The sequence below is a fragment of the Pomacea canaliculata genome, linkage group LG2 (genome assembly GCF_003073045.1).
Source record: "Pomacea canaliculata isolate SZHN2017 linkage group LG2, ASM307304v1, whole genome shotgun sequence".
In the NCBI taxonomy this organism is placed as follows: Eukaryota; Metazoa; Mollusca; class Gastropoda; order Architaenioglossa; family Ampullariidae; genus Pomacea; species Pomacea canaliculata.
In genome coordinates, this window is record NC_037591.1 from 28,069,558 (window position 1) to 29,222,990 (window position 1,153,433).

Below are 1,153,433 nucleotides of genomic sequence, written 5' to 3' on the forward strand. Positions count from 1 at the left end.
CTGTCGTAACGCCCCCTGGAGGATGCCCGGAACTGTGCTCACGGATTCATACGCGACCTATTTTTGTCACTCCAGCTGTGGCCCGCGTCACGCGGATCAACATGTTGTTTACATCCTCATCCGTAGCCGTCAGCGCTTCCAGGAAGAGCCGATCTGCGGACGAAAACAGGTCTCGTAATCCAAATTCAGTCGTCGCGAGAGTCGGGCGCACTAAAATAAGACACTTCTGGAATCCTTACTTTGGATGCGAGCACCAAAATAACCTTGCACGCGATAGCGCGCCAATCCGCTATTTAACATAGAATTATACACACACGCACGCGCGCACACACACACACGGTGCAAAAAAGAGAGTACGAACTTACGCACTCACATTCATTCGTTCATTTATTCATCCAGTGACTGTTGACGAACGGCCAATCTGGTCCCCTGGTACTGGTTGTCGGAAACAAGATGGAAAGATGAAAAGACGCACAACGGTCGACAAAACTCGCCGGTTAGGCCTGCCTTGACCGGTGGACCGGTGGTGAGCAGCCAGCTAGCTGGAGGGTGAGTCTCTGTCCACCTTGGCGTTGGTCCATCTTCTAGGTACACTGAAGGACGGTTATAGTGTAGTCCCGGGTCACATACCCAAGCCATGTTGTTGCACCAGATGATGTTCAGCCTGGCCATTGCCCCTGTCGCTGTCGCGATGTTGATGCGGCATCCTGTCCTCCTGGGAAGGTGCGGCTTCCAAGTCCTTTCGGCTGTTAACCTCCTCGACCTGTATACTTCGTCCATCTACATCTCCGCCTGATGTTTTTACAAGTTGATGAATTTTGTGTAATGTCACATCTGTAAAAGGTATTTTTTAAAGCATGAAGTTGTTTAAAAGAGTCTGCTGGAAATGTATATTTTTTTCTTTACTCGCTCAACTTCTATTTTCTCCTAGATTACTCACAAAGCAGTGGAACCATTCGCTAGGGGGGGGGGGAGATAAAGTGCGGATGAGCGGCGTTTAAGTAGCGCTGGCGTCCAGATTCTCCCCCGACAGACCAAGGACCAACAATGCCAATGCCACTGACCATTTCTCTCCAGCCTGGCTTGCTAGTGCAGGTCGTAACGGGTAAACCCTCGTCTCACTGGAGCCAGTTGGACACGCTGTGTGTTATGGTTACTCTCCTCAACGCTTGCATCATTCGAGCGTAATGGAGCGAGGGCACTTCTAGACAGGAATATTCGTTCCACCACGTAGACTCACGTTTGCAGGAGACACACTGGATCCTGTTGATCATTGCCTCTCACTCTGAGCAAACATTTTTATTCTTGTCCTGGAAGGAAAACGACCATTCGCAAGCTTTCGTTAGGCTGGACGTTCAGATTTCATTTTTTTACAAACAGAGAAAAATACTGGGGCTCGCGCACTCAAAACATCATGCACAAATGAGTAAGCTTAAGATAGACTAAGATTTCTCTACAAATACCTGGCGTGACAAGAAGATATATAAGGAGTTTAAAAAGCTCTGAGTATGTGGGTTCTAAACAGTCATCTGCTACAGTGAGATGACGGCAGCGACAAGGTATGGCAAGGAGACAGTCGCAGACGAAGAAACATTCATTGTCAACAGACAGAAGCCTGATGAAGCCGAAGCATGGTGAAAGCATGCAGATGAATAGCTCCAAAGAAGCACCGTGATACATAAGCACACTGAAACAGCCACAAAATGAAATAAAAACAAGAAGCATGGACACAGAAGTACAGTGAAACAGATTAATGGCGAAATCGAAGCTTTGCACGCAACGTGCGCGCCCTGGCCTCTGTCGCCCTTCACCATCAACACCCACAAACCACTTATCTTGAAACGACCGTGTAAAAGTGGCGCCAGATGAAATAAAATCATTTAACACCCGACCGCCTGCGAAGTGAGATTCATGTCTTCGTGTAGACGGAGGAACAGAAGATGGTCGTGCAGACTTCTGGAGGGAGAGTGGCTAACTGACTCTGGTTACACGATCCACCCAGCCGCTGAGTCCAAGGAGTATAAATAAAATGTGTTTATTACTTGTCAGAGGTAGGCTACTTGTAAATGACACCCTATATTTTATACAATATCTCACATAAAAAGGAGTAATTTGAAACGATCTTGGCAGAATTTGAGATGAATGTTTGTTGGTGAAGGTTGTGTGTATGTGTGTGTGTGTGTGTGCAGAAACAACTGAATTTTAAATTGATTTTTAAAAATAATTTAAGTAGTGCAATTACTGGCAAGTAGTTTTTTTTAGAAGTACGGCAGCTGAACTCGAATGTACGCACATTAAGCTCTTAGATACCCGTGTACCTGACTTATTAGTGGTTTGGCAAAAGCAAGGTAGTGAGGGAAAGGAGAGGGGTACGAGCCTCAAACAAGCTACCCCCGAGATAAGTGAAGGTTCTTACTCCTCACACTCCTACAATCATTAGGTCAGGATATCTTCTTATATTTTAAGTAAAGCAAAAACTGGGTTCATTGTAGGGCTCACATTTTGTGTCTCAGACATTCGTTTCCAAGCTATAAAATGGATGCCACCAACAGAAAACAGAGACGCAGCTGCAATGAGAGAAAAACAAAATACTGCAAGCTGCAAAAAACAACCGATGAATGTATCGTAAGAAAACATGTCAGTTTAAAGGATAAACACAAGATTCCTGTGTGTCTTTAAAACCATCAAAACAGAAAATTAAATTGACTGCATTAGAGATAACTTTTCAAATAAAAATACAAACCGACTTTAACCTAAAAACCAGTGAGGTTTGTTTTCTTTTTCGTTCGGAAACAAATAATTTTATGACTGTCCAGAAACTACATTTACACAGTGGATAAATACTTTTTCAGATTTTTTATTTAAGATTTCTTGAGACCTACTCATTAAAAACTTTTGTCATTACATTTTTCTGCGCTTAACGCAAATTAATTCAAGTGTTCAAACTTAACCCGAGTGAGGGTTGGGCTTAATTTTTTTTTTTTTTAACCTCCTCGATCACAAGACGGAATGCGGACCTGCACATTTCTTGTTATTTAATGCACTCAAGCTGGGCTAGCAGCATCCTCCTTGCCTGTTTTCACAGTAGCACCAGTGGCTGCTCCCCCATCGTAACCTTAATCTCTTAAGTCTGTCTAGTTTTAGCCTGACATCACTGAACTGCGGCAAGTCACGGAAGGACGAGGCTGCTTACGTGGGAGCTGACACAATGTAATCTCCTACAGAGAAGAGCGAGCTTATTTCGTGTCTGCAAAGCACGGTAGCCAAGGAAACAAGAATTAAAACTTCATGTTGGTGGCTGACTGATTAAATGGTAGGTTATTCAATACCACACGGCAATGAAAGGGTTAGCCTTTGTACTACATTCTCTATGCACAGTCGGATGCTGGGGATAAAATCGAGTGGAAATGTTGAAATCACACCAGGCTTTCCACGCAGAGAGGAAGTGCAGCTTAACAAGATGAAGGATGCTCTCATGCAGAAGACAGGAAATAGAAAAGGGAGAGCACTGGCCAGGTTTGTTTCCTTCCTTTGCCTGGAAGTCCAATGAACGAGTTTGGGGGTTGGTACTTTGTAGAACTGCTCTACTGAATCGTGAACTTGAAAGTTGTTTATTCCGGTAGGAAGAACCTTGATGCATGATAAAGATTTTTGTGGCCAGGATTTCCACGAATTTGTAAGGACAGAAAGGCAAAGGACTTCAGAAGCTGGTAATGTGTAGAGTTGGGGTGAATAGTGATGCAAAACACTGTAGAAATTCACAGGAATTTGTTGCTAGGAACAAACAACGTTGGGGTCATGAGCGCTCCAGAGTTTGGCAACTAGCATCGTACAAGATTCTGATGGCGAGAAAAATGTGTGATATTGATAGTCAAGGATGCTGCACTTCGGTGGTTGGGAGCAGATAAGATACAGGATGACAGCATTGTTGAAGGGTCGAGGCATCGGTAAGGCAACTCCCATCTCGAAACGAAAGAGAAAATAAATCAGATAAAGTATGCATGTCCTCGCCAAACTTTGTAAACAGGTCAAAGGGCCAAGTGGCTGTACCCATAATATCTATGTCAGATGCCAAGTCGGTGCTACAGAACGAAAAGTCTGTTAATCTGTTTGATGCAAGTATAGATGTTTATGATTCCATTTTCTGACAGACAGAATGAAAGAGAAAGAGAAAAGAGAGTTCATGTCAGTTTGATGGAAGGGTGAGGGTGAACTGCTAAAGAGACATAAATGGAGGAATGTCAGGATAAAGGGTTAGAAAAAGAAAGCTGAAAGCGGATTAGCTGGTCCTAAACCTTCCATTTTTCAAACTCTAGCGACTGGCAGCTTAATTTAATTTTGAGTCTCTAATCTAATCTTATTTTAAATATTTTTTCACTTGAGTCAATTTTGTTGTTATTTTAGTATTTCAGTTTTTCTCGCTTCTTTGTGTTCTTTCGTAGTCAATTTTACAGAAAACCCTTAAGACCTTCTTAAGACATTAACATGTAAAATATGATGCTGACTTTTTTCTTCGTTAGTGTCTAATCTTTCTCTAATGCAAGAGGCTTAAAACCTGAAAGGAGAAGTAAAATTGAACTCTACTCACGTATACCAATATTTTAACGGTTCTTCAACAGAAACAAAGTAATAAAATTGCATTATTTCATATAAGTCTGTAAAAAGAGATGGCATTATGTTACATTGCTCTTCGCCACCAGATTCTTTGGCAAGAGAAAGGACGCAGACAACAGCTTCCCACCAAAGTCTCCGACAACATTTTTAGTGGTGGTGAACTTGAAGAGAAAAACTCGGAGACAGAAACGTTCTTTCAGAAGTTTGTATCGCTTGTCTTACACAAAAAATACTATTCCCATTAGCGCTGAAAGCATTTCATTACTGTCTGAAAGGCCACAAAAGACAAAAGTTTAGAACAAATCATGTTACTTGCGCTTTGTGGACTTGGAGATTAAAAAAAACAGGAAATAAAGAAAAAGTATATGATAGTCTTAAATTAATAAAGAAGTAATAAAAATTTGATATACGTACAACATTTATAATTTACCATTAAATCGTACTTTCTATTTTTCCCTTTATTTCTGACTCTGACTTTCATTCCTGCTAATATATGTTGAACGTGGTCCTGACGAGCAAATTATTCTCAGACATATCTCCATTGAAAAATTCTGGTTTACCTTCAGAGCTGAGCTTCTGGGCAGGCACCTTAAATTGTTGTAGTAAAAGAAACAAATATACTTCTTTTCTTGGTGGAAGCTCCAGAACCTTTCTAATCATTGCACCATCTTATCCTCCCTTGGAAAAACGTCTACGATAATCTGATCAGGGATAGCTCAGTGGGAGACTAGAAAGACACACCCGCATTCTTTGTGCATCTCCTCTGCAACCTTAGACAAACAAAACACAACAAAGCTTACAAGAGAATGAAATATCAACAACTTAGAAATTCTTCGTACTATTTGTTAACTCTAACCTACATAATTTATGATTGTAGTTTTATCAGCTAATAAAGATGTCAGCTAGAGTATGTTAACAAAAACATCATTCAAAAACATTAACTTTTTTTTTATTTTCAGTAATTTTGTTTTTATACTTTCAACTGTTATCTTTAAAAAGAACTTTGCCTTCGTCTGTACAAACTCCTACTTCTCACCGACTGCTTTCTCGCATAATCCAGTAATACCCCAGAGCCAGCGCGAAACACCATCCACGTCCGTTTATTATTATTTGGGTTGTGATAGGTCTGTGTACAGTCGATGATGTTATATCGGTAAATACACACATTTTCTTAATGCTATCGTTTAACACTATTTTAAACACTAGATGCTTGTTTAATTCGATTATTTACAAAGATTATTTCCTGCGCATGCGCACACAACAAACTGAAGCGTCTGTGAAGGGGCTTGCAGAAGAAGAGGCTGACGAGAATGCAAAGGTGCAGACATCTACTCAGCCATAAACATCCGGGTCGTCGTTGAAGCTATGTCGGACCCTCAGTCATTCATCCTGCAATGATTTGCAAGAGAAGCACAAAAGTGATGGCGACACAGAGCGAAGCTTATTTCTGTGACATGAGCGATGGCTTTGCTCCTGATGTACACAAGGTCGCATCCCGGCCACTTCCGGGAGGCTGTTACAGGAAGGGGGGCTGTAGGGGGATTCCTTGCATTAAGAAAGAGAAAGCCAAATCAAGAACGATATGTCAAACAGCTTTTCTGTATTTTGTGCCTCTAACGGTCATACTGTTGTAACCGGACACATGGACGAGAGATTGTTTAAGTTTGACAAACGTTTTCTAAGCCCTCTGCGTCATGTAGAAATTTGACCGAACTTTGTCTACAGATTTTTCTGTTAAAAAAGGCCTCAAGACAGAATTTATGATCGCCTTAATTTAGAAAGCGTGTTGTCCAAGAATCAGGAGCTTCTTCACAAGAAGCTACAGGTGTTTGCAACACAACTAATCCTGAATTTTTTCACTGCATTCGAACATTGGACGATGTGTGTGTGTGTGCCTGCATCTGATTTACAGAAATATTCGAGCAAAACTAAGCGCGATACTAAGCTCTGATTTTTGGTTATATTTCTGTTGCAGATAATTAAACTAGCGAAAAACACACATGATCGTAGATGGCCTTAATCCAGTGTTCAATATAACAGGAAACAAAAATCATGTTGTTGAAGGTCGAAGGTAGGGTTAATATGTGGCGAGGCTTCATTTCTTATTTTGCTGAAGACTGCTTCATGATGCATTGCGATCTCGCCTGGCTGAGCAGGATGCCCGGATTGTGAAGTGAATCATTATTTGAAAAAACAAAAACAAATCTGGTAGATTACTGCACAAAAAAAGATGATGATGATGATGATGATGATGATGGCTTAGAGAAAAATAGAAAATGTTAAAAAAACGAAAATATTCAATGAATTCTCCTCGTCCAACAACCGGAAACAGAAGGTATTTCTTGTATCCACTGCACATTCGTGTGTCCACAGGTCTTCTATATTTGAAGACAGTTTATGAAGAGACACCAGCAGTGATTTCCTGTCTCGTTTTGAAGATGCTTGATAAGAGAAGGAAGAAGGCTGCACTCTTGGGACGGAGTATTGAATTTCTGTCACAGATGTTTGTTTCAAAAAGTATCTGGGAAGTGAACTGGAAAGAAAAAGGACACTTAGATCTTCGACTGGAAATTAGCGACTACTGTAAGGCCAGCGGCGTCCGCCCAGCCATAGAGGTCTCACCAAACATTTTTTTTCATCCATATTCTTGTGATTTACATCTGTACATTTACTAAATTTATTTTGTTGACATTGGCAATGATTTCTACTGGCAAGTGAACAAGGAAGACTGTACTCAGACAACTTACACTATTGGGAAAGCATTCCTTAAAACAAAAAATCCGGGCAGCTGTTTGTGTTCGCAAAGTTAGGGTTTCTTCCAACCTGTCTTTGTGTATTTTCTTCATTTTTGAAAGTTTGGCGAGGTAGCTGTGACCCAGACGTGAGTCATTGCTGAACCTACAGAATAGTTTGTTCAAAAGAGTTACAGGTAAGCATAATATTGATGAACAAAAGGTTATTTGTTGGCACCTATTCGATTGTAATGATGAACTAAAATTTTGTTTGTTTTCTGTTGGTTTGGATGTTTGCGGGGGGACAATGTTGCCTTAATATGATATTGCACCAACTTACATTCTCTGACTGTGTACTTTAAGGTGTCGTGTATTGTCAGTGTACAGCAGTGCAAAGAGGTGAACTACACCCTGTTGCACTGCACACAATGCATTGTATGGTGGTGAGACCAGTCCAGCTGCAGTGGTGAAAACTTGGACAGATTTTGTTTCCTCTTCTCAGATTTACCTCTCACATTTACGTCTCAGTTTGAGTCACCGGCAAATGAAAAAGCCGCTGTAATGTTCAACTACTATCAAAAAAATTTTCAGACCAAACTTAGTAGGGTAAGTCTTGAATTACGAGTGCTGGAGGTCTTCCTAGTTTTGTACACGTGTCTCACTGCGTAAAGCCAGAGGTTGAGTTAGACCAGCGGTTCTCAACCTGTGGGGCGCGACCCCCTGGGGGGTCGCGACGTGCCTACAAGGGGGTCGCGAAGGTGGTCATTTTTTTTAAAGTTTCTTATACCGGTATTAGTGAAATTAGCTTAGATTGTGTAACCGAGAGGTGAGGGCGATCAAACTCCAAATCTCTTCTCCCTATTCAAGTACACTGTCTCGGCAATGCAGTGACTTCTCACTTCCAAAACTCAAAACACAATCCCCCTCTCAACAATTAAGCCTCCAATCTCCCTCCTCTCGCCTTTTCACCGACCTAGCTGGGGGGTCGCGGACGTACCGGTGTTCGTCAGGGGGGGCGTCACAAGTAAAAGGTTGAGAACCGCTGAGTTAGACGGTGTGCCATGTGCAATCTAACTGAAAGTTAGACATCTCCAGGCCAATTAAAGTGATAATTATGGTCCAGCTAAAGGACATCGCCCAATGCACTTTGAATATAGAAATATTTCAATAGAAGGAGCTAATAACCACCGTCTGCCGTTGCCTGTGATTCATTATGCTTTTTTTTTTTTTCTTGCTTTATACGTTTACGGGTGCATTCAGAAATGGTGGAAGCACTCATACGGCTGCCATCAAAAGCGCCCCGAAGGGCAGGAAGGAAGAATAGCCTGTTCTACTTCCCTTACAGACTTTCACAAATCAGTCGCCATTCTCGCCGTAGTTCCGCGACAGCCACGTTGTTTACGTCGTACGTGCGCCGAACGTGAAAGGCTTCGCTGACAGCCCACCACTTCGTTGCCGTCACGTCCCTCGACATCATTCTAGCCAGCACCTTTCTACCTGAGGTCTGTGGGGCCTGCCTCTTTGACCGAACTTTCTACGAGAGTGGTCACGCAGCACAAGGACCGCACCTGACGGTGACCTGTTTCCGGGGTCAGAGGTCTCCACGCCGCCCATACCCCTCTCTTATCTATCATCTTTTTTTCTCCTTTTTCTTTTCTTACGCTCCCTTGCAGATTCGCTGGCACTGGCATCAGTCTAATGCACGGTAACAACAATTTGTTTACCTCAGAGTTGCCCTTCGTCGATTATCATTCACTGATCTCCCCTCTAATGGCCGATAACTATACCAAGCAAGTAAACACGTTAAATTGGAAACGCCTCCAGCAACATGCCCGACTACTCCGTCTACAAGGGAAATGCCAATATTATGTTTCCTGGTTTAACTAAGAATGAAGTTCTACAATTTTAAATAACCTGTTGCATGCAAAAGAGTCTTCAATTTTATTTGTTTTTAACCCTTTAGCGTTGTAAGCCCTAACAGTGAAAAAAATTCCCCTGATCATGTGAAGAAGATAAGCAGGGAAGTTCGCATATCTTTTGCAAACTTTCTGATTTTTGTCCGTTGCTGCTTTGCCTGTTGAACGTCTGTTCAAGTCTGAAAATTTGAATGGCATGGTGGTGTAATTTCTTTAGTTTAGTAAACTGATTTTTATAGCCTTCTTCGTTTTCCTTCCTTCGTTTTCCTTCCTTCGTTTTCCTTACGGAACATTTTTGTGAACCAATCAACGTCTAGGATCATTATCTGTACTTGCTGCGAAGACGAATTCATTACATTCTAGAAGGATGTATAGCACGAAGTTTTCAGTCTAAATTGTAGTTCTCCCTGTTTTTCTCTGTTTTTTCCTCTCTCTATTTGAAACCTCGCTTTGCCTTCTCTCTCTCTCTCTTACACTCTAATATTCTTCCCATGTTTTGACCAGAGCATTGGCTATTAATGTTGATATAAAAGCCAAAAGGTTTAAAGCGAGTGAATTTAAAGACATTGATTCTGTCATCTCTGTTTCTATGCTCGAGTCTGCTTCCAGCTTTCTCAACACCATCTAATGTCTCAGCAGACCACACTACATGACACAACTAAGAAGAAGGACGAGTATAACAATTCACACCACGTATCAGCATAAAACTACGACAGACTGCTTGAAACATCAACCGTAACATGGAATGCATAGACACACGAATAACAATAAGTACATCACTATGACTAAAACAAAACTTTACAAACAAAAAAAAAGCTGTAGATAATGAAAGTTCCATGTAGAATCCCGCTCCATGTTTTCCATAACCCGTTAGGTGGCGCTGGAAGGAACTCTTAAGCAGGAAGACGTGCGTCAGTCTGCGGGTGGAGCGAGCAGCACGTGCCGACAGGGTGCGCGCGCCTTCCGAGACTTCCTAGATCCTCCCATGTGAGGAAAAAGCCATCATCACAGCAATTTCACTGTGTTTTACGTGCTGTGCGCCAAACACATACACCAGCATTGGTTGATTAGGACCCAATGTGTTTTAGCCCCCACAACTCGCGTTTCGTTTCAAAAGAAACCTAGACTGATTTTTTTTAATTATTAAAAAAAGCTTTTAACCGACTTCTCAAGGAACTGAGTGTTTGTGAACAGTTTTATCATTTTCTCCTCACGACACAAAAGACACAAAAGACAGCATTAAGAAGCATCATCTTCCATTTACTACCAAAATAAAAAGTCACACAGACATCGCTGCTTGCTTTGAACAAAAGCTCTGGCGCTAGAAAGAAAAAAAAAAAAACCTGCGCGATAACGTTGTTTGAAAGACGAACTGACTTCCTCGTCGGACGAATGGTGCTTGGGCATGCGCAGAAGAGCTAAACCTGGCGCCGGAAAGCTGCCTCATAAAGGCACAGCTGTGAGTGGAGCTGAGAGGAGTGAGGTGCTGTCATTAAAGCTGCTCAGTTGCGAAAGCGATCATAAATAAAGATGCGATGATGCTACGAGGTGAGTAAACTTCAATGTTAATTCTGTGTTAGCCTTATAAGCTAGACATCGAGACGACAGGGGAGGCTTCCTTTCCATAGAATTATCATCCCTGCCAGTCTGCAAACACTTTTTGAGCGAAGAGAAGGTAAGAGGCTGATGGAGAGATGGGATCATAACGCCTATAAAGCGACAACTGAAGTCAATCTTCTTTCCCGCTGATATTAATTCTGTAAACACACTTTCCATATGGCATCCCAGGTGAGGCCTGAGCAACACTTCTACTGAAAGATTAATTATCAATATTCCGGGGTAGGGAAAGAGACGAGGGGTCTGTCTGAAGCAACACCGCCTCGTCCAAGATCACGTGGTCTCTGACGTCTCGGTTGCCATCTTGCCCTCTCGAGAAAATTGTGTTTAGGGACGCAACATGGTCAAGTTACCAAAGTATGTGGGATTTTTCTCCCGTATTTTCACCAATTTCGGAGATTATTTGTGTGAACTGTTGCTTGTCAACACAAGGCGATGAGCGCAAAAGATTTTCATGGAAGGATATTGAATAATTTGACAAACGCGTTTTATCGACACTAACAGCCAGAAGCGACTTTCAAAACAATCAACAATTCAAAAATTCTATCTGGATTTAATCAGGCTTCCGGCTAAACAGTGGGGGTGGAGGCATGTTCTATAAAAGCATTAAGTGGAAGATGATAAGAGAATTAACTGAGATGGTGAAAGATGTGAGATAGGTTTTTTCCCGAAATCAGCGGACTTGATCGAAGAATTTTACATGATCAGATGATTTTACTTTGGGTGACCCTTGGACGTTAGATGACATTACATTTGGAGGCCGAAGGTTTCGGGACGGTAAACCATGGTGGTTAGATAATTTCTAGCGAAGTATATGGGCAAAGACCTCTTAGATTATTTTGAGCAAGGTGTGTGGCAATAGTGTTTATTGGAGCGTGGTCACACACCTGTACATAGACCCTTTGCTCATCGACATTAGTTTTTGTATTATTCACATATCAGATATTCCCGAAAACTCGCTCTCATTAACTTCCCACTAAACTTTCAACATTATTTACTTACGGTAATGATAGGACCTATCAAAAGACCAATCCTCTTAATTACTGTGTTCGCTCGCTCGTCACAAGTTTGCGTTCCTACACTTCTATCATTTCCCGTCCAAGGCTTGATGTGTCGGCTTGTGTCACGTGACATCACAGTAATCAGATTTCATAAGGAGCTGATTACTGGTCATTCTTGCTGTTACAGTGCACGTGACGAGGCCTGTCGTCAGTTATGAAAAAGCAGCGACAAAAATGGCCAAGAACACGACCTTGCTTATTAGAGTGTATAGGGATTGAACCAGACGCGATGCACGCAAAAAGAGAAAAAGAGACCTCTTGCAGCAGTTGCTGGAAAATTTAATAAAAGAAATGTTTTCAAAGGAAAAAAACGCAAACAGAAAGAGGAGGGGTGAAAAGAGAGAGAAAACTTGGATTAGGGTCAGGAGCAGGTCAGCATAAAAAGCCGAACTACTTGAAGATTTAATTTGCTAAGCTTTTTCTAAGAAGCTCCACAAAAGTGAGAGAGCAGGTTTTGCAAAAGGAAAAAAAATAAAATATCTGCCGGTCTGTCACTCCTTCAAGCAATACAAGGTCGGAGTACTCTTAAAAACTGGCTAAACATCGTCTCTGCGTGAAATATGTTGAAGTAGGTAATATTTAAATATCTAATAACTTATGTCACCACCAGTCTTTCTATTGAGAGAGGGGAAATGACAACCTACCCTAAAAATACAAGATAGGACATCCTACAAGTCGTTTTCTTATTTCAGACAGTTCTATCACATTAGGACCTTTGCCAGAAAATAATATGTTTTCTATTCTGGAAGAGCGAAGGAGGAGAGCACAGGTAGTCTTGGTCCTGAGACTAGAAACTACAAAACGAGGGTTTGTCAGGCTGAATAGAGAACATTCCGAGTGCTGACGTTTGAATAATTTCAAAGCTCCATCTCACCCCAGGTTAAAAGCACAAACTACTGCTGTGAGCAGACGCCTCTTGCAACCGTTAACTTCTGACCCCCTCCGTACAGGGACAAAGATAACTCTGCCAGCGCTCTCCGTGCTTATCGTTCCTTGCTCGCTTACGTAAAGGGTGTACAGAGGTCCTGGCAAGACGTCCTTAAGACTTTGCTAGCGCTGTGAACTCTCGTGTCACGTGCTGAGACTTCGTAAAGTCTCGCGAGAACGTGGCTGTGACCTGTCCTAGCTCTACACACAGCCAACAAGAGTCGCTGACAAAAGTTCGTTGACTGGCGAAAAGCTCGAGAGGAACATGGCTTGACAATTAGCAAGCTGAGCAAAGATGCCTGCGACTGTCAAATAAAGAAAATCAAAACAAATAAATAATCAAGGCCACGTTTAACTAGCTTTCCTGCGGGAAGGCAGTGTCGTTGCGGTTCTCTAAATGATTTGGCGCGGCCAAGAGATGCTGCTCGACCCCCCGCCTCCTGAGGCTGGCTTGCGTGCGACTCGGCAATGCCAGCAGGACAAACAGCATGTTGATGAGGTCTTTCTTGCGAGGTTCCCATCTTCAGGCTTGTTTTCTGCCAGTAATAGCCGATCATTATGCTTTCATGAGAACATTTTCATGGTCGGCTGTAGTCGAAACTACTTCCCCGTGCAAAATGTTTCCCTTTCCACCGCATTAACTTGCTGTATTAGACCCATAACTCACAATGTAAACACACATACTCACGCACACAAGCACACACAGGCAAACACATTCAGAAACACTCCCAGCCGCATGCAAGCAAAGGTAGGTGTGTGTGAGAGAGAGAGAGAATAAACTACACCATGAATATCTCTGGTGGTATCCGAAATATTTTTGTCTTATTCCATTCTGTTCCAATTCGCTCTGCAAAGTTCCAGATTTGATACACTTCACACTGTTAAATCACAGATTTAAACTTTCTTCACACGAAAGCTATATTTACACTTACAAGTTTGTATAGGGAAGAGGCGGGTTCTGTGTCCACTTGTTAAATGGTGAAACACTTCTTAATCGTTGACAACCAAAGTATCTCACATTACAAAAATGAAAATCAACAGAAAAATAAAACCAGCTGCACGCATGAGACACTCAGAGAATTTTTTACCTGCAAGAAAATAGAGGTGAAAGATCGCCTACATCCGGGGACCGATCGCGAGAGTGTTAAAGCCATGAGGACAGAAAGTTCAGGACAGCACTGAACACTGCTTCCTCTCGTTGTGTTACAACAGGATCGTGCAGTGCATTATGGGTTCAAAATAAGTGTTAGCAAGATTCAATTTCCTAGTTTAAAGGTCGAGAGATGCGTTGACACATTTTTAAACATACTTGCCTTAATCTACTCTGGTCTTGCGCAATTTTATGTCTGCTGTCAAGATCGTTGAATACATTTCACCTTCCAGGGCTTCTGAGTTTTTAGGTCCAGCGACACACTTACAGTCTGTGCCTGGTCAAACGATGATTTCATTCCAGGAGGTCGAATTAATCGTGTTAAGAAATCTGTTCGATTGAAATGGTACAAAAACTCATGGTGGAAACTGAACTTCTCTGCCAGAGAACGGAACAGAAAGAGTTTGGCGATGAGAATTCGCTGGCATCAGGGTTGTAAAAGCCAGTAGTCTCCACTCTCAATAAATCAGTCATAGTTTGCATGAGAGCCACATCGGTTGCAATTCTCATGAGCCTTCATTACATGCAGAGTAATTGTAACCTATAATCAAACATTATGGCTGAAAATATGAGCCAATCAGAGCGGGTTTTACAAACTTAGACAACAGCGGAAATTGGTCTACTTTCGTTATTTGAGACTTTTGATTATACTGTGTGATGTTCCCAGGGTGGTCTGTTAATTATCGGCTGTCCTGAAAACACTGTTTACAATAGGACTGTAGGAGGCAGGTTATGATCAAAACACGCGAAGGAGACAAACTCTCTCCAAGTATTATCTTGACAAAGTCATATAAAAGCAAATTTGAGTACATGTCCTTTAGTCGTAAGATCGTTAGGGTACCCTGATGGCCAATGCGGGATGCGAACCTAACGAAGAGACTCGTGCTGCTCTGTTGATGCCACACCGGATGACGTGTACAGCTGGATGTCCGGCACTTTGCATGTGTCACAGAACTACATGGAAGCACTGGGACTCTGTGATGCCTTGGTCACAGTTTTTGTCAACACGTGGCGACACTGTATGCTCACGCAGCATCGCACGTGTCACCATGGTGATTCCTTCTAAATCTCTCTTGACGTCAATGAGTGGGACATAAAAATGTCCTCAAGGACTTGAATGTTAGTTTTGCACGCATTAAGTTTGGTTTTTCAAACTTTTGGCGAGGCTTTTACATATCGTCCACAGCTGCTGTTCTTGGAGAAACGACATTGAAAATGGTCATCCTCACAGTTCGCAAACTGTAGCATCAAAAAACAAAGCGATTCCTGCTTACTCTGTTGTCTTCTTTACTCTTATCCTTTTCCAAAAGTACACGAAATGGCTACATGCAGACACAAGCTGTCTAGAATCTCCTTTTTGTGAACTATAAGTGCTTGAAGAAGTAAAGAATGACTGTAATGTGGGCAAATAAAAAAATAATAATCTTCATATAAGCAAAAATATTCTTCTTATTACTATTATTCTTATTAGTGTTGTTGTTGCTGCTGCTGCTGTTGTTTGTGCTCAACGAAGGTAGTGTACAATATGTGCGGGTAGCAGTAAGTCTTTGAGGATGACTGTCAGTTTTATCTTCAACAGCCTGTACATCTACAAGTGTCTAGTACTCAAGTTGTTGAGAGCGAGTGGCAGGCAGGTCTGTGAGAATGGTTAGGCTGTACACCTCTGAGAACGGATGGTCCTTGTGTCTGTTAGAATGACCGAGTGGCAGCTCCATAAACATGATGCGCTGTGGATGTCGAGACTTTGAAAGGCCAGCAACGGTGGTTAGGGCTCGAGTGGCGCCTTTGAAATGGTTCTGGAATTGTTCTCTTGGGAAATCAAGCGAAAATTCTCTTCAGTACTACAAGCACCATGGTAGATCTTGACTGAACCTCTACAGCTTAATTGTGTCTCTGCTGGTGACTAACTCTTATACAAAAATACACTTGCAATATCACACCAATCACTTTGAATCAATTACTGTTGAGTTCGATATTCCTTTCATTTGTTCTTTATCTCTTTATTTATTCTTTTCTTCCGTTATTTATGTCATTTATTTTGTTTTTTTCCTGTTGTTCAATGTTTTTTCTTTCCCTCTAACATACCAGGAATGTTATAAAACACCAAAAGAACTCCGTTCATCTGTTCTCTCCTCTCACAACATCTACGTGTTTTTCAGATAACTGTAAAACTGGAAGCAACAAGAAATGAAAGGCACATTAAACCTCAGGACGCCATAGGGCTGGCATGCTAGTAGTCTTGCACCCCAGGCGTTCCCCAGAGACTTTAAGAGTACAGTCATCTGCTCTCGGCCTCTCGGCCCCCATTTTCGCGCCAAACGTGATTTCGAGAGACACGGCGAGAAAAACGGCGCATCCTTATGCCTGCAATTTATGCTCGTGGGAGTTGGGAGGGAGGCACACAGGGAAAGGGAGGGGAAATGAAGAGGAATGAGGCAATCTTCTGTTGATACGGGTCTAAACGCGCCGAGCAATTGACTTCTTTTTCTTCAAACGAGTCTGATGCGAATGCAATTGCTGTTGACGTCCTCCCGCAAGTACATCTGTCTGCGATCGACGTCCACACAGGTAAGTAGGACGGGAGGCTGTGTGGTCTTCTCAGACTTGTGAGGGCTTTGAAGGCTCGTGTTTACTGCAATAGGACTGTAAAACACATGGTCACTCATGATTGAAGGTATCCGACCGAAAAGTTTCCCCTTGACCTCCCAGCAGCTCTTCAACAGAAATAAGTACCTGATATATCGGGGGAGGTAAGGATAGCGTTGCTTTCTGTAATGTCTAGACAGTCTGAATCCCTTACTTTGTAATATGTCATTAGTTTATGGACGTTTCACTTCTACCTTCCATCGACTTTATGGCATGTGCTGTAGAATATCTTTTGATAAATAAGTCCTTGCTGCAGAAATGTTCACCTCTGGATTGCAAAACAAAATTACCAAAAGCCTGTTTGTCACGATGGATAAGCATTGACATTATTCTCTTGTTGTTTATCGCGTGTGCTCTGCTCACAAACAGTGCGATCATACAAGGCCCCGTTTCTTTGAATTATTAAATACTTGGTGTCGTTGACCTGTTCAAGAGCCAGGAATGTGTCTTTGACAACAAGTGTACAAGGCACGTGCACGGCATACTACGTACGTGCAGTAGCGACTTTATCACAAGGTGACTGCAGAAATAAACTGACACTTTGGCAATAGTTACATTTTTAAATTCATCTTTGTGATATCACGCACACAAACACACATGCGCGCACAAACACCAATTTCCTTTATTCCTTTACCTGTCCGTTCCTCTCGGTCTATGCTCGCAATCACTGGAAATTTTCAATTTTTGTGTAATTAGCTATTGTCTTGGAGGCACGATGCTTCATACGGTGGGGCTTTTTTTAGTGTTTTTCCGACAAAAACACTGGTAATAGAAGTCTGTCGACGTCACTTCCAGTCCTCTCCAGTCCCCTTTTGTCGTGTTGCCTCAGGCTGCGGTGTGCAGCGCGACCGTTGCGTGGCTGCGCGATCGCGTCATGTCGCGGCAGACCAGACAGCGCTGCGTATGACGCGAGTCTTCTGCAGGTCAGACCATTGGAAAGCAGTGTCCGGCGCGAACCCCCTCGACTATAGCCAGATCTTCCCTTCACACGTCACCTTCTGTAGCTGGCCAGATCTTCCCTTCACACGTCACCTTCTGTAGCTGGCCAGATCTTCCCTTCATACGTCACAATGTAGCCAGACCTTCCCTTCACACTTCACATGCTGTAGCCAGACCTTTCTTTCACATGTTGTGACAAGACTCTCCCTTCACAAGACGACACTTGCGTCCTGTCTGTGAACCCACCACTGCCCCTCATGACCTTTATTTTTTCATCGGCAGTGCACGTTTGCATGCTCTGCTAATTTCAGTCTGTTAGCCGTTGTCCTTTTCTTTCTCCTTTCTTCCTCACATTACCATCAAGACTCCTTTCGCTGTACACCTTAACATGCCGTTACCCCTGTACCACTACTCTGCCCTGTGGAGGATCGCATAACATTGCTCTTGCAAAAGTTCTTCATTTCAAAGGGCCTTGGGATCGATTCTCCCCGGGATCGTTATTGTGATTCTTTCGTTGCATTCGTAATCATCAAGTGGTAGCTTTGAGCTACAATTCCTCTTTCTTTCTCTTTTTCCTTTTCCGTTGCTGTTTCTCTGCCTGCTTGTCTACGTGTCTGACTATGCGTCTGGCTCGTTATCCTTTTTTCCTCACTTTCCGTTTCTTACCTGCGCTAAGACCGTTATTATCCTCTGCAAGGCGAGTCGTACACATCGAAGTCGACAGCCTGTCGATACATGTTGGCATCCACGTCTCGCCGTCTAACTACTGTCTGACACTGTATTGTAACGATGTGTAGTAACAGTCTCACTCCTCCAACCTACAGCAGTAGCCTTACAACCTGAAGCTCTCCAACTGCAGGAATCGTTCATCAAAGAACTCCTTCAACGACCGTGGTCTTTCTCAGACACCAAATCACGGCCTTAAAAACAGAACCCATCATCAACTTCAGTTATAACTGTCAGCAAGTCTATTTCTTCGCTCTTTCTCTCATCGTCTTTCTCAATTTTCTCTCTCAGTATCCTTGTGTGTGTTTTTCTCTCTATCTCTGTATCCACTATGTGTGGGGTTTTTTTTCTCTCTATCTCTGTATCCACTCTGTATGTGTGTGTGTTGTTGTTGTCTCCCACCCAGCCCCTCTCCCCGCATCCTATCGGCGAACGCAGCACGCGCTCTGACAAACGCTCAGCGGCAGTGCGCGTGCTTTTTCAAGCAAGCCAGTTCGGCTACGTCCTCGGTTTCGTCGCGGAGGGATTCTCACTTGGTGGTGGTGTGGTCGCGCAAAAATAGTGCCGGGCACGCGACACGAGACGTGATGGCGGAAGATGGACAAAAGTGACGCCAGTCCACGAGCAGCGGCTCCCGAGCGGAGCCCCAGGCAGTTTCTGACCCTATATCATCCTCACTGCTACCCTCACCATAGCACTCGACGCCTCCGTTATATCATTTAGTGAGCATCTGATTCGTGTGTTAAAAGGAAAAAAAATGTGCGACATCGAAGAAATTTGTGGACATACCGACTAAAGCGACAATTTTGAAAAATCGTATTTTAATCTCGTACCTGTGGCACTGATTTCTTGGGACGCTGAGCCGCCAATGTTTTGCACAGAAAACAATTCAGTTTAGAAAGTGTTAATAAAACCTTGTTGAACAGTTTTGAGACGGTACACTCGACAACAAAAACCTCTGCAACTCTCGGCTAATGTTTTTCTACAGAGACGTCAGTGAACGCCATCTCGTGGACCTTGTTTGATGTTTCATTTTCTTGTTGACCCTTGACGTCAGCCAGGATCGATTCCAGGAAGTTTCGGCAGTGAGGTCGTCAGTGAGGTCGTCGGCGTGTTAAAGCCAGACAGATGCGTTGCCAGGACTGGCCAATCAAACGCCGATCCCATGCGGGCTCTTGCAGGTGAGTATAGATAAGAGGGTATCGTGAGGGATGCGGCTCGTCTGTCTGTTGGCACACCTGTCGTCAGGGCACGAGTTGTGGAGGAGGCGAAAAATTTCCCTGCATTGCGACCTGCATGTAAGCTTGAGTGTGAACTGACTGTCTGTCTAGGTGTTCTTGGTGCAGCCATGACCGTTGGTTGACTTCCATGTCTCGTTGATGCCGTCACAACAACAACGTTTACAGCTGATGCTGTGTTATGTTTGGCGGCGGCGGCGGTGGCGGTGGTAAAGGTCGTCGTCATGGTCTCAGTCTTTCATTTTACCGATGTGTCAAGTGTCATAGAACCCTTTAACTCTCACTTTATTATTTCCCATAATTCTGCTTTTTTTTAAATTCATGTCTTTATGTAAGCAATTTTCTGTCTTATTTTAGCTTTGCAAAATTCTGTGCTTCTAGAAAAAATAATGACAACGCTATCATTTTGATTTACCCATTCTAAAGACAAAAAGGTGTGATGATGAATAGGACATTTTAAGGATATTCAAGGGTCGAGATTGAGAAAGTGTGGTCGTATATCACGTATATACAAATTTCTACAAGCCAGGGTATTCACAGGCATCGAACCAACCGGTGTACCATATTTTCAAGTAACGGAAGTAGACATGGATTGGTTTTATTACCAGGTTATGCAAGTGCGTTCTCGTCAGTGTGATATAAAGTACAATTCAGACAACCGTCAACATACAGTTGGGGAAATGAATAGTCGAGAGGTTACAGTGCTGGCGTCTGAACTGAGAGCGCACTGGTTCAATACCCGATTAGCGCAGCAAACTTCCCCCAGTCGACCCAGCTGGTGGGAATGGGATCCTGATCCATAGAGGGTTGGGGAAGGTAAGGCAGCACTTTCTATTTAGACAACAGTTTTACATAAAATCCCAGCAATACAAGTTTTGTGTAAAGTGGATCATACACAAGAGCTATATATACAAACGTGAGACAGAAAGTGTGTGTGTCTACAAATGTAGATAAGTCTTTAATGCTGATAGTCTCTCAGTCTATCTGGGATTTTATGAGGCGACTGTGGCGATAGTAGACGACAAATCAAGGTCTTATAGAAAGAGGGGAATTATTGCTAAAACCTCTGTGTGGGTGTGTCTTCTCTCCCTCCCGCTGTTCCTCCTCCCTTGTGTGTGCTTGTCTGTCTTTGAGTGTATCCCCTCGATATAGTTCGGCATTATTATTCTTCAACACTGCTGCATCTGTGTCGAACCTGCTTTACCGATTTAAAGGCACGTGTTGGTTTTCAGTTGATTACCCTCATCCTGAGTCTGTCAGAAACAGTGAAAGAGAAACTTGTTTAGACATGAAACATGGCAGTTGTGCAACACATTCCATCACACTTGGGGCGAGGAGGGAGAGGCGGGGTGATGCGAAAAGTGCAGGACGACAGAAACAAAGAACAAGTCTTCTCCGTGTCCCTGGGAGGAAATGGCGGGGAATATTTTGACATCAGGGCGACCAGGTCGTCTGATAGAAAACTTTGTTCACGTGTAGAGACTAGGTAACTGTTTCACGATGCCACTGGGCTAAGTGATGACCGTGTTAGCCAAGAAAAGGCCTTTTAAACTCTGAACTGTAGCTGTCAGTTAGTAAAATTACAGACAGGAGCTTTCTTTCGTAACTGTCGTGACCCCTACTCCGTGATTTGACCTGCCAGACACCTGCTACAACCAATGCACGTCTGGACTGGACATTACAGAATATAAAACTGACTTGGAACTCTCTCATTCGTTATATTTAGAGCCAGAAAACCTACAAAATTATAGCAACCAGAAACAGTTCTGGGGGAAAAACCAGCGGATGACTGCCAGCAGAGCCACGTGACACAAAATGTTCATTGTAATGCATTACAGTATTACAAAGCCGGAAAAACCCTTTCACAAAATGTCAGGAGAATATTCTAAATAATGTACAAAAATACAGGAAGGTTTCTTTTGTTAAGCAAACACAGATATCGAATGCTGCTAAGCAAACAGAGAGACTGACTGTTGTTTTATACACACAAACGATTGCATGTTGTAAATAGTCTTCATGTTCTCCTCGTTTTGTTACCGGTCTGGGGATATTTTTTCACCTGCTTAGGTATACTTGATAAATTATAAACGACTTCGTTTCGTTTTGTTGTCAGTCGAGGTTCGCTGTGTTCTTACTTCCAAAGTTCTTTGTTGACATCTGGGATTCGTTTTGTTACCAGCCTGGCTAAGTGTGACCAGTGTGTCCTCACAGGATGATGGCTTAGGTCCACTGGAAGTCAGAGGTTTTTTTTCCTTCTGAGGGTTCTGTCCTTTTGACTAGTTTATTTAGTGTTCTTTTGCTGACTTGTCAAATAGTCCGCTTCTTTCTTTCTGCGAACTTTTTTTTCTGTTGTCACTTGGAGACAATAATAGCTTTGTTAGTAATGTGTGGTTTCATTGAAAATTAATCAGCTATCTGAACTGCCACATTCGTGATAGGTGACGAATCAAATCAGCGACAATGCCGAAAACAAATCTTCCTTTTCCAGTTAAAAAATTCAAAAAAAAGAAAGAAAGAAAAAAGAAGAACGTAGTACACTTGACTTTCACATTACAGGTCATTTCCTGCCATTAAAAGACTACAAAATGTTGGGTGACGAAGCATCACAATCTATGTACCTATCTGACCAGCTTTTTTCCCCTTAGCTAAAAGTGAATGGTGTAGTCTGCAAGGAATCCAAGGGGCTGCAAATAATTTAAGGCTGAGCTTGGTGCTGGAATGACGGGCCCATTTGTCGATTCTGACAAACACAAATGTGACTTGAAATATGAGGATTACAGATAGCAAGAAAAATATATCAATTTCTCTCGCCTTGCTCTCGAGACGAATGCAATAGCGAAGCGAGTCTGACATTTTATGAAGTGCATCTTTGTTGTAAAACGCCAGGGAGGGCATTCAGTCAGCTGATCGTTTCTTCCACCAACGATGGTTGTCATTGAACTTGCTGACCTTTCCCTAAGGTTTAATTAATAACACTTTTGTAAGATGTGCTCTAGAAAATATTTAATGTTTATAATATCTCAGGTACCTTATAGATCACATCTGTACGCATCATGAATACATTATTTAGTCACATGTGTGTGTGTGTTTGTTTACTGGTCTATAAACGTACTTGTTGCCTATGAAGTGCACGATTTTTTGGAAATTTTTTTTTCTTTATGATCGGGTTAAGTTCGTTTTAAAATAATAATTCCTAAAATACGAGCACATAATTATGCTTTATTTTCAAAATATGAGCCTTCAAACATCGGCATTCTAACCTGCCACTAGGAAAGAAGAAGAAAATTACTCTCCTATGCTGGAGAGTTCTGTTGCGTGCAAGTAGTATTTGTAACAGTGAGTGTGGCTCACTTCAGTAAATCTAGAAATGTCTTCTAGTCCAATGAAGAATTATCGCTCAGATTTTCTTGTTCAAGAAGCGATTTGTTTTGCCAAGAAAATGAAACGGCTGGTTTTGGAATGCAGTCCTACAGATTTCAGCTATACTTGGAAGCTTCGACTGAAGTTACAAAAATAAAAATGTCTAAACCAAATTGACTCCACAGACTGGTAAATAAATCTTCTCGAGGTCAAAATGTAATGGGCAACACTCATGGTCATTGCAGTCTCCGTTGTAGAATTGTTTCTCTGTTACTTACTTCGTCCACTAGAGACCTCCATTTTTTTCTGTCAGCAGAAAAGTTTGGCCAAGCTGTTCCAGTTTCCAGTTTCTGGTCATTTAGTTCTATCTCCACAGACTTTTCGCCTTGTTTCTGTTGACTGACCTCCCTTTCTCTTGTCATTAACTGTCCAATGAAGGGCTATTATGGGTGGTACATCTGGTTTCCTTTTTTGGATTGTGGTTGTCTTATTTGTGCAGTTTTTTAATTAATAATTGTGTTAGACCAGAATATCTTGAATATTTTTCTGAGACATTTGGTTTGAATGGTCTGTAGTTTCTGCTTTATTTTTGTTGATATCTTCCAGCACTCACTTTTATAGAGTAACACCAAAAGGAAATTGCTTCTCAAGAGTCTAATTTTGTACTCCTTCTTAGAGCCTTGGACTTCCAAATTTCTTCTGCACGGCAAAGGCTTGATTTGCTTTAATAGGTCTGTTCTTCACATCCTTTCTGTATCTCCATTTGCTGTTACTAGACACACTGCCAAGGTATATAAATTCTTGGACTTTCTCTACTTGTTTGGTATCAGTTGTAATGAGTTCTGTTGACTTGGTATTCTGTCTCATTTCTTTTGTTTTGCCCGTGTTTACTTTCTTCTATTTGTTATGCAGTTTTGGTTAGTTTGCTGATCTTTTCCTGCGTATCTTTGTGTTGGCTGGATAATGTAACAATGTCATCAGCATAATCTTCCATAATCCATCAGTCTTCCAGTAGAGATATAAGTGTCCAATGGACTTCTCTTTTCTTGTCTTCTATTGTTTGTTTCATTAGCTAGTCCATGGCCAGTATAAATAGGAATGGTGAGAGAAAATATCCCTGTTTGACACCAATGTTAATGCTGAAGTTGTCCGTTAGCTTGCTGCTGCTACAAACCACCTGGCAGTGAAAGTCTGTATAGAATGCTTTCATTGCGTTTATTATTGTTCTTCAGTATTCCACAGTGACACATAATGACTTACGGTATATCCTGTCGAATGCTTTCTTAAAGTCTCCTAACAGCATAGCGAGCCCTGTTCCATTATGTGTTTTGTTCTCTAACAGGTCTTAAAGTGAACATTTGATCACTGTATAACCTTCCTTTTCTAAAGCCTGCCTCTTCTTGCCTGATGATGTCATCAAAAACACTGGTGAGGCTCTTTGAAATTATTCTACTGAAGATTGTGCTTTTTTTGTGATAACAGGGTTATGCCTCGCCAGTTGTTGCCGTCTTCTAAGTCGCCTTTCTTTAGCAGTTTGAAGTTTGTGCTTTTTTAATGTTTCTTCAGTATCACATATTTTCTGGAAGATCTTGAAAAGCAGCGTTGGTATTTCTTATACTTCCAACTTCAACATTTCGGAGCAAATCCCATCGTGCCCTGGCGCTTTGTCTTTTTTTTTTAAAGATGGCTTCATTTACTTTAGTCATGGTGGTGGGGCCTAGTTTTATGTCCAGGTCTTCTTCACTTTCTGGGATATAGACAAGGACGGGAGAGCTTGGTCGGTTGAGCAGCTGATCAAAGTGCTCCTTCCATCTCTCCTCTTTCTTACTTTCTTCAGTGAGGATGTTCCTATCTTGCATTTTTAAAAGTAGGTCTTGACTGCCACTTCTATATCCTGTTAGCCTTTTTGCGATCTGGTAAACCAAGTTCGAAGAGAACATTCAGTAACAACACATTGGTCTGTTTTCTTTCACCGGGGATGACAACTTTCCTCTTCGAATTCAACTCATGCAGACGATGCTATTTTTAGAAATACTACCTTTTCGTCACATCCTGTTTTCTCGACAAATCCAGGTGTTATTAAGAGACAAACAGTAATATAATATTTCTCGTCCCTCTTCGTGATAAAATAGCACCGGATATGTTATTGTAATACTTTATGGTCGATTTCCAACGATTTTTGCCGAGTGCTCTGTCCTTTAAGGGTAAATTTTGTTTATTTTAGACTTCCCTGTAAATATTCCCTTATATTAAATTTTCGGTTCAGATTACCAGCAGCAGACATTGTTTCGTGGCTTTCGCATTATGCAGTTTATTATATCCACGTGTAGTTTGTTTGTTTGCTTTATTCTTGGGCCTCCATCTCCTCATCACAGTGTTTACTGCTCCGAGCCCTTCTATACAGACTTGCATAAAATATAAATTTGTATATGAATCGCTACAAATGACTTTATGCTTTTTTGAAATTTTAGCACTTCTCTGTCATATTAGCATCTCTTCTTATCAACTCTTTGCTCAAGGTTTGTTCAGCGTGCCAGTGATGGTGTCGGTGGAGGGGGTGGGAAGTGAGGGTGGTGAGTGTGTTAAGGAATTTTGTTTCTATCGCCGTTAAATAAGCTTATCAGGCAATTTCCTGTCTGGAGTTGTAATATTTTTACTAATCAGGAACCAGGTCTGCAAAATCCAGATTTAGCTTTGCTTGGACTGTGCAGTAAAGGTCTGAGCATGAACGTTTAAATACAGGGAGAAGTTAATTAGAAGGGAGCGTTGCTCTGGCTTCCGTCTTGACTTTTTCAAGAGGTCGGCAAGGTAGACGAAGGTAGAACTTGATTAGCTAAACTTAATCAGCAACCCTTCTCGCTGCCATGAACGAGTTCGTGGGGTCTTAGTTGAGAGTTCTCATTCGTCTACAGTTTCTTTTAGTTCTCGTTATCTGTATTTAATCAGCATCCATGCCAGCAGCAATCTCAAACCCACAATATAGACGTGCAAACCTAACATTGTTACTGGGTCGTGGAATGTCTCACTGAATTTCCCAATATTTCTCTGCATTACTTTCCGTTACACTGCACATCGCAGCACTTTTCTAGATGGCGAGTAATGTTCTCTGTCATGACATCGGCAGCTGCAGGTCCTCGAAGCTTCGAGCCGCTAGCATCTCAATCGATGGTATCGCCAGCTCTTCGTTGTTGAAATTAATTTACACACATGAATTCGCAGTAGCTCGAAAATAGATTGTCCTTGTGGCTGCCCCAAGACCCAAATAGAATCATAAACTTATGAAGACAAGATCGTAGAAGATACCGGAAATGCTAGGAGTCCAGCTTCCATAATGTTAACTCGTCCCAGCCATGCGCCGTGATCGCAGATGATCCCAGCTTCCCTCTAGTTTATGACTTGTTTGGGTTCACCGAGATTATAATTATGGTGAGATCAGGTTTCGGTGAGCCGTAAAGCTATATTTAAAGGCACCAAGGCTCAGGAGTGCGCATGACTCGGAAACCAGACGTCGGTTGGACGCCATTCTTCGCGCCTAAAGCAGACAACAGTATTCGTGCCGTTGGTTCATTATCGCATTTTTTTTTCTTTTGTTGGTTTTCTTTTTCCCCTGGAAATTAGGTTCATTTTCTCGTGAAAACTACATTCATTTCCTGTCTAGCCATGTTTTATACGGGTGCATTCTTGAAATACTTTCTGGCTGTAGTCAAACCTCAAGAAAATCAAGGCGACACCCAGACAACCTGACCTCAGGGTCACGCCAGACGTGTGGACGGATTACGCGCTTTCTTGATGGACAGCGACAGGGGAAGAGAATACCCGTAAATCTCAGGAGACTCGGAGGATGGTGGAGGGGACGCATCTGCGCCTTGAATCCCTCAGACAGCCTTCTCACACCTTGAGCGCCGTTTCCCTGCACTGGGTGACCTCTGGTGCCGGCACCGGCGCATCTCCGAGGACCGCCACAAGTCGCGGTGCAGGTGGGAGCCTCTACCCAGGGTGGCGACTCTCTGGGTGGCTGTGACCTCTCGCTGGAGACCACACTGGCACCTCGCACCCGTTAGGCGTGCCCCGATGATAGTGTCGAAGATCTGAAAGGAGGTGTGGCGGGTAGGGTGGGTGGGGTGTCGGTAGGTCTTGCCGCAACCTGTCCTGAGGATGTAATGCAATGGCTTTCGCCTCCCAATCCGTAAATTAACTCCGTGTGTGTGTGTGTACGCGCGTGTGCATGCAGAAAAAGTGTTGAGTACACTTCTATTCTCTTACATGCCGTATCAGAGGAAGTCAAGCTAGTGTTATTATTTTAGTTTGGTTATTTGGCGGCTGGCCAAAACATGAAAAGCAGAACGATATACAACGCAAAGTGTTGTAGGGATAGCAAGATAGAAAATAGCAGACAGAAATAAGTATTTCTATGTCCTGTCCTATTTGAGTTACTTACAAATAACTCGGTTTATTTTCCACCTGAGGTCACATTTTACCTACCTGCCGGCATACGCTTGATGTGAGCATTGTGGAGCGATTGCAGCACGTGAGTTTTACTAATGAATTACCAACCGTCATGGTCTAAGCCAATTTAGAACTCGCGCATGATGTAGTACAGTGTTTTTCTTCTTCTGTGGTCAAATGTTGTTTAGTCATGGGTATCACAGCTAGGGATTTCATGTTGTAATGAACTGTGCGGGTCTTTCTACTTAATGACTGCTCTGTCCATCCCCTCGTCCTTCAGATCAGTTCATTTGGCTGACCCCTTGACCTGTGGCCTGCACCGCACAGACATTCATTTGTTTGTAACAGCCTCAGGCGCCTCATAATTAACACAAGCCTGCAGTGACTGGTCGTCAGACGGAAGCTGGTGGTCAGCTGCTATCATTATCCATCCTGGAGGGCAGTGCTGTCCCTTGTGTATAGGTCATGTTGTTGATGGAGGTTTGTTGAACCGCGTGTACTAACATCTGTAGACAGCGTGTGGGACCTGTCTCAGTCGGAGGTTGATGTCAAGATGGGTCTTACACTCGCTGTAAACAAAGTGTAAAAAGCGTTAAGTCTCTGTTATTGATTAGGAATATATCTGGGGGCCAGTAATTTCGCGACTATTCCACTTTTTTCACATCGTAGTAAACTACTATTTTAAAGGATGAGAGAGGAATGTTTCTGGGGGTTGGTTACTGGTAGAAAAGATTGGGTATGAAATCTTGGAAAAGGATTTTTTCCTTCCTTATTTTACGATGATGATGATGATGATTATGATGATGATGCACACAAGGGAAACCACTCTCGTCCATTTTCGTTCTCCCTGTTGCAGCAGCAGACATCCGCGCTTCCCATTCTGCCACACTCTCTGTTTATCAAAGCTTTATCATGCGTGGCTATTAATAGACTTGGCATTAAAGTATTAGCTCTGATTTTTTCTCTCCCTTACTGACGCACGCGAGCTTACCATCATCATCATCATCATCATCATCATCATCATCGCTGTCACCGTCGTCATCATCGTATCCGGATCGTCATTCTTATCTTTATCTTCATCACCACTGTCGTCGCCGGCTTTGTTGCTGTTGCTATTCTGAGAGCCTTACACGTACGCTTGCCCTCTGGTGTGATTCTGCTGTTGGTGAGGTGCTGTTAGTGTGTTAACGTGGTGCTGTTAGTGTGTTAGTGTGGTGCTGTTAGTGTGTTAGTGTGGTGATGTTAGTGTGGTGCTGTTAGTGTGATGCTGTTAGTGTGTTAGTGTGGTGCTGTTAGTGTGGTGCGGAGCGCTTTCCCGTCTGTCAGGCATATGCGGGTTCTCCAGGGTGCGTCTCGGTGTCCGAACTGGAGAAGGTCTAATTAGTTGAAACGTCAGACTCCATCACACGTCTGGAGTGGCCGAGCTCCTGAAGCACGTAGTCTGTTAGCCTGACAATACTGAGGCCCTCGGTACTTCACTCGGCAAAATCGACCAGAACCTGTCTCGTGGGATTGCCTTGCCAACACATACAACACACAGACACGTGACTCTGCTACACCAACCTTCCAATAACAGTATGTTCTTCTACACTAAACAACGTACATACACCAACATCTACTTTGCACTAATATTAGATAAATAGAAGCAAGGTTTCATTTGCAGGCAGGTTGTGGCGAGAACTGCGTGTCGCCGAAATCACAAGATTCTCAGCCTATCAAGTAACAGTGGTGCTCCGACTTCACAAGATTATTCCGCAGAGAGTTCGTAACTGCTCGGGAGATTTTACCGTGCAATTTGTAATGGATGATACTGTCTGCCACTATTCTTTGTCACGTGACGGTATATCAAATGCTGAGTAAGTCACTTTTCACGTTTTCCCTCCGCTTATTCTAAGAAATCGTTCAGCGAAAATCTTTAAAACAAGTCTTCCACTACGCAAATTCTTTTTATATTTATTTATATGGTGTATATATATATAATGAAAAATAATGTACATCACACAATCAAACCACCAAACGTTAAGGTTGTCATAAAAAGGAAACCGATAAGAGATTTATTGGGAACTGCTCATGCGTCTGTTCGAAACTCGTGCGTGTGGCTGGCTCCATTTGGGGAAAAAATCCCTCCATCGTCAAGAGGAGGGAAGTCAGGCAGAGTGGTGTCATTTTCAATGCTGTAGTCTAATATTTCCAGCGCCCTTTGCGGCACCAAGCCGCCGAGAGAGATGTGAAATCATCTTCTTGATGGAGCCTTTGCGGGGACGACGAGCTCTCCAGGAGCTGCGGTGCCTGGCCATTTCGTCTCAAAGCTTGTTGTGCAACGGATAAATCCTTTTCCATTGAACCCTCTCCAACACAAGAATCTCCCATCTCTGATCATTTGTGCTTTCTTCCTTATTTGTCCAGCCCAAGAAAATGCCTCTTTGCTATTTCCCGTTCTCGACCCACAAAATACTCTTTTTTTTTTTGAGTCCTTAGGGTGGACGGAGCGGGTAGATTTTTATAATTTATTGAGCTTTCGTAGAAGCCTTTGAAAGCCCTTATTTCCTATGAAGACGTGGCTGATATCAGTTTGTTTAGTGTAGAGATGGAAGGTCCTAGCAGTTCACACGTGGGTTTTACAAAAAAATGAAGACCTCTTTTATCGACAATGTCAGAAACACGAGCACCCCTGACATGGCAGCTTGTATTTCAAGATCTCGTATTGGCTAAAGCTTCAATGACGTCATCAGTCGAAATTCATCTTTAGCTTTTTGCGTTGCACTGTTACAAAATTTATTTTACAAACCGCAAGGCATTTTTCTAATTAACGAGTGGCAGTACTAGGTAGTGTTAGCGTGGTAGCCGCACGGACTTTAATTTCATATTTGACGCGGGTTGGTCTTTAAGGAAAGTAGTTCCAACCTCAGCAGCTAGTGGTTGAAGTACAGGTACAGGTGAACTGCGTCCATCCGAATGGGAAGCAGGTGGAAGGAGGGGGCAGGGTGGATGGGAGACGCAAGGAACTCAGTCTCACCTCCCTGCCGCCTGCAATGGTGTGTCTGGTGTCTGCCACTGGCAGGGGCTCCTCGCTGCAACAGGGAGGCAGCGCATGAGACCCAGGATTCCCATTCTTTGCCATTCAGTATTAGTCTCAGAGGTGCCGATGTTTGTACAAAGCTACACGGGGTACCCGCCGTCGTTTGCCTAAGTTGTCGAGGTTTACAGCTCACAGACACTGGGAGAAGGGAGAAAAATAAGAGGGTTAGCGTGGATAATGTTCTGTGGACTGACAGTGAACAACAAATCACAGAGCATTTGTTGGAGTGTGGGGAATGGGAGGGGAAAAAACAGTCCGCTTTAGTGGAGGAGGAGACAAAAGTTGCCGTCACTTAACTCCCTTACTTAACTCCTTAACTCCCACCCCAACTCCATCACTATCTCATCGATACCAACGACTTATGAAAGATTCCTGATAAATTTGGCGACACTCTGATAAGTGATGTCGATTTTAGTGATGGGCGGAGGAATAACATAAGCAATAATCACCCCCACCCTGTAAACACACATCCCTGCCCGCCATGTTTATCACATTATTTTATGTATAAGATTACATAGACATATTGTGTCATTAGTAGAACTTAAAACGATGGAAAGAACTTGTCACAGTTGTTCCATTCTTTCTCCTTCTCTTCCTTCTTGCTCACATCATCATTAACGTCATTACTTTCAGGGATAATTTTCCTAGAATCATAAGTTAGCTGCAGATACGGTTTCAAGACCATAGGATAGTTTTCCTGTGAATTTACCTGGACTGAAATGTGTTCCCTCGGAGGACCTTCTGCCCTTCCGGCTCCATTGATGTCGTCAGCAGGACTGACACCATCGAACTACATCCGGTGAAAACAATTTGTGGGCGTTGAATGTTTTAGTCCAAGAACAATCAACACAATGTCGGACAAGGGAATAACAATGAATGTCAGAGAAGGCAAGAAAGCATCTTGTTGGACATGAGATTTCTTTACCTGGCCTACGTGCAGAGAGAAGGGGGAGAGAGTCGGGGGGACTGGTATGTGGGTGTTATGAAATCAATGCTGAGGATGGTTGGTGGCGGTCAGGTTCAAGTAAACAGCTCGAGAATCAAATAACCGTACGTGAAATGCATCCAACAGCTGACTTTACTGGATTGGCACACACAAGGTGCAATCAAGAACAGATTCGACGTTAAGAGTTTCCATAAAAATACCGTTACAATACTTACACCTGCCAGCCCTCGTGCAGCCGAGGTAGACACGGGAGTGGTCTGACGTGCAATTACCTGTCCCCATTAGGCTTTACAGTCATGTCTGCAGTTTCAGACTGCCTTGCTACTCATCCTGCTAACTACATTAAACCACAACAGGGGGAGGTTTGAAACTTCCCAGCATCCATCATAGTACAGCTTAGCCGACACTATCAGTAGAAGTGTAGGGTAGTTGTGTGGGTGGATACACCCTCCCCCATGTGTGAGACGCTGTGAGTACAGGTAAGTTACACCTGTAGGACATTCGTTAAAATAGACAAAATTCTGGCACGTTTATGTGTTTGGCTCTCCTGTCACCTGGTGTTTATCTTTCTTTGCTTCCTTCATCGATAGATGCAATCATCAGAATTTTTTCAGGCTCAGAATTGTCTTCCATACAATATTCAAACTTTTTGCAACATGTCTTCGAAGAAAATTAGAAAATTTCTTTGAAGTTGCTTTTCTTAGCAGCAGAATTTTACCTTCGATATTTAACGAATTGTGGATAGAGAGAAGAGATTTTATTCTGATTACTAGGATTATTAGGTAGCACACTGGACTAAACAATTGACCAAAGACCTCGTACAACAAAACTATGGAGCCCCTCCCTGTTTCTGATTCTGTATGAGAGGAGAACGCGCTCACACGTGCAATCACACAGACAAATAAATAAAATAAATACACACTGATGCACAGCGAGCAGACAAAATAATTACATGATATATTGCAATATAAAGGAATCCCTGTCTCCCTTTTGTCTGAAATGCATAGGGACTTGTATAATGCAACAATATTACTTGTATGATGAATACCACCTCTAAAAGCTAACTACCCCCTTGAGAGATATTTCGAATTCCTGCGGTCTCATCAAATCGTCTGATAAACATCTGAGCCATGAAAACGAGTGAAATGCACTTGAAGAAACGCAGCCGCTGTCGAGGGTCAGGCTAGGAGAAAAGGTCAAATCTCTGCCCTCTTTGGGCTTTTACACTGTTGGGAAAAGCTCTCCAGCAGGGTTACAGTAATGTCTGAATGAGACTCAGGACCGGGAGACCTGTCTGAAAGGTCTATCCAAACCTTCATGGCTTCTTTTGGACTAACTGTCCAATTCCCTTCATTTTGCACTTTGTTTCGCAGTATGGTGTGCGACTTGGCAAGGTCTTTGACATATTCCATGAAGTATTATTTTCTGTGCCAAGGCATTAACTGAAAATTCTGTCCTATTTTGTTATTTCATACACAATACATCATATTCTACACACAAGTTCACTGGAACCTTTATTTTTTCTGAAGCTAAAGTAGGCATAAAAATGGCCTGGCACTTGCACGTAGGGAGTTCGTCTGATGCCAGTCCCAGTGCTAATCAGTAAATAGCATTTGATTTCAGTTTCGCCCTTGCATCTCGGGTGCCGATTGCCGTAAAACAGTCGAGTCTTGGCTCTAGAATGTAAACATTTGTTTTCAGAAAACATGATGTAATATGGAAATATGAACTCCACACGGGAGACTTCCAAAGATACAAAACGGCCGCCATCGTAGTAATACAGGCAGCAGTCCTTGGATGATATTTTGTACAGGAGGGGAGTGGATCATTATTTCTAGTTCTTTATGAGCAAATACAACATGTTATTTTTGCAGATTTTACACCCTCGTGGAATGACAAAACTCATTTATTTTGACAAACTGTTGTTCAGGAACCCTGCCGTCGGTTCTAGAATAAAATGCAACTGAACATGAAAGACCAATGATTTTAACTATCATTTGAACCCTCACTGTCTCTGTTCGTGAAGTCTTCGGGAGACTTTGCTTGTCACCAACACAATGAAGGTCTGGTGTCCAGGATTCAGCTCTCGATGTCAATGATCGCAATATTCTTTTTCTGCAGGTGGCACCAGTTCCCCTTCCCTTATCCTCCACTTCTGCTGCCTGTATCTAACATGAACTCTTGAACTCTAGCCGGAAGTGTCACGATTATTACACGCCCTACATGCACGTGAAGATAATTGCTGGCTTCGTCGTAAACATTGTGCTTTTGGCGGATCATTTCCGTCATCAAAACCTCTCTCTATTACCAGGTGCTACATAAAGGCTAAAGGCCATGCTTTTTAGTTAAGGGTGGTGGATGAGGCTGCTCAGGCAATAAATTTGCTTGTCTTTTCCAAAACAAACCTTATAGTTATTTTTGGTTTTATCTCATTCCTTCCTGCTCCAAAACGTTAATTTCAGTTTGGCGTAAACAGCATCAACAAGTGTAATCTTCTCGTATATTCAAGAGCCACTTTCGACAGCTGCATTCACATAGAAATCGGTTTTCCTGGCAAAAGACTTTATCATCTCGATCACAGTATTGCTGTAATTTGTTTTTGTATATTTTTCTGTCCTACCAGACGCAGAACATTCGAGGCGCGTATCTATACGGTTCAAAACAAAAAGAAGCAATGACTTTTTGATTGCAAATATTGCGATGAACCAGATTTCTCTGGCAAGAGTTTACTTCCAGGGTATCAAAGTGCTGATGGTAATGACAGTCAACGGTTGCTTCTGCCTTACATCAACCTTCGGGGGATAAGGGGAGGGGGCGAACAGTTCAAAGTGTCTCGTATTCACGAAATCTTCGAATAAATCCAGCATACATTTCCCACGCAGTGACAGCTTAATTTAAAAACAATAATGATAAATCTACGAGCTGTGAGGTGGGGATCACGTGGTATGCAAGCCTGATACCACGTCACCCAGCAAACAATGCGCCAAGTAACAACCTGCGTGGAAAGAGGAGACAACTCGGCCAAGGGAGTTCATGCGTCCGCAGTGACACGCAAAGCTGCGATGATCTGCTTAGAATGAACGCCCCTGCCAGCTTTTGTAGCCTCCCCTAATATTGCTTAAAAAAACCTACATCAATCTTGCAAGTCAAAAACATCCACCAATCAGATGGCCACCATGTCGGAAGTCACGAAGCTCGTTGCTCAAAGGGGAATAACCCTGCTTGGGGTTTATGTCAGATCGTTGTCTTGAATTTGTGATATGTTGTTTCCGTCTGGAATATTGGGTTTAGAACTGATGTGCTGGCGAGTCGTGTCGTTCACCCTGTAATTTTTGTACAGGAAAAGAGCTAGAAAATGAAAGTTGTTGATGTTTAATGTTTAAATCTGATGTTGCTAGGATAGAGTCTGAAACACAATGCAAATGCGAAGGTCAAAGGTTTATTTTGCAACGTGATGCCTAATGAGATCATCAGAGAACACACATTGATATGTAACCGCTTTTGAAGAAATATTGTAAATAGTTTCATCCGTAATCCATATTGCTGCAGTTCGAATCTTGCTACATTTAGTCTCCAAAATGTGAAGGTCTAAGATTACAGTTATATTGTTCTTTCTCTTTGTTTCAGCTGAAAACCATATCCTACCCAACAGGCCCACTACATCTTCACGTAATCAATCTTCGACGAACTGTCGTCTGCGCTTAAAGTAAAGGCATTTCTGTTGTCATTGCCCCTGACATTATAACAGCCAGGAAGCCCCCTTGTCGTCACGGTTGGCGTTCAAAGCGAACGATGACGAACGACAGTCTGGAGGAGCTGACGCCGCCCTTCCCCATCGAGGACCTGCACGAGTTCCACAAATGGTACTCCGGGGTGCACGGGTACCTGAGCCAGCTCGTCTGCCTCTTCGGCATCCCCATGAACCTCATCAACATCACCGTGCTGACCCGCAAGCACATGCACACGCCCATCAACTGCATCCTCACCTGGCTCGCCCTGTCGGACATGCTGACCATGGCCAGTTATGTCCCTTTTGCCTTCCACTTTTACTGCTTCCATTCTCCTTGGAGCGTGTCGGCGGAAAAGAACACGTAAGTCCTGCTTTGATCGATGTTTGGGTTACAGCTTGTCATCATCGTCAACATTATCTTTGTCTTTGTCTTATTCATATTGTAGATGGTATTTGGGGCAAATGGTTAATGATGAATGGTCAAAGATTAACGTGATTCAGAAACACTGATAGCTATCCTAAATAGAAAAAATTTAACAAGAAAACTAACTATAAGCAAGCTGTTGTGTGAACTAGAGTGGAGGAGTCCAGTCAATACCAGCCAATCCCAAATGCAAATGCGTCAGTGAGTTAGTTTGCCGGGGACGGGTGTTCAGATCCTCTGGCTGCACTTTACATACACTAACTGTATGCTCACGTGGCTGGTCTCTCTTGTGTCCACAGCAAGGGCTGGATGCAGTTTATGATCTTCCACATCAACTTCTCGGCCACCACGCACACGGTGTCCATATGGCTGGGCGTGACTCTCGCCATCTTCCGCTACAAACACATCTACTCGCCGGCCAAAGGCAACCTCACGCGCATCCGGCGCCTGGTGCGAGCTCGACTGGCCGTGGTGGTGGTGACAGTTCTTTCTGTCATTGGTCTCATCCCCAACTACCTTACCAACCAACTTATCCCTGTTGTAAGTATTTCTCGACCCTTTCAGTTGCCTTATACTAAATAAGAATCCTTCCCCTTTAATCAGCATCATCATCATAGAGCAAACAAATAGAAAAAAGTCAATAATATTTAAATGTCCGTCAAAACACATAAATGTTTCAAGGGAAACTTTTCTTCCGCTGCAAAGCTGAACATAAAAATAATCATGCATGTAAAATATACACAGGGGAAAAAAAACAAACACCAGGTGCTAAGAAGGTAGTCTGCCACCAATCCAACGAAAAAAGAAAGCAACTACAACAAATTGTAAACATAGTTTATATTACAAAAATATCATATAATTATTCTGTCATCATTGACTCTCGTTAAACGCCGGCTGACGATTACAACAGCGATGAAGTGATTGTCCCTGATTAGATGCGGCAGCAACAGTCTAGTCGAAAAGAATACAAATGTTCCTATAAAGCAGAAAATCAGATTGTTTGCTTTGCTATTTTCGTCTATTCGTAACACTATGCAAAATTTCTTTCGAGGGAGCCAGGCTGGTTTATCCTGTTTTTCCAAGAGGACGTAATTATAACCCATTGTAAATCATCTGTGGGCAAGTATCCACCCCTCTCCAACAACATCATTTCGCGTGGTACCGTCTGGGTACGTTCGACAGTGCAACAGTTCCAAACGGCAATGAATATTGTATCTGACTTGTGGGATGGGGGTGAATATTAGCAGTCATGTAAGGGCCACAAGTGTTTAATGGCAACTCCACACGCAATGATTTGTTTGGAGTGTTGACCCTACCCCATTCCCTCCTACCCACCCGACCCCCCAGAAGGCTTTTAACCTTCACCTCGACCTACCTACGGCGTGGGTGTAACGAATCAGCGAATGGGAAACCAAGACAATCAGTTGTTTTGCTACCACAAAAGAAACACAACAAAAGTGCCGCAATTTTCGCTAACTAAATCCACCCCAACGATTTTCTGTCGACGGTTTTTCGCGACTGCCAGGCTCATGTTTACGGTAACGAAAGGCGACGTTCAAAAAACTACCGCCGCGACTGAGACAAGCCCCGGGTGTAGGCCATAAATCACACCCTGGCAGGAGCGGAAGATCGTCCCAACTGCGAACGAAGCGAGACGAGAAATAGAAACCCTTGTCCGGAAATGGGACACTAAATCATGCAGAGTGTGTTCCCTGTGCATAGGTTGGTCTCTGCTGATGAATATTCCACCAGAGTTGGTGTTGACCACCACCCGAGAAAGGGGTACAAGGAGGTGAAAGTGGTCGTCTGCTGGTATCCATCTTCTTGAGTTGCGGCCTGAGAGAAAGAAATGTGACTTTGTGTCCATTCGTACTTGACCTCATCCTGCCTGGGGAGGCGAAAGGCAAGGCAGTGATGCAAGAGCAGCATCCATGCTCTGACACAGGCATGCATACGAGACCACTCTTACTGCGGGGGAAAGATGATGATGGTACTATGTCCTGTCTCTCGTTGCCTTTCTTTCACCAAACCTGTAAAGAGCTAAGAACAACCATACCACAACTGGGACAACATGAGAAAATACACTGCGTAAAACCGGGTATCGAACCGAGAAATTGTGCGCTTCCGGTCTCGAACGCCGTTGTTGTAACCCCTAGACTGTTTCCTTAGGGATGAGACGACTCGTAAAGTAACGCCAGTCTCCGGGTGTAAATTTAATTTGTCGCAGATATATTTGTGTGTTTGTATGTTCGTGCGTGCGTATGTGCTAGCATGGATGATTGGGTGAATTCTTTGCTGACTAAACGTAAGTGTGTAATTACATACTTTCCGTAACTTTCGGGTCCCCACTGTCCTGCCTTCACCGGTTCGATGTTGGTGTCTGACGTGTCTATAATCGTGTTAGTCGCGTAGTCAGCCGCCTGGACTTGACTCCTCGGCTTTCAAACATTCATGGAATTGTTCAATACATTTGGTCTCCCCCAGCTGGGACCTGCAAGATGTGTGCGCGTGAAACACAATTAACTTACTTCAAAGTGGGGCACAGCGGATAATGAGTCTGACTTTCTCTCTCGCTCCCTCTCTCAGACATAAATACATCTCAAAGATAGAGAGAGGAAAAAAGACATTGACATACAATGACATACATCCTATTCCTCGCTTTTTTTAACGTTTGACACTGTGTACTTCTATGAATTCATACAGCTTTTGATTTCCTTTTATCTCATTTTTTCTGCACAATTTTCAACCCCCCTTCCAAAAAAAATCGCGTTAATCATTTCATCTCCATGCTAATGATGCTGAGAGTGACCACGTGACCACGGGACGTTGTAACATCTACCTTCTCTTCTTCTCAGATGGCGAACAACCAGACATTTTGGGTGATAGAGGATCTGCACCTGGCCACGCCCGACACCAAGCCCATCGTTCTGCTCAACCTGTGGTTGTACTCGTTGCTGGCCAAGTTCTTGCCCTGTGTCCTGATGGTGGTGTATGGGGGGCTGCTGCTGACCACCCTTCGCGCCAGTCTGCGCCAGAAGCTGCGCCGGATGTCCACCGTCTCCGTGTGCACCCCGGGTAGCAGCCGACCTGGCACCGACAACTCCCGCACCACCCGCATGCTGCTGGTGGTCATCGTCCTGTTCGTGGTGACGGAACTGCCGCAGGCGGTGCTCATCTTCCTGAGCGTGACATGGCGAGGATTCTTCATCCACGTCTACATCCCACTCGGCGACCTGATGGACATGCTCGCCCTCATCAACAACGGCGTCAACTTTGTCCTCTACTGCTCCATGAGCCGCGACTTTCGAAAAACCCTCGTGAACATCATCAGGCCAGGGCGGCCTGGGGCTGACTTCTACGGCAGACGTCTCAGCGCCCCCTCGGCCACCACCCGGTCCTCTGGTCAAGGAGGGGTGTCTGCTAACGGCCTGTGCACGCCGCATTGTGGCGAGTCCGAGCGTTCTCATTCGATTCTCATTGTCAAACTGTCCGGGGAGAGCTTTGTGGACGCCACCAAGACGTAAGCCTCGCCGGTGAGGTCAGAGAAAGGAGGGACAACGAAATCCCGTGAAACCGCAACGACGGATGTCCAAAGGACCACGCACGTGTGCCATACAGCCCCATCGGGTGAATGCTACTCACCCTGGCAAGGGATGACTGTTCAGTAAAAGTGGAGATGGCAACGAGATGCTTGTGGAAATTTTAGCCTTTTTGTGCATTTCACAGCATGTGAACTGGACTTAACAGGTGTCTCCGATCTTTAAAGTGCGTCTTTGATACGTTTGAAACTTTTGCTCATGTAAGAGACTTTTTTGTAAAATAAATTTTAAGTTTTTGCCAAACGTACTGTTTGTGCTTCCTGTATATGCCCCACGTGTTTTAAAAAAAGGGGCTGGAAGCTTGAGGTGAGGGTGAAGTTTTTAAATATGAATTTGTGGGATTTTCCGTAAATAATAAAACTTGATGATTTTGAGCTCCGCCCTCAAAACCTCTCCTCTGCCTTAAAACGTGGCAGAAGGTTTAATAACTGACTTGGCGAACAACAGGTCATTGAACTCGTGGCAGTCAGATAACTGTGAACACTGTCGCTTGGTGGTGATTGTTAACGAACACAACAGCTAGGCAAGTGTGAATGTGGTCTTTTCACTCTCAGTACAGTGGTCATTGGTACGACTATCAAACTGGACGCAGCGGAAGCCACAGCTGCCAAATTTATTGTGACCAACAGCGAATCTCTAAGCCAACCGGAAACGGTACACGTGCGCCATCGTGGATCTAGACAATCTTCTGCTGTTTACATTAACCGAGATGATCATCAAAAAGTTTGACGACCTCTCATGTTTTTGAATCGACAGATTGTTTGTCTTTCCCATCGGCAAACTTTCTGCTCTTCATGGATATTTGTTCACCCGTTTCATCGGCATTTTATTAGAATTTTTCATTTAGCATTTTGTCAAATCGAGGTTTGCATAAAATAATTGTTTGGCAGAAAAGACAGGAGAAAATACAAACTTCAACGTGATTGCTGAAAACATGAGATTCTCTGTAACCGGCCTGGTCAGGTGTTCTGTAGTATCTCTTCTTTTTTTTTTCTTCTTTTTTTTTCAACACTAAGGTTGTCCACTGTTTACCTCTTGATACAGACGAGGCAGACGCTGAAAGACCATTATTTGTTTCACTTCAGTTGTTTTCTGCCATTTCCCATCTTCTTATTCATCTGGGGTTTGTAATGTCGTCGTCACAATGAAAACGCGGCTTGTCAGCCAATCAAAATTTATCCATTAGTTTTGGATCAGGGATCGGCATTTGTGAGTTTTATCTCTTTTGATCTGTGATAGTAGGAGCTCATTCGTCGTCTCCAGGCACCACGCAGTCGCTCCGGAAGGACTGCCACTGATGTTGTTGTTGCTGCTGTTGTTGTTTTTGGCTGCGATTTCCTCTAGTCATCGTCTCGTGCGATGACTGTACGATGACGTTGCTTTCTCGTCTGCTGCCGACGTCGACCGCCTTCCAGAAGTGTGGTCGCTGGTGTGGTTGCCGGTGTGGTACTCCAGCAACTGTCATGTGTACGCTAGTTGTGGCCAGCCTAACGCCAGCCTAATGCCAGCCTCACTCATCCCGGTACACATGGATGCTACAGTTTGGAAGACACTTGATACTAGCATCTGTTACACAAAATTTACAACAGTTTTACAATGTTGAACTATATTTTCCCCTAGATACCCGTTTGTGATCTTTACACAACTTGTCGAATTATCTTTGTATAGTTCACAGAAAATAATAAGAACTCACTGTTATATCTGTTCCTTTTATTTTTCCGTCGAGACTGCATTGTCTCTGCAATACTTTCCACCTCCGATGATGTCGTAGGTGGACGTTTACTGGTAAATGTCTAATCTTATTTCTAAGGAGCTCTCTCTTTTTCTCTTACATTCGCAGTAATATTGAATTTTGTTGATGTTTCACTTAAGTTTATAAATTATTTTTGTCCTAGTGTATTGTCAAGTGTCAAAGGACTTTTGTACGGAGATTGAGATAAGTTGTAAAAACTTTCGTTGCCTCCATCTTGATTCGTTCTCATCACGAACATTATTTTTGTTGTGACCTACCTTTTCTCCCCATCTATGTATCTGCTGCAACGTTTTCTACCTGAACCATCAGGTGTTGAATGTCAAAGATATCGATGAAATAGAAAGTCTTTTTTCATCTAGACAAAGATGTGATTTAAGTCCAGAAATGTCAGGAATTTTCTCGAAGAGGATGCCAGGATATTTGGTGATGTATTCTTGTGTGAACACGCGCGTGCGTGTGTGTGTGAGGTGGGCATGAAAGTGAGGTATCATTGTCTGCAAGAATGTGTTACATGTTCGTGTGTGTGTGTGTGGTGAGCATGAAGTGAGGTACCATTGTCTGTAAGCACGTGCTACATGTGTGTGTGTGTGGAGGCGGGCTGGAGGGAAATGTGCGTGCATTTATCGCACGTTAAAGGAGCTTTATCAAATGGTCCCTATTCTTGTCCAAAATGGTTTTTTTTTATTTTCACTCACAGCAAAAACGCATCTTGTGATGAGTCTGCTGTTGTGGAGACACTTGAAGGAGTGAAATGCAATCGCGTTTACCTATTTCACCATCAGAGTGAAATAAATGCACACCTCACCTGTGCCTGTGTCTTCACTTTGTGTGAATGTTGTGACCTATGAATGCTGTGTGACTACTGGATCATCTGTAACTGAAGTAACGTTCCTTCAACACTGATCCACATGCATACCTGTGTGTTCCTTTAACACTGGTCACCTTAGTCTACTTTCCTGTTCCAATGAACTTTAGCGTAACCTTTAACTCTGATCAGGTCAAGTACTGCTGAAGTATTTCTCTCAAAAATAAAATCCCCCAAAACCAGTGCCACTCTTTTTGTCTGTCTGTCCAGCATTTCTTTTCTCATTAAATTTAGCCTGTTGAAAGGTTTGCACTCAGGGAGCCTCCCTTGAAGATCTGTCTGGAATAGTTTGTTTCTGGAGCAACGTGTGCCGCCATTGCCTTGTCTGCATTCGAATCAGAAGAGACGACAAGACTTGACAGCAAGAGAGGACAGCAGTCGCTTTCTTTGAAATTTACTATTCCAATAAGAAAGGTGTATTTTACCTGACGTTTGCAGTTCACTCCATCTTCAGGCTTCCTCCACTTAAAGGTACACAAGAGTGCAAAACCAGGTTGCTGTACAATAAATCTGTCTTTAAAATAAAAGTCAGGATTACCATCGCACTCTCAGTTTCTGAGATTCATGTCTTGAAACAACTTCACGAACACACGGAGAACAAAACCCTGACATTACGAGTATCTATGGTCTTGTCTACATGTCCTCCCAGCTTTCCCTTTACTTACAGCCTAACCAAGTGTTATTCACTTTTTAGCATCAGTAGTCCCAGAATATATTACCTTCTCTTGCTGTATGTTTTAATTGTTTAATAGCAACAACCTGCAGCATTTATAACCGCACATTTTCACTTGCATGGACAGTATGGGCAAGTATGCAACCACTCTACAAGAAAGAATCCGCTACAAATGACAAGAGAACTCAAGAAATGTATGGTTCTAAATGTCTAATGAATCTACACCCACGTACAATGGCTAATCAAAGGACAGAGCGAACAGGTGGAGAGGAACAAGTAGGTTTCAGAATCACAGTAGTGTAGATCATATATTTATTTTAGTACACATATTACACAAAAATTAATTCCATATAAAAGTTGTATATAACTTTCAGTCTTTCAATAAGGATTATGATTCTGCTCTATGAGATAATCTCTGGGGTTTTGAAAGCAAGAATAACTCATCATGTAAACATGCATGCCATGAACAATCGTAGGGCGAAAGGTTTGTTTAACAGTTATTTTAAAACCCTCGTGGCAAATGTTTCTGCGCTCCTCTCATTTGCTTTCAGAGGTCATTAGCTCATCAGAATCTAATGTTGTAGTATTTAGAAATAAAGGACATTTGGCTCAGATATCATGATGGCAAAATAAAAATATAAATCCATTTAAATACTTGGGATTAACATTATTAACATTGTTTACTTACTCAAGCAACAGTGACAGGCCACAGTGCAGTCATAGGGATATTCAAGGCATTGTAGCAAGGTATATAAAACAATCGCTCTCTTCTCTCTTTTTTAAGCTATTGGACCTTAAATGGAACCTTCCATATGGTTAAAACAAATTAGGGAATTCAATTTTCGTTTTTTGTTTTTTTTTTTTTGAAGGTAGTTAAAAGGGCTTACATTTGCTTTTAAAAAATCTAGGTGTGTCTCTCAAAACACTAAATGCCATAAAGTCAATGGAAGATATGTGTGAGATATACATTAGAAAACAACAGTTATGCCAGACATATATATATAATAGCGGTTCACCTACCAGAAAGCACGTTGCCTGGAAGACATACGTCACCCTTTAGAATCTATGTAAACAGTAAGACAACCTGGGTTTGGCACTGTTTGTGGACAACAGCTTTTTATGAGAATTTAAAAAGAAGAGTGATTTGTTGTTATCATTAGGAATAGATTGAGAAATTGAGAAGAAGAGATCGAGTTGATCCTTGTAATTTTATAAGCAACCTTTATCTCTTTTCTTTCTTTTCTATCAAGCCTCTCCGGTAAAGGAACGAGAAATGATCAAGCTAAATTAAGATTTGATAGTACCGGCTTACTCCACATACCTGAGATCTAACACTGACCAAAGTGGAAATCACAACTATCCTTTCTGAAAAAATATATTGAAGAAAGTGAGCTGCACTGTTTGTTATCTGTCCGAACCATTACATTCTTCTTGTCTGCATGGTGTTCGTCTAGTTCAGGGGTGGACAGGATCCGGCCTGTGGACGTCTTTGGACCTTCCCGTCAGCCAGTGAACTTGTTTTAATAACTGTTTTATTTAACTTATGTTAATTTTGAAGAAAATTAATTTATTAAATATGACTTCTTGTGAGGTACAAAAATAACAACTAACGCGTCTGACGTGTCTGGTGCAATTGTGAGAGAGTTCAAAGGATAAACGGTTGAAAATTTTACTGTGAGAAAATTTAAACAGCAATACTTTTCACATTAATTTCTGAGTCATTTAATAAATGAACATCATTATGTTCACATTTCCATCCCATTTTAACTAGATTTATTGTGTAGTCGCAGCTTTTTGATGTTACCGGCCCGCCGCATAGCTTAGAATTTTGAGACCGGTCCACGAAGAAAAAAAAAAAACATTGCCCACCCCTGGTCTAATGACTGCGAGATGATATACTTACCCAAAGCTGCCCAAGGCTGAGAACAACCATTTTCTGGGCTCAGATGAAGTGTTTTGCAGTCTTGCCCACACGCTTGTCGCGAGTTATCACCCTTGAGAGTGCTCTCGCTTTGAAGAGTTATCCTTCATTGATTTGTTTGCTTCAAATTTTTGGCAGAAGCGCTGAAGCCATGTCGGGTTTATTTGTCAAGATGTTCTTGTTGTGTGGGCGAAATGGAACTGTAATATGATTTATCATGAGTGGGGAGTTTCTCAGTCTAAGAATAGACTGTGACCTTCAACCTGACCCCTTCCTGCACCTGTCAGTGCGCAGTCCATGCACACGTGAACAGCAAACAGCCCGGTGGTCTGCAGTTCAAATCCCAATTCCTGGTCGGGATAAAGTCTTAGTATGTGTTTGTTTCAAAACGGACAACGAGGATAAGTTTAGCTTACATTTTAGTAAAAAAGAAAATCTTTTAAATATGAGATGTCGCGACTTTCGTCGAAGTGGAGTTCTCTATAAAACGCATATTCAAAGAAGCAGACATGGTTATCTGGGTGTTATCTGGGTGTTATGGTCATCGTCCTTAGCACCATCATCCTAACTTTCCATTGTATCACAGTTAGAGTATGCAGCTAAACGTATGCGACTTTTACAGCACTCATTCTTGATAACAGAGATCATCATTACAGTTCAAATACTCGTTTATCTTATTATGTGGCGAATCCTGTCAGATCCAGTGAACATTTGTTAACTATCATTATTGTCTGCGTTTATGTTCGTAAGCTGCACACCCAAATATAATAATCGGACTTCTGTTAAGTTATTCCTCTTGTACGGCAAGAATTCTTTTTCTTCTACTTTTTGTAGAAATTTACACTAAGTGAACCCTATTGTTCTGTGAGGGCCCTTCAAGTAACTGACTGAGCGAAGGAAGTAGATAAAAAAAAAAACGGTGTGAAATGACTCCTCGTCCCCATGAAGGACATAAAGTTGAGACATAGAAGACAGCGACAATCATGTCATACATTTAATCCCTCTGACCCTATCCCGTCAGTCTAGCCATTATTTGAACGTGTGAACTTTAACTTTTTGACCCCAGATGTTTTTTCTTTCCTTTTTTGTCAGGGCGCGAAGACTCATTGACTTCCAGAATGAAATGTTTCGCTGTCTGAAGTATAATATCACCTTGCTCGATCGAGACTGGATAGATGGTTGTCTATATTTGAAACGACCTCTACGTAATTTCGATTATGCGCACTCCCCCTGCACCCGTCCATAGGTCAGCGTGGGAGGTCGCTACAAAGACGCCCCCTGTCGCTAATGGCGGCGAATTTACTTTGACTCCGGCGGAGCAGTTCGTCTGGTCTCAACTTCTCGACATTCGACTTCCTCATCGTGGCAAAATCTTGAGGAGAGAACGAAGATAGGGTAGGGGGAGGTCATCCTGTGGCGGTTCGTCTGCAGGGCAGGAGGAAGCGAACGTCACACTCAAGTCGCAAAGGTCAAACATCGCATCCCAAAGGTCACAGCAAAATGTCCGCCCGCAGTTCTTCTCGGGTCGTCCATTCGCGAAGTCACGATTGCGTTTGACAGTTGGGGTTATCGAACGTGGTGCTTACAATGCAGCGGCGCCCTCACAAGAGGAGGCAAGTCAAGTAAAATCGTCTTCCCTTGGATGCTTCAGTCCCGCAAATGGCAGCGGCTTTCGATATCTGCCAACCCAATCAAGTTCGCAGGCGCCGATGGCGATGATGATGTGGTTCCTGTGTCTGTCTTGTTGACATGTCTGACGTGGCTGAAAGTGCCTGACCATCAGCCTCTCTCTGTGTCTCTCTGACCCCGGAAGCGACAAATGTTCTCGAATACCGCCCTAGACCGTTGCTGTTGATGCATCAAGATGCCCTGAAGACAGACGATTAGCTCTCCGTCACCCGTTTGGGTACATATTCAAAAATCGCGATTTGACACAATGCATGATTCTTCATTTTGATTAAACGTTTAACTAAACAACTGGTGCAGGCATACACTTATATTCTACAAAAGATAGACATGCAGTAGGTTTGCATTCAGTTAGTTCGCAGTGTTTTACGACAGTTTTAAGAATGAGCTCTCGCATAAAGCTCAAACAACCTGACGGCAACACGCAAAAGGAGGAACTGTTGCTTCGCAACAAAGGTAAAAAATAAGAGTAAAGCGGAATGCTTTTGAAACTTTCTACAAGAGAAACAGTAGGGCTACGATAGACGTAGACAAACAGCACCAGTCAGCATACACATGTACACACATGTACACACATGCACACACAATCAAGTACAAACACACACAAAAGCATACAACAAACAGCGTGAAACTATTTCTACAGTATTTATATACAATAATATTGTATATTATAGTACAGTATAGTCTTGTGTATGATCTATAACGCTGTCCGTTAAACGTTTCATAAATCATTTTAGTCTACCTCTGTTTGGCATTGGTATGTGCATGCTTACAGACCGACCAGCACAACCCATTAATAATGAGCGATAATATAATCAGTGACAGTAAGTGATCGAGTAAATAGGGATTGTGACTCATGCATTTAATTTTTGTGTCGAAAACCCTTCCGATCGAGCTGTTTTGACAAAACAATATGAAACAGAGTCTGACTCATCCAGTCGAGATGACTCAGAAATAAACAGCTAATTAAGACGATGATTCAGAAGGTTGCGACAAGGCTGGTGACGATGCAAGGACATGATTTAGTTCCCGAGGTTGACAAAGTCCAGTGTGCAAAGTTCACTTTTTAACTGCAGGTCCTCGAGCGTTTAACCCGGAATGCTATCTGGGAATCGGAGATGAAAATGAGATTGTTGAGAGAAGTTCCTTTGGCCTGGGAGTTACAGACCTTGTCGAGAAGGTCATCTCTACCTCCTATCTGGTCGGAGCTCGACGTCCCCTGGCAAGTAGTGTCAGGCTAATGTCAGGACGGGTCGACTTGTCGTGTACATTAATGTCACAGTAATGTCATGTCTTAATATATTCACCCAGAAAGGGGGAGGTTTAGATCCTTGTGACCCGAACAGCCTCTTTCCCTTTCTCTTATATTCTTTCTTCTTCTCTTTTTTTTTATTATTATTATCATTGCTTCATTTGTATTTTTACCATTCTCAATTTCTTTCTTTGTTTCTTTAATTCCTAGTTGACTTTTTTCCATAATCAATAGTAATATTAAATCCAAAATTTGATGAGAATTGGTCAAACGGTGTGAATTTAATAGGTTTTAACCGCCGCCTGCCACACACTCTCTCTCTCACTAATATACATTGCCACAGTCTGCTTCATTATGACTGTTTTTTTTTATAATAATACTGAAGGGTGGACATAACACATTGCAGAAATCTGTGGGCACACACATATTTTTTCATGATATTAATCATACTTTTGATCGAGAAAAATAGTTATTTTTCTAACACCTTGAACGTGAATGAAACAGTTTGATCAAAATTCGAGAATTTGACAAATGCCGGAATATCGGTGTCGGAGGTAGAGCTAAGACCTGGACATAGGTCGCCTATACATCAAATAGAGCAACCTCAGAAATGAACCCTAGTTTCCAGCAAAATGGCTCAGGTGGTGCTAAACACAGCTCCTGCCACGTTGCAAAAACAAAAATGTCGAGAGGAGGGAATCTTCTGTAGACAGTCCACATCGGTCAGCATCCATGGATTGTAGATGGAGCTTCTACATATATCATCTCTGTAATAAGAAGTTCTCTGCAAATGTCACGTAGGCCGTAGCTCGGGTCATCAGAGCTCGTACACAACTAACAGCAGGGTATTCGGGTGGCTCGAGCCCTACTTCTCCCTAACCATCACCTAGATAAAGCCCTCGTGATACCGCTGTCTTACTTCGGGTTTGTTGGCAGGAGGGCAGGCATCAGCATTTCTCATTCCTCGACCTTTTCTTTCTTTTTTTTTTTTTCTTTTTTTTTTCTGGGCGAAATCCCTCTCCCCCACCCCACGCACAATCACAGAGAAAGACAAACAAAAAAAAGGTGATTCCAGAGCAGCAAAGCCTACTTCCCTCTATTCTGGCCACGGTTTCGACGACATCTGACCTTTCTCCTGCTCCTTCCTGTTACGGTCTTCCATTTTCCCCTGCTCGCCTACTCCCACCTCTGCTGTTCCCAAAAGACACTGCGAGGGAGGAGGGACTGGACGAGCCAGACAAGAAGTTCACGCGACCGCGTGGGTTGCCTCCACAAGGATCAAGTTCTCACATTTGACGGCGACCACCTGGATGATTGCGATGCCTGCAGGGAGTGGCGCGAGGAAGACAGTGGCATCATATTTCTCAAGGCCCACTCGGTATCACGATCTATTTTCGATTATCGCCGACTTTTAAAACTCCGCAAATTTGAACCATTATTTGTCTTCTATTTTCTTCAGCCGCGGCTCTTCGTCATTTTTATCTCCCGCTCTTGACCTTCACACGACAAAAGGAGGAGGAGGGTTCCTGTCAACTGGAGCACGCGCACCGGAAACACAGAACGCAGCATCAGCAGCCACCTCGTGAGAGTTAAACACGGACGACAAGTAGAGAGAGCAAGGGCTAAAAAAAACAAAAAAGAAAACAAACGAATAGAATGCAATATGCGAAGGGACGCTCATGTCTCCCGTTGACCAAGAAAACTGTGCAACGAAGTTCAAGAACATACACGCCTCGTCGGGTGACAGTGTTTTTCTGTTCAAATTCGCATGTTTCTGTAAAAAAAAATATTCTTGCAGTTCATTCGTATGTATACTCTTCGCCAGTGTGTGACTGATCGTGACCACACTGAACCTCGTGATTGATGTACCTGCTAATCTAGCTCACAGGCTGTTGCAGGTGTCCACTCTCTGAATACTGTGTCTTCACATTGTCTACATCAGGGGTGGGCAAAGTATAGCCCGCGGACGTCTTTGGACCGGTCCATCTGCTAAAATCAAAATCCACCTCATTTTATTTATCCTCGGTTAATTTGATTGAAATTTGTCAAGTACAACAGTCAATGACCTGCTGTTGGCCCTTAATCAAGAAAACTGTCAGTATTAACCCTTGAGGATTTATCAGCGACCTTTTAATACCATAGATCGCAGTGTTTTACTTAACTGACTGTAGCATATTTTAGGGCATTCGGGGCACTTGGTTTTCATTATACCTCAGAGAAAGAGGTCGTTTTATCATCATCAGCAGCAGCAGTAGAAGTATCCTCATCATCATTTAATCTTTTGCTTCGGGCTTGGAAACTCGCCACCCTTGTAAATAACACCCGTGCTAGCACCTGCTGAGATAAATTTGGCTGAAAAATTACGACTAATAATATTCAGCATCATGCCCTGCTCTCTTCCCCCTAATTTTCTTCCGACCCATGCATTGATTACAGTATCTATGAACTTAGATACTCAGTACTTTTTCCTTGCTTTTCTCTGTACGACTTCCGCTTCGACTTCTGTACACCAAGATAGGGATTTGTTCCTCCACTCGCTCTCTGTGCTCTCTTCTCCATCTTACTCCCCTCAGTGGTGTGGGCAGCGGGAGTCATCTGGCTCTGGCGTCGGTGGCGCCCACAAATGCCCTTTGGCCTCTCGGAGAAGGTTCATTATCGGCGCTGCAAAGGTTAAAAAGCCTCGGGCGGCGACAAATCCACGGTTTGGGTTTTTCTTTTTAAAAAAATCACAATTCATCGTGCTCCTAGGTATGTTTCAATTTGCTGTTCTCGCACAAGTTTGTGAAAAAAACAGGAGGGGAGGTATTTTGCGAAGTTCCTTTTGCGCAATGTTCAGCTCTTGTCCTTGACTTTTGAAATAACAAACTGTGGGTCAGTCAAATAACTGCAAGACAGAAATCATGGAATACTGTTTTTTTAACGTTGGGTTGCGCAAGTCAGAGGAAAGATTATATACCCGATAAGGGCACAAGAGCTTTAACGAGATATTCAGATTTAAAATTAAAAAAACAGACAGTCCTAGAATTGCTAGAATGATTCTTTGAGTTGCGAAAGATTTATAAATCAGGCTTAAATAACTGAAAAAAACTTTATTTTTCAGGAAAGTTTTGAGAAGAGGTATGATAAAGTTCTCCAAAAGTCTTGAAACAATGAAAAATCTTTAATCTGAAAAGGCAGTTTTCACAAATGGTGAATAGCCTGCGTACAAAGAAAAGCTATACCTAGTGTAAGCTAACATAGCCTGTCTCAGGGTAATGAATTAATTGTTGAATATTTTTACAGGATTTTTCTTGCATCAGTTAAACATATTATACATGTTATATGTTAAATAAGTTTTACATGGTTATTTTTGTGTGCATTGATCGTCATCTACCTCCTTGTCTTGGCCAATCAGTAAACCTTTATTATCTTCAACACGAAGCTCATCCTCATTCTGGGAGGTAATACAGGGAAAAGATTAAGTATACAACAATTATCTGGTTTTAAAACGAATTATGATAACGGTAGTGTGCATGATTTACAATGTGTTTTAACATAACGGGCTGTGGTCACAACAATTGTCCGCAGTGGACTGTCGTAAAATCCATTTTCTGTGACTGTCCGCGAGAATCATGACTAGGTGTTCCTTCCGCCATTTAGTCCTACGCCAGTGTAGTCGTCAGTTTTCCTTTGATGTGGAGCATCTCTTTTATACGTTGTTTTCTGTGTTCGTCCATCTAAACTTAAAACTAATGCTCTTCCTTGACAATTACTTATTCTTAGGTTGATGTGCTGCGTCGTGCAGTGTCGTCTCTACCGGGCTGCATGCTGAACTTGCGTTCCTGTCGCCATGTTGAGGCGTTTGCTGGATCTTCCTCCACTGGTTTGATATCGTGGTCTGATGAATCGGATCTGCCGCCGATGGTTTGATGGATCTTGACCCACCCAAGTCAGTGTATAGATGGATTGCTGTCTGTCTGCCTCTTGCGAAGTGATCCGCTGTTAGTCTCGGCGAGCCGTAACAAAGAATGTGACTAAACCGGAAGCTTTGTAGTCTCATGCCTCGTTTTAGTAGTGAACTGGAAAAAGTCGTCTGCCAGCAGTCCAGGATATTAGTTCGTGGATCCAGCAGCTTGGTGGATCTCTCTCTCGGGTCTTGACGACGCTTAGCGATAGAACATGGTGGCACTTTGTTGGCTTGAGGTTTTCCGTTTTATCTGGAGCTAGCTGGAGCTCTCAAGCTGGACTTTTTAAGTTTCACTTTACAAAAAAAAAAAAAGTAGATGTGACTTAAAATGTGGTGGTTTGTAATCAAAATAATCTTCTCAACGTTTTTAAGCAAAGTGTAAATATTTAATAAAAAGCAGAGGCACACGAAGGCTGAAGGCGGTTTTCTTGCACGTTGATAAGACAAATTAATGCCGACTCTACGCATAAACAAAGTTTCAAACATTTTTTGCTTTGCTGTTTTATAAAACCCACGAGGGATTTCACAAAGCTGAATTTCTTGCATAGAAATAAGACAAAGTTTGAAAAACACCGAAAGAAGGAAAAACCCTAAAATCAAGGTCAAGGTCAGCGATAGGCTTTGGTTTCTAAATCCGATCAGTCTGGTTAGATAAAAAAAATTATACAACGCCGGTAGCTACGTTACATTTTAATTATGTACAGAAAGAAGCTGTATTAATCAAACAGTTACAACGTGAGACTGTTTTCCCACATTACTGTAGCTTCGTCCATTGCCATGAACTGTGGACAGCAATACCTGTCTATGGGACTGTGGATCTTGCTGTCACCTGCTGCATCACTGTGTCCATCTCTTGGTCACATACATCTTGTGTACAGAGCTATTGGTCACATATATCCTGTGTACAGAGCTATTGGTCACATATATCTTGTGTACAGAGCTATTGGTCACATACATCTTGTGTACAGAGCTATTGGTCACATATATCCTGTGTACAGAGCTATTGGTCACATATATCTTGTGTACAGAGCTATTGGTCACATATATCTTGTGTACAGAGCTATTGACCATATATATCTTATGTACAGAGCTATTGGTCACATATATCTTGTGTACAGAGCTATTGACCATATATATCTTGTGTACAGAGCTATTGGTCACATATATCTTGTGTACAGAACTATTGGTCACATATATCGTGTGTACAGAGCTATTGGTCACACATATCTTCTGTACAGAGCTATTGACCATATATATCTTGCTGGAGGTGCTGCATGATCTGGAATACTTGCATAGTAGAGGTGTAATGTTTTAATGTCAACGAGTATGCTTCACTCGCCATTGAGAGTGTTGACCATTCCTCAAACACGGTCATCTTTAGCAGTCAGGGCACCAACACTGACATTTGTCTCGGCAAATCCCCAGACTTCACTGAAAGTACCTCTAAAACCTTCGGAGCTCACAGTACGAGAGTCACTGAAGCCCCCGGATTTAGTGCAATTGTTACTAAAACCCCAGAAGTTCACAGTACGAATATCAGTAACTAAAACCCCATAATTTCGTGCAAGTAATGTTAAAAACCACGCAGCTGACAGTACAAGCAAAGACAATAATGTCAGACAGTCAAGCTCCATCGGGTGTTTCAGCACAAGACTACGACCAGGGGAGGATATCTACAGCAGAATTTCATAAATTTTTGATGATAAGCGTATACAACCTGTCTGTTAATGTATAAGAAAAGGAAATCCTGTTTGTAGCATTGGCTCAGTGCCCACTGTTGGGGGAAAACCCGTAACTGTCTGACCTTGGTTATGCTCCCCTTTACGCTTCATCTCCGCTCTCGTCAGAGTCTTCGTCAAATCGATGCGAAAGCAGTTCGCCCAGCATTTTTTCCCCCTTAGAGAACTTCCCAATTTCCTAAAATCGCTGACCTTATCTAATTTCCCTCTAGCCATGCCGCTTTTGACCACCTCATTTTCTCTAGAGCTGGTAGAGGGTTCAGTAGAACCACACAGTGTCTTCTTCACGCTGCCTACAGACACTTAATGTACACATTATTATATATACACTTAAGGTACACAGTACAAATATTCTGTGGTGCACACACACACAAGAACACGCAGTATAAATACACTTAGCCCCTCGACGACGACGATGACGATGATGATGCCCGAAATTTCAGCACGTGACCAGGATCTCCTCACTTCATTATCCAGCCTGTCTGCCCTGTATATATCCTATACATACACGATAGGCCCACTATAAACACTTTAGTCTATAAACACAGTACACACGCTACTGTACACCCTATATCACCCACTATAGGAAGGGTGAAACCTTGACCGACTTGCACTGATCGCCTATTAACCGATTTAATCTAATACAGCTATTTGCTTTAAAAAAAAAAAATCGCGGTTTTCAGTGCGGAAAGCTTTTTTTTAAAGACCCCATCTGAGATTTTGATGACTTCCATTCGGATCGTGTTTTTCGCAGAAAATCGATGGAAGCAAACAGTCCACGAAATTCTGCATTTTGTCTCTGTGGCCAGTCGGTGCCGCCAATCCTGTGTGCCAGTCCCACTGTCAACCTTCAGCTTGTTAAACCGGTTTGTTTTTAATGTTGACTGTCTTAAATTCCTTCTAATATTTAACAACGATGTGCCCTTATGTGTATGTCAGACATTATATACATATTAAGCATATAGCTGCAAAGTGTGTTTGTTACTGGCAGTTTTTGAACCTCTGTAAATCCACATCATGTGTCCCGTCCTCAGCATATTTGGCAGAAATGTAATTCATTTCGATTACGACTCAGTCGTGGTTCATGGCTGATGACTGTACGTTGTCCCAGAGTATGCTTATTCTCTAGTGTTTATTTCTTCCATTCTAAGAGGATTTTGGAGGCTGCAAGTGAAACAATACCAAGAAGATCTTTACTATGAAGCGCCAATTGTGACAGTGTCCTACTTCAGACGGCATTGGTATGCGAGAGTGAAAGGAAGGGAGACAGGGAGGGAGAGAAACCAGCGAACACATGAACACAGGAACGCTGTACATCGGTTTTCTGTATTTGCTTTATTGTAGACTGCGACTTTTTTTCGTTAACAGTTCTTCCTGCGTCCAAAACATGACAACTCAGCTAGAGAGACTTTGCTATACGACTATACGCTATAACCAGCATCCTTTGTGAAGCCTTTATCAAGTATCTGAAGGAAGGAGAGTCTTTCCTTGCCTGTATTTATTGGTGAGTGTGTGAGAGAGAAAAGTTTCAAATTCAGTGATGGTGAATTAATTTGTTGGATGCATTTGATGCCTATTGATAAGTGTGTGTTCGTGCGACTCTATGTATATAAGCTCTCCGAGTCCGCCTTTGCTGGTGAGATAAGGATTTTTTTAAGTTTTCTCCACGTGCTGACAATGCGAGCATGGAAATGTATAGGTGGATATTAATTGCTGTCTGTCTGCCGAGACCAACGCTTAGCCTCTTGCGAAGTTCTCCGCTGTTAGTCTTGGCGAGACTTAATGAACGTGACTAAACCGGAAGCTTTGTACACATCTGCCTCGTTGTAGTAGTTAACTGGGGGAAAAAAATCTTCTGCCAGCAGTCCAGTAATACAAGTTCGTGATGCGCGAAGCGATCCAAGGGAAATAACTCCAATCCTTTGACAAGGTTTGGTCAAAGGACGAGTTACATTTTTGCTTTACCTTTCTTGAGCTTTTTATTCTCGCATTCTAGATTTATCATCAGAAAATTTAAATTCATTAAGGAAGCATTTTCTAACTAACTTGCATTAGACATGCAGCTATGAAGCACAATGTAAGCAATAATGTATGCATCAGTGTCAGACCCACAACTGCACCGGTCTTTCATCATCCTTGTTCTCAGAATGGTTATGTTCACACTTAGTGTGCTCAGAATAGTTATGTTCACACAGATCACTCATCCTGTAGTGCATGTGGGAATCAGCTTCTTTGCAAGAATTCGGGTCACAGGAAGAGATGCGATCTGTAACACGAACACACCGTGTAAACATGCAATTATTATAACTGTGTAAGCATCTATATCATTATAGTTTTGTAGATGTTATGATATGTCTGTGTGCAGATGTAACAGACACTTGAAATCACGTATGCCCTCTGTAACTCAGCTGCTCAACCAGAGATGAGTTGCTCATTTTATTTGTAACATTATGACAGGGTCAACCGCTTGGGCGGGTTGAGTTCATGGCAAGATTTCTCGTGTTCCTGTTTATAATAATGTACCGAATATGTCTCGGGGTTATGAATGAATAATAAGTTCTGTGTTTATTCTATTTTAAATCCCCATGCCTGTCAGTGTCGTCCAGCCACCTCTATTCCCCTCTCCAGCCACCACCACCACTACCACCACCAGCAGAGCTGCTGCAGGTCAGATGCTGCCACCCTTGGTCATGACCGTCGACATACAGATGGAGACAGTCGTGGAGATCAAGTAGTTCTCCCACCCTCCTACTCTCGCGGGGGATCTTTCACAGCCTCCCGCACGTGCTCGAGGTCTTAGACAAATAACCAAAGGTTAAACAAGTGCACAGAGCCTCTAGCTCAGGTCAGGCATCAGCGTTAATCAGACATGCTAGACACAAATGTGTATTGGAAACATAGACGAACAATTTGATATATTTACATCTTTGGCCACAAGCAGAATATGCATTATATTTGTGAGGCAAATGCAGTAATAATACGCTAGCCCCATCTTCGATCAAATGTTGTTTATTGTAAATACATTTCCCGCTTATTACACCAGTAGCATTCACAGATCACGTCTTATAAACAAAATACAGAATGCTTTGTGTGCGCGTGTGTGAGCGTGTGTGTGTGTGAGAGAGAGAGAAGGACAGACAGCAAGAATATGGCAGACTGCGTCGGTTGAAACCTCGGCAAATCCACCGTTTATCCGATTCCAGCTTTGGCAGAAATATTCGTTTTGATTATGGCTCGGTCATAGGCTATGTTTGGTAGGTGTATGTTGTTTCGGAGTATGTTTATTCTTGGTATTAAATTTTTCCGTTCTAAGATGTTACCGGTGGCTCCAAATGAAAAGTAATACGCAAAAGAAATTGCGACATACCCGAAAAGAGAGCGAGTGAGTGAGCGAGGAGCGAGAATTCGTCCTGCATCTTACTCGGGTGATGGAACTTAACATTGACATGTGGTGGTCACAAGGAGATAATATATGGACACGACTCTTGGATATCACAAAACTTTTGGCGCGTTCTTCCAGTCAGAGAAGATATCCTACTACATATGGAAAGCAGAGATGTAGCTCGCAGTCACCCAACCTCTTCAAACCCATAAACAAAATGACAAATTAGTAACTAGCTCATCAGAAGCCAGCAGAGTAATGGATTATAGACAGCCCTCCATGAACACCGTCAGCATTCAAAATAATTCACTATTGCTCCCGCACCCAACAGTGTAATCTGCCAACAGAACTGATATGAAAACCAGTATAATTCTGTTGCATAAATAAAACAAACAAACAAAGATTTCAGGCAAACCTACTACAGTGTCCCCACCATGTCTTTAAAATGTATTAAAAGTCTGTGGACACGCAGGTCCAATGTCACCACGTCTTGAACAGGCAGGTAAAATCTGCTTTTTTTCCAACTGTCGAGGTAGAAGCTAGGTAGGTAAGTAATATTGATTAGTTAGCCGTCAAACTCTTTGATTTGTCTGAAAAATTAATCAGCGGCCTGGTAAGCAAGTGCCGCATGCAGAGAAAGAACAGCGTGCCCGAGACGAGATGTGAACCCAAACATCACTGGCGACGAGATACTCGACCGCCTCGTGCTTCTTGTGCTCGCTCGGCATCTAACCTAGAAAACAAAATGTAAGTCGTGGGAATTGGTATTAGGAAGTCGACAGCACTGTAACAGGTGACAAAAATGAACACTGAACACTAATCCTGAATTAAATCTGCTTCTCTCTCATTCGCTCATTCTTTTTAATGGAGTAGACCTGAGCCAAATCTCAAGTCGACGCGCCCATACACACACTACTTTCACTGAAACACCAAATAACAAGGCAAGGAGATCAGCATCGCAGTTTAATGGATTTTCTTCAGCAGTTTTATCTCTGAGACAGCCCCACCTTCGCTCTCCAAAATGGAGATATGCAATTTCTAAAAAAATATTCTTCATATAGCCTCTCTGCCAGTGCACTCTTTCATACAAATATCGCGTAGCTCTGGCAGCTTCCGCTAGGATCAAAAACTCATTTCTGGCCCTGAATGGAAAAGTATTCAAAAATTTTATCACCATTAATAACAAAGATGTCACACAAATCATCTTTCCACGCCATTTAATAATTGTAACAGTTGTAACAGAAATATTCAAGTACCCTCATCTACTGTGTAGTTCTCCAAATGTCAAGAACTTTGACATACATATCAGAGTAACTTTGCAGGGAACAGTACTTTTCAGCACAATCGGTCACCTTGTCGATGATAACTCAGGGAAGACATTTATTAGATATGAATGTTTGAGTTGGACATGTAAATCTAGAACATCCCCATCATCTTATTTTGATTTTTTTCAGTGATCTAGATTCATTCAAGGCAGCCCCACTTCAAAATCCCCTATACAATTTGTACATCTGTTTCTTTTAAAGAATTCGTCAACACACTGAACCCAGGTTATTTACTAATTTAACTGCTATTGCATTAATGTGGTGTGACTAAATGTCACAATAAATTTATAGATACAAGCCAGGTCCAGCTTACTGAAGTACTGACCAAGTGGTAATCTTCAGTATGCCGTCTGTGAAATACAACTACACCATTACCACCCAAGACAATATCATCTCAATTGCAGTTCATTAAGATACGCTGTGAATTTTACATATGAATTAAATGTTTTTATTAAACTCTTGACAGGTGATCCAAAAAAATGAGAATTTACACTGGTGTGTTTCAGGAACAAAAAATATCAAAACAACAAAAGTTTATCCGGAGGATGCACTGGCTGCCATGGCAGAAAAATATATATATTGGTCCTTTTTCAGACACTTACAGCAAAATATAGTTGTCTGTAATCATCAGTATCCACAATTACAACTTTTTTCATTCTTGTTCACTTCCAACTCACTCACACCACTTAGACAAAACCAGGAACTGCTTCCATGTGCTGAAATTCTGCAACTTTGATACGCATATTTTCAGATCTGTTGCTCAGTTCTAAAATACCATAATACAAAAGCAAATGCAAGCAACACGTCTGCTGAGGACTAGATAAAGATAATGGGAAGTCCTGTGCCGCTGAGAAAATTGCAATAGCACAAATGTTAAATAATGGCCACCCAAAAACAGATTGTCAAAAATATAAAAGTGTTATACATATTCATCACATATGTTCCTTATATTGTATAATCAGCATGTTTTTATGGAGCAAAACAGAAACAAGTATAAGTGCTGGTTTAAAGTGAGGACAAACTGAGTCCTTATCATCTGGTTCTCCTTTACTGATCACAATGGACTAGAAAGCAAAAAACATGATGTGCAATATTTTTCATTAAAAATTTCATAAACCAAATTTACCATAAAGTGAATGTAAATATCATAATCAGAAGAAAATGCTATAAAACTGAATATCATATACACAAAAATGTACATCATTTTTAAAAACTTAATAAAGTAATAATGTTAGAAAAGTGAAGAATGACATTAAGGTCTCCACTTCATGTTTTTTCAATGATATTTTCAATCTCTTCTTTGACTGCTATTGCCTGACAAGAGGAAAGTTGTTTTTTTTCTTAGACTTCATTGTCTTGGGATAAAGCAATCAGACTCAAAATATGAGAAACACCCAATTGGTTTCTGTCTTTCCCAATCTTGTCGACCCTCCCATACCTTATTCATGAAGTCCACAAGCAATGTTTGTGCTTCTTTGAAATAATACCAATCACCAGGAAAATGTTTCATATCAATAGGTGCATATGCTTATTCTAGCAACTTTTTAGATGGCATGACATCACTTTGCAGGTTGCACAAGTTAACTCCCATGAATCACACACTTATCTCTTTCAATGCCTACTAGTGTCCTTCAAAAGGCACATTCAATTTTTTTCTTTTCACAAAGCAAACACAAACACAAAAAGTGAATAACTGATATAACTGATACCAGCAAATTACAACAGATGAACAGAGAGCTTGTTTTATATTGGATCTCCAAGCGGAAGCCAATAAAAATATTCAAAAATATCAATATGTTCTGTTATCATACATATCTGCAGCAAAGGACATACCAGAAAAATGCAAAAATACATCAGTATCTATTGGTACATCATACAAAACAGCATATAATCATATAACATCATTTCATCAACACTACATATTTGTCAATGCATTCAGATCAAAATACACATTGTAGCAGAAAGTTCAAGCAAGCGCCAATAGTAGCCACATGATATCTCCTTAACACCAAAGGCACTGGGGTTCTTTCACTGAAATTACAGGTATCACTACTGTGCCACCAAACACGAAGTACACTGCACTGACAGCTACCATATACCAAATTTCCCCACTTTCATTTGATGATAGGGTTCCAAACCTTGATTTTATAGGAAAAGTAAATATTAAATAGCTCACTATGTCTAGGGTATGGCAACTCTTTCCTTTCACTGCTTTCATTTACTGATCAAAAAACCTTTGGTCACTGTGGACATAACAGTAAGCAAAATTAAGAAGTAAATATCCAGATGAAGTTTGGTAATCAGACAACCATTGGGTGGACAAGGGAAGTTTTCCAGTCACAGGATAAAGTTTGGCTTAAAACATGGAAAGACCTGTTCCACAGTCCAATGCACTGATCATCAAGCTATAGAATAGTAATACCTACTCAGCCTTCCTATCCCCTTCGATTGGTTCTCTTCGTTTTTATTTGAGAAAGGCTGTGTATTGTTGTTATAGCACTGCATAATTGCCTACCTGCTGCCAAGCATGTTCCTATGCATATACAAACAAGTGCCCTATTTCTTCATGAACAATGAAATACTAATCATGGATAATGCACGACAGGATGAAACAAGACAGGATCAGCAAGTTCCAACTATTTTATCAGTTTTACAAAATCATAGTAACAAAAAAAATAAATAAATCCACTAAACAGGCTTATCTGCCTATTTGCATATACCTGGTGTATACTATCATTCTCATACACATAAATAACTTTTGAACCATATGGAAAACAATTAGAAATAGTCATTGCACATGTACCCCCCACCTTGCAGCAAACCACCCTGTGCAATATGTACAAACTGAAGTACATGGTCCTTCTGTACACACACCCTAAATACAGTACAGTACAAGTTACCTGCTAAAGTTACTATCAAGAATAAAAGTGCAGATGGAAAATCTAATGATGGACGCAGTAAGTTAACTTTTGTAAGCATTTTTTTTGTACCACCAGCCAGAAGCACTATGAAGACTTTACGTGTGATCCAGATCAGCTTTATCAGCAGGATTTTCCTTTTTAGGAACTTTGTGTGAAGGCACAGGCTATTTTTTTTGTTTCTGCAAGTGCACTTATCACAAATTTGAAACACAGCACAATCTCTTGTGTTATTTTCACTAGCCAACATGAAAGTGTAAAAAAACATGAAAATGGGAAGCCACCCTGCACTCTCAAGCAAAATAACCCACCATGCATGGAACTTAACCAAGTAGAGCACCTTGAAACAAGCAATAAGCAAACCACTATCAAAACCAAAAAAATAAAGTAACAAATGCGTATGAAGCAGACCACCTGATTGCAAACAATGCAATATATATATACACTATTAACTGACAGGGGGACTAACCCTTTTAAATATTTCAGCTTTAATGGCTTGTGACAGAAACATCAAGAATTTGTCAGCATTTTATAACATCTAGGCACTAAAAAGATGTTGGCACTCTTTATTATCACTTGCACTAGGTTAATTAATAAAAAAAAAATAATGATTAACAAAGATTTTAGAAAAAAATTCTCAAAAATAATTAAGCATTATCTTCTTGTTATTTTCAAACTGGATTCCACACAATTGTACTTGAATAAGTATTGCAAAATAATCAGTGCAAACCTGCAAAATCATCAATGAGATGTCACCATTTGGTTACATGTACAAGATTATAAGCACAATGGGAATGTATCATATGTTAGCAACAATTTTGTTTTCTCAGTGGTCTCCATATTTCAGTAACTCAGTACTCACAGGTGGGAAAATTCATACTGCATGACTCGGATACATTATTCCCATCCCCAAAAACTTATTTTAAAATAATAATCAATAATCAAACTGCATAAATCCTTTAGCAAATTTGAATTGTTTATGCATGAAATATCAGCATAACAATAACAGCCTGCTGCTACTGATAGTCTTCAACTTCATGCCAATGTGACCTGACATGTAAGGAACATATTAATGAGGAAATCTTATTCTGACTGTTTTTTTAAATGAAAGTCATAATGCTTATCCCCCATCTGACAACGATCCTTTTGGTGGCCATTTAATACCATCTATTGATGCTGCCATTTAGTGTGAGGGAGTCATTTCTGTTACCATTTGTGTTTTTTTGTTGTGTTCCAACATATACTAGCACAGTCTGGTGACACAACAGTTAAGCATTATCAATACAGTGATGATTGGCTGTCCTGGGTTCAGATTTTGTCTTGGGTATGTTGTTGTTGTTTTTTTTCTCTACATGCGAAACCTGCTTACAGGACCAGCTGCATGGTTGTGATATAGCTGTTGTCACTGACTTGACATAAAATACCTCCCCCACAATCCCTTATCCAATATCTGCTGGCATATCCTGCATCTTGTTTCAGAGTTTTCAAGATATGATTAAGTTGTCGAATAGAGCTTCTCTTAAATCATCTGATTTAAGCTCCCTGTTTCTCAAACAAGTATTCGGAGACAGCCATTCGTCTAATGCAAAAGTAGCTGCCAGTGTCCTCTTCATTGGAACTTAAATCTCATTTTTCTTTTTTCCTTTGTATGCAGCCTGAGTATCCATCATATGTCATTATTATATCAAAATGAAAAAAATTCTCTAATTTGTTATCATGGAAATCTGGCTTGTTTACTTTTCATATTAGTATCTGAATTACAATAATAAGGCTTTTTAGAACATTTTTGCGAAAGAGTGTTTCAGATACGAGATGTAGATGAGTAATGGTCATTTATATCAAGGTTTACAGCATGAAGGCGATATTCCTCTTTAGGTGTTAACCTATGTTCAACTTCCAACTCCTCAAGAACTATGGGCACTTCATTATCTTCATCATCATCCTCATCATTTTTAGAGCGTTGTTTTCCTTTGTTTGCAGCCTGAGTCTCCAGCTGACCTTGAATTGCAGTCCTCAGCTGCAATAGACATCACATCAAATACAGCAGGCATCCTTTTTCTAGGCTTAACACAGTGGATTTAGCTATTAACTGAGTCAGCATGCAACTTTTAATCATGCCTATTAAATCAATGAGTTAATGTTATGCAGTAAATTCTCTTCTGTCATTTACAAAAATGGTATGTATTCCATTTGTAAGGATTAATCTGACTTTTGGTAGTGGTCGACACATTTGTCAAATTGGAAATGAAGCTTCACATTAAAGAGAATGCTCAGCAACCTGAGAAGAAGTAAGCATGACAAAAGACTGCATACAAGGGCATAAATTGAAGTGGGAATGAAGCATACAAGAGTCCTAGTGAAATAAGCTTTCATAAAAAAAAAAACTACACAAAAGGGGATAATTAAAATCACTACCGGGGTTTAACCAGGAGAATAATGTAGAAGTATGCATATTTTAAAAACCTGCACTTGGAAATATACTTAAGTGTGAAAACTACATCTAAAGAAAAACAGAAAAAAATACTAGAAAGAACTACATATAAGGCATAGTTAACACAATATTATATGCCCAAGAAAATGGAAAAAAATTGAATGCCATTAAATGGCTTTTAACTGTCAAGACTGACATACACTCACCTCTTTCAAACTAACCACACCTACAAGACGCCCAGTGTTTGTCACATAGGCATGGCCCAGACCCAGCAGGGAAAATAAAGAATGCACCTGTCAAAACACATTGACTATGTGCAGAAATTATGACATATTTGTAATGTTCTTTCATGTTGCAGAATAAATGCCCAAAAATGTATAGCTGTCATATTCTAGGATAAATTGAAACAAATGCTTAAGAGTTTTAGGTTTTGATAAGGTGATACCAATTAATTATGCTGTACTTTATCACCTTATAATATCCAGTTAATTGCATACCATTCAGTCTATAAAGTGTAGCCATGTTTTGTCCATGGTTAGATATGTGTATTCTATATATATATATGCACATTCATACTTTTTTTTTTTGAATTTCATATATATGGCCTGGTAATGTGAAGCATTGACAGCTTGGCCACATGTTAGAATTGCACACGATACAAGCATATTTAGTAGTGGTAATAATAGATGAAAAACCTAATATATTGCCACCATCATATGTGCTAGCAATATTCAGTATGTTGCTCAGGTATAAATATGCAAGGAACAGAAATTGCACTTTGGGGCATAAAAGAAAGAAAAGAACAACTGATTTACAAATCACACAATCATCTGCACCTAATGGTTAGCACAGGATTTGTTTGCGAAGTTGACATCTATAGTTTGTCACTTTACAGTATAGTCAGACATGCAAGAAAGGATCACAGAAATAGACAGATGATGCCACGGAAAGCAGAAGACTGACCTTATGAAGAGATGTGCGTTCAACAAGCTGGAAGGGCGCTGGGTCAATCTGCACGCCCTCCCAGTCCACAGGCATGGATAGTTGTGAATTCTCCCATTCTTCTTGCTGTCAACAAATAAAATGCATAATCAGTTATTGCCTTTAAAACACAAGGCATCCTCGATGGTGAGGTCAGTGTGCTCTCTACTCTCTGCTTCATTATCATGTAGATCTAGCAATCTACAGTTGGTTTCATCTAGAGACAAGAGCTATTTTTAATTTATAATTTATCTGCTTTAATAATGACTGAAGATCTGAACGAGCTGTACAACAGTCCCTCTTAAACATCTCAGTCTGTGCAAAGAAGCTACACCATTGCATTTGCCATTTTTAATAATTGTGATCAGTTGAATTGATTTGGTACTTAAGAAAGAAATAGAACTCTGTCTTTCGTGATATCACTTTCAGCAGAAGATTATAGCCGTGCTTTAACAGTTCATAAAGCACCAGACCTAAACAATAGAATCAAATAGATCTGTAATGCATGAAAGATAGCGCCACGTTGAACATCTTAAAAGTATTACATTGGTGGACTTGCATTCTTTGTAAAGCATCTTGAGGCTGTCTATTGGGGCTGGGATGTGATGCAATATAACTCTATTATTATTGTATTATTAATTATCATAAAGCAAATACTTATTTGCTAAAACTTTGCAAAGACTAAGAGTATACCAAGAACAATAGTCCACTCACCTCTTTCTGCGTCACCTCTTTTACTCTTCGGGCTTCTGGGGGCTAAAAGTCATATAAATATTGATTTAGATACAGATTTTTAACTGTAGGCAAAAAAGAAAATGAGGCTTAATCTATAATCGGCCGTTTCAGAATAAGTGAGGGAGCAAATTGCCTAGTGACCAGAGACTTAAGACACACACACACACACCAGTTTAGATACTTGTGTTAAGAAGTAGATTCCTCAATGTGACCCAGCTGTGGAATGGGTGTACCTTACCCAGAGGTTTGGGAAAGGCAAGATATAAATAAAATATTTTTTTGAAAAAATAGGAAATGAATGGGGCATTGTTAAAAGTAGTGCATAGCAATTAAAAAAAATAAATAAATAAAATCACTTTCAGTCAAACTTTCACTGAGTCACGAACTACACAAGCTAGAGAGAGACAGAGATGGGCACCACTATCACAAGAGCTGGCCCTGAGATGTGAGGCACTCATAGAGATTTTTTTAGGATTACAAAAAGAGGGATTCACTAGCCCTCTCAATGGGGAAAAGGGGGCCCATCAAAACAAACACATTTCACTGCTTTTTCTGAAAAAAATTTGACACACAGTTTAAAAGATGTTATTAATCACAAGAAACTGAAGATTTATTACAGGCAGATGTGTACATATATCTCTTTTTTCTTTTACTGATAAATCATCTTTTATCAACATTAGTCTGCAAAAACTTTTATTTGCAAAACGAATCAGTCTCATCGGTGCTATTAACTAATGTTTACATACTTTTCATCTGTACCATCAACGCAGAGGCTGAATTTTGTCATTTGCAATGTTCTTTGCTAACCTATTTGTGTGAGTTACATAGTATTCTGTTTTTCTTCTTTTTGCAAAATATCACAGCATCCCTGAAGCTGCAGTCAGCAAGTGATCCATTTTCACATTTTATTTTCATTTCCCATATGGTCATAAGGTTAGAGGACTAGTTTTACATTTTTATATTACAAGAAGAGTTTCAATGGCATGATGCTTTACGCCTACTCACCAGTTTGACTTTCTTCCCCATGTTGTTGCTGCTGTTTCTCTGAAACAAGATAAACAACTATGGTAACATATGAGATGGTAAATCAAAACACAAAAGTTTGAGAGTAAATTCTTTCTTTGAGACTTATCAGATGACATGACCATAGGAGATAAAGGATTACACTACCTCTTTAATGATCAAAAAGTTGTTTCTCGTGACAGTGAGATAGCATGTGCCTGGCATTCAGAGCACTCCACTAGTAAGGTGAGCAACTGCCCTCTAACAGTATAAAAGACAAAACGCAAGGCCAACACACCAGGTTTTTTTAACCAACACTCTACCTAAGCAGCGGGGAGGTCAGAAGGACCTTGACATCATGTTATCTGGTAAGTCTCAGAAAAAGAGAATTTACTCTCAAAATTTATTTCTTATTTGACCATACCACACATCACAGATCAGGTGGAGGTAAGACACAACTATCTGAGAAGTAGGAAGCGACCTGTTTTGCCACTGTGATTGGCAGCAACAGTGCTAGAGAAGCAGCATGTGCAAAAAAAGTCTCTCACAAAAGGAATCCAAAAGAACACTGCAGACAAAAGTCTGACAAGGCAATGTTACAATACAACAGAAGGCAAGGCAGCGCAAGCGCTGACATGTCCTGGGTGCACACATGAAACAACTGAGAAACCTGCAGAGAAGAAGACACAGGCAGACGCAACTAAAGACAGAACGACCGGTCTTGAGGAGACCTCTTAACACGGTCATCCTTTAAAGCTGAAAGCATCATGCACGATCTTCCTGCATCAACCAGGAACTTCAGGAACTGCAGACCATCTGGACTGGATCACACAGGCGAGCTGGCTCACACTTTCTAGAGACTGAAAGCAGCCAACCAAGGCATCAAAACTTATCCAGGAATGTTTTCACGTGTCATCCCCCACACAGAACCAACTCTGGAACTGCACAAAACTGGGTCAGTCGGGACAATAAGAATCTCAAAGACTCTTGTAACAGTGGCCAGGGTCAACAAGAAAAGTAAGGTATCCTTGACCCTGCAAAACGGAAATTCAGGAAATTAAGAAAAAAAGGTCCAGTGTCAAAAGAATTCCATCGAAAAACACAGAATTTTCTGTAATGTTATAATCTAAAACATCAATTACACTGCTGAAAAAAACACACATCTTTTCTCAAGGAAAAGTAGTCTGTGTCACAAGAAAAAAAAAAAGACAATGAAAGATCTGTAGAGATCTGAAAATGCCTGTTACAGGCAGTACTACTTGACAATGCACAAGTTTTCATCACAAAGCCTCACATGTTAAGACCACAGGACAGTAGCCATGGTAAAAAACTGGTGTACTGGCCTTGCGTTTGGCCTTTTATGCTGTTAGAGAGTAGCTGCTCACCTGACTAGTGGAGTGCTCTGCACACCAGACATGTGCTAGCTCACTCTCAGCAGAGACAACTTTTTGATAGCTAGTGTAACCCTAACTCCTATGGTCATGTCATCTGGTCCAGTCAAAGAAGAAATTTCATCATGATTAACATTAAAATTGTTCTGAAACTACAGATCTAGAAAATGTCACATAATCCAGGCATCTCTTTGGAGAGGTATCCAACGATGACCAGGTTTTTTTCAAGCCATCCATGAGTGGTCTAAAGTTACCACAAATTGATTTGTTTCATTACTCAATCTATTCTCTCTTGTTAACATGTTAATCCTGCAAGATTTTGATGATTTTACCGAGATCACTTGCATTCTTAGCAAAAACTGCAGGAGATAATGACACCCAGTGGCAATGTTTGACAGTGAAGCATTTAAGAAGAACACATCTAACCAGGATTCAAGTGATTTTATTGTTGTTTTGGAATCAACATAAAGAATGGTTGCATAAAGGTGCACTGAAAGTAGAGTTCTGAATGCTTAAACAACTATATACAATTATAGATATAATACCCATGCAGGTGCCTCTAACCCTCTTTACATTTTTTTGCCACCTCATACTTACAGCACTTGTGATTTTAAATGGTCGGTCTTCCATTCGGCCTTCTTTATGTCTTTTAGCAAGCTTCCTGTAAAACTGGTTCAGATCCTCTGTTGGAATATAAGATCAATTTTTTTTTTAAATCAAATAAAACATAGTTTAAACTCTCTTATGCCATCTGAGAAACTTGGTGTAAATCAGTTTGGTTCTGGCTGGAGGCTTGAAGTAGCAGAAACTTGAGTTACAAAGCAGTAGTTGACAGGAATGTAAACAGGTATGTGCTGTACATGAGCACATCCACTGAAGAAGTTCTAAGGCTTTGCATCATGTAATAATGCAGTAAAGGTGAACCTTATGGGTGTATGTTTCAGTTAAACAATGTGTACATCTGCCCATGCATAATTGCGTGACCCTTACACACCCTCTTTTTACATCTGCCACATTTTTCCTTTCATTAAAAGGTCTGATCTTTTATATCAATTCTGCTAACACAAAAGTTCAGTACACTGGTCAGAGGTTGGTACAACATAAAACTCAACAACATTTACCTTACCTTTCAAGTCACCGGTGCTTGCACGTCGAGTTAGTTTAGGAGAAGCAGATGGCTTTTTGAGAATGGAGTGAAGTGGTACATGGACTGTGTTGTAGTTTTTTTGGACACTGCTCTCAAGACTGTCTGCACTCTCTGCACTCTCTACACTTCTCAATGATAGTCGTGAAGGCTACACCAATAAGGACAAAATGTTAAGCCATTCACATCTAATCCTCATGTAAATAAAACAGGAATGACTAAAGAAGCTTTACCAATACATGAATGTAACAGTAATAGGCAAAACAAATACCAGCATTAAGGTAATCTTCAGATGCAGATTTCTGGAAAGACATTTTATGCATGGCATGTACAGCATGACAAGTAAACTGGCATGGGCAGTAGAATAGGAGTAATTTAAATAGGTTGCTATATAGGTGTATTGTGTCTGCAGAAGGTAGTCAAAAGAACGGTAGGATATATAGGATAGATAATAAAGATGAACCTAGCAGGTGCTTTGCTGCACAGCAGAGAAGGCTGTTTCCACCTATGTGTGTACATGGAATAAGGGCATCAATCCAAGCACATAGGATATAATAGCCTGGAGCATGACAAGGTTCCTCTTTACATTAGCCACTGTTTATTTCTAGTCAGACATCAGGTAAGACTCACCACTCGAAGTAGGTTAGGTGAGAGTTCTTCTATCTTTGGCTTCTCAACATCATTAACAATGTTTACTTCACGCTCATCTTCATCCACTCGTGTCACAGTGAAACGTGGGAGTGGTCTCTCCTGGGGAGTTAAATCTATGGATTCTATAGTGGGTGGAGTGGGAGGCCTGCCATTACTCTTGTCCATCAAGTCCACATTGTCATGGTGAATGATGACAGGCACATCTGGAGTGAGTTGAACAAGCAGCATGCGCTCCAGCTCATATCGCTGTATGGACCCCAGCAGGATCATAGAGCCTGAAAACATGTCAAGAGATGCTTTTACTGCTATCTCCATTCACATAAAGCCTGGATACTTTCACTGGACACCCTTAAAAAACACAATCTAATGGATATATTAGTAAATTATGGCGGGTAAGAAACAACATTTAGTTTCATTTGTTTTGCGTTTTGGGGGTTCTAAATGCCCCACAGTGTGCTAGTCAATTCTTTGCTGCAATATAGTAAATTGTTCTTTATTTCTTTTTGGTAGGTGATGGTTGGTTCCATCTGTGCTTGTGGTACTGCAGATGAAGTGGTGAGGAGGGAAATATAGTTTACTGTTATGCCTGGTAAGAAATACAGCAGGAACAAAAATATGCACACATAAGCAAGCATGCATATCCACACATGCACTAACTGCCAACACATAAGCAGCAAAATCTAATCAGTGTTTAACATGGAAAAGAACTCTGCATGTTATTAATTAGTTCAAATGCTTATTCACTTTCCTTTCATGCCATAAACACTTAGTCAAGACCCCATGTCACCACCATTAACACAAAATGTTCAGCATGTTACTACCTGGGCTGTCCACAAGGGGATATGCACGATGATATGTGTTTAGCAATAAGTTCTGAATATCGATGTATCTGGCTGTAAATGGCACATATTTGACATCGCGAATCATGAAGTCCTCCACAAACAGTCTCCAAGTACTGCAGGGTGAATCAACAGGAAAAACATGCTTACAACAGAATAATAAGGGCATATAATAGAAATTAAATGATGTATGCACATTTGTGTACATATATTTTATACTATTATTAAACATCAAACTGTTAACTACCACCTACTAATAGTTGGAGAAAAGTTGGGGGTTTTTTTATTTTGTGCTTCGTACCTACACTCATCTATAGTCTTAACAAATTTTTCAAATTTTTTTTTTTCTTGCCTTTTTCCACAAGAGAACAACTATAAAGCCTTCTTCACACTTACAGAACTGATGTTAACTGGTGTTCATAGAACTTACTTTGCCTTAGATGTTTGGATATCAGGTAGGTATGGCAGGCACCTTAACCGTATAATGCTGTCATAAAATGATGGCTGCAGAACATTTGCCACTGCATTTGCAATCAAAACTGCTAGCTGCAAGAAAAGCAAAAGCACATCAATACAGACTAAGGGGTGAAGAATAACAGTGTAATTTTGTATCTGGCTGTTTACCTAGAACTGCTACTGAAGCTAGAACTGCTGCTGAAAAATCTTTAGAGGAATCTTGCTGATGAAAATGTCTCACTTGCAGCACCTGGCTCCAGTAATATTGACAAATATAATTAGCAAAGTTATTTTGCTATAGCTACTGGATAAAGGTTTTCTAAATAACTAATTTTGTCCATGATACTGTAGATCATAAAAAAGACAAAGTGGTTGCTATCATGAGACTGGATTTTAAAATACTCACAACTGCTGGCAAAACATGACTGATCTGTCCTGTCACCTCAAACACAATAACTGATGTTGATATTGTTCTGGTCACACTACCAGCAAATGAAGCAGCACCTACATGTGAAACAAAAGATTCAGTCTATGTATTCAAAAGTTTACCAGATTATCCATGCAAATATATTTTATACACGTTTATTCTGCTCTGGACTCAAAACTAGAATGCCTATAAAAATGTCTAGATGCAACATGTTCAGTGCCATTCAAAGCAGCATTGCTTTAACCAGGGCTTCTGCTAAGGCTAAATTCTTTGGGGTCCCAGGGACCCCTTCTTCATATTTTTAAGGGGTCCCTGTTCTTCGTCCAAATTTGAAGGGGACCCCATTGACGAAAATTGAAGGGGTCCTCCGAACTTTTAATGCATACTGTACGCAATTTTTTGCGTAAGCAGAAGCCCTGCTTTAACCTTCTTTACATGTTTTAACAGAGAAACATAGAGACTACACAGCTCACTATGAACCTCATTTGTTGTCATGAACCAGCCTGGTTCAAAACCAGAACAACAGGGCCAAAGTCCAGAATGATAAATTATAGAGGGACAGCAATCGCCCTTTGGTGGTACTAGGCTGTCGGGTGGACAAAAGGGCCAAGCATGGTTCATTGCTGTTTATCTCTTCTAGAATTAGTTGAGCCTGGTAATCATGGCCGCTTACGTCAGGATGGACCTAGTGCAGGGGTAAGGCCGAAAGAGGGACTGCCATTATCGGTACAGGGGATCTCCCAGGAAAAGAAAGACCAGCATGACAGAAGATCAGGATCCATCCGGTAATTGTAAGACTGGTATATCTAACACTGGACAATGGTGTTTGTTGTCCCTGCAATCAAATGGACGCTGATAGTGAATGGAGAGCTAGGCCGGTTGGTATCACAGTACAATTTTTACTCGAGGAGATGAGAACAATTAAGCTCACCAACAACAGCATACCCTCCAGGTACAATTTTGCGAACAGTATCTCCTGATGGTATGCCCTCAGGAAACCATGCTGCCATGCTCTCACCGACCAGACGGCCAAATCCAGCTCCTGCAGAAGAACACATTTTCAAGGGCACAGCAAGAAGACATAGCCTCTCAAACACATTCTTGCTAACTAGAATGAAATTCTCTTCAGACCACACATTATTTGCCTGTGTCCAGAACCTTCTATTTTCTGTCATACCATACTTCCCTTTATCCACTTGCTTCACTAGCATAATAACACTTTTTCCAGGCCATTCCTTTATAAAAGCATTTTGTTCTAATTAACTCTTTTTTTTTTTAAACATGACTGTTCTAAATATGCACAACTCCAACAGGCTGATTCCAGTTTCTCCCCTCTTGGGTGAACCATTGCTGAACAATTAATTAAGGTGCAGAGAAAAATGCACCTCCACAATCTGCTGCACACTGAATACAGAAACAGGGTATAGGCAGCCTACCAACAGCAGCTAAAAAGCAAATCTTGGAAGATAGAAAGCTCACCAATAGTAAACACAGGAACAAAAACACCAGCTGGTAGAGGCATGGTATTGGAGAAAACAGCCATCACAAACTGCAAGCAGAAACATTTTCACACTTTTATCTCCAAAAAAACCCTAACAAACTGCTTCAGTGTGCTTACAAGATTAAATTACTTTGCACCCCACATGCTGAGATTTACAAGATGCCCAGTGAAATGCTAAGGACTTTTTATGCCAGACCTTACTTAATTGTTCGACATAATCTACTGCATTTTAGTGACCTCTTCCAATGAAAGGTATACCACCTGGATTAATGTCATATAACAGTTTCTACTGAATCAGCCTTTATTACCTTATTTTAAAAAAGCTCTATATTAGAACTTTCTGTAACAACAATACCTGACAACCCATAAAAAGAAACCGTGACTTTTTTGCCTAAGGACAACTGCTTCTAATCCCACCTCACAAGCAGTTAATTTCTCTGAGCGATGTCAGCATGTGAACTTCAGCTTTATTATTTCAGCTGCTAAATCCCACTTTAAACAATATCACACATCTCAGCTAAAGAACATTTTAAATCTGAAGAATACTGCAACTATATGATGAACCGAAACAAGCAGCCTATTCATATTTTACTCTAATAGAAAAGCTCTACCTAAATCTGCATAAATTAAGAACAAGATTTCTTACTTGAGGAACCCTAAGAGCTGTCAGTGAAAATTATAAGACTAACATTCATGATGACAAATAAGAGAAAGGCAAGTTATGATATTAGTCAGGAGATGCCGTCAGTGAAATGTACTGACACGGACATAGGAATGTATATATGATGTAAAGTCCTGGATGCTTCAAAACAGACTGCAACTGAATGTCGATAAGACTCAGCTGCTACTTAATTGCCCAAAGAAATTTCTGTCATCCTTTTTTAACTTGGTCCCTGTCTATAAACAGCTCAGCTATTCCTTTCTCCACCTCTGTCCGCAGCTTGGGTGTCATTCTCGATCAGCGTTAAGACTTTTCATCAGCATACTTCTCATGTCTGCAGAAATGCTTACCTTGAACTTCATAGGATCGGTACAATTCGTCATTATCTCACCACTGATGCAACTTAAACTCTAATCTGCACCTTTGGACTATTGTAATTCTCTCTTAGCTGGAATTCCCAAGTATCTTCTTGACAGACTTTAAAGGACCAAGAATAATGCTGCTCACTTCATCTGCAGATTATCTAGATATCAACATTTATCACCTATCATTTACTCTCTTCACTGGCTGCCAATCCAGGACCGTATAGCCTACAAACATTCCACTTTGACTTACTCTGCTGTTTCTGGCACTGGTCCTCTGTACCTCTCCAAACGTACTCCTATCTACACACCTACTCGACCTCTTCACTCATCTTCTGACACCAAGCTTCTGTGAGTCCCACTAAGACAAAGACGTATGGACAGAGGTCTTCCATCTACCATGTCCTATCAACTTCTTGAAACAGATTACCTGTCAGCCTTCATCACTCTGATTCTCTTACCACTTTAAGTCCAAACTTAAGATACATCTTTTCAGAACAACTTCACTGTGACCTAACCTGACCCTGTGCGTGCATGAGGCGTGTCTGTATTTACTTTGTATATGAGTAACATCTGTAGTAGGAGTGAGTTTGTCTGTTCTATGCGAATATGGGTGCATGGTTATTTATGATCTAATCTATATATCATTTACAGAAAGCACTCTGAGCAAAAAGTTTTTGAAAGGCACTATATAAATTATCATTATTATTATTGTTAAATGTATAACACTAACATTCATGATGACAAATAAGACAAGGGTGACGTAGATATTAGTCAGGGGGTGCTGCCAGTGAGACAGAATAGTTTCCTCATTTAGAGTTTCAGTTTGTCCTGTCGCCCATGTCATGTTGCTAAACAGTTCATTGATGGCTCGTTTGTTGGTGAGCTGCAAATAAACACACACAAACACTTTTGTAGAAGCTCTACCTAATAAAATAATTTATCCAAAGTTTTAACAGATCTTTTAACTATTTAAGTTTGTTAATTGTTCTTCCCAGTTTTATTACAGATACAACTGATCGTAAATGAATACTTCTCTCAATGCGACCATAGTCTAATGATCTGGATACGATCAATTTGAGGAGACCTTAATCCAATTTAATCCAGAAGACTTCTGTGTATTAGGCCAAATTCAGTTTAAGCACTTAACCTTACCCACATTCTAGTGTAAATAAGTTTGAGTTGAATTCCATGTTTTTATTTGCATTTTGAAGGGCTTTCTTCTTTCAATGTTACAAAATCTGTCCTTTTCATCCCCTCTGCCCTCCTCTCTCTCTCTTTTTCTCTGACTCACTTGTCCAGCAAAAAACTGGCCCAGCCCAGGAGGGAATGTAAGAGATGTTATGACTAAAGTCACAACTCCTGGATATATAAACCGGCTGAAATAGAATTGAAATTTCACACAGAAAATTACTATTCAACATAAAAGAGTAAATCAAAACTTCTACTTAACTTTCCAAATTTGCATAAGTTTCTTTTCAGAAACCTCCAAAACTAAAACATTAGAACCCTGTCTCTATACAGCCACATCTCTGCATAAATCAGTTTCTTTATAATCTTGGAATAGAATATTTCCAGAACCAATTACTATATTCCAAATAATTTAAATATACCAGTTGATGGCTAGTTTACATGTCTACAACATTTTACATACAAAAAAACAATCATATTATGATGCAGTCAAAATACTATTAAGGTAGTAGAGAATTTTCACATAGAGGATAAACACAAATAAAACATTAGAGGATCACTAACCCTAAGACACACAGTAAAATCTGGTTTAGGATCACACCACAGATCAGTATACTCACTTTTTCTGTAGAAAGGCAGACAACTTCTTATGCTTACGCGTGAAAAGAACAACTCTACGATGCATGAGAATGAAAAGAGCACCAGCAAATCCACAAGCAATACTGGAAAATGTAATCAAACAGCAATAATTATGTCAGACACCTACTGATGTTGTTGGTAACCTCAAATATACAATGAATAACCACAATCAGACTTGTCTCTTTTCCATAAATTCTTTCGAATCATTAAAGATGCATGACTGCCAAAGCAAAATCTACACTTTTTGTCACTTTTACACTGAGTATTCTCTCTACGACTGTCACCAATACTTTATGCATCACTCCCTCATATGCCATCAAAGCATCATTTAGACGTGCTGCATATAATTAAATGCTGTACTGTAAGTCTAGTTTGGAATGTAATTCACATACTAACCTTTGGATATGCATATTCTAAGCACATTCTCTGCCATTAAAACTTTTTAGTACAGTTTTTACAAAACTGGTTGATGTCAAGTTTGTGTTAGTTACCTCTGCTAAATCTACACAAATTAAGTTAATTTTTCTAGTGACTAGATTATGAGATTTGTCCTAATTATCAACTGTACAACACAGACATAAAATGCCACTTACCCTATGGCACTAAAAGCAAACAGTTCCAGAACATCAAAAGGAATTTCTGTTCTAAGGTTTGTCTTGAACATAGCAGTTATTGTATCTGCAACATTTAAAGTAAGTGTAACATCACAATACACCATATGCAGGCACGCTCTGATGCATGTGTGTACAGGTATACCTCTCTCAAACCTTCCACTCATTCTTCTACATCAGGGGTTGGGGAAATTCCAGCCTGATGGCACCATAAGGCCCTTGGGCCGTATAAGCCCCGCAAAATTATTTGGTCAGGATTGGCCAAGGCAGCTGCAGGCAGGACTTGAAGTTCAATAAATCAAGGAGCTTTTTTCAAGAAGCAAATTTATATTGACTCCTGATAATAACCTAATTTTTAAGCAAGCAACTTCCAGTATGGGATAGACAGGACCTATAAGAGTTCATGGCATGACAAACATGTATGCTTCTTGTCAGCTGCCTACAGCACGTATTATGGTGATTTAGAGGATATTCAGTACCAGACTGGGGTGTACATTTTACAAAAGAGTTAACACACTGCTGCAAAACTACTGCCTGACAAAATATAGATTGCTAACTTTTAAGTTCATAATTTCATATGGCCACTGAATGATGTTATAAATATCCTTACCTTGATCTTTGTACCAGTAGTCTAGAAGGCGAAATACTAAGGCCCCACAGACAGCTGAATAAAATCCTCGCCAGTAGTTTCGTACAGCAAAATAGCTTGAAGTAACCTCTATGCTAAACAGGACACCTGCCATGTACAATGCACTTGTGAAAGTCACACAATGATGCCCCTAGTCTGTGTAAGTAATGACAATAGTACTCTCAATAAATCAGACATTAATGCAACTTTTCTAAGCACAGTGTAATCTACACATTGCTCCTAGCCATATAAAAAAGGTATTCGCAAGCTAAAACAGACACCTCAGATAGATGATATGCAAACATTTGAAACAAACCAAAGCAGGTGAAGGCAAAGATGTTTGATTGATAAAACTGATGAAGACGGATCACCAAAATAATCTGTTACCTCCATTTTAGAACAGAATGTACACCCTTACCACCTATAGGTGCTGCATAAGTACAAGCCACACCTACAGCACATGCAGCAGCCAACATCTCTGACCTGCGTGATTCATTCTGGAAAGAGAACAAATTCTACATTCTACAAACAGGTGTTAATGGATAAGCATAAACACTGCTGATAACAGGTTATTAACAAGAGTAAAGGATTTCTACTCAAAGTACATCTATACAATCAAGCCTGGTCGAATTCTTTGCCTAACATTTTTAACATACTCATAATCCACTGGAAATACCAGGAATTTTCTGACTACTGGCAAAACTTGTCTCAGAAGCACAGCACCATGCAACACTGGACATGCAACATGGGCAATAAAAAGCATTCTTAGAAAAGTACTGGAACTAAAAAGAACTGGTTAGTTTGTCACAGATATAAAAAATACTGCAAAAAGAAAGAACTGTCTAGTTCAGTGGTTCTCAAAGTTTTTCGGACCACAGACCACTTTACTTAAGTAAAAACTATGCCAGACCACCAAGGCCTAAGTAAAAAATATGGCGGACCACCAAGGCCTAAAAATCAGTCTGTACTATGAATTTCAAATTTAAATTGCCGCATTTGTTTCGTTACAATTCAAAACTAAGTCTCCTTTTGTAAAAGTAGTATAGTAATAAGTTGACATAAAACTACTTATACCTCGTTCTTTGTAATTAAAATGTTAATGCGAGGAATGTGTCACTTTTAACATCACTTTGCTGACATATGACGACTGTCAGCCGCGGACCACCTGACTTATGCCCATGGACCACACTTTGAGAACCACTGGTCTAGTTCATTAAGGATATCAAAATTCCAGTGTGATACCCATGACCACCCAAACATTTGAATGCAGAAAAAGGAATGTACTAGTTCTGTCACATCAATGTTTTCCATTGCGTACTAACCTCATAAATCCCAAAAGAGAGCTCCAAATCAAATAAAGAAAATCTGCCAAGAAGGTATATAAATGTAAATGATTTGGATCTGGAAACCCTCAACAATTTTAATTGATGGTGGTGGTATTTGTCTTAAAATCATTGCTTTTTTTAAACACTTCTTTCACATGTAATATTACCTCATATAATCCTTTGAAAGAACTGAAAAACTTGCTTAAAACTGTGGCTACCATACTGGCAACATGGACGAATGGACCCTGTGGGCACAAGTAAGGTAAGGCAACTGTTAGCACACTCTCACGTCAGACACATTACATTACAGCATGATGCACACACAAAATGCCATCAACCAGGAATAAAAATAACCACATCTAAAATGAAGAAAGGAACAGAACAAAGATCATAAAGCATATGCACAGAGCATAATGCTTGTCAGATTGCATTTTAATAAACAACAGAAAGCCTGGGAAAGGGGGGAATTGGTGTTTTATGCCAAGCCAGCACCTAAGACTATATCACGGTAAGGCAGCCAGGCCTGTAAACAGATGCTACATGTAGAGAAAGAACAGCATGCCTGAGACGAGAGCTGAACCCAGGACAGCCAATCTTCACTGTATTAGTGACAGGCGCTAACCGTTGTGTCACTGAACTGCCCAATAGATAGCCAGTGTAGTAAAGTGTGAAATTAGTACAATGTGTTTAATGGATGAAGGTTGTTATATGTGCAACTGAGGAAGAAAATTCAGAATACTGCACTTTCCTCTAATATGTTATGCCCAGATTTAAAATATAATGCCAAAAGAAAATATGTATGCATGTGTGCTTGTTCATTTATTTTGGCCTTGAAAACAAATGCTCTAGTCAGCAGAAGGTGTCAGTTATGCAAAACATGTTTTCGAACACATATCAGACAGACAGGGTGTAATCATGTAAAGTATGTTATCTATGTTTTATTTCATGTAAAGTACGTTAACTACATCTATGTGCAATATCTAATGTAAAGTATGTTCAGAATATCTATATCTTATTTCATGTAAAATATGTTAACAATATCTGTGTGTAATCTCACATAAAGTACGTTTATGACCGCTTCACGAGTTATCTCAGGTAAAGTGCATTAGCAATATCTATATGTGTAATATCTCATGTAAAGTATGTTCATGATATTTATTTGTGTTATGTAAATATGTTAATAACTATGTGAGTTATTTCATGTCAAATATGTTAACGATATCTATATGTTATCTCATGCATAAAATGACAAAATAATGCTGCATCACCTCTTTTCCAATGGGAAGAGTACTACCTAGCGAGGCACATAGGCCCACAACTTTTGCAACTAGTGTCCGAAATGTCAGGTATTCCTTTAGAACAACTCCTCTTAGGATAGTTTTCATTTCTGGAATGCCAGAACCTGTGGAGAAGTAAATATGTCAAGACAATCTGAAAGCCCTGAAGAATACCTCTTTAACTATTAGAATCACAAACTCACGTCATAAAGTACTCAGGGATGTGCATAAATGGAATGATCTGTTTGTTTCAGTGTATGTATACAAACCTGTCTTTCTTATGATCAAAGTAGTTTGATTAAACTAAATTAGTTTAAAATCAAATATCATGGCTTGTAGACTTTCTATGATGAAAGACTTCAGCAATGAAAGATATAAAGTAATGAGCATATTGCAAGACAATCATTTAATGATGAACATAAAAGATCTGAGATCTCTATCATCCAGAATAACAGTGCTGCTTTGAAGACTAAAATACTATAGTCAAAATAATTATAATCTTTCATTCTAAATGCAGAATACAACTGAAATGCTAGCATGCTAACATATAACTACTCATTTGCACATGTGAGACTTTGACACTGAAGCAGACAAAAATAAAATCTCAGGAAAATAAACAATGCGACAAAATGTACATCTACCTAGTCAGTTTAGCAGCTTAAGAGATTGATTAGGCAATCATAAATGATAGAAAAATATCACATGAAAATATTCCAATACAATCACTATCATCTTACCTATTGCTTGAGGGGAAACAATGTGTGAGAAGCCAACTGCAAATAAAATGAGAAGCAAGGAGTAAGAGACCCAGGCAAAGTACTGCAGGGGAACAGAGAACTTGAGCTCATCATATAACCAGAACTTGGCTGAAACAGACACACATTATGTTGAAACATGCAATGAACCAATGAATATATTTTTAGACAAGTAACCATTGATTACTGAACAAGCTTTGGTGGTGGGGGGGGGGGGGAGAATTGGTGTTTTACGCCGTGTCAGCAGCTAAGGCTATATTACGGCAAGCAGCCAGCCCTGTAAACAGATGCCACGTGCAGAGAAAGATCAGCGTGCCCGAGACGAGAAATGAACTCAGGGCAGCCAACCTTCACTGTATTGGTGACAGGCGCTAACAGAGCTAACCGTTGCGCCACCGGACCGCTCCAAGCTTTGTCAGAGATGTGCACTATGGAGCTTGCAAGATAGAGCAACATTGTACCTGATACACTGGATCATAAATAGCAGACTAAATTTTAATTAAAAAAAAAAAAACAGGATTGGTGGGAAAAGAAATTATATTACTTAATCTGGCCTTCTGAAAATCTTTTTTTCACATTTGTATACATTTATTTTACAATACAACATACATCTATACATACATTTACATACACACAATAGGAATAAAAATTACAGTCTAAAGAAAAAGGTACATAGTTAACAAACACTTTAGTTTACATTAAAAAACTAGCCAGTACTTCCAAGTCATAAGAAACAATTAAGGTAGCCATTGTTTTAAAGTTATCTCTTTCATTTTCCAAACGTGCATACAATATTTAATACATGTACTTTATATAAGCTGAAATAATCAAAAGAAATGTTGTTGGAAAATGTGTTTCAAACATTTTGCAAGAAGTAAAATTAAATTTAATATAGCATCTGTCTTAAAGTTATTACAGCATCTAAATATGTTCACTAAAAATCATTCTTGAAGCAATTGTACATTTCTTTGAAATACAATTATGTAGTTCTGCCAGAATATCTTCTATATTAATATCTTCCCATATTAATTAAAATTACTTTTGGCCCCAGTTTTCTATGTAGCACTGATTTGAAGTCATTTCCATTTAATATTATTAACATAAGGTACCTTTTTCAAAACAAGGTGCCAGTCAACATTTCTGTTCAATCTTTTATCCTATTTTAAACAACAGTTAGGTACATATATGTTAAATACCATTCTATCATAATATAGTTCTGCACCTTTATATACTTCATGAGTTTGTATGATAAGTGAGAGAAGATTGTTCAGTTATTATTCATTGTGTTTATTTATTTGCTATGGTCTTTATGCAACCATAAAAAGAGACAAAAGCAGTGTTTACAACATATTTGTTTTCAACAGCTTGACATGATGAAAATTTTCCTCTTTCAACAAAAAAAGCATTTAATTAAATATACATTTTTGTCCACCAAACTTCTATACAAAACTGGTTTATTCCTAATTTTAATTTTGTCATTGATAGGTTCTGAGATAATTTCTTTTCTTTCAAAGTATTTTGATAGTTTTTTTCACACACCACGCTTTCTCCAAATAACTTGCATGTTTTAAATACATCTGTCCAGTTATTGTTGACATTTATAAAAGGGCAAACTGCAGAGCCAAATTTGTCTAAATGATATTTTATATGTAAATTTAGGAATCTTTTTCCAATTCGGTTGGTTTTCTTTGTTTCACAGCCATGATAGTTTTAAGGCATTGGTATACGTTCTAATACTAGGTATGCCAATGACCTTATCATAGACAATTTTAATAGATACTTTTCTGTTAATTTTATCATTTTTCCATTCCAAACCAACCTGAAGATTTTTTAATGTTGTTAATATGATCTGGAAGGTTTGGCACCAATAGTCAAAAGTGTACTAATTTTTATAAGTTAATAACTTGAGAATTGCTAATCTTCCTATTGGGGTTAACAGTTGTTTAATCATACTTTGTACAGCATCCTAATTTTATCACTATTGCTATCTTAATTTAATTTTAAACACTCTTTTTTACATTATTAGTAAAACAAATCCCAAGAGGTTTTCTGAAAATCCTTGTAAATATCAAAAGAAACTATATTTACCAAGTCCAAGCTGATAACAGTATCATTTTTACTCATAGGGCACACTATATTTACCTTCTTGGCATTTTTCAATGATAAAATCCATGGCAAAACTTAGCAATGCCATCAAAATGCCCAGAATGGTAAGAAACACCCAGTCTTCTCCAATTTTGTTGAAAATAGCATCCCGAATGACTCTACAAAAATCTGTGAACAAAAGCAAGGGCACTTGTCTTTTAAACAGGAAGTTTAATACAAATTTTCACAGAGGATTTTATAAAATCCTTTGCAAAATATACAGAGTAACAAACACTATCATTCTACTTCAGCAAGTATTAAAAACAGAACTCGTTTCATTTTAGACTGATTAATTTATACTTTATTTGGTATATATCAAAAATGCATTTAGTTTTCAAGACTTATTTATATATCACTAACATTTTCAGGACATAATAGTAAAATTTTCTCCAAAAACATTTTACCTTTACTACTATAAAATATACACATAAGCAACAGTAAAGACATTTACGTTAATTTGACCATTCTTACAAATGTAATAAAAAAATAGAAATATTGATCTTAACATTACCAATTTTCTGAAGAAGTGTTAATAAATAACGTCTAATGCTATGAAAATTCCTGCCATAATTAATCTTTCTGTAAACAGTTTATTCTCTACTTTTATTTATTCTGTACACTTTCAATGCTTTTTTTAAAAAGCTCTTTAAATATTTGGTTCCCTCATATACAGAATTTATCTGGCTGATTATTTTGATTGTCTTTGTGTCATTAAACCACTCGCTCACTTAAAAAAGACACACAACCACAAACACAATTCACTGCCACAGTGCTGGATGTGACCAGAACTTTGAGCAAAAATAGAATTTATAGCTGTTTTCATTATAAATATTTATCGTCAATAGTTTTTTCCAATGTATAAATTATGATTTACGTATTAACAATCCTGAATTATCAGATTTATCAGCAGTTCAGAAAATAAATCATAAATTAACTCTCCCCACCATACACACATTTGAAGTAGTGTTGACATTCACATTACCATCCTAATCTCGATTATAGCTATTACCAACACCTACTACATCTTTTGCACTTTGACATCATCAATGTTTTTTCCCAGGGAAAATGCAACTGTTTTGCCTCAGATTTAAAACTTCTATTTTTTAGGTTAACTGGACATTATCTGCTAAAATTTCAATGCTCTAAAGATAACTTGGTCTTCATCCCACTGTGATATTCTGCTAAGCCTTTACAGACATCAACACCTGAGCTGAGTTCACATGCTAGGTTGACTGACGTTTTGCAAGCATTTACTGATACTATACTTGTTTCTAAGTTCTCAAGCCCACATTCTTTTTGCCTAAAAATCTGTTACAAAAACTTGTACAAGCTGTAAATCATATATCTTATCTTCAAATCAATGTACAATTTTGTGTGATCAATCTGTAAAATAACCTATGAAATAACAGAAAATTTACTCATACTCATAATCCACAACAGCTCTAATTACTAAGTTGCATGCAAATTTGTCTTTAAATAAACTTTTACTGCAGCATGTTCAGTCATTAACATAGGTTTGAAGATTAAACATTCATTACTTAGCACATCATCCCTGTACTATAAGAAACATTTAATAAAGATTTGAAAACACTGAGAAATCACAAAGAAAAAGGAATCACTAAAAAAGGAATCAGAGATCTTATTTGGAACCAGATTATACTTTCTACAAATGGTTTAACTGAAAAGACAAGAATTAACTTATCTCCGGGACTGGAAACTATACTTATGAAATGTTTTTCACTTTCAAAATACTTTGAAAGAAATAAAATTGATTTATCACTTTATGGTATGAGAGTGCAGTTTTGAGCTTCACTCTTTAAGTCATTTCCAGCCATTGTTATGTTTCAAAGAGGAAAAATTATTTTCACAGCAAAGTGACAGAAAATTATAAACATAGTAAAATATGAAAGCTTTTAAAACCAATACATGTTAAATGTACGACACATACCTAAGTAAGCCAATAATCCATAGGGCCTTTTAATATCAAGTTGTTCTGGTGCTTCATATTTTTTCAGGCGTTTGGCTTGAAATTTGGCAAATGTTCCCAACTCTCGAGTGTACTGTCCATAAAGCTGTTCAGAAAAGACAAAACATAGACTATTGTCCAGTAAGTTTCACTTAAATGAATTTACCCCGTGTCTTGCCTAATCAGCAGTAACCAAAAAAGAGAATAAAATATGCTGACATAGACAAAGAGGCCGATCAATTGAATCTTGAACTTAATCCAACAGCAGACTGAAAAGACTAAAACTACGAACTGCCCAGGGCAGTATGGAAGGCTGACTGCTTGTGACTGTATGCATCCCCATGCACTTGTATACAAAGGAAAGTTGAAGTTCATGTCGAAGCTAATGATGCAATGCTTACTCACAACATAAGGGTTAAATGGTGCTAGTTAATAATAATAAATGTGTGTTTTATATCACACATAATCACATTCGTGAAGGAGCATGCTCTCAGCACTTAAGACAAGTAGAAGACATAGACAGAATATGAAAGACAGAAGGAAAAAAAATTATGCTGACAAGTAGTAAAAGACAAACATAGAAGACACAAAAAGGGATCAGGGTACAAACAACAAAGATGGATAGTGTCATAAATCTGCAGAGGAAGAAAAGCAGGTGGACTAGTCAACTGACTATAATCACAACTATGCTGATTGGTGTAAGGAGTAATGCTTATTGAATAGATGTGTTTTTAGACTAACTAAATTGTTTTAAAACTTACTAAAATAATTGTAAATTTGCTTTGCAATTATTTTAGTAAATAATTCAGTTATTACTCAAATGATTACCAATGCAGTTCCTGGTAGCACAATGGTAACACTAACCTGGACTGTGAGAATCATAGATCATTGGTAAAGATCTCACATTTAGTACATGTAATTTCTCGTTGCATCATGCACCTACTTACAGAGCTGGAGTAGTTCACTAAGACAAAGCCTTAGTTGCCGACAACCAACCACAACCACTCCTAGTGTGTCCAGCCAAACACGGGCAATTAAGAACTGTCATGATTTTGCAACATTTCAGTATTCAGCCAAGTTTTCATTTCTGATGTAAGACCTCTGTTCTTCTCTATCGGAAGATGTCTGCACCACTGTTGAACTAATTTCCTGATTACAACTTTTCTCTTAACTGTTGTCTTATGTTATCCAGAGATACTATTCAGTCTGTTAAAATATTACTAAAATAATTTGTACACTTGCTCTCTTGATCTACAGAAAAAGTTAAAGCTAGCACAGACCTGAAATAATCTCCAGGGCATACCAGTGAAGAAATAACAGTGCTGCCGACCTCTGTTGAGAAATCTGTTTTGTGCTTATGTCTATAAAACATCTGTGATTTTGTTTTCCCTCCAAATTAGCACCAGGGTCTCATCCAGCACTTTGGACTCTGCTCCTTGTCACATGTACTGGCATATTTGGTTTTTTCGGCTCTTGCTTTTCACAAATATTTATCCTGTATGCACAGCATGTGTCATCCATATGGTACTTTCTTCTTTGACTACCCACTATATCCCCAGTTCTGTCTGGCAGATGAACATTCAGACAATCCCAATGAAAATAAATACAACTATGGTCCAATAGTACAGATGTAGATTTTCAGCTACACTGAAATTTTGTGTTTAAATTTAATACAAAACTAGAAGGGCACTCCTACTTATTAAAAAAAAAAAAACTCACATCAATAGATGTAGAATTGGATTTTTCTCTACAGTATTCTCTTCACAGTTATAGTAATAGTATATTGTATACAATTAATGTATTGAATACTTTAACTGGTATGCACATTTGGACTGGAAGTTTAATATGAGGTGTTCTGATGGTATGGTGAAACCCCTCCCTTCAAATTCCACCAAAAATCCACTTTATCTAAGGCGCCTAGCACTTCACTCTAATCCTTAACCAAGTGACTGGCTTGTTACTGCCCATTTCATGTGTTTACATTGTTGGCCTGTGCGTGTGATTGCTCCAAGAAGTCTTCAAGCATATTGTTCATTATGATCTAGTTGTTGCAACAATGTTGTCTTAAATAGCAGACTTGAACTACTCAACCGTAAAAACAAAAGATCACAGTTTGAAAAAATGGTAAATGGTAGACCAAAGACTGGATAAAGTCCAAGCCTTGCGCAGACTACTGAATAGTCCGATCAAAGTGCTTTGATTTCTCTTTATTTTGGAATGAAGGGCGTACGTGTCAGAATCCAACAATAATTAAAAGAATCGGTGTGATCCAACCAGCTGATGAGGTTGATGGAAAGTGATTAAATCTATCAAAAGAGTCCTTATGGGCCAGAATAATTACTGAATTTAGCCCATCCTTTCGTTTAAATAATACTCGTTTTTCAGTATTTGTCACTTAATTGTGTTTCCTAAACAACAGTTTCAGGCTTTGAATCGTTGGACTGTCGGCTGAATAAGAAAGCCAGCTCTCTAGACTTATCAGATTTAACAAGCCTAAATCCTTATAACATTATTCCAAGTACCTTTGCATGTCTAAGCTACTGATAGTTTCTTTTTTTTTCTCTCTCTCTCTCCCCGAACATCTGCTTAATGTACTTTAAATCATCATCCCATTTCAAGCAATAGCCGACTTGTATGCTAATTTAAGATATATTAAGCTCTATAAAACTTAGAATCACATAGATTTTGTTTCATCCTTTGTGAGAATTAAGGTTTTTAAACTTGCTAACTTAAGAAAACTTACCAGAGTTTGCTCATATCCAAACTTCTGTCGTTCCGCCATATTTCCCCCTAACCTGTTGATTGGACAGCAGACGACACTCGATCCTTCACGATTTTTAAAAAAATTTTAGTGCTGACAGGGAGTGCAGATCCCAATAAACTCTGCCAACAACAAAAGTTTTATTGGTCTTAAGTGGATTGGTGCATTCCGTGCCACTTGCTGTCGGCGGTGTACAGCAGTGATGACCGGACGTGCTGCAGGGTGGGGAAGCTCGCGTACACGCACCCACTCACTGAGGTTTGGGTGAGGTAGCGATGCGGAGGTGGACTCTGTGTACTTGAAGTCATCGCCCACTAAACACTCTTGAAGACAAACTTGTTATCAGAATGAGCAGTTATATTGGTTATGAATTACCTAACAATCCAATAACATTTTATATTGATAGCTGTAAAACATTTCCGGATTTTATACGGATGAATGATTTTTGTCAACATGGAGCTCGTGCTATTTGCATACAATGGCCAGCTCACAATTGCTTCCATACGACAGGAGACTTATTACCTAAGAAATTTTCGCCATTGAGACATTTAACATCTAACTGTACTAATTCATAATGTTGTTTAAAAAGTGAAAACTTGAAGGACTATAAGTCTGTGTGTACTCCAGCAGTTGTTCCTACAAAAATCATATAACTTGAAAGGTATGTTATCGTTAATTTTCCTTGTGCTTTTTAATGTTCAAAAAAAAATGTGAGAACAACTTTAGGAGGGCTCATTGCATTGACATATGTTGTAATCTAACCCGTTTTTCGTGGGTTGTAAACATATCAGTCCGTATAGTATACTGTGTAGTATATTGTAGTATATGTCCATGATCTTGTTTATAAGTAAAATAACTGAAGGTAAAGATCTAATTATAATGACTTACAGTGCGTTTTAATCAATATCACTGCGTTTAGGTTTATATTTATTATATTTTTCTGTCATCATCTGTTGTGTTTGCAAGTTTAAGTCGTGCAGTTTGTAACAATGAACATAGTACCCCATGCAGGGGGAAAAGTTTAATTGCTACAGCCCCCATACAACTGCATATGTTTTAGGTTGAAAGAATTCCGTCTACAAGAATATGCAAAAGCAGAAGGCTGATTAAGGAAGTGAATTTGATTGTAGTTATTTGTGATCTTCATTAACAAAGAACGTTAATTCCCATCGTTTAGTGAAAGTGTGCACGATATGCACAAGATTCATTCTAGTTTAGAGACAAATCATCTTATACATATGTGTATGTATATTTACATGCATTATAGACATAAATGCTTGAACATTCAGTTTTACATTAATATAAATTTTATTTCATTCCAGATTTTTTTTCAGTAATCACAATGAACCCTTCATTCTCTTTTCTCAAGTCTTTTTTTCACAAAAATTAAAAAAAAAGTAGCTTATTCATTAACACACACATCTGTACATGAACTAAATAGTGCTTTCTCTTTCAGTTATCCATTTGTACATGTCCACAAATGGGCACATAAAACATTAAACAGATACTTGTGAATTTGTGTGCACATACACACAGACCATTTATCCATTAATATTATTGTAATGAAACATCCCATACAAGTTCTAGTTCCCCTCTCCTCTTTAAGCATTCTTGTGAGTTCTTTTCATGACACTGATACAGATGCAAGTAAAATAAAAATGTAAAACTTTTCTTCATTAGAACTTAAAATTTAAGATCCTTCTCAAGAAGAAAAAAAAAATTTTATTTTGAAGCTAAAGTGAAATGGATGACATTAAACATTCAAATTACACAGCATCTGTAAAGCTGCCTCTAAATTAAGTTGCCTAGGTACCTAGTAAAAGAGCATGACTTATTTATCATCTGCTAATCATATATGCTGCCTTTCCTAGACACCTGAGTTATAGCAATCTGATAAGTATTTGATTTAGTTTGCAACTGTTCTTTGGCTTCCTGCCAAACCAGACACTAGTGCATTGTACCTGCATTAGCTGATGTTTCAATTGGTAAGGCTGCCTGAGTTGTAAATTATTTTATGTCTCTGAAAACTGCTTGTCAGCATTGATACCCTCATCATGAAACTACCAGTATAGTTGATATCTTGTATCTGTCAACATATACATATATATTGAAAAATAATGCAGTGAATTGAACAACATTTGACTGCTTTTGTGAGTGATCTTGACTTAGAATACCTTGCAGTAAACTGTATTTAATAATAGTATGCTAGTGCACCTGCAAGTTTTTTTTTAATTAATTCATTGTTGCAACAGACACAAAGTTACAGTAAATAAAAGGCTGTCAGATGTAACTTCACATTTGTTGACATTTACACATTCTGGAATATAATGCTTGAGGTGTGTTTTTTACGTTCAAAAGATCAACTCTGCCAAGATGCAACTTTGTGAAAGCTGGTAATCAAAAGTGTCTACTTGCATGTCTTATAATCCTTAAAAAAGGCTAGGTAATTGTAAATAATCTATGGCAAGATTTTTTCAAATGCATTCTGAGATAACATTTCAAATACTTTCAATTTCAAAAAACTAAATTGTTTTAAACAAACAGCTGTGGCATTTTCCAGCTGTCACAGTTCAAGTGTATATATGACTGAGCACAGTTACAGTATCAAACACATTCAAAACAGTACAAAACTGAAAAAAGAACTTGCATACCATGTGCAGCATTGACATTAGCCTCCCTTTAAGTTAAAGTTTTGGATGATAAATAATTAAAACCTCTATTAGCAGCGCTTTAAAAATACATGTACTGGCACACATAATGGGCTGTTACTACAAATAGTTAACAATTCTTTTTTTTAAAAATCGGTGTCTTTGACAGGAACTCTCAGTCAAAGTATGTTAAATGCTATTTGTGACTTTTTCGTGATAGCTGACCAGTTGTTCGTGGTTCTTTTTTTCTTTTTTCTTTTTTTTTTTTTTTTTTGTCACATCAGTGTAGGTCAATGGCCTCACATTTTTGACTTCTAATCTATTTTAAATAAAGGATACAATACAGAGATCAAATTACTTAATTAGTTTTTCCAGGTCTATTAGATAATTACGTTTTTCTGTTTCCACTTTATGCATGCACTCATATTTAACTTGGTGAGAAAAAAAATTTTAATGTTTATTCACAGGTATATATGTACATTTATACACATACAGTACAATATAAGTATAGAAAAAAGAGAAAGGGAACAACTTGAACTTGAATCTGCCGAAAGCAAAAGCTGTTGTGCTGCAAATTCAGAATTCAATGACATAAATTTTAGGACAAGAGAAGCCTTTGGTAATCGTTTGCTATGAATACAAAATCATCCTCCCATGTTTTGCTTAGGTATCAGGGACATCTTGACTGCATTTTAGTTGACATTTCCCAGGAATAAAATGCACATCAGATTTTGCAGTTTTACATAATCTTCCTATCCTTGTTAGGTTTAGTCCCTTACTTTTACATTTTTTGCCAGGTTTTAATTTCTTTTATTTAAATTGCATTTTTTTACAACATTCACTTGGGCCACAACCCTGCATTTAAAAGCTTATCAAGGGACAATAAACTGATTTACAGGTATGATGCACAAAATACTGAATAAGTTTTGGCAACTCATCACTTCCTGCACAATAATTTAATGGAGGCAAATAATTTTTATATGTAATCAATGTGGGACTATAGCATTGTCTTTTAAAGTTTTCTGCTGGGTAGAATTGGAGAGATGACAAACTTAAATTAATTATTTTTATTTCAGGCAATTAAGAAAAAAATCAATTTATATATCTTTTTGTTCTTATTTTAAAAAATAATTTTAAGTTCCTTACAGTGACTTGTACTGTTGAATGAGATACTGGAAAAAATTCAAGTTTTAGGCTAGACCTTCCGGTACTATCTATAGAACAGCTTGCAGTATTCAGTATGGGATAGCATCCATGTAATGTATACATTTCATTTTTCGCAAGAAATACTTATATTTTGGTCTTCTAAAACTTTTGAATTGCGATATAGTAATTTAAGGTTAACACTACATCTGCCAATTAAGAAAAAAAATGACTGGCCCATTTGCTATAAATTTCTTAACATAGGAAAGTGTACAAAATGTACTGGACACAAGATACCTGATAAGACAGCAGAGATTACCAAAATGACAATATGTGATAATCTACCTACCATGTCTCCAGACAGGCAAGAATAATAGTGTCACTGTCAACTGCTATTCCGCTTTCCTGTGTCGATCACAAGCAGCTGTGAACATCTGGTACTTTGTTTTTCATATATCCATGACAATGTACATAAGGCAATTTGTCCTTTGCTTTTTAGTTTTCATGCGAATTTTGTTGTCTCTAGCAATGGCAATGATGAAATATTTGGTTCCTTGATGGAACTGACACAAGTGTTGACATGGTGGGCATGTCACTCTCCACTCATGCCCATTAAAGGAGGCAGGCAGTGTCTCTGTTAGCAATAATGCACCACCCTGTCTTTGTTGTCTACACCAACATCATGCAGTCAATCTTGCACTTGAGTCTGACTCATCAGTTTTAGCAGAAATGTGCTGATTCTTATTCAAAGTATTAGCAGCATTGGATACATGATCTGGCTGCCAAACACAAGTAGTCATAAAAATCTGGCCCTTGAAATCAGTTGATCCACTTTTCAAACAGCAGTAGTGGTGGGCCCCTGTTTGTGATTTTGGTTGTCACTGTTTGAAGTTACTTCATGCAGGCGATATTCATCTGTAGGCGGTATGTTGTGGACGATCTCCAGCTCCTCCATGTCTATGGCCACTTCCTCCTCTTCGTCATCATCCATATTTGATTTTTTTCCTTTGTTTGCCGCCTGTGAATCCAACTGTCCTTGAATGGCATTCCGCAACTGAAATGTGAAAGGTTTAGATGAGGCAGAGCAAAAATGCCTACCAGTTACTGAATACTCTAACCAAGACAGGTCAACAAAAACAAAACAAAAAATTTAAAAAAATGTTATTGGCATTTTCTCCCTGGAAGCTCAATGAATTGAATACACAACAAGCAACCCCAACCGATCTGAGTCTCTCACACACTCACATGCATGCAAACATGATTTTTTAACTAACGTTTCTGCTAAATTACTATACAGGCTACATGCACACACAAATATGTAGTAAATTTCTAGAGGGTTGAAAATTTAAATCTCATCCTCAATTCCTCAATGTATAACTTCCCTAAGACAACAAAGTTATGAGGGCAACATTCTTCATATTTACCTCTTGCAATCCAACAACACCAACAAGATGACCAATGTTTGTCACATATGCATGGTTGAGTCCAAGAAGGGAGAACAAAGAATGAACCTGTTCAAAGAGCATCTCCTATTAGCATGTTGATCTAACAGCACCACATGCAGTAATGCTACATGGTGTCACAGATTTCATATCATTTTGATGGCATACAGTTTTATGCCTCATGATTCTGACATAGTATTTTTCGTATAGCAGTGGTTCAAAATTTTACCATGTTTGTCACATGAAAGTTTGACGGCATAGTAATCAGTTTCACAATGGCTAGTAAAGTATACAACAGCGCAACAAATTGCTAGCTGCTGGAAGTTGAAATAGATCTTTTCTGTAAGTAAAATGCTGATTCAGATGGGATGGTGTGAGAGAAAAACTTTCTGACCTTATGAAGAGATGTGCGCTCTACAAGCTGGAAAGGAGCTGGATCAATCTGCACGCCTTCCCAGTCCACAGGCATGGATAGTTGTGCTTCCTCCCATGCCTGGTGCTGTTGACAATCACAGAGCACTTACATGCAATCACAGCATAGGATGACAAGGAGGCTAGTTCACTGAAAACATGCTGCTCAAACAGAAGTTCTAAATAGTACTACAGTAATACCTCCTTATTAAGGCCTTCCCTGCAATCCCTCTAAAATACAATCCAAAAATTTTCAGACATATTTTACGACTGACAGTTTGTGCTCTGTTTTGACTTTCTTGCAGAAGTCACACATTGAACAATAATTAAAAACATTTTAAAATGTTTAATTCCTGGCTGATTTTTTGTCCCATATTATACATTTCTGCAGAAGTAGCTTAAAGTAACAATTTGAAATTAGATTTCTTGCCTCTTCCTTTACAAGTGTACATAGGTTGATTGTGTTTCATTAAAATCTTTTGCATAAATAGCTTTTAGATTCTTGTGAATTATGCTTATTTTAAGAAGATATCTTTGTCTACCACAGTACTGATCTGCTGCTTTTATCTAGAGAGTTGACTTAATAGGAGTCTGAAGTTATTGTTCATGGAATAAAAGTAGACTGATTTCCCTCAGTTGTGACCTAATTTTAGTGGATTATAGTAAGTCTTAATTGGGAGGTTTTCCTGTATATATTAGCTAAGGGCAACAAGGTATGAAAAATCAAGTGAGATAACAAATGATGCAGGATATAGCAGGTAGAAATAGTTCCACAAACATGTCATAAAAAAACAGGCTCTAACAGAAATACACTATCCAACATAATTCTAAACTCACCTCCATTTGTGTGAGCTGCCTCATTCTTCTGGCAACTGGAGGCTGAAATAAAAATGAAGGATGACTACTACAAAATTAGAATTTCCCTCACTCAGGGTTCATAACAACAGTCACAGTCCAGATATAACAATGTTCATAATGCTAAAATAAAAATGAAACTGACAGAACACCTAAGAGACACAGCAGGAATGAAAGAAATTTGAAGAAGTCATGCTCTCAGCTTGTTTCCTTCAATTAACCTGAGGTAAAATAAAATGCTGAATTTATGAATAATGCAAGCTACAGCTTGTCATGATTTCCTCTCCCTGGACAATGATCACTTAATACCAATTGTGTTATGAGTTCACCACAACAGCATTGACTAGCTTTTTAAAATTCTGTGTGTTCATTTGTCTTTTGTGACAACAAAATGAATGGACTAAATAATTGTCCACAACGCTACACAGAGACAGCAATCATCTGAGTACAATGTAAAGGTTGGTGATAAATTTTAGTGCTATTTGCTAAGGTGATTTAACAGAAAGATGATTTAACAGAAAATGTCTACAATGAATCCAAAATGTTTAAACATCTTTATATCATCTTAAATGTTGCAATGTATTTACTGCTTGCACACCACATCATATGATGTCAGAGAACAACACATTTACAGCACATTTACTCACCAGTTTGACCTTTTTGCCCAAGCTAGCACTGCTGCTTCTCTGAAATAAAATCAACTGTGTTAAAACCAACCTGTAAGTCAGAAAAATATTCAACTTAATTGTGCACTTTGGTCAATTCATCATATTCTACCTCTGTAAAGTAATAAAACAATATTTCTATGGTGGAAGGTCACACTCTTATTAAAAAAAATATGAATGCAGAATAAATGAAATTACAAATTTTTTTAAATTAAATCACTTTGGAAAAATATCTGTAAATTACAGTATGAAAACCTAACAACTAGAAAACTTTAAGATACACCAGAGCTGTTTGAAAAATTACTGAGAGAAAGATAGAGGAAATGAGAGATCAGGAGGGGAGAGGGTGAGAACTTGAGCTCAAACTCTTTTCATCTGACTATTACTGCCAATATCACAAGGTGAACTTCATTTCCCTACATTCACACATACCTGTATGCTCTCATTCACTTACAGTCTTACATGTATAAACATTCATATGCATTTAAGTCTGTACACTTAAGAGATAGACGTGTTACATTGGGGTTCTGATCTTATTACATCCTCGTTGGCTCATTCACAAAATTGACTGTCATTTATATTAAAAACGTTCTGGATATAAATCAAGCAGTTCTTAATTGTGAAAATTGATGTCTGACTCCCAACTGAAAACAAACCAATTAGGCATCCCGAAAACATTTTACATTTACATGTTCAAAATACAGTTCTGGTGGGAGGACATTTTTATAGACACGATACAAATAGAAACAGTCACTATATGCCTTATACGAGCAAGATAATCCATTCTTGCTGACCAACATCAGTTATTCTTTGTTTCATGGCTAGAAAAAATATTTTATGATCGCCCACAGACTGGTTAAAAACCATACATGGTTGAAACCCATAGATCCCAGCATTACTCGTACTTCTGTAACCCATGCAGTTCATTTTTCCTTGAGCATCCAAAAACATGTATATGCTTGTTTGGGTATATGCATGGTCTATGTTCATCAGCATGAGGTGGAACCATAACTTATTAGATTTTATGCAGCAGTTAACCAAGAGTGGGTATAGTGCCCGATCGAGTTCTCCATGCACCATAATTTTTATCTGATGGTGTGCGGACTGGGACATTTAAAAACTTTTTACCAGCAAAAAGGTGCACTTTTTCAACAGGACTGTCGTCTTGTAAAAGCCGCCATATTTCAGCGGTATATAAAAGCACAGGTTGAACAATGGAGTCAAATAATTTTAAAAAGGTTTGTCTTGTCATATTATTATAGTAGTATGGAATTTGTATATAGTAGTATGGAACATGGCATGCATACACACGCACACAGGACAGGTACAGGCTTGGCGGTGGGGGGTGGGTGGGTAACTACTGGCCGGGTGACAACCCCGTGACCGAAGGACAGCTGGAGGGGGTCGACTAGTGACGTGATGGAGGTGCTGGGATGGGGATGTTGTTTTGGAGGGAAGTCGAGCGTGAAGAGGGCAGATCGAGGGAGAACGTGTGGGGACAGCGCAGAGGTGAGAGCGCGAGTGTGAGGTGTGGAGGTTACGCTTTAGCCAGAACCATCGACTAGACTTGGAACCCATGAAAGTGTTAATTGTGTTTGGTTATTGTGGTGAGATCGGACAAGCAGCCCCATCTACGCTGTTACATTATCAATCCTTTTAAATGCTTTTACTATTTCAACTGTAGTTTTCTTCCCCTTGCCGTCTGGCGCCCTGAGGAAGGAACTCATTGTTGTAGTGATGGTGAATCCCAAATAAACATATAGCTGTTAACCACCTCCAGCAGTTTCTTCTCATATAATAGACCATTTTTCCTTTCACCTTAAGAAACTGCCCTTTCTAAAGACTTTAGTTTTATCACGGTTAATTTCTATAGTCCAAGCTGTAGGTATAATGTCACATTATCGGATTTTGAATGTCCGTCAGCGTACTTAATTGATAGTAGAACACTAGAACTAGTTCATCAGCAAACATAAAGATAAACAATTATACCATATGGTCACAATTGAACACCGTGTTTGCCATTGGCAGATATTTTCTCAGCTGTTTCGTTCATAATAAGTGAGAATAATGTTGGAGGGGATGAGAGAGAGAAAGAGTGTGTGAGAGGGTGTGTGTGTGTGCAAACATGCATGTGCATATGGATGTGCAGATGTGTGTCGTGTCCTCCAAAAACTCACAGCACTAGTGATTTTGAATGGTCTGTCTTCTATACGACTCTCTCTACGCTGACGAGAAAGTTTCCTGTAAAACTGGTTCAGTTCATCTGATGAAGAAAAAAATCAGAACTTTTCATCATTGACACAAAAGAAGGTGATTAATAAGTTTAGAATTCTTGCTTCCTTTCAGATCATTTTATTATTATTTTTTTAATTCTCTTAACCATTTTTATTTACTTTAGTGTATACTTCTCATACATGTTTAGACCTTTTCTAAAGATCTAAAATATATCTGCTTGACATAAAGTATACAATAAATGCCAGTATAAACTACCTATGGTAATGTAGATATACCTAGACCATTTCAGATTTACTTCATCCAATCACAGAATTTTCATACCTTTCATGTCCCCTGTACTAGCACATCGAGACAGCCCAGGGGAAGAAGCTGACTTCTTGAGAATAGAGCGTAAGGGCACATTGACAGTATTGTAGCCTGTTGATGAACTGTTGTCTGCAGTACTCACAGAAGTCTGTGAAATCTGCAAGCAGTATAAGTAATAATAATCATCACCGTCTTCTTCTTCAGATTCAGGCTGAGTTGTGACACAAATGTCTAAATGCCTACAAGACGTGACAATTCTTGGTTGCTACATCAAAGATGACTCACTCTGGAAACAAAAATTCTGTGCTTAATTATTCATTTTGTTTTCTCATTTATTCCCTCTTTATTAAAATTTTCTTTTTTTTTTCTTCTTTTTTTTGTGTGTTCATTTTCATTTTAGGTTTGCAGGGATAGATAATGGTCAACTTAAATTTTAAAATTTAGAAAATGGTTCACATGATTGAAAATGTACTTCAACCATTTGCAGATTTTATAAACTATGTTAACTCGATTCCATTGTGATTAAGTGGCTGTTGGCTATTTTATCATGTCACACAAGGTAACCCTCCCTGCTTATTAGTCTTTCACTTTTTTTAAAACTTGTTTTCATTTTAATATGACACAAGGAAATTACTCACCACATTAAGATTAGGTGACTGGTCAGTGTCCTTTTTCTCTTCAATTTCACTGACAGTCTCCACTGCCTGTGCATCTTCATCTACTCGTGTCACCTGGAAGCGGGGAATTGGTCCTCCTTGGGGAGTTAAGCCAGTTGGTGCTGAAGGAAGGGGACACTGAGGACTTCCATTATCATCTGGACTATCATCAGGAACATAAACAGGTGTGTCTGGACTGAGGTGAACTAGCAGCATGCGCTCTAGCTCATAGCGCTGAATGGATCCCAGTAGTGTCCGTGACTCTAAGCATCAGGCAAATAGATTAGATCAGTTGTTTGTACATCTTCTATTGTCTTTAAAATAGTTTTAAAATTTTCTGTCTATACACATCACAAAGTTATGAAACAGCCAGAAACCTATGAAGAACGCATGCATATGCACTCACTTGCACACAACACACCTAAATGCAAATGAAAAAAGGATGTCACCTAAATTGTTCACAAGAGGATAAGTCCGATGCTTTGTGCTCAGCAGTAAATCCTGAAGGTCTCTGTATGTGGCTGTGAATGGCACAAACTTGACATCACGGATCATGATGTCCTCCACAAACATTCGCCATGTACTGCACATCAAACACACATACACAAATAGGCTTCAGCAACACTGTCTCAACAACACCTAACTTTCACATAAAATGCATACAAACTCACCCTGACACATGGAATTCAGTGACTATCCAAACAATGTCCTGAACCATGATCAGTATCTAGAGACAGAGCAGTGGCAATAAAGAGAGATGTGAATAATATAGATATGAATAATTTAAGCAAGGTCTAGTGAGTTTAACTGGTGTGTATATATATATTCTACATGTGAATGAATGGGACTTTACTCATTGCTATATCAACCACCCATTGGTCAGATAGAAAGGGTGACAAAATTTCACAGGTGGCACAAACACATAATTAAGAATGACCACCCAGCACCACTACCTCTTCACCCCCCACAAAAAGCACTATAATTTGTGGTGTGTCTTTGCTAAGAAGCACCTATACTTTTGTTCCTCTGCTTAAGCAGTGAATAGATTCTTGGCCCACAAAGTATCAACAAAAACTGCATTTAGTCATGATGCTGTATATACCACAGTATATCATGTTTCAAAGTGTAATATGCTACAATATTATAAATTATCACCAAGTAAGATGCAATATTTTTTATAAATAGTAAAATTAAGTTATGTCAAATAGAAACAGGTGCAAACTTTTAGTGACATTTTTAAATTTTCATAGAAATTTCTTTCCTGCATTTTCAAACCATAAACCATTTTTACAAACTCACATGGGAAATGCATGTATGAGGTATACCTATAATTTTCCTTACACCCAATTAAGCCACTTACTGCATAAAACTAACTCCTGCTGCCTGAATGATCAGTCCCTGACAGTCACATTTAATAAACAGCTGGAGCCAGCATGTTTGAACCTGTATTCTGCCTGTTGCTGCTGGAATTCTCAATGAGAAATAAATGCCAATATATATCTGCTTATCTTTGGTTGCATATGCTGCATCATGAAGGACAGCCTGCAGCATCTTAGTATAAAAATGATAACCCTTAATGACACTCACTCAGTTCTAGAAGACTGGATGTCTGGCAAGTATGGCAGTCGCCGTAAACGGATAATGCTGTCATAAAAGGAGGGTTGTAACATATTTGCTACAAAATTGGCGATCAGTACTGATATCTGCAAAATGAAAAAAAATAAATAGATAAAACTAAATAAAAACAGGAAATGCCAGTGAAAAAATACTGTACTTTAATCAACTCAAATTTATTGTCACTATGCTGATTATAAAATAATGAGAAAAACCTTTCCTTAATACTGTTCATCACACAATAATCACTTTCTGCAATCAATTAATGTGTGAAAAATAAAAATCATGTGCAAAGCAACAATTCCATAATATTTTACAATTTCTTCATCTCTTCTGAACAATATACATGCATGTTTCTTTGTGTTTAATTAACATTGCAGTAATTACTACTTTAACAGACACACATGTACTTACAACTGCTGGCAAAACATGACTAATCTGGCCTGTCATCTCAAACACCATGACAGATGTTGATATTGACCTTGTCACCGCTCCAGCAAAAGATGCAGCACCTTCAAGTCACAAATTGGCATTCTCTCAAGGTTTATCAATCATATTTAACAGTGAATGTGTTGTCCAACAACCATCTAAACTGAATGTATATAAATAATATAAAATAGGAACAGGAAAGAAAATATAACTTGGAAGAAATTTTAAAAACATTAACAATATTAATTTCTAACAATAAGCCAGCGACAGCCCTATGCCCCACTGGGGGTGAATAGGAACAAGAAGTATAAGCCAATGAGGCAGAAAACTCATGAAAAAAAATAGACAACATGCATAAATTTTTAAAAAGGAAAGCATAGAGGCTGGGAAAAGGAAGGGAAGTGGAGCACCTGTTACACTGCAGCAAGCACATGTATATTAATGCGCCAGTTGATATGCTGGTGTACCATGTGGGAATGGAGTCTTGCATTAGTCTTCCTTTATGCAATCTTTTTCGTATGTGATCCTTTGCCTACAACACCCATTTCCTCATCTCCCACCCTATGCCCCGTACTGCCTTGTGTAAAGTTGTGTGCAGATAGAAGCACTCACTCTCCCAGAAACATCTACTACATCAATCTGCCTATTATACAGAATCTCTCTTAAGGATGTGACTTCCTATTGAAACATTTTGTAAACAGTACAACTTAGAATACTGAAGTCGTGCTCCTGTCTTCTCCTTTTTTCCTGACATGCAATATGTTTTGATGCTCACTAAGCATAGTCCAACACATGGAATAAGAAGTCTAGTTTACAGATCATATACAGCAAGCTCAGAATGAGAATTCTTGAGTCTCAGGTTATAAAAACAGTAATTTATGCCTTGATAAAGCTATCAGACAAAAAAAAAAAAAGACAACAGAATTTAATTAAAGGAAATAACTGATCAAAAGTTATTAAATCATGATGAAATGTGTCAGCATGTTTTCTATTACTCCAGAATATTTTTCTCAAAAATAAATTGAGCTCACCAACAACAGCATAACCACCAGGCACAATCAAGCGATAACTGTCTCCCACTGGGATACCTTCTGGGAACCATGCAGCCATGCTCTCACCCACCAGACGACCAAATCCAGCTCCTGTGGAAAAAGGACTCTTCATAACCACAGATCAAGCCTGTCAGTAAACATTGTATATCTTTTGCTAGTCAGAAACTTAGTTTCTATTTTTATTCAGTTACCAAACCTTAATGTCCAGTCATTAATAAATAACACTTGAAATAAATAACATCAGACAGTTTTCATCCCGTAACCTACATTTGTTTTCTTTGTGATCTTTCTTTAGAAAGGTTTTATGTACCTTTTAAGTTCTCAGATACATTAGTATGGACTTTGTATGATTTTCCTGAATTTTTTGCTGATCTGTTATCCAGTTTTAATCATCCTCTTTATTCATGTTTCTTGTTTAAATAAGGGAGAGAATAGCATAGTGGTTAGAGCAAGGCCATCCAAGCCCAAAGAAGCACACACTATCCTGTTTTATACCAATATGATACCACATAATTCTTATATAATTCTTGCCCCAGTTGGCTTAGCTGTGGACAGCAAAGGAGAGGGGATGGGCACCACTCTTACAAAAGCTGACCCCCAAAATAAGTGAGGACTTCATCACCTCATTTCTCTACAACAATGAGGTCACAAGACTCTCCTTACCCCTTTTTACTCTTGTATTTACAACAAAATATTGTCTACGTTTTATAAAAGACTACATGGAGTTGGAAAAACCCACCAACAGTAAACACAGGAACAAAAACACCAACTGGCAGAGGGAGGGTGTTGCACAAACAAGCCATCAGAAACTGAAAAAAGAAACAGGCCCATTCTTCTCATGGCTACTACTTCTATCACTACTCCACCTGAATATCATCATTGTCATTATTGCTATCATCACCATCTGATTTCTCATGTACCTTCTAACTTTAAACTATAGCTGGTGACTTTTAGTTCAATGAAACAAACAAAATTACTTTCTATGACTTCTAAATGTTGCTGAAAGAGTTCATTATCAAACACTTTTGAGCAACATACTCTAAATGCACTGTCCTATATTCAATGAATTCTGCATGAACAAACAATGTATAATTATTTTGAACTACTTTATACATGTTTTTTCTGGCTCCAGTTGGTTAGAATGATGATCTGAGATCCATAAAATGATGTGTCAGCCAAAAACACAAAAAAAAGGAAATCCTGGAATAGGCAGGCTGTCATGACCATTTTAGCTAAAATATTATTTTACAGCTAAGATAATCTAATATAGATATATGTATCATTTTTTCCATTCAACAACCATTTTAACATGTTTCTGGGGCTAAAAAAGTGTAAGAAAAATGCAAAAAAACAAAGAACACTCATACAAAGGAAATAAATCCAAAATGGACTAACATGCATGAGGGTGAAGAGGACAAGGGTGACATGGACGTTGGTCCAGGGGTGAATCCAATGTGAGAGAATTATTTCTTCGTCAAGATTCTCAGCTTGTCCACCTGTCCAAGTGAAGTTACTGAACAGCTCTTTTATGGCTGCCTTGGGAGGGAGCTGTTAAAATACATCTTTTGTGCATGTCTTTGTATATATATATATGTGAGAGATATATAGATAGATTTGTATATCTATATGAGTGTGTGTGAAAGAGACAGTTAACGTAAAAATGCACACATGCAGCAACTAAAGCAAGCAACGGATTCATGACATAATGAGAAAAAAAATTATACACTAAGAAATCAATATTAACCATCAAAATGTACAGATATAAACACATGCACATGCATGGACACATACGCAATAACAGCATAAACAGAAGATAAAGAAAGTGATAAACTTATTATTATTGTACACACCAGTCCAGCAAAAAACTGTCCAAATCCGGGTGGGAAGGTGAGAGATGCTATAACTAGAGTCACAGCTCCAGGGTAGATAAACCGACTGAAACAAGAACACAGTGTCAGTAGTCACAGTGATTTAGAGAAGGCTTTTAACAGTTGAGAAAGAATGGCTATTTTCTTTCAACATTTATGTAGCAAATCATTGACAAAAAGGCTTTACCCAGGTCAACCAATAATGGTATTTTGTTAAGTTTCTTTACATACAGCTGCATCAGTTATAAAAAAATCAAACTTTAAATAACTTCAAGTTGCTAGAAAAAAAATTGTACAACTTGGAAGTCAACAATAAGAAAAGACTAACAGGTACAGTACTTCTAAAGCCACAATAATTAAAGCAGGCTGATAAAATAAAAATCAACATATAGCGTGTACTGAAGGTAATAAGCTAAGGTCATAACATGGCAGCAACTTAAGTACTCACTTCTTCTGGAGAAATACAGACACTTTTTTGTGTTGGCGTATGAGTCTAACAATTCTGCGATGCATTAGAATGAAAAGAGCACCTGCAAAGCCACAAACTACACTGCAAAATAAAGACAAGCTATATTGAAGGTGAAAATATATATGGATACAAAAGGGAATTTTTATTCTACTCTAGTCCATAACTGTCTAATCAAAGTATAAGCATATTGCCATCCTAAAAAAAACTAAGAATATTTTGAAAGGATTCTAGTCTTAAAGCATGTGATGGTTTTCATGTATTCAAAAACCCAGCTGCTTATTTATTATTTATTTTTATTACTATTGTCAATATTTATAGCTGAGCTTGTGATTCTCATAATGCGTTCTCTGTAAACTTCACTAAAATAAGATTGAAACTGCTGACATTCAAAATGAATTTGCTATGAAACTGTATGTGCATTGTTTTTTTTTATTAATTAAATTATTTCATTTTTTATTATTTAAACAAGGTCCATGTACATGCTTATGTGTTGTCACACAAATGCAAGCAAGAACTTGGATGTACAAACACACACACACACTCATTTACACCAATATACATGCGCTCACCCTATTGAACTAAAAGCAAACAGCTCCAAAGCATCAAATGGGTTGTCAGGTCTGAAGTTTGTTAAGAACATTGCAGACAGCTTTGCTGCAACAAAAGTCACATTGTAGTATGATTTCATTTACTAAACAAGGAGCAACAATGATGTGTAACAGGTTGTACTTCCCATCACCATGCCACTGACAACAAGGTCACAGTGTAACAGACTGTTGTTGATTTAGTAAACAAGATGTATTAGAAGGGACACAACATCAGATCATGAGTTTTAGTAAATAGCAGCTGGCATGGAGATCTCAAGAAAATTACAGTCAATAAAGAATACACAGTCATAATTTAACATAATTGTACACAGAAGTCTGAAACAAGAAGATACACTTCAGTATAAAAAAATAGCTTGATGGTGCCATTTCATGGGAGAAAATAAGTCTGGTTTTCTGTGCTTAAGCGACACACAAAGTGTGGTGTTGGGGGGGGGGGGGGGGGGTTGTTGCAGCTGCCCTGCATATGCCAAAAGAAAGGATGCCCTTTTTCTTTTTCTTTTTATTTGCTTCAAATACATTTCTATATTGCAATATACTGTATCTGATTATCTTATTTAATTCATATTTAATCTCAACATATAATAGAAGTTACCAGTTAAATTTTCTTCAGTCCCCTTAATTTATCTTCTACAAAAGAAGGATGCATTTTAATTGATTAACTGGGAGGGAGCAGTTTTCTCCACTCATCCTGGGTATGCAGTGGTATGATTTGACCTTCACAATAAAGGTGATAATCTGGAGTGTTTACTAATTTGTCAGACAAAAAATGACTACTGAGTGTTGACAGAATGTTCACAATACAACAAACTACAGCATTCAATCAAATACAAGCTTCAAGATGCCAGTACACAATGCTTTCCCTTGACAACATAAAATGTTACAGTATTGTGTCACGCATGTATACCTACCACCTTCTCTGGACCAGTATTCTAGAACACGAAACACCACTGCTGCACAGACAGATGAATAAAATCCTCGTGTGTAGTTTCGCACAGCAAAATATGCCGTTGTCACCTCAATGCTAAACAGCAATCCTGCAAATGTGGAATGTAAACCATCAGAATAAAAATCCTGCATGAAACAGTACATGAAGACACACATGAGCAGAAATGAACAAACAAGAGTTTTATGTTTAGCCTGCATCCACCATAGTGATGAACCTCAAAAGCTACAGATGTACTAATATCTTGAAACTAGAAGCTTACCGCCTATTGGTGCTGCATATGTACTGGCCACACCTACAGCACATGCAGCAGCCAGCAGTTCCAACCTGCGAGCTTCATTCTGTAAATGGGAGAAACATTTAGTAAAACATGAAGCAGGATGCTTCTTTGAAATGTCAGCTTCTTTATGTTAATCCCAATTTCAATTAGATCAGAACCACAAAAAAATACAAAGTCTTTTTCTAATTTGGTCACAATTGTTATCTACTGATTCAAATAGAAAAGTCATTGATGTCATCACAACAGAAAATTTCTGCAGGTAGAGAAAAGTACAGGAGTACAAATTTTCAGATTACCTCATAAAGCCCTCTAAATGAACTGGTACATTTGCCAAGAAGTGCTGCCACCATACTAGCTATGTGGACAAAGGGACCCTGTTAAAAAGTAAGACTCTCATCAGTGTGATATTTAATGACATAATTCACAGATGCAATTTTGTCCTGAAACATTCTCTGCAGACAGGCATGCACATATCCACACACCCATATGCACATGCAGGCAAATACACAAAATATCAATACAGACCTACATATAGACCAAGTTTTATTTGAAATGCAAGTTTTCAGGAGGGTAATACAGGGCTTAAAGTGCTAAAAATCCTCACCTCTTTGCCAATGGATAAGGTACTGCTTAGGGTTGCACAAAGACCCACAACTTTTGCAACCAGTGTCCTGAATGTTAAATATTCTTTTAAAACAACTCCTCGTAAAATTGTTTTCATCTCTGGAATACCAGAACCTGCCAACCCACACAAAAAGTAAAAAGTCATGTTATTCTCAAAGAGCTTATAGAAATACACATAAATACAACTGTAATACTTTATTTCTATTATGCTGTTTGGTTTTAGAAAATAAACTTGTGTGGTTCAGTGTGTGTTTGTGGGAGAGGGGGGTTTTGGTGGGAAGAACTGTTTAGGAAAAGGACATAACCAATTAAGACCCCTGCCTGCTGCCCAGTCTATCTCCGATTATGTTCTTAATGTTTAAACAGGGTAGCTGCAAACTCTTATTTAATACTCATGGGACAACCCTCTAAAAATTTTCAAAACCAAGAACATACAGTTACAATTTAGCAGATCCATGATCCATGGTTGAGTAATCTAACATAATCTGTAAATCACTCACCAACAGACTGTGGTGAGACAACATGGGAGAAGCCAGCAGCAAACAGCATAAGAAGCACACTGTATGAGACCCAGATAAAGAACTGCAGGGCAACTGAAAACTTCAGCTCCTGATACACCCAGAACTTGGCTAAAAATAAGGAGGAAAATCACAGCTGAAAATATTACATTCTCCTGATAGTTTATTACTATTAGACTAAACTGATGCAGATGTTATGGTTATCATAATAAAAAAACTTTCCCCTAAAATAAAGGCTATTTCATGGGCTTTTTGATTCCTTATAAAATATAGTAGCAAACTGAGCTGTCATCTTTCATGCCATGCACATCATACCCTGAAGACTCTCATAAACAATATCAAATGTGCACAAGGCAAAGACCATATATCAATTAAAAAAAGGGACTGAATCGGTCTATTTAAGACAATTATGTAATTTGAAGTATATACTTTTGTTCTTTAATAATGTTTTCTGCTCTAACTTAATGACATAAAATAGTTCAGTTTCACACCTTCCATACACTTCTCTATGAGGATATCTGTGGCAAAGCTCAGAGCACCCATGATAGAGCCCAGGACAGTAAGAAACACCCAATCCTCTCCAATTTTACTGAAGATTAGGCCTTGAAGCCATGTAATTCGATCTGAAAATAGAAAACAAACATAGTCTTTTTGTCTGAGGGAAAAAAATTGTGGTAGAGGTCTCATAACTGAAAAAAAAGTATTTTGTAAGGAATCTGAAACTTTGAACTATGATTTTAAAAAAAGTTAGTTATATATTCCTGACTTATCATCTTTCCCCAATGATGTAAGAGATGGTTACCATGCTGTACTGACACTTATTTTAATACAAACCCCAAAGAAACAGTAATCCATAGGGTTTCTTGATCTTTAGTTCAATAGGTGCATCCTGCTTCTTCAGGCGTTTGGCTTGGAATTTGGCAAAGGTTCCCAAATCTCTTTTGTAATGTCCATAAAGCTGAAATGAAGAAACCACAAATAAAACTCTATCACTAAGAAATCTCAATCACATTGTAGGGGGTGGGGGAGACACTCTGTTAGGAGGGGTGGTGCATGTGTGTGTATGCATGTGTATCAGAACACATGATGTGCGTGAAAGAGACAAAGGGATTGGACTGGATCCATGCATGTTTGCATCTACTTTTGGATGTCGGACAAGTGTTAGTTTTATTGCAATACATATGAAGAAGCTTATTGTTAAATAATGTGTATAATTCTTGGAGTAATGCTTTGAGTTGTTTATTTGAAAGACTTTATTTAATTTTGCAAGGTGAAGATATTTTAATTTAACATATTTTTTTCACCTGAATTATTACTTTACCGTTCCGACAACTTGAGCATCAGCAGTTTTATACCGATGTAATACCACTGATAGTGACAAAACTGAATCACCAGTCATAAACCTAGCTGACAGATAGACCACAGGAAACCTTACTTTTGCCCCATGCTCTGCTGAGCTATTAGTATATTATATATACTTGATATTTTTTAAAGCAGTAAATCTGGGATGGAGTGCAACCAAGACATATAGCCTTTTGCTAGATCCAGAGTATCGTCTGAAGTAATGGTCACGTTTCGCCCGCCATCAGCTCGATCTGGTCACAGCCGTAATTTTCTCACAGTACTCTTGACAATAGCCTGACCCACACTCCTCTTGCCCCATCCCCATCCGAAGTCGATCTTGACCCCTGATGCCTCTTTCTTTGGAAGATACAGCATGAACTTGGCTTCAAGTGTGCATAACACTTATATGGCGTGCAGTAGATTTGTGACTGATCTTTCATCAAGCTGAAATTCACGCTATAAAAGACATCTTGAGAGTGAACAGCATCAACAATCGTGAGAAACGTATAATAACTTAAACTATGTTGAAATGTCAATTTAAATATGGCCGCCTTGTTACACAGACTATAGTATATTTCTACCCACTCAGCTGTCAGCTGTAAATAATACAGAGATTGAGGATACTTCGGTACGGCAGCATGACTGGTACGAGGATTAGCACCTACATATCTACTCAGTATTGTCTGAGTATGCTTCCGCCTTGTTTATGTTGATAAGAGGTACAGCTTATTTTTTTCACGCTTTTTTTAAAAAAAGAGTTCTGACTATACGATTTTTACTTATAACTGCATCACAATAGCAATACTTTTGCACTCCTTAGAAAAATCTAGTATTTTCATGCCAAAGACTGGAATAAGAAAACATGAACAGTTTTGAGCGCTGCCAGCAATGTTCAGAAGTAAAAGTTAATAAATGTATGTTTAACTCTTTTGTGTGGAGCACACATATATATATTCCTTATAAAGATGGATGATTTATTGCCAGTCTCTGTCAGGCGTTTCGGTGTCTTTGATCGAGAGGATGATTCAGCAAATTCTTTTAATTTTTGCATAGCAGGCTGTTTAAAAAAACAACACGTGAGTATGCTTTTATCAAGATTTGTAGGTATGCTGTCTATTTATAAGTAGTCAAGAGTCGTTAATAAATTTTCTGGACTGTTCTGTTGGAGCAGTGTTCGTGCGCACAAATGTCGCTCATTAGCTAGAGTGATCAAGCTGAAGTGTTTTCTGGATCATGCAGTTTACAGCAAACAATAGTTGGGTTTGAACTGCGTAGGTCCACTTATACACCGATTTTTCCGGGAAATGTATTGGAAATTGCTTTGGAAATTCACGATAAGTAAAAAAAAAAAAACCCTCACAGACGGCCGAGAAATATATCAAAACAAAAAACCAAATTAAGGCTATCGTGTATCGATATTATATATATATAATAGTCTATTTAAAATTTACTGCCATAAAATATATAAATCTGTTACCAAAAAAAGTGAAAATATATGAAAACGAGTTGTTTTGGAAGTCAAAAGTTATAAGATCCATCCGAGTACTATAATTGGTGGGACGATGTGCGGTCCAGCTACAGCAGAGGATGGAACCGTTACCACTTGCTGATTTATGGCATCGCAAAGACATGTCCTCGGCTTTGCAAATCATCGGCCACATAAAAGACAGTACAGTACTTCTCATGGTCTGCGACTGAAGTTGCGTTGTATATTCCTGTTTGTTTGTACTTCCTTCTCTTAAAAAAAAATCGTCGCTGAAACAGAGCTGTCTTCCATATACTCGAGTGACAGCCAATAAATTTTTCAAAACCCCCCAAAAAAACTAAATAAACTCGCTTCCATTGAAATAAAGTCAAAACATGTATACGTTTGACCTTATTTTACAACCTTAAATTATGTACAGCCTTAAATTATGGCCACTCATGTAGAGATGAAAAGTATTCTCCAAAGTTTCTTTGGACACCAAGTGCTGTTGATTTATGCAGCCTTAAATGAAAATAAGAACTGAAAATAGGAAAGTAGGTGTAGCACCTGTCTGTCGCGTCGTGTACTGAAAACTTCATTCGTGTCTAAATAAGAAAACGTGCATCACTTACAGCGGCCTTCGTAAATTTCTGACGCCTACCCTAAAATACAATTACCTTGAGATAAGCAGGGTAAGTCATTTAGTGCAGCAAACATTGCTCTGCCCTCCTCATTGAGATAAACAATCTGATCTAAAATACTTTTTCTGAAGACAAATTTGGACAAATGTAAAGGTAAAGGCTTTCTTTTTTTAAAGGTCGTTGGGTGATGAGATGTTAAAGAAATGTCCGCGGCTCGTGTTTTGGGGGGATTTTGGTGTTTGTTTGTTTGGGGTTTTTTTTGTTTTTTTTTACAGCGGTGCCTATTTTCTCTTCCTCACGCTGCTATCCTTTTCCCAACCCTTTATGGAGTCAAGTACCCGTTCCTGACACCGGGGTCGACCGGGGGAAATTCGTTTGCGCCACACGGATGTCGAACCTGTGCATCTCCGGCTTCATACACCGGTGCTCTAACCACTCGGCTACTCGCTTGAACATCTTGTGAATGGACCATTCTGAATCGTCGGACCTTAGAGAGGAGGAAATTTTCTCCAAGGTGGTCAATGAAACGGAACAGTCTTTCTCCTGTTATTTCACTCACGCATGCACTAACATCGATGAAAATCGCACTCATTGATATTTAGTAGCGCGCACACACACAATCGTCTGTCAGGCTGTGAGAGACCCCGTGATGTCCTAAGTCCAGACTATCAAAGCAAATAGGCAGTGGGGGGACCATCCCCAATCCAGTGGGTCGCAGATAGTGAATAGCGATATGTTTATACCCCCCCCCCCTACATACACAAATATGGAGGTTAGCTGCGAAATAAGCCACATTACGTGTGGACGAGTAAGCAGTCTCTGACCAAATGGCGGTGAACATCAGCAGGACGGAACAAGGCAGCAGGTGGAATTGTTGCCTTCAGCAATACCCCAGAGGGTTCATCGTGCGAACAAGAACCGCAGTCTAAGCTCTAGCCCCGAGGAAGGACCCTTGGGGGGAAGGGGGAAGTTCCCTTTGTGCTTACAAGGTATAGGCTAATGGTGAACACCACAGAAACTTCGAATGTTGAACCCCAGCGCCCGACACAGACCATCACTGAAAAAGACATTCGCTGACTTGAAGCAAACAAAAGTCAATGCACTCACCAGAGTTTGCTCGAAACCAAAATTTTGGCGCTCTGACATGTTTTCTGATTGAGGTGCCATGTTTTCTGGTTGGGCTGCCATCCTTGTGCTGCCGTTCTTAATTGGTTATAAAACGCTGGCCTGCAAAACAGACATAAAATGGAATAATTAGAGTTCGGTTTTTTTTCTAGATATGCCGAAGCACAATGATACATCACGTACAAAGTATAGAATCCATTCTCGGGATACTGGCATATGTCTGTAGGTGTGTCTATAGGCTCACGAGTTAAATGGGACGACGATGACTAAGGACATTGTCAGTTAAAGGGGATGGATAGGATCCCAGATTCAACTTGTGTAACCACTGTGTAGGTTATGCCGCTTATTAGAGGTATCACAGTTTTTATTTGACCCCTCTGTAGATGCAGTCAGCGTCTGTCACGCTGCTTTGGTCTACCGTGTTAGACCTATCTCCTGTTAGTTCTTAACCTTTGTAGTTTTTGTATGTGTGTGCGTGCGAAGATAGTTTCTATATTTTTAAGAGCAATCGTTTTAGGACTTTTCTGAGATTAATTAATTTTAGGTAGAGAGATAATGAGCTAGTGTATAGAGAGCGCATGAGGAGTGTGTGCATGTGACTGATTGTGGGTTTGGAGTTCATCACTGAAATATTGTAATAGCGGTCACATGTGTTTTGAGGTCACATCACAGACATCGCAATCCTCTTACTTAGATAACACTATAAATAAAATCGCAAATAAAACTGCTACGCGAGAAAAAAGAGAATGTTCGTATCGCATAGGACCGTAATTTGGGTGTCTTAATTAGCAGAATGAAAAAAAGAGTTGGCAGCTTAAAGTAACTCCTCCTCGTTCTACATGACACATGCAATTAAGTCCAGAGTACAAAAGCACCCGGTAACATCATTACTGTCTAAGACTGAGGAAAGAATAATGGAACGTGAGGTTTCAGGCCAAGCTTTCGATTAAACCCCTTGCAAATTAAAACGTAAATAAAACCATGTAAGGTGTAAAGCAATTATTTCCCAGTGATCTGTCTCATCAAACCCATAACCTCTACATAGCAGGTTGTCCTTGTTCGACTTTACCTCGACTAAAGAGCTGTCGCCTTTTTTAGGGGTAAATGGTTTAGATGTTCGCGGAAGTGTTATAAGTGTAAGTGGTCGTAACTTTTTTTACAAGTCGCACTTTAATGTAAACCAATGCTGACAATTTAAATGGAGCTCTCGGCTTCTGGCAGTCAAGGGAGAAAACCATGCTTTCCAGCCTGTCGCGATAAGTTACGTCGCTTTAATGGAAGTAGTGTGACTGCGCTTGCGATTCCCTAAACACTTGAGTTTTGAAAGGTTTACGCTCAAGCTCAGAAAGTCCTACCAAAGCGTGTTTTTGTTTTCAACAGATGGAGCTCGATAAACAACAGTATTTCTAAAAATTTGAATGATATCCTTCTTCACTCTCGATATAACAGCAGTCCACACAATCAATATACAGTATATAAATGTACTTGGGACTGTTTTTGTAAACAATACAACAAGATTTTGTTTTTATCCTGACTCAGAAAGGTTAATGGATATGCTTACGTTGTCAAAACTACAGCCAATGAGAAAATATCGGCAGTAAGTTAATTAGGCGCATCTATATATAGACATATGACCTCACGGGCTTTTGACCTTTTCCTATGCAGGTGTGTATAGCTGATGAACTTTGGGGAGGGGGGTCATCAGATTGCTTTTATTGAGTTTTGCCCAATAATTTGAAAAATGTCTGAATTTTTTTACGCCTTTTAAATGTATTTCCTCATCATACTCTAATAATATAGACAATGCTTCTCATTTGCTCAAGCCTACGATTTTGCTTTACGTCCCTTGACTGTTCACGCCCAGTTATACACCTAGTCACCGAGTTAGCAATAAAAACAAACCACAAAAGGTTTTCTAACCGTGTAAAAGCCTTCCACACCCTAAACAAATTCTTACTTGAGAAAAATACACGACACATCAATTGATGCAATCTAATTTATTCATCGCACAGCCTTTAATGCACAAACTTCAAAAGCGATCTTTGTTTCAGCGTCAGCGCGCCTTACCTCCCCTGACAGCTTGTTACGAAATAAAATCGCCCGAACCTCCGAATGACCTCGTGTCGCGGAGAGACAGCAGTGTGGCCACTGCGATCACAATACCATGCTTGTCACCTGCATGGCCAGTGTGTTTGCCTGCACATGGAAACACATATCCATGCCAGCTTGCAGAGTGGGAGGAATAAACAGAAGAGAGGAACGGAGGGAAAAGTAGGATGAGGTCGGCGAAGTTGGAATGTATTTTTTTTAAGGGTTGCTGGTATTGTTGGGAAAAGAGTGATAATTTTACAGTGGCGCGCGGAGTTAAAATGCTGCTTGTGAAAAGCACTCACCGCGGTTGAGACAGAAGGGTGATCAGAAGTACCTAAGTGGAGCAGGTGTGCCAAGACAAGAATCCGTTATGGGTTAAACAAGGTCACGATTTTTTTTTTAAAATCCTAGATGGTGGCCAACAACGACGGCTAACAGAGCGAATGGTCAGAAGGGGAACCGTACTAAACCCAGATGCAAAGTTTGGGAACACTGTACCTTTAGCCCGTATAAAGCCCGTAAAGACTGTAAACTGAGAAAGTCGACGGCAAAGTAAAGGCACTTCAATAAATTTGGCACAGAATATTAACACACCCGAAAAACGTTACTTAGACCAGTGGTTATGGCTGATTATTGAAAGCGAATGGTCCCCCGGAGGCTCGCGACCGCGCCTTAGGGCCCGACAGACCGCATTTAATCGTTTCACGAGTGACTAAATAGTGCTCCCTTCTGGTCTGATCTCCGGGATTTTCTGCTCAGCCTCTCCTCGTGTCTGCAATAACCACGTCGTAAAGCGTCGGGTGGGTCAACGGGATAAATAAAAGGATCTGTGTAAAGCATCTGTGTGTTCGTGTGTGCGTGAGCGTTGTGCTGTACAGAGATGCAAACGAGGTTTGCGACGATGCGGCAGGGAAAGACAGAAGACGTAATCCGCAGGAATGCCTGGTGCGTACTAAATTACCTCTACACGGTGCGTAGTAACACGTCACCGCCATTAGTTCACACCTTCTTAAAGTCCTGTTTCTTTGACCGCATATATACACTTCTTTGACCTTTCCGAATGGTGTCTTTGGATGTGTTCTTTGACCTCTCAGGTCAATAGGTTAACTAAAACTCTGACCAGCATTCGTGTGTGCATCTGTCTGAACCTTGTTATCTTCACACTGTCTCTGTTCATTAATGTCGATTAGTTGAACTCCAGTAAATTAAAAGAGCAGAACGCCGTCGTCTTTTTAACACTACTGAGTGTGTTAATTCTACTACACATCTCAAACGTTATCAGATGAGCATTGGATTCCCTCCTCCTTAGAACTACACCTGTTTGACTGTTAAGACTTACCGTAACTATGGTATTTAAAAAAGGCCGTAAGTCTTCGACAGTTTGGAAACATAGAGAAACCAATGCTGATACAGATTAACAAAACTACGAAAACAACGAACACGAAAAATCGAAGGATCATTAAGGCAAGTTTCTTGAAAACTATTCACATCTAACCACGTTTTAAAGTTCGCCACTAGACAGATCTTTAGAAATTCCTGATTACTGCATCAAATGCTTCATGGAGGTCTGTTAAATCTCATGCAGTTTTTGAGTTCTAAGAACTTTTGAAGCAAGGTGTGATACATAATATATATATAGCACTAAGGACTATTTGATGTTTGACATTCTTACTGCGTTAGTCCACTCCTGCAGTCGGTAATGTAAGTGTACAGTTTATGCTCAATAATCCCAGATAGATAATCAAGAAAACAGTTCTTGCAACTCGTATTATGAGATTTACAGTGGATTGTTTTTGTCACTGAAGCCGCTAACGACACACTGGGTGACTAGTGCAAAGCAGTGTCTGGGAACATGACATCGGAGTGGCTTCACCCACCTCGTTAATCATAGCTCTGCCAGAACATGCCGTGAACACAAACGCTGCATTGTGCAACATCCTAGCTGCGTGTCCACCGTGTATCCCCCCAAACGTCCTCCCCTAGCCTCCCCACCACAATCCCTCCAGCTTCCCCTATCCTCACACACACACACACTTCACTTCTCTAATGTGTAGCATCAGTGACAGGTAGCGGACATTAATGGATGCATAGAAAGGGCAAGTCGTGTCGCTGCTCTGTTCTCGAGAGTAAAGGAAACATCGAGGGTCCGGCGACAACGAGCGGAGCGGCCGGAAGTTCGTTATGAACGCTCAGCATTCCCTAACACTTATATTCCACAGGCTGAAAAATACAGATCTGCAGATGGACAGACAGACAGAGCTGCGGTATGTGAAGGCAAGACTTCACAGAATCTGGCTAATCAAGAAGTTTTTTTTTTTAAAGTTATGAACCAAAGTCTCTCAAGCGCCGAATACATGGGATTGTGTTAAGCACGCATGCTCAAAAAGTAAACAAAGCCCCATTTCCTCTCCCTTCCTACTCACCACCCAAAATACGCTACGATTTAAGTGTCCTGAATTAGATTACAACAGAAATTGTGCCATTAAGATCGGTTAGAACTTTTGTTAGGCACTCATGTTGTACTGTGGAACCTGATGCCACTTCCGTCCTTAAAGGCAATGCAGGAAACGGGCAAACGGTATCTCGTGTATAGTGTCGGCATATTGTGAATACACTAATCTGCTCTCTCATCATACATTATCGGTGTCTTGTGCAAGTGTTGGCACATCCTGAATACGCTAGTAATCTCTCTTGTTATATAATGTTGGCGTCTTGTTTCATACTGTACAACGTGCAACGACATCAGTCTTGCTGCTCTCGTATAAACGAGACTGGCACAGTACTCCATCAGTCAGTTCCCTCACCCTTCCCCAAACGGTAATTGGCGATACAGAATGAAAACGTCTAAAACGTTCTTCTTTTCCTATATTTGTCTTCTATTCCTCGTCAGTACTGTTGTTTATTCTTCCGTCCCTTTTATGCTGTCCATAATGTCCATGTCATTCTTGTTTTAAGCGTTGAGCATTCTCCTTACGAGTGTGAGTATACGATGAACAAATCTTTCATTATTATTATTAAGACGAGACCTCTGACCCTTGACCTGGGATTCACGGTGCTACCTTCCCTTCCCCATACCAGCACCATATTCTGAATCTCTGTCCCGTTCGAGGCAAAGTAGTGGGGGTAAGTATGCTCTTATTTTTTTCTTTTATTCATGCAGCACTCATTTAAAACCATTCCTCCTCCTTCTCTCTCTCTCAGAAAGAAAATTTATTTTTTGTTTAATGAAATTATGTTTTGCTATAGAGAGAGGCGGAGAAGGGGAAAGAAAGGGAAAATGACAAGTTATTTGGAATGAGGCTAAAACACTAGAGCTTAGAAAGAATAGAAGGAAAAGTAAGACAGATTCATCCTCATGTGGGTGAGGGTTGAGAAGGGTTGGGGGGACGAGGAGATAGATCCTAGTGCTGTTTGTAGAACAACTTCAGCTTTTGCAGACAACCATCAGAGACTGACGACATCTGTCTTCCCACCCCACCCTCCCCATCCCATTTAACCACCACTTCCCCGATGTCCGCTGTAATGTGCTCGTCTTTATATATTGTACACGTTTGTCATTCATGGAGAAGGCGGGCTTCTAATTTCAGCCAGCGTCTTCAGCCTGATTTATCAGGTGCGGCCACCTCCGTGGCACTCATCGTAACTCACATGTCACGACATGTGACGACTGTTTACAAAGCGGAGTCAGCTAGGTGAGTGCTAGAGTGCATTCTGAACGGAGGGAATTATTATTCCTCCCTTCACAACCTTCTCTCGTGTCGCCGTCAGTTGGATCTTGGCCTGCGCTGGTCTGCTGGGCCTTCGTGACACGTGATGGCAGTACGTGACAGGACGAGAGTGGGCAAGGGTGGAAGAGAGAGAATAAGCTTGTTTACCATGACAGTAGATGTTGATAAACGACTTTTGTAAGTTGCGCATAAACACATGTGAACACGTGGGGAAAAAAACGAAGGATTTCAGCATAAGGAAAAAGCTGAACAAAATAAGACAGCAAATAAAGTTATTGGTGGGAAAAAAAGGTCAGATGATGGGGGAGGTGGGACCTGATGGAATACATCAGAATTATTTCCTGATGTTTCTCATAAAGCAAGTGCAGGCAGACCGTGGGTTACGAGGCTACTTTATGCCTTGCAGCCCCACCTAGCCTTAAAACTGGATTATAGCTTGGCGCGTCTGGAGGAGAGAGAAGGATCGGCAAGGAAGTAGATGGGGGAAGGATGTGGTGGGAACGGAGGGTCTACTCGTGCGCTCTGAGGCCTCGGAGAATCACTCCCACCAGCTCTCCCAACGTCCCTCCCGCCCCCATACCATCACTCCATGAGATACATTCGTGACGTGTGACTATCAAATCGTAGGCTGATTCAGCAGTCCAGCTATTGTGAGTCACTGATTCTACGATAAAGCTGGTCGCAACCGTCGGGGAAGCAAAAGCCTTCAATCAAAAATAGTTGAGATCTTGGGTCCAGTTATTCAGACACTGGATGTTGAGCTCTGAGACAAAGACTTATGAACAAACAAACAAACAAACAACAAAAATTGACGTATTTCCAAAAATTGCAGTCAGGAAGTCCGAACAGTTTCAGACTTCTGCATTCATTCATTGATATACACGAACATTCAGTCGCACGTCCGAAACAACGAAAGACAGCCTCAGTCTGTTGGTCCTGCAAGCAGGTACACAGAATCGGCGGCCAGATGGGAGTTGGGAAAAATTCGCTCGACAGGACACACCTGTCATCCAGAAGGATACGCTTGCGGAAGTGTCTGTCTTTTATATTAGAGAAAAGTGTGAGTGTGTATGTGTGTGGGTGTGGTGGTGGTGGTGGTGGTAAAGATGGTTCGTTTAGATTTGTAGAAATAGTGTCGTGGAAGGAATTAGTCTTTTTTTATAATAATTTCTCCGTCTGAAGCCTGGTTTCAGAGTTGTTGATATGGTTTATTGCTATATGCCTCACTAGCGATCTTGTTAATTATCTGCTAATAACCAGCGTACTGCGTCCCGTCTTAAACAGTGAGCATGCACGAATGGTCGAGTGTGTGGTAAAGAGAATGGGGACTGAGGATGATATAATTTCTACCTACGCAGTCACTAGTGGAGCTACAGATGAATGACAGTAAGAGTGACTAGAGATCGCAAAGTTTTCCCCTTCATCCCGTTCTTCTCAACTTCTCTTTGGTCGGCTTAACAGCAAGCCATCCCTCTTGATGTGTGTGACGCCGGTAGTCTCCCGTGTGGCCGTGCCGGGTGTACAACTACGTCATCAGGCCAGGTAACCCAAGGGTGTTTCTCATTCGTCCGTGCAAAGTGCGACGTCTGAACACCGATAGAACGTGAAATGGATTCAGGGCGGAGGGTGGAGAGGCGAGGGAGAATGAGAGTGCTGACTGTCGTCATCACCACCCCATCCACCCACCTCATCATGTCCCACAACTCACCTGTTCGTAATGAGGGCACCATCAAATGAAGCTGCGTGCCTTTCTTTATAGTTTCAATGTCCCTCAAGTCCTTGGAGTGGGACACACGTGGGGTTGGGGGGGAGAAAGACACGTCCGTCATTGACATCTTTCAGTCTTCCGAGTTTTTCCTGTGTTGTCTCAGATTATCTCAGCAAGCCAGTCCTCGAACTCAGCTTTGTCAAATGTCGAATTAGATGTAATCCTCGGGTAGCTTACGGGACGTCGGGTCAAACGAAAGTACGTAGGTACGTAAATAAGGCGATAAAGATCAGGCATTCTTTTGCGCAGCTGAGTGCCATCTTGCAACGAAACAGTAAAGAGGCCAACACAGAATGTTTTTCAAGAAAATCAGTAGAACGAAATAAAAGCCAATCAAGGCCAAACCAACCCCGAATTTTACCAGCCATCGGATTACCTGGGACTTGAACATTTTAAACTTTTTGCGACATTCTGATTTCGAGACACAAGCTTTTCCTCTTCCACCTCCTCCTTCTTCCCCCCCCCCTCTTCCCTTTCTCCGTCCTTTTTCTCTTCTCATTCTTTTCATACGAGGTATCGATGTAGTCATAAGAAAATTAAACTGAAATGCGTAAGACTTTAACTGAAATGCAAGAATGTATAACTAAATAATAATGTTTGCTAGTCATACTGACATGGCACAATGATCCCCGGCTGAAATGATTGCAGGCTTTGCTGAAATGGTTCTAGGTTTAACTGAAATGTCATTCATTCGTAACTGAAACGCTCGATTCTCATTGTGTTTGTGGAACGCATTGTAAGGTTAGTAAGTTATACAAATATTTTCAGGTCTTGCTGAAAGTCTTCAGATCACACTGAGTGAATCTCCGTGTTCCATTCCGATTTTTAAAAAATCCCAACAAGGCAGACTTGATATATATATATGTAACAGCAGTTAACGATCAAACTCTGTTTGTAACGCTCAGCTAGCGTTGCCACCAGTTTAAAAGCAAGGTTTTAAAAGTAATATCCGGGTATATCAGAAGTTCAAGCGCAAACTGTCATACACACAAAATGTATCGGTGGTTGCATCGTTAAATCTTTTGTGGCCATTGAGGTCATTCGCTCGTCGTACGAAAAACGTCCGGCTCCTCCAGTCCCTTTTCTCCCAATCAACACCACCATCTATCTCCATACCTCAGTTCCTCCAAAAAATGGTATTGAAGTCTAAAATATACTAGTGCTCAAGTCGTCTATGAGCGAAAATCCTGCTGTATGGGAGTCAGCGAGAGAATGGGTGGGTAAGTGAGTGTATACAACAACAGCGAGGGAAAACTGGAGTTTATCAACATTGTTCCAGGCTACCAGCTTACAGCCTTGAATACCTTTGCTGATGCAATGATGCAAAACTACATGTAACTATATTTTACTTTGGTAAACAATAAAGAGGTTTAAACATAACGTATTTTGACAGGGTCATGATTTCAGATACCTTTTATTTTTTGTTTTTAATTAACTGTCCAAACTGTGTAATTAAAAGGCCGATCGACATGTCAACCCCCTTTTTGCCTAAAGTCGGTAGAAACTCACGGTAAGGATTACCATCAGGGCGATTTCATCATACAGTGGTTAGCTACCAAGATGCCGTATTGTGGTGTCTCGGCTACCCTAGACTCGATCGTTAGTCTCGGTAAGCTTACACTATACAAACTAAACCCGTCTTTAAGCGAGGATATTTTAGAGATGCTCCTCGTAACGCAATATACCCTCAGTGTTACTACCCTAGGAAGATGCTGGGCTTTGGGGTGGGGATGGAGACAAACTCCATGCTGATAGTAAAAGACGTTCACATTCTTGCCTCCTCAGTTTGTTTGGTGGTTGTTGTTGTTGTTGTTGTTGTTGTTGTTGTTGTTGTTGTTGTTTTTCGTGTTTTTTGTTTGTTTTTTTAGGGGTCGGCTGCCCCCCTTGCTCCCTTGGTTCCTACACCACTGAACCTTACAATCAAATCTTCTGACATCAAATGATCACTACAATACATACTATGAAAAGTCTATGACCTGATTCCTAATTAATTTACGCAAAAAAGAAACTATTTTAATGACATCAATAAGAGTAAAATATATCAATTCCACCAAAATCTAACCCTCCCCTCTCCCCCATGCCAGTTACTACTTTCCGGGTGACGCAATTCGGTACTATTTACTTGTCGATAAAAAAAGTAAACAACATTTTGCTTTTTGGTTAAAATGTAAAAGCAGCCAACACTACTTTTGAATTAAAAAAAAAAACTTACCCAACAATAAATCTGTAAAACCAAAATTGTACAAAAGAATACAAGTGAAACAAGAAGCATTGAATACTACAGGGACAACAATAACAACGACCTAAAAACGAGTGGTTAACACCTCGACTTGAAAAGAATGCGAAACAATAATTGTTCTGACTGTGACGACGATGATGACATTAAGAAAATCAAAAGGCTTCAAAAAAATTTAAAATAATTTTTAAAAACTCACCTCAAGTCCCAGCAGCTTACGCTGACCGGCGTGTCTCGTGAAGTGAGACTGGGTGCCTCCTCTTGCCTCAAGGTTAGTCACTGCCGTCTCTCTCTCTCTCACGTGTGTGTGTGCGCGTGCCTGCAGCCAATCAGTGCCGCCTCTGTCTACATATATGTACTTGAACTAACGCCGGCCTCATTGACCTCCAGGTGTCGCAGGTATCCTCTCCTCGTAGGGAGGCAGGGGCGAACAGGTGGGATGGAGCTAGGGTGGGCTCGGGTGTGAAAGACGATCTCGCTCCTGTCAACGACAAGAAAGGCACCGCGTCTGCTCGTGTAACTTCCAAATTGAGTTGATTAAGTTATACACCCAAGCTTCTGCGCACCCTCCTTAATTCAACTTCTACCCCACCTGATTTGCCAGAGCTTACAATACTCGGTATACAGAGATTAGAGCTGGGAAGTGGTTTGTGGAACCAATGGAACTTATTTACATGTCACGCTGTGTGCGTGCGTGTTCAATCATGGAGATTAAAACGTACAGAGAGGACTATACACAGGGTCAGTCGATATTATTATTTTGTAGTAATTGCAATCATTTTCTATCATTGTGCATCACGATATATATGTACATCACTAAACTAACAATTGTTTGTTTGGGGTAGCTCATTACATATTATTTCACGCCATTAACAATTATTGTTTGAGATAGTTGTGTATGTTTTTTCTCTTCATCAACAAGTATTGTTTACAGTAGTTCTTTCACTCAACTAACAATTGTAATTGAGCGTGACTCGAAGGACAGTGGGTGAGTGGGTGGTTGGCGTCTCATGTTCTAGAAGGATGGTGCGAACACAATCGTTTTCACGTCGTCTAGAGTAATGAACAACAATCGCAATGAGAAAACTCTCGTGTCGCAACCTGAAGACGCCAGAAGGACCAAGGAAGGTAATTAGCGTCTGCGAAAGGACGCATCGCCTTATTAAAGGGGGCTTAAAGCAACTTACCTCGCCGTTAAAAGGAGAGATAATGCCAGCGTTTCACCCAGCCAGGTAGCAATAACTACCTGTCCGACTTTAACATTTCACGTAAAGGTCTGGCGAGAAAAAGCTCGCTTTGGCAGGCAATGGAGTACAGGCGGGCTATTCTCACTTCACTGCTCCTGTCAGGAGTTATGCTGTCACAGGCGAGATGGATGAACGAGAGAAATTGTCTTCAAGATGCTTGTAATTTCACTTGATGACTCTGTTTATGACAGGCGGACCTAAGGGAGTGCAGGTCGCGAGCACAGGTAGAGAGAGTCTATTAGTCTAATCAAACGGCCTTGTACACCGCGTCACAAGGGATCGGCCGTCGCTGGCCCTAAATGATTCCCGCCCTTCCCCTTCCCCTCCCCCACCTCCACTCATTTGTCTTTCTTTCCACTCGACCTGCTCGTGTATCCAAAAGCCCCTTTTTACAGTTGTGTTTGCCAGTTGGGACAATTTCTGTTTGGAATGATGAATAGATTCAGGTTCATGCATGATAATTACGATTATTATTTTGAGTTTTGTTCTTTAAAATGTTTGCTTTCTTTTGATAATCTTTCGTTCCTGTTCAGTATTGTACACAGCGTAATTATTTATTAGTCATTTCGTATTATCTATTACAGTCTGTTAAAATTTAGTTTTTCTCCCTTCTTCATGTCCTTTTAAGGCGAAGAAGACTGAAGAACTGGGATAGCCAAATGTGGTTTATTCTGAGAGACCGTCTAAGGTCTTTTTGCACAGAGAAGCGGGTCTTACAGTAACAGAGAAGTGCATTCTACAGAATACTTTTGTGCTCGTGTTTCGCTTTTGCAATTGCAATAATGTACAGGAAACTTGGGTTGTAAAAGAATCTTTCATTAAACTGAACTGAATAGTTTCCTTTTAAAACTTTGATCCAACAAAAACTGTTATTGATGGTTAATATTTTTTATAAAAATTTTCGACCGGTGCAAATAATACTAGACATACGGACAGCGCCATTCTCGAGATGTGTGTGGGTGTGGCTTTGTGTCAGGGTGGGTTCTGCTGTGCCCTTGCGGGACCCACACTGTACTAGAAGGAACTGCATGTGCTATCCCTGAAGGAGCTCCATATCCTTGAGAAAGCGAGTTCGTGGGTACTAATCTGTCGTGATTTTTTTTTTTTTTTTTTTTTGAGTAATGACTTGAACTACCTACCATGGATAATATACTGTCTCATTGTAAGACCAATACACTGCAGTGACCCCCTTAAGCCAGTAAGATAGTTAATACCTACAGACGGTGTGAGATGACAGCACTCTTGTCAGTGCCCCTCTCTTTACATAAATTTCGGCTGCGAAAGAGCTGAATCACAGCATTACAAATAAGACTTTAATACGCCCCGACAGAAGTGGTAGGTGTTTCACCACTTCTCTTCCTCTTCTTTTTCTTTCTTTTTCATATCATCTTGCCCTCTCTCACACTCGTTCACGAAAAATCACACACACACACAGTTCTCTTTTCCTATTCCTCTTGCACGCGTTGGTATCAGCTTTGAATTAATTTGTTCAAGTTATTATTTACAATTATTCTAAGGATTTGTCCCTCTTCCCCACCCCGACACACCACCCTCTTCACAACTGAAAGTAGAGTTTTTGCTGCGTGGATTGGGGTATATCGACAGGTAACGGTCATTGCAAAGATGACCTGCATCACCTTGAACGGGCGTTTTCATTCCTCCGGCTTTACTCTGAATTTCAGACTCCTTAACGGAAGCTTCTGAATAAATCCGACTTTTAAATCCCGCCGCTAGCTGTTCTATTTATAGCCTTGCCCTTTACACGTCTTTGTGGAGCCAAGCCACGTGTCACGTCACGCGCAAGCTTCTGGTTACATCACACAATTCGTGACAGTCCGAGACAATGCGCGCACTGTCCTTCAGAACAGGGCGTTGACTCCGTCACCACTTGGTACAATTGTGTCAGACATGGGAGGAAAAGAAATTACAGTGGAACGGTACTTTAGCTTTTTTTTTTTTCTCTCTGTCCGTCCTTTTCACCACTTGTTCCTTCCACCAACCTTCTTTCCCTTCCCACTACCCCACCTACCTCCACACACACTCGCACCACACATCAGCCTCACGTTTGTTGCAAGGTGTTCAATGCCTGTCAAAAGTGAAGGATGACGATGCTAGTGAATTGAGCTGCCGCGTGATGCAGCACTGATTCTTCTGCACCGATATGCACCTGGGTTCGCCAGGGACGAGGCCCCTTCCCTGCCCTTTCCGATTCCCTTTCCCCACAAACCAAAACGATTTCAAGCATGAAGATCTTTAAAGACTACAACGCCCTCCGCCCTCCACACTTGTCATTGCCTTTAACGGACAAGATGACGAGCCATCAAGATCCCTCAAACGATCAGTGCAGGTCAGGGGAATGAACTGCATTAAACTAGTGAAGACTGTGTAGGTTAGTAGATTAGAAGGTACACCGATTCACTTCTCATCTCTCGCACGCATATTTTTTTTTCCTATGTAATGCTGGTTGCTTCGAACTCATATATTTATTAAGTATTTACTTTAAGTATTAATCGTGATGTTATTGCAAAGCTGACCTGTCTGAGCTGTTTTGTATTCTAAACGTGTTACTTTGCAAGGTAAACAAAGCTGGCTGCTACACAGCACACTGCACGTACTTCTTCCCCACGACCCGTAACCGAGGTCACATTTCAAGGCGCCCTGCCGCTGCAAAATAAACCTCGGGGTATTTTTGAGACAACATCCCGGCTCGAGAGACATGTCGCGAGAAATGGCTGCCATCCCAGGCGGTTTTCGTATGTCTTAAAGAACCTTTTCAAAGACCCATTATCCGGGAAAAAATGTGGACGATCCTTCTGATAAATTTGTCAAAGTTATTATTTAACAATTGCATAACAGCTTTGCCAGACTTAGTCAAATGTTCATCCAGATCCACTCGCATACCGTCGAATATGTGACTGTGTCTGGCAAATGTTTCCGTAAAAGTCGTTTAATAAAGGGCCAAGCTTGGTCACATATCTCACAATATGTGTCCGATGAACAAAGTGTCTTCAGTATTTCATCACTACGTCCACTTCCTTCGTGTGATGGTGATCGTTTGAATTACAAAGGGAAGTTCCGTGTTGATTGCTGCCCTTCTCCCATTCCACCCCGGGGACACAACACTGCTTCACTAATAAATTTTAGGCGAAGGAATGCTGCTCAGACGGTTGAAACATATTCGTAGTGTGTGTATGTTTGTGCAAAATGTAAACGACAAGAGACATGGGTTGGGTGGGTGATCTGTCCCTGGAAACATAAATTATGATTGGTTACAGCTCTGCCTACCACTTCGCTGTCGGCATTTTATCCCAAGTAACAAAAATAGTTTTAATTGCCTGCATTTATCTTTATTTCAAATCCAAGTATCATCACGCAAGCATCGTTGTCGAGTCGTTTATTTCACAATTCGATATTCGATAGTCTTTTTTCCCATTCTGTGTTAGCAGTTATTGTTTTCCTATTGACTGAAATATATTTTTATAGACTGGATTTCTTTCATTCTTTCTTTTTAAGGTTAGGCAAAGACAGCTTATTTAACATATACTGGTCTCTGTTTCTTTAGACGTTTAAGAAAAATCGAGTAATCAGAATCTGTAAAGACAGTAGTCCTTGCATTTTTTCTAGATTATACAAGGACTATATGGTGATGCATTTACATTTTCCAGTTTTTTATAAGGAGGGGTAGGCAATATTTATGTTTCTTGTTTGTGAACTAGTAACAAAAAACAAATTTACGTGTTTCTAACTATCACAAACATCAAACTTATCCTCGTAAAATAAAACAAATACCAACACTTTGCAAATGAAAATAAACATAGCAGGACCAGCCATAGATCCAAGCCTCCAAGAAAAAGATAAGCGTAAAACCAAGGAGAAACAAAGTCGGGGTCACGTGGTCTAATCAAGGCATCGCTAGACCATGCAATCCCTATTTAACGTTAATTTCAGAACATCGTTTCCTCTTACAAGCTACAGCATCAATTTCCCCGGAGTCGTGACCCGACATCCAACTAAAAATGACAACGGGAAGTCACGCTCTGAGATGAAAAATGTCCGAGAGTCACAGGGAGTGTCGGCACTGCATACTGCAAGCTACCTACGCCACGGCAACGAGACCGGCGATGTACAGGAACAGAGGGGCTGAAGGCACTTCATCCTTGCACACTTGCACACTTAACGTGTGTACCCTTAACCATAACCAACCCCCAACTCCCCAACACACAAAAACACGTTAATTCATAAAAACGTTTGATGCAAAATGACTTCTTTATGCTGATACTTGTTTACGTGAAGGCGTGGAAACATTTTTTTTTTCCTAAATAAACAAGATAATTTTTTTGTGGAGGGAAAGTTAGGAACAATTTAAGTTGCAAAAGAAAACAGGGAAAGCATGAAATAGAGTATTGTGGATAAATGCTAGCATCAAGAAACAGTGACAGTTGCTGTATCTGAATAATCTGTTCTTTTATTCTTTGTGGACCGTTACTGCCTGCAGTATAACATCGAAGAAAAAGAAGAAAGTGAATGACGACAACGACGATAAATGCGACTTCCACTCACCTTTATGTCCTAAACCTTGACAGTCAACAAGCACAGTGGCTGCCTTTATCCCTGGTCAGCGCCGACTGAGGTGTGGGTCAGACGACGGGCGTCGGCGTGCTGCAGCATATAGCCAGGTGACACGAAGCTCAAGCGATGGGTGGGAGATACACCTTAACAGTTATGAGGATGATGTCAAGACAGGGGAGGAGGGGAGGGTGCAGGCGTGAAGGGACCGCAACGCCAGCCTGTCTTCTTCAGTCCGGGACGGTCGTTCCTCATACCTAATGAATCTTGCTTCCGCCGGTGACGACATGTGGCAGTTACGGCGACAGCAAGGTGCGGGCGTCTTTCTCGTGGATTTTTTTTTTTTTTCCCCCATGCTGCACTTGATCTTTTATTCTTTTCTGTTTATTGAGTTTTGTTTTGTTTTTTAATTTATTATTTACGAACACGTCAGGAAAGACTGCATTGAGGTCAACAAGTTGAAACAAAGTAACATGTTTCAAAACTCGTAACAACATCGAAAACATGTGATTTTTCAATGGTACACATAAACGGTCGTGTAAACAGAAGAAATTGAAATGATGTGAATACTGAAATAAATATAATGGTATACAGACACATAGAAACTAGGTTAATGTCAAACTTGGACAGTTTTCATAGGGAAATCTGTCCTTAGACTTGTGGAGCACGCTGATTCCACTTTTTATTTTAAAATATTGTCCTCCACATCAAATCTTTAGTCTCTCCAGTAGACCAGCGTTGACCAACTGTGATATCAACTGACCTGATGGCAATGGATAAACATACAGAATTCATTTTTAACTGTAGCTATCTAAATTTCAACATATAACAGCACAATCAGTGCAGGCTCGCAACTCGATAGTTCTTGGAAAAAGAGTGCCACTAGTGCTAACTCTTGTCTGTCCGTGCCTCTGAAGTCCTCCCAGAAACTTCAGTTACGTCTGATACATCACGTAATCTGCACACTCAGCGGTTACCACAAAAAATAGGAAAAAAGTGGGCCACAAAGGTCGTAAAGATCGAAATGCAAACGATTTATTGCAGCATGAGAGCAGCCAGAGCACAGACAAAGGATCAAGCACCCAATTCATATCTGTTGCAAATGTTCGGCGCTGCTATTTAAATCCGATTCTGTCTTATGTGGTTTCATGCGACCGATTTTAATTGCACAAGAAGAGATGACGAGTGAGAGGGAAGCAGACGGTTGCAGATGGTAGTAAACGATGTTTTGACCATCACCTACATTGTAGTCGAAACTCTTTTGATTTGCAAGTCAGGTCTTTAATCTGGAAAGATAAAGCAAGCATAGTACATATTCCGGGTAAGGTAGGATGAAAGATAAGAGTGTTTACATTTCCCATCAGGTCCTCACCCTGGTGATTTCTGACAGGTGGAGATATGTAGGACAGGGTGGAGTGATAGAGGGGCGTGGAGATGGGATTATTCGATGTGTGATGTGTGTAGGGCAAGTACAACGGATGTAAAAGATGATAAGTAGACTCCAAGAACGTCCTATAACACTTCACAGCCGAAGCAGCTACGACTGACCTTTTTCTCTGCCATGCCTCTATGTTCTAGGCTCTCGTTTTCACCATTAAACTACCAAAAACTCCCAAGTGTTACACAAGATGTGTCTTATATGTCTAAATTCCCTATTGTAGGTCAAGGTGTGTTTATCGACTCACTGTAGTGCTACATAATTGTTTTTACTCAATGTGTGTCTACATTCCCTAGTGCTGTATAATATATCTATATTCCTCGGTGCTTATGGCCCTGTGTCATAAACTGCTTCTGATTATCCAAAGCCATGCGGTGTTTTTTCTTAAAAGCCTAATAACACAGGTTCCTCTAAGGTGTATCGTGACGAACAATCGGTCTGTGGAACCATTGAGATTGCCTTTTCCGTGGAGAAGCTTATAGTCACGGTACTGTCCTTGAGAGAGGCTCGAGCCATCTTCGTTGGACAGGGACCCGCAAGTAACCATCTCAGGGAACTCGGTGACACGGGGATGTGTTGAGAACGGGGAAACCAGGCGTGAGATGACAGGCAGACAGGCACACCTTTAGACAGGTGATCCTCTGCAACCGGACAGGCAGACAGACTTGGGTGCAGACCAGACTATCCTCCGAAGGCAGACCTTTTATTCAGACACTAATTTGCCAAAACCCATAAAAATTCAGTCTCCACAAAACCATGAGAGAAAAGTTGTGAGCCATACACACAGTTCGCTTGTAGCGTTCGCATTTTCAACGCTCCCTCACACCCTATTGTCTCGCCTCGTTTCAGTCAAAATACACAAAATAATCTTTTCTCTTTCCGACTTTAAATATTTTCGTCGTGGTACATGTATTTGCATCTCTCCTCTCCATCATCATCATCATTCAGTTTGCCTTTTCTTAAGTAAATTCGAGTTTAAGAAATGCTCACCGCAAAAGTCCAACAAGAACTACCTACTTAGATGATCACATACAAAAGTGGACAGACTTTGATCTAAAAGACCAAAATGATATTCGGACACAACCCTGGAATTTCCACCATAGTGCTGCACAGTGTGGCCACTAACTTGTATTACTGGACTGCTGGCAGACGTTTTTGTTTTCCAGTTAACTGCTAACACGAGGCATTAGACGACAAAGCTTCCGGTTTATTCACATTCTTTGTTTAGGTTCGCCGAGACTAACAGCGGATTCCTTCGCTAGAGGCTAAGCGTTGGTCTTGGCAGACAGACAGCAATCCACTTATGAATGTCCATGGTGTGTCTACCTTCCCTATTGTTGCAGAGCGGTCCGGTGGCGCAACGGTTAGCGCTGTTAGCGCCTGTCACCAATACAGTGAAGGTTGGCTGCCCTGAGTTCATTTCTCGTCTCGGGCACGCTGATCTTTCTCTGCACGTGGCATCTGTTTACAGGGCTGGCTGCTTGCCGTGATATAGCCTTAGTTGCTGACACGGCGTAAAACGCCAATTCCCCCCACCCCCCTATTGTTGCACAAGGTGTCTAAATGACATGTTGGACCTAACCCTCCAGAATCTTCCTCCCGACGCCAGCATGAGTGAAAGAAAGAAGGAAAGAGAGTCTCGACATTATCAAAGGCCTTTTTTGAACAGTCAAGATTTCTGTCCTGCAGTGAATTCAGGTTCACAATTCACAACTGATAGAGAAGGGTACGCAGGTACGCATGCAGACACCCGAAGCAGACGACATTTCGCCATGTTGTGACGTCACAGACGGTGCCGATAAGCTTCACGTGATCATTAATCCCTCATCGACTGTAGTCAAGCTTCAAAATGGCGGACGTGCAACAAGAAGAAGCAGCTGGAACCGACAGGACGGTACCTACGCTAGATGATGACAAACAACCACAAGAAGGCGAATTTGAGGGAGCAACCCTTCATATTGAAAGCGAAACACATAATGTTCAAGGAGTACCTGAGGTCGAGATTGTCGAACCTAGGCTGTCAAGAAATCGACCAGGAAGCGTCATCGGTCGTCAAAGCATTCGGAGCACCACTAGCCGCACGTCAATGAAACCAGGAGTTGTGAAGAATGATGCATCAGCTAACTCGTTTTTCAGCTACAAGGTTTTTATATTGAGTCATATCGTGCTTTCTTGTTTTTTCCCAAAATATCTGGCGTAAAAATACAGGTACACATGTGGCTGTGTTTGGAAAATATGAAAGACAGGAATGCATCGCCCCGTTCGATATTGTTTAATAATAGCAACATAGTTTTCGTTTGTTTGGGCCTAAATATAAGGCGCATTTTACAAGCATATAGATGGAGACTGATATTAGAGTGGGTCAATGTTACATGTACGCCAGCAGGAACATGGCAGATAAAGTGCCAGAGCTACAAAGTAACTACATTATGGTAGCAGCAATCGTCAGCTCAGTTTCTTCCTTCCGTGTGTGCATGGACATGTATTTAATATAAGTTCGTGGTGTGTGTGTGTGTTACATAAATGAGATGCATACATGTGTGTGCGTATATATATATAGCTAAACATGTATGTTTCGTGTTCAGGAAAACTCTTTCCAGACTGCTGTCGACAAGATCAGTACCATTATCAAGCCAGAGTTGGATGGAGAACTTCTAGGTGCATGGCTTCTGACAGAGTAAGTGAATATATGTTATTGTCTATGTTCAAAGTCTATATTAGGCCCAGAAAAAAAGCCGAAAAAGCCATCTTTAGACAGGAATGAAACCCCTACCTGCAAAGGATGTGCGTTCACATTATCATTGTGCATAGATGGAGCAACAGATTTATATCCAAAATATTAAAATCATCATGGGTCTGTAATTTTTCTCAGTGATAATGCATAACAAAATGAGTGGTTGCTCTGCATGTCTACAGTAAACATTGCCTAATGCTCTTTCAAAATATGTATCAGTCATCTTTTTCTTCCTTCTTTAGAGTTCAAAGTTTCTTTTTTATATATAGTTTCTCAACTGTACATGCTCAACTTGAACTTCAAGAAAAATGCAAAGGGTTGGAGCAGAATACCTGTGCATACGCTGCTGATCATCAACCAATTTAAAAGCTTGAAAAGCTCATTGATGTTATCCTGACACACTTTGACAGTTTCTTGCAGTGATTCTCTCTAAAATTCTGACATATTTTTTTAAAGTGCTTTCGGCAATGTTTACTGCAGATATGCAGAGCAACCACTCATTCTGTTACATATCACAGGCATACATGGCTGTCTGAAGGTTTTGGTTTTTTTTAGCTGTTTACTTCAAATGTATTTTTTGCACAATTATTTCTTTGATAGCCCAATCAGTTCAAAGTGGACACAATGTTTTCAATAACAATACTAAAGAGATCATAGATGTTTGCAACTGCATGTTTAGTTGATGTGTGTCACAGGATTGACCACTGGGACTTTGAGAGGGAAAAGATTATTCTTCTGACAGCCAACTCCATGTTTGTGGTAAAGTTCAACTTCATCACACAAACACTGCACGAGTACCGCCGCATCATGCTTCACATTATTGAATCTATCCATGCGGGGGACTTTAAATATCCCAACTATTCCATCATGCCGTGAGTTCAAATAAAAATTATTTTTATCGTGCCATGTTCTAGCTAGTAACACCTCACTGCACACAAAACACACACACATACATGTATATGACCCGCCACCACAAAATTAATCCTGACTCACACTTGGCAGTTTAATAGCAGAGGCTCAGAAAGGTGATTAGGGTCAACTTTGTGCAGTTTCACTTTTTTGTGAAAATGAATTTATTTGTCATTAAACTAACAGAAAAATACATTGTTGTGTTAAAAGAGACATGAGAAATGGTCTTAAAATACATTTTAGTCAAGGTACCCCATAGCAATCAGCCCTGATTTTGCAGGCAAATGACGAAATTCAAATGCTTTTTTCAAAATGGCTGCTAGTGTACTTGAACACTTCAAATCTGTATAACTCTCTCAATTTTAGGACAAGAAAGACAATTTTGGTATCAAAAGAAAGCTCAAAACCAATAGATTTTAACTATAAATTTTTCAAATCTCAAATTGTTTAGATAGGATTCATTTTGTGGTGGTGGGTCATGAATGTAAATACATCCAAGAGAGTCAGTCTTCTATTTTGCCTTATGTTTGTATATGCTGTAAGTTTCTGGGAGAGAAATCCAAACTGTGGGTCAAAATACTGCAAAAGATCACTTGTCAAGGGTGTAAGCTCTTAATATTTAAGTTTTCTGTCAGTTATAAGCTTCAGTAGTATTTGAATTTGTTTTAGATTACTATTGTATCACTGGGTGTCATGCTGGATTGTTTTTTTCATGAATATTTTTGTTGCCTATCCCCAAATAAAGTAACATGTAAAGGATAATACTAAGATAATATTTGTCTTATGAAAGGAAATACAAATGGTCATGACATCTTCCTCTGGATATTAGATGCATGATACTTCTATCTGTTTCCACCTATTTTGTTATGATGTGGCAATTATAAGATAAATTTGTTGTCCAGAGACCGACAGCATGGTGGTGTTCAGATTAGGTGGAACCAGAGTGATGGATTGTCCTTTGGTCAAAAGTGGAACCCCTGGTGCTCTGACATACCCTGGATAACACTGGCTCACCACCCCATTATATACAACCCCAAAGAAAATGAGACCGCCACATTCAACGTTGACGAGTTCTTCGAGTCCTTGCTGCAGGCAACTAGTAAAGTCTATGAAGTACGGAGACCAAATGAAAAGGCGAGTCCCACTTGCACTTACTTCCCCATTTTAATCTTGTGTTTGTTTGTGTACCCGCACACCATGCACTTTCATGCCAAGAACTAGAGGGGTTATTAGTACTTCTTTGACTTGCCATACCTTCTCTTCTTTTGACCATGTATGCTCCAAGAGCACATAAGGTGAAGTTCAAAAATAAGTAAGATCCTTCTTACCTGTCTTTCCCAGGTGACTGTTCTTGAAGGCCCCATTGAGATTGAGTGCTACGCCAGTCTGCCTTCCATGGTCTTCAATCAGAGTGGACTGGGCTTCTTTCGAGATCGCAATGGCATGTGCTTCTAAAAGATTACTGCAAGGAAGTGTTTAATGTGACAAGGTGGATGGACTTGTCCTTTCCCATGATTGGGACTTTTGTTCTGTGACATGGAAATTTTTGTCATGTTCAGCTGCCAGTTTGATTCAAAGAGCAGTCTATGTTTGAAATAGTGAGTAGTGCAATGACTACCAGATTGATTTTTGTGGTTGTTGATTTATTGATGCATTCTATGAAAAAGATATTTTGGAAGTGATAATTGTTACGATGAACTTTTTACAGAAAGTATTTTTATGTTTTTAACAAATTTATTTAAATGAGTATTTAATTTTTAAGTGGAGTTTATTGTACCCGTGTTTGCTGAATTCATAAAATGATTTTGCATAATATTTTGGATGGTATATTGCCAGAATTTGCAGAAACAAAGAGTACAGTTCATGTAATTAGATATTCCATTCACATACTTTCCTTAATAGGTTACATGAGGGAAAGGTGACATCAACAAAAATGCACACCCTGCAATATATCTCAAAGTCAAACTCAGTTGTGACAAAAAAAATTTGGATGGTTCTCCTATGAAAGTTTATTTTCGTCACATTATAACTTGTGGATGTCTTTGATCTTCATGTGGTTTTTTTTTTCATACATATTTACATCACATGGATCTCAAGTCACTATATATCATGTCCTTGTAAGAGTATCAAAACATGTTGCCATACTTACCCGTTTGTGCTTCTGTGCATTTGCCTACTTGTAAAGTAGAGACGTCACTGCTTGTTGGGCAAAGGGGAGTAAGTTCCATTGCTATACAAAACCACAGTAGTATCCCCTGTTCTACCTAGTTTCAAAACTTTGAGCGCTTAAAGATAGGCTAGAGCAGTGATGCCCAACCTTTTCGGCCTGCGGGCCATATCCATTTCGGACAGCCGTGTCGCGGGCCATATCCATTTGGGACAGCCGTGTCGCGGGCCATATCCATTTCGGACAACCGTGTCGCGGGCCACTTCACCGCAAAAATACACAAAGGAAAAAAAAAATAGAGCAGATACCATTTTTTATTAGAAACAAGTTGTACTTACCATTAATTATGTAGTAATTAGTGGGATATTTGAAGTTGTTTTCCCGAAATCAACTTCTGAATGTCCGGCTGCAACGTAGAGACACCAAGTCGGAGAAGTGAATCGAAATGTTCTTCCATCGAAAAAAAGATTGGGAAACGCCCCTACGTGGGGATAAATACTTCTTCTTCCCTTTTTTTTTCGTTTTTTTTTAAGGTCTTCTTTTATTACTAACATGCCGATTTCTTGCACTGTGGGCAGAAGTTTCACGGGCCGGATGGCACCGCGTCGCGGGCCGGATATGGCCCGCGGGCCGTAGGTTGTGCATCCCTGGGCTAGAGCATTTAAAACCTCAAACATCTTTCTGTTTACAGTACATTTAGCTCAACCGTTTTCCAAAGATTCTGTGAATGTCTTGAATTATCAAAATAGGTGGGGGGGGGAGGTAGAATAGAATCACTGTCTACGTTATTGGGTATACAGATAGCAGCTCAAGTGCACATTTTCATTATATGAAAGGAAACTTGTCCATTATAACTATTACTGAAACTACATTCCAGTATATTATTGCTATAGTAACATTTTCATTTAAGTTTCCTTAAAACAGTTATAATTACATTTATACTTTAAGTTACAAGTAATTAAGTAATCACCTCCCTTAATCAAAAGGTAAATTATCATTGATCTCTATTGGGGAAAAAATTTTGGAACAGGGTATTACTGCAGTTTTTATTTGTTCATGTTCATGCAACTTTGATATTATGAAGTTAACTGTGCTAAGCATGTTTTGTCGTCATTATCTTCAACAGAGAGTTTAAAAGCATAACACTGCTTAAAAGACAAATAAAAGATCCTTTAATGTCAGGACTTTAGGAAAGACTTCAGCAGTCAAAATCACTTTGTTTAGCAGATCTCATTAAAATGATTTTCTTCGCTGGGGTTTTCCCTTTTTTTTTTTTTTTTTTTTTTGGTACCTGCATCACAAAGTCTCCTGTTAGCTTTTTCCAGCTATACAATGAACCACTTAAGTATGCTAAATGTTGCAGCTATACCCATCGTAGATATAACCTTTGATAACATGCCAGTTAGTGACTTGTAAATCTGTAGATGCATGATAAATGTCATGAGAGAAGTGCACCCATGTAGATTCAGAGATATTTATATAGTTATCCTGTAAGATAAGGAAATTGCAATTAGCTGTGCACAAACCAGCTCTAGTGATTTTTTCAGCATTTAGTTCAAGGGGTATCAGTAGATAATTTTCTTTTGCCATTTTTCATTCTTATTAAGCCATGACAACCAGTTAAAAATACAGTTAAAGTTGCAACATATGTTGTTGGAAAAGCATTTTCTTTTCTAGCTGAAGGTGCACCGAGGAAAGCTTTATAGGTCTATAGGTGACTGTTGTAATCTGTGAAATTTACTAATCTTGTTTGTTCTACACCACACTTTGCCTTGAATGTGAACATCTTTAATTTAGGAAATATTCTTTGTGCTGCCTCAATCTGGGAGATTGTTTGATACTGTTTTTTTCCCCAGAAAATCAGTATAAGATCAGGAAGACATGGAATTGCTGAATGCTAAGAAACAATTGGATATCAAAAATTGTTTCAGATTTTTATTTTATGTACATAGGTCTATCAATTTTAAGCATTATCAATGTTGCAGTGGAATTTTCACTGATTTACACAAAATTGGACAAATTTTTTTTGTGTCAGAGTAGGCTTTTATTAAATAATTAAAAACATTTTTGCCTTTTATTTTTTTATAGAGAAGCATTGCCATTATCATTATGTAACAAAAGTGTCCTGTAATCATTTGTTAGTTCAAGTTCACAAAACTCTATAATGAGAGCATATGTCACGCAATCTACATTTACTGGATATTTTGCAGGTAGGTCACACATGCATAACAGCTGGCCAGCTTGGCATGTATGCTGGTTCCTCTTCTTGAACACTCTCCCCTTGCTTCTCTGCCAAAATCCATCTTTAAGTAATTTCAAACAACTAAAACTCACCTCTTTAAAATGACTTCCAGTCACCAGCACCTTAAATTATTTTTGTGTGATTAGTCCACTTTAAAGGTTTCATAAGCTTAGCTGCCATTTCATGTAAAATGCCAGCCATAGTCTATTTATTACCATTTATATCAAGCACATCTCTTGTGAACTCATGACAATGATTTATGTTGTATGATTTACAATCTTTAGTTACTTTTACAATCATAAGAAATTTATTTTTAAAATTTCCTTTTAAATAAGGAATGTTATATCCAGTGCAGATATCAACTATATTAAATTACAAGCGAAAGTACTGTACATGCTGACAGCTACTTTTTTCTTTGCATTCATGACAAATTTTATTTATTCTCTGCTTGTACTTGTCCTCAATTTTTATAAAATCTTGTTGCAATGTTATATCTTTTAACTTCTCAAAGAAAACAGTCTACAGCTGGGCATTAAGAGTGCCCAGAGACTGTAAATGCGCAGGGTGAGATTTCTCCTCCTCCAAAAACACTTGCCAATTACTTCAAGAAGCCTTATACTTTCAGAGTGTAGTGGCTAGCAGCCTTCTTCTTCAGGTCAGCAACTCTGAGGTAAAACTTAACCATATTGAAAGATGTAAAGCTTGGCTTCTAACAAAAACAATCAAATGAAAACCTTGCTGTCAACTAAGCAATACTATCAACTCGCAAAGGACACTATGACTATTATACACTGTTCTCTAAAAATAAAACAAACACGAAAAAATAGATTTCAAAAAAAATATTTAATATCAGGCATATCTAGAGACTGCTATTCTCCCACCTATCTGACACAGCACTTTTTTTTTTTTTAAAAAACATACAAAAATATGCGATATACTCCCAAGGCACATAACCCAACATGAGAGAAATATTATACTGGCCACACTGCAAGTGACACATAATAAGAGGTTAAGCTTAATGCTTACTTAATAAATAAACTTAAAAAATATATAACAGAAATGATTTAACATAAGGTACACACTTGTGCCCAGTTTCATATAACTCCCCATTCAATCCTTTAAAAAGAAACATTTCTATGACTGCAGGACAAATGCACAGTTTTGATGCAGCTTAGATCTTTGGAAGAAAATGTTTCTATGCTTGCATATGCTTTTACATGACAAGATACTTTAAAAGAATCCTAGTGGAACAAGCATAATGAATGCAACAGTATTTTTCCAAAACCATTTAAATAAAAATCTGAACTTTCTCACTATCCTCTGTTGCTCTAAAGAATGAGAGGGAAATGCACATAATTTCACAGCCTATCAAGTGATAAAGAAAACTCAACAGGATCACCACCAACAGGTGGTAATGACATCTGAAATCCACCTGGAGAAAAAGACCTTAAAGCAAATTGTTTATCACCCTCCTATTTAAAACTTAAAGCTGTTTCACACTGCTTCCATATTCCTAACTTCAGACTGGTGTATCCTGCCACAGTGACAGGTTATGCTTGGAATATTTCAACAAATTTTATCACAAAAGACCAAGTATTATGATGCAACAGCTGCAGAACTTTTACTGGTGGTGGTATTGGCAGTTGTGGCAGTAGTGTCAGTGACCTCACATGATGCTGTCAGGAAGCATACGCACATCTGGTCTCTACCAACAAGCAAGAGAGATCCACCATCAGGCTGCCACTGAACTGAGGTCACCTGAAATGATGCTAGACACAACAACAGAAGCATGTTCATGTATTCAGGTATATGCAAAAATGACAGCACAAATAAGCATCAGTATGTGTGCATGCATGTGCACACACATGTAATACATAAATGCAAACAGATCCTTCTGTGAAGGAATAATTCACAACAGTTTATCACATTCTGCTTAAGGCATAAAGACTCCCAGCAGCACAGTTATGGGCAGGTAGAAAATGTATTTCAGGTAACTAATTCCAACAGTAACACAGGCGCACTCTAGTTTAACTAATTTAGACAAACTTACCTACATGATACATTATGTGTTACATATGTTGTTGATAAATATGCATGTTATATATGTGTTACATGATGCTCATAAAAAAATAACAGAAGCAGTGCACTCCTCAAATATACTGTAAGTTTGGTGTGCTCTACAAAATAAAACAGCTAAATTATATAAAGACAAATACCAGTTTATACAGACCCAGAAAAAGAGTTAATCCAGAGACACAAATTTAAGCATGTCTAAAAGTGCACCCCAACACAAGGCAATAATAATAATGTGAAGTTATAACTCGAGGCATCACGACCAAGATAGACTGCACTCTCTGTGCCGACCAATAATGATAAATGAAAGATAACAACAGCCAGTGGGCAGTGAGATATGTATAGGGACACTGAACAACATAAAGAGGAGGTACAACAGTAGAACGAAAAGCAATGAAGGTATGAACAGCTATAAATAGTGTAAACAGATATAAATAGTCATTACATGACAGTATTACCAGGGAGTTAAGAATAGTAATTCAGGGATAGTACTTTGTGAAAAGATATGTTTTCAGAAAGTGTATAAATATAAAACAGATTTAAGAGAAAGGGTTATCCTGGTGAACATGATGGAGCTTCACAAAGGAAAGAGCAACTGGTGCCACCATTACAGCTAGACTACCACTTCAGACACACTTGTTTTCACAGGAGTTCTATCAATCCAATGAGTGTAAAACAATGAAGACCCACAATGCTCACCTTCAGCTGGGATGTCAACACACAGAGAGCCCTCTGGTGACCACATGTACAGTTTGTTATTCCCAGTGCATAAAGCAAGGCGTGGCTTCAAGGGGTCCCACTTGACACCTATGACAAGAAAATAGATTGTGCAGAAAATATTTGTGTATGTCTTTGTCAGTTAAACAACTTGCACTCAAACACTTTCATGGCTTATGAAAGTTTATTACAGTATAAGCTCTTGGAGTAGTTAAACACTTCCAGGAAATATGCTGGAATAAAATTATTTTTCTATTATTATTTTCAAACAGCCATGCTGAGTAAAAGGATTTGATGAAACGTGAACCAGGATGCATGCAGGGGAAAAAATTGGAATGTGAAAAGGTCTAATAATAACAAAAAGCACGGAATAAAAAGACAACCTCATATTCGAATATTTCATGATTACAATGTACCTGCTAGTGCTTACCGCAATCATCAACTTACACTTGATAGGGGAAGCCTGGATGAGCACAGCACACAACTTCAGCTGCGGGACATCCCATACCCATAGTACTGTAGGCATGTTGTCTGCAATATGTATGCAGATCCAAACAAATCAAGAGAAAGAGGGAGGGAGTGAGGTAGCTAGACAGTGCAGTTTGTGCAGTTTATCTTGCTTTTTGTCCATATTGCAAGTACATGCATAAGCATGAACGCCTGTGTGCGTGTGAGAGAGAGAGAGAAAGTCTGTATATTTTTGCCTGTGTCATTTGAGGGTCCAGATATTTCAGTATTGACAGAAAATGGGAAAAACTACACTAAACAAGAACTGACCAATTAATGGACAGAAGAAAGAAATCAACAGAAAAAATTAGATGAGGACATTAACCAATTATTGTTATGATATAAATGCATATTCTCTAGTGCATTTACTAGATGTATGCAGACAATGTGGTATATAAACAAAACAAAAAAGGCATCGCTACAAGTACAGCACATGATCACAAATCACATTTGTATGCATGCATGGAAACATAATGATATATATATATATGTAAAAGCATACACACATGCATGTATTTACTCACCATTTTTGGTGTATAAATATTTGCAGTCAGGAGAGAAAGACACACAGCTCACTCCAACCTTTGGATTGGCTTTGTTATGAGCAGGTTTAACAACAGGAATTGTGAAACTGCCAGTCTCAATCTCATCTGTGGAAGAAGCAAATATAATCATGTCCAGTCATGCTGAAAGCTACTACCAAAACACGTGCACTGTCTTCCACAAGAAATAATGGCATAGAGTAAAAACTAGTTTTATGCATTGGATGTTGTAGTGGGAAAGTACAAACTGTGGCTAAGACTATAATATCATGCAGACAACAGTACAAACATACCGATATATCAATTATTATTAAACTCACACTTGCTCTGTCCTGCAAACAATGTAGCTGTAGGGGCAGACAACTCCCCTCCGCTGTGTGCTGTGGCACGAGTCTCTGTTTCACGATAAATAACCTGTGAAAAAGAACTCATTTTTGTTTTTTCTTTTTGAATAAAAAGTCAACTTACACCTGAAGTTGTCTAGTTCATGATAAATGGCATGTGAAAACGAAAATGTAACTTTTTTATTTGAATAAAAACCTACTGTATATACATCAACATAACTGAAAATTTTATGATGTTGTGACACATAATGTGCATGTACATGCTGGTAATGTTTCACTGTCTTGTGCTGTAGTAAAGCAAACTGTCATGGCAATGGTCATCATCAAGTAGACTTTATTAGTGCATTTAAACTGGTTTTTTTTTAAAAACTAATTGGCTACTCTTTCTTGCAAGAAAGATTTGTCTTCCGTGATGTTATTTTCTGCAGAAGATTATAGCAGTGTCTTGACCATTCATAAAACACCAATATATGTAAGTTGAACTTGCATCGTAAATATTACATCAGTGAATTTGTCCTTCCTGTTGTTTGGGAACACTTTTTGTTTTCACAAGGCATTCAGCAGACTACTCTGAGAAGCAAGCAATATTTCACCCCTGTGTGATTCTATGACTGGAACAGTAGTGTCAATAGCAGCATTTGCAGCACTGATTTCAGTTTTGGTTGGTTGGTTGGTTGGTTGGTTTGGGTTGGTTTGGTTTGTTTGTTTGTTTGGGGTTTTTCGAAAACCATCATGAGCTTCTCCATGGGCCTGGGATATGATGCTATACAAGTAAACATTATTATTACATTCAGTTTCAGAGAATATTCCTGCAAATGTTCATTTTCAAGATAGGTCTGACAAAAACTACTCCTAGCAAGTATTTTCCACTAAGTGTGGAAGTGTTAATTGTTACACACTCACCACACTACTGCCATCGACTGTGGTGGCATGAGACAGGGTGCAGATTGTCTTCCATGTGACATGATTCAGGATTCGAACCTTGGTGAAAAGAAAAAAGAGGAGAAAACATCTGTCAGCAACATGTTCCAGATGAAGACAATGATAATACTTGATTTATTCTTTATTAATTAATAATTTAATAAATATTAGTAAATTAAATACCACCAGAATTCCCCATTACAATACAATGTTACATCTCCACTCCACACAATTCACACACACACAAATTGTATGCAACACAAATCCATAGAATAACCTCTTAAGATGAGGAGTCTGCTACTGGAAGAAAGAAGCACCTAAAATGGACCTTATTCATACATCGCAAGTGATAAGAAAACTTTGAAAGCTTTGAACTTGAAACAATTTGGAGACAAAAGACACATACTGTTGAATGTATGGCAGGTGTGTTTTGCATTTGAAAACTTTTAAAATAACTAAAATGATAATACATGCAAGTACAACAACTCTACAAGAATTATAGTTCAGATAAAGTTAAAAATTATTTAATAAATGTATGCTGTTCATGTGACACATGGTAGGGTACGTCTTTGTGTCAGCCTTTTCAACATTTATTTACACATGATGGTAGGCTTACAGTCAACATCAAATCTAAATATTGTAATTGTCAGGTTTCATATTTCTTTCTGACAATTACCTTGAGAAACATTTACTTCATTATTTATGAATACATTTTTAGTGCATAATTCAAAATCATAAACATGAATGTATACACTATCCATAATATCCACACAAGAAACAGTAAATTATACAGTTTGTGACACAAATACAAGAGATATTTACACACTGTGCAATATAAACACATGGGACAAAACAAATTATACAGGTTAGAGACACAAATGTAAGAGACATGTATACCACTGCAATATCTACACAAGCAAATTATAATCTGGTAACAAACAAATGTAAGAGATGTGTACCCAATGTGCAAAATATTCACGAGATACAGCAAACATGACCAGTTGGTGGCACAGAAATACTAAAAATATAAATGTACTGATGCTGAATAATATATACACAAGTATACAGGGTAAGGTAACATTGTTGAAGTCAGTGACAGAGTCTAAGTCTCACATGTTAAAAGCAAATGGTGAAAATGAAAAATAACACTAATATCTGCGATAACTTATTGTTTCACTTTTCAAATTGTTAAGAAAAGCATTAGTATGAGTACATTAAGAAAAAAAAGAAAAGCTCCATTGGCATTATTGTACCAATTAGAAAGTGACATCATGCAAACATTATCTTGCAAGCAAAGCAAAAATCAAATATCAGTCTAGTGATTTTTTTTTTTTCGAGTCTTCTTTCTTCATTATAATCATAAAGAATGTGGAGCGGATTCCTAATTCAGTACCTTTTGATACAAATCAGTAGCTACATGATGCCTCGTTCTGGTTTCGAGATGGCACTTGCACGAATAAGGTCCATGCTTAATTCTGCAGCTTAAGATGGTCCTCAAAGACAAGAGGGTGGAGTACAGAGGATGTTTGACGATTATTATGATGCCATTATGATCCTCCATGCAAGACACAAATTTACTTTATCATACCTACAAGCTGTTTGCTGTGTTCCTTTCACCCAAGTTAAAAAGAAACCTGCCTACAGAGTAACTGTTGCATGAGGATAAGTATAGAGTGACTAAGCATGTGATAAATGCATGGTAATGATTGGTGATCAACGGTAAAGATGCAGTCTGTAACTGCCATGTGCGATATAAATATGGCACATAAAAGTTGGGTGAAATGTTACCATGTTGTATGGCATGCAAATATACCACGAACGTGTATTACTGGACTGCTGACAGACGATTTTTTCCAATTAACTACTAAAACGATGCATGATACTACAAAGCTTCCGGTTTATTCACATTTCAGATTAACTACTAAAACAAGGCATGAGACTACAAAGCTTCCAGTTTAGTCACATTCTTTGTTACGGCTCGCCAAGACTAACAGAGGAGAACTTTGCAAGAGACTAGAGTTGGTCTTGGCAGACAGACAGCAATCCACCTATACATGTCCATGAATGTACTCTTATGGTGAATGGTGAGAATATTCAACAACTCAAACTTGCAGCGAGGTGTGAAACATCAAACTGCAGACACAAAGGGCAGTTTGTCTACTCCATTTTCTTCTACATCTGAGAATGGGGAGTAGGGGTGGACACAAGGACATGTGGATTTGTGTGTGTGCATACATACAAGTAAATACATAACTTTTTAGTGTCTTTAAGGACGGAAGAGCTGTCAAAGACTAGAGCTGGTGCAGTATAAGACTGCCTTGCATTTACTCTGCTTACATTACATCAATGCCAGATCTACTACTCTGGCATACTCAATATACAGCTTATGACTTATGAGGTCTTCACCTGTCAGGTGCTCACAGTGTCTGACAAGTTTCATTACACCCGACTGTGCTAATGTATAGAGTCTGGGGAGCCCTGCCATGCAAAGGGAGTGAGGGCACCAACTAGTGACTAACTGCGCAACTCCAACACACGAGTTTGTGCATGTCTGGCAATGCCTCGTGCTTCACTCAAGATCCTGCTTACAATTTGTGAGAGTAGAAGGACACTTGCACCTCTGTTGTTTCGCCCTTCATTTTTAAATGTAAGCATTTTCAACAGGACATATAAATAAATCCATCCCTTCCCCTCTGATGATGATTATTCATACAATTGCTTTTGCTCACCCACAGAATAGCTTGTAAAGATCCCTCCTAACAAACTGGTTCACCTTCGACCATTTGGTGAAGGGTGGAGTAACAAATTAGCAATAGGAAGGGGGAAGTGATCATACCCCAGATTGGAGGGGAGGAGGTCTCTTTTTTCAGAAATACACAAAGCTACAGAGTGACGTACTGGCAACTTTTAGCCACTGTGTCTGGGAACATGACTACTGGGTTACCAAATGGTGCCAGAGGCCGCAATCAAACCTCTTTTCCTCAACATGACAGTAGACTGTATTCAAGCAATTCTTGCCAGTGTTCATCCAACACACACTCACCTCCTCCAACACACACACAAAGAGGCATAAAGAGCCCTGGAAGTGAGACAAAGGAGTAAGTCCAAGATTATGCAAACATTGATCTGCACGGAATGTCTGACGCCTTTCCTGACGCTGCTGGCTCTGCGACTTCCTCAAAACATAACTACATCCTACCATAGCCATCAAGCATCATATCTTCTTTTCCTAAATCATGATATCCTCTTTCTGACAGTCTCTCTTGACAAGCAGGAAGGTCTAGCAGTACGAGGGCGTGTCAGAGGCCTATATTACCTGGCGCCAGCAGGGAGTGAGGAGGATATACTTGGGTCCGCCTTACCCGAGAATTGTGGGGAGAAGGGTGGTGAAGATATGGCGTGCTCCACACCCGTTATAAATTCCGCTGGCTCCGGCACAGGAGGGCGGTCTGGTGGTGGTAGTGGTGCTGGCGGTGGGCCCGTCAGGCAGCAGGCTGGTTCTACTTGTCTGTCACGCCTCGCGCCGCTCGAGGAATGCGTGTCAGCAGGTGCGTGTCTGGACAGGGCCCACCGTCACGCTCACCTGCTGCATCGCACGAGCGCCACAGCGTGCGTCCTGCAGTTTTACGACAGATTGCACCGGTGGGAATTGGGAAGAAGAATATCCGGGTGATTCTGTCACCTGTTTCAGGATAAAAGTCAAAGACTGCCATAACTTAGATGGCTTTGCTCTTGTTTGAGGTAAAACGCACGTTCCGCCACGAAGTCTTCTGCAGGTCACTGAGCTCCAAGACGTCAACACACGGAACTGCTCGTTCACGACCTTAATGGAGTACGCGCGACATCTACCCCAGGGTTAAGAACCACAACGCAACGGCAGGATATGTTCACAGTACCTAGGCCGTCAGGGGGCTTTTGCAGTAACGCGGGTGTTAATGGTGAGCTCTGAACCGGACTTACTCGGTCGGGTGGTTTACAGGATGCTCGCTCGCTTGCAGAGGCTTCAACACAGTGCCTCAAAACTTACAGCACGGAAATAGAAGCCTGAGCATGTAACTCGCTTGCTCAGAGAACTGCCCTTACAGTTTAAGATCGCTGGAATTGCCCACCGTAATGTTAAGGAATCTCTTCACCTACATGCCAGCTTCTTTAGTTACCTACCATCCCGCCCGCTGTCCCCGTTCTGCAGCAGAAAAACTCCTCCTGATCCCAAACTCGATCTAATCTTTTGGACACCGATCTTTCGATTTTATTGCCCCTGAGAATTTAGAATCCGCTACTCACTGTGCGGATTAATCTATGCTGCGCAGTTTCAAATAACAACTAAAAAACGTCTTTCTTTCGTCTGGCTTCTATAGAAATTTTCCTCCGTTAGTTTGCTATGCAACGTATTAATTTCTACGGTTGTGTGTGTGTAATCGTATGTATACATGTCATTATCTGTGTGGATGTGATGTGTGTGTTTGTGCTTGCTTGTAAGGCGTGTGTGCAGCACGCTTGTAACGTGCGCTGAGCTTTAGCGGGAATAGCGTTTTATAAAAGTGCTTTATTAGTATTCTTATTAGCCACACTCCTCTCGTGAGTCTCGTCCTCCGTTCCCCTCGTCTCCTCCCGGACATTCTTGTCGCCGCAGGGAGACCACGTGACCCTACATCTACGGTGCTGATGATAAACTTAGAAGTCGTAAACAACACACAGCAGAAAAGAAACTTGAGGGACCGTGCTACACCGTTTGCTGACGCCGTAAGACGCACCCCGGGTATCCGCATTTTCCTATGTCAGTCAAGCAGAGAGAGAGAGAAAAGGGGAGGGGGAGAGGCGGGGGGGGCAGTAGGCTGTAATTACGTCCACTCCCCGACAGAACGGGAGGGTGGACCTGACAGCTGCATAGCGTCAGTCTTAATGAGCAGGGGAGGGCGAGGGTACAGGTAAGCAACAGGTAAAAAAACCGTTATAACGCTTTTTAACAGGTCAAGAGGGACACGCGACAGTGGAACCTGTTGGCAAAAACATGCACGTCTGGTACGTAAAAATTGAACATGCCCAGGGGGACGGTGAATTGTAGGATCTTTTTAACCCTACCTGACATAGCGTCAAACACGTGGCTATGCTAAGCCCACTTTTATTTGACCACCATGTTAACAAAATGAAGTCACATTTAAACGACCATGTCCATTTAAAAGAATGGTATCAAAAATCGTCGAGAAAACGAATTTCATGAATGTTCGCAGTCAAGAGTAACAAGTGCCTTTTTTGACGGTATCCATATCGCTAGTATATTCTATGGCCATCAAATAACAATGTGCTAAACAGAGTCACACATTTGGTCATGCGCGTCAAGATTCGAGAGAATTCATGGCCTAATCATCAGCATGGCACTGCATGAAAACCTATGCCTTCATCCAAACGTCACTTATATTTTATTTCTATGTCTACTTTCTATTGATATTTCCTTAATTCATCATAATCAGTTGTGACGATATGTGCGAACATAATCTTTCTAGAACAAATGCTTTCCTGAGAAAGATGCTCCACGTCACATCCAGTCCTTCAAAAAGGGCTAATAACGGCAATAAGGGTGTGGAGGGGGTAGACTTTAAGTATATTCACTGTATGTATGTGGTATTTAAGCTCGTATATGTTAAATTGAAAGGACTACATGGTGTCTCCTCCGCGCATTTCACCCCAAATGTACAATGAGAATCAATTCGTCCACCTGCAAGCACCGGTTTCTTCGCGTCGCAAGTTTAGCTAGAAGCTACCCGAATGTTTATTCTAACAATATTCACTCTCAGAACTGCTCTGTGCATTGGCATTAAAACAAACTTTCTGTTCTCTTTTTCATTCTTTCGTGCGTTCGGGTTTTTTCTTTCTTTAGGAGTCAGGTAGGGGTGGGTGGCAGAAGTACAACTCGCAACAGAAAGGACGTGGAGGAACGAGCTAGATGAGTGGCCAAACCGCCCCCCCCCCCTCGCCACAACCCCCAACCTGACAGCTCATAGTGACAGTTCAAATTAGTGTGTCACGCTCAGGTAACAACAGTTCAGTGCAGCGTGTCACGCTCAGGTAACAGCTTCATGCAGATGAGAGCTCAGAGCAGTGTGTCACCGTCAGGTGTCAGGTCAAAGCAGATTGTCACGGTCAGGTGACAGTTCAGTCCAATGCAGCATGTCACGGTCAACGGATAGTTCAATGCAATGGACACATCCACTGTGCAGTTGATAGGTGGCAACATGCAAATAGATCGCCGAGTGGCCCCGAGCGTCACTGTTGCTACCCGTTACCCGGATTCTGAATTTGAAGACGAAAATAAGAGTTCGGAACGTCGTGAAAAACAAAACAAACGATGACAAGACTACTAATTCCGGGCACAGCAACCAAATAACAGTCATTACACGTCCCTTGGAGATCGGTAATGAAATGGTCGGCAGTGGAAGTTAAAGTTTCAACGGGTGAAAAAAAGGCTTATTTCCATGATGACGTCTTACCTTCTACAGCCTCACAGCTGACGGCAGTGACAAAGCTACGTGCAGGTGAAAAACACAGGTAGCATTTGTTTGTCGGGAGCTATCAAAACCCAAAATGTGTGGAAGGCGTTCAGCCTTTTTTTTAACGACGTGACAACACCCCCTCCTTACCATCTTCCCCCACCCGCCTGCCTCTCTTGCCACTTCCAAAACAGTACCAACAACAATGCCGCGTCTTGTAGCTTGAGTGCAAAGTGCCTGGGTTTCGAACCGGTCACACCCCAACAGACTCGAAAGCTGAGACTCTAAACCCCGCGCCAGATTCTGAATATGACAAGATGGAAATGTTAATAGCATACTCAAATACAAATAAGAGCCGTGTCATCCCATCGTCACCAAAGGCACCTGCCACCCGCCTATAAACTTCTGTATCGCGCGTCGATCACAACATCAAATACTTATCTTCTCCCCACCGCCACCACCACCACAGCCACTAAACCCTGCCTTTTCTCAAATCTTTAATTAAGCTCAGAGCTTGAGTATACGAAAGGGGAGTGCACGACAAAAGATAAAAGGGGTGGGACGGCGGGTAGGTGGAAGGGGGTAGGCCGGAGCTGGAACGGAGAAAGCAACACGGATGATCACCCCAAGAGGGCAGGCACCTGGAGGGGTATGGGTAGTTCGAATCTCCAGGAGCTGTCGCAACCTTTCTTTATTCCTGTTGACAGCCCAAGCGTCGAGTTGCACCGACTGGGAGGCAGAAGGCTGGGAAGTATTGTAAGGCGGATGGGGGAGAGGGAAGGGAGGAGAGACAGGATAAAAGCCACTGGTGCACAAAAGTAAGACAAGGACCAAACAATGATGGGACATTCAGTGTCAGGTCGGGCAACAAGAACGCTTTACTCCCACCTACTCACTCCCCACCACCTCCTCCCTCATACAAGACTGGCGAAACCGCTACTGTCACGGCAGGAGTGGAACCCTACACCCCGCCACAGTCTTTTGGGTGCTGACGTACAGGCTGAATGCTTCTTCTGTCGCGGTCGCAGCAGGCTGCCTCTCAGCCCTGGCTCACTATCTGCTCACGCGCGTGTTTCGAGTTTTACACTTTGCAATTCCCTTCCTCTCTTTCTGTCATTGCCGATATCTTTCCTGTCTAACGACCCAGTGCAATTTTTAAATATTGCTGACTTACCCTTTGATATGAACCCAATAAAAATGGAATCAATAAAATGGTCAAAGTGCATACGCAAATGTGGAGAAGTGGTATGCGTGGTGAAACGTCCTTTCTGCGACTCGTCGTTGCACGCCGATTCCATCTTACCAGTTAGCTCCGAGCCGGATCTTCCTCCAACAACCATCCTTGTCGCTGAAAATCCTCCCCTCCCCCACCACTGCGGTTTTACGCCAGTTCTTACGGTGATAGGGTTTCGGGTCTAACGGGACCAGCGTGGCATCAGCGGCTCACCAAGATAGGTTATCTTACAGCGAGCAGGTAACTAACCCACAGCACACGTTGCGACTCGTTGAATTGCCCCTAGTGCGCTAGAGGAGAGAATTATCGCCATCGTCGTTTTAAAGGTACAAAAGAATGTCCTTTACTTTTTTTTAATCAAGAATGCGATCAGCAAGTATGATAGGAACCGCACGGTTATCGCTACTTTTCTGCAAAGAAAGTCTTACCTGTTTTCAATTTTACTCTCCTCATATCGTCTACCTATTTGTATATTCTGTTTCTACTAATCTAGTGTCCGTTCGGTGCCATTCGTGCCATCAAAAAAAAAAAAAAAAAAAATACAAAAACAAACAAACAAAAAAACACCCACGACGAAGTTTCGACATGAAGTTAACCCCCCTATCTAACCTCCGCCGACTGCTTCGGCGAAGCAATCAGAAATGGGTCAAATAGTGCAAATGAAGGGGCGTGGTGCTCACTTTTTCTATTAGACTTTTGCAAGGAAAAAAATCTCGCAGCCAGAAAACGTAAAGGTTGTCAAATCCATGTCACCTGGAGATTATACCTACTATGACGGCAGCTAATGTGCTTGATAGAAAAGTATCCTGAAACACTGAGGCCACGACAAGTTTCACGCTAGTGAGCAAGCTGCAGGTCGCATCCCGTAAGTCTAGAAGATGCAAAAAATATGTGATGGGGACGGAAGGAGGTTGCATTCCTTGAGCGAAGAAGACAAAACAAAAGCTCATTGCTTTCCGAAAACCAAAACAGGGACTGGCATTGGTGGATGACATGCACTCAACCACAAATAAAAACATCTTAGTGTTCACCACGTTTATACTGAAGAAGCCTGAGAAAGAAAAAAGCCGATTTCGCTAGATCCTCTTGCTCAGTAGGAGATTAAGATTTGCGACGAAAAAATTCGCCAGAAAAATGAACAGCGTGAGCTTAACAAACCAACTCCCTTCTTCCTGTCACCTTGATGAAAAGAATGCCCTTTCAGCAAAAGGAAAAAAAATCACAAACAGGTTGTGTATTTCAAGTGCCCCGCCCATTCTTCCCCGCAGTAAAGCTGTGTTTATCACAACAACATTAAACGTAAATACCTTTTCTTCTGTGGCTTTAATATTCTATCAGCACGATTTTGAACGGATAAAATTGCTCCGTATGCAATATATGTGTGTACAAGTATTTTATATACGCATCATATAGATAATATCTTTGAAAAATATATTAATTTTCTTTTATATTCATATTTACGGCTATTATATAAATTTGAGCTCTCCACTGTATCTAAACATAGAGCCATAAATTATAAATTTATCGGCGAGGAATAGTCAAGCACAAAAAATACCCAGAATCTGCTTCTACTTTTTTTCCTCACACGATCAAGCGACCATCCACCATGTTTCAGCGCCATACCGTCCATAATAAAAAAAAAAAAAAGCCGAGCACGGAGGACCAAAGGTAAGAACTGATGGCTGGCTTGCCGAAGGAGCGTCTACTTTTCAAACGACAGCGCCACCTAAGATCCCACTTCACACGAAGACGTGTCACTGAAGAAGAAATAAAATGCTGTTTTGCTCAGCAGCCAACCCTACTGACTACCCAATCACACAACCAACCTCTACGGGACGCTAAGGGAGGAATTTTTATAATTTTCTCCCTTTCTCGTCATTCTATAAAACTCGTTCGATGACGAAACTGGGAAAAAAATCGATAAAACCAAAGCATTTCATTTATATTATGCCTAAAAGTTGCCATCCAATTCATTTTGCATATACAATTCTATGGATATAAAATGCATTCTATAATTATAAAATGCATTCTATAATTATAAAATGAATTGTATAGCTCGAGAGAGAAAATGACAAAAATTCTCCTCGGGGCGTCACAGACCTCTACATGAGGCTCCAAGCAGGCCCGTTCTTAGCCCCCGCGGGGCCCGAGGCAAAGGGCATGTGCGGGGCCCTCACGCCACGATCACACGGTTTTAGTTGGGATCTAAAGTCACTTTTTTCCTCAGGGATATCTCGTCTTTTATCATTGACAGCACGCTGCATACACATTACAACATAAGCCTACGATTAATTTATATCCATATGCCTAGTTACCATATCAATCAAAAGCGCGGGGCCCCTTGAAGCGCGGGGCCCTAGGCAGATGCCTCGTCCGCCTGCCCCTAAGCACGGCCCTGGCTCCAAGCACCTAATATGTGGGCAACAAAATACAAGATCTCGTTTAAAGTTCTCTAAATGAAATGTGTACGACACTATAGTATATTTGTTGTTTTGTGTATGTGGTTTTTCAATTTTATTCTTATTAAATGAAATTATTTCGAGATATGTGTAGGCAGGGAAACATATCATGTTGTCAACAAATACCTCCATGTACATGTTAAGAAAACAACATATCTTTCCTTCGTAAGCCTACCCCCACCTCACCGAGTATCTCGTTCTATATGGATCCCTCAACCACACAGGTGTTCCGTGTCACTCGGATAGGTGACCGAAAAGATTTCATCATGGCTGCCCCACCCCCTCCCTCTCTATCAACCCCCCGTCATTCCTCCCCTCCCCCTTTTTTCTTGTTTTGCCGAAACGTGAAGTCTCCAACACACACCGTCGTTAGGGGGACTTCTCGCTTCGAGTGGCCTGCCTCAAGCGCTGACAAGCACGGGTCATGGCGCAGCTCCATTCAAATTTTTTTTAAAAAATCCTTTACACACAGATTAGTAACGGCAACATATAACAATGGTCGTAAAAATGCAAACACTTCTTCCGTTACAAACTCAAGACTCGCCGGGTCATCTCGCGCCGCGTTCTGCGATAGGGTGGGAGGGAGATCGTGTGTTGGTGGGTGAGGGTTGGGGTGTCAGGAATGGCGGCATCTGAAATCGGGTACGAAGGACATGGGGATGCCTCTACACCAGACCTGGGCAAACGCCGGCCCGCAGGCCGGATCCGGCCCGCCTCCTGTCTCTGACCGGCCCGCTGGCCCGCCCACCAGTATATATACTATTTATACAGTATTGGGTAAAACTGAGTTAACTATATTAGTCTGGCCCTCTAAAATCATCCCAGTTTCTCATGTGGCCCCTTGGGAAAATTAATTGCCCACCCCTGCTCTACACGCTCGACCTGCATTTTTGATGGCAGGCGGGGTCACAGAAGAACTGCCAGGTAGGGTCACAGAAGAACAATCGAAAAGGACCTAGCCAAAGGTGAAGAGGTGAAGCGCTTGTCAATTTTCGGGTGGCTACGATGACGACTGTACGTGTCCGTCTTATCACTACCCTACTCCCTCGCCCAGCTCGTCGGACAGTCTCCTCGGTGCTGTCAACAGCGACAATGACCCCAAGGGAGGGACGTCAGACCTGACTGCTGCCCTTTCATGTCCACAGGTCTCGCCCCGTTACCCACGGTTGCCCCCTACCTTCTTTATTTTTCTTTTTTGTTTCCTCCCTGCCTCTATGCCTCTTTCATGTTTCAGTTTGAGAGGCCTTTTCGGTATCTCGGGTTGTCGCCAAAGGCTGCTGATTTAGGTAAGGAACCGGCGGCGACCTTGGCTCGAGGTCTTGGTTCGTGTCCTCGTTTAGTGGCCGTGGCAACGGGTCGATAGCTCCTCCACACCTCCTCACTCTTTCCTCCCTCCCCTATCCATACGACTACGGGATGGGCATGCCGCTCAGTGGCCGTTATCTCAGGCGATTACTAAAGGAGATTTTTAACTGGGATCTTGACCCACGCCAGCATTTTCCCAACGTCGGTGCACAAAACGGCAGATATCTCTGCACTCTCTAACAATCTTTAAGAGCAAAGATAGAGACCCTTTCATGCCATGAATGTACCGCTATTTAACCATCCCACCACGCTCTATGGTCAACGATGATAAACACCTCGCTCCCTGATCTAAACTTTCACCTTTAACAGCCATGTTTTAAAAAAAATATCCCTAGAGCAAAATTCGACTTTGAACGACCCGTGAATGGCCGCAGCAGATGACACACACAAAAAAGGAGGGGGATCCACGCCGTAGAAGCTGAAAGTACTAACCACTAATGTCCAGAAACTACAATTACTCTGAAAGAATTAATGACTAACCACGACTAGAGCAAAGAAGAAGGAACTCCATGCGATTTACGAATGTTAACTGTTTAACATAGAAGTGATCCACGACATGGTAATTTACAGTGTACAGAACAGGATATTATGGGTGGCACCAGTTTATTCCCGAGGGTTTAAGGGGTAAACATATTTTCACCAAGTACGTGATATTAGCAAAACAAACATTAGCAAAACAACAACCAAAGATAAATATCTATTGTCAAATGGCCGGTTAAGTTCGTCGGAGCTTCTGTTTCTTAAACTCAGAGTGGACAACTTCTTTCGGTTCTCGACGTACAAGCCTCTAAAGTCTAAAGCATGCACAGAAATGGGTCAAATGTTAAATATGCCTACTTAACATGTGCTCCCAGCCCTTCTATTGTTTGTGGCATTCGTATGGTAAACCTATCCATGTAGCTTTGAGACATAAAATGCCACAAAGGGAAAGCAAATTAGTAATGCTTTCTCTCAAGAACACTTACCACGAAGATCTGCTTAGTCGCAACTGAAGTTTTTATCAAAAAAAGTCAGAAGACAATATGTCCTATGGCAGATCCCTAGCAGCAAGCACACTATAGGCACCAGTGCTGTGCCGACATCCCTCATCTGATGCGCTGAACCCCCAACCCCAGTGATCAGCCTGCAACAGTCACATCGCTCGCTACTTGATACATCGCGTATCTTCTTGATGTTTCACCCTACCCGACAGTGTGGTGTGGTGCAGCAGAAGGCGTGCGGAGGAGATTTCAGGGGGAGGGGGGACCTCCGCGATAACAACAGCGCGAACGGCAAACTAGTGTCCCCACGTGTGACACATTAGCCTAACGCAGCACAAGGTAACACTAACAGAACCCTTAGGTTTGATTGTGTTATGCTGCAACTCGTGGTTATCAGGATTCAGAGAGGTCTACAGCCCTGGGAGTGATACTCACCAAAGATGTATATGTAATGGAAGAAGAGCAACAACAAACCTGGAAGTGATTTCACGAAGTGTTTGGTTTGTTTTTAGTTGGATTTTTTTTTTCAAAATTTCCGAATCATCTGTAAACCACAAACTGATCTGACAGAAATCGTGGAACATACTGCCTGACACGAGTGCCGTCGTGATAATGGATCTCCTTGTTCAGAATTGGATATGAGAGTAAGTAATTATTGAGATAATACTAATGCAGAGACAGCAGGTTGTGGTGTAATAATAAGTAGTGCTTTGGTAGTAAATTGTGCTGTAAATGCGAGCAGTGTTGTGCATAAAGGTTGCTGTCAGCCCACCCTGCAACATGCCGCGCTGCCATGTGGTCGAGAGTGTGTTATGCGATGCACAGAGGTGCGACCACTGAGGGCCTTACGCTTCGCGGTGCGGAGCCGCTGTCTACAGAAACCAAGAGGAAGACGTGCTTTCCTGAGAGATCCGTGGTTCTCAGTGTTATGCTACCCGGAAGCCAGCAGATCTAGCCTTTTCAAACCGTGTCACAGACCTCTTCGCGGGAGACTTGTTCTCTGCAGCGTGATATTCCACCCACACCTAACACCGCGATATACTACCCCGGGTACTCGCCGTGAGATAAACGATCTGAGAATCAATCTCGGATGCGGTAAATTATCTCGAACAGCTGCGATAACCAGAAGGCAACTGTGTGTTCTTTCCAATCTGTTATCTTGATGCGAAGGTGTTAACGGCTTCTTTCTCTTAACAGTAAATTGTCGGTGAAAAGTTTTGCGTTCAGCTGCTGCAGGCTATAGCTACCAGCAGTAAGAACCCAGCGCGGCCACCCGGCAAACCGTTAGAAATGCTAACGGGACCACTCAAGCTCAGCGACTAAGGTTACCCACGTAGGCGCATGGTGACGGCGCCCGCGGCGGTTTTGATTCTAGCGAAGATGATACACGGCGGTCACGCCTGGCTGAGACATGTGACGCCGAGAAAGTAGAAACGAGCCAGCTAACGCCCACCTCCTCTCCCCTCCCCCAATCCTCCGCCTTCCACTCTTTTATTTTTCACCCCCAGCAAATCTGGAGCTGGGCTGCGTCAACTCTGCCAAAACAGTAACTGTGGCTGCGACAGGTGGCTGTTTCAAGGAGGGGGTAGCTACAGCTCCTGGCGGTCGGTGTGTTTCCTCTCTCTCTCGCCCCTCCGTGTGGATCCCGATGGTGACTGGCAGTGGAGGTGTTCCTGACAGACTGACTGCTTCTGCCCCTTTTTCCGATGCTTCTGCAAACATCTCTGACGGTTTATTGTCCGGTTACGACGTTCAAGGGAGCTGTTTTTATCATCAGTACCTCGGTACGCTGCTCACCTGTGGTAGCTAGTGTCTAAGTGTCTGCCTCTTTCGTCGCGCTGTGACACGCGCGCGCGCGTGAGACCGTATAACTGGGCGGTCAGGTCGCACACGAGGTAAGAAACAACCTTTTCTTCCTCCCTCCCCCACCCCCAAGCCGTACTTTTCGATGCCTTCTAGCGGCTACACTTTGTGGTGTATTTTCGTAGCCTGTACACCTAACAATGACAGATTCTGCCAACAGCGTGCTACCACCGTCACTGGGTAACATCTATTTACGAGCCACCACGCACGCGCATTTGCATGCCACCCAAGACAAGCTCTTGGGAGACTGGGGGGAACAAAAAACAAAACGGAAAGTAATTCCCAGACAGATGTTCCCTTGGTCTTCAAGCGGATGGTTTACAAAAGTAGTTTTGGAAACCCAGTGCATTTTTACAGTTCTGTTTACAAGTTTGGCAATGCTTGTGTGCCGCGTTATGTAACTCGCCCTAGCAGAGGATGATCATATCCCATTTGAGACCGCCAAATGGCAGATTAAAAAAAAATTGATTTGTAGGCAAGTGCGCATAATAAATACCCATAAAATTGCACAGTACCTATTGGCGACCTTTGTCCTTCAGACACACTGAGGAGAGAAAGCTGGTGTCAAGGATCAGTGATCTTCAATACTATTATTTAAGCATCATACCTGTTCAAAGGTAAATGCTGATCTTGGCACTGCTGAAATCTGTGTCACCTGTATTGTGTTTGTAACCACAGCCACCGCAAGACCAAGAATGCAGGAATCTAGTTAAATATTTGATGACATAAGCAGACAATGCAACAACAAAAACTCCACCAACAAGAATATGATCTGGATAACTAAAACAAAGAAGTAAAAAGGGTATGTGAGGCAATATAGTACACATTAGAATTAGGAGAACATGTGGTACACCTTGACACAAAATGCACTGGTACATCCTCAAACACCAAGTCTACAAATGTTCAAAGACTGGTGAACACTTACCTTTTCATCAAAACTGCCCACAACCAAGAACTGTGCAGAGGGGGACCATGCAATGCACTTGATCCCAAGAGCATAATCATAAGCCGAATATCGGCCCACACATCTTCCATCAAGAGAATACAGGAGCAATCGATACTGCAAACACCAAATGAAGTAAAATACAACATTCAATACATTATATCCTGTATACAGTCACCTTTAGTCACTGCCTCATCTAATAACAGACAAATGTAGTAAATCGTCAGTGCCCAATGAGATAAAGACTTTTATTTAAGAATACTGTGAAAATATATATAAAATACCATTGCAATCACTCAATTTAGAGAAATCATGTACAATATCAGATCTCAAGTATAAGTGTCATGTCTCTCATGCTTACCTGCTGATTACTACTTGTGTCAGTTATGTGAGGGAGTCCAATTATCCATGAACTCACAATAGCATGAATGGGTAGTACATACACATATTCACAAGATATGTATTGAGATCTGTCAACACTACTTAACTGTCAGAAAGTTGTTTTTTTTTCCAGCACGGTTCAATCTCCTGAATCTGTTTCTACCTGCTGAAACTCTCATCCACCTTGAAAAAGTACAATGTCTGCCTCCATACCAGCATGCTCAACAACCTACTCTCATGGTATAGCAAGTGGTAATGATCACACAAGTACAAACTACTGTTCAGACAACTTTCAGACCTTCAGCTGCAAAAACATCTTTGAAGAGGATGCTCACCCACAAAAACCTCAGAGAATCTCCAACATGAATAGCTTCTCTTACCCAAATGACCCTCAGCCCTGCCAGGGTGACAGCCAATCAATCTTTGACAGCCAAAATATTGTCCACCCTAACATTCACCACATCCAGGAAGCAACTGTTCCCAGTGCAACCACTGCAAGGTCCCAAGCAGCGTTGCCCACCCATACTGCACAAGCACCTCACAGAGGAATCTCAGGATACATGGGGCACATCCAGTCCAACACAGTCGAAGCTCACTTCACCCACAGGTCCTATGTGCCTGCTCCCTCGCTACCACCAATATTGGAACAGCACCATCAGATGCTTCCACAGCAGAACCAGCTCCAAGTCATGCATGACGGTGACAGTAGTAACAGGAGGTAAGAGATTTCCACCACTTTCATTTTGCTTTTTACTGTGCCACTAGTTCTTAGATTTAAACAACTTCTCTCTAATTTTCCTTATCCAATAGTTAGTATGTTAAATATTGTTAGAAGCAACAGCAAACAAACATGCACACAGGAAGCAAAGTGATTTAAACCTTACAGTCAGGCATGAATCCCAGACACACAGGACTCGCCCATCTGGTGACCATTCTAATCCATCTAGGTCATCTGTCTCAGTCTGAAAGTGCTGTGGACACACGGTGCACAAAAGATTTAGGAAAAGCAAGTCAGAGGCACGAAGAAAACTACACAATTTTTCAGGATACAACATAAAGGCATGATGACTTTTACATGGCACTGATGACACATCCCTTTTTCTCATTGTGGTATATGCTAGTGAGAAAACAATTTTATGTATATGCAGTTGGTGCTGTCTGGAAAAATTAACAGAAACTACAGACTCAAACTAGAGGCTAAATGAACCACTCTCTAGGTTACTGGGAACTAGAGGCTTAAGCTCACTCACTCGGACTAAAGACCAGGTGTCACAAGCAAAGATGCTGACAAAGTCTTTACAATCCCTTCTCTCTGCCAGTGCCAAGTACTTGCCTTTGTCACTGAAGTCCAAACCTTGAATAGAATCATATTACAATAGCATTTGACATTGTCTCCTATCATATTTGTTTTTATCTTTAAATAAATTCTGACTTTTGTTTCAATATCTTCTCATCTTTTCATTAAATTCTCCTCTCCAGAAGCCAGCCTTGCCGTTCGTCAGTGACATTTTTCCTTTAAAAATGTTCTTTACATTTTTCTTAAGTTAGGTTTTCTCTGTTCTCTGTTTAGTTATAACTTTGTGCCATTTAGAGTGAGCAAGAAAGCAAAACTTCTTTTTAAATGTCTTACCTTTCTGACACTGCTTGGGATATCGAATGTAGGAAACAGACTTTGTGACCAGTGACCAAATAGTGATGCGCAGCTGCCATATTTATAAAAGCTCAGTTTTATATGTTAAAAATTATACCACTGTTACATACAAATAATTACTAACAACATAGTTTTTTTATCCTTCAAGTAACTATTTGTAGTCTTTTTTTGCCCTATCCTAAATTTTACTTTTTATATTTAGTGTGTACATAAATTACAATGGCTTTTTGTATCACCCTAATCAATGTGTACATGCAACCTTTTTTTCCATTTACCCTGTGTTGAAAACATGGATGGATATCTGATTTCATCCTTAAACTAAATCTTTAAGGGAGTGCACATAGCCTAGTGGTTACAGTAACTGCACTCTAACCTGAAGGCACACACTAACCAATTAATACTCATGTAACACAGCATACCTCCCCCAGTTGTGTAATACTCCTTACAGAGTTAAGGTAAGGCAGTAATGGAAAGAAGATAGGCACCGCCCTCAAAACAGCTGGCCCCAAAGATAAGTGGAATCTCTAACACCTTAATCCCAATGAGTGAAATGTCATAAGACTGCTTTTATGTGGCATCTTTGTAATTGTGACAGTAAATTTTGATCTTTAAGTTGGTGGTGCATTGTTGAAACATTTGCCAGTATTGCAGTATCAAACCAGTTGCTTAATGTACCTAATTTTTCTTATATAAAAATAAAGTAAGAAGATCAATACTAGTTAGAAATCAAACTGAAGTGAATGCATTCTCAGACCTAAACATTTTAAAAACATCAATTTTTTTCTGCAACTCTTTATTCAAAACTGTTACAGAAAAACAAAAACTTGTTTCTCCCACAGCTTTTATGCGATATTCAGTCATTTCTACAAAAAATAATATGGCAGCACTAATGACATATTAAAAACAAACTATGCATGATGTGTTACATCATTTTTCAAATCTGTAAATAAAAAAGGTAGGAAAGAAAGAAAATATTGTCCATAATCAGTTTGTGTTCGGCCCTGATTGCTTCCCTTTGGGAAACATCACTAGGTCTTTTTACCATCTTGTGCAACAGTAGTTTTACAAATATTTGACCAACGCTTTACAGCAAAACTTTTAAGTCGAAAATTCCTGTGAGACGAATTGGAGGAGGTACTTAAATTCAATGAAAACCTGCTGCACACGCTACTCATTTCTGTATTCACATAGTATTCAGGTCTTCACAGTATGTCTCAATCTGGTGCTACCAAAAGTGTTGAAATTTTCCTTGCAAGCTACTCACATAAAAATCTGCTGTAGTCAAGATATGTCGGCCATCTGGCGCCCATCGTGTAGCACACAAACCTGCTGATCCTTCATCCACTTTGCACTGCCATTCTGGGTTCTCTAATGACCATACCTAAGAACAGATCCAATAATCTGCATAAATCTTACTACAATGATTATGCTCTTGTCCAAATACAACCCATTCAAAACTTCTTTAAACATTGTAATGCAGCTTTGTAAATAATATCCATTAAGATGAGTACTATCTAGTATTTTACTCATAACTGTTGACTAATCCTTTGACTTCATTTGAAGTCCTTAACTACTTCTGAAATACCTCATGAAAACCTGCAAACTCTTTTGCTCACACCATGCCTCATTTTCCCATCTTTATTCTTTCTTACTTTTTTTCTCTGCTGTGTAACCTGTATGCTGTTGTTTCAGTTTTTAGTTGTATGCTTTGTTGTATTTTTAACAATTGGTTTGTAGTCTTATGGCAGAGCCCACTGAGCTGCCTCCACAAAGGGAAATATGCTTTATAAATTCAATTATAACTATAAAATCTTTATGTCACAAAAGTTAAAAAAAAACCACTTTATTTTTCACATTTGATTCTTAGGCCGAGTGTCATCTTACCTGTACTATTCCTCGCTTGAACATTCCACAAAGGACAAAAAGTGAGTCGGATGACCACTGTAACACATTAAAGACCACTAATCAGAAAAATAATAATAAGAGAAAACCTCAGACTACCTCTTTATCAAATAAATTAACATGCAAGTCTGCTTCATTCTATGGACTCTTCAATTGTTATGTAACAGCACAAAAGAGGGTATGACAGAAAAAGTTCATATAACTTCTTTTTAAAAAAAACTGAACACATTTAACAAATCTAAGATCAATCAGAATGAGATCAGCTCAATACATAAGTTGCTTAAAAGTAAGTAAACATGAATCATACTAAAAGTGTTACTTGTCTTCTTCGGAGGACCTATACTTTCTTCACAAAAACTGCTATTATAGCCTTCCAAACCATGACACTGTAAAAATAAAAAAAACAACAGAAAACTGTTTTCTGGAATTGAATGTATATTATAGAGCAACTTGCAGTTCACACCTCTATATACTGGACTGCATCAAGGCATGAAAACAACTGATGAATCTGTAAGGTTTCCACATCACGCACGACAAGACGATAGTCAATGGCTGAGGCCTGAAAAATAAACTCGTTGTAAATAACAATAACAGTCCGTTATATTGGTAGCTTTGAATATTAAAAAACCACATAACCAATACCTCGCTTTGGCGACGTTAGGTCTATGCACGAACTTGTATTACACGTTCGTGGTCTATGTGAAGTTAAGGTGGGGGGGGGGGATATCCAGTGAGAATAGGAATAATTTCATACAATCATGTTGCATGTACTTACCATTCATATATACCGCTGCAAAATTCATTCATATTTGCATTCACTGCGTTAGGGAATCGATAATCGTCCCATTACCCCCTCTCTGTCTCTCTCTCACACACCAAGAAATCCCAACTCCTCCGAGTACTTACAAGATATTTTCCATCAGGAGAAAATCTGCAGAGTTGATGTGACTGTCTAAACAGCTCGGAAAAATTCATTGTTTTTATAGGATAGTGACTTTCCGATGAAAATTCAAAATAAGGCGCGATTCGCCTACGAACGTAACTATTGTCATATCGTGGAGCAAGTGTTGACATGCGACGACGCCATTTTGAAAAATGCGCCTAACGTAGGATCGGAACAAATGATAAAAAATCTTCAGTTTTGACTCATATCTTTATAAAATTAATTTCCTTAATAAATTTGACTAGTATCAAGATATAGTACTTTTATTTTTTATGACATAAAAGCATAACTCGTTCATGCATTTACTTCGGAAAGCTTCGCGGGTAAATGCCTAGTTGCAAATTTCTTGTACTTAAAAAGTAGTTCTAATTACCTGTCACATTACTTAAAAAAATTTACTGACGAAATAGTACTGAATGTCTTCTAAAGATATAAATTACTGTATAACTTTAGTTAATATATTTATATGCGTTTTCAATAATTAAAAACTCACGTCACTAAATCTGCTGAGCGGAGGGATATTCACGGACGCTCTCGCACCTCGTGTTATCCAGCGATTCAGCAATATATAGAAAACTATGGGGATGCTTGTGTTATGAAAACTTTGCAACTGTAGTGGAATAAAGCCCAGCGCAAAGCGGGCACTGGATCATCATCATTTCAGTGAGTTGATTCACTCATATGTCGCATCAGCCTCAGAACACGATAACAGTATCTGTAGTGACATAATAGCCCATTCACAACGGACTGGGCTGTTCCATAAGCTAGGCTCAAAATGGCTTCCCGCAGTAAATAGAAATGCACCGGGTACATTGCACTTCTACATGTTTCGCTTTCCATCACAGGAAATTGATTTTTTTTTTTCTGTGATTCCAAATTTTCATTCAGAGAAATAAAGTTCGTCCTTTCAAGTTACTACTGTACATTTGTTTTTATATAGTAACGAAATGGTCAAAATTCTTAACTAAGGCAAAGGAATATTTTCGGTCAGCATGAGTGGATATTAAACTGAATGAAGCGTCGCTATTAAAAGAAATAGAGCTACACAACCATAACTTTATAAGAGCATTTCAACTGGTGTAAAATGTTAACATTATGGGGTGGATATGGGTATTTTTGATAGGGTTGGTCTCTGATCGTATATCTGTATTGAAATTATATTTGTGCAGCTTTACATAGTTTGATATTCAAGGAAGGAACATTTACCAGTTTCTGACTCCCTTCAGAAGCCAATAGCAAATCAATGTACACTTAAGTAGTGATATATGTATAAAAGATAAGAATCTAGGTGGAGTGTTTACATTCTTCACATAACATTAACAGGAATGGTTGCTCATAAAATAAATGAGACTGAACTAAAATGGAATAGACTGTATGTGAATTGTCCAGACTTTCCCAATTTACTGATGCAGTGCAGGAGGTTGTACTTTCTTCAGTTCAGGGGTGGATGTGTGCATACATTTGTGCCATGACCGTAATGTCAGACAACTTTTCTTGTGCAGGTACATTAAACACCAGACAACGAACAAAATGTCCCAAGCTTCAGCAGCAAGCTGTACACCACCTAACCTTATGTCTCAAGACACATTTCAAACACTATGGGATTCACTTGGGGAAATCAACGAAAATGGGTAAGCATACATGATATCTACCATTTCTATTACTTTGGATTTTCTGCTGCACCTTTGAGTCAGCTTGGATGGCAGTGACTTTGTGGTTTTCCAGATGTTTTTCTTACATTGTTTAACTAGATTTGGTGTGAACCAGCTTCATTTGCGGATTCAACTTTGCAGACGGATGCTGTAATGATACTGTTTTTGCATTTTCTGACATGCCACTTAACCATTTATTTTCACATTCCAGAAGGAGAATAATATCTCCTTAACTAAAAGATAATTATGCCTTTGATATGATTTTTTTTTTTATTTTACTTTTCCTTGGTCAGTCAAGTTTATGTAAGCTTATTAACATTTATAGGAAGAAATCTCAGCATGCTTACTTTTGACATACCCTGTTTTATAGTGCTTTGTATAATGGTGTAATTGGTTTTTTAATAATCATCGTGCAGGGGCTTCGATTTTCATAATTATAACAATTATCCATTCAACAGATGTTCCAAGGGAAACTTTTCTTTCACTTTAAGCTGCAAAAAAAAAAAGATAATTATACATAGAAAAATAAGATTATATACAAAAGGCTTTTCATATTACATCTCTATCATTACAGGGGATATACACAGGTTGTGTCACGTGACATGAATTTCCATTTTGTCAACGACGATGAGGAGGAGAACATAGCCTCAATTCAAATTGATCGTTATCATCTTTATCCAGGAAAGCCAGGCATGGGTTCCCCATCCAACAGCATTACAGACATTGTAAGTAAATGTTTTTATTTATATTTACAAACATCAGTTTTCTCACTGTCCCATGTCTCCAGAGTGGAGAGGTTCAACTGTTGCTCATTCTCTGTCGCTGGCCGCAGTATTTAGTATGCCCTCCTTCTGTCTCTCCATACAGTAGGGAGACTACATGCTTTCCAGTAATGATTTAAAACCTATCTCTTTCATAAATTCCTACCATAATTGATTAACCCTGTACTTCTCCACTTTCTGCTCTAGTAACATTTTCAACAGGTTAAACAGAAAGTATGATCATTGAAATGGCTAGTTTTTTTAGCAGTGGATTTTAATAGCCATGACCGAAACACAAATGAATAAGCATAACTCGGGATGAAAAACAAATGCATGATATAAGCTGTAAATACCACAAGCATCTTCATATGCCTTTTCATCAGTTTTTGGAAAGTGAGACACATATATGGTTGATGGGGGAGTGGGGAAGATCAAATCCTCAAATTGCTGTCTTTCTGTTTCCCTGTTTTGAAATTCCATTCAGACGATTAAATAATTAAATTTTGATCCCTTTTCTTTCTGTAGTTAAAGGGTAAAGATGGTTGATTGTCGTATTTGTGTATATGTGGCCCGCATTGCTAAAGGAGCTGCACATATTTATGCACGGTCATATGAACGAGGTTTTATTTTTAAAAATAAATGAATTGGGTCTACATGGTGTGGTTTATCTGTAAAGTCTGTTATAGAATTGACTGCAGATAAAATCTTATAAAACAGCAGTTCCCATAATAGAAGTTAGTGCGTCTGTTTTAAAAGATTTGATTCCTGTAGTTTTGCATGCCTTTTAGTCATGAAGCACCTCATCACCAGGTGTGGTATGTAAAACTGTGCTTACAAAGCAATGAATAGACTGTAATTTTTGTACTACTTGTCCAAGGGAACAAACTCATTCATAATCAAATTTTACTTTGCATCCATGCCTATGTAGCAGTGAGAGAGAATTTATTGTATATTGTATTTTCATGTCACCAAAAGAACATGTGGCCACAGGATTTTTAGTTACTGTGCAGCAAACAATGGAACTCTCTCCCTTTCCATGTCCACCACCTTCCCACTATTGAATCCTTTAAACATGCACTGAAAATACACCTCTTCCATAAATATTACTCCTAACACCTTTTCTAATAACACTAGTCCTTTTTCACACCCTTTCACAATATCATTATACTCTCAGCTCTTGTTATTTGATTCCTCTTTGTGTTTTTCTGTATTTGATTTTATCCTTCGTTTAGTTTAGATATTCTTTTATAGCTGGTATGGTTTTGTTTTCCTGTCTCTTGTATGCTGTCCATGTTCAGTTCTTGTTCCCAAGCACTAAGAGCATACTCCTTAGAGCAGACCTGGGCAAAGGCCGGCCCGCGGGCCGGATCCGGCCCGCCTCCTGTCTCTGACCGGCCCGCCAGTATGTACACTGTATACTATATATACAGTATTGGGTAAAACTGAGTTAACTATATCAGTCCAGCCCTCTAAAACCATCCCAATTTTTCATGCGGCCCCTTGGGAAAATTAATTGCCCACCCCTGCCTTGGAGTGTGAGTATGCGCTTTACAAATTTTGCATTTATTATTATTATATAGAGATCTGTTAAATTTTATGTAATGGGATAACTAAAGAAGTGTGCAGTTATTATGAATCAACAGAGGCGGTGTTAGGAATATGCGGGGCCTCGGGCCGGGTAATGGAGTACGTGTATCAATATCCCTGTTGATATGGTGCCGGAAGCACTGATTTATATACAGTTAGATAGGCTAATTTGACCTTGAAGAAGTCTGATTTTAAAGAGCTCTCAGCGGCCGCCCCATTTGCCGCTCCCAAACGCCGCGGCTGTGAATCAGTTATATATATCAGAAATGCCTGTAATATGCAGATTACAATTTTATATAACAATATTTGGGGTTTCTATCTCTGAAATTGGATCAGGCATTATCAATTAACAAAACCCTGAGCATGAAGAAATCACTTGGTCCCACCTATATTTTTGCAGTGACATATTTTATGGGCCAAAAGCATATTTACTGGAGTAAATCATGGGTGTAGAACTCAGGTAACAGTTAAGGTAGTAGTTTACCCATGTTTGTTACAGATTGTTGCTTTGTTCTTTGTAGACTCTCATTCTTCAAGTAAATGACTTGGTCATACACTAAAACATCAGTTATCACTATAGATCAAAAAGATTAACGTGTGCTAATGACACACAGACCACCCTTTGGCGATGAAGCTGATTACATTTACCAAAAGGCATGCCTTGTACATTGTATACTTGAATATTTATTGGAAGTGGATAACATACTTGAGTGGCTTGTCTTAACTCCAATATTTCTTTCAACATTACTGACATTTTGCTGGAAGGCTATTTGCACTTTGTTCTTTAAAATTTCCCACACTGTGACTGTCAGTATATGTGAAGTTACTGCTGTAGTTATGTACACATTCTAATAATAAAACACTTTCATTGAGTGAATCACATTATTGGATGTGTAAATAGCATTGTGATGTCAGTCTTATGCTTAAATAAACAGTTCTTAAATAGTGTTTTATTTATTATCAGGAACAAGCACATCAGAAGGCATATACTCTATAGCTTGTTTTCACTTCAAGGGGTGCTATTTAGATATTCTTAATGCCAAAAATATTTTTATGAGCTTTCAACTATTTAAAATTAGTATATTAAAAAAGGAGGATATCTTTAAAATAATCACAATATGCTCTATCTTGTAACTGCACACATCTTTACATTTTGTGATTTAGTGAGAGATTGAACAACACCAGTCTCTTTGGAACCTTAGTGATCATCTTGGTCACTTGAAATATGCGTTTCATGTGTCAACTGTGGCTGCTTTTGAGAAGTCTCTCTCCAGCCTTCAGAAAAAAGCACTGGCTTGGACCTTGCTAGTTTATAGCTTTACAGGAGATGTAGGATAGTATGTAAACTAGGATTGCGATAAGAGAAATCTGGTTATCAGTTGTATCCCTGTAAGGTCATGGTCACGGGTAGCATACTTGAAGTATATACAGTGTGTGTGATAACGTGATGATGGTGGTTTTAACTGTCATCTCCATTCCCCATCCACGCAATAGATAAAAATATATCCTATAATTCAAGCCACAGTATGTGTGTGTGTTTGCTTTTAGCAGAGCTTGTAAACTAGTATTAAAGGTAGTATATGTAACATGCATTTGCAGGTTTTGTTTGGAAGGAGGTTCATTGTGCTGCAAAGAAGTCAGATGTGATTTTGCTTATCTAAGAGTGAAAGATGAAAGGCACTCCATCTCCAAGTATTTGTATTCTTCCTATTCCCCCACCCCCACCCCTTTACCGTCATAAAGGTTGACCTTCATTGATGTGGCAGCACTGAGGTCCATATGAATGCAGATTTTTCCAGCTTGATTTGTACAATACTGGCACAAGGCAAAATACTGGCTTATGCAAAAAATTGCGTACAGTACGCATTAAAAGTTCGGAGGACCCCTTCAATTTTCTTCAATGGGGTCCCAGGGGACCCATTCAAATTTGGGCGAAGAACAGATACAAAGTTGGATAAGTGTAGTGTCTGACATCGTAGCCCAATCTATTGTTGTCATCTGCTACAAGGTGAGAGTTACTTCCCTTGCACTGAGTTTTTTCCCTTACTGGAAAGCATTCCATTAACCTATTTGCAAGATGTTGTTGACAGCATGGTTAGAATCATCGTCTCAGAAACGGAAAGAAAGTGAGCACCCCAAGTACAGTGAGCATAAGCTCATCACAGAGGCTTGCACAGACTTCATGGCACAGAAATCTCACCGTTTCTGACTAGACACTGACACTCATCCTGCTCGCAGCGCCAAAGATGGATCCGAGTGGTGGTGGTGGTGTTGGTTTGGGGGGGGGGGCGTATGTGACGACAATAAACGTCCAGCACTCAAACAAAGGCAGAAACAGTCAGCAAGTGTGCGCCAAAACTAATCCCGCCAAAACTAGCAACAATGCCGGACTACCGGCCCTCTACAAATCCATAGAGCGCTGAAACAGATGTTGACAAATGCCTCCAAGTTGGTGCGCGCAGGAACGTAATGTTCTGCCACAAACACCATCCGGACCGGAGGCCTTGCGAATATTCATTCGCTGAAACAGCTCCACAACGTTCATGACAAATCTCAGCCTTCTGTACAGGGTGAAGAGAACTACGCACATCTTTAATTTGCACTGAGAAGTCATAAAAATCGAAATGAGCAAGATCATTAGCCAGGCCATACTCTCAACGCCTGAGATCGAGATTTTGGCTTTCGACCCCTTACTTCGATCATCAATATTGGCCATGTTCTTGAGTCCCTGCCAAGCTACTCGGATGTTACCTGTAGCAAACTGAGACTCTATTTTTGACTTGTGTTTCACCTTGACCCAACGGATAGCATCACGGACCTCTCTATGTACCAATTTTCTGTCATGGGCAGAACCCGTGAAGAACACACATTTCTTTTTGTTAAGCACTGCTTTTAGGCCCTTGGTCACCCAAGGTTTGTTGTTAGGATAAAACATAAACTGCTTTGATGGAATGGTGCAATCTACACAGACGGAGATATATGAAGTGATGGTGTTTACTAAGTCATCCAGATTAGGACATGCTTCTAAAAGTCATCCCAGTCAATACATTCAACACAGCCTTGACATAGAAACTAGGACTAGGAGGATGAAGAAAATGGAGTTCGGACATTTTGTTGCAATCTACAATGCCAACTCATTTATTTAATATATACACAGAAATTTAAAGTATTGGAATTTCATTACCATTTGACGGAGATCCAAACTACTTGTATCTTTACTGCTAACTGTGTGTTAAATGTCTGTATGAGTATGTATGCCTGCCTTTGTGAGCGAAGAAAAATTTCTGTCCTGGGTTTCCTCGACAGACAATAAAGTCTGATTTGATTTGATTTGATTTAGACATTACAGTGCTTTGTGTGCCTGAAAGGCAGTTGAACAAAGTAGTTGATTTGTTTGGGGGGGGGGGGTTTCAGCTTTGTAATGGGACCCCTTAGAGCTAGCCTGGGACCCTTTAGAAATGTGAAAAAGGGGTCCCTGGGACCCCAAAGAATTTAGCCTTAGCAGAAGCACTGGGACATCAAAAATAATTCTCTACTTTCTCGGTAACTGGTAATACCCTTTGTACAAAATATGGCAAAGACTAAAGATTGGCACTATTCTTCGTGGACAAATGACACTAAATGTGTGTGTGGCCCGCATGACAACACAAATGTGACCCATGCGGCACTGGAGGAGCTCAGTTTGACACGTCTGCTATACAGGAAAAAAATAAACTTTAAAAGTCAGTATATTTTAAAAAATGTTTTCCAGTCCCTGTTAGTATTTGAATAATGCAAAAACATTTTAAGAAACTCAGAAATTAGCTTTGAAACAAGTTATTTTGCTAATTTTTGCAGAGCTGAAGTATGCATTTGTCTTAGAGAATGCACATTTGCAGAATAACAAGTTAAATAATAAGCGCTAGATTATTATAGCGCATACAGTAAGAACATGCTTTTTAGCTCTTAAGAACGAGACATGGACATGTGAGGGACAGAAAGATAAAGAACAGTACTGATGACAAATTGTCAAAACAGCTTTTAGATTATTAACTGTTCTTCACCAACCAGCTCAAAGTTTTAGGGCAGGAAGACAGTGAAGCATAAGTGCTTGCTGTGTAACTTGACACTATCCTTAAAGGTTGAGGGGAAAAAATATGGTGATGTGAAGCTGGGCTAAAAAGGCTTTAAAGTGTGTGGACAGCAGGAGTAGGAGGGGCGGATGGGCAAGATCAAAGACTGATGCATGAAGAGCCTAGAGAGTTGACAGATGAGAGAGGAGGTAGGGTGATGGCAAAGCATGCCTGCATTAAAGATAGCCACCACTCTGAGAGGGACGCAGATATTGTCAGTTAAAGAAAGGACAGTCCTACACCCAATACAATATGTGACAGAAATCAGTATGAAGAAATGTATCAAAGAGAATACAGTTTGATATTTTGATGTGACAAATAACCAGTTCGGTGGAACAGCAGTCTGTACAAGCCTACAGTGTTGAAAAAATAAACAGAACAGTGTATCACTTCCACACCAGAGCTGCTGAAAGTAAAAGTGAAAAAGCATACAGTGAATGGGTTTTGAAACAGCTATTAAAGAGGAGTATTGAACTTTTTTTTAAGGGCTGTAAAATCTGCATTTGGCTGCCCAGTTCAGACATTGATAGCGACTTGTATTGCATGATGATGGCATATCAGTAAATAAGAAGAAAAAGCTTTGTGCATCTAATTTCATTTTACATCTTCATTTATTTGGAAATAGAAACAAAGAGAAATTGATGAAACATTTTAACATCTTATAATAATTGCTGAAAAGCGCCTAAGACTCATTGCTTCATTGAGATCATGGTCAACAGTGAGGACTGAAGAATGAAGTTTATCCAGGAAAATGTCAGGTTTTTGTGATAGCAGTTTTGACCACTGCTATAATTTACAATTACCCTTATGATTGTATAGAACGTCCTTTCAAGCTTCTTTGCATGGCATAAGCCGTGGTTCCTAAAATCCCTGTTATTTGCATGCATTCATGGCTTTGTCAAGAAAGTAATCGTCAAGAACCGGTACAAATGGCCGTTTACTGGACAGTACGCCAGCCTTGCTCAGAAGTTTTTTTGCTTGTTTGGATTATGTCTGGTTCCTTAAAAACCGTAGTGTTGGCTTGTGTTACTCCCACCCGCTAATTGTACCCGATTGTGTGTGTGTGGTTGGCGGAACAGACCTTCAGGCATCTCTTTTCCTCACTGCCAATTTCGATCCATGCTACATGAACAATACATTGATTTATTACCGTTGGTTGAACATGGCCTTATGATTGTGAACTGGTGAGTGTAACTTGACAAAGCAGCTTTCGCGTCCTCGGGTCAAACAGCCAACAGTGATTGGGGTGGAGGGAGGCTGGAGGTTAGAAAGTGAAGAGACAATACCCTTGACCTTGCATTTCCCACTGCCGCGTGGGACATGTCAGCGTCGAAAGGACAACTTTCCAGCGAGTAGTGAGTGTTGCGCGTGGTACGTCCATGGTTGCTGGTGTCTGAGAGGACCACATCTAGTGGGTCCAGCGCGTCGTCACCGATAGAACCTGGAAATGCAGCCTGGTCCTGACCAGCGAGCAGACACTCGTGACGTGATGGGCGCAAGACAATCGGCCGGGTGCTCGTCTTTCAGAACAGGCGTCGTGGCGCTCGATGCTGCAGGAAGTGTCATAAAATCACTGCGACTAGGAAAAGATCCCATGACATTATGCTGTGTGGAAGTTGTATGTTTTGTGGGAAATACCTTGTTACATCTCGCACTGCGCGTGTGTAAAATAGTGTGCGCAAGTGCATTTTATGGGGGGAAAAATCTTTTTAAGGCCTGAAATACAGCCATCTCGACTGGGCTGGGAGAGGGATGCGGAAATTAAATTTATTATTATAGTTGACAGTTTACCCGATGTTTTTGGGTCGACGAGAAAACGTGACGAACCGTTAGTTCAGTGATAATCTTAAAATCTGAGAAAGTCTAAGGAGAGAACTAGGTGTTAAGTAGATATGGATAAGATTAATGTCTTATGAAAAATGATGCTTTGTCGGCTCTTAGCCGAAAGTTAAGAAAATTCTGCAAACATTTGGAAACACAAGACTCCTAAACATGGCTACGACTACGATGGAAATGAACTGGATGGGGGGGGGGGGTGTCAGGAAATGTGACTTGCTTGTCGGCTGAAGACTGCCGAGGGGATTTGGGGGCGTATGCGGTGAAGTACTAAGAAGATTTAGTTTGCGTAATTCCAGTTTTTATTTTGATCAAGTCGCAGTTTTTCTGGCCCTCGTACATCCGCTTTTTACCGTCACCTCCAGCCACCTTTTCCTCACAACATAATCGTTAGTTATTCCACCTTACCCCCACTCACTCCTCTTTCTCCTTTGGATTACCCTGTATTCTGGCCGGACACATTCAGAAGTTCAAGATTCCGCCGGTCGACTCCGATCAATATCTGCAGGTGTAGCTAAGAATATAGATGACGTAGATTGTCACACCTGTGAAAAGGCTTGTATACTAAACAGAAAACATCCTTATCTTTACTTTGCTATGTGTGCTCTGTGTGTATGTGTTACATTCTCTCTAGTTCGGACTTTTTGAGGTCTAAAATAAGTAGTGGAACCGAGCGGACGAAAGACTGCGTCGCTTGGGCGTCACCATGACGACGACGGACTGCCTTCGCACAGAGCGGCTGGCGGACACATATTGAACAGGGGGAAGGGGTGGCTCGGCCCACTTCTCTCTTTCCCGTCAAGGGCTCCCGTGCGGTGTGTTTGTGTCGCTGTGTGCGTGTGCCCGATTGATTTCTAACGGTGGCTGCGTGCGTGTGTAGCTTTGACCCCGTGTGTCGTGTAACGGGACTGGTACTTGAATGCGTGTGCAACTGTTTATCATAATCAGATCTCCCGTTACCTATAGGCGAACTAATCTACTCATTCACCTTCGCCGTGGGCAAGTCGTGGCTTGTTTTTCCCGGCGCTGGTACCAGACGTGATCGGACCTGCAGGAACCACCCCACAAGAACCTGATTGTCGCATTCCCTTCCCCCGTCAACATTGTCCAATTTGTGGCCAGAATATTTTCTGGCTTCCCGCGGCATGGTAGGTTAGTTTCCCCGAGAGTTCTCATCAGGCTTTGTTTTTCTTGTTGCGTCCCTCATCATTCCGTCCATGATGATCAAAGTGGAGAGGACTGGCTTCACGACCTATCGTGTGAGTATACCTTGGAGACGCTGTATCACTGCAGGTTGTTTGGGCATGTTGCTTTTGCTCTTTTGCCGTTGGCTGAGGCCCTCGCCCTGCCTGCAGTACAGGTGGGGCCAGCCTGTGGGCTAGCAGTGGACTAAGGAGGGTTTAGAATATTTTAAAGATGATCATGCAGCTAACCACAGTCCAGACAAATGTTTATTTTCATGGAGAATAATAAGGGTGGAATGAGATTTGTACCAGGGTAAAGCAGGAACCCTGCCAAATGTAGTTACCTGCAACATAACACAAGTAAAACCTGTAGGCATATTCAAGGAGTTTGTACTCAAAATGTCATGTGTACGTGAGAAATATGTGTTGGGGGAGAGAGGGACTAGGTGTAAAGGGCTATGAGAAGGAGACCGTTATCTTTTGTGACACTGAAGATGGGTATACAGCTCTATATCTTGATTTCTTTAAAGGTATGACAAAGGATTGATAGAAAAGTATTGTTTGAGTTCTTCCTAGTTGTAGTCGTTTACACAGTTGTAGCTATGGTGCTTGAGAACTGAAAAATGTTTAACAGAGAACCAGATTCTCAAAGACTCACCTGGTTGGTAAAACATATCACACTCAAAAGACTTCTTTCATATCGCTTATTAATGCCTCAAACATGAAATCACAAGGAGAAACACAAATCTCAAGAAATTAAGTAAAATTCCTTGTCTGTTCAAATCTCCATTTGAGCCTGAATGTTGGAATCATGGCCGATACAAGTTTCCCAGTAAATAACGAATCTCAAAAGCCCATGTGCAGATATGGAAACTATTTGTCACTGACCTCACAAGAAAATATAGTGATGCAATAAGTATGCATTTGTTCCCAGATGATTCATTGTTGAGAAGATAGTGAATCAATTTTGTTCGTGTGGAGTTGATTTCATTGCACCTACTACAGTACTGTCATATGCAAATGCTATTTTGCTACTGAATTTTTAGCTTGTAGCACATACAGTGATCCCTCACCTATAGCGGGGGTTACATTCCAGAGACCCCTGTAATAGGTGAAAATCTGCAAAGAAGTAGCATTATGTTTATTTTATGATTTATATATTTTAAGGCTTAACCCTTCCCACACTCCCATTGTGTACAGTACGGTATTTATCCGCTGCCCATACTGTATTTTATTTCAGTTTTATATTTTAACGATTTTTACAATATTTTTTATTGTTTCAACACTTTTTAGACAAAAACAATTAAAATCATAAACATTATATAAATACCTAGATACCACAAAATCCTGATAAATACGACTATGCTTACCATGTTGTATTGTGAAGTTGTTATTAGTCATCTGCTTTCTCGGTGTTGTTGTGTTTAGGGCTTTGAACCTTCATAAACTTCAAGTTCAAATACCTAAAATTGAATACCTTCAAGACTGGAGAACAGTGTTTCACATACATTTTCTCAACTATAGCATGATAAATGAAGATCGTCTGAGTAGCCCAATGTATTCCCCCACCTTCTGTCATGTGCTTACAAAGATAGCGTAGAGCCGGCTGTGATGTTGCATGTTAGTCATGCATGGGAGAGAGATTTTTCAGGATTTGCTGACTTTAAGGGCAAATCGTCAACTTTGAAATTAGACAATAAATAAACCTCTGTGTTTCAGATGCTGAAATTTCAGACTATATTTATATTATCTCTGCCTACCAAAAATCTGTTTATAACTCAAACCAGTCAGGTAGATCTATAAATTTTTCTAACTTCTCTGCATGCATTTCAAATTTTATCAACTCTTATACAAATACCTTGAGATGGACTGGGAATGTGTACAATAGTGCCATGGTGGCCATGTGTGAACAAGGAAAGAGAAAATACTTGCACCAGCAGGAGTGAGGTAACTAGCCGCCATCTGGGAGCTAGGCGAATAGTATTGATCACAGGATTCTGGTCTTGCCAGGATGGCCACAGATCAATGCCTTCCCCCCCCCCTCCCAACAGTGGCACTCTTGGCCTCATCTGCTTACCTGCACTTCCCACCGTTTGTGACTGTTGGATAAGATTGTTACTGATTAATTGTTGCTACTGAAAGTTCTTAGAAGTTCTGTTTCTGCTGTCATGTGTCATCGTTGACATGTGTAATCGAGGGGACTATGTAAACAATGATTGATAGTAAAACAGGCTCATAATTGCTACAGGTAAGGCTGGCCTGTTTCTGGAGATGCAGAGCCAGCCTTATTGGCTTGACAAACAGGTAACTTATTAAGCGTGTGTGATAAGGGAAACCAGATTTGGTGTGAGTGATGTTACAACTGCTACAGTTTAGCAGCAGGGGTTTTGTTTCACAGGAACACTGTCACTCCCATGCAGCTGATGCTGGCCACATTCTTTTTGGTTTGGAGATTGGGGGGGGGGGATCATTTGATGGTCACAGTTTAGGAAGTACAGTTTTACAATTAGCAGGGGAGTGTGTGAAGTAAGAGTAGTAGGAGACCTAAATTTGCTTCATTTTATGAGACAGATCATAGAGGTCCATCAACTAAAGTGCTACTTCTTTGTTAGACTCTGCAATTGTAATAAAATACAGAAAAATTAGTTTCAAGACCATAGTTTATCTAAGGTGTTACACGATTTATTTTTTTCTTTTTATCCCTTTAATGTTAAAAATTATTGTGCTCATGCTTCAAGCTGTGCCTTCAAATGTATTATCCATTAAGATGTAGTTTCAGAACAAGATGTTTATATAAACGCTGCCTCATTATGTGTTTGGTTTTTATATGCAGCTGAATCCAATCATACCTCACACGTCTGCTTCTGGCATGAGCCCAGATTCACAGACAAACATCATTGGCAGCTCTTCTTCCAGTCCCTATAATGATGGTGCTATTACTTCCCCTCCACCATACTCACCTCACACAAGTGTCACCTCACCGATTCCTTCCGTCCCATCCAGGTTAGTAATCATTCTGTGGATTGCTTATTTTGGCAAGCCAGATTCCTATGCGTGCAACTCTTAATAAGTGTATACATTTTTTAAAAAAATATTATTTCAAGTTTTAGGTTTGGGGGGGTCAACTGCATTTTATGCTTAAGCATAAGTTATAGCTTTTTTGCAAATTAAGCAGATTCTGGGGTTCTTTGTTTTTTTTCAGCAATGATTATGCAGGAGATTATGGTTTTGAAATCTCTTTTGCACCACCATCAAAAGAGACAAAGTCGACAACATGGACAGTAAGTGCTTTAAACATGATTTGCCTTTAGTATTAAAGAAACATGTGTTAATCTTTATACTTTTTTATAATTGTGGAATTAAAAATCAGCCGTAAGGATCAATAAGCATTTGGTTGGCAGGATATAAATTTTTAGAACTTTTCTCATTGCTTTTGACAGTATTCAGAGATGCTCAAGAAGTTGTACGTACGAATGGCAACAACATGCCCTGTAAGGTTTCGAACTTTGCGCCCAGCATCATCACAGTGCATCATACGTGCCATGGCGATTTTCATGAAACCAGAACATGTTCAAGAGGTGAGACCTGTCAGTTTGTTGAGAAAATATGAGATAGTGCTTAAGATGTGGCTTACAAACAGTGCAGTGTGCTTTGTACAAAATGGAATGTTTGTCAGGTGGGAAATAATGTTTTTATGAAGTTTCCTTCTGTGTGGATGCGAGTGGGGTTTGTAATTTTAAAGATAAGTACAATAGTCCCTTAACTTACTCCATCAATTCGTGCCCCAAACCCCATCCTTCTCCTCCACCATACCACTACCAACCCCAAAATTTATATTTAAAATGCATTTCACTGCTTTTTTCCTAAACAATATGGTTATTTGAGGGGGGGGGGACCCTTAAATATGATATGACTAAGGGTTGACAGGCGTGCAGTACTAGTGTTATGGTGAAGATTTTTTTTCAATGCATTGGTTTTAAAACCACATCAGTGAAAACCATGTTGTGTAGTGAGCTTTTTGCCCTTCCCTGTCTAGTATGCTGTTGCAGGTTTCAACATGTTTCATTCACAAAGGCCAATAGCTCTTCAAACAAGATATATGTAAAATTTTTTGTTTTAAAAAATTTTTTTTTTTGCTGGGAGTTTTCCTAATATGGTAAATAGGTATGATGTTTATGGTTGTGTGGCATAGGCTGTGGCAATGGTGAATATGAGCAGGTTGAATTGCATGGCATGGTGGGGGCTGTAAGAAATGCTGATGGTGGTGGTTTGTTGTTTACAGGTTGTCAAAAGGTGTCCCAACCATGCCACAACACGAGAACACAATGAAAACCACCCGGCCCCAACACACCTTGTCAGATGTGAACACAAGATTGCAAAATATGTGGAAGATCCATATACCCAGCGGCAATCTGTCATCATTCCATATGAGACTCCACAAGGCTGGCTCTGAATGGGTCACAAATCTCTTCCAGGTGAGCAGAGTTCATACTGGTGTCTTGCTTCTTTCTGGGAACAAAATCATTTGTATGAATGATGAAAACTTCCCAATAAGGTGATGGTGTTTCTGGAGCCTGCTATATAGAACCAGTGAAGAGGAATAGGCATGAGATCCACATTGCATAAAACTCAGAAATGTTAGCATGTTAAGTGATTTTTATCTAGTCTGCCACTCATGGGCATCTTATACATTTATATGTATATATTTCATTCAGTTTGCTTTAAAAACCCACCTTGGTGTAAAACTAAACAAGATGACATTTGAGAAAAGAAAGTGTGTAGCTGTTTTATCTAATATCTAACCTACATCATACTCTTCTATTCTGAGTTATCCATACATAAGGGAAGAGAGAACAGATGTGTTTCTTTGCTAGTTATTTTCTTACACCCTTTTCATAGACAACTTTTTCCATGTCTGACATTTCAGTTCATGTGCCTGGGTTCTTGTGTGGGTGGCCCTAACCGTCGGCCCATTCAGATTGTGTTTACTCTGGAGTGTGACAATCAAGTGTTGGGTCGACGGGCTGTGGAGGTTCGAATCTGTGCCTGTCCAGGGCGGGATCGGAAGGCTGATGAAAGAGCTGCACAGCCAGTATCAAAACAATTGGTGAAAAAAGGTTGGTTTGTTGTGTCTAGATAAGTACCATGATGTTTCTTAGCTCTAAGGAGGGTTAGTGACATAATTTGGGGGTTAAAAGTGGAATTTAAAATATGGTAAAATAGAGGGTAGTATATTAAGAGAAAAAAAATATGATAGTGTCATTTGAAAGTTCATTGAGCATTTTAGTTGGCTTTTTTTTTTTTTTTTTCTCCCCTGGATATTGCATCAGAATGTGTTATTTATTTCTGTAGAATGTATATGACATGTAGACATTCAAAAAAAGTGCAGAACCATTTAGTAGTACATCTGTTGCTTGGAATTTTGTAGTGGCTTTATCTTGTTCAGGCATGTCCAAAATTTCCATCGAAACATCCATTGGCGCCGTTGGGACAGGCAAGAAGCGTAAGCATGAGGAGATTTATACTCTGACAGTGAGTATCACTTCTTATGCTCAGCTAATTGTATCAGTAAACCTTTTGCACTAGTCAGTAATCTTTTTAGAATGTCAGGACCGCAGCTTGTTTGAAGAAATGGTAACGGAATCAACCTTTACTATGACAGGTCTGCGGCCGTGAAAACTATGAAGTTTTAAGAAAAATTCGGGATTCACTGGAACTTTCTGCTCGGGTCCCACAAGAGACATTGGAGTCCTACAAGCAGCAGCAGCTGGAGATGCAGCAACGGTGGGTACTGCCTTGTGTTTCCTATATTAGAGGTTGTTTTAAATATATTTAAATTTGGGTATATTTAAATACAAGTATATAGAACAGAATTAATTTGCAGATGACCATGAGGATAAATGAAAGTGACTTTAGTACCCTCTTACTACACTCACACTATTGTAGGTAAATATATTGAAAAACTGGGGTTTGGAACCATGTCTGTGTGAGAAAAAATTCATTTAGAGGGACATCTGCCTTTTCACATAGTCCAGTAAAATATTTTGTGTCTTTGGGTGGTGGGGATTTCTACTGTGACACCATTTATTTGTGGTCAGGAAATGGTATTAGATCTATGGTTAAAACCAATTGTGTCTTCACATATGAGTCCAATCACCACATAAATTTTGGAACATGCAGTATAAATTAAACTTAACATTTTTTGTGCACATTAGAAATGTGTCAGTTTTTGCCCTATCACAAGCTGTCTTTTGATTCCATTAAAGTTTTGTATGTGTGTGCAAGAGAGAAAGGGTTCACAAACATATCAAAAGGATCATGCTTTTAACATATGAGCATTCTCTGCATTCTGTACTATCCTGTATTTTTTATCACTGGAACATGCAGCGTGTATTCAGTTATTTGTAATACCCAAGCACTGCAAAAGACAGATTATTGGGAGCAAAAGAAGTACAACATTCAAATTACTAAGACATCCAGATTTCTTTAACTTATTACATGCAGGTGGTTTTATATTTGCATAACCATACAGCACCACAAATATTACAGAATATGAAATAAAATATGGGTTGGTTACCTTTGTGTCATGCAACACTTTAAATAAAACAGGCAGCAGAAAGGTGGTTGCTTCAGTGTGCAGGAGAGCAAAAATTTCATGTCTGTGGTGGTGCAAGACAGCCATTTTAGCTCATGTGTTACCAGTGCCACTTAAATTGAGGAAGACCTATGTTAGAGGTCTTAGGTGGTGGAGGCATGGTTTGCTGCTCGTCCTTATTATATAGATCAAAGTTGCAGGACTGTTCACAGCTTCTCTTCAGTCCATTACAATATATCCAGTCAAAAGTATGCTTTTATTCCTGTTTTTTGGGGGAATTTTAACTGTCAGGTGTGCAAATATTGGTCTATGGAAGAATCTCATCTTACTCATTTGTTATATTTGCCTTTTATCTGGCTGGTAGCTCAAGAGGAGCGCCTAGAATGGAGAGTCTTGTTTATTCACTGAGCTCTGCAAGCAGCCACCTGCCAGCAGCCATTCTGGTGCTCAACAGATATTTGTTGTGATTGCCATATGTATGACAACCTTTACCCCCTCACCTAAGAGATATTGCTGTAGATGGGCTACTGGTGGCTAAAGTGTAGTTATTGTGGCTGCTTGCAGGTGGCTTACCTACATGCTGGCACAGGATAACAAGGGCAAGGTCCTGCCTCCCAAGAAGAAAAAGCTGCCCCCAAAACCATCACACAAGGTCATCAGGCGATCCTGAGTTTTGGGATGGAGACTCTTCTAAGTCCTGTTGTTAAACTCATCCTCGTGGACAAATTAGAGTTTGCAATGGCACACATTTGGGCTTCTGTTTGCTAGTGAGCAACATCTGTGGAGACTTGGTGTTGGACAGCTGCCTTGCACATGTTGGCATTTTCCCTAGCTTGCCTATCAGAAGTTTTGTGCTCAGGTTCATATAAAGCATTGCAACTGATGAAGTGACCTAGGTTAGCTTGAGAGACTAGGTTTGGCCGCCTTTAACAATCTTTATCTTTGTAAAAGAGATGTATGGAGGAATGATTTGCAAAACTTGAATTTGGAGCATCTTGAAGTTATCAAACCATGGAAGCCCTTGGACAGCATAAAAAAAAATACTGTACAGTTGTAGGGCCTGCATACACAGAGACAGTTTTGCATATCTACACCATATTACTGTCTTAAGGATTTCATTAGCTTCTTACAGAAGCAAATGAAGCCACAAAGTGCAGAAAATGCATATCATGGCTATTATGATTTGTGTTCTTTAGCAGGTGGCCTCAACCCATTTGCCCACCAATCCGCTGCACCTCTAGTAATCACTACACATACCCTTCAAGTGATAAAACAGTACAGCAGTGAGCTATGTTCATCAGTGCGTTGACATGGGTGTTCATTGTTGTCTCCCTTTGGTCTTCCTCTTGGTGTCATAAGATGAATGCATTATAAGTAATCACATAACACTTATCAAACATGCACCACTTGTCACAGTAACTGTTTCTTTTTGATGTAGAGTATTAAGGAATAGGCTGCTGAAATGAGCAGTAGAGGAGAAATCAGTTTTGATATATGGAGTAGTATTAAAAATATTTTGCATCTATTTGACAGAACGAGATGAAAAATTATGATATTAGTCTTCTTTCTCCTGTGTGTGCTTGCAAGATATAAAGAGAGAAGTTGCCCTGGGAAGTAATTTTTATTGCAATGATCACATGCATTATCTGTCTGGCTTGTATAGAGCACCTTGATTGATTGGAGTTCAACTCCATTTGTATGAGTTAAAGGGATACTAATACTAAGTCTTGCTTTCAGGGTGAAGCTTGCTCTAGGGGAGTGGATGCTAGTTTTACAGGCACATGTAAATATTAGGATCAAGGACATAACATGAGTATAATGTGATCTGTAAGTCCCACTGTTGGCATCCTTGTGGGCATACTGCATATATTGCTACTTTTGTAAATATATGAATTTTTATTTTCTGTAAAATATTGTGCTATATCACGTCATATAATCTTATTTTATGTTCTGTTTATATATTTGTCAATTTCATCATTTTGATACATAACTAGTCGATAAAACAGTAAGGAGAACTAAATTGACTACCAGCAAAGCATTAAAACAGGCTTTGCCTAATATTTTATTTTCACTTGTGTAGAAACCTTTTCTTTAAGTTTTCTGTTAGTACATCTGTGCCAAATGAAACTAATGTCTGCATTTTTAAGTTTTATTTATTCTAGAACATATTTTGAGAGTAAAAAGTTGAGGTCAATATGTGGGGCTACGCATGCCGTCCAATTGCCTGTCTCTGATAACAGTGTTTCCCACTTTTTCTCATATAATCCTCCTCGCTGTTCTTGACCTTTATACTGTAGATTATACAGTTTATATATTTTTTTTTAATTTTTCATTTGTAGCATACACATTGTTATTTATTTTTGATGTTCATCATTAACAAAAACTGAAAATGATTCCAGCCCATTCCTGATTTTTGATGGTTTCTTTTAAATATATTTTTATTCTGCGCAGGTGGCCATATGTTAGTTTTGTGTTAGTAAATAGATCTGATTGTTTGCTTGCCGATACAAGATGAATCATGTCCCTGTGACTAATTTTTAAAAAAATAAAAAGAACTGCCTTGTTTACAAAAACTGTTTTTTAGTGACTCCAGTCCATGTTGGTGTGGTTAGATTATAATCTTTATTTTCCTCTACCTGTTTATTCTTTGTCTGGTCTAGAAGTTATCTTCACGAGAAACACACATTTGGTGCACTCTTCACCTTTATTCTTTGAGTATTAAGAGTTGATAAGTTAGATAAAGATTTTGTGTTCTAATATATCCATACCTCATTGGTGCTAGAAGGGTTCTTATGGTGTAGTATTTCATAGAATCTACAATCATAAGCTAGTAGTATTTAAGAAATTATTTGTTGATTTCTTAGATTATCAGTGCCTTTTTTCCACTAAAACATTTTCATGAGCGAGCACATGTCAGCAAATTATTTTTAATAAGCCTGTTAAAAAGTGAGTGAATACACAGATTTAGGCACCAACCACAGCATAAGCTTATCTAAAGTGAAAAAAATATTTCCTTGAACCATACGGCAACATGCAAAATTCCATCTTTCATCCAGCAGTTCATATTTCCTTATTGTTTTAAAGATTGCAGTCATAGTTGATGCAAACATTTGAGAGATTTTTGGACTACCTATTAAATATTATTAAGTTATGTAGCAGCTTGAGATAAATTCAGCTATTCTATGGTGGGATTTCATTGCATCAACAAGGGTTGCGGTAGATTTTTTTTTTGAATGTTATTAGCTATGTCTTCAGCTGGAGAAGCAATGGCATTTGGTACCTGTGCATACAAAAGAGAATGTCTTTACATCATAAGCTATTTATGGATACGATGCCTATAAGTTGAACTTGTTTTGTAATTAGATACTTTGGTGGTTTCAGAAATTGAGAGGGGTTCTATGTAACAGCATATTACATAATGTATGATGTCAAGAGACCAAAGTACTTTACAGCTGAAAATACATGACAATAATTTTTCATATTCTGAAACTGCAGAAAAGCGTGGCATAGAAGTGGCTCGGCTTGCTAAATTTGAACTCAATCTTTTAACTATGAAGGGAGTCCATACATTATATTGAAATCAGAACATGCAAACAGAAAACGCTGTAAGAGTGATGAACTGTAACAGTGCTGGGGCTGAAAAAGACAGCTATGCTAATTTAGTTATCATTTGCAGGGTTGGTTCCACACCACAGCTGATATCCATTCCTTCTTGTGATGGCCCCTCTTCAGCCAGTGGCAGTTGTACTATAGACATGGTAGACCCCACACGTCAATCCACTCTGCCATTTGATGCTGACGTCAGCAGCTCCCAGCTGACACTAGATGTGGTAGCAAACAGTAATACTGGTGATGTGGCTGTCATCAAAAATGAAAATGCTGGACTGCAAGACCATGTGCAGGACCACACCATTGCCAGGTGAGTGTTGATTTTCATCATGCTTTTCATCCCACACCCAGTTGTTTGTTTTTTTGTTTGTTTGTTTTTTTTTTTTTTTTTTTTTGTTGTTGTTTTTTTTTCTTTAATTCTCCAATGGTGATGTCCAAAGTTCAGGTAGGGACTGTGTGGATGGCTTTGTTGACATCTAAGGTTTTTTAAATATTTTAATTTTTTCTCATTTTAGTTGGCTGGCCAGGATGGGACTATCAGCATACATTGATAACTTTCATCAAAAGGGTTTGAGCAACCTCTTCCAGCTTGATGATTTCAACATGGATGTGAGTTGTTGTTTAAATGAAGAATGAAATATAGCTTTTCTTGTTGCTTCCTTGTTTCGTTATGTCTGTTTTCTTCGCATGTATGGAGTTCTGGATTGCAAGTGGCCTTAGAGTTCTGTGATCAAAAGAGTTTGTAGCATCTAAACCCAAACCACCACCCCCACCCCCCAAAAAAAAAAAAATTAAGTTGATTACAAAAAATATTCTGTCATCAATGTTGTGGGTTTTTGTTTTTGTCATTTTTTTAATCAGGATCTGTCCCAGATGAAAATTGGCATAGCACACCGTAACAAGATCTGGAGGGCTCTTGTTGAGTGGCGTGAAAGCATAAGCAATGCTGTGACAGATGCTTCACAGCTGCTGCAACACTCCATCAGCTCTGCCTCCACCGATACCCTTCTTGCATCTCAAGGCACCATCTCTCAGCAAAGCTCCTTCTGCCCTGGCTACTTTGAGGTGACACGTTACACCTTCAAGCAGACCATCTCTCTATCAAGTTCAAACATAGATGGTCACCCTCTTCTCAAAAAGAACTCTAGTAACTGCAGCAAGTGAAATGGCATGAGTCACCATCCACTGGACTTGCTTGGTGCTAATCCCTACAGCTGCTATCTGCTGAAGTGTGCGAGATGGGAACTCTATTTTGGCCATCTCTTGATTTGCTTTATTAAGCCCAAAGACAGAGTATTGTTGTGTCCCAGAGTTTACTGCCCTCACTGCCTGCCTGATAACCACTGCAATGAAAAGCCATCTAACATCGGTGGTGCTCTGTACAGAAAGAAGAAATCTAACTGAAGGGTAGCACTTTCAAAGCTTGATTAGGCCCATTTCTTTAGAGAATATCTTCAACTGCCTTTCTTAGTGACATTGGCTAAAGACCTGCTGATTTTTCTGATGTTAAGATTTTTGTTAAACTTGCCTCTTTGGACTTGAAGGATGATTAGCCAGAGGCAGCTTGTTTAAATCTTGATTTAACGAAGCCTCCTGCTAATGTTTAATGTACTTGCACATTTATTGTTGTCACCCATCATAAATTGCATGTATATATGTATAATGTATGTTTATATCTTTACAAATCAGAAATTTCCATCCAGATATACTGGTAAGCTAAACTGTGAATGTAAAGGGCTGTTAAGGATTGCTACATCCTACATGAAAATTTTTTCTCCAAGGAAAGAATTTATTTTTTCTTAAGTCGACTGTGGCATCAAAAGCTTAAGACCTTATACCTATAGAATTTCCTCAGGGTTTGTGGTAATCTTTCTCTTTTGTGCATCACAAATGGAGTATTAAAAACCTTGTTCCTGGGGTACTGTGAATCGGATTTGAGGAAACATTGGCGCTGCTAGGGAAGCTTCAGTCAACTTTCACAAATGCATTGTTCTTCCCCCCAGAAATGACATACATTTAGCTCTTGGCTAGCTGAAAAATAGGTATTTTGTTATTTTTTATTTTAAAATGAAAAAGAACATCTTTGTTCACAACACTTGCATTTACTTTCTATGACTTTATGGAGGGTTTTTTTTTGTACATAGCTTTTGGTCACCAAATTATGTATCTCCATAGATACAAATCAGATGCATATTTTTTTATAGTGATGTAATATTTTTTATCTTGAAACTTGCGATCATTTGAAAAATATCAATGTATCGTTATTACTAATGCGTCAACCCTGCCGTCCTGAACTAGAAAATATATTGGGCACCAACAACTTGCAGGATTGATGCGTTCTTGTAAACATTTTCCTGCAGTAATGTGGTTATTGGAGTTTCTATTTAATTAGTAGGAAGAAAATAGCCATTTGCCTGTGGTGGAGCAAATTAAAAAATTTTACAAATTGTATAATATAAAGAGTATTACAAAAACAAAGGGTCATCTAACATAGCGGTCATAAGAGCATTGATTTTTGAATGGTTTGGTTCACTGTGCTTAGAGCATGTCACAAAAGGCAGAATCCAACCCTTTTCCTCTGTTGCCTTTTGTCTTTTCAGATGAATTGGGTATCCATAAACTGGGAAGAAAAAAATGTTCCATTTACAGGCCTGCTTAAGATTTGACCCAGAAATTTGCTTTAAAGTCAAGCCCACTAACCAGTAGGCTAATATGAAAGCTTAGAAAAAACAGAAGGATCATAATAGAAAAATACTTTGTGTGACACTGGATGTGAAACAGAAGGATTCCAATCATCTTGTGAGAAAGAAATGTTACCTGGCTTTAGACATAATCTTTAAACTACTTTCTAAGGGGTCAGGCAAAGGATGGTGATAAATGTGTTGCCAAGATGTCCAAATTGAGCTTTTATTATTATTATGATTATTATTTTTGTTTTAATGGCTATAATTGACTGGTCAGCCTAGAGAAGGAAGTGCCTTCAGTCAAAGCAACTGCATAAAATTTTTTTTCCAAGAGTTTCAAGAAGTCATTTGTGCCACCACTTCGATCGAAATTTAATTCTTCTAAATCATTTGTGAGGTTATACTCAAAACATGTCTGTGGTTAATAGTCAGGAAAGTGCGTTCTTGTCTTTAATCCTGTCATTCCGTCCACCCATAGACATTAATATTCAAAGAGACTAAATGATTTCATGATTTTGATCACATTTAGCATGATCAACATTGCTTTTAGCAACACTGCACGCCTTCAGTGATCAAGAGACCTGCATGTTCCCACAGCAAATTGTGTTCAAAGGTTTCTGAAAGTGCTCTCTGTTTTGAAAAGTGTATTCAAGAATTTCAGATATATTTGTTGTTGTTGAGTGCATTTCTAGATATATATATATTGGCTATGTAAGTTTGGTTGCATTGTGACTGTTGTTCATGAAAGGAATATTTATGAAAAAAATTATAAGACAAAAAGGTTTATTTGTGTTAATAATTGTTGAGTGTTTGATTTCTTTTATCTGCAACTATACTTTCATGCAACCTGTTTTAATTGTCAAAATGAATTTATCAAAATAATGAAGAGAGGTTAAAGCCATTTAATTCTCAGACAAAATGCTTCAGGCAGATGTAAACAGTTTCAGCATTTCCTTTGCTGTGTTCTATCATCTCAGTCTGCTAAAGTTCTAGCACTTTTTCTTGGCTGGTTTCATGTGGGCAGTTCTTTGCCTGCTTTGCATTTAATGCTAGAGTTTACTTTTGAGAACCTATGATGTAGTGAACACTGCTTGTTGATTTGCCCGGTTTTTTTCCTGCTGCTGCTGTCCTTTGTTTTAAACCACCATCCACTTTAGAATAAGATGAATCATGGGAAACATTTCCTTCCACCAGCATTCCCAAATGCAAGTGCAACATTTTTTTGGTTTTGGTATCATCCAGAAGGCCACCATTTTGGTGAATCACATGACTGGTCGCGTATTGATGCTCACTTGATATTTTGTTATTTGCATGCTAGGATTGTGAGCATTTTCCTTGTCACTTGCCTACCCTCGTTGCATTTATATCCCTTACTGTTCTGAGTTCTGTGTGCCATTGGTTAAATGTATAATTTTTATAAGATGCGACTGTCACATTCTCTCTTATACACAAGAGGTCAACATGTTATGCCTTTTTTGTGAGGGATGGGGTGCATGTCATGGAGTATGTGTAGTTTTTTCCCAACCACCACTTTGAGCTTCATTTGATTAACACCTAATTAGATAACCCAACAGGTTCGGAAACTCTAACGTCTTCTCTACCCTCACCACCTATGATTTTGTTTTAATTGCAGTACTTTTGAATGTTTCTGAATGATGCTTCTGTTGATATCTCTCCTGAAACAACTTTTGACAAATCTCACTTTGTTAAAAAGCCACTTTGTCATGACAACTCACTTTTCTTCATGATGTTGAGATTTTGTGATTTTTAGGTGTATATCTGTGTGTGTTGATCATACTATATTTGGTTAAAGAGTGTTCTAAGTGTTGTGCATGAAGTGATGTTTGGGTAGAAACTTGAAATTCTCATTTTCTTGACCCTCTTTGAAATCCCTTTTCACAGATTATTGGAGAGACAGAGAGCATGAGCAAAGCACAGGAAAATGCTTTTCGGCATCCAAAACTGTGTGATTTTTGCATATTTGCAAATAAATAGGTCTAAGGCAATTTTTATACCAGGTTTCTGGTCACCTCTCTCCTGACACTGCACATAGATTTCCAAGGACGAAGACATCCTGTGGTAACTTTTTATGTTATGACATTTGTGTGCACTTTTCCATGTAAGAAAGAAAGATGATAATGTTGAACTCAGCGGTGCAGCATTTTGATGTGTTAGCACTCTCTGCAGTAACTTTGGGCAACATAAATCTTTGTGAGCCCTACAAATTTTGTGTTCTTAGTTTTGCCTATAATATATAAGGCAGATGTACATAATAATAGCACTCAATTTCAGATTAAATGCATAACCAGGAATGCTATATGTGTGAATTTAATGTGTTCGTTTTTTGCTTCCTGTGCACCACCATCTTCAGTCCTTGTCCCATGCAGATTAATTAATTTGTAGGACCAATGATTTTAAGATTGACAACTTTTGGAAGGCAGTACAAATACCCTTTTTCACATAGATTTTGCACAGTATTAGATGTTTTTTGTTTTTTTGTTGTTGTTTTTTTTTTTAAACTTAAGCACCTCCTGTGCGTTAATGATGCATATGTCTCCCAAATGATTTTAGCCTTTAGATAATTTGAAATTTGTGGGAACTGTAACCTCCTTTTCCTTACAGGCACTGGAATAAATTGATTGGTATGTTATAATTTAAATCACATGCTTCAGATTTGTGTACTTTTTATGTACTAGTGATTTAATTTTTATGTTGGGAAGGGCCTTTATTTTAAGGGTGCACTTTGCTTTCTGTAAACCTGGGGTGCCCAACCTACGGCACGCTATTTTAGCCAGACACAGCATAATTTCATTTTAAATATCATAATTCTGGCAAAACCACCATGTTCTGGCCCACGAAACTTTATATCAAGTCCAGTCTGGCCCTCGAGCAAGAAAAAGTTGGGCACCCCTGTTGTAAACCATTCGTTTCAACAGGTTTTTACACACTCTTCCTATGCAAAATAGCTACTTTTGAAGAATTTGTTGACTAGTATGCCGACAGTTTAACTGCATCAATTTAGCAGTTAAAATAAATCTAGACTAGGTGTTCCCTGTTACTTGCAGCAGAAAAGATTGACTTGGGTTCTATGGGATGTATGGAATGATCTGTTTAAAGTTTTCCATATTCATGTGGTTTACTGATTGCTTGTGGAGCTTCGATTCAGTTTCTTTCATCTTTCAGCCATATAGAAACAATTTTGAATCTCTTGAATACAAGCAAAAACCCAATTTAATGACATGCATATAAGTTTTGAGGATGCATGTCAGCATTATGTCTTGACAGATTGCCAAATGCTTGAGACACGTGCAGAACATCCCTGTCTTGATATGGCATATCTTATGTGTGCAGTGCCATGTTAATTTGTTTCTTTTGGGAACGGGGAAGTAGTTATTTAATAGTACTTTTTTATCTACCCACAAATGCAACTGAGACTGTATGTTTGGGTAAGAGCACTGATGGCTAAGAAGAAAGCATTTTGTGAATAAATGTAGCAGAAGACAGTTATCATGCATAACACTCTTATGCATTGTCATTAGGTATAGAGGGTTAGATAATAATTATCAGAAACATCTCACTGAGATTTTTTAGCAGGAGATGTCTTGTCTTCCTTGGCGTCTTGACATTTTGTATCAGAAGCACAGTTATTAGAAGAAAAAAAATCTGCTGCTGTTCTTGGTGCTCTGAAAGAGCATCTGCTCAAAGACATTTTTCTTTGTTTGCTGACAAGATTTTTCTGTGTTCCAATGTGCACTGCCAACTATAAAGCAACTATGTGGCACATCTGCCACACTCGCAAAGGTCACAGGTTGCTTCTTTCCATTGCATAAGTATCAAAACAGTTGTCTGTGCCACAAATGGTCCACATTCTGTGCATTTATGTTGTACACAACAGTGGAGGCAGCTGTGTTTTACAGTCTTAGAGCCCCACTTTTGATTTTTTTCCGATCTTTAGTTATAGAAAAAAAAATGCCTCAGGTGTTTGCTTTTAGTTGTTTTGTTGGTTTTTTTTCTATTTCAGTTTTGTGCGATATGCTTATTTTCATTGTATTTCTTTTCTTCACCATATGCTTTTGCTTTTGGACGTAGTAGTTCCCTTAAGTCGTGTTGCTTTATTGCATGGAACGTATTTTCCTTATCTTATAATTTTAGTTTGTTAGCCAAGCTGTTAGAACTGCAGTATAACAAAGGAATGAAGCCGGGTTTATACATGTGTGTATATATATTTGCATGTATAATCTACTCGCCCCTTTTTTTTTTTTTTTACCGTTGTGAAGGGGTGCCAGTTTTTGCAGCTTCAGAAAGTCTTTTTCTTTGCATACTAAAAGGCTTTAAAATAACAGTACAACATGCCAAGTAGGTGGGGCCATCATTGTTATTGCTAGAATACTCTTCTGCAAACTGAAGGGGAGGTAGGGGGGAAATGATGCAAGTATTATGGTAACATTATCTTTTTTGTTTGTTTGTTTGTTTGTTTGTTTGTTTGTTTGTTTGTTTTCTCTTCATTGTCATCATTCCAGAAATCTTTGTGTTCACTGACCAGTGCACACACTGTGTCGTTTCATTGCTTATAGCAATGAAAGAGCTGTGTTCATTCCTGTGGGCAGAAGCCACCAGTCTGCCCGTTCTTTTGTTTTGTACAGAAACTTGTACAGATTTATGCACACACTGAAGGACCATGTGCTGGTAGCAAACCTACAGGTGAACTGCACAAGGAAATTTTTTTTTAAGGAGAGGTCCACCTGTGTGTATTTTGCTTGCATTTTTTTAACTTTGTATGCCTTGTGTAGAATAAAACTTGAAAAAGTGTCTAAAATGTATGAAAATTATCTTATGTTTTTTGTGGACTAAGTGTATATGACTGGAGTGGGGGTGGGTGGATTCAAGGGGCACACAACTGCCCTCACCATTCGATGACAGCGGATGACGTCAAGTCTGCATTACGTCATAATCTATACAACTATGCGTCATCATAGCGAGACGCTTCATCGAGACGTTTTAATCAGTCTTTCTGTGATGAAAAACGAAGCCTGAAGTCAGTTCCAACAGCGGGAACGCAGAGGTGAGCAGAAAACGCCTAAGAGTTTTTATTATTACTTATTTAAACGCGGTTAGCATATCTTGTCTAAATAAACAAGCTAGGAATTTGTGAGTGCGTTTGGCTGTAAAGCAAATACGAGTAAATGTTGTAACCGTTGGCTTTGCGTCTTGAGCACATAAAAGCTGCTTCATGTTCAGTCAAAATGAAGCGACGCGTCAGACGATATAACAGGTGGAATTTTCTTTTGTTTTCTTTCTTTCCTTCTTTCTTTTTTCTTCTTTTTTTTTCTTTTTTGTTTTGTTTCTTTTGGTGGCTTTTTTTTTTTTTTTTTTTTTTTGACGCTCTGATTTATGCTGACGACTGCATTGGCTTAATAAGCAATAGGAAGCTGCTAGAAGTACTCGCTCATCTAAAGACTTCTGCTGCATGCGAGTTCTCCATACATCGCCTATTTTTTCTTCACGCCAGCTTCTACTGCTCACCATGGTACATAATCCCGTTGTTTAAAAATTCCTTAACCTCCATATTAAATTCAATGTCATAGCGCAGCTGCAAAATCTTGGGACTGGATCGGCCATGCTTCAGTAGCTCTTTTCATATGGATGAAAATGCTGCTGAACTTACAAATTGCCTATTCGCGCTAACGTACGGGTACTGATACGTCGGTTGCTAAAGGTGAAGTGAACACCTTATGCTTCCCCCCATAGACGTGTACAGACCCCTGCAGCAAAGGTGTTAAGTCAAGGCCTCATTTTTACTGGTCCCAGCTATACCTGTGTAATCCAACTACATCATTGGTGTGTTAATTTTATTTTTTAGCTACCAGAACTTTCATGCTATATGTCTTTTTGGCTTCTAGTGTTAGAGCCTGAGATTGTATGGTTCGGATTTGTCAGTTCCCTCAAGAGACTCGCATCAACAACTGACATGCTTGTCTCCCTTTGACCATTGTCACCTCTTCCATGAAAATTTTGAAACAAACATACTAACAATATTGCAAAATTTGTTTATATCAACATTAACTATTTTTTTTTTATAGATAAATTATATATAAGCCAGTTCCTGGGACATGCTGAAATGTGTAGATTTCATGGTCAAATGACTGTTCTTTCTGTATAACGCACACCAAGGTCTTAAAGAGGTAGCCTCACCACCCACTACCCACCCCCCAACGAACAGGTTTGAGCTCCGATACAAAATACTGTTTACCAAAATCTGAGTAGAGAACTAATCTTACCGAGAGACACAACTACAAGCATCTCCAAGCACAAAAGATGTAAAAAATACAAAGACATCAAAGTACATAGATCGTTTACGTTGTTTGAGACTTAGACTTGTATGTTCAGTAGGCGTATCCGTGGACATTTGTGGTCACACAATTTTCCTTTTCTGCGCGCGTTGTTTGTAGGCCTGTATCTTGAAAATGCAGATGTGGTATTAACTCAGATTTTGAGAAGTTTTTTATATACCATGCTCAGTGCCTTCGTTCCGAGAAGAATAACACCCTACTACGCCTTTAAAAGCTTATGTGTGTGTGGTTGGTAGCTGCATGTCCACAAACTACGTGCATGCGTCTACACATTGCGCCGCGTGTTCACTGGGCGTGTCTGTTCACTAACAAGCAATGGAGTTGTGAGCCTATGGTGGGCGTGTCTGCATCTGCATTTTTTCTCTCTCCCACTTACCAATGTTTTCCTTTGTTGCTTGCTTCTGGGACGGCTGGTTTTTCAAAGTGTTTCTTGGCAATTATGTCTACTTTAATTATCCTCAAGTAATCGGAGTACCTGGGCGTCAGCATTGTAGCTTGTAGACTGCTAATCCAGTGTCCGAGTACACTCACGGAGTGTGTTGGAGCAACATATACAGGGGAGGATGTTACTTCACTTTTTTATATTTTCTGTCTCACAGAGAGAATGCAGAGACAGTTTTGAAAAACCGGTACAGCTGCTTGGTTTATTTGATATAGTGCCTCCATCTAGCGGTGATTCCTCACTATGGGGTTAAAGGTCGATAAAAGGGGAGGAAGCCGAAGCACCAGCGGTCAGTTGTTTGTGCAGGTGTCAGGTCCAGAGAGAAGTACGCGTGCCCAAAGAAGAGGTCTGAATGTAATGATCTTTATAATAGTGGTGACACGAGCATTATACCATCTCACCTTGAAGATTACCTTCAGATCGACGGTTGCAATAGCCCAAATATTTTCAGAAGCATGTAAGTAACGGGCAAATCTGAGGAGCGTTTTAGCAAGTTTGGCAACGTCTATATACATATAACCGTCAAGTAAACATCATGTCAAGACTTGCTCCTTCGTGAGCTCCTTCCGCTGGAAAAAAAAAGAGCCTCAGCCAAGTGTTATCGTTGAGCTGCTAAATCTTCCATCGCTGCCTGGTTCATCACCAGAACTCCGTGTCTCAGGGTGTCGCGTCGTAACAGCTGATCACAGCCTTCATGCCTGGTCGCTTGCATTACTCTTAGGCCCTAATTACCACGTGTCGTCTTAGCTTCCACGATTGCAAACGAAGCATCAATTATTTTCCGTGACAGAAAGGCTTCCCCTTCTACCACTCTCGTTCCTAACGAGGAATGCTCTTGACAAAAAGGAGGGAAGTTGATTTGAGGGATGGGGGAGAATGTCATTGGGTGGGTAGACTATCATTTTGCTGATTGTACTAGGAATATAGTAGGGTTAAAAGGCGGGCGACCTCTGTTCCCTCTATGCAGAGAAAACAAACGATGTGCAAGTTTGTAGGTGGAGAGAGGAATCTGATGTAACCAACTTGACAGAACCGCTGGTAGTGTAAGGGCTTCGGTTTGATGATTACGATGATGGTGGTAGGGCAGGAGGGGGAAGGGGAGAGTTGCGTACTGATTTGTTTTTGTTTATAGTATTCACCATGTAATTGCATTCTGGCTAGTGTTGACTTTTCTTACTCGAACTGACTAGACTAATGAATAACTGCTCTTGTGCCTTTTTCGAAGTCTGATTATTGGCTACTCTTCTTTCCTATGGTGTCCTGGCTTTTGGTTAACCCGATTGGTTAATTTGGTTGTTTTTCGATTGCATTTGTGGAGGTTGTGAGGGGATGTTTGACCATGTGGGAGGGTAAAATATCATGACACCCGATACATTCCAGTCTCTTCTGATGGTGATGACTGCTTGACGGGATATGCACTCTTTTCGATCACTTTTCGCCCGTCGTCTGTAATGGTTTTTGTGCTGAAATCTTATAATGAATATATTGACTTTAAGATTCAGCTGAGTGGTGTTTGCGTTACTCAAGACAGGTATGTATATAAGTCTCTCGAAGAAATCGTGTTTTCCCCTTATTAGACGAAGAATGTCATGGTACCCATCACCAAAAAGGTTCATAATTCTCGAATAAATTGTTTTAAAAAAACTTTTTTTTTTCATGCTTGCTGTACGCACATGTAAATATATTTGTTAGAATAAGTCTTGTTTGAATGCAAACGTGTATTTTTCGACGACGCATTCACAAACAGTAAACAGCAGTCTTGTTTCTGAGCTTCCAAGTCAAAGCAAAGCTGGGCTGGACCAATACTCCTCTCTCGGTCACGGCGATCGAACATCATTTTTGTGTTATTTTCATGCAGTTTTTACCCGCACTGTTATTAGAAGTATAGGATGTCTCTCAGAATACACTTTAAGGCAGATAAATGGAAGACATTGCTTAGTCCAGAGGCTGAGAAATCGACCGAAAACCGACTGGAAAGGCGAGATGTAAAACGTGCTTACAACAGGTAATCTTCGTGCTTTAATTGTCCCTTCGTGCATGCATGCATACATTTGAGGCACCATCTTAGTAAAGAAAATGTTTAGCACTACTGATCTAATAAAGTAAAGGCTTTCGCGTACTGTTGTCAGGTTTTATAATATACTGCAAACATATCATTAATCACCCTTTTCGTTTTTTGCCTCATATACCTTCTCACAGCCATCATCACTAAGTTCTAGTGAAGATTTTTTTTTTTTTATCTTCCATGTGTTTAAATTGACTTTTTTTTTTAAATCCCATGACTAAATAAGAAAAGTAATCATAACATTATTCGTTGTGCTAACTATACCGTGTTAACTTTACAACAAATGAATGTTGCGTTCTGCTTTTTAGATTTTAAAATTAAATGTAAGATCAGTTTAAATAATGTAAAACAATTTGCATCATACAAAATACTGAGATTTAGTATCGAAATTATAATTTGCATTAGGTCTAAAGCTCTTTTTCCTCGTGGGTAGCAACTGTAGAGTTTATTTGCTCAGCCGTACGAAGAGAAGGTACAGCAGAAGAGAAAAAGTTAAAACATGTCTGAAACAAGACGTACATTTCCGATAGAGAGGAGCTGATTTTATAACAGTTTGTGATTTGCTTTTAATGTAACGATTTCGAATGCTGGTTCTGGTTTTGCACGAGTAGGTTTTCTGTGGGTTTTTTAAAAGTATAATAATAATTTTCCTCGGAACAAAGAAAACTTCTCGTTGATCTTCTCATTGCATATTCATGCTCATTGTGAGCGGCGGCTTCTCCGTAGTTGATTCGTTCCGGATGAATCATCCGAAGCAAATTTTTAGCAACCTCGAGGAAGGGACCAATCAGCGTCGAGCACAGTCTGCGGCTGTCCTATCAGACATCGTGTTCTCTCTTTAACTATCGACAGCATGCAGAGGCCATCTTAGAAGGAACGAACAAAGGGGACGAGAGAGAAGTCCAGTGACACAACATCTTCACGACCGTACCGGCATCGTACCATCTTGCCATGTCGGACTCCGAGAAACAACCGGAGGAAAAGCCGGCGGAAGAAGTACAAGTTGAAAAGAAAATAATAGGTAAGAATGAATCCATTTTTTCGGTAGCTATTTTCACTCGCCGGTCTGAGGGAAACGTGGACCGCGTGGTTTCATTTCTAAGTGAACACGCCTCGCTTCTGTGACAGGATTAATTTTACAGTTCGAAACATTTGACTCTTAACTCTATCATATTAATTTTAATTGGCTTTTTTTTTTTTTACTGTTTCTTACAGCCAAGAAAGTAACTGGCACTGTTAAATGGTTTAACGTGAAGAGCGGATACGGTTTCATCAACCGGTGAGTTACCTTGATCCTATGTCTAGCCATAGCATTAGTCATTGTGAAAGTTGTTCCAGTTCGGTCGTGTTCCTAGTAACCCCCACGTGCCAGACACACCTGTGGCATTAACACCTGAATATATAAGATCAAGTTTTCTTATGACAATACCTCAGCTAAATGATTGTAGCAATACCCAGCAACTATCTTGTTCTGGAATGCCGCTAAAACAGCATTTTTTCCCCCGTCTCTTTTTCACCTCCACCCAGCTCCCAATTTTTGCGGTAGATCTAAGTTTTTACAATTTAGAGGGGGAGGGGATCGTCAATTGTATACAGTGAATGTGTAAATACAGGTTTTAATAAGTTTGCCCGCTTGTAGGCTACTGTAGTTATGTCGTTCGTCGTGATCGTCTCGCCGGTGAAGTAGGTCAAACTGCAAATCACCAGTCTGTCTGGCCGTCTCGTGCTTAACTCGCACCATGCGCATGGTGGAACATGCTGTCACGTGCTACTGTAGATTGGTTTTATCCTTTTTGGCGGTGTGGGAGCTAAGGGGCGGAACGTGTTAGGTCACGTTTGGTAACCATCCTATGCTTCTAGTGGTATTTCTGTGTTTATTATCATAGCTGGACGTAATGTGGAAGAGCACAGACAATTTTACATTTAGTGAGTGTATTATCAGTTGTAAATAGGATAATCAGTAAGCATCAAATAACAGTTCAGGGTTTTTACATATCTACATAAAGTGATTTACAAAGGAACAGCATGCAACTTCAGTCTGTACTCCCCTCTGTTCAAAAGGATTTAACTTCCCATCTCCCTGTTCAGAAGTTTCAACAAAGACCAAAGTCATGAATTTTACTACAGTCTAGGCACTATCATGGTGACAAACGGTTCATGCAATAAGTGATTTCTTTTCCATTGGAATGTGGACCACATGCATTAATCAGGTGGAAAGCCGTGTCAGTTTACTTGGACAGAGCTATTTCATTTCTGTTGAAAAGAAGTGCCTATTAATAAGATATATCTTGAATTTTTCTGCATATATAATGAACACTGCTTTTAACTTTGCTGTCATATTTAGTAAGATGTTCAGTGGTATGTTTCAATAAGCACTTAAATTCCTCTTTTCAGAGATGACACCAAAGAAGATGTTTTTGTACATCAGGTAATGAAAGCGTATTGTATTCTCTTTTTTTTTTTCCCATGCTTTCTTTAAGTTATTATATGAAATTGGAGTAAAGATTGTGTGAATCTTAACGTTCTGTTGTCTTTAGTTTGTAGGGTAATGGAATGGCAATCATATAGAAAAAATATATTTTATGTACTGCACAATGCTACGCTGCATTGCTTATGTGGGTCTCTGAGTTTGATGTGTCATTGAAACAAGCCATTTCCTTTTTCTTTCAGACTGCTATAGTCAAAAATAATCCCCGCAAGTACCTGAGGAGCGTCGGTGATGGGGAAAAGGTTGAATTTGACGTAGTGGAGGGGGAAAAGGTAACACCCAGTAAATATACAAGATTGAAACATAAAACCAGAATAGTTTCACCTGCTTGCTTAGATATTGCTACTTACAGTAACTTGTTTTTTCCTTTACGCTGATGATGCAGTTGGAGAAAATAAGTTTTAGGGATAATCTTTGTGGCAAAAGAAATTGTCAGATCCTAATGCAGTCGTGCAGAAAATTAAAAACAGATTATTTTACAAATCTGGCTGAGGGGTGTAAAGTTTGCAAGTACACAAATTAGGCAGATGGTGGAGAATTAAAGTTGACATTCTTCAAACTGGTGCTGACTTGATTTCATTTTCAGTACATGTTTTCTCTATGTATTTGGTAATTTTCAGTACAGTGATAATTGCATGGAAAAATAGTGGAAGCATACCTTCTAAAATTCAATTATGCATATTATTATGGTGACAGTGCATAAATTAGCACTACAAAATAATTCAAAACCATAAGGTGTTGCAAAAAATATTTTGATGAAAGGGAAATGAGGCCAGCAACGTCACTGGACCAGACGGATCCAATGTACAGGGCAGCAAATATGCTGCTGACAGGCGCCGCTTCCGCCGGGGTGGCTGGTATCCCCGGGGCTACAGGCGAGGCTGGAACCGCAGGGTAAAGTTATGTTTTAATACTTTGTCGTAAATAGAATATTTCTCTTCATGCTTAACTCAGCCTTTGTTTGCCTTTTAAAAAATGTCACCGAAAAATTCTAATTTGTGAAGCTAAAGTGAATTCTAAGAATATTTTTCCTGGTGCAAGAAGGGATATTTTTCTGTGTTTGTAAGAATAAGGCTGTTGCTTTGATTTCATGCCTGCTAAATTAGTTTAGTTTTAAAACATCTTTTTTTTATTATTATGATTATTATTATTATAACAAGGAAACAAATGACAATTGCATCGCAGAAGTTAAAGTATGTAAAGGTCTTGACATGGAAGACAAGCAAAGGCCAATAATTCTATTTGGAAAAGGATGCTTCAATATTTTTTCTAAAAAAAAATGGTTTCGGAACTTATTGCTATGTGGTGTGCTTAATGTCTTTGATCTTTGCTACTTTTAATAGCAGCAGCAAGGCAGCCGGGGTGAAGAGGAGGGTGAGGAGGAAGGAGAGGGGGAAGAAGTAGGGGACAAAAAGGAACCTCAGGGTCAGGAGAGAGGCCGTCGCCGCCCATTCTGGCCCCGTCGCCGCTACTACAGTGGACCACCCCGTCGCTATGTACCTGACAATGGCATGCAAGCAGACTATTACATGCAGGGCCAAGTAGGTCAGGTAAGTAATGGCTGATGTTGGTCATTGTGCTGTTATGTAAACTTTTATATTACTGTAAGTTTTTTTAATTGTACTTGGCTTTAGGAAGGTGTGCTAACCATTCTGTTAAAACCACATTCATTAATATTAGTCCCCCGAATGTTATTATCTGATACAAGAAAAAATATAGTGCTAGGGACAAAAGTGTAGCAAGAACTGCTTTTGTTTCGGTCACTTTAGAATAACTATAACTGGATTTTTTTTTTTTTTATTTTTTGTAGGGTCCACCTCCCTTCCGACGTCGCCGCCCCTTCTACCGCAGCTATTATCAACCCCCTCGTCGCTACTATGAAGACTATTCTTACCCACCATATCAGCGTGGTGGCGGACCACCGAGAGGTCCACCTAGACGTAGGCGAGGAGGTGCAAGTGGGCGTGGAGGTGCCCGAAATAAGAAAAATGCGGTGAGTGTTAATCATTAAATTTATATGAGAAGACTTTTTGGGACGAGGTTTAAATGTTTATGTAGCTGTTGGCCAGAATCAGAGAGGGTTGAGTTAATAAGCACTCCACCCTCAGAGCAAGAATTATTTCTTTTGATTGATCAAAAAAGAACTTGTTGCACAGTTTAGTAGGAAGAATCTTATATACGTGGCTTTGTGTGTTAATACATGTCGGAAGGGGGTTGTAAAATACATTGAGTCTTGGTGGTGATAATTCATATTAATAGTATAGCCTTGATTGTACAGGGAGATGCAGACAAGGAAAACAAGGATAACCAAGAAGAGACCCGGCAGGAGGAGGGTAAGGGCAGTGGAGATGCCCCAAAAGCTGAGCCAGCCAGCGCCAACGCTGCCGAGTGAGACCCAAGCTGCCGCCACCAACGCCGCCAATAATCCTCCGACGCTGGTGTACATCTGATGCTGAATTAGCATTACAACACCTTTCTGCCTACCATCATAGTGCACCTACACACTGACCACAACAACACTACTACAGACTCCACCATCTTAACTGCATACATGAACAAACTATTTTCTCAATTGTTTTACCAGTTTTTGGTAGGAATTGTTGGGTGCATCAAGAAATAGTGTTTCCTTCGACACTGAGGGAACGGTCAATAGGACAGAAGCTATGCAATTTCGGTACTGTAAAAAAAAATTTAATAAGTCAAGTACAGGAAAACTAACCAAAAAAAACAATTTCTCGGTTTTGCATCAGGTGCAGTCACTACTTTTTTCCAAAAGTTTTTGTTTTTTAAGCGACAGTTAAAACAGACGACTTCCTAGTTTGTTTGAGAGATTGCGTGGTGTTTTTCCCAGTTCCTTACTGCAACATCTGTAATAAAAACAGCATCAGCAGAGACTGGGTTCTGTAGAGACTAATGTTGCCATCTTTTGTTGTAGCTTTCAATGGAAACGATCTTGACGCAACTGACTTTGCATGAGGAAATAAAGCAGCAGCAATGCGAGATCGTGGGCTTGAATTTTCTTTGCTTAGAGGTGGTGCCACTGGTCATTGTTGCAATTGTGTGGTTAACATTTTTTTCAATTCCTGAAAATCACTACGTAACCCAAAGTATTAGGACATTTATTTGTGGTCATTATCAATATTTACCTCTGAGGAAAAACTGCTTTAACCTGGCTAAGGAATTAAAGCCATCAAACATAATCTTAAGAGTTCTGGAAAAGGGGTAACTGTGTCAGTTGTGGTTAAGCAGGCAGTTAACAAAATATTTTTCCTCCAGTAAGAAAACCAATTCAATTATTTTGGGAGAAAAGGAGACGGATTAAAAAACAATTGCTCTGTTCAGCTTTTTTTTATTATGTGTTCACCTTGGTCATATTTGCTAAACGTTGAGGCTTCACACTTATCTAATGAGCAGAGTAAACCATGAATGTCTGAATCTCAAAAAAAAAAAAAAAAGGTGAAAAGATTTTAAGTTCTAGGTTGAATCAGTAGCCTTTTAAATGACTAGCTTGCAGGGTAAAAGTGATTCAGGAATAGGAGTCAAGCTTCACATGTAAAGAAGACAATCTGAACGCATATACAAAGGCAGAAAAAACATTAATGGTCATTACATTATACAGTAAGGCTTGAATGCATTTGTTATTCCATCCGAGTGTGATTTTGCTGAATATCGCAAAGGTCTCAGGCTGCCAAAGAGACATGGATGATCATTTTACCCAAATTTTATGGAATACATCTAGATGAGTATAGTTACCTCTGCAAGGAAAACCAGTCACTTGGCTTCACCCTAGGAATTTTCTTAGTGTGATGCATTTTCATGATTAGTCACAATACACATTCACTCTGTATGCACACGCATGGGTGGTAAAAAAAACTACAGGTGAGCATCCTGTTTGCATACTATGCTTGTTTATATTTTGAAAGAATAACTATACCTACAATTTAATACAATGCAAAATGCCAAAAATCCTGACTGCCATCTACTTTTTCCATCCATGCGCAAGCCTTCCAGATCTTTCCTGTTATTTTGAACTATCCATGATTTTTTTATGGATTTCATATCACTGCAAGACTACTGCGCTGCTGGAACATCTTGTGTGGTAAATAATTGAATTATATGTGCCACAAGCAGGAACAGCACCTGACTGGTTCATAGCACAAGCCTTTCCTTTCTGCTGTGTTTAGCACACAGTTTAGCTTGACATGGTTGGCGATCCAAAATGGTAGCAGAACAACGATGTACACTGCAATACAAAGCAGGATGCAGGAAATCAAAGAACAGCAGTCAAATTGTGCAAGACATGGGTATGAACTGAAATGATAAAAAAAATTTTTGACATTTTGGAGAGACATAATTTAGTTTCTTTTTTTATCATTTACAGCCACTAACCATGCAAAAATTTATGGAAGCATTTTGATAAAAACTGCGTGTCTGTTTTGTAAATGTGACGATGGCTGGCTTACCCAAAGTCACCATACCCAGAACTGTTAACACCACAGAAAGTTTGTACAATGCTTCTGTGCTGCTGTTCTGTAAACATACACATATAATAATACCTAACATAAATGCCACATTTTGCTGAACTTTAATGACATGCAAATAGCTTCTACGAGCTAAAGAGCTTTAGCAGTAATATTTAAAACTCAGCAGAAGTAACATAATGTGTCAACTCTAGGTTTTGTGGAATGCACATTTTGACTTCAAATGACAAGGGTGAGCTTTGTATAAAGTACATTACAATGCTGAATAACAATTCTATTCTCAAGACACAATCCAACAAATATCACATGGCACAGAAAGGGAAGTATAGTTAAGTTTGAGCACTGCTGTCTGAACCCAGAGGCATGCTGGTTCAATATCGAGGTGACTCAGTGGATGTCCCTCCATTCAACTAAGCTTTTGCGAATTGGCACTCAACTCTGTAGAAGGCACCAAGGAAAAAAGATAGGCATCACCTTCATAAAGTTTACCCTTTTGAAAAGTGCGATCCTCAGGGCTGGCAATATGGGGTTTTTCTGAATATTTCTGCTTCATCCCAACTTCCTCTCCCCTCGTAGTGCAAAAAATCACCTCTTTCCAACAAAATCGACCAACCTAGTACAGTCTCTACACCAGAGGTACATGGATATGTTTACATTGTCAATCATATAACCAATGGGAGAATTGAGATCATATGTTAAGTAGATGTATCCATGGATGTTTGTGACATTACAGGTGTGATCTCTATAAACTTATTTTTAGAAAAATAATATTTTACACTCTGTCAAATCCAGTTACTTGAAAAAAAAAATCTGCACTTTCGTTTTCAATAATGCTCGCAGATTTAAATGACGAAAGTTATACATATGAAATTGAAGCATAATCTGAAAGTCTTAAAGATATCCATTCATATTACTTATGATCTAAGGCAGGGGTGGGCAATTAATTTTCCCAAGGGGCCGGATGACAAACTGGGATGGTTCTAGAGGGCCGAACTATATAGTTAACTCAGTTTTACCCAATACTGTATACATGTATATAGTATATTTACTGGTGGGCGGCCAGCGGGCGGGCCGGTCAGAGACAGGAGGCAATAGATCTAAGGCAATAGAATAAGGATAATATCTCAATAGCTTTTAACAATGACATATGAGAGATCCACATTTAAAGGCATTTTCTTATATAAAAGACCCTCACCACTTTGTTAAAGAGATTTTATTATTAGCTTTTATTCTCAATCATGTACAGTTTAAAATGATGTGCTTCTGTTAAACATTTGTTTTAGCTACATATTCCAGCTAGACAGTATGTTTCACAAGATTACCTGCATCCCTTTCATATACTTACACACTCTTCAGCTTTAGATGTATATCCAACTTGAATAAGAGCTGTTAAAAAGGTGACAAAGCCAAAGATGTGAAATGCCACTTTGACCTCTCGTGGAACAGGCATCATCGTCAGGAAAAGAAAGACAAATCCTGGTAATGATAAAGTTCACTCAAGCTAGGAAAAAAATCTATACAGAACATTCACAATCTATCATAAATGAAATTTTCAACTTACTGCTCATAGATCCATTTAGCACCTTTAAACTCACTAAGCCGTGAGTGTGGTTTTTCACAGTGTATATTGTATGCTGTGAAAGCTACAAAGTTTGGACATCACCATTGCAGATGCTTAGCCTTTTCATGATTATGTGTCTATGTGTATGAATGAGCATACACAAATCTTGGATGAATCTAAAGACCTCAGATATCTTACAGAGATTTATTGAAAATAGTGACATGATAAGAATCCTGAAGACTGACCTATAAGAAAGAAGGTGAAAATGATAGAAGTGATAAGAAGAGGGAACAGCGGCTGGCTGCACCATCTGATGCTGTGCCCTTCTAAAAGAACCCAGAACTGTGGCACCAGAAGACATACCGTAAGCACCATTACCACCACCAGCGTGCTGCACACATAATCAAGGGAAATATTTTAGTAATAAAACCAACTATCACTATCACTGTTTGTTCCCCAGTTCTACTCCTGAGAGTGAATCACCAGTTTGCAAAAGTATCAAGAACATAAAATATATTTTGCCAATTGCATCAAATTTTGTAGGGCTCGTGTTCATGACCATTTTTTTTTTTTTAGTTAAATACATTCTTTTATGCTTAATTTCTTACTTTCACTTTTATTACCTATGGCCCAGGGTCTGAATGTGTTTTGTATCATACCATATTATTGTAAGCCAGTCTTTTTAAATGTCATTTCTTTATCATTGTGGCGATGGCAATTGATGCACTCTCCAAAACTGTGTGGGACATTGAAGTCCAGTTTCCAGACTGCCTCGTGGTGGTAATGTGGGACTTCAGTCTCTCTATCTTATCTGTTCTCAGAGCTTCCGCGCTATAACAGCAAGCGGATGTTGAGACCAGAGGAAAAGCTACACTTGATCACTGCTTCTGTGTGATCAAAGGTGCCTACCATGTCCTACACTGCCCTCTTCTTGGTCGCTCCGGCCATGCCATGGTTTATCTGCTGCCCTCCTACCGGCAAAGCCGCGGATGAGGGCCGTCAGGTGCCTACGGATAAGCTGCAAGACTGTGTTGCCTGTACTGACTGGGAAGAACTGAGAGCCCCCTGTGCCGACCTTCATGAGCAGACAGATGTCGTCACGTGCTAATCACTTTCTGCGACAGACTGTGCATTCCTATACGCTGCACCAAGTCCTGGGCCAACGACAAACCGTGGTTCGCCGTCACTCTCTAGACTAAGCTGATGGCGAAAAACGTTGCTTATAGGTCCAACGATGATACCATCTTTCGGCGAGCCAAATGTATGTACTTGTAAAAAACCATTCGCAGAGCAAAATGAGACTTCAAGTGTAAACTCGTGTCTCGATTTCAGTCCGGCAACTCGATCCCTGTGGCATGGCCTGCGCACCATCGCCGACTGCACAAAGACAATACCTATACGCTCCCTGATAGTCCGAATGAGTTTTACAATTTGACAATACCTCATCAGTGATAGCATCCCCACTACTAGCTCTTTTTCTTATACGTGAACACGAGAAGCGTAATCTATTTCAGCGACAAAACTGCAGGAAAGCAGCAGGCCCTGACGGCGTATCTATTTCCCCACTGAGGCACTGAACCGACCAGCTCTCCTCTGTCTTTAACACATCCCTCTGGCTCTCAGTCGTTCCCCGCTGTTTTAAGGCATCCGTCATCGTCCCTGTCACACAGAAGACCAGGGTGACGTCACTGAATGATTATAGACCGCTGGCCTTGACTTCGGGTTGTGATGAAAGCTCTGGAAAGACTGGTTCTCAGACATCTTTTACGCACCACTGTAGGCAAACTGGACCATCTACAATTTGCCTATCGGCCCAATCGGTCGGTAGATGCTGTCTCTCTGGCTCTTGACTTTATCCACAAATCTTCTTCCTCTGGTTCCTCGGCTCGCCTCCTCTTTGTAGACTACAGCTCCGCCTACAACATCATCATTCCGTGGAATCTCTTTGATAAGCTCCCAGAGTTCGGTCTCTCCCAGTCAGTATGCTTCTGGACCCTTGACTTCCTCTTGCACCGTCCCCAAAAAGTGAGAGTCAACGATCACCTTTCCAATACTTTGGTGCTCAGCACTGGCACACCACAACTTTGCGTCCTCTCTTCTCTTCCTTTTCACCAACGACTGTGTCTAAGCTCACGGATCACTACAGATGGTGAGGTTTGCCGATGACACCACTGTGACAAATCTCATCATGAATAATGATGTCTGTGTACCGCCAAGAAGTGGATCACCTGGTGGCTTGGTGCAGCGATAGTGGTCTGCAGCCCAAAGTATCTAAAATCTAATATCTTGTTTTCAGCAGGTGCTGTTGAGCCTCTCACTCAATGGCGACGCCATTGAGCAGGTCAGCCACTTTCGGTTTCTGGGTTCCATCATCTCCAATGATCTGAGCTGGTTTTCGCTAGCAATGTCTTTATTTTCTCCACCAGCTGAAGAAATTTGACATAAGATGGGACATTCTGGTCTAGTTTTCAGCGGTGATCAAGAGTGTACTATCACCGTCTGGTATGGCACCCAAAAACAGAAAGTCCTATTCGACCAGGTGTTGCTTGTAGCTAGTGACCTTCCCCAATTGGGCACAGTCTATGCCCAGCACAGTCTGTGCAGGTCGTGCAGGTCATGCCTGATTGTGTCGGATGCTTCTCACACGGCCAATGGCCTGTTCTGTCTCATGCCCTCATGTGGTCAAGTATAGTCTTATCCGGGCCAGAACTTCCCAGTTGGGATGTATTTTCTTTGCTGAGTATATTGCCTTCCTGAACTCTGCCACAGCTCGTGTCAGGACCAATACTAGTTGAATGTGTCCTTTTTCAGTCTGTGAGGCAGTGTCTGAGCCTGTTTTAGAAAGGGAATGTGGAAGAGAGAGAGAGAACATGTGAGGAAGAGGGATAGTCTGTATGTATGTGCACATGTATAGGATAGACCTGATCACATTCATTCTTTCATTTTGTCTCTTCCATTATCAAGTCATATTCTGAGTGCAGTGTCACTTGGCCAATAAACAAATTCTTATTCTTCTTATTGGTAATCCTTTAATATCTAGTTGCAAACTGACCATGAAAGTCAGTACAGAGCATGTAAATATAAATTCTACTAATAAACACATACATTTTAAACCTGTTGGTCCGTGGAAACAAACGCACAAGATGATAGACAAGATGAGCCCACACATATTGCCACATTCTTCTTTGATGCTGAAGTTCTGCCAAAAAATCAGTAAAAGAAAAGAAAAACATAAGTACCAAATTCACTCATATTCCCTCTCTCTATTCCAAATAAACCTCGACAAGACTTAAAGGTGATAATTTTTAGTGCTGCTTTAATTTTAATATTATTTGCTGGATTGATTCTTCTTCTGAGTGGGAATGTCATGTCGAGCTATACCTTATTAATAAGCTGATAAAACTTATAACCTCTGTCCTGCATACTACAATGCATGTACAAATCATAGATACCATAAGCTTCATGGTCCCCATCAATATGTGCCAATAATAATAATAAGCATATCTATATAACACCTTTCTCCAGCATCAGCCAAACTCAAAGGGCTTTACATAAAGGCGCACAAGCACACCATTTAGAACAGGTATCAAATGCACCTTCATGAACATGGATCTACAGAAAGATGGATGCACAATGAACAATAAAAAATATACATAAAGTTGATTGAGAGAGCACTATAGAAGTTTATAGAACACCATATGGGATTAAAGAGATGTAGCCAGAAGCTGCTTCCAGCAGGTACAATTCATTTGAAAAACTGTAATCCACGCAACAAATGCTCCAGTCTCCACCACACCCTTGGAGGTCAAGCAGTGCAAATCAACTGATATAATACTTTCAAGACATTTAACTGTCATCCTTCACAAGTCGCAAATCCAATGCTTAGTGGACACACACATAGCTATAAGTGCAGGACAGAGGTTATGGATTGTAACCTAATAGGTTGTAACCTAATGGCCGAACTATGAAATCCAGGCCTGCTGTGTTTCCATTACTTTTTAGAAAACATCTTTTTTTTTAAATCCAACAAATTTTTCTTTGTCTGATGACCGTATCCTATTTCTGTCACCAGACCAGAATACAGTCACAGGATTTTTAGTTAATGTGCAGCAAAACAATGGAACAATTAAAACTTTTATATGTGCACTTCTTCCCTACGTGTCTTCCTCTGCAGCATCATAATACCCTCAGTTTTTTTAAGCAATTCCTCTTCACGTTTTTTTTTATTAATCATCAGTTGTTCATCCTTCCCTCCATTGTATGTTGTTCTTGTCTCAAGCGCTATATAAATCATGTGTTTATTATTATTATTTCATTTTTGGTCCCACTCTATAAATCCTTTTGTATCATTGTTCAGTAGCTGACTGTATGGTGCTTGCTGACCATGAAACAGTTAAAGAATAGTTCAATGTATCTCTAATCAATGAGTAATAGTCAGTTTGGCTTCTGTTTCAGTGACATAGCAACAGATAAAAACTTCATTTTTGAATCTGCAGATTTTAAGTCTGCAATTTTAGTTTTTGTTTTTTTTTTAACCAACAAAACAGACATACCAGCTTTATAAGGTGTAATAATCCACTAGGGTTGATAACTCTAGAATTTATTTCCTTTTTGTTAAGGTGACCAGACGTTTCGGGGGCGAAAGCGGGACACGTGCCGATGATGGTGTCGTCACCGTCAAAAAACGCCGAAAAAAGTGATTTTTAAAGACAACCGGGACATTTTATAGACTTGCCAGAAAGCCAGAAAGCGGGACATTGGGCGTCCCGCCCGATATTCAGGCGGGACACGAGGTCAAAAGCGGGACTGTCCCGCCAAATGCGGGACGTCTGGTCACCTTATTTTTGTGGATGTGCATTTTGCTTTGGTTCCTCTACTCTGTGTCTGCATTTGTGTGAGAGAGAAAGTAAGAAAATAGAAAATCTGCTTTAAAATGGGAAGGTATTAAAATAAATATAGTATTTATTATTAACAATTCTATTTTTTCAGAACCATTGCAGTTACTCTGAGTTTTATAAAATATGTCTTCTACCTGTGTGTGCGTCTTCAAGACAACTATTATTTCTCCCATCATAATGTGTATCATCTATCTTTGTGTGTAGACATGCATGAACATATATTCTCTTATGTATGCGCCATTCATTACTGTAGTGATAGTGGGTCTCCTTTGTTATTGATTATCGTATCATAATGTTAATTATGACCACATGTAAAAACATTGCTCCCAAACACCGAATTCCCCAATGTCCTGATAACTTTGCCCTTTGTATCATGGACAACACTTTTTTTCTTATCTTGGTTCCGTCGTCGAACTTTCTCTATTCGACATCGATATACTGCGGACCAAATACATACACAAAAAGTGCCAGCTCTTTCGTCAGTGGGGTAAATATGTACGTCATTATAAATATCAACGAAACCATCTCACACGAATTCTTTCAAAGATTGATTTTGTGCATACTTCTGCATCTCTGGCACTAAAATATATACTAGAAGGAAACTTTGCTTTTGTTGTCTCATCGCTATGGGAAGTCCTACTCAAATAAGATTTTTTTGTTCTTTACGCTTGACAAGATCATCTACAGTTATACGTTTTGAAATAACAGCTTTACATTCGTTATGTCTGGAAAAATAAAAAAAAAATAGTTACTTTATTGTGAAGCGCTTTCTGGTTGATTAGAACTGCCTGAGACCTCAACTCAAGGTATCGCTCACCTGTTTGTTGACATAGATTCAAGATGGCAGAGGCAGGGACGACAAATGATACAGCCGAGCTGCATCATTGTCTCCCTTAGATCATACGCGCGATATCGCGCTACGGACTATGGGGGAAAGTGGGAAGGGTACGGGAAAAACAGTAACCTAAAACAGACTGGATCACAGGGAATAGATGACAGTATGGCTATGACAGTTTAAACTTTGAAAAAGGCCTGAGCAGGATAAGGGAATGGTGGGGATGCTTAAAGATACAGCGTAAGGACAGATTATAAATCAGTATGAAAATTTTAACTTGTCTGCACAATCAAGAGCAGACAGCATTTCAGTCTAATTAAGCACAACTATATGTGAAGGGATTGTAATAAATTATGGTGTTCAGCTTGTTGTTACCTCATCATTTGGATTAAAAATTCCCCGACAAGTCTACATCTGTATTTGCACATCTGCTGGCGAGGTGGTGTTGATGGCCCTATGCTCCTCAGGGGAGCAACAAGGAATAAACTAATCTCACAGGTGATTCGTATAGCAAAAGTATATAATCACCTAAAGAAGCCTGCATTGTTGGTAGTTCATTCCTATCATGGTAAGCAGGGCTGCAACCCAAGTCATCCATGACAGTTTTCTGCTTCTACTGTTAAGACCTCAGGTCCTCTTACCTCTGTGTTAAGGTGACCAGATGTGTGTTGTTTTCACTATGGAGCTGTTTCTCATCTCAACACATGACCAGTCTTATCTCCCACCCTTTAACCATTATAATTGTGGCCATGTCTCTTTAATTAGAGTATGCAAGAAGCTCTTTGCTGATTATTTTCTGAGGCCAGTATATTCACAAGATTCTTTTCAGCATAGTAGTATGGAAAGATAATAATTCTGTCACATCACTTTATCATTCTTCAACATTCCTAACCATATAACAAAGTTGTCAGAATGCAGCTGCAATATAATTTGGGTTATGTGTGTTTGCTGTCCTGTGATGATAGCTAATTATAAATTGTATCATATTGCTTATACACCCTAAATTATGACAGCATACATTTAAAGGGCTTTTAGAAGTTTATTTCATTTTTAACTTTTTAATGTCCTCACAATGTTGTTAACTCCTGGTTTGAATACTAATTACTATGCTTGTTTACATTTCCACAGTTTACACAAGTGTATTCATTCTGAATGTCAAATGTTTGAAAACGGCATGCAACATACTATCTCTCTAGTATGCCTCCAATAGCTGATAACACTCACTTTCCACTCTTCATAATGATTTACCAGTTTTCCAAGATACCACTGACAGCCTTTATTAAAAGAAATCAAGCACATCAAAATGTTTCAAAATAAAGTATTGTTTAGCACATATTCACTTCATCCACACACTCTTCAAAATATGCTGTTCTCATTCACCTTTCCACACCCCAATCATAAACTCTTACAAAGCAGACAAATATAAACCTCGAAGAAGGCTGGAATATCCAAACTGTGGCAGTGACCTATGTTTGCAAAAGAGGCTCTAAAAGAGCCTTTTCTTTGGTCACACATTTGTTACATTTTCTCATCTTTAAATCACGCTTATTTTCCAAAATCTTTAGCTAAATGTGTTGATATATCTTAACTCCAAACTGTGGCAGTGGCCTTATGTTTGCAAAAGAGGCTCTAAAAGAGCCTTTTCTCAGTTAACACATTTGTTACATTTTCTCATCTTTAAAGCATGCTTATTTTACAAAATCTTTAGCTAAGTGTGTTGATATATCCTAACTATCACAATTCAATCCAGGCCTAAAAAAAAAAATTCTATCTTTTATTTCTTGCATTTCTCGCCTTCTGCCACCTGAAAAAAATATTGATACAGTTTTCATTATTGCTTTGTTCATGTCAAATTATTTTGAAACAGGAAGGAATGAGATCATATGCTCCTTATACTATTACAAATATTATAAATTGCAAAAGACTAAGGTGTCTGCACTCTGCCCACTACCATTTTTCTGGTAAATAATCAAAACCATCAGCGCAGGGCTAGACCAACAGCCAAACCCTAGTTTGTGGAGTTTTTTCCAAAACACTGTTCATAAAGTGTGTGCTTGTCATCGAGTTCTAGATCAGGAAGAGCATCACAAATTAACAGAAATCCTGTTCTCATCTCCTGCACACATGCCTTGACTTAATGATTCCAGTTCTCACTTGCATTATCAATCACTCCTTGTTGACTGGTGCTGTAGTCACTTTAAGTATGCTGTCATTACCCCACTTCTAAAGAAACCAAGCTTTGATCCTAATAACTTCAAAAACTATTGCCCTCTTTTTTTCTGAAAATGCACTTGAAAAAGTTTATGCTGCTTTAGCTTCCGCACCATTTCTTCCGCGACAATCTTCTTTAACCATTTAAGTCTGCAGTATCACACGTATGTTGGTGATACACAGCTGCTAACCTCTTGCTTGCTTTTCAACAAAATACTCATGTCTGCTGTTGTGTTGTCCTGGCTGAATTACTGCCACTCTTTATTTATAGATCTCCCTAAGCTCCAACTGTAGGAGGATCAGAATGCCAATTATATTTTCTGTAGGCAAAAAGCAGACCGTGCTCCATGAGCTTCAGTTGCTGCCAGTTAAAGCTCCCACTAATTACAAACTTGCTATGCTAAGCTACTGATATTTTCACAAACTTGCCCAGTATAGCTACTCAAGATCAGCGCCATCCGTCACATTCTCTCTATATGCTTTAACAACACTCTTTTTTATGCGTTTGTTCTATCCAGGTTGATTACTGCAACTTCTTGCTTGCTGGCTGTCCTGCATACCTTCTAAATAAACTCCAGAAAGTACAGAGCTCTGCTGCACGTCTGGTGCTTAGAGCTAGGAAATGGCACCACTACACTCCTCTCCTTCGTTTTGTGCACTGGCTAAGCATCTATTCTCACATCCAGTTCAAACTGTCCATGAAGTGTTTTAATTTGTTTGCTGGCTCCTGCCCTGATTATTTCTCTTCCCTTATGTCTCAGCTAGACAACTCTGCTCCTTGTCTGATGATCGTCTCCTTACTCTTCCTGTCACTAGAACAACATATGGCCACAGGATTTTTAGTTACTGTGCAGCGAAACAATGAACTCTCTCCCTTTCCATATCCACCACCTACCCACTATTAAATCCTTTAAATGTGCACTGAAAATATTCCTCTTCTGAAACATTACTCCTAACACCCATCCCCACAGTGTCAGTTGTGCTCATCTTCCTTTTGCAATATCACGATAGTCTCAGTTCTTGTTATTTGGTTCCTCTTCATATTTTCTGTATTTGTTTTTATTCATCATTTGTACTTTTATTTATTCTTTCATAGTTCATATGTTATTCTTTTTATTTTCTGTCCCTCATATGCTGTCCATGTTTTGTTCTTGTTCTTAGATGCTATGAGCATGCTCCTTAGGAGTGCGAGCCTGTGCTTTACAAATGTTGAATTTATTACTATCTGTCCAAGCTACTGGTACCTTACTACCTGACCTATTTGGTCTGTATCAGTGTATGTTTGCCTTTATCTCTGTACCACACATGATCAGACAAATACTCTTTTCTTCATTCTCAGGTCTTTCTTTTTGGAATTCTGCTCAAGCAGTCTACATTCTAGGCATTCAAATCCAACTTTAAAACTCATCTCTTTAGTATCTTGCATAATCAGATATACCATTCTACTTGCTCCTTAGTTCTTCGTCTTCATCTATACACTTAGTTTGCCATGGTGTTATTTGTTTGCTGATGCTTGTGCTTTGTGTATGATTAACTGTGGGTTTGTTTGTACTCTTTTAAGTACAGTACACTGAGCTCCTACTAGCACATGGAAACAAAATTCAGAAATTTAAATTATATTACTATGACACCAAATTTTGGGGGTGAAAGGGGAGTGAATTGCAATGGTTTTTAAAAAATGCAAGGCCTAATTCCCACTTTGTATAGTGTTCAAAAACAAGCTAAGTAGTGCATGTTAGTGTCAAATAACAATTTACATTTCTGCAACACTGACCTTTATCTTTTGTCCATGTTGCACATATGGGCTCTGGAAATCATGCTGGCAGTTGGCATAGCCCATCCCTATTCCAACTCCAGCCCCAAAAGCTACAGGCCATGGCCGTCCTAGAAGAATCATTAATTGATGTTTCTTAATTAGGCAACCAATTCAACATAAATTGTATCATGTAGTATGCCTAAGTATAGGAATAGTTTGAATAGTATATTTTATATGCAGTTTTGTCTGCTGCGATGTTATAGCCTAAATGACTTGCAAGAAAATGTTTTTCTTCTGTCATCATTTTCCCCCACTTCTTTTAACTGCTGCATGATTGTTGTTGCTCTCAAAAAGTAATGGTCACTAGGTTAAATAAGTATATCTTCACAGTACTATTATTACATAATATTATTAAATTATTAATATTATCAAATTATACTTCATTGTAACAATGATCAAAAAATAATAAGACCCTTATACAGCTACATATACCTTCATATTCACATGATGCACTTCATCTCTTTGTTTTACGAATAATTATGTCTAGATTAAGATTCCAATAAGGCTGATTTGTTAAAGAATTACACACTACAAAACAGTTTTGAACCAGCTGCTATTCTTATAAAAAATATCTACGTCCTGAATTAAATAATATTAAAAGATAAAACTTTGCATTCATACATTTTATCGTAGTGTATATCTCATTAATAAATGATTTACAATGAATAACAGTAAAGAAATATTGAAAAATAAATCAAAATGGTTGTTTCTAATTCCATATATTTGTTTTGATATTCTCAGAAAAATCAACAGTTGAAAATTTGCAGGACTATACTATGGGGCGCTGAGAGGAATTTCTTCTCCTTTTTTTTTTATAGCTATACATTTAATTCTGTACTTATAAAAAATGTATTCTATAGCCAGAGAACTGATTGGTTTATCTTTGACCTTCTTGCTCCATATGCAAGTGAGCCAGCCAAGTTCTGTATAAAATTGTGACTCTGTAGTTGCAGAATTCATTCTATAAGTATACAGTTGAATAGTATAGCTAGAATGCATTCTGTAGCTACAGAATAGAATTGTATATATAAAATGAATTGGATAGCAACTTCTGAGTATAATATAAATGAAATACTTTAGTTTTTACTGAGTTTCTCTCTCTCTAGCTATAGAATGCATTCTATAAGTATAGAATGAAACGTATAGCTATACAATTCATTCTTTAACATCTGGCTAAGACTGAAGAATTCCACAAATGTACCTAAGTCAAAAACTTACGTCTAAAAAAGACAACCGAAAACACAATACCAAGCCCGAGGCCGCTTGCTGAAATTAAAAGAAAAACTTTGTGAGCATCTTAACACGATTTGCAGCAATATATAATAGTAAGACGTTGGTTAACAGACAACTACAAAAACACACATTGTATTGTGATCGAAAATACGCAACAAAACAAAAAAGTTTATAAAATTATCTTTACTGCTGACAGCCACGATCAGATCAAAACAAATATGTCAACACTATCATTCGAACACAAAACTGATTGCGTTAGATGTTAAGGCAGTCAACGTCTTCTGCAAAATAGCTGATAAATATGATTTCACTGTACAATGTATGAAAACAGAAAATACTGATGGTATAACAGCATATGCATGGATCACTCACCAAATTTGATCACCGTATCAGAAACACAACGGTCCCATTTCTGACCAAGAACGTCCTCTGACCTCACGTTCTCTGCCATCTTGCCCTTGGTTCGGATCTTCTCTCGTATCTAACCCATGTGCACGAAATATTTTTTAAAAAATCAAAATCTTATTGAAAATGTGTTTCTCAGACAGTAATGTTTTTCTTACATTTTTGTTTTTGCTTAATCTAAAATAAAAAGTATTACCCAAATAATATTTGCTTCAGTGTTGCTCCGACAGACTCGTGAGCGAGAGTGATTTACCCTTACTTCGAGTAAACAAACGCGATCAGCGACTGTGTGCTGCGAGTGAGACAACATTGTATCTTGAGCGATTTTCGTAAGATTTTTTCAAATACATGTTCTATATTCTGTGAAACAATCTACATAAACTGAATGGTTTTTTTTCTGGCTAGTAAATCGACATAACTTACTAAAAGTCACCTTCTACTGTCACACTTTTATTCCACTTGCTTAGTTACTGATAGGTATAGTGACGCTAACTCAAAGAATACAATCTCAATGCCTTTAAGACTTTTCATTTATATGTAGGCTGATCAAAATATTAGTCACATAATCAGCTGTGTGTGGACTTTATATAATAGCAACAGCAGTTGAAAAAAGACATCTAAGAAATTTAATGTTCATCCCCCAATTTGACTTGAAACTATATACAGAAATCGATGGGTCAGTCTTAATTACAGTAGGTTAAAAGTTAGGATTCAATTTTAGTGACTATATCTACACCTTTATTTATAATAATAATAATCATCATCATCATCATCATCATCATCATCATCATCATCATCATCATCATCATGAGGATCTATTAAGCGCTTTTCTCAAGATTTGGTTTGAGCGCTTTGCATAAATATTGACCATGAACCTATACTTGCATATAACGGGCACACTTACGTCTACAACACACGCCCACTCATAAACAAAGTAAATTACAGAAGCACGTTATGCAATCTCATGGTCAGGACAGGATAATAGTGAAGTCGTCGTTCCGAAAAGACAAAGGGGGTAAGAGAATCAGAGTGATGAAGGCTGACGGGTACTATGTTCCAAGTGATGGGGCTTGGTAGGAAAAAGACCTCTGTCCATTCGTCGTTGTCTTAATAGGATTCGAAGCCTGGTGTTAGAAGATGAGCAAACAAGTCGTTTAGGCATATAGAGAGGTACCGAGGACCAGTTCCAGAAACGGCAAGTCAAGAGTGGAAGGTTCATAGTCTACACGATCCGTGACTGGCAACCAGGGAAGAAAGCGAATGATGGGTGATATACGTTCACATCTAGATGGTCCGCAGATGAGGCGAGCAGCACTATTCTGGATCCTTTGAAGTATGTCAAGAAGATGCTTGGGAATGCCAGCCGAACGAAAACTACAATAGTCAATCCTCAAGAGCAATAAGGCCCAGATTATCGTTTTAGTTGCATCGGTGGTGAGATAAAGACGAATGGTACTGATACTAAGAAGTTTAAGGTAAGCAATTCTCCAGACATTAGAAATATAATGATGAGTAGTCAAACTTTGATCGAAAATGACACCCAAACTAAAGAGGGGAAGAAAGGAATAGCTGAATTGTGTTGTAGAGAGACCGAGGAAGAGAAGGATGACTCAGAAATTTCTTGGGAAAAGTAGCAGCTCTGTCTTTTCATCGTTCAGTTGCAGCTTATTTTGGAGCATCTGGGACTTTACGTCAGCTCTGCATCCCTGTGTCCGTGACAATAGTCCAGCGTTCAGTAAGTGGATCTGACTGATAAAACTGCGTATCATAAGCTTACATGTGACATGACATGGCGTGAAATAGATAGAGGGGACGTAAACAACACAAAAAGTAGTGATTTCAAGATAGACCCTTGCGGGACTCTGTATCTCAGGACAGACGCATCAGAGTTTTCATCGTTCACACACACAGTCCATGAGACAGGATCGAAACCAGGACAAAGCAACATCATGAAAGGGAAAGGAATCAATCAAAACAGACGTCTTATAATGGAAAAGTATGTTCAACTTATACTTTATTCATCTTTTGTAATTTTCGAAGATCGTAGTATGTTTTCCAGCCACTTGAGATAAGCTTGCATTAGACCATAACCCTAACATTCTGATACATTGATTGGGTAGCTTAAAAGGCTATGTGGTCACTGCTACTGCCATTTTTTTTTTATTTTTTTTTTTTTTTTTTTTTTTTTTTGTATCGGCATGGAAGGGAAGCGGTCGAAACAGACGTCTTGAAAAGGAGAAGTAGGTTTACTTAGTATTTATTATTTTTTGGCACTACAATACTAGCCAAGGAATAATGGCTCCACTGCTTTGGGGGACTTCTTGGGAAAGATAAAGGCTAAGGAAGTAATCCTTTACAGAAAATCGTGATGCTAACACCACGGACGTGTATAGTTCGACAGATGTCTGTCATCTGAGACCAACGCTTATCGTTTTGTGAAGTTCTCCACTGTTAGTCTCGGCGAGCCTAAGCGATGAATGTGACTAAACCGGAAGCTTTGTATACATCAACCTCGTTCTAGAAATGGAAAAAAAATCGTGTGCAAGCAGTCCAGTAATACAAGTTCTAACACGGCATCAACGGGCGAAGACTTTCCACAATTAAAGTACCGAGAAGAGCCCATAGCCTACATGTTCATGACCAGGCCGCCCAACCCGCTGTGGTTTACTTGGAGAGGAGATGAGGGCTTCCAAGTGTGTAATGCTCAATGTTAGGACCACGGATGTACGCCGCAGAACAGACAAAATGCCGAGGCCCAGATCAATAACGACAGCGCTCCATATCGCCAGGCTCCAGCGTGAGGACAGCAAAAAGCGTGCTACTGGATCCAAAGCAGAAACCAAGTTGAAAGAGGGAACATCCATCAGCATGTGGAAGGTACGCACGTTAAACCACAGAGGCAAAGCGCAACCACTCACCCATGAGCTAAAAAGGTACCGTTGGGCACTGTTGGACCGCAGTGGTCAGATGGGCAGTATTTGGGGAAACAACAACAGACGACGGTCACAAACTGTGGTACAGTGGGGAGGACGCCAGACATGAGTACGGCGTGGGCTTCCTCGTGTACAGTGAGGTGGCCGGAATCATGTACATCCGCATCCAGCAGACTGATCTCCATACGTGTCTCAACTAAACCATTGTCCAAGTATCCGCTCCATCGACCACGCATGAAGACAACGAAGCGGAGGAGTCTTACCAGCAGCTATACAAGGTTGTGAAGGTAGTTCTGTAAAAGGACATCCTCGTTGTACTCAGTGACTGTTACGCCAAGGTCGGCCCAAATGTCTACCAGCAAAGGGCAGGGACGGTGGGCAAATTTGCCTGGGCGAAACCAGCGACAGGGGAATTATACTTCTAGAATACTTTACAGAAAGCCAGAGGATTACCTTAGACAATACCTTACACACACACAAGAAATCAAGGACGCTCACCGGACGGCTTGGTCCTTAATCAAATCGGTTTGACTTGGAGGAGCTGCAAGACCTAAACGTTTTGACGTCTTCAATGCCACAGTTGGGGGAAAATTTGCTGCACTGAACATAGTGGAACGTGGTATAGACACCCTCGCTGGAAACATCAAAAAGGTGCTACTGTCAGAAGCCTACGAAGTTCTAGGGCGAAAAAGGAATTTAAAAAACCCAACTATGAGCTATGGTCACGAATGATACCCTAGATCTCTGTGATCAAAGGAGGGCATTAAAGAGAGAAAAGAAAAGCAAACCCGAAACAGCTTCCAAAATGCAAAGAATTAAACTGTGCCATCAAGAAAGGGATAAAGGCAACTATAGGGAGAACTGAAATGAGAGCCATTGCCGGGACATAGAGAATGAAAAATGAAACGAGGTGACAGCAAAAAGGCCTATCAAGTGTAAAAGGACCATCAATAAGAAAGATCAACACAAGACCCCAGTCATCTGGGACAGCAATGACCATCTTTTCACAGAAAGCACTGCTGTACTCAATGATGAAATGAATACTGCAAATACCTGTACAACTTCTAACTGAAGACCAAAGCCCAAATCCTCCAAAACAACTCGACTAGCAACAGCGGCGATGGCTAATCTAGATAGGGTCTGGCTTAGTCATAACATCGGGTTCACTACTAAGTACAATCTATACAAATCCCTGGTAGTACCGATCCCACTCTACGGATGCGATACGTGGACTCTGCTCGCCATAAAGAGAATCATGCAGGCATTCGAGAACAAGTACGTGCGTCTGAAGAAGCTACTCTAGAAGATCTCATACTGTGAACACAGAACCAACGACTTTGTGCAAAACAAAATTGCCGCACTCATAGGACACCAACCTCAACTTCCACAGTCAAGCGAGGTAAGATGGTCTTCTTTGATCATGTGACCTGGCAAAGACTTATTTTTCAAGGCACCTTGGAGGGCAGTCGACACGTACCGCGGTGGCCAGAGGAAAAGCTGGCTTATGTACGTCAAAGACTGGACTGGTCGTCCTGTACAGGATCTGCATGCTCACTATCGTCCAATGGTCAACAGTACCAAATGCAGCTGACAAGACAGTATCAAGAAGCAATCCTTGTCAGCTACTGCTTCTTTTTGAGAATTGCTTCCCTTGACTATTAGTAACAGCGGACCATAAGAGCTTACCTAGCAGTTAAAGTAAGAATAAATGAATTTAGACCACGCATGTAAGACCATTATAATAATAATACATCAATAATATTAAAATAGCAACTAGTAAATTACACTAGACAAAATACAGCCATGAACAAATCTGAACGTCCAACCCTTTTTTTTTCAATAGTTGGCATGGGCATTTTCTTCATGTTTCATATCATCATGATTACCTTCATCTCGATAAATTGATGCCACGATAACTCCCAATCATTATTATCCTGAGGAACAGCATTTTTTCGTTAGATAAGTACGTATTTCATGTGGACGCCCTCTATTTCACCATTAGCAAGCAATCTTTTGGATTAAATGTGATGGTGAGGAAGCGTCTATTTATAGCAAGGGAGATAACATTATTAAGAGTTACCTATCTTCTGACTGGTTAGTGCGGCGCATGCGCACAGTCTTTCTCATTGCGAGCCAGTCTACACGTGAGTAAGCTATGTGTGGTCTCCGTGAAAAAAATGCTATATGATTATTTTAATTAGTTCCTTCGATAGATTCTTACAATTTTAATTTTTAGAGATAGATTCTTGTTGGTAAATCGTTTTATGTTAGCAATATTTTGTGTTATTTACGGTAAATCATGTTAATAGAGGTTTTGCTAAGCTGAGCGCATGGTTGGAAGTACGCCATCTTTGAAAATGGTGGTCGTGAATTAGTGTAAAATATTCTACATTTTACTTTTATGATGTTACCCTTTCGATCGGGTTATTGTATCTTCTGAAATTAAGTTTTCGCATGCCTTTTAGCTGGTTTAGTTATAATTTTCAAGAACCACGTGTTCAGTCTAATCAATTCTAAACGTTATCAAAACACCCAAAGCAACTAACGTTGAACACGTTCACATCTGGATAGTGGTATCAATCTTCTAAATGTATTAACTCCTGTCTTTAAATTTAATTTAACATCATGAAGTAGTCTTAGCGTGTTAAAAACAGACTTGAAGTTTTTCAAAAGAGTAATAGAGATCTTTTAGGTACATGTCTACCATCAAAACCCATCTTTGCAGCAGTGTCTGCTAGTCCTGTAGACGTAGTGGCGGCGATGATTGTTTCTCTCAGCAACTAGCAACGAGTCTTATTTGTGTTTTAAACTGAAGAGTGGTATTTAAAAAAATTTTGCGTGTTATAGTTGCGCTTAATAAGAAGTGGTGCCTTAATATGGGGCCATGTGTATTTCATGTCGGAGATGCAAGCAGGATAGCCTAAAGGTCTCAGCTAAATCAAGCATTTTAGCTGGCTGCTTTGAATTAGCCTCCAGTTACCAACATCTGCACATTTGCAAAGCTAGATACTGTAAACCACTTCACTGTCCCAAGACATGAGCTTGTTTATCCGCCCCCTTCACTTAAAAGTGTTGTAGTGTACAAGCTTTTCTTTTTAGATATAAATTTAAAACTATGCTTGTAAAGCTTGGATGGGTCCCTTCAAAAAAAAAAATACAAAAGAAAACCTGGAAGCATCACAAACTTGCCATATATAGCCTTTTGCAATCCTGATGTACTGCGATCCCTTGCCATTTTGTGGGTTTTTATAAGAAATTAAGAGGAAAAATGATTGGCAGATCTATGCTTCTTCACGAATTTCCTGTGAAATTCGATCAGTGGTATCTTTTATGAATTTTTAGATGAAATAAAGCCCAAAGTGTATAAAATGTATTGCCAATAATTCTAACAAAGAAATATTATCAATAATATTAATATAAATTACAGTCAATAGTGATCTTGTTTACTCTGAAATGAGAACCAGCATTGCTTGCCTGAGATGCTACGTGCCTACACTCACAATTGTAAACATTGTGGTAATGGTTATGAAGGAAATGGGAAAGGGTTAATGTAGCGTAAAAGTATGGGGGAGGGTTTATAAAACCTTAATATAGTGTAGAAATACATCGTTTCTATTTCACGAAATTTCGGTTAACGCAGGTGGTTATGGAACGAATCTTCCTTGGTAAACAAAGGATCACTATCATCAAAAAAGCTTCGCTTAAACCTTTCACAATCTGCTGTGTGGGGTTTACACAGAATACAGCTGCTCTTACTACACTTTTTAAAACTTTTTTTTAAACATTTTTAACCTCAGATCAGTGCACAAGATGCAGCAGGTGCTTGATTAGTTATTACAGAATGTCAGCTCTGTATGTGACTATTTTCACTTCCTGCAGATTTTTTTCCTCCCCTACTCTGTTGACATGTATGACAAGAACCAACGTCTCTGTGTGATCTGTTTATAGGCAGACACCGAGTTTTGTGTCAGTGAAAGGGTATCTTCTATGGAACATGTTATTGTAAAACTGATTTGTTCCTTACTTCTATATTTTATTTTATATTTCTGTTCATTTTGTTGACATTTATTTATTAGGATACACACAGTGCTATCAAACAAAAAAGTGAACCATTTAAAACAGTCGTGTACTGTGACCTTGCACATGTGCAGACAAGGAGACATTGGTTCTACCTGAGACATTAGGTTACAAAGGCACTCATTCAGTCCTGAAAGTTAGGGTTTTTCCTGTAACTTTCTTAAACATCTTTCTAACTGTAATGTAAAATCCCTGTTGATATTCACAATAAGCTATATATCTTGCTATTTAGGTCATAATGCATGATGCATAAATTTGCAGTCTTTGTTCAGGTTGCCCATCACCATGGCAGATGAAGAGCAGTTTGAGTCAGCAGAATCTGGGGCCTCCAAGACCATTCCTAAGCAGTGCTCAGCTCTGCGCAAGGGAGACTTCGTCTGCATCAAGAACCGCCCATGCAAGATAGTTGAGATGTCTACATCAAAGACTGGCAAACATGGGCATGCTAAGGTAAATCTTGACATTCCATTGGTTTAAGATTTGTATACAGCTATTGACTGAAAGCTACAAACAAGCCCTTATGCTGGTCTGGTGAAACTGGCTAGGAAAATACCATGATTTATGCAGTGGCTGACATTTCTGCACTAAGACCTATTTTGAGCAGTTGCTAAAAGGTTCTTCACATTTTTTCCTCACACCATCCAGTTAAATAGTTTAGAAATAAGTATAAATACCAGTGTAATTATTTTTATCCTTTTTTGTGCATTTTGACACTTTATGGCTGATGAAGGACTTAGCATTGTGGAAAATCTGTACCATGGAAGAGTAAATCCTACTGATGTTGACCAATTGAAAAATCTGGGGAAAAAACCTGCCATGATAATCTACTCTTTGTGCAACATACTTAGCAACAACCTGCTGAAGTGTTACTTTTTCAATTTCTGCCAAAGCTTTCAAAATAGGAGAAGCAGGAAAAGCCGACGACTGAAAAAAAATTGCAAGAACTTAGTGAATCAGTGTAGACTCTGTAATAACAACATTAGTATATAACTAGCTACATTTACAAAAACTGCCTGTTTGTGACGATTGGATGAGTTTAGTTTAACAGTCTTGGGCCATCTTCTGCAGTTTACTGGTCCGTGGTCATTATGAGTGGAAAACTTATCAATGAAGACTAAACCGCCTTTGGTTGGTCTGTTGGATGGGTAGGGGGATGGACAAAGGGTCTGCACATTAAAGATGACAGTATATAAAGAGATCACCTTCGAAATGCCACCCCCAGTTGGTGTAATTTGTAGTGGTTTGGTGGCTTGCACAGCTTGCCTATCCACAGAGCTATGTTAGCAGTAGACTTGTGCTCATGGCAGGTCTAATCGAGCTGAACAGGTCTGTCAAGGGAAAGGCCAGACTAAAATGTTACAGCTGGCCCTCCAGGTTGGGGTTTTGCTTTGGGGTAAAGCAAAAATCAACAAGGGCCTGGTCGTGCAGCCCTATGCTCCTCGAGAAGTAAAAAATACTAACTAACTTTCGGAATGAAACACTTGATGTTGCATAAAGCTTTGTGGTTTCTTTCATAGGTGCATCTTGTGGGCATCGATGTATTTACTGGCAAGAAATATGAAGATATTTGCCCTTCCACTCACAACATGTTATCCCCTGTGGTGAAGCGCACTGAATATACAGTAAGTCTGTAATTTTTGCTTGCTACGCGTAGGTGGGGCACACTGTTTTTTTTTTTTTCTTTGCATATGTTAAAACTATAAACAATCTAGACGTTGACATAAGTTGTTAGGTTTAGGAGATAAACACGTTCTCCTGTGAACTTAACACATCAACCTATAGTTCTTCATATATCACTTTCAGCTAAATTAATATTTATCATACAAGAATGTTTTAGTTTATCAAATTGATGCGTTTCGGAATAAAACTTCAAAACCTTATTATTCACACCTGATCCTGCTGTCCTTAATTTCAAGAAATCGTACAAGAAATAATTATAAATATCATTTTGAGCAATACTGATTATTTAGTCATTTTAAACTTTTTGTAATAAATTTGTAAATTCTAAGAGGATAGGTGTTAAAAACTAACTTAAAACATTCATTGTACAATAACATTATCTGAAATATATGTGTTATGTGTCAAAGTATAATATATGAGAACGTCTTTTAAGATAACATTTTCAAGATGGTGAGAGTGGATTTTTATGACGGTATCAATCCTCATTTGTATTGTGATAATTTAGGTACACAGTAAAACTCAACACACTTCTTTTATCTTACTGTGTCATTTTTGTTTTGTTTTTATTTATTTTTAAACCTATTAAAAATATTTCCTCCCACCACTGAACATTTATAACTCAAATACAATAGGACTCATTAAACTGTCTCCATCACAGATAATAGTAAATCAACAAATTACAGCCATTGGTATCAAAACTGCTTTGCTGTTACATTCTATTACAAAAACATTAAAAAGATGATGAATGTATTTAAAACAAAAATATATATCAGTATAAGGATAGATATCACTTAGGCAAATGTACCATGAAGCAAGGGTTTGGGTTTATTTTTAATTACTTTTGGACACAGCTGCCCTTCTTTCAAAAGGGAGTTCTATATTACCATCCTTTTCCTAATTTGACTGTTAAGGCAGTCTGGAAAAAGAAGCTTTAAGTGGCAAAAAGAGTTCAAAAACCCTCGATGTAAACATTCTTTTTTCTCACAAAATGTTACAAATTCTGGTTAGCTGTGAATTTCATTTCTAGAAAGTAAAAGTGTGTATTAAATTTGTCTTTCCATACACCTTTTGAATTTTCTTTCCAGTTAGCTTATGTATGGTAACTTGTATGTAGCCTGGCTTCTGTATTGATATCTGTGGTCAGTACTATGGAGTGTCTGTACATAATAAATCTGTTGGTGATAATATTTTACTGTTTGGATTTCAGTTTGTGGACAAGACTGATGATAAGTTCCTGCGTCTTATGAATGACAATGGCGAAATACGAGAAGACCTTAGGTGTCCCGATGAAGAGCTTGGAAAAGAAATTGACGCCAAAATAGAAGCTGGGGAGTCCTTCCTTGTAAGTTTTTTAACATTGCTTCAGGTCTTGTGCTGAGTTATGGATACTCCATTGGATATACATTTGTCAAAATCAAAAGCTGCACTTTACTTCCAAAGGGTCCTAGAGCTCATGGAGCTATCTTAGGTCCATTTATGGAAAGAACCCAAAACAGCACTGAATAGTACATTGCTATTGTTGCTTTTCTACACTTTTTTTTCATTTATAAAAAAGATGGGTTTTTTTTAATTTTTCATTGTTTCTTTGCTTGGGGTTTAAGTAATTGGCATTTGAAATTTAAAAATGTGTTGCTAAATGTTGTTGCATTTTTGTAACATTAAAAAAAGTCTTGATACTTTTTTGGTTACACATTCAAAATATACAGTATAGCTTTGGTATTTTTGTAGTCCAGTGGCATCAGACAAGATGAGAGGAGCTATTTAGAATGCACGATTAAAGGAGTGTAGTAGTCAAACATTGTCAAATGAAACCAAGTGTAGTTTAGACATCCTTACTTAGGCTGTGTAGGAAAAAACTGTGTAATGAACTTACAATCTTAAGAATTGGAATCCTAGAGTATGTTACATTATTTGTTTAGTTACAGACCAGTTGAAACTGAAAAATTTGAAAGCATAACATTTTTTAGCACAAAGATACATTTAATGTATTGTTTGGGTACAGGTCACTGTGCTGGAGGCCATGGGTGAAGAGTGTGTGGTCAGCTGTAAAAATCTGTCTTCAGACAAGTAAAACTTCTTGGCAGCCACCACTCAGCTGTAGGCACCTACAATTCTACGATGTGTACAGCACGTGCAGTGGGCGGCAGCAGGAACAGCCCCTTTCCATCTTGAACCTCCTTGTCGCTGGCTCTTGTTCCTTGAGCTGTGCTCTGGCGGCCAGGAGCCTTGATGGTCATCTTTTCAGTCATCATCAGTCTTTGCAGATGGCCGTCGCTGGCATACAAGTTTTCATGTTTTTTCCCATTGCATTTTCTGAGTCAGTATACATAGTCTTTGATCAGTGGATTTTTATTTTGTCTTGACACTAATACAAGTGTCACCTGACACCTTAGTTTAAACTTATTTGAGAAACAACCCCAAGGTCTAAACTTAGAATTTCAAGATGTAAAGAATGTGTGCGGAGTAGTTTGTTAAAGAAGGATGTTAAGAATAGCCAGGTAACTTCAAGAATCATAGGACATTGACGTTTTGCAAGATTAAGACTTTTTTTAAAAAATGGTTATCTTTCCCCCCCTAAACATCTTGCTGAAAACTTTGTGCAGCAGTGGCCTCATGCTGGCTGAAGATGCTTTGCTTTCCTTGTGCCCATTCCCCCTACTCCCAGATTTCAGCGTCACACTGCGGTTGTCAAGTCGGCTACAATGCTTTTCAGCACTTTGAATGAAAAAAACTAGTTGGAATAAACATTGTTCTCACAGATGATTTGTGTCCCAATTTTTTTTTATGACAATTATTTGTTCTTTTTTCAGCCCATGTCTAAAATCCAGCTGTTAAAGATTAAAACTACTATTAGTGAAGGTACAAATGTGCAGTCCTAAAAGTGAATGGAAGTAATGTTACCATAGTGAATATTGGATAGACAAATAGAAGTAAATATCACCTCTGCCTGCCTTCTACTTGAGTTCCTATATGCAGTGCATTTGAAGTTGTAATTTATTCTTTGTACATACATCTTGTGCGTCATGTAAAATGTATTGAGGCTGGAGTGAAAGGGGTGTGTGGCAATGATGCAAAAGATTTTGTGCATTTTTTTTTATTTGGCAACAGTAGTTGCTCTTAGGAATGGGATTGGGTGGTGGTGTGGTAGCTTTTAGACAAAAACCAAGTTCAATTTTACATGTGAAGGGACCCATCGAACTGTTATTCAAACTTTTGTGGCCTCTATTTTTGAAGTTTAATAGGTGCAGTATGACAACCATTTAATTGTTTTCAAACTGCACAATCTTTCGGAAAATAACATTATTGCGCACATTTAAGAATTAAATGAGGTTTTATTGCAATTGAGTAAAATTGTGATTGTATAAGTATGAAAAGGTTTTTAAGCTGTAAGGGGATAGTTATTGCCATATAGCGTATGATCTATTAAAAGGTCTTACGCATAGTGACAGCAGCAAGCTTGCACTCCTGACTTGTCATTGATTACCCAGAGGCTAGTCATATGCTATAGCCCATCGACTAGCATGTTCACGTTCAGTGTCAATTTTGTTTTGTATCAAATCATCAAGGCTGGCAAAATGAAAAGAGAAAGCACAGAAATGTTTAATCTTGCTACAGCCAAGGCTATGAAACATGCAAAATGGGCAGTGCAAATGTAGGAAAGTATGAAATGCATCACTTTATATAATTAAGCAAATAATTTGAATGGGGAGGATAGAAGTTAATGTTGCACAAGTGTGCTTAATTTTTTTTTTAGTTGCTCACTGTTTTCATCATTTAGGGTTTCATAATAAGCATAACTTTGTAACCATTTAATGCTTTTTCTGTGCTGTGGATGTGGCTTTTTATTTGAGTAGTGGTTGGGGGAGCTGGGATCGGAGAACAAGTTACTTTTCTATGTTGAATTCTTATGCTCAGGAAGGCAGGGGTCTGTGTGCTCTTGTTGAGAAGCATGGATATACATCATCTACTCCATCAGATTCAGAAGTGGGAAATGACATTTATGAATGATCCATCACAAGAAGCTGCCAATCAGAATTCACGTTTCTGTATGTGTAGACACATTTGACTTCTATTAAATTGAATAAATTTCGATTCACTTGAGTACTCTCAGATGTGTGCTTTCATGAAGTTGAGGAAGGCTGTCAAAACTTGTGGGATGAGGGATATGTGAGCAACATGGATACATAACTGGACCAGTTTGGCTGTAGAATGATGTATTAGGGACAAAGGATGCTTAGTACAACTGATGCAGTTTGAGAAGAAACAAGAAAACATAGGTAAGGGTTACTTTGTGATTGCTAATGGATGTTTTTGGGGAAAAAAATTTTAGAGTGCTGCTCTTCTGTCTAGTGAAGAAATTTTGCATCTTTGATAAAAAGCAAACAATTTAAGGAGTAGTAACAGCAGGGCAAGCTCAAGAAATAGGCACCCCAGAGAGGCGAAGTCAACATTGGGGCATAACTGTGGCCACTCCTACTTCCCTGCTCCACAAAGACTTCCAATTCTACTGCTGTCGCGGGTGCTCTAAGGTAGATGGGATTAAAGCATGTAATGGTTTCCACGTTTTTTTTTTTGTTTTTTTTTTATGGGTGTCACTTCGTATTTATTCCTAGGCTGATTTAAAAACAAACCGAGCTATACTGTAAATTAACGTATAATCTGACCTTGACACGAATTAATGTGTTGTCTGGTCGCGGTCGTCTGCCTGTCTTACACTGAAGTTTACGGTACAGTGCGTGTTAGAAAAGTCGTTTAGCTGTCATGTACACCTACTTTTTGTGTACACCTGTCATTCGTTTGTACTGTCGGCCAGTTCGCGCTCATGATTAAGATGTGCGTGGATTGACACAGCTACATCAAGGGTGGCGACCTGCGGCGGAGGGTAGCTCGACCTACAGCGACAGCGGGGTTAACGCGACTAACAGCATGAGCTAAAGTTTCTGCTAACCGATAAGTTTCGCCCTCCCTCGACGACTCGAGATTTTTATTTCGCTTGCCGACTCAACTTTCATCTCCTTAGCACATGCTACTTTTCCTAGTTTTGCATCAGTGCTTTCATGTTATTTTTTTATATTTATTTTTGTTGTTTTTTGTTTTGTTTTGAAGAAGCACATGCATACTGATAGACACTAGAAGCGCATGAAAGTATTTCTGTAAGAAATACGCGTTTGTGTTAGGGATTACTTTCGTAATCAAGAACTTCTAGTACTGTGCATAGCTCTATTTCTCTCTCTCTCCCCTTTGTATATGAGAGAGAGACATGAACTGACTTTTGTATTACACCAAAGAATGGCTTTCATGTCTTGCAATTATTATTTCTGTACTTAGATTTCGAGAAAACTTGGAACATTTACATTAACGGTGTATGTTATCTCTTTGCTTATTTATTACTAGAATAGTAATACATGTATTTTAGAACATAGAGAAGTCCAAAGATTCATAAATAATACCTCTACCCGACCGTACACGAGAACAATTAACTTAAGCATTGATGACTCACTTAGGTCCCTACAAAGGCATGAAAGGTCCTTATAAGGTCCTTAATTGGCACCATACCTGATCCCTGGGAACCCTGTGCTTGTATTTCCTTTCGGTTTTTTCCCTATCGATGGAGATGCCTACTAAAATAGTATACGAGCACCAAAGTCTGGCAACAGTTTCGCAAGAGGTCATGACCTAGAAACTACAATCTCGATATATAATGAGAAGAAGAGCTGTCTCATGGTACGACCACGGATGTATAAAGGATCGCTTTGTGGACGTGTTGTATTATAAGAAGTTTGGACTTGCAAGAATCGCTTTAAACAGACGACAACTGTAGATCCGACTGGTTGCCCTTCAGGTCAGAAGTTTGTTTCGAGTGCTGACAACCGCGGGTTCGAGACCTGAGTGACATTTTAAATTGAGGTGAGACAAAGAGAATATTCATATTTTACCTTGTGTTGCTCAGAGAGATTGGGCGCGGAACCCTTTTCTGAAAAAGACTACAAAGTGGAATAAACATTGTCCTTGCTGTGAACAACTTCGGTTTACTTACAGTAGACTAAAGTCTATGCACTGTGGTGGCACCGTGAATTGTATACACTTTACTGTCTATACATCTCACAGATAACATCATTATATGTAGGTACAAATGTCCCCCACCGAGTTCAAAAAAATTATATTTTGGTTATATACTATATTGGATTAAAACACATGTCCAAATCATAAAATCGTTAAAACTAAAGGCAGAAGCTAGAAAATTAAAACAAAATTTGGAGCAATTTTATAAGATACTTATAGAGAATTATCACATAGCGGTTAACATAAAACTGCTAAGAAATAGTTCGAAGGTGTGGAAACCATGAGTTTAAACAGAATTTTTGTGAGTCAATTTTTGTTTTCATTTGTTCCAATTAATGTTCGCTTGTAGGTGCACAATAAGTTCGTTTCTGCTGTTGTTTTAATGTTGAAGTCATACTGAGAATAACCTTTCGACAACTTTGGCTAGCCAAGCAGAGTACCAGAATGACAGCGACGTACGTAACAATAAGTACCAGCTATGTCAGTGGAAGGCAGCAGACTGCTGAGTTCTTATCTGACCTGTATTGAAGTGAACTTTCGCTAAAGGCAACCGGTATCAACAGCCTATTTTTGAAAGTGTAGACGCATCTGGGTTTTTTTCAGTTTTTGGTTTCTTTTTTATCTTTGAACTTAGTGTGCCACGTATCTATATTTCTTGCCAGTGAAATGTCCCTTTATCTGAGAGTTCATGGGACGAAACCATGCGGTCTGGCACGAGTGTTCTCAAATGACATTGAACTCGGGCAACATTGTTTGTTTATTCCAAGAAACATTTGTAAGGATTAGCTTGATTCACTTAATATACATTTCCATAACAATATACATCACAATATAGATTCTGTGTGTATCAATGTAAATGCAATTTTATTTGTCCAGCCCTGCTGTCTTGGCCACACACTCCAGTATGTCTATCCTGTACCTCGCATTAATTGGCTTTACATCGCTGCTGGTGCATGTTACATCCACCCCTATCATCAAGGCCCCTTGGGGGAGCATCCAGGGAGTAGAAGTACAAGGTCGTGGACGGCAAAAAGATGAACGGGTATCTGGGTATTCCGTTTGCCGTGCCCCCTACAGGCAAACTCCGTTGGCAGAAACCGCAGCCCACCCCGGGCCAGGAGACGGGAAGGTGTTTGTGGCCACATCCCTGCTACCGGCCTGTTCTCAGGAACTGCCAGGCATCGGGGTGTATAATGGTACAAGCGAGGACTGCCTGACCCTCAACGTCTTTGTACCTATCGGTGGTGACGTCACGTCCGGTGCTCTCAAACCCGTCATGGTGTGGATTCACGGAGGCGGATTTATTATGGGGGATGCTGCTTCCTTCAGGTAGTGTGCCACTAGGCTATAGTTGTAGATAAAAGATTATTGGTTGAAGAAACGAAAGGTAATGCAGGGTACACGTTCATGTACACACGTGTCCACAAATCTGTATTTCACGTTCTTTCTCTCACCCCAGACCGACGAAGCTGGTGGCGGACTATGACGTCATCGTGGTGACCATCCAGTACCGCCTGGGCGTGTTTGGCTTTCTCTCCACGGGTGACGCCACATCCCCGGGTAACTACGGGCTGTGGGATCAGCGCCTGGCCTTAATGTGGGTGAAGGAAAACATCCGGGCCTTTGGCGGCGACCCTGACCTGGTGACCATCTTTGGGGAGTCGGCGGGTGGCATGAGCGTAGGTTACCATGTCATCAGTCCAGTCTCCACGGGCCTGTTTAAGAGGGCTATCGCGCAGAGTGGCAGTCCATATGTACTAAGTTGCTATGCAGACAAAGCCGCCATTCAGTTCCGGAACCTAGCCGTCGCCGTAGGCTGCGCCTCGGAGGCCGAAGTCGCACGGACGAGCTCCGTTGAGCTGCTGGATTGTCTGAAGGCGTGGCCAGGGACAAACTGATCAACAAGACACTGTCCATGTCCAGGGAGTCGGTGTTCGCTGTACCCTTCTCCGTGCGTGCCGACGGTGAGGTACTCTACCTCAGAGAAAAAGATTTCCCGAAAACCATACAAATTAAAATAAGGAACACTGGTTTCATAAAGGAAAAAAAAAATTATTTTCTTTCATGAATGTAGTCTCTAATTTGTAATCTCATTTCAAGTGAGATATAGAATGCTGCATCTTCGAAAAGTCATAGAGAAAATCACGTTAGGCAGCTAGAATCTTTTAATGGGATACAGAAAGGACACATAGAAAAAAACCCATTTACGAAACGGATCTGTTTGGGAAAGGAAGTAATTGTAACTTTTCCACTATAGACGTTGGTTCCCTTTATTGATAAAACTGACGGTTGTTAGCCGTTGATCTACACGACTTTTCGATGCAACAAAACTGGTCGACTCAAGCTATGAAACGCATCTCTATTGGTCCCCTTTTCGACAGGCATTAACCTACTCAGGTGTCGCTGGACAAAAGCTTAACCCGCAGTGTATTTCTTGCACAGGTGAGTTTCTGCCGGATACACCTGGCAGACTGATAAAGGACGAGGGTCGCATGGCATCAGCAGGGGCTGGGGAGGTGGACATCCTGATGGGTTTCAATAACAACGAGGGAGCGCTGCTGATGTTACTGCCCTACCTTTTCCCCGGCATCACGATGGAGGGCTTGCAGAACACCGCATTCTTTAGAGAGTTCCTTCAGATGTCCTCCAGCTGTCTCAACCACGGTCAGCCCAGCGTACTAGCTGCCAAGGTGCGTGTCTGGATGTGTCAGAGATCTCTAAACTCTTTTATCTGTTGCTGTACGGATGGGGAGGAGCAGAACACACAACACCTCCGCTCCCCATAGTATGCAGTTTGCAGATTAGGTGTCTTGCTTTTGGATATCATGCTTTTTCGAATTCTTTACACTTTGAGATCATATTATAGTGCATAGATGAAAACTGTGAATGAAAGAAGTTCCAACACACAACACACAGCCAGCCAGAGTGTCTCATCTTTATACGACTCACTAGAAAATTTAATGAAGGCTGAAAATCTGAGTGCTATACGATACGCTTTCATTTTCCAGGCCTTGGAGTTTTTTTATCGGGAGTTTGACGCCTTCACGGAAAAGCCTGTGTCGCTGGACCGTTTCATGGAGCTGTACGCCGACACCATGTTCACGGTACCTGCCTGTGCGCTGGATTCGACAGCTGGTCGCACAGCCACACACCGCCCGGCGCTACTTGTACTTCTTTGACCACGACCTCAGCTTCAACCAGGGCGGTCCGGCTCCCGGCATGCACCACGGAGACGACGTGCTGTTTGAGTTCGAGGCCATCACCCAGTCTCCCGTGCTAGTGGGCAAGACGGGGCCTTTCACACCAGAAGAAGAAAAGCTGTCGTCCGATTTCCTGGCCATTTTGACTGATTTCGCCAGAACAGGGTAGATATGCCAGCGCACGTGAACGTGAGTTTGTCGTGTTTGTGTCATTGTAAAGCGTACAGCAAGTAAATGATCTAAGCTTTTGATAGCCAAACGGCCAAAGTCTGCTTTTAGTTCTGACACGTTTGTTCTTGACCCTCACGTTGACACAGAGTCTTAGTGAGTGGGTGGAACGGTGGGCGATTTTGTGTGTGTGAGAAAAAGAGAGAAGGAAGTAGAAATGAAAAGTTACCATGTCTTTGTTGCTGCAGAAGGAAACTCTTGTTTTATTGTGTTCAGTAATCCAAGTGCCTCTCTCGGCGGAAGACTGGGCGGCAACCTGACGGAGTATACGCTAGAAGACGAGGCGTACCTCTCGGTCTCCACCAACCTCAGCGTCCAGCATCATTTGATGCGCAAGCGCGTGGCTGTATGGCTGCAGCTTTTGCCGGAACTTCTGGACTCCAGCTCGCCATCTGCCCAGCAATGGACGACTGCGACAGATCAAGTGAAGGACAAATTTTAACACTAAAACACACACACACACACACACACACACTTAGTTATATATATTTACTATGTGCGTAAACATAAACAAGTGCACACCCTTAATTACCTACTAAACGTGCAAGTGGGAAAGAAGGGGCATCTTTGTCTTGCAACATCACAGTTGATATAAAGAACGACATGGGCATCTGTCAGTACCACAGATTTCATATATGAAGCCTAGCTCATGGTCCTGGCTTAGACACAGATTGAAGCGTCCAGCGTGAGTTTTCGCTTGTTTCATGTCGATGACAACGAAAATAAGCGACTGCCAGGAGGGCTTTTCCTCTTCTCCTTCCTTTCGGTACACCGCACCAGGATATGAAGAAGAGGGTAGCGAAAAGAGGATGAGCCTGACCCACAATTGGCAAGAATGGGAAATAACACTAGCGTTTGTCGGGAACCTGAAGTATACGTCGACATCTTAACCATCAGTTTTTTGTTTGTTTTTTGTTTTTTTTTAATTAACAGATCCTGGCTGTCTTGTTTGAGCATTAATCGCCTTGTGTCTCGTTCGTTCACTGTTTATTTTGAATTTGTACCGATCATATACAGGCTTTTTCTTGTCATCAATCCATAAACAATTTAGTGTAACAATACTGAGGAGGGACTGATTTTAAAACAACGGGAAGCTTTTAGACACATTTGTTCCCGTGCTTAGTTGGAACCTTTTGTTGTTTGTTTGTTCACTAGTGCGAACTTAATTCGATGCTTACGTTCGTTTGCAGTTGACGTCCAAAGCGCCATTGTCGTCGTCCTCGTCCTCGTCATCATCGCCATTGGTAGGATGACCTCGTCACGTGAGGAGTAGGTAGCATAGTTCTTTTGGGCTTTTTTTTTTTAAAAAGCGTGCTCGCTTGTTACGCGACTGTGTACTTGTAGGTAATGTGATCTATGAAGGGTTATGTTCTGTTCCGAAACTTCGCGTGGTTTTAGAAAGCGGCAGTTTATTGTTGTTTTTGTAATTAAGTAAAACTGATTTAGCCTCCAATTTTTATTTGAAATGCTGTGAATCTGATGATTGTCAGAGATTTAAAGTGTGTTGGTGGTGTTGCATGACAACCTGCATTAGAGGATAAGGTGTGGGAAGATTAGCTGATTTGTTTGCAGTTCGTGAAGAGGCCTCTTCATAAAAAGTCATCCCATGTGAGAATATCTCCTTCCCATACCTACCTAAGCAAAAAGTTGAACCAATTACACACTTTCAACAAATAATGCGTATGCGCTGGTCATCACACTGTGGACTTAGAACCTCATTTTTCTTGCTGTTTGCTGTGCAAAGAGATTTAGTTGTTCTCTCCAATCTAGTGAAGCTGCCAGATCATATTCAATATGGATAAAGTGGCCAGCCCAGACACCATTTTTTTTTAAAAAAAACCGTTATTAACCGTACATAATTTTTAATTAATTTCAACTTTTGAAAAACTTCATTTTTCACTGGTCTACAGAAGCCGGCAGGATCAGTAAAAGTGTGAGTGGCATTGCAAAAGGTGATATAGATATAAACACACGCTAATCACTATTCTATCTGACCCACAAATTAATAATAATAATAATATAAAAAATGCACAATTTGTAAAGCGCATACTCACACTCTTAAGGAGCATGCTCTTAGCACTTAAGAACAAGAAATAAACATGGACAGCATACCAGGGACAGGAAAACAAACAACATGAACTATAAAAGAATAAACAACAGTATTAACTAAGAATAAAATCAAATACAGAAAACACAAAGAGGAACCAAATGACAAGAACAAGAGCTGAGAGTAGCATGATATTGCAAAAGAAAGGACTAGCATTATGGGAAAGGTTGTTAGGAGTAATAACAAGGGAAATGCAGATATCCACACATCTACCATATATGTGACCTTGCCTTGTGAATAAGAACATTCCCAACGCTCATTTAAACGGCGTTACAGACTGGCCATTGCGACACCGATGTGGACAAAGAAACCTACATACTTTTCCTTTGAATTGATTTTTTTCCTTCATCTGTTTACAAACTCCGAACATCACGAGTTCTTGCGTTGAGGCCCCATTTAGTCGCAACGTGCCGAGCTCTCCTGATGCACATGATCCTTTGCTGTGACTAACACTAACTTGGACAGCGCTACGTGTTATCGGTGTCCAGGCTCTGCTATAAAACGTTTTGATACGAGGTGTATCCAGACAGTGTTGACCACACTGACACATCGTGCCTCTACCCACGTCTTAGGTCCGTTCCCGCCCCCACCTTCCCTATCTGGGAGTATCCCCTTGTTAGTGACTTGAGACCAACGGACAGCTCTATAATGAACTCAAATATAAATCTGAACAAAGCTGGTAGGTATACGTCTACCCAAAGTCTTCTTCTGGAATTTTTATTAATATGAATAACTCCATTAACTAACCAATTTCCAACATTCTGTCAGTCCAGTATATGTTCAAACTGAATACACACATAAAGACTTACTAAAAATTTATAACTTGACAATAAAGTTAATGAATAACAGTATACACATAATGAATCAAGAATTTTAGTAATGAAATAAAACAAAATTTTTACGATCTTGCATGACGCAATAATAAATTAAAAATTAAAAATCATCAAATACACATCCTCAGTCGAATCACAGCTGTGCACATCCCTCAGGAAAGACAAAGGTTCGCGACAGTAAAATAAACAAATGATTTGATATTTGTCAAGAAAGCTATACTGCTGGAAACAATGGAAAGGCCAGTTGTATAGTTAATTACTGTAACTAAAATGTTACAGCCTGGGCCTCCAGGTTGGGGGTTTTGCTTTGGGCTAACAACCCTTCGGAATGAAACACTTGATGTTGCATAAAAGTTTTGTGGTTTCTTTCATAGGTGCATCTTCTGGGCATCGATGTATTTACTGGCAAGAAATATGCCCATCCACTCACATGTTATCCCCTGTGGTGAAGCGCACTGAATATACAGTAAGTCTGTAATTTTTGCTTGCTACACTCAGGTCAGGCACACTTTTTTTTTTTTTTGTATATGGCATCTGTTTACAGAGCTGGCTGCCTTTCAAGATGTAGCTTTAGTTGCTAGTTCGGTGTAAAATTACGAATTTTTCAATAGCCACACTCAGGAATATGAGTGATGATCTATCTCCTCCAACTGTAGGAATTTTTTAAAGTGCATTCTTTTAGATTGACAAAGAATTCTTTTAAAACTAGAAACAGTCAAGATGTTGACACAAGGACCTTTTAAATGTATCTCCAGAGGTTTAGGAGATAAACATGTTCCCCTGTGAACTTAACACATTTAGATAATAGTTCTTCATATATAAATTTCAGCTAAAATAATATTCATCATATAAGAATATTTTAGTTCATTAAGTTGATGCGTTTCTGAATAAAACTTCAAAATATGTAATAAACCTTATTATTCACACCTGATCGTGCTGTCTTTTATTTTCAAGAAATTGTACAAAAATTGCTTATAGAAGCCATTTTGAGCAATATTGATCATTTAGTAACTTTAAATTTATTTTGTTAAATTTGTATATTTGTAAATTACCCATATAAAAATTTGAATGGTGAAGCGAACATTAAACCTTCAAAATTAACACTCTTTTGCACTACAGACTGTTTTGAAATCAGTATAGTACAATAAAAAAATATAATTGCCCTTTCGGATGAATAATTAAAGTTGTATTGTATTGTAACATTATCTTAACTATACGTGCTATGTGTCAAAGTATAATACATAACAACGTCGCATCAAAACCGCTATTTCATGGAGCTGCCTCTTACTTTAAAGATGACATTTTCAACATGGTGAAAGATTGGACTTTTCAAAAATGGTATCAGTCATCATTTGTATTGTGATCTTTTTGGTACACAGTAATACTCAACACATATATTGAGGCTGGGTAGGAAAAAACTGTGTAATTAATTTATAATCATAAGAATTGCTGTTGGAATCCTAGAGTATGCTACATTATTTGTTTAGTTTCAGACCAGTTAAAGCAGGGAAAATTTTCAAAGAATAACATTTGTTTTAGCACAAAGATACATTTAATATATTGTTTGTGGTGCAGGACACTGTGCTGGAGGCCATGGGTGAAGAATGTGTGGTCAGCTGTAAAAATCTGTCTTCAGACAAGTAAAACTTCTTGGCAGCCACCACTCGTCTATATGCACCTACAATTCTAAAAAAGAAAGAAACCCGAGCTAGACAGTAAACTACTGCATAATCTGACCTTGACACGAATGTGTCGTCTGGTCGCTGTCGTCTGCCTGTCTGTCTTACACTGAAGTTCACGGTACAGCGTGTCTTAGGTAAGTCGTCTAGCTGTCATGCACACCTAGGTTTTGTGTACACCTGTCATTCCTTCGTTTGTGGCACTGTGGTCAGTTCGCGCCTTATGATTAAGATGTGCGTAGTTTGTAACAGCAACACGGGTATCAAAGGTGGCGACCTGCGGCGGAGGGTAGCTCGACCTACAGCGACAGCGGGGTTAACGCGACTAACAGCATGAGCTAACCGATGAGTTTCGCTTTCCCTCGACGACTCGAGGTTTTTATTTCGCTTGCCGACTCAACTTTCATCTCCTTAGCACATGCTACCTTTTCTTAGTTTTGCATCAGTGCGTTCATCTTATTTTCTTTTTTTTTTTTTTTTTGTTTTTGCTTTCCCTATCGATTTCCTACAAACTAGTGCACGAGCACCAAATCCGGTAAGTTTCGCAAGCGCACATGACCTACAAACTTCAATCTGGATATATAATATCGACAAGAAGAGTGTGTTTAGTCGAGCTGTAACAGGGTACGACCACGGACGTATGTAGGATCGCTTTGTGGACGTGTTGTGTTATAAGAAAGTTTGAAGTTGCAAGGATTAGCTTAAACAGGAGCAGTCAACTGTACATCCGACTGGTTGCCCTTCAGGTCCGAAGTTTGTTTCGGTGCTGACAAGTGTGGGCTCGAGACCTGAGTGACAGTTTACACTGAGGTGAGACAAAGAGAATATTCATATTTTATCTTGTGTTGTTCAGAGGGATCGGGCGCGGAACCCTTTTCTGACGAAGGCTGTACCCGTGGAATAAACATTTTCCTTGCTGTGAACAACCTCAGTTTACTTACAGTAGACGCTATACTGTCTATACTTACTGTGCTGGCACCGTGAACTATATGCACTGTACTATCTGTACACCTCACAGCTGACATCGTTATATGTAGGTCAAAGTGTCACCCACCGAGTTCAACAGATTTATAGTTTGGTCATAGACTATATTGGATTAAAACAAATGTGCAAATAATAAAACCGTTAAAACTAAAGACAAGCCAGAAAATTAAAACAAAATTTGGAGCAATTTTATAAGATACTTATAGAGAATTATCACATAGCGGTTAAAATGAAACTGATAAGAAATAGTTTGAAGGTGTGGAAACTTCGTTGTTTATTCCAAGAAACATTTGTAAGGATTACCTTGATTCACTTAATATACATTTCCATAACAATATACATCACAATATAGATTCTGCGTGTATCAATGTAAATGCAATTTTATTTGTCCAGCCCTGCTGTCTTGGCCTCACACTCCAGTATGTCTATCCTGTACGTCACATTAATTGGCTTTACATCGCTGCTGGTGCACGTTACATCCACCCCTATCATCAAGGCCCCTTGGGGGAGCATCCAGGGAGTAGAGGTACAAGGTCGTGGCGGCAAAAAGATGAGCGGGTACCTGGGTATTCCGTTTGCCGTGCCCCCTACAGGCAAACTCCGTTGGCAGAAACCACAGCTTCACCCCGGGCCAGGAGACGGGAAGGTGTTTATGGCCACAACCCTGCTACCGGCCTGTCCCCAGGAACTGCCAGGCGTCGGGGTGTACAACGGTATAAGCGAGGACTGCCTGACCCTCAACGTCTTTGTACCTATCGGTGGTGACGTCACGTCCGGTGCTCTCAAGCCCGTCATGGTGTGGATTCACGGAGGCGGATTTAGTATGGGAGATGCTCCTACCTTCAGGTAGTGAGTCACTCAGCAGCATTTGTAGATAAAAGATCATTGGTCACACAAACGAATAGTGATGCAAGATACACATTCATGTACACACGTGTCCACAAATATGTATTTCACGTTCTTTCTCTCACCTCAGACCAACCAAGCTGGTGGCGGACAATGACGTCATCGTGGTGACCATCCAGTACCGCCTGGGCGTGTTTGGCTTTCTCTCCACGGGTGACGCCACAGCGCCGGGCAACTACGGGCTGTGGGATCAGCGCCTGGCCTTAGTGTGGGTGAAGGAAAACATCCGGGCCTTTGGCGGCGACCCTGACCTGGTGACCATCTTTGGGGAGTCGGCGGGTGGCATGAGCGTAGGTTTCCACGTCATCAGTCCAGTCTCCACCGGCCTGTTTAAGAGGGCTATCGCGCAGAGTGGCAGTCCATATTTACTGAGTTGCTTTGCAGACAAAGCCGCCATGGACTTCCGGAACCTAGCCGTCGCCGTAGGCTGCGTCTCCGAGGCCGAAGTCGCGAGGACGAGCTCCTCTGAGCTGCTGGATTGTCTGAAGGGCGTGGCCAGCGACGAACTGATCAACAAGACACTAGCCATGTCAAGGGAGACGATGTTCGCTTTACCCTTCTCCGTGCGTGCTGACGGTGAGGTCCTGAGGATGCGCATGCACCTTGAAATGTTTTTGTTTTTTGGTAAAGCCCTAGTCGTAGACCTCAATATCAAATGCAATTTGTCGTGATCCCAGTTACAGCATGCAATGAGTCACCAATTTTTTGGAACGCCTTAGTTTATTAGGGTCATTCTGTCGTAAAATCTTTGTTAAAATTTCAAATGAGTGCTCATTTCTATCGTTCCTTTACTGCTGAGAAAAAGATTTCACGAGAACCATACAAATCCAAAAATATTAAGGAACACTGATTGAATAAAGGAAAAAAATGTTGTTTTTAAAAGCTTAACCTGCAGTGTATTTCTTGCACAGGTGAGTTTCTGGCGGATACACCTGGCAGGCTGATAGAGGACGAGGGTCGCATGGCGTTAGCAGGGGCTGGGGAGGTGGACATTCTGATGGGTTTCAATAACAAAGAGGGGTCGCTGCTGCTGTTACTGACCCACCTGTTCTCCGGCTTAACGGTGGAGGGCTTGCAGAGCACCGCATTCTTTAGAGGATTCCTTCAGCTGTCCACCAGCTGTATCAACAACGGTCAGCCCAGCGTACTAGCTGCCAAGGTGCGTGTCGGAGATCTCTAATCTCTTTTATCTGTTGCTGTATAGATGAGGCTGAGCACAACACACAACACATCCACTCCCAAAAGTATGCAGTTTCGCAGATTAGGTGTCTTGCTTTTGAATATCATGCTTTTTCGAATTCTTTCCCCTTTGTGGTCATATAGTGCATAGATGAAAACTGTGGACTTGAATGAAAGAAGTTTCAACACACACACACACACAGCCAGCCAGAGTCACACATCTTTATCTATACGAATTCACTAGAAAATTAAATAAAGAATGAAAATCTGAGTGCCAGATGATATGCTTTCATTTTCCAGGCCTTGGAGTTTTTTTATCGGGAGTTTGACGCCTTCACGGAAAAGCCTGTGTCGCTGGAGCGTTTCATGGAGCTGTACGCCGACACCATGTTCACGGTCCACGCCGTGCGCTGGATTCGACAGCTGGTCACACAGCCACACACCGCCCGGCGCTACTTGTACTTCTTTGACCACGACCTCAGCTTCAACCAGGGCGGTCCGGCTCCCGGCATGCACCACGGAGACGACGTGCTGTTTGAGTTCGAGCCCATTTCCGAGTCCTTCGCGCTAGTGGGCAAGACGGGGCCTTTCACACCAGAGGAAGAAAAGCTGTCGTCCGATTTCCTGGCCCTTTTGACTGATTTCGCCAGAACAGGGTAGATATGCCAGCGCACCGTGGGTTTGTCGTGTTTGTGTCATTGTAAAGCGTACAGCGAGTAAATGATCTAAACTGTTAGCTAAACGGTCAAGTCTGCTTTTTTTTTTTTTTTTTTTGTTCTTGACCGGCATGTTGACACATCAGTCTTAGGGAGTGGGTGGATCGGTGGGCGATTTTGTGTGTGTGTGAGAAAAAGAAAGAGGGAGGTAGAAATGAAAAGTTACCATGTCTTTGCGCTGCAGAAGGAAACTCCTGTTTTATTGTGTTCAGTAATCCAAGTGCCTCTCTCGGCGTAAGACTGGGCGGCGACTTCTCGGAGTATACGCTAGAAGACGAGGCGTACATCTCGGTCTCCACCAACATCAGCGTCCAGCATCATGTGATGCGCAAGCGCGTGGCTGTATGGCTGCAGCTTTTGCCAGAACTTCTGGCCGCCAGTTCGCCACCTGCCCAGCAACGGTCGACTGCGACAGATCAAGTGAAAGACGAATTTTAACACTAAAACAAACGCACGCGCGCGCGCACACACACACATATAGTCACTATATGTGCGTAGACATATACAAGTCCACAGCCTCTCAAAACTCATGGGAAGAAAGTTGGGCCCTCGTGGGTTTTGGAAGATGGGCCCTCTCAGGTACCCCTGCTGGGAATTCCCACGAGTTCCCATTTTTTTTCCCCACGAAATCCCCACCAACCTTACCACGAGAGCCCCACAGCAAACCCACCAATCGCCCATGATCATTTGTCGTTTGCCACAAAACCCCCATCAACCTCCCCCGCCCCCGCTCGCTGTATCCCTCACCCTATCTCACACTTTTACTCACACTGGCACACCATGAAGAAAACATTCAACAGCTTTTCAAAATCTCTTTGTTTTCTCACAACGTACAAATAGTAGGCAAGAGATATGATAAAACAATTTTATTATTTACAACAAAATCTATTTTAACAGTTTACATTATCTAAAGCATTAAAGTTCATTGTTTTTGAACATGCAACAAGCATTCATCCAATTATTTACATAAAATTACAGTCAATAATCTTTTACCACATGATGAAACTTATTTTTGAGATAATTATTTATAGCAAAGTCAAACAATTTATTCCCATTAACAGGGCTTCTGCTAAGGCTAAATTCTTTGGGGTCCCAGGGACCCCTTCTTCAGATTTTAATGAAGGGACCCCAACAGAAATTGAAGGGCCTCCAAACTTTAATGCGTACTGTATGCAATTTTTTGCGTAAGCAGAAGCCCTGATTAAAGATAATTAGAAAATGTGACCACAAAAATCAATCCATGAGCGGTGGAATCCCTGTAGAAAAAAAGCGAAAAAAAATCAAGTGTATTTACGCATTTTGATTTTTGCTATGTATGTAGAACAAACCTCTCACATAGATGAAATCTTAAAGTTTTCATAAATCTACTAATTACTAACGAGATTACAAGAAGTCAAATAAAAAGATATTAAATGTTATTGTCTTGATGGCCATTTGTGTGTATAAGAAGTTTTAGATGCTATGTGAAAGTAGACAATTTATCTTTAGATGAAAAGGTAAGGTAAATAGGCCTACTGAATAAATCCACAAAGAATAAATAATGCTCACGTTAATGATTTAAACTTGACAAACTGATTGTTGTAATTCCACTCATCATTAGATGGCATCGCCCTTCGACTCGGTCCTCAATCCATGTCTCTTGCATCCCCAAACAATTTACGGCCAATGCCATCCACTTCTGCTTCCGATGTAACGGGAAAAAAAGAAAAGAAGAAGACTGCAGCTGTGCACAAAAGGAAATTGTAAGGCAGACTTAAATACTATTGTACACAATAATTAATTTGTAAATGTAGAGAAAATAATACTTAGATTCACTATTTTTTTAAAAATTAATCGGAAACTTTATGCTTTTAAGTACAGATTGACGTACAACTCAAAGAAATCAAAACCAAACAAACACTACGCACCAATTAATATACTTCTCAGCTGAAGTGACTGGAAACTTTTTTCCCTTGGTTCCACTGAAATTGTAATTTTGAGCCAGCTCTGAAGAAAACAGCCGTTTTAAAATTCAGCCTCTACTGTGGAGCCGACATTTAAGAAAAGTAGATCACTGTCGATTGAGTTATTTCGATTATAATATACCAGCTAAAACTCTTCAATTTCAAAAGGACAATAGATGCTAATATTTCGTCTTGAGCTGCGCCACTGTCTAGCTGCAGCACAGCAGAAAAAATACTGTCATGGGCGGTATGTTGTTTTGCTGCTGCTGGCGACAATGACGTCAGCGTCTTGCGACCTCGCACACGGGACTAACCTTGATGAGAGAGGTTCGTGACAATGCATTTAATTCAAATGATTACCAGTGTCTAAAAGCTTTGATAGAATTGATGACAATGCAATCGCGAGAAGAGCTAAGTGGTCCTTGCTACTGCACAATTTAAAGCGTCAAGCAGTTGCATGACCAAACAGATATTTGTATCTCATGGTGTCACTGTTTCTGAACCCTGCTCCAGTTTTCCAGTGCGTAAGGTGTGGAACTTCTCCCAGCTTTAGGGAAAAGGTGACAAAGGGGAGGGAGGCATGTGATGCTGTCTACCTAGGTGTCAGACTTTAAAGTCCCTCTTATAGTACAGCTTAGCTTCAGAAGGCAATCTCCCTACCTTTTAGAGGCGATACTCCTTTAGAAAAGTAAATACTGAGCTTCAAAGGTAGTAAAAAAAAATGTTGTTTTATTATTATTACAGATTGTGTGAAGTTTGAAAGGTAGGAAGCATTACTTGCTTCGAAAGTTCACTTTTACAATAAGGAGTAGCTCATTATTTGGTGAAGTATACCGATGCAATGATCAAAGGAATCATTTAATTTTGATGTTAATGTAGAAAAATGGTTTATCAGCGTTTAGACACCACCCTTTGAGGTGAGATTTCAAAAACATTTGTTTCTGCATTAAAAAACCCAAACCCAAACTGAGCAGTGTTAAATCATTGTTGTCAAACGTTCAAGTGATACTGGCGCCGTTTATATTTTAGATATATATATATCAACGGGTCCTTGTGTTCTAGGGGACTGCCTAGTTTATCTGTTGGTAGAAACGAGTGGGCAAACCAACGGGTCAAGCGGGTTATCTCTCAACCTCACTCTGATTGGTCCTTTATACCCAACCACACGTCAAGCAGTTGCCATGACCAAACAGATATTTGTATCTCATGGTGTCACTGTTTCTGAACCCTGCTCCAGTTTTCCTGCGCATAAGACGCGGAACTCCTTCCAGCTTTAGGGAAAAGGTGAGAAAGGGAGCAGGTATGTGGTGCTGTCAGCCCTAGGTGTCAGACTTTAAAGTCCCTCTTATCGTACAGCTTAGCTTCAGACCCAAGCACACGTGCTCAGGTTGGGTTCTCTGTTCAGCTATCTCTGTAGCTGCATTCAGTTTGCTGCATTTCCTTACATCTGTCGTCCTCTGCGTTTTCGCTTGTTATCGTCGATTTCGAGACTTGTCAGGTAAGTGATGTAGCTTTTATCGTCGTCCGGCTAGCTATATACCACAGGTAGCGAACCAATTTCAGTTCTTTAAACAGACAGAGAAAAAGCCGCACTTGTTTTAATGTAGAAAGGTGCAACAAAAATCAGATGCAGGTGTTCGTGAACAAGCAAGCATCGTATGCATTACGGGTGCAATTACTCTAATGGTCTCCTCTGTCATACGTTGTGACGAGCAGCAAATATATTTTAATTCAAGGTATTTGTCGACATATTTTTGTTTTTCTACGTCAGCCGATTCGTCTATTCATTAACCAGTTGCAAAGCTGCAGGAGATTAGTTTAAAAACACTACACTAGAGCAGTGCATTTGTGAACAAAGGAGATGTAGAATTAATTAAAAGAGTCCGCAGATTATCGTTTCGCTAGGCAAGATTTTCTAATGTCTGTAATTATCAGATATTTCTGCTTACACCGTTGGAAAGGTGCCCCTTGAATAACCTAAAACCTCCTGATGTTACATCGCTTGATCGTCTAAGAGATTTTATTTAAAACCCGGATGTCTAAAAGCAAACAAAAAAATGTTACTGTGGAATCACTAAGATTGCTGCACAAAGATTCCCGGAAAAAGGTTTTGTGGTGACCTATATCTCACGAGGATCGCTTCAAAAGTTAGCTTTGGGATTTCATAAGTATGGCACCAAGTACAATGTACTTCGAAGACAGGTACAAACGTTCGAAGATTTTCTACTTGGAATTTCTATGCATGCGTGTGTGCGTGTGGACTTTGCGCCTACGTCATAATGTATGTGTATGCTCTGGACCCTTACATGCCTGGGTTGCTCTCGACTATTACTTGTCATTTTTCTCTCCGTGCTGAACGCACACGCCACGAATATAGGACGTAAGAGAGGAAAAAAAAAAGATAAGTTATTTAACAAATAAGATGTAACAAATACTACACATTCTAATTTGAACTGCCTGTTTAAACAGTTACAGTATAATGTGCACTATGCTGAAGAAAGGTGGGCTCATAGTTTTTGTTGTAATATCGGCTTATTGGCAACAGACTCTCCCTGTCAGGTGCTTAGGGCAGGCGGACGAGGCATCTGCCTAGGGCCCCGCGCAACCTATTGACGAACGTTACAAATAAATTAATCAGGCTTATGTTTATGTGTATGCACAGACGAGATAACTGAGGAAAAAAGTGACTTTAGCGTGTTAGCTTGAGCACATGACCTTTGCCTCGGCCCTGCGGTGGCTAAGAACGGCCTGCTTTGTGCTGTGTGGTTGTTTGGCGGTCTAGTCATATACTAGACATGAAGCACAATACCATATAGTCATACATGGCATAACGACGATAAGGTCAAGCGAGAGACTGCATATACTCATGTGTCCCGAGATTACAGTCCATTATAACTACAGTCATACAATATGAGGTCGGTCGTTTATTTAACGTACATTGAAACATTCCTAGCGCTTAGTGACTAACCCTGACCCTAACCCTAACCCTGATGGTCCTATATTATAATGTAGGGGGCACCTCTCGCCTAGTAACATCGTAGGTGTCGCAACGTCTCATTACTCATGTGTATGAGGTGATGCTGGTGTAAACAAACCTACTGCTCTGACAGTTGCACAATAGCTCACAAAATAATATACAATGCATAATAATTCTTAATAAGAATACTAAACAACTATGTCTTGGCTTGACGAAATCCCTAAACAACAAATTTCTCACAACGTATCTCTGTATGATCGTATATTGCTGAATCCTAATTTTCTAAGTGCCGTTCTTTCAAATATCACAAAAGCAATAATTTAAGAGTAAAAGAACAAAGTGACCAACATTTTATGCACGCCTACCAAGTTAGCATGTCTGTTGCGCCATATTGGCGACAGCGACTGAAGGCTGAACGAAAGATTGTACTACGACTGCTGATGTAAAGGAACCAGCTTCGGGGTCTGAAGAACAGCCTCGTGGAAATGAACCCCGAGTAAAGACGATAACAAGCCAAGCGACTAACAGGCAAAAAGAAAAAAAAATATCGTGTGGCTTGCCTCTCAGTTAAATGTTTTTAAACTCGACCACTGTACCATCTCAAGAACTTTGTTGTGTTGCATCGTGACCTAATAGCCGCATGTTGCAGAGAAGGAAACAGCGGGACAAGTGATAGCAAGTTGCACAGATGTCATCTTAGATGCTATCTAAAGCTGAGTGACGAATCTAGTCACCTGTCCTCTCTATAACTCCTCTCCCAATTCCCATCGAGCTTCTGGCCCTGGCTGTAGCGGCGACGATGACGCGCACACGCACGCTCTACGATCCCTGCAGTCAGCAACAACTCTCGTCTGCACACTAACATACTAAACTAGAAAACCAAGCACAAAAAAAATTTCTCCAACCTTGATTTTTTTTAACAATAAAAACTCTTTCATCTTCCATTATAACCGTTCTTAACTGGACAAATATTGTCAACTTTTAATTAAACAATCAAGGAAAAAACTGGAGGAGCGGTTCGCCAAGTTTAGCAAAATGTTTACATGACGGTTAATTAAAACGTTTGCTAAACGTATTCAAAATATTTTTCTGGTTAATTCAGCACAAACATTAGCAAGTGCTTCGGAAAAGGCAGGAGATCCTACGAGTAACAGTCTAGTCAACTGGTCAGCCTTTTTTTTTTTTCAAATTTCAGGCTCACAGCATCATCGGCGTCGCAACATGGCTGCTTCATCTACCTGGACTGTTCTTATCGTCGCTTTGATGCAGCTTTTTGGTGACGTCATTTCCGCTCCTGTCATCAGAGCCCCGTGGGGGACTATCCGGGGGGTAGAAGTGCAGGGCCGTGACGACAGGAAGATGAGCGGGTACCTGGGTATTCCTTTCGCTCTGCCTCCCACAGGCAAACTCCGTTGGCAGAAACCGCAGCCACATCCCGGACCAGGAGAAGGGAAGGTGTTTGAGGCCACCACCCTGCTACCGGCCTGTCCTCAGGAAGTCCCATGGATGGGGGTGTACAACTGGTACAAGCGAGGACTGCCTGACCCTCAACGTCTTTGTGCCTATCGGTGATGACGTCACGTCCGGAACCCTCAAGCCGGTGATGGTGTGGATTCATGGAGGAGGATTCAGAGTTGGCGACGCAGCGTCATACAGGTAGATAAGCTGTAAGGTAGATCTCCCATTAGTGAAAACTATTTTCGCCTAAGTTGTGGGCGGGTGTTGCACACTTTACTATCACCACAACACTCGGAGAAATTTCATTTTGACATTCTGTTTGACTCCCCAGTTGTACTTTCACGTTCTGTTTGACTTTCAGCTATACTCTCACGAGAAAAGTGGAATAACGGGAGAAAAGCCATGACTTACAACTGCAGTTTATATATTTCTGACCACTTGTTGTACACCATAGATACAGGAAAGAACTAAAACCATGGCACACACGCAGTGTAGGTCTCTGGCTCTCTGTCTATTATTTGTCCATTGCCATCTACAGATTTCTCTGTTTCTCACTCCAGACCAACCAAGCTGGTGGCAGACAATGACGTCATCGTGGTGACCATCCAGTACCGCCTGGGTGTCTTTGGCTTTCTCTCCACAGGTGACGCCACAGCGCCGGGTAACTACGGGCTGTGGGATCAGCGCCTGGCCTTAGTGTGGGTCAAGGACAACATTAGAGCCTTTGGAGGTGACCCTGACCTGGTGACCATCTTTGGGGAGTCGGCGGGTGCCATTAGCATAGGTATCCACGTCATCAGTCCGGCCTCCAACGGGTTGTTCCAGCGGGTGATAACTCAGAGCGGAAGTCCCTACATGCAACGCTGCTTTCCCGAGAACTACAGCAACAAGATCAAGGAGCTGGCCTCAGCCTTGGGTTGTTCCTCAGACCCCGGAACCTCATTCACCACGATGCTCGACTGTCTGCGAGGCAAGAGTGTAGAGGAGTTAACTCACGCGGAGACGATCCTGTCACAGACACACAATACCGACTTTGTGTTCATGCCCCGTGTTGACGGTAAGAAATAGCGGATCGCCAAGGAGGCTGCTGCAAAGTGAGCGGAAAGATTTGGTCTGTAAAGAAGGGAAAGTTAAAATTTCCTTAGAGACATTTTACTGCACAGTCGAGTACACCACCCTGTGAGCACCGCTGTCCATTTTCTGTATCGCCAGGAAATGTAGGATCACCCAAGTCACCCTCTAATTAGCTCAGATTCCGCGGATCCAGAAAGATAACCTAAAGTGTTATCCTATTAAAGGCCCAATATAACCTTGGTGATGTTGTAGTGTTAACCTTCAATTACAAACCGAATAAATAAAAATAGTCGTTTTCTTAGATTAATGCAAGACTTAAGTCTCATACCGAAAGAAATAAAATAATTTAAGATTGTGTGTACTGAATAAACCGAACATTAGAAAAATACTTTTAGAAAAAGTGCATAAACCAGGTGAAGAGAACTAGAGCCTATAATGTAGCAAGAAAGTCGAAAGTTGTGGTCTGTTTAAAAAAATGTGCCCTCGACAATAAACCGCATTATGAAGCTGGCGTCATCATGTTTTTTTCAATTCTTGGACTTCTGTAAGACGATTATTGCAGATTTACATCTCTCATATTTGTCTGTAACTCGGCACTTTTGGTCTAGTCCTCGAGTTCTACGAGAGCTTATAAAATACGTTCTGTGTGTGTGTGTGTATATTAAAGATTACAGAAGATATATCTGTTTGTCTCAGGTGAACTTTTGTTGGACAACCCTGGGAGGCTGATGGCAGACGAAGTTCATATGGCATTAGCAAATGTAGGGAAGGTCGACATCCTGAATGGCTTAATGATCAGGAGGGGGCAGTGATGCTGTTTTTTCTCAGCCTTAAACCCGTCCAGGACATGCACAGCGTGACATTCTTCCGTCATGTCCTCGACACCTGGATGAGTTGCGCCGACCTGGGGCCGGCCAGTGGCGTGGCCTCCAAGGTTTGTCTCTTACTCTGCTTCACAGGCAGCATGTGTGTGTGTGTGGATTTTTTTCTCCTGTGCAGTTTGAAAGTAGAATCATATTCCCTATCCATACTGTTTATTTTGTTCGATTACACGCAGTGTCATTTGTGGCACAGCTGCTACTGGTATTTAATTTTAATGCAAAATAATGTTAATTGGAGAGAAAGTGATCGTTGCCAGTTGCTTTCTTGGACAAAGTATCGTATAGAGTACAATGTGTGTGTGTGTGCGTGCGTGCTTGCGTGTGTGTGTGTGTGAAGGTTAAATAAAAACAAAAGAATGAAGAAAATAAGAGATGTCCGGAGGGGAAGCATAAGGGGTCGAAGCGAAAAAAAAGAAAGACACTAGACACGATTCAGGACATAGACAATGATAAGAAACTGTTGCTTATTATGGCTTGCTTATATTGTGTCCGTTCTCAGGTGTTAGAGTTTTTCTACCGCGGGCCAGACGCCTTCACTAACAAGTCTGTCCCTCTCGATACTTTGGTTCAAGTGTACGGTGACGCTCTGATAAGTGCACCTTGCTTGGCGTGGATTCGAACTCTTGCCGACCAGCCACACACCGGTGGGAGGTATCTCTATTGGTTGAACCATGATCTCAGTTTTAACCGGGCTTACCCCGTCCAGGGTACTCACCATGGAGATGAGTTGCTGTTGGAGTTTGATTTAATCTCAGATGCGATGTGTTTTACCAGCAAGAGAGGTCCACTTACACCAGAGGAAGAGAAGCTGTCCTCGGACTTCGTATCCATGTTGGCTGACTTTGCCAGAACTGGGTGAGTCTCCCGGAAAGTAGAGAAGAGGATTGTGAAACCGGGCCCCTTTGTTTGGATACACCGGAATATATAAAAATGTTACTGCAATTTACTTTTACTAATAACAAAACATAACTTGCATGATTTGACGAAACTTTCTGATTTTCAACGTCTTCAACGAGTTTCTCGCCTTCTCTCTTGTATCTTTCTTTTAAGTCTGCATCTGTCTTTGTTCTCGCTTCTCTTTTCCATTCTGCCTTTGCTGCTCGAAAATTCACCCGTATGACATACATGTCTTCCCAGAAATCCAAGCGTCCACCTGAGATCGTCTCTGGGCGAAGACATACCGCAGTTCACGAGTCAAGGCGAGGCGTACCTCTCCCTCTCCACCAATCCCAGCATTCAACATCACGTGATGCGCGAGCGCCTGGCTGTGTGGCTGCAGCTTTTACCGGAAGTGAAGAAGTCTATCAATCAGCTGACTCAGCAAACTGCACAAGAACGCGTGAAGGACGAACTGTAAAACACATCCGCATGTTCTTATGAATATTCGTTTTATCATTTGTATTCAAAATCCTTATGCTTTCGGCTACTATGCAGATCGTCGTCAATCATCCATATCCTTTCTTTTGTATGTTAGCTACGTGTATGAAGACAATTGTCGAAAAGTCAGTTTTTTAAAAAAATCTGTTTTATCGCTTACATCCAATAATATTTCACTTTTACTTTACATATTTTAATTCCTTGTATTTTTGTTCATTCGTTGATTCATATATTCATTCGTCCCTGGACTAGTATCGACTGTTGAGGTTAGTATATGGATCTTAGCATGATCTTGTTTATGCTGTGCTAAATTTTGCATGATGATAAAATACAGCACAGTAAACAATTTCAAATAACAAAAGTACTTAGAAATGAATATTTGCGAGCTTTTAGTTCCTTTACTGTTAGCAAAATAAACGGAAATAGAAAAATGTTACTGCAATCTAATCAGCATGCACGCTCACAGAAACATCAGAATACTAAAAAAATCTACTATTGTGTCAAAAAGGAGTAAAGAAATAAAAATAAACGAAGAAAATTGCATGATTGACATACCGTAAGTAAGACTGGAGAAATGGTGTACGTGTCACACAAAAATTTAAATTTCTAAAACACAGCTTTCATGCCAAGTGTTTGTTCACACTGTGTTTCTATTAATTCACTCAGCTCTGAATAAACACTGTCCCTGTATGCAATAAAGCACAAAATGTTACAGCGGCTTCCTGGATTAAATCCTAATAAAACTTCGCCACTGAGATATGTTTTCACGATGCTCTCGCTCTACATGAAGAGAACCTGGCGGGAAAAACGAGTTTCGTCCCCTTAAGCCAATCGCTGAGCGCCTTTCTTTTCGTTACCATGGAAAGTTCAGTATCGGATTCTCCCTTTGGCTACTGACTTTCCTACACATAAATATGATCACACAGTGATAGCCTGAGCCTCTCGGGCTCCGGGATCATATCCTAATGAGGAGTATCTGCGTAAAAACTTGACCATGATGTTGACCCCTTCCTACGCGAGTTGATGTTTGTAGGTGTTTATCTCGAGAACGGAAAGTCACAGAGATTTAGAAAATAGCACTGAATTTTACCCAATCACGAGTAAACATAATTGCACTCCACTTGTCCGTCGAAAAAGGAGAACAAAAGTTCTTGACAGAGAGATAAACTGATGAGATTGCAGAGTGTACATACTGATGACCTACCAAAAGTTTGTACTTGTTGCTGACATGTTGAGATTATGCCGAGGCACCTGAAGGTCGCGTGTTGTGATTGTCGTGTCCCATACGGGAAGACATGTGCGTTCATATTACCTGAGTCTTACATAACAACCGGTATCGACTTTGGTTTTAATTACTTTTTCATTTATAAACTTTTTTATGTACTCTTAGGCTTGAATTACTTTTGATTTAAAAAACAACAACAGAATAGTAACCAAAAGTTGTTATGACTATCTAGGGTCGGTCATTGATACGAGGTCTAATAATAAAGCCTGTGGGAGCTCATAAATTTGACAGCAGTTGTAATCTCGAGCCCTTGGCACAATCTGCTGAAAGGCATCTTGAAACTAGAGGATTGGAGGTATGAAGGTCGTGTCATCTGGCTGAGCCTGTCGTCCTGCATCGACTTTGTTAGTGTCCTATCTATCTAGAACTACCCTTGAACTCCTATCCGCTCCTATCCAGCCTTAAGCCCTTGGTCAAATATTGGAGACAATCATTAAAATCAGAGAAAACACAGCAATAAATCGAGTGATGACTCACATCCAAGGCTAAGCGAGTCATCGTAAGTCAGTGCCCTGGCGATAACAAGGTGTATAAATAAGGGCTGTCTGCTTGATTGGTGCCGCAAAACCTTTGCACATGTTTGCACTTTGCATCGCGAGATTTGGTGTTCTGCTACCTTCCCTCCTTTCTGTTGTCGTCTGCTGTCTAGTTTGTCGTCAGTGAGGTCATCGAGTTTGTCGGTGAGTGAAAATCGTTTTATGTCTTCCAAGGATCATTTATTAACATTACATAGAATTAAAGGCAATTACTATCTTTTTTAAATTTCATAATGTACATACACCATTAACATTAATATACAGATAACACGCTAGTAAATTGTAATATGCAAATGATACTCATGAACAATACTATATTCTATTACTATGCTATATCATACAATACTAACTCTCAGGTACAAAAAAACAAAAAAAAGAAAAAACAAAGAGACAAACAAATTTATAAAAAAAAACCCACATACATACCAGGCACCCACTCACATTCACCAGCAAAAACAAGTCATTCTCAACAGTATATATGCACACTTCCCGGTCGAATTATAATAATATTAATGAACATTTATAGAGCGATTTTCCAACGATTTGCTGAAATCACATATAAGAGACACGCTTACTTGTACAACAAAGACCCGCTCCTACACAGAGGAACACAGACATGTCATGTCTGCTCGTGGTCAGGACAGGGTCGCAGTGAAGTAGCAATCACACTTTCTCCCTCTTAAGAGAAGTAATGCAGGGTGTTCTGCTCATACCATCTGACGACCCACAGAGATCACTGTTGTTGACAAGCAGGGAGAGCAGAGATAAACAGCGGGAGAGTGCAACAGTACCTCAGATTTTTTTACAACCCTATCTTCGGTTATTATCCTTTTGCATATTGAAAAGGTACTTGATGGGCACTTTTATTGAATTTGGAAAGCTGAGCTTAGTGAGTTGGTGACATTTTTTCGCTGTTATTGCCCCAGTGCAGATTATGTTTAGGGAGGCATGCTCTGATTGTGCAATGGGCATGCCAATCTTGGGAGGAGCTGTTAAATAACATGCTTGCGCCACGCTCTGGTGAAAACACTTTAAAGGCGCTCACCTTGTAAAGTTAGTTGTTTAGTTTTGATGGAGGACGTTGGCAGAATGGAGCGACAACTACTGGTTTCCCTGTATCAAAGCTGTTCCCACAAAGACTCTTGTTTTGATATAAATGTTGATGTATCATCCGTGGATCAGAATGTAAGCACCTAACTGCACCAGATGGCGAAGCAGACAGCCGAGTGGCTACAGCGCGAGCGTCCGAACTGCGAGGCGCGCTGGTTCGGTACCCAGGTAGTGCAGAAAACTTTCAGTCGACCAGCTGGCGGGAACGAGTACCTGACTACATAGAGGGTTGATGAAGGTAAGGCATCGAGGGATAGAAGATGGGCACCGCCCTCACGTGAATCTGGTCCCCCAAAAGTAAGGTCTCACCAAACGATCTGAAAAGGTTAGGGACGACCTTTACCCCCCCCCCCCTTAACCAAATTGCACTAAGCTAATATTATCAATATTTTACTTTATGTAAGACAGACTCAGATCTGTCGTAATTGGCTGCCGTGGGCAGAGATATCTAAGCTGATATCTATCTAAGCTCTCTGCCGTGGGTTCAGATCTCGTCTCTGGCATACTAATTTTGCTCTGCATGTGGCATCTGTTTAAAGGGCTAGCTGTAATATAGCCTTAGTTTCTGGCTCGGCGTGTAACACGAATTCTTAGATGTAGAGTTTTCATGATATGTTGCTTGCGTCCGTGTATGTGTTTTTATTATTCTGTCTGTATCAGAATAATTATTATTAATAATTATTATTCATTTAGACAGACTCATATGAGTGCTGACTATGTGCCTTCTTCGGCTGTTTGAGGGTGGTGGGAGGACAGATGGTGCTTGATAAAAGTAATTAAGAATTAAAACTTTACTTTATTCTTGCTTTTTCAATTTGTTTTGACCACCACGTAATGTTTAGTCGCCACACTAGTGGGACCACCGGAAGCCCGACTCACAGCAGTCTATCGGCGTAAGCTGGTCTGGTTTGGTCATGTGACCAGCAGGGCACTTTGTCGAAGACTGTCCTTCAAAGTGCCTCAGATTTCATCACATTTGTAGGATTCGTTCACGCAAATTTCTTTGGCCTCTTTCTCTAAGCCCTGCAACTTGTACAATATGCATTTTTCTCGTCGACCTGAGCCTAACTTTCACTGATTTTGCATACTGTTGGTTTTGCTGTCAGCATGAAGTTCTATCTTTGAATAAACTGCAACCAGATTTTCTTCTTCCTCGAGCTTTTAAAGAACAAATTAAATGACTTTTCTTGCATGTCTATTTTTTTCATCCACAGTTGTGGCAGTTAATGACGCAGCAGCGCTGGTCTTAAAATTCTCTGAGATAACCCACCCAATGCAGCTGCAAGTTTACAGATGTGTCAGATTTTTAAGCTAGAACTTGCGACTATGCACAATTTTCCCACACATAAGGACATAAGCCTTTCGTGCCATCAGCCTGCAGAAAATACTCAAATCTCAATTATCACAGACAACAGCTCCGACAGCGCATGGAGAGACATTCTCTGCATGTAAATCAGTAACAGTACCAAGGTATGTTGTCGACTCATACTTACTAACAGGGATGTCTGCATAGCTGCTGTTTTTACTTTAGATGTCTATGTTTCTTGTAATTCTTGGAAGCTCTTCTAAATCTGGGAGTGGACTGAGCTGTTTTACCATACAACTTTTTCAGGTGATGCTATAAGACATTATTTCATCTGAGATTTTAAAAAGTGTATGTGTAGATAAAAATCTTATGAACTAAGTTGAAGACACTTCTACCACGCTAGAAGCCATTACTTGACCTGTTAATCACCGAGGTCACGGGAGTTGTGAGCCGTTACTAGCCGCCATCTTGCAAAAAATATAGATATATATATACACAGTTGCATTCATTTTGGAGCAGAAATGGAATGTTTCTTACTGATACCCTTTGACGCTCTGCAAGGCACGTGCGACACATGTCATGGCCGATGCAAACCAGCTTGCAAAGCTCACTGGCTGGGCAAACCACCCACCAACACATCTGTCCGCCAATCACATGGCTTGGAAGGTCATTAGCCACGCTAGCTGGGGCTGGGTAGAAAATAATTTTGTGGTTTCTGTTTCCACTAAAGCTGAAGTGACTTGATGCACAAACAATTTGCTGAGCTTAAATATTCAAGTATACTGTCACACTATCGTTTCAGACTAGCCTAACTGTTGAGGTCACGACATGGCCGTCGGCAGAATCTGCGCCCTTCTTCTAGTCACAACGATTTTTGATGAGATCATTTCCACCCCCATCATCAAGGCCCCTTGGGGGAACATCCAGGGAGTAGACGTACAAGGTCGTGGCGGCAAAAAGATGAGCGGGTACCTTGGTATTCCCTTCGCCCTGCCCCCTACAGGCAAACTCCGTTGGCAGAAACCGCAGCCTCACCCCGGACCAGGAGACGGGAAGGTGTTTGAGGCCACCACCCTGCTACCGGCCTGTCCTCAGGAAGTCCCATGGATGGGGGTGTACAACGGTACAAGCGAGGACTGCCTGACCCTCAACGTCTTTGTACCTGTGGGCGATGACGTCACGTCCGGTGCTCTCAAGCCGGTGATGGTGTGGATTCACGGAGGAGCATTTCAAGTTGGCGACGCAGCGTCATACAGGTAGAAAGTACCTTGCCCCCCTCTAAGTCACTAGACTAGTGGGAAGTGTTACAAGAGCGGAAGAGATTCACTTGACAGAGATTATCACATGTAGCATGTCGAGGTCTTTCTGCATAAAAAGATAAAAGAATCTGTTACAATAGACACACTTATACTGAACTGCTAGTAGATGAATATTCCCTGTTAATTACCCCTTTCCGAATGAGGTTCCGGTTTTGGAATCAACGAGAAGAGGAAAATCAGACGAAATAAGATCTTATATTGACTGTGATCCTAGGAAAAAATTGCTATGGTCTTTTGTGTTAAGGGTTCTAATCATGTCGGTGGGTTAAGGGAGGGCGTGGAGGTAAAAAAAAAGTAACCTTTGCGAAAAAAGAAAAACTGTGAAAAAAGAAAAGCTGTGATTTCAGATATTACTTTTCATAGGATTAGCTGAGGCTTATTAGTCTTAGCAGAGTACAATCTGTCAGGCACATATACGTCTGTGGTTACTTCTCTGTTGTAAGTAGAAGACAACGATAGACAGTATTCTGCGCCGAGCTAGCCTTCTAGTCCCTTATATCACTCGGTTACAGTCGTGACAGCTATTTATCACCATATAATGTGGGATACCATTATACTTCTCATCACTTGTAGACTCATGAGGTGGAGGTTAGGATTAGAGTTATAGAGGCTTTGAACAAGAAAAAGCCGCATAAAATAGCTACATTATTTATTACTACTTGTTGTAGTTTGTCAGCACAGCACTACCTTATATTCAGGGCTTCTGCTTACGCAAAAAATTGCGTACAGTACGCATTAAAAGTTCGGAGGATCTCTTCAATTTTCGTTAATGGGGTCCCAGGGGACCCCTTCAAATTTCGGCGAAGAACAGATACAAAATTGGGGAAGTGTAGTGTCTGACATCGTAGCCATATCTATTGTTCTCGTCTGCTACAAGGTGAGAGTTACTTCCCTTGCACTGAGTTTTTTTTTTTCCCCTTACCGGGAAGAGTTCCTCTAACCCAGTGGTTATATTTCGGACCGTGGACCACTTTACTTAAGTAAAAAATTTGGCGGACCACCAAGGCCTAAAATCCCTCTGTACTATGAATTTCAAATTAAATTGCCGCATTTGTTTCATTACAATTCAAAACTAAATGTCCTCTTGTGACAGCAGTATAGTAATAAGTTGACATAAAACTACATACCTCGTTCTTTGTAATTAAAATGTTAATGCGAGGAATGCATCACTTTAAACATCACTTTGCTGACATATGACGACTGTCAGCCGCGGACCACCTGACTTATGTCCGGGTACCACACTTTGAGAACTACTGCTTTAACCTATTTCCAAGATGTCGTTGACAGCGTGGTTAAAATCATCGTGTCAGAAACGGAAAGAAAGTGAGCACCCCAAGTACAGTGAGCATAAGCTCATCACAGATGCTTGCACTGACTTCATGGCACAGAAATCTCGACGTTTCTGACTAGACATTGCAGTAATTTGTGTGCCTGAAAGGCAGTTGATCAAAGTAGTTGATTTGTTTGTTTTTTTTCAACTTTGTAAAGGGACCCCTTAGACCTAGCCTGGGACCCCTTAGAAATCTGAAGAAGGAGTCCCTGGGACCCCAAAGAATTTAGCCTTAGCAGAGCCCTGACTTATAGTCTGTTAGCACTCACGCGACACCTGCTAGCATTCTTCACTCAGCTAGAGTGTGTTAGCACTAATACAACACTTGGTCTGCTAGCACTCGTTACACACCTACAGTTTGCTCCCACTTACACATTTTCAGTCTGTTAGACGCTATTGCAGTCTTTTAGCACATATAAGCTCAAACGTTTTTTCTGGACTCTTAGACCAATAAGTACCGATGAGAATGACATAACGACTTTCATAATGAACTGTGCGTCACGATCTTGCTTAGATTGATCTTTATAATAACCCTTGTCTTTGCATTTGTTTTTGTCTAATTTTTTCTTGTTTCTTTGATGTTTCTCCCCCCCAGACCAACCAAGCTGGTGGCAGACAATGACGTCATCGTGGTGACCATCCAGTACCGCCTGGGTGTCTTTGGCTTTCTCTCCACGGGGGACGCCACATCGCCGGGTAACTACGGGCTGTGGGATCAGCGCCTGGCCTTAGTGTGGGTCAAGGACAACATTAGAGCCTTTGGAGGTGACCCTGACCTGGTGACCATCTTTGGGGAGTCTGCAGGCGCCATGAGCGTAGGTTACCACGTCATCAGTCCGGCCTCCACCGGGTTGTTCCGGCGGGCGATAACTCAGAGCGGAAGTCCCTACATGCAACTCTGCTTTCCCGACAGCAACAAGATCAAGGAGCTGGCGTCTCCTTTGGGTTGTTCCTCAGACCCCGGAACCCCATTCACCATGATGCTGGACTGTCTGCGAGGCAAGAGTGTAGAGGAGTTAGCTCACATGGACAAGATCCTGGGATCCAAACAGGACACTGGCTTCATGTTCATGCCCCGTGTTGACGGTAAGAACCAACAGGAGTGCCTGATATTTCCCGATCTTCGCTTTTTAGCGAGGCTGTCTGCATAACCGTCTACTAAGTTTTAATGCGGCAAACTTACATCCTTTACAAACTTTTTATCTTAAAGATTGCCCAACAGGATCAACGTAGATAACGATGTTGGCCGAGATGAATCCTCCAATTGCACTAACATCTCCTGAGGTTTCTTAAATACGACGTTCGGTCGCGTGTTGATCGAAAGGTGATCAGTTACAAATGTCTTTGATCACTTGTATTTGTAGGGACTAGAATGGTTTGCTGCACCGTAGTTCAAGACTGGCTGTTTATAAGACAGGACATGTGACAATAAGTAATGAAATGAGACATGTTCACAAAAAGAAGGATTTTAAAACATTTCCTACAAAAGACTCTAGCCTTATAAACAAACTAGAGCTGCTGATAATCCAGAGTAAAAGTTTTAAACGCAATTATTTTTTAAGACTAATGATAAAACACCTATTTCGCACAGGTGAATTTTTGATAGACAGTCCTGCAAGACTGATGACGGACAAAGGTCACATGGCGTCAGTTCGTGTGGAAGAGGTGGACATCTTGAATGGCTTCAACAACAGGGAGGGGGCGCTACTGCTGATTTTACTAAAGCTTAATCCCGTTAAGGACGTGTACACCGCGAGACATTTTCGTCATCTTCTCAGCACCTGGATGACGTGTGCAGACCTGGGTCCGGCCAATGGCGTGGCCTTCAAGGTGTTGTATCTTAGTCTGGGACAGTTTTTCGACAGCCAATGTGTGTGCGAATTATAGTATGACCGTAAGACAAACTAAATGTCATTTTATTTCTGAGGTGAAATAAATACATACAAAGCATATATTTAACACAAATATGTATAATGCGTATTACATTCTGTTTTTACTCCTCAGATGTTAGAGTTTTTCTACCGAGGGACAGACGCCTTCACTAACAGGTCTGTTTCTTTAGACACTTTGGTACAAGCGTTGGGTGACGCCTTATTCAGTGCACCTTCAATGATGTGGATTCGAACCCTTGCTGTTCAGCCCCACACTAGCAAAAGGTATCTGTACTGGCTAAACCAGAATCTCAGTTTTAACTGGGGTGGCCCCGTCCCAGGTACACACCACGCAGATGACTTGCTGCTGGAGTTCGAGTTCCTCACGGAGTCGATGCTGTTTAGCGGCAAGACAGGTCCACTTACACCAGAGGAGGAGAAGCTGTCCTCGGACTTCGTAGCCATGTTGGCTGACTTTGCCAGAACTGGGTGAGTCCCCGGAAAGGTGAGGGTAGAAGGGTAGGCTTAGATTCAATTACTCTGTTACAAAATTCAAAGATTGGTGTCTTTCAGTTTCCCTAGTCAGTAAAGCTACTTTATAGACAGACAAACAGAAGAACTTCGAAGAAGAAGACCTTTTATCACTGCGATACAGCCTTTGTTTCTTGCGCTGTGCTTCACAATAACAATTTTGTTTTGAAAGATATCATTAAGTCATTTGTCTCGTGTTTTTAATCTCTTAATCTTCTCAGCAAACTAGCCTTTGTGTGCTCTTTCATCTCCCCACAAGGGTGAACTTAAATTGTGTGTGTGTGAGTGAGAGAGTGAGAGAGAGAGAATCTGTAATTATGCTCTATTCATTCTTTTATCCTATGACCAGTTCCAGCTTACAAACGACTATGTATATACACCGGTCCTAGTTGGTGGTGGGGGGAAGGGGTAGAGACAATGAATTAGTATGACTTTGTCTCCCTTTGTTCAAGCTGCTGGTAAGGGAGGGTAATTATTATGTAGAGAAGTTGCCGGAAATGGGTGTTTATTCCAGTTTTTATACGTGGGTTTTTTGTTTTTGTTTTGTCTTTTTAGATTTGGTTTTACCCATGCTTGATTATTTGCTTTTTTGTAGTGGGTTCTTTTTTGTGCTTGTTTTTGAGATAATTCTTTTATAGCTCTCTAGCTGTTGCATGTCATTATCATATGTGGCTTGCGTTTACAGTAAAAGGGTGTATATAAAAGTCTTCATGGATAATAAAGCACAAGAGTTAATTTATTTTTGCTTAATTTCTAGTTGTCTAAGCCGTGCATGATCGTGTTTTGATGAGCTGAAGATTTTTTGCCCAATTAATTGGAGAGGAAAAATAATTGTGCCTTCCGCTGCTGTCCGGTTTGGTGAACCATGCATGTCACCACATTCCGTGCATTCTAATTGCTTAAAAGTTTTTTGTCCCAGTTCAAGGTAAGAAAAATAATTCCGCGCCCGGGAAAACAACTAGATTCACAGGCAGCAGCTTACAAGACTCGATCCTCAAACATTTTTCAGAAGTACGGCCAAAGCGCTCATGTTCATTGTCTCTAATATGTTTCCTGCTTATTCCTACTTTTCCGCTCTGATTCTGTTCGTATTGGCTCTTTACTCTCTACTCTTTACTCTTTACACAAAATGAATAAAAATAAACAAACGTGATGTTCATATCTATCTAGAAATCCAAGCGTCCACCTGAGGTCGTCTCTGGGCGAAGACATACCGCAGTTCACGAGTCAAGGCGAGGCGTACCTCTCCCTCTCCACCAATCCCAGCATTCAGCATCACGTGATGCGCGAGCGCCTGGCTGTGTGGCTGCAGCTTCTAACGGAAGTGAAGAACGTCACCAACCAGCTGACACTGCAAGTGGCACAAGACCGCACGAAGGACGAACTGTGAAATGCACGTGCGTTCGCGAATATTTTGAGTTTGTTGTATAGCTTTTTATCCCCAAAGCTAGAGCTAAAGCATTTACATACACACAGCACCAACCTTTTCAGATTATTACACACTTGGTGCCGACAGCAAGCTGGAAGTGGTCCACCATCGACTTGTGGTGAAGGTCACATGCATAATTCAACGAAATCCTCCATACAGGTGTGGGCAGCCAACGATCGAGAAGCATACATCTGTCCCGTGATGTACTTACATGTCCTGTCTGTCCCGTCATGGAGTTCTTTGCTTGTCCCTCAAAATTTGCATTATTCTTTTTTGCTTAATATAGTTTATGTTGCTTGTAGATTTACTGGAATCAAATGATTTCTGGGCGTTTCCCACACCTGCCCAGCACCAATATCTTAATCAGAAAAAAAATTGGGTTGTGGGGCCAACAAACAGTCGAAATCTGAAAATAAAGCATTTTAAGACTGAATGAATCCATTTTTGCCTTCGTCAGCAAGGAATGCTTCTTTACTTTAACAGTTTGTAATGTGTAAAATATTTTCTTAAATTCATTACTTTTCACGTATTTTCTTTCCAACTTAGCATATATATATATGTAGCCTATGAATAAACATTTATAGGTAATTGACTGCTGAGTGTATGACAGCTAAATTGTTTCAATGTATATACGTATTATCTACTACGAGCACTATCTTCAACTGTGGATAAATAAAGTTGTATTTTACTGTCATCTGGTGGGAAGTGTGGTGGTCTTACCAAGTTTATTAATAAACATCCTGTCTTAAAGCATGCTTACGCCGTGAGTCTACCGTGTTTGTGTGGAAGACATAAAGTGGATGTGTAGCTGCATAAATAAAACTGTTTTCTCGTCATGCGCACTCATGCTCATTCTTACTCCCAGCCACAGAAAGGCCCTAGCCTTAATACGTTTGTCCGCAGCGCCACAATCCATTGCTAAATCGCGATTTTTCGATAACTGCTTAATAACTTTGAAACTTCAAATTTTCCACGCGAAAGACAGGGACAAATTACAATCACGTGTCCAAAAATCGAAACGACTTCCAGCAACTGTCCGAGAGGAGTCGAAAGTCGCGTGCCTCTGGTGCGAACCACAGAGCAGCGCTTTTCAAAGATGGGAACCCAATTTAATTTTTGGCAGACCCAGATTTTATGATTTTGACGGAAAATCGCTGATTAGGGAACAATTCTCATGCCTGGAAAAGGAAACAGGAGGTGCAAACATGACTTAGGTGTGTTAAGCACATCTATAAACAGTTTGAGTTATTAAATAACAAACATGAGAGATGAAATACAACACTTTTATTTTTATTTTCTTTGCACATACAAGGCACACACAAAATCTACTCAAAGCACATAAAAGAACCACATAAAAATGTATCCTTCATGGCGCGATTTAACCATAAAAATAGCTGCTGCAATCTTTGATCTCCAGTGTTTAGCAACAAGAAAAGTAACAGCTTTTGCTCTTGTATTTAGGTATACTGGTATTTAGGTATATAAGCTTACTTAACAAAATGTGACTGAAAAAAAGACATGCTTTTGAAAAATAAGTATAACCTCCTAAATCTAATATCTGGAAATCCGTGTAGTCATGTATCCAATGAGATCGTTGAACTTGTGGCATAACTGCAAACAATTCCTATTTGTAGAAAGAAGTAGGATAAAGACTGTGGTACCGTTCAGCAGAATGAAACACCAGATGGTATGTGACCCTCAACTCAAGAGGTGTGCCAACAGAATACTGTACAACTAGAGAGGATAAAGACCAATGTAGCATAAGATTCCAGAGTACAGCGACTTGCACAGCATGTGAATACCGTTTAACCACTATTAGACCAGTAAATTCTACAGGACTCCTAGAACAGTTTTGCTCATGGCAGTGTGCGGTGCCAGGTTATGGTGACCTTTGACTTGACGACAACATGACCCCAGAAACAATTCCAATGCGTGACAATCTCAATGATCTACGGCCATTTTTTTGCGGGCATTGTCTCCAATGCCATATATTGCACAACTAAATGGTTTCCCCTTTGCTGATTTCTGTTGTCTGTCAATCCACGCACGTGTGTGCGATTTGGAGATGGTGGTGGTGGTATGTTCCGATTCATCCCATTCCAGTGAAAAGATTCACCATAAAAAATTGCTATTGTAGCTATCTTTAAACTGCTGACACATGTTCTTTAGAAGAACTCAGTGTGGACAGCTGTGAATTGCAAATGGCAAAAAGTACCGTCTAACATAGAAACAATTCAAAACCCTACAAATGACTCAAATTCAGTTTCCCAAGACTACATTTTACAAACAAGTACATCAACAGCTTCCGTCAACAGTCTAAACAAGATTTTAACCAGTAGGGGGGACTTTCTTCTGGCGTCATAAACTACCACTAGAAACGAACATTTATCTGAATAAAATACACAATACCAAATGGACTGACATCCCACTGTTTGGTTAACCAACAAAGAACTGGGTCTATACATGAAAGTTTCAGAAGTCAAAAGTGTATTCTGTGGCAAGTACATGATAATGACAACAATGCTGGGGAAATGGATGAACGAATGTACATGCTCTTGTGACTAGCGTACAGATCCTCGAACAAGAAGACACTCAAGCGAGACTAAATCTCTACACAGAAATCTCCCTAGCTACATAAACGACACGAGTTTGTCTACAGAATGCATGCACGGTTGGCACACAGGCAAGCACAAGGCTGGGTCAACTTCACAAAGATAGATTGAGAGGTCATGATGGGTATCTGGCTGTTTGCTTAAACACTCCCTAGCCAGCTGAATCTCGCTGCTCAAAGGAACTTGTAAATCAGAAACTGTGTCCTATGCAATGCTAACAGGTAACAGCCTCTGTACTGCACAACCAGCAATAAAGAGCGTTTGACTGGACAAAGTCTTCTGTCCCACTGAAACTCTTGTCTCTTGCCATGCCTGCTGTGCATACATAGCTACACAAGAGAACAGCCACTGGACTGTTGCACACAATTCACCATGCTACTTGATCCCCAAGAATCTTCTTTGTCCATTCAAAAAATCTCTTCTTTGAGTTTCTGCTGTTCACATTTCTGTGAGCTTCTTTACAAGCCTTTAGAGCATGCAGATGTTACATTGGGGGCCAAAAATAGACGACCAAGTACAATTCACAACCAGAAGTGGACAAGTCTATTGTCAGGTGCCAGTCTGTAATGACTAAATTCTGTGCACCTTTGGTGTAGCAGTCATATTACCAGATGATGTGACACTTATAAAATAAGGAAATGACATCCATTAACTACATGACAGCATTACTCATTAAGCCAAGTTTACAAAATATACAAGGATATGTGCATCCACACATGCACATATGCCCAGACACAAAAATCATGCACATGAACATGCATCTCCCCATCACACACAATATGAACATACAGATATTTCAAACGAGTTTTTCCCACCATAAATAACATTTGACAAGCAGGAAAATAATCCTCTTATATACCCAAAGCACCCACAACACCCTGATACCAACACCCAGCAATAGGAAATAACAAGTCAGCTCTCCACATGACCTTGTTCATAAAAGAAGAATGAAATACCAATAAACATAAAGCTGTCAGCTATCCTGTACCTCTCCCCTCTCAAGGAACCAAGCAAGACAACAAAGTATAGTAACTTTAGCAGCTACACAAACATGAGATGCCCCTTTAATTCTATCTTGCATTCAAAATAGACCAAACCAATGAGCTAAGCCTTCACTCATCAATGCCACTTCCATTGAACCTCTTTCATAAATTGTTTGAAAACTTTCTTCTGCTATTCTGCAGAATAAATAATATATTATTTCGAAGAGACCTGTTGCAACCACAGTAAGATAGCTGCTGAAAAATGTAATCACAATTTTTAATCCCCAGCAATTGTTAACAATTACAAGAAATCCAGCAAATCATTGTCACTGCAGTACTTAAGCATGTATACTAAAACCACATTAACACACACACACACATAAACATTTCCACTCCACAAACATAGAGGCACACAATGTCAAGCAAGCACTTCAATACAAATCATACTTTGGTGTAACTTTATAATATTACAAAACCTTATACATGTGCATGCATACAAGTTTATATATATATTATTATGTTATGTACACAGACAAAGACCACATGATGTCTAGAAGTAAATAAAAGATAACTGAAGAACATGGGCAAAAATGGAGATCTGTTGGATGAAAATGTTCAAAAAAAGAAAAAAAAAACAAAACACCAAAACTGCAATCTGCTAACATCAAAAAGCTAAACATTTTCACTAAAGTATAATGTACAAGGAAGGTAAGGTCAGCACTATAAAGATTGTACCTAGCATCCTGGAAACTATGCTTGTGACCATGGCATGAACACTGCTGGAAAAAAGAAGGAATCATCAGTGTGGAAGTGCCAGCTCATGCCATACAGTATCTTCTGATAAAGTGGACAATTATATGAAGCAGGAGCATCCACAAATGTTTTTTTATCATAGAACATGACCCTCACCTGGGGAGCACATAGTGCAAACTTTTTTTCTGAAGCAAATGTAAGGTCACACATATTCTTAATTGAACATTGATAAAGTTACTGTCTCAATACATAACATTTTGCCTCATCTCAGTATACAATACTACAACTTCCCTTCTCAAATCACCATCCCTGAGTGCTCCACATTAAAGTTAAAGTTTGAAAAGAAACACAATACTCAAGCATTATTCAAAAAGGCATACTCTTAAATCACAGTATTCCCATGACTAATGACATTATTTCAGGATATTTACAAGATCATCTGTGATAAGAAAATATAAAACAATCATTTTTTTTTAAAAATCAACGATTAAATGATCATACTATTTAATGAATATAAAATGGTGGTTTTGTCTGAATAAAACTGCACAACAGAAATAAAATTCTCCTCTCATTAAAACTGAAAATGTTTTCCCCAAAAGAAATTGGCCTATCAACACCAGTGTCAGGGAGATTAGCTTGGTTTAAAGCAACATTTTAAAATTCTTCTCTGTACGACTGATGTGAATGCCGGGTGGATGGGTATGAGGCATGTAACTTGACCACTTATTATACCTTTGTTGGGCGCAATATTTACATCTTAAGTATAACCTCCGACAGGTCTAATGGCAGAAAAGGCAAGAACTTTGTACAAAATCTGTCTAAAACTTAAGACATTAATTTTACTCATGCAGACTTATCTAATAATGTAAAGACTAGGAAACTGTGTGCCAACAAAAGCCCACTAGTTCTTACAGTTCAGGTTAACAAGCTGTGGCATTGGGCTTTTTTTTATATTGATACATTCTGTTGTGATTCATTGTTCATAACAATCTTAGCTGCACTAACGTAACACCAGTTCAACAGAAGCCATTCCACACAACAGATTTGTTCTTCAGCATGCAGTTTCACCTCTAAGAAGAAAAACATGCACAGATTCTATCAATAGGACCTCTGTTGTCAAGGTAACATGCTTGAATAATGATGTGATCTGTTATTAGACAAAAAGAACCTTATGCAGGGCTTCTGCTAAGGCTAAATTCTTTGGGGTCCCAGGGACCCCTTCTTCAGATTTTTAAGGGGTCCCTGTTCTTCGCCCAAATTTGAAGGGGACTCCATTGACGAAAATTGAAGGGGTCCTCCGAACTTTTAATGCGTACTGTACGCAATTTTTTGCGTAAGAAGAAGCCCTGCTAAGTATACCCAATATGGCTAAGTTCTAAACATTTTGTCAGTCAACAAACCCATGTACATTAAAGAAAGGATATTCTTACTCTTGTACTTTTGTGAGGAGAAAAATTTCATGAGGAATTAAAGGAGGTGAGAGGTTACAAGATATCCTAGTACACATTTTGAAAGCAGACACCAGACTATTCTTTTACCTCAAGAAAAAAAGAGACATACTTTATAGTCCACAACTGTGAAAAAACAAGCATGTCCAGGAAACCTGGCAAGGCTCTGCAAAAATGCTTAAAGAAGGTACCTGACTCCAGATTTGCACTTTAAGACTTGATTTAACCCTACAGTCTCTCATGCTGCTGAGAAGGACAGCAAAAGTGGCAGGACGAGAAAATTGAAACAAGGAACACCTGAGACGACCGCTTAACAGGTTACTCAAAAGTTTGATATCTACTGTGAAACACTGCTGTGCTGTAGACCAGGCATGTCACATGGGTCACATCTGTGTGGGCCGCAGGTGTGCTTGCAAAGGGCTGTATGTTTGACATGTCTGTTGTAGACCTTCTGTCAAACATTACACACAATGCCTGCATCTTCATGCCACTAAAATCTGTGGCATCTCTCCTCACCCAGGGACTTGGACAAGATGTGTAGATGCATCACGGTCACGGTTTCTTATCCATTGAATGCAAATAGTTACAAGATCTACAGGCAAAATTCTCCATTTATCATTCCCCTGAATAAAAATACTGAGGTCTTATCGGTAAGTAGTAGGGTTAGGGGGAGAATTGGTGTTTTACACTCAGTCAGAAACTAAGACTATATCATGGCAAAGCATCCGGTCCTGTAAGCCCCATGCAGAGAAAAACAGCATGCCTGAGATGAGGCCTGAACCCAGGACAGCCAACCTTCACTGTATTGGTGACAGGCGCTAACCACTGCGCCACCTGACAACCCTTGATAAGAAGAAGAAAAAAATAAACAGAAATATCATTTGTTAACATTGCAGTAACCTTTACTTTCTGATGTCATGTTTATATAGATATATAAAACTGAAGTTTGATAGCTAGAAATGATAGAATATAGCTTTCATGTTCAGATTGTTACAAAATGTACACTATAAGACCTTTGACCCAAGCTTTCACATATACAAACCTCTGATGCCAAATTGTTTACATTTTCAGAACCTCTATCTATATTTTCTGTATGTGATTAGGATCTCTCTTATGTGATTTTAACATTTCTACTCAATGGGGACACTGATTATTGTCCTCCTCAGACAGCAAAGGCAATCATAGTGTTGTGGTCTTCTAATATAGGTTAACAAATTAATGCAAAAATTGCCACTGAAGTTATCTATATATAATTTAAATAAATGTCTCTTTACAAGCAGAGCATGCCAATGCCACTTTATACTTCTCTCACACAACTAACATTACAGATAACAACCAGCAGCAGTCTCAAATAATAAAAAAACAAAAAACAAATTTAAAACATTTCTTTCCCAACAAACTACTAAAAACAATATAAATACGATAAGCACACTTCCCCACAAAACATCTCCTTACTTACACAAACTTGCTGCCTCTCAGCCCATATTACCACTTTAAAAAAAAACCACATAAAAACATATCAGCATATGTCATGCTATTTACAAATCCCGAAGATATTTTAAAAAAACCAACACTTTTTGACAGGTGACCAGATGTGAAGATACACACATTACAAACAATGGGGAGAAGAAAAATATGTGTGTGTTAATGTGCAGGCACAATGGCCCCTGCATGGAATGAAAATGGATTGTCATTATAAAATTTTTTCTCTCCTTTTAGATATAACACCTTACGGCTATAAATATACGAGCCTCTCATTCTGTTGTTAATCCATACGAAAGCTTACTGCAGATCTGCTTGCCTGAAAAATTGTTAAACTGCAACCTCATCCTCAGTGTGTGTCTACTGCATATTTAAAACTATTATCAGCAGTGACACCTCAAATATGTGACAACATGATGTAATGAATTACTATCGATATTTATAAGTTTTTGTAAAATAATTTCATGGCTGTCAAAGTCCTACAAACTATGCAAAACTGCAATGGTATGAAGATCTGCAGGCACAAAAGGATTTCTGTTAGGCTTTTCCATCTCCCACACGGTAAGACTGAAACTGACTTTTGTTTGGTGTAAATGAAGGTTAAAAATGTAATATAAAAATAAATATCCCCATAAAAATTAATCCCTAAAATCTGGGCACAATATAGTCTAGAAGAATTTGCTATCCATCAAAAAATGAAAATATACAATTGGTAACTAAACACAGCCACTCATATAACAAGGGCTAACAAAAAAAAAAAAAGTTGCCTAACTCATGGGAAAACACATTAAAGGCAAGGAATAAAAAAGCATGTGTTCATATGTGAGTGCATGCATGCACCTGCACATACTCACATTCACAGCTGATGACTGCATTCTGGAATGCAATATGCAAGTGTGAAACTAAGAATGAAATATGAATAAACAGCAAAAGTAGAACGCAAAAAAAAAACCTAAAAAAACCTTTAAAAAAAATAGTCAGCAAGTTAATTCTATAAACAATTTAGTTTAGATTTTAAATGAAGCAAGTTTATAAAAACAAAATTGAGGAACACACACCATCTTAAGGATTGATAAACAAACCATAAGATGAGATCTCCAACCCTGCACAATGTCACCATTCTCTACAATCTAAGTTCCCTTTTTAAATGTCTCATTTTCTGTCTGAACAATTTCCTCTGCATACAGATGTAGGACTAGCAAATGCAAAGATGTCCTAAAATTTACCCGGAACTTAAAAGCAATATCAGGGCATGTACATATTTCCTGGACTTATTAAATGCCATAGATTTGACTCTTTTCTATCACAGAGGCAATTACAGTATCAACAGATGTGGGATTGACACAAGGTTTGAAGTGGAGACAAAAAGGACAGATGGTTGGGAGAGAAAGAAAATTTGATCATATATGGTAGCATTTTGACCATAACATAAATGTGCAATCATGTTTGAGGTGATACAAGAGAAAGCTGGATATTTCTCCTACCTGTGGTAGGGGACAGAAACCACAAGAACCCATTTTGGATCCCTAATTATGTCTCCACCCACCTGTTTCCCCTAAAACACTTTGCAATGTCTCCAATTGTTTTGATCCAATGAAGTAAGTGTCAAATCCCATAGTGCCAAGCTACCTAAATGTGCTTTGACAGGCTTTAAGACTTCTCTGTCATGGGTATACTCTCTTGATCAACGGCGTATTTCTTCTCAGCCCCTCTGGCACGGCCAAAGGCAATGGAGTTGGCAATCTCATCGAATGTCTTGTTCTTTGTCTCCGGAACAAAAAAGAAAATGAAGACGATAGCTGCTGCCAGTATGATGGAAAAGACTATGTAGGTGTATTCCTGCAGCCCATCCTGAAAAAAAAAAAATCCAACCCAATTACAATTAGTATTTACAGATAAGAAAAATTTCTGACAACTGTCTTCCAGCTAACTGTAAACTGACAAAGTATGATCATTTCTTAATCTTCGATTGTCAGTTTTAATAAATGTAAGCTCCTAGCCAATGGGCCAATGGCGAATCTAACTGGAAGAGAACATGAACAAATGACCAACCAAGAAAATAAAGCACATGGCAAATACTGTATGATCAGTCAGCATGACAATCTGAAAATTATGACATGGTAGTCCATGATGTGCGAAGTGTGTGGTGAGGAATAAAACCTAACCTTCATGAAGGGGAAAATAAGCATAAGGATGAAATTGCAGATCCAGTTAAAGGCCAAGGACAAACTCATGGCTGCAGCACGGGGCTCTTGGCGGAAGATCTCACTCACCACGATGAAAGGGATGGGACCTGAGAAGAAGAACAATAATCACAGTCATGAGGTCATGTAAGCTTTAAATTTGTTAGTGTACATCCACGTATACACATATTTTTAGTGGTAATCAAGGTACTGACCAAGTCCAAGGGCAAAGCCAATGATGTAAGTATGAGCCACGATGATGCAAACGTAGGCAAAGCTCTGCTGGCTACTCTGCAACACAGTGCACGAACTAAAGTGTACTTTTTCCTTGCACAAAAAATAAAATCTGTTCTTTCATACTCAGACTTCTACACACAAAGAGTAAGATGTACAAAAATAACAAAATCTAGTGGAAAGATATTGTTTTTTAGGTATTTTTTAAAACTCTTAAAAAAAACTTTTTTATGGCATCTATATAATCAAAATTCACAAAGTCATGACTTACCTGTTAACCAGTGGTTCTCAAAGTATTTTGGACCGTGGACCACTTTACTTAAGTAAAAAATATGGCGGACCACCAAGGCCTAAAAATCTCTCTGTACTATGAATTTCAAATTTAAATTGCCGCATTTATTTCATTTAAATTTAAAACTTAATGTCCTTTTGTAAAAGTAGTATAGTAATAAGATGACATAAAACTACCTACCTCGTTATTTGTACTTAAAATGTTAATGCAAGGAATGCATCACTTTTAACATCACTTTGTGACATATGACAATTGTCCGCTGCGGACCACCTGACTTATGCCCGCGGACCACACTTTGAGAACCACAGCTGTAAACAACAGCCTAAAACATGATGATTTCTGAAAGATCTTTAAAACTATGCAGGCAAACATATTTTTAGCAACAGATTTATAAAAGTTTATATTGGTCATTTAAACATAAATTTTGGATATTTTGTTTGAAATGTATTAGGGTCCAACATCAGTAACTATTTTAGGAAGCATTGATTCTGGCTGGTATTTGGATTCTGTCAATGTTCTGTTAGGTTAGGGCTTAAAGAAAAGTATTTTTTGAACTTAACAAAGATCTTATTTTTAGCAACAGCATGCATCAAAAACAGCCAAATAAGTGCATACTTTTTGCATGACAAACACACTTACCACAAGATCAGGATGCTTCTCAGGATCCATGAGGTTTAAGAAAATTGTCAGCAAAATGAACGAGCCTGTCATGACACCCATGGGCCAAATCAGAAGAGGACGACGGCCTGCCTTCTCCATGAGTGGTACCTGCAAGCACCATCAACCATCAGTGACAAATGCCTATTTCTATCAACTATTAATGCAAGCAAAACCAGTACTGGTTCTCTTCCACAAAATTACTTCTGGTGCATGAGTAATGAGTTGCTGAGCAGAAGAGAATATGCTAAGCAAGCAGCAACCTACTTCCTCTCTTCTGACTCAGCTTTGTTTAAAAAAAAAAAGGAGGGGGGAGAAACCTTTGTAATTGTATACCTCCTAACTGCTGTGTATGCCCTTGAAATATAAGAAATAATGGGGCCATGTTTAGGCTAGTAGGGTCAGTATGAAAGAGCTTGTCCATGTCCATGTCAATGCCAACATTATGAAACAATATCTTGTGAGATAACTGTATTTGTACATGCATGTACATAAACATCTTCAAGCACTCACTCCTGCATGAACACCCATGCGCACACACGGGATACTTTCCCGACCTGCAAAGTCAGCACCAAAATACAGCAGCATATACTCACAGCAATGACTGTTGCAACAACGTTGATAACACCTGTGCCAACAACAACATAGGGGATGGCATGCTTAGCTACTTGGGCTTGTTGGAAGATGAAGGTTGAATACGACATCACCTGTAAAATTCACTCTCTGTTCCATTAAAACTGATGGAACTGCTCATGACTGCTTCCAGTTTACCTCCAAATCTCTTGCATTTATCAGTTTATAGCTAAAGGTAATTGTACCTGAATTCTCATTATGCATTTACCAGATGAAAGCTAATGGTAATTGTACCAAAAGTCTCATGCATTTTTCAGTTTGTAGCTGATGGTTGGTAAGTGTACTCTAAAGTCTCATTATGCATGTTAATAATTATGAAAGTTTCCCCTGAATCTTATTTAAAAGCATTTGTTCTTAAGGATTAACTTTAGGCTGTTAAGTTTTACTTTCTATAGTAAACACCACAGGAATGCGTTTGTTTTGGAACTATTGTTTCACTGTATGGGTGTCCAAGATTACATACGGACACGTATCAACATCCCGGTGTTGGAGAACTAGTATAGAAACTGCAACTTACAGCATTTATTCCAGACCACTGTTGTGTCACTTGAATAAGGCAAGCAATGATAAGTGGAAGACGCAGGTTAGGTGAAGTAACCAGCTGCTTGATGGTGTAATTAGTCACACCAGCAGACTTTTTACTCTCAGCACGCATCTCTTCCATTTCCTCATCCACATCATGGGTTCCACGGATTCGTATCAGTTCTGTTTAATAATAAAATGCAAAAAATACCAAAAGCTAGTTTCTCACATAGCTATGTCTGTCATTTAATCTACCATGATAAAGACGAACCAAAAGTTTTCATTTGATTACTTCTAAGTTTTGAGACTGAAAAATGCAACAATTTCATAACTAAAATTGTATTACTATTGTGTTTTAACCTCTGCAATTTATCAGTCCTATATGTTTTTTTAATATTATCAGTCTGGAAAACTTAAAAATTTGAAACATTTTAAGTAATTATGTGGGATTCTGAAAATGTTGAAAATGCGTTTTAGAATTAGGTAACCTTGATCTTGGAGGCCATACTTCTGGGCTGGCTGGTCTGTGCATATTCTGTATAAAATTATCTGCCCTTGCATGGACTATATAAGAAACCACCTACCTTTGCGGGCCTCCTCTTCCAGGTTTTTCTTGATGAGCAGGTAACGAGGGCTCTCAGGACAAAAGGGCATGGCCACCAGACAAAGCAGGGATGGTAGAGCATTGAAGGCAAACAGAAGCGGCCACAGACTTTCAGTGCCTGTTGTTGGAATACAAAGTGAATGTTCAGGCCATGGGTTTAATCTGATCGCATTAAGGAAGCCAGCACTCTGACCACAGGGTTCACACATAACCATCATGGATGTGCGCTTTATGTTTTGCAGGATTGTATTGACTAGTGACTGTTTGTGAAGGTATGCCAATGAGTAACACGTTGATGACAGGGTATAATCTTTTCATTGCCCATTCAATTTTTCATTTACAACTTTCTGCTTCTCACTGAATGTGCTTTCTCCTTCCTCTAAACAATTACTTACCAAGTAGCTCTTTCAGACCAAGGATCTGTGAAAAGAGAATGCCAATAGTGATGGCAAGCTGATGGCATGTCCCGATCGCACCACGAATCTTTCGTGGCGATATCTCAGCCAGGTACATTGGACACAGAGAAATGTTAAGACCTGCCAAGATTGAAGAATTTAGATCTTACTTTTCAAAGACACAGTCATAAATATAAACAACACAAACACAGTTCTAGTTAGACAGAAATATAAAAATAGAAGGAAACCTTAAAGTCATTGGTATAACTATGTTAAGACATTATGATATCAGTCATACACATATGCACTTATATGCTCATGTACATACACAATGCTCTTACAACTATATCTGTTGCCACCACATAGAACTAGCAGTTACCTGAATGAATGCCCACAAAGACACGAGACAGCATAAGTAGCTCTGGTGACTTGGCGGCCAAAGGAATACCCCCGAGTACAGCCGCCACAAACATAATGAAGGTAATGACGATCATACCCTTCTTCCTGCAACATGATGCTTTATATGTCATGATATACGAGGGGTCTAACTGATTCAATTTCAGGTCACAATGCGTAATAACCAATGACAAGTTTTTAAGAGACTGAAAATTTTACATCCCCTTCATGCAGTTCTAAAGAATATATGAAATAGTCAATTTATAACAAGTTTCATAATATTTATATCCCTGTTTATTATAAAAGATGTTATTAAAAAACCCACAATAGAGCCTAGTAATACATACCTAAACAAAGCACTGCCTGATCACATATACTCCCTAGTTCACTCACTAATTGTGACTATTTGTCAAGATGTGAATTATCGATTTAAAATGATTAGCAGAAATAATTACTTCTTATTACTTACAATTACTCTGTATAAAAATATTACATTTCAAATCCTTTATAACCACAACTGCAGTTAATGCATGGTTTCTTATTACACCAATAAAGAGCACTCACCTGCCAAAGAAGTCTGCTACCTTGGCAGAAGAGAAGGCACCAATCATGCCAAAGAACACAAAGAGGGCCACTGTCACTGACCAAAGAATCTCCAGCTGCCATTTATTCAAAAGCAACTCTGTCTGAACTCCAAACTTCTCATAGCAGTTGCTCACATTTGACAGATTTGGGGCTGTAGTGGTTGTGTTTGAAGAATTAGAATTATTCTCGTTACAAGCTTCCGCTTGCTGCACATCAGTCCAATTTCCTCCTGCTCTTTCATAGTATGTCTTGTTGTAGAAGGTCTGGATAATCTGCAAAGCAGGAACACAAAGGTTCACTTTTGTCTTAATCACCTGATAAACAGTTTTCACACAATTTAGTACATACATACAGTCAAGTAATCATTAAGGAGGTTGGAACATTTTACAACAATTCACTTATCCCTGTCTCATCCATCTTTATTTGATCTCTAGTTTTTAAAAGTAACATTTCATGTTTGTTAAAATTTGCTTTGACCTTTCATTTCAAATTTTTTTCTTTTTAAGCACTCTCATCCAACCTTTAACATAAACAAATAAACAAAAAACACGTACAAGTGCAGGGGTGTTCACAACACCAATGTTGTAGCCATAAAGGAATGAATTGCCAATCACAGCCACAAATACGCTGAATAGCAGAATACCAGTTGTACGTTGTTCTTCCTGAAAGCAAAAACCATAATTCGCTGCTTGAAAAAATAGACAAATGCTTTCACAAATTGTAGCATTGTGGGTTATTAATGACCCATGTTTTGTTTTTTAATTTGGGTATCAAGCCCATTCCAATATCACAACCACTTAAGTATAGGCTGAAATAGTCATAATTTTTTTTTTATTCCATGCAAATCTGTAGTATTTAATGTACTGAAACATTTTCCCTGTTGCAAAATGAGCATGACTGTTGTTCTAGAGTTCTGAGGATTTTAGATGCATTACTGATCCAGTTTGTTAACTATATTATTATCTGTTTTTCTGCATCATAATATATTTTTGTGTGTTAACAGAACCTCCAAATAACTACAATTTGTGACAAAAAGACATGGCCTTGGTTATTCAAAACATACTCTCCCTCTGGACCTGATCCAAAAGAAAGAATGCCAACATGCTATTTCAGGTAAACAGCTTTTAAATCGCTGTTACAAACATATACGATGGTTTGATGCTTGTTGGCTTCTAGGTGAATACTCGGCAGGTGTCTATTGTTTCGCTTAGCTCAAGAGTGCAAAGAGAGGGGGAAAAACGAAACACACAGTTATTATGGAGCGCAAACATTTGCTGATGGTAACATGTCTGAAAAGAGAAAGTACATTAAAGAAGTTCTGCCCCATTTATCACAACTGTGACTTTACTTTCTGCCCATGTAACCGTTATACTAATAATTTTTCCTTGCTCTCTGTCCATACCACATTTAAAGTTTGTGCGAGCGTATGCGTGTCTAGTTTTGAAAAGATCTCTGCAGTGCCTTTCGTTTTGAATCCCTCTGTTACTATGAGACCTCCTCATCCCCTCTCCTACTTTGTCCTCTGTCCTACTTTGGACGCGCCTGAGAGGCCTGTGTGTCGACCCTATAGAGTATATACACTATAGGTCGCCTCGCGCCACCATTGAACAAACAAGAGGTTCGCTTGGTTTCTCGCAGCTGACGCCTCTCGCAACACATCTCGCACCCACAACCATGAAACACACTTCACTTGTGGAACGCACTACACGTGGGTAGGTGAGGAACTAGGCCGGTACTTCTAGCAAGCCTGACACGATCATTGTCTCTTTCTCTTCCCTGAGATCGGTGTCAACATTGTATTCACCACTGTCTACAATGTAGACTCTACATCATGTATCAAGACTGGGTCGATCCCAGCGAAGTGGCAGATAAGGACTGTATGAGGAGGGGTACCGGGTAGTCTTTTAGAAATACCACTATCCTCAGATGCCAGAGTCAAATCTGCAACTGTTGGATGCTGCTTTCTTACAAATTCTAGTAAAAACAACTGTCGCTATGAAATCATAGACAACTAAAACATTTTCTAGAGATACTCAAGACAACTCTTGGTGTTGTGGCACAATGTATATACCCGAATACTATCACCACACAAATGAATGGTCTTACCATGGTACTTGAAAGCTCTTCGCTAGTCGTCGGTAAGGACGAAGTAGTAACTCGACTGTGGTCTGCGTGTACTAGACTCGCGACTCACGTGGGGTGCCCCTGAGAAACGCTCCACTCCTATTCTACAGAAAAATCGACTAGAGGTGTGACCAGTTGGTCCAATCAGAAGCGCTCGTGGAAATGTCGCAAACACACCCACTTTAACTACGTCATGCGCGCCTCCCCCGCCCCTCTCGACCAGCAGGCCCTATGTCCGGGCATCCTGCCAAAGGCTTGCATCATCCTGTCTAACCTCTAGCTTCCAAGGTGAGGTCGAACATAAAAATTCCGAGTAGTGGCAACACGGGCACCCAGTACACTACACTCAGCTATGCCGCTTTGTTCCTCCCAACAGCAACTGCGTTCGATCGTCAGTAAAAAAAAAAAAAAAACCAAAACAAAACAAAAGCACACACACAATTTCGAAAGCTGATGGACAGTGTTTGTAAACCTAATCCTCGGAGGTATGTGGTCAGGCCACACTGACACAAGAATGGAAGGGGTTTCATGTTACTTCAATGAAATTCGTTGAATATGACGTGAACTCCACCGGTTTGCGACTAGCCACGCTTGCGACACAATCAGCGACTCTTGCATGTAACTACGCCACACCTTACAGACACGTCACGAGTAAACAGGAACTGACCGACAGCACTCCGGCCATCTGCAGCACCTGATAACTGATGAGGCTTGAGAATGAGATGCATCGCTCACATCCAGAGCCCCGGGATCCTTGTTTGCTTGGTTGGTTAATTTGAGAGGAAAACTTCTCCCATTTGTGGGTAATTTATGACAATGAAAGTAGCGTAGGTTTGTTGCTTTACTAATAAGGAAGTCTGTCTTTAATCACGTATCACACGAAACTCAGTACAACTGAGGAAAAGTCTTTATACAGCCAGCAAACAGTCACAACAAGCCCCTGATGATGCAACAGGACCCTGTTCTTGCCCTCAAAAGGAAATAAAAGCTAAGCGAGGAACATGAGCCGTGCGAGCGACACGTTCGCGAACTTGAGGGCGGCGTTTGCTCCAAGGCGAGCGTCAACCCCGATCAACGCCTAACCCTAACTCATGAGGGTAGTTCTTATCGTTTTCACTGCAACGATCTCCTGTCCCTCCCCCCACCCACAACACCTAGTCCTGACCGTGCAGCTGACACCGGTGGCACATGATGTGTACGAGGCCATCGAGGTCAATGCCCTCCGAGCCACAGTTCGTTGAAGCTGCCTTGATGCCGTCGACCGGGCTGCATCCTAATCGGCTGTTACCGTGGCAAAACAACGCTGGTAGAATTTTTGCGGTGACGTTGGCTGAAAAAGTTCGGAACGAGTGACGAAGGAAGCGTACGAGTCTAATAATAGATCGACACGTTCTCCCGCGCGTGCGCTGGACGACGTGCACAGTATGCGGGTCTTCTCACTGGAAGGATGTTTGGAGAGTACATTTCCTGACACAAATAAGGGTCGCCATCATTTAAAGGATGGGCAACAGCAAAACTGCAAATTATGAGCATGGCTTTAACACACACACCTTTGTGCACTGGACTTCGAACCAATTCCGGAATAGGGAACTGGCGTGTGTCGCTTCACGCAAACAAGGGCCCTGTCCAGTCGTCGGTTAATTCATGCTGCCATTAATCGGTTGAGAGAGGGGCAGATATTTCGCTCATCAAAAGTGCACTTTTCAGCAAAAAATCTCTTTAAAGTCGTTTAGAGCAAGACACGTGAGTGATAAAATGCACAGCGATGATGTGCTCAGGAACGCAGGAGGGTCATTATCTTAGCCCTCGACAAAAGTAGGTTAGTAGCACGACGTCCTGTCTCAAGTGTCTGCTGCTGAATGGAAGGGTGGTGTGGTTAGCGGGAGAGATAGGACACGCCTTTGATCTTCGCGTTGATCAAGGTGTTTCTACATTATACCCCTGACTATGTATAACCTATATAAGGTCCTCGGTTTTACATGATGACACGCACCTTGTAGTGCCAGTGCCGAGATGCATGACCATGCACTTTTTGTCCCCCTCTTTCCTCTCCCTCTAGAGATCTGTATAGCGTACACATGTTAAAAGGACAGTCAAACGAATAAAAAACATTATGAGCGCTAATGAAATTGCGTAAGCGTTTGTGTGGCTCTTTATATCGACATAATAACTGCTCTTATAAAACCGTTGTCCGTAGACACCTGACACGTAGAAAAGGAGATTCACATATTCAGAGTAGTACCATATACATGTTGCATCATCTTCCCTCAGATGCAAGAAAATTTCTACTTGATGAACGGGCCACAGGTGCGGTTTAATGTACGGTAATGAGGTAAGAACGAAGGGTAGGTTAGGGTCAGGGAACTGCATCGCACCGCCTTCCAATATGCCCTCGTGTGCTGGCACTGCTGTCCAACGATCGTCCTGCAAATATTTGCTCGAGCTTCACACACGCAGGCCATCCGCTCTTTGCTACGACACGACTGTTGGGAACGAAGGCGCTGCCACCTTGCCCTTTTCCCTTAGTGTGTTTTTTTTTTCTCTCTCTTTCTCTCTCTCTCTTCTTTTCTTGAACTGTAGCGTGATTAGTGAGTCTAATAAAGCTTGGAGGCTGAATATGCAAATTAACCGAAAAGGGGGTAGGAGGAAGGGTGTGAGTGAAGGTCAAAGTCGTTGGCCAACAGCGGGAGTGAAGACACAACCATACAGTCACAATGTGTCTTTCTTTGCTCAGAGTTCTCACTGTGCGACCGTGAACACGTGGCTGTATCCGGCCTCCACTGACAATTTGCTGAACACGCAGCTGCAGCGCCGATAGCGCGATGTTAGTCGAGGACTTCGATCTGATCCCTCAGCGATCAAACGGTACAGACGTGTTCTGTCGACACGCATGTTCTTAGACACAAGTGGAGATGGGGGCAGGCGATGGGGAGGAAAGTTAGGGAGAGGAGTGCAAGGCCTTGAATACAATGCTGCAGGCAACCGGCAAGTCTGGGTCAAGTTAGCATGTTCCTGCGACTTGCTGCGTGTCGTCGCGACATGCTGAAGACGGCAAGCCGGGATTCTGTTACGTGTGTGGGGGGCGACCGTGCTCCCGACTGCCGTTACGTTTTCACGTTCTCCTGTTGAACTTAAAATTATTTCCCTGACATCTCAAACTGAGAGAATAACCCTGACAATGAGCGTTTTTCTCTCCCGCAAATATCTGTTCACGTGACCTGGAACACGAGGACAGCGCCGCCACGGCGACGTCGGCATACCTCTGCATATCGTCTCGCTTTGGACAACTGAAAATGCCCTACCACCACCCCTCCCAAAAAGAAGAAGAAGAAGAAAAAAAAAAAAAAAACAGCGCACAAATTCCCCTCATAAAACTGCAAACCCGACCCACGCTTGCAAGTCGCTGTATATATGTTGGGTGAGGCTCGCCCCCACACATCTCTACCTCACCCTACCCGCCTACCGTATATAGACTTGTGTGAGGCTCAACCTCGGTGTTGTGAAAGTTCTCGAAATCCCGGGTTTAAAATTTTAGAAGCTTCCTGTCTTAGATTATGCGATGGTTCGATTTTGGTAGACAAAAAAGACGGTATCATTTAATGACTATCAACAGTTATTTTCGAAGAACACACACATTGTAAATAGAACAGGAAACTATGTTTTAAGCAGGAAGAAGGTTGGAGGTCACTACACTAAGCGTCACGACTTTTTGTAGGCACACGTAGGCGCATTGTCGTGTCCTTTGGCGGCGCTGGGAAATTCCAAATTGATCAATATTTTGATGGTTGCGCTGTTCTCGACTAGACGGGCTGTTTCAAAATACCGATGCCGTGCTGAAAAGGACAAGACAACCTTGGGTCGATGGTTCTAGTACCGGTCGACCTCATCATGGAGGAAGTCCAATATCCGGACAATACGTGCAGCACTGCACATGCTGCGGAAATACGAAAACCACAAACGTACATTTCACCATTTGAGTCATCAATTATGATGTCAAGTTAAAAGGAAGTGTGACAAAAATGGGTGTTTTCCTCTCTTCTCCTTTCAACTGCACTTTCTACTTTTCTTATCAACTGGTAACAAGTATTCCTCCACTTGAGTGGAACATGAATATGATTTTATCTGACATAAATCCTAGTGGTCCTGGTTAACCATACAAGGGCATGTATAAAGGTCTCGCAAATGTGCTTCAGATAGTGTAGTATAAGACATACACACAGTGAGAACGAGAGAAATAAGACCGGTTAAAATGGAAACTGTTATATATGTTGAGTAAATTGAATTATTTAGCTGGATACAGTTGCTTGTCAAAACAGGTTACACTTTGTGCTGTGCATGAACTTATCAATGATGCTAGTGTCTCAGCAGAGAAAAAGCAGTGCTATTGGTACTAATATTTGCAGTGGTTGGCAGAACAGCTTGTTAATATTAGGTCTTGGAAAGATCATAGAAACATTACATCAGAACTAAACCTCCTCAAAGATCTATTTATTAAATATTTGAGTTTTGTAAATGAGTGTAAGATGCAACCAAAGCACAATTAGTACTTTTTAGATGCACAGAATTCAACTTCCCTAGTTCATCAACATCCAGAAGATATTTTAAAATCCTGATGCATTATCATTTGATTAATATACACATATTTAACTAACGTAAGCAATATTCTATATCCTAAATGGTACACCTTTTCATAGGATTAAACAATTCTTTATTCTGTACACACAACTCAACTCTAAGGACAATTAGGTTAGGTCAGGTCAGGTCAGGCCTCAAAGTCACTGCCATGTAAGTAGGTCATCGAGAAACACTACCCAGGTTTCATTTGCTATGTTGTGTAAACATATATTTGCAAGCATACACATGCTATGTTTAGAAGGAAATAAAGGCTATTAGGATGCATATCAGCTGCAACAACACATGTTCTCTGTTCATAAGCCTTGTGATACACTTAAATCACATAATACCTTCTTTGGCACTAATGCTGGAATCTGTGAAACAATATCAATATCTCCTGCCTTAAATATGTCCTAAGTTGAATACTCTATGTATGCAAGAAATCCTCTTATTTTCACAAATTTACTCACAGTTACCGCATAAGTAATATTTCCATCAGTTTCTTGTTAATTACAAAAAGGCAGATACTTACTGGTTTATACTAAAATGTCAGTTATTAAACTGCAGAGGATAGAGCTTGAATAATACTCACACGGTGTCTATGCATAATCTATGCCTTAAACTGAAGTACAACAAGATCAACACATGCACCTTTGAAAATATAAATTTTATGTGCAGTCCTCTGACACAAGGTTTCAAAATAGTATTATTTTAAGCTTGAAAATTCTAAATGATGTAACAAGAGTATCTAAATCACTCCTTTTTTACGTTCACACACAGTTTCTCATATATATATGGAAATGTTTAAATCGTGTAAAATACATCCCAATCACTATCAGTGAGAATTATACATGTATAAAACAGCACTAAAAATTAACAGAAACTTCTTGATGTCATGATTATATTAACACTTATACATAACATGTATTTTTCTAGCAGATAACACATCTAATGTAAAACTATACACGTTGCTGACTAGTCAACTCGCTATCATCCAAAACAATGGTTGGAAAAGTGGTGAAATATAGAGAATATAGGATCTGTATCTAGTAACTATCATGGCAAGAGTTGGTGATAACAGTTGAGAGTGTATCTATCTGCTACACGTTCTAACTATAACAGGACCAATTTAACTGTAGAGCATTTTATGTGTGTAGCTGAGGAGTGGTTGTCACCTTGAAACGTCATCTACATGCTATGTAAACTGTGCTGTGACCCATTTATACCTATTTTACCATGCAAAGCGTCAGCTAAGCTATTCGGGTATTGTCTGGGGTCGAGGTGTAAAAAAAAAAACATCGAGGTGGTAAAAAAACAAACACTAAAACTGCTGGCAACGATGAATTTGACTTAACTCTCGCTTCGACAAAATACTCATAATAAGCGTAATGCAAATGTATCTTGTGATGTTCCCAAATCTGCTTACGAGATCTCAAAACCCTAAGCTGCTTAAGTTTAAAACTTCAGATGAAACAGCTTTACGTTTTTTACTGCTTCTCCTGGTTATGATTACAGTCAGCAATAACTAAATCCAATGAACACTGACGCACTCAACCCATTAGCCGACATGGCAAAGTAAACACTAAACTGTAGAGATCGGCATGTCAAAATGTAGGACAAGTACACACATGGAGGCTTGCATCATCACCCATGCCCGGGGGGAAAAAATCAATGTCAAGATGTTATAGAATAATTATATCGGAATGTTAAGAAATCCTGCTACAAGTTACTACAATTATTCAATAAAAATAAACAGTATATATCATGTTAAATATTTTTAAAAATCTGTCGATGTGACAGCCGGCGCGGTCGGCGAGGTGTGTCTCTAGCTCTCTCGTTGATTGGACGACGCCAAACCTGATCAACTTGTTTAGTTTGAATGAGACCGGTTGCCAGCCATGCAAAATATATTTTAAATGACAAACAATTACATGTAAACAAAAACACTTACCTGCCCAGACATTTTGAAAAGGTCCTTTGAAGGAGAAAGACACCCACTCGAGGCTGCAACACGGTCAAAAAAAGTAACCAATCAGAGCACGACTGGTCTACTATCTGTAGGGGTGCTAGTGTTTGGGATTCCGTGAGGTTTGTTTTGTTTGTTTGTTTTTGTTTTTTTTTGTTTTGTTTGTCTAGGTTAATATTTGGTCCCTCAGCAAAACATCATCTTTTGATTTATGAAATAGCAGAGTTACCCAAAGGGCATAGAAAACTTGTCTCTTAGTTTGCTTACTATTGTATTTAACGCTCAAGTGTAACTCAAATATATGATCAAGAAAGATGCTCTATATAGGCTTTTAATGATGCTTGAACGTGCCAATCGTCGCGTAAAAGGCGGAAGCAAACTAGCGGAAGGAAAATAATGATGCAGCTCTTAAGTTTGTGGGTGTGCGTAATTTTCTCGAAACGACGAATGGTGCAGAAAGCGGATCGAGCTTTCCTAGTGAGACAGACCGCCCAGTCCACGCAGCCACGTATTCTCTCAGGTTACACAGTTTGACGTGCATGCTGACGCAAAAAACTTTTAATTTTTAATAGCTCGCCAATCAATAGGCCCGATATATATATAGTAGCGGGACACTCCACTGTCATGTGTGGGAGTGGTAATGAAAATAGTAAAAACCAGATATACAATTAAGGGACATGGATTAAGTGATTAAGAGTAAGTAGGGATCGAAGAGAGTCGATGACTAACTGCAACCTTTCGTAAAGAGGTTATCAAACAATATATCATACATACAAAAATTTAAAGCAAAATATACGTGTGCCTATATATGTTTAACAGCACAAGAGATGGTTGCATTCAGATATTATATATTCCTGGTTAGGGCAGTGTGGGAGGAGGGCATGCACATTTCAAACTAAACAAACTGGACAAGAGGTGGTAAGAAAATGTGACATATATATACACACACGCACAAACAGCAAGTTATAGCACATTTTTTCTTTATGTACTTCAACTCAGCAAGTTATACGTGTAGGGATGGAAAGAACCATTTCATCGGTATTTACGTCATCTCGAGGCCGGGATAGAAGTTTTATACAGCCTTTTACACATTCATTTTAATTACAATCGAAGAGGTTGTGATGTAAGAAATGTAACTTCACAAGCACTCATAATATCAGTAACGGTTTTACCTCATGGACTTGTGTCCCAAAGACCGACTTATTCCGGTCAAAAAAGACCTCATATCTTACAATAGCCATAGAAAGATGAACAACAGCCATCGTCCTGAATACAATTGCTATAAGCTTACCCTGAATAATAAGCTTACTAAGAACTTAGTACGTTTACTCAAAAGCTATATCATTTACTGAAATATTAACTCACTCCGGAATAAGCGGGAGATATTACTTTTATATTATCTGTATGTTCAAAACCAACAATATAGTCTGACTAGATAACATTCTAGAACTAGCAAGCTGTATAGTGAGGGAGAAAGAAAGAGGGATGGTTCTTTTCTCTTGACGATGTGGACTCCATGCTTACGTTTCCACACAAGGATATCCCATCTTCACAGACGTGTCCTACAATATCATATGTGCATAGTTGAGTTTTTTTAATGGGGAACGCACAGGATGGGACTAATGGGAGGAGCAAGGAAGGTTCGCCGTTCGTGAGACCTCGATGCACAGAACCGTGGTGGCACCTGCGTCCCGCTCGAGCAGTTCTTGTCAATGAGTTAAATTTAATATGCAAGTATGTATATCACACACACACACACACAGAGGTCGACATCAATGAGCTATGATCTCTTGAACCTCAGTCTAACCTGGGATGCAGTCACTAGAGGTAAGCTTCGGCTGGAAACTTTTTATCATATCGCAGTTATAAATGGGTAGGCATTCTATAAGTATCGAATGAATTGTATAGCTATAGAATCCATTATGTACACATAGAATGAATTGTATAAGTATAAAATGCATTTTATAGCTAGAGAGAGAGAAAATTATAGAAAATTTTCCGCTTGCACCCCATAGGAAGGCAGGGAAAGAGAAGAATGCAAAGCAAGACTCTTTGTTACCCAAAGTACTTTAGCATAATATCCCTCACTTATTTATTTTGACCCTTAAAACACTCAACGACTAAAAACACACACACACACAATCTTTGGCCAATTTCTATCTCTCCCCCCCCCTCTCTCTCTCTCGTGGTGTTTATATGGTCCTTGAATTTGCTGCTCTTTTTGGTCTTGTCCGCTTCCTCTCTCCTCTAGGGTCTCAAGTCTCATTAGCCCTCAAAGCAGCAAAGTTATAGTAGCTGCAGACACTCTTCCAACAAGATCGATTCGCTTTGTGGGTGGTATTCTTTCAACTTGCTCCCATAGGAAAATACTTGAACAAAGTGTCGCCATACTTACATTCCCTCGAACTGTTTATACGGAGATCCACCACAAGCTGTTTGTTCCAAGACTGATTTCTCCCGCCAACTTCCAACACTGATTTTCTTGTCAACTTAACATTCACCTCTACAGTCGTCGATCGATTTTCAATTCCAGTCGTGTGTGTCACTGTTGCGAAATGGAAAGACTGCTACAAGAATGTGATAGACGAGTGATCATATCACCTGTGGTTCAACGTGCTTTGGATGACGCAAGAGCTTCTGTTTAGATCTACACCGTCTATTTTCTAACTGACTGACGTCAACGGTTGTTTTTCTTCTTATTTTTGCTTTATAGTAGCCCTAAACTCGCATGTCAAAGACCAAAAACCTACTTTATGACCTTCCTCAAGACTCACGCACTCACAGGACACCCAATCAAACGAACTCGATGTCGTTAACGGTACGTCATCCATGTTACGTCACAATCATGGAAGAGATTTTGCTTTGTGCTGAGTTTCATTTGAACCACGTGATCCAACGTGACTTCAAAATCGAGTAATACGAAAATTCAGATAAAGATAAACATGCATGAACCAAAGATAGTATATAAGACAGGCATTGGCACACTCGTGCTTTACAAGAAGTTCAGTGCCAACAAATCGCATTTGGTGTAACGTCTGATTATTTACTTTTTAATGTGAAGCGTTAAGACTCAGCAACACTACAGCAAAGACAGTGGAGTTTCTTTATTGTTATCATTGTCGACTTCCTATCATCTGTGTTGTTAACGTAGCTGTATGACTGCACCTTGTAGGAATGGTGTTACCCGTAAGTAACGGTGCCAAAACCATAATCGCCAAGGAATGTTGCCCTTTCGTACTGAACGAGCAGTAACTAGATTAGCAAGCTTCAAAAAAAAAAATGCAACCCCATTTTCTGTGTATGTCAAAGTGCAGCGCTCGTGTAACACTGTGTAAACAACTGCTCGCACAACCCCCTGCTCAACGTTCTTGGAACGGTTTCCGGTGAACACCGCTTCAGAACTCCCATGTTCGGATGCCGCCATGATGTCACGACGACGGATTTCCACGACGTACGCTCGTCTGCGCAACAATGCTCGCTATTCTCGCCACCTCCGAATAAATTAGTCGCATTGGCCTCAGGCCCAACCAGTGCATGAGACCTTTCCAGAGCGGAACCTTTCTTATGCGATTCCCAAATAATATCCGGCGTCCGTATTGAAAGCAAAGAGTTTATTAATTAGGAACTGGGTCCGCGTGCGTCAGGGTGTGTGCGTCTTACCTACATGCGTCACAGCTTTCAATACTCTGGAGAAACATGAAGGCGTTAAAGACTTCGATAGCTCTCGTGCGAAACAGAAAATGGGTGTTAAAGGGAGTAAGGATATACAGGGAGGATTTGGCTGTGTTCGAGGCTTACTAGCTATGACTTGCCCGTCATGGGAGTAGTCGCGACTTGCTTTTTTCTTTATTTTCCGACATTTATTTCACAATACAATCCACAACATCATTACTGTTCATCTGCGGATGTCAACTGTAGTTAATCCAATTACTAAACACTTTAAATATACACACTCGCCACATGATGGTTTCTCTTTCTATATACATAATTATGTAAAACGCATACCTCACTGTTGTTAAATGCACATTTTAGTATTATAAATATCGTCGCGACTTGTTGTGAATGAACCGGATTTTCCTATAATTCCTGCGCACTCATGGCACTGGGGTTAATACGGGTATCCTGTTCAACACTCCTTTTATTGGATGAGTTTATATGTAGGACAAATGGGGGGAACGAGGAAGGCTAGTGAAGGATGGGCGGGGACTGACAGGTTAACTCCGTGAGGTGGATTTCAACCAAATAATAAAATGTGTCAAAAACGCGTTGTCATTGGTCAGTTATAACAAACTGAGCTTGTCACAGCGAATTTGGCAAGCTCGATGTTTAAAAAGAGAAAAACATCAATTAGCACCCATATAGTAATACTGGGTCTATCTGAGCATAGACCAAGGTTAGCAATTATTTCAAATTACGAAATCATTTGCAAATATCACTAAGAATGAATGTTGAGTTAGATCGACATTTTTGATACCGCCTTTATATTATAGCGAAGTAGCCCGGACTGTGGGGTTGTCCACAAAATACGGCTGACTCGGTGACTTTAAACCTGTACAACTTTTATGCCTCACGATTGGACTTTGTCCACGATCTGGAGTGGTTTGCTGGGAAGGGAAATAATGACATCTTGCAAGCGGCTGACATAATAAATCATGTAAGCAAAACCTAAAGGGTTTAATAGTCATTGACAGAATGTTGGGTGAGGCCAAGCTTGTTCACTAGGAACAAGTACACAAGGGAGGCAACTGCCCTACGACTCAGAAAAGTATTCAATTTATAGTTATCTCCCATGCAATGCGTTAGCGATAAGTTGAAAAGGGAGGACAGCTGTTACTATAGAGAAATAAAAGTGATGCTGTAATATCTCATGTTGTTATATCTGTTAGTATTATTAAGGGTCACTTCACTTATTATAAAAGGGTCATTTTTTATTATAACAAAAGTCATTTTAATACGCCTTTTAGTGATATGAAAGGGTCATTTTGATATTTTAGTATTTGTTAGTAATAAAAAAAAACAAAAAAAAAACCACGATTTTCTGTCATCCTCTGATTAACATGAGCAGATGGTTGTCCACTGCTGCATCACCTCATGCTTAACATCTAGGTTTTCGTGCATTTTTTTTTTTTGAGGGGGGGGGGGGTCTGCTCTAATCTCTTTTCTTTTTCTTTGTTTTGCAGTTTCAGAAAAAAATAGCTACTTAGGACAATACTTATAAAAACGTTGGAACCTTGAACGTTTGGAGGAAGTGAAGACGAGCAGACTGAACAGAGAAAACTGGGGAATGTGCAGTTAATGAACTGCATTTAAAGAACCGTGTAATAGGGATATTTTAGTTTCTTTGCATCAGTAAAATTACGGAAAGGAAGGCTGATTGCGTCGCATGGCACCCTGATTCTTCTCAGATTTCATGAGTAACTGTTTCTGAGTGTGCTTTTGAACAAGACTGTTTTACCAGTGTGCTACGCCCACATGAATGAACTTAATTCCAGTATAAGCAGCTATAAAGTATGGCTACAAATATGATCTCTGTAAACGCCGGCCTTATTATAGATGACCAGTGAAAAAGCTATTTTTATCGCACCACCACACAGGTCTGCTTGACAAGACTGACCTCAAGATGCGATGTGTAATACTGAATTGGAATCCAGACCTGTACTAAGGGGGAAAACCCCAAACTACTTTCTGAGTCAAGATTTTTTTTCTTAAATGCTAATGGTCCAAAAAACGATTAATCTATCAACTGTTAAACGAGTGCTCTATCTTGCTGTCGAAAACGGATCAGAGCACGAACTTGAATTATCGAACTGCTGGAAGTCGATTTTTTTTCCAGTTAACTAATAAAACGAGGCAGGTGTGTACAAAGCTTCCGGTTTAGTTACATTCATTGTTAAGGCTCGCCGAGACTAACAGCGGAGAACTTTCGAAAGAGGCAAAGCGTTGGTCTTGACAGACAGACAGCAATCACCTACACACGTCCGTGGTCAGAGCGACTTTGACCAGCTGGTCAGGTGGTAATCGACAACAATATCGAGCAATCTTATCCAGGGGTTCATGAAGCGGAGATAAGTTGTTATCTGTGGCAGGATGGGGAAATCAAATAAAAGCGCCTTGTCTCCGTAGTAACAACGCTCTATCCACACATTGCGGGTATTGCTGTACGTTACCGTTCTCCGGGAGACCTTCACCAGTGTCGGAAAATAAGTCCCGCGGGCAAAGCACATTCGAGAACTTCTGGACACCACTTTATAACTAAGGAAACAAAACTGCTTGCCCTTGATTTACCCGAGGGCAACGACTTACCTTCGCTTTATGAAAACGGCCCCAGCACGTTATGCCACATCAGATGCACTTTGCCCTCGTGCACGAGACGCGTCAAAGAGCCTTTCAAAAATGTGAAAGCATTATTCTGAATCCAAGGTTCAAGTAAGTAACCTTGTCAAATAAATTTTAAGGGAGAGAGGCGTGCCCGCTTCAGGACATGCCAGTCAGGTGGACTGAAAGATATCTAATGTTCAGATATTTCAGCCACTTATCTTAACTTCATACAGACACCTTTATCTAAAGATTTCTACAACGGCGATACCCTCGTGTATACTTTCACTGGACATAGAAAATTTTTTTAAAAATCTCACAGGTTGAAATCTTACAAGAAGAGCAAATGATAGTGACAAACAGGTGTTACAATGAAGAATTCCCGATGTGCACGTGTAGGTGTTAAGGATTATTATGACAATTGACCTTTCACCTTGCTCTCTAATTGGGGTAATATCATTTCGCCACATTCTGGTTATCAGCCACTGGGTCCACTACGAAAGACAAAATCTATAATTGTTAAACAGGCACAGGCTATTGTTTCATTTCTAAATGTGCGAATGAGGTCTCAAATGGAGTGACATCGACGGAGGTGACTAGAGTAACGGTGACAGGAAGTGACGTGATAGTGACAGTCTAGGAGTAATGCGAGACTGTCGGTGGTCACTGAACGGCCAAAAATCAGTCGGAAAGGTCGACCAACCAGGGTCAGCCTTAATACCCAAGGCAGTATTGCTACCGTCTGGCAAACATTTCTTCTGTGTGTTATAACATATTGTAGACCACCAGTGGTACAAAGCGGTTTGACCACTCTGTGGTTCACTTACCGGTCAAATGCCGCAGTTTTCTTCTCTCTCTCTACTATGCCGTTCTGTCAGACCTCACACCCAACGACGTGTGTCTGACCTGGGACCTTGATACACCTGCGATTCACCTTGATCAGCTGGTTGCACCAAGGCGCTCGTGACACCACTGTGCCCTCGTTTCGAAAAGGTATGGTGCGTGTCAACAGGTTATCAGACATATATCAGTACTAAGATCACTTAAACTTTCGTCTTCTACCTTCGTGTTCACGCGAGTCTGTAGCTGCTGCATCTGCTGAACAGGTCACAAAGTATGATGGCCACAACGCCTTGTACTGACTTGAACCGCATTTATGGGATGTTTGTAGCGGTTTTGCCAACGACGATATTAAAATATTTTACAAGGAATGTGGCGATCTGAGATGTAAACGCAATCAAGTCTCATTTAGTTTGCGTTCTCAAGCCGAATCGGGTCACCTTCATGCTCCAAGCATGCGATTTATTATGCTTAAAAAAAACCTCAAGGTGATTAGGTATGGTTTTCACGGAACGCGGCATGTTAATACTGTGTTTGCACCTGAGACACCTGATTATAAAAAGTACATCACAGGTTTATCAGATGTTCCTGCACGGGGTTTCAGCGTGCTGGTATCGTGCGCTCTAACTGTAGTCCTCCTTCTGCTCCCTCACCGGAGACGTCCGACCTGGCACCGAGTGACCTGTTAAGTGGCGTGTGCAGAACTTGGGCTTTACCTTTCTTTTGGTGACAGGTTGCCTGCACCTGGTAGTGCAAGGCTGCGGAGAGCTTGTGCCCTGCACTTTGACACGCTTGAAACCCCTCCCACCCTCCTACTTTCATCTCCGTCGACTACGTCATGTCCCACCCTCTTACCTCCGCCCCCCGTTATATTCTTGTCTGATTCATGCTCACGTACGGCGGAGAATGGAGTCTTCGGTAGCAGTCTGCGAATGGCAAGCAGGGCCGTCAAGAGCCAGCACGGGCCCCGGGCAGACCTCTCCAGCCTCATGATTGTAATCCTAAATTACTTTCCCAGTATATAATAATATGCTTACATATTGTCATACGATTGTCAATATCTACATTTCCTTTGGGTAACGTAATACAGACTGCAAACATTCAGACAAGTTGATTACACGTGAGTGGTTAGCAAATAAGGAAAAAATGAAGTTAAAGGACTTGTAGCAACCCGCTCCACACACACACAAAATCCCCCGACTGAGGAATGCTATGTCAACCTTTCTTTCTTTAAAAAAAAAAAAACAGGAACAGAAAAGAAAAAGGACAAAAAAATCCACTGACCAAAACCAGGCCCCTGTCCCCGACCACCTGTCGTCAGGCTTAATGGTAAGTTTAAAAAAAAAGTCACAGTGAAGGCAAGTCTGCTAAAGTTGTGAAAATGAACGAAATTTTTACAATATTATCTCATTCCTTTTAATTAAAAACTACCCCCTTCCCCACAAAAAACCCAACAAGCAAGAGACTACTGAATGATAAATACTAAGGCAAGAGAAATAATAAAAATAATGGCTGGTATGCAGACTGCCTGTTTGGCTGGCTGGTTAGTTTGCTGGCTAGTTTATTTTTGCAGTTTAAATCTCGTCTTCGCCTATAAATCCTCCTTAACGACAAAGGAATCTCACCCAGCAAAGTTTTCGGGTGAAGAATGTAGCAGCAGCAAAAAGTGTAAGTTTTTTTAAAATAATGTTTGGTGCACAACCGTATCTGTAAAGGCTGATTCAACAATCGCTGTCGGGGGTCAGACTCCACTTTCCTTCACGATCTCCTAGCGTGCTGTCCTCATGATGCTGCCTGCCACAGTTTAACATACTAAGACTCGCGACCTCGTTGTGCACTTTTTAAACAAACAAATAAATTAAGAACACCAAGTACAAGGCCATATTTCAGCACTAAAGGTCTAGCACTTCTGCTTGTAAAGGAGGAAAAGGAATGGTGGTGGTGGGTTGATTTTGCAGTCTTTTACACAGGTCTGGATTACACATTGAAACTAGTACCAATGGCGAGGCCAAAGTGTTTCTAGGATAGTTATGCCACTCTCTGCCCTTTAGAATTATGTCCCTCTGTTCTACACAGCCAAACTTAGGTTAGCAGTGCCGCCCTGCATTTCAACCATTAACTCTGTGGTTTTTTGTGTGTGGTTTTTTGTTGTTGTTGTTTTTTTAACTTTCCCCTAGTTGCATGACCTGCTTTGCTCCGTCGTCGGTATGAAGTACATATGTAACTGGGAGTCTTCCTGTCGGCAGACAAATGCTGTGCCGGGCCGCTCCACGCCGCACTTTGAGCGAGCAAGCGACTGAGGCAACCACCACCACGACAAACTTCCCACAGAGCAGCACCGGCGGCTGACACCATCACCAACATATCCTTCATGCTATATCATGAAGCAAGCTTTTCCCTCTATCCGATCGGACTGACCATGCACTAACCTGCCCTGCCCCGCTGTTTATGCACGAACCGTTACCAAATGACTGTTTTTTATTTATTAATTTTTACAAGGAGTGCAATACATTCTGTGGTGTAAAGCCAACAGCACGCTGGCAAGGTTAGTGCAGGTGGATAGCAGGAGGTTAATCATTACAGTTTCCAGACTGCACAGTCTGCAGCTCGCCATACGCGTCGCATTGTTAACATCAGGGCACTCTCCAGCCTTGACCTCCTCCCTCCAACCCAACCCACCTCCTCCTCACTGACAATAATACTGGAGTTCGCTAGAAGCTGAGGCATTGCTGGTGTGTGTGTCAGGTAGGGTGGCAAGTTTCATAGTCTGTAGGGGAGTAAAGGCGCATTTTTTTTTAAAGAGGAATGGGGAGGGGGGAGGTGTAGTCTTCCATCGGTGCACTTGAGTCGACGTCTGCTTCTGAAACTCGATTTACAGCTCTCCCACGGTTGGAAACGTGTATCATGTTTACAGAAGGGATGTAGTATAGCTCTCTACACATACTGACATGACCTGAATGTCCACTTCTACACCCTCTAAGAAAGTGTTAATTACACTCTATACTTCTAGCCGCGTGTTTATATTATACCGATGAATCTCCTTGTTCTTTTCGTTGGTGAAGGGGAAAACTTAACAGGTTTTATGATAATTTTAAAGTGTTTGCCTATACGCCCTCCGTCCCTTGGGGATGAATAAACCTCAACGACAACACATAATTCCACCTTACTACATAACTCGAAAGTAACGAGAAACAATAATGATCAAAGGTAATTTATGTCATTATGTGTCTGCATATCTAAAGTTGCCTAGCAACGCTGCGACACAATCCGCATTACGCATGGTGATAAAGCTGAATGCCTGGAAGCCTCGGACAAATGCATCGTGGCTCGCGCTACAGCAAGTGTCGTCTGCAGACGAAGACTGACCAACACGTGAATGGCGTTTTCGATCCCGAATCAACGAGGCAGCAACTTCCAATTTTCTTGGCCGTTCTCGGTGACTAGACGTTAGCACACCGCTGGACTCTGCGTTGACTGATGAGCAGAACAAGGCAGAAACGAGATTTGCCATTTCCAGCGGAAGTGACCTTTGATCTATTCCGATTTATCGTCGTAACCATGTCGTTATCTTGTCTCATTTCGTCCAGACATGTTCCTAAGCGGGGCGTTCAGTGCCAATCACTCTCTCGTTCATTCGAAAGCCGTTCTCACAATTAAAGGTCAATTCTGTTTCTCTGTCGCGCGTGCTTACAGGTCAAGGTTTTCCATCATGGGGTTAGAGGTCAATTTCTTTTCTCACGCGAGGCATTTCAGAGGACGGCAAATCAGTGAGACTGAGTGAGGGACAAATGTTAAAAAGAAAAAGAGTGTGTGCTTACAGGGATAGAGGCAGACTGGATGGAACACACACGCAGTGACAGAGTGAAAGAGAGAGTGGAAAGAAGAAAGAGATACATTGGGAAAAAAAGTCTACCTCCATGCCTCTATCCATCATGTACTGCCCCTTGTATTACTTTAAAGGCTCCGACAGGAGAAAACACACTTCACCTTTGGAACAAGTAGCGGAATGCATAGTGGTTGGAGCCACGTACGGTATTTGAACCTAAAGCGTGCTCACTGTAGTTTGAACAGTGTACTCCCAGTAGTTAACCCAAAGTGGACCAAGTGGTTCTTGATTCCTTTAAGACTTAAGAAAGATAATGTTGCGAAGGAGAGTTGTGCACCGCCCTCACAAACTATTCGCTCTCACATTAATACTGGACACTCTACACAACCCTGAGATCAGATTTCCCGGAGGCTTGGAATTTGCGGCGAGACAACATTGACGTGATTTCCTTTCCAACAGTTTGCTTCCGCTCTAACGCTGCTGCAACGCAAGCTCGTCTGTGTGTGTAACGCGTCAGATAGTAACGCAAGCTCGTCTGTGTGTGTAATGCGTCAGATAGTAACGCAAGCTCGTCTGTGTGTGTAACGCGTCAGATAGTAACGCAAGCTCGTCTGTGTGTGTAATGCGTCAGATAGTAACGCAAGCTCGTCTGTGTGTGTAATGCGTCAGATAGTAACGCAAGCTCTCTCTGTGCGTGTGCGTGTGCGTGCGTCAGAGAGCGATGCAGCTGCATGGCTGTGCTGTAGCAAGTAGTTTTCCTTTCTGCGGCTCGCTAAGATAAGCAAATGGGATACAAAGGTTAACCACGCAGGATATATGAAAGTACTTTCTTACCTGTGGTAGAAAAGAGGTATGACGAACCTTCCTCTCTGACGAGACCGGCCAGCAGGACTGAAAGCGAGATCGGCGAGTCGAGATTCCCTCACAAGCAGACGACAGGCGGCGCAACCAGACGACCTTCACCTCTTGAAAGTCATGTGTCTTCATCAAGGTCGTAGCAAAGGTCATATAGAACGGGCTACCGGTGTGAGCAAACGGGTAGCAGTGGACAATGCGACAGTGGCTTTTGCTGATATTTTGACTTCTGGCACTGGCAAGGGTGTGGTAATGGTGTTTTGCCCTCTGCTACTTGCGTCAGCTTGTCGAGAGTTACGCCCCCCACCCACGTGTGTGTGAGTGTAGTGCGCGTGTGTGGGTGGTGGTGGTGGTGGTGGGACTGGAGTGAGGTGTTCATTGTTACTGTGTCACTAATCAGATATTACGTAATGGACTGATTAAAGATTAAAAATAATGCTCTGTGTGTCTGCTAGGGTGCCAGGCAGGAAACATGATCGATACATGATAATCTGTTGGATACCAGCGTTTAGTGCTTCAGATGCTCTGATTTTTTCGAAGATTTGGCTTTGCGTGTGAGTGTGGACTGGTTTATTTTGTTCATGATGTAAATGTAATGAACGCACACGACACAACCACTAACACACCATCGTGTATACACACACACACGTAGCAGTAAAGCTCCTGTGACATGCCACTAATACAGTAGAATAGAAAGATGCTTGTTTGTTTAGGATGGATGGGGGGGACTCCATGCCTCCCTGGTTCTTACGCCACTATACCTATACAGTAAACGACCCGGTGCCCTACACAGACCTCACGCGGACAAACATGGTCCACACACGACCCACACACGGCCCACATTTTCTCGACACCTCCCCCCTTTCCTAAGACCCAGGGTCTTTTTATTGTTTTTTTTTTCTGGGGGGAAGGGAGGGTGTCATACCTCATGTGGGCTCCGTGTGAGTGCAGGTCAAATGTGTTCTGGCACTAACTACAGTATTGTGCTATTTAGAGAAATTGTATGCCAGCTTTTCGGAATTGCACCACTGTACACCACATGGCCACCTTCAGTGTGACCCCTTATTCAGTCGGTTATGCAAAAAGTGTATATCTACTTTTGCTAGAATTTCTCTTAAACATAACACACACACATGAGAGGAAATACAATTTGCCTAGCATTAAAAGAAGTCTGTATATCCTTTGAGTACACTGAAGTACTAAAATATATTGTGATAAAACATAGTTTCCAGGTAACTTTTAACTTTTGTTGCTTTAAACTAGTCATTTATTAAAACTATTACAGCTACTAAACTATAATTATGGTTGTGCGGATCAAGGCCTGACGAGAGGGGGGACAGGGGGTCTGGTGTACCCGGGCCGCGGCTGTCAAGGGGCCCGCCTTGGTCAGTGGATTTTTTTTCTTCTTCTTCTCCTTATTCTTTTTCTTTTAAAGAAAGGTCTAAGGACAGAACACCCAAGCATTACACATGCAGAAGTTGAGTGTTGAGTGTAGATATTGAGATTCGAATTGTAAACATACATTATATACTGGGAAAATAATTTACGATTACAAGTACAAGGGGCCCGGAGAGGTCTGTCCCGGGGCCCGGGCTGGCTCTCGGCGGCCCTGGTGCTGATTAATAATACGTTGCTTGTGCGTTAACTCCTGCACATCTTCTGTTCAAATAAGGGAAAACGGCTTTATTCTTTCAACCGTTCCACCTCTCATGTTCAATTCCTCTCCTTCGGGAAGAAAGGTGTTGACGATAGCAGCAGCCAACCAATGTTCTCCCCACCAGCGCACAAAGTTGAAAGAGCCAGGCACAGGCAGAGCGCCAGACATTTCACGCATTAAGCAAATCTTAGCTTTCATCGTCTTGCTTTGTTTCACCTGCCCAGGACCTTAAGTTATTCCTTTGGCAAGAACAGGCAACTGTGAAAGCGACTTTGACAGACTCAGAATTCGCTCTTTATCCATGTCAGTGAAATCGTGGAGCTCGTAAAAGATGCTCACAGTGAAAGACGCACATGCGCTCCACCCCCTGTTTCCGGTTTGCGCAGGGCGCTAAGAAGTGTTCAATGAACACACAGACGTGGCACTACCACTACTCATTATAGCAACTCTTCACACTGCAGCCTTGACCTGTCACTGGCACAGCACCTGATAGAAAGAGAATGTTGCACTGGCTGTTATCTTCCTATCTTGAGGTCGATTGGACCGGAAGACGTTAATCTGGTCATTCAACTCTAGAGATTTGGACACAACCATTGTGACCGAATTCCTACCCCTTTCTTCATGGACAACGATAGATACAAACCCACGCGCAAGTGAACAGTGACCAATATCACGAGGGAACAGTGTCATGTGAACAAGCATGTGCGTTAGAAAAACGCTGACTAATCAGACATTCTGGATCATAATGAATCCTATGTATGGAGTAGGAGTAAGTATTTTAATGCTACTTGCCATACACTGCAAGATGTTTATGACATACGTTTGCTTGGATGTACGCACTAAATGGTAACATTTGTTATGGATGCTGTAATAATCTCATTTTTAATGAAGCACTAGGTGACTAGGGCACGGCACAACCACCAACACTAGACCACTACAGGAACCACATGACCATTAGTACTAAACTACAGTACAGTAAGTACACAACCGTTAATATGAGAATGCGGAACTGAAAAATAATAATAATATCACTAGATTACAATGCTACAACTACACAGCCACTAACACTAAGTATACCACAGACACTACACAACAACTACCACTAGTTTACGACACTTCAACAACGAGTAACCACGAGCACTAAACTACAACGCTAAAGCTACACACGCTAGACGACATCACAGCAGCTAACGTATTATGGGATCGAAAGTTATTTTCTTATTTTCGTTGTCGCAATCTTATTAGGAATTAAGTTTCCTACCGTGAGGGCTTGATGTTATTAAGCTCAGATTAGGGGCATTGTTAGGGGCATTGGAGAGAAATGCATCAGAGATGAGACTGTTCAGAAGAGGACGAGTCAGCTGTCGGCGAGCCTAAAAAATGAATGTGACTTAACCGGAAGCTTTGTATACACCAGTCTCGTTTTAGTAGTTAACTGGAAAAAGTCTGCAAGCAGTCTAGTAATACAAGTGACTAGTGAGATTAAGAGAGCCTGCATTGTCGTCTGCTCAGTCTTTCGACTGTGTAGGGAAGGGAGCAAGTTTAGGGTTCAGCCGAATATGGCCGGCAGGTGCATTGGTTTTTTTTCGCCATCTCTCCATCTTTCTTGTGTGCATGCATCTTTGATATTCACCGTACTATTACTCTTGGTTTCCAGGCCTACTTGTCACTTGCCAAAGTTACCGCCAGTATGACCCTGACTTCGGCTGGTAAACAATGGATAACAACAGACTTGTAGCTTACACTGGAACAGTAAAGGTCTGTCTGCTACACTTTGGTGGATCAGGTCTTAATATTAGATGCAGCTGGTTAATCTGGCTATTATTTAACATGAAATGTAACCTTAGAGTCATAGCGACTGTATCATCGTGAAATGTACTACCACAGACTTGTGTTTTCTACTTATGTAAAAGGAAATAACAACGACGACGACGACGACGACGACGACGATAATAATAATAATAATAATAATAACAACAACAACAACAACAACAAGATGATTTGTATCGCGATTTATAATCTGGTTGTTAACAAGACATTTTGCATAATATGAGAAGTATTTTTGGCAATTTCTTTATATGAGAGTCCAATCTGCCAAGCAGTCAGATATTCTACACAGATGTAGTAAAAGACCATTCTTGCAGCCCACCAGTGTAGTGATCAGCCCTCCCCCACCTCAATGTGGCTACTGCAGTGAGACGGGTTTCGTCCTCGGTTCAGATTCCGACTCGGCGCATGCGTTCGTCTTTCTGAATGTAGCTCGGAGATTTTTTCAAAGAGCTGACAAGGGCGTGGTGGGCAATTGTCTCCAAGAGAAATCTCTGTTTTTATTAGCATCAACTCCTCTACCTTTTTTTAATATCGCGAAATCTCTCTAGGTGGAGGGACTTTCTTTCCAAATGAACCAACCAGCCTGAGGTGACCCGGTACGCGAGACTTGGTCGTATCCGACAGAAGTGCTGTGAATGGGTTTTCATTATATGAGAGGGACGAGTGTCACGCTAAAACATCAAAGTTGTTTTCTTAGTGTTAGGAAGCCCCCAAACAAAAACAATAATCCCTCGCCCTTCGAGAAGAGTAGTCTATGAACAGGATGTCATCGGGCAGAACAACAACGATGGCATTTTGCAGAAACTGCCACAGGATTTGTGTCTTTGTATTGTTATTTTTAAAGCGCGGTAAACCTGGCTTTGGCTAGGGTAAACCGTGCTATAAAAGCTTACATTATTGCTATTATTATTTGTTGAACGAATCTTTGACTTCCGCAAACAGTACGACACACTTGTTTAAAAAATAGTGCAAGATGTTCTTTCTTTTTTGCAGCTCTCAGCGTAAAGTATTTATTTCCTGCTACTGAAATATAAAACTCACTTTCATTTTCTTCCTTCTAAGCGTTTGTTATTGATATATGATCAGTTTACTCACCTAGCCAGATACCTTTGGTCATAAATGTCTTCAAATATGGTATGTATATGGATATGTATCAATGGTATTTATTATAATTTTTTTAAGTATTTATAAACGTGAATGGCATTATATCAAATAATATCGATCATTACATGCCATGCTTTATAGACCGGAAAGGTGGTGGCGTCAGATGAGGGGAGATCTCAAGGGGAGCTATTGTGATGGTCTCTGTAACCTAGAACGGCGCAGCTACCTCCCCTGTCTTCATTAGTTTTTCTAGCTAGCAGCACAAAACAGGACTTTCTTTTAAAATTAAAGTACAGCGTACATATTCGTACAAGATTTTTGAGCCATCTTTGTTCCTCTTTGATGATGGTAGAGCTAGAAGTTTTCTCTCTGGCAAAATATACGCTTTGGGAAGGGACAAATAATAATAATAAAAGAATGCAAAACAAGGGAGACTAGAAAACACTAAACGGTGTCTGATGAGAGGAGAGTATATAGAGTTGTATCCCCTAGACCATTCCGTACGCGCTCTGCTTTTTTTTTTTTTGTGTGTGTAGAGAAAGTGAGGGAGATCACACTTATTAATTATTAACTGCTGTCAGTTCTGTCTCACTTAATCTTCGTTCATTTCGATTTTTGCCGACATTTACTACTACCAAATACTCAGCTATATCTGAATCATCTCTCTTTTAATTGATTCTCTTAGCCACGCTGCTGGGGAGGGAGAATGGGCTCCACAAGCAAGTCCTGGCCACTGCTGAGTACTATTTATCAATCTTAATTCAACATTTGGTGTGTTATGTGCTTGAAAGCATACAAACATAAAATTTGGCAACGAGTGATCCTAACGGCTTATGAAAGACGAAAAGTAATGAGAAGTTAAAATCCGTCGCAAGACACCGCCTTACTCGATCTCGCCTCCTTTCCCTCCCATCGCTCTCTTTGACCGTTTATTTGTCTCCCCCTCGTTCCTATATCGAAGGAACACAGATCAAAATTCCAGGCAGAAACAAGTCGGTGGGCGATGTGAGGTTGCGGAATGTTTGGGCAGCCGAAACTCAACCCATGGCGTGCCAACATGCATCTCCCGGGGCGGGGTTTTCCCATGCATTCCCGCTGGACGACCGCGACACGTGACCCACTGCTCCCTTTGTTTACGCTGGTTAGTTGGTTGAGCGGAAAGCACTTCCACCTAGAGGTGATTTCGCACTATGAGGGCAGAGGGCGGGGAAAGAAATCGGAATACCAGGGGGAAAAAAAAGCAACAACAACAACCTGCGAACAGATTTCACTGACAGAGAGTGTCATGAGACGATATCTCAACCGAAAGCCTTTCTCTGTGACAATTAAGTGGTTACAAGCAAGTATTTTAACCACTGCACTTTCCGCTGGTTGGTTGGGTTTTTTTTTTTTTTAGTAGGAAAGTGCTTCCACCTTGAGGTGATTTAGGGGGGTGGGGACAGAGGGAGGGGTAGCATACCAGAGTCCCAGAGAAAAAAACCAAAGTCCAGCCCTGCGGACAGGTACGTGTCACATACAGAGAAAGTCCCAAGACGAGATCTGAACCATAGCTTCTCGATCACTACAGTGGTGACGAGCACTACCAGGCGCCCCTATTTGCGCTGGCGGCGATCACTTGCCTTTTATGTCCCGTGTGAGCCAATGACAATGGAGGTCCCCCTTCCCCTCTTCCCATGTGTGAAGGCAAGGACATTTTGATTGATGGGCTGTAAGCGTGGGAACTGTCGACACCGGACCCCAATGTGAGCGGATGTGCAACGCTGGTCACTCACCTCACAGTTTACAAAGCACTACAGGCTCCTCCGATGTTGCGACTGTTACTGTTACACCAAAGCGACAAAATATTAATTTTTTTAATACACGTCATGCGCACGAGAAGATAATTTTTTATGCTTATTTCAATGAGAACGTCACAGACCTTAATAGTAGCAATACTCTGGTTCTTTGCCACAAAAATTTAACGAGGAAATGGTTCTAAATATTATCCTTTCTTATAATAATTTTCTATGTATTTTTCGAGATATTTAAATTTTATTTCTTCCAAGCCAGTCTCTCAGTTTAAGATGTGTATCATGCACGTTAATCAAGTAACAATTTTACCCACAAATACTCTCATCAGTAACAATTTACACACTGAACAATATCCTAGAGATTTCCCATTATCGCAAACACTTTTATCAGATAAACATTTACCCACTAATCTGTATCCTAGAAATTTCTTCTGAACCCACACATTTCACTTGCTGAAGATTTACCCGCTGACATATAGCCTGACATATAACCATATATGGTGGGGAGGGGCCGGCGACATAATGAGGCGATCTTGGGCGTGTCGGAGGAACTCCATGTCTTGTCTCACCTTCCGCCTTGGCTTCTGCCTTCCGCACTTTCCTTCTCTCAAGGCTCTGTTACTCTGTGCGTTCGCGCGACCGCTCGTGCGCGTGCATGTACGTGCACTGTGTAGCTGTGTGCGGGAGACGGCGACCGACACGTCACATGACGTCACAATCGATGGCACCGTGCCGGAGGTTAGGCGGATGTGCACCCTCCCACCGCTCTCCCCGGCGGATGGACTTGCTGCTGTCGCCCCTCGCTTCTGAACGCCTGCCTCGTCGTCGCTGCACGGAAGCTGAGCTAATCCTTGTGCATCTTTTGTTCCTGCTTTTATACAGCTCCTACCTTTTGAAACGATATTTTCTTTCCACACCCAACTGCTCTATACCCCCCTCCCTTTCAAGAACACGCCTCGACTCCGTACATCATCTTTATGGTTCAAAGTCGCCCTCGTCATCTGTGATTAAATCCTGTTGATCTTCTCGTAGGTAAGTACACATTTGTGGATGTTATGTAGATGTTTACTGGTTATTTAGAGTAGTTTTTATAGTAGAAAAAGTGTCATTGAGTTGACTTAACATGATCTAATACCTTAAACAAAGTTCTGACGTGCAATGTTGTTTACACCAGGCTAAAGTCTCTAATGTATGGTTCCCATTCATATACAATGTGAAAACTGTTTAGTCGTTTCAAGGTGTTCATTTTTTTTATGTTTGTAACTTTATGAGCTCCTTCGCTTCAAGTCAAACATCCAATCACTCTTTTTAAGTCAAAGACTCCTCGTCAACTGTTCAGATAATTTTTATTGTATAGACTAGAAACTCTTCCGATTTGAAATTTTCTACATATACTATACATCATGTCTCTATCTGTTGTTAACCACATGAATTAATTTTTGTTTTTAAGTCGTAAGGAATCCCATGAACTCTCATTGATTCAACCCCGAAAGCAGAGCTGTTCCCTGCATATCGGGGACTGTTGTAACTGTTATAGGATTCGTGACAATGAACTTATCCCCACTGCACAGTATTGCTGCTGTTATCAACAAAAGAAGTTACTGTTATTTTTAATTATTCGATAAAATGAATTGCTTTGGATATCAGCAGGAACAGGGGATATTGTATGTCAGTGTAGGCGTCAGACGTAGCAGGGTCGCTGTTGTCGGGTGTGACGTCACAGGCACTCTTCCCCCATCCTGGTCGTGACGTCAAACGGTATGACAGAGTCTGAGTGTTCCAGCTCCAGTCACGTGAAAGATGATGCCAGACCCTACAGGAAGGTGAGGACATCCGATTCAATTAACTTGAAATCATCGTCATCATAATCATCATCATCCAAAATTTCTTGTACTGTTTGCACTGGTTCCATCCTCTGCATTGTCGTGTATTCATGCAAGATTTCTGAGAACAACGGTCCTGACGTGGCAATTGAAATATTAGCCATAATAATATTAGAATGACTGATCAAAGCTGTGAGTGCACCACTCTTGTGCTCGCTAAACGAGGCTCACCATGATTGTTGTAGACCAACAAGCCTTTGATGGAGAAGCGACGGCGGACGCGCATCAACTCGTGCCTGGTGCAGCTCAAGGCGCTGGTCCTGCAGGCCATGAAGAAAGACGTGAGTACGGCGCAAGAGCAGGTATGGGTTTGCAATTGCATGAGGCGACCATGTCCGCCCATGTAATATTGCGACTTGCGAGGTATAAAATCTTGTGCACCATGTGACCTGGGTAAAATCAGTATTATCTCAGCCCTAGCTCAGGTGTTTTGCCTAAGAACTGGCGTGTAAAAGGAATATTCGTGAAAAGTCTTCGCAAAAAGTGACACATCAACAAAGTTAGCCACGAGCTGAGTACAGCAGATCATTACTACGTAGAATGACATTGAAACACGAAGTTTAGTCGTTGAGGAAAGTGAAAGCATGAATACGACTAAATTAAACAACGAACAAATAGAGATTGCCAAATAAGTGTACCTTCTACATCTTCGTATCGATACATAGTAATATTCACAGAGGGGTGGGAAGCGAGAGAGAGAGAGAAAAAAAAAGGAGTGTGTTTGTGATTGTGTGGTGAGTGGTGGTCATGATGGTTATTATTGTTTAATTTTTTTTTTTTTTTTCACGACCAGAACACGCAGTATTCCAAGCTGGAGAAGGCTGACATATTGGAGCTCACCGTCAAACATTTACGACATGTACAGCGGACGCAGATTGCAGGTGACACTAGTCTTTCTGCCAGTCCGTTTGTGTGTACATCGACCAATCGGTCTATTTCTTACACCTCACTGTCTTACTTATGTATCTCCCCACCCACATACGACACTCATCCACTTATCGTCATCAGCTACCAACTCAGTGCATGGTCTTCTAACATACATCGCGCGCACGCACACACACACACACATGTATGCAGACACAAGCGCACGTACGTGTAAGCCAGTGAATGGTGTTTTTATGACCGTTGCAGGTAGTCTGACGGCAGCAGATGCCGTGGCGCGATATCGCGCTGGCTTCGGTGAGTGCGCACAGGAAGTACTGCGCTTCATAGGGGGCGCTACTGTGGCCGAAGACGTGCGGGAACGTATGGCCGGTCACCTAACTCGCTGCCTGGCTTCTCTGACAGACCAGCACCTGCACCACCACTACCACCAGGCCCACCTGCAGCACTTGCAGCAACGGGGCTTGGTGTTGCTGCCCCACCCAGCCTTTCCCGCCCCTACTCCGACGACAGGTCAGGCGTGTCTGGCGGGCGGGGTGGCCGGCCTTGTTGCCTGCTCCGTGACCACCCTTCCGAGTCAAGTATCACAGGCAGGACCCAACTCGCTACGCGATTCCCACAACAGCATCAGTCTGATGTCGCTTGCGACGGCCCCGACCGCCTTTCAGACACCGCTGTCCGCCAGCACCACCAACATCGCGACAACGACGACTTCCGAGAGCCTCCTTGTACCAGGGAATGGTGCTCCGGCGTCCCTTCAGGTGGCGCTGCTACTGACGTCATCACAGACCATGCCTATTTTGACCTCTAACCCCACCACTAGCGCCGAGACGAAGAAGGATTGTGACGACAGTGAACATGACCCCATACACGTTCCAGTCGTCCTGCCGGCAATAGCAGAACCAGATCCAACTCCATGTGGGTCGCCGGAAGAGAAGCAAAAACTTGACGACTCACCAGCGACCCGAGAGTCGGACGCGTCTTTACCTGTCTGCAGGTCTGTTGGACGTGAAACTCCTGTTCCCACCCCCACCAGACCCGAACCTCCTGTTTCCACGACTACCGGACACCAGTCTCCTGCCTCCCCGTCTCGCAGTCCAGAGACATCAGCTTCCAATTCCAGACACAATTCTCTGGAAGTTCTGGCGTCCTGCGTGATGTCAGCCGACGAAAAGATGTGGCGACCGTGGTGACAGGCTGTTAAAGTGAGCGATGACCGCTAGGATACAGAAGGGACAACGCAGGGATACAAACCTGATCACAGATGGGATACATACTGCATATGCAACCCTACGCACCACGAGGAATATGTCAGAAACAAAAGTACTGACGTTGAATTGTCATGTAATCATGTTAGATTTTGGGGAGGAACAGTCGCCCCGTTGTGAAAACTGAAAGGTTATCCGTGTGGTGAATGGTTAATCAGAACATAACCCACAAAACGGACACTAACACCACAACTGCCCCATAAAGTTGTATATATTCTCTCAACCTGTATGATGGTATACCTTTGGTATAATCACAGTTTGTCGTTGTTATGATTAAAAAAAATCAGATACACTAGAAGGCTAGTGTGTCTTTGACATTTGATTTTATTTTTTTTATTGTGTGTATTTTTTATTTTGTTTGCATGTGTGTACGTGCTGTTTGAGGGACGAGTGTGTGAGTCTACACAAAACGAAGGGCGCTGAAATGAAAAACTGCCAATACGATATTCAGAAAGACATGCCTGTGCCCAGAGATCGAAATGAGATCTGACCTTTGACCTTATAATCCACACTGTAGTTTAAACAATGATCGCGCTTTACCGTTGTCCTGTAAAGAAAGCCGCTCCACGACAGATATGCCTGCAGGATCGCAGGAACGCCAAGATGGGCAGAAGTTGCAAATACACGATCGAAGGTGCGGACTGATCGCTTCTTGCCAGTCTTGTTCACCACCATTAAATACAAGAATAAGCGGCGATATGTTTCTCAGCTGCTGTATGTGGATCGGTTGTATCCCCCGATAATCCACGGGGCGGTCCGATGGCTCAACGGTTAGCGCCTGTCACCAATACACTGAGGATTTGTTGTATTGAGTTCAGATCTCGTCTCCGGCACGCTGTTCTTTTTCTTCATGTGGCATATCTGTTTACAGCACTGGCTGCTTTGCCTTAGCTGCTGGCTCGGCGTAAAACAATATATTATTCCTCCTTGTCGGCTTCACCGACAACCAAGTCAAGAAATGAATGAATGAGTGCTGTCCCTCCATACCAAGAAGAAAAAGAGAAGGGAGCAAAGTCTGAGGTCTCCAAAGCAGTAACTTTTTATGGAAATTCTTGAAGTTATTTTTCCCTATTTTTTGTTATTATTTTGTTGTTGTTGCTGTTGTTGTTACTGCTTTAACGGTTGATGATCCCACTGGCTCGCGCTGCTGTGCTTGGTCACACTGGAGTTCTCTCCCATGCAGAATGGCGCTGCAGGTCGCAATGGTTCTCATAACGCTGCTGTGAAGACGTGCCAATCGCTTTGTAAGTTGCATGTGTGTGTTCTGTAGGTTTAAGTAACGAATAAATCTAATTCTGTTTCAGATTTCACCTAGAAAATATCATTAAAACATGGAATTGTTCTGGCATGTTTTGATTTGTTTTCTGCGTGTGCTAGTTTCATTTATAAAGCTTGCTTCAAGCAGTGCGACGCTGTCGGACATTATTTGACAGAGTCATCTGTAGGAATGTTTGCTTCATGAAGATATATGATCTAATAATATCTAACTTTGAATTGAGATCTCTGTGTGTGTGCGCGCGCAAGGTAATGCACAGTATCAACACATATATATGCAGGCTAGACGTTAGAATGTCATGCACAGTTGAGCTTAATTCGTTATTTTTATGTGATTAAATCCATGCACATAGAACTAGACTAATATATTAAGGCTCATGAGTTAAGAGATCTACACAGAAAGAGCTTTTTCTTTATTTCAGTGCCCTTCAAAAGAGAGGAGAACAAAACACCCAGAGCAACATTAAAGTTCACATGTCATACCACAGTCTGTACAGCAAGCTGCCAACAAACATCAAAAACTTTATTGCAATTAGGCTCTCCAATGGGCAGGCAGCTCATTGAGGGACACCAGAGATACTAAATGCAGGCAGTGCACATTCCACTATGCAGTCTTGTGGAGAACTCACCAGTGGAACAGGCAGTACCGTAGAGTCTTCTGCTGATGTATATGCAAATGCTGCACATGCCGTAATGCTAGATGTCGCACATGACCGGTCTCCTGGCAGGTCAGTGGAGCACCACGCTGACAGTGATGTAAAGACTTTATCAAACCACTTCTCCATCTTAGATAGTTCATCAGCATCAGGTCCAGTGCTGTCCCTTGGGCGGTGCTTGGTACAGGGTTGCTGTAGTAACATGGTGCACTGTCCATTTTGTGATCGGCAGCAGTACAAGCCAACACAGCCAGCCCGTGTCAGAGATCACCTCTACCTTTCACATTTTCAGCATGCTGTGTACTTTGAAGGCAGGTGTCACTGTTTTATCTGATAAAACATTTTTTTTAAACTGCATATGGCTATATATGCTTTGCATTTTTCTTTTAACTTCCAAGACAGATCTTTGTATGGTTGTATGTTAAAAAAAAACAAAACAAAAAAAGTGAACATTTATACACACACATGAACATTGCTTACATAGCGAAAGTAGATACCTTTATTTTTTATTGTTTCCAGAAACGCAAAGTAGATACTTTTAATTTTCATTGTTTCCAGAAGGCAAAGTTCTAAAACAGCATGTTTGAGATGCTGGTGGATCACTTAATTTTTATCTGTCTACAGGGTGGATGATGGTTAAGTGCTTCCACAAATGTCGAGACCCTGACCCTAGAGGAGGTCACTATCATTGTCCTTCCTGTAGCACAACACTGTTGAAACGCAATGCTTTTACTCAGCATCTTATTTCACATGCCAGAAAACAGGTTGGATGATTCACAATCAAGTTAGAAAAAAAATAACTACAACATTAGATGCTGTGTTCACAATTTATAATCTTTCCTTACTTGCTGAATGACTGGTTGGGGTTCCTTTAGATGTGTGAGGTGGAAACTACACTTGTTATACCTCTATTGTAAACAGTAATTGATGTTAGAACACCAAATCTGAAATTGCAGGAATTAATTGTAGATGGTGTGTCAGACGGAATAAACACTGGGTAGACAGTACAGAACTAGAAAAGAAAATAACTAGTTAGAGACAGCTGATAATGCAATTAATAAGAATGACAGCCAGAGTAATGACTGATAAATGTGCTTGTTTCTGTGCACATGCATGCAGATGTGCAAGACTAGGCTGATGAACATAAAACATATATATGTGTCTTACATAGTAATGATTTGTGTAGCGTTTTTCTGATTATCTGTAAAAATGTACTGTGCTATGACATTTCACTCCAGCCTGTATTTTCCTGCTGGAATATTTCTTTATTCTGTTAAATTTGATTTTCCTCAGTAACATACAACTTAGCTATGACATCACTTAATAAAACATTTTTTCCTCTTCAGGGACTGGATCCCAAAACAGTTCATGCCCCTGATGCCAAGCAGCCAGCTGTAATTCATTTTGAAGGTAAACCACCTTTTTTTTTATTTATTTATTTTTTTTTTTATTTAAAATGGTGGTTTTTTTTAAATATTTCTACAGTAAGTTTACCAGAGTGGTTATTTATGTTGATTTATAATGATTTTCCTTTTGCATTGAGATAATGTCTTGCCATCTCTTTTGCTACTGCCTGTCACAATATGTTACTTTATACTGTACTTAAAAAAAAAAAACTTTTTTTCTGCTTCTTTCTTTATCAGATTTCAGATTTTACAACAGTGTGAGCAATGATTTTTTTTTCCGTTCCTACCAGACATTGAACACCTGTTTTGCTACAGAGTGTGCTTTCACCACTTCTTTGCTATTTTCATACAGGTCACAAAATTCTGCTATGCCGAGAGAAGTGTTCTGAAACTCTTTCAGCACATTACCACTGTCCACTTTGTCGACAAACGAGCATGCGTTTAGCAAGTTTAACCTCCCACTTATGGCGCTGCAAGAAACGAGCCATTGCAGTGAAGAAAGGGGATGAGTCTGAGGAGACAACTAGCATGGCAGAATTGTTTTCCTCAGAAATGGTGGCATCTGTGACACACCCTAGAGATCTTCCACAATTAAAGGTTTAAAAAGGGATGTCCACCAAAAAGTCCTTGGTGGACACAGTACTGGCTAAATACTGAAAACTTATGATGTAGTTCTAAATCCTTGTGTATATATTGTCCAAAAACTTACATATAAGTTACTCTTTTGTCATATGTATTCAGAAACAAAAACATGAAAGTGTTTAGAAAAATATTGCCATAGCAACAGTAAGGAGATACCTGGTTTCATTGCTATAAAGAATAAGCTGAAAATAATGTCGTTGCACGGGAATGAAAGAAATGCTTTCTCAGTTTGGCTTCAGCTGATCATTGTATAGGCTGCACTTTCTTATTATAGGAGAAACTTCCATAAAAGCAGTAAGAAGTATAATTTTTGTTCTTACCCTCTATTTTTGAACAGTGGCACCTGTCTATTGTCCGCAATCTCTCTGATTTGCCTCTAACCCGATGCTTGAAACCCGCCTGTTGCAAGGGCAGATACCACTGTCCTTTGTGCACGACTTCCAAGCTGAAACCGAACTACTTGTGTCACATGCGGCAACACTTTGTCTCCCATTGGCGCACAGGTGTCCCGTATGAAGGTGAGGAAATCATTTTCTCTAACTATTGATAAAAAGTTTCATAGGTTAAATTCTACTCACATGAACCCGCTTAAACGACTTGTAGTGATGAAGGAAAAGCAGATGGGGCTAAGTGGAAATCACATGACCTTCTCATTTGAACAGACTACACAGTCTTGGTATGTTACCTGTCCTGTGAAGTACCTCACAGAGCACCAAGACCTCGATTTCACTACCATTGTCCTCTCTGTGGCGACACGAGGCGAAGGAAAGAAGCATTTGCTCGACATTTGGTCAACTGTGACCCCTCTCAGCCTCAGCCAATGGATGCACAAGTCTTAGGAAGCAGGAGTGAAGATGAAGATGATGATGATGAGGAGGAAGAGCTGCCTAACCATGCTGGTCAGTTTTGTTAAGCAGCTTTGTGAACACTTAACATAGTGATTACTGTAAAGCTAGATTGTCCGTTTTAAGTTTTGGTTCATACAGAATTATAATATTATAAGCAGTGCTGCCATAATTTGATGTAGTGGTGTAGTAGCATACTCCCAAAACCAGTCAGGTGAGGCAGGGAGGGTGTGTCTAAGACAGGATAAGTTTGCTGTGGAAAGCACATGACAGGACACCTGAAAAGATCTTGAACACTTAAGCAGGATTTACTTTTTTTCCTGTAAAAATCATGAAAAAGGGAGGGGTAGTTTGAAAATAGTATCATTTTGGATGGAAGTGAGTAGTAATACAGATTGTGAATATTCTTATATGAAAGGTTGTAGAGTTGCAAAATGGTGGTCCACTTTTATACATATTTTTGTAACTTCATATGTAGTGTTCCTGATCTGTTCCTAGGCACAGCTGGGACTTTAATCCAACTTGCAAGCATGCAGCATGTTGATCAGGTGAAAGTCCAAGGTGCAGGTGCACAAGGTGTTGGTGCTGATCAGGCTAAATTGCAGGCAGCAGAATCGCTAGCAGATATGAACCGCATTTCTGTTCAGTCCATGGGACACAGTTGCATTTCACGTCCACTAAAACAGCTAAATGAACATGGAAACAGTAGTTGTGAGTCTGCGCGAACAGATGGACCTTCAGAGCTACATCAGTGTTCTGATCTCATGATACCCTCTGAGCAGAAAGGCTGCTGTGTGTTGTCAGAGGATGGATCAGGTGGTGCTCTTAAAGCAGCATCTCAGAACATTGCAAAGGAAATGCAGTCTGAACAAACACCATTTGGAGAAAGATTGGTTTCACTGCAGAACAGTACAATACAATTGTTCCTGGAGAAAATGATTCATCGGTCATGTCAGAATGTGAGCAGAGAGAGAGAGTCACCCTTTTTGCACACCACAAAAAAGCAGGTAGACTCCCACATTGAAACTAACATTATAAACCACGAAGAACAGAAAGACTTGCACCACTCGCCTGAAATTGATGCTGATGTTTCTCATGAAGCCAGTGGCAATGCCCAGTGTCTCAGGGAGGGACACACACCTGAGGTCATCATCCCTCTCTCACCTTGCATTGCTAGCAACAATGGTGAGCACAGAGCACAGGAAATGCTAACAGCAGAGCCAATGGAATCATCTAGTCAGAAACCTGGCACTGCTCTAAATCTACCCTCTGGTGATCAAAAGGAAGCTGAAAGCGAAAAGGAAGCATTGACAAACATGCAAGTGGATGATGATGATGACATACAGGTAGCGTAGTGATTCTGGCCTTAGTGTGATAAAGTGGTGCTAGTATTATGCTGACCATAATATAACACTGGTGACATATTGTTACAGGGACATTTGGGTGGCTTGCATAAGCATATACCCTATGTGTTCATAAAAGTGCCAATAAACTTCAGAAGGTGATTGGTGCTGTGCAGACTTTTTGTTGTTTTTTTTTAAGCAGCAGACTTCTCCATGACAATTCAAAATTAATGTGCACATTACAGTTTTTTTGCTTTAGTTGTGTTCTTCCATTCTTAAAATAACTTCACGTACAGTTTAGTTGTTTTTTTAATGACTTTGTTTTTCCTAGGTGTTCAAGCAGGTAACTACACAGGTGGCTCAAAGCACCGTGTCCCGGCTAGAGTGTCTTGGGGAATTGGAGGCTAGTTTGCAGGTTATCAAAAAACTCTGTGGAGTCACTTGGCAGCAAAGTGGCTGTACCATTACTATGAGCAGTTGCCTTGACAGTCTGTGTCATGCTGAGGAATACCTCAAGCAGGTGGGGATGCATCTCTGGCTTATTTTTATCTTAGTTTTTACTGCTTGTCTATTATTCCCAAATTTTGTCCTAACCCTTCTTTCTCTCTCAAGCTATATTTCTAATGTGTCTTTTGTGAGAGAGAAAAAGTGTGTGCATGCATGCACTCGCCAGTGCTTAATGTCATGGTTTGCCTGTTTGTAATTCCTTTTATGCTACCAATCTCTATGTATTGCACATTTTTGTGTGCAAACAATTAAACAGTCATTTTGATTTTCAATTTGACTATCCTGTAATCATTGTATTTTGTCTATGCTGTAAGTTGATTGCTGCCACCATTACTGGTTTGTTACAGATAGTAAAAGGAGGCCTTCAGGCATTTCTTCAAACCAACTCGATGTCACAGACTTCTACCAACATCCACCCCTTGCCTTTAGGTGGAAAGACATCTCCTCGAAAGCGTGGCAGACCTCGTGGGAGTAAAAACAAACATACATTGATGAGAACAGATGAGTACACTCCCTTCTACAAACAGCCTAAGATTCTTACAATCTCCTCTGAAAAACTGGAGAGTTCTTTAAGTAGAGATACCACAGCAACACTTAGTGGTATGTATGCTTCACGCACTCGTGGAAAACGCATCAATTTTGCTCAGCTGCATGCAGGAAGTCTTAGTCCTCCACCCTCTCCCTCACAAGATGAACAGTTTGCAGCTACACAAAGACAAGAGCAGGAAGGCAAGAAACGAAGAGGACGACCTCGCAAAATTTTGATACAAGCTGAGGGTAGCAATGAGATGTTACCTTCTGAAGGGAAGGGTGCAGATATTGATAACATGAAGCAGAGAAGAATAGTGTGTGGAGATCAGGGGCTGCAACTGTGTAGCTCAGAAGAGAATGCAAAATTTTCCAGTTCATGCATCCCAAGTGGTCACCTGAAGGGTGTTCAAAGTAATGGGTCAGATAACCATCAGCAAGAGACTATGAGTAAATTTGATGCAGAGACTACACTTTTTTGCACACCAAGCACAGCATCAGCAGAGGGATGTGCTTTGGAGGGTGGTAAATTTGCAAATGCATTAACATCACTGTTGGAAGTTGTTAAAGACAATAAGGCAGATGGCTGTGACTCGACTGAGCAGACCACGACAGAAAATGAACAAGAAACAAACCAGACTGAAAACCAAATAGATCATAATGGCTTGAGCATACAGACCCTGACAGAAGTTGAAAATGGAGGAAGATCAAACAGTCCCTGCTTTCAACTGCTCTCGGCCACACCGAACATCAAAAGAGAACAGTACAAAACACGAACAAAGGGCAATGACTTTGTCTTTATTCCATCCATCATTTTCACATATTCAAAAGATGATACCATCCATGATTCCTTGGGAGGACAAAATGAAATGGGAGACAATATTGTATCAGAGACTGAAGATATCACATTGGAGGGCAGTTTCCCAGCTGAGAAGACTCAAGGAAATAAAATTAGTGCAGGCTGTAACAACACTTTGAAAAAGATAGCTAGTAGTGAGATGTGCAATGCAGTAAATAAGGATAATTTAAGCTCAGAGCTAAAGGATATTGCCAGAAATCAGAATGCAAGTTGTCCGCGTTTAACAGAATCTTCAGAAAAGCCACAAAAAAGAGATGCAATGGAAACCTCTGGTAAAGTCAGTCCCCATCACTTGCCTTGCCCACTTTGCATCATCATTACTTCCACGTATTCCCAGATGTGTGATCATCTGGCCAAGCAGCACCCCACCTCTCCACCTCTCACCTGTGAAGTGTGCGAGTTGGTTTGCGTCACACCTTTTGCACTAGCTTTTCATGTTGAGCGTAAACATGGGCCACAACTGTGCCCTGTGTCTTCTTCATCTGCTCACACTTGTTTTTGTGGCAAAGTATGTGGTAGCATCACCTCTCTCAAGTGGCACCAGAGTTTTGTGCATAAGGTTGGTAAATGTTATGTATGTTTTGACTTTATTTCCAACCAAAAAATCTACTCCCTCTAATTTTTTCTTTGGTTTTATGCACAAAAGATGGTCTATGCAAATTTTTACACATTAAAAATAAAAATAAAACTGCTTTCAGCTACAAAATGTATTTTTTGTTGAGAAAAGAATACCAAGATAGTTGACTTGTTGCTTCCTAATGTTCATTATTTTGAGGCAAAAAAGTGCAAGAGAAAATTATCTTTGGATCTGTAGACTTCAGGCATTGCCTGGACATTTTTCTGTGGGGAGTAAAAACTTCTATGAAAAAAAGAAAGTTAATTGAAGCAACTTTCTTGTATAAGCCAGACTGGTTAAGAAGTTTTGAGTACCTATATAGCTTTATAATTTTCATTTTCAAAATTCTTGAGTCTTATTCCCTGTATAGTTTATTTACCCTATGATTTATTGTTGACATTATTTATAAACATATTTGCTGGAAGCTGGATCCCCACTTTTCCTAAAAATAGGAAATCAACCCTTGTTCACAAGTAGATGAAATATTTTCAAGTAATGATGGTTAAAGATCATAGTTGTTTATCAATGTATGCTTGTTCATATTTTAACACATATGTATATGTCTGCATCCATGTCCATACTCAGTACGATACACACAGTCAGTTTAGAGAAAATAAATCTAGTTTTTCTTTAATTTTAATTTTTTCCCTCCCCTCTTCTTACAATGAGTGACAAAGAGTTTAATTCTGTTTTTAAGTTCTGCTATTTAATTTTTAAAGATAACTGAAACAAAGCCTTCATCTCATCAGGTGGATAGTCATCGCCGTGGACCCATGAGACTGACTTGTGGGCTGTGCAGTTACAAAGCTTCCGATTCATGGGACATGCGACATCATCGTGAGCTGCATCGTGGGCGTCCTAACACCTGCCCTGTGTGCCATAAAAAACTCAGCAGTGAAGCTGCTATTAAGGTGAGAATACATGCCACATGTAGGAATCATCTCATATCTGTGTGACATATCAGTTTTTTTATACCATTGTTACTTGCTTGGTAACATGATGTCAAATAACAAATCTTTATTTATGAGGGTAACAGAATAGACAAAAGTTATACTTTTTTATATCTATCTCTCAGACTAAGTAGTATAAATAAAAAAATAACAATTAATTCCAAACAAGGCAATAAAACAGAGAAATTATATGTACAAACATGGTGGTTGATATCTGAATTGACAGTTTTGTTTGTGTGGGTTTTTTTTTTAATTGGCTGGAGCACTAGCAACATGTATGTTTGCTTTGTCCGTACAATAGATGATTAAGCTGGGTAGGATGCCTCTGTAGGTAATCAAAGGGTTTGGAAAAGGTGTTGTAGAAGTATCTCTTTGAACTTGTACAGACTGGATTCCATTCTTTGGAGAATCTGAGGGAAGGTTGTTCCAAAGAACACTGCCAGAATATTTCAGGCTCATCTTAAATAGCTTATTTCTCGGTATGAGAATATTGAGCTTGAGAGACCCTTATTATTTTGATGGAGAAGATAGTAGAAACATTTTGCCTGTTATTATTTTAAAGATGAGCATATTTTTGTTGAATTTTAGTCTGGTTAGTAGCGGTAGAACCCCTAAAGACAGGAAATCATGAGGCTGTACTTTTGGTTTGAGTAACACTGGACTAATAGCCTTTCTTTGAAAGCATCTTTATTTGACTATGATGCTCTACTATGTTTATTTTGTAAAAACATACTCATTATTTTTTGAGCAAGAACTGTTAAAATTATGACGTCCGTGAAGTGTGTTCATTTGGTACCTCAGTATGTTTTTCACACTTTTTCACCAGGTGCATATGGCTGCAATCCACTCTAACAGCAAATTTTCCTGCCACATCTGCTCCAAGAGTTTTGCTCACATCCGCTATCTGAAGTCTCATGTGCGTCGGCATGGTGGCGAAAAGAGACACGAGTGTGGGATATGTGGTTGGCGTTTTCATGAGACAAATACCCTTCGTGCTCACCTAGACACACACAAACCTCGTGAGCAGCGAACATATTCCTTTACCTGCCCCTACTGTCCTGCTGCTTACAACAATCGTGCTAATCTTCGTGATCACCTAAACAAGCATACTGGTGATAAGCCTCACATCTGCCGCCTTTGCAACAAAGGATTTGCTTTTCGTTCTATGCTAACTACTCATCATGCTTTTGTCCACAGCTCAGAACGTCCACACAGCTGCCAGCTTTGTCCCAAAAAGTTCAAGGTGAGGCAAAATATTTTATAAATGGTAAATCACTGATAGGTTCTTGGAAACTGTGACTTTTAAGTAAAGTGACATGTAACAAAATCATTTTAGGCTAATCAATATATATTTACAAATAGAAAATATTTAAGAGCCTATGGCATATATATATATATCTGGTCACAAAACCATAACCAAATAAAGACCTAAAAATTGGGAGGAAATCAAAATGCTCAGAGAAAGCCCACGAAACCATGGGGAGGAGGTGCACCCTCCTCACAGACAGGAACCCTGCAACCAGGACAAATGTTTTTTTTTCTTCATCAGTGTTCTAGCGAAACAGTGTAAAGTGAACATTTACCATATATTTTTTTTCTTTCTGATATGTTGTCTTCTAACATTTTTGCGGTTGTTAGGTCTGTTTTCGCCTAGTAGACTTGCTAACTGACCCAATCTCATTTTGGGCCCTGCTTTTCTCCAACATCTTTCATTTGATTAGAATTTTATGACAGTAATGGCAGTCTAGGACACTGGCTGTACTAAAGGCCTTTCTAGTAACAAATGTGGTTTAAAGAAGATTTAACAACGAGGTTAGTAATAAGCATAGCTTTTTTATCCCCTAAGCTATTACTTCAAACCATCCTGGGATTACTTTTACACTTTCTGTCCTGTTCATGCAACCTTAGATGCTATACCTGTGGAATGTACAATCTGTAAGCAGCATTGTATTATGCTATTCCATTTTAAATTTGTGTCTGCTTCAGACTAAGATGCAGCTGCAACAACACATGGTGATCCACACAGGTACCAGTAACCACACCTGTCAGAAATGTGGCCGCGCAATGCCAACGGCATCTCGACTTCGTGTCCATGCTCGTAGATGCAAAGGCAATAGTGTGTCCAAACAGATAGTTTTCCAGGCACAGTCCACAGCGGTTAACATTGTCACACCAAGTCAAACGGTCAACATCTTTCAGAAAGCAACTTTGGGACAAGGGTCAAGGTTGAGTGTGATACCAGGACACGATGTACATCTAGTGCAAGCTGGTATTGGACAAGCCCAGACCTTAACTTTGGTCCCCATTCATCAGTTATTGCCAGGTACAGCAGGTGCTGGTCAGAAGAGGGTGGTGCTGGTGTCAAGCAAGGGCCAAGCAGCAGGACCTGTTGTACAGACAGATGGCAGAGAGACTATGTCTAAAAGTGATCATATAAACAACACATACATAAGTGTGAGTGATCCCACAGTGCAGACGATGGGATCTAAACTTGTAGATTCTGTCAACAGCACAGAGAACAGCATTAATTCTTTACAGCAGCTGCCAGGTCCTGGGCAGAGTCATCAAGGATCTAGCTTTGTCACAATCAACAGAGCAGGACTGCAGTCACACCAGGCCATCAGCAGTAGGTGTGATTCAAGTTTAAATGAAGGATCTGCTCAAGAAGACTTTAACGCACAAGTTAGTGGCACCTCAGTGCTGACTAGGCTGCAGGCAAGTGCCAAAGGTGATGATACTGTGATGCCACTGGTCTTGTCAGAATCTCCACACGTTATCAGTGCCAACCACACAGACGTGGTAGGGGTACCTACAGAAGCTCAAAGTAATATTGCAGCAGAAGACAGAAGAGCATCTCATCTCACGTTAAGTAACTCGGAGACCATCAGTGTTGATAACTCTGTGAGCAGCGCAGCTGATGTGCATCAGGTAGAAATGCAAGCCCTAGTGCTTCCCTCAGATTTGCTCAATCAAGAAGTCTTCATCATTGAGGGTGATGGTAGCCAGCACCTTATTAGCTTGGCCAACATTCAGTTTGTCAGTGCAGAGGAGGGTGAGCATCAACAGAGAACTGGGTTCATTAGCCACTTGGACCACACAGTTAGCATTGCAGACAACAGCATGCCTGGTGTGCTTCCCACCCCATGTGCGGCTAGCTCCCTCAGCAGTCTACAAGATGACAGTGGCCACAATACCCTCACTGCAGAACAGCTGTTGACAGAAGATGAAAATGAAGCAGGCAAAATGACCCTCTTCATGTGCAGCATGTGTGATCAGACATTTGCAGACCAGGCATCTGCAGAGCAGCACGTCATGGTCCAACATGAAGTGGAAGTGGACAATACATGACAAGTAGGGGTTCAATTACCCTCACTCAACTTAACCTTTCAAATAACACTAACTCCACCGTGTGTATAGGTGGATTGCTGTCTGCCAAGACCAACGCTTAGCCTTTTGTGAAGTTCTCTGCTGTTAGTCTCGGCGAGCCTAAGCAAAAAATGTGACTAAACTGGAAGCTTTGTTGTCTCATGCCTCGTTCTAGTGGTTAACTGGAAAAAAATCGTCTGCTAGCAGTCCAGTAATACAATTTCATTCTAACTCTACACCAAAACCTAAGCTTAATCCAAACCCTAACCTCTGCCAGCCAAAGTTTCTAGTTCCATAAATTACATGAAAACACACACATACACACACAAAGTGCCATATTTTATTAATTGATATCAGCAATTTTACAAACTACATGCTTTTATTACCTAAGAATGTACATCAAACCATTCTGCATCAGCAGCACCAAGTACTCTTTGCATATCAACGAATGACCATCCAAACACATCTCTATAAATGTTAATTTCCCCTTACAAACTCTATTCACATATTTCTCACTCATTATATTGTCAAAACCATCTCAGATTTTTTTCCTTTGTGCTCAGTCTTGTAAAAATCTTTTTTCATTAATCCATGTCCCTTTGAAGTTAAAGGTATTGTCTATCTTTATGATTTGCTGACATGCATACTTGCATATCCATCATGCTAATTACAAGCTTACTGTTCCATGTAGACATAGGCACACACACACACACGTGCAAACACACACACACATCCTTCCACATATACACATCCATCTATACATTGGCCTGTCCAGTTTTTTCTGCCTGTTCAACAGCAGCCTTTAAATTTTCATCAAACAGTTCACATCTGCAACAGATGTCAATGACACGCATACAATTAAATGGTGTAGATTATTTGGAATGAACTTTGAAAACTATTTCTTGCTATTACTGCATGAAGAGTGCCTCCATGAAAAGTGAGTTTAAATTACAGCTGGTGACTTTCATGCTTAATTACAGCAATGCTTCTCACCTGATTGGCATGTCCAGAGAGTAAAAAGGATTTTTCAGGGCAAAGTCTGCATATACTTCATACAGCTTCTTTAACAGCCCATCCACTGCTGCTTGCTTGGGGTCTGTTAGTATCACAAACTTGATGCCTGTGCATATGAACCCATCTTTTGTCAGTATAGAATATACAGGAGTGAATAACTAACATTTTGTTTTCATAATTGTTTCACTCATCTTTGTGCATAAACAGTACTATCATGTGCTGAAAAATAAACATGTTTACAAATCCAGCATGGTAACTTCTAGAGGCAACTGCATATAAGTAACTAGACTAATACCTGAAAATACTAAATCTGTAAATAAATTGCAGATTATATATTATGAAACAGCCAGAGATAAAATAAGCAGGTAGGAGGTTAATCAAAATATTTGCTTTTGTTAAATATTGTTGCAATTCTTCTGTATTTACCTGTCATTGTTTGGTGACAATGTAGCTTAAATGTGTCTGTCTCGAGTATCTCAATGCCTGATGACTGAGGCTCAGGTGACAACTGACATCCTATAGCAAACAAACTGACACACACACACGCACGCAGAGCATCCAGATATTTACAACTGCCTGCTCTGTCCTGATACCATGTGTTCTTGTCAGTGTCTGGATATGTGAAAATTAACAGACATATCTTTTGTCATGTCTTCAGTTTGCTCATTCTGTGACCTGAGCTGAATCTTGCATATCAGATGTAAAAATCAATTAATACTTGTTTGAGCTTTTTTTTTTATTTTGTGCTTCGAAAACCCAACAACAGTCAATATATATATAAGGTGTACATAAAATGTTATTTCCAGAAAAACAAAGACAGCAGTATTGTGAAGCATGAAATTATTCGGGTTTATTTTCTTCGTGATAACTTAATGCTCAAAATGTATTGCAACATAGCAACTATCGAAATCTGAATAGCAACAAAATGTAAACACTTACGAATGAAACATGCTGGCCAACATTATCTTTTCATTGGTGGTAAGTTTTGGTCGCCCAAACTTGATGCTGATTGGATAGTTTTCCTCCATTGCAACTGTCTCTAAAATGTCACGACCATCCTTCAGGTAACGGCCTTCTGATGAAATGCCATTTATAGCTAGCACTGTGTGACCAACTGTAGGGAAAATAAATTAGGGGATATGTGTCAGACTACTAATGTTTAATTGAACTCTTTATAAACATTTTTTGTATTTGCTTTTTTTTCCATACAAGACCTAGAAATAAGTCTTGTATTAAGTCTCAACAGCAAAACTTCACTTTAAAAAAACATTGTCTTCATATGATGGTCACTTAAAAAGATGTTTCCTCATCATCTTTGTGTTAGAATCTTTTAAAGTGCAACCTATATCTCCTCCAGTTATAGTATCTCTATAAATTCCCCTCAGTCTTTTTTACTTAAAACTTTTTTTTTTCAGTCTGTTCTTTTCAAAACAGGAATTTATAAATAAAACTAATAAAGCTCGTTATGGTTATATTTGTGGCAAGGCTGTGTTTTGTAGGTGTATGTTGCTCTAATAAAAGTTAATTTTTGATGTTAACTTCCTCATTTCTGTGGTGTTACTGGTGGCTCCAAATAGAAAATTACAGAAGAAATTGTGATGTACCTCTGCTATTCAGAACACATATTGACATCATCGCTTAAAATGACACCAATAATGAGAGAGAAAGGGAAAACCGTGTCCCTGTCGCCGAACACAAGTTGTCAGCAAGTCAAGGAAGGGACATCAAGAGTACAAGTGTTTCACACTGACGCTGCATGCGAATATGATTAGCTCAAATAAAGCGATAGACCCAAAATTCACGATAACACCGTGATTAGGATGGTGTTGTAACATTCTACTGTACAGCTTTTAAGTGTTTGCATCATGATGATGGTAGTCGAGGTGGTTCTAGACAGTGGTCTCACAATCATTAGCACATAGTTACCTTTTATCCCATCTCTTTCACCGAAAGCCACGACAATTTTGTCGTCAAAGACCTTTAATTGAAGTTCAAGAGGATAGCTGAAAGTTTTTTCCACCTCCGGGCGAGCCGCATTGTGGTCATGTTGATAAATAAGTCCACCAGCCTTGTTGATAACATAAATACTGAAGATCGCCATTTTGGAGTGTTCCACCCTTCAAGTTTTAATTTATGAAAGTATGTTAATATAAGTATACTACTTCTCTAATTAAGAATTTGAAAGGATAACGTTTCTCAAAAATAAAAATATCCAGTTGTATTTATCATTATCTTAAAATTTATCCGTCTCAGCACTAAACAAAACACGACGACACTGATTACTCCCTTCCCAAGAACTGTCATGCCCGAAGCTTGTGACGACCTGTAATTATGTGAGAAATGTACAGTCCATGTTTGTCTTGGTACTATCGCTTAATCAACATGGCTACTGCAGATACACTACATCTTTCAAATTTGTAATGTAATGAAGCTGCTTGGTCGTTTCATTGATATTACTGTGACTCGAATAAGTCAGCTACAATTGAGACTGCAAATAAAGCACCAAAGTCATGAAATATAATATTTGGTGAGAACTTTGTTTTCATTTCGATAGGAAGGAATGGGTCAGTTTTATGTGAAAAGTGTGAATGAGAAAATGAGATCTTCCATCTGATGGAAACCCTGCTTAAACAACTTCTTAATCTGCCCATGTATGGGGCTTGATACTTTTGCTGAAAGTTATACTGCTTTGGGTTTCAGGCTCATAAAGTATAATGACGGCAGCAATAACCAAAAGAAGCAATAGCAGAATTTTAAAATCTATCTTTCTTGTCAAGTAAGAAAGAAACTTTGTCGGGAATTGGATGCGGAATCGAGAGGGGCAGGGACATTTTTAAATTGGTTCATGAAATAATGAAAGATACATATATTGATCTGTGACATAATGGAAACGCCATAATCACATGAAGGAAATATGTTAAGTCAACTATATTTCAGATTGTAGTGTTTGTTAAATGAGTTTCTGCATATGTTCATTAATCATGTGCAGCATGGTATGTGACTTTTTCTTCCCTAACATGGGTGGTGTGGAGAGTCACATATACCAACTCTCTAGCTGCTTATTGCAGAGGGGTCACAAGGTCGTCATAGTCACACATAAATATGATGACAGATGTGGCATTCGGTATCTTGCTAATGGACTCAAGGTAAGTCTATGAAGGTTATACTTTGACATTTGATTTAAATATTTAGCACCATGACATCTAAGCACACATTCTTCTGTAATTTTTTTAAGATAATTTGTTGTCACATAAGGCACAGCATATGACAAACTGCAGATTTCTGTAAAGATTGCTACTTTTAATAGAGGCATGTCCTTATATTATGCCCTAATCATATATAATGTGTTGTGATGCAGGATGAAATTTTTTTTCTGTTTGGTGGCATGGATGAGGGTCATTGTCCTATACCTGGAACTTCCATTGTGGAGCAAACAGCATGTTCCACATTTCTTAGTCACCATTATTTTTGTAAAAATCTTCATTGTCAAAGATGCAAACTATAAGATACATTTGAATTAAATGGAACTTGATTTATTTTTTAAAGAGGAGTCTTATTTGATAAATAATGCCATTCATATAATTGATTTTTGGTGTCTTTATGTGCCATCTTTATTATTAGAATGTAACAGGGGTGTATTATGATCAAGTATATTATCTTGTGATAAAAATGTTTTGATACAGGTGTACTATCTTCCTGTACCACCCTTTTACAACCAGTGTATTCTTACCCAGTCTTTTCACCACTTTGCCATTGCTACGTTCAGTTTTTCTCCATGAAAAAATCTCCATTGTGCATGGACATTCGGTAAGATGCAAAGATTTTTTTTCACTTTTCACCAAAAAGCTTTATACCTCAGGCTAGTAGTTAGAGTACTAGTAGTAATAATAATAAGATGCCTATATTGCATGGAATCACAGACTGAGGCTGGTGCTCTGCTCTGCATGGGGAATGCAGTTGATAGGAAAATAGTACTAATATTTCCATGTTTTCTAAGGATACCTTTAAGTGTTTAAATTTCCCTCACCCCCTCCCATCCTCCTTAAAGTAACAGAGATAACATTCCCTCTTAAAGATTCTCATTTTCCAGTTTTCTTTTTTTTCTTTTTTTTTAACAGGCTTTCTCCACTCTAGGCCATGAGGCCATGTTTCATGCACGTACCATGGGGCTGAAAACAGTCTTCACAGACCACTCCCTATTTGGTTTTGCTGATGCTAGTTCTATCTTAACTAATAAAATTTTGAAGTTTTCTCTGGCTGATGTTAGCCATGTCATCTGCGTCTCCAATACCAGGTAAACTATCTCCTATTGGTTTTCTCTCAGGTGTAACGGGCACAGAGAAGTAATGTCGAGCAACACTTGTATACATTCCTTTTCATGTACAGTATAGACCAAAAGATTCCCTGAATGACAGCTGAGTGAGTTCTCTAACAGTACTTTGAAATTTTCATGGCATATTGAGCAGTACTTGCAAGATGAAAGATTTTCTTATCTGAAGCAAATTTAATTGTGGAAAGACATTACATTATTGTCTATCATCTGAATCAGCTTTAAAAAATATCTACCACACACTAGAATTTATGATAACATTTATTTCTTCTTTTCCTTCATAAACAAACTTCATTATATCTTTTTCAGCAAGGAGAATACTGTTTTACGGTCACGTTTGTCACCCCACCAGGTGTCTGTCATTCCTAATGCTGTAGATGCTACAGTGTTTGTGCCTGATCCCAGTAAACGTGCACCTGATAAAAGTGAGTTCTTCTTTGGAACATTTTTATTTGCTCTTTAAGTTCATAAAATATCAGCTGGTAGTAAGTTTACCACAAGAAAATATGTAAACATTTTTTTAATATTTATTGCTTAGACTATTAGCTCTGCTGCTTGTTATCTTAAGAATGTGAACTATAGGCATGGTATTTGTGAAGCAAGATTACCATATTCACAGGACATCAGGAACCTCTACTTCAAAAGTCAAACAATGTGAGTCTTCTTTGGTCATCACACCTTGTCAAGGCACTTTGGAGGGTAGTCGATGCTGTGGTGGCTAGAGTAAGAACTGGCTTTCGAACATTAGACTGGCATGTGCAGGACCTGCTCACTATCACACAGAATTGGCAAGAGTGGCAGGCCTTGTCAGCTGCTTTTTCTATCCATATACTCCACTCAACAACAGGTGCCTGACTGATTTGTGAAACTGGTAGATAGGGTGTGCAGATAAGTGTGGTGTAACAATGTGGGAACTAAGTGTGTAGGCAAATGTGGTGTAACAAGGTGTGCAGATTAGTGGGTTATAAGAATCTTGTGCAACATAATTACTTGGTATGGTCTGTGATTGCAGTCACTGTTGTCATTTTAAGTCGCCTGGTGTACCGCAAGGGGATGGACCTGTTGGCAGGAGTGATTCCATTAATCACAGCTCTGTATCCACAAGTGCATTTTCTTATAGGTAAGAGACCTAAGCTAATTTTTAGCTTCTTTTTTCTGATCCTGTATTGCTATTATGATTCTGTTTGACAATCAAGGCTACTTATCCTGTGTACACATGCATGTATGTATATGTGTGAGTGAAAGGGAGAGAGAGAAGGAAAGGTGTGTTTGTGCATGCATCGAGGAAATTGTGAAACTGTTTAATAAGCCCTGTTGGTTCATCTATTTTACCAGGTGGGGATGGTCCAAAACGTGTGCTACTGGAGGAGGTTAGAGAGCAGTATGAATTACATGATCGTGTGACCTTCATTGGTTCTCTCTGTCATAGTCAAGTTCATGAGGTATATCTTTGGATTTAGCATGTCTACGAAACACAGCACTTTTTAAAAATATATTGGGGTTATTTTTTTTAGTATTTTTAGTAAATGTTTGGAATTGATTAGAAAAACATCTCAAACCCCTCTCAAAAGAGATGATTAAAGAACACAATTAGACAATAAAAAGTTAAAAAAAAAAAGGTCTTCCAGCAACTCGATCAACTTGTGAGAACAATTTCTTACCTTCTGGGTATGCTAATGCACATTATTACCTGCATCAAATTGACAAATACCTGCATTTTTATCACTCATGTTTGTAAAAGCCATTCTAATATACTTCCTTGTCTGAGAACACTTAATAGTTAGTATCTGATACATTATTTGCATTTGCCAGGTGCTTTGTCAGGGAGATATCATGCTGAATACCTCACTGACAGAAGCCTTCTGCATTGCTATTGTGGAGGCAGCTTGCTGTGGGTATGTTTTTGGTAGATCCAGTGAGGAATGGTGCATGTTATGGAGGGATTAGGGGTGGTGTAGTGTAGTTGAATTCTATGTCCTCTAGAAAATATCTGGCATATTTTTCAGATTTCTACATAATCCATGCTGTAAATGGGTGAGAGTGTTCATATGTTCTGCCTGAAATGTCATCCATGTTATTGAAGTTGAAAATTGATGTCAGTAGATCATAAGGTTTTTTTTAAAAGACATTCTGACTTACGGCATAATTGCTGGCTAGACTTTACTTATATATTTATATAATACGGCCAGTGTGAGTGACATGTAGTGCTGTATTCCTATGTTCTGTAGTCTTAAATTGATTTTGTACTATGTAGCAAAATTTCTTGGAGATGGTAATTGCATATTTGCGCACACATAATACACATTTATTATCTAAAAGTCACTTATAAAATTTATCTGTTCTGGTGGCTGGAAATAGTGAAACAAATAACACTTTCATACAACTTTGTATTTTGTCATAGTTCTCTAGATTGGCAAAATGTGACTTCACAATGTTGGACATTGTTCGCACAAGCAGCAAATGTAATTAAGAAAGGTTTAAACAAAAGTTTACAAATACTGTCAAACTTCTGTAAGTCGACCTTCCGTAAGTCAAAATTGTCCCTAACTCGAATTTTAAACCTCATTTGGTTGGTTTCCCTTTAAAGCAATGCATATTTAACTTCCAAGTTCAAATTGGCCTCGCGAAAAACTTTCACAATTCGAATAATTTTAAGCCAGTCTGTTTAAACCATTTGAAAATACGTCGGAAAGTGTATAATGGTGTATTCCTCCCCCATCGACCATGCGCTCCCATATTCTTCTTTCTGTATAGGAAACGTGCGTGATAAGCTCAACTCCATCTCTTCAGGGTGCCAGAGAGTCTTTAAAAGAATGGCAAGAAGTGAACATTTGGTTAAAATTAAATGTCCACAGTGAAAAAAAAATTTTTTTCGATGAACTTTCTAAACTTGAACCTTCCATTACTCAATTTTTTCATTGATCTCTTGAAGCTTCAACTTATAGAAGTTTGACTGTATCTGTGAAAGTGAGGTTTACAGGCTAGGTTGAAGCTCATTTGAGTAGGGTTTGAATCCACTAGGCTGCAAGTTGTCAGCACACGAGTTGGTGGGATACCTGAGGTTCTTCCTCCCGACCTTATCTACCTGGCTGACCCCAATGTCAAAGGTAACAAGTTGTCATGAATTTTTTATAAAAATATTTTGAATACCAAGAGATCTTAATGATTAGCTGTAACAACATAATAAGCGTCATACCATGTGCATCTTGATTCTCGAGTTAGTAACAGTTATGTCCCTTCAGCTTGTAGTCTGAGGATGATGTCCTTCGTTTTGTTTGTTTTGATTTGGATGTCACTAAAAGATCACATTTGAGAGTACCTCTGCTGCACTGTGACCACTTTCTTTTCATTCTGCAGATGGATGGGATGTATTCTTCTCTGTTAAGCAAAAGTGTCGATTTATTAGATCTATTTACTACTTCCAGCCTGACATGTCATTCACTTCAGTAATTTTTTTTAAGCCACCATCTTCAGTCACAGTAAATTAGTTGATCAAGCAATGATCATCTTCTGCTGTTTCGTATGATGTTATTGGCCAATATCTCCTAATCACACAAACATTGGTTTTGCTGCAGATTTTTTTAAATGTCTTTTGATCTTGCAGTGATCTCCTTTGCATAACATTTTGCTTTTAAAAGTCTGTATCTTCTTGATAGCAGCAGGTGTGAGCAGATGACATCTGCTGCTATACCTTCACATGTCCATTCTTTATAATGCTATTTAATCTGTGCAGCATTGGCAGAAGCTTTGCAGCATGCCATAGATGATCGAATTCAAGGAAAAGCAGTGCCACCCTGGGAGTCACATGAGCGTGTCAAACATATGTACACGTGGGCCAATATTGCTGCTCGCACAGAAATTGTTTATAACTTGGTTGACAAAACTCCAGGGCGAGAACTAGGGGCAAGACTTTTAAGGTAATGTGTGCATTTAAAATGCTTTCATCTTCTTTCTGCATGTGGCATCTGTTTAAAGGGCTGGTTGCCTTCTGTGATATAACCTTAGTGGCTGGCTCAGCATAAAATACATTCCCTTTCCCCTCTTTTTTTTTTTTTTAAGATTTCTTTTTTATAGGTGTTTGAAGTCTATAGTGGTGGTGTATGAGTAGGAGTCTTTGTGTATATATTCCTAGATGCTGTGTTTTATTGTATGTATATTTATGCATAGAACTCTTTGTGCATGTTTATAGAAGTCAATTTTAATGGTTTAAAATTGGATTATGTTCTAAGATATGTAATTATAACTATAGATGCTTCCACTCTTTCTGGAGCTATGCTATAGCAAAAAAAAATCATGTTCTACAATAAGGATAAAGCCAGTTAAATATCGAGTCATTCCCATCTGTAAGCTACTTGACCTTTTATATTTTTTTTTTTTTTTGTTTTGTTTTTGCAATGTACCATGTCATTATCTGGCATATTTCTGTTGCAAAATATTGTCGAACATATCGACTTCAACTCTAGAGAATAATTCCCAGTTAAAATACAGTGTCAGCTTTACTGCTTAAAATCAGGATCAATACGATGTCTACATGGAAACCTGTTTAGTATCTTATTACCTTATTCGAAGCTTACATGCACTATACACTATCCATATCTTTGAGGTATAAATTTTCTTTCAATACAGATACTATAGGTGCGGACCAGTTGCTGGCAAGTTATTTGTCATTGCTGCTCTGCTGAACTTGTTGTTTCTTACAGTCTTATCCATTATCTTTCCTGCCCAGGTGAGAAAAACAGATTTTTTTAGTGGGTACTCTTAGACCTCTTAAAATTTTAAGTAGTGAAAAATTATTGAACTCTGTAGATCCATGGACGTGTGTAAGTGGACTAATGTCTGTCTGCCGAGACCAACGCTTAGCCTCTTGTGAAGTTCTCACCTGTTGGTCTTGGCGAGCCCAAAGCATGAATGTGACTAAACAGGAAGCTTTGTACATTCCAGCCCTGTTCTAGTAGTTAGCAGGAAAAAAATCATCTGCAAGCACTCCATTAATACAAGCTTGAGGTAGATCCTCAAGCATGAGAGCATGTTCAATAAGAACATTGTAATGTGTGAATACTGCTGATTTTAAGATAAACTTGTTGACTGTAATTTATGTTAATGGCTTTATGTTTCTGCTTGTATGCTGATATTATGGTAAACTTGATGGTGCCGAAAAGGTTGTATTACAATTCACGGAATCTGCTTCTTTTCAAATGTAGAATGTGGAAGCTGCTCCAGACCTAAAAGTATTTGCACAACATCAGCACAAGAACTTTTCATCTGAGGTGCCTAGAACAGCAGCTGCTGACAGCAAAAAAAATCAGTCTTGATGAAGTAGAAAGGTTGCTGCAATATTTTACCTGTGACAGTCAACATGGATGTTGCCCTAGCTTGTCTTGTGGAGAATAGCCGCACCAAGAGAAATACTGTTGGTATAAATGTGGTAAGGACCTGCTCCCAGAAGAATAGGACAAAAAGTAAGAGCAAGTACTTTTTGATGTTGATCTGCATCAGAATGAAAATTGTCTACAGTTCTCTTTACAGCGACTCATTTTGATTTTAGACACGAAAAGATACAATATGAAGGAAGCATTTTCACGCAGCTTGTCAGAAGTGTCCTCATGATCATTTACTGTATTTCAAAGGTCACAATTTTTACAAGTTGGATCGTATTGTTAATATATTTTGTATTTGTAGTAAATGAATTTTTTTTTTTTAGTGTTGAGTCAGATGTGTGTTTCGTCAACAAAAAGTATTTTTAAAGTCAGACCAAGTTTTGTAGGATGTGTATGCATGAAAGAGAACAGCTTTTGTGGGTGAAAAACATTTTTCAACATGTTTATTTTACAAGTACTCAGTACAGAGATGACTGATTAGATTGGAAACCTATAGCACTTGTGCAACATCATACTGTGTTTTGGTTGTCACAAACAGCTCCAACAAAGCCAGCACTACTACAAAAAGCCAACACATATATCTAAAATACACTGCCTGAAGGTTTCAGCACAATGCTTGTTGCCTACAGAAAAGGTTTCCCTGCAAATACTCCTCAAAAAAAGGGGTGGGAGAAGTAATGTGCAGGCAATTCTGTAAGCAGAACCAGGCAACAATGACCTCTGTCAAGGTTACCAGTTGTAAGATATGTAGTAATGTAACCTTTCTGGGTTTGACTTAAAAGGTTACTGATATGACCCTGGGTAGCTATTTACCTAGTGATAAAAAATAAAATAAAATGACAAATTCTTACCTTCAACCTCAGAACTTTTTTAAAATTCTGGATAAAATCAAACTCTGCAGGTAGCCTTTAGGTCAATATAAGTTTAGATACCTTTTCAACAGGAGGAGGGAGGCCAAAATTTGTATCCATGTGTAGTATAAAAAAATCAGTTTCTTTAAAAGCAACCTGACTCTGCTCTCTACTTCAAGTAAACATACTGCATGTTCCCACAAGGACTTTGTTGCAAATCTGAAACCTTTAGGCTGTCTTACATCAGATTTCATTTGCCAACATGCTTTTCATAATCTCAAATATAATCCTGACATAACAGCTGTTGCAACCACATTTGCAATAAATTCTTATAAATGTACGTGACAGTGTACCACTAACAGAGTAGGTGAAATACCCTAGACGTATGAATCCAGGTGACTTTATAGTGCTAAAAAAACATTTGCCACTTGAACTAAACCAAAACTGATTTGATCAGTTGGAATGTCTAACACAATCTGCAGCAATTACTGCCTCAATCCTTTAACATTCTGATTCTAGTTAGCAATCATGCTATCTGCCAAACAAGAGTCCCTGTATAAGCAATGGAGGTAGACAATGTTAACAATCCTACTCAGTTATATACTTTAATGTTCTAATAAATGCAAGTAGAAAAATGTAAAAGATTTTGCTATACAAAACAAAAAATTTGTAGGCAAAAAAGCTAATCCAAAATAGCCTACAAAGCTCCAAATAAGTTTTGAATACTATATGTAGAGCTACTACAGTGCTATATTTATTTTGGTATGTGTGACTACACAGTCAGATATAAAACATCATGTCATAACAGCACCGTTTATAGCTTTTGAACAAAAGAGGAAATGTATGCATGCGGGGGAATCAGAGACATTCATTTAAAAAAATAGATACACCCGCAAAGTTGTTTTTATCCCCTAACATATAAACAGCCTATGATCCATGTAGGAACAGTAATTACAGACAGTTAAAGCAGTCTTCACAACTACAAACCATTAGTGACACTCGTGAACAAGGAAGCATTTCCAATAAATCAGTCAAACCATGTTGTCAATACCCACAAGCACTACACTTGCATTAATAAAATAAAAACCTCTCACTGTATGATCTTGGTGATCACAGATGTATTTTAAATATTCAATCATGACAGTTAAAAATAAAGACCTTGAAGAGTAACAAGGGGGAGAAAAAACTTCCTGCATTCAACACTCATATGAAACTGCATCTGTACGCTTACATTATTGCTTGAAAATAAACGGATCAAGCACAGGACAGCAGTGACTAGCATGTGTACATCTGTCCCAATTCCTAGGACATTCCTGATTAAAAAAAAAAAAAAATAGCAAAAAGATGACAATTCATGTGCGCATTTATTGCAAGATCCAACTTTGAAAAATGTCAGATGCCCAAAAATGTGACAGGAAGAATAGTCTTCAAAACATCACAAGATCCAAAGAACAGTGACCAGAGAAAGAAAATTAACACTGGTAAAAAATAAATAAAAAAACATCTATCATTTCCCAGTGTTATGGGTGTAGAGTTGTGACCTCACATTGTATCACCATTGGGCTTGCTTTCTTGTATAGCCTGTACAACAGAAAAAGTTTCCAGCATTACAAATCCCTAATAACCAGGAGAGAGCTGTATGTTGTTTTCAGTAAATGCAGACTACACCACACTTAAGCTGCATTTTGGTGCAAAATACTTCTCATTCCAAGTAGCATCTAAAGAAATTAAACATGCTAGTTAAACAAAGACTCTATTCTACTGTTTGATTTTCCTGAATGCACTAATCTTTTCCCACTGATTAACCCTTTCACTGCCAGGCTTTCCTACAGCAGGTGTTTCCCAGTGCCAGCCGTTCCTATGCATATGTACACATTGCACATGGGTGTTCCTATTTCACACATACCATTTATTGCCATTCATAAAATAAAATTTCTTTATTCATTCACAGATCCTATTGCAAGAAAATGTCATGATAAGATAACACCATTGCTAGCACTGTTATTTTTAAATCCAGTGATTTATGTTTTTGTTGGTCTAAACAAACTTTGCCAGAAAGTTGTCTGTCCAGATTTTTCTTGTCACTTGGTGCTTTGTATTGATTCTACTTTTCTTTATAGTCTGTGTTGATTCTGCTTGTGTCTTGACAGTCTGCACTGATTCTACTTGTTTCTTGGCATTATGCATTGAGTCTTCTTGTCTCTTGGCCTGGTGCTGGCTGAGGTACCCTTTGATTCTTGGCCAGCTAAAAGCTCAGCATATCACCTAGATTCCAGTTTTGGCTGTTTTGTCAGTGCCTTGTTTTTCTTAAGACAAATATGCTTCTCAAAGTGTGATATGTAAATAGCATGTGCAAAAATAATATTTCTGATCATTTGTTCATCTGCATAGCTCTTGATCCCCTGTCCCTCAGGTCATAATCAAGACAGTGACTTCCATCCTTTTTTAGCAATGTCATCCATGAAATTTTAAGTGCTTTCCACAAGTGGGCCTTTGAAAATATTTATAGTACAAAAGTTTTCCCAGAATAACAAATCTATTTCATTTTTGAAGATGTATAGCACATTACCTATCCCACTAGTGAACATCCTTGTCATCGTTTTTTGTCTTTAAATAAAGTGCCAACTGCTGATGTTATGGCATAACCACTCCTCTCTACTTCAATGACAACCTGACACGACTCTGCCAATATCAGTTTTACAGAGTTTATACAAGGATCCAGAGAGCTGAAGATCAGCAGTGATTTGTTGGTTAAGAGCAGATTTTTTAAAGATTAATTTTCCTGCTTCCTTGAACTCCTCTCAAATCCTTCTCAGAAACTAAAGCCACCAATGCTGGTGAGATGTGTCTTGCTTTAGGCTCATCATACAGCCCTCAACGAAACTTCAAAAAGCTATGGATTCTACTCCAGAAATTTCTGTCATCATTACAGTCAAGCTTCTGCAGAGATGTTTGCTGAGGAAGCATGCATACAGTCCACTTCATGATCTCCCCATGCATTTTCTAAAGGACTGGATCTTCTCTCTGGTGCCTGAAGAAGAATTCCACTGCTACTGCTTAAGCAGATAGTTGCATGCATCTTTGTGGGTTGAGGGGATATGCATCATAAATGCTCCAAAAAGTACACAAAAAATCGTCCAGCATGTGCCAAACTAGTAGCTTTCGTTTCCCATTTCCCATGCAAGTGAGTAAAAATCACGTGATATTTAAAACAAGGGTGCAAGTGGACAGCAGCAGTCTACCAGTCAGTTGATGTGTTGACTCCAGCACTAGCCCAGGAAGTCAACTGTTGACTAGGGTTGTGAGGTATTTGATAAAATGTTTATTGCAGAATAGTTTGTATAAAGATTCTAAAATTTCACTACTAGCTTTAAAATGCCTTAGTCTCAATATCAGAAGTGCAACATAAAATCACATATCTTGCATAAACAAGGTGTTCAAGGCACATTTCAAACATCAGAAAGGAATCATCTGAAGCACATTGGAACATGTTAGCCTCAAAGAAAGCTAAGCAGCTGATGCTATGGTGGGATAATGTTGCACGTAAAGTCAAAGCTAATTACACATTTTTATTTAATCTAACCCATTTCAGCCTATAAAAAAGGAATAAAGTCGCAAAGTAAAACGAAAAAAATAAAATGAATGGTTGCATTAAAAAAAACCCATAAAACAAAAGATGCAACCCTTGTAAAATAACCCTGGCATACAGAACCATGCATATGTTTGCTATTAAAGTTCCTGAGATGCAGTGACAATAAATTTTTAATAGCCCTTCACACTTTTATATTGAAAGTTACACGTATTAAAAAAAAAAATCCCAAGACCTATGGAATATTTATTTTACTATTTTTAGTGCATTTCAAATAAAATGTTTTTAAAAAAATTTTTTTTTAGTTTATCATACAAGTCAAATTTATCTGGGTCTTATTTTACCTTTCGCGCAAACTCAGGTAAACAAAATGCTGCACGATGAATTTTAGAGTTGTAATACTTCAGTTGCCATTCATCCACCTGCTGAGATGTTAGGGTTCGTACTGGCTCTTCAAACCGAAGATCCTGCAGAAGAAAGACAATTGCAGCAATTTCTCAGTGGTGCTCACTCCTCCAAGCAAATTTAAAATGAGTGTGCTATGGGCCTTATCAAATGAAAAAGTTGTTAACAATTTGGCATTATACCTTTTCTATGCTTTTCAACTTAGAAAGTCTGCAGTAGAAGATTAGCTTATGTAATTAAATAATATTTAAAGGCATTGCTTGCAATTCTAGCTTTTATACCTATGTATTATTGTATTATCTTTCTTAGTTTTCCCTTCTAAAGGGGCAATGGCCCTTGAATAAACGATTCAATCCTCCTCAACCCTGCTTCCACTCCAGGACACAGACATTGAGAATGGTATGTGTATTTACAAATCATTTATTTACATGTATGATTGATAATAATCCAACACTATTAGGCTTGCCAATTTTATGGTCAAAGGTGACTGTGATGCCTGTAGAACTGACATGATAGTATTCTACACTGTGTGAGAACACAGGAATGAGGTAGCATCCAACAGTTCTTTAGGGATGAAAATACACAAGACTACATAGCAGGTTGAGGCTACATGGAAATCTACAGAGAAATATTCAGTGAGTGTTTTTCTGGAATTCAACCAAGGTCATTGTTGAATAGCATTACTTACAGGATTAAGGCTGCACAAAACGAAGCCAATCTGCCCGCTGGGGTATGTTGGGATGGTGGTATAGGCATATGACACAGAGGGAAACAGAGTCCTGCAGAACTCTTGCATGCTACGTATTAGGTCCAGATGGAGCCAAGTGCATTCTCCTGCAACAGTCAGTTTCATGCTGGTGGCTACTGCACAACTTCAATGCAACACAGAGACAGGTTAATGTAACTTCCCTTTACCTTGACTGCATAGGATGCCGTCTGGCTTTAGTGCCTTCTTCATTAGCTCATAATACTGCTTCTCAAAAAGAGATGAGGCAGGACCTGTAACACACAACAAAATTGACAGCTTGAGGGAGCAGTCATCACTTCAAGATGCTAGACTATGTTGTGAGTCCAATGACATTTTTTCATTAAATAAGGAATTTAAAAAAAACTAGACAGTCCATTCACTTCCAATAATGAAATGTGCTCATCTCCTCTAAATCCTCCAAAAGTGCCACATAGTTTCACTGTGACATGATATCAGTAAAGTAATAGTTGGACTAGCAATAATTTTTGGTCTTTGGAAATTTGGTATTGCTTGTTTATATTTACATCATTAATGTATTTTGAGAGTATGTAAAAAATAATTTCAAATTCAATGTTTAAATCATTGCTGAAAAATTATTCCACTCACCTACAGGGTCACTAGAATCTGTGATGATAATATCATAAGAGCTTTCACGGTTTGCAATGAATTCAAAACCATCCTGAATGTGAAGCTTCAGACGAGGGTCATTAAAACTAGAGGCCATCTGGGGTAGGTACTTTTTGCTAACCTCTATGACTTTCTGAAAATGGATCAGGTTTATCAGTAATTCTCAAAAATCGCTTGTGTAATTCAAAGACACTTTAGTTTAAAGAGAAAGGTAAATAAAGGAACCATGAACAGAGACAAAAAAATATGTAATAAAAAAAGATTACTGACATTTGGACACTGCAGAGACCTAAACAATGGACCCTTCAAAATCGAAGAATTTTCTGAGACTTCTTAGATGATCATGGTTATATTATTTATACAGCGCATTCCCTACATGGAGGCAAGCATGATGCCTTTACAAGATAGAGCATCACAGTCAATTATACACATAAACATGCTAGGAACATGGATCCAACCATGATTTGGTAACAAAAATGATGTTAAAATAGGCATACAACGTTAACTATTAGGTGGCAGGTCATAATATGGACTGAAGTAGTTACACACAAAAATGTTTAGAAAGTTTCACAAACCTCGTCTATTTCACACATGTCAATGCATTCAATTGTTTTGTGTTTGAGTACTTCCCGTGCGACTCCACCATCACCCCCACCAATGATCAGCACCTATACACAGCAGACAGACAGAGTACATGATCTATCAGCGTGACACTCTCAGTTTTCCATGCAATACATCCACTTCTTTGTTCCTTATAAATGCATATGCTCAAAACAATTGTACTAGGCAGGGTCCCCAGCTTTGCATAAGTTGATTTTTTCTGCTAACTCTTCCAGCTGTGCTTTTATTATTAATTTTTGGTCTGTTACTCTATGTGAGTCACACTAATTCATGTGCCATGTCGTAGAAGCAAAATAGTGAAACATTTGTACACTTGATGTCTCTTTCCTAGCTCAACAGCTCATGCTCTCTCTCATATTCTTGTCAATACTATCTGAAATTATAGTGTTGTCCATGTAGTTTTCCAGCAACACAGAGAAATTAAGCATAAAAAAATTTCAATGCTTCAATGCAACACCAACAAACCTTACTTTATGACAACATAACTCATAGAAATACTCCTACCAGATTTGATGAGGATCTGCAAATAAAGTGGCCTGCTCACTACAATCACATTGCTACACTTTTCTAAGATATAGAACAATGTCAAATGCTATGTTGGCATTTAACTTAAATGATGCATCGTCCAAATACAAGCTTACTCTCCAAAATTTAAGTGTGAACTGCAACACTCAAAGGCTTCTATGTCACAAACAGATCAAATTATTCAGTAAGATTCAGGAAAATATTGTATTTTTTTAATTATTAAGCCATTGATAAGAAATTAATTTTGTATTCAGGTTTGCCTTAAATTTAAATCAGAAGTAAAAAATATTACATTTTACCTTGCGTGGGTTAGGATGGCAACACAGGGGTAGATGGACAATCATCTCTTGGTACGAGAATTCATCACGCTCTGTACATTGGATAACCCCATCGAGTACTAGAACATTTCCATATGTTTTGCTGCATGCACAAAACACACACAGACCATGTCATAATTAATTAGGTAGGTCTATAGGGACAGTTCTGATATGCAGATGGAAGAAAAACTTTCTAAAAATTTCAAATTAACATTCCTGCATACATTGTGACAAATAATTATTGAAAAATATAATAAGATTTATATAGCGCATATTCACACTCCTACGGAAAATGCTCTTAGCGCTTACAACAGGAATGAGACAGCATACAAGGGATTGAAGAATAAAGTACTGACGACAAATAGAAAGACAAGTATCGAAAACACAGCGGCAACCTTAAAGTACATTAAGAGATGAGTAAAAAATAATATAAATACTTTGACTGCGTTTCACGCTCTGTAAATATTTGAATAGTAAAACAAAAATAAAGTGCATAATACTAACTAGAATAAAATCTTTGCACTACACACACACGAAATGTCTACATCCGTTGTTAGAAACTGATTTTGATGACTGCATGCTATAATTCCATCGTAATACAAAATTTTAAAGGCTTATTAAAACTTGCCGACAACGATTCAATGTAGCTGCTTTCTTTTTAAATTTTCTTTTACTTATTACTTATAAGCACGGTCACTTTCCCTATTCGCAAATTTAGAATGCTACCGATCTCTCCTGTTCCACAAACAGCCAAAAGAAAACCAGACAACTTCTTATAAGATTGAATAGTTCTCTCTGTCGAAGAGTTGCTGAATATTACAACAGAATTTCTCTACATTCATACCTTTTGAAGACCAATATATCTTGATACTTAGATCGTTCATTGTACAGAGCCTCTTGAACTTCCAAACACATTGACTGGCCTGGCCATAGTTCGCTCACTTCACTAAACCAACCATTCTTTATTTTATCCATGAAGGTCAAGTGTTCGTGAAGGAGCTGAAAAATAAAATGTCTGCTCCGTCTGTCAGAATATCGACCGTCTGCGCGGCTAAGCTGTCGCACAGCGTGCTTTGCGCTTTATTGTGTTGATGCAGCCCACGTGTCGAAAATCACACCGGATGTGACTTTGTCAGCGAAGGTATAAGCAGACGACGGAAATAATCTGCAGTTAAACAACGACTGATTTTTTTATTTGTCTATATTACAATGTGTTTTAATGCGAAGTGTCTAAGACATAACAAAGCACAAACCAAACACCAAATTAGCCACACTTTAAGAAGAGCAGTTTTGTAACCGGGGGAAAAAATCCAAATCCCTTGTCAACTTAAACCATGAAAGTGAACCTGTATAAAACAAGAGGAAACGATTTTTTTTTTACTGAAACCGATTCTGGAATTTTAAAGAAATATTATGTGCAGTTGTCTAATTATAATAATAAATAGTTCATTTGAAACATGTTGCTTGCTCCACTCTTCTACAACCTCAAATGGAATGTCTTGTACTAAGACATCTTATGTAAGGCATGTAAATTGCCTGTTTGGGATAAAGTGTTATATATAAGCACTGGAAATATATAATTCCAAGCGTAATCATAAATGAAAACATGCTACTCATGAACGACAAGTTAAAGGATGCATACTAGGGAAAAGAGGCGAAAGATATGGGGGCATCTATAGATGAGAATGATCGATTAACACAGTGCACACTTGGCACATTTCTCAAGCGAATAATTAACACAAGGCGAACACGAGCGAATGCACAAAGCACGCACTGCAAATCGACCAATAAACGTCCTGCTCTTTGTATTGTCCATATTGCTGTCATGGCGGAGCCAGAGAAAGGTGTTCGTGACTTCAATTCTGAACGAGTTTTATCGTTGTTTATGAGCTGTAAATCTGACAACGAAGACCTATCAATAAAATATTATACAGATGCATACGAAGAGCTCTGCAAGTAAGCATTCACAGAATTATTATTGTGCAGTGCTATAGCTTTCTGCTTGAATCAGTCGGGCAGGTAGACTGATTTGTTACCAGAGCGTGTCGTTATGTGATCGAGAGTGAAATCTTAATATCGAAAATATAGGGAGAAAATAAATTGAGCAAAGTCAATGAACATTCCTGCTCGTCGGCTCAAAACACCGGCCGTTCTTTGCACACGAGCATGCAGTTTGTTTTTCGCTTCATCTACTACTCCACACTCCAGCCGCTCGCGCATGTTTGTTGCGGGCTGCTATTTATTTTTGTGGGTTATGTGATATATTTATTTATTGCCTGTTTGTATATATTAATTTTTTACTTTCGTTTTGGAGGGCGCCATAACATATAAGTTGTCATGGACGCCATGACATTTAACTCGAAAACCGAAAAAGTGGGGTTAGGATTAGGGTATGTGTCAGGGTTAGACAAATATTAAACATTACTCTGACCCCTATCCTAATCCTAAAGAGGGTGTGCCCGTTTGTTGTAGAAACAGCATGCATGTACTGATTTCTCTATAATGATGATATGTGCAAAACTTGTGTATATGAGATGCTGCATTATTATATTCTAATGTCATCGCCATTCAGAATACTATTTCTGCACCCAAATGAATAAGATATCTGAACTGGTTTGTTAAAGTGAAGAAAAAAAGCTTGTATTAGGGTTAACTGAATGCACTTTCTTGATATGACAGAAAATCCATCTGATACTAGTGGTCTAGAATTAAAACAATGATGTGAAAAAATATATCTGTAGAATAGACCAGACATAGAAAAAAAATAAATACATATAAAATACACAGTGATAAAATACAATAATGATCAACAATCTGATGTAGTTTTCAGGTACATAGTGTTTGGTATGTGCAGGAAAACAAGCTGATATACAAGACCTTTCAAGTATGTTGATCCATGCCTCCTAACACACAAAGTTATGAATTTAAAAAAAAAAAGAGATCAATTAGCTTTGACTGAAATTTAAAAAAAAAAAATTCTTTGCAGATTGTTTCCTCTGCTTGGGACGGTATTTTCCTTTGTGACATCTGATGTTGTGGAGAAAATTAAAATCTTGCAAGACTACATCAAGAGCTCTGAAGGTGAGCACTATCAGACTATACAAGCCATGGTGAACTATGAAGTCAAGAACAATCTCACTATACAAAAGAAGAAAGCTTCAGGATGTCGCACTCTGCTTAGACTTCACCGTGCCCTGGAATTCATCTCTGCTCTTCTAGCCAGAATCAGAGATACAGACAACACTTGCAAATTCTCAACAGAGGCCACAATTGTGTATGACAAAACTCTAGGAATTTTTCATCCCTGGCTAGTGCGAAAAGCAGTGCATGTAGCAATGTATACCTTGCCTACACGCCACCAACTATTACTTAAGATGGGAGTTGAGGACACACCAGAAGGCATGAAAAAAATGAACTCCCTGATAAAGCAGCTTGATCATGTATATGAAATAACACAAAATGTGTATGCCTCAAACAATCTATTAGATTTACCTTAGAATTTATTGTATGAGACATATAGTAACAGCCCAAAAAATCGCAATATGACATGAAAACTGCACAATGTACCTTAAAACTACCCACTTTTATTGTTAGTGGCTAAAACACATATGCACAAATGTTGTCTGATTCTTTCACTCAGTACATTTTTCCAGTCTTGAGACATTTTCTGTGATATTTTCATTTTCATAGTAGAGTTAAATACTGAAGTCTTTTTACAAGCTTCATGCTTTTTATGTGTTGTGAATACTAAAAATCATAATTACAGAATTCTCAGTGTTATGCAGTCTATTTGTATGTGTGATGCAAGTAATTAACCCTCCAAAAGCAGACTATTTTCTACAGCTGTACACTTCTTTTTATTTCCCTTTTCTTATTTTATATGATAGATAAGAACTCATCTAGAATTGATGAAATATATTTGTACACAAATTTCTCTTCTCCATACTAACATTAAAAAATTCCATATGCTTTTTGTTCTTGTTTGGAAATTACATTTGTAGTTTGTTGCTTCAAGATGTGTGTGATGGACAAATAGTTGGGTCCTGACTAATTTATAGAACAATCTTTTATGAAAAGAGAAAAAGCTGTGTACTCACTAGATACTGAGGTGTAATTAATCATGTCCATAATAGTAGAATCTGGATTAAAAGAAGTCAAATAAAAAGTATACAAAAGAAGAATACTGGGTTATCCTATTTGGTGGTCTGCATGGTTTTTTTTTTTTTTTTTTTCAAAGTAACAAGTTCTTATGGACCTCATTCATGCAAGCACCATCTTGAAACCAGCATGAAGCCTAATTGGCCAGTGTAGTGGCTGCTGAAACATTATATATTGAAGGTCCATAATTTGGAATTCACTTCCCATTCCCACATTTATGATGAAAAAAGAACTAAGACTTAAAATAACTCACTTCACTCTTACTAAATTTTTGCTTTGCATGCAAGTTTTGTTCATGATAATACATTTGTGTGACACAATTTTGGCATTTATTAAATAATGCTCATAGATATTTTTTAAAATGATGTGATCATGCAAATCATTCTTTTTCAACTGGGTGACATAACATTATCAGACAAAAATGAGGGCAATTCTGATTATTTTTCTATGCACTTGTAACATATAGTACAGATTCTGTCACTGACAAATAATTTACTTTGCATTGTATACTTGTGTATGTTTGGTTTAGTGTGTACATCCATGTGTATAAATTATATTGCATCGTGTATACACATCTCTTGCATCTGTGTGTCACCAACCTGTATAATTTGCTTAGCCTTGTGTGAATATATTGCATGGTGTGTAGATTCATATTTCTTATGTTTATGATTTTGAATTTTCTTTAATATAATTTCTTATCGTATCTGACATTGAAAAATTTCTGTTATGCATTACTTCACATTTATGATGATGTCTGCTGACATTTAAACAGAACACAACAGAAGAAAACACATCGCTGTTTTACATATGCTATGTGATCAATTACAGCTATTTTTAGGAAATTTCACTAGAACTCTTAAGGTTCAAAGTCAAAAAACAAAAAAAAAGTAATTTTTGAAAAACCAATAGCAAATTAAAAAAAAGTACTGGTTCTTCTACAGTCAAAGTAGCATTATTTTTTATTTGACTGTTACAGTGACACATATACTGGATCTCACTATAGTCATGGCAAAATTTACTATATACAACTGTAGACTTGAAGCATCCATCCTTAAATTCAAATATATTTATCTGTTTCTATGAAGTTATGTTGAAGGATATAAAAAAGATATTTTAACCTCATTAAACTACCATGCAGTGGCAATCATATACTTTCCTGATGAACTTTGATAATATATGCCAACATAGTATAATTGTAAGAGAAATATTTTAAACTTCAAACATGAAAATAAATGTTAGATTAAGTTGAAGGCTGGTGTGTAGCATGTGTAAAATACAAATGAAAGAAAAAATGCTGACACACAGAGGCCAACATTATTGTATGTCACAAGCATATTATGCATTTATTAAATAGTATAACTTGATTATACTTTTAATTCTTGTAGAGCTGGTCAACTATGCTTGGATACATTGTAATTTTCTTTATCAGTTGTCAAAAGCAAAACAGGCCTTGCTATATAAACACCTACTCCGAAAGCTTGTATCTTCATCTCCCCAACTTTCAAAGTTTTTTATCGCTTGGAAAAAAAGTGTCGCCGCAATTATCATTTGTACTGAACGGCACACAACTCTCAGCCATTCCTCGTAGTAGCCATGAGGCCTCGTTTTGGACAAGCAGACGTGCTGTGCGTGAAAAAGCTCCATAAGCAGAAACCATCTGCCACGATTTCTTTTGACATATTAGTGATGTTGCCAACACTGATGAGGCCACTGTAACAGGCCAATCACATCTGTTGAATCTGCCGAGTCCATCGCTTGAACATGGAGATGGCCACCTCTCATTCTGATTTTGACCCGCATCGATTATTGCTGATTTTTCAAAGCTGTCACGGCGAAAATAATCAGTTATACTTGGACCATTACATCTCGGCCTTTGAGGAATTTTGCCGGTAGGTACATTTTAAAACCCAGTTTAACTTCATCTCAGACTCGGAGGTCGGACTAGTAGTCGCTTTTCCTCTCAAGCGATATATCAACTCGTAGCAGACGATTTCCGCGATCGATCATATTTTAGCATTGATTTGGAAAAAAATCCGAATAATTAGTATACAAGCTCAGATTTGGCTGACACACAGAGAGTAAATACTAGTATTTCGTACTTTATTCGTTCCTACATCGGTTGAACGCTCTATGCTTACGTTGGCTATTAAACATCGCCTGCACGCACGAACATATTATTTTGTAAAGTGACACAGTCATAGATATAAATGCTGCGTCTCTCTCTCATCATTGTTTACAATAACTGACCACGTATTCATTATACGTGTGGTACAGTTATTTACGTCAGGCGAATAGCAAGTTTGTTTTGTTTTTTACTTGAAGGCTCAGAAAATGTTAAGAACTATTAATACAGTAATAGTAATTAATAAATTAATTATAAGCAACCCTATATGAAAGCGACGGTCGTTTAATAGAAACAAGCCGTTCACAATTTCTCCAACTACTCATATGTATTTGCATTTAACTAATATATGCGTATGGATATATTTACTAGCAATAAAATTGGTAATTATTGTTAGTATTTCTTGACCCATCTTTTTCAATATTAGTGGCGTAGAAACAAGGGTGTGTGTGTAAGGGGGGAGGGGGATAAAAAAAGATAATGAGGAGGCAAGAATGTGAAAGTCGTTCACCGTCAGCATGGAGCTTATCAAGTACCTTCCTACGCCACTGAATATTTGTAATATTTATCAATGACTTACCAAAGAACACCCAAAGGCCAGAGCATCTCATACTTGCAGATAAAATAAAACTCCACAGAAGCATGGATGATAAGGAAGGGACAGCTGCAAATGGGATTTAGAGGGATTTAGATTTTTTAGGGGCAGATAACTTCAACTCATGCACATTTGAAGGACTCCATCTAGGTAAAAACAACATGCAACACAAATTTAGCATCAGAAAACAAAGATTTCATTTTAGCTAAGTTTGGAAAAACATGCGTGGTACACTACACTGAACCTTAGCTTTGTTTTAAAATAGTGAATTGTTCTTTAACTAATGACTTCAAAACAATTTTATATTTCTATAATATGGCATACTTCAAAGTACTGCAATGACATTTAAATGCGTTAACATTTTCAGATTATTCCGTCTGTTTGGCGCTGTATTTGGCTTTGTTGCTAGTGATGTGATGCAGAAAGTAGTCATACTACAAGATCATCGCCAAGGAGAACAAGGAAGCAACTATGAGACACTACAGACAATGGTTCAGTATGAAGTTGAAAACAACCTGGTGGTTGGCAAAAAAAAGCCTTCAGGCTGCAGTGCCCTTCTGCCTTTACATCGTGCTCTGGAATTCATTTGTGATTTCCTTATCAGACTGCATGACTCCGACAATAGCTGTCGATTCTCTACAGAAGCAGTAGCAGCCTATGATGCAACAATTGCCAAGTATCATCCATGGATAGTGCGTCAAGTAGTGCATGTTGCTTTATATGCTGCTTTGCCTAGACGCCAGCAGCTGTTGATTAAAATGAAAGTAGATGACTCAGCTGAGACTATGGAGCAGATCACTTGCCTTATACACTCGTGTCGGTTAGTTTTTGACACCACACAAGAATTATTTACGAAGCATGATCTCCTAGGTATACCTGTTGCTTAAAAGAGAAATATTGGGGTTTTTTTTTCTTTTTTTTTTACTTCATCCCTAAACCTTCTTTCATTATATGTATATTGCTATATTATGGCTGAGATGGAATAAACAGTGACAGAATTTGACTGTCTTGATGTATGGTGGTAACTGTTCATCGTTATTCCAAATGGCAGGATAGCTTGACGTGTAGTGCTCTAGTATGTATTTTGACTTTTTATGATCACGTCACACAGATAACTGTGCTCTTGTAACTTGCACAATTTTTGCACCTTCCACTGGACATTAGTTTGATGATGAAAATGACGAATTGATCATTGCTAGTCATTCTTGTTAAGTTATATATCCCATAATCTGTAATCTCAGTATAATTAGCAATAAAATTAATTGTGTGCATGCTTAACTTCAAGAAGGAAAACATCAATTAAGGAACTGAGGAAATGCATAAGCAGGAGTTGTCTCCTTTTATGCCACTGACCATTGATAGTGATAGAATGTGGGATACAAGTAGACCACGATGCCTTTCCTTCCACCAAAATCTAAAGAAACGCATGAGCAGTCAATGTGGTTGCGACTTTACATTTACAGACAGCATAATATATGCGTACATAATGTATCATAAGATGAACAGAGAGAAAGAAAGAGAGAATGCTATCCAGTCCAAAGTAGGTGAGTGGGTGGAGCCACAGTTTGTGGAGGGTCATATTGACTTGACAGTTTTGCACAAATCATGTTTTCTATTTTTTCATACAACACCAAAAACATAGATATACTATTTAAAGTAATACAGCTGATATTAAAAACAAATTTCTTCAGTGCAATTTTTTTACTCACTTTTAAACAACTCTGTTTATTTCACTAAGCCATATTTTGCTTCTAGAGCTAGCATACAGCAAGGGACCTTGTGCAGCAAAACTGGTGTGCATTTTTATATGGCGACCGCAAATTTTCTTTTTTTTTTTTAATTTTCAGTTGTGCCAGCTACAGAGAAATATGCTATTGCAAAGTAATTGGCAATAACTAACTTTAAGAAGAGACCAGTCTGTTTGAGTTTTTTTATACCTGCAGATTGAACATGACAATAAATCCAATAAGAGAGACTCTGTGTGTTGTGATTGATCGAAAAGAAGCAACAGTGCCAAAAGGGAATTTAACACTTTACTCATTTGAAAACCAGCTAATTTGTCCAGTGTTACAAAGGATTTGAAATTTTTTAGTACAGTTTGTTCAGTGTTTCAGATGCATCATGAAAGGCAGATACGTTGCAATGGTGAGATGACCTTATTTTCAAAGTGTTCCTGTTAAATAAGTAGTAAAACTTATAAAATACTTTTCTCTGTTACCTTTCTATTACCACTCCATTTTTTTGCCAGCTATTGACAGTCTGCAAGATAATTCAGCATGGTATCAGGATCAGTTAGCAAGTTAAGATGGAGAACTAGGTGGAATAGTACTTTTTTTTCAAATGCAAATGACATCGGCAAAAGGATATTGTGGTGTCGTCAATCCAAAATATAGCTCTCTCTCTCATTACATAATCAAAACACAGTACTGAAACACAAGTTTACTCAGTAGCATATGGTGTTAGCAAGTTACTTTAAATGATTCCGTTAACAGGTAAAAATATTTAAGAGGACATACCAAAGATATTTTCCTATAACATTTCATTTTACTTTTCTGTCTTCTGAATGTTTTCTGTTTTGCAAGAGAATTATCCTTGATTGGATTCACCTAACTTTAAACAAATACCGCCAACAGAATGCAATGCATAAATAGCACATGGTTTCAAGAATGAATATAAATTGACAAATTTGCAGCTGAAGTAATTATCAAGTAAGGTGGGTTTTGATGTATAGCAAGGCACTGCATGACATGCCAGAGAGTGTCAGAAGGTTATGTGCATGTTGAGTGGCAAAGTATTGCTGACTTTGCATAAGATGATGATTGGAGGCTGAAGAAAACTGTTTCTAGTTGGAAAAGTATTGTGATATTGTCACTGATAGCCACAGTAATGTATTGCTGATGTGAGTTTCATCAAATGTGTCGTATACAGAGTTGCCCTGCAGTGTAGCTGACTGTGTACATCACATGACTTTTAGGACTGATAATGAGACCTTTGAATATTGGTATAAAGAATATGACTTCGTGAACATTAATCCAGTTCTCGCACATATCAGACATAATATTAAGCAGAAATGTTGTGCTACAAAGATGTGTACACATTAAATATGCTAAATGTTGCTTTTACAGATAACTACGCTGTGATCAGGAGCACTTGAGGTCATTAATGAAGGGCATAACAAGTGGAAACTGCACTTTGTGATTGATAAGACACAAAAAAAAATACATCTTAGATCTTACTATTAATATCCATAAATATTGTACACAGTAGGTTAAAGAAGTGCATGAAAATATACAGATGCATGAATATAAAAATATATAAAGAGAATCTGTTGTGAGATGACTTAGCATAGCTTTTTTTAATCATTCATAAAGATGTGATTGTTTCAGGAAACAAGATGATGACTGTGACAAGACAATCTCACCATAGACACAAATCAGCCGCTTGAACAGATGTGATCATTAGTCAGGATGAATTCAACTGTGGGCAGTAATTGAGATTAGGAGTCATTAGCACACAGCAGATGGGATACTGAATGTAGACATGATTATGATAATTAATTAATTGTATATTGAGATAGATTGTGTTTATATTCAAGGCTGACTAAAAGAAGTCTTCTAGATCGATGTCGCATTTTCAGAAATAAAGATAATGGCTAAAAAATACACAGAGTTAAAAACAAGTATTTTAGGCTTCATCACATCTCCGAACCACTAAAAGTAGAACTACTGTAAACTGACCTGCCCACATTACGGCACATGGCATAAGGATTATGGTAATTTGGGGAGAAGTATCTCGGAACACTTATCCTGCTTTTTTGTGTTGTAGTAGAGAAGATAAGTTTACTGGTGAGGAACCTGGAGGGATGTAGGGGTCATCACTGGGCTTTTTACTAGGTAAATACTAGCTGATGGCTGGATGGATGGACCTGCTGTTGGGCTGCAGCAACAGCTTGAGGCAGCGATGACAGTAATGATATATCTGTCTGTGATGTGGACATGTGAAATATCACATTAGTGTTGCATATAGTCAGGGCTAAGTTCTAATTTACATGTGAGCAATTAACACAACATTTATAGATGCAAGTCCTTCATGATGATGATGTAGTTTTATAACGCGCTAGTATCCGCATCACAAAGATGCGCTCAATGCGCGGAACTTGCATGGGTAATTAGTTCTAGGAAGTTTGGACCCTTATGTAAATGTGACAATGTTCAGTAGAACTTATGCTGTACAGCACATGTTTTGTACCTATTTTATATGTTCAAAATAACACATATCACTGTTTAGTGAAAATACTGCAAACCCAGTGATATGACCCTGTTTTAACACACGGTCTAAGCAGCATCACGCATTTACATGGACGGCAAAACATAGACACATCACCTGCGCTGGGGGCTGTCCAGGTCAGTAAAGTCACAACTTTTCAACTGCAAACTGTTTCAGATTTGATGAGAGAAAGTAGGTTATTGTAAGACTCCTCAACTATTGAGTTGTCTTCATTTGGGGAAACTGTATTGATAATAGTACAAGTATATTTAATAATAATAATGAATGCACTTTAATAGCACAGTTCCCCGACCATTTAAGGTGAGCTCAGAGCGGTTTTTTTAGAAAGAGTGTTAAAAATAAAAAATGTGAAATCCTTGTTGAAAGACTCTCGCTTATAGGGACAGAGGAAAGTGTGGTTGATTCAGGAAAATGTACATCTTCAATCATGATGTGCTAATATGCTTAATAAAATTCAGCGAAATCAAAGACAATATCAGTTTTCCCGAAAGAAAGGAAAAATGAAGAGAAAGCCTTGCTCTTGTCCGTTTACCCGCTCCCTCCTCGAACCTCCAAAAGGAATGTTATCCATGGGATCCATGGACAACTATGTACCCTCTCGTTCTAAGGCCAAGCGCTTGACCGATTGTGGCATGTGCAGTGGCACACCCAATAAATATCGACTTTCATAGCTATTTGCACCTTTCATTTTTAACAAACAATTTATTTTTTTTAAACTAAAGTTGAATGAAAACGTGTACAATTTTGGGCTGCTCAATCCACATAAAATTTTATGCAGGCTGCACTGCATTCGTTCATAATTATCGTCAAACATTAGTTTGCAGTTACCAGCTCAGTCCCTTGCACCTGGATGCTTTTTTTTCTTAAAAAAAATACATCCCAGAATATATTGTATTAATAACAGGAAAATAAAACCTATCAAATCGATCTGCACATCACTGAGACTTCTGGCATATCGCCATAAGGGTCTCGCCCACATATTTTCAACAACAACTAAATGACGCGCTCATCGTAACAATAACAACAAAATCTGCAGTCACCTCATAACGCAGTTACAACTGGAGTTCGTTCAACAAACAGTCACCGGTTCAATAACACTCCCAGTCCCACCACTCTGACAATATGCTAGATCCCGTCAACAGCTCGTTAGAAATGGTGGTCCTGCCCTTCGCCTTCTACCTATGGCAGGTACCATCTTCCACAGTCGCGTACTTTTTCAGGGAGTCGCATCTCTTCAGACAGCAGGAAACTTCGTGGTCCGACCGTTCCTGTACCTTCTCCTTTCTTGCAGACGGACCCGTCGGGTACTTTCTCGTAGTTAAAACAGCGGGAGTCGAGTCTCTTCCATGGGCTCCTCTTGTCCCACCCTTCCGTGCGTCTCCAACGGCAAATCTGGCTCCATGCTGGAGTCGTTGACGACCTTGTCTCTTCGGAAGTTGTCGTCTGGTGCCGCGCCGCTGCCATTCTGCAGGGTCGAGTTGTCGGGCGCGATGACGTCACTGAAGCGCTTGTGGGAGGAGGCGTGGTGGTGGCGGTCAGGTGGGAGGGGGAATGCCTCCGCGGCGCACGCTTGGTGTCTATTCGCGTTGGGCGGGTGGCGCTGAGGCTGTCGACGTCGTTGTGCACTTTGCTGCGTGCCTTGAAGGCGCTGACCACGTCCCACGCCTCGTTGAGCAGCGGCACCACCAACACGAACAGCAGCGCCAGGAAGGCCCAGGCTTTAGCCACGTTAATCTGCAAAAGAGGGTGTTCGGATGGCGGGTTTGAGACAAACGTTTTTCTTAATTGACTTCTGCAAATTTTGAATTTAATTTTAAATTAAGGTGTTTTTTTTTTCCATCTATTTTTTTGAACTGCAGTTTATTTTTATGATCCTCATCGGCGTCGTCATCATTGCTCACCCAATGCGTAAATTCTTCCCGGCTCATGACGCGCACCAGAACCATGAAAGCAGGCCACACCAGCACCAGGACGACGGTCAGCACCAGGGAGCCGATGTTGGCCAGCAGGCGTGCAGCACGGAACGTGTCGCTGACCTCCTGCAGCGTCGGCCGGTTGTCCAGCTGGTGTGCACCGCTCAGGTTCAGCTCCCTGGCATCAGAGTGATGGCACACGTGCTAAGATCGAGGCGCCACTTTTCTTTTGTGTGTGTGTCATTCTGTCTACTACCTTTCTCTTTCATCTCCTTCTCAACCTTTCAAAATTTTTTTCCTTTGTCTGACGCACATGCACTCGAAAACAAGTTCGCAAATATTTGTATACACATGTTATAATTATGCAGACATTAGTATACATACAATAGATGCATACTCACAAAATTACTTGCACTAAAAAACGCAAAAATATAGGCGAGACTAGCCTTTGCTTCTTTTGTCCCACTCACTCCCCCCTTCCCTAGCAGCCCACTTACTTGGCGTAGACTTCTGTCCACGGAGCCAGCGGGTTGTCGATGTCGCGAGTGTTTTCCCAGATCTCCGCGTCCTGGGACTTGTCGTAATAACGGTTGGTGACGAACGACACCACCACCGTGACGACTCCGCTGAAGAGAATGGCCACGAGGTTCCCGCAGAGCATGGGCAACTCCTTGCCTGAAAGACAAAACGATTGTTCTAGAACGTAACATTAGCATCCGTCTAAATGGTAGTGTGGGTGAACGATGGCTGTTTAACCAGAAGTCACAATAGGAAGAAGTCAGGTTGACTCTGTCTCTCAACGTTCTTCAAGGCTTGGCTCTCTGTGTATGCTATTACCTGTGTTGTCCAAGAAGAGAGACAACCCTCCGTCGAAGGTGGAAGCCACTGCAAGCCAGGTGATGAGGGCGACGCAGGTACCCGACACGCTGCCGATCACCATGGCGATGCCTGTCAGACGGCCCCAGAACATGCACAGGGCGAGAGGGATCACTGCCGAGCCAACGAGGATCCCCATGAACGAGTAAACCCAACCAAGATTCAGCTGTAACGGGAGGAGAAGCCGACAGTTGGTCAAGAACGGAACTGCAAACATTAACGCCACGTAACAAAATGTTTCAAGCCGTGTCTATAAACCTTACGTGAGGTAGCATGCATGCAGACAAGCAGATGTTCATCGTAAATAAAAGTTAGCATGACAAGAGATTTGCATACTATTGTTGAAATTATCTGCTCAGGGAGACATGAAAATGTTTGGTGGAATACTTTCAGCACCGTAGCTTGAATGCGAGTCAAGCCCTCCCATGCCAGCCAGGTATGCGGGTTGAGACTCCACTTCCAGACATTATTGGAAGACATTAAACTGATTTTAACCGGTGTGTAAGGACAAATGAGCAATATCGGCAGCTGTTAGAGATTTTATAAGCCTACCATGGAGTGCAATACCAACAGGCGGGCTGCATCATGGTGCAGAATTTTGTGACACGCGTGAATGAACTGGACAAGTAGCCTACAGTCTCGATGAAATTGTTTCTCTGGCTTGCATTTCTAGGGTCGATGCCAATAAATCATTATGACTCTTTTAAGAAATCTTTATTTCCACCATTTATGAGACAATATGAAAACTTGTTTTTAAAAAATAATAAAATACTATTGTTTATTAAAACCTGTAAAAAATTGCAAAGAAACAGAAGAAGATGGAGGAGGAGGAAAAAATGGAACTGGAGACAAGCAAACCCCCATCATGTAGAGCAGAACTGTGAGCGGTAGAATGGCCATGGTTGTCCACACTAGGCACCAGTTCTTGAGGCGGTTCAGGTAGTCAGTGTACTCGCGGTAGTGGCCGTGGGTCGGACACTTGTACTCGGAGCGCACTGACCGCTGGTTCAGGTCCCGGTCTCTAGAAGGTATGGAAGGCAAACTATGGTCATGGGCCAGGTCAAAAGGACACGTGGAAGCCGATGTCAAGGAAAGAACAACCATTATTACAACCGCACTGTGTGCAAACAAGATAGATTCCTTCTAGTTTTAACAGAAACAATAGCATCTACCCACGATTAGGCAGACAAACAAACAAAAATGTTGACATGGGTTAATGCAGACAGACAAACGGGCAGAATAAGAAAATGAACAAGAAGGATATATCGCAAGCTTCTGAATTAGAAAAAGTTCTTTTCAATAACAATTCATCAAACTTCCTTTTTCGTGCCCAGCTACCCTAGAGACGAACATGTGCCACCACTCACTTGTCATCTTGGTGGCACGGCTCGCAGTAGGCCATGCTGATGCACGTGCACTTGTCGCGCGGGTTGGCCATGCGACCACGCCCCTTTCCGCACAAGATGCAGCTGTTTAGTGTCCGTAGTCTTGCGGTATGGCTGAAGGCATTTGAAAATCAGTATGTAAACAAATTTGTCAAATAATTGACGAATTATTGAAAATCACTTAGCTTTACTGATGTCTGTGTAAGATGTGCAGTACTCACTAATACAAAATGGCGGAGGCTTATGTGGACTGGCTAAGTAAACTATCAAATGCAGGGATGCAGAAATCGGCAGAAATCTACAGAATTACCGTATAAAGTTTACATCCTTACTCAACGCCGCTGATTTCCATGCTATGACCTGTACATGCAGCCTTGCTTATATTTTAAACGTAAATGTTAAGTTCATAACATTGTATGGACCAGCTGTCACATATTTCCAGATGTCACGTCTACGATGTTGCTATTTTCCTGTCGGTAAAAGAAAGAGAGGTTTCACAAAGCTGCAGGATTGATTGATTTGTGATGGTCTTGAGGTCATGGTATTGACCTAAAATCTCGCAGTTCTCGACGTGTCGAGCTCTTTGCCGCCAACACTTTTATTTTCTTCGTCAACTTCCAGCGAGTTCGCTTTGATGGCCGAATGTTTCTATTGTCATCTTTTTGTTTGGCTAACGAATTACAATTCTGTAATGTCCATTGTTCTCTGTCTTCACCGTCTTTGAAAAAAAAAATCCAATAACACAGCATTTTTGTGAGATGAGGGCTCGTTATCGGCATTCACTTTCGCGTGCGGTTTATTTCTTTAGCTGAACTCGTCTCTGGAGGACGAAAATCTTGTGAGACATGGCAAGCTGACTAGCCTTGGCACGGTAGTGAGCCGTGACAGGATGGAGTGTATTGATGGTACTGTAATAATGCGTGACGGGATGGAGTGTATTGATGGTACTGTAATGATGCATGACGGGATGGACAATTGCATCCACTGGGATGAGGCATTGGGAGATGGAGAGTATTGATAGAGTTGTGATACCAGATACCTGACCAGGCAACAATGTAGACATAATAATCGCAGTGGTGGAGTGCTGGCGAATGCAGTTCATTGATGGACACAGCGAGGCATGCTATACTTTACAGTGTAGGGGCTAGAGTTGGGGGATGTTTTTTCATGCCGAGCCAGCAACTAAAGATAAATCACGACAAAGCAGCCAGGCATGTAAACAGATGCCACATGCAGAAAAAGAACAACGTGACCGAGACGAGATATGAAGCCAGGACAGCAAATCCTCACTGTATTCCGCAAAAGGTATTCTCTTCGGTTGGCCACCGGCTGCCCTGGGCGTACAGTGGCAATGTGACCGGTACACTAATATGAACACGAGACACTAAAAGATTTCGTTCATAAAGCCCAAGAGCAGACCACAACGGCCCCCTTACAATAGGTCTTTTTTAGAAAGTTTGAATATTGGATAATATTTCTTTAGATGACAATTTTTATGAGGACATACTGCGGACCGTCACGTCTTCTTTTTGTAGAACTACTTCTGAAATCAGTTTACCTCTTGGCGACCACTGTTGTCATGTGTTTCCGAGATCAATTACTGTTGTGAAATGACGAATCTAGTGTGATTATGAAATATTTTGAGTTTGATTGTTACTTCTTTGGCAGTAATTTGTAACTAACAAGAGTTTTTATGAGCTCGTAGAAATGTTTTACAAAAGTTTTCTGCTCGAGGAAGGAGTTTGGTATTTCTACGAGCGCTATATCTTGACCTCTGCTTCATCTGTATAAGGCTGAAGGTGTGTGAGTGATGGTTGGTACTCACCCTGAGATAAATGCCATAAATGTCGTAAATGAGGATGGAGGTCACGGCCATGACCTCTGCAGACCCAGTCGATGTCACAGCCATCAAGAGCATGATCAGCATCATTATCTCGCCCTGTTTCCCAAGCAGATGGGAAGCTACTAGAGGTGCGACAAGGCCTTAAGAAAAGAAGAACACATATTAGAGACAGATAAAGAAGACAACAAGCTGTGAAGCGTTTCTAATTCGTCAGTCCTTGCAGTCAGGCAAAATGTCTACAGGCATGCCATGGAGATAAAGCTTTAGACAGAAGTAAAAATGGTTGGCAGAAAATATATACGTCCATTTTCTGTATTAGGAAAGATCTACAATTTCATGGTCTCCCTTGGGATGTAACCATAGATCCGAAGGGGAGGGAGAAAGACATCAAGGTTTCCAAGGTAATAACCCTCGCACTCGTATCCAATGTCGAGACTGTCAAAGCACAACGGACCACCCAGCACGCGGACAGACGCAGTCTTCACGTCCGAACAGAGTGTCTCTCTTCCCTTCTGTACAGCAGCGCCGCACTAACATCCACGCACACAGATATATCAAGTTATACTTTTTAAGGCGTGTTTATTTGCGATGCTTTGCTTACCTTCATTGACTTGCTCTGCCTTGAGCAGAGGCTCGCCGTTACTGGCAGACAGGACGATGTATGCCAAGCCCATGGTCGTGGCAAAGGAGAAGGGCATGGCAAACCACGCGATGCCCCCGAGCAGGAACCCCAGTGCCCCCTGCTGGGGCTTGGCGGCCACGCTGCTCTGCCAGTAGGACTGGTCCATGAAGACGGTGCCAAAATTGCCTGTTAAATTTGACCATTCTTTCTGTACCATTTGAATGATTGCAGACAATAGGGATTTGATAGAAGACCACAGACCAAGGCACAACACCAACAATCACAGACAATCAGGGAATGAAAAAGCGAAAAAAAAAAAATGCTAGAAGTAGGCAATGATAATAGATAAATATATCCAATAAATGGAATAAAAATGCGACATAAAAAGTGCCAAGGCACCCACCAGAAGAATGATACTCAAGTCATGTCAAAACCGACAGTAGTGCTGACATAGTAGATAATACAGTCGCCTTCACAATACCTCAACAGGTCTGACATTGTGAACTAAAACACTCACTGGCTCACAAACACTACTCACATACAGATAAAATATACAGAATACAGACACGCGCGCGCACACACACACACAAACATAATGTGCAGACATACATACCCATACACGACATTCAACACACGCGCAAACGTACATTCTCTCACTATATACATGAAGGTGGGAAAGTGGCACAAACAAGAGAGAGAGGCTTAATTAGCAGCCTAATCCAATTAGAGACGCTGCCATCAGTTGGACAAAGCATTGCTTTGCATAGGCACCTCTATTTTCTCTTCCTACAAATGTCAAGTTCAGCGGATAGGGGTGGAAGAGGGAATGATACCAGAACCGAAATCGAATAATCAAATGCAAAATGTGGGGCAACCTCGGTGACAATTTTTCCGTTGTTGAGAAAAAGAGTTAGAATGTGTGTGTGTGTGTGTGTGTTTCGTAAGTAATTCATGAGTGTGAAAAAAAGTGATACGTTTGACCGACCTTCAAAGCCTGAAACAATTGAAAAAATATACCGCGGGTGGAGTTTTTGACGGAGGACGGAAGAAACTGAACACACCCGATGGGCGTGTACCAATCTACTTAAAAGCACAGCATCGCACAGCGCTTGAGAATGGCCGAGTGCAAAGACAATTTGTTTTACCAGCTAATGATTTTCATTCTAAACACACCCTAAGTACATGAGAGCAAACAGTCGGCGTTTAGCCCGGGCAGCAGGAATGTGGGATTGTTTCCATAAACAAATCGCTGCTTTTGAGCGGAGGTGAAAATAAAAGTACGAGAGGGACGTGGCTGAAAAAATGTCGCGACACGTAAAGACTGAAAAACTCTCACTCCTCCCTTCTCTTCATTCTCTTCGTTAAGACACAGCCTGCAGAAAGTTCTCCTTTCGGATTTAAAGGACCTCTTTTATCTTGTATTATTTTCTACTGTGTTTTTTCTTTAAAAGTTGTAAGTCTGAACTTTAAAATGCTTGAGTGGCTGTAAATTACTAATTTTTCTTGAAACGTATTCATTGAAAAATTTGTTCTGCACCTGTATTGCTGAGAATGTTTTAAATCTATATAAATACTTTACATTGCAAATTTTGAACAGCACTTAACTATAAGATTTTGTTCCTTACATAAACATATTAGTTTTTAATTTGACTGTTCAGTCGGATGGAAGAGGGTTCTACACGGCGTATACACCATGCATTGTGTCTGTACACAGCGTCCACTAATGAAGTTGTTGCCCACTCGAGCTTCCATTAATAGACTTTACGTGTCTGGCGGTGGCTGCCCGGCTCCACTTTCACATCGACACTCTCGTTATCTCTGACCTTCTTGACGACCGAACTATTCAAGAATTCGACAAACGAGCGGTCGTAAGGCAGTCTTGGTGGACCGCACATTGATGTAATTACTGAACCCTTGGTCTGACTTTGTGGAAACGAATGGCGTCTGAGAGCATTGTACTAATGATCTCATCCTCCAACCCCACAACAATCAGCAATAAAATGTGCCATTTACCCATCTAAAACAAAAAAATAAAGAAATTTACTCAGTGTTCTAATAGTGTATCTCAGAGGACTCGCAGAACTCGCAGGACACTGAAATGAATGTCCAGTGTTTATCTTCTCCTTTCTACGCTTGTCGTACGAGGCCTCTGTACCAAAGTCACATCTCAACCCCTCACAACGCTAGTAACAATCCTTCCCCCCACTTTTGAGCCCTTCATCACCTAAATTTCTTTGCTGGTCTGAGCTAGTTGTAAAACTGCTTGTGCTGATCTTGATTGCTGACAGTTAGGTTTTACAAACATTCCTCAGTAATAAACGCTGGAGCGAAAACTTTTCTGTTCTTGAACCCCACCCTCCACCAATCTGTACTGTTTTGCATAAAGACCGTTCCTAACTTGACAAATATAAACGAAATGTAGACAAGCTTGACAAAGATTTTACATTATAAAAACTTTGCCAGACTTGGTCAAAGGTTAGTCTACATTTGTCCAATGACGAACGGTCTTCATGTGAAGAACGATACTCACCTACGATGTTGGTAATGCCGAACATCAAGGCAGAGCCCGAGACGAGAGTCAAGTAGCTATTTTCAAGGTTCCCTTCGGATATTTTCGCACAGGACAGAATGTCATACATCCGGTCCACGCTGCCTGTAACGGGACATGAGAAGATAAGTCACGCGGGTCACACGCAAATAAATTATTGTGCGAATGGCATCAAACTGGACACTGAAGTAAACAAGTTGTGAAGATAGTGGAGAGTACTATAACATGTGGCGCACAAAGAAGCTTGTGACAAACAAAGTGATCCTCAAAATGTTTGCGTCTTGTAGTGAAGAAAGATAAAAGATAGATGAGGTATAAAGATCGACACAAATTTGGTACTGATGGCTACCACAGGTTTGTAAGTCTGGTAGGGAAGACTGTTATCAGTTGACTAATATTCTCATCCTCAGACATAATTCAACAGTCAAAACGACCTTTTTACAGAATACGTTACCCTACTCTTTGCTAAGCAAATCCGCACATAATACAGTTCTTTTACCAGCTGCCATGGACGTTCCATGTGCCAGATACCGCAGAATGCTTTTCAAATGTTTGAAAGAGAAGTTAATGGAAACATTAAAAACACATTAAGGCGTTTTGTGAAAAAAGTAAGAGACCTAATGGACTGCCGGAGTTGTTGGGGTCCATGTAGACCTTGGACATAAAGATGACCAAGATAACATACATGATGGCTGTGTTAAAGTAAGACACGTAGACAGTAGCCCCCAGGCCACCGATAAAAGTGTAAGCACCGATGGTGGCGGCGACGAGAGTTGTGGCGTACTCCAGGCTGATGAACTTCACCAATGAAGTAATCACTGCAGCGCCACCTGAAAGGCGCATAAAAGTTCGTCAGGCAGATATCTCTTTGTAACGTTTAGCATCAATAAAGTAAAAACAAAAAGTTTATTACTAATAAGCATTTAATAAATTCCAGGCCATCTGTGTCAGTAAGCAACACAAGCCTGTACTGTCAATAGACCTATAAGCTATGTCCGAAAGAGCAGTATCAAAAGACATGTAGGTGACTCCATATTGTCTGCAACGGCTAGGATTTAAGACTGCGTGTTCCACCTTAAACAGCAGAAGTCACCATGTGATGGAGCTGATGTTCTTACCCAACATGAGCATGGCGGTGACGATGATGTTGGTGGCAAGAGCAAAGACGCAGAAGACCTTGTGAGTTGTTTTCCCGAACCTGGCCTTGACGACCTGCAGGTAGGTCTTGGCTCCTGGTGCCCGTATTTTCAGCTGAACCGACAGCATGGAGAAAAGAAGGATCTGAATGGTCGCCCCTGCTGCGTACCAGAAAGCCCCGCTGACGCCGTACTGGCAAAGAGACCAGGAAGTGACGTAAGGAGGGTAGATGAGGGTACAATAAATCAGAAAATGTTATCAAGCCTTTTTGTGAAAAAGACGTGAAAACAGATTAATTAAGAGCATTGTAATTTCGGCAGATAAAATTTCATTTAAACAAAATAAAGGGAAGAAAATAATTAATTTTGCAATGGTCCTATCCTACCTAATTATAATGTTGATGTGATGGGGCTATCGAAAGAAACACTCGTCACTGTAGTCTGAGAAGAAAGTGTTTTTAATGCCATAGAGAAGTTTTTATCACTGTTTTATTTGTGCATCTGATGCTCAGAACTAATCTAACATGTAGGATAGGGTATGCATGGTCGCTTGCAGCAATCGTTTGTAGAAAGATAGTAAATGGACAACATAGAAAAGGAAAGGCAACAAAGGACAGAGAAAGAAATTTATTCGTGCATGCTTCCAAATCAATAGCCGTTCACAACAACAGGACAATGAAAATGAGTTCAAACGCTAGTGCAGGAGATACCTAAGCTACATTATTCAGTAAGTAGGTGGCAGCACGTCTTTCGGAAGCTAAAAAAAAAAAAAACAAAACCCTCTGCTTTTTACATTGTACAATGTGCCATGGAATCTTTACTACTTGCTGTGAAGCCTATACCAATTGTTTTGAAAAGCAGATTTTCTCGAACGATTACCGGGTTTCATTGCCTGGCTAGGTGCTTTAGACATTTAGAATGCCTGCAGATGATCTAGGAGAACACTCTGAAGCTCATTTGTAAAATTGCTGAATTTAAGATGACAAGTGAGGTCTCGTTTCTTTAATTATTTATCTACAAATTTTTCTCAGATGTCTGTACGCTCATTTTACGTCGCTGTGTTCTTCACTAACCGAGCAGTTTTCTCTGGACGGTTCAGTCGCTGGCGGGACACAACAGATTTAATGTCGCCACAACTTCGCAGCCAGTCACGTTTGAATGAAATATCAAGTTAACCATCTGAGTAATCATCCAGTTTCAGTCTCTAGAGAGAAAATCCTTTAATGGCATTCTATGCACGGGCTTCGGAAACAGAGTGGTTTGCCCTTTAGAATATACATTCTGGGACGTTGGAAGATTGGGATTTTACATACGGAGTAAAAAAATAATCTGAAATATTTTTTCATTTAAATCATTATTGATTTTTACAGTTTAGAGTTATTAGAAATTCACTCTGAAAGAAATGATGCATAATGTCAGCGCGGACATGTCTGAATCATTAAAAAAAAGATAAGCAGTGAGCAGGTCGGGTGCAGTCCTCAAAGGTGGGGCTGTATTCATAAATTGCTAGTTTTCAGTTGACCCCAGGGCAAGTTTACAATTAGAAATCATGCGGTCATGGAAACGGAAGTGAAACATCGGAAAGAGAAAGAATGATAGATGCAGACTTTTTTCTTTCGAGTCTTCGATTTTGGTCTGATTGAAAGTAATTTTTCGAATGAGTAAGTATAATTTATAACATGCATAACATACCAATTCCCTATAATTCACTATACAACAAAACATGCAAGCTTATACTTAATTCAACTAGAAGCTAATGCAGGTCTTAAAAAGGATTTTAAAAAATAAATAAATGTCCGAGAATGAAATCGAACTCCACATCCTACGATCCTAGCAGCTCTGTGCTGTACCACGTGACTACCCATGAAGATTAATGTCCCATTGAGACTGTGAACTGTACCGGGGGTGTTGTACCGACCTCTGAGGCAACAGATGCTGACCGCAAGAGAGTGGCGGCCCATATCCACTGAGACACGATGGAAGTCGCCGTTAGTCCCGCGTTGACCTTTCCGCCAGCGTCGAAAGACGTGTCCAGCGAATCCTGCAACAAGGACAAGATACAGGCAACTGCCACGACAACAAGGTATACAGGTAACTCTCATGGCAACAAGGTATACATGGAACTCTCATGGCAACAAGGTATACATGGAACTCTCATGGCAACAAGGTATACAGGTAACTCTCATGGCAACAAGGTATACAGGTAACTCTCGTGGCAACAAGGTATACAGGTAACTCTCATGGCAACAAGGTATACATGGAACTCTCATGGCAACAAGGTTTACATGTAACTCTCATGGCAACAAGGTATACAGGTAGCTCTCATGGCAACAAGGTATACATGGAACTCTCATGGCAACAAGGTACGGCAACTCAATCCGCGTGGTATCTTAGGTCTGGTAATGACAAATGTTACATAACTCAATTTTAATTACGCGGATAATACTCTGAGTTTAAACCAGCTTAGTGTTTACTGAATGCCGAAAACTTACTGCAGGCTGGTATTTATGATCTACGGAGTCAAAGACTGCTGATAAATGTGTAAAAAAGCAGATTGTTGACGGTTTTCACCTAGGCTGTCTCCTGCAATAGGTCGAAAAGATCATTGACTGTAAGATGAGACGACACCTGTGACTGCGCTACTTTCTTGATAAATTTCGAAGAAAACCTCGAAAGATTATATAATTGTAAAAAAACTGTTAAATAATTTAAATATGGTCCAAAATCGGAGTGATTATTAACATTTTGGTAAACAAGTCAAACACTGACGTCACAAAAGTACATGGAGATGTCTGTGCTGCCAAGGACAGCAAGCAAGAGAGGCGGGGCTGTTTGTTCATTCAATGTGTCTGTGAGCGTTCGTCACGTCTTCAACTTTTTCTTCTGTGCATGATGCACGTGACACAAGTTCAGAAGATATGAAAAACACCGAGTGACACTGTAAACATTTGTATACGACGCTTGTGTGCAAGTATTGTGTGTGTGTGTGTGTGTTTGAGCGTGCGTCTGTCTTGTGAGAGTTCTTGAGCGTGCGTGCACGCGTGTTGTGAGTGCGTGTTTGTAGCAGTTACTTGACAACAGTCAACCAGGACAAGGAAAGGAAGTCACCATGACAATAATCAGAACACAGAAGGGGAAGGGTATGGGGCGAAAGAGCACAAATGGACAATGATTATGTTTGTTTTGCTCATCGTGGTGAAATGACAGACGAGCTGTACGCACCCACAGATCGATTCTCATTGTAGCTTTCCCTCATGTAATATTGAAAAGCTGTATTGTCCCGAGACGGACAGCCAGCGGTGCAGATGACAAAAGGACGCTGGAGTGAGAAGATACAGGGACCGAAGGTATCAAAGAGCAGCTGGTATTACAGTTTCTCTTGTAGTCATCCACTGGGAGTCCTAAATTAAAAAAATCGTCGCGTTCCCTTAGGAACACGCTTTTAGCAGTTCAAACAGAAACAGCTTTGGCCTTGCTTTAGTGTAGTGTCAGCACGTGCGACAAAATGAACCTCAGGAACTCCTATGACTACATCTACCACAAACATCTCTATTGCAGCTGATACGGCCGTTGTATCTGATTGTATGAGCAGACCTTTTCGAAAAAAGTGCAGCTAGCTCCAGCTCTCAAAGCTGCCTGTTATCTGTTATCTGTTATCTGTTACACAGGCAGTTTTCAGTTACTGAGTATGGTAACCTTTCCGGTCAGAGAACTGTTAACGCTTCATGCATTTTGTTTTCTTGAACAAAAAATTAAGTTCTTCGATTCCAAAGCTGATGAGCTAGGTGTCAGTCTCTCCATGATCCACACTACTGAAATCTCCATAAAACTCATGAGCCTCTGGCGTCGATGACACTATTCAGTTACTCTTCTCCTCTTTCTTTCGCCTTACCTGTATTTATTTATTGTTCGTCTGCGCTATTGACTGTGCAACTCGCGATCACCGAAAAGATTTAAAATGAAATTCGAGATTCACGTGTAGCAACAAACAATAACATAAACAGATATAAACGGTTCTGTAAATGGACGTTATGTGGGGGCCAATGTGACGTAATACTCCACAAACGACTAGTGTAGCGTAATGTTATTCAGGACAGTGTGACATGACCATAACAGACCAGTAGCACTACACAAACGACTATTGTGACGTACTATTCAGGACAGAGTGAGGTTGTGTTACTTATCAAACCTGTAGTGTTACACAACAGGCCAATGTGACGCGCTATCACGTCACAATGCACAAAGTAGTGTTATGTAATGGTAAACATTGTGTCCGTGTGATGTACTGCACATGCCAAAGTGACAAACTGCGTGGCAGGATAACCTGGCGTCGAAAGCGTCTGTAAAATGCCCGTATGAAGCCTGTCAGTCTGACATGCACTGCCACTATCCAGGATACACTACATTTGATGAGCTGCACAACAGGCCATAAACGAATTAGATGACGACACTGTCGACACACCTGTTTACACATTACCTCCTGGGTAGAAATGTCAAAAGCAAGGGGAGCAATTTAAATAAATCGAAATAATGACTAAAATAAAAGAGTTATTTGACATGGAACCTCGTCATCATCAGCAGCACGTCAAATCTCGGAAGCCTAATAAAAATTATTTTTTTAAAAATGACGACGGTACTACTGTTCCAATTTTACAACAAATGTTTACAAGTTTTAGAATTCTAACATGTTTCAGGGATGATGATGAGGAGGAGGAGGAGGAGGAGGAGGACGACGACGACAACGATGAAGGTACAATTATTCATTTTTTTCAATAATGATACCACAGCAGCAATAATTCTAGTTTTCATTGTCGTTTTCATCACTTTCGATTAGGTTTGCACGCCCTGCCCTTCTCACCAACTTCCTCTCTCACGCGGGTTCAGAAATAAGAGGGCAGCAATGGCAAACACGTGATTGCGCAACAGAACTAAATGCTACTCACGTTCGCCGTCGCACGGAGCGAAGGGGTGGGGAGGACATAAGGTTTCATAACTCGTTGCCCCCAGTCCCCTCTACCTCCCCACCTCCACCCACTAGTTTACCCTGCTGCACAACGATGACAGCAGGTGTAATGATTGAATCTGCCGCAGGGGAAACAATCTTGGCGGATCGACTGATTTTTTTTTTTTAATTCAATTAGCCACCTGACACAGAAAAATCATCGAGGGCATCGCACGTGCCACGGGAGTGGACGCGTTTGATAGCCAACCATCGAGAGACCTGCTGTGGACAGAACACTGCCTCACCATGTTCAGGTCGGATGCTGTCGATAATTTTTCAACAACTGAACGAACATGCAGTTTGGGCAAACGTTGACTGACTACACGCAGCTCACTCTTGCTTGTCGGTGACTGGGATGACATGTCGTGCAGGTCGCTCCCTCACATCATCACGGCGCTGGGGCGTGCTGCTCTTATTGTAAATTGGAGATGATGTTAATGGACAGACTGCCACGGTTATCCATTTTATTGACTCCCCCATTCCTCTTAAATCTCAGAATGGCAAATAAAACGATCTTGTTAAGAAGGTTACGGGAAAGAAATCTCTAAAGAACACTTAATAATCAATGAAACTAAAGACATTTAAAGAAACATGCGCAGCACGTGTAGCCCACTGTCCCGCAACAATTATTTCTCATTTTATAGATTAGTGTTGTAAATACTCGTCGGTGCATTTTTTAAGTATTGGTTTTTTATTTATGCTTGTCCGTGAAGTGAGTGAGTGTCTTCAGCCAGGCTATCGTGCCAGGTCGAGACTACGCAAACCGCTCCACACAGAACATCAACAGTTCAGCATCATAGGCACATCTGACAAAACCACAGCACGTGACAAGATTCACGTGTCCAGATGGGATAAACAGTTACAGTTCGGAAACTGAAATACGTCACACTAGTCCACAAACGTCACAAACGTCCACGCCATATCTACATCATTGTGTACATTCCTTCTTTCTGAGCACCGAAAAACACGTGAAAGGGTCAGAAGTGGGTGAATCTGTTTTGTCTCCGTTGATCGCGCAGTTGCTTCTTCAACCTTTTCATCGTTAAAACCGGTCAAGGGTGGACTGACGCCGACCATTTTCTGTCTTGAAAGAGAAAGAACGATGAACGAAAAAAGGAAAACAAAGAAGGGGAAACAGAAGGGGACAAGAGAGGGGAAAAACATTACTCGTCCCTTTACGTTACAGAGGAGGTGAAGAAAACATTATTCGTCACAGCCCGTTCAGGAGGATGCAGTAGAGGAATTAGGCCATTTGGCTAACACCTAAAACGATATCAAGACAAAACAGTCTACCCTGTAAGCAGATGTAAACTGCAAAGAAAGAGAAGCTGGAAGAGGGATCTGTTGGTAACCGGGATCACTTCTGCTTGCAAGTGCAAGTGATGCTAGTTGGAGATCGTGACCCCGGTAATAAAAACACCCAAGGAGCCGTCTTTACAAAGTGACACGTTACTTAGCGGTAGAGTGTACAAACCAGGACAAGCTTGTCTTGTCCCCGAAGTTGCGAACTGGTGTGGAAGCATTGCCTTATATTACATTACCCTAGGACATCTTGAAAGAACATTTTGAAGAAATGTCTGCGGTGTCTGGACACTGCTTTGTACCTACGAAGACAAAACGCTTGTTCATAAGTTCCTCATGTTGCCCCAGGGTAATGTGGGAGGGAAAAGCTTAAAGGGATGGAGAACAAATCGAATTTAGTGATATTTTTCGAGCTGCGGCCTTGATCAATGACACCGCCAAGTAAACAACGTCCACGTGCTCACAGAGTTGCTTGAAGTGTCCATAGAGCTCACAGGAAGATGGTGCTGAAGACATGCGGAGAACAGCAGCTGCAGTGCGTGGGAGGAAATAAGAACCATGCAGCTGACAATTCTTAAGTACTGAAAGGCGACAAAGCATTTACTTGTGCCTTCGTGAAGATTGATTTTCAGAGTTAAACTGGGGTGAGTTAGTGCATGGATTGAAAAATGTAATTTAACTCGGAGTTTCAGAAAAGGTAGCAGAATATAGTGATTTAATTATCCTGCCACAAAAATGCGTTGAGAGCTGTGATTATTTTTGTATAAGATAACCACGCGTTGATTGACCGAATTCCTAACAGACACGTGACCAAAGGCTGCAGCCAATGAGAGATAGCCGAGCCTTTGCTCGTGGTGCTGCCCAATCAGGGTTTGTTATCATGACGACGCGGAAAACGAGGCCTGCCGGGATAGCTTTCCGTTTCTATTTAGGGGAATAAGTAGCTCCTGATCCACTAAATTCGCTCCTTTGGTGCACTCAGGTTAGCCTTTAACGATGCAGTGTTTACTTTGGAGTCTATGAAAGTAAACATGTCGGCTACTAAAACACTGCTTAATTATGCCTTTCATTCTACTCAAAAAAAAAAAGTCTTCACACCCCCATTAGACGTGAATAGGATTTGAAAGCCGATTCACAGGCATTGAGCACACAAGCTTTACTTTGTAGGAAACAATTCTAAGCACCCAAGGGGCTGAGTAGTTCATATTTACATCGTTAAAAGTGATCGTTAAAGGGCGCCTTACACTCTTGTAACGTTTGTGATGAGGAACACAATTGCAAAATATCATGCGAGCAACACATACACTTAGAACACAGCATTTGGAAGCCACCCTTTCCAAAAGTGATAGCAGCATGGCAGACATCTAATCAAGCCGCCGTGTCTAGCTTTCAAGGAGTACGCTAAGATTAAGAGAAAATTGTCCACTTCTCTGTACTGTGCGGGCAACTGAAAACATGTCCCTACTGAGAGAGAAACACGAGGCTTATGTAGGACTAAAAAGCCTTTCATGAAATATTTATAATCATATTTTCTTATTTTGCAAATGTATTTAAAAGCTGTTGTTTCACCATCCAACGTTTTGTATAAAAGATTCTGAGCTTTTTAAAACAGTTGTACTGTAGAAAGGCGTCTCTATATTAAATGAGATTATAAAATGTCCTCGGGTGATGCCAGTGCAAGGGGAAGAGAGCATGCACGTGCTTGCACCTTATCAATCTTTATATTTAAAGTAACTAACATACAGAGACGTCTGTATTGTATGGCAGGTGCTCTTCACAAGATCGAAAACTCCTCCGTTGCCCTGGTGACTAGAACTTTTCTGCAGACGCACTTTTTCAACCCCAGTTCATCCAAAAACTACTTTCCTTTGGTAGATGTTGTGTTTCTATGATCTCAAATCTGTGGAAACATGAGGAGATTCTTCCGGTGCAAATACAAAAGACCGGATGTCCTTCACCTCACGCTCTCTCCCAACATAGAGAGCTCCGTACTTTGTCCTCAAGAAACGTTTATGACGTGATCTCCCTTTTCCAATTTTTTAAATACAGTGAGTTAAAAAAATATGACATTCCATCATTATTTATTTGAGTGTAATCTGCGTTTGTGATTGATTCAAGTTAATATATGGACGAGATATTATTTAATGCTTTTCACTTAAGATGACATACACAAAAATTGTGTTTGGCGCTGTTCTCTTAATGTTTGGCAGACCTGATGCGTCGAATGAGTGGAATAATCTCTGGTGTTCTGTTGTAAACAACAAATTTGAATAAGTACGTGACCTGCTGAGTGTTTTAGTAAGTAAAATAGGCTTTGCCGTGTCAACCATTGCCCTACAAAACATTTGCAGTGCGATATAAAGTGAAATACCTGAAATTTGTAATGGCATAATTTTGGTTTGCGTGTCTGATTTGATTGTAGTACACGCATCTTAATCGACCATACACTTTGTTGTAAAATTGTTCAATATTTTATTCTAACTGCATCGCACATACATCCTAATTATACTGCATCGTAAGAATGCCCTGTATGCCCTGCATGCCCTGCATGCCCTAATTTAGTTGTGGGTACGAGTGTCCTACTCCTAAAGACACTGCATGATACAAGAAGACAGAAGCTTATTGTCCCAAGGTTAAGTGTGGTGTAAAGTCGGTTATCAAGTTTCGTTGCACGAATCATCTCAAATCCGACATGATTCCTTCTGTCTAAGCCCCGCCAAGACTGCATCCGCTTCAATTTTCTTTGAACTTCAATCACAAGAGGACGAAGATGGAGATGATACTGCCAATTGATCTTTTCCGTTGTCTCGGCCACTCAGAGGATGGCCTTCGACACACATTAAACTGGGATCGGTCCTGACTCCCGTTGGTCTGTTAGTCGGGTGCTTCTCCTGACGATTGTACATTTCTTATAGTCGGTCGCGTTTTCTCTTTCATCAGCTGGGTGATGCACGCGGGCCTTAGCCATCTTCCTCTTCTTTTTTAATTTTTGTTTGTGATTTCCTTATTTTATGCAGTTAGATTTTTGAGAAGAGTTCCTTGTTTGTGATTATGCTTGGCCAGACAATTTTAAAAATTTGTCTTAGATACTTATTTACTAGTATTTCCCAAAATTCACACCCACAGTATAACCGAGAGGATTTTGTTAATGTGTGTTCTTAATTTTGTGATTTTGGAACTTAGAACATTGGAATTACTTTTTTAACTATGGCAAAGTGTTGACTTGATGAAATTGTTCTTAAAATCATTTTCTGCATCTCCATCTGTTTTTACTAGGCTGCTAAGATATGTACATTTATTACCTTCTTCAATTGTGATGGGGCTTGTTGGCTTGGCATTCTGTCTCATTTGTTTTACTTAAATATTTGTCCTATTTTTTTAGGGGGGGGGGGGATGCAGTTTCATTTTGAGTGTTAATCTCTTGCGTCTCTTTGTGGTAGCTGGATACCGTAATAATGTCATCTGAATAATCCTAGTCTTCTAGTACATCAGTGTCTAGCGGATTCCTCTTTTCCTGTTTTTCATTCTTTGTTTGATAAGCCAGTCTATGGCCAGTATCAATAGAAATGTTGAGATAATACATCCCTGCTGCTGGTAAGTCTGCCAGCTTAATCAGGTCTCTGGTTTTAGACAGTAGACCTTAATGGGAAGTCGAAAACAAAAGTGCATGAGTGCTATGTTTACAAACAACGTAGCATATCCCTCCGAAAATATAAAAAGGCGATGCAGAAGCGGGCATTCTGTACTGGTTGAGAGACAAGTTAGTTATATAGTCTCTCTCATTCATTTTAGCAGACAGTCCTCTCTCAAGCTGTGTTTGTTGTAAAAATAGAAAAGGAAGCTGGACTTTGGAGAAAAACACAGGGTGCTCATTAGAGCTTCCATGACAGTACTTGCAATACCAAGATTGGCGGCTAGGGACAGCTTGATGACAAACACAACTCACTTGACAAGATTTTAATGCGTTGTTGTGGCAATTAGCTGTCAGTTGACATCACCGTGGAAAGGTGAGACAGCTTTGTTGAGGATCATAAACTACAAACTTTGGGGGAAAAAAATGTAACCGCGGTGTCTTTGAGAGTACAGAAAAATATAATGGGATGGAAGGAAGAGGCGAGGGAGGGGGATTTGGTGTTTTATGCCTACCTAGCACGAAAGCAACCGGCTCTGTAAACAGATGTTAAGTGCAGAGAAAAAGTGGCGTGCCCGCGACAAGATATGTACCCAGGACACCGGATCCTCTCTGTTTTGGTGACAAGATCCTAACCACTGCACCGCCAGACCGCGACTAAGGGAGGAAAAAAAAATAATAACGGAACAAAAGAAGAAAGGACTTCACTGCACACACGAAATGTATCTTTACTTTGATTAAAGAAGAAGACAAGTTCCAGCACACAGGCACGGTAAGTAATGACAACGAGAGTTCTGTGACAACAAACCGCCTGTTACTTGATCTCCTCGTTAAAAATAATGGCTCACTTCAACACTCAGCTCTTGTCAAAAAAACTAACCTTGCTTATGATTGCCATCGTCTTCAAGAAGCATTAGACAAACAGGACCTGCGCGTTGAATCGTTTTCGAACTTGGTCTCATGACAACAAGCCGTCGCAGGATGTGAGTTTCTGGGACATCCTGCTTAACTAACATAACGAGCTAAAAGCTTCTAGAACAGAAAACACTGGGTTGCGCCTACTCCACATTGCGAGCTTCACACCTCCTTTCCCTGCCCTTCCCGTCTTCCTTGTAGAAATGTTCCTTTCCCCTCTCCCTCTCCTCTTTCTTACGTCCCTGGCATGTTCTGATAACTGTCTTCGGAAGAATATCGTCTCTCTACCCGAGAGGGAGTAGCGATATAACTCTTTTTCTCTGGTAGAATATCATTTTACCTGTTTAAAAAGCAGAAGACGATAGGGAAGGAAGTGGAAGAAAGAGAAGACAGAAGGTTTTTTTCATTTTTTTTTTTTTAACAAAATCTGGCCAGAAAGTACACCATCAGTAACCTCCCATGCAAATATGATGTGATAAACGTGCGTCGACTAAACGCTCGTCTCTGTAAACTTTTTTCTCTGTCACACAGACACACACTCTGTAGACACATACTTTGTCATTGTAGATCGTTTTCCTCAGGTAGGTGAAGCCAGCCGCGAGGATGGATGCGAGGACGCCCGTTGCCACGATGATCAGCAAGGCCTCCCACAGTTCCACAGACTGCTCGATGCCCTTGCCCGCGGACATGCCCAGTGACGCCAGCAGCTGACCGGAAGCATTCAGCACCGTCTGGCACGCGCTCGTGTTAAAGACCTCGAACATGCTGACCCTGTAGACAAAAACACGATGATGAAGGAAGGAGCGTTAAGAACAGGTGTCACAGAAAACAAAAAGTAATTGTAGAAGACGTGGAGGAACGAAGAAAGAGAGTGATGGGAGGATAGAAGTAATGAGGACATTCCAGCTACCACTATTTGTGTTTATGATAATAGTTGAATGTATGGTTTCCATAGTAATTCACACAGGTCTAATTTATTGCTATAATATATTTCTATATTGTATCTATATTTCACAATCCTCAGAAAAAACATTTAAAAGGTATACTTTTTTCAGTTGCATATATCAATATAACATATTGTTAGCAAGATGAATAGGTCTAACACTTTGTCAGTACAAATGTCATCTTGCACCCCAAATAAAATCAGTTTTTTGGAAAGGTTAAAATTTCTTCGTGATGTCCATCTACAAATCATAACTGAATGTAAATCTGTTCCGAAGATAATAACATGTTGATATTTCCATAACAAATGATTTAGTGTTTGGTTTCGTCAATACAACAATGTCATACTGAATGGCAAATTCAGACATACGTGGGTCACTCTCATACTTGGAAATAAGTTCTTTCTTTTCATTCAGCTGTTGTTATTACGTTTTTTCCCTCTGTTCTTCACTTTTAGCACTAGTCTGCGTGCGTGTGTGCGGTCGTGAGTGTGTGGGTGCGTGCGTGCGTACCTCGATCTTTGAATTTGAAGACCAGCGGATATCGATCAGCAAGATTTAACCTATGTAAATATACTGCCATTATTTTTTCACGTCTCTATAAACACTTTTTCTGCGGGGTAATAAGACTTTATAGGAGAGTTGATTTACTAAAATAAATGGGCCTGCACGGCACTTCCGGCAGATTTATGTGGATTCTGGCCAAAGCTCCCTATGCGCTCCTGTCATTTGATGTCAGCACTCTTTCTCTGATTCAGTCCCTTACACCCCGGGTATCAGAGCTCTTTGTATGATTTAGCCTCTTATACCTCATGTATCTTTTCCAAATAAAACGCAGGCTCAATGGTAAGAAAGCGCCGAAAAACTGTAAAAAATTAATTCTCTCCTATCCACAAAATATTGTTATGTGTTAATAAGACAAGATGGTGACATTTTCGTGTGTTTGTATCACAAGATGGTGACATTGTCATGTGTTAGTAACAGTTACAATCACGTGTGTCGGTAACACACACGAAGCCAAAGGTCAGCGACCTACAGCTGCGTCTCTACAACACACGTGTTACTAACTGTCCTCAAAGGCGTATAGGAGACACATGCACTTTGACCTCTCCACAGCTCCATTCATATATTAACTAGTCATGTTTGATGCTAGCTTGTTATATGTTGGGTGCTGTGGGAAGTTCCATAGCGGGTTCTCCCTTAGTTAATATTAGAAATCGTATGTAAGGAAATTTTATCCTACTTTTTAAATAGAGAAAACTGTCCAAAAGTCACTATTTCAAGCAAGATTTTTTAAAAATAATTAACAGGATAAGTGGTTAAGAGAATTAGCATAAAAAAATAACATTCTTTTAAAACGAGACAATTGATAAGTACAAAACTTTCGACTACGCCAGCAATTAGGTTCCTCCCGTAAGTCGTCTAATCAGCTAATGGAACGCTAAAGATTTCTCGAAGTTTCCAGAGAACAAACACACAGGAAACGGAAGAAACCGGCAACATTCCATCCGGGTTGTCAGTCCAAAATATACGCCACTTGAAGTTAAAACAACCTTGAAACTTCTCCACACATGAAGTGACGGTTTTCGATCTGAGTCCAGCTGTTGTCACTTCATTTTCTGGAAGCCATTGTCTCAAGAAACTCATTCATTTCCCTGAAGACAAGAAGCATGCAAGCCGCAAACTTTTCCTGTTTGACTCCAAAAGTTTAGTGTTCATTAAAAGATTTCGCGAAGTAGTTTATTTGCGGGAGACACAGCTCGTCGAAGTTGAAGCAATGCTGACTGACGATAAAACAAACCATGAAATGGACTTTGTGAATCGAGGCAATGGCCCTGGTCATGAACTTCAAAGATGATTCTGCATTATTGCCATTAGTACAGCCGGGTAATCCTATTTTATTATAAGTCTACTGTAACGTGGACGCGCAGGGAATGTTGGGACACACATAAATGATCATCAAGTGCTCATTACGGGCCACATGTACAGATATTAGAGTATCAAGATTTACCTTACACCCCATCCACCCAGTACTTGTGTAGTTAAAATAATAACACTCGTCTGGTAACATTCGCAGACCTGGTAAACGTTGACTTTGCAGGACCTGTATATTGTCCGCTCATCCTGAATATTGTATTATATTTGTTATGGCGTTGCTAACTGATTCTTGTCTCATTTTGAGATTTAACATTCACAATGATCCGTTTTTCTAAACAAGTTTAAATTTCGTTGTAGTCTCGTCTTTAACATGATCACTTTCTGATTCATGTGCTTACCTTATTCCAGCATGTATCTAGCTTTGCTTAAAAAAAACCTCTAGTTTTATAACTATTCCCATATTCCCTGTTTTATCTGCAGTGACATAGCCTGCTGGCACGACGTAAAACACAAATCTCTGTTTTATGTGCGATAAACAACCGACCCGACAGGAAAACACAGATTAAAAACAAGAAAATGAAAGAATGCATGTCACCGGTTACCTTAAAAAACTTGCGCCCAAAACAACGGGTGACAGTGACAAAGACGTTGGTGTCGGAGTCCGAAACTGCTCACGTGACTTGTTTGACTCTTTAGATGCCAGTGGCCGACAAGAAATGAACCCTAGAACTGACCCCTAGCAGGACTGGCATTTGGGGTGCTGTCGGTGCCCTTGAAGTTCTGCTCGCCCGTCCCTCCGGTGGACAACCTCCATGTGTCTGTCCCACTCGTGTCTTGACTACAAACACTGTTGTCCTACTCACCTGTACCCACCCGCATCTCGTGCACAGCGGCGTCGTGCGTGCGCATCTGGCCTTGGCGTCACGTGGCGCGTTCCATCACTCGCCGCTGTTCACGGGTGGGAAGGGGGTGCATGGAGGAAGGGAGTTGTCGTCTGAGACCACGCTTCGTTGACAGCAGAAATGCGCTTAGATGCTGATCACCAAGTAAACTGCTACCCCCTCCCCTACCAACCCACGGACGGAGTTTCTCTTCCTCCCACCCGATCCTGTGTACAGAACTGTGTAGCTGCCATTAATTGCTTGCATTGTTTCCATAGGGTAGGATGCTTTGTCGCGGGAATTTATCGCTAATATCCCACGGAGCCTGTCCCAGCATTATGCTCTCTGGAAATACATGTGTTAATAAACACAAAGCCGGATGTTTGTCTCAAACCAGAGAAGTCAAGGTCATCTTTTTTTCAGTCAGCTGTGTTTCCACAGCGATCGAGCAGACATCGCATCAATATGCTCTTAATACGGAAAGTAAACGACAGCCGCAGACTGAACACTCTTCTCCTCCTTCCCTTCCTGCCAGCAAAGTTCAGCTGTTTGCTGATTGAAGCGAGACGCCAATTAAAATCTGGCAACAGATGGGAAAGATCCCAACCTACCCAGGGTATTGTGTCATAGGTATACACACATTATCGTAACAATTCACTGCGCCCCACGGAGAAGGTATGGATCATTTTCGGTGCACCAAGAAGAATCTAGTTTCAAGGTGTTTTGTGCAAGCATCAAGGTAAATTTGATATTGTCGATAGAAGTAGCCTTCAGACTGGGGCACCATGGGAAAAATTATCCATTCTATGGATCATGTGACAACCACGCTCACGCCACCTTTCGGCAGAGCTTAAGTTGGAAAGCGTCTATAGCAACAGCATGACTACAGTCAAAACCAGCCGCCATTAATCTCGTCTTTTTTTTATATCCCGTGCTGTCTGTTAGACAATGCGACAAGCCAAATGAATGTTTCTGTTGTTTGTGCTCCATTTGTCTTTCCAGATGAAAAAAAATCTGAAATGCAAATAACACATTTGTCTTGTGAATGTTTTCTCCAAAACAGCCGCTGAAAACGAAAAACAAACATAACAAAACAGAAAATAAGCCACCCTTATGACCACCACACGTTCTGCAGATAACGTGTTTTGATGTGTCGACGATCCGCTCAGTTTTAGTATGAATAAGTTGTGATAAAAAGACACACACATACACACGGATTTCAAAGCAGGCGCGTAGCAAAGCACACTCACATACTGTCCCGCGATCCACCCACACGCCTACCCGTGACGCCACGCTCACATGCACGCATATCAGAAACAGCAGCTACCTTACATAGAGATTACCTCGATATAAACAAAACCCAATAAAAGCGTCCAAACACATACAACAAGAAATGCCACTCATCTAAAAAATTCATATTATTCGTTTGCAAGACGAAAACACAGGATGTATGATAAAGCTCTTATACAAGTATATGTAACAGCAACTCAAGTCCCGCCGACTAAACGCGCACACGCACACACACTCGTACGTGCTGAGATGTGTAGTGTAAACAGGAGATGCTATAGGAACAGCTGTAAATATTCAATAAAAACTATGGCAGGATAGAAAGACTTTTCTTATGCACGACTTGCAGTGTCCTCCGTTTAACAGTTGTGTCATTAGAGTGTGAGGATGGAATGGTATCGAGTTGGACACTGAGACGGTGACGGCTGTGGAAAGACGAGAAGATGGCTTTTGGTCGTCAAGGTGCAACCGTGATACTGCTAACCACAAGTAATAGAGTCCGATAAATGGCGTTGCGCTGCTGGACGGAATGTGGCAGTTGCAGCAGCAGAAGCTAAGAACACATTTGGCAGGTGCACCATACTTTTCTTGGATGCCAACCTGGCCTAAAACCCAGAACACAGATTTTCGCTCTGTTGATTCCAAAAGGCGGATGATCTTTAGGCCGTTTCAACTGCTGACTGAAAAGAAGTGACACAAGAAGGGGATATTGCAGTGTCTCTCAATCCTTACAAGACGTCTATGACATAACGTGCTGCCTGTTTCTGTTCTTAGTCATGATATGCTGCATGATTCTTTTTTTCTGGAATCCTTTAAAGCTGTCCTCTTTACTTTCCAGTGTCGTGATACGTTACCTGGTTTGTCGAACAGTTACACACCACATGCTCTGTTTTGTTTTTAACATGATATACAGGATTCATTGTCTCTACATGGCAACATACATGGCATACACAGCACCATGCAGTTTTCGTACTTTGCAAACGGAAGTACACCTATAAATGCAACATCATCCAGTTTCTCTTGTTTGTAAATGTAAGTACCGATATATATATACACCGAGATATATAAAAACAATTTTCTGTCAAAATTCATGTACGTGTCATACAATTAAAATTCTTAAATAAACAATAGTATAAGTTGTTAGTAAAACTATACATATATTAACTACATATACAGATAATATAAGAATTTATACTTTTTGCTTCCAAATCCCAGTTTTCTTGAAATAAGTCATTGGAATTGTGGAAACCATCCACACACAAGATGGTGCTACCAACATTTTCGGCAAGCAACACCTTTAATCCAACTGTTGTGCTATGTCAGCCTCAATTCAACATTATGGAGCTTCCAAAAACGGTTTTGTGTTGACTCATGCAAACATTGTAACTGATGGCTGACCTGGTCATATGAACTCATATTTGGACACCTAGCAAGACATAAGCTGTTTTACACAGATAATGGTATGTCAGCAGGGTATGTTGAGGTAGATATCTTTGGATGTCTGAGCCTTCAGAGATCTGTTGGTCCTTTTTACAGGTGCTACTACACAGAGAAAGCGGCTGCTTTCCATGTCATACTGTCTGCCAGCGACAGATGTCCAGGTGGTCCAGGTGTCAGTGCACTATAAAGTCAGTCACATGACATGTCTTCTCCAGGCGAGCAGCTTTCTTGTGACATGCTACATGTACAAGCCTTAAGTTGTCTTGAGTGAACAGAAGGCGATAGACTTCATGCCAGTTCAGCTTTGAGCCAAGTCTCTTTGTGCGTGCTGCTTCCAGGAGCGTAGGCATAACCTCTCGTGATTTCTCTACACTGCAACACAACAGCCATGTACCATGTACAGCACCGCAATATGTCTCTAAGTTGTAGCAGCAAACATGTCAAGATATATCTACAGCAGTAAGCTTTAGCCCTTAAATCTTACAAGACATCTATGATAAAATAATTCAAATGCATAATAAGTAACCTTATTGGATAATGAACCCTAATGACGATGACTTAGCATCCTATTTCTACCACATACAACAACAGATCGAAATGTTACAGAAGACCACTGTCATCACTAGCATTAGAAAAAGTTTGCACTAATATAATACTTTCAAAGATGCTATGACAAAATTGTTCATAGAGACATTACATAACCAGACAATTATGAGATTTATCTGGATGAACAGAGAATTTGAAGTTTGTGGGCATGACATGTTTACAGCTGCTCAACAAGTGTGAACTTAAAACAATTTCACATTACTAGCTTACATCATAATTTGGCTTTCACTACTGGCTCATGATTTATATGCACCCCTGGCTCAATGCACAATACTTATCCAATATTTAATTTTTTAATTTTTTGTCTCATGAAAACCTGTGATATGATGATTCTACTAACTTAAGCAACCTGCATACATACTTTTATACATAGTACACAGTAAAGACTGATATGCTCCACACAAGACTTCCATGTGTTACTGACTGGTGACTTACATGTGATCTAAGTTCCAAAGGCCAAAAAGAAGGCGATATCCACGTGAGGCATAAGGGTTGATGGTGTGCAACCGCAGACAGCACTCCACATCAAAGGCACCTCGACATCGAAACCAACCTTCCTTGTCACACATCCGTTGTTGTGGCTTAGCTGTACGATCAAAATATGAGGCATGAAAGTCATTTGATTTGAGGATGACATAAATCTCATCCATCATCTCCAAAAGATCAGCACGTGACTTCTCATCTCGCTCCCGCTGAATCTGTTCTTTAGCCTGTAAAAAAACAAATATACAATCAACTGTGATAAAAAATATTAAACATAAATTTGATAATTTATCAAAGTGCGCGCACACACACACACACAATCTTTAGAACCACCTGCCAATCCCTACCGATCTTCATAGGGAAGTTACAACATGCTGCTGAAACTCCAAGCCCTTTTGGACCAGGAGTAACTAGAGCACATGTGTATGATGAAGAAAAACAGGATCATGTACAACTTAATTACTGATTTTAGTCTGCATAGTAAATTCATGGTAGCATTATGGACATTCTGGGAAAGAGATATGTCAACTCCAACAACCTTTACATCAAAAGCACTTAGATATAAATGCATTATCCCATAGCTACAGGTATCAGCCAATGAAGTAAACAAAAGTAAACTGAACATTTATGTTCTATTTCTAGTCTCTGTGTTATGATACAAACGCATGCAGACACATTCCAGCCTCTGTGTTTAAAGATTAACATATTAATTGTTTTGACTGTGTTTTAGAAGTTAGGACAGTATTCACACAGCTTCTTTTCCAACTAGGTGTTATTAAAACATGATGTCACTTTCCAAAAGAAATTAAATCACTGTAATTTAAAGTCAAACAGACAAGACTTCTCTGTCATATGGTTGTTACAAAAAATTAATAGCTTCACCGTCACAAAATAACTGCGGATCCTCTGCTGGGCTGAATTTCGCATCACATCGCTCTTTGTTTTGTATTTCTTGTTCAAACCTGTAGAAAATCCCATTAATAGTTTATTACAGAGGCCTCTTCATTATTGTATTTTTTTCCTAAGTTGGCACCTAATACTACAAAAAAAGTAACCAAATCACTTACATGACAAACACTAGCAAGTTAATAAATTACTCATGTAGTATTCTGAAGTAGTATATTTGTCCTTAGGTTTCAAGGCAACATTTTGACTAAAACTTTTACAAAAGAGCTAAAATGAAACATAATATGGTCTAAACAAAATTAGCATTTTTCAGCATTTGGTAAGTTTATTTGTAAATATTTGTCACAGATATAAACATTTACATCAGCATCAAGAGGCTTACACATCTATCTATGGTACCCTAATATTTACCAACAGATGCACAAATAATAGTCTTCTACTGAAAAGTGTTTGTTAACAAATGTCACATTTACAAACAAATGTTCCAACTTATTTAAGAATTATCAAACTTTTAGAGCAGGTCCACTGTTTAATACAGACATTATGTGTTTTGTAGACTTACCAAGACAATGCATATAAATGTGAGTGTTACAAAAAATACCAAATACATTCATCAGTTACCAAGGTGAAGTGGTAAGTAACATACCATCAAACCAGTCTTCATGCTCATATCGTTGCTCTGCTTCCACGTGGGTCTCAAGCATGTCCAGATACTGGGACATCAAGCTAACCTTCTCAGGGGCAGACTCGTCTGTCAGCATTTCACGAATTTCACTGGCCAGCTCAGCTCGGCGTTTGTTGTCATGAAATTTACTCAGAACATCATACACTAGGTCACCTACTGTTAGAAGAAACAGTCACATTGGCAGAGATGACCAATGAACAGCTATTGTATGTACAACACTGATTATGCAATTAGTTCTAATGTTTTAAGAACTTTATGGCAAAAGAGATTTTAATTATCAAAGGACAAAATTAAAAACCTTTTATGCTTTCTAAAGTATAAAATCTTTAAGTCTCTCTAAAGGCAACTTTAGTTACCTCCTTTCCATCGCTCTCCTTTGCGCAAAAAGACAAAAACAGTCTGTTGTGGTAGATTCTTAAAAAATCCTTCGTTGTCCACCTCAGTTCCATCATCTTCAATCACCACAGTGACAGTCTCATTGTCTGCAATCTAGAGGACAATCACTACATGACACACCATCTACAGAAAGAAACATGCATTACAAATAAATGTTTAATCAATTAATAATTAATTTAGTGTTTATGTGTGTGCACACTTGTATGTAAATGCAATGGATTAGACAGTGAAGTACATGTTTTATGATTTTGAGAATTAGGATATTTAGCGCAGTTAAAATTTTAATATTACTATTCAAAAAGTGCATTTCTTTTTTACAACTCTCAAAACTGATCTATACATCCAAACTGGTTTAGTTTTCTTTTTATTGTAAACTCTCACCTTAGGTACACACTTCTTCATACCACTCACTAAGCTTTTCAGATTGCACCAATGACATATATTTCTTCTGCCCGGGAGCAATCATTATTTCTAATAATATCTGTTAGTTTTCCATGCTTCCAGTTTATATTTAGTATCTTCGTTTATCCTCCTTCAGTAGCATTAAACTTTTACAAAAACTATTACATTGTCTTTTTTTTCAGTGTTTTCATAAACTCTAGATACTATCATTACAAAGGGACGCTACCCAATGACGACGATTTAATCATTCTAATTCTTATCCTAACGAGCTCATTTTATGTCGAGGGTGCTAGCTGCAGATCTTTTTGTTACCAACAGGCAGTCGGATTATTTGTACCTGGTTTCCTATTTTTCCTCACAATTTACAAGGATAACATCAAGTCTTGTCATTCTTAGTCTTACCTTTAGTTTCTCGCGGCCTTTTCGCACCAGATCTTCTAGCGACCTCGCTGTTACCCCAACTCTCGTTCCACGGTCTGCACTCTGGACTTTGTATGCTCTCACTCCACCATTAAACAACGACAAGAACGTATTCCACATTGCCACTTTCTGACAGATTTTATTTCATGCAGGTTTCGCAACAGATCGATTAGAAACCGCCGTATGATGCGTGATCAACAATGAAACCCAAAGTGAGCCGTATGGGGATGGTCGCTTCACTCCGACAAGTGGCTAAAGCAAACCTCACATGTATTTGTCTACGTCGGTGCTTTATGTTTTAGCGAAAGTGAATGAACTAGTGAAAGAAAGGTAGAAAGAGTGAAAAAAAAGTACGTAAAAGACTGGGCACACAAACGATCTTCCGACTATCACACTTAATGCAGACAAAACACAAAAGGGAGGGAGAAATGACGGACAGAGAAGCAGATATATAGATAAAGGACCACCAGGGAGGAGGAAAAGAGGAATATAGAGATGGATGGTTTAGACTTTAGAAGATAATGAGGAAGAATGTAGTTTAGGGAGGCGACTTGCTTTATTCAGTGTAGGGCGCGGTCCACGGTAAGTGGGTGGGGAGGTGAGCGGGGACTATATTTGTGCAGTTCCTCCACTGTGATTTAGTCATTGATGACCGCAGGAATGCTTCAAAAGAATGAAAACGAGCTAGGGACAAGGAGAGATCAAAGGAAGTCTCAGCACGCGCCACCTGTGGTGGGGACTGTAGGAGATGTAGAAGCAACATGCTGATGTGACTCCAGGTGGTGCAGCAGCCGGACGTTCAAGCTGACCGCATCTGCGGAAGCGCGCGGTGTCTATACTACATTCCAATGAACGCAGCGCTTTTCTGGATGTGGTCGAGAGATGGCAGCTCAGAGTATAAAACTGTGCTCTGGCCGGACTGCAGCACACCTTCTCCCTCCAGCATCATCAAGGTCAGCGACAACAGCGCGTTGGACGTACGGAATTCAGTTACCCGACAGTCTTTACCCTGCACACCGATAATGAACGCAAAGGTTACTTGTGCCCTGCTCCTCCTCTGCCTGGGTATGGTTGCCAATCTTTTACTCTATTGTGAACTCGGGGCTATTGTTATTATTACAAATGAAACACTTGGAAATATTTTCGCCTTCAAACAGTGGGCTCTGGGTTATATACATATAGTCAATTCACAGTTCCGTAATGATCTATATTACCTTTGTGTAATAATACTGTATTGACGCATTGGTACATTAAATGTATGAGCCGGAAATTACTATAATATACATGCAATGTGACACGGATCTTTATATTAACGCAATAACTACGTGTTGACATGTTGTCATGGATCTATATGATAGCGTTACATATAGTGTTGCCGTGGATCTATATAATGATGTAAACTCGACGCGCTGCCATCTATCTATATCATCTATCTCAACAGGTACATGAAGTCTGTCGTGGGACTATGTATAATTTTGTACCTGCGATCTGCTTCAGTTGTTATGGCCGCCAGAACATCTGCATCGTGCAGCCACAGCAAAGTGGTGCCCATCCCCTGGCCAATCCACACGGGCTCCACCACTTCCTCCAGCAGCAACGACTTGGAGGGCGCCCTCCTGGCTGCGCTCATCATCCAACAACAGGCCGCCGCCGCCGCTGCTGCTGCTGCGGGCAAATAAGAGACAAGTGTACAAGTGTGATGCCATTACTGACACGTCACACAGGTGAGTCTTCAATCGGCTTTGACTGGTTGTAAGGTACAGAAAAATAGAGAAAAGAGCTCAATGGGAGCGAGGTGCCTTGTCTAGCGAGGAGGGAGTTTATTGGTAGTGTGGCTATTCCTGTTGAGGTGACTGCCATCAGAATATATGTGGTCTGCTGCTTTGTCATGGCATGGAATCTTCGATAAGTCAACAAAGTTCTGCTGTGTGTGTGTTTCCAAATATTTTCACACTTTTGGTAAATTTTTCTCACTATAATCTTTTAGAACGCAAAGCCTCAGTTCACAACCGTGACCATCATACATATTCTGACACGTGCAATGCTATCAGATATTTGCAGTAATGTATAACATATCACGTGACCGGAGTATTGTTAATGGACATTCCACGGCGAACTGAAGTGAGTACGCAGTGAAGATGACGTCGTCACTAACATTGCGTCATTTATGAACTGCTCTCTTTTTCTTTGCAGGCTGAGGGTGCTAGCGTGCTCTTTCGACCGGGTGCACGTGTTCTAGGTCGGCCGGTACGTGTGACCTCGTGCTTTGGGTGTTTTCGTTGTATCGCGAGGCAAAAAAATTAAAACAAATTAAAACGAATACAAAGTCTGTTGTGGAAAAACATGGTTATGTGCGTGCATGCCTGCATTGGTGCTTGTGCATGTAATGTAGTCATATGTTTGTAGTGCGTGCTCACCTCCCTTCCAGTCTTGTGCGTGAATGCATGCGCGGACATCTATCTTGTGACGTGTCGCGTTTGTCCCTGATAACCAACATATAATACGTCACGACAGCTGTTAAAAGAATGCCAAAGATATAGCTAATCCACTGTCTTTGAAGAAAGCACTACACCAGACACATCTGACATCAAATAGCCCATCGAATTATCGAAAACTTTACCAGACCATCTCAACATTTTTTTAAAATTCTAAACTGAAAGGGAAGATGAAAAATTATTTAAATTTTTGTCAACATATGTCAAGAGGTTTTATAAAACTATAGTACACAGAGCTAAAACAATAAAAATAACTATTTTGCCTATCTCGCTCTTGAAACATGTTTACTGCATATTCTAAAATGCGTGATAGACTTACATTTCTTAGGAACATTTTCACGATAATTAATTATTCGAAATCGAGACTTGTATGCCCCCTTTAGCACAATCTACATACGTTGTGCTGCTCAAGCTGTTGTCTTATGCAGAAAAGCTTAATGAGAATACGAACTTATTCTGTGTTTGCAGTTAACTTCCTCAATAAATCCCATTTCCCTGGCCATAAACTATAGACCCGATTTAAGTCAAGTCGAAAGCAACGGATGCCGCCACATTGTGTTTGTCCGCGTGTGTGCGCCCCTTTACCCTCCCCCGCCCCTGATCAAGAAAACTCAAAACTAAAAAGTCAGGCCACCCAAGAGGTAGCGGGCCGTGAGGAGGGTGGGAGGTTCAGGGTCGGGGATCATGACGGTCAAAAAAGTAAGTCTAAAGAAGAGCTGTGACAGGTCTCACACCCAGAGAGACAGAACGTCTGGTCCGACATTTGAACTTCGCACAGTGCGATCCTCAATGTGGAGAAAAGAATTTCACCACTGCACCATTGGGCAGCCCCTTCTGTAACCACAACTTTTGTGAAACAAGCGTCATTCTAACCAGAAAAAAAAGAAGAGGAAAAAGAAAAATGATACAGTAAAACAAAGCATTCATCTTTAAAATTAGATATTATAATGTCGACAATTTTCGACAACCAGTCTTCAGAACGGAATCCGTTGGCATGTATATGAAATAACTAGATAGATAGACCTACTTATATTGCAGGATATGTTAGCTGGTGATGTAGATGATACCTCCGAAGGTGAAAACAATCTCACGGTGATGATGATGTAACGAGACTAAAATTTTGAATTAATAATAATAAGCGGGGATTTATAAAGCTCAATCTCAGCCAAAGGCGGACTCATTGAGCTGAAAAGGATAACAAAATAGTAAAAAGATGTAGAACAAGATCACAAAACAGTAACAAAGACATAGAACAAGTTAACAAAACAGTAACAAAGATGTAGAACAAGATCACAAAATAGTAACAAAGATGTAGAACAAGATCACAAAATAGTAACACAGATGTAGAACAAAATGACAAAAAAGTAACAATGATGTACAACGAAGAACAATGTGAGGACTCACTGCAGTAAAGGGAGATCACTGTAGATTTAACGGTAACGACTCCAGAGAATACTGTCAGTGACATCAGGCGAATACTGGGAAGATATTGAGTAGTCTTTAGAATATCAAGAATTGTTATCATATGAAACTGCAAGAGGGCGATCATCACTTCAGTTTATTTAAAGCAGCTCAAGGTCGCTGCTGAAGCCAGTGAAGCATGGCGAAGTGGAATCTAGTCAATAGATCCAAACAGCTCGCACTTCAAAATAACGTTATATACAGTTCTGTTGCAAACCAGAAGAGGAAGAAAACGCAGCAAAAGCACGTGTAAACACGAAGGCTAACACTTTTATCCTAATCAAAGCACGACCTCAAATATAAATAAAATCGTGGAGAGCCGATCCCTCAGCCTGTTAGGTGAAGGGAGAGAACTCTCATCAGTCGGATATTACTCGCTACCCGCGAAATCTCTGTCTGTGTGTGTGTGTACGCACGAACTAATATCCCGTCCATGGTGTGTGTGTGTGTTGGATGGATTTGTGTTTGTATGAGAGTTAGTGTCTATGGGTTTGATGTCTGCATATCTGAGTGAATTTGTCTCATCACTGTTTCTCAATTTCTCTAAAACACACACACATACACACACATACCTGAAATTAATCAATAAATGCAATGTAGAATCAAACGATATTTATTTATCTATTTAAAAGCACTAAAATCCCACAAAAATTGTCCTAGTTGTGACAGTTTGGTGACGAGGTTCCTGACTTGCCACAAAAAGCCCCCACAGCTGGTTCTGGCAGATCCCTTCACAGGCGATTACGTGGCTTTTAAATGGTTAAAGTAGGATATTTGACAGTTAAAGACGATATCAGTGTCTGAAACAGAAGAAGAAACAGTGTGATAGCCAAGAACGTTTTGATGGCTCGCAGCTCTAAACATGCCTTCACTTTACCACGAGTCTAATCATCTTCTAATACAGAGGTGGGCAAAGTTTTTTTTCTCAAAATTCTAAATATGCTGCGGGCCGGTAAAATCTCAAAAAACCACGCCCGATGACAACACAACAAACCTAGTGATAATGGAATGGACAGCAAATGAGTACATAAAAACACAAAAGTTAAAAATCACAGAAACAGACAAGTTTGAAAAGTTATTTATCAAGTGCCTTTGGATAATTTAGCTGAATAGTTTAGCCCACATCTTATGTTATCCACCATTATTTGTCCCTTGTTTCGTGTTCTTTCCCCTGTCGTTTACTCCCTCATCAGTTTGATCTACCGCTGGAAGACTAGGCATCTTACCTCTCCCGTCTGGTGTCGAACCTGTTACCTGCCCACAGGCTGGGCATTGACGACCACGCCCTGGTTCAACAGCCCCAACAAGAGAGCCTCTGAGCCAAAGCCGCCACCAAAGCTACTGGTGCTGCCCCCTGAGCTGGTACTGATCGGCCAGGGTACAGGGATGATGTTCTCACTACAAGAGCTGCTGCTGTGCGCTGTAGTCATGGTGATCACTGTCATGGAAACACACGCACGCACACCATCACACCATGTATTTACCAGTTTACAAAAGTCTGCGCTCACTTACACTCAGTCCTCTAATGAACGGACTTGTAAAAGCCGACACTTTTTAAGAAGGACGATAAGTCATATGCGAGTGGAATCATCTAGCCCATGATAGTTTTGTTTGTTTGGTTGGTTTTCTTAGACTGGGTGACACTGAGAGTTACTCACTCGCCATGGCCAGCAAAACACTGACGGCAACTGACAGACGACTCATGGTCTCGTGGTGACGTGGACGGTGGTGGAAGACAAGATGCTCTGTGTTCTCCAGCCACCTTGGGTCCCATTTATATTCTATAGCCAGAACGCAAAGCTCTTGTCTGTCTCCCGCTCACGGAGTGACGTTACAGCATCACGTGATCATACCACTGGTTGCGTGCCTTGACGTGGGGGAGACAACTGCAGGCGCTGGGCGAGGCAGTGTAGAGTACGCTCTTCCCACGAAGTCTTTGTAAAACCTCGTAATCTGGCGGATATCGCCCCCGCTATCCGCATTCTTTTGGTCTTCAAAAGAATACAAAAGGTGATTGCACTAACGTGATTGACAGTGTTCTGATTGATAACAGTGTCTCTAAGCTTAATGCAAGTTTCAGAGCGCTCATTTCGCATGGTCTTCTTTAGGAAAAAACGCAAAATTGAGTCATTTTTACATTGAATCCAAAATAAATTACCCACACAGATTTATCTTTAATTCCACAGATCCACTATAAATATGTCACATAACTTCATTATTAATGCAATAAACAATGTATGTCGTAGAATCGCTCATGATAAATCAGCAAGTCAATCAAAACTCTTTTTCAACATGTTCTCCACTATCCTAATTTCCTCTTCATCATGTTCCATTTCATGTTCCTTTACATAAAATTCTCACATGGATGATGTTTTAGGCAGCTGTGTGTGTACGCACGTGCACGAGGGTACGGTCAATCTTTGTATTACTGTCAGAATATATTGGGTCAGATGCATGTATACTATGAGATATTCAATTGATACAGCGAAGTAACGACCACTGATTTGAGATTGTCAGAATGTGGATCACCTGGACATGGACGTTCAAGACAATCACAAGATTTTAACAAAAGCTTCACGGGAAGATCGCCATCTACACTTCCTTGTGCCAAGACCTGCAAAGTCCAGATGTATGGACACGTGCGTCTTTGTGACCTCACCTTGGGAGCAGGAGACCGGAGGAGAATCAGATGCCACGGCAGAGGAGTATAAATATCCCTAGAGTTGCTATAGATGACAGATTGCGACGATTTCGTCTTCCACCATCGTGCACGTTACCCCGACACTATGATCCGTCCATCACTTGTCGTCGGACTGTTGCTGGTCATAGCGAGTAAGTAACCCTCAGTATTACCCTACAACGAGGGAATATCGTTAGATACATGACTCACTTGACGTGTAACATCACTCTGTGTGTGGGGTGTGTGTGTGTGTGTTTGTGTGTGTGACATTTTGTTTCCCTGGCAGTGATTACAATGATCACAGCGCATGGCAGTAGGTCCTGCAGCGAGAACATCATCCCTGTTCCCTGGCCAATCAGCACCAGTTCAGGGGGCAACAGCAACTCTGGTGGAGGTTTTCTCTCCAAAGCTCTCTTGCTGGGGCTCCTGAATCGTGGAGTGGTCGTCAATGCCCAGCCTGTGGGCAAGTAACAGGCTACCAGGCAGCAGACGGGAGAGGTGAGACACCAACTGTTCCGAAATGAGATCAGCATGATAGGGGAGACGAAGTATGTCAGAATGCTGTGAAGTAAGTATGCATGCATACTATGAGATACTCAATGGATACAGCGAAGTAACGACCACTGATTTGAAAGAAATCTGTCGTATGTCTGCCACAGCATATTTGTTCAAATAATGTTTCGGAAGAGTACAAAGACAAATCTGGACACCTGAAACAGAAACAATAGGAAAAAAGAAAATAAAACATGCAAATAAGCTTCTCCCCAATGTGTTCCTGTGTGGATGCAGAACACACGGCGAAAAATATTATACGTGTACTAGTGTGTAGGACAATATTCTTCGAAAATTATGGGTATACCAAACAGGATCAGATATTAAGCTATATTATGAAAAGGGGCTTAAGAAATTGATAAAAATATGAATTATTTGTTTCTTTTTCCTTTACTTTCACCTTCACTTATTTCCTATTGGAGTCATCTCTCCTAATTTTTCGTGTGCGATTTCAAATCTGTTTTGCGCTAAGCTCCGAGGACCAAGAGAAAAATAAAAGGCGATGAAAATGTAGAATTCAGAGGCACTGTGTTTGTTGTATAATTGTAGAATGTGCGCGATCGTAGGACTGGTTGATTCTAGAAAAGTTTCTAAGAAAGTGACTTTGCTTGATGAAAACAACTCTAACACCGCCCTTTTGATGGGTGAACAGTCCATAATTATTGTGACAGGATTAGGGATGCTCAGTATTAAAGGAAACCTGTGTGTCACACTAATTGTTTGATCTTGTGTTTCAGGAACTCTACCGTGATTGCCACCTGTAGGATCTGTCAGCATGCCTTTTGTGCATGTGTACGATCGCCATACAGAAACCTACCTGCATGTACACTTGACCTCCTTCATAATTAGTTTCTCTGTGTAATTTAGTGACACGCAATTTTGAACCCCCTGAAATAAATACTATGTTTGGTGTATTTTTTTATTTGTTGGTGATTTTCAATAAGGTATGGAGGTATGTAAAGTACTACGTATGTGTGTGTGTGTGCGCGCGCAAATGCACGTGCCTGAGTATGTTCGTGAAAGAATGATAAAGAGAGTGAAGAGAGGAGGAGAGTAAAATTCTTCACACAGACATGCGCGCACAGTCACAGGCAAGCACACATGTACGCGCAAGCACATTTATTTTACTGGCGCAAGTGATGTCTCATTTATTTTCTACATAATCTTTTTTTTTCTAAACACGCTAGCTATGAAGACCCTCCCCCACCTTTAGTTGCTTTCCCTCCTCGGGATTATCACTTACTGACATCAACCCCCCCCCCAAAAAAAAAGTGACAGCTGGTGTGTATAATTTTATTACTGATATTTGACATACATGCGCACGCATTTAGGACAAGTAGACATTCAGCAATATATATATATGAAGAGAATTTCAAACTATACACCTGATTTACAAAAAAAGTTCGTTCATCAAAACTTATGACAGAAGGGGCAGTCTGAGAGCGTGCAGGGATTGGGTTTAGCTCTAGTCTAGTTTGTACATCTGTCTCTTCCCGAAATTAGCACATGTTTACAGATGTATACAACGCTCCGTCCCTCCGTGTGGAAGAGAGTTCTCAAGGAACTGTCCTCTTCTCCAGTATTATCACACATCTTTTCTAGGTGGAAATACTTCTCTATCAAATGAATCAAGAATCATGGCTTACGTCGAATTTATATTTGTCGAGATAAAGCAGTGGCCATTTTGATAAAATCGGCTTCTAAAGTTATATTGCACAGTTTGTTAAATTTCTACCACTCGTATTTAAAAAGTACTCTAAGGAGTATATCTCCAAGTAGGATAATAAGGAAACTTTACTTACGTAGTCCTCTTTGTACCTAGGTGGTGCATTATACATCCACTACAGATCTCTATCTGTCTGTCAGCAGCAAGTTTAGTTATGTTGTTCAAATAAGTTTCTGGTCCTTAATTAGTTCTTTCTCTGTTGACCTTCGCCATGTTTTTTTTTGACCTACCACTCTTCCTTTAGTTGTTCAATGGGCTACTTTAAGTGATGCCTCTAGTTTTATTCTGCACACATGCCCTCGCCATCTTTGTTTTTGGATTATTGTTGTTTTGATATGACAAATATTTTGTTATTTTTTAGTGTTCAGCGCGAAGAAAGTATCTTACGGGCGCTAAATGGCGATCACGGATTAATAAAAGCCCAAAGAAATAAAAAATCCAGAATAAAATGTTACCAAAGTGGGGAGCATATTCAAATTTTCTTCACATTTACTGGACTACTTAAACAGTTCAAAAATGTTTGTAATAACTCATTGTGTAAGTTAGCTGTTTATGCTAGAAAGATCTATTAAATAGAAAGATATATTTTCCGAAATATTATCATCCTGGAAGCTTTTCTTTGTAAGACCACTAACTTGTACAGTATTACTGGACTGCTGGCAGACGATTTTTTCCCAGTTAACTTCTGAAACGAGGCAGATTTGTACAAAGCTTCCGGTTTAGTCACATTCTTTGTTACTACTCGCCGAGTCTAGCAGCGGAGAACTTCGCAAGAGGCTAAGCGTTGGTCTCGGCAGACAGACAGCAGTCCACCTATACAGTACACGTACGTCCGTGGTACGACTGTAACTACTACAAACGCTTATAAAAACCCTTGAAATTTTTAGACACGTAGAAACCGTTTGAAACATGTCAAGAGGTATCCTCTCACACAGGCATCATTAGATATATGTTAGATGTAGTCAGAAATCCCAGTGCTATATTGCGACATCGCAAGTGTAGTACCTTGCTGTCCTAAAATTCTTTAATAGATGTAGTGAGGCAAAAGAAAAGGGTTGGGGAAGGAGGGGTAAAGGCTATACCCTTGTGATTGTCGGGTTTCTCGAGGCAGCTTTTTGTGATCGCGGTTCCCAACTCTACCTTACCTTCCCCAAACCTCTATGATACCCGTTTCCGACAGGTGGGTCGACTGAGGGAAGTTTGCTGCGCCACAGCAATGGCGTGGGATCGAGGTACAGGTAGGCAAGGGAAGAAGCTCCCCCTCAAAAAAGATACTGAGGAGGAAAAAATGTGAACGACTTTGGCCAACATTTCTTTGAGTTTGGCAAACTTTTCCTGCGGGCCTTACAAAACAGATGCTAAACTATTATCGTCACATAGTGTTCTATATGTAACTCAGTTTAACAAACTCTTACTCCATAGTCTTATAAAAGAAAGTCAAAACATAGTCATATGCTCGTCAATGTGTGTCAGAAGGCCAAATCACATCAAAATAACTGTTATGGCTCCAATCCACTCCAAACGATCGACCATAATTAAACCTAATACCCCGATAAAATGTTGTCTGCTCCTTTTTATAACAATCCTAAACTACAGACAGCTGCATACTCGTCAAGAGGGAAGATACAATATCCAAATACCCTCTAACGCTGATTAAATAAAGTCGGTACTTGTCTGAACCACACTATAAACTGCTGACAGGTCTCGGGAGAGCAAATGGTGCGTATCCAGACAACACTTAAACATTTTATAAGCTTTTACAAATGGTCAAGAACCATGATTTTTTTTATAGGGCACGGGTGCAACGTAGAAAGAATCAAATATACGTCTATCTTTAATTGCCAAAGTCTGTATTATACAATTCCATTACTGTCTCCCGATTGTAGATGTGTTCGCTTCAATGTTTTATGTCACAGTATTACAGATGCGTTGACGTGAGTCCGTTATCAGCGAAAATATTACCCTGATATTCGCGTATGTGAACACGAGGGGTGGACAAGAAATGGTGTTATCGATGATCGCTGCCGTGACGATAGACAGCCAGCTTCACGAACTGAGTGAACTGTTGGGCAGTTGGGCGGGAAACAACAGGCAGACCTACTGAGCGCCTCCTGCTGCTCCTCCACTTTGATGGTGTGCTGAGCCGGAAGTCAGTCCCAGCAGGAGGTAGCTAACTACAGGAATCCACTTTATTCTGCATCCCCTCCCCCACTACGCCTGCCTCATGCACTGTCTCCTGGCCCATGTGGCAGGAAAAGAACGGAGCTTTTGAGACTTGGCTGGGATATATAAGATGTGAGTTGACCAGGTCGGAACAGTTCAGCTGACCAGTCTCCTGTTACTTCTATCTTCAGTCCCAGAGGACCACGATACTGTCAACATGTTCTCATCTACCAAACTTTTTGGCCTCCTTCTCCTGACCATGTGTAAGTAATTAGAGCTCGCATAAACTGCGACCATTTATGTACGTTCTTCGTGCTATCATTATTATTGTTTTTAGAATTAGTATTTCCAAAATTCGCCCACCAAGGTGTGCAGTAGATCGGCGGAAATCCATATATTCATCTCATTTGTGATTCGTTAAGTACTTGACGGACTGTGGAACTGATCTCAGTGACAGAGAGGTGAGACTTCTCATTCAACCCGTGACAGACGTGAGCCACAGGATGACAGAAAAGTGCATGGGACTATATAGTGAGGGGAAAGCGGCACTTGTAATCTGGAAGACAACAGAATGTAAACCGCAGTGGAGAAGATTTTGATCACAATATCACAGACATGTATGAGGAGTGGCAAAAGAGTAGGGGTTGTCACAGCATTATCTTGCTGTCGTCGTTGCCCGAATTATGTGTTCAGTCAAATCTGGTATGACAACAGTCCTCTCTGATCACTATCGATCTGTCGGGTCTATTGATCGTCTTCATAGTTGTAGATTTTTTTCTTTCAGTCCGATAGACGTTTGTGTCGACAGTTTTTCTTTTAAGGTCTAACAGAGATTTTGTACCTGACAGGTGTCCTGACGGTGACTGCGTCCCACAGCAGCAGTTGCAGTGAGTCCGTCATTCCCGTCCCCTGGCCCATTCCTGTCAGCAGCAGCAGCGGCAACAGCGGGAGTCAGGGGGGTGCGGCTACCGCCGCGCTGTTAGCTGCCCTCCTCGCCCCCGCCCCGGCGGCCGCTGCAGCCGGCAAATAGTCGCCTCAAGTGTCTCTCACGGCAGGTAAGTCACATCCCACAGGAGTTTGTAAGATCGGGGCTACAGCCGTGATTAGTGTCATGTGACTATAAATCCTGTCCTCAACCTTGAAATGATCAATAAATATTCAAGACAAACGTATGTCGAGTCCGAAAGGTGGCACTACCAAAACTGATCTTGATGACCATGTTAGGTAGCTATGATCTTAAAGTTTCCTGTTGTTACCCTTGTTATACCCCTTTGAGAGAGCTGCTTCATGCATCCTGACGAGAGATGGCATAGTAAATAACTTGGTACGACTTTTATATAACTTTCTTGACGTCTGCAGTGTCCAGTTTATACATGTTTAGATGTCACTAAATGCAAGAACCCTATTAAGGTTGTGGAAACATGCAAGTTTTTAAATTGTTAAAAAATTTTGATGTTGTTTACACGTACACCACATGCTGCTGTTTTTGTTGTTTTTTTTCATTGCAGGTGGCATTTGTGTGCAGTATAACAGTTTACTCCTTTTAGACCTGAACCATGATGAGGCTTTGGTGACTATGGTGACAGCTAAGAACTTGTTGCTCTATTTATATTTGATTTTTACAAAAAAATTGAGAAGCATATGGAGACACGAGGCTTGGGAAAATGTGCCACTCACAGACATCAGTGATAAAATCAGGCAATTAAAGTGTTATTTTCATTCCAATCAATGGTCTAAATTTGTCTTTTTAGACAGATGACTGAGACTGTGTGTATATGACACATATTATGAAGCAACCTCATTTAGACAACCTGAAGTGAAGGATCTAAAGTGTTTTTTATCATTTGATAACTTATCTGTTATGACATACCTAGTAAGTAGCATTTAAAATAATCCTAAACAAGAAAATTAAAATACATTCCAGAGGCAATCACAGACGTTGTTTAGTTTAGTCCTTGTTACTCCTCGAGGAGCATAGGTCCGCAAAAAACACTTTGCCAGTGGACCCGGTTTTGGGCAGCCCCCTCCAGTTGGGCCCATGTGGCTCCGACGTCCTTTGCCTCACTTTCTACTGCTCTTTTCCAAGTCTACTTTGGTCTCCCAGCTCTCCTCTTCCCCTGAGGATTCCAGTCAAGTGCCTGCTTGACAATGGTGTCAGCCGGTTTGCGCACCACAGACATTGATATTAGACTAATTATCACAAGCCATTCAAATTAACAAAGGTTAGAAAACATGAGCATCAATGCTAAAAGCAAGTCCACTCCACAAACAAGCCCAGACCAATGTAAAAACAGTGAGCATATTATTTCCTGTACAAGACAAAGACTGAAATTTACATAGGTCCAACAGGATTAAGCATGGCGAAAATGTGTTACAAATAGTTCTGGAGATCATTATTCAAAGTTTGCAGTCAACACAAAGCTTGAGCCTTAAAAATGTACTTGTTGTGAGCAAGAACACTTCAGAATTAAGAAGAGTTTCACACACTCAATAATTTACATACAGCAGCAATGAACAAAATAATGCCACCACTGACTCAGGCACATGTATGTACATTTGCAGATATATGCATGCACACACATGGATGCATGTGAAAATGCACACACACACACAATTGTTCTCCACACTCACATTTGCACATTTAGGCAATTAATATCAGCAGCAATAAGGTCACAAAGAGAAGTCAAAGTTTTGTTATTTCTTTAAAAAAATGTTCATTCTACATCTCATAGGTGACAGTTGTAAACTGACATTAACACCTAACACATACTCATGTTTTAGTATGTGTTACATTCTGTCTCGTTTGATTGCGAACACTCCTTTTTTTGACATAATAAACCTGGCTAGCTCAAGGCTAGTAAACACAACCATGGAACACAGCCAACATCACCTTAGTACCATCCATCGTGCTACTGCTGTAGCAGCCAAAGGGGGATTAGGGCGGCTGGTATTAAAGCCAGCTGTAAGATCAATATAGGAAAAGGCACACAACCTTGCAATTGTGACAAGCTGACTCTCATCCTTAGCTTAAAGATATACCTTTCTGTTGTTAAAGCATGTGCACATGGCCACACAAGCACACATACTTATTGCCACTGAATAAGTAATAGAGCTCCACAAACTAAAACACACTGCTATTACAGATTCTATGTGAGACATGTAAAAAGTCATTCAATCAAGTTAGATCAGCATCATATGAACAGTCTGCTGATATCACAGGATTAAATTCTTGAGATCTCAGGGTTGAGCAGTTGACATCGCAGGACTGAATAGCTGACGGGACAGAAGCACATTTATGACTCCTAAGAAACTTTAAATCAGGAATAACTTTGCTGATCCATAAAGTCTTCAAACCTCTTGTTTTCTAAGGTCTTCATAATGTGGTTCAGGGCATAGATCTGTAAACATAAAAATGTGTACATACATAAACAAGCACAAGTGCAAAAACACACATACACAAATAAACAAAATACCTAATGTGTATAAAACAGAAAATCTCTCATAAGGAGTTTGAATTTGGGGAATGTAGATGGGTGCACCTCTGCATGCATGAGTGTGTTTGTATATCTTTACAATTAGCATGTGTTGTTAGTATGCATATCAACACTTAAGAGAAAGCGCGAAGAAAGAATGTGGGTACAAAACTGAAGTATGGAGCACCTGCGGGGGTGGGTGGGGGAATTGGTGTTTTACGCCGTGCCAGCAACTGAGGCTATATTACGGCAAGGCAGCCAGCCCTGTAAACACATGCCACGTGCAGAGAAAGAACAGCGTGCCCGAGACGAGAAATGAACTCGGGGCAGCCAACCTTCACTGTATTGGTGACAGGTGCTAACTGTTGCACCACTGGACCGCTCACATGGAGCACCTGGGATTATCATCATAATCATTTCAAAATAAAAAGAACATAAACCATATCTCCATGAAAACTTCAACTAACCTCTAGGCGTTGTTGATGCTTCTGTTCCATCTGCCTTTCACGAAACAAGATCTTCTCATGTTGAAGATTAACCAGTTTGTTGGCTGTTTTCTTTTTCTCCTTCTTCTTCACTTCATCCAAACGTTGCCGCATAATTCGCTGGGCCTGGATTACATAGTTAACGCCTTATCTTAAGTAAAAAAGTTCAAACACTTTTACCATGCAGTACCTATAGCATGCCACAGTTTGAAACATCAGATGTTGGGCATTTGTCCAACACTCTGCATGACATTCCCATTCATGCTACCAGAAAATTTATTAATTCTGCCACTGAAGACCATAAAATCTTCATATCTTAAATCTTATATATGCTATATTAAAGACAATGAAATAACAAAGAATTGAAACATTTTTTTTGCATCTGTCAGGTTATATTATTTTAGTAGAGCACATCAAAATACAAAGAAACGTGGTATTTTCTGACATTTGTCATGCAATATTCTGACGTGAAATAAAACAATGATAAATTCCACCAACCTTAATGTCAGTCAGACTTGGCACATAGTGAAACTGCTGCAAGTGTTCTGAAACAAATGACAGAAAAATGTGCAACCATTCTAAAGTATATAACAAAATAAAAACTGCTTCCACAAGAAGTAGAAAACTCATGAAAACAGACACTGCTGATTGGGCTATTGGGGTGGTGATAATGTCATCACAAGAACAGCAGCCTTATAGCAACATAATTTAAAATGCCAAGAATCATAATGATGATAACTAAATAAAACCAGTAATTTTTGTTCCTAGCCACAAGGAAATAAAAGATATACATATATATTAACGTGAGTTAAAATACTGTATTACACAAATAAGAATACCAAAACACCCATGCTCTCACAGGTTTAGACCCCTTTGATCTCTCTCTCTCTCCCTCACACACACATACATGTATACTGGGAAAAAAAAAACCTACCTGGAGTGGGAGTAGCAGGTGGAGCACTTGGCATTAATATCCCACCATCCTTCATATACTGCGATTGCTTCTCCGACAAGAAGACTGTGGTCACTTTTTTTAGACCTGCCTTAGTTTCTGAGGCTGTGGTGTACTTTTTAGAATATTCTTGTGATTCCATGCCATAAGGACCTTGAGTACTGGCTCTTTGTTTGTTTCCCATAAACAGACAAGTGCTGCTGTTGTCTGTAGATGCCTTCCGGTCGTACATGACAGGCAGGTTTTTGAACTGTTTTGGCGCACACCAAAGGGATTTTGGATACACTGAAAAATCACTAGTTGCAGGTCGCCTAAGAGCAGGGACTTTCTGGTAAATCTTCAATGCCTTGCAATTGGCACTAAGCATTTGTACTGATGCTTTGCCAGAGAGGCTTTTTCCTGGCATTGCAGGTGTTATGTTGCTCCCATTGTGCAGTACTGACAGCAGGATCTTAGCAGGGCTGTTTTCTGTCACCATGACATGGCCTGAATGCTAGTGATTTTTTTTTCACAGACCTTCGACTTTCTGTTCTCTGTATCTCTATGTGAGATAAGTGAACCTTGGTCAAGTTTTCAGACTCACTTGGTGCTTTATGGCTCCTGCCAGATGCAAAAAAGGCTAAAACAATATAGAACAATGAGAAATTTCTTCAGCCTATATTTTAATTTGCCTCCACTCGTATGTATGTTCACATGGTGTTAGTATGATTTTTGGGCAAAAATAGTGTAGAAAGAAATGTTATTCCTTTTTGTTGTGCAGTCATCGCTCCTTGAATTATTTGTAACAGCTGCTATACATTTTAAATGATATCTTTTCACTCAACTTTTAACCTTTTAACTGTTATTTGTATACCTAAGGTAAGAATTAATAATAAAATGGAAGTCAAAGCAGTGTGGATAAATAGGACAGTACATGTTGACAGTTGTAAGAAAGGAACACAAATTATATCAAAAATACCTGCATACTAAATGTGAATGAGACTGGTGATTATATACAAGAGAAGAATCATTGTGCAAAATTAATTAGAAAATCATAAAAGAGTATACAAAACAAATAGCTAAAGACAGTAAAGAAAACCCTTGAAAGATTTTGGTAGTATGTTCAAGAAAGGATAAAGGTGAGAACGGGAATGGGCTCACTGAATAAGAAGGATGGTTTATTAGCAGCAGGTAATGAGAAAAAGGCAAAGATGCTAAATAAATTTTTTGCCAGTGTGCTTACACAGGAAGAGAGGAATATTAATATGCTCAAAAACTTGTATTCAAGGGGATCATTCTTAGGGAATATAATAGTAACTCCTATAGCTGTTCAAGAAAAACTGAGGAATCTAAATCTGTACAAATCTCAAGGACTTGACCTGATACCACCAAGAATCCTGAAAGATGAAAGTGCTGAGTTAGCTGTTCCATTGTGTTCCTTATTTAATGTCATTATATTTGGGATAATTACCAGATAACTGGAAGACTGCTGGATAATAGCTTTAGTTAAGAAAGGCTTGAAATCTGATCCTGGTAATTATAGACCAGTTAGTTTAACTTGCAATGTGTGTAAAGTTCTGGAGAGTGTATAGCTGAACAATTTGTAGAATATAGAATGTACATGGAACATCAGTACCCATATAGGGATAAAAGATCTTGTGTGACATCATTATTAGAAGTCATGGAGTATATATATATAACCTCATTACTGGATGAGGATGGGTATGTAGACATTTTATATTTTATTTTAAATCAGCATTTGATTATGTCCCGAATGAAAGATTACTAGCCAAATTAGCTTTAAGAACTCTCTAGGAGACATTAAATAATTAATAGATCTATTTTATAGCTTTGATGAAAAATAAAGTAAGGCTCAGACCTAAAATACATTAATCAGAGTAATAATGATTGAGGGAATATTAAAAGGATATAGGCAATCAGAAGCCAGTCCCTATAGTATATATACTACTATACAACTTTAAGGTAAACCGAATCATCAAAGTCTTCGTTGTTAATCTGTTGAAAAAGCTTTGAAATTTTCATGCTTTATTATTAAAACTAATTACTCTGATACGCAGCTCTTTACTCACTTGGGATTATGAAGACATAAGACGAAACTCAACGTCCATGGTGACGCAACCTAGATTTGTCTATCCAATTTTGTCCACCATATCCGGAAGCCAGGTCGCGTTAGCTTCCATGACAACGGAAGTCGGCAATGAGTCTTGCGTCACTGGTACTTCCGCCATTACAGGATAATCCGTGGGTTCACTGACCTAAATACACAAGCCATCAATGCACAGGGTTAGCTGCTGACAACAGTTTTCTACCGCGTAAGGTCTACTCTATTAAGCTACTTAAAGAATTTTGTTCTTCTCAGTACGATTGTTGTATTATTGTTAGAGATTACGAAGTGGCGTCTGTCTACATCTAGAAATCCTCGCAAACGTTAAATTTGATTGGGTGATGCAAAAAAATAAACCATCCCGAGATTCCTTCTAGTCAATAGTACCAAGCACGTAATTTATATATTTTATTAATACTGCCCAACGTGAACAACTTAAACCTCATACCTCAAATGATTGCATTCTCTTGCTCAACGTCCAACACTCTCATGTATAGATCTCACACCAACATCAGTTTTACATAACACATGCTTTTGACGCATCCAAAGAAACATAAACACAAGGTTCAAAGGAAATCAAAAACTTTATCACACCCGATTCTCCAATCTAAAGCTATAGTATGTATAACAACATAAAGGAATATAACCTGCTACAACCAGACTTCACTGCGCATTATCCTAATTTATCTGGAAGGTTACTCATTCTTAATCCCATTTCTGAATTTTGCTTGTGCATAGAAACCTTTGCTTCCTTTCACCACACCTTTGTTGAAAAAGATAAACTTCCAAAACTACTCTTCTCATTTTTACATTGCATCCTCTTGTATTTTTCTGGGTTTTTTAACCTGCTGGTAAAGTCTGCTAGGCATAACTGCCCATTCTTAATTCATTTGTAGGCATGTATACTTAGATGTATATATATGCTTTACTAATTATAAACTTTACAATTACATAAACTGATACAAAATAATGTACTTTAACAACAAATGTACAATTTTGGCTGGAGTATCAAGTGTTTCATTCCATAATCACTCTAATTCAATATTTATTTTGCTTAGCATAAATGAGTTGACTATTCATATGGCCATGCAATTCATTGTAACATGATAATGGTCCATACCAGTAGAAGAAACAGAAGAAACTGTTATGGCATCATGTAGAAAAGACCAGCACTTGTAGGAAATTTGAAAGTCATTGAGGAAAAATAAAAGTCAAACACTCCTGTGAAATGTACAGTGCAAAAGACATGAAATTCAAAATTTAAAAACAGAGGCACTTGATATTGCAAAAACACGCAGAACAAATCTATACTGTAAAAACCTTTAGTGACATGTACAGACAGGGTGTACATTTAAATGTAGTGACAAGGTGTAAGGGCTATTAAAACTAAAGTAGGACTACAGTAAGCTGAGAATAACAGATCATGTCACTGGTATACCCAGATCTCTGGTTAAAGGAGTTGTGGAATCACATATTTCCTCCAGTAGATTTGCGCATCTTGGCTATCAGCTTGATACCATTTTCTGTCTTAAAAGTTGCCAGTGGCATCCTCATGACCTCATGATCAGGGTCAAGTTTAAGGTGGAATCTAGGAGAAGAAAAAAACTCACTAATGATCCTGTGTGAGAAAGAAAAAGAAAGAACTAATTTCTTTGGAGCTTCTTTCCTATAAGATTTCATTAGAACTCCTTATTTGTGTACATGTCTTTATAAATTCTTGATTTTTATTTGTAAAAATCATACCAAAACTGCCTCAGTTACTACTTTTTCAGTATAAACTTAAAACTACAGGTACCAAAAACAAAAAACAAAAGGTGTGCCGGATTCTGATACAAATCTGTCATGTCCTCCTCCAGTAAATGACCACACTCACCGGTGGAAAATTCGTGCTACCAGAATCTTAAGTTCCTTCATGGCAAAGTTCTGGCCAATGCAGTTCCTGCAATATGTGTTAGACTTTTAATCATTTCCAGGTGATCAGTGATCTTATCTTCCAAAAATAGTGACTTTTCATACCTAAACATGTCCTCAACACTTTGTTGTTTCTCCTCCTCATAGTAACATCATTTCCTAGTAATTTTATTTCGTCTAAGACAAAAATGGTATTTGTTATTCACCATGTTCTGTCTCCCTACCTCCCAACTTTCTCTGAGACCACAACTGATGATCAGGTTACAATTGTGTAGTAATACCTAAGATATGTAATAATAGCAGGTGAAAGAAGGGGCTTACACTGGCTAAAATGAAAATAACAAACCTTGGTCCTGCAGAAAAAGGAACAAACTGAAAAGGGTCCATGGTAATGGATCTATCACCAAGAAAACGTTCTGGCAGATATTCATGTGGTCTGTCCCATACAGTTGGGTTGTGATGCAGCATCCACAAGTGAAATGCCACATAGGTACCTATTTCATATATCATGTGCAAACATACAATCATTATTTCGCTCTCACACATACACACACAAATATATAATGTAAAAATGCAGAGTTTCCTTTTTCATGGCTTCTAAACGCAGATTTATTTTTTTAAGTGATAAGTAATGCTTACTTTTGAAATATGAAGATGCTCAAAGATCTGTAGGAGCATATATAATTAAGCGAATAAATTTTTGGGTTTTTTCCCCATGATTGTAAGACTACACCTGTCTGATCATGCAGATCTATTTTTGCCACTCAGCGTTGGTACAAATCTCAGCAGCCTCTACCAAGACACATGTCTAATTTTACCTGCTGGAATCGGATGTCCATCAATATCTAGTGGTTTGTCTGTCATGCGCTCAATGACAGGAACTGTGGAATAGTTACGTATTGCCTCATAGATGCATGCTGTTGTGTAAGGTAACTGGCTCAAATCATCCCTGTCCATAACATAAGCAGTGTGACAAATGATAGGCAAAACAACTTCACCAGCACATTTACTGTGCTATACTCCTACTAAACACATTTTAATCAACACTATAAAATGCTAATCAGTTAGACTGTCATAGGTAATGGCACATACCAAAGTATATCATCTGTTTCTCTGTCTTGAAGCAAAGCATCAACTTCCTCTTGCACCTGAGCCTGGTGTTGTGGCCATCGAGCCAAGCTGTACAATGTCCATGAAAGTGCACTAGTTGTGGTATCAAATCCTGTTCTCATAGATAAAAGATGATTAGTCCTAGACTGTGATCAAAACCTCTTTTCTTGATTCTTTCTTACCTTCTGAAATAAAGAAAATACAGACTGTTTAAGGAAAGCTAGTCATAGTGTAAAGAATAATGAAGGAATTACTGTAGGGTTGTTGACAGCTATCAAAGGTATACCTTCAAAAAGAAAGGTATCTGCTTCATTGCGAATCTCTAGTAGGGTTAATCCTTTTCCATCTTCATCTCTTGCTGTAAGAAGAATGTCCACAAAGCTGAGAGTTTGCTTCTTGGTTGGTGAATCTTGGTTATCAGCTCTCTCTTTCTGTGTACATCAGTAACAACACATCAAATTCTAACTAAATTCAGAGAAATTATATCATTAACAGAGTATTTTAACATAAGACATGATATTAAAGGATGAAAATTAATTTCACATTATCAGTAATGCAACATACAACTCACACCATGTCAATCCATGGATCAAAGAAGAATCTAAATGATAATAATATGATGGAATAAGACTTTTATCATAAAATGAATAAAACAAAAATTGAATTGATGGATATTTCCTGCATTGTAGACAAAGACCTTTCTGATCCAGCTAGGAAACAGATCTATGAAAGTAAACACAGCGTCCATAAGAATAGACATAAGACAATTGTATATTGTACACAGGTATAACAGCTTACCAAGAGCTGATGTCTTTTATTTATGAGATCCTCAGACACATTATGGACATAGTCACAAAGCTGATACCATCTCCTGCCTTTTGCTGACAGTCGGTAAATAAATTCCAGTAAATGCAATGGCTGTCTTGATAAACAGAATGAAAAATGTACAAAAGTTATGCAGATTTTCCTGCAAGCCAGTAAATAAAGGCTGCATTTTTAAAAAAAAAACAAAAGTTTAATCTCCTTCAAAAATACCATCATTGAGTTATCCCAAAAGGCAGAAAATAATAGTGATAAAATGACCTTAGACATGAAAAAAAATCCAGTTAGCCTGACCAAGCTAAAAATACAAACAGGTCATGCCGTAAATGGTTTAGGAGTTGTAATATTTCTAATGCTCACCGTATGCGATCATTCCACAGCTTCAGCAGCTCATTCACAGCACTGACATAAGGGTCTTCATTGCTGTCAACACACACAAAACTGTGAAAGGGTGGTTAAGTCTGGAGCAATAGGTTTTTGAAATTATGTGCATCTTTAAGCTCTTTAATGGGTGATAGCACACGTGCGGATACACAAATATGATACTTGTGCATACTAATACACAACTAGTGCATGTGGTCCTGCAAAAAATATGTAATTTACAATGTTTACTGGATCATGACACTGATGCTAACTTACCCAGTGATCTGACAGTTGCTAGAGTAAGAAAAAGCACACTGGAGGAGAATGTCAAAGAGGCAAAGACTGACATAATCAAATGCCTCAAAGGGTTTTCCAATGTCTGCTTGCTTCTGAATTTTGCTCTGAGGATACAAAAAAGCATAATACATAAAACAGCAACAATTCAATAGCAACCTCATTAGCAACAATATTTTATTTGCAAAACCTTCCAAGAGCCCTCTCCTATAATCACGATACTATGGGAGTTATTTTTATAATGTCAAAATTTTGTGAAATACCACACATTTTCATGATAATGAGAAGGAGAGCGATAGTGATGACGACAGTGTTGATCAACAACATTTTCGCTACACCATGCACTTTATGAAAAACCAACCAGCAGGAGGTCACAGGCTCTGTTCTCAATTACAACATATGAGCGCAAGATCTCAAAATGGAAGGCAGGTGTCAGCAGACGGCGGCTCCGGGCCCATCTGGCACCATTACTGATCAATAGCCCTTCACCTAGCCATCCCAATCCCATGTCGTAATCTGATACCAACAGCTTTCCACGTGGCTTGGGAGCTGTGCAAAAAAATTCACAAGAATTTTTAGACTGTGTATATATATTGCCAATTACGCTTTTATTGTCAAACACATACATGCTAAATATATATGCTTACAAATATTGGTAAAGTACACTATATTTTCATGTATCTGACAAAAAACAGTTTCAAATGTTGGTTTATACACAATGACAATTTCAACCAAAATCACTTCCACAGTTACCTGAAGTTTTAAGGATGAGACGGATCAATTCAGGGTGGTATATAAACAAGACAGGGGTGAAAGGTCCTGCCCAAACTCGGCTAAACCGAGGTCGCTTCTCCATACAGTCAGTATCATATTGTATGCCTCTCTCATTAGGACCAGGAAACTGTCAGATACAACATAAAAATGTTGATGCTCTCTTAAATGCTTCTTTTCCTGTTATTTCACATTTTTTATAAGCAAAAGTGAATTTTAAAAAGTTACCATCAAAGTTTTTTATTATATATCAGAAATACCCACACCAGCTTACTACTGAATCTCACTGTCTCAAGTACTTTTTCCTTTCAAATGCAGCAACAGCATTCTTACAAGTCCTGTGGGTATTCATAATCCATTAAGCTTAATTCTTTGATTTCAAAACATTAAGCCACCTTAATTTCCTTTGTGTATTTTTTGGTCTGAGACTATACTTTTTTCCTCTTTGATCATATGCACACACATAAAATATATTCACAAACATATGCATTATGTGTACACATATACATGCAAAAACAAATGAATGTACAATTATATCAGTAACATTAAAAAACACACATACAATCACACTCTCTCTCCTTCTCTCTCTTCACCTTGTGCAGAGTTCCATATAACCAGTGAAAGTCGGTTTCCCCTGGACACTTGTTAAAGATGCTTGCGTAAACCCTAAATGAGCGGAAAACTGTGACCAGTTTCCCCAGCAACAGCACAGTTGCTGTCACTACTGCCCATGCAAGCATTTGTTCCTTTGGCGAATCAGCAAAAATGATATTTATCTTGATTGGGAAAACTCTTTGTGGTAGACACGATCAATCTCCTCAGACTGCTCTCATAAAAACAAAGTCCTCATACCAGATCTTAAAAGACAAGTAACCAGCCTTTAATCTCCATATATACACTCTAAAATAACTCCAGTGATATGCCGATCCGCTTTAGGATCACAGTTCAGACCAGCGGATTCGAATAATATCAGTCTTTAATATAGTAAAATATAATTTGAAAATGTCGGCTATTGGCATGTGGGAAGGGGTCAGTAAAACTTAGTAACTGGTAATTTAATTTTAACGAGGAACTTAGTTTCTTTTTCTTCGTCATCAAACGGGAGACTATTCATGACCCAATCTGCCGTAATGGGAAGTAAATCTAGAAACTATCGAAGCCAATCAATTTGCAGAGCTTGTGGTTGCTGCGGAGATCGCTGACAATATGGCGTTCAGTTAGTCTGGGTACATTTATTGATGGCGTTGCGGCATACCCCTTACAGGGGCGCCCGGTAGTGTCGCGATTACATAGTGCAAGATCACCTAACGGTGGAAGCACGTTTAATTGCTGCTAAATAAACCACCCAACCATACCTCTTACCCATTCTTTTCACTGCCAGTCAGGCCTTGAAACTGATATGGAAGGATTTAATTGAAGTATCTTTCCTATTATTATACCACGGATCCGTCGACAAGTTCGTGATTATACGTATCATACGATTATCGTACGATACGTTGCAGTTATACAGGTAGGCATAAAGATCGCATGATATATCAGGTACGATTAAGTTGAACCAACGCTTGTTACCGTAACTCACAGTATTTTTACATTAGACCATTGCCGCACGTGTCAGTTTTCGCTAACCGTAGTTTTCTTTATCATTCTTCGTCAAATTTTATACATCGGATTTGGCGACGCGTTTATTTTCGGCAAATAATTGGCCTACACGACCGTAAAAGAAAACTTTACATTTTAGCGTTAAGACTTCACTCGTGTTATACACCAGGACACAACAGAAAAAATCATTTGTTACAATATGCATCCTTTTTTAATTCCAAAGAAACACTCAATCTTGGCTATGTTTAGCTTATATGTGGGAGTTATTGTGTGCAAGAGAGAATTATATGTATCGTAGGAATCAGGGGAGGGGGGCAGCAGCTACACTATAAAAAAAGATACTGAGGAGGCAAGAATGTGAACGTCACTCACTGTCAGCATGGAGTACCCCTACCCCCTTCAAAGCCAAGCAACTTCCTACTCCACTGTGTAAGTAGGCTAACAATTTTCATAAATATATCTTTTATTCTTATTGAGAATACAAGTTATTTAAGAGGAAAGTATAGTTTTGCAGAATCCTCAAATATGAAAGAGCAGTTTTCACATGTTATTAAATGTATGATTTACATGTGGGTGCTTGATTTCAGGCCTTATGAGAGGGGAGGGGAACAGGGGGTCTGGTGTACCCAGGCCCGCAGATGTGAAGGGGGCCCGGCCATGGTCAGTGGACTTTTTTCCTTCTTTCTTTAAAAGACAAAGAAAAGGAAAAGAAGAAGGAAAAAAAAAATCTACTAACCAAGGGGTGAACCAAGGCTGGGCCCCATTCACAGCAAGGAACACCCAAACATTAATTACACATGCAGATGTTGAGTTTCAAGTCTGTATAGTATACAATTTCCAGCTAGTCATACAAGAACACAACAAAGATGAAAATTGCCGCAAAACCGTAGATTTTATTCACAGTCTAACTTGGCGGCTGACTAGCCATCTCCACTCTCACTTCCAAAATCAAAAAGCCTCTCTCAACTGTAAAGCTACACTACTTATTCTATCTCGCATCGAATGTTCCAGAACCATCCACCCCCTTTCCTGATGGTCTCGTCACAACCTTTCTCATCTCCCTCCCCACCTCCCCCGTGGTCACCCCCACCCCGCCCTGTCTGGTCATGGTCTCCCCAAGTGGCTCAGGCAACTTCGTAACAATAGGTCCAGTCGCCAGTGGCCGTGGATGGGCAGTTCAAGTCTGGCATGAGGAAGGGACAGTCCTGGGAACTGTTGACCCCTACCTTCTATAAACAAAGACATAACTTAATACACTACTAGAGTGATACAGTATCATGGGCAACATTTGGTTGGTATTTAACAACTATCAATTTTTTTATTGGTCATAATACTTCTTCATAGCTACTATAAATCCTTGCTCATTAACTCTAGAATCATTTTTACTGAATCACAGTCATGAATATGAGCTGGCACTGTAGCTAGCTTCATTGAATACTTTACGGAGTGATTCATTTATCCAGGTATGTCATTTTTCTGTACCTGTCTCTGGTATATCTGCCATTTGCTGTACTCATCTATTGTAAATATCCATGTTCATGAATTTTATTCATTTATTATTCCTTTTTACTGGTCTACACACATTCATCTTATTGATTAATATATTGATTAATATAAAGTCATCTAAGACTTGGATACTCTCAGATTATCATGCCTTCAGACTGTACTGTATAAATAGAATAATAGCACATCTTCACACATGATTTGCAAATATGAAAAAGACATGCACATAACATGACATGTTGTCTTATTGTAGAGACAGGTTGTAAGGCCTAACAAAACTAGGGTAGGACTAAAGCAGGCTGGGGATAAGGGATTGTGTCACTAGTATCCCCAGATCTCTGGTTGAAGGAGATGTGTAATCACATATTTCCTCCAGTGGATTTGCGCATCTTGGCTATCAGTTTGATACCATTTTCTGTCTTGAAAGTTGCCAGTGGTGTCCTCATGACCTCATGACCAGGGTCGAGTTCAAGGTGGAATCTAGAAAAGGGTAAAAAATTCACTAATGATACTGTTTGAGACTTTGACCATATTGTGTAGGCCATGGCCCATTACTGAAGAAGGTGAACATAAAAACATATTTACATAGATTAATGTTTTAACTAGCACAGTTGGCATTCCAGTTCCAAATATATACAGTAAATGGATCCATACTGTAGCTGATGCCCTGATTCATTCAAACTCTTATAAATATACACCTTTTGGTGAAGCACATGTCTCTGAATGCCAGGTTTTGACCCATTAAGTGAGAAAATAAAAGGTGGACTGTAAACCAAGCAACTTTAAACTCTCTGCGCAGACCAGTAATGATAAAGATAACAGTGGAAGGTGAGGTACATATAGGCATATTGAACAACATAAAGATGAAGTACAAGAGTAGAGCATAAAAGCAGTGGATGAAGGTTTGAAGGGAACTATAAACAGTGTAAGATGGAGTCAATAGATGATGGTTAACATGACAGACAAAGAAAGGAATTAAAAATAGTAAAGTAATTCAGGGATAGTACTTTGTGAAAAGATATGTCTTCAGAGAACATTTGAATGTAGCCTTGGAGTCAGAATGGCGAATGTGATGTGGAAGAATTTCACTGCTTAGTAGCACAGAGGGAGAACATCCGTTGTCCAGATATCACTGTCTTTGTGGGAGGGAGGGATAGAATGCAGGAGTCTGAGAAGGAGCAAAGGCTTCGAGCAGGAGTGTGAAACTTATCAGACTACAATGTGATTTTTTTTATTCTGTGTGAGAAAGAATAAAAAAGAATTAATGAGAGCTTCTTTTCTAGAGGATTTCATTAGAACTCCTTATTTGTGTACATGCCTTTATAAAGTCTTGATTTTTATTTGTAAAAATCATACCAAAATTGCTTCCATCACAGAGATCTAAATAACTCTAAGTTACAGATACAGAAAACATCAAAAGGTGTGCTACATTCTGATACAGATCCCCTATATCCTTCTCCAGTAAATGACCACACTCACCGGTGGAAAATTCGTGCTACCAGAATCTTAAGTTCCTTCATGGCAAAGTTCTGGCCAATGCAGTTCCTGCAATAGGTGTTAGACTTTTAATCGTTGCCAGGTGATCAGTGATCCTATCTTAATAGTGACTTTTCATACCTAAACATATCCTCAAAAATTTGCTATTTCTCCTCTAAGTAACATCGTTTCCTAGTAATTTTATTTATTCTAAGACACAAATGGTATTGTTATGCATCAAGTTATGTCTCCCTACCTCCCTTCTTTCTTTGAGACCACAACTGATTATCAGGTTACAATTGTCTAGTAATACTTGAGGTCTGTGGTAACAGCAAGAAGGGTTTTAAACTGCTAAAATAACAAACCTTGATCCTGCAGAAAAAGGAACAAACTGAAAAGGGTCCATGGTAATGGATCTGTCACCAAGAAAACGTTCTGGCAGATATTCATGTGGTCTGTCCCATACAGTTGGGTTGTGATGCAGCATCCACAAGTGACAGGCCACATAGGTACCTATTTCATATATCAAATGCAAACATCAGTCATTATGTCTCTCTCACACAAACACACATTGAGATTATATATTCCTTGTGCAAGAGTAAAAAATGCAGAAAATTTTACTTTCGCACAGGCTTCTAGACACAGATTCATTTTTAAACTGATAATGCTAATTTTTGAAACAAGAAAATGCTCAAAGATCTGCAGGAGAATAAACATAATTAACTAAGTGAAAAAATATGTTTTTTCCCCTGATTGTAAGACTAGACCTGTCTGGTGAATACAGATCTATTCCTGCCTTTAGGCATTAGTACAAATCTCAGCAAGCTCTACCAAGACACATATCTAATTTTACCTGCTGGAATCTGATGCCCATCAATATCTAGTGGTTTGTCTGTCATGCGCTCAATGAAGGGAACTGTAGAATAGTTGCGTATTGCCTCATAGATGCATGCTGTTGTGTAAGGTAACTGGCTCAAATCATCCCTGTCCATAACATAAACAGCCTGACAAATGATAGGGAAAACAACTTCCCCAGCACATTTACTGTGCTATGCTCCTACTAAACACAGTGTAAGCAACTCTATAAAATGTTAATCAGTTAAACTGTCAGAGGTAATGGCACATACCAAAGTATGTCATCTGTTTCTCTGTCTTGAAGCAAAGCATCAACTTCCTCTTGAACCTGGGCCTGGTGTTGTGGCCATCGAGCCAAACTGTACAATGTCCATGAAAGTGCACTAGTTGTGGTATCAAATCCTGTTCACACAAATAATTAATACTAGACTGTGGAAAAAAACTCTTTCCTTTTTCTTCTTTAATAATGCATCCACCCTTACTATAAGACTAAACATTAGGTGTACCAAGCCATACTTTAGCGAACATGCAATTCATAATCTAAAGGAAGAAGTGATGTAAATAGATGAAATGCTGACTTTGGGGCACAAATTAAAAAGAAAGAATTTGTCGCCAAGAAATCACAATAGACAGCTTAGTAAAGGATGTCGACCATTTTAAAACCAAGAAAATGTGTTTGAGGAGAGAGAGGAACAAGACAATAGTTGTAACTATAAGATGCAATGGGTCAATAATTGGATCTACTGTGCAGGCCTTGCATGTGTGCAGAATTTGTGAAGCATCCATCCCACCTAAACTTTCTGAAGTAAGGAAAAATACAGATTTGTTAAGCAAAGATGCTGGTCCCATTGTAATCAATAAGGAAGGAATTTCAGAAAAAGACAAGTACTACAGGTATACCTTCAAAAAGAAAAGTATCTGCTTCATTGCGAATCTCAAGTAGAGACAACCCTTTCCCATCTTCATCTCTTGCTGTAAGAAGAATGTCCACAAAGCTGAGAGTTTGCTTCTTGGTTGGTGAATCTTGGTTATCAGCTCTCTCTTTCTGTGTACATCAGTAACAACACATCAAATTCTAACTAAATTCAGAGAAATTATATCATTAACAGAGTATTTTAACATAAGACATGATATTATAGGATGAAAGTTAATTTCACATTATCAGTAATGCAACATACAACTCACACCATGTCAATCCATGGATCAAAGAAGAATCTAAATGATAATAATATGATGGAATAAGACTTTTATCATAAAATGAATAAAACAAAAATTGAATTGATGGATATTTCCTGCATTGTAGACAAAGACCTTTCTGATCCAGCTAGGAACCAGATCTATGAAAGTAAACACAGCGTCCATAAGAATAGACATAAGACAATTGTATATGGTACACAGGTATAACAGCTTACCAAGAGCTGATGTCTTTTATTTATGAGATCTTCAGACACAGTATGGACATAGTCACAAAGCTGATACCATCGCTTGCCTTTCGCTGACAGTCGGTACACAAATTCCACTAAATGCAATGGCTGTCTTGATAAACAGAATGGAGAATGTACAAACATGATAATACATATTTTCCTGTAAGTCAGTGAACAAAAGCTGCCTTTATGAAAGAATAAACAGTAAGATTTAAACATCCATGCAAAGATAAAAAAAATTAAGTTCTCTCAATAGGCAGAACATACTAGCGATAAAATGACCTTAAAGAAATCATGATAGACCAATTAATGTGACCAAACAAAGAAACATAAAAAGGTCATGCTGTAAATTGTTTAAGAGTTGTAATATTTGTAATTCTCACAGTGAGCGATCACTCCACAGCTTCAGCAACTCATTCACTGCACTGACATAAGGGTCTTCATTGCTGTCAACACACAAAAATGTGAAAGGCTGGTTAAGTCTGGAACAACAGGTTTTTGAGACTATCTGCATCTTTAAGATCTGGTGCCCTTTAACTGGTGGTAGAGCGTGCGCGCACACACACACACACAAATATGCAAATATGTGCACACTAATGCACACAGAACATGTGATCACACAAAAATAGGTAATTTACAATGTTTTCTGGCATTATGACACTGATGCTAACTTACCCTGTGGTCTGACAGTTGCTAGAGTAAGAAAATGCACACTGCAGCAGAATGTCAAAGAGACAAAGACTGACATAATCAAATGCCTCAAATGGTTTTCCACTGTCTGCTTGCTTCTGAATTTTGCTCTGAGGATACAAAAACAGCATAACACACATTACAGCAACAATTCAATAGCAACCTCAATAGCAATGGTCTTCTATTCGAAAAACCTTCTATCAGTCCTCTCCTATAATCAAGATACTTCTGTGGGGGTTATCTAGTGTCAAAGTTTTGTGAAGGACCAGCCATTTTGTAATGATGATGATTGATGATAATTTATATGCAAACACCTTATGATGGAAAAAAAATTATGCTTAAACAATCTGTGTACCTGATTGGCCCATACATTTAAACAAGCATAGCAAATGACCAAAAAATTATCACACCCAGACACTTTTATTCATCTTATCAATTGCCTATGCATTTAGATATGCATAGAAAAAGTACTTGAATGTTTCAGGGGTGGAGTGGGTGTTATTGTTGGGGCAGTACACAGATCAGAGGTAGGTTTTTTAAAGACCTTTACATGTGGTGTGCAGTATCTGAATGGTGGACAGAAAAAGTTATTTTAGACTAAATGGCCATGGCGAGAGAAAGAATGCCATCTCATAGTTTTCTTTTTCTGATAGGGAATCGTATAGGTCCGAGAATCAGATTTTAGAGATGTTAAGAAACAGAAAATGACTCATATACACAACAAAGCGGTCCATTTGATGAAAAGGAAACCAAGCACCAATTCTCTTATAATACAAAGTACTTTTATGAAAACCGACCAGCAGGATGTCACAGGCTCTGTTCTCGATTGCAACATACGAGCGCAATATATCAAAATGGAAGGCAGGTGTCAGCAGACGACGGCTCCGGGCCCATCTGGCACCATTACTGATCAGTAGCCCTTCACCTAGCCATCCCAATCCCATGTCGTAAACTGATGCCAACAGCGTTCCACGTGGCTTGGGGGCTGCAAAAGAAGTCACAAGAAGTGCTAGTTTATAGACTGTGTATACATACTGCCAATAATACATTTAGTGTCACGCGTGGTAAATATATTTACATAGATATATGCTAAAAATACTGGTAGCGTACATTACATTATCTTTTCATTTATCTGACAAGAAACATAGTTTCAGGAGTTAACTTATACAAACCGATAATTTCAACCAAATCCACTGCCACAACTACCTGAAGTTTTAAGGATGAGACGGATCAATTCAGGATGGTAGATAAGCAAGATGGGGGTGAAAGGTCCCGCCCAAACTCGGGTAAATCGAGGTCGTTTCTCCATGTTCTCTATGTCATACTGTATGCCTCTCTCATTAGGACCAGGAAACTATCAGATACAACACAAAATGTTGATATTCTCTTAAATGCCTCTCTCATTTGATATTTTTCATAAACAAAAATAAAATTAAAAAGATTTTTTTAAATCATTCATTAATAGTTTCTTTACACATCAGGAACACCTACACAACATTCCTACCAATTCTCATCCTCTTATAGTTCTCTACCATTGTCTGACATTTGCTTCATTACAGCGTTGTCCATTCTTGGATGTTGAAACAAATTATATACAATGTCAGTTTTGTATGTTTCATTCATTAGGACAAGAAAATTCTTTGACACATCAGCACAGTGTGGGTTGTTGAAATGTATCTTTCTCAATTACTGTACCTGGTGACAGAAAAAAATGATTTAATTCAAAACAAAAATTATAGCAAAGGTCTATCATATGTTGAGCAGATCTTCAACTGTCCCATCCTTATAGAAAAATATCTTCAGCATCAGCTGGACGCAGGCCTGACAAGAGGGGGGAGTCTGGTTGTAAACATATTATTATATACTTGAAAAATAATTTACGATTATATAGTTACAAGGGGCCCAGAGAGATCGTCTGTGTCGGGGCCCGTGCTGGCTCTCGGCGGCCCAGGGCCGGGACGTACGGGACCTCTACCGCAACATCATTGACTTTAAAAAGGCATTTGACAGAGTCTGGTATGAGGGGCTATGGCATGTGATGTGAAAATTCAACATGGAAGAAATCCTCATTCAAGTCACCAAAGCGCGCTGTAATATAGCTTAATGAGTGCGCAGTAATGCTGAATAACCACCTATATGAGATTACTTTCGCACCACAGTAGGCGTGCGTCAAGAGTGTACCCTATGTATCTGGCTATGACCGGTGCTGTTCAAATGTGCCTTCGGATGATGAGGCTTTCCTGTAACACATGTACTGAGAACCAAGGGTGGTGAACCTACAGGCAGAGAAAAGATGTCCTTCAACGGCTGCAAGTGTTATTCTATGAAAATGATATTTTCCCCTAACATTTCTCTTCAGTTAAAAAACAAAATAGAAAGCTATTTTTGCATCCCTCTTCCCCTACTCAGTGACTGCGCCCAATATGCGACTAATTCCTCTAGTGGTAGAACCGGCCCTGCCTATCGCCGGTGCTGTTTAATATCTTCTAGGACAGGGATGCCCAACCTACGGCCCGCGGGCCATATCCGGCCCGCGAAACTTCTGCCCACAGTGCAGGAAATCGGCATGTTAGTAATAAGGTGACCAGACGTCCCGCTTTAGGCGGGACAGTCCCGCTTTTGACCTCTTGTCCCGCCTGCTCATCGAGCAGGACGCCTAATGTCCCGCTTTCTGGCTTTCTGGCAAGTCCATTAAATGTCCCGGTTGTCTTTAAAAATCACTTTTTTCGGCGTTTTTTGACGATGACGACACCATCATCGGCACGTGTCCCGCTTTCGCCCCCGAAACATCTGGTCACCTTATAGTAATATAAAAAAAAAACCATAAAAAACGAAAAAAGGGAAGAAGAAGTATTTATCCCTACGTAGGGGCGTCTCTCAATCTTTTTTTCGATGGACGAACATTTTCATTCAGTGCTCCGACTTGGTGTCTCTACGATGCAGCCGGACATTCAGAAGTTGGTTTCGGGGAAAAAAACTTCAAATATCCCACTAATTACTACATAATTAATGGAAAGTACAACTTGTTTCTAATAAAAGTAATATCTGCTCTATTTTTTTTTCTTTTTTTGTATTTTTGCGGTGAAGCGGCCCGTGACACGCTTGTCGGAAATGTGTATGGCCCGCAGGCCGAAAAAGGTTGGGCATCACTGTTCTAGGAGAACCTCTACTTTCAAGCGACGTAAGATGGTTATCTTTGGCCATGTGGCCACGACACCTTGTCGAAGACTATATCCTTCACGACACCTTGGAGGGTGGTCGACGCAACGGTGGCCTTAGGAAGAATCATATCAAAGAGTGGTCTGGTCGTCCTGTACAGGACCTGCTCACTTTCGCCCTAAAAAAGGAAAAGTGGCGGGTCCTGTCCATGTGCTCCCCCAACCACCCACCAACGAGGTGCTTTCAATGGACGATCACTGACTGATCATATCTTGCATCAACACTCGTTCCAGGTCAAACGGAAGGCATACATATATGAGTTTTCATTGTAAGCATTTTGTAAATTCTTCACTTGACAATTTTGTTGAGTGCTTCATTGCACAACTCGGAAAATTAGGTGTTTCTCTGAGTAAATAATTAAAGGACCAGACTGTAAATGTGAAGCAATGCATAAAGCAGTGATCGGTTTTTACATTTGTTAAAATCAAAAACAATGAAATTGAAACATCTGTTTAAATTTATAGGGGTGCATAATGCTTATTTTGAATAGAGCAAGATAAACGAACTGTCAGACAAGAGAGATGGACAGACAGAAAGGTACTATAGATAAAGAAAAATCTGCACGTCACACATCTATACTCAAATAACTAAAGTAAGATTATCCTAATCATCAGGAACCAGTTCTAAAATACTGAAAAGTAAGAGTATCAAACCACAGCCCATAATAACTGAGACAGTACTTCAATATTTCTACAATTTACTTAGATAGTCTGACTATAATGTCCTCATTGTGGAAAACAGTCCATATTATCAATGTACAGAACGTTGGGTACATTTGCACCAGTTTTCTGTTATCAGATAGATAAGAAACAAGGCAATATAGATTGTTGAAAGTTCAAAAATGGAGCTCTGAATGTAATCCTAGGACACTTCAAACTTGAACTTTAAATTAAAAGGAGACCCCAAAATTTGTTCACGTTATTCACATTTCTAATGTGTTTGTATATGTTCTGTGGGCAAGCTCTTTGCCTAAGGTGACCAGACGTTTCGGGGGCAAAAGCGGGACACGTGCCAATGATGGTGTCGTCACCGTCAAAGAACGCCGAAAAAAGTGATTTTTAAAGACAACCGGGACATTTGATGGACTTGCCAGAAAGCGGGACATTGGGCGTCCCGCCCGATTAGCAGGCGGGACACGAGGTCAAAAGCGGGACTGTCTCGCCTAAAGCGGGACGCCTGGTCACCTTATCTTTGCCCATCATAGCATATGTTGTCTCTGGGTTGTTTACTAAGGGCATCAGTTGTAAGCTGGTAAATTTGCTTAGTTGCTTTCCATACAAAAAAGAACAGTAAAAATACCAATGTTGCTTGTCACAATAATACTTATTCGTTAAATGTCTGGAAGCTGCCTTTTTTTTCACCCTTTATTAGGGAAAAATATTCAACTCATATTCATGTGCTTACATCCACTTCGTAAACAATAAAAAGCTTTCTGGAACAAGGAAGTATGGAGTTTGTAACAGTAACCTGAAAATATTACATTATAATTCACACACCTAAAGAACCATGTTCATCACTAAATACGAAACTACAGGGGATTCCTAGATGTGGGATTAGCATTATCTCTACATGTGCAACAGAAGGCAGGAAGGCTAACAAATAAAGTATAGAAAATCCTTCAGTTCATACAAAACAATTTGTTGGCAATAAAAAATAGCACTGTACACTTTGGTTTTAAGCATATGCTAATAAACAAAACTATGCTCAGCCAAAACATACTTATGTATCCAAAGTCTGGAAGATCACAGTCAATAGAAATGGAACTAGATGGGTATCAGATCATTGAATCCTCTGTAATCTAAAGGTGAAGGTTGATGTTGGAGTGAGTGTTAGAGACCACATTGCTATACACTATAGTGGTGCCAAAACTTTTCTCATTTGAGGGCCACACTGGACATGATATAAAATATTGCGGGCCAGAACATAGTGGTTTTGCCAGAATCATGACATTAAAATTGAAATTATGTTGTGTCTGGTTAAAATAAGCGGACCGCATGAGGCACCTTCGCCGTCATGGTTTGGGTCCACAGGCAGTAGGTTGGGAACCCCTGATATACACTCTTATTAGTGCCAATTGTTTTTTAGGGTTGTGCCCCTATCCCTTTCTATTACTTTTCCCCACCCCTCTATGGAGTCAGGCACCCATTCTCAACAGCTTGGTTGACTAGGGGAAGTTTGGTGTGCCTCCTTGTTCAAATGCAAGTGCTCTAACCACTCAATTATTGGTATCCCCAAATGACCTGTAACAGGTCATGGACTCTATACCACAAAGTAAAGCAAGAAGAAAATTCTTTACACCTTAACTGAAATTTGGTTCAATCTTATTTCAAGTCCTATAGGCATGCATAATCCATTAAGCTTGATTCTTTTATTTCAAACTAACTTTTCATAAGGCAATATCTGGTCCTCTGGAAATTTGTAATAGAGGTTAAGTTGTTTAAGTATTATGATGCTGCTCGCATTTTTTTTATTGTATCCATATATTCATGCATATATATATATTCACAAACACCTGCATATGTGTACACATATACATGCACAAATACATATAAAACTATATCAGTAACAGAAAAAACACAGCACTCTCTCTCTCTCTTCACCTTGTGCAGAGTTCCATATAACCAATGAAAGTCGGTTTCCCCTGGACACTTGTTAAAGATCCTTGCGTAAACCTTAAATGAAAGGAAAGCTTGGATCACTTTCCCCAGCAGCACCACAGTTGCGGTCACTATTGCCCATGAAAGGATTTGTTCCTTTGCTGAGTCAGCAAAAATATTCATCTTTGATTGTGAAAACTCTTTGTGGCGACACGATCAATCTCGTCAGGCTGCTCTAAAAGAAATGAAAGTCTCACACCAGATCCTAAACGACAAGCAATCTGCCTTTAATCACTATTGATACAATATAAAACTACTCGCTTCGACGATAAGCCAATCCGCTTTAGGATCAAAGTCCAGACTTCAGCGGACTCAAACAATATCATTTTTTAATATACTTAAATATAATTCGAGGATGTCGCTTATTGGCATTCCTTCTATTCTTGCCTAGGGGGTCTTGAGCAAGGTGTTACTTGCTGGTAATTTAATTGTAACAACGCCGAGCTTAGCCTTCGTCGACATCAGATGCACGGGAGACTATTCGTGACCCATTTAGTGCCTTAATGGGAAGTAAATCTAGAAACTGTCGAAGCCAATCAGCTTGCAGAGCTTGTGGTTGCTGCGGAGTTCGTTGACAATATGGCGTTCACGAGACTCGCACAAGTTAGTCTTGGTACATTTATTGGCGGCGTTGCGGCTTGCCTCTTACCCATTCTTTTCACTGCCATTCAGACACTGAAACCGATATGGAGGGATTTTGAAATACCTCTCCTAATAATTTATGGAGTACTTTACAATACCTTGATGGTCTTGGCATGTCGGAACGATAGAGTTTTATATCAGGTACGATTAAGTTGTGTTTTGTCTTTTGAGGTAATGATGTTTACTGTAGCTCACAATATCATCATATATGCTTGGGGTTTTTTTTTCGGCATTGCGTCAACTTGTACGTATCTTTTGGCAGCATGTCCCATTCTTGGCAAATAATTGTCATTCTAGACCATGAAGGTAAAGACTGAACTCAGTTATAAACCGGAAACAGAAGAAAAAAATCTTTTACAATACACTTCCATTTTTAATACTTTAGAAAGTTCTCTTGCTATATTATGCTTATGTTAATGCTTCAGTTAAGTGCGTGTGTGTGTGTGTGTGCGTGAGAGAGAGAGACAATTAGATGTATGCAGGCTTACAATTGCCACACTACATGCTTTATATTTATTTATTGCAGAGATGAGTTATTACAGGATCATTAAATGATCAGTTCTGTGGTTGCTTGATTTACAGGTAGTGGTGCGGTCTGGGAATCTGGGTCTAGCATTTGCAGCTGGATTACTTCTGAGTTTTTCTGGTGTATCATGGGCAACATTTGGTTGGTATTTAACAGTCATCAGTTTTTTTCATTGGTCAGAATACTTTTTCACAGCAACTACAAATCCTCGTTCATTAACTCTGGAATCATTTTTACTGGATCACAGTCGTGAATATGAGCTGGCAGTGGTAGCTAGCTGCACTGAATACTTTCTGGAGTGGTTCATTTATCCAGGTATGTCATTTTTCTGTACCTATTTATGTTTGGTATATCTGCCATTTATTTACTTCAGACTTAATATTATTATCTATTGAAAATATTTATATTCATGAACTTTATTCCTCTTTTATTATTTCTCTTTACTGATCCATACACATTGATTTTGGCACACTTCTGAAAATATGAAAAAAGACTTGCATATAATATGGCATGTGACCTTATTATTGATTCATATTTGAGTAAACATTAAAGTCATCAAAGGATTGGCTGCTCTTTAGGCTCAAGAACTAGATGTGTAATGAAATGGTGTTAATTGTTTTTAATTTTTTATATAAGAAAAGGTTGATTGTTTGTATAATGCAAGTGCTAAAGGCCTTCAGAAATTAATTTTGTTAATAAGTACTAAGTGATAGTTTTGTTGTGGCCCTATGCTCCTCGAGGAGTAACAAGAAATAAACTAAACAAACTAAACTAAAACTAAGAGACAGTTAGTTAAATACACCTGTATAGAACCAGTGTATTATGATATTTTTGGTTTCCACTAGTCACTTTGTGGACCAGCATCACTCTAGAAACTAAAAGGTAGATGCCACTGTGCAAATCCTTTAATGAATTATTGTCATGCTTGATTGCAGAGATGAAGCAGATCACCATCCTAAGCGTAGTGGGTTTGCTGCTGACATTAGGAGGTGAGGCACTTAGGAAGATCAGCATGGTGACAGCTGGCATCAGCTTCAACCACTACGTGCAGCGTACAAAACATTCTGACCACCATCTTGTGACTTCTGGTGTTTACAGCCTGTTTCGTCATCCTTCCTATGTTGGATGGTTTTGGTGGTCCGTTGGCACCCAGGTAAAAAATTCTGCTTAGAAGCAAAACAAACTTTTCTATACACATGTGTAATTTATTCACATTTCATTTTTCTACTGTGCTATGTCATCCTTTTACTCTCAGGGGAAAATAAGAACAGATATTTTTTAAAGCCTCAACTAAACATAGATACACATCAGCTTTTCAGTAACTGCTGGTTTTTTAAAATTAGGTTGAATTGTGCAGTCAGTTTTACCTAAACACTTAGGTTCTGCTGAGTGATAGTATTTAGTATACATGTCACTGTTTGCTAATATTATACATAATATTATATAAGCGATTTATTATTATATGGCATTATATAAGGGAGGGAGTGTGTGCGTGTTTGTGTGTGAGGAAGATAGAGAGAAAGAAAGCATTTGCATGTTTGAGTGTATGGGTGGCTAAAAAATATCAAGATAGTTGTGTGATATGCACAGACCATTTGTGCAGATAATAATGCAAAAGTGCTGCATATTTTGTGCAGATAATGCTTCTAAATCCGCTGTGCATGGTAGGATACGCTGTGGTGTCGTGGCGGTTTTTCAACGAACGAATATATGATGAAGAAAGGCACTTGCTCAACTTTTTTGGGGAGGACTATCTTAACTATCAACGCTTAACTCCTACAGGGCTTCCATTTATTAAAGGTTTCCGTGTGCCACTTTGACACAGCCTTATATATTGTTCAGCCTGCAGACACAATCTAGCCTTTATGACACTCTGGTATACATGAAACTGCTGTGTATGTGACAATTGGCTTTGGCGAAACTCACATGCATGAAATGTCTTTTCTTTTCTCAAGGTTGAGGCTTTGTTTAACAACAAATATAACAATGTATGAATGGCAGAGCAGGCATAGGGATGAATGGCAAGTACATCAAACAGAGAAGTGATGTTCTATGAGCTTGAGTTAGTGAATGTTTTGTTGAGATGGATACAAAAATATCAAAGGTGTGACAAATCCAGGAGATGGTGAAAAGGTGATAAAGTAGTTGAGTTGAAGTAATCTGAGCTTAAATTCTGAAACAATGAATTTGAGAATGTATTTGACAGTAAGTTTATAAATGTTATAGTAAAGGCTCTCCTTAATGGGGCAAAATGTGAAACATCTGAAATACTTAAAGTCCCACAAACCAAGAAACACTTTGGCAGAGGCGGCGTTAGGAACCGTTAAGAACATGCGGGGCCTGGGGCCGACCATCCGCGCGGGGCCGGGGTAGTGGAGTATGTGTATCAATATCCCTATTGATATGATGTCGGAAGCACTGATTTATATACAGTTAGATAGGCTGGATCCATTTCGCGAAATAACGCACGAATTTAGTGTTTTAATTGTTTGTAACCTTTCCCACCGTTTGTGACAGTACCGGCTTTTTCTTAAAGCGAAATAATATGGTGACGACAACTGAATAAACTGCTTGTTATTATTGTCGGGTTTAAAGTTAAGACATTGCTTCAATAATTTGCTTAATTAGAACTTAGAATCGTTTTCTGAACGTCAATTTTTTTTGTCACAACTTGTTTAACACAGCAAGCAATAAGTCATAAAGATGACCTCGGGGCTGAAGCGCGGGGCCCCTTCGAGAGCGGGGCCTGGGGCGGCCGCCCCATTTGCCACCCCCTAACGCCGCCTCTGCACTTTGGCCACGTTGTTGGCAAGCAAGTTTTCAACATGATGTTCTAAATATTTGCACCAAAACCATTGGTTTCCTATGACCTTCACACACAGTTTTACTAAATTTGGTTAAATGTTTGAGATTTGGCTGGTTAAAATGGGCCTAAAGGATGGCAAGTACAACAATGTTTATTTTGTTTTGGAGTGGAGAAAAAGCATAAGGGGACTTAACCTGTGGATGTGAGAGAAATTTATTCATGGTGACAGAAATGTATATTTGAGAGAATGAGTTACAAAAGTGCTTGCTTGTGGAGAACAGATGCAAGATGAAGAGAGACTAAGTGAATATTGTAAGATTTGTATTATCTTCAGCCTATATTGCTTTCGTTCCTATATGTAAACCAGTTGAAATTTTAGAAGGATATATGTCTTTTTCCAATGGTTATAATGTGATATTTCTAGCTATGCAAAATAGAGTTTATACATAAATACACAGCAAGTCTGTAGCACTAGTCCAACATAAACCATTTAAAACAGGTTGATGTTTTTTGAGTGATGGACTGAGCAAAGAACACTTGGAGAGATCTCATGTACATGTTGTCTATCAGTGAAGCTTTGCTTCCATCCACCTTGCAGTCTTAGTGAAAGCAATGCTCATGTGTATATGCACACACACACACTGTACTTTGTTACAATATTTATTTGGACCAGATTTGTGTTTGCACATTATCTTTTAGCGTGATTACACTGTTGAATGTAGGTCATGTAGTCTTACAGCTGGCTGTATGTCAAAGTGACATGTGACAGCACCTCTACCACACCTTGTGAGATACAGTGTGTAATGACATGCCATTCTTGAAATGATATCACATAGGTCTGTTGCATGCTCCTGGAAGTGGAGAATATGGAGCAGAGTGAGGAGAATACTTTGAAGTTGCATTTATGTAAGTCTGAGGCTTGTGACATGTAGCAAAACACACACATATACTAGCAGGACAGCCATGTTAAAGCATCTAACAACACATAGGAAGCTTACAATCCTCATTATTCCGTGATGTATAATAAAGCTATATTGAGAGGATGACAGCAAGGCATATTGACATATGTAAATCTTGGTATCTCCTCATCAGTACAGTCATAGCCTGCCCTTGATGGCAAGGATTTAGAGATCGTTCTCTTGCAATTTCCTGCCTTAAGTTGCTTTATGTGTTATCAGATTGCGGCACAAGTCTTTACATATTTCATCAGAAGAAAAAGTAATTTTGTGCAGAAAAGGTCACCTTGCCACAGGCCTAGACTCAGTGGTGAGTGGAATTCGTGCGGCTATGGATCGCTTTTTTTTTTTTTTTCGCCACCGGCACAGGTCGCCGCTACTTAGGAGACCTTTCACGCAACCGCCCGACGGGTAAAATCGGGCAACGCTCGAGGGAGGGAGGAAATGGTAGGGACTGAGGGGAGTGGGAGAGAGCCTGTGTGGTTTAATATAGACCTCCTTCACTCCCTGTCCCTTCCCTGCTGCTAATTAAGGGATCCCTCCCTTCCACCCTGCAATCAGAATGTCAGATGTGACTTCTGCTTCGACACGTGGCTCGATCTTTGTCTACTTTCCATTACAGGAGCAGCTTCCTTGACTAGGCTAGAGATGGACGTATGGATATAAATTGACTGGATGGCTGTTTTGGTCACGCGATCCTAGTGTTGGTGCGAGGCTACAAATACGTCGGGTTGAGTTATCGGGCTGGCCATCGTGTATGCTCACAATACAAAAGACCGTGGCTGTTACCTCAAGGCAAGTAATCAAACTACTGACTGCGGTAGACGTTCAGAAAGTGCAATAATTGCGTACTACATGCGAAAAACGAATGACTGTTTTAAGTTGTTTTTTTTTGTTTTTTGTTTTTTTTTTCTGCGGAACAGCCAAGTGATGGTCATCTCTTGGTGAAAGGGGAGGAAAATACAGGAAGAACCCCATCCCACGACCGATCTTGCAAATACGTCCTCCGTCGAAAGAGAAATAGGTGTGCCCCGAGAAAATATATGAACCATTTAAGGTTCCGAACTGGACTTATGATGCTGTTGGCGAGCGAGTGGTTGACCACAAGTCCACCTGACTGCCGCATCAGTTGCTGTGCCTCTAATCACAGGGTGAGGTAGGTACCCACATCGCACCAACATCAGACTGCGGAAGGCATCATGGATAGCTGTGCTCTATCTCCTCGCTCTTCTCTTCAAGCCTTACTCAGAAGTTTCATGTGAAGCTATGTGGGGTACTCAAGTGGGCAAATCAGCGTTGTAGAAATACTTTTATGTTGCTTAAAATTTTTTAAATTATAAAAAAATAATTGTAGACGTTTAATGTTTGCAGATAGATCTAAAATTGAGCGGATCAGCCACAGTAGGTGCAAACAACGGATGCAGCCAGCATTAGACGCTAGCTCCGGCATTTCATGGATCACGTGGCCTGATAGGAGGCCAGCAGAAATATGTTTGCGGAGAGCATAATAGCTGTGGATCCTGCGTGATGTTGACATTTAGGGCAGGCACTGTTAGTCCTTTTATTTTATTTTTTTAGAAGCTGGCCATTTACGTGTGTACAGTCCCCTAGAGACTGCTACTGATGCTGAGTCGTGAGTGGCTTACTCAAGCGATTCGAGTTCCGTGTTTGTGTGCTTGTGAGCGTGAAATTGCGTGTGTGTGTGTGTGTTGGGGGAGGTGTCGAATAATCAGGAAAGGTCAATACATCCGCCCTTCCTGCGTTACCTCAAACGATTATCACTTCTTTGCCTCTACAGGCAACCGCCCTCCATTTAAAGAAAATGCACCGGAAATGCGTTTGGTACGTTGCTTCCATTTATGGCACCAAACAGATTTTTTAGCTTCCGATTGACAAGGTTAATTAATGCCTCGTATCAGCCACCCATTGCATGTCCTGCTTTTGACATGTGACAGTTGATATAATAACTGGGTGGCAGCACCTCCACACGCAGACATCAAGGTTGGTCTGATCTGGTCAGGTGTGTCAGGCTGAGGTTAAAGCAGCCATAAACTGTGTTTGTAGACAGATTCGCACCTCTTCCTGATAAGAGATGTGTGAGAGAACTCCACTGGATCGGTTAAAGGGGAAGGAGGAGGTATATAAAGCAAACAATAACGATCATCAAAAGTATAAATGCATGGTATGTCGCGATGAAATCAAGCATCAACAGCAAGTTTCAAATTGAAACCGAATCACACATACAGCATCAGCAGCAAGTTTTTACATGAACTCGGATCACACTTGAACCAAACTTAGGCATGAAATAGTCAGAGAACAACATCTAAATTCTCAGAGAAACCAATAGGCTAATTGGGGAGAGCGAGTGAATGAGAGAGAGATTCGTTGTCTTGATGTGTTGCTGCCCGGAAGACTGATGGTGTGACGGAACGAAAACAGCGCCATGTGAGCGTCTGTCACGCGTCGAACGCTTGCGACAACAGATCGGATGCTATGACGTCACAACTGCCGTAGCGACCACATGCGGCTCAGGGAGGGAGGCTGGCTGGCTGGCTGGCTGCTTGCCCTGGAAACCACTCGGGTGCTTCAACTACATCGGGGTCGTCCGCCGCTCGTATAGTTTTATCAACAGCAGGTCGCACGACTGTCGACACCAACAGGAAAGCAGCGAGGTGACGGAAACTGTGATGACGTGTCAGCGTGCTGAGGCGCATGTCATGACGTCACGCGGAATGTTGCTTGTGTGGACTTGATGCTGACCCTCCTATTCGGACACTTCTAGTTTGTGGTTTAAAAAAAAATCTTCCTTACTAATACACCACAACAGGCGTGAAAAACAAGAACAGTAACAATGACGGCCGGACTGCTGGCAGGGTGGTCCTCGGTCATTGTATCTAGTGAGACAGTGAGTCTGCAAATTAGAGTCGCCTGTAGAGTGCCTAGTCACCTGCAAGAGTGCCCGTTTAACGTCGGAGTAGCTGGCTAGACCGCTGCCTGTCCGGTTGGCAAGGTAAAGTCGTGAGTAAACAATTGCGTCACCGGCATAATCCCAGACTTCAGACAGTCGCCTGTGTCCTTTGTGCCGTGAGTATGAAAGCATACAAACATTCACACGCACGTAAACACACAAGAGCTCTCTCTCTCTCTCACACACACACTGTCGTGGTGCTCTCATTTTGTGAGGGCAACATTAGTAGCCACATTTCCCTTTCACACAAAAGATTAACCTTAGAGGGGTACGACAATTTATGATAAAAGAGTGGAACATATCTATTATGTCATATAAACAAAATATAGTGCAGGTCTTCCAGTGGCGTAGGAACCAGGGGGGCAGCGGGGGCAGCCGCCCCCCCCAAGGAAAATACAGGGGGGGCAGGAATATCCTTTTGCCCCCCCAATATTTGAGACGTAATTCTCACAAAGAGCAAAGAACTGAAGAAAGGTAGGGGAACGTAGAGAGGAGACGGTCATCACCGTCACAAAAGCGGGCCCTGAGGCAAGTGGAGGCTCTAGTCTAACACCTCTGTCTTCCACACTTCGGTCATCACACCGTCACCCAGGTTTACTACTGGTTTGGCGACAACGAGTGATCCTATTAAGTGGCAAACAGTTATTTCTGAAAAGACACAGGGCATGTCTGTATTCTCGCTGTAATACCTGGTTAATGTAAATTGCTCTTATTAGTTCAGGATGGTAATCGCAACAACCTGCCATTTTTGACGAAAATAATCCTTGAATCTTTCTTTTATGGTGGTGGTGAATAAGCGAAAATTGTCAACTGGCTGTAATTCCCATACATACCCGAAACCATGATTATACACTAAAATTCTAACGACAGAGGCCCAATAAATCTGCCGGCCTTTCATTGTAAACATAACATTGTTATGGGTACCTCCCGTGTTCAGGTAACGTTAGTAATCTGCACCAGAACTGAATAATTCTTATAAACGAGTCAGATACAAACTTTCCTCATTCATCCAAAAACGATATTATTTTTAAGCTAACTACCCACGTTTAAAATTAATTTACAACTTTCTCTATATCATTGTATTGTTTCCACCCCAAATTTCAGATCCATACAGAAGAAAAGATTTTAAATTTGTACAAAATATTTTAAGATATCTGTTGGGCTGTTCTTTAATAAAAAATACAGCTTCTTGATTCCTGCACAGGCTTTTAATGCCTTTCCAGATAAATTATCAGTACATCTGGCCCACTTTAGTGGCGATATGAATAAAACGCCTTAATAATTATAACTGGGTTCTACAGTAATCTTGTTTCCAATAAAGCACCAGTTCTGGCCACCATTTTTTAAAACTAGAGTTTATGTTTTATCCTATTAACGGTTAGTCTGCCATGACAGTGTGCATAATTATCATCACGCAGTATTGAATGTCATTGTATTGTTTATTATTAAGGTGAAGCCTACAACACAACTGAAGCGTTGATCTTGCACAGCTGCCCATTGTTAACATGCATGTAACCTGCAGTATGTGATGTTGATGTGGGCCAGATGGCTTCCCAAAAACTGAATAAAAATTATAATCTCTCTCTCTCTCACACACACGCACGCACACACACACGCGCGCGAACACGCACGTGGTTGAATAAATGCAAATCCGCGCACACACAGCCGCGTGCATGCATTCACGCACGCATGTTTCGGATCGATAACTGTCGTCAACTTCATCATTCAGTCGACCTTATGTTACGCGCATAGAATGAACACGAGTGAACGAGGTTCGCATTATTTCTGCTTCCGTCTTCCGCGTGACTACTTCCCTTTGTCTCTCGTGTTCTCCGTTCTCAATTGTTATGCAGTGGCAGTGTTTACGGGCGCACTCACGCACTCACGCACACACGCACGCACAGATGTATGAAGAGCCCAGTAATTATCGTGAGTATCGCTATGGAGCCTCACCTGGTCCTTCACATGTTCTACCTGAAAGCCTCACCTGAGCGTGCCAGCTGGAGGAGTTGATTAGTTTGTTTACAAATGTTCATAATAATCAGTGATGAAACCCAGGCGACTTTGCTGGGCTTATGCTTCCTTGCAGTAGTGGATGCACTGAGAGTGCTGCTCTGCTACAGCTCTCTGGGAAGTAAACCTAAACGCTCATTTTCACAGGGAAACGTAAATATTTTATTTCACGCATCCCCGCGCCTGCATACATACATAGATTGATAGTTTCCAACCGCTGTTAGTTTTCAGATTGTGGCTGGGAACAGAACAAGGTAAACAGCTTAGATATTAGATATTATTATATATTGCTGCGACCACCCCCCTGTTATTACACCGCAGTAGGGTTAGGCTGGGACTACGTGCTACGTGCTACGTGCAGCTGCCGTGACGGGAGGGAGGAGTGGGTGTTGCGCCCCATGCCGAGTGTAAGTGGAAATGCCAAGTGGTACCATTAATGTCAGGCGCAGCTAAAACATTTATGTGATCTAGAATACGGGCCTCAAACAGCATTGAAAAAAGACCTACTTCTAATGGGCGGTTGCATTTCTCACTAACATTATAGAGGTACATCTCAGTAAAATGCAACTAGAGGTCGACGCCGCCGGCAAAATGTCAGGCAACTTCAAAACACACAGACAGCAGGAGTACACGACTGTTTGCTGACTTGTTCGTGACATGGTGTTTATCTTGGCAACAAAAGTAGTTCGCAATTCCTCTTAACAGTTGTATTCAAACAAAGCATTGCATTTAACATTTTGACATCTTAAAGATTATAATTATGTTGGCAGTTTCTGCGTTGACTTAGAAATATATTTTATCGAGTATATTCAGACATAAAACATAAAGTGTTGCAATATTGCATTTAGAGATCATGGGTGAAGCATGTTGTCAACAAGTGACTAGCGTATAGTCAACTGACTAGTTGTGGTTATCGGGACGGTATTGTAACATGCGAATGATTGCGGATGTTTGTGAAATCCTGTTACAGAATGAATGGTTAAGAGACTTCCATCATGTGAAACATAAAATAATTTATAGACCGGAAAAGAAATAAAATAATTTATAGACCGGAAAAGAAATATCAATATCCTCAACATGAACATGATTGACGATGAGCTCTTTGCTATTATTTTAATCTTTCCATCCGTATAACTATTAACTCAATGCTGTAACGGCCTTCGCAAATCGAAAAAAAATTATTCTACGTGATCACCCGACACTTTACGTTCTTGTCTACGTTTCCTGCCAAAACCACTTCTACGTCGTTGCCGGAACTCTTACGGGTAGTCTCCACCTTCCATGACATCACAGCATCCATTACAGTCTTCCATTCACCCACCTACCCGCCCCCATCTCTTTCTACCCACTTTTTTTTCTCTCTCTCTCTCTCTGCCGTCTGCTGGTCCGACATCAGACTGTCACTTAAAGTCTACTTAGGGTGTCCTCAAATGTGGTTTACTGTGCGCTTTTCAAAATCCCAGAACGGTTTAAGACTGCATTATTTTCCTTCTCGAATATTCCTCTCATAGCTAACAAAATTAATCGTTATTGCTCAGCCCTCTGCACATTGTCATAACAAGATCAATCTTTGTTTTCGCTCGTATTCCTATCCCGTTGTAGTCAAATCAATGCTTTCTCTCTTGAGCTCGAGCCCTCAGTAACGTATTGTGTGACAGGATCGATTATTTGGAAATCGTACTTCAGTTCTGAGAGTGGATTCTTTGACTGCTGTCTTCAGCACCACGACAGCACAACAGTCCTGGCGGTAGAAATCGTAATTAGTAGTATTGTAGTAGCAACCACTGCACGCATTCCTGATAATCTCAGCAACTTTGTACTGATCCTATTGTTTCCTATAGTTCTAGGTTCTCTAGAAATGCAATTGCTTTTTACCGGACCCCTCTTCTGTGGCCCACAAAGGGTGCAGGAAGGCTCACCTACACCTCCATCGTTTAGTCAGTCTGGACCCCAGATGTTGGGAAGTTACTCTTGACCTGTCAGCCCGTTATTCTAGGCCAGGGGTGGGAGATATATACGGCCCGAGGAATTATTTGATCCGGCCTCCACAAGGCAATCGCAAATTTCAGTACATCTATAAGTTTTTTTTCATACGAGCAGATGACGGGACAGATACGTATGCTTCTCATCGGCTGCTCGCGGACTATATGGGTAAGTTTGGAGAATTATGCATACCCCAAGCCGAGGGTACTGAAGGTGGCTGTCGATACTTGTAGTGTACTTCGATCATGTCGGCCCATACAATAATAATAAAAAATATAATCGGCTTTGCTGTGTACCTTAGTGAACAGTTCAGGTTACAAATGTCCAATATTATTCCTTCATAGAATTCCAAATGATGAGCAAATGAAAAAGCTTTGGCTGGTAACAATTCGTCTGGGCTTATGAGTTTATTGTTGCACGTGCAAATATATTTATTTGTGTAACATGTGTGCAGACACTTTGTAAATGTCATGAAAGAGGTAAGAGTGTACTAAATAGTCATGATGATGATGATGATTTGAGTGTTCAAAACAAGAACACCAATGAGTAAACGCGCTAATACTAAAAACAAAACAAAACAAAATAAAAAACAAACAAACAAACAAAAAAAAACAAAAAAAAACAAAAAAACAAAACAAAACAAACGGAGGCATGGAAAAGATCAACGATCAAACTGAATGAACATCAATCACATTCAAAATTCACAAACTTCACCAAAACAGTGAACAGTGGTTATTAGAGTCAGGCACCGAGACTCTGGCAGTGCACCATTCAAGTCTTTCTTTTTTTTTAAATTTAAAGTTTGAACGAAGGGCTGCAGCTAGGACCATCATGGCAAACGTGAAAAAAAAACAAAAAACAAAAAAAAACTTGTTCGACAAGTTAGTGATGTGCAGAATCTAGCGGAAACAGGAAGCCAGCGAAGTGCGTGGAGATGCGAACGGTGCGGTCTTCCTCTAATCGCGTCTCTCGCATTAACGGACTCATCGCTGTTTCGTTTCTCGCATGGTCAATAAACCAGAGGCCAGCATTTCCGCCACTGCATCATCACTTTAATGGCTGTCCGCGGTAAATTCCCTGTCGGCCAACCTGTCATCAGGTGCTGCTAATTTTATTTCATTCATTGCATAATTACTGCTCGTCGGCCGTTGTTTACTGATTGATACTTAACTTTTCCCCCGGCAGCTGCTTCTGTAATAGCTCTGCTGCGGTTCCATTCACATAAACACGATGTGTCGGCTTGGAACTTTCATTTAATGCCCTGTCTACAGCAGTCTGTGTCAGTCTATATCTTTGTCTCCCCCAGATAGAACTTTTAATACCTCCGCCTACATGTTGACCTGCGGAAGGTTAATATTACAGATGTCCAACCGATAAAAATGTTAGTGTAACGGGCTATTTAATTAGTTAGTATATGCGTGCAAGTCGACGTGTCCGAAGAAAGACTGTAACATTAAGAATCAAATAGGGACATGAAATATGGATGCGATTTAGAGAGGAATAAAAGGTCAGATTCAAATTTAATAAGAGGATGGCATGCGAATGTGGCGGCAAACGTGGGAAGAATTTCCGACTTAGTGGTACTGTGTCCGAGCAGAGAGAGATGTCTGACAGTTTGGCATTTCACGACCGTGCATATTGAGGGATGTTAAAGATGTCACGTGTACTGATCAGCCACGATATAAGTAAGAAATAACCAGTAGACGGGCAGGCCAAGAAAGAGACGGAAAGGAAGGGCCTGTGAGTCTCGGGCTCAGGTTGGTTGTTATTTTTATGTTGAATTTGGTAGTTGTGCCTAATCTGGTTTCATGTCTTATAAAACTGTCACGTTCAACCTGTTTAAATAAAGACAGACGAAAGATACAAAATGTTTTTTTAATCACACTAGTATATTAAAATAAACGTGCGAATGAATACAAACGAAAGAGAAAGATTTTCTATTATTTTAATAGCTAATAGTCTTACCATTTCGTATGGGTACATCAATATGTCTTCCAGGAATGGGACTAAATTTTGCAAGCAATCTCATGGCATTTCTTCCTAGGTTTCGATGATTGCTTTTTCAATGGTCTGAAATTGGCAACCAACATTATTATTTGCATACCGTGTATTTTGAAACTTTTTTTAAAAAAGGGGATACATGTATGACCTGAAATTTCTTCTGGTCAATCCATATAACGATAATTTGATTTTCCAGCTGTTTTTGTGCATTTTGACACGTGAATGCAGGAAATATTTTTATGAAAAAATGATATCCATTAGAGTGATCTTGCTCTCCAAACTGCTATGAATGAAGATAGAAAACTGGGTTGAAATCATTCAGAGTCCCGTTTACCTAGGCCTTTCAGCAGAGCGGTTTCATTATTGTGATTAAGCTGAAGCCATTACCTGACAGCAGCATTACGAATATTGCTCTTGCTTGTGAATATTGTGCCAGCGTCAGTGACAACCATACGGACCATGAAAATTAAGCCCTTTTCTCACGTGAGAAGACCACGTGCATTGGAGGTGTTATGATTTTCTTTCTTGTCACAAAGCAGATTTCTTTTGGTGTGTGTCATAATTTTTAAACTGTTAAGAGAGCAGATCATTGTGGAATGGTCAGCAAAGGATTCTCTCTCTCTCTCTCTCTCTCTCTCTGTGTTGGGGATGGGTTGGTAGACGGAGGAATTCGGTTGCGTTTTTGGTTTAAAAAAACCTATTTGTGTAACGTTTATATTTAGCATTAGTTAATTATTGACGAAAACACGGGCGCGTCTATACTTTTGCAACGCTCTGTAACACGCCGAGTGTGATCTTATCATCTGTGACTTGTGTTGCCCGTCAAAGGTCATGTTATCATCAGCCCTGGTCTGCCTGCTGACACGTGGTATTTTAGAGTAGAGATGAGCTTTGCCATCACTGACTTACCATGCCGTATCTCCAGGTCAGAGATCCCGTACCATTGCGACAGAAATTGACGAACGGAAATGTCAAGTTTGACAAAACGTCATTTCAAAACACAAAGGTTAGTTAAAGATTGCACAATTGTCTCACAATAGTTTGTAGATGCATATTCAAGGCGAGAATTCGAAATACCCTGCATGTTGTCATAAGGCAGCAATCATAAGAATTTTTGTTTGCTAAATTAGAAAGGCAAATAATAAGTATTCCAAAGCAGGACAAATGCCGAGTTCCGGAACTGTACAGTAAGCGCCATGATGGCGGCGGAAAAGCAAATGGTATAAAAGGGGCGCCAAGGCCTTCCATCTTTTCTTCAGACCAGCAAAACAGCTGCCCTAGCTTTGTACCCTGCAGTTTTCCATTAGCGAAACAGCCTTTTTGTCTAGTCTAGGACTTCGGTCACTGACCTGCTTCATGCGTTAGGCATCTGTATGGTAACAGGAACTATGATAGATAAAGTTAATGAAAAGATTGAAATCTGCAGATTCTGCAACCAGAATGTTCTGACAGGAAAGACTGGTAAGGCACAGAGAAAAGAAATACAAAAAGAGAAGAAAGACATCACAGTGTAATGACATCCATCACGAAGTTCACACAGTACGACACAGGGAGCAGCAGAAACAGTTTCTGTAGTCAGCAGACAAAGAAGAGCTGAATGGGGGAAAATGTATCCGGCAAACATTATCATCCACCCGATACTTTGCTTTAAAGAGCAGCCGAAGCGCATTTTTCAAATGAGTGGTTTTGTCTGTTTAGTCCGTTGTACAGTTAAAAAAGTAAGGTCACTTCTGTTTGCGAGAAACGAACCTATAAAACTCGAGTTTCTCACTAGGACATAGAATGATGCCCAAGCCCTTCTGTCAATACAGAATAGGGATACGAAACGCTTTCATATTACCGTAATGTCATGAATTTGACCTTTTTTTGATCAATATTTGACTTTTGGTTTGTAAAAATATTAATAGTCCTCTTTCTGCTCAGCTGTAGATCAGTGTTTGACTTCATTCTGTTGTCATGTGATGTAGAAATATTAACATTTGACGGCTTGTATTTCTAGAACGGAAGATTATTCGCTCGGATGCTGTGAATCAATATCTTGTAGGGAATGTAACACAGCCGTTTGAAAAACAAAAAAAGTTGAACTCGAGTTGGACTTTAAGGCGAGAAGAAGCCCACCAACGACCAAGGACAACGAGACGGGGGAAAGCAAGAAAGATGGAAAACAGAGAGACAAGCAGGAAATATTAAAGAAATAGAAACATAATGCAGCATCCTGCGGGGACGAACCATCTGCTGTGGTAGAATTCTGATCAGTGTTTCAACGGCGAGCCACGATCACCAAAGATATCACAAAAGACTACAAGAGGCGAATAGGAATCTGGCAGCTACTAAGCTCGTAGCTCGATAGGACAGACAGGTCCTGAAAGGTCAACTGACAGCAAGAGTTCAGGGCTATGCAAGATTGACAACATCTCTAGGCTGTGAAAGGTTATGGCAAAACTTATGCATGATTTACTAGCACGTGATTGCCAAGTGGCAAGGCAAAGGACAAAAGGAGGATGGTGACATGACTGACCTACTACTAACCTTATTCTACTTCTACAAAGAAAACCTCGCTGTTGATATTTATTTTTTGTAAGAAGAATGAGGTTCACAAATAAACCGACATAACAAAATATATTTATTGGGTTTTAAAAAAATTGTTTCCTGTCACTTCTTTAGTAGGCTCATGTATAAGCTATACATCAGACTTTCTTCAAATTTTTTTTACCCGTCTGATGCATCTATAAGGTAGTGTCTTTGCTGATTTATTATTTGGAGACATTGTCTGAAATTACATGTCTGAAACTTTCGTTCACCAAACATTACTTGATGTCACGCCGATTGCTGTCACCTTCATTGTAGAGACCGTTGACCACACCTCCATCTAAGAAATTCAGTGGTGCCACCTGCGTTTAGGAAGGTCATTAACAAAGTGTTGACGTTGCCATGGTTTCCAGGGTGGGCCTCGATGGGAGATTGCGTCACGAGTTGCATCACTTGCTGCGTCATTTTCCATGTCGCCCTGTTTCGTCTGAGGATAATAAATAAATAATAAACAAATACCACATTTAGCACAATAAATAGCTTCAGCCAGACCATGGACGTGTATTGATGGACTGATGTCTGTATGCCGAGACTCACTCTTGGCCTCTTGCTAAGTGATCCGCTATTAGTCTCGGCTAGCCGTAACAAAGAATGTGAATAAACCGGAAGCTATGTCGCTTAATGCCTCGTTTTAGTAGTTACTCTGAAATGTGACTAAACCGGAAGCTTACTGGTATGGAGCCTCGTTCTAGCAGTTAAGTGAAAAAAAAAATCGTCTGCCAGCTGTCCAGGAGATATAAATTCGTGGCCAGACTCGAGGCGCTATACAAGACTCAAGGATGGAAGGAGAGAATGTGAAGACTGAACCTTGTTACTGGTGAACTGTAAACGGATCTCAACGCGAAAGACAGGGAGCGAGCTTTTGACGAAGGTGTAGTATGCAGGACACAGTTCTCTTCTGACAGGAATTATTCTGTGGTCGGACTGCTGCTTCTTAATTAAACTTTATTCTCTTGGTGATCTTGCCATTTTCTTTTTTTTTCTGGACTGTGCAAGAACTCTGATGTCGATAGCTTCGTTGTGGGTGGAGGGGAGGCAGCTACATCAGCGAGTCTCGTGCACAAGTGGAAGGATGATTACTTTGCCACCGCCTCTTCTCCCACCCCGAATAAGCTTCTTAAGACTGTTCTTAACTAAACATAGTGTCAAAGCGTCAGACCTCCGAAGCGTCCCACAGTGCCACTGTATTGTAAGGTATCAACAATGTATTGGTACATGCATTGACAAACATCTTTGGACTTGGCTCAGCATGTAGCCCAAAGTTCTAATATCCTGAACGTTGGCTCCCAAACCATTGGCTTCCCGTGGCACGAAGAACTTTGTCAAACTTGATCGACGGGAATTTCTCGGTTCAGAAACGGTACTCTACTCCTGACATGCAAGTCTCTTGAGAAGAGGGCTAAAGATTCAGGTCGTGTCCGATGAGGGTTCCGCCGTATTAAACACATTGGTGCGATAACAGCGGACATCTCTGAACTATCACGGTTTTACGGAGATTTTAGGGATAGTCTGGTGTGTGTGTGTTTGCATTATCATCGAACAAATTATATAAATATATCGAGTAGGGGCCTTGCTAAAGTACTTGTCTTGTACGTCCATTGACCTTACGTCATATGTAGAAGTCCATTGAACTTTTTGAACAGTTATATCGACATCATCTCGACATCAGTAAACACCATTCTAGTAGCTGATTGACATAAATACTGTTGTAGAAGTTCGTTAGCTACGCCTCAATCATTGTCGTCACTTGCATTGAAGAAGACCACGATGTCACCTCGAAAGACCAGTTTTGTAGAAGTCATCTCCAGTGACCAATTATATTGACTTCTCCTCCATGGTAGAAGTTTCCCTGAAGTTCCGTAGAGAATACGTCCGACCTCTTCCTCTGACCTGTCTTTAAGTGCTACCGCGTGTTCCGTGACTAGCATGTGGATGTGACTGTCAATAACGGAAGCTGTTACTTATTCGCAAATTACTATTGTTGATAGAATGGCACCGATATGCTGTAGGTAAATGTTGCTTGATTTGGGATATGTGACGTGGAACTCTAGCTTTTGAGCAATAACATATGGACACATGATTTTTAGTTATTGTGCAGCGAAACAATGAAACTTTCTCCCTTTCCATATCCGCCACCTACCCACTATTGAATCCTTTAAACGTGCACTGAAAACACACCTTTTCCGTAGACATTACTCCTAACTTTTCCCACCATGCTAGTCTTTTGTCACACCCTTCTCTGCTCGTCTTCCTTTTGTGATATCATGTTACTCTCAGTTCTTGTTATTTGATTTCTCTTTGCGTTTTTTGTACTTGATTTTATTCTTTGTTAGTACTGTTGTTTATTCTTTTATAGTTCGTATGTTATTTGTTTGTTTTCCTATCCCTCGTATGCTGCCCAAGTTTCGTTCTTGTTCTTAGGCGCTAAGAGCATGCTCCATAGGAGTGTGAGTATGCGCTTTACAAATTTTGCATTTATCATTATTATTGTGGGACATAAGCACGTGACCTGTAGCTGTACGTAGCTGATGAACTGTAACTGTGTGACGTGCATCAGTGGAGGATGGGCATTATGGGCATCAGCATATCGCGCATGATCGCGTGGTCAGTCGTCCGTTTCTACGCGCTGTCTCCAGTGGCACATTGACGAGACTAAGATGCGCGTGTTATCATTGATAGCCACGCCATGCATGGAGAGAAACATTTAGTTGATAAAAGTAAATGTTGTGCACATCGCAGAAGGGCAATAAGACGCGACACAATACCACGAACTTTATTCAGCAGAGCAACATTTATAACAAAATTTTTTTAAAGAAAAAACACGCCACAAACGTCGTTTAAAAAACGTGAAAAGTGTAGTCGAAACACACACACACACGCACGCCCGCAGACACAAATGCTCACTGGTGGCGCCAAACATCCCCGAGTAGCGTTCCCAAGTCGAGAAACACACTCCACATGGCGAGACCGCAAACTTCAGGCCACAACATATGCTCTCGTGCAATGCCGGGGTGAGGGTGAGACTAGTTGAGACGGAGCCAGACTGGCTGGTCACCGGTACTCGTCACAACACAAAACCGCCCGCAGCTGTTGTCCGATACCGCACACTCCTCCCTCACTCTCTCTGACACTTGGTCAGCCATATCGATCACCTAGTGGTTCATATTCCGATGGAATCTTCACATGCTCCAATATTCATCCCTGCAACGATAAAAGTTGTTTATTCCCAGAGTAAAACTGTCCAGGATGGGGCGAGCGAGAGGGGAGTATGCAATTACTGATAAAGAAATCTCTGCGTGGCTCTGATCAATAGCGATTGTTGAAAAATAAAAAAAATTGGTTGGTAAGGCTCTACTTGCCATGCACGAATACTTTTGTTAAAACGTTATTATCAAAGGGCGTTACAGTCCAGATGTCCAGTCGTCGTCCTGAAACATGATCAAGAGACACTCCCTCCTAATCACCCAGTAGTCACGGTCAGCGCCTGGACGCCACCCTCCCCGTCCTGGCGGTTGGGGAGAGGGGGCAAGAGGGCGACAAGAGAAGAAATCATTGGAAGGGTTGGTCTGTTGGCGGTGATGATTTGATTTCGTCGTCAGCACTTGCACTTATCCTGACATTAAACCTGACTCTATCGCTCCTGAGAGAGTCGAATACTCGAAGAGGCCACGCACGCGAACGCAGGGTAGAAAAAGGCAGGCATAGAGGGCATCGGGAACATCATGCCGAAAATGGCGGGAGTAAAGGAGCAGGTCATGTAGTGCTGGCGGGAGTAACGGGGAGGTAGGACTGGGGTAGGTGGGTAGAGGGAAAGAATAAAGAAAAGTGGTACAGGATAAAAGTGAATTTTGAATAAGGACACACACACATGAACCAAAATTATTTACGTGCTATTATCTCTGGGACAATGACTCTGTATTGTGGTGGTGATGATACACAGATGGGCGTGTGTGTGTGTGATTGCAGGACGCGGAAGGTTGGACAACGAGATTTGCAAGCCACTGACAGTAATTATTTAGCCCCAGACAATATATACCAGAGACAGTGATGGTGGCAAGAACCATCCTGCAGACTCAGTGCACTGTTGTTACGGCGCTTGTAAATTTACGATGGCAATACTTTTCCTGGGCAATAGCGGGGTGCCGGTCTGCTTGTTCGCCTTGTGGTCGATCAGTCTCTCCTATTGTCTCTACTCTTTCTTTCTACCTTCCCCTCTCCCCGTTTCTCTCAACTAGCGTGTGTATATGTGGCAGTGGCAAAGATGATCAGTTTTTTACGGGGGTAGGGGAGGAATAAATTCCATGGTGACAGTGAACAACTTTCACATTCTTTCCTCCTCAGTGGGTTTTTGTTGTTATTGTTGAGCAGGCAGCTCCCCCCTTGCCCTCCTCCCCCTGGTTCTTACACCACGTACTGTGTGTATGTGTGGACGTTCTTTTGTGCGCGAGCTCCCATGTGTGCGTAAAATAATGGAAGAGGGTTGGAGGAGAGAGCAAGAGACCTAACCTGTCTCAAAATCTGTCATTTTCAGTGAGACTTTCCAGACACCTGTTACTTTACTGTGACGTCACCCGCTGGCTGAGACTCAAGTGACTGCCGAACAACGCGCTGTTTCGAACGCCACCAAGTCGTCTCTGATGTCAAGCACCTGTCAATGGTGGTGACGACGTACGCCGCCTGTCCTACGAACAAAAGCCACATCATGGCCACGCACTATGTCGTCACTGGTGCTTGCGGAAGCCAACTGCCTGGTATGTCACCCGTCATCTGACTGTCTATTGGACGATGCGACTGGCTGTGTGAGACGTCACTGGTCTCCGCTGACTCCCCGAGGCACGACACCAGTCACATCCCCAGACAGTCCCTTCGCAACATCGCGCCCAGCTAGGCGACTTCTGTCAAGACACGAAGCAGGTGTTCGCAGGTGTGATCTGACGGTTGAGTTAAAAGACTTTCAGCTGGGGAATCTCCCGCCGTCATCCCGTCACTCTCGCGGACCTGTTACCAGGCAACGTATTCATTGTCATCACTCCGGCGCTGCAGATTCTCTAGAACTGATGTCATGTGACTTCATCACACATTAGTGACCTCGCCATCTCTAGCCTGCGGATATTTTCTTTTGTCATAGCAGATGACTACTGACGTGATAGCATCTACCATATAGCCTTCACAGCGTCAGATCGATGATCATCTAGATGGGTATGGCAATAACGTGGTTGACGTGCAGTACCAAAAACTAGCTTGTGACACAGACTTGCTTGTCATCAAGTGTGGCATCATTTGTGTCACGATGCGGTAAAGCCTGGCTCCGTATAGAAATCTGTTTCTCTCCATGTGATAACGTTCGAATTCTGACACACTAGCATCTTATCCTGACACAGCGTGTGATAACACACGAATTCTGAAAGACCAACATTGTGTTCGGACACTGTGACATCCCATGAATTCTGACACAGCATGTGATGACATGTGAATTCTGACAAACATCTTGTTCTGGAACGGCAGCTCCTAGTTTCACACTTCATTCGTGCCGTCTAACAGACAGGCAAACTGTAAAAGAGAACATAATGAGAACAAGATAACGTGGCTTGTTAAACAACACCAAAAAACAGCCATTATACTTTCTGATCTCCATGGTTTCCCTCGGCGAAAGCCACATGTCAGCTACCGCTCCCTCCATCAGCAGCAACAACAGCATCAGCAGCAGCGACAATAGCTCCGCAAGTGTAGGGATTACAGGTGCCGGTTGACTCCCTTTTGTTTGCTGTGCTTTCCTCTATTATTGTCACTATTTTCTTTCTATTATTTATATGTACTTTTGCACGTATTTTACGTAATCATACGATGTTTTTATAAGCACATATTATGTTTGTAGATACAACGTGCATTTATGTATCTACAGACTGTCTTCAAAAACATACGCACTTTTATTCCTCTCTGTATCTGTCTTTCTGCACACATCTTGAAGCTTTTGCAGACGAGAGGGGGCAATACCAAAGAAATTCAGGTTTGCTGATTGTACACAGTACTGTAATACGGATGCCATAGTTAGAAAGCCATGGAGAAATTCAGCTCCTCCACATAGAACTGTCACCAATCTCAGTTTACTAATACAATCACACGACAAGCAAATAACTCCCTACCTGTAGAGGACACTCGGAGCTGTTACGTGTCATTCTCAAACAGAACATCTTGGGTTGGAATCCCAAGACTTAAGTAACAGTTACTGTCTAGTTTGTAACACCGGACCTGTCCTATCTGTTCTTTATTGCCATGCAACACAAAGTCCCCTTGCAAACTCCAAACGTTACCTTTTAGCCCCATCCCCACCCTACTCCACCTCCCTAACTCTTACCTCTTCTCCTGGGGCGTTGTTATGAAACAAGGGTAGGTCTCTGCCCCGGGACAACATGGGGAACTCAATGACAAGCAATTTATGTCCGAAGTTAGAAAGCAGCGTCCAGACCCTGCTGATGGTATTTTACCCCCTGAGACCGTGTTATAAAGCGGTGGCATAGATACCCTGGGGTAAAGATCGAAACATAAAGTGATGTCCGCAGGGTCTCGGCATCGCATTGAAGCTACGAAAACAAAACGCTTTTCCCTCATGTTGCCTTGGGGATACGATTTACCCTCGCTTCATAGCTGTAGCCCCTGCTGACTTACCGACCTGTATGATGCTGCTGTTGTCATGTCTGCTAGGTTCAGGCAAAACTACCCTTGTGCATGTGACCATTTGGAACTTAAGATGAAAACACGCAATCTCTCTCTCTTTGAATGTGTGTACAGAAAGGTCCCTTTGCTATGGACGTGTGTTGTGCCCTGTTTGCCGAAAGTAATAAAATTTTCACACTATTGATTTCTTACCCAAATGAAAATCAAATTGTGCTCCCCCCTTTAAAGAGTTCCCAGACACATTTATATCTGTGCGCAAAACATCGTTATCTTCCCAGACTCAAGCCAACATCTGTCCCAGACTCGTGTGGCCTCTAGAAGGCTGCGGTCTTTTTTTTTTCTTTTTTTTTTTTTCCATTGCCTGATTTACGTAATGTACTCCCCCAGTTGTTGAATAAATACCAGACCTCACTCCGAACGACTGAAGAATCGTAGGATTACTTTCATTACTAAATAGATTCTTCTTTAAATTGACTTTTTTTACGTTTAGTTTCCACGGCTCATGCGTTGCTTTACTTTACAGACTCAAACACGAGACTACAGCACGTGGTGCACGTGGAAGAAGTGGTCGTGCTGGCCGTCATCGTCACCCTGTGGGTAGTGGCGGTGGTGGTCTTCCTGCGCAAGTGGGCCAGCATTCGTATCCTTCAGCCGATGGAGCCGCGCTACAAGCACGCGCCTAAGAACCTGGACCACGTGCGCGTAGTGAAGCGCGTGCAGGACAGCGTTATCTACAAGAACTACAGCCGCAAGATGTCCATCACCATGGTAGCGCGCGAGAAGAGGCGGCTGCAGCGCATGCATACAGTGCCCTGCATGAGCGCATTGCCCACGATTCACATGGAGGAAGTGACGTCAGAGATGTAAAGGGGGAGCACTCCCGAAACGTGTTCCGGTGATAGGTAAAGCACTGCCCTGACTTAGCACTTGCCTACACACCATGATGTGTTTGTGACAGGTACATCGTATTGTTCCTAATGAAGGACACTGGGTGAAACCCTTTTTAAAGCACTTTCAACTTCCAAGGGGTCAGAGTGGACTCCGATATAAATAATTCGTGCTAGCACTCTGTGGACTAAACAAAATCCACAGAGTAGATAATGCTAGTACTTCGTGAAGTACACTGAGCTCGCCTTCATTGGAAAGTGCACATTTTTATTATTTGTTGTTATTATCTACAGCCAGATGTCTTATTTCTGAAACATCGTCTACCGGGAATAATAACATCTCCCGACTTTGGAGTATGCTTGTGCCCATCCCTCTATTTACAAACTCACGATTTACGACTTCCGAAACCAGATAAATGATTAGAAAAAGATTTACGACTTAAGGGACCACGCTGCCAACAACACCTGGTCTAAGGAATGCTGTGGTCGAAAACATTACCTAGCCCGAAAGTATCTGGATGGGACTGTCTATGGGGTTGTAAATGTTATAAAGTGCAGATAGGTGTTAGGTGTGGCTTGCAAATGGAAATCAATTAATAACACAATGAAATAATTAGTGAATATATCTCCTCGGTTGGAACCTCTGAGAGCGTGTGTATATACAGTAAAACTAAACACTTTACCACTGGCCAGTTTTAGTGTTTTAATTTGAGTTGTTAGGTAGGAGCAAGAAAGGAATAAATTAAACTTTTACGTAATTACACTCAAATTTTCTTCTTTTCGGGCTCCTTCAAATTCCAGTTGTTCAAAGTCAACTGTTAGAAATTGACTGGTTAATATATGTGTCCAGTATTCTCGTATGGCCACTAGGGAAAGCAATATAACGAGCTGGACATGTGGAAATGCGCGTTAAAATACTTCTTTCTTTCCTTCTCTTTCTCCTTCATGACACAGATGAAAGTGGAGTTAAGAAACATTCATGCACTCGTATGAAATGATCGCCTCCAACATATATTCAGTTAATTCCACCACTCCCGAGTAACTTTTTCTCAAAGACAGTATATTTTAAGCCTTTAAATAGGAATCGTTGATTTAAGCTTTACTTGGAGGAAGAAGAGTGATGCTTTGCTGCGTTTAGTTCGCTAATATAGAGTTAGCAGTTTTGCATACCAGTGTAGAAGAAACAGAGCATTTAGTCAATATATAATGTGTAAATGTTCACTAAATGCTAAAAGCAGCATTCACAATGTTCTCTATGCTTGTGTGGAACGTTAAAAACAGATGTACACGTGTCTGCGTCTCCTTGTTCATACACGAAAAGTGCCCGTAGGCCGTGTTCACCTACTGACATGTACATGTATCTTTTAATGTACGGAAAAGAATTACGAACGAGAAAGCCAGATTGACCCCGTAACGTCATGGACCCTTGTTAAAAGCTTTATGTTAGTTTAATAAAGAAGAGTTTATTTCTACAACATGCAGGGTATAAAGCAGATAAAACGTGCTGCAACAAACTTAATGTTTACAGATTGTGCCGTTGTAAACGGTGCCGTGTCTCAACAACTGTCGGCGACTTGACCACGGTCACAGCTTCATGCGGTTACTGATGGTCACGTGTGTTGAGTGTGGTGACCGACGATGGCTTACATGTGATGTTTTATAGTTATCGTACGATACGCCAGTATTAGTGATCGGTCAGAGCCGTCATCGTGTGATGATGCACTGTTGCTTTTAGCCACTTGTTTGCTTTTCCCTCCACGTTTTTTTTTTTTTTCTTTTCTCGGTTTTCACAGTCTAAGCTTCTGATAATGTGCCTTTCATTCTAATACACACGTGAAAAATTATTGTTCTAGAATGTACTTACTGTGGTAGGTGAGGGTGGCGGAGTCCACCACCGATCGTTCGCTACGTGTGCGAACAGAGGCTCCAGGGTGGGCAGGTGATTCTCATGAATGCCTTTTCGGCCACGAAACACACCTCTTCAAGCAGAGGAACTTCGCTACGCAGTCTCCAGGCGGAGTTCCTCACTCTTAACGGATATATAACCTCCCGAGATTTTCAGCAAAAACAAGGAAACAGGCGATAACATATACAGAAGCACCGGGCACATTAGTTTGACCAAGTTACAGGAACCGGCCTTGCAGTAATTTTTCGATTGTCATATTCATCTTTTTTCTAGAAACTCTTTCCTCACCAGCACCACGCGCGCGCACACACGGCGAGAATTCGATCACGAAACGTCAAGATGACCCCTTATACCCTACCCCAATTAAAAAAAATATTCTTAAAGATCACGTAATTCCAGCGCCCATAATTAGTATGGCGTTCAGTCTTGACTATAACGTAGACGGATGAGGGTGTTTCCAGGTTAAAGCAGATTATCCCGGAAGCTGTGCAGCAACTCGCTGGGGACTACCTGTACAGCTAATTTATAATTTTGACTGCTACACTTTAGCGTCACGATGCGGACCTGACCACCAAGGTCCAAGTAGCACCGAGAATGGGATGCCGGGAGTTTGAATTCTGGCTCCGACACACCAGCCTTTGGAAGTAACTTATCTCGACTTGAATTAAAGCGCACATTGAAAACAATTTTTCTAAGTATATTTAAATTGCGATGGTGGATCAGATACTAGAATAAGTTTTCATTTAGTTTAATGCATAATATTGTCTACAAAAGAAAAATGAACAGTAAAACAATTGAATATATTTTATCATCAATCAAAAGTAAGCACTTCTCTAATATGGCAACTACTGCTAAACAATTAAATTCACAAGACATACAAACGTGCACTCACTAAAAAAGAAGTTTTAAAGTACTTTTATTTCATATGTACACATATTCTCAACCATTTTGACATTGGGAAAAAAAGCCAGCCACAAAAGACTCTTGCAAAAACAAGCAGACAAAAGTTGCATAATCATTATGCAGATACATCGGCAGAAGTGACAGACATTTTACAAATTATTTTTCCCATTACCATCATCATAGGTAGGCCAACAAAAATAAAAACAGAATTGTTAAAAATGTAGCACCAGCATTCAACCACCACTCACCCATTAAATTTTGATAACAATTCACAATCTGTGTGTTATGTGTTCAACATGCATCATCTTTGGGATGAGAGGGAGGGAGGGGCCCAAGTCTAGAAATTGCAACCAACCCAGCGTCGTGCATTATCTTCATAACCAAGAAATGAAGAGTGGCTCCATTACAGGAGCTATGACATTAGCATATATTTACAGGGAACAAAATGTACAGTCCTAATGCAATTTAACAGATCTTGTCTGGCGCTGGAGGCTGGATCGGTGTTTACATGAAACAATTAACAGCTTACTCTTCCATTCATTCACTTGCCTTTTCACTCATGATCCCCGGTACCTATAGTGACTACACAGAAAACCTATTCATGCCTCTCTGAATTTCTCAAAGTTCCATGACTTGGGGGAAAAAAAAGAAATGAAAAGCCAAATGCCACTCCAAAAATGACTGGATTTTTGCATTCCAGCTCGAATCAGTACAGTTTGCAATGTTTAACACAACCATTCACATTAACCCTTGGAAAAAAACATGAAATGTATTTCATTTTTTTCTTTTTTCTGCCCACAACCATTTTAATGGACATACGATGGGTTTAAAAAAAAGTGTTTATGATTCTTATTATCGCCATGCTGGTGTTGCTTCAGTAGTAATTTGTGGCTCAACTTAAGGGATATGACTATGGCCAGCCAAATCATACAGTATGCATTTACTGACAAGTTACCAAGTATGGTGACAACCTGCTGACTCCACCTGCCAGTGACAGCCAAGTTTAAATTTAATGCTGTGCAAGCCACATACAACCAAGAAAATGAAAAGCATAAAACTCATACTATTACACAAGTTATCTTTGTAGTGACTGGTATAGGCATGGCGAGTCATTTTTATCCCAAGAAGTCACTCATCTGGTCGATAATATATAAAGATTAAAACCATCACAATGCACAATTTCACAGGTGTGCAAAACTACAAGAGGTCTGAGAAAACACTGGTCTGATGATAGTTCGTGAACATAGGCCTCTGAACGCTTTTAACACCAGAATTTCAGTTCATGTGCTTTTTAGTCATTGTACAACATGCCCCTATTCCGAGACAAGTGGAAACGGCAGACAAACAAGCCTGTCCATGGACGGTGAGTTACTAGGCAAATGCTATCAGCAGCTGACTATATTCCTTTCAAAGCATCTAAATCTTCACTACACATTACCAATAATCCAAACATAAGGAAAGGTTAGGGAATTGCTAGTTTTTCTCTCTGGCCGTCTAAAACATTGCAGTTTTTCAATTCTTCAAGTATGCATGTACACTTGCAAATACTTTCGTTTCCTGCTCTCGATTAAAACTTGCTGCTGACTGAACAGTGCTAAATATGGGAAAATGTTAAGTACAAGGCTCATAAAAACATTAATCTACAGAACTCATTTCTGCTGTGGAAAACTGCATGCGTGTAGTAGCAGTTATAGTAAGCAACAAAAAACGTCAAGCCCAATTATTGTTGCAAAACTTATCACAGATGGTCTTTTATTCATAAAATGCTTTACAAGTCATAAAGCACTTTTATTATATTCTCTCCGTTCTGATGGTATACCTTCCAATTTTAAAATATCAGCTGCTCTAGCAGTTGATTTAAAAATACTTTATTCCTGTCAAGAAAGCTTCAGGTTTTGCTGTTTAATTATGAGCTAGACAATTAGCACTTTTATCACAAGGTAAAGATGTCCATCAATCCCTTTCCACTCACTGAAAGCATAAGAATGACATTTCAATGAAATCAACTGCTCTCTACTTAGCTCTTCCATGTGAGCTTTGGTATACCTTGCAGACACAAAAGGCCTTCATTCCAGTTATTACTTGTAAATGATGACTAAAAGAACGAAATCGCCCCCTTTTCAAACATGTCTTAGAAAATTATATAAAGACTTAAATATTTCCAACCCTGTTCTTGTGGGAAGACGACGAAGGAAAAGGAAAACATTTGCTTTTGAAACAAACGTCATCAGCCTTACACAGTACTAGATGTGTTCACCCACAGAGCACAGACAACGTATGGTTGATTTTAACTTTTACTATAGTAATGTCAAAAATCTATTGTGGCAGATGGGGGAAATTTTTTTAAAAATTAAACATGACACAATGACTAGCCGATGCTGTCTTATGAACAGAAGCCCTTTGCCGCACAATCTACAGGTCACAAAAACAGTTTATCTTTTGTCCAACCATCAATCCCAGACTACAAGAATGGATTGTATTCATCTAACCCTGACCAAGATGAAAGCCATATGAAATCCAATAAATCAATGCTCACAGTTCAGAGTAAATTTTGTAACAATCATTAAAAAACATTTTTCATGGTGAGAGATTTCAAAGACAGGAAAATGGGAGGGTAACAAGACCAGCTGACATCATCTGGAATAAATGGCAGATCATGTGTCAGGCAGTGACTTCACTAAAAGATAACAAGAGGCACAGGGAAAAAAGTGAACATTTTATAGGTCATGGGGCAATGATTTCCTTTGGCCTTGTAACCAAAGATAAGCGGTCTGCTATAACTCCCTTGCAAGTATCAGAACCATCCTGCGGCATCGGGATCCCAGGGGAAAAAACCCATTGCCACAGTTTCTAACATCACATTTTTTTTTCAAGTACACAATACTCATTCCTTTCAACAACCATCCATACGTAAACATACAGCAATAGTGTTTAAAGAGTCAACCTTCTGTTGCATGCTTAAGTCCACAGCATATAATAGGAAACAAGTCATTGCCATACACAAAAAAGAAAGAAAAAAACCCAATCATGACCTCAAACAATGTATGTACAGTAAGCTTTCTGTACACAAAACCTTTCCCCTTTGAAAAGGAGGGGTTGAGGGGAGGAAAATAAATACATCATACAATGTGAAGCTAACACCTGCTGAAGGGTCAGCTCTCTTCCTCTCCTTCCCTTAGCCACACAAAGAACTGAGTAGTGTTTAGTTTTGCAACACCTTTTCCCTCCTGTTCCGCTGGGTCATCACTGGCTGCCCATCGGTTGAAGGAATCTTCATTAATAATCTCTTCGTCATACAAAATGTCAAAGAAATTACGAAGAAGACCTGTTTTTAACACAAACACAAAAGAGATCAATACATTGTCACAAAATGCTTATCAAGGGATATTTCAGATTCTTAACACTTTTTACAGCACCTTCAAAAACGACTACCATCACTTCTAATAATTGATTTGACAACTCCCAAGAAAATTAATGGATCACTTTGATTTGAAACGATATTTTGTTTTTAACTATTGTTTGTGCTTTTCAAGGAAATATAGCCAACAATCGATTCAAAAAATGCTTTTTACTATTAAAGGACCAGTGGGTGCAAAATCTGTGAAGCTTTGAGAAAGGTTCTATTATTTCCCAAATTCTGGGTGAACACTCAACTAAAGAGATCAATACCACAGATATCAGGATAGTGCATGGATATGCTTACACTTTGCACAGGGCAAAGATGGGAATATATACACAAGTCTATCACAATCATCTTGACCCCTTTCTACAGTGTTTGCAAGATCTCAAAACAGAACAGGGTATTTGCCCAGATTGGATAAAAAGTATTTTACATCCCCCTGGTCCTATAACTGCCTTTTCATAAACTATGCAGAAATTTGTAAACTTGCTCAAGACTACATGTACAAGGGACAAGTGCATGGTTTACATGGTTATCACATGCTATTCAGTACACACCTGGTGGATGTTCCAAGCTATGGACAAGAGCCTGAAGAGCATATAGCGCCTGAAGTTCATTTTCAGGTTTTGCCTCTAAATATTTTACCAAGACTGGCCTTCGATAGTGAATATTTTCTGGAATGAGCTTGGCATTGCCTGATCCTCCTGTGGATTTAAAAACATAATCCAGTTTTTGTAAACAAAGTTCATGCCTAATTAAAGACCTTTATTTTGTCTTTACGTTATACAAAAGATTAGAGTACTCTTGCACAGCAAAGTATATTAAGCATTAACTTGTCCTAACATGTTATTTATAAAATATTCCATCACTCCATACACTTGCATATTTATGAATAAAACATTTCTCACCAGATATTGCATTTTGACAAACAGCTGTCATCAGTTCTCGTATAAATTGTTTTGATCTCTGCTCCTCCTCGGAAGTGTTTGCCTAAATGGGGAGAAAAAGGGCTATGAAAATCGGCAGTCTTGCAAAACTTTCTTTGGTATAGAAAAGTATAGTTTTTACCTGGCAAGAGGAGAATATCATCACATTTTAACCTAAATGCTATTTAACAAAATTATGTTTTTCACAGTTGAAAAATGCACCGAGAGGAAGGCATCTTGAAATATTTTCACGCTGCCTTCAAATTACAATTATAGAGAAAGACATAAATGTTTATCTCTGCTGTTTGAATTATGTGCTTTGAAAACAAAACATTTAAAATAACATTTTATAGTCAATTAATAGCAGCACCATGAAAACCAACCTCAATAAAGTCAAATATTTTTTCGCTGTCATTATTCTTTTCACTCAGCCGTTCAATTAATCGTTCCTGGATCCACCCAGGTGAGTGAGTGGCTACTGCAGGGGGAGTGGATGGTGCATCGGCCCCTGCCTCCAGCCATCCTAACTCCTGCAAGAGGGTTCAAAAATGTCTGTCATTTCAAGATAATCCTTACAAAATATTTCACAGTAGTACTAAATAAGGGTTCTAAACTCCATACCTTTTTTTGAATAAAAGATACAACTGTGTCTGCTTCAACAAAATCCGTTATTTTCAAACCAGCTGCTCGCCACTGAGCTGCTATGTGACTGTGGGGCTGGAAAAAAAGTGCAAAATCAAATAATTATTGGCTCTTCGCAGTTTTTTTTCTTTAAATAAACAAAAATACTTTTATGTAATATCTAAATGAATGTTTGCAGATAAGGTTTCAAGTAATATATTTCTAAGACAAACTTTGCCATTTTTCCCTAACAAAGGTGTGGATAAAAATTTTATTTTCAAGGTAACTAAGTTTTTATTTTGGCTGATGTTTAAGTGATTGCTCTTACCTTTCTTTGGCAGGCGACCTTAAGAGACTGAGCCAAAAGTGGCGCAGTCTTTATTTTGCCACTGCTTTCAATAAGTCCCTTAACAGCTTGACGAAGAAACTGCAATGGCAGAACTGAGTTGTCCAAGACCATAGGCCCAATTATGTCACCAAGGTACTCCCAAATCTTTGGTATATCAATTTCATAATCTTCAGCCAAGTCTAGAACTTCTTTCAACCTTTAAAAAGAACAAAAACATAAAATTTTATGCTGAGTCAGCAATTAAGGCTATACCATGCCTGAGCACTCAGCACATGCCACACACAAACAAAGAACAATATCAGAGAAAAGATATGAACCACACTTTATGACCAAAATCAAGTGCATTATTTTGTAAATGTTACAGGAACAATAAAAATATGACCCACTTCTTCAGGCCACACCTGTTTTTAACCTTTGCTATTGGGAAAAATTATATTTATAGTGGAGACTATTACTAGCATAACTATATTATACTTACCCGCTCATAAGTTCGTCGGTATTAAGAAGTTGCATTTTAGCAAGGTGAAACAAGAAGTCGCCTATGCTGACACGTGCTTGCGATGATCGCTCTAATACCATGGTAATGATACTTGACACAAATGCACCCTTCTCCAGGTTACGCCATTCAGCAAAGCATTCAGTTGCTTCCTGTGAAGTAATAAGAAAAAAAAATTCACCTACAATTTTATTACAATGCCAGTTAATTCCTGCTTAATTAAAGAAAACTCCAAATGTAATTTTTAGCTCAATACGATTAGGTGGAATATCCTATCAAACCACTTGGACGGTTAATCTTCAACCGTCCACTCTTTGCAATAAGCAACATTATTGCTATGATATTTGTCAAAAGATATCCTCCCAGTTCTCTTACCCATGTTGCCTAAACCACACATACACACAAAGGGCTACCCCAATGAACTTACGACAATATCCTGATTATGCAAGTATTCCTCTATGATTGCTTTTGTTTTGTTTTCAATGGCATCTTGTGTCATGGTTGTGGCATCTGGTCCAGTACCAGGCCTGGCTGTTGCCTGTGGCCTGTCTCGTGACCTGCTGTTGTCACGACTTGCATCACGAGAAGGAGGATTGGAGGAACCACTACCAGCACCTCCACCAGCAGTACTGAGAATAATTCTGAGGAAACAAACAAAAAATCCTGAGGAAATTTCAGGACAATATTATATAGAACTACTATATCTAAAATACAGATTATCAGCCAGCACCAATAAAACACAGCCACATTACAAAAAATACTTTGAAAAGCTTAATTTGAATCCTCACCTTGTACTGGCAACAGCTCGTTCTCGTTCTCTCTCTGATTCTTGTGAGGATCGTGATACTGCTTTAGGTCGAGCAAATGCACCAGAATCCCGATCCCTGTCCCTGTCCCGATCCCTGTCACGTCTGCTGTCCTGTCGTCCATGACTGTCTCCTCGTGCTGGACTTCGACCAAAGCTACGCCGATTATCACCTTCATGCATGCTGTTTAACAAACTGTACCTGCAAAAAAGGAAATTATATGGCTTGATGAGTGGATGTGAGGGAAATCTTCGGTGATAAAAATGCTAACATTATTTCTAAAATCTGAAAATACCTAGATAAAATTTACTAAACAACCTACCTATTTCCTGCTGGCTTTTCTGCCTCCTGTGAACGAGATCCTCCTCCTTGACTGCCTTTTCCCCACATTGAAAATTTGGTTCCACCTCCTGGACCAAGCTGGATGTTCTCATCAACATTTTGCTGTTAGAACAGTTTCCAAAAACTAAAGTTAAAATCTCATTCTTTGGGGAAACTTCTGACTTATAATTGAAAGAAACTTATTAAAAAACGGCATTTGCAGAAATTCAAGTTTAAAGATTTAAGATGTGTATGACCTTTGTCAGATCCCTTAATGTAATGTAATCTATGTAATTAAAGTCTATTCTAGTATGCCATGACTATAAATTTCACTTTAACGTCTTTCTAGCTTGGCAACCATTAGCTTTTCTGACCTTAAACACACTTATTTATGAACAAAATAGGTCTACTCAAAAAAAAAAAAAAAAAAAAATCTGTATACAATAGCTGTAATGTAATTTAAGGTCAATGGTGGCTCGAAAAAACTAACATTTTTGTGGTGGGATCAAGTCCGAGAACAGATTTTGATACTCTGACATGGTTCAGATGCTTTTGTTGAAAAATCTTTTGATCCCAATAAATTCATTGACCCTTACTATGGTTTTTCACAATGATACCAAAAATTGCTTAAGAGTCCTGGTTATACACATTAATCATTTTAAGCCAGACATTTTACATATCAATAAAAAATCTGCTCTGTCAACAAAGTAACAAGATATAAACATCCCCTTAACTGCTATTTCTTAAACTTTTTCAAGTCACCTTTCTTTGAACTGTTAACAACTCATAGCATAATTGGAAATTTTTATTTACATATATTAAAACTGCGTAACAGATTTTAAATAAAATAATAACATTTACATTATGAACAGGCGCAGGTCCAAAATACTTTTACTGCGGTTCTAAAACTAGGAGCCTTAAGCTGAAGAAAACTGCTGGGGGGTGTGTGTGTGTGTTTTACGCTGTAAGAAAACTGCTGGGATACAAAATCCTGTTTAAGAATGCATATGCATAAATCTAGTAATGTTCTGAAGAAAATACCTTACCCGTGATAATTTCATTTTAGAAGCATCAATAGATCTCATTGCTTTGGAGCTTACTGTGTTCCATCCATCTTCTGAAGGCCCACCCATAGATCCTCTGCCTGTAACAATTTCATTTTTCACAATGATTGTGCAAATATGTCTAAATGAAAGATATAAGCCAAACACATACCAGAAAGATTGCCCATTGGGTTTTTTTTTTTAACAACACTGACCAGCAAATTAGGTGATGTATATTAAGACAGAATGCATTTCCTTGCGGCAAAAAGATTCACAGTATAACGTGGCTAAAAATAATGCTTTATGTAACCTTCAAATTAAAACTGCAATGCTTTACTATTAACACTAAAAACAAAAGCAACATGCCTCCTTTTGGTGCACCTTTTCCACGTTGTGCACCTTGGCCCTGCTGATCCATTTTAGGCATTGGGAGAGACATCAAAAACTTCTGTTGTAGCTGTTCTTCAGCAGCTTCCTTGTGAATCTGGTCAATGGTGGTGGGACGTGATTCATTTCTCCTGGGAACCCAATTATTCTGCAATGCAATTTCAACTCTCAGTTTATTTACTAACATGGGCATAACAAGACATAATATGCATAGAAACAATTTCAAGATCAAATAGACTAACTTTTTATGGTTTATAGACACACTTGTTTAAAATTTTTTGTTAACATGACAAACCATAAAACACTGTTCAGTCCAGCAGAGTAATATAACAAAAAAGAACATGCTTGTGCAGTCTTTACCTTCACTAAAATTCCCAAAATTCACTTTGAAAAGAATGTGAAAAAAAAATGAAATATTTACCAGACGTAATTCAATTACATCTTGTACCATGAAGCGCACACGTGATGGAAGTGACATATCATTCTTTATTTTGTGCATCTGACTAAAATATTGATCAACACGAATCTGAAAAAGAAAAAAAATGATATTAAATGTGTTATATACATTTGACTGTTCATACTTAGATATGACAACAATTATTTTGTGCCAGAAAGGTGAAAATACCTAATGTTACATAATATAAATTCAGTTTCAATAATGTATTTGGATACTTCTAAAAATACCACGTGCAAAAGAATAAAAACCATGCAGCCATTCTTAGACCGTTGTAGCTACCAAATAAAATAAAATAAAATAAAAAATCAAAAACCTCAATGAACCTAATTCTGCTGTTGAAATCACCATCAGTCAAGTGGTAAGTTTTGATTTCTGCTCTAAATCTTGGTAACAAACTGGACTAGATGTAAACGTTTACAAATTTGAGTGAACTTGCAATGCTTGTTATGCATGTGCTTTTTTGATTGGAACGTGTTAAGCCTTAAAGATTTTGTCTAACTTCAGCGCCATGTCTAGCCTTTAGAAGTGTTATAATTTTACCATAACAATCCAGGACCTCCCTTCATTCTAGACAAGCACTGCTGCATGTGCTTTAGAATATAATCAGTCATTTAGTCAAATACAATGTTTAAACAACAAATAAAAAAAAATACACACCTTTGCTTTTTGTGTATCGAGCTCTTTTCCAATAGTAGCAAGCAAGCGACATAAGCATTCTAGACTCTCTTCATCCTTCATTTTCAGTAACTTGAAGACACAATCATGCATAATGTTTTCAGTCAACATTTTGAGCTTGAACAGCTCACCAATAAAGCGGATATTGCCCGTGGAACGTCGGCGAGCCTTTAATGTTGCTTCAGCAAGAGCTTCCCTGAGTTCTGCTTTCTTTTCCTAGTTTTCATTTTCAAAGAACACACAAAAAATTATTGCGAATGTTTTGTAAATGGAAATATAGCCTTATTTTATACAAAACATATATAAGAGCTAAAAACCTTAGGAAAATATACAACAAAATAGAAATTACCCAGCAAAATGTAAAATTACAGGCAAGGTTGGGTTTGTGTAATGTTTTACAAACTTCTTACATCCAGGTACCTGGAAAACATCATGCCAATATTTTTCAAAGAACATATTAAAGACTTCAAACCTAATTCCTCATATACATAAAACAGTCCAGCAAGAGAAATAAAATTGTAAAACGCAACTGAAAGTCTCTTCCGGAATATTAGTTGTTGCTCGAAGACATACAGTCCTTCAAAATGCTGGCAACCGTTTAAAATACAAAATTAAACTTACTTCAGGAGCAGATTCAATTTCTTTTTCTCGTTCTGTTAAATCCAGTTCAGCCTTCTTATCAGATTCAAATTCTCGTTGACATTTTGTTAACAAGACTGCGCGAAACTGAACGAATTCACCCTTTTTGGTTGAAGATGGGACCTTGTTCTGCATTAAAAATTATTTAAAACACATTTTAGCATAAGCTTACTCAAATTAATGAGAGGCATCAGTTTAGGACTACTGATGATGCTAATTTAACTGCTTTCTATGATATGCATAACTAACAATCCATGTTGTCATTTTAGCATGCTTTAAATACTGTTAAGATCAAACTTTTATGAGGCGAATAACATATAACCAATTAGTACAGTAACAAATTTTGCAGAAACAAATGTGCAAAGTGATGTTTTGCTCACTGCTTTTAAATTTCACCAAGATATATAAAAATATATATATAATAAAAAACACTTATTACAATTTTTTTTTAAATGGCCATCCTATGTAGAAGCAAGAAAGAGAAGAAAAAATTTTCCTAGAATTAAGAAGTCTGCATACCCCTTAAGAACGTAAAATATATTATTCACCTAACTAGTTATTTCTTTAAATTTTTAATTAAAATTATTACTTCAAGCCTATGGTTGTGCTGATACGTTTTGACCGAAACTAATTTAAGAACACATCAGCACGCCCCCCCCCCCAAAAAAAAAACCTACAAATAAATAAATTAATTAAAAATGAAATGATTTGAAAATGAACTTACCAGGGTCAACAAGCTCTTACACATGCTGGCATAGGCAACCGAGAAGTTTGGTTCGCTCAATGCCTGGAAAATATGCCATTTGACTTATGTTGGAACATATTGACAAAAGAAAATAATTTTTAGTTAGACAATACTCAGAATACTCATCAGAAGCCACTTGACAGCAAATTTTACACTTACTTTCTCAAAAACAAGATCAGTGACTCCTTTTAGTCGCTCTTCAGTATTAATAGGCAGTTGAAGAACCTGCTGCACAAGTGTGTCAAACTTTTGTGGCGTAAGCTTGTTTAGAATGGCCTTGACATTTCGGTACAATTTCTGAAAATGTTCAGCACACAATTATTGTATTTCCTGGGATATGGACTAGTCAAAGGATGTGTTTCCTTTTAGTAAAACTCACCTTACAGAAATTTCATGAATATATCTATAGAGAGTATTTAGCTTATTAAACATAAGGCACAATATATGTCTTGCACAAATGCAAAATAACTATTTGATAAAATTTGTTACCTTTTTCTTACTATTTTGTTTTTGCAATTCTATTATAAGATATAAAAATGTTGCCCATATGACAGTTTACCTGAGTATCCATATCCTCTTTAGGCACATTATCTGAATGGACCCCAGGCCTATATGCATTTTCACTTTTGTGGAGTTGCACCTCTGTGACTCTTGTTGTTATAACTCTCTGCTCAGATGTACCTGAAACCCCTCTTCTCTGGTGGCTTCCGCGTTTGCTTATTGAAGCAGTGTTGCCAGACTGTAAAACAGTTAAGATATATAAATACCGCAGTAATTAGCTCTTCCATCTACTAATAACTCTGGTGATACTTCCTCTTAAACAGCCATCCTTTGCAGACTACGCAAACAAGATCAAATGACATTGCAATATAACAGTAAAAAAAAACACCACCACTGCCAGCTACATAATATAAACAAGTTGTTTGACGATGAATTAACTTTTGTGCCAGCACCTTCACATGCAAAATCTTGTTGAGTTATACAATACAAAGCATCTTTATTAATCCTTTTCATGATATTATTTTTCTGCCATGTTACTACCACATCAGACATTACATGATACCTCAAGTGTGACATTAAATATAATCATTCATTAATAGCAGTATCATGGCAAAAATAAAGCTGAGTGCATTTACTTACACGCTGGTTAGATTTGATGGAAAAGAAACCAGGAGTAAAATCTGGAAAAGACTTTGATGAGAGGGATCCAGATGTTTTCATAGGTGAGATCTGCAGAAAAATCAATGTTTCATTTTCACTTAAAAAGCTACTGTAAATTAAGAAGGTACTCTAAAATACCACTGGTCAACAAATTTTCACAAAAGTCGTGTTACTAAATTTTAAAAAAAGTCATTTCTTATTAATTTTTATGTTGTCAGAAAAGAAATCCAGATGGAATGAATTGGATCTTTAGAGCAGCCAGGTTTCTAATATTGCATCAGCACATTGTCTACTAGTTCCATGTAGTTTTCTGCCCTAACATTCCCAAGTTTGTAGGCACTAGCCATGCTTGTTTCGCATCATCCTACAGCAAGTTGTTGAACCGCTCTATGAGGACCCACAAAAACTCACTTTTTAATCTTTGCCTTGCTGAGTAGAGGGAATTCATACAGTATCAAAAAGCTGGTAAGTCTGGTCCTTGACTTTCACAAAGTTCTTCATCAAACCTGGGGACAATTTTGTGAGCCTTGATCACAGCTGGGTGCTGGATATTCTTCTCTCCAACTGCTACATTTTGTCTGCAAGTCCATTTCTTCCGCAAGTAGTGCTATTCTCTTGCTTGCCTATCCCACTCGCATAACACATGTATTGTGTATCTCCATGCTTCAGTCCCGTGAAAAGTGCAACTATCTTATACTCGATGCTTATCGTACAGGTCTTTCATGTAGACTGCATGAGCTACTGGAATAGGCGAAAGATGGTTTTAAGCACCGCCTGAAGACTTTTGAAAAGTCTATAACTAGTCTCTATTCTTGTGGGTCATGAATGATTTTTAATGCATTTATGAGGCCCTCAATATCAGAACAGAATACCAAATTACCTTCCTTTCTAATGAAAGGCTCCAACTCCTGGTGGTGCTTTCAATATGAAGTAATTTAATTGTGACATATTCTTCTACAAGATTCCTTTGTTGGGAGTCTTGAACCTAGCAATTCTGCCTTGCTCTTGGACAAGTCAAAATCACAAACCAGGTCATTTAGCTCTTCCTGTGTTAGGGATGATGATGCACCACAGTAAAAATCTAGATCACTGCATGCTGACTGACCAGAAGAAGAACAGGTTGGCTCACCCTTGTCCTCATCAGCTGAATCAAGAGAATATTTTGATGGAGGTTCTGGAATAGCAAGTCACACATTATGTGGAACTGGTCTCAATGCAGAATGCTGGACTATTCTTATCTTGTTTTACTTCATTATGCCAATAGAAAGAGAAGGAACCAAGCGGAAGTAACAGTCATTGATGCGGTTGCTTGGCTCTCTCCACATCAGGGAGACTGCAAAAGGCATTGATGGTCTTTTGCCATTCAACCACCATGGAAGCTGTGTTGCACATGTAGCTCAGCATATATGCGTAGCCAAAGGCTTGTCTTGGTCAAAATCTTGCATCCGAAGAAAAGAGGATATGCCTTCTTTACTTGAGAACTAATAGTTTTCTTCTGGTTGACAAATGTTACACCCCACAAATACAGCAAAAATTGTTCACATTATTGACGCATGTTCGAGGCATTAGTGTCCTGTATTGTAACTAAATGGATAAAATAATAACAGCTTTATTTAACAGTAGCTTTAACTGCATCCCACGAAGTCTGAAATATATGTGTGCAATGTGATACATCATTCTAGGCTTATTTAGGATGTTGTCACAGTCCTGGTGAAATGTAGAAAATGAATTATATGAAATATTTTAAAAAACAAGCCAATACAAAATGTTCATGGTCATATACATGTTCAGCTAAATACTAATGATTAGGACCTTTAGCTTTAGTCAGTAATAATTTCAGTGTTGACCGATGTAACCGCACTTTATTGGTTGGTATCAAAGACTAATGCAGAACATGCACAAACATCCATGAAAGGTGTTCATCATATAACTGAAAACAATATGCAACAAAAAGACTATTTACCTTGTCCAAGATAATGTCAGGAATTTCAGGAAGATTTTGAGGTCTCTGGCATGACTCTGGGATGCTTTGAAGCATTAGCAGGAACTCTCGGTCATACTGTCTCTTGCCCTCAGGATTTAATGGAGACCACTGATCTGCAAAATCCAACGATAAAATCACATTACAGAACTGGGCATAGGCAAACATGATTATTAGTAAAAGATCTTTGTTGCTACGAGGAAGTGCTAGTTTTATAACCATTATCTGTTTTAAAGTATTTTTTTGATTCTTTTATATGCTCATACTGACATACAGGTGCAATGTAACATAACAGAGGCACACTTGCTGGCATCTGCTGTTTCACTGTATTTGGTATTTGTATTATGCCGTGGAAAACTTCTGAATGATATAAAATACTTTTTACAAGTTTATCAACATTTCTCAACCTACCTTCTCTGTAACTATACTTCAGCTCAAAGCCATTGACAGCTTTCTTCAACACTTCTGTTTTATCAGATTCTGCAGGCAAAATCTCTGGAGTGACCTCAGCAGCAGAATCTAAATTTACTTCAGGTTCTTCAAACTCCTGGACCTTCACCTCTGGTGGTGGTGAAATGCTGTCAGGCTCCTGCTCCTCCAGTTCTTTTGTTTCAGGTTCAATTTCTATCACTAGTTCAGACTCAGGGGGCTTAGATAAAGAATCTGCCTGTTCAGTGCCAATCAACTGGCATGATGTACTAGAGGATGCATCTGATTCCATCTCACTGGGAGGTTTTGCAAAAAGTTCCTGGACAAAAAAAAACAAAACAACAAAACATTTCAAGTCTCCTAGCATCACTGAACAGGCAATGATTACTGAGACCACTACAAAATAACACTTAAAACATATGCAAAAATAATATTATCAGACCACTGAAACATCTTTCATAATTTTCTAGGATTACACCCCTTCCCTAAAATTTAAGAAATTAAGACAGATTAGATAACTCTGTTAGATTTATCGATTTATTTGTTTTACTTTCAGTCAGCTCTGCAACTTGTACCAAAACTAGAAAGTAAGAAAACACTGAAGAGGAGGTGAGGGACAAAAAAGTAAAATTTTCACATTTCGGTGGAAAGGGTCACCGGTTATTTTGCCAACATCATATCGTATTACAACCTTAGTCTGACAGTCCCAGCTATTTCCATCACAAGACTGAAAACCAAATTGTCCCTGGCCCAAAAGACAACTTGATCACCAATAACACAAGTAGCTATTAACGCCAAATGCTACCAATAAAGTCATGCACTTTCTGAACACTAATAGCTGCCTATTTTAAACAGAGCCATGCAACTATTTCCCTATTCATTTTCACAAACTAAACTACTGCATACAAGTTATGACTCCTGTCATCGTGGTGGGTAATATCTTCTGCATGCAATAGCCAAGCAGCCACTTTTGTTTAGTAAAATGGTGTTTGAACCTATTTGAATGGTTCTGTTTGCAATAAGCAGCTTAGCTTGCATGTGCATATTGTTCAGTGTATGGCTCTTTTGGTGATACTTGATGTTAGCAAAGTGTAGGGCCATTAAGCCGCGGTTAAGCAGTTTGGATCCCAGTAAGTCATTATATTTTTATAATGCATGAATTACAAGTAAAAAATAAGTGGGTTTTTTTTATCACAATCCTTTCTCTTAACTTTGTAGCACTGTAAGGTGTGGGTCAGTTACAATAGCGGCCTTAATAACGTTGACACTCAGTGTGGATAAACAGATTAATATTTGAATTGAACTGTTATTTTATTGTTTGTTGATAAATAAAAGACTAATATTTAATCTGTGACAGTGCATAAAACGTCAATCACATTTAAAGTGCCAGCTGTCAACACCTATCTTGAGTGTTTGAGAGGCCATGTCCAGGTCCGTACAATCCACAGGATAAAAAAAATTGGGACCCAAGCATTTTGCGTGGCTTAAGCTAATTCGAGGCTTAATGGGCCTATTATAGCTACTTGTGTCATCTAAATAGATTTGCCTTTTGGGCATAGTCTAACATGGGACAATATGGACATATCTAAGATGCTTAGAAAATGTAATTTTGAAATCTCACCCTTATGCTACAGTTTTTCCTTGCTTATTATCATATGCAGTTTCCCTCTTTCCCCAATGAAGTTTTTTTATGAATCACTTAAGCACAAATAGGATTCTCCCACCCAAAACTTCTGCATGATTACAACTGGGGAGCAGTCATTTCACCCCACAGCCTGAGTCAAATTGTCCCAGGTAAAACTACTGCTAATATTTGACGTTTCACTTAAATGGTCTTATCTGGGACAATTTGACTCAGGGTATGGGCGAAATGACTGGTTACCTCATTGTCAAGCATGTTAAAACTTACGAAAATAATTTGGTTTGTGAAATTCCTAACACTTAAAGTATGTCAGTCACATATTTACTGCAACATCTCATACAAACAAGAAATCTGTACAGACTGGGCAGGGGAGGGAGCACGGACTTTTTCTCAAAATTATATGTACAAAATCTGTCCTAAGTCTTAAATCTACACTTTGCGTTTGTTAGTCTGCAATTACTTTATGAAATCAAGACTCGTTTGTAGACTCTGTTCTTTACCTGGTTTTGAAAGTTATTCATAGGGATATCATATTCAAATATCTGCATAATGTAACTACCCTGGGCAATTCCTGCTTAAAATACCTGTTTTTATTAGACTTCTGTGATATAATGTAACATGACGACACACAAGGGTTGTTAATGATGCAGTCAAAAACAGGAATGGTATTTTCAGTAAAGATATGATCTAGTCTTTATCCAGGGTTCCCAGAGATCAGGGATGGTGCCAAGTAAGGACCTTAAAATGACTTTGTAAGGACATTTCATGCAATTGTAATGACCTAAGTGACAATCAATGCTTAAGATTTTTTCATGTACGATCGAAAAGAGGTATTAATTATGAATCTTCGGTCTTCTCTCCGTTCTGAAATACATGTATTACTATTCTAGTAATAAATAATCAAAGATGACTGTTACTTAGCTACAGCCAGTAGACTATCAACCCTGAAGCCAAGTTCTCTCATGCTCGGATTGACATTAGAACTGTTGCATATATCAACCTGCACAAGTTAGAGGGCAGTTTCACATTTACATCTGACTTGACAAATTACAAAAGTAATCTGTAATACAAGTGCGTGTATCTCCCAGAAATACTTTCATGCAGTTCTTGTGTCTATCAGTAAGAATGTGCTTCTTCAAAAAACTTTCGCCCCTTGACGAAAGATTCAAGGATATTTTGCAGCACATCGTGCACAATGTTTATCTTTAGACCCATTTATCAACCTTTATATTTTTCTTCCTTTAGCTAGTTCTCCTGAAAAGGACACTTCTCTGGCATTTTTTGATTCGTCAACAAGACAAATAGAGGTGGTGATCCAGCAAGACTAAAATCTCGCGAATTAAAAGAGAAGTTCTCATCGTGAGTGAGACTTGGCAGTGATTAAAATAGCGGTGAGTCAAAGAATTGTTTGTATTTTGTGCCAAAGTCGAATCCGAAAATAAATTTGTGGATTTATAAGAGACATGAAAAATAAATATGTGGTAATATTTTATCAATACAAGGACTTGTAAGGGTCACACAGAAAATGTAAGAACGTATGTGAGGAATTTTAAGGATAGCATGGCAAATATAAGGACAAATATAAATTCTCTACATAAGGCCTTGTAAGGATAGGTAATGACCCTGTGAACCCTGTTTATCAGTACAAACTCTAGATCAGTATAAAAACACTGTAGTTAACCTTGGATGCCAGAGTATAAAAAACATTTCAAACACTTGAAGGCTTTGGGAACTATTGTGACAGCATTGATGTCAACAAGACATCTAGTTATAAACTAAAGATAAACAGATATAAAATGTATGTTTAGAGACATGTGCCAGCTAGTCACATCCTGAACTTTTTTTCCAGGAGATAACTGTATATCCTGAAGATGTTTAGGACGACCAAACCATGCATTAGTTTGCGAACGTGTATATTCCAATTAATATAACCCATACAATAGCCAAAATAACTAGTTTGGATATCTGCATAGGGTCAAGGCTGCGTGTAGGAGTGTTGCAAACATGCAGGTGCCATGATGTGAATAAGCATGGCAATGCAAATACGCAGTGGCACAGCCGGCTAATGGCAAAGGATGCCTGCCAGCTCGGTGTCCTGTCTGCGGAAAGCACTCCCAAACTTATCTCCTCTACCTCTGCTTACCACCAGAGATGATGCCTATCTTAGTAACTTGAGCAGTAACAGTTTCTCTTAAACACACCTTGAAACTTGACTCACATTGGAGTTAAATGCTATAAAGGTTTGATGCAATGACTGATAATCTAAACATTTGGTCACATTTTGACAAATTTTAACCTAAATAAACAAAACTACATCACTTACCTCTTTCTTGGCATCGTAAAATGCATCCATATCGGTGCCTTCTTTAGACTCGCCTCTCTTGTTCAGATCTTTTTTGTTGCGCTTGCTCTTGCGTCCATCTTTGGAGTTTGCCACAGGCCGTGAAGTATCTGAAGAAGATTTTCGCACCATGATTTCTCCCAAGATCAACAAGCGCCGAACACTTTGATTTTTTTCACTACGTGACTCACCACTTCTTTCACACCACAAACGAAAACTATCGGTATGAGGCTCATAGATTCCCAATTCTGCCTGCTGACTTTTCCAACTTCATCGAAAAATTTTCACACATCGCATTTTTTTTTAAAAGCAACTTCCAATGGTTGTTCAAGTCGATTTTACATAATAAAAACTACTTTTGAACAGATGACACGAGGAAAAAGCGTCTAACAGTTTTCATAACGTTGACTCAAATGTAAAGCCAGCTTCCAACACACATGGCCGACGAGAACTTGCGATGTTCCGGGAAACTTCCTAGCCCCTCTGAGTAATCTAGCAAATACGCTCCGTCACGAAGTCAAAGTCAAAATGGATGCGACGTAAGCTAAGCCAAAATGTTGCAATGAACAAGAAAGCTGCCAGAAAAAGATGCGCCTCCAAGCAAAGAACACGTTCCACACCACACCGTGAAGAAAGGCCCGCATATAATGATCATCTCCCTAGTACGTGTAGCCCCATTACGCAGCACGAGGCGCGTAAAAAAACTCCGCCCCAAAAGGGCCAAGGTCGCAACAGGGGTCAAGACTCGCTAGCTGGCTGTACTAAACTACGGATGACGCGACGTGGCTTCACCTGCCAGATGGGGGCCTTCGACGAACTGCACAGAAAGGTTTTGCCATCGACACGAATAGCACCTACTTGATGCAAAGACCGAGTGTTACATAACTGCTAGGCTTGGCCCCGGTGCTGCCCGAGGCTTTGCGTATCAATCCGCCAGCAAATCTCACCTCGTTACGTCTGCTTCACCTAGCCAATCCGATATTTCCCACAAAATTTAAGCGGCCGAAATTAGCTGTCAATCTATGGTCTTTCTTATCAGCTGGCTCGCCCCACCCTTAAACGATAATAAATGCTAGATTTATCCACAACTTGCTGAGACAAGACGAACCTATTGAGACGATAGGCAAAGGATTATTACAAGACTTATCTCCAACCAGAACACCCAGATTCACTCATGACAGTCGCAGAACAGTTCGCCCCACAACGGAACCCCTTATATGCATGTCAAGTGTATAAAGAAAAGACCAAAAGCAAAGAAATAAGAATTACAGCACCAAGTCCTCTGTAAGACTTCCTCTGCATATTTCTATAATCACAGCGGAGTTGACTGCCATACAAAAAAGCAAAATACAAAAAAGTATTTGCTAAACCCCAAGAAATTTCTTTTTCTCCTAAAAATCACCTATACGTGATAATGCACTATATACATCTGTCACATGTTTATTATTAATATTGAAAATATTTAGACAAGGTCTCTACAACAGAACCATAATTGGCACAAATAATGCACTGAAACTTGACTTTAATGAATTAAAATAATGAATTTCACTGGAACATTCTTCACAGGAAAAAAAAACATTTCAGCATTGTAAATAAGGCTACATGCATGTGCAACTGCAACAATGGAAGAGCCCAATAATCACACATAAAGTAGCTTAAACAAAGCATTTTATCACAGAACCAATTACTACAATGCTAATATATTTAAGGCAATAAATGCCATTTTCAACAGAAGGGTTTAAATAAAAGCATTAAAAATGAATAAAGTCTTAATACCTCAGCAAAATGTTAAGCTTAATTTTACCTAATAAAAACCCTTTTCCAGCCAAAACATGATTAGTTCTTTTAGTGCAATTTCTCAAAACAAAAGCTTTGACATTCATAACAGGATTTAGCCTCCAAAAATATAGTTTATACTTTTAAATATGCTGGTTAGTTTGTTTAATCTTTGTGAGCTGTCAAGTGCCACTATATCCCATGTTGTTACTCCCCAGTTTTGATAAAAGCAGCTTAAGTTTAAAGAACACAAGCGTTCAGTGAAAATCACTGGAAATAGAACATAAAATATACTAAAAACACATTCAGGTACGAGAAATATTAATTTTTTTTCTTTATCAACCCAGATTTGAAGAGAAAACAAGAAGTGACAAATATAAAGAGTCATCTGCATGAGCAGAATTTGAAGAGAAAAGATGCAATCCTTAGTAAAAGAAAATAGACCAAGACACAATATCATTTATTGCTTGTTACTCCTCAAGGAGCATACGGCTGCAGGACACAAAATGCTGTTACTGAATGTTCACTCAGGTGGAGTAAGTTTGCACTCATTTAGGAAATCCTAAAGATAATGACAACAAACTCCAGTGGATTAATATTGTTTAGAGATCTCTGCTTTGTTTAAATGTGCCATGTGAGCTTCATCTCCACACCACCAATTTGCTCAAAATATTTCAAAATCGATTGTACAAGCAAGCAGTAAAAAGAAGACATCTAGCTACAGCAGTGCCAACTAAACAAAAGTACAAGCTGTTAAAACCAACTACAATTGCTGGTAAAAAGCTTAAACAAAGATTAAGAACCTTTGACAGTTTCAACAGCATTCTGATCTACAAATAACATTTCTATGCAGTCACAAACATATCATTGGTTGTATCCTTATCCGGAACAAAGATAAAAACCACTGACGGCGTTAGGGTACTATTGATGTGCACGCTTGACACAGCTAAAAAAGAAGTGAGGGTGATAAACACGAGGAGCTCAAATGGCAATTATTTTAATTCCTTGTTGCTCCTCGAGAAGCATAGGGCCACACACGTGCAAGTAACCGACTAATAAATTTTGCATGCAGTTAAATGAGGAAGAAGTTTTGACATTGATAAAAATGTATAAAATTTTAAAAATATTTTTAATGGTACAAAAGTTATTATCAGCTGTCAGTTTTAAAAGCAAAATAAAAATGCAATGCATGAAACTAACTATAAAATAATAAAAAAAAATAACAGGAGTGGAGTAAACGGCACATTTGAAATGTGTTTATATTTTATTAACAATAATACTCATGGGAAAATTAACTCAAATGCACCCATTTAATACCAGAGAATTATGAAAGTAATCTGTAACACAAACGCGTGTATCTTCCAGAAATACTTTCATGCGCTTCTTGTGTCTATCAGTAAGCATGTGCTTCTTCAAAACACTTTCGCCCATTGATGACAAATTCAAGGACATTCCACAGGCAGCACATCGTGCACAATGTTTATCTTTTTTATCAACCAGTTTTTTTATTTTTCTTCCTTCAGCCAGTTCTCCTGAAAACTTGGAAGTCGTGTGATTAATATAGCGGTGAGGCAAAGAATCGTCTGTATTTTGTGCCAAAGTCGACTCCGAAAATAAATTCGTGGATTTATAAGACACATGAAAAATAAATCTGTGGTAACATTTTATCGATATAAGGACTTGTAAGGGTCACAGAGAAATTGTAAGGACGTGTGTAAGTAATTGTAAAGACCACATGGCAAATATAAGGACTTATAAGGCCTTACGGTGAAAATTCTCTATGTATGGTTTTGTAAAGATAGGTAAGGACCCTGCGAACCCTGGTAGTTGATAATAGGCAGTCTGACCGACAGCTGTAACTGTCCTAATGGAGGACGCAAGGGTGATGTTGGCTTCACCCACCTTGGTGTGACTTGGTGGACAAACAAGTGAAGATGGATTTTTTTTCTTGAACATAGGAGGGCTTCCATTTCATCATCACTGAGTTTCAGTTTGTCTGACACCAACCAGTCTTTGACTTCATTAATACAGTGGAACCTCGGCTAACAACCACAATCCATTCTGGAAAGTTGGTCAGTACCCGAAATGTTCGGTATCCGAAACAATTTTCCCCATAAGAAATAAAGGAAATAGATTTAATTTGTTTCCAGCCCCTGTTGACTTGCTAATATTTCATAATATATACTCAAATATAATATACATAATAATATATACATAATATATACATAATATATCCTTTATACTTTGAAATCATTTCCTTTTTCAATTCAATTGTGGACTGCTTCCTTTTCATTACCTTGCTACTATTGCTCTTAATCTTCTTTGGAGCCATGATTGAGGGCTATATTATTAAAATAAAGCACAAAATCACTAAATAAGGATGCGCACAAAAAGATAACGAATGACCGATTGTAACTGTGTCTTGAGCGTCAATGATGTTTGGTCTGAGATGCTGGTTGGTCATGTGTGGGTGATGTGGCTGTTCGTTATCAGTATTTTGTTTGGTATCAGGAGCAAATTTTTAACACAATTTTTGGTTGTTATCTGAAATGTTCGCTATTGAATGCATTCGCTAGCCAAGGTTCCACTGTACAGACTTCTAACTATGGTGATGGTAGCAGAGTGAGACTCAGCTGGTGGAGTGGGGCAGTACAGCTGCATACCATCAGCATATGATTGGGGAGAAATGTTCTGAAACTGGATGAAAGATGAAAGTGGCTTCATATACAGAATAAACAGAACTGGGCCGAGTACGTAGCCTTGAGGGGCGCCACAAGAAAGTGGAGCAGGGCGAGATGTTTGACCATCAACACAGTCTGCATGCTATCATTGAGATAGGAGTTGAACCACGCAATGTAGGTCTAGAAATCCTGTAGAGGGTGTGCAGTCTATGAAGGAGCAGAGAGTGGTCGATGTCGTCGAGTCCAGCAGACAGGTCCAGCAGAGTTAAGGAAGAAACATCACCACTGTCAAGGGCAGATAATATGTAGGTGGTCACTTTCAGTATTGTAAAAAGGTCTACATGATGACTGATCAGGTGGGGGGGGGGGGGGGTGAGCTGGTGCTCTTGTGAGTAGGCCCAGAGCTGTCAAAACTACTTTCTCTACGATCTTTGAGAGAAATGACAAGTTGGAAACTGGCGATAATTGTTCAAAACATTGACATCAAGCATGGATTTCTTAAGAAGTGGCTTCACCAAGGCATTTTTAAACAAAGATGGAAAAACACCTAATGACAAACTGACATTTACAATGTTTGTGATAGAAGAAAGTAAAATATCTAAGCAATGAAGAAGAAGACTTGTGGTTATTGGGTCTAAATGGCAAGTTGTTGGGTTGGTCAAAATTGCATATGTCAAAAAATGTTCTGGAGGAGATGAAATTATTTAGTTGGGCCTGAAGATATGATGTCTATGCTGATACATTTTGCAACACTTTGCTTGGCGGCATTATAAATAAATCTCTTTGTGGATGGTGGGTCCAGTCTTCCTCCAAACACGCCCAGCTCGCCGGCAAGTACACTGCTGGTCACGGAGCTCCACACAAACCTGTGAATACCAAGGTGCATATTTGGACTGGAGTATCAGACCTCAAGACACTGGGACATCAACAACTCTATGCAAAACATAGTCAAGAAGCTCAGCAGAGGCTGGCTGAAGCAGGGCCATTTGGAGTTGTGCTCTGAATGTAACTGTGTAATGGACGAGTGAGTCTAAAAACTGGCACTGATGATGGGCATCTGCGATCAAGTTCAATCAATACACAGTAATGATCAGATGTGGGATCTTGAGAAACATCAACTGCCTACACTGGTCATCAGGCCGATACATGACTGAGTCCAAGATGTGATCTCTTTTATGAGTGGGCTGCAAAACAGACTGACGAGATGAAAAGTGTGCAACAATTCTGACATTTTTACTGCGTCAGGATGAGACTTGTTGTTAACATCTCCAAGAAGCACTGTAGGTCCACTGAGTGCATCGCTACAGTCCAGCATATCGTGAAATTCTGAGAAAAAGGTAGAGGCTGCAAGTTTGTTCTTGGCACTCGGAGGGGGTCTATAGATGCAGAAAGACAGATACTTGGCAAAAGTGATGATTTGTAGATAATAGCAATGCCTCCTCCACGTGTACGATGAGAGAATGATTTCAGACAGTAGCCCGCTGGAGTGAGATCGACACACACACTGTTGTCGCCTTGCTGTTTAAGCTACATCTCAGTGATGATGAAAATATCGAGGTGGCAATCTGTTACAAACTCTGCAATTTAAACACACTTCAATGACTGTTGTGCTGATGATATAGACTGGGTGTTGAAAAGCACAACATGTATGCAAGTGTTGAGTTGTCGTGTGGGGGAAACATGGCTGTCTCTCATTCTCATATGACCATGATGAATTGGTCAGTTGTGCTTCCAGCTGGTGATACAGGTGATGACATTAACTGGTCAAGCTGATGCTGACGACAAGTCAGAGAATCTTTACTATGGTTGTGAATGTTCAAAGTACTACACACGTTGCAGAAGGGAGTGAGCAAATGACGTGTGGAGAAAACGTAATCCAGCAGAGAGTTGACAATACACAGCAAAGCAAAATCTTGTGTTAAAACTTGGTGATGAGGGACATGAGCAGCAGAGCAGGTGGTGGATGTTTACTACTTGGTCCAGTATAAGAGAGTAATTTTCTTCTGCTTTCCCAGTGGCAGGCAGGAATGCCAATTTTTCAAGGGTTATATTTTTAAAATTAAGAATAATTATGTACTCATATTTTGGAAATGATTATTTTAAAATGATTTTAACATGATCATAAAGATAAAATGTCGCTCTCATCAAAAAGATAAAATGTCGCACTCAAAAATCTTAAATAGTTTTTAAACATAGTCGCTGAGGTAACTACAGAAAAGCGATTCAACATTTCATTTTGCAGTTATTTCCACCGACCTGCTCATCTACATTTCATATCCTGCCTTTAAATTCATATTTGTTGGTACTGTTTCTTACACCAAACTCATGTCAGAAAACCATTTATTTTGTTTCACATACAAAAAGGGGCATAAGAGACCATGAGCTTGATCAATCAATCCATTCTTTGTTCAAACAAAAGTCTTGAAAATGTAAGCTCTTCTAAAAACCAAGTTCTAAACATGTGCCCGTTTGCTATCGTGAAAGTATGTTGCTGATAGCAGACAGTGAAGTCTGCTTATGTGAACCGTAAAACTGTAAAAAATAAAGAATATTTCACAACAAAGAAGCATTTAAAGATCCGTAATAAGTCTGGTATAAACCTTTTTTTTCTTCCCCTTAGGGATGCTTGTATCTCCGACGTGGCAAATTAGAAGATAAACCATTTAGAATTAGCCCCCACTATCTTAAAACTACAAAACAATGTCTCAAAGAAAATAACATCCTGGCAGAAAAGGAAAGGCTAGAACACTACTGGATTAAATGAGGAAGCAATAATTTGGACAGAACTGACAAATGTGTTGTAATATAGTTGGACAATCTAAAATAATAATTATCACAGCTTCATCGATAGCTAAAAGAGAACCTTTTGAAACCAACCAATCTTTACAATCCTTGAAATCAAAAAACAATACATTAAAAAAGTAACATCATAAGTATAGTAAAATATATAAGAATAGCATTCTATCAAAGAGACTAACTTTAAATCCCCATGCTTCAAATTACTAAATGTATTTTAAATGTGTCACCAAAGGTCCACCTGATACTGTAAACCTGAGATCTCACCAATAAGGAAGATGGGGAAATCATACTCAGAAAAAATTATGGCTCCCACCTTTGACAGTCATTAGATGCCTGTTACACTTTTTCTATAAACTCTAAATTTATTTTCCTATTATGCCTTGTTTGCCCTAAAAACTATGGAGTATCGCACAGATAAATAACTTTGCAATGATGAAGAAATGTTTGTGCTCATGAAATAATCCATTAATGCAAACTTGTATAGTCATTTTTATCAGAACTAGCTCTAGCCATGATCTTTCTTAACTCTCTTTTACATGCAAGCACACACACGCACGAACATAGATTTAGTTGCTAATTACAAGGATACCAAATTTACAATTTACGAACATAAAGGCTACATGAAATATGTCCCATCCTTCCAACTTACAACATCAACGTTCTACACAGTAATTGATGATTAGGACAATGATTAGATTGCTACATTTCACTGATTTGACACATATAAAGGAACAAATTGGTCAAGTGAATTTCTTCAATAATATCTTTTTTAAATGTCCATGACGTTGGTAGCTCACCCAACCAGCATGTCTTATAACACATTAGTAGCTTCAGATGCCAACACATATCATTCAGAATTTGTACTTAGAAAGGCAAACCATAAATGGAAACTGCTAATGGAAATGTTACATGGGATAAGCAAAAAGGAAGGTACAGGCAAGCCAGAAAATATTTCTGAAATTACAATTTCATTTACTCTTGAATAAACACCTCTATTAAACATGTAAACTTACGCTTCATGCTAAGAAGATTCCTAACCACATCATCTACAAGAATTTTTATTTCACACTTACTATGTGGCAAATTTCATTACCAACACCACCAAACCTAAAACCTCCTATCACTACTGACTTACCAATTTTGCACTCTTCTTTTGGTGTCTCTTGTGGAATGGAGAGGGGATTAGAAATAGCTTCTTCTGTTCTTCTTGACATACTGGCACTGGGATCCCCAGCAGACTGCAAAGCAGGGGTTGGTACTTCTGGGATATTTGCCACTGCAACCTCCTCCTTCGGAATAAGGGGCTGAGAAGCTTCTTGTGATGCTTGACTGTCTCCTGCCTCCTGTGCTTTAATGAGATGCTCAGGAATTTGCTCTGAATCAGGTTTTACTGGTGAGGTTGGCGGCGAAACAGGTAACTGGCTAGGAACCTCTACTTCTTCTGTTTTGTGGGTAACCACTTCAGGTTCTGTTCTAGCCAAGGTGTGGGTGGGATGGGATTGGGAAGGTTGCAGAACTACATCTGTTACCATTTGTATATCTGTTTCAGGTTCTTGTTCACCATTCACCACAGATGGAAAGTTGTCTTGAACTGTCTCCTGTGACATTTCTTGTGACTGTGGTGCCACAACCATTTGTGGTGGTTGTGTTAATAGTGGGTGTTTGTGCTGCACCTGGGGGGGTGCCGGTGACACACTTGTATGCGGTGAGGGCATACCATGAAGACTCATGGGAGAGTACTCCTGATGATGAGGCTTCATTTCACTATCAGGTAAGTTTTTGGTAGTATTCAGCACTGCTGCTACTTTTTCAGCAAACTCAGTTGCAACACTGTTAGTTCCCTAAACGGAATAATAAAAACAGTTACTAAAAGTGATAAATGTGATTAAATTGCCCCTCAAAGAGATCTCATACCAATGTATACCAACAGCTATGCAACAACTTAATAATTAAGAAAGTATGGTTTTCAAACAGACATTAAAAAAAGGACTTTGAAGAAGACAGCTGGGTCTTATTTATGCCATGAAGATGTTTTGGGGTATACGCACTTTTCACACAAAGATGCATTACAGAGAATGCTTTAACTTGCAAGAGTATATACATATGCATCACGCATTCAGTCCTGGCATGCTCAAAAAATGAAATGACAACATATTAACTTATTTTGCAAAAGCACTTATGTAGTCCTGTCATTTGTCAATGGTTACAAGAGTATGCGTGTGTGAGAGATAGAGTATTATAATTTTACACTGTCTTCTTATTGATTGTTTTCCACATTCATGGCCTGCCTGTGAAGCAAACAGAGCTGTGCTGCTATTGTCCAATATACAAAAACCTGGACTATCATTAAGAAAATCCAGGAGTCAACTTTTAGTACATGATTTTTGATGCCTTAAGATGCGTATTTTTTTCAGCAGCATGGTAAGCAAAAATACAATCATAATTTAACTCGGAAAAGAACTGTTACATTCAAACTTCACTGGAATACTGCTCACCATGCGGTATAATCACTCGACAAGTATTAGATTTTTGTCAAGTATTAGCCAAGAAAACATTTCTGTAACTTATGACAATCAGCAGTTTACTTACTGAGCTGTCCTGCATATCAGATTCTCGAGAAGCTGGCCTTGCCCCAGAAATTATTTCTTGCGTAACATCACGCCCTGTATTTGGGTCCTGTATAGTTATTCCCGGGTTTCTCCTTTTTTCTTTGCTGTAGGCAGTCTGAGGCCCCAAGGATCCTTGAGGTCCAGCAGATGGTGGCCTGTTTGGATTACCAGGGGCACCAACAGTCATTTGCTGAGAATAATACACAGGTGCTGGATAACTGGCCCCACCCTGATTGGGATACTGTGGAAGGTATCCAGGTAACTGCTGTTGCTGGGGAACAGTATAGTTCATTCGCTGAAAGCAGTGAAAAGATGTTATGACTTATGTAGTACTTCATGTAGTTCAAGCTAGCCCTCTCTAGACTTCTTGGGTAGTTAAAAAAAATAGATTCCCACTAAACATTTCCTGTTAGGGATCCTTACAGTGGGAGGTTTGTCACTATGATGGGCGGTGTCAGATAAGCAACTAACATCATCTAAGTAAATATGGTTAATATATTTATTAAGATGTGCACCTTACCATATACTGGTTAGGTTGCTGCAGTATTTGGACCCCTGGATTGCCATATGATATGTTACCAGGTGGTAGCTGGAAAGACATGCTTGGGACGCCACTGATGAACACAGTGTTGTTCACTTGTCCATTGTTGCTCAATGGCATGCGTGGCTGTCGCATCGGTTGCTGATTTGGCATATAGTATGGCTGTAATAAGATAGTCTGAGTAAAACAATGGATCAGTTATAATTGTAAATTTTGATCTATCGAGCATACCTGTATATAAACTGCACCCACTAAAATTTTTTTGTTAAATCTATATTTTGTGGTTAACATGCCACAAAATATATACAACTTTTTCAATGGCCAGGTTGACTGCCTTCAACTTGAAAGCTGCATCATATGCATTTGGTCTAGTTTTTGGCATGATGAGGGTGTGTGCTTGAGCAAATGATCTGAATGCTTCAATTGTGTATGCTGCTTTCATTTTAGAAAATGAACAGTTAACACTGTAACAACCTAAACAGTTAACACTTTAACATGGAGCTCATTAAAAAATTATTCAGAATCGGGAAAAAATCTGCAAACAAGCTGCATCGCTGTTTATAACACAGGGATTAAAGCTGCGGCAAAAATCTGAAATTGATGGTATTTTTCCCTTTCTTTATAGCCAGTAGACAACAGTATCAATCAAAATAGGTCTTCTTGGTCAGTTATATTCATAAATTTCAGAAGCTAAAACAGATTGTCAAGCAAACTGGTCAGATAACAGTCAAGCATATTTTAACACTTCTTTGTTCCACAACAAAGACAAAAATTTTCCTTTCTTGGAAGAAATAAACTAAACAAAATACAGATCTCACACATCCACACAGTTAAACTCAACCTCCCCAGTGACATTTGTCAGAGGATGTTATATGCTCTGGATAGGAAAACTAGATACATAATGTAAACCAGTTGCAATATATCTTCATAACTACTACTGAATCAGATAGGCTTATAGGCTTAATGTCATCATGTGAGAGTGAAGCAACGTTCACTTGACTAGTTAATGCAGATAATAATCTCTCATTATCCTCACACTACTTACAAAATGGTGTCGTGTTTACAGCAAGAGCACGCTGAGACATTTTTTAAAAGTTAAAATCTACCTTTAATTTTAGTGTAGTGCCTCCATGACTTTTGCTTCTGAAGTGTCTTCAGAAATATTTTTGTAAAGTTTACTGATCCATGCACACTGAAAATAACTGCGGTAATATAAATAAATAATTAAAAAAACTATCAAGCTTGTCAGGCATGTTTAACTTTATCTATCATGGTATCCTGTCATGTTCTTTATTGAGGTATGTATAAAAGGAGAGAAGGGAGTAAAAAAAGATACCCAAGTGGTTAACCTTCTGAGCACAACTTAGACGCATAAGTAATACAAAGATTGGCTAATAACTGAAAACTGTGAAGACGACAGTGGGTGAAGTTTGTTTTTATTATTGCTGCTATAAGGTAAACTTTAGACCAAAAAAACCTATGTATTTTTGGAAAGGAGAAAGTTTTAACTTTACAATAAAAGTAATGAAAATCGCCTTCCTCATGCTTTTCCAAAAGAGCTACGATTGTGGCCAATCGTGCCCAAAGAATTAAAGACCAAACCGAATGGTCTGTGATTTTGTTTGGGTAACATATCCATATAGGCGATATAAGACATACTAACATGACGTTGTACACTGTGACGTTCATTAATCACAGGTGCAAACTGCATACTTTGTTCCTGAATACTTAATTGATGGGTTTTAAAGGCTGAAATTTACCATTTAGTTTTACACTTCCTGTATCTATCAATATCTGCCAAAAAAAAAAACCAAACAAACAAACAAAAATTGGTTTGGTCTATAAAGCACCAGTGGCACACATACTAATCAGTTTGATGAACAGTATGGTACTGTGTACTTGTGCTAATAGGGCAAAAAAAAGAAGACAAGGTCAGCAACACCCATAAGAATTTGAATAAAATGTAGGTTGTTCTATTTACATGTTTTGGATGTAAACAAGTCAGCGGTGCATACAATGTTAAATGCTCCCAGAAGACTCTACAACCCACTTCTTTCTTTGCCTGCAAGACTTCTAGGTTTTCAGTGACCATGAAGTGGGCTGTTTTCTGTGTCCCAGTTTCCTTACCAATGCAGCTCTCCAAGGCCATGGCTTTGCCAGTGCTTTTTTAAGCAGGCAGAGGTCAGCGTGCAACAGCCATACAATTGCATGCAGAGAAGCCTCATTTAAATTAAAAATGTATTCCTTATATGAGCACATGCAGGTTTTAAGACACTGTCTTTACCTGAGACTGTGTCCACACGTTAGGATCCTGCTGCTCGATGTAGAAAGTTTGCTGCAATGATAAAACACCAAAATCTTTAAAGCTTAAAACTTTTTTTTTTAAAAAGCTAGCATTTTGTACTCCAGTAAAACCTTCTAATTATGGGCTTCTATACCGCAACTCCCTCTTAGATATGTTTTCATATATTTTGTTGTGCAAATACCCTTTCTATTATGACTACCTCACCAATGTGACTTATGAGCTCTATTATAGCATTATTTATTTGTTGCACGTGTTTAAAAATATTCAGTATGTTAACTCTAATATAGACTGCTTCTGGCTGACCCATTACCCTATGACTTTCTGAAGAAATAAAGTAAAATAAATTAAGTACATTTTTAAAGAGACTTTTCATTCATTGGGTAACATCATTTCAATCCAACACCATGTTGCTACCACCTGTTTGACTTTATACATCCCACATAATTATACATCTCCCCAATACCAAAAGTCAAATGTTCCCAGGTCCAAAAGATCAAGTGACCAATAACACAAGCATCAACAGAGCCATGCACATTTCAAACAAGTTCAACCACCATCTTACCATAATGGCCGCTTGTTAATACACAAATATCAATATGGCGCATAATAAAGGTCATTTTTTTCTCTAATTTAAAAAAAAACTTTCTTGGCATTCATAATTTTGAAAGTTATCATCAAGCAGGTGTCGCTGATCAGGTATTTATTCAGCCTGATCTGATTCAACCTTTGGTGTTGGGATCATGTGCTCTTAGGTGGGATGATATGGTCAGAGTAGGGTTGATTTGATTCCAGCTAAGGTCAATAATTCTGATGTGATAAGTGCAGGTTGGTGTATTTTGCAATGGAAGAAATGTACTTGGTCGGATTCTTGGAATTCTTATCTTATCAGGAAACAGATTGTGCAATGTACCAACAGGTCAAGAGAAAGTTGTTAAAATTTAGCTGGTCCTCTACAAAAAAAATCTTTCTTCAAAGTAAAGTAAATGTTGCTAACTGTAAGATCTGTAAGATGCATGTACAGAGAAAATAAAAATATAGACTCACCGGCTGTCCACGCATATACTGGCCCTGGGGTGGTGGCACTATGTTCTGACTAGGCATACGCCCTGAGGCCACCGCTTGTTTTGACATGTCAGCATACTGTAATAGTCACCAAGGATTTAAATATCAATGATAACACTATGATTTCTCAGTGAATGTCTTCTCCAAAATTATCTAAGCCAACTATGGGACATTACAAGGCAGGTGTGTGAGGGGGCAAACAGCTAAATGAAAATAAAAGAAAAATCTCTACTCAGACATCTGGGGGTTTTTTATTCCCCCACTTGAACTTCTGTAAGTTGACCTTCCATAAGGCAAAAATTTTAAACATCAATTGGTTAGTTGCCCATTAAAACAATACATGTTCAACTTTCGTAGCTTGAATCAGCCTACCCTAAAACTTCCACAACTCAAATAATTGTTGAAACCATTTGAAAAAATGTCAGAAAGCATAAAATCATGTAGTACAACCACCACTGACCCTGAATTCCCATATTCTCCTTTCTGTATGGGAAACATATATGCAATAAGTGTGACTTTGTCTTCGCAGGGTGGTGGAGTGTCTTTAAAGACCAACCTGAATGGTTTGCATATTTTGCAGATATTGATAAATATAGGCCATATAAACTTAACCTGTAAATTTCAGCCTCCAAAACCCATTTGTTAATTATCTGCTACCAAAGTACATGATTTGCACCTGCAATCAACGAGCGCTTCTAACAGTGTACGTCACGGTAGTACACCATTCACAACACTACCAGTTGTCAACACCAATCAGAGCGATAGTTTAGTTTATTCGGACTTTGGAAATCTGCATTTGTCATGGTAAAGTAGCAGTTTTTCAGAACCATGAGAAATGAACTGTCAGCGTCCAAATAATCTGAACTGTCGCTTATTCTCTGTGATTGGTGTTGACAGCTGGCAACCTTCTGAATGGTGCACTAGTGTGACGTAGTACACTGTTATCAGCGCTCGTTGATCACAGGTACGAATCATAATGGATAATTAATGCCTGAGGTTTAGAGGCTGAAATTTACAGGTCAGGTAAACAGTAATCCTACGCCAATTCGCGCATTCACTATTTCATGGGTTTTTATAAGAAATTAATACGAAAAATGATTTGTGGATCTACGATTCGCAGATTTTCTGCAAAGTTTAATCAGTGGAAAATATATATTTTATGAATTTTTACATTAAAAAAGCCCAAAGTGTATAAAAATGTATTACTAATATTAGTTCTAACAATAATAAATATTATAAATAATAAAATTAATATGAATTACAGTAAGCAGTGCATGTATTTACTCCAAAACAAGAACATCGCTTGCCTGAGACGCTACACACCTACTCACAATTGTAAACACATGATTGGTTGGTTGCTAAAGAAGTGACCAACCAGAGAGTGCTCTGTTGTATCCCTGACCCAGCTCCCGATTGGCTCACTACAGTGGGGCTTTGTGTACTTTTTTTGTCTTTCGTTCTGTTACAGGTACTGTATTACTCTACAGTACATGTATATGTTTTTTTTTATTTACCGTAAAGGCACATTATATGCGCAGAACAGTGTGGGAAAGGTTTATGTTGTGTAAAAGTATGGATGAGAGTTAACAAAGCCTTAATACAGTGTTCCCTCGCTACTTCGCGGTTCATCTATCACGGATTCATTACTTCGCGGTTTTTTTTTGAGTGAAGTATCGATCGATACTTCCGCGCTAGGAATGATCGTTCTACAAAATACCATAGATACTTCAACAGGAAAAAGACGAAAAATGTAGCTCTATTTGTATTTCTATTAAAATACCATGGTTATTTTGTAGATAGAAAGAAAGAAAGAATTGTGTATGAGAAATCCATTGCTATGCGTAAGCGACGAGCCATGATTGTTATCTCCCATCTGGCAGCCAGTTCGCATCAGTTTTGGGGGTTTCTCTGAGTACAGTTATAATTTTTTTTACACTAATTTGTTATTGTACTGTATTAATACCATGATTAATATATTACTTTACACTCACATGATATTGTTTTACATGTATATATTATTATTGCATGTATGTCCCTACTTCGCGGAAATTCGTTTATCGCGGCTGATCATAGCACCTATCCCCCGCGATAAACGAGGGAACACTGTATAGTGTATAAATACATAAACAATTATGCCGTCTATTTCGCGGATTTTCGGTTATCGCGGGTGGTTCTTGAACGCATCTCCCGCGATAAACGAGGGATGACTGTATATTGCCTACATCTATTGATATCTGAAAAAATGCAAACTGTTCAGGATGGTCGAAAAAAAAACCACCAAAAAAAAAAAAACCACAAAAAAAAAAAAAAAAAAAAAAAAAAAAAACCACAAAAAAACCCCACATTTTTTTGAAAATGAAACATCCCAGTGAAAAAAAAATCCCCCCCCCCTTTTTTTTGCGACGAACTTCCTTAACTCCCGTAACTTGATTTTTTTTTTTTTGATTGGTCCCTTTAAGCTTTGACTTATAGAATTTTGAGTGTTATTTAGGTAGTTCAGTCTTCTAATAATATAATGTGTACTTGTAAATGCAGCATCGTGACCAAGATAGATCGCAGACCAGTAATGAGAAAGGAACATTTGATAACAGTAGATGGTGAGATGTATAAAGGTATGTATGTCAAGGCCATGAATTTTTGTCGTGATCTCTGAGCACAGTATACAAAGTAAAAAACATACTGTTGGCCCCTGGAAATGATGAGACGGCAAATAAGTGTGTTGCTCTTCGTACTGTCCTGAAAAGAAAATGAAGAAAATCCTTTTAAAGTCCCATTAAAAATTACTCATAAAACAGTTTAGCATTTACTCAATAAACCATACATAAAATGTATGCACAAAATTATCTACATCATAAACATTCTATCTGTAACCGGTATACAGCAAAAGCATGAGACTCTTTTCTCAAAACAACGTTACATAAATCAATAAAAGGTAAAGAGTTTCAGAACATATTAGTCACAGGACCAGATATTATAACTAATTCCTTCTAGTTAGGGTGTAGCATGTAAAAACAATACTAAATCATCTTTTTTGGCCACCTAAAAAAAAATTAGCTACCCATTTTTGTTAAACAAGGGCTGGGTGGACAGATTAAAGTTTTCCAGTCAATCAAGCACACTAACCACCAGGGTTTGAATCCATGATCGTGGGTTAAATAACTGACGCTACAGTTCCCTAACCAACCGTGAAATCCTAACCGACGGTTGAACTAGTGGCTTTTATACATGGGCAAGAAAGCATGCTAGGCTACTAAACCGACGGTCTATTTTAGGCACACGGGATATCCCCATCACTGCACATGCGTTAACGGGTGGAGTATGTAGAAACCAATATGGCATCAAACCAGGCTTCAAAAATACAAAAGGCAAATTGTTCTCATCGCAAGAAGAAAAACATTCTAGAAATAGAAAAATAAGTATGTCGAACCTATGTTCAGATTTGTGTCGTCGCTGGGAGCTGCAACACGTACCAGCGACGAAGTACGGGGTAAATTTTTCCATCTGAAACGGGCACGAGCATGAACGAGGAACAAAACGGGCAATGGAGTGGTTGCCACAAAACTCTATGACGACGTACATACTCGATGCAATTATTGGGAAAGACAGAACTGGTCAAGGGGTTGAAAGGTGAGTAAACTTGCAAATGTAGACGTAGAGTAGCAAACAAAATGCAATATAGAATGAACTGGTGACTGAGAAGGGAAAAGAGTAAAGCATCTTGTATCTTTATAATGGACTATTTTTTTTCTTCATTCTTCACATTAGTGGAATATGCATTCTTCCTAATGACATATTCATATCCTTTTTCTGGTGGACTTTAGATTGGAAGGAGTTCCATCCACACAGCCAAAGACACCAGGGAATTGTGCTATTTGACAGAATTTCTCTTTCAGCAGCTCTGCCTCATCTTCATCCGGAAAACAAATCCACTGTGTTATATGACTGAGCACAGCTTGTGTCACAGCACATATGGTCCTTGATGCTGTTGGCTGGCTCACATTTAAAAATTCCCCGCAAACATCTTAAAAACAGCCTGTGACATAAAACCTCAATGCTAAGACGGTACACTTGTAGCACTACTGGTACTGCACCAACGTGGTTCGAATGTACAAGTTGGTTTTCAACAGCATCTGTGAGGTTGAGAATGTGATGCTGGCTAAATCTCAATTTGCACAACAGTTCAGCATCGTTGTATGAATAAATAAGATTAATCTCATCGTAAAAAAATGCTCTCTCTCCTCAAAACAAACTCTGAGCAAAACAATTGCCGCCATCTTTAACCACTGGTTTCGCGACTTAACGGAAGGGGACACCACCGTTAAGTTAACGATGGTTAGGGGCCATCAGTTAGCGCAGATCTGACCCCGTGAATACGCCGTGTTCGCGCTGACGATTAGTCATGTGACCGATATTGGTTAAGGCTTAACCGACGTCCATGAATACAAGCCCAGACTCAGGAGCCTCCCACAGTAAAAGATTATGAATCTCAACCAACAAAAATCAAACGATATCCCAGCTTAAAAAATTATGTGCTGACAAATCAGCAAAATGTCAGTAAGATTTCAAAATGATGTTATAATGACCAAAAAAAATACTGATCTATGAACTGGAGGAAACAATACTTGTCAACATAATATAGCTTGGTGTTAAGCATGCTACACTGAATGAGTGTACTATTATCTTTTCTCGAATATATACAACAACAAAAAATTTAACATTTCCTGTGTATAAAAAGTGCATAATCAGCACAATATTTCATGTGTTGATACCGTGGCAGCAAAAAGGCCTGTCGGAAAAAGTTTATCTAATAATGGTACATATCAAAAACTGTCCACCCAGATAAAAAAAACCAAATGTAGTAAATAAAATTGTGTGCAAAACAAAAATAATCCTGCTCCAGTGTTAAGAACATGATGGATACCACCACCAAGTACCTAACAAAATGTCACTGGCACAGCAAAGTACATGAAAAATCTACACAAAATGTTTTATGATTTATTAGCACATGAACTACGCTGGAACTTCTCCTATAGGTACTTACGTAGTGGTGGCGTTTGGCCTCTTTGTGGTGCACTTCAGCTGGTCAAGGGGCAAATTTTTTTTACTTTTTCACATGTAGTCACATTAACATTTAAAAAACATTCATGGAAAAATGCAAAGATATTTGTTTTCACTTAAATAAAAATACATTTTGCTTCTATTCTGCAATAGAATACACATTTCTTATCTTCCTCCCCTACTTTGCATGCTCCAAGACAAATTTCCCAACTGTTTGGATATCTAAGAACAAGATACCAACTCACTATTATTATGTGTAAAGCATTTGTCTAATTCCTACTTTTCATGTATATCACTATTATGTAGTTGTGATTCAATGCAATCCTTAGCTTGTTTATTTCCTTTATGACTTGAAATTTAAATACAATGAAAGAGGTAAATTAGTCTTTTATATGGTAATGATGCTGAGCTTTTCTGCAGCTCTTCTGGAGTCCTTTGCCCATTGTGTGAGATTGGATAACTTTCATCATGAATGACCCATCACACCTCTGGTGTTCTGGACACCTTAAAATAAAATCGCCTTAATCTGAGTCTCCTATCTGTCCCTATAACAGTTCAGGGTCATTCTTGTCACATAGTCTCTCATTAACCCTTCACCTTTCAGGAGTTTTAAGTTCTATTAAAACACACTTCCTTTCTTCCAAATACATCATCTGCAGTTTGAGCTGCATCAAATAGTACAGTCTTTGTTTTTTAAATTTCATAAATATATATTACATAAATCAATGGACATTGGTTAGAACTCTGCCCACCCCCGTATAATTGTATATGCCATCTGGCTTAACTTTGGTCCAATCATGCAATCATTAGATTAACTGGTTTCTGTAAAGAACACAGCAGGTTCCCTAGGTCCAAAATACAGCAGAATAAAATAAATCAGATTTCCTTTTTTTTTTGTAAAGAGGTGATGAAGAAGGTGAAGAATTACAAGAAAATGATTGATGCCAGAATATGAATGTCAGCATTTATTTTTCTTTCAAGTTATGGTCGGAAGGATTAAAAAAAACTGAATGGTCAAACTGAACAAATTTTGTCAACATAAAACCTTTTTATGTGTGCTTAGCAACTGTGTAGCAGCCAAACTGGCAACATAAAATGAATATTGGGAGAAATAAAATTGATGGGATTGCCAGAACTGAGAAGTCACATTTTTTCATTTAAGTCACCTTGCTTCTATGCAATTGCCTGGAATGACAGCTTTACACGTCAGATCACTAAATCTGGTCTCAGTCAACTTTCAAGTGATGGGCAAGTTAAAACATTCTATAAGGATGCACACCATTAAACTAATGTCACTTCCTTTGCGCCAAATGCCACCTAGTGCAAATGTCACTGTGAAACATGAACTATAATTACAACATAGAAGCCTTACACAAGATTTGTTGTTGAAGGGACATTTCTCAAGGGATTTACTTGGGGTGATTTTTTTTACAGCAATACTGTTTTATTTTTTTTAAGATACTGACCATGATCTACATCCGCAAGTTCCAGTTGTAACAGGCATGGGTAGGTGCTTTCTTCTTCATTTGTTCCGTAAGATACTTAGCACAAATTTTCACCAAGAAGCAAATATTTACTGGACAAGAATCAATTTAAACAGCATCTGACACAAAACCGATAATGACCAACTCCAAAAATACAACCCACCTATGCCTGTGTTGTCTGTAATGCAACCAGTGTCTATAATCAAACAAAACAGCTAGGGTGGACTCTAGTTATGTCTTATTTTCTACTACCTGCACAGCATGTTTTAGTATTCACATGTGCAAGTGATCAAAAATATTTTCTATTTTGGCAAAAGAATGAAAATAAATCTATCATTTGAGTATTAAATGTTTTTGTGGCAGTCTTTCTGCCATATGGTACCAAACACCACCACCACAACCACAATAAAGACAGTTTTCTAAATTACAGGATAACTATGTGTAAATATATAAATACATAATTAGGCTAGTCATGCTCTAGCAAATTTACATCAAGTGAATCATTAAAGTGTTACCCTCTTCCACAAATTAGCTAGGCCAAAAAAAAAAAATTCACTATACAAAGAAAAGACATGTCCATATCTAATCTCCTCTGCTAAGCAGACTTGCTAAACAAAGTGAAAAGCTTTCAGAATAATCGCTTTACTCTACTCATTTCCATCTAGAATTGAATAAAAAAAAACTACTCTTTAGATTGCAACCATCGTCTGACAATTGTTACATACACACTTGTTAGACGCTGCTCTAACACTAATGTAATCATACAACAAACGAAGAATGAATGCCATATGCTTATCAACAAGCGCAATTATGCCTCTACCACTGTCTTACAATAAGGCCATAAACAAGACTGTCAACATGTCACGAAACTAAAGACAACAAGAAAGGATTGGAAAGGTATATCTCTATGAAAAACAAAAAGACTGCCGTCTCTGAACGTATACCCTTCGGAAACAGAAAGTATAGTATATTTCTCAGGAAAGCTACATACATGTTCCGACAGCAGTACCAGTGTCATGTGAGCGAAACATGCCCAACATCACAGCGTTACCTTCAGGGCGACCCCGCCTACATCGACTTCCTACTTTATTAAGCAAAGAATCAAACAAAATAAAAACACGTATGATATATATGTTTCACAAACCGATCCACATAAAGTTTCTGCGTAATACCACGAAAAAATGAAAAAGGTATTGTGACATATTTCTACACGTTGCTTCCAGATAGAACTGACATCCCTGTTGACATAGCCTGAGATAAAAGATTCCCAGTGGCGTTTGCAGGCGTGTTTCCACAAACATCGACTATGTATAATGTACTCTGATATTGTTTTGAAGGATACGATACCGTTCTCTGAGAATGCTGGGCGGTTATCTGAACGGGAGGCGATGTTTTCCCTCTTGGCCCGTTCATCTCAACATGAAAAGCGATCTTGAAAGTCCAGTAGGACCGTCTAAATTGAACTTTTCAAGCTCATTCTCCTGCCATACATTAAAAATACCAGCTTCATGTGAATTGTCATAGGATACAGTTATCTTAATGTTCATATGAGTATACGATGGCTGTTAAATTGAGGGGAGAAGGGTTGATTTAATCGTAATATCGCAAATATGGCTGTGCTACCGTACCTTGCTGGAGACGGCTTCGGCATATATCGGAAGAATTCGGAGTGTTTCCGGGTCAACGGTCAAAGGTTAGTCTACGGTTACTTCGACAGTTAATGGGGAGATCACGAGATCAAATAATGAATTAAGACCACTTCGCGGATATTTCTACAATGATTCCTCAAGTTTTATGCGATTCAAACTAGCAGAAACTAGTGTGTGAGTGAAAACTTTTATAAAGCAGTGTATTTTGTGTCAAAGACACAAAGTTTCAGCGACTAACTATCGCTGATCGACACATAACCAAACTATGATGACAGCTATTTACTCATTTATTAAGTAGGTATGCAAACTTCAAATTTCTCCGTCATGCTGAATATCATTAATTCTCTGTTGACTAATATTTCAATTTCTTTATGTTCCTAGAACGCTTATAGCAACCAAAATGCCAGCACCTTTAGGCTTGACGTATCATCAGCTTTATCAGAACAATTTTGAAGAGCAGCAGAACTGTTCCAACTCCGCAAACTGCACAGATGGAGTACACTGGATCTGGGTTGTCATGAATGATTGTGTGTGTGACACAAGAGGAGTTGTATCAACATTATTTGGTATAGCATCTGTTTTTATATGGATGATGGTCGGCATTCCGTAAGTGTGTGCATTTATAAATAATAATATACATGATGTATTCATTGTTTCATGGTAAAAATATGCAGATGATTGAACTTTTGGCATTATTGCTTGTTTACAGTTTAAATGGAAGTACTCATGCATTTTTTTTTAAAGGTAAAACAGGATTTAATATGTTGGCAGCTTTTGTTCATTTTATGTAAAACAATACTAGCTTTATCCAATAAATATGACACATTAACAGAATCATCACATATGCAAACTTCTTAATGTATTAAAAAAAACTACTGTTAATTACAGTTGATTTTTTTGTCTGTGCTTTTTTTCAGTTCTAATGATTTTCACTGTCAAATCAGTTTAAAAATCCAATTAAAACTTTTTAAATTTCTCTTTGTTGTAATAGTCCATTTTGATACAGGAAAATTTATTATGAGAAATTTATAAAGTAAATTTGTCTCCACCTTAGTACAGTGATAGTCATTTCCACAATTTTAACTGAAACATATTTCTGTGTGTGTGTGTGGTTTGCATATATGAACATAGGCATGTGTAAATGCATGTTCATGTACACGGAAACAAGTGTTCATGCAAATGCTCTACTTCTATATTTTTGGATCAGTGTGTGCATGTATAATGGAGATTTTTAAAAGTTGGCTGTTAAAAGTGTGAGGCCTTTTAATTGTTTGGTACTTTCAAGATCTGTGTTTATGTGTATGTATCACTACAGTTCTGCATATGCCTTAGATCAGTCCGTTGGCGCAACGGTTAGCACCTGTCACCAATACAGTGAAGGTTGGCTGTCCTGGGTTCAGCTCTCATCTAGGGCATGCTATTCTTTCTCTGCATGTGGCATCTTTTTACAGGGCTGGCTGCCTGGCCGTGAGATAGCCTTAGTTGTTGACTCGCCGTAAAACACCAATCCCCCATCATCCTTAGATCAGTCTGTTTAAAATCCACAGAAGAGTGCAGTAGTCCATCATAATTTTGCTATTTGATATTATCATTATAGAAGTCTTTATAAACAAGTAATGTTTACACAAATTATTTGACCATAATTGTATTCCCATTGTGTGAATGAAAGTTGCATTATTTTTAAAAATACAAAAATAATTATAAAAACAAATTAAGAAATATTAGCCAAAATGTTTTTCTAGAGCTTTTTTAGTGTGTGTGTTTTTGTTTTTTTTTAATGAGGTTACTGGAATAGGATGAAACAGCTAGAAGACTGTCACTGGAAAATTCCAACACTTCTGTTTAATTTATTTTAGCCAGATGATTCAAAACTGTCGACATATCCAGGGTATGAGGGGCATCTCTGTATTTCTGCTGGCCCAGTGGATGTTGGGAGATACTACTAATTTAATTGGTTGTATTCTAACAAAGCAACTTAAAGTTCAGGTAATATCTTTCAATTTATTTGCTTTCATTGTTCACCAGACCTAATGAGCTAAAAAGAGTATGAAAAAAATTGCTGCTTTTTATGTTGTTTTTTTTAAGCTCCCAGGGTCCTTTAGCAATTTAAAAAGGTCATAGTAACATTGTAATGTTTAAGGTATGACAGGTAAATTAGCTTTAAGATATGCTCTTTTATCCATTTTTTTGTGTGCACATAGTTATAAAGTGTATATCCAGACTCGGCCAGATAATTTCTCTTTCCTTATAGAACTGGTTGATAAATATGAATTTTCAGGTTGAAATTCTGTTTGATGGAACCATGTTATAATTTTCAATAAATCATACTTTGAATTTAGCACTATTTGTGTGCAAGCATTTTCTTATTTCCATTCTTGATCGCTTACCATTATAATCTATAATAACTGAGGAACAACAACAATAAAAAACTTGAATTCACAAGAAGCATATTCATCTGAAAAAAGATAAGAGCATTTGAAGGGTATCTGCACATTACTTATTTAATTTAGGAAAAGATTGCCATTGACTCTAGACCATTATAATTCATGTAAAAATAAAAGATGACAAATTTACTTAAACATACTAAGTAACATTAACAGTTTAACTTTGAAAAAAACTAATCTATTTCCAGATCTATGTGGCGATCTACTATGTATCTGCTGATTGTGTTCTCTTGATACAGTATGGTGCATACTTGATTCATCTTTACCGCAAGAAAAACAGTAAGTGTATCAATGCCTAAAGAAGAAGTTTTTTGGGAGTGGAAGATATTCACCCACCTTCATCAAGCAATAATAAATATTAAGCAAAATGGGTATTTAAGCAGATAGACCAATTATACAACAAAGAGTTTTTATTTTAAAGGGTCTGAATGAAAAAGCTTCCTCACTATGTTACAGGCTTTATGTTTTCACTGGTTGCTCAAAACTTGGTATACTGCTACAGACTTTGGTTGTAAGCAGCTATGTTAACATTTCTTTCAAATGGAAAACATAATGAAAAGGCCATTGTGCTGCAGTCCAATAATTTAACGAACATAAGATGTTTTTCTTCCTTACATTCTCTTGCATGTGTACCTTATATGTAGCATTGGTTCTCACTAATTGCTTCTGCGTGTGTGTGTTTTTTGTCCATGTATGTGCATAAATACATGTGTGCTAGGCAAACAAATTTTTCTGTTAAACTTGGGTATTTTTATGACCTTATTGTTGTATGCAAGATTGAATTATTACATTTTGTAATTCTGTGAACAGAACCCAAACAGGTCTTGTCTCAAGTGGTGCTGTGTCTAAGTTCTCTCCTGCTGTTATCTACCTACTTGCTGTCATTCCTTCTACCTGATGCACACCAGCTTTACAACGCCAAGCCAGCTTCCTTCAACAGACCACCAGCAAGAACACTATTGTATGCAGTTGACCAACGACCACCCTTCTTTTATGTACGTTTAATTTCTTAGTGAGATTCCAGTAGTAGTGTATCTAATATTGGCTGATTGCTGATGAGAATTGTACAAAATGCGCCTAAGTGGATCTCTGCTCTTTAGCATGCTGTTTATAGATACCATCATTATTTTCCTTTTTATTATTATATTCTTGTTATGTATTTTGCAGGATCAGGTTGACATCATTGGCTATGTGGTTGGCATTGTGTCTTCTCTCTTTTACATTGGTTCCAGGCTGTCCCAGATTGTTAAGAATGTGAGTTTTAAGAGAGTGAAATAACTTTTTTGTAATGACTATATTTTGGTATTGTGGCATCGTTCTTCTAACACATGCAAAGATGAAAAACAAAAAAAATCAGACAAAGAGAGTGATACATTACGTTCAAATCTAATGACTTTCAAAATATTTCTGCATAATACCTGCTTAACACAGGTCAGCATAAGATGCAATCTTGCTATCTGTAGATTTTTTTCTTTTTTTTTGTGTGTAGTTTTCTCTTTTGAATGCCTAGCATGATTGATTGAGGCATGAAAAGAAAAAATGTTTTATTTACATAATTTAATTCACAGTACCGGCTGCAGTCAACAGCAGGGCTGTCAGTATTCATGTTTATTCTGGCGGTGCTTGGCAATTTGACATACGGTGTTGCCATCCTGGTGCGTTCACTGGAAGAAGTCTATTTGGTTCGTCATCTGCCTTGGATTTTTGGTAGTCTTGGTGTCATTGCTCTTGACCTGACTGTATCCTTTGAAAACATTGGAAGACCAAAGATCAGTATATACACAGTGGTGCAAAAGCTTTTTCATTACAAAATTGCAAGTTTTATTACATTGATATTGCATTCACCGAGAAGGATCCTGCATAATTCTTTACTATGTGCCAGTTGGGAAAGATTTACAAGCTGACACTAACAAGGTTGCAAAGAGGGACAAATCTGGGAGTATAGATTAGCTCGTTCAATAAGGATGAATCAACCCAGTTGAGCTGTAGCTATGAAGGCATTTGCATCTGTGGGTACAAACTCTAAAGCAATAGTTAATAAGCTGTATTCATGGGGCTTTAGTCATGAAGCAAGGGCAAGTTGTTGCAAGGAAAATTCTCTTATTTCCAGAGTTATAAAGCAGTGTTCAGACCACACAGATGTTTTACCTATTTAGCTGTTTAGATATTTTTCTTGACCATCATTTTAGCTGTTAACACAGTTTTACAGGTACCGAAACATTGTGTTTGACATTCTTGCAAAAGCTCCATTGATTCAAGTGCCAGACACAGACTGTGAGGAAAGCTATGGCAACCCCATTCATGTAACGTGATACTGCTGGCAGAGTTCCTAAGTTGGACATGCCGTTGTATCTTTACATATATGCTTATGTATCCACCTCATCCAGATTTCTTGTGGTTGTTGTTTAAATGGGTTTGATTATAAAACCACCTTTACATCTGCATTCCAACCAAAGTTAGTTTTTAGTGTATACAGTTGCCTTTTTCCCCTTTGTTGCTATTTAATATGTATTCTTGATATGTTTCTGCAGGGTTACCATTCAGGCATACACACATAAATTTTTATCATCCATCTTAATTACTTTCATAAGACAGTTGATTGTTACTTGTACATTTGAAATAATGACTTGAATTTAGGTACCAGGGAATTTCTTTGTTTCTAATGAAAACTATCCTTAGAGAATCCAATGTACATATGAGTGACTTTAAGTGCAGCACGGAAGATTTGAAGAGAGTGTGACAGAGAGCATAGGGGAGTGCATGGTAATGGAACAAAAGTGCTGATGAAGTAGAGCATGCACATTTGTTTATATAAAACTCAAATGGTTTCATATTGCACTTTTTTATATAAAAAGCTAAATTTAAAACAAATGGTTTCACATAAATTATCAGCTAAAAGGTAAAAATAATTTGTATTTGCAATTGTCTGTAATTATAAATCTATCAACAGTTTTACTTTACTAACAAGGAATCTGCAACCTGAAAAGTCGTTTTTGAAGTAGAGGGGCTGAATCTGCTGATACTCATTTCTTTATTACAAGCAATGTTTTTACTATAATAACTTCTTTATCTGAGTGCAATAGACAATAGCTGTGTCACGACTAGTCACCCTCTTTTATTTCAGGTCCTATTTCCATTTCTTTTTCTTTTATTTTGACAGTCATTCTCACATCCTTATACTTGTATAAAATATGTATTTTTCATTATTTCTGTATAATCTTGTTCTCTTCTTTTTCACTGCCTCTTATTTCTTACATACTTTTATTATTTATGTCACACACATAGGCATTACTTTTGCAAAACACACAGAGAGATATCTGTCACAAAATAATTTCTCCAGAATCTTTCAGAACCTTACCATTATCCTTCATCAATTCAACATAGAAAGAGTGCCTTTTCTTTTCTTTTTTTTTTTCACCAATACATAGTCTTTCCACTTGTTCTTCACACAAACCCTTATATCAGGATTCATGGTTCACTTGCCTTTGTGCCTTTGCATGCTTATTTTATTCTGTGTGTATTTTTAACCTGTTGACCCATACTTTCGTGTTCTCCTTGAAGTGTTTTTTTTTTTAATCCATTTTCAAGAAAAGTGTGATCCCTTGATTTTCTTGTCTTTTCGTCATGGGTCAAAAAGAATTGCACGTTTCCTGTTAACCTTCTTAGCATTGCATATAAGTATCTACAAAGACAATGGCTAATAATTGAAGACCGTGAAGACAACAGTGGATGATGTTTGTTTTTATCATTGCTGCTCTCAAGTAAATATTAGACCATTTTTGGAAAAGAGAAAGCTTGAACTTTGCAATAAAAGTAATGAAAATTGGCAAAGCAGAGATCGAGGCTTATCATGCTATAAGGGTTAAGGAGCAATGAGAATTTTATTCCTTTACTCACTCAAAATTCTAGTCAGTTTTGACTTCTCTTGTTTAACATACTGGTGTGATGTTTGATTACCTAAGAATTTTGCATAACATTTTATGAACCGTTAAATGAATGTTAAATCTTAATTACTCTAACTGTTAATGTAAAAACGTGATCACTCTAATCTAGATATAGACTGGATAGAGAAAATCAGTACTATAATATGTGCTCAATATTTAATAGGCATTTTTTTTTTATCAATTACGATAATTATCCTCCTGACAGATTCTCCATTATGAGCTTATTTATGCTAAATAAGTTCTAAAGTTAGAGCAAACAGTACTGCAGTTTGTAAACATTGCACTACAATAAGATTACAAGAAATGATTTTAACATGTTTATTTGTGCACATTTTGCCTATATCGATATAGCAGCTTACTGATTTTTATTTTCTTTGAACTGTAAAAATATTTTTGCAGATATTCTGAACAAAATTGAGTTCAGATCTGGTATCTTATGTTTAGAGAGGCCTCGTGAGGAAAAATCTGAAAATAATGAGATGGATTGCTGTTTGATGACAAGTACATTGGGTGCATCTATTTTTGGTTTTGTTTTTTGTTTTGTTTTTTTCGTTAACATTAAATCATTGTCTTTATAGTTTGTTTTTCAGTTGCTCCAATGGAGTCATTTTGCTCCTCCCAGGTTTGGCAGAACTAATTTGATTTTTCGTTTTCATGTTCAGGACATGTCTATGAGTGTACTATTTTATTGCCATGATCTTTTATTTTCCAACAGCTGTACAATTTTGCCAAATTGTCTGTTTTTGAATCTCTGTCAGGAAAAAAATGATTACTGAGAGTTTATCTTTTTTTTTTTTTTTAATTTTAAATTTCTTGCGGCGAAACTCAGTGTGCTTTTATTTGGAGGGAATGATTTTTCGCTTTCATGTTCAGGACATGTCTATGAGTGTACTATTTTATTGCCATGATCTTTTATTTTCCAACAGCTGTACAATTTTGCCAAATTGTCTGTTTTTGAATCTCTGTCAGGAAAAAAAATGATTACTGAGAGTTTATCCTTTTTTTTTAATTTTAAATATCTTGCGGCAAAACTCAGTGTGCTTTTATTTGGAGGGAATGGTTGAGTGACGCGAGCCGTTTTCCAGCGGGAGCAAACCACCTTGCGGTGTAGTGATCCCGGAGGTTTCGATTCGCTACAGAATGGTACTACTACTCACGTACTCAGAACTAAAGTTTTACTGCTTTTCACAGCAGGACCAGCCGCCTTTCGGTAAACAGGTGCAAGCGCTGACTTTTGCTTGCTATTTATACGGGACAGTTTTGCCTGCTATTTATACGGGACAGTTTGGGTGCTGCGTCACCTGCTGTTGTCCGTCTCGCGCGACCAAGCGTGGGGTGGAAGGGGATGTGGGTTGTGGGGAACAAGCACTGTCGGTGGTACACGCTGCCCTAAACAAGCCCTCCCACTACAACTGTTTCACTCCTTTCCCCCCGAAGGCTTTTATCGTCAGAGCTAAATCGCCTCGAGCAAAGCGGAGAGTCGGCCTAAGTACGACTAAGACCACTTGACACCACTACCCTCAAATAACAGAAAGGCCGCCATCTGTCGGGAGTTTATCTCTGCTCCCTGGTTTGGCCCTTGGTTCTTTTTAGGCGCAGTGACCTCTCAGCAACTTGTCTACTTACATGACCAATGGACAGGCGGCAGGCATGTGAAGACTACATAAGTGGTCAATCAGCCACCTGTAACTGTCATGGTGTCTGCGCGCGTTTAATTGTTTGTGCCGACATCATCACCAAATGTTGGTCTTAGTTTAATCAAGGCATTTCCTCAACATTACTTCACTTGCGTTGTAGCAAAAATTAGGGTAGATTTTGATTACTTTCGAAAGAAAGATAAGAGATATAGAGAAAGACAAAAAAGCAATAAAAATAAAGTTTGAAAATTCAGTTCTCTTTATGTTTGTGTCATTTGCGCTGTTCATCCTTCTCAGATACTTTCTCAAACAGAATATGGAGCCATTGATTCCTTTAGCTTCCCTCGCATATCGGAGTAAAAAAAATGAAGAGATTGATAAACTAGCTAGACTGGTTGCAAAACGAAGTGCTGATAGTCCCACCACGGACGTGTACAGACAAGTTCGTGGTCCCATATGTAATCCAAAACGGCTAGAATAAGGCTTAACGAAGTATACTTAACTAAATACAAAGACCCTTGTCACAGATATATCACCTCACACGTGCTGTTAGAGAATAATTAGGAAAGAGAAGGCTTAAACTGTCTTATATTAATATAGACTGGCATTAAACATTATTAGTTGCCTTAACAAACCCAAACAGCTATGGCATACTATACTGTCATTAGTAGTCCCAATGGTGGAAAGCAAAATTCCGAATTTAGGTGCATATAAACAGGCAGAGAGTACAAACTGGATAACATTCCATTGAAAAACAACAAAAACCAAAATAAAAAATTCTAAACATTGCCATAAATGAATGAGCGGGACTGTTAGCCTAGCATAACCGTAAATGAAATTTGAAACATATCATTGAAATACAGTATGAGCTTCCTTCGGCCATTCATAACCAAAACTATAACCAAAGATAGGATAGCTTGAATAAGTAAAATTTACACCCCTCATCCTCACAAAAGAAAAAATACAGATACCGTTAAGATGGTGGCAAACCATAAAAACACCAGATTGATAAATGAGCTTGTGACAATTAAAGTTGGCATACAGTCGGACTTGGATTGCTTACACCTTTATTTTTTTCTTGGTTGAATCTGAAACTACATCAATGGATGAATAAAGGTTTCAGAAAATACATATATGACGATACTGGCCTTCTGTTTGTTGTTGTTTGCATGTTTTGTGTTTCAATGCGTCAATAGCGTGATCGCCGACGGAGGAAGAAAAAAAAAAAGGCCGGTCTAGGCTGCACGTAAATTTTATTCACACTACGAAGTTTCAAACATTCGGGTGGAAGAACTTTTCCCTTCAAAACACAACAAAAAAAGGTGACAGGTTTTAGTTGTCATCATCCCCGTAGTGTGACAGGATGACACTTCCTCCTGTCGGAAGTTTGACTGCGTTTAGCTGCTGACACTCACAGGCCGTGCAGTGTGACCTACATAGTACTCTCGTTACGCAAGAGGCCTCGAGGGAGGGACGACTAAGTGGCCTATCAACCACCTGCCATGGACCCCGACAGCCCTGCATTTCTCACTTTTGGTTTGTTACGTGTGGACACCGACATCAAAGATTGACATGAATCAGCTCAGACTGATTTTATGGGTTGGTTGGTTTGTTTAGTAGGTAAAGGGCTTCCACCTTGCGGCGATATCGCACTATGGGGGACCGGGAGGAGGGAGGAAACCGGAGACCACGAACTTGTAATGCTGGACTGCTGGCAGATGATTTCCAGTTAATTACTAAAACGAGGCAGGTGTGTATACAAAGCTTCCGTTGGGTTCATAGGGTTGCAGCGGGAAAACTTCGTAAGATGCTAAACATTGGTCTCTGCAGACAGCAGTCCATCTATACACGTCCGTGCTGTGGACAGGTGTCACATACAGAGGGTGTCCCGAGACGAGATCTGAAATACCCCGAGCCGCCGCTCACTGCAGTGGTGACAAGCGATCGAGTCTTTTATGTGCGAGATAGAGTATCACAAGCGCGGTTTTGTACTGCTTGAAGATTTTGGGGTGATGTAGGGGAGGAATAAAGGGAGATGACCCCCTTCCCGACGGCAACAAACATATCACATCTATACCGGTGCCTGAAAGTGAAAAAACTATAGCATAATGTACAGCCATACGTAGTAACTATGGTAACATGCCATCACACATAGATTTATATAAACATAAGACCAAATCCCCTTATAAAAAAACTAAAAGCTATTAAAGGGTTGCCATAAATAAATCGATAGCTTGAGCTAACCATTAATTTCCAAAAGTATATGGGCCTCTTTTGACATTTATAACAACATTAAAATCACGCATATCTTTCATGATAACGAAGGGTAAGTATTTAAAAATATGAAAATATATCTATATTCAAATCAATATATATGAGAACTTGAGAAATATATTTAAACACAAAGAATACACAGAGATATTAAAAAACAATAAAAGAACCCCACCATTATCTCAGGCTACCACTTGGTAGGGACCTGCCTTTTAGGCCCCAAACCAAGGAGCAACAAATAAAGGACAGCACAAAATTAACAGCACCAACAACAGTAGTCAATATCTGCGGAACCACAGAACAGCGCCCACCCTCCTACACCTCAATCCCTCCCTCCAGTGGTGTAGGAAGATACTTTTGAGGGGGAGGGGAGACAAACTCCAGTGACAGTGATTGTTCACATTCTTGTACCCTCAGTATCTTCCAAAAACAAAAAAAAAAAAAAAAACCGACGATAACCATTGATATTCCATTTAATTTGTTACCAAGTCCGTCCTCAATGACGTTGATGATGTCGTATGTTTTGCCTACAATTGAGTTGGCTGAAACTCATGTCTTCACATCCCTCATATTTGTGCAGATAGTAGATTGTTTTCATTCAAAATGCATGGTGTATTGACAACAAATCATAATTAAGCGTTAACCTTAACCTTAATTGTTGATCTGATTAGTACATTGGCCATATTTTAAAAAATTTTCAATTTGTGATGCAAAAACGCTTTACAGCCTGTTAGGTATAATATCAAGTATCATTTTTAAAATTAAAAAATAACAAACAAAAATTAAGCACACAATATAAAAAATATAAAAGCAGAAAATTGAATTTCAGGTAATTTATTCCTTGCTTCTGTGTTCATTTATCCTAACAGTCATTTTATTTGCTATTTAAAATGTGGAGAAACACCTTTTCATCTGTTTTTTTTCTAAGACTTAAATCTGAAATGAAAACCTTATACACATGCCACAGACATTTGAGAACTTTTTTTATCTCCATGAAATTCATTTGCATTCTTTGAAATCCCCGAGTACACTACAGTTGGTGTCAAAAATGTCTTCACATGGTACTAGCCCTCTTGACACAAAAGATCTGCCAGGCAAATTGAAATGCCTATATATTCCTACAATCCACAATAATGCTCCAACTGCAGCTGTTCCCAAAGAAACTTGACATCATTCTGTTGCTGAGCAAATCTTCTATTAAAAGGAATTATTTCCTTATGCAAGAAATATTGAATTCTTTGGTGACCATTTTTTTTTAACTGAGAAGTTATCTGAGTTTAGCATACAAAGAAAGATAACATCAATCATGCAACTATGCAAATAACACTTTTTTTTAGATGAATATATGTCTTTTTAGAATATTTTATGTTTAGAACATTAAAATGTTTTAAGCTAAGAAAACTGTTTTTCATTAATTAAACTTTTAAACTAGCAACTCTGAATTAAATGAAAAATCCCTCAATGAGCCACATGCATGCAAATGAGTCATGACCAGGAACTGCATATAAACACAATTACTGTAAGCTCACACTATCTTTAAAAAAAAATCGAGACTCTGCACAAAGTCAAATGGTGACAAATTGCAAAATGAATCAACCTGAAAACCACGGAGTGCTGCATCAAGGCAATTCTAAATTTATTACCATAAGCGTAGAAAAAAATCCATGCTAGTCTATGATCTCTTACGTGAGAGTCATAAGAACAGGTCTGCTGTCGGTGTGAAGTTAACACAAAGAGACTGTGTGCAGATCTTTTCTTTTACTGCCTGTAAATATGTGAATGGATGACAGATGCACACTTTAACTCCTGTGTGGGTGACTGCTGTAAATATAAATGTTACAAGCACATAGCAAATCTAAGGATTATCTACTAACTGTTGCTCAGATTTATCTCCTGAACCTTTGTGAAGCTCAGCTTCCTCCTTCAGCAAATCACTGTCTTTCTCTTCATTGTTCACCTGCAATTGCTTTGCCCTTTCCTTAGAAATAATGTCTAGAATTTCTTTAGCAGTATCAGGGTTTTCTTCCATCCATTTTTCTGCTGTATTTTCTTTAAGCCAATCCGACTGTCTTATTGCCCTGTGGAGCTGTCGCATTAGATCTTCAAGACTCTCTGAACCTGTAATGAATGTGCTACATTAAAACTGGGCTGGTTTGTGAAGCAACCCCAAAAATGGAGACAAGTTACTAATCTTAAAAAAGAAAATACATCTTTGACTTAAGGTAAATTTGCCGCTGTTATTAATCATTAATTTGTGATTGGAGTAAATGCTTAAATAAATGGACAAGTCAGTGGATCAAGATTGAGGGCTAAAATATCTCTTATGGAAAGAAAGAATGCAAATAAAGATGCTAAAACTGATGAAACTACATCTGGTCATTTTTGTATAATTAAGATTTTATAAGATGAGTTGGTGGAGTAGTCGCTTAATATGACATCCAATAATAGCTTAGATAAGAACAAATTAAATTCCTCAATAATGCAGCTTGAGGGTTTACTGGCTTTGAAAATGAAGACATAACCAGCTCACCTGTATCACTTCCATCCATGCTAGATAGTAGAAGCTCTTGTCCCTGTGTCACTCAACTCAAGCTACTGGAAACAACTATAAAACAAAAAAGGAACTACTATTAATCCATGCCTTTCAATTATAACAGCATATGTGCTATCAAGTGTAGGGTAGGTACCACACCAGGAAGGGTTCTTACCACTTTCCTGACATCTCGTGCAAAGTTCGATGGGGTTACTTTTGTAAACATCCAGTCCATGAAGTTGTTTCTGTTCTAAACATAGTGAATACTCAAACCAAAATGCTTCGCTGAAATAAACCTTGCCTTTGGAACCATGCAGCATTGTCTGTGCTACAACCTAAACCATCTCTTAAAGCAGGACTGAAAAACATCACAGGATGTAAAAAGTGACTTAATGGCCAGAGCAAAAGGATATTTTGTTTTTAAAAAAAATTGAAATGAAGTAAAGGAAAGTTGCAATGTTTTGCACCAAAAAGATGAGTGGCATGGTCTTGTTGATCATGCTTTTTTATGTGTATAGGGACACCAGACACACATTCGAATCATGCAGTAACTAAACTGCAAATAAGATGTAAAAAAACAAAAAGTGTTAATCTTTCTTTTGGTTTATGTTTTGTTTTAATAAGGAGGGAAAACTAGATAATTTTCATAATTTGAAAACAGTATTTGTTCATCTGTATCTGCACAAGAACAATCAGAATAGTCTCCTGGGAAATCTCTTTTTTCTTGTTATTTGCTGGAAAGTAATGTAAAGATACTTTTTTTCCATTGATACACATTGCATACACATCAGTAATGAACTTCTCATGCTGCCACTTTTGTTGCTAGCCATTTTCTGCAGCAGACTACATTCAGTGCATTGTGGATTGCTACAAGCAAATCATCTTACATTTCTGCAAAATAGTAGCAGTCAAATTCACTCTGGCTATTAAGCCTTTCTGGTGTGGTCCATACTGAAAGAGGAAGACAAGCAGCTAACTATTAGACTATCTCACATCTGATGTGAACCATTTCTTCTTTTTTTCCTTTCCACCAGTTTTACTGACCAGCACAAAGCAGATTCATACTAAAATTAATTATTGTCAAACATTTTTATAACAAGTATCAAAAGAAAAATTTTCCAACAAAGTACCTGATATTGCCATAATCCAAGAAATGCTTAGTTACGAAAAGGCCTTTATAAGCAAGATTTATGCAGAGCTAATATAAAGTATAACCACTGCATGATCTAAATCAAGTTTCATAAATAGCTTCTGATCTGTACATTCAACTGAATGTAGTCAGGGCCGCCGAGAGCCAGCCCGGGCCCCGGGACAGACGACCTCTCCGGGCCCCTTGTACATGTAATCGTAAATCTCACGACAGGCCCCAGTACCCCGAAATTGTATTCTACAGACTTGAAACTCAACTTCTGCATGTGTAATGCTTGGGTGTTCTGTCCTTAGACCTTTCTTTAAAAGAAAAAGGAGAAGAAGAAAAAAAAAAAGGCTGGGCCCCCTTGACAGCCGCGGGCCCGGGTACACCAGCCCCCCCTGTCCCCCCCTCTTGTCAGGCCTGAATGTAGTTTACGTAATCTTTTTAAAGGTTAGCTGTAAGTGGAAGGTCTTCTAAGGTCTATATTGACAGAAGAAAAACTGCGATAGGTTCTAATGCTTCTTGTCTGACAAACTAAGAGAAAAAAAACCTCAACTGAATAAACAAAGGTAGCTATATAGACCTTCCGACTACCAATGCAGAAATAAGGTAACACGGATGCGCTGCGTTTTAAAGAATAATTAAGACAAATGAAACCTGCTGCCTCAGTTAATTATATAACAGCCAAATAGATAAAGCTTAACTCTCCTAAATTAGTGATTGTGACGTTTCGTGCAAAGGGCGACCATTCTCTATCATCAACTGGCAAAAAGAATGCATAATCATTTGACAGGAATAAGAAAAGCGTTCACTGGTATGGACGATTACTAAACTTACGGCAGGCACAAACACATGAAGCAGACTCTAGGACTAACTCTTCTCGTAGTCTTGGATTGAACTTAAATACCGGGCACACAACTCGGTTTTTCGTATCAATTTGATTATGGTTTAATAAATAGTTTTTGATCGCCGTACAAATATGATTCGAGTGAAAAGTGTTGCAGAGTCTGTGGCATTGTCAACAAGTCTGTCACTACGTTCCAGAGATCTTATCTATACAGATCTCTAGTACCAGTGTTGTGCACACTACAAACACTTTCAACTGAAATATCAGTCATATGACATAATCAAACTTTGTTAGGTTAAAATAAAGCTTATAAAAGAAACCGCTCACTTTTTCTGATCAGGATCTTTTTATGCACTAATACAGGTTAAAAAATAGGAATGTGAGCACATAGAAACAGTTAGCTTGAATAGTCACGGTGATCTGCTATGGGAGACCACTCTTATCACTCACTTTCTGCGCCTCTCCGTGAAGACTTCGTAACCACGTGGTCAGCGTTTGGGGTCCCCGGTAGCGTCACAGACAGATTGAGAGGCCTGAGTTCACATCTCATCTAGGGCCACTCGCTTTGTGTGACACCTGTTCGCGTGCCCAGGCGTTGTGTTGTGGGTTTTCTGTGGGTACCTCCTCATCCTTGTCTGTTTTATCCCCTCAGTGTGAAAAAAGCTTCTATAGCGCGGTTCTCCGCTCATTACCAACACAAAAACAACAGATAAAAATTAATTCTTGTGGCTCTTATATGAAGTTAATGGGAATGCCAGGTAGTTCTTCGGCCGGGTGGCATTCCAAGACCAACACAAAAACAACAGATAAAAATTAATTCTTGTGGCTCTTATATGAAGTTAATGGGAATAAGGTAGTTCTTCGGCCGGGTGGCATTCCAAGACCAAGATGTCGGTGAGACAAATCTACAGATCGCAAAGTCATTAATCTACAGCAAATAAATAGATCTCAAAAGTCTTTTAAAAGTGTGGGATGATGTGTGTATGCAAGACTTAAGCAAATCTACACCGTTTTTTCGAATGAGGCAACAATGTTTTGCACATCTCCAGATGTGTGTTTATTTTTCTCAAGTGGCTAATATATGAACAAATATTATTTGTGCCTGTTCTTCATCAGAAAGGGCACAAGAAAATTGAGTATGGAGGTTGGAGAAGCAAGTGGGCATGTCATATTGTGACTAGCACCACCACAATTTTTATTTTTCCCTTAACTACAGCCAGAGGCATCTTGCTCCTTTGACCTGCTGTGCACAATGGTACTGTTATGACAGTCACCCAGGCAGTATAAGCCCTGCTACCCTGCCAACAACTAATGCAAGCTTCACATTCTCCTTCAGCATTTAAAAAAAACCCAACAAACAAACAAAAAACAAAATCTGTTGTTTATATTTACAGAAATATGATGGCTTGAATGATGAAAGGCATGCTATAAAATCCAATGGCTCAACTTAGAGGATACATGCAGCAGCCAATATCTGCTCTTTCTCTCTCTCACACACACACAATGACAGTGTCTGGTTATTAACAACAGAGGTTGGAACACATACAGCCTACACACACACACATTTTATTGCATTTGTACTGACTACCACTCTTTCCATTAACTTGTTATCATTCCTTGGAGTTTTTTCCCGTGTGGTATGTTACGTGCACACTCAAACAATATGTAAATACACAACCTTTCATGCAGCCATGTAGTGCTATTGTGGCTGGTAAAAAAATCTGAAAAATATGCCACAACCTTCCATATGTCCTTATATAAGCTGACGACTGTGACTGTTAAAATCATGAGAATTCTACAGTTCTTCAGTTGCACACAAGATGTAAACAGATCTGAAAATACACAACCTTTACAACTGTCACCTGTTTTGATCACAAAAATCCTTTTGCTATTGTCTAGCCAGTGAATTAGATTGAACATGATGCAAAAAAGGGGATTACTGTGTGTGATTTTCTTTTTTAAACAACACCTCATGCAATACCTTAATTCCTTATAATAGAGCACAACAACTAGAAGGAAAACCTCCTACTTTAGCCAGTTTTGATCAGCAATCTCCTTAGAAGACATTTAAGAAGACTTGTATGGCTACATGTGAAGGTATAAAAATCATTGCTTAACTTTTTCTTTTCAAAATTGTAAAGAGGGTAGGAGTGGAGCGAGGTGTTAAGAAACCATACTTTTCTTGGGGCCAGCTTTTTGTGAGGGGAGTACTCAGGGCCATGCTTAGGGGCAAGCAGACGAGTCATCTGCCTAGTGCCCTGGGCTATTGATAGTCATCAGGGGCCCCATGCTTTGATTAAAACCATGGTGTTGAGGCCCCCTATGCCTCAGGCACCGTGGGGTCTAAGAACAGGCGTTGGGCCTCCTTTCACTCTTGTTGTTTTACCTTTCCTCAGCCCTCTATGGAGTCAGGTACCCATTCCGAACAAGTAACAAAGATCAATGTGCACAAAGGAATCAGCCCTGTAGGTGTCTTGCTAGTCTCTCTATATTTAAAAATATTGAAAGCCAAGCAAAACTTTACAAACTATCTGGACTGTCTTTGCTGTCATTTTATCTTGTTTTGAAGTGACTGAGCAACTAATATAGATCTAACTTGGATAAAGCATCTGATAGTCTGGTGGCACTGAACAGCATACCAGAGTTTCATTTACATTTCAAAGGAAGTGACACATTGTACGCTATTCTAATCACAGTGTTTTCATAATCAAAGACTGATATAACTCTTTTTTGATGTAAAATAGGAGTGGTAAGACTAAAACAACAACTTACTGGCTGTATTTTTTTAAACCTGAGTTACAAATGCACAGGAAAATGTATGCCATCGCAATATTAACTGAAAAATTAAGGGATCCACACAACCATCTACACATCTCCATGAAAATGTGGCATCATCTAATCATGTAAAATTTAAAAACAATATAATAAAGTATTATAAAATATTTAAACTGTGTACTATGAAAAAAAATGGGAAAATGTTTCACAAAGCCATGAAATTCTATTGCTGGATAAACTTTCAAAATAGAATGTGCTAAAAATGAGCAGTTCATTCTTCAATGATGTGGTATTTACTCCAAGAATGCAATATGTTACTCAAGCACTAATATATTTCCTGGGGAAGGTGTAGATGATAAGTATACATTAAGATAAATACTGTAGTCCTTAAATAAGCTCTTTTTTTTTTTACACACATCTTTGTCTGTCTCTTTGCAATGTTAGCTTGAGGAATAAATATATTAGCATGCATCTTGAAATCATTGCAGCACATTGGTTTATATAATGTGCTGCACATAAGTATATGAACAACAGAAACTCCTAACAGTAATAAAGGCACACGTCAACTTACAGGATCATTATAGAACCGCTTAAATCACAGCTATAGTGATCATTAAATGTACAGTGTAATCATCATCCCTCCAGAAAAAAAAAACCAGCTGTAAAATATACTGTAGTAACTTCCTAAAAATTAGCATATTAATTGCCTCAGCATATCCACTAATACCTCCCACAGAAAAAAAACTTGTTTATAAGCTTTATCTTCTAATACTTTATGAAAAGTTTGGTTAACAAAAACACAAATTTTAAGACTGCTTTAAACCCACATGAACTCCTTGGGTTCATATACAGAATGAACAAGATTAACCCATGTGTTTAGAAAGTATGTGACTTGGGATCTAAGAATAGAAAAATGTTGCTGCACCATGCACCAAAATGGCACACTAATCAAAGATGGCTCTGTTATGAAGATAAACTTGTATGGTAAAGACAACAGACACTACAATGTAAGCACTATATCTGTGCACAAAATGAAATTAAACTTTAAATTTAGGAGGTACACATTTAACGCACTGTGCTAGTTTTAAAGAGGAATTCATCTCAAACACAGAAGTTGGCATATAAATATGTAACATGATCACACAACATTTGAGCAACACATAAGTGATACTGAAGAAATGAAACATTCAACAGTTGTGGCTGTGAACCATGCACTTGCTGCTGTAAACATCTGTCAGTAAATCATTTTGGACGGGGTTACTTGAAACAATCTTTCTCTTCTTCCATACAGCTACTTTCACTGTAAACATTTTAAAAACAAAAACTAGTAAAGCTGTTGACAATGCTAATGAAACAGACACCAGGAGATACAATTTTAGAAACTTTGACATACCATTTGCTAAAGCAATCTTTTGGTGCGAAATAACTTTCATGATCTTTTAAGTGCTGTCAGCTTCAGACAAAACAAAGTAGTAGTTGTTAATCACAATGACTGCAGACAATAAAAATAAAGTTGAGAAAAAACCCCTCAAAGACCAAATTTTCCTGCATCCCACTCAAGCCTAAGACAACCCCAATCAAATATTTCATTGCATTGCCATCAAGTTCTGAAAAGAAGATCATCAAAAAACAATCACAGATATATATATAAACACCTTAAACAAGCTGAAGGCCATCATTTCATGTTATTTCTAGAGGCATGTAGAACTTAACTGACAGGACCTGCCCACTAGAAAATGTGGATAATCATGATATAAAAAGCTTGAAAATGCAGTTCCATGATTTGTTTTGGTCCATTAATAAATCCATAGATGTCTTCCTCTCATGTTCCAGTCTAACTTGGTCAAACAGACTTGGGTCCCCAAGAAGACTGCACATAATGGTCTATAAGTTGCTGTTATGTATTAAATAAATATTCTCTGACAACCATGATTTTCTGTAACAGCACCCAACCATCAGGCTCTAAGTCAAGCTAGTTTGAATACTTTCTTCTGGTGATCAGGAACAGTGGGTATACTTGGCTGACAGATTTCAACTTTCATCAAAACAACATTTGTAAAGCCAAAAATATGCCTTATAAACATCTTTCATGGCCTTTGCCTACCCCCTTCCTGCAAACCAGGTCAGCATTGCCACAACTAGTTATTATTAGTAGAGCTGCTTGATGTTGTGAAATAACCAGTCTACTTTTGTTGTCCATGAGTCACCATAGGCATTTCGGAGCTGTTCCAAGAAATACTCTAGAGCCAATTGCTCAGTTTTTTCCACACCCAATGTCTTGCGGATGTAACCAATATCATCCAGGGTCTGAAGCTCTGAAATACCACACTGGAGCATCATGGTGAAAAGTGTGATGATGAGATGAGCATGTTTGCGAAGAATCAAGTAGGCACGACAACACAGCTCCTGAAATCTGCATTAGAATGAAATATTGAGAACTGGGGACCTCAGCATATTTTACAAGAAAGTAATACAGTGCTTAACTTCCTTAGAGTTAACCTCAAGCATTACCCAAGTTCAAATTTTATACAAAAAACCCCAAAAACAACCCCCCCACCAAATTAACCTGGAGCAATACCTATGGTTATCAATGTACTCAAGGTTAAATCAGGTTACCCTAAGTGATGCTTGGGGTTATCTGCTTTACATAAAATTCCAAACCAGGGAGATTCAAATATATTATTGGGTATAACACTGAGATCTGCTATGACAACTTCTTTCAGCCATGATTGTTCACAAAATTTTAGAGGCATTCAGCAATTGCTACTTTAAGTTCTGTATTCATATATAAGGGTGCTCAAACATATCAAAGATGCATGTGCACAGTGTTGAAATTTTCCACAACTATTAGGAGAAGGTCTAAAGAACAATAAAATGCAAAAAGCTTACTTCTTAAAACCAGGCTGTTTTGCTGGCTGGTCAGAGCCCTTTGCAATGACGCGCATAAAGTCCTCCGTCAAAACAAAGGGAACTCGTTCACGGTTGATGCCAAATTTTTTCTTCTTGTGATCCAAGAAGTGGCCAAAGTCAATGTGGAATACCTGAACAGTGTATGTCATTCCATTCATTCTAAGAACAGGTTTTGCAAAGTTGATGATCTGTCAGTTTTTTTTGTTAATCTAATGTCAGTTTAGACTAATTTTATAAAACTTTCATCATCAGAAATCATTCCACATCTTACACACTTGTTTTTGTTACCTCTACATTTCCTTTGTACACTATTGATGCACTGTGGGCTCGACTGTCACACGCCCCTTATTTGGTATCAAACTATACAAATAATGCTTGAAGTGGCTTTGAAACTATACCGATCAAGACAGTGAACACTCACTTGACCTTCCTCTGTCACCATGATATTCTCTGGATGCCTGTCACCAATTCCTAGTACAAATGTAGCAACACAGTATCCTGCACAAGACTTGGTAAAGGCATCAATGGCTTCTTCATACCTGAAATCAAATTCATGAAGAAATCATCATCGAACAGTCAAATGCTTCAACAAAATGACAGAATTTTAAGAAGCTCCTTGTAGTGGTTCAGGAAAGAATTTATGAAAGTGTTCATTTGTTTACTTATACAAATGTTTCTGCTTGTTTTTTTTTTTAAAACATGAGCTAATACATCTTGGATTCTTCTTCAGCTGCAATGAAGTCGTACAGCTTTTGTGTTTGCTGCAGTACAAATTTAAGAAAAATAAATAAATAAATTCATCACTAAAGATCTTACCACGGCCCAAGGTTTTGAAGCAACTGTAGGTCAATGCCCCTCAGCAAAAGAGCTATTGTGTTGTGCCCTTTTTTTGGTGTTCAGATAAAGTGGATATTATTTTAATGTTGGGGATCTTTGCAGCTGGTTTTGTAACTATAGCCTTAGGGGTAAAGTGACATCCACAGGACCTGGACATCAAAAAAAGGACACACCTTTTTTCTTTTGCCATGGGGCAACAACTTACCTTTGTTTCTTAACTATGGCCTAAAGATGAAAATGCCCCAAAATTGATAACACTATCCACACACACACACAAAAAAAGAATAATTTTTAGCTATATATTACGACAATACAGCTGGCAAGATACTCTCCTTACCTGTCAGGGTTTTTTTCTTTGATCCATTTGTGTAGCTGAGATGAGTCCATCTGGATAGCAGAAAGTGCACCGCCGCATGACTGAATAGCAGTAATGGTCTTTGCGCGTTTCACTATTTCAATGAGGCCTATATCCTTTCCTGTTGCCAGGCAGCTATAAGGAATCATTCTACAAAAAAAAATTATACAGTTGTTACCAAGAATCAAATACATGTGCCACTTATAAAGTCACCTCAAGCACATTTCAATCATTTTACAAGGTCAGAAGGTATACCACTTAAAGTATAAAGTGACCTTTGTTTATTATCTTATATTCACACACCTGTCCCAAGAAAAGTCAATTTCAGGAAAAAAAGAAAGAAAAAAAAAACCCCACTGCTGACAAGGAGCTGAATTGTTGCTGGAGGGTTTCTTCATAAACATTTCCCAGATTCACAGTTAAACAAATTTGTAAGAATGAAGTTTTGGAAAAAGAATACTAAAATACTGAAAAGACACCCGTTGAGTAAATCTGTAAGATGTTGGGTGGATTGTGGATTTTCATACACTTAAAAGCTTCTAATATAACACCTGTCTTTTTTATGTTTTGCTTTTCAATAAACATGAAAGGGTCAAAAGTGCCCTTCACAATTAACCAAGATTATGGGATCACCTTAGATCAAGACCCTCATTCTTCCATAAAGAATCCATCAGTCGTATAACCTGTAGGGTCAGCATGTCTTGGCGGAGATCTGAAAGTAGTTATAAAGAAGGAAATTATGCAATCTAATCAAACACTGCCTATAGGTAGTAAACTTATATACATTACTTTATATTGATTCACAAGTTTCATGTAATAAGTTGAATGATGCTAGTACTCAACTCGAACATTTTATGGACTTAAGGTCATTTCAGCCATTGTCAATTTTACAGGGTGAGCATATATAAGCCATTTTCTCACTCTTCCAATCAGCTATCCATTCATGCTTGTCTCATTCCTATTATACATATGATCTGTATACACTGTGTAGTAGTCCTCTCACACACCCACCTATCCAATTATAACCCCCTCCTCCATATTCTACATACATCTACATAGTATGCAAATGCTATGACCACTCCCTAAAAAAAAAGTACATGCTCTTTGGTGACTTTTATCATTTCTGCCAAAATGTTATCAACACCACATGCCTTCCCAAATGAAATCTCAGGCCCCTATTGCCGAACTACCTCATTTTTACTTATAGCATCATCTAATGCTTCAACTCCAGGCAGTTGGTGCACTTCAGAGAGGTTTAATCTGGGAGAACTCACGGTATCTGATTTAAAAACTTGTATAAAGTGCTTCATCCATTCCTCTGCAGTGACTTTTTTCGCTGTTTTCCTGTTGAGACAAGAGTTAATTTCTTGCCAGGAAAGCTTTGGGTTATTTATTTGTTGTGGCATTCACTCTGCTTTTATCTTTAAAAAAATTTTTTTTCTACTTGATTATTCTCTGATAATGACATCTTGCCTCCAAAAACTGTATTCGGTACTGCTCTGATATATTGCGTCTGAAATTGCATAAGTGACATTTAGCCAGTTTCTTTGCCTCTACACACTTATGTATGAGAGTGAACGCCACAGTCCAAGACAGCATCAAACTAAACGGAGAAGAGATTGAGGAAGTTGACAGTTCCACCTATCTTAGGTCCAAAATGTCAGACACCGGGGATGCGGAGGTGGAGAATCGAGCCCGACTGGCAAAAGCCAGCCAGGCTTTCGCCTCACTCACGAGCACATGGAAGGCAAAAAACATCAGTCAGAAGATCAAGATGAGAATCTTCAAGTCAAATGTGATCAGCACCCACCTTTACGGATCAGAATCATGGAAGATGACCAAAACCATCAGTAACAAGCTTGATGTCTTCCAAAACAGATGCCTCAGGCGCATACTTAACATCTTTTGGCCAAATACCATCACCAACGAAGAACTCCACCGAAGAACTGAAACCGAGTCCATCACCACGCAGGTTCAACAAAGGCGTTGGCGATGGATTGGACATGTGCTCCGTCAGCGGACAGCTGACCTCTCCAGAGTCATCATACGATGGACTCCAGGCGGCCGAAGAAAACAAGGCCGCCCAAAGGAAACTTGGAGAAGAACAGTGGAAAGGGAGATGAAAGAAAAGGCCTTATGTGCAACCTGATGCACAAAGAGGATTAGATAGACAGAAACACACTTATGGTGAAAACCATTCTGCATGAAAGATGCTAGTAATTAACAATGAAAGCTCTACAGAAAATAGTATATACCATCTCCATTCTTGAACATAATGCAGTATTCCATATCAGCAACATCTGCCATTGTGTCTGGATTCTCCCACACTAACCACAATGGCAGTTTCTTTGAAGTCATCACTCGACACTCAGCTTGCCTGAAAATATAAACAAGCAGCTTTACTTTATTGCCCAAATTCAGTATCTTAAAAAAAGGACAGAGACAGAATGCCTGCTCAGAAGCTTGCAGAGAACAAAAAACACTTCATATTTCCCTTAAATTAGGGACCCCTTCCCCCACAAATGTTATATGTTGTCCAAATTTACACATACACATGCACAAAAACAGCAAATAAGTAAAATAATGGTGGAGACAGAAGCACGTGTGATTTGTTTTGTCTTTCAATTAAAAAAAAAAAAACAAACAAACAAATCTCTCTATGTGAAAAAAACCAACTGATGTCAGTATTCTCTTCTCACCTAATTTCTCCAAGAATCTGAGATGGGTAGAGAGGTGAATGGAAATCTCTCAGAGCTTCTTGGTAATCTGCCTGTTGCAGCTGCTCCTGAAGAAACTTCATGTGTTCATCCTGTAACAATCTCCACAATGAAGACACCTCTGTCCACCACTTTGGAATTTGTATTATTAATAACTTACGTGTTTTTTAATTGCATTTTTAATAAATTACTGGAAAATACTTGTACCTGGGAACATTGTTTTAAGGTAGTAAGTTTTATTAAGCAAAAATCACTACTGCAACACACAGCATCTGAACCAAATGACCACACACACGATTCTTCATATAAGATTTGTCAGCAATGGTAGTGCATGGGGAATGATCTGTCTAAAAAAGTTGGTGACAGTGACTGTTTCAGGACAAATTACAGCAATATCTGATAGTTTGTAAGCCTAACATAAGCAGCATGATCTTTATTTATAACACAAACTGCAATATGCTAGAAAATGCAATTTTTGTTTTTAACTGACATCAATAAAAGCAAGACTTTTTGTAATGTCAGTGATAGAGTTTTTTTTTTTAAGTTTGCAAAATTAAGCAGATAACAACAGTGGAGCAATATCTCAATTATAAACAAGTTTTTTGACAGAAATCTTTTTCTGTTTCTCCAGAAATCTTTTTCTGTTTCTCCACAGTGATTAATCAACATAAGAAAACTTCGATAATTCAAGATAATTAAAGAGCTCCCCATTGATAAAACAGAAAGAAATGTACATTCTTACACTATTGACTTCTGTTTTTAATGTGTCTGTTAGCTTTGTCAGCTTGTCCAAGGCTTCCACCTGCTGTGACAACATCTTAAGGTATGGCCCACACCCTCGACAGTATGCTTCCAGCACTAATCCGAAGCGAAGCCTGATTGAAATTTGATGCATTTCTGACCTATTTATAAATGCAAGGAAAAAAGAAAATCATGAAATCAGTACTATCATGAAAGCTTCACAGCTGAAAAATTCTAATTAAGCTTATTTCTTGTTTTTGTCTCAAATCTTAGTATTCAAGGTAATCAACATGCAGTAACGCCATCAATGAAACCCTGATTAAAATATGCTGCAACATTTCAAAAGGTTAGTAACTTTCAGTGCGACAGTTTTCTAGGCAAGGTGAAAAGGACTCAGTCTTTGACACAGAAAAATGAAAACAAGTGAAACTAAAACCAAATAGTCCCAACTCAACATGACTCGCACATTAAATTTAAAAATGACAAATGTCATCAAAATAATTACTGACACAACAGATTCTGTTGGGCTGCAATTTTGAGTAAGATTATTTTAATCCTGCTTCATCTACTTATTCTTAAATGGGACTTTCTATACTGAAACTTACTTGAGATGCCAGAAAAATGCATTGCCAATTCGTTGACTGAGCAAACTGCGTTTCAGCAAAAACTGTGTCAGAGGGTTGTCAAGATAGGGCTCATATTTCACCGCCTATAGACAGAGATTTTGTTGGTTAAATTTCACAATGCAAATCCAGTTTAGGAAAGTCCTCTCCTTTGAAAAAATCTTTAAGCTAACAACAGAAAAAATATCTATAAAAGCTTTATTTGCAACAATTTTCTTCAAGAACAAAAAAGAGATTTAGGTTGGGTCCCACCTACAGCAGAACTTTGAATACAGTGTTATATGTAAGACATTTATCTTGCTTTTTTTTTTTTAATAAGCAGTTTCCTTTGAAATTAAGATTAGATTTAGTTAGATGATGAGCATGAAAAGGGAAATGCAGGCAGATGTGTAGGTCATCTTCAAAAGGCTTTTTTTTCTCTGCCTCTAGACAATTAGGGGAATGAGGCAATTTTGCTGATGTGCATGTCTTTCTCAGCCAACAGCACTTAATGTTATTCTTGCCTTACATCACGTGTCATCTGCTCAAAGCTGTTTGGAGATGCTTTCTTTAGAATTCTGGGTCTGTTTGCTGTTCGGAGATGTGCTTTTGGCATGAAACTTCAGCACCAAAAGTTGGGTGGTGTAGGTGCTAGCCATTGGTCAGGTCTGGTTCCAGCCCCTATCAGTCATTGTCACAAACCCTGGAGAATGGCATTTCTTGCTCAGTCATCTCCAAGCAGCAGGCTGTGCTGGACAACTGAGATGGTGTGAGACCAAAGTCCTTGGTGCTGCTATTTGATGAATTGACAACCAGACCCATTACAACGCTGTACGAGTGAGTGCATGACTATTTTCTGTATCATCGAGTCTGGAATGGCTCTGATCAGCCAGTGCAAGGTGGTGTGTTTGTGTGCAAGCAAGTCAGTTTGTCTGTTATGCCTGCACTACAAACTTTTCTTCATATCTGTTAAGCAGTTTTATCTCTATGTAGCTGTGCAGGGGCACATTGTATACTTTTAATTGAGTTTAATAGTTTCAAAGGAGCTTTATAACCAGATCATAAAAAATAACATTGTAAGGGACCTTAAATGGGACAGACTTGGGGATGGGAGTTTAATCATGCTCACTGTTAAAAAATTTGATCTCCTGCAGGCTTTCTTGTTTTCTGCATCAACAGGGTTTTCTGCATAATCCACACAATTCATTTTTCCCCCACCCATTGGGCAGACAACAGATTTCACCCATCACCAACTTTGTGTTGTTCTGAGGTGTATGTTGGCAGAGGTCCCCCTGCAGCGAGGACAGCCAGAACAGGGGATATCACACCACAAAGTGATTGGTACCAGGAGGGAGCCATGTACCTAACAGTTCAGTCAGTTTGTTCTTTTGTGTCAATTTTTTTCTCGTCCATTGCAGGTTTTCTTCTTCCTTTCAATGTTTTATTTTTAAAGAATTTCTATGTATGTGTTAATAAATTTTGTTTTTGTATCATTTTGTTTTCATTTGGTCATCATTCATTAGTGCTTTGATTGGTTGTCACTTGCTTCTGGCTAAGCTAGTTACTGTGGGGTTGTAGGGTGCGAGAAAGTAGGTGAAGTTTACACAACAGACAGACTATACATTTTTGTAAACGACAAATGAAATTTTCCCACCAAAATTTCAGTTGCAGCCTGTGAAAGAGGCAAAAAAAGAGAACTAGCTGTTGCAACTATCTAGTGGATACAGCATTTAAGGAGAAAACAGGGAGAAGAGAAGGGAACTTCTTGACTCACCTGGACCAGCTGAAGAAGATATTGTGCTAGCTTATCATCCTTCAGCCCAGCATCTAGACACTTGACAGCATATGCCCTCACCTGCAGGTCTGAGAATGAGCAGTCGAGGAGTTCCAGAGCTATCTCTGGTGCAATAAGAGGCCAGCGTCTCAGCAGCTGGTACAGCTAAACAAGACAGCAAACTAAGTCTCACCATACCTAGATTATGCTTTATTAATATTGTTACTGCTCTTTTTGCCAATTTTCAATCTTCAAAAGTGATCTCTCAAACCGGAATACCAAAGTCCAAGTTGCTAACCAGTTAACAGATCATAGTACTGTTGTTAATCACTAAAATATGTAGTGTGTTTTTGTAAAGGCATGTTGGATCGGCCTAATTCTACAATCATTTAATGATGTGACCAATGCACCATATATGAACTCCTGCTAGTGAGGTGTGAGGGAAAGGGGTCTCGAAAACCTCTTTCTAGAGGTAGAAATTTTTTTTTAAAGACTTGTCTCTCACAATCAGAATACAGAATATTGGATTTTGAATATTAGTATGTTTAAAGCTCATCATCTGGACAAAAAATTTTGCATGCTGGTTAGCCTTTACTCTACTACTTATATGTATATACATAATTTAGGCATTTCATTTCTTCATGGACTTAAGATAAATAATCTTTGTAAGTAGGAAGATGATACAAATACTTAATACTTTATACCATAATATTTGTTATATGTTATCCTAAATTTTTTTTGTCGTCAATTAAATAAGAACAAGAAACTGGGAATGCTTAGTAAGGGTATGGTGAGGGACTTGGCAAGCTGACAGCTGTCTTTATTGTTGGGAGGCATAAAGTTTAAGGTCAACAATATACCTGGGCAACATTTTCTCTGTCATTCCATTTCACTGCTTGAAGAAGTTTAGGCAGCGAAGGTGGTCGAACTAAGCAATCTTCTCTGTCAGAGTAAAACAAAAATTATGTGACATATTTTGCACCATTGGTATTCAATCTTTATTTATTGTAACTGTCTTTCTTCAAGATTTACACAACTACATGGGGTTAAGCACTACTCACATGCAAGGCTGGATGTGCTTTTGTATGCTCATAACTGAAATTATTTTTTCAATTACAATACTCTTGAAATATTTCAAAATCATCTTTTGTGAGATACAAGACTAGCAGCTATGTTAGTGGAAAATCCAATATTTCACTGCACAATTGGCAGCTGCTTTATGTTAAGTTTTGTGTTCTACATGTGGCAAAGATCTAAGGCCACCATGGTGACAGGATGAAGCCAAGACTGTAGGATTCTTCTCTGAATTCCTTAACTTATACAAAACATGATGGTACACAGCAACTGTAAGATTACGATGCATTTTAGCCTTCTTATGTTCCTGGAAACACTGAACCAACGTATGATATAAGAATTATGATCTCAAAAACAGTAGAAAAAAGCACCAAATAAAGATTTTGAAACTTTAGCTACATCTACTTTTATGCAAGCTGCAATATCTGATGGCAGACCTACAACACATGCCTGACCAACCAATACTTCAAAATGCTTTATCCACACTTGCTATTATTACTAGTGCCTTGTAACAATGGGAACAGTAATGCTCCAGCCTGTTTTTTAACCTGGGACTGGCAACATGTGGCTGAATAACTCATAAGAAACCACATCACTAGTAAGATAAAGGCTTTCTACCAGTCCCTCACAGTGTTGCAGCATTGCAAGAGACTGTTACCTCACCAAGCAAAAGAAGTGAGTAAAATACAAGATGTATTGATGTTTTATTATTAGGAGGGGGGGAATTGGTGTTTTACACCATTTTTATTATTAGGAAATGAACAGTCAAAAAGAATGAATTAGATAAGACTAAAGATGAGCTAGATAAACTTGAAGTAATTTCACATTAAAATAACATGAAAACTATCGTGAGACTTATGAAGTGTGTGTTGACAAAGTGGTCTGCTCAAAAAACATTTTCATGAAAAATGGAAAACTCAGGACACTGAACACGCCCACTGTCAAATTATCCCTGTCTCAGACCAATGACTGTAAAGTTTCACTGTTTGAATGAAAATGTGCATAATAATCAATAAAGCAGTAAAAGAGAAATTGAGAGCTGCAGGCATCAGCACTGCAGATGATTAGACCACTGGACAGACCTTCAACATCATACTGGTCCTTGAAGAAGGAAAATATACATTTTACATGAATGGGTGACCACAGAAGACAAACGCAAACAGCCCCTGTCCAAGACTCCAGGTGTACAAGGCAACAAAACGGAAAAAACTGGTGCTGAGAACCAGTGCTCCATCACAGACTGATCATCCTGCTGATCCCAGCCTAAGTGGTGGTGATGGTGAAGAAATTTACTCTGCTGGCTTTCCTTACGATATTCTCTAGATTTTTGTTGGCTTGCTGTTTCTTCAAGAAGCCATCCATGCCCATTAAAAATCATGATTATCTCCGTAATTTGATGCTTCCTTTGTTTGCCTATTTTTCCTTACAGGTAGCTCCATTAGTGGGTGGGTGGCGGATATGAGGGTGGCATGGTCCCGTTTCCTAGCTCTAAGCACCAGACGTGCAGCTGAGTTCTGTACTTTCTCGAGTTTGTGAAGAAGGTATTCAGGGAAGCCAGCAAGCAAGGAGTTGCAGTAATCAAGCCTGGATAGAACAAATGCACAGCAAGAATGTTGGTAGCATGCATGGACAGAATGTGATGGATGGTGCTGATCTTGTGTAGCTCGTAATAGGCAGACTGACAAACAGCTGCAACTTGTTCAGCAAGAGTCATGTCTGCAGCGACAATGAATCCAAGATTCCCGATGCAGGATGCAAAGGTGATGATTTCGCCCACCTTGATGTGATTTGGTGGACAAATGAGTTAAGATGGATTTCTTCTTCTCGAACATAGAAGGGCTTCCATTTTATTATCATTGAGCTTAAGTTTGTTTGTTACCACCCAGTCTTCAATGTGATGAGAGACATCATTTCACATGCATAATCTGCCTGCTATGTTCCAACTGCATTCTCCAGTTACGACAAACATTAATTGTTGATGAATAGTTATAATCCCAGTTATAAACCATTACTATGCAATGTATACTCTAAATCACAATTCCTATTATACCCTCAATTTTTAAGGAAAAAATACAGTGGAACCCATACTTAAAATGCTTGTCACCATGACTGAGAATTGGCTGTCATGGGTTCAAATCTCATCTCTAACATACCACATACCTCTTGCTAAATGTGACACCTGTTAACAGGACTGACCATTGGTAGTTTTTTTTTTGTTTCCTGCACCCTGTGTGTGCATATTTGTGTATCAAGGTTTATCTGATGCCTACCCTAAAAAGGTGTGTGTAAGCACTTTGAGCCCAGTTTCGGTGCTGAGGAAAGGTGCTATATAAATGTGCTGAATTAGTGTATTATTCCTGGGCAGCAAATAAAATTGTAATAACAAGATCAGTTTCTGCGATCCACTTGTCTAAAGCTGGAGGGTAAAGAATCTTTGATGATGCTGTTATTAAAAAAGATTTGTGAAATAACTCATTTTCCATCAGTATGTTAAGCAAACATCATTTTACATAGATCTGGAATGCCTGTTATATTCTATGTACTTAGAATTTTTACACGGATGATACAACATCAAAAACTGGCTGTTGTGCAAACCTCATCTTCCATAGTAACTCTTTCTCTTGCTCCGATATTTCTGACAAAGGGTCTTTTGATACAATCTCATCCAGCACTGCTAGCTCTCTGCTGTCAGGATCCCTGGGCTATTTAAGAAAAAAATATTGACCATCACTATGATGGAGTCTCCATTTACCTATATCATCTATATATTACCTATATCAAGGATTAAATGATTTATGTTATAAAGGCAACTGTTTCTTCTGACTATGTGTTTAGTTCTTTTAAGCTCTTTAGTCACAGATACCATACCACAGTGAGAATGCAATTGACTTGTATTTCTCTAAATCACTTTGTCACATGCTGGAAAAGTTCAGATCAAAAGGGTATTTTACACATTACACTTTTTTTTAAAACCCATTTATGCAACTACAGCTTGAGCATCAAACATGAAAAGCTTATAAACTAACCAAAGTGAAAAAACAATGTGAAAACAAGCAACCATTATTTGGTGTTTTACTACTATGTATAGCACCAAAGATTTTAAAACACAGTTGCCTTGTTTTTGAGCCTGTTGTCCTAACCTCCTTACCTCTCACCCTTCTACAACCTGACAGGGTAAATTAAAAACAAAAAATGCTGCTTTTGAATGATCAGACAATTTTCTCTCTCTCACACACACACACAAGCAAACATATCCATGCCACTAAGGTTATTAGAAAGATACTTCTCCTCACTTGCATAAGACCACTTTGGTATTCTCTGGCTGTTGCCATTCGAGCCAGCTGTTCAAAGTGCGATTCAGGTGGATAAACAAGTGGATGAGAGAAGCGGTCAAATTCAATCTCCAGACATGGGCAATCTTTGTTTGGGTTGGACACTGGAAATATTCACAAGTGTAAAATTATAAAGGAAAAGAAGCCAAGGTCAACCAGGTAAGAATAAGAACTACACATCTCCCCCGAAATTATGTTAGAAGCACAACTTTGTACAGATATACCGAAAAATATAAGGAAAAAGTTGGTTAAGTGGTTCAAGCACTTGCATCCAAAAGCTGGAGGTGTACACACTAACCAATACCTAAACAGAGCTGCCCCTTCTCTGACCATATGAAAACACAATTCACAAATATGCACTTACTTGGGAGGCCAATAGGATTAAGCAAGTCATCCATGCCTTGAGGCATTGGCCAAAGGTACAGAGACTGTTTGTCAGACTGCAACCGGTTGTTAAAGTCAAACAGCTGCAAGTTGCCCCACGCCAAAGCATACTGAACCTTCAAACCAAAGTCCATAAGCAGGTCAACAAAATATATGATTCTACATAATGCTGAAAAGTATTCAGCATTTAAACCAAGAAAGTATCACTACTTTCAACTACAAGCTCAAGCACACAAAAAATACCACAAAATATTCTATTTTCAGGATTAATATTTCAACCATTTTCAACATTCAGTCCATCATGCACACAACTAAAGGTCAAGTCAACACATAGCGGTCAATTGCAATCATTACAGCATATGAATGAACAGCAGTATTTCTGTATTCCACTTGGGCTACATGTAAAGAGAACGATAATCCTACTGTTATACCTACGAGAACAGAAGCAAGCTCAGGAGAGCAAGAACATCAAGCAGATGCTTACCTTTCTATTGCGTCTCTTAGATTCTGAGCAAACAGACAGGCAGAGACGTGCACTGAGAGGTATATCAGGAATCATAAGAAACTCCAGCCACTCATCCCATCGTGGGTTTGTTGACTCTACCTGCTTGCTGCTTTTAGCCTCACAAAGGGCTTCTGTTCCATGGTAGATGCAGGCTTGGACAAAGATCTAAAACCAAAAAACGATGGAGAGACAGCTATAACCTTCATGTGCAGGTCATGTAATTTCCTAATTTAAACAAATGTTTATATTGTTATACAGTACACACAATATACAGTCAGAAATTCTACAACAAAAGTTTTCAAATTTAGAATATCATTTACTAGTTTCTTGATAATGGTGAACTGCTCACTTTTCCAAGCTCTTTAATGTTGACATAGGTAGCACAACAGATCTTGATGCGTAAAGGTGCGTGAATGTCCCACTGAGATATTGTCTGTTGGTTGTTGATCTCCGTCAATGCCTGGATGCCTGTTGATAAGCAGGATAAGATTCAATAATATTTACTAACAAGCCTCAAAGAAAACAGCCAGATATATTTTACCTTGCTGCCATCTGTCAATCCATATTTTTTTGAAGAACCTTACCTGTTTCTCAGGAAGCAAATATATTTTAAGCTAAGGTTGTTGCTGGTATTCCAAAATGCATGTACTACCATGTAACTTTACTCTTTAGTTTTAAGTTGTGTTGCATTTTATATTGCAGGAAACTACAAATATAATTACTGTTTGATAAAACAAGAGCATTTCTTTTAACTGTAATGGAAACAAGTTGACATAAATTACAAGTTTAAAATAGTTTAAATAACAGTGAAATAGTTGCAGCATTTTTAAACACTGACTCTTTTCAAAAACATTAAATGATGGTTTTATCATGCCTAAAGCATCACAGTACTATTGTTGCTGAAGGAACAAATTAAATCACTCCTAGCAGAAGTAAAGTATTATAATAATCCATACTTTTCTATAAAAAAAAACCAAACTTGGATAACAAATGTAAGATCAAAAAATGATATATGTGCCAAGATACCTGACCTCTTTGCATATAAGATGGCCATACAAAGTTGGTTTCTGGCAAAGTAGCATAGACATTCTCTCTTGTATGCAGCATCAATTGTGGGATCTGGTCTTTCGAGATGCATTCTCGGATGTACTGCAATGTTTTTATAAGCAGTTAAAACAAAGAAATAAATTAAAAAAATTAGAACTGTCCTAAAAGATCTGCTTTATTCAGTATGCTAACACTAAATCAAAATTTTCTTTTTTGTGAAAAGCATGACAATTTCTAAGAATTCAAGAAAAAATGTAATCGGTATATTAGGTTTCTTTTACTACAAACTGTACATCTTAACATAGTGCAATACTACCTAAAATTACATTTTTTGCCAAAATTTCCCCTACTTTCCTGCAAACCTAACCCATGATCAAGGGTATACAATTCTTATAAAAAGTCTCCCCTTACCTTGTACTGACTAATTGCACATTCAGCAAGCAAAAACTGATCGCATCCGCAAACTTTCAGCACATACAGGTGCCTGTACTCGTCAATGCAGCGTTCAGCATGTTCTTTTGTCATGCCCATTGCACGTGATCGCCGTCGGATGACATCCCCAATGACATCAGATGGTGAAGCAGTATGGGGTACTTTTACCGTGTACTTCATGCGGTTGTTATCTTCTGACACCACCCATACACACACAATCACAGAATTGTCTGAAACAAAGACAGATTATTTGGTTATATTGAATTTTCAATTGCCCCTGGGGATTAATAAAGTTGCATTGTATTGATACTCTTTAGAAAATTATTTTTAAGGATAAAAGTATCCCTAGTGAATGGTATTTAAAAAAAAAAAAAAAAAGAAAAAAAAAGAAATCTACTATTTAGAGCCCTCAATGAGTATTTCCTTTCAACACAGTCTTAGCTCTCCTTTTTGTATCCAGTAGTCTGAAACAAAAATAGAAAAGATAGTGAAGAACAATGATAAATTAACAAAAGCCTTGTTATTCTGCTGCAAACACATACCGTCAGTAAACTTTTTGAGCTTTTCAAACAGATGAGGAGGCAGCTGACTGGATGACTCAATTTCTGGAGAGTACGCATACAAGGCACGCATGTGGGCACCTCCTTTATCACGCTGGTCAACAATATCTTTGCATCCTTTTAAAATGTTGCGTCGAAAAGTAATTACTTCCAGGTCTTTGTTTTCATTAAATTCATTAACTGGCATTCCAATGAGCATACCTAAAATGCAGAGAAACTTATCTTATCAATCAAACAATCAAACTTATATCATGTGATATACAATCTATGTGTGAAAGAGGGACTAAAACATGTAAATGTCATAGCTACTGACCCCTTTTCTGATACATTTCAGACTAAACTGCACTGATAACATACTCTTGATTTTTTTAATACTGTCCTGCAGGAGCAAAACTGTCTATGAGGTGGACAGCCAGTAAATAGCATTCTCTCTTGCTACTAAAATACATTAATAAACCCATAGATGAGACTATTTCAGCTTACTTAAATATTTATATCCCAACTAAACAAATTCAGCCCACCTATCTCATAATTCAGCATCTTTTCCTCTCTGTTTCCTAGGGGTTCCATTATTTTTAAGATAGGTTGAAAGAGGCGCAGATCACACAGTCTGCGTGTCTCATCATAAAACTCTTCTCGCTCAGCATCCTGAGTTATTGCCAGAAAAATGTAGGACTCAGGATCCAACAATTTCCAATAGAGAGGGTACTTCTTCGCCTCCAACCATAAGTCAGCTTTTACTCTCTCCAGAGTAGCATCACGGTTACATAACAGTGGGACAATGATGCCTGTAGGTAGGAGGCAGTCCACCACAATTTGTGATGGCATGAGGTGATGCCCCCATAATTCACCTGAGCTGGGTGGCATTTTGGGATGGCCTTCACACACTACTAGGAATGATCTGCACTAGAGCATGCGAAGTTCTGTTTCATTTGGGAGAACCCATCTGCAACAGAAACATGATTAGATATATGCAATTAAAGGAACGTTAAGGTAATTGTAATGCCTGCAACCAACCCTCATACTGTATAATTACGCAACCATGCTAAGTCCATCTTGTCTTGAAAGAAATTAAAAAAAGATAAAAGGGGTACACATGTAAACACACTGCATACTTTTATTTTTGTAAACTAATGCTCTTCTCTTACAAACTGTTCCTACACAACTAATCAACAATCAACTAGAACAATAACTGACCTGAAGCAACCTTATGCAACCAATCAATGCATTTATTTATGATATGACTAAAACTCCTAACTTGTCCCTACTGTTTGCACCAATAATACTAAACTCGGTAACAGAATGTTCCCTCTTTGTCTTATCGTTTTGACATCATGAAAAGATCTTCCCTCAAGGATAGGGTGAGCATCTAAAGGTTGTGTATATGATTTATTTTTATTACCTACATGTTAATCCTAATTGATAAAACTATGACATAACCTTTAAAGCTGTCTATGAATAAATGTCAAGCAAAATGAACCATATACAGTGATGCCAGAATAAAAGTAAAAATACATAGATTTATACACAAATTCTTTAGCATGATATAAAACACCATGCACATTTTTCTTAGTAGAAGTTCCACAGCCCCACATTCCTGCTACTGGCTTCCTTCATTTTAAGCGAGTGTGATATGTGTAGTTTATTAGGCAACAAAATAGCAGGAAAGCATCAGGCCCTGATGGCATGTCTTCTCCACATTGATAATGTTCCAGCAAGATCTGTCTTTGCAGATATCTTCAATACATCCCTCCAGCTCTCTGCTGTTCCACACTGTTTAAAATCATCAGTTGTCCCACTGCCCAAGAAAACTGTAGTGACAGCACTAATGACTTGTGACCTTTACATTCATCATAATAAAAATTCTGGTTTTAGACATCTGTGTACTACCAGAAGCCAACTGGACCCTCACCAATTAGCCAGACCAACTTATCAGTCTTTAGCTCTTTGCTTTATCCTCCAGCCCCTGAATACTCTAGCTCCTACTTCCCTTTGCAGATTTAACACCATCATCCCACAGAACCTCTTTGGTACACTCTCAGCTGTTGGTCTCTCCCAAACAGTTTACTTTTGGATCTTTGACTTCTTTCTGCACCTTCCCAAATAAGAGTCCATGTCTTGGTGTTCAGCACATCTTATCTCTCCCTTCCTGTACTGTTTCTTCACCAGCAGCTTTCCTTTCTTAAAAATTCATTAGGATGGCGAAGTTTTCCAGTGACATCATTGTTGAAGGTCTCATTATGAATGAGGAGACTGTGTTGGTTGATTTCCACAGAAAGAGAAGCCTTGTGGAACCTCTTATCATCTATCACGAAGCCAGAGCAGGCAGACCACTTCTATTTCCTGGAAACCACCATCTGGGAGAATAATATGGTGTCACTCATCAAGTAGGCCCAGTACTGAGAGGCATATCCAGACTCCATACCATCATTAACATCAAACATAGAATCTAAGTGTTTAAATGCAAAAATTGCAGAAAAGCACCCAGGTATCATAAGGTTTCAAGCAAGCAAAGTGAAAGACAAGCTCCAAACCTTCTTGGTTTTTTAAATGAAGTGGTGAATAAAATTCTTTTATAATGTTTTGTAATTGTTTTGTGACCCAATAAAATTTTTTTATTTAAACCCCATTGATTTCAAACTCTATTAACACTATTATGTATAGGTGTATTAATGTGCAACTTTCCATCATTTCAAAAGCACATCCAGTCACAAGAATGTGAAATATTAAATCAAATCTTATTTTAAAAATATGACTCGCTTACTTTTACTTTCATTTTGCAGCACAAGACTCTGAGATAGAGTCCCACTGCCCAAGAAAACTGTAGTGACAGCACTAATGACTTGTGACCTTTACATTCATCATGATAGATATGCAAGATCAGTGTGGCTTTGTAACATCAATGAAAAAAATCCCTCTATCTCAATGAGCTGTGCTAAATACTCCTGTCTATCAAAATCTGTCTTCTTTTCTATACAGAAAAAATATTACATAAGCCAATCATTGCTGGATTATTATAGCACTATGTCAAACAAAAATTATTGTCTGTTAAGAAACATATTTCTTTAATTTGCTTTGCAAAGTGTTCTCAATGGACTGCTATTGGTTGACTGAATCCAATTCTCTAGCACAGTTTGCTAATTTCAATGTTTCTTTTTTTACGTGATTGTGATGATTCCCCACTTCAGTAGATACATTTTTAGGCTTACAACAAGATTTGTAAAACCATCTGTAAACATCTAGGTCTGCAGCATTTCAGTTCCAAATGAGTAAATACAATTTATTTAGGCTGTTTCTCTCCTTCCACCATCTGCAAGGTTATCATCTAGCCAATAGTTTTTTTTATATATATATTTATAACCTTAAACATAAATAACTCGCATTACATACCACTACAAGCAGGTGCAGCTGAAGTGTTCCCGTTGAAGCCTGTCGGTTTTTAACAGTTCTGCAAAAGGATTAATCAAGATGAATTTATAGAATCAAAGCAGTATTATAGATTGTCGTGAAAGAAACACATCTTTCAGCTTTTTAGCAAAAACACCTGTTATTTTCTTCAGCAATAAAAGTAACTTAAGACCAAAAGCTAACTCACTGCCACAAAAATCCACAAAACAGTACAGATCACCGTCAATTTTAACCAACTTATCAAATTTCAAAGTAGCTCACAACCAGAATAATATACAATAATCAACATTTTGTAATGTCTTTCTTTTCTTTTTTTTAACTTGTAGATTAAAAGAAACAAAATGTGTACACTGACCATGGTCATCGGTAATCAATCTAGAAAACTATGACAGTGTTTTCTTGTTACTCTTGCAGTCAACATGGTTGATGAACTAACGAATTAAAAACTACAACTTGATAAACAAGGGGGACAAAGCGAAATGTATCAGTTCCGGTTATGGTGTGCCGGATACAACTCCAGAAGTAGTTATGATTGGTAACTAAACATTCGGCTCAAAACTTAGTGTTATACTATCGTCGTTTACCTCATTTTGTAGGATCTTTTTTAACATATGATGCATGTTAATCCATCATCCTGAAAAATGTACGGGGCTGAGGAGATGACAACAAAACACAATCAGAGCTTTTTACAATGCGAGAATCACTATACAAGCATAAATAAATACAAAATGTTCGTGCCTTAGTTAATTATACAACATTGAAGTTAATGAGTTCATGCAGCTCTTTATTTTATTTTAGTTTGTCCATTTGTATATTTTTTTTGAAATCAGCGAATCATTATCTTCCAAAACATTAAGAGTGATGCACAAAAATGGCGCTTTTGTATCGAGGAAACATGTAAAAAAGAAAATCCGTCGCTTGGGGGGGAAAAAAAGAAGATAGCAAGGAATATTATATTATTGTGCCACGATGAGTTCTTCTTACCCAGGTATGTTGTCATTTTTTTAAAAAAAATCTGCTTTTTGTTTTACACGCTTTCAGCTGTCAATATCTGATTCTCCCTAAGTTTGATACATCATTTGTTGTGGACGTGAGGAAACGATAGTCTCACTGGTTTGGCCAGTGGTCAGAACTCAGAGAAAATGAGATTTATGATCTCTAACAGTCTGTTACAGTGACAGTTTTGCTTTAATAGTGACTACTGTTTTTAGTAAACAACATGTGCTTAATAAAACGTTTATCGAGTACTAAAACCTTCAATAATCGTCAGGACGCGATTCCAAAACTTGTGGAATTATTTCGAGGCTAAGGACGTTAGAACCACATGGGCCCAACTGAAGGGGGCTGCCCAAATCTGGGACTGCTAGTAAGGTGTTGTGGCCCTATGCTCCTCGAGGAGTAACAAATAAGAACTAAACTAACGAATGATACAGTTATAGGCCTAGTCAAGTCCCAGATTATTACTACTAAAATACATTTCATCGGGAAGTTTTAGCTCGCCGGTTATTTTTTTAAATGATAATATTTTTAAATACTTGCATGCTATCAATATACGATTGAAGTTTCCATTTCATTATGCAGACTTAAACTATTAAAAGCGCTCACTGCTGAAATTTAAAGACTGTATGACCTTCTCACAAACTGTTTGAATTTGCAACTTCTGACAAACAGAATTTCTGTGCAGACACAGAGTTCAGACATTTCTAAAGCTTTGTTGGTTCCATCTGGAAAAAAAACAAACAAACAAATTTGATTTAGCAAAGCTAGAAAATTATGTTTCATTCATCTGTGCTGCATCAAAACTGGGCAAAGTTTCAAGTTTAGGCCTGTAACTTCACAAGGCTTGGTCTAATTTTAATTGATGCCAAACAACCCCAAAAAACACAAAACTACCTAAAATATCCTTGTCACCTGGTTTATTAAAGTCAGTTTATTAATGATACTCATCTTCATTCCTCATTCCCCTCTTTTCAGTCTGCTGAGTTTCACTCCCCTCTGTTCAATGGGATTGTACATGATACCTTTGTTAAAGAACTTAATTTTTATGAGTCAACTTTCCGTCAGTGTCATCTCAATACTGCACAAATCACATGTGAATGCTTCAAAATGACAAGTACCAGACTAATGATAGCATAAACAATTATGAAACAGCTTCTCTGGAACTGCACCAGAGAGACTACACTTTTGGAGGTATTCTAAAAACATTCCAAAACATAGCAGATAAATATGGGCATGGTATATATATGTACCCAGTGTACTACCATAGCTTCTATGAATGTCATCTTCAACAAATAGCAGACAACTTTATATAATCTCCCCCTCAATCCCCTTAAAGAAAAAGAAACAAAAACAAGCTGACATAATCAGTACAATCATTGGACAGGAAAGATCACAATATTTGCACTATACAAATGTCACTGTACTCATTTTTATAGCCCCACCCATCATTACTTCATTGATGTATGCTAAATGGGCCTTATGCTGCTAGCATTCACCTCCCAAGCCCAGAAAATGCTGTTACCTTGTAATGGTAACTTCATAGAAGTTTAATATAGTAAAGGATAAAAGTTACAGTTTTTGACAATGAAGAACATCCAAACCCACAATGTCCTGAATTCTTTGGTTACCACAGCAATCAGAATTTTATGTTGGCAAGTGAAAATAAAACTTTTGTTCCAGATTACATTCACAGTACTTTCAGCACTAAATTAGTTTGAATAATCAAATTTTTCACAATTTTTTTACCCAGTTGGAGATGTTGAAAGGATGGTTACATATTTATGAACAATCCAAGTAGCTTAGGTGGTAAGATAATTGCAGCCATAGCTTAAACTAGTGGATATCCAGTTAAACCAGCTGGATGTCATTATGGTCATGTGTAAATAATAGTATATATATTTTTTATGTCTGCAGAGTCCTACCAGTATGTAACCCAAGATTACAACCAATATGCACAGCCTTCATTATACAGCTATGATGCACCACAGCCTCAGTCATCTGTTCAGTACAGTACTCCACTGCAAGCAGGCCTCTATCCTGGACAGTCAGCAGCAGCACAACAATATTCTGAAACATTTGTATCATCTGTGCAGTTTTCTGGTCAGCCAACATCATCACACTATGCTACCACTGAGCAGTATGCTTCAGCTTCCAGTCATTTGTATGACTATGGCTCTAACAGCTCTGCCTATTACTCTCAGCTACAACAGAAAGCCTGCCCTGGCAGCTATAAGACAGAGGAGCTTTCCTCAGCTGCCTATGAATATGGCACCGGAGGTAGCCAGGCAGCTAGCACACAGCTATCTGCACAGTACTCATGTGTGGATTCTCATTCTTCCAGCCATCACACAGAACCAGTAGATTCTTATGTAAGCACTGGTTTGTTTGGAGTACCAGATGCCAACAACTCCTATACCTCCCATGTCCCTCAGGCCACAAAAGTTTCTGTGGTGTTAGGCAACCAGTATTCTCAGTATGCAGAAATGCTTTCACCATCGCCACAATCCTTAGATCAGGTTTATGGTTCAGGTTCCAGCAACTACAGAGATGTTGTGTATCCAAACTCTGATGTGGGTGGTGCAAACAGCATGGTGGCTTTGGAGTATGTGCCAGACAACAGTTCTAGCTACTCTTCAGCTATTCAGCTTGGGTATTCTGACAGCACATCATTAATGCCAGTGGACAACAGGTCATTTGCCCAACCAAAGGATGTGCATGAAAACCCCAGCAGACAGTACAGCTTTTCAAATGATGAGTACCAGACTGCTAATGACAGCACAAACAAGTGTGAAACAGACAACTTTTCTGGAACTGCATCAGAGAGACCACACTTCTGGAGGCATTCTAAAAAGTATTCACAAAGCATACCAGCAGGTGAATATGGGTATGGTAATATATATGAGGAACCAGTTCAACCAACATCGGAAGGTCAGTATAGACACTCTGCTGACAGGTCCAAGTGTAATCAGAACAAGGCTGCTTTTCATGGTGGTAGATACCAGAAAGCCTTCACTTGGAAGAATGAACATGATCAGTTTGAAGAACGTGGAGAAAGTGGTCATTCTCAGGAGATTTGGGAATGTAGACAGAAAGAAAGCAGTTTTCCTGCTAGTTCATATACAGGAGGCCTATCTGGTCTAAATGCTAACCAGCGGCAGAAGGGTCATTATCAAAGCAGGAGAGGAAGAGGAGATGGATTTTCAAATGTTGTCTCCTCCTCCTGGCAAACATCTCAGCATTCAGAGATGAGAGGTGCTCAGCAGTCAAATGCAGAAAAGACCGGATCGTTCCAATATAGCCATCTTTTTGAACGGCAAAGCTCTTGTTTAGAACCCAGAATATTTGGTCATTCCAGGTTGTCTCAATCAAAAGAGAGAGCTGTTTCACGAGAGGCTGTTCAAGGAGGAAGGAATAGCAAATTTTGGGGCTATGCAAATCAGCCCAGATTCTCCAGGGACACAAGCCTTGGTGTCAGAAACTCTAGCATCAAGTGGGAAAACAAAAACAATGAACATAGGAATCCTGGGACTGGCTTGAGTAACAAATTTCAAGGCTTAAGCAATCGAAGGACTAAAGGTTCTGATGTAAGGACATATCAAAAGGTGCAAAGCAAGAGAGAAACTATGTCCTCTGCATACAAAGGCAGGCACAATGACAGAAAGAGTCTGGATGCAAGTGGTGTTAATCATAAAACAGTGAGGAAACCTGCTGCTGAGAAGCCACCACTTGGGCAACAAAAAACAGAAAATGTGTCAGGAAATCCCCAGCCAGGTGAGAATTTCTCTGGTGCTCATGTAAGGGATCAATGTTTAGGAAGTGACCAACTTGATCAAAGGTCACAAACAAGGTCTGAGCCCATGCATTGTGCTACTTCATTGGACAGACATCAGTCGGGCAACATTCAACACTCTGTAGATTTCACGAGCTCTGACATGAACTCTGCTACCCGTAATAAAGTAACTGATGAACCAGGGTCAGAATCAAAGGTACCATCAAATACTGCTGAGAAAGGAAAGTGTTCTAACTTGATAAGGAAGCAAGAAGCAGGGCTTTCACAGGCAGCTAAGTTATCAGGCAAAGGTATTAAGCAGATAAAAGATGATGCAGCCCGAATAAAGAAAATAGATAATCTTTCCCTCAGAGAAAAAAAAGATGATACAGCTCTCAAGGAGAAGAAAGGGGACATTGATAAAAAATATGATGGCACCACCAAACCAGGGATGACCAGAGAAGAACTTGAACGAGAAGAAGAAATTCAGCGAAAGATACGAGAATCTGTTGTGGTTCTGGTCAATCCAGATCAGCCTACCAAAGAAGATATACAGAACATGTTTGATCCACCTCCATCAGTAGAAGTGAGTTAGTTTGAAGTAGGCATAATGCATTTATACGAAAACAAAGTAAAATACACAAATATATGATTATAAACTCAAAAGGACCAGTATCCATATACAGAAAAAAATGTCAACTTTGCAAATGCTCATAGACACAACAGTCTATATAGTACAGGAGAAAAAACTTGCAGTCAAGGTAGAGGTTAGTTTAAACACTTGGTCTGAAGTTGTGTTTTGAATGAATTTCTTGGGACAATACAGCTGAGAACCAAGCATGTAACTCCTGGCTTTGAGGAACTTAAAGGATTAATTTTGTAAATCATGTTATATATACTAAAAAGACAACAAGACTGGTTGTTCTAAAACAGTAGTGAGGAAAGGTTGTGTGCAAATGAAGGGATATTAAAAGTGATGATGAAAGGTTGTTTTTTTTTTTTTTTTTTTGTTTTTTTTTTTTGGCAATTAATCATTTTAAAATTCCTATCTCTTCTCCTGGCAAAGATAAGAATCAGCTTCTGTCTTGTGTCATTTTTGTGTGGTGTTTTGGATGACTGGTAGGTGATAAAAACAGAAAAAGGAAAATGCAAGTGAAGTAGCAGGTTGGGTTTAGGTGATACATCTTGACTATATTAAATATTTTTGGTTGCAGTTTCAGATTTTAAAAAGTCATTTGCTTAGGGTTAGGGTTAGAGAAAATCGTTTCTCAAACACAGTTCCAGATCACAATTTTTAGTTCTCTTTCACTTGCCTGGGTGGTTCGGTGGCACAAAGGCTAGTGCCTGTCACCAATACAGTGAAGGTTGGCTGTCCTTGATTCGGCTCTTTCTCTTCATGTGGCATCTGATTACATGGCTGGCTGCCTTAGTTGGATATAGCCTTAGTTGCTGGCTTAGCGTAAAACACCAATTCCCCTGCCCCACTGGCCTCTTTCACTTGCCTGACAACTTCTTTGGTAATAATTGCCATATCAAATAATGCAGTTGCCACATTGAAACTGTATGTTATTGTTGATAAACTTATCCTCTGTCACACTGATGCTCTAGTTCACTAAACTTTTGATCACTGTGCTCTGGTTTGAAATTTTATTGCATAATATCAAATTCCAGGGGGCCGTTATTTTGACCGTGCGTAGAAGACTGAAAAATTGCATCAGAAAGGTGCCAGTAATGTCCCTCAAAAAGAAAATATGATAGCATCCATGAATCAGCCCAGAGCTGTTGTATTGGATGTGGTTGTAATAAAACAAAACATTTTGAGTGTAAATAATTCAGTACACTGGTATCTTTTATTTAAGCCCGACTTTCTAGTTTAATTTCCATTACCTTTAAACTGTGAACTTCGGGTAAAGATGTAAAACTTTCATCATTATTCATATAACTTTTAGTAATTTTTTTGTAGAAAACCATAATTGTTTTGAAATGATCCAATATAAAGCTAATTTATTCATGCAGGTACCTGAGGACCTTTTGGCCAAACTGAAAGATCTGCTGACCCAGACTCACTGTGGTCTTTGTTCCCTGCACTTAAATGCTGTGCAACAGGCAGTGCAGCATTACAAGGGAAAGAACCATGCTAAACGAGTGCGTCTGTTTGTCTCTTCGAATGGAAATTACACTGCTGTTAAAGTGACAGATAATGCGTCTGGAAGTAAAACAGCTGCTGGGAATACAACACAAGCCGCTGCCTCTACATTTCTTACCCAGTCTTGCTCTGCTGATGCTGAAGGGGAGAAGAGTGGAAACATTGAGTCTGTGTCCACGGCTGGAGTCCAGACTGGAAAGGAAAAGATGGAAACTGCAGGAGAGGTTCATTAAAATGCATAATCAAGTTGTTAAGTTGTTTGCAGATGGAAATGATATCCTCGAAGGAATGTTTTGCAGTCATGTGGTTAGTGCGCTTCAACATATATGCGAATGAGAAGGTGGCTGGGTCAATGAATTAAGACTTTCACATAACATGGTATTGTTGTTTGCAAAATGTGCTTGGTGTAACCCACCTGTATGCATTATTAAAACATGATTTGTTTTCTAATATGTGGACCTTGCCTCAGTCTTTATAAACTCATCTAGAGCTTTTCAACATCTTTCCTATACTTTGAGCAGAGGCAAGACAATATTTTTAACCGTTTTGTAACTACATATCATTTTTTTCTGGTAGTTTACCATTAAAATGCGATATGTCCTTATAAGAATGATAGTTATTTAAAGATGGTCCTTCCCCATTCCACACCTGTTTTTCTGTTTTATTTAATCTCTTTAAATCCTTGTTTGTGACACTATGAGGCTGTCTTGCATCATCTTTTGGTACCAAGCTAGGGTTTTGTTACTTCATGAACTGACTTGAGAAATAACACTTAATTGCATTTATAATAGCCTGTGACCACAATTTAGGTTCTTACATTTACAAGCAGGTGATGGTAGATGCATCATTTAACTATGTTCTTTTGTTTTCCAGGAGCGTGAGTGTAGCAAGGAGGAATATTGTGCCTTGTGTGGTGTCAGCTTCACTTCCATCAAGCAGTCAGAGCAACATTACAGTGGCAAAAACCATGCCAAAAAGCAGAGGATTGCTGACACTAGCAAACTGATGGAAGAGGTTGCAGACAATAGCATTATTAAAAAGTAAGATCACTAGATGATTGACTGATGTGACTAAAAATAGAACTTAAGGCTTAATCTGACTAAATTAAGTCTGAGGGGGCACAGATTTAGCCAAATGGAAGAAAAATTATATTTATTATTGTCAAAACTGGAGAATTTTAGTTTAGTATAATCTTGGTCAGAAAAAACTTATGTGAAACCTTTGAATTTTATGGATTTTACATTAGTTTTATGAGACAGACAATTCAACTTCATTAATTCACAAGGACAGTTACTTAAAGACCTATAAGAGAGAAAATGGAAAAGTTTTGCTTCCTGTTTGTTAAAAAGTCCAGGTTCCAGAGAGTTGGTGGGATAGATGGAGGTTTGAAATTAGATTCTCTGCTAACAAAATGCTTTTTTCCAACATAATTAAACATGTATTTTCTGTATTTCTGAGATAGTTACAACTAGTGTGAAAGCAGTTACCTCCTTTTGTTTGACTTTCTTTTCTCCGTTCCTACCTTTTACACATTCATGCACCTTCACCACACTTTTCTTCTTTACCTCTCATTTTCTTGCATTGCAGAGGAGAAAACAATGTCTATGAGTGCACCATTTGCAATGTATTTGTAACAAGCCACGAACAGTTTACAACACATATAGAAGGGATCAAGCATCAGACAAAACTTCGACAAGTTGAAGGCAAGGAGTGTGCACTCAAACCTTTAGCCCACAGAAAAAGTCGTGGAACCTTACGAGGAAGGGTTGCACATGGAAGTGGCCGTGGAGGAATGCAGCTAGATAGAGGTGCTTGCATACTTTCTTTAAATAAATTTTTTCCTCATGAAAATGCAGTTAACCAAAAGGTCCATACAGTAACTGCTGTGATATTTTTCAGGGACTGCAGATATCTTGGTAGATGGTATCCTGGTAAAGTTATGTGTTGTGCATATTTTTTTTATTATTTTTGAGTTCCTTTTTCTAGTGTTTAATCATTTTTGCCTGCACTTTCAGTGGGAACTGGAAAAAAGAGGCTGTCTGACTTTACATCTGGGAAAAAACAAGAAAGACAACAAATGTTTTCTGAAAGAAAAACAAGAATTGGGAATGGCATCTGGCACAGGGGGCGAACTCGTGGCATTAGAGGAGACCAAGCCAGAGGCAGAAGCATTGCAGAGTCAAGCAGCATGGGCCCTTTCACAATGGAAATTACACATAGAAGAAGGGGTGTGGACATCTTTTCAGAAGCTAATTTCTTGAGTTCTTTTGAGAGCAGCAACTATAGGGATGAAAGATTTGATGGGCCAGGTTTTTGGGAAGGTGGTAGTCGAAGTGTGCAAGACCGATTTCTTTCCTTTGATAGTGTGCCTGTCTCAGAAGTACAGAGAGGCTGGAAGCATGGTGGCATTTCCAGACTTGCTGGTAAGTCACTGTTGTATTGCAAGGTACAGATCTTGTTTTATTGGAGAGTATGACTATGAAAAGCAGCACACAGTCCTGTTTTTAGCAGTCATTTTTCACTTAAATAACCTAAATCTTGTCTGATGTAAATAAGTATGATGATAAAAAATTTTCTTGGATACAGATCTATAACACTAATGTTACTGGGCAACCTTGATCTAGTCACATTTTCTATTCGAGCATTCTGTCCCAAATTAATCTCCAACTATTTTTGTGTTCATATCAAGTCTGTAATAATAAACATTTCATAACCATCCGCAATTTAACGCCCTGTGGTCAGGTGAAAGTTGTGCTTGAGTTATGAAATTGCTTGTGATTTATTACTGCAATCAACACAAGTGTAATTAACATAAATATGGATTAGATATGAACTTTAAGATTATAAACAAAACATTTTTAAGATATATGTTTCAGAAGCAGGTTAGATGACTGATGGTTTAGTAGTGTTTTCACAAATTTATGCCAGTATGTTTATGAAAAGATGTTTTGAAATTGTTATATCACACAAAGCAAGCACTACAACACCAATCTTATTTTTTAAAAAGTGTATGTGTCCCTGCTAACCCCTTTTTCACTGCTAAATCCTTTTTCTCCCCTCTAAAAAAATGGAAGATCAACTATTTCATTTAAAAATTTTGCATATGCATCTCTAACTCTTGTTTTGGCTCTAACACTGTTGTTTTTACTAGATAGTTCAGAAACAATAAAAAGTGCATTTTGCACTAAAGCCTTTTAACAGCAAGATCATTCATGTATGTGTTTTGTCAAGATTGTTAAGAGCATGCTAGTTTTATTTATAGCTGGTAAGGATACTATTTCTAGATCGTGGGGTTTGTAACTGGCATTAAAAAAACAATGAAGGATGGAATTCAGTAAAAGTCCTTGTTTAGAGAATTATCACATCTTACAGCCATCTCTAAGGTAAAATCAATAAATTTACTTGCATGCATGAAGGTGATTTAAAGATGCCAATCTCAAGTTTCCCTTTATTTCCACTTTACTTTGTTTAATAACAGGTGGCAAGAGAACAGGAACACTCCTGCACCTCGAGTTTGGAGCTTCAAGGGGCAAACGACCTAGGCGTGGTTTCTAAAGTTGTTTCAAGATTATGCTGTACCTTGTCATGAAGGTTCGTGTGTACAGAAAGTACATGAAGTCGTTAAAGTGTGATCCTCTAAGTATCTTTACATATAATAAACCCCACTGCCCCATATTTTGTGTTTAAAGATTTTATTGTAAAATTTGTTTTGTTTGGCTTATTTCATGTAGACTTTTTAAGAAGCGAGTGATGATTTCAGAACTCATGCAATAAAATTACTGCATACCCTTGAATGTCACAAGATCAGAACAATCTTTAGAAATATATGTACATATTTAGGGTTCTCCATATTTTTATCATGCCTTGTTTAAAAAAAAACAACTCCAAAACTTATGTATGATATTGTGATGTACAGTGAGGGGAAAAAAACTGTATCTATGCAGCACTTATTTATTGTTGGATTTCGTTACTCAAACCATTTTAAAGTAGCCAGAATGTTTGAACTGACAGAATAATATATTATTGAACAGTTACCTGTGCCACTTAATCCTGTTTGCCCGATTGGCGAAGTGTGTACATAATACGTGGTTGAAAATGGTTGTTTACTGAATTGCACGACAACTCTGTTTTTCTTGAATTGTGTTCTCTGTAGTTCTATACCAATTTTGACTAATGAGACATTTTGGATGGAATTCCACTATAACTATTCATCCTTTTACTCCATTAGGTTAAAAATATTTCCCACTGACTGTTGAGGTAAACCCTGGCAATCATAATTTAATGAAAAACAGTTGTGTATTTTACCCCTTTAAAAATATAGTCTTTTGGTTAACACCCACAAGTCTAGGAAGTCTTCATGTTTTCTTTGATGTGAGGTTGTGAGAAATGAACGAGCACAAGCTAGTTATTTACTTCCTAGTGGCATTTGCTGGCCCCACTGACATATAATGGCTAAAGAGATTGATATATTTCTGTAATTATGCTGTGCAGACAGAAAAATGTGCTATCAGATTGTGCTTTAAGCCATCCAATCTAAAGGCTGCTTTATCAGATGCCTAGCATGGGTGCCTCAACAAATGCCCTGAAAATGCAATTAGTTTTACATGTATTAAATGTGGAAAACAAAAGATGAAGGTTGTCAAACCAAAGAGCTGTCATGGTTATGCTTCTCAAGTTTCCAGGTGTGAGGTTCATTGCACACATTGGATTGGGCTGATTCTAGTAGAGGTGACACCTACAGAAAAGCGTTGTACTTTTAGATCTTGGCAAATAAATCTGACTTGGTCAAGTTTGCACCTGCTTTCATTATCTTTGAATGTTTGCACTTACTCTCACATGCATGCAGGGGAAGAGGGGAAATGTTTTGTTTTTATAGCATCAAGTAAAATAACTTTTAATTTCTGTACAAAATAAAACGCCATGATAACCGAGGAAGTGTCATTAAAAATTTCACCCAGCTGAATAACATACACCTCTGAACAGCAGAGGGCTACACACGCACATCTGGCCGATTTCCGTCTTCATTTCAACCAAAGGGTATTGGGATAATCATATTCAGAATATGAATGATTTTTTTTTGTAAGTTTCAATGGGACCTTAAAGAGGCTATATACAATTAGAAAATTCCATGTGATGGAAAATGATGTTGAAAAACAATATTTAGAAGCAAAAATGTCAAAATTTGTTTACATGTATGGTGATGACTCATAGCAAAAGCTGAAAAATTCCTCCACACCTTGCAAGAGCTGAATCAATATGTTTTGCTTTATATATTGGTGGTTAAAATCCACCCAGACCATTCAAAAAAAAAAATTAAGCGCAGCTCATCTCTTTCAGCTACACGTGTCTACATTTCTCTATAGTACTGCACTAACCAGTTTTCCTTCACAGCATGGGTTCCCCTAAGTATAATTTTATGCTTAATGCTGTCTGACACAAGACAACAGATTTTGTGATCCAAAGTAATACTCCTGCCTGCAATGCTACCTTTGAACTGTGTAGCAGCACTCTGCAGAACCTATTGGTCAATCCACTCCCCATCTACACCACCGACATACTGGGAAGGATAGCATTGTCCTTATTACATTTATGGTGGTGGTGAGTGGATCTAAAAAGCACAGTAAATTTTTAATCAAACCAGTTCCAGGGACATCAACACCCAACATCCCCCTTCAACAGTAACCTGGTATATAACAAACCATATTTCTGTAAATGTTCTATTTGCTGTGATGGTTCAAAATAATCATTTTCATTTACTAACGTTAAGTATTTAACCAATGTTACCAAAATGCTTACCTGCATTAGTCAAAAGAAATTAGCAGCATACACCACCATTTCTTCCCCCACCCCTACATAAAGCTGTACTTCTCACTTTACACAAAGATGGGACAACCTCTTGAAATTCAAATATTAGCACATTTATAGTAGCAATCATGATACAGTTGATGTCAATGTTGTAATACAAATTAAAGCAACTACCTAAAACCTCTCACCAGAAATCTGATAATCTGACTTCAGCTCCGATCGCCTCTGTATATTTTGTGAAGATGTATAGAAAAAAGGTAAACTCAAGTTCTTTGTCCACACATAATCTAGATCACCTGCTGATCCCTGCCAATCACAGGGTTTTTATTTGGATGCCAACATAGGATAAACAACCAAGAACTGCATGACCAGTTTGTCGCATCAAGAAGCTACACACCATTACCACCAACTGCCATTTCATGTAAACATGCATGAATGCAATGTGCTGGCATAATTTTATGAGAGGAAGACTGCTGTGAGTCTGTCTGCATGCAGATGCATGTGTGCATACACATATGTGCAAGAATATTTAAATGAAGTAAGTTTTTGATTACAATTCTGTCAGGAGTTTGTCTCATGGTGTGTCAGGAGGGAGAAAATATGTTGTCTTATGGAACAATCTTTCAACTTTGCAAACAGTGAGAAATATGGTGAAGCTTGACTGAGCACTACTGGCCTGCAATTATCTTTCTTCATTTCTGAGCATCTGCTTGGCCTCTTATTTCACAGTCTGATGAAACAAAATGTGTACAGTGTTCACCATCCTCCCCTGTAACCACCACGACCTCGACCTCCTCTTCTGCCTTCAAGAGGACCAGCAGGACCATTGTAAACCATCCCCCTTCTGGCACCTCCATGCCCTCCAGGCACACGTGGATCCTGCGGGCGGCCTCGGGCACCTAAGCCAGGGCCTTCCTCCCATTGGCGTTTTCGGCCCACCTGCTGCTCTTCTTCAAAGTGGTTTCTGTCTCTTGCAGGACCTGCACCCTGCCTGTCCTGGTAGCTGCCTTTGTATCCAGCATTACCGTACATGTCTGAATGCATTGAGTAGCCACCATCAGCACTGCCACCACTGCCCTGCATGTAACGATCGTCTTTATCCCGTCCACCACCACCACCACCACCACCACCACGAGCATCAAAGTCCCCATACTGTTCTTCCATGTAATGGTCACCATAGCCATCATCTGCATAACCTCCTCCACCACCCCCACTCATCCCCCGCTCCCCACCATAGTACTGTTGCTGAAGACGCATGTCACTGTCATGGTACTGAGCCCCTTGCTTGTTGGGGACACTGCTACTCCCTCCACCTCTACCCCCTCGTCCTTGTGGCGGAAAGCGACCTGCACCCATTCCTCTGCCCCCTGTGTGCCTCAAGTCCAGGTCACCTTCCGATCCAAACTGCTCTGGCGTTCCAGGAGTCCCCTGGCGTCGGAAATCCATATCCAAAGTACTACTAGGCTGCTGGGGAGTGGAGGAAGGAGTAGTTGGGCCTGCAGGTCGCCTGAGGTCCTGATCCATTATGCTCTGATTACCTGCAAGGAATACAAGAACATTAGCTTGGGGCACTCATGGTTTGGAAGAATAGGAAAAACTAAAAATAGCTATCAAGCTGTTAGCTGTGACTCAATCATTCATAGAATGCTGGAGGCTCTGGGTATGTTTGTCCAATAAATTATTAACTCCAACGCATAATAAGTTGCATAATTAAGCTTCCAGTTAAAACCACACTAAAAAAACAATCCACTGACTAAAGAGGTCTCAGAACAATGAGTGGTCACCAAATCCACTAAACACTTTTTTTTAACCTGGAGATGGTTGTCCTCCCATTTGCTGTGGCTTGGGTTTGAACTGTTGGCAGGATGGACCAAACTGGCCAGGTCCTGGAGGTCGGAACTGGTTCTGGCTGCCCATCTGTCCAGCCTGTTTGATCCCTTCTGCTGGCAACTGCTGTTGCTGCCCTTGGCCAGGCATAGGTGGACGGAACTGATTTATCATTGGTCTCATGCTCATAGGCTGCATATTTGGCAGTTGCATCTGTGGTGGCTGCAGCTGTTGTGGTGATGGCATTGGAGGCCTTAGTGGCATGCCTTGTTGCTGCATAGGACCTAGTATGGGCTGCTTTAAGGCACCTGGTATTTGCTGCTGCTGCTGCCCCAGCTGTGACTGTAGCTGGGGATTATTTTCTCCTGGTTTGTGTTGCTGCTGCAAGCCCTGAGGTGCCTGGCCTGATGCATTCTGCTGCTGCTGCAAAGCCTGCTGTGACATGGCAGCCTGCTGCTGTAGGAGGAGGGCTTGCTGCTGAATTGCCAGTATTCCACTCTGCTGCAGCTGCATCAGGTTGCCTGCACTGCTCAGCATTCCCATTAATGCAGCAGGAGGTATGGATCCAGGATTAACGCCCAGGAGAATGCTTAGGGCTTCAGGAGTCACACCTGGTAGGCCTGGAATACCACCATTGCTTCCTGAAATTTTAGGACCATCACAACAGAAATACTCATCAAAGATGTAAATGGGATGCCATAAAAGTCGTGTTACTGTAAAGACTAAAAAAAAACAACTTATCAAAAACTATGTAAATCATTTTGATGTTGGGAAAATAAGGTTTTAAAAATATTTAGGTACACACCTATTTGTATGCAAATCAACCTACCTTTGTTACCATCACTGCGCGATGGTTTCTGCTGTTGCTGCTGCATATGTGGTCCTTTTTTTTCTTCTTTTGGTGCATTGGCTACTGGCACCATTGGCTTGTTTCCAAGCCAGGCTTGCTCAAAGCTTTTAGGGATAGGCTTTGCAAATGGAATCTTCTTTTGTGGAAGTTTGTTAAGATCAAGCTGCTTGAAGAAAGGCGAGTCCATGTTCCAGTCTAAACCAGGGATATTTGGAAGTTCTTCATACTCACTCTCCTCTGTCAAAAACAAAGTTCACATTTTGCAGTTGGCTGATAAAAAGTCTCTATGTGAGATATCTGTCAAGTCCACACCAAAACTCAAGACATATCCCTAATACCAGGGGTGGGCAATTAATTTTCCCAAGGGGCCGCATGAGAAATTGGGATGGTTTTAGAGGGTCGGACTAATATAGTTAACTCAGTTTTACCCAATACTGTATAAATAGTATATATACTGGCGGACGGGCCAGTGGGCGGGCCGGTCAGAGACAGGAGGCGGGCCGGATCCTGCCCGCGGGCCGGCCTTTGCCCAGGTCTGCCTAATACAATGCATACAAATTATTCTGCCCCATGGTCAATCAAGATCAAGTCTTTTGAGGACTGAGTTTTATCTTCACCAGTATTCACACTTTTTTTTCTGAAAACGTTTTACTCAGCTTACTATACCTGATCAAAGAGAATACAGTAAATTCCGGACTACAAGCCACGACTTCTTTCCAGTTTAAAACCCTGCGGCTTAAACTGCAGTGCGGCTTTTTTGCAATTAATAGATTACGATTAATTTTTCGACGAGCTCCATGTTAAAGTGTTAACTGTTCACATTTTTAAATCAAAGCCACATGCAACTGAAGCATTCAATCAGTTGCTGAAGCATACATTGTCATTATGCCAAAAAGAAGATGAAATGCTTACAATGCAGCTTTCCAGTGTTATATATCTGTGGCTTTTAAACCAGTGTGGCTTGTGAAAAATGCAGAGATTTAAAAAAAAAAAAATGGTGGGTGTGGCTTTTATACAGATGCACTGAACAGACAGAAATTTACGGTACTCAATATCCATAAAAATTTAGAGATACTGGGCTCTCACTATCAAGCTGCCATGGTGCACTTTGCTTATAAACATGCCTTATGGACCAAAATTTCTTATGCTTGAAGCATGATATATTAAACTTAATTCAAATGGAACTAGATGTATAATGCATACCTAGAGAGCATACTTAAAATGACCAGATTTAATAAACAAATGGCACTGTTACATGTTATTCTGTCTACAACAAGCAAAGTTTAAAAAGACATCACAAACTGATGACAGACATTTTAAGAAAAACCAAAAATACAAGCAGCAGACTGTAGCTATCACATAATCTGGATCAACCAGGTCTTTTGTGTAGAGGCATGTCAAGTTGTAGGCCAAGTTGTAGGCCATCAAAATGGCACTGTGCTTTCTAGATAATTTCAAAAAGGATACCAAATTTGCACTCCTGTGATCACGCACAAAATGACCAGACAAATAAATCCCCAAATTGACAAAAATCTTGATGACACTATTGACAAACTGAAAACTGACCTTTGGACTGGAGATGGTCTGGTAGTCCATGCTCTAGTCCCATGCCTGGCAGGTTTGGCATCAGCTGTGGTTCTTGATCTGACAAAAAATAAATTTTAGTGTTACACAGTGTAAGGCCAGGCACAGAATACATAACCAAGTACAGAAAAGAGAAAAGACTGCCTAATTGTAATACAATGTTCCCAAATTTGATGTCTATAAACTGAACACGTCATGGACAAACATGCCAACATCTGCTAATCTCAAAAATATGTCACAGACTTATGCTGTTAGCAAGTCACAGTTGTTTGCATTGTAGATTTGCAAACATGTATTTATAGCATTTTTGCACTTGATGATAAAATGAAAAGAATAAACAGTAAGAATGAACGAAAATATGTTAAGTTTCATATCTGAATTAAAAAAAAACTGACGTTCAATATAAATTACTGCATTACAAATATACAAAAAGAAATATGGCAATAACTGATCTTAAATGTTCCTCCTAGTCCTAATTAAGGAAACTCTAACCACAAGATCCAAAGCATTAAAACAAAGCAAAAATGAATAAACAAATACAAATAATATAAATCATGACAAATCAAGTGAGAAAGGTATTCACAGAATACAACTCCCAAGATTAATTAAAAAAAATGAAAGAAGTAGGCACTTTCTAAAAAATTAAAACAACAATAAAATAGATTTCTCCACTTTAAAGAAGGTACACTGCACTTTGAAAAATAACAAGTGAAATACACCAATATAAATGCAAAATACAGACATGTAGACATAGAGATAAATATACAATAAGTGAAACACAATACAGCATTTAAAAAAATGGGAGAAAGATCTGGCAATCAAGTCAAGATGGGTAATCATTAAGTTTCTACATTTGGTTTGAAGTTTTGTCTTAAACAAATTTCTAGTAGTGACACAGTTGCCAGATACCCAGAAAAGCTAAAACCACTTACTATATTCCAGCAGCTCTTGCTCAACACCAGCTGGCAAATTGTTTAAATTGTAGCGGTCCCTCATCTCATCACCTGGACGATTGCGTGTCCAGAATTTGCTAAATGAGGGCAAAAAATTATAATCTAAGTATAAATATATTTTTTCCCTACATTTATTCCATGTATTTATTCCATATAAGTTTAGTCTAAAGTTTAAAGAAAATAAAATAAGACATGAAAAATGTTTTAAAGGACTAATTTGGGAAGACCCTAAGAATCGAAACACCCTCAGGACATCAGCAACAATTATCTCCCTTCCCAGCAAAGCATCAAAACCTTAAATACATTATTTAAAAAAGCCAAGGGAAATGTACAAAATCTGATATTCAAAATGCAAGATTCATACAAATAAAACATAACTGTGAAATCAACCTAAGCTACTCACACTATACATGCATCCTAATCAGTAGCTAAAGCTATTTTTCAAACTGAAATTAAATTACATGGAAACTACCTGTTGGGTATACTCACGTTGAATGATCATTGGAACCAGAAACAAGTATATGGCCCAGAGGATGCCAGCCCAGACTCCAAACCATGCCATCATGTGCTTCCTCCATGCTTCCCACCTCACGATCACACCTGACATTGGTAACAGTAAACACAGGGTTCCCAGGGATCAGGGATGGTGCCAAAAAAGGACCTTAAAAGGACCTTAAAAGGACCTTTCATGCATTCGAAAGGACCTAAGTGACAGTCATCAATGCTTAAGTTTTTCTCTTGTGTGGTCGGAAAGATGTATTATTTATGAATCTGTGGTCTTCTCTATGTTCTCAAATACATGTATTTCTAGTAATAAATAATCAAAGAGTTAATTTTGATGCCTGTCTGCCATATTTAGATTAGATAACTTAAAAAGTGTCCTTAGCGCGCTGATAACATACACCGTTAATGTTCCAAGTTTTCTAGAAATCTAAGTAATAATAATTGCAAAACCTGAAAGCCATTCTTTGGTGTAATACAAAAGTCAGTTCACGTGTCTCTCTCTCGCACACACACTCTAATGGGAAGAGAGAGATAGAAATAGAGCTATGCACAGTAGTACTAGAAGATCAAAGTTCAAGAAAGAGTAAGTTTCTAAAGAACTTTTGAAAAAAAGAGTGTTTTGTGCGAATACGGAAGGGCAACTAGTGTTGTACAGATGTGTAGACCAAACATTTTCTTGTGACTACAAGGAATGCCAAGGATTGGAGGATCAGATGAGGAATGAAAAGAGTGTGATCCTAATGCTAAACCAAAGATGGAATGAGTCGAAACTGTCAAGCATTACAGCCCATTTATTTTTAACCTTGAGATATTATTTAAGCATTCTTATTACACATACATGTAACACATGCAAACATATACATAAACAGCATGATATACTAATACACATAAGATTAAGATTACAAAATGACAAAGCAATCCATCTACTATAAGCAAAAGTTTCATTGATGAAATTCAATTCTTTGTCACCCCTACAGCTTTACCAATACTAAACAATACAATTTCTTTACACAACCTAATTTCCTCTAAATAGTTCTGGTTTTTTAACATGTTCCATAGCATACATGTACAGAATTGTGCAGGCTTATTTAAACTGAAATAAACATTAATTCTGAATGTCACAATTCAACACCTTTTAATTTCTTCCTGTAATCTATCAATGTCTGACTGAATCTTTGTTATCTCCTTCTTCTTGTCTTTGGCTAACAAACGCATGTTGTTAGATCTTTCAATAAGTGAAAAACTTTTTTGCTCTTCAGCCTGGAAACTATGTCTGTCAGCCAGTTCCAGCAGGTGTCGTTCTTCGGCACTGGTGGTCTTTAGCCTTTTTGTGAGTATTACCAGCTCATCTCCTAATCTCTTTCTGTGGACCTGCTTTTCTTCTGTTTCCTTCTGCTGCTTCTGCTCAGAGAGGTAACGTTCATACCTGCCATAGGCACTAGAAGCGGATATCATCAGTGGTTTGGAGATCTCAACATTTTCCACCCCTCCCACACTGTGAATATGATCAAGAATTACTCTGCATGCTTTTAGTGCAGTCTGACTAAGATTGTCAGCTACTGTTTCTTTGTTGAATGAAAATCCTCTTTCCACTGTAGCTTGACCATGAGAGAGTAGGAGTAACTGTCTGACAACAGACCACAACACCTGAAACTCTGCTTTTCCAGCAAGGGCATCATAAAACCAACTATCCAGTCTTTGTGTCATAGGGTCAAAAGCCTTACTACCACACTCACCTGCAGAACTGTCAAGAAAATTACGGAACTCTGACAATACCTTGTCACAAGTCACATCATCAAACCTTTTCACACCTTGGCAATACAACAAAACCTTTTTCATTTTTTGTATTGATTTGTCTTTTTCCCCCATGGTCTTTGGGTTTAAGAAAGTTATGTTTCTCACTAGGGTGTACTTCAGTGGAGATTTATCTTGCAATTTTAGAACAACTGCTTTTCAAAAAATCTTTGCATTCAGCTCTGAAGGCCATGAGAGTTCCATCGTTTACTGATGACTGTTTCTTAGCTACAGCCAGTAGTCTATCAACCCTGAAGCCAAGTTCGATCATGCTCAGATTGACATGGTTAGAACTGTTGCATATATCAACCTGCACAAGTTGGAGGGCAGTTTCACATTTATTAAGTACATTTGACTTGATAAATTTGTGCATCAGATTTTTCATAATGTCATGTAAGTCTAAACAAAGGAAAGGAAGAAGAGGCTGATCAGCTTGGTATTTTCTCAAAAAAGGTTCAAGTATACTGGCAATTAAACTAAAGAAAGCCAGACGACATGAAAGCAAAGGGGTAGATAAGACTCCAGCTTTTACAATATCAAAAGATTTGTTCTTTGGCAATGTTATTTTTTCTCCATTGCAGCTTTGACAAATTTTTCCAAGTATGGAAGCATAACAATTGCTTTTTCAGCAACAGAATTGTTTTCAAGCCATCGGTGAGCACAGAACTTGGCTGGAAAAGATGTGGAACCAGTTACTTTTATATAATCTTCTCTTCTGGCTGGGCTGTCTCTGAACAAGATATAAGCAGATGTAAGAAATGACTCAAGCTCCCATTGAGAAGCTCGCACCCACGCCTAAATGCATTGTGCATAACATGGAGTCCACAGCTGCCCACATTTAACAAACCAACATTGTGATTGGTAATCATGTCGTTATTAATTTTCTCAAGAAGGTTTAGGTTTACAGAAGGTCCATCCATAGAAATTTGAAGTAAATTAGCTTGCTTGAAGTTTGATTCGCTAATTACCTTACTGAACTTTTGTTGAAGGTCTATGGCCGCGGAATGACCCAAAAATTCCGAGGTCAGGTAATGAGTCCTTACAGCATTGTCACTCCAGTAACGAACATGGAAATCCAGCTGTTTAGTTTGAGTCTTATGGTTAGAAGATTCATCAAACAAAAGAACATACTCAGGCGACGAATTTACACAGTCCAGAAGCAATTTCGAAAAGTGAGGAGCAAGCCCAAATGAAGTTAGATAACTGGCTTTTGTTTGACCGCACTTAAATTCTGCAGCTACTTGGCTGTCTGGGAACATAAGTCGAAACAGTTCAGCAGACTTTTCAGCAGATCTGAAACTGTAGTGTGATTCCACAATCTTGAGAGTCCACAGGATCTCTGCCTTCAATCGTTCATTGCTCATCACGAAACCTATTCAAAGAAAACATTTAAGTTACCATTATGTCTGTAAACATTATGTTCTGTCTGAATAAAAGACAGGTTTCAAAAAGCAATAATTAATGACATGATAATATAAATAATACTAAACTAAGTTAAAGTATAAAGATGGCAGCATAGTTGAAAATGAAAGTTATTTTCAGCTAACTGATTTAGCTTTAATGTTAAATTGTTTGATTTTAAAAATCCAAAAAATAATGTATTTGCTGGTAAAATAGGATAATAAGCATACATTATTAATTATACTTTCTTTTTAATCTTTCCTGATCAGATGCCAAAAATTCAGATCAATTTTCTGCAGCAAAGCTGTAGTAAGATTCGTGATTGTATAAAACTCTATTTGTAGTTCGAATCATGAGAAAATGAAAATCTCAACTTTTTAATTTAAATAATTCTTTGCTATTTACTGATCTTTAAGCTATTGGCTTCACCGTAAATTAGACGATAGGCTTAATAAAGAGTGGAAAAAAACCGCAAAATGTTATGCACGCTTTAATTTAATGTGTTTTCTAAGTACCCACATCGTTAACTAAATGAATCGCTAAAGATAAATAATTGTCAACTTACTGGACACACTTGCAGAGCTGGTCGGTGCCGTCTGATTTTGAGCGGGCTGTGGATGTTCTCGATGACGAAAGTAATCAGTTACACAAAAGCGCGCATCTTTCAGAAATACTTTTATTTGCCTTTGGTGTCTTTCGGTAACCATGTGCTGTTTCAGAACACTTTCGCCCATTGATGAAAGATTCAGAGATATTTTGCAGGCAGCACATCGTGCCAAATGTTTATTGCTCGAGTCTTTTATTAACCAATCTTTATACTTGTCTTCCTTTAGCCACTTCTCCTGAAAAGAGCACTTCCCCGGCATCTTTCAAATTGTTAAGCAGACAAAGAAATGTGGTCGACACGACGAGAGTGAACTCGCGAAAGGCCGAAACGGACGTTCCCGCCGCGAGCGAGACTGGGTAGTCATGTGATTAAAATAGCAATGCAGCGAAAAATCGTCGGTATTTTGCGCCAAAGTCTACTCCGGAAATAAATTTGTTGTAATATTTTATCGATAAAAGGACTTAAAAGGGTCACAGAGAAAATGTAAGGACCTGTGTGAGAATTTGAAAGGACCGCATGGCAAATAAAAGGACTTAAAAGGCCTTTTGGCGAAAATTCAATATAAAAGGACTTAAAAGGACCTTGCAAGGACCTGGGAACCCTGTAAACAGTACATATTAGAATTTGAACAAGATAAAGCGTCTGGACAAAAGCCAGGTAGGAGGACTTAGTCAATGGTGTGTTGGGCAATGGCTTGATGTCTAAGAACTCGAAGTTTCTATCTGAATGACCAAGTTCACTTTCTTGGCAAAGTCGTGGCCATTTAGAAAACGGATCCCTAGATGCTGAAAATCCTGAGAAGTAGATCTGATTAGCTATAGGAGGGATATTGTTCATATACGAATACGAATAGTTTATTTGTTAGGCCTTTGGGCCCATTCAAAAGGATTCAACATGTCACAAAAAATACATAGTGTTATTATCATATTGTTCATATGACCTATAGAGTATACAAGATGCCAGGGATGTACTGGCTCACTGTCAATGAATCAACTTTCAATGGTTAGAGAGCTGTTGTTGTCTACAGTCAAGTCAACTGGCAATGTCAGGGAAGAAACAATGTTTTCTACAATATTACATGAACATGGACATTCCATTTGGACCACCCCTACAAAGAAAAAAAAAAGATTATTTATGACCATTTTTATATTCATTGTTTCTCTGGACATATGCACTTTAGTAGCTTATCTCAGCCATTTCTGTCAATTAAAAATTCCAGCTTTCTCATTAGTTTAATGTTGATGTACACGATAAACAGAGAAAATGACAAAAGTAGGAATTAAAAAAGAAAAGGTCAGAAACCCATGTCCAATATAATGAACATCTCCAGAAATAAACTCACCCAACAAGCCAGAACATTAGGGAACCATCAGAACCGCCAGTTGCAAAAAGTGACTCATGGATAGGATGCCAAGCTATAGCTGTGAAGAAGAAAAAAGGGAGAAGTCCCCACCCACTCTAGCAAGCTTAGAGGTCTAAATACATAAATCTGGCAGAATTTAAACTGAAAGAAAACTTCATGCTAGACAATTATACTTTTTAAAAATCTGTCTGCACCTTATTCATACATCTGTTGCCCATTTATCTAAGGTTTTCTTTCATATATGTTTAAATACAAATGCCACAACTATATAAGTCTGATGATTTACACTTCTTTATGCATGGATATAATTCTGAATCTGACATAAAGCCTCCTACAATTTGCTGCATCTCTGACATAAAACCTACTACAAATGGCTGCAGTTCTTTCACTATTCTGTACTTCAATATACATCACTGATATTAGCATTGGCTCACTTGCCCTCTCACACATGAACACAAACAATGGCATGATTATGTCTTACAAGTAGCCTCTTTCTTGTGCCCTTTGAAAGTTTGCAGTTCTGTTTTGAGGTTTCGAATGTCAAACAGCTTCAGCAGGTGATCCCTAGAAGCTGTCAACAGCCACTGCCCATTCTGGTTCCAACTCAGATCCATTACTGTGTGCTTGTGAGCATGGCTGAAAAACAAATAAAGATTCCTCTAGATTTAAGGTGAATCCTTTTTAAATGGAGCCATATTCTAAATAAGAAGTCTGGGGGCCAGTCGATTTGACCATTTGCCAATTCCATCAGAACCCAGTTGATTCAATTATCTATGTGATAATCTGCCATGAAATAAGTGAATTTCGATGTAATCTTCTTTATCATCCTTGTTTGATCTATGCACTTTCATTGTTTATGTGTGTGTGTGTGAAGGTGGGGGAGTGGGAGTATTTTTTTTATAGGCTTGCACCAAACACTGGATCAGAATATAACTGGATGCATATCTCCACACATCACAGGGAAATAGCTTCTAATTCATCTAAGCAAGTCTCCACAAACTCCATAAATGGTTAATTTGACTAGCAGATACACTGTGTGGTTTTACAAATCATTAGAAGTTGCACTAAACTCACTTTGTGGCCAAGAGCCATATAGTTGTACCATGCCATTTGCTGTGCTCATGTAAATTAAACTAAGAATGTATTTTTTCTTGCTCATGCATAAGTATCTATATGCCACAAAACTTCCAACATCCAAATTTTCATTTTGTAACGCTGGCGACTGACCTATGTATATCATGTGACTAATTTGTATTGAAAACAAAACTGTAGTTTTATTTTGTTTACATACATGAAGCAACTAATGTATCATTTCATTAAATTTCTGTACCCAGTAGACCGAAGCTGGTGATCAAACCAACTCATGTATGGTCAAATAGGTAAATGGTCAAATCAACTGAGGACTTTTAAGTCCAGCCCTTAATAATGTGTTAGCATAACACTGGTCTTCATGCATAATAATTGTCTTCATAACACTTTGGAATAATTATGCAACCATTATCTTGTGAAAACATGTACCCACAATTAAGAATTAAACAATCCAGTAAGTTTTGGGAAATGTTCTCTACCAAAGGAAAAAGTGAAAGATGTAATTTTCACATTATAGCATTTTAAAACTGCATTTATATTCCCAAATTTTTGAACTGAAGAATTTTCAGCTGTCAATATCTCTGCTTATTGAAAGTGATCCCTCTTGTCCAGTAAAACTTCTGCATATATGCTTCATCCACGACTTGGGACAGAGGTTAAAGACTACTCACAGTGTGGCAAGACTGTTGCCAGTGCGAGGATCCCATAGTTTGATTGGCTGTTGGTTATCTTTGCTGCCTGAAGCTACAAGAGACTTCTGGGGGTGCCAGTCAACACACTTGACATCAGCACCATGACCTGATCAGGGAGCAATCCAGCCTTCAGAATAATGGCTTGACTGCACATATCTATGCAGCCATTTTAATGATCCTAGCTTATAAATGGTTAGTTATCTTTGCTTAATAATACTGACATTTTTTCAGAAATTTATTAATAACTATGTTACAATGAAACTGAACTAATGACTGCAACATTAAAAAAAAAACCAGAATGTTGTCTATGCTATAGACTCTTTTCCCTGGTAGTGAACTCCACCAACTAAAGCACTCTAAGCTGCTACTTTTTTTTAGTCTTTTTCCCTCTGCAAAACTCACATAAAAGAACATTAACAGACTTCAAAAGTAAAGTTATTTATTCTGACAATTTATCCTTCAAAAGCTTAAACAAATCAAATTTTGTTTTTGAATGTTCTTTTAACTTTTTTAGATACCATTATTTATGCAACTTTCTTGGGATTTAAAGTACTTTTTTGCAATTTTAAAAACTGTTTCTGATCACTCTCACCTCCACTTAATGCTTTAGTTTTTTACTTTTAGGTTAGCCAAAAAGCAGATTTTCCTTTAGGGAATGGTTATGGAAATTAATAGAGGTCTGGTATACTTCAGCAATAATAACATTTAAAATGAAGCTTTTCAGTTTTAGTTTTTTTGTTTACTCAGATTTTAATGTTGCTTTTCATAGGATGTACTACATCATTTTTTCAGTGGTATTCATTTGGTATTTTTTCGGTGTCTGACACAAATAATTCAAACTGTTGTAAAAGCATTCTGTCATTGTGAAGTAATACTACAGAATGGAATGTTCCAATGACTTTTGCCTAAGTGAACAAATGTTCAGAGGTTTTCAGTAAATGTCTTTTGTGCAAAAAAATGTTAGAACTAGGTAATTAGAATGCAGCAGTTTCTTTCCTACAGACCCCAGTCCCTGTAGAATCTGAATCTATTCTCTTTAAACAATAATTGCAGAGGCACTGTGACAGCCCTCAATGATGGTGCATGCTGCTGAAGTCAACTTCCTAGGGCCTCATATTCTAACGTACCTCGAAGTATTTTTTCTTCGTGACACCTCATGAAGTCCCATATTCTGACTGTACCATCATCTGAACATGTAGCAAATTTACTGTCTGTGGGGGCAAAACTGTCAGAACAGAAGAACAAATGACAAAAACACTGGTTAGGCTGAAAAAGAATTTATTCATTAAACCAGAAACAGACTTGACAAAATACATTCCAATAACCTCCTTTGATTTGTATTTTTTGTATCCAATATTACTCTTCCAGTGATTGACAAGTGCTTGCCTTTTTTTTTTTTAAAGAATTTTCATGAAGAAGCATCTTTAATACATTAGAAAATAACTTCAACGAATGGCTTGTGCTGTAGGTTTTGGCTAAGTCATGCTGGTGTTATATGCATTGTTTACTAATTTTTATACAAGCATACATGTTTTTATTTGTTGTACAAAGTATACAACTGTAATTCTTTTGCACGATGCATTCTAACAATATCCATTAGCAGAGAAAGGGGTAAAGGGAATTTTAACTCATCATCACCTGGCATTGCTTTATTACTGAGAAGCCAGGAATACAACTCAGACTTTTCTGTAAATGTCACAAAATATGTTGTCAACCAGCAACACTTTATTTGGCTTGGCTGGCTGACATCAGAAACTTTATTAAAATGTCAAACCCACACACATGAATAAAACACATTTTAAACTTTATTAAGGGTATTTACACTAACATTCCTTGCAATGGCAGTTTTCTTTTAAAGAGCATATTTGAATCTGAGAGATTAGCCAAGAGAATTAGACATTCTTTTGCAAACAGTGTTAAGACAATTTTAACTGAACCAACTATAAATTTAGAAAAATAAATACACACTGCTTGCAACAGAGAAAGAATGTAAACACTGGCTAAACAAAACATAAGTACTGCAAATTTATTAATTGGTTTCACGATACCATGTGAAGTGGATTTGGACAACTGAAATGTAAAATTGGGTAGATGACAGTGCCTTTTTGAATACTCCAAAGACAGGATGTAAAATGAGCGCAACAAATCTTTAAATCCAGTAATTAACAAAGTTTTATGTGGCACTGGATCAATGTGGTCCAAAAACAATTTACTTTTTATTTTGGTTGGTTTGGATTGTAAAAGTAGCAACTTTATGTCCCCTGAATCTGCATTTGCCAGGTTCAAACTACTCTGGCTGCCCAGAATAAAGAAGTTAAGAAAGACATCAAAACACTTGGCCTGTGCAATATGACTGTGATGCAAAGAATGAAGCAATGGCATCACTGCACACCTGATGCCACGGATAGCCTCCTTGTGTCCCTGGTACATCTTGACATTGTTCATGTTGCTCTGCCAGTATTTGATGTAGCCAGCATGGTCTGCAGTCACCATCCAGAGGTCATTGTGGCTCCAACGCATTGCTCTCACAGAAGAATCATGCGCCTGCAAAACATAGGGGTAAAAATTCTTTTTAAAAAACTGGGTAAGAAGGGACAGAAGCATTTTTTCTTAGCAGAACAATTTAACTGACTCACACCTGTTCAGGATTGTAACTGGTGTAGCATCTAACCCAGAGACATTTTACACGTGACATTGCAGCATTGTCTGCCCCCCCCCCCCCCCCCCCCCCCCGATAGTAAAGAAACCTGATCATTATGGTAGAAGAAAAGACTGAGTCGATAAAGTTGAAAGGTGTGTGTGGGTTATGCAAAGCCCTTTGAGTCCTGTGGGCAAAGCACAACGTAACTAAATAGAAATATCAAGTTGCAAAGCATAGGCATTGCATCTGTAACAATATAAGGCACAGAATATCAATCATGCACAAACTTTTCTTGTGGAACCACTGATTATACACCAGTGGGTAACATGCAAGTTAAAATGAAGATACTTTGGGGCATAATTCATATATCAATCAGTTTGAATTTTCCATATATGAAAGGGGTCCTGCAAAAAATTGGTTCAGATCAAACAAACGCTGCACATAGCACAAAAGAAAGACTGATAATTCACACAAAAGATGTTAGCTGTATTAGATTTTATGGCCTCTCACAGTACCAGGTTATGTATGTGTGCCTGTCTGAAGGACCGACAGTAGTGGGAGACAGGAAAATGAAAGGGGTTAGTGATCTTGTGCTAACCTGAGGTGATCTAAAATCACCAACTGTATCTACTGTTGTTGGGAATGCGTGTATGTATGAGAGAAATTACTTCAACATGTATTTGTATTTATTTCTGTATACTGCTAGTATAAGCATTATCTGGAATTGCCCTTGTGGATTAATAAAGAGGTATTATACTGTATTGTTTTCTTGTTTGTTAGTATTTTATGCTGTGCCAGCAACTAAGACTACATCACGGTGAGAAAAAGGGGTTAGTGACTTAACAGTACACCTACCTTGTCCGATAAAGCCATATGGCATGCTGATGCAAAGTGCTAATCATACATGACCAAGTTTTGGGCAGCATACTGAAACTAATGTCTTTTTAGCGATGAATAAAATATGTCCATTAACTGGGATATAACAACAATACTGCACTTTTGACAGCTTGCATTATCTATACCTCTTTTTGAGGGATTGGCTTGCTTAGTCATGCTAAGTCTAAAGGGCTGCACACCAATCTGACATCGTTCCTATATTTTGGCTGTGGATATTTCATGAACACATGAATTACAACATTTTTATTTCTGAAAAACCTTTTCTTCTTCTTACAATGTTGATGTCAAGTCATTAATCAGTGCTAAGAATGGAGTCTTTAGAACATGGTATTCTCCTGCATTTGGTTTTATCTTTAAAATCTGTCCAATTTGATGGATACTACTAGACAATTCTCCACATGAAAAAACAACTTTTTTGCTGTGCGTTTTTAAACTTCTTAAAATCTATTGTATGTACTCATTGCAGCTGAACATCAATATCTCTACCTCAAAGAAATTTTACATGTGCTAATAATTCTGCATCAGTATTTGTGACATTCAAGAGCAAATTAAATTTGAGAATTAGCTGCTCACACTGTCCACAGTTTGAAAATGCCACAAATAAATATAAACACAAAACATTTCCGGTATACACTGATGAAACCCCTGTTTTGAATGGGCGAAAGAAGTAGGTAACAAGAGCTGAAATCATCCACACTTCAATCGTTATTTTGTTAACAATTGTGAATCTAACTAATCAGGGGAGAAGCTGAAGACTGCTAGTTGAAGAGCTGCTTAAAGCTTGGGCTGTAAAACTACCAGGCCACCCAGCATGAATGGCCATCTGATTTATAAGAGATGTTAAAAGTAGCAATGAGCACACACTTTAGGTTGGGACCTACATCTGTACCTAACGTGATAATTCTGTCTTCTCTCTTTCGTCTTCTTTCTCTCTCTCTAACACACACAGAGCAGCGGCAATGGCTGCTTGATTTATAAGAGAAGGTAAAAGACAGCACACATGATACAAATCAATTAAGGTTTACAGAACCTTCACCTTTACCTAATATATAATCAACCTGTAATCTCCATACACACACACACACACTTCAAACAGCCAAACTTACCTGTAGAATTGTTTCAAAGTTAAAAGTCAGCCCATTCCATAAAGTAAATTCACCACTGGAAGCTCCAGTAACCAGTCGACGACCTTCTGGTGTCCACTGTAACCAAACAGCATCTCACAGTGACAGCTCTAGCAAACAATTTATAAATGCTTCATCGGCAAGAAAGTTCTGTTGTTATCTTTGGCTAGCTTTGCTGTGCTACATGTTACCTTCAACTCTATTGTTTTAATCAAATTGAAAAACAGAGTTGTCAGTAACTTAGATAATCAATCATAAGGGCTTCACAAGTATCATACTCCAATCAAAAATTAAAAAGCTGAAAAACTTCTGACCACTAGAATAAGCCATACTACTTCCGATTTTGTGCAATTCCCAAGAGAAACTTGTTACTCACTGTGAGACAAAAGATAGGACAGCGAAACTTATTGGTGGAAGTTCGTACAAACTTGGTAGTAACACAGTTCATTGGCTTGTCCAAAAGAGCAGATGGTGGCAAAAGCTGCAAAGTGTAAAGAAAAAGTAAATTAACCTGAAACAAATCACACTGACTTTCTATGCTTCACTTTACTTGTTCAAGTAACATGCTCTATGACATTACATGCACTATCACAAAAGGAATGCACACCAAAATGTGAAATCTCTCTACTTGACCTTTTATTCTAGCTGCTTAAATGTGCAGATGCTTGTCACAAACACTGTGGGGATTATGGCCAATGGCATGCCTTATATATTGATGATACATTTTCTTACAGCCTTTGACTCCAACAGCTATTTATTAATAAAGAAATACTCTCATTATTTACACTCGATAAAACTAAGACTAAATTTACTTTACAAAGGCTTTTTCCATTTAAGTAAACCTACCTGACACGCATACAGGGAATCAGGCTGTATAGCAGGTCTGTCTCTGTAATCCCTTTGAAATACACGATCCTGAAAAATTTTTTAAAAAATGCCTTAATCTATAATTTCCTTTCCAACAATTACCTCTTTATTGTTTAAAATCAACTCACTTGAAGCAATATTTTTTAAAAAGGGGAGACTGGCAATAAATGAAAAAGTGAATGTGTTGCACATCTTGATTTGTGCAAATTATGACCAGCTTAGATGATTGGAAAAATGGATAGTCAAATTGTTACAGCACCTGGAGTCGTGCCAGTTTGATCTCCATACGATTCAGCAACCTTTCCCCAGCACACCCACCACTGCGAGGGAGGTGTGCACTACCCCTACAAAAAGCTGGCCCCAAGAAAAATGTTTTCTTTAATATCTCACCTTTTCCACCCCCACCATTGACCTAGAGAATGGCTAGGGGGCAAACCTTTACCTGATCAATCTGCTAAAGTATATGCATTCCCTTCGATTTCTCAGTAGATTCTACCAATCACTGCACAACTATGTTAATGATGACAAAGTGTTAGTGCACTACCTTTTTTAATATTCCCAAGTAGATTTAAGAAAAATATTTACACAACCCACTCCAGTGTCCTGTGAACATATGCAGCCTAGAGCAAGTAATAGGATGTCTACAACATTGATAAAATAACACAGAATCCTTACTTTCATTGCCTCAAACAAAATGAAGACTGCTTCTGATCTATACCTACCTCCAGGTACCTTATTATGGTGGGGTTATAGTCAATTGTCTTGCGGTGTATTGCCTTTCGCATGCGTTTTCCATCAAATTGTGCTGCATTTGCAATGCCTGCAGGTAAAACATTTGCTGGCCCTCGATCTCTTAAATTTCCCATTCGCATATCAGGTACAGCAGTGTCTTTAAACATTTTTGGTGGCATGCGCTGGGTAGCTGCTGTCTGATGCATGGAAGGCATCGTAGGATTCTTTGCTATTAATGTCCCTCCCTCCATTATCTGTTGCTGGATATGACAGCTTCTAAGTTACTTATCACTGAAAAAAAAATTCACTGCAATTATAGTCATTTTTATCACTTGTTATTTTGCTATTATTGGCGTGTCAGTCTGAAAAGAGCATATTACATGATAACACTGAATACATCTTTCCTGGATGTATACCCCTGTACCCTCCCATATTTATTAATTCAATGGCAACTTTCAAAAGCAGCATTCTCACTAGACTGTCTCTGTCATAAATCAAATAAAAATATTAATAGTTGTTTTTTTTAAGTCTTTACAAAACCTGTAACATCAAGATCATATCCTGGAATTTTTGTTGTATGCTCTATATAGAACCATACTTTTACTGAAACATGAATGAAATGAAATACATTTTTGTTAACCCCATCATACAGGAGGTTTAAAATCTTCCGGATGTCGTTTAAGTTTTTGTTGCTGTTAAACTGTACATACCGACCGACATTGCTAAGGGAAAGACTGTACCGCGTGCGATTCCACATCTTAAGCAAAAAAGAACTTCTGTCCTATTACTTTTCTGTCACATTACAAAACTGCCAACACGTCTATGACGCCCTATTTACTTTCAGTTCATCAATTCATCAACCTAGACTACAAATCTGTGTAACGGTTAACACCTCAATCAAATCGTAATATAGACTGTTTACTGACGTTGAAGCGTCTACAAATATTTTATTTCCAAATAACACTTACATTAACACAGTTGTGACGACTACAGGCTATCTGATTGTACAATATTTCATATTAGTTTCAGATAACTAACTAACTAAACGAAAACTAAACTACACAAAGAATCAGTGTGAACGTAAAGCATCAGAATTTATACGCAATTTTCGTGCATGCTCAAATCGTCGTCAAAATGGCGTTGGTACATTAAAAACTACAATTGGATACAGTTCACAGATCAATCCCACACAAAATTCTTATAAATATGTTTAAAATATTTAAGCTGCAAGTAATATCTTTTTTATAATTTTTCTAAACTATTGTAATTAAAATTAATACAAACTATACATTTTCTGGTTACAGCTTTTATAATCCACTCTTGTTTGATTGGACACAAATTTTACTACTCGTTTGTACCATAGTCTTGTCGATCATCTGTAATCGAACTTAGAGAACTGTTATATTTTAAAACGTGATACTTATAACAATCAGAAGTCTCGTTGCTTTCTTTTTAGACCTTAATGCAAACATTTCTTAACCACTGAGATTCGTAATTTTGAACGCTTAAAATGCTGTGCATTTTATGATTGCTGTTCTTATCCAGCAGAACAGAGGTTTCGATACCGGATGATTCTGATACCCACACCGTTTCTTTCAATCTGTTTGGTTGACTTTGTTTTTATAGAGATAAATAATTATGTCTGAGCCACAACCAGAATTTAAAATTGCAATTGTATGCTCTAGTAACCAGAATCGGAGCATGGAAGCCCATAGTTTTCTTGGGTAAGGTGGATTTGTTTGCCAGTCTTAATTTTTCGGCAGTCACGAGGTTCTTATAGTCGTACTCGATATAATATTCTCCCGTTAGAGTTTCCTTTTGTGAATCCCCTCAGAGAGAAGTACGCAATTTTCTGTGCAAAGACTATGGTCAACGTTTTCGCTGCTGTTTAAACAAGTCACATGCTTGCCTTTTCCACTTTCTTCACCAGTCCATAACAGGAGCATTGACTTGTTAAATAATGTTAGATAATTAAATAATTTGATACTTCATTTAAAATGACTGCTTTTTCTTGTTTTGTTTTGTTTTTTCAGGAAGAAAGGTTTTCGCGTACAGTCATTTGGAACTGGCAATCAGGTGAAACTACCAGGCCCATCGCCAGACAAGCCAAATATCTATGACTTCAATGTGACATATGATGAGATGTACAAAGATCTGATGAGAAAAGATCCTGATCTGTATCCCTTCTTGAAGCACAACCACTTGATTCGTTTTTCACAAAGTTATTAAATTGCAGACACTGATACAAACAAGTTGATGGGATTTAGAAACATATAGTTTCACATTAGGCTTTTGAAAAACACTTATGTTTTAAAATTCAGTCAATGTGGGGTGTATGGCTTTGTGTCACTTTTAGGAATGTCTTTGAAAATCTCATTTTTAAACTGAGAAGAATTAGATCTTGAAGTGCACATTTTTAAAGTTTGTGTATTTAAACTAGTTAGGATTTTATCTATTTGTTGCTTAATATTGTGAGTGCTTTCTCCTACTTTTAATCCTATTACTCTAACCTTGTATCTATCCTTTACATCTAGTTTTCTTCTAGTTCTAATAAAATAGAACTGCTGTCTGCAAAAGTTTCTCAACTAGGTAAAAGATGTAGGTTTTTCTTGGCACAAGGTTTATCATGGAAAATTTGGGCTTTCTGCTAGTATTTTTACCGTCTCATCTACAAAGTAAAAAACCCTGTAACATATAGATTAGTGTGAGGGCTTTAGCTAATAAGTGTCATCTCAAGAAGCACTAGTACAGCGGTTCTTAACCTTTTACTTGTGACGCCCCCCTGACGAACAAAGGTACGTCCACACACCCCCCTTAGCCAGCAATGTAAGCTAATTTCACTAATACCGGTATAAGAAACTTAAAAAAAATGACCACCTTCGCGGCCCCCTTGTAAGCACGTCGCGCCCCCCTAGGGGGACGCGCCCCACAGGTTGAGAACCGCTGCACTAGTATATTACAATTTAAATCAGGTAGATGACATATGCTTATAACTTTGAATTGTGGGTGAACATTACTGTAGATGTAAATGTTGCCTGTCTGTTTCAGAAAAGCTAACATCCACAAACACCCGAATAAGTAAAACTTTAAATTAGACTTTTTTTTATCTCATGGCAGATAATTCATTGTTTTCTTGATGGGTAATTGACTAAAAGTCTTAGCATTGCTTTGACTACCATGGTACTTGCTGAAAATTGGTTGTGCTTAACTGTTGAGCTGACCTTGGTAGTTTTATCCCATGTGTTTCCATACTTGATGTTGGTTATTATCTGAATATGAAATGTATTGGATAGGTCTTAACAAAATTATTTGATAACATATGCAAAACATTATTACATTAAATAATATTTAAAATTGTTGACTGGCATTTGTTAATCTATAAATAATCTGTTAAAGAAGAAAATGCTATAAAACTAAAACATCTGGTTGATAAGTAACTTCATGTCGTGAAGTCAATGTCCACATTTAAGAAGTGCAGCAAATGAATGAACTCTAACCACTGCTAAGCACAGCTATAATGCCATCTTAAGCCTGTAGACCTAGCTAGATAAGCTACTGATTGAATGACACATCCTCCTTTTCATGGCCTCATCAGTTCATTTTGCAGCCTTGGCACACCATTATGAAGAAGGGGAAGAACATACCGCTACACAAAAGAAACTTTTACTATTCCATGAATTGCCATTCTAGAAGTGAAATATTAGCCCTCTCTTTCCTTTGTTTAAAAAAAAATAAAATCCGTTAAAGACATTATTTTTGTCACCCTTAACATTTTTGGAATACGCTTACATTTAAAAAGGGTGTTTTTGGCAAGTTTCATTTAAAAAATATTTTGGGAGAACATAACTTTCTAATTTGAACAATTGCTGTGTCAAAAGACCTATTTTAAAAATTTGAAAATATGTGAACAAAAGGTAGGCATCTGCAGCAAATACCTCATGGTTGGAGAGTAGTCCTTATAACTATCTTTAGGCACATAATGTTTATGAAACCAGTGTATGGTCATGGAAAGTGATTTTTAAGCTGTTCTGTGTCACTGCCACATGTATTAACTTCAGGTGGGCAGAGTTTTACATGCTGGCCTGGCAGCAACAGTAAATGACTTGGGCTTATCTCTCTATCCACATTTGGATCTGTTCAGGTTTGTAATTCATATTTATTTGGTATCATTGCATTTCAGTCTGCTGCAGTTAAGAATAAGTACAGCAGGCTATTTTATATGTTGTCAATAACAGCAATACAGTAGCTGAATTCATTTGTATAATCATTCTTGTTGATAGCCATTTGTGGAGAAAGATCATGTGCTGCACAGCATCATAAGTCAAGCACTTTCTTATTTTTTTTTTTTCATACCTTAATGAAAAATATGGGATTTGTTTGAAAGTTATGTGTGTAAAATACATGTTCTCTTCTGTATATTTTTTCAGGAAAATATCTGAGAGGTTTAATGCACCCTTCGTAAAATAATGATTGAAATATATAATAGCTTTTAAAGTTTACTTCATCAGAGCATGATGTATATAATTTTTAAATTGTAGCTAGTTTTATGTACCGCAATATTTTGCACTTTTTCTACTTTTATTTTTTTTTTTAAAAACCTTTGACTTCTTTGTCACAGTGAGTCAGAGTCTTGCCATTCTTCTTGCTGTGACAACATGTGGGTTCATGGTTGTCATTGCATATACTGCTGCATGTTGTGTTTATCATAGCCATTATTTGCTTTTTTCTAAAGTGTTTTAGATCTGACTGGCCATGTCTATTTTCATTAACTGCAGCAGAACTTTTTTTTAAAAAAACCATTGGACCGATTTTGTTCTCTGATTCACTTTATTTCAGTTTTTCTCCTTTCTGTCCCTATCCCGTTTTTTTCTACTGTTGTTGAAATGAGCATATGATCTTATTGCCATTATCACAAAAGCTATGGGACATTCTTAGTTACTATCAATTGGTGAGTTGAGTGACGCTAGTTATTTAAGTATACCAGCTCCTTTTTTGTTTTGTGAAAGTGCTCATATGAGGTTTCCAGAGCATGCAGACATGCAGTTAGTACGTGCATTTAAATTTACTCGTGGTGAACCTCTATGATCATCTGAGAGTTAATCAGCCTCCTGGCTTTGCCCTATCGCAAACTGACTTTTCAGTTTTTGAAGTAAAGCCTTTTCTGAGGTTAAGACAGTTTTTTTTTTTTGAGAAATTTTAAACATTGAATACAGTTTGACATTTAGGCGACCAGAAAAATCTATAAATTGTAATCAATAAATGCTTGAAAGTAAACTTAAGTATTATACCATAACCACTAGCCAGGAGTACAGAAATTAGATACAGAGTTTATATAGTACTTTGTGTGAAAAAGTTTGTGATATAAAACATGTATTGATATCGACATAGATCTGGAGATCAGAAAATTTTGCCTATGAATTAAAAAAAAAATCTGCCGAGCTAATTGCGAAATAACAGTTTCGACTAGCGACGGAACAATTTCAAGAGAGATTAGTTGGTCCGTCTGACAGTTGAGCGCTTATCTGCATACATCGCCGACAGCAATCAAAAGTGGGCACCGGACAACAGAACCGGGATAATCGCCAGAGAGTGCGAACTAGAAACCTATAAGAAACACGGGCTTGCAGAAAGGGCCTCTAAGATTCGCCAACCTACCAAAAGATGTTTAAAAATCAGGTTTTGTTTTTTTTTTTTTTTTGTCATAGGTGTGAAAACACGTGAACTGGAAAAGTTTTCATTTTAAAAAAAAATAGTTTACCGAATTGCGCATTTCTTAGACATTCAGGATCGACAGCTTGCTGCCAACAAAACCCGTTCTTTTGTGCTTCTGTCTGTCACTCTATAAATATACACACGAAGCGTGCAACATTGAGTGGATTCTGCCCTCGCGTGTGGATATTGAACAGAGGCGAAAAGTTTCTCGGGACAGCGATCTTTATAAATGATGCGTAACAGTATCTCTTAATGAATGAGGAAGCATTGTACCAGGTGTGGTGTAGTTAGGTGTTTTATGACTTAAGGTGGAACGTAGTTACTGTAAGTCTCTTCCACACCTCGTGATTTTACCTGTACAGAAGCATCAACAGTTGACAGAAGGTACGGGTAGCCCGTAAGAACAATTTAAACCGCAAAGACCATCCGTTCTTAATCTTTGCAGGTATGTCTCGATCTGGTCTACACACGCTGCATTTACCGGAAACAAGTTCTAGCAAAGAAGCTGGAAAAGCGATGACCAGCCACATGTAATAGTGCCCGTCTTCATGATAAACGGAACCCACATTTATGACGAGTAGATCCCGGTCTTCGCCTCGCCATCCGAGCGTCATTCGTAAACGTACAATTAGAACGCTTGCATATTTTTGTTGCAGAAAGAACACCAAATGCCGTGGTCTTGAAAATGGTGCAAAACAATATACGCTGTATTAGTTCTTTGTGCGATCCTATCCTATACAGCAAAAGTTGGCTGTCCTAGGTTCAACTCTCGTCTCGGGCACTCTGTTTTTTCTTTGCATATGGCGTTTGTTTACAGGGCTGGTGGCTGCCTTGCCGTGATATAGCCTCAGTTGGTGGTTCGGCGTTAATCACCAATTCCCCTCTCGCCCCACCCTCGATCCTATCCAAGACAACTTCGAAGGCAAACTGAGCGTTACTTCAATCGCTAGTGAAATTTAATCAGGATACTTGGATGGCACCGCAAGCTAATGTCAGTGCTGATCGCGCAAAGATGAGCAGCATACAGTGGTACCCACTCTTTCACCTTTTCTTCTTTTCTCTTGTGTCCGAACAGGCCTGTCTGGTTTCAGAAGAAAACTGTTACTGCTTAAGACATTTTAGACGGTTCTTCGCCTATCGACACGATTCTCATTCTGTTTCCTGAACACTCCCACATTTCCATCAGAGGACATTTGACATGTATGGTTAAATAGATTCGTAAAGATGCAAATCTTCCAACACAATGTCTCTCTTTTCCACACTCTTCCCGCGAAAGCTTAAGGACCCATTTTTTTAAAGATCATGATATAGAACATCTAGGTGCTGTGACAAATGTGGGCTAACACTTTGTTGAATTTTTTTGCATTTTCTGTTACGACATCGATTGTGTGTGGTACGTAGAAGGCACCGAGAGCAGCGGTTATAGTTACTTAGATTTTTTTTAAAACTTAGCGTTATAATGTAAAAGTTGATGTGGGGCAGATTCGCCTTGACCGCTTTGAACTATAAAAATGTGTTGGTTTTTTTCTTTTTTGAAAAACCAGGACAGTAACCGCTGAAAAGCAAATGACACGTGCAGTAAAACTATGCCAAAAGCAATGCACTAGTAACATAGTTGTGTGCGGCATAAGACACGATGATGGAACGCCTGATGAGTACAGTTGCTCCTGGAATATAAAAAGGTCTTGCTAGTGACAGGAAGAATATACTGCCCACATAAAGTATGTAAAATACACTGATCATCTAAGTCAATTTATAGGGGTTCTGGCAGTTGCGCTCTTATTGTTTATTATCATTGAAACACTGTGACGTTAGCCATTGCTGTGTATTCTTATTAAGGAGGAGGAAAGGCAAGGTCCTTAGAATGACATGTACACAGGATGGAAATGTGTTTTTGATGGAAATTACTCTAAACAGACTTTTTGAAGTAAAGGGGTGTTTTAATGTTCTTCACATTGTGACAAATTTGGTCAGCAGGAGAGGTGGGTAGTAGGTAAAAGCCCCAATGGTAATAGTTGCATTGAAGTGTGAGTGATACGGAACGTGCACGTACGAGCCAAACACTCCATTCGTCGCCTTCTTTCCTCGTGACTCGGGTGCCTAGGGAGTTTTTTAGCCTCCGGTGCTACCTTCTCTCAGTTTCTTATGAAAATCGGGAAAAATCCTTGACTGCAATTTAGCTACACACAGAATGGTATTCTACACATGCTTGACCGCAACCGAAGAATCAAGCCAAGACCAGAACGGTTTCAAGCTAGCAAGGAGAAGTTTGATATCGTCATCACCTGCGAGGAGAGGGTGTACGACCAGGTTATTGAAGGTAAGGATTTGTCCTTCAGACATGTCTCTGCTGCTGTGTATCAGCCGTGACGTAATATTTGGAAAAATTGACGCAAGCAGTGATGTCTTTTTCATATGGTTGAAGCAGTTTCTCCAGCGCGCTTGTGGTATCTCAAATGTTTTAATTTCTCGTTTAATAATAGAGACCCTTTTTGTTGGACCTACTTTAACATCAGTTGTATGGTGGATTTTGTGTTTTTGTTTTGTTTTTGTTTTTTGTTTTTTTGGGGGCGGGGGGCATGCGTGTCTATAAGCTTTTCCTTGATAATGATTTAAATGCCGACATGTTACCTGTATCGACGTTCTTTAAAGCACTACGACATTAGTGTGTGTCTGTGTGTGTGGAGAGAGAGAGCGTTCTCGAGAACCATGTCGAGAGCATAGTCATCGAAATTCAGGCAAGTCGTCATAACTGTTGAGCAGATATAGAGAGTCGAGAGAAAAGTATGGATCACGTCATGCACCTCATCAACATTGACATTCAGGACAACCACGAAGAGGCCACCATTGGAGCCTTCATGATCTGCGAACTTGTGACTATGGTCAGTAGGCCTTTCTTAGCGTAAATCACAAAACTTCACCAGTAAAACATCAAATCATTCATTTTTCACCAGTGAGTGCGTGCTCAAAACTTTACAAAATAAAGAATAGTAATGGAATTTGATTATACACGACCTTCTCTTATGTTTTATTATCTTTTTTCAAATTTTATTATTTTCGTTTTCTGTTCCTGCGTTTCGTTAAATGTCTTGAGCTTTATTTGCAGCTGTACGCCTCCGACGATCTCGACAACGAAGTGGACGAAATTCTTCAGGATTTTGAGCACAAAATCAACAGACCGATCTTACACACGGCTCTTTTCTACTGATAGTACCAAATAGTCTTCCGGAGCGGAGGGACACATACACAAATCATTTATCCAATGTGCATGGTGACACAAGTGGGAAAATGTGAAAAAGAAAGAAATGTGGTGGTCAGAATCATATTGTGCACAATTTGGCTTGATTTCATACCTTCTTTGGGTAGTTATTTCACTTAGAGAGTGGAAATAAGGCAAGTGTGTGTAAAAATAAAAATCAGGAGACGGAATAACAAGATTCTTTCAAAACAATGAATGAGCTCAGTTCAGCGACATATCGATATGACGTGTATGTCCTGCAATTGGTTGTAAATAATCTGGTAATTTAGTACTTTGAGTGGAAAGTTTCCGTGATCGAAAGATAAGATAAACTATGTTGAATTTTTTTTCTGACTTTGTTGATTTCTTTAAACGTGTATATGTGTGTGTGTCGGGAGAGAGAGATTCTATTGTATTCTTGAACTTCCCGAGTTCCATTACCAGAGCAGTCACGCCATTGAGTAGTATTTTAATACAGTATAAGCAATAGAACTCGTCACATATTAAACACAGTAAAAAGTTTATAAAATGAAAAAAGAAACATATCGTTCGCACAGACCTAATTATATTGCATCACCTGTTATAGGTACATAGATAATTATATTTGATTTTGCTAAGTTTAAACAGAGGTCTGAAGTGTTTACATTTTTTGCTAGACGATAAAGCTGATGTTGCAACCCTTTGGGAGTGTCACAGCACAAGAGCTATGTCGTCATCAAACAAAAGAATGGAAAACCATTACATCTGGAAATAATTGGATAACGTGGCAAGAGAAGAGATCAGTCACACCCTAAATGCTTACCTTACTTCGGCACTACATTCTTTACCACACCATCCTATTCTTGAATTGACAAAATCCACTGGTACTTGGTTTTCCATACTTCTGCCGATAGCCATAAGCAAGAATAAAAAGTTGCAACTGCATCCTCGTAGCTGGATGCCATCAAAGTGTGGGCATGTTGCAAACTTTACTTAAACCATTCAGAATGTATAGCATTTAGAAATATATCGCCCTAGTTGTGTGTCATTTCAATTTACGCAGTAAGCAGTGTTCAAGGAGCATCAAGCCATTCTTAAAGCTACATGTATATGTAAGGTGAATCCACCTGTTGAAGGTATAAAAAAACACAGAAGACGTTCCTTGCTGTACCTAGCAATGCACTGGGTAATTCTACGACTATATTATCAAATGGCTTTCTATTTGCTTTACATAATGTTTCAGACAGTTTCTTACAAGAAATCATCTACTAGATCAGTGATGCCCAACCTTTTTCGGCCTGCGGGCCATACACATTTCTGACAAGCGTGTCACGGGCCGCTTCACCTCAAAAATACAAAAAAAAAAAAGAGAAAAAAATAGAGCAGATACCATTTTTATTAGAAACAAGTTGTACTTACCGCTAATTATGTAGTAATTAGTGGGATATTTGAAGTTGTTTACCCGAAACCAACTTCTGAATGTCCGCACTGCATCGTAGAGACACGAAGTCGGAGCACTGAATAGAAATGTTCGTCCATCGAAAAAAAAAATTGAGAGACGCCCCTACGTAGGGATAAATACTTCTTCTTCCATTTTTTTCCTTTTTTTTTTTTAGGTCTTTTTTTATTACTAACATGCCGATTTCCTGCAGTGTGGGCATAAGTTTCGCGGGCCGGATGGCACCGCGCCGCGGGCCGGATATGGCCCGCGGGCCGTAGGTTGGGCATCCCTGTACTAGATGATCAGGCCTGGCTAGTTAACTTTTTTTGGTTAGAATTGTAAAAGAAGCATGTGAGGAAAATGATGAAGTAGAACTGTCTACGAAAGTTTCTAATAAGCAACAAAAGTAAAAGGAGTTTAAGTCGGAATTAAAATCGTTGACACAGATTTGCCTGCGACCACTGGTTCAGTGTGTGTGAGAGTGAGAGAGAGAGAGACGTTTCCATCATTTTAAGTTATTCTAATATTGTGTTTTACTCGTTACTTCTCCTTCCCCTTTTGTACCCGGCGACAGCAGAGTAATCTTATGGGAAGTTATTAAATCATATGCAATTAAATCTTACTTTCGGATTAATGTGTAACTCTTTTCACTGTCAGTTTCCATACTTGCTCTTTTTGCAGACGATAAATCAGAAGACTATGCAAATAACTGAAGTCAGTTAAAAGAATGTTAAAAGAAAGGGACTGCTTTGGAAAAAAAGTGAAACTCGAAAATAATCAAGTATTATAGATTACAGATCTATCTTAACTTTTTCTTATATTTTATTTATAATAAAAAAAACTACCTCTAGGCACCCCTTTGCTAGTGGCACCAGCGGCGGATCCCGCTCATCCTTGCTCCCTACCTTCGGTACGCCAGTAGTATTTCAAGAAGAATTGCCGGGGAATGTTTAAGACTGTTTCTTTGAAAGGTACTGAGACGATCTGACCCGCAAATGGCCATTCAAGTGCTGTACGTTTCGGTAGTTTATAATTTATTTGACAAAAGAAATTAATGCTGTGCAGAAAATCAGAAAGAGATTAAAAGTAGAATGTATGGCCCTTGATGGAAAATGTTTTACACACACGCACAGAGGATTTTGCATATATAATAAATTCCTTACAGTCAATTAATCTGAACTAATTTTGTTATTAACAGTCATGGAACTTGCTACACTTAAAATGGAGCATAATTATTTACAAAATAATAGCTTTCGTTGAATTAGACACAGGGTTAAATAAGTAGACTCGACCTGCCGTTCACATCTCCCTGCTCGCATTTAAGAGTCCTGGGGAATAGGTCAATAGACCATGGACATGTGTAGGTGATTGCCGTCTGTTTGCCGAGACTAACGCTTGCAAAGTTCTCCGCGGTTACTCTCGGCGAGCCTAAACAATGAATGTGACTAAACCAGAAGCTTTGTACACACCTGACTCATTTTAGCAGTTAACTGAAAAAAAAATCGTCTGCCAGCAGTCCAGTAATACGAGTTCGTGAATAGACGATCTTAAAATAATCGCGAGCCTCTTTATTGCGCATCTAAGGTCACAGCTGCAGATGGAAGGTAACAAAGTGGGATCCATGGCCACAGGCAGGCGCAGACCAGAAAGTAAGCAGATACATTTTAGGGTCCATTGTTGCGTCTAGTCCATGGCTAAAGCACGTGAGTTGTGTTGAATTGTCCATTGCTAACTGTGGAGCTATAATCAAAGTCCATATATGTTGATTGTACTATAAGTAAAGATTGAAGTCAAATCACCCTTGGAAACAGCTATGCTGCCAGACACTAGCTGCTGTTCCAGGTTGCATGGGTTATACTGGAAACGTTTCTTAAGCCGAAGAAACCCCAGTCTGGTATGGCATAGACTGGAGAGGATTCAAAGTGCAAGCAGCGGCGTAGTTCCTTTGGCAGCTTTCACCTTGGGTCCTTTACGCTCTGATTTGCCGTTTGCCGTTCTCGGGGTCAGAGCGGTCTATTCCTGCGCAAAAACATTGGTGTTGGCTATCGGTGGAGAACGATTGCTAGATGTATATTGGACACAAATACGATCGCAGCTTTTTCTGAGTTTTGCGAAGCATAAGCGAATGCGTCAACGCAGATAGCATTAAAAAAAGATATTATCCTGGGTATCACGACAAGGAGCGAACAATAAAAACGATGAGAATGAGAAAGATCTTATGGGTCGCTCCAATCATCATCAGTCTGTTTAGGGCACATGGCGGATTACAACCAGATCTCGTCAACTTTCTCGGTTCCCTTCTATTCGCTGGGATGCGCCAAATGTGGTCCGGTCAGCTCTTAGATGTTATCTACCATTTTCTTCTTTTGTTTTCTTTTTCTTCACCTCCATGTGTTGTTCCCTTTCTGTACAGATCTCGTTATGTGCCCATACCCGTTCAGCTTGCGTCTGGACAGAGGTGTTCATAGAGCCCATCCATTTTCCAATGTCTGCTTCGTACCTCCTCAGTGTTGATGTAGTCTTTGAAGGAGATAGTAAGAATCCTCCTGCAACATCTCATCTCCATTGATTGTATTTTCGTTTGCAAGTGATAGTACAATGTACAAGTCTCGCATAAATATAGAAAGATAAATTACCAGGGAGAGAGGTGGACATTCCCTATGAGTTTCAGCTGGGTGAGCACAGTTGTCTGCGGCTATGGCCTTTGGTACGCCGGAGATTGTGCTTATATTTAGGGTACATCAAGTAGCTTATGTTCGCATTTGTTCTGTCCCGGCTCAACTATTGTAACTCTCTGTTGATCTCACTGACTGCCTGTTCAACAAGTTCCAGAGAGTTCAGAACTATGTTGCTTGCATTGTATTTCACAAGGAGAAGGCTGATTGTGTCACACCACTTCTGCGCGATCTCCACTGGCTGTCAGTTCGGGTAAGATCGTCATACGTTGCTATCGTGTTGTCCATGGCTTGGCCCCAGTCTGAGCTTGTGTCGCCCTACCAATCTGGCAAATGAAGGTTTAGGACTCTGCCCACGCCGGTTTTCTCACTTTTCCACGTATCAGACTGGAGAGATTCGCCCGTTGTTCATTCTATTTATCTGTCCCCAGTATTTGGAATGCCCTGCCTCTCTCTCTCTGCGTACAGTGAGGACGCTATATGGGGACTTATAACCCATTTCTTTCGAAAATCCCTACTGTAATCGGTTTACCCTAACTGTCAGTTTCTCCACCTTTTTCTCTCTGCATTCTTTCATGTTCCTGGCAGTGCTCACCGTGCATGTATGTACGTTTCCCTGATTGTGATGCCCTTCTCTGTTATACGGCATCAATACCCTCTGTTGAGCGCACTGAGCTCGCCTCCATGTAGGAAAATGCGCTACTGTATATAAATCATCTTATTAAACTGTGCCAATGCCGTAAGTAGCCTAATTGATCATTAGCTTAGTCTTTTCTGCAATAATCTCCAAGCCTTACAATGCTGATGCTTTTTCAAGGCGTTCAACAAAATCAGAAAGATCTTGTTCTTTTTAGAATTTCACATCAATTTTACGTTAAATATCCCCTCGGTGGTGATGTGGATTTCTCTGAAACCTGCCTACTCTGCGGGTGATTTTTAAAAATAGTTTCAGTATGGTCATTGTGGGTTTTTTTTTTTGCTTGGGTGATTGATGAGGCTGCTAGTGGGATAGTCTTGGCGTAGTTATAAATTACCTTTTTTGCCTTGTTTAAGTTCATCGGCACTATTTTTCAGGTTTCAAATCTTGTTAAATATAATTAGTGTGTCAGGTGTGACCAAGAGCTTGACGAGGCGATGTTTTCGAAGGATCTCATTGGCTATTTCACTCATGAAACAACGTTTGGATTTTCTTGTGTCAATAGTCACTAGATGAGGAATCACTTGTGAACATGCACTGTCCCTCCTCAGTTCAAGCAGGCTGTTGTGACATTACTTTTGAAGACGCCTAGGTTTGATCTCAATTATTTTAAGAACATCCCCCCCCCCCCCGTTCCAAATCATTCCTGTTTAAGATTTTATAGTCTCTCTTGCCCAGATACAAAACATTCTTTTTGAGGTTTATCAATCTGCCTACCGCCAGAACTATTGTACAGAGATTGTACTCTCTGTTCTCAATAAAATGCTTGAAAAGACTGATGAGCGATCGATGTCTGTACTGGCGTTGCTTGATTTGAGTGCAGCGTTTGACCATAATATGTTGTTTGAAAGACTCAGTGCAACATGGTGTTGATGGTGCAGTTCTCGTTTAGCTCCACTCTTATTTGCATGGTCGTGTCCAGTATGTTGTGGTTGACGTTAAGTCGCCTCGATGCCAACTGAGCAGAGGGCTTCTCGGAGCTGGGTACTCGGTCCAGTGTTCTTCACACTATGCGTTCAGCCTATGATATTATCTGCATTCATGACTAACTGCTCCTTTCGTAAGTTCGCTGATGACACCGAATTGTCCAAAAATGCTCCCCAACCACATACATTTCCTCATTCCTCTGAGCTGTGTTTAGAATTGCATTACTGATGTTCTTGCCTTGAAGACTAGCAATAAAATACTAAAAAAAAAAAAAAAAAAAAAAAAAACCACACCTGAGGTAAGTTTGTTGACATTATAGGAATCGAGGTATCTTTCGAAACTGATGTAAAATATCTTGGCTGTATCTTGATCAAGCTTTTCCCATGTACCAGCCGGTAAGTACCATCTGCCGAGCAGCTTTCTTACACCTCCATAAGATTGCGAAAATTCAGACGTATCTGTAGGGAAATAGTACTGTTAGACTCCCCCGATATCGTATCTTCCTCTATTACATACTGTGCGTTGGTTTATGGGATATATGCTAACCAAAATTCTATTAGTGACCATTGGTCAACCCCACCCGTGATATAAGCATGGACGCATTTGTTGAGGGAACTTCACTGGTGACCAACTAAATAAGGGCGTAGGTTTGCCTTCGTCGCCCCATCTGTTTGGAATTCCCTTCCCTTTCACCTGAGGCACACATATTGTCAGCATTTTAAGACTGTTAACACACTTGTTCCGTCTGTTACGAATTAAATGACGTAGCGGTCTGTGTGAGGTGTCGCCCTTCGCTTTGATGAGGTATCTGACCCCGCCTGACCTGCTGGTGTCGGCCGCAAGGCTGTGACCCGGCCAGCCTAGGTCATTCTAGCAGGTACGTGAGCAAGTGTGACTGACGCAAGCCTTGCATGGTACCTGGAATGTTCGGTGCGAGAGAGCGCAAAAGTAACGAGGAGATGCTGGATGTACCGAGATGACTTAGTATATTGTAGATAAGCGGTGAGAGTGAGTGTTAAGTGACAGTCGGAGTAAAGGTGCGCTGTTAGAGTAGTTTCAGGGTGTGTCGCTGACGATTGTGTTTTCGGCATGTGTCGCCGATTTGCCAGCGTGTATACAAGTGGACACTGTCGTATAAACTGTAAATAACGATCTTCGTTGAAATATCTTCGAAAGCAAAGACTCATTTCCTTGGAGAAATTGGCACCGTAGATTTAGGACCCCAAAACGAGCCGTTTAACTTTTGCTTTATTTGTTGCTCCGTTTGGTGACGGACAACCACCACCATCCATAACACTAATGCTTTTGAATGATAGTGTTTCATTGTTTAGAATTTTAGATGATGCACAATCTTGTTTCGCTGTTTAAATAATATTGTAAATTACTGTGAGCCATTAAAGAACGTCGCTCTAAAAAAAAAAAAAAAGTAATAATGTATGCGTGCCCCTGATAGTAAGTGGTGCAAACATTTCCTCTGCCTGGTCATTGCCTGCAATTTTTCTATCTTTTAGGTCTTAACAGTGTTCTTATTGTCTCTTTCCTTACCTTCCTTACCTTCCTTATCCCCCCACCCCCAAGCACACACACACACTTTATTCTGGGCTGGCCTTCAGTTCTGGTGATATGCTGGTTTCCCATCAGTCGTTTTTTAAAACTCATTGGTCTTCAAATTTTGGTGTGAGCCTCGTCATCGGCTTCCCAGGACATGCTTTAATGGAGAGTGAGAAAGGTTTTTGGGCATCCCAAGGCGGAGAAACAGCCCTGGGTCACAAAGGAAGTTCTCGATCTTTTCGGCCATGAAGAGTAAGAATCCCTGAAAAACCTTGAGGCAGCCGCTGCTTACGGGAAGACCAAACACGAGACATGGAAAAAGCAAAAAGGCAGCCAGGGAAACCTGAATCGAGGACAGACGCCATGAAATCAATGGGTATGGCCTGGGGCGACAACCACAAATCCTTCCGCCTATTCAGGACCCTCACAAATAAGGGCCAGCAGAAAACGTCAACAGTCGACAAGGCTGTCCTAGACCAATGTCCTACTAAACCTTTGCGATCCCTGTACGTGTTTCTCAGCTTCTCTAGGTCAAAGCAGTGTGGCGTTGTTTTCAGCTTCTGTATTTCAGGCATCTACACTACAGAGAATAAGGTCGCTGCCTGTGTCAGCACCTAAATACGACTACGTTTTCTCTCTGTTGACTTAAAGCTCCATTAGCATCATATGTAATCCATTTGGTTAAGGACTAAACCATCTGAAGTGTGGGGAGCAGGTGATGACGGTTAAAGATACTTTTTTCTGAACAACAAAGGCTACATTATCTTGTTAGTGATGGTGTTTGTCACACGCCATGTCTCAGATCATATATAGAATGACTGACTCTACATTTGCGTTGAAGATGCGGATCTTGGTGTGTACCAGGAATTTCTTGTCGGGATAATATTTTCAACTTCCATCAGGCAACAGATTCTGTGTGCCTGCATTCAGGACCAACAGATTGAGGTTGTCCTTTAATTGTTTCGGGCGTGCGACTTCTGAACGTTGCTATGTGGGAATGAATGTAGCTCCTATGTGAGCCTGAGCCAAGAATGTATGTCGATTTGATACAGCGGATATGAATATGTTGTGGTATTGTTGTTTTGTTGTGTTTTGGTGCCGTCTGGGATAGTCTTATCTTATTTATACTCATAGTTTATACTCATAGTCATGGGAGGTAAAGGCCTTAAATAACACTTAGTATAATTTATATTTCTCTCAAAGCGTGGTAAACATTTACAATAAGAACTATTCATGCAGCATTCTAACTCGTGTTAGTTAAAATGATGTGTTACATTAACATTCACTGAAGTTAATTGGAAGAGGGAATCTCGATCGTAGTGTTTCTTTTTTTTAACAACTCTGTTAGGTCAGATCTGAGTCATTTTCAAACAGAAAATCACTGCAAAAAGAAGTAATGCAGAGGGTGAACAGCAGTTCAAAAGCAGAGTTAAGACCAGTTATGGATCAACTTCATTATCATTTTTCAGTTGATGAATATACATGAAGCGCCTATTAATCGGTCATTGAGATTCATAGTTTTAAACATGTTTTCAATCAGATTTCATTAAAACATCATTATTTCTCCGAAAACATCGTAGATATATGTAGAAAGAACATTTCATGGAACTTTTTCATTCATGCTAATTATATAATTGTTTTGTTTTTAAAAGTATTTTGAGTAATCCTCACCATAGAGGTGACTGAGAGAAGAAGAAGCAGACGAGAATGTTTTCATATTCCCGCTTCCGGTAGGACCTCCATTTCAAGATCCAATCGTTCACGGCGTTGCCCACCACGTGACCACGCCTCCTTGCGTCTGAAGCTGTTCGCCTCGTGTCAAACTAGCGTTTTACACCTCCAATTCGGCTTTTGTTAGCTGCAAAATTTGTGGTTAAAATGGCCGATGCAAAGTCCACACTGGCCCGTGATGGTACCATGGATGTTACTGCAAAGGTTTGACAATTTTGATCATTGATTTGATGCAGATTTTGATGTTTAAATTTGCACCCCATTGTAGTTTTCGACGCCATTACAAATCGACTGAAATTTGTCAACTACCAGTGACCTATATTTTGAATTTAGACACTTTAGTTTTAAAACTTCATTATATTTGTTTTTAAAGTATGAAAGAATATTGTTTCTACTTTGTTGATGCTGATTACGCGCACCGTAGCGAATGATGATAGCTGTGATAGGAAGTTCTAAAGCATCCGTTTGGAAATATTCAATATGGCGCCGGAAAGAGCAAGGTCATGTTTTTGAACAGCTTCTGCGTTAAAACGTGCCAGAGCGTCGCATTCACGATATAATGTGTTGTGGTTCAGTTCAGCTGTTTCTCAAACCATTTTGGTATTATGAAAACAACTTGGTCTTGCGTTTACTTGTTGGTGATAGCATGTTATTATACTTTCCAAAGAGTAGGCCGGTTTAACTTCCTATGAAAAGATCATCTATAATATCTGCCTGCGATGCCTTGGTTCTTAATGCCTTGTTATTGTTATCATATAGCTTATTCTTAAGCCGAATTACTTAAGCACATAACTACGTAAAAGGGAGAGACAACAGATAGCTCGTAGGTAATGTAACGTTGTTTTACGATGTTTACACTAAGTGGAAGTAAACCTGTGTATTCTATCAACTATGATTACAAATGCGAAATCTGATTGCAGATAGTAATAAAAATGCGCGCATCACCAGAAACAGGTTATAAAGGAAGACAATGTAAAGATAGACACTCTATACACGCCAATTGTTTGTTTGAGATGAATAGACATGCTTCTGATGGGTCTATTTTGTTCATCATCATCAGAACTCCGAAACAAAACATGATCGAAATGCCGATTCAGTGCACGAAATATACGGTTATCTCCACTACTGTGTAGATATTGTAACAGTGTTTCATTACTTACAGTGTCAGGTTTTTTACAGTCAAGGACAACTAATAGACAGTTACTTTATTGTTGGGGTTTTTGAAATATTTGATGATTTTCTTTAACTTGAACAAAGCAAGTCCATATTTACACTTTGTTTTTATGGTTCAGTTATTGGTCAAGCCATTTTAATCTCAGAGATTTGATGGCATACTCTTGTGCAACAAATCTGACATAGTATTCAATAAATTGAGCCAGATAAACATGAATATATTTTTTTGGGGGAAGTTGTGACATCCAGATTGGTTTGCCAAAATGAAGTAAAATAGTGCATTGAAGCAAGCAGTTGCTTAGAAAAAGTTTTAAGTGTAATTTTGACATTTAAAAAAAAATAGTCCTAGTATTGTCTTGGTGATTCTAGGCTAGACAGGTAGGTGGCAGGAATTTAGGTACATTATTGCTTGTCAAAAATTTCATCTTTTTTTAAAAAAATTATACAAAATTAGCAAAGAGGCACAAAATTCATCTTGTACAATTTTTAAATGTGACATTTGTTTTGGAAAAAGTTATAAATATTTTACTCTGCAAGCACCCACCCCTTTGATTTTGAAAGAAAGTAAATGTGGTCCCTACTCCTAATATCCATGGCTAAAACTTGTGAACTTTTCATACTTCTGAGGTCTTTTTATAGACAATATCAGTACATCCCACTTTTTGTTATTTGGGCTTGATATTGTTTTTAAGCCAGTTCAGGTTCTCCTGATTTTTTTTTTTTTTAAGGATAGGAAGCTATTAGGTTATCAGCTACTCGTACATAAAGTGGAACAGGCATAGATATGGTTAAAAGGTTATAAAAATATCTAAGTGTTTAATTTGTAAAAGCAATGAGGGATACAACCAATTCAAGATATGTTCCATAAAATTGTTGTCATTAAGCTCATTCAACTATAAACATGAGCTGAAGTATATGCAAGCAGTGTTTGTGGGTAAAATATGAATGAGATGGCAACAACTGCCAGACTTTCTGGGCTTTATTTTTTTTTTCTGCAGACTTTGAAAACTGTGGAGTAAAAGTTTTGTGCCAAAATATATAGGCCCAACCCAGATTTTTTTCACTAGTATTTTCAAGAAACCTAAAAACCAAACAAGTTTGTTCATTTCTAAGATATTTTTCCATTGCGCTTAAATGTAGATAATCATGATGTACAAAATCTACCAATGTCATTACTCTTTTTGTTAGGTCCAGCTAATGGAGGGGCTTCCCAAAACCACAGATGCTTTTTACACATGACTTGTGTTCTTAGGTACAGGATGGTTGATCAATTTCATTAAGTTATGTGCGTTTTCCACCCCCTCAGGAGGGTATTGAGTATCTAAAAGCTGAAGGCAAGATCGCACTGCTGGAAGCACAGGGTCTTATGGAACCAGAGGCCTCAAAACCAGATCTACAACGAGACAGTACCATGGCTGTCACAGCAAAGGTAACCCCTAACCTATTTTGATTGCTGTAGGTTTCATGCGGGGTTTTAACTGCAAAAACTGTTTTTGAACTAAAGATGTTTGTGATATCGATTTTTATATGGCTTTTTTCTGCAGGAGGGGGAGCAATTGCTGGAAAATGCGGGAGGCAAACCAGATCCAGATGCCCAAACTCGAGGACAGCAGCGCAAGATTGATGAAATCAAGAGTGAGACAGTGCCAGAATCTCCCGCCAAAAAAGCAAAACTTACCAAAGAAAGTACTATGGCAGCAACTGCCAAGGTTTGTTCATACATATTTTTTCCAAAATAAACTTTTCCTGTTATCATAAATTTAGTAAAGTGCTTGTATGTGTGTTTTAGAAGGAGATTAGTATCTTGTGGATCTGAGATGAATTTTGTGTAAAGTCTATAAGTAGCTTAAATATTGGCTGTGCTAATATCTTTCCTGCCTGCTGCTAGGCAAGAGCCTGTCGTACACGCAGGCTCCATGGGCAAACCCCATAGTGACATACACATGGTGGGCACATGTACATCTGTTTGCAGGACAGAAGTCATCAGCTTAACTGACCTGCCTCAAGATGAAATCTACCCTAGAATATATTTTTTAAGGACCAAAATATATTTAGTGAAAGAAATTATAAAACTTTTGTAACATGATTCAGCAGCAAATATATGAGAATAGGTAGTGTGATGATAGTATTCAATTCATACTTCATAACAACAGATAAACAGGTTTTATTTTATATTTTCTGTTCATTCTCTGGTCTGTTTTATTGAAGAAACCCACAATCTTCCTGAAACAGTTCATGATAAAGTGATTGTCTTGCTGCCATTTTTGCACATTTTGTAAATCACTAGGTTGCTGTAAATTTTTTTTAAAGTGTCAATCTGTCAATGTGACAAATGATCCTGACCTTTAAAGATATCTTATGCTTTTATGCTATGATAATATTTTGTGGGCATGCATGCCCTTTTCTGCTTATTAGGCCATCATGCATTGGCAAGCATATGCTTTAATATCATAATCAAGAGGACTGTTCTACCCAAGAGGGGGGGTTATGGTGCTATCTATAGGCTGAAAATAATGTTTATTGTGTCGTTGATTTGATTTTTTGTAGTCTTTAATGTGCAGCACATTGAACTTTTATCCACATAGGGGAATTCAATCATTACGATTATCATTATTAAGACTAGTGTGCAGGGTAAATTACCAATGCTTGTAGAAGTCGCTTCATAGGCAGTTATGAAAGCAATTGCTAACATTGCTGCATAAGGCAGTGTACAAAGAGGGTATTTTTCACATTTCTACAGATAGACTAAAAGATATACCTACCTTCAGGAATAATTTTTCTGAAGCTACTTTTCTTGGCATTGTTTAATCGGTTGTTTCCTGGCAATAATTTATAATTCAAAAAAGGTGATTTATGGATCAGAAGTTTCTTTGCACGAAAGGCACTTAAACTTGTTGCATGTAGAACACTTATCTGTGTGTTTTATGTGTTTAGATTCCTTCTAATCTGAAGCTTTTTTAAAAATTGTTTGATTATAGTTTCTGAACTGAACATACTTTAAGAGGTTTGATTATGTTTCAATCTGCAGGAAGGTAAAGAATTGCTCGGCAAGGAAAAGCTGGGAGACACACGGCAAGAGACTGCTAAGCAAAATGCTAATAAGGCAGCACCAAAGAGAGGAGTGACAATTGCTAAAACTGTTGAAGAAGGTAAACTTGTATTTGTTTTTGTTTAAAGGATAAATATATGGAGTTTTAAAAAGATTCTGGCTTGATTTGTTCTTTCAGCTTTATAAACCATGTTTGTTGTTAGAGGAAAATTGTTATGCTAAGATGGGCATTTATAAACTTGAGTGAATGCTAAATGTCATTGTTTCTTGTCTGTATCAAATGGCCAGAATTTTTATTTTTACTTTTAACCAGTAGAACCTGGTCATTTATGCTGCATTGATGTTGTTTAAAATGTGATGATATTTGTAAAGATCTATATAAGTTGCTTTTTAAATATTAATGTTATCAAATGTATTGTCTAATAGAAATAAAGAACAGGTAAGTGTTGATTTATGACAATAGTTTTTATATTTGACTTTAGTACATCTCTCTTTTGTCACTTTGTTCCCCTGAGCATTTTCTGGAATGATGTTAAAGCAATTAGTGCTGTGTCTATCTGTTTACAGCAAAGTTTATGCTGGAGGGAAAAGAAATAGATGTCAATGAAGGCCGTCGTACAAGGTCACAAAGTAAACCTGCATCTACTACCCCTCCAGCTAAACCAACCGTGAAAAGAGGAGGAACAATGCAGAAGACAGCAAAAGAAGGAAAGGAATTCGTGAAACGTGGGAAGGGAAAGGCGAGGGGAAAATCAGCAGCAACAACAGATGATTCTGGTGATAAGCATGATGATGATGATGAGGAGGAAGAGTCACCAAAAGAGTGTGAGAAAGCTGCTGAGTAGTGAGAGTGTTGGTCAGGCATGAATTTTGTCCGTGAGAGAGAACAAGTGTGAGAGGTGTGAAATGCCAGCAGACTCAACATGATATCAACCACCAGTCATTTGTCATGTGTAGATTCAGCATCTTGTCTCACCTATTTTTCCAATCCAGACTGTAGGACAGAAACTTGTAAGCTGGTTTTAAACGTAAAATGTACAGAGTTCTTCAAAGTTAATAGTCATACAATTTTCATTTCATTGACAAGTTAATTTACACATGCTCTTGTGGCAGTTCATGTTTATTATTATTATTGTTCACTTCTAATTTTGTTAATGAATTCATTAAGGCATTGGTGGGGTTGTGTAAACTGTGTTTGCAGGTTTTCAGGAAAAGGGGAGAGATAAGTCCTTTCAGAACAGAATTGAAGTGTTATGCAATATAACATCAGGAAATGATTAATATTTTCCTTGCTGGTTAATCAACATCACATTGTAAATTATTCTGGCAAATTGCAGTGAATGAGCATATGAATTTATTGCAACAATCCATCACGAGCAAGATATTTGTAAATTATTTTACTAAAGAGTGATTTTGCATGCACGAAAGACTTGTTTCTGGTTCAGTCTTATTGAAATTGATGATAAACTTTCTGAAATGTTTTGGAGACCAGAACTGTATCATTTCAAAGTGTTCTTTGATTTAAGATATGTAAGTAATTGGGTAAATTCATATGCAAGCCATATGAAATGAGGCAGCTGAACTCCCGTGAAAGCTCTAAGTCAGCACGCACAGATGCTAATCAGTTATGTTATCTGTTAAACACAGTTCTTAAAGTATATAACTTCTCGTTCTGAAGGATTGAAATTGGAAAGTTATTTCATTATTTGCAAAGTAGATACCATCTTGTGGAATATTTAAATCAATGCTGTTATTTTATTCAACTGTCATTATGTTTGCATGTCCTTAGGCTACTCTTTGCTTCTGATTGAGTTTTCAGTGCAGTTGGTAGTTTCTTTGAGAGACTCATTCGAGAGTCTGATTATATAACACAATCAAGTCTACTTACGCATATTTATCCTTCAGGACATGTGTGAAATTCATTCAGTATTGAAAGTCACACCATATTGTCACTGTTGGAGAATATATTTACACATTGTTTCATCCATTGTAAAGGGACCCTGATGTAGGGATAAATTCTAAAGTGAAATGTAGCTTGCTGGAATGGAAGGAAACTTGTGCTAAAGTGAACCTTTCTCTTGTAACAAGTCATTTCTTGTGTCCGGGGTTGGACTGAGGCAGCAATTTATGTGTTCATCAAGATTAAATCTGCTTTTTTTTTAATCCCCCCTCCCACTTTTTTTTTAATAAACATTGCATGTCATGAGAGTTGATGGTGGTGATGCTACTTTTAGTTCTCTATCCCATGACTTTGTTTTAATAATAATAATAAATCTTACACATGCATATGCTGTTTTAATCTTCACATATTTCATGTTTATCTTTAAATGCTGTATTTTATGTAGCAGAAAGAAATGAGCTTCTTTGGTTATAACAGATTTCAGAACTAGAAAAATGTGCTTCTGGACTGTGCCACATGCACTAACAAGATCTGTGTAAAACTTCAAATAATATTTCAGAGATGATCACTCTTGGTAAAGGTGGAAGCAGGAAAGGCAGCTGGTTTTGCTGAAGTGTTTCAGCAGTAGTGGGAGGGTAATGAGAAGTTGTTGATTTACTGTCTTAAGTGGGTATATTCTGCCCACTTAATGGAATGCAAACCATTTTTACAAGGTTATTTGTTTACCAAGTCTAAGTTTGCAATTTCACCACCCTTTATTTTATTTGACTGACTTATATTGCAGAGAACAGAAATGCATTATATCTACTGCTTTTGGCTAATAAAAAGGTGCAAAGTGTAAGGTGCTGGTTCAAAAGGACCTGTAGTACATTTCTGAGGTGGAATGTTTGAATGTCTTTTGTTTCTGGAATGATTTTGAAACAGTATTGTTTCCATTGGGGTTGATACAGAATTTTGAAAAAGTTTTGGGAAAATGGGGAAACATTTTGTAGACTCATCGCCCAGACAATTTTTTTCAGTTAAAATGAACTTGGTTGCAGTGTTTACATAAGATACTAAGTATTCTGCTGTTGATGCAGAGGTACATTGCCTGTAGACCTACAGTGAAGACAGTCACAAGTCACACAAAATTATAAAGATAATTTCTTACAGTATACTCTGCATGATAAGTTCTAATTGATTTTATTAATTAAATTTGAATGATAGGGATAAAATGCCTGCAAAGCTTGTAAGGCATGAATTTTAATGGTACACAAAAGAGTAATCTTCAATGCCTTAAGGAAAGAATTCAAATACCTTCAAACCTATGATGTGCAGATCCTCTGATCAGTGAACACTTTCCATTCTCAAGACGCTTTTGGGATGCACTCTGTGTTTTATTTTACAAAAGCTTTTTCTTGTTTTCATGTCATAAATCTTCCTGAAAAAGAATAAGTAAAGTGGAGATCAAAGAGTTGAAAATGGTTAGCTAAAACATAAATTTCTAAGAGAAAAAAATGCTCATTTTAAACAAACTAGAAAATTTTCAATAATTTAAATGCAATGAAACCTGTGACATGCAAAATCAGCAAAGTCTTTATCTCTCGACGCTTTTAGTTCACACAGTTTTATTCTATCACAGTACCTCTTGCCACCAGACGTCTGAAATATGAATAGATGTTGTGAAGACAAAATTTTTTCCATTGCCTGTCTTGGTGTATAGTTTTCCAGTTATTTTCTGGTTCGTTTTCATTGGTGTCAGTTGGAAAAAATAACTTTTATCTCTTATCCCATTTCAAAGTCCCATCCATCTTGGATTTGGCTACACTCAATGGAAATTGTTTATGTTAAAGACCTTGGGTTTGTTTTTATTTATATAGCTACTGACTTGCATGCATTGTCCTGAATTATCCCTATGCATCATGGAAGATGGCAGGAAGAATTTGAAACGTTTTGCAGTCATAATTTTCTCAACACTAGCACAATATTAGACTTTTTCTAGCATTAAGGGAAAAACTGCAGCAAAATATTTAACCAACAGTTTTGTACTGGATTAAAAACAAGTGCAAACCTTAGAAAAGGGGATACCTGTCATACAGGTCTTTTTTTTAGTTTAATGAAGGGCGTTTTCACATTGCAGGTTTTATGTCATTGTGTATCTATTTGACAGTAAAATATATAAGAATACAGTCTGTAAACTATTTTACTTGAGAGCTTTTGTGAAAGTCATTACTACATAATGCATTTTCCCCAGTTGATGTTGAGACTAAAGTAGGTCTGCAAAATGTTGAAGAGGATTAGGAAAAATTGTGGAATTTTGTTTGGCCACACCTGTACAAACCATGTTGATAACCAAGTTTATGCTGGATGTATGCAGTATCTTTTCTTGATATGACCTAGCAGTTTCTTTTATAAAGCAAACTATACTAGGCAGAGTTTACAGACTTTCATGAAGTTTAGTAACATCAGTTTTTATATGTAAGGCTGTAAGTAGATTGCAACATTTTATTTGCAAGTATGGAGGATATTAAAGATGAACATTCTGCTAGTGCTTCCAGTATGTCTATTAAGGCAATATGTGGGAGTAAAAATCCGTTTACTGTGAAATTAGATAATATGCTCAGAAACTTTATATTACTTGTTTTGAATTCTAAAATTCTGAACTGACAGTTTTGTAACTTGTGATTGCTATAAAAAAACAACTATAAACAGCCGTTGTGTTGATTTTAACAATGATCTTACAGATCAGTCGGTGTATTATGTTTGTTGTAGCTGTACATACAGTGTGACCGGGATTTCTTTTTTTTGAGTTTGGTCATATACTTGTCAGGTATGTTATTTTTAGTTTTCTTGGAACCATCACATGGTAAGAATAAGGATTGTGTAAAAGGTTCCAGGTACTTTACAGCAACATCGTTTACAAATATGATAAGTGTTGAAAGAATATGACAAATCTGAGAAACAGAAGCAAAATCACATACTGAAAATTAAGGAAGAAACGTATTATCCGCTGACAGTTGTAAACGACAACTTGAGTCTAAAACTTTGTGCAGCATATGCAGAACCACCCTCTAAAACCATTAGTTCTTGATACTTTTGCTTAGCAGTCCTCACAATATCACCCTGGTGGATTGCGTCCTGCATAAACAAGAAGTTAATTGATACTTTTAAATTTTGCTGTTAAAAATACAAAAACTAGTAGGTATCTTCGGCAATTTGTACATGAAACTGCCAGTTTTAGGACGGCAAACCTGCAAAATGCTTTAGGAGCAGGAACCTGAATTTGCGAATGACTGAGTAGGGAAATTAAAGGGCATCGGTTCTAATAAGAAAGGGTCAAAGGACCTTGTTAAATACAAGTAGTATCTGCAGAAACACATTCTAGCGTAATTTTTCGGGAGAGCAGATTGGAATAGAAATGACCCTACTAGATTCACAACGTAGAAGAGAAAAACATGGTTCTAAACATATCCAACACCTAATAGTGACAGTTGGAAAATGAGCGGTTTTAGAAACAAACCACAAAAAGAAACGCACAGCACAAAAAATAGCGTCTTTAACGAAAAACTGAAGTGTGAAAAAAGATTGATGGCCAGAATGACCCTAGCGACCTCTTCGGTCATCCTCTTGACACCAAGCAGTGATGTAGATCCTAGTGCACTTGTCCTAATGTTTGAGGTCTATATCATGTTATTGAATGAAATGTGGATATTGACAATCAAATTGAAAGCATACTATAATATATTGGAAAATAATTGAGGATTACAGTTACAAGGGGCCCGGAGAGGTCGTTTACTTCGGGCCCCGTGCTGGCTCTCGGCGGCCCTGTAAAGCCCCATCAACTTGGAACGGATTGCCTGTCAGCCTCCGTCATTCTGATTCCTTTACCACCTTTAAGTCTAAACTTAAGACGTATATATATTTTTTTTTTAGAACGACGACTTCACTATGACCATGTCCTGACCATCAGGGTGCATAACGTGTCTTTGTGTATGTGTAGTGTCTGTTGTAAAAGTGAGCGTGTCTGTCATGCGAATATATGCGCATGCTTGTTTATGGTGTAGTGTCTATGTATGATTTATGTAAAGCTCTCTGAGCAAAATTTTTTTGAAAAGGCACTCAATAAATCATCATCATCATCTGACGATTTGAAATAATAATTATTATTTTAAAAAGTACCACCTTGTGAATGCAAACACTGTTACTGCATAAAGCTTGGTTAAAACACATTTAAATGCAAATATTTATTTGTGATTTATGCGCCTGTTACATGGATCACTGAAAAGCAAAAAGCCTTTTGAACGAAAGGCAAGTAGTGTTGGCGACTTTTTAAAAAAAATGAATATTTACGCCTGAGGAAGGAGTGTGGGGAGACTAATCTTAAAACAGACTGCTGATGAGTCGTAGTTGCAATATTATTAACAAATAGTCCTCGCGATTGAGATACTCAAGTCTTTTTGGCGCAGTTTTAGAGATGAATGGCTCTCCGTTGTTTTCAGGAATGCATGAATTTGGCAAAAGAGGATTTATGACCGTGCATCGCATAAATTATGCAGAATTGTGTTATAGAATTCAGTTGTTTTCCTGTAAACTTTCTGTCAAGTGAAAACCCTGTAATAGGTTCAGACATTGTTTTCCGAGTAAAAATCAGCTGGAAATGTTGAAGAAACGCTAGGAAGAGGCAGTGGAAGAAGAAGCAACCCTGGGTCACGAATTCTATTCTAGATTTCTTTGACAAACGAGAAAAAAGAAAAGCAGCTCCAAGTACAAAATAGTGAACAACGACATTAGGAGGCAGCTAGGGAGAACTGCATCGAGGAACGATTCCAGAACATAGAGTAGGGAATGGCACGAGATGGCAGCAAAAAACCTCTACTAATTGCTGAAAGCCCTTACCAAGGCAGTTCAGAAATCGAAGACTGTAACAGTAGCAGGAAACATTACTGTACCGTTAGACTGAATCTTACAACGATCTGTGCAGCTGAAGACAGACGTCATTATCTTCCAAAACAACCAAACTAGAACTAGCGAACATGCACACCTACCGTCCTTCATCATTCGTCTGATGGGGGAAAGTCACCTGGCGTAGACAATGTCCCTGCTGAGTTGTTCAAGCAAGGTGAGGAAGAAAGGTTCTTGATGCTCTGTGCCAAAGAAGCTGGAAACGCAAAGAATTGCCTAAAGAATGGGCACAATAACTTGTAATACTATCAAACACCCAATCGAAAAAGACTCAAAACTGCATAACCAAAAGATTAATCAGCTACTTAAACGAAATCGTCTCCACCCCTACTATTGAGGACCTCTTAACAGAACAACAGGCTGGCTTTAGACCAGGCAAGTGCACAGTTGAACACGTTTCCAGCTGTCGCATCTTCATAGAAAAAAAAAAAAAAACTACAGCACTAAATAGAGCTCCTCCATAACTTCATCGACTTGTGAAAAGACATTAGACAGTCTAGCACGAGGGACAGTGGAATGTTAGCACCAAAGAGAGCTTCGTTCAAGTTATTGAAACGCTGTACAAAAGCTCGTGAGTGCTGTTCGACTAGCCAACTGGGCCACTTGTTTCTGACAACAAAAGGAGCTTATCAAGGGTGACGCCTATACTGTTCAGCGTTTTTTGTTGTTGCGAGAATTCCTTCACGACCACGTCCTCATCTCCCTGTCCATCCAGACGGCTCAAATGTAATCTGCGCTTGCATACGACATTGACCTGATGGCAGGCAGTAACAGCATACTGCAAGACTTTATTAACAAACTGGTGCACGTGATTAATGCCTATGGAAACATTGACACGACAATTACTTTCGGACTAGATAGAAAACCCCAACAAAGATCTCAGTTTTAAAAATTAATTAATTAATAATTTACATTCAGTCAAGCTGTTTATACCAGCAGAGCTTCGACTCAATGACGCCGTTACATCACAGAAACCAAGAAACCATGCACTCCCGCGCAAATAACTCTATCCGTCCACCTTTTCACATTCCATTCCCACGTGATTGATTTTTTAAAAAAAAAGATTAGCAGGTTTGTGACATAAGTTTGAAAGCAGAAGTCTTCATTAGCAGACAGTACAGCTGGATAAGGAAAATAACTCTTGGGAGCTCTTGGAAATGAGAACTGTACGGCAGACATCTGCACCAGGACTGCAACAACGCCAGCAGTAATGGCAAGGAGGAAAGGATTTGGTAAAGCACAGATCACTTGCAGAACCTTTCCTGCTTTACGAGGCTTGGACTCTGCTTACTGATACAGAAAAAATGTATCTATCATATGTAGAAAGGCCTGATAAGCCTGACTTTTCGATACTCAGTTCTACGTTGTCATTTGCATCTGTTGGGTATGTTCTGTCGCAAAAATTTTATTTATAAAATGATTTCGTTCAAGCAAAATTGAAAATTTGCGAGTGTCCACTAAGAGGCGGAGGTGAGCAGCGCGTAGTAAAGGGGCTGAATGGTCGGCAGGATGGGCGAAACTACTAGAATCGCCCTTTAATGCACTCGACTGGCGAATGTGACTTCGAGGCGGGACAAGAATTCGGCCAGTCTCAAGCATGATGAAATTTTTTTTAACGTGCTTCGTGGAAGGTTTATTACATTTTTATTCATAATTCCGGTCGCATCGAGGAATCGTCTTCTTAAATTTTATAAATAATTGGGTGTGGCGATGTGCGTGCTTGTCTGTGTGTTAGGCGGCGGCTGAAAGTCTGGAAAACGTGGAAATCTACACCAAGTTTGACAGGATTTCTATTTCTGTCGGCTACGATGAGCTAGCCATTGAAATAAAAGATCGCCCACAAGGGTGACTGTATCATTTACAGTTTACTCTCCCTTAATAATTGAGAATCGACAAGCAGGAACTCCCAACCCAACTTCAAGGAGAGAACATCGTGGAAACAGATTGCTTTGTGTACCTGGGAAGCATTGTCAACAAGGATGGTGGAGCGGACGATGACATCAAAAACCGCATCAACAAGGCCTGGCATGCTTTCAACAGCCTACGCCCCATCAGGAGCTCGTCAGCATTATTTTTTATTACACTTTTTGTGTAGTTCTCTAAGGATGCATGTCTAAAAAGCATTGGCAGGGAATTTTCAAACTATGGGTAAAAAGACGTCGAGAGATTGTTTGTCAAAGGTGGACAGGGATACTTTTTTTCGGGGGTGGGGGATGGAATGGGGAAGTGTCATGAGAACTTACAGCACATATGGTGGTTTTATACTGGAGAATAAGATCAATCAGGAAAATGCATACTCAACTACAGCTAGGTGACTGCCTGCTGTTCTGTGCGTTGGATATAGAAAAGCTCTCAATACTTGTGTTTGTTGTGCGTTTCCCGCCAGACTACATTTTTTTTTCGCTGCTCTAAACCAATGGTTCTCAAAGTATTTCGTGGAGCACTTTACTTAAGTAAAAAATATGGCGGACCACCAAGGCCTAAAAATTACTCTGTACTATGAATTTCAAATTTAATTGCCGCCCTTGTTTCATTACAATTCAAAACTAAATGTCCTTCTGTGACAGTAGTATGGTAATAAGCTGACATAAAACTACGTACCTCGTTCTTTGTAATTAAAATGTTAATGCGAGGAATGCATCACTTTAAACATCACTTTACTGACATGTGACGACTGTTAGCCGCGGACCACCTGACTTATGTCCACGGACCACACTTTGAGAACCACTGCTCTAAACAGTTAATACAAAGCCTTAATTCTGTGATATAAGCACATTGCACAATAACACTTGTCAAGTTCCTTTCACCAGGTGTATAGGTGGATTGCTGCATTGACGGTATAACGTCTATGATTGCTGTCTGTCTGTCTGTCGAGACCAACGCTTATAACTTGCATATTTACATGTGGTTCTGCTGCGTTTCCTTCCGCTTCTGGTTTGCAGCTGGTCTGTAATGTTTTTTTGAAGTGCACATTGTGCACTCCACCCTTGCTTCACTCTCTTTGGCAGTGACCTTGAACTTGAGTGAATAAACTGAAGTGACGATAATCCCTTTTAATAATAATAAATGCAAAGTTTGTAAAGCGCATATATATACTCACTTTTCTTGTACTCCTAAGGAGTATATATATGCTCTTAAGAACAAGAACGAAACATGGACAGCATACGAGGGACAGGAAAGCAAATAACGTAAGAGGTATAAAAGAATAAACAACCGTACTAACCGGAATATAAAATCAAATACAGAAAACACAATGAGGAACCAAATAACAAGAACAAGAGCTGGGAGTAACATATGATATTGCAAATGGAAGGATGCTAAAAAGGACTAGCATTGTGGGAAAGGTTGTTTACGGAAGAGGTGCTTTTTTGCAGTGTCCTATGACAACATTTCTTCATATTTTCTAGATTTTTCAATATCCTTTCATTGTTCTCCAGATGTCACTAGCCATTATGCTCTGGTGTCGTTACCGTTAAATCTGCAGTGATCACCCTTTACTGCCGGAACGCAGCGAATGTTCGCAAAGTTCTTCGTGACTATTTCGTGACCTTGTTTCAGCGCAATGAGTCCACCTTTGGCTCAGATATTGCTCTTTATGAATTCTCACTTATTAATAACAATCATTCAATATATTCATGTAACAATGGACATCTAAAAACACGCAGAGAACTGCGTATCTTTAAATGAAACCACGAATATCCCACGTCCATGATGAAACAAACACAGACATGCAATTTAGTGTTTTCCGCATGCACGTGACTCAGATTAAAAAAAAATTGTTAAGAACGAGAATATTATTAGCATGACAGGTATATAATCATTTCTGAATAAAAGACTACTTGACAGGTTTATTCACAGTCTGTGGGTTTATCCCCCGTTACTTCTTTTCAACTACATTAACATAGAGTTATCTTTCCGGAAATGGGAATGATGCCTGATCCTGAAATCTAATTCCATCTGTTGGTTACCTTGGCTGTTAGATTTATGAAGCACGTCTATCATCTTTAGCTGAAGTAGACAATTACATCATGTTTTATAAACAGTGGACATTTATAGGAGGAGCTACTGCTGCCATTCTTGCTGCAGTTTATGTGTTCTGGGGACCGTCAAAGTCGCGTCGAAAGAAAGGTTCGCAATGATCCAGATACTGTTAAACGTCGGACAACGCGCTGAAGAATAATAATTTTCGAAAGTACCATCAAAAATGCCTTTTATTTGGCTAACGATTTAAATTATGTCGTTGTGAAAATAATTTCTAGTAGATAATAATATATTCCTCAGGGATATTCACTTTAATGCGAACTGTATTTTCAGATTAAATTTTTTTAAAAATATAGATTTAGGTATTTTACACACACAATCAAAGAGCATTCAGTGTTCCAACATTTTAATGTCTGTTATTAATTTGTTTATACAAAAGGATTTCCAGGCCTGCATAACTTTGGCAACACCTGCTTCCTCAATGTCATTCTACAGTCATGGGCATCTTGTCCATCATTGTTGCGCTGGCTTAATAGTCAGTGTACTGTGCAGCATCAGGCCATGGGTTCTTTGACATCAGCTGTTCTTAAGGTGCTTAAAGGTAAGCACAGATTTTTCTGGTAAAGAGGGCGTTTATAAACATGATTATGATACAGCATGTCTTTACATTAAAAAACTATACATTTTGTATTGTAATGTACAGAAAAGATAGGAGGGGGAGAGAGAGAAATTCTACATTTTGTGGGTAGGAGGGATTGGGAAAGACTTTGAGTGTTGAAACTGCTGCAAAGTGGGGGAAAAGGCCTTTACTTGAATTCTATTTTTAACTGCAGTGAAATCCATATGGAAGATGAACCAGTTCATGCTCACGCTAATTATAAAAAGTTATGTTATACTACTTTCTATGGCTTTGCCCCTACCTCAACTGTTCCATCCAAGGTGGTTTCTCATCAACCCATGCAGATCTTTTTACTGGCCTTGGTATAAAGCTTGTTTGGGTAACTACTAAAACTATCATTTCAGATTTCTTTTGATACTGGTGCATGTGTGTGTGTGTTACAGTGCTAAACAATTCATCTGATGTAGATCCTCAAGTGGATGTCTATAGCCCTGGTGTTGTCCTCCATGCCCTGGAGAGACGAGGATGGGTGATTTCCCCTGGACAGCAGGTTGTTGACCATTGCTTATTTCATCTATCATAATGTGTTTTGAGTTAAAAAGAAAATCAAAAGGCAGATGAACCTGATTGATATCATACTTATTTCTAATAAAAAGGATAAAGCAAAGCTAAAGGTAAGTTCAAAGAAACCTACCTTGCAGGTAACTCAACGTATTATATGTAATAATTACAGAAGCATAATTAAAAAGCTTCAGGACTGTTTTATTATTGTATCATGTAGTTTGCTTTACTAGCTAGTATCTGTTAGAGTCTGTCATCAGAAATGAAGTGCTGCCATGATGATTATATGTACATAAACTCTTTACAGTTGTGACTTATATACTCATCTACATTGGATACATGTTCAAGTGAACTCCAAAGGATTCACTTGGATATTTACTTGTGTGTGGTTACAGACCTTTTGCGCTATGGACTGTTTACATGCATCTTTACAATTACACACTCCTTCATATCCACACAACCAAAACAATTTCAAAGAAAGAACAAAAATATAATTAAAGTAAAAGAGACAATGGTAGTAAGACACATACATGTATACAGAAATATAACTAAATCAGCAAATGTGTAATGATTATATCTCAAACTTATCTTTTCAACTTACACTAGATATTGTGACTGTGGGGTGTTTCCACTGAGGTATCATGTGTATATTTTGTTTCACAATTCATAGTTCACAGTTTGCATAATTATTGTGGCACAGTCTATCCATCGCAATTCAGTCGACAGACCTGTCCACAGTCCTGTTCGGATTTTACAAGAGAAGTCACTCCACCTGCCTAAACTTAAAAATAGAAAAAATAATTTTTACATCTTTACAAGGTGGACTTCTACTTGCTACCCAGCAGTTTAAAAAAGTGGGATTTCTGCCCATTCAAGATAGCTAGGCTGCCATTTCCTGACACTTTCCTTAGTCCAGTACTGGCCACTCTGGTTGATAATTACTTTGGCTGATTTCCTGCTTGGGCAGCCTAGTGCTGTCCTTAAAAATCGACATCCCTGTGGTCTACATACCGATTGGTTAACTGGCCAAGCTTCATATCTCCACCACTCTGACCATGCTGGCTGTTAACAGAGCAAGGGAAACTTTGCTGGTCTTAACTGTTGGATGTCATGTGAACTAAGTTTCACCATGGAGAAACTTTTTTTTTTGCATGTGTAGCCTAATGTTATTTTATTTGCAGGACTGTCATGAGTTGATGCATGCCATGTCAGAGACCTTGGATGAAGAGACCTCCCGCTTTCCAACTGTTTTGTCACTCTTTGATGTCAAAGGTCTTCAGGTAAGAAAACAAATTTTAGAGGTGACAATAATTCTCTCCAAATCTGGTAACAGAATTTAAAGGTTAATTCATAAATACTGACTCATTGATATATATATAAGCCACTTTGGTTTAAAGTTTTGTCTTCCATATTTAAAATGCCTTTTGAGAGATTGTTCTCATTCATTTAGGACTCCAAGAATAAGTATCAGCCACAGGCCAGTGCTCGTACACGCAGCACAGGCCTTTTACCAGTGTTGCCAGGACGTCAAAATTCACCACTTCATGGTCTTTTAGCTTCACAGGCAAAGTGCCTTCGCTGTGGGCATCGCTGCCCTGTCAAATATGACCTCTTTGACAGCCTCTCCTTGACATTGCCACAGATATCCTGCTGGGTATAAATTGGTTATCTTCTTTTTTCCTGTAGACCTAAACAGCATAAGGTATCCAAAAGAAAAATGATATTTAATACAGGAAAAGTAATGTTAAAGAAGCATTATGTAAGGGAATAATAAACATTGCTAATAATTGCTTTTTTTGAGAATGAATTTTGACTGAAAAAAAATCATAATATATCTTTGTATCATAATCATAATATATCTTTCATTTACAAAATATTACGTGTATGAGAATAGGATAATTTTGTATTTTTGCATAGGAGAGTAAAATTGTGGTGGACTCTTTATTCCTACAGACTGGTTTAAGTCTGGAGAGCTTGCTGTATCAGTATGTAAAGCCAGAAGTGATTGAAAATGCCAACTGCCCACATTGTGCCAAACGACAGTCAGCTAACAAAGAGACCACCAAACCATCCATTCAGCGCATCCTGACTATTGGCAAGGTTTGACTGAAGTGTTTTGATTGTTCCTTTCACTGTCAAATCTTCATGTAATAGAAATGCAGTCATATATTCATCCAGTTTCACTTATGTATTAATATGTATCATTTAAATGAAATAAGGGTCTCAGTTGTTCAAAAATCCATGCATTGACAGGCACAGTTATTTCTTTGACCTACTTGGTCCTTTGTGGGGGAAAAGGATACATGAAAGGCAGGTGCCAAGGATGTCTATTTGTCGTTTGCTAGGTACAGGAATGTTGTGGTTGGAATCTTTTCTGATCATCTTTTGTGTTTTGTGTTGTCATTTTTGTCTCCTTTCTCAATTAGAGAGGATAGTCTTTGCAGCTTTATTGTGGCATGTCAAAACCGGTAAAGGCTTACTGTGATGGTGTGTGATTTGTAATAGTTGGTTCTTTTGTGAAAGTCTGTCATTTAAAACAGAACATGCTTTCTTCTTCAGGTGCCTCAGTGCTTATGTCTGCACATACAACGCCTTCAAATAAACTCTTCTGGCATGCCTATCAAGAGGCAGGATCATGTGACATTTCCTGAGACTCTGTTTATGGACCCATATCTTTTCACAAAATCTGGTGCACAAGACTTCACAAAATCAGGATTGTGTGGGGGAAATGTCCCAAGCATATATAGGTAACCTGAGAGTGTGTTCATAATAATTTTATTTTTCTACATGTGAATTGAAGTAATAATAATATAACAAAATTAAAACATACCAACCATGCCCATATAACAGTTGTTCGCAAGGGAAACATGAAGCGACTATACAAAATAACACAAACTCTCAGGCAGGAACATTAACCCAAACAAGTCAATGAAAGACAAAGATGGCAAGACCATAACAAACGACGCAGGACAAAGAGACTGCTAGATGGAACACTTCAAAGAGACCCTGAATCAACCTCATTTAACATCTTTACCTGGCATACCACCAGCAACATTGGACAACTTCACATCAACACCAGCCCTCCTACTAAGACAGAAATCATCAAAGCTATCAAAAGCATGAAAGGTGGCAAAGCAGCAGGCCTGGATGGCATATCCCCAGAAGCATTAAAGGCAGACCCAGACACAACAGCAATGCTTTTACAGCCCCTTCTACACAAGATTTGGTAACAAGAGATAGTATCAACAGACTGGAAACTAGGCCATCTGGTCAATTTACCGAAGAAAGGAGACCTCTCTCAGTGCAACAATTGGTGAGGGATCATGCTATCTCATGGGCAACAACATGCATCAACCAAACTGAGTAAGCTAGCAGAGGAAGCCGAAAGACTGGCTTAAAGGTCAACAGAAAAAAGACCAAAGTGATGAGAATCAACAACAAGCATGAACTCCCATTCCAACTTCAAGGAGAGAACATCCTGGAAATAGACTGCTTCATGTATCTGGGAAGCATTGTCCACAAGGACGGTGGAGTTGACGATGACATCAAAAGCCTCATCAACAAGGCCGGGCATGCTTTCAACAGCCTATGGCCCATTTGGAACTCCCGAGCATTATCCTTCCGCAGTAAGACCTACATCTTTAACACCAGTGTGAAGGCAGTCCTACTGTATGGTTCTGAAACCTGGAGAGTGACAAACACCATCAACAAAAAGCTCCAGATCTTTACCAACCAATGCCAATGCCATATTCTGGGAATAAATGGCCTGAAAAGATCTCCAACAGCAGCCTGTGGAAAAGAACCAACCAGAATGCCACTAGCCAAGACCTCCAAAAGCGCAAATGGGGCTGGATAGGACACACCGTGCGCAAAACAGCTGACACCATTGCCAAGAAGGCACTTGACTGGAATCCTCAGGGGAAGAGGAGAGTTGGCAGACCAAAGCAGACTTGGAAAAGAACAGTAGAGAGCGAGGCAAAGGACATCGGAACCACATGAAGGGGGCTGCCCAAACCAGGTCCACCGGGGAATTTTTGTGGCCCTATGATCCTTGAGGAGTAGCAAGGAATAAACTAACCATGCACAACTTGCACACTTTTTACAAAGCTTATCAATGTGTGCTATCTTTAAAAATCTGAAATTTTGATAATGAAGAAGTGCCTTTTAAGTTTTTTATTTTTTTCATTGGATGCATATTGTGTGCAGGACTAGTGCTCCGGTCAACTTGCTGAGGACTTTGAACTTTGATGCTTCCACAGCGCGCAATGGTCTCTTTCTGCAGATGCCAGCATCACTTACTATTCCTCCCTCCATGGCTGATGTCAATCACAACAGTCCCACCTCCCCATTGGACATTAGTGCCATTTGTACTGGTTCATCATTAGAGGTTTGTGGCACAGATTTCTCTAGCATGAAACTGCTGGTTACATGTAGAAAATGCCATTCAAGATTCAAAAGACATAATTATGAGTGAATGTAGGAGGAAGTTCAGAAGTAATTTAAATTATAAATTGAAATACAGAAAAGTATTAATATAAATAAGCATTAAGGTTGAATCTTTGGGTGCTGTGATTAGGAGGCAGTCTCCCAGAGGTTCCATTACATATAAATATTTCTCACTAACAGCACACAAAAATGTAGCTGTTGTATTTTTCTCTCTGTGCTTAGTAACATCTGACATTAAAAAAGAGAAAGTAACATTGTCGTATTGGCATTGGTAGTCTTGATGCAAAGCTTTATCTGGTGTCCTTGCTTTTCTATAGTTCAGTGCACTAACCATAAGTCTTCAAAGCTAGGGATCCTTCCTAGACTCATAAAATATTTCCTGTTAATATTACTAATGTGTAGTTTATCACATACAGCTACATTCATACCATTATATTTTTACAGACTGCCAGCACCTACTGCTATCGTTTGACTGCTGTAGTGTCACATTTTGGGGACGTCATGTCAGGACACTTTGTAACATACCGACGGGGTCCCATGAGCAGCACTCATCAGATCCAGCAACCCCAGATGTCAGAGAGTTGGTGGTATGCTTCAGACTGCACAGTTGAAAAGGTGTCCATCTCTCAGGTTTTGTCTTCCCAGGCTTATATGCTGTTTTATGAAAGAGTATAGAGGAAACAGTTCTTCTTTAAATAGAATTTTCTCCATAAATAGCCTGGAGAAGATTTGTAATTAGAAGTATTGACCACTGAACTGCCATTTTTTATTTTGACCAGAGGATTTTGATTTCTCTCCTTCAGTATTTTTATTATTAATATATTTTTTATAATTTGAAAATCCTATTTGTGTGGAAATCAGTTCTAAACAAAATTGCAGAAATATCTTGGAAGGCATATGCTGTAGAAGATGAAAATACTTTCATAGTACTTGCATCCATTTTGCCCAGCTTACCATATCTTAAAACAGCATATGGTTCATGAAGTGGATGCTACATCAATATATATATTTTGGCTGTGAGGGTTCTTAAGCACTCTTACAGCAGGGAAAGTAAGCAACATGAATATTTGAAATCCACTGTTTTATCAAGAAATAAAGCATCCATCGTGAAGAAATACTCTGTGCCAAAATTGTTTATTCTGATCAAATAAAAGTAGGTTATAACAATATGTTGTGTGTAATATACTTCAAGATGCCTATCACTATAATGAAAATGTGTAGATGAAAAATTTAAAATGGACATAATTTTTGCATTTATTCTTTTGTCAGCAAGTATTTCATGTTGCTAGTCCAGTTTTGTTTTCTTTTTGTCCTTGTTGATCATGTGATAAAATTTTCTGAACTGACACACTTCAGTTTTCTAGTAACTTTGATGTTTGTCATAACAACAGTTGAGCTTTGTTCTGTTTGCTTGCTCATTTGTGACCACATGTGTGTATACATGTGCATTTGCACATCCATATGCAGACATTCTTGCACCTTTAAGGAGACATTGTGGGAGCTTGTATGAAAAAATATGATGCAGACATATAGTTTTGCAAGCAAAGATGCATTGTGATAGAATAATACAGCCATCTAATGTTTCAACATATTTGGCTGAGTGCGTGGAAATGTTTGCTTCCTTTCTGATATTTTCGTTTTCAGGTGTGTTTAGATGTTTGGAATCATTGATAGTCTGTAGGAATGCTTTGAAATTCATGGTCTCCAACCAATATTTATTTTTGCTGAGTGGTGGTGTGGGGGACTTTGTGTGGACTTTGAAGATTGTGTCATTATAGTTGGGTGAAATTTGGCATGAAGATTGCTGTGGATGTTGCTGTGGTCTTATTTGGGGTTGAATGGGATGGGTTTGAGCCATGCACTTCTGAATGCCTCACTTTAATTTCTGACCATGGTGGATGTAGTTGGTCTGAAAATTGTTAGCAAAATTTTGTGATATTGTGGTGACATTTGCCCGTGTGACGACTCCAAATTTCTTTATGATTCTCCCATTGTAACATATAAGGGTTAAGTTTCATGTGTTGATGATATTTTGTGCATTCATTTTAGATTGAGATCACATTGGTTAGTGTTTTGATGATTTTATCAAAAAGTGTGTGTCAAAACACAACATGCAAGTATTGGCTTAATGTGTGTGCCTGTGAGAGTGATAGAGATGGACTGAGAAAGAGAGAGCACTATTCATGTTGTTAAGGTCATAACAAAATTTGCTTCAAAACTGCCATGTTTAATTGATTGTTACCTGTTACTGCCTGCTGCTGTGCATGATGTGTCCTGATCTTGTTGCCTTGCATTTTGCAAAGCTTGATGGAAAAAGAAAACATAAATGCTGTAAGAAAACTTTCTATTTCTTGCATTTTGTGGTGATGCTACAGCATATTAAGGGGCTTAGAATTACCTATTTATCATGAGCTTCTGCAACAGAAAATTGGGGGAAAGAACGTATGGTACAATTATTATTCATGCGTATTATTGAACAAATTAGTCATAAAAAAAGAGCAAGTACTCATGACAAGACTGCTTTGGAAGGAGAGTCTGTTAATTGATCGCCAGTCACATTTTGCTTCATTGTGCTGGGAAATTCTTTGGGATCGGCTGTGTTAGTCAATGACAATGACAGTGACACTTCTTTATTTACAAGAGGTAAAATAAGCAGGAAAGTGCTTTTTTTCCATTAAGCCTTCGCCCTTTATAATCTATAATCTATATGTTTTGAAAGTATTTAGATAGATGGCGTCGAAAGCAGTTCAGGAAGTTCCATTGCTTAAGATGGAGAGGGAGGCTATTCCACAGCACGCTCCCTGAGTATTTCAGACTTGGTTTAAAAAGGTCTAGTCTAGGAATGGGAATGTTAAGTTTTGGAGAGGTTCTAGTGTGATTGGAGGAAAATAGTAGAGAGAGTCTTGGCGATACTTTACCCATCAGTATTTTGTTCATGAAAATGCATTTATTCAATTTGTCTGTCTTTTAGAGGAAGGACGCCCAGAGAGGTAAAATCATTCGGGTCTATTTTCGGTTTTAGCAGGACGGCTTTGATTGCTCACCTCTGAACAGTTGCTAGAGGTTTGATGGAAGCTCCAGTAGCCGAGTCCCAGAGGGTGGAGGTGATGATTGACTGAATGTGCGTGGTATAGAAGAGTTTTCTTGTGTGGAGGTCTAGGAAATGTTTAATTCTTGACAGCTGATAGACTTTCTTGGAGATGCTTTTGCTTGTGGTTGAGATGTGTTGGGACCACAATAAGTTATTGTCACTGGTAACACCCATGAGTTTGTGGAACTGTACTTCCATTATTGATTGAGCGCCGATATGGATGCTCGGAAATGTGGTGGCTAGGTTTTGTCTTTTTTGTCTGGTTGTTAGAAGCATGACTTCAGTTTTCTGGGGGTTGAATGACATGTGGTTTGAATCGGTCCAAGCCTGAAGCTCGTCAGCGCTCAGCTGTTGGAGGGAAGCAAGTGGCTCAATCTGTTGGTGGTGGTGTGTGTATTGTGGTGTCGTCTGCAAACATTAGTGAAGACTAGTATAGATTAAAATCACTTTATTTAAGACATTTCCAACTACGAGCCCCTCTTAGGAACGACTCAACCAGTTTTACGAATGTATTTATATGAACGTCATTTCTATTACGGTTACAACCCGACTTACGACTGACAGTTGACTACTACTTTTTGCAAAAGTTGCGCGTTGAAAAATAATGAAGTACATCACGGTAATGCAAGTTCGTGAGTACATCTTGAAAAAGACTTCTTGTTCATTGAGTAACCGGTCAAAACCATAGAAGTCTGTGGACCATATCGTCCCACACCGGAAGTCAAATCCATCCAGGCCCAAAAGACGAGTAGGTCTCCGATGACAAAATACGTCAACTATTATCAACAAAGTCACGCAGATTTCGAACAAATTTAGTCACCACTTATGGTACAAACTTAAACTCAACGATGTTGAAACCGAAATACTCATTTGCTCGAGAAGAAGAAATCAACCTTCGCTCGTCAGTCTGAACAAGTACGTCAAGGTGGACGAATTTAACATCGCCTTTATGTCATCCGACAGGAATCTGGGATTCATTGTCACTGCTGACATGACCCTTGATAATTTGTTTGTGTTTAATTCCGTGCCAGCAACTAGGGCTATATCATGGCGACCCTTGATAAACAAGTTATACAGCGGTCTGTTTGTCCGCCTACTTGAGCTACGCAAGATCACGGGACATTGCTCTTACCTGGAGAGTTAGTTCTCTTATAAATCGTCAGTCAAGCATAACAATCGCAGATAAGTGTGACCAAGTGAAAGCGAAAATGGAAAAAAAAGCATTACAATGTGGGTTTTAAGAGCGTTGTTTCAACGATTGGCTTTTGTAGGTGTTTTGCAGGCATGGTTCGTGGAAATGCAAGTAGACTGGCTGGTGTCCCTTCTGCGACCCCTCTAAATAATAATCCGATTTGGGTGGATTTTAGCGTTTTATTGTATTAATGATTTAAAAGCTACTAGGAGGGTTGTAAGAGAAGAACAGTGGAAAGGAAAGGGCTGGACATGGGGTCACCTAGAGCGGGTTTCAGCCGGCGGCGGACTGGTTGAGGCCTAATGTGCAACCTGATGCACGAAGAGGATTAGAGAGATAGGATGGCTGTAAAAAAAAAGGCGACGAGCTTTTTTTAAAAACAAGAATCGTTATTTCAATCATAAGATGAACGTGGGACGGTGCTAGAGTTGTGTAGTGTGTAGAGCGTTCTGCAAACTGCAGGAACAAAAAGGGAAAAACAAGAAGGGTAGGGCATGTTGAAAACTGCATTTTACAGAGCATGTTGCAAATTACAGAGAGAGAAACAAGTAGTTTATAAAGAGAGTCGAGACAAAAGCAAAGTGGAAAAGATAGCAGAATTCAAATATTTCAATTTTCCATTCTTTCTGGTGTTGGTTAAAATGTTACCAGCTTTTTACATTGTGAAAGTTTCGTTTGAAGTGAATTTGATCAGTGCGAAATAATTTTGTGGAACTGGAAACCAAACAGAGCAAAATTACATTGATGGCGGTTTGGAGAGTACAACTATTATATACAAACGCTTTCAAAAATTCACCACTAAAGTGAGTTTAAAGTGACTTTAAACTAATCAGTAAGACAAAATCATGAAGCTGCATTGTCGTAATTAGTCGACAGCGTGCACTCACCGCTGCTATCATTCTACTTCGCAGACAACAGACAACTCATTAGCCATGTCATTGTTATCGTGTTTATTTAAAGGGCAACACGAGTGCAACACTTTTTTCTTCATGATCGTGTTGTTTTATTTTAAAATAATAATTCCCAAAATATGAGTACATAATTATGCTTGATTTCAAGATATAAGCCTTCAAACATCGGCAGTCTGACCTGCCACTAGGAAAGCAGAAGAAAATTATTCTCCTATACAGGAGAAAATTATTCTCCTATACATGTATTGATTAAACGAAAAACATTAATATTTCTCGTGTCTCTTCGTTATAAAATACCACCGGAATATGTTTTGTGATACTTTATGTTCTATTTCCAGCGATTTTCGCCCTTTAAACATCGCGAAATGTTTGGTCGGGAAGCGATCTTGAGAGAAACCATCACCATGCACCTGTCGCTTAGGGATAAACAACCAAGAAACTACGGAGGATACGTCTCCATGAGGAAATATCACGTGACTTTAGCGTGTTTCAATTTACTGCTTCTTCAGTTTTTAATGGTCTTACGTTCCAGCAAATTCCATTTTCTTTAGTTTTCAGTGAAATGTATATGAACAAGAGGAGACAGTTGGTGGAGAGAATCGGCTTTATTACGTCACAAACAATAACAATATACATTCACTATAGTTTTGGGCTTTTTTAGCACAAAGAGTCCAACATCTGAATATGAATGGCAAATTTGTTATATAATCGCCTTGTAAATGTTCACAGCAGCCAAATTTTCATCATGTCCAATTAAGAAAATCGTTTACCGGCCTGGTACGGCATCTTCTCGACTGATGAAAAGCCATCTAAAGAAAAGACCAAAAAAAAAAAAAATCGTTCAAATTTTTCTGTGCCCGTGTACAGGTCTAAACAAACTGTAGTAATAAACTAGTGTGGGAAAAGTAATGTACACTGGTGTCATATGGAGGTGTATCAATAGTAGTAACGGTTTTATAGTAGCCTCCGTAGTGTGTAGTAGTTCAGTCAGTAGCATCAGGAACGGCAGAACTTGGAGATGAGCGTAGTAGCGAGAAACACTTTCATGCAAAACTGTTTTCAAACAGAGCGATCCAAAAACTAGTTTACAATCAAATAACTGTTTATAAGGTAGGACATCTGTCACATCTAAATAAACAACTAAGTTTGCAGAACAGTTCATTGCCAACTGCTTCTCCAGGTAATATCTATCTTGGATTTCCTGTATACGGTAGGGTATCTTTTAGAAGAGTTTTCATACTCATCGACTGAAAATGTAACTGCTTTTTACTGCAACCTGAGATATAACAATAAGAAGTATATATACTATTAGTATAAGTAACGAGAAAACACATGGTTTCTCTGTTATTGCTTATACATACACATTATACATTTTTGTTCATTTAGGCCAACAGTGAGAAATCTGACTAGTTCGAAAGTCAGGGAACTTTCACAGCTGTAAGATCCAGAAAGAACTCAAAAACTTTTTTTTCTTAATCACGCAGCACTCTATAGTCTAGAGAGTTTTAAAAATGTAACGACACATAATGAAAACTATAAAAAATGAACGTCACTTAAGAACCCGTTATAGAATAGGAGAGCACAAGTAATAAAAAAATAATTATAAATCCATAAATTTCTTGACAAAAGGGGATCTTTAAAAAAGGTCTTACAACTGAATTAAGAGCATGTAACATCAATTCAACCAGTCATTCATCCCTTGACTGGTACCTGTTGCTAGGTTGCGGGAGCACATAGACACGGCAGCTTACAAGGCCCGCCATTGATGCCTGTCTTGGGTGATAGTGAGCAGATCCTGCACAAGACGACCAGTAATACATAAGCCAGTTCTTTCTCTGACCACCACGGCGTCGACCACCCTCCAACGTACCTTGAAAGACAGTCTTCGACAAAGTGTCGGGTCACATGGCCTGACCAGACCAGCTTATGTAGCTTGACTTGCAAGTAGGGTTCCTGGTGTTCTTCGACTGTGGCGACCATGTTTTGGACAAAGTCATCGTCTTGTGGGCCCTGTAAGTACGTAAGCAGCCTCCTCAGGCACTTGCTGTCCACAAGCAGTCTATGTTTGACATCCGTAAAGCAGGATTGGTACTGTACAGTACTTCGTAGTAAACCTGATATCATGGCTGCACCAGACCCTGTCAGCCTAGCCAATGGTGCTGTTGCGATCCTGATGTGGACATCTGTCTCTGAGCTGCCTTTAGAGAAGGCAGCTCCCAAGTACTTAAAGTTACTTACCTCTTCGAGCCGTACTTTGTTCATGTAAGTATCAGCGTTGTTATCAGTGCTGGTCTCCATTTCGTTTGCGTTCTAACAGTCTCTCAGTTGGTAAGGTATTACAGTTGTTAGTGCCTGATATAAGATCGATCTATGCAAAGGCAGATTGCCAATCGGCCTTCCCCCGATGGAGATGAAAGTGTAGTAGTCGTGGGGGGAAGGGGTTCTCCAGAAAGATGTTGAGCAGCACTTGCTATAGGACTCTACTGTAGAGTGAAAGAAATCTCAGTTTGGTTATCCAGCAGTACTGCGCTTGTTTAGCTCTTATATAACTCTTCGATGACTTGGACGGGACCCTCTGTCCCTCTACAATGTCGAATTTTCGCATCACATGCCAAAGACCAACGTGCCAGACTTTGTCAAAAGCCCTTTTAAAGTCTATAAAGTTCTCTTTCGTGATGAACAATTGAAGATCTGATCAGCTATACTCCTGCTGGTCTGAAGCAGTTACTATTATGCTAGCATTTCTTCGGCCGCGGTGCTGATGCGAGCACCAATTAAACAGTTCGAAACATTTCAAGACGATATGTTTAACATGAAAAAGAATATTGAGGTTACAAATCGATGTACAAATCCACTCGTAAAGAAAGTACAAATTACATGCCGTTTATGGCAAATGTTGTCTACAAAACGAATGAGAGAGTTCTCAAAGTTACTTTATTCACCCGTATAGGAAAATATGTCAGAATTAATACACTATTATCAAAATAAACTCTAAACTGGAAACTAAATCATAAGAAGCAGGTATATTTTTTCATAGATGTACGTTGTAAAAATTCATATGTATAGAAATATATGTCATACAACATTTATGTCTGTACGTAATAATAAATTGCAGCCTGGAAAGGAATGGTCGCCTCAGATTAACAATGGCATTATGTGGAGACAGGTTTAGTCTACAACAGTTATCTTTTTACTTGAGTTCTTTTTAAAATTATAAATACACTTGATATATCGACTGTTTGTTTTGTGTCATAGACAAATAGTTTGCGTTTTGTGTTATAGGCGCTTGATAAACATTAAAACAAATTACTTGTGGTTTGTGTGGGCATACAGACAGGGGAACATTTCTTTCACCGTTTCTCTGAATCGACTTCCTAGCGAATAGTAAATAAAAACGTTGAAAGTGCAGTTTATAACTAGACACAGTTCCGCCAGATTTACGATGGACAGAAAGGCGTTGTGGTATTTGCCACCGGAAGTAAACTCAGGCACGATGATCTTGATGATCCAACGCACGCACGCAGGCGTCAAGCAGGCGATGAAAAGCACCGACGTGCCGACAAGCATCTTGGTGAGAGTGATCTCTGGCTGCATGCTGCTTTCTTTCAGAGCTGCGCTCGTTCTCCATTTCGCTGCCATCTTCAGTCTAAAGCTGGTTACTACTGTCGTAACTAAGACAACCGGGAAACATGTCATGGGTATAGCCGTGCCGAACACATATTTTCGTACAAAGTCGATGAAGGCTTTGTTTTGATAGTAAAACTCACCATCCACTAAACTCATCGTCCTGATGTTGGAGACAGGGTTGTACAGACAAACCAGCTTATAGTTGGCGATGGTGGGGTAAAACAAACCGATTATTCCTAGGGACAAACAGGCTAACAAACACACCATCGTTTTCGTCCTCATGCACGCGTGCGAATGCAGTGGACTAACGACGCACCAACATCTCTCCAAGGCCAGGATGGCAGATATACAGAGCGACACGTAGGAAAAACCAAAGAAGGCCATTAACCCTTTAGTAATCACAAAAACGAAAACTTCGCTAAAGCGCCTATAATGGGTGAAGAAGGAGAAGAATCTTTCACCGTAGATGGAGAAAGTGCTGCAGTTAACCAGCAAGTCTGCGAGGGCTCGCAGGAAAAGACAGAGGTGGACCCGGCGGCCTAGGCCCTGTTTGGCGAACACCGCCACGCTGAGCAGGTTGCCAGGGGCGCCGATGAAGAAGAGGACGGGGATGGCGAGGGAGCAGAAGATGCGTGAGGTCCACTCCTCCACATCGGCGCTGACGATGTCTCCCGTGCTGTTGAGTGGCGCGGTCTCCAGCATCACGCAGCCGTCAGGGACGCTGAGCAGCAGCTGTGTCGTGTTGCTTGGGAAGTGGACGGTGTCCATCTCGCCGAATTGAATTTACTGAATGACACGAAAAAAGGACGCCCACGGCAATTTGTGGAATTTTTCGTTTCTAAAGCCGTGCCTGTAGGCTTGATAACCAGGGAAGCTCGAGCGCCCCAGTTCTCACCTGTGAGGTCTACTTCACGACCTGCCGCCGAGGTCGCTGATCGTACATCACACGAAGCCGACCCAAGCACAACTTTGTGATGAGTGTTGAAGCAAGCCGCTGAGTCCATTATAAGTCAGCGCAACCTGTGACAGGAGGTTGCGATCAATGTTGCTGTCAAAGACAAAGCAGTCTTGAAACCCAAACACACCAAATTGCTAGCGTATTTTTCATGATATTCACAATTATCAGAGCTTAATAAGAAAAAAAGATATTGCTCCCCGAAATTCAATCATGATTGTTTACAAATAACGGGTAGTTTGGGGTTTTTTTTCTTCATAGGCGCAAAACATGTAACAAATCTGTATCCTTTTCAGACAAAACAAAAAGAAAGGACGAAAGAATTGTCGAAAATTATTCTGACATTTAGAATAATCTTTTTTAACGATTACAAAATTTAAGATAGTGTATAATTCAAGGGTCTTTGTTGAACATATTCGAAACCACACCCACAAATGAGGACACGCATTTCGCATCCACTCATAACGATGAAAGTGTGTGTGCGTGCATGTGTGTGTGTGTGAAGGGGGAAAAGAGAAATAAAGAAATAATGAAAGTAATTTGTATGTGCGTACACGAATGCATGTAAAGGAAAGCAGCCCGGAGGCGAACACTTACTGAACACAACCCGAGGGCAGTCGCTTACTGCACGCAGTGGAGCTCGGATTCAAGACTGTCAAGTGAACACCACCCACAACATGTGGTCGTGCGCACAGAATACAACATGGGAATAACAAGGACGAGAAGGAAGACAAGACGGAAAAGAAGCAAACGAAAAAAGAAAGAAGGTTTTGTTTCGTTTGATTCGAAAAGGACCAGGAGGTGAAAAACAAATATTGGCACAGTTTGGAGGGTAAGGGGCTTTTGTAGCCTAAGTCTGTGTAGGTGGCAAGGGATGTCCCTGACACAATTAAGTGTGTGTAGAGCAAGGGGCGAGGGGACACCAGAGACAAATATGAACACGAACCCAGCCCTTATCCCGCGTGTTTCATATATCCTTGAAATCAAATCAAATCAAATCAAATCACACTTTATTGTCTGTCGAGGAGGCCAAAGACGGAAATTTTTCTTTTGCTCACAAGGGCAGGCATACATACTCATACAGACATTTAACACACAGTTATGAGTAAAGATACATTGTCATGGTAGTTGGATTTGCATCGCGTGTATGACTCTATGGTGCAGCATCGATGATCAAGATCATTTCCAGCACCTTATCTAACCAGTCAGTACAGATCTTTTCATTTGCATCAGTTAATTTTTCTGTAGGCAGTCCAATACATACGCCAACGCTGGCCTGAGGAAACGTGCCGGATTTTAGTGAGTAACGGTGTATTTACTGCTTTTCCCGACTGGTTTATCTTGTACGTCCACCACACCCACCACCACCACCACCTACGCCGCCGTTCGCATTCCCCGACTGTTTGAAGCTAAAACTATTGTTGTAAGCACATGTGGCAGCTGCTGCTTGCTTCCGACTGCAGCAGCAGCAGCATCCGTTCAAACACGCTGTTACTTAGTCTGAAGCTGAATACTCATCAAGCACAGGACCTCCGCGCAATGGCTTCGATGACAAATCGAGTGGAACAGCCTTCGCCCGCGGAACGTCCGGACTGAGCATGCGTGGACTCTGGGTGCGTTCAGCGACGGTTGAATCCCGTAGCATAACAGTTGTGAGAGTCGTGCATAGACATAGAACACTCCTGGCGACCCTGGCCACACGGATGCTCTCCTGAACGTATCCTACTCCATCCGGCTGCAGTGCGCACGCTCTGTGGTCACGGTCTGTGAGCAGACGACAGAACAGGTTACGTGCCTGTTAGGTTTTGTTTACTTTGTTTACGCACTTTGTCTTTGAGTTTACGATGGATTTTGCTTGAGACAGTGAATCAGTGACAACTGCTCGGTTGTGCAATCTACGTTTTTCTGCGTTGGACTGCGTTTGACTGTCAGTGTCACTCGTCGTAAAACGACTGTCACAGCTTGACACGACAGCAGGACGCATACACATCTCGTAAGTAACCTCTCTGTACTCGTTCGATGTTTTTCTGAGTACAAAATGCCTATGATAATTTGTGGTCTGTCGGATCTGTCTCACACAAATGTTATTTCTGGGAAGTCTCAGTACTTGCCACACCTGTTCGACCATGTTGCAGGTGTGAGTGGGCGTTCCAAACTTGCAGGTATTCAAACATTAGAAACTGGGACTTGGGCAATAAGAAGGATTTTTGCATATGGGACATCGCACTTTACGTGGCAGCACAGGATTTCACGGTTGCTAGCTCTGACATGACACGAAGGAACCGCAGGTCAGGTCAGTTCGGGGACTGATCAGGCCTGTCAGAAACGTGGGCGACAGCCATGGAGATGGCGCAGTCCTCCTACTGTTCCTCGATTTTCCGTTGGGACTTCTAGCTCCTCAGCAAATCCTCGAAGCACGACCAGAACGAGGGGAGTAGGGTGGTGTATGTGCGAATTATGACTGCAAACTGATATTTTGCTCTTTTCAAGACTGTATACATGTAGATAATGAAGATAATTTTCAGTAACGAGCACCATCTGAGCCATCACGAGATGTCATTACTGATAAGCAGGCCAGTGTTAACATTTTTATTGTAGACGACATACCAAAAGCACATTGCTATTCAGAAAACAAACACAAGCACTATGTGTTCTGTCTCCGTTTATTACTGTCGGCTGTTGCACAAAAGAGACCTAGGGCCCACCGGCTAACATGAACTAGGTCACCCACTGCATGAATAGCTGACAAGTGGAGGTAGGCTGCACATAAATTACAGTTTTGGAGAGTGGTGGGGAAAAATTGTTCGTTGCTCAGATACTGGCTTAGCTATCTTCACAAGCTTCCTACGAAGAAGCTTCGTATTCCTCTTAAATCAGGAGTATAATAATCTCTAGCAAAGTAAAAGTTCTTATAAGGAAGGGAGGAGATGGGCAGGATCGAGGAGGAGGAGGAGGAGGAGGTTTAACTTTAAAGTAGAATTTACAGTTACCTTCCTTCTCCTCATCATTATTATCGTCATCACTATCGTTATCATTACAGGAAAGAAGCAGCTGCTGATTCCCCACAATCATGGAAACCGAAATTCTTGTGATTTCGGCGGTAGTCGCAGTCGTTCTCCTTTTGGTGTGTTATCGAAAGCGGAGGAAAGTCGTTGATGCAGCCGCCACAAGTCGTCAGGAGGTGGTGGAGGACTTCGTTTCATCCTCAGCCGCCCAGACTACGGAAAGCGGTAACAGCATCCTCCAGGTCTGTTACAGTCTGTCACAGACACATCATGAGAGATAGAGAGACTGTGTGTGTGAGCGCGCGCTCGCGTGTGCATGCATGTCTTCTGGCAGTCGGAGATTTTTTCCGGGTACTTCGGTTTCCTACCCAATTTTCATGCACATCTTGCCCTTAGTGGGAAATCGCCTTTATAATATAGATGAAGCACTTTCCTCAGCTGTATGCATCTTTATCATCCAAGCGTCTGTTGATCTTTCCTGCATCTCAGGCAGCTGCGGATTCTTCAGTTGCTTGAGAGTTTGTTAGTGATGTAGGACAATGCTTTGATTATGCGATCAGTTATCTTATTTGCTCAATACACTCCAATCTGTCGACTGGAAAACATTCGTACTAGCGTGTAAAAACTATCAAATGCATGGAGTCTTTGTGAGTTCTAGGAAGTACTAGCTATTTTAAATTAGTATGTTGCTTCGAAAGCTTCTTTTCTAGTGCTTTCAATTGCGTAGAAAAAATGTTTGTAAATAACGTAAGATGTCTCTTAAATGCAAAAAGAAGATATGCCTAGTGGTCTGAAAATGGAACCATTTAAAAAAAAAACCACCACTAATTGTAACTGTGGATCTGAAAGTCCCCATTATCTGAATCTGAAAGCCCCAATAGGGACTGGGAAGAGCGTGAAAACCCTATGGTTTTTTATGGATAGTAAGCCCTATTCCTGTCAAATTCGATAAGAGCTGTCAAAGCCTTTTTCAAGTCTGCATACAGAATGTGGATAACTAATAAAAAATATACTTGAAATTAAAAAAATAAATAATCTGCTGCAGAAACTATTCATTAAATATAACACTCAGACTACACTTGTGCCTGCAACAGCTGCCACCGTTACCTTGTTGAGAGTGGTGCATGCAGTGAATAAGAGGGAACAACAGATCGGTTGAATGCTATGTCCTGGCTTCTTAACCAACACATACTGTGGAAACTGTGACAATGGTGGGGAGATTATTTTTTGCGACGGGCACTACGAAGTCGCCGTTTCTGGGCACGTATTTGAAAAATGTGTATCCAGTTAAGAAAGCTTTTCTTAAGAACTGTGCAAATATTCACTAAAGCATTTCTTTCTTCTTTTTTGACAAATTTGTTCAAACCTTTGTTTTCAGGAGTTATTTGAACATCAGTTTTCTTTGCTAGGTGTAGTCTCAACTTAAAATGACCGAGAACACTTTTTGTTATGACTTCTCTGAGTTTTATGAGACATTTCATTCTCAAAAGCTTAAGTACCATGGCATTTAAGAATTATTTAATTATAAAATTGTATTCTGACAGAGGTGCTCTCTCTTTCCCCCCACCTCCATCTTAGAATAAGGAGTAGCTTATATAATATAATATCTTGAATCAAAGGAATGCTAACGACTTGCAGACATCCAAATGAAGTGTTCAGATTTCTCCCAGCTGATAGAATAAGAAGCCAACAATAACTTTTTCCCATCTCTCTCCCCTCTCATTCCCTACCTCTCTCAGGTGTATTGTATCCAAAAGGACACGAAAATAGCGACGTTGAAATGTATGATTGGCTGGCTCTCATTTTCTTCTGCGAGCAGGAATTCGAATCATTCTTTAGCCAAGAACCCTAGAGAGGTCATCGGCTTTAGCCTAGAGTATTTATTATTTCTTTTCAGAGTTGTGTTGTCATTCTGCGTCAGTATCCCGTGTTTAAACATTCATTGAATCATCCAATGAATACAAGTTTGTAACAGTTTCTTCTGTCGTCCAGCTTTTTAAGGACGACGACGTAGCTGCTATCGCAGACAGGTTCAACAGTCTGGAGGAGGTCAGCGACACCATGCGCAGGGCTGGCCTGGAGTCGTGCAACCTCATCTTCGGTGAGTCCTCGTCACGGTCATCAAAACATTCACTAAGCATCTGTGCTGAATCAGTCCCTTTGAAGTTTACCTGTATTTTGATCGTTCATTAAAACTTTTTAACGCATAAAGTATACGTTTGAAAATAAATTTCGTAGAAATCAATTACAGAAAGTAGTAATGCCACAGATTTGTGGAGAGAAAGAGAAAAGCTAAAGGAAGGCAGAACTAAAATATACTGGTATTTTAAAAAGTGATATTTTGTGACATATGTAATGTGCGCGCGCGCGCGTGTGTGTGTGTGGGATAGGTATTGACTATACTGGCAGCAACTACATGCAGGGTAAAAAGACGTTTGGTGGAAAATGTCTCCATCATATTGACTCTTCAGAGCTCAACCCATACCAAAAGGTAAGTTTTTCCTCTGCCTCACAATTTCTGTTTTCTTATTTCTCTTTCTCTCTCTCTGTCTGTATATCGCCTCCAGTCCGGCTGTCCATTTGTCTATTTCAATCTTTGCTCCTTGATGCCACAACTTATGACAAATATTATCTAACTACATGGCATTCATTTGTAACTAAACTACAATATTCTTGTCCAGCCTCTAAAAATCCAAACAGGAAACGAACCGAGCATAAAACAGGATCGAGAGGGTTATTACAAAAGCAAGTTTGGACTGACTCTAAAGTATCGTCAAATTAAACTTTGAGCATCAGCAATAAAAACGACTTGAAACAAACTGTTGGTTGACGAAAAAAACAACAACAACAACAACAAAACAAAAAACTCAAAACAAAAACAAAAAAAAAACAAACAAACAAACAAACAAACAAAAAAAAACAAAACAAAACAAACAAACGAAAATTAGGAACGAGTTGAAGGGAAGATGCGATAGTACAATAAACCCAGCGGCATCAGAAGAAACAGTGGGGGAGTTATATAAAAAGATAGAAAACCTCAGTTGAATTCAGTAACAAATACCAGTGTGATGATAACAAAAGACTGACAATGGTATTGTAATGTCGCAGGTATCTTGTACCGTAACATGAGAGATAGGTTGAATGACTGACTAAATTAGTTGTGTTTATACCATACCAGCAGCTCATGCCTTTTTCACAAAGGAAGGTTGAGCCAACTCATAATTGAAATACCTGAATTTTAATGTCATTTCATTCTATTCTTCAACAGGTGATCTGCATTCTTGGTGAAACCCTGGAACCGTTTGATGACGATGGCTCTATTCCAACCTACGGCTTTGGCGACACATTTACACGAGATCATTCTGTCTTCTCGCTCAGCAACATGGTACGGACAGCTCATTATACCTTCGCTACTTTACCTTCCACTAGGTGTACATCTCTTATGTGTGTGTGCACGCGCCTACGTGTGTAAGGGCAGCAACTACACGCAGAGTAACAAGACGTGTGCTGTAGAGGGGTGTGTGTGTGCATTCTTGTTACTGCTGTTCCTAAGTAGCCAGACATTATATTGTTACTGAAATCTGCATAAACCCTGTGCATGCTTGGCTACAGAAGTAGTCTCAGTTTTTCTTGCATTCATGTTCATACAATAGAGTAGAGCTGGCCTTCGTGGTCTAGTTTTAGTTTCTGCATTATCTGGCGGCATAGAACGCTGATTTAACATGCCCTGTGTTCAGATGCTATAAACACGATAAAAGTAAATTGCTAAAACTCTCAAGAGTGTGGTATCAGTGTGAATTCTGATTCTTTATTTGATAATGGCCTTTGCAGCAACATTATTCCAGCAGGCGGATTATTCATTATTAGAGAATGAAATTTTAAACATGATGTGGATATGGTCATATGTTATACAGGGACCGTGCCACGGTTTTCAGGAAGTGCTGCGTCTGTACAACGAGATCACTCCCAAGGTCCGCCTCGGTGGTCCCACCAACTTCGCGCCCCTCATACGACAGGCCATCGACATCGTCAAGAAGAATAAATCTGTGAGCATTTAACCTGATGTTATTATTTGTTTATTCATAATCTTGTTTACTTAACCTGCTCTTGTCAGAACTATTTAAACACAAAGCAGCTAACTCCAATTAATTAGAAATGGTTCATGTATCTTTCATTGTTTCCTGTTTTTGCAATAAATCCCCAGAAGCATGTTTAAACATATCAAAAGCTAAACAAAAGATTGATGGTCTGAAAAGGATACACCTTTTTATTGCCTAATATGTACTTGTTTTGTAATATCTCAGTTTCACATTCTGGTCATCGTGGCCGATGGGCAAGTGACTGCAGAGCGCGATACCACTGACGCTATCGTGGAAGCCTCCAACTGGCCCCTGTCGATCATCATGGTCGGCGTGGGTGACGGCCCCTGGGACACCATGAAAGACTTCGACGAAAAGCTGCCCAAACGCCGCTTCGACAACTTCAAGTTTGTCAACTTCAACATCGTGGTGAACGAGACGAAGAACCCACAGGCTGCGTTCGCGTTGCACGCTTTGATGGAAATTCCTGACCAGTTCAAAGCCATACGACGCCTGGGGCTGCTGGATTTGATTGAGTGATCGATGCTTTTAGAAGTTAGTTGATGCTGTACGTGCTAAGTATATATAAATGTGCTTGAGAGATGAAGTTGACGGTCGCCTTACTATCACTCATACAGCTGCATGGTTAAAACGCACCAGAGTGGACTTAACATTCAACTGCACGTTTTGACTAAGCACTGAACAGAATTTAAAATGATTTAATGATCGATGCGGTTTTAATTCCTAAACCGCTCGTTCATCCCGTTACCGTATCAGTTACCTTCATTTCTTTCTTTCCGACACAAAAGAGAGATCATGTGGTGACACTTTCTAAGTGTTTTCCACTCGTTACAATATATCATTATTTCTGTTCTTTACTTATGCATCCGCATATCTTACATTCTTTATGAGCATAAATACAACATATATTTGGAAGTTTGCATACGGTGCAGTTTGTGTAACGATTAAGTCTGCATAAATGGAGTACATAATATAATGAAGTTTGCATAAATGCGGGGTACACTGAATTCATTGATGCGGAACCTAATATGTGTAAACATGTATTGAGGTGCGTTAAATGAAGTCTGTATTATTGCAGTGCATGTATTGTCATCCATAACCAAAATTAATATTTAACTCTTCTAGGTTTTTTACTATTGTAAATTTGTCTGCCTTGTAGACACCATCTTCTTCGTTAAACTTTTTTCGATATCATGATGCATCAGGAAGAAAGGGAATATATCGTACTGTAGATCTCTTTTAAAAGACTTTTACTCTTTTTTTTTTAACTGAGTATTAATCTATATAATATACGTTTCATTGGAAAGAGAAATTTTCGTTGGTTGCATGGTGTGTGTATTTTCACATTATTTTTAAAGTGTTGTTCTCTATTAGAAATTCTAATATTTATGTGCTAACTTTCTCAGTAAATTGTTGTATCCCTATAATGTTGCGTATGCCTTGCATTGACTCTGATGTAGTTCAAGAAAGGCTAATTATCAGCGGAAGAGAGTGTGACGAGGCAGTTGACAACATTGATATACGCTTCGTAACAACGCCTATATAGCTATAGTTTCCACAAATTCGTCGAGGCAAAGAAAAAAGCAACACTTACTCTTCTCTCACTTTCGCTTTTCCTCTGTTTTATTTTTAATAGAACTTTATAAAAATTAGGGATGGGGATTAAAACTAGGTTGATTGCCGTCGTGGGTGCGTACGAATGAGGCATCAGAGTCCATTGGGATTCCATAAGCAGACTTTTTTTGCCATTGTAAACTATCTCACCTTGATGTCTCTCGCCTGTGATTGTTATTGACGGGCGTGAAACTCTACTAACCAACCACCTTGTTCCTTTAATTGTTTGTCTTACGGGACAATGACCGATCACCCAAATCAGCACATCAATTGCTCACCACGTATCTAATTAAAGCGCACCCTTATTAATTGCAGCGATCCGTTGAAATCAAATCTTCACGATATCACATCGTTGCAGAAACCATCTCGACCATAGCGCATTTGGGTCGGACTATGCTCCCTGTAACAAAATAAAAGTTGTGCTCCTGCCAGTTCCTCCCCGCCACCAAGGCTGGCTGGCTGGCTGACTGCTTGGTTGCTTAACTGGTTGGTCTAGTTACAGTAGAAATGATGGTAGAAGGAGGAGACCGACAGACCGTAGGAAACATCCGAAGGCCTGCTCTGAGAACAGGAGTCACATATATACCGATCGAGTGTCCCGATACGAGATCGATCTGAACCAGAACCTTTTCACTGCTGTGGTAATAATTAATTAAGTGTCTTAACTACACTATAGGGCGACCCTTCTACCAAGAACGGTCGAGAAACTTCCTTGCCACCACCTGCACGTAATTAAATCGAGAATATTCGCAGAGCAGTAGTCGAAACACAGAGCTGTGTGACTGCCTGTGAAGACTTTTTAAATCGCACCCTTCTGTGGAACTTTTGTTGCCTTGTGTAAAATCGCAAACAACGCTACATCCAATTCCTACACTTACATGAACAAGAAATGTGAAAACAAACACCGCTATGCAAACATATGGGCGATGTCTTTAACCCCTTCCCATCCCAACGACCTGTTTGCCTCTCCATCTCTCACTACAGACATCGCACGTACTTCATGCAAACTAACATTCGAAGTTGTTTCCGTGTGGCGAATGACAAAAGCCAAACCAGTGAACTACATGTATAAATAGATTTTATGTGCACTCTGTGACCCTATTGTGTTTCTCGTGGGATGGATGGGAAAACACAATGCGCATATAGTGTATTCCATATTGATTAAAAGATTATGATTCAGATAAATGCTGATAACTTTCAGCCATTGATCGAGCGCCATGCAGTTGTTTGCGGCTATGACCCCATGGCACAGACACGTCCTTCCCCATGGCAAGGGGAAGGGTGAAGAGTCAAGGTCAGACACCGAGAGGACAAAGGGTGTCTGAGATGAACAGGCGGTCGAAGAGGTTACATATATGTGTGTAGGAATACGTACATCGTAAAGACCGCAGCACTAAGGGAGAACACGATCGTGTACATGTCGGTGGCGAGAAAACCTAACAAAACCATCAAATGCGTTCAAACCTGCCTTGTAGTTATGATCTGTGCACTTTCACTTCGATGTTTTAGCAGCTGTAGACTAAGGACGGCTACGTCCCACTTGGATAGAAGGCGATGAGAGGGAGAAGACGAAGTGTAACGATCAAGGGAGACTAGTCAGACAGTCGGATATAATGGTATACAATTCCGAGAGCGCTTGGGGTAGAGGGGCATATATATATATTGTGCATCCACATCTAATTAAGTATTCAAAGAAACCAAAAATATGCTGTTTTCGAAGCTGGAGGTTGACTAACGAAGTCTGAGGGAGAGCTGACTGACCACAAAGAATTTGAAACAAGCCCTTCAATTTTATTGAACAGAAAACGTGTTCTCGCAAGGAAAACTGGCTTTTTTCTCACACCTAAAATAGGTTGATAGCATTGTATAGAACTCTCTCTCCCTCAAATACACATACCTGTTAAAAAAAGAAAAAAAAAAAAGAAAAAAAAAGAGACAGCAATAAGCGCGAACTTTGTAATGCGAAAGATATGTGCAGAAATTTAATTGCCGTGTTTGGTACTTGCGGTTTTTCAAAGCTGAGGTATAAAACGTGCGCCGCACCTCCTCAGCAGATGTATGGATAAAGTTTACAGTTTGTCCTGAATATTTCGTTCAGACAGGAACAGCAGTCTAGTTACAAACTGAGGGAAGCATGTGTACATCAATCGTAAAAATATAAACTTTACAGCGTCACACGTACATGAGAGTGCGTCGATCCGTCCTCCCCGCTTAAAATTATTTAGTAGAACCAATCAAAATAAATTATGAAAAAAATTAAAAAATTAAAAAAAATCTCACGAGTGCAGTCAAAACATATATTGCATCAAACAATTAAGACAGGCAACAAAGGGAAGACGATAGAATATGATTTCTCATGTTTCATTAATACCTTTACAATTAATACATTAATACATAGGACTGGTTACAATCGATTTTTTTTTCGGTGGTTCGAAGGTTGATAAAAAGGAGAGTTGAGAACAATGGGCATGCATTTATTTGTAATTGTATCCTACTCAAAAAATTGTATAGAATTAATTTAAAACTCTTCCTCGTATATAATTCTGGATGCATGGATGTATTATGTTTTTAGAATAGGGTGACGAATTTTTAAAAGAATTTTGCATGAAGGTCTTTTTATTTAATTTAATTATTTTGCTATCGCTGGCGGCAAAACTGTGGTGAATTTCGTGCTCTCAGCAATGCCTAAAAAAAATTATTCAAATTTATTTTTGAAACGTTATTTGCTGATTCACCAGCAAACATTTGCATCGAAGCAAACGTTTGTCGCGAAATAATGATAACTGATACAAATTACCAAAATGAGAGGAAAAAAGCTCTGCAAAAAAAAAAAAAAAACCCAACAGAAAACAAAAAAGCTGTTTCCTTCACTGACAACAACAATAATAATAATTGTAATATGCTTGGTAGCAATCGTGCTTTGAAACAATATTTCACAGTAATTTTTCAGCAAAATCATAAGTCGTGCGTTACTCATTCTCATCGATACTTTTCACGCGCTGACTTTAAGAATGCGAACTAAATCAGTTTTAGTTATTTTAATATTCAATGATAATATTAGCAAGCATCTGAACATCGACATTTGGTAGAATAAATATATCTCAAAGTGAAATGCAATGTTCACGCCAACGGAGTATAATAATACTCTTATAATATAATATAATAATAATACTCTTCGCCAAAACTAGAAGCGCCCATCGTCTACTTCAAATTTTCACATCATACAATCACAATAACATTTTCGTTTTGCTCTGTTCAGAAAATTCAAGAGATAATGTTGGGCTTTTGACAATAACTGAGGTTGAATGTAGTTTACTCACATTTATTAATATTTCGATGACTCCTACAGATTACGCGCTGGCTGCTTGAGATCAAATTTAGATTTTATGATGACGTCAAGACACTAACCTTAAAATATTGTCGTCATCCATATCTTGACCGAGCTGCTCGACTCTTCGTCGGATTAAAATTATTGGCCTCCATTTGAAGCATTAGCTTCGATCTTTTAGGAAAACTGGAAGAAAGAAATACTGAACATGCCAGGTAAAGTACTCATGCATTCCCCCCCCCCCTTTTTTTTGTGTCTATATATAATATATGCGCAGAGATTTTCCTGGACTTTAGTGCAGCGGGTTGGTTGTCTGTCGATCTGACATGGACTAGTTTTGGACATGGAGAAGTTTTGTAGACATCACTGTACCATACCAGTCTTGAGCAGTTCATTTTGGACATGGCATTTGAAAGTGCTAAAAACAGTCAAAAATCATTGTATATCGGCATAAGATCTGGCATACCACTCTAGGTTTTAATAATTTCCGAATTGAATTGAATTGATAATTTCAAATTACTGGGTTTAGGTGACATATGTTGTAGCGACAGTATCGGTTCATTTTTTTAAACGCAAAATTATAATAATGTTATACTTCATTACTAAATTAATATATCAAAGCATTAAACTTTATTTTTTAAAGGATATAAAAACAGCCACCTTTCAAAATCGTTAGTACGGAAACACTAAAGGGGCTATACTCTGCAGTAAGCGTAACTGAAGAAACAAACAAATCGGGAATAAAATTAGTAAAGAAATTATAGGATCTAATTATGTAATTTATTACAATGTCATTAATACATTATTCCTCAATTTTTGGGGTTAGAGACGTGAATTTAATAAATTCATTCTGCACTTGTTCAGTAAGTTGCTGTATGCCTACGTCATCGGGACGCATGCGCGATCAAGAAGGCAGTTGTCAGGTAAGAGATCGACACCGGCTGTGGTACTGTGCAGAAGTGTGATCATTTGTAGATTTGTTAAGAATAATTTCAGCTTTTAATTGGTGAGTATTTGTTTAAAGATTACTGTCTTTTGTCAGAATGTTGTAGCTACTGAGGATTATCGAGGCAACCTGTATCTGTAGAGAAAACCGGCTTACGCTTACTTGTGTCACTAGTGCAAATTGTGCACGATATTTTCATATACTACTCATTTGCCACTTCCACTTCTTTTGATTCTCTGTTAGCAGTTTATGTATTATCGAATATAACGTTAAAATATTCCGATTTGAAACAAATTTTGACAAATGTAAACATACTCAAGGTCATTCACATTCAGCATTGACCTGTTCGGGTCGACCTTGAGAGATGGCTAGACCGATGTAAAACATGATGCTGCATTTCTCAAACATTGCCAGTATCAGACATCATTCTCCACAGGGGAATAAATACTTCCTACGATCAGAAGAGGCGTTTTATTAAAAGACATAGTTGATAATACAGAAATTTAAAAAAGGGATAAATTTAAGCGGGTACCGGCTTTTCGTAGCTGGCACAGCGTTAGCTTATAACCTGCCTCAACCTTTTATCAGTGAAAAACTTATTTCTGAAGCAAGAGAATCAAGAAAATAGTTTCTTTTCTGGCAAATCTGAGATAATCCTGTCATCAAACGCTAGCTAAAATAACGCATTTATGAGACATGCCATGACATAAGGGGTTATTTGAAGGCCGGAAAAATGACATTGTCAATGTCAAGGACGTACCCTAATAGTAGTCAGTGCCACAGAAGATTTTGTACCAAAATATTTCCAAATAATGATATATACACACATTATCGGTAAGTAGAAATGTTTTATTAATGAAAGAAATAATAGTTAATATTTTCTTGGAACTCTTAGACATAAACCAGCTGTGTGACTGGGACTACACAGGCGTGACGGCTCATTTTCATAGTAAATTGTGATGATGAAAATGACCGATTGCTTTGTTTGTGGGGGAAAAATGTGATTGAAGAAAAGCGGAGATGAGGAAAAAATATCTATAAAGAATTTAAAAGAATTGAAGTGGAGAGAAGATTTGAAAACAACTTGAGCCTTGTTGGGAAGGTTAGTAGTTTTAGAAGACCAAGACATAACTGAGAAAGAGTTGGTAATGTTATAGGCAACATACTAAAGATGAAGATTATAATGAAAACCAAAGATGAAAAGAAAGATTATTAGAAAGGCTTCAGAGCTGAATAAAAGTGACAGGATGGGTTAGCTTAGACCCAGAAACAGTACTCTACATGGAAATTAGTTTAAAGTGTCAAATTGTATGATACATTCTAGCAAAACAAAAAAATTGTGAGGTCTACTGGTTTTAATGATAGCTTATGCAAAATAAATAAGCGTAATGAAGAAAAAGACTTGGGTGTCATTTTTGATGCTCAGTCATCCTTAGATATTCAAATTGAAGGGTTAATATGGAAAATGAAAAAGATAATTGTTCTATAAGAAAAGCTGTACAAGGCATTTGTTCACCTGAATCTAGAGCAGGGGTTTCAAACTCAATTACCCAGGGGGCCAAATCTCACATCGTACACAAGGTGGCGGGCCGAAGGTTATTATTTAAGTCTGATAACTTTTTATTGAACAGTAGAAAACTAAACTTTTTGTTATTAATTTTGTGTAAACAAAATCATACATTAAAACAAAATTAAAGTAATAACAAACCAAGGCTTAGCAGTTTTTCTTCTTAATTTATTTTGTCAGAAGTGGACGTTTGACATCTTTTCTTGGCAACAAGTTCGTTTATGTTTGGAATAAGTTTCTGTGTTGTGGAGATTCTCAAGATGGACTGCAAGTGTACATTGGTAAGACGACTCCTGTGTGATGTTTTGTTGATCTTCATCATAGAGAAAAGTTGCTCACACAGATATGTGCTGCCAAACATGCTCAAGATTCGAGCCGCAGACGTAGACGAAGCTGGGGCATCGTTTGTGGGAGGGAATGAGTGAATTGTGCAGGCCCCACAGAGTTGTACTTTACCTTCAGTGACTCATTACACTGCAGTTCTATGAGTTCCATCTGCAAATGCATAGGTGCAGTTTCCGCGTCGATGGCAAATGGGTTGTGAAGTAGGTGGAAGTTGTTTTTCTACACCTCAAAGTCACTGAAACGGCGTTTAAACTCAGCACGAAGTGAGTTCAGCTTATCAGCAAAATGTGCATGTGGGAACACCTTGGCGCTGACTTCGTCCATCACTGTTTTGCAGCAAGGAAAGTGAAACAAGTTGCATTGGTTCATTTGTGTTTTCCATAAGAACAACTTGAAATGCTTTCACTGCATCGTGCAGGTCAGTGATTAAGTGGGCCCGTCCCTGTAGCTGCAGGTTCAAGGCGTTGAGATGAGTCGTTATGTCAGACAGAAATGCCAGCTCATATTTCCACTTTTCATTCTGCAAGACTGTCGAGTTTTTTCCTCTGCTGTCCATGAACTGACAGATTTCCCCAATCAGCTGAAAAACTCGACTTGTCCACCTCACGTCTAAGTGATACGGCCTGTCGCCCCACTGTGAATCTGTTTCCTGCACAAAGGACTGAAACAGGCGGGGATTGAACCCTTTGGCTCTGATGAAGTTGACGGTTTGTGTTACAGTGCTCATTACATGCTCCATGTTGAGGACTTTAGCACACAACGATTCTTGGTGTATTATGCAGTGATATACTATCAACTGCCCACTACAATTTTCTTGGATATGTGACCGCATCCTTCCAACTAGTCCACTCTTTGGGCCGCACATCGACGGCGCTCCATCTGTTGTAAGTGCGACAAGTTTGTCCCAGGGCAGGTTCATGTCGGTTATACTTTGACATACGTTGTCAAAAATGTCCTTTCCTGTCGTTGTCCCATGCATGGATTTTATGTCTAATATTTCTTCTGTGATATTCAGACTGGAGTTGACTCCACGGATGAAGATGGCGAGTTGTGCGGTGTCCGTCGTGTCAGTGCTTTCATCGACTGCAAGAGAGTATGCAACGAAGTCTTTGCTTTTTTCAATCAGCTGTGTTTTCACATCAGTGGCCATCTCACAAATCCTATTAGCAACCATGTTTCTGCTGAGGCTTACATTTGCAAACATTTGCTTTTTGTTTGGACACAGGACTTCACACACTTTCATCATGCAACTCTTCACAAACTCTCCCTCATTGAATGGCCGGGCTGATTTAGCAATCTCCTCTGCCACAATAAAACTTGCTCTCACAGCAGCTTCACTTTGTGATGTTGCTATAGTGAACAATGTCTGCTGTCATCTTAGATTCCTCTTAAGTTCTTCCACTTTCTTTAGCTTCTGTTCTGCATTCAGGCTTTTCAGCTTAATTGTCGTGATGTTTAGTCTCGTAATGCCGTCTCAGATTATATTCTTTGGTCACAGCTATTGTATCTCCACAAAGTAGACACACTGTTTACCGCTGATATTCATATATTCACATGTATTCAGCCTCCCATTGGCTTTGAAAGACTGTTTTCAAAATCAACTTTTCTCTTGGCCATTTTAACGGCTAGCTTTAATTTGAAATTTGATTGGAATTGAAATTACAAAAATCCCTTCACTACACAGTGTAATGTTCTCGATCTTTATTAAGTAAATTAACATTAAGTAAAAGTCTTTAGAAAAGTCGCAACACGTGCTTATCTCTGATCATCTGTCTTTGTTCCCCGACAGATGGCGCACCAATACCTACGACTAGTGTTAAGTTCGCACACTACGCACAGCTTCAATTAATTCTAGTAAATAATCGCGTGCTCTGCTCTGCTCAGTACTATTTGCTATGACATGTGATGTTATTGCATCAGTATATGTATGTGAAAAAACATATAATTAGGCAAAAAAGACACAAATTATCAATACACAAGCAGCAATTATTTCAACACCGTGGCTTGCTATTTATACTCGCACATATGGTAGATATATACAAGTCCTTGGAGAAGCTATACTCCCACCAACTTGATCTCCACAAGTTTGCTTCTCACAACTTAACTTCTCATCTAGACAACTTCCGCTCGCCAGCCCGCAGAGTCAGAAAGTGATGAGTTTCTACTAGTCTGAGGATGAGCTGCCTCATCATACACGTGGGTTTGCCCTAGTCACCCTTTGATTCCGATTCAGGGAAGTTAACAGGTACTAAAAATCTTCGACCAGCGGCCCCTGTTCAGGGCAGGGTGTCGCGTGTCACAGGTCAGATTTATGGGCCCCGCCTTGACCATCCCTTCAGGTCATTAACAGGAGCGGTGGTAACTTGACCAGTGCACTGTTGGTGGTCTGCACAAACTTCACTAAACTCATCCCATCTCTTGCTGTCCTCGACAGGAACTTTTCTGTTGTTTGCCTTTTACTTGTCGCCGGGCCATTAACAATGATTTAATAAACTTCTTTCCCAGGCCAGGTAAAATTTCATGGTGAGCCGGATGTGGCCCGCAGGCCGGGTGTTTGACGCCCCTGATCTAGAGCATACAAATATCTTGTGCCTTTATTTGAAAAAAAAGTATTGATACAAAGGGTCTTAAGAAGAACAGGAAGATCAGAATGTAAAGAAAAGACTTAGATTAAAATACTTAAAGCTTCACATAAAAGTAGAAGAGTACAAGGGGAAAAGGATCTTAAAAAATGTATAGAGCTATGAATGCAAAATTTTTTGAAAATAATGAAAAATAATAAGCAGAAAAATTGTTAGTCACAGTGCATTACTTGTTGAGCTATTATCATTTGCAAGTTCTAAAAAAGAATGCTGTTACTGAAATATATAGCAAATATTTATAATTGTTTTCTTTATTTGTAGCAAAATTCAAGTAGAAGAATGACAACCAGAATTGGAATCAATGGGTGAGTGTTGTGAAAGTCTTTCTTTGTGTGTAAGGAAGTTCATTTGTGAGCTCTTAAACTATTGGTGTCCGTGTCTTTTGCAATTATTTCTGTGTGTTTGAATTTGAATGTTTGACGTCACTGTTTGCAGATTTGCTTTTCCAAGAGCATAAAATCATTTAAAAAAAATTTTGTGGCAGATTTGGCCGAATTGGCAGGCTTGTGGCACGTGCTGCATTGTCAACATCTGGTGTTAAAGTTGTTGCCATTAATGATCCTTTCATTGACCTAGAGTATATGGTGAGTCTAGACTTGGCAGTTATTTAAAAAAAATTTTTTTTGACATTTGTTAGCCAATAATATTTTTTGGCATTTTGTTAGCCATTAATCTAAAGGCATGTTAAGCTGTACTATACGCTAGCTTAAAACGGTAGTGTCTTTGATAGCTGAAAGAGTATGTAGACTTAAAAATTAGATACTGCTATTTCTTTAGAAGGTCTGTCACGACCGGCAGTCAGACATTGCACATTCTTTCAAATGAAAACACGAGATCACTTTCAGGTTGGGACGTTCCGTTAGTTAATATACACGAAGATTTCAACAATACATAGCAAATACATGAAACTTCCAAATAGAGTAATTTACCATGCACTTCTCCTCATACACAACAATATCAGCGTTGCACTGGCATAAACCAAATATGACTAAACTCCAATACTAAGACAGCAGTTTCCACAATTGCGAACTTAAATCCACTAGTAGCTATGACGTGTCAATATCAAGGCACTGGTAAAGATAAGTCTTAAAGAGCACTTTTCAAATTGCAAGAAAAGTCCACGTGCTGAAATATTCAGCAACACACGCCTTACTCCCCGCACACAGCAGTAGAGTTCGCTTCTCCGCAGACAATCGCAGAGCTTCTGGGAGACTGCAGCGAGACTCTCCGGTCCCACTCGTTTCTTGAGTCTGCCCTCAGTAGTATACGACACACCTCACTCCAGTTAGCAACTTCCAAAACAGCCTCTTCACTTTTACACACCGTCTGTGTTAATCCAAAGATCGCCCCCCTTAGGCTTCCAACTCTCGTCTATATATACTCCTGTCACACCCCACTCGGGGTGAGCACTTCATGCCTCGCTCACGAGGTCCACAACTCACGTGGTGCCCAAAATACACGTGGTGTCCAATGACCCACGATTTCCACATACAACAGGCCAATCACGCGCGTCAACCTTCCATCCATCCTCTATTACACACCTGTCCCCTACAAGGTCAAAGTTGAGAAACTGCTTTAACTGTTCGACCAGTGCCCCTTGGCCTTGGAATTATATACAATAAAACCTCTTTATTAAGATTTTTCTGATTACAACCTCCTTTTAGTGATAAACCCAAAATTTTAAAAATGACTACTTTTTTTTGGTAATTTTTTTTCACAAGGGCATGACCCTTAGTTGTGCTTCATTACAATCTTTTGCAAAGTCGTGTGCGACCACCTGTTTGTGCTCCATTGCGAATTCTTTTAAATTATTTTTCTTTTTTTAGGATTTATGTTTTAAGTGCAGTTAGGAGAGCCTTTCCGTCCACCAGGGTACATGTATCAATCTGTTGAAAATATGAAAAATACGGAGAAATGGCTTGTAGTCCATTATAACATCGACAGTCAAAAGGGCCAGGACTTTTTGCACCTGTGCCATGGTTTTGTTTTGTAATACTTATATTTATATGTGTGCATTCCAATAGCTGACCAAAATTTTGAGTGCAACATACATTAACTTTGGTGTTTTTCTAGTGTCTTCACCACAGTATTATTATTTTATTTTCCAATTGTTATGTATACTTTTGTATCTTACGCCATAAATCTGGGAAATGACAGCTTGTGCCCATCAACCTTTCTTATTGGCATAGGTGAAGTACAGGTATGCAATCAAAATCAATGGCTATAGGCACTGATATATAGCAAAGCAAAATCAATTGTAGGATCAGTAGCAGTGTTAATTTTTGTGTTTTCATATTTATACTGGGGATTTTGCTTATGTATCAATGTGTATGACAGTGCCTACAGTCACTGATTTTGAGATTTGCTTTCAGATATGATGATTACTACATATACGCACACATAAATCTTCTGTACATCCTAAGTATGTGAAGGTAAAAGCAGATAACTCCCACTTCCTGTGTTTTGCGGCCCTATGCTACTCGAGGAGTAACACGGACTAAAAAATTTAAACCTATATTTTTCTTTTTCTGTCCTGCAAGAAAGAATATTGTGGGTTTTTTTTTTTTTCCTTGCTATCATAGGCAGTCTGATGGTGCTGCGGTTAGTTCCTGTCACCGATACAGTGAGGGATGGCTGTCCTGGGTTCATCTCTCGTCTTGGGCACTTTGTTCTTTCTCTGCATGTGGCATCTGTTTACCGTGATACTTGCCGTGATATAGCCTTAGTAGCTGGCTTGGCATAAACACCTATCTCCCCCCAATTTCTATCCTTGCTATCAATTAGATACTTATTTCCTGATGCTCGAAAACCTAAACTTGTCTTCCCTTGCAAGTGTTTAAAGTCATAGTTCATGGAATAGAAGCTTATAGGTTGATCTCCCTATGAAGATTTTATTCTCCGTTTATTTTATTTTTTTTGATTTTTGGTGGATTTTAGCAAATCACAATAGGGATGTTTTACAGTGTTATAAACCACATTTTCTTTGCAGGTTTACATGTTTAAGTATGATTCCACACATGGAAAGTACAAGGGAACAGTTGAAGTGAAGGATGGCAAACTGGTAATTGATGGGAATGCCATCAGCATTTACAATGAGTAAGTTTATGGCTGCTTTTGAGTATATAACTTAAAAATGTTTTGATTTCATTTTAGTCCTCAAAATTCTTAATATTTTGCTGGAATGAAAGGTAGCCAAATACACTGCATGTATTCTAGTGTCTTTCAAAAGTTTCAACAGCAGAATAAAAAGTGAAGAAACATTTTTCAGAAATCAGGTTCAAAAAATATATGTCCATGAGGTATATGTGCAGCTTACCTGGAGTAATAGTTCCCCTGTAAATCCTCAGTTGAGCAAAACAGTGGCAGAATAAGTACAATTAAGCAAAAACTAAGACTATGAAGAAAAGCATTATATGATTTTTAAATGCTTTTATTTCAACGTTTAAATAAGTGGACTTCAATTAAAAGTTATTGTTCCAAGAATAAAATACTCATTTCAGTGCGTTTTTTTTTTTAGACTGATTACTGTAATTCCTTGCTTCTGTACTGCCATGCACATCTTCACAAACTTCAGATAGTACAGAATTGCTGCACACTTGGTGCTAAGAAGAAATTTTTTTTTTTTTCTTAATGGGACAGTCTCTTCTCTCCTTCATAATGTGGGCTGAATGCCTGTTCATGCTCATATTCGGGACGAGCTGTCTGTGCTTTGCTTTAGTTTTGTTTATGGCACTTGTCCTGCCTATTTTTCCAATTTTCTATTCCTCAGCATCCTAGTTTATGCTATCTACTGTCACCAAAACCATAACATATGGTCACCTTATGGCAAAGCAGTAGAGCTCGCTTCCCTTTAATATCTGTTTTATTCCTGCTCATTGAATCTTTTAAATGTGCATTAAAAACACAGGTTCTCTCCTGTACGATATTTTTTACTAAGGAGAATATAATTTCATTTTTGCTCAGCATCTGATCATAGTCTTTTGGGTGCCATTTCAATGGGTAGTTTGCATCATTTGCACATCTGCCCCACAGCCATGTCATTTTGTTAAAGTGGTTATCTGCAAGTGCTGACACTCACTTGCTGTCTCTGGCATTAAAAAGTAAAGTGGAAGATATTTTTGAAAGTGAAAGCATATACAACAGACTTCAAATACATTGAACCATATAAAAAAGAGGACTACTGCATTTTGCACATCGTGCGATATGACATTAATACCTTAATACCATGATTTCTAAAAATGTCTTGAATTGCACTACTGTTTTAAAAGGGACTAAACTCATCTACAAAAAAAAGAAGAGGGGGTATTTTAATGGAGAAAATCAGGGGGTAGCAGGAATGGAAAATGGTGGGCTGCATCGTAGCAAGCATTTCACTGAACTGTGATTAAAAAGCTGAGAACAACATCTGATCTTTTATCGTTCTTAGACATTGTTGTCTTGAATTTCAGGAAAGAGCCAAATGCAATCCCTTGGGGTAAAGATGGTGCTGACTACATTGTTGAATCAACTGGAGTGTTTACAGCCAAAGATAAGGCAGCTGTGAGTATTACTTTCAGCATAATCACCAATTTGTCTTCAGCATTCTGGGGAAAAAATAACTCTTGACAAGTTTTAAAGATACATTATCAGAAATTGTAAAGTGTAGAAAATGGCACAATACAAAGCATGTTTTATTTAAATTACATTGTCTATTAAAATGAGGGATTTCATGTAAGCCAAATGACTTGTGCATATAGCAGTACTTGTATTTTGTCATGAATGTTTCTTTGTGGATAAGGTTCCACTTCATTGTGGTCTTTGCCTGTGGAGCTTATTTTTAAGTTTATAAAACTGTTTTCTAGGCACACTTGAAAGGTGGGGCCAAGAAAGTGGTCATCTCCGCCCCTTCAGCTGATGCTCCTATGTTTGTCATGGGTGTAAACCATGAAAAATATTCAAAGGACTTGGAGGTTGTGAGCAATGCCTCCTGTACCACCAACTGCTTGGCACCATTGGCCAAAGTCATCAATGAAACATTTGGTATTGAAAGTGGGCTGATGACCACTGTGCATGCTACTACTGCTACACAGAAAACAGTAGATGGCCCCTCAAAGAAGGTATGTTACTTTCACAACACCTTCATGTTACATGAGTTCTTTAAAATAATTGGGGTTTTTTTCCAACAAGTTGTTGCTGTTACTTAGTTAATGGCTACTAACTGTCCACGAACAAATGTTTAAGAATTTATTTCATATTGCTTAAAAAATCTGTTAGGCATACCCATTTCACTAAAGGTGTTAACTTTTTACTTAGTTTTATTGCATATCTTTCTGTGGATGTTCATAGAACAAAACTCCTAAAAAGTAAAGAAAGAACTTTGTAAATGTGTGTGTGTTGGTTTTTATGCTTGAAGGATTGGCGAGGTGGTCGTGGTGCAGCACAGAACATTATTCCATCCAGCACTGGAGCTGCCAAAGCTGTTGGTAAAGTCATTCCAGAATTAAATGGGTGAGTGCCTGTCAAATGGCCTAAGTGTACATCAAGAATGATCATAAAATTTTGATATTAATTCTGATGGTTTGTAAGCATGCCTGATAGGGTTCTGACTGCTCTCTTGATGCCTCTAGCAAAGTTAGTGAATTTTTTTTTTTTTTTTTTTTTTTTTTTTTTTTTTGTAAAGATCTGGTTTATGCAGTTTTTGTTCTGAGTGAGATAAGTGCAGTCAAAGCTAAGCAGAAACAAAGATTCACTGAAATGGAATTTTGTTGTTAATTTGTGGTCTTCGCCACAACTTAATATAAATTACCAACCTTTCTAATTATGATTCAAAATTTTTAATGGGTGTATTTTGCTATGTAAACATCTTTACTACAACTACCTTCCCAACCTGATTTGAGATCGACAGTTTATACTTTATTATGCCCTTTTAGCTTTATGATTTTCTTCAAAAATCAGGTAAAATAAGTATATTTTGAAAGACTGCTTGGTCTTTGCGACCCCAACCATATCACTATATTCGTATCTGCCACCTGCCTCAAATCAACCTAGCAATGACCATATCCCAACATTGAAAGTCGATGATGGGACTAGCTCTTATTTTCAAATGTTAACGTAGTCATGCATTATTCAAACAAGTTTAAACACTGTTAACTTAAGAAATAAAACTGGCCACCTGGCAGTAAGTGTGTATGGTTAAAATCTCAAAAGGGTGCATAAATGTGATTTTTCTCTTAAATCAATTGTTTAAAAACAAAGGTTGTCATTGTTGTTCTGGAGGTTCTTATTAAACGTATATGCAATTGTTTGATTTATATGAAACAGGTGTCACTTCTTAGGTGTTCATTCAGTCTGGGCCTGTGTTGATCCGACTTTTGGTTTTGGATTGATATAATCAGGCTTGGGATGGTATGCCCATGCCAGGGTCAATTTGACTCAGGAAAGAGGTCAATATAGCTGGGTTAATGATATTTTTGTTCGAAGTGACCGGCCCCCATTCATTGTCTCTTTACCATCATGTATCAGTTGTGCTTAACAGGTTTGTTTTTTTTTTTTTTCAGAAATCACATCTATAAAAAAATAAAATTATTGTGACTGTGGTTAATTGCTGTGTTTTGCAGAAATCATGCTAAAAAAAATATAGTGTGTTTTAAGAGAGCGTCTTTGTCTACCTCAGTATATGTGTATTGATTGATTGCTCTTAACTGGAGAGTTAGCAGCATTTAATAGGGGTCCTGTAGATCTATTATATAATTTTAAAAAATGACAAATTTTTTAGTTAGAATTAAGTTTTTGGTGCCTGGTCACAAATAGTTATTTGTACCAAAAAGTACTGGTTTGCTAGAAAACAATGGAGGGCAAGATAATATCTCTTGTTGAGAAAAGGGCCCTTTTTTTTCCATTTTCCTTTTTGAAATCCTAGAATTACTTTTGTTTATTAAGGCGGCTTATGTGCATAGTTAATTGGATTTAGTTGCTCTTTTGTGTGAAACATTGCTGAAAGATTTCTATAATTGTTCTTATTTTTAAAATACTCTCAAACCTGAGCAGACAATTCTTTTGTAGATGATAGGGGTGGGGAGAAAATTTACTTGCATGGTATATATATATCCCCATGCTCATGGAAGTCCTGGGAAATAAATAATTTAGTCAAAAATCGAAACAGATAACTTCAGTCCAGCTGCCTACATAAAGTGAACAGCTTTGAGAAGGGCTGCATCAGCATTTTTCATTACTTAGCTACTGCTTGCAATTTAAGACTAGCAGATACATTGATCATAAGCAAGATAACTGCATTTTTAAACAAAATGTAAAATCTATGCTTCTTTACAGAAAGCTGACAGGCATGGCTTTCCGTGTCCCAACACCTGATGTATCTGTGGTTGATCTGACTGTCAACCTCAAAACCGATGTAAGCTTAGTTGACTTTTTAATGGTACTTCTAGATTCATTGAGATACTTGTTCTGGTGTTTGAGAAATATGGAGCAGATGAATTCTTATTGGTGAACTATGCGGAAAAATAAGTATTCCATGTTCTAACAGAGTTGCGAGTTCAAAATGTGTTTCTGTGCACACAGGCCAGTTATGATGAAATCAAGGCGGCCGTTAAAAAGGCATCAGAGGGTTCTTTGAAGGGCATCCTTGGCTACACAGAGGATGAAGTTGTGTCTCAGGATTTCTTGGGAGACTCTCGCAGTAGTATCTTTGATGCAAAAGCTGGAATTCCACTGACTAATCGCTTTGTCAAGCTTATCTCATGGTAAAAATTGAATTATGAAAAATAATTCCTTTGTGACATTTGCATGCCTAGAGGTAGTTTGCACAGGGTATCATTTACACAGCCCCTCTCACATTTGTAAATTCCAGGTGCGATTTGCTATGGTTATTCTAGCATTAACAATTAAGCTGAAAGTTTTGCTGTGGTTACATGTATGCTTCCACCCTTCCAGTCGCATATTCACATAACTGTATCATACAATAGCATTTTTTTTTTTTAAGGATTTAAAGAAATAATTTGATTTTGCGTAATATTTTTTCTTTACTTCACAGGTATGACAATGAATATGGTTACAGTCAGCGTGTGGTGGATCTCATCATTTACATGGCCAAGGTTGATTCTTCTTAAATTAACAGCCATTCTGTGGTACCTCCTTTTTCAAAAGTGAAATGAAGACATTGGAATTTTTTTTTAAGTACCTAGTTTGCATAGCTTGTGTTGTCTCCCATGCCCGGCTTAGCTATACTCAAATGATGGTGTGGCAAAGATTGGTAACAACAACTTGAAGTGTCAGATTTCACACAAGGACATACTTAATTCTCATTGTTGTGTACTGTGTCCAGTCTAGAATCAATTTGGATTTTCCCCCTTCTCTAAACAATTTCAAGGATATAAATCATTGAAATAAAAATTTAAGATGGAGTTGTCATTAGTAAGTTTTTTTTTTCATGTGGGCATGATAATATTTATTGAGCTGAGTTGAATTTACTTTATGGATTCTACAGCAAACGGTTTAGTTGTTGATTACCATCTCTGTCCGACAATCGCTCCAGCAACAGGACCCACGCTACTTGAATTTTTCCCCAGAAATGTCTGATGTAAGTGAAGAGACTTCAGTACAGAAATCTTTAGATCCAGATTTGCAGCCCTGTGAACAGTCTCCTGATACGACGTTGTTGTTGCATGTCTCGCTGCAGTCGAGGCCAAACGAGTTTCTTGCAAGCTTCTTTAGTAAAAAGTTAACGTATCTCCGTTTCGCACCTTCCGTCATAGATGTTACACTGACTCTTCTGTACAGTTGCCGCACGCATCACATAAACTCATGCTATATGTACCAGCTTTGTAGACGTCATTACAATAGTTTTTCCAATGTCCAGGCATGCAGCCCATAGGACATTTTCCTGTTACGATGTTGCATGTTCCCTCAGCAGGTACGAAAAATTGCAAATTTCTACTAGAGTAGTATCGTGCAGCACATCATTTGTCATAGCTCCCGTTAGAGATATTACATGGGCTATTTTCTACAGTTTCCTTGCAGCCTACGCCGTACGTACCAGTTTTGCATGGTTTAATGTATGATCCTAAACAATCTCCTTCAGAACAGCTACAACACCAATATATTATTTTCCTTACAGACACACCTGTGGGATCTGTTTCACTACCTTTGTGCGTGACAGCATCTGTTAATTGGTTTTGTGTATCTTTATACTAGTTGGAGGTGTGCATTTGATAGGAAACCAAGGAATTTGAAAACAATATCTGAGACCTAAGGTTTATTAGCCATTCTGATCTTTGCAAGCGAGGCAAAAGGTCGTACAGTAGTTATGAACAGAACTTTATTGAAAATACACAAACTGTATAGGATTATTAACACTAATTTTACAATTGTAGTAGATATATCTTAGGGACCTATCTTTCAGATCTAATGCTTTGTAGACAAATGCAGCTAGGGGGTCAGAAATATTGATTCTATAGTCTGACATTATAAGTTGGAATCTGAATAGAGAAGGTCTTTTCTATTTTGGAACATAATGAAACTGTAGATTTGACTGCAGATGTTTAGAAGAGAAATATCACAGTAATTATCTAGTTGATTAACATCACCCTTCTTCAACAAGGGCTGAATAATGGCTTCAGTCCATTAAATTTTCCATGATTAAAAAAGGGGAGATAGTACTTAAGAAATGTTAAAAAATTCCCCAATCAACCCGTCTGGCGCTTTTGCTTTACTATTCTTCAGAGATTGTTTTGCACGCACTACTTCTTCCATGGTAATACATTGATTAAACTTTATGTCAGCAGCATGAGGTTGGAACGATCAAACTCAAGCGAAATATGAAGCTCAACAGGCATATACAGTAGTTATGAGATACTTGGCAAGTTATTGAATAACATCTAACCTTTTGCCTCGAAGATTAAGATCAGAAGGGTCGACGAACTTTAAATCTCAGATATCTCATAAATACTACATGAGAAATCCACTTTGCAAATCATACATTACTCGACCACTCAAGCTCTCTCTCCTTATTCGTTAATCAAACTTAGTTCATTCAGAACATCGACTCTTCTACTTTAGCGTTTGCCTTGAAACATGTAAATCGGTTATCACACAGAGAGTTCTATCTGTTGAATGTGCATACCATAGTTCAGCGCGGTGTTACCGCCAGACCAGCACATCACCAAATACTTTGCACAAATACAAGAGCACGTGCATCCGGAGGGGTCACAACACGTCCCACAGGTGAAAACGATAAAGCGACGTAACACCAAGTAATCACAGGAATACAGTCCAACGCGTCCTAGGTTGAGACTCGCTTGGATCGGGAATACGTGGTCGACGCCATTTGGAATGGAAAATTGGTAATCACTCCACTGATGCCACAAAGGTTCGAATAACACGGGATCCACTGGCAGGAACTGGGAAGCCCATCAAGGTAGTGGGGAAAAAAAAATCCACTGACCTCGTCACAGCCGCGGGCCCGGGTACACCAACCCCCTGTCCCCAACTCGTCAGGCCTGTTCCTACGCCACTGTAAGGGTTGCTAAGGTCACACATGAATGATCTGAGCTTTGCTGGAGAAACGGTTACGCGCCACACAGGTGTCAAAGTACGTGCTCTCAGTAGTAAACCTGCTTACAACACCTAATTTTTCTTCTGTTAACGCAGTCATAGGTCTTTCATTTAATAATTACTGTCTGCACTATTTATTCCGACAATTTTAACAATGCGATCTGTAATAGTTTTGTAAAAGGATTTCAAAATTGCATTACGTAATATAGAAAAACCAACATCTTTACATGATATAAAAACCAAGAGTTTTGCCTCGTCTGGGCGAGGATGCCTATGCCAGTCAGACACCGCGGTGGTAAACGTTTTACTCTCACGATGATCGGTACTCCGAGGTTCAGTTAGCTTCCAGTTCGCCCGGTCTGGAGGGTGAACACTGCTCACGCATTATAGTACGTTCTTTAACCTACCATCGGCTATCATACACGCTCCATTCATTCTTTCACTCTCACATGTAAAGGGTTAACATTTTATTGAAGGCACTGATCACTTGCTAAACCGATGGGCGATGGACAGAGTTCCGCTCTGAGCTATACAACGTCCAGCTGACGACAGACCCGAACATTCTTAAAAAGACGATCTCTAGCTTCGGAAAAAGAACCAAAGACCTTGCATGCAGACCTGCAGGTCTTAAGGGAGGAGATTGAACAGGCCATCTGCAGTCTGAAGGATGGTAAGGCTCCAGGGGTCGACAAAACCCCAGTGGAGTTGCTCAAGTATGGTGGGGAAGAAACAGTGAAGGTACTCACTGACCCGTGTCGCCAAATCTGGGAGACCAAGCGGTTGCCGAAAGAATGGACGCAGTCGCTGATCATTCTTCTGCCGAAATGGGAGAGCCAAAGGCAGTGCCAGAACTACCTACGATAAGCCTAATGAGTCATCCAAGTTATGGCGAAAGTGTTCTAAAATTGTCTCGATCGAGAAACACCTTCAGCTCGGTCAAGATGTGTACAATATCTTTATGGATTTCAATAAAGCTTTCGACAGAATCTGGCATTATAGAGGGCATAGTCCGAACCATCCAGCTGCTATACACACTATATACTATATGCTATATACACCAGCTTTGTTCTGCTCAACGGGAAATACGTGGGAGTCCGCCAAGGATGCCATTTTTTCTCCTTTTATCTCCAGTGCTGCTCAACATTTATCTGGAGATGATCATGCGAGATATACGCTGCATGAACACCACACCTCCGTGTTCATCGGAGGAAGACCACTCAGCAACTTTTGTTTTGCTGATGACATCGATCATGCAGATGGCAGGCAGCAATGATGAATTGCAGGCTCACACATAAACTCGCCACTGTTGGGGACGGCACACAAGTCGCAGACAACACACTCCGTCCCACACGTGTCCTTTCTGACAACAAATTACAAAGATTTGTACGTGGGCTTACACTTCTGTATTATGCTTGTATTTATGTGAAGGCAGAGCAACAACATTTACGTAACACATATCAATACGTGTAAATAATTGCCAACCAAAAATCGCATATCAATGTCATAGACAACTCAACTTCTCGATCTGTCGTTCAGTCTACATAAAGTTATAAACCAATGTTACTTCAGTATAGTTCCCAAAATTCTCACGCACGAAATCCACACTAACACACACATCTATATATAGTCGTCACTTAACCTTTTTACACTCCATGTATTGTAGTAGTAATCAAAATGATAAATGATGCCTGAGTCCAGTGAGTAAAACAAGAAATAATTGCTATGAGATGATCATTACACTTTTGTAAAATGCCATGCCATGAACAACGAAATTTTGAAACAGTAGAGGCAGGAAGACATATTAATGTGATAGTCAAATAGTCATGTCCTTCCTGAAAAATAGCAACATTATGAATAATATTTGTCAGCATGTTTAGAATGCTTGCTTTTGGTGCTGGCAGCTGGTACAAAGTCTTGGAGCACTGGCAAAGAATCATCAGCATGAGTGCCAAAAATATAATCACAACCTGGGCTTTGATATATATATACTTATATTTCATGAGGGTGCCAGACCATATTTTATTATCAAATTTTTACAAACAATAAGGGTAGAATAAATGTGTATATAAAAATCGGGACATCATAATAAAGAATTAAGCCTTGTAAACATTGCTGAAATGCAGAAAAACATCTTGCCGCTTTAGGCTGTAGTTTTAGTGTCAAGTATCTTCAAAAAGGATTTGGTGCATATATGTGACAGCATTTATTACTTCATCAGTATCTATTCTGCTATGGCATGAGAGAACATGTCATAGAGTAGCAGGCTTAACAATGACAAATATTTACAGAAAGCACTGCAACAAATCTTTTGAATAAAATTAAGTGCAAACGTCTCCGACTGATTCTACAGGTCATGTAGAATTTATTCTGTGTGTATGCAATTCTGAGATTCTGAAGTATAGTAAATAACAGTGACATTAATTAAAACGAGTAAACAAACTTAAAAAGCAATGTATAGTATAGTATATGCCTTACAATTCTTGTTAATTTGTGTGCAAGCTAATAAGTTCAGTTTTTGCTCTTCCTCTAATCATCTATTACATGTGTTTGACTTTTTTGGAAGAAACCAGTCTCACTAAATTAAAACATAATCACATTATTCTTGTATCATATTTTTTCCAAATTCTTTTCAACTATGTGTTAATAATCTTAAGTTAAAAATTTCAGTTTAAAAAACATAAAATCATCAAGAATTAAGCTTTTATAACTCATGACAGCAGTGTGAACATTTTGAGATCTAGTACAATGACAGCTTATGGAAAAGTCCAATCTTGCAATCTGCACACTATTTATGAGCAAATGATAAACAGAAGCACCCTAGATGTAATCCTTTGTGTGGTATCTTGTATTTACTTTATACTTGCTTTACTGCAAAATGCACAGAAACATAATCCGCTATATTGTGCATGTGTCATAATCAGTAAGCACATCTACCCCAAGTCTTATTTCCAAACTTTTGTTCCTTTTTCCATGAGTTGAGTTGCATTCATGGAATTATAAGATCATTTCTTCTACAGTTTAATTTGCAACCAAAGGTGAACAGTACCTAATATTCTAAGAATTATCTCATACCTAAGCTCTTTCTGAGAATTGAAGTCCTGAACAAAACAAAACAGAAGACTGGAATGGCAGCTAGAAAACATAGCTGCAGATATGTCCAAGGCTGTTCAAGAAAGACTTCAATTTCTTCATCTTCTCTGTAAACAAGGCGTGGAGGCACATGACGCCTCTCTAGAGTGGTATAGCGCAGGCCGCGGTTCATCAAAATGCTGAGGACAGAGATATCATATCTGTGGCAGCCTGTTGTTTTGGGCCTTCGAATGTCAAGACAGCCATCAATGCGTGACCACTTTGGTGCAATGCACTCAAGGTTTAGTGCACACTTAAGCCATGGTTTCATGATTGTGTCCCATGTTACATTTGTTCTGTACAGCACCAGCAGCTGGACAGAAAAGCAACCAAACTTACAGTTTGCATTAAGTGTACATATACCCAAACTAAAATTGTCATCTTGATTAACAATAATGAGCAAAGAAAGACCAGTTAATATGGGTGAGGGACAATGAAAAAATGACTACAAAGTATAATAATTAGGGAAACCCATCATGAAATAGGCTGAAACTCAGATCCAGGGTATGACAAAACATTCACAGCCTAAGACAAACCGCTGTGGAGAGAAATGTGTATAGCCACAATAATGCAACTTCAACAGGTCTACTATTGAAATAAAGTGAAAGAAAAGCTAAAAATTGGACCTGAAAATATTTCAAGCAGACATTGTGTGTGTGTGCATGATTCATTAAATATAACAGCATAGTTACTCAATACTCAAATCTTTCCATTCAGTAAATTGCTAGATAAAAATACTATGAAGTTCTTAGGCAAATACTTAGTCTAATATGGGTGATCACTATTTTCAAACATTAAAGTTTTCTACCTGGGAATCCAGTAGACCAGCTTCTTTAAAGGCACATCGACTCTCATTCAAGAAGGTGAAGGTCAGCTTGTTAGTGTAGGCCACAACTGAAGTGAAAGATGGGGTGTCCCATATCAAGTAATCATTCTCTCCTTGAGAAAGCAGACGACCTAATGAATTTCTGGTTTTGAAGCGAGTTGTAGGCTCCAAAAATATTACAGCTCCAAATTCCTCAAGCAGTTCCTGTAAAACAGTTAATGCCATGAAATTAGTATGATCGACTAACAACTTTTACAGAAATATCCTATGGCAGTGAACATTAGTGGTACACTTTGGTTTGGACACAGCATAAGGAAGGTGGAGCTCAACCCTCTCCTTCTGATGCATTTACCTTCCCCTGTAAATCAGGCACCATTTATCTAAGAAATTTCTGGGTGCACAGGGGGGAATTTGCCAGCAACAGATCTTGAATCAGCGACTTTCTGCTCCACAGTAAAACACAGTAACTATCAGGCTATAAAGCCTTCCCACACACACCTGCATCACCACACACACACAAAGCCAGAAAAATAAGCACTCATTTACACAGATGATGGTTTACAAGTAAAAAAGTCAATAAGAAAGACTCGGCACAGGCAAGGAATGCAAGATTATAAAGTTTTCACTTTGATACTAACAGAAACTGTTATCTACATTAGAACAAAGACTTATATGGAGATCAAAATATGTTACCTGCAGAATAATAGGTCTCCAAGCATAGTTCTGTGTGTCTGCCACATGGTCTGGGTAGGCGGAGTAGTCAATAGTGCGCAGATCACAGTTACAATACTTCTTTATCTGAAATTTATTCCCACATACACTTCGTGGTATGATGACATAAGCTGTAGCTGCTTCATATTTTTATTCTGCTAATTTTAGCATTATAAATCTACTTTAAAATTGTGTTGGAGTTTTCAAGGTGATATCTCCCTTAATTTGTTGCTTACATATTCACAATGAGATCATTATTACTATTTTTTCCCAATATCCAATGTATTAGCCAAATGGATAAATATCACACCAAGAATCAGAGCTCCTGGACAGTCCACTAAGACTTTATCAGACATTTCACTTGATGACACTTTGTTTGAGGGACAATGCACTTGGCACGTCATCTAGAAGAAAAAAAATGTTGGCTTAATGAACATTTCAGCATCAGTTAGGGTGTGTTTGACTGAGTCTGCTCTAAGAATGGTAAAATCTCTCATATTCTGTCTGCCTATAACTATTTATATTGTCTGTAGCTGTAAAACAACAATAATAAAGCTCATAAAAATGAAGAAATATTAAACAAGGACTTACAATTTCTCTTTCCCGCCTGTACAGTCCTAAGTCATATACAATAAAAGTAATATCCAAATGCTCTGTTCTCAGGTCAGTTATATGTTGCACCAGGCCCTGCACCTGATAGAACTGAGAGGACCAAACAGCTGTGACTAAAGGGCACAGTTTTTTAGCAGGCAAATTTTTGGTAGATTCATGCGCAGACTGCAGCCTCAACAGGTATGGACCTGCATCTCCCTTGGGATAATTAGCCACATGCTTAAGGTTCTCCTGAGGGTCCACACTAAACTGGTCTCTACAGGGCCCCTGTAAGAAACCACAGTAAACAATCTCATAGAGAATCTAGCAGAAAATGAAAAATGCTGTGAGATATTGGGTTAAAAACTTTGCAAGTAATCAAAAATAATTTTTCTTTTATTTTGTATTTCAAATATTCCAACTATTCCACTCTCTAATGTTCACAGGTTTTAGATTGTTGCAGCAAGCAAAATACACCAGGTAACAAATTTACATTTCTGCGCTCACTAGTCCACTTTATGTGACTTGCATATGATAAATAATTGGGTAGTGACATATATATAAATAGGTAAAGGTTATCCTCTCCGCATTTTTTATAAGGTTGTTTGAAAAGCAAGATCCCATTTTTTTGTGGTGCCAGCTCTTTTGTGAGGGCAGTGCCACTTTCTTCTCCCTCTTACTACTTTACCTTTCCCAACCTGTTATGGAGTAAGGTACCCATTCCTGATAGCTGGGTTGAGAAAGTTTTCTATGCTGTATGGATGTCAAAATGGTGCAACTTTGGGTCAGGATGCCAATGATCTAACCCGGCCAGTTCTACCATTAGGCAAAATAGGCAGTCACCTAGGGCACAGTCACGAAAGAATGCCCTGCTGTTTTTTTTAACTTTGAGCAATGAATAATGTTAGTGATAAATGGGACCACATGTCAGGCTCACCTTTCTCTCTACTTTCTTGAGTTGGAAGGAGTTCTGCACTTACACATAGGAAATGTTACAGGTGAGTTCAGGGACAACACCACTAGGCATGTTTCTTTTTTGTTACGACACCTATTTTATGCTCAATACTATCTTCACTTATGAACTTTGAACCAGTGGGCACTTGGCTAATGTCATGACTGCATTCTCATTTAATAAGAGCATTAAAGCTCTTAAGAAAAAAATATCGAAGTAGAGTCATTTGAAGTTAAATATTTTTGATGATAAATGGTTCACTTTTTTTGAAGGAGAGATGTGAGGTGCAGTATTTGTCTTTCACCCAGGATGTACATCTCTGCCTTGCGCCAACCCTGGATCTAACCATTTGGTTATCTGTGTCCCCAATGATATATATATATGTGTGTCTGTGCGCATAAAGAGATTTTATGTGTATATATATATATTTTCAAATCAAACAGGAAACACAAATTACATAACTTAAGGTATGCAATGTCTGGATCTCAATTATCCCTACATACAACTACCCAATGTCATCACTATTGACGATCCATTAATGTGGTATATATAATCTAATTATATATTATTTAAATAACAGATATTATAATTATGTTGTATTATATGAATGTGATTATTGTTATTATTAATCAAGAATATAGAAAGAATCAAAACTTACCTCACTTAGATCTTCCTCATCTGTCATGATGCGAAGAGCCATAAATGCATAGCCAAAGCTTTGATAGAGCAAGTATATCAGAACACACCAAAAGATGAGAGAGAGTACCATGGTTTTGGTGGTCAGTGGAAAACTTGATGGTCGCAATTTGTCTTTGCTGTCATCAGCCCAGTACTCCTTACCTTTCTGGCTTTGTCTGGAACCAAGGCCTGGACGAATGCTGTTATCCATTACACCTTTTCTCTGGAATAAAGAAAATGTATAGGGTGAGTGAAAACAGAAACATCCAAACTGTTTCTAGTGTTGTTTAAAGTAATAACCAATAATCGAAATTTGCACAAAGAAACTACGAATGATAGAAAGAACTAAGTTTCAATAAAAAATGCAATAAAAACTGAGAGATTGATAGGAACTGTTGGGGTAAAGGTAGGTAGCATTAGGTTCACTGAAGTACACATGATATAATTCACAAAATGTAGCTTCAGGTATAATGATACGAAGCATATGTAACTCACCTGGCCTGTACGAAGGCCAGCTAAATATGACTCTTGTAAACTGGAAAGATCACTCATGGTAAACTGTATCCAAAGTTTCCTGGACAATGACAGGTATTCTCTGTGAAAGTAAGAATTAATTTATGGTGGTGTGATGCTGTTCTCTTGCGCACACACATACACACACAGAAAGAATGAGCTAAATGGATATAAGGCAAGAAGCAATCTTCATTCACTCATCTGTACATAATACAATCCTCTGAGACATCAAAAACCATATATACTTAAGTGGATGCTTCAAACCAATCTGAGGGTGAAAGGTGATCCCAAAGTTTCTGATTTAAACAACAGACTCTCTTTATCAGTAGTTTGAATATAGACTGATGTAAAATACATTATTGGAAGTATACAAGTACCAAACATGCACAAGCATTTATATATATGCTGGTGTTCAATATTTCCCAGTATGATTTCCACTTAATATATTTATTTCAAAGAAGTTCCGTTACATAATGGTTAAGAGAATCTTAGTGCTAATTACATTCCCAAATAAATCTTCGCTGATTTGACAGCATCACGACTTGAATTTTGTAGAAATTTAAATATAAAATTATATATATATATAGACAGCAACCAACGAAGACATTTACAGGTACATAATTTAAAAATATTATGAGCGTTTTTAATTAGCAATGGAAATTATGATAGTACTTGATTATTTTGCGTTAAACATCACCCCAAAAATACGAATAAAACTATGCAAAAGTACATGCAGTTACTATACAAGCTGCGTCCAGGGCTATATCTGCCGGTACTCACCTTAATTACTGTTTCCACTTAACACTAACCAATTTTAGAAAGCAAAGACCAACTACAATGTTATGATAAAAAACTTATTCTGGTAAGTCTAGATTCTAAAATCTGCTCTTATCTGCACGGATGCATGCAATTAGAACATCAAGCTAACACATGACAAAGTGCGCGCCATCTTCCGACAACAAAGCGAGTTTCCTAGCGACTGTTCAGTCGCTTGCAATGTTTAAAACGTCGCGTTAATAAAAGATTATTAATATTTTATTCGAACTTTTTTTAAAAAGGATTTTAATGTTCTTGTGATAACTCACAGATGAAAGAAAAAAAAAGAAGAAAAAAGCTGTTGATTCATTGTGGGACTGGGGACATGCAACCAGTCATGACACCTTTTGCACCTTCGCCTTTACGAGAGCACTAGGTCCTGAGGCTCGGAGAAGCGGTATCTTGCAGGGTACCGAATCAGCTTTTAATACAAAAAATGTAACTTCTTAAAAGTTCATATTATGTTTAGCGTCAAGGTTACGCAACTCAGTACTGTCAGTAAGCCAAAGTCAGTGGCGCAAGGTCCGGGTGGTCTTGTCAGCTTCTGTATCCGTTTTCTCCTCCCCGCCCACTTTTCACCGATACAGATCATGGAGCCAGACGGCATGTAAGTTCAGAGATACTTCATGCCACACAGATCGATTGCTCAATTCGTAGGCAGAATTTTTTTAAAAGTGAAGTAAGGAATATTTTCCGTTGGCAACGCTCTCTTCCAGGAACAAGTGAAGCATTTTTTTTAAAAATAAAAAGAATGTGACGTGCAGGTCAGAGGACTTGAATCAGAAATATAAGATTTTTTCTAGGTTTAGCACAATGGGTGGGTCTAAAAACCATGTAGGATTCGGAAACTAGCAGATTATTCTAAGGTTCATCACCTTATGTTTATAAAGAATGCTAAACACAACATCCATTGATAATTACCACTATGCATCACATACTGCACCTTAAGAATGCAAACAAGACCTTAAAGGTTTGCAACTTATTTATTTACTTTATGCAAACATTAAATTTTACAAAGATCCAGACCTGAATAAAAAATTTTAATACAGAAATACTTGTGGCATACTGGTGATATTACCATTCCATGCAACATTACAAACAATACTCATTCACACACGTACCATGCAGTTGCACAGCAGAGACAGAAATAAATTTATTAAAACTGAATGAAACTTTAAAAAAAAAACTCAAAAAAATTCTCATGCACATAAAAGTTGTAAAAATTTGCAACTGGAACGACAAGATAAAATTACACCAACAAATGAAACCCAAAAAGCAATCTTTCACCCTTTACCCGCAGAATAACTTTGACGTTCAATAGTGAGTAGTGAAAACTTTATATATACAGATTCTTAAGGGCTAAAACTTCTCAGCACTGTAGGAAATTAAAAAAAAAAACCAAAAAAACAAAAAACAAAAACAAAATCCAAATCTCCAATTTTAAGAATGAGTTTCAAATATACATCTGAATGCCAGCTCAAAAACTGTCGACAGGAAGTGGCACTGGGCTATATATTGCTCTGTTCTAATCATTAATTGGTCACAAAGTGCCTTTGAATGTATTTTTATCCACAGGGTAAATCTGAACATTTTGTTGACTAACAGCATGAATTTCAAGTTCATTGTGGAAAAAACCCACTTCATACTGCCTGCAGAATTATCAGCAGCATAATCATTGTCATCATCAATGTCACCACTATTGTTCCTCAATAGTTAATGGAATACTACACACATTTCCAGCTAAGCTTTGTGAATTTTGTGCTGTTTTCAGTGTGTTGATTACCCTATGTTACATCTTCTCAATGAAGGTTTTTAGAAAATGAGGGATTTATTTCCTATGCAAACATTCACTCTTGTCTTCCTAATTTGAGACATCTAAAAAAGATAGATGACTAGATTTTGGGAGAGTCTTTTAGATATAATAATTTTGTTTCTGGTGAGACCCCTTCAAAAGTGTTATTATAAATGAGAGAATGGGGTAGAGTAACATGCACACAGCATATTTAAAGATAATGCTATTGACAATTCCCTTTCTCTATCTTTGCAATACTAGCCATAAAATGCTGTTAACATATGTGAATAAAATCAAAACTTGATAACAGTGAAAGGATTTTGTGATTTGTGAAAGGATAACCAGTTAAATTTCAGAATGACCAAAACATTTCATGAAGACCTCATTTAATCGCAACCCTAACCAACAGCCTTTCAGAAATATCTGGCCTATACTTATTAAAACACTAGCATGATTACATGCTGTTAAAGATTTGCATAAAGGACAAAGCCAGCACCAACCCAAACAGGAATCAAGATTTTAGTGAATTAAAATTCTTGATATATCCTGAATTTTGACAGTTTTCCTTTATGTTTCAAATTCATTACTGTTACCATTTTGACAGATTAAAATTAACTTCACGGTCGTCATGAAAGTGTACACTCCCTTTCACTGGTTCCGCAGACACCAAAACAACTGGACATGGAATGGCAAAATATGACAGCTTCCCTGATGATCACAAGCTATCTTACTGCTGACACAAGCTTTATTGCCAGTGACTGATATTTTTTAAAAAAAATCACACGAATTAAAAAAAAAAAAAAAATAGAAAGGACAGGAATGCCTTTGAGCTCAGCACCATTTCCACCCTCAACATCACAACAATTCTTTTATTATAAAAATCTGTCCTCCAAACTACTGGAAGTCTACTGACATCAAATTCAGCTTATTTGTAAGCAACAAATGAATGGAAGGTAATGAGTCTTTGCTGGTGAAAGACTGAAACAAGACTTCGGGGTCAAAATGAGGACTTACAGAGGTGTGTGTCTTAAAATCTGCAAAACTTCAATATGGAAGTTCACTCCTCACTTTCATTTTGATATTTTATAGACTTACTCTTGTAGGCTGCAACAATCTCTACAGTCAGTAATGGGAGTAGGGGATAGGGGAAGAACATGCATGGAAGAATTCAAGTGAAATCGTTGTCCGGATTAAAAATGACTGTAGTATCATAAAACCACAAGCACCGTTAAGTGGAATAACATGGAAGACGTAACAGCATTCACCTACATTTGTCTGACTAGATATAAAGATATATCCAACTGTGGAGCAGCAGGAAGGACAAGAATGGTGAAGACAGAGGGAACTGCAAATGTGTAAGCAAATTGGAAACAGGGTGTGGGAAATAAAAAAAAAAAGTTCTGTTAAAAGCCATGTCTAATTGTAACATGCTAAAGTCAGAAACAGATTTTCTTTACCCCTCCTTCCCTACCACACATATGCGAGGCATCTAAGTTCTGGCAAGCATATTGATTAATATTGCTTAAAAACCAGCACTTGAGCAGTTTGAGATGAGTTCCACCTATTCCTCCAATAAAATTAATTTCAACAAATAACAGTAATATGTTCTTCACAGTTTTCGAAGTGTCCTTTCTTTCTCATGTGCATACACACATACAACCACTGACTACTGGCTTAATTTATATCAATACCAACACTTCACAATGCTATGAGAATTTGAGGAGGAAACCCATGCAAATCTGACAGTAAAATGCACAGTTGACCAGCCACCAAACAACAAGATAAACTATAGCTAATTACAACTTCTAGGTTGTAAACATCAAAATATTTTGCAAGATGTATCAGAAAAACGTAATAATTGACTAGCACTGAGATTGCATCTCATTTACAAAACATCTGCAACAAATCAATAAAGTGAGTATTCTTACCAGCTGTCTACTTAATAAATAATACAAACATCTTAGGAAAATGACAATTACAAGGTTTTTCTTAAAAAAGGAAAAAGCATAAGCAGCTAACACAAAGTTTTCTGACTCCAATAACCCAGTTAGCTGTTACAGAGAATACAGCACTCTTCACAGAAAAATGTATCACCTTTGAGTACCTTATTCAAGGGGAAAGTAATACTTTTTAACAGCAGCAGCAGTAACAAATTAGAATAATAATGTCATCAGTTTAAATATTAGATTACTACATTCATCAACATTTAAAAAAAATTTCCACATTTCCTTTAAGTTTACATTAGAATAAATGTGCTGTTACCATTACCCAGTGGACAATATTTCTGAACAAGCCTCTCTGCTCCCACCCATCATTCTAAAAATACACATGAAAAATACTGCAAAAACAAGATACTGAAATTCTTCACTGCCACCTCTGAAAACGCTTTACCGCAAACAGGCTACTGTTCAGGAACAATGGCAAAAGTGACATGCTGTGAGTCAACAAACACTATCTCTGCATCAATATATCATATGCCAACTTTCCTTATGATGTGCAAATATCTGTGCTAGTATGCATGCCTACCTGCACACTCTCCCTCCTGCTTTCTGGTATACATCAAATAAGAACAAATTGCTAAAATGAGTTGTTTATTAAAGCTGCTTGTTGAAAGTATGAAACAGACAATGTAGTCTTGTAATCATGCTCTTGCCAGAACCTTTCCTAACTCCAATCTTTGTAGCAAGAATTGCTGATGCATGGTTTGCACTACCTCCGTATCAAGTGAAAATGGGATTCTTTGTTAACACTGTCGCAATAAACTTGATAGCCGCTGGCATTGACAGCCTACACTACTGGCAGCAATTTATGTGACCTCTCCTCCTATCACTTAGATGCACCATATACTGACTCACACTTTTACGAAGCGTACAGGAAATCGAAGATAAAAAAAGTTACCTAACAAATGCATTTTGACATGCATATCCATCTAAATACAGTGAAGGATGATGATTAAAAAAAAAACTTTACCAGTATACTAGTTGAGATTAATCAAGATCGTAGAATAAAATCTGACTGAAAAAACAAATGGATCAGCATGTAGCCCAAAACAAGGGAATGAATTTTTCACCAGCTAAACATGCAAAAAGGTCACTGATAGGCACTCTTTACGGCAAGCTCTTCTCAAAAGGGCGCCCGGTAGTCTAGTGGTTAAAACACTCACTAGTCACTACTGCCGTGAGCAGACCAGGGTTTAGATCTCATCTCGGACACTCTGTGACACCTGTCCACAGGGCTTGGAGGTTGAAGGCTTTCTCTGAGTACTCTGGTTTCTCTCCCCCCACCTTCTAGTGAAACCACTTTCCTAATAAACCAACCTACCAACCTCTTCAAAAATATATCTATGTTTTACAAGCAGTGTTGAACCCTCGGTCCTTGCTGACATTTGAAAATAATGCTTGAGTATATGACCAGGGCATTTTCTTTTCTTTTTTTGCTACTACTACCACGATGAACCTTATCTTTTATCTGACACCAATATATTTTTAAAAATGTCAAATAGCACCCTACATAAATGTCAACAGAATGTATTTTAAAAACCAAACTATATTTGATAAAGCTTATAATAGATTTTTAATGTGGGTAGAAGTGGATAATCAAATGTTCTCAAGCAAGAGTTAGTCTTACAACCACTGTTCCATTTTAATTTATTTGTGCTCCTGTAAGCTATTTACTGCTTCGTTCACATTCTGTATTGGTGAAATTTTCTGACCAATAGACATCTGTCATAGCTTAACAAAAAAAAAAAAAAAAAAAAAAAAAAAAAAAAAAAGGAAATTGATGCAGAAATCCCATACCACCAACAGCATTCATGATCACAAGTCAAGCCTCAATCCTAAATAATGAGAAAGCAGCTGTAATAAAATATTCTATATAAAAAATATCACAATTTTAAAAAGTTTTTAAAAGTTCTCTTGGTGATATCCTTAAATCATCTGCAAATTAGCTTACTACTCTGATTTTCAATGTAAACCCTTTAAAACAAGACAAAAATCCTTGAGATTTAAATAACAAACTATCAAACTCCATACTTCTGAGACTGGCTTCTGATAAAAGTTGTTTCTTGACTGACAACTATGACCAGCTGCCTGGTTGTCATGAACCTATGAAGCAGAAAAGACTCAACCATCTGATGTAACCTGGCTGCCTGTAAACTGCTTGCTATGTACAATGCACTTACTGGACAAAAACAGGGCATTGGATGGTGTGCATACTGGTGCTAACCAGCTTTCACTACAGCTGCCTGCTACACTCAGGTCAGATCAAATAAAGGCTGCCTTCAAGATCCAGAGTGAAAGAATGGCCTTGCAGATGTATTAAGCCTGTTTACTGATGGCTGATGCACTCCCTTCAACTAACAGTGGAAAAGTTTTTTTTTCTCTCTCAGAAATGACAAAATCAAAGTCTCTCCACCCCACACCTGATTTCAACATTCTGACATGAACCCTGCTGATGTTAATAGTGTCTCTATCTGTAAAATGTAACAGTGCTTAAACATGTTCTATGCCATAATCACTTACCAAATTAAAACACCACCAGGTTTCCATGATGCTCATCATGCAATTCTTTATGTATTATATTTCTACCATACATGTGCTAACCATGTAAATGGGCACATTCACAGAAAGCATGTGTTACACCTGCATCAAACCATTACAAACATATCCTGAATGTAGAGACCACAGACATTTTTTCAACACTAAAACTGTACATGAGTATATGCCCAACATAAAAAATAGGTTAAATTTCCTTTTCTCCATTCAAAAATACTGTTTCAGTGTTTATGATAACTTAAAGTAACAATAATACAGAATACATCAAACAATACACAAGGGTTTTATATGCAATATCAGTATACCAGTTTCTATGTGGGCAACTTTTTAAACCCAAGATCTTGGATCAACATATTCTTGGGAGAAAGAAGAACATATTTTTGGGAGAAGGAAGGGGAACTATCATCAGGAGGAAACTCAAGGAAGGGGTAGAGATGACCAAGTCACCAGGTTAGAAACAGCTGATGGAGAAGCAAATTAACAAATCTGACTGGCAAAGGAATAATTTTTCATGTAATATGCTTGGAATTATTATTTACAAGCAAAACGCAGCCAATACAACCTTTCAAAAGAAAACCATGTCACATAACCCATAGAAGACAATAAATAAAGAATAAATATGTGCCCAAGTGAGAATTGCAGATTGAGAACGACTTCATAACAGAAAAACCCTTAATAGAAATCAGAAGTAAATAGTTCGGCAGTGATGGAAAATAATACCTAACAGCTTGCAGGAATTGTTTCTGTAGAAGTTTTTCTATTAATTTTAAAGTAATTAATTTTAAATTTCCATTTTAAATGTGACAAAATAAAAGTAATGAGCTATAATCAATTTTTTTCATATAAATTTGTCAGGTCACATTCTCTCACATACACCAAGAGCATAAGGAAAGGGTGTTTGCAGAAGAGAAAACTGGTGTGTTTAGTAACATTTAAAAAACACAAACCTCCTCCTCCCCCCAAGAATAGTCAACAGAAGTGCAAGAATGCTGTTCCTACCAGAACAGTTCTAGTTGCTTTTAGAACCCTTCTAAAACTGGTGCATTCTGGGTTTTGCCAATTTTATCTAAATCTTCAAGTTTCTCCACCATAGATATTTAAAAAATAAATTGAAATCTGAAACAATGAATTGAAATTCCATTACAATATACTCTATTTGTATGTGTATTAGTGTGTACATGAATGTATATTTGTATACAGATACATTAATGTGCAAAATTCAAGTGAATGCAAAATCTAGTTATGATAAAAGAATCGCTTGATACTTTTCTTTGTCTTCTTAACTGAAGATAATAAGATAATCACTACTAAAAGACACATTTCCCCAGCAGCATGTCTTAGTGGGAGAGGGGGAGAAAAAAAGGCATGACCCTCTAGGATCAAAGTAGGAGTCCCTAAACCAACACTCCAGCATTAATACTGCCAGCTTTATGGCACAGCAGAAAGCAGAATACATAAAATAAATTGACAAAGCTGCAGATCTGTCATGTATGGCTGCAATTTGTACTTCTTTTGGCATTTGGTATGACTAAGGAGACACTATAATATAGTTATGCCATGGTTAATTAGTATTTAATCTAACAGTAGTTTACAGATTCCTTTCCTTTTCCTTTTTTTTTTTTAATACAGTGACCTTGGCTTCACACATCGTAGTTGAATATTCATGTACTCATGTGTATAACAAGTGAAAACAGGAAATACTGATGTCATCGAGGAAGGGGAAAGAATGTCTCCATGGCAACAAAAATGCCACTTCCTGGCACACAAAGTGAGCAGCCAGTTTTCAATGTGCTAAATAAAGTAACAGATCAAACCACCAGAATAAAACATAAAAGCTAGCAACAACATTGACCAGTATTACAAACACAGCAATTTATTACCACTGTGGCAGGGATCAGCTCCCATATACAAAGATGCCTGAGTATTTTAAATATACAGCCTGACGTGACCACTGATGTGCTACTAGTCTCTTCAAAGACTGCAACTTGGGGAAGGAAGTGCCCATATGGTCTCAAAAAAAAAAGACATGATTTTTATGAACCATAGGAAAAATATGGAAGTTAATTTTATCCTGATGTTGAACTTCTAGCACCTTATGCCCTGATTTCCATCAATTATCACTAAATTATCACTAAATTGCACAGGACAGTTAAATTCTCTTGATTCTTATATAAAAGCTGAAGTGGAAATCATTAGTTAGATGGGTTACTAAAATGTGGTGACTGGAGCCATCCTGTAGTACCAAAAAGTTAAATCACCAAAAACCTTTGGCAGCGGCACATAAAAAAAGTACTTGCCAATGTCATAGGACGTACAGAAGTGACTGTCATGCCAAACCAGCATTGGCTTGGCAAATAGACTGTTTCCACTTGTGTGTTGTGAAGGTGGGGTGGAAGTAACACACGGGAAATGTTTGCAGGAATATAAAGAAGAAAGAAAACAAAAAGCCATAAACGTAGGAACAGTTAAGTCCCTTTGGTCTGGTTCACAAGTGAGAATTTAAAAAAAAAGTGAGCCCTCTGGAATGTATTTCATGCAGTTCTTAGGAGTGACAAAGAAATCACATCAATACCGAACAATAACAGGTGAATATTGCATTAACAGTAAAGCCCAAATCCACTGTCCAGTGCCCTCCAGCTTGTCATGTTTAGGCTTTTTGTGATGCTTTACCTGGAAGTTATGCCAAAGAGGAAGGAAGCAATTGTATTGCCTAGTTGCTGAGGCTTTGAAAATCTGTTTGGCAAGATGGGTTCCAAAACAAATTAACATTTGTTTTCTTTGTCCGTAACATTTGTCCTCCTGTCCTGTCTGGTCCAAGATCTCCAGGGAAATGCATTAACAGCAATCTCATGCTTTGCACACATAAAACTTTAAAGCATCCATCCAGTGTGCTGCTGAGAGCTCTTCACATAATAGTTCTCAGGTAAAATCCTTGCAGTTTATGCAAGAACAAAGACCTGATTAAAAAACTGATCAGAAACTTATCATTTCTGAAACACTTTCACAGGAAATAAAGTGCAAGGCAGTTCTTGGGTTCTTTTGATGGCGGCAGCAGTAAATGTAATTTACAATGAGAGAAAGTAGAACAACTGCAATCATGAAGCAGAAGCAGAGGTAGACTGTGGATGAGATGTTTTCCGACGTTTCGCATAGTGCTCTATCCTTTCTTCTAGACTCTCTGCAACAGCAGGAGGGAAAGACACCAGTTTAAAATGCTTTGTCTTTGTACTTTATTGGTCTAGCGTGATATGCCCTGCATCTTTCAAAACAACCAACTGGTACTCAGATAATTTGGTGAGGATGGGGTGTATGAAGAAAAAGCAAGAAAGAAAAAAAAAAAACCCACAAAAATGGAGACCCTGGCGGCTCCTACTAAACCTTACAGCTAATTCAGAATATACTTTTCAACTGATTTTGATTTTTCATTAAGACTCAAAGTGTGGACAAAACAGACATTTATTTGGATAGTTTTAATGAAGTATTATTAAATTCAAAAATAACTCTTACCACAAGTCTGACGAGAAAGAAGAGATTTGTAGGTACGAGGTTTGTTTCCAGGTAAAACCCAATCTGACTGCTGCAGCACTGGAGCACTGAGTTCATTCCAAGGAGCAATATCAGATTCTGAAACAAAGAATGTGAATTTCTGACAAAGCAGACAGCGATGGCTAGACTTTCAGGTCTCTCTCCCTTAAGATGTCATTAGCATCACCCAGTGTTCTTTTACAACGAGCAAACACTGCTACAACTGTCCTTAGTGGGAATCACACTCTGCTCTATTAGAGAATGTATCTGCAGCTTTTCTGACTTATCTCTTACTTCCTTCCTGTCTGACTGGAAATAACCAGTGTGGACACTCATGCAAATAGTCAGTCAGAAAAAAAAACAAACCCCAAGATAGCAGATTCTTTTTTAAGGATTCAAGAATTCAGCTCCCAAGGTAAAACCCTTGCTCAAGCACAAAATGGAAAAAAAAAAAAAAAAAATTTCTACGCACAAAATAGAAAAAATTTTCACCGAATCATTCGCCTGCCCTAAGCGCATTTTTTTTTTTTTTTTTTTTTTTTTTTTTTTTAGGCCCTTTCACCCCTTCTGGGGCATAGGCCATCGACTACAGTAACTGTTGTCGATGTTTCGGTAGCAAGTATTTGTTTTACGGGGTGGGGGTGCTGGCCCCACGCCCAACCCTCCTCCTTTTTCAGCCGGGCTTGGGACCGTCCTTGGCGGAGGGCGGCCAGCCCTGTAAACAGATGCCACGTGCAGAGAAAGAACAGCATGCCCGAGACGAGAAATGAACTCAGGGCACCCAACCTTCACTGTATTGGTGACAGGCGCTAACAGCGCTAACCGTTGCGCCACTGGGCCGCCGCCCTAAGCGCATACCCTACCTAAACTGCAATAAATACTAAAAACAAGAATGTGGGCACTAACCTGTTTCCACTTTGGCCAAGTCGAGGTCATCAAGCATCTTTTTTAACATTGTGGCCCTGCAAAGAATACACTGGGATCGTAAAAGCTGCATTTAGTGGTCTTCATATGATTATAAAAATTTAGGTAACATCAGATATGTTTCATGTGCCTGTTCCTGGTTAGATTATATACTACTTTTTACTAAAACCCCCTTTTAGGAATAATGATAAGAGAAGTCAGAGACAAAAAAAAAGCAAAATGGCTAAAACAGTTTTTACTTCTATGTTGTTTCAAGATATAACAAATCATCATCATCTGCACAGAAAAGGTGGTGACAACATACTTGATAGCATGCTGTGCCCACAACTGCTGCAGATGCCGAATGTTATCCTCGTGCCAGTCTGCCTCAAATACCCACTCCAGCTCTTCACCAAAGTCACAGTCATACAATACCAGGGGTAGTTCTGTAACAGCAATTCACCTTTTACAAATATTCCAGCAACTAAACACTTGTCATTTCATTGGGAGTTGGAAAAGTGGTGGGCTAAGTCAACATCTAAGGAGAGAGGCTAGTAGCAACAAATGAAGCCACGTTACTGGCCACATGGTCAGTGCCCACTCTACATCTCCATCATCATCATTACAGTCTAATCTCAACATGTTCCATGCTCCCAAAAGTGGTCGCTAATTCAACAAACCTGCAATTATGAGCAAAACCTCTAATTGCCCTTATGGATTAATAAAGTTGTATCATATTGTACTGTATTTATTACAGCTACTGCTTCATGTGGTAGTAGCTGGTTCTTCATCAATTTATAGTTAATGAAGTGACCAAGAGCAAAAGCCATACCCACACCACCCGATATAGAGTGCCATATATTTTTACTACAAAAACACAAATGCAAATTTTCCATATATTTTGCTTGCAGTGGAAGTAAATGGTGTGAGCAGAAACTCATGATACCCATACCTGAAGCCATTGTATACTGGGGCTTTCGTGGGCACTTATCAACATTAAGCAAGTCGTCAATGATCTGAAAGAGCAAAAGAAACGATGAAGTATTAACACCTCATCCAAATCCAACATGTGATCAAAATTAAAAGCTGGTCACCAACTGTATAAGATTACACAGTTACTGATAGCATTTTAATAATATAAAACTAAATAATGTATAATATGGCTGGTATTTTACAGATGTGTAATACTATCTAGATTAAACTAACTAGTAAACCCTTAAATAGATTTATGCCATTAGCACTTTCTAAAAAATCTAAGTTAACAGCTCATAATCACTTTATAGAATCAGTAATATTTATAAAGTGGATTTACATAGCACAGTTTTCTACGGCAGCATAGACTCAATGAACAAGGGGAAACAAAATCAAAATACAAATTCAAAATCGATGGCACATCTTTAAACACTGACAAAACATATCAACAAGCATACAGAGACATAGCAACATAGAGAAATACACTGCTAACTCCCCCTCTCAGAAAAAAACCACCCTAAAAACAAAACAAAACAAAACAAAAAAGCTGTACACAAGCATGCTACAGCACTGTATCAAAAAAAAAACCCAAAAAACAAAAACAAACCAACAAACAAACAAAACAAAAACCAGTAAGGTTGGGCAGTCATGGCAAAGCTGACTACAAACTGTTAGTTGAACCAGTCGAAAGACACAAATCTCAGCAAACACTCCAAGTAAAAACAACTTGAATAACCTAGTTCAAGTGTCTGCGCATGTCCAAATGACAACAGTCTATGTTTTGGAATGTGCCCTGAGTCGAGAGAGACTTGAAGAAGATGTTGAAACACTCCGCCCAACTGAACAGCACAGCAGTGCAAGACACACCCACAGATCCCATCAGGCCCCTGTGACTTGTTGACCTTGACCTGCTTTAGCGATTCCGTCACATAGACTTGAGAAATTACTACGTCGTTATCAGAGATAAGGGACTGAGTTTCCGAACTTTATTGGAAAAATCATGGTTCTCAGAACATGCACAGAAGTTATTCAAAACATTTGGTAAGTCCTGATTGCTTACGCCATAGAGTTTGACTGATTTCCTAGTACAATCCGTCTTGTGATTAACAGACACCATAGACTTGATCCCCTGCCAGACATGACAAAGGTCGCCAGCACAGTAACGCACCTATATCTCATCTTTATACTCTCTTTTGATCGTGTCCCTTACCTATTTATCTGCAGATCTTTTTGCCAAGGCTCCACCAATGAAATAATTCTTATTTAGTACATGTTTCAAGCTCCTGGTTATTCGCTGCTTATTATCCATCATTACTTTGAAGCCGGTTTAAGTTTTCAAATGCTTTCGCTAACAGACTCTGCCAATACACTTACCTCAAGTTCTTCCTTGCCCTGTGCAATCAGGAACAAGATAGCTACAATGCAGCGGATCTGATGCCACAGAAAAGCCTGTCCAACTACCACCAGCTCACACATGCGGTACCCGTTCTCACTGAAATAACGAAAAGGCAGAAACATGGCACATATACATAGCTGAAAAAAGAGAACAAAATGAGGGAAAGAAAAAAATGGCGTCCTGAAATGTTCTTACAACTGGAAGTGGTTTACACTGCAAATATAACTGACTAAAACATCAAGACAAAACCCTCTGCTCTCACATTATCTCTGTTGGGTGTTTGCACAGCAGTTGTCTCCCTTACAACTATGTTCCCTTCTTCTGTGCACTCGGGTCATTTTCTCTGATCATGGAGTGCATGTAAATGTTTGAAAAATTAGCATAACCAAAATGTGTTGAAGAACAGGAACACATTAAAATTTGTTTAGGATGTGAGACTAAAAATTCATACAAAATTCCAAACATGCCTCAATTGTCACTTGCAACAATTCTATACACACACAGGCTAAATATTCCTAAAAATATATCTTTGTACATCATTCAAACAGAAATGCTGTTGCACTATATATACATTATTTTAATCTGTATGCATTGAGGGAGATTGCACTATTCACTTTAAGCACAACTTATTTGACATTTTGTTTTCTGCAGGCTGTTGTTGCAGCCTTTTTAAGACTGGTATGAGACAAAACAAAGCAAGAAAGAACAAATTCCTCAAACTTACACTTCATCAAGCACATTCACTTCAGCTTGAAGCACTCTGCGCTTGAAATTTGTCACTCCATTCCCAACATCCATCTTACACAAATTGCGGAAATCATGTTCACCGATAAGTTTGCTGGCTGCCTCGCTCATGAGCTAAAAGGAATAGGGAAAAGTTGCACAGTACATTTAAGCAATAGGACCATGCTGAAAAACAGATTCATGTATGGATGAAATGTTTAGCAATTACTTACAAATGTTGATAAAACACCAATAATGAAAATTGGTTTGCACCTTTCTCCCTGATATTTCTGCAATGTTCAGAATGTGAATTTCTCTTTAAAAGTCACTTTACCCGAGTATAAAGACAGCTATAAAAATCAAGTTTTGTACCCTAAAGATTACTAAAAGCTATGCTATAAAATAAAGCCGGCAAAGAGAATGTGATACATGTCTATAAAAAAGGTGTGTTTAGTTTTTTTGGTCATGTTAAGAACACAGTACCTGAAGGTCAAGGTTACCCTTAGGAAAATAGTACTTGTATGTTCTCTTTTTACAGCTAAATCTGGAAAACAATAAAAATATAAATATCAGAAAAATATTCCTGCATCATTAAAACTTTTGGACACACCCAAGTTAATCTGTAAACATATTTTTATGTATTATGTCTGCATTTAGTGCATGTAACCATGCATGCATGCAAGAGAAAAGGTCTGCACAGTTTACAATTATAATACATTTTTTCATACAAATGCCATATTTTCAAATCCCATCAAAGAAGCATATTAACTCTGATAAACAATATTATTAAGTGAATCATATCAACTGTTGTCCAGGAAAACACACTGTTAAAAAATATAAAAAAAGAAGAAAAATTGAGACAAAATAGAGACTTAAAGGGAAAGAAGATGAATGACCAAAACAGATGATTTAATTTGTTTTTGAATGTTAGTTTACCTGGCACTAAAAGATTCTTCAACTGGTGCCCATGCCAAGATGCGCACCTCTGGGGGCAAAACTTTGTTGAGAATGTGGACATAGCGGATCTCGGTTGTTTTTTCCCCTATCAGAGGCAAATGATGACAAAAGAAAGTATATTAATATTTACAGTAAAGACAGGTTGCAATAACAATAATAAAGTGTGGCGAGAAAGATGCCAGCAGCACACTTGCTTCGTTAAATAATGCCACCTTTAAAGCTGTTTTCATTTTTGGAAAAAAGTGCAGTTTTTTCCTTCAATGCAATCGGTGTGGCTTGTCTGCAATGCAGTTTTATTTTTAAATCCTTAGAGATGGACATTATACTCTAGTAGGCTTCATTTGGTACATCTTTCTATGTGTCAACAACAGTTACTCTTGTAATTTTGCAGTAAAATAAGAACTGCAGCAGATGGTTGTTGGATTTGTGAAATATAAAAAGAGTACCCCCATTTTCACAATTCAATCATTATTTAATATTCACAATGTATTATATGTGTGTGTGTTTGTTTGACATTTTCATTCACACACTTTCCACAGCAGGGTTCTGAACCCTTATGAGCATCTATGACAAGAGTCTTATAAAGACTAAAATAAATCTGAAAAAAATGTGACCTGAAAAAGCAGTTGTTTATTCAAAAATATATCGAGATAACATAATGAATCACTTTTAAGTTTTTGACAGACTAAGCTCAGGTCAAAGTCTGTCTCCCTGACCAGTAATGACATCTTGCTGTTGAACAAATATTTTCTTCATGTGGAAAATCAGCATTTAGAAACTGTTAAATGTATAAGAAAATGCAGCAATGAGTATGCACGATCAGTGTTCAAAGTATGCAAGGCCACAAGAAAACTGCAATGGGAGAATGAGAGAACAGGGAGACAGAAGCTAGAGGGTGGTGGGGAGAGGAAGCAAGAATTCTCAGGACACTGCTGTTCTCTGTTTGCTCTTGTTTCAACGTCCACATGGAACACAGCCTACCCCTAGCGTCCTCTCCTGTCTGTGTGTTGTACAACACAGAGTCCCGAGCAAACAGTGTCCACAGCTAAGACCACAACAGACACCTCAGGTATTTAAACACTGCCTTGACCGACCCGCCATCATGTCGAAGAAGACCAATACCTAAACCTCTGCTTTCCCCCCACTTTCTTCCTTTTTTACCCTGGTGTCGGGCAGGGAGGGACTCTGCCTGTCACTGCTGCCTCTTGCTACCAGGGTGTGTTTGTGGGCAGGTGGGTGGGTTTTGTTTGCTAGTCAGGGATGCATGCCCTAACATAATCCTCACTACCCCCTCCAACATCCCATGATGTCATGTCTGGGTAGTGTACCACGCCAAGACAGCACAAGCAGCAAGTTGGAAAGAGGATGTGAAAATATTTTGGCACAAAGACTGGTATGCTCCAGATCAAAAGGATGCTCTGTAAAACATGACCTGTGAACAGCAACTAACAATCATCTTGAAGATCCAAAATATGTGAATCTGTGAATATGGCCTTTTCTGCAGCATAATGTCTGCTTAACTCCTTACAGTACAGAGTTTCTTGAGCATCCACTGAGCAGGCATAGCTTTTATGGCTATATACATGTTTGAGTAAACTGTAAAGAGTTCATGCCTTCAAGTAACCCTGACCAAAACAAAATATAAAATAAAAACAAATATCTTTTATTTACAAAAAAAAATCCCCCAAATTAACATGAAACAGATAAAACAACAGATCAACTTCCCAACCTTGACGAAGATGTGCTGTGCCACCTTCTCTGACTCTGACTCCTGGACCCTTCAACAAATTGGTCCGCATGTCTAAAGAGATGACCTGTTCAGGACAACAAAATTCATTTACTGACAGGGGATTTGAAGAATCCAATTTTGTTTTTCATTATATTTTATGAGATTTAATAATAGTTACGGCTTTGTAAATTCATAAACAATTGGCTACTCCATTAGAACAAAGTTTCTTTTTTGGGAGTGGGGGTAAAATAAAGAAAGAATAGGTTGATTACAAGTGTGGGATGGATATATCAATATGTAAAATGCATTATTTTGATGTTTATATAAGGAAAATCTCCTGGGAAAATCATCTCCACAAGCATTAAGTATGCATACATGGACACACACTCATTCCCCAACTATCCACGGTCAATCATCAAACTGACAATTCCTCCATCTCCTAAAGTGTTTGCCAAAAGGAAGAAAGTTTTCTGAGAAGAGAAGGAAGCACAAAAGCTCACCTGGCCAAAAGCACTCACACCTTTGTCTGTTCGACCACACCTGTGGTAGTTAGCCTTTTCTCTGTTGTAATGACAGAAATTATAATTTAATTTTCAAATTAAAAAAATCCTTTTCTTTTTATGACTTTCAAATTACATTCTCATTTTAGTGCAATAATGTGAACTCTGTAAAACCAGACTGAACTACGAGAAAAACAATCAAAGGAGCCTGTAACCCCAAAAGATTCAAGTTTCTTTAATGAGGCAATTCATTTCATCCAAATAATCGTTCAGAACAGAACATTACATAATGTTTGTTATGAGGCCATCTGTAATGTTTTTACCAAAAAATTGCTAGATTATGTTTTTTAAAAAAAAAACTTCCACTTGTCTTTATATCTGCCCATCAACACACATGCTAGCGTGTGAACATCTGTGCACATATAAGACCAAGGAGGACTTTCTTGACCTACCTTGACTCTACGAGACGTGTTTTAAGCAAGGCGTCAAAGATGACGGCCTCAATAGTGCGCTCAGTGTCTTCCTGCACAACAAATCCCTGGTAATCCCAGCCAAGATAGGCCACCTTGAGTGCCACATGTCTGGTGTTGTACCTATTTCACCACATTATAGGAAAATTGAACTAAGGCTTCTCTGACTAACCTCTTAAGCAGGATAAGGATGTTTTGTTTTGAAAAAGGTTATAAGCACAATAATTATAAAAGTTATAAAAACAATGCTCAAAATCCCTGTATAATACTTCACTATAAACTGGTCATTTGCTTTGCCCTGTATATGAGAGCACAAGGAGATTTTCATTTATTCCTCCTTCCTTACCCCAACCTTACTTCTAAGCTGCTAAGCTCTGATAAATTGAAGAACAGCAAAAAATCATTTGTTGGTTTTGGATTACAGGCCTTATGGCTACAAGGAAAATACACAAATATAGATCATAATACCAACAACTATGGAAGTGATTTCAAAGGGAAGCAAAAAATCTGAATATCATCCCTTTATTTAAAACAATTCAGCTTAAAAGTTTTCATCTACACTCTAATACACAGGTCTCCAAAAACATAGTAAATGGGCTTGGATCCAAATCTTGTTCAGACTTCCAAAGCTGGATGGGTGTGGCTTTTGAATAATTATAATGTGTTTGGTTGTAATTTATATTTTGTCTGAATTAATCAAAAGCTCTGGGCCATATTTTAGAGACTCGCACCCTAACAGATAACAATCAGATGTATACATGTATATACTTGCATATACATATACACATGCATACATGTGAACTCATGCATGAAGTCTTTCAAAAAGAATTAAAAAAAAAAACAAAACAAAAAAAAACACCAACTGACTTATTGAAATCGAACTGTCGTTGTTTATCCCTGCGGGCTGCCTTCTCTTTGTCCGACTTGAGTACGATATTCCGCAGCTGTGTCACGTGTGCCTCGAGCTGCTGAACACGCACCATGAGGTCCTGGACAGATAGAGAAAATTCAGCCATCAAAACACGTCTGCTTTCATTCCCCCCCTTCTTTGACCTACCAACTTTTTAAGTTGTAAGTGGTTGGATGTGACTGTTGATTATATGCTGGCAGATGCTGTAAATTTAAAAACAATCTGCCACAAATGCAGGAAAATGACAACTCAAATGCCAAAGCACAAACACGAAGGCAAGGCTGTATAATACCCAGCTGTACATGCACTATTTCAAGATAAATTTCAGGTTAATTTTGGTCTGTTATCTCCAAAAAGTAGTTTTGTTAACATGCTTGCCAGTCAATAAAATGGATGCGATACATAAAGGCTGCATGACAACTGATGCTGAAAAGTTTTCCAACTTCAATAGATTGATGAATGGCAGTGAACGTCAGAACATACTCAAGGTTATGACACAGAAACAAACATTTCTTTACCTGGGTTTCAATTTTAAAACATTTAGAGATTCATGCTGGATTATTTTAAACTGGGTTTTAAAAATTGCCTGGTACACTATTCTGACAGCATGACATTCTCTTCATGACGATCATAAGTCAACATTTGCTCAGCATGCTTTTGACTGACTACCCCCCAGCATGCAGTCAGTCTGACACTAGGAAAGCTCTCTCCATCTTGCAGTTAAGTTTTCTAACGGCACTACCAGAACGCCACACTCCATGGTTACATGCTTCTAATGGACATGATACAGACACGAGCACATGCATAGACATAGTGTATGCGCTCTTTTGACACACCTCTTGCATATCTTTAAGAGCTGCCACCTTCCTTAGAGCAATGTACTGTGGAAAAGACATGCATATATTCAATAATAATTATTCTTCAAATACCATTCCTTGGAGATTCGTCATTTGCATGCAAGTAAGGAGTGGAACCAATTACCAGTGGGGGAAAGGGAAAGGTGACAAGAACACACACAAATATGCAATATGAAAGTGTTATTTTCTCGATAAACATGACAATGATGACATACCATACGATGATGGCTACATTTAAGGTACTTTTTAAGAGGTATACAAATAAAAAAAGTAAGCATTTTTGGTTCTCGGTTATTATCCTTATGCACTAAAATGAAGAAAAATTCCACAAAACTTGCATGAAAACACTACTGCTACATTAAAAAAAATTTCAGACGGCTGCGACTTTTGTCACAACTGTTTCCTCCTTGTAATTGCCTCTCCTACCCTTCTCTTCCCTCCTCCTATCCACCCAAAGGATCCATCCACAGCAAGAAATCCGTGCTGTTATTAAAGAACTCAGCATGGGTGCTTTTGTATTCTTTCTTGCCTAATGACAGCCCTTAAATCACTCTGACCAAACAGTGCCAGGTCACAGGATAATCACCATTCATGGGGGTGTCACAATGGGTGTAGCAAACCTGCAAAGACAGCTGATGCCATGTGATGTTGATAAAAACAATCTCTAAGGCCAGCCGGATTTCTCTGAAGAGCTCAGCATTTCCTTACATCCTTATCACACTGACCATATGCGGCCTGCTTTCTTGTTCACTCCACACAGAGTGAAATGGGAGAGAGACAGTGAGAGAGAGGATGGATAGGTTTCTGTAAGCATGAATGCATGTGCAGATATTCACACTCCTATGCACACATGCATAAGCTCAGTCCAGAAACATTCACATTAAATCAACTCCTTTCCCTGCGTGCCATTACAGTCTTGGAAATTACAGATGAGCACCCAATGACACTGCGGTGAAGTAAGCAGTTTCAACAACAGGTTATGCATCCTACTGGAGAATGAGATCTGCAGGTCCACTGGTAAGCCACCAGTATTCATGCAATGACAAAACAGTGAAGCCAAGATGTATAAGTGTTCAGAGCAACTAATGCCATGCACAAACCATGCAAACAATTTCAGGCAACCCAATTTTCTACCTCCCTGCAACCACTGAGTGGCCATACGTCCACTTAGTCAAATGTGTGGGCACCAGGCCCATGACCAGATTCAAAGGTACTCCTACATAATTATGACTGCTGCTCGCTTGCTAGCAAATTGCACACAACAATTATGTAGTGGGCGATATTACTGCAAGCCCTTCATTTTTGATACCTCATTAATGTTTTACAACAGGGTCCTGGGCTAGCTGTTCCCAAATAATTACAACTGATGCGAACTATATATCGGATTAAAAGAAAAAATGTAGCACATTGTGCAGAATAAAATTTTTGTGTTGTCACTAAACTGTGCTCCATACATAAAACACTCTCAACTGTGGATTATTACATGAACATGAAAACTGGAGGATTTTAAGTCTTTGATCAATCAAGACATATAGTGTTTAATTAACAAATACTGGACTGCCCAAGAGAAAATCATCATGCAAAGAATAAAACCCTATCTCAGCCACTGACTGCATCTCACACAAAAATACCTGGACACCACAGCGCAAGACTACCTCTACCATTCCACAGCTAACACTACCTTCTGATATAACTGCTACCAAAGTACACAAATATTATAAAAATGACAAACAGCAAACATGCTCACATAGCCATGAAAAAATATCTGACTGTATATTCAATACGTTTTTCATAACTATCCTTTTTCCTGCCACCTTCAAGCCTTTCCCATCACTGCCATTCACCTCCCTTTATACAAGCATCCCTTTATGTCTGCCTATGACAGGAGGTATACCTCAAATACTAATAAAGCTGCGGTGGAAAATAGTTTCTGGCTATATTAGAACAATCCTGAACATTTAAGAATTCCTCTGCTCATGACTGGTCCACTGATTCCTAATGCCAGCATCCTAGGTCAATTCAGTTGAAGGACACAGGTTTTACGGTCTCAGCCAAACCTTGGCTGTTCGATTCCAGAAAATAAAATGGGATCCCATTAGTGTAAGCACCTACCAAAAGCAGACGTGCAAAGGGACTGCTATGCACATCTTTATGATACATAACAGTAAGAATCTATTTTATGTGTGATAGTGAAAAGGTGATGAGAAACATGATTTACAGTAATAAGTTTTCTTAAAAGTTTTGTGTTTGTTCTAGAATACTTTCATGTAGACTTCAAAAACAGGGATTAATGATACTATAAAAAATATGTGCATGGAGTTTTATTCACTAAGCACAATAGCATGCATATAAAATCAAACGAGTCTTTGCAAAAGTGAATGATGAAAAATAATTTTTTTTAAAATCCATTAAATGTTTTTTAAAAGTTGATGAATGCAGACCTATACATTTTAAGAACTGTTGATGATTATATAAAATATCAGTATCAGCACTGGTGGTTTTAGCTAGTGGTTAAAACTGTTCTTACATAAAGAAGAGCAGATTGGAAGATAAATAATATTTTCCATATTTATGTTATGTGTAACTTTTCGTCAATATGTTGAACCACCAATGACAACACAGGTCACAGACATTCAAACAGCACACAAGTAGCATAAAATGCTTTTATCAAGACAAGACAAAAATCTTTATTCATGTGCTGCATGTGCATGCATTCTAGTACTACTAATATTCATAAACAGAAGGGGAAAATCTTTTGTCCACAAGAAGGCTACAAATAAATATATGGATGATTATTAAAAAAATGGATAAATTAACAAAAATTATCAGTATCTACAAAATATAGTCTTCTTGACTGGAAATGCAGTCAGTTAAAATACATAATTTTCATAACTTAATACTACTTGTCCTGATGATTGCCAGTGATCTCACTACTTGGATGTAAAAAATGCTTCTCTTCTCCTTCCCCTCCACCCATCCCTTCTCCTTTCTTGAAAATAAATTTTAAAAAACTGTCTATGCTCTTTCTTTGCTTGCCATTCTCCAAGAATTCTGATAATTAGTACTAACAGTACTGAGGAAGCAACAAAGCAGCTTAATAAGATGCTAGAGATATTTAAGTAAAATTTATGAACTGGACTATTGAAAAGGATAAGTCTGATGTGATGATAAAACTTTGTCTTAAGCACCTTGGGTTTGATGGAGAAAATTATAACTGAACTCAGCATTTTTAAAAGATTCTAGCTAGATGTATTATTAAGGGAACAAACTACAAAAGGCAGACAAACACAACAAAGTTCCGAACAATCACTAGCATGAACAAGTCCCAGAGTGGAAGCAGTCAGGAGGCAGGGTACAGGACAGCACCAGAAAGAGAGAAAGAAAGAAAAAGAGAGATAGGCAGGTAGAAGCAGAAGTAGTGAGAGTCCTAAGCTGGAGTGAATGTTGGGAAATATTTTGAACCAACAATACTGATCCTAAAGGGTCTTTCATGTCTGATATCTATATGGAAACAATCAGAATAGACCAGAAATGGTTCTATACTGAGCTTTTACTTGTCTTCAAGGTAATATGGAGAAAGGTGGGTGGGTGAACAGCTCCTTAAGGATCATATTATGGCTATATGCATAAATGATAGATATTAATCTTGCTCGACATTTTTCAGAAAATATATAATGGGCACTGATGCCAAGTGTGGTTTAGAATGGTGGATCAGATCTAATGCCAGAACTTTCCAGAGGGGATAATGTGCATAAGCAAGCATGCATACATGCTCACATGCACAAACACATGCATAAATATATCAGATCACCTTGACCACAAACCAAAGTGAAATGGGTTTATCCTCTCTTTTTCTCTAAGAAATAGTGGTCTTTGGTTTGACCATCAAAGGAAAAAACACTAGTTTGAACCCAAGAGTAAATATGGTACAAAGATATCTAGCTGTGATGATGGCCAAAGCCCAATGCGTTAGTAAAGTTTTAATGGAAATGTGTTCCATCAAGGGGTTATGTACAACTTCATTAAAACTGGTGAAGACAGGGGATACCAAAGGTAGGAACACACACCCTCCTTCATCACCACCAAACCGAATATGAAACATAACAGATGCTTTAAAGTCCCTACATTGATAATCTGTTTATAATTTTATTTTGTTGAAATATGCTATTGAAGACAGGTGCAAAAAACTAACCACATGTCCTGACCTACAGCAGTTTACATCCCATAACCAAAAAAGCACAAAGTAATAATACGCCCCTCACCAAGGGAACCAGGTTATATAATTGCTAGGGGTATGCAAATACATTTTTTGATGGTAGTCTTCTTTAAAGGAAATTTCCATCTCAAGTAAATTAACTTCAAAATAGTTTTTTTTTCCAAATGATAGAGAAAAGTGGGGGAAAAAACCCATTGGAGATCCCAGCAAGTTAGAATTTGTAAAGAAAGCAAATATAAAGCAACAAAAAAGAAAAATATGAAAAAGTATAACTGACTGAACAAACTTATGAACTCCAGAATTGTGTCCGCCAACACTGGACAACCAACATTCAAAGCATGCTTGAATGGGCGGGCTCAAGACAACAAACAATGCAAATGCAACGCAAACAGAGCATGCACATGCTGTGTTACCAATGCAGGCACCATGGGAGGGAACCAGGCAAAAGGATGGGATAATCCATTCCAATAGTTTTCCAACACCACCAGAAAAAGGTACCTTCTCATATTCATCGTCGACATCCCCATGTTCTGTCACCTCTGCATCATCGTCTATGACAAGGCATCCCTCTGTTTCATCTTCTGTATCATCAATAATAGTACGGTCCTCAACATCCTCACTGCCCATGGGACTTGGCGTTGGAGTAAGTTCTGGAGCTGAGAACTGATATGTCCAGTATTTCTTTGAAGAACTATTTGGTGAACCTAGTTGGCAATATTTCCGTGTGGTGTAACTCTCACCACCACTTGTACCTCCACCGCCATTAGACTGTGCAGGATCACTAGACATATATGACTTCAGCAACTCATTTCTCTCTGACCATGAAGAACCTTCTTTATGACTCAACACAGCATGTCCGTTCTTTGTTGGGGTGCTAGCTGAAGAGCCCTTTGTAGTGAGTTCCATTGGGCTATCATTGTCAATATCAGAAGCTGTTGTTGTGGCAGCAGATTCTGGATCAGGCTTGATATGCACAGAAGCTGTTGTTGTGGCAGCAGATTCCGGATCAGGCTTGATACGCAAGTCAAGAGAAGACACCTGTGGCTGTGATGTACCAAGAACAGCAGCAGCTGCCACAGCTTGGTGATGCTGGTGTCTACGGTGGTGTTGGGCACTGATGGAGAAGGGCTCTGGGAAGACTGGAATATTGAGATGTGATGCAGGGCTGAGGTAGAGGATAGGAGGGGAGCTCCGAAACTGTTCACAAAGGGCAGCAGCTGCTGCTGCTGCTGCACTTGCACCATTTTGTCTCAGAAGGGAGGCCACTTCAGACACTGGAGAGTCCCGCTGCAGCAGAAGGTCATCTGATGTTTCAGAACTTGGACTTGCACTGGCATTGTCTAATGCATTGGCACTATAATCTGCAGCCTCTGTCTGCTTGCCATCGGATATGGTGGAGGTTGCTGGTGAGTTAGCCTCATCTTTAAAGGAGTTGTGACTGCCAAGAACCTCTACAAACCAATGGTCAACGAAGCCAAGTCGCATGGTAAGCTTCACACGAAAGCTACACTTATGGCCTCTTACTTTTGCCTTTTCGCAGTCTGCAAACATATACCGGGTCAAAAACTCGTAAAAGATGTTTTAAAAAATGACATACAACAATAGTTGCATTTAAAGTATATTATCAGCAATACAATAACTGATTTTTAATTCAAAATCCATGAAATCAAATAATCTTGGCAGCCTTTGCCCAAAATGGATCTAATACAAAGCCTAGCTATCCAAGCAAGGAAATATTAACGACAAGCTCACAAAAACAAAACAAAAAACTCACCAGAAAGACACTGGCCTTGTCCACCACATCCTCGCTGGCATCCTCCTGTACCACTACAATATAGTGTTTCTCTGGCTACCACAATCTGGCGCACGTTCCTAGCACGTCCTGCCCGCACGCTTCCATTCTCTAACACCATTCGACCAAACTCAGTGAGGGAGAAGCGGTCATCTAGGAAACTGAGACCCTTGTGCACGTCCACGTAGATCTTGTGGACCTCACGGCCCTTGCGCAGCATGCTTGCCTGCCTGTACACATCTATACCATACAGGTATTTCCGCAGATCCTGGCAAGGCACCTTCTCACCCTTCATCACAGAAGATTTGCGCTTCGTTGCCATTGTTACAATTTTTAGGATGAGTCAGTCTAAATGAGAGGTGTTCCTCATGAGATTGCCTTACTGTGACTTTAGCAAGGCAAACATGGGGGATGGGAAGCAATCTTCAAAAAAAAAAAAAAAAAACAGTGCTGGAAGACAAAGGACTGAAAGAGTATTTTTTGCAAATATCTTTAGCCCCACGTTTCAACACTTTACACAGTGATTCAGAAGTGAGGATACATCATTCTGCAAACAGGAAGATGACATGTGGCTTGGGAGTAAACCCAGTCTCACTCTTCTAGATTCAAGTTCTCACCACAAAACTCAGAGGACTCAATCTTTGTATTCCTGTTATCCATATCTTCAAATTGTGTCATATGAGTATTTTTCCCCTTTTGTTTGGAAAAGGAAAGTAGCTGCTTACGTTCATTTATGCACAAGGCTGCCCAGCAGTTGCTTGACTAGATTTCTCAGCTGATTTCAATACTGTAATATTGCTGTTCCTACAACTGACGACACGGTTCAGGTGCGGTTGTACATTCCAATGGTTCCACTGACAAGTGCACATAGTTCACAACTATATGAAAGCAACTTAGTTCTTGCAAACAAGCAAAGACCCAACAGTAATCATCATCAAATACATGAGTAATATCACAGGCACAGAATATCAAAACCTCAAATAAACCAGGGCATGGCTTTTGGAAAACCGAATGGAAGCTCACATTGATGAATAAAAAGACAGACCAGTGTTAATTGTAGCACCACCAATAATTCCAGGGTGCAAGAAAAACATATAATTAAGTGATTCCGTCTACGGCATGGTCAGGCAGAAACAATTCTCCACAAAATATGAGTGTTCGTTTTGAAGAAGCTGATCCTATTTTGCAAGTTCAAGTGTCTTAGATGGCAGTTAAGTCTGAAACCTTGATGCTGGGTACCCATGTCGCCCAGTGTCATTGCATGATGTCACTTCCTGTCTGACAGCGATTTCTTTTCCCTACTGAGTGGTAGAAAAAGATATGTGGTTAAGAAAAGCAAGAACAAAAGAGAGAAGTAAGCACAACAGATGGTATAATATAAACATCTTCAAAGAAAAAAAACCTGGAAGGTCTTTTTTTATAAAACCCACTGTCCTGTGTAAATTACATTCAAAAAACAGAAGAGATGGGTGAGGAGGTAATGACCCTTTAACTGTGTACTGCAAGGCATTGTTTAAAAAAGGAAAACTATTACTTTTCGCTATATATCCATTTGCTCATCTGGATGCTTTCTACTTATTTCACCATTAAAATATTGTTATTACTGATGCTGCTGCTAAAATAAGATAAAGTTAGCATAACATTATATTATTATAATTAGTCAATTGTGAAATGAGCTCACATCCTACATTCAACCACTTGTGAACATGCTCAACTAGGCACTCCTCATACATGCACTCTGGTGAGAAGATGTGCATGCATATGTGCGGTTGCATACACGCATAAGACAAACAACACAAAACCCACAGTGGCATACCAATAAGTGTTATCTTCTGTATGAAACACTGACTATAGTGGGTTTGTTAGTGGAAAAAGGCATCTAATACTTCAACACAAAAGCCTGAACTGTGTAGCACCTTAGAGTAAAATAATCGCTGCCTCAAATCACAATCAATGCCATAATCACTACAAAATCTTGTGAGAGGTTTGATGAAAAAAAAAAAGAGTAAAAATCAACAACTGAACATGAAAATTGTTCTAAAATCAGAAGTAATAAAATTCTCCAGTGCGAAAACTCCAAACATCTTGACTTCACAGTCCTTACTATGGGGACAATGCACAAGAAGAAAAAATTCCTCTTCTTCTAACAGCCCTAGATATTACATTTTTTTGTCCAGGAAAGCATCAAAGGAAGAAAGGAAGGGACATGTCATTCTGCATTGCACTGTGCCATAACAAAAGTTTATTTTAATCGAGAGAAGTGGGTGGTTAATATTTGCTTCTTGTTTTTGATGACAAATTTGACTAAATTTGTGATCCATAATCCAATGAGAGGTTGGTGACACAAAAGACCACAGTTCACATACAGATTTTGTGCAAAAAGGGAAAATCACAGGATTAGAAAATGGTAGCAGAAAATGAAATTTTCAGACACAAAATTAGTGAGTTGGAGAGCCTTAGCAGTTGGGACCATCTATATGCACATCTTTGCAGCAGCCTGCTAAAATTGCTAGATTCTGCTCTGGAAAATGTTTATGGTGCATAGAAACTATTTCCTACATGCATTAAACAAAATATAATTCTGCATGTGTTGCAGATGAAAAAAATTGTTTAATAAATGTAAGGAATTCTTGATTTGTAGAATTATATTTCTTAAACTTCAAGTTGAATTTTATGTCATGAAAAGTTACCCCTTCCCATTAAATTTTTTAAAATTGCATTCATCTTTTCTAGTTGTTTTAAATAGCTAAAATGTTAGCCAAAACATGACTACAACTGTAACTTTCTAAAAAAGCACATACACGTGATCATGACATCCCCTTTCCTAAAAGCAGCCTAGTTTTTTGCACACTTGCAGTGACCACAATGACCATCAAATGTTTTGGTGCAAAAGCATAAACACTTGCTAAATAAACTTCACTAAATACCAGCTTCAATTACACTTAATATCAGCTGTTTACAATATGAACCAGGAGTTTAAATGAGCACACTGGTCTTCTTTAGGTGTTATGTTGTGTTTGTCTCCAAATAATTCAATCAATAGTCTTCAACTACTATTTTATATTCCAAGAAACATAATGCAACTTTTCTTTAAAACTTAATGTATATAAAAGATTGTTTAGCAGTATTACTAATTAAATTTGCTATATTATGCAAAAGAACTATTAGAGGAATAAAATAATTAGGGTAATAAGCTAAATAACATTTAAAATTTTTCACATCATCCAATGCCTTTGCAGTAAAATGTACATGGTCAAAAGATTGGAAATAGATACTGCCAGACTAAAGTTACTGAAAGCTTGCCACTGTGGAAAGTAGGAAAAAGAAAGTCAAGAAAGGATGATGTGATGAAGGCTAGAGGCAGACAGCTAACAAGAAAACTACCAATATCAAGATAAACATTTGCTGAACTTTCCTTGAAATAGCAACATCACATGAACACTAAAGTTTCTTCTTTTCCACACAGCAAGCACTTTACTTTTCTACACACAGATTTCTAACAGCTAAATATAAAATAACACTAGTACTAAAAATACATAAAATTCTATTTGTCTGCACTTTGATAAATAATGGCCCTAGTTTTAATAGAACAGAAAGGAAACATTAACATAAATAAAAACAACATACAAAACATCAAGAATACATGAATCAAAGGCAAAGTGTATTTTAGAAGAATTTTTAGAACAAAAAGATATGGAGGAAAATTATTAAATAAAATGAGACTGACTTGTTGACTAAGAAAAAATTCATTGTTGCCAAGAAATTGTAATTCTATCTACAAAGTTTGATTGAAAAGGATTTATTAATAGCAGACTTGATTTAAAAAAAAAAAGTCAGCTAAAGTCTTGATGAAATTACTAATTTGAAGATAAACTTTATCTAAGACCATCTTCAGTGTTAAGAAACTCTACACATATTTTTAACATCTAAATGGAATAGGAATTTGTGTCTGAGCAGGTATTTTCAAGTCTTTCCATCTATATACACATGTATGGAAAACTTCTAAACTTATTATTATCAATAATAAACATTAAATATGACATTGAAATATACACTAGTTTTACATTGTACATTCTGCACACTTAACTGTTGGGGAACTCTGCTGATTTTTAGTGTGTGATAGCTTCCCTTCCTGACAAAACCCCACTGAAGTTTTCATCCTCTAAAAATTGTTATTAATACTGATATCCTTTGAAAAAATGTTTTCCCCCAGCCAGAACAAATGCCCATTTTGTGAAAATATGCATCTTATTTTTAATTTAATCAGAATGTTTGGGAATTCTAGATTTTTTTTGTAAACGAAGCACAACATAGTAGTAGGAAAAGTTTTATAAAAAGAGTGAATAAAACAGTCTACCCAGAACTCTAATCAACCTTCATTAGCTGCTAATGTACGACAGCTCAACATTTACTACTTTTAATTCACGAAACAATTTCAAGCACCAAATTAACAGTGCTTGTAGAATATTTGCAAGAAAGACTCATAACATCACAAAAGTGCACAAACATGCATGACAAATTTGGGGAAGTGCAAGACAGAATGACCAAAACAAAAATTAAACACAGAAAAAGTACACTAAAGCACACTATATAAACACATCCATGAATCATCTATTTTAGCTTGATGAACAAATTTCCCATGGTCTACCTCACATAATCATCCATGTTCTTAAATAGTAAAAACCTGCTAGTAGCGAAAGCTTTTTCTTTCTATAAATGTCATGCCTACTATGCTCAGTGCTACTGATATGTTCTGTGTGCTGGCATTTTCTGTCATTTAAAATCAGAATCAGAGGACTAACTGGAAAGCAATGTTGTGCAGTCTGCCACACACCACGCGCGCTCTTTTTCTCTCCCTCATACACACACACCGACTTTAGGGAGCACACTCCCTTTCCTGTCGCCTATGCAGGCAGTTTGATCATTCCCCCTCTCCCTGGCGATCCCATAAGAGTTGTTTTAACGTTTACTGAGTTGCAAAGTTCGATGCTGGTGACCAGTGTCTTCTGTGACCATAAACACAAACGATTGTTTTTTCTTTCTTTTCTAAACAGAAATTTAACAGAAAAATACCAGCCGTCCCCCATGCTTACGTCACACATGGGTGACCTGAATAATAAATGAAAGCGAAAGCCGAAAAGGAGAGGCATGCATCTCTACCCCGAGTGAAAACCACAAAAACAACGGTTCACCTCAGCGTTGCCTTATCGATAACACAAAATCCAACCGTGTGTCCTCGATCTTTGTGCACTACTCCGGCACGAATCTCTGGAAGAAGATCTGACGCAGAATCGCCAACTGTGGTACACGCACTCGGTCACATCTGGGTATTTCGGTCATCTCATTAACTGTGTTCGCTGTGCTGTGAGAGGCTGAGTGAAGAAACCCGCAACGACAAAGACTGCGTAAAGCTGTGCCCACCCCCTCTCTCTCTCGCCATCCGCTTGCTCGAGTGGCAGGCGACCAGCAACACCGCGTGTACCAGGGACTAGAAAGCCGGATGGGCATGCCCCATGCAAGCGACACCCCGACACTGCTAACTGTGACAACTTACCTCCTTGGACATCTGCTCGAGAGGGACGGGTACTGGGTTAGTGGCAGCTGCCACCACCACATCGCTGTCTGTACCGGGTGAAGCCATGTTGTTTCCTTCCTGACTAGCCACGAAAGCAGCGACGCCAAGCGGCAGGGTGGCGCAGTAATACCCGTAACTCTGGCCACCCTTCACAGTGAGAATGAGTGCGGTCCGACTTTTGTCTCACGCGATGCTCGGTCTCCTGTTCACGGAGGTGTAGCGATGTGGGCGACTGAAGCCAGGAGCCTGCCTGTACGGGTTCCTGTCCCCTGCACTCCCACTTACCCAGAAATGTGATCGGCACTTAGTGAAAGATTTGTCAGTGAAGTCTTGCTCGCCAGCAAAGTATACCGTGTAGGTTAACCGGATTTTCCAGCGGTGGTCCAGTTGCCAAGCATTAAGGGGATTTTTTTTGTCAGCGTCCTGTGTGATGCTAATGCTGCTCTACAGCTGTGCTTTTCCTTTTGCATCGAAGTGCACCTACAGTGCTTCATAATACCTAACACTGCAGTGATTCACTAGAAACTGTGGCTTTCCTGCTTTTCTCTTTCCTCCTTTTTATCGGCCCACAATTATGTGATGTGAAGTTAAATATTTCCTCCTTACGTATCTTGGGCGAAAACGCACGCACGCACGCGCGCACGCAATCAACACACACATACACCATAAGATGTATGTAGAAGTAAAAAAAAAAATCTGATTAATTTCTTATACATGACAAAGAAAAAGAATCTAATCTATAAGAATTTGTGTTGTGGTGGTAGATATCACAAAACCTGTAAACTTTCTCTTCGGATGTAGTTACTAAGAAATAATTCAATGATAGGAATTCAGCGATCAACACATTGTTCGTGGTTTGCTGTCTATAGAAGAAGCGACTGAGGGGCAACACAAAGGTCAACAGCCGGACGACAGATGAAAGGCTTTTGTTTTGTAATGTGATGACGTTGATCAACTGTTGTTGCTGTTGATAAGGAATGAGCGATAGAAGTCTGAGGACAGATAATGGTGAAGAGTATGTGAAGAAAAAGAAGACAAAAAGTTTAGAATGATACAAGTTTAGGACCACACACACCAAACACGACATGCGGAAAGAGGTTTGACAAGAACAATCAATACGCCATGGTATCTTAGCTCCTCACAGCATCCATGTAGTCATGACAGCCACCCGCTATGCTATCCGAAGTCATCATGGAATTCTTTGTGTCCATCTATTGTTTCGGCCAGCCGGACATGTTCAGTGTGTTCGGACATGTGTACGACATAACAATCTGTGGTTTTAGGGAGTGCCATGAACGTGCATGCCTGATCTCTGAACTACAACCTCAGCAACCCGCCGACACTCAGCTCCACCCTGCGTGGACTCGCGCCATCCTCCACCAGCGACAGAGGTGTGTTGCTATGCATCTGTCATTGCAGTGATGAGGGAAACATCTGTGACACACACACACGCGCACACAAACAGTGTTCTACGTCACCTGCAGGTGGCATCTACTCGACAGGCTGGCAGGTGACTGGAACTGTGAGGTGTAGAGGACAGTGCTATCACTCCGCTGTGGTTTTCGCTCAACAGCGATAACTCATCACCGAATCTACAAATCATCAGTCACTCGGATCTACACCCGTGAACCCATCAGTCATGGGTACCTGTGGACAAGGGGACAGATCGAGGCCGATGATGGGAAAGCGGGAGGGATGGAAGGGAGAGGAACACAATGGAGGCGTCCACGTGCTGTGAGCATTAGGTTGCGGCATGTACGTACGTACACCTGAACTCTTTCACTCCATCACACGCTCGCAAGCCTATATACAAAAAACATTTTAAAGATAAAATTACTGTTGTGGTCACTCTATCAGCTGACCACTGACTGTTCCTCTGTACAGCGCGCGTGTTGTCGCTATAGGGAAGAAATTCGGGTAAACCGGTAGACGCGCGAGTGGTTGTGGAAGTGGGGGGTGAGGTCGGGTGGTGGTAGGGGTGGGTGGGGGAAAGGACGTTTTCTAGAGAGGTTTCTAAATGTACTTCCGGTGGCCAGAAATGACGTAAGTAACACGGGGGGAGTGCAGCGCGGCGCTGAAGGGGGCGGGGCTACGGGGCGGCCCCAGGTCCTTGAGACTTGAGAGTACCGTTATGAGATGGCCCTCGGCCGGGGTCGTCACCCGTAACACCATATTGTCGAACCCTGCACAGTTTCACCGCATGCACGTGTCGACAACTGCAGGAATTATCTTACTGTATTTATTTTCACGAACAGGATGTTTTACTGGGGCTCGAACTGTGTTTTGACGTGTTCTGTACCACTTTTGTCCCTCTCTGTGCACGCAGGACTCAAGCTTTATCGTTAGATGTATAATTTTGTCAAAATGACTGTCCTGATTCTCTTACCTAGCATTGGACGCTAAGATAATAGTCAATCGCTTCCTAGCTCCGTGACACAGTGTCATCAAGGTTAGCGACGGTAGCAATTGTTCTCTTTGTTTTTATCTTTCTGTGGGTGAGGGTGTGAGGAGAAGGTGAAGCTGAACTCCAACGTCGCAAAATTATATTGGCATCTGTCTCAGGGTCATCAGAAACTCTTGTACAAAGACACTGACCAGTGATCACGGTGAATGGTTACGGGAAAGATTGGTAAGAAACACGATGAGAGAATAGAGCCGGGGTAGATTGCAGTGCAAGCGTGCGTGTGTGTGCACGCGTATGTCAAGCGAAGACCTCGACTGCATACAAAAGTCAACCGGCTAACATCCTCCCCATCCCCCGGGCTGTAAGCAATTCAACCATTGTCGCTATTCGTGAAGACACGGCGACACACACACCTGAGCTCCAACCCCAGCCTGCTTGGATTCTGTGAAAACTACACCTAGACATCCCCCCCCACCCAACATCTCCTCCTCCTCCCCATCCTTCTATAAATATCGATCAGTGTATCCTCCCTATGATGCAGCCAGACTGGGTGTTGACTACAGCAGTGGTATGACACGTGCCTTGCGGTTTGTACATGCATTGCCGTCAGTTTGACGCGCGGTTTACACCAGGCGCGAGATTAGAGGCAGGGGAGCGCAGTCTGACGTCCTCGTGTCCGTGCGATGCTCTTTGTTGCACACTCCAGTCAACGGTTTAACTTAAAGAGCTTTGTCGACCGGACTGTCGAATACGTGGACTATGCTTGGCAAATTATTCTGTGACGGTCATGCAAAACTTTGTCTACAAAGAATATAAATAAAAGTTGATGATATCAGAAACTGAATCGGATTCACGCCAGCGGTGTCCTCTACCAACGTCCCAGCGCCGGGTGTCACGTGCGGGGAAGACTTACATATGTTGTAGGCGGGATTTGAATGCACTGCTAATAATCCTCAGTGATTTGAGTGCAGTCTGACATTCACTTTTTACTGCCAGTGTGCATGTCGTTTCTATCGTCATCGATTATCTCTGCCTGCCCGAGTGGAAGTCCTTCGGAAATCCATCGTTATGATGTGTGGCGACAGAGATATATCGGGCAGGTGTTACCGTGTGTCAGAGGGATGAGAAGTCAGCAAACCTAATTGCTTTATCATTCTGCTACTGAGACTGACATTCTTTTGTTAGAATGCGTTAGGAAGATGTCAAAGCAAACACAGGATGTGTACAGGTAAACAAACAATGTTGTGGCAAACTTTCACGATTCTCATTATTGCGCATCTCGTGGAAACAAAGCCGCGGTTGCCAAAAGAATACCGGAGGAGGTATAAAGACAGCAATATCTCTGAACAGAAAGATATTTTAACGATGTAAGGTGGCAGGAGGAACAAAGAACAGACAGAAGAAATTATTGTCAGCAGTTCGAAGGTTGGTTTGAACACAGTCGTCTATCACTGGACTGTTGGCGGTCTGCCCAGACCCACGTGTAACCTTTCGCTGTCTGTCAGGTCTCGGCGAACTATTTGACAGCCAATACCCGGAACCGTGATGAAACTTTTACGTCAACAGTATACTTGTTATAATAATAAATTATTGATTTATAGATAATATCCCTTTACCCACCATCAAAGATGAAGCCAAGCACATCCGTATCAAATGCGCTTTACAAATTAACTCATCGTCATAACCACTCCTACTCATCCTCTCTAACACACATAGAGAGAGGAAATTTGAGTGCCGGAGGAAAACAACGATTAGCCCGGTAAGCAGGTATCATAAAGAAAGGTATGTCCGAGCCGAGATACGAACCCACGAGACTCGATTCTCACCGTCGCGGCAATAGGCGCTTTAGATTGGCCAGCCACGTTCATTCTAAGTTGTTGGTTTTTTGGTGTTTTTTTTTTCATTTTTGTTTAAAGTCGCCGATATCCACATCCATAAGTTTCGAGCCAATAAACCGAAAACAGCCCCAACAGGCCATGACTCGGAAGGTTTTTGTTCCTTCGACAAGAGAACTCACGCTACCTGTTCGTTTTCTTTTATGTTGATCGGGAAACGGGAAATGTTTCTTTGACCAGTGACCTCGTTCTGGAAATTACACGCGATGAACCCACCTGTAAGTAATCCAGAGATATACGTCTTTGGTTTGAGAAACCCAGCAACAATCCCCCCTACCCGCTTTTTTTTCCCCAGACAAAAAAAGAAAAAAAAAAAATCAGCTAATCATATTTTTATCCAAAAGTCTAAGAGTGGCAGGGAGGAGGGGGGAAGACAAGAGAGTGGGGAGGGAGAGAGATGGCGTCAAGAGTCATCACATCGTAACTGCTAACTGATGACTACCGGCGGCCGTCGTGGTTAGAAGGGCACGACACTACGTCGCGGCCGCACCACCACCACCACCACCACCAGCCCGATCACCGCCGCGACCTGCCCGTACTTCAAAGCTCTGCCCCGAAGGAGGGACTTCAAAGACTTCCGCCTCGTCACCGACTCCGGCATGGAGGGGGCTGAGGGAGGATGGCACTTTTTTTTATGTCGGCTTACAGTCGCCTGAGTGACCACGCTCTTCCTGCCACGGCTCCTGCTGCGGATCATCGCCGCGGCGACAAAGACCGTCCTGATAATCGTGATGACGTTTAATTTCCACGCCAGCGTCTTCTACTGGAAGAGCAATTTGTCTCAGGCTGGGTATTGGAAAGGTAACAGGAGAGAGAGAGAGAGAAAGCTAAATCACAAATTTCTCTTTGATCATATACCTTTTTTTTTTGCCACCCTTTCTTCCTTTCTTCTTAAAGGACAGGCGACTACTTTTCGTGCTGCTGTTGACACACACCACAGATGTTAACACATGTTTGTGGGCGAATGGTTTAGGGTTGCTGGATGGATGGATGCAAAAGTACATGTGGGCTATCGATTCGTGTTCATCCTCAGACAATGATTACTTACTTTTCTCCATCTTATTATGTTTCTTATATATTTCATATTTGCCATCTGGTACAGTACAGGGTCGGTGACCCATGTAACATTATTGATAACATTATGTAACTTATTGATAACAAATGATGTGTGTGTGTGTGCGCTCGCTTCCCGACGCCCTTGTTGGTTGAAATCTGCGGATACTTGGTATTAATACATTTCCTGTTAGCAGAATAGAAGTTCTTCATATCGGTTTAGGTATTCACGTCAAGCCTGTAAGCCGCTTATAACAGCCATGATATCTACCACATCCTTCCTCGTCTTCCCCGAGTACAGTGGGTGTGTCCGAGCCTTTTACTGTACAACCACAAAGCACAGAATGACCCAGGCATGTCACCGGAAGTGCCAACTGTCAGCAACTACCGGTTAGCCGCAGTGAGACACGAAAACCCCAGTGACGTCAACAAGGATCTCGTTTGTCATCTTTTCCCACTTTTCTATCTTCTCTCAGAAATTATCTGGTAATCAATGAAATTATCATTTTGGTGGACACTGTTTTTGGACGCTCTTGTGGTAAAATGTATTTTGGGGTATACCTTAAAATTAACTGCCTGAGCTGATCTTACACCTTTTAGGTTTTATCGTAAATTTTTAATTTTAATTATCTGACGTTTGTGTCTTTGCTTACTCGAGCGCGCCAATGGTACAGTTGCTTTTGAAAAATATTGAGATGATACAAATACTGGCGAAGAAAACTCACAGATGCTCTCTGGACATACAGGTCAGAAGTGTTAATTTGACTGGTCAAACAAAGAGGAGGCATATATGTAATTAAAAAAACCCAAATAAACAACGGATATCTGAACCGTCGTTGTACTAGACGGTCCGTTTCAAATTGGAATGAAATACTAGTTCCACCTTAAATGGAGAGACTAAAACCGCGATATATTATACCAGTACATTATCACACACACATGGAGCATCCATTGTCGCGACATCCACAACAGCAATATCGCGCGGCGCGAGGGTGTCACGACATTCCAGTGACAGTACACGCGTCACGTCGTCCCGCCATTTATAAGGCTAGCGTGCAGCGCAACTCAGGCGGTGAAAGGGGGAAACGTCTCGTGCTTCTTAATGAGTCAGGTGTCACAAATGCTCGTGTCCTCAGTTCTGCCTCTAGCAGAAAGCCATCACACACCAGAGCAGACCAGGCAAATCGCTGGACAAGTGGAGCCAACATCCTTCTGGACGTAGTAACCACGTAGTCAGTGTCCAAACTGTGGCTCCCCCATCTGTCCGTACTTTCCCATCAGTCCGTACTTTATGAAAAATAATAAATAAAAAGGGAAGGAGGAGAAGAAAAAAAAGACTTGTTTTATTTTTCGGTCAGTTGACTTCTTACCTGTTCAGGTGAGCAAAATATTATACAACGTATCTCCAGTCTTTTCTTCGTTCTCGCCTACGGGGCAGTGGTGGGTGGTAAGGGAAACTGATGAGTGACTGGGTGGGGAACATACAAATCAGTATGCTGTACGTGGCAGTCCATTGCTGACACACCTGTTCACACCTGCAGGTCTGACGTTTTTATCGGTTTTTGCTTGTGCGTGAGATGCGGGACTGGCGACGTCTTCTGCAGATGCGTTGCTGGATGTGGACTGCATCATGCCGGTAAAGACTTATGGGTGTCCTGGGTATATTTGTTATATACATTTTGTTATATACATTGTGTTATATATTATTGTGAGCGAGTGTAGGTGAGTATGTGTATGTGGGGTGGCCATGGGTGGTGTGTGTATGTGTGAGGAGGACGAGGGTTACGCGATTACGTGGGTCGTTGCGTGTGTGTGATATTTGCGTCCGAGAATACGTGTACATCTCTCGGTGTGTGTGTGTGGACGTGTGAAAATGCTAGGTTTCTCTCTGTCATCACTGCAGTCATAGCAGTGACTGGACGCCAGGTCAGCTCGGTGTCGGGGGTAACGTGGCCCTCGCCAACGTCTGCATCTGACTGTACGTGCTCGCCCTGCTGGTCTTATCGCCATCTTCTCTCCCGTCCTCAGTTACAGCAACGGCATCCTCATCCCCACATTGTTAGCTCTCCTGTCAGAGGCTACAATCGCCCCTCATCGCACTTTCTCCGCTGCAGCTGGGAGGGTCTACTTCTCGCTCTCTTGTGCTATTGCGTCTGCCATCTGTAGATCACCCTGTAGTGAAAAGCCGGGGTCTTCATGAAAGAGCTGCTAGACTGTAGAAGATTCGTCACAAAAACGATAGAATAGGGAACTGTAGTTTTATGAGCTGCAGTTGCAACAGAAAAAGTCACAAAGATGGTGCTGTCAAGCACGAAGCTGGTCCCTCAGGTGTTTGGTGGAATGTAAGGGTCTTTCGATGCCGCCCCTCTCCCCGTTCTTGGTAAGGGCGGAGGGGATGGAATCAAAACGACGGCCACACCGCACCCTGCAAGCAACTTCCTTCTCGTGTTCCCTACCCCACTCCCACCCCCAACCACCACTCTCACCCTTCGACCCTCTCCTCGGGATCACCTGACGGGCTGGTCGATTCATCTGGTGCTGGACAAGCCTGCTCGCTCTGACAAGACAATTCGACCTTTATTGGGAGAAACCAGATAGGCGGCTCGCTTGGCGTGAAGTACAATAAGTTAATTAAGATAATTAAGTTAATTAAGATACCTCAGACGCTCGCCCTTTCACCTTTGTTTTTCCTTCCCACCCCCATCTCTCAGCAGCGTGGTACCCAGCTATGCCCACCCCAACCTACCCCTATCTTTATCATCCCGCATCTTCTGGTGCATTTTCATCCAGCTGAACTTTTGACTCTTGTGCAAGTCATAGTCAGACCCTCTGGTCAGCCATGACATCTGGTCCTTTCGTGCTGGGCATGGACCGTTTGTTTGGAGGAAGTGACCCCTGAAGTGCAGAAAAGTGTGGGGTAGGGGGACATGGGGGTTAAACTCGGATCGGACCATGGACGTGTATAGGTGGACTGCTGTCTGTCTGCCAAGACCAACACTTAGACTCTTGCGAAGTTCTCCGCTGTCAGTCTCGGCGAGCCTAAACAATGAATGTGACTAAACCGGAAGCTTTGTAGTCTCGTGCCTCGCTTTAGTAATTAGCTGGGAAAAAATCGTCTGCCAGCAGTCCAGTAATACAAGTTGGTGATCGGACAGTCCACTGCGAGGCTGACACACTAACGGGGACAAACTGTCAGTGATACATCGTCACAATCACTTAAAAATGCGATCAATATTCAGAGTGAGGCAGAGGAGGTCACGGTCACATTCTGTGGAACAGAAGTGTGGTTCCAGTCGATGCCGAGTACCTCTTGGATTCTATTACTGACCCTTGGTCATTTCTTTTACTAGTGCAGCTACTGCAGTTAGTAATTCGGTTAGGGAATCCACATCATTAAAGCCATCTACAAAGAGCGTGAGCTAAAATCACAAAAAACCCACTCAAGCAGGTACGAAAATAGGATGGCCATTGTAGGTTTATCTGACAGTGTCGCGATCTGTTCCGGAGTACAGCAAGCAAAAAAAAAAAACAAACAAAAAAAAAAAACCAAAAAAAAACCAACAAAAAAAGCAAAGAAAAAAACAAAACAAAACAAAACAAAAACCAAAACAAAAACCAAAACAAAACAAAAAAACCAAAACAACAAATCATACAGAAACACTATTCTTACTGTATTGGTGAATGCTACTTCCCCAAATGTATCAAACTGTATATAACACAATTTATTTTTTTTTTTAAACTGTAAAAGACAATCGTTTCTTACGAAATCGTTTCACTGCTCGGTCTTCTTCTGCATCAAATAACAACCTCACCCATCCCCTCCCCATCTCCCCTCCCCGCACCTGCATCAAACCAACAAATGAAATCGAGACATAGAGAGGGTGGGGAAAGCTCTACACGGACAGAGACCGTATATGAGAGAGAGAGAGACGAGGGTAGGGCTCTAGGGTCCGTGAGAGAACACCTAGACTTGTGTGATCGATAGGCCAACCGCTTTTTCTCACCCATGGACGATAATCCAGCTGTTTGGATCTTGTTCAAGAGGTTCCTCCCAGTCCCATTCCTTTTCCCCCTACCTCCCTCTTTCCACCTCCACTCGGCACCCACGACTACATCTTGACTTTTGGCCGTGTTTGACAGGCTGCCTGTTACAACACCCGGCAGAGACCGCGCGGTGGCCAGCTGATGGCACGGACTTGACGTGGTCGACGTTCTTTCCCAGGAGAACAAAGCCCTTCTTTCTACTCACGGACCCGCCATGTCGGGTCCCCCAGCTCCCCCGGTCATGGACCCTGGTGTGTGTGTGGGGGGGGAGAGGCATTGGATGGGTGGTGGGAGACTTGTCGTCTGCGTTTGTCGTCTGCAGCAGGGAGGAGAATGGGGTGCGCGTCGACCCTGCGACTCGCGGTGCCTGCAAGTTGGTAGGAGCAGCGGCCAAGGAATTGGAGAGAGGGGGTGGGGTAGGAGGTTCATGGTGGAGGGGTTGAAGGTCGAAGGTGGGCGGGTGGGACGTGGTGGTGGCGGAGAGTCGCCGGCAGTGACGGCGGCGGCGGCGGCGCGGTGTACCGTTGATGTGGTCGCTGCATGCGGTATTGATGGTGTTGGCGCGCGGATGCTGAGCAGTCGGCATCTGAAATGTGTCGCTTTATGTGTGTGTGAGTCTGTTCATGGGAGGTAGAGGAACAGATCTCGCTGTGCCTCTGTTCCTCTTCCACTTCTCTCTCTCTTCTGCCATCACACTCTTTCGAATTTTACGTTGGATTTTATCCGGTGATCCAATATTTCCATCCGCTACGTTTCTTCCTCACTTTTCCCATGTTCTCGCGAAATTTTCTACAAACCTTCCTCTTGCGGTTCACTGGGAGCACCGTAACACGTCATGTCGACCTCTGCCGATACACTTGCGCGTGATGTAGTGTCGAGTGTGTCATCATACATCATCGGAAAGTTGCCCGGATGCTACCCTTGACCCCTGACCCTTACACGTCACTCTGTGCGTTGAGCGGATATCATGACTCGACTGCATCTACATCTACCTACCCTCACACGCGACCCGACAACTGCGCTTTCATCAGAGCGAATCCAGTTTTCTCGAATACGAAGCAAACCTTGATGTAGTTTGCCCTGTCCCCTAGCTTCCATCTTTCTTGGGTAGGAGGCAGGTCGGGTGGGGGAACTAAGGACGGGTGGCTCTGTGAACTAAGGTGTACAAATCAGGTGTTTAGACGTCCTTTTCAAACCTATCACAGGTGGGTATTTCGACTGTCAGTAGTAAATCAGGGTAGAGTCCAGCTTGGAATGATTTGCCGCTAAACCAGTACAAGCCTCACAATAAGTAACACAAACATGGCCGCCGTCGGGTTTTGTCGTCGAAATACCGTTATGAAAATCCGTCACGCTCTCCATTTTGGTTGTTTTATCATTGAAATTCCGAACGACCGGAAAATACTCTCAGCTGGGGATTCATTAATAGAAGTGGGAGATGCTCAGAGAGTTTAATGATTTGCCAAGAGTCATATTTGAAGTGTCTGGCTTACACTTCTGAATAAGTATGGCAACAAGAATTAACATATATATATATTTAAAATGAATAAATTAATGAATTTTCGTGTAAAAAGAAATGTATTCTAGTCAAATTCCGATCACGTGACAAGAGACATCATGGCAATATTTATTAGGCTTTTTATTATTTATTCCTTTCAGTGGCTTGTCTGTTCTACCTGTAAAAATTTTCTTCTTTCACTTCTGTCTCTTGGAAGATAACGTGTCGGTAGATGGCGCTGATGTATCATCACTCCAATCTCCTCTTTCTTATTCACGCGAAAATACAAACCAACACACACACACAAACAAACAAACAAACAAACAAACAAACAAACAAACAAACAAACAAACAAACAAACAAACAAACAGATCATCAGTTATACCTTTCAGCTCTCTGTTTTTTGTTGGTCCTTCAACTGCCAAACACAACCTATCGGTCGGTTAACTAGACGACATCACCACTCCGAGCTTTGCGAAATGTAGTTCGCCGCTCCATCGTAGAAGAGCAATATGGTCGAACTTTTGACCCAGTCTGCAAAAGGTTTTACCTTTGCCAAATCAAACCTCAACAAGGGTCTTAAACCCACACTCACCCTAAAATGAAATTTGATAGATCTTCAAAAGCATCCACGGAAGCACCCGAACTGAGAGAGAGTGGTCAGTCGTGCTGTGTCTGATGTCTGCTCACTGGAGTCACAGAGGCAGCGGGTGGAGAGATCGATGAAGCTACTCACTGAGCTCCACTCGTGGTCGATGAGCTGCTCAGAGAAGTGAGCGAAGAGAAGGGTGAGAGAGAGAGGCAGGGTGGAGGCTGAGGTAGGGAGGTCAGAGGTCGTGTGTGTGAAAGCAAGTTTCCTGAACCGTTCTTTTTGAACAAACGTTGACCAAGTTTGGAAAATTTTTTAAACATGGTGATTATATAAAAACTTTGCCAACTTTGGTCAAACGTTCGCCCATGTTTGTCACATTAAGGACAACAATAATAAGAACAAAGCTGCGTATACAAGACTGTGTTACCGTTTGGTAACAATACCTTGAGCGGGTCGAGTCGGCGCAGAAAAGGGTCAGGGTCACGGTGCGTCACGCCAGACCGCAATATAACGGCACACACACACATACACATGTACACACACACATGCACACACACACACACACACATGCACACACACACACATACACACACATGCATACACACACATGCACACACCTATGCACACGGCGTGTTTCTGTCAGTTTTCTAAAGGGGCGTGATTGTGAATTCTCTTCTCAGAGGCCGAGAACTGAAAGATACCGATCGAGCCCCACCTCACTCCATCCTTATCCCTCCCAACCCATGCTCTTCCCTTTTTCGACGGCAAGAGGGAAAGAAGTGAGAAGGAAGCTGGAGAAATGTGTGCAAGAACAAAGCCGTAACTGTGAGTCTCTACCGCCGCCACTTCCCGTGGCCAACTCGACACTGTTGAGACAAGCTCGCCAAATTTGTGCAAGCTCTGCGACACAAAGCATTCAGTTTTTTTAACCCCTCCATCCTCATCATACTTGTGCCGCCGACTGCTGACCTGTTTTAGTAGTGAAGTCAGCTTGCCCGAGGGTAGGACCTTGCTTTTTTGTCCGTCTGTGAGTGTTTCAAGTGACGGAGATCGAGTCTCTGACGGGAGGACTGAACGACTGGCTTTCAACAAACTGTAAAAACACAGACGGACGGTTTCACAAACCTGTCATCCACACAGGTCAAAGGTCTGCTTATTGTTGCGACACAGGTGTCATCAAACTACAAACGTCACAAACACTTTTATCACATTTGTGGGACAACATGTGTCCGAGAAGGAGAAGTACGACCATAACGAGGAGCGAGATGATAATCACCAACTTGATCGTCAAGTGGATGGGGATGGAAGGAGGCAAAGAGGTCAAGAGACTGATAACGTTTATGAGGTTCGTGACAGAAACAAGCGGGGCGTGACCACGACGAGTACAATGAGTGACGCTGAGCGTGTGGAGATAACTGTGATGATGATGAGGCTAACACCTACCACCCTCTCTACCAACCTACATGATAGTAGAGACACCGCAACAAAGATGTTGCGTAGTAACATCAACACCTGACTTTTTGTTTGTTTTTGTTTTTTTGCCTGAAATTTAAATCTCTGAGTTCTATTTTTAGTGACACGTAGCTGTGTGTACTCCGCTCCCATCCCTGTTGATGCCGTCGTTGGTAGAGCAGCTGCCGTAGATGACGCCGGGTGTCACAACAAGAAGGCGGTAGGGCGCAGTTTTGCTGGTTTCAGCAGCTGGCAAGGGCAGATCACTCGCTCTGTGTAGGTGTCGCCTCCTGTCTCACCTCGTGGGGTCGTGTTTTTAGATTGTATACGCGATTCGACAGCCCCTAGTGTCTGAGGGGACAGTTCAAGTGGGGGAGTGTAGAGGGAGAGAGTGCTTGCAGAGGGGACGTTGAGAAAGATAACTGTAACTAGAGTGAGCAGCATTTTGACGGAAGGCCAGTTGGTCTAAGAGCGCGTGTCACGTGCTCAGAAATCGGCCCCTATCCGCCCCTATTACAATACTAAGGGCTTTCGGGCACAGGAGGAAGACATCCTTGTCAGAGTCTAGGTTTAAATACCCGTGATGTTGATATGTACAAGGCAGAGTTCGAGGAACACGACTGAGCCCTGTTTAAATGTATCTAACTATGACGCATGCGCATTATAGAGGCGGATTTCCGTGGCAAGGGGGATTTCTGAGCACGTGACACCGGTAAACATGAGGGTGTGCTGGGGATGAGGTAGGTTAGGGAGGGGGCAGATGCTGTGTTCAAGAACACACGCAAATAATCACACGATACGTTTCTCTGGGAGGAGCATATGGTCTCTGTGTATAGTGCTATACGTTCCACCTAGAGGTATAAACAGTTTATAGCACTATAATTATGTAATAGTATTGTACATTCCACTGGCAAGATGTTAAATACCTCGGACCAGGTATGGAGGATGGAGGAGGCTTGCCTGAGTGTAAGGAGTGTAAGGATCTGCCTTGCACACGATCTTGAGACAGTGAACCTGTTATTGGCCACTGATGAATTCTTTAACCCTTTTGTAATATTCCACTTTTTGTGCTCTTTATTAATCCTGCATATGTAAATACACGTGCTGACCGCATGCTACAGACATACCTAACCACTTCAACATTACTGTTCACGGTCGCTGGAGACAAGTCCTCATGGAGGTGGGAGCCGGGAACAATATTATGTGGTGGTCGACCGAACTGCGCTGGAAACACAGCCTAACATGTTGTTAGCACTGGCTAACAATATGCATTAGTGAAAACTGAAAAACAAACAAAACAACACAACCTAAAAAAAAAAAATCCGCACATTTATCCTGCGCAGATACCCAGTGTCGGACAACATGGGTTTGGCAACCACCGGCGTGCAGCAGCTTGGTGCAGACACTTCCAGCTCTGGAGACGAGCCTACATCCTCCGACAACATGGCTTTTCATACATATCGTTTTGTGATGAGATCTCACGTGAAAAACAAACAAACAAAAAAAAAAAAAACAACAAAAAAACAAACAAACAAAAAACAAAAAAAGAAAACAAACAAACAAAAATCCCGACTTTGTTCTGTGGCTTACCCAGCTTTAATCTGTCTCTGACTCAGCTCACAATGGGACCTGTCAGAGGACAGCGCTCACACCTGCTCACTGCTGTCGATGCCGCAAGGTTAGCACGGAAATGTATTCTTCTGGAGAAACAGCTGCACATTATGTTCATTGATCAGCTGTTGTCTGTGTTCATCGATCAGCTGTTGGCTGTTCTCATCGATCAGCTCATCTCTCAGCCAGTCTGGCTGCTTAGCTTTGCATAAGGATTAGCAAAAAATAAATAATAAATAAATATGAAAATTTACATTGTATCAATGTAAACAAACATTAAGATGGGAGAAATATGGAGATAAGTTGGACAATAAACTGATTACCAAAGGAGAGTTATTTAGATGATTGCATCATCACAACATTGCATTAGTCTATTGATGAACTTTGGTATCAGCTTGTACTCAATGTTGTCAAATTTTGAAAAAAACTTTTGCCAAATTTTGAGATAAAATGATTCCAAATGTTAAAATAAACACATGAACCAAATCTCTTGAACTTTCTTGCATGTCTGACACTAGCTTTGGAGTTTCGGGTACATGTCACAGTGTGTGTAATGCTGTATGAAGTGATCCAAGTCATTCAGAAAGGAATACTGTAAGGAGGTACCCGTGTGAAATATGCAAAAGTATGAGTACATTTCAGCCGCCAACGGTCTTCTTAGCCAACATAGCCAACAAACGAACGAACACACACCCACCCACACACCGAGCATTTAATTCTAGTCATTAAACTTTCCCAAACATTCAAGTTTCTTTCGGAATGTTGCTCCGCCCACCCGGCCTCTTGTGAATTCCGGGCCTTGAGCGCGAGGCGGACTGGGGCACCCTGGCACTAGCCGGGTGCAATGGATAGACACGTTAGCGGTACAAGACGGTACAGAGACCGCCAACCACCCAGCACAACCTGAAACCAGAGTTTGTGTGGCGCATGCGCACTGCAGGTCCCAGACGTAGATAAGCTTCCCTCTACCCCAGATCTCCCGCCACCCGCCCACCCCTCGGCCTCCACCCCACCGCTAGTCAAAGGTGTGGGTCTAGCAGCGTGCAAGTTGTCTGCTGAACAGTGTGATGTACTGCAGCGAGCCTGGCGACCGGGTGGAACCATGCGGGTGGAACGGCATCAGGGGTGGGTGGGGAGCTAGCTCCCTTCATGCAGGGTGAACGGCAGCGAAGAGGGGTACGAAGGAGGCAACGGGGTGCTGTGCGTGGGTGGGTGGCTGTAGACGGTCTAGTATCAAGGGGTGGAGGAGCATTGGGGCGAGAAAGGAGTCTCGAGGTGGCGGAACAGACCTAGCCTTGTTATCTGCGTACAGAGCGCTGTGACGACAACACGAAGAAGCGGGTAGGCGACCCGCCAGCCGATCCCACGGTTATCGCATGTGACCTGACCCTGCGGAACGTACGTGCCCGCGCTGAGTTTTGGCAAGCTAACCGCCGCCATTACTGGTATCCCTGGTCCGAAACACAGAACTTTGGTTCCAAATCAGCAAATTAAAAATGAAGCACGACGAGGCCACACGAGAGAGGCTCAGCAAGACCCGGGTAGGCTCACCGACAGTTCGACACAGTGTTCACCAAAGCTTCGACACAGTTCTCACCAGAGACCAACAGCTAGTGTGGATGTGAAGGGTTCTTGCACGACCAGTGTACCTCTTCAAACCACACGTGTCACGATGCTGATGTTGATGCTGACCTTCTAACAGCTGGGTGTTTATTTGTGTACCCGCTGAACTATAATATTTATATTTCTGATCATTTATTCCACGCTTCGAATAAGAAGAAGTGTTCCACTACGAGTTACTACTAAATCACAAAACCACTACAGATACTACTAAATTATACTTCAACAAATTACCACCAGATAATAAATTACACAACTTCTACAGGTTGCTACTAAATTATGTCGGCACTGCTCCTGCTGATGTTGTTGTCGTGGTAGAGCTGCTTCTCTTACTCATCCCACACAGTTTCTACTAAGCGTGTGAACTTTAGAAGTTGTGGGAATAAAAAATTTAAACCTATCTAAAAATGAAGTAGAGGGAATAAATCAAGGCGGACATTGTAAGGGGCTGATGAACAAAAAGACCAACATCCCTAGAGAGCTCAGCAACGACCGCAGCGACACTACAGGTGGTGCCATCAGGGGCTGGAGTAGGCTTCTAATCTCTCCACCTGACCTATTCTCCCGGGCACCCTTATCATGCGCCAGCTTTGCGGGTACCGGGTCTTCGTACCCACCCCCCTTCGTTTCCAGACACACAGACACAGGGACAGGCATGGACGCACGTACACACGCACTCACGCACACACGCCGTAAGGGATAGGAGGAACATTGTAGAGGAACAGATAAACTGTATCCTCTTCACCATGGCTGGGTTTGAAGCCGGTTCATTTACTTGCTGTTACCGACAAGGTTCTGTTTCTTGTGTAGAGAGACCCTACCCCCTACTGCTCTGTTTTCAGTTCACAGAAACTCCAGTTGATATCCTGACTGGCGGACTTACGTGGTTTATACGAAAGTTTTGGTGATTTTGTAATAAGGGTATGAGGTGGGGCGTTGGGGTGGGATCAGGAGCGAAGGAGGATACCAGATGGGAAATCATTTGTTTGACTGCCAATAAGCAAGAAAATGTAGTAAATCAAAAATCGTTCAAGATATAAGGAAAAAATAATATGTAGAATTCAATAGTATAAGTTGATCGACTTGCGAGAAATTGTTGAACTTCGGTGATAAGAGCGAGGTTATTGTGTCAAGAAGTTGCTGGCTTGATTCGTACGAGAAGACATCCCCACCCCTTGTTTTATTCCTCTTTTTTTTCTTTTTTTTTTTCGCTTTTTAGTTTTGTCGTTCTTGAGATCTTTCAGCTGTCTGGCTATTGCATGAGTTAGCGTTATGGATAGTTTTAGGTATAGGATTTGGATTAAGGTTAGGATTAGGGTTTGGGTTGGTTAGAGTTTGGTTCTGGGTCTGGGCTAAGGCTGTGCTTAGGGTTTGTTCACGAAAAAAAAGGTGTATAAAATATATATGATATATGTACATCTAGTAACTCCGCCTGGAACCCCGGGTAACCTGCCGGTCCCAAGCCCGGATGAAGGAGGAGGGTTGTGCGAGGGGCTAGCATCTCCACCCTGTAAAACAACCCTGCTACAGAAACCGCAACTACAACACTTTTGGTGTAGCTGCCGCCCTCTGCTCCCCTGGGAGTGATTAGCAACAGCAACAAGAAGATGATACTCTAGCATTGTTTACTTTCTTGTTGGCTAATCTAAGCATGATGTAATCCATTATTGTGTTTTGATATGTCGAACTTTCCCTGGCCTAGTCATTGTGGGAAAAAATACTTTTGCCTCCCAGTGCGGTCGGGTTTAGCGAAGTGTGCATGACCTGGCACATTTTTCATGCCCTTTGATGGCCTGAAAATTCCCTGCCCCCATTCAAGGTGGGAACATAATTTCGTGTGCCGGGGTACTCGATGAAAACTCGTGATGGCGAGAGACAAAGACAACATAAGTTGAGCTCAGGCCTCACCATTCTCCCTAGGGGTGGATACAAGTGAACCTTACACCATGGCGCTAGCCAGAATCCTTCTAACACACCGATAAGAGACACAGACCCTTGCTATGTCTACATACAGGCGAACAAGTTCATATCCTGGTGGTAGACAAAACTCCTTTGTTATAATATTCAGCTACAAGTACATATCAGATAGAAGACTAGGCTGACAATAAACAATTTTCACAAACATTAGTTGATTTTATAGGCGTCACAAACTGGAGATGGAGGTAGCTGCTGGTGATCATCATTCACTTTTCATGGTGGGATATATCGTGTTCTCTGTATGACATATCCTGAGTACCTGAAACTTTTTTTTTTTTCTCTATGACTGTGTGGAGTCGGAGCACACGGCAGGGAAACGGTTGGTTGCTGGGTGGGAGGTACGGGTAGGGGAGAAAGAAAGGGGTGCGAGCAGAGAACTGGGTGCCAGCCCTGCCTCCAGACGGCACCTTGAGGTTACAGGTGGGATCATGGCGGATAAGCCCTCCCGTGACCACGATTACAAGACGCGATTGCTGACTTTGATGTGGAGGGATGTTTATCGTCAGTCGTCGCCCCCACGCCATCGTTCGCACGTCGCCATCTGATTGCGTGCCATCATCTCCGCCAGACTTTTCTCGCCTCCTCGCGTGCGAGTCTTTTGTCAAGGGAATCGTTAACTGCGGCTAGCGATCAGCGTGGGGTCCACAACATTGAGAGATAACGAGGTGGAGGAAATGGTGGATGGGGATGAGGAGGAAGACCTCGAGCGGCAAGAACACGACGGCCGCCACCATATGTCTGGAATCAAACCAGGATGTCTTCAGGTCCGGCGTCATGCTGCACAGCATCGTCCAGCTGAAGAAATGTGGAGGGAAGGGGAAGATTGAGTAAAATATTCGTATCTCCTTGTCTGCTAGTGCCACTTCCACAACTACCTGAAATTTATGAAGTTTTTTTTTGCGGAGAGAAGATCACTCTGATGTAACTAATGTCTTTTCAGAAATGTTTATAAGCGGACGCGCATGAAAGAGAGATTAAAGACACGGACGGACGGACACTTTTGATAGAAATGGAACAAGTTTTCAAATTCTTTGGGAAGAAGACTCGATAGAAAAAGGACATTTTTCATTTGCGTAGGAGTTTAATTTTAAAAAATGAGATGCTTTTGAGACACATCATCGCTTATGCTTTAATTGATCACCCAACCCTCGTGCACATGACGCAGTGTGATTGCATGTATGGGTGGTTGTATCCAGTCACATTCACACACAATCACACGACCGGCGTGCACACGTCAACGGCTTTAGTCAGATCTACCAGAGTGGCACTCAAGTCCACGCATGCTTTCCGGCATTATTGTCATTACTGTCATTATTGTCTGGCTCATCGAGAAAATCGCGAAAAGTATTTCCTGTACTGGGCATAGACCCTTCAGGGTCCTGGCTGCATGCAGTGACTGGGCGGACAGGGATCTCGTCTGATGCAGCACCCAGCTCGCGGGCATCTGATCGGGAACATGGCGGCAGGGACGCAACATTCTCGAAGAATCACGTGTAATTGTCACGTGCTATACCGCTGTCTTGCTCACCCTCGGCAGCGTTTCCTCTCGTCTAGACGTCATTTCTATATAAAGGTTGTGAGTGTGTGTGTGTGAGCGCGCCTGCCTGCGTGTGAACTTGTATGCCAATCATTTCACACATGCTATGAGCGCTAAACAAGTATTGTAAACTGTATTTAGGTTTTGTCTTGTGTAGACTGGTTTCAATACAGACTGATTGACAATATAAGCGATGTTGCAGGACAAGTGTGACACATTTGAAAAGGTCACGATGTCACACGACGTTATCTTAGTAGTCCAACCGTCCAAAGTATGCAAGGAATATAATGATTGTCATTTTTTTGTGTCGGTCAAATCGCTGTTAAAGTTATTAGAAATTAAGGCAAAGAATATCGTTATAGAAAGAGTATTTTCTCAGCTCCAGCTACCAAGATGGTGTCTTAGGCAGTCTAAGACTTAGCCTCGGTAATGAAACAACCGCTCTGTATGGAGTAAACAGTCTTCTGTGATTTCTCTATAGAGTGAAGGGGTCGCTTCAGTCGATCTAAATTCTTTACACCGACTACAGGGTCGACATTGACTGACATGAATGAAACGTATGGGCGAAGGTGTTGGACATCGGAGCCCACAGAAGATCACTTGCACCTGTTGTCTGAGCTGTTTCCCTGTCAAAGCGACCTCAAAGATCCTTCTACTAGTTAGCTCCCTTCATTTAATTGGGAGAGGAGCTAAGTGGCCGGTGATGTTTGCACGCCTGTGTGCGCCAGCGCCGCTCAGCCTCACTTGCAACCCCAACATGGCGTCGCCGTCGTTTCATCACAACCGGCCCTGCAGCCATTAACGCCACCAAGCCCCTACAATCTCTAAACTGCTAATTAAGCGCCACCCTTGCAACCACCCGCCCACCCACTTGGGGAAGCCGACAGTGGAGGACCTGTGCCCCGGCTCGCCAGCTCGTTAGCTCGTTCACTTGGGAGCGCGCGGCTCCACCAGCATCGCACGGATCCTGGGGTTGAGTCACCTCGTCCACAGACTATCACGAGACGGCCACAAGAACACACTTCCCGTCATCCACTGGCAAGGGTACGACGGTCGTCCACACCGGAAGAGACCACTCTCACTTGCTGGTCCTGGGAGTAGCGGCCCCTTCACTAGGTATGCTGCACTTAGCCACTCAATGGCTACCCCATTATGTTATCACAAGCGCACGTGTGCGTGTGTGTGTGTGTGTTGGGGGTGGGGGAGTAGTTCAACTTGTTCATACTGTTGGGTCAAAGGGAACCATGGTGATCCTGTTCGCTGTGTTCAGTCCCAGGCCATTAAATACAGAAACTTTGTTACCAAATCAAGTTCTAGAAACACAATTTCATTAAACGATCTGAAACTCTTACAATATTACATTTGGTGCTCAGGATCACAAGAGGTGAGCTTACGAGCTAAAAGGTCCTTACAGTTATAACTTAAAATAAGTATATATATACAAGTTAAATACAGGCCAAGAGGCATTAGGGTACAGAAGGTATCAACTCGGCAGTTTAAAACATGTCAAGGGTAACAAAAACAAACTCCGTGGTATTCCAGCACCCACTGTCAGTAAGAAATCTTCGTCAAGACACTTCATTAAATTCAAAGACACCTGTACTTGGTGTTAAAGTGTACTCAGGGGTCAGACTCATTGCTCAGCTAGAGTACAAACTCGCTGTCTACTCAGGGTACAAAGTCATTGTATATTCGAGGAGTTGTATCTACAACGGACACCGGAGTATTTTTTTAAAATCACCTTTCTATTACCTCCAAAACAAATTCTCAATGACTGCTTTCAGACAATTGTCACATTTATGATCCCCTGCTTATTTGCTGGATATAAATTATATGTACATATGTATAAATATGAATTTTAAATTGATTAAGGCAATTAAATAGTTATAATTTATACGGCTTTCAGATGCTCTGCCAGAAATAGCCGCTGGCCATTATGAATATATGTATATTAGAGGAGACATTATTTTCATCTCAGTGAAGAAGGCAAACAAATATTTGGCAGAATGGTCGTCGTATCAAAACCAAAAAGTCGACTTCTAATGACAAGACTTGAGTTTGTCGAGGTTCAGTCCTAGTCAGACTCTCAGTCCCTCCGTCTGTCGACACGTCAGCGCGAAGCCGGCGAGAGAAGCAAGTCACGTGACCTGCAGCTCACGTGCTGGGTGCTCTGTGACCTGTGACCTGCATGACGTGTACACCCGTACAAACGGGTAAGACGCAGGTTTCAGTCGCACATGTCGATTCAGAACCTGTGTTCTCTCACAGGGTACCCTCCACAGTCTACTCAGATGCAGCCTACCGCAGTCGTGTGCAGGATGAGGTGGGTGGGATGCGGGTGGCGGGGAGGTGTGAGTGTGATGTTGATTGTTTGTGCGCATTATCTCACGGGGAAGACCGGGTTCAACTATTTGCGGCGCTGATGTCAGTGAAGGAGCGGTGCCAGTCATCAGCGAGAATTCTTCCTGCACACGCACGTGCATGCACGCATGCGCAATCATATCCCCTACCCCACCCCGGTAACACATAGAGACATGCAAAGTACGAGTGCGTGGGCTCGAACTCTCCCCATGTATACACCCATACACATACCCACAAAGTGTCTTCTGTAAATGTATTTCCTAGAGTGATGGAGGTAAAGACTATTTCCGCTTAACTGCTGCTTCATCAGGAAAAGGACTTCCTGAGCGTGGTTGCACACGTTACTGTTCAAAAAGAAGCATTTCCGGTGTGCAACTGTCGCTGCTGACCTAGGGTTATCCGGGTGCTCGGGTGTCCGGGTTAGATGCGCACCGCAGTACGAAGCTCGGCCCAGTCATCTCGATGTTCTGGGCGTAGACTATCCCAGGTGACACGCCGATCGTCTGCAAAACCAGAGTTGCTGAGGGGAAGCAAGATGGCCGCCTGGTCTTGTCGACTAGTTATAACGAATCATAGCAGAGACGCGTGTCTGATCAAAGCGACACATGAAAACTTGGTGCGGTATGACAGGCGCTTTACTCTCGTCTAGTCTTGCTGTTTTAGGAGATAACTATTGACAGGTAAATTTTCCGTTAACACACTGGTCACCACCGTCCACCCCTTCCACAGTAAACAAACAAAAATGAAGAAAGAAACGAAAACAAGAGTCCCTAATTGGGAAACGGTACATAACGTGCAGCGTGTCAGGATAGGTAATCATCTAAGGCGGTCAGATTTTTCGAACCAGTAATTTCAAGGGTATAATTATTCGTTCGTTGTAATATCAATATTTGATAACTTAATCAGTTGTTTCCCCGTCTTTTGCTGCCTTCTTAAGGACAGTCATGAATCAAAGTTTAAGTTTACAAACAGTTACGATACAAGTTACTAAAATTAGTGTCGTTTTCAAAATTTTAAAAAAAGTAAAATGGTGTCTAAAAATGCTGTGGTCTCTAAGTATTCCAATTTTGGTCTTCCAGATTAATCTCAAAATCGTGCTGAATTAACTACAGGCTGAACTGCAAGCTGCTTTATCATGCTCATTTACTCTTCAATAGAAAATCTTGTGCACATAACTCTTAGAAACACCCATGGGTACGACCTACGGAATAACAACAACGGCAAAAATAAAAAAAAAAAACCAAAAAAACCAAAAAACAAAACAAAAACAAAAAAACCCACCAAAAAACAAAAAAACAAACAAATAAACAAACAAAACAAACAAACAAAACAAAACTTCACAGCAAATTGACAGTAACAGTTCGAAAAGATGGTCTTTAAAAATAGTACTTTAAAAAGTACTTTACCCAAGTGCTTACAGACACTCACCTGTCCAGAAAGGAGAAGACCGTCACTAGCAGCGACCTGTGTCATGCCAGGTGTCATGAAGCTGCTGACTGTCACAGAGAAATACTGACAGCGACTGACAGTGTCAAACCCTGTCTGATTGTCATCAACGAGCCTCAAGCCAAGAGCTTTACGCTTCGTTGTTCACATCTGTGAAGAAACTGCCGACTAGAGGAGTGAATCGACTTCATCACTTCGCCAAGATGCCATCCTAACAAAAGCAGCTTAATTTTCCAGGAGAAAGTTACATGTTCGATCTATTTAAAAGATTTTTTTCTGTTCACCCAAGAAGATTTAGAAATGTAGTGGTACTACAAGTAAATGTTACCTTGTGTGGTGTGCACACACCTGTACCTCCACGTCCTCCCAGCGTTGCTAAGGAACCGTCCTCTCCGAAGGAACATGTTCACAAGCCCTTTCCCCCTCCCAAGGGGGGTGTGAGAGTGGAAAGATTGAAAGACCGTAGGTGTGATGCGAGAATGAGGCGAGCACAAGTGATGGGGAATAGATACCCAGCCCTTGCAGAAGTTGATTCCAGGTCAGACATCGCAATGTTAATCGAACTCCTAACGACTGATCTTCCGGGGACCCGGCTTCCTTGGAAGTAGATACGGAAGCCGGTTCGTGGTATAAGTCTGGAGCATGTGATATGAAGGGATTTGTGGCAAAAGAAAAAAAAAACTGAAGAAAAGAGAGATAATGATTTTAAAGATTTTTTCCCCTTCCATGTCTTACCTTCTCACCTTTCTTCTACCAACGTGACTACCCTCACTCATCCACCCACCCACAACAACTCTCTTCCTCGTCGTCACCTGGCGAGTCGCTCTCCCACCTGTCTGCCATTGTTCAAAGCTTCATCTGATGGTAATCAGCTTCCGCAACTGGACCCTAGCACTCGGCCACGCTGCGCTCCGTCACTGACAACGGAGGAAGACGAGAGTCACGTGCTCGAGACCTCACGTGCGGTCCAGGCTCATCAGGGCTTTGACTGCCGGAAGATATTGGACAAGACGATGCAAGGACGACCCATCCCAGCCACCCATTGCCTTCCCGGCTTGACTTCCTGAGAAACCGGAAGTTTCAAGCAATCACGGGTAAGAAGATACCAAGACTGTTGCCACGCCTACCAGGATATTTTTTATGAAAAGATGGCGTCAGATAAGGAACATAAGTGGATAAAGAAATTAAAATAAAAAACAGAGCACCATCGCTTTCACGAAGAAATGATTAAATGATTAAAGTGACATTGCTGCCACGCCTACCAGGATATTTGTATTTTTTCCCTTAAAAATTTTTGACAGATAAGGAAGGTAAATGGAAAAAAAATGAAGGAAAAAATTGAACACCATCCTTTATGCGAAGGAAAGGGTTAAAATGACATAATGTAAGAAGGCAACCCCTATACCTAACCCTAAAATATGTGGGCGAGACTTTAGTGGGTATAGATTGACACCAACATCACTGCCGACAGGTCTTCATCACTCTAATTAGAAATCAGGTCAAGCAACAAGCCCCACCCGTAAAAGAGCAGACTACATGAAGTTAATGTACATGAAGGCTCAGAAGAAGACAGCGAAAATTATATGATGATGTTGAAGAACATAATCATATTCCATAGTTTCAATAACATATTCAGGCTCAAATGTTAACACAATCACCACCTGAAGAGAAACCTCCATCTCGCCCTCTACCCGGTCTGTTCCTGCAGACAAAAGAAGAGAACTGCTGGACAGAGTCCGGTCCCTAGGACACGGTCAGACCAACAACCAGGCAGCGAATTGTTAACCATTAAGGAAAAGCATAATTATTAAATATTAATTTTTATCTGGGCTTGTTGTGATAATTCGAGCGCAATTAATGATAACAGATGCTTTGAGTAAGTACTGAAGCAAATAAAGATCTTCGCTAAGAGTATTAAGCCTTTCGGAGGTTGGTTTTTTAAAAATTAAAAGATCTTGATTATCGCACTGTGTGTACAAGAAAAGACACTGAAAATACTCGCACAAACTGCATACAGACATTAAAAATCTCTAATTAGAAAAAGCATAAAAATTATTTAATTGCAACAGCAGCAGAAAGGAGAAGGAAACTTACTAAAGTGTGTGTTGGGAGGATGACATTGGACTTGAGGACCTCCACTAGCCACAGGGACATGCCAGCACGTGCACACCGGCCACAAACGACTTCAGCTCGACCAGCTGCAGGACAAGTCGACCTGCATTCTTACAGACAGCCTCAGGTCAACTCGACCTCAGCCACTCAGCCTTCACACGTTGACTTGTCCTTCACGTCGTCATTCACATCGCTTCCTGCATCCACATCAGCTCCTTCACGATGACGGCATTGGACACACAATACATACTCAGACATAGCACACACACACACACATGTATACACACATATTTATACATACACATAGACATACGCGCGTAAATACATGCGCATACATTTATTCATACATGCACACGCACATATACATGAAAATATACACAAATATATATGTACATGGATGTAGGTATACACACATAGATACAGCATATATACATAGGTACATTTGCATACATAACAATACAGTGAATTATATAGCGACATATCCCGGTCCTATGGACAGTCCCATGGCGCTTTACAACAAAACCCACAGAAAACAAACAAACAAAAACACACACAAACAGACACGGTCACACGCAGAACAACATGCAACATTGTTGTCTAGAGAATGCCAGATAACATGAATGATATTTAGCAAGTAGCTGCTCCCGCGTGCGAAAATCATTTGAAAAATCCAGGCTGCAAATGTTCCTGTCCACACCATACATCCACATACACACATACATCCACACACACACACAGACCGTTCTTGTGATGACCAAAGCAGCTGGAGGTCGATCCTGTAAGTTCAAAGTGCAGTATACACGTTGTGTCCTCTAAACACAATTGATGAGCACCCTTTACCCGATATTATATAAAAACTTTGTCAAACATCCGTCTATAATTTTCTCGTTAAGAAGGGTGTTAAAAAAGTTTTATGAATGCGTTCGAAAAAAAAGAGGTATGAGCGCACAATTGTTTTTTTAAAGAAGTGCCTGCAAGTCCACACACGCACTCTGGCACACACACACACACACGCAAACACGCAGACATTCACAGATCGCGCACAAGATTTTAACACTTCTGTTTTGGCAACCTCACCACTTGCTTTTGCTAAACACAACCTCTTCTCCCAAAAGTCGCCGCAAAGTAGGTGAAACATTTTAACGACGAGACTGCACGCTGCATGACAACGCACGTTCATGGAGCCGCCATCCCGCACCTGGCGACGACATTCCAGGAGGGTAGACCAGACCCTCGTCATCTTGTTACACAAAGGTCTCCCTCCTCCTCCTCCTCCTCCTCCTCCTTCAACACACAAACAACTTATGATTCGTTGGCGACGGGTTTTTTTTTTATGATACCCCTATGAGGCCCGTGTGCTCGGCATTAAACGACGCGTAAAGGTGGCCAGTCCACCCGGTAACGGGCCGGGAGGCCACAAGAATGCCATCCGCCCGGTGCCCGCACCAGTTCCTGGCGGCGGAGATGCCACGGGAGGCTGAGCGACACTCGGGGCACGCACGACCTGAACAGGTTACGAGTGCACTAGTCACGGCAAGTGGTGCCACCGACCGGCGGGGCTTGGGTGGTGGTGGTGGTGGGTTGGGAGGTGTGGTGGTTATTGTGGGAGGAAGGGGTTCACGGAGGTCAGGTCGTTGTCGTTTTTAGGCCCGGGAGGACAAGGAGGCATTTTTTTTAAAAACAAAGTCTAGAGCTGCATCGCTAACGAGGCGTGCGGCTTACCTTGTGACTCGAGGGCTCATTCATTGGATTGAGTTCGTTGTCGTCTTCTTTCATCATCATCATCATCATCATCATCATCATCATCATCGTCGTCGTCGTCGTCGTTGTTGTCGTCATGAGGATGACAGAGGTAGTGAGACAGTTTTAATAGCAGATGCCTCCAATTTTGTGACTTCTTTCCCTTTGTAAAGAAACCGTTACAGACAGCACCGAGGCTCTGACTTTATTGTCAGTGAGTGATGATCGTGAGTCGGAAAACTTTGGAGGAAAGGGTAATCAATCGTGAATATAATTACCATAACCTCCATCTCCCAACGGTTTTTAATTAAACCTCACACCCTTACAACCCCCATTCTCCCCCCTACACACACCAGCTCCCACAAAACCTTATTAAAAGCACAAAAACATTAAAAAAAAACCAACAAAACAACCACACACACACAATTACACGTGCATACTCATACAAAGTCTTGCATGCGCAAACACAAAACGGAAAAGGAATAGTCGCTTTTCACACACACACACACAGAAGTGAGGGGGTTGAAGGAGGGAAGGGATGGTGTTTGTAGGGAACACTGAAAATAGTTGAGCGAGGAAAACGAGGCTGTGTTGATCCTCACTTCCTGTGCGCGAGACTTTGTCTGTGTTTGAAGACCGCCCTGTCTGCAGCTTGACTTCGGGTGGGAAAAACGTCTCGACCAACAGGTTGGCGATTCCCTAGGAATACCTGCGAAACATCACGGGTAGACGTGTACCCGAGAAGTTTAGCTTCTCGTTTGCACGGCTACTGCACGTGCGGGGCACGGGGCACGCTGACTGGCGAGCAGACGCGCGACATATCGGAATTGTCTTTCAAGTCGGAGGGGCGTTTGGTTCCTACCCCCGTCACTCCTCTCCACACCACGCTTTTTTTTTTTTTTTTTGTCTTTCCATTTGTTTTTTCCTGGCTTGCCACTTGTTGATTCAGTGCTATACCCTTGTATGTTTAGTGTCAGTTTTGCCGCGATGAAAAAAAAACCCAAAACAACCAAACAAACCCACTGCTCACCCTCTCTTTAATGTTGTTTATCTTGCTGTCAATGTGGGAACGGGATATGGGTTCAGCTGATAATTTCTCGACGTTAATTGATCATACGTATTTTATTTATTTATTTTTTTGTTGAGTCTATTGTCTTGATGTGTGGTTATTTACTGGCATCTCTGTGGTCGAAACACTGCAGCTCGGCTACACGTGTGGTGTGGACGATCAGTTCTACAAAATACTACATTGTTAAGACGCGCTCGCGCAATTTAAAACAATATCCGATGTTGACAATATCGACATGGCAAGGTGAGCAAACTGGCGAGCAATGTGGCTGCCAGCACCAGGCTCGGTTACACCACGAGGTCTTACGAAAACAACAGACGAGGACCCATTATCATGACTGATGATCTTGCCGTTTGTACACGACATCGTCAAACATCGCCATTTGTCTAAGACTGTAATTTCGCTCCACCCACCCACAAAAAAGAGATAGAGAGAGAAAGGGTGGAGGGTTTAGACGGAGAGTTTAACAACTATCTCATCGGATTGAATGACAGTTAAAAAGAAACTGATGTCTAATAATTCCGACTTACAGACGGCCACCATCATCCAGCATCTATACGCGGTTAACATTTTTGCGACACATGTCTGCTGCATGTTCCTTCCCACTCTCCCTCCACTCAATAAAAATTCTGAACCTTACAGACGAAGACAGGGGGCGGGGCGGGAGACAGAGAGAAACAAATTCACATCATCGATGACCAGACGGCGGTGGCTGCTCCAGACGATGTCCCCAAAGTTTAACTTTCAAGGGGAGATGATTAGCGGATCAGCACGGCATGCCTGTAGGATGTGTTCTCTTTGGGCCGACATGCGGGTGTACATACACCCTGTTTAACCTGGCTAAACGGGTGCCTTGTACCAGCCCGCTAAATGTTTGCCTTCAAGTCCCAGGTGTATTTGGTCAGTTCGCCTTCCTTCTGTTCTCTCACAGCGGCCACTTCCGCTCACGGGGAGGATTGAGCATGCGCAGTCACAAAAAGGCGGAAGGGAAGGGGGTAGCGAAGGGAGGGGAAGGGGGCTTGACGGGGTTGACAGTAATGAAAGTTAATTAATTTGTTCTTTTTTTATTTTTCTCGCCTTTTAGTGACAGAAAAAAAAAAAAACCGAAGAGAATTAACTGACATGTGATGTCGTGCGGGGGTGAAGCAAGTAGCCACGTGATCCTTGTTTCCTGATGTGTCTTGCAGGTGTGACAAGACATCAACATGTGTCACATTACTCCTTGCCTTAAAGGCTTCGTTTCACGGACTTATATCCTTCCATCACACCTGTACCGTGTATGTTCCTGACCGGAAGGAGGTGGTGTGATAGCTAGACCGCGTCTAACGGTTTATGATGTGTGACGCAGAAGATAAAAGAGTGAAATGATGATGATGATGATGATGATGATGATGATGATGATGATGATGATGATGATGATGATTGACAATTGGCTTGATAACTTTCTCTCCTGTGTTCGTGAGAGATAACTTTAGGAACAACCAATTTCAGTCAAAATATATTGTGTATTCATTCTGCCTGCATTACACACGGATCTCACACCAGCATCGTCAGGTCCCCTTCATTCCTCCATCCATTTCTCAGAATCGTGGATCTCAATCTGTCCAAACGATGGATCTCATCGTGTGTGTGTGTGTCTGCTCTGTCGAATCTCAGGAAGTCGTCCTATAGTTGCCGACAGTTTTTGACACAGACCTTGACCAAGATGTCAAATTGTGTTGCATTCGAAGTTCCTTGCTTAGTCCCGTGTTACTTAACAAATAACTTAATAAAACGGATTTAGAAAAGATAAGCCCAGAACAGTTGTCTACCCGAAGACACAAGACCAGAGAAAAAGAACAGCCAAGCACATGCAGCAAAAGGTTAGAAACCAAATGACATGGCATGGCAACATACGATTCCACAGACTACGAAGCAGACATTCATGTTCTGCTAGAAGCTTACAGACTGACAAACACACTAGAAGGCATCCACCACTGCACCGATTACAGAAAGACGAAGAAACCTCACACAGATTTGAAACTGAAACAAATCCACTCTTTCATCTACTTACCCTCAACCGCCTCTGCCCCCCATTCAACGTTTTTCCCCGTAGCCAACACCCCAACCACTTTCAGCCCTCCATCCACTTAGGAGAAGAAAGTAAACTTTAAGAAAGGGTGAAACGTTTTTCACAGTTTTTAAGGGTTAACGGAACTGAGGTAAGCTGACCTTAGTGAACAAGGAAGATCAGGTGGCTAGGGGAGGGGGGAATGATGGTGAAGGAGGGGAGGGAGGAATATGCCGGTACCACCGACTATATTTGCGAAATGAACTTGGGAAATTCAGAGAGAATTCTTGGTCAAACTTTGGTTGCTTCGATGGAAATATTCTGAGATAGTTTCCTTGATGGGGTATGAAGTTCTTGATCGGGTATTGGATGCTTGACAGATGATCGGACATTTGCGAGCGTTGAGTGGCCAGAATTCATCAACCCAACATCCTAACCCCATCTCACCCCCGCTGTCCTCTGGACGATGAGATGACGAGGAAAGCGAGAAATGCAATGTCGACAGAGGTAAGCGGGATGAGGGGAGCCGATGCCATCATCGCGCAATCGCGACGATCTTCAAAGGTGCAGTGTCACGGTGATCTGCCGGATTAAGAAAAAAAAAAAAAAAAAAACAGAAAGAAAGAAAGAAAGAAAAAATCCCGCTAAGGAAATGTCGGCAGGTCACATTTTATAAGAGATCGTGACGGTAATGTATCAGGTCGTACAGGCCCACGACCGACCTTTGACCCTCACAAAAGGGCCGCCCCCTGGTGATCATCTAGGGTATATTTCTTTTATGGGTATGCTTTCTCTGGGTCTTGGAGTTTATTTGCCGCATTGTTTTGCGTGCACGGGTGGACGTCACGGCAACGTGAACATCGTTTCCGGCGGGAGTTATCGGAACTGCGTTTCAGGAATTCAGAAGAACGTTGCATTATTATCGTACTAAAAATTATCTCCAACGGCAAGTTTCCAACTGTACAAACCCGTCAAAGGGATGAAGATACCTGGAGATTTTAAACGCGCTTATTATTTTATTCTACTTTTTATTTCCTTTTACCAAAGCCGTTTACTGTGTTCCACACCCGTGATGTGGTGGTGGTGGTGGTGGTGGTGGATGTGGTGGTGGTGGTGGAGGTAGTGGTGGTGGTGGTAGGGGGGTGTCTTGCCAACGCCCGTTAGTTTCGTAGCTTGTCGCACAATCCAGCCACCCATACCCTATCTTCCTCCACCTCCCTCTCCAGCCCAAGCACCACTTCGTGGCAAGAATTAAGCGACAGGGAAATTAAATATGAAAACGGAAACCACGATACCAGGGATGAGCAGCTCTCACGGTAGATGGGTTCTTAAAAACGTGGGTGCAAATTAAATTCTCCGGAAGTCAGTTAAGCCTTTTAGTTACATGTATTGTCCAACAGCTATTTGAAACTGATGCGGACAAAGAAAGAGCAATGTACGGAGGACACTTGAAATGACTGCAGCGAGCGAGCACTCACTCGCGGGGGGAGTCTTTTTTTCTCTCTCTCTCTCACATACACAAATTCACTCTCAGATATACACATATATCCACATATATGCACCTATACAAAGACGCCCGCACAGACCTACATGCACACATATGGACATGCACCAAGATGCACACACCCGAGCTCGCATCTGATGATGTGACATCTTCACTCAGCACCCGTCTGTCGTTTTTGCACGTGGCTTCTCTCACTGCACTCACCACTAGGCGAGGTCAGCAGGCACATGGCTTTCTCCAAACAACACATGACTAACAAAACAGTCGAAGCAAAGAACAGTCATAAAATGTAAAGTCCCTGTAACAAGGCCTATGATGGGCTTTGCTGCCTCCGTGTTACTTTACCACTGAACTAGAAGCTGAGGCTTCTATCGTCGCTGCCCTCGAGCCACGTTTGCGAACCTGTCGAGATAATTCACACTGATATTTTGAAATCACGATTCACGGCATGAGCACATGAGCTCCGGTGGTGTTGGATGTGAGCACCGTGCTTGTGGCAGTTACTCAGTAGATGTTTGTTTTTGAGACGATTAGCTACAGCTTTGAACTTTTCTTGAATCTGGGTGGAGAGACACTTTTCGTTCTCGAGATACAAACATTACTGAGCATAGAAAGAGATTAAAATCGTGATGTCAAGTTTGTACACTGATATGGTTAACTGACATAAAGTTCCCAATTCCTTCACTGGCGGAGGCTTTCACATTGTAAAAGTACAGTGCTGACGTCAGTGTGTTGGTGACCCTGTTCCTGCTCATAGTGATGTTTGTGCACGTGAGACAATCTTGCTGTCCTCATGATGTCCATAAGCCAGTATCACTACTTACAATTCATTTCCCTTCTTTCTAATCTCTTAATATTTCTTCTCTCTCTCTCACTCTCACACACGCATGCGTACACCCTCGCTTACCCCATCCGCACCCAACACAGACACTCACTCTCTCCCCTAGTTTCACATTCTTTATCTCTCACACATTGTCGGTGAGGTGTGAACAATAACATTCATGTCACTGATGTCAAAATTTGACCAAATTTTCTTTGTTGTTACTTTCCTTTAATAACATAAACATTAGAATAAAAATGCTCCAAACGAATTTCCAGTATATAATCCTGGTTAGGATCAGGACACACACACACAATGTATGTATACGATGGTATACATTTTTTATTTATGATTATGACGGAACATTGTCTACGGAGGACACGAGAATTATCCCCCTTTCCGTCCGCGTGATGGAGAAGTTAATTGCTCCTGAAGTAGAGCTGAAGAGGACGCACGTGCACCTTTGTGAAGCGGACCTCACCATCACAATGCCTTTCTGTCAGCTCTACGCTCGTCCTTCAGTCCCGGTACATGTAGTAATGTCTATCTTTAGACATCCAAATATACACATCATTGGAGAAGAAGACAGCTTGAGTGGCTGCCGGAAGTAAAGGAAGTATTTTCAGAAAATGAAAGGGAGCAAAACAAAGGGAGTGAATTCCGCGGGCTGGGACATCGGAGATAATTGCGCCGGAAGAGCTTATTGGCGTTTCCTGAAGTTTGTGACCACAAACATCCGTGAGCGATCAGGTACGAGATATGTCCGCCTTGACGAACAGGACGGATTTCTTGGTGACGAAAGAAAAATTTTAAATGTCAGAAAACTGTTTTTCGAATAAAGGGAGGAGAAAATGATCCAGGGGATAGATAGTAAGGGCTTTCGCTTACTCAAAACCCTCACAAATGAGGGTCAGCAAAAGTCACCTGCCATCGAAGACAGCGGTGGAAATGTCCTACCGGATGACAAGGTTTTGCTAGACTGATGGATGAGTACTGCTCTGACCTATACAACGTCCAGGTGGTGACAGACCCGGATACCCTCCGAAGCGATCTGGCTACGGAAAACGAACCCGAAACCCTCAGACCTGCAGGTGTTATGAGAGGATGTCACACGGGCCATCCGCAGCCTGAAGAGTGGGAGGTGTCCAGGGTCGACAACTTGCCAACGGAGTTGATCAAATGTGGAGTGGAAGAGACAGCGAAGGTACTGACTGACCTCCGTCACAAAATTTGGGAGACCATGCTGTGGCCAAAAGAATGGACGCAATGCTTTGTCACATCCTTGCCAGAAGAAAAAAAAGAAAAACCAAAGACAGTGACAGAAATACCGGCTGATAAACCTGATCAGTTACCCAAGTACAGGACTGTAAGATTCAAGCTTTACAAGTCCTTGTCGTTCACATCACACTGCACGACTGTGAAACGTGGAGACTGTTGACCAAAACATGGAGGAAGATTCAGTCATGCGAGATGAAATGTTTCCAGTGACCTCTCTCAATCTTTTACAGGGAAGAGAAAACAAACGAATTTGTTGGCGATGCGGTCGGGGCCATGGTCGGTCCCCAGGAGCCTCTACTGTCCACCGCCACGTGAGGAAAACTGTTTAGGGTCGTGATTGTCACAGGAAGTCGATGGGAAAAACAGAAGAAATGGGGAATAACAAAAATCAAGGTGTGGACAGGCTGCCGATGGGAGAATTACCAAACAGGGGCTGGCGCACCTTCACTATTGCTGTACCCCATCATGTTCCCCTAACAAAGAGAAAGAGAGAGAAATAATGATCCAGGACACGGTGACATACAAAAAGACAGAAAGTTTCTTATAAAGACAAAAGCAGCTATGTGGTAAACACAGTCTGTTACAAATGGTAGGGTGTGGGGTAGAATTGGTCTAGAATGGAAGTAGTCTCAGGTAAGTACAGCTGGTTTCAGCTAGTTTGAGGTGGGCCTGTAGGTATGGGATGGATTAGAGAGCTACGTGTGATAGTGTGATAACTGTGATGTAGGCCGGGGTGAACAAATACAAGAAGCTATGATGTGCGTATCGGGTAGAAAAGAGTTTACATGGCAGCGATGAAAGTTTCTTCAATGAGTTAGGACCGAGGAATGAAGCTGATGATGATGGACCCAACGTCAACAAAAACGATGATGAAATCTCGTTATTTAAAAATTAAATATAGACTTTGATAAGAAACGATCACACAGCCTCTAAGACACACTACTACAATTAACAAGCTGTAGTAAGTTCCACACACACATAAAAAGACCCTCCCCCTCCAACACACACACAAGCACACACACACACATACAAGCACAAGCACGCACGCTCGCCAAATGCCACTTTATGATGTGGAAGACGACAGGTAGTGTAAGGCATGTGCAGGTAACTGGTACCTGGCAGGGACTCGCCATGTTTGTTAGTTTGTCAGCAGCGCTGAGCGCGGGACGTGTGAATGGAGGCCGCCAGACAGGAAGTGAGAACTTTGGTGAACGTGACGGGGATTCTGTGGTGACAAACACACTCACACACACACACTCACACACACACATATATACCATGCTCAGGTCAAACCCCTCCAGCAAGCCGTCGTTGTTATTAAACCACACACACAAACAAACACTACACTGCCATCAACACCCACACACACTGTCATTCAACATCAAACACAACCACAGACGCACATAAAGAAACACCAGCGTATAACATACATAGATGCACACACACACACACACAAACGTATAATGCTCACGCATGCGTGCATTCACGGACTAGCACACAAGCAAAAATTAAAAAAGGGAAAAACCGCACACAGTGTTTTAAAAACAAAGAATGTTTAGTTCTAATCAAATTTGATGACATGTTTGTTTCGGTATCGCTTGTGTGGTGGACCTGATTCCCGGCAGCCTCCATCTGGACACGCATCTTACAGGATGCGTTGGGTTTAGGGTTCTAACCGGGGCAATGTTTCTGAAAAACGACCGGGATTTTGGCAATTTCTTGTTCACGGCCCTACGTACCCTCATTTCTTGGTTCTATTGTTACTTGGCAGAATGGCTCTCAATGATGCGGCGCATCCTTTTTACCCGAAAATGACGAGCAGCTTCTCTTAGACCTCGACCTTCACAACAGACACTCACCCAAGTCACGTGACGCCTGTAGCTGACGTGTACACTGACTTCCGTCCGAGAACAGGAGCTGGGACGAGCAATGGCGGTCTGTGTACTGACTTCTCCACGCCAGACCTTACCACGCCAAGAAGTCATCGAGACTTTTCCTTTGCATCTGTCAACAACCACGGAAAGTAAGCAGCAACAGTTGCTACGGCAACTGAGAAACCAACGTGCGGAAGTGCTTTGCGCTGGCGACACGCCATTTCCGGTTAGAAACTTGGCCCTCCTTTCCGGTTTCACTTAACATCGATGAAGACTTGTGGTAACCGCGAACTATATATGGAGACAACAGTGCCCCGTGATGTGCTGTTTTTTTGGTTGTGGCTTGATAAAGGCGGATGTAACAGACTTCCACGGGGAATTTGTTTGAGGTTACCGTTAATTGATATCCGTTAAATACTGCTTCCTCCTGAAAAAAAATGTTGAGGTTTGGACAGATGTGAATGACATCCTATTTGACATAGACCGGTGATCATCTAAACTAGTTTTCTCTTAAAAGAAGACTTGCTACTAACGGCCCGGTAGTTTGTGATTGCAAGCAAGAAGCTCCCCCACAAGGTTCCTCGCAAAAAGGTCCTGCCGTATTCAGACGCCATCTTGGTTGTCCAGTGGACATCAGCGCAGTAGACAAACATCTGGAGGTCGGTGGGATGGGTGTTGAGAGCATGCGAAGGGGGTCGTGTGGGGATGAAGTGAGGTGGTGCAAGGGATGGTCCTGAAAGAACCTTGAGCTCTAGAAATCTTGCTGAACCCCAACCCCCGAGGCTAGCTATCTCAGTGGCAATTTCAGTGGGGAGGTGGTGGGGCGGCATCATTGAGTTGATCGTCCTAGTTTGTCACGGCGATCGCTTCCCACCGCCATCACCATCACCCACCTTGCAACCAATCCTTTCCCTCCCTCCCATTGCCTGACGGCCCGGGTCGCGGGGCTGAGTGGTTCTTGCTCGTCTGGACAGACCTGTTTTCACACGACACCAAACAAGCGTAAGGGTCCGCGCGCGCTGACCTCGTCCACCAGGGTCACGAGTCACGCCGCAACCCCACCTTGATGTGCAACATCCATCAGGTACACCCCTCCTCCTTTACCCCACCCCCACGCTTACCCTCCCTCGGTCCCTCTCGTACCGAAAGCCACACAAAACCCAACATCACCACTGCCATTAATAACCACCACCACCACCACAACCTCCATCAGTACCATTATCTGGAGTTTTGGGGGTGGGTGAGCGGAGAAGAGAAAGGAAGGTATGGGAATTAGGAGGGTGGTGGTGGTGGTGGTGGTGGTGGTGGTGGTGATGGAGGCATCCAGATTCTCAAAGGCTGCTGCAACAAGTTTGTTCCACCCAATGCCCGGCCCGTAGCGCAGGTCCTGTCACTTGTTCTTGCCTGTTGGGCGGGTAGGACGACATGGTCTAGTCGAGTAGATCAATGCGGTTGTTGGCCAAGCGACATAGGTTTTCCCTGCACCGCGCGCAAACACGTCAACCCCACCACAAACCCGCACAACAGCGAAGCCCACCAGGCCCTGCTGCAACGACTGTTACTGGTCTCGTGGACATGTGTGGGTGGACTGCTGTCTGTCTGCCAAGACCAACAAAGTTCTCCGCTGTTAGTCTCGGCGAGCCTAAACAAAGACTGTGACTAAACCGGAAGCTTTGTAGTAGCTTGCCTCGTTTTAGTAGTTAACTGGGGGAAAAAATCGTCTGCCAGCAGTCCAGTAATACAAGTTCGTGCTGGTCTCCACTCCACTCGCCTTGTAATACAGTCAGAATATTCACTCAAGTTTTTGTGTTAGTTCTCCTAGGTCCACCTTTATTTTTTAATATAAAATGAAAACCGCAAGATTTTTCAAAAATGTGCAGGAATAAAACAGAACAAATTTTCATTTAATTTGTGTGGTCAACGTGGGATGAATGTGTGGAAAAATGAGGAGACGTGATATTATAGATTCTAAATATTTTAATTATTTTAGTTTTTGTTGTCGGCCATAACGCTCATAAGATTATCACCTAGAAACTGTCACATTCTAATATATTCTTTAAAAGAGAAGACTACGGAGGAGCAGGCAGGACTTTGCTGTCAGGTTGTTGTCTGTGTCAGGATGTAGAGGGCTATGCAAGGATGCGGCGCTATTCATGGGCAGACGATTCATCAAAATGCCGGATTCTCGTGTTCCTTGCCCCTGTCTGTCTGCCTGACGGGCTCCACTCAGATTCCGGCAAATGGCCGGGTGCACTGTACCTTCTCCTGCCCATGTCGCTTGATAACATTTTTAAAAAGTAATGTCTAAAAGTTCTGACAAGTAAGAATGTCCCTGCCGGCTTGCGTGTCCGGGTATCTGGGTAAATAGGTGCACGGGTAGATAATAAATAGACCTATGTGTGGATGTTTCTTCTACATGCGGTCATTTACACACAGAGAAACGCAAATACAGACATTTATACATAAAACACACATAACACACACCTCACAGAAGAAAAGGGCAACATATTTTCACAAACACGCACACGCAACCAAAAAATTTATTCACGCCGTACACATGCTCACACATACCAAACATACACTCATGCACACACACCATACACCCATGAACGCTCGTGATTTCACACAGGTCACAAACGCACACACACACACCATCTACACATGCATTCGTACACACACACACACCACGCACTCACATATACACCAAAGAGGCAGGCACTCGTATTTTTCACACGTAATCGCGCGCGCACTCACACACACGCACGCATGCGCGCTCAATCCTCACTTAACAGTTTATTTCCCGGCACCCAACTGGACTGAGCCCGGAAGTCCACAAGGAGGCGCCATGAAGGTGAGCTGGCAGTCCCCAGTGACCCGCGGTGATCCTCTCGCCATCGCCAAGCACACGGGAGCACAGCAGCGCCCCCCCGAGGCAGAGCCGAGCAACTGGCAGTCGGGCAGATAATCCTGGTCGCAGGTGCAAATCTCGGAGATTCTCACGGCGAGGATGGCGCTGACGTCACGAGTCCTCCCGTCGTCTGCGCTAAGGAAGATGGAGGCTGGTGGTGGGGTGGAGAGGGAGAGCAGGAAAATATTTTGTACTGACGTCAGTTGAGGTGGAGTGGTTAGCTGGTACCAACTGATTTGCATAGCTTCAAGCGTTTAGGTATATTCTTCTCTCTATCCATCTCCTCTCTTTCTCTCCCCTCTCTGTGAGATCGAACTTCAAGATTGAGGGAAGTCGCACGCACACACACGACAGATGGCAGACGATGAAGATGACAAGGACGATTACATCAATAACGTCAAAGATTAGCTTGTGCACGGAGATTAGCATGTGAATAAGGAAGTGTTCACGCGCACACACACACACGCACATGCAGGATGCTAAGCATCGCCTCACGCTTAGCCGCAGTCAGCTGTGGTCCATCCAGCCTCACCAGACTCCCATGCCGCCCTGCCTTATGACCTCTGACCCGACCCGACCCGACCCCACGAGGTCGCGTGGAGCAGCGCTGTCAGGTCTGTCGTCTGCTGTGTGGAAGTTGTGAGTGTTGCACACGCAGCTTCCGCTTTCGCTCTTGTAATCTACGGAAGTATGAAATTCCTTGATATCGAATCCTTTGATACATCGGTTGATGTTACGAGAGAGGAACCCACAAGGTTCAACTTAACCTCTACATGCATTTAAAATATTGTCTGGTAAAAAGTAAACATGTAGCTCACGTGACAGAGATGGGTTTGTTAGTGAGTAAACATTAAAGACCTCCCCCATTCGTAACATGTATCACGTTAAAATAAAAAAGATTCCCTTCATTTAACTTATTAAAGCCTCGAAATCGCAAAGGAGAAAGACGAATCAGTACAACTATCTATCGGACGACCCCGCGGTGGACCTGACCCCACTCCCGTCACCCAGTGGCTGCGGGCAACGGCTCAGTACCTCAGAAGTCAGGGTGCAGTGGCCAGGGCTTCATCAAACTGAGGTTTCCTGTTCCTCCAGGGTAAAATGTCGACTGTAAAATGAGGGCTCAGTCTGTGCCTTAAAAACGTCAGAAGGGACTAGGGCCGTCAGCAGACATGTGCTGATCTGGCGTTAGGGTAATTTTCACAACTTGTTTTTCTTCTTCCCTAGACTTTTATTTTTTTAAGAAGAGAGCCAAATAAGTCACATTTACGATGCCATTGACGACGGGTAGTTCAATCAATCTCACTTTATTTCCTAATTACTGTCACCTCAAGATGGCTTAGCATTTGCATTGAAAGTACTGATGACGAGGTTTTGTGAGTTAAAAGGACTGTTGGAGAGAGGGAATAATTTTTATTCTAGTGACTCGATAAAGACAAGTTCAAAATATTATCTTCACAAATCTGAGCAAATAGCCTCCTTCTGTACTCGAGATACACGAGAATAAAACCCACCATGCACAGAAAGAGGTGAAAATCGTGACGTCACGCTTGTACACAGATAAGTAACCTATGGCACCAGCTCCCCATCAGCCGAGACCTTGTCAACGTAAACGTATCTATGTAAACTCCTGATATCAATGTTCTCTACCCCTTTCTGTGCCTGGGGATGTTTCTCGGTGTGTAACAGAATTGAAGAAGGAGAAAATATATTGCATCACTCCATTCCTCTCAGGTTTTTTCTCTAATACTTTCCTTCTTTGCATCTCCTTCTCTCTATCTCGAAATGCAGTGAAGAGAGACGCAAACATTCCCGTACTTAATCAAAGGGGTCAGCGTTTTCCAGCATACGACGACCACAACACCAGACGTCAGAAGCTGTCGTTGGTCACATAATCAACTGTTCTTTAGTCACGCTTTGTTTTGTACGTCGGTCACACTCAGTACAGCACGTTGGTCACGACACTGACCCCATGCTCGTTCCGCTACTGACCCCATGCTGGATATGATGGAACTACACTTTGGTCCCCCCACTGACCTCATGCTCGTTCATCTACTGACCCCATGCTTGACATGATGGAACTCCACGTCGGTCACTCCACTGACCCCACGCTCGTTCCGTTACTGACCCCATGCTGGACATGATGGAACTCCACGTCGGTCACCCCACTGATCCCATGCTCGTTTATCTACTGACCCCATGGTGGTCATGATGGAACTCTACGTCGGTCACCTCACTGACCCCATGCTCGTTCTCTACTGACCCCATGCTGGACATGATGGAACTCCACGTCACGCCACGTGCTGCACGCTGATCACGTTGCTAGCGTCGTGCTGGTCACGCTACGCACTGCATGCTGGTCACGCTTCACGCATTGTGCGCACCTGGGTTCTCGAGAAGGGGGTACATGTACACCTGTCTCTGGACCGGGAAGCTGTCAGCTGGAATAAATTATCCTCTTTCTTAGCGTGTAGCTGTGCAGCTGTGCGAGTGTGAGCACGCGTGTGTTTGTGTTTGTGTGTGTACATGCATGTGTTTGTGTGTATATATATAAGTATGCGTGCACGCACTCTCTAAACTGTTCAGATGTTGAAATCGACCTTCTAAACGTTTCCCTACAACCCTTATCTTTCGTGTCGCACTACAGAACTAGAGCCCAATTCGCACCTAGTCCCTCATCCGAGAAAGACATTCACGATAAGACACCGCCGGTGACGTGTGTACCCATTTAAAAGTCTTATTAACCGTTTATGAGGCAAAGAAAGAAGTTTTAGTTTATGATATATTTTTATAATTCACCCGTCGTTTAGCATATCACAACGATGGATTTTATGGCAACGACCGTCGAGCCCCTATATCCTCGCAAACGTCAAACCCCTATTCTGATGATTGTCAAGCCCCAGTTGTTGTGAGCGTCATACCCATATTCTGATGTTGAACTTATTCTGATGAGCGGCAAAGCTCGTGTTCTCACGATCCACAGGAACTGCAGAGAAAATAAAACTAACCAGGTGGTAAAGACAGGGTTTTAATACGAGTAAGGGCGGCACGGATGTCACAAACGGTGACAGGATCCCAGAATGAGACCCGGCAGAAAGGAAAACAGATTTTTTTAAAAAAATGTCAGCAACCCCGTCTGCACCCGTTACCGCCAACACACACCCCGATGTCTGCTGCTGGCGTCAGGTGAAGGAGGGGCGGCGGTGGTCGTTGAGATGGAAATAAGGCGACCTCATTCTGGTCATGATCAGGGTGCGAGGACGTCGCTCGTTTGCCGCGGGGGCTGGGCGCGGCGTGACGCTTGACAAATGGGTGGCCAGGATGGGTGGCTCATAGCTCGCGGCCAGGAAAAGCGTTAGTTTTATGGCCGGGGTCTGTACACGACTGACATCTATGTGGACAACCGTGCAAAACCCACCCTTCTCTCTCTCTCACACGTGTACATAGGTGAAAAATACAACACGTACACACACATACACTATATATACATAAATTAAGTACATCCATAATATACATATATTTCTAATACCCACTCTCTCTATATATATAGTGTCTACAGAAAACAACTGTTATTATTTAATGAGAGAAATTCAAACATGTTGCTGTCAAAACTGCAATGTAAATCATAAAACAGGTGAGGATGGATTCGTTCAACATCAACGACGTATATGTATATGTACATTCATGTGTATATATATATAATGTCTACTGTGTCCGTGTTTTGTGCTAGATGTTTCACTACAGCAGCACGTGCAGCCTGGAAGGGTGGAGAGAGAGGGGGGGTGACCTTACTGTACACAAGTCGCAAGCTGACTAGGGAGTGTCCTTTCGTGCAGTGTCACCAGGACCAGCATCAGTACCGGGGTCTCAGCATCAATCATGTTGCAGGAGATGGCCCCTCCACACGACACGTCCTTGTCGCCTCCTGCAAGTGAGCCCGTGCAGCACTGCAGCAGCAGCAGCGTCGATCAGTTAGCCAGCAAATTACCCATCAGGGGAAGCAAGGACCGTTTGTTACCCGCTCTCTTGCCTGGGAGAGACAAACGGCTGTCGGGGAGCGCTCTGACAAGATAGTCACCATAGAATGCCGGTGCTTTCTGGCAGCCAGAGTTGAGTGATCTCACCCCTCCCTCTCTCCCCCACGACAGTGACTGTGGGAGGTATGGGGTGTGTGGATACTGGCAGCAGGAAACCATCACGTGACCTGCATGGGGGATCGGTACTAAGGGTGGGTAGAAGTTGGGTGCGCACAGAATTTTCTCCCTTGCGCGTGTACACTCGACAGCATCGGCGAAATCCTGCAGCAGGGCAGGTGATGGAACATCAAACATCAAACCCAAGTTACGAGTTCTATGGAAGGGGTCGGAGCTACAGACTGCAATGGAAGGGAGGCTAAGCAGCATTGCAAACGGACACAGACCTCAGAGGTCAGCAGATACCCGGAGACCCACAACTGGGTTCGGGTCCATTGTCATCATTTCAAGGCGCTCTGTGGGCTTTAGTTATGGACCTGGTAAAGGGTAGCAAGCCAAAGCTGACTACTATCCCTGGTTCGTGGTTCTTTTTCTCACACAATATCTGGCAATTCTCCTGCAGTAGCTGTAGACATCACTTCTTCCTCGCCCATACCTGAGTGACTTTTAATGTACCCGATAACAAGCGGACATAAAATTCCGAAACATCGTTCCGCTTTCTTCGCCTGAATGATGTGCAACAGAGAGCATGGGCACGTTTGTGATGAATTAAAATTTACCAAATGGCATAACTAGTCAGTTGCTGAATAACCAGGGCGGGGGGAGCAGCCTCCTCAAAAAAAAAAAAAAAAAAAAAATTCTGAAGAAGCAAGAATATATTTTTTGCATCCCCCACCGGCCCACCCTCCCAATGTGATTTTTCACAAAGTACAAAAAAAGGTAGAAGGGCAGAGAGAGGGATATAGAAATCTTTATGTATGAGGATAACAGAATAAACACAATGTATGTAACATCTAGCCTTTGATCCAAAGAAATGAAAAGGAAACACTACTTTACCACAAAACAAGGGCATTAATCAAATATTTTTTTTAACACTGACTTGCAAACCTTGAATGTGATTGCTATGACTATAAAGCTTAATTTTAATATGATATAATTTCTTGTGATTGCAATAACCGGGGGCAGCCATTTTCCAATGAGTTTTGCTTCTTGTTAAGATTTGCTTTGTTGTTTATCTCAGAAAGCAGCCGGTGTTGTGGTACTACCACCGTGTACACGCATGACTGCACTCACTCCCTCATCCTTATTTTCGTGATTTGCGAGTGTGAGCGTCGTTCACTGTCACCATGGAGTTTGCCCCCACAAAGCCGAACATCCCCCTACCCCACTGTAAGTTAGACTTTGCTCACATGCAGCTTGTAGAAAGTGAACACTCGTGTAGCAGACTTTCAAATGAAGTTATTGGCCAGATTTCAGAGGAAGTTAAAAAGTTAAACTCTTCTCTACAAAATCTCACTCCTCCCCCCTTCTAAAAATATTACAAGTCTGAAGGGTCCTCTTGCACACAGACAGATGAATGTATGTCAAAATTTGATGTGTTGGTCACACAAAAAACTAAGTATGTAGTAAGTATGTGCGAAGGTGAACATGTGTCTGGTTAAAAAGTCCTTCTCTGTTGATGGAAGACATGAAGTCATGTACATTCATGAATTTTTTAGTGAGGGGAACCTTCAGCGCCTTAAAGAGCTTTACACAAAGGAACAAACCTGGAGAAAACAGAAGCGCTCTGAAGCATGAAGCTTATAGTCACCGGCATCAGACTCATCGGGACCCTGGGGACAACAATTTGGAAGACGATAACGGATACGATAAATTAAAAAAAAAAAAAAAAGAAGGAAGAAAAAAACAACACTAAAATGGGTACTGCCGTCGGGAGCTGATGTCAGTTAAAGTGTTGTAGATGTCGACAGTCTGCCTACACAGATGAGGAAGCCATCAGGTCAGGTGCACCCACGCATGCAAGGAAGTACGCGAGCGCACACACACACAGCACGTACCCACACATTCATGTTTCCACACCCAGACTCACACAGATGTGTATGTACAGACACACCCACGGACAAATGGGTGCACACACGTTTCAACTCCTACGGGCGCGTCAACAGACTCACACACACACACGTATCCACAAATACTACATACTAGCGGGCATACACACATGTATACTCACAAACGGAGATACAAGAGGGCAGGTAGAAAGTACCTACACACTACATCAGACATGCTGGTGCTGTCACACGTGACATTTAGCTACCCAGCCGCCCCATCACTCAGCGCCGCCGCCATGACAGGCCGGCGTTATGAGATGCAGTCATCTGTCATCTGATAGCGACCCGACTCTCTCCCCTCTGGCCCTGCCGTCTGACACCCCTTCCCACGCCAGCCTGTCACCCTGCCACAAGCGGGTAGTGTAGCAAGAAACAGGGGGCTCCCCTACATCCCCACCCTACCCCCACCTCATTCCCCTACCCCATACCCCCGTACTGACAGGGAGCAGGGGCCACGACGGTTGATGGAAGCCCGTTATAGGTGTGATCGTAGCTGAGATCATCATCGGAAAACTTCAAGAGGCTGGCAGTCAACTGATGCAAACATCAAACGTTCTTTTCTAATAAGAATTACACTCGCAAGTGTAAGGGTTTGAGGTTTCTAAGGTGCGATACACCTAGAGGAACTATAAAAATATTTATGTACAAACAAATTAATAAAAACAAAATGGATGCAATGGGCAAACAGGCAAACAGTACAGGGTGTGGAATAAAGTGGCAGTTATGTACCTCTGCCACTTCAAATCACTCCAAGAGACAAGTGAATCGGCGTGAAAGACAAGTGCGCATGCGCACGAATCGTGAAGAAAGTGCGTCTGTACACAGGGTGGCAGTGACGTAGTGACGTAGTGACGTAGTGACGTGCTACAGTATGTCACACACAGGAACATTGAGTTTAGGAACTTTGTAGCACGCAGATAATTAAAAGGTATGGCGGTGCCGAGTATGACAATGACTACTTCACTTCGTAACACTTGAAAATACAGCAGAAGAACGAGCTGAAGACGAGTTCTGAACCCCGAGGACTGAATCTTTGGCGACATGCACTTAACCATTGCGCCACCACGGACTGCTCAGTCCAGTTCCGGTTGTCATAGTTTCCAACACATACTTGTTTGTATGGGTGTCAGAAGCCTTGCAGACCTGTGTTCACCAGGGAACGAGCCTCCCAACACATTACACACAATCACTAGCAACTGTCTGTAAAACACTAACCATCTGAGGTGAGCTTCAGACAGCTGTGCAGCCCTGGGGGGCTTTTTGTTTTTAAAAAAGAGTTTGGGTTGGGCTTATTTTTCAGCGTTGGTGCTAGTGGATCTTGTAATGCTATTAAGGTATGCCGTGGCTGCTATGACCCGGAGAAGCGATATTAAGGTAAGCTTCTTAGTAGCCAGCCATGCGCGTGTCGTGCAACCTCAGGTAGGGGAGCTGTTCACCACCCTGTGATGATAGGCATTCTGTGTAGATGTGTGATGATAGCGGTATGTGTGTTTGTAGGTATGTAGGTAAAGAACCTGTAGGGAGTGAGTCTATATTGTGTGTGTGTGTGTGCGCCTGTGTGTGTGAGTGAGAGAGTTAGCTCGTATTCTTAAGCGTGGTTATGAAAGCATGTGATGAAACCTACTGACGACGAGCAACAAAGGTCTCGAAAAGAATTGATAAAATATTTGGCTGCTTCCACCTCAATACTAAGAATACTCAATATACTCAATACTAACTTTTTAATAGTCGACCACACTAGCTTCTACCGCTTCTGCTGGCGACCCTGATGGCTTCAGTAGTCGCAGCAGCAACCCACCCAGCTCGACCGCTCCTCAGTCTTCCCGGCATTCCTGGCAGGTGCTGGAGAGTCACACAAAAAACGTCAAGCGGCCCGTGTGACAAAGAGGCTTACGGCACCCGCTTCCAGCAGACTGCAGCACGTGTCAGGTCCATCTTGCGTTTGCGGCGGTAAGCGGCTTGGGGGGCAAGTAGGGGGCTGATAGGGGTGGGGGTGAAGAGGTGCGGTCACCGTTTAATGGACCGTTTAGTCTTCGTTTTCATCTGACAGGAATGCCGGCTGCGTGGATTCCACTCTCAGACCAACGCGGCCAGGTATGTTTGTCCAACCAAATGACAGCAACGCGCAACACAGACCAACGTTCTCACCAACAGCATGTCTGACGTCATGCCGAGGGCGAAACGTCACATGGGGTTGAGCGTCAGACGTGAGAAATAAAACCAGACATAAAAAAGCGGTCCCATGGCAACGCTCCTTTACTGTATACCTGACTTATCGTCAGGACCCAAACTTGAAAAATCTAGTGGCGAGGTTACTGTTCCCAGCAAACATCGCTCGCACGAGAGATTTCGAAAGATTGTGGACAAGAAAGTTATTTCCAGAGACTCAAGAGGAGAGCACTCTACATGAACGGCGTGCGCCAGTGACGTAGAATCAAGATCCCACGTCAATGGCGCACACGAAGAGCGACACCCTCGAGCTTCGGTTCAGAATTCTTGTAGAAGGTTCCAGACAAAAGAGCGCCACCTCGAGTATTTAGCCTGATCTAAGCACCCGACATTTTCTTTTCTTTCAAGCGCTGAATGATGTCGTCAGCCAGCAAAGATGGAGGGACGGGAGGGAACTCTGGGACACTGGGAGGACAACAGAAATAGTCTGTGGGCCAGGTACAGCGGGGTCCTGACTGACTGATCCTTCTCAGTCTGAGAATGATTCAGGCAGTCAAAGGTTCGTTTTTAATGAAAAGCTGATCAGCCGCGAACTGGTTTCATGGTGATCGATGATCCGGGCTCCTTTTCTTAATTTGTCCGAACCTTTAGTTGACGCATCGAAGATGGCTGCTCCCAGGCAAGTGAATGATGTTGCAGACGACTTGGCATCAACCTTTCTTTTTTACATCATCAATAAACGAGGAAGGTGAAAAGCGTCTCTGTCGTGTCACTCCGCAGGCAGGAACATGGGAGCTTTTCACTACTAGTTCATTTACTGTGTAGTATTATTACTTATACATTATTCTGCACGCATGTTTGTTTAGGTTACTTATTTCAAAATACTTGTTTGTTTTGTTCCAAGCTGTCACCTTTCTGCTCTCTTGCAAAGTACCGCCCTACTAATATTGCTGCATTGACCTACTTGCTTCGTCCCTCCGGACAGGAAAGCAGCCACAAGGATCAACTCGCATGCGATCGGTTCCCATAGCAAGTCGTGAGAACTTTTTTCCCACCCTGAACCTAGTTTGCGATGCGTGTTCGAACCGGTGTTCGGAATGACCTTTAGGGATCGACGGGGATCGCTTGAACTAGTTTGAATTAGTAGGAGAGGATCTCCCACTGTGACACACGGATTAACAATTAAAACTGCTGACGACGGAAAAAAAACCCCAATGACCAATTGGTGCCCACCGGGAGGAAAAATATTAGACAAGGAAAAAAAAAACTGATTTATTTTCGTTTGGAAAACATACCGATGGTGTGAAATCAATATCGGAAAATATGAGAAACACGTCGACTGAGGTCTTAAATTCTTTTTTTTTTACGGCGTTTATTATTCTCAGATTATAAAATAAGCAAAAACCAGTTTGTACAAAACAATTTTCTACAACTTCATTTGCTCAGTTTATTTATAACGTCTTGAACAATCTTGTACTTACTTCTGTTCGATTTAATCTCCGCCATTTTTACAAGGTTCGATCTATTTTATCGGCTGATGCTCCATCCGACAAATGAGACTCTGCTGAGAAGGAAGTTTGGGTAGATCTACCCAGATCTACCTTTTGTCAGGCACGTGACCCGTTGTCATGCTCTCTGCACTTTTGCAAGCTACGGACTTCACAACAGCTCTAAGGTGTTGACGAGCGAATACTTTAAAAAGCGGCCGACTGCCTGCAAACAATTGCTACAGTTGGTGTTTCCATCAGTTTCCGTAAAGGTGAAAGTAAACTTGGTTGTAAACGATTTGCTCGCTAAGTTTTTACGTGACGGTTTTATGGATGGTAAATTTCGCGAACAAAGCAACTCATTTTTCAGCGAATTATGGTAGTTTGGGGATAAAGGGCATTATTTTTAATCCATCTCTTTCCAGCCTTTAACTGCATTGAAAAGATTTCTTTATAAAATAAACAGTGACAGAGAGGGGAGTGTGTGTTAAAGAACTGTTTTCGGCGCCAGAGCTGCTGGAAGAAAGCGAAAGTTGCTTGTGCAGAGCTAGAACTTTCCACAACAGACACGTGACCTGATAGTCTACCTTACTGCGCGCGCAGTCGTCTGTCCATTTGTTTTTGTAGTCAATGTTCTCGCCAAACTGTTCGAAGATGTGGGCCAAGATTCGTACTTTTCAGCTAAGTATCTCTCTCTCTATAGAGGCCACTCGACAAGCTGCTTGACTGTGGACTTAGACCAGACAACAAAGACCGGATTCTCGGTCATGTGTCGGGGAACTTTATCCGATTTCGCTAATACTTCAATACTTGGTCTGAGACACTCAAGTCTTGCAATATGTCGCTGCTGATGCTGCTGATGGCAATTTTGCGAATGATGGGAAATAGGTGAAATCTGCTCACGCATGTCAGGCGAGAAGCAGACTTCGAAATCCACTTTGAAACAGAGAACTACATCTTCTAGTTGTAATGTAATTCCACCTATTAAAGGACGCATCCTTTTCCGACACACAAAGCAAATCAGATACTAAAACCAAGCCGCCATTTCAAGCTAACGTTCAAAAGGGTCAATTCATCGTCCGAAACAGGTATGAGATTTTGATACAGGAGTACCTGCTGACAACAGTTACAACCGAGCCAGCTTTTCAAGATTTTCCAGAGCTTCGCAGACAAAGGGAGACAACTAATCGGAGCCATCGCAAAGGGGAGATGATCGGATCGTTCAGGCGGTCCTCGGATCAGCTCTTGCGTTTCGGCTCGGCTCCATCTTTCATCGAAGATCCTTAAGTTCAAAGGTTGACCTGCATGTGTATTCATGACCATCCAGGCGGGGCCAGGCATGAAAGCCGTTTATGTAGTTGGGGGGGGGGGAGTGTGGGAGGGAACATCAGTTCTCATTAGCGGAGAATAAAGACTACAGGCATTGCCATCAATCAAGATATTCCAGTTGTTTGTTCCACACAAGAAAAGACTGACATCGCCCTTTTCGACACTTTTGAGTATGCTGGAGTCTTGACTGCAACATAAAAAAAGCAAGTCCAGCGGCAGCTACAACATCAATAGGGAGAAGAAGACCCTATTGTTTCTTATCATTATTACTAACCGGACGACACTGGAATGCGAGTATCTCAACCATTGTGTCAGTCACCTTGACATGCACCTACAGATTTTGTTGACCCTAACAAACCGATACTGTTGATCGGTTCCCAGGCAAGACCCCGACACTGATAAGCCCTCTGTGTACTGTGTCATCAGTATATACCTGCCATCACTTTGTGTCATCACTATACCTGTAGACCATCTTTAAGCAACGGCTGGGTGTTGCATTCGCATGCTTGTAAGTTTTGGACCCCCCCCACCCCCAAATCCTTTTGACCTTTTAACCTCATGGGTCCTTAGAAAGTGAGCCAAATGCCGCCAGCCCGCCAGCTGTCCTGTTCCACCCAGCCCAGCCCCTCCCTTCCGCGCACACTTGACAGGAGTGACTGAGGCGGGGAGGACAGGGTAGACTGAATCGATGCTGCATGTGATTATTTCGCACCACCAGTTATTGTTTTCAGGGTACTGGTATCTCTAATACTCTTTGTCCTGGGTAATAGCATTGCTTTGCCCGGTGCTGTCACCACTTCTGTCTCCATGTCCAGACACACACGCAGGAGGCTTGCAACTCGGCAAAAACATAGAGGAAAGAGGATAATTGTAAGAGATAAATAACTTAATATATTAGGCCGTTGTAATAGATACTGAGCTAAGGTTCGAAGCAGCTGTTGACATATAGGCCAACAAAACAAGTGTCATAATAGCGATTGCATGCGATACATGGACTAAAGGATATTATGGAAAGATGAATGCGCATCTACTGGGAGGCAACCGGACGCCCGTTAATGTTTGCTCGCACTGATCATGCTGCACAGAGCAGTTTAAGAAAAATGCACTGAGAGTGTAAAATGGCCCTATGAATGCGATAGAGAAAGGGCAGTAACAATGTAGCCCCTCACTACCACGTTTCGTGGCGATTATCGCCCTTGAAAGAGTAAACACTCGAGACGTGATCACAACTTGTAGGCATCGTGACCGTGCTCATGACTGACAGTAGCTTTTTCAGAGGGTCCATATATTTAGTTTCTTTATAATACTATGCTCAAATTTCTGTACTTCGTCCAAAACCTTCACGAACTACTGAAAGGATATTCTGGAAGCAGTCGTCTTGAAGAGTCAGGATGAATAAATTCAATTATACAACATAAATGCTGATAAATAGGCTGTCCAAGGGAGATAACATTACATTAGGTGACAAAGCCTTCCCGAGTAGCTTCCCTTGAAAGATGGTTTGGTCCCTTTTGGGATCCGTTTCCACATTTTGAAAACAACGGAAATAAGTTAATATAATAAATTCTACATGCATAAATATACTTCATTAAAAAGTAAATGATAATGTTTTCAGTTGACATTTTGTACAAGTTCTTCTGCTCTCTCTTATCTTCCCCACCACCACCACCCCCCTGCACCCTCTCACTTGCTCCGACGTCGGTTGCTGGGAAAAGAGGGAACTCTAACATTTTTTCTCCAGTATCAGCAGCAGCAGCAGCGTACATGCCGGGTGTCATGCGATGTCAGCTCCAGAGTCAGTGATCACCCCTGTTACATCAGCCGGCTTCAAGACGTGGATTTGATCTCTTCACTCATAGACCCGACCTTCGTCCTTCAGCGACATCATCTTGCGAGTCACTTGTGATCGCTATCTTACCAACCTTGCTCTTGCGAGTCACTTGTGATTGCTATCGTACCAACCTTTTGATGACTCACCACTGGAAGTGACTGCTTACTTCCTGTCCGGGTACAGCTTTTCAGTTTCCTTCGGTAAGTAAACGGAAAAATACTAAAACAAAATAGAAAACAGTGAATGAAAGAAAAAGAAACACAGAAACAACGAAACGGAAACAAGAAGGAAAGAAAGAAAACAATGTCGGCTTCGTGGTACCTCTACCTCCTAAAACGTAAACGAGACACCTCCCTTTCCTGTAATGTTTGTAGTTTAGAAAAAAAATCCCTGAGGCAGGGAGAAACAAACACGAGAGATCGAGAAAGTAAAACAAACAAACAAACAAACAAACAAACAAACAAACAAACAAACAAACAAACAAACAAACAAACAAGATAAATTCACCTATCGTACTTGCTCTGTACCTCTCGGTAATCATAAGGATGGAAACTGTTCAAACTTTTATGTGTCGAGGGTCGTTGTCACCTCATCAGTGATAACGAATTTTCACCTCTACAGCTGTGGTGTAATCACAAAGGTCAACCAATACAATCGAAAAAACATGAACAACATTACAAAAACACCCCACCCACTATTGTTCATGGTAAACTGTCCTGTCACAATTACTTTTTATCAGTTTTCATACCCAGCTCTCTGAGATGACGAGAGGCTCCCGTTCCACATACAAATAAGGAGCCGTGTTCATACCTACGTGTTAAGCAGTCTCTCAATTTCTTTGTAGGGTATCGTGATAAAGTTTGATAAATGACAGGGTGGCTGTCATATGTTGTTCTGAGAGCCCAGGGACCTCGTTACGGATAAGCGCTTATTGCTTGCTCCCACGGGGTGGGCAGCCGCAGATATGGGGTAGAATAAGGACCAAGGCAAGGTACCATAGTCTCCGCTGTGCCCTATTTAACTTGCTTAATCAAAACAATGCCTGGCTGCGCACCACGTGTTTATGTGATTATGTTAGCTGTCGTAGCTAGTAGGTATGACACGTCTCACACCTTGTTAAAAGATAGGTTCATCGTTAGCTCAACCTCTAAAGGGGAGGTAACCAGCCTAGACTGCAGCTGGCCACAAGACCGTGCAAACGACACAGCTGGACGGTACACATCGGTTAATGAAAGCGTTACTTTTGAGGACAGTCTCTTCAATATTGGTTCAATCTAAATTCCTAATGGCAGATGATCAGGCTGGGTTTCTTGTTCATGATAGGAGACTTCCCTCACTTTGCACGAAAACTTTACTCTCAACACCTGTCTTGAGTGATTTCATTTGTTTCCCTTTTCAGATTAACTCACCAATGTTGCTTTCCACTCTGTGAATAAATGCTCATCATAAATCGTCGGACACCTTTGATGAACCGTACGACCCTGACGAGCAGCGGGGCCCAGAGCAGTGCGCACAAGTGATACAAGGCGCACCAAGCGATACAAAGTTGTCAAGCTCACACATATTTATTTCTGCGCCATGCACACGAGATCACAGTACTTGCTTACATCAGATAGAGAGACTCGTCTCGCCTATAATCAGCATCACACACCTGTTACGGATTCCACTCCAGATGTGAGTGTTTTTTCTTTTGGATCTGTTGTGGGATGAACGGCTGAACTGAAGTAAGTTGCACTAATCTAGTGAGAGTTTGGAATGTGGACTTGAACCAACAGTTGATGGTGTTTTTACAAACCCCTACGGCGGCAGCAGCAGTGGAAGAAGACGAAGTAGGAACAGCATCGTGAGTCTTTAATAATTCTTCCTCATTCATAATCATTCATCATAATTTGTCCATTGACTGGTGCCGGATAACGGCCCGCGATGTTGCTCCACCAGGACCGGTAAGCGGGAGGGAGTTGTTGGGGAAGGGGGCGCGTGGGCGGGTGGTGGGCGGAAAGAAGGAACGGGTTAGACCCAGAGGCTGACAAGTTTCGACGCTAGCTTGTGTTGAGTGGCGATAAGCAAGTCTTGAATAGTATGGCCAGTTCATTCTTTTATCTTACCCAGCAAAAATTAGTCTCAGATTCGATCATCTTCCAAGGTTTCCTCAAGGGCGATCTTACACTGTCGCGCCAGGTCACACGTCCAGATTTGCACGGCTTTACTGCTGTCAGGAGGGGGGTTTGGTGGTACCCAGGGTGGTGACCGTGCTTGTTGGTCTTTAATATAAACAGCAATACTGCCGTTAGTGGCTGGGTAATGCTGCCACAATGAAAGTAGCACCAGAACTAGTGCCATGAACTCATTAGCTAACTATCCCATTAACGGGATAAATTAAAGACGAATATATTTCAATTCCAGGGAAGAATCCAGGAAGTACGTCGTCAGGAGCTGCCTGAAATCTCCAAGACTCAGAGACCATGTCGCTAGCAGTGTCCACACTTTTCCTGACTTTCTCGTCGCTGCAGTTTATACAGTGTGAGAGTGCATCTAATACAGGTGGGCTTTACAACAATCAATCAATCAATCAAAACAAACAAACAAATAACGAACGTTTAATACTGGTTTCTAAGCTTTGAGAAGAATCATAAGAGTTTTTCCCCCCACCCTCATCCTCAGCAAGAACTACGTAGTTTAAAGACCAAGGGAAATAAATAAGGAAATTTCCCCAGGATCTTATACTTGAGTTGCCTCCCATTAAACAGCGCTCACTCAGTTAACACGTTCAATCTTTTATGTTAGTGACGGGCTCACCAAGAAAAAGAAAATTCGCGCGCGAGCGTGTATGATTTTCTTCGACTATCATGTCGACCAGTTCTTGTAACTTACCTCTGACATTGCTCCCTTATCGTTTTTATTTTCAACGTTTCACCAATTCACTTTTATTAGTTTGATACAAACCCACATTTTACAGCTAAATTACTGAAGATTTAAAAACTAATTTTCAAAACACATCTTTTTTTATCGTAAAAGTTTAAAATTTATAACACTGTGCCATTTTTTTTTATCTCGGTGGCGCATGAAGCAGGCTTTTCTGATCTTCAGTGCTCTCTCTCTCTCTCTCTTTCGACAGACAGTTTAATAGAAATCTCTCACTGAAAACAATTCAACTGCACTTTACACGTCTTAAGGTCCTATTTTTTCGTGTATCATTATTTTTTCCGTCCTTATAGTCAACTGTTTACCCCCATGTCGCTTCCCTTCGTGCACACATTTTCCTTTCTTCGTGAATTATTTCAGTATTGCTTGGCGTGTTCTTCACTTTGCCATTTTTCACGGGTAGGACCGTAGGAGGGTAGCATAGGAATGCGGTCTGAACCTGAACGCGCCCATGTAACCGTTTCGATACCTATCTGAAGCAGAGTACTTACCCTAGTCGACACAGCTATGAAATGGGTGCCTTAGAAAAACTAGGAAAGTAAAGAAGCGAGGAAGAAGATATGGGCATCGCCCTTACAAAATTAGCTGATTCCAATACAAGGCTGCTCGAAAACCTCATTACCTAATACCGTAAGGTCGCAGGACCTTTCTATGAAATACTTTACTGAGTAGCATGTTCTTCAGTTATCGTTATCGTTTTCATTATCCTTCATGACATTTCATGTTTATTTTTCCCCTTATCCATTTACAGTTATTTCCCTTATTTCTTTTATCGCTTTGTAGAACTTTTCTTTATTTTCTCTTGTTATTATTTTTCTGGCTCTGTTTTAGTTACTGTTCACTTTACTCCAGTCACAGACATCATCTTCCTCCTCCTCATCATCATCGCCGCTATTGTTGCTGTCGTTATTTTTGTAGCCTTTTGCATCCCTTGACATATCTACATGATGACATCACCCTCACAATGGGTAGAATCACGACCCCTACAGGTGGGCAGTCAGGCACCCACGTTGTTTACAGTAATGCTGATTAGGTCAAGATCAAGTGCTTTCATTATCAGAGAAGTGACGTGTGTCAGTTTGGTTGCAAGATGTCAAGCGAAAACAAAAACAACACAAAAAACCACATTGAGCTTGTTCAATGATTTGTAGCCCCAGATTCTCACACTATTTCAAATAGTACATCCACGCCCTATTTTTCAACGTGTCGAAGTCTGATTACATCCCATATCGTCTAGCCGCTGCGTCCTGTGACCTTACATCGTGTTGTGATGTTTGTGTTGGTGTGTGATGTCATCACGTTGCAGGTGCATGGCACACCTTTCGCATTTCACTCGCCATAACCGTAACATGTGATGTGAACAGACCGTACGTTCAAGCTGAAAACGTTCACAGTCCACTTGCTCTTCTAATCCCAGTTTTTGAAGACAAATTCAAGTACCAGCTGACGGCTACAGCCACCTATGGGATGGTGTCTGACAATCCCACCCCGAATGCCTGGGTGCCAGTCGACAAGGACGCCGCTCAGAAGGAAGGAGAGAGTGTGACGAATTCTGAGTATCTGCAGCTCATACTGTGGGAGAACCTCTCGTTCGGCACTAATGTACAGTCACTAGTTCAGCTAATATGATTTTGGTCGTTATTTGGGATAAAAGCATTCTTTATTTGGGCTAAACATATCTTTTTTTAGGACAAACGCATTTTTATCTGGGATAAATACATTGTTTGTTTGGGCTAAGCGCGTTTTTATCTGGGCTAAGCACATTATTTATTTATACAGACACTTTTTAATTGCTGTGTTCGTTAATAATCTTACCCACTCTGGTAGTCTTTTCTCCTCTCACTACTTATAAATCTTTATAAGGAGGACGAGAACGAGGCTCAGATGTAGAAACAAACTCTTATGACAGGCTGATGATGGACATCCAAACAAACAAACAAACAAACAAACAAACAAACAAATCAACCAAACAAAAAGGAATAAGAAAACCAATGAGATACAGCGAATCTACTTGGTCCTAATGTCAAAGAAACTTAAAATCAATCACATTAAAATACTATCGACACTCAGCCAGACACCTTCAAAAGTAATAATTTCAAAGTACAGCTGTAATCTCGATACAGAGACAAACAAGCCCACAGGCAAACACAAACACAAACATAAGCAAGAGTTCATTAACACTACAGTTTGTTTTCAGTCCAGTGCACAGAAATCCTCGAATCTGACGTCACCACACGAGGTCAAGGACAGCCCTCGTTTTCGTCGAGTAGACGACAGGAAGATGCCGGACAACGTGAAATTTGACCTCAGTAGGGAGAGATCCAGTGTGCCCACACCAGACATTGATGAACCTTTTTCCATCAGCGAAGAGAAGTACATCGTAACTGACGACGACCCTATTTTTAAAACAGCGGATGACGTTGAATTTTGGGTCAGTATCAAGAGTCGACTGGCTTTCTGTTTGTTTGTTTGTTTGTTTGTTTGTTTATAGACCGATTAATTGGTTGATTGATTGTGTCTATTTACTTGACAGATTGCTGCTGTTGCTATTTCGGGCAGGTGGTGGCCATCAGACAGATTCCAGGCAATCCAGACGAGATTGTCTCCAACCCCATCACCTTTGTCGTCAAGATCGACCACGGAAAGCAGGAAGGCCAAGGGGCAGCACTCTATGCCGGAGTTATCGTTGTTGTCATCTGTATATTCGCCCTCCTCATTCCCTTCACTGTGCGAGCCAAACGGCGGCTGAAGCAAGGCAAGCCCGTGTGCGCATGCGGGAGTAGCAGCAAATCGGAGGAGAAGCGTGAGACCAGTAGGGGATCGTTAGACGAGAGGCAGCACGACCAGGAGAAGCTGGCTGCCATGCTGAACGAAGCTGAGATGGCAAGAGGTTCTGTTGGAGCTAAGCACGAGACGATCCAGAGCCAGGCCATGAAGTCCACATCACAGCCTCACCTGCAGCCCCACTGGCGGGATCCCCACTACAACTCCACCTACGAACGGCCGGCACATTACACGAACATGTCGTATGTACCCCACACCAGTGACACGGGTGCTGGAAGTGAGCGAAGCGGCAAAGACAAGGTGGAGGAGAAGCCGTCGACTTCGGACATACGTACCTCAGAAAGCCCTCACATGTACAAGTTCTAGAAGGGGCCGGGGTCTTTAAGACCTGACGTGAGGGAGGGGAGGACTGATGTACTCGGGCCCACGGGTATGGAGGAGCCCGGCTTTGGTCAGTAGTTTTTTTTTTTCTTTGAAGCAAAAAGCGAAAAGAAAAGGTATCGCGAAGAAAAAAAACTAGACTTAACGAATTCTACAAAGTGTAGGCTTCGCCACTACTACACTTCCTGCTACCTCCAATGATTGTACGCACATCTGTGATGACTGTGACATCACACGTGCATTAGGGTGAAGGACATCACCTTGTATCATCTTTAATCTTGGTTTATTTAATCTGTGGAGTTTTTATCACCTCCACTGGTGACATTTACCTACAGAAGGGGTGAGAAGTTTAACCTTTCCCTCATTTACTGACGTGTATACAGCTCTAAAATGTTCATTTCAATTAGTATATCTTAGATGTTTACACTTTTCCTAATGTTTGCTGTCTACATTAAGTTGCTAAACGAAATGTAAGCTTATAGATATTGTCAGTTGAGTTATAACTTGTAAGTATACTATTATACACTGGAAAAATAATAAACGATTACAATTAATGTAAGGGGCTTGGAAGGTCATCTACCCCGGGGCTTTTGGTGGCCCTGGTCAGAGGCCCACTGTGATTTGCCTCGTGCTTCGGATAAAGAAAAGTAAAGTTCATTTGCCGGTCCTCTTCAAGAGTGCTATTGCACTTTCTGGTGATCACTTGTCTCCGTCTGCAGCCAAAGGGTAACATTTAGAAATGGTGATGCAGCGGGTGGCAAGGGACTGTGAAAGTGCTGTTAAGTACAGAGCAAACAAACAAATAAAAGAAGGAAAAAGAAACAGGAAGGAAGAAGGGAAAATAAAACAACAAAAAGGTATAAAAGCTAGCGGAATCGGTTACATAATTTCTCACAGCTTCAAAGGCCACGTACAAGCTTTGTGATAAAACCGTTCCTAAGGGGAAGTAGCCGTGTGACAAGGAGGGAGTGGTGCCTACAGGGAGTGGACAGCCGCCTGAAGTGGAATGCACAATGGACACTTCATCTCGTGCACACATCTCTCGAGCTGCAGCGCCTGAGGTCACCATCAAAAGTGTGACCTGTGCTTCCGCTGACAAAAGGAGGACCAGCGCCTTCATTTCCTGTTAGAAAAGTTCGATACGTGTTTCATCATATACATTTTATTTATTAGTTGGTTTTTTTTGTCGCTTCTGACGGGAGTTTACGGGAATCTGTCTGTGCACACTGTATGAAGGCCAGGCTTTCTCCTCTTATCATTTTCCTGTTTTCTCGAGTCGTTTGGTTTCCTTCTCCTCTATCACTCTTCCTTCCTCCTCTTTAGTGATTTCTTCATTTCTCTTTCCATTCTGTCTTTTCCTTTCGGATCCTAATCCCTTTCTTACATTTTTAAACCCTTTCTACTGAACCTTCTCGTCGTTCCTTTCTAGTGTTGATATTTGCTCATCAGCCTTCCTCCTCTTTTCCAGTTTCGTAATCCCCAACCCTCCTCTAACCCTAACCATCTGATGTCGGGACTTTCTTGTTTCCTCCATCTGATCAGCTGATTCTTTTTCTTCGCTTCCTTGTCTTCCTTTACATACATCTGCTACTACACCTTTCCAAACCTCGCTTTGCTCTCACGGAGGCTTGTTGTCTTTTCTTGAGATTTTATTATTTTTCCTTATAAATGTCGCGTTTGTGAAATTCTCTGTACTGATGAGAGTACCTTACTTAAAATATTTTATTCTTTAATAATATGGATATAGATACTTTAATATACTCTTACCAGATGTATACAATATTTTGTTACAAAATGATGTATATTTTAAAAAATTATATTGGGAATAAATTTATGCATCCGAGTTTTTTTTATGGATGTTTGATCCCGAACAAACTTATTAACTTTGTATATCAACGACATTATCAAACAACAAACACCGAGACTGTATAAGAATGATATTATCTATTCAGATATATTCCGCTGTTATTCATTTTAGTCTTATTTTTACAGCACCTTAGCCAGAACTTTCCTTCTGACCTAACATAGATAACACTTTCAGTATTTCTACCATTTGAACGACATTTGTAATCCAACAAAGCGTGAAGTGTTTCCATATTTCACCAGTATGTATTGCGTATAGTCCAACATTTTACATTGTCTTGATTCGCCAACCTTTGTTTGGCACTGATATTAGTGACTTGTGGACCCTCTTACAAAGTGAACGACGTTCACATTCTTACCTACTCTGTATTTTTTTTTTTTTTAGTGTCGTTCGGCTGCCCTCCTTGCCTCCACTCTCGTTTCATACACCGCTGCGGATAGTGTTTGATGCCCGGTAGTGTTTGACATAACTACAGAAAAATGCCCTGGGTTCAGATCTCGCCTCAGAAGCTTGTTTTTTTCTGTTTCAGAACCAAAATATAACCTTAGTTTCTGGCTCGGCATAAAACACCACCCACCCCTCTCCGATACATGATGTAAACAATGAGATTTTATTGACAACGATACAGTGAGGGGCGTGTGTCTTTCAGCTTGAATATTCCAGGGACTTGTGATACCTACACACTCACTCGAGAGATAGCAGTAGCTACCACTGCTCCAGTTGTTACCTATTACATCAATGCTCTCACCACACCATTCCGTAAAAGGGGAAAAACTCAGGAATAACACAAGGAAGCGATTATTTCCCTCTGTGCACGAGACTGGTGTGAGAGAGGAGGGGCCAGCATCTCTAACACTGACACACACACACAATCTATATTGTCACATCGAATTACGTGCAAGTGAATAGTTGGCTGCTATAATTAGTTTATAAATTAGCTTTCACACGAGGAGACCAAAACCCACATGGCTTGCACTTTCTTCTTACCTGACGTTCAACATCTTCATCCGACATTCTTCCACAGACCAAGAGAAGCCGAGCTCCACGCGAAACACTCTAATGGCTGCATTCCTGTACTTTCCCACGGCAGCTCACAATAGTCCCTACAACCACGTGCCTCCCTGGAAGAACTGAAAACAAAATTTAGTGGTCGGCGTCGAGGCAGAAGGAAGAGCGTCAGGTCACCCCTTCACTGGGGTCAGGACTGATGTTTCGCTCTTTCATACCTCTGCGTGACACGATTATTGCTCTCCACCATCTCCAGCTACCTGCCACCACCTGTGAACAGGCGACAAAAAAAGAAACGGGTGCCTACCTTCGCCCTCCCCCCACCCCACCTACCCTTTCTGGTTGATGGGACCCGCCGCCTTAACGGGACCACAGGACAATGCGCAGCGCGCGTGTGACACCGCTCGCGACCAGCGTAACGCTAAGTGTCACGCGCAGCCTCACGCTAGTGTCAAAGGCAGGTGCATCCGCTCGCGCGCGCCCTGCTCGCCGCGCCCCTCCCTCGCGCCCTCTGACCCCACCCCCCAAACGCGCGTCGGCCTCTCGGAGTCTGTGGCGGAGCGTGGAGTCACCTTTCGGTCGGCATGAAAGCGTCGAGCGGGGCGTCACGGGAAAAGCGCGAGAGACTATTTGTAGGTGTTATCACCGCGCTCTTCTGCGCTCCTCCGTGCTCTCGAGGTCACATTCCCATGCTCCTTGTCGCGTGGAGGCGCGTGGCTGGCGACGTGAGAAGACTGAAGGTGTTTAGTGGCGCGTCGCACGCCTGACACCTGATGGGACTCAGGACTGGGGGAAGCGGGGGCGAGAAAGATTGAGAAATGGGAATTTTTGTTATCACTCGTCTAGAAATGTGGCGTTGACGCTGATGTTGGTGGTGTCATCCGTCAGATGGGCCTAGTTGATTGTTTGGAAGAATAGAAGGTATGACACAAAAATGTAACGGTGCAAGAGCAGAAAAAAAAATCAAATTCCTACACTGCGTTACCTCCCTTTTAAGCTGAACACGCACTTCATTCATTCGTTTGGAGAAAGGAAGAAGAAAGAGAAAAAGAGAAAATATTAACAAGAGAAAAAGAATGAAAAATGGAAAGAAGAAAAAGAAAGAAGAAAAATGAAAAGAGAAAGAAAGAAAAGAAAAAGTCGGACAAAGAATAAAGAAGAGAGAAACAATAACATAAAGAAGAGCAAAAATAGGTAGTAAGAAAAAAAAAAAAAAGAAGGAATGAAGAAAGAGGAAAGAGAAAGAGAACAAAAATAAACAAACAAACAAACAAATGAGAATGATTTAGTTGGAGGCTCGACTGCTCCTCAGAACAGCGGGCGGTCCAGTGAGGGAAACTATTAAACTGAAGGCTGATTAACTAATCAGTTCAGTTAATAATTATGATCCTCTGTGTGCTAACAGACCGTGTCCAGATGGAGGGCAAGGGGACCTCGTGACTAGCACCCGGGAGACTGTTCTAATTGTTTGCGAGACTCGCTGGTAAACAGGATTAGCTTCTATTGCTGATTGCGTTGTGTCAGATGACTAGGGGCCACAGAATGACAAGTAGTGACCCAACACCTATGTCACCAACTTCCCGGGTGTCCGTCAGCTCACAGCAGGTTGTCATGGGTATAAGCTACCCCAGTAGCGAAGTGCTTACATCATCGTCCCTTGACACCGGCTGGTGCTGACATCTCACACTTAACACCTTCTCGATGAACTTCGATCACTTGCGCAACGATCGCCGGTCAACTGGACAGAGGTCACCGCAGCTGTCAATCAACGTCGTCACCATGGGCGGCCAGGGTGCTGGTGGGTTGGTTAGTGACTTACACTTTGAGGAAAGAGGGAGGTGGAGAAAACACCCGACGGCTGGCCATGCGGAGAGGTGTCAAATACAGTGTCCCGAGACAAGATCTGAACCCAGGGCCTACAGTGTTGACACGCGAGTGTTGTAATCGCTGTAGTACCTGGCGACCCTTCAGGTGTATGAAGGAAATTCATTGGTAATAACATTTCGCAGTTTCGTTAAGTTTCAACCTAACATACCCTCGCTAATAACATCTCAAAGTTTCACTAAATTATAATCCAATAGCTGTTTCGTATCACATGTGTAACTGTCACAAACGTGATTTACCTTCACTGCCGCGAGACACAGCATCTTTCTCCTCGTTGACTGCGACACTTATGGTTCCCTTCTCTCCCCACCCCTATTCCTCACCCAACTTCTCCTTTCTCGTCTGCAGCTTGTCATTCATCGCTCGTCACTGTGGGCAGGGGCCGCCATCGCCGCGGCGTGGGTGACCTGACCTCTCACCCCAGCGCCCGAGCGAGTGACACTAACGAGGAGCGTGGTCACCTGCATGGGGAAGCAATGATGTGTGACAGTCACGGACTGGCGCTAGGCGACCCTCCAGGCACGCGGCGGGCGGTGACAGTTAACGGACCCCAGGCAGAGTGGAGGGGCGTGTGATTGTGGGCGGACGAATTCTCGTGGATCTATCTTTTATCTCTCTATCTCAGTACAAACAGTCAGCAAGTTCTTTACCTTTCCCAACCCCAAACCATCTCGCACATTATTTATTTATAACCTATTAATAGTCCCTGAGTCTTACTGCTGTCCTCTCCGCTTGCTAAGTACACCATGAGGATATCTTGTTTTCAACATGTAAGAACCCCGCTGTTAAAAGTATACTGCCGGTATACGATGGTTAATTAGCTACTTTCAGTTTCCAATAATTAACTAAGCTTCTGCTGCTATACAAGGCTTAATTAAGTATTCTGCCAGTATTTGAGGTTAATTAATTATCCATTCTTACTCTTTTTTTCTCTCTTTGACAGTGGCTTGACCTCTGACCCTAGCAACAGTCGATCGGCTTGAAGTGTGAGACGACAGGTTCGCTTCACAGCATGGCTCTTATGTGGAGGCAGAAAAATCCGCTTGTTAGGCAGCTTAATTGCTATATTTATTAAAACTTTGATTTAACTCCCTTAATTTAATTGTTCCTTCATCAACCATCGACACCTTGTTGTGAGATTTAATTGTGGGTTTTGTCCGTTAATCAACAGTTTGTTAAAACCCTAGAATTGTAAATTGTATGTGGATCGTGTGCTTTTATGATTTTTTTCCTCGTTCTCTCCCTTGCTCATACCACAAGGACGGACGTTCTTCCTCTCTCCGTTCCTCCTTTCTTTCTCTCTCTCTCTCACACCCGAAACAATTATGCAAACTAACGACAGAACACCAAGTTTTAAGACTAAGGAATACTATTTTTAGACTTTCTGTTCCCACTGCCTGGTAACGAGAAGGGAAAGTGCTCAAGTACTCAGTATGTTCCTCATAAATATGGAGATTGGTTTCCGAGTATGCCACTGCAACACCTTTCTTCGAAAAAGTATTTTAACTTCAATTATGAGATTTGTACAGAGTGTGCAAGCACTAAGTCTAAACATTTACTGACATATTTTCATTTACAATCTTTTAATGACCTTTTTAAATTTTATCCCTAATGGCAGTCAAAGAGACTTAATGTTAGGGCCCTCGTTCTTAATATATATATATTGGCCATTTCACTTCCTCCTCCAAATCTTTGTTTACAAAATTATCTTGGTCCCATTTTTGTAAGAAATAGTCATGAAAGTTCTTGCACTATCCCAGCTTACAAATGCAAAACATATTTATTAATCCTTTTCAGGAAATTGTTTTGTCTGCCAATGGTAACATGAGAGCATCACTTTACATAAATCATTAACACAGGCTATGAAAAAAAATAACATATCTTGAGCATATCCAATTTACAACCTTGCTCACAAGTGTTAAAAATCTGTACACATCCATATTACTACTAAAATAGAAGTTTATTCTTGTAAAATGCCAAGTAAAACATTTCTATCTGGTCATTCTTAGCAGGAAATGCACACGAGGTATTTCCCATTTTTTCGTTACTTTATTTTTTTGCGATATGAAGACAAGATGAAGAATGAGAGGAACTGTAACTGTGTCTCCCCTCTATCACTGCTTCCTCATTCTCTCCAAACCCCATTTCCACCTCCTTCAACAGGAGAAAAAAAAAAGAAAAAGAAAAAAAAAGCTTAATCTCTTCTTTGAGCTCCTCTTGCTTGCAACCAAGACATTTGTTCAGAATGAATAAATCTGACTTTCCACAATTTTTTTTAGATTAGTTGTAGGTTTCTCACTTCGACCTTTGACTGAAAGACTCATTGGTAATTGCATCCATTCTCCGGAATTCCTGCTGTGCCAGTCGGTTAGGTAACTTCACTCACTCAGTAGGGGTTAGGTTGCCTGTCGGATAAATGTAATCAGTTAGTTCCGTACTCATGGATAAATTGCCAATGGCCATAAATTAAGTTCTGGCCTGGGCTTAATGTGAGGTATTGAAAACGTCTTAAATTCAAGTACTAAGTGTAAGTCGACTTCGCGAAGTTTGGTTTCAACAGTCGACTTGCCGATTGACCAGCCATTGAAGTCTGGTTGTCAAAGCCATTCACATGCAAGCAGGCCAACAGAGGTGTTTGTAAGTTTGATAACAACTGGACTTATAATCAAGTCCGACTTAAGACTTCATATGAAACCCAGCCTGCACTTAAACTTTCTCCTAGATCGATCCATCGATCCAGCCATCAGTCTCTGTGATTGCCGCTGAACACCTGGATGCAGCGGGAGCCAGACAACGAGTTCACCACATCTTGGTCACTCATTTGAAATGGTTGCGATCTCCCCTCTCCTCCCCTCCGTCGCATTTTAATTTCATTTTAATCCATGCGACTAATATGTTGAATCAGCTTATCAACTTCGGAGAAACAACGCCTAGATTTTTTCTGGGAAACCCTACAAAAGAAACAATGAGACTGCGCAACAATACTCCGCCATTGATGCATCGACAGTTTCGTTTCCGGTCACTGGGAGGTGGGGAGGGGTGAAATATCATCTCCAAACCTGATCATGCCACAAACATTACAAGATTAGAAGAAGGGTGGGAGTATGATGAGCGGGAATGTGCTGGTATCACGTGACCAGCACCCTGCCGAAGGTTCTCGAGAGGTACAGAGTCACATTTGGGGCATTTTGTGTACTTACTTTTTTAGCTTCGTCTGAACTGGATGAGACACTGAAAAAATAAATAAAGGCGGCGCTGCAACGGCTTTAACCTTATGATTAATTCTATTTAAAAAGTATTTGAAACTGAATCGAGGAACTAAAACGCCAACCGCTGTGTAGAAAGACACCACAGAGACACCCGCACAAACCGAGTAAACATCAAACACCAGCCAAAAGAAAACTAACTTTAGAGTTTTCTGTTTGGGTCTGTGGGTCTGTGGGTGAGCGTGTGGGTATGTATGCGGGTATGTAATTGTAAACAATTCGAGTTACGCACAGACCTCTTCACCTCATGCACCCACTCACCTCCTGATCTCCACCACGAAGAAAGTGTTTGCGACCCATTTACTATATAACGGAAGCAAAGACAACTTTAATAAACGTTGCATTGTTAATCCCGGGGTAGAGGAGAAAGCTGGAGAAATAACGAGCACACTGCAGGCGGAAGCGGGACCCCAGCTGGTGAGTGTTGTACTGCAGTGTCCTGTGTGGAGAAAGCACACATCTTGTTGGAAGCTTCTGACCAAGTGCTTAAAGTAATGCAAACAAATACATTAAAGTGGAGTGTGGATGATGAGCATCTGATTCTCTATTTTCTCATTGAGTAACATTACGGAATGGACTTAGCTGTGCACCCACCCGTAAAGAGGAACACTCGCTCACATTCATTAATGTGTTGATATACACACATGCTCGTGCGCACACATACACACGCACGCCAGCATACAGTCATCGTGCACAGACAAGCACACAGTCACACATAATTCCCCACTCTCTCACACACAAACGCACAGAGAAAGAGTGCAAATAGGAGAGGAAGTGGAGGTAGAATCAAAAGAATAAAAAGTACTCAGTTGATAACTAGTTATATAGCTTACCCCCCCCCATTCCAAAAATAGTTTTCCAAAAAAAAAAAAAAAAAAAAAAAGCGGCGTGTGGAGGAAAGCAGTTCTTTGTTTACAAACTGTGGTTTTGCGTCCTCTTGCTCTTCTTCATAATTTCCCCTTCCTGTCCCCGTTCCCTTGTTCCCAAGGAAACAAAACAGTGTGGAAGGGGGCAGTTGTCCCTTAATTAATTGTTCGTGATCAAAGAGGAAATAGGGAAGACTAGAGCGATCAGTTATGGCAATTTCGGAGAAGAAATGACGAATCGTAAACGTGTCGCCTGCACTGGCGGCTGATGGAACACTGGCAGCTGATACACTGAGGGCGAGAGAGATGTTCACAACCGCACGAGGGGAAGTGTTCATTACATAGCTAGAACAGATTGGTCCTTGACGACATCAAGAAATAAGAAATAATAAGAGTGAAACAGTGACGATGATGATTGAGTTTTGGAACCGAAAAATGTTGTACTAATCGAATAAATTAAATAAAACCAAACACGCAAAGCTTATACATCGGGAGTGACAGGCTCTAACTGCACTCAGTATTCCTGTCTCATATTCCCAGTGCACATCTGGAGTGGGGTGGGTGGGGATGTGGGAATCATTTTATATTGTTCGGACGTTTCCGTTAAACAACAAACTGCAATTAAGCGAGAATTTTTTCCATGAAGACCACGGGACTACCGAAAGAAAGAAGAACTGAGCCAAAGGATGGATGAATGGCGAGGCTTTCGATGTTCAGGAATGTGCTTATGATTTACACTTGATTACGGGTGGGTCCGACCATCCAAAACAAGCGCCTCCCACAACAACCCCCTGTGCCCACCTCTCGTCACCCCGATGTCATTCATACCCGCATTCCGTCACAGTCGGGCTAATTCTGATACAGGGTGAGGGGAGAGCGTACCCCTGTCATAACGAAAGCTCAGCCAGCTGTTCGCCCTTCGCGTGCCACTACATGCATCGCGGGCGCTGATTGGCTGGCTGTGGCGGCACGCGGGGTGTCAAGCATATCCACACGCGACCTGCGCCCTCTGACCTCGTCCCTCCCGGCTCGCATAAATAGGCAAAAAAGCATCGCTCAGTCACTCATTCCGACACAGGCCTCGAGCAAGGGTAGCGCGGCAGTTCCGAAAAGAGAGGTGTTTGGTGTTTATTTGTTGCGGCGAGGAGAAAGCTGTTTCCGGTCACAGATGATTTCTGATGTACACAGCACGAGCGATCCTCGAGCAGACGACAACATGGATCCTGGCCTGCGATCGCGACTGTGGGACACAGCGCACAAGACACGGCGAGAAGTCCGAAGGGTGAGTCTTGTTTCTGTTCGCTTGGCAACCGTTAACCGCCGTACAACTCAAATCAAATCAACTTTCGTTCTTGTCACAGATACACGACCTTTCTTCTTGTTGTTATTGTTGTTTTCTTGTAGAGTCTGTTCGTAGTTAATTCGCTCAACGGTTTGACTTCACAAGCTGCGAGGATTTAAAAACTAGAGAGAGGGAGTTTGGAGGAGTTTGGGAAGGGGGAGGGGGGGTCAACGGCTGTAGTGTTGTTCCCGTCTTCAACCTTTTGCTGTCGTCTGCTGTGCGGCGGTTTTGGCTGACATGAAAGAAGACTTAGGGGGACAAAGGAAATTTGAATTTCGCGTTGAGCTCGACCCGCGTTGGCGACAGTATTTAGGGTATTGGCTGTAGTCTGCACTTTGTTTGCTAGTATTCAGGGTTATCGGCTGTAAGTTTGCACTTGGCGGCAGTTGTCGATGTCACTCTACTTCGGCTCGCTGCTACATCACTGAGAAGTCCGCTACATAACTGTACTGAGAAAAGAACTTTTATTTGAATCTTTTGCGTGTGAATTTGAAAGTTTCTATTCGGTCATAAGTACATTTAATGTGTTAACTAGAAGTGCGTTTGCCTCACCGTACAAGAAACTGAAGAGAAAAAGATTTACTCAACTACCGATACCCGCTGTTTTGATATATGCCCGCGCGATGCGTTTTTCAAGTTGTTATTGTTATTTGTCTGTCTCCCGCCATATACTTCTTATGTCTGTACATTCTTAAATTAACTTATTAAATTAAATTAATGAACTTTTCTCAGTTCATAGCAATCTCTTTAGCCATCCCCTACTGTGTCTGAAGATACATAGCTTGATTATAACTATATGTTTGATATTACCTGCCATTGACATGTTATTAAAGCCCTGTTTAACTATCCCAAACCTTGAGTAATATCTATGCTTGTTTACTGTTTAGCCTTGTAGACATACTGTGTGACTTTTGAGCATGCATTGCAAACCGACATGCATAGAAACACTTGTAGTCTCAAACACTTGGCATAACCTTCAGACATCTTAAGCTGCTGAAAACATCCCTTAACATCCTCCATTAACTTCCCTTCTGTTAAATGATCTTTAGCAATCAGTTTGAAGAATACTGTTGTTGTTACACATTGTTGATTCTGCCTGCAGGAGCGAAAACAGAAAGCGGAGCGGTCACGCAGAAACCGTCTCAACGAATCTTTCTCTGAGCTGCAGAACCTCGTGCTGTGTGGAGATAATAAGGTTGGTACGAAGAATTTTATGTTCTGCATATATTGCTCTCACACAGTATAGTGGCAATACAACATAGCATCGTTTAAAAATATCTTGGCAATAAATATAGCAGTTTTTTTTCCAAAACATCAAGTGCAAAAGAATGTGGAAAAGTGAGCTCTCTTGTAGAACTAAAACCCCACCCCGTTATAATATCATTAGCAGGTGTCTCTTATAGGGTGCGATGTAGAATTAAGCGAGGGTTGTGCAGACATCTCGCAGTTTCAATGACATTGTTTAAAATCTTTGTTCAAAGTCAGATGTTATGTTTTAGCAATTCATCCGCCTCTACCGTCCAGTTCATGCCATCTCTAACATGTTAACTCACTCTCACTTTGGTCTGACCTGTGAATTTATCTCAGTCTCCTGCCTTAAGAGCTCATCATAGCCGGGGTTGAGTAAGAGTCAACATATTGTGTCATGTGATTTAGCAACTTGTTCACGTTGACAGCTGTCTGAATGTTGCACATGGGTCACTCAGCAGCCCTGTGACGCGGACAGGGTGACTAGCTTGTGATCTTATCACACATTGCTCATGTCCACTAACCTGTGACCTTAATGCATTGCTCATGTTTCAGGATGGACAAAATGTCGAAGCAACGACTGTGCAGAAGGCCACGATCTTGGAGGCCACGGTGAGGTACATCAAGACGATACAGAGGTCACACGGCGGCGGCCACCACACTCAACCCGCCGACGTCCGCCAGCAGTACCAGCACGGCTTCTCCACCGCCATCGACAGGATCGAACACTACCTGGCCAAAGAAGATGGCATGTCCGACGCGCTTAGGCTCGTCTTGAAGCAGCACCTGGAGAAGATGAGACGAGACCTCCTCGGCCCCGCAGACTCTCCGTGGAATGCCGGGCCAGACTCTTCTTTCAGTACCACTTCCAACGTTGGAGCTGAACCGGCGCAGTCGATTCCACAGCTGCAGCCACTACAGCAGCAGCAGCAGCCAGGGTACCCTTGGTACCCGTGCTCAGACGGGCCGTTTTCAGGAGCGCACGGCTCGATGCTGGATACCCGACTCTCCCCCATCCACCACCAACCGTATGTCTGCCCCACAGGGTCCCCTCTGTGCGCAGGTAATAGCTGGGCTGCACCCGGGAGAGTGCCAGCTGTCCATCCATCACAGAACTACCACTCCCCAACCTGGTCCAACGTGACATCCGCAGCGCAGCTTCAGTACACCAGCACGCCCCAAACACCGATTCCAGTTATGTACCCGGTGTCAGTGGACACTCGGGTGGGTAGTTTCAACCCACAGGACAGCGGCTACGGCTCCCCATCAGTCGCGATATCGCCCTTCTACGGGGTGGACGCGGGTGCCCCGGCCTTCCCTCCCGCCTCCAGCCCATGCAGCTTGGGCGGGGTTTTGAACCTCAGCAAGCGGAGACGCCTGGACCATTCCTCACCGGTCCCAGCACATAGCACAAGCAGCGCTCGAGATGAGCATCCGACGTCAGCAGGGGGAGACTGCACCTCCTCGGGGCTTGCGGCTGCCGCTGGTAAGATGTCTTCGTCCGCCACCCCTTCCGGAAGGCGCAGAGATGATAATGATATCAACAGTAAAGTGGTCGACATGTGCGCCAACTCTGTAAGTCCCGAGGACGTGGAAATCGCGCAGATCATGGGCAAAGTCGATGATCCAGATCGAGATTGTCTCCCCTGCTCGTCCATGTTTGTCGCCCCTGAGCTGCCCGCCGCCTGGGTGTCGCCACCTGCAGACAAGGCGTCACGCTCTAACTCTGCTGCTGCTCCTGCCTTTTCATCGCCATTACTTTCGGCAGCAGAGAAAGCCTCGGATCCTCACAAGCTTGCGGCTTCTGCAGGTGCCTGGAGGCCATGGTAAGAGGGAAAACTGATGAGTGGTCCATCGGCATTGTGGGACATGTTTGAGATTTTCCTTCAAAACAGACAGCTAAGCTGCAAAGAGTATGACTTTAATACGAAGAGAAACTTTAAAAAAGTATTTCTTTGGTGATCACAGACTCGCAGACAGTAATGATCTTGTCTTTAAAGAGAGAGAGAGGGAGAGAAAGAGAAACAAATCTTCTGGAGAGGTATTGTAATTAACTAATTAATTATTGCAAGATTCACAGTAAGCCAGCTTGACTTAGAATACCATGCAAACAAAATGTGAATTCTGAATTCATTCGTCGTTTTCCGATTTCTCAGTTTTGTTCAAGTCCCCACCACGAGTTTCGAATGGCCAGATGATTCTAAGTTCACAAGTAACAACTTATTGAAGTGTGGGTACCTGTTAATTTGAACTATGTACATGCATACTGAAGTATAAATACGAGTGAGCTTTAACGAATACTGCCACATTTTCCTTAGAGGTTTTAGTTCTCTTTTCTGGTGTACTTATTTAGGCATTATTTTTACAATAGGATCAGATTTTTAAAAAATCGTTGAAATGATCATAATTCTGATCCCCAATTTAAAAATAAATAAGTGAAACAGAACGTAGCAATCATTCGTGTCACCGAGTTAGCTTGAAATCGGGATTCTGCCTCCACCCGTTACCAACCCCACCCATCGGGGCGTGGGTGTGGAACCTTTGATGTAAGCTGTGGCGTTTCCCTCCAGACGAAGATCTTGAACGTCGTTGGCTCGTGGTTCAGTTCCCGACAAGACCCTGCGACATTCTCGGTCCTTCGTTCTTTGACATTTTTTTTTTTGTTCAGATGAGGGTAGGCCTGCTAGCTACCGATCAGCCCAGATCAGCATGTTGGCTTGGACCAAGCTTGCGAGAAACATGGAGCTGTAAGTGGTGTGTGTTGGGTTTTTCACTTGCTAGTGCATCCGCCAAAAAATGTTGGGAAATGCTTTACAGAACTTGTAGGTAAAACAAGTTAGACTCGAACCCATCGTGTTAAATACGTTTACGCCAAACTATCCAGATGAACAGGTAGCCACAGTCTATTATTTTATTGAGCAAGATAAACAAAATTTGAAAATAAAAAAGCCCTTAATCAAATCCTTTTTATGCGTGAACTTAAAAAAGATCGCTATGTTCAGATTCATGTAATCAAACACCATATGTATGTTTACTTTCAGCTTCTCTAAACCAAACGTTATCAAATTTCTGTGATTTGTCTGTGTACATTGTCAAGTATTGTTTGGGGATTGTAAATAGTATGTGTGATCTTCGTGCACTGTCGGAAGACTGCACTGTTTTGTAAAACCTCAAGCCTCATGCTGTGCATCTTAGAAAGCGACAAACCAAATTTTTTTTCCTCCAAATTTATGCAAGTAAATCACGATTCGGGTGTCACGTGTACGAAAAACGGAATGTTTTGTGAACCTAAATGTTTCCAGGCAAAATGGCTCGAACTCGGTCATTCCAAGAGGATGAAAGAGCTGACATTGTAGTCATACCGACAGAAACAAAGATTATAGAAGGCTAGTATTATGTCTCTGCCACTGAGTTACTGCCATATTGTCTTTCAGGGTTCATCCTCAGTTGGCTGCTGACACTACGATGGAAGATGGCAGCACATTTCTGTACTTAAAAAAACTCTAAAAATTGTCGTTTTTCCTATTCTGGAAAGTTTACCCCTGAGATTAAAAATAATTAAAAAATACATCGTTTCTTTCCATGTTTGTTTCGAGCTTTACATTCCGCACAAATTATCTTTCTTGGTGCTTTCTATACAAGGGCAAATTGTTGAAAGTTTAAACGATGTTAACGCATCTCCTGTGATAACTGCCTAACGATTGATGTGACAGTTGGGCACTTTTGTACCAAACTCAAATGGCACTACTTAACTACTTCGTTTTATGTATTTTGAACTGTTATAAGCTCATGGGAAGAATTAAAAAAATTTCTTCTTTGTGAAACGTTTGTGTATTTTTATTTCTTGCAACATTCTTAAGAGACGATGCTAAAATGAATGGCTGCATCATCATCATCATCATCTTGAAACACTACACCTGAAAGTATGGTACAGAAAATCTTCAATGATCGAGGTCCGTCGATCGTTTCTTCTAGTTTACAGACGTAAACCTGCTTTATGCTGAGCACGAGTAAAAGTTAAAAAGAAAATACACGGGTAGGTGCATGCAAAAGTTTAAAAAAAAAAAGCTTCTGTTTGAAACCGAGTGGTGGTGGTGGGGGGGGGGGTGTATGGTGAAGACAACACACGTCCAACATGTCCCTGCTGGTGTGTTTAGGAAAAGGCCCCCACGGTCAGCCACATTAACCTCTGACTGCCGTGACCCTCAGTTTAATTCTCTCACTCAGCACCGGTGTCCCGTTGGTGGCAAAGAAAACAAAACAAACTGTGTTCGCACGGCCGAGTGTACCTGTCTTTCAATTGACACCTGCACCTGTAAAGTTGTGACTGCGCTATCTCACTAACTTCGCCCCGACCCCGGGGCCGTGACCGTGTCCATCAATCAAGGCGGCCTGTCCTCCGTTTTACCCCCATCCGCGATCACTCGTCACCCACCTATTGTTTCAACTTTCTCCCACGCTGCCCGTCTATACCGGCCCTCTACAAGTTATTTTTTTCTCAAACCAGTATCACAAGTGCAGGTAACTTTACCCTCCTCATTCCTATCCACGAGGAATATTCTAAGGGAGGGAATAAAAGTTCTTAAGTAGTAAAATGCATTAACCTCCCTTGCATCCAAATCTAGCAGAAATTTCCAAGAAAATTGTTCTTGTTCTTCATTTATTTTCACGTACATGTGTAAATCTGTTACAATATCGTGTATACAACCATTTAGAGCAGTGATGCCCAACCTTTTTCGGCCTGCGGGCCATATCCATTTCGGACAGCTATGTCGCGGGCCACTTCACCGCAAAAATACAAAAAAGAAAAAAACATAGAATAGAACAGCACCATTTTTATTAGAAGCAAGTTGTACTTACCATTAATTATGTAGTAATTAATGAGATATTTGAAGTTGTCTTGTTAAAATAAAAGTTAGAAATTGTCTGAAAATACATTTTAATCGAGGTACCCCAAGGCGATCCATCCTGTTTTCCACAGGAAAATGACGAAATTCAAACGCTGTTTCGATATTGCTTCCTTATCAGAACCCCATTGTTTGATACCGTGCTAGAAAGCCTGGAGTCTGTATTTTCAATCTCTTTAACGACTGATTCATATATTAATCAATCAAAAGATCACTAATCCCCTGTGGAATGCGGCGTCCCTCGTTCTCAAACACTGGTTTCCTCCCAAGACGAAAATCTAGAATGAAATCCATCGAAAGATTGAGAGACGCCACTACGTAGGGATTAATACTTCTTCTTCCCTTTTTTTCTTTTTTTTTTCTCTTAGGTTTTCTTTATTACTAACATGCCGATTTCCTGCACTGTGGGCACAAGCTTCGCGGGCCGGACGGCACCGTGTCGCGGGCCGGATATGGCCCGCGGGCCGTAGGTTGGGCATCCCTGATTTAGAGGATTACTACCGTTTGATTTGTCAGCTAAAGGACTTTCCTAGCCTCTGTGTTGATGTGATCTCTGTAACAGTCATATGTGCGCACCGATGAACAACTTTGTTATTGTCACTGATACTACAACTACAGCTCACAGCTGCAGTAGGTGGTATAACTGAGCTGTAGTCACTACATCTCTACCGACAGCATTCACCTTGGAAACACAATGAACTCTTTGTTATGAGACTATTATTATTCTTATCTCTGTGTGTTTATATTTTAAGCGCCTTGAGTCTGATGCTGGAAAAAGGCGCTGTACAAATATGCTATTTATTTATTAGTCATAAAATTAAATCCCTAAATAAAATAAATAAAGCATATGATTTATGTGTGGATGGGCCTGATAAACAGACGAGAAATATTTACAGCATGTAATCTATGAAATTAATCAGTTCCACGTAATAAGACATTCAAACCCAAAACTGATTGTCTCTTCTGTCCATACATAAAAATGTCCGTAAAGTCCGTTTATACTGTCAGACATACAACATGATTTATGTACGAATAAGACTAAACTTCAAACAGCAGAGCTGTCAAGTTATCTTTTAAATAGTCCTTCTGGATATTAATAAAGTTACAAAGTAAATTAAAAAGGCATCTGTAAATATCTAAGAAGCTATGATATGAACAGAAAATAATGTTTTGGAAAGAAGATCTGTTCACTCAAATGTACTTTATGAAGTCTATATGTATATAATCATAGAAAGTCTTGATGTTCTTCTCTTAAAATTTTTATTGATCTCCTTTTTAAAAATTATATGTTTTGAAACAAGTAGGACTGGAATTTTACCTACTTACGGTAAGCATGATCTGGAGGGAAAAAGCGTTGACGGTTGACGTCATCAAGATAGACAGCCACCCCATCACCATCCCACCAACCCCTAAATGCGTAAAGTATTTTATCAGATGAGGTAGTCCGAGGCCTTCTTTCTGTCCTTGTAGGACTGAGTTGACCTGCTCAGCCTGTATCTGAGAAAGGTTAGCACGAGGGATGTACGTCAGACGGGAAAGTGCGTGTGTGGGTGGGGGGAGGGTGTGGAGGAAGTCAACACACACACACACACGCAACACGCAAAATTTGGACCAGTGGACGGCAAAGTAGGGATTGGAGGAGAGACTAGAGAATTTTGGTCCTCAATTTCGGGCCTAATTTTGTTTCTTCAGCTGTAAACTTTAGCTGGGGGATTATAAAAGTCCCATTGCCAGACCGTTGCAGTTACTTCTGCTTGACAGCTTGAGCTTCACTTCACAACCGACATCATGAGGGCTGTCTTCGTTCTTGTTGCCGTCGCACTGGTGGTGGTAAGTCGGTACCACAATCCTTTTGATATAAAAGCTAGTAACAGCATATACAGAAGTTTAGTATGTGTTCTTAGATGAATTTAATGGTGAGATTAGGTCTGAGCAAGTGTTCGAATAATATGTGTGTGTGTGTGAGAGAGAGAGAGAGAGAGAGAGAGGTAAACAAGCAGTATGAGATGAACACGTTTCCATTTGTGTGTATGTGGGTGCATGCGTTCTTCGTAAAGAAGTAGTTTTGGAGGAAATTAACTCTGATAATTTCTGGTATATTACAGTTCGCCGAAGATGTTTTCTTCTTTGAGAATAGCGGGGTAAGTCTGTTGCTTTTCATCGTGATTTAACAAAGTTTTAGTCAAACATTAGATAAAGCCAATTCTTCAGGTATCTTTGAAATCCAGTCTCTTTGACTCTGTCTCTCTCTCACACACACACACATACACACGGATGCATGTCACGCATGCACGCAAGCAGACAATGTAATGGATACTAAAACTCTTGCTATTTATCGATGCATGTAGGGAGCAGTCTGATACTGTAGAATACGATTCGTGATGTAAATCTTCTCGAACGAAAAGCTTTGAACATGTACAATTATGTTAATATATATTTATCATTGTTTTGACCACCAAAAAAAAAATGCAATTAAAGGAAGAGTATTTAGATGGAAATTTTGATTGTTTTTCAGAACGAGTATATTCACCGCATTGGTGATGCTTGCTACGTCCTGACTTTGACCCAAGACGAGATCGACAACATCCATAACCACACCATCGTGCTGCAGCTTCAGGTCAGCAAACTTTGCCCTTTGACATCTTTATAATCAGTCACAGCCTAGTCATCTTCCTGGCACTTCAAACACCGTGTTTTTGTATTTGGGGCCGACCGTCTATGAGTACAGGATGAGAACATTATCGGACGGACAACAAAGAAACAAACAAACAAACAAACAAACAAACAAACAAACAAACAACAGCAACAACAAAAATTAAATAAGCAGTGTCAGGTATAAAGTTTCAAGTACTCTCAGTCCCAGATTGAAAGTATAATTAATCTTGTTTTCCTTGGTGTGTTTCAGGACCTCATCCGTGAAAATCAGAAGGTTCCAGCTAAGGTCAACCGCATCAACGCCGATGACGCGTCTGCCTTTGTGACCCATCATTGCCACAACAAGGAGCTTTACACAGTCGCACAGTAAGAAGAAGGAGAAGACAGGGCTTCTGCTAAGGCTAACTTCTTTGGGGTCCCAGGGACCCCTTCTTCAGATTTTTAAGGGGTCCCTGTTCTATACCCAACTTTGGAGGGGACCCCATTGACGAAAATTGAAGGGGTCCTCCGAACTTTTAATGCGTACTGTACGCAATTTTTTGCGTAAGCAGAAGCCCTGAGGAGAGACATCATTGTCCAGTAATTTCATGGCGTTAAACTGTGAAACCACGGACCTTCCACAGTGAACCAAGGTTCCAAAGACTATCGAAGGACTTTGGGGTTTGCAGTCGTTACCATGAATTCGAGCAAATAAAGTTTTGGAATTTTATTATAGTGCGAGTTTTATTCTGTTAAAAAAGGGGAAAACAAGGCAAACACAGTTACTAATGGACGCATGATGCATGACTGTAGTTATTTGAAATGTGAATTCTAGATAAATATGAAAATATCAGCTGAATACCACACACACACACACGCGCACACGCACGTAGGCAGAGCTGGATTTGAAATGAAAAAGACAAGAAACAGTCGTGAAAATCAGGTGTGTTAAGATGGCTGGATTTATATCATTTCTGGAGAGAAATGCTTCTAAAAATAAGACTTTTTCCAAAGATTCCCTTCTTCCTTCAAAAAGGAGGACATTAAAATATAATCAGTTCTATCCAACGCACCACCACCAGACCATAGGACAAGGAAGGGAAAATGGAAAGAAAACAGAGACGAGAGAGACTGGACTTAAAGGAAGGAAAAAGTGCAAAGAGTAATAAATAAATTTATATATACATTAGTAAATTTTGAAATAATCTCAAAAAACACAATCAACATAACCGTGATCTGTTTATATTAAGAGGAAACCTAACACATCTATCTGCTTAAAAAAAAAAAAGAATAAATGACAAGTGCATAGCTTGAGAAACCTGTTCATTGAAATATACCTTTGTATATGAAAAAAAAAAATCTTTCGAAGGCTAAATCTGAACTTTTTTCCCTTTGCTGTTCACAATTCGGGAAAGTGCGTACGGCTGTTACTGATTGTTCATACTGATAGGTTTTTTTTGTTTTTTTTTTGCAGTTTATCTTAAGAGAGAAAATTTAACAGCTTTAATTAAATTGAGCACCATAAACACATCTTAAGACGACATGCACTTTGCTGCAAAAAAATAAATTTTAAATGCAACACGTATTTCGTAAACAGCTAGGACAAATATATATATATATGTTTGTCTCTTACAGCGCTGAAACCAAAGGTGACAACAAAGAATTGAACATTGTATTTTTGGGGTGACAACAAAGAGGATAATAATATGATACTAATTTAGAAGTGTGTTTGTGGCAGCCAAGGACCGTTGAGTGACCAGTATAACCACGAACCTATACACCTACAACTCACAGCTGCAGATGGTGGTATAACTGAGCTGCAGTGACTACCTCTATACCGACAACATTCACCTTGAAAACACAATGAACTCTTTGTTTTGAGACTATTATTATTCTTTTGTCTGTGTGTTTATATTTTAAGTCCAGGAAGCTGGGTAAAAATTGTCGAAAATTTTAAGATTTAGCCATTTTGAGTTTACGTGAAAGTTCAAAGTCTGTTCTATTCACTCACCAAGTGGTTTTTCATAGAACAATTTAGAAATATGTCTATTTTGTCAATAAAAACACCTACTTCTATCCTATTTACTTTTCCCGAGCGCAGAATTGGAGAGAATAGAGAATGTTTGGGACATAGCAACACACTTCGCCACGTGCGAAACATCGTCACATCGTATATCGGTCGAAAGGTCATTCCTTGAACTTTCAAAAAGAGGCTCGTTCAAGACCCATAGAAGGCCCCATGCTATGATACAAGCTCTTTTTCTAGACGACACAAAGGGTCGGAAGTTTCCTTATATGGACGCATGTGTAACATACTTTGCATATAGCCAATCAGAATTCACTAACACCGACCTCGACGTGGTCATAGGTCACACGAACACACTTCGGCAGTGTTCGGGTATCCCGCAATGCATCTGTCATGGCCTCCGGATGTAAACAAATGTCGAGAGAACTCAAAGCTAATGCTGGGGTATTTTCTTTCTGGGACATTAAGGTTAATATTAAATGTTCATTGTGCCTGTCAGACGCTCATTTCTTCTCAAAATACCACGTGCAAAAAAATAAAAACCACGTGGACATTCTTAGACCGTCGTAGCAGCTAAAAAAAAGTAACTTAGTGAACCGAATTCCGCTGTCGAAATCACCATCAGTCATGTGGTAAGCGAGCTGAAAATAAAGAAAAGTTTTAATTTCTGCTGCAAATCTCAGTAGTAATCAGGACTAGATGTGAACATTTACACATTTGAGTCAACTTGCAATGCTAGTTATTTATGTACTTTGTCTGGAATGTAAGGAAACAGAGCTTACATCATTTGCACAGATAACAAAGGTTGGGTGGGGGTTGGATGGTCTTACTCAAACCAAATGTCACAGACAGAATGTGTGAAGACAATTATGTGTAACATTCCTAACAAACAATGAAAACTGCTATCTAGTCAAGTTTGAAGCCATTCAGTGTCTAGAGAGCACATCATTGTCAGCCCCCTAAAAGGCCAGACGTGCAGCTGGTGCTTTTCCCATAAATTTTTGACAGAAAAAAAGAAACCACCTAGCCACAAAAATCAAACATCTTTAATCCATATGACAACAGAGGTAATTCATAAAATAATCCTAGCATACAGAGGAACAGAACATAAGCAGCTGATCAAATGCTGGTGCACTCAATCATGTATCTCTAGATTTCATGAATAGGTTATTTTTCTTATTCCTATTCGCCCCCCGTGTCTGTGTGTTTATATTTTAAGCCACTTGAGTCTGATGCTGGAAAAAGGCGCTATACAAATATGCTATTTATTTATTAGTCATAAAATTATATCACGTAATTAAAAAAATAAAGCATATGATTTATGTGTGGATGGGCCTGATAAACAGACGAGAAATATTTACAGCATGTAATCTATGAAATTAATCAGTTCCATGTAATAAGACATTTAAACCCAAACTGATTGTCACTCCTGTCCGTACATAAAAATGTCCGTAAAGTCCGTTTATACTGTCAGACATACGACATGATTTATGTACGAATAAGACTAAACTTCAAACAGCAGAGCTGTCAAGTTATCTTTTAAATAGTCCTTCTGGATATTAATAAAGTTACAAAGTAAATTAAAAAGGCATCTGTAAATATCTAAGAAGCTATGATATGAACAGAAAATAATGTTTTGGAAAGATCTGTTTACCCAAATGTACTTTATGTATATATACTATATGTATATAGTTATAGAAAGTATTGATGTTCTTCTCTTTAATTTTTATTGATCTCCTTTTTTAAAATTATATGTTTTGAAACAAGTAGGACTGGAATCTTACCTACTTACGGTAAGCATGATCTGGAGGGAAAAAGCGTTGACGGTTGACGTCATCAAGATAGACAGCCACCCCCTCACCCTCCCACCAACCCCTAAATGCGTAAAGTATTTTATCAGATGAGGTAGTCCGAGGCCTTCTTTCTGTCCTTGTAGGACTGAGTTGACCTGCTGAGCCTGTATCTGAGAAAGGTTAGCACGAGGGATGTACGTCAGACGGGAAAGTGCGTGTGTGGGTGGGGGGAGGGTGTGGAGGAAGTCAACACACACACACGCACGCAACACGCAAAATTTGGACCAGTGGACGGAAAGGTAGGGATTGGAGGAGAGACTAGAGAATTTTGGTCCTCAATTTCGGGCCTAATTTTGTTTCTTCAGCTGTAAACTTTAGCTGGGGGATTATAAAAGTCCCATTGCCAGACCATTGCAGTTAATTCTGTTTGACTGCTTGAGCTTCACTTCACAACCGACATCATGAGGGCTGTCTTCGTTCTTGTTGCCGTCGCACTGGTGGTGGTAAGTCGGTACCACAATCCTTTTGTTATAAAAGCTAGTAACAGCATATAAAGAAGTTTAGTATGTGTTCTTAGATGAATTTAATGGTGAGATTAGGTCTGAGCAAGTGTTCGAATAATATGTGAGAGAGAGAGAGAGAGAGAGAGAGAGAGAGAGAGAGAGAGAGAGAGAGAGAAAAACAAGCAATATGAGATGAACACGTTTCCATTTGTGTGTATGTGGGTGCATGCGTACTTCATAAAGAAGTAGTTTTGGAGGAAATTAACTCTGATAATTTCTGGTATATTACAGTTCGCCGAAGACGTTTTCTTCTTTGAGAATAGCGGGGTAAGTCTGTTGCTTTTCATCGTGATTTAACAAAGTTTTAGTCTAACATTAGATAAAGCCAATTCTTCAGGTATCTTTGAAATCCAGTCTATTTGACTCTCTCTCTCTCTCACTGTCTCTCTCACACACTCTCTCTCTCTCACACACACACACACGGATGCATGTCACGCATGCACGCAAGCAGAAAATGTAATGGATACTAAAACTCTTGCTATTTATCGATGCATGTAGGGAGCAGTCTGATACTGTAAAATACTATTCGTGATGTAAATCTTCTCGAACGAAAAGCTTTGAACATGTACAGTTATGTTAATATATATTTGTCATTGTTTTGAAAAAAAATTGCAATGAAAGGAAGAGTATTGAGATTGAAATTTTGATTGTTTTTCCAGAACGAGTATATTCACCGCATTGGTGATGCTTGCTACGTCCTGACTTTGACCCAAGATGAGATCGACAACATCCATAACCACACCATCGTGCTGCAGCTTCAGGTCAGCAAACTTTGCCCTTTGACATCTTTACAATCAGTCACAGCCTAGTCATCTTCCTGGCACTTCAAACACCGTGTTTTCGTGTTTGGGGCCGGCGGTTAAATGAGTACATGACGAGAACATTATCCTGATGAACAATATCGATTGTAGAAGAAATCAGGGCTGAGAGATGGGGTGATCGGGACACAACGGCAGGAGGAGGGGGGCTGAAATGTAAGGAGTTGCTGCCCCTGGAGCTGGATGTTGCTGCGCGTTGTGATGCTCACTAAAGCTGTTCACTATCAGTCCATTCAGTTCCGGATGTTCACTAAAGTTAGACACAATGGTTAACGTGTCATTTGAACTTCACTAAAGCTGTTCACAACTAATTCATGCGACTTGTGATATTCAGTGAAGCAGTTCATAATCGATTAACGGATGTTGATGTTTTGTCTTATCTAAATGAAAAATGTGGTCACGATTTAGGCTAACTTCATGATGCAAATCTATAAATTACCTATATAAAAGATTTAGTAATCTTATTTTGCTAGAATACACTCCATTCCTGGAATTTTTCTCACGGAGATCGGAGCGAGCAAAACTCTGAGATTTCGGAGTATTCGATGTAATCTCGACAAAATCCTTCTTTGCTGCTTGTTTGGCATGAACCTCTCCAATCCTGTTTTGGTGAAACAGACAGACAGAAAAACAGACGGACAAAAAACAAACAAACAAACAATAGCAACAACAAAAATTAAATAAGCAGTGTCAGGTATAAAGTTTCAAGTACTCTCAGTCCCAAATTAAAAGTATAATTAATCTTGTTTTCCTTGGTGTGTTTCAGGACCTCATCCGTGAAAATCAGAAGGTTCCAGCTAAGGTCAACCGCCTCAATGCAGATGATGCGTCTGCTTTTGTGACCCATCATTGCCACAACAAGGAGCTTTACACAGTCGCACAGTAAAGAGAAGGAGAAGAGACATCATTGTCCAGTAATTTCATGGCGTGTAACTGTGAAACCACGGACCTTCCACAGTGAACCAAGGTTCCAAAGACTATTCAAGGACTTTGGGGTTTGCAGTCGTTACCATGAATTCGAGCAAATAAAGTTTTGGAATTTTATTATAGTGCGATTTGTATTCTGTTAAAAAAGGGAAAAACAAGGCAAACACAGTTACTAGTGGACGCATGACGCATGACTGTAGTTATTTGAAATGTGAATTCCAGATAAATATGAAAATATCAGTTGACTACCACACACAAGCGCACACGCACGCAGGCAGAGCTGGGTTTGAAATGAAAAGACAAGAAACAGTCGTGAAAATCAGGTCTGTTGAGATGGCTGGATTTATATCATTTCTGGAGAGAAATGCTTCTCAAAATAAGACTTTTTCCAAAGAATCCCTTCTTCATTCAAAAAGGAGGACATTAAAATATAATCTGTTCTATCCAACGCACCACCACCAGACCATAGGACAAGGAAGGGAAAATGGAAAGAAAACAGAGACGAGAGAGACTGGACTTAAAGGAAGGAAAAAGTGCAAAGAATAATAAAAATATAGATGGAAAGGAAACAATAAGAAAACATGATATTATTTCGTTTTATCTGGTGTCCAGTAGAAAAATATAATCTGAACTGAGTTTCTTTTTGCGTGAACCGTTGTGAAAGACGTCTGGCAATAAGTATTTCACATTACACTGCACAAATCTTTTTTTTATCAGCATGACAGTAGTTACATTTATAAAACATTTTAAGTATTTTGAATTGAAACGAATTTATGTTACGAACCGAAACTTCGAAAAATATTCAAAGTAATCAAAGTTAATTTGTTTCTGATGGTTATTGCATCAAAAATCACACTCAAGTTAAAGAAACTGAAAAAACTAGAAGCTGCTAACATTCACGGGGAAAGGTCATGCCCAGAATGTTTTCTCTAAGTAATGATAGTAATCATCGGTGTTACTGTAACATATTAGATTAATGATGTGTTGCAGAAAGAGTACCATTAGAAAAAAAGTTATGCTATATATGCTACTGAAAACTTAAAGATTGTGAACGATGAAAAATTAGTGTGACTTGCTGCATATTCCACAAGAAATTCTGTGTATGCAGGTTCCACTTTCCACAAGTTAATCATGGACTAATCTTTATCCTACTACTTTTGTCCTTCAATCCAACTATGACGTCAGCAAGATATGTATATTTCTTTTGAGTAGTGGAGAATCGAACACACGGCGCCTCATTATCGCACGAACTGCGCTCTGTCCTAAAGATAAAGAACAATGACATATTTTTTAAAATACTAACAAAAGTACGAGAAAAAGGTCGAGAAAGATAGGAGAGATAGAGAGAGATAAAGATTTGAATGTGAAGATAGTAAACCCTACTTAAAATTCTAAATGGAATGCTTATAAATATCAGGGTCAGACCGTTTTTGTCAGTTCCAGACTTGCTCGTCTCGCCCCACAGACAAACATGAGATCTCTTTTAATGGTTATTCTTGCCGTGCCGCTTGTTGTGGTCAGTTGCTGTTTCTGGTTCTTTCATAACTCTCAAGAGTAAACAAACACACAACTACGCAAACTTCTTCACGAAGAGACTATCATTCTTCTTTACACTTTTTTCTTTGTCTTTTAGTCTTTTTTGTTAACAGCATTTTGATATCTCATTTGCTACACATTTTAAAGGGTCTTTTGTTCTTTCTGTCAACTTTTAGCCCTCTTCGATATGCGGCACATTCGTTTTTAATCCGTAATGTCATTTAGTATTTATAAGCCTGTTTTTGTAATCAAAATATTATTTCTGAGTTAATTTTCGGTTGAACCCCTTGTACTTGACCTAGGTTTATAGGTGTTATTTTTCATTTCTGTACTTTTGCTATTCGTCTGTTTATACAATATTGGTTGTAGTATTAAATCTTCACATTATCTTTTGGTCTTATTCTGTCTAAAATAGTTTTGAGGACGTTTTATGTTTTTGTATTTTCTTTTTCAGTGCGTTCTTACCAGACACAATTAAAGGTTTTGTGTTATCTTTGGTCTACATAGTTTATCTCCACACTCTTTCCACTCTCTTAGTTTAATTCCTCTCAGTGTGAGAGCGTGCCCCGTGTCAGAATGTGTGTAATGAAGTTATTCTTATTTCCAGATCGCCGATGATGTTTTCTTCTTCGATCACACTGGAGTAAGTTGGTCATTGTTTCATCGTAACTAAGTCAGACATGAAGTAATATTGAGGTGCTTGTCACCGACACGTTCTCTTTTACACACACACACACGCGACGCATGCACGTCGAATCGAATAGTTTATCCAATCATCATTTTTTGTCTGTAGTGTGTAATGTAATAAAGTCTGACACCGTACTTTATGACAAATGTTGGCGATTTTTTTTTTTTTTTTTTGGTGGAGTCACATTCACCTTTGCCGAGCTATAAAAATGTACACCCAATGAACCATAAAGTCCCCCCCCCCCCAAATAAAAAATTTCTTTTTTCTACAATATCGTAATAAATAAATAAATTTATATGTACACTAATAAATGTTGAAATGCCCTCAAAAAAACACAATCAACACAACCGTGATCTGTTTATATTGAGGAAAACTAACACATCCATCTGATTAAGAAAAATAAATAAATGACAAGCGCATAGCTTGAGAAACCTGTTTATTAAAATATACCTTTGTATATGAAAAAAAAAAATCTTTCGAAGGCTAAATCTGAACTTTTTTCCCTTTGCTGTTCACATTTCAGGAAAGTGCGTACGGCTGTTACTGATTGTTCATATTGATTACTTTTTTTCGGTTTTATCTTAAGAGAGAAAATTTAACAGCTTTAATTAAATTGATCACCATAAACACATCTTAAGACGACATGCACTTTTCTGCAAAAAATAAATTTAAAATGCAACATGTATTTCGTAAACAGGACAAATACAGTGGAACCTCGGTTAGCGAACGCCTCGGATAGCGAATTTTTCGGTTAACGAACAAAAATTTCGCGAAAAATTTGCCTCGGATAGCGAACAAAATTTCGGATAACGAACAAAAATTTCGTTAAAAATTTGTCTCCGATAGCGAACAAAATTTCGGATAAAGAACAGCCACGTGAACCACACGTGACCGACCAGCATGTCAACATTCGCGCTCGAGACACAGTTACGATCGGTCGTTCCTTACCTGTGCGCATTATCTTATTTAGTGATTGTTGTGCTTTATTTTAATAAGATAATCCTCAATAATGGCTCCAAAGAAGATTAAGAGCAATAGTAGTGAGGTAATGACAAGGAAGCGGCCAACAATTGAATTGAAAAAGGAAATGATTTCAAAGTATGAAGGTGGCATGCGTCTGTCGTAATGCGATGTCGTATTACCGAAGAGTTTTACAAAAAAGACAGAAGCAACAGACACTGGACAAGATTTTTACTTTAACCTCAAAGCTACAGAAAAGGGAAGTCACCCCGATTTTATGTCATGTGTGCTCATGAAGGGGGAATTCAGGCAGTAATTCCACCCCTTCCTCCCCACACCTGCTTCCACCCACGCCGTCAAAACGGCAAGTTTTCTGTTGTTTAAATGCTTTCGTTGATGTTTTTATGTTAATTTAACTTCATTTATTTTGTATCATAACTGTTCTTATTAAACAAATACCTATATAGCCTGTAACTTTCAAATATCAGCGAGTCAACAGGGGCTGGGAACCAATTAAATCTATTTCCTTTATTTCTTATGGGAAAAATTGTTTCGGATAACGAACATTTCGGATAACGAACAACTTTCCAGAACGGATTAAGTTCGTTAACCGAGGTTCCACTGTATATACAGGCCTGTTCTTAGCCCCCGCGGGGCCCGAGGCAAAGGGCATGTGCGGGGCCCTCACGCCACGATCACACGGTTTTCCATATACCTAGTTACTATATCAATCAAAAGCACGGGGCCCCTTGAAGCGCGGGGCCCTAGGCAGATGCCTCGTCCGCCTGCCCCTAAGCACGGCCCTGAATATATATGTTTGTCTCTTACAGCACTGGAACCAAAGGTGACTACAAAGAATTGAACATTGTATTTTTGGGGTGACGACAAAGAGGATAATAATATGATACTAATTTAGAACTGTGTTTGTGGCAGTTAAGGACCGTTGAGTGACCAGTATAACCACTGAGTGACCAGTATAACCACAAACCTATACACGTCCATGATTATAACGATCGAGTGCTGTTTTCCAGAACGAGATGATACATCGTCTGAGTCAAGCATGCTACATCACGTTTCTCACTGCTGATCAGGTTGAAAATATTCATAACCCTACCACCGCAATGGAGATCCAGGTATATATAAGCTTTATCTGGGGTTGAACATTTTCAAAGCATTAATTTTATTTGTCTTATTTACTTGTTTTTTTTCTGGCGGGACAACTAGTATATAATGCGCTGTTTTCGTCTTCTTCAGGAACTGATGCGTGAGCATCAGAATGACCCAGCGAAGCTGACCCGACTAAGCCATGACGAAGCTTCCGATTTCGTGACCCATCATTGCCACGACAGAGCACTTTACATTGTCGCACAATAGGCTATAATCTTCGGAAAAGTATTAAATTGTGGATGAGAGGTGGGAGGGAGTTTCCATCCCTAAACAGCCGAGGACAGGCAAATCTATATTTAGGATGGGAATGTCCCTTTCCTCGGAAGAGATTGATCTGCATTAATATAGAAATTATTTTGTAAACGACGTGTTGTAATTAAAGATTTTCGAAATCTTATCAAGATTCTTATCGTGTGTGTGATTTACTTTGTGGCTGACTGCTATAGGTCCTACCTGCTTTTTTTCTGAGAGCTCTCGTGACTGATGGCGAGTATTGTGGAATGCGCATGCGCTTGTGACGTATTTGTTTACAAATGGCCGCTTAGGTTTCCGGACCTTAGATACATCACTAGTGTTCTCGGCTGATGATGTAAAACTATAGGACTGATATGGCCGATAATGCCAGGTAAGATGCCATAAAGTTCATGCTTCTGTGGTTATAATAACACTCTCCTTTTTAAAATGAGTATGGTCTATTTTTTTTTCTTTTGGGTAACCCAATGACGGAACTATAATGGCAGTCAGAAAGACTTCTGTTCTGATATGAAGCCTTGAATGTAGAATTACTTGAATTCTAAGTCATCTTCACGACAGAAGATTGAGAAAGTGTTATTAAAAATGGGTTCAATGGTAAGGCAACCCGTAAAAAGTGGATTTTTTTTCAGTAAAGTTTTAGGATTTGCTGTCAAACGTAACACCTGCTCATGTTTTTCTTTATAGGAAGTTTATTTTAATTTATGAATACAACCTTCACCATCATCCAACTTAATTACCCTTATTTGTAATGAACTCAGCCTAATCATTTGGTAGGTGTTTAAGGAAATCAAGGATCATTCTCAAAAAAAAGTGTAGACTAGATGTTTTCAAGCATCATGAGAAAAAGCTAAGAATTTTGTAGGTCGAATTTTCAGTATCTTAAGGGATCTATGCATAAGCAAGAGTAGATTAAAGTTAGTTTTGACTGCTAAAATTTAGATTACCAAAAAACTTATGAAAATATTTTATTCTTAGCAAAGATTTATTTATTTTTTTTTTTACTTTTACAGATCATCAGACAAAGGAACTTCGCCACAATCTGAGGATGCATACGAATCTGGTCCAAATGTCACTCATTCTTCCATCCCTTTTACTGTTGTCCAGTTCAGATCTCCACACAATGACTCTTCAGAGCACAGAGATCCAATTCCTCAGGTAAACTCTAACTGCTTTGAGGGTCTGTTCTACCTGTTCTTCCTAGCTGTTATGTCTAAAATTAAGATGCCAGATTTCTGGTCTGACCATCTGTCAGTATTACTGATTTTCGTATTTTGCTGCTCATTCATCATTCACATTTCTGAGACTGCTGAATGCTTCTAGCATACACAATTTCAGGGTGTCTTAGTTATGCTACTGAAAGGTCGGAGAGTCCAGAGTCCAAAGAGGCTATAAAAAACATGAACAAAAAGAAAACCCATCTTTGTAGTGGTGTGTCCTACTATTTTGCTTTTAAAAGTAATTTATATTTTCACTCAGTCTGTTGATAAGTGTGGCAATCAAAATCACAGGTAGAGCATGGAACTTGTCACTACATGCTTTTAGGATTTGGCAAATTATGAGCACATCCCAAACTGATTAAGTTCTGCCTTTAGAGCACTGAACAAAATGTTCACATGCTGTTTTATTAATGCCTAAAGGAAAACATTTCTTTAACATAAGAATAAAAGTTTTCTTAAAGCATTGCTTTTGTTTTCAGCTGCCATCCAGAAATTTTCAGTTTTCCTTGTGGCATGACCTCAAAGAGTGTGACGTTCATGGGAGTCAGCTAAAGGCTCCTCGCATCAGGAGAGGTAGGCACTTCATAGAAGGTAATTTTTTTTTCTTTTTAGGGGGAAAGGGGAGATGTTTTTTTTTGAAAAATTTAGTAAGAAGATTCAGAGCATATGTAAATGCTATGCATGCAAGACCTCCCTTGCACTATTTTTCTGCAAATAATACTTAATGGAATTTTGAATACAGTTTTATGACTTAAAACTTGTGATCTCAGACTTATCAAATGTCCTTATAACAAGCTACATCAGCCAATCACATATAGACACTTGGGCATCATTTGTCAGAAATACCTCGGGAAGGAGCATTGAAACTCCCATTATACTCATAATTTGAACCATTTCTAGCTTACTGCCTGCTGCCTACTTGCCTTGGGACTGACTTTTACCTTCAATATGAGTTTTTGTGTATCACCTTTGAAATCATTTGACATCACCTGCTTGCCTGAGAAAATACCAAGTCAACAAGCAACAGAATATTGTCCAGGCAATCATTTCTAAAACATAGCTCTGGGGCTGATCATAAAGACCACAATTTTTTCATAAGCCTATGCAAAGGAAAACTGAAGCTAGTTAGTGATGTAGCAGGAACTCTTTGACATGAAGTGTGTCGAGCAATGCCAAACATTCATTATCAATCTGGCCACCTGACCAGCAGGATCCTGATTATAGCTTGTAGCCTATGGTTTATGAAAAGGATGTAAACAGACTTGTCTTGACTGCTTCCTACCTGTGAAAGCAGGGTGCATATGAAACACTGGCTTTGTCTGTGTGTGTAAAGATCTGTAAAGGTTCTGTTCCAGTTTAACTGGCTTTGTGTGTGTGTTTCCCAGGGCCAGCAGAAAAAGATAAGGCATTTTACCTGATGACAGATGAGAAGAACTCCAGAATCCATCATGACATCCATGGTCGCCACAAAGACACCCACAGAGATAATCTTGAGAGCTGGGAAGTTGCTCAGGTATATAACCAGTCTACATGACAAGATGGTATTTATATTAGTGACTGGGTTTTTCAAATTACAGTATTAAATTCTGCAGTTAAATGAATTTGGCTGTTGGTGAAAAGATGAACATAAAAAGTTCATCACTGTTCCTTTCTATGAACTTTGTTTTAAACAGGGTCATATGGTCATTCTTGTCTCAGAATAGATTTAAGCAAGGCGTCATATGTGGTTGTGGTATTTTGTATAGGAGTGAGGAAGTCATTATGTCATAAGTGAAGGTAGGTAGTAATTTAGCAGGATGCTGCTTTCCCAAACCAGTGATTATACCTACCATGATTGGACACTAATCTTTGAATTGCATAGTGTTTGCCTGAAGTCCCTGGGTTGATATGGGATTAATCAGGTCCCTTTAAAAATGAAGGAGTGGGCCAACTTATCTGTGTGGTTATTGCAAAACTCCAAAACACTTATTGGCAGATTTATTGATGTTCATTTCTATTTCACCTTAAGGCCTGCAGTAGCTTTTTTTCTCACGTTTTAGAAACTCAAAACCGATGAGGACTTCTGTAGTTGTGGGCTCATTTTTACTTGTTGTTAACATCATTGTGTTATGCAAGTCTTTTGCTCATGGTGCACTTAAAAACAACTGAAATTAAGAGCTTGAATAATCCTTGCACTTTTCATAGAATGACTTCTGAATGCATCTTGATTGAGAGGAAGTTATTCTAGTATATTTAATTTTTGTTGCATCAAGCAGCTGGCCAGCTTTCCTTCACAGGACCTGCATCATGGATATCAGAAATCAAATCTCAGTCGGATTCTTGGCCGCCTGAAACAAGTGACATATCTCAATTTGCGTGACAATGCACTCGTTGACCTCAGCTCGTTTACATTTCCCTGGTATGTCTAGACTAAATCACTACAAAATTGTATGACGATTTTTCTGTATAGAAAAATTATTTTTGTAGTCAAAGAAAATCTGGAAAAGATGATTTTTCTCGTGAGGATTTCACCCAGATGATAAATGCGAACATGTTTTGGCATAAAAAGAATTACAGTTAACTGTCAAAGCTATTTTCAGTCACTATCGTAGATCTCATTTTAAAATTATTTTATTTAATTAAATTATTCAAGATTCTGATCTAAACATCTTTTCACTTAATTTATCATCAAAAAAGCATATTTAGATGCAGTGGGGGTGCATGTTTGATTACATGGCATGATTATGAAGTGTTATTTGTGTGTATAAACTATGATTTTTTCAACTGACAGTTTTGTAATGTTTGGTGAGATCAAGATATTCTGTTTTTCAGCTGTGAATATTTGAACCTCAACAACAATTTTTTAACATCATTCAAGGTAAGGTGTAAGTAATGAACAAGTGGTAAAAACAACATATAGCTAGTATGACAGATGCATGTATTCTGTTATTGGTAAAATTGTTAATACTAAAACTTGATTACCTTCTACGCTGATTAAAGTTTCCATTTTGCAATCACTTATATTGTGAGAAAGAGGATGACTTTGAGCATCAGGATGGTATTATTTCTCAAAAGAAAATTGTCTCCTTTTTGGTTTTTCTTTTTCTTGTAGAAGCTTCCAAAAATCAGTCGTGTGAAATATTTGACTATGTTGGACAATGACATCACTAACTTTAATGGTCTGTCTGATCTTCGCTCAACTCCTTTAGAAGAACTCTTTTTACTGGGCAACCCAGTTGCCTTTCAGATTGGTTACCGCCAAAGGTGAGTTTTATTTGGTTGTCATTTGTGCATGTTGACAGATCTATCTTTGACATTTAGTTATGTATCTGGCCCCTGTTCCCGCAAAAGAGATTATTGAAAACGTAATTTAATATGCATTTGTCATAACATTAACTTACATGAGCAATGCATAAAAGGAGGTATCCATGTAGTTGCTGTATATCTGTATTCAGCTATAAGTAAACATCAATGTGGATTAAAATGTGTAAATTTTATCTGTATATTAAGCCTGTTAGTTTTTCTGGTGGAATAGTGCAACTATACTAGATTGTGAGCAATGTATAATAACTGTTAAATATTTTGATTATTATCTATGGCAGTCATTATATTGTATGGGATATCTAAGCGAATCACCACTAAAATGGTTGGGGGAGATGTGTGTATGCATGGATGTCTTTTACAGCTGATGTACGTTATGATTTCTTTCTGATGTACAGGGTATTTGCAATATTACCTGGCCTCAAGTTCTTAGATGGAGTGGCAAAACAAGATGAAGACTCAAAACCACCTCCACCTGATGAAAAGCCATCTAGCTGTGTTGTTTCTTGAATTATAATGTTCATGGAAAAAAGGCTAAGGCAGGCGAAGCAAACTATACAAAACTGATTTTAAGTACTCACTGCTGCAACAAGGAGTCATCCTGGGTTAAAGGACTTTGATGCAACTTACAAGAGACCAATAAAGATTGTTTTTAAAACTTACCTGGGAAATGAAGGATAAGCAGGGTGTGCTGTAAGTGACAAGGTGGGCATTTTACTTTTTTAAAATGGAATTTACAAGAGGGTGTTTGCAATATTGCCAATATAAACATTCAGAAGAATGCTAAATAAAAAATATTTTTTGGACTCGTTAAAGCAGCTGTTTTGATAGAAATATATCCTCTAGCTTTTGTAATCTTTTGTGCTAAGACACTAGAGAAAATAATCTGTGAAGAAATCAACTGCTGAACTGTCTCTATATGCATTCATCAAATTCTAATGCAACCAATGACATGACTAGTTGGACAAGAGTGCTGAAAGTGCATATATTTGTGTACTGTGTTTTTGAAATACACATTTTTCTACATGTGTCTTATAAGGTTTAATAGCATGCTAAGCATTCTGGTAATATTCAAATAATTGGTTTGTAGTGATTTGATTTGAAGGCCTGTATTTTTCTTATCACATTATGAATGCTGTTGTCCAGTTAAATCATCACTACAGCAGTGTGCTAAGCACCATTATTATATATGAAATAGTATCCAAGAGCTTAGGAAAAAATCTTTAATTGGTGGCATGATTATTTTCTGTAATATTTCTGCTGCCTTGATTGAGTCATGCATCAGTGACATCCAGCAGCCATGTCAATATATATATATTTGTAAGAATTGGGTAGGCTGCTGATGCATGCATTACATACGTTGAAATAAGTGCACAATCTGTCCAGTATTTGTAGCTTTATGACTATTGTGAGAAACAAGAAAAAGCAGTTGTGTTTACTCAACTCCAAAGGTGGGTTTGAGACTCATGCCTGTGACTGAAAAGTTCTTTGTCCACCCAGTCATCAGTGAATATATTTTAATTTTATTCATTTCATTTTATCAAGAAATGGTGGTAGTGAAAAGATGAGTTCTGCCTTCCACACTCTGAACCATAGGCACAGGGATCCACTACTACAGTTCTGTCCATGGACACAGTAATCCACTACCACAGTTCTCTGCCGTTAGGAACAGTAATCCACGACGACAGTTCTCTGCCCTTAGGCACAGTAATCGACTACTACAGTTTTCTGCCACGATAATCATTATGCAATGGGACTTTTGAATTAATCATTTTTGTGAAAGAAAATTGTTAAGGTAGATCATCACCCGTAATTTACCTGCTGGTCAGGATTGCAAGGTGTTATTTTCACCTATCATGCATACTTTTACTTTATTTTTTTGTTATTGTGGTGACATAGATGCATCTTAAGTATTTCTAATTAAAAAGTGCATGGTATAGTGATTGTCTTTCTGCCTTTTTCATTTTCAAACGTTAAGTCAAACATGTTCGTTTTGCTTGACGACAATAAGCTGGGTGGTGCATCTGGACATTGCATACACTCTGTCGTACTTATCCAGCTGGGCGTCGCTCAGATCGTCGTCTAAGCCATCAATTCTTCCAGGCAGCCACACGACAACCTTACGCTCCAGCCCAGAGACGGCGCCTCTGTGAGCCAGTGTCACGCAATCGGTCCTCGCGCGTGCCACTTCTTCTACCTCGCGGCTCAGCTCCTCAGACCCATAGTTCCTGTTCCGGACCACGCGCAGGCGCGCAACACCTGCTTCACGCAGACCCTGCACCAAGCCGTTTGCCGGCTCAGTAACTGCCCCTGTCTCATCTCTGATATCATCATGAATCTGCGAAAAGCTGTTGGTCAGTATAAACACGTCGCCGTACTGAAGCTTCTGGGGAGATGGACCTGAAGGCTCGCCTGTCTCTGTCAAGAGAGAGAGAAATAGGGGTGGGGGGTTAAAATAGTTTAAAAAAGTCAAACTAGTGAGCACTTAAGGGATCAAAGCTTCAAAACATGTATTCACATCAAAATATACAATATATAATAGAAACCCCGGATTTTCTCTTTTCTGGCTTCTAGGTGTAGACGAGTTATAAAATATTTCCAACTTTTACAGCAGGTTGGACAAAAATTGGGGTTGGAAAGTATAGCAGGTTTACTTTTCATGGGTGCGATTTACGGTGGTCGTCGGGTCAGTTTCTAAAAGACTCCCCTTTAAACAATAATAAATGAACACGTACAGATGTAGAAGCATATGATGTCCAAATCATAAAACTGTTTCGTGAGTGCTTGCGTGAGTGTGTGACTAAATGTTAGGTAAATTGACATCCTTTGTCGGATTTTTGCAGGAGTACTAATTTCGTTGGGAACGTCTTAAGCTTTGTTTGGTTTCTTAACTTTTTTTCTGGAATATCGTTATTTTAATGTTTATGTTACACATCATACGCTGTAACTGGGGGTACCCAAAATAATGAACCAATCAAAAATGAGCGGTCAGTCTCAGTTAGCAAAGAGATATTAACAATAAAGTAAGGTTAAGAGCTTCAGAATTTTGCAAAAGTGAAGCCATGCCTGTCAAATACTAAGTGAATAAGCTTTACTCAAAAATGTAATGGTAACAAATAACAATATAATTTTAATCGAAAGAATTCACGAAAGAAATCAACCCGGGCAACTTCAGCTACCGCTGCTGGGTATACTTAGATCAGGGGGTCCTAAGTGTCTGCAACCCCAAGGAGCGCAAGATGGAATTTCAAGATGTGCGACAAAGAGTTGCTTCTGGTTTTACCTAAAATTTTTCTGAATAATTTAGAATCTGACTGCTCGGTTTATATTCGCACTCTGTGCATTGAGTTAAAAGCTTATTATTTTAAGTTCAATTGGTTTATCCGCATTATTGTGTTTGGTTCAAAAATTAGAAATGGAACTTCTTCCTCTTCAAATGTTATATTACTTTTGTAGGGGGTGAGAACAAGCATTTCACAGGGGTGTGGGGTATAGAGAAGTTTTGGAACCACCGAAGGATCGCATAGGTAGGGTGAGTGCGTGGAGCTGATACTTGCTTCAGTAGCCATGACAACACTAGTGCGAAAGACTGTACAGTGTACTTGCCAGTGTCTCCGACACCCAGCTGATGCAGCTGTTCTGCGATGCGGCGCCCGCACTCCCGACAGTCCAGGGGCCAGGCAGCCTCGTGACCTTGCCCGCTGTGCACTAGGGTCACAACGTTCAAGCCGTCATGTGACGTACGTACTTCTTGCTCGGAATAGTCGGCGATGTGTTTTAACTCTGAAAGTCCCACCTTTACTTGCTGCAACACCTTCGGGGCACACCTCAAGGGCAATGTTAGGCGCACCGTCTCTAGCTCCTCGGGAGTGTTGAGGTGCGCCAGCGAGGCGGCCCAGATGTGAGCGCCGGGAACTCGTTCACACAACAGCTTGACGAAGCGAAGCCACTTGCCTGACAGATTGCTGAAGTTAGAGAGTCGTAAAGTTAATCTGATTAATTAAAAACCAATTAAGAAGACTTAAACACACCCATCAATATTCACGTAATTTTCTACGACTGGCCCAACCTCCCAATCAAACTGGTATTTTTTAAAAGATTTTCGGCACGTAGGTCTTACAACAAACAAATGCACTACAGATTATTACTTACGTTTTTATTAGTAGTTTTCGCGAAGCATATTAAACAAATAAACCGCTTAATTGTGAAAAAGATTAGAGGTTTTGTAGACAAAACACGTGTTTTACCTGTTTGTTTTCAAAGGTTGTTGAGAGCTGTCATCACTACCTTCTTGACACTTTGCACCTCCCACATCCGTGGACTCCTGCCCTGCGGTTGGAGGATGCCTGCGTAAGAATACACGGGTACATATATGGGTATGTTTGTTTCAATCTGACAATTTAATCAAAAGCTCTCGGATGTGAGCAAGGTTCGGTGTAGTGGACCTGTTACGGAGCCTATTCGAGGTCCTGTACACACTTTTCCCTGATAACGCGGTGTGACGTGATAACATGGTTGAAGGTGAAATAGATAATAGTTAACACAGCAGCAGTGATAATCTGTTAGCAAGACTGTGCAAGCAGTATGGCCTCACACCTACATATGTTTGAGATCTCTGATATATTCTCGGCTATTTAAATGTAAGCAATAGTTTCAGCTGACCTAAGAAATATGTTCCGATTATTAAGGCTGAGATGCCTATCAAGTCGCGAAGGATTGGATTGATCTTTATGCACGTAAGCCACGATGGATAAGGATCTATGATATAATACCCCATACACGTTGCGTTAAATAAGGATCCATGATCTACATGCGCCACAAATATACTGGAAAATATCTATGATCTTCACATATAACACTAGATAAAGATCCACAAAATACATATCCCACACACGTCACAATTTCATTCGCATACATCCAGCGACAGGGTCAACCTACTCGTTCTTCAGCTTGAACTCGTCCAGCAGGACGAACACTTCACCGTCTTTCTTCGCGACCTCCACGAGGGTCTGCACGGCAACCTCGACGTCCTCGTCGTTGTCATAGAAGTTAAAGGAATGAAGAACCGGGCTGCCAGGCGTTTGCCTTACAGAAGCCAAATCCTCCCTCGTGTTATCATCGCCGCTGAAGACGGTCGGTGACTCCATGTTCTGCACGAGGTTGTCTTGCAGCTGCTGATGGATGAGGCAGGCGGCGGCCAGGCTGTGACCCCACGTACTGATCACGTGGACGTCACGCCCTGTGTACAGCCATTGCAACCCCACCAGCACCAGCATCAAGGTCTTTCCCGTGCCGGGAGGGCCTGCCAGGAAGACCCTGCAGGGCGGTGCCGACAGGAGGCTGACCTGATCGGGGGTCAAGGTCAGCATGGCCTGTCGCCTGCCCATTTCGGACACGGCCTGCCCCTCCGTCCGCACCTGCACCTGCACACGAGGGCTGGTGACGCATGCCACGCTGATGGTCGTGGCCGGACCGCAGAACCTGGGAGAAGACTTTTTTTTTTAATTTAAAGGCAGCGACGTAGACACTTCATTTATGAGGTGCAACTTGTCATATACGTGACGAAGCTTTTTATGTGAACATCGGATAGAAAGAACCGTTTTTTTTTTGTTTTTTTTTTGTTTTGTTTTTTTGGTACATATGCAACAATATGGGAATGTGACACTATGATGATATACTGTTAAGGAATATCCCTAAGATCACGAGAAAGCAATAAATGACTGGACTGCAATTTCTGCTATCTTTCTCTCCTAGTCGTCTGTCCAATCGTTCATCTCTCTTTTCTTTCTCTTTCTCACCTTCCACAGACTTTGATTTCTCCTCCCAACCTTTTATTCCCGCCCTTGCACTGGGGTCGAAACTAATTCTGTGCCGGAGCTAGAGGTTACCTCGCCAGAAGGAGCTCGTACACGTCCATGGCTATGCCCGGCCTACCACTCATCTGATGCTGCCACCAGTCCCCAAGCTTTGAACCTGCAGGCCACTCTTTGCCATCAGGGGCTAAGAACTCGTCGCGGCATAAACAGAGCCTGGCTGCACGTTCCGCATCTTCCGCATCTTCCGCATCTTCCGCATCCGGACTGAGACACGAACGCAGGTTTTCCAGCTACAGTGCGAAACAATGGCATCAACAGTTTTCACGAAGGTCTACAAGGACATCCGGTACAGAGACAGGATAAAACCCCAAATCATGACAAACATACGGGACATCTAAACGTGAGGGAAGTGTTTCTGTACACGTATACATATTAATAGCAGCGTTTAGTCAAATATACATTTCAAAAATAAAAGGTATTTTTCATCGGCTGTTGTTGTGCAGGATACTAATATCAAATCAGAAATCCTCCTCATATTTTATTATGTTGTTGTTTTGGGAGGAAGGTTCCATCTGGGGCCGTAGTTCAAGAGTCAAGAGTAAGTCGCTTCCCCAGGGCAAAATGGGGATTCCCCATGTTGCCCCAGGGCAACGACTTACCCTCGTTTTGTAACAACGGAGCTGGGAGTAAAAGAATTAACCACGGTCAAAGCTACTTCACCGACCTTATTGGACTCAATCTCTTCCACGAATTATTCAAACTGTTCCTATACCATGAGCCGATGCGTTTAATCGACTTGCTATCTTCGTAAGGGTCAGATTATATAGAACAGGGGTGGAAAACGGATAATTTTGTAAGGTCCGCGAATGATATTATGGCTATCGAAATGGCCCTTGGAGGAAGAAAGGTTTGCCATCCTGATATAGAGTATCCTATCTCTCTCTCCTTGAGACACGAAATGTGGCATATAACATTATGTCTGATACTCAGTGCAAAGGCAATGCTGTAAAAGTAAAATAATGTATTAAAAATCAAATTCCAAATAAAGAAAGATATCTATTTTGCAACTGTTATCTGCCATTGCTGTGCATGCTTTCCCCCACTATTCGGAAAAAAACGGATATTGTGTCTGGAGTATTTAATAAAAGGCAGATTTACTCTCTGTTTAAGAGAGACAGAGGCAAAAATGTGTAATAGCGAACACACACACAAAGAGTGAAAAATGTGGGGAAAAAATCGGAAGAATAGACAGAAAAACATTGAAAATCTCACCAATTCCTTATCATCTGTCAACGTCTGCTGCAATAAGCGTCTTTCGACGAAAGGTAGTATCAAGGTCATGGTCACTGGTACCTTTAAGTCTTCAGTCAGGTAAGCAATGATCTGCCTTCTTCGTTCTATCTGCTTCACAGCCTCCTTTACTCTTTGGCGAACATCTCTCTGTTCTGGGCAGCGGTTGGCTCCGACTGACTTGATCTCTCCTACTAGAATCCCGTGCTTGGGGTGGATGAGAATAATATCAAAATCTTCGTGATAATAATGGAGGTCACAGGGACGGCGAAAGTTGACTGCCTCTTTCTTCAAGGCACCCATTTTCTCGCACCGTTGGCCCTCCGTAGTTCGTGAAGTCTCTCTGAGGTAGTCGGCGCAGCGCAGAAGAGAAATAATGAACATGCCTTCCCCGCGCTTTTTTCCGAATTTTTTCAGGTGATTCAGAACCATCTCCTGGGCGGAATCATCCCGCAGGTCACTGTCCTGCACACGTTGGGGGCTACAGGTGTCGGAAGCGATGGAGTCGAGCTGTCGTCGAGATCTCTGCAGGAGGGACTTCCGCTGCTCTTCTGGTGTAACTGGCATCAGCACAGACACACCACCAATGGTCTTTGGTATGTAAGGTACTTTCCTGAAGTGCACTGGCGGCAGCATGTACAGCTTGGTGCGATAGTCTGGATAGTATCTGTTAATCCATTCTAGCCAGCAGCTCTCGAACTGCTTGGCGTCGTTTGCTGGACAGGCGGTGGCCGCCATGACAGAGCTCGTGGATTCTGACAGAAAAGTAAGAGGGCAGGTAAAGTGATTTCTTTCTGATATGTTCGACCCCTTTGTCAAATTTTACTGTACACATACGAGATATGGATTCCGAAAGAGGAAATGCTAAACGGGAATAAAGTTCATGAAGATGAAATACTATCAAAGGGTCCTTCACATCATCTACAAAGACCACACCATTGAGTACAAATCGGGCAAATAATTGCTGGTGTTGTAGTGAAAAGACGTAGACTGACATGTTCTGGGCATATCACGTGTGACCCAGCAGGAAAAAGTACGAGTCTTCCAAAATAAAATAAATGAATATTCTAAAGTGGACTGGCATGTCATTTAGCATTTCTAGGTAATGGGAGAAAATAGAGAAAGAGCGAGCTGACAGTATTGTCAGGTAAGTGCTCACACAGCAAACAGGGGGGGGGGAATTGGTGTTTTACGCCGTGTCAGCAGCTAAGGCTATATCACGGCAAGCAGCCAGCCCTGTAAACAGATGCCACGTGCAGAGAAAGAACAACGTGCCCGAGACGAGAAATGAACTCAGGGCAGCCAACCTTCACTGTATTGGTGACAGGCGCTAACAGCGCTAACCGTTGCGCCACCGGACCGCTCCAGCAAACAGGGCTATGGGAGTGATGGCAATGACAATCATTATGATGACGAAGATGATTGCATGGTCATTAACAGGATACTAACAGCAGGACCAATGGTTACAGGATCCTGATGGAGGATTCCAACAGTAGATACTAAGAACGGTTGTTCTGAGTTCAGAAAATAGCGGGCAGTCTATAATACACAAGGGAGACTACTGACGTAGAACCAGGCAAGGGAGACATATAGAGGAAATGGGGCGGGAAGATTGAGAGAAAGAGAAAAATAAGCCCAAGTCAACGTCGAGGAGTAGTGATGTCTCCGAGCCACCTGTCACGTTACACAACACAAATAGTTGGTCATATGAACAACCTAACAGTATCTAGTTAATCTTTGCGAGTGCCACCCAGTTTTTCCTTCCATGTCCGTTATCCTCTATTTCTTTCTTTCCCCAACTACCTCAAATACAAATTAACTACACCATACTTCGATCAGCCTCAACGGTAGCAGCGCATAAGAAATAATTTATCATTACCTTTACCACTGGTAATTAATTCCAGCCTCAGATGTTTGAGCAGCGCTCGATACACGCCTCTCACAGTACGCTACCTGGGCTGACCTGTCAACAGTCATACCACCAGGGTGTCTCTGGGATATCACATGAGAGAGGTCCTTTCAAAGAAAAAAAAAGAAAGATTAGACAGGCTAAACGCAAATCCAGTGCAGCAATTTCTAAATCTAACCTTTGACCCACTTTTATCTGCGTGCAGTCCTTCGCGAGACCAGCGTGTGCGGGCATGTCTCCAGAAAATAAACACACTCACACGTATACACTATCCAGTACAGAAAAGTGCATACATGGACAAAGTGCGACAATAAGGCTGAAACTAATTTCGTCTCTCGGTATGTACGCCACACAACGAACGCGTCCCACCACGAAAGGCGGAAGGATATACTGCGCTTCGACATTGGCCTACAAGTGACATCGAGGCTGCAAAGGTCAAGGACGCAACCAACGCTGCGTCGATTCCGGGAAATCTCCGAGATGTTGCACTAAGAAGTTTAAAAGGGTTATAACATAAATACAGCTATTTTTATGTACAGAATTGTGGCTACTATCGAAATATATACAGAAATACATTTATACCTGTTGTGGTTATCACTGTTCGTGCCGGCCAGTTCCTTGAAACTGAATGGTGTAAATTCCCCTTGCTGTATAATTGTAGCCCGTATTGTGTTCCAGAAAGGCCAGTGATCCGGGTTTTTCCCCCTCCTATTACAGGTTTTCCGTCAGAGATTTTCTCCGTGAGTTACGTGAGTCGAAACACTACCCTGTGGTAAGCATGGCCTAAGGACTCGGAAGCGGTGTGTAGACCCGTCAAAACTTTCTTACCCTTTTACCACCGTTGCCTTATAACTACCACCCTAGGGGTAAAGCTACGTGTGTGCGGTATCCTAAACACCACTTGATAACTTCAAAAACTAGATGACATTGCAAAAACTGCCGTGTGACTGACAGCCAATATACCGCCTGAACTGGGCGTCCTCCTTTTCCCCAACTCTAGCAACAGAGAAGACACGTTGTCTGCCCCTTACGGAGTTTCGTCAGTGACACGCTTTTGTTGTCTAGTGTCGGTACTCCCGGACTTTATGGCGCTGAATCATACCTTAGGCCACTAGTCAGTGCTCGGGGTCGCCAATGATTTAAATATTGTACTATTTTTGAGGTCACTCTGGTTTCTTGCCTTTTGATCACTTCTTCCGTGCAACTCCCATGGTCTTTGAAAGCATTTTCCATAGCGAGTCATCTCCAGGGTTGTCCATGGGACATATTTTTCTATCCCATCCCATGGCAATTTATGCCTGTCCCATCCCACGGGATGTTTCCCATGGGATTCCCATGGTATTAACAATCCTATGGACAACACTGAAAACCACTTTTCGGCTTTTGTTCTATAATTCCTGCTACTTCACATACAATAGATGATTCAGAGGAAAGATTTAAATCCTTGATGAATGAAATAACAGTAAATTTATTTTGCAATATCAAGTATCGACTACCATGGGAAATACAAATGTGTGCTGTCCCATCCCATCCCATCCCATGGGACGTTTCCCATGGGATTCCCATTCCTATGGACAACACTGGTCATCTCAACTCGTCGTGATCTTCCCACGTCGTGGTTTTCCCTGTGTTCAAATGTTCCGACGGCCAACCTCTGTGTACAGAGTACTGCAACTGCTTGAAACAGTTCCTAGTGGGCTCAAAAGCACGTCTATTAGGCTGTCTTGCAATGACTTATTTGTCTCCCAGTCCACGGAAATATATCTGCACTCTCTCTTCACATATTCTAAACATTTTCTAGATCCGAAGTAATGCCTCAACTTAAATTTGCATCGAAACAGTTGTTTGTCATAGTCAAAGCCGATTTATAAAAGTGTTTACAGACATATGGGACCGGGCATTATTTCTGTCTGCAGACTCTCCCACACTAACAAGCGAGCCGGACTATTCACTTCTTTTATTTCCTTTCACAAATCTGTCACAATTTCACAACCCTGTCTTTCAATTTTCATCTGTCTGTGCCTGAAGATCTTTTAAAAATTGTATGTACAATACTTTCTATGCATTCAATTCTCACTTGATTTGTTAAAAAATGATGTAATATACTTAAGATGAGAAGTAGTGAGGTTGGGTACAACAAGATGTACTTTAAAGAAAAAATCACTTAACCAACAGATGAGATCAACATTAATCAAGGACAAGAAAAGGATTACAATTTTCATTCACAAAAGAACCATTTCCCAAATATACTCTGGTCTGGGTAATTTTATTTTTGGACCATCTTTATTTCATAAAGATCATTTAGGAAAAGGAAAAAGATGTTGTAAACGATCTGACAAATTTTTCAAATTTTATTCCTGTAGTGCAGAACTCTATGATACTTTTTTAAAAAGGTTCTCCATCTGTCACAATATCTATCACAAAGCATCAGTCAAAAAGAAATATGCCATATATAAACTCGCACACTAACAATGTGCATGTACATACATGTAGACACACATATTAAAAAGTCAACACTGTTAATTAGGTGAAGACCTACAAAACAGCAAGTCTAATCAGGAGTTTGTTACTCTGTGCACTAAGCTATTCATGTAAATTTCATTCTGATGCTAGAGAAAACACAGAGATGGCCGAAGGGAGTGAATTATATATACACACACATTGTATAGAAAACAGTTGTAGTGCTCAAATAACAGTAGGCTGGCCTCCTTCATATTTTCAGGCTTCCCCATGCCTTTCAGTGAGCTAAGGAAGGGTAGTTTCATTTTTTCTGAGTTCAGAAAGTATTACCCATACAGTGTGTTTGGGAGGAGAATGTGGATGCTTAGGCAAGGTGTAAAAAAAGTGGTAGATATGCTTCTGAACTAATCATCAAAATCAACCAAGACAATGGATTTATAATAATCAACAAAAGAATAAAGAGAAGGGAGTCTGTATTCTTGGTTACAAACTTTACTCACCTTTATCTTCATCCCAGTCATTAGTGGAAAACAAAATGTCTTCACTTAAAAAAAAAAGCCAAAAAACAAACAAAAAAAACCATTGTAGCTTATGTTTACTACATCCAGACTTCCCTTGATCATTTGATAGGACTTTTTTAACTGCATGAACACACTTTTTGAGTCTTCTTTTGATGGCCAGATCTTACAAATTTAGAGTGTTTAAAGGCCCATCTTTCTCAGTAATAATAATCATAAGCAAACATCATAGTGACAGGTCATTTGAAGAATGAGACTTGCAAACCAAATTCATTAGAACTGAAGGAACAACGTCAGGAACACACTGCTTATTCAACCTTGTGATCATTGTCTTTGCTAAATTGTAGTTTGGTTTTTTCTTTTTTAGGGATTTGTAATACTGAGATATCCCTGGCATCTACCAAATCAATGCTGCAATAACAGCACAACAGTGAGAATCAAATAGAGAAATACATGCTCTTCCACTAACTTTTTCTTGAAGCATACAAGGAAAAGGAAAATAGCTGCGTTAATATCACATGACAAATGACAGCAACCACAATGGCTCTTACAGCACCCCAAGGAAATTATTTACAACTATACAAAATTATAGAAAGATTTTATACTGATGAACCCATGACATTGTTGCTGTGCCAAGCATAAGGAAATGCACGTGCAACAAATCCTTATGCAACACTACAACTCAAAAAAACCTTTGTGAATATTAATTCTACTTTTGTTACAACAGTAGTGAGAAATCACACACCATGGGTATGATAAGAATCCAGCAGAGATGGTATAAAATACATGCCCCCAATGAAGTTTTTAAAAATGATACCAAATATATGCAGTCTAAAAAAATTTTGTACTGCTCTCACTTTTACTGTTGGTTGTACACAGAACACCCCCAATCCTGATAACAAAGAAAATAATAAGAAAGGGGCTCGAAGCAAAAATATAAAGTATTTGGTCTTGAACTTCTCAATAAAGTTGACATTTTACAATAATTTAAAAAGATCAAGTCAATATTACAGAATGTTTTTCACAATTACATCTTTATATCACTTGCTTTACAATAGTTTTCTCATCTCTAAATGCTTGTGGCAGCTTATATAGCCCTATTTCTCTATTTTAGGTTCAAAATACAATCACACACAATTCATTCAAACTACAAAGGAATTACACATATAAAATCAAAGAGAGGAAAACACACAAAACAAAGTCTTCTGTGGTTTGGCTCAACTTCTGAAGAAAGCACAGTCTAATTTACATGTGGATGTTGTGCTCTCTTTCATCAAAGCCAACACAAAAATTGTCAGAAATGAAGATTCCATTGAATATATACAATGAAATATATATCCCCCACCCACCCCAAAAAAAACCCCAAAAACATGCAACTTCATGAACACCCACTAACAGCCCCTTCCCTACTCAGCATTCACAAATCATACTCCCAGTCTCCTCGCAATTCCTATTTAATTTAATTACCCTTTCCATTCCTCCAGAAACCAACGAACACAGGCACAGACCCTTAAACAAAGGATCAAGGCCTTGTTTCCTGCGGTTCAGATTAAGGATACATAAATATATGGACTGCTACATAAAAAAGCTATCTAATCAACACATTTTGGACAAGAGCTTCAAGTCAGTTGTGTTGCTGTGCTTTCCTTCTAACAGAGCAACTTGCTTAAGGCTGTCAGTATCTCTGTGCACTAAGAGTCCTGGGTGAGGTACTGACTGCAAAAACTCATGAGCTCACTGTCGAGAAAGTCGGCTTTGTTCCTGCAGCAGAAAAAAAAATCTTCAACAACCTTCTCCCTTCTTCCAAACTGGGCTGTTACATTTGCAGTTTATCAGCACTACCTGAAGCTAATTTGATGTCATTATTGTAAACGTATTCAGTTTTTTAAAAACATTAAAAGTTGATGGTTATGCAGGTATTGTACTGTAATTGCCTGAGTAAATTCTAAGGAGGTATTCTTCAGTAATGAAAATGTAAGAGGTAATTTCAAGAAACTTCATTGGGTCACATGCATCTAAAACAGGGGTGGGCAATTAATTTTCCCAAGGGGCCGCATGAGAAATTGGGATAGTTTTAGAGGGCCGGACTAATATAGTTAACTCCGTTTTACCCAATACTGTATATATAGTATATATACTGGCGGGCGGGCCGGTCAGAGACAGGAGCCGGGCCGGATCCGGCCCGCGGGCCGGCCTTTGCCCAGGTCTGATCTAAAAGAACAACTCTAATTTTCTTTAGGCAGGTGATTCAGTCAAAATGGAAAGTCCTAGGAGCAACAATCTTGGCAAGATAACTATTGTGCTACTGTAGAGTCAGCAATCAAATCACAGATAAGTGTTTAACAGTAGCAAAGAAATTTCCAAAGTTTTCATGAAATTCTCATGCTCAATGTTGCTCAAGCACAAAGTAATTTCCAGAAAAATACAAGATTTTTGTTTTGTTTTGATTTGATCAGATGTCATTATTTATTATTTCAAAATTCTTAATACAGATAAAAGGTTTCAGCTCGGACTCTCCAATGAGGACATAATGAAAACTGTAGCTTTACAATGGAACAGGGCATGGAGTTGTCACTTTCAACACACTAATTTCTGAACTCGTAAATTTTTTTTGCAGAAATCAGGGGTTAAGATCAGACCTACAAACCTCCAACCTTGTCCATAATGCTCACCTTAGTGTCTTTGAGGCACTGGCTACCTGCTGCAGTTGTTGGAGATTTTTGTCCATATCCTTTAGACTCTCCTCCAACTGCTGCCTGGTCATGTCAGCTTGGTGACACAGGCGAGCAAACGTTGACGTCAGCTCCCTGCAAAAATTTTTTTTTTATTGAAATAAAGTCTTTGCAAGTATTTAACCAAGTTCAAGAGAGAGGAAAGTTGTAAATAGGACATTATGTATGGGCTGTTTTTTTAAAAAAAATCTATACAACTATCTTTTATAAATCCATGAATGTTTCAATTACTGAGAACATTCACTTACTGCTGCACTTGGTGGCTGCAGTTGAAGCTGGTGAGATCCACAATCAACCGCAGCTTGCTGCTTGCATACTCCACATACTGCTGTTTAAAACACCGCTCCTTGGCCCGAGTGGTCCATGTCAGGCGCTCATACAGATACAGCAAGCCATACAGGGCACCTGTCACTGCAATCACTCGCCACCCAGCTGCCTTGGCCAGCTGAAGGCATATATAATGGTCAAATCAAACTTCTTGAGTGCAGATGAAATATAAGGAGACAAGTTGCAAAAATTTAACATTTAAGGCTTCCACCTCTCTCTCACACACACATACAGGTCACACTTTTATGATTAAAAATGATAAAACAGATGAAGAATAAGTGATGAAAGTGATAAAAGAAAAGAATACAAAAGTTTTAAAAAAGTGTGATTAATATGTTGAGGTGGTAAACCATACACATACATAATGAAGGACTGCAGAGGATCTTCCACGCAATAGGACAGATTACCCTTGCATACAAAAATTTATGACCAAGGTCACTGTGTCACTTACCAGACCAGCGACAGCCACAGCTCCTAAAGTGGTGCGAGATGTGAAAGATGCAAAGGTTGTTAGTAAGGAGGCCAAGATCTCATTGTCATGAAGACCTTGTTGTGTTCCAATTGCTGTAGAGCCAGGAGAAAGTGTTCTTCCCAGCTGTCAAGAAAGTAAACTCTGAGTCATTTACATCTGCTAACATGTCTGTGCATAGTTCTGCCAGTCTACAGCAAAATTTATGATGTAAAGCTCAAAACAGTCCCTACAGGACAGGTGTTCTCTCCTCAAACATCCCCACATTTCTGAAGCCAAGAACAACCTACATTCTCACAAATAAAAACGTTATGAGAGAGTGTAAAAGCAATTTTATAACAAATTCAATAAAAGTGCAAAAGATGCATCAGCATGTCAGATCCTAAAATTCTAAAGATGTTGGTGCAAAAGGAAGTTTTTATTTATTATTATTACTATTTTACTTTTAGCAAGCCTGTAAGAAGTATTTGACTGTGTTTTGAAAATAGTTGGGAAGAAAATTAAGGTTGCAAAATCATTGAGTTCGGGCTGCAAAATCATTTTTAAACTCCCACACAGTCTAGCCACATGCTATGTAAGCAGCCATTTTGGGGCTGAATTGGGACAAAGGGTAGAAGTTGGTAACATGTTCAAATTACACAAACATAACCTCAACTAAGATTTGGAGGTGGTGGTGGAGACTAGGTGCAATAGGTATCATACCACCACTTACTGGCATGTCCTCGGATCTTGATGCATAAAACCAGTCTTACGTTGCTACATTTTGATTGTCATAAAAGAATTTTCTTTTAAGTTTTTTTCAAGTCAACGGCAACCTCATTTTTCATCTCTATCCCAGAATGGTATTCAAATTAATGCAGAAAATCTGAGTATCTGCAGCGATACTGCTTCACTAGGACTTAACACGATCTAACTGCAGATGCAGAAGACTCCCAAGATTTTGTTTCCTTTAAAAAGACAAATGCAATTTCTACTTCAAACATACACAAATGAGAATATTTCATTTTCCCTAATATCCAATGATATCTTAGAGAGTGATGTCAAGAGGTTAGAGGGTGCAGGAGGAGGGGAGAGAGGAGGAAAAAGAGAAAGAGCTACAACTGTGACATACACTTTATAAATAATCAGCCTCCCAACCCCTTTGCAGAGTCAGGACTACTTTTTAAACAGATTTTATTAATTTACATTAGTATCTGCGATAGCTGAAGGTGCATGAGATAGAATATTATGCAATCAGCACACACACATAAACTTATAAGTTCACACACACACAGACAGAGCATGTGATTTCCATACTCACAGTTCCAGCTGAACCAACAAGGAAGTTTGCACGGTCCTTTGATCCCAAAAGTTTCTGCATTAGATTCATAGGACCCAAAGAAAAGTGAAACTCAATGTCCTCATTGAAGTCAGCACAAAGATTCCTGCAATCCAGGCGATAGGCAATGTCAAAATCTCGTTTTGGGATCAGACTAAACAGCTGCTGCCTTTTGTCGTCAGGAAGAATTGTAGCCAGGCGTTCTGCAATGGAATCACAGATATGAGGTTTTTCATCTCTCAGCAACACTAGTAACATTCAGTTTATCTTGGAAATTCACTTTTAATGTCTGCAGCTAAAAATGGGTGTATTTTTGGAAAAAAAACAAAACCTTCTGGATGTTAAAAACTTGAAATGTTCCATAGCCACAAAATTTTGAATAGTTCTTATGTTCCCTGACTGTAGCTGCACAAGATACCAATGCTATGACAGGACCATATCAGGTTGCTATAATGTTTAATCAGCATACTTTGATATTAAAATAACACTTGAAAGAAATCAGCCATTTGTGGAGATATGTATTTTTCAAAGAAGGCTTTACAATTCATTTAATATGCAATGAATTTGACTATTTTGACATATTTGTGCATTTTCATTTAAAAGGCAATAATAGCTGTTAATTTTACATGATTAAAATAGTCTACAAAACTATGATTTTACAAAAAACCTTATCAAAGGACAACAAACCACAACACTACATCCTTATAAGTCAATTAAAATAAAGGGGAAAATGGTAAGGGAGAAAATGCACAGCACGAATACTAGCAAAATCAACAGCCACCAATCAATCAAAAAAAAAAAAAAAAAAAAAAAAAAGTTAATTTCACAAGCCAATGAGTAGCATATGTACAGTATGTAGTTTCTTTGCATATTGCCTCAGCATACAAAGTTATTGTTACAATGCTATACTTGGATTTAGAAGTACTGTATACTGAGAGTAAACATAAATCCGAACTACCAGAGCATAGGGGAGGATTTGTGGCGGGTAATTAAAATGCAAAACAAAACAAGGAGAAATGAGCAAAAGTAAAAAATGATGTAAAGATTACAGAGTATTAGAGGCTTTCTTAACACTAGACTATACAAGGACAGACAACTTTCAACCCTCATATTAATGAGAGTTATTCATGTTATTCACAGGGTAAAGAAAAGGTAAAACTGCACTGCTGGTTTCATCTGAAAAATTTCTGGCTTTTCTAGCCTAGCTTTTCCAACTCATCACCCAGTTTCTTTTCCCAAATACCATTCTTAATCTGATGATCTATGGCCTATGATCTACCTAGGGCCTAGCTTGTGTTGACTGGCAAGCTCAATGATAAAACGATAAAAATTGTATCATGTCTTGTTTATACCACATGCTACGAGCAACGGGTGCAGCCACTAGATCTGCAGTATAAGTACCACCATAAATATGAATTATTGCTTCACAAGGTCTGAAGTATAAGTACCACCACAAATATGAATTATTCTTTTAGAAAAAGGAGGATGGAGAAGACTGATTCGAGATTAGTAGATGCAGTAGATTTTCTATGGTTAGTAATAATGATACTCTTGCAACTACTCCTGTGGGAAGACTGCCACACCTGTCATCTGTCTCTCTGTAGACTCCACCCCTTGCAACAAAGCAGAAGAACAATGTGCCTGAAGATTGCGACCCAAAGTTCGCTCTACATGACCATGCAATTCCTGAAAACAAAATGGTAGTAGAAACAAAACTCACACAACATGCAAAGCTGTCTATATACACAAGCTGCACATAAACTAGAGTGGACCACAGCTGTTCTTGTGATAATTATCATTTGCCAAAAACAACCCCTCCCCTCCAAAAAAAAAAACACCACCACCCAGTGTAAACAAAACAAATACTATGACAGTTTTAACTGCAAAACTTAAAGTACCGTACCCTTCACAGAGAACTAGTCACAAAGACAGTTAAAATTAGAAAGAAAAATGTATGCAGCATGAACTTTGCTGTGAAGATAATTACTTTTAATAATATACTGACAAAACAGTGATTCTTTTCCCTTAAAATTAACAAGGGAGGGGGGGAAAAAAAGTTGAAATTCTCTAACTCATTTGTATGCATATGCATGCATCTCCACCTCTTCTTTTTCATCTTGTGCTCATATATGCATCAGTGAAGCACAAATGATTTCCCCCCCCCAACCCCCCGACTTTATTTTGTAACGTGTAACAGAATTCTACCAGCTCAAAAAATAAAATAAAATAAAATTATGTGTGACTAAAGCACTACAAAATTCAAACTGTTTAAATAGTGACCACTGATAAAATTCAGTGAAAGATACAGGTGAAAGAGAAGGTAATTTTTAAGACAGAAATCCTGATGCCTCTCACTGCAATAGTAACACTAACTGCCAGACAATTACCATCTATTGCAGCAGTCACAAAGCTGTAAATGAAAATTCTGCTTGGAAACACACACAAGCTCAAAATGGGAAAATGAACACACTTCACAGGAGGTTTACTGAAGGCACATTCAAAAGGTAGCTCATGCTGCTGGATTTGGTGTGCTTCACCTGCAAGATACAAGTCCATGCTGTCAAGCTGCCGCTGGGTGGAGCTGGTACATCGCCCAATCATATTGCGACAAATGCTGGCCTCCACAAACAGGTGCAGATCCTTTTCACAGCAGTGAAGGATTGTGAGAGTTATCATACCCTATGCTAGCCTTCTACAATCACACTTTCTGAATAACCAGTCAACTATATTGCTGCATCAAACAGCATTCCCTTGGATTGTTTTTGATGGAAGGTGTTTCCCAGAGATACAAGATCTCAAAAACTTTTGCTTGGATAGGGCAATTATATTTGAATTTTCTATGGATGATTGTCGAAAACTTATGGTAACAAAAACTTTGGATCTCTTCTTTCTTGCTGCAGTTCAGCCTGTTTAATGCGAGTGCAGTCAAACCGATAACTATAAATAACCCTTCTTAACCATTTAAACACTAAATTTTCAGAAATGTCTCCCAACCAAATTTGAGCAAACTTTTCATGTAACCATCCTACCAATTTTCTACCTTTGCCAATTTACACCTCTTTCAGTAAAAAAAAAAAATCAAGATTCACTGTATTTTTCCTTCTGAAAGCCCCCCGACTCTCTTCCCCCAATGTCTCATCTCATGAATCATCCTTTTCCTTATAACTGCCATGTAACAAATGATCTTTAAGCAAAATCCAAACAGATGAAGCAGGTACAAAAATCGGTGCACACATGTTCTTCCCCTACCACCTTCATTCATGATACCAGGCAGAAATAGAATATATATATATGCATTTCCTATCTTCTGTCAAAAGTAGACCAATCAAATGGAACACTTCAGAGCATTACCTTCTTGTATGCAGTTAAGTCCCTTGGATCTGGGTGGAATGGACGATCAAACTCTTCTACAAGCAGAGACAGGCGTCTGATTTCATCATTCAGGGCTGAGGCAACCTGTAAAGAATTCTTAGGCTGGGAATATGCTATATCACTCATGTTATCAATTTTGGTAAGGCTATTGGCCTAATTTATCTCCACTATTTTGATTATTTCATGTAGATTGTGACCTCCAAGTGGGGCTTATATCTAAAACCAAGTGACAACAAATGAACCATTTACACATAGCTTCCAGTATAATAAAGCTGCTATCACTAGCTGTTAAGCGACAAGATATCTGCCGGTGAACACTGTTGTTGTTTTTGCTGCGATCCAGTACAAGCAACAATAAGATCCTGATATACCTGCTTATAAATAAGCACCTCTGGGCTAAGACAGCAGTATATATATCTCTAATGCACAGGATAAAAGTTCTACTGATAAAAGTTACAGAATTTTTAAGACATGGGTGAATGCTCATTTTTTTCTGTGATTATCCCCGTAAAACCACCATCACATCCAAAAACAAATAACTGCTGTCTTTCTATTGACTCTTCAATCAGGCATTAACAAAAATGTGTGCCTGGTTCAAGTCCTGGTTATGTTCTTGCCAACATTATGATTCCAAGAAAAAAAATTATTTGTCCTGACTTGCACCTTTCTCTCAACAGTTTCCACCATGACCTTAATCTTGGCTTTGACCTCACGGGATAGGAGGTCAAGCTGTTTGTCTAAGGTCTCCAGTTCATCCAGCCGCTCCTGGCGCAAACGCTGCTGCCTTTCTCTGCACAAATATAGCAAGATGCTCGGGATCATATTATCTCTGAAAAAGTAGCAAAACAAAACAAAACAACAACAACAAAAATCAATCGAAACGCTTGTTTCAGTAAAATGTCTCTAATGATTTTCAACAGGCATGTTCAGAGAATCAATCACTCGATCAGTTAAAATATTCATAGCATGAAGTTGCTAGATGCTGGTTTCAAAAAGTGTACATGCAGCCCACTGTAAAGTTCTATGTGAATAAAACCCCCATATTTGCTGCATACTTACAGATGTTGGTTGCTTGAAGTAAATGCGTCTTCCATGACTTTCTTCAGCTCAAATGTGATGTTCTTGCCTCTGTCTGTGTGTTGTTCAAACTTGGTCTTTACAGCGGATTTTGATATGCAGGCCTGAACAAGGGTCATTGCCAAGTATACGAGACACATTACTAGTAATGGACTATTTTCCCATGCAGCACCAAACTACTCTGCCAAACAGATGCTTTGTTTACAAAGGAAACCAAGTAGATTTAAGAAGGTTTACATAATGTTTACCTGTACAACAAATGCAGATAATACACTACTAATATAGTCTACTGTTTCTTTCTATAGAGAGCAGGCAAACAGCAATTTAGACGCACCTCAAATTTAGTTTCAAAGTTAGCAAATTCAAAAATTCTGGCTTGAAACCCTGGCAACAGAGCACGATCTGAAAACAAAAGACAAAATAAAACCTGACATACCCTCAAAATGCATGGTTTAAATTGTGATTATTCTTAAAAATATTATTACAACTCGTCTTGCATTACTAGACACTCTTAAATATTTGCACCGACAATGCTATTTTAACCTTTTGGTGTTAACCTAAGAGTTACTTGTGGTTGAAATTTTAATGGTTTATCTCAGGTAGTATGATCAAGCTTAATACTGCATCTGATTTCAAATCACGTTAAATATTTTTAGATAAAATTCCAAGCTTGGGCAATGCTCAGGATTAACAACTTTTACAAAAAAAATTGTGAAACCAAGGGGTGGGGGAAGGAGTTGTGGGGGGTTGGTGTTTATGCTGAGCAAGGAACTAAGGATATATCACGGCAAAGAAGCCAGTCCTGTTAACAGATGCCACATGCAGAGAAAGAAACACATGTCCAAGATGAGCTCTGAACCCAGGCCAGCCAATCCTCCCTGTACTGGTGACAGGCGATAACCATTGTGCACTTGGATCATCTCTGAACTTAGTAAAACTCAGGATTAATGCCTAAGTGGTTACACAGGCAATGTCACATGTCACTTGCTGCAGGTGCCCAGAGGGTGTGTCTGGTGATTAGTGTACCTAGTTGCTTATTCTGTTTTGGGAAGAGGGCTGGTGTATCTCCCGTCTTTTGGCAGAGCCTATCTGGCAGGTAACAGACCTGCATTGTGGTGTGATGGAAATTAGGGGTGCTGGGAGATTGGATGGGCGCACACCTAGCGAGCTCATTCTATGCTAGTCCTGCCGAGTAATTTTAATGGGAAAATTAGAATGTGGGGAAAGGGGGAATTTTTTTTTCCTCTCAAATGTTTGACTGAGGGTATATATTGTAAGAAATTCATAAATAGAAAATAGAAGAGCATTGGTACTGTAAGATAGTGGTGTGCTGAGGATTTAGCTTAGTGCAAGGTCAGATCCCATCAGCCAGTATTTTTTTCCTGTTATTCCTGTGTGTGGTAGACTATTTGTCATGAGCTGTTTGGGTGAATGGGCGTTAATTATTTGTTTCCGCATTATTTAGTCTGTAGGGGCCTTGATCTTTGGGTGGAAGTGCGTTAGAGCGAGAAAATGTTTTATGTGTTAGGGATTATTTTTGTTGGTCAGTTTGAGAGTGTGATACGTGTGCTAGATAAATCTGGGTTGTGGCGCATACCTGCACGACATGTTATGTTCGAAAGTTTTTAGGGAGAGACGTGTTTAGAAACCTTAGCTAGGGACGGGTCTTGGATGAGGAGTTTTGTTATAGCTACCTGGTGATGGGTGAACAAATATACTGTTTTCTCCACAGACTTTCAGTCTCCGTCTGCATCTTCAATTTCATCTCGGTCTTCGTCAAGACCTTTGTCTCCAGCATCTTCTTCCTATACTCTCGTTCATTTTGAAGAGTGTCTCTATTTGTCTGCTCTTTTACTCTGCACCCTTATCACCATGTCTTAAGCCCCAAAGGCATAGTCAGCTTGAGGACACGTGACCCGGATGTGACCTAGCTTTCCTCTGGAGCTGCGAGCAGGTGCCCATGTGTCCAATGGGCTGCTTGGATTAAGTAACTGCAGTATTAATATATTCTTGTGTATGTAGTAAATTTGTTGTTTTGTACCATTCATTTTTTTTTTTTGGGTTGGTGTTGTTGGTCTGTGCTCAGCGGTGGTTCGACTGGAACATCGTGGACCAGCTCTGGTTGAACGAGTGGCTGTGTAATTGTGCCAGCTGTCTGAGCAGTTGCAAGTGTGCATCCAGCGATGCTAGGACAGTTTTGTCACAGACAGGACAGTTGAAGACAAGAGTGGAGACAGCACCATACTTAATACAGGTGTGAATATAACTTGTCAGTTTAATTCCTATTTTTATTCAACTTCTTGTTATGAAAAATGTTACACAGGATAAATAATGATTCACTTTGATTAAATAGGTTTTTCATACCTGGGGTAGGAATACCAGTATCATCCTGCAGACGTGACACAAGTGTCTCACGAGCAGAGACGAAAAATACACGATCCTTGGCTTCTCGTTTGTCTGCAACCTGAAGCTCTTCTGATAAGAATTGAATATTGTTGTCCAAATGCTGTTGTTTCACCTGAAGCAAACAGACAATTGATGACAATGACTTTTTCATTCATTCTTATATATATATATATCCAGGAATGTGTGTGTATTTGTGTTTGTTCGGTCTCTTATTTTCCTGAAAGGATATGTATACATACTCAAGAATATGTAGGTTCAAAAACATGCATCAATTTTGAAGAATGAATTCTGGTACCTTATCTATATCTTCCTCACTTTCTGACACATCCCATCGATTCTGCAGCACAAAGACGTTGGGTTTGGAAAGCCGAGAGCTCACTTTGTGGAAAAAGTTCTTCTCCTGGTAACAAATCACAAGTGATCTTTAGCATGGTCAGCAGCACATCTTAAAACTGTCTGAAAAGGAAACCGAGTGGTTTCCAACTTCCTCACTTCTTTTCATTCAAGAAAAGCTCCTAGCTTCATGGATTGGGGGTGATGAGAGGGGGAATGGGTGTTTTATGCCAAGCCAGCAACTAAAGCAATATCAGGGCAAGACAGCCAGCCCTGTAAACTCCTAGCATGATGGAGATTCTATGTTAAATTAAAAAAAAAAAAAAAAAAAAGGGAGAGTAAAAGACAGAAAAAAAGAGTAAAAACCCAGCAGGCAAAAAAAAAAAAAAAAAAACAACAACAAAAAACAAGGTCTCAATTCACCCCAGAAATCACTAAGAAAACCAGTCGTCATCATTTACAAGGTTCTTCAGTTTTTTTTTAAATTTTATGAAATAACTAAGTTATCAAGCATCCAGAAAATAATAATGAAAGGCAGAAAATGGCTTCTTGAAAGTGAAAAGCCTGTCAGAAACAAAAATATTTTTTTTAATGTTGAGGACAAAACTTTTAAAATTAATTTAATTGGCTGTGACACTTAAAATGAATGCAGCTTGTTGCGCCACTGCAATCTGAGAGAAGCCAGAGAAGCAGTGTTCCCGGAAAGGTCTTTCAATAAAAATAAAGCAAAATAAGAACCATGCCACAGCAGACATAAGTCTGATAAGGCAACATTGTGGACGTGTACATGAAACAGGGATAAATGTTGTGAAAGAAAGACACAGGTATATTAAATCACCACTAAAAACAGGACGAAAGGGCTGGAGGTGACCTCTTTTATGGTCGTCCTTCAGACGCAGAAAGAGTTACACATGGTTTACCCGCACTAGTCATGAATGCCTCTGGTAACTGCTGACAACCTGGACTGGATTCTGCAGGGGAGCTGGCTCGCGCTTTCCAGTTTCAGGAATGAATAAACCACAAGGCTGCTCAGGCATCTAAGGCATCAAAACTTAGCCACGAAAGTCTAGGTGTCATTTCCCAAACAGAACCAACTTCTCGGAACAGCAAAAACCTGGGTCAGCTGAAAGAGCATGAATCTCAGAGACCCTTGCTGCCGTGACCTTGGGCAACAGGAAAACAGAATTTTCCACGACCCTCCTAAACAGCTCCGATGACCATGTCTCTTGGGTCTTGAAGTTTACAACATCAAAACCCACATCAGGTTCCATGTGCAAAAAAGGAACAGGCAGCAGGCACTTCTTGAGAGAGATTAGCTGGCAAATCTAAACTATAAACTGACATCCCACAGGCTCAGCTGTTGGGAAAAAAAAGATGACAGCATCACTCTATAGCCTAAAGAACTGGTGGGAGCCATTTTTCTTACATGGAACAGCCACAAAAAGCACGATATTCCAAGGTAAGCTGCTGGGAATTATGCCAGCTGAAGAACTTGCTCTTTGCCCTCGTACACTCTAGAATGGAGGCCAGGAGAAGTCATAAATCTGTCCAATGGAGAGGTGTTTCAAACGTTTTTCATCTGGAGACCAAGATCCCTGACAATGAAGAAGGTGGACACCCTAGCCCATCATGCTGTCGTCAGGATCAAGAGTGAATGTTGTAGGTTCCTCTTGCAAGAGATGCCCCTCTGCAGCCAGGGGGGGCAGGGCACGCAAAAGCCAAGAAGCCTACTTTCTCGACAGATGAAGAGGTTGCATAAGCTGTCCCTATCTTCACTGTTGCAGGAATAACTCCTCTCCCTTGCCCCAGTGAACATTGATGAGGAAGGTCCATAAACAGAAGGTAGTCAGGAAAATGGAAAAGCATTCCGGGATAAAGATGGTGATCCAGCCTGCTGTCTGCATGGGTAAAGCTGTCATCCCAAGGTAGCATAGGCTAGCAAACTCCATTCTCAGGAAAGGGTGCCATCTCCTGCTAGAATCCTGTCCTATGCTGGAGGTGATTCATTTTTCTGGACATGTTCCTGAACCAGGAGAGCAATGACATAATGAAAGGCTGCTACACCAAAATCTGTATGCAGATGTTTGAAAACATTACTGCGAACAGAAAGAAGAAGACAATCAAGCAAAATGTAACCACGCCTATGGTGGTCAAGCAACTGGAAGAAGCAGACTGCACCAAATCCTGGGCAAAGTAAAAAAACAGATGCCGGCTAAGACCAAAAACAGGCATGGTGAGGAATTCTACTGAAGCACTGAGCACAGACTGCAGCTTCAGCAAAATGCTTGCTGGACAGAATCAGGGTCAGAGGTCAATGTAAAAAAAAAAGGCCTCCAGACCCAATCTAAAAAGAAGCTAATAACAAACATGCATCTCAAAATCTTCACACTGAAAGATCCGAGCAAATAATGCAGTGTGCGGCATGTGGCTAGTAGTAGCACCTAGTGAAAAACAAGAGGCAAAGACGAACTCTGAGGGAAGAAGGTGCTGGCAACTGTCAGTCTCCCACCTGTAAACTCAACCAGAGGTTACAAGTAACCTTTTGACGAAGTGAGAAACCCCCTTCACGTAAAGGCAGGTCCTCTGATTCTTCTTCCATGTTGCACATGTTGTCTGGTAAAGTCAAAAAAAGTGTAGTCCATCTAGTCTAGCATAAACAAGTAATGCATGCAATGCATCAGGTTCTGTTTTGTTACACAATCTTCAAAACTATTTCTACAAGGTTTTCTTTCCTCAGCCAGTTTTTTTCAGTTTCTCAAAATACCTGAAAAGTAACAGCATAACTTCACTGTCCAAATTTCTGGTTATTTCAGTTTTTATGATTACTACTACTCACTGTCTGCATAAGAGTGGATTCTGCATTGGCCACAAGGACAAATACGTCTGCATCCAGACAAAACTTATCAATCCAGAGGTCAAGGTCAGGTGAGACATCTATGCCAGGGCTGTAATTGGAAGCAGAAAAGTGGATTATGAATATTCTTGTATAAAGTTATACAAAGATAAATCTTATCAATATAACAGTGCCAATATAAAATATATGTTGTTTATGATTACTTTCACCTTAGACCCATATTGTCAAGAACAAACATATACTTCGCAATACTTTGTATCAAATTTGAAAATGGTCTGCATGCTCAAACTATGACTAGGTCAGGGTGTACAACTATAAAAAGCCGATTTATCAAAGGCAGGCTCAAAAAGTTTTACAAAAATAAAAACATACAGAAATAATAATAATAATGGGAGCTGGAGATGACCAAGCTGGATAGATGACTCAAAAATGACGATAAACTAGATATACTGTAGAGGAATACAGAGACAATGTCTCTGAAAGTATAAAAGAACTCAAATCTGACCTGGATATGGAAATTGTTTTAAGTTTTGTTTTTGGGGGAAAGGGGTAGTTTTCTGGTGCAGAGTAAAGATAAAAGACAAACTTGCATGCATTATAATATGAATGAGTTTATCTACATCTGCCATACCTGTCTAGAAAAACAATGTCTTCACGAAGCAGGCGGCATTTACTTTTTGGCCATAAGATGCGGATGAGTGAGTTCTCCTTCAGCTTTCCAGAACTCAGAGCACTGGCTAATTGCTTGAGGGACTGCAATAAGTTACAATCATTTATGGAGTATCATTTTTAGTTATTGGCCAAAAGCATTCTCAAGTTATAATGATTATAACGCATGCCTGCAAGTATACAATGTCTAATTGACAAGTGTAATGTTGGACACAAATATGCTGCTGTTTATACCACTGACAAGGATCAGACTGTGTCACCACTGAGAAAAGTTTAAAAAAATGAGTCTAGGTTATAGCATTTGTGCATATGCCATCAGGATAACAACAGCATCAGACTGCATCCGGAATAATCCAACCCAAGCACAAAAAAGGTACAAGAACAAGTAGCATTAGTGAGGTACTATTATAAAGACCCCAGAAATCATGAAAATCTGTGTTCAGACAGGACAAAAAGCACACGCTATTTAATGATGGATTTAATTATGCTACTTTTTGACAGTTTACTACTGCATATGCACCTTACAAAATGTCATGTTATCTTTACACAACATGATTTGACAGCACATCTAAAAAATATCAACAGAAATTGCTTTAAGTTGTTTAAATTTGGAATGATATTATTGAAGATGCTATTGATTTAGGCATTTTTGAGAATTTGGATTTGAATGAACCAAAAGTAACCTCATTTCACACACTGATTGGTAGTGGGGCCCTGGTCATGCCACCACCTACATGGATGTGCCTGAAAGACCAAACTGCCTGCCTTTTTCAAGTCAGTATTGTTATCACCCACCTGGATACTCTTCGGCTGATTGGAGTCCTCTGTCAACATACTGGCCTCCTCATTGTCAGAACCTTCCACCTGGATGAAGCAATGTGTGGTGTGGCCAATGCCACTGGGCAAAATCTTCTCCCGCAGCATGGCATTGATGACAGTGCTCTTGCCATTGGATGTCCTGCAAAGAGGAAGGAATAGGCTGTCCTTTTCAGATGAGAATCAGTGCCTGGCAGTCAGTGATACAGTTTTTATAACCAATGCTCTTCTTTATGATTCTGTAAGGTCTACATGTTCCATTGTCTTTGACCCACACAAATATTTTATTACCCCCAGAAATGTTATCACAGTTTAATTGGATTCAAAAAGTTTGCAAAATGCATCATTTCTCATCTTCACTCCTAAAGTATATTACCTAAAACAATTTCTCATCTTAATATAGTGATATTTGGTACAAGAAAGACCAAGTTTTCTTGAAGGTTTGATAGTTTAATGAACTAAAAAAATCTTCTGAAATATGACCAAAAATTGCTTCAGTTTGTGACCATTTTGGCTGTTCAAATAAGCAGAAATGAGAGCAGGTAATGGGTTACAGAAATGATTCAGTACTGCATTGAAATTCCATGTTGTATGGAAAGGCTTAATGAGTAATGATGCACACTAATGATAAAACCCTTTTTTAAAGTAAGCAAAAATTTAAAGGCAAAACACCAATTTTAATATATGCACTCACCTTCCAAAGAAGACAACTTTCATATGATCTCGTGTTAGCACTTCCCTAATTCCATCTATCTTAACCTTGAAACCAACCACCACCTGGGCATTCTCAGGACTAATGATTGCTTCCTCTCCTACTCCTTTGAGCTCTGGTGACAATCCTGCAAACATGCACTAGTTATGAAAGCATCTCTGCAATCCATCTTTGGGAAGTTAATATGAAAAAATAAAGCGAGACAGCTCCTAAGAAATTTAAGATAAGGTATAATGATATATATTGGTGTAAGGGGGGAATCAAACTCATGATATCTTCAACATGAAGCTTATCTCGCATGTATTACACGCATGTACCCTATGAAGCACCTCTTTTATATACAACAAAAGGTGAGAGACAAGATCAAGATGACACTTAAATTTAAAATTATATCTTCTAAATTATATTTTAAAAATAACTAATTCATTTTTTAAGCCTAAGTATTACTGTCTTCAAGACTAACCCAAATGATTCATGTTTTTTTTTTTTTTGCAAATATCAATAGATAAAACTAACCTGTAAATTTCAGCCTCTAAAACCCATTCGTTAATTATCTGATAACAAAGTCTGCGATTCACATCTGTGATCAACAAGCACCGAGAACACTGTACATCATGCTAGTACACTAATCATTGTTTACGGTACTCGTTGATTGCAGGTGTGAATCGCGTACTACCATTCTTAGATATTAAAGAGAGACTGAAGTCCCATGCAAATACAAATCTTTTTTTTTAATTTGTCTGTATCAGGCTTTGAAGGTCAAGCATTTGTATTATTCTTCAGAGCACAAAGGACTGTTTTGTTTTATATCTTTTCGGTCTCACTATGCAAACATGTTGGTTGTGAGGGGCTCTTTGATTTCAATTTCAGATATTTAAAAAAAAATATATGTTCGATTCTGAATATGAACTTTTTTTATTCAGAGAATGACTCTTTTGTTGAAGAGAATGTTTACCTTAGTTTACCTAAGTGCTTCTGTATATTTGTGTCAATCTGTCCTGCTTCATTAGTCTTATTTGCTGTAACAGCTGGGTTGATGCCATTGTGACTGCATGCTCCAGATTTTTAAAAAAGGATTCGTCTCTTTACATGGTGAATGCTTGGCTATTTTAAATTTGAACCCTACTAAGTCATATACCACATTATTTAGCAAAAAATAAAAGACCCGCCATACTGAGTATTCTATCTCACGACTGCATTATGGCTTTAAGGAAAGGAAAGATGAATGAGGAGGATGCCAAACTCAGAACATCAGTGCTTCTGGCCGTATGCCTTCTGGATTTTGTGATTTAAAAGTGATATTTTTGCTACTATTAGCCCATAAAATACTCTGACTTGAAAACATGCAAATTTTTTTAGTGAGATCACCTGTTTTCCTCCAGTGGGAAGGGGCATGTGCTGGTACCTATTTATAACACATATATCTATTTATATCTGCAAAAAGCACAAACCATTCTGGGTTGGTCTTTGAAGTTTTCGAGTCCATAAAAAAAAAAAGTGACTTACCCTGAACAAATTTGCCAGCATCTACCACATACTCATCAATATCTTTAAAAATGTCATTGATTCTCTTTTTGGCTTGTACAAACAGTTGCAACGCAGACTCTCTTCCATGTCCATTGCCAAGGTTACGAAGACTGGTGCCATCACTCTGAGAATCCATCCCTGTCTGTGCTATCAATGACCCTGACATTGCTAATGATGCACACTAATGGTAAATTCTCTACAAGGTCCAAATGGTGTACACAGCAACATTTGAAATCCACATGCAAGCAGACAATAGCTTACATGGATACTGTGTCCAGACTGTAAAATCTTGATCCTGAAGTAATATGAAATAAATAAAGCCATAAAGAAAGCCGAAGTACTGATATTCATTTATAACTTGCAAAACAACAGTCAGCATTATACAAAAAAAAAAAAAATAAATAAATATTTAAGTAAAAATAAGAACTATAACTTTGATACTGCTAGATCATTAAGATGAACAGTCAAGGACAAATCATCCACTGTTATTCAATTTTCTCTGTGTATGTGTTACTCTTAATCATAGTTTTAGTTTATTTCTTGTTACTCCTCGAGGAGCACATGGCTGCAACAACACATCGCCTGCGGACCCTGTTTAGGGGGAAGCCTCCCTCAGTTTGGGGCTATGTGGTTCCGACGTCAGCTCTTAAATCATACATGGCTTTAAATGATGGTTATACAAAAATGTTCCATTACCTTTAAATACTACTAACAATCCACAAATCCGTTGTCATCCAATTCTGCAGGCAATAAGTAATAAATCTTTGTACAATTATACTAATCATATCTATTTATAGCGGCTACTAATACAAGGCAACACGGCTTTCGGCAATTTTTCTTTAACGAAAACTTAGACCCATCTTTACACGTAAGATAAGAGAAAAAGGAGCTGAAGTGAAGAATCCTTAGCACCGTGTAGCAAACCACACAAGGTTTTCAGTAACTGCGTTTTCTCCACTCCTTTTGCTTTGGCTCGGCAGTTATTAAATCGCGCGCGCACGCTGGTAGCAAAGATTAACATGCATTGGTTATTATTTTTACCTTGGGTTTCTGCAGCCCTGATAATCATAAGCTTTTACATAAGCCAAAGCCTTCAGACTCGATTTACTTCCAACGCTCGTTGCCGGGTGTAGAAGACTACAAGTGACTTTCAGATGTCAGCAGCCATGATGTAGTTCCTAGAATTCGACTATTTGGAGATACAGAGTTTATGAGAAAGGAAGTTTTAGGAATGTTGATCAAGGGCAGTAAGAGGTAAAGGGAAGTAACCACACGGTATTTTGCATTAGCTTTGAGCTACGCCGCCTCAAGGTTGACGGCTATTTTATATTGTCATTTATTGTGCTTTAGAACTTTTAAATTTCATTAAGAAATACATAAGCATTGCCGCCAATGTTTGCTTGTTTAATTCAATATCTATGTGTGTGTATATATATCTCCACACGAAAGCTTGTGAACAAGAGCACAAATACACTGATCGTTTCTGTGCTTCACATAGCTTGTCTCATAGACTGACTCTTGTTGTGACGCTCATGTTATCAAATGTTGCATCAGTATTGGATAACCAAAAAGTTTTATCACCGTGTGTTTAAATTGTAACTACAAATTATCAAGTGCGTGTGAACTATTTAATGACACCAGCCTCGCCTACCAAAATTTAGTAAATTGAGCAATAGCTCAGAATAGGGACTTCGAGGTTTTAAGGGGCGCTCGGTAGTGTAGTAGTTAAGACGCTATCGCTTGTCACCACTGAAATGAGAATCTATGGGTTCAAATCTCGTCTCGGGACACTCTCTGTATGTGACACCTGTTCGTAAGGCTGGGCGTCGATGGTTTTCTCCGACTGCTCCAGTTCCTTCCCTTGTCCCTCTCCCAACCAAAGTGCGAATTTAAATCACTTCAAGGTGGAAGCGCTTTCATACTAAATCAACCAACCAGCTATGTCTTACGAAAATGACGGAATCCTGGGCCACCATGTACAAACGCCAGCAAGTACGCCCATCTCAACAGGGAAAAAAAAATTCTTGCAGCTATCATTTTCTTGCTTTGCTCGCAGAATGTAATAAAACCCAGTACGTACTGCTTCTTTTATCATTCTTTCAATCACCCTTGTTTTGTCACAGCCAAACCAGACCAGCATACGCCTCATGACTGTTTCAGGCAGAGGTTCCTGGTGTCCTACGAGTGTGGCAACCGTACTTTGTGCACTCATTTGGTCTGTGTACTCTGTACGAGATCCGGAACGGCCTCCCCAGACACTTTAATTTGTTTCCGAATGCCTGAATTCTCCTCCGTATCGGCAAGCAGGGTCAACGTTTCATATCTCCAAGTTATCGAAATGCTGTTTCAGGAAGCTTGTATATTAGGCTATCCCAGCACAAGGCCAGGCTCTCAATGCTTCACATTACCAGAACATGAATATGGAATTCAGCTGATAGGATAAGAGTGTGAATTAAGTAATATTTCTCTCACAGAAAAAAAGCAACTCACACACATACAGGACCACAGGGAGAATGGAGCTACCGCAAGAGGTATTTCCAAAACAAGAAAAAGAAAATAAAAATCCTGCTGAAACTTGGGAAAGGCTGAATGATTCGAACTGAGAAAGGCAGCGAGCTCCATAGTTTGGGTCCAGAGGGATCGCTCGTCTTTAGCCCTGAGTTTTGCTATTCCGTCTGCTTGCCCGCTGCTTTCAATACCGCGGTGCGAGGATATCCACTTCGCCGGTGAAAATTCTCGCACTTGACACTTCTTTAAAAAAAATTTATGATTCTGTCCTTGGTGTCGATGTTTGGACTAATTTTATTGAGTTATTGGGTCCCTTTCTTCCATCTGGTGCCAGCTGACGAAGAAGATGCATATTTGACCACCAGACTTACTTGCCTTACTTATATTAGCATATATTACACAGTCCAAGTGTTAAGTCGCTATCATTAAAACTTATATTCAATCCATTTACATCGATCTTTTTGGAATATAGTTAGGAAACTATGGGCTTGAGCATTTTTATGCAAGGTTGGAAAATAAATTTGATATTAAAATAATTAGAGGTGAGGATGCCAGTATAACAGAATCGGGATTAACTAGTCATCTCAGCTATATGGGCTGTTAACTATTTATATAAATGATAAAATCCCGTTGCAGAAGTATGTGCACACGCTTGAATTAACTGTAGTCAACGACAAAAAAGTTTAATGAACATGTAAAATGCGCATTTAAAAAAAAAATTTGTCATGTAACTCTCTCTCTCTTTGTGTTTGTGTGTGTGCGTGCGCTTCACTTCTTTCAGACTCGCAACACATTTAGGAAGCCATCAGATAATCACAGATCAAAGGACTCAATCTGGCATAAGAACACACTTTACTAGTCGACGATAGTGTAGTAATACAGCAGATTACACATTATGCATGACAGTCACAGTAGCGCACCCATGAAATACAGCGGACCTTTTATCGGTAACACACAATTCTGTCATCACACAGAAGACGTGAAAGTCCATACACCCTTCATTATCCACACCCAGGTTATGCTCGCCTGAAAATGCTGAAGCTTGATAGATGTCCTGTTCTTTTTTTTCTACAGCCACTTACAATGCTATGTCTAGTTTGCTTCTACTGCCATGCTTAGCTTTTATACAATAATTTAAAAAAATTTAAACGCTTACATTCAAACGGAAATCATATTCACAACATTTTGCTGATCAAATCGGTTTTCAACTTCAGACTTAGGTTTATGACATGGTTGTGGTCGAGCCCCAAATTATGCAACCTGTTCTGCAAGTTTCCCTTTGGCTATAGAGGGTTGATGCCTGTGTGTCCACGTAGGCAAAGGTGTCTATTGCCTGACGGAGGTATTCATACATACACCCACATAAAAATAAAAATATCGGTTATTTTTTTACATTTCTTATCTTGCCATAAAGTAATATACCGATTTTAGCCTGTTCCTTCTGTGAAGGACAGCTGAAAATTATTGTACAGATTAAAATCAAAGTTTTGAACAAAACTTCTGAGTGCTGCATGGGTTAGGTAGACTAAGAAGTACGAAGGCAAAGTTAAAACTAAAAGGTTGCAGAGTAAGCTAGTTAGAAATAAACAAAATTCAACATAGAACTCTAGCCTAATATGGAAGGGCGGATAATGGACTTAACGACACGAAAAGTGAAACACTGTAAGCACGTAGGAGAAGAATAAAATAATTCGAGGCAAAAATGGAAAGTACAAAAATATATAACAGGAGTAAAAATAAAACTTTAGAATAAAGTGGAATTTTAGGAAGTACTGAGAAATATGGATTAGGAACGGGTAGCACAGGGGCTGTAAGTTGAAGGACGGGTAAGCAAGAAATGTCAAACAATGACAAAATAACTTGACTAGAAGTTATTTCAACGAGGACGAATTGCCTAAAATTAGGGAATACCAAGGGTCGACAGTTTTGTTCTCGGACAAGTCACTTTCTTCTTACTATTACTATTATATAAAGACATTTACTGTATACTTATTGTGGGGACATATCGAGCGGCAGTGACATGTCAACCAGTCATCTCTGGCGAATCCTGTGATTCTCACTCGTGTCAAGACTGATTCTTTAAATGCCATTAACTAGGCAAATATAGAAGGACGTATGACAAAAATTGACAAAGTTATTATATAAATATTATGTAAAACCTTTGCCAAACTTTTGTCAATATTTATCTGCTTAAGAAGGGCCTTTAACAAAGTAGTGCAATCGTTCGTAAAGCTGACCATAAACGAATCATCACCGCTTCCTTGAAAATTCTTGACTGTGTGGAAATTACTCGTGAAAAACACATCTCTGTAGCAAATCTTTTAACGTGCATATTTTCTCATAAATAAGCATATATAGTACATATATACACTTAATGAAAACACATACTTTATCTTCTGTCACCCATCGAGATCTGATACTCAAGGGAATATGTTTAATATCTAAAACAACACACATTCTCTACGGGATGTAATGTCTTCTTATTCAACTTTAAAAAAGTCATTAATAAATTCTGTCAGAAATCACTTGATATATATATATGGTTCTTTTAAATGCGAATAAAATTCTTAAGAATATATCTGAGAGTAACAACATGTGTTTTCGTACACTATCAATGCACTTGCAGATCGTCATGTCTTAGATAAGTGTATTGCCTTTCAACAAGGATTAACAGATATTCATTAATTTGTTGATATGTAAACACCTTGCATATTTTTTTCTCTTTTACCCATTTAAAACAATTTTATAATTTTAAGTTAAGTTCAGATCTTTGACCTGGCTGTTCATTATACATAACATGTAATTCAGATCTTTCCACTTCTCATATCCACCTTCAACGTATGAGGTAAAAACCAGAAAAGTTCAAGTCTTTACAGTGTAATTGTTCTTGGAAATTCTGCTGATACTTGGGGTTGCTCGGTTCTATCGGCTACTCGTTTCTGCGAAAACAATACCACGAACAGGGGATAACTGAACTTCAGTGAAAGACTGATGTAAAGAAATTGGAGTAGCCGAAGTTTGTGGCTGTCTAGTGTCCATGGAGACGGAAGCATCTTGGGAAAGGTACTCACAGCATTTGCACTTCCTCTGCATTCTTTTAAACAGCAAAAACAAATGGACTCGTGTTATAAAAGACCCGCCATACTGAGTATTCTATCTCACGACTGAATTATGGCTTTAAGGAAAGGAAAGATGAATGAGGAGGATGCCAAACTCAGAACATCAGTATTTCTGGCCGTATGCCTTCTGGATCGTCGGGCCTGATGCCTGAAGATAATCTGATCTGTCCTGTTTTTTACGGTCAAATATAGATGATGGTCGACCACCTGTTCAGAGACATAAAATAAAAATGTTTCGAGATGAAATGATCTGCGCCTCATTTACTGTTACAGGTAAAATGTTATAATATTTGCACATCTGTTTCATTCTTATAATCTTCATCAGTATTATCATTAAACCAACTATTACTGTTAACGAAATAAGGGGAAAAAATCAAGATTTTTTTCCCGTGTGTCGAAAACACGTACACACACTACACACAAACAGATTTTTAATACACCGGAAGCTGCGTGCAATTTGCGTCGAATACTATAACAGAGGATATGAAAGATAAAGTAAGCGCAAAGCGATTCGCTTTCTTATGCTTTCCCCCTTCGTCTCCCCCCCACTATCCCTCCACTCCACCACCGACAGACTTGCTGGCACACACTAACCTTCTGCGGGCTGAGCGGCGGGAGCAGGGGGAGGAGCAGCAGCAGCATGCGGGGGTTGCTGTCGTTTCTGCTGCAGGGCGGACTGCGCGCCCCCTCCACCCAGTTGCGCCTCCAGCATGCGGTAGGACTTGGGCATGACGTTGCGGAACTTCGTGCCCTCGTTCATACCCGGGTCGATGCTGCCCTCGTCCAGCTCCACACGCTGCTCCGGCTCCGGGGGCGGCATGGCTTGGGCACTGACCACCCCTCTGCAGCACGCACACCCCAAGATAAGACAGTGAAAAAAATAAAAGGAATGATCAATTAGGAATTACGAAGACAAGAAAGAAAGAAAAATGTGATAAAAAATTTGAAAAGGGGGAAAATAAAGTATGATAAAAACGAAGACGGCAAAGATAAGGACGTGAGCCGAACACAAAAGAAGAAGGAGAAAGAGTTGTCGGGTAGGGGTGGAATGGGGTGAGGAAAGGATGCTTTTGCCACCAGGCGGCCATGCAAACAGGTGCCACATGCGAAGAAAAAGGTGCATGAGGCGAGATCTGAACCTAGTACAATCGATTCTCTCTGGTGGCGAGAATTTAACCTTGCACCACCAAACTGCCCGACAGGGAGGAATAATAATGATGATGATGAGAATGGATGATTTATAAAGCGATTCTCCCACTTGACAACCAGCTTTATGTACTGTATAGAGAAGAACAAAAAGAATGAGAATGAGGCGGAGAAGGAGGAGAAGAAAAAATTACAGCGTCAATTATTATTAATTTCTTTTATGCAGACACAAATAAACATGAACGGCGGTTTTGGTGTTATACCAAAAACGTGTTTGCGCAATAGCTGAGACGTTTGAACGAGTGTTTGCGAGTTGGTACCGAGTGGTATTTGCTGTGTGGTTGGCTGGCTGAATAGGATCTGTGAGATGTAGGTGTCAAGAACGAGCAAGGGGATTCTCCCTCCCTAATCTACACAATGCCGTTGGGCAAAGGCAATCGCGCGATGGGTTACCTCCCCGGCCCGCGCGCTCTCTCGACGCAGAGTCTGAATGTTAAGGTCGGCAGCTCACCGCCCACTATCTGTGACTCTGCGACTAAACCAACATATTCCCTCCCATCCCACCCGACTCGAATCTCCCTGGAGGCCCCAGCCAGGTTTATCTGACAGTATTTATGCCGTGAACTAGCTCGCGCAGTGTTTAAAGGTCTGTGACCGGCCTGTTAATGAGAATCTAACAATGTTGGGCGTTGTCCTCTAGACGACTTGCAGACACAGTACGAGGCTTTCACCCTCTCGCTCGTACACTCGCAGCTCTTTGGGCTGTTTCTAGATCGCTGTACTAATGTTTGTGCAACTAATGCTCACAAACGGACGTTAAAGATGGTGCAGAGGGTTAAGAAGTCGAAAATGTATCAAGACTCTCAAGACTACAGTGGTTGTTAGACTGACCGAACATATACGCGGGCAAGCACCAACGAAAACTAGAAAAACCTCTCCGACTCGGGTGGATGATGGAAAGAATTTGCTTCTCTTTCTATTTTCTGTTATTGTTGTTGGTTTTTTAAGCTGTCCTAAACCAACTAGTGCGTCTATGTGACTATTAGATACTATTGATAAAGATAGGAATGTGTGTAAACATGTATGAATATAGTTTTAATATCGCACTATCCATTAGAGGGTGACAGAATAAAGAATCATAAATAAAGAATCTTGAAAGAATCTTGAGTAGCTGATGGCTTAGTTGGAGAAACGCAAACCACCGGCACAACAGACATGAGAGAAGGACATCATCTCACCTCTGAACGACCAAATCGACGTCATTTCCGGCACGTATCATGGCCTGTTTAGCCTGCGTGTGTGACCAGCCCTGCGTTTCGGCTCCGCAGATTTGAAGAATGGCGTCCCCTACCCGACATCCAGCTTTGTCGGCAATGGACTTGGGCGACACCTGCACACAAGACAGAAATGGTATGCGTATCAACCCTAGCTATCTAACACTCCAGTTTCTCAATTTCATCGCCCAATAAATTTATTCATGCAAAAATAAAACAAAAGCAAAATTAGCTAGAAGTGGTTTTCTGCGGTCTTCTCCAGTCGTTAATATGATGTAATAGGTCGTCATGAAAAACAAAATTATAGATACATTGTAGTTAGACCAGTGGTTCTTAACCTTGTTTGATGTACCGAACCCACAAGTTTCATATGCACGTTCACCGAACCTTTTTTTAGTGTCATCACGAATTGCGGGTGTGTCTTGACCTCCGTGGCGGAGGCTCCGCCGAACCCCTGAGACTGACTCACCCCCTAGGGTTCGATCGAACCCCGGTTAAGAACCACCGAGTTAGACGATTTCAGAAAATTGGTTGTACATTTTTTTATTTACCACGCCTTCATCCCCCAAAATCATCTGCATAAAGTGAATGTGACAGTACCACATGGGTTATTTGGCTTTTGTATGTGGTGGCACTTCTGCAGTGTGAATAAGTTATTCTGTTAAAAAAATGAACTAGGAGTCTGTACTTTTGACCTTAAAACATATTCCTAAACGATGAAATAAATGTTTCTCAAAGTATTTGTCAGAATGAAACACGAAACCTGACATTTCAGTTTGCTGTTTGCTCTCTGCAAGTCTACCACCAAGTGTAAATTTAATCTTCACGAAGACTGACACAGAAATCCTACATTACCATATGTCACATGCATATTATTTATTAGATAATTCTAACCTTACCTGAACTGTTACAGACTTGGTCAACTATATTTGCATGTATTGCTGTCGTTTGAATTATTTTAAACTAAGTTAAACTGAAACAGCAAAGCAAAGCAAGCATGCCATACACTCAACACATTACATTGAAAGCGGACGTGTGTCTTTGCCTCTCCGAACTTTTCAAGTTCAGAGCTTCCAAAGTGTTTTTATCACTTGCAAACGAAAAAAAAAAAAAACAAAAACGAAAGTATGACCGCCACATCTTCATTTGTACATAACGACACATAGCAGTGCCTTTGCGATATGACTTTATTTGTAAAGCTCTCAGGCATTCATTGTCGTAACCATGAGGCCTCGTTTTGGAAAGCCAGGCAAAACCGCGCGTGAATAAGGTCCATTGCGTGAGCTAGACAAACAGAAGGAGTGCGCACAGGGCAAAGAAAAGACCTTTTACGGTGTGAATTTGATGGATCCCTGACCTTGCTAGCATATAGCAATAGTTGAGGGGGTCAAAAGAGAGCGAGGGCTGTGAACAACTATCAGCTTCCCTCTTGCTCTGCTCACACGTCCAGTGGCCTGTCAGAAATGTCAAGGGGTCATCCGCAGAAATAAAAGCCGTTCGAGTAGTCGACAGATTGCAACTTCCCTTGGCCACCACGCGAGGACGTAGCAATTCAGCACCTCACAATACCCCGCCCCCCTCATCCCCTCCAACTCTTCCCCCAGACCCCCCAGTGGCAAAGAAACCGGCAGCACCACTTTAGCGGCCCTGTTTACCTGCATACGTTGACGTAGGGCTGCATGGAATCCAGGTGACGCATAATCTGTACACAGGGTGTTTTCCTTTATTATTAAACAAAATTCGACAAAAGCGACATCGCTTCTATCGAGAAAAGTAGCAGCTGTATGGTTGCCACTGATTATTCTTTCCTAAGATATATAAATATACTCATACTTCGTCAAGATGACGCCAGTCAAAATAAGTCGTTAGTCAACAAATAACTTCTCCCTGTCCTGTATGACGTTTAACTTAATGAGATATTTGCCACACACACACAACGACCTCGATGTCCCCCTCCATTCCCCATGATGACTATGTTGTGTGGAAGTGTTGTGAATGACAGCATTTTACCAGTGGTTATCATGAAACCCACCATACATATCGTTGTCATAGAAACTAGGTTAAAGTGGAAGCACATGAAACAAACAAACAAACAAACAAACAAACAAACAAACAAACAAACAAACAAACAAACAAAAAAGTAACATTTCCAATGACTGGGAGAGCTATTAACTCGCACCAAGAGCTCGTGCACGGCAATGTGAAAATAAAAACAATTCACTCGGATCTAGCAGAAGTATGAAAATGCAACAGATCACAATATCTCAAACACCATCTGGCACATCAAAGGCCGAGCTTCACTTGGGCCTCAAAATATCTGCAAGGTGTTAAAAAACGAAAACTTTCAGCGATCGTGATGGGATGCAGAGACGAGTCGTTCCTGAAGCCTGCATCCAGCATGCGCAAACAAACCCACAGTGTGCCCGGGGTTGACAACAAGCCCGGCTGTGCGATAACATCGACGCTCATCGGCGATGCAAACGGCAAGGAAGACAGCGCGAGGTGTTGTGTGGTGGCCTTGACATCACTGATTGCACGTCCAATGGAAGTGGGACAAGAGAGGTGCCAGGAGGGGGAGGGAGAGTAGTTATAGGATGGGGAGTTAGTCTGGAGGAGGATTATTCTACTCCACGACACCGGCGCCACATTCCAGGCTGTATAAGGAGGTGTGTGCCCAGCGCTTGCGACTTCCGTGCTGCTCGGCGCTTGCGTGAGTGCGCAGCACACAGCACGGGCTTCTGCAGCGATGGAGGCGTGTGGCTGCTGCAGTAGCCGGAGAAGCAGACGAGACCAGAACGTGGAGTGCACGGGGCTCACCGGACTTAAATCCCTTCAAAAACAGGAAGGATGCTATGGCACAGTTCATCAGGGGACAACCACTATGATCGTATTTCATACCTTGTGTGTGTGTGTGCTCGCGCGTGCGTGCGTGCGAAAGAGAGAAGGTAGAAGTAAAAAAGTGATGGTCTTTGATTTGCAGTAGAGCCAGTGTAGACAGTATGTAGTGGGAGTGTGTATAAAACATGCCACGATGGGAGACAGGGTGCAGCCCGCCCACGCAGAGGTCAAGCCCATAAACCAGTCACGATGACGATGAACATCGTGCGTCATTTCTCTATGAACGCAATGCAACGGTTAACGCCCTTAACCCGCGCCAAAACAGTGAAGATTGGAGTGCCAAGGTTCAGATCTCGTCTCGGGCTCGCTGTTCTTTCTTGTCATGGGTCACCTGTTAACAGAGCCGGCTGCTTTGTCGTGATAGAAACTCGGATGCTGGTAAGGTACAAAGGTCCCAGTAAAAAAAAAAAAAAAAAAGAAAGAAAAAAATGGCGGTCTGCTTGTAGGGCTGGATTAACTCGCTATGACTGCCTAAATTTGCTTAGCCCTCCCCACCCCTTCCTCACACACGCACATACACATGAATGAACAGCAAATAATAGTGCTAGCACAGTGACTTAACAGCAGCTGGTGAAATGTCAAATAACTGACAAAGCCAACCATCATTTTTCCTTTGCATCATCATCAATCAATCAATCATCCAATCATCCATCAATCATCATCATCTCTTATTGCGCAGCATCACAATCAAAGCAGTTGCACTCTCTGCACTGACCAACAATAACAATTAACCCTAAAACCACTAGGTAAACGATAACATGTGATGATACACAAAACAGCCACTAAGCCACAGGTTAAAGAATACACAGGTAATGAAATTTAATGAATTAAGTATACAAAGCTACACATGACTAATAAAATACGAAATAAACATTAATCGCGTTGATTAATAATGATAACAAATTGACTACAAAAGATCAAGCATAGTAATTTTTTTAACAAATATATTTTGAGTGTGCGTTTGAATTCTGTTTTGGTGATAGTGGATGTGGTGTAGAGGAGTTGCACTGGCTAGAAGTACAGAAAACCCTATACTGTCTCTGTAGGAAGAATGGATAGGATGCAATCATTAGATGAGGATCGGAGGCTTTGATCAATACTGTGGACAGACAGGAGAGAAAAAAAATGACAGGGGAGAAGCCAGTAAATAGTCTATGGCAGAGAGTTGAAAGGTTTTAGCCAATTCTTGTAGTGAACAGCGTGCAAAAGTGGTGTAGTGTGTTCACATTTGCGAGTCTGGAAAAAGAGGCAAGCAGGCGAGCTCGTGACTTTTTAAAGCTTGTGAATGAAGTACTGTGAACAGTTAGCTAGAAGAGAGTTGCGGTTGTCTAATTTGTTTAGAGAGAAAACGAGAATCTTTGTAGTTTAGATTGATAGAGTATGGCGAATGGAGCTGATCTTGGAGAGTTCGTAGCATTGAGCACGACAGTTAGACACATGATCGTCAAGAACCATATTCAGTCACAAATTTAAGTTTCGTGTTCAAGCTACGAATGGAGACATCGGCACCGCCGACCCGAACAGACCAAGATGAACTCCAGTACTCTGCTGGACAAGATGAAGGCTTCTGTTTAATCTTTGTTTATGTTGCGCTACAAGAGGTCATCATCATTGTCAGTGAGCAGTGTAAGGGTCGGGACCTTGCATCCCGTCTCGGGTGCTGGATATGACAACTGTTCACATGGTTGGTCGTTGTCTTATTTTTGAAAGCCCGATACTTTTTTTAGTCCTTTGTTCACAATCGCACTTTCCCTAGCCCCCATGGTGTGAAATTGCCACAAGGTGGACGTGCTTTGCTGTTAAAGCAACCGTCCAGCCAACCTTCTGGACTTAAAACTTGGGAACTTCGGGAACATTACATCAGGCATCAGAACACACACCCACTCTCTCTGCGAAGTGGAGGGGGGAGGGAGGAAGGACAGCTTTAGCCGTTTACATGGGGAGGTAACCTCTGCAGGGTAACTTTGTTCCTTTGACCATCCAAGAAATAAGTTTCAATTTACAGAGGACACTTAAAAAAGGTAAACCTGTGTATTGTATTGCATGTGTCGCTGACTATACTCATCTATAATAAGTGTATGTACTATGTGTAAGAAACAAATAGTAAATTTATTTTTAAAATCAACACTGTTTCTGGATAAAAAAAACAAGTTTGGTTCAATTTTGTTGAACTCTCTTTAAATAAGTGTGCGAACAAGAGTGCGTGAGCAAGTGACTTGCAAGACATCAGAAGTGAAAGGTTGTACAGAAGCTTCAGGGTGGGACAGTCTGAAAGAGGTCTTCAAACCTGCAGAGACGTTTTCAAAACACAGACCTTCTTTTCTAGCTGATCACTGTCTACTGGCATGCAGCCATATTGTTGGAAAAAGCAGAGTAGGAGTGCAATCATAGAATAAAGCGGGAAGAAAGTGCGAACAACTTATTCAGGCAATCTTGACGCCGCCACGGGCACTTTGTTCATGCCGGCGTGAACAATCAAGCAGAGGGCGCAGTGAGTGTTGCAAACGTGTGTTACCTGTGCGACGTACAGCGGCATGTTGTACTCCGAGCCCCCCTGCATACGGAAGCCCCATGGCTGACTGGTGTCGTAACGCCTCAGCTGCAGCAACTCAACATCCCCAGAAGCCATTTTGTTTCACCTGGACCTGAATTATCCAGTGCTTCTCCCTCTCTCTCGCTGTCGAGTGTTCGGAAGGGCAGCTCCACCAACCACCACGTACGTCGATACCCCTGAGCTGTCGCGACCACAGTTCTCGAAGAAAGCGAAAATCGCGCAACAGGTGAACACAGACAACAATGTCTCCTGCACAGGTAGTCCTCGGAGACCTGGAAAAGGCAGATGTAAACAAAAATTACGTTGAGAACGGAGCCTTCCTTCCACCACGAATTAAAGCCGTCAGTTAAATGTAAGAGAGGTGAACGCGGGTACGTCCTGGCGTGACAGGTGAACAAGAAAGTTGTGACACCTCCCGCACTTACCTGCAACTGACGCACACCAGCTAACAGTGGGAGGGGGGGACACGCCGCCTGCGATATTTTGCTTACTCTGGAGGATCTACAGCTCGGGGGCTGTTCAGTGGGGTGCGCACAGCCAGTTTTTGGTTGGAGGGTGGTGAGCAAGTACATCCACAGAGAGAGATATATATATTTGTGCTGGTGACCTCAGATTGCCATGGCGCACTCCAAGCACACTAATCAAAGCCTGATTAGAACGCGTCTGTTGACAAATAGAACTCATTTGCTAGTCTTGCCCACAGAGGTTGTCTGACCTCATCTTAACTATAACCCCTGACCTCCTCAGCCTTCACCTCGCTCCATGGTTGCGTAGGCGGTCTGTGCGCTTTCGGAGGAGAGCCAGGTGGGTGATAAAGGGAGGATAGGAGAAGAGCACTGTGCTATGCATGCCGCATGTTGCTGTAATTGGCGACAGGTTTGTGCAAACAGCTGCTGCAGCTATTTACTCTCCTTCAGCGCGAGGAAAGAGAGGCATGCATGTAGACATGCACACTTGCTGTAATAAACAGCTATTGCTCCCTTCTCCGCCAGCAAAAACAGCGGGTCTCTGGAGTGGTACATTCGCCCCCAACCTTCCCACAGCTGTCCGTTGCATCAGTCTATTTGACTACACACCAACTAATGTCACAGACAATAATGTAGGAGAGTATGAGTATTTTTCCTTTTATTACTGGCGAGGTCCGAACCGTCCGGTAGTACTGTGGTTAGACATCATGTCACCAATAAAGTGTGGGTAGACGGTTCTGTGTTCAAAAATTGGCTCATATGTTTATATCTTGTTATGCCACAAAGTTAGCAACCTTCATATTACAAAATCACGGTTAGATGACAGCACTGCACTGTAACTATCAAGTTTACTAGTGTGTCCGTCTTCAGCCCAGTAAGCTCAGGACGGCTTTGAAGCTTATGATGGACACATCTCTGCATAATAAACATATTTATGCTTTTCATACCAAGACGAAACGACTAACCGCAGAATGTGTGACCAAACCTGGTGACTTTTCCCCGTATGTACCACTGTGTGGACGAAAACACTTCGATCCAAAAATATGTATTGTTCAAATGGTGTGAAACAGCTGCAGTGATGACAACTCTACATCTCAATGGATGAACAAAACAAACATCCTACCCGATGACTCTGTCTCTCTGTCTGCTGTAACGAGGCCTCTTTTCTCGAAGTTTCGCTTGAAAGCCCTCGAGACAGAATTTCATCGCTGCAACAGCAGCAGCAGTCTTTGAACAACGACGACTTCCGCACGGCAGGGGAGTGGTTGACAACATTCCTAGTCAAACAATGAAGTCTGCTGTAACATCTTGCCGTCATCCAACCTCTTCCCGAGACGAGAAGCCCTCACCTCAGCGAAGCACTGAGCACAAACACAGGATGGGCTTTTATTTCCCAACCCGAGACCGAATACATTTCTAGAGGCAGGAAATGGCATCATGGAGAATGTAAATCAGTATCACTTCTGCTTGTCCTCGTTTTGTATTTCTTTGTAAAGGTACTTAACTTGATTAACTTTGTAGAGAAAGAAGTGGGGAGTGGGAGGGTAGATAAACAGAAAACACCAGTTACATTTTAAAAAAAATCTGAAATAGCGGCGATGCCTTTTGCCATTTAGTGATGAGGGTGCTGCGTCATCTCGCCATTCTCTCTCTTGTCCACATTTACCACAAGGTCCAAGCATTTGTCAACTTGACAGAACAATTAGTTGATTTTGCTGACCCATTATCGTCTCAGAAACTAGCCCTATATCATCAGAAAACATTTTTTTTTTTTAGTTGAATAAAATCAGAATGAAAGCAGAATGACATGTAGACCTTTTGTGGAATTTCACTGGTTTATTCATACATATATGTTAGATGTATTATGTAGATACTTGACCACAACTTTACAGATGCCACACGAACATCTACCAAGAAAAGCCTACGAAACATTACTCAGTTTACATAGAGATAACAAGGTCACTTAGGTTTATATGACTACTGTTAAACATTTTGTTTTGCCGAAAATAAGGATGTAAAGTACCTTTTGTCAAGCTGAAGAAACCGAAATACACTTCCTATTTATCGTCCCGAAATACTCCGATTTGTTTGGGTTTTTTGTTTTCAGATTCAAAGGTATGTCAGACACCAGAAATAATATTTGTAATCCTCTCGCTACATTTGTCTTCACGGCGTTGGAACAGAGAGCTTGAAGTCCGACAATAGAGCATGCATGTAAATATAAACTCCGTGTGCGTATTCGTACCTGTAGTATTTTTTTGTTTTTGTTTACCACGTGTTTTCTCGGTGTATCTTCTGCAATTGTAAAAAGCAGTTTGGGTTTTGTTCAAAAAGTGTGCTGTTCCTTTTGAAGATAATTTTCTTTGTACAACTTGTGCATACAATGTTACGAGTTTCTTACGCTGTCCTTTGTAACAGGCCGATGAACTCATCTACAGAAAATTCGATTTCTCTCTCTCTCACTGACTCACTGAGCCGCAAGCGATGTTCTAGAACTGTCGGAGGACAGAGGCGCCTACACTATAACCAGTTCGACAATGATGTGATCTTCACACCCCCACTTCAGCTACTCAAGCTGTTAAACGTGTACTTGATCAGATGGTTGGCGAGACAGCGAGGGAAAGATGGGCACTGCTCTCGAAAACTCAGGACTACATGTACATACATCAGGAACAATAAGGAAAATGCAGTCTTGTATTCCACTGATAGCCCAGCTAGGAAACATGGTCTTTCTTCTCGCTTTCTATCCCTGTAGCGACTAGAGTTCTTCCTTCCCTTCTCGGTAACCATGGAAACACTTCAGGTCAGGATAATTGCAGTTTCAGGTGCACAGGCTGATCCCCAAGGAAAAGATCACCGGAGTCACTGAACGTGACATACCCGCACATCCTCCTCGATGGCAAAACTTATCTCCCTTTTAACAGAGCAGTTATCGGTTCAAACAATGCAACATGTTACAAAAAAACGGTCTACCTAACCCTACAGAAAACCAAATTCAAGAGAAAACACAAATCTGGCAAAGTCAATATTCTGTTTAATTTTAATCTTTGTGGAAAATAACCACTACCATCAAAACAGCTGTTACAATCATTACTAGAACCATGTGTAAGCACACTGATTTTAAGCCTCCATCACGTTCCAACTTATATACAATTCAGGTCCCACTAGTCATCAAGTTTGCTCTTTACAAGTGCATCCCCTGCAGTAGCTTAAACATTAAACACACTAACCTTCTGACCCTCTCTTCCTTAAATAGGCCAGACAGTCCCAGAAGATTCTTGACACAGCACCCTCACCCTCATTTTAAGAGATTACAAAATTATAAAAGGAATTACGTTATAAAAGGGCAACATACTTTGAAAAACAGATTCAAGAATATATCTATACATAAATTACACGGGTTGGAAACCAAATCTTGATAAATGCTAAATACTGAAACACGGTGAGGCAAGCTGAATAAAAAGCATGCCGTATACAACTGAAACTGGTTAAATCTTAAGATAATCATTACTGCTATTATACTAGGAAATACACTTTGTAGCCCTAAGACACTGATAAAGTTATACATACATTCTGTTGCCTTAGCAGTATTTTACAAGGAAAACATATAAATTTTATATACTTCCTCTAAAAACTACACTTGAAGAACAAAACTTTTCTGTATCTTTAAATGTACACTGATGCTGACTTTTGGTGTTCAAGGGTAAGTATACTTGCACAAAATATGTTCACAGTAAAACCGATATATAAAAAAGTACACCATCTCAGCATTCAGCACCATGTTCCCACTATGATCAACTGTACCCAGGGTTCCCAGGGATCAGGGATGGTGCCAAAAAAGGACCTTAAAAGGACCTTTCATGCATTCGAAAGGACCTAAGTGACAGTCATCAATGCTTAAGTTTTTCTCTTGTGTGGTCGGAAAGATGTATTATTTATGAATCTGTGGTCTTCTCTATGTTCTCAAATACATGTATTTCTAGTAATAAATAATCAAAGAGTTAATTTTGATGCCTGTCTGCCATATTTAGATTAGATAACTTAAAAAGTGTCCTTAGCGCGCTGATAACATACACCGTTAATGTTCCAAGTTTTCTAGAAATCTAAGTAATAATAATTGCAAAACCTGAAAGCCATTCTTTGGTGTAATACAAAAGTCAGTTCACGTGTCTCTCTCTCGCACACACACTCTAATGGGAAGAGAGAGATAGAAATAGAGCTATGCACAGTAGTACTAGAAGATCAAAGTTCAAGAAAGAGTAAGTTTCTAAAGAACTTTTGAAAAAAAGAGCGTTTTTTGCGAATACGGAAGGGCAACTAGTGTTGTACAGATGTGTAGACCAAACATTTTCTTGTGACTACAAGGAATGCCAAGGACTGGAGGATCAGATGAGGAATGAAAAGAGTGTGATCCTAATGCTAAACCAAAGATGGAATGAGTCGAAACTGTCAAGCATTACAGCCCATTTATTTTTAACCTTGAGATATTATTTAAGCATTCTTATTACACATACATGTAACACATGCAAACATATACATAAACAGCATGATATACTAATACACATAAGATTAAGATTACAAAATGACAAAGCAATCCATCTACTATAAGCAAAAGTTTCATTGATGAAATTCAATTCTTTGTCACCCCTACAGCTTTACCAATACTAAACAATACAATTTCTTTACACAACCTAATTTCCTCTAAATAGTTCTGGTTTTTTAACATGTTCCATAGCATACATGTACAGAATTGTGCAGGCTTATTTAAACTGAAATAAACATTAATTCTGAATGTCACAATTCAACACCTTTTAATTTCTTCCTGTAATCTATCAATGTCTGACTGAATCTTGTTATCTCCTTCTTCTTGTCTTTGGCTAACAAACGCATGTTGTTAGATCTTTCAATAAGTGAAAAAACTTTTTTGCTCTTCAGCCTGGAAACTATGTCTGTCAGCCAGTTCCAGCAGGTGTCGTTCTTCGGCACTGGTGGTCTTTAGCCTTTTTGTGAGTATTACCAGCTCATCTCCTAATCTCTTTCTGTGGACCTGCTTTTCTTCTGTTTCCTTCTGCTGCTTCTGCTCAGAGAGGTAACGTTCATACCTGCCATAGGCACTAGAAGCGGATATCATCAGTGGTTTGGAGATCTCAACATTTTCCACCCCTCCCACACTGTGAATATGATCAAGAATTACTCTGCGTGCTTTTAGTGCAGTCTGACTAAGATTGTCAGCTACTGTTTCTTTGTTGAATGAAAATCCTCTTTCCACTGTAGCTTGACCATGAGAGAGTAGGAGTAACTGTCTGACAACAGACCACAACACCTGAAACTCTGCTTTTCCAGCAAGGGCATCATAAAACCAACTATCCAGTCTTTGTGTCATAGGGTCAAAAGCCTTACTACCACACTCACCTGCAGAACTGTCAAGAAAATTACGGAACTCTGACAATACCTTGTCACAAGTCACATCATCAAACCTTTCACACCTTGGCAATACAACAAAACCTTTTTCATTTTTTGTATTGATTTGTCTTTTTCCCCATGGTCTTTGGGTTTAAGAAAGTTATGTTTCTCACTAGGGTGTACTTCAGTGGAGATTTATCCTGCAATTTTAGAACAACTGCTTTCAAAAAATCTCTGCATTCAGCTCTGAAGGCCATGAGAGTTCCATCGTTTACTGATGACTGTTTCTTAGCTACAGCCAGTAGTCTATCAACCTGAAGCCAAGTTCGATCATGCTCAGATTGACATGGTTAGAACTGTTGCATATATCAACCTGCACAAGTTGGAGGGCAGTTTCACATTTATTAAGTACATTTGACTTGATAAATTTGTGCATCAGATTTTTCATAATGTCATGTAAGTCTAAACAAAGGAAAGGAAGAAGAGGCTGATCAGCTTGGTATTTTCTCAAAAAAGGTTCAAGTATACTGGCAATTAAACTAAAGAAAGCCAGACGACATGAAAGCAAAGGGTAGATAAGACTCCAGCTTTTACAATATCAAAAGATTTGTTCTTTGGCAATGTTATTTTTTTCTCCATTGCAGCTTTGACAAATTTTTCCAAGTATGGAAGCATAACAATTGCTTTTTCAGCAACAGAATTGTTTTCAAGCCATCGGTGAGCACAGAACTTGGCTGGAAAAGATGTGGAACCAGTTACTTTTATATAATCTTCTCTTCTGGCTGGGCTGTCTCTGAACAAGATATAAGCAGATGTAAGAAATGACTCAAGCTCCCATTGAGAAGCCTCGCACCCACGCCTAAATGCATTGTGCATAACATGGAGTCCACAGCTGCCCACATTTAACAAACCAACATTGTGATTGGTAATCATGTCGTTATTAATTTTCTCAAGAAGGTTTAGGTTTACAGAAGGTCCATCCATAGAAATTTGAAGTAAATTAGCTTGCTTGAAGTTTGATTCGCTAATTACCTTACTGAACTTTTGTTGAAGGTCTATGGCCGCGGAATGACCCAAAAATTCCGAGGTCAGGTAATGAGTCCTTACAGCATTGTCACTCCAGTAACGAACATGGAAATCCAGCTGTTTAGTTTGAGTCTTATGGTTAGAAGATTCATCAAACAAAAGAACATACTCAGGCGACGAATTTACACAGTCCAGAAGCAATTTCGAAAAGTGAGGAGCAAGCCCAAATGAAGTTAGATAACTGGCTTTTGTTTTGACCGCACTTAAATTCTGCAGCTACTTGGCTGTCTGGGAACATAAGTCGAAACAGTTCAGCAGACTTTTCAGCAGATCTGAAACTGTAGTGTGATTCCACAATCTTGAGAGTCCACAGGATCTCTGCCTTCAATCGTTCATTGCTCATCACGAAACCTATTCAAAGAAAACATTTAAGTTACCATTATGTCTGTAAACATTATGTTCTGTCTGAATAAAGACAGGTTTCAAAAAGCAATAATTAATGACATGATAATATAAATAATACTAAACTAAGTTAAAGTATAAAGATGGCAGCATAGTTGAAAATGAAAGTTATTTTCAGCTAACTGATTTAGCTTTAATGTTAAATTGTTTGATTTTAAAAATCCAAAAAATAATGTATTTGCTGGTAAAATAGGATAATAAGCATACATTATTAATTATACTTTCTTTTTAATCTTTCTGATCAGATGCCAAAAATTCAGATCAATTTTCTGCAGCAAAGCTGTAGTAAGATTCGTGATTGTATAAAACTCTATTTGTAGTTCGAATCATGAGAAAATGAAATCTCAACTTTTTAATTTAAATAATTCTTTGCTATTTACTGATCTTTAAGCTATTGCTTCACCGTAAATTAGACGATAGGCTTAATAAAGAGTGGAAAAAACCGCAAAATGTTATGCACGCTTTAATTTAATGTGTTTTCTAAGTACCCACATCGTTAACTAAATGAATCGCTAAAGATAAATAATTGTCAACTTACTGGACACACTTGCAGAGCTGGTCGGTGCCGTCTGATTTTGAGCGGGCTGTGGATGTTCTCGATGACGAAAGTAATCAGTTACACAAAAGCGCGCATCTTTCAGAAATACTTTTATTTGCCTTTGGTGTCTTTCGGTAACCATGTGCTGTTTCAGAACACTTTCGCCCATTGATGAAAGATTCAGAGATATTTTGCAGGCAGCACATCGTGCCAAATGTTTATTGCTCGAGTCTTTTATTAACCAATCTTTATACTTGTCTTCCTTTAGCCACTTCTCCTGAAAGAGCACTTCCCCGGCATCTTTCAAATTGTTAAGCAGACAAAGAAATGTGGTCGACACGACGAGAGTGAACTCGCGAAAGGCCGAAACGGACGTTCCCGCGCGAGCGAGACTGGGTAGTCATGTGATTAAAATAGCAATGCAGCGAAAAATCGTCGGTATTTTGCGCCAAAGTCTACTCCGGAAATAAATTTGTTGTAATATTTTATCGATAAAAGGACTTAAAAGGGTCACAGAGAAAATGTAAGGACCTGTGTGAGAATTTGAAAGGACCGCATGGCAAATAAAAGGACTTAAAAGGCCTTTTGGCGAAAATTCAATATAAAAGGACTTAAAAGGACCTTGCAAGGACCTGGGAACCCTGTGTACCAGAACAACTTTTAGCCATAATACATACAATTCATTGTAATGATCAATACTTCATCAAAAGCAACCAGCAATAAATACAAAACAATATATAAGTTTCTTTGCACAAGTATTCTTTAATATTAAATAATAAAATGCATTAAGAACTTTTCCCAATACTTGATTTATAAACTCATACATTAAACAAATCTTTTCAAATGTGACCAAGAACTAAGACTGAGCAGCTGTTAGTTTTCCCATATGAAGCAGCATTTTGCAGCAAGTTGAAGGGACTACCAGCGTCTGGCATTTTAAACTTATCCTAAACAATTCGCACCCATAGATGCAAACATCTTCATAACTATAGATCAGTCACATCAATTTCATCCAGAATGAGCTCACATCAGCCTTTTGAGCTATATGTCCTTTGTCTTCTTTGGCCTTTGACCTCTAAAAGAGCAGCCACCAAGAAAATATTTTCTGGCATGCTTTGTACAACAAACTTAAAAGAAATTGTCTTAGTCACATCTCAGTAGTTTTGCTGTTACATGAAGCCCCTTTCATTTAAATGAAACAATGCACTATTCTTCCATAATGAATTTAGTGAGAACCTTTATTTTTCAACTGATTCTATTTATAATATAAAAGAAATTAAAAGACTACGCCTTACCACCCTATATTAAAAATGGGATAAGAAAGAAAAAATACCAGGCATGTTTCTGACTTATCTTTATAAAATACAAACATTATAATTCAGATCATTTGATTGCTGATGTCTCTTTAACAGCATAAGTGACAGCCAACAACAACAGAGCAGAAATGTAAACAAAAACTTGAAACCCTGTTTTTGTGTCGCAACTAATGCATTTTTTTGTGGAAATTACAATGAGAGAAACTATCTTAAAAAAAAACAAAAAAATAACAAATGCACAAAGCCTGCAGTTTCCACTGCATCAAATGCCCTTTAAGTGCAATTTCTTTTTTTTTTTTAAATCAAAATTACATTCCTGAGAGCTGCAATAAATGAAGCAGCATAAATAAAACAAATGTGACACATTATCAACATGCACTTTCTCATCTTTTTCACATGTTTACACTGGCAATAACAACTGGCCACACTGTTGAAATATTTAATATCTTGATCCCGATCAAGTGGTTAGTGTTATTGCTCAAATACAATCTCTATCATGCGGTCTGGTCCAAACAGCACAAGTGTTGATCTCTTATTTTTATGTCAGTAGGGTCAAACAGCTGACAAAAGTTTTAAAACATCACGCACCTTACCCCTCACCAGTTTCATTATAACTACTTGATAACATTATCTGAGAAGCAACATGAACCAAACAGCCTTCCTGAAAATGCTTCAGCAAAAAGTCAAGCACTTTGGCCAAGACATAGGAAAGAAATAGAGTAACATGGATGAGACATTGTACAATTTGCACATAAACACAGTAAAATCAAATGGACAGATTTAGCAAAGAAGTACCAACAGCTAAAACAGAAGCCACACTTTTTGAAACAACACTTAGATGACACTGGCTGATCTACATGAAAAAGAATGACTTTATAATTATCATTTCTTTGTGGTAGATGCTAATAGTAAACAGAACAACTAGCATCTGTCTTTTACTTTTCTGTGATATCTGTTACCAGACTGGTAATATAAAACTTTTGTGTTGCATATCCATAAAAAAAAAAATTATCACACTGCTTTAATGTTCATATTTTGTGACCAAATATACTTCAATGCTCACATAACCTTACCATCCCAAATTGAAGAGAGTGCTGAGTTTGTGGTATATCATTTGTAATTATGTACAAAGCGTAGATACAACTTGACATTAACAACAGTAGTAATATGATAGACATTTTATATTTCTATCAACAATTGTAATAACGTGATAGACATTTTATATTTCTATTAACAATTGTAATAATGTGATAGACATGTTATATTTTCATCAAGAAAAAAATCAGCTTCATCAAGCTGCAAAACATATTAAGCCTTCTGGGATATCACTTTTCTTTGGACAACCATTTCAGGGTTGATGAAGAGCATCAAACAACAGGGAAAAAGATATATACAGCGATCTTCCCTCGGATTCCTTAAATCTGTTAACCCAGCTTTTAATACACACATCCAAAACCACAACCATTGTCTTTCAGAACATCCCATCTGTCTCTCTCTCTGAAAACATCTTGACCAATCCATCTTCAGAACAGTGACAAAGACAAAGGTTTGGATAAAAAACAGTCTTGTTAGATGAGAGTAGATGGCAACTTAAAAACAGAATGGTCATCAAACAAACAAAATTAAAAGTGTGGTAGAAAGCTGATGAATCTTCTTTTTACAAATTAAAAAAAAAATGAGTAAAGCATAGAACCACCAAGGGAGTTGTCAGGCCTGCAAGGCTGACATCATTTCTATGTTAATGCCCATTTTTTTTTAACCAATATCTTTTAACATGGCTAACTTGAGAACACAGGGAAGCAGATTTCAAGACCCCGGGAAATGGCGTCGGCAGTAATCAGAGCCAGGTGTAGCAGATAATCTACACTGGGTTCCTGCAACGGTGCGTCCCAAACAACGAGATGTCATTGATGGCGTGGAACTCCTGTGACATCAGCACAAAATGTATTTGTAACTTTTTTGTTTTCTAGAAGAACAGAATATTGTGTGTTGTTGGTTTCAACCATTAAGACAGCTGGGTTACAACAAAAATATTGACATATAAAGTATTATACATCTTTATGTTGATGTTTTTCCATACTTACCGTGAATAGCGAGAATCAGAAATGTGGGAAGGGGTGGAGGCTCTGGATGATCGTTCAGAACGTCCATCTCCTGCTGCGAATCTGGACCGCAGTATGTTCTGCACGCCCAATAACGTCTGTACACCAGAAATATTTTTTTTCTGTTGATGGGCTTTTAAGAATGGTCTTACCAACAAACCAGTAATGTGTGACATGTTGCTCAAATTGCTTATTCATGCACTCTTCTGTAGCCACCATTTTCATGTTAATGGCAGTGCAAGTTTGCTTCTGTGATTTAAAATGTACTGGCATGTGTAACTATTTGAAAACACTTTGGTTTTATAGTTAAAAAAAAAAATTGAATTATTCAAAATGGAAATTTGCCATGTAATAAAAAATTATTTTAGACCATGAAAATAATGATTTTAACTGTTCACAAGGAAAACAGGCATTTGAAACCTATAAGCCTAGTGATGGCACCAAAGTACATTGTTTTCAAATAGTTGCGTCTATAAAACTACAGTAAAGATAACCATAACTGACACAACTTTAAGGAGAATTTCTTTTAAATGATGTAACTTACAAGAAATATATTTGCAAATAAGAGACACTAGCTTAATGGAGATCTACTGTCATAAAATAAGGTCAAAAGGCAGAAAATAAAAAAAATATTTACACAGTATGTAAATGTAAAGGGCCAACTAAATAAATATTTTATTTAGCACATATATAAGAATTCAAATATTATCATTATGTTGTAATGGCTTTTGTAGTAAAGTAATTGGCAACTGTATCAAACATGGTCCAATCTAGATCGATTGAATCATACCTTCTTTCAAACATAACAAAATAACCCGACTGCTTGCGTAGTTTACCGCTTCAAGGGAGGTAATTCATAGTTAAAAAACGTTCCGAGAAGAGGTCCACAGTTTCTTGTTTCTTTCCTTATTTCTTCATTTAATTTTTTTGCTCGGTGCTATAAGGTAAAAATTACTGACGCTTGAAAATGTTAAACTTGGTAGACAATTTTGTTATTTTGAAAAGGACTTCTACCTTTTTTTTATGTACCCATCTTAAAGTGCATCTAATCTGCTTGTATATTTCACTAAAGCGATGTCACCATGCTATCTCTGATGCCTTTCGGAAATTTAACTTAAAGGGAAAAAAAAGTGCTGAAAGAAAACTAAAAATAATAATTTACTAGGAATATATACATCTTATTGTAGTCACCTGTAATGCATCTCCAGAAGGACCAGGACTATTCTGGACTGTAGGTGGTGTTCTCACGGTGCTGTCATGGTGTAATGCAGTGTTGGGCAGCACTGTGTCTCTTGGAACATTTCCATTTCCCAAAGTTTCTGTTGTACCAAGGCTCACGTGCACTAATAAAACAGATATAATTCAAATATGGATGCTAATTCATCTGCAAGGAATTTTTCAGGTAGGGTATGAGGTTGGTTTTTTTAATACATATGTAGATTTTCATTCAAAGCTCTAATTAAAGATACAAATAAAAGTGCTCAGGCTTCACTACAGATACATGAAGGCAAGGACCATTTATAGAATAAACTGACGGCAGCCAACACAAGAGCTTATCTGCTTTTCCTCTTTATGCCCATAGCATAAGCAAAAGCTTTGTTGTAGCAGAAAATTTGTCTGTCAGCACTTCTCACCATAGGGGAAGCAGATAGCCAAGTGGTTAGAGCATTGGTGACCGAAGTGAGAGGTGCACCAGTTCGATACCCCTGCAGTGCAGCAAACTTCCTTTAGTCAACCCAGGTGGCCCAAATGGGTACCTGATTCCAAAGAGGGTGGGGGAGGTAAGGCAGCGAGGAAGAGGAAATAGGCACCTGAGAAAAGTGATCTCACTCCCCAGTGACCTAAAAATTTCAAGGGATGACTTTTACCTTTTACCTACTTCGCTTGATATAGGGTCCTTTATGAGTATGTCCTTGGGGTATTGTCAGCTATAAAAACTATCTTCTTTTATGTGCCCATTGGCACAATACTTATCTATAACTTAACTGACCAATTTAAAAATAATTTAAGTCATTAAAGCCAATAGAGCTTTCCAAAATATATTTCTTTTATCAATCTAAAAGAGTTGCTATTGTGCATACTCACACACAATCCTGTCATTAAAGGAAACTGTGGAGTTATATATGGATATACCCATATATATACATATGATTGCCAAGGATACATCAATGGTTCACCTGGGGCCTTGATTCCCAGCAAACATTTTCAAGCTTCCTCCCCCAAAATCCCATTCAAAAATATTGTTTCCCCGTTGGTATGGTTAATACTTCATTCCCACTTCAACACTTTAAGCATCACCAATTCTCACTGTGATGATAACTGCTGGGAGGAAGTGGCGTTATACAGTTGAAGTTTAATAAGTTTACATAAAATTACTTCACAAAGTACACCTAAAAGTTAAAAGTAAGGATGTGCACTACATTACTAAGGGTAACGGATGACACGGTTAAATGACACAATGCTTGTGCTGTGATATAAAGACTTAATTGATAAGCAAGTGTTTTATGCAAATGAGCATCAATAAAATTAAAACTTGTGTGAAATCAATAGTAGATTTATTAGCGTATCTGGCGATTTAAACATCACTTTGCTGACATATGATGTCAGCTGTGGACCACCTGACTTACACGTGCGGACCATACTTTGAGAGCCACTGCTCTAAGCTAGATACTGGTCTAGCCTAGATAATCACATGACTCTCTCAGACAATGGTGCCACCAAACTTGGAATTGCCACTACCTGGATGCTATCAAGTTTTTACCTGGTTAACACAGTACATTGCACTATACTTCTAAACCTCCAATGATCACCTCAGTTTGCTGGCGGCCATAGCATGTTAATAAAAACCTACAAAACCCACAGCCTGACATCATCATCATAAAACTCCCTGAGATCCTATATCACGAAGATTAGAGATCAAGGTGAGGGCAGAAAAGATACAAACTGTAACTGCTGCCCATCTAGTTCCTTGGTTCTACATATGTGTGTGTAAACCCAAAACTAGAAAACTTGACCTAGTGATCAAACACCTACCTGTTTCAGCAAGCCTTTGCAAAGTAGTTAACAGCTGACGCACTTCTGTTGGCGTCAAGGGACATGACTCTCGTGCAACAAGTGCTCCAACAATGCCTCTATTTCTCTGATGACCAACTGTTTTTAAAAACCGAAGGAGCCACAAACCTGTGGAGAACACAGGGATATCTCATAAAGTCTAACAATCTAACCTTAAATTCTTTAGTCATATCCCAATAGTCACCTTTGCGATATAAAATATAAAAAAGATGCAGGACTGTTACAAATCAAAGCATTCCTGAATAATAAATAATTAATTTGTCAAGACCAGGAAATACACTTGCTCATCATTACAGATGCCACGAGAGCTGTTAGCCCTGCAAAGTCCAAGCTGCTGTTGTGGACCAAATGTGCTGCCATGTTAGACAACACCACCATTATGAGCACCACACGACCAACCAGAGGTGTATGTAAGAATGCAGCAGTAATCATCATCAGTAATAAATATGCTATGTGCAGTACACAGCACTGAAGAATGTCCAGCTTGTCATCTGTACCATAACAAGATGCAAACAAAATATTTAGTGACTGTATGACATGCTAAAACTTTAGGGTAGACAGGAAAATAAGCAGAGACAGCTAAAAACATAAAAAACTGACAAACGAGCATTTTGTAAAATAAGTCCTTTGTTTTAAAACAACTGATGGTATTTTGCAGATGTCACAGAGTGTTTTCTAAACAAGACACAACTGTCCTATTCTCAATGAAAACATAAACATACATACACACAGTTACAACAGGTTCCTTCTTTCTTAGATTAAAAACAGCCTTTTCAAGCCAATTACCAAATGTCTCATACCTGCACCACCTATTACCTCTCTTAACGCCAACACTTTCGAATCAACAACCCAATTCCTCCTACCTGCACCACCAATCAGTTGTGTGATCCATGCAATGCGGTTTTCCATCTTGCTCTGGAAATTGCTCACAGCTTCCAAGACATATGTAACAGATGAGTTGATCCTTTGAAGATTGGCAAACACTGCTTTTTGCTGTTTTTGTAGGATCTTATGATGGGACAGCAAACGATGGCTACTGGCATCTGCAGCAAAATCCAAATTATTGGAAATGGAATGCAACCCCCATTATTTTGTTCCTTTTAACGGCTTGCCAGATTCAAGTGTGCCTTCATAAGCAGTTTCAATCAGAATTAAATCCACGTCCTCTTGTTTCTCATCTTAAAGCACTCCTCAAAATAGCATATTTTCTCATATAAATTGGTTTAAAAATACAAAAGGATGATCCACATACACACACAAACCAATAATAAGTTAAATAATAGACCTGCCAAATTTACCTAGACGAGCCAAAGCATCAGATGCTTGTGAGTGGATCAGTTTCAGATCCCGTAAGATGTCCTCATTTTTTAACTGCTGTGCAGCTCCTTGTTTCTTGATTAACTGTGCTGTTGAATCTAAAATAAACAAGAGTGTGCTAAAGTCTCTGTCACATTTCTGTGTTGATACTTGCCTGTTCTCAGTGAATTAAAACTATGAAGGTGGATAGTTTGGAAACAGCATTTTAGTCATGACCGGCATCCTCTGTCTTGAGCATGACAACAAGATTTAAAGGCCAAACTTTCAATTTCTGTCAGGAAAGAATGGATAATATTCTGCAGAGGGAGGTGATGTTGGGCCAGATGAAAGCAACTGGCAAGGAATGACCACTAGTGTAGATGGTACTGCATGTGCTCCTAACCTTCCTTTTTTTGTTTGAACCATTCTTTTCTGCCCTGTGCTAAGTTCAACATTCAAACATTTATTTTCCTCTGCATTTAGGGCAAGATGTCAATCAAAAGATATGCACAAGAAAAATAATAAATTTTGCTCAATCCACAACTTCAGAATAATGAATCTAATTTCTTTGAGGAGCCTGTGTTTTTTTTAAAGATGGAACATCTGAATATTTTACGAAAAAAGGCAAAAAGGCTTGATAGCAGTAAACTTCAGTGAGAGATTTAAACTGAAATATTTTCCTTGAACTGAAGAGAGTCTTAGACAAATAATGCCCCTAAATATTTTTGTTTTTTTAGAAAGCATTTTTTAGAACTCAAAATGCTCAGTTCATTCAAAGGTGGCCTTTCTCTGTTATTTTACCATTAGGATTAAGACTAACAACATATCACTCACTGAGTTCATTACGTATCTTCTCAGCCAGCTGGGCCAGTTGCTGGTTGCCAGAAGCAATGAGGGATTTCTCTTGCTGAAGCTGCATGAGATTGTCAGCAACAGATGCAAAAACATCAGCTTGTCCTGATCGAAGTTTCTCTTGTGTGACCAGGAGCTCTTGCTGACTCTCAAAAAGCCGTCTTACAGTCTCTGAGGTAATGGTGTGCAAATGTTCTTGCCCATTCTAGCAAAGTTTAATACATGGTAAGATATTTTCCTTTCTGCATTAACAGGATAATATGCATACATTGATAAATATCTTTTTTAATAAATGAAAATGAAGCACACAAGCAGCCATGCTGGGCATATAATAATACTACTGATATTATTATTAATAATTTTGTGTGCCAGGTCCTAGCCAATAGCTACTTATCACATAAAATACATAGCACACATACATGCAAGAAATTTAATATCTTAAGCTCTATTATTACTGATCACATTGAATTGAGAGTGGTGTCCCTTAGTCTAACAGGTTTGAGAGGATAAGGTTTCTGCTGTTTGGCTTTTCTACTTTGGTTTGTTGTGGCTGTAGTGCCACTGTTTTGACTGACACTTTATGATGGCGTTCTAAGCATCGTGCTGTTTACTCACCTATGGCCTTTCGTTCTTCACATACTTATTTCAAGTTTCTTTGGACAGTCTTCTTTAACTAATGTCATCACAGTTTCTTTGTCATCATCTTTGCAACATCACCAAGCAGTTGTATGTTTTGACATTCACAATTTCTCTCAGCTTGGTGATCATTGATACCAGTAATCTCACAGAGATTTTATCTTCATTCTTGATCGTTCTATTCTGATTTTGACAAATGACTGTATTATCTGTAGATCTAAATGGTGATCCATCAACATCTTGGTCAAAAAATCAGGACCATCTTCATTCCATTAGCTTATTTTGCACGTATTTCATTCTTAGTAACAGGACATGCAATTGCCCATTAGGGATGCGGCACTTTTAAGTTTAACATTATTAAGATGCATGTATAAATGCACACACTTTTTGGCATACAAACAATCATATGCAAGAGCATGCCTACACATATACACCTGCTCAGAATCAAGATTTACTTACTTTAAGTTCTTCCATAGCTTCTAGTTGAGTAACAGTTGCTGCTGCCAACTGATTGACAGATTTTTCTGTTAGACGCCGAAACTGGAGCTGTTGAGTAGCATAACACATAGCTCGGGCTCGATTGCCTACAATCTGGTATGTGTTCCATGTCACAGCATCCATATCTTTGGTACACTCTGCCAGTGTCTGTAAGTGTAAGGATAAGAGGAAATTATATCAGCATGCTTGTATCTCAATCGCTGACTTTCAATTCACTATGAATAAAAAAGGAAAAAAGAAGAAATAAATGATTATAACTCTTGAGCAGTAGCATACCATGCTGTTTGAACATTTGAAGATAGGGCGATGCTCCACTTCTGACTGACAGTTTAGCAGCTTTACTGACAGTTTTCCCAGCTCCTCTTCTGATAGTTCTCCACATTGTTTCTTCAGCTGGTATATTACCTGACAAAAGAAATACTTGCAATTTGTGCCGACACAGTTTAACATTAACTGTTATATACATACATACAAACACACATACAGATAAATATTCCAAACTTTGCAAACATCTAGGCTTTTTAAGGCATCTAGAGATACTTTTGGTGTAATCCTTACACAATATATAATATACCCCAATGAAATAGGAAGATTTAACAATGTTATTAAAGTTTGTGTGTTCATTTCTCTTCCTCCTCCTCAACCCACTGATGCATTTAAAAAAATTTTTGCTATTAAGGAATTTAAGTGTAAGCACTAAACTACTTAAATTAATGTTAGTGTGTCCATTCTACCTGTTGAGTTTTCCTTTACAAAATCTATTCACAATTGCTGAGAATGGTCTCACTTATTAAACAGCATAAGCAATCTTTTCGCGAACTTATCAAAGAGTAAGGAATACCATCAAACACGTCAGAGATCTCGGTAATCGTAACCACTGAGGAGGGAAGCTAACACAAAAGACTGGACTCGCATGAGAAAGTTTACTATCGAATATCGACGCTTACTCCTAACTGCAACACAAGTACACGAAACGCCATTCACCAATTTCTTTTCCATTCAAGCAATGGCTCATTCATTCCGATCAATCGTTTTGTTTTCTTAATTTATGCACACTTACAACGTGATAGCAAGCATCCAGTGGCGACAGATCTGATAGAGTTGTTGCAAAGTCGAGGAATTTTTCGTCGGAGGACAGTACTTCAAACCGGATTATTGGTTCCTTTCCGTTTTCAGCTTCATTGTCTGATGAGCCGGCCTTCTCCTTTCCAAAGAGCCATTCAAACATGCCGTCACTTGTGCATGAGAATGATAAAAATAATAAGAGAAAGTAAATATAGGAGACGCTGCATCGTGTTTTCATTTTGAAAATCAAGACGGAAGTAGGACACACGTTTGAAACCTCCGCGCTGAAGACCTCCTTAATTTTGATTGGATGAAATAATCTTTCGTAATAGATTAGCATTTGAAAGAAGAACTGGCAGTGTACAACGCCCTCCTTTTATGTTCTCTCTACTGTATCATTTTTAAAGCAGTAAAAAATCTCACTTTCCTTGCAGTACAGATAGAGGAACTATTGGACTATTCAGTGAATGACAATGTGGCTTGAATACATTACATCAGGGCGGTCAGGGAATATATATAAATTTTTCAAATTTGTCGACTTGCATCTATTAAATTTTTGAGTAAACTGCTGCCACGATTGTGGACTTCTTAAAGCGCCCTTCAGTAGCATCCAGTTTCTAAAAAAAAAAAATGTTCTTGTACAAATACATACATGTGACCATCAGACGAATGGTCATAATGGTGAGCGCCACATGCGCCGCGACCCGGGCATCACAAATGCAGGGACAACCATTTTAACAGCGTCATCAGAACACTTAAAGGCTAACCCGAGCGCTCAGCTAAAAAATAAAAATCGCTTGAAGCAGAGCATAAAGTATTAACAAACATATTGCAGTGGTATTTTATGACGAAAAGGCACGAGAAATATTATACTAAGGTTTATCTCTTAATCACTCTTGGATTTGTCAAGAAAACAGAAAGTGAGGAACGGTATTTCTAAAAATATTGTCGTTTGCATGAACTTGAAGAGAAAGATGCAATCCTCGATGAAAGAGAACAGACCAGGTCACAATGTGCTGTTGCTGAATGCTCACTTCAACACTCAGATTAAGTTTGTTCTCATTGTCATTTCCTAAAGAGACTGATTACCAACGCCAGTGGATTAACATTGTTTAGTGATCTGTATATACAGATTTCTGCTTTGTTCAAAAGTGCCATACGAACTTCGTTCCCACACGGTAGGCAGGAATTTGCTCAAAACAGTTCAAAAGCGATTGCTATCCAGTCACTTATAAAGTCTAAATATGCACGGCTGTATTCCAAATTCAGCTGTTTCGTTTTCTGGACAAACATCGCTTCTTGAACACAACCTGAGTTGTTTCTTCATCTGACTCAAAGATATCAATAGATTTACTGAACTGAGCCACACTCGCTATTACAAATACCACTTACAAATAAAGGAGCTCTCCTTTGTAGCGGGTATTTTCTTCTGCTTTCTTGGTAACAGGTGAGAATATCGATGTTTGAATGTTGATATCCTGAAAAGTAAGCATTATCATGTACTCATATTTTTGGAGTTATTATTTTAAAATGAACTTAATGTGATACAAAATATTCACAAAATAAAGAGCGACAGAACAAAGCTATCACACGACACTTTCAACATCCTTTTGTTTCTTGCATGCAGATGTTGATGCATGCATGTTGATGACAACCCCCCGGTATTCATTCCAAAAAGAACGAGAGAAAGAGAAAGAAACAACAAAAGACCGATATCTATACTGGCTTAAAATGTTGCAGGAATTAGGCGAAAAAAAAAAAACCCTGAATAAATGGAATCTCGAATTTTTTTGTTCTTCGGAACATGGACAAAAATCTATCAATGAAAATTTAATGAAATATTTATCGTGGACTGTCTGCTGGACTTGTACAGAGTGTTCAGGAGAAAGAGAAAGCCATTGAAAGCTATTTGAAACTTGAGATTTTTCCCTCTGCAAGTGCACCTGTTCAGTTTTCTTAACAGTGCACCTGTCTGCAGACTTTTTTTTCTTCAGAAACTCTTCTTTCTAATATACCATTCCCGTTCTTCAAAAGAGGAACATCTTAACAATCATTTAGTTTATATCTCTTCTTGGTTTGTCACCAGCGCTATCTGGTTTGAGGAACTTGTATTGGAGCTTTGCCTGTCGTCACATCACGATGTGTCAGCCTGATTGTGTCACGATAAAAGTAGATAAAATGTGTACCCGAGTGCTGAGGGCTTGCTGTTGTTGACAGGCGATGAGGACAGCAGCGGATTGCGTGCGATAACTCGCCGTCAGGCAAGGGAGCGAACTTTTGCTGAAGCAAGTAAAACATACTTCAACTTCTTGTAGCCCTTGAGAGAGAGAAGAAAAAAAGCTTGAAATGTTATGGAATTGGAAGTGTACTCCGTCCTTCTCCCATTTTTTTAAAATTAGAGCGAATTTTTCCTTCGTGGTAAAAACACACACACGCAAGCGCGAAAGAAAACAAATACTATAATGACGTCGACTTGGAGGATAATTATAATCGTCATTAAAAATATTTAACAAAAGAATTGTTATGTTCCTCCACACGCGTTTAGACGATTGTGTGGTGTGAGTCTATCCTGTCCGAAAAATACTTGCAGCACACGACAGGCCATTCCTTCTGTCCAAGGCCTGGCCAGGAGATGGTTGATAAACACGTCAACTGTTGGCCTGGATGTTTCCTTTCGCTCCGCACGGAGGATACTGTGATACAGACTTCACTGCTGACGGCGTGAAACACCAGTCCCTCTTCATCCTCCCGCTCCTAGTGGTCGCGGTGGTAGGAGGTGGTGGTGGTGGTGCTGGAGGGTGATCTTACTCCCGAGAACTTTTCGCAGGCCGATCGACCTTTGCCCCGATAGTGGCTGATTGGTGTTTATCGGTTGCCAAAAACTGCGACGGGAGTTCTTTCCCCTGGCGATGATGACAGTCGGGTCGGCTGCTTCCTAACAGAGCATCTTCTGTTTATAAACATGCGAGTCGCAGATTAAGCGGAAGCTTGTGAGACGGCACGAATGCTTCCTGCACGCGCTAACAAGAAGCAGACGCACGCGCAAAGAAACACTCCAACAAACAGGGATCGGATAAAGAAGGAGGCTATAGATCCCGAGGCACTTGTCAAGTGCGGGGCTGATATAACCCTAATTAAAGGACAGAGCGGTGTGATTGACACACCGTTGGAATCCCACCAGAGGAAAACAGAAGTTGTTTAGCCTGCTAATCTCTCTTGTGGCTTCCACAACACAGCGGAGCTGGCGCTGTATCTTCTCATCTGATCAAAGTCGAGGAATCTGTATAAACACATTTTTAAACCCTGGTTATCAGCATCCTGAATTGTATAATGTGCTGCACGCTGCAAATGTTAAACCAAGAAATATTGGATGTTGCCCTGAATTAATTGAAGAGGGATGTAGTAAAGTGTGTAGCCCGGTAACATTACTTTTCTTTCCCACTTGCTGTGTGACTTTGCTTGTAGGTATATTAACACTGGTGTGTCATTCTAACATGATGAGATTTTTGAGGCGCACACAGATGAAATTTTTGTTAATGTCCTAAGTATTACTTTTTTTTTAAATTTCTTAAATAATGTTGTTGTTGATAATATTGAAGCAGGAAAAATCGCAGTCTCTTTCTTTTCATTGCATGTTAAGACACTTAAAGCAAAATCGCAGTTATAGAGTCCATAGAGTGCAATTCTCAGTTTGGAAATTCCCTCGTGGAATAAACAAAAACTTAAAAGGAACTTAAACACTTAGACAGACACTGATAACATTCAAACTCTTACCAAAGAGAAAAGCCTGACCAACAACTACTCATTCACAGAGCAGTAGGGTGTGCCTCTCGGGGTGGACTGACATGCTTCCACAGTTGCTCATTACGAGCCCAGAAACGGTTAGCAGCTTCAAAACTTTTAACTCTCCGTGAATTTATGAGCTGGTGCTAGCAAAGCTGGATAGATGAGGAGTCTTAAAAAGTCTTCCTGCGTGTTGCTTTTCTGCTTGACTAACCAAGCCGAGTGACAGCCCGAGGACGTTTCGCTCCAAGATCAAAGCAGGTTTAAACTTCTGACAGATTTGTAAAAAATTTAAACCACAATCAGCGCAAACTGTTGCAGTGCGAATGTGTCGACCCTGCCGTGAATTACTTCAAACGAGGATTGGCTAGCGTCTGCTTGGCTAGCTGTCTGCTAGTTGCCAAGTGGGCCAGCTGTTAAGTGGAAAACTCTTTGCTGCTGTATCAGGTTGACAAGAAGTGCTTGAGAGATATTGGTTAACTAAATTAAAAACGTTAAAAGAGAAAAGAATCGATTTTTTCTTTATAATTCTTTCCTTTAAATGGCAGAGGAAAGAAGGAAGGAAGGCAGGCAGAAAGGAAAGATGAAAGAGATAGACAAACAGCTAGGCAGACAGTGGTCGAGAAGACGAGGGAGTGAGAAAATGAAAACGAGATTATTAGAAAATAATATGAAAATGGTTAAATTATTTCGTCGTCACGGGAGCGGTTTTCAGTGCAGAAACAAAATAATCTAAAACTGTCAGGCAGGCACTTTGTAGTCATTGAAGTTTCCTAGTCCTCTCGTTTTTTTAATTATTCTTCCTACTGCAAAAAGGAATGTTTTTTTATAGCTACGTTAAGTTAGATTTCCGTGATACCAAAAAATAACTTACTACATCAAGTGGGATGATGGGAAAAAATCTGTTCCATGTTTTCATAGTGTGTTTGCTTTCCACAGCCTTGTTTTCACAACCGTCCCAGCAGCACTGTAGCTCTAGTCTCCTTCCACCGTCGAAAGGAGTGCTTTTATTTTTTCCTCCCTTGTTTGCTTTTCTTAGCCAGACCGTGTCCTCCTTTGCGAAACACTGACGGATTTACGGGATGTCGTTATGGCGCGGTTACGTCCCCTCCAGCTAACTCTCCTCTAATAAAGTTCTGTTCAAACGCTCAACCTGGAAAAGACAGGGTATCTGCGTAACGGGTCTGCCACAGGGCGTCCTCCGTGTGTGCTTACACCCATTTTGACTTCATGGGGAAATGAAAAGAAAACTTATACGGTAATTAAAAAGCTAAATTACTTGTACGACGACAGCAAACGAAGCTGTGTTCAAAAGAATTTTTTTCCCATCTACAAATTTTTAGCTCGTTCACAGTTCACTTCTCATCACAGAGTTTCGTGTCTCAAGGGCAGTCTAGCGCAACGGTTCTTAACCGGTGGTACGTGTACCCCTCGGGGTAAGGCAATGGTTATGCAGGGGTACGCAGCGACATAATTATTCTTTGAATATGATAATAAGTTCTTTTATGCGCGAGCTTACGTTCGAGGGGTACCCGCGGACATGCTTTCATCCTTTGGAAGTACAGTCGCGAATAAGGTTGAGAATCTCTGGTCTAGTGGCAGACACAGGCATTTCGACAAAGTTCCTGAAGCTTGTGAGAAGAAAAACTTAAGAATAAACATGTTGCGAGTGCTGTTAAATATGATCTTCGTCATCAACAACAACAGCAACAGCAACAACTATCCCATCTTTTGCTTCCATCCCCTCCTTGCACTCCTCCTGCTACTATTGCATCTCTAGGTGCAGTGTCGATGGGGAACAGACTGCATTCAGTACGATTAAGACAGATAAACTTTGAAATGGGTTTAAATCTTTTTTTTTTTTTTTTAAGGAACCGTTGCAGTTTAGGAACATGGGTACAGGCACCATGAACAAAGAACAAACAGTGGAACCGTTGGTAGAAAGAAGTAAAGAATTCAGGCGGTACCTCGGCTGACAGGCTGGGCTGTATATTACATGCTCTTATTTACAGCTGAAAAATTCTAGCCAGAGAGAGAAAATGGTGATGTGTACCTATGTGTGAGAGGTAACACTATAACATTTTTTTGAGACGGTCAATCAAACAGTTTAAATTCCTGTTCCCCTCCAGCCCACGCCCCCAGCCCCAGCTCTCTTCATGACAGATTGACAGGTCTACAAACTGTCCTGGCCGGAGAAGAGTCTGCTGCCGATCCTCTCAGCTGTCTGTCGGAGGCGCTCCTGCTCTGAATGACTTCGTCCTCCAGGTGTGTTCAGTTGCCGGCAGTGTCATCGTTTCAAAATGGCGGCCACTTCACAAGAAACAACGAGAAGGCGTGTTTGTCGTCGTTAAAACGGTGATTATTTATCTGCCAATCGGCAAGAACGACAACGATTCGCCGCCAGCCGCGGACTTGAAGGTGGAGGCGAGGAGCTGTGTATTTTCCTGGGATGACTTTCGCTCGTCGAGCTCAACGACATGTGCACGCAGCCGTCGCTAGGCACGCTATCGTTTCCTGCCCCTGTGTCGGGTGGGCCGAAAACATCGACTCGGATTTAAACGGAACGAAAACAGACTTATTTGGATAACCCGAGGATGCGCCACGCATCAAACAGATTGGTGTAAGTGCGGACACTGGCCTGGATTAAGGAGATTGTAAATATAGTGCACTCAGGCGCGTTCAATGCTGGCTTCCCTTCACTGAAGTACTCTTTCAGGAAACCGAAATCTCTGACAAAATCACGCAACGCCCTCTCTTGATCTCCACTAACGGCGACCCCTTTGTCTTGGAGCGGACAAGAGGGGTTCATGCAGGAACCACCAAAAACAAACGCCGGCAATGAATGTTCCGATAAGAAATAATTTGTGGGCATATTCTTTTGAATCTCAGCTGTTATACGGCTATCTAGATATAAACAAAAAGTACAACTACCTAACTATTCGCACATACATACAAATACAGAAGCACACACGCGCACGCGCGAGCGCAAACATACCCCATCAGGGGCGTAGGAACCTGGGGGGAAGGGCGAAGGGGAGCAAGCTGTCCCCTGAAAAATATACTGAGGGACAAGAATGTGAATGTCGTTCACTGTCAGCGTGGAGTTTACTATCGCCTCCTCCCCTAAAAACAAACAAAACAACAACAACAACAACAACAACAACAACAACAACAACACAAAACAACAGCAATAAAAAACAAAAACCAATCACCTTCCACTACCTTTATATTCTAGAGAAAACAAATATATAAATGCATAAAAATACGCATACAGAAGGAGACAAACAAATTAAAAAGATCGAAAAACACACTGCGACCTTCTAAACGATTAGAAAAATGAAAATAAATGAAGTTGTGTTGATACACTTTCTAGTGCACATACATTGTTTCTCTACTACCTTATCTCTCATCTTTGAGTAAAGAAGTTGAAACGTTGTGTCATTTCATATCACATTTATCTCATCACTATGCAAAATCTTCTGCTTCAAATAATTTCATATTTCAATAAGAAACCTTGGTTACAGCAAACTAGTAAGACATTGATATAATTTGACTAGAGGAGGCTTTATGAGTGTGTTAATTGAATATTGTTCCCACAAAAGCCCCCCAAATATACTTGTAAAATATGATTTTAAGTTGTGTTTATAAAAGCACATGAAGTTGAGAAAACAGGTTTCTCTGATAGCTGAGAAGGTCTCTGGCAAAATAAGTTTGACATAAAAAGAAGTAAATAAGTGACGAGAAGTAGATAAGATACAACAAGTACTAGGTAAGAAGTAGATTAACGAGAAAGAGGCTTTCGGTGCTTTCTTCTTTGTCACAAAATCCCTCTGATTACCGAGCTTGAGCGATTACTTCACTGACACCAAAACAATGTTGATTTTTTGCAAGTTCCTCTGAAGATTGTTTTTGCTAGTGGGGAGCGGCCACTTTAATTGCAAGGAAGTAGTGAAGGTTGTAATATTTAACGTCTGTTCCATTGGTGCCAGCGTTTTTCAAGTTTAGCACATTTCCTGTTTGATTTCAGTTTACGGTTATTCAGTTATTAAAACAACAAAGTATAATTGCGAAGTCTATGAGTAAAGAGAAGGGGAAGGAGGGTATGGGAAACGGAGAGAGGTAGGAAGAGAGAGGGAGGTAAAGATAGGGAGGGAAAGATAGGGGGAGAGAGAGAGGGAGAGAGTAACAAAGAGAGAGTAACAAAGAGAGAGGGGGAGTGAGTGAGAGAGGGGAGAGAGAGAGGGAAAGAGTGAGTGAGAAAGAGAGGGGGAGAGAGTTCTTGGTACCATCTATACAGGAGGACACAACTGTAGCACCGCCTGCTCCTGTGAAACGTTCAAGATGTCAGTCGTACCTCGCGATGCTGGCGCCCGCCAGTGGCAGGATTAGTGGGATTGGAAGGATTAGCGTGTCACGAAAAGATAATCTTCGGCCCCGCGTGCAGAACCACCTCATCTGTGATGTCATGGCAGCTGACACAAGGCTGAGGGCGGCAGGTACACCGGGTGCACTGCAAATGCTTTCCTTTCTTCTTGTGTTTTTTTAATTTTCTTTCCTTCAGCAGGATGCGGGTCAGGATTATTAGGAACTCAACAACTTACACGTTTTAATTATCGAAAATATAGGGGCAATAAAAATAATTTTCTATACATTAATTTAATCAGGTTTTAGTCGTTCGTTGTTGTTGGTTTTTTTTTTCTCCTTCCCTCATTCATTCGACGTTTCCACTTGGACTCCTGTACTCATTTCTCTTCTTTCGGCTGTGTATTTCCTTTACTTTCCTTTCGACTTAATTTACGCCGACACTAAACACTTTAATACCAATAATAATAAAATAAATAACAAATAAATTTTAGATCATATATATATATCAAAACAAACTGACAAAGCAAGACAGACAGACTGACGGACGAATAGACGAAAGATAAGAGTAGTGAGCGATAAGGCAAGAGAGAAGGAAGACAAATATCGGTGTTCAGAAACTACTGTCGTGTGAGTTTGGCAATACAATCTACGAGCACTCAAACGGTAACAAATTTCTTCACTTACACTCGACTCAGCGCTACCCTGTCTCTCTTCGCCCACCCGGGCGCGCTTTATAGCATTCTTACATGACAGAAGCTCGCTGCTCACTGCCTGCTGCCGACTCGGAAGGCTTGGCATTAAATGGCATTATTTTGAAAACAACATTAGTTGTCTCTCAAGCACTCTCTAGTGTACCTCAGCGGGAAGTCCTCTTTAGAAGCGTCGCAGTCAGCTGTCTTACGGTCTCTGTGTGTCTATGTAGAGTCATATAAATATAAATTTGTACAAAATCATGTTTATCTTTCACTACCTCCCCGATACGGTTGGGTTAATTAGAACTAATGTTACTATAAAAATAAACTAATTAAGAAATTGGAAATATACATGTTAAAATTAGGAATCAGTCATTGGACATCGGGTTTTAGTGAGATTTGATAAACTGTACTGAAACTAAACAAATATGATGACAAATTTTGATGGTCTTCCCCTTTTGCTTTTATGTTCAATTTAATTATTATTTTTACTCTATGCTGTACAGGTATAGGTTTGTTATCGTGTGGTCAAGGTAGGCGATACGTGGTTGCAGGTACACAGTCCACTATGCTCGGGTCAGGACGCTCTACATGGCTCAAAAGAGCGAGGGACATGGTTTCATAGCTCTTTCAGACCAGCAGGGAAACCTAATTTTTCAGACATTAAGATGGAAAAGAAGAAGTTTATACTGTCTTAGGCAGAATGAACCGACCACAGTACACCACTTCTTCGTTCGTGCGTTCTATTGGTCGATCGGTCTTCTTCCGATAATTATAGTTGATCGTTAGACAATACCTTAACCAAACTGACCATTTAATTGTCCTCCATAGTCCTCCTAACTACCAACCTCCACCTCCGCTACCCCCGCGCCTCGCATGCCTACGACTGCAAGAAAAATGGCGCGTGGTGAGTAGACCTCACCAGCCTGACTTCAGGCCTTGACGCCAGGGAATGCGGATGCCTGCCGAACATGCGAGGCTCGAGACAGATGGGATATTAGTGAAGTGGCGGCATGTTAGGACACGGCCCACGCTCAGCACGCATGCGCATCTGTGCCCTAATGACATGGAGAGCTCCACCAAGCCAGCGCCGACTCGTAATTGCCTGCGCGTTGGCAGGACGACTTGCACCGAGTCGACTCTTGCGCTCGCCCAGCAGCTTCTGTCGAGAATGGTGTTTACACGGGTAAGACCAAAGTTTCTGAAAGCGCTATACACGAAAAGGCAGCCGCTCATCTCGAGAACAAAGCTGGAGGGCTGCGGAGAGTCAGATGAAGTTGGCTCCCTTTGATGAAGTTTGCTTCCCTTTCCTGACAGTACTCGACAGGACGCCACTTCTATCACGCCATCGCTTTAGGTCCACGACCTTCGGTTGCTCTTTGTTCGCCAGCCCCTCACTGCTCACGCTTTCCCATTCCTTGTTGTCTCATTTCTCTTTTCCACATGCGAACATTCATAATCTGATTCACGTCCTCCGTCCGATTACGGAGAAAGAAAGAAAAAATCGCGCTGCCATCACATAACATTCATTCATTCATTTCGCACGCACTGCGAGCTGAATAAAAATGTGATAAGAGTAAATGTCATGAAAGCTCATCTTTAAAAAATAACAAATCTGTCGGATCTGAATATCGAATATAGACTTTGCGTATATATACTAAGTCTGTGGATCAAGATAAGGCTGAAAGAAGGCGTAAAAATGAATACAAATCTTGTGATGGTTCTCTTTCCCGGTGAAAACAAATTGTAAATCTCGCGTGTATCGCTCTTTCGTAGCGGGAGCAGCAGGAAAGAAATCTTATTGGCTAGTGAGCAATAAAGGTTGAGGAGAAGAAAACACTGAGAATGATGATGAATATGATGACGACGATGATAGTAAGGATGCAGGATGATGTGCTGTTGAGTTCAGAAGCTAAACACATTTTCATGCATCCATTTAGAATAGCAAGTAGGTAATCTACTTTTCATAGTTTTAAAAGGGGTGTTGTTTGGGGTGGCAATGGATCTAGACCTGCCAATACCAATTTTTTCACGTCCAGGGAAAGTGCTTAGAATTTTGCCAGTTATATCAGCACCCCAATGTTGCCTCTGGATCATATTGTGAGTCCATTCAGTGTTGTATTTCGTAGTCAACCTTCTTCAAGACTTCATAGTACTTGAATGGCAGAAGCAACAGCCAAACTAAACATGATTTGACACAGTAACACCGAGATTTACTACCAAGAACTGAACGTAGTTCCCACTCAGCTATATGAACACGAACCATGGACTCTGCCTGCTGATACAAAGAAAAGGAAAAAACCAGGTGCCTTAGGAAATTTCTCCGAATCTCCTACCTGGAATACAAGACTAACCATAATGTAAGAAACACGGTCACCTTCCTGGTGGGCTACCAAGAACCCTTTGGTAGCAGAAAAGTAACAGTAACTTTTCTGTTAACAGAATAGAGGCGTAGGCTTTTCTGGTTGGCCAGATGGCTCGACATAGTCCACAGGCCGTCATTCACAAAGATAGTCTGAAGGAAGACCATCGCCCAGGTCAAGGCGGACAGAGGAAGAAAACAGTGGACTGGCCGTTTCATGTGGTCATCATTTCCACTTCGTTTCTTTTGAAATCATCTATTTTCTTTTTAATTTAGTGATCTTTGTTTTCCTTTACTCCTTACTGGTATCTCTTGATAGTCATGTTGGACTATTTCATTGCCTGTGGTCTCTCCCTATTACCACTTTCAACTTTTCAATTAACTGCTGATTATTTTCCCTTATCACCATAATGGTTAAGCTTCTTTGATTTTTATGTGATGGAGAGAAAATCATGATGATTTTTTGAAATTGCAGACACATTTTGATTTCGCTGACATTTCGCCATTTTTACCATGGGTTTTCTTCGTTTTAACACGCCAAGATGTCAGGACGGAGAATCTACGAGTCAAAGGAATACCCGCTGTTTCATGTACGGTCACCTTCCAATTCCGCTCTCTCTCTCTCTCTTTCTCTCTCTCTCTTTCTCTCTCACACACACATTCTCTAAACTACACGAATCCGAAGTCTGGCTTCTTCCCTTACGGACAGCGTCAGGATCGTTTATGGATATTTATGTGGAATCCAATGGGAATAAAGTTATCGCAAGGAGCGCAAAGTGGGGGTCGTTTCATCTATGCTTGAAAAGATTCCCTCCCTTAGTAACTCAGCACCTACTCACTTTTTCCTTCGGTGCACACCGTACCAACCTTTCATGCGCTAAATCACGAAAATGAGGAATTAGAGGAGGGGAAACAACCCCCCACTGGAAACCGGAAACCTTGTCTGTACTTTGCGGAACGGAGTCAGCGAAGATTCGCTCCGTCGGCTTTTCGTTTTCCTCCCTCTGCGCTATCAGGAACACAGACAAGCCAAATCAGAGCCAATAATCTTTGGCAAAAAACTGCGTAACTAGCGCCACCCACCTTGTGAGGACAGATACACGCAGTCTGCCAGCAGGGGAGACAACTCCCGATAGGCTTTGGAGAATTATGGCCGAATTTGCCTTGCCCCCCAGATCATTTGGCTTTAAACGGTGTTGGATCACCGTGCTACCGCGACCTCTAAGGAGTTGTAATTTAGCCGGAGGGGAAGAGAAAACGAAAAAAAAAGAAAAGAAAAAAAGAGAGAGAGAGACCCAGAGATTCTGGGTGAATTAAGTTCAGTTATAGATGCTGTAGAATTATATACTCCTTCAGGAAGGTAAACATAATATGGATACACCTCTACCATCCAGGTACAAACGAAACACTGCGATTGCATGCGATGCTAAATCATTTCCCCGGGAGACGCTTTTTGGAAAGGGCCTACATTGCCGCAGTCACCGGCATATCGGTAGATGATGACTTATGACAAGTGTGCACCGGCGCGGGGGCAAAGTGGATTCCTGCTGTTTTAATTTCCCCGTTCAACACCTCGCGCTACTGGATCCTGTGCACCGAGTTACTCCCCCCTGGTACTCCCAAGCTGCAAGGCATATTCGTAATTTTAAGATTTGCCTACTGCTGCTAGAATCAGCTGGAACAATTCTGCCATGAGTTCTCTTTCTCTCTCCACATTGTTAATTATACATTTCATTGTCGATGAACGCCAAGACTCATTACTTATTATTACTCATTACGGATCTTACTAAACTGCTGCTTTAGTATATCGGTATGTTTACAGCATCAGACTGATTTTGTGCTTTAGTGGTTAAAAAAAATACGGTTTTTTTTATTTCTTTCTTGCTCGCGCTCTCTTCTCAATTCCCGTTCGTGGGTTTTATTCGTTGCTTTGTTTATTTAGTGTCTGGGACTATTTTCTCCACCAAAGTGAACTCATCCTTTTTTGCATGCTGTGTTATTTGACTGTTTTTATGTCCCTTTATTTTTTTCCACAGTCGTTCTGTCTCTTCACAGCCAGCACACACACCACCAGAATTACCGCTTTACTCATGCAAAGAGGTGTGCCTTCGGACGAACTGAAGTGACTAAGCATTAGCAATATCAAGAATGTTTACAGGTACTTGTTACTAGATCTTTTGTAAGAGAAGGACGATGTAAAAACTATTTACATGCCTGTCTATATAACAGAGAGAAAGAGAGATTTTTGCTTGAATAAAAATCAGCTGCAGTGTAAAGTAAACTTGATTTTGTGTGACTGTGCAATGGTCAGTTAATACAATATGGTTAATATATAACGAATACTCGCGCGCGCGCGCACACACATACAGTCAGTCAAGTTCACGCACCGTGAACAAACTGCACATGAATGCAACCAGTCAGGTTCACACAAAATGCAGTACATAGTGATTTTATTTATGATATATCAGAATAGTTCTGTTTTCAATCTGCCGACACGTGGACTGCATGAAGACTAGCATGTTCCAATGAATACAAAATCGCATAGACTGCTCGTTGAATATCCAGCGTAAAAATAAATTACAGGATAGAACATGTCTGAATAGTTTGCCTTATTGTTAATGCACGTGAAGGATACAACATGTCTACATCTGCATCAACTGTCAAGGGTACAGCATTTCTGTATACTCTGAATCATTTGTAATGAACATCAAGGCACTTATTAGGTCCCTTTTCTCTGTATCATTGGAGCAATCCTGCCAGTATATTTCATATAAAAATTCACGCAGTTCATATAAAATCAGATGATATTTAGCTCAGGGTCATGTACTGTCATAATAATGTATCGACGGAGACATAAAGTACAGCTGACCCTACATGCAGCGTGTTACTAACAAAGAGAAATAATGCATTCGTTGAGAGTAGGCATCAGTAAGTAATTAATTTGATTGTACATGATTCAGCCTGGCAAACAGATACATTTCTGAGTGCGGAGCTCGTAATATTAAAACATTTCTAATTATGGGACTCGCGATAATGAAACTTTGAAAAATAATTCTTAGAGAGAAAACAAGAAAAGAGGTGAGTTCAGCGGGAAATGACAGTCTCCAATTTCCCTTCAAAGTAATTTTATTTTAATCTCTCGCAAATAATAAAATGCATTGTAATATATTAAAGCTTAGGACACAAAAAAGAGCAAATAAAATACTGTATTAACTTGTAACCCGGCTTGGGTTATAACACCTATTTTCGGATTGTTTTGCTCACCATTTGTTTGTGAAAGCTAAAACGAAGCACGTTAACTAAAATGTTGATAAATATAATCGATTAATTTTCACTTTGGTTAGTTTCTTATTTAATAAAATTTAGGGTATTCGTTGTACATGCAAGCAACTTGAAAGGGACATTTATGAAACCTAAATATATTTATTTGCAGTGGTAAGCAAAAACATTCTCTGGAAAAAATTCCTTTTTCAAACCTTATTTGTGTGTAAATAAAATATGAAAACCCTCGTAAAGACGCACAACTTTCCTTCTTTCTTTCATTTTGAGCAAGTCAGGGGCAGAGGGCACAAATGATCATCACAAACAACTCTTTTCCAGGATTTGTTTCCTGTGTAAAAGCAAACAACTTCTCTAAACGTGAATTTAGAGACTGACTGGGTTCAGCCAGGTCTTCTTGAGGAAATGTGGGGGAGGGATGGGAACATTTCATCTAGTGTCGTTGCTGGTTAGTAATGGCAAAAACACCTTCAATACGTAAACATTAATAAGGCAAAATAAAGAAAGAATCTCATCAGACCAGTTGGGCTTGGATCGTGCACCATCAGCCACACACACGCATGCACGTGGTCTCCTCAACCACCCGTCTCACACGTACACACACACGAAGATGAACATACACAAAGGCACATATTTATTGTACAGAAAAACACTTTTCTCACAAGAATCGTTCAGATGAGAGAATTAGTGTAAAAAAAAAGTCTGTATGATTGTTGATGGACATATTTATATCAAGCATCATCTAAAATAAATGATCAGAAGACAACTGGACTAACAAGGAGGTCAGAAGACCATCATGAACATGGCAGACTGAAGTACACCGTAAAACGAATTTCTGCACACAAGATGAGTTTTTCCCTTCACAGGGCTGTCGTCAATAGTTTGTTTTCAAATTATTTTCGAATAAAATTGTTTTTATATAGAATATCGCTTTTCGGGATTAGATAAAGGTGAACTCACGACAGCCATCATGGATCTCACAACAATCTTGGGGAGGAAGCTGGGGGCTGAGGCATCAAAACTTTTGCCTCCTTTAATGCAGAGAACTATTTTCAGTAATGAAGGTAAATGCCACAAGGAGAAGTCACGTGACATAATGACCGTGGGTTCAACCCACTGATGGCGTCACTTCAGTAAAATGTCGCGTGACTCATCTGGATGGAGTTCATGCTGATTGCATTATCCCAATCAAAGTGCGATGGTGATATAGTCATTCCACACATGCAAAGATTGAGTTTTATGGAAATCAGGAAATATATCCATTTTCGTCCATGGTTTTCTGGTAAGGCACTCGAGTAACTGGCGTATTTAGTATTCATGAACCTAGGTATAACACTAGCCTCCATTTTTGGATATTCGTTATCGCATTCTGGAAGACTAGAAATATTACACAGCACGTGTCCTTCACATTGGTTATATGACTTCCTCTCCCTTTCTCTTGTGTCTGGGACTGAAGAAGCTAAGCAGCAACACATTGAAGGATTTCCAATGCAGACTTCGATCATCTGTGATCGGCGTCTTTTTGTTCTGGTTTGTAAGGAAAGTGATTCCTCCAAAGTGGAAATTTCAGGATGGGAGTGTGATGCCAGGGCGAGGGGGTGAGGTTCCTGATCAGTCACATGAAGTGGCAAATGTATTTAAAACGAAAAAAATTAGACAAGGGAGGGGGGACACTTCAGATAACAGAATGACAGGGAATCGAAAGTAGACACAATCAGCTTGCCACTTATTTACTTGCTCTACTAAAACAACACCGAAAGCCTTTTTCATCTTTTCCTGCACAGTTTAGTGGAAACAGTCTGACCAGCTCACATCCAGTCACAAAGATATTGTTAGCAGCCAGACCAGTGGCCTCGGAACCTCCTAACATTTTATGGTTTTCGGAAAATTGGACTCCCATCCCCCGCTCGGCGTTCTGGTCAGTCGCTGGCTCCAGCTTCGTGACGTTGGGTGGAAACAGCCGGGTGCCATGTCCTGGAGGATGAGTCCGACGGGTACCGGAGCCACATGTTGACCCCACACACGTCACTTCCGGCGTGATTTCCTGAGTGGAAATGGGCCTCACTGAATAGAATTCAATGAACCCATCGTTTCAACTGTCTATCTGAAAGCAAAGATCAGTATAACCGTGTTAGAAAAAAAGAAAACCCTCTTGAAGATTAAGCGCAAAACGGAAACGTAATTTCCGACAACAACAACAACAACAACAACAACAACAACAACAACAACAACAACAAATTATATTGTTTAACGATAAGACTAACAAGGAAAACCTAGCTTCCTGTTTAATAAACTTAACGCAAAACTATGTTTCTCTAGTAATGAGTTTGTAGCGAGCATTTTCCTATTTGTACGTCTATTCATCCATCCCCACGTCTGTACGTACAACACGACGTACATATGTGCACACAGAGGGAAAAGTATGTAGCCGTATTTTTATGTCTATAGACTGTACTTGGGATTTTCATCTAACATGAAGTTCACATGTCATACTGAGTTCATGTCCCCGGTTGTTTATGATATTTATGACAACACACGCGGGTCAAAAGTGACACACGTCCATCAACTACTGACATATTGACAATAACCTACGAGTGCCTTCCATTATCTTGTATTGTGGTGGGGTTGAGCAGGGATGGGAGATGGGGAATAGTGAAAGAGAGAATAAAGTCTAGTTATTTTATTTTTATAATGCCCCAGAATACTAACTGTCAATACAGAAAACGTTGTGTGATTGAGATGTTCTATATTGTTATACATCTTTTGCAGAGAAAAGGCTGGAACGAATGGCTGAAGTCTTGAAGAAGACTTTAGAAAGTTTTTTTTTTTTTTTTTTGAATCCCAATAACACGACTGTGACACCATACAGAAGGTGTAAGTGGAAAAGATCGCGAGTTCTCGAGTTCTCTCCCTTCCTCGCAAACGTTGCTCTCGCTGGGAGAAGGGAAGGGAGGGTAACTCCAAATGTTGACAAGCTAACCACGATACAGATAGAGATGACGATCCTAGGAACGCAGACTGCGCTAGTCATTTGATATTTCTAATTTTACAGAGGGATTACTGGCTTGACACAGTCTGTCTCAGACCTGCCTATAGAGTCTGAAGCAACCAAAACCAAAACAAAACAAAAAATTAATTAAAAAACAAAAACAAAGCAAAGCAAAAGACATCATGTCTTTCCAAGCGCACCAAAGACTGTCAGGTGTAACAGGTGGATACTGCAGCGGAACCTGGAATAGTGAAAGTTCCTTTCCCTTCTTCAGTTTTTTTTTTTAAGAAACTGCCACTGATTAGCTTCGTATTTTGTCTGATTTATTGAAACAAAGAAGCATTGTTGAAAGGAAAGGGAAAAGTGATGGTTAACTTTTCTCCCTCCGTGCTATTTGTACTTTGTTGTTATGCGCTTACTCTTCTAAATTTATCTTTCTGTTGTTATTTTTTGTACTCTTTGTTTTTTTGTTTCGTTGTTTTCTTTCTTTAGCTCTCTGCTTGTTTCTTCCTTTAACTCTGTGCTTATTTCGTTAATCCATACCTTACAGATAAACACTAGAACGTTCAAAGATTCAAAGATAAAGCGCAGTAACAGAATATACAAATAAATAAAAATAGGAAAAAAAAAACCACGAAGTCATCCTTCTCTCCATCCCGTCACACGAACACGTGCACGGTCGTATTATAAATACACGTATCCTTGTGACAATACACGTAAACATCATTAACAAGATCGGTTTCCCTCTATTAGTTACACGCTCAAACAAACACGATGTTTTTCTTTCTTTCTTATTGAGAAGATTGAATAAAGTATGACATCTAGACTGCTCATCGGACATTTATTTTTAAAGGAGCAAAGGTAGGAAAAAAGCCACCTCCCGATGTAAGCCTAGTGAAAAGTTTGTTTTTGATACCAGCCCCCAGTCATTCACTGTGACTCAGTTTGTCAGCACTTTTGAAAAAATCAGACGTGTGATGTTATATCAGGCTACTATCGTTCGAGGACAATGTCAACAGGCTAATGACGCTTGAAAAAAAAAAACCCAAACTGTTTCCGGTTTATTTTCTCGCTTTAACAGACACATGACAACCCTGTCGTGGCCCTGAATGTGACCCGGTGAACTTTCCCACCTGACATCGGAATGCCAGGACACGACTGAGACTAACCGCTGCTACACCATAGAACATTTCCCATAAACAATGGGATGGAACCAGCAAAATCAAGTTTAGTCTGGTGCAATTTTTTTTATTACTGGGTAAAGTTCAGTACTAATTACTACTTCCCTAAATATGGATGAATACACCCTGCCTGTGTTTTGAGATACGTGCCAGCAAACTCCCCCATGTACAGGAAGAGAGCAAAATCGTAACATCATGTGTATTCAGAAAGTTAATTAACACCTGTTCTCACTCTCCCATTGGCTAAGGCGTTCGTAAGGTAAATGCGTTCATCTCGACGACAGGAAGGAAGGGTGGGTATTCCCCCAGGTTTGGGCAAATAGTATCTTACATTGAGTTTAATGTCAAATCATCATCAGAAAAAAAGTGCACTCCACTAGCACAGTTTGCCTCTGCTTCACCATAACATTTCACTGCGGGTGGAATTGGAAATGTTGGTATTTGCTGGTATGTGCTGGGTGTGAAAAGTTTTGTCCAACGAAGTTTCCCTCCGGTTATAACCGTAATCAGCTCATTGATAGGCCTCTTCATTTGCACGAAGGTCGAACTCTTCCCATTGAAACCCAACGTCCAACAGCCGTAGGAGGGGTTCTGTAACAGTCATCTATTTTAACATTTTATTGTAATTTCTTTCTGAAGCGAGATCATGCGGATACTAGCAGTCCCCTTACGATTTTACCTACGTTTTCCATCACTGATAGATCCTTTCTGTCTTTGTCTAAACGACCTATGAACTTCTTGATCAAAGAACAAAATGCCGCCTTCAGAACAACCCTGGTATGTTATTAATATCTGTATCGTGTGTTCTTTGTAAAGCGCCATGAACTTGCCTATAGGTCTGGAACATGCCGCTGTATAAGTTAACTTTCTTCTGATTATTATTATCATTATTTCTGAAAATAAATCTGAAACTTTGTGACCTGCCCCGAGATAAAACTGCAGAAATTCAGAGACGGACATACAGAAAATCGAGGGGACTGTTCTTCACCTCTAGACATGGCACTCTAGACATCGCCTAATGCCGGCACACCCCTGGTAACTCCAGAAAACTTGTTTGATGAGCAGGTAATTAATAAGTGTCCTTAGACAAGGGGCTAAATGTGACCTTAAAGGTCTGCACCCAAGTGGCCCTTGCTTTCTGGCGACTTGGCATCTCTGTATGTTTGTCTGTGTATGTCTCGCTCTGTTTACGTGTGTGTGCACGCGCTAGGGATGAGAGGACGGAAGGAGGAAAAAAAAAAAGCCGAGCAAAGGCGCACAGAACAATCGCTCAAGGTGGCGCTTATCTGATCACGTGACGTGGCAAGGCTAATTGACACTGACGGCCGCGTCCGCGCCTAATCAGAGTCGGCGAAAGGTAATTATCTGCTCTTTAGTTTGTCAAAACCGGACCGCACTTTAATTACTGCCCTTGTAAGTGACGGCGCGCGGGAGAGAGAGAGATGGAAAAAAAAAAAAAAAACAGAAAAAAAAACCTTGGGGTCACGGGCGCGCGCGCACCGCGATGGAGAGTATCAGTCCCGTGAGGAGCTGCGAGAGGGAGGGGATGTCAAGGCCGGCTGGAAGTTGCAGACGTTTTGTCAGTTGTTGCTTTGGAGATGAGGCGAAGGCGAGAAGCTTGGGAACAGCACAAGACTGGAGTGTTTGTCTTGCTTATCAATCGGCGCTCAACTCCGAGCTGCTCCGCACCCAAACAGTTGTAAGATGTTAATGGGCCATGGAGCGACACACCATCGACCTTATTGCTCTTTGATAACTGTCATATTGAAATAGATTGGTCATAAGTATTTCCACCTCTGTAACCGTCTCTGGGTTGGCTGGTTAGTAAGTTCGCACTAAGTAGTGGATTCATTCATTCATTGCTTTATTCTTTTTCTCTTTGTGATTCTTAAAAAGAAATAAAATCCCTTCAAAACGACACAAACTAAACCTTGATAAACTTTATTTAAAATTCACTGTTAATAGGGCTATTTTTTGTTCAGTGTTATATTTAAAGAAGTAAAGGTAAAACAATAATAATCATAAAAATAATAAAAACAAACTTTATAAACAGACAGTCTTTATTTTTACCACATCTACTTTTCTTCAAAAGGATTTCCAACAGATTTCTCAATCTTCTGCCCAACAAAATTTTACCGTGTTGCTGCTGTGTGCTAGAGATGAGTAAAGAGAGAGAAACTCGTCCTAAGTGAAATAAATAAATTCTGGAAATCGACAGCATTCTGTCATTCTACAAAATAAATAAATAAATACATTTTAAAAAGTAAGGACCAATTTTATTGGCCACAGAGGATGTGCGACAACGGTTAATATTTACCAAGAAATCTCTGTTCGCCTTTTGCTTCTTAATATTTTTGCCGAATCAACGTTTTAATTTCCCTCCTCCCTTCCCTCTTTAATATCCTCCTTTTGGCATTTTTTAAAACAACAACATCTGGTGTTGGTGGGCGAATTATTAAGTTTAAGCGCGTTCGAGGGAAAAAATAACCAAAAAAACAAAAACAAGAAATCCTTTTAGACTGGGAAAATGGCGACAGTTTTGTAAAACAGGCGGCTACATGAGACACCCGATTATGCAAACCCTTGAAAGTTGCCAGAAGGAGTGAATCTGACGCTGTTCTTGTCGCCAGCCATCAGCCTCTCAGTCTGTTTGGGCCTGAGCAAGATTCCCATTACCTGTTGTGGGTGGGCATGTGTATAACGAAGACAAATGGAAAGAGAGTGAGAGGGAGAATGCAGAAAGTAAGGAAGAACATGCTCATTCACACACACACGCACACATCTAATTCACATCTCACAAGGTTGGGGTGAATATCTTCAAATCACTGTTTTTTTCCCCTCTTGCTCCTATCACGACCCTTACACGCCTACCGAGCCCCTGAAAGTGTTGCAGTGCTTCGCCAGTCTCAGAACAAGCGGCGGTTCTCACAGCGGCTCAAGTATCAGCACAGCAGTGCCAGAAAATTGAAACATTTGCCGCAGCTCTTCGCACGACACCCGTAATTAGCTGGAGGCTTACGGGTAGGCACACAGCAACGACAGAAAAATCCCTTTCCTACTTCGCTCCCTTGAGGTCGGCTGTCGGGACACGAGCGACTGGTATGGGAGGTGTCTCGTGCGCACGATGTTGATGTAAGATGCTTGCAGCCAAGTTTGTGAAAGACTCTATGGTTAAACTACGATGGTATATATATATATGTACGTCTATACGTTTCTACAATGTATATTTGCCTTGTTCATCCATGCGTGACACTTTGTCCTGTTTAACAAACACTTCACGGACCGATTCACTTTTTTAAAAACTTTATTTGTTTGTTATTTTTTTATGAAAATTTTCTGAAGGACCCAAATCAGATGAACGTATGCCAGACATAAACGAGAAAATATAAATATTGTTTTAAAAATCCCGTTGAAACACCCCTTTCATGGAGTCTATCTTTCTACAGAAAAATGGCGCCGTGATATTTTTTCCCATTAACAAAATGCCGAATAAGAGTGGAAATAAAACTGGGATTCTAACCTCCGACACTTGTGTGGGATAGTAACGGCTGAAAGAGTTTGCGATAACGATAGCTGGCAGAGCTGCCAATGAGCTTCTCTCTACCTGTGATGAGCATCGATAAAACGAAATGATTATTTCAGACGGAAAGACACATAAATACCCTCCAGTATTTTTATGATCTTATTCATTTGATTGAGAACAACCACAACGTCTGCTGTTTTCTAAACACAGTTGTCTGCCCCGATATATATTTTAAGATTGTAAAGAATAAGAGATCTCAGTGGCTGCTGTATCTAGCACTCAGGGCAGGTCCGTTCATTGCCAACCTTCACACCGACCATTAGTTCCTCAAGCCAAATGCACAAAAGAAACTTTCCACAGTTGAAATGAACATGTCAAGCTAATTACAAGCAATGCGTGAAAAAAATCTAATTATCAGGGCTATTTTCAAACATTTCTTACAGGAGAATTTGTCAGTTTGGCTTCAAGCCTTGCACTGATAGCTCGTCTGCCAGTCTCTCCCAATGACATCTTTTGGCCCAACATGGACAGCTCCCTTCCTCCCACCACCACTACCCACATTCCCATTTTTTTCGACAATGACGCACACCATCAATGAGCTCAAATGTCTACCCACGCAAACTCTCCCTTTTGGGTTGAATTTTTCCGAAAGAAGATGCACACGAGATTTATAGGAGAGACTACCAAGAACAACTACTCCAGAACTGGGAGTTGAACATCCATTCTGGCGACAACTTTCTACCCACTCTTGTTACCTTACCCTTTTCTTATCCATTTCAGTCGCTGATTCCCTGCCTACACAGACAACAAAAAGCACTTTTTTCTCACAATATAAACAGTCGAAAGCTGCAGTCGATGATGGTGGGATTTCGTCAAAAGGCGACAACAATGGTGTGTATCAAAGTAGGAAGCTGTCTACACAGAGCAGAGGAATGGGGATTGTCGGTGGGTGGGGGATAATGAAAGAGTGGAAGATATTAAGAAACTATAAACCCTACGCTTCCGTTAATGTTTCAAGCATGTTATTTTTCTCTTCCATGAAATCATAATCCCCGCATCTCGGAGAGTGGAACGCCTTGCCGCGTCGTGGAACGAGGACGGGAAATAGATAAAAATCGTTTGCCTGTAGGTGGCAAATTGAGAAGAGGCAAAAAAATTTACTTTTTGCCCCCTTTTTTTGTTGTTGTTTCTCAGAAAGGCCATTTTGTCGCCCCCATCCCTTTACCCGTGTGTCGCCCGGGGCAAAAGTCTCAGGTGACTCCAAGGTTTTCTTTTTCTTTCACTCACTCTCGCTCACTCTTTCTCTCACTCACACACCTTCACACGCATACATTCACGCTGTTTGAGGGTCGCATAAACCTGCAGTTCTGAGCGTTTGTCTGAGGCGCAGTGTCTGTCGTAATCCGACGTTGAGAAGCAATGAGGATGTCGTAAACTCTCTTAAACATGGTGCATTATAATGAACTCTTGGCATTACTGTTAAACATTAACATTATTGTTAAAAAAATATTTTTTTTGAAAACAGAAAAGCGCACGGCAGAATAGCTTTTCTTCATTTAAAAATACTCTGGTCGCAGCCAGGTCACTAGGTCAGAAACAGTTCAGCTGGGCTTAAAATTTTTTCTTGCACTTTCAGAAACTTTTTTTAAGAATATAATGAACATAATATAATATAACAGAATAGAATAATGAACAACAGAATAATGAACAGAATATAATATAAATGTATTTTCAGAACATACTTGCAAAGTCATAATCCTCCTCATCATCATAGTCATTTTTGTCTGGGTGTTACTCAGTCTATAAAATTTCGCTCTTTCATCAAATAATAGTTAAAAGCTCTAGAGGAAGTTAGGGCAGGTTATGAAAAGACAGCTGACACAGAGACAGATAACAGAATGGTGATTATAATATTTAAATGACCCTTGCAGGAAGTATACAACACCAGACCTGGTCAATAATGAAAGCCATGTAAACATCCCAAACACTCATTCACTCCTCAGACAACAGCAAATATCATCGCATAGATCACTCATCTACTCTTCAAACAGCACATAACAATATCCAACCCACCAATCAAACAGCATGTAACAATCTACAACCCACCAATCAAACAGCATGTAACAATCTCCAACCCACCAATCAAACAGCACGTAACAATCTCCAACCCACCAATCAAACAGCACGTAACAATCTCCAACCCGCCAATCAATTAGTCGATGAGTGTGCATAGACACACACACACATACACACACTTACACCCACTGCTAATTTCCTATATAGCAACTAACTTGAAACCTTCAGACCAACAGACAAGCACACGCGAAACTGCAAAGATTTGTTTTCTCAATCCACGCAGTTGACTTTCCCATTTCGCTTAATTAATGTTGTCTCGGCTTGCTCACTGTTCCAGAACGGCTTAAAACATTACACGTGATCAGCGTGTGCACGTACCCAAAACACAAACAAACAAATAAATAAGTTATCGTCTTCACCACTGCTTGCCGCTGCCCTCACCAGTTTATCGAAACAACTCGAGAACTTTAAAGAAAAGATAACTCTCTCTCTCTCTCAAGCAGTCGGACGTAGGCGTGCCTTGTTTATTTTCCCACGTTGCTCTACCAGGCGTAGAAAATGTAAAACACAGGAGCGGGAGGGGGTGTGAAGAGGAGGTGAAAGGAAATCAGTCGGGTGTTACTCAAAGTTGAGTGGAAATACAAAATTAGGAGTGAAATTAGACTGGCAGGATGGGAAGATCGGTGCCTGGGACACTAGCTATGATGTGGAGGCAGAGTTCTGTATCCTTTGAGCTCCTCTGTCAAATTAATTTAGGCAATCCGTTGGCGCAATGGTTAACGTCTGTCACCAATCCAGCGAGGATTGGTTATCCCGGGTTCAGATCTTGTACGGGTAGGCAGTTGGGTTTTTTTTTTTTTTTTTTTTTTTTTTTTTATTTTTTTGCATCTGGCACCTGTTTATTAAATTAGTTGTGGGCAAATGTACTGATGGAAAGTTTTTTCTTTCTTGCCGCCAGCATTCCAGAAATCGTCGAACTTTGCGGGTTTGCTGAAGTCGGACACCGACTTGTATAATAATGTAGCACAAGAGATGCTGAATACAAATTACACCTATGTCTAGGTTCTGTCGCAGTATTCGATCGGGTCTCATTTATTCCTTAGGTCACAAAAGAAATTGAAAATTGTTAAAAGTAATTTTTTGTCGCACTGCAAAATACTTCCACAGAGTTCGCTGCACTACCTGCAGGAAAAAACTTTTTATCGGTGCATCTTTATTGTGAGATGACAGAGCGACACAGTATGGTGCGCAGTTTTGGCCCCATGGTCCACTGGAGGAGATTAGGACCAGGGAAGGTGCGCAGTTACAGATGTCGAAGTGGCGCAACACGGCGCGCAGTTCAAGTGAATGATAAGGCTACACGGCCCTATATGCAGGTCCTGTGGCAACACGAGGGAAAGGCGTAGTGCGCAGATTGTGTGCAGCATAAACCCTTCACTCCTCTCATCATAATAAACAGTTACGTCTACATTATACACGCGAGAATATGAGTGAAAACTGTTTAGGACCTCGCAATACACGGTAGGGGGGTGAGAAAGAATAATCTCTGTCTTTCTATTTCCCCTCCCCTTTACTCTCTCAGCCTCTCCACCCTCTCTCTCCCCTCCTTCTATCTCTCGGTCTCTCCTGTTTTCACAACAAAAGGCCTGGCACACGATAACAAAAGGCCTGCCACACAAGATTCAAAAGAGTCGACTCTGAACATCCAACTACCCGACTGAGTTTCTCCCATAACATCAAACAGCACTCGGACTCGCCAGCAATGTTTTCGCCCATTCCTCCCTTTCACTGTTCTGCTGCTATCGCCTTTCCCAACTGTCAGATGGTCTGTAACCTACCCTGGAAACACCGCCTGGAGGTCTACGCCCACCCCTCTTGTGGAAACCACCCACTTCCATCTCGAGGAAGACTTCATGTTTAGGGGTCCTGATGCAACGGGGTGAGACGGAGGACAAAGGCTGCTGCGTCACTGATCCACCCGACATCCGACCAATCAAACCATAATGCCGACTGGCATCATCAGCGGCATTTCCACAGCGGGAACTGGATTGATAAGCATCTGACAACACGAGGCTTGTTTATGAAACTTTGCCGACATTGAATCCAGGCTAATGACGGGTGCTTTGTCCTTTCTGGAATATGATTTATTCGAAGGGAGTGACATAACATTACTGACAAAGATAATGCCAGGTGTAAACACATCGTGGCATAGAATACAAGGATGCCAGGTGAGTTCCGGACATCTTCAGACGGCTTTCGTTGTGGTCATATCAAATGTCCCTTGTGACATCAGCCGCCATTGCGACCAGACCTCAGTAACACCCTGAACATCCGGCACACCCTGTCCTCTACGTTCTAACGGTTCCTTCCTTGACTTGATGACGTCACAGAGGTCGCGATAAAGTAAATTCTTTATTACAGTCCCGATGGATGATATAGTAGCAGTCATAGCACGGTGATGGTGATGATGATGATGATGATGATGATGATGATGATGATGACTTATCAGGTTCCCTGCTTGCCTTCTTCAGTTCCGCGAGTTGCAGACTCGAGAGAGAGAGGGCGCGTGTAGGTCAAGGTGACCTGAGGTGAAAACGAGATTTTGGTCTGGAAACGCTACTCTCGGAGGAGAAACCGAGAAAGGCACGGTTGAAAAACAGGAGCACTTTTCGTCCGCACTTGTTTTTTAATTTTTATTTTTTTGGTTTTTTATTTTTTTAATTTTTTTGGAACAAGTAAGTGGCGTATTCGCTTTCGCTGCAGACGACAGTAACAAACTCCCCGAGCGCCATGCTGGTCGGTGTCGGCGCACTTTCTCACTGAATCCCAGACACGCAACACTCGTGTACTGTTCCGCACTAATGATGCATATCTATTAGAGCCACCGGCCTTTACTCGTGCTGGCCTACTAAACCAGTTCAGCGACAAAGCTCATCTGTCTCACTTACAAATGAGGCACTTTTTCATGTTGGTAAGAAAATAAATAAGTAAATAAACAAATAAAAAAAAAGAAAAGAAAAAGTGAAACCCATTCTCTTGTTTTCTCTCTATCTTTCACACACACACACGCACGTGAACGCGCGCTCACGCACGCACAGACAGGTTTCCGTCGTTTGGCCATCATTCCAAGCGTTTGTCTCCGCGCAAACTGGCGACGAAAGTATGTCGGTATGTTCCCCCCAAATTCCTTACCCCCCAACTCCCTTTTAGCAGAGTAGTTGTGTGGGTCTTGTGAGGAGAGACTTTGGTGCGTCTGCACTTTGCTTCCAGACATGTCACTGCGCATGTCTGCTGTGATGATGGATGTGTAAACTCTGTATTAATCATAATCAATAGGCCATCTTGAAGTTACATCAGTTACAACCATTTCACCGGCCTAGCTATTTGCTGTATGTTTAAATGATGTGCTGTCTCTCTCTCTCTCTCTCTCTCTCTCTCTCTCTCAAATACTTATTCGGTTTAATAAATAATACAAATAAACGGTTAAAAAAATTACTTGTCGGCATTTTTGTTTCTTCGGGAGAAATAAAACGTATTTAACAAGGGAATTAATGTCAGTTGAAAACCAGTGTGTGTCAGGAAAACTTTAAAGGAAGAGCGAAACCCACCTTGAACAAGCGCCATGAATTTTTCAAAAAAGGGAGCATCGTTAATTAGCTGTTTACAGAAAAACTTACAATTTTATTAAATATTATAAATACATTATGTTCGTTATTTCAATATATTTAGAATAAAAGTTGAAGAAAAGAAAATGCTTAGAAGGTATTCTAATTAATTTTACTATTATTTCAGTTTCTCCAAGTTACTCTACAAACTATGAACTAAATTAATTAGTTTTGTTTTTAAAGAAATCTTGTTTAGGTTCTCGTTAATTTGAACTTCTAAACGTGCTGGATGTTATTTCGACTTGTGAATGAGAGGTCATGTTTGTTTTCCGATTCTAGTCAACTGTTAAATATGAAAATTCAGGGAGGATTCATCCAGACTAAGGTGAAGGTAGTGCATCATGTGCCTCTGTTATTATTTCATCACATTATTTATATTATTTTTTGTGCTGTCATTAGAACTCAGTACCACCTGTTACATCCATGTGAAATTTCTTGCTCTGTATGTCACGATGACTTTGTTCTCGCTACAAGTTGTTTTCTCGGCTTTCTTTTCTGTCAGCACGACTGTTTTTTTTTTTCTTTTTTTTTTTCTTTTTTTGTGGTCTGGTGACGCAACGGTTAACGCGGTTGTCACTCAATCCGGTGAGGATTGGCTGTTCTGGGTTCACATTCCACCTCGGGCAGGCTGTTCTTTTTCTACGTGTAGCACCTGTTTACAAGACCGGCTCCTAATCCATGAAAATCCTTAGTTGCTGGGCAGGCGGTAACACACACATACACACAAAATAATTAAATAAATAAAAATACTGGACTGCTAACGCTTCTCACACATAACTTTCTTCCTCTTCGTGATTTCTGTAGGTCACAATGAATTTGTAGCACTTACCAGTGTTGTGTTAACAAGGGGCACGTGTAACACACTTTATTTAACCCTTCCCGATGCACATCAAAGGGATTAAAAAAAAAAAATATTTTGTCACGACAATTTGAGCCCGCCCGCTGTAAAGTAGCTGGATTCCCAGGCACAGGTTTGTAGACTTTGTGGACCAGCCACGGAGTGTTTGTCTTCAGCTGTCATGTCACTGTAAGCCTCCTCCCTCATCCATGGATGCATGAAGTTAGGAATATACTTGTGATGCTGAAGTCGTGTGACAATGAAGTTTCAAAGTCCAGCTTGATTATTTTCGCAGTGCACTTTACTTTTCTAAATCCGTCATTGCAGCGACACAATCAAAAAAGCTACTTAGCGGTGAAGTTTTTATTTTATAGCCAATCATTCCAGCAGCCCAATTATATTTTGGTATTGTAACCTTGTATTCATAAGAACCTGTCCTCTCTAACTGTATGTTCACAAACTTCTCTTAGCATCTCTTCATTAAGAAAAAAAATGTCTTCGTACGAAAGCGACAAGTTATGATGAGTTACAGCCTAGCTTCGATCTTTGACAAAGAAATTAAAAATACTGTGTCATTAAGATCGATCACGTGACGAAACGAGTGAGAAGGTAGGGCGGGTCGCAGTGGACAGGGCCTGAAGGTAGGAGCAGATTTCCCAACAACCAAACTTCGTTAGAGGTCGTCACACGTGGAAGTCGATGCACTGGGGAGCACCTCAGTAAACGAAAGGTGTAGAAGAGAACAAGTCGCCCGCCGCCTGCACATGAAGCGGAAAACGAGAGCAACAGACCCCGACAGCAAACCGCCAGCCATGGCGCGCGGGTACGGGAGGTAATCACGGCCAAGGGAGGCGAGAACCCGAACCGAGGAAATGGCGGTCGTTAGAGTTAACATCCGTCATTGCGTCACGCCTGAGCGCACAGCACGGCCGACAGCGTGACATGTCAGAGCGGGGGGGGGGGGCTGCGCAATGGGCGAAAGCAATAACATGGAGCGGACGGCTTGTCAATCCCGCAGACTTGTTTGCTCATTTTGCGCATTATTTCGCTTTAGTCTCCGGGGGTTTTCAAAACATTAGGGGGAACATGCATCAGCAGTTTGACAGGTACACCCACTACACACTTTGTCTCGCCGCCGCGGCCCGTGCGCTCGGAGCCAAGTTTTATGGCGGGTTTGGTCGCTAAAGGAGGAGATAAAAAGTACCTAATCACAGGGAGATGCGAAGCTCCGATCCTCGTCTCCATTCCTGCCCCCAACCCCCTCTCTCACCTAACCCCCACACCCATATGGGTAACATTGTCCAGATGTGTATGACTGCCAAGCCTCATTGGTTTGGTGAAAACTTCCCCTTCGCCAAATCATCATTTCTGTTTTCTTCTTTTTTTTTCCACCACTGTCTTTTTATCCCCCCTTCCCCCCTTACAGATTTTTAGTCATGCTGAAAATGACAGACTTGATGAATAACGCAAAAAATAGGCGACTAGGTCTGGTTATAATGGATACACAAAAACGGTTTGTAAAGTAAACAAGGAGCGCGCAAATTGATACATGCTCTCTCTCTCTTGCTTGCGCGCGTGCGTGCGCACACTCACAGTCTGCTAAAGTAAATGCAGCTTCAAAGATAATTTTATTTCCAAAAGATTGCCTCACCTCTAAAGTTGAAAGAAAGGAAGAAAAAGAACACCTCACAGATGACATTTCAAATCTTTATTGCCAATGTGGGTGTAATAGAAGGCAGCAACTGTTTAAACTGTGTTTTTATTTTCTCCTCTCATTTTCGCAGTTCTCGACGATATTGAACTGAGCGGTGAGACTGCGTCTACTTCTGATGCAGATGCTGTGCAGCATGTGCTGCAGTCTCTCCAAAGTCTGTGCTGATACCCGACTCTATAGCTTCATCACCTGCACGAGTTCCTCCAGCGTTTTGACAGTATCTTCATCGGATTGTATTAAGAGAAACATTTGTATAGATTGTTGTACAAACATTTGTCACTGAGCTCATGAGTATCATTCACTACACCAGCAACAATGCAGAATCATTATTAAAGCATGGTCTAGAATCCCGTATAATCTTTATATCGGGGTGGGGTTGGTTAGTGGGGGGGATGCTCATTTCCTGAGAGTTCTTTCCCATATTTTAATTTCTTTTAACCGCGCGTGAAGCTAAGAAAGTGTAAGTGAAATGCCGAGGCCATCAACGTTTCTCGACGAAGGCGATGAGCTTATGACGCCGCTCACCTTCACGGCAGTCGTAAAATCTCGCTCTCAGACATTTAAGACCGAAAGGCGAGGCTGCATCACATTGAAATTATTATTGCCCGCAAGGAACATGGGTGGTCGGAGCCTTGCCAAGTCTTTTCGATCCTCCATGTATATCTTGTCGGCTTGCTCAGACCTTTTTGGTGACCTTTAACATCCGAAATCTGTAAAGTACCTACAACATTGTAGGTTGCACGTGTTAATCACTAAACTGCGGGTACGAAAGTAAATTAATTTATAAGAACCAGCCAGTTTAGTCACCCCCCACAAAGGATGCATTATTTCTCTCGCGGTTTCACTTATTCTGTCACTTCAGCGCTTTGCCTTCAGCAACGCAGCCAGAAAAATCCCGGAAATCATTTGCAGGAACCACGCTCCCTCATTTTTCATTCAATCAACACGTTTTTGTAAGCCGCCATTTTTCATTTCTTTCTTCTCTTCCTCCTACCCCTTCATCTAATCCAAAAGAAAATGTTAATATTGTGCCGAAACACGAGACCAACCAAGACTCCCCCTAATAGACCAGTGGATAGTTTATAACATGAAGGATTTTTCTGTAAAGCTAGCGCGCCGTGATTGGTTGTTGAAGAGCATGGGACTTCCGGTTGCTTTCTTCCGGATGATGCTCGTGAGAGAATGAACAGTAATTCAAATTTGGATGTTGGAACGGTACATGCGCTCGCAGCGTGTTCAGGATGATTGTTTTTTTAAAGTGTTTGTTATCGAGGGCATATACACAGTTGACGTTTTGATAGATAAATTATTTCTGCTCCCCAACGAAGTTTGTACAACAAAACCTTTGTCAGACTAACGTCCGTACATCGATCTGAACTCTGTTCCTTACAGACGACCCACACAATAAACACTCAGGGCATGGATTATTCACAATGTGTACGCGAAGAATGGAGTACTCGAATTTGCTACTGAACTGGTCTGCTCACAAGATCACGTGATGCCAAGAACGTAAAGATCCATGACGTGACGTCCATGAACATATATTATTTACGTGATTGTATTAATGACCAATGTATATGCCAAACAAGCGTTTCATTGGTTGGTAAGTCACTAACTGCGTGATAGTGCAGAAAACGTTTTATTGGTTTAAGGTTCTTCATACTCGGACAAATATTGGACGAACGGACGAACTTCGGGAAATATTTATATCATTGTTGTATAACACTTCGCCAAATATTCTTCGTTGTTAGGCCAGTGGATAAGATTCGAGCTCGGACAGCTCTTAGCATGTCAGTCATTAAATTGAAAATTTGCATCATACTTAGCAAAGGTTCCTGTGAATTGATTAGTTTTGAACCATTAGCTATTGGTCCGTGAAAATTCTTTTATTTTAATCTTTCCACTTAATTTCACATCACTCGCATAGTCGTGAGCTGGTAAAGGTCCAGCTAGCAACCCTCACGTGAGACCATCATGCAACCGCACGTTGCTACAACTAGCAACAACTTTTAACCCGTGACGTCAACTCGTTGCCCTTCCCTTCCTCTCCTCCCTGCCTTTACATCAGGTCTCGTGCTGCACGTGCCAAGAAACCCAAGGATTGAACCGACGTGTGGAAAACATCTCGCTGGCAATTTCAGGGATCAGTGTGTGCGTGGCTGATTAGCGCCTCCACTTGCCAGCACCTCCGTGGCCATTTTTCTTCGGGGTGGACGAAGGAGCACTCCTTCCGGTGTGCCTTCTAGAACCTGTACTACCGTCACGAGTCACGTCCCTAACGGAAATGTAAAGTGTAAAGTTAACGACCAGTTTCCCTGTACCGTAATTAAACGATGGTCTTTTTGAAATAGGTTTGAAAAGATGTTTGTGGAAGAACTCCTCTCCTCTTTCTGCTGCATGCTGCGTACGTCAGTGTGTGCGCACGTTTGTGTTACAGAAAGTTTGAGAATAAGCATACAGTATTTTAGAGTACAATGAAGTATAACTTATTTGAAGAAATATTGTAGCCAAGAAATAAAATTAATGGATTTTCTGTTGCAATTTTCTCTTTCCGACTCCCGGGATTTTTTTTTTTTTTTTTTGAGTTAATTTGTTTCCCTTTCTGTCTTAATATTTTTCTTGCGCCTGTTGTGTTGTTGCTCAAGGAATACTAAATCAGGTGTAGCCAGTGCAACTATCACTTCATTTTTGAACTTATGGGTGACTGATTAACCATAACAAAGTCGCCAACCAGAGAGAGGTAGTTAATAAAAAAAGGGAGAATAATGAGGGCAGACAGGAAGACAAATGAAAAAGACAAATAGACTGACGGACTAGAAAATACAGACGTGGGGGAAAGAAGCAAGTAGAATATTTGCTTTATGAGAGCAAGAGTAACAAGCAAAACGTGCGTGAAATGCGAATAAGAAAGTAAGAAAGAACGAAAGAAAGTAAAAGAAAAAATAAAAATGGCACAAGAGTATTTCGTTTCAGTAGTTTCCTAAAAGGTCCCTCACAGGATACACCTTACGTCGAGCTTGATTATTTTTACGTGCGGTTCCGGCTACTCTGTATTCAAGGAGGAGAAACATGTAATAAGGGTGGGTTTGTGTATGTAGTCTAATGTGTGGGTCTTAGTTCTATCAGGCACCATTTAATTTGAAGGGAATTTGCTGTAGAAGGTTGAATAATAATAATCCATTTATTGGAGATAAGTTTGACATCAATATTATATTGTTATTCAGGAATATATAACATTTTGCCTAAATGTCACGGGAATTTATTAAACTATTATGTTCGAGCCATGGACCATCGCATTGAAACTTTTTTTTTTTAAGAACTAGTCATCGTCATGAGTAGTTATGTTAACTTTCTTATCGTCACCATGCGATGGGTTTGACAGTACCAACATGAAGTCAAATATTTTCATAATAAGCATCCCACTCCCCTTTTGCAACCCTTTCGGACAGCCCCACCCCTTCCAATCCCCCAACCCCCATACACAGAGCGCTATGCCACAAAACTGTAAAGTCTTTCCAGATAATAAAACTAGAAAGACAAAGGAAACAAACTTCAGCTTAGAATAAATTTGTAATCCCAAGAAAGGCGACATAACTAAAACTTTGTCTGAGCTCTCTAAGTCAGCCTCATCTCACTTTCTCGTGGGGCACAGTTTGCTCCTGCAAGTCTCTCTCTCTCTCCCGACCGTTTCCTTCATCTCTCTACCTCTCTCAGTAAGAGAAGAAAACAGAAGAGGCGGTTGTCATCACTTCTAGAGTGGCGTAGCATTGAAAATCTCGTTTCCTGCAAAGCCCTCGGAGTGCAGCGTGGAGACCCACGGAGAGCGAGAGAACGCACGTCAGCACGAGCGGTGAACGTGGACTTACGAAACTTGCTGACGTCCTGGAAGTGAGGGGCACGGATCCAGATGGAGGCGAAACCAAGCCGCCATTTTCCCGATGGTTTTCAAATGTTTTCGCTCGTTTCAGAGCACCATACTGTCAGTGTCAACTTTATAAATTGCACCCGAGATTTCAATCCGGGCAACTCGGAATGTGGTGTCGCGCGTTTTGAGCGAAATCTTTGTCGATGGTAAACAGCGCAGGCAGTTTCGAACGCGAGCGAGAGACAGCCATCAGCAGATAGCATACTTCTGGCACCATTCGAGCAACAAACACACACCTCAAAATAATAAGTAGACATTTTAAATTACAGTTCTCTATGGAGCAATTATTCATCCTTAAATGATGACATTTAAAAAATAACACTTTCAGTTTGCGCTGCGCCACAAATTTAAACAGGTGGAAAGTCTGAAATACAAACCTTAGCACCGCCTCCTAATTATTTGTTTAGTCATGAATACACAAACCGAAAAATTGAAGACTAAATATATCATCCAGTGGATCAAAAAAAAGAGGATGTCAAAACACAAATACAGACACACATCAAACAAACAAAACTAAAAAAAAAAAAAGCAAAAAATAAAAAACAAACAAACAACAACCCAAAAATCCGAAAGGAAAACGACATCAGACAACGATCACATTTATTAGACGAGATGTTTGACTCTTGTGGTGATTGCATTGTAAAGTGAAGCCACGTGGTCTGTGAGATGTGTAAAAGTTTGTATCACGTGTTTATCGTTTACCCACGCCACACTTGCTTGTTGCTTGTGGATATGTTTACAGCATCCACATGGTGCGATATATGTTTTTTTTCTGGATAAGTTTACAGCATCCACAGTAGGAACACGGAATGTGATGTAACACTGTTTGTCAATATGTTTAGAGCATCCAGAGAAAACTGCGCGCGCAGTGCAAGGTTGTTTGTGGATATGTTTACAGCATCCACACAACGCGCAATGTAAAGTTGTTTGTGGATATGTTTACACTTTACAACATCCACACAATGCGCAATGCAATGTTGTTTGTGGATATGTTTACAGCATCCACACAATGCACAATGTAAGGTTGTTTGTGGATATGTTTACAGCATCCACACAAAGTGCAATGTAAGGTTGTTGGTGGATATGTTTACACTTTACAGCATCCATAAGGTAAGGTTGTTTGTGGATATGTTTACAGCATCCACACAATGCACAATTTAAGGTTGTTTGTGGATGTGTTTACAACATTCACGGGGAAAACACGGCGCGTAGTGTTTGTGGTATGTTTACAGCATCTACAGTAAAAAACAAAAAAGTAGAAGAAAAGAAAGGGTAAACGCGCTAAGCAATGGCCTTTTCCCCTCCCCTCATCGCAAAAGTAATCCAACACGCATTTCGTTACGAAGTCTCTCTCTCTCTGTCTCTCTCTCTCTGTCTCTCTCACTCACTCTAAGTAGTTTCGCATGGAAGAGGCCCAGTATTGAGTGTCCCTAGTTTCCCTTCTACTTGATTCCTGTAAGGATCCTACTTTTCTCGTACACTCTAACCGCTGTTTCATTTCAGAGACCTTCTCTCTGTCGTCTGCAAAAACAGACTTGCCGACCACAGCACGATGACGCCGCTTGATAATGTTGGCGTTTAAGCAGGAAACGCAAACACAAAAATAAAACAAACCCTCCTTCCCCACAAAAAAGAGGCAGAAAGCAAGCGAATCTAATTAACAAAAGCTCTGGGGAAATCGGCAGTGTCGAGTTCCATCAACCGGCCAAGCAAGGTGACAAAAAAAAAAAAAAAAAAAAAAAGAAAAAAAGAAAAAAATCCCCTGACGTCATCTGGAAGAGCTGGGAAAAGAACACTGGAGGGGCTGGTCGTGAGGAGGTCATGTCTACGTCTATAATTATTGTCTTCTACTTCATTGTTGTCTTCATCGACGTGGTATTTAAGAGTCAAAAATTAAAATTTGCAGATCTTTGTGGTAAAATAATAGGTACAAAACAAATACAAGTTTAAAAAAGCAGAAACGAGAAACAAAGAAAAAAAATTAAAAAAAAAAAAATAAAGGAAGTTTCAATTTTGGTCGTTATCACAGAGATTGATCATAGACACTAACAGCTGTTACAGTTTGTCATGCATCTTTATGAAGAGTTCATATTTCTGATTGCTTCGTGTCTGAGACTGAAAGAAAAGCCACTATCTTCGTCCTTACCTAGACATAAAATAAATGATATATGGATGTCATTATAATTTTGGATAATAATTTTGTAAACGGATCTGTGATTAAATTTCCGATAGTTAAGTAAGTCTGGATTATGTATGTATGAATGGATAAAATATCACATGCATGTTTCTTCACACAATGTGTAAAATTCTACAGTTGAGAATGTCAGCCTCTGTGGGCATCAGACAGGCTAATTTCCCATCGGTTTCTTGCAAACGTCACACAAGGCAGATTGGTGATATGATAACGTCACATCACACACAGTTTACATCCACAGCACAAGCAACCGTCACACTAGAAAGCAGCAAAACATGAAATAAAAGCTAATCTTTGATCACACCATCATTAGGCAGGTCGGCGATGTCAATAAACTCGGTGGTAGAGGAGAGAAAAGACACAGCTAGATCTTACGATGTTAGTAATTTAAATTAACAGATGTCATGCCCAATGTTTACACGCGATTATTACTGTTCCTGCCTGGTGAAGACTTGGACACTTTCCGATCATCACGACATCCATCACAGTCCATCACTCACTCCCTCGCAGATAAATCGCGGCAAACCGTGACTTGCATTTCTCAATCGGAGGAGGGTAGAGAGGAGAGGGGAGGATAGATAAGAACACTGGAACCTCTCATCAGGAATGTGGCCAGTGCCTGTCCACTACTGTTTGTCAAAAGACCCGGATGAACAGCGGGCTGGACTGGTTTGCTTATGTCTACTGGCGAGCTTGGCATGGAAGACTGAGAGTGCATGCGGCATCACTAGCTTGACCATGTTTGACACGGACACAAAATGGACCGGTCAAACAGCCTCACCTCGGACAGATATATGGAGTTGTATTGAGTACAGTAATATATATCTGTACACAGCACTATCAGCTATCCCACAAAACAGATTTGGAGCTCCCATTTGATGATAATAATAATATCATCATTTAAAAAGTCATTGAGACTTGCTCTCTCTTTTTCAAATGTTGAAATTTTGGTAATTAAATATTAAAAACTGCTTTTCATTTATGTCTTCATAAACAAATTACATTTTTGAAAAGTGGTAGAAGTTCTTTTAAATTTATCTATTTGCTTCGAATACACAAAACACATATTTTTATGCAAAAACAAACTAACAAACAAACAAACAAACAAACAAACAAACAAACAAACACTCAAGCAAAACGCACGAAGATGAGAAAAGTTTAAAGCATTTCCAATGTGAACTACTTACAGGTATGTATGAAAATAGCCAGCCAGATAACAGTTTCTTTGGTAGATAGAAAACTAAGCAGACAGGTAAATTAATTAGAGAGAGACAGACAGGACGCCTTCAAAGACAGTGAGAACAAGAAACTGCCAGAGAGGAAGAAGACAGACTTGTCAGGTGCGAGGTGCTTTACCTGTCACTCCAGTAGCTGTAGTGCACGGGGCTGAAGTTGTCGCTGACGCTTTGCTGACGACACGGGAAGGAGAAAGCACCCGAGGTGGCCACGCCGACCGAGGTCGGGTAGTCGTTGACGTTGAACTGTGCGTGAGGGTAGGGCGATGGAGAAGAGGAAATTTGCATCCCACCCGACTGCATACCAGGGTAGGGGTTCAAGCCGTTGAGTGACCCTGCCACCCGTTGACACGCCGCCCCTGCTCCTCCGTGAGGGCCGTAACCTCCAAGCTGCGACATCCCCGCCATGTTGGAAGCAGCCATACCCGGACCAGGATGAGCGTGTGGCGTTAACGCCCACCCGGGGTACTGAGGGTACTGCTGGTGGTGGGTGGAGTAGCTCTGTCCAAAGTAGCCCTTGGCCAGGGACACGGGTCCAAACGCGCAGCTGGAGTCGGCGAAGAGGGGTTTGGGGAGGGAGATGGGGGGTCGGTAGGGCCGCTTCATCCGTCGACGTCGACGGTAGTTCCCTTTCTCGAACATGTCCTCAAAGGCCGGGTCCAGCGTCCAGTAGTTGCCCTTCCGCTCGCCTCCACCTTCCCGGGGCACCTTGACAAAGCACTCATTGAGTGACAGGTTGTGGCGGATGGAGTTCTGCCAGCCCTTCTTGTTCTTTTCGTAGTAGGGGAAGCGGTTGACGATAAACTGATAGATTCCACTCAGGGTCAGCCGCTTCTCTCCGGACTCTTTGATGGCCATGGCGATCAGCGCCACATAGCTGTACGGGGGCTTCACGTTGGGGTCAGTGTAGCTCTCCGCTTCGGACTTGCCATTGGCGTTGTTGTTGTTGCTGTTGCTGCCGTTAGTGCTGCTGTTGCTGTTGTTGCTGCTGCTGCCATTGTTTGTATTGTTGTTGTTATCGCTTGTGTCTTCCTTCTTGACATCAGACACAGCCAACGGTGAGTCCTTCCCTTCGTTGTTTTCGGAGTCCTGTCGCTCCAGTTTGAGGCTCACTGAAGGCGTGTCCAGGATCGGGCTCCCCGCTGGCGCGGAGGTCTTGTTTCTGAAGTGGGAGCTGGGTAATGGCGTCTTCTGGTTGTATTCTTCTACAGATCCTGCTGGTGCTTTCTGTCTGTAATCCTGATCCAAGGCCGACACTTTGTGCCCAAAGTTAGACCCAGACGACGATGTTCTGTGGCTGAAGTCTTGTCCGGTTGCCTGCGAGGACTTGTGCGTGTACTCCACGGGTGGGATGGAGGCCCTTATGTTGTAATCTGACCCTGGTCCTGTTCCGATCGCCGACGTGCGGTGGATGATGTCCGAACCGTTGGCGGACGATTTATGGCGTAAGTCGGGGACGAAGGAGCCGAAGCTTGCCCCGCCCAATGATGATCTGCTTCTGAAGTCCGACGCAAAGTCAGAGGCCGTTATTGATTGGTAATCTTTCAACCCGCTTAAGTCCGATCCCGTTAGAGCTGCTCGTATCCCGAGATCCGATGCGGACTCCCCTAAGCGAAAGGTCAGATCGGATCCGGCCACAGAAGAACGAATTCCGATTTCTGGACTGGTCATGGCGGCGTGATGTTCCATCTTGATGCCTGGTGGATGAAGGAAATCCGTGGCGCCACCTAGCGGCAGTCGGCTATGGTAGTCCATAGTGGAATCTCTTGGAAGGAAATAATATGAACAGAATGTACACTGACAAAATGCTGAAATGCCTTTTGCTACTGTCGATGAAGTTTGTCACAAACACCAATAAAACTTCAAATCCCTGTGAACTCTTAACCTCACATTTTAGGGTCAGTCGTGGAATTCAATCAATGTTCGAACTGCACTACTCAGAAGCATGTTTCACCAGTTATCAATCAAGAATCCCATCTGTTTACAAAACTGTCCTGGAAATCTGTTCTGCTCACAAACACATACACAGAGGCACTTGGCTCAGAATCCTGTCATGTCTTTGACTGATTCTCCAAGCTATTACAGAGCGTGATCTGTCAACAGACTGCGGGTCTGTTTCTTGCTTTTGTTTGTATTTCCGCTCAACTTTTTTCCCAGTCGTGCCAGTGTTTAGAAGTCTCGGTGAGCATGCTCAACAGACAAGCTCAGCGCTGGATAGATGGCGAGATGCAAAAAGGCTCGCTCAGCGCCGGAGCTGAAAGAAAATGTTCGCAGTCAAATAATCCTTTCTAGGTTTTCCGTTTCCCCTCCGTGTTTTGCCAGCGTAAGTAGGGGTGCGCGTTTGTTACAAAACAACCGAATCAGCGGGCACCCTCAGTTTTGTAAGCAAGTCTGATCCTCCGCCGGAAAGACGAAAACAAGCAATTATTCACCACTGAAATTGTCCAAGTCAAACAGGGGGCTGGCGTTTTGTAAACATTAATCTGCCGGGATCACCACCGTTGCAGCGAACATCTTCACGCTTAATTTTGCCGTGAAACGGATCGTCAAAACAGCGGGATTAAAACTTTGTCGAAGTCTGGCTCTGATCAGTGTGGTGCTGCCAGACTGACGAGGGCAGGCAACGTACCGTCGAGGTGCTGGCCAAGAGAAGGAGGGAGAAAACTACAAACTTCCTTTTAAAAAAAACCAGACGAATGTCGTACTGTGCGTCGAGCTCTCTGACGAGTCTTGAACCACGAACTTCGATTTATCGAGAAGTTTGGGCGAGAAACCGTCAACAGGTGCTACTCCAAGTGACGTAAATGGTTCGAGCGTGACGTAAATGGGGATCCCAGTGACAATGTGATTGGCGGCTTCAGCAGACGACAGAGACAAGTATGACAAGCACGCATGCATGCACGTGCGCGCTGGACAGAGAAAAGGTGTAGGGAGGAGAAGAAGGAGGCGATGACTGTCAGCGTCGTTCCTCTCCGTCGAGAAGGCGGCTCCGCGTAGATGATGTATAAGCCGCAGCAAGGAAATTTTCATTCCTCGAGTCAACTACGATGGCCGAAAAGTCAAACAAACAGGTCCCCGTGGCTTGCCGAAGGTCCCTGCCAGTCAGGCTGCAGTAAGGGCCTGGTGGTGCCCCGTCCCCCTTCTTGAGGTCTGGGAGAAGAAGACTTCCACTCGTTGTTAGCCACTGCCTTGCGAACGGCAGGCCCCTTGCAGTTTTCTCTCTCACGCGCTTTTCTTGCTCTTGCAGGCGACTTCTGGAAGCGCGTGCGTGCGATGCTGTCGAAGAACACGCGCGAGAAACACTCGTTTACTAATGGTGGTGGCGGTGTGACTAAATCTCGCGGCGCCGCCGTCCTGTGGCCAAGCTCAGGTGTAGGGAGGGAGGGAGAAGTGAAGGGGAAGGGTAGGGATGGAGGCAGGAGATGGACGCTGGAAGTCGGTGTTTGTTTTCTGTTGGCACCACAGCTGTCACAACTCACTCACCGCCCCTTACGGCGCACTTCATCCTACGCACACGGGATGGGTTCGAATCCCACGTGGACGAACAGCGGTGCTCACAGCGATGCTCAGTCCAAGAGTCAGTCTGCTTGTGGGACACTTCTGTTCCCGACCACGATGAGCACTGCAATAAAACTGGCCACCTTCCGTTCCAAAGGGTCAATTTTGCAAGTACTGCTGGTTTGATCCCCATAACACATTTATCTTCTTTTATGAATGACGACTGAAACCGAGGTTAAAGACGTCCATTGTAGGTAATTTCTTATAATGTCCCATCATCACCGTTTTAAAGAAAAGTGATCTTGATGGCTTCCCTCCCTCACAGACTGTCAGCGTATCTAATGTTAGGATCACTTTTAGGGAAGTCTCATCATTAATGGTGTTATAATATTTTTCGTTTTTGCGAAAACTGAAGGTACCCGGACTTGCGTGAACATTGGCTGTGGTTCAGCGCCGATGTATGTTTGCAGGTGTTTGGTTGCTGTGATCAGCAGGGGGTCGGATTCCCGCCTGGCAGGGCATGGCTATGGAGGACGGAGGAGCGCATGGCATGTGCCGCAACCAGTCGCTCATCCTCCCTGCTCGCAAATCCCGCCCCGCTGTCACGGCCGGGGGTCGGCAGGGGGCGGAGCCTGGGTTAGCCTCGGGGCATGGCCAGGACGTCCGGTGGGCGGCCTTTCCAGCGGAAGGGGAAGGCAACTCTGGCATCAAGAGAGCATGACAGGAATGTCAGGAGTGACGGCGCGTCGCTCGCCGCAAGGTCTGTCTGTCAGACAGCGTGAAACAGAATCTCGTTGGTCCACGGCCATCGACGAAAGCCGGAGTCGACCAATCGCAGTTGTCGGCCGAGTGGAGTGGCCTGTCAGGCAAGGTAGGCAGGAGTTACGTGATGGCGCCCTGGGAGCCCTTACGGGAAGGAGAACAACTGCCCGCAAATCTTGCTGGCACTCACAACTAAGCCGTAGCGGCCCAGTCATCGACGATGACACCTCCACCCTTCGCATTCCATCTCCCCTCCCATTCCCCCGACCGGGTCGATGAAGCTGGAGGCGAGGCAGTGGTCTGCATATTTTTGTTGAAGATGGCACTATCTGCTAATCGGCGGGGAACCTTGACACACGGAACCGCGTTTACGTGGCAGAAAGTGGGGAAGAATTTTAGGAGATGAACGATAAGACCGGGAACCAGTGCAGAAGAGACTGGGGCACGGGCATCTTTCGCCCGAGGGTTTTAGCCGCGTGCTCAGACAAGGTTTTCTGGGCTAAAACATCGTTTCTAATTATGCAAAGAGGGTGGCAATTACCTCCAAGGGAGATTACTGCCAAGTACCTGGCAACGCGCGTGTGGCCCATATATTTTCACCCCGGGTGCCAGCCTTTTACTTTCGCCCAAGCAACCCGACCAGGTCGGGCGTGCCGGGAGGAGCCTGACACCTGAACCTGAGGTCCGAGCATGGGGACCGGAACATGGAGGTGTGCATTAGCTGTCACCTGTTTCGGGATAATGTACTTTATCTACTTTGATTACGTTCTGCCAGATTCTTCAGCGACTTTCTCTCTCTCTGATACATCTCCGCGGTTTCCATCAAACAGACAGAGAGGCAGCAAGAGGAGACATCCCCATGTAAACGCTGCCACGTTGACGAAGAGCCCTGCTACCGAAATACACCAACGAGCAGATGACATCCTTAACCTTTTCTGTTGGCGACACAGTTGTCATCATTGATTAACCTCTAGCATCCTGTGGATGACAGACAAGTAATTAGCCAACGACCTACACCGAAGTTCGTCAGGTAACGGAAATATAAAATTGAGGTCACACGTCTGTCATCAGCTTAGCCTCATGTTTTTTTAAGGGTTCTCTGACCTCCGGCAAATAACTAAGCCAGTCGTCTAGGGTGGAGACAGGGAGACTAAACATTTAGCTGGGGAGAGGACAGCATTATATTTAGTATCACGGCCTGAGCTGCTGCTTGGTCATTCTGTCTGTAATATGGAAATAAGATATTTTAGTGTTTTGAACCATAATATTGAATAATATTGAATAATATATCCAGGACCGATACAGCTATGATGTAAAACAGCCAGCACCACCTTGCAATGGCAGTAGAGAAGTGCAACTATTTGCACAGAACTCAGCAAGGAACCTCAGCTCTGAGCTTGAGAGGAGCAGAACACATCAGACACCGTGATGATTCTAACTGGCTTGCACGAAGGAGGGTAAAATGTTTCAACCATAAACACATATTCTTTGCTGAAGACAGAATGTTTTAATATAAACCTGCCAAAGATTTAAAACTGAAGCTTGGTTTTTAATAAATAAAGTAGCAAGGAATCTTTAATTTAAATAAATTTATGCGGAATTTGTCTTTTTTATTTTGCGTCTCTCTCTCACACACACACATACACACACACTACCCCTATGTGCAAGAAGAGAGAGACTTACAATCGCATGTCCAATCGCATATGCATAGTAAAATTAAATTAAATATTAATTATTTTATGATAAGTAGCAACATACACAGATTGGAACGTCCAGCCCTCCCTTCATATTTCAGTGGCCGCACTGACCCTCCCTATTGACTGTACCCCCGTAGCTTCCCTGCCCCACCCTACCCTGTACAGCTGTACAGTTGTAGGGTCAGAGGTCGTCAACAGCTGACAAAACACTGCACAGCATCTTGCTGCTGACACCCAACCACAACCAGGAGCACGCAATGCTCTGATGGACAAACTAGCAAACGTGTAAAGAAATAGTACATTTCTGGAAAAGTACAAATATACAAGCAGTACAATATTTATTTAAACAGCACGAGATTGTGTTGAAAGATCATGTCTTTACGGCAATAAATACAACGTTGATTGAAATTCAAAGTCGGGGTCGGGGAGCAAACATTAAGAGCAGTATTTTGTGCTTTCACTGCATGTTCTCTGATAAATGTCTTCGTGGTGTTGGGTACCAGCTGTTCTTTCCATTACTATGCAATTTCATGTCCAGACCGCTCTGTTTATTTGATTACTGTGCAATGTTCAGTCTACTTGCAGACAGAAAGTGTCATCAACATGCAGAAGTCTTATAGAATAATACAGTAGTATATTAAGATTCATTGAGGGGAGTGCTCTATTTATTTCTCTCTCCCGTACTCTGGTGACTCCTGTCGATCTGCGCTTTTTGTTGCACTGTTTTCGTCTTTTCTGGAATATTTTTCTCTGGCTGCACATTTCCCTGTATACCACTTCATCACCTAACAGTCTCCACAGGTTTCTCTTTGTCTTGATCATCTAAGTTTTTCTCCTTATAGGATTCATTCTCGCCACTTAACTAATATCCCTCTTACCCGCTAATCTACAAATCATTCAAGTTATAAATGTTACTGATGTACTAAGTGCTTACTTGCTAGATTTTCCACTGTTTGAATTTCGAAAATAACAAAATCTCGTCCTATGTGCCTCGCCGACGATTAAAGCAAGATGATGGGGGTGGATGGGAGGAGAAAGTGCTATTTGATTGACTTATTATTATTCACGTATCAAAGAGTCGGTAGCATTGATCACATAGCTACCTACCTAGCTAGACAGATATCTGGACAGATAGAAAGATCAGTTACCTGTTACCCAGCTTTGTCAAGGCATAGCACTCTCCAAACTCTGTAAGATGACATGAAAACAAAAAGTTCACTAACTAGTGCTTCATCAGTGAGATACCTGTGTGCCACAGTCAGTGAACAGAGACTAAGTAGTTCGCAGCCTGCTTCAGCCACAACTGTCCTACAACAAAACATCAAAGTGTTTGTTTACATCTCTAATATTACACAAGTTAATTGACATCGCGGAGGCAGGGAGCGCGAAATCAGTTACGCTTAATGTAACTGTTAAGGTCTGTAAGTGATGTTGATGGACTCTGCTGCTCTCACAACAGAAGGGCTTCACCGTTGCCAAGATTTTCTTCATTCGGAGGGAAGGAACACCATCGACAACAATAATCACTTGTCTGGGTGTTATTTCTTTATTTATTAGCAGCGGGCGAGGAAGAAGGCAGACGGGGGTGTCGTGATGGAGGTAGTGGGGTGGGGGTGGGGAACAGTGTATGTGTGTGTAGGTATGTGTGGTGGAGGGAGTGAAAGTGGCTTGTTGAGGGTGGGGTAGGGGTGGAGATGGGGGAAGATGACTGCCAGCCTCTTGCACAGCGCAGTTCATTACAATCATTAGCCGAATGCCAACGCGGGGCCCGACTCCAGCGTCTGTTGCGGCGGCAAGTCAGATGGTGTGCCGCGTCGTGTTTGCTCGCGAGCTGCTCGGGTGTCAAACACACCCCGAACTGGCTGCCGCGTTCCGGCTTGTCTTTCAGTTCGCCGCCGCACGGGTGCTGCCAGCGCCAGCGACTCTGTCTGGCCATCACGCCGCGAAATGGCGCTGAGGCGGACAACATATGTTCTCTCCCCAAGACACTCTTAACACTGCTCCTCAACTAGCTCCTCTTCCCCTCTCTCCATTTTTTCTTTGCTTTTTTTTTTTGCAACCGGGAAGACAGAAGGAAAAAAGGAAAATCTGATGCGGAACGAAAGAGAGGGGTAGGAGGGAGGAGGTTTACAAACGAGTGTTTCAGAATGCAAGTTTCAGGGGTTTCCTGCCCCCATGTTTCCTTAACCGTCGCTAGGTGTCGCGTGTTGTTTACACCTGCAGCCAACCGTGCTAATTCAGATCAACTCTCGCCAGCTTGCCGTCACGCTTGGGGCCTTAATGAGAAACCCGGAGCACGTCGGGTGCACCGCCAGTCTCGCACTGTGACGCGAGATGATGCGAGACTTCGTACGGCGATGGGCGATTTGTAGTCTTGGGAGGCCGGAGAAACAGATTTCAGCGGATCACTACAGGCTCTGTACCTCTGCCAATCTGACTATTAAAGTCGTGGGTGGTTGACGAGTGAAAACACACCATTATAGAACTTTGCCGTCGCAAAGCAGCTGCTGAAACCTGACAAAAGAACAAGCAAACACCTGAGCCCGAGCTTGTTCTATGCGTTACATAAACAGGATGAATGGGTGTTCAGCTGATTTATTTTAGACATATAATGTGGGAATCAAATAAAGTTCAATTAAATGGGGCTTTGTTTGTCACAATGTTATTTGTCATGTTTTGTCCTGGGCGTCTGAAGTATCATACAGTCTAATTTAATTTATAGACATCATTAGCAGACACTTCCATGGTTACCTTAAGAATATTGGGCTTAATTTTTTTAACAAGATATTCTAGACTCTTGATTCAGGTCATCAGTGCCCTCAGGCTATTGATGTCTCCAATGTGCAAGTGTTCATAGTCTTCTGTCTTTTATGTCTTAATTAGGCGAGCTATCCTGCTGTGAACCTGATTCCTGATTGAAATCAACCACAAGCTGGTTTCCTGTTGGTCGGTGATCGATTTTTCGAATTCTTTCTAATTTATATTTTATTTATTAATTAGTTCTAATTTTCCAGAAACTGTAGCTGACATACCAAAGAATGAATGATACTGCAACAACCTTTTATCTTACCTCAGAAAAGAACACGGCAACGAAAAGCAAACCTTCCATGTGTCAGCCGCAATGGAAGATTATCAGACCGGATTAAAATAATCTGCATTTGGTAATGTTTCCTAAATGGATCCATGTATATAGCTGCTGAAAGGTAGCAAAAAATAGAAAGTAGAAAAAATAGTAATAACTGAAAGGCTGTTTCTTCGCTCACTTCGCTGTGTATTGAGAGAGCGCGAAATAAAATATACAAGTTCCAGGAAAGACTTTATTTTTCCAGCCATCGAGGTACTTAACGTCAGAAAGCGCCGGTAGGTGGCTCTCATAGTCCATGTGTGGGAAATACTACAGAAAAATGGAGAAATGACTAGAGTCTGCTGCTAACCTATCTGAGTGTTTGTGCGTCCGTGTACTTATCGCGGAAGTTAGTCGCTATGACAACAGCTTGTCCCTGATCCCGCCAAAGAACGACAGTGTGTGCGTGCAAGTGCGTATCCGACTGGATGCTTGCATCTTTCTGTGATTTTTCATTCTCATAGTCAAAATGCCTCTATCAAAACAAAAAAACAAAATACAAAACAAAAACTGAAAAGAAGTATGAAAAACTACTTTCTAGGTATGGAAAATAGTTTCTTTCTGATGCCAAATAGAAAAGAAACTTTATCGCCAATTGAAACTATCTTGACATGTTCTGTCACTAATTACATCTGTTTCCCAGTCACTAATGACAGCTCAAACTGAAACGTTCAGCCCTGCTGGCTACTGTCCACCCTTTCTAAAACCCTGACCAACACACCCGAACCAGCAGAACAGGCTTAGTCTTCATTCTGGGCCAGCCTCCCACTCGTGGACTGCAGCTTTGTTTGTAGACTCCATAGATTTGCAGGCTTCCCCATCCTAGGGCGGCCACTTAGCCTCGCGGACATCCTCGATGTGATGAACTGTGTAAGGAGGGAGGACTGGCCATCGGCTCTGGAGTGAACGGTGCGCACTGTTTCCTTGACCCCTCTCACCCCTCCCTGAAAGTGAGATGCCTTATCCAATTCCCATAGTTCTGCACCATAATGTAACATCAAAAAGTTTCAAAAATACATATAAACTCGTATTACTATGATATAAAAGTTTTCATTATTAAAAATAAACCTTTCTTTCCTGTTTGCCAAATCCTGACATGCAGCTGTACAACTAATCTTTGTAGAGAGAGAAAGAGGAGAAGGAGAGAGAAAATCTGGCAGTATGGACGTGTTTCCACGATTCGATGGCAGCCGCCATATGTGTTACTAAGAATAGTTTTTATGACGTGCACTTCCGCTTCAGTCACGCGGCTGCTGTTTGCAGCTGTCAGACTGACATCTTCAACAGTTTGAACCTTTTTTTCAAGTACGTTGAAACGGGCATACATGAAGAAGTGGTGGTGAGGTATTTAGTCAAAATTAAGTTATAATAAAGATGTAACTGCCACAAGGAGGATGGCAAGTGTTCGCGTTCACGGAGAAATCGCCATCAGACAAATTAAAACTTTGTTTTACAATATAGCTATCTCATCTGTAGCAAAAGTAGACATAACCCTCCAGATATGAAGCTGTTTAATTTCTTAATTTCACTTATTATAACTAATAATTAATATTTCATTTTGACATTTTTTTTGTTTAGCTGTTCTCGACTAGTATCCGCCTCAATTATACCTTGCTTATCCCAGGTTGCTTGAGTTTACTGACAATATTTTCTAATATTCTATTTCTTTTCACTTCACCCTTTGACAACATTAATTTCTTTAAGATTATTGTCATTTATTGTTTTGCCATGCGTTGTTTATTTATTCCTTTTATTGATCTATTTCACTGTTGAAAATGATAGGATAGAAAAGGAAGAAGTTTCACATCCATGCACACATATCTATATCTACATGTTTGCATTCACATCATACTGCAGCACGTCTTTATCTTTGAATTCCATAAGCAGACAATACATAAATACAAGTATAATCATAGAAAATAATCTTTTCAAGTGCCAAAGGTAGCAAATAAACATGTGAACAAACTGATGTTTAATTATGATAAAGGCACTATGGGTTTAAAAAAAGTTAATTACGAGACACACGCTTTCAAAACAGAAAGACATTAATAAGTGTAAACCCTTAAAGCTATGATCTCATCACATGCCATTGAAACCTTCCTCTGACCGCTAGCTTCTGTTGCAGTTATAGTGCATCCCGCTTTAACCCCATCCTCTTACACTTCTTTTATTCCTCCCATTTCCCAGCCCCTGTAACTGCAGGTTAGTCTCGCGAGATTCCGCGAGTCTGATAACTCAGTCTGAGGCTGCGACGCCCAGCCAGCCTCCCACACGCGATACTGCTGTCTGTGGAGTGTCTCCGCTAATTAACCTTTTAAGGGCTTTCTCTATTTGCTGACGATTATTTGCTTTGCGTTAGTGCGAGATCTCGCGAGAGATACAGCCCTCGTTTTTCCGGCCTTCGACGCATCGGTGATGGGAGGAAGAGGCGTGGCCTTATTAGGCTCACGTGAGAGGGAGGTGTGTGGGAAACGACCGAAGCACAAAGACGTCCAGTTCTGTGATAATATCGTCCACGAGAAAGAATGAGGGAAGAAAAATAAAATCAGGCTGGACAAACGTACGTCTGTTGTCATTTGTCTTAAATGTCATCACGGTTGTAATCTCCAGACGCAAGATGGAAGGCAGCCTTCTACTTGTTAAGATTTGTGAACGAGGTGTCGATGCATGGAAGGTGTTAATAACATCGTTCCTTTGGTATACACACAGGGAATGAAAATCTGGGGGGTTGTCGAACTGCCAGATCATCAGGGTGTATTGAGTATCCTTTGAGACGAGTGTTTGATGTTTGCTTAGCAAAGCAACACATGTGAAGTGTTAACCCTTGTGCAGGTAACAGAAGCCTACAGATGTACAACTCGCCTGATCTTGGATATCGGGACTTGCTGGCATCCTCAGAACTCTGTCGTCCTCATCACAGCACCTGTACAGACCTCGTGTGCATGCTGTTGGCAATACTGAGTACAACTGTACCTTGCTGCTCGTATGGTCCAGCAAATGGCGTCTGTCGCCGACACTGCGTCAATCGTCTGAAGATGTGCCAGACTAATTTTCTCAGAGTTCCCACAACTGCGCCGTTGGGTGGTTAATGGAGGAGGCAGTCGACGCCGCTACAGAGTTCAGACACAGATGTAGTCACCCTAGCGACGAGTAAGAATGGAGAATAGAAAATTATTCATGGCGTCTCGAGCATATATTGAATATATCGATAGCATGCAATAAACACACATTGCCAGAATCCTCTGTCATGGAACGACTGTCATGGCCACACATGTGAATATCCGTAAAGTAGTTTGTGACATTTCAGTTTTTTTCACGGAATTTTAAGGGTTTGAAGTAAACTTTATTTTTAGGCTAGGATTAGGGGTAGGATTTCGATTAGGGATAAGCTTGGCACTGACAAAATGCAAGTATCAAAGTATGCCTAAAACGGGAAAAGAGTATTTCAAATTGTCTGTCAGATGAAGACGTTTGTTTCTGCAGTTGACAGTCTTCTGAATTTTCAAACCTGCAACATCAACCATCTCTCTTATTTCTTCTTCGAACTGTTTCCATATGCAGTCTGGAGTGTTACTGCTGGTGGTAGGAATGATAACAGTATATTTTTGTTTGCTTTTATCTAGGGACCATATACTCTTTGCATTTTCTTGTTTAAGGGCTTTGTGTTTTGTCGCTAAAATTTCCGACATGTCAAAATATTCGATCTGTGTGTAGAACGTCGACTGCATTCCCACGAGAAATGTTTATTCCACCTCCTGCTCCATGGATTTTCTTAATTACTACTGCGATATCTCATCCTTCATCAGTTCAAGAAATAACATTGTATTTTCTTTTTTTTCTTTTTTTGTAAAGCGCTTTGAACCCGCCTTTATGATGGGGAAAGGTGCTATAAAAATCACATGATGATGATCTGAGCTGTCGTTGTTAAGAGGTCGCACTGTTTTACTTAATCTGTACTTTGCACGATGGTTTGAGTCCGAACCGATAGCAGTAATCACGCAGACAGGGAAGCCATTTCCTAGGGAGGACAACTGCAGCAGAAACAAATCAACTCCCTTCCCTCCCTCTCTCCCTCCCCTTGCCCTGCACGCACACCTGGGGCAACACTGCGACCCACGCCAGCGTACATCACCAACAGAACGATGACAGCGTCATTAACTGATGACCTTCGGCAAACATCACACGTGGGAGGTGCAGCACCACCCCCACCTCCTCTGGCCTCGTCAGTACCACGACAGGAAGTGGCCATCAGGACGGATGACAGATGACAGACGCAAGCAGGACCTTGCATCACACTTATTTACATTAAAAAAGCAGTCCTGCAGACAACAAGGTCTGTTTTGACTAACAATTGAGAGCAACAGAAGTTTGCTGCCATCACACGTGGACGCAGATGTTCCGCAGCTAGCGCGTGGTGACAGTACCGAGGGGACAAAAGGTAAACAAACTCATTTAATTGAAAAAAAAATTGTTCTATTATAAGGTGACCAGACGTCCCGCTTTAGGCGGGACAGTCCCGATTTTGACCTCGTGTCCCGCCTGAATATCGGGCGGGACGCCCAATGTCCCGCTTTCTGGCTTTCTGGAAAGTCCATCAAATGTCCCGATTGTCTTTAAAAATCACTTTTTTTGGCGTTCTTTGACGGTGACGACACCATCATCGGCACGTGTCCCGCTTTCGCCCCCGAAACGTCTGGTCACCTTATCTATTATCACTTTTTAGCGAGGGGTCATTGCGGTGACAAAAAAAGGGGTTAAGATTTTAAAAAAACTGATTTGGTTTAGTTTATTACTTCTTATAAACTCAATAAGTAACCAAGAACTAACTTCTGATATCGGAGCAAAATATTCTCCTTTCGAGATCCATGCAGTTTGAAAGCCAGTGGCTTATATAAGTTATTTACGTATGCTATTACTATCGCTTACGGATTACTGTGTGATACCTTATTTGTGGGTGGGAGATACAAAATGGAGAGCAAACGAATGAACTAGAAGAATCGCAGGACAAGATCTTGAGCGCATGGAGTGCATTGAAAACCAAATGAGTAATTTTTATAGCAGCAAAGATAAAAAAAGTACGAACAGACTCGAACCAGCATTTTATATAAAAAACAAAACAAAACAAAAAACAAAAAACAAAAAAACAAAACAAAAACAAACACAATAAAACAAGAATTTCTGCGCAGGAAAGTGATGTTAAGTTTAACTACATACTCATTAGCTTAGTTTGGCAAAACGAGACCCCGAAGATGAGCTTGGAGTTACAAACTAATAAATTCCTAGCCGGAACGAATTTTCTACCAAACTGCTCTCCCAAATAAACTAAAGGGTATGTAGGGGACTGACGGCCGGTGCTTCCCCCGGTGTGTGGGAATATGGGATCGGGTGCAACTATACACAGGGCCGCGATATGTTCGTGCAGGTGACTGTCTTCTGACGACGTCGTTGCTTTGTCTCATCGCCACCAGCGTTTCGCAAACAAATGTCTTTTATTTCTCATGTTGACATTTCTATTTGCAGGTAATCTCAAATCTTTGCAAGTTTTACATCTTTAATTTTCTTCGTTCGATTTGCATGAGATTGTTAGTTTGATTTTGAAAACTGATTGAAGTGACCTTCCATCAAGCAGCTCTCCACATTTGAATCTCAGATAATACGAATTATTTTTTTTTTTTTAAAGTGTTGCCCTTTTATCAAGGCAGTTAAATAATCTGTACGTGAACCTGCTTCTGTATTACTACTATTATTATTGAAAGGCGAACGACAAAACCATCCCGGATGGAGAAAGCCATTTATGTTTAACACACCATTAAAAACAAAAAAGTAGGAGTTAACCGAAAGACCATGAGATCACGTGATTGTCCAATTATGATTTTGCATTAAATTTGGCTACACCAAGCTGAGATCACCCAGAAAACTTACATTAATTTACTATCCCTGCCCCTTTGCAGTTCTTCGCATCTGAATTGGCGAATTTGGTTTTTTTTTTTTTAATTAGTGCTGATTACACGCAGTAAAATAATCTGAACGAGTAACCGTCATTCTGTATCATCATTACCGTCATTACTGAAAGGCTATAAATGCTGTCGAAATAACAAATCAAATAGCTTTACACTCATGATTTTTCTCTGAACTTAACACGGATTGCAATCTTTCAGTAAATGTTCTTCATTATTCTACTGTTGATGTGCCTTCATCCCTTGCTTCCCTCTGTCACCAGACTGTATCAAGGTGTAGTCGACTGGCTGCTAGCAGTGCGCAGGCGCCAATGGAGTCGGCGCCGACAATATTCACTTCCTACAGGGCGCCTCCTTGCTTGCTCCTGGGGTTACCCGGGTACAGCCGGTGGCACCCTGCTGGAACCCAAAGCCGCCATGTTTGGGAGTTTACCTACAGCGACTTGCTGCAAGCCCACGACAAATCCGCGTATCACAGATGAACACGCTGATAAGCCTGTCGACGAGCGAGTTGAGGCACAGGTCAACAATCAAGTAGTTGCCGTTCACTCAGGCTGAAGATGTCTTCGTAACAAATTAATTAACCCCCACCCTTCTTTTCTAGATAACAGGTGAGTTCTTTCTGCTGCTTCTCTGCTCTCGTTTCGTTTCTCATTCATTACGATAAAATAAAAAAAAAAAAATCGTAGTCAGTCCTAGGAAAGGATTCTCCGTCCACTTTTTGTTTCGTTCTTGTCGTGTTTGTGTGTCCGTCCCCCAAAAATGCTTTTTCTTTCTTCACAACAGGCCCACCGCGTCACGCATGTTTAGGGTTGAAATGTTTTTGCAAACACCGTCAGCGCCGACATTCCGCGTGACTCATTATTAACCACTAACCCTCCTCCATGCCCCGGTGAGACAATGCAAAGAAAAAAAAAAAAAAGTCAACCCCACGACTATTAACACAGGATGCTAGTCTAAATTAAGCTCACATGAAATATGCTCTTTGCACCGTTTTAATATAAAATTTATTTTACAACCTCGTGTGGCCCGTTAAAAAAAATCAGAGTTGATAAAGCACACTTGCTTAGACTTTAAATGTGTTAAACTACACCAATTCACGTCTAAAAGAGAAATTTAATGTGTCCCATCAAACGTAAATTATTGTTAAAATGTTGCGAAGTCAGATTCGTCGGCCGGGGAAACGAATTTACTCCGCAGCAAAAGCTACCTTCAAATTCTGTTAAAGGCTGACCCGAGCGCATTATCTCGGACTGACTGGGAGTACGAAACACCAATGTTGGTTGTTTTTTTTTTTTTTTTATATGGGTTTTGTAGTTTTTTAAAGACTGTTGAGATAGTAACTTGAACGATCTACGACTTGAAATTTTTCTCGTTTTTTATGGAAATCTATAATGAAAATATGACAACAGGCAGTGGAGAAGAAAGAAAGATCTCGATTTCATGATTAGAATAATAAATTTGGGAACGCGTATTAAAAAAAGAAACAACAACAAAAAAACAAAACAAACCAGATTGCATTTATCTACTGATATTTGCCCTTGCTATAATGCGTATATAATACACAACGATGGCCAATGCCGCCTTTGCAAATCTCCATCAGAATTTATGTTTACCTTAAGATAGAACCCTTTTTTTTTTTAAAGTCTGACTGGAGAACGGATGTGTGGGTGTAGCATCTGAAGTCTTGTCCATTCCCTCTTCTCTGCTCATCAGAACTTCCTTTCTTCCAGTGCCACTTGTTGTCGGCCAGCGAAATTCGCGCTTGGAAACGACCAGAGATGGTTACCTCGCAAGCAAACAGGCGAACAGACTAACACGTGCGTGCGTGCCCAACACGGGGGTGGTGGGAGGCGAGGGGGTAAGATGAAAGGCTCTTCTGCTGGTGCTCTGCCAGCAGCAACATGCCGTCGCCTTGTTTTGGTAAATACAGGCGCCGCCACTTCCCATGAAACAGATGGCACGTTAAACGACATAAGAACACCGCGCACACGAGACGACCAGTAACAGCTTGCACGCGCGTATGTGTGTACATACACGTTTGTGTGTGTGCGTGCAATCATCACCACATTTCCTCAAGTAGATGCAGCTATTGAGTCTGCGTTTCAAGACAATCGAGTTCACCAATCTCTGAAGAAGATAATTGTTCATAAGTCTTTTTGTTTCGGGTTGGAGAATTCTGGTTTCATGTTTCCCCTTCTTCCCCCCAGGCGCGGGCACACACGCACACAAAGCAAGCGCACAGACAAATCCATAGAAAAAAAAAAGTGGAAAGCGGAAGTGCCCCGACAAACGGAAACAACGCTTTTATTTATTTAACCAGTCCACAAACCTCCAGGTTTATCTACATCACAGAAAGGAATTTCTGAGGCCGCCGCGTCCTTCACCATCGTTAACAGCTTCAACAAACGTTTCAAACGCTGTTAAGCGCACGGCGACAGAAGGTGAACGATGGTAAGAAGGTACATCGTGTGATCAATCGCTCAATACAAAGATCTCAGGCCATCGCTGACTGAATACAACATATAACATCTCTTCGCGCTCTTGCAAGTGGTTACGAACTTATAAGAAATTTTGTAGTTATAAATACAAACAGTACCGACTGTCAGAAAGCTGATGCTCCTCTACTGAAACTTCATCTGCAGGGGCATTGGACCCTTCTCACGACACAAAAGCCATCATTTCAGGCACCTTTTTGCCACCTGACATTGTTGCTCTTGTCACTGTCAAATGCTTCGTTCCTTCGGTTGACCTTCGTGCCTCGCTTTGTGGCGGCACGCTGAACTACTCCCAACCCTGAGCTCTGAAACAGCTTCCCACGATCTGACTGCTAGCTGAGGCTGGTGCAAGTCGGCAAACGATTTTCACACCATCCCTCCGACGTCTAGAGTACAAAACCACGAACTGGCCCACACTATGTAAACCCCTTTATTGTGGAAAATATGAAAGAAGTCGATGAAGAACAAAAAAAAAAAAAGACTCGCATTCATGTCTTTACACTCGAGTTCACACACACACATGCACACAAGCACGCTAACCCAGACGATTACAAGTCGAGCCTTTTTCTCCCCCCGCGCCAGCTGCAAAGACAGTTCTGATTGGTCGTAAAGAAGCACAAGCCTGTCGTCATCGATCCCCAGCGGGTGTCTTGCCTGCTCACAGACCTGCTGGGCTGGTGCCCGTTGATAGAGATATTTCGTAAGACGTTGACTGCGACGATAAGACAGCTGCAGTCGATGACGGCGACCGTGGCTGGACTAATCCTCCAACAGGTCATCGTCCAGGTTGACATCCTGTAATACATAAATAACGAATCGTTAGGAACCGAAGACGTTTAAACAGGTTTACAAATAAAAAGCGGCCAGGCGCACACTCCCACGAACCACCCAAACCCCGACTGTCCTTCCTCTATCACAATGGCAACCATGCTCACCACAACACAAAATTGCATGGTGACCTTTTATAATTTTCTTTTTTTTTTTTTAAACAGTGACACAGGCGCCAGGGCGCGACTGATATGGTGTTGTGACAAGGCAACGGTTAACACCTGGTGACTACTTTTCCCACGAACCCAGATCCCGCTCGATCTTTGCTCTTCCTCTCTCCACCTCTGTTTGGCCACAAATACTTGTAACTACTGTTCTATGACCTTATAATACTTGTAAATAATTCTCTATGACCATGCATGTACACCGCAGCTCTGTATGGCAATCCTTAGCTGCGACTGGAAAAATAATCTGAATGATTTACTACGGGAAGTCGGGGCCACCCTGAACCTCTCCACTGCCCTGGGGCGTTGCCTCGACCGGTCAAGTAGTTTAGTCCCCTCACAAATGTCGAATATTGTCCTGCAAACAGTGGTTGCTCGCTGTTTGTTAGCAGTCAATAAAGATCCACTTTTTGACATACACAATAAAGTGTGGTACACATGTTTACAGGACACTGTTAGAGCTCTAAACTATCCCCTAAGAATTCAGGGCCAGGCATGCCGTGAGTACGATGGTTCGAGTTAGCTGTACATGCTGTGAAAACAAGCATTAGTCAAAAACACCGAAGTCTCTACAACGCTGCTATTACTGCTGCGAGTAGGGTACTGTCGTCTATGACTATTTGTGTGATGTATGCTAAGCCCTCAACAAACAGTGTGTGCACATCCTATAATGTCTTGTACGCCTTTTGACGCGGACTGCGTTTTTTGGACTTGTTCATCTTTGCAGCTATAGCTGAAACTGCCTGTATAAAACTGCTCCGTAACTAAGGATGATGGCTCTTGTCTTCTTGGATGATTCCAAGTCTTCATACCTTCATGTCTGACGACTCATCAACAGCTGGCAGTCAGTACCATCAGTGACCAAATTGCAACGTTTGTGTTGGGCAAGATAAATTTACAAGTGGATATTACCCAGCTCAGGACACGGAGAAAAAAAATAGTATACTAAAGAGGAAAAAAACGGTAGTCATATCATTTAGTAAACAAATTAGAAAAGAAACCTCACAAAGAATGTTGGGAAAAAAGTGAACTTGCATGACAACTTGGGGCTTATAATGCAAATATGTGCAAGAAATATGAACACAAAATGTGTGGTCAAAAATTGTAGGTGCTGTATGTACCTGTCCTTGATAAAAGATGGGGGAAAAAAGTGGAAAGAATGCTAAGGAAAAACAGCAAAACTTAGAAAAATAAAAATCACTATGACCATAAAAAAAGCACAGCTAATGACATGAGCAAAAGAATCGTCCATGATGACATTCTGGCTCAACTTTATTGTAAAAGACAGTTAAAAATAACCTGAATCAGTGTTCTGTTACAGAAAAAAGGGTTTAAAAGATTGACCCCTGGAGGGTGGTAGATGTTCTATTAGTGTTGTGCACTGTACCCTTGTACCCTACAATCATTAATTTGGTCTCTGATTTCACGTACCCATTAGTAATCTTGCAATACATTTACACCACTATGTGACACATAACTATCTCATAAAATTTAAACAGGGATTTCTCTAAACTGCAATGTCCTCAGTTAAGAATGCCACTTGTTATCTGGAAACACAACTGCCTCTGTAGGTTATTAATTTTTCTGAGCTAAGCAGAACACTATTTTCTATAGGTCACCTTAATGACAGATCAAAAACCTTCTAATAATTATATTTATCATGCAGTTTCTTGTTGTTAATGTCTAACACAAGCCCATCTAAGTGTAACAAAGGCAGAGAAAGAGGAACAATGTGCTTCTATAGAAAAACCAAGAAAAGGAAAAATATCCATCCAAAAGCCATACATCCCACAAAATAAATGAAGAGATTTTAATGTGTGTGTTAGTGATTGACAAAGCTGACAACAGTGTATGCTGTTTCCCATGCACCTCTACTGTGCAACAAACCCACTTTATCTCACCTCTTCTGCATCCACAGCCTAAAGAATAATGACATAAACTTAGGGTAATGCTCACATATAGCTTGCACAGAATCAGAATTGCAACAAAAATACACTGTCATCTTCTGTCATCATTATGCATTTACCTGCAAGCATGTACACAGACTCTCTCACACACCCACCCATACACATATACTTGAAAGGAATGAAAGAAAAATTGTTTCCTTAAGAATGCTTATCTGCTAGTACAACTCATTTTTAGAACTAGAGGTTCTCATGCTCTCTCTCTCTCACAAATACATACATGCTTTAACTTACCGACGTATCTATATCATCGATCTGCACATTCTCCAAATCTAGCTCCAACTCTTTCTCAATGTCCTCTATTGACTTCTGGATAGCACTGGGCGTAGCTTCGGCAGCAATGGGTGCTGGAGTTTTGACCGGGGTGGATGGTGTTGGTGCATCATTAGACAGAGAGACTAGTGTAGGTGCAGGCAGCTCAGATTCCTGTAATCAGTAGTAAAAGTACTGTGTGAGGTATTTTCTAGAATGTCTACTGCCATTAAACCTTTCTTCACCTGTGGGAGCAAACTGTATAGGAAGTTACCATTTCAAGGTATGCAACACCTCTTCATTTTGTTCACATAAGAAGCCAGAGTTACTGTTCTTGGACCAGCACAACCATTTCTCACTAGCAAAATCTGCCACACGGCACCATGTCTGGACTTAGCTGAACGGGTACATCATGTGTAGAAATGTTTACATTCGAAACAGAAATGTTTATCTGTGGTAATATCTAGCAATGTTTCATGTCAATGGTGTCACATTTTCCTTAGCAAACTGCAGATGTGAATGGTAGAAACAGCAGCTGATTTGAACGTATTAGTCCCTTCCATTTAGCTAATTTTGTGAAATATTATTAGTACTCACGTCGTCTGCAGCATCAGTTGATTTAGCATCCTGAAAGTCTTCACCTTCAGCTTCTTCAGCAGGAGGAATGTAGATGAAATCCCCACTCTCCTCTGCCTGTTTCATTTCCTCAACCACATTGCGCTCAGAGTTAGCCTATGGAAGACACATTTAAAGTTCAGACAATATTTGTCAGATTATGTTTTATTAACAGCATTGACTTGAATGCTATAAGCTGGTAAGCACCTTTTGATAAATTATAACTTTAACTTTTAAGATAGGCAGATATAAGTAGCAACAAATAGTACCAAGCTCAACATCCAGCCCATATGTAGCCAGGAAAGAATGGTTGAAAAGAATTTACTGGTAGTTTAATCAAGGTTTTAATTTGCATACGAAAAATGCGCCCATCTTGAAGAGGGAAGAAACAAGACATGGAAAAGCTGATCAAAAGCAATGTTGGATGGCTGCAGGATCTTAAGAAAGATGTAGAACAAAGCATAACTGCACCTTCAGGCTCAGCCGAACTTTGAGTAACTTACCGGTACAGAAGGGTATGCAGAAGCTGGGTGAAGACCCTGCTCATTTCTCTGGGTAGCCACGTACTGCTCAGCCTTGAAGATATCTCGTAGCCCTGGGAAAAGATTCTCATACTCTGTGGGATCTGCCAAAGAGTCTGCTGCTTTTTTGTTCACTTTTGACAAGCTCTGGCGCCACAGTCCGATCACCCTGAATAAAGAAATGTCAGTATACGGATATAATTCTTTAAATATCGGTGCTAACTGTACCTCTGGATACAAATATTGATGCCCTACAGCACATATATATGCAGATATTTAAAAGCAACTTATTTCTAACAGGCTCCTCTTTCTATTTCAAATGTGTATCGTGTTGCAAAATAGATAACACAATACTTTGGTTACAAAAAAATATATCTATACAATAAAGAAATTGTCTATTTGTGGGTAAACAAATTCGCAGAAAATAAAAGAGAGCAACATTTACAGATATAGAGGTGAACAGTGATAGTATATACAAGCATGTCCATAGCAAGCAGAAGGCTGCAAGTGGTGCAATTTAAAGACAAAAATGTTAACGCAAAAATTAACAAATATACTGGAAGATGCAAGATTGCACAACAACTTGCAACTGAGCTCAAAGATGGTAAACAAATAGTTATTTCAATCCTGATAACAAATACCAATATTTTTCAAACTACAGTACACCAAGAAGATGGAAACATACCTAGAAATCTGGCTGGGAAGATAAGTACGAGCAAAAAATGCTGCTTCTGGCAGGCGGTTTGTAGAAATCAGGATCTCTAAGCATTGCTCACACCTGTCAACAAACAAATATTTAAGTAGGAAGATCTGTAAAGTCAGCACCTTCCAAAAAATAAAAAACCTAGAGAAAACCCAAATCATCTAGTGTTTTGCAGAAGCACAATGAAAGACATTTATGAGTTGTAACTTTCACATGATCTCCCACCCCATTCCTCAATATCAAAACAGAGGAGCTTTTTAAGCATTTTTAAAACTGTGGGCAATTTCACACCCAACAAAATATATCATTTTACTTTTTAATAAACCTGACCTGCCAAGGATGAAGTTGGACAGGAAAGCTACATTGTTCTGTCCAGCAGCTTGGGCAGTAGTTCCAAGCCGTGCAACCATTTCACTGTTGCCTGCAGAACTGGCCAGCATAAGGAGACCCCCAAAGTCCTGGGCCTGGTGCAAACACTCCTGGGCCAAGCCAAACTCACACTTGCGGATTGCCAGCTCTGCCAACTGCTTCCATTTCTGCTCAGACTGTGAACACACACAATTTTAATAAACATTTGAATTCTTTTCTTCATCCTACCATACAAGTTGTTACCAAATGTTTTAAAAATGTCTCTGTTTAACAATTTCAGGTAAATAAGGATTAATTACCATCTTCTTTTATGAGGGAGACAAAGTTAATAAAATGTCTGGCTGTCATGGAGAAAGAGACGATCAATGAGTGTTACCTGCATTTCCTTTGCAAGATCATAAGCAATACGTAGATCTCCCAGCTGCACTGCTAGTTCAAATTTGTGTTCTGGGTCACAGGTCACAGCCATTGCTTGTGATTTAAAGCCCTGGAGAGACATAGTCAAAAATCAGATAAAGTTAACCTTTAAGCAATCACTTAACTTTTGATCTTGATAATGACCGTTCAGAAATTCAACATCAATAAACCAGGAAAAAAATTATTCATCTGTTATTTAGTTAGATTTCTTGTTGTGCTATACAGCAGAATAGTAATAAAGAAATAAAATCTGTTATCTAGTTTCTGAACATGGACTGAAGTTAAAAAAAAAACCCCATTTGATTTTATGCAGGAACAAACCTGCTTTTCTAAGAAGTGTGCCACACGTGTGCGTTGCTCTCTGGGCACGGTAGGAAGAACTTTGTCTGCTGTCTCAAAGTCACGACGCATGACAGCTGTCTGGTACTCAAGAACGGACACCAGGAGGGAATAACTGACAATGGTGAGCTCTTTGTCTCCTAAGTACAGGCGGTTGTCCTTTGGGATATAGCCCAAAAGATACATAACTCTGCAAAAAAAAAAAAAAAATCCTCGTTTTCATATCTTAAAAGGTCTGAGTACTACCCCAAAAATTAAATTCCTTGTTAAGGATTGAAGGATTTTTTTTTTAGGTTACAAAATAATAAAACATTAAAAAACTAGCAAAAAAAAAAAAAAAAAAAAAAAAAAAAAAATGCATGGTAAGGAATTAGCTTTAGACTCACCTGTCCAAATGAGCAATGGTGACAATTTCACCACCAACATAGTAGTTGAGGCGGTTGACGCTGTTGGTGTAAATGAAGCAGTCACCCACCCACAAACCTGTTCTCACGCTCTCATCAACCTCTGTCAGCACCTGGAAAGTCCAACGTGCACAATAAAGCATGTTCAAGAAACTGTAAATAAAAATATGCATCAACCAATGTGATACCACTCACTCTAAGCATGAAAGCTAAAAACATGATGCATACTGCAATATATTCTTATATTATGCAGAAATGATAAGTGAACGCAAAAAAAAGTTTTCTAACAGACACATCCTTTTTCCACACAAATGCTGCTTTTCCTGCCCAACATCTGATGCAAATCAGTTTTTTTGTGTGCACGACTTCCTTATACACAGACGATACAGAAGCGTATTCTTACAAGAAAGAAGAGGAAAATAAGCTCCCCCCAAAAAACATCCTTGCCTCAAAGGCATCTTCAATGCCATCTTCTGTAACCTTCTCCTTGTCTTCTTTGGCTTTCTCAACAGCCTCAGCCTTGAACTTCAAAATGAAGAAGGAATCTTCTGTGGCTATGCATACTAACTCTCCATTCTCGCTCCAAAAAATCTGTTTGCAAAGAAAAAACAAAATAAGCATTTAATATAAGAGAAACTTAAGCTTGTTTGAAAAGAACCGGTTGCACATAAAAGTAAACTTAAACTTGTTTGTATGAGGACAGGAATTAGTTTTACACCCCGCTAGCAACAAAGGCTAATCAGGGTGTACGAAGACAGGAAATATCCATCTCAAGGTCTTAATACAATGTGCAGCTGATTTATTAGCTTTTATTGCACTTACACTTTTTGGGGTGATCTCGATTCGCCGAAGAAGGTCAGTGGTCTCCCAGTCATAGAAGGCTAGGCCGCTGACTGATCGAACACCCAGCATGTTGCCACCATAGATGCCTAAAAAAAAAATTTGGTAAAGAAAGATCATGGCTGGAGCATAGAGCAAACTATGGTTCCTAGCATATACTAAATAAAATGTTAAGAATAGTACAATGAGCTTGCTATTTAGCACAACTGACCCTCAGCACCAAAGTCTGGCTTGAATGACTTCTGCTCTTTAAAGTTCTTGAAGATCTTCACACTGCTGCTGCCCTCACGGATGGCATAGATAGAAGAGTCATTGCTCCACACAAACTCCTGGGCTGAGCCAAAGCTCTTGTTTCTTAAAGCCATTGCTGTGTATATAATGTATTCGCCATCTCCACAAACCACCACAAACCTGAACAGATTAAAAAAATTTCCTCACCTGCACAATACTGACTATAAAATATGAAAACTGTCTGAGAAAACACATCAACCAGCCAAGCACTGATAAAAGTGAATTATCAGAGAAACATGGCTAAGATCATATATCTGTGTACATACATTATGTATGTGATTACATACATGACATGTGCTAATATACATCACCTATATGCTTTTCAGCTAGCAAAAAATTTTGTGACAGCTGGGAATTATAGGTCATCGGTTAATTGGAGATTTTACACCCCAGACAAAGGAAAAATTTTGACTCGCATTTGTATTGAAAGAGATAATACAAAAAAAGAGAAAAGTCACATGGAAAGAGTGTGGTGGTCTCCTATGAGGTGACTCACCTGCCATAGGGGTATGCTGTTTAGTTTGAAGGTAGACTCACCTGCCATTAGGGTTATGCTGTATAGTTTGAGGGTAGACTTCACAGCTTCCCATATCCTTGACTGCCAGTGGCAGACGCTCACCATCCTTTATTTCCTGGTCACCAATAGCTTTGATGTTGGCCTGCTGTATCTCTGAATGCTTAGCCCAGATAATCTTGCCACTCGAGTCCATGGACATTGCAGGTTCTTCCCGTCCTAGCTAAGAACCAAAACAAAAAGGTGGTGGGGAGGGATGTTTACACTGCCATAAGAAAGTTAAAAATAACAAGAAGATAAAAATCAGTAAGCATTTCTAGCAATAAGCTAACTTTTAACGAATCATTTTATTTCCAAACATGACGTTGAAACAACATACAGTAGCATTATAAAATTTTTGTTCATTAAACCACAGTTTAGTGAACAGAAGATCATTCTTTTATGCGAGTCCAGATCATAAACTGCATCATTATATCACACCAGTATTTATAATCAGCTTCATACTGTAAAAAAAAACAAAAACAATAAAGAATTTAATAAATATGCTGATATTTTACCTTGATAATGATGCTGCCTTCATCATAGCCAATGGCCACATTGTTGGATCCCTTTTGACAAGCAATGGTCCATACTCTCTCAAGTCCGTAGTTCAATGTGCTCTCCAACCGATAGGTGTTGGCATGCCAAATACGCACTGTGCCTATGGTGTAAAAACAGCATAACATTATCTACGAAAAAGTCATACTATGATACAGGTAGTACCATCCTTTGGTGTAAATGATGAAATGCTAAGAAACTGTTTCTACTGCTAACTGGTTCAATAGTCATGCATCATTTGTAACAGTATTAAAATACTAAAACCTAATTTACAAGTGTTAAGATGCCACTACAGAACAGAATTAATATTATTTATTAAAAAAATTCTTGCAGGAAAAAGCCTCATTAAACAGGATATGAAAGCATTTAATTTGTGAACTTTGAACTCTCACCATCTTCTGATCCTGTGAGGATGATAGGAAGCTCAGGGTGGAAGGACACAGCTGCAATGTTCTGAGCATGACCTTCTAGAGTCTGCACACACGTCTTGTTCTGATAATCCCAGATCTTCACAAGCCTGTCGTCTGCTCCAGAGATCAGGTAAGGCTTGTCTCCTCCTGTATAATAGTCGACACAGTTAGCTCCCTTCTCATGGCCTTCCAAGGTGAAGTTTGGTGTTGTTGACCCCAACTGCCAAACCTGTTTACAGAGATGAACATAACAGATTATCATTATATTAGTTTCAACCCTCACTTGACAAATTGTCTTGATCTTGTAATCTGTTTGCATTTAGCATATGAAAACCCAAAGAAATCTTCCCTTCATAATTTTCTCCAGCAGCACAGTGGATCGCCACATATACATACTAATGAATGCAGAGCAAAAGGGTTGATACGTTTATGATAAATGTGATCCCTATAAAAAACTTTACTTTTTTGCCAGCTTAACACTGAAAAAAATTAATTCTTACAGTTTACTTGAGCACATACAGAACAAAAGGCCCTGAACTTTTAAAAAATAGTTAGAATCCTACTTTTGATTGTTTTATTTTTTATGCTTACTTTAATGGTTCTGTCTAGGGATGCTGAAGCAAACTGGTTGTTGTCTTTAGGGTTGATAACAATCTGCATCACATAATGTGTGTGGCCTTCAAACACCTGTGTACATGTCCATTTCTTTTCCCAGTCCCAGAGTTTAATCAGCATGTCATCTGCACACATATAAGTCTGTGTACTTTACAAGAAACAATTTACAGCAACAGTCTTTTCTGAAGTATTTTACTAAATACTCCACAGAACAGATCCCATTCAATCTTATCTAAACACACAGACATCAGATATCAAAACAAATAATACTAACCACTACTCGTCAGTATAAATGGTTGTGTAGGATGAACAGCAATTGAACGAAGATAGTCTGAATGGGCCTCAAACTCTTGCACTCTTTCCAATGTGTTGTAGTTGAACACCCTCACTTTCATGTCATCCTGTAAACATTAGTTAACTATAATTCAAAACATAATTATATGTAAGCAAAATTAAAAGCTTTTTTTTTTATTAGACTGCATAATTTAACTTATCAAATGTAGAAATTGTTAATGCTCTGTTTAAAAAACCCATAAACTACAGAAATACATTTTCAAGATTAAGTTAAAAACAGTAAAACAGTATTTGATTCTGCATGATACATAATTAGAAGAACCTTACCGATCCTGTAATTATCCAGTTTTTTCTGGCCACAAACCTTGCAGCACGGACAGGGGGTTCACATACTTCAAAGGACTTGATAAGTTGCTGTAAATTGAAAAAAACAAGAATGATGGATTTTTTTGGGTAATATTTTAGTCTCCAGGGCTAAATCAAGAAGATAAAATTACAAATGGTTATTTAAGATGATATTATTTGGAAGCATTTAATTATTAACTTTTGCTTATTTCATCAAATGATGTTTCTTATACTACTAACTGAAAAAACCGTGCAAAGCTATTTACCTGTGACTCATGATTCCAGACATGAACATTGCCATTGTACAGACTAGCTAACATCCATGGTTCTGAGGGGTGCAGATCCACACATTTCACACGATCAGATCGTGCAGACAGCTTGCGCTTGATGTCCAACCTTAAAGGCTGTGAAGTTCATAATCATGTTAGATAAAACTTTATCCTCAACTTGGAACTATGTGTCTCTGACTATGCCCCCTTGTCATTCCCAATAATGATGCCCCCAGGTGTCTATATCCTCGGTGATAAAAGCAAATGCGTGCAGCTATAGCTTTGATGTTGTAAACTCTGGTAATCTTTCACAACCATATGCAGGCAGTGTGAATGAACTAAAGAAATGTAAATTTAACTTATGTTAATATGAAAATTAAGTTAAAATAAAGTTATTTAATACAATTCGTATCTGTAAATCGCCAACTAAAGCCAAGATTTGATGGAACATAAGACCGCCCACTTCGCTGTTAGCACAAATTCTACCAAAAATGTCGAAAGATCAGAATGAAAATGATAAACCATTAATTAAACAGTATTTACTTAAGTGTTTAACAGCTATCATTCTTTCCATACATATATTTCAATCCTGTTCTGTTTATTGGCTAAAGGAAGCCGGCTGCTAGAGCTACCTACAACAATACAGGAACTGAGAAAGTCAATGCAAATAAGCCAACTGCTTTTAATCTTTAACGCATCTTAATGATACGAATAACGAACAACGAAATACATCAAAGGCAGAACTTACCATTGTTTGAGCTTTTGGTGTGTATTATAACTAATGGTGACAAACAACTGACAATATATATGCAAAGATAAGACAGACGAGCTGGCTCAAAATACGTGGCCTTCTCGAGCATGCGCGTTACGACATCCCGGCATTTCTCGCGCACAACGAGAATCTAATAACACAGGAAGGAGTCAGCTCCCTTATGCACGGAAGTGACGTGTCAAGAACGTGTCGTCTGCACTTCCAGCGCACTGCTAAGATAAAGGGGGGGGGGGAGGGTGAAAATGTAAGAAATATTTTAACATTTCGGTAAAAAAAATTTACCCTTGATTAAATGCAAGAGTAATTAATTTATCTTTGTCACGAAATGTTAAGGGGGTGTATTATCTGTAGCTGGGATGTCTTTTCAGTCTTCATTGAATTACCGAGAAAGCACATGCGGATATTTCACAAAGTTAACCTACTTAAAAATAGTTCTACAACAACAACACCTCTCACATTTTTTACAGTAATAATATCGTATACCTTTGAACATAGAGATCTCAAAGGTAATAAAATCGAAAATGGGTCTCCGCAAACAAGATAAGGGGAATAAGTCCTCCTAACCTCGCTTTTGACGTACAAATAACAGTTACTTCCCTTCTAACACTACGCTCCCATCGTTTTTCTGCTCTTTTTTTTTTTGTTTTGTTTTTTTTTAATGTGAGTGAACGGAGCATTACTATCGTAATGGTATATATATAGTTCTTCAAATAAAATTAAGAGGAGTGTCTGTAACTGTGCAATTTATCAGCCTGGTAAAGTAAGTATATATATAGAGAGAGAGAATTAAAACATGCGATACTTGGACATCTGCAACAGCCTTCATTAGTTTAGACTCTGGCACTTGGCGCTTGTATCTCAAGACGATTACCAGTGCATATCCTAAGCGCGTGTGTGGCTTAGGTCAAAGTCCGGTCTTTTGACTAATGCGGTAAACGCTGGTTCATTTACGATGTCATTTGTTTTCCTGGTGGTCGCGAAGGGAGGCTACCCTGTGACATGACCCACCGAGGGATTTGTCACTTCCCCTGCGAGACACATCAGTTAATATCTCTAGAATCCCTCGAGACATTTCGCTTCGTGGCCTGTCATATTCGGCCAGCGACCACAGTACGTTAGTCTCTTGCAGCGAAACAAATAATAGCAGCACACAGCTGGTGGCAGTTCTGGTCATCCCTTCAGTTGGAAAAGACTTCTCGTTTTAAAAAATCTCTTCCCATTAGTTTGAGAATCACCGTTAAAGGTCTTGTGGGCTGCGCTTATATTTTCTAACGATTAGACAAAGGAGTTTTTTTCCCCTTAAAAGGGGAATACACGCCTACAACACCCCCAGTTCCAGGCCTGAAGAGAGAGGACGCAGGGGGGATGCTGTACCAGGCCCGTAGTTTGAAGGTGGCCCGGCCTTGGTCGGTGGATTTTTTCCCCCTTCTTTTTCTTTTGCAGGAAGGTCTGAGGAAAGAATACCCAAGCATTACACATGCAAATGTCGAGTTCCAGGTCTGCAGTATTTAATATTTCCAGGCCTCGGGGTAACATGCCTGGGGATTTTTATTTCTTTGGAGCGGGTATTACCCGTTAACGTAAATTTTCCTCATTTACTAACCACTCACGTGTAAGCAACTCTATGATGTAGATCCTGTTGCACTTGTCAAAATGTTAGCAGTCTATATTAGGTTATTGAATAAAATGTAGATATTGATAATCAAATTGTAAGCATTTTATTACATAACTGGAAAATAATTTACGATTCCAATTACAAAGGGCCAGGAGAAGTTGTCTGCCCCAGGGCCCGTGCTGGCTCTCGGCGGCCCTGACCATCACACACCGAAAAAAGTCAGTAACGCAGTCATTAGGGTAGTTTATGGATACCCTTATGCTGTGAAGGCTATAGTCAATGTGACAGCTGGAACCGTATGTTAATTAAACACATCTGTAGACAAAGATAAAGTCACGTTGGACCTTTTTCTGTTCACAGTGATGTTTGTGGGCGTGTCTCTTGAGAACAAGGAAGGTCATCGCTGAGATTTTTGTTTTGAAATATTATTTTGCACTCATCTTTATACAATCATTATAAAAAAAAAACACGGCTCAGATTTTATGTAGGGGACAGCAGCGGAGGGTGCATTCAACTTCATCGCGGCGCAGAATTGGGTGGGACTACGGGTATCAGTGTGATGACGTTTGTATGGCGGAAACTACGAGATCTTTCTATCCAATAGGGTGTTTTATTGCTTTTTTTTTTTTTTTTGGCGGATAATACAATATCGTCTTCTCTTATAGAAGATGACGTGCATAGAAACTGCTGTGGTATACGGCAAGGAGAAAGTGAATTTGGTGAGTGGTGTGTTACTTCCTGAATGATTTTTTTTTTGGATGAAAGTGCGACAAGAACATTTATTCTTGCAGTCATAAAAACATCCCGAGATATTTTTCAAGTTTCTTCGTGACAGCTCATTGATTAAGATCAGTCATCACAAAGTTGATTAAGAACAGTCACACATGTGATTTGTGGGTATTGAAATTACAGAAAAGTTGAGTTATAGAAATTAGGTGCTGGAGGTATCGGGTACAATCTCATTAAACAGAAATAAGTGGAGCTGCTCGGATTAAACAAAGGAGATATGGACGTGGAGTTGTGTGCCTTTAATAAACTGCTTTTAATGAACCGGGTGATAAGGCTATTTTAGTCGGGTTTCTTTTTTGGCATCAGTTATAATAGGCCCGAGGTTTGTCAAGCCACGTCATGACTTAACAACTCCACCCAATTCTGTTGAGGGGAGCATAGGATAAACGAAGCGTCAACTGCTGACCCTCTGCCCCTAAATCACGTTTGTTAAAAAATGCACTCCAACAGACCAACACAACACAACCAAAGTCGATGCATGTGTGGCGGAGGCTGACAGCCAAACTACATCTACCACAATAATTAAATCCAAGGACTTACTTTTGCCGAGTAATGTGAGCCACGGATTCCTCTTGACTTGCTGGCATGACTCACGAACGATCAGTGGAAAACGTGGGATTTGTTTAATCCAAGAAATTGTGTAAGTGATAAGACATAGAGTCAAAGAAAAAAATGTGCCAATTGTTCGTAAACTAAGTTATCATTGCCAAATTCTCACATATCAACATTTCAAATCAAGATTAGTAAAATGTCCCCAAAGTAGGTCAGTAGTCCGTAAAAAGTTGTTACCAAAAAAGTAATCAAGGAAAAGTGTATGAAATAACTATTTCCATCCATTTGTATAGCCTGCTCTCAATTTGAGTGTGCTAAAACATTATCTTTCAGTTGACATTTATACAGAGTAAAAAAAATCACACAGAACAAGAGTCTCTTTTAACAATAATTTTTGTGGAAACGAATATACAATTGCTATTGAAATACGAGGGAAATTACAGACGGGAGTGCAGAAAGGCCACAGGGTCCCTATTAATGTGTCAGGAGAAGACAATCGGTGTACGCTACAGTCAATAGGTATTGTCCTCCCCTAGAAAGAATTGCATGCTCTTGTTGCTTTGCTGGTGCCAATCAATCGTAGGCAAAGTCTTCCTCGCACAAATAACGCAATCTCCGCTCCATTTCGAAAATTTTCAAAGGGATTTCGTCTGACAGGCTTGGACGCGTGGGCGACATGGGAAGCACCACATTTGAGCTTAACAGTTTCCGCGTCATCGGTTCAATCCGTCTCCATTTTCCCACAGCCAGGAAATTGGTAGCACGTGCAGCTCGCGCACCGACATCGTGCAGGCCGGAAGTCTCGCTGTGGCGCAACACAGAAAAACAGGAACCGCAACTGGAATAAGACTAAAATCAGTAGAGGAAACAGGAAAGCAGCCACTGAAGGCACGAAGAAGTGCAAGAAACAAGTAAACATGATGAATAAGAAATAAGATTATTTGAGTGGATCAAAGTGACGCAGAGGTCCAGCGGACTCTGGCAACAGTCAATGGGACCAAGAACTAGGGAGTCCTGTATGCTTGAGTGCAGGACAAAGAGGACAAGGCTGTCTTTTGTTGTTGTTGTCATTTACTTTCTGAATGCTTGTGCGTGTGAGGATCTGTGATTGTACTGAAGTTTGGTTGATAGGCTCGGGGCTAGTGTACTCGTCTGTGCGCAAATTAGTGTATAACGAGTTGCTTAAGTACCGTCTGGGACAAATTAAATTGTGCTATTTTGTATTTTACTGAATTATAATTATTGTACTGCACTGAACTTCATTGCGTTGCATTGTGTTGTACTGCACTGTGTTGTATTTTATTTGCATACTTTTGCATTGCGAAAGGCTCAACTGACTACTATGAAATCCTGATTTGGAAAACAGACACGCCTAATGATTTGGCAAATAGGAAACCAAACTAAACTCCCAATTACCCTAGAAAATCGTTCAAAACAAAATACAAAATATAACGGGCGTCAGGCTAAACTGATTTCAGTGCAGAATTGTAATAAAATCTTGAGTAATTTGACTTTGACTAATTATATGAGGACTAAAATGATGATTTATGCAATTCCTTTAAATTAAGACGAACAAATAAACCGAACATTTATTTTAGCGTTGCAAAATGTTAAGACCCTTTGAACTAATTTAGTAGTAGATAAACACATTTAATGGTTGTATCAGTATAACATTTTCTCATTTTTCTTGCTTAATCATTTCTGTAGGGTTAATTATCTAAAAAGAGGAAAACCAGAGGAGGAGGAGGAGGAGGAGAAGAAGAAAAGAAAAACAAGAAAAAAAAAAAGAACAAAAAGAACGACATGGGGAAGGACTTCAGAAGCCATAGCTGAATGATTCAATTATGTTATAATTTCTTGCGAAGAGGACAGATATCAGTCATTTTCTTTAAAAGATCAATTAATAGTTTTAACATGATGTTGTTAATGACCTGACCGCCAGCACGGACACTGAGACAGACGATCTTTGCGGGCCACTTGCAATAATCATTAATAATCGTTTATTATTTTCCATTATACAACAGTATGCTTACAATTTATAATTTGACTGTTAGTATCGTTTAGTAACACAATATAGACAACAAACTTGAGGAAGAGTGTAATTAACTAGCATCTACAACACTGCAAGAGATAAACAATTTAGAGCTGTGTACACGTTAGCGGTCAGTAAATAAGGGAAAGGATTTTAAAAAAGAAAACTTTTCATGCTTAAATTGTTATCAACTAATTTTCTATTTAATCTTACACTCAACATCATAAGTTTTATACACACGCAGCTTTATCATTCACAGCACAGGACAGTATGTCTTGCAAGAAACAACAGTAAGCAGGTGATAATGAAAAAAATAACCCACCCAGCGTTTCATTTTCTCCTGAGTGCTTGAAGCAGATATCAAATAACCTAGAAATTATTCCTGACGATAATCAACTCATTTCTAAATCATTTTATCGGACGGTCTAAGTTTCCAGGGAAAAGCCAAAAAGAGCGCAGGCGACACCTGCGGCACTATCAGGTTGCGTGTCCTTGTCGCTTGAGGCGGCGCCATCTTGTGGCTCATTTTCCGAATGGGTCACGTGTCAACCACAGGGTACACAATCCTTCCAACATTTTTTTTCCTGTAAAGCAGCGAAAACCGGAAAAATGTCCGGTTATATGAAAACCGTACGACATATTGAAGGCAAGGCCATCGTGGGTTATACAACATCCGTTAAAAATCTTGTATTCCTTTTTTCGTCTGTTCACATCCTCATTTGCATCACCATCTGACTGCGAACCATACGTTAGGGATGAACAAACAATAGGAGAGGTGAAAGCAGTAAGTTGTGACCTGTTTTCTTGAAAAACCATAACAGAGAATATTGTCTTTTTGAAGAGGCTTGTGTGAGTGGTTCATTCAATGGGAATATTTTACATCGTCGAGGATGAGAGCACTGGAAAGCTTGGAGCTTGAAGAGGTTGTCAGCCTCCGGCGCCTGAAGAAACTGTCAAGAAGAATGTCAGGATGCTTCAACATCTCGTTTTAGTTTCTTCTAAAATTGAAACTTGAATTTCCTAAACCTCCAAGTACAGATGAGTCGAAGAGTTTTGAAAAGGTTTGGAAAACTTTAGCCGACTTTAGTCTCCGGCAGCCGAAGTCCTCGCTAAGACACTCTCCCCCGTCCCCATTACACCCCAGAAAGATGATTTACATACAAAGGGCCTCATAAACTCGAGGCTGCAGTCATTCGATGAAAACCGAGCTCGAGGTAACTGATAGGTCATCTGCTCACAGTCAGGGCAGAAACCTTCAATACTGAATGAAAGCACGAAGAAGGCAGACGTTATTTTAAAGATAATCTTGAAGACAAACCTCAAAAGAGATGAAGATCAAAGATACTCTGGACACTTCTTTTTAAATAGGCCACTACTCATACTCAAAGACATTACTTGCACAGATGTTTACAAAAGTAGGTCACTGAAGAAGTCTCATGCATGAAAGGATCTCCTTGGTGTCCCATGTGTGGCGGTGGACAAGTGGACAAGTGGACAGTCTCTGGTGCATTTGTCAGGTCGCACTGTATCGGAGTCATTGCTTCTTTTCTCTTTGTTTTGGGCTGAAGCTGGAAGCACTCGTCAGGTTTGAACACTGATCTCTTCCACCAGTTTCTCTTATAACCGGCATCCTCCTTCCCTCCCTTCACTCTTCCCAGCGATTCTTCGCTCACACAGTTCTTGACTTTTGATTAAACTGTTCAGGTTTTGCAACTTAATTATAATAAAACATGACTTGTTGTTTTCAGTTATTGTTCTGCGCCTATAATTTCCATTGTGATGCAGGAACGCAGAAATATTAAATTATATAATAATTATTATTAATAGAAATGATGTAATGCACTCTTGGTGAGACTCACGTTCGACTTTTTCAAAGGATTTCTGAGCCCAGAAGAATATTCTCAAATACTTCCGATCAGTATCAAACGTGACCTCTCAGAACCTGTTTGTTATTCTTGCAGTATTGATAAAATTCAGATTTCTAGCACTTCCCAAAAACAAAAAAAAACCAAAAAAACCCCGTTACAGCTCCCTCTTCCCGAAGCAGTTTCAACAAAGTCACATACGTTACCACCTCCTTGTCCCCCGATCCCCTCCCAACCTTAATCTGACCTGTTGGCGGCTTGTTAGACCAGGCATTCAGTGGCTCTAACACACCACTCTGTCTCATCCCCATGCGATTGTCTTGTGCTCATCACAGCTGCAGTCAGCTTCCCTTTTGTAGGGCGTTGAGTGACAAGACGTCACCGGGAATCGATTCCCGCTCGTAACCCCAGCTGTGAGCCCCTTGAGCCTCCAACACGTCCCGGACGACACCGCGGGAAGTAAGAGAAGCGCCTCTTAACGTGGACAAATCAAATCGGAGGACATGTATTCGGTTTCCTCTTACCTTTTTTTTTTTTATCTAAATTTTACACCACTTTCTCGTCTCTTAGCACAAAAGAAAGAAAGAAAAATATCTGGCTCTCAACAGCCGCTGCATTCCGCGGACACCACAACATTGCACCACGACTGTTTGCAAATCCGGTGGCGACGTCCTGGGGATGAAAGGACGACATTATCGGCGCGGCTTTCATCTGTGATGAAGCCAGAGTATTTTGGGCCGGGATTACAGGCCGGTTGATGAGCCGCCAGTGTCGCAGGGGTGAAAGGCGGCAACAAGCAAGCAAATAAATAATCACGGGCAGAAATGGCGGCGGCTTGTGCTTCCGAAGTGGTGGACCGTCGAAGGCGCTAGAACATCAAAGTGAAGCGTTCATAGGTCTCTGATTCGAGACCAATCTCGGGAAGGTGTGTGTATGTGTAGGGGAGATTCTGTGCATGTCAACCGGATGTGCATTAGAAGTCCCGATGGACAACTCTCAAGTGAAGTGTAGATGGCTGCAACATCCTCGGCTTTTGGAGAAGGACACGCAGCCGCTGAAAAGACGATGCTTGGGAGGCTATTTTTTGAGTGAGAAAAAGGACAGAGCTGAGGATCACAGGGTCGGCTGTTTATGTTCATGTGGCTTTGTGGCAGCTTCACGAGCAGCCGCATCTCTAAACTTCCTCCTCCCCCAACCTCCCTATTGGCAACAACACTGGCTGAGAACTTACGGCAGGGCCAACAAACTGGCTGCAGGAATGTGGGGCTTATAAAGATCAGGGACAAGAGATTGTGGGGCTTGTAAATGTTAGGGATAGTCAATGCCGGCATTGTAGAGGTAAGGAACAGGGTATGTGGGGCTTGTAAAGGCTAGAAATAAGGGGATGCGGGGCTTGAAATATTAGGAAAGGGGAATGTAAAGGTAAGGGACAAGGGAATGTGCGGGTTCATGGGTTAGGGACACAGAAGCTATGGGGCTTGTAAGAGTTAGGAAAGAGTAACGTAGGCCTTGGAAAGATAAGGGGCAGGAAAATTTGGGGCTTATAAAGGTTAGAGACAAGGGAATGTGGGGTTTGTAAGGGTTAGGGACAAGGAAATGTGGGGTTTGTAAAGGCAAGGGACAGGGCAACTTGGGCTTGTAAGGAGTAGGCATGTTGGCCTGAAGAAAACAAAAAAGTAGCTCTTATGGAAGTCGATGATTCCTGAGAGTCTTCGTTACTTCTGCGAAAATTGTCGATCGCTGTCGAAGTGTGTTTTCGTAAATGTAAAGGATAATCCACCATGATTGAAGATGAAACAATTTGAGACATTGTTTGACTCCTAAAGTGAAATTCCATTTACAATAAAAGATGCAAATCCCATAGTTCCGTCGTCTACTGTTATCATTATCACAATACAGCCTGATGCAATATTTCTCCTTTACTAATTGTTTTATGCCTTATCATATTTATTAACTATTGTTGTGGTCTTAAACATCGGTGTCGTAAAAAACTAAACTTTTAACCATTAACAAAAGTCATGCACAAAGCTAGAAGATGTAAGGAATAAAAGACGACAATGAAAAGAAACAGACCATTAAAGCAGTTTTTTCAGTTTCTAGACCGAGCTGGTTTCCTATCATATTCATGGTTTTAAAGTTCACGATGTGAGAGAATGTCCATGCTCTACTAGCAGACGATAAAAGAAGAGGAACACAGGCGCTGACGGACTGACCGGAGTGACAGACGGTTTATTTATTTAGTTGGCTCCATCTCGCAATGCCAGCAGTCTTGAGAGACGTGCAAAAACTAGTCTGGCTTTTGCAACTGGAAATAAAAGTTCGTGTGCCAAAACTCGTGGCATCACGTGACCGTAAGTAGAGATGCAACAAAATTATGTAAATACGAGATAACATAACTGGAATGTTTATATACAGGACATGCGTATTTGTGCATATAGGTGCGCGCGTGTCTATGCATGCGGAATAACGAGTTAACGTGTTCACATTACTGCAGGTAACTAAAGCAATATTTAATTGCAGTCATTAAATCACGTGACATAGTCCTGCCTAGGTTACACAACCTTGACCTCGTAGATGCAGCGGGTTATTGCGCGCTGCCGGGTGGTCTGACGGAGGGAGTGGGTGAAGAACTCGGTGTTTGAGACTGAACCAACAACTAATGATATATCACAGTAAGGCAGCCAGCCCTGTAAGCAGATGCCACATGTAGAGAAAGAACAGCATGACCGTGACGAGAGTTGAACCCTGGACAGTCAACCTTCACTGTGTTGGTGACAGGTGGTATTGACGGACTGAACCAATAGCTCAGCCGGGTGACAGACTCTACACACAGGAGTGCATCCATCCATTCATCCGTCATCTAGCAGTTCATCCATTCACCCGTCCAGTCTTCCACGACTTTTCATCCCTCCTCTATTCATTATCCGTCTGTCAGGTTATTATTCGGTCCTCCGTGGAGGCAGGCAACCAACTAGCCAATTCCAGCCGCAAATACAGGTTTCAGAACAGACTCTCGAGTGAAGAGAGAGCTGTTTAGATGCTGCTGTCCATGAAAGTCGTCCAAACACTACTATTAGGGTGAGATCACACGCGCCTGCCAATGATGTATTGCCTTCGCGAGGTTAGTAAATGAGCGTTCGTTTGGGTTCATACTGCACAGACAGGGGCCAGACTGTCACGGGGTGGGGTGATCGTGCCGGAGGGTCGGTGAGGGGAGAGAGAGAGACTGAGGACAACTTTCCAGTTGATATCGCCATACTCCAAGCTCCTCTAAAGCATCTTCTCTCTCTCCTTCACAGAGAGAGAGAGAGAAAGAAAGAGAAAGCGCACGAATCTTCCCTCCTATGTCAGGCGGTGCCTTCTCTCCTGCTACCTTGGTCTCCCGCCCGCCACTGGTGCCAGTCTTGGCTCACAGACCTGGCTGGCAGGTCGCAGTTCGCGCATGCACCACCGGGAGGACGCGGCGAGGCGCGCGGCAGTGTCGCGTGGTCCATCACCGTATGTGTTGTTTCCCAAGCAACCCCCAGTATCCCTTCCTCATTCCCGCTAGACACAGGAATACCAAGAAGAGACCAGCAAAACCCACTTGGAAACTAATACCTTACAAATCCGCAGAAATGGTTGTTTCTGATGTTGGACACCAAAGAGTGAAGAAAAAGCTTTGTGTGGAGTTCTAAATTTTTAATGCTTTTGCTTGGTGTCGTTGCGCTGAAGAAGCAGGTGGGATTGAAATGTGGATAAAGATTTTAAGCAGTCACAATTCTAGTTCTTGGACAAGCTTCTGTTTTATAGAATTAGTTGTTCTTCTCTCATTTCAGTTAGAAAAAGTAGCGGAATCCTTTACTGAATATTCGATAATTTATAGCTCAAATTATTTTCTGTGTCACCAAACTTGCTTGGAACAGTTTGTACACTACTTTTTAATGTAAACATATAGACAAAAGAAAAAGTGAGGAATAAGTAGTGATTCTTTCTATTTTTAACTCCTCTTTTCGGAAGCTGACGATGCAGTTGTCTGTGACTAATGATACTTTGATCTTTCAAGCATCCCTGTGGAAGTAGTCTCCCTCGTAATACTCTCCATTTTAAAGAAAGTTTTTTCATCGCGAAAGTCTAGAGTCTTATTCTTTCAACATTTGAACCACTTTGTTCGGAAAGCCCTGCCAGACTTGCTGCTTAATGGTCAGAGCAATAACTCAGCCTGTCAGGGAGCATCGCCCTACGAGCGAGCCCCAACAACACTGACTGAAGTAATCTGGAGCTTGGGAAAGTTTGTTGCCTGCTCTACACTCACTCAGTATTGCTGTCTGCGCCCCCTGGTGACAAGCTAGTCTCAACAGACTGCAGAGTGTGCATCATGCTTCCACGATAAATCAGCTTTGTTCTAAAGTCGGCATCAGCACGGCGGCGCCAGGCGGGCATCAAATGGTTCCTCAGAAGGTCTTGCATCGCTTCCTGGAGAAGAAAAACAAGAACCTTCAGCGAGAACAAACGGAATCAATGGATGGTCAGTTTTTGTGGAAACCGTTCGCGAACCTCGTTAAGCACCTTTGTGGGAAAGACTCTTGAGTTTACAATAAAGGACAATTTTTCCAAACCCGTTTTTCTTGGACAAACAACTGGACAAAATCACGGGAGCGGCAGCTCAAGTCCACGGTTGGCAAAAATCGCACAATGCGCAGAATTTTTCTGATCAGTAAGAGAAGGTTTAGAATTTCCCTTGGACAGTTTATTCTACCATTCTTGTTACTTTAAACATCTCAGGGCTGTGCTCATTCTCAGATGCTGCGTGGTTGTACACGTGGACATTTCGTCTTGAAGCTCAGAGAGCCAGCGGCTGTAAGCTTCGCGAGTTTGGTCAAAGAGCATTTCCGGCGAACTTCTGGCGAATTGACTCCAATTTCTCCAGCTGTTGTTGGGTTCGCTCTACCGTGTAAATCTTTTGCTGGGACAGCAGCTGTCAGGCAAAGGTAAGAGACTTAATCTCAATTTTTTTCTGTTGTAATTAAGCGTGGAGATGTTGTGTTTCTGTTCGCTGACCATCTGTTCCTTCCGTGCTGCTCAGTTTTGTCCGTGGTGTCCAGGCCAACATTTCACTGACAGTTCTTTAATTGCATTTTCCCCAAATCACCACTATTTTTAGCAAGAAAGGACAATTCCGTTACAGTCTCAATTTACTGTGTTAAATGTTGTGTGCGGTAGTTCTTTGTCATGTGCTTCAACTAGTCTGTTTTCGTTCTTAACTATTCTTTGGCGTTTGTGTTTCGTTTAGTTCGCGAGATTTCTGAAAGATGACCGGACACTATTACCCCCTTTGTCACCCGACATTACAAGAAGAAAAAAATACCCATTAGCTTTTATTTGTGTTAAAATTGTTAACCAACCTTTTCAAAAAAGAATCTCTAAGACCTGTCAAACTGAGATACTCGTTTTCCTCTTAACTTTTTTTTACCATATCAGCAAAATTCCACAGTGAAAAGGAGTTAAAGACAGTTTTATATTTCACAACCACTTCTTCCTTCTCGGCTTCGCTGCTTTTCCGTTCTCCATCCATCGGTTGTCGATGACGTCACTTCCTCCTCCTTAATTTCATTTTCTTAACGCCTGCGCTTTCACCAAGCGGAAAGATATTTCTGAAATGAAATCTAATCCTTCACGACAGCCTTAGCTTGTCAGAGGGTGGACGACTAGTGTCCCCTGGTGGATAGTGAGGGTTGGTGTGACAGCGAGGGGTTGACGAAGGGTGTAAAATGGCTTGATGCTATTTTTTATCCCCAGGAGACCACATCCCGTGATCATCATTTCAGACGCGTCTTAAAGTCGAAAATGGAAGAGGAGTGTCTTAAGTTTCTCCTGCTATATCTAGCGCAAGGTGTTATGGGCACTTGCTGTTAACCTTCATTGGTTAATTAAATGCTCCTTCATTTTTCGTGAGAGGACACCGGAAGTTTCTGTCCCTCTTGGCCTAACCTTCCATGGTTACAGTTCGACACTGACACATTACTTCTTTGCGTGTCAATGTCACGACACACTGCAATGTTCATTCACACTTCGTATTATCAATGTTCATACTCAGCATTAAGCGGGGACACAAAAACCCTTTACTTTTAAACCCCTTTTGTTCCTGTTCATAACAATAATGCCGATAAGAACTTGAGCTACAAAGAAGACTTATTTTGTTATCTCCTTAGCGAAATTAAATCCAACAGGGAACATTGTATTTTCTGAACTGAACAGGACTTTGTGGAGCATACGAATGGGTGGTTATACAGTGATGACAGGTGAAAATATCGATCAAATAATGGTAAGCAGAGATAGGTGTGATGGACTTTGAACAGCAATACTGTTTTCATCGCCATGCTCAAACTCATTATAAATAATACAACAGCACTAGATGTTTCACTGGATGTTCTCTTGTTATGTGTTCTGTATACGGGATCATTTGCAGGAAACACTTAAACTGGAAGTATGCCAGACCTGTGCTGGAGGATCTCGAGTGTGCTAGAGAGTTCCTGGACCATGCATCTTTTTGGGCTTGTTAGCCTTCTACAAGGTGTTCTTCTGACTCAAGCTGTCGGCAGATTATCGATAACCACGCCTCAGTCTTCCAGACACGTCAGCAAAGGGGACTTCTACTACACCCACATAGATGTCATGGACTACCACAACAAGGTCAGCCAAGATTCCAACCCTCGTCACCCGGATCTGGACAAATTTACCCAAGGAATGCTTCGCGACGGTTTCGGAAACGGTAACACCCAGCTCGAAGCATCTGGATTTTTTCTGGACGGCAACGGCTCCTCTTCCAAACTTAATTTCACCTGGCCCTTGAGGACCCTGTCGGCCACCATTGATGGCCATCTAACTCTGGGAGCCCTACACATGGTGCACGAACGCAGCGAGACCTTCGAGTGCGGCAAGGTCATGCCTCAGGGAGGCATCCAGGCGCTGGAGACGATGCTGTACACCATTGATTTCGTCAACGAGGAAGGAACGTGGGCTGGTTCAGGGAGCAGAGTTATGCCGCCTGGAATACGACTCGGGGTTCTGGCTAAGGATGACTGCGACAGGGACATCTTCGGCTTGGAGCAAGCTGTGGACTTCATCAAAGGTAGGTCTTAATAACAGTTTTTGTGCATGACCCCCCCCCCCCCCCCCCCCCCAGTTCCCTTTTCTTTTGGCACGAGTGTGGTCCTGTGACCTCGCCAAGCCACGAGACATGTCCGCAATTATTTGTGAAGATATTTTTGTAATAACATCTTTTCTTAATTCATCTCGAATAGTCAAATTGTGCCAAAAGATATTGAGTCAAGCAGCTGCTTGGTTTACCAGAAAAAAAGACTTCCAAACACATCTTAGGACGCAGTGACTACCTCTAAAAACAGAATTTCCGTTTCGACGACACTCAAGGACCTAACTCCACTTTTCGTGGTGTTGCTAAACGGATGGGCAAATCACACTTCTATTTGCTTGTGGGAACTTTTCTCGAGCCAACAAGATTTCAATCAGGTTACGAAAGATGAACTCTACTTCCCTTCGCTCGATCCCTGTAACTTCTAAAGCCCCAAAACATGCAAAAAGCAAAGTTCTCTTTTTCACGTGACCAGCAAAACACCAATCACGACTTTGCTCCCATCTCCGCAGACCTCTTTATGAGCGGCACCTGCTTCTCCGCGCACGAACTCGTCCGTCCGTCCATCCGAGGTTGTGCTCGGGCGCACTGACGTGGAGTGGCCCTTTAATCGCCTCAAACTCCGGCTCCGAGAGCGCTTTCAGCCAAGCCCGATAGGGGGCGCTGAATCTAGTTACCGTCACGCTATGGGCTACATGTTCCACAATTGCTTGGCGCGCGTGAGATAAAAACGTCCAACGAATCTTTTCTGACGCTCATAGGATTAGGATTTTATTGGATCTCCTCATTCCTCGGCGAGTGAGCACTAAGCTCTGCTTCCCGTGCAGCAGCAGCAACTCCATGCCTCGTGGTTCGTCTCCCATCTCGTGACTGAGATCAAAGTTTCATTTCAAACCTCGTATTACAGTTAGCTTTCTCCGCCCAAGCACTTCCTGTCTTGAAAGACTTCAGCAAAGAAATTATCTGCCTTCGTCGTTTCCTCTTGCACAGCTTGCATCATATTTATGTGAACAAAAACATCAGGTTTGTTTTTGTTTTGCTGCAGGAAGAGCAAACCTCTATCACACAGCCATCTCTTTCCGTGTCTCTACGGTTCATCTTCTGTAAGCGCCTGGCTGCATGCGAATGGTGTTTGATCCTCCCGGTATATAAAGATGCCTGTAGGGTCTGTGTGTGAAATACAGTACAGCTCGTGCAGCCAGGCTCGAAAACAAAGAGAAAAAAGAAAAAAAGGGGAAAAAAATTCTACCCCGGAACTCAAAAGTAATAAGAGAGGTGACAGGCTTGTGTGATTTGATTACTGCTGTGGCATGAAAAGGGCAGAGCTGAGTGGGGAAATCCTTAATGAAAAACCCTTCATCGCTTCCGTTGTTGCCAGTCCGAAATAACAGACAGCGTCCTCCGCCTGCTGGGGGAACATCGGGTATCTGTCCGCTCTCCCTCCTGGTGAGTTAGCTGGAACTACCACAAACATGACAGTGATATCAGTGTTTGTAGCTGACCTTTTATATACGTTTTACCTACGTCCTTAATGCACTGTTGCCCTTTCTTTCAAAAATATGGCAACCGAAAGTTTATACCCCAAGGCGACAGCAGCAGCAGAAATACAATTCTTATTACTTGTTATCAGAGAACAGTAACGATAATCTACCCGTTTGATTGGAAGACTAGGTCATCAGAGACGAATATTTTCATCAAGACACAAATAAAAACCACACCACTTGCTTAGATCACACAAAGAGTTCAGTAATATCATAATTCATTCTTATATTTATCCCTTTCTCTTTGCTCCCATCCACGAGCAAATATGTTTCTCTCCTGAAAAACGTCCATCCCAGTTATTCCATTTTTGCCAAAAAATCTGTAAACTTTCGATGTCTCATACGAAATACGAGTAGACGAAGAAAGATCCTTCATTCTACGCAATGTGAATATCCAGGAGTCATCATGGCCTCTGGTGCACTCGGCTTGAAAAACGTCCAGGAACTTTCCAGAAATCGAGCAACAGCTTCTCTGCTTTTATGTACACAACTCGCTCATCTTCGCGTGAGCAAACACTGCAGATATAAGACTTGCTGTTAGAAATGTTATTGCTCTCTGTATTGAATTTTATTGCATTTAGGTATGACAAAACTGAGCTCAGTTCATTGACCGCAGCAACGGCTTCGCATTTTATTTTGCGTGTCAAAATCCATTCTTATTAGGATTTTTAAAAATTGTCCTGGTAGTTGTGAATTTAAGGGTTCTTTTGAAACATTTTTGACACAAGCAATGGTGAGACAAAAAAAAAAAAAAGTCTGAAACATAGTTCGCCAGTTGGAATTCGAAACTGATTGCAAAGATAAAGGAAGCACACTCCTAACGATTCATTGCTCAATTAGTACGAAAAGAGAAAAGAAATTGAAGTAATTCTTCTTTTTAAGAAGACTGCATCGGATTCGTTTGACACATAGCAGACGTTTGTTAAAATAACTTACATCAGATTCCTCGACAGTTGTCTAATCAATTCACTTGTCTGTAGCCTTAAAACCTCTCTGTTTGATTGTGAGATCTCACAGTCCTCTGTCAGGAGACGATTCGTAAAGAAAGAATGCAAGGCTTGTGTTGAGGTTCTGTGAATAAAAGCAGAGGACAAAGCACAATAGGGTTGAACGGAATAGTCAAGTGCTAAACACTAACAGTACTTTTTTTTCTCTGGAGTAGAATTCTGTCTTGTGTCTTCTTCTCAACTAATGAACGTGCAGGTCAACCGTCGTGTATACTAAACGATGTACTTACTATGGTCAGAAATCCCTTTCCGAGCATTCCTTTTGTGAAGTTTTGTATGTTTTTTTCCTATCACTGTTGTATTGAGGTCCGGTGACGCAATGGTTAAGACCTTGTCGCCGATGCGGTGTTGATGGGGTGCCCCTGGTTCACATCTCGTTTTGGGCACTGTCATTTCTTCTGCTTGCGATGCTGGCTGTCTGGCGGTAAGACACTCAATATTCTCACCCTTCTCCTCTTCATAACAAACTCCATTCTTTATCCTTCATTTCGTGCCAGTTTGTCATAGTGCACTACTTTAGTAGTTGTTAACATCGCTAAAGCCTTAAGAATGGCCAAGTATGACTACGGTTTGCACCGCCTGCTCCACGCGCCATTTTCTCGTCGTTCCCAAACACTGGAAGCTGTTGAGTGTAGGAGACTTACACAGAAGTACTCTTGTTTATGCTCTGAAAGGGGATGTCTGCAGGTGCTGTGGATGTTTCTGACAACTCGGTAACCGAGGGCTTAATTTAAATCAGCGTATTCCCCTCCCCTCTAGGAGGTCCGCGGTAAAGTGAGACCATTCCTTGTCTCAGAGCGCCGGACATTTCTGTGCTCCAAGCCCCAAGTTTTGCTGCCGGGGCGGTCACGTGGCCATCTAGCGCGCGACATCAAAGTTCCGAAAAGTTGACGCGAGGACGTCTGATGACACACCGTTGTCTCATTGAATCAAGTTAGCCCGTGACGTTGGTTGACGAGTGTGACGTCACTACTCCGCCTCGTTTACGATCCTCGCTTGTACAAAAAACCGGCTTAGTCACGTGAAGATGGCGGCCATGATGCTTCCCGTTCGTGGCAAGCAAGACAAGGGAACGTATCCCGTTGTCGTACCTGTTCTTGGAACTAGTTTAAGGATTTGTTAATTTGTTAACATATCTACTTAAATGTTAAAAACGAGGGTCAGGTAATCCGTGGACATTTAGGAAGTCAAAGGTTTGACAAAAGACTGTGATTTGTCGAGAACTTTTACCTAACGTCCTTTTTCCAAACTATCAATGCAAAGAAATTAATTGTTTGAAACCTAACCTTCTGCTTGAAAAGAAATTTACCGACTTTCATTTACAGGGAAACGAAGCCATGTTTTTCAAGCGTCACTTTATCCGTTTGGCGCTGGTGGTGATACGGATGCATGTTTCCCCCTTAGCAATATTTAAGGTCTGTGTCAATCGTTCGTCGTTCTAAAAGCATTAAAAATATATAAGATTCTGTCATCACACGATTTTATTAAGCGATGGTCCATGATGATCGTAAAAAAGTCTGGTGAAGGGAAGTAATGGAGCAGCACGTACTAGAGACAGCAACTGGAGGAAGGCATTGTGCGCCGATGGGAGGCCTTGTTCCTGTGTTTTGTGGCAGGATTGATGGGCGGTGGGTGGATAACAGGCACGGTCGTGTAGACGGGGAAAGCAGTGTCATCGCAGGATCCGGGAAGACAGCTGAGTTGTCAGGGCCAACCACTCCATCACTTTTTTTTTATTTCTCCTGCAACACTTCAGGCGACATTACACAAGAATTTCTTTTTGCCCGAGTGGTAAAAGTACTGTGGTGTCCAGGAGATCAAACGCTCGTATAGAAAAGCGACCGTTAAAGTATTTTTAAAAAAAATAAATGACTCAAACCATGGGCATGATGTCAGTTTGATAAAGCTAAAGATACAGTTTAAAACTGAGAAAATGTTGGCTTCTGTTTTTATTAAAAAGACCGAAAGCAGAAAGTGTTTAAACACACGTGATGTTCATTAAAAACGGAGACAGTAAATCAAGGTAAAGGAAGACCTCAGACCTAAGAGGCTTAGGAGATTTTTTATATTATTAAACCCGTTTTAATAACTTTATTGAACAAAGCTTTTTATGCTTTTGAGTAGTTAAGACTTTGAAATCAATTCTCATTTGTTATGAGGGATATCTTTTTGAATATTTACAGATTAGACATCGTGTAATGTAGAGGTTCCTTTTTAATGGATGCAATAGATTTTGCTGATAATAAGGATTGTGTTTGAACAAATTATTTGTTCTAAGCTGTTTTCAAAGCAATGAGGGTACTTGGTCAATTATTCTGCGCATGCGCAATAGGATCTGCTCCGTGATTAAAGCGGATGTGGAGGGTCAGCCATTCAGATGCTTTTACCGAGACACATGAGCGTAAAGAGAGGAGTGACAAAGATCATTGCTGTTATACATTGCCGCGACAGTAAATTAAAAATGGAAGAAAAAAATTATAAGCATCTGCTTTCCAGATGGTAAATGCCTAAAAACTTGAAAGACGAATATTGGTGTTATGTGTTGTATGCGATACAAAGAGAGAACTTCGTGCTGACAGCAAACTCAACAGTATATGTGGCTCACATTTCATATTGGGATTTTCATACAAATGACAAGTGTTTAACCAGCTACATCTCAATGTTACTTCGTCGGTATAAAAGCAAGACACACAGTCATCTCCGCCACGAGATAAACAACTGCTGACAGTGTCCGCTCGAACTTCTTTGTCAGACTCGGAGAAAACTCCTGTCAGAGATGCTGCAGGGTCAGGACTTGACTTTGAATACCAGCTGGCGGACGGAACAGGATATACCTTATTGAATGCATTATTAATAACAAATATCCATAAAGCTGTCGCACGATTAATATTGCGTCGCCACAGGAACGAATCATGAAACAGGAATGTGCAGATTGCCTTCAAATTTCACCGAGAGAGCGGAGAAAGAGAGAGAGAACAAACAGTAAAGTAGAGCAAAATATAAATATTAATGTTAAGAGTAGTTTCTTCCGGCAAAAGTAATGTTTGGACAACAAAGTGGGTTAAGAAAGCAATCACTTATTTTGTTTGGGTTTAGATTACCTGCTATTTTCGGGTATTTTTTTGCCAGTGACATTCCGTGGTAAATATCCTGTTTCTCTGAGTAATATTCGCTGCTACCTAGCGTTCGGAAAGTGAAAAGATTTTGTTGAAAATCGATGTACAGAAGAAATAATTAGTACTCCTCACCTACAACTCGTCGAGAAAGGCAAAACAATGAGAATATCCTGTTCCTTTGAGTAATATGCGCCGGTTATTACAGCGTTCGGAAAGTGATTAGATTTTTGAGAAAGGTCAAATAATGATAGTAAGATAAATGCCTGCTCCAAATAAACTTGAACGAAGAAATTATTGGAAGATACAGTGTTGTCTTTGCCTTGAAAAGGACACAAAAGAGACATAAATTAAAGAGCATTCGAGTTATATTTCTCAGACGACTACAGTTCGTTCAGAGCTCTGATTCCGCCTGATTAAAGACATTCAAGAAGTTAATTAAACTGCAATGGACATACATAGAGACTATGCATACCTGAGCGTCTAGCATCAATGCAGAATTTTTATCTGTGGGCGGAGAGAGACATAAGCGATGAATTTCTACAGAAAACTACAATCAAATACACCACATGCACATTGGTTAAGTAAGGTTAATTTATTTGTAATTGTCTAATTGTCTGCAGCCGCACATTTTTGCAGGTTGAGTAGATAGCCTCGAAAGGTCCAATGACTGTCAACGAAGACTTTGGACACAGTATTTTAGAGTACCTTCGCCTTCGTCACAGAGGACATTGTTAAAGAAAAACAGTCAGAATGAGTATAGCTGTAAAGTATTGAACTTCAGATCAAGAAAAGGAAAAGTACAAATGGATGTCAAACTCAGAGGAAGCAGAGGTAAGGAGAAGCAGACCTCAGTTACTTGGGGACCTGTCCCTGTCTTGGCTTACCAAGCTCCACAACCTCTGGAGGGTTGGGTCCATTAGAGGAAATGGTTCTGCCTCACAAGGTTTGCTATTTTCATTGCCGGTGGCTAAGGCTTAAGTAATTGTGTCGCATTGTCGCAATGATAATTTAATTTTTGTTTCATTTTTACACATTTCTTATTGTCATCAGTCGCTCATGCCATACGTTACAACCTGATACTCTTCACCTGAGCTTCATCAATGTTCATCTAATAATTTCTAGATGACAGCATTTATCTCGCTATGTTCTTTCAGCTCGTTATCGTGTGATACATGTTTCCGATGTTGAATTAAGCTGCATACTGACTGTAGTCCTATAGGAATTGAAGTCCTGTAGGAATTGTAGCCGCATGCTAAATGCAGCCTTAAAGTCGTTTCCTTGATCAAACGTCTATACGTTTTGCAATTTTAATTTTTTATCTGCGACGAACAGCCGAATTATTTCCCCTAAGTGCCTCTTTGGAGCAAAGGAAGGGCGAGTTTCTCGGGCAAGGTAAGTAGGAGATGGAGCTGTCTGACAATCTGCAGCAAATGTAATTTGGGTGGTAAGGCCAGAGTAAAGCGGTGGATGGACTTGAAATACAGGACAGAGAGAACATTGCCTCAATCCACTTCGCGGTGAAGATTGCACTCCTCAGCCGACTTTTTTTTTTGTTTTCCTTTCAGCAAACGACCAGTGGAATCTTCCGTGCAATGGAAATGGCTTTAATAAAAGACTACCGAGTTTCTCTGACGAAGGAACAGGGGAAAACGATTAGCATAGACACGAGGGAGAGAGAGAGAGAAACTCGAACACGAGGGAGAGATTAGTAATTCGCTGCTGGGGTTAGTAATACCATCTATTCTAATAGAACTTCACTAATTCTTCGAACTCCTTTGTTCCTAGAAAGATACTAATTGTATGGGATAATTAAAATGAGATTTCGAAACTTGCTCTAAAGATTATATACATAATGTTATTTTACCATTATATTAGTTTTCTCCAAATTCACAGACATTTTATAATATATCAGGTTCTTGTGTAAGCATATTCAGTAAGTTTTACAGTCCAGCAACAGTTTCAGAGATCAGTAAACCTTATCAGCAGCAAAACAGTTTATGTAGCTTCTGGTAGCAGCTGCGTGCCATACTTTCCTGCTGTCATGGTTACTCTCTTTCTTATTTCTAAGCTAAATCATTGATAAAGAAGGGTAATATATCAGAGGACTGATCAAACACTTTGATTGACTCTTCTTGGACAATCAAAATATCAGAATGCGCAGAATTTTCTCTGTCACATGTACCGACTGAACTTTATACTCCTTGTACTGTCTTGACATTCATCCATTCATCTACACACTCTTTTCCATCAAAATATTCCACGGGAGATAACTATCAATATAGTCAAAGGCACATATAAATCCACACAGACCAATACAATTTGTTTGCTTAAAGAATTGTTTTTTTTTGTTTTTTTTTTTGTTTTTTTTGTTTGTTAAAAGCAGACAGTGTCTGGTGTAGTGTGGTCCTTGTTAAAGTCCACCTGCTACTTCTGTGGGTTTCTCTTTGTTTCAGCTCGCCTTGTCAGTCTTTGTTTTCTACGTGTCACTTAATATATTTTTTAACCAAACGCCTCTGTAACTGGCGGGTTGTCTGGTCTCCTGTTTAAGGGCTAGTCTTTTATGGTCTTGGGAATTTCTTTGAAACGTGTTTTTCTCATAGAAGAGGTTAAGGACACTTACAGGAAATTAAACACAGGAAAGTAAACACATGTATTAGATTTTTTTATCCTTTCACATAATTTGTCTGCAGCATCACTTTTGCCATTTTAAAGTTGTTTTATGTTGCTTATCGCCAACTTCCTTAATCCCGATGGTCGGTTTTACTTGGAAAGTGTGCTCAGTCACAACAATCTTGCTGTTGGCTAATTTCACTATCTACTGTTACCTTTCTATTTACTGCTTTAATTGCTAAACAGAATAGTTTGGGATCAGTCATAGATGCTTTTAATCTAGTAAACTGAGAATCCTCCCAGTTTATCTTTTTCTTCTTATCTTTCTAAGACACTTTTCTTTCTCGAAAGAAAGCAAGAGAGAGAGAGAGATAAGAATGGGAGGGACAAGGATTAGGTAATGTGAGCGGACTGTTATTGATCCTCCGCGCTGCAGTGGACCAAAACAGTTGAATGATTTATTTATCAGTTTTACCGTTGTTTTTTTGTCAGACTATTGAACACTTCCACACCTTTTCTCTTACACTGTGGTCTAGCTTCTCACTTTCATCCTTCAAACACCCACACTAGTTGGTGTAGGGTATCTCTCACTTCGGTGGCAGGTGTGCTGCAAAATAAATAAATATAAAACAACAAAAATTCTCGAAATTTCGTTCAGGAAAGGTGTACTACGCGAGAACCAGGGATTTGACATGCATCCTTTTTGTACATGTAGGTGAGATATAGTTTCAAGCATTTGTCTTCGTATTCTTGTAACCAGTCATAATTTCTTCGTTTGTAAATATTTTTTTGGATATATGTATACGCAAAGATTTATTCTCACTAACTGTACAAATGCAGCTGTCGAAAGAAAGTCCAGCGAGTTCGATCGTGTTAAAATAAATCGATGTTCCAAACAACAACCCTGACTGTCCAGCTGTTTTCCGACATCAAGCCTTCTTTATTGCCATGACGACACAACCTCAGTAAATAGTAGATAACAACAATTTTCTTAGTCGAGCAAATGTTTGACCAAGTATGACAAAGGTGTGTCTGAAGGTGGCAGGAATGCAATGGTCTTGGGGCGAACTGCCTGGACTTTGGAACATTGGTTAACATGTTGAGCTAAGTCAAGACTAATTTGCCAATACATCGCCAATACATTGCCAATATAAGGGGAGTTTAGGGCACTTTGGACATTTGACACTTCGGCACTTTGCATAAGAATGGAAAAACCTTTTCATCAATCGTTTATCGTTTCTTTCCTCAGTGATGAAAATAACGTAAAAAATAAGGTAATGATATTCTTAAAGCACACTGGAATGGCCGTGATGAGAATTATTAAGACAGAAAGAAAGCTTATTAAAATTAAATTTTTAGTTTTTGAGTAAATAGTCAGATATACCTTATTTTTTTTACAAGTAAAGCCACTTTATGTTTAAGTTATAATACTTTAAGAGGAAGAAATATAGAGTGAAAAGGAAAAAGAAGATATCTCGGTTACACCATTAGGTAACCAAAGTCTGCATGGAAATCTTAGAATGAAAATGACAGTCAAGGAAAGGATTTCTTACACTGATAAAAAAAAAATGCCATGACAAATTGTTGAGTACTTCTTCTTGCTTCAGGTACTGCGCTTTCAGGAAGCTAAAGCTGAAACCGAAAACCGTTAAATCCACCCACTTGTAGATGCACCGATACATCGATGATTTTTTTCCCAGATACGTTCTCGCCGTTTACTGAAGTACTATGGGACCTAACACCTTGAAAAAGATGGAAAATGAGGGAAAAACTTTCTCCTTATTCAAAATACAGGATCTTTTCAGGAAGCTGGATAGTGAGGGATGGAAGGGTGGTGGTGGAATGGGATAGACAGATGAATCAGGAGCTATTAGTTGTTAAGTCGAAGTAAAAAATATTGGAGTCGGTGCTGCTTGACACTTAAATTGCTGGAATTGTGGGCGCGTGGCCGCGTGGTGTCTCTCAAGCAGTGACAGCAGCCTGCAAGGATTATGCGCCTCAAAAATGCCGGAGAAGACCACTAGTGTCACTCACAACGGGCTGTAGAGGTGGTCGTAGCGACGGGAGTAGGTGGATGCTGCTGCTGTTCCTGCTGTGAGGTCTTGTGGTCATGGCACGATCATGATGACGACGATGATCATCCTCAATCCGATCTTCTTCTGCTCCCCTCGCTGTTGTAGTAATATTACCAGCAGCGGCCATAATAACAATGTTTGTGTTATTTATGGATTATAAGCAGAACAGAACTCTTGATAATATTGGGAGATGGTTCGTTGTCGTCATCGCCATTCAGTACCACTGAAATCATCAGTGTTATCAGCTGAATTAACGACTGCTCCTTCTCTATTTGGCTCCTAATATACAGCTTATGACAATTGTACGGTGGGAGTATTTGTATTATGTCTACCACGTATAGGTCGGGGTGGTGGTGGTGTTGTGTTGGAGGTGGTGGTGTTGGTGGTGGTGGTGGTGTGTGTGAGGGGGATACAATGATCGTAGGGCTACCAATAGGTTCCGTACACACTACAGAATGAATGTGACTGTTTACCTGACTCTGTATGTGTAATAAAACAAGAAGATGTCATCAGGAATGTCCTATCTGTCTTTACGCCTAAGCAGACTGTGAGAGCCCCAACGCCATGGATTAGGAAGGGGAAGCATCGTAAACTGTCTGCATAGGATTAGGTGTATAAACTACAAGCACAACTCTAGAATGAGGCTCTGTGTGCAGGACCACGTGACCGCTTCACGCTAGTGGAGCTTTGGTATCACGTATGCACTTGCTTGTGTCACATAAGAGGGACAGTGTCCTTTGTGTGGTCAGGAAGGTAAGTAACGACTGATGATCAGAATAAATCCAGGTTGACACAGTGAGACGAAGTTCGGCTAGACAGCTTGCTTGGACCTGGACTCACTGTCTGCAAGTTGATTGAATTTTGACTAAAAATGACCCTTGGAAAATTCTCATCCTCGCGAAGGAAGACGTGGAGAGCCGGTAAAGTTCATCTACAATGAAGATTTGCTCCAGTTTTTATAATGAAATCACATTTTACTGCAGATGGCGGCTTCACAGACTGTTTTATTCGACTCGTCGGTGACGACAGCCGGAAGGAGACATTACCTGACAGACTAACGGCAGTACTACTGGGGAGACCAACGGAAACAGTGTCTGACAGTCGTATGGAACCACTGCTGGGCACACGAAGACAGAACTAAAGAGACACGAACAGATAGCAGGACAGACACGAAGACAGTATCAGACAGGAAAATACTGTTGGACAAGACCTACTGGTTGAGCGGAAGACCTGGTGGCATGAATAAAGTTAAGGTTAGATGAAATAGTGTTAGAGAGATTCACGGACACATTCTTCGACAGAATTACAGAACATTGCTGGACAAACTACACTACTTTCACACACACTATTTCTTTCTCTCTCTCTCTCACTCTTTCTTTCTCTCACACACTCGCAAGTTCTGCTGGTCGGTGAAGCACCCGAACTGAGTGGAGGACCAGTTAAGCCCAACCCGTCAGCTTAATGCCGGCCTGCGGACCGAACCAGTGTGTCCAGGCTTTCGCGGAAATTAAGGAAGGTCTTGTGGCAACAAATTTGTCTGGCAGTGTCATAGTTGCTGGAGAGGTGCCGGTGGCTAATGAGCTGGAAAAGGGCACAAAAGCAAGTAAATAAGTTTTTTTCAGTCTGCTGTCTACTTCAGAGACACAGGATATGAAAAAAGAGTGAATATTGTCACGGTAGGCAAAAGGATAGGATGGTGTAAAGATTGGATTTAGTTGTGAAGGGGTGTAGACAAAAAGTAGGGCGTGAGACTGGTGATACTATATGACTATTCTTTCTAAAATGTATTTTGTAAGAATAATACTAATATTTAAAAAACATAGGAACACCTTCTCTGTTGAGTGAACAGACATGATAGGTTATTACAACAGTGTTTTATTGGGTATAAAGAGAAAAAGACATTAAGTAAGTGAACACGATTAAATAATAATAAAAAAATCAACCGTGCTTTATTACAGATTACAATTAACAGAACGCAATGATAAGATATTAAGTAAAGGAAATTGTATTACTAGATGTTAAAGAGCCCGCTTGAGGGCTTAGTACATCGCTAAGAAAAAACGGTCTCAATTTGTATCCAATCACAAAATGTTCCTCAGTTTTTTACTGGAAGACCAAAGATGAAAAAAATGGTCTGCTTTGTCGTTCTGGGTGTAAGAGAAGCTAGAATCAGTGCAAAACCTGGAAGGCATTATGCTGGTCATCAGAAGACATATTCTCACAGGAATTAGGGGAGGGCAATCGTCGGTGGTGATCACGCTTGATGAGAATTACATTTCCACCCAGGAGACACATCTGCACTCCAGTGCTATGGATGATGACTCTAGCAATATGCTTGAGATTATGTTCGAGAAGAAAAAAAAACTTTTAACCATTCTAACAACTTTGAACACGATTATCCGTCACAACCATCACCATCTTCATCACCATCACAACCCTCGTCATTAAGATCACTCTTTCCTCCTCCTCCACCACCACCAGTAGCAGCAGCACCACCACCCGACCACCCTTAACAGTTAACATCATCACCATTCGGAACATTTCTATGAGCAGTGCATTTCGAAGCAACTGCAGAAAGCCGAAGGTTGGTCGTACTTTAGCTTTATTAAAATAGTAAATAAACCTGGAAGTCAGCGAGGCTGTCATTTAGGCCCCACGACTCACAGACACCGCAATCAATTCACAAATCAGCTGGGAACACAGTCCGGGTAGCGGGGCTCGCCTGTGGAAATTCTTCACGCGCGGAGGCCACGACCCCTGTCAAGAAAGGAGGACAATTTAAAGTTTCAGGCCGTTAATGTGCACAGATACTTGCCAGCGAGAGGTCTGAATTATCGCCACCTTGCTTTTTTTTATTCTGGAAAGAGAAACTCGGCAGACTCAACCCTCACCTGCAAGGTGACGTGCCCTTCTTTCCTCGTGACGTCACGAGATCTTTTGAGCCGTTGTTGACGATTCCCGCTAGAGACGTTTTGTTGTGTGTGGGATGCGGCAGTCACGTGACATATATCTGATGCTATGATAAAATAGCATCGACACTAACGTCACACATAGCGTCCGACACAGGAGTCATGACAACCCACGTGATGTCACAGTCTCGTCACAGCGGCAACTGTGTGGCGCACAGCTCAGGTAGCGCCTCGGCGTCTTTTTGTCTCAATAGGCATTGTGTGTGATGGACACTGCAGATGAGTGACGGGAAGCTTTTGGTTGCAGATGAATAACGTAGAAGGGTTTTGGTAAAATTTCATGTGAAGAAATTAAAATGTTTCAGCAGGACAACTCTATGTAGACGAGACACCTGATACGCAATTATAGGTACGTGATAACGAATAAACATTTTCAGCATTTCCAGTCGATGAAAAGTTTAAAATCACAAACAATGTTGTTTGTTTTCAGGGACTAAAGAGTTCATAACACATTTGTTAACCAGATTAGTAATACGAGACGAAATTCATTAAATATTTGTGGTAAACAGAATTGCTTCTCCGAACCATGGCACCCAGGACCAGGGACGCCACGTTCCCGAAGGAGTAGGACTGAGTCCCGTGGCGCAGAGTTTTGCATTTGCGATAGTGAACTTACACGACTGGAGCCAAGCGATTAATGCTCCTACCCTGGTCTGACTGCCCGAGAGGGCCGAACCTCCTCCTCTGGAGTTTCTCTGGCGTGTCCATCCTTCTCCTTATCAAGTAACACTCCGCAAAAAAATCCTCCCTCCACTTTTTTGCAATGCAAATATGCTGATTTTCTAAGATGGCAGCTTTCTCAACCCAAAATTTTGTTAGACTATTTGTCAGTTGAGGAAAGATAAAGAAAAAAAAAAAGGATGATGAACGAACAACCATTAGGAAGAAAGGATTTAGTCGTATGAAGACAGGAAAGTAAAGATCATTTTCCCTTAAGTCGTGGCCATATGGAGAGGACCTCTTCACATGCGTTTGCACGAAAAAAGGAGCGCAACTGTACTAGCTGAACTTTTGAATATATGTTTCACTGATTCTTTGGTACACTCATAATTCTGTGGCTGCTCTCAGCCTGATCAGCATAAAAGTGTTACCTTCCTTACTTTATTCACTTGATATGAAAGAAAATAATGTAAAATTCATGAAGAGGAGTGATCTGAAAGTGATGGACACATCCTGGCTGGTTCTGATGATAGCCTACTGTCAACCATGTTGGAACTTGTAGGCGATGCTGTTCTCAGTATTTAGAAAGATTTGCCAATTAATTTTCGTATTTTTTAATTAACGTTTTTTTATTTTCTTGAACTGCTTTATTTCTTTGACTTCACTATAAAGCCAGTTGCCAGTCTGTTCAAGTTCCAGACTGATTTGTAGGACACTGGAAGTGATAAGATGATTGTGTAATGGCATCAGTTACAGTTACAGCAGGAAATATTTAGTTGTTTTAGACCAGCTGGAGACAACCTTTTTCCCACATTTTAAATTGTAACCTGAGTTCATTTGGTTCACATGGGGTAAACCATTACGAACATCGTCTGGTAATTACAATTATTAATGAACTGGTGACAGGCGCTGCAATGAGGCAATCAGGCTTAAATCAGGCGCTCATTCACGTTTTTCATATATTCTTAGATTCTCCCCACAAAAGAAGCATCAAGTGCAGACAATCCGGAAGACACATCCATAATACATGTAGAATAATGCTAGGTGTTGGAAAGCATGTGAATAATGCACACCGCCTAATGACGCCGGAACACTCAAAAACTCAGTCATACTGGGCTTTGCCAGCAGGTTGCTCCCTCATCCCCCCAAACTAATTCTCCCTGCAAGATAACATTCATTACAAACTTCACTTATAGACCTTTTAGATAAAGACCACGAGGCAAAACCACACGAGTTTATAGATTTGTTGTAAAGGACCGGAGTTAATGGTGTCAGGCAATGGAGGTCCGAGAGAAGTGCTTTGATCCTCCTTTATCAGCTTTTCTTTAGTGCAGCCGAGTAAATTTCTGTCGTAAAACTGATGATCATCTTTGTAATTAAAAATAGGATAAGACACCAAACATGCTTTGATCACTAGATAATCCTTTCGCCACTGCATGTTTTCAGTGTACACTAAACAAAAATCCACAATCGTAACTAGACATCTAAGGTGTGATACAAACACAAATACAGTATAAACACAAAATATCTTTATTAATCGTAGTCAGGAAATTGTTTTGTCTACCAGCGGTTGTATGAAAACATCATTTTACATAAACATTAACATAGTTTATTTTACAACTCTGTTATTTATGTCCTGTAAATAACAGAGTTGTAAAATATTTGCAGAATTTCTAAGTGCGCATTAAAAGACTTGAGCTTTCTGAGACAGTACATCTGGATATGTATTTTCGTATTAACCCTATCTACACGAGCTTTCCAAGTAAGTTTGTCATCGATAATTATGCATAAATATTTGAAGCTCTCCACTTTTCTTACCACTTCCCCTTTAATAAGTATTTCATCAAAAAAACAGAATCATGTCCTTCTTAAAATCAGCAAGTCATTTCCTTTGTTTTTTCAACGTTCAACTCTAATTATGATCACACCATGCAACCAAGCGATCAATTTCCTGTCTGTAATAAGAATTGTCGCCGTTGAAAATCCATCCCGTAAGTCCGGCGTCTTCTTCAAATTTAACAATGGAGCAGTAAGCAATGTGTCTACTTTCAGCAGTATACAAGAAACAATAGGAGATACTATCCCTTGTGGAGTGCCGGGACTTGTGTACAGAGTATTAAAAAAATTCTTCGCTAAAGACACGGATAGACCATGGACGTGTATAGGTGGACTGCTGTCTGTCTGCCGAGACCAACTCTTAGACTCTTGCGAAGTTCTCTGCTGTTAGTCTCGGCGAGCCTAAACAAAGAATGTGACTAAACCGGAAGCTTTCGAGTAGCATGCCTCGTTTTGGAAAAAGATCGTCTGCCAGCAGTCCAGTAATACAAGGTCGTGGATAAAGGTCTATTAATCAGGTAGTGTAACATCCACAATGTCTACAGGCGAGAGCAAGAAGTGTATCTCTGTCTTTTGAGGGTGGCTTTGAGAAGACAGTGTCGACAAACAAAGTGTTCTGGAACAGAAATTCCCTCCTTTGCACTAACCGAGTAGTACATAAAACAATCTCAAAACACTTTTGCAAAATTTATTCCAAGAACATAATGTTTTATATGCCGACGACAAGATCTCTAATTTGAAAGCATGATGCAAAAACTGTCCAGCGCAGGTTTCAACAATGCAACATGAACTTATCTAAAAATCGTCTTGGCACATATAAGTCTATCAAACAGCACTTCCTCTTGAACACCGTATCCTTGTAATCAGGACAGGAATCTGGGAGTACCAGTGTTTATTACCCGCAGAATAAACTCCACCCGAGGCTTAATGGCAGCTCGCCATTTCTCCACAGAAACATTATCCATCGTCCCACGCAAATGAAGCGGAAAAGAAATGGGATATACCGACGCCATCACGGTTGTCGTCGTCGCTTCTTTATCAAAGATCTCATCAGCAGGAGGACAAATGGGGTAGGGGGAGCGAATATGGTCTTTCAGGAAGCGCCCTTTGATCTTCGCCGGTCAGTTCTTGCTACTCTTTGGACTTCCCGTGACTGAGGTCCTTCTCGCCGTGCTTCTCCCGACACAATTCGCTGGTCATTTACTGCAGGAAATGACCCTAGGAAATGGTGAATAACTGGGAGATAGGTACACGTATCAATAAGGTTCAACAACCTGAGCGGTATTAACATCAATAATTCTAGTAACAATAGTAATATTATGATTCTTAATATTATTAAAATTAGTACTATTATCACCAGTAATTCTTTTAATATTATTATCACCAGTACTACTTTTAATACTACTATTATCGCCAGTAATGCTACTAATACTAATGCTATCACGAGTGATACTATCAGTACTACCACTATTATCACCGGTAATACTATCAGTATTATTATTTAGTGTCACTAAATTCTAAAGCTGGCATTGTTAGTGTTGTCCTCGGGAGAATCAATTAGTAAAGAGGAAATACCTTTGAATTTTCAAATTTTTGTAGGCGCCAAGAACTGAGTAAATGTCTTCCTCGTTCAAATTTTTTGCGTTTCTCATTTCATTTCCTGTTCTCTAATCTCTTTCTCTTCTTTCCTCATTTGTGCATTCCCTTTCTCCCATTGGCGTGTAGCCGTATACTCATTATTGTATTTTTACCATCACGTCCGACTGCTTCAGTCCCCATTGGCTTCTACCATCGGTCCTCACATAGCTTACAGCCTGGTTAATAATACAATAGTCTCAGAATTTTTTTTGACATTTTATTTTCTCTTTTGGGAAGTTAGGAAAAAGTTTTTGGCAATCGTCTGAAGTAGGAGTGGCAAAGGAGTCAGCAGACAGTAAATTCAGAGTGGTGTACGTGTAGGCAGACAGTAAAATTAGCTGTGTGCACAGGTGGATAATGTCTTGCGTGTACAGGTAGATGTCAGCTCTCCGCCTCTCCACCCAAAATTACTTGTCTTAGTTCTTTACATCCCTCTCTCCTCCCTGATGACTGCAGGATGTCTGGAGTCTGCCCAGACTTGGCCTGGAGACTGATGGGGCTATAGTTTAGGAGTCCTTCCTTGTGGTTTAATTCAGGCCTGATTTTAAAGTGTAGTCTGCCAGAATAGCTGCTTATGTCGTGTCTCCGTCATTGATCCCGAAACAACTGTCAGATGCTACGAACGCCAAGTGAGGTTGTCCTGCAGTCTTCGCGAAGAGGCTTCCGGTTGCTTTTTATTCTTCTTGACATTCGCCTTGACGTTTCTTCGATTTTATTTTCCTTTTCGAAGAGGACAAAGGACTGTGTGCAATGTGCAATGTCTGCGCTTCATTTTATACGATTTCTTCGTAACTTGTTCACTGCTTTTTTTTTTATTCATTCATTTCAATAAAATCACTTGATATTTCAATATTGCTTTGGTGACAACTTCCTTTCTTGCAGAAAGAACTCGAGTTTTATTGAAACTCTTGTAGTTTATCTCGTTGTCTATTCAACAGCTAAAACACTACAACCATTGCTATTTCTTCGACTACAGTATTGATGACGATGATAATGATGATGAATATGACGACTGACTCGAAGCAAGAGAAGAAAAGGAAGTGTTAGTAACATGACGAGGATCCAGTGTTGATGGTAGTGCTAATGTTAGGAACACTCGTGTATTATACTGGAAACAATGATGTGACTAACCAATAAATGGCTATCCCTCCTTCGTTAGTTTTCCTGTTCCTCACTTCCAGCTGGATGACGGTGATGATGGCAGGAAGACGCAAGCATTCTACTGACAACAATTTTCTCTGTATAATAGAATAGTTATCTCTCTTTGTGGGTTTTCCTGTTTTTACCTTCCAGTTTTCAGCCCGGTACTAACATCAGTGTAAGCTTTCCGGGGCTGCAAATGGACTTCGGGGATCTGAACCTTGTGAACAATGACACTCCATACGCAGGCTAAAGAATCCATTTAACGAGACGCATAGTAGAAGAATATGACTATGGCACATTTTTATGACTATATGGTAAAAGCTTGCTCCTAAGACAGCAGTTTCAATGATTACCGGATGCAAACTATTCACTAATTAACACAACTGACGTAGTTTCCGTCTAATTGTCGTCCTACACGTCACGTGGGCTTTAAAACATCAGGTCTTGGCAGTTTGTCAACATCCTGGTCAGTACATCCACATCTGGTTTTAGTTCCTTGGCTTGCCAACTTCCTCACCTTCTTCTGCTTCGTTGCCTTGCCAACAGCTTAGTGAACTTTATGAAGGAAGGTACTTCAAAGTGAAAGTGCTGATGGTTCGGAAGCCACCGTGATTTCTTCTGGAAGCTTTTCTGGGGGAGACAACAATGTCCTGAAATACCTCCCGTGATTTGTACTCGTAAGCTGGTGAACATCTCTACAGACCTTTTGTCCGAGATTGCATTACCTTTTAAGGTCATGGTTCCTGTCGCTTAATGTTGATGCAATAAGTGAAGGGATAACGGTCTACTTTCTCGAATTCTCTTAGTGGGTACTTTGTACTTTGATTTTTTGATGTAAAGTTTTTGTTTAAAATGTGACTTTTTTCCTGTGCTCTACTAATAAAATAATGGCTTATTTGTTCTTAATTTTAACTGTTCTGCAAATGTAGGCATAGAAAAAGAGCGAGATAGGGGAGAGAGAGAGAGAGAAAAATATTACGAGAATATCAAAAGAAAAAAAAAAGAATAAATAGTCTCTCCCTACGCATAATAAAAATACTCTAAAATACCTAAATAACATTTTTAAGGGAATGAAATCGGTAAATGTGTTAAGGAAAACTGTAAATTGAAAAGAAGTAATATTTAAGCATACCTTCTAAAATTTCCAGAACTTCTGTAATCTACTTTTCTTTGTAGACACTGCTTTATGACTTTATTTCCTTTAGTTGCATCCTCCCTTACAGACACACCCATTCTACAAAGCCCCCCAAGACTTCCCTCCCGCCACACACACACATAAGAAGAAATCGGTTTCTGACAACACGGCTTTGAATGTCTTTTGATTAAAGAAATAAAAAGGAAGACAAAACAAGCAGAATGAGTAGGAAGAAAAAAAAGAGAGTAAGAAGGAGGTAACGTCCACAGTGGAGGAGGCAGCAGATGTGCTGCTCTCAGTTAATTATTAGGTAGACCCCGGGGATTGGCAGGGAGCAAGGTGGCCTCCAGATGTATGTCCTGAGCTGGAACTGTGCCAGACACTTGGCCAGGCTCTGCGTCAGGTTAGTGACAGCTGCTGGAAGCGACAACTCTGCTCCGTCTACCGAGTGCTCTCCCTTGCCTCTTCGGAGACTTGCACGGCCCGTCCGGCTTCCAAAGGGATGGATTGCAGCGAGATGCACAAAGGGATCCGAAAGAATCCAAAGAGTTTGACGCCACTGAGCCTTCCCCTGCACTGCCCCCGAGATTACAGCCTTATTTTTGTAGCGCAGGACCCGGCACGATGCTGCTGGCTGATGGCTGCTCCGCCGCAAAGCCTCTGCAGCTGCCGCAGGCTCTGTTCTATCGGCTTTGGTGCTAGAATGGTTTTCTTTTATCTGGAAACACCTATAGAAATTACTTCTCTAGCTAACGATGATGATGATGATGATGATGATGATGATGATGATGATGATGATGATCATCATCATCGTCATCGTCATCGTCCATTTGTCTTTTTTCTCCACCTCTTCCTCTTTTTTTTGTTCTTGACAAGAACAGCAGGAACGGCATCTCCGTTCTGAGCCACAGATTTCGCTAATAAATTTCCGCAGAATCGTGAAAAGATGTTTCCTCAGCAATTTGGGAAAGCAGACGTTAGCGATGATTTAATACAAAAAAATTCTCTTGAGTAAATCGAACAATCGATTGCACGCTACAGTGTTGTCTTTCTTCCTTTATTTGTTCAGTTCTTATATATCCGTAGCCGCAGCTTAGTTAATTGTATCAATAATCTTGTAAAAATGATTTTTTTTAACCAAAGTCGTTTTATTAATATTTGTTGTAATAATTCTGAATGTTGGGTAAACGGAAAACGAACGCTTTTTATTTTATGATCGTTTCCCGCTGTCCACTCACTAAAGGTTTGGTTAGATGGTGGAGCTGAAGCTTCTCTTAGACATCATCATTTGATACTTGACACTCAAAGCGCTGGCACCTGCAACGCCTCCCACAGGTAAATGAAAGCGAGGCTGGGCATGACGTTGGTGTCGTTTTCAAACACGATTCTTGGTGTGGAAACCAGGTGATCCTCAAACTTTTAGATCGTGATCAGGTAAGCAACGCTAGAGCAGAACTATTTTTCATAAGTAAATGTCTTTATTGACCATTTACATCTCAAATTTTGAAAAAAACATTGACGACAACAATGTATTCAAATGCAAGTACTGATGGTCATATTATAGAGGACAGAGGAGAGTTCCAGCTTGTAGCACACCCTACCAAACCTAAAATCCTGCCAAGGCCTAAGGGCATCGAATTGAGAGGAAGCTACAATGTAAAAATGCAAATCCACCAAAAATTGAAATAATACTTCAAAATCGTTGACGTGATCTTCCGTTGGAACTGATACTGGAGACTTTACTGTCACAAAGTTCATTTTTTAGACACAAAAATTAGTAATACCATTTTTTCAAAAAGCATAATTTTTTCAATAAAAAAGTTACCAGCACAATTCTTTTCCTATCAAAGCATGCTCGTGAACTCTTCCACCAAAAATACAAGAACCATGCTTCTTTCCACTAAAAAAAAGATGACAGCACGGATTGACTTCTTCTTCTCTATTGCTCTCAGATACGACCAGCTGGAAGGACTGCTTTGTCCTGGAACCTATTCATAGTTTAAAAGTCCATCGTTTTAAACAAAGTTATAGGAAGGGCATTGGCAGTAGAGGCTGGAACTCTTTGGAAATTTCCTTCAGAGACTACAAATGTTGTGTGGCGATGGTGGTATTTTTGGGAGGTTACATAAATCTTGATGGTGTTGTTTCTCGTCGGTTTTTTTTAACCTGTCGCGACCTGACCACATTTATGTGCTAATTTCCTGCCGCAGGGTCTTTTTCTCATTTCAGCTAAAAGTCTCAGTCATTTTATTGTGACGTTGAAATCTCGGATCGATCTCGCTTGGGGTTTCTTTTTGGCAGTGATGTGTTTTACAGGGCCGCTGTGAACTCGGGGACCAAGGAAGTAGTGTGGGAGTGGGAGGTTGTCCTGTCTTCTCGAAATGACCCTCGTGGTACTGTTGTTAGCAGAGAGATGCTGAGGACTAACACAAACTATTGAAGCAGTTAACATGCACGTGATGTACGCACACACACACACACACATATATATATAATCACCTTTTCCACACATCCACGCACAAAACTCGCTCCCAGAAAAACGTATAACAATAGTTAACAAATTAAAATTCAACAATGTATGTATTTTATAACTAGATGGCTGAGAAGTTTTACAGAAGTTCTTGTGTTTGAAAGACCGTGAACTAATTAATCTGAATATATTGTGATTTTTGTTAATTGCTGAAGACTAGATTGTTGGGAAGTGAGAGCTTTTATGTCGACAATCAAGCCGTTTTTTGTGTGCAAAATCTTCGCCCAGAAAGTAATTTTGCCGCTTTGCTCGTAGTCAGAAATACAGAAATGAAGGCATTTTCTGAACCTGCCGATATCTCGTATTTCTTTTAATCAAATGTCCTGTTCTTTCTTGACTCAATCTGGCTGGCAGCCATGCCTTTTCTCGCCTCTTCTCCTTCCACGGTGAATTTCTATGCTGAGAAAGACACATCAGTGCGCATGTGCAATCAGATTCTGCAGTTCCGGGCTGGGGCTTGAGCCAAACGTCGTTTCCCGTCTTCGGTGAGGACAGCCGAGCAAGTCCACGTCCGGCGTGGAGTGATTGGTGTCGACAAGCGGCTGGTGGGCTGGGAGAATAGTTCTGCAACACCAAATTATTCGTTTCTGTTGCAGGCCTGGTTGGATTAGAAAAGAAGAATGTTTCTTGAAATAAGATATACCAGGCTTTCGAAATGATTCTTTCCCTCTGTCATCTTTCTTTTGTCTGTCTGTCGTTCTGTCTCGAGTCACACACTCAGGTGGATGACATTGTCAAACCAAACCAAGACAAACTTAACTAACCAACAGAAAAAGACCATACCTCCCCTCAGTTCAGCTGAAAATTTTCAACTCTCGAGAAAAGTATTTCTATTTAAAGGGAAGAAATAGAAACCCTGATGGGCGCTAGGAGGATGTACATGTCATGATCTCGCGAGAACTGTATGTGTCATGATAAAATGTCTCGTGTTTTGTACCCATCACGTGGGAACTGCGAGTGTTTGCGACAACACGATGATGCAGAGGCTTGCACAAATCCCGCGAGATGGTGCGATAACACGCACAGTTGCCCACAGACATCCCACGAGAACTGACAGTAGCGAGTACCACGGTATAATTGTACCATTAGTTCTTAATTAGAGAAATCCTGTCAGGCTGCGACATTTTCGCTGGATAATTGAGATCGCACAGTACTATATGAGTTCCAGAACAACACAAGTGTTTTTTGTTTGAAATATGTTTACATGAAAAGTTTCTAAAGGTTGTAGTGAGAACTTAGAGAAAAGTGCGCAGTTCGTCAAGCCATGAGATTTAATTATATCGAAACTATCGAATGGTGGTCATTAGGAGAGACCTATCAGTGTGTTTGTCGGCTCTGATTTAGTTATCTATATATATATACACTCACACAGGGTTGGCCATAAATATGTAAATATAGTAGGACTATAAATTTGGCCCACTATGTGTGTGCTCGCTTGTATTGTGCAGCTTTTGTCAGCCATTATTTAACACCTCCTGTGATGCTAAAAACGCTTTATTTACTTTTCAATACATAGTACAAAAGCTAACTATACGTGTTAGTCTTCTCTCAGAATGTCCTGCGAGACTTGGGATGTGTGTCACGAGGTAGAACGTTGAGAAATGGTCTGCTTACGTTAAGCCCCTCCACGTGTCTGGCGACACCACCACCACCACTACCACCACCACCACCACCACCACCACCACCACCACCACCACCACCACCACCACCAGCAGCACCATAATAGTTCCTGCGAAGCTCGATGTTCTGCGTGTTGGTGTCGACCGACGTGGGTCATTTCTCCACACTTTTCCTAGTCGTGGGAGGAGAGCTTCGAAGTCTGGCTCATCCCTTAATGAGGCGGTCGTTTGTCGTCGCCGTGATGAACGGTACTTCCCTCCAAACGAAGAGATCGTTTCCCCCGTTGGTGATCGACGGTACTCCGCGAGACGAGGACACTGGGACACTGTTCGGCAGTCTTGTGCTTTATCCGTATTCGTCTACCTCGTGTGGGGAGGAAAGGGGCAGGAACGTGGACGTGGACAAACCAGACAGCCTCGCAGACGAACTGCAAAGAGAGATGCAAGCTTCCTTAATGTTTGTCTGTTCTGCTGTCTGCGCTTGTGGTCATGAGTATTTCCCTCCCGCCCCCTAAAAATATTTCCCCAAATCGCCAAAAAACAACCAACCAACCAAAACTTTCTAACACACAAAAATAAATAAATAAAAAAATGCAAAAAAAAAATGTTTCAGTTTATTTTACAAAACAGCATTTATTTTCAAAGCACTAATTAGCTCAATTCTATAATGTCTTATTTTTGTGAAACTATACACTCATGATTGCTAGACATTCCTTACACTGATTTTGTTTTCCCCAAAGCATTTCCAACATGTGGCGGGTTCTGACTGTTGCCTTGCAACGAGCTGAGCAGAACCAATGAACGCGCCTCAAAACTGTTGTCTAGATATTTATAAACCGAATATCTTCTCTCATTTATAGACAAAACAGAAAATATCGCCCATTGTTCACATTCTTCGTCCTTATTTTTTACTCTCTTATTCTACACATTTTATACTCGTCGGCTGCCTTCCAGCATTTTGGTTTTTAATGTTACTCCGAAATTTCCACTCGTAGTTGAGGTTTTCTTTTTTTTTCTTTTTTTGGTGATTAAGCTGACCTTCCACATTAGGTCATCAGAACTTTCTCTGCGGACCCCCGCATGTTATATTGAATGTCATTGCCTTTTCAGCACATCGATAGATGATAGATACTGCATAAAAGCATGGAGTGAGCTGCTCTGAAGGGCAACCGATCAGAATGATAAAAATCTTAGCCCAGAGAGAGAGAGAAGGGGGAGGGGAATTGATGTTTTACCTCAGGCCAGCAACTAATGCTATATCACGGTAAGGCAGCCAACCTTGTAAACAGATGTCATCTGCTAGAAAGAACAGCATGCCCGAGACGAGAGCTGAACCCTGGACATCCAACCCTCACTGTATTGGTGACAGGTAACCGTTGTCACTGTAGAGAGAGATTGTATCTTGTTACAGAATGTAAAGAGCATGAGATGAACAGCGAAAGTAGCAAGTAAGACCTTTTCACCTACCACTACTTTGGTCCAAAAAACCCACACAAGTTGCTGGGAAAACAGAGATTACAGTAGTGGTGTCACAGAATGTACACAAGTCCATGTCTAGGTGTAACCCAGTTACAGAGGCGACATAACTGTTTCCACGAGGAACGTTACTGGAGCTGCGGGAGAATCGAAACCTAATTATAGCCCTTGGAAATTCTATCAGCAGGGGTAGGTTACACTCCTCCGTGGAGAAGACGGTAATTAGAGCTACGAATGGAGTCTTTTGAGTGCAATATGTCTTTGAACTTAGTTCGGTTTTTAAAGGCGTAGAAAGGTGCAAAATTGTTTGATTAAAAGGTCAAAATCGTGACTTTTGTATACAGGTATTCCTAATTAACATACTCATTGAATAATTGCACCTTACCAGACCTTTAACGAGACACATATTGTCTAATATTTGACTCAATTTGACGAATTTGTTTAGTATCAATATCCTGTCCAAAGTTTCCATTGTCACATATCTATAGTTTGAGTAAATATTTTATGAAGGCTTTATAAAATAGAGAAATCTGAGATTTTCATTTAAAGAACTGTCTTAGCTTTAACGGTTTGTTTTCACCTTATGCTCTTCACGGGACAACAATGTCATCCATGTCGATGTGACATATGTGCAGTTAAGACTGTCATTAAGTCATCAATGACATCCTTTTCTTTGACATGCGCAAAGTGGTCTGGTTTGACAATGTCGTCCAGCGCGACACCCAGGGTATAACTGTCCTCGATAGTGCATTGGAAGGTCTTGGACGCAGAGGTGGACAGAGAAACAAAATGGCTGACATCTCTGTCCACCGTCTACCCGTTCACCTACCCATCCACTGACAGGTCTCTGTGACCCTTCTTCTACCCGACTGCTGCGATCGCATGTTTATAATTATTTAACTCGTGGCTCTCGGAAAGTAGTTACTAACGTTACCAAGGATTACTCGAACATCACCTGAGGCTGGACAAGGTGAATTCAAGACTAGTACTATTAATCTCGTCTTCAGCAGATACTTACAAACGTCTCAAACAGCCGCCCCAGGGAAACATCACTCTCTGTGCACTTTTACCGACATCAACTAACGTCCATGTCCCTCAGCAAGGGTCACAATCTCTTAATCATGATATGTAGAAGTGTATTTAATAGCTACTTATCGTAGTCTTGCAATGTACCTGAAAATTCCCAGGAATGGAGTTGTCTCAAGTGAGTCTGACCTCAGCTTCCACCCTTCCGTTGCTGACTGTCGCAACAGGATGTGACAAGTCTGCTGGTCTGACTCAGCTCTCTACACGTGCATCTAGTGAAGGAAGAGAATTTGGAAATGGGTTGTAATGACTTGGCATCAGTAGGTCAAGAGGGAAATTCACCAATACAGAGTTTCACAACTTTTGACTAATTAGAGTGATTTATATTTAATTAAGACTGGGTCAGCGTGACAACATTGCCAGTTGTATAAAATGTGCATATTGCGTATCGAACGGTGACTTATCGGTTTCTGACACATGCGATACTTTCTTTTTAAAGAAACCGACAGTTTTACAGCTGTCATCCTCTGTTGTGGTTCAAAAACCCACAAGTGTAATATTACTACTAATAATAATTAATGGGAACTTCTCTCTCTCTCTCTCTCTCTCTCTCACACACAAGCACCATGCATGCCCACGTTCGTGCACGTGCTCACTTGCTGCAGGATAGTGCTGTGGGCAAGAGTGAGAGTACAAAGTCTGTTGGTGAGTACGGGTGGCTGGACAGAGGACCGCCTGTGAAACCTTTTCTCATGCATCACGTGCTCACAGGCGTGCTGGAGAAACGGTTCGTATCGCCATTAATTGCTTTTCGCCTCACTTACAGAGTTTAAATCCTAAGCTGGAAACATTTTTTTAACTGCGGGCGAAGTTAAAATTGTGAAAGTCGATAACAGGAATGGGAGGGAAGAAGAGACAGAGAAATAGAGAAAGAGAGAATAAAAGAGAAGTTGAAGATAATCATGCTCATTTCAAAGCCGAAGGGAATCAATGTAAAGCAAATTAAAAAAAATCCCTTTCCAGAAGTACTTCAGAAATGAGTGTAAAAACTGATTCCGTTTAGGAGAATAACGAAACAAATTAATTTTCCCGATATATTTCACTAAGTGTTGACAGCGTGTAATGTTCGTGAAACAGCAAGACACCATTACAACAGGTCTTGAGGGCTGCTCTCCGTTTATCTGCATGATCACATCATCCCGCCTTCAGTAATGTATGCAGAAGGAAGGAAAGATTTGTTTAAAGAAAGGGGAAAAAAAAAAAAAAAAAAAAGAGAAAGAAAAAAATGGCAGTTTTATTTGCTTGGTCGTGTCCATCTTTTGGCGCCAATCTATCGACATTCTCGTCTGGACGACAAGCAAAGATTGAAGGGAAGGTCCACTAAAACTAGACGTTTGACGTTTTGGATTGCACGTGACGCAGTGGAAGGTTAAAGGTGAGAGGTGTTGAGGGTACACCATGGCTCAATCAGGCAATAAAAACAAACAAACACAAAAAAAGTTTCACACCGGATTCGGCATGAGCTGCACGTTGTTTCCTAAATGGAGTCGAGGATGCTATTTTCACTTGCTTGTAGTTTTATTCTAAATAATTTTGATGATTGACAACCATGAACGTATAAAATGAAGCATTTTTGTGCAAAAACATGATCATGAGTATTAATGGCGCTTAATTAGAAATGCTGCAATAAGGAGACTGTTGTAATCCTGTAAGCTACTGTAATTATCAATTTACGACCTAAGATGTATTAGATAATCGCAAATAGCAGAAATAAATAAAAATAAAGAGAGCTAGCCCTCTGAATTCTGTCAGGGAAAGGGACAGAACTCTCATCACATCAGATCCACCGTGCCACCGATGACCACAGTGACACCAGTTCATGGGATGTGGTCGAAAGTCAGAATATTCGCAGCTGAACAGCAGTAAAACTATGCGAAGTTCCACTTTTTAAGAGAAAACATCACCAAGTGTCATAACCTATATCATGGATCGATTTGTCTCCCCTGACGCTGTGTCTGGAGAGGAGAACTTACCATATGTAGCCCCCACATTGATCTTTTGGCCTTCTCCTGCAAACTTTAGAAAACTCTCCAAACTGAGTTGACTGTCTAGAACATAAGTAGAAACGATATTCAGACTCGATAAATCTGTTGACTTTCAGACGAGAAAGTCGTTTCCACAAAATCAAGGGAAGCAAGTGTTTTCGTCTTGAAACAAAAATATTTATGTCTGAGCGTTCTTGCTGACTGCCTGTTGTTTGCGTGCGCATCTTGTTTGCCGAGTATTATGAGTTTTAGAAAAAGTCACAAACAATCTCTTCACACATCTTTCGAGGACAGTTATACCTGTCACAGACTGCCAACGCCCTACTGTCTGTTGTCTTGTTAAAGAGGACCTTCTTGCATTTTCCGCCAGTTATTATTTTCTATCGAGTGCGTTCATAATTACAGAGAGTATTAAGCAGCAAATATTCCTTGTTTGTCGTGCTTTGGATGCTTGCAGATGACTGCCCAAAACATACTTCCGTTGGCCGTAAGCGTGTGATGTATTTCTCAGATCATTGTCCCCCTGCGCCTGCTCATTGATTGTCCAGATCATTCTCGACAAGGAGATTTTATTCATTTGCTGTTGCTCGCCACATAAATCCCTGCAATTATCGCTTGTTGCCGACAACTTTCTCTTGCATATGCAAGGACAACGATTTTCTAAGACCCGTGAGCATGGCTGAGACCTGTGACAATTCTTTGATAAATATTGTATCCTTGACTCGATGGAGTTCGCTGTCGGACATTGCTGCTGTCGTAAATGTTGTCGAGCCTGGTATCAAACATTGAATATCGATGACAACAGATACTTCAGAAAAGAGTAACAGTCCTGTCAGTTGAAGGTCAACATGCTTGGGGATGTTTCTTGTAGTAATATTAGCACTGGCTGCTGATGTGCAGCAAACTAAATACACTCGTACACAATATAAATAAAATATTTCGCTGACGTGGGTGCCAACAATTTTTGTGATATAGAAACACCTGCTTCCTTAGCCACGAAGAAAGGAAAATTAAGGTGAATAAAGAAGAATGAGATTGCAGCGAAATGAATCCAGTCAACTGCTAAAACGAGGCATTAGACGACATAGCTTCCGGTTTATTCACATTCTTTGTTAAGGCTCGCGGAGACTAACGGTGGATCCCTTCGCAAGAGGCCAAGAGTGAGTCTCGGCATACAGACATCAGTCCATTTATTTAGGCGACCGTGACCCTTGGGACTTCAAGTAGTTTATTTGTGTTTATTAATACTTGTCTTGGGCCCAGAAATAATATATATACAGTGGAACCTCGGTTAGCGAACGCCTCGGATAGCGAATTTTTCGGTTAACGAACAAAAATTTCGTTAAAAGTTTGTCTCGGATAGCGAACAAAATTTCGGATAACGAACAGCCACGTGAACCACACGTGACCGACCAGCATGTCATCATTCGCGCTCGAGACACAGTTACGATCGGTCGTTCTTTATCTATGCGCATCCTTCTTATTTAGTGATTTGTGTGCTTTATTTTAATAAGATAATCCCCAATAAAGGCTCCAAAGAAGATTAAGAGCAATTAATAGTAGTGAGGTAATGACAAGGAAGCGGCCAACAAATGAATTGAAAAAGGAAATGATTTCAAAGTATGAAGGTGGCATGCGTCTGTCGTAATGTGATGTCGTCTTACCGAAGAGTTTTACAAAAAAGGCAGAAGGAACAGACACTGGACAAGTTTTTTCCTTTAACCTCAAAGCTACAGAAAAAGGAAGTCACCCCCGATTTTACAATGTCACGTGTGCTCATGGAGGGGGAATCAGTAATTCCACCCCTTCCTCCCCTCACCTCCACCCACCACACCGTCAAAACGGCAAGTTTTCTGATGTTTAAATGCTTTCGTTAATGTTTTTATGTTTATTTAACTCCATTTATATTGCCTTATAACTGTTCTCATTAAAACAAATACCTATGTAGCCTGTAACTTTCAAATATTAGCGAGTCAACGGGGGCTGGGAACCAATTAAATCTATTTCCCTTATTTCTTATGGAAAACATTGTTTCGGATAACGAACATTTCGGATAACGAACAGCTTTCCAGAACGGATTGTGTTCGTTAACCGAGGTTCCACTGTATATCTGGACAGCCTATAGACAATCAGTAAATGACTACCAGTGTCCCTAGCAATATAATTTGTTTTATTCAATAATATATTTTCCTAGCACATAATCTAAATGGTCTTACAACGGATTACATCATCATACTGTAGACACATGCTGTCAAACAAGCCAAGTTGACATCGTACCACAATCTGAACTTCCATTCGAGATAGTCATACTCGTCTCATGTGTTAATCCCACTTTCAAAATATTCCTCATATCGCCTACATCAAGCTAGCCACTCCATCTTGTCTGCAGATGCCTGTTCTGGCCACCCGACGCATGCGTACTTTGAGATGAGAATCTCGTGCGGAAGATCGTGACAACGGAGTGTGACGAGGGCGCGAGAGTGGTGTCCCGTGTCTTGGCAGCCTCTCTCCAAGTTCACGTGCTGCACGCACGCCTCTGTCGACACCACGATGCTAAAGCCGGAAAGAACTCTCCAGTAGCAAGTCACAAAAGTAGCTTTAACGGCTAACAAAACACTTGGCTCGCTTGTCTCCTTTTTTCTCCTTTCCTTCCTTTTTTAACCCGAACATCCCTGTGTGACCTGTCAAAGGGATTCATTATTTTTCTGATTTCAGTAACGTATCATTGGCCTTTTCAAGATCCCATATGCTGTTTTCTTTCTGATAAGCCGCCATTCTTTCCTTACTGAACTATATTTATTTTTATTTTCATTATCTTTTACTATTTTGTTCAGACATGTTTAGTTTTATTTATCTTTCCATCACTCACTTTTATGCTTTCTTCAAACAGATTTTTACTAATTTTTGATTCCGTTTTCTAAACTCTTGACCTTTGAAACAATAAAGTTATTCTTTAGTTTGACAGTTTGTAGGATCACGTGATCGATTCTGAAAAGGTCACCACCTCCAAAACCGACCCAATCTCTTGGTTTTATCTCGCTGGGATTGCTATCATCATTCTTCTGTGATATGCTTCTTGTCGGCAAGAATGAAGTCGCAGAACTAAGTATAGTCTGAGGTTTCAGAACATAACACCTGGAAAGAGAGAAGAAATGATTCCTATTCAAGCATACCTTCGTCCTATGCGTTTTCTTTAACTGGTTAGCTTTCATGCCATTTCTTTTCCCTTGACTGAAGCCGTTGGAAAAGTGTGGCTGCACAAAGCACTCCACAAGGGGACATTTTCTTTTTCGGGGTGTTGTGATTTTTTTAGAAAGGTGTTAGGGTAGAGGAGAAGAGTGGCAGCCCTCTCCTGATTGGTCAATAATCTAACACGAGTCATCTGCTTGGCGTAATTGTTCCATTTAGCGAAAGGTTTCGATGAAGTGTGCCCCGATATTTTTTCCCTGAACTCCAATTAGCCATTCTATTAGCCTTTCTTGGAGCAGAAGCTATCAGGTGTGAGAAAACCTTTTAATTAATGCCATCACGTAAGCTGCAAAGAAAAGAGTAGACTAGGAGGAACACAAGGCGGAGGTCACTACCGGGGCATGTGGTCAGCAAAGAGAAGACGACGAGAGAAGAGAGGGTGCGATGAAGGCGAGGTGTTTGCCGGCGGCGCGCGCCTGTGAAAGTCAAGATCTCGTGGAGGAAACGACAAAGATGATGTTTGGTCTGAGGACATCGGCGACAGCGCACAAGGCTGCAAAGTCAACATGGCGAGGTCTGGCCGGACGTCCCTAAACGGATTACACTGTCGTAAAGAGAGCCACGTGTTAGCTGTGTTTATGTCTGGGTGTTCGTGTACGTAGTTCCTCCCTTCCCACCCGCCCTCTGCTTCTGCAATCCCTCCGGGCTCCTCCGAGAACAAGAAGATAAGGTTTGCAGACCATTGTTAGCCAGGAAAAGTATCGAAACGCCCAACAGTCGAGTTTTGTTGGCCTTTATTGCAATGTTAGACAACAAGTCTACACTTAAAATATCTGAAGTTATATTGCCTTGAATTCTCTGTCATAATTGGTCGAATATTTGCCTTATTAAGAAGTATCTTCAAGGAAGGGCCAAAAATTGTTGAATGGATAACTTGCAACATGGACTCCAGGAAGACGGTTGAGTTCCATTCTTTTCAAACGTGCCACACCCAGCCACACGTGACCACTGCATGTTTTGGGGTACTTGCCAGTACTTGTCCAATCGTTGCTACCAGAGGTCGCAACTAACTGACATTCATCCACCTAGGAACACACACTACCGTCCCCTTGTACAAACAGACAGACACGTCCTCTCTCGTTATTACAAACCTTTCCCTCTCCTAAAAAAATAAGTCGGCGATAACCACACAATCCTAATGGCCTTTATAAGGACATTTTTTTTAGCCTTAACACAGCTCAGTAAACAGTCTGAAACTTGTCTGAAACTTTATGCAAGCTGAGCAAGCAAAAAAGTTAGTTTGTAACTGGAAGTAATCTCGAGAAGTCTTTGATTTTGTTTGAGGATTCTGCACATGGCTAACTATTTATTTCAGCCACTCAATCAAATATTAAAATAAAAAGAAAGAGAGTGTGGAGGAGCTGGGAACAAATCGAAGGAAGTCCCAGTTTCCTCCCCTGTCCCCAAGATAATAACAGAGTTTTAGCCGAGGGGCAGGCCTGGATCCTTGCACAGGATTAGTTTCTTTTATGATTTGCGCTGAGTCTGGCAAGTGAAAACTAGAGAAGTCGAATAGATGCAGCGAAACAAATTTAGGAGAAACAGCTTTTGATACAAAAATATAGCAGATTTGTCAACGATGCAGACATGATTATACAAATACTATTATTCCTCTATGTCTAGAGTGTAAAACACACAAGAGAATAGAGCAAACCACTTTTAGATGGATCTGGTTTCAGCCATAGAAATTCTTTCAAAACGCACATGTAAATAGAAATACGAAAGAACTTGTACATCACTCGAAGGGAACAATGCCAATTTTTCGATATGTTCACATTCCTTTTTAAGTGAAGTAAGATATCTATTAGTGATTAAATTCCGTTGTAAAAGAAATTAACTATATTGTAGATTTTTTAAAAATAAACCAAATGTTGCTCTTCATGTACATGAGCGCTATTAGGATCAAAGTTCAGAAAGTTTATAGCTGGAGCTTTTCGATTCCAGCGGTAGCAGACACCTATTATTTTGTAAAAGTAATTTGTGCATTAGGAATTAGAGCAACGACCAGCAACCAATAGCGTTATCAGTTGACCCAATCTGTAGAATGGGTACCTGACCTTTGAGAGTGTTGGGAAAGGTAAGGCCGAGAGAAAGAGAGAGAGATAGAGAGTTTCCCTACCTTCCCTCACAAAAAGCTGGCCACGAGATCCGACACTTCATCCCTCAACCAGCACAGGGTCAAGGGACGACATTTAAAAAAATTACAGTAAGTAGAACGGACTAAAATTGATTATACTTCTCTCTGTACGCATCGCTTTTTTGTATTCAAATGTTGATTTAAGGGTGTATACTGGGTTAGTGGAGGTAAGTAGATAGAGGGAGTGGTAAGTAGATAGGTTAGAACATAAAGCTAGATGGATTTCATAATGTTGTAATTGTTGTATCGTGTGGTTAGCAAGGGCCGCGTCAGCCACCTGTCCACATGGTCTTGTCCAGTCTTGCCACCTGCAGTCTCACGGCAGGCGCGTATCATTTCCGGTGTTCTGGCAAGACCTGACACAAAGGCGGCACTTCACACTCGTACCCCCGAGGCTTGTGGGATTACTGTAGCGCCTGAAAGAACAGATTAGTCTTTAAGAAGGCTTAAAGAAAAAAAGATTTTACCATGCCTTAAAAGCCACCAAAAAACACTGCAAGTTATGTTCAGGTTATCTGTATTTGTGTACATCCTTTTTCTTTGTTCAATGAACTAACAAATGTTCACTATGGTCGAGCAGTGCACGCTGTGTGGAGACCAAAACCATCACAATGAAATGAGAGATATTAAAAAAGGTCATATCATTTCTAAAAATTGTCAATTTTGTGATGGCTGTCACTCTAGCGCTTCGGGGTAGCAGTTGAAATGAGTTGCAATTTCAGAAAACCTGGTCACCGTCTTTTTGACTGTCAGGGTTACTGTTTCCACAGCAACACATGTTGTTTTCTTTGCACTCGTTTCTCAGATCATGACGTCATGATCGTTACCTCCTAACAGTTCGAGAAGGTTTCTGTCCTTTAGCGATTACCTTAATGCATATAATAATAATAATAATAATAATAATAATAATAATAATAATAATAATAAAATAATAAAAAAATAATAATAATAATAAAAATAATAAAATAATAATAAAAATAATAAAAATAATAAAAATAATAAAAATAAATTATTGTTTATTGAAATATAATAATGCAATTGCAATATACCTTTCACAGCCAAGCAGACCGGGAAAAAGATATTATCATACAGGTGAAAGATATTTATAGTTAAGAAAGATAAACATGCATAGGGTGGATAACTGTACACGAGAAAGATAATTTGTACATTGAAAAAAAATTGCAGACCTTCCCGGTATTTTAGTCTGTTGGATGGTTTCGCGGAACAGTGATTCGACCTAGAGAAGATTTTGCACTATGGGGGAAGAGAGATGAAGGGAGGAATCTGGAGCATCCCCTACTACCAGCCCTACGATCATACTTCACATAAAGTGTCTCGATATACATGACATTGGTTTAACAAATGTTTAGCAACAACCACATAATACTATACATCACTTTGTTAAAAGCTACAGCATTAAACATATGGCGCGGAGCGTTTCGAGGTGGTTTGGATCGACAAGACAAAAAAGCATCCTTGAAGTACAAGTCCACCTGAGGGTGTTCCGAGAAAAGAAGCAGCAGTAATCATCATAGAAAGCATTAAGCAGCCGCTTTGCCAGCCTCAGATTAAAGTCTCAAAGAACCCTCTTCACTTCCTCTGAAGCTGCCTGCCCCTAGGGTCTGGTCTGGGCGATCTGATTAACAACTTTCTGAGCGAGGAACCTCTGGGTTTGACTCACCCAAGACAAAAGGGAATGGCGAGCACTGGGTTGATTGTACTATTCCTGAATGAGCTGTGGAGAAGGTTGAAAGCCATCTCACAGCTTGTCTATGAAACGCCATCTACCCGAAACTGTTTAGGTATATATGGGTGTGAATTTGTGGAGGAAATAATGACGGAGTACTTCCTCACAAGTCTTTGGTGTTAAATCACAGTTTTGTAACAAATCTCGGGTGTACGACAAACGACATTTTATAAAAAAAAAATTATTAACGAAAAACTTTCCTGACAAGTGTAGGGTGCATGACAAATAACATTTCCCAGCAGGTTGTAAGAATATGGTCTCACAATTAACTTTTTCCAGAGTCTGCTTCATCTGACCTCTGTCTTACAGGCACAATAGCGTGGTCAGGCCAGAAGTAGCACTTCCACAGGTTGTTTCCATACAAGTACTCTTCCTTTTTGCTTGCAGTGACATTTTCTTGGCATCATGTCTGCTCGGCTGGTGCTTCTTCTCATCACAGAGGAGGGTGGTGGGGGTGGCAGGAGGGGTAGAGGTAGGGGGGATGTGAGAAGTGAAGGACACCAATGTTCCAGGAGATATTACCTGTTGTAGGAATAAACAATATTCTTTTTCTGTCTCACATACGCACAGAATACACTCATCTTAAACACGCATAACCATAGTTGAAACATGACAGCAGCAAGAAGGATAGCACCAAAAATTAAATACAAAATAATGATTTACTGTATCATATTTGATTTTGGCAGAATGGAGAAAATTGCAAAAAAAAAAAAAAAAAAAAAAAGCTCGAAAGGCGAAGTAGAAAGGTCAGCAACATACATAATTATCATCACAAAACATTGTCTTGTTTGATGGCGTATCTACATTTGTTTGCAATCTAGAAGTTAATATAAATGCCAATATCTACAGACGGTAGAGTCACGATGATTAGGACTTAAAGAATCTTGTTATTTCCAACTAAAAGGTTTTACAACCGAAACAAAACAATTTAACGGGCTGCGTGACCTATTCCAATATGCGAGGCTAGAAATCCTGACCTTCTGTTTTAATGTTTCACAAACATTCATTCCAGACACGTTTCCTTGCACGAAATAGAAAATTTCCCTCAATTTTACGTTTTATTTCCTGAAATCTTTTGTAAAAAAAAAAAAAAAAAAACTCCATTTGAACGTTTATCGATAAGATGGATTTTTTTTTCTAAAAAAGGGAGCAAACTGAGGACCAAAGGAAGAATGAGAAACAGAAGGATGGAAGAAAAGAGGAAAGTAACAAAAATAAATAAAAGAAAGATTGCAAGCAAGAAAACAAGCCCGAAATGAAGAAATAAAGGAAAGAAAGAAGTTAGGGATGAAAATGAAGGAGGCGAAATCAGTCAGCAAAGCAGCGGTTCTTGTCTACGGCGACAATTTTCCACGTGCAGTGACGCAGTGCACTTTGCCGGACATGCGCAGAAGCAGTTAGTTTGCGCGTGATGTGGTGCGAGTGTTTTAACCGCCTCTTTCCCTCGTCTGCAATTTCGCCGGTGTAAGAGAGCTGAAAACTTGGCTAATTTCTTGAGATCGATTGTTTGTTCAGTGTAAAGTTAAAAAACTATTCCAGCAACAGTTCTTGCCTATCGCCTCCTTTGCGATGTTAGGGTTTCTTTTTCTCTCTTCCCCTTCTCTCTATTTTACTTTCTCGTCTTCTGGATGTCGTGGCCTTGCAGGGTAATGTGATTTGTATAATCTCTATACTTTTCACCCTTCTTCCTTCTCTAAACTGCTGTTTGAAGAAAGAAAACCATTTGAAACCATTTTTCATTCGAAAATTTGTTTCGACTTCAGGGAATAGCATCTCGAAAATCCAACGACATTCCAAAAATCAGTTTATTCAAATTTTTTTCTTGTTGATGAAAATATTGCAATCTCTTTGCAGTTTTACTTTTTTTCTTGTATATAGGGAAATGTTGGATGTTTCCATGCAGAAATACGTTCAAATAAATTAGAATAACATTATAAAACATAGTGAGATTGACTATATCCCAATGTGTGACCGTGTGCGTGTCTGCGTGTTCATGTTTTTGTGTTTGCATGATCGTAAATATACTTGAGTGATGTCCTTATTTACTTTTAAAGGTAAATCCCCAAGCACTTCGAGAACCTCGAGAAAGCTGTCTTTAAGACTGGGGGACAATTTCCCTTCATTTCCTGACTAAACCTTATCAAAGACCTGAGACTAAAATAAACTTTGAAGCTTCTACTTAGCTGCTAATCGTTGCAACCTTCCTCCCGACATTTTCTCCGTTCATTCATTGCCAAATATTTAGAGCAGACATTGTACTCATGATTATAGAGAAACCTACCAATGACTGGGTTAATGCTTGGGACATCAGAGGGAGAATGACAAACATCTTCTGCACCAGGGTTTCTTTCTTCTTTGCTCAGCTCTTCATCTCCTGGGTTTCGAGGGAGTCAAGAGGAACATTTATCTTTCGGTTTATTTCAAGCGAAATGCTGCTCCGTGGACTGCATCTGAAATTAGAAGAGGGATTTACCCTAGTTAGCTACTGCTCTTCTGATAAGGACCTTCTCTAATGGGGTGGTTATCCACTTGAAAGTTCTCTTGAACCGTTTTTATGTCGAGGTTTTAAAAGGATTAAAAGCTTACGACTCACAATGATTGATTCGTCAAGCGCTCTTCCTATATTGGGTCACGTGGTTTGCGAATTTCTTGACTATAAACTAACAAGATGTTAAATAAAGGTCAGACTCATGGGTTGCTTTCATTTTCATTTTCCCATCTCTTATTTGCAAAGATTGATGATTTTTTTTTCACAATATTTATTTATGATTTGTTAATGAATCCTTTGACTTTGGATTCTCAAGCGTGTCAATTCTGTCACATTGAAAATAGTTATAACTGTAGACATCTAGATTTTTCAGTTACTTTTTAACTTTTAGCAGTGAAGATGCTCATGTCTCCTGATGTCTATTCAACATGAAAAGTACACCATTCCTTATGATGATGAATTTAAATTCTGATATTCGGTCCAGATAATTACACAGCATAAGAAATGACGCATAGAAATAAATCAACATTTGGACACCATGAAAATTTTCATCTATATGAAATCGCAAAAAAGTGTTTTGTTGCACCGAGGAAACAATCATCTTAGGTAAACAGAAAATTACAATTATTTTCATAACTACCTGACTAAAAAAAATTGAACAAAGAATATTAACAACGAGAAATAGTAGATCTTAAATTAAGAATTTTACGTTCGGGGTCGCAAAAGGTTTTGCATCTTCTGTCCTTTCAAACAGTTGTCTTAAAATGTCACAGGGTGAATTAGACACACGAGAGACGATATGAACCTCTAAGTAACCTGGTTAATCTCCCCTCCACGTTCACGCACTCTTCCAGCCCCGAAATCATTAGAACCCGGCGGCTTCATCTCGCATCCTGTCTGTGTCTAGACAGGACCTCGCCAATATCTCTTGGCCTTTGAACTTCGAACTCTTCTTTTGAATTGAATTTAACCGGCGCGCCAAATTACGACACGTTGACACAGTATGTCTCAACTCTGAGTCATGCTTTACGAACTGAAAAGTGACAATGCTTTTAACTTTCTTGGTTAGTAGCTTTGATGTCCTCCGATCAGAAGGATGTATAGCGAGGATCTGGCGGTCCTGATGGCTTCAGCAGAATACTCTTGGCTCTCTCCTCGATGGAGTGTGCCAGGGAGATGCGCGGTCGTTATTGGGTTGCGACTGATCCAGGATGATACTAGTGATATTGGTCCTAATCATCATCCTGACTCTGGGCTGATATTGGTTGACGAATTCTGTCCAAGCCACACCACAGCTGATACCTGTCCACTAGACATGTTGCCCTGATCGCGAACACGTGGGCACTAGTCCTGGCCAAGATGCCCGCGAGGCAGCGGAACCATGTACACCTGGCTGCAAATACCTGACCAGTCCTTTCATCGAAGGAAGCTCAAGCCCCAAGTTAGGTTGAGCTGCGAGGAAAAGGGCCGCCGAGCTTTTACCAATCGCTTCTCATTGAAGGGTAGTGTTTACCCTTAGTCTCTCCGTCTTCGAAGTAGTTACGGTTTGCGATGCAGATGTCCCCCGGTCTGATACGTTTGAGCCGTTTCCAGTTTGATCGTGGATCTCATCGCATGTCTTACGAGTTCCATGCAATGAGATCCATTTGCATTTGTGATTTGAATGTAACGATATCAACTGCCTGCACTAACTGGTCACTATGTCGATGAATGATCCAGTCCAAGATGTGATCTTTGACTTTCATTCTTAACTAATGCAAATATGTTTGAGGAATGCTTTCGTACTTGTTCGATTTGTGATGAACCTAGAATTCTACCTGTAACATCGCAATACGAATGCCAACGTCTTAATCGTTGCCTTGTGTTCCGAAAACCAGCAAGACAGAACTGAGATCATATTTCATTATTCCATGCACCATTGTTCAGACTGATGAGGCTGCTTTGGACTCTAATGCCTTCAAGGTAAACGTTTCGGCCACCACAAATACAAATACTCAGTGAAGAGCACCATGGAAGGAGATACGAGAGATAAACAGACGATTGGACGCCAACACCAACAAACCCCGCGAAGAACTCGTCCTAGCCTCTCTGCACAGTGTCCATCGCGAGACGGATCGCTCTGTCATGCCTGAGATCCAACGACCAGATTTTTAATCGCAACAACTTTATTATGCGCTTTTGGAGCTGGAAATACTTGCCACCAGACATACCCTTGGACATGATCGGGTATTGAAACACAAAGGTCATCCCTAACGAGAACTGGGGCGTCTTGAGTTCACTCAAGGCACCAAGTTAACTCTTGTAAACACTAGTCACCCACACGAATAGTCAAGGCAGGCTACCTGACATTCCCCAGGTAGTTCGATTCATATCCAACTTTGTCTTACTGCCGAGACACTTTAAATCGAACACCAACAAGGCCCAGACGATGGCACACCCCGGTGGGGACATAAATAACAATCAAAGCCTAGTTTTAAAAAGTCTGAAGTTGAAGCTGATGGTGAAGCACCCAATCCACGAATTTGGTCTGACCTGGACGACCCAGACACCGCGGGAGTCTTTCAGACCCAAAATGGAGGTAAATTTGCCGCCCTAAATGTGATTGATTGTGACGAGGACGAGGATACCCTCTCTGTTAACACGAAAGAGGTGCTCCTGTCCACAGTAGAAGAAACCCTAGAGCTTTCAAAAACAAAGAAACAGCTCTGGGTCCCAACAGAGGTTCTCGACTTTTATGACGGCAAGAGGACCCTGAACGATGAGTGAAAGACCGACCCCTCGACAGCTTCCGAATATCGGGAGGTCAACTGCGATATCAAAAGATGAAGAAAACCAGGAAAAAGGGGGATAGATGACCTGGAGGGAAAGGAGTGATGCCTTTCACTTATTACAGAATTTCTCAAACGACGATCAGCAAAAAAGTTGTCATCGAGGATATCGCTGGCAACTCCTCACAGAAGACGTCTGTACTTAACCAACCGCCTCACACCTATGGCCGAAGAACTGCTTGCGGAGGAGTAGTCAGGCTTCTGAGCAGGCAAGAGCACAGATAACTAGTCGCATCCTGTTAAAAAAACTTCTTTGAATGGTTAGGATCCTCACCATAACTTTATTTACTTAAAGAAGGCTTGGGTCTGCGCTGTGGGACGCCATGCGGAAATACAACACTGAAGAGGGCAATGTCCTAAACATCCATGTGCTGTACACCAGTCCTAGGAGCTCCGTACTCCTTAGTAACCAGGTCAGAGAATTCTTTCCGCCAGTGGCAAATGTTCGCCAAGCCATGTGGCCTCAGTGCTGTTTAACATCTATCTGGGAAAAAAACCACGGAAGACGTTCTCCATTAGTACCACACCTCCCCGTCCATCAGAAGGAGGCCATTAAGTAACCGATGACATCAATCAGATGACAGCAACAATGAGTTACAGGCCCTTAAAAACAAACTCGCCGCCAGCACGAGTATACAAGAGATGGAAATCGCTTCTGACAAGAACAAAGTAATGGCTGCAAATATCTGACAAGAAAACTCAGTGCGGAGTTTCAAGCGTAACGTTGTCTAAGGATATTTGTCGTAGTATCAAAGCAGCGACAGCAGCGATAGCAGACTGAATGAAAGCTAGGATAGCAGAAGTATGAGCTTTGTCACAAAAGTCAAGCTATACATGCTATACATGTCCATAGTCAAAGAGTTGAGAGCAGTGCTGCCCACATTGTATTCTGTAACCAGGACAACCATGCCTCATCGCCTCTTCGCGATCTCCGCTGGCTGCCAGTTCGGGCTCCCAACGAATTCAAGATCCCCATGTTTTGCTGTCGTGTTGTCCATGGCCTTGCCTTGATATATCTGTCTGAGCTTATGTTGCCATACCAGCCTCGCAGGTCAGCTTGCTCGGGTCAAGCCATATTTATCTCTGTACCAAGTGTCAGACTGGAGACGTACGGCCGACCCTCTTTCTCCTTCTTCGGCCCCTGACTTAGTACTTGTAATGGCCTGCCCTGTCTCTCCTCACAACGGAGTCGGTACATGCCTTCCGAACCGGACGGGTGCAGACATTAAGCAGCAAAAACTGGCTTGGTTTGGTCATGTCGCTCGACACGACTCTTTAGCAAAGACACTCACTCCTCCAAGGGTACTTGAAAGGAGGAATTTGTCGCAGTAAGAAAATGGGTTAAGAAACATCAAACCATCATCATCATCATCATCGTCGTTGCAGCAATGAATCTACTGACTTTGCCTTTCTTTCGGCTTGTCTTCTCGTGTGCAGTGAGGCCTGTGTGAAGGGATGTGGGTTAGGGGGAGCTGAGGGTGAAGGCCGTTTACCCGGGTCATGACATCTAGGAAGCGCTTTGCGTGCTGGATGATTCTCTGGAGCCGAGCGGGAGAACTCTCTGCATGAAAACGACTTCATTTGCAATATCCGCCGTCGCGCAGTTTTAGGTCGGCCGATTCGAATTCGAGGCTAGATGATAGACAACACGCGGACATTGATTGGAGGAGCTGACTGGCAAAGTCCGAGTTTCTCGCTTCTCTCTACTCTCCTGAACTCCCTCTCGTTATTTCTCGGGCAGCTGATCCCACTTTCCATCCCGTGGTGTCTGCCTGTCCTCCCTGTCAATGTCGCGTGTAACGTCTCTCTAATCACCTGTGGCTTTTCCTCCCTTCCTGTTTGGTATGATTTTCCCGTCTTTTATACATAACTACTTTGAAAAAAATCAGATAAAGCAAAATCTGTTAAAGCAACATCAGATACAAAATGAACATTTAAAAATGCCGTTAGTGCAACTTGTCAAAAGTGAACTGTAGTCCTAGAGATATTCCGACGGCTTTTCACGACATATTCTCAACATGATCCACGAAAAACATTGTGAACTTCGCTGTAAAATGTAGAAGTAGTCCAAACAATAGTCCAGTAGTGAGCCAGTAGAACAGAGAAATCGGCTTTGCGACGACTACAACAGTCTTGGGCCAGGGGACCAGACGTCGATAACGCCGATGGTGTGCGAAGTACATCAGGTGGTCCAGCTCTGATCTTGCACAGTGGCCAACAGTCTGGCATCTGATTGACTAGCGGGGAGAGACAGCCTGACCTTAAATGCTCATTTGCTCAGCTGAATAGAAAATTCCCTCCATGATGTAAGCTGATTTAAGCTGTTAGCGCTAGAAATTTCAATTAAGTCTTCAGCAGTCGTATTCAAAAAAATTAATGACATTTGAGAATTTCTTTAAGTACATCTGCTCCAACACTGACTCTTCAACACGAGCTTGTTTTTAAATATACGTAAACAGTTGGATATCATAGTTAATAAAACTATTGGTCTCTGTAATTTGTAACAAACGGTCCGACCATCAGCTGAAAAAAACGAACAAACTAACACACGAACATGCCAGACACCCTTCAATTTAAGCAATCAAAGGACTTACGACCGACCGAATGACTTGCTAAACGAGAAAGTCCTGTCTGGAATGTGTTTAAGACTATTTTGTGTGGTCCACAGGGTCTATTACTAGCATCGGCGGTTCCTCCTACAAGTGTCCAGACGGGTCACAGCCAGAAAACGAGGTCAAGATCATCTCGGGTGTGCTGGGGGCGCCCTCTAGCGTGACATCAATACAGGTGCACAATCTCCTGAAGCTCTTCAAGATTCCTCAGGTATGTGACGATCACAAAATGTCTCTCACACACGAAGATATTAGAACACTAAATCCTTCATGTGTGAAGCTATTAGGCTTTGAAAACTAAGCAGTTGTATCATTGCGACATTGTTAGACAAACCTTCTTGTAGTCGTTATTATTTGATTCAAAATAAACTACTTTACAGCCTGAAAAAAACCCCCAGAAATACAGAGCAGTCGACTATAGAGATCAATGATTAAAGTGGATAATTGTAACAAGAAGCTTTTGTGGGAGATAATGTGAAAATTTACTGTTTGCATAATAATGCTGCTGCTGCTGCTGCTGCTGCTGCTGCTGCTGCTGACGATGATGATGATGAGCTCTTGGTAAATAAAATATCAATAGTGACCATCACTTGAAAAGACTCGGAATAACAGAAAAAAAGAACTGTTTAAAGACATGAAAATAAGAAATTAAAGGACGAGCAAAAACGAACAAGCTAAGAAACAACAACAACAACAACAACAAACATTATAAGTGAGGAGGAAGAAGAAAGAGGGATAGAAGATATGCAAGAGGAATAAAGAGAAAGATCTGCTGATTTTTTTTGTGATATGATGACCAGTATTCACCTGCCCTCTTCACCCTGTGCGTGTCCGTTGTAATTAGCTGCTACTTAATGCGTCACGAGGTTTGTGGAGGACTTCCGATCATTAGACGTGTCTGGGCTGGTGCAGTGCACACAGTCCAACGGATCGCCCTACTTCTACAGACTATCTCTGAGCTCGTGTTGCTAGGCTTTGCGTTCAGAGGCAGCAAAACCCAAAGTTGTATCCAGCGATGGTCACGCATATTTCCTTTCATGTGCATGCGTGCGTGTGTGGTGTGTGTGAATCAGCCATCTAGTTTAGCTAACCATCGGACCTCCAGCTCACTGATGAATAAGCTTGAACAAAAATCGACATAAATAAATGGAACAGCAGCTTCATTACCGCAAGCTATGTACCTGTTTATCGTTGATTCCTTAACGCTTGTGTGTTTGTTCGCGCGTATGTACATATTACGCTCGCATATTAGATTAGTATTTCATTCACTATTATGTGGAAATGCAGAAGGAATCTTTTCTATGTATCAAATTTCCTCACTATTTTTAAGTGAAGCATATTCGATGTCTAGAGGCAATCGGAAGTTAAAAGAAAACTCTAAACCGTCTCTAAATATAAGCTGCACACAAGACAGTGACACAGAAGCCACAAATGGACTTTATGTGACTCTCATGTTTAATAGAAATGCACAAAATGGGATGAAATATTTTACTACCGCTATCTGCCGTTTTGTAGTGGTCCAAAATTACACTTTGTGGTACACCTTGTCCACAACTATCTACTGAAAATATAGACTGACACTTCTATACAGGCCTACACATCTTTAAATGCCGCGCACGGTGCAGTGATGCAACCCTATTTATTTATTCAAATTATGACAAGACTCAGGGGGACATGGTGTTTTACACCGAGCCAGCAATAAAGTCTTCATCCCCTCCTATAAACATGTGCTATAAACAAAGAGAAAAACATTATTCCAGAGAGGAGATCTGAAGGTAGGGCATCCGGGTCTCACTGTAGTAGTGACGGGTGGTTGGGGAGAAGCTTCTCTCGGTTGAATTTTTTTTTTAAATCTTCGGACGTAAATTAGGCGACCAAAGGTCACAACCAGGAATCTATTCTGCGCATAGGGAGGACGGTAAGACAGCAATATTAACCAAGACGGCTTAGCTCACATTCATGATAATTAAAAAAAAATTCTTGGTTTCGGTAAGTTAAACTTTAAGTCTTAGAAACTACTTTTAAACATTAGGGGGTGGGGAGAGAGCACGTATCATGAAAAAATTAAACGGACTAATTTCAAACCTGGTTATAAATCAGCCATGAAAAGACCCGACTCAAAAAAAGAAAGAACCGTCTGTTGCCTTACTAGTCACAGTACTACCTACTCATGTCGAAGTTAATACATTCTACATTTTTTATCCTGTGTCTGACACCTCCATTCCTAGAAGGACCCCATGTTGGTGTCTATTTGGAGCAAAGAAAGTGAGGCGGCAGATATTTCCACACACTAGGTGCTCGCAATGTGGACAATCGTCAGACGGAGGGACTCGGGCCCCGGGGCTAACGGACTGCGGGCCGTTGGTGAACGAGCCGCCGAGACGTAAATGCGTCCCTTTGCTCGGAACTGTCTTCCGGTCGGGAGCTTGAGCTGTCTGGCCACTGTTTATGCCGACGTGCACAAACACTATATTCCTATCGGACAAATACCCGATCCTCCACGAGGGTTAGCATCGCTCCTGACAGTGACACCTGTCAGATCCTTGTTGCGTGGATGATGTGGAAGTCGTATCTGAGTGAATTTAGTTAACTTTCATTTGAAAAAGTAGTACTGTAACTTAAATTAGTCGAATAACAACAACAACAACAACAACAACAACAACAACAACAATAATGTGGTGTAAGGTGTAGAGTGGTGAGGTATGATGTGTAGTTTCGTACAACTATTTCCATCGTTTTCTCAGGCGTACAAACGCAAAAAGAAATGAAAGAATGGGGAAAAGAAAGAAAAAAAATAGATGAAAGTCATAATAAAGAAATGAAACAGTGACTAGAAATAAAGAACGCGCGGGTAAATCAGTAAAAAAAAAAGCCATCAAATCGCTCGAGAGTAAGCAGGTGTGCAATCGAGGGAATGAATGAACAAAGAAGTAGGAAGTAAAGGGGTGTTCTTAAAGATAATCTAAAAGCTTCCGATAAAGCTGCGATCAATAGTGGTAATGACTGTTAATTGCTCAGCTTCCAGCATGGGTAATGTACTCAAACGGAAAAATATATAACACAGGCTGCCGCTCTACAGTCTTAAGGGTTCCGAATGTAAGACTTTGGGAGTGATGTAGCCACCAATCAGCATAGCTATTACATTTAGAAGACGAGCTTCACACTATTTAACCCTGTCCATTTTGTTTCTTGACGAGTTCAAAGTCAATGATATCCTAGCTTTGAACAAAATCGAGAAGAAATTACATTTTTTTGGCACAGATAAGCGGTTTTGGAGATACAGTAATGGATAAATCGTTTTCCTCTTTTAAAAGCCAATTGTTTTCTCTAGACTGTATACCATACTCTCAGATTGTCAGTTAATGGGTTAATGAAAGAAATTTGTCAGGATGTAATATTGAAAGCACTCTGCTTTAGACATGTTATATTTTGAGCTTTAATCGAAAGTTAAGCCCTGGTTTCATGAGAGAAATAAATAACAAAAGAGAGGGAAATGGATCAAATAGAAAATTTCAGAAACGGCAAAAGACTTATTCTGTAACCTGCGCCTTTCATGTCTTGCGATTGTCTCGTCTGATCAGCTGAGAAGCACACAAATACTGTCATCAATCGGATTGTCCCTTCGTGATGGTGAGCATCATTTCTGTTCTTTGTGCCATGTGCCAATCGATGACATCAAAAGAAGTACACTGCGAATCATTATCTTACTTGATGTCAGTGCTCTCATTGTCGGCTGTGGACCTTCATTTCCCAGTGTCCCGTCCTGTCCGTGTAGGAATTACAGGCTACATGGGAGAAGAAACAGTTTCCCCTTCATTCTCATGTTTCAGGGATCTGTTGGCGCGAAGACTAGTCATTGGCTATGGTTACAGACGTTCATTTTTTTCTGGGTGTCAAGTATATTGGGATACTTCACTTAATTGCTGTTTCCGTCTGTTAGAAAAGACGTTTGAAAGCAGCGATGGACAGGGGAAGACGAATGGACAGACGGGAGTGTACTGTTCCTCTATCAGTATACAAAGTCACGCCTGGTTTTCTCTCTCAAATCAGAGGGAGCTGTCAAGAGGAATTTGTCAGTGTCCTGTTCTGTTGTTTGTTAAGGAGCATAATCAACAGACTTCTTGACAGGTAGCACGGAGTCAGAGACAGATGGCAATAGAGAAGGAATGAATGGTCATTGCACTTTTCTGGTGAGAAAATTTTTTTACTGGTGTGGTTTTTAGCTCTTGATGATACTTTTTAAAACGATGAACCTATTCTTCAAAAAATAGACAAACATAAGCTTCTTTTTGACCTACCCTCAAGTCATTCAAGTAATCAATCCCGGAAAAAGTTAGCAAGGACTCAGACACCCAGTCTTTGAAGTTCCTTTATCCAGAACAAAATCAAACTTTATGCTCATTCCAAATTCCTCCCTTATTTTTTGTTGAAAAAAAGTAAAAATAAACACCCTGACCTTGTTCCACGAAAAAAAAAAAAAAAAAATTCGTTGAACTGACAAATCTCGTGAGATGCTCTGGGACCAAAGGGGTTTCCTGGAAGGTGGGAAATATAGACAGGCTTTCAGTTCCGTGAAAGGCAGAGGGATTATGAGGACCGCACTGAAGTGGAGGGCTGAGTGATGCAGCTCAACACGCACCAGTGAACAGCACAGGGGGATCGTTACTGGGTGATGCTGTCTCCATTGCTCTTGCACCACTGGTTCTTCTTGTCGTCAAATACTCCTCCTTCTGTCTCTCTCTCTCACACATATTTTTAATAGAGTATAATAACTGCACCTATACCTCCCTGGTCAGTTACTGTTTGTTATTCTTGATTGTATATGATTTGAGCATTGTTGTGTTTTCTCCTCTTCTTTAAGGTAAGGGTACGTGAATTAATTGGTCAATTAATTGTCAATCACACATACACACTTACACACATTGATGTCTCGCTCTGATTCACACCATTACTCCCACTTTTATGTCTTTCGATTTCAAGCTTAGACATTATTTAGAACCGCCATTTGAATATATTTCTAAGCTCCTGATGTACCACTGAGGGGAACAAGCAGCGATGTGAGTTAATGAAGAGTTTGATTATGGCGCTGGCAAGAGATTATTGATCGAATCGATTTTGTTGCGAATCTGGTAAGTATGTATCTTGAAGGGACTATTTCGTTAGAGACTAGGAGCTGGGAACAGATTACTATGAGGTTGAATATAGCAGCTTGGCCTGACAGAACGTCCCTTAATGTCAGACTGGGGCAGAGATTTATTTCCGTCTCATCAGGAAGATTCTGAAGTCGCGAGGTACTCAGCACGCATGCGCGAGCGCATACACGCACGGACAAACACACACACACACACGCATAAGCACATGCGCTAGCAGAAGTGTTGTCTTAACTTTGTTAGGAAAAAGTTTGAAACATTTCATTTTAATTTTTTTTGCGCTTCTACGAGTGTGTAAATTTTACTTTTTATTATTTCCACTTTTAAATTTCTTTTTATATGTAGATCTGACCCTCGGCACGGTGTCAAAGGTGAAATTAGCTGAGGGCCATCTGCCTTGCAAGCGAACATAAGTTTTGGAGATGGAGGAATCAAGGGAATATTCGTGTCAATAGGTTAACAGGAAAATGACATCTACAAACACAAAAATAGGATTCCACTAATCAAGCATGCTGCTGCTCAGACACATCCACTGAACGCCACACAAATTTAAAAAAATTAATTCCTTCGTCGGCGAGAAAACAATTATCTTGGAATTAGTAAGCAAAGCCCAGCAGGACTTTCGGAAAAAAAGGAAAGGGAGAGGAATGCGACAAAAGGATGATAATGGGCGATTCTCGAAGAAGAATTGGCCTTTAACTCGTCCCGAAGCGTGCGTGCCCAGCACGTTGATCCACGTGGGGCACCAGGAGGACCGGTCTCTTCCCGCACGGGACTTCACGAGACTGCCCGACATTTTAACCAATCAGACGCTTATTTTATTTAAATTGCTCACGACTGCTCGGGGTTTTGTCCTGGCTTCGTTACCATAGACATGTATGTATATTGCTCATGACAGAGGCGCTGAGCCGGACAATTGCATTGCCAGTCTGTTGTCCACAGAGTAGGTGTTGTATTAGTGCACTGTACACACTAACGCAATTGTTTAGCTGGTTGCGGCTCGTGGTTGTCGTAAATGTTTATCATCTTTTCGACTGGGTCTGGTGACATGAGGTCTCGAGTGGACATAATCTTCTCCTGGTGCCAGAGATGCTCTGGCAAAGCTTTAATGCTCATGGAACTGTGTAGTAGACCCGCGCACCAACAGCTCTGTTTAAAGAGTGTTGATGACATCAGCTCGCACTCCCGCACGCGCACAGTCTTGTGTCTTGTGTAAAACAGTCGTAAAGGTCATTCTTAACTAGACAAATGTGGACAAACCTTTGACCAAGCTTTGGGAAAGCTTTTGCATAACGGTTATCACTTGACATACATGGTCAAATGTTGAAACATGCCCATTTAAAAGTGCTCGTCGACTTCTGGGAATGAGAAAGTAATGTTTGCAATTGGAAACATGTCTCTAAACGAGATGGAAGTGACATATGCAAGAAAAGGAAGGAAGAAGAAAGAAACAGATCAGGTGTCGGAAACACATGGGGACCTTTATCCTTCTATGATTTTCGATCTTTTTTGCCAAAGCAGCCAACAATCTTCATATAAGCCATGAAACTTATATTTTCAAGACTGAGCCCTCCTTCTTAGAACAAGTGATATCTTAGAACAAATTAATATCTCTGTTATATTTATCAGCTTATCACGAGAGCTGGGCAGTCACGATGTTTACGGGATGATGAAAATAATCCTAACAATTCGATTTATGTCATCATGAAATTCCTGTTTCCTCTTAAATGCCAGAATCTTTATGTTTTACTTGATAAATAAAGACTACGATCAGACAAATGATTTACTGTTCATGTGTCTGGTGTTCACCTTCAGACCGTAATATACATTCAGTGGAAAGACAAGCTGGATTAAAGGACAGAAGCTTTAAACATGAAAATCGCCTTAAAGACCCATTGTATTGAAAAATGTGTTCGAAGAGAATTGGAAAACATGTCTGGACATACTTCAGCATTTTAATCAGAGCTCCGATGTTCCGAACGTTCATCTCATAACCATCGGTTTCTTGACACCCTTAATTTTGATGAACATAGTTATCTGCTGGTTAGGCGTTCGATGACATTTGCCTTGGTTTTACACTTAAATGTGATTTTGCCCTCAGCCATCCCTCAGTGTCTTAACCACCATGGCGGTCTCCACCCGCCTGCATTCTGTCATCTAGCCACACGGCAAGCGGGACACGAAGATGCGATGAAAGCCAGAGGTTAAAAAGCAGAACGATCGTGATCAACGACTTTTTAAGGTCAAGGTATGACCTGCCGTGCTCGCATCTATTTCTGCCCAGCACTCGGAATAGGATGCTCTCCGCGCCAGGACATTCATTTCTAACACCAGGGGTTAAAGGTCGTCCTCGTCCCAGGCAGCCTTGGCCCCTCTGCTCCGAGCTCCTTCCGCCCGATGAGCTGCAAGAGATCGCCATGTTTTCATCAACAATGTCCTGGCGTCGATGTAGTGGTGTGGGGGGGAGCTCCCTGCTCCTCATCCTTGGCCTGCCATCGATCTCTGTTATAGCTAACTACTGGCCTGTCGATACGTGCCACGTGTAACTGCGTGATTCACGAGGCTGACAATACATTCAACACCAGGAGAATGCGTGGCATTGGTAAAGACAGACCATCGACTGCATGGTCCAGGGAGGTTACTCTCTCAGAATGCTACTCCTGTTGTTTACATCCATCCAGTAGCAATATAGTTGTATTATAGCGATATCATAGTGGTGATGTAATGGTAGTAGATTGTAGGTCGATAATTAGGTATTAAGATTACTTTTCTTCGAGATGAAGAATTAAGAAATCAGTTTTACATGCATGTACTTGGACATGTCAGCACAGTGTGATTTGAACGCAGCAATAAAAACGATAATATTTTAAAGCTTTCTCTTTGACTTAGATATAAGTTGTGATTCTCCATTGGTCCTGGTTGGCTGGACTGGACAGCAACGACGATGTCTTGGCATCTCTTCGAATTTTATAAATGTTATCAATGAAAAAATGTTTATTTAAAAGAACTTAAAAGCTGTATCTAGACAAGCAAACACAGACCGGTTTCTTATCTCTTCCTCCCTTTCTCTTTTTCTCTCGCACGAGCACACACACACACAGAGGGAACCGCGTAGGTTTGCTTAGTTTTCTTACACGTCCGAGCTCTGATAGCCTCGGGCGTCAATCTGTCGAGAGAAGATCAATCACATTGTTAACGAAGTTTATCGCCATTTTATTTCACCAAACACCTCCCGTGTGTGTGTGTTTCCAAACAGCCCCTGCAGACTTTCTGTACCCAGTCCATGCTCGTCACGTGGCACTTTATCAACACTCCAGCGCCCTTAATACCTTTCTGTCGACGCCAAGGCTTAGGGGGATTGCTTCCCATTGTGTTCCAGAATTACAGGATTGTCTCCCGCTCATATAAAATACAAAACTGGCTTGTTACATTATGAGTGCAGATCTCGCCTGGTGAATTCATCATCTAATGATCCGGGATGGTGAGCGCACAGGGACCGAGAACCCTTCCCCACCCCACGCCACCGAGAGAAAAGAAGCGCGGAAGAGCGTGTCTTTACATTTCTCTTTTTTCACTCTCCCCTCGATTATCCAGCGCTTATCTGCCCCTTTCATCACCGGTCCCCCAACATCGCGAATCCTATTTCACAAATTCCTTATGTTTCTCATATTTTCATCAGTGTTTCGAGAAATGTGATGAGTTACAAACCTCCAATCTTCTTACAACAGTCTGAGATTTGCGTCTAGACAGCAGGAACGTCTGGAAAATATACTATTTCGAAAAATCCGCAGACGAGAGTTCATCTTTTTTGCCCAGAAGCGTCATCTTCAGGTCTTTTTGTCGAGTTTGGCTGCTGAACTGAACTACAGACTGCAAGGAGCAGTCCACATATCTGTATCTGGATATTATGGCATTCGTCCTCGTGTGGCTCAGTTAGCAAAATGTCTTGCAAATAATCTTATGTGGCAGTGCTGCTTGGCCAGCCAAGGAAAAACAGAGTCAGTTTAATGTTTTTGGCCAAAATTTGTTGGATCTATATAAAAATGCGTTGATTGAATAAATATTTTTTTAAATTAGCATGATACGTATTGCAGTATTTAAAGATGCAACATTTTTCTCAGAGAGGTCTCCAGCTGTACAGATCTCGAAGTTTCATGTTTTAAAGTTAAAATGCTTTTCTTGAGCTCCTAACCAAGTTTAACCGATCTGTATCCGTGTTCTTCAGTGTGTCCAATACAGTGGAAAAGCTAAGAAGTATTCAGCTAAAAATTACTGGTGAGTTGTAACCGCAAATGAATTTTCGAGTGAAGAAATGATAATCACATGCATGTATGTTTCCGCCACATCATTGCTTGCGAGGTAGTCTCACTGTAACTACCAAGCAACTCTCACGTAGGATCCATTCTTACTCTTAAAAATTGGATGTTATTTGCTATGGCGTCGATGACTTCCATTTGTCAAGAAATTGGGGAATAAATCATTTAACAAGTTTATTGAATAGGATGCTTACATCGGAATTGGACGGACATAAATTTCCCTTTTTTTTAAACCTCTACCGAATCAACAGCATCATCACACGTACAGAATGATAAGGGTGGCGATAGAGAATTGTGAATGACTGGCGATGAAAGTGTAATGGTGCCGCTGTTATTATGTTGACGAGAGAGAAGCCAGCTTAGATAAAAATGTAGACGTAATTACAGTTGAGCTCCGCCCGCCAGGCAACCCTCGGAGAACCCATCTTTTTCTCAACAGTTTTCTCTAAAAGCATTCTTATTTCCTCTACCCTTAAGTGTCTCTCACATTTAAGTCTGCGACTTTTTTGCTGCCACATCCCACAAAAATTAGACAAACGCGCATTTGAAAAGTAGTCTGACTGATAGGTGGATGGATTGTTAGACCAGTACATGGACGAATAAAGGGATGGATAACATCAATCGATTGATTTATTAATATTAAAAAGTGAACATATTTAGCTTTAAATTTAAATTCTCTCCTCGGAGAACCCACGCTGTTCATCAGAAGAACCTAAGCAAAGCAAGAGGTTGTGTCTAAGAAGTGAGATAAATGATGGAGGTATACAATGTGGATAATGTAGCTAAAAATGAGGAAATCGGGAAGGTTTTCACCAATCGGTGCTGTTTGTGCGTGGTTATTTGAAAAAATTATTGCAAATCACAGAGACCGGAGGAGTTGGAAAGCATGTGGCTCCCTCTGACGCCCTTTGCAATGTGCCAGGACTTCCGAAAAAGTTCGCGATTCGCGAGGATCGATCGAAAAGCCTTCCTGAAATCCAGAACTTCTCGCCAGACCTTTGCGAATCATTACCAGCTGTCAGGTAGGAGACAGTCGAGCGTGAAATGACAGTTTGACAGAAGTGATATAGACGGAAACGAGGATGTGTTGCACACCAAGAAATAATAAAAAAAAAAAAGAAAGAAAAAAAAGGGAAAGAAGAAAATCATTTCTTGTCACACTGGAAAATTCTGGGATGAACATGGTCGGTAAAAGGGCTTTGACTATACTAAGAGAATAAGGGTCGGATGAAGATGTCAGCCATGAAAGCATCCTTTACATCGAGGAATGATACGGTGTAGCGAGACGCACGTACTAAAGACTTTGCCACGTGACATGTCGAGGTGCCGATCGCTGGAACAAATTAAAAAAGGAGATGGAAGCTCCGAACACAACTCAAACAGTTGGGTGAGGAGATGGACATCACATGGAGTCATAATGTTCTCACTAATGTAAGCAGGAGCCTTGCTTTTACTCGCACAAGATGGTTGCCCCCTTGTCTGACATGATCCATTGTCATGGCGGGCATCAGTAGATGGAGGTAGCCTCTGATTTTCGCTTCTGGAGTCAAGACGGTGCTAGGATTGCACAAATATTGAAATCAATTATATAGAAGTACATGTAGTGCATGTGGTTAAGGCTTTTGTTGTGTTTAGAAAATCATACTACTTTATCCACGCTGCTGTGGTCCTCTTCTCTCGCCTTGAGAGCATGCACTCAAGAAACATTCTATCTTGCCAAAGATTATGTAAAAAGCCTGTTCGCGATTCTTCGGGATAATTTATAGCATGGGGTGACATCAAAAAGAGTAGACTTTTCTTACTGTGAACGATCGATGTGTAATAGCTTCTTTCTCTTACCCCAACGAACGGGTTGCTTACTGGTGAGGCCTGACTCAGTGCAGTGGCAAATGGCGGCACAGTGGTTGATAGCCGAGACCTGAAGAAATGTTTTGAAAAGGGAGTAAGGTCAGTTACATGCAAAAAGGAGAAAATGAATGTAGCATAACTTTTGCTGAGTTTGTGATTGTCTGCTTGAAGTTAGTACAAGAAAAGTTTAGCGGTTTTGAAAAAAAGAAAGATGGATAGATAGAGAAAGAAGAAGTGAGGTATACCAATAAAGAATGCGGAAAAATGAAATATTTAAACATATTTAAACTCTGCAGTGTAGTAAAATCATCTGAATTATGTTTCTTAGTTGTAGAGAAACAACGAACTTCCAGAGCAACAAACAAACAAATAAACAATCAATCAATCAAACAAACAAACAAACAAACATATTTGTACATGAATACATATATATTTGTTTATTTAAAAAAACTGATTCTTGTATTTCAAACTTTTTTATTTATCTGTCTGTTATTTGTTTAGATACAGACCTTTGCTGGGTTGTATCATATTTGCCTTTCTTTGTGTATCTCTGTATTTATGTCTCTGTGTGTGCATTTCTGCACACTGTGTGTGTGTGTGCATCTCTGCTTTTCTGCAATTTATTTGTAACTGTGTGCGCATTTGTACTAGCTTGTCTTCTGTATTATTGTCTCTGTTTGTCTCTTCTGGTCTCTAATTTGTCTGGCTCCTTTTTACCTCTACTGGTCTGTTTGCTGTTTGTCTCTGTGTGCACACATCTGGCTGTCTCTTCACGTCTTCCGTAGTCTGCACTGCGCATGTCAACAACACTTCCCTCAAACGTCTGAGAGCTAATAATGGGACGGAATGAAGAAATCAAGAAAAATGAGTTTATGTAAAGCTCGTCTCATCTGTTAGCCTACGTGTCCAACATTCCTAAATGTAGATCATAAAGAGGTGGCCGCTACTGCCCTCTAGAAGAGACTCCGTGTACCCTCTCTTTGCTCCGTGGCTTTCACTTCATCTCCGAGGTGCTTTGATGAATAGCCAGGGTGATTAATCTTCATCCTCCCTTCTTGCTGTCCGCAGCTCGCCATCTAAAAGCATTTGAATCGGCTTTTGCCGGATAATTTCACTTTTAGCTCGCCGAGATCCGCAGGAAATATTCCGTGGCCTGCGCTAAATTTGAAAGTAGACGTCTCGCCATAGTCACACATTTTCTCTCCTCCTAGAAAGAGGCTCCCGCATAGTCAAGGGCAATCGAAAACTCCTTTTTCTTCTTAAGTGGAAAGAAGATAATTCATCACTCATAGTTTGTCCCCAGCTCACAACGACCTGTGTGTAGGGAATAGAGAGCAGGCTGGGTTGTGGTAGTGACAGTGGCTGCCAAGAGAATGGTGACTGTGCCAGGCTGATAAAACCATTTAGAAACAGACTTTTACAATAATGAAAAGATAGAAAGATGTTAGAAAATAGGTTCTTAAGAAAAAAATGGAGCATGTTGTTGCTTATTTTTCTTACTCTTTTGTTCACGAAAACTTCTTTTATATTGTTTGGTATAGTGTCATTATTTTCTAAAGTTCACTTGACTTCAGAATTTCTGCTATTTCAGAAATGACATTTATATCGTTTGGCCAATGTATACAAACGGAAACTGGTTCGTGAATTCTATACTGAAATGCAATCCTTTTACTCTACTCCTTTAGGACAAAGACCGATTGCTGACTGGGTAGCGATATTAAAATTCCTACAGTCTCTTCTGATTTCACTGATACAGATTTCAACCTTTTGTGTTCCTGAAACTTGATACAGCGCAGTGGAAGGGAGTCCTACAGTGCTTTTTTGGACCAGGAAGACTGATCCACATTTCTGTTGATGGTCATGAGTGGGAGAAATGGTTTTTAAGTCGTCGGGAGCTCGAGAACCTGAGGTGTGCCGGCACACTCCTTCGACTGTAAACACACGCAATATCTCAAAATGGACTCAGATAAAGCCCTGACATCAAAAACAATATATGGCTGACTGGACACGGTGCAGTTTGAGAAACAGCCAGTAGAAAACAAGTTCACAGCTTGAGAGAAAAAAACTTTGTTGAAGTGGGAACCACTTTGCACGAGCGGCACGTCGCAGCATATCTGTCTTGATCCTTTATAGAACCTTCTGGCTTCTTCTTTGTTCAGCTTCTTTGCCTATCCTGAATAGTAAGAAGACTGTTCTCAAATGAGGACAGCGCAGGCTCCCTGATCTCAAAAAGTCCGTCGAGGAGGAAACAGACCTCAGGATGATTACCCGGTCTCATGCCGCACACCAGACACGGCTCTCATCCCATAAAAATCTTTAAACAACAAAACTGGTATTATACTTTTGTCTATCTGTCTATCCAGTAGACTCCTCTTCACCGTGCCTGATTGTCTACTTTTATCTCTTTTTAACCACAGACACGCCTGTAGCCGAGAATGGCGCTGAACAGCAGAACCTGAAGAGCCAATTTCGAAGCCAGGGAATGATAAGTAGCAATGACAGTAGAGGAGGGGAAGGTGGGGTAGCCAGAGGGCTTCTGGATCTGGTATAAGAAATTATCTACGTAACAGGAAATATATTGATCAGCATCATCTTAGGCAATACTAAGCGGCTCATGCCGACAGCCATGGCCAATGCTACTCTCCATCCAGCTCTATTCTTTCTTTTTAAAATTACTCCTTTCACTGCTGAGGTATTGTCATTATGTGGTCTCAGAAAATTGTGATTATAGAAAATTGGGGTGTAAGCTATGAGAGTGGGATGAACAGACAGTCATTAATCGCGCTTCCGTTGAATAGATATTTTTGATTTGTGTGTCTGCGAGTGTGTGCGTGTGTGGAATAAGACAATAAAGAGAGCAGAAACGGAAATAATAATGAACCCAGACAAAGGGACTAGGTAGACAGATTCATAGAGACAGGTATGAAGCCGGTGTCTTTTACCACACGTACAGTACATCTCTTCTTGAATAAGTCATTTCTGTATGTATTTGAGTTTATATCTCCTTCATTTAAAATGGAGTACAATAAATTACAGTTCTATGATTTTCATCCCATAGAAGGCAAGTATCTCACATTTTTATTTATTAATAATAAATGCATCCTAATTTAATGAAACATCTCATCTCCTTCTATTCCAGGTATTTTCTCTCAATAAAAGGCAGATATCTCATCTCGCCTTAAGGCAATTTTCTCAATTAGAGGCAAGCATCTGATTTCTTCTCGTTCTAGATATTTTTCTTGAATAAAAGGCGAGTATCTCTTTTTACTCTTTGAATAAAAGCAAGTATTTCGTGTATCCTTCATAAAAGAAGAGTATCTGACCTCATTATTCTAGATACTTCGTCAATGAAAGGAGAGTATCTCATCTCTCGTGCGATGAATGCGCGCGCCGGAAATCTCCAACCGATTCGCACAAACGTTTTGAAAAAATAAATGAAGCAGCCATCACGGCTATTCGGAAGAAGTCTACAGCTGTGAACACGTGATGTGCGGCTTGCCCCGAGGGTCCGTCGGAAGCAATTATCTATAGTGCACCTTTCTCAGACAGGCAGAAGGGGAGAGAAGAAAAATCTTCTATCCGGTCACGAGTTGTCGGAACATTTTCGCAGCCACTGCCACTGCTGCTCTTTTTTTTGACAGAACCGTTGAGATCTTCCTCAGACTTCCCAGTCTCTTCTCCTCACATCTGCCTTTCTGTACAGCTTTATTTTCACAGGTGCTGGAAAAGAGACTGGAATCTAGTAGTACTTTTCCGTGATGACAATTGTATAAACAATATCAGGAAGATTGATGGATTGAAGAGAATGGATGTAAGTTGGAGTAAGTTAGCGGGATTAAAATTGGATTAAAAAGACAAATGCTATCTGTATAAAAAGACTTAATTGGATAAAAAGAAATGATACTAATTGGATGAGTAGACAGAGTATTAACTGAAAGGTGAGACAGAGTGATGAATGTACAGATGACACGGAATAGTAGTTGGACAAATCATTAAGGAGGCTAGCAAACTACACACGTGGGATACGAGTTGAATAAAGTTTTTGCCTTTAGATTTTTTTGCCCCCCACGCTGGCAATCCTTCAGTCCTTGCCTTTTCCATTTCTTGTCCTCTGTTGTCCGCCTCTACCACCACCACGACCACCACCATCCTCAACACCACGCCGACCTTGATGGTGTACCACCCATGAAGCCAGGCCAGGACCGTCCTTTGGCACAACCGTCAATCACGTGGCCGTCTGCCGCACCCAGCAGAGTGACGAATATCTTAACCTGTAGAGAAGGAGGGGGTAGCATGCTTGCCTTCTACCCTACATCTGTTTTATGGCTTTTGTGATGAGGTCCTCCGTGCCACAAGGGCACCAATACAACTGTAAACAGGGCAAGCAAGCGTTAGTTGACTAAGCCATCCACTGCTCTTCAGGGAATTAGCTCTGCACTGTAACCGTACAGTTCAAGTTACTTAAAATAAGAACAGGAATTTGAACAGTTAACGGTTTCTGTTTTGACAAGCGTCCTCCTTCTCTTTTCCTCCACCTCTCCTCCACCCTTCGTGATGTCTCTGTCTTTTGTCGCCTGCCAGTGAAGTTTGGGCAACGAAACAACATACTGGTTATCTCTGAAACAAAGAGCTTTGAAAATAACATCTTAAAGGCCAAGCTACAAAAATACATATCGAACCCTTAAAAAGACAATCCGGAGTTCATATCAAGAGTTCACTATAGACAGGCGTCTTTAGGATGGGAAAAATGTATCGTTCCTTCGCAAGCACTTTTAAACGTGTTTGCCGTGGCGATACTGCAAAACTATGTTCCAAGCAAACCCTTTTATGCCGCTCGGGTAATTTTCAATCAAACCTTGTTGGAAAGCCCCACCCACACCCCACACCCCCTCAGCCTGCCATGATCCGGTTTCAGGAAAAGAAAAAAAGCAAGAAAAAAAACTGACGAGGCGAGAATGGAAGGCAGTGTGGCTGTTTTATTTATTTAAAAGCCATCAAAATAATGCTCTCGGTCGAACTGGCGAAGCTCCTGCGCCAATCCATTAGCTCACATGTTTGAAGACGGAAGTCTGTAGCGATCGAAGCTGTCACAGGATGCCCTCGTCTTACCCTTCATCCGCCCTCCTCCTCTGGTCCTCGCCACTCTGTACAGATGGAGGCCATGCGAGTCGTCGTGCGCCAATGCCCATATCTCTTAATCAAGACTTATTATCTTAAGATATGCGGATGAGGCTTTAAGTATTCTCCACGCACACGCGCAGTGCAGGTCGATAGCTTTGATAATATCGGAAATCTTTCGACCTGATGTTCCCCGTTGTCATCGTTTCTGGAAGATGGATGATATTTTAAACTTCACTGAAAATTATAGTGGTAATGAAAACGATGATTCCAGCTCATTAATACATGCACTTCATCATGTATTGAAAGAGAAAAAGTTCTATGACACTTGTATGCCAATAAATATTTTCAACAACAATTATTTTGTTAAATTTTCATAAATTTGCTCTAAAATCGTTAGAATACAGCAAGAGACCACCTCATCATAAAAAACCATGTTTTATTTTTTTGTTGTTTTGAACAAACTTCTATTCTATATCTTTACTGTAAAGAACTCTCAGCAAAGATTCCTTTCATCGGCATTCACCTGCCATTTCGATAACTCCCTTGTCATCAGCCGTCAACATCGCAGCGCTAATTGCAGAACTCGTGTTTAGGCTTTGTCTACGAATTGTTCATTAAGTTTATTTATTTATACCGACACATTTCGTCTCTCCTCCTTTTTATCTTCCCGTCTCCAGGGAATCAACCCATCTCGGCCACTCGCGGAAACATGAGATTGTCTACTCCTTTCGTTATCCTTGCCACCAGGGTGTCATGAGCAGACGGCAGACGCTCGGAGGTGTGGGCAGTCGTCAGGAGGGTCACTTGCGGGATTTGCGTCCTCCGTTTCGCACGTTTTGGCTGGTGAACATCCGACAGAATGACGGCTAGGGGATTCCACTCTCAGTTCATGATGTCAGAACTCGGCATGCGCACACAGCTACTTCCGCTCGACTCGCGTCATCTTTTTTAGGGCGTGAGAGGGCGAGAGGTCGTCTGGTCAGTGTGTGTGTGCGCGCGCGCGAGTGGAATGGAGGGTGGGTTAGATATAGTTTCACGTCGACGCTTCTCTTGAGGGAAATCATCTGTACTTACTGGCTATTTCGATGTCCAGGAAATGCTCTAGCGGGCCATTGTTTCCCGACTGTAGGTTTGGGTGATTACCTTTAATATTGCCTGCTGGACGATGGTACGTTACTCCATTACATGGATGTTCATCTGTAGCACTTCATTACAAGAGGTCTTTCTTATTGCATCCTCCTCCTCCTCATCATCATCATCTTTTCCATTTCTTCATCCACATCTTCCTTTTCCTTCGTCTTTTATTTTTTAGGCCTCTTAAAGTCCAAAAGTCCCTTGATATTGGTCAGAACATTTCGTCGGTACCACTTGCATTCCCTACTGACAACATTTCCCGCATTTTTCGTTGTTCTTGTTTTTTTCAGCCCCATTAAAGAAAAAAAAAAACAACAACCGACGCCTCGATATGTTTCTTCGCCTATCGGGTTCTCTAGGGAGCATGCTGCCAACTTATTCCATCTCATTTGCGTGCCCATTCTTTCGCCACCCTGGGTTTCATTACCTAGGATACACAACAGGGTATTTTACAAACGAGGACATTTCCCGGGGTTGGTGAGAAGCCATTTCAGCCGAGCCTGAGCCGAGCCTGAGCCGAGCAGCAAAGTTTCTCTTGCTAAGGATGCGATAGAAAGCCGCGTCATTAGGCAGAGTGAGTACTCCGGGCTGACCGCTCCTTGCTTTGTTTCCCACGAGCAGCAGAAGAAGACAGTTGTTAGTAAACACAAGCACCGAGTGAGCAGGTAGTCGCTGTCGTCCATGGCAACATGGACAATAACCGAGAGCTGCGCTGTGACAGCTGGGAAAGCGGAGAGTCGAGTGGTTACAGCATTCAAGTTCGATACTCGTAGGGTCCAGAATACATTACTGCCTGGGAAGTGCAGGACATCTGAATGCTGTTGTGTTTCCAGCCGATGGAATGCCTCCAACATGTCCTGCAGCTGCGTGTCCAACCAACGCAGCAAGTGCTGACAGGGATTTGGACATTACCGCCGTCACTGTGCAGCTGCAGCTGGTGACCGTACAGCTGTCCATCTTTATTGTACAACTGCTGGCTGTGATGCCAAGAGATCAACACCTTATGCTAAATATGCTAAAATTGCTGAAAAATTGTTTCTTAATGTAAATTTCTCCCTTATTTCATCAAACAGTCGGGCAGTCCCAGGATCGATGAACAGAAGAAAAGAAGAGATGGAAGAATCTAGAATATTCTTGGCCTCAAAGTGCATAATCCAATATTCTTTTGTATTTTTTTGTCTGGCTTTTAGGTCTAATTCTGTAGCACTAAAATAAGATTTTCTGGCGGGAAAGCAGGCAATTCTGTGAAAAATCATTCGGTAACATCATGCTAATCTGACTTTAAACAGCGCGATCACTTTCAGAAAAAAATCTTCTGATCTACTTTTCAGAACTGCGCACGTGCGAGCGAAATGAAACTGGCAAAATGAAGCCATAGCGACCTCACCTTTTCTCAGCCCCATCATCCAGGCCGCCAAATATAAAAAAAAAGCACCAAAAAGTAAAAAAACAAAACCAAATGTAAATGTGATGAAGAGAAGCCCGTGAAAAAAAAGGGAAATCAGAGAATGGGGTCACAAGGACAGCTGGCTTGGTGGAAGTTATTGCCTCTAAGTTAAAGAAAATTCAAATACCAGGCCGTGTGATTTGTACTCAATGATTGCAGTAACACGTTTTACAAAATCCTTAAAATAGAAAGATTTGTAAAGATCATTTTAAGATATATTGGAAGTTATATTGTCAGTGTCTATCTACGGGATAGGGGAAGGAGGGTAATCGGGAGAACTCAGGTGAAGCTAAAGGAAATATACGGAAGGACAGTCACGAGTTTTCAAGCATGAGAACCGAGCAGTCACGTGACTCGTTATGCTAAATCATCACGTGGATTCATGACACTGATTGTTCCTCCGATAATTTTGCGCCGATGTGTCACGTTGAATCGTCGCGCGGATTCGTTAGAGTCATCCAGAAGAAGCTGAGACGAGCGAAGGCATTGCAGCAAGCATCATCATACACGGCACAATGCGAAATACTTGCAGGACGGGCACTATAGACATAACGTGGCAATAAAACAATCCATAGTAGAAAGACTATGCTACACCGTGAAAGGTTTGTGGCAATGGCGACGCCCCGAGCGCCTGGTATGTGGAGACAAGAGTCAATGATGCAGAACCACACCTCAGAAATGAAACACAGTCTGGCTCAAAAACTACTGATACCATCTATGTGATAGAAGACAGAGACAGTCGGTAACAGTCCGGAACCTGAGGGGAGATGACAGCTCAAACAGGACCTTCTTGTTTGTGCGTGACACGCCGCAGGATGTCACGTGATGAAATGCGCAGCACGTATAATGTGTTGCACGGCGTGTTAACTAAATGCTCATTTTTTAAAAAAAAAAGAAAGATTCCCTCCTCCTGATTTTAAGCAGTTCCCATTATGATCCACCTAAAGAAGAGAAGAAAAATAATGAGAATCAGAGAGGAGAAGTAATCTAATTATTTCTTTTGTTAGGCGTAATGCATTGTCTTGGCGTGTTCCATCTCCAAAAAGAACACAACCAAAAAAAAAAACAACAACAAAAAAGAGCAATGACAAGTGACACTAGGCGCTGAGATTTACTTAAAATTAAATTTCCACGCTAGTAATCATACGTTCCTCATACTAAAATTCTACAAACTCTCATTTTCTCTTTTTCTCATTATCGTTTCGCCTCTTTTATGAAGGGCGTTTCCTATCAATTGTTGTCCAGACATTTTAATTTTTAACAGAGTTGGGGCATGGGTTTAGAAAACAGTTAGTAGTCACGCAAACCGGCTTCAGATACAATTATTACAATTAATTGTTTTTGAAAGCATCAGTATATGTGGATGGATCTGACCTTTAAAGCGTCGGAGGTAATAACTGTGTGCTAAAAAAAGATTGGTTAAGTCAATATAATGTCTGTCTGTCTGTCCTCCTGTCTGTGCTGAAGATAAATTGGATGCTCACACGTTTTCATTACCTGAGTTAAGATAAGAAATAGCGGTTAACGGTAAACACCTTAATCGGGTTCTCAGCCTCTCAGGCACAACACGCCATGATGTGTGAGATGTGTTTTTATGTCGCATCCAGAATGTCAGGCTGTTATTGACATATCTTATGCTGCGTTTCCTTCATTTCAAGTTGTACAAGTAGTTTAAAAAAACGTCTGAGCAAGCATTCTAACTTTGGTGACTAAAAGTTTTAAAAACCAAAATGAAAAATCAGCGAAAGCCATGTCAAACCTCAAGGGAAAAAAGCTTGTGTCTGAAGGGTGATGGCGTCTGATGACAGATGGCAGATGGCAAATGCTGTATAGACAAAGTAGAAGTTGACTTTCTGACATTTTCTTGGACCTTTAACAGGAGTTCGGGTACAGCAGATGAACAGGTGTCTTGTGAGATAAGAAAAGCTGTGACAGGTCCAGCTTGGATGAGATTCCTACATCTCGCTCTGAGTTCGTCGACTTCTCTGATGGTGCACTCAGTGCCTGCGGTGCTCTTCCCAGTCTGCTGACCAGCCAGGAAAGGACACGACAAGGTGTCAGACGTGGTTCTCGTTCCTTGTAGAATAACAGAAAGAAATTGAAAAAGAGAGAAGGTATCTACAGTGTCCATTAAACATTCACGTGCCGTATAACACGTGTGAAATAGTGTTTACGTTGTGGTGTAGTTCCTTCATTCATAATAGTAGTGCTCCTTGGTGTGTGTGTGTAGGGGTATCACATGGATAGGGTGCAGCAGATGACAAGGCCAGTCACTTTGGCGATGGTCAGTACGACCTGCAGTTCTCTCCCTTAGGTCTAAAAGTCATTTCTTCCTCTGGCTACAGGGGTGTCGGCCTCACACCAAGGTACCGTGGAAGACAGTCGTCGACAATGTCGTGGCCGAACCAGACAAGCTGACACCATTTGACAGTTGCAAGTGAGGAATCCTAGTGTCCTTTTAGCATTGGTTTTATGTTTCTTTGTTTCTTTACGAGATCCACAGCAGTATCATCAAGCACCATTGTAGAATGCCTGGATTCTCCTCTACATATCGGCAAACAGTCTACAGCGGGATCGGTACTATGAAGAACTTGTAGAGATTATTCCTGATGCGGGTATCTGTCGTAGTGCTGCCGTCGTTTCCAAGCTCCGTTCATGTAGATATCTGTCTTGACCCCGCCGGTGACCCTGACTTTGCTTTTATTAGTGTTGGTCTCCAATCAATATGCGTTCGAACTGTCAGTCTGCTGGTAAGATCTTGCAGTCCGGTGATGGTGGCTGCTCTCAGATCGATGCCGTCTGCAAACGAAGGTTGCACAACGGTCTGCCACCCGTGGATATGGAAGCGCGATGGTCGTACAGGGTTTTCACATGATGTTTTCCAAAAGACGCCAAACAGTGCGTGTGATAATCTGTACCTTTGACAGATGTCTACAGTGGTGTGAAAGAAAGCCCACATTTGGGTATCCAGCAGTATGAGTTTCTGTCTACAGCTGAAAGTTGTCCAGATCTTTGCAATATTCAGCCTGTTGGTCAAATACAGCAGAGCTTTCTCTGAGAAGGCTGTCTTGGATAAAGTCTTTTATTGGCCTGTGTTTGTGAGGTTCTTTAGTACATGGCAAGCCTTTTTCTGCCACAACGTGCCATTTCCTACCCTATAGTCCGGAATTGGCTCGCGATCCAGTTTTCCTGAGCTGCCTTTACCCTTTTCCTGATGGCACGATTCATGTCTTTGTATTTGAAAGCTTTTTTCAGGTTCTTTTTTCCGTCCTTATTCAAAACCCTCCTTTATTCACAGAGATCTAGGTAGTCGTTCTTGACCTAGGCTTGTTTCGTCTTCCTTTATTTCCATAACATTTCCTGGGCTGCTGAAAGTAGCATACCTTTGATGTTTTCAGCGGGGGGTCCACCACGCGAGCGGCGACATTGCTTCCAAATTTAGCCAGAAAGATTCTAGTTTAAAATTTGAGTCTTGCGCGGTCACATTCGTGGGATATTCAATTTGCCCCTTGACCTCCCTCAGCTTTAGCAGGATAAAGTCATCCTTACTGCCTTGGTACGACCTCATTGATGTTGAATTTGAGGCTTCTAAGCAGCAAGAAAAATTCTCGTCTGATAAGTCTCAAATTACCGTCCTCGATTTATTTTGGGGATGTAGGGTTTTGACTGAGATGAGTCGATGGTGTCGTTGGTGTTGCAGAGTTGACCTACTGTACTTTGTACCCTGTATAATTGCCTGCAAGCATCTGGACCACCCCAGGTGCTCTAGTGCAACAATGTCTTCATTTTTTTCGGTACTGACTTGATAACCTCTTTTAGCTGTTGTAAAATTTATCCGCTTCCTTGTATTCGTGAGAAAAAAGTCGGAGCACAGACGTAGACATTGTGTGGCCTGGATGAGTTTCCCAATAGAGATCATCGTGTCGGATATGGGTGTACAACAGATGAAGGTTCCAATCACCCCTTTGTACGAGGAGGCTGGTGTCGTGCTAGTGTCTGGCTCCCCTACCCATGTACTGCAAGTGGGCAGTATGTAATGGTGCAGTATGTAATAATGTAATGTGTTCTGGTGCATCCTGTTGCTATCGTGCCTGCTGTGGTGCTTTCTAAAATGGATATTGAAGACCTTTCTTTCTTTTGTTGATCCCCGAATTTTTAAAATCTCTTTTCACGCTGTCAGATCGGGTTTCGCAAACTTGGGACTTTTTGTTTGTTATCTGATTTATTTGTCCCCGGAGGACGTTTCCCATTGGGCAAAGATTTTGAGGAAGAAAAGATATAAAAATACTTTTGTTTTACATTTTGCAACTAGGCCAATACTTTGTTTTATTGTTATCCTCTAGTTTGCAAACAATTTTAAATTTAAACAATTTATCACTTTCTTACATCAGTAGGCCTTAGATGGTGGAAAGTGTGCTCCAAATGTAAGACCTTCAATATATCACAAAGATTGGAAATATTTAAACGCCCATACACAAGAATTTTAATTTGCCCAAAATACACAGGTACAACAAGCAAACAATTTCACACACACTTGACACACACACAAACACATAGAAATCTTGGATAGCGGTAGGAACATTAGTTTTAGTTTCACGAATTTTGTCTACATCTTAGAACATTTTACAGAATCCAGAATTCAATAAACCATGTCTTCGTTTTTCATCGCTCTCCGTAATATACTTCGGGAAATGCATTTGGCAAAGAACCTTTCTTTTGGCGGCAATAGGTGAAGGTGAGGTGTGCACGGTGGTGCAGGCTGGTGGTGAGCATCCCAGTCAGCCTGTGGCCGGGTATTTCTGCAGCAAATTGCCTAGCGAGGCACGACTGTGCGGCTTATTGCAAACACAATTTGATCTCGTTTTCACTCATTGCGGATTCGCGAACTGTCTCCCAGAAGCGCCGGCCACCTCATTTGCAGACCGCCCTGCGTGCCAGTGTTTCGCTCGGCCTGAAAAATCATTTCAAGGAAATGCGGAGGTCGTTTGGCTGAAATGGACGGAAGTGCAGTGTCTATTATAATCCAATCTTCGCTGGTCCAACGTCCATCGCCGACTTGGCACAACAGGGAGCCGGTGGCGGTGTCTGCAGGGGCTGAGCACTGAGTCCCCGGGTCTTGTGACAGCAGAGCGACAGAAATTTCTTTTAAACTTGGAGAGAAAGTAGCGCTGCCGACCCCCTTCGTAGATATTTCCCCCTTACTCAAGATGTTTCCATGTTTGTTCTATGTCTGACCGACTGCCCTTAATTTAATTCACTATGAATTTTCAACTTATATGGGATGTCTTACTGCACTGCAATTCTTATATTAACAAATTTTGTGGGAATTATTATTATTATTATTATTATTATTTATTATTATTATTATTATTATTATTATTATTATTATTATTATTATTATTATTATTCCCTTTGGTTGCACAGAGGATACAAAAACAATTAGTGGCACAACATGGTCGTTCCTGTATATTTCTCAGTACCGCTCTAAATATTTATTCGGAGGTAGCTAAAAAAAATGGAAAGTGTGTTTTCTGTTTGGATAGTCTATAGGAAGCCGCTTTTTAGCAGCTCGTCATAAATGCTGGTATCCTGCAAAGGAATTATCAGGAAAAAGCCATTTGGCAAACTGAGGCAATTTGCGACGCAGACAACATAGTGGCTGCAGCCAAGCTTGCTGGACGTAGGCACGAGCGCGAGTCACGTGACTTCCTGTACAAGCTTATTAAGCATGTCTGATAGGAGACAGGAGCGATCTGCAGGCTGGAAGAATGAGCAGGAGGAAATCCTGTGTCAGGAAGTGGATCTCTTAACAACGTTCATTTTCTGGCACATTCTTTGAAATTGTCATCTGTTCAGCAGCGACTCAAACTTCAACCTTAATTGTACATAAAGTGCATATATATATAGATGAAGGTTACATAAAAATTTCGGGAAACATTTCTCGGAATGTCTTCTCTCTTTGCTTTTTCTTTAAAAAAGAAAACAAACAGCTTATTTGTAAAATTCTCAATGTACACTGCCACCTGTCCCTGTCAAACCAAGTTAAGTAGGAAGCCGTCCATGTTCACTGAGCATAAACTGCTCTTTAAAAAGATGCTTGATGTGTTTCTGGTCTCCATGGTACCTTGCTATGCACCATCAAGACAGACGAGCCAGAGAGCAACAGAGAGGTCTATAGAGGACCACCATGTCACACAACAGACCGAAGGACATATGAAAAAAATTATAAACTAATCATCTGAATCCAAGTCACATACAGCGGCAATCCCGTTTTCTTTGTGTTCTATAAGCCGCCTGGATGTTGAATGTTCTAAACATCCTTTATAACCTTGAATAGGAACAGTCATTTTTATTTTAAAGCTTTATTAAAAATAGCAGATAACAGACTTCCAGAGCCTTTTATGAACTGGGAGAGTATCGTTTACCTGTTGACAGTCCCCAAAGAGAATTTTGCCACAATCTACTCAAGTTAAAGAAATTCGCTTTGAAGGCTTCACTAGAATAACATTTTCTTCTCTCTCTTTCTATCTCTCTCTCCCCTCGCAATCTCTATTTCCAGGAACTCTCTCGTGATTACCCAGTTCTCCTCCTAATGCTTCGGTTCAGGACCAGGGCATCCCCAAATTGCGTCCCTTTCCTGATTTTGTGGCGAGGGTTATCGTACTTTTTTTAGACCAGAAAGAAGGGTCCACCGGAGTTTATTGAGGCCCCCTCTCCGCACGGTATGCTTGACTGTCTTCCTGTTTTATGTTCCGTGTGGCCAGATTCGATCCATAATCCAGATTATATTTTAGGATTCATTTTTACGACGTAATTTCGTCGTTTTTGCCTCGCCACCTCAGTGAAATGGTGAAATTCCTTGCGCCGCCGGAAGAGTCCCACAAGTTTGCGAAGGATGAGAACGGTGCTCGTAGCGAAAATTGTAAGGAAAAAAAATTGGCCAAACTAAATGTGTAATTTTACACTGTCAACTTAAGATACCCAGTTTTCACTGTAAATGAGATAAAAATGCATTTCTGTAACGAAAGCTTTATCTGGACCAGTTTTTGATATCCCATGACACCTCCTACGAAACAAACATAACTTTGGTAGACAGAAACGATTTCTGCTAAGCTACGACAGTTTAGAAAAAAATTGTAGAGCTTAGAATTGAAGAAGGGATTTTCATGGTTTTGTGTAGTGGGGCAACTACAGATTGGCTGGTTTAAATCTTCAGTAAACTAAGGAATAAGAGAGAGAAACTTGAACTGAACGATGGAATGAATTCCGGACCAATAGTGTACGAAAGATTTGTATGGAAACATTCTAAGGAGAAATGCTGTTTGCTTTTGTTTTTATTTAGGGTATGGAGTAATATTTTCAATGTTTGCTTCATTATAACAGACTTACGTAGACCCAATACTTTTGTCCAAGACATCTGTAAGAATATAACATTTAGACAGTTAAAAAATTTGCATGCTTTCTCATTATGTCTGTGGTTCAAGATGCCATGAAGTTGATTTAGAAGCTTTGGCATTTAAAAACCGTACCTGAATATCTGAGATATGTACAATTCGTAAAAAAAACAGCTATAGGATGAACTGCAGCAACAGCTTCATGGACAGTAGTCTTTAAGCCAGACAGAAGGTCCTCAGAGACAAAGCAGACACCAGATACAAAGAAATTTTAATTTGCTGTAGACTGGGGCAAATGTCAAAGATTAACCTAAAAATCCTTCAAGAATTTTTTTCCTTTTTATTTTCTTTCTTCAAGACAGCAGGAAAGTAATCGAGGTGTAGGGTTGCAGGCTTTCATCTAAAGTTAAGGATAGAGGTTAGTAAGTCAGACTAAACCACTTTCTTGGACACATCAGGTCTGACATTTCCACAAGACTGGTAAACTGCGAGTGACACATTGAGGACACGTTCTTGCATGTGTGGGAGGGTGTGCTCTCCGGGTTTGTCAGAAGAGGCACTTTTTCTAGATTTTTTTGTGTATTGGTCAGGTAGGCTGCGTATGAAAGTGCACACTTGTGGAGAAAGCTTCGTGGGAAGAGGATACAACCCTTGCTTTTGGACTCTAATATCTTTCATAATTCAAAACGTCTTTATTCATTTCAAAGAACAAAAATATAAAAAATCAGGAAATAAACATAAAAAGGAATATAAAAAGAATTAAATACCCTTAAAAAATACACACCAAAGCAAAAAAAAAAAAAAAAAAAAAAAAAAAAAGAAAAGGATAACACAAAATTAAAAAATGTAAATAGCAAAATCAAAATAAACGCAAAATAAAATCAAAGTAAACACAAAATAAAAAATACACAATGAAATAACTATAAGCAAATAAATACTAAAATAAATAAAAAATTAATAGTTTGTTGTTTTATTTTTGTATAAATTCATGCCTGAACAACCTTGCATCAAACATCATTTGTCATGCTCGTGTGAACAGTGGTCAACGGTCCACGAGTCTCCCAGGTTCTGCTTCTAGTCCGCTGGGCGGCGTGACGAGATCCACAAGCTGGTCGTGACACACGCAGAGCTTGGGGTGCATCCCAGTCACGTGCAAGCGCACACAGACCAAAGACAACTCCCGAGATGGAGAGTGGCATGGACCTGCCGCAGGACTGAACACGTCAGAGTTCGTGTCGCGTCCACCATGCACGTGATGCACGTGGCCGCAGTCGCCGCCCAGGGAAGCTGGCCGGACATTTGCAATGCGCGCATCATCCACGCTCCGCGATTGCCGCCATATCTTCCGCTCCGCCGCCTCCTTTGATTACGTTGTGCACAGATGGCGGCGTGAAATCGCCGCGCGGCGTGACGTTCGCGATAAAGACAATTACCAAGTGGCATCGTCGGGACGGTGTCCAGGCAGTGCAGCGTGCCAGGGTCATCAAGCAGAGCCAGTCATAAATCGTGGAAACAACGAGGCCCTGAGAATAGGGGAGGCAACGCGCTTTACTTAGGATTTTTTCTGTTTCCTTTAGAGAGGGCAGGGCGAGGCTAACAGTAAGCAAACACAATCTCATCTCTTTGAAGCTGAGTCACGCAACGTTTACTTCTCTAAACCTTTAAGAGAATGCTATTTATCTCATCAAATTTAGGGATACGGCATCTTACCCACAGCTTATCGCCATCTTAGGAACATTTTGAGTGCATTTCTTTAACTAGATTTTGTTTTGTCAAAATAGTTTAAAACGAATGAAAATAGCATTCGCTCTAGCCATCCCAAGTCCTCCTCTGCAACTACAACAAAAAATGTTGGCATGCTGTCCTAAAGCATTCTGTAAACCTCAGTGCATTAACCATCGGCGTTCAGAGCGTCACATGATGGGACGACTAACTGGTCTGTTAGTGTCCTGAAATGGGATTTAATTATGGGATTCTAAAATGGACTACTGAAGCATGCAAATTATCTTTCGATTATAACGATCTTAAAAAAGCTGCCTTAACTCATTCATCAAATTCATTGATGCAAGACCTAATCTTTATTTCTCCGAGTGCGTGCGTCTGTGAAGACGTGTGTGTCGGTGCACGCGTGCAAGTGTGTTCACGTGTGTTTTCTGAGAGAGTGTGGAAGACAAAACCTTGGAGCAAGAATTTTCTTCAGCAAAACACATAAATCGCGCGTTAGAGACTTTGGGAAATGAGACTCTGTTTCATTGAGCATTACTCATGAACGGCCAATGAATTTTAATCAGTATCGGCTTTTCTCTTCTTTCTTAATTTGTCCTTTTTTTTTTTTTAGAGCTCGTGTGTCTGGTTTGCTATGTTACATATATTACATAAACAGAACATTGTAAAAGAAAGAGACAAACGGCAAACTCATGGACATTCTCAACATTCCAAATAAAGAGTGGCGAATGAATGTGAAAAAAGAAGTTAAAAAATATAAGACCTGACAGAGAACTTAATTCATTGCATTGAAACTGGAAATGTGAGAATGGTGTTTGGACTTTATAAGCTTCTCTCTAAAATCTTGCAAGAAAAATAAGTTCGCTTCATGACATCTATAACACAAATGTCGATGTCTGGCTTTTTGAGCCCGATGTCTGGTCTTACACAAACATAGCCGTGCCCTTTGACATATTTTGTCGGTGAACAGGTCATAGTGACCTCATAAATAAACAAGCTTCTTTTTAGTCCACAGGACATACTGATGGCACCCAGAAGCTGTAGTGATGAGGTCCAGGAGCCTTAGTGATACACTGAGAAGATTACATCAGGGAAAGTTCTGGACTAGAAGTTCTAGGTGTACTGAGACTGTCACAGACTTAGAACATTGGATGATAATGTAGAGATTCCTTGTGTACGGTCCACAGCAATTGGATTCAGAAGACTTGCTAGGACAAGTATTCAGCAGAGCTAAACCGATCCCAGGGATACAGATGAATCTCTACTGCTTGTTTCTCTCCCTTGGCACATCATATACTGAGTTATCCCCCTAACTCACCGACGCCATGGCGGCGACTTCGGTTTTAGAAATCATGTTTACTTTCCTGAGCATGTAATCAGCTGTTGGCATAGAATAATTGTCGGATCGTTCGCCATGTAGGATATAGATACTCAAGAAAAGTTAGAAAACGGCGCAACATGCATGATTTATTCCACCATCAAGGCTGTTGCTATGTGTTTCTGCTAGTAATGCAATTGCATGTCCCGATCAACAGAGCGGTGTCGCCTCCATGTAAACGCAGAGATATTTACTGTAAGAGTTTTTACACGAAAAATGTTTTTCATCTACATTTACATCCTGTCTGCCTCTCTACACCACACTGCCTGGCAATGGAGGGCGGGATGTACAGCATGCCAAGATCAGTGTCTGGGCTGTCCACGAGGAGGGTTAATGATGTCCCTAATTAAGTACCATATATCAGTAGGGGTGTAAGTAGAGCGGATGTCTGGACTTGAATGGTTGTCTGAGTATAGTACGCATGCGCACTCTGAGTAAATAATGAACAGATGTCTACGTGTAAGTAGGTCTCTGGGTCATTTTCATGGTTTTACTCACCGAAACCAGTCTAAACCACAGTGAAAGTTTACAAAATGGGTTTCTGTCCTGCTGTTTTATTTTCATGTTCTGTACTGTTTTGCCAGATATTTTTTCTTGTAAACATCTGGTCGAAGATTCACATGGATGTACTTTAGAACAAAAAGTGAAACAAGATTCTCACTAACTTGGTGACAATTATTTTCTTACCGATCTACTAAACAGTCATCTAAGAAAATTCCATAAGGAACGAATAAAAGAAAATCAAAAAGAAGCAACAAAGACTTTGCAGAAAGTCAGAGACGTTTTAATTATGTCTATGTCTATTGAAAAGGCTTTGAAGTAAAATGTTTAACTTAATTTTTATCACAAAAAAATGTTATGGAGAATGATGGTAGATATCACTAGCTGTCACAGATCGAGTGGGACCACACGAGTGGAAAATGCAGTTAAATGCAGCGACTTTTGTACAGAATCCCTCACTCTCAATTCCACAAAAACCTAAAGTGACATTTATTAATTACATCGGTTCTCTCCTTAAAATGTGGCTAGAAGGGAAAAGGAGTAGACAGCAAGATCACCTCTAGAATCGAATCTTTGCTACTTTGCCAGAGCGAAGCCATCCCCGAGAAGCCGTGACCCCGGTGACCTTACGCTTCGCATCTCCATCAGTCTCAGCAGCGGCAAACGCATGCGCAGAAGGAGATAATCACTCGGGGGTTTGAGAATTTCACTCATTCTTAAAGTCGATGGGTTGCGCTGGGGGAGAAGAATGCGAGAAAGTAATCAAGACGACATTTGGTTTTGTTTGAAAGAAGAAAACAAACTTGTCAGCTGTGCTGCAATTTATTTTTGGCGGCAACATCGTAATTTTTTTTATTGTCTCCTCGTGCAGCTTCCATTCGCGCGACGAATGACTGAATTTATTTTCTTCTTTCAATTAAATACTTCCAGACAAAAAATCATTCTCTGACTGACATCTGGAAAGCCTCAGTGCGAACACAAAAAAATCTGTGTGTTTTTTTGGGAAAGGAGTTATTAAAATTGTATTTTGAAAAGTTTATTTTTGTCTTGCCTTTTCACGTGCTCTTTCGAAAAATCTAATAGATTTTGAAATGTGGTTTCTTTCAGTTTGGAACTGTCAGGTCTAAAGTGGTTTTTTTTTTCACAAATAAAAGAGAATGAATATAAATGTTGTAAAAATATTATAGAGCATGGTGGTTTCATACAGCAATCTAGAGTTAAACTAAGCATCACTCACTCTCAAGCTCTTTCTTCCTTCTCTCTCTCTCCATCTTGAGATATCTCAAGTATGTGGAGGTCTCAGCTCGAGGTACCGGCACAGCTGTTTATGCTGTGTGCATGCGCAATGTAACACATTTTTGAGGCGAAAACAATTTTATTAGAATGGAGTTTGCGTGTTTTTCTATGCGAATTTGTTGAGCATTTGGCAAGTCAGCCACTGCACGTGTCAAAGCGAGAACGGATGTGGATTTTACCTGTCGGAAATATTGTCTGATCATGCGACAAAGCCAGCGATCCAGTCCTTGTAGACCTCCTTATGTCCATTACTGTGGATCATGTCAACTGCTTTGATATTTTATTCCAGACACCTTTCTGAACTAGATACATACTGATGAACATTTGACTAAGACTAAGACTTGACTAAGTGTTCATTTAAGAATGAATGGCCTTAAGCCACAAGAGACAGACCACGGACATAGATGCTAGAATGCGTGTCAGACTAAAAATTATGATTAAAATTTTGTTTGCTTCTTTTATTGACTTTTGAGTTGTTGTCTTGGCGACGTGTATACATTGGCTGGCAGCGTGTTGCACGTTCCGCTTTCCTTGATGTTCAGGGAGGATTGTGGGGAATGTCTGGCTCTTATACTATTTCTAAGAGATGACAAATCCGCCCATTACCTTCAAAGAAGAAAGATATCCCACCTGTACAGAAATGTTCATGTTTGATTTGTAATTAAAGTCACTGTCCAGTTTACAGGTTCTTTTGAGACGATTTTACCCGAAAGATGCATTCTTTTAGTTGTATTCGCATGGAGGTGAAACTTTGACACAGTTATATGTTTATACTGCTGTCTTTCTTGTTGTTAACCTGTATTAAGTAACAAGTCAGTATGTATTAGTGGATTGTTTCAATACTAGATTAAGTCTTCACATGTTCCCCAAGGACGCTGTGCTTTGATAATGTCTTCACACTACAGTCGAACACAAACCAGCCTGCTTCCATTGAATAAAATGATTTAAAAGTGTGTGTGTGTGTGTGTGTGTGTGTGTGTGTGTGTGTGTGTGTGTGTGTGTGTGTGTGTGTGTGTGTGTGTGTGTGTGTGTTAGTGTGTGTGTTAGTGTGTGTGTTAGTGTGTGTGTTAGTATGTGTGTGTGTTAGTGTGTGTGTTAGTGTGTGTGTTAGTGTGTGTGCGGGCGCGCGTGTGTGGGGAGTATGAGGTTCCCATAAACAGAAATGCAAAAATGTAACCTGGATAAATATTCCCGACCTCTTGACACCTACAGCTAGCTTCAGACTAATCAAAATAGCTCATAAATTTAACTTGTCAGCCCTTGGCACTGATGTGGAAGTGGAAGTTCATGTAACACTACTTCGTCTTAAACTTAAAAAATCAGCGCTTCTTCCATCTATTCTTACATCTTGCTGTCTTCCCGTCTTCAGATATCGACCTCCTGCTCAAACACAGTTTGTGGGACTAGAGGGTGGAGCAATCCACTAGAATGATGATGCTTTTGGAAAATTAGATTATGAACTCTGTGAAAAACAGACAGACAGACAGACATACAGACGGACGGACGGACGGACGGACGGACGGACGGACGGACGGATACTGAGCTGGTTTAGCCCAAAACGCAACACTTAAAGTTCCTACCTTGCTATGACTTGCCTTCTAAGTTTAAGTTACAGACACCAGATATATAACTTGATTCTTATGAAAGCAAGAAACCGTTTTATCTAGTATGTTTGTGAGAACATGCTTCTCCTATACCTTTTTCTTTTGTCTAAATAAGGGAATGCAGGAGACGCAACCGATTCTGTCAGCTCTATTAAAATGTCAGAATTTATTAATCAAATAAGTTTAAGAACGGTTAAGCGGAGATATAATGTAATACACAGCAAAGGAGTGAGAGAAAATCTCGATTTCTTTTCGTCTGCCGAGCCTCCCACCCGTTCATCGACCTGTCTAACCTACCTCATCATGTCCTTATCGATCTCTGTCTCTCACTGTCTCGCTGGAAAAGAAAAATACAAAAACAGACACACACACAAACACACGCCCATCCGTATTAAACGTCCGCTTCCGTATGAATAAGTCCATTATCTTTGCTAGTCAATGCCATTTTTGCCACAGAGAAATTGTTCGTAAAGATATATAACAATACTTTTAGTTATATTAATTACTAGTGTTATTACAACCTATGTCGTCTGCCATCAAGATGTTTGTCTTCTCCTATTTCTATTTCTTGTCCTAAACTGCACCGAAACTACAACAACGAAATTGCTAAAACAGACAAAACAAAGCAAAGTAAAATTCAAATGTTCTTGGCATGCTGCAAGAAAGGCAGGGTATTGAGGTTGGTGAAGGACTCCATTGTCACCACCTGTTCTTGTTCTCCGCAGATCAGCTTTTTCTCCACAAGCCCGGACCTGAGCAACAGAGAGCGCTTCCCCTACTTCCTGCGGACCATCCCCTCGGACGTGTACCAGGCGGAGGCCATGGTGGAGCTCGTCATCCGCCTCGGGTGGAAGTACGTCTCCGTGGTGTACGAGGAGTCCAGCTACGGCATCCTGGTGAGTCCCTGCTGCTGTCTATCCTTCTCCTTCATCTTTGTCCTCCAATGTGATCATTTTGCAGTCTACTGCTTCTTATTTCTCTTGCAATCCGTTTGTAATCTTGTCCTATCTCCTGCATTGTAATCCGCTTGCAATATTCTTCTTGTCCTTTCTCCTGTAATTTTTCTGCAGTCTGCTGCTTCTTCTTTTCTCCTGCAGTATAATCTTTCTGCTTTTTACTGCTTATTTCACAACTACAATTTACTGTTTTTTTTTTTCTTCCTCTTGTTTTCTCAGTTCCTCACTTCTTATATGTCCTGTTCTCGCTGCCTCACCCTGTCTTTGAGGGAACAAAGTGCATGTATGGTAGAATTCTTGGCGTCTTTCAAAATTATTTGTTCTTCGTTTTATTTCTTCCCTCGATTTCAGCCTATGTGTTTGATTCTTTTTCTTCTTTCTTATTTATGTATTAACCACACAGGCACTGTATTATGCATTAACCAACCAAGATATGACAATAATGGATTGAATATAACAGTACAAACAATAGTAACTATTAGTTAATGTCTATTCTTATGACTTTTCTGAAGCATTGCACTTGTCCATCCAAGTACTTTTGCATTCACTTGGCATTGCTGAATGCGATGTTTTAATATGAATGTTCACATAAATAGAATGTTCAAATAACCTTTTCAAATTAAAGACAGAAATACAAAAACCAGAACGTTAGAAATCGAGAAATATAATTTAGCTATTTTAGTTCATCTTCCTCCATCAAAGATTTATAACGACAGCATCGATGACTGGTTGCTGCTGCGGTCTGAAGGGAAATGTAAAGGAAGTCATCTCGGTCTTGGCTAATTTTTGCCCGTCTATCTAGTATCCGCTTCAGCCTGTGTCGTAGCCTCTTTGTCTTGGAGGCTTTTTTGTTTGTCTGGGTCACTATGTTTCTCTTCTTTGTCTGCCTCCTTTTATGCTTCTGTCCTTTTTTAATAAAAAAGAAAAGATCTGAGGCACAGAAGCAATGATTTTTTTCAGGTGAGTACATTACAAAATTATGTATGCATTCAGTAAAATTGGTTCCTCCAAGCAGAAGAAAAAATGCCTTCAAGAACAGATAATTAAATTTATCAGGCTGTGGGTAATAGTACTTTTTGTTCTGTAAGCTTTTTAAGTGAAGCTAAAGATGTTTACAGGACACAGTAAGAATATAAATATTAAAAAATATTATTAACTGCAGTGTTGTGTGAATGTTTTCTTTTAGTAAAACAAATAAATCGCTTTTAAGAGTACTAAGAGCTGAGAAATGAGAGTTTTCAAAAATACAAAATATAGAATTCTTCTGATGATGGAGTAATCGAACGAAGCATGCCATGGTTAGAGATTACGAGGCAAAGAAAAGCAATGATTTTGGATGCCACAACTTCGCAAAGTATAAAAGTCCTCGGATAAAATATACATAAAAATAAACAGAAAGAAAATCAACCCTCTTTTGTTTCAATGAAGTTGTTTACGAGAAGAAATAAGACTGCATTGAAGTATGGGACGTGCAGGTTATTTTCCTCAGGTCGGCGTTGTCAACCCCCTACAAAGGCTCTGCTAAGTAATGGTGCTGCCCAGTTCCATATCTGCCACCTCTAGCCCTCAGCAACTTCTTCATTGCTACAAAGACTGGCTGAATGGCTGGCAACGGGTGAAGCATTGTGTCGATGGCGAGTAGGCGTGAAGGTTCTATTGCTGTAAATTAAGTGGGAGAGACCTGCATTCGTATAGCTCTTTGTGCTTCGTAATGGTTCCTTTGTCGGCAGTCTTATTTTGTGAAGGAGATGGCTGTGGAGACCGTTTGATGGTGTCCTCGCCTACTGCTCTCCCCTTCTCTCTCTCGGTTGATTAAAATTTGGCGCGGAGTCATTTCAATCTTGATGTGGAGGATCTGAAAGAAGAAGAGCAGCCGTGCTTACTGAGCCGAAGAAGTCATCGTGGGTCCTGAGAGCGCGTGCGTGCTGTTGTGCTCATTGACGTGGAAGGATATGCAACCGGTCATTAGTTTATCTGTTCCTATCACCCTTGGGCTCGAGGCACCGAGGAAGTCAAAAACAATCACAAATGTGCCGTAAACAGTGGGTGTGGCTATCGCCTGTAGTTGACTTTGGTCTTTGTCCATTAATGCAACAACGGTCAGACAACAACTGTAAACATCTCGGGTGGATTTTATTAATATTGTTGATAATTGAAATAAATTAAAGCGATTCTAACTGTAGCAAGTAAATATTCTTTCATTCATTCATCCTTTGACAAACATTCATGCTGGTCCGCTGGAACATTACCTTGATAGATGGTGAGGCTCAAGAGGCCCGCTAGTCAATCTTTTCTTAAGTGTGGTGAGAAGATCTTGCATGGATAAACTAGTCAGCTTCATGTTTGCAATCCAGTTCATCCTCTGCCAACCTCAGCTGTAACGCCTCATCAAGGTTTTTGAAGAACTGCCTTAGAGTGTCGTGTCATGTGTTTCATGGAAGTGATTCAGGACAGCTTCCTGTAGCATTGTTTTCAAATGTCTGTATTCTCCACTCCACAGAGTCTGTGTCTTACAGTCATACAGTAGAATGGAAACTACGAGGGACTTTTCAGAATTTTCTAGCAAACCTGTCCAACCTAGCCATTGCTGTTGCTTTTCTGATGGGATGTTTTCAGCCGCCATCTCCTTTGCTGTCTTGATTACTAAGTCCTGTGTGAACCTGTCTTAATGAGGTGTTCAGTAGCTGCTAAGCGTTTTTGTTATCGTCTCCTTCAATTACTTTTTCTGCGGTCTGGCTTAAGTCCTCGATGCTGTTTCCTAGCTTTCTTCATCCCCTTCCTAATGTCGCAGTTCACTTCTTTGTACTCGAAAGCTGCTTCAGGGCCGCTTTTCTTATGTCTTCAAACTCCTCCTTTGGTCCCAGCCATCTAGGATGTAGTTTGTGACCTAGGGCTGTTTTTATTTTCCTCCATAAAAGCTCTCCAACTGTTCAAACTCTTTGATGTTTTCAGAGAGGGTGCCTACATCACAGGCTACCGTGTTCAGGCCGATGAATTTGTCTCCAGTTTGAAGATCTGGGATTTACATTTTTTTTCAAGCCAAAAAAGGTCGGGGGTTGGCTGAAAGATGTTTCGCCTTCAGCTTCAACTTCAGACTTTTTAAGACAAAGTTAAAGTCGATGTCCATGTCAGTGCCTGACTCTTTCCATTTGATCTTAGAGCTCCTCCAGTGTGTCATCTTCATGCGTGGAAGTCGGAAAAGCTTAATCTTGAACAATGGTAATATTGTGAGACCTGACAATGAGCGCGCGCGCACACACACACACACACATTCACAGTGAGAGATAGAGAAAAATAAGAGTTAAAGAGGATAATTGTTTTTATTTTCAGTAATCACTGGTATAGCAATAAAACTGAAATTTACAGTATGAGTGATCTCTAATTTCAGTGCGTTATACAGAAAACAAACCATTAGTTGTAAAGAGAGGTTTGCAAACAATGCAGAGAGACAGAATGGATAAAGGTGCTTGAAATATTTTTGAGTAGTATTTTAGTCAGACCACTCAACAACGATACATACACAAAAAGACATAAATAGAGAGAGATGGTACAAAGGAATTAGAAATCTGGGTCAAAGAATAAATCCAGGCATTCAGTACCTTGCTGAAAAAAATGGCAGGTGCTAAACCTCCTGCACCGACACCATGAAGAAATTCTGCCAACAGCGAAAAGGCGCAAATCGTACCCACAAATTCTCCTGCAGGGTTTGCTTCATAATGTGCTTCTATTAATTTTTCTATTCATTTCAGTTGTTGACCTGTCATTTATTATTTATTAAATCCAGGAACATCCTGTAGTAAAAAGTGAGTGTGTTTGTCACCGGGCTGCCCCTAGATGATCATAACATCATCAGGAGGTTCACTGGGGTGCTACAAAGCTTTGGCGTCTCCCGTGGGATTGTGGGTATCAGGGGAGTGGGTGCAGATGTCGCTGTCCACATCAGTACATATGTAGTTCCCGTAGTGATGATGTGTTTAACAGGATAGCGTGCAGACATCGGGCTGGAGAGCCCTCACAATATAACAGCTGTCTATTGAGCTGTCACATGGTACAATGGTCAAGCTGGCAAGAGGTCAGCTCACATTACGATTTTAGTATATGTACTACTCGAGTAGTACACATTACGATTATTTGGCTGAAGGTGGAGGTAGACGCAACGATTTTTAAATAATAATAATAGGTAACGGATGTTCAGAAACCAACGGACAGAGAGCAAAACAGACAGAAAGCAATGACAAGACATCTGGGTGAATCAACAAATAGTAAGATAGCAAACAGGTGGAGAGATACATGAACACGAAGAAAAGCTTAGTGCCATTGCAAAGATAGTCCCCAAACCCACCGAGACTGACCAAAGTTCAAGAGTGCATGTTGATATTTTTGAACCCATGGACTATTTATAGGCAACGGTCCAAAGACGGTCGTCCGTTGACAGAGACGCATGCTCAGACACGTCCCACGCTGAATTCTCGTGACTGTTTTCTAGCCACGATTAAACTGAGAGAACAGCTCAAGATTTTCTTTTCATTTTTCTTTTCTGCAAAGACGACAGAGTGTAGACATCAGGCGGGCAGATCAGGCCTGCTCCAGGGCATCCTTGACACAGACATACGAGCAGGATATCGAGTTTGCAGTCACCTCGCTTGCCAGAGTCCCCAGATCGACAAAGGAAAAAGGATTTTGGAAATGCCAAGAAAAATAAACAACCCAAACCTATAGAATGGGCTTAAGTTAATGTCAATTGTTAAGATGTTAATTATAACTTTTTAGACCGACAGATAAAGTGATTGCGAACACAAAAGGTCAAGGTCATCATCAATTTTCTCCAGTTAAAGGCTTCGTGGGACTTCCATTTATCAACGATGTCCGTTTTTGCTTTTGCGAAGACGATTTGTGACTGACAGATCAGATAGTGAACGATTTTTACAACGGTCCAAGGATATGTAATCCAAGCAAGCACAATTGCGAGTTATTTGATTGTACTTGCTTAGATATGCGAAATAAGAGAGCAGCTTGGGGACAAATTACTCTGGAAAATCCACTTTAAATTAGGTAGGTATAGATTTTCTTTGTCTAGTTTTCTAAGCCCTGGACCAATGAATAGTTTAACCTAATTTGTTCCCTTAGCTCTTGACATTAATAACAAATAAACCATTACGACTTTTGTAGTTAATATTTTGGTAGAGCGAGCATTTCTATTAACAGCAGACACCACCCGATTTCTGTATCAATATTTAGAATATGTAAGAACGAATTATTTAGAGATTTATGTGGGAATGTGTAAATACCATTTTTGCATCTGTTTCCACTTGGTAAATAATTTTCAGTAAGGTTTTAAATAGCAGCATTATTTTTAATTTGAAATTAACCCCAAAAGCTGAGGTAGTCTTTGAATATCAACCATAAATCCAAACCTCGAGATTTAAGTGTTGCTGTCCTTGACCTTCCTATTTGTGCGTCCTGGAGACGGTTGACCTTAGTGAGGTGACCTCCACTACGTCTTCTGTGACCTCAGTAGCCGAGACTGTCCACCTCCAGTCACCAGGGTCTGTCGCCGCGTCGGCGCCCTCGACTGTCTGACCTTTGATTTGACTCCATCCTCGTCGACCTTTCCGGGAACGCCTTCATCACGAGGCGCAGAAGATGGTGAACAGTCTTCCCTTGAGCGAAATGATGAGTAGAACCCACTCTCGTGCTGAATTCTCATAAGAAAAAGAAGTTACCCTTTACTTTAATAGGACCACTTTGCGCTTTACTGAAACCCTACTGATGACACCCACGAATCCTACAAAATGTCATCAAAAGACATCCAAGTTCTAGAGAAAAAAGTACTGATGATGACAACTCGGCATTTTCCTTCTCTGGAATACGGAAATACAGTCTCTGACAGGACTTCTTTCTTTTGTGTGTAAATGATTACTTTTTAATTAAATGAAATCCCAAGTGCATATTAATTATAAATAGTCTGGTGGTACATCATTAGAAAACGCAAATTTTATATATCTGAAAATAAAACTAGTTTTCCTTTCATGATGCAAAAAAGCATTCTCACCTGCTTGTCGGAAAGGGAGGTAACAACCATCGTTTCCGTTATGTCACTCACGCATGGTGTTTGTATGCCTGCGCATTGAGACCAGATGGATGCTTTTCACTCGGTTGTTTGTAAATACTACCTTGAACTAAGATCGAGTTTAATAGTTTTGTAGATCTTTAATGACTATATTTTATGTGACCTAACTTTTAAAGATATTGTGAGATTGATTACAAAGCACACAAAATTTGAGATTATAATTATACCCCTGAAGACATCGTTTCAGTTGCAATCATTTTAATTAAAATTGTTCATTCTAGCAAGAAAATATCCTCGTATCTAACTAAAATCGTTTTTTGTGGCGTGACCCTGTGACCTCTGTCATATGATGGGAGCAGAGAGCAAACAAACAGCCAGCATGGAAATGGCTACAGAGACTTACGGCTCCCAACTGTCAACAAAAATGTGTAGAGAGATTTACTGCTCATATTGTCAACAAAAATTCGTGGAGGGCTGAAAATACACTCTCGCAGATTATAACTACAAAACTTGCCGAAAGAATGAGAAAATAATAAAAAAAAACATTGTCCGGAAACAAACGGTAAAGCTTGAAAGAAGAGCAAGTAAAATGAGTCCAAAACCATGGTGATGATATGGTGAAAGCAAACTTACTGACCATAGCAAGCAGTTAACTTTGCATTGTGGAGCAGAACACAGTATTAACAAAGAATTACAGTGAAAGATACAGAAAACAAGGCGATCAAGGCGGAGAACACACTGTTCACAAACATTCTGTAGATAAAGGCGATTTCTTTCTCTCACTCTCTCTATCTCTTTCTTTCACACAAACACACACACACACACACACACACACACACACACACACACACACTTTTACACTGCAAAAGTTTTATAGGTAAATTAAAAAAGAATGTAGCAATTTGATCTCCGTTATTTCTTCTCGTGTTTATTTTTTTCTCTAGGTTTTAACAACGGTGTATAAGAGAATTTCAACATGCGTCTAAGGAAATAAAATATGGGATGGGTTTTGACAAGTTGTATCATTTATGTACAGGGTATCAATCATTGGCTGAAAAAGTATATAATTTCTCTTTTTTAATTTGTGGGCTTGAAAACCTCTGGGAAAGAAAATGAAGTGCCTGACCTATGCTTACAGAGAAATATGATACTACAGTGATGCTATTCAGTATTGTGTGGCACATTATAGTTTTTAATTTGCAATAAAGTAGAAATCAGTTCCTAAATGTAAATTCTTGAAAACGAGAGCAGCTTTATTTTGTTTCTACGGACCATCGATACATTAGTAACTACTGTTATACTTATTGCCGTATATAGCGCAACACATGAAACATGTTTTGTAATCTCACGAAGCATACATTTGAAATGTTTAGCAAATGAAACTCGATCCTGATTACTTTTCCTCTTTTTTTGTTTATAATTAACATCACAGTTATATGTTGTTAAATCTGCTTTTGACACCCATTGTGAGCACTATTTACGGTGTATTGTGGTGTCTCAGTCTCTTTCTACCCGTTCTCTTCGACAAGTGTGAAATTGTTCCAGGGAATATCCTTTAAAATAAATACAGCTTTGACCCTAATTTGCAGCAAGATTATAGATCGACATTATTTCTTTGATAATGTTGCAAACATCGCAGACAAATCTGTACTCCCGATGACCTCTTCGCATTCTGCGCTGCTAACAGCCTCCCTCCCCTGCCGCAGTCTGCTTAGTTATCTGGTCAATTAACCGAAATTACTCTCATCAAAGCTGCCAACGATTTCCTCTCGGCTGCAGACAGACAACGAGATTACCCACATTACGATACTCGATTCTCTCCTCTACCCGCCATCCTCTGCTCACCCCTTCCTCTACTTACTGGACATTGCGGAGCTTTCGTCTTCGATTGTCATTCAACTGATTTCTCGCTCCTTCATTCCAGGCTTGTTCTAGTCCTGACTGAAGCCTCCCTTATTGTTGGACATACAGTTGTTTCTGGATATACAGCAATCTGTAACACATAGATGCTCTACAATACTTCCTTCCTGATGACCTGTTGCTTGGTAGTGTTTATGTCATCTTCTGTCTTCCTCTAAATGTTTTGATAAACGGTTAAACAAAGAGCAAATCTTACCTCCCTTGTAGTCGTGGCTTAGATGCAGAGGCAATCTTTATATTGCGGAGTTAGCTGTGAATAAAAAAAAATACAAGCTAAACTATATCTGACACTACCATGTGATACACTATACACTACACTCATTTTCCGTGCCAGCAGTGCCTAGACATGATTAACCTTTAAAGGCAACAGATAAATATTAATATTGCTGCTCTGCTGTCAGAAAACTGCTTGGTTTTAGTTTACTCCTCCTTGGACAATCTACAATATCATTCTCGACAAAATTAAAACGGAATACTTTTGAACAAGAGCAACAGGGAACCTCTTTCAGTCGAACTTTTCTTGGCAAAAAAACAACAAAAAAAAAAGAATATGTAACCAACAAACAAATACACACCGCCTATTTTGAGTCTCCATGTTGTATAATGGAGTGAAATAGCGCAGAACACAAGCAACCTGTTTTTCGTACGAAGCAAGTGCACCAGAAATGAAAAAAGTCTTTCTTTCTTTCTTTCTTTCTTTCTTTCTTTCTTTCTTTCTTTCTTTCTTTCTTTCTTTCTTTCTTTCTTTCTTTCTCTTGTTCTTTGGCGGTTATAAATGGAATCGGGCCGCTAATGCATCCCAGTGAGAATTCGAGGGATTATCTTCTTTCTCCGTGTTAATGAGGTAGCGGCTTTAGTCACAGATCTGTAAAGATGGATGGCAGTCACGCCTGGACGGTCTTCACCAGCCATTGATTGGCCCACGTCCTGTTGCTGCTGATTCGCATCTCGAGGGAACCACCCAAGGCTTACGTCCACGTCACAACCCGAGAAGTCCACAGTGTTTGTTTCCTCAAAAAGAAAAAGATAATTTGTTTGGCTTTATGAAGTTCGAAGGACGGGATGGAGTCCTGCACGGGAAATATCCAAACTACTCTGAGAACGGCTACAACGGTTTTGTACTGAGTATTGTGTTTCCTTATTCGTCTTCGCAGTTAAATATAAACTGTTTTTCCCTGCACGTGCGCGATATTTATGCATTTTATTTTAGGAGGTGCCGAGTGCTTGTTAACCCTTGCCAGGCCAAAAACATTCATTCCAATAAAAGAATACAAACAGGAGAAACTTTTATTTTTTACGTTTACAGGGATCTCCCGATGCTTGCCATAAATATGTGTTGCATGGCTGTTTGCGTTTTACGTTTATGGCTGAAAAACAGGGGGCCATTTAAAAAATATTTTTAACATAAAAACAGCCTTCCGGTTTCCACACTGCATCGTGCCGAGGTCAGTGAAAAATGCGTTGAACACGTCACAGCTGACGTCCACCATTGTGACCTCCCTTTGACCTATCGCCTCGGCCTCCGGTTCTCATAGTACGGAGCTGTTTGCTTTCTTCGGGAAAGAAATCAGAAAAAGCCCGTGAAATACGGGCAGCGACTGTCAGGGCGACATTAATATTTGGACCGACATGATTCAAGACGATCAACGTTGGACTTGGCGATAAACCATTCCAAAAGCATCATTTTACCTGGGACGAACTATTGCGGGGGATTCGACTGTTGACTCAACCTCACCTCATTTGCTCCTCTAGACTTCATTACGGCCGCACTGGACTGTCCATCACCATGGCACGCTCCCAATTTGTTCACCGAGTGCTCGCCCGACCACGTCTGACGTTCATTATATCTCGCTCTTCCAGCTTGCCGAGGCTTTACTGCCTGGACTGGCTTCGTCAGCATCGTGATCCGAATAACACTGGTGTGAGGATGCTTCCAACCCCCTCAATATGAAAAAAAAAAAAAAAAAAAATTCAGGGTCTCTAGAGGTCTAGTGGGGTGCACTTTGTTCCTAATGACTCGGTAAAAGTGCAAGATACTATTTCCACAAATATGGTGGAATCTCTTGTCTTCCGCTCTCGAGACACGCGCGTTCAAACGTTATCATTCACAGAAAGAAGTCAACAAGACAGATGTCAAGAATTTGACCTCTTTGTGTATTTCGAGAACAGAAACAAAAGAGAAGTTGTACGAGTTCTCGTCTTTAACAGGGACGCTCGGTTTTGGAAGTCTGATCATGACAACAACTCTATAAACTGTCACATTTGTTTTTATCTTTTGTATCAACCATATGATGAATTCCCAAGAGCCTCTTATAAGATGGTGGATGATCAGTCTAAGACGATGAAGCCGTACTTCGTGTCAACTGGAACATGCGAGGACATCTGCGAGAGACATGGACTAGCAGCTGCCACAAAGAAAAGTGCTTGTAAAATTACTCTGATTTTTACATGTGAATGATTCGATATTCTGCTCCCTTCTAAGCAGCTAATAACAGCTGTTGACAAAACAAATACAAGCTAACGATGCTGGTGAAAATTGTGGCAAAGTGGTTTTCCTCTTGACTTCAATGGGTATGGACCTGGGCCTGCTGAGGTCAGCCTGTCCTTTCACAACGAGGCTTTATCTTCAAGAGACAGGCTCACAGACGGCGGGCCTCGTGCGGCTCATGAAGATTTGCGGCTAGACATGGCGCCAGCTTTAAGAAAAAGTTTTCTTGTCTCTGCATCAAATATACTTGGGGTCCATCGACTTGTGATATCGCGACACAACATTGTGCCAGTCCTCTGAACAACAGGCCAGAGCATCATCATGTCCCGGTCTCCACGGGCATGAAGCCATCCAGTCAAAACAGAACTCGCAGTTTCCTCACACTGTTTGCAAACACGAAAAATGTGGATAAATAGAAGACAGAGATCAGGATAAGAGGGACAGAGAAAAAAAGCAGAGAGGTTGAACGATGGAGAAAGAGAGAGAGAGAGAGAGAGTGAGGAATGGAGAAAGAGAGGAAGTAAAGAAAGAGATCTAGGGACAGAGAAAAAGAAAGTGAAAAGATTGATGGAAAGAGTAAGAGATAGAGAGAGGTAACACGTAGATATAAAAATGTCAGTCGAAACAAATCTTGAAATACCAGATGTGCGTTGGTGCTGCAGCTTGAGTAATCAAAATAATGGCTACAGTTGAAGTATATTGGTCAGACACCCGACACTTTAGTGTTTTGGTGTCAGTCATCTCAGTTTCGTCTGCCTTTTGTCATCAGATAGGTTTGCTTACAAGTCTGGTCTGCTTGGAACTGTTGAAATAACTGATCGATCAGTGTTACAAACTCACGTGTTTATAGGAAATATTTCGCAAATGCGAAGTTGTCTTTTAGACACACTACTACTACTACCAGCATACGAAGGATGGAAGGATATATAACATTCTAAAAACTAATAAAAGACAAATACAGAAGACCAAGAGGAATCGTGGCTGCGTTGCATTGACGGTCTTAACTTGAGTTTTAACTACTAAGAAAATTGTCCTAGCCTAAGACGGCGAAAAATTGCCTTGCATGGTCAATCTTAACTCCTTAAACAAACGATTTCTTTCTCAAAATTTAAGACAGCTTCCCTCCTGGCCTAATGTGTTGATTAGCCTGAGAGGAGCGGCTTACGCATGCGCACACGACAGTTTCCTGAGTAACAATGGCGCCTGGTGCTGTTGTTTACCGCTTTGCTCTGCGTCGGCGATTGAGAAGAGACAGGATCTTCAGGGATCGATCAAATCCATTGGAAATGTATGATTCGATTAACATTAACAATTCACTGTCGCTACATTTGGCCATCTCTCCTTCTTCATTTCAGCCATTGTGTGAACGTGAATTTTGTGGTTTGCAAGGCAACAACGACATTGAGCAGTTTTCATTATTTAAATATAATTGTGGTTGCTAAAGAAAAACAAAAACAATCCTTGGAAAAATTTATTTCTAGCCCTGATATTGACCTGGCTGGGATGTAGGGGATGAGAGGTTCAGAGAAGTAGCCAAGAAAGGAGCCTGCAAAGGAATTAAAACACAGGACATGCAACTTGTAATGAATTCGCGTACGGGTTGAAATTAATATCGAGAAGGCGATCAGCTGTGATAGCTTTGATTTCTTCAACTATATTGATTTTATTTCTTTGTCTTCTTCTCTCATTCTTAATTCTTATTCTCTTCTGTTTTTAAACATGAAAGGCTGGTTTATGCTGTTCCTTCTATTTTCCTGTGCAAACAATGTTTTCTTCTCACCTGTTCTCATTGTGATTTAAACCCTCTCTCTCTCTGGTAAAACAAAAATAAAGGTCTGACGTCAAGGAAACCTTTTATGCCATTAACTTCTGTGACATGGAAGTGGGCGTGGATTACTGTTTCTGCTGCAGGGCGGCTGTTGAGCTTTGACAATGGCCGTGTGAGAGTATGGTGATCTCTTTTAACTGAATGACCTTTCTGAAAGATTGTTTGCTCATTTTTTCGATCCCCAACAATCATATCAAGTAAAGGAATAATAATAATAATAATAATAATAATAATAATAATAATAATAATAATAATAATAACAATCATCATCATCTGCTTCCTTTCGCGTACTAAAACATCCATACCTACAAAATATGTAAAGGAATTTTCTGATGGAAATCTTGACCTGTTCAGTTTGTTTTTTAACGACCACCCTATCGAGAGAAAGAAAGAAACAAACAACTGGCTCAATATGAAAAAGCACACCAACATTAGGCAGCTATTACAGTTTTAGGTGAGAAGCGCGCAAACAATTTTTGAGGGCAATTAGCTCGAGCTCACCGCCGGCGGAACTGCGATGGAGGAGGGGGAGAAATGAAGGCGCTTGGAGTGGTCTGGCCCCGGGGCAATACCTGATGTGGCCTTTCGGGCCCCGTGAAGCTGGCGAGGGGGATGGCTATTTTGACAGCGCAGCCCTGATGATGGACCGCAGCTCGTGCACGGCGATTCATTAGAGGGATGTCTGTCCAGCTTGGCTGAAGTTATTGCGCAGCCTTGCAGAGAGGCCAGCAGCCTCCCGCATCCACACTATCATTTGTCTTGGGGCTCGTGCGCATGCTCACACCGATGTTGCCGACCCGGAAATCGGCGGCTTGACTCGTTTTTTGACACTTTGACCCTTTTTGTTGTTACTCTCGATCTACTTGTCTGACTAAAGGAGCTTTTTCGATTTGGAAAACAAAGAGGAATATTTGCTGAGAAAAGACGAATTTGGAAGCAAAGTGATGTACCTTGTATACTGTTTGTGTTTATGCGTGTATGTGGAAGGAGTCATTGTACACATATTGCGAGATGGGGCGAGTGCAAGTGATATTTGTCAAGTGGCGGCCATCATCACATTTCTCCTCCAATCACTTGGAAAATATATCAATTCTCTTTCTTATTAACACGAGTAACTAGTTGTATTATTATTATTATTATTATTATTATTATTATTATTATTATTATTATTATTATTATTATTATTTCGCTGAAAGTGCTCTCAGCGCTATAAAAAGTCATGTAAGACAATAAGAATAATAACTAGTGATAAAAGGGACAGAACACGTTGAAGTAAGATTGTCCTTATTGTAAGACATCGGTGGCAAAGTTGTCAGATGTTGAAGCAGAATACAATTCTATTGAGAAAAGCTCAGATGTGATTGAACATAATAGTGACAGTTACCGAGCAGTTTGCTATTGTCAAACCAGCGACTTCAATCTCCTCTACATATTTTACAAGCTGTTGTGCCAGCTGTGGTGGTCTCCTCTTGTAGCTGTCTGGTGCAAGTAGACTCATGGGCACCGTGTAGCATCATGTCTCACTCCATGGTTCTGCTATGGCAAGGCAGAAGATCCGCAAGTGTAATAGGAACAAATCTTTAAACAATAATACTCAAGTCTGGAAAGGGAGAATCGTCTTGACTCCAGGGAAATTACCGCCATTTTCTATTTCTGGCAGCGCCGTCTGATGGTCAGAGATCATTACCCTCGGAATTTTCACGATCACAAAAGCAGCTGGAGATTTCTCTCGATACTATTTCACCACAATGGTACGAAAGTAAAAGAAAAAAAATCGTTTGGGGACTCGTTTGATTAGAATGTATTGTTGGCAGACGGTGTGATTAAGATTTGGATATGAAACTAGTATGCACGTATTGTTTCTTTTGTTGTGAATTAATTATCTTACCTTTTCTTCCAGAAGAATAAAAAATTTTGTAGTGGTTCTCGACAATCCAAAATTTACAAAATTTAAGACTAAAATCTTGGTCTTACGATTATTTTGTGGTGTATTCTGGATGCGTGTATTTGTTGGATACATACAGCATGTCTACTCATGTATGAATGCACTCACACCCACTCTCTCTCTCACACACACACACACTCACACACACACATGAGGAACACAATTTTATTAACGTCTGACGATACAATCATTTCAGGGCTTCAATGAAGTGGAAAAGCTGCTGAAAGAGAAGGACATCTGTCTCGCTACAACCGAAAAGTTGCTCAAAGACTCTGGACAGGCTACAGACCACGGATATGACGTCATTGTCGATCGACTTGTGAAGAAAACTCACGCACGAGGTAATGTTGTACAGACACCTGCAAGGTACACTACTTAACATTCGTAGTTTAGAATATACCATCGTAAGGGGCAGATGTCCAGACTCTTTTGTCCTTACGTTTCAGATGTTTGTAGGGTAACCCTAGTTTAATGTAGCTGAAATTATCTCATTCGTGTCCTGTTAGGACTACTTTTGCTAATAATGACAATGATGACGACGATAACAATAATAATAATAATATCTAGAATAACCTCTGTTATTTTCTCGTTGGCCAGGGGTCATCATCTTTGCGTCAGATCAAGAAGTTGGGGAGCTGATGAAGGCTGTAAGAAGGAAGCGTGTCACTGGAAGGTTTGCCTGGATCGGCAGTGATGGCTGGGGGGCCCGGGGACTGGCCTTCAAGGACAACGAGGAAGAGGTGCGCGTGTGTACTTGCATGAATGTGTACGGGCGTGTGGACAGCGTGTGGGGTGATGTGTGCACGAAGTAAAAATGGGTGACAAGTTGGGATGGAGGAAACAAGGCAAGATGAGATCTGAATGGCGGGCGATCTGATTCTCACTGCAATGATGACAAGAGAGTTTTTTTACGTGCACCCTACCGCAACCACCCGTCCTCCCCTCCCTCCTCCACCAGAGAAAAGTAACAGGAGGAGGAGTTCCAGGTCGTTACCGAGTTCAACGCCCGTTACAGATGGCTACCCCGCGCAACTCCTCTCAGATGCGCGCGCATCAAACGTTATTGATGAGCGCGAGGCAGACGGGGCGAGTTCGTCATGCTGGCCCCTGTGACGCAGACCCCGGCCATACGTCACGGGGGTCTTATATTAGTTCTGCTCTGTCCTGCGCCCAGCTGATTGTCCCGTCACGTGCAGGGAGCTCGGCTTGTTTACTCTTAAACCCTAAAATAGCAGGAAGACCAATATGGCTGGGTAGCTTGGGGTGGGTGAGTTTAGGTCATGGAGTTTTAGGTAGACGGCAGGTTGCGTGCTTTTGAGTGTGCGAAAGTATTTTGTGTGTGTGTGTGAGAGAGTGTAATTAATCTGATGAATTTTGAAATCTTGTACTCGTACCCGACAAATCACCCAAATTTCCAAAGGTGACCATAACTTGTCTTCTTAGACCTCGCAATAAGTATAATTCCACCCCATAGACCTCCCCATACTTTAACTATTAAAATTGACAAAGAAAGATGCACATGAGCTACTCATTTCACCTGTTTACATTGTGGTATTGGCTACATGATTCTAGACCTTCTCTGACCCATTCAGTCGCCCGTCGTCTACCCTAGAGGTTGTAAACACTTCTGTAAGAAACCTATAAAAGAAAATGCAGTGAAACTACGCATGCTTTGTCAAAACGCTTCATCCTCTCCTGTTGCCATGTCTCTGACCATAAAGACAGCAGGTTTCCGAGAAATATGATGCGTGATAGGACTTAGACGGGCTTAAGGAAGAACACGACGCTGATTGGTCCGCTCAGCCGCACGTGAAATATCGCGAGAATACAGCTGACTCCCGGGATTCTTCTTGCGCAAAGACGGCGTCACTGTCTGGCGATCCGCAGAGTTCGTGCGAGCGGTTCATTTGTCATAATCGTCGTTTTCCTCGCCAGTGCGCCATCAGATACTTGAAAGAATAATAGAGATTTCCATGACCTTTCACCCCAATCTTCCCATAGAAGATTCCGTGGTCGTTTCTTCCAGCAAACGGCGCCCGACTAACGGCCTTCACATTGTAAACTGTTTGTCAGGTTTCTGGGAAAATGGCGCGAAGCAGACAAAACAGTCGCATTTTCTTTTACCGCCAGTATGTTGCCAGTCTTATTGCCTTAAATTTTCTATATTCTTTTGGTTTGTTTTGATTCTTGCTTTCTTTCTTTTTTGTTTTCTTTCAGTCTGTCTTTCTCTATGTTCCGTTTTGCATTTGGTCATCTACTCCTCTTAGAATTCCTCACTCTGTACTTTCTTATCTCCAGTATCACTGTTCTCTTCTCTTCTTGCTTTTTTAAAATTTCTGTTAGATTTTTAGAGTTTTATCTAGTACAGTGCTAGTATGGCAATTTATTTTTCTAAGTTTTTTGTTTCTCTGCCATGTGTCATTAAATTTATTTTTTTTATTTATTTCATTGTTTTATGTTTCTCCTTCCCACCTTTTATTGTAATCCTTTCAACACGTTATGTCCCACCATAAACTCCGCAAATAATGACAACAGTTTTTCAAACTGCTGAATGTTAATAAATACCAGGTTAACAGAGATGGAATGTCTGGAGACTGTTGGTGGGCAAGCTCACCATGTCATTCTCTCCCTTTGCTATCTGTGCCTTCCCCTATCCCATAATATCCATACACATGTGGCATAAATACTCATTCGTTTATTTACTAACACCCACAGACATACACATATTTGTTCGCTTTTTTTAAGGTGGAAGGCGCCATAACGGTTCAGCCACTGGCTGAAGAAGTCCGAGGATTCAGGGACTACTTTTTCAGCCTGCGACCTGCGACAAACACCCGCAACCCGTGGTGGGTGGAGTACTGGGAACAATTCTTCAGCTGCAAGTACCCAGGCAGCACCGTCACCCCATTCAATCGGGTCAGTCCGTCTGAACACTGACCAGTGTTCACAACTGTCCTGCTTCTTTGCGGTTCACTTTCGGTCAAACTTTCCAAGCAACACCTCATTCAAACCTGAAGACAATTTTGAGAATAATGCTCACAACCCTGAGGGGATTAGTCAAGCTCTGCGTTCAATTTCCACATTTTCTAAAATTGCTTCTTTCATTAAAATGAGCATACCCACTTAATTTTCCCTTTTAAAATTACAAAAAAATGCAAATGTTTTTAATATTTCCTTGGAATATTTCTATAACACTGAAGAATTTACATCAGCGGAATGTGTCTAATTATCTCGGAAAGAATGTTTTCTCAAATTAAACCGCTGACCAAAGTTTCAATACAGGAGACCGAGATTGGATTGAACATGGTGTTGGGATTTGACAAAGTATTTCATTCCTTCACAGGATTATTCCAGAGTGTGCACAGGGGAGGAGCAGATATCCGACGACAACGGATTTGAGATGGAGGCTCAGCTGCAGTTTGTCAGCGACAGTGTCATGGCATTTGCACACGCCTTTAAGGTACACGACACTAGGTACAGCTCACCGGATGTTGTGTGTGTGATGTTAGGGTATACACCATTGTCGTCGTCATCCTCAAAAGTATATTCATCCTGTTTTTTTAGCAGCAACACTATTGTTACAATAAGTTAATGTCAAAATAGGTATGACAGGCAAATGGCAGGCAAATGGCAGGCAATGGAAGGCAAGTGGCAGGCAAATGGCAGGCAAATGGCAGGCAAGTGGCAGGCAAATGGCAGGCAAATGGCAGACAAATGGCAGGCTTGTCATAGTGGCAAAGACCAAGCAGACTCACAAAGATGGTGATTATAATATTACTCCTGGACTGCGAGTCTGATAAAGTGTCACCGTTGGGAAACAACGATGTAGTCGCTGATGTCGTGCTCAAGGCGATTTGTTTCGTAGAGATTATGACTGTCATAGTGTTGTCTGACTTCATGTCCCTTGCTGATGTTTGTCAGACTTGTTCCGACCCTGAGAGTTGTCCCGCTTAACTTTCTGTCAACTCTGCTTTCAGGCAAATATTTACATGATATCACCACTTTTTTTATTCCATTTGTTTGAACTTTGATTGAAACTGCAAAACATGTTGTTTTCAAAAATTGTCGCTCAGTCGGTTGCCATCAAAACGATCCAAAAATGGCGCCCAATTTTAAAAGCTTAGAACTTATTTTTTTAACAGCTGATTGAGTTCTGATTAACTGAAAGAAATATCGAGATTTCTATACCAGGGGATAAATAGAAATATCTCATTTGTTATAATTTGTTTTGGAAAACAGTATGTTTAAATTTAAAATTACTTTCAACCATGTACCTCACTAAACCAGTAATTATTATAAATTAACCAGAAATCAAAAGTGTTTAAGAGGATTCCACCAAATTTTAGTTCTGTATCACGTCAACAACCCACAGTAAAACAAGATTTTGAGAAAGCATGCAGCTCCTTAATCAGGGAAATCGATTCTTTCATTATAATCACAAACTGCACAAGAAACTGAGTCCTGAAACTGAAGAGGTTTTGGGGCAGCGTGACCCTATCTCAGAATCATGTCGAGTCTCTGTCTGTTAGAGCCATGCCTGCCTGACAAGCTCAGCAACACCATCATGGTGTACGAGCACAGCCACACCACACCTTGTCTGTCAGTCTTGTCCGGTGTGTGACTGTCATCAAGCTACACTCATCTAGTCATCATTCAAACGGCCTCAGTGAGGTCTCAGTGTCTTTATGAAAGATGAAATGTTGAAGTTGTAGCCTGCGTACCAGCTCTGGCTTTATTTCGTTTTGTCTGTGATGCCTCTGTTTGTTTGTTTGTTTGTTTATTTATTTGTTTGTTTGTTTGCTGTTACTGCTCTACTTAATCTTGCATCCTTTAGGAGAAATTGTGGGTTCACTTTTGAAATACAAGTCTTAGAGACTTTATCCTTCAATATTTCTTATAGCTAGCATCTGCTGGTGGATAATGGAACTGTTGTCCATAAATATGAAGGTGAAGAATATTGAAACTGTTTGTCATGCGTATCCTGTGCCATTGCAGGACATGCACCACTACTACTGCGGCGGGAAGCTGGGAGTCTGTACAGCCATGACGAAATTTAATGGCGACCTTCTCAAGCAGTACCTGCTGAAAGTCAAATTCACAGGTAGGACAACTAGTGTAGGTGAACTTTTCTGTGATTGCATGTCTGTGTGTGTGTGCGCGTGCGCGGACGTGATGTGTAGTATTTGTCTCATTAATCAGCCCTCTAGTACAGTTCACCATCCAACCAAAAAGCAAGGCGCAGCTCTCGGAGAAAAAATTTAAATTATTATTTTCCAGAAATAGACACGTGCAAGAGACTGAAAATAAAAATGTATAACTTGTAGTGCCAGGGACATCATCAAGTGGTGGAGAGTGTGCAGACACGTAGACTGACAAGGTGGACAGACTAGGAAATTCACAAAGCGTGTCGTGCCGTCAGCGCCGCCTGACAGATGAATGAGCGCAGTCAAACGCTTCATTGCCCGCGCATGCGCCACGTGAAACGTGTTCTTTACATGTCAGAAAAAGCGGATCTTCGTCATTAAATGCCATCCACATTGTTAACTTGGAGGATTGTAGTTTGGTAAATTGTGATGATGATGATGATGAGGATGATGATGAGGATGAGGATGAGGATGAGGATTGTCTACGAAAACTCTCTCGATATTGTCAAATCCTGAGAGACAGAGCTTGCTCTCTAATATCAGTGCTATCAACAGACACATGGGAAATCTCGCCGAGCACCGACTGACTCCATGACCATGATTTCGCTGTTACTGTGGCGAAACATATTAAACCAAACCTTGACAATTCCCTCCGTCACTTTTCCATGGTAAGCAGCAAACATTTCCCATAAATCTTTGCTCTGCACGAGTTGTCCCCCCGTAACGGTCACACGAAGGTTGAGGATGTGCGGCAAGGGACACAACACGATGAAGAGTTACGGCTCTCAATCTCCTTGCAACGGAAGCAGGAAAGGGTGCACCGAAACTCGTGTCAGCAGAGTGGCGGAGAAAAAAATAGTTACGTATCGTAATGTTCTTGTGCAGTTAAACACCAGAGATGTCATCCACTGTATTGAATATTCTGCACTGGTTGACGAGTCAATGTTTATAGTTTAATATCTGTTTCGACGCGTATTGAAAATTCAAAGATTTTTGGAGAAATTGAAAATATGTGATAAAAATGTCGAGAGAAAAGAGGATGGAGGAGAAGGAATAAAAAGCTGATGCAGGTATAGGGATGCAAAAAAAAAACAAAAAAAATCTCTGGGAAGAATATAAAAACTCATTCATGGCTGATACCCATGAGCCAATACTTCTAGTCTGCAGTTAACTTGCATTTTTGTTGCTCCATATGTGCTGAGTGTAAGTACAATGTACAGGTATTGTTACATCAAAGAACTGTCTGCTGGATATTGATAGGTATGACTATGCGTGTGAATATATGTCAAGAATGTATGGTGACGTCACCTCTATTTTCTCGAAGTTTTCTATTGACAGGCTTGTCAGGTCAAGAATTCAGTTTTCTGCCCAACGGTGATGGTCCTTCTCGCTACCGGATCCTCAACTTCCGACGAACGAGCAGCGGGAGCTATGAATGGGCCACCATCGGCTACTACAAAAACGGACACATGGACCTCGTAAGTGGACCACGCCTCACACTAAATAGTTGCCTTTGTAATGATATATGAAATTCAAAACTTGAAGTCACAATTTTAGATGCATGCGTTTTGGGGACTAACTGGTTTGTCATATCATTTATTTTTTTTTTTGGGGGGAGGGTCTTCAGTCAGTTATAGTTAAATTAACCATGTCCTTCTTTCTTGTAATCTTTACCGTCAGCAAAATCACAACAAGAAAAGCGGACAACGCCATTGTGGAATAAGTACGTTCATGAATAGAAACAAGTCAAGAAAATGATATTTTTTTTATCTTTCTTCATCTTAGCACAGGAGGGAAAAAAATGTTCGAAATTGACCTTAAGCTTCAAGGAAGACTTTCGACGCGGTGTTAGCATCCGTTCTATTAACCGTAATCATTAACGTCTATTTTGAACTTTTCAGCTGGAAAATTTGAAATTTCCTTCATTAGCATATTTTACAGCGTCAGAAAATAAGCTGGAATGGCAAAATAAAAAAAAAATGTCAAGACACGGAAGCTTTGCAATTCAACAACAACAACAACAACAACAACAACAACAACAACACATCTTCAGCAGGCTTAAAATTGTTAGAACATTGAAAACATCTGATCGGAAATACCGAAACTGATAGATTTTCTTGCGGTCTTCACGTTTTCTTTTCAAGTAATGGCCTTTGATTAAACATCCTCAACTTCCCCGATTTCCTCAAATAAAGTCTCTATATGAATAGCATCACATCACTGGCAGTAACTAGCGTGGACTCACTCACCCTGCCCTTAAAACCAAAGCATGAAAATGCTGCAAAAATGTAAGGGCTGAATGGATGGGGCTAAATGCACTCCCGACTGTATGAACTTTTAAGCCTTTTCCATTAAAAGCTTTTACAAGGAGACAAATATAGTCAAATCTGAGACTGTGACAAGCTGTCAGAAAACTTTTTAGCTCTGCAAATGAGCCGCACCTAGGATTTACTGTAACCTAGTTTGTAGGCATCTTGTTTGCCTCTTCTTGTGACTGAAAGTTGAAATAATAATAAAAAAATACTGTTAATTTATACAGTGGATTTTCAGTGACTAAAGGCGAGATCTGTGCTTTTTTTTCCTTTCATGCATATTTGCACCTACACAGAAAGATGAAAAAGCACAGACCTTTAAGGTAGACATTAGATGCTCCTTCTTTGTCTCTGTCTCTCTCTATCTCACACAGACATATACATATGAAAGCAAGCCCTCAGTCGCACCCACGCACACACGTCGAGACAGAAAAGGAAACCGCAAAACACGAAAAGAGTCGACAACAGTCAGCCCTTTGACCTATCTCAAATACCATTTGATATATAATTAAGTAGTCAGGCTTTTTTTCTTGTTCAAATAAACTGAACAAGCACCACCAATGTAAATACAACATGCGAATCTTAGTTTACAGGCAGTACAGTGTCAAAGCAATCATAATCTAAACTCTAAAGTGTATGGAGGAGACAAGTATCTTGAGAATACCTTGATGACATACTCTGCAAGTGTTGTCGTGTCCTGACTATCAAAAAAAAAAGCTTCTGTCTTGGGGCATTCAGCAAAAGAATTTTTTTTATCCCCTTAACGACATTTTGGAGACCTGATAGCAGGTGTTAGAGAGTCTTTAGTGTCTGGCAATCACCATCAGGAGGAATGGAAATGACTGGAAGAGCATGAGGGGATGGGGAAATCCGAATTTGTATAAGGAATAGAAAAAAAAAGACACACAGGCTGCAACTAGCTTGCACGAGAAACGAACTGCGCACTATAATTTGTACAAAGTGCAAGGTAAAACTTTTGAAACTTCACTCAGTGATTGCAAAAGTTTCTTGTAATGGTCTTGCCTCTTGGAGCTCAGCTTAAGGTGCAAAAAACAAAAGTTATCAGAGAGCAAAACCAAACTTGAGGAGAAAGCAAAAGTTGATCCCTTCTCTGTGTGTCAGTATTAGTTTGTGTTGTTGATCAATTTTCGGTTTAAACGTTTTCAATCCTAGAAGTAGAGTCTCGACCGAAAGTTAAACAAATTTTGACGAAGTTATTAACCTATGCTATGACCATCCGCCAGGTGGCGTGTCGAGCTCAGCGGGTTCCGGTGTAAAGTCGTACGTAAAGCATCCTTTGTCGTAAAATATTCTTTGCTTCTCTACCATTCACCTGCAATATTTTGTCATTGACTGTGTCCTGCTGTAAGTTTTAACCATTCACATAACTCCGTTCTCTATTTGGCGATAAGCTTGGTTGTCTCTGCCGTTTAACATCCGCTCTCTGTTATTTATGTATTTATTTATTTCGCGTGTTTCGTTATGATAAGTATTTAGACATTGGCTGATTAAATTTCTGTAACAGTTTCATCACTGCTCCAAAACGCGCCAAGTTTTGACACTGACGAAGGATATGTGTCTTGCCTCTTGGTGTAAAGAAAATATGGCTTATTGTCCCTACAAAAAAGTGGCTCATCGTGCCTAGAGCACCAAATTGGAAAGTGGTTCAATCCTCTCCATCAATCCGCTTTTCATTGCCTGCTAAAACAAGGTCCGATCTGCTGAGAGTTCCTGGGGAGTTTCTAACAGGACCATGCGAGCCTCGAAGCAGAACCTTGTGTTCAGCAGTCATGCGTGCGACCCCGCAGGCTGAAGCTGTTCCTCAACTTGGTATCGATGCCTGCTTGTCCATTGTCTGAAGTGATGGAGAGGTTCAGGTGACACGAACAGATGTTGATGTCATACCAACTAACCGGCAGGAAAGGCCGTCGACCCAGTCTGGTCTGCATCCGAAGACCAAGGATCCGCATTTAGCTGTGTAGGCGGATCCAGACACATGCTGTCGTCTGACAGCCAAGGAAACTGCCGATGTAACAGAAAAACTTGGGGTCAGTGGCCTCATTACTCGACTTTCGTGGCAAAGAGGTAGGAAGCACAATCACTCTAGACCACAAGGACGGGCGCTTTGTGTTGGAGAAGCAAGAGAAGGAAGAAAATGACTCCTGATCCGGCTTCACATTCTAATCCACATTGATTTGCCTCAGCACCATAGAAGTGTAGAAGAACCACGCCAGCATCGAAGCAAGAGTGTAAAGTGTCCTGGAAACAACTTTAAGCAAGCGAAAATGCATGGAGGGAAAGTGATTGAGGTTTCTTTGAGGATGTGGTGCGAGCTTGTTATGTGGAACTTGAAGTTCAGTTGGTGCAAAACTAATATGATCCAGTAAGATGTGTTTGTTTGAGTATATTTCACAAAATTACACAAAATAACACGATACTACGTATGGAGCCAGTTCACCACAATTTTAGGTGTTGAACCTGTTGTTAGGACTATTTCCACTACTCAAAACCAGCGGAAGAACATCTTGGAAATCCTGTGCTATGTCACAGAATCGGCGAAAGCCAGAAAAACGTAGTAATTGTCAAAATATGCTCACAGTCATTTCTTTCTCGAAGTTTCTTTTCAAAACACACTCAAAAGAAATCCCAGTCATCTCATGGCCAATCCTTTTCACTGATCCAAAATACTAGCATTGAATGCTGTGCATAAATAGTCTGAAAGAGGCACAACATATAAACGTGAATAATCATAACATAAAACACAAAAGTATGTAAATTTTGCTCATGAAACATGGAGTACATTGCAGTTTTGGTAATAAAATTTCTAATAATGAAAGGTGTACACCAAGCTGTGACTATTATTTTACTTGCCAGCCTTCCAGATTGGAAATGGTCTCCCCAATCATACCTGCAATTGCTCTCTCAGTCTTACCCAAAATGGCTTCCCAGCTATACCAGAGATGGTTCTATCAGTCATAATGGAAATGGTTATCCCGGTCTCACCAAAAATTGTTCTCATAATCATAACGGAAATTGCAATTTCAATCAGACCGGAAATAGGACAGAAGAGGACGTTGCTTCATGCAATAGTCAGAAGCAAGGATATGGGGGAATATGTGAACTGTCATAGTCTGCAGACATCACAGTAGAGAGATGTGTAGCGATGATGTGGCTGCTGGCAGATGTTCAGGAGGCTGGTGAGAGAAGAGACAGCTGCATGTGTGGGTGGATGAGGGGGTAGGGGTAGCCTCGGTGCTTCCAGCGGCCATGTTCCCTCAGGAACTGTACATCAGAGTAAGTGAACGACATTAAGGCATTTTTTTAGAATGTTCTAGATGAGAAAGGCCATCGGTAGTGTTGGTTGGCACGAACAACAGACGTCTCCTGAGATAAACAGACATACATTGTGAGAAAACAATAAATCAACAGTAAAACACAGTAATGAGAATTTTCTAAATTTAACAGATAAATGTCACACAGACAAACAATAAAACGAACAAATAATGCATCGGCACAATATAAGAAGCGTATCAGTGTCAGTCTGTTGGACAACACATTAAAATAGGAGTCAACATCGATATTTTTCTTGAAAAATATTTTTGAGAAACGGATGCGGTTTTTCACTTGTTTGATCAACTATTTTTTGTATTTTTCAGAGCTCTCCTCCACAGTTCAAGGTGAACGAGACCCTGCATCCCGAGTCTGTCTGCAGCAAGCCCTGTGGACGGAGTCAGTACATGGTACCCTTCCCTGGAGACCCTTGCTGCTGGACCTGCAAAGACTGCACGCAGTACGAGTATCTCGTCAACAAGCTCAAGTGAGTCCTTCACCTCACATTCGGGTCCTGATGCTGGCAGGTCGTGCTGGTGCTGGTGCTGGTGTTGGTGCTGGTGCTGGTGTTGTTTATTTGCGATCACCCCTGCTACCAGACTATACGAATGATTACTGGGCTTTTACAAGCTCTTATATCAAGCCGTCCACGTGGTGCTACGTCCTCAGTCATCAATAATCATTTGAATCCAATCACCTGCATCCTACTAATTTGTTCTGTTACTTAATAATAATAATAATAATAATGTGATTTATATAGCTCATGATACTTTTATGAAGAAGCATGTTCTCAGCATGAACAGCATACGAAGGACGGAAGGATAAACAACAGTACTGATAAGTAATAAAAGACAAACATTCTATGGATTTTTGAGGATCTTTCTCCGTGTTTTGAACGTCTGCTTGGTTCCATTTCCAAAATTTTTTTCTGCAGTGTGAAGTGATATAAATTTCCTTACATTAACAGTAAATAAATAAAAAATATATAAAATAAATTAAGGTAGCCATAAGACAAAATGTTCAAACCAGTTTAATGTTTCATCAGATGCGAGGAATGCCCCATGGGCACCGTCCCCAGCTACAACATGACCGACTGCATCCCGATTCCACAGAAGTACCTGCACTACCGAGATGTCATCGCCCTGGCTGCCATGACCTTCGCCTCGCTGGGCATCATCACCACCTCCTTCGTCATCGTGGTCTTCCTTCGCTACATGGACACGCCCATCGTCAAGGCCTCGGGCCGCGAGTTGTGCTTCGTGCTGCTCTTCGGCATCTTCCTGTGCTACGCCATGACCTTTCTCATCGTCTCCAAGCCCAGCCTGTACACGTGCGGCGCGCAGATGATCGGCCTGGGACTGTGCTTCTCCATGTGCTACTCGGCCATCTTGACCAAGACAAACCGCATCGCTCGCATCTTCCGCGCCGGCAAGCGAACAACCAAAAGGCCAAAGTTCATCAGCCCGGAGTCGCAGCTTGTCATCTGCTTCTCGTTGGTGGGTGGCGAGCTCATCGTCAGCCTCGTCTGGCTTCTCATCTCTCCGCCGGCTGCCGTCCCCTTCTACGCAGACCGGGCGGACCACCAGCTGGTGTGTCAGGCGGCGGTGGGATTTTCCTACATGATCGGCTTCACCTACCCAATCCTGCTGGTCATCGTGTGCACCTTCTACGCCATCCTCACCCGCAAGATCCCCGAGGCTTTCAACGAGAGCAAACACATTGGCTTCACCATGTACACCACCTGCATCATCTGGGCGGCCTTCGTGGTTATCTACCTGAGTACTGCGCACAGGTGAGGCGCAAGGCTTGGGGTTCAAGTCTAGTCATGCAGTCTGATTGTTTTAATGATGCTTCTGCCTGGTTTTAACCGATCTCTTCAATGCTTTATCCTCGCTTTTCTGAGGTTTATTTTATGCATAACCATTGCACCTCCTAACTTTTTTTTTTTGCTTCCCCTTTCCTTTCTGCACTTGCAACTCGGTGTAGTATTTGCAGTCGTCTATGAAACTGGACCTGCGCTGTTTTCATTTGTCCATTATATAAAGACGGCCATTCAGATTTTGCCTCATTATTGTGGAAATGTAATACTTAGGCACGTGCATATCGTGTAAATGCGTGCGTCTGTGTGGCTGTCTTTCTACAATCCTGTGTCTAACTCTAACCCCTCAGATGTGTGTTTATATATTCCCCCTCTTTACAGGGATAAAGCGGATGAAATATCTCGTATTTTTAACACAAAAACTATCACTGAACTCTCGCAACTTTCTGTCTACTATAAAACTTCAGTTAATCGAGACAATCCCAATGAATGAGAGCGACAAAACAACAAATAAACAATCTGGATGACCGATAGCGATAATGTCACGTACAAAAAAAAAAAAAAAAAAAAAAAAAAATAGTACCCGATAGCTAACGAGATGATACTTAAAAGCGATTTAATATTTTTTACACTTTCAAACTTATTAGAAGCAAGCCTGATGAGGACGTCTTTGAGACTTTGAGACATCCATCTTTTTTTGCCGCTGTTGAAATCGTTTGAACCATCCTCACATGCAATAGATATCGTTAGTAAACTTTCAGACACCACTTCCTCCCAATGGATTAAAATAAAGAAAAAAAACTGGCTACAAAACTGCTTTTTACTGGCATTGCATTGTATTTACAACCGAGAAACAGAAAAAGAGAATGAGTCTGTCACTTTCTTTTATAGAACTGTTTACTTGTAATGGTGCTAGTAATTAAGACAGTGGCATCTTCGTCTGGTTTACTTTCTTGTCTGCGATTTGTTTTAATTATTTACAACTGTTTCTGCTATTTCTTGACCTTTTCTTTTAACGACATCCTCTCGCTTAGATATTTTAGGATTATTTCCAAAGCACGATGTCAACGAAAAGGCTTGACTGGAATTACACGCTCTTGTTTATCGAAAATTACTTTTTTTTTTTTATAGCAAAGCGCAGGTGAACTGATGGAACAGAAATTTCATCAGATGTCGTCAGTTTTCTCGAACAGCTTCCACGATTAAAATATATTTTATATTAGGATGAGTACAGAAGACATTTTCCTCTTCATTTATAAATTTGCGTCTCCATATTTCTTCCGCATGTCCAACGCCTCCGCATGTGAAGCTTTGATCTTGAAGTTCATTTAAAGTTAATTTTTGTTTGAACAAAAACATTTTTAGAAATATTTGTGGACGAAAACAATCACTTAAAACTAAAGTTTGAAATATTTCACAAATAAAACATCAAAAAATGCATCTTGCACTCCGCACCAGTTCAGTTTTTTTTTTTTTTTTTTGGTTTGTTTGTCAAAAAGCGTTTTTATCTTCCAAGATCTCGCTTTGATGTAGATTGAAAGCATCTCTATTTAAAATCAGCTTTTCTGTTTCTAGTTTATCTTCTTCGGAACAGGTAATTAACTTCGATTTGCACAAGTCCAAGCAGTCAGGCAATAATAAGCAGCCACTGACTTTACTGCACGGAGAAGAAAATTATTCTCTTGGACTCCCTGCTTGGGATCCAAATCCCAATATTAGCCTCGAGTCTCAGGCTGGTCTTCACTTACTTGTCCATGCCTCCAGTCTGCTGATGCACACCCACTTCAGTGCATTTGCTTGGTCTTGCACACCCTGCCATTGTCCTCCTGCTCTGTAAGACTAACATAAAGCATGATTCTTGCATGCTCGGGTCAACCGCCTACACCCTCGCCATTGCTCGCTCTTTGACATCTTTTTCTGTGCTCTTGGCAAAAGGTTTCACCCAGTCACACACAAGCCTTCCTTTCTCATAAATTCCCTTCTGGTGATTCTTTTCAGTGAAATGCATACATTCAGTTTATCGACGGGAAGAAATAAAACAGAAAAGGTCACTATGTGTTACCAAAAATATCGTTTAGGAACCTTTGTATCTACGAAGAATGCCTTCAATGTAAGAGTGATTTATCTGAAAGTGTGGACGTTGCCTGTGGCCTGAGCATCACCTCTTCTGACCTTCTTTGCCTCGCTGCCATCTTGAACCGCTCCACAGACGCCATTATTACATCAATCATATCAGTGTCACGTTCGATCCCCGCGGCAACAAATAACAAATTGACATTTCTTCTAATAATAAAAATAATACTACAGTGAACTTATTTATGTCTATCGAACAATTTTTTAGGACATTGTATTTGAGGAACATTGATTCCTCGTAACTGTTAGTATGAGTTAGAGAAGAAATGTTGAAAATAGAAGAATTGTATCTTTTAGAGTCTTAAAAGAAGAGAGCAAAATATGTTTGATAATACAGAGACAGAAAGAGAGTTAAGGTATACTAGAAGTACACGACTAGATACATATATTTATTTATTAATTTATGTTAATTCAAGTGGCATCTTCTTTATGCCTGGTGTTAACACTCCTACCTGTCACAACCATCAACACACCAGCTCACAATGTAGCTGGACTGAGCTGTGTCTCTAATTAACTGGAAGAATGCAATCAAGAACCAATGAAGACGAGGCAAATTATTTAATAAAATCATTTAACAAAGAAACAGGATACAGGTATGATAAACACATCTTGGGACTGCAAGACCGATTGCTGTGTCGTGAGGATGTTAGAGATAAGCTCTGACTAAGAGAACAAGGCCAATAGTACCACCATCCCAGTGACCAACTCTGTGATTAATGGTGTGACCATCTGAAGTCTTGCAGGAGCTGACAACATCCTAACGGCCAGTCGTGCAGCCCTGAAGCTTTCCGTCAGCATGTGATCGAAGCTTCCGGACTCTTCTAGTTGATTTTGTGGATGTTTTGCAGCTTCTTGTAATGTGTATCGGTTTCCTGCCACCTTCTTACAGCTTCTGTTAACAGTCTGATGTTCTGTAGAAGATAGTTCCTTCAACGACTGCATCAGTGTTGAAGTATTGCTGCGCTCGTAATTGGCTGTCTTCTGTCTTGATTACTCTTTGTGAAAGATTTATTATTGTCATGTCAAGCTCATTGTTTTCTAACATTGACTATGACATGTCAATATGACAAACCTATCTCTGTTATTACTCCTCTATAAGACGTCACTCTCATGGAGTATGAAACTACTCGGACCATACTTGTCATCTGTCATTAGATAACACACTGTCAACTAGATGATTCACCATTATAACAAGCATGTCAGATTAGCCTGTCACTGACTGACACACAATTAACCTCGACTTACAATTGACATACTGGCAAGCCAAGACAAATCCTAACATTGCCCAGACGCAGTTGTAAGACAGACGTGTATCACCATCATGACAGTCCAATGACAACATCACTGACACAACAGGTAGGTGGCACGTAGGCCGCCAGGTGGCGCTCCTAACGCAGACTTGTCTCTGTCTCGCAGCATGCAAATCCGCACGGCCACCGTGTGTTTCTCCATCTCGCTGTCGGCGACAGTGGCGCTCATCTGCATGTTCGCCCCCAAGATGTACGTCATCCTCCTGCGGCCCGAGCGGAACGTGCGTCAGTCCATGCTCAAGGCCACAGCTGCCAGCGCCACCTCCACCAGCCCCGGCGGCGGGGGCGGGGGTACCAGCAGCTGCAGTGGCGCCACCTACGTCAACGCCGCTAATAACTCCTCCATCAGGATTGACTCAGGTATGACGGGTAAGCTGGGATGCAAGTGTGTGTAGGCAAAGTGAGCTTTACAATATAATGTTGTGTGAGAGAGCAGAGGGTGGTCCAAGATGATTTTTATATCAGGGTGGGATCAGGGATGTGTGGGATAGCGTGTATGAATTATATTGAAGGGGGTGTGTGGGTAGGTGAAGGGTAACCTGAGGGTTAGTGCAGTCTACTGTGGCTGGTTGTCTTCCCTTGCCCAACAACAGCGGAAATGGGGAACTCTTTTTTTCAAGGAATAATACTGACGGCGGAAGTTTGGCTTTACAAGCCATGGATACGACGAAGCAGTTTTTTTTTCTACATCCTCTAGACCAGACCTGGGCAAGGGGCGGCCCGCGGGCCGCGTCCAGCCCGCCTGCTGGCTCGCCCGCCAGTATATATACTATATATACAGTATTGGGTAAAACTGAGTTAACTATATTAGTCCGGCCCTCTAAAACCATCCCAATTTTCATGAGGCCCCTTGGGAAAATTAATTGCCCACCCCTGCTCTAGACTATGATACACGTTACTTTTTATTTTCTATATTTATAAACGAAGACTTCAAAAATTGTATAATAATGTTAACGATCTCTATACTTTACAACCACCACGTTCCACCAATTTCTTTGACTTAATCGCACTGAAAACACCTACATCAGCTGCATTACAACATGAAAACACTTTCTTCGGTTTTCATACTAATTCCTCAGAGAAAAATTACATCCTGTTTACAGCATAAAACCTTTGTTTCCCACTGTGTTCCATTCTGCAAACTGACTAGAGAGATGTTCTTTAGTTGATCAGAAGTAGGGTGTCATTTTCCGACACGCAAATAAAAGGAAAACAAAGAAAGAAAAATACCAGAACACTATCGTATGGCTTCGCATGTGGTCACTGAAAGCTTTCAGCGAAGGAAAAAAAGTAGACAAGATAATGCTTTCACCCAATTGTCACCTAAAACTTCGCACTTACGATGCTTCTTTTTCAGCGAAAATGTGTCTGTTCTTACCGGTTTGAGTTCTCCAGCTCTCCTCATTCACAGAATTATTGTATCCGGTGTGTCGCCCGCGATTAGCTCAAGGCCCTGATGCATGATAACTGGTCCACAAGATGTCCAAGACTACACACAGTCCTTGATCTACAGAAACAATAATTCCAAGTTCTTAATAATTCTTAAGTTCTAAAGTTTTGTCCATTCACGAGGTCACGAGCTTTTGTCAAAATCTTGGACTTTTTTATTGGTCCATTTCAGGCGGAAAGATATTGTGAAGAGGTGCTGTCCTCTTACTTTGGTTGTCTTCTCTAGACCAAAATCTTTAAGTACAGACTTAGTGGCTTTTATCCTGCGTCATGCAGCTGGCAGCTGATTGCAGCTGTCGGACTTGTTTGTCCATACAGGATACCCTTAGTTTGAACGGGAAACCCTTTTCCCTACAGTAGTCGACTAGCGGGCAAAGTAAATATGATTCGTCTAAATGAATGAAGGAAGCAGCATGGAGTGAGGAGGAAAAAAGTAAAGAACCTCGATAAAAGTTCAGACGAAAGAAAGAAGCCATCGGATAGAAAAGGAGAGAAAATAACCCCTAAAAAATAAATAATTTGGAAGGGTATGGCTACGTTGCCTGAAGGAAAGCAAACAGGGCGTAATGAAAATTCTGGATGATGTAAGGTAGAATTTAATGAGACCAGTGCATCTCGAGCATTCTCTCGCTCCCTATCTCTCTCGTTTGTACTCACGCACACACGCAAGATCACACGCACACACATTGCCTCGTGCGAGGAAAAAGAGAGGAGATGGGGAGAAATGGAGCGGAAGAGTGTTGAAAAATTGTGAGGAAAGAAAAAGAAGAGTTATTTAAATTCTTATTTCCTTGTTCATAAACTTATTTATAACATATTTCCTTTCCTCTCATCGTTTACTTCGTGACCTCTTAGTACTGATGTGACATTAGAAAAATAAAATGTCTTTTCTTGCCGCCATTTCATCCATAGACCTTCATTTCGTGTCATGAAAGGATAATTCTTTTCACCCTGTTTTGATGTCGTATCTACCTATATATATATATAACTTATGGTGTAGTACATAAGGTAAGCTCTTATAAAGATAGCAGAGGTGTCGATGTATATGGTGAGGAGTGATAAAAACATGATAAAATCCACTCTTCTCGACCTTAAACCAAATTTAGCAGGAACATTCGTTTTAGCTGTGACTAATGTTCAGTAGGTGTGTGTTGTGTAGTCATATTTCTCTGTCCTAAGAAGTTAACTGTTCTAAACGAAAACAAACACTGAAAACAAATGGCAATGTTATATTTGCTGCACGTGACCACCGTAGACAGGATTTAAGACGGGGGTGTAGATGGGTGGGCGGGTGAGTGAAGGATGATGTTTTATACTAAACCAGCAAAACAGCGAGCCCTGTAAACAAGTCATGTCAGACGGCACTGATGTCGGGTGGAGATAGAGAGAAGGAGAGTGAGAGATAGGCAAGAAAATGGATAGGGAAGGTAATGGTGAGTCACGTGGTCATACGGTGTGCCGGTTATCTCCATCTTCAACAGAAGCTTTAATCTGTCAAATGTCAAGGTCCTCAAGAACACGTGTTTCACTGACGTCACGCATGTATAAGTCTGAATCAGTTGAAGCGAAATATCAACCACTGCAAACAAAATCAGATGAGAGCTGGAGAGTACCAATATATAAATATTTCAGTCTTATGTTTGATTGCTGGATTGTTGGATTTTATTTTATATTGTGTTTGTGTGTAGGCAGCAGAGATGGTGGAATGCTACCCCATTATCCGTGGGTTATCGTGGGTTTTCACACAAAAGAAGCACTTTCCGCACGAATTTCCTTTACGAGAACCGCCAATTACCCGTTCCCAGAGAGGAAAGCAAGTGTTTCGAGACAAGAACAACAGCAGCTGACGTATCACGTAGTGTTGACGTTCAATGCCCATCACGCATGCGCTGTAAGCACGCGTTTACTTTCTGGCCCCGTTGCTAGACGCGGAAACATGTTGACAACAGAACAATTTACTCAGGGTGTCAACTGAATGATGGCGGAACAAGTGACAAGACTTGGCTCTCAGGGGGACAACAGTTTACTTCAAGGATGATTGGGAAACACCTTCCCGCTGTCCCCCCAAACTCCAGTTTGAAACATGTCGTTATTGACATTTCTGAAAAAAACTGCGCGTGTGAATTTTGTGTCCCTCGGAGATATGTTTTCTCTCCAAAGAATCAAACACATTAGGCAAAAGACAACGATAAGTTTTTTACTGTAATTTATATCTCACCTTTTATTCCTGGTCATAATTCCTACCCCGCGTGCAAATATGTTTTCAACTTTTAAAAAACAATTTCAGAAGATTATTGGTCCAGCGCCTTTCGCAAAGCTCTTCATAACCTACAGTCTTTTTTTCTGATGTTCTTCATCACTATTTCTGCGTGTACTTTCACTCCTAGAGTGAATGAGTTTCTAGAGTTTTAAAACCTTCACAGAAATTTCAACCGGAGGTTAATTTATGACCTGCAAACCCCGCGGGACTTTGGATGACTATGACAATGACTATTCTTTGTTAATGAGAAGTAAAATACGCAAGAAATTTTTTTTCATTTAGCCTTAGCCCATTACGGGTTAAGAATAAACTAAGTAATTAAAGTAATTAATTGCTGTAAGAATAATTAATAGTAAAGTAAGATATGAAAGGAAAGTGGAAGGCGAATATTAACAGAAGTGGTGGTTAAAAAAACAGATTTTCACAACGGTCCTGGAGTTTGGAGGCATCTCTAAGGCAGTTTTCTTGCTTGCATTTAGGTAAATGGCGTCGAAAGGAGTTCATGGAGTTCAATTGCTTAAGATGGAGAGGGAGGCTATTCCACAGAGCCCTCCCTGAGCATTTTTGACTAGATTTAAAAATGTCTTTTCTAGGAATGGAAATATTCACTTTTGGAGAAGTTCGAGTGTAATTGGATGAGAGTCTGGGTGAGGGTTAGCTACACTGCGACTGTCGGCATCAGACCATCCAGTCCTTTGCTACCTGGCTCATTTAATGTATTATCTAATGTAATTACTTCCAAATAATGCTTAGTATTATCAAACAAGCCTTTTGAAAGAAGTGTGCGAGCTGAGACATGCTTTGCAAACACACACACACATGCACGTGCACTTACGAATGAGCACAAGGACCATGACTTCTAACAAAACTGTCAAACATTTATAATTATAGATACTTTATAATTAAAAGTTTGAAACTGTTTATTAGATTATGATCAACAAGCTGTTTTTGAGCTTTTCATTTCATTTATTTTTTTATTTTTTATAATTGCCATTATTTTTGTTCCTCCACACTTTTCTCTCTCTCGCTCTAAATCCTTTTTTTTAAGAAATATTAGAAAAGAAGTTTTCGGGTTTTTCTTCTGAAATTTGAGAGTTTCGACAAAACTTTTATTTGTTTTGCACAGTTTAAAGTTTAGACAGAGATCCACTTAAAAACGGGCCTTTGGGGTTTGCTTTTTCCTACCGCCGTCCTGTCATGTTCATTTTTATCTGTGGTTAATTTACCTGTGTGCCATCGCTAGCCAACGGCAACAACTTTGAGTGTCAAGCTGGATAATTTCCGGAAGGAATATTTTTGAAGAAAACATTGTAAACGATAATTTGATATGCCAGAGGGATCTGTTCTAAGATAGTGCTAACTGAAAAGGTTTGTGTGTCAGATGGACTGACAGACTCTCTACCTCATCGCGTGCTCACGTGGCTGCGTGTGTGTCGCAAATGTTTGCATCTATCTGAGTATATGTCTGAGGATATATTTTAGCCTTTGATGCGATTGTTATTTGGTTCTGTTGACATATGACAGGAGGATATGACAGCGGTCAAAAGGTTTGTAAGGTAGTGGATGATGTAAGTTCGAATGGTACTCTCAGCAAACACATCTTCTTTGTCTACTCTGGACCTGTTTATAGGGCTGATGTAATTTTCCCGTGATGTAGCTGAAGCTGGAGTAAAGGCATTAGGATTCATCATTGCATCAGTTTTCCTCGTCTTATGATGAATTTTGCACAGCTGAACATTATTTGCTTTGCAAGTCATAAACTGGTCAACTGTTTGTTTTTTGTTTTTATTTTGTTTTTATTTTTACAGAATGAAAAATGAATGTGTAAAAATTGTAGTCACATAAAGGCAAGAATTCCTTTAAAAAGAGAAAGTCATTTGTCCCCTCCCCGTTATCAATCAGACAACTTCCCTGACTGCCATTGATGACAAAAGTAACCGACTCCCCATCCTGACCATACAGGACATTTTGATGATGCCTCCAAGTGAGATGAGTTGTACCGCGAACTGAGGCATAACGAAAGGAGAAATTATCCTGAAAAATAGCTTGATTTTTTCTACACTTAATTCAGCGTTCTAGATTAAAGGAAAGATATTGCATGGCGCAGATGCACGGAGACAAAGAAAATCAAATCAATAAAAAAGTAATTCCATTAGCTTGGAACTCCGTTCATGGCGTGTAAAATTTTAACCATGTTGTGGTGGCTTTCTGGGTTAAATGCTTGATATATTATTCCCAGATGGAAGGGATCCAGCTTTATGGCTCTTCTTATTCAGTTTTATGTGGTCAGTAATCAGCTTTATCTTTGCTCAGTTCGACAAGATTTCCAAACTGTTAATCTGCTGGCCCCGAGTTACCACAGAGTATAGGGATTTTATTGTCCACATTATTCAATGATGTCTGTGACCGGAACACAAATATATTCCCTATGAGTCTTGCGAGAATCTATGATTTACTCGCGATGGTGTGAAGTTAACCGGCTTTTATAACCGTCCTGTTCCTTCTTCCTCTCGAGGCGCCAGATGAGGAAAAGTTGCCTTGGCAACGACAGCAACTTCCACCCGACATTGTTCCCTGCACTCCGTCCACATTATCGCTCTGGCCATTAACTTGCTGTTACACTCGGGTTATTTCTCTATGTGTATGGTTGGTTGTGGGTGCATGCATGTATTTAGTGCATGACAGTGGACGTTTGGGTGTTGTTATAATGTCCATAGTTCTGTCTCTTTCTGAAAGAGAGAGAGAGAAAAAGAAATCAAAGCAGCAATATCTCTTTTGTTCAAGGAAACTCATTATTAACATACAGTCCTAGCTCTTCCATTAGCTGTAGCATCACGAACTTGTATTACTGGACCGCTGGCAGACAATTTTTTTCCAGTTAACTGCTAAAACGAGGCTGGTGTGTACAAAGCTTCCGGTTTAGTCACATTTCATTGTTTAGGCTCGCCGAGACTAACAGCGGAGAACTTCGCGAGGCTAAGTGTTGGTCTCGGCAGACAGACAGCAATCCACCTTTACACGTTCATGCTAGCATTGGCAACTTAGTATTCATTTATTCATTTTTCGTTCATATGCTGACGAACAGTCATGCTGCTACGGCGATACTGGTCGTCGGGGGAACAGAAAAGAGCGGGGGAGACTGCAAGATGTTGATGAGACTCGCCACTTAGACCTGTCTTGAGCGGGAGGAGGTGAAATGAGTAGGTCCTCCATGGAACGACCAGTCCCCTTCTTTATGTTTTCACGCCTGTTTTTATGTTGTACACCTCGGAGTCGACCATCCTCCAGGGTGGTGTTAAAGTGTCGTGCCAGGTGTCACATGGCCCAACCAGACCAACCTGGTGTCTGTTTTTGGCCTCTTGTACATTTTATATGCACAGTGACAGTTTTAGGCGTGTTCTACAAACCGACATAATAGAACCAGTGTACCATTCCTTGCGCCAGACATGATGCAAGACATGTTTCACAATATATCTCATGTCTATGCCAGCGGCAGTTTTATGTACGAGGCCTTCTCATGCCAAACCTCAGTCAACTCTTCATGCAGCCTCCTTTTTCTGTGTGGCAGCTGCTGTAAAACTGATGGCCAGCGTTCTGCCGACTCACTCTTCCGCGAAATTGTCCGCCTGCCTAGCCTTTTAACCGGGCCTGACGTATCGCTGGCCTGAGCCTGACATCCAAGACATTTAATTTGAAAAAAATTCAGAAGTGCTTTTGTCCCTTTTTAGTTCTGATATTTCTCTTCTTTTTTTTTACTTTCGTTTTCATTTTTCTAGTTTTGTTCTTTATTACGTCATCATCATCATCATCATCATCATCATCATCAATAATCATCATCATCATCATCATCATCATCAGCAGCAGCAGCAGCAGCAGCTTCGATCCTTTTGCTTTTTGTTCTTTCTTCTGCTTGTCTTTCTTCTCAATTTTCTGTCAATGTCGTCAGTGAAGCTGCTCCATTGCATGTTCCATTCCATGCTGTATTCTATTCCTCGCTGATGCCAATGTCGTTTACGATAAAGATGCATCCGAAAGAAAAATCTGTTCGATGTTGTCACCCTTCGCTTTATTGCAAACATAGAGAAACAACGCTTGCAGGGGCAGCAAGTGTAAAGTCCCTTGAAGGTTTTGAAAGGACTCGTGACATGAAGCGGCGCCATTTTTCCGGACTTAAGTAATAGAAAAGTCTCCGAGTGCCCCACGGACCCGAAGGAAATATTTAGTCCTGGACAAGGGGGAGATAAGTAGGCTTCAGGATCTCGTCGCGTCAGCTGAAGTCACGTTTCCTGGGGGTGGGTGGTGGAGTGGGGTGGGGTGTAGGGTGGAGTGAGGGGGAGTGAGGATTCTTGCTGCTCCTCCCCTTGGGGAGAACGACGATGAACACCACTCACCCGCTTTAGGCGCCGCAGACTGGCACAGACACGAGGCACAGTGTAGACACAGTGTACCACTCCAGCAAGACGTTTGCCCTTTGTGTGCTGGTGACTGCGCGTGAGGATCCTGTAAAAGAGTTTTTGACTGTTGAAAAAATATTTCTTGAGGTCTGTCTCATTTTTTTTCAAATTAACACTTACACGTCTGAAGTCCCTCTGTAAACAGAGAGGCCAGAAATGAACTCCAGCAGAAAATTAGCAAAAGAGCAGAGGCATTGAAAAACTTTTTTGCCATGGGTCAGACAAAAGAGATTGACAAAGAGGGACCAATGAGGCAGAAAACGAAGCCAGGCAACAAATTCTAGAACGACCTCCCCCTCCTTTCAAGACTATTATTCTTCAAGCAAGGATGTTACTTGTATGGCGCACTGCGTAGTTTCCAAAACTTTCGGACTAAAGGATTTCCATTGTTTTCTTTTCTGAAAGGTTTTTAAATTGTGTCAATGAGGGTTCACGAAAAGCAACACTATTTCGTGGAAATACTTTTGGCAAAAGCTACATCAGATGATTACAAAACTCACAGGAGGGAAATCAAGTGCCAAGATTTTGCGGTCCTACAAAGACTGCTACATCTTGGAAAAGATATTTTGCTGCATGTGTGGTATTAAATTCTTCCATGCTGACAGGTTGAACCAAGACTGTATACAAAGAAACTTTTTTTGTAATTTTAGATCAAAGGGAGGTTATCCAGGTCCTCGTTATTTCAGTTCTCTCTGCACCAGGCGATGGTAGATAGTTTCATCGTCAAAAGCAACTTCATCAAAGACGGAATCCAAGCTAATGACTGCTGGAGGAACTGGAAACTGTTTCAAAAACAAATCGGAACTGCCGCTCCACATGAACAGTCAGAGCTAGATTTCTGGAATATTTCAAAGGCGAATTGAGTTCCTTCATGTATCTCTGTTGTCTCGTGGACCAGGTGTTTTTCAATATTTGCCTTCATTTTGTTTTAAAAAATACAACATACTCTTTCTCTACTTTGTCCGCGAAGAAAAAACAAGGAATTGTGAAGCCATATCCTTTTAAAACTCATATTACATATAGATATAAGCCGTGCCTTTTTGAAACATGTTGCATTACTTTTTTTTTAAGCAAAAGCATTATTTAAGTCTTACATTCTCACATATGATCCTGTTGCAAACATTATCAACAGTTGGAGTTGCCCAAATTTTTTTCAAGTATATTAAAAACTTTTCCAAGTTTTTCATTCGAAAAGCTGTCAGTTTGAAACATATTAAAAGTTTCTATTTCCAAGATATGTGTGAAAAGATGTGTTTGTGTGTGGAACTGCCCTTTGCCTCTCCTCTGTGTGTGCGATTGCGCATGTGCGCGCGCGCCTTTCTTCTATTTTTCATTGTAAACCAAAGTTCCCAGAACATAAACACCAGAACTAAGGTGCCTCAGATCCAAGTGGCTAACAATGTTTACTTCGCCAAACAGTCATAGTTCCTCGCTCCAATTTAGTCCTAACGTTGTGTTATGAACACTGCCCCGAGAGGTTAACGAGACTGTATAGATAAGGGTCAAAGGTAAGCACCACCTGGCCATCGTGTACACAGTATTTGTCTCTCTGGTTTCATTTTTCTGTTTTGTTTCTCTGTCTGCAGACATGGAGATGACACAGCGCATGTATCCCTCTGGTTCCTTCAGCAGCGCCTACAGCACCAGCGCCACGCAGACCCACAGCAACGGCAACAGCGTCAGCACGCAGACCCTGGACAGCGTCGAGCGCGAGTTCGATGACGACGACGTGGAATTATGACGTTATCGCAACTATGGCCGAGGCTGTGGCGAGGAGAGCGACGGCGACAGCTTCCTGACCTTGTACGACTACGAGCGACAGCTGGACGTCGCCTTGTGACGTGTGCAGGCTTGTGACGTGTGCAGGGGACCATGACGTAGCTGGGATGAGGGATGGGGTTAGGAACCGCAGCCTCCGACTGGACAGACTCAACTCGAGCTCAACTCACTCCATAACACGCGCTCATTCTGTTCCGTTCATGTGTTTAGTGTTCTGTCCGCATGCATACGTGTAACTAATACTTGTGAGTGAGACTGACAAAAAAGAGATAATTGTCCGTTCTTTTCACGAAATTATTTATTTGTTTTGTTGTAAATTACGTGGTAATGACCTTACGTGACAACACAAGCACTGATTCTTTTTTCCAAACCTAAAAAGACTTGTTGAAAACGGTAATTAAAGATCGTGAGATAAAAAGCCTCGAAGTGAAATGTCTGCGATCAACTGCTTCCTCGGTGAATGCGTTGGAGTGGATGTAAGAGGCAAACTTGACTGACTGGCGGCGATCAAGTGCGTGAAAAATAAACAATAAATAATTCAATATTGATGAATTAATTAGCCTTACGACATGTCTGATAAGAATACAGCCATGCCAGAGCTTGGAACCTTTGCTAAACATAGGTTTCTAAAGGACTTCTGGCTGATGCCACAATCACAGGCTGTCATTTGAAAAAGAATAATTTCTTTGCACAAAGCTTGATTACCTGATGCAAATTACTGTTAGAATTAATGTATCTTGAATAGCTCTGCCAAACTTTTGAGGCGGCTGACTGGAGTTTTCAACTGGAGGACTAAAAATGAAGGAGAAACGCAAACTAAAAAAGACAGCTCCGGTGCTGTGGGAATCCATACCGATGCTCAAACCATTTGTGGTACAGCCACGGAACCAGACGTTGGGAAAAAAAAGCCAAAAAAAAAAAAAAAAAAAAAAAAAGGTGAATTAAATTGTCCTAACGGCAAAACTGTCTGCTGACTTTTAAAAAAATTTTGAGCGTCGTGTCTTCGGCGGGAACTAGAAAGTAGCTTCCTTACATGCATGGTGCTTGGAGTGAATATAATATGTGCTGCAATCTCCTTCTCCTCTTCCTCCTCCTCATCATCATCATCATCATTAGCAGCAGCGGTATTGTTATATTGTCATCGTTTGGGAAAGAGACTTGGACTTAGTTAAACCAGAGAAAGATCTGATCATGCATGGTTGACCATGAGCAACTACAAACCCAAACTCCTGTCACTCTTCCTGCTATGCGATAATCAGTTTTCATTACATTTTTTTTTGGTCACAGCTACATTTTTCTTCCTTCGTAATAAAAAAAAAACAACATCAACAACAAATCAAAAACAAAAAAACAAACATGTATAAGTACCTAAAGAAATTTAGAGACCACAGTGAGGACTTAAAAAGATGAACACATACTAAATCTTCGGCTCGTCTCCACTGAACAGGGAAATTCTACCTGACACTTAACTTTGTTACTGAGGATTTCCTGTGATTTTGTTTCATTTTTTTATAGACAAATTAAACTCCTATAATACCATAAAAAGCAATATGCTAGACGTCGTCGTCACCAGGGTTTACAAGCAAACAAATCTTTTGGAATTGCGAGTGTAATTACACTGGTCATGTCACCTGACACTGCGGGAACGAAAACCCTGTTTCGTCTCTCGCTCTATTTTTGATCACGTGACTCAAGTGAGCAGGTCATTAAAATATAAATATGTTCGTGTGCCAATAAAATGAACGTCGGTCGTTTTGACTTTAACTAGTGCTTTATAATTTATTTTCTCACCTGAAACTTATCAGTTTATTTAATACACACACATATATATTTTCTATTTCAATTAATAATTATATTACTTCAATACACGCTCATAATGCATCCAAAAAAAAAATACTTACCTTTAGAGATAATGAATACAAATGTTCTATATGCGAGTTTATTTCAAGAACAGGTATTGTGAATTCAAATTAGATAAAAGTATAAATGACTAAGTAATGACTAAGTATTAATAAGTTCAAAAGACATACATGAGAGGCTTCTTTATTCTTTATGCACGAAATATCAACACACAAAAACTGTTAAAGCGCACGAACTAACTAAATAGACTTTTATTTTATTAAACTAAAGACACTAAATACACTAAATAGACTGTGTGTGAAGGATAAGAATACTTGTGACTATAGAGGGGTTACATCCTTTTGACCCGCTTGTCCATCATCAACCCTCGACCACTCCCAATCAACAGCCACAGTACCGTAGAAGTATTTCGTTGGAGTAACAAGACTTTTATCCTTGAGTGTCTGTGAGCATCCGTGATGAGTGATAAGAAATCAGACAGATGCAGTGTTACAAGATGCCAAACGAGTGCTAAAAATGTTTGAATTGTTTTGATCTCCTCCTTGGGCGTGAGCTGCACTCAGTCACGAGACTTACGATGGGCACAATGGCTGATTGCAGGTGACTGGCACATGCTGAACTTTTCTTTTTTTGGGGAAAGTGAGTCTGAGGAGGAATGACCTCGCCTCTGGATACCTATCTTTCCAATGGTGCTCGACACTCATTTTTACTCAATGTCACTGCCGTGAGCTGTGTCCGACCGCAAGGTCGGTGCGCTGATGACGAAATGTATTTCACGATACATGACAGACATTTGCACCGACAAAAATTGTGATCACGTGTTTGTTTTTTTTTCTTTTTTTGACAAATCGCTGTCTGTCGTTGAACTTCCATGAGCTACTGTTTTACTCCGTTTGTCAGCAACAGCTTCATACATGTGTGCATTTGTTTTTTGCTCACTCACTCACCTCCAAGCTTGTGGTGAGTCTGTACTCTATACAACCATAGGCTCCTAGCATCGGTTTGTCCTACTGCACCTGAGAATTTCATTCCACCCCTTTACTTCACGCTGCTTGTCCACTCCACTCCAATTTTTTTAAGACTCGAAGGCGGGCAGTGTTCTTCCGTGGAAAAAAGATTTCTTCGAGTGATTGTTGAATAGCTTCCTAATGTTAATTAAAGTGAGAATGAGTTGAAATCACCAAACTGTCTGAAACGTCTCCCCTATTACCAATAAAGACTCCTCGGCAGGGAAGAGAAGTAGCAAACACATAATCGGGTCCTTAATACTCTTTGACGATACCATTATCTTTATTGCTTATATATAAAATATATTTCTCCTTCGTTATATACATTTACTTTTTCTAAAAATGGAATTAATTACGTTTTAACAATTTGCTATTTAAAAGTGCTGTTGGCTTCGTAAAGAATTAATGCACTGGTAAAAATACTGCAAATTCTATTGTAATTATGACTTCAACAAAACTGTTCACTTGGCTTGATGTGGACAGCTGTGGTCTGGTATCATTTGTCATGTCATCGCGTGTGCTGATGTGGATGTCTTTTGCAAGCATAGCGGAGTAAACCTTTTCAAAGGAAATTCGTTTCACTTTGTGTGTGTGTGTGTAAACGTGGATGTAGATTAGCCTATGCTTCTCTGTTATTTAAATATAATGTGAGTGTGCGTTCATATATATGTGTACACGTGTGTGTGCGCGCGCGCATGGTGTGTTTGAGAGCTTTATGAATATAGTCCATACTCACGATCACGTGTGTTTGCGTATTTTCCAGGCCGATATATTTCGCCAGAACAAACCGTCAAACACTAAAGCAAATGCAAGGTGAAGGGCGAAATAAATGCGAGGGTTTGATACAGGGGTCTACAGGGAGCGCGTCAGTAAGTGCGGCCACATACATGATATTAACTATCTCTCAGACCCTCCCTACAGACCTCTGCTACAGTCAATACGTCCAGTCCTTCAGTGCCCTCCACAATACTCCCAATCTTTTTAAGTCCTTTACTCCCCCACCTTCCATTTCACCCTGGACTCGAGTTCTTTCTATCTCAAGCTGATTGGGCAAGGGACTCACTGTCCTCCTTTCTAAACCATCCTTTTGCAAAGACACATCCGAAGTTGATCGATCTCTACACATATAAACCAAAGCATATTTAATAAATCATTTCGTAAAGCGATTACTTTATCGTCCATTTTCATTTCTTTATGCAAAATTGGGCTCTACAGAATAAGTACAGTAAAGTCAAGGTTTACAAGTTACTTGAGGCAGAATAGAAAAACAAAGAAAGAATTGTTATCGCAATAAAGAAGTGTAAATTGAAGATCTAACGGAAACTTTCTGAATTAATAACTTTATGACTCATTACATAGTGTGGGTATTGAAATCAGTTATTACATGTGTTTAATAAAGGATCTTGTTAGAAATACTTTTGGTTAGCAATGACTTTCGACTGAAAAAATACAATATTTGAGGAGACGTAATTAAAGTAAAATTTGATTTGAACTTTAATTTGAAGGCGTCGTTTAGGCTCTATTTTCAAATTTTCTATATTTAAAAGCATTGTCTGACTAGATATGCAATCGTCTTAATTAAAAATAAATGTTTGCAAAGCCGTTTGGCACAGTTGATTGCAGTGCGACACCTGATACCATCAGCCAATGAAAAACAAGTACTACTTGAAGCCTTTAAAATTGTATTTCTATCATGTAAGGATATGGTAAAAATAATAAACATGATTTAGGTTATCATGTACTACAGTCTCGTATTCGCTGCCACACAAAGAATCAGAGATTATGTGTGTGTCTGAGAAAGGGGCGTGTCTGTACGTGATTGCATGTGCTCATGCTTTTTTCTCATCATAGTACCAAAACAGCAGAGTAAAAAAAAGAAAAAAATAAAGATGCCATTTATATCACTGTGTTTTTTAAAAACAAAACCAATCTTTGCATATATCAGGTATGGAAGAAAAAAAAATAAAAATAAAAGCATTGGCACGGAAAACTCATTTTGTGAGTACGGCTTGGAGGAGGGGATTTCGGGAACTTGTAAATATGAATGTATTTACACGAGTTACATCATTTCTTTAAAAATAAGACCACGGTGAGTAGATGGTTCGGAGGTTTCTTGGCAGTGCTTCCTAACAGCTTGTCAGCCAGGACGTCAGCCCTCCTTTGAAAGATCACTTCAACCCTCTGCATCCTGGCTGTCCACTTGACCCTCCGCTTGTTAGTCGACCTCGCGAAATGCGTTACCCGCCACCCTCGAGGCAAGGAGAGGCAAACGTGGCTTCCCCTTCCCCATCCAGAGGAGCGTAGTACGATCTTGAGGGCGGAGCTCCATCGAAAGGTTCTTCTTCCTCAACATTTTCCAAGATCACCTGCAATACAGGAGGTCACCCCAAAGGTCAGATTCATCGCAGGTAAGTCTACGTCGAGCACCTCAGTGGATTTCAAGGTCTGAATTTTTACGACATAAAAACAAAGTAAAAACGAAAATAATTCTGACCATCACTCCGGAGCGGAAAGGGTACATTCCGCAAAAGAGCTTTGCTCTATCATCTATACTTCACAGATTTGATCAGTGATATCTATTCTACAAGAGAGGTGACAGTGTTATAAATAACAACCAGATTAGTTCCAGGACTAAGAAAATTATTGCACTTCTCACTGGTACGGTCCGCGGCTCTTTTTTTTCCATCTTGTCTGAAAGGGTGGGCGGTCGCTACCAGCAAGGGAGAGAAGAAAGAAAAGAGAGTTATTGCACTGGGAAGAAATCCATTCCACTTCATCTTCGCGTCACAGGCCATTTCTTCTCTTATCCGGAGGCCATCGACCAGCGACGGCGGCAATAACCAAAGCTGGACAGCGACGACTGGACCGACTCTGACCGCTCACGTGAACAGCGCAAGGACAGATAATCCAATTTACACAGCCGACAAAGAAAGCTTATGTGTAGGGTAACACATTCAATCAGCAGCCAGGCCATTACTGCGTCTGTCAGGCTGTCCAAGTCGCCTAGTTGTTGGAACGAGAGCAAAACAAGCTAGCGATATTAGAAACCAAACGTTCAGGAAGTCTCCTCCTCTTTCAAGAGGTCATCAGACATTAGTTGGGTCTGAGCGACCTTCCTTTTGTTCTAAGCAGTCGAAGTGATGCTGGGAGACATCACCTTTCTTTTGTTTTGGAAACGTGCACTGTTATGCCGAATATTTTCTTGCCTGTTGTTCTATAGTATCCATTCAGTCAGTGAGTCAGTGGGGCAAGGGGTATTATGATAGACGCGGCATCTGACAAGGCCAGCCACCCAAACCTATCTACAGTTTCCACAGACACTTAGCTGGGTAAAACTTTTAGTCTTTATGTCCATTTTTCTTTTTTATCTGTTCTTCGTGGCTAACAGATAAAAGGTTTCCCACAGAAGCTGTAATACATCACACGAACTAAAATAGCGGTAAGGGTCAAGAAAGTTGTGTTTTGCCTTTTTTCAATGAATTCAAAGTCAATTCTATCAGCATTATTCTATTTGCACAGGACACGCATCAGAAAAAACGAAATTAATGAAGTAATAAACCTTTGTGCACATTTATAAAAAAAAGAAGGCTACAACGGCGTTTTCCTCGGTTTGTGAGTTCGTCAGTGACATATTCCTAGATCCAAAGGACAGATTGTAACGAGAACTATATAAAAGCTGGTATCACCAAATAAAACGCTAACACAAGCAGGAGCAGGTAAGGTGTAAGGGACGAATGTCTAGAAACCACGACTTAACATATGCCCCTTAAAATCCAAAGTTTCGAAAAAAACATTTTTTTGAGACTTAGAGCAAACAGCAACTGGTAAGATTCTGCGTAAAACCCGAAACACAAAATAAAGGGAGGAAATTCCTATCTGAATATTGTCGGACCTAGTGTTCCAGGGTCGCTTTCTCCTTCCCAACAGATGCTACATACTTGTCGCACGTGTCTAGGTTTCATCGACGATGTTGACAACTGCGACGATACGGCGACGACGCCAGTGTTCCCCAGGCGGCGAGCGGCTCACGTGCTGTGCGGCCGGCGAGATGAAAGTAGATGCTTGACGTAGTGTGAGATGACGACAACAGCGACGTCTACACGGGACAACTTGTGCTTACAAGGAAGAGGAAGATGCGAAGAAAGGTGGAGGTGTGGTCCAGAAGATGCCCAGCATCGGTAGAGCGGTTTAGCGGAAGATTTCGTACGAAAGCTGGCAGAAGAAGTACTTAACAAAGTGTCTGAGGTAGGCAGCAGACCGGAAAATGATGCTGCATTAACAATGTCCGAGATGGGGGTAGTCGGGGGAGGCAAGATTGCGTGCTGTATCCCCACAGCGTGATGGCCGGCGATTTGTGTCAGACGTAGCGGGACGTGGCGGAATCAACTTGACACTAACTCCTCAGAGTCTGCGCCAACAGCACTAAACAGCCACAGTGTCAGACAGTACGTGCACTCAGTCTGGCATGGAAAGACCTGCTACCTGTCTGCCACCATGCTATAGGACATAACTCGCCTTAACTAACTGTCGCTACCGGCATCTTCCTTCTTCTCGTGAACTGTGGACTCCTTTAGCGAAAATATATCCAACAAGTTCAAGATATATGTACACAGTTGTTTCATTGCATTGCACCATTACAATCTCTCTTTCTAGTCTATATATATATGTTTACACTAGTACTTCATCTTTATGTTGTTCAGTGTGTCTATACGTCCATCAACCGTTACCTAACGTTCTTTATCATTGCTGGCCACCGCAGAGAGTGCGACCTAACTTGGTCGTGATGTAGCGCGATACAAGTACACATATTACTTTTATTATCATTTTTTTATTTTTTATTTTTATTATTATAATATATAAACCAAGCTAGTGTTTGCCGTCCCTGTGTCATCTCTCAATTGTAAATCATAATTGTGTCCTCTTTCCCCTTCACGCAAATAGATTATAAATTGTTTACCATGTTCTTCACATCATTAACTAGACCACTGCTCTGTATATCATCAATATCCTTTGTATAAGCGCATTTGGCTTTATTTTATTTTCGAATTTTTATGATTCCTCGTCTCAAAAAGGAAACCTAAGGACGGTGTTCCATGATCCTGGTCTCGGATATTCAACAACCTGACTTTCGTTGTTCAAGATTTCGATCCTACTGATCGCTTTAAAGTGTCTTTAAAACCATCTTTTTCAGTCTGTTTACTAACCCTGACACTGAAGTTTGGTAGTTGGTGCCTACTTAAAAATATTTGATCATAAAATGATGGTTCGATTGATCGACAAGACAAAGGTGTGTGGTGTTTGGTTTCAATGAGTTTACTTGTGTACGAGTTTGTGTGCGCGCAGGTGTGCATATATATGTTGACATTTAGAGGCATAGAGTTTCTTCTTTATCGAAAAAATATATACATATTAAGAAATAATTACAAAACGTTTAAAAAAGTAGTCAGCATAAAACATGTTAAAAAATAAACTGCTGTGACGTGTGTCGTCGATAACATTGTCCAGGAAACCTAATAATTCTCCTAAAACTGCGTGAGTCGCGTGCATATTTCACATGCGTCTCTTAGTTCTTTTGGTTTTCAGATATTTATGTGACAGGAAATCTCTAGTTAAAAAGCAAGTCACGTGCGCTGAATTTTTCCACAAATTATGCAGCAGCAAAACTGGATACCCTTCTAATCTTGCTGGCATACAATTTTTTTCCCTTGACAAAGTAATGTTGCAAGAATGGCAACACACTCCTGACCACACGTATAAACGTTCCAAGTCCACCATGATGCATACGACATAGGAATGCTTCAAACTACTCCAGGGAAAGTATATACTGACACAGTACTCCAAATTATCCTGAGCAAAGTTGAGCAAAAGCAAAAGTAGATACCGGTCTAGTGCCTGCTGTTTGATCCCCTCAGACTCATGCCAGACTCCACAGAGTAAAAGACTGAATTAACCCAACATCGGGCTTGTCTCCCTTCGAGAGTGACGACACTACTTTCAGGGTCGACAATCACGCGGAGAAGTCAGGAGAGAGAAAAGAATCATTTGCATCCAACTCGTCCTTGTAGTTAATGGCGGTCACTTAACGGGTGGGTTGTGAGTCGCACACACCGCACTCTCCTCACACCCAGACCGATAAACTTCCGGCCATAACGGCCACCATTTCTGGAACTCGATCTGGCAACATGGCGCTCTGGCCCCGGGAGCACTGCGGGTCGAACTGAAGACAACTTTTTCCTGAAGAAGCGATAAAAGCAGATCCCGACGTACCAACTTTCATTTCCGAACCAAGGGAGACGGCGGCCGGGTGCAAGTTCCCTTCCCCGATATGAGTTGGAACTCAATTTTGTCAGTTCAACATCTGCGTATCATTTTGCCAAATTTGCATATTGTCTGTTTGATTGAGAGAAGGGACTACAAGACCAGAGTGGCTGACTTAAGACTGATGGAGAAATAATGTTGCCATGCTCTCGTTAGAAGTTCCAGGAGAAGAGAGGACAACAACTCGCACAACCTTCTCTCACCCACCCACACAAAATTCCGTGTTGCATTTTACATTCTCTGGGTCTTTCCACAAGGGACTCTAAAGATGCCACAGTGCGACAATATCTTGCTTAAAAGAGAAACAGCTTTGCTACGTAGAGACCCCTGTGGATAATACACTTGCAACTCATGAGCATTTTGCAGTGTTCTAAAACATTTTAGGTTTGTTTGATGTTTGAATGATAAAAGGAGAAGAAAGTGGAATGCAATCAACTAACCATCTCACCAACACAATCAGGATGAAAAGGTAGTGGGAGAGGAGAAACGTGATGAAAGAGTGGGTTGAGGATAAACAACTGACTGTGACACATAAAACGAAGCAAAAAAAAGCAAGAAAAATAATTAGGGAAAGAATTGCAAACGTAAACGGAGACTTTCACAAGGCAAGCAACGTGAGGCGAGCGGTGGAGCACGTGATGGACATCACTCACACCAGGGTCACTCAGACCCGGAGAAAGGTCACAGAGACACAGAGAGAAGTGTCACGAAAAGTCCAAAGTTCTCTTTACTTACCCAGTCTCCGGTGTCTTCTGGACGAGTGGGTTCGCGCGTAGACACAAACGATGTCAGAGTTCCACCTTGTGAAATATTTGTGGGTACAACATCAGAGCTCATTGAGCACAAGAACGCTAGCGGTCGAGACAGACAGACAAACGGGTAGGCAGTCAAGCGTGCAAACAGACATTTTGCATTTGAAGTCACTTAGAAATAAATAAAACAACAAGCAGCTGTAAAAATACTGAAAATAAACTGCAATTTTTATATCCTTCTCAGCTCTTAACATTCATGAAAGGAACATTATGTAACTAAAAGACACATAAAAAAGAGCAATGTTAAGCTAATATTTACAAATGTAAAGAATACTTCTTTGCTGTTTACCATCGGCTGCATACAGTTCTGAACATTATCATGCGTTTGAAAATAAACAATAAAGCCCTAATTTTGCTCAGATGCTACGTGTTTTGGCACACATGAATGAGGAACGGAAAGCTGGACGAAAGCTACTGAGCAAGATGAACGAATTGCTATTTCAAAAATATACTTACGAATCCAGGAAACAGCTCTCATGAATTTGAATTTGATGGCCCTTAAACACTTCCACACCCACTCCTCCATAGCTGCCAAGGGCTAGACGGTGGCAGGAGGGCTAAAACCCTGGGTGAAGTGGAGTTGTTTTATTATGGAGGTAGGATGCAACAACTCATTACTCTACCACACAAACACACACAGACATGCATGCAGGCACGCACACACACAATGAGGAGGACAAATGCGAATGTATTTTAAGTCAACTACTTCAACATCAATCTGTAAGTGTGCGAGACATTTGCGACTCAGCAGTTGATGACAAATACGACACAACATACATGCGAGTAGATTAAAAACCAAGAGCGGGTGGCATCTCCAGGTATATCAAAGCTCACTGTACCTTGGCTTGCTCCTGTCAGTCCGTACTTCGGGATGTAGCTGTTTAAAGGAAGGGATGAAAGTAAAGTGAGTGGCAACTAAAATGAAAGACTAATTTGTTTAGAATGTGTTTGGTGATAAAAGTGTCGTCATCAAACTTTTGCGCTTTAAAAATGACGTAACGTTACGTCATGCAGTGATTTGACGTGTCACTATTACTCACAGTTTATAAAAATCTCGCAGCAAAACAACAATGCGGCTTAAAAATTGTACTAAGACCCAACCACAAAAATCACAATAGTGACTAAGTGTTTTTTCCCCGTGTTAACCGTGTGCTAATGGCGGACTTTGTCTAAGTGTGGTGCTGACAACTTAAGCCAGTTGTACTTTACTGTCTGACCTTTATCGCCAGTCTTACTCATCGCCATAAGAAAAACCCCGTTTAATGGTTGAATAAGGGGGATCCCGCACTTAAAACTCGAATGATGATGTGTAGATAATTGTCTATATACACAGTGCTTCGTAGGCATTCTTTGTAATGTATCTAAAATTGTTTCTAGGTCTTAACTGAAAACCGTCAAACATTCGACGAGTTCTAGAACAGTTTTTTCCTTTTCGAAGGGAAGAACAGAAATAGTTTCTTGCCAGTTACTGTTCACCATTCGTGCTCCGATATTTAAACATTAGAGAGCTTCCAAGACATTACTAAGTTTCAAAAACATTGGGAAGTCTTAGAAGCTGAAAATATTAAACACACATTACTGGCCAGAGGGGCCTTGTCTCCATCAAATCTGGCTTGGGCGAGAACAGTATAAAAAATATACTATGATTGGGAAGATGAACAAGAAAGATAAAGGGAAAAAAGTCTTTTTCTTTCAGTAACCTATATTCATTGCTAAGTTTGGCCCGAATTGAATTAAAAAAGAAAGGGGGGAAAACTGCTCAGAAAACAGAGAAGCAACAATGGGAAAAAATCCATAAAAGGGTAAATGGAAATGAAATCTCTTAAATGGTTTGAAACGTGCAATGTTTTTTTTAGCCTGTATGAAACTGAACTGAAAATTCGGAAGATTAAACTTTGATAAAAGAAATGCTAACGGATTATTACAAATAAAAACTCAATGCCAGAGAATCAGTTCAGTCTCCAGAAACATAGTGTTTGAGCAAAAATCTGAACGATTTCATTTCAGCTGAAGACGATGCATTGAAATACCCAGGTGCGTTATCTCATTTTTTTTCAAGGAGAGAATAGTTAGTCTGCTTTGTCACAAGTTGTTCCTTATAGTGTAAAGTTCTTGAGTAAGCGGAAGATCTTAACAGGTGTCGCCCCCAGGCCATGTCCTCATGAAACTCACGGCATCTGTCCTCGTGCTCATTCCATGACTGCCTTCATCTCTTTCCGTATATAGCATTTAGCACCAACCTCTCACCCCACTCATACACCTTCTGTATGTGGTCGCTGCTTCAATGTTTCTCAGTCGCTCACTTCTTAGGAGAAGTTTGTGGCCCAAAACTGTCTTTTCGCCTTTGGACGCACAAGGACCTTCCCGTCCGAGGTCAAGAGCCCCTCTAGGCCCAAGAGGGTATCCACATCACAGTCGATTAGACTTAGGGAAGCGATTGTCCCTTCAAATTGCGCCTGTAAGAGTTCATGAGCATTGTGGTCTCTCCAGGTCAAACCGAATTCGTGGGTAGGGCTTGAGATGCATCACCTTTAGCTTCAAAATTAGGTTCATTAAGACGAAGGTGTGGTCAGATCTGCACCTGTGCCTTATTGTGCTTGTTTCGAAGCTTATTGGCAGAAAGAAGAAATCAATCTGGTCACGGATCGACCCATCGAGAGTTGCAGGTCACGTGTTAAGATCTTTTATTACGGTGCAGGGTGTTGGCGTGGGTTAACTTGTGACTTCCGGCGAACTCTGACAGACCTGAAGCGACTCACCTAGAACCCTGTGAGACAGGACGCTGCATGAAAATGTCATAACGAGGAAGACAGACGGACGGAGGGACAGCTACGTGACTGATGACCACATGAAGCAGCGGCAAGAATGTAAATTTTCAAAATAAACTTGTTTGCAATGTTGTGCTTAACTCTATGATCACCTTCTAAAACGCAGTTTCCAGAAAAGCGACAGTTGAAAAAAAAAAAATTCAATTGTCAAAGGGAAGGAATTGATACATTCCAAAGAGAGATGAAGTCTCTAAAGAGTTATGTCGCTTGAAATAAAGATTCTCTTTGATCGGATTAAAGGAAGAAATGGCAAAATAGAAGCAAGCATGTGTTATTTCTAGTTCTTAACCCGATTGAGACTCAACTGCTTATACGACGATCATGTGATGCTGAAATAGAGAATTGGAAGAGGGTAATAGTGGTTTATTTGTTATATCACAGCAGTATATAGCTGGAGACCTATTCTGTAAGTGGTGATATGTTCAATTACAAGAACTGTCTAAACGTTTATGAAGTTCTGTGTCCTTGGATCTCAAGACACTTTGTTATTTAAGAGAGCAAAAAGATGTTTGCATTAATATAATTAAAATTACCATGTACTTAATTAACTTAAATAATATAAGAATGATCTTTAGTGCAGAAATAATTGTTTACATGTTAGTATACTCGTCACAGAAAAAAGAGAAAAGCATCATCCAGATTCAAGGCACTTTACATATAGGAATGCAAGCACATCATATTAATTAATGCATATAATAAATAAGAAAATAATATTAAACTTTTATTTATTATTAAACAATTTAGCTCAATTCATAACAGTCCTTGAGGTTTGTTCCTAACGAGGTCCACAAACAGCAATCATATACAACAATATGATCATGTAAATTAAACAATACAAAAATATATTTTGTAGAAGAAGAAACTGACATCAGGTCAGAAGCTTGTTAATTGCATCCTCTTTAAAGCTGCTCAAGCAGAGCCTTTCCTTTAGTCATGATGAGGTTCTTGAGCTGTAAGAGGTGAAACCGCTGAAGACTTCGAGTGATAAAGGGCAAGAGAAAGTTGAGGCTACCATTTTCTGGCAGTGCCATTAGAAATTCTTCTGGTGAGAAAAGCTCTGCCATCTCGTCCAACACATCTGTCAGAAAGGAATTATTTTTGATGATCTGTTTGCACACATACACAAACACAATGCCGCATAATAACTTCCTGTATGTTTTATTATGTGCCTGACCAGGCTACTTCAACAAATAAGTAAACACTGCAATGTGTCTTATCTTTATGATATACCACCAGAACACATATTCGACCTCCCTGTAATATACTCTGTGCATGCATGCAATCGTAATTAAGTGTTGTACTTGATTAGAATGATGAGAGACAGGGGACAGCAGTGAGAAAAGTGATGGAGTAGTGAGAGAGAAAGACCACCCACCCTTGTAAGCAGTTAGCAGTTGTTGCTGCAGTGTACTCGTGGAGCTGCTGGGGCTGATTTCAGTGCTGGCACTTGTCTCCTGAAGCCTCTCTTCCAGACACCGAAGCAGAAACTGCCACTTAACATATCAGATTGGTCATCAACAGCTGGCCGTCATCTCGTCCTACCTGGTCTAAAAATCTATAAAAACTGCTGACCCTAGCCTTAATTGTTCCACAGACATAAAACCCATCCATGGTTATTAAAAAAATTCATGACAGTTTTTCCTGTAACATACCAGTATTTTTCATCATGTAATGTATCTGTAAAGTGATGGGTGCAAAGCATGCTGAGATAAAGTTAAGCAGGCTTTGATACTCTCTTGCAAAACCTGGCAACATAAATAATTAACATGAAGGCTTATACCAACCTTCTCCAGGTCCAGGCGAAATGTGGAAGATGCTAGTTTGGCAACTGTGTGAGGATACCGGTCAACAGCAAATTCAGCCACATCCATGGATTGAGCCTTGTGCTTGCACAACATCCAGATGGAGTCCCATCCAGCCATGTCAGGACGGCCTTGTATAAGTTGAATGATTTCCTGTTGCAGCTGGTAATCTGCATATTGACTACAAAGCAGTGACTGGAATAAACAAACAGAGAGACTTAGAGAAATCAAAGATGGAAACAGTAGAAACAGAACAAGGGGGGGAAAAATGAAGAATGCAGAAAGTAAACTGAAAGTAATAAAATAAATATAAGGCCAACATTTCTTTTGTCATCTAAGGCTAAATGAGAGGAATTCATACCTGTAGCTTTAGCAGGTCTTGAATGCAAAAGGCACAGGTACACGTACAAGCTTCATCTTTATCAACACATTCTTTGTGTCCCATTCCTCCTGCATGGACAGCAAGAGGTGTGCTCCCAATACGATTTCCAGGGCCACCAGGAATCGCCATGGAGACATTGAGGCATGGGCGCAACAGACCAGATGGGTCATTGACAGGGGGCATGTAGTCTAGCCAAGTATATCGGGCTGCAAAATGCCCGTTTCCTGTTGGCTGCAGTTCAAATATTTCAATTACTTAAGGTGAAGGGCAGAGGATCTAAAGGAGAATGGCGCTTCTGCAGTACATGCAAAATGTATTTTTTAGTTTTCTACAAAATTTATATTTATATTTACTTTATTTTACGATGCTTAAAAAGTAATATGATACTCAAAGAATTGTTTAAAATCTCTGTGAATGAGAAAATCTATACAAAATTTTGAATTTTAGATACATGCAAATTACAGCATTTGTTTGATGTTCATCAGACTTTTCATTAAATAAAAATGCTCTTCTGTTGAGACCAAAATACTCGTATAAACCTTTACCAGCTGAAACTTTGAAGGAGGGCTTGAAATCTGTCGCGCTGTCTGCGACTCACATCCCAGCAGTAATCTTTGTATGTACATCCTACAAAGAATACTCTGGAATGAAAACAAGAAAAAAATCAGCGCATGGAACACTTCAAAAAAGGTACTGAAATGCAAGTGGGGTAAATGCAGATGAAAAAAAATCTAATTTGAAATATAAAAGAAAGGCAACAATTCTTACCCCACATTCAGCAAAGCAGAACTTCCTTTTGTTGTCTGAAATTAAAGGGAACATATTTCAATAATTAATCAGGAACTGAGTTAATTATGCCAGTAAAAATGAACAATGAAGATGACAGGAAATATGGCTGACGTTTTACTTCCCTAAAGGTTATGACAGTACTGTTATTGGTTTATCAATCATAATAAATATTAAGAAATCATTGTGTCTACCATCATCACATTTTCCAATAGCCTTATTGACCTTACTACAATCTACAACTATTAGGCTTCATGTGCACTAAATTATAAAGCTTGAAATTTTAATACTGGTATTTTTCATTGTAAAAGAATATTAAATTGTGATGAAGCTTTCCTAAAACTTTACAGTACCCTTGAACTTGCATAAATCAGGAACTGATAAATGACATGCTCAATTCTTAGGTTTAAATTATCAAATAGAAGGTTTTCCTAAAAGTTTCGAATAACAACACTGCTTACACCAAAAGAATAATTAACAAATTTATAAACTATTTAAAGTCACTGAAGAATTGCATACCATTCAAAACAATTTCCAAAAACTCTCTGACTTGGTTGTTTTTGTACCTTGGAATGTCCATATTTTTCTAAGAAATAAATCAAAATTATACCCTCACTGGACATACAGCTTCAAAGACAGATGAAAACATCTGATGAAAACACTTCAATGCTAACAAGGATGCAAATGAAGCCATCTTGACATAAAGTATTCTTATGTCTGAGAATTAGTGGATAGATGCTCGTATTTTGAGGAGTCGTTCTATATTTTATGACATTTTCATTCTTGGCTGTCTTCAAGGCAAAGACTAATTGCCTTAAACATAAATATAGTTTCTGGTAATAGCTACTTTTAAAACAGCCATCAAGATATACTCTCTGGGCAGTAATGATCAAATGTATAATCGCTACCAGCCATCAAGGTAAACTCTCTGGGAGGAACTGACCAAATACATAATCGCTAACTCCTCACAGAAAGTCCTATGTAATGTTTTATCACTGACATTAAAGTGAGTCCAGTTAAAACCTGTTGAATGAGTCAATGTAAAACCTACCTCCAAAAGATTCAGACAGGCATCAAGCATAATAGTACCACTACCCAGCATTTCTGCCAACAGTCTCATTAGAAATGTTGTGGTGTGTTGTCTTATAAGCTGCACAAAAAAAGTATTTAAAAAATATGCATTGATGTCATGATGTCTTGAGTCTCGAATAATGGACTGTTAGAACTGATTCTCTAGGGAGAAAAGCAGTCTGTCAAGTTTCTTCTTTGAACTGCAGGCAGACAGCAAGTTTCATACATCTTCAATCATAGGCAGCATTCTTGCTTTTCCTAGCTAAAATATTAATCATAGCTGAACTATTTATAGGTACTACTTATACTATAGTTTTTATCAATACCAAATACTACTTATATCAACTGAAAGGAAAAAAAAAATAATGACATAAAATACTTCATGAAAAATAAAATTAAATTACTGATAATAACCTGGTTGTGTTACATGTGGTAGAGATTTTCAAAAGGTAAAACTGGAGAGAAAATATAAAGGTAATGGTATAAAAGAAGAAAAGAGTATGGAAAGGAAGGATTACAAAAGGAATAAAAAGAAGGAAATAGCTGTCAATACTTGTAAAATTTTTCCACTTACCTGCCCAAGAGGAGTAAAATCCTCTTCTATACAAATTAGCTGAGGGTGAGAAGTGCATATACTAAGTAGTTTTTCCTGCACACAGACATGAGCATGCATGAATGCATAAATGTATGCAAGTGCACACATGCAAAAACACATTCATATGCAGTCACATGTTTGCACAACAAAAGCTAAGATCAACCCCACTTTAGCAGAAGAGGGTACATTTTACAAATAAATTAACTGGGTGCATGTAAACAGAAGATAAGATGGAGCCAAAGCAGTTCTAAATGATTCAACTTATACCCTCCTCAGCTAACATACAGGTGAAATTTTGGCACCAAAGAGGTAAGACGTAATCCAGTAGAGAAATCAATATCAAAGTACTGAAGACAGGAAAGTTTGGCCTTGTAAACAAAAGAAAAGTATCAAGGACATAAAAATTTCTGTTCTACCTTGTCAAGTGCTGACAATTCAATTTCTGCAGCCTGAGGGTCACACATGAGTAAATGGACTTTCACAAGGGCCAGTCTGTCTTGAATGCTGCAACAGCCATGCCAAACTTGTACACATAGACAAAAACAATCTGAATTCACCTGATTATGCAGACATGCAGAGTTTTAGAGCATGTCCCAAAATTTACACTTTTCCCACTACACTGAATTACATGGCTTAGCTCTCAAATAAATAATTGCTTTTTGAAATATGATTTAGATATTTCCATAAATAAGGGCTAAGCTTTAGTAATGAAATGTCTTTCATTAGTTGCTGTTAAACCTATGATAATCTGTGTACACAGCTCTTCACTGCTAACAGTATTTCTTTGAAGTTTTTAATCTACAAAGTGCTTCTGGCCTGTTAAAGTAAGTTTTAAATTATAAACAATTTAGCAGCAAACATTTATAGTGTGCAAGTGGAATATTACCTGATTATCTCCCCTCTAGATTCCTTGAATGTGAAATAGTCTGAGAGTGACTGCAGTGCATTTTCTGTTAAATATATATATATACACACACTCATACAATGAACAAGAACAAATATTAAAAATAAAACAAGAACAGCATAAACGGATATGAAACATACTACAAGGGCTATTCTGCATAGCAATATACTATCAAGAACTGTGCTTCACAGTAACACAAATTTATTATGCTTTTACCCCAAGCCCCTCTACTACCAACCCATCAGTTTTACCTTTCCTCTGATCTGCACTTACATTTTTCTCTGTTTTTCTTCTCTTATTTTCCTCCTTTTTTTAATCTTTGCATGTGCATGTGTCTGTTATGTATATCTCTACATCAGTTTCACTCATAGTTTTTCGTCCTTACCATCTTTCCAAAATGTGTCCCATCCTGAAAAAAATGACAGATTAAAAGAAATGCATACCTGGGCTAAAGTTGTGTAGCTTTGAGTACAGAATGAGTAGAGGAACTGACTCTGGAGATGTTTGACTGTAAATGTGAAGAATAGCATTGGCGATATCCTATAAAAGAAAACTTCTCAGTCAATGTTCACTTTCTTATCACTCAACTTCCTTATCAAACAATTCAGTTTTTTAAGAACCTTTAAATGTGGTTATGTACATGCAAGTGTATCCACACCCCCACACACACAAACAAATACATACACAAATTTATTTCTAGCTACGAAGCATACTGAAAACTCTTGGGTTCTTGTGGAATTGTATGAGTCCTATATATTTTTTTATGGGACCTAACAGTTTTCAGTATTTTGCACTGCTAGGATAGCAAATAATATGGTTAAATCGTTACACTAATACTATCAGCCACCAAATTAATTTCTAGTTTGCCCAAACATGTGCCATGTTGTGTTCATTTTAAAGCTACATTCATCACAACTGCTTAAAGTGCTTTCTAAGCTGTCATAAAGAGAGTGAAGATAAAACTCCCTTACCCTGAAGATGTTTGTGACAGCAAAAGGATATAGCAAAAATTATAAATATAACAAACCTGTCTTAGATCAAGAGATATGTCAGACTGATAAAGCACCCAGTCTAAGTAATGAATCAGACCCCTTCCATACACATACACTGGTGTATGCTGAAAACAACAACAAAAAAACTGGATTATCTAGATGTAGTAAAACGTGCTTTCACCAATGCATGTTTTATAATTACATACTTGTGTGTTTGCCCACACACATGAATTAAACTGCTATCTGAAGATGCGAAGACTGTGAACATTATAATTTTCAAAACTTAACTGACAGCCAAATTATCATACCATCTTAAATGAAACCTTAACAAGGACAGTTTTACCAACACTCAAAAACAAACTCTAATAAAAGCATCGAGTGAAATCTTCACAGAAGAAATTTTTAATTTGATCAGTGTCATTTTATTAAAAACCTGCAGCTTTTCACTAGTTTGAGCTTGTCTGTTATTGCTTTAGGATGAGTATTACTATGCACAAAATTAGGAAGACTGCAAACCTCTTTAGTATGTTCTCTGTGTTGAATGGCTTGTCTCACAATGTCTGTAACACTCAAGCATGACATTTTGTAGTATGGCAGACATAAATCCCATTCTTCTTGGTAAGGCCTGAGAAAAGTCAAGATAAGATAGTGTAGATCAAGTCTGTGTCTGGATCATGATGACAGCCTGTCTTCAAATATTTGAAACACAGGCAAACAATCAGTAAATACTTCCAGGCAACATACTCTAAGTTTTTGCTCTAAGTGTCAAAAGGTAAATAGAACAGCACTTATACGTCTTCTTGTAGTGTAATAAATTTAAGACACAAACTAATATCAACTGGGGCAGAATTTTACAAATAATATGAATTAGCATTTGTCAGGATTTTGCTAGTTTCATACATTGAGTAAAATTCTCCAAGCAAAGCACAGGACTCCTGATACAGGTCTATAAGGTCAAGATCAGGTGTCAAGGTTCTCCGAAGCTCCCAGCGAAGATAAAGGTGAGCCTCTTGCAGAAGATGAAGGTAAGACATAGGGCCAGTTTCTTGAATCCGGGTGGCATAGTTTATCTGAAATTTAAGGCAAGCAAACAAATGTTTCCATTCTGAAATTGTGAAAGCAAACAGATGACATAACACCTGCTAGAAATTTTGATTTTGTTTAAGTGCATACTAATGTGATTGATCCTGTGTTCATCTTTAGTCATGATTTTTTACATTATGAGTTTGAAATATGTCCCAAATAGATTTGTGTAAACATATATGGGAGTTGACTGTTTCTAGAAGTGTGTATTTTACATTGTTCTGTTCCAAGTCCTTCATAGGGAAACTTGATGTATCATGACCAGAACTGTCCAAAAAAGCAATGGTCTGTTGAAAGAATTTGCATGCCCAAAGTGAGTATAGTTTAGTGACCTGCTTGTGAGAAGTTCAGTGACCAAAGTTTGCATTACAATAAGAGTCACAGGCTCTAGTGTGTTAATGTCTGACCAACCATGTATTGCCCAACACTAAGGTGGCACTGAAGAGGGCAACATACTTCACAACTTACCACATCCTTATAGAAATCTGCTGCTGAGCTGCACTGCAGCAGGTAGAGGTTCCACTGGACATCTTCCTGCCTAAATAAAAAAAAATTGTTCCACAAGAAGTCGTTAAACAATGAAAGAGTTTTATGAAGTATGAAAAATTTTTTCATTGAAAGAAACTAAAAAATTGATTTTTTAATGCATCAAATATTATTTTCAGGAAAATAAATTTTGATGTTAATGTGTGCATATTGTGTTGGTGATAAGGAAGGGTTGTGTGTATAAATAAGCTTAATTATGTTTCTACGAAACACTCATTACCAATCACGTACACTTTTGTCAATGTTTGTTATTTTTGTAAATTATTTATTATCTCTGTTTCCTGACATACTTTTAAAACAAGACCTTATCCACCTTTCAAATCACCTTCTTATCCAGAAACAAGGCAAAGAAAGCTTTACATAAGATTTAAAAAATGGCATATTCTTTGAAACCTATCGATGTGTACCTTTCATGTTACTGTCACCACTTCCCTTACATGTTACAAATATAGCAATGTTAACAAAACAAATACCAGTTTCTAAAGTAAACGGCAGACTAGCATCATTCATAAAAACCAGACAGGAAACAAAAGCTAACCCCTTCTGTGGATCAATCTTTGTAAGCAGAGCAATGCTGTCACTGCCATGTGAGATGTCCACTGCACCAAAAAATGGCTCTAACCCACACAAACAAATGTCCAGACTTGATGGGGGGCGTACCTGAAATTTAGACAGCAGTTTTTCCAGAAGTAGAATAGATTCTGGGGAATCTAAATAATGCAAAAGCATACACATAATGAATGCATGGTCTTTTGCAATGTCTGAAAGTAATAGAAAAGTTGCATGTAAAAATTACTAAACACTTTCCATTATGCACGTCTTCAAAATTAATAATTTTTTAAAGTTTTGCTCCCTATCAACTGATTTTGTCTAGACACCACCAGCAAAGTCTACATTTATTTACATCTTTCATGCAGATTTAATATAAAACAGTAAGTTTTGATGCTTTTTTTTTAAATATTGGGTTTGTGCATGTGAAGCAGCTAAGTTTACATTGTAGCAAGCCAGTCCATTATTTTAAACAGGTACTAAAATAAGAGAAAAACTATGTATGCTTGAGATGAAATCTATAATCACAATTCTCACAGTTTTGTAATCGGATAAGTGCTTTACTGCTGCACCAGAATACCACTTAAGGCTGAGGGGCAGTCTGACCAGACTGAGATTGAGTTTTAAAAGAAAAAAAAATTGTTTTCCGGTTTTCTCAAACCTGATCTTGTCTACCACCTTCTACAGCTTCTATTGCACTCAAAGACACTGCACCCCAGCGTGCTGTGTATGTCTCCAGGCCTGTCTGAGTGATGACTTCCAGAAAGTGTGGGCCTGCCACGACCTGTAAGACCAGATCATTGATAACCAGCTTTGCAATGAAGCATGCCCTTCTCTTTGAACATGCTGCCAGCTGTATTTCTCTCATGCAAATAGTTATTATAAATGCTAACACACTGACTCTGTCACATTAAATTGGAAGGACAAAGTCCACTGCTGGTATTCTGCATGAGTTACAGAAGGCAAATTAGGGACCACTAAGTTAATCTTTATCCATTTCATCATGCATTTCAGAAATGTGTAGATTAAAGTGAAGACTGAAGTTGTAAAGTCAAGTTTCAGTTATGCACCAAAGTAAAAAAATTAGAATGCGTTAATATAGCTTTTACCTTACATGCAACATCTGTGTAACGATAGCTTGATACAAGTGCTGTGTCAGGATTTAATCTGTAAAGATAGCCTCCCCTTTGGAGACTGACGTAACAGCAAATTGAACCACGATGAGCAAGAGATGTTGGCTTGAGAGGGTTTGTTCCTGACCAAGCAGCTGAGGATGTAGTCCCAAAGGTTTTCTCTGAAACATTACCCACAAAATCCAGACAAGTGTATTACTCCTGTTGTTATATATCCCTGTGTATAAGCATACATGTCCACCTCTCTTTTCCATCTTTCTATCTCTCTCTCTCTCACACACACAAAGAGTAACATCAAGAAAACAACATCCCCCCTCCTTAAAACACGCTCACACACACACACTTATTCTCACGTCCTTCTCTCATTTCCATCCTGAAATTTCAAATGATTACCTGGCACCAGTGAAGGCAACAGCATAACTGAAATCCATTCATCTTGTTCTTTGAGATCACCAACGTAAAGGACTGTTTTGGCACTTACTCCAGAAGAAGACTTTCCAGGACCACCTATAAAGAGAAAATTTACAAAAGGGTTTTTTATTTGAGAAATGAATTTCTGCTTAAATTTTGTGATAGTGAGTGAAATGGGTTTTTTTTCTGCTGATGTTTTACCTCAAACTAGATAGTTTCCTATTTTTTTGTTGTTTGGTTAGTTTATTTACTAGGAAAGTGCTTCAACCCTGATGCGATATTGCACTATGGGGGGAGAGGGAGGGAGGAGGAAACCGGAGAACCGGGAGAAAACCCCCAACACCAAGCCCTGTGCACAGGTGTATGTATGCATAGAGTGTTCCAAGAAGAGATCTGAACCCTGAGCCACTCACTGCAGTGATGACAAGCAAGTGTTAAAACCACTACACTACTGGGTGCCGTTTCCTAAATCCTATCACATTTCATCCAATTATAAAATTTTAAGACAATTTTTAGGTTAAGTAGAAATAAAAATCATGTTGCATTTTTGCTTATTTACTCTTCTCTTACAGTTCACACCCAGGAATGCAAACATCTTCATACTTCTATAGCTCAATTGTTTCCATACACCTGTGCTGAAGGAGTTAATATTTTGCTTTTATATAAAAACTTTCTTACCTCCTCTTGTATTGCTGCTACCTTACAATTAAGACCGAATCCATAATAAGAATACTTCAAAAAATATCACTAAAGATTTACTGTCTTAACAATCTTAAGTATTCTTCACCATTTACCCTCCCCTCACCCTGCAAACCCCAACCCCCACAGAAAGATCAGGTTGAAGACCTAACTGGAAGGAAGAGGCAGCTACTGTATATTACAAATGCAGCCAGATAAACGACCTCTAGTTGAAAATTACACCCAAAAGTGTCTTAGTAATACTTGAATGAAAAAATTTTTCCTAGAATTCCTTCTAAGGCAGAAGGAAAACTGCTAAAATCAGCTCCTACCTCTGTAATCTTGAAGAAGAGGAGCAGTCACATCCTGTATTGGATAAGGTGTGCCAGCATGGATACTTGGCAAGTAAATCTGCTTTGAAAGACTACCTGAACTTTCACATGTGTCTCTAACCAGGTCCTCATCTCCATCAAATGACCATTCTTGGTAGAATTCATCATCAACAAATGGGCTGGATGAGATTGAGGAGAAAAACAGAATATTAATTATCAAGAATGATGAAACAAATAAGAAATATGTTCCCAACATAAAAATAGATGTTTACTTATTGCTTCTCAATAAAAGGTTAAAAAAGTGCTTTTTTGACAGCTGCTCTTTGGTCATTGTATTAACATAAGCAAGTAAGTCACAAAAACATACTTGCTGCCACTGAACATACAGAAGTAACAATGAACCTAAGGTATCAAACAGAACTTGGTTCATAAACAGCAACAGGTATTTTCTACGCCTTAAATCATCATTCAAAACCAAAACCTAAAAGCACTCAGCATGTGACGCTTCTTTACAGCTTACTTAATTTCTAGCCTCTTTGTCGTATCATAGCAACACATCATCTATGTTTCTTTAAACATTTCTCCACTTCTGTTTCTTAATGATGCAGCTTCAAACAGCTTTATATTATTTTTGTAATATAAATCACCAACCTGAAACAGCTGGTATCCCCATGCATGTGGAGATTACTGCTGACAGCAGACAAAGGCCTTCTAATGCTTACAGAAGATAAAAATGTCTGATTACTAAAGTCAGGACTTGAAGATAAAGATTCTGTCTCATCCATATGGAATTGGGCTTGATTTTTCTCTTGTCTAGACTTTGAGTGTTTTGATGTCATCTGATCCACATAAAAAAAATGTATGTCTATATAAACAAACAACAAAGTCTTTTAATGTTATGTTGTATTGATACAAGACTGTTCGTCATCTATAAACCTGTCTCCTCCATAAGATGGTCTAAAAGAGAATGATCATATACTTTGCACATATTTTTACTTGCAACACATTCTCTTAAGGCTTCACAGACCTATCCCATCCAAGTATTAATTAGAACATAGTGACTGTTAAACAGCATCAGCTTAGCAACGGAACATTTTTTTTTCATTTGTTGTGATTTGCTTCCAGCAGTGTTCAAGAAACTATACCAAAAAAAAATAAATCAACAAAGTCTGATAAAAGTTGTAAACAGTGAAAGCAACAGATACCTCTGGATAGGCACTGCCCAGATTTGTATCACGTGCAGCAAGAGACTTTTTTTTCTTCTGTGAATTCTGAGTGTCCATGTCTGCATATTTGATAATAATCACCTGCACTTCTTTGGCAGAACAGCAGGCCAGGTATTCTCCTGAGAGTGATAGAGATCTTACTTCAAAGTTCCAGCATAGTTCTAGAAAAGACTCCACATCTTGGTAAGTCTTTTCTGAGTTTCCCACTGTTTTCTCTATGATATGAAACAAATTTACCACCCTTCCATGCCCTATGGCAAAGTTTCCTGTCAGCTGACACACATCTAGTGTTGTGATGCTTCCTTCTACTGGCAGCTCTATAACTTCAAACTGCTGGGCATAGCTGCCAGAAACATGCAATGAATGAGACTTCCCAGCAATGCGAACTTTGGTTCGTTGTTTTGATGCTTTAGGCAGGTCAAGATCCCAATTCAGGTACAAGCGGACATACTTTGATATGCTTTTCCAAGAACGTTTCTGCTCCAGTGTGATAACATAGTTTTCTGTAATTAACATTAGATTATAAGATCTGTAACTGAGGCACAAATAAATCCCAATAATTTAGTTAATGTCATAATATACATTCTGTAATCAATGTAAAGAACCAGATTCAAATCATAATGTGAAACTTATGGATTGTTTCATAAGACCCATGGAAAAAGATATTCTAGTGAGTTATCAAAGTATACTTTGGAGCTGAGAATTCTAGAATGAGTTCACTGGGAACAGGCTTGGCAGGGACCCCCCCCCTTCCCCCAAAAAAAACCCAAACCAAAACAAAACAAAAACAAATTGATATGTTGTTGAATAGATAAGTAGGAGAAAAACAGCACAAGCAAGAAAGTGGGAGAGTGCAGAACCATGATTGATAAAGAGCAACAATTAAGTGAACAGAAAATTATTTTGACATAATTAAGTTAATCCAAAACTATTCAAAGCACAAACTAGACGTACTGTGCTTGTTGTATGCAAACTTTTCAACCAGGCATATAGTACTGAAAGTTCGCCATTCTGTGAAGTTGTCACTGTCATCCTTTTTGAAAACTTTTATCGAGCACTGGCGAGTCGCAACGAAGACTAGGTCATCGCAGGCAAAGACGGCAAGAGGTTCGTCTGCAGTAGGCAGAATTCGAGCAGCTTTAAAGTTGTAGCACTTGAAAACCCGGACCATCTTCTTTTACTAACTCGAGTGCATTATGTAATTTTTCAGATGAAGAAGTACACGAAGCTAAAAATAACAATTAGACCGTGTGGATTATATTTCACACTTGGGTGAGAGACACCATTTTGAACAAGTAAAAATCATGTGACCACTGTGGGGCGGAGGGACTACAAAGTGAGAATATTCCATTTGGGAATCATCCATATCCGTCGTCATGTAGTATCATCAGCGACTTTTGAGGATATCAAACGTAGGCTTTATAGCTATAGGCGCAAGCATGCAAAGAATAACAATTTATGTCCGTATATGCAGATGTTAATTTAAAAAAAAATAATAACACAAATTTAAATGGAGTAAGGGTGGACAGCCGTTGATGCTAACGTTCAACTATTAACGTTCTAAACCAAAATTGGGCGGAGTTTCAAATTAGTTACATATATATACATGTATACAGGGCCGTGCTTAGGGGCAGGCGGACGAGGCATCTGCCTAGGGCCCCGCGCTTCAAGGGGCCCCGCGCTTTTGATTGATATGGTAACTAGGCATATGGAAGTGTAGTCAGCCGTATCACATTCTCGCTGGACGCGCTTGGAGACAGAAGGCTGCTGGACACCGAGGATTTATCGCGCATGAACGTTCGTGCATTGAGCTATTGCTGGATTTATGAGGGCCCAGCACATGCCCTTTGCCTCGGGCCCCGCGGGGGCTAAGAACGGGCCTGCATGTATATGCATATACTTTACAAGACCTATATGCAGAAGGGCTTCTGCTTACGCAAAAAATTGCGTACTGTACGCATTAAAAGTTTGAACTACCCCTTCAATTTTCGTCAATGGGGTCCCATTCAAATTCGGGCGAAGAACAGGGACCCCTTAAAAATCTGAAGAAGGGGTCCCTGGGACCCCAAAGAATTTAGCCTTAGCAGAAGCCCTGAATGCACAATTTTAACCAATGCAAAAAAAAAAAAAGGAAAAAAAGACAAACAAAGAAATCATTATCACATTATTGAAGGCAATTCAATAACGGCAAACAAGTGCACCTGAACGCTGCACTTTTCTCTGTCGTTTACTTACACTATATACATATAGTATATATAGCTATATAGCTACTTTCCGTGACACTTATCGATACTCCCTGTACCAGTTTCTCATTTCTAACCCGCATTAACTCTTCAGTCCGAGATCCGGACCCATATGCCACCCGAGTTTTGCATTCGTGGTGACAGGCCCCGTAAAGCAATGTTATTAAGAACAATTAATTTTTAGACATCGCTGTATTAAAATTTATCGACGATGACCTTTTGCAGGCTGGGATAATGACGATCGATGATGACGAGGAAAAGGAGGATGACACATATTCGATTGACGTTTAATCTAATACGTGTTTCGGTACGTAGTGTCACTTAATTGTTTGAAGAACCACTCCTCTAGCTCCCTGTTACTCAGAACACGTACAGGTGCGAGACTTAAAAATTGTGCTTGTAATTTATAACAAGTGCGATACCCGCGACGGTTATTGCGGAAACTTTTTGAACTTTTACATTTTTCCCAAATGGAGACTGGAGTGGCTGTTGGTGTGAAGCCTCGAGATGTCACAAGGCTCATTATTCTGTTAGGTGCATGTCGTCCTCCTGCCTTTGACAAGTGCTCACAGGCCATTGCTTCCACACCTTCATCACTCATTCTTACATCCTGTTGTGCTGAGGGTATATAAGACATCCATCTTGTATACTTCACTTCATTGGCTAGCAAGGCTCTGTCTAGATATTTCACAAATTGGAGATATCAGAACAAACAGCCTTACATGTAAGTAAATTCTGATGAATAAGTAACAAAATCAAGTGAAGAAGTTGCATGGACATGCACATCAATCTTAAAATAAAAAGGTTGAGTTAGCTCGCAGAAAAACTATAGATTTCTAGACTGCCTTCAATTTTGTTGGCCGTTGTGACTGTTCCTAAGAAATCAACTCTAATTATCGTTAGATAACTCAGGACGTAGAACCGGACAGCCAGAAGCATGTGTAAAAGGATGGGGCCATTTTGGAAAACGAATATGATACATGTTATGTTTCCTATCGCCTTTGTTCTGATCATTGTTCCCGAAAAAAGCGCCTTTGTCCTGTTTCCAAGCCTACAAGAACCTCCAACTTTCTCGCTTGTGCCCGAGCTGCTGGGACCAGGTACAAGGCAGGTGGTAGAACCGACTCTACGCCACGACACAGTATTTAATCTTCTTATGTTCCTGGCACAACATGGTGCACTGAACGTTAACATTTCATCCACACAAACACTTGGCAAAGATCTGGTAATCAGAGCGGACAGGTCACGGGCAAATGTTGTCTCCTTGAAGAACAACGATGTTGTCATGACGACCGAAGCGACCAGTCTAAAGCTGCAAAAGACGGTAACTTTGGACAGGAACGCCACGGAAACAGCAAAAATAGAGGAGGTGGAAGAGGAAACAGAGCCAGCAAGTGAGCCACTACTACCCTTTACTACAACCAGTACTGTTACCACGACGAATGTAGGAAGCAGTTTGGGTCCAAGACCAAGAAACGGGACTGCCAATTTAACGGAATTTCAAGGTGAAAGGTCGACGGTAGGCACGACTCTAACAACGAGCGTGTCTTTCTCTACCGAGGATCCAGAGGAGAAAGAAGAGGATGAAGGGGAGGAAGAAGAAGAAGAGGCGGAGGAAGAAGGCGACCTTAACCCGAGTGAGTCAGCCACACCGATGAACGAGACAGAGGAAGAAGCAGACGGAACGAATCTCGAGCAGAACTTCGAACATACCACCGAGAAGCCGGAAGTCGGGGAAGTCAGATCACTTACAGTTGGAGAAGCAGAAGAGTCAGATGAGGACAAGGAGAAGCCAGGGGAGACTCCATTCGTTTCTTTATCTTTCGGTGAGTGGAGCTTAAAATCTTTCATCTTCGATTACCTTTTCTAAAATGTATTGCTCAAGTTTGAGAAGAGTGATCATTTGTGTCGTTAGCCCGAGCAGTAGTTACAGCAGTGCAATGCAGATGACTTTTCGCTGTTGTCATTGTCCTTTGGATTTCTTCGCTTTGTCGTAATCCTCATACCTGCCGCTGCACTCATCATAACTCCTCTGCTTATTTTCCTGTCACCCTTTGTGTCCTCTCTCACTGAAAGTTGTCACGTGACAATGGCGCTACAGTGTAGTGCATGAAATGTTAAGAAACACGTATATAAATTGCTACATTTTGAGACAGGGCAGCTTGATGGGTAAATGTAGACTGATCCTGTGTTTGTATTGCAGGGAGACTTGAGTGCATTTTGATGGAGGGTCGCTGCGTACGCTCGTGCTCGGACACCGATGACATCATTCCGGGTGTTGCTTGTGGATCCGACACGGAAGGTCACGACCTCGTATGCTGCGACGACTGATGGCTACTCTCTGGGGAGGTTTCTTTATTTCACATAAAAAAAAAGACACTATGATATGAGGCTAGACGCTGGGGTGCGGTAGCATATTCAGCTGGCCCCGTAAGCAGGGAGCACCGATAGCGCCGCTAAAGGTACGATATCCCTTTCGTCACGATAGCGCGGGAAAATTCGCATGCAGGGACCGCCGATAGCCGGCTATCGTAGCTCTACGGCTAATGGAGCCTCACCCCTCCGTTAGCTCGCTATCGTACCGAAAGCACAAGATGGCGGACTGGAGGTTCGGGGACCGTATTCGACGCTGTTTGCGCCGCGAACGTGTTTTTCGGGACAGGAATCCTCCCGTGGACCGGTACAACGACCAAGAACTTTACCAGAAATGTAAATTTAGAAGACACGATGGTTTAGAACTGACAAATGACATTGCAGCAGCAATCGAATCCTCGAATCGACGTGCGTCGCTTTCTCCACTGTTACAGGTACTGAATAAATCAGTTATTAATCTGCTGATAAAACTTGTTCAGCTTGTTGTCTATTTGATTTTAGCCATGATTAGTTGCTTTTTAAATGATATTTTAAATTTGAAAAATGCAAAATTAACATCCTAGCTTAGGTATTGTGCAGACTAACATGACTGTAATGTGACAGTCAAACCTCCTAGTTTTTGACATAGGATTTGCATTGTGTGAGAGAGTTTGTGTGTGTTGAGGCTTTGTAGTGTAACCCAAAAATTTTTAGTTTGCACTGCTAAATACCTGTTGCAGGGTGTGTGTGTGTGTTGAGACTTTGTACTGTCACCCACATTTTTTCATTTTGCTTTGCATCTCACTTCAGAATATGTGTTGCAGGTGTGTGAGTTTGTGTGTGTTGAGGCTTTGTACTGTACACAAATTTTTATTTTGCATTGCATCTCACTGCTAAATACCTGTTGCAGGGTGTGTGTGTGTTGATGCTTTGTAATGTAACCCACTTTTTTTTTTGCATTGCATCTCACTTCTGAATACCTGTTACAGGTGAGTGTGTGTGTGTGTGTGTGTTGAGACTATGTACTGTAACCCACATTTTTTTAATTTCGCATTGCATCTCACTTCAGAATATGTGTTGCAGGTGTATGAGTTTGTGTGTGTTGATGCTTTGTACTGTAACCCACATTTTTTAGTTTGCATTGCATCTCACTTTTGAGTAGCTGTTGCAGGGGGGGGGTGGGGGGTGTGACTTTGTACTGTCACCCACATTTTTTAACTGTATACAGATCCACTCTAATATACAAAAATGCATACACTGGCAGTATTGCTAGTTTTAATTATCATTTTTCTCTTTGTCTAGCTTGCTTATTTAGCGTTTAGCAGCCAGACTTCTAGTTTGAGATTTTAATTTCTAGTTCCATTTGGCTTATAATAGACTGCTTTTTGGTCTTTGAAATGTTATATCATGAGCTGTTGCTCTGTATCTCCTTTGCTGGCTGTTTTTCTTTTTTTCATTCTAAGGGTTTTCCAGTTGTCCAGGGTGGTGTTGACGGATAGAAGTTTGTCAACGATTTGAAGGGACTTGAATATTCTGTGGCAGAGCAAAGAAAAATATGTAGTAAATGATGGTTGCAAGAGTGGCAATTAGATTTCTGCATATACATCAATAGCATTCTAAAGAAAAGTGATGTTATCCACAAACTGATTTAGTGTAAAGTGTCAGAAAATTATCAATCCTGCAAAAATGGACAGAAAATATCATTTAAATGTGGATATATATATTTGTGTGTGGATGCAATTATTCACTTTTCATTTTGCTTTTGTTTTAAAATGTGTGATTGTAACTGTTTGAGAGTTAAATAAATTTCACTATGTAAATTTTAAGACATTGTGTATTACTTGTTGAGATGGCAACATGTTGCACACAAACTTCAGAACACAGCATTCTGCGCGCAAAGTTCACAATAGAGCCACCGTAAAACATGAAATTATTCAGCCTGCTTACCTCCTGTGAATCTGGACCATTCACTGGAATAAAAAACATGTTTTAAAAATTGTACTTCATTTAATCAACAAGCATATAGCTGATGTATAAACAATAAAAGAAAAGTAAATAATGGTTGCATTTGAGGCAAGATTAAACCAACCCATTTCAACCTGTGGTGCTGTGTCCCCAGTTACCAAGAATGTAAAGCGTGTAATATTAACAATTATAAGCGTGATTTAAACATCCAACACATACAATATGTTTCACTGCTCCCCTCCCTACATCCAGCTGATTTGCAAAACATAATCACATTTTCTATTATAATTTCATAAAAAATATAAATAAAAATAAGTAATTATTCTGTCATTTACTGTTTTATATACTTTTTTAGCCAGTTAATGTGTCACTTACCTCCAATACCACTGATCAGGGTAGGTGTTATTGCCAAGGATCGCAGCAACAGTCTCTTCATATTCAGGTGGTGGCATTCCCTTGTCTCCAACTGTTTTATTTGCCTCGTTTTTTTTTTTTTTGTTTTTTTTTTTGAAGCCTTGTCTATTTTTGTAGATCCATTTATCTTTTATTTCTGGTACAGAACAGCCACCCTGCTTGCCAACACCTTGGCCGCAATTTTTTTTTCCAAATTTTTTTTTTTTTTTTTTTTTTTGTTTGGTGGGTTTTTTTTTTTTTTTTTTTTTTTTTTTTTTTTTTTTTTTTGGTATCGTTCTTTTGTTGGAGAAGCAGCTGGAAAGAATTTTGTTTTCCATGGATATCTCCTCTAACAAAATTTTAATTTCCATGTCGCATATGTTTTGTTTCCCGTTTTTCTGCAAAAGGACATCGTCAGGGAGAAAAAGTAAACGCTACTTTTAAAACAAATACATGCGCAGTAGCGCATGAAATTCGGGCCTACCCGGAAGCTATTTATAGAACTGCCTTCCCGCGCCGAAAGCTAGTGGAGCTCTATCGGCGTGTCCCTGCATACCACGTTAGTGGGGAGACTATCGCTGCTATAGCTTTCGGACCGAAAGGCTCTATCGCGACGATTGGCTAACGGTGTTTCTTGCATACGGGGCCTGGTCTTATCTAAAAAGTCGGTGGTCACAACAAATCACAAAGCACATCTATTTTATTATTTCTATTGTTTACTACCATCTGAGTTATAGAAGTAGCTCCAGGAATGCTTTCGGTTCGTTCTGCTTTTATCCGATCTTAAGCTTTTAAATTGCTTTTAAATGACACGTTATTGTTATATTTTTCTGTTTCCATGTAAATTTGAGATGCTTTTCTAATGTAATATACACACCCGGCAAGCATGCAAAGAAAAAATCAAATAAAGCAACATACACACATATTACATACACACATATTGCAGTGCCTCACCACCATACAATGAGAATATAATATAAATTTATCAATTTCTCAAAAGTTATCCGAAATTATGTTCGCTATCAGAGGCGTTCGCGAACCGAGCTTCCGCTGTACGTTTTCTTTAAGAAACCAGTTTTGACATGATAGTGTATTGACTTACAGCTACAAAAAATGAGTCTGTGCTGTAAAACGAACCTGATCATTTTTTAATATCATCGATGCAGATAGGCTGTTGTAGCATAGAGTTTCAATCAATGTATTTCTCTTGCAGTTGGGTGCAAATTGCTTTGATGTGTTCACTTTGTAGGGCAGTGGCCTTGAACTGTGTGTGGAGGAGAGGGGGGAGCTGTATGAATGGCGGCTTTCAAGGGAGGGTGTAAGAGTGTGGGGGGATGTTTGGAGGAGGGTGAAGACTGGTATGAACTGATTAGTTAGCTTTGGGGGCCAGTGCCCTTGAGGATGTTTTCTCTTTAAAGATTTTTTTATACATGTGTGAAGTCTATGGTGATGGTAGAAGTATTTTTATTTGTGTGCGTGATGCGTGCGAGTGGATTTATTCCTAGATGCTGTGTTGTGATTCGTAGGTATAGAGCTTTTAGAGCTTGGGTTTATTGTAGTCAGTTTTAATGTATTGTTTGCTTATAATTAGATTATGTTCTAAGATGTGTAATTACAGCGACAGATGCTCAACCCTTGCTAGAGCTATCATGAAGAAATAACGAATCAATCAATAAAAAACTGCATACAGGAACGCAAGAATAACACACGCACACACGCACGGACATGTACAGACATATATAGTGTCAATAGGAAGTATACACGTTCAAGGGAAACAACCACTGCATTTGCACTTTGCAAGACTCACATTTCCTTGTCACGAGTTACTTTCCGTACACCGTTCGTTCTAACCATGAACGTAGATCCTATCTAATCTATGTGCTAACAGCTGGCCATTGAAGCCAGGATCTCGAGCTCCGGAGAAAAGGATCTGATGTGAAACAGGGACATTCCTGCAAGAACTAGGAGACCCCACAGTGTAGCTTACAGGTCCTGTTAACACCTGTAAACACTTCTCGGGATGTGGGGACCAGTTCAGATGCCTTGGAAGTCGCTTCAGAATCATCGCTGATGTCCTCCATAGTTTGTAAAGAACTAGACCAGTGGTCCTTAACCTTCTTTGAGGTACCGAACCCACAAGTTTCATATGCACATTCCTCCTTTAGTGTCATCACGATTTGCGAGTGTGTCGACTCCGTGGTGGAGGCTCCGCCAAACCCCTGAGACCGACTCACCGAACCCCTAGGGTTCGATAGAACCCCGGTTAAGAACACTAAACTAGACCTTCAAAGAACAGTTAAGGGGAGATAATATACATAAAATGAAAAATGGCATGCAGCATTTTAAGAGAGTAGAGAATATGTGATCACATATATGTGATTGTTAGAAAAATGACTGACTTTGACATAGCTTTGGATTTCATACATTTTGTTTTAATTTCAAAGTGTTTAAGTACAAAAATAAAATTCTTACAATTCTTTTGCTTTGCATTAATTTTCCAAAATTTTAGTTGTTCAGAAAGCAATGTGATTGTCTTGCTGCTTTCCCCCAGAATGCACCAAGACGGACACAAACGTTTGGTATTGGCCGCGCCACTGTTATTGAGAAAGCAGACGACAAATTTCGTGCATGACTCAATGAGTTCATTTCATAGATTTCAACTTCGAAGTTAATTATCAATAGTACACAAATACGCGAGATAGTGTGTGTGTGTGCTTTGCTGCTTGACTACTTAATTTGAACCCATCATGCACTTGGTTGTCATCTTGCTTCCGCCAATCGTATTCGTGCTCTTAACATTTGATTTCTGTAGTGCAATTAGTAGGCAAGAGATACGATTAAACAGTTTGATTATTTATAACAAAACGGATGCGGTTTAACCGTTTAAACTATTCACAACACATATAGAAGGCAGCGTCATGTAAAAGCGAGTTGCTAGCGGATGTATGTGTGAGACCTGCCGGGTACGACACGTGAAACATTTCACAAAAAGCACTACAATACTTATATATGATCATAAATTATTCATGACTATCCACTGTTATAAAGTATAGTTGTTTTAATGGCATCTTTCACTCAACTTTATTAAGACTTACTTCAGAAATCGGCGGTGTCTCACTTGAAGATGGACGTACAGTTCAAAATGTCTGCGCGCAGGTCCAAGCGAAGAACCGGTGTGACCCAGTACCTTAACCTCTGACCCCGTACCTTGACTTGTCGCGGCGACACGCGGGGAGGGGGAATAGAGGGGGCGGGGAGGGAAACAGAGGGTGGAGGGATGCGAGACGATCACGTGGCTGCCAAATCGAGCGCGGCTGAAGAGAAAAAGCTCGATGTACACGTCACTATCACCGCCCGGAGGTCATGACCTGCCTCAACTTTCCTCAGTTTAGGATCACATTACACGTTTCCCTCCTGTTCGTCTGACTTCCCCATAGGGACCCAACAAATGCCCACCGCTCTTGCAGGCTGGGTAGCGTCGATTTTATACTCTGTTGTCCATTGATCTGGTCCTTGAGTTCACTGAGCACTGACAGCCTGTCAGGCAAAAAAAAAGAGAGGACATCGTCCGGGTAATGTCGTTCCTTTGCCTCTTTCCGCGCTTGTGTGTGTGCGAGTGAGAGAGAGAGAGAGAAGCGAGTGTTTGTGTGAGAGAGAAAGGAGAGAAGCTTGTGTTTGTGTGTTTGTGAGAGAGAGAAGCGAGTGTTTATGTTTACTAACGCTCACTTTGCATCCAATACAATCCCCAGGGCGACACATCAAACAAAGGCATGAACTAGATGAACTCCACATTTTTATTTCTTCCAGCACATCTCAGTTTTGGGTTACATTCCCCTTTCCCGAAACGATATTTCGTATCCAAGTTTTTAATCGTCACTTTGGTGTGTGTCACGTGACGCCTCTTGCCCTATCCGTGCGCACGTCACATGGAGCTTTCCCTTTTATCCACGAGCCAGGGAGCCGCCGGGCACACCTTCCACAAACAGAGTGTCATTCCACCTGTCGACACAACACAAGCGTGTTATCAAATGACAGATGAATGGGCAAAGGCTACCAGCGACTGGATTGCAAAATGAACAGAAAGACAACGAGTAGAAAACTAAGAACCGCAGACAGGACCACTGTTCACAGCAACAATCTTAGGACTGAATAAAAATGATGCTTTTCCAATCCTTATATTTTAAAAGAACGAAAAGTATGAATAAATGAATGGAATAAAAAAGAGTCGTTTAACAAGGTAAAATCTCTAGAACTGTGTGTGTGTGTGTGTGTGTTAGAGTGTATTTTAGGAATTGCAGTAAAGCCAGTTTACCTGCGATTTGGTGATGAAAGGTAAGCTTGAACAGAAACCTATGACAGCTGTATGTTAACTAAATCACACACACACACACAGTCTTTTGCTCACAAGGGCAGGCATACATACTCATACAGACATTAACACACACAGGAGTAAAGATACACCATCATGGTAGGTTGGATCTCCGTCAAATGGTCAGTGGAATTCCAATACATTATATTTCTTTGTATATATTAAAAAAATGTCTTCTCATTGCAGATTGCAACGAAATGTCTGAACTGCATTTTCTTCATCCTCCTAGTACTAGTTTCTATGTCAACAACAGGTACTGTAATACGGTTATGATGTAACAATTAGGATTTTAATGGACAACTGAGCAAAATCATTGAGGTGTCTGTGTCGTCTACACACTTGGAGCATGATCTAAGTTTTCGTACCCTAGGGGAGGAAGTTCATGTGCCTAAGGTTCATGAATCAGACGCATGAGCAACTATTGGGAAAGAGAGGACAACAGCTACACGCTCCTTCATCAGGATAAACTCCCAACTGTCTATTCAAAACTAATCGATTGAAAAGACACGATGACGGGACTACAAACAGACAAACAAGAAAACAGAAAGACAAAACACGGACTGACAAACACGAAGACACCAACAGACGTCCAGCCAGATAGGTAAACAAACAGAATTACGAAAGAAAAGAAAGAGAATGTGGAAATGTCACAAGAGGGGGCGGGAGAGAAAGCAAGCAAATCTGAAAAGATTTTTTTTCTGGTGATGCTCCATATTTGCCCTGAACAGGTCCTGCAAAAATAAGAAAAGGAAAAAAAGAAGAAAACTGTAAACTCAAATAGCGGGCATACAGGCAATGGTATGATACGTACCAGGTCTTCGCCTGCTGTTTTGCACGGCCGAGCGGTATTGCTTCTGTGAGGTCAAGGGAAGGTCTTGGTCAAGTTCTCTCTTCTTGCCCAGAAGCTCTGACCGCAGCCTAAACTTTTCTGAGGCATCCAGCAACCGAGCGAGAAATAAGGACCTCTGTTGAGAAAAAACAACAAAATCATAAAGACGAATTGTACTGTACATCAATGTACACATCAGCAGCCCCGTGAAATCGGTACAAACCCCTTTTGTTGCAATATATATGTATAATTCGTATACAGATGTAAACTCGTTCCTTTGTCAGCATTCTCACTTTGTAACAGATATCTTTCTTCCGAGAGAGAGTTTACGAGACAAACTCTAAAACAATTATTTGAAGGATGGTGGGACACAATATCTCTGCGTATTAGAGCGTATGAAGCGTTTATCACCCGACTACGGACTAGACAGTTGTTTAGTTTAAAAACCGAGTCGATGAGTATTATTGCCAGAAACATCAGACTTCTTTTAATAACCTTCGCAGGCATTATCATGATCTGCAAGGACAACATTTTCAAATTTCATTGCAGTAAACCAGAGTGTCTGAGAACTAAAACCAAGTAACGAGATGACGACAGAAGCAAATGATGAAAACTGGACAATCGATGCACAGATAATTTCTGGGGGGAATGAGCATTTGAGGGAGCAGCTGATCGCATGAAATGTCATAAACATTCTCTACTGACTAGAGTCACCCAACCGTGTCTGAAGGACTCGGAAGTTAGTTTATTACACCAGTCCAGTGAGCGCAATCATCAAACCCTTGTACTGTCATGCAGCTTTAAATCTTGGAAACAGTCAGGACTGAAGTATATTCCATTCTTATAATTAAGTAAAAAAAAGGATCATGTCCATTTGATGGACATAATGACTGAAAATAAACCTCAAATGAGGAGGAATTAGGACACGAATCACGGCTTATTTAAAGATGTTTGATACAATATCTAGTGGACATTTTATGTTATGATATCAGGTAGCAGAGCGAAATATATACACAGTATTAGGATGACGCGAAGGACGAGTGGAAGAAACAAAACTAACATCGTAGGTGTGGAACTTTTATGAAAAAAAAGACAGACATCAATCTGACATACAAGGCAAGACATCTGGCGACTAAAAACAAACTTCTGCTTGGACAGGTGAGGTTCACACTTTTACCTAACTAAAAAATTGTAGAAAGCAAATTTCTCACAGACATCTGTGGGCTTCGGACAACACCAACACCAACGGTCTTTTTATCCAGGTATTTTTATCCAATCTAACAAGCACATTCGGACCGTATTAAAAAAATTTCATATATTAGATCATCCATTGCACCGAGATTTTATTGAGATTTCATACATTTTTCACTTTTATAACATTAATCTTCTTTCATTAAAAAAGGAGTGCAAAAGATCCAGAAGTTCACCAAAATACAAAAGAGGAATTTAAAAACATCAGTTTCTCACTCGGCTTGAAATTAAACGGTTGTTTAGATTGAAGAGATTCACCGAGGATTGTGGAAACAAAATTCGTGTTATCAAGATTCTACCCTTAACAGCTTCATCTCGCGTTTTGCTTCCTTGTCTTGTAATGAGTATGTGAGATATCGTATTTTACGATATTTGTTGGTACGATAACACATCTCCTCTAAAAGCCAACTCTTGGAACACACCACACACTTGTTGCTTTTTTTATTTTTATTGGTGTAGCAATGTCGTCGACGTTTCCTATACTTTCTCCTTCTTTCCCGGGATCGATATACTAAAAACTTAACAGACCATAAAGCTTAAGATCTTTAACTCCAATCGACAAAAGAGTTTGCAACATCTGTTTTTTCTCGTATTGTTGACAGCAAACAGGAAGCGAAAGCCTCGTTCTTGTAGTAAACGAAGATTTTGTCAGTCCATTTTGTATTTGTTGTTTGGCAGGATGATGAAAACAACTCAGCATGCGTCTCCTGCAGCTTGCCCTATGTGGACTGTCCTGTGATGCACTGGGATTTAAAATGGCCGGAGCTCCAGAGAATTGGTGAGAATTAAAGAATCGCAGTATTTTCCTGCGGTAGGTGGGGAACCTTGTGCCATCAAATTAAGCCGCCCATCAATATAAATGATTGTGACTATATTCATATATGAACCTTTATGGAGACTGTAATACTGATGTACAATGACTGCCCTTTATACTCTATATGCTGTCTGGTCATCACATAATGTTCTCCAGTGGAATGTGGAATCTTTCACGAGTATTATCAACATCATGAGGTCTGTTTACAGATGCTAAATGTGACCTTATGCATGTTTTTCTAGCGATGCTGGGCTTTAGAACCTCGCCAGCGAGGGTATCAGAAAAAGCAATATCCCCATCTCTCATCCTTCAAGAAGCATGGCGAAGACCGCTTGTCTGTCTGCCTGCCTAACTGTAGAGTCAATAAAAGAATAGTCTAACTAACCTAGAATTTGTTTTACGAAACCTGTTTCGAATATAACATCATTCCTGTTCTAAACTCGCTAAAGCAAATTTCTAACTTGAACTGTTCACAGTTCCTCTCACTAGTGTAGAACTCGCTAACCTTTACGAGGAAACCAAGTCGATCTGAATACCAACAGTAAATGTCATTGCGATCGAATGGACTTGTAAAAGCAATAGTGTAATGGATGTAATGTGGGTCCTGTGTGCAATGGTTAGCTTTGCTAGCATACCCTCATCCAGCATTCGCCTACACACCTGATTACAACACAATCAATAACCTCTTAATAGCAATTAAAAGAATGTAATTAAGCAATACATGAATGTAAATATATAAATGTCGTACAATAGTGGCTACATAGGCCTTGGTGGTCCGCCATATTTTTCACTTAAGTAAAGTGGTCCGCGTCAAAAATACTTTGAGAACCACTGCAGTAGACAATAGTAGAAAATACGTTTTCTACAAATAGTCTTTAAACTGTCAATGTCCTTTCTGTTCCTATTCAGTGTGAATATATGGCTGCCTATTGACCCTGCATTGAATTCCTGGCGTCTGTACCTCTAGTGTCCTCTATTTGTGTTTCGACAGACTTTCGTAGATTTTTTTTTTGGAAAGATGTAATGAAACCATAAGGACCAAAAAGTATTCCGATCTTTTTTTTTAAAGAGCAGACGATAAAGATGAACACGAAGTTAATTTTTCATCCTCCAGACATCTTACATACATTTTTTATGTTCTTCGTATTACCTGGGAATGTCTCTTTCTTTCTCTCCACGCCCCCAAAATCTTCTATTGTCTACCGTTGGATGGTGTGAAGAGATATAAAGAGCAATATAAATCGTATGTTCGTTCAAATTTAGTGTCAGACGAATACGAGCAAAGCAACGTGAGGGAGACGTAATTACGTGGCTGGCAGACAACGTCTCTGACGTAGAGCAACGTGCAATGGCGGAGGGAAGTGTTCAAACAAACTGTCTTTACTTTCGCTCACTTACCTTGATTTCGTCGTCGGTGTCATCGAGGTCCTCGAGCGGCACAGCAGAGCACGCGACCATCATCATCACAAACACGAACAACACCACGGCGCTGACGACTTTGGACGGTTGGCGGCACATTGTCTCTACAACTCGGGGCTCTTGTGATGCTTTGTTTGAAAACTTTTAGAAACCAACTCCTTGTTTTGAGGAAAAGTTTTCTTCTCGGCTCAACGGCAGCTCAAGCACCTACAGAAAAAATAAGAACAAAGTTTCAGATTTATCTTTATTATTCCTTTTTTTGCTCCAAAGATATCTATTTGCTAAACATGATTACTACTCTCGGTGTTTTAAGCAACTTTGTCATAAACATGGGATTCAATGAAAAAGAAAATAAATTTTAGATTAAGGGCGACAGAAGAGAAAGCGACACAAAATTTAAAGCCTCTATATTTATCATTAATTAAAACATTACATTTAAAAGCGAAGAAAGGAATATAACAAAATAAGGAAATAAAGAACAACTAAATAAAAATATTTTGCTATCTACGAAATAACTACAACCAAGTAAAATATTGTATCGCTCGCACAATAAGTCCACAATATAGTTATATCTGAGCATGAACCTTTTAGCAGCGGATGAGTGTCCGGCGAATGTCACTACAAACAAGAGGCCCAGTCCTCGCCAAGGAAGGAAGATAGGAAGGCAGCAGGCGGCTGAGAGAAAAACGCAGAGGAGGGCGAAAGCGCGTTATATAGTCGCGCACGTGCGCTTAAACACCTTGTGAAGTGATGCAACACGTTGCACGTGCGCTCGGGCGGAGCCGACAGTGGGGATGCTGACCGAGCAGCTGATTTTTTTTTCCTAAACGTCTCACTGAAGGGAAAAACTTCGGAAGCGTGACGTCAGCGACCTTCACTTTACCGTGCTAAGCAAGCTCTTGGCTTCACTCTTTGCCAGCTATGAAACTTGTTCTGGGGCTAATTCTACAACTTTTAAACACTATGAAGTGCTGCACAAAGTTAATTAAGACAGAAAATAACTTAAAGCCTACAACTGATGACTGGTAAAGGTAAAATAAATGAAAGCCACAGTCTCGTATCTGCTTATATATATATATGTGTAAACCCCATCACATACACACACATATCAGCTTATATATTTTTTATGATACCCCTGACACACACATACTTATATCTGCCTATATATATATAATCCCCCCTTCCCCACATATTAGAGAACGAGAACATCCCAATGCAAAACACACACAAAAGATGTGAGAAGACAAATGCATCTGAAGGATTAAAGTCGTGTAAGGAAGTTCACGGAGGAAAGACGTTTTCTGCCAGGTGAAACGGGTCAAAGTGTGTTAGTCGTTTTGCCACGTGTACACTCCCAGTCTTCCTGGCACTAACGGTCCCATGAGTCACTGCACGTGTCGCATGCCCGGTGTCTGGGATATAACGACAGTCGTTGCATGCATGGTCTGCACATGAAAATAAAAATTAAAATTTTATCCACTCTTTATAGCATTTGCACAGTAAACCAAGCTGTGCGGTGGACAACAAATCACATGCGTATCACAATGATGTCTTGGTGAAAAAACAGTTTACTGTGCAGATGCTATATACAGCACGGTAAAAACATTTATATGTCCACATGTTCTCAACATACCGATACGGTCATTCCGTCCTTCACTGCGGGGCACGCGATGACTCAAGTAATAAAAATTTAATTGTCTCAGATAAAATTTCATAACTGCCATAAACTGTGGACTGCAATTAATAGACTGAGAGTCAGAAATAATGGATAAAACACACACACACACACACACACACACACACTTTCTCTTTAACTCTCTCTTCATACGCACACCAACACACACTTCTTAAACGTGGACAACAGAAGACTAGAGTGAGAATTAAGTTGCTTAAATTCCTGTCTTTTCTTTTTATTTTAAAAAGCCGTTATATAGACACGTGGTACAACTGAAGATAGGAACTTCTTTTTTTTTTTAATTTCAACAAAGTCAGTGGTACCATTACTGGTTTGAACGCTTATATTAATGCTATTATTCTAGTTTTAATATCTGCCATAATGTCAGCTGATACCATTTTAGATGAGAACGTCTATCATTTTAGATATAAATATATTATTTTAAATGTCTGCTATAAAGTGAGCTGGTGCCATTACAGCTTGGAACGCTTATCTTTATATTATCTTTCTCGTTTTAACATCTACTATAAAGTCAGGTGGGTACCACCCATGACGGGAAATATTATCTTCATATCTCTCTCCCTCTGTCTCTCATTTTAAATATCTGCTATAAAGTCAGCTGCTACCACTCAATATGGGAACGACTATCTTCATATCTCTCTCCCTCTTTCTGTATATATCATTTTGAATATCTGCTATATATCTTTATATACCTTTATTTTAACAACTTCTATAAAGTCAGTTGGGTACCATTAAATAGAGGAACGACAATTACACTTAAAACGTCTACGAGAACGATGACATCCCAAAGCAAAACACCAAAAAAAAAAAAAAAAAGAAAAGAAAAAAAAAACCGCCCCGGGAACTCTAAACCTACCACTTTTGATAAAATATACTATTAAAAATATAAGAGAAATAAAATTAATTTTCAAGATTTTTTTGACTTTGGTCCCTCTGTTTTTACATTTTTCTACCTGAATATTTTTCTGTCTATATTTAAATACTAAGTTATATATCCATACATAGTTCTATGGATCAAAATCAGCCACGTACGTTCATGTACAAATACAAGTATGGGTAGATCAGATGACTGAGTATTATGGGACAGTTCCGCAGTCCATGCGGTTGAGGACAAAAAGCAGACAACTTTCCGCAATTATGATTTTTAAACCTGCTCCACGCATGCGTGAACACGCGGTTGTCGGTTTAACAAACTTTGACTTCGATTACTTTTGCATTTTGTTCAAATAAAAGCCTCGACCAAAACTCTGACACAAACCCTAAACCAGGGGAACATCCGGTCAGCGAAGGCAATGGCAGACCTCAGTCAATGTAGTAAATCTATAAACCTTTTTTTCGTATCAACGTAAATGTATATTAAGTAAATAAGAATAATAATGTAAATTTTACTGGGATAAGTAGGAGCCTCTACAAAGGGATATTATTGCTGAAGTCGATCATGTTTGAGAAGAGTGATCATTTGTGTCGTTAGCCCGAGCAGTTGTTACTGCAGTGCAATGCAGATGACTTATCGCTGTTGTCATTGTCCTTTGGATTTCTTTGCCTTGTCGTAATCCTCATACTCGCCGCTGCACTCATCATAACTCCTCTGCTTATTTTCCTGTCACTATTACTTCGTCTTCATCCTGATAAATTTTAATTTGTTAAACGTTGAAGAATTTTTGTCAAAACAAAACTAAACATTTCATAACTGATTTGTAACTCACTTTTTTCTGATATCGCGTTGCATGCTCTCTTGGTTTCTTCTGTCGTCGCATACTTTGATGTGACATCGATACCATGTGTCGTCATGCTGGGGCAGTTTCCAATAGGAAGACTGTTATAACAACCACCCTTTGTGTCCTCTCTCACTTAAAGTTGTCACGTGACAATGGCGCTACAGTGGAGTGCATGAAATCTTCAGAAACACGTATATGAATCGCTACATTTTGAGACAGGGCAGCTTGATGGGTAAGTGTAGGCTGATCCTGTGTTTGTATTGCAGGGAGACTTGAGTGCCTTTTGATGGAGGGTCGTTGCATACGCTCGTGCTCGGACACCGATGACATCATTCCGGGTGTTGCTTGTGGATCCGACACGGAGGGTCACGACCTCGTATGCTGCGACGACTGATGGCTACTCTCTGGGGAGGTTTCTTTATTTCACAGCAAAAAAAAAAAGACACTATGATATGAGGCTAGACGCTGGGGTGCGGTAGCATATTCAGCTGGTCTTATCTAAAAAGTCGGTGGTCACAACAAATCACAAAACACATCTATTTTATTATTTCTATTGTTTACTACGATCTGTGTTATAGAAGTAGCTCCAGGAATCCTTCCGGTTCGTTCTGCTTTTATCCGATCTCAAGCTTTTAAATTGCTTTTAAATGACACATTATTGTTATATTTTTCTGTTTCCATGTAAACTTGAGATGCTTTTCTAAAGTAATATATGCACCCGGCAAGCATGCGAAGAAAAAATCCAATAAAGCAACATACACACATGACATGCACATATGCAGTTCCTCAACACCATACAATGAGAATATAATATAAATTTATCAATTTCTCAAAAGCAAATATGAAGATTGGTATCTTATGTAACAGCTATAACGTTTTAAACATTAATGTTACATGGAGAGAATACCTGAGATATTAACAGAACATTTAAATCACATTAGACAGGAAAAAATGTACTAGAAAATTAGTAGTTACAAGTGCGCTAAACGGATGAACTTTTCTTTAGAAGTGTCGCAAAATAAAAAGTATTTGTCTAAACTACAAAAAGACTACAAAAAGGCCGGAAACAAACCTGTGAAGGATGAAAGAGAAAGAGAAAGGATCATAATGTAAGATTGTAGTCAAGTGATGTCAGATGTCAGGCTGCACAAAAGAGACAGGTCAGTGTTTCCAGGGTTGTCCATGGGACATATTTTTATATCCCATCCCATCCCATGGCAATTTATGCCTGTCCCATCCCATCCCATCCCATGGGACGTTTCCCATGGTAGTAACATTCCTATGGACAACACTGCGCATTGCACACATGTTAACAAAGTCATGGCATAATGAAACTGGAATAAAAAAGTATTTTTCCTGTGCTTAAAAAGTCTGACAATGCAAATTTCAGCGTAAATTTATTTTACAATATCAAGTATCGACTACCATGGGAAATACAAATGTGTGCTGTCCCATCCCATCCCATCCCATGGGACGTTTCCCATGGGATTCCCATTCCTATGGACAACACTGGTTATAAGCTTAGGGCAGTCTCACCGAAGAATGAGTTCGTCTGCTAATGGCAAAGAAAGAATTTCACAAGCGCCGATGTTATATGGCGATTGCAAAACTAACCACTCATTGATTCGGATGGAAATGTTGGCAATTTTTCGCAGATGGCGCGAGCTTCTGTGTATTAGTAAAAATCAATTATAAACAAAAACCAACAAAAGCAAAATGCAATATCCCCCATAATTTATAAAACATAATTTATAAAAAATATAAATAAAATAGCAACAACGACAACAACATCGACAACAAAACCCCATTTAATTTCCAGAACATTGTTGTTGACATTCTGGGTTAGCTCGCTATGCGATCACACAATGGCAGCCAAAAGACAGATGTACCTCCGCAGAAACGTTATTGTGTCCGAGCTTGTATATACCTGTTAAACGTGTGGCTCAGCACATCACTTTTTGTTTAATTTGAAGCCACAGATTATTCGCCCTCCCAAAACAACAGTATATCTCTTAACGGAAAAAACAATGCAGTTCCTTTTCTCCAATCTCTTCAAACCCCATTCCCTACGTTCAGAACCCCTTCATGACTGAATAATAATAATAATTTTTATGGTGCTTTTCTAATGATTTACTCGCAGCGCTTTATAGAAGTGATAGACAAATCTGTCCTCATAAGCGGAATCACAAACACCATGTAGCCATATTCGCATGTACCAGACACGCTCACTTCTACAAAGACACACTCACTCATAGTCAAGGTAAACACAGACGCAGGTTATGCACGCTCGTGGTCAGGACAGGGTCGCAGTGAATTATAAGGATCTGTTCTGAAAACCTTTTTAACAAAATATATTACTGTGACTAATTGAAAATCAACTAAAAAATATGTTTATTTCACCAATAATGTTGAATACTGTTAAAAAAATTACTCTTTTTAATTTAAAAAAATCTAGCTATTTTCACTATTGTCTGTATGATGAAAAATTTAGTCAGCCAATGTATTGTAACAATGGCTAAATACGTCCTCGTTGATGTTGGTACCCATTTACTTGACTGTTAACCTCAGTGAATAAAAATAAAAATAAAAAAATTAAAAAATAAAAATAAAATCTATGAATTTATTAGCACACTAATTTCTTTACTGAGAGAAACAAAAACTTGTAGAATCAACAAAAGAAAAAAAAAAGGGTTAGGTGAGACCACGAACTTGTATTACATATACACGTTAATGATGAGACGTATTAGCAGTGAATGCTCGCCATCGGGGCCGATCTTGAGCACCTCTGAGTAAATCCTCCCTTCTGACAGCACGTCCCCTCTTTAATGTTATCACGCCATATCTTTTACTTACCCAGCTGACGTCCTCCCTCCACAAACCCCAGGACTCTTTGGTGGGATGCCGTCAACCGATATAACCAAACTGGTCACTATTGATGTGCACGCCCAAACATGCCCTCACCTGTGTTTTATTGCTGCTTAATTTAAAGCAAAGACGATCGAGTCAGTTGGAGGATGTCAGGTCACCAACTTCAACCTCTAATTAAATGCTTTCGATTGGGTGACGTCTATCGACTAGGAATGAATGTGTTGAGGTAATCAGAAGTAAAACCGTAACTAACTGTAGAAGCTGACTTTCATTTGTTTTTCTCCCCTGGAGGGGAGTGGGCCAATCCTGGAGGTACTACATCACCAGGTCGACCCTTAGCAGAGGTGGAGCAAGTCCCTAACCCTCCGTTATGTTCTTTAAATCAGTGTAATATCGAAGTCCACATGTGGTGGACGTATCGGATATTACGCGAAGAAGAAAAGTTGTAAAAGATGGAATCGCCGCAAGCAACCATCGACTACGGCGTAAGTCCTAGAGACTACCCGGCATCATCTCGCCACTGAAACACGGAAACACTTGCATTTAGCTTTACGTAATATTCAGGTTTGGTAACGCAACATACTATTTAAATCACTTTTACTTTAAAATTTCTGCATAACTGTAAAGCATTTTATTTTCTAACTGCAGCTGTTATTATTTTTACTTTTTCCGTAGTTTTATTTACATTTTTCTTTATATCTTAATGTAAGAATTACTTTTTGCAATAATATTTTGACTTAAGATAGCGTAAAGTGTAAAAGGGAAACAACTCTAGATTTTCAGTCGTGTAAGTACATGGGAAGCAACTCGCTACTAAATTTATGAAATGGCAAGCTAATTATAACAAATTTTTTTATATCTATTAAAGCAATTTATTTCTAACGCGGTTGTTATTCTTTATATTTTTCCTTAGGTTTATTTGCATTATTCTTTACAAATTAATGTAAGAATTACTTTTTGCAATGATATTTAGGACTGGATGTAATCTCCACAAGCAGACAAAACTAGAATACATAAAGGAGAGAAGGATGAACAGCGCAAATGACAAACATAAAGACAACTGAATTTTCAAACTTTGTTTTTTTTTTCCTCTCTTTCTCTGTATCTTTTATCTTTATTTCCTCATAAGCGGGGGTATCAATATATTCGGCTTGTAGTCCGTGATTTCATGTATAAGGTCTATGTGAGCCTGGGAATCGAGGCCGCTTACTTAACGGGTGGCATATGTTTTCGTTGCCCCCGACTGACACGGGTGCTGAACGAGGTAGCTAGACGGTTGTCGCAACAGTCGGAGGCCACTGTGGTGCCTGCTTGCCCACTTCACGGTTGATTGTCCCTACTCTAAAAATCATTGTTAAAACTAGACATTACGTTTTCTACACAGCACCAGTTTAAAGTGGTGAAGAGAGAGTGAGAGTGGGATGTATATTGATGTTTTATCTGTAAGGATATAATATCGAAAACAATTCCTATACGCTTCATGAGGAGCGACGAGGAGGTCAACAGTACTGTCGTACTTGTAGTACTAAAACAAACACAATTCCATTACATCCCAGCATGTACGAGAATTGATGACGATCGAAGCTTGTCTTCCCTTATTTCTTACTTACTCCCAAATTTATAGCTAAAAATCTCCACAAAGAGACATTTTTTGAGGGGATTGGGGAGGGGTTCATGGTTTACATCTCTCCCTTTATTGTCTGCAAAATTTGACATGGTGCGAGTTTTTGTTTTACTCTCATGTCGTGCTACCCTACAATTTCCGAGGTGACTTTAGTATCAACAGTACGTCTACACTCTGACAAGACAGTTGTACCAGAAGTAACAGCATGAGCAGTGTATAGAGTCTTTGTTTGACCACTTCTTTCGCAGTCTGAACTTTGAGATGTACATCTAGGGTTGGTTTCCGTTCAGTAGACACTCGGAATCTTGTCCAAACCATACACAAGCGCCACTCACAGCTGAGGTATGTCCAAAGACCGGAAGTTGCATCGTACATCAGTGGCTGCAGCAGAGGTGTTGTGGTTATACATCTTTGACATCTCTTCCCTCATTTTTCGGTCTCAAGCTTCGATCGTCATCAATTCTCAATGTGCAAAAGTTATGATTATCACCAATTGCATTACTGCTAAACAAACCCTAGAATATGCACTCGTCAACACGAGCACTACTACTCATGAGTCAGTCTTGCATTTCTTACACTGATGTTTGTGTCTATTTGTCAACGTGGCTGAGTGGTGCCAGAGACCGGGACTATGGAAGAAGAGAACGCAATAATATACATCAGAGGGTGGAAAAGTCCATTTGTACTCAAGGCGTTATTTAATATGAATGGACACTTTTTTTTTAGATCAACGTCCATTATTAGTGTCTGAGTTTTGGCGGCTTTCTTTTTTTTTCTTTTTCGGTAAAGCACTTTGATGGTGGTGTAAAGTGCTACATAAATTAACTTTATTGTTATATTTAAGTTGGTGGGCGCAGGCATGTAAATGTTTGTGTCCAACAGCCTGTTGACTGTTGAGGCAATAAACTGTGTTCATCATTTCTTGACCACATGATTTGGAGAGCAGAACCCAACCTTCTTTCACCCATATCAATGTGCTAGCTGCGCAAGGAGAGTTCATTTAGCGGCTACAGTGAGCCTTTTGGCTAAATTTCTGGTTAAGCGCATGAACCACCAAGCTATGGCTTCTCTCCTACCACTTAAAAGTTTTCATCATTGGCTAAAAGATTTTCAAAAGTGAGGACTTCTGTGGCTGTCTATAATAGTAAACATAATTTATACAGCGCATGATCACACGAAGGAGCACTCTCTCAGCATTTGATACGACCAGCATGCGATGGACAGGATAAACAACCCGGCAGACAATGAAAAACAAATATAGAAGATGCAACGAGAAATCATGAAAGCAAACTATATTTTACTTTTTGTAAATGTTTATATTACAGAAATATACTTTATAAATATAAATTTAATTCATTTATAGTTTTGGGATAGACATAGATGACTTTATAAAAGGCAGCGATAACAAAACCAAGAAAGAAAAATGTTGATAAGAAAGAGGGAAGGAAAGGAAGAGATGGGTAGACAGGAAAAAAAATCTTATTGCAATATATGTTTTCTTATTTCTATTAATTTTTTTTTAGTGACTCAAAATGCTTTGTTTCTTTTTTGCCTCGTCTCTTTGAGCTTTTTTTTTTTTTTTTTTTTTTTTTACGAAATATTTTTCCCTCTTATTTTTCTTTAACTTCGTTATCTATTCTGAAAGAATATGCAAGATGGTTTCGCATGAGTAAAAAAATTTTTTGTTGTTGTGCTAGGCAGAGTTGAGCACGGTTTTCAATCAGTCTTGCGGGCCTCCATACACTCAGAAACCGCGATCTTTTATCAAGAATGCAATCAACGTTTGACACGTTAGGGTGAAAGTTACAAAAACTCAGGTAAATGAATGTTGAAACCCTGTTGGCAGCTCTCTCGCCTCTTCATCTCTGCAGCTGCAAGCCTTTGTTTCACTCTCTCCACTGAAATCTGCCTTGTCGTCTTTCTTGTCTTCCCTGGCGCCTGGTCCGATGATCTGCAGCGGCCTGCTGGCGGAACATCCGGCGTGACTCTCGTCGGAACTCGAGCAGTTCCGGAAGGCCGCTGACGGCGACCGGCTCCTCTACCAGTTCGATAACCACAGGCGCAGGAGGGGTGTCGGTGGGTTCGTCATCATCGTCGTCGTCATCATCTGGGGACACTGTTGACGCAGAGCAAAATGGGTGTAAAAAAATAAAATCCGCAAGGAATAAAAATTACGTCGATTAAAAAAAAAGATGTTTCATCTCAAAAGCTACTTGCTCTCAAGGAATTTCGCCTGTTACAATAACTGTAGTAACCAGCTTTATACTGACCAGCTTCCACTGAGTAGTAAGTGACGTCACGGCTCCCACAATAACCCTGGCACATGCTTCTGGCAGCTGCTGACACACCGGAAGTGTTACTCATCTCCACGGCTGCGACGTTGACTCTCACATCGTCATTATTATCCGCGAGCTGAACGTTGGATAGCTGCGTACAGAAAAAATCTGGTCGAAGTTGGTGATAGAAAAACAGCGTGTCAAGGTCCATCACAGCACAACAACGTGTCAACAACGTGTCAACAAAGTCGACGGTGTATGGAGTAGGGGAAGCATGTCAGGTTCGACAAAATGATAAGTACAAGCTAAGGCCAATGGTTTTAGGGAACAAACATGCGAACGTTAGAACAACGTTCTCGTCGTCTGACAGTTCTGAAAGCGTTGGGCGTTGCGTGTTCTTTCCAGTTCTTTTCGAGAAGAAATAGAAACCCACATGCGTCAGGAGCGGATTTCTTGAGCATTTTATTCAATCTTCTTGTCTATCCGTAGATTGATTTGCCTTGTATACGCTTTAACTACTTCTATTCAGCCTTAAATTTTTTTAAGTTATGTATTCACCAGATTTAACTGTGGTTTTTTGGGGCATAAGTAAATGTAAAAAATCTACCATAGTATCTCTTTTAAGCAAACCTCTATCGATAAATCTCATTCATACAGTCGTGGACTGGGTAAGCAAGTATACTTTAGCAATGTCAACTGTAATTTTGCTTTTAAATTTCTTGTGTGCAAATAAAGCTTCCCCCAAAAACTATTATTGTATGGAAAACCATTAATCAATTGTTTAGTAATTTAAGACAAGTAGGCATGCATTATTTTAGCCCATGAACTTTATTCTAGTTTTTTAAGATGTGTGACTCTAAACGAGTTATCTACCCAAAGTGACTTACATTCAGACCCCGCAGTGACGACAGCAGGTCATCGTAGGTGTCCACGTCGGGTGTTAAGATAACGCACAAAGATCTCCTACGAGCGAAGACGCCATAGGCCACGATCTGTACACACAAAACACACACACACACACACGTGTTTACAAACACTCAATATGTATACAAAAATTGTCTTTGATGCGAGCACTTTCCCACGCGCTCGCACACACACACACACACTGTGTTTAACCTGGAATGATCATAATAATAATTCAAGAACGTTCATTTACAATGTTCCATCTTCACGGCTCATTCAAAAACTGGTAGTGACGATCAGGTAAGCGTAGGATAAGTGTAATACTTTAGGAATTTTCAAAAAAACTGAGAGAGACACGGAGTAGTCGTAGAGAATCTTGATGGGTCCTTGGCCCATCGGTCTGTTACCGCGAAGTCTGGACCACTTGTACACGGTGTTGTTGCCAGCTGGGGCAAAAGCCTCCACTTCCTCTGTTCGCAGAAGTCCATTTTCTTGGGTACTTGACACAGTCCATAAGAAGTATTCGCCTCGGGGATTGTCTCGAGTCTGAAAGTTGACATAATAAATGTTAGAGCACGTTTCGCTGCTACGTAGTGTGTTCAGTGAGATTCAATGATAAGAGCAGCACGAGCAGCAAATGCTCTGGCGTGTTATAAGGTAGTGGAGAGAAGAGGGGAAAGAAGATAAAAAAAAAAAAAAAAAGGAGGAGACAGTCAGATACTAAAGATATTCACGAAAGAGGAAATATTACGAAGAAAGAAGACGAAGACAGCAACTTATCCTGTCATGTATATATACATATATCTGAGCTACTCTTGTCTAGTTTCTGTAATGAAGTGTTAGTGCAGCCCTGACTGAGCAAGGCACGCGCTTGTGGATTGCCCAAAGGTGAGCCAGAATCTTCATCCGTCAACGGTTAGTCAAGACGTTTCATGGTTATAAGCAGGGTTGTCCAGAGTTATAAGCAGGGTTGTCCATGGGACATATTTTTCTATCCCATCCCATCCCATCCCATGGCAATTTATGCCTGTCCCATCCCATCCCATCCCATGGGACGTTTCCCATGGTAGTAACATTCCTATGGACAACACTGCGCATTGCACACATGTTAACAAAGTCATGGCATAATGAAACTGGAATAAAAAAGTATTTTTCCTGTGCTTAAAAAGTCTGACAATGCAAATTTCAGCATCGACTACCATGGGAAATACAAATGTGTGCTGTCCCATCCCATCCCATCCCATGGGACGTTTCCCATGGGATTCCCATGGGATTCCCATTCCTATGGACAACACTGAGTGTTTCGCCATTCTTGAGTAACAACATACTTTTTAAATAGTCCGTTCCGGTTGACTAAATGGATATCTAAAGCCTAATGTCAAGTTGTATGAATGGCGGCTTTCAAGGGAGGGTATAAGAGGGTGGGGGAATGTTTGGAGGAGGGTGAAGACTAGTATGAATTGATTAGTTTGCTTTGGCGGCCAGTGCCCTTGAGGATGTTTTCTCTTTAAAGATTTTTTTATATGTGTATGAAGTCTATGGTGATGGTAGAAGTATCTTTCTTTGTGTGCGTGCGTGCGTGCGAGTGGATTTATTCCTAGATGCTGTGTTGTGATTCGTATGTATAGAGCTTTTAGAGTATATGTTTATTGTAGTCAGTTTTAATTTATTGTTTGCTTATAATTAATGTTCTAAGATGTGTAATTACAGCGACAGATTCTCAACCCTTGCTAGAGCTATCATGAAGAAATAACGAATCAATCAATAAAAAACTGCATACAGGAACGCAAGAATAACACGCGCACACACGTAAGGTCACGTACAGACATATATAGTGTCGATAGGAAGTCTACACATTCAAGGGAAACAACCACTGCATTTGCACTTTGCAAGACTTACATTTCCTTGTCACGAGTTACTTCCCGTATACCGTTCGTTCTAACAGCTGGCCATTGAAGCCAGGGTCTCGAGCGCCGGATAGAAGGATCAGATGTGAAACAGGGACATTCCTGCAAGAACTAAGAGACCCCACAGTGTGGCTTACAGGTCCTGTTAACACTGTAAACACTTCTCGTGATGTGGAGACCAGCTCAGATGCCTTGGAAGTCACTTCACAATCATCGCTGATGTCCTCCTCTATAGTTTGTAAAGAACTAGACTCTCAACGAACAGTTAAGGGGAGATAATATACAACTTTTGAACAAATCCCACCCCTTGCTTCTCCCAAACACCCAAACCAGATTTGTATAAAATACTCTTGATATGACACACTCAAATAGTTTTTACATAAGAACTATTAATGATTGTGTAGGCCTCTTTGGGCACTTGATTTTCTTATACATAAAGAACATAGAGCGAAATTTTATAAATGTAACATTAATAACAATAATGCCTGGAGAATCGACTACCGTGATGTTCTTTGCCATTATTAATATCAAAGTTCCATCCTCCAATTAATCTTTTCGTTTAAAAAGAGCTTTTGTACTTTATTGCAGATGCTTACTTAGGATATAGTATATATATATGCTATACAGTTGTAATTACGTAGTTTATCTCTCTCTTTCTTATACTGTGGCTTTTGATCTTGCACTTGCGATGATGATGATGATGATGATGATGCCGTCATCTCCACCATCACATAGTATCCACATGATTAGTAGACAAAAAAGCGCTTAGACACTCACATGCAACAGTGGCGTAGGAATATTGCATACTGTCGATTTATGTGACTAAAAGCTCTTAGCAGACGATTTTTTCCAGTTAACTACTAAAACGAGGCTTGATACTACAAATCTTCCGGTTTAGTCACATTCTTTGTTTAGGCTCGCAGAGACTAACAGCGGAGAACTTCGCAAGAGGGCGTTGGTGTCTTGGCAGACAGACAGCAGTCCACTTATACACGTCCACAGACTGACAGGTAGAGAGAGAAGCTATAGGGCACCATAACACTTACCTCCCCTTTAGTCAAAATGGTTGCCGCCGTCCGGTGCTTGCATTTAATCTGATTCATATGCTTTGTGTAAAAAATTCTTGCTGTCATTATCGAACCAGTATTTTAACAGATTGTTTAAAGGTAGTTTTATTATTTTTATTATTTGCGTTCGCCATCTCTATCAGCAATTTGCAGGACTAGTCACGAAAACTGGGAGGCATTAATCCCTACAACCTATATTTTCCTCGAGAACAATTGTAACATTAGCTGCTAAAGGGTCCCAAAACCAAACAATTACTTTGTCTATCCGAGAAATCAAAAGACTAGTATACCCAAAGGTCTCGATGTAATTTTTTCAACTGAAAGTGAAACCTAATAATGTGATTTACTGTCATTACATGTTTGTGCGTTGAATAACCCTGCCTCGAGAAAAAAAACTTCATTTAGGGACAAAAGTATTCACTTGTGACATTTTCTTTTTCTTTCTTTTTTTAAAAAATATTTTCTGTGTTAAAGGTTGCGAGACATTTATGCGTTGTCATCGAATTCCGATGTAGTTGCCACGTTGTGCCGCCGGCACCGTTGTGCAAACAATGGCTTGTGTAGGCGTATATATGTCAACGGTAAATCTTGATGATCATAGGGCAAGGAGCTTCTTCAGAACAATGGCTGTTTAGTCCCATGCATGAGCGATTTCATTTAGTGGAGCGTATAAATTCAGATATTTTAGTAGCTTCCAGTAAGCAGAAATATTAACAGAGTTTGCCGTGAACCTTTTCTGTGTCCTGGTTTTTCCAAGTCTCAAAAAGCTTGGTTATGAGAACAGTTAAAATGAAAGGCAAACAAGGCCAGGTTTTATTGATGGTGTGTTAATGAAGAGCTTACAGACTATAGGTATAAAACAGCACTAAAAGTTGGATTCGGAGTCAAGAAAATTTGGGTCCGCGAGACACTAAGAAATATATGATTATCATCTGCGCAAATATCAATCGTCTTCGACCACTATCTGTCAATCCTGTTTTTGCTTTCACAGAATCAGTAGTATTTTATAAATGTTGTCACTTGTAGAATTAAAGTCTAGTATCCATAATGCCTTAAAGGTCTGTTTAACCTGATTCATTCTGTAAAACATTAGACAATATGTGGCAATATTTATATGACGGTCATATAAAGCATTCGACAAAGATTGCCACAGACAGTATGTATTTGGTAATAATTAAGCATTGTAAGAAAGATGACGATGAGTTGAAAGAGATGTTGATACGCTAATCGTGTTATAATATCATCATCATCGTCGTCGTCGTCGTCGTAGTAGTAGTAGTAGTCGCCACCACCGTCGTCGTTAGAAGTAGAAGCAAATTATCCAGTCGCTTAGTTGATGAAATGCTTTAGTCTGATAAGTGATGAAATTTATGTGTCCGGATTCTATTCCCACCTTCCCTTCCATCTCTCGGTAAAAGAAAATGTGTGTGTGTGGTGGTGTTGGGGGGAGGGCGTATTTCTAGGGGCTATTTATTAAATCCACCCCGACTGCTCGATCCAAATAGCATTTCACACCAGTACTCAGAAAGAGAGAGTGAGGCGTTCACAACAACTGTTGTCTTTGTCTCCCCTTGACTGAAAAAGGCTAGTGTCGATTTTATACTCTGTTGTCCATTGATCTGGTCCTTGAGTTCACCGAGCGCTGACAGCCTGTCAGGCAAAATAGCGAAGACATCATCCGGGTAACGTCGAGTTCCTTTGCCTCTTTCCACGTGTGTGTGAGAGTGAGAGAGAGAAAAATGATTGTTTGTGAGAGAGAGAGAAGCGAGTGCTTGTGTGAGAGAGAAAGGAGGGAAGCTTGGTTGTGTTTGTGAGAGAGAGAGAGAAGCGAGTGTTTATGTTTACTAACGCTCACTTTGCATCCAATACAATCCCCAGGACGACACATCAAACAAAGGCATGAACTAGATGAACTCCACATTTTTATTTCTTCCAGCACATCTCAGTTTTTGGTTACATTCCCGAAACTATATTCCGTATCCAAGTTTTTAATCGTCACTTTGGTGTGTACGTCACGTGACGCCTCTTGCCCTATCCGTGGGCACGTCACATGGCGCTTTCCCTTTTTGTCACGAGCCAGGGAGCCGCCGGGCACACCTTCCACAAACATAGGGACATTCCACCTGTCGACACAACACAAGTTTGTTATCAAATGACAGATGAATGGGCAAAGGCTACCAGCGACTGGATTGCAAAATGAACAGAAAGACAACGAGTAGAAAACTAAGAACCGCAGACAGGAACACTGTTCACAGCAACAATCTTAGGACTGAGTAAAAATGGTGCTGTTCCAATCCTTACATTTTAAAAGAACGAAAAATATGAATAAATGAACGGAATAAAAAAAGAGTCGTTTACCATGTTAAAATCTCTAAAACTGTGTGTGTGTGTGTGTGTGTGTGTGTGTGTGTGTGTGTGTGTGTGTGTGTGTGTGTTGGAGTGTATTTTAGGAATTGCAGTAAAGCCAGTTTACCTGCGATTTGGTGATGAAAGGTAAGCTTGAACAGAAACCTATGACAGCTGTATGTTAACTAAATCACACACACACACAAATAAACACAAACCACCCATTAGCACACATGTCTTTGCTCAATATTTATTTGTTAAGAGGCTAATTATATTTTCAACACTTCTTTATTCCTTCTCTTCGCTTTTTCTATTTAATTTTGAAGGGTTTCTGTGTGATCAACTCGCAGTATTGCAGCAATCCGTCCTGACAAACTTAACAAGTTCAATACTAGTTCCTAGCTACCAGCAGCTCACCTGATTCTACAAAGCAACAGCTCTTAGCTTTATTGACTCTTTGATTATGTTGTCGCCATTGTCATGACAGTGTGTTGAGCGATTTCTCAATAGGCACATGCACACACAACACAACGAATAACCAGATTCCCGTTGAGTCCGAAACAGGAATGTAAATTAGTGCTTAAAAGATAAACTTCTGATCGATATATTGACGACAGTTGGTGATTGTAATTATTTTAGACATTTAAGTCTGCTTTAGCATTTTCTATTATCTGAGCAAGGTCACACCGGTTAATTTTCTTTCTTAATTATCTTTATTCGAAGGAACAATGCCAAAGGCGAAATTAAAAAAAAAATAAATAGGAAAGAAATAATGATCTTCTTCTGAGTTTTGCCTCTTTCTCTTTGTTTGTTTGTTTGTAGTATCTTCTAAAACAACATTGTTGAGGTCAGGAGCAACAAAACCAGATGATGTCGTCGAGAGATTGTTCTTCGACCAAAGAAACCCGTGGCCATAATATTATGACCTCTAGGTTCACTTCGACTAGCGACTTTGTTGAGAGAATGTCAAAAAGCCGCCAGGGAAGAAGCCAATGAGCTAATTCGGCACAAACACGTGACGATAGCTGCGTGAGTTTTATCCACGAGCCTTTTGTGTTGTCCTCAGTCTCTGATCACAAAAAAAGACATCTGTCTGTGTGGCAATGCCGAGCAGGTGTCCTGGGGCTCCTGTGCACGTGCAGCCCTGGTGTTTGCATTTTGTACATCACGTCGTTGCGGTCTCTCCCTGGTTCTGCTGGGCCTCACTAGTCTGATTGCTCGAGCTGTCAGGCAAGAAAAAGGTCTGGAATTCCTCCCAAGAATAACGCAAGGGCAAAGTTTAACGAACATGTTATTTGTCCTCCCGCACAAGGTAAAGTTTAGCTGCGTGTTATTAGGAGCTGGCAATGGACTCAAGTTGCTCGGCGGCACCTTTAACCCACAAGGGTCGAACATCATAGCTGAAAACTGAGAAAAAAAGTTGACTGTCGTTTTTTTTTTTCAGTGTTGGTTGGTTAAAACTAGGTTTGATCAGGAGACTTCCTGATTATTATTCTTTTTATAGTTCCTGCCCTTTACCTTTCCTTCTGTTTGCATCTATTTCTTCCAATGACGTCTGTACCACTAAGACCTGCCTTTTTATTTTAATTTTCTCTATAGTCTTTTATTTATTTATTTATTTTTATTCGTGTTCAGTTTACATTTTCTGATTCTTATCGATCCGTCTGGTTTTTTTCTGTCAGTTTGTCAGAGTGGTTTTTGTTTTTTTTCTAACTGTCCATGAACTTATTTGCACGTTGTGTGCACGTGTAAGTTTTCCCAACAACTCTTTTGTCACTTTTGTCCCTGGAGAGTTCATATTGCTTACAGAGAATAAGGAGATTTATTTTCTTCCATTAATTTCTTCTTTCATTCTATCCCGCATCAACAAAAAAGCGTAAGATGCACATTGACCTATGAACTACATTTGTTCTCCAGGTGTCATGGCGCTAGGCTTGTGGACTGCAGGTACTCGCCGCCGTCTTGTTTGTTCTTCAAACACTGCACACTAGGGCAGGTGTCGAGAAAGCAGTTCATCGAAGACTTAGCACGAAATAGTGTGTTGGCGGGCTTTGATCTGCCCCACCTGCGATTGTGAAACCTTGAACAGCACTAGGGTTTGTTAGACAAGGCTAACGGCACCTACGCAATCAGTTCGAAACCGAACACCGACCCATTTTGTTGTGATGCTGGGAGAGACGGAGTTATTTCGAAACAGAACACTAGTACATTTGTAATACTTTCAGGAACTGATTGCGGCATTTTGAAAAAAAAATTCTAGAAGGTTAGCAGTTGCTTTAGTCATATTAAAACAGAATCTTATCACAGCTGTCATGCCCTTCTTGGTAATGGCCAATGGCATCCTTTTGAAACAGGTCCCTGGCATAGTTTTAGTTTCTTTTAGGCATAGACTCTGTTCTTTAAGAATGGAAGCTTAGTGAAGAGTCACGTGGAATGGAATGTGCAGTGTCGTCTTAAGAAGTTTCAGTAATGATGACTGGCAAATGTTGCACACAGGTTGGTGCTCAAGTCTTAACATTCCAGTAATGATGTAATAATTAGGATTTTAATGGGCGACTGAAAAGAACCTTGGAGGTGTCTGTGTCGTCTGCACTTTTGGAGCATGATCTAAGTTTCCGTACCCTAGGAGAGGAAGTTCATGTGCCTAAGGTTCATGTGAATCAGACGCATGAGCAACTATTGGGAAAGAGAGTACAACAGCTTAACGCTCCTTCATCAGGATGAAATCCCAACCGTCTATTCAAAACTAATCGATTAAAGAGACACGATGACGGGACTACAAACAGACAAACAGGAAAACAGAAAGACAAAACACGGACTGACAAACACGAAGACACAGACAGACGTCCAGCCAGACAGGTATACAAACAGAATTACGAAAGAAAAGAAAGAGAATGTGGAAATGTCACAAGAGGGGGCGGGAGAGAAAGACAAGCAAATCTGAAAAGACTTTTTTTCTGGTGATGCTTGATATTTGCCCTGAACAGGTCCTGCAAAAATAAGAAAAGGAAAAAAAAAAAAAAAAGAAGAAAACTGTAAACTCAAACAGCGGGCATGAAGGCAATGGTATGATACGTACTACCTGAGCGGCTTTGCACGGCCGAGCGGTATCGCTTCTGTGGAGTAAAGGGAAGGTCTTGGTCAAGTTCTCTCTCCTTGTCCAGAAGCTCTGACCGCAGCCTAAACTTTTCTGAAGCGTCCAGCAACCGAGCGAGAAGTAAGGACCTCTGTTGAGAAAAAAAAAATTGTATTGTAAATCAATGTACACATCAGCAGCCCCTCTTGAAATCGTTACAAACCACTTAAGTTGCAATATATAAAAAAAAAAATCGTATACAGATGTAAACTCGTTCCTTTGTCAGCATTCTCACTTTGTATCAGACATCTTTCTTCCGAGAGAGAGTTTACGAGACAAACATGGAAAAAATTGTGAATAAGTGACTCCGCTCTTTGTCGACAAACCTAGTTTCGTGGCTGTAAAACGAAGAAGTTTTCAAGAAAACAGAATACAAAAATTTAAGGTTTAAACGGGGAGATACAGTCGCCACCGATAGAAGAAAAGACAAGTATTTGGGTTTATTGTCTGCTTGGTAACTTGAGACAGCATCAAGGCGATAGATTAACAGAAAGAAACCAAAACTGCTGCCGTCTGGTCAGTGCAGGATGCAGACATGTTGATGTGTTTAAGATGTAACTTGTTTTTTCAATACCATAAACATGTTAACAATCACTAAGAAGATGTTTAAATCACAGTGAATGAGTGGTCAATGCATGGTTTACGTTTTTCATCTTTAAATCATGCAGACAGACAGAAAAACAAAGAGATACAGACATGAGTGATAACGTTAATCTTTTTCTTTGTCCTCTCAAGTATTTCAGTCAGACGAAAGATTTAAAACAGCAGATGGCAAGGCAATTACAGATATGATCTACAGACTGGAAAATTGAAAGGAGAGAAGAGAAGTGGGAGTAAAAATGTGACCAATGAAGCTTATTACACAAAGATAAAAAGGTAAAGAGCTCGTCTAGCAGTTTAAATACGTTGAGGTGTTTGTGTCAGATGCAGAGTTAGAGAGAAGAATGAAAGAGGATGTGTGGGAAAAAGAAAAGACAGAAAAGCTAGTTTCGCTAAAACAATTATTTGAAGGATGGTGGGACACAATATGTCTGCTTATTAGAGCGTATGAAGCGTTTATCACCCGACTACGAACTAGACAGCTGTTATGTCTGAAAACCGAGTCGATGAGTATTATTGCCAGAAACATCAGACTTCTTTTAATAACCTTCGCAGGCATTATCATGATCTGCAAGGACAACATTTTCAAATTTCATTGCAGTAAACCAGAGTGTCTGAGAACTAAAACCAAGTACCGAGAGGACGACAGAAGCAAATGTGGAAAACTGGACAATCGAAGCACAGATAATTTCTGGGGGGAATGAGCAGTTGAGGGAGCAGCTGATCGCATGAAATGTCATAAACATTCTCCACTGACTAGAGTCACCCAACCGTGTCTGAAGGACTCGGAAGTTAGTTTATTACACCAGTCCAGTGAGCGCAGTTACTATTGTATCAATCATCAAACCCTTGTACTGTCATGCAGCTTTACATCTTGGAGACAGTCAAGACTGAAGTGTTTTCCATTCTTACAATTCAGTCAAAAAAGGATCATGTCCACTTGATGGACATAATGACTGAAAATAAACCTCAAATGAGGAGGAATTAGGACATAAATCATTGCTTAAAGATGTTTGATGTATCTAGTGGACATTTTATGTGCTGATATCAGGTAGCAGAGCGAAATGTAAAAACAGTATTACGATGACGCGAAGGACGAGTGGACGAAACAACGGTAACAGCGTAGGTGTGGAAGTTTTATGAAAAAAAGACAGACATCAATCTGACATGCAAGGCAAGACATCTGGCGACTAAAAACAAACTTCTGCTTGGACAGGTGAGGTTCACACTTTTACCTAACTAAAACATGGTAGGAATCAATTTCTCACAGACATCTGTGGGCTTCGGACAACACCAACAGTGTTCGTAGTGCCAGCCTTTTACACAAAAAGGTATTTTTATCCAGGTATTTATTTCTATCCTATCTAACAAACACATTCGGACCATATTAAAACAATTTCTTATATCAGATAATCCACTGCACCGAGATTCTCAAAATTTATTGAGATTTCATACAATTTTCGCTTTTATAACATTAATCTTTTTTCATTAAAATAGGAGTGCAAAAGACGGAAACACAAAAGAAGAATTTAAAAGGATCAGTTTCTCACTCGGTTTGAAATTAAACGTTTTTTTTAGATTGAAGAGATTCACCGAGGATTGTGGAAACAAAATTCGTGTTATCAAGATTCTACCCTTAACAGCTTCATCCCTTGTCTTGTCTTGTGCATGTTGCACTGTTTTAAACTCTTTCTCTAGTCTTTCTCTTTCTCTCTCTCTCTCTGGATGTCTAATATTAAAATGAAATATTTTCCTCTTGGATTTGGTTTTCTTGAATGAACCACAATTGAAAATGTAAAAACAAATTACTTAATAATGTAAGAAAGATTAATTGTGTGTTGGGGGACATTGCTGTTCAACGCCGAGCCAGCAACTAAGGCTACATCACAGCCAGTCCTGAAACAGATGGCACGTGCAGAGAAAGAACAGCGTGCCCCAGACGAGACCTGAACCCAGGACAACCAGTTCTCACTGTATTCGTGACAGGCGCTGATCGTTTGCCCAGCGGACCGCCTGATTGATTGTGTGCAGGTGGTAGGACTGTAACATTCATATTAACAATCGTGACAGACTTCCCTTTATTGTGCGCATGACATTCCACAAAGTGTTTAAACACTTCTAGCAATGATCCTAGAGTTTTAGTTGCAGAGTGCTGTGGCAAAAATTAGAAGAGTTGTTTCAGATATTGTTGTTCATTATTTTCGTCAGGTATTAATTTGCCATATTTTTATTTTTTATCATAATTTTGCTATTTTCTTTTCTTTGGGGTAATGGCCTTAAACTAATCAATCAATGTAATGGATGAGTGTCTCCCTTGCTGTGTGAGTGAGTGAGAGAGGTTATATAAGAGTAGACATCTCCCTTTTCGCTTCATTCAGATGAGAATCGATTCCTGGATTCTTCAAATGGACAAATATTTCCTCTACTAGCAATTTTGACGAACTGTCTCTGTTAATTATTATAAAGCTCACATGTTTGCAGGGACAGACCCCGTGATTGCTGTCAGCGGATAAAGGGTATGTGGACACAGCAACCAACGCGTCAATATCCAGCTAGAATAGCCACATACACGCCACACTAACATGCTTGTGACACACCAACAAATGCCGTGTACATCAGTCCATTACAGTTCAGCTAGTGCAGGACACCCCATACCCTTACCCCAGGTTAACATGTGCTTTACTACTATTAATAATAATATCATGGAATAATATTATCCAATTCTGACGGTGGTTGCTATAAAATATAATAATGCCAGAAAAACCTGGCTTGAAATTCATGGCTGGCGACCGTAGAATAATTTTAAAGACATTTGAAGGAGAAGAAGCTAGGACTGAATAAACTTTTAACAAATGTCTTGTGTAGCACTTTAAACCCGCTTAACAGATAAGCGTTCAGGGTACAAATTGATGTATCTGTAATAACAACACGGATAAAAACAGTATAGAATACAGATGTTCGTTGTAAACTTGGGTCCCGCAAAAGAGAAGGATCGCTCGCCAATTCTTTTATACACACACGATAAATGCATACGATGATCAAATTTTATTTAAAGAAAAACAGAATGTCTATGTTGTATACAGCTACATTTTATCAAGCCTCATGTATATTCAATGGTAATTCTGAATTCGAGTACATGAATATTTTATGGAACATATTTTCCAAAGACAGACAGACTGGCCGACAATGGCAACGACAAATCTTTATTAATGAGAGGTAAAGTAAGCAAGACATTTACTCCTCGCCCTTTACGGGGGAAGAATAAGCTAATTAATGTACTAAGAACTAAATGAATAAGTAGTAATAAAGATAAGGTAAGATATCAAAAGAGAGTGGAAGGTGAATATGTGAAATGGTGGTTAAAACAGATATTTACAAGGGTCCTGAAGTTGAGGAGGACAGACAGACAAACACACAGACACAATAATGATTTGATTGACGCCTGGACTAAAAACGTCAATCACAGAAGATCCCGTAAAATGAATTTTCTGATACTTGAGAGTTCTTCAATTTCGCGCGGAGGAGAAACGTTTGCCCCTTTTTTCCTCCCGTTCTCATCAATCGCGAAAATGCAATAATTTGATTAAAATTTAAAACAACGCCGTGGCACTCAACGATCTATCAAAATGAGAGATTTGAGCGCGACACCTGTGTCCATGACTTGCCTCGTTGTCGTGCAGCTGAACGTTGACATGACGTGTGCTGACGTAACCCAGGCGGTTACACTGACTGGCATGACGTCAGCACGTGCGTCATGTACAGCTGGTCATGTCTGGGTTAGACGTTAGTCATCCCCCACAGCTGCAGTCTGTGAATATGGGATGGATTTAATACCCCGATATCCGGGTGAAAAGGGTCATCACGTGCATACCAATAGGTCGTAATTGCTTTGTCCACTTCATGTTCGGACATCTGGACCAGCTCCAACCCAGTAGGTAAGTAAGAAATATGACAGATAGAAACACTGAGCACAAGCCAGAATGTTCTGTCATGTGTCTGCGGAACTGGGTATATTATTATTATTATTATTATTATTATTATTATTATTATTATTATTATTATTATTATTAAAGCTATATGACAGCAAAAAACTTATTGCGTGCATGCCTCTGTGTGTTTGTGTGTTTGCGCGCCTGTACGTGTCGGTACGTCTCGCATATATTTAAATCTTAAAATTATATATATATTTTACATCCTAACCTAGCAAAACTACAAAAATCTTCTAAAAATTATTTTAAAAAATTTAAATGAAACAATTTTTTATATTTATTTTATGAAAACAATTCCCAAATGCATGTTCTTTCTCATTTTTGTGACATGTTGGAATGTTTCTGACACATCGGTCCTACACGCAAAGGAAGACATCAATGTGACAGGATTATAGAAATAAATAAAGAAATATCTATGCATTCTCGACGGTTCCCATTCTTTATCGGGAAGGAAAATCTGTTATTAAGCCTCACAAGTCAAAAACAGTTGCAGCAAAACATGCATTTTTATAAGTTAAACACCTTGTTTACAAGTTTGGACAAATCTTGAACTTTGTAAACTACATCTGTGTGTGAACCTGTATTGACCATGATGAAAGCCCTAGGGGACGGCAGTGTATGTATGGATGTCTGTATGTATCCATGTTTTATACATGCGTTCAGGTATGTCTGTTTGCAAATTTATGTACGTGCATTGTATAATTGTGCAGCTATGAAAAAATAGAATAATGTGTGTGTTGGTGTGTGTGCGCGCTTATGTGTTTTATTTCACTTATATACATTTTTGAATCTGTTTTTTAAACATTGTACTTGCAAATCAAAGAGAAACGAAGGGGGTAGAGACAAGGACACGGGTGGAAGAAAAGTTCCTCATTAAAGTAAGCAATTATTTTCTCGAAAGTTAGACTCAGCCAGTTGGTTTACAGCAATACCTAATTCAACTAAAATTCCTTATTCCTATTTTTCCTTCTATCCAGTCACTAGTCGGATTACCGATTTCGTAGAGAAGAGGACATTATGAAATTATAAACTTATCATTCCTTTGGCCTTATCTTCTGTGAGGACGGCATCGATCCCTTCAGCAATAATAATAATAATAATAATAATAATAATAATAATAATAATATAATAATAATAATAATAATAATATAATAATAATAATAATAATAATAATAATAATAATAATCTGTTGTTATTATTATTAAGTTCGTGATTTGTATAGTGCATATTCACTCTCGTAAGAAGCGTGTTCTTAGTGCTTAAGACAAGAACAAGACAGGAACAACATACAAAGGGACAGAAGGATGAACAACATTGCTGATGACAAATAAACGACAAAAATAGAAAATGCAAAAAGGAATCAGGTAACAAGAACTAAGAGTGCCGTGATTCAGCAGAGAAAGATGAGTATGGAAGGAGCAAAGAAACGGAGAGGACGACTGGGGGAGAGGGGGCTGAAAAAGGAGTAGGATTCCTTTTTTCATTCAGTCCATTCAGTGGATACATTTCTGGGTAGAATGAAAAAGATGTCAACGATATACACAGTTTAAAAAAAACCACCTTGGCGAAACCCAGCAACACTACGTTTCGCAATATTCTATGCATTCCACGAGCTAACAACGAGAAGAATCACATATTTAAACTTGACGATTTGTATTCAGTTTTAATGGAAATTTTGTGAAAATAAGTGAAAGTATTTGTATGGTGCCATGCTAGACCAAGTGCGCTTTATCAACTCCAAATAAATTCAATGAAAGATACTCGTTAGCAGATTTGTAAGACAACCTACAAATGTGTTGTGAGCTTCTGCAATAATTAATTTTTCTAGTCTGTTGACACAAGTGCAGAAAGTTCGCATGATTCTAACATTTCATTCTTTAAACTCGTATTCTTCCTTCAAGATCAGTAGCGTCAGTCAGCTGCTGACTATTAGGACTAGTTTAAGCTAATTACAGCTAATTAATGCTAGTTAGAACTGGTCTCAGAAAGACTTCTGCCGGTGTCACTCATTGATAGAATCCCCGTCATGTTCACATTCAGTGATTAACCGACTAAAGTTGTTGGCTGATTGTTCACAGCTTGCTCTTTGATAAAAAGTTAATCCACCCTTCCAATCCAAGCTTCTCCCAATTTTTATACCTGCGTTCCCTGCAATTCCTATTTCTGATGCCCCGCCTCAGGTGAAGTGTCAGGAAAAATCAAAATCTCGTTACTCAAACGAGATTTCCGCTTTCCTCTTGACAAGCTTCAACACGAGAAAGGACATACGAGTATGAGTCACAGAAAACATGTTCAATGTCCTTAAACAGTACCTTCCTTTTTCCGACTTTAACCCTCCTGCCACACCGGCTCTCTATTCAATATATTCGCACGCACGAACAAACAAACGCTTGTGTTTCTATGCTTGCATGTAGCATTTTCTCCAACCTATACTTCTAATAACTTCTAAACCTTCTAATAGTTAAAGGAGATAGTATGCAAAATGGTAGCAGGTCGGAAATCTCTGAGTAGAAAATGTTCAATATATGAGAGAGGGCAAAGTTCACTTCCCATTCATTTCATCCTCTCCTTACCACATTTTTCAGGAAGGTAGGAGGGAAAATGTCGGAAGCCATATTGGGTTGTCAGCGATCAACACACAAACAAGATCGCTGGATGACAAACGGCGGGTATGGATGACAACATTTTTTATGAGCGAGTTCATTGAGTTGACTTAGTTCTCTAGCCCACTCCTTCCAAAAAACAAATGAGTGGGTCTGTGTTTCCAATTATCTCACACCTTAATGAAACAAGATTCTTTTGCGGAGTAAAATGAAGGCAATCTGCACAACCTGCCCTCAACACGGTTGAGTTTTGCTGCTTCTGTAGTATATCATGATTTAAAATATGTAAGACACTACTTTTTATGAATTTATATTCTTTCTGCATATATACACATTGTATGTGTTGATTTTATATTGATAAATTATTGGACAGGATGAGGTGAGGCAGGTGTATTAACGAAATAAAAGTTTACTAAGAAAGTGTACAAATGTACATAAAATGTGTTTTAGCAAGTAAGGAGTACATACTTGAAAGGGAAACACAACAGTTTCAGAGTCGTTTTACTGTAATGTTCTTCTGGTCTTGCATCTCTGGGATAGCTGCATGACTTGAACACAGTCTATAAAGCTTCCTTTCGTATCTGCAGTCAGTGACAGATGCCAGCATGTTACTGGAAGTCGTCTACATCATCGCCTAAATTTATGTATCAACAATTTATCTTTCATATCTTTCCCTCGAGAATGTGTGTGTGTGTGTGTTTGTTTAAGACTAATTGTAAACGACAGAAGATTACATTAGCTAATTTATTTACAAATGTGCCTCTTATCTTGCCATCATCTTGCTCATTCAAACAAACAAACAAAAAAAAAAAAACAACAAAAAAAAAAAACAACAACAACAAAAAAGATTAATGCAGAAAAGTATAAAGAAATTATCTCTCGAGCATTTTGTTTATTACAAAACACAAATCTTAAATTCAAACACCGACTGAAAAACTTTGCGCACTTGCATATTGCGATGGACATAAGCCCAAGAGATTATCAGTTACATTGTAACTGTTCTTCGCAGATTCTTCGTGATTTAAAGAGAGAAGAAATTCTTATTTTCCCTCACCCTCCGCCCATATCCCCTCCACATCACATGAGACATTATACATTTTGTACTCAACCAGCTGTCAAGACAGTCCCAAGACATTAGCACCAAAAACAGCTTCCTGGACATAGTAGTCATCTACATCGTTCTTTTACAAATGAATCATCGTGCTAAAATATATCTTTCAAGAGCTTATAGCAAAGTAATGACATCCTCAGAGACTATCGAATGGAACTCATTTAGACAAGCAATATTATTTCTGTACTTTTTTATATTCTTGCTGGATATAGACAGTAATGTTCAACCCGTCTTTAACTTGTGCACTTACTGTTACACTTGTACAATATCCTTCACTAGCCTCATGTTTTGTATTTGGGCAATGTTCTGTCATTTTTCGCTTGGTCTGGCACTTCTGTGCTCGGCCCTCACCTTCTGCAATTGTTCAGTCTGTGGTGTCTGGCATCTCAGCTCCCAGCTGCCCTTATGATGTCTTACACTTCCCGAATTTACATAGCCTGGGACTCAGTCTGGCCTTTTAGCTTCTTTATATTCCTCACTTCCCGACACCTGCTTCCGACCTCCACCCGTTGATAAATTGTCTTTGACGCCGCGCCCACCCTGACCCTGACTGTGCAGCACTGGTCCAGCGTAGTCTTCACTTACTTCCCTGTCCACACCACGAGGCTTCCATTACCTTGCCATCATTATCTCCTCTTTTGTCACGAATGTCTTCTTTAATGGTTGACAGAAGGCGATAATGGCGGTCAAGTTGTGAGAAGCAGCCGCTCTCTGTCTGTGTTTCTTTCTGTTCCTGTTTCTCTCTCTCTGTTTTTGTTTTTTTTTTATGATCCCATGATTGGAGTCGAACCACATGTTGGTGTGTTCTCACAGTTAACACAAACAGAGACCCAGCTCAAAAGAAAGCAAGAGTCCATTTTCCCAACTGTCTTGTAAAATGTTTTCTTGTTATGCCATAAATATTCCGTGTCCCCAAGTGCTACGATTTATGAAAACTTCTTCGCTTCAAAAACATTTTGAAAGGAAGGGTGGGTAGAGGGACGGGTGTTTAGTGTCTCTTGCACTTAAAAGCGAAACAAAGCTGAGGGGATGGCGACAATAAATCCTTGCATTAAAAAGGTATTCTCAACAGCAATCTGAAAGAAACATCGAGAAGACAGAATTATAGCCTTATGAACGCAGATGCGTTCTTTTGTGCTACAGCGATACACAAACACGAAAGGTTGCTGCTTGCTCCGACAATGGCGTGAAGATCGGGTGACACCCGTTGAGCTCTTTAAGCGAGCTTACAAAGATCTTTCACCCACAGAATCAGAGTCTAGACAGACAGACCGACGAACGGACGGACAGAGTATTCGTCACAATCTAAAGTTTTCGGCCATGATGACATTTTTTTCGGCCGATAACCATCTGATATCTGAAAACTATGGTTGTCCAGGCTGGCCAGTATCCAAGAAACTTTGTGAATCCCTAACTGTGTTTCTGTATTTAGTAACAGTCATGCGGACTCCTGTACACATTACTGTCGATGACAATGGTATGCAGCTTACCTCTGGCAGTGTATGAAATTGTCTGGCACTTAAACTAATCGGCGATAAAACGTTGCGGCGCATGTGCAGAGAGATCTGTTTCAGTTCGCAGCTCCTCTCTCCTCCCCCTTACAAGAATCATAATTCTCGTAATACTCGAATTATGCCCCCTACCATTACCTCCCCTGTGTGGCGCAGATGCAATCGGTCCATCACTTCACGGCTTTTTTTAAACTGCAAGCAATTAATAATATTCCGATACTAACAATTATCAGGATACTTTTCTGCAGAAAGATTTTAACCAGCGGCTTCAAACTTCTCCTATAAACTTTTTTAGGCAGAAGCTTTGGAGTTGACATCGTCCTCGTGAACTCAAGACATCGACACCTTCACACAAGCCGCCGCTCACTTGGGTGCTAAGCGGTCGTTTCCTTGGTGGTGACAGGAAAGGGAAACAACTATCACGGTGCAAGCGGAAGCTGGTGAGAAGGCTGTGGCGAAGGGGGAGAGAATTAACCGAGTCCATGCCATCAGAAAAGAAAAACATTATTAGGAACACAGTGTTTTGGCGGATTGCAAATTACACTATCTTCTAGCGGAGAAAAGGCCTGGTGACAGCCCAAAGGGGCAACTGTAGGTGAAGGCAATGACAAACGGGGTTTCTGGTTCTCGTTTTTCCAATGTTATTCGCTCTAACCTTATTTTGCGATTGCTTAAGAGGCGCAAGTTAAATTGCAACGAATGACACAGGAATGAAAGAAAGAAATGATGGAGAAAGGACGAAAAGAAGGGAAAAAGAAAAGAAAAGCGGAAAAAAAAACCAAAGAGGAGTTAATGACAACATAATAGATAAACGAAGAGAACCAACGATTATTTGACACACAGAGCTATCGAGGAAGAATTAAAAGAAAAAGAAAGAAACAACAGATTCAGTCTATATAACCTATAGGTTCCCTATATTTCCCAAGATGTTGTATTTAAGTTAAGTATTCTGAGAAAAAGTTTATACATCCTATTCAAAAAAAAAAAAAAGAAAAAAAGAAAAAAAAAGAAATAAGAAATCCAGTTTTTGAGTATCCTGCGAACTGTCACCATTTTTGGGGCTCTCCGTCTCTCGGCTTTGTTCCCACAGGGAGCACTTGATATTTCTACTAATCAGTCGGGTCAGGGCTCGGATGTTTCTACCCCTCAAGCTCTTGCACCTTTTTTTAGACTATTACAGTGATGATGACAGAAATATGAGAGAGTTTGACAGTGTGGGATGTTTGTTGGCATACGAGCGCTCACCCGAACCCACGGGACCTGTCGACAGAAAACAAGATCAAGACTGCGTGCACAATACTTCACATGCAAAGGCAGAATCACAGTCTTATTTGTTTTTTTTTTAATGTACGCTGCTGGTCAGTGTTCACGAGAGATTTACAGACATGAGATGGAATCCAGCGAGACAGATGAATTGCCTACACAACCTACAAAAAATAATCATTGACTTATAGGATTGTCTGAAGTTTTTGTCTCCTTTCTGTCATCCTCAAAGAACTCGAGAGAAGGACTTTTTTGTAATCATTAGGTGAGGCTCAGCGCAAATACTATTTCCCCAATATCTCAAGAGACAAGCCCCCAACTATCCCCATGCACATAAAAACGCCAACAGTTTAGACGACAGGATTGTGAACAGATTCGTTGTCAAGGGCTTGGTCAGTTGGGAGACCTGAGATTGTCTGTTATTTGTTTCTGAGTACGAGCTAAGAAAAAGCTTTCGCTTGCATTCCAGACTTAATTATGTCTGATTTTCAATAGTTTTCTCATTTTGCTTTAGCAACCTTAGAGTTCTACGTTTTACTTTTATCTAATTAGGTATCTATATTGCGCGTGGTCGTATTAATATCCCCTTCCTTTTCTATCTTTAATGCCGATATGTTTTTCTTTAGTTATGGTCATTAGTACGTACAATGAGGACATACAGAGGGCAAAGGGGTTACATGCAATGGCATCAGACAAACAACAACTGAGAACATCGCCCCATGGCTATGGCAGGCCGCTAGCAGAACACTACGTGCTGAACACGGTCTGAAGACGTGAGAGACAGAGCAGCGTTTAGGGAAGCGCCAGCAAGAAAACAATGGTTTCTTAATCCACAGGAACAACATAACTTGGTGCCAAATGGGGGACAAGAGGTGGACAGTCTCCCACAGAGAGATTGAGAGGCTGACAGCTCGTCCTCATGAAAGCAAAGTCATCAAAAGTATTGTTGTTGTTGTTTTGGTGTTTCTATTATTTAGTTTTATTTTGAAGGTGATGATTTTTTTTTGCAGCCTTATCAGAGATGTGGAGAAGGAATGGCTTTCGTGATAATGTACAAGAGTCGTTGCTGTTTGCAAAATAAACAACACAAAAATATTACAAAACTTTGAATTTATATTTACTGGGATGTCATGTGGACGACCAAGGTCCAGTTTTATGTGACACGGTCAGTTCATGAGCAGTCTGTGAGCTGATAAAGGCGATAAGATGTTAATGAAATAATATTTAATAATAGTTTTTACATCCTGAGATGTTAGTCATTAGGGAAATCCCTGCAAGTGTCAATACTTGAACAGATTAAATTATCTACAAGGTGTAGCAACTGTTCTCTATCCTCTGTGACACTTATGATAACATTAGAAACCCTTGAAAGCTCCCGAAAGCTTTCGTTATTCATGGGCAGCTGTCTTACAGGAATCTTGAGATTTCATTACTGCCATCCTTCGCCAGCTTGCCCGTTGGGAATTCTTTTGATTTTACTTTGAAACAAAGGCTCTGCCTCCTATTTTCACATGCATTGTTTATCTGATCCGTACATCGGATAACTTTCTTCCCTCGCTCCCACGTCATGACGACCTCAAAATAATTTTCTCCTTTACGAAATTTAATTGTCTTTCTTTGTTTGTTCGCACTCCTTTCTTTCTTTTATTATTAGGTGTTGGGTAATTAGGGACAGGAAGGTTCTTTCTTTTCACTCTTCTCTGATAGTGCACGGAGGTTTCTCGCCTGCTAAGAAATAAAGCCAATGGTCGAGGCTGTGGCCTCATTTTGTTGAAAAAATGCTTGTGTCTTATTGAAAACAAGATATGGACGAGGCAGCAGTTCAGAGAACGAACATCAAGATCGTAAGCCATGAAGGTGACTGGTGAGAACGCTTGGCTGTTCACAGATCGACCATCTAGAAGTAAACTGCCATGTCGTCTGCTCGGCTGCTGCTCCACAGTTTTGTAATAATTAGAAACTTGGGGAGGTATAAAGTGCAGTTATCTTTCCCTGAGCGGTCATTCCGGCTGGAAACGAGATGCACTGGCAGGCGATAACATTTTACGACTTTTTTTTTTCCACCTTCCGTCCTCCGGTCGCCCACACTCCATCTCTCTTTCTCTGCTTACTCTTTAGCGAGAGAGAGAGGATGTGAGGAAGCGACTAGTAAAGAGAATGTTTCTACGAGACGTGTTGCTGCTTATCACCACAGCATCTCTTACTGAACTCAAAGAGCTGTTCATGTTTTTGTTAATTTTGTTAAGGATCCGGTTAAGTTCCATACAAGCAGCTGGTCTCAAACGGACACGACCGCGCTCAAACTCTGGACTTTGTCATATGTGTCAAGTTTATGAATGCATAAACCTTGCAAGACAACACAAGTAATTATAATTTGATTTTAATGACTTTAAACAGGACGTTAAAGAGGTGGGACGGGAAGCCAGTCAGAAAAAACAACAGCCACCAGAAGAGAAAAAAATGCGTTTCCAGGATGAGATCTGAACACAGGATGACAGATTCTTACTGATGGTTTGAAAGAAAAAGGAAAAGAAGAAAAAAGGATAAAATATTGAATAGATAAACAGCTAGAAGGAAAGAGAAAGAGAGATAAATGGTGAGAAGGAAGAAAGCATTGCGATAAATTAATCGAAACACAGAAGAAATGTTGCAAGCCAAAAGGAATTTATGGAAATATGAAAAAGAGAATTTGACCGTAAGTGCACAGGCAAGAGAGAAAAAGCTAAGAGTGCTGAGAAGATTTATGAGTAAACAGGATCAAGGCCTATTCTTTTATTTGCTGCAAACAATGATAGAAAACAAATGCAATACATTACACAAACTTAGGTTTCATTGGGGCCAAAGAGCGAAGTCGCATTCCTTCAAGTAACAGTCAAAAGGCTGTTACACTTTTAATTTTTATTTGTCTGTTTCTCTTTTCTTTTTTGTAAGTGAAATGAAGGCGTTAATGAGTGATGATTGCGACAAAACAAAATCTTCATAAGCAGTGGTAATGTTTCAATAATTCAATATATTTTTGTGATAATTTAATCAACTTCCTGTTTCAGACTATAAGTTTACTCCTCGGGCATCGTCCGAATTGTGAGGTCGGCTTTAGTCAGACTGTGTGAAGACAGCCTCATCTACTCGACATCCACACAGCATTAATGAAATTGGAGAAATCTTTAGCTATCGCTCACATTGACCAGAAATCATAAAAAAACTTAACAAGAACTAAATATGAAAAGAGATTTGCAGTAAAAATATCCTTTCAGTTAATCAAAATCTCGTGTGAAAAAAAAAAGAAAGCAAAGATTGATTTTGATTTGTCTGGGGTTTCAATACTTTTTACATCGCCGAACCTTACCGAATTTGACAGGATTGTTGAAAATATCAAAATTGTCAAGTAAATTCTTTACCTTTTAGTAGGAGGCAAACACCAGGTGCTAATTTCCACACAGAAAGGACATTTCAACCGGAGTGTCAATCCCGAATATCGTTTACAAGTAGATAACGTGGAGTAAGGAAAGCGATCTGTCTTGATGACCAAATGGAAATAAAAAAAGACACAATCATCAATAGAATCAGAAAGAAAGATGATACAATCTACAGAAATGAGAAAGAAAGAATAGAAAAGGATTAGAAAATAAAAGACGGAGAAGAGTCCCCAGAGCAGAGCTGTAGGATGTGGAGGCAGGACTTGGACACAAAGACATACAGTACCTCGAGTACTTAATTCTGATGACAAGGCGCAGGCGATAACTCGCAAACAAAGTTAGTCCCCCTAAATCGCATCCAAATCGATTGCTGAGGATGGAACACGTTGCCCTAGGCTTTACTAAACGGCTGTTCATGAATAATTTCTCGGCCTTATAAACCTGACTATGGGACATCGACTAATTCTGGGCGGACTCTTCGGCAAACAGAAATTTCTACTCTTTCTCTCTTTCAATCGTCGCGCGCAGCTCCACGTGTGTTTGCTTTTCATAAAACATTTCCAGCCCATTTCCAGCGCGCATATATGTTTAGTATTTATTTTTCATTTTGTGTGTCATTCATTGTCCATTATGCAAGAGAAACGGACGGTGTCCATCTAGGATCAACCCAACAATAGTTTGATTTCCGCTACAGCTGCAGTCCTCCATCCTCCAACCTCCCCACCTTGTTGATGATTTGTTTGATATATTAGTCACCTTCTTTAAGACTTACGTAAGCCGGGAAGCCATGTTGGTGACCGGACTTCCGGCTGAATCGCACGCTTGCGCACTACTCAGGTCTTTGCGCCCTCCCCCTATTTCCTCTCAATCTGTTTCCAAAATAATAAATTGGATAGATGTCAAATATTCTCTCTGCCACTTCATACTAGATTATTTCACCTCAGATGATTGCGTGAAATCTCGTTATTTTTCTGTCCCGCGGTAAGTTGTTGGCGGTCGACACGAGTCTGCTCACCCAAGCGTCCACTCTCGCCAGACAAAGAAAGGACAAACGATTTCTCATATTCATATTCTGTCATTTCACTGCATTTCCTGTCCAAAGTTTTAGTACGATTATCATACTACAAAAGAATGTAGTGGTAACACTTCCGACATGTAACGGTAACCCGTAACCAAAATAAGTTGACACTTTGTGTACTCACCTTACCTACTTCCTCCTTTTTTCTCATGTTCTGCCTCACTGCCTTCAGTTTATTCCAGCTCAGCTGCAACGATTTTTCTTTAAAAGAGAACCTTTCAGTACCTCGAAAGATACTACTCTCGGAATTAAAGACGAAAACTACGCAATTTCTTATTTACCAAATAAGATTGTATTTATCCGTGCCTGCTCCACGTTTGAAAAAGAACACACAGAAAGCAAGAACCTCCCCTCAGAAAGATTGGGAAAGCAAACAAAGGAAAAACATAATAATTCTCATTATCAAGGAACTGGCATTAAATGCATTACACGACATCAGGACCTATCTTTGAGGACCAGCAACACGCAATCCCTTTGTTTGTGGCACGACAGGGGTAGTGTTTGTGAAAATGAAGAATTTTGTTTGTTGTCCTCATGACCGTGCCGTAGACGACAACATCGTGATACAAGACTGGGAGGAAAATGGTGGAAGGCTTGCAACGGCCGGTCCTTGGGGTGAAACATTAACCTTTGTACCGGACAAACCAGTCTGTGTGTTTTTGACAAAGACATTCCCTTTTTCTCCTTCTGACCCACTCTCTTCATTTTATTGACCTTCTATATAAAGTCCTTTTTTCGTCTGTTCCTGATGCTTCCTCCTCTACTTCATCGTCTGCCTCGATACTTCCTCATCTGTTTCTTCCTCTCCTTCTCTATCTTCTCCTCTCTTGCCGACTCAAAGCCATTTAAAGATCGTGAAGAATAAATCTGACCAGTATTTTAAACAGGAAGTTTTTTTTCCCTTGCAAAAAACGTTTATTAAATCAAATAAAAATGTTGGAGACAGATAAGCAAACTAATATTGTGTTCTTGGAGGATCAACTTTCAGGAGAAATCCATTTTTTAGCGTATGCAAACTTGTTTGATGAAAGCCTTATAAAAATTTAACCAAGAAGTAGATAGCTTGACTTTCGAACTCTCGTGAATACGTGACTGTATATTTAACAAAATGCGTGATTTTTATTCTCGGTGAATTCAATTTTTAAAGGAATTTTAAAGATGCAAGTGTTTATCGGAAACTGAGAATTCTATATTTCGTTGACTTGATTCTTTTTCCTGTCAGACTCCATCATTCTTTTCGATACCTCCCATTTTCTCTTTTCTCTCCCGTGTCCGTTCCTTTTCATCGCCCTCCCCTTAGGGCAAATCAAGAAATTTAATTCTTTCTCCATTTTACGACAAAAACTTCAACTGTGAAGGTAATTTACATAAAATAAAGACATGAAATTTGCGGCCCTATGCTCCTCACAGGAGCAACAAGGAATAAGCTAAATAAAGACACGAAAAAAAAAAAGAACAAAAATACAGGATCTCCTTTACCGTTCCTCGCATCACAACATTTTTTTGTTGTTGATTCAGTTCAGTCTTCAGTCGGCTACGCCAAGACCTCACACGAGCATATAGTTACACGTTTTCTGCTGCTTACAACTGTAGAAATACCCGACTTCCATGACATTCCACCAATAAAACTCTAGAACCCAATCACACGCTACATACTTACTTGTAGACTTCAAAGTGATGATAGTTACTGAGCTCCCGTTTAACGCCGTTTGTGTTTGATGTCGTTGCTTTGCTGCTCCTAATGGGATTTGGTGATTCCTGCCCACGTGACATCAGCTCTAGGAGCGAGGGATGCGAACGGAGGGGGGAGGGAGGGAGAGAGGGAGGAGAGAGGGAGGAGAGAAGGAAGGAGAGAGGGAGTGAGAGAGGTTAGGGTCACGATAACAGCAAAGAGCAGTGGGGCGATGAGGAGGCGTTTCACTGAATGCTCGTCCTCGGTTTGCCGAGTTTGCCGAGAGAAAGTATAAACGTTGGCGGCACGAAGGACCCGACATGCGAACGTTGGCCACAAACAACGGAGGCGTTCAACGAGTGCAACACCACATAGAATTTATATTATTGTTAGGTTTCCGGCAGATATTATTCGAAATGAACACCGCATGGAAATATTGGGCCAACAGCTAAAATCCATGTTCGTCTACACTGGGCAAGTCGATTTGTGATCTCAAAAAACATTAACGGTCAACCAACGAAATTACGAAAGGGGAATAATTTATACAAACAGTACACAATACATTGTTTCCTTTATTTCTGACTAGAAAATATAATGTTTTCAGGATTGATGTACATTAAAAGTGAACTCTGTTGCCATGGCAACCAACGAAGTTGTGGTACATTACCGGGCATTAAGCACTGCTATCTCAAACAAGAGAATATTTACACATAATTAAAGGCTTACTAGAGTCAATGAAGACAGTCATATATCAATAAAACACTGGGTGTCATTAGCTTGTCATATAGCTGTTTATTTGTTTATTTATGGGTGCAGTGGGGATGGAAGAGGAGGGAACGCAAAGAGTTTCCTATGTTCGATGTCAGAGTGTTTATTTTTAAAGATTGAAATACATCATAGCTGGGGAAGGGGTGAGATTAATGCAGAACTATGACAACCTTCATGTTGTAACAGGCTACAAAGAACACATCGCCAAATCTCGTCCTGCGTGTTCAAGTGGTGAAGTCGCTCCTGCCAGGCTCCTAATTAATTTCCGACCTCCGGCTCAGCTTTGAAGAGCCACACATGTCTTCCAGTCTAGTACAGTGTCTACACAGGTGCTAGACAGACTATTTGGATGGATGCCTGAAGGGTGAGTAGGAAACGCTGGACATCAACACAGAGAGAAATAAAGACAAAAATAACAGAGATAATAGATAAACAGAGCACTTTTTTCTCTCTCTCTGTGTTTTGTGTGGATGTACACGTTTGTTGGAGAGATTACAAAGATACGAACAAAAAAGAACAAGGTACTTTTCCAAAACAAAAACAAAGGTGGTTTCAGAGATGTGTTCAATCCCGAAGTTTTAATCAAATAAACAGCAAGCCACTGCCGCCTTCCAAATGGCGAGTGTCGTCTGCGCACATTGACGGAAATGACGTGGAGTAAACTTTGAGGCAGTGCAGATAAGGAGAGAAATAACAACGGTGAGCTGTGGGCCTGGTTAATGAAACAGATAAACGTAGAATCAAATAAACAAGCAGCAAGGGATACTTCATTGTTGTTCCTTCAGCTTATCGCATGTTTTCTTCTCGCTCGCTGACCTGCACGCGCTGACAGACCGTTCATATCCGTTAACTTCTTTTTTATTCTATCTCAATCCCTTTCTTTGTCAGTCTCTCTATCGCTCTGCGCGCTTGTGTGTGAGAGAGATAGAAAGAGAGAGAAATAACCCGTAATAGACTGATACATAAGGGGAACATACTGACATACATTGAATCTGTGAGACGGACTCTCATGCACACACACAAACACGCTAACCAACAAACATGATAAGAGAGGTAATAGGAAAAAAAATAAAGACTATTATTTTTCTAATCTTGCTTATTCTTGGCTGTTAATTAGTCCGGAAAAAGACAAGTAGATGCGACAGTCGTTTTATTGTCTTACCCAGGAAATTATTTTCCTTTTTTTTTTCAGGAAGAAAAAGACCATCAGTTCAATGCTCTCACAACTTGTGACATTATTCTGCTAATGGATTTGAACCCGAGACCGGCAAATCCTTCGCAACCTGTTTGCCTTGGGGGGTGATTTCGCTATTTTGTTTTGTGTTTCTGCTTTGAACATTTATTTATCTAATGTCACGACCACAAAAATGTGTCTCGTGCGGACAACTGTAAAAATGCGCCACAGTTTATTATGGAAGTCGAGCTGGGTTTGGATTGAGTTCATCTGCTACAAGGTTTGTGTTCTTTTGCAGGTGATTTGTGAAGAAAACGACAGGCCTACAGCAGACGTTCCTTGAAATGTGAATGTTTTTATCTCTCACACAATGAAGAAAGTTTTTGACAGTAAAGTGAGTTCAACAGTGTAGTTTGAACTGATGCTAAACTCGTATTATGTAAGATAAAAATGTACATCATAGAGCTAACGAAGATGCTTCGGGTAGCTACTTTTTCGGGTGATTTGTGATTGTTATTTATTTTTATTTTTATTCATAAACAAAAAGAGATTGAAAATAGAGAGCTAGACTAGCACGAAAGGCACAAGGACTCAATTTTTATCAACATGACAATGACAGTTCTCATTGTCCATCAGCGATAACCTTTCTAGTTAGTCATAAACTCTACAAGTACATACAAAGGACGTCGGTTAATCCTGATTCAATATGTTTAAATTAAAGAAGAATTAAAACTACTTTCTCAAGGATGAACGTTCTTCCAGCTTCGCATATTTCAGTTTTCATACTTCTCAGAAATAGAGAACAATGATTTGTCTCGAGGCTTGTTGAATTTGCTTTACAATATTAAGAAATTTAGCATATTAAACAGCAAAAAATGTGATTGTCTCTTCAGTTTATACATGTTTCTCAAGGTTGCAGCCAAAGAGATTGAAGCACACCACAGTTGAATTCTGTGGCATCACCTCCATCGTCTAAATCATGTCAGCCAGTGGCAGGGCCAGCAGACGTTGACTCCACGCAGATAATGAAAAGTTAATTAATCTCTTTGAAGAATGGCTGCATCCGTTTGGGTTTTTTTGTGGGCCAATCAGGTCTGTATTTCTTTTTTTTTTTCTACACCAGTTGCATTGAATACGTCTCACCCTGGACTACCTGTGTTACTCGCTTAAAAACCTACCAAATGAAGTTAATCAAGAAAACAGGTGTGGTCACGTGTTCTGACGTCACATAGAGACTGTCGTTTGTAGTCAAGAGAACGGAGCTGCTCGGTGATGTCTGTCAGCTCTCGGTGTCTGAGATTATTGTGCAACAGTACAATAAGTGCAAAGTTCAAAACTTGCAAACGTGTGTAACCCTGTGCTTATCATCCCTTCTTTAATCTGTAACTCGAGGGGCTCCAGCAAGTATGGAAAGGGGATAAGGACGGTTTAATAATAATAATAATAATAATAATAATAATAATAATAATAATAATAATAATAATAATAATAATAATAATAATAATAATAATAATAATAATAATAATAAAGTTGATTTATATAACACTTTTCTCCACCATTAAAGGCGAGCTCAAAGTGCTGTACTAAAAAAAGAAAAACAATAGTAAAATATTAGTAACAATAATGGATGCCTGTTTCAGTGTTCGTATCATTATTTCTGCTCACTCCATTACTGCCAGCACTTGACTTGAAGTTGGTCTTCTCAGAGTATAAGCAATGTCTTGAAGTCTCTTGAGTTCCATTCTCACTCAGGCCAGAATTGTGAAGAGTGTTAGTGCAGCTATCCTCGACATTTTCAAACTAACATGTTTAAACACTTGATCTTCATGTCCTCCTGTTTCTCCTAAGAAGGTCAGTGACTGGCAGAAGATCAAATCCTATTTCTATGACTTGTCCACTGCATCCAAAGCTTGATACATGTGGGCGGTATTTCTGTGTCGTAGAAGGCTCGTGTTAGATGGATTATTTCACAATATTCTCCTTTTTTCGAATGAAGGATGAATTTTCATTTCGATCCAAGGACCCGTGAGCTGAGTTTGCCCTACTGCTGTTGTTGTTGCTTCTGCTGGCGAAGCTGTTGTTGTCTATTTTGTTGCCACTCCTGTTTGCGGTTTAGCAATGTTTATCTTAAGAATCAGCTTCGAAATAAGATTCAGGATTAGAGATCTGCCACAGAAGATTTTTCAAGGAAAAAATATATTGTTAGCTGATTTCGTTGATTTTGTTTTGTATCTCGAGGTTGCAACCATTTTAGCTCCTGAGGTATTTCAAACACAATAGAGGACAGGTCTAGGAGAAGAGAAAAATTAAGGCATCGTGAAGGCACCTCAACCCGATTCCTTCTGACCGCCTCAAAAATGTGAAGCATCCCATCTTCATGGGTAGGAAAGACACTCACTTTGGAAGATCAAAACCTAATCACTCGAGCCTGGTCATAAAACATGGACCTATAATCTGTAGAAAATATTATCAAGGCAATTTCGTTAATTACTGTTATTAGCAGAATCTGTGCAAAAAGAGTGAGTTGTGGGTAAAGAAATGCACTGTTAGAATAATAAACTTGCTAAGAGCACAGTTTGTGGACAGTTGACAATCAATATTAAATGTGAAGCAGACTAACAGTTCCTACTAAGATGTCACGTAGGCATGGAATCAAACAGCCGACAAGTGCATCCATTGGCAGTAAGACCAGAAACGTGATAGGTAAACTAAAACTTCTCTAAAGGCACATGAGGTTTATATGTTCGAAAAAGATTCAAATGAGACGGAAACAAAGAACAGTACTGGTGTAGATGAATGAAGATGTCTTTATTATTATTGGTCAGCGCAGAGTGTGTGAAAATGGAGTGTTTATAATACTGTGAATGTTCAATTATATAAAATTAATTAAGCTTAAACTATGTGTAAGGTTTTCAAGAAATAATAACAGATTTATTGACTTAAAGAACAAGGTAGCTAAATGAAGGAGAGTGTCATTGAAATCCAAAGAGGGCCTACAACGGAAGACAGCGGGCAATGGACGACTCCGTCGAGCTGGACACAAGACGAAGAACTGTAGGATGAGGATTGCTTATTATTGCTTCTGGTTAGGTGTACCTCTAGTGAATATCTATTTCCTTTCTCCTTCCAGGCATCCTAGCTAAAGCCCTGTTTGAGTTGTATTCCCTACCCCTCCCGTTGCTGTGTAGCAGTAACAGCAATGACAGGTTTGACTCCACCGAGTTGGCCATAGACCAGGATTGAAAGTCAACCTCTGGATTCAAGTGAACTGAGTTCGATACTTCTTTGTTTTCATAAGAAAAGGTAGAGGAAGAAGCCTTGTAAATATTAGCCTTGTAAAACACTCCCTTTCACACCCGACTAGTAATTACTTAACAAGGACACAGAGCCACACAAACAGCTATAGTATCATTCCATCTCAACAATCCATGTTGGGTAACGCTTTTCAGTTTAGATTCTTTCCAGTTTGATATTTATTTATTTATTCATTTATTTATCAGCTGAAAATTGTTCTCAGTTTAGGATTGCGAAGAATTTGGCATGTCAAACTTCTCAGTACCCATGCGCCATGAATCTGATAACTGTGTTCTTAAATAAAATCCGCCAAATTTGTCTGTCTGCGCAGAAGAGGTTCCCCCAAAGGTTGCATCTGTTTCTACAAAGCAAGGAAGAACGGGTGTTGCTGATGAAAATTTAAGCCGTCATGGTTCCAGAGAAAGCTGGAAAGGTCAGGGAGACAACGCCGACAAAGCAGCAACAAGGGAGATTTAATTAGTCGTCCGCCTCTTTGTAATGGATTGAGCAATTAACGGAGGGCTGGTCCAGGAGGGAGGGACAAGGGAACAGATAGGTTCAGTCCCTTCTGCTGCGTCATCCACGAGAGTAGCAAGATAAAAGGTTGAGCTCTCTGAAGCCAAGTTTGAACTTTCTAAGGCTAGGTCTGAACTTTCTAAACGCACATGGATTGCATTTTCTCTGTATGGAATGTCTGTATTGGATGCTTTACTGGGATTTAAAACGATCGAAGTTGCGAAGAACCCGAGAGCATTAAAGGGTCAGTGGTCTTCCCCTGCGGCAGGTGGCGGAAGAAACTTCTTGACGGCATCGGTGCAAAGACAGTAAATAGAAGGGAATGCTGACAGTCTGCCTAAATCAACCCCTAGCCTCTCACAAAGTACAAAATGGTGCCACAGACAGTCCACCGACACTAAGACATCTTGACGCTCACTTCTGCGACAACAGCAACCCCAAGGGAAGATGGTGTTGTCGGATGCCAACATACAACCTTCAATAAGAAGTTTCCACAAAGAGGCGAGCTTTGCGGAGAAATTTGATACACGAATTTCAAATACATTTGTCCTGGAAAGCAAATTTTCGTTTGGGTTTCCCTACCTCTGATAAAGATAAGCTCATATTTCATTGCAGACATATTGACGCAGATGAAGTAAAATTTAAGTTAACGACAGTGTGACCTTTTCTCACTGTCATTCCAGTTTCGTTAAATCGACATCTCTAACACTCCAACACAGTAAACTCGGCAAATCAAGTAGTAAAACCCACAATAAAAGGCGATAAAATAGTGGTAAAATGATGCCAGCAGTTTATGTTGCCAATAGCAGCAAACTGTCCAAGAGGAGAAAAATTCAGGAGCTTGCAGACAGCAGTTAAGTGAGTGAAGTAGGAATTGGCAAGCGATTGATCTCTGACCTTCTGCAGGTGCGTGACATCGTTGTTAATCTCTTGTTTTTATGATTGTATACATTTTGAATATATTCTATATTAGCAGTATATTTCTTGACACAGATATTTGAAGTATAGTCAGAACTGCGGGCGATGATAAATCCAAGAAGATAAAGACCTTTGCTCTTTATTCTGTGTTTTCGTGTGTGTGCTTGCTTGAGTTTACTAGTACGTGCTTTAATAACTACGAAATCCACCATTATTAAACAACAATAGCTTTCTTAAATTAATGGAAAAACCTGGTAACTGTTTCTCGCAGTACACCTTGTTTGTAGTCTGTTCGTTGTCTCCCTTGCACAGACCTACGCACACGACGCTGGGTGTCGCTCTTCTACGTATAAATCCTAAGAAATTCTTGTTGTGAGACATCGTTGTATTTACGATATTTGTTGGTACGAGAGCAGATCTCCTCTGAAAGCCAACCTTTGGAACTCATCCCAAACTTCTTGTTGCTTTATTATTTTTATTGGTGTTGCAAAGTCGTCGACTTTTCTTCTACCTTCTCCTTCTTTCCCGAAATCAACACACTAAAAACTCAACAGACCATAAAGCTTAAGATCTTTAACTCCAATTGACAAAAGAGTTTGCAACATTTGTTTTTTCTCGTATTGTTGACAGCAAACAGGAAGCGAAAGCCTCGTTCTTGTAGTAAACTCGAATATTTCGTCAGTTCATTTTGTATTTGTTGTTTGGCAGGATGTTGAAAACAACTCAGCATGAGTCTCCTGGAGCTTGCACTGGGATTTAAAATGGCCAGAGAACTGGTGAGCATTAAAGAATCGCAGTATTTTCCTGCGGTAGGTGGGCCCCTATCAATATTATAAATGACTGTGACTATATTAATATATGAACCTTTATGGAAACAGTAAAGTTGTAATGATGTACAATGACTGCCCTTTATGCGCTATATGCTGTTTGGTCATCACATAATGTTCTCTAGTGGAAAGTAGAAACTTTCACGAGTGTTATCAACATCATGAGGTCTGTTTCCAGACGGTAAATGTGGCCTGATGCATGTTTTTCTAGAGATGATGGGCTTTAGAACCTCTCCAGCGAGGCTATCAGAAAAAGCAATATCCGGATCTCTCATCCTTCAAGAAGCATGGTGAAGACCTCGCGAAAAACCTTTTGTGGCTGGACCATCATCAGTATTCTGATCCAGAATTTGTATACTAGAATACGAGCAGCCAGGCTAGCCGGAATACGATCTCTTACATTTCATTAAATCACTAAATACCAGCTTTTAGCGAGAGAAAAGAGGGAGAAAGGTGGTTGCTGAAGAAGCAAGTATTATTTGTGCAAGCGATCTCCGCGAAGAAAGAAGCTGCCTTGGTTTGATCTTCGTTAACTTCATCATTTCTGAAGCAAAGGATGGGACGGGACTAATTAACGCTATCCTCCTCTCGGTGGGGGATTCCCTCAATTTTCTTGCCCGTATGTGGTTGTCAAAACGCCATGAAACCCGAATCCGCAATAGAACAGAAGCCGCGAAAAAATACCACTACACACCTTTTTGTTTTTCCTTTCAAATCATCCCTCAAGATGTGAATACCACTACGCACAGTTTTTCTTCATTCAAATCATACCTCAAAATCTGGTCAAACAGACTCAAAACAGCCCCCATCCTAAATGAACTTTACATCCGATAGTATCGCTTGGTCACGTGGGCTGATCGGAGCTAGCAAGGTTCGTTTGGTACCTGCTCATGAGCTTGCAAAGTATTTCTCTCCCCAACTCTAAGCCGATGTTCGCGAGGTTGCATGAAGGAGTCCGACTTCTCAACGCCTGGGTGAGCACAGGTTTCCTGTTGGCCGCATCCCACATTTAAATATTGGAGGAATAAATGTTTAAGAACTTGGCACTATATCGGAGGCTTTCCGCTTTTATGTCTGCCTGCCTAACTGTAGAGTCATTAAAAGAATAGTCTAACCTAAATTTGTTTTACCAAACCTGTTCCATACTTGTTCCAAACTCGCTAAAGCAAATTTCTAACTTGAACTGTTCACAGTTCCTCTCACCAGTGTAGAACTCGCTAACCTTTACGAGGGAACCAAGTCGATCTGAATACCAACAGTAAATGTCATTGCGATCGAATGGACTTCTAAAGGCAATAGTCTTTAAACTGTCAATGTCTTTTCTGTTCCTATTCAGTGTGAATATATGGCTGCCGCTTGATCCTGCATTGAATTCCTGGCGTCTGTACCTCTAGTGTCCTCTATTTGTGTTTTGACAGACTTTCGTGGATTTTTGTTTTTTTCTTTTGAAAGATGTAATGGAACCATAAGGACCTAAAAGTATTCCGATCTTTTTTAAAGAGCAGACGATAAAGATGAACACGAAGTCAATTTTATATACATATTTTTTTTTTATGTTCTTCGTATTGCCTGGGGATCTCTTTCTTTCTCTTCACGCCTCCAAAATCTTCTCTTGTCTATCGTTGGATGGTGTGAAGAGATATAAAGAGCAATATAAATCGTATGTTCGCTCAAATTTAGTGTCAGACGAATACGAGCAAAGCAACGTGAGGGAGACGTAATTACGTGGCTGGCAGACAACGTCTCTGACGTAGACCAACGTGCAATGGCGGCGGAAAGTGTTCGAACAAACTGTCTTTACTTTCGCTCACTTACCTTGATTTCGTCGTCGGTGTCATCGAGGTCCTCGAGCGGCACAGCAGAGCACGCGACCATCATCATCACAAACACGAACAACACCACGGCGCTGACGACTTTGGACGGTTGGCGGCACATTGTCTCTACAACTCGGGGCTCTTGTGATGCTTTGTTTGAAAACTTTTAGAAACCAACTCCTTGTTCTGAAGAACAGTTTTCTTCTCGGCTCAACGGCAGGTGAAGCACCTACAGAAAAAATAAGAACAAAGTTTCAGATTTATCTTTATTATTATTAATTATTTATTTTTTTGCTCTAAAGACATTTATTTGTTAGACATGATTACTACTCTCGGTGTTTTAAACAACTTTGTCATAAACATGGGATTCAATGAAAAAGAAAATAAATTTTAGATTAAGGGCGACAGAAGAGAAAGCGACACAAAATTTAAAGCCTCTATATTTATCATTAATTAAAACATAAAGCGAAGAAAGGAATATAACAAAATAAGGAAATAAAGAACAACTAAATAAAAATATTTTGCTATCTACGAAATAATTACAACCAAGTAAAATATTGTATCGCTCGCACAATAAGTCCGCAATATAGTATATCTGAGCATGAACCTTTTAGCAGCGGATGAGAGTCCGGCGAATGTCACTACAAACAAGAGGCCCAGTCCTCGCCAACAAAGGAAGAAAGGAAGGCAGCAGGCGGCTGAGAGAAGAACGCAGAGGAGGGCGAAAGCGCGTTATATAGTCGCGCGCGTGCGCTTCCAACGCCTCGTGAAGTGATGTTGCACGTGCGCTCCGCCCGTTGGCGCCGTCAGTGGGGATGCTGACCGGGCACGTGGCATCCGCATCTCTGATGCTCTCTCTTGCAGTCTGTGTGAACTGTGTGCTTGCTTGTGCGGTTGTGTGCGTGTCTTGTGTGTGTGTTTGTGCTTGCTTGTGCGTATGTGTGTATGTACGTGTGCGTGTGGTGTGTGCGTGTGCGTGTGCGTGTGTTGGTGGGGGGGGGGGGGTAATGTACTTTCTCTTAGCCTCGCGGTTTTCTTCAAACTATTTTTCATCCCTCTGTCTGTTCTCTCATACCCATTGTGTGTGTGTGTGTGTGTGCACGCGCGTGTGCTCGTGTGTTCTTAAGGGCTCTTTGTGCCACTTCGCTTTTCTGTGAGACTGTTTGTGAGTTGAAGCAGGAGAGCTTGATGAGAGGTGATGAAATAATATGTACGTGTGTGTGTGAGAGAGATACATATAGGAGGCTTACATAATAAAAATTACCCATATCTATATACATGCGTGCCCCCAGTTGTTTACTAGTTCACTGACAGCACAAACAAATTAATTGCATTTTAAGTGTAATTTGGGTCACACAAAAACCAACACATTGTAAAACATGTGATTTAAAACAACTAAAATTCAATTAATTTCTTAGACCTTAAACTGTGCTTGAAGGCAAGAAGTCGTACTTATACTGTGGCTTCAAATTTCGCTGAGTAGTCTGATTATCCTATCACGATGCTAGTAAAGAAAGATTTCTTATTTCTTCTACCATCCTACCTGCTGATTCAAAAGGTAACCATGAAACTCTATCTCTCTCTTCAACCACTTGAAATCTGTTGTAGTTTGTGCTCTTTTATATCATCAAATAAAATTAAAATATTGGAATATGAAAGTTGCTCAGACGAATATCCACCCACAAAAGCTTTTATTGCCCTTAGATGACCTAGAGAAGTTTTTAAGCTGGAAGACAATACTATGAATCAAAAATCGCCTGACCCTTCATCCACCCTTCTTCATATCGAGTTCTTTGAATACACACGATGTTCAGGACTATTTCGGGCTCCTAGAAGACATACGCCTACAGATGTTCAGGACTAGTCCAGAAGTTAAAAGCTCTAGTCTTCACAGGGACCGTCTCCACACCCAGTGCTTGGCTGTCTTTACTGTGATGAACAGCGGGGACACCCAGGGGGCGCGACGCCGGTGCCAGATAATCTGCGGGCGAGTCGCCAGGCTTATGGCGGCTGCCAGGAGACAAGGAGAGCATTTGTCTGGATGTTCTTCATTTGTCGCGTCTCCTTAAAAAAAAGCAAACTGTCCCAGTTCCCTTGTCCTCTGCCTCTTTTTGACTTTTATAGGCTTTCACTTTTCTTCTTTGCTTTTTATGTATCTCCATTTCCGCTGTTTTTTTTTCTAAATCTCCGATTTCATCATCATTAACATCACCATCACCATCATCCACCCAGGATTGTTTAAGGAGAAATAGTTTATTGAAACCTTCAAATTTTAGTTCACAAAAATCAAGGAAAACTCCTTTATTTGTTTGAGTAAGTGGTAATGGTTCTGGACTCAATGTGATCTGCATTTCTGCTTAAAAAAATACACTCGGAAGCTCCTCATCAAGACTGCTAATAACAGTGATAAAGCCCCTAAAAATAAAGGCTGCCTTCATCAGCTGCTTGTGTATGAGCTGGTCAGTCTTTATTTTCCACCTCTTCGCATCAAGTTCATCTAAGAATGGGTCCTAAACCCACACAATTAATGACCACGCAATTCGATCCGGAAGGCAGCGCAGGACAACAAGAGAAACAGCTGGGGAGAGAATTGAAAAAAAGAGCATGTCGGATTTAAATCTCAATTTAAATTACAATCACATCGTTAAAGGTGCGGATTTCTGTCATTCTTGTGGCCGTTCTAGCACCTTCCGATAATTTTAAGACTGTCCTTCAATCTGAAGCGTTTGCTGTTCTCCATTGTCAACATTCCTCTGCTAAAAACGCTGGTGGTGTGAATATTTGAGATTTCCAGCACAGCCTGGAATTATGCAACTGTTAATAAAAGTTGGTATAGTCGTTCGTTTTCTCGGCTGGCAAACGTGTCACGTCCCGTGATTCTGGAAACGGTTTGTTTCTGGCTTTGCCAAGCGCTAGGCAGGAACACCAATGCTGTGTTGGACGAGTTCTTCATTTCGCAAACCTTCTACAGGGCCGCCAGATCTCACTTCCGTTGCTTCAAATGCTATTAACGGTCTCATGTCATTTAACATGGAGTCTTCAACATCGTCTGAAACCTTTTGATGGGGAGTAAGGAGGATACATGGACATTGACAATTGACTTGGCACAAGTGAATCAGCCTCGTGGTTGTTAAAGTTGATCGTAGCAGATTGTCACAGGACAAAGCGTGTTTGCTCAAGTGACTGTGAAGATATATATATATAATCGTATAGCGAGAGAAAGAGAGAGAAAGAGAGAGAAGAGAGGTGTGTGGGGTGGGAGTGGGGTACATATCAGAAAATTTTATTTCGGAACCATATTCTTGTGAGGATGGAACACATTTCCTCTACATTGCTGCCTTACCTTCCCCAACAGTCTAATGAGTTGGGTACCCATTCCACAGTCTGCTGGGTCATACGGGTATCGAACGGACTTGTCTGTTCGCCTGCAAGTCCGGTTGCCAGTGCTGTCACCGCTAGGTTACCCACTTCCCCAAAGTAAATAATAGACATCGTAATATCCATCTATAGATCAAGGAAAGTGATAGACTTCGTGGTCTATGTATAGCTCGAGCCATCGGACAGTGGGATCTTTCTACCTTTCTGTCATTCAAAAGTGAATTCTCTCCCCTATTTACCGCACTCGAAATAATGATACATCGACAATCCGTCTGTAGAGGTTCCAACATTTAACCAACCATTCAGCTGTTACGGCAAAAATAAGAACTCTCGTGCAAAGATGAAACAATTGAAGATTTTCTCTTTACCAACAGCAACCGCCTTTCATCAAGAAGAGGAGGGAGGATCACATGACCGAACTGAACTTGCCTAACACGGTTCCTCCCCAATCCCCACCCTTGAGATCCTGCTGATGAAGCTACCAACGGTTTCATCGATGACAAGGTCTCTTGTGCTCCGGACCTCCCCCTACCTCCTGTGCAGCGGGTTCTCCACAGGCAGCACAATCAGTGAGCACGACTCACTCCAGGCCGCCCCATTGCTAGACCAGAAAAAAGCGATTCCTTCCGTGTCGGTGGCGTTCAAAGCCGTCCAAAGCTGGAGTCGGATTTTATTTTATTTTGTATTTTTATCGCTCGTCCCTCCCTTACCCGCAGAGCTGTCTGTCTTGTTCTTTGAGTCGGCGGCTGGCCATCATTCACTGAACCTCGCCAACGGTGCTGTGGGAGCTGCTTGAGTGATACTTGACCTCGCCTTCATCCTTGACCCTTCGTGGGTGGGTCCAGCGTTCGTTGCCACGCTGGGCCGAAACATCTAGAATTTTAGTTGAATTCTAGAACGAATAGACATCCAGGCAACAGTTAGATGTGCGGTGTGTTTGCGGAACTTCAACGTGTTTCCAGTCAAGAAATACAGCATGCATCTACCTCTGGTGGTGATGATGACGTGGATTTGGTCTCTCTCTCTCTCACACACACACACAAAAACACGCAAACACACACTAAAAACTAAAACAGTCCCCAGAATAAGAAAATCTTCGTTCCAATTTTTACATATATGTCATATTTTATAGGAATGAAAACGGTTATGATTGGTGAGACTGCTTGCATGACTTCTCTGAGGCAGGAGGGATGCGACCGTTGCATCATTCACACAGACGCAACACGCGCATGCGCAGACCCTTGCACACAAATCCTCGCTCAGTGGAGGACAAAGACAATGCGCATAGAGAGTGAACACACGCTCTGAATGTCTGATAGAATAAATGAATAAATGTCTTTCAGAGACTTGTCTGCTATATATGCACAACCATGTCTTCTTCTAAGACAGCAGAAAAAAGTGCTTCATCTTTCAGGAACAGGAAATTATACAAATATGAATGCAGAATATTATGGAAATGTTGATGTTTATCGAAAAGTAGACAGAGTTTCTACTAATCTAATACTCGTATTTAAAATATATATATACACACAGACTCAGCAAGAGCTTGTGAGCACGAATATTATTAAATATAATTTGATTAGCTAGTAATAGTATTAGTTTTATTTTCTCCTGAGTGAAAAATACACTTATAAACAAACAGACCATCGCTATACAGAGTTATATTATCTCATAAACTAATAAATACGGTAAAATTATTAGTTTAGGTCTTGTTACAGTTGTTTTCGAGCATTTTTTTTTAATTTAAATTATTCGTTGGATGTCTGCTGTACACGTCAGCCCACACAACGAAGGGTTTCGTAAAGACAGCTCCGAGTTTTTCAACACCCGGTGATGCTCCAACCCCCAAGCTACCATGAACTACCCCCAGCCCCCTTAATGACAATGGTTGTGGGTTGATTGCTGGGACAAGCGGCGCCAATCCCATGATTTAGTAAGTCCAGCCTCGGGCCAACCGCTAATGACAAGCCGCAAAGATGGGAGATGGGAGGAGCATGGGCCACAGACGACGTGTGCTCCTCCGTGAGCCTCAGTCCAGCGATGACTGATGAACTGTTTACTTTAAACACGCCACGTGTCCAAAGCAGCTACTTGAACGAGAGAAGTAGTGCACAATGCTCTTCACATGATATTTTAAAATAATCGGAAACGAAGAAACACTTTTGCTTGTGGTCTGTGGTACATACCATTGGGAGAGGGAACAGAAAGCAAATGTAATGTTGTGGCTATCATTATATACCTCTGTGGTAAGTAGATTCCGATTCACTAAATTCAGAACTCAAGATATTTTTGTCTATTTGTTTGTATGTTCATATGTGTGTGTGTGTGAGAGAGAGAGAGAGAGAAGGAGAGAGGAAAAAGATTCGCTTCCTAAATTTTAAGGTACGTGCCAAACACGGTTTTGATACTTTCTAAATGATCGTTCCGAGAAAGATTATAATCTGTAACTGCATTCATTGCTTCAATTTGTTTTGCAGCAGCGATTAGCATCGTAGACTCATTACAATAGAAACGTAACGCTAAACAAGGACATTACAAGTAGCCTCCAGAAAAAAGTGCGCCGGAGGAGGCGTAATAACCCGAGGAGGACCTTAATGACTGCTCAAGTGGTTCGTCGATTCGTAAATTGCATTCTACTCATTTCGTCCTGCTCTTTCCTGGTAATTGTCAGCCTCGATACGCCAGAACGTGATAATCGAAGGGGAAATAACTTATACATCAAAATATCATTTGAGATGTCAGTGCTACGCGGCGTGGTGCATGCTAAATTGCTCCACCCAGCCGTCACGGGGCGCCAGGCACTGGAAACTGTGTGGGGGCGGAGAAAGGGTAAGAAGAATAAAGATAGGACAAGAAAAAATAAACAACGAACAAACTAAAAAAGCAACAACAAAAAAATAAACGACAAACTACAGAAAAAAACTACCAAAACAAACAAACAAACAAACAAACAAACAAAAAACAAACAAACAACAAAAACAAACAAACAAACAACAAAAAAACTACAAAAAGAAAGAAAGAAGCAAATAAAAGCAGCCTGCAGATGGCAGACGGGAGGAGTGGCTCAACTGTCTAGCAAAGCGCCCTCTGTGTAGCGCTCGCTGCTGGTGTCTGTCGTGTTCTTTGTTCAGAAAGTGGTTGTCTCACCTTGACTGATTGCCAGTCGCTTTACTTCCACGTGACTGTACATTGAAACGCTCGGTCCTAATACTACACGAGGGCATCTTCCGATCTCGGATGGTAATTGTCACTCTTTCCTTCTGCAGCCGTATCACGTGCTGGCTTAATTGCCCTTCCGCAGATGTATTGCGGAGAAAAGTGCAAATATGGCTGCATGAGCGGTGTTTATTTTTGTGCGCGGAGTGAGTGATTGAGTACATTGTCCCGAGTTTCCTCTAATGGTTGCTGTGCAAAGGCGCTATTAGACCGTTAAGTTGTATTTTTTTTTCTTTTTTTACAATCGTACGCTTCTCTATCTGTCTATCTCTAGCTAGTTAGCTATCTGTCTGTAACTGCTAACATGTTACCAATAACATCAGTAAGCGCAATCATATTTATTAACTGCGCTAAAAATATCTGGAAAAGATTGATCCTGGGTTTGTTTTATTTTATTATCGCACACTAATCTTTCTGATTGGATGTTTGCTTTGACTTTCTGGGAAATTCTTCTCATCGATTGTAGTGTATGTGTGTTGCTTGTGTGATGACGTATGGGATCTGAGGACAACCAAGAATGAGTAAAGGCGGGGAGGTAGGAAGGGAGGGGAACACTGCCGGCCGTTTCTAGTGAAGGGGAGATAATCATTGAGATGTTGTCACATGAGGTCTCTGTCTCTTCTCACTAGCTGTCTCTCGTACAGGCTTGCTTGCGCGATCTACGACCTTTCCCAAAACGATGGGAGTACTTTTGCAAGAAATTGTGAGAAAAATAAGTATTTTTATCAATGTCAGAACCACACGCACAATATATATATACACATAAATACATGCACACATCGCCACACTCTATAAAATGGCCAAAGGATGAGGACACTCGCGTTTATATGATGCTATATACACATTGCAACCATGGATATTGTCAAGAAAACATCAATGAGGACATTTCGATTTCTTGTACTAACAGAGTGTTTCGTGAGACCGCCAATGCATGCAGTTGGACAGCACCGTTGATGAAACATGAAAAGAAGAAAAGAAGCATATTACTGTAAGGTATCTGACGATGATTGTAGCTGGGACTCGGGGATGATGAGTGTCTGACAATGACCGCAGTTGAAGTCAAGTCGTGGAGGCAGTGGATGTCAAAACGAGAGATGGATGTTGTGAAGAGCTCTGCCAGTTGTGGATGTTGAGCATCTGTGTCCACTCACGGTGAATGTGCGAGACTTCTTGTATCTGCGTTCTTTAGTGTGCATTCACTTCAATTAACAAAATAATAATTGGTCCCCCGAGGACTCTCGTGGGTTTCGTTTCTCTTCCTCTCACCAGAAGACGCAACCAGTTCTGAAAGACAAAGTTGGCTGAAAAAAACAAGAGGCTGTAGCACCAGAAGGAAAAAATATTAAATTGAAATTTTAATAGGAGAGATAGATGAGAGGTCATTTGATGTATATGCTGGCCTCTATATTTGCATGTAGGTACGTGTTCATGGCTTGTGTGTGATGGGATGGGGGCGAAATAACTTGCACACTCATACTTTTGTAATGTTTTTAACCCTTTTTATTTTTGTTCTTTACTTTTCCTACCCTCCCTCCCTTCCCCCCCCCAAAAAAAAAAAAAACAACATGCAATGACTAAACGACTAGCAAAAACAAAAACAACAAAATCCATGCACTTTATTTTACATCCTCGTTCACTTGCTTCCCCCTCAATTCACATTTAAAAAGCCAACCCTGTCTCAAAATAAAAATGAGAGGCAATCATTTAGTGTTCCAGCTTTAATCGTTTTCTCATTGTGGCGGAAGAGAGTGTGCAATGCCTGATATGCACCAATGATACAAACTTTTTTTTAACAAGAAAAGGAGCACAAACAGTTGTTTTGTTTTTGTTTGAAAGCATGTAAAGTTTGATATGATTCTTCATTGGCCGTATGCCGTGATGTACAGTGAATGTCTGGACACAAACACACAGGATACAATATAGAAAAAGTGACTTGTTTTCTTGTTTACCTGACGGCCTAAAACATTGTGTTTAAAATTAGTTACACGATTTTGGTTAAAGTCTTAGGATTTTGCTGTCTACTCTGAAAAAAAGGTAGACAATGAGAACAATACATGTACTCTGATGCTCTAAAATTTTCTTTGTTTTAACAGCAAATGTATGTTTGCTATAATCGTCGTGGACAGGTTACAGATCGTAAATATATGCAACGGGAATGAATGTTTGCAGGAAACTTTACGAAACGATTATATAGATACACTTCGGTAGGTGAAAGTTTGAGACCTCGGAGTACCAGTTAAAATGGACAGAAAATTATAGAAGGAAGCAGAAAATGTGTGTCTCTTCAAATTGTTTGACATTGTTCTATCAACATATACCGTGCAGCCTCATGTTAATTTTTAGGCAAAATACCTGAATTATGAAAACCGTGTGCATTGTCCACCAGCAGCTTGGAATCTGTTCATCGATGCAATGGATGGCCTACAAATGAGCTGGTTGGTTTGGAGATAATAGTGATATCTAATAAAATCACTTAAACTATTGGCATCTGAACATTGTTTGCATGCGAAATTGTTTAAAAAAACAAAGATTAAACGAATTCTTTTCGTGGACGACGATGGATAGTGTGAACTTTAAGATTTTCCGGTTGAGATCGAATGTCAAATTTCGCGAACCTCAATTATCGATTTAAAGATGGATACTAAGGAACCTCTCCATCGAGAAAGCAACTGATTGGCCAAGAGGGAATACAAGTGGCGTTCACCTTTCACCAACTCCGCGCGCCGCTTCACACGGGATGGATTGGTCACGTTTTGAGACGCACGAGACAAGCAAAAAATAAGTGGGATGGAATACAAACGAATGTAGGTTTTTTTGTCTTGTCCCTGGCCGACCGTGTCATCAGATACGTGGTTGTAAGAGAAGCCATCTTTCAAGGCTCTCTAGTGAGTTCTCTCCCTCACTTCCAGACGTCTTGTCTTGTTGAGCCTCCTTTGTCTTCACTCCCTTTTTGGTGATGTGATCATCAATTGGAAATTTCGTGGGAGTTGTAGGGGGCGAGTTAGTTGTGTGTGTATGTGCGTGTATCTACAGACTGATTAAAAAAAATCGTGTGATGCGTTCCTTTGCGAAATTTTTTCACATTCTTTTTTTTTCTAACGACTACGACCACGATGACGATGATGATAGGTGATAAGTACACAATTGTGTTAGTACACAATAAATTATACATCCTAGTAGGTACAGGCATAATTAGCACCCGTGGCTATTACAGGTCTTCAGTTTCCTCCAGGTGCTGGAGATCAGTAGCTATGATTGTAATCACCTGGACTCACTCCCTTTCCGTACATAAGCACTGCACTCAAAGATCAGACGACTGAGTATTATGGGACAGTTCCGCAGTTCATGCGGTTGAGGACAAAAACAGACAACTTTCCGCAATTATGATTTTTAAACCTGCTCCACGCATGCGTGAACACGCGGTTGTCAGTTAACAAACTTTGACTTCGATCTCTTTGTCCTGTCCTGGCATTTTGTTCAAAATAAAAGCCTGGATACCAAAACTCTGACACAAACCCTAAACCAGGAGAACATCCGGTCCGCCAAGGCAATGGCAGACCTCAGTCCATGTAGGAAATCTATAAGCTTTTTCATATCAACGTAAATGTATATTAAGTAAATAGGAATAATAATGTAAATTTTAATGGGACAAGTAGGAGCCTCTAGATAGAAAGGACACAGGAGTGCATGATGGGACAGACACGTGTGCTTCTTGTTGGCTGCCGGCGACCTGTCAGGACAAATGTGGAAGAAAGGTTCTGCTGTTGACCTGATGGTAAGACCGGGTCTGTATACACAATCTTCCATGGTTAACATGTGTGTTGGTGTGATTTCGAAGAGTGTGTGTGTGTCCAGGAAAAAATTAAAAAAGGTCCATGAAAAAAAACAAAAAAACACACACACACACACACACAATTTCGACTAGTTACTATATCTGAAGTACTGCTTTTTCACTGGACATGAGTAACAGAAATCAACACAAGTGCGAGAGGAAAAAAAATTTCCGAAGCTCCAACGGTCTGATCTTTAGTCTTTTGATCTTTTGAGGTTCATGAAAATCTCTGGCATCAAAATAGGGTTTTTCGGGTAATGGGTGAGCCATGTGTTTCGTTTGCATGTGCTATTGGATATTGTATAGTTTTCAGCTGAATTGATGAGACATGACAGCTTCCCGACCTCCTCCCGCCAAAAAAAGAAAAGTGCTGTCTCAAGCCGAAAGCGAGCAGCTGATTTAAACCCAAATACTCCACATTATGCAAATACCAACATTTGTAGCATCCACCAGCAAAGAAATGATGAAATGAAGTTTCATTGAACAGACATTGAATGAGCAAATCAAAACAGACGGCGAAAAAAATGTAAAGATTTCAGAACAAAAATGACGCCGGGCACGAGTAGAAAGAAGAAAGAAACGAACGAACGAACAGAAAAAAGAAAAAACACAAATAAAAAAAAAATAGTAAATAAAATAAAAAGAGACAAATGAAATAAAGAAATATAGGCTGGAAGACGGAAGGATGGATTGACGGAGTCACCTGTGGAAGCATAGAGAAAGATAAATGAAATAGGCTCTAACAGCAACATGAGCAATCAAGTAGAGATTTTAAAAAAGTAGTTTAGAAATACGAGAATTTTGATGGCATATTCTGTATCAATCATTACGTGCATGTGTTCTAAAACGTATCTGTGCTACTTCATTATACTTGTGTATGTATATGCGTTTGTGTGTGTGTGCGCGTATGTGTGTGTGTGTGTGTGTGTGTGTGTGTGTGTGTGTGTGTGTGTGTGTGTGTGTGTGTGTGTGTGTGTGTGTGTGTGTGTGTGTGTGTGTGTGTTTTCACGCATAAATGCGTGTACTCTACAAGAAAAGACAGAGGGGAAGAAAGAAACAATATGCATACATTTCTCATCCATGACCATTAAGCAAGCTACGAATCTAAAGATCCAGAAGCATAAAGGCCTGGGAAGGAAAAACAAAACCTAATCTTTTTATCTCTCCGCTGATCGATTCTGACATGTGGGTGGAGATGTTTTCTCCACAAGACGACTACAACATGCAGTTGACCGCAGTCCGAGCGCGGCGCGGTGTGGGGGAACGTGCGGCAAGGAACTCATTGCGCGCATAAATACAGACCTGCCGCGCGGCGACGTGCCGCACAACCCGCCTTAAATCGCTTTTGTGTCAAAACAGAAAAATACTCACGCAAGTCGAGACACTCAGATATTCAAATGCAACACCCTGCTATACCTCAGCTTTCTGTGGTGTGTGCGGCGGACAAGCAAAAACAATGAAAGATAACCAGCGATCGTTGGAGTTGATGGACCAGTAACTACACCGTGTGGCTGGACACAAGGACTTGTCTTTGGGAGGTTTGGGGGGCGGGTGCATGTTGAGAACATCCAGACCTAACCAGTTTAACGGTAAAGGGCGATGTTGGGGGGAAATGAATGCAATGTTTTGGATAATTACATATTAGACGAGATATTCAGTGGAAATGTTCAATGCCGAAATGATGCAAATATATTTTGACTTTTATGAGGGATGAAATAAAATGTCATGGATCTTCATAGCGAAAGAAAAGAAGAAAAAAAAAATAATCGTACGAATTAATGAACGAATGAATAAGTAGATCAATTATTGATAACGAATAAAAGTAATGAGAAAGCGACAAAATAAGAGAACAATTTAATAGATTAAAAAATGTATTACGACAGGTTGTTGAGTTGCCACTGAACTGGATTGTCTTTAAAACTGCTTTATGTTATTTTTATGTAGGCAATGACATAAGAATAACTCATCTCACAATGCACAGCAGACATGCGATCGTTGCATTACGTTATTATCTGTCTTTTGTTTTACTATGAAAACCCCTTATCTATTATTTAATTTGGTTGTTATTGCCTTTTGTGGTTTTTCCGCTCATTAACGTTTATGTTTTTCACACAGTTTGACACTACAAGTTCACTTTATGACATCGCAAAATCCATCATCATCCTCATCATTTTCTTCATCATCATCATCATCATCATCATCATCATCATCATCATCATCATCATCATCATCATCATCATCATCATCATCATCATCATCATCATCATCAGAGAAAACAATTGTTAGGCATTATAACTACAGTGCACATTCCATAAATCAACTACGAGTTTACGGCAGAGGAGCTAACTACACTGTCACGACTAAAATATTGGGGAAGATTACAAATATTCAAATGAGAAACGAGGAAAAATCAGATTTCAAATGGTGGCGTTTGGTTTTTATTGAAGGGTTGCCAAGGAACATTTCAACAAAACAAAACAACGGCTAAGAGCAAGGCTAATGCAATAAAGCGATTGGAAAACAACTCTCTGTCATCTACAGAGCATCGTTTCAGAGGCTTGTTGTTCATCGAACGATAACACTACAGTAAGAATTTGGTCATGGTAAAAGTTTATAAAGTTGGTGTCAGAGCGGCCGAGTTTTAAAAAGGCAGCTAGGGTTTGTGGAGATGGGCAGCCATGGAAACAGAGACAGACCCATGCACACCTGTCTTGGCAAGGTGCACGTGCTTGTGAGCTCAATGACGACAGGCACGGGTCACGTGACAGGCATCACCACAATAGTCTCAAGTCCGAGCACGAGACTGCCTCAACAGAAAGGAGAGACAAGCGATACCCGAGGTATATTGTCACAGAAGTTCTACTGCGTCTGGTGGACGTGCCTCAGTCTTTAGCTGGACGGACTGCCAGAGGAATAGAATAATGTTGTCGTAGTTGGCGATGGACAGATGGGCGCTGAAATAAAATCATTTTCAATGAGCAGACTTGCATTGTTTTCCTCTTCAGGCCGTCAACGTAATCATGACAGGTAGAGGCAGTGGTGGTGGTAATGCTGGTGATGACAGTTGTGGTGGTAGTAGTAATGGTAGTCGGGGTGGTAAGGCGGTGACAGTAATATTGGTGGTAGTAGTCATGCCGGTATTGGTATCAGTGTTGGTAGTAGCAGAGCTGGTGGTGGCTATATTGATTACAGGTGCTTTTTTCTTTTGCCGAAACCAATTCCAGCATTTAAATGTCGAAGCATCACTTAATTTACAGCTTTCTAAGGTTCGCCAGATTAAAGCCGCCTTGACTGCAGTTCCAAACAAAACATTCGACAATGTCTTTTAAATTGATTCAGCAACCGCTCCACCGATTCTTACTTACTGTATGCTGAACCTCCGCAATTTTCTGATAAAAGTGTGGGTCGTTTATCTCCATCGTCTGTGTTGTTTTTACATCTAAAGGCCTTGCATTCTATTTCCTTGACGAGATGTCAAGCCAAACCGTCCATGCGCGAACCGTTGGATCCAATTTCCTTCGCGATTCGCCATACGTTAAAAAGTACGGAAGGTGTCACAGATTTTTCGAATGGGGAGCTGTAAACATGAGAGCTGTGCGCCCGAGTGTTATGGGCCATAATACAGTAGAGAAGGATGCACAACCCAGGACAAGCTACAAATGAAATCAAAATAAAGGAAGTTCTGAATCCCTGAAAATGAATAAAGCTAGCCAGGCAGTAGAATGAAAGTCGGTGTATACACCATTTGCATCCAAAATACTTTTCTGGGTCTCGCACGATAAAGTAAACATACCAACGGCATCAACTTGTCTATATCATACAAAAGAAGAAGAAAAACTGTGTAAGTACAACACAACTGTGTAAGTACAACTAAGTTCTGGGGCCAACAACAGTTTATGTTAAGAGAGAGAGAATTAAACATTAAGTGGACTGTTAATGGTGTTTCACTCTCTGACTGTTCTAGTTAGTAAGGTTTCACTGAAAAATAAAAATAACTGCAGCCTACATATGTATTGTCAATGACATTTCTATTTTCCTATTTATCCCAACCCCTGATGAGTCTAGCAGAGAAGACACACCTGTCAGCTGCTTCATATCCCATTTCCACCCGCTAGTACCGAAGATTAGACTACCCTGCTAAACGAAAAGAAAACCCACAAAAAATGTATGCAAAGACTGTTTGTAGAAAGTGATTAGAAAGTGAAACTAGAGAAAACTCTTTTTAAAACTAAATTAAGTGAAGAAAACATGGAGTGGATTTTAGCGAAAGTTGTGGTCTGATTTTAAAAAAAAGTAGCACCTAAACATTTTGGTAAACAGGTAATTGTTTAGTTGGCTAAGCACGCAAAAAGAAAGTACTTAGACAATTGTGGTCTTCCTAAAGTTGTATAAAAAAATTGTCTCAAAGAAAATTGTAAATGTTTTTAGTGACAAGCCTCAGATACATCGATGGCTCAGCAGCGCAATCAGGGCATCGATCGCCGCGGGCTCCAAATGTCAGCTCGTGAAATGAATATCAAACAGTCGGCAGTGAGCACAAGGAGTGTGCCGGCATTTTTAGGGACAAAACAGTTTTTAATTCCAATGATTGGTGTGCACACTTGACAGGGGGCACGTGAGAACGTGCACACATTCAGCCGCGGTCAGCAAGGGCAGGTAAGGCGGGCACGCACACCTGTCTGCACGTGCCAGGTAGTCGCTGTCCTCCTCCACGTCCCTTGCGCGTGCTGCAGGAGTGCTACGGGTAGTACCGGCGTGTAACCGGACACCACAGGACTACAAATGAAATGGAAACTTGAGTAGATGGAGGGTCGATGATCGCTAGCCCTATAAATTACCTGCCTCGGGACGCAGGACACTTGGTAAAGAATGATGTTTTAGAAGCCGTTTGCTTTTGTTCTTAGTTCGGTGTTGTCATGTGCATTAAAGCGAAACTCGCGTGTGGTGCGAGCTGTTGTGACAGACCTGTAAGAATCATCTTTACTTCAGCTGGATAAAGTGTCACAAAATGGCTTTTTTACTGGACACTGGTCCTCAAATTAAAAATAAAAACATTCTAGCACGTGATAAGGGCGAGTTAAAGGCCTATTAGGGAGCAATGTTTTATCATGCCTGTGTAAAGCTCAGTGAGGTGAAATATCGACACACTGCTTTTCATGTCAACAACTGTCACCATGTTCCAAACGATGTCAAACTCATGACCTCACGTTTGACCTCAGACTAAAAAAGTAGGTCCCAGGTCTCCCATTGGCTGTAACCATGACAACGCAAATGCATTCACTCATAACCTTGATATCTGTGCATGATGATATTTGAAGACACGCGTGTACACATCACGAGAAGAGAAACTGACAATCTATGCAGGTTGTGGTAAACACTACCCTTTACTAAGCTTTACCATAATAATAATAATAATAATAATAATGATGATGATAATAATAATAATAATAATAATAAATAAAAAATGCGCCCCTTAAAACTTTAAAAGGTAATTAAAATGTAAATAGAATAAAACAGACTCAACAAAGAAAGAATAAAAGAGAAGAGGGAAAAAGAAAAAGATTGGCGTGAGTAGAGGATGTAATTGTAATAATTATTTTATAAACATGAAATTATTCGGAGTCGACTGAGAACCAATCCGTCGTGCGCGTGCTGTATGTTTGCTTGCGTCACACGTTAACGTGTGACAAGACGATACAAGGTGAGATGAAAGTTAAATGACGTGTCGTCTGTTGTCATACAGTTCCCACAGATGTCGACAGGAGGAAGATTATTTGTAGGTGTAACATATCCCCCACCCACCTGTCACAAGGAGGCGCAGCTGGTGTTTAGTCACGGTCTGCCAGCAAAAAGCACGAAGTCTGTATGTCAGGGACAAGAAACCCACAAATAACGGTTAAATAATCGCAGCAGCCAAAATTTACAGGGGGGAGTCCATTGTAGTGCAAGACCAACCCCTCAAAGGCTGTGTAAGAAGTTGATCCGAAGAAAACATGTTTATGTTGCGTGAATGGGGAAATTCATGTCAGGGCCGTGTCTGCCCGCACAGTGGGTGAGCATGAATATTTCATAATTTTCTGTCACATGTATAAACAGATGAAATAAAAAAGTTTGTGGCTGATTTGTCAAGCGTACGCACGTCCTCAGACACGTGGACGTACACAGACACACATCCATAAATACACAAAATTAGAATGGAAGTGTACATAATCTGGTAGACATGAGAACAGAAGAAAAAAGTACAAAACATTTAGGTTATCCTGACCTAGATATTGTGACAAGCAATATAGCAAGGGAAGATTTTTTTTTTTACAAATAAAAGGATAAGGAGGGTGAGATAAAAAAAAAAGTAAGGCGTCATACGTAAGCAGCCGACATCATGGCTAACCACGCCTGACAAAGATGAAGGTCAGTGAGTGAAGTTGTTACATCCTGTACTCTTACCATAACTGTACAAGGAGCACCCTTCACTGGTCCTGAGTACCAAGCTGTCTGCAAGTCCCGGGATGGCCATTGCAGTGTCTTCAGCAGCCGATCCTCCAAAACGTGAGTGGCTAAGTCGACCAAAGTGTTGTTGAGTGGCTAGGTTGACCTTAGCTTTTGTCTTATACTTCAAAAAAGAATTTATACGAAAAGGCTAGATGTGATTGATTGGCGACCTGTATGATTTATTCTGTTTTTATTGTAGCGCCGGCCCTTTGCTCCCAAAGGTGGAACCTGAGCATCCTGTCCTTCTTCAGTCTCTTCTTCCTGTACGTCGTTCGCGTCAATCTTAGTGTGGCCATCATCTGCATGGTCCGCGCTCCAGATGCCAACGGCACTTCCGGTCTGAGCATCAATGGCAGCGAGCAGCCTCCCTTCTCGACTGGAGCTGTCATCGTTACTCAGAGTTTGACTTCACCTGCCACTGATTACGTCATGAGCGCAGGTAAGATGACCGAGGACGGACGAGGAAGGGACACAAGCCAAGACATCCTCGTGACAGCGGATGACGAGGAGAACTGTGTTCTTAGAACAGGAGATGGTGCAGCTTCCATGTATGTGAGTGATCGTCTCTGTTATTGAACTATTTATTTTCCTTATCCTTTTTTCCTTTCCTTTTTCTTCTCTTTTTATTTATTTTTTTCATTCGTCTGCTCTTGATATCTTTACATTCTTTTTTCCTTCCATTGTTTCCTTCCCTTTTTTCTGTCCTCTCGACCACCCACGCATCTTGATGTCGGTAAGAAGAAGGAAATCACTAACGCCCCCACCCAAATTGGAATCCTTGGACATATTTACCAAATCATTTTGTCGCCGCTACAATATTAAGAAGTGAATCCTTTGTTTCAGGATGGTGAGTTTGACTGGGATAAAGGAACGCAGTCTCGCCTGCTGTCCATGTATTTCTACGGGTAGGTCACTTTGAGAATAAACTGGGAAGGTTGGACGAGTTTGGATTGTGTGTTCGTGGGTTTGGTCACGCCTTTCCTGAGAAATGCAGCAGATCTGAGTACAGTTTACTGTTTGTATTTCTTTCCTAGGTACATTTTCACGCAAATTCCGGGCGGCTGGCTGGCCGGTCGCTACGGAGGACGACGAGTGTTGGGGATTTGTCAGGCCGTGTGTGCCCTCAGTACCCTGGCCGTGCCCCTCGCTGCACGTGCTAATGTTTACATTATTTATTTCCTCCGATTTATCCTGGGCCTTGCAGCGGTAATGTGCACCTGCTTTGAATACGTGAATTAAAAATGCTTAACCAGTTTTAGGATTTAGTTCCCTTTACACCAGTTTTCATCTGTGCTTTACCTTTTCTAAGTCAGTCCTATTCACATTAGTCACGAATACGGTATACATAACAAATATCCGTTGTCTTGAAGTCAGCACAAAAAAACAAGTATACAAATTTTTGTATTCACCCTCCAGCTTTGAATAATAAACAAAAGATAAAACAAATAGACCTTAGTACAAAAACCGGATGACTTGTAATTTTTTGTCTACGTTGGTGGTAACGAAAATATGTCAAGGTAAAGGAAGTGGTAGTTAATTAGGAAAATATTGACTTCTTTCTTGAGTGCTTACTTTACCAGGTGTCCTGGTGTCTTTCAGGGTGTAACTATTCCATGCTTACATTCCATGATGGGCCGATGGGCTCCAACTCTGGAGCGAAGCAAACTTGTTGCCTTCAGTTTTGCTGGTAAAGGTTCCATTGACTTGTCTCCTCATACCACTCTGCCTATTAAAGTAAACCATGCTCCCCAGATAAATGGACTGAATACATAAGTAGATTTATGCAACATACATTTTACTTGTCCTTGCTCTCTAATATTTGAGTATTTCATCAGAGAGTCCAACATTGTGCAGATTAACCAACTCTCCTTTTATTAGTCGTTTCCCCTTTATTTTTGGAGGAAGGGGAGTGAGAGCTAGATCATGTTTTAATTTGTAGTTAAAGTTGTTTTTTTTGTTTTCTTTGTTTCCATCGACTGTTTTCCGCAGATCAGCAGCTTAAGATTAAAAGTGAAACAGAATTCCTGTCCATAGATGATTAAATTGTTAAAAAGGTGAAAAATATTTTGCGACACTCAAGCCGACGGTGTGTTTAAAAAGTCAGATTTGACTGGTTCTTTGTTTCCATCAGGAACAGCAATCGGCAATGTTTTAACTTTCCCTCTGTCCGCTGTCCTTTGTGTCTACGGATTCGACAACGGCTGGGCGTCCATCTTCTATCTCTCTGGTAGTACATGTAGTGGCAAGAGCAAAAATGAACCTTTGTATTGTAGTTTCAGCTCTTAATAAACATTAGTAAAGGTCGTCTTTGGTATTTACTCTAAAAAATTATGCCATTGGTTAAAATAATAATTTTTCACGTAGATTACAAACAGACAGACAATAACACAAACACTATTGTAACAAGAAACCAGATACAGCCAATAACTTTTCATGTAGCTCTATCAAAAGTGAATTAGTTTCACGTTTTTTTTAATCCACTTTAGGGGCAGGCAACCTGCTGTTAGTGATGGTGTGGTTTGCAGTAACGGCCGACACGCCTGCCAAACACAAGCGAATCAGTGAGGCTGAAAAAAACTACATACTAAACTCCATTCAGGAAACCCCAGAGACCAAGGTGAGTGTCGTTTTTAAAGTCACATAAGTCAAAGGTCGCTGGACGGACCTTCATGAACACCTCTGAGAATCGTGCAATCTCATTGGTCCACTAAATTATCGAGTTAGGCTGAATGTAGACATACAATATTGTCTTCTATATCTGATCTGGCAAGGGAATCTGTGTCATTGTAACTTGGTCGCGAACAGGAAGAAAGACAAAAAAAGTAAAATAAAATAAAATTATCGAAAAGTTCACGAACATAATTCTGAGTATTGCAAGACACCAGCAAAGACCTCTGGAGACTAATGTCATGTACCGGGATGGTGTGATAATACAATCAGGGACACTTTCAGTTCCCGAAAGCAGGGACCGGAATTATATTTCTTCATCTTACAAAGACAGTTAAATGTGGTTTAAGTCAATTATCTAAATGTAAAAGTTGTACAAAAGACGATGAAAATGTAACTAAAAGATATTAAAAGTAGAAACAAGTCAGGGTTATACTCTTGAGAGGCGAAAATTACAGTTCAAGAAGTGAAGTAGAGAAGCAATTTTGCATCTCTATATCCTCTGCTAATTCCCATTTGTGTTCCAAGGAAAAGTTACCGACTCCGTGGCTGTCCATACTGAAGTCAGGACCCATCTGGGGGTGTATCGCAGCGCACATGCTAAACAACTACACCAACTACACTTTGTTGACATCACTTCCAATGTTCATGAAAGAGGTCCTGAAGTTCGACATTAATAAGGTAACTAATGAATTTTTAGCCTGGGGTTAGAGATGAGAGATTGACTAGAGAGAGTCTTTTTACCTTAGACTGGAGATAGTTTTTACGACATTAATTACTCTTTTAGAAAAGGAGAATATTTTATGTCTCCTCTGTTTCATTTTCTTTACTGTAACTCGTCTTTAACATGGTAATGATATTGTAATGGATGTTGTTTGTACGTTTTTCTTAGAATGGCGGTTTGTCAGCCATTCCCTACCTGTGTCAGGCAGTCTCATCGGTCGTGGTGGGGCAGGTGGCTGACAGGTTGAGAGAGAGGGGTGTTCTCAGCACCAAGAACATCAGGAAACTCTTCCAGATACTTTGTAGGTTGGGAAATGGGGATCGCAAAGTCTATTGGTGACACCATAGAACTTGTCAAAGAGAATGTTACAATGAGAAAAGTACTGCAAACGAAAAACACGCAAACAAAGACAACCACAACTTTGTATTATCCTCGACACTACTTATGTTACTACTTTAAGTACACTCTTATCACCTCCATGTCTCCTCATGTCAACGTTATCGACAAGGTTGGCAATGGCGATGTTCTCTGCCTTATTTTCTCCTCATACTTTTCCCAAGAGCAGTTTTTAATCGCTTCTTTTTTTCTGCTTTTTTCTTCCTAAAGAGAAAATGTGTGGATGAAAACATTACACGAAGCGCATTTGTTGCAGCGTTCGTTGGATCAGCTGTGTGCACTGCATCCGCAGGCTTCATGACTTGCACTCAGCGCCCCCTGGCGGTGATGATGCTGTGCATGTGTACATTCTTCCTGGGTCTCAACCGCGCAGGGTACACCGTCAATCACATCGACCTCGCACCCAGGTGTGTATGAAGACTCATATATATCCCTTCATGCTTCAGACGTGATCAGTTTATTGATACCCGGTATAAGCTTTCTGTCTTAGACATAAAAAACGTGTTGACATCTGTGGCAACGTTCTTGTCATTAGAACAACAATTATTAATTCTTTTTATGCAATGTTTTAATCTACAAACAGGCATGCTGGGGTATTATATGGTATCACCAACACCGTAGCCACTGTGCCAGGAATGATTGCGCCTGTAATAGCCGGGGCACTCACCCCTAATGTAAGTACAAATGGAAATAAAATAACAGACCTGTTTGAGATACCGGATACAAACCTTTTAGTCGTTTTTCTCCTTCAGCGTACAAATTGCCGAGCATATCTACATAAGAGTTCAGTGTAAGTTTATTAATTTCCAAATTACTTCTAACTACATTTTTGTCAGTCTCTGATTCTATTTGTACATTTGTCTAGGTTATCAGTTGTAACATACACCTGTCCCTTACGTGGTTACACAGGGGTGGGCCCGTTGCACAACAAATCACAACAGAGTATTTCAAGTTTAGTCGAGGGTTTTAATTGGTTCCTTTGTAGAATGGTGGAGGACGAATGTGATACAGGAATTTTGTCCTACCAAAGTGAAAATTCTCTCTCTCTCACACACACACACACACACACACACTCGACAACTATCTATAGTAGATATATGGACATTTTTCAGCTCAAAGACCCATTTCATATTTATAACACAATGTGCGGGCCATACGAAAGTATCTCCATAACGGCTAACCCGAGAGCTCAGCGAAAATCTCCAGAAATAGAGCCTACAGTATCACACAAACATGTTCCCGAGGTATTTCATGACGAAAAGACACGAGAAATATTGTATTCACTTTTTTCTTTCAATCACACCTGGATTTGTCAAGAAATCAGGAAGTGCCAAAGTCATCTTATCTCTAAGAAACAGCGTTGTCTGCATGAGTTGAATTTCAAGAGGAAAGATGCAATCTTCGGTAAACAAAAAACAAATCAGGACACAGTGAGCTGTTGCTAAATGTTCTGTTTGACCTTAGAACTAGTTTCTACTCCTTTTCATTTCCTAAAAACACTGGCTACAAAAGTCAGTGAGTACACTTTGTTCATGAATACACATCTCTGTTCTGTTGAAACTTGCCGAGTGAACTTCATCCCCACACCCACCCTTGACTTTCCATAAAAACATAGATTTTCTTCCTACAGCAGCGACAACTACACCAAAGCATCAGCTGTCAAAGCCAACTGATTGCTGGTAAAAACCTCAAACAGATCAAGCACCAAATTGTGCAACATGGACGGTTTCTACACCGGTCTGGTCTACAAATAACATCGTGACATAGTTTCACAACATCAGTCGCATCATTATCCAACACAATGCTAAAACAATAAACAGTGTGAGGACACCCTTGATGTCTGTGCTCGTAACAGCTAAAAACGAATTGAGGGTGACGTGTGAAGCGCAGTAGTAAATTTGGATGCAGCTATATGAGAAAAAAGTAAATATTTATGACATTTTTATAATGTCATATTATTACATTTTAATGGTAAAATTGTCAGTTGTAACTATTAAATATAATTGCACTGCTGGCAATTAACCGTCTATCAAATACCATACTTGTACGCCTCAGTCCTGTCTGTCACGTGACCGCACCCAGCTGTGTTGGTCATTGCCGGTGGGTCTCATTAAATGAGTTCAAGGCTAAAGCACCCCTTCCCTCCCAAAATGAGGTCAGGGCCACGATGAATCTGTGTGACGCGTGCGTGTGTGACTGTGTGAATGTGTACTTGTGTGTGGGACGGGGATGAGTGCGTCCTCCTTTCCCTGCCCGAGTTAAAAACTCATACCTTCCAAAAAAAAAAAATAATAAAAATAAAGTCAGGAGATATGAGAGTGGGAGGGTCAGGGTTGTTGAAATGGGGGTCATTGGTATGCGGTATACAACAAAGGGGAAGGGGGAAGAAAGACAAAACAAGGTCGCCGGCGTCCTCTGCCTGATGGAAAACAAAAGATCATGCATAAAAATAAACCCTTGTTACAACCAGGTGAGATATGTTCATCAGCATACTCTTCTACAATGTTTTAAGTCCTCTGCACACGTTAACTTTTTTTATCTTGCTGCTATTAAATTTTAGTTTTTTCTCTTTGTCTTGTTTTCTTCTTTCTTTCATTGCTATTTCTTGTCTAGGTTATCAGTTGTCTGTAACATACAAATCTCAAAATCTTTCATTCTTTTCGCTATTCTTTCATTTTTCTTTCTATCATATCTCCAAATTTCTCATTCTTTTCATTATGTCCTTGTATCCCTTTCTAACTGAACTTTTTTTTCTTTGTTCACAGAGGACCGCCGAGGAGTGGCGCCACGTTTTTTTCGTGTGCTCGGCCATGGCCATTCTGGGGGCCATCTTGTACGGCCTTCTGGCGGACGGTGAGCTGCAGACCTGGGCTGCTCCTCCTGCCGCTGAGCTTGTAATTGGCAAGAACAAGACAGGCGACGATAAACAGAATCTCCACCACGTGCCTGCTGCTTCCAGGGAGGCTGACGTTTCGGCAGGGGGAGTCACTCTGGACAACAATCAAGTTGTGTACCCTGAGAGGCTGTCGGTGCGAATGTAGAGTAACTGCAAAAGTGGACTGGTACTAATTGCAAGGGATTGGATGCAAAAATATTAATGTACCAGCTATTATGTTTGGTTTTCGAAAACGCAGGAAAGAATGGAGAGTAAATAAATAAATTATACTCTGCAACATACTTCCGGTCCTTGCAAGCCTCAGTGACTGCCGGTAATGTCTGCCTCTTCAGGCGTATGACTCATGGTCATCATAATAATGTAGTGTTCATCTCATCTGCTTCTCCTCAGCAAAGGAATTATCGAACAAACCCTATTTTCTTTGGTACATTCCATATAAGGCTCGTCTACTGAGCGGGCAGCCTTCTGTTTTTAAGCGAGTTCCTTAGAGAACTTACAGGCTAATATTTTAATGATAAAATGCACAAAACTTAAAACAAATTCGGAAACATAGCAATAAATAAATAAAATGACTGGATAGAGGCAATGCTGTACGGTGTCTCTCATATAAGTAATGCGAAATTATAACAACATATTCATTTCTAAACCGTCTTAAGAATATTCTGCCATGCCTGTCTGCATACTGTGGAGCAATAAATGCAGCTACTTCGTCACATTCACAAAGTATATATTGCAGAAAATGTTGTCCATGTCTACACAGATGCCTAATTATCTCCAGTCTAAGCACCATCAAGTCTTTATAAAAGATTCCCGTCCAAAATCACTTTGAAGTGGAAGCACTTTCATACTAAATAAACCAATGAACCATGTACTATACCACACATTTCCGCAAATATACTTTTCATCTCCCAAATAGTGTTGAGTAGTTTTGTTTCTGGTGTACAAGTTGTGCTATCTGGAGTTTGAACACAAAAAAATGTTTTTTTTAAATTTTGGTTGTATATATAGTCTGTACTTTAAATGACACCGGGATGACTTGTGAGAAAAGAACCACTTAGCACAATATGAGAACACATTTAATATCTCACAATATGAGAACATATATTATAACCTTACATAAAAGGACCTAGCAAAAGGGAAATCATAGCCCCAATGATAACACCATGTATTATTATATGGTTCAAAGTACGTGTGGTAAAGGGTTGTATTGTATTTCTCACAATGTGTTTTGGGCTTGCTTTGACATTTTTTTATTGTTGCTTTTTTTCTCTGCATTTGATTAGTGTCCTACACCGACGTGTCGGACTATGTTAGCCCCTGTTGGTAATCTGGGTGCCTCGGGCCTTCCTGCATACTCGCATTGGATAGTTTTATTCAAATAAACTGTGGAAATTGGAAATCTTTGAGTGACACTGACTTTCGCCTGTGGATAATTATATGCACAATGTATGCATTCACTACTGTCATATCAAAGCAGCGAGTAACCAGGGATCAGTACCATTTCTCTCCACGAATAGAAACGATGAACTTTTGAAACAAGCCAGTCCTGATGGTCCACACCGCCCATCTGCGCATTGTAATTACAGATCAAGTTAGGCATTTTCACCGTTATTTTTTTCTTTCTGGTATTTTACTCATGGCTTGACATCCTGAAGCTTTTCTAGGGAATGGTCAATTGTGGCAACTGTTACAATGTTATTGTCTGCTAACATCACAAGTACCTCTGACATTCTATCGTGGACGTACTCGATGGCTCGTAACAGCTGATGTTGGGTGTAAAATAGTCGAACATGTGGAAATTATTACAGAGTTCAACCAACTGCTTCACCTTGAATAACAAATCGACACTCATACAGTCACTGTATCTCTACTACATGTAACCCACTCAGACTTTTCCCTGATAAAACTTTGTTTGTGCCCAGCTCTGTATCCAGCAACTTTATTTAGCTGCTCGTGCAATCATAATAAATTACACAACACAATACTTCATCAAACAATTAACACTACCCCGCCAACAAGAGCAAATATTAATGATCAACCAAGCAGAGGACAGGAAATTAATATTTATATATATATTATTGAAATCTGTATATTTCTGTAGATTATTGACGATCGAAAAACATGATTGTGGTAAGAAAGAATCTCTGAACTGCAAAGCCTTAATTCAAACACTTTCCACTGAAACAACAATCTTTACATTCTTCTGAAGCACTCACCACCACCATGGCCACTACATTTTTAAATAGTTTTTAAGACTTAAGCAAGTATCACATGGTCTGTCCTGACTATATAAATGGTGTGATGTGATAGTACTGCAAATGTACAATGGCTTTGCTCCAGTTCTACCTAGTTACTATTCCTACCCTCCGTCTCTCTTTCTCTTTCTCTTTCTCTTTCTCTTTCTCTTTCTCTTTCTCTCTCTTTCTCTCTCGTTCCCTCTCTTTCTCTCTCTCTCTCTCTCATACTCTTCCCATACAGCAATGCCTGATCCAGCATGGAGAATACATTACTCGCTTTTTGTGTGAAAGTTCAGAGAGGAATGTTACTGCTTACCTGCCAAAAAGATTGCTTATTCTGTAAACTTGACTAGCATGGACTTTCGAATGTTCCTTCGTGACACGAACACAAAAGTAAAATTATTTACGGCTGAGAGGACGTGGAGGGCATTTAAAATGTAAAACTTTTAGGCCCAAAAGTTGACATCTTTTGGTTCTTCTGAAGGCAAGACAAAGTATATAAAGGAAAGCACGTATCATGAAGAATAAGTTATGAAAGGCAAGGACAATGACCAATTGTGATTTCAAAATCGCGCCATTAAAAGGTAAGGCAGAGTTTTTCTTGTTTCTTATCTTTTCACTTTGATCATTTTAGGTCTCTTCTACATGTGGGATAATTGGCTACTATACTTGATAAAAAAATGTTTAAAATATAAAGTTAAAGGATCTAATGAAGTATGAAACGAAAACAATAATTTAGTTTGAATATAACTGCTCTTTTTCAGACAAATCATTGAGCATTGGTAATATTGGAACCGAAAAAATGTAATGCTAAAATAAATGTCTTTATCAAAGGTAATTGTAGGCTTACGATTGTATTGTGCAATGAATGTAAAGATCTTTATAACGCATTTTTAAAAGGTATACGACTGTATATTGCAATCAACTGTGTGAGGAAAATCTTTAAAAGTGTGGGTTAATATTATAGAGTTTTATTATTTACCATAAAAACTACTTGTGATATTTTTGCGTGGTGCTATTGCTTTTATATATATGTGTGTTATTTAATGCATATATAGGTTATATTTATGTTTAATTATAAGTAATCGATTTTGAACAATCAAGAATTTTACTTTATTAGTACTTACCAACTTAAAATCGTATTCTCCTACGCTTCCAATTTTACTTGCAAATCCAATATCAGATTACGACATTCAATCAATGTTTCTGAATCAAATGGCAAAAAAATTAATAATTTTTTTATGCTGATTTAAAAAAACTGAGCTCTCTGTTAAATTTAGTTTAAACTGTAAAAGGATCTTTTGCTTCAGGTGTTTGTTACATCTGTTTTTCTCCTGCTAGCTCCCGCACTTTGTTCTCAAAGATGGAACCTCTCCATACTGTGCTTTTTCGGCTTTCTCGTCGTGTACGTTGTTCGTGTGAACCTCAGTGTGGCCATCATCTGCATGGTGCGCACGCCCCGCCTCAACGTCACTTCCGGTCAAGCGGGTCAAAGGATCTCGGATGATCATGGCATAGACTATGGACACAGCACAGCGTTCCCGGATGTAACCTCTGATTCACCTTTCACTTCACAGGATGAAGTCAGTGACAGCGACTGCAGTCTGGAATCCACGAGAACCACGCGCACTGAGGTGAGCTCATCGTGTGTTAACATTGAACTAATGTTTGTGTCTGTAGCAGCGACACCTGCTTCATCAATATATTTCCTTATTATCGCATTCACTAATAGGCTACAGAGTTGACTGTCTTGCAAGCTTTTTGCGTCTTTCAATATATATAATATATCTTATTTTCCTATTTATTAACCTTTTAGTTTTATTTGTTTTGGTCAACTGTTTTAAAAATATCTTCTTATTTGATACAATAGGAATATGTTCAAGTATCAATTAACTTCAGTTGTATAAATTGAAATTTATCATATTATATATTGTTTAGAATGTTTTTTACTTATAAAAAGATTATATATATATTGCAGCATATTGTGTGGATTATAAAATGCTTATTTTTGAACTATTTTTTAATAGGTAACTAATTGTGATAAGGGCAGTGCACCTAATTCTCTTAATTATTTTCCTTTTTTTTAATTAAGAAGATAGTTTTACTGATTCTGTATTATTTTAGACTGGCGAATTTGACTGGGATAAAGGGACGCAAGCACGACTTTTGTCTATGTATTTCTACGGGTGAGCTGCTTTATGTATTAATATATTGAAAAACTATCAGAATAAAATAAATACAAAGTCCTGACAACACACACACACAGTGTCTATCAAATGTAAAACTGTGAACGAAGTTTTTAGTCTCCACGCATTCTGAACGAAACATACTTCATGTTCTTAATATTTATCAAACCTTATCACTTAATTTCTAATTATGTCAATGTCTTTAGCTTTGAATTAAAAAGTCTCAGTCCGTAGAGCTGGCACCACTAGAAATAGTAAAGTGTTTGGAACCCACCTTTAATGTTGGGTAAAAGCGTTGTACAAATCAATTTTATTATAATTATTGTTTATTATTAGTATTAAATATACAAAGAACTATGTCTTTTTTTCAAAACCACATATTCAGTTGAAGTCCTTGTGAAGAAGGAGCTTATCTACACACTTGCTGTAAAAAAGCAGGTGCACTGTGTATCTCCCGCCTTGTGTCTCAGGTACATCTTCACTCAAATTCCGGGTGGCTGGCTGGCCGGTCGCTATGGTGGGCAACGCGTGTGGGGGGTTTGCCAGGCTATCTGTGCCTTGTGCACCCTGGCCACGTTCCTGGCTGCACGTGCTAACGTCTACTTAGTCTACGCCCTCAGGTTTCTTCTTGGAATAGCAGCGGTTCGTTTCTTTCATTTACTCTCGATTTCTTAATATTTATTACAGTTTTATTGTCGGTGATGTGCTGTGTGTATGGCCCAGCTTGTCACATTTAGTGTACAACATTTTCCCGTTTGTTGTTTTTTTTTGTTTGAATGATGAACAGTATGATTGCAGTGTTTTGTTTTTATTTATTTACGTACAAAGTAGTCGTTCTCGTCCGATTATTAAACTGTCTTTTCCATGTCTGTTTAGTGCTTCAATATTTCACGCAAATCTTTGTCGTCTGCCCAAGAGGTTTACGGGTACCACAGTATAGTTCAAGATGTTTCTTGGTGTGTTTCAGGGTGTCTCTTTTCCTTGCGTTCACTCCATGATGGGCAGATGGGCGCCGAAACTTGAGAGGAGCAAACTAGTTTCCTTCAGCTTTACTGGTAACTGTCCTCCTTCTGCTACATCGTGTGGTACTCAACCTGTCAGGGCTGGTTGGGTTCTTTGTCAGTCTATTGAGAGATGTTTTTACATTCTTCATAGTCAGACATTAGTGTAGGTATTAGTGTAGGTATTAGTGTAGGTATTAGTGTAGGGGATTAACCACTGAAGACTCTTTTCTGCTCTGAAGGTCTATCAGTAGGAAACGTGCTCACCTTCTCCCTGTCCGCCTTGTTGTGTGTCTACGGATTTGACAACGGCTGGGGCTCCATCTTTTATCTGGCCGGTAGTACACCCTATCATCCATCTACTATTATTTTATATTATTATGTCTAAACTTGATCTTCATTTAAAACAACATTAGCTTTTAATTCTTGGTAAAATTACTATCTTAGAGACTCTTTTTCGAGAAAAACAATGGATATAAAATTATCAACGAAACGTTTTTTGTTGGTCTTAAAAGTCTTTATTTAGCACCCTTACATAGTTGTCATTCATGTTCAGATATACTTACTGCTGTGTCAATCAGGAATAGGCAACCTGGTGTGGGTCGTGGTGTGGTTTGTGGTGACGGCAGACACGCCAGCTAAACACAAGAGGATCAGTGAGGTGGAACGAAGCTACATACTGAATTCCATCGGTGAGACACCCGAGGACAAGGTACAGCTGTTACCGTTAATTCATCTCACCCCACCCTACCCCCCAAGTATATTTGTATTGTATCTTTTGCAGGTATGACAACTTTTCAAAGTTTCAAATTCGTGGATCTTAGTAATTGCCAGTCGTCTGCGTTTTAGAGAAAACTGTTAACCCAGATAGCATGCAAACGTTTTAAAAACGTTTTAAAAACGTTTTAAAATGTTTACATAAAACATTTTAAAAAGGTTTGCAGAAAACGTTTTTAAAATGTTTATCATGCCCATCAAAGTAATGTTTTAAAAACGTTTTCTGCAAACATTTGTAAAACATTTTAAAAATATTTTTAAAACGTTTTATAAACATTTTTCTGTAAAACATTTTAAAAACATTTAATAAATATTTGTATGTAAATGTTTTAAAAACGTTTTTAAAATGTTTTTGAAACCTAATTTAAATGTTTCGAAGGACACGTTTTTTAAACGTTTTAAAAATGTTTTTGAAACCTAATGTAAATGTTTCACAGTTCACACATACTTTTCACAGTTTCACTTCAAACATGGCATAAATGACGTACAGAGAAGATTTACATTTGTTGTAATTAAAACATATTTCGTGTCGTTGGGAATAAACCCAGGAGACATTTACATTATACAATAGCAAGTACAAAATGGTGACCATTTGTGATAAAAATGAATAAATGATACTCAAAAAAGAGAAAAAAGAATATAAATTAATTAAACACTGACAAATCAATGCATAGGATTTTTTCTTAAATTAATACTTTTAAATATTTCAATTTCAAATACTTAAAGGTGAGATGGTGCGGCACTGTGCTCTGTGCAGAGTGCCAAGGAATAATTAAACTAAAACTAAACTTATAGACCTTTAGATTTACAAAAAACAGTGAATTGTAAATACAATTGGATGATGTACAAAATACACCAAAAAGTACAGTTACCCTGTTGTAGATAACCACATGCACATTATCATCTCTACCCTTCTACAAGGGACATATCATTCCAATTAATTAATAATATGAGAATTTCCATACCGTAAAATAAGGCTGAACAATTAAAAGTTCATGTATGTCTGGTAAAGCGGCGTTACGAAAAATGCACTTAGAACACTATCAGATCCTTATGCCTTCATTTTAACATACTAAAACCTTCTTATATGTAATTATAAGATATCTCAAATATGAGACATTGTTGCTAAATATCAGCAAGCGTCCCAATTAGGGTCAAGAGTGGCTTGGTGATAAGCCTGATGTTCCTTATGCAGCAAAGTTAGGCATACATGCCAGTGTAGAGGAGTAAAAGGAGGCAAAAGCACAGAAGTGTTATATGTGGGAGACAGCTCTTGAGCGTGGAGGAGAGCCAGGGACAAAGGACTGTCAGGACTGCCTGCTGTTGCCGTTGGAAGCGAATGGCTATGTGACCAGTACTGGCATTCGGCGGCTGTAGGTGGCATTGCAGTCATCGTAGACATTACGTGTATATCTCTAGACTTCTGTCGCTGGGAGAGGAGTCGTCGCTCTCTGATACGGATGGCAGCTCGGGCGGGAAGGACGACGGACAGGTAGAACAGCACTGTCTGCTGAAGCATTGGTCTCCACTCTGTGATGGCTCCTGCACTAACTTTATCGGAAGCCTCCATACACCCACGGTTCTTCCGTACAGCTTCTGCAGATAGCAAAAATGGGATTTGTAGATTAAAGAAGCGCTACAGGTTTATAGATTAAAGATGGACTAAAGAAGTCTCACACTATACATATTGTTTCAGTTTTATGGTGCTTATGCTTGTTCCCCATGTCTTTCCGTTTTTACGCTAGTTTCACCCATAGAAGCACAATTAATACTGACAAGAGCTACAGATAATTTTCAACTGTAGAGCTAGCAATGAAAAATGTCAATTCATGTTATACAAAAATAAGCACTTAGATCTGCACTTCTCTTTTTTGTCAAAGTATGTGTAGACAATATATCATATATCTATACCTTTAATAATAATATACACTAACATTTATACATCATCACTTACTGCAGATCATGTAGATCATTTCAGTCCCTTGAAAGCACACATCTCTTCCTTTTGTCCTTTCCAGTTATAGTTCCGAGCAACCTTGTCGGTCAGGAGTCGCCGCATGATTCTTTTCGCACAATCCTTTGCATTCATTCTACCCACACAGGAGAGGCTTTTGACTTGCAAATCATTAGAAGACAAGAAACATATCTGTCAAAAGTAGGCCACACATCATAAACAAGAAATGGTGTAGTGAAAATATACATGGCTTTAATTATTTACAATTCAAGGGCCATACAAAAAATTATAAACTGAAAACTTTCACAAAAAGCTGACATTTAATGTTTCCTTCCCCAATAACCATAAAGTTTATGAGGCTGAAACCCTTTGAAACTGGATTTAAAATTTGACTTATTGTGTTCCACACTATATATGTATGATAGATTGACAAGAACTGATCATTCTCAAATGAATTCCCTATAAAAACATAAGTTTTTCAAAAATGTCAAGCTATGCTTTAAAATTCCCCTAAATTATTACAGATTATCATTTCAATCATGGCTTTAACAATGACATCTGCTTTACGTACGAGTAATTCATGAAAGGAATCATCATCAAGGCGTCCATCCAGTTCCAACAGCTCTTGCTGCGTTCTAATCAGAAGGATCAAATCTTCTGGCAACATTCAGGCATCCTTTGCTGGAGCAGGCTGGTCTTTGCTTATCAGTGAATGAATCACCATATCTTTTACTTCCTGTAGCATCAATTTCAATTCTCTGTCTTGTTTCAGAATGAGCCAGGCAAATGCTGCAACAGTATGAACATAGCACTGTGAGCAAAAGTGGACAATTAACTTTTATAGGTGAATGAAGCCAATCAACGGTGATTTGGGAGGCAGTAAGAAACTTGTATAACCAACACTATGTTCAACTTGAGATTGTGAAGGGAATTCACAACAAAATTAAATAGGCAAAACAAAAAGCAAGAAAAGTAACCCATAATATAAAATTGTCTGAATTACCTTCATTAGACACTCTCTGGGTACCACCTTTTACTGCTGCAGTTGTGAGGTCTGTCCCCTCTTGTACTCCTTGCTGAGAGTCACTACGTTGGTCACTGGGGTGCTCACGTCGTGGTGCCAATATTCTGGTGGTTAGAGCATTTACCTGTGGGCATAAACGCTTGTTTTCCACTTGTGGTTGCAATGAGTCTGGCAATGGTCCTGCTGGCACTGCTGGATGCACTGATTTCCATCTAAAGTCGTCTTCTTCCTCCTCATCTGGGCTCTCTAGCCCTAACCTAATTAACAAGCATACCTATTAATAAGTGTGCAGTGAAATGACAATTATGAAAATTTAAGAATTTCTGGAGTAAAAGATTTAAGAAATAAAATAATAAATAATTCCTAGGCTATACCTATCATAATATCAATATTACCCTCATGAAAAATTGAAATGAACTGCAATACTGAAATCTGTACTGATCTTGTAAGTTGTTCTCCAAACCTAGGGATTCCCTAATCCCTGTCATTCTATAACTCAAACAAGACACAATGTGACTACTTGTTTCTCTTCCTCTTCCGATCTTTTCAACCTTTAGTGCTGTCAGCATCTGTTGTATCCAAGTTTGATGTATACTGGCTGTTATCCACTTTTCGTCTGGCAACCAAATACTCATCTGAAAGGGTTATTAATTTGTGAAGTTATAATAAACATCGAGAATAATGGCATGCAATGCTTTACCACACAATATGAATTTCACATGACAAAATCAGTTAACTGTCTGTTCGCTGAGATGTTAATGGTCATGTGGCTGTATGTTCCAGTCTGTAACCACAATAAACCCTAAGCAAGGTCTGCGTGGACTAAAGACACTAACACTACCTTAAAACCTTTTACAAAATAAATATGAACAATACTTGTAAACTTTATCAAGAGACTGACCACAAAAATATTAACCAGGCTGACGAAGTCATCAAACATCTAATCTCTATAATATACATATATATGACAATGAGTAAAAAAGTATAAAAGTACCCTTTGAACCCAAATGCAAACAGCTTGAAGAGTCCAGGTATGTCTATCTGGCAGAGCTCCCTCCTTAAGTGTTTTGTCAGCTCACTTGGTGGCCAGTATGCTAACCGTTTCGCGTGCTGAAAAATAAACAATCCTCTATGAACTCTTACCAGGGAGGCTAACTGTGTGTCTTTATGGGAGTGTTGGACGTTTGACTTCATCTGTCATATTTCCGTCAGAGATTATGACTGCATAAATTTTTATACACTGTTATACTCAAGGAACTATGGTAAATACAGGGAGGATAGCATGAATCTTGTTCAGCTGAGATATGATTGTATTGACTGCAGTTTGCTTCTGTGGCATGCAATGTTATAATGTCAAGTTATTTAATGTTAGTAAAAACTCTATCATCCTTAAATTTTAAGAACATGTAACACAAATTTACACCATAATGAGAAATGATTACACAATACCAGTGGTACCATTTCAGCCATAGATAACGGTTTTGCAATGAATTCAAGCAAGCAGTTATTACAGGATGCTTTTGTCGCAACAAGGCAAGAAGTACTGAAAGTGAACTGTTGGAAATGTTAAATGTTGCGACCCAATATGCCAACTGTGTGGCCAAATCTGTATCTGTTTCACTGTCGCTGTCTGAAGATATCCCTGAATCAAACTGATCATCAATATAATCTTCAAATTCACTAAAATTAGATTTCACAACCTCATCATCATTATTTTCATCCAAATTGTATTTAGTCGGTAAATATTGCTGGCGTGATGTTATCGCTGAGAGTTCTGGTGTCTGCTGGTTCGAACTGTTATTAATTTGACTCTGTAGATCTAAAACTGTGAGCACCTTCTCTACGGGACAGTGAATCGTGGATGTTTGTATCAGTGTGTATTGAATACATCTTTCTTCTTTCAGTTCTGCCAACTCTGCTTCTACAAGTTTTATTAACTTTTCTCCGCTTCGTCCAGTAGGACGACATGATGTGAACTATCAGCTGCCTTAACGTATTAGATTATGTACGAGCGCTCAATTCAGAAAGTAAACTTTGACACATCACACCCAATAAGCAGACATTAAATGTGTGTTGTACTAGAACACGGTATATAGCGTTTTATAATTAAGAACCTGCAGTACGTGTGTGGTAAACAAAGAGAAAAGATTACAACCTTGGTTTTCAAACAGACAGTACATCAGCAGAGAAAATGTCGCGCCGCGTGGAATCATGGGAGTACGTGCATCCACAAGAAGAATAGCAAATATTTAGTTACGTAGCATTGATGTTTTAAAAACTGCAATGACTTTAAACTATCAAACCTAATCATAAGACAAATATAACAAAGTCTTTAAAAAAGCTTTTTGGTGAGAATTTTCAGTATCTACACCGTGGACTGGCTCTAAAATTCCACAGGAGAAGCGAATGCCGGCGAATCAAATAGTGACGTCTTATAAAAAATTACGTCATGACGCGCAGCCATAAAGGTTAACATTGTAAACGTTTATAAAACATTTATTTAACATTTTTGTTTTAAATGTTTTATTTTCAAACATTTTAAAAATGTTTTTAAAACGTTTTATCTAAAACGTAAACCTTATTACAACCATGTAAACGTTTTTAAAACGTTTTTAAAATGTTTTCATGCTATCTGGGAAAACTTGTATTTGTTGCCTCGCATGTTAGGAAAGACTGGCGACCCCTTGGCGAGCCATGTTCACATCAGGTCCAGTGTGGGCCTGTATCAGTGCTCACATGCTGCACAACTACACCAACTATACTCTGCTGACGTCACTTCCAGCGTTTATGAAGGAGGTGCTGAAGTTCGATATAAAGCAGGTGAGAGTCAAAGGTGGAGATAAATTAAACATAAATTCACCAGTTGTTTCTCGCAATATACGCAATTATTTGAACAGATGGGATGTCACTAAAAACAATAAGCTTGTGGTACTTGATTACCCCAACGACAACAAAAAACTAATTAATGGGTAGTTAAATAAAGAATATGTTAAAAATAATAAATCACCGACAGAAGGACGTAAGGGAAATCAAAAGGCCGAACTGACAGATGGACTGACAACAGAGATACATTGTAACAGAGGAACAAAATTACACAAAGACCGATACTCTGAAGGACGGTTGGACAGAGAGACCGATGAATGTACAGACAAATAAACATACAGGAAGATAGAAGAAAGTAAGATTATCACACATGATGGGAGGATTGAGTTGTGAGGCAGTAATACAAGGATTTATTCATGAACTCACGCTGTAGAAACACTGTTTCTAGAATTGGTGGTTTTCTTGTTTTTCAAAGAACGGCGGTCTGTCGTCCCTGCCCTACCTGTGTCAAGCCTTGATGTCTGTCCTGTCGGGACAGGTGGCGGACAGGTTGAGAGAGAGGGGCGTCCTCAGCACCAAGAACACCAGGAAGGTCTTCCAGTGCCTTGGTACGTCTGCACACTGGCTTGTAGCATTCCGTAGTGAGTGAGTGAGTGAGTGAGTGAGTGAGTGAGTGAGTGCGTGAGTGAGTGAGTGAGTGAGTGAGTGAGTGAGTGAGTGAGTGCGTGCGTGAGTCAGTCAGTCAGTCAGTCAGTGTCGCAGAAAGCCAGCGGAAGTCACACAGCTCTTTATTCTCACAGCTTTCGTGGGGTCGGCCGTCTGCATCGTCTCTGCAGGTTACATGACTTGCGATCAGCGACCTCTGGCGGTGTTTTTGCTGTGCCTGTGTTTAACCTTTGTGGGTTTGAACCGCGCAGGTTACGCTGTCAATCACATCGATCTTGCCCCAAGGTGAGTATCTGTGTATAACACGCACATCCTTGTCCTCTCTCCCCCTCCCTCTAACGACAGCTACCAATCAAGGGACGAACGATTGACTGAATGATTGATTGGTCAAGGCCGAGTTGTTTTGGTCAGAGCATGCGTGGGAGAGGTAAGGACCACGCTAGAATGACGGCAAGGTTTTAACTTACTTGATGAGGAGAAGACAAAAGTAGCAGGCTTGTAGGTTTCGGTCTCGCTTGTTTACGTTCATTCATTCCGACAAGTTCTATTTATAGTCAGTGACCGATTATCTCTTAACCTGATTTTAATACTTTTCTAGACTTCCACTGTTACCATTAACCGTCCATTTGTGGTGAAATAAACCACTAGATTTTGTGCAACAAAATAGTCTTATTTGATGTTTTTCCCAAGCCCGGCTGGCCCACACCTGAGTAACCATGAAAGGAAGTCGCGCTGGTTACGCGTGTTCAAAATCTATGTAACATATTAAGTGAATTAAAGTATTTGCCTATCTCTGAGTATCCAATGTCTATATCTTCCGAAGGCACGCTGGAGTGTTGTACGGCATCACAAACAGCGCTGGCACCATACCTGGGATGATCGCACCTCTGGTGGTTGGCGCCCTCACGCCAAACGTGAGTAACCATTCAAAACATCATGGAGTAAAGTCGGTCAAGAGTGGGCAGCTCGACAAGACTGAATCCAGTTACACTTCTGCTTTCAGTGTTTATAAAAGCTCTGTGACAGAAGTCAGGCCAGACCTTTTAGTCACAAGCAACTATGCCTGTAACAGACGCAATGGACTCTGTGGGGTCGAGCTGGTAAGGATGCACAAAGAAGACGTCCATAGTGGTACACCATGACAAGGATTCTTGCACAGCTCAGAATCCCAGCCTGTGACCAGGGTCTCCGTGATTAAAGTTACAGTTTCAGATATATAAATTGTTGTATATGTTTCTTTCTTTATTTTATATTTATTTGTGTTATTTGCAGAGGACAGCTGAAGAATGGCGCCACGTGTTCTTCCTCTGTTTTGCCATGGCGATTCTGGGCGCCATCTTGTTCGCGGTTTTTGCAGATGGGGAGTTGCAGAGCTGGGCAGCTCCCCCGGCTGCGGTGGAAGTGATCGAGTATATCAAAGAGAAAGACGTGCGCAGCGAGGATCCAGAACTTGATGCTTCCAAGGCTACTGAGAAGTCTTAGGGGAGGTTACTCTGCATTCCGTCGAAGTGTTGTCCAATGTGATGTTGAAGGGAACGTTTGTAGTGTCTGAAAGAACAAAAAGAACTAAGGACTCAAGTATCACTCAATGACTTCTATGCATGTTTAAACTGTAAATACCGAGATAAATATTACTGAGGCTTGTCTTTGCAACTAGAAATAAATACATCTTTACACTATATTTTGTCTGTTTGTTGTATTTTCCTAAGAGGTGATGCCGATGCTAGCCGCAATAATACTTGCTAAATATCCTCAATTTATCTGTAAAGGAAAATATCTTTCATTTGTGATTCCAACCCCCTTCCACACAAATACCTGCAAGAGAAAGTCCGATGAGACTACAGGCTATTAACACTTTTTCAAAGCCATTTTGAATGAACATCATACTCTGTAATTATATTACTCAATTAGTATTGTTATTATTACAACTCATGTGCGGTAGACCGAGGGAACACATACACACAGATCTCTCCCCCACGAAACTCGTAAACGCACTGAAGCACAGACACATACATGCACGCTCACCTGCGCTATCTGTCGATTAGCTTCAACAAAAGCAACAAAACAACAGCATAGATGGACATGCGGATGGTGCTTCTTAACAGCATCCTCTGCAACCTTTCACCCAACGATATAGTTTACAAATGCAAGAAAAAAGGTCTTTATTTAATGCCCAACGCCAACGGGATGTCATGCACATGAATTATTCACAGAACCTTTATTTCGTCATTGCCTTGTATAAAATAATCATCATATTTCACTTATTATTGGTCACAATATAACAAGAACGTGACGGGCATGACAGGAAGTGATTAGTCAAGGTGTGCGCATCTTCTCCCTCTTCGACTTAAAAGCAGGGATCAGCTGCCATCTAAGCATCCGTCTATGGAGATACGTTTTCTGTGATAATTCAGACCATAAACTGGAAGCCGACACAAGGATGGTGGATTCTAAACAGGTTTTACCAAAGGGTAAGGCACTCTTTAAACTATGTGCAGCAATAAGGTGTTAGTTACTGCCTTAGACTCAGTGAGCCACTCACAGACACCACAGTGATGGCGTACTAGTCTGAGATATCCATTAACTTTCTATGTTGAATTATTCTTTCCTAAATTTGTCTTGTTCTTTCATGACAGTACCTGCGCTCTGTTCTCAAAGATGGAACCTCGCTGTCATGTGTTTCTTTGGCTTTCTCATCGTGTACGTCACTCGTGTGAACCTGAGCGTGGCCATCATCTGCATGGTGCGTGCTCCGCGAGTCAACGTCACTTCCGTCGATCAAAGAAACCTTCTTACAGGGGGTCAAACTTCTGAGGTCAGCACCATTCCTATCAATGTGACTACAGACGAAGGAACAGCAGAGGATGAAAGCGACTGCAGTTTGGAAATTATGAAACCAAGCGTGTCTATGAGCGTGAGTAGAGCTTACCTAGCTAGTAATATAGTACAGCCTAGTTTTTACAATCTTTTGTTTATTTATTAATCCAGTATTACATCAGTTCATCAAAGTTTGACTTTTTAACAACTTTTCTTATTTCTACTTTATTGTCTTTTTCCAGCTGTAATTTTTACCTGATTCAAACCTTTACAAATCATCGCCAAAATAAACGCTTGCCTTGACCACACTGTATATACTTAAAAATATCCTATTGTTATCTTAATCACAAAGCTTGCCAGTTGTTCAATATTTTATTACTAATTGAGAGCGTGCTGCTGTTTATGGTAGATTAAATGTTCTTCTGGTCGTTGACCCAGTGCAGCAACTACACGCAAGAAGCATCTACCTCCCTATGTACACGTGTCCAGACTGTGACTCTAGAGATGAAAGGACTATTCTATTGGTGGGTAGGAGTAGAAGTGAGGTGGCAATGACACTGGGAGAGTATTGTCTGCATCATGGTGTATATGTGATCTCTGGAGTAAATGACGTAAAAGGTTAAAGAAAAGGTCATGCCATGACCTTTCTCGGGTCGTTGGGGGTAGGCGGTAAGGAGATAGAGAGACCTCACTCTCGTCAAGTTAAATTAGCAGCTGTTTCCTGAGTTCGTGTATAATGACTTCATTAACATGTTCCTTTAAATTGGAGTCAAGGAGTGCTACTTTTAATCACATTAACAGGTACAATCTGCTTATTTGTCTCTCGTTGCAAATTGGGGGACTGCTCCAGCAAACAATTATGTCGGGTAAAACGCCACCGTACAAAACTCACAGTGGAATGACCTGTGTTCCATCTCGTTTTTAACCTTAGAAACATGCTAATTAATTCTGAACATATGTAATACAATGGTATTTGAGGTTTTTCAGATAACCTTTTGTTACAGGGGAAATACAGTGTGGCGACACAAACACTTGTCTACAATGTATTTTAATTGACACTTCCTTAATCTTGGAGTCAATATTTCCTTTTTTTTTTTTTTTGCATTTCATTTTTTCGCTCGTTCTTCGCTTTCGTTAAGGGTTTTCTTCTGTTCTTAAATCAACCATGTGTTTGTTGATGGATTTTACACATATAACAATTTGGAAGTGATTTTTTTTCAGGATGGTGAATTTGTTTGGGATAAGGCGACACAATCTCGTCTTTTGGCCATGTACTTCTATGGGTAAGTGACGCTCCGTCAGGTTACTCAGATTAATCAGCTGTAGGTGTAATTAGAAATATAAACCACTTGTGTTACTAAAACAACTATTGTAAAAAAGAAGTTTGGAATTATGAAAGATAACTGACGAGAGGATGGGACTTGTTAAAAAAGATAACTCATTTTGAATTGACTTACAAAGTTTTAGACCAAACACAACAGTTGCAGACTTTGTCGACTTTTAGAGCTACTGTACCACAAAAGACATAAGTTAAAGACAAATTTGATTGAGAAGATGCTTTTCTGCTGCAGGTACATTTTCACTCAAATTCCGGGTGGTTGGCTGGCCGGTCGCTACGGTGGGCGGCGCGTGTGGGGGGTGTGTCAAAGCATCTGTGCCCTCAGTACCCTGGCCACGCCCCTCGCTGCACGTGCCCATGTCTACCTGGTCTACGCCCTCAGGTTTCTCCTGGGACTAGCAGCGGTTAGTTTTAGTTACTCCAGGATTTCTAAAAAATGTTCTCATTTGTCTTGCACATCAATATGTGTTTAGATGATGTGCGTATGTAAGTCATTATGTGAATGTTTGGTACAGGCCTGGGCATATCATATTACTTTTACATAAAGTGCTTTTAACAAGAAAAATGGTATCATGTTTGAAACACCTAATAGTAAATTCTCTACATATTTGTTTAAAAAAAATCTCTTTTCATTCGCAGTCTTTTTTTAATAATTTCTACTGTTATTAATTTCACTCGTGTATCTGTATTTCAGTCTGTGTCTAGTTTACTCTGGTTTGTATGTGTTTCAGGGTGTTTCTTATCCCTGCGTGTACGCCATGATGGGCAGGTGGGCTCCGAAACTGGAGAGAAGCAAAATAATGTCCTTCTGCGTCACCGGTGACTACTCAGATAGAAATAATAGCACTAATCTTTCAGTCGCTGGTTATCGTTAGCTACTCTAGTTAACTGAACTGATCCGTTAATCTTTAAATAACTGTAACCACTTGAGTTAATGAGTAGATAGTAAAGTGGTTAGACGACTGATCAATTTGACTGAATTTCCGATTTATATGTATCAGTGCGCGTGTGCGTGTGCGTGTGCGTGTGCGTGTGCGTGTGCCTGTGGTAAGGTTCAAATTTTCACATCGTTTGTTTTGCCTTGAAGGATCCTCGGTTGCAAACGTACTGACCTTCTCACTGTCCGCACTGTTGTGTGTCTATGGTTTCGACAACGGCTGGGGCTCCATCTTCTATCTGTCCGGTAGTCAACACACAAGTCTTTTAAACCTCTGTTTGATGGTTTAGCGACAAGCATTTTGTGCAGATTAAGAGGATCGAAGAAATAATAATAATAGTGATATTCATATTTATATTAATATTCATAATAACAACGTTAATATATACATTATTTTTTATTTGACAAAGTAATATTCCTTTTGCTCGAAATAAAGCACTAGTCCTAGGAAATTTATGGCACTAGTATGTGGCGCTGATAAAATGAATGGTTTGATTTTTGAAGCTACTGTATCTTTTATAAAGAATTAAAGTAACGCTTATTTCATTCAGGTATAGGCAACCTGGTGTGGGTCGTGGTGTGGTTTGTGGTGACGGCAGACACGCCAGCTAAACACAAGAGGATCAGCGAGGCTGAACGGAACTACATACAGAGTTCTATTGGCGACACACCCGAGGACAAGGTACTCGATCAACCAAAGACTATTAGACTATTAACATCCTCAGTTCTCTAGCTGAGTTTTGATGCATTTGAAAATGGTTTGTGAATTCATCGAATGTCTTGCAATAAACTCTAAGTTTAGAAGGTTCTGAAGTTCTCCCGTTTGTTTCTACGCCAGGAAAAGCTTCCGACCCCATGGCGAGCCCTTTTGACATCAGCTCCTGTCTGGGCATGTGTTATTGCTCAAATGTCTTCTACATACATTGCATACACTCTACTGACGTCACTTCCTGCTTTTATGAAGGAGGTTTTGAAGTTTGAAATAAAGCAGGTAACCATGTTTAATATTTACATTTTCCAGACGGTGAAGACGTATGTCAGATGTCGTACACTGGAACAAAGGAATAGATATAAAGAGTATAATTATATTTAAGTGTATACATAACAGTCTGTGCAGATATATATATATATATGAGAGCATTTATTTTCCCTTGTTCTATTGATGTTCCTTCCTTAACTTGACAGATTTACCACTCATGTTTGGGAACTGCTTAGAAATCGTATGTCTTAAAATTCTTAGTTGCAGTATTTATTTGAAGACCGAGAACAATGTACTTAGAAATCATCATGTTCGTCCATTTTGGGAAACTGATTTTCATCCCAATCTCTGTTATACCCCACAATGTTACCATTATAATGTAGCTTTCCAACTAACAAAGATGATTAAGTAGAAGAATTATATAGTCATCTTAAAGAGATTTAAAAAAAAGCAGTAACGAAGGGCATAGAAGTACTCATTGGTCGGAACGCAAATGTCGGCCCAGACACATATCAACAGTAGGTAAAGCTGGCTTAGTAGAAAGCAATGACAAGAGACTAAGGCACAGAGCTACATAGTAACCTCAGTCGTACCAGTGTAGGTAAAAAGGATAAAATGATGATAATTAATACCATTACAAGATATTTATTTACTTGTTTTACATACTTCAGAATGGAGCTTTGTCAGCGCTGCCCTACCTGTGTCAGGCCGTGATTTCTGCGCTGTCGGGACAAGTGGCTGACAGGTTGAGAGAGAGGGGCTTCCTCAGCACCAAGAACACCAGGAAGCTCTTCCAGATCTCGTGTATGGTCTGCAATGTCATTTGTGAGATTGCTGTGTTATTTGTAGACCTCTAGAGAGAGACATTGGAAGTAGGACTACAAAGTAACAAGTACTAGGGAAGTAGAAGATAGTTATGTTTTGAAATAAGACAGTTGAGGGACTTGGTCAAACAAGTATATCAACAGTTGGGTTGGTGAAGATATAACAAAAAATCTGAAAAAAAGTTGTTTTCTTTCTTACAGCGTCACTGGGAATGGCAATCTGCATTGTATCTGCTGGATATATAAATTGTAGTCAGCGACCTCTGGCGGTGTTTCTGCTGTGCCTTTGTCTGTCTTTCTACGGGCTATCCCGCGCAGGATACATCGTCAATCATATTGATATCGCCCCTAGGTGGGTATTATTTTATCGTCTTTATACCCCAATCTACCGGCATATGAAGTGTTCATAAATAACAACCCAAAGAAAAGATTGATTAATCTACAAAACATAGTCGATACGCTAAGACAACACCTGACCTTACTGGCTCTAAGTTCCAGAAGAGCGCAGTAGAGTAGCTTCTGACAGGCACTAACCAAGAACTGCAAGACCTTACCAACAGACGGACAGCTAGAACACTTATAAAATCAAGAGAGCTCTGACAAGAGTAAAGTAACTGTCATCAAACAGGCAAAATAGATATTTACACGAACAAGGTACAGCTGAAGTGGCATAAAGTTTAAAGTATTGGAGGACAGCAACTGCACGACAAATGCCCGCATCCTGATCCCAACAGAAACGTTGACTGTACCATTATGTTTTACATGTCTAACGCCTGGTTTTTTTCTGCATGAAGACATGCCGGGGTGATGTTTGGTATCACAAACACTGCTGGCACTATCCCTGGAATGGTGGCACCGCTAGTCGTTGGAGCCCTGACACCAAACGTGAGTAAATCTCAGGGAGAGTTGCCCTTTGGCCCAAACTCTCGTTATTAGCTCAGCTGGTTCCACCTAACTGTAAACATATACACGGATGTGTGCATATGGAAGAAGAGAGACCAATTAACGGAAAATAAATCTTATTTTTGCGGGGAAGTACATGGTACATAATTAATTCTAATTCCCTCAATCTTGTTTCAGAGAACAGCTGAGGAATGGCGTCACGTGTTCTACGTCTGCGCAGCGCTTTCCGTTGTGGGCGCGGTAGTGTACGGCATCTTTGCAGAGGGAGAGTTACAGAGCTGGGCGGCTCCTCCACCTGTGGAAAACACTGTGAAATATGAAAGTGCAAAAGTGGAAAACGACAACGAGAATCACACTCAAACCTCATCCGAGCGAAAAGACGTTTCTCTAGGGGACGTCACCCCAAACAACTCCAATCTTGTCTCCCCAGGAAAGGAGGACACCAACAAGAGTAGAATCTGATTATTTGCGCTTAAAAAAGCACCGTGCAAAAAAGAGATCTGCTTTTAATTCATACAACAAAAAGAAATATGATCAACTATTA

General features: G+C 40.2%; 57 protein-coding genes, 7 long non-coding RNA genes and 1 pseudogene across 110 annotated transcripts; 33 read left to right on the plus strand and 32 right to left on the minus strand.

The window, feature by feature from the left end:
- Positions 1–18,839: 18,839 nt before the first annotated feature.
- LOC112558092 (probable G-protein coupled receptor 139) lies at positions 18,840–41,911 on the plus strand. Its single transcript, XM_025228291.1, has 4 exons — positions 18,840–19,509; positions 35,025–35,488; positions 35,851–36,091; positions 38,407–41,911. Exons 2-4 carry the CDS (start codon positions 35,190–35,192, stop codon positions 39,073–39,075), a joined length of 1,209 nt encoding a protein of 402 aa, XP_025084076.1. The 5' UTR covers positions 18,840–19,509; positions 35,025–35,189; the 3' UTR covers positions 39,076–41,911.
- Positions 41,912–57,313: 15,402 nt separating this feature from the next.
- On the minus strand, positions 57,314–87,118 carry LOC112556384 (chloride channel protein 2-like). Its single transcript, XM_025225346.1, has 25 exons — positions 86,472–87,118; positions 83,711–83,834; positions 81,760–81,891; positions 79,600–79,728; positions 78,854–78,987; positions 77,753–77,830; positions 76,679–76,757; positions 76,243–76,368; positions 75,615–75,699; positions 75,003–75,104; positions 74,486–74,570; positions 73,925–74,077; positions 72,147–72,216; positions 71,599–71,709; positions 70,647–70,744; positions 70,215–70,330; positions 69,767–69,900; positions 68,925–69,220; positions 68,277–68,445; positions 67,748–67,833; positions 65,763–65,801; positions 64,737–64,778; positions 64,005–64,109; positions 63,248–63,334; positions 57,314–62,627 (listed from the first exon to the last, which is right to left on the minus strand). Exons 1-25 carry the CDS (start codon positions 86,508–86,510, stop codon positions 62,412–62,414), a joined length of 2,835 nt encoding a protein of 944 aa, XP_025081131.1. The 5' UTR covers positions 86,511–87,118; the 3' UTR covers positions 57,314–62,411.
- A 725-nt stretch (positions 87,119–87,843) lies between these two features.
- Positions 87,844–126,056, minus strand: LOC112556382 (chloride channel protein 2-like). Of its 3 annotated transcripts, XM_025225343.1 has the most exons (27): positions 125,461–126,056; positions 119,853–120,134; positions 109,813–109,932; positions 106,090–106,213; positions 105,747–105,878; positions 105,238–105,366; positions 104,718–104,851; positions 104,410–104,487; positions 104,096–104,174; positions 103,799–103,924; positions 102,852–102,936; positions 102,262–102,363; positions 101,796–101,880; positions 101,341–101,493; positions 100,685–100,754; positions 99,925–100,035; positions 98,879–98,976; positions 98,438–98,553; positions 97,300–97,433; positions 96,833–97,113; positions 96,210–96,351; positions 95,831–95,916; positions 93,636–93,674; positions 92,971–93,012; positions 92,117–92,221; positions 91,705–91,791; positions 87,844–91,334 (listed from the first exon to the last, which is right to left on the minus strand). In XM_025225343.1, the coding sequence occupies exons 3-27, from the start codon at positions 109,891–109,893 to the stop codon at positions 91,116–91,118; spliced, it is 2,838 nt and encodes a 945-aa protein (XP_025081128.1). In that variant the 5' UTR covers positions 109,894–109,932; positions 119,853–120,134; positions 125,461–126,056; the 3' UTR covers positions 87,844–91,115. The 3 variants fall into 3 exon arrangements, with proteins under 3 accessions (XP_025081128.1, XP_025081129.1, XP_025081130.1); XM_025225344.1 differs by lacking the exons at positions 109,813–109,932; positions 119,853–120,134; positions 125,461–126,056 and adding an exon at positions 107,185–109,791; XM_025225345.1 differs by lacking the exons at positions 109,813–109,932; positions 119,853–120,134; positions 125,461–126,056 and adding an exon at positions 106,560–107,168.
- Positions 126,057–128,697: 2,641 nt separating this feature from the next.
- Positions 128,698–132,971, plus strand: LOC112557756 (tumor protein p63-regulated gene 1-like protein). Its single transcript, XM_025227781.1, has 5 exons — positions 128,698–129,047; positions 129,490–129,581; positions 130,334–130,510; positions 131,450–131,681; positions 131,889–132,971. Exons 1-5 carry the CDS (start codon positions 128,754–128,756, stop codon positions 132,000–132,002), a joined length of 909 nt encoding a protein of 302 aa, XP_025083566.1. The 5' UTR covers positions 128,698–128,753; the 3' UTR covers positions 132,003–132,971.
- Positions 132,972–133,978: 1,007 nt separating this feature from the next.
- Positions 133,979–160,434, minus strand: LOC112556573 (WD repeat-containing protein WRAP73-like). The gene is made up of 14 exons (XM_025225712.1): positions 160,233–160,434; positions 159,790–159,885; positions 159,309–159,365; positions 158,689–158,805; positions 157,404–157,476; positions 157,024–157,127; positions 156,658–156,744; positions 155,375–155,509; positions 140,043–140,120; positions 139,116–139,209; positions 138,778–138,903; positions 138,194–138,277; positions 137,729–137,836; positions 133,979–136,725 (listed from the first exon to the last, which is right to left on the minus strand). The coding sequence occupies exons 1-14, from the start codon at positions 160,398–160,400 to the stop codon at positions 136,553–136,555; spliced, it is 1,500 nt and encodes a 499-aa protein (XP_025081497.1). The 5' UTR covers positions 160,401–160,434; the 3' UTR covers positions 133,979–136,552.
- LOC112556572 (tumor protein 63-like) lies at positions 152,918–189,109 on the plus strand. The gene is given in 15 exon segments (XM_025225711.1): positions 152,918–153,230; positions 155,907–156,491; positions 161,772–161,900; positions 162,496–162,646; positions 174,235–174,404; positions 174,604–174,682; positions 174,842–174,979; positions 175,684–175,842; positions 175,844–175,876; positions 176,329–176,518; positions 176,848–176,933; positions 177,064–177,185; positions 181,673–181,915; positions 182,121–182,214; positions 182,467–189,109. Coding segments are annotated over 14 exon segments (2,418 nt in total). The 5' UTR covers positions 152,918–153,230; positions 155,907–155,970; the 3' UTR covers positions 182,770–189,109.
- Positions 189,110–189,258: 149 nt separating this feature from the next.
- LOC112556574 (Y-box factor homolog) lies at positions 189,259–198,636 on the plus strand. Its single transcript, XM_025225713.1, has 9 exons — positions 189,259–189,351; positions 193,999–194,167; positions 194,362–194,425; positions 195,541–195,574; positions 195,817–195,906; positions 196,397–196,528; positions 196,978–197,184; positions 197,445–197,627; positions 197,913–198,636. The coding sequence occupies exons 2-9, from the start codon at positions 194,098–194,100 to the stop codon at positions 198,024–198,026; spliced, it is 894 nt and encodes a 297-aa protein (XP_025081498.1). The 5' UTR covers positions 189,259–189,351; positions 193,999–194,097; the 3' UTR covers positions 198,027–198,636.
- An 884-nt stretch (positions 198,637–199,520) lies between these two features.
- Positions 199,521–207,425, minus strand: LOC112556577. The gene is made up of 6 exons (XM_025225718.1): positions 207,327–207,425; positions 204,782–204,887; positions 201,922–202,067; positions 201,461–201,591; positions 200,098–200,164; positions 199,521–199,877 (listed from the first exon to the last, which is right to left on the minus strand). Exons 2-6 carry the CDS (start codon positions 204,853–204,855, stop codon positions 199,747–199,749), a joined length of 549 nt encoding a protein of 182 aa, XP_025081503.1. The 5' UTR covers positions 204,856–204,887; positions 207,327–207,425; the 3' UTR covers positions 199,521–199,746.
- A 1,235-nt stretch (positions 207,426–208,660) lies between these two features.
- On the minus strand, positions 208,661–217,914 carry LOC112556576 (MICOS complex subunit Mic10-like). The gene is made up of 5 exons (XM_025225717.1): positions 217,894–217,914; positions 213,042–213,150; positions 212,655–212,702; positions 211,395–211,504; positions 208,661–209,213 (listed from the first exon to the last, which is right to left on the minus strand). Exons 1-5 carry the CDS (start codon positions 217,897–217,899, stop codon positions 209,184–209,186), a joined length of 303 nt encoding a protein of 100 aa, XP_025081502.1. The 5' UTR covers positions 217,900–217,914; the 3' UTR covers positions 208,661–209,183.
- Positions 215,048–225,866, plus strand: LOC112556575 (eukaryotic translation initiation factor 5A-1-like). 2 transcript variants are annotated; one of them, XM_025225714.1, is made up of 5 exons: positions 215,048–215,070; positions 220,357–220,534; positions 221,602–221,706; positions 222,972–223,106; positions 223,767–225,866. In XM_025225714.1, exons 1-5 carry the CDS (start codon positions 215,063–215,065, stop codon positions 223,833–223,835), a joined length of 495 nt encoding a protein of 164 aa, XP_025081499.1. In that variant the 5' UTR covers positions 215,048–215,062; the 3' UTR covers positions 223,836–225,866. The 2 variants fall into 2 exon arrangements, with proteins under 2 accessions (XP_025081499.1, XP_025081500.1); XM_025225715.1 differs by lacking the exon at positions 215,048–215,070 and adding an exon at positions 218,069–218,151.
- A 1,607-nt stretch (positions 225,867–227,473) lies between these two features.
- LOC112557751 (cholinesterase 2-like) lies at positions 227,474–240,769 on the plus strand. Of its 5 annotated transcripts, none has more exons than XM_025227768.1 (6): positions 227,474–227,671; positions 228,704–229,156; positions 237,835–238,340; positions 238,676–238,923; positions 239,244–239,599; positions 239,872–240,769. In XM_025227768.1, the coding sequence occupies exons 2-6, from the start codon at positions 228,732–228,734 to the stop codon at positions 240,095–240,097; spliced, it is 1,761 nt and encodes a 586-aa protein (XP_025083553.1). In that variant the 5' UTR covers positions 227,474–227,671; positions 228,704–228,731; the 3' UTR covers positions 240,098–240,769. The 5 variants fall into 5 exon arrangements, with proteins under 5 accessions (XP_025083553.1, XP_025083551.1, XP_025083552.1 ...); XM_025227766.1 differs by lacking the exon at positions 228,704–229,156 and adding an exon at positions 237,252–237,704 and having other exon boundaries at positions 227,476–227,671; XM_025227767.1 differs by lacking the exons at positions 227,474–227,671; positions 228,704–229,156 and adding exons at positions 235,836–236,011; positions 237,252–237,704.
- On the plus strand, positions 230,270–232,708 carry LOC112557754 (cocaine esterase-like). The gene is made up of 4 exons (XM_025227779.1): positions 230,270–230,517; positions 230,836–231,192; positions 231,472–231,679; positions 232,446–232,708. Exons 2-4 carry the CDS (start codon positions 231,047–231,049, stop codon positions 232,506–232,508), a joined length of 417 nt encoding a protein of 138 aa, XP_025083564.1. The 5' UTR covers positions 230,270–230,517; positions 230,836–231,046; the 3' UTR covers positions 232,509–232,708.
- A 2,123-nt stretch (positions 240,770–242,892) lies between the features above and the next one.
- LOC112557755 (putative inactive carboxylesterase 4) lies at positions 242,893–249,912 on the plus strand. Its single transcript, XM_025227780.1, is given in 7 exon segments — positions 242,893–243,100; positions 245,775–246,041; positions 246,043–246,235; positions 246,598–247,094; positions 247,808–248,045; positions 248,492–248,847; positions 249,130–249,912. Coding segments are annotated over 4 exon segments (1,047 nt in total). The 5' UTR covers positions 242,893–243,100; positions 245,775–245,800; the 3' UTR covers positions 247,924–248,045; positions 248,492–248,847; positions 249,130–249,912.
- Positions 249,913–250,654: 742 nt separating this feature from the next.
- Positions 250,655–260,841, plus strand: LOC112557752 (cholinesterase 2-like). 3 transcript variants are annotated; one of them, XM_025227771.1, is made up of 6 exons: positions 250,655–251,334; positions 254,409–254,862; positions 256,851–257,341; positions 257,847–258,085; positions 258,260–258,615; positions 259,828–260,841. In XM_025227771.1, exons 2-6 carry the CDS (start codon positions 254,435–254,437, stop codon positions 260,045–260,047), a joined length of 1,734 nt encoding a protein of 577 aa, XP_025083556.1. In that variant the 5' UTR covers positions 250,655–251,334; positions 254,409–254,434; the 3' UTR covers positions 260,048–260,841. The 3 variants fall into 3 exon arrangements, with proteins under 3 accessions (XP_025083556.1, XP_025083558.1, XP_025083557.1); XM_025227773.1 differs by lacking the exon at positions 250,655–251,334 and adding an exon at positions 252,122–252,538; XM_025227772.1 differs by lacking the exon at positions 250,655–251,334 and adding an exon at positions 253,515–253,770.
- A 514-nt stretch (positions 260,842–261,355) lies between these two features.
- LOC112557753 (solute carrier family 2, facilitated glucose transporter member 1-like) lies at positions 261,356–294,490 on the minus strand. 4 transcript variants are annotated; one of them, XM_025227774.1, is made up of 13 exons: positions 294,385–294,490; positions 282,555–282,607; positions 274,420–274,527; positions 273,845–274,137; positions 273,264–273,388; positions 272,885–273,025; positions 272,470–272,607; positions 271,881–272,068; positions 271,327–271,437; positions 270,713–270,841; positions 269,763–269,838; positions 269,530–269,657; positions 261,356–269,215 (listed from the first exon to the last, which is right to left on the minus strand). In XM_025227774.1, the coding sequence occupies exons 2-13, from the start codon at positions 282,564–282,566 to the stop codon at positions 269,015–269,017; spliced, it is 1,650 nt and encodes a 549-aa protein (XP_025083559.1). In that variant the 5' UTR covers positions 282,567–282,607; positions 294,385–294,490; the 3' UTR covers positions 261,356–269,014. The 4 variants fall into 4 exon arrangements, with proteins under 4 accessions (XP_025083559.1, XP_025083560.1, XP_025083561.1 ...); XM_025227775.1 differs by lacking the exon at positions 294,385–294,490 and adding an exon at positions 284,965–285,183; XM_025227776.1 differs by lacking the exon at positions 294,385–294,490 and adding an exon at positions 282,837–282,855.
- An 8,056-nt stretch (positions 294,491–302,546) lies between these two features.
- On the plus strand, positions 302,547–304,744 carry LOC112555611 (transcription factor HES-4-like). The gene is made up of 4 exons (XM_025224044.1): positions 302,547–302,609; positions 302,855–302,971; positions 303,463–303,550; positions 303,801–304,744. Exons 1-4 carry the CDS (start codon positions 302,547–302,549, stop codon positions 304,742–304,744), a joined length of 1,212 nt encoding a protein of 403 aa, XP_025079829.1.
- A 6-nt stretch (positions 304,745–304,750) lies between these two features.
- On the plus strand, positions 304,751–317,989 carry LOC112556595. Its single transcript, XM_025225745.1, has 13 exons — positions 304,751–306,063; positions 306,517–307,061; positions 307,375–307,514; positions 308,097–308,160; positions 308,509–308,753; positions 309,136–309,316; positions 309,461–309,697; positions 310,142–310,989; positions 311,318–311,506; positions 311,841–313,439; positions 314,246–314,407; positions 315,273–315,689; positions 316,433–317,989. Exons 2-13 carry the CDS (start codon positions 306,701–306,703, stop codon positions 317,792–317,794), a joined length of 5,805 nt encoding a protein of 1,934 aa, XP_025081530.1. The 5' UTR covers positions 304,751–306,063; positions 306,517–306,700; the 3' UTR covers positions 317,795–317,989.
- A 149-nt stretch (positions 317,990–318,138) lies between these two features.
- LOC112556599 (trafficking protein particle complex subunit 4-like) lies at positions 318,139–320,949 on the minus strand. The gene is made up of 5 exons (XM_025225749.1): positions 320,753–320,949; positions 319,766–319,940; positions 319,253–319,356; positions 318,806–318,932; positions 318,139–318,640 (listed from the first exon to the last, which is right to left on the minus strand). Exons 1-5 carry the CDS (start codon positions 320,925–320,927, stop codon positions 318,568–318,570), a joined length of 654 nt encoding a protein of 217 aa, XP_025081534.1. The 5' UTR covers positions 320,928–320,949; the 3' UTR covers positions 318,139–318,567.
- A 265-nt stretch (positions 320,950–321,214) lies between these two features.
- LOC112556596 (phosphatidylinositol N-acetylglucosaminyltransferase subunit A-like) lies at positions 321,215–330,721 on the plus strand. The gene is given in 13 exon segments (XM_025225746.1): positions 321,215–321,353; positions 321,816–321,972; positions 322,510–322,551; positions 322,553–322,633; positions 322,945–323,120; positions 323,466–323,581; positions 324,169–324,276; positions 324,492–324,598; positions 324,969–325,051; positions 326,178–326,263; positions 326,890–327,073; positions 327,783–327,882; positions 328,358–330,721. Coding segments are annotated over 13 exon segments (1,368 nt in total). The 5' UTR covers positions 321,215–321,336; the 3' UTR covers positions 328,469–330,721.
- On the minus strand, positions 328,965–337,363 carry LOC112556598 (spermidine synthase-like). Of its 2 annotated transcripts, none has more exons than XM_025225747.1 (8): positions 337,062–337,363; positions 336,200–336,320; positions 335,330–335,422; positions 334,734–334,887; positions 334,295–334,378; positions 334,068–334,213; positions 333,319–333,441; positions 328,965–330,966 (listed from the first exon to the last, which is right to left on the minus strand). In XM_025225747.1, exons 1-8 carry the CDS (start codon positions 337,190–337,192, stop codon positions 330,928–330,930), a joined length of 891 nt encoding a protein of 296 aa, XP_025081532.1. In that variant the 5' UTR covers positions 337,193–337,363; the 3' UTR covers positions 328,965–330,927. The 2 variants fall into 2 exon arrangements, with proteins under 2 accessions (XP_025081532.1, XP_025081533.1); XM_025225748.1 differs by having other exon boundaries at positions 336,200–336,270; positions 337,062–337,361.
- Positions 337,364–338,033: 670 nt separating this feature from the next.
- On the plus strand, positions 338,034–341,083 carry LOC112557360 (ceramide-1-phosphate transfer protein-like). Its single transcript, XM_025227165.1, has 2 exons — positions 338,034–338,173; positions 339,204–341,083. Exons 1-2 carry the CDS (start codon positions 338,043–338,045, stop codon positions 339,712–339,714), a joined length of 642 nt encoding a protein of 213 aa, XP_025082950.1. The 5' UTR covers positions 338,034–338,042; the 3' UTR covers positions 339,715–341,083.
- Positions 341,084–345,516: 4,433 nt separating this feature from the next.
- Positions 345,517–372,457, minus strand: LOC112557359 (urea-proton symporter DUR3-like). The gene is given in 15 exon segments (XM_025227164.1): positions 345,517–349,113; positions 349,281–349,470; positions 349,790–349,967; positions 350,130–350,334; positions 351,027–351,189; positions 351,536–351,642; positions 351,644–351,667; positions 353,379–353,536; positions 353,998–354,204; positions 356,549–356,671; positions 357,184–357,396; positions 357,685–357,895; positions 359,621–359,743; positions 369,107–369,323; positions 371,974–372,457. Coding segments are annotated over 14 exon segments (2,667 nt in total). The 5' UTR covers positions 369,317–369,323; positions 371,974–372,457; the 3' UTR covers positions 345,517–348,558.
- A 1,195-nt stretch (positions 372,458–373,652) lies between these two features.
- On the minus strand, positions 373,653–379,163 carry LOC112557945 (DNA fragmentation factor subunit beta-like). Its single transcript, XM_025228111.1, has 6 exons — positions 378,860–379,163; positions 378,016–378,148; positions 377,621–377,815; positions 376,951–377,030; positions 376,021–376,295; positions 373,653–375,351 (listed from the first exon to the last, which is right to left on the minus strand). Exons 1-6 carry the CDS (start codon positions 378,995–378,997, stop codon positions 375,153–375,155), a joined length of 1,020 nt encoding a protein of 339 aa, XP_025083896.1. The 5' UTR covers positions 378,998–379,163; the 3' UTR covers positions 373,653–375,152.
- A 388-nt stretch (positions 379,164–379,551) lies between these two features.
- On the plus strand, positions 379,552–381,197 carry LOC112557946. The gene is made up of 3 exons (XR_003098032.1): positions 379,552–379,942; positions 380,375–380,601; positions 381,071–381,197. It is a non-coding gene; the product is annotated as an uncharacterized LOC112557946 (long non-coding RNA).
- A 2,233-nt stretch (positions 381,198–383,430) lies between these two features.
- On the minus strand, positions 383,431–384,587 carry LOC112558060. Its single transcript, XR_003098063.1, has 3 exons — positions 384,492–384,587; positions 384,060–384,271; positions 383,431–383,633 (listed from the first exon to the last, which is right to left on the minus strand). It is a non-coding gene; the product is annotated as an uncharacterized LOC112558060 (long non-coding RNA).
- Positions 384,588–385,563: 976 nt separating this feature from the next.
- Positions 385,564–386,969, plus strand: LOC112558286. The gene is made up of 3 exons (XR_003098123.1): positions 385,564–385,665; positions 385,800–386,011; positions 386,803–386,969. It is a non-coding gene; the product is annotated as an uncharacterized LOC112558286 (long non-coding RNA).
- Positions 386,970–390,074: 3,105 nt separating this feature from the next.
- LOC112557098 lies at positions 390,075–391,679 on the plus strand. The gene is made up of 3 exons (XR_003097891.1): positions 390,075–390,217; positions 390,803–391,009; positions 391,463–391,679. It is a non-coding gene; the product is annotated as an uncharacterized LOC112557098 (long non-coding RNA).
- A 560-nt stretch (positions 391,680–392,239) lies between these two features.
- Positions 392,240–397,389, minus strand: LOC112557096. 2 transcript variants are annotated; one of them, XM_025226736.1, is made up of 5 exons: positions 396,934–397,389; positions 394,847–395,464; positions 394,411–394,457; positions 393,895–394,038; positions 392,240–393,352 (listed from the first exon to the last, which is right to left on the minus strand). In XM_025226736.1, the coding sequence occupies exons 2-5, from the start codon at positions 395,340–395,342 to the stop codon at positions 393,272–393,274; spliced, it is 768 nt and encodes a 255-aa protein (XP_025082521.1). In that variant the 5' UTR covers positions 395,343–395,464; positions 396,934–397,389; the 3' UTR covers positions 392,240–393,271. The 2 variants fall into 2 exon arrangements, with proteins under 2 accessions (XP_025082521.1, XP_025082520.1); XM_025226735.1 differs by having other exon boundaries at positions 394,847–395,483.
- A 144-nt stretch (positions 397,390–397,533) lies between these two features.
- On the minus strand, positions 397,534–403,322 carry LOC112557093 (cytochrome P450 4F22-like). Of its 2 annotated transcripts, none has more exons than XM_025226728.1 (12): positions 402,833–403,322; positions 402,222–402,369; positions 401,830–402,017; positions 401,451–401,575; positions 401,172–401,234; positions 400,788–400,911; positions 400,276–400,420; positions 399,972–400,101; positions 399,698–399,828; positions 399,226–399,373; positions 398,842–398,907; positions 397,534–398,556 (listed from the first exon to the last, which is right to left on the minus strand). In XM_025226728.1, the coding sequence occupies exons 1-12, from the start codon at positions 402,977–402,979 to the stop codon at positions 398,436–398,438; spliced, it is 1,536 nt and encodes a 511-aa protein (XP_025082513.1). In that variant the 5' UTR covers positions 402,980–403,322; the 3' UTR covers positions 397,534–398,435. The 2 variants fall into 2 exon arrangements, with proteins under 2 accessions (XP_025082513.1, XP_025082514.1); XM_025226729.1 differs by having other exon boundaries at positions 402,808–402,949.
- A 1,387-nt stretch (positions 403,323–404,709) lies between these two features.
- Positions 404,710–416,080, minus strand: LOC112557092 (cytochrome P450 4F22-like). The gene is made up of 12 exons (XM_025226727.1): positions 415,606–416,080; positions 410,993–411,140; positions 410,584–410,771; positions 409,772–409,896; positions 409,480–409,542; positions 409,085–409,208; positions 408,573–408,717; positions 407,945–408,074; positions 407,671–407,801; positions 407,183–407,330; positions 406,821–406,886; positions 404,710–405,821 (listed from the first exon to the last, which is right to left on the minus strand). The coding sequence occupies exons 1-12, from the start codon at positions 415,783–415,785 to the stop codon at positions 405,701–405,703; spliced, it is 1,569 nt and encodes a 522-aa protein (XP_025082512.1). The 5' UTR covers positions 415,786–416,080; the 3' UTR covers positions 404,710–405,700.
- A 125-nt stretch (positions 416,081–416,205) lies between these two features.
- LOC112557095 (protein-S-isoprenylcysteine O-methyltransferase-like) lies at positions 416,206–419,254 on the plus strand. Its single transcript, XM_025226734.1, has 4 exons — positions 416,206–416,445; positions 416,887–417,145; positions 417,766–417,983; positions 418,468–419,254. Exons 1-4 carry the CDS (start codon positions 416,242–416,244, stop codon positions 418,648–418,650), a joined length of 864 nt encoding a protein of 287 aa, XP_025082519.1. The 5' UTR covers positions 416,206–416,241; the 3' UTR covers positions 418,651–419,254.
- Positions 419,255–419,496: 242 nt separating this feature from the next.
- Positions 419,497–437,774, plus strand: LOC112557099. Its single transcript, XR_003097892.1, has 3 exons — positions 419,497–421,748; positions 421,964–423,676; positions 436,678–437,774. It is a non-coding gene; the product is annotated as an uncharacterized LOC112557099 (long non-coding RNA).
- Positions 437,775–442,513: 4,739 nt separating this feature from the next.
- Positions 442,514–482,940, minus strand: LOC112557091 (eukaryotic translation initiation factor 4 gamma 1-like). Its single transcript, XM_025226726.1, has 31 exons — positions 482,880–482,940; positions 482,594–482,732; positions 479,751–479,782; positions 477,390–477,445; positions 474,692–474,787; positions 473,627–473,677; positions 471,322–471,504; positions 470,782–471,096; positions 469,328–470,033; positions 460,919–461,046; positions 456,936–457,272; positions 456,507–456,640; positions 454,523–454,612; positions 453,942–454,121; positions 453,542–453,679; positions 453,362–453,424; positions 452,620–452,766; positions 451,981–452,214; positions 451,288–451,392; positions 450,846–451,014; positions 450,483–450,580; positions 449,438–449,559; positions 449,098–449,316; positions 448,737–448,950; positions 448,292–448,461; positions 447,793–448,009; positions 447,465–447,560; positions 447,227–447,373; positions 446,826–446,907; positions 446,475–446,621; positions 442,514–445,842 (listed from the first exon to the last, which is right to left on the minus strand). The coding sequence occupies exons 2-31, from the start codon at positions 482,662–482,664 to the stop codon at positions 445,670–445,672; spliced, it is 4,920 nt and encodes a 1,639-aa protein (XP_025082511.1). The 5' UTR covers positions 482,665–482,732; positions 482,880–482,940; the 3' UTR covers positions 442,514–445,669.
- On the plus strand, positions 482,937–491,178 carry LOC112557094 (lysosomal amino acid transporter 1 homolog). 3 transcript variants are annotated; one of them, XM_025226730.1, is made up of 8 exons: positions 482,937–483,074; positions 483,282–483,506; positions 484,757–484,886; positions 485,533–485,623; positions 486,155–486,339; positions 486,512–486,598; positions 486,913–487,083; positions 487,534–491,178. In XM_025226730.1, exons 1-8 carry the CDS (start codon positions 483,046–483,048, stop codon positions 487,654–487,656), a joined length of 1,041 nt encoding a protein of 346 aa, XP_025082515.1. In that variant the 5' UTR covers positions 482,937–483,045; the 3' UTR covers positions 487,657–491,178. The 3 variants fall into 3 exon arrangements, with proteins under 3 accessions (XP_025082515.1, XP_025082516.1, XP_025082517.1); XM_025226731.1 differs by having other exon boundaries at positions 483,053–483,194; XM_025226732.1 differs by lacking the exon at positions 482,937–483,074 and having other exon boundaries at positions 483,344–483,506; positions 484,761–484,886.
- Positions 488,596–495,046, minus strand: LOC112557097. The gene is made up of 2 exons (XR_003097890.1): positions 489,069–495,046; positions 488,596–488,954 (listed from the first exon to the last, which is right to left on the minus strand). It is a non-coding gene; the product is annotated as an uncharacterized LOC112557097 (long non-coding RNA).
- A 3,695-nt stretch (positions 495,047–498,741) lies between these two features.
- On the minus strand, positions 498,742–521,851 carry LOC112554344 (phosphatidylinositol 4,5-bisphosphate 3-kinase catalytic subunit alpha isoform-like). Of its 3 annotated transcripts, none has more exons than XM_025222095.1 (22): positions 521,746–521,851; positions 521,144–521,201; positions 518,275–518,699; positions 517,736–517,954; positions 517,173–517,423; positions 516,746–516,863; positions 516,064–516,182; positions 515,694–515,879; positions 515,190–515,325; positions 514,787–514,929; positions 514,089–514,195; positions 511,280–511,361; positions 510,420–510,584; positions 508,649–508,752; positions 508,045–508,204; positions 507,285–507,394; positions 506,841–506,962; positions 505,219–505,297; positions 504,568–504,735; positions 503,815–503,932; positions 503,373–503,524; positions 498,742–502,896 (listed from the first exon to the last, which is right to left on the minus strand). In XM_025222095.1, the coding sequence occupies exons 3-22, from the start codon at positions 518,618–518,620 to the stop codon at positions 502,632–502,634; spliced, it is 3,150 nt and encodes a 1,049-aa protein (XP_025077880.1). In that variant the 5' UTR covers positions 518,621–518,699; positions 521,144–521,201; positions 521,746–521,851; the 3' UTR covers positions 498,742–502,631. The 3 variants fall into 3 exon arrangements, with proteins under 3 accessions (XP_025077880.1, XP_025077872.1, XP_025077889.1); XM_025222087.1 differs by lacking the exon at positions 521,746–521,851 and adding an exon at positions 521,517–521,655; XM_025222104.1 differs by lacking the exons at positions 521,144–521,201; positions 521,746–521,851 and adding an exon at positions 521,517–521,630.
- On the plus strand, positions 521,616–532,867 carry LOC112554328. 2 transcript variants are annotated; one of them, XM_025222076.1, is made up of 7 exons: positions 521,616–521,696; positions 524,075–526,515; positions 527,946–528,299; positions 528,949–529,115; positions 529,663–529,883; positions 530,091–530,498; positions 531,554–532,867. In XM_025222076.1, exons 1-7 carry the CDS (start codon positions 521,690–521,692, stop codon positions 531,628–531,630), a joined length of 3,675 nt encoding a protein of 1,224 aa, XP_025077861.1. In that variant the 5' UTR covers positions 521,616–521,689; the 3' UTR covers positions 531,631–532,867. The 2 variants fall into 2 exon arrangements, with proteins under 2 accessions (XP_025077861.1, XP_025077854.1); XM_025222069.1 differs by lacking the exon at positions 521,616–521,696 and adding an exon at positions 521,997–522,149.
- A 1,110-nt stretch (positions 532,868–533,977) lies between these two features.
- Positions 533,978–553,949, minus strand: LOC112554363 (pre-mRNA 3' end processing protein WDR33-like). The gene is made up of 16 exons (XM_025222119.1): positions 553,774–553,949; positions 552,796–553,096; positions 552,053–552,121; positions 551,583–551,687; positions 551,189–551,284; positions 548,937–549,088; positions 547,672–547,769; positions 546,524–546,650; positions 545,245–545,399; positions 544,743–544,821; positions 539,584–539,694; positions 539,074–539,171; positions 538,124–538,201; positions 536,537–536,794; positions 535,692–536,348; positions 533,978–535,418 (listed from the first exon to the last, which is right to left on the minus strand). The coding sequence occupies exons 2-16, from the start codon at positions 553,054–553,056 to the stop codon at positions 534,637–534,639; spliced, it is 3,126 nt and encodes a 1,041-aa protein (XP_025077904.1). The 5' UTR covers positions 553,057–553,096; positions 553,774–553,949; the 3' UTR covers positions 533,978–534,636.
- A 189-nt stretch (positions 553,950–554,138) lies between these two features.
- Positions 554,139–562,103, plus strand: LOC112557697 (RNA polymerase II subunit A C-terminal domain phosphatase SSU72-like). Its single transcript, XM_025227696.1, has 5 exons — positions 554,139–554,529; positions 554,839–554,982; positions 560,698–560,837; positions 561,281–561,399; positions 561,624–562,103. The coding sequence occupies exons 1-5, from the start codon at positions 554,444–554,446 to the stop codon at positions 561,723–561,725; spliced, it is 591 nt and encodes a 196-aa protein (XP_025083481.1). The 5' UTR covers positions 554,139–554,443; the 3' UTR covers positions 561,726–562,103.
- Positions 562,104–570,800: 8,697 nt separating this feature from the next.
- On the plus strand, positions 570,801–579,566 carry LOC112556564 (nucleolin-like). Of its 3 annotated transcripts, none has more exons than XM_025225699.1 (5): positions 570,801–570,960; positions 573,236–573,358; positions 573,474–573,638; positions 574,958–575,078; positions 575,546–579,566. In XM_025225699.1, the coding sequence occupies exons 1-5, from the start codon at positions 570,904–570,906 to the stop codon at positions 575,821–575,823; spliced, it is 744 nt and encodes a 247-aa protein (XP_025081484.1). In that variant the 5' UTR covers positions 570,801–570,903; the 3' UTR covers positions 575,824–579,566. The 3 variants fall into 3 exon arrangements, with proteins under 3 accessions (XP_025081484.1, XP_025081486.1, XP_025081485.1); XM_025225700.1 differs by lacking the exon at positions 570,801–570,960 and adding an exon at positions 571,221–571,356; XM_025225701.1 differs by lacking the exon at positions 573,236–573,358 and having other exon boundaries at positions 570,803–570,960.
- A 6,165-nt stretch (positions 579,567–585,731) lies between these two features.
- On the plus strand, positions 585,732–593,770 carry LOC112557652 (ubiquitin carboxyl-terminal hydrolase 30-like). Its single transcript, XM_025227640.1, has 9 exons — positions 585,732–585,947; positions 586,240–586,401; positions 586,863–586,969; positions 588,162–588,260; positions 588,431–588,634; positions 588,934–589,080; positions 589,540–589,727; positions 591,187–591,367; positions 591,871–593,770. Exons 1-9 carry the CDS (start codon positions 585,848–585,850, stop codon positions 592,099–592,101), a joined length of 1,419 nt encoding a protein of 472 aa, XP_025083425.1. The 5' UTR covers positions 585,732–585,847; the 3' UTR covers positions 592,102–593,770.
- An 8,903-nt stretch (positions 593,771–602,673) lies between these two features.
- LOC112557573 (E3 ubiquitin-protein ligase RGLG4-like) lies at positions 602,674–609,734 on the plus strand. Of its 2 annotated transcripts, none has more exons than XM_025227517.1 (7): positions 602,674–603,195; positions 604,243–604,449; positions 606,200–606,308; positions 606,598–606,698; positions 607,476–607,592; positions 608,122–608,253; positions 608,512–609,734. In XM_025227517.1, the coding sequence occupies exons 2-7, from the start codon at positions 604,273–604,275 to the stop codon at positions 608,824–608,826; spliced, it is 951 nt and encodes a 316-aa protein (XP_025083302.1). In that variant the 5' UTR covers positions 602,674–603,195; positions 604,243–604,272; the 3' UTR covers positions 608,827–609,734. The 2 variants fall into 2 exon arrangements, with proteins under 2 accessions (XP_025083302.1, XP_025083303.1); XM_025227518.1 differs by lacking the exon at positions 602,674–603,195 and adding an exon at positions 603,380–603,632.
- Positions 609,735–613,414: 3,680 nt separating this feature from the next.
- On the plus strand, positions 613,415–627,145 carry LOC112556988 (glyceraldehyde-3-phosphate dehydrogenase-like). 4 transcript variants are annotated; one of them, XM_025226527.1, is made up of 11 exons: positions 613,415–613,464; positions 614,114–614,172; positions 619,011–619,054; positions 619,234–619,333; positions 621,739–621,845; positions 623,198–623,288; positions 623,591–623,845; positions 624,142–624,236; positions 626,058–626,136; positions 626,304–626,485; positions 626,776–627,145. In XM_025226527.1, exons 1-11 carry the CDS (start codon positions 613,458–613,460, stop codon positions 626,849–626,851), a joined length of 1,095 nt encoding a protein of 364 aa, XP_025082312.1. In that variant the 5' UTR covers positions 613,415–613,457; the 3' UTR covers positions 626,852–627,145. The 4 variants fall into 4 exon arrangements, with proteins under 4 accessions (XP_025082312.1, XP_025082313.1, XP_025082315.1 ...); XM_025226528.1 differs by lacking the exon at positions 613,415–613,464 and having other exon boundaries at positions 614,148–614,255; XM_025226530.1 differs by lacking the exons at positions 613,415–613,464; positions 614,114–614,172 and adding an exon at positions 615,006–615,029.
- A 3,537-nt stretch (positions 627,146–630,682) lies between these two features.
- Positions 630,683–637,663, minus strand: LOC112557824. 2 transcript variants are annotated; one of them, XM_025227889.1, is made up of 7 exons: positions 637,475–637,663; positions 636,677–636,755; positions 636,162–636,404; positions 634,552–634,839; positions 633,943–634,047; positions 633,232–633,453; positions 630,683–632,736 (listed from the first exon to the last, which is right to left on the minus strand). In XM_025227889.1, exons 2-7 carry the CDS (start codon positions 636,731–636,733, stop codon positions 632,356–632,358), a joined length of 1,296 nt encoding a protein of 431 aa, XP_025083674.1. In that variant the 5' UTR covers positions 636,734–636,755; positions 637,475–637,663; the 3' UTR covers positions 630,683–632,355. The 2 variants fall into 2 exon arrangements, with proteins under 2 accessions (XP_025083674.1, XP_025083673.1); XM_025227888.1 differs by having other exon boundaries at positions 636,677–636,776.
- A 5,404-nt stretch (positions 637,664–643,067) lies between these two features.
- LOC112558331 lies at positions 643,068–668,882 on the minus strand. Of its 4 annotated transcripts, none has more exons than XM_025228766.1 (16): positions 668,360–668,882; positions 662,788–664,103; positions 661,512–662,554; positions 655,898–656,019; positions 655,013–655,153; positions 654,561–654,621; positions 654,061–654,145; positions 652,311–652,416; positions 651,858–651,918; positions 651,376–651,509; positions 650,630–650,747; positions 649,236–649,299; positions 648,609–648,729; positions 648,287–648,342; positions 647,363–647,479; positions 643,068–647,033 (listed from the first exon to the last, which is right to left on the minus strand). In XM_025228766.1, exons 2-16 carry the CDS (start codon positions 663,125–663,127, stop codon positions 646,951–646,953), a joined length of 2,652 nt encoding a protein of 883 aa, XP_025084551.1. In that variant the 5' UTR covers positions 663,128–664,103; positions 668,360–668,882; the 3' UTR covers positions 643,068–646,950. The 4 variants fall into 4 exon arrangements, with proteins under 4 accessions (XP_025084551.1, XP_025084548.1, XP_025084550.1 ...); XM_025228763.1 differs by having other exon boundaries at positions 662,788–664,106; XM_025228765.1 differs by lacking the exon at positions 668,360–668,882 and adding an exon at positions 667,998–668,347.
- Positions 668,883–721,544: 52,662 nt separating this feature from the next.
- Positions 721,545–727,038, plus strand: LOC112558332. Its single transcript, XM_025228768.1, has 5 exons — positions 721,545–721,966; positions 722,527–722,664; positions 724,463–724,647; positions 725,243–725,476; positions 725,605–727,038. Exons 2-5 carry the CDS (start codon positions 722,586–722,588, stop codon positions 726,193–726,195), a joined length of 1,089 nt encoding a protein of 362 aa, XP_025084553.1. The 5' UTR covers positions 721,545–721,966; positions 722,527–722,585; the 3' UTR covers positions 726,196–727,038.
- An 8,714-nt stretch (positions 727,039–735,752) lies between these two features.
- Positions 735,753–741,475, plus strand: LOC112558228. The gene is made up of 3 exons (XM_025228564.1): positions 735,753–736,380; positions 737,543–737,635; positions 738,244–741,475. The coding sequence occupies exons 1-3, from the start codon at positions 736,267–736,269 to the stop codon at positions 739,516–739,518; spliced, it is 1,482 nt and encodes a 493-aa protein (XP_025084349.1). The 5' UTR covers positions 735,753–736,266; the 3' UTR covers positions 739,519–741,475.
- Positions 741,476–753,499: 12,024 nt separating this feature from the next.
- Positions 753,500–762,427, plus strand: LOC112557082. Of its 2 annotated transcripts, none has more exons than XM_025226708.1 (10): positions 753,500–753,535; positions 755,572–755,673; positions 755,795–756,332; positions 756,973–757,117; positions 757,659–757,752; positions 758,565–758,692; positions 759,432–759,577; positions 759,991–760,036; positions 760,271–760,422; positions 760,878–762,427. In XM_025226708.1, exons 3-10 carry the CDS (start codon positions 756,316–756,318, stop codon positions 760,987–760,989), a joined length of 840 nt encoding a protein of 279 aa, XP_025082493.1. In that variant the 5' UTR covers positions 753,500–753,535; positions 755,572–755,673; positions 755,795–756,315; the 3' UTR covers positions 760,990–762,427. The 2 variants fall into 2 exon arrangements, with proteins under 2 accessions (XP_025082493.1, XP_025082494.1); XM_025226709.1 differs by having other exon boundaries at positions 759,435–759,577.
- LOC112557081 lies at positions 761,982–770,497 on the minus strand. 3 transcript variants are annotated; one of them, XM_025226707.1, is made up of 8 exons: positions 770,077–770,497; positions 769,465–769,601; positions 767,568–768,340; positions 766,368–766,585; positions 765,418–765,960; positions 764,727–764,825; positions 764,086–764,444; positions 761,982–762,897 (listed from the first exon to the last, which is right to left on the minus strand). In XM_025226707.1, exons 3-8 carry the CDS (start codon positions 768,321–768,323, stop codon positions 762,458–762,460), a joined length of 2,415 nt encoding a protein of 804 aa, XP_025082492.1. In that variant the 5' UTR covers positions 768,324–768,340; positions 769,465–769,601; positions 770,077–770,497; the 3' UTR covers positions 761,982–762,457. The 3 variants fall into 3 exon arrangements, with proteins under 3 accessions (XP_025082492.1, XP_025082491.1, XP_025082490.1); XM_025226706.1 differs by lacking the exon at positions 770,077–770,497 and adding an exon at positions 769,788–769,919; XM_025226705.1 differs by lacking the exon at positions 770,077–770,497 and adding an exon at positions 769,684–769,894.
- Positions 770,498–771,436: 939 nt separating this feature from the next.
- LOC112557131 (mitofusin-2-like) lies at positions 771,437–792,282 on the minus strand. Of its 2 annotated transcripts, none has more exons than XM_025226783.1 (18): positions 792,126–792,282; positions 791,064–791,379; positions 789,540–789,684; positions 788,825–788,987; positions 787,992–788,113; positions 787,343–787,451; positions 784,469–784,573; positions 784,132–784,285; positions 782,102–782,169; positions 781,750–781,871; positions 781,354–781,480; positions 780,670–780,774; positions 778,902–779,004; positions 777,301–777,521; positions 775,983–776,126; positions 775,453–775,649; positions 775,145–775,279; positions 771,437–774,233 (listed from the first exon to the last, which is right to left on the minus strand). In XM_025226783.1, the coding sequence occupies exons 2-18, from the start codon at positions 791,248–791,250 to the stop codon at positions 774,164–774,166; spliced, it is 2,277 nt and encodes a 758-aa protein (XP_025082568.1). In that variant the 5' UTR covers positions 791,251–791,379; positions 792,126–792,282; the 3' UTR covers positions 771,437–774,163. The 2 variants fall into 2 exon arrangements, with proteins under 2 accessions (XP_025082568.1, XP_025082569.1); XM_025226784.1 differs by lacking the exon at positions 778,902–779,004 and adding an exon at positions 779,856–779,958.
- A 2,145-nt stretch (positions 792,283–794,427) lies between these two features.
- On the minus strand, positions 794,428–806,318 carry LOC112557308 (PDZ and LIM domain protein 5-like). Of its 4 annotated transcripts, none has more exons than XM_025227078.1 (5): positions 806,174–806,318; positions 804,545–804,855; positions 799,096–799,247; positions 797,306–797,553; positions 794,428–796,918 (listed from the first exon to the last, which is right to left on the minus strand). In XM_025227078.1, the coding sequence occupies exons 2-5, from the start codon at positions 804,656–804,658 to the stop codon at positions 796,815–796,817; spliced, it is 618 nt and encodes a 205-aa protein (XP_025082863.1). In that variant the 5' UTR covers positions 804,659–804,855; positions 806,174–806,318; the 3' UTR covers positions 794,428–796,814. The 4 variants fall into 4 exon arrangements, with proteins under 4 accessions (XP_025082863.1, XP_025082864.1, XP_025082865.1 ...); XM_025227079.1 differs by lacking the exon at positions 806,174–806,318 and adding an exon at positions 806,016–806,144; XM_025227080.1 differs by lacking the exon at positions 806,174–806,318 and adding an exon at positions 806,036–806,052.
- A 6,811-nt stretch (positions 806,319–813,129) lies between these two features.
- On the minus strand, positions 813,130–823,610 carry LOC112557383 (protein brambleberry-like). 2 transcript variants are annotated; one of them, XM_025227197.1, is made up of 11 exons: positions 823,312–823,610; positions 822,528–822,656; positions 822,213–822,398; positions 821,100–821,322; positions 820,268–820,384; positions 819,833–820,012; positions 819,254–819,460; positions 818,931–819,077; positions 817,089–817,240; positions 815,880–815,977; positions 813,130–815,719 (listed from the first exon to the last, which is right to left on the minus strand). In XM_025227197.1, the coding sequence occupies exons 1-11, from the start codon at positions 823,552–823,554 to the stop codon at positions 815,602–815,604; spliced, it is 1,800 nt and encodes a 599-aa protein (XP_025082982.1). In that variant the 5' UTR covers positions 823,555–823,610; the 3' UTR covers positions 813,130–815,601. The 2 variants fall into 2 exon arrangements, with proteins under 2 accessions (XP_025082982.1, XP_025082981.1); XM_025227196.1 differs by having other exon boundaries at positions 815,880–815,995; positions 823,312–823,608.
- Positions 823,611–836,951: 13,341 nt separating this feature from the next.
- On the minus strand, positions 836,952–866,189 carry LOC112557726 (forkhead box protein G1-like). Of its 2 annotated transcripts, none has more exons than XM_025227729.1 (2): positions 861,259–866,189; positions 836,952–839,897 (listed from the first exon to the last, which is right to left on the minus strand). In XM_025227729.1, exons 1-2 carry the CDS (start codon positions 862,890–862,892, stop codon positions 839,873–839,875), a joined length of 1,659 nt encoding a protein of 552 aa, XP_025083514.1. In that variant the 5' UTR covers positions 862,893–866,189; the 3' UTR covers positions 836,952–839,872. The 2 variants fall into 2 exon arrangements, with proteins under 2 accessions (XP_025083514.1, XP_025083515.1); XM_025227730.1 differs by having other exon boundaries at positions 836,952–839,901; positions 861,259–866,188.
- A 12,267-nt stretch (positions 866,190–878,456) lies between these two features.
- Positions 878,457–890,325, minus strand: LOC112557155 (coatomer subunit beta'-like). Of its 2 annotated transcripts, XM_025226812.1 has the most exons (21): positions 890,173–890,325; positions 889,422–889,559; positions 889,138–889,224; positions 888,791–888,917; positions 888,493–888,641; positions 887,884–888,130; positions 887,452–887,594; positions 886,918–887,117; positions 886,301–886,500; positions 886,072–886,178; positions 885,697–885,840; positions 885,232–885,362; positions 884,828–885,035; positions 884,466–884,576; positions 884,051–884,265; positions 883,703–883,795; positions 883,000–883,186; positions 882,479–882,613; positions 881,864–882,055; positions 881,567–881,584; positions 878,457–879,468 (listed from the first exon to the last, which is right to left on the minus strand). In XM_025226812.1, exons 1-21 carry the CDS (start codon positions 890,173–890,175, stop codon positions 879,433–879,435), a joined length of 2,871 nt encoding a protein of 956 aa, XP_025082597.1. In that variant the 5' UTR covers positions 890,176–890,325; the 3' UTR covers positions 878,457–879,432. The 2 variants fall into 2 exon arrangements, with proteins under 2 accessions (XP_025082597.1, XP_025082598.1); XM_025226813.1 differs by lacking the exon at positions 881,567–881,584.
- Positions 890,326–899,669: 9,344 nt separating this feature from the next.
- On the plus strand, positions 899,670–1,025,218 carry LOC112557033 (metabotropic glutamate receptor 2-like). Its single transcript, XM_025226599.1, has 14 exons — positions 899,670–902,019; positions 903,498–904,160; positions 947,725–947,879; positions 981,308–981,478; positions 995,986–996,130; positions 996,387–996,529; positions 998,535–998,705; positions 999,133–999,249; positions 1,000,785–1,000,890; positions 1,002,272–1,002,411; positions 1,006,902–1,007,062; positions 1,007,621–1,008,367; positions 1,011,944–1,012,197; positions 1,021,587–1,025,218. Exons 2-14 carry the CDS (start codon positions 903,518–903,520, stop codon positions 1,021,739–1,021,741), a joined length of 3,108 nt encoding a protein of 1,035 aa, XP_025082384.1. The 5' UTR covers positions 899,670–902,019; positions 903,498–903,517; the 3' UTR covers positions 1,021,742–1,025,218.
- A 10,022-nt stretch (positions 1,025,219–1,035,240) lies between these two features.
- On the minus strand, positions 1,035,241–1,048,400 carry LOC112557032 (Hermansky-Pudlak syndrome 3 protein-like). The gene is made up of 24 exons (XM_025226598.1): positions 1,048,049–1,048,400; positions 1,047,074–1,047,597; positions 1,046,520–1,046,707; positions 1,045,869–1,046,047; positions 1,044,841–1,044,954; positions 1,044,424–1,044,608; positions 1,043,976–1,044,098; positions 1,043,304–1,043,425; positions 1,042,688–1,042,757; positions 1,042,037–1,042,206; positions 1,041,653–1,041,761; positions 1,041,172–1,041,261; positions 1,040,588–1,040,684; positions 1,040,127–1,040,190; positions 1,039,657–1,039,744; positions 1,039,220–1,039,294; positions 1,038,626–1,038,724; positions 1,038,094–1,038,160; positions 1,037,557–1,037,591; positions 1,037,334–1,037,429; positions 1,036,768–1,037,019; positions 1,036,389–1,036,601; positions 1,035,980–1,036,097; positions 1,035,241–1,035,682 (listed from the first exon to the last, which is right to left on the minus strand). Exons 1-24 carry the CDS (start codon positions 1,048,263–1,048,265, stop codon positions 1,035,504–1,035,506), a joined length of 3,474 nt encoding a protein of 1,157 aa, XP_025082383.1. The 5' UTR covers positions 1,048,266–1,048,400; the 3' UTR covers positions 1,035,241–1,035,503.
- A 1,613-nt stretch (positions 1,048,401–1,050,013) lies between these two features.
- On the plus strand, positions 1,050,014–1,066,035 carry LOC112557412 (PH domain-containing protein DDB_G0287875-like). Of its 3 annotated transcripts, XR_003097952.1 has the most exons (3): positions 1,050,014–1,051,163; positions 1,051,541–1,052,144; positions 1,053,153–1,053,354. XR_003097952.1 is itself a non-coding variant. In XM_025227236.1 (2 exons), exon 1 carries the CDS (start codon positions 1,050,275–1,050,277, stop codon positions 1,051,205–1,051,207), a length of 933 nt encoding a protein of 310 aa, XP_025083021.1. In that variant the 5' UTR covers positions 1,050,014–1,050,274; the 3' UTR covers positions 1,051,208–1,051,222; positions 1,065,858–1,066,035. The 3 variants fall into 3 exon arrangements, 2 of the variants coding, with proteins under 2 accessions (XP_025083021.1, XP_025083020.1); XM_025227236.1 differs by lacking the exons at positions 1,051,541–1,052,144; positions 1,053,153–1,053,354 and adding an exon at positions 1,065,858–1,066,035 and having other exon boundaries at positions 1,050,014–1,051,222; XM_025227235.1 differs by lacking the exon at positions 1,053,153–1,053,354 and having other exon boundaries at positions 1,051,541–1,052,417.
- Positions 1,057,803–1,063,607, minus strand: LOC112557413. The gene is made up of 4 exons (XM_025227237.1): positions 1,063,314–1,063,607; positions 1,062,709–1,062,936; positions 1,059,228–1,059,381; positions 1,057,803–1,058,046 (listed from the first exon to the last, which is right to left on the minus strand). The coding sequence occupies exons 2-4, from the start codon at positions 1,062,826–1,062,828 to the stop codon at positions 1,057,970–1,057,972; spliced, it is 351 nt and encodes a 116-aa protein (XP_025083022.1). The 5' UTR covers positions 1,062,829–1,062,936; positions 1,063,314–1,063,607; the 3' UTR covers positions 1,057,803–1,057,969.
- Positions 1,066,036–1,069,301: 3,266 nt separating the features above from the next.
- On the minus strand, positions 1,069,302–1,069,483 carry LOC112558411 (annotated as a pseudogene).
- A 2,718-nt stretch (positions 1,069,484–1,072,201) lies between these two features.
- Positions 1,072,202–1,073,925, minus strand: LOC112557415. The gene is made up of 3 exons (XM_025227241.1): positions 1,073,799–1,073,925; positions 1,072,906–1,073,062; positions 1,072,202–1,072,751 (listed from the first exon to the last, which is right to left on the minus strand). Exons 2-3 carry the CDS (start codon positions 1,072,997–1,072,999, stop codon positions 1,072,522–1,072,524), a joined length of 324 nt encoding a protein of 107 aa, XP_025083026.1. The 5' UTR covers positions 1,073,000–1,073,062; positions 1,073,799–1,073,925; the 3' UTR covers positions 1,072,202–1,072,521.
- A 4,768-nt stretch (positions 1,073,926–1,078,693) lies between these two features.
- On the minus strand, positions 1,078,694–1,109,590 carry LOC112557414. Of its 2 annotated transcripts, none has more exons than XM_025227240.1 (4): positions 1,109,432–1,109,590; positions 1,108,826–1,109,053; positions 1,082,217–1,082,361; positions 1,078,694–1,078,911 (listed from the first exon to the last, which is right to left on the minus strand). In XM_025227240.1, exons 2-4 carry the CDS (start codon positions 1,108,943–1,108,945, stop codon positions 1,078,835–1,078,837), a joined length of 342 nt encoding a protein of 113 aa, XP_025083025.1. In that variant the 5' UTR covers positions 1,108,946–1,109,053; positions 1,109,432–1,109,590; the 3' UTR covers positions 1,078,694–1,078,834. The 2 variants fall into 2 exon arrangements, with proteins under 2 accessions (XP_025083025.1, XP_025083024.1); XM_025227239.1 differs by having other exon boundaries at positions 1,082,214–1,082,361; positions 1,109,432–1,109,589.
- A 15,361-nt stretch (positions 1,109,591–1,124,951) lies between these two features.
- LOC112558369 (sialin-like) lies at positions 1,124,952–1,133,337 on the plus strand. Its single transcript, XM_025228829.1, has 13 exons — positions 1,124,952–1,125,302; positions 1,125,709–1,125,796; positions 1,125,939–1,126,291; positions 1,126,583–1,126,644; positions 1,126,774–1,126,945; positions 1,127,339–1,127,426; positions 1,127,871–1,127,966; positions 1,128,226–1,128,356; positions 1,128,935–1,129,087; positions 1,129,299–1,129,431; positions 1,129,783–1,129,933; positions 1,130,110–1,130,200; positions 1,132,292–1,133,337. Exons 1-13 carry the CDS (start codon positions 1,125,261–1,125,263, stop codon positions 1,132,565–1,132,567), a joined length of 1,836 nt encoding a protein of 611 aa, XP_025084614.1. The 5' UTR covers positions 1,124,952–1,125,260; the 3' UTR covers positions 1,132,568–1,133,337.
- Positions 1,133,338–1,135,202: 1,865 nt separating this feature from the next.
- Positions 1,135,203–1,146,761, plus strand: LOC112558376 (sialin-like). 2 transcript variants are annotated; one of them, XM_025228846.1, is made up of 12 exons: positions 1,135,203–1,135,243; positions 1,136,001–1,136,293; positions 1,136,784–1,136,845; positions 1,137,316–1,137,487; positions 1,137,813–1,137,900; positions 1,138,089–1,138,184; positions 1,138,428–1,138,558; positions 1,144,269–1,144,421; positions 1,144,900–1,145,032; positions 1,145,225–1,145,375; positions 1,145,914–1,146,004; positions 1,146,363–1,146,761. In XM_025228846.1, exons 1-12 carry the CDS (start codon positions 1,135,207–1,135,209, stop codon positions 1,146,570–1,146,572), a joined length of 1,617 nt encoding a protein of 538 aa, XP_025084631.1. In that variant the 5' UTR covers positions 1,135,203–1,135,206; the 3' UTR covers positions 1,146,573–1,146,761. The 2 variants fall into 2 exon arrangements, with proteins under 2 accessions (XP_025084631.1, XP_025084630.1); XM_025228845.1 differs by lacking the exon at positions 1,146,363–1,146,761 and having other exon boundaries at positions 1,145,914–1,146,336.
- On the minus strand, positions 1,140,161–1,141,336 carry LOC112558380. Of its 3 annotated transcripts, none has more exons than XR_003098139.1 (3): positions 1,141,149–1,141,336; positions 1,140,578–1,140,713; positions 1,140,161–1,140,219 (listed from the first exon to the last, which is right to left on the minus strand). It is a non-coding gene; the product is annotated as an uncharacterized LOC112558380 (long non-coding RNA). The 3 variants fall into 3 exon arrangements; XR_003098138.1 differs by having other exon boundaries at positions 1,140,578–1,140,738; XR_003098140.1 differs by having other exon boundaries at positions 1,140,578–1,140,769.
- A 681-nt stretch (positions 1,146,762–1,147,442) lies between the features above and the next one.
- On the plus strand, positions 1,147,443–1,153,433 carry LOC112558375 (sialin-like). The gene is made up of 12 exons (XM_025228844.1): positions 1,147,443–1,147,561; positions 1,147,727–1,148,004; positions 1,149,129–1,149,190; positions 1,149,479–1,149,650; positions 1,149,978–1,150,065; positions 1,150,334–1,150,429; positions 1,150,735–1,150,865; positions 1,151,022–1,151,174; positions 1,151,834–1,151,966; positions 1,152,188–1,152,338; positions 1,152,781–1,152,871; positions 1,153,067–1,153,433. Exons 1-12 carry the CDS (start codon positions 1,147,531–1,147,533, stop codon positions 1,153,349–1,153,351), a joined length of 1,671 nt encoding a protein of 556 aa, XP_025084629.1. The 5' UTR covers positions 1,147,443–1,147,530; the 3' UTR covers positions 1,153,352–1,153,433.

Bases quoted from the DNA above. Each gene is read 5' to 3' on its own strand.
- LOC112556576 (XM_025225717.1), bottom strand. The intron at 211,505-212,654 runs GTAAGTTTTTGA...TGATTCTTCTAG, and splicing joins TTCGGTTGTCTTTTTTAGAC to GACGGCCATGGCCTGTAGCT. The intron at 209,214-211,394 runs GTCAGTGTTGCA...TATTTTTTTCAG, and splicing joins AACATGGACAAAAGATAAAG to GTGGCAGAAGGCGAGAAATG.
- LOC112557091 (XM_025226726.1), bottom strand. From the start codon at position 482,664: ATGAACGGGCCAAGAGGGAAAACATCGCCTCCCGTTCAGATAACCGCC. The intron at 457,273-460,918 runs GTAAGTGATGTA...TTTTTTGTCCAG, and splicing joins TTTACGATGCCAAGAAAGAG to GAACTTTTTGCAAAACCTCC. The intron at 448,951-449,097 runs GTGAGGATTCAA...TTGTTTCCTCAG, and splicing joins CGAGCTGTTGCCAGTACAAG to AATTATTCTCAGTACTGCTG.
- LOC112556575 (XM_025225714.1), top strand. The intron at 220,535-221,601 runs GTAAATCTTGAC...TTTCTTTCATAG, and splicing joins GCAAACATGGGCATGCTAAG to GTGCATCTTGTGGGCATCGA. The intron at 221,707-222,971 runs GTAAGTCTGTAA...TTTGGATTTCAG, and splicing joins TGAAGCGCACTGAATATACA to TTTGTGGACAAGACTGATGA.
- LOC112557094 (XM_025226730.1), top strand. From the start codon at position 483,046: ATGCGATTCAAACTAGCAGAAACTAGTGT. The intron at 483,507-484,756 runs GTAAGTGTGTGC...AATTTATTTTAG, and splicing joins TGGATGATGGTCGGCATTCC to CCAGATGATTCAAAACTGTC. The intron at 487,084-487,533 runs GTATCCTTTGAA...CCATCATTTTAG, and splicing joins TCATTGCTCTTGACCTGACT to CTGTTAACACAGTTTTACAG.
- LOC112557824 (XM_025227889.1), bottom strand. From the start codon at position 636,733: ATGAGTGATCTTTCCAGTTTACAAGAGTCATATTTAGCTGGCCTTCGT. The intron at 634,840-636,161 runs GTAAGTTTTGAT...GGTTTCTTACAG, and splicing joins ATGAGGAAGATCTAAGTGAG to GGGCCCTGTAGAGACCAGTT. The intron at 634,048-634,551 runs GTAAGTCCTTGT...AATAAATTTCAG, and splicing joins ACAGGCGGGAAAGAGAAATT to ATAAAGAAGTATTGTAACTG.
- LOC112556595 (XM_025225745.1), top strand. From the start codon at position 306,701: ATGCAGTCTTGTGGAGAACTCACCAGTGGAACAGGCAGTACCGTAGAG. The intron at 307,062-307,374 runs GCAGGTGTCACT...ATCTGTCTACAG, and splicing joins GCATGCTGTGTACTTTGAAG to GGTGGATGATGGTTAAGTGC. The intron at 308,754-309,135 runs GTTTAAAAAGGG...ATTTTTGAACAG, and splicing joins GAGATCTTCCACAATTAAAG to TGGCACCTGTCTATTGTCCG.
- LOC112558228 (XM_025228564.1), top strand. From the start codon at position 736,267: ATGATTTCTGATGTACACAGCACGAGCGATCCTCGAGCAGACGACAAC. The intron at 736,381-737,542 runs GTGAGTCTTGTT...TTCTGCCTGCAG, and splicing joins CACGGCGAGAAGTCCGAAGG to GAGCGAAAACAGAAAGCGGA. The intron at 737,636-738,243 runs GTTGGTACGAAG...CTCATGTTTCAG, and splicing joins TGCTGTGTGGAGATAATAAG to GATGGACAAAATGTCGAAGC.
- LOC112557652 (XM_025227640.1), top strand. From the start codon at position 585,848: ATGTTTTATAAACAGTGGACATTTATAGGAGGAGCTACTGCTGCCATT. The intron at 586,970-588,161 runs GTTGTTGACCAT...TTTTATTTGCAG, and splicing joins TGATTTCCCCTGGACAGCAG to GACTGTCATGAGTTGATGCA. The intron at 591,368-591,870 runs GTTTGTGGCACA...ATATTTTTACAG, and splicing joins GTACTGGTTCATCATTAGAG to ACTGCCAGCACCTACTGCTA.
- LOC112557415 (XM_025227241.1), bottom strand. From the start codon at position 1,072,999: ATGAGTAACACTTCCGGTGTGTCAGCAGCTGCCAGAAGCATGTGCCAG. The intron at 1,072,752-1,072,905 runs GTCAGTATAAAG...CTGCGTCAACAG, and splicing joins TTACTACTCAGTGGAAGCTG to TGTCCCCAGATGATGACGAC.
- LOC112557751 (XM_025227768.1), top strand. From the start codon at position 228,732: ATGTCTATCCTGTACCTCGCATTAATTGGCTTTACATCGCTGCTGGTG. The intron at 229,157-237,834 runs GTAGTGTGCCAC...CTCTCACCTCAG, and splicing joins GGGGATGCTGCTTCCTTCAG to ACCAACCAAGCTGGTGGCGG. The intron at 238,924-239,243 runs GTGCGTGTCGGA...TTCATTTTCCAG, and splicing joins CCAGCGTACTAGCTGCCAAG to GCCTTGGAGTTTTTTTATCG.
- LOC112556598 (XM_025225747.1), bottom strand. From the start codon at position 337,192: ATGGATAAAATAAAGAATGGTTGGTTTAGTGAAGTGAGCGAACTATGG. The intron at 334,888-335,329 runs GTTTGTGAAACT...ATCCATTTTCAG, and splicing joins ACATGTGTGAAATAGACGAG to AAAGTCATAGAGGTTAGCAA. The intron at 330,967-333,318 runs GTAAAATAAGAC...TCTGTTGTACAG, and splicing joins TACCTGAGTTTGCGCGAAAG to GCTATACAAGAAAGCAAGCC.
- LOC112555611 (XM_025224044.1), top strand. From the start codon at position 302,547: ATGACAGAGTCTGAGTGTTCCAGCTCCAGTCACGTGAAAGATGATGCC. The intron at 302,972-303,462 runs GTATGGGTTTGC...TTTCACGACCAG, and splicing joins TGAGTACGGCGCAAGAGCAG to AACACGCAGTATTCCAAGCT. The intron at 303,551-303,800 runs GTGACACTAGTC...TGACCGTTGCAG, and splicing joins ACAGCGGACGCAGATTGCAG to GTAGTCTGACGGCAGCAGAT.
- LOC112558376 (XM_025228845.1), top strand. From the start codon at position 1,135,207: ATGACCAATTGTGATTTCAAAATCGCGCCATTAAAAG. The intron at 1,136,294-1,136,783 runs GTGAGCTCATCG...GTATTATTTTAG, and splicing joins CGAGAACCACGCGCACTGAG to ACTGGCGAATTTGACTGGGA. The intron at 1,144,422-1,144,899 runs GTGAGAGTCAAA...TGTTTTTCAAAG, and splicing joins TGAAGTTCGATATAAAGCAG to AACGGCGGTCTGTCGTCCCT.
- LOC112557131 (XM_025226783.1), bottom strand. From the start codon at position 791,250: ATGTCAGGGTCATTGATAGCACAGACAGGGATGGATTCTCAGAGTGAT. The intron at 775,650-775,982 runs GTAAGTGACACA...ATATGCCTTCAG, and splicing joins CTGTGGCTGTCGCTGGTCTG to CTGGCCAAGGCAGCTGGGTG. The intron at 775,280-775,452 runs GTAAGTGAATGT...AAATTTTTGCAG, and splicing joins TGCAGCCACCAAGTGCAGCA to GGAGCTGACGTCAACGTTTG.
- LOC112558331 (XM_025228766.1), bottom strand. From the start codon at position 663,127: ATGGCAACGAAGCGCAAATCTTCTGTGATGAAGGGTGAGAAGGTGCCT. The intron at 654,146-654,560 runs GTGAGCTTTTGT...TGTCCTGAACAG, and splicing joins GTGTGAGTGCTTTTGGCCAG to GTCATCTCTTTAGACATGCG. The intron at 651,510-651,857 runs GTACTGTGTTCT...TATTCCTTTTAG, and splicing joins AGGGTAACCTTGACCTTCAG to CTCATGAGCGAGGCAGCCAG.
- LOC112558092 (XM_025228291.1), top strand. From the start codon at position 35,190: ATGACGAACGACAGTCTGGAGGAGCTGACGCCGCCCTTCCCCATCGAG. The intron at 35,489-35,850 runs GTAAGTCCTGCT...TTGTGTCCACAG, and splicing joins GTGTCGGCGGAAAAGAACAC to CAAGGGCTGGATGCAGTTTA. The intron at 36,092-38,406 runs GTAAGTATTTCT...TCTTCTTCTCAG, and splicing joins CCAACCAACTTATCCCTGTT to ATGGCGAACAACCAGACATT.
- LOC112556988 (XM_025226527.1), top strand. The intron at 619,055-619,233 runs GTGAGTGTTGTG...ATTTTGTGGCAG, and splicing joins ACCAGAATTGGAATCAATGG to ATTTGGCCGAATTGGCAGGC. The intron at 626,137-626,303 runs GTAAGCTTAGTT...CTGTGCACACAG, and splicing joins CTGTCAACCTCAAAACCGAT to GCCAGTTATGATGAAATCAA.
- LOC112556384 (XM_025225346.1), bottom strand. From the start codon at position 86,510: ATGGCGGAACGACAGAAGTTTGGATATGAGCAAACTCTG. The intron at 75,700-76,242 runs GTAAGGATATTT...TAAATGTTGCAG, and splicing joins CTACTGGTACAAAGATCAAG to ATACAATAACTGCTATGTTC. The intron at 69,901-70,214 runs GTAAGTTCTATG...TTCACCCTGCAG, and splicing joins ATCCAAACATCTAAGGCAAA to TACTTGGAGACTGTTTGTGG.
- LOC112557697 (XM_025227696.1), top strand. From the start codon at position 554,444: ATGTCTGAGCCACAACCAGAATTTAAAATTGCAATTGTATGCTCTAGT. The intron at 554,530-554,838 runs GTAAGGTGGATT...TTGTTTTTTCAG, and splicing joins GAAGCCCATAGTTTTCTTGG to GAAGAAAGGTTTTCGCGTAC. The intron at 560,838-561,280 runs GTAAGGATTTGT...ACTGTTGAGCAG, and splicing joins GTACGACCAGGTTATTGAAG to ATATAGAGAGTCGAGAGAAA.
- LOC112557360 (XM_025227165.1), top strand. From the start codon at position 338,043: ATGGCGGAGCCAGAGAAAGGTGTTCGTGACTTCAATTCTGAACGAGTT. The intron at 338,174-339,203 runs GTAAGCATTCAC...AATTCTTTGCAG, and splicing joins GCATACGAAGAGCTCTGCAA to ATTGTTTCCTCTGCTTGGGA.
- LOC112556564 (XM_025225699.1), top strand. From the start codon at position 570,904: ATGGCCGATGCAAAGTCCACACTGGCCCGTGATGGTACCATGGATGTT. The intron at 570,961-573,235 runs GTTTGACAATTT...CCACCCCCTCAG, and splicing joins CCATGGATGTTACTGCAAAG to GAGGGTATTGAGTATCTAAA. The intron at 573,359-573,473 runs GTAACCCCTAAC...TTTTTTCTGCAG, and splicing joins CCATGGCTGTCACAGCAAAG to GAGGGGGAGCAATTGCTGGA.
- LOC112557756 (XM_025227781.1), top strand. From the start codon at position 128,754: ATGGCGGACGTGCAACAAGAAGAAGCAGCTGGAACCGACAGGACGGTA. The intron at 129,582-130,333 runs GTAAGTGAATAT...TGTGTGTCACAG, and splicing joins GGTGCATGGCTTCTGACAGA to GATTGACCACTGGGACTTTG. The intron at 130,511-131,449 runs GTGAGTTCAAAT...TTTGTTGTCCAG, and splicing joins CCCAACTATTCCATCATGCC to AGACCGACAGCATGGTGGTG.
- LOC112556599 (XM_025225749.1), bottom strand. From the start codon at position 320,927: ATGGCGATCTTCAGTATTTATGTTATCAACAAGGCTGGTGGACTTATT. The intron at 318,933-319,252 runs GTAAATACAGAA...TCATATGCACAG, and splicing joins TTGTCACCAAACAATGACAG to GCATCAAGTTTGTGATACTA. The intron at 318,641-318,805 runs GTGAGAAGCATT...CATCTGTTGCAG, and splicing joins TCTCTGGACATGCCAATCAG to ATGTGAACTGTTTGATGAAA.
- LOC112557726 (XM_025227729.1), bottom strand. From the start codon at position 862,892: ATGGACTACCATAGCCGACTGCCGCTAGGTGGCGCCACGGATTTCCTT. The intron at 839,898-861,258 runs GTAAAGCACCTC...GCTTTCAGATAG, and splicing joins TACAGCTACTGGAGTGACAG to ACAGTTGAAACGATGGGTTC.
- LOC112554363 (XM_025222119.1), bottom strand. From the start codon at position 553,056: ATGGAGGGAGGGACATTAATAGCAAAGAATCCTACGATGCCTTCCATG. The intron at 539,695-544,742 runs GTGAGTTTATTT...TACCAATGTCAG, and splicing joins CTAATGTTCTGGCTTGTTGG to GTGTGATCGTGAGGTGGGAA. The intron at 536,349-536,536 runs GTAGGTTGATTT...CTAAAATTTCAG, and splicing joins GCGCAGTGATGGTAACAAAG to GAAGCAATGGTGGTATTCCA.
- LOC112557754 (XM_025227779.1), top strand. From the start codon at position 231,047: ATGCACCACGGAGACGACGTGCTGTTTGAGTTCGAGGCCATCACCCAG. The intron at 231,193-231,471 runs GTAGATATGCCA...TATTGTGTTCAG, and splicing joins ACTGATTTCGCCAGAACAGG to TAATCCAAGTGCCTCTCTCG. The intron at 231,680-232,445 runs GTGAAGGACAAA...GTTCGTTTGCAG, and splicing joins GGACGACTGCGACAGATCAA to TTGACGTCCAAAGCGCCATT.
- LOC112556577 (XM_025225718.1), bottom strand. From the start codon at position 204,855: ATGTGGCAATATGTGTGGGCTCATCTTGTCTATCATCTTGTGCGTTTG. The intron at 201,592-201,921 runs GTCAGTCTTCAG...TATCATTACCAG, and splicing joins TTTCACCTTCTTTCTTATAG to GATTTGTCTTTCTTTTCCTG. The intron at 200,165-201,460 runs GTAAGTATATGA...GTATGTTTACAG, and splicing joins CATCTAAAGCTGAAGAGTGT to AACAGCAGCACAGAAGCATT.
- LOC112557032 (XM_025226598.1), bottom strand. From the start codon at position 1,048,265: ATGGTCCGGGTTTTCAAGTGCTACAACTTTAAAGCTGCTCGAATTCTG. The intron at 1,043,426-1,043,975 runs GTTTGAGAAAAC...TCTAAATTTCAG, and splicing joins AAGGTGGTAGACAAGATCAG to GTACGCCCCCCATCAAGTCT. The intron at 1,041,762-1,042,036 runs GTATGAAACTAG...GACTTTTCTCAG, and splicing joins CTTGGAGAATTTTACTCAAT to GCCTTACCAAGAAGAATGGG.
- LOC112557096 (XM_025226736.1), bottom strand. From the start codon at position 395,342: ATGGTGACAGAAAACAGCCCTGCTAAGATCCTGCTGTCAGTACTGCAC. The intron at 394,458-394,846 runs GTAGGTTTTTTT...CATTTGTTTCAG, and splicing joins ACCTGCTACTCCCACTCCAG to AACACTTGCAGCAGTTTCAC. The intron at 394,039-394,410 runs GTTGGTGGAATT...TATGTAATCCAG, and splicing joins CAAGTCTGACTGACATTAAG to GCCCAGCGAATTATGCGGCA.
- LOC112557413 (XM_025227237.1), bottom strand. From the start codon at position 1,062,828: ATGTGCCGCCAACCGTCCAAAGTCGTCAGCGCCGTGGTGTTGTTCGTG. The intron at 1,059,382-1,062,708 runs GTAAGTGAGCGA...TTTTCTCAACAG, and splicing joins ACACCGACGACGAAATCAAG to AGGTCCTTATTTCTCGCTCG. The intron at 1,058,047-1,059,227 runs GTACGTATCATA...TTGTGTCGACAG, and splicing joins AAACAGCAGGCGAAGACCTG to GTGGAATGACACTCTGTTTG.
- LOC112557945 (XM_025228111.1), bottom strand. From the start codon at position 378,997: ATGTGGAATACGTTCTTGTCGTTGTTTAATGGTGGAGTGAGAGCATAC. The intron at 377,031-377,620 runs GTATGTTACTTA...GATTTTCTACAG, and splicing joins GCATGAAGACTGGTTTGATG to GTTTGAACAAGAAATACAAA. The intron at 375,352-376,020 runs GTAAGTCACCAG...GTTGTGTTGCAG, and splicing joins CTTTGGAACTTAGATCACAT to TGTAGAGAAATCACGAGAGG.
- LOC112557753 (XM_025227774.1), bottom strand. The intron at 273,026-273,263 runs GTAACTGCTAGT...CAATCTTGGCAG, and splicing joins CTTTGTGGGCATTCATTCAG to GTCTTAACATTTCTCTGTGT. The intron at 272,608-272,884 runs GTAAGTAATTGT...TTCCAACAACAG, and splicing joins TGGTCTGAAAGAGCTACTTG to GCACTGAAAGTCTGTGGCCG.
- LOC112556574 (XM_025225713.1), top strand. From the start codon at position 194,098: ATGTCGGACTCCGAGAAACAACCGGAGGAAAAGCCGGCGGAAGAAGTA. The intron at 195,575-195,816 runs GTAATGAAAGCG...TTTTTCTTTCAG, and splicing joins AAGATGTTTTTGTACATCAG to ACTGCTATAGTCAAAAATAA. The intron at 197,185-197,444 runs GTAAGTAATGGC...TATTTTTTGTAG, and splicing joins TGCAGGGCCAAGTAGGTCAG to GGTCCACCTCCCTTCCGACG.
- LOC112557033 (XM_025226599.1), top strand. From the start codon at position 903,518: ATGCCAGACCTGTGCTGGAGGATCTCGAGTGTGCTAGAGAGTTCCTGG. The intron at 904,161-947,724 runs GTAGGTCTTAAT...TGTGGTCCACAG, and splicing joins AGCTGTGGACTTCATCAAAG to GGTCTATTACTAGCATCGGC. The intron at 996,530-998,534 runs GTGCGCGTGTGT...GCTTTTTTTAAG, and splicing joins TCAAGGACAACGAGGAAGAG to GTGGAAGGCGCCATAACGGT.
- LOC112557752 (XM_025227771.1), top strand. From the start codon at position 254,435: ATGGCCGTCGGCAGAATCTGCGCCCTTCTTCTAGTCACAACGATTTTT. The intron at 257,342-257,846 runs GTAAGAACCAAC...TATTTCGCACAG, and splicing joins GTTCATGCCCCGTGTTGACG to GTGAATTTTTGATAGACAGT. The intron at 258,616-259,827 runs GTGAGTCCCCGG...ATATCTATCTAG, and splicing joins GCTGACTTTGCCAGAACTGG to AAATCCAAGCGTCCACCTGA.
- LOC112556382 (XM_025225343.1), bottom strand. From the start codon at position 109,893: ATGGCAGCCCAACCAGAAAACATGGCACCTCAATCAGAAAACATGTCA. The intron at 101,494-101,795 runs GTGTGTACAATA...GTATTTTAACAG, and splicing joins GACAGTTTTTTGCTGGACTG to CTCCCTCCCAAGGCAGCCAT. The intron at 98,977-99,924 runs GTGAGCTCAATT...TGTGACTTGAAG, and splicing joins TGGTGGTTATGCTGTTGTTG to GTGCTGCATCTTTTGCTGGA.
- LOC112557383 (XM_025227196.1), bottom strand. From the start codon at position 823,554: ATGAAAACACGATGCAGCGTCTCCTATATTTACTTTCTCTTATTATTT. The intron at 822,657-823,311 runs GTAAGTGTGCAT...TTCTTTTGTCAG, and splicing joins TGGATGCTTGCTATCACGTT to GTAATATACCAGCTGAAGAA. The intron at 817,241-818,930 runs GTAGGTGTTTGA...CTGTTTTATTAG, and splicing joins GCAAAGGCTTGCTGAAACAG to TGCACGTGAGCCTTGGTACA.
- LOC112558332 (XM_025228768.1), top strand. From the start codon at position 722,586: ATGTCGCTAGCAGTGTCCACACTTTTCCTGACTTTCTCGTCGCTGCAG. The intron at 724,648-725,242 runs GTACAGTCACTA...GTTTGTTTTCAG, and splicing joins ACCTCTCGTTCGGCACTAAT to TCCAGTGCACAGAAATCCTC. The intron at 725,477-725,604 runs GTCAGTATCAAG...TATTTCGGGCAG, and splicing joins CGGATGACGTTGAATTTTGG to GTGGTGGCCATCAGACAGAT.
- LOC112558369 (XM_025228829.1), top strand. From the start codon at position 1,125,261: ATGGGGAAATTCATGTCAGGGCCGTGTCTGCCCGCACAGTGG. The intron at 1,126,292-1,126,582 runs GTGAGTGATCGT...CCTTTGTTTCAG, and splicing joins ATGGTGCAGCTTCCATGTAT to GATGGTGAGTTTGACTGGGA. The intron at 1,127,427-1,127,870 runs GTAAAGGTTCCA...TGTTTCCATCAG, and splicing joins TGTTGCCTTCAGTTTTGCTG to GAACAGCAATCGGCAATGTT.
- LOC112557414 (XM_025227239.1), bottom strand. From the start codon at position 1,108,945: ATGTGCCGCCAACCGTCCAAAGTCGTCAGCGCCGTGGTGTTGTTCGTG. The intron at 1,082,362-1,108,825 runs GTAAGTGAGCGA...TTTTCTCAACAG, and splicing joins ACACCGACGACGAAATCAAG to AGGTCCTTACTTCTCGCTCG. The intron at 1,078,912-1,082,213 runs GTACGTATCATA...TTGTGTCGACAG, and splicing joins CGTGCAAAGCCGCTCAGGTA to GTGGAATGTCCCTATGTTTG.
- LOC112557412 (XM_025227235.1), top strand. From the start codon at position 1,050,275: ATGTGTAAAAGGATGGGGCCATTTTGGAAAACGAATATGATACATGTT. The intron at 1,051,164-1,051,540 runs GTGAGTGGAGCT...TTTGTATTGCAG, and splicing joins ATTCGTTTCTTTATCTTTCG to GGAGACTTGAGTGCATTTTG.
- LOC112558375 (XM_025228844.1), top strand. From the start codon at position 1,147,531: ATGGTGGATTCTAAACAGGTTTTACCAAAGG. The intron at 1,148,005-1,149,128 runs GTGAGTAGAGCT...ATTTTTTTTCAG, and splicing joins AACCAAGCGTGTCTATGAGC to GATGGTGAATTTGTTTGGGA. The intron at 1,150,866-1,151,021 runs GTACTCGATCAA...TTTCTACGCCAG, and splicing joins GCGACACACCCGAGGACAAG to GAAAAGCTTCCGACCCCATG.
- LOC112557308 (XM_025227078.1), bottom strand. From the start codon at position 804,658: ATGGCTTCTGGGGATGTTGAGTTGCTGCAGCTGAGGCGTTACGACACC. The intron at 799,248-804,544 runs GTAACACACGTT...TCTTGTGTGCAG, and splicing joins TGCCGCTGTACGTCGCACAG to GTGTCGCCCAAGTCCATTGC. The intron at 797,554-799,095 runs GTGAGATGATGT...TGCGTGCTGCAG, and splicing joins GTCGATTTGGTCGTTCAGAG to AGGGGTGGTCAGTGCCCAAG.
- LOC112557095 (XM_025226734.1), top strand. From the start codon at position 416,242: ATGGCGTTCACGAGACTCGCACAAGTTAGTCTTGGTACATTTATTGGC. The intron at 416,446-416,886 runs GTACGATTAAGT...CTTGATTTACAG, and splicing joins ACGATAGAGTTTTATATCAG to GTAGTGGTGCGGTCTGGGAA. The intron at 417,984-418,467 runs GTAAAAAATTCT...TATTTTGTGCAG, and splicing joins GGTGGTCCGTTGGCACCCAG to ATAATGCTTCTAAATCCGCT.
- LOC112557573 (XM_025227517.1), top strand. From the start codon at position 604,273: ATGGAAACCGAAATTCTTGTGATTTCGGCGGTAGTCGCAGTCGTTCTC. The intron at 604,450-606,199 runs GTCTGTTACAGT...TCTGTCGTCCAG, and splicing joins GCGGTAACAGCATCCTCCAG to CTTTTTAAGGACGACGACGT. The intron at 606,309-606,597 runs GTGAGTCCTCGT...TGTGTGGGATAG, and splicing joins GTCGTGCAACCTCATCTTCG to GTATTGACTATACTGGCAGC.
- LOC112557093 (XM_025226728.1), bottom strand. From the start codon at position 402,979: ATGCTTGCATGGGCAGTAGTGACAGCAACTGTGCTGTTGCTGGGGAAA. The intron at 402,370-402,832 runs GTGAAGAGAGAG...TGTATCTGACAG, and splicing joins TATATGGAACTCTGCACAAG to TTTCCTGGTCCTAATGAGAG. The intron at 398,557-398,841 runs GTGAGTGTGGTC...TTCTTCTCCTAG, and splicing joins GTAGCACGAATTTTCCACCG to ATTCCACCTTAAACTTGACC.
- LOC112557092 (XM_025226727.1), bottom strand. From the start codon at position 415,785: ATGAATATTTTTGCTGACTCAGCAAAGGAACAAATCCTTTCATGGGCA. The intron at 411,141-415,605 runs GTGAAGAGAGAG...TGTATCTGATAG, and splicing joins TATATGGAACTCTGCACAAG to TTTCCTGGTCCTAATGAGAG. The intron at 408,718-409,084 runs GTAAGCTGTTAT...TGATGTACACAG, and splicing joins ATAAAAGACATCAGCTCTTG to AAAGAGAGAGCTGATAACCA.
- LOC112554344 (XM_025222095.1), bottom strand. From the start codon at position 518,620: ATGCCACCCAGCTCAGGTGAATTATGGGGGCATCACCTCATGCCATCA. The intron at 515,880-516,063 runs GTGAGCAGTTCA...TTTTGGTTTTAG, and splicing joins ACATTAAAGAGCTTGGAAAA to ATCTTTGTCCAAGCCTGCAT. The intron at 506,963-507,284 runs GTGAGAAGAGAA...TTATATTTTCAG, and splicing joins CAGATTCTTGGAGAAATTAG to GCAAGCTGAGTGTCGAGTGA.
- LOC112557081 (XM_025226707.1), bottom strand. From the start codon at position 768,323: ATGGCGGCCACCGCCTGTCCAGCAAACGACGCCAAGCAGTTCGAGAGC. The intron at 766,586-767,567 runs GTGAGATTTTCA...TTCGCACTGTAG, and splicing joins TGACAGATGATAAGGAATTG to CTGGAAAACCTGCGTTCGTG. The intron at 765,961-766,367 runs GTAACCTCTAGC...GTCTTCTCCCAG, and splicing joins TACGAGCTCCTTCTGGCGAG to GTTCTGCGGTCCGGCCACGA.
- LOC112557082 (XM_025226708.1), top strand. The intron at 757,118-757,658 runs GTAAACTCTAAC...TTTTGTTTTCAG, and splicing joins ACAGAGATCCAATTCCTCAG to CTGCCATCCAGAAATTTTCA. The intron at 760,037-760,270 runs GTAAGGTGTAAG...TTTTTCTTGTAG, and splicing joins ATTTTTTAACATCATTCAAG to AAGCTTCCAAAAATCAGTCG.
- LOC112556573 (XM_025225712.1), bottom strand. From the start codon at position 160,400: ATGTCAACACTTGCTCCACGATATGACAATAGTTACGTTCGTAGGCGA. The intron at 158,806-159,308 runs GTAAGATGACAC...ATCTGTTCTTAG, and splicing joins TCAAGCGAGGAATAGTACAG to GTATGGTCATTAGAGAACCC. The intron at 155,510-156,657 runs GTAAGGTTTAAA...TGGTGTTTGCAG, and splicing joins TCTGGGATTCATGCCTGACT to TATCGATTGCTCCTGTATTC.
- LOC112554328 (XM_025222069.1), top strand. The intron at 526,516-527,945 runs GTGAGTTAGTTT...TTATTCATGCAG, and splicing joins ATCCACCTCCATCAGTAGAA to GTACCTGAGGACCTTTTGGC. The intron at 530,499-531,553 runs GTAAGTCACTGT...GTTTAATAACAG, and splicing joins TGGCATTTCCAGACTTGCTG to GTGGCAAGAGAACAGGAACA.
- LOC112557155 (XM_025226812.1), bottom strand. The intron at 889,225-889,421 runs GTAAATAGCTTT...TTCAATTTACAG, and splicing joins TCTGGAATCATGAGTCACAG to CAACTTATCAAGTCCTTTGA. The intron at 884,577-884,827 runs GTTTGTTCCTGC...ATGTCTCTCCAG, and splicing joins CACACTTCTTAGAAAAGCAG to GGCTTTAAATCACAAGCAAT.